Raw genomic sequence first — 900862 nt, forward strand, 5'->3', positions numbered from 1 at the left:
TTGTAAAAACTGGTAAGTATTTCATTGTATGGTTATACCATAATTTATTTATGCCATCCCCTAGTGTTGGTCAGTTAGGTTATTTCTAATATTGTTGATATTGCACAACAGTGGCACCACTGAATGACCCTACACAGTCAGCTGTGGGCCCTTGTCTGATTATTTCCTGGGACAACTTGCTGTAAGTGGAGTCTCTGGATCAAAGGGTATTAAACTGAAGACATGTGTCTCAGTAAAGTAACTCATATTGCGAGAAAAGAGACTGGCTAGTCAGCTGGCTTGACAGGGTGGCTTTTGCAGCAACTTGTTGTGGGAGGACAATTAGGCTAATAGTCAGTTTGTGGGAGAGCAAATATGTGGAGGCAGTCCCCGCCCTTGGGCTTCAAACATGTTCCTACGCTAGCAGGTAATTTTTCAGGCCTGAGAAGGAACTCTGTGGGAGAATTTACTGACCTCTTTGTTAGAGCACCAGTGCTGTAGAATTTCTCTGAATATCTGGCTTTTCTAGGAAATCAGTTAGGGAAGTTCAACTGGCTGATAATCTCACTTAACTTTTAAGGAACCTTTTAAGGGTATAACGTCCAAGGGTATTTTGTGCCAATCAGGCTTGGGGAAGATTTTTCCTAGCCCCAAACTTTCCTCATCGCTTGGCCAGTGATCCTGAGCATTTTCCTTAGCAAATGAAGCTGAGATGTGAGGCAACAAACAAGAGTGGTGGCCATGAGACTCAGCGCCTTCTACTGACCAGAGAGTAATGAAAGATGAAGAGAGGGTGGAAAGGAGATGGACACAGGCTGGACTGCATCAAGGGTGGGCCAGGTCAGACTCTTACAGGTGGAGGAAAGTGAGGAAAATGTCTGGCCCTCCACCCTAAACCAGGGATCTCCCATTCTACCCATTTTATTCCAGTCTCCCTTCCTGACCACTTCAGACACTGTCCTAGCGTGGACATTCCAACACACAGGCTTGGTGTGGGTGAGGAGTGATCAGGAGGAATTAGTGGAGCGTGCGGTCTGCTATGACTTTTAGTAATTCCTAACTGAAGTGGAACGCAGTAACACAGGCTAACATTCACAGAAGCCTAAGTATTGCCAGGGCAGTTCCAAAAACTTTATGTGTATTAACCCATTTAACTCTCACAGCAACCCCAGGAGGTAGGTACTCTCGTGGATCCCATTTTATAAATAGGGAAACTGAGGGCCAGAGGAGGTAAACAATTTGCTGAAGGTCACACATCAGGTAAATGGGAGAATTGAGGTTTAACTTTCATGTCTAATTCCGGGGTTCCTTTATTTACTATTGCTTCTCTTCATTATTGTACGAATGGGTATCTATGATTCTATCTTCAACCAGACACTCCCAAAATAATCAGAAAAAATATACATATATACACATACATACATATCAGAGGTAACCTTAGAGAAGCTAATGGGAGTTCTTGAGCCTGTTGGTCAAAGTGAAACCTCTTTAGATTAATCAAAGGCTAATAAATAAAAGAAGATTCGACGGAGCCCCTCCAGGCCTGGGATTGGGAAAGAAAACACTATCTTTAGTGGCAGATCCCTGGGGATTCTAGCTGGAGGATGTATGACATTATCTGACAGCAACATGCTTTGCATTAAAAGTAGGAGAAATGTGAGCATCTTTGCTTTTACTCTTTGTCAACTCTAGTTTCTTTACTTTTCCCTCCTTGTTCCTTTTGTCCCTTCCTCATAGGCTGCAGCTGCTTTGAATCCAACACACACACACTATTCATTTCTCACTCGTGCACATGCATATATAGATTATATAGTTATACATCTATATATCCATATCTATGTATATATACATATATATTTCATACATACACAATTTGTCTCCACAAATTGTTAATTTTCTAAAAATGTTATTAAGTCATCAGGTTTAGGAAATGTTTTACTCCATGTACTGTATTTATAAGGTCATGAAATTATGACCTCACTGCTCAAGAAAACAGGACAATAGTTGGGTCAAATGAGGTATCCAAGATAGCCAGATGCCCAGTCAGAGGCCTGAGCCATTATATGATACTGAGAATGAAGAGACAGAGATGCTGGGAGAAGTGATCAAAAAGTGGCCAGAATCAGCAAGCCATCAAGCAGTGGATGGGAAGGAAGGACACTGGGCTGGCTGGGAGGTCTGGCCTCAAGAGGGGGAGCTCTGCATTTCCATTATGGGTACAGCAGCCAGGATTTTTGCTCCCCATCCACACCCACACTGGGCAGTGAACACCTAGTAGGAGATTTTAAGGATAGTCATGCTACCTTAACTTGACACAGGCTCACTTGCATAAGACATTTGTTATGTCTTCTTTTCGATAGATGTGCATGTGTGTCACATGTATGTATATATAACTACTGATTTCCAGTAACTTCCTGAATTTCAAACCAGACCATTCTCATAACTATCCTGACTTTGAGGAAGTAGTCTCCTGTCTTACTTCACTCTTTCTATGTTCACCCCTGTTTCCCCAGTTGTAACTACTCTCTTCATAGCTACCAAACTTGACGTTTCCCTGACTGTCCATAGACTTTCCAAGTGTTGTCCTTTCACATAATCCTAGAAAAATATCAGAAAAACTTTATTCCAAGCATCATGACCAACATTCATAAATTGTTCTTAGTAGCAATTTGGGTTTTTCTGGATCCACTTTCTCTAAAAGTCCCAACTATCTTCACAACTGGAACTTAATTAATCCACCCAGAAACACCAATCTTCTTGAGAAACAATAAGAAGCAGTATTTGTTCTTCCTGAGCACTATAATGAAATTGTTTTTGGAACAAAGAGAGATCTATATCCTAGGATTCTAGGATGATGTGGGATATCCAGAAAGGATTTAAGGCTCTTCACAAGGGTCTATAACATACAAAAAAAGGAGCAAAAATAAAAAGTGGGCTAAGAAAGGGAGGGAAATAAGAATAGACCCCAAACCACAGAGTCTCCTTTTCTCCCTAAGCACACGCCAGGAACACACACTCCCTGCCATATTGCGCAGGCTTTCCATGGCTGAGATACCATCAGCTTATGACACCTGTCACCTAACGGTTCCCCTTGCTTCCATGCCCCTTTAATGCTTCCTCCAACTGCAGCAAAACTGATTTCATAACACAAGCTGGATCAATGATCCCCCTGCTTAAAACTTTCAACAACTTCCCACTACACTTAGAATGGAATCCAACTCTTCACCACGGCCCTTAGGTTTCCATCTCATCTTATGCCCTACTCTCCAGCCATTTATTTCACAACAGGAACTTTTTACCTCTTAATCTCCCTCACCTATTTCTCTCCTCCCCTGCCCCTTTGGCAACCACTTGTTTGTTCTCTGTATCTATGACTCTTTTGTCAGTAAAGCTTTATTGGAACGTAGCCACACTCACTCATTTACCTATTATGTATGGCTGCTTTTGACTAAAATGGGAGAGTTGAGTAGTTGCAACCACATGGCCCACAAAGCCTGAAATATTTATTTTATGGCCCTTTATAGAAAAAAATTTGTCCAGCCTTTTATAAGGGACTAGAGAGAAGGAAGGATAAAGACATAGGGTGTTAGAACACACCCTCACACCATACACAAAAAGAAACCTAAAATGGCTTGAAGACTTAAATATAAGACATGACACCATAAAGAGAACACCTAGAAGAGAACATAGGCAAAACATTCTCTGACATAAATCTTACCAATGTTTTCTTAGGTCAGTCTCCCAAGGCAATGGAAATAAAGGCAAAAATAAACAAATGGGACCTAATCAAGCTTATAAGCTTTTGCACAGCAAAGGAAACCATAAACAAAACAAAAAGACAACCTACAGACTGGGAGAAAACATTTGCCAATGATGCGACCTACAAGGGCTTAAGTTCCAAAATATACAGACAGCACATACAATTCAATAATAATAATAAAAAAAAACAATTGATAAATGGGCAGACCTAAATAGACATTTCTCCAAAGAAGACATACAGATGGTCAAGAGACACATGAAAAGATGCTCCACATTGCTAATTATCAGAGAAATGCAAATCAAAACTACAGTGAGGTACCAACTCACACAGGTCAGAATGGCCATCATTTAAAAAGTCTATGAATAATAAATGTTGGAGAGAGTGTGGAGAAAAGGGAACCCTCTTACACTGTAGGTGGGAATATAAATTGGTACAGCCACTATGGAAAACAGTATGCAGATTCCTCAAAAAACTAAAAATAGAGTTGCCATATGATCCAGCAATCCCACTCCTGGGCATATACCCAGACAAAACTGTAATTTGAAAAGATACAAGCACACCTATGTTCATAGCAGCACTATTAACAATAGCCAAGACATGGAAACAACCTAAATGTCCATTGACAGATGAATGGATCAAGAAGATGTGGTATATATAATATATACAATGGACTATTACTCAGCTATAAAAAAGAACGAAATAATGCCATTTGCAGCAACATGGATGGACCTAGAGATTATCATACTAAGTGAAGTAAGTCAGAAAGAGAAAGACAAATACCATATGATATTATTTATATGTGGAATCTAAAATATGACAAAAATGAACATATCTACAAAACAGAAACAGACTCACAGACATAGAGAACAGGCTTGTGGTTGCCAAGGGGGAGGCGGGTTGTGGGGGGATGGATTGGGAGTTTGGGATTAGCAGATGCAAACTAGTATATATAGGCTGGATAAATGACAAGGTCCTACTGTATAGCAGAGGGAACTACATTCAGTATCCTGTGATAAACCATAATGGAAAAGAATATATATATGTATATGTATACATATATGTATATGTATATATGTATGTATAACTGAATCACTTTGCTGTATAGCAGAAATTAATACAACATTGTAAATCAACTATACTTCAATAAAATTTGAAAAAAAAAAAGAAAAAAACTGGCATAGGGTAGAGGCTGATTGTGGGGATCTTGAATGAGGAGGCCAAGGTGTTTGGACTTTATCCTTCAGTTAGAGGGGAGACACCTGGGCCCCCTGACCAAGAACGTCTGTCTATGGTGACAGAAGTGTGTTTAAAAAGGATTGTACTGGCTTCATTATAAATGTTGAGAACATGGGGGCTAAAAACAAAAGGCAGGGAGCACAGGAGGTGGCTGCAATTATTCAAAGTAAGGCAGACACTGTTGGTTATCTACCATCATTCAAACCTCATCTTCCATGGTAAAAAGACCCTGATTTTGTTCAGGTATCTTTCCTCATGTGATGCAGAAAAAGGTGATCTCATCCCTGGCTACTGGGTAACTCCTTGCCAGCAACTGGTTTGGGGGGGGTAGGCATGTGACCTGGTCTGGCTGATGAGACATGAGGTGTGATAGGAACCTAGAACTGCCACAGCTGCCTTGATACAAGCTTGGGTATAAAGCCAACCCACCAGCATGGTGGGGCCAAGGAAATTGCAGAGAAACAGAGACAGAGCCTTTCCATCTGCATATTTCTTGTTACATGAGATAATGATCTTTTTTATTTCAGCCAATATGAACATCCTGATATAAAGGCCAAGAGAGGATAGTAACAGCGAATTCACAAGAGAAGTAATTGGAACAAGAGATTCTGTGAAAGGGAATTAGGTCAATACTGAAGCTGAGCCATGAGGAAGAGGGAGGAGTGAACTGATGGTCCTGAGGTTTAGCTCTGGTGAGTGGGAACTTGATAAACCATTAACAGAAATGGGAAACCACTGGACATGGCCCACAGTCTCTGTTTTAGTCAAGTCATCGCCCTGCAAGTGAGCCAGTGAGTCCCACAGACATCTCAACAGGAGATCTGCTTTGCATGTTGCTATGTGACTCTACTCCAAACCTGTGAATATGAGATAAAGTTTATTTGATCCTACAATATTGCAGCTGTGGGCAAACGTTCTCAGAAGCCACAGTAATACACAATATTCATTTTTATTATAGATTTTAAAATTATAGTAGAAAGAACATATTTTGTAGTGGTTATTAGGTTGGAATAAAATCATTTCTTTGTAGAATTCAAATAACCATGTTGTTTTAGGGTGAGTGGAAAATATTTTTCTAAAATCAAAAACCACTGAATTTATAGTAGAAAACATTTTCATTGAAGCCCATAGATAAGTGTAATTTAATTTCTTTTTTATTTAAAAAATATATTTAAATTCCTTATTAGTCTACTTTTGAAATAATGCACAAAGAAGAGAAGATATCCAATAAGTAAAATAAATGATAAGAGTATACCTTTAAACTTCTGGAGAAACAAACACATTCAGAGAGAAAGATAGAGACTGAATACAGACTTAGGGTGAAAGTGGGAAGGGTAAACGGGGGAGAAAGAGATGGGGGTGTCTTTTGCACAGCATGGATACACATAGGATGGAAGTCTCAGTGGGTGCAAATGCATGGCTAGGGCTGCAGATGAAAAAATCACAAGCTCAAGTATTGTCCTAGCCCCAAGAGGCAAAATTCAAACTCATTAATACAGCTTTAACATTAATACAGCTTTAACAAAATTAATACAGCTTTAACAAAATTAATACAGCTTTAACAAAATTTTCTAGATGTAGAAACAAAGGAGCTGATCAACATAATAGAACAGAATCCAGAGGCAGAAAGAGAGAGAGAGAGAGAGAGAGATAACTAGAGAGACATAGATATAGATACAGTCACTTGGTTTATGATAAAGGTGAGACTGCAGTACAGGGAGAGAAAGTATGGTCTTTTCAATAAATGGTGTAGGGACAATTGGATATTCATATGAAAATAATGTACTTTGACCCCTACCTCACATGATATGCAAAAAAATTAATTCCAAAAGAATTGCAGATCTAAATATGAAAGACAAAACAACGAAATTTTGGAAGAAAACATGAAGGGAGTCTTCATGACCTGAGCGTAGGCAAAGTTTGCTTAAATGGGACACAAAAGTAGAAAAATAGAGGAAAGAATGTAGAATTTAGTTTACCATTGTAACTACTAAATTACGTATTAGATACCAAAGATTATAAAGAATGCTAACAAATGGCTAATAAATATAAAAAGATTCTCTGATTCAATAACGTTGCCAGGAGCGTGGCGAGATGAGAAAAGAGACATAGCTAAAGACTGCTTAAAACAAAAAGAAAGTCAAAACTACAGTAGAAGTGACTCTTCTAGGGAAGGATACAAAAAATATAATCAACTCTGAGGCTTTAAAACTGAGATGTTGAAATATCAGTCCATTTCTTGTCATGGAATCAAAACTCAAGAGGAATTTGAATCAAAGGATAGTGTTGATATGTTACATCAGAAGAACAGAGCGAAGACAGTAGCCATGCCAGAATAGGCAGAGTCTGTAGCAAAATCCCCTGGGAATTATGTCTGGTAGGAGAATAGAGATTAAAAACCCGTAGTCTGCTCCCAGAGGACAACGCAGGAGTCTTTAGCAGCTGAGGACAAAAAAAGCCCTAGTACCATGCAGTAAAGAGAGTATTTGGTGGTACATGAAGGCATGTGATCTTACGAGGAGTTGCAATGACAATTTTCAAAAGTGGCTGTTTTCCATGCTGTTATAGTTCCCTGAAAAGTCAAATGGACCCCTACTCAAAATTTGGTTCACATTGAGACTGATGCCACACCCATTAAAAGGATATGAAAAAGTTTATTACTTACATAATTGAGGCCCCTGGCGAGAACAAGGCAGACTCTCAAGCAGGTCTGAAATGGCTTTAAAAGGCAAAGAAAGGCGATTAGCCTGGGTTTTTATCATCTTTATGGGGTAGGGCTGGAGTGGTGGTTCATGTGCAAGAAGAGGCTTGCATGGTTTGAATCTCTCACCTGTGCCAAAGGAGGGCAACCCAGGTCTCCTTATCAGCTTGATCAGATGTGGGGCACCAGAGGAAGAGGGAGAGGTGAGGCTCAAAGCTGTCAACAGTCAGACATCAAAAAAATGGAGTCAGACTCCTCATTACACATACCAATGCCCCCAGTACGATTATCATCATTAAAATTTCTCATATATAGGGAGGGTGGGAGGGAGGGAGACGCAAGAGGGAAGACATATGCGTACATATGTATATGTATAACTGATTCACTTTGTTATAAAGCAGAAACTAACACACCATTGTAAAGCAATTATACCCCAATAAAGATGTTAAAAAAATTTCTCATATATTAAAATTGAAAACACATATAAAGAATAGACAAACTATATCATAATTCTATCCCATAAGGACATCATAGCTAACAACTTAGCAGGTGGCTCTGTATCCACAATTCTCAAAATTGGCTGCATATTGGAATCATCTTAGAAGCATTAAAATATTATTGATACTTTTATCTCACCTCCAGAAAGTCTGACTGAATTGGTCTGAATTAAGTATTGGTAATTGGATTTTTATAATCTAAAAAAGAAGTACTAGCCATAAAGGAAAACAATTGATAAACTGCACTATGTAAAATTAATAACTCTTGTTCATCCAAAGGACCCACTAAGAGAGGGTATAGACAGACCAGAGTGGAAGGAGGTATATTCAATTCGTATATCTGACAAAGGACTTATATCTAGAATGTGTTAAGAATTCCTACAAAATCAGTAAGATAGACAACCTAATAGAAAAGTGGACAAAACGCTTGAAAAGACATTTCATAGGAGTTTATTGCCAAATGACCAATAGACATACAAAAAGGAGCTCAATTCCATTAGTCATCAGGGAAAGGCAAATTAAAACCATAATGTAATACCTCTATGGATCTACCAGCATGCTTAAAATAAAAGAAGCAGAAAGTACCAAATGTTGCTGAGAATGTGGAACAACTGAAATTCACATACACTGATGTTAGGAATGCAAATTGGTACATTTTCCAGCAATTTCTACACTATGCCCCAGAAATTCCACTCTTATGTATATACCAGTGATTCAGCAATTGTACCATTAGGTATATACTGAACAGAAATGAATTTAAAGATTCATTGGAAGACCCATACTAGAATATCTATAGTTGTGCTAGTCAGATTAGCCCCCATTGCCTAGAAAAACAAAAATACACAGGCTAACAAACCTCTGACTGCTTCGGAGTTGTTCAACCCAGGCAGGTATCACTGTACTATACTCCTCCAACAGTATTAAACTTTGAAACCTCAGTTAACATGACTCAGTCAATTATTCAGGTGTAGCCTAGTGTAGAGTTTAGGAGCATGAGCTCTGAAGCCAAACTCTTCGCATCCTGGGGCCTTAACTTTCTAGCAGCGTGACTCTGGCTAAGTTACTTAAACTTTCTCTTCCTCAATTTCTTCATCTGTTACCAGGAGAAGATAATAGTAGTATTTTCCTCATAGGGTTTTTAGGAAGACTAAATAAATACACATGAAGCCCTCACAACATTGCCCAGCATGCAGTAAATACTAAAAAAAAAAAAACCCTTAATACTATATATTAACTCTCTTCCATGTGTTTTCTAGCACTGTGATTACACACTAGAACACATGGAACTACAAAAATACTGTATTTGGATTAGAGTCATTGGGGCACCAAAATATATGAATTAACTTGCAAAGGTTTGATAAAATATAACTCGAATGGTAGAGAGTGTAAAGGTTGAGTTCAAAGTGCTTTAATTATTTTCTGGTGATTCAGTGGTTTGTGTTATTATTTATAACAATGTTATTTGTGTCTTTCAGTTTGTTTTGTTTTTGGAAGAGGAGGGCCTATGCCCATAACTAATGACAGTATGTTTCACTCTTCATGTTTTTAAGGCAGCTTGGATATCTGGATCATCTCTGTATTCTCCATAATGCCTAGTGGATACAGTAGGCACTCAACCAATGTTCAATAAAGAGGATACATTATCATTTACCGTGTGTTCATTTCTGTGTAGTTAGAAACCAAGCTGGGTCATTATTTTGTTATGTTTTCAGTTTGACTGAAGAATAGACAAATATTTAACTTGAGGTGTAAAAAGAGGAATTGCTTTCCACTACAAAGCTGTTTGTTCTGAAACTAGCAAAGAACAAAGCATCTTTCTTTAAAAACAAACAAAACATGGTTTATCCAAATAAACATTTCCTAAATTTCCCCTAAATAAGTTTTAAGTTATCTTATGTAAGTAACTTCTGCTTTATAATAGCTCAAAATTTACCAACACGAGGGGCCCAGATGAATCAAAAAGGAATGCCAGAATTTTAAATGTGCAAATTGAAAAGAAAAAGGAATTCTAGTTAATTTTGACATTATGAAAGATAAAAAATTATAAAGTCTATCAATTTAGACTTTAACTTGGCACAATTTTAATTCAGTTATTTTAACTTTTAAGATAGAAAAATTAAACACTTTAGCTTTCAATTTTTTATTTTTAAAAATAAATAAAATTTTAATAGTAAATACTTTTAATTTAAAAAAAAAATTTTAAGTCATCCATAACAATAACAGTCTGGCTGGATTCATAGCTCTTGGAAAATAGTTTAATAAACCATTTCTTGGCATCAGTAATATCAATACACAAATTGATTGCAGGCTTTTAGAGCACCAGGCATTGTGCTAAGCATTCTAGATACGCTGCCTCATTTAATCTTCACTCCATTTTAGTCGCAAGGAAACAGGCTCGGTGAAGTTAAATAACATAGCCATGGTCATAGTGTTAAGAAGACTGGAACTTGGGTCTGAAGGATTCCAGGTGTTTAAAAGCACTCTCACTCTTCCCAAATGTACATACATTTCTCAAAACAGCTAATTGTTTTTTCTCCTTTCTTTCATAGTCACTTGAAATGAAGCAACTTGAGAAGAGCTGGTGGTAAGTATAAACAGGTGTTTGTTGTTTTTGTCTTTTGTGGGGTTTTGCATTTTTTCTCCTAGATACCTGAATCATTTAAATCAAGTTTTTAAGTCTCCAAACACCTTCAGTGTCCTAGAAAGAGACCATTTTATTCTTGCTAAGTCATCTGTATCCAGAAAGGAAGAGAGATGGTTGACAGATGAAGGCTGCTCTCAGTCATTTGCTGTTACTAATATTAGTTTTTTCATTACTCAGTCCTGACGCAGCATTTTCTTTAATTCTCACAGCAAAAACAGTTCTTCTAATCAGTTTCAGTTATGTAAGTTTTGTTGTCTATTGAGTAACTCCTCTATGATCTCTCTTTTTCATTTTTCACCACTGCAGAGCACTGAGGCGAAAACAGCTTTCTGTGTCTTGTCAAAGGCTGGATGTTTGATCTTAGGGCAGACAGCCAAACTTCCTCATGGTGAAGCCAAGATAATGAAAGGGAAAGCCTATGGTTTGGGGATTTTGATAGTCACCAATAGCCCCCAAAATGCTGACCAAACTTTTCTTTGTGGTTATGCAGAAACTTCACGTGTGCTAAACTCAGTTCTCTGACTGGATAAATTATAAGTTGGGATCATTCTTGCAAGCTTTCCCAAGGTTCAAATATTTTAGTTAGTTCATATCTGTGGAAGCATATTTCATGTCTATGGCACTATAAACAATGGGTTGATTTGGCCTATTCATTCTTTTTTTTGTTAATATTTATTTGGTTGCACTGGGTGGGATCCTTAGTTGTGACTTGTGGGCTCCTTAGTTGAGGCATGTGGGCTCCTTAGTTGCGGCTTGCTGGCTCCTTAGTTGCGGCTTGTAGCCTTCTTAGCTGTGGCATGCAGGCTCCTCAGTTGTGGCATGCGAACTCTTAGTTGCAGCATGCATGTGGGATCTAGTTCCCAGACCAGGGATCAAACCCGGGCCTCCTGCACTGGGAGCATGGAGTCTCAACCACTGTGCCACCAGGGAAGCCCCTGGCCTATTCGTTCTTTCATAACAGTTTCCTTTATTATCATGAGGATCCAAACCCATAGCTGCTTAATCAGAGCTCATAAATAAATTGATCATGCTTTCACATACTAGAGGCTGTTCTGGGAGAATAATAAGAAAGAAAATAATTCAATACAGCTGGGCTCAAGTCCAGATTGAAATCCAGCGGTGGCTGAATTCAGTTGTTCAAACTCCCTCACCTCTGATGTTTGTATTTGGCCTTATACATTAATGAGAGTTATCATTTCCTTAAAAGTACATGGAAGTTCCTGGAAGGCAAATAATTGAGCTCAGATTTTTTAAAATTATAATTTGTTTATTTGGAATAGGTAATAATATGATTCAAAAGTCAAAACCAATAAAATTCTCCCACTATAAACCCAATATGCCACCCCAAAGGCAACCAGTTTTAACAGTTTCAGATGCATCTTTTCAGATATATATTTTTTGCATATACAAGGAAATATGTATCTAATTTTTTCCTTTCAAAAGTGCAAAATTTGTATCTGAAAGGATGCATAGTGTACATAATATACAAAATAAGTGTACACAGTATACATACTACTTATTGTGAAAGTAAATGCTCATAGTATATGTGTTGTTGTATACCTAATTAATATAATTACAAAGTGTAGCGTATTGTACTCTATCTTGGAGATCTGTTTCATGTCAGTACAGAAAAGAACTTCCTTATTTTTTTTTTTCTTCCTTATTTTTTGATGTGGCTGTCTAATACAGTATTCTGTTGTTTGGATGTGCCACCACATTTATTTAACCAGTTCCCTATTGACGGACATTTGGGTTGTTTCCAGTGTTTTGCTATTATAAATAAAGTTGCAATAAATATCCTTATGCATATGCCATTTTGCACATATGAGAATACAGCTGTAGGGTAAATTTCTGCAAGTAGAATTTCTGGGTCATTTATAACTTGATAGATATTGCCAAATTATCCTTTTCAGGGTTGTATCAAGTAAATGTAAGGGATCACAGATTTTCTTCGATTGTTAAATTTAACCTGTATGAAAAGAAAAGAAACTGCTTTCCACACTGCTAGTATCTGAATGTTTGTGCCCCACCTCCCAATTCACATGTTGAAATTCTAACCCCCAAAGATGAGGTTATTAGGATGATGGAGCCATTGGGAGGTGCTTAGGTTATGAGGGTGGAGCTCTCATGAATGGGATTAGTGTTTTTATGAAAGAGACCCCACAGAGATCCCTTGCCCCTTCCACTATGTGAAGACACAGCGAGAAAGTTCCAGCTGTGAACCAGGAAGAGGGTCTTGGCTGGAACACAACCACGCTGGCACCTTGATCTTGGACTTCCCAGTCTCCAGAAAGATGAGAAATAAATTCTGTTTATAAGCTACCAATCTGTGGTATTTTGTTATAGCAGCCCAAATGGACAAAGACACAAAACATCAGAGGTAGGCATCTTCTCCACTCTCCAGGATCCAAATTGAATCTGGCTTCCTTGGTGAAGGCTTTCTAACCCTTACTATTTCCTCCCTCCTCTATTTCACAGCATTTGCTGTCCTCTCTTCTCACTGTCTTGAGACATTTTTAAAATGTCTCATCTTTTCTAACACTTGATTTATTACTTAATTCTTCCTAAATTTATATATCATTTCCTCAGTTAGACTGTAAGCTCCATGATAGCATGAGCCACACTAAATATCTTTGACTCCCCTACAATGCCCTGTAAATGCCTGGCATGTAGAAGATGTCCAATGAGTTACCTGACCCACTGAGATGTTTGTAATGGAACTGTGGGAAATGGGAGTAGAATTTCAGGGAATAAAGTGGTACTTTCTAGGTTTCAGCTTTGGCATGGGCTTGGGGAGGAAAATCGACCCTCAGGCAACAAAGAGGGAGAGAAGAGGTGGAGGGACATACACAGAGAAAAATCAGATTAATATGTTGAGGTATGACACAATCCTGCCATAAAAATCTTAATCTGGTAAACCACTTATTTCTTGAGAATTTTCCTGCCCCAAAATGTAGGCTCTGGAACACTGTCCTAACACAGTTCTGCCACCATTGCAGACATCCCCAGGGGTCTCAAAGTGTGAATGTGAGAGTGTGTGATTCTTTGGCTGGTCTCCAGCCTAGAGATTATTGCAAGTTTGGAGACAGGGTGGATCTTCACCTCCCTTTACCTCCCCTTCAACCAGGATGCTGCTGCCTATTTCCTCAGGCCTATCCTTGAAGTGGGTAGCTCTTCTTAACATTTTTGACCTCCCATCCCCCTCTGGATCATCCCCTGGTTTGCCACATGGACTGAAAAGCTCTGATGAGGAATTAAATCCTGGGGTCATGGATGAGATTTCACTCCACACTCGAGGCTGCTGCCCATCTCCCCAGCTTGACTCTCTCCTTGGTGAGATTGTATTAGCCACTTTCATTTTCTACAAAAAGAGATCTCCTAGAGAGGTCACATTGACTGGAAGGGGGAGGTTGGGGATCTGTTTACTGATAATATTTCCTTGAATGGAAATGCATATTCAGAACTCCTGCCCCCCAAGTTGCATCTTTATACTATAATATCTGCAGGCAGATCATAAATTGGTAGAAAATGGAGTCAAAATACGATAGCTTCACAACAATAAGAAACTGAGAAGTGTATATCTTAGCCAATGTTCCACAACTTACTCTCCATTCAAAATTAATGTCATAGTCTTATATATATAACATTTAAATGGCCATTTTATATTTTTCTGTTGAGGGAAAATATTTAAGTAAATAATCAGCAAGAATTATAATAAAAACTCTATTTAAAAAAAAAAAACCTTCCTGGGACTTCCCTGGTGGCACAGTGGATAAGACTTCACGCTCCCAGTGCAGGGGGCCCGGGTTCAATCCCTGGTCAGGGAACTAGATCCCACATTCATGCCACAACTGAGGAGCTCTGGAGCCGCAACTAAGGAGATCCATGTGCCACAACTAAGGAGCCCACAAGCTGCAACTAAAGAGCCTGCCTGCCGCAACTAAGACCTGGTGCAAACAAATAAATAAATAAATAAAAGCTTCCCATAATATCACTGTAATTATGCAATTACTTATTTTCGCTTTTTTAATGCTCCGGTTTTCGTTAACTTTCTGGATTTGGTAGCTCTCCAGGTAAATATGATGCACTTTTTTGGTACACTTTATCACCAGCCCATGACATTAAATGAGATAATATGTGTAATCCCAGTGCCTGACATAGAGTACATGCTCAATAAATGGTAATTATTATAATTATTAATGATAAAACCCCACCACTAACAATTGCTTCAGTTTAGTCAAACTTTAACCTCTTTTAAAATATAAATAATTCTGGAAATATTTAAATTATATAGGGGTAATTTGATTTGTAGTATTAATTCCCTTGAAACTTTGTGGGCCTGGAGTAGGAAAAAAGTACAAAATGGCATGTATCTACCTTCACAAATTTGGTCAGGGATATCTACAGTGAAAAAGCTAATTTTGAATTCTAAGTTTTAAAATAGTAATAATCTATAATTTTCTAAAATATTTAGATAAAAATATATTTGGTCCACTTATGGCAGATAGTCACATGCTTGTAAAAGGGATTGGAGTAAAAGCTTAATGACAGCTTATGGTACATTTTCAAGCTAACTTTCCTACAGTATGGACCCTTCCAGTGTCACAAAAGTCCATCCAGAACCATGACCACCAAAGCCAGCCAGGAAGATTGATCAGAAAGGTGAAATATACTGATGCCAACCATGCATTTTTATTGCTTTCATTGCCCAGCAGTGGCATAAACATTATATCATCATCATTTCTACAAAGATACTGATACTCTTTCTTTAGAACCATCTAGAATCTGACATATTCTTAGAAATAGTCATCATTATCTTTTGAGAGTGTCTGGTTTAGAGAAATGATCAAAAGTCTCTTTAAAGTAAGCCTGATGACTAAGTAATTAAATTAGTTGACATTAAATCTTCTTACTGTCCCACCCTGAACCAGGCCTTAATCCTCAACTTGACTTCAATCTAGGTTTCTCACTTCCTTTTCAGAACCGCATGATTGAAATACATCCAGCTTCATATGCATGGGCTTGCATATCCATATCTACTGATCTGAGAAGAGTACTCTCGTAAAGGAAAGCCCCTTCATTTCCCTATAGTTCTCTTGAAGACCACTCCTCTCCCATCTCCCTTCCCTCAGATCTTCAACTTGGACAACACGATTTTGACTCTTTTCTTGGTATTGTCCTAAAGGAAGCTATCAAGTGAGAAAGGATGAAAATTTTCAATGCATTCTTTAAAAAATTCTTTTGATATTTTTTCATCACACAGGATGCAAGAGTATGCTGTGTAAACATAGAAGCTATGAAAAAAAGAACTAGGAAGGTAGCTGAAGATGTTACAAGTAACTGTCTCCATCGGGATGTTGAGCTGGGAATGGTCTTATAAAACATATAGAAAACAAGAAAATAGATATGTGGGTGCACTGAAGAACAAAATAAATAAGAATATTTTATTAAATTAATGCAGGTGTAAACAGTGACAATCCACTGCAGAACTAGATATCATCTCTGCCTGTATCATTTACAATGAAACACAAGACAAAGGGATAAAGTGCCTTACAAATCCCATACCACAAGAAGGCATTAAGATTTAGGAATGGAGTAAATAGACTTTACGTCTTGCTGAACCAGAATCCTCACTTGTACTTCACACAAACAAAGGATACTGTCACTCAAACAAAGGATACTGTCACTCAAACAAGGGATATTGTGCAAATGAACATGTACAAAAAGATAACAGGAAAAGTTCTATTGGAGATTCTGTTTCTTCAGCCTTGACATGTGGCAAAGCAAAGACGGTCTTCCTTGTCAGTGATCCAGGTAAATGGCCAAGAGGGAAGAAATACTCTGGGACCTCCTGAGAGGGCATCTGAACTTTTGGAAAGCAATGTATTAGGAGGTCTGTGTAGTGGTGAGAACTGGTGGGACTCAAGGGTTCAGGCACAGCTCACAGGCATCACAGGCCTTTTCTGGCACAGATGAAGGTCTAGGGTCAAGGTACTTGACTGGAATTTCCAAAAAGAACATGTAATTTTGCAAGTGCAACATTGAATTCAAGTTTCTTTTTTTTTTTTTTTGCAGTACGCAGGCCTCTCACTGTTGTGGCCTCTCCCGTTGTGGAGCATAGGCTCTGGACGCACAGGCTCAGCGGCCATGGCTCACGGGCCCAGCCGCTCCGCAGCATGTGGGATCTTCCCGGACCGGGGCATGAACCCGCGTCCCCTGCATCGGCAGGCGGACTCTCAACCACTGCGCCACCAGGGAAGCCCCGAATTCAAGTTTATACTCAAGAGAAAACAGAAAAAAAACAAGTTCCAGACATGATTCTGTCATACAGACTTAGCAATAAAGTCATCCTTTAGAGCCAGGTTGACCCCATGTACCCTGGAAAATCCATTTTGAGAAACACATTCTCTCTTTGAGAAACACAAAATAAACCAAATCCAAACACAGTCATAGAGCAAGTACTCGACAAATGCTGGTTGTCTAAATGTAGATGTAGTAACTCTTTAGTATGTACTACATCATATGAAAGATACTAAGAGACTATGGAAAAGATGACCTAGAACAAACAAGACATAGTACCCAGCCACTGGGAACTTCAAATTTGTTCTGTCTACTACATAAGAAATAGTATATTAAATAAAAATAGCAAAGGGCACAGAAGACGCATAATGCATTACTACTTATGTGAAAAAGAGCAAAAACTAAAAATATATACACATTTTACAAACATTTCCACATATGTTCATAGAATATCTTTAGAAGACAAATAAACAAAAGACAAGTGTTGTTGCTTCTGGAAAGGGAAACTAGATGAGTAGGAGGATGGAATAGAGACTTTTTAATGTCTCCTACTGCACTTTTTGAATTTTGAATCATAAAAAAGTATGAATTCAAAATTCAATTGCATTTAAATAAAAAAGAAAACTGCTAGACAATACTAGGCACTATATAAATAAACATCAAATTGCATGGCAAAGGCAAACAAATCAGGGGTAAATATAGTCATAGAAAAGGAATTCAAGAACTGTTTTCCACAGTTTTAAAAAATCTGACATCTCATAAACTAAAATTGCTTTGATTATTAAAATGTTTAAGTATTTTCAACTGTCCAGGAACACACTGGCTGGCTACCCAGAGCGTCCCCTCCTTCGGCAGCATTTCTAGACTTTCCTCCTCATACAAGCATTCTCCTCGAACACCGTATACTATGATAATGCACCATGTTGTAGCAATACATTTTCTTACTGCTGTCCCCATGATACTATGAGCTCCTCGAGGGGAAGTGCTTTATCTTGCTCACATCTGTATACTCTGCCTGGCACAGTGATTAACATGGTAGGGCGCTTCCTAAATGTTCACTGAATGAATGAATTTCTTAAAGTAAAACAGAGCTGTAAATTGTATTCTAAAAGGACAGTGGGTAAAAAAATTTTTTAATTAAAAAAATATTAAAAAGAATGTGTATATGTGTATAACTGAGTTACTTTGCTGTACAGCAAAGATCGGCACAACATTGTAAATCAACTACACCTTAATTAAAAGAAAGAAATAAAAGGACAGTGGGTGACAGTCTCGGATATCTGAGGTCTGCTGTTTATTGTCTTGGGCACGTTATTTTATCTTTGCTCCCTCAGCTGTGAAATGGGTAGAATAGTGCTTGCTACAACACAGCTGCTACAGGAATGAAATGAGATTATGTGTACACATAGTTGTAAAGCTGATACTTAAACGTAACATATTTTGGTAATGTATCTTACTTTGAGGTCTGAGAATAAGATTATCCAAGTCAGTCAAAGTATCAATGGGTTAAATAAGGTAATATCCTATACAAACCAATGGTTTGTTCTCTATGGTTCCTATGTACTGATAGTTATAGAGGATATCAAGCAACTTACAAATACTATATTTTGCTGGACACACACAAGTCATCAAGCAGTAAGTTTGGTCTGGTGACATAATTTTAACTTCCAATACAGCATATCTTCAAAAGAAATCACTCACAACCACACTCACATGACAAGACCCCACAGACTTAAAATAAATAAAAATAACTCATACTTAAGTACTGTTGCAACACTGGGACTCTCAATTACCCAGAAGACAAATCAACACTGAGTGAAGGCAAAGGGCACTTCTGCAGGAACTGATCATTAAATCAGGGAATCTCAACCTGTTTTCCTAGGATGAGTGATGGATAATTTGCATGGAGATTTATCATTCAGAAGTGTCCTTTCTCCTTTTCATATGCATTGATGAGTCTCCCAGTCATTTTGAAGTACCAAGGTTTCCTTCCAGGCTAAGGCTACCTTTTTTACTCCTTCTTCCTTTGTTCTCTTCTTCTTTCCCAGCTTCCATTTTCAGAGCTTGGGCCTTTTAAGTTCTACATCATCTGCAGCCCACTGGCCCATTGCATGCCTCTGGTCATGCCTAGCCCTGACGAACTCAAACCACAGGCTGAGAATCCCTGCTTTAAGATCAGAAGTTTCAACGTCGGATTACGTCTCCTCAAATTGTGTATCTGGAGAGTGAAAATGAGAAACATAAGTTATATTTGCTAGATGATATAATAAACTTGCAATAAGAGAAAGAAGCATATTATATTTATGTCCAATTCCCCTTACATGATAAAGTGTAACCAACCATCCTGGTTTGCCAGGAACTGTCCTGGTTGTGAAACTGAAAGACCCATGTTCTGAGAAAACCCTTAGTCCTGGGCAAACTGGGATGGTTTGTCACCCTAGGATGCTCCAAACAACACTCATTAATTAGCTTTACAACACAAATGAGTGCTATGGACTATATAACGAAACATGCCTGAGCTTGTCCAAGGTAATTAGACTACTTTAAACTTGGGCTCATTGTGAAGTGTGGTTTCTAATTACATTAATAAGAATTAGAAACCTAAATATAACTTTCCTCTTAGTTCAATCATCTGGGTGAGGTCTTTGTGGACTTCTACAAATGTAGACATTTGTTGTGGAATGGATTTAAGTGAACAGGTTAAGAGTAAGGTTCTATAGTCAGGCTAGTGGGCCCCAACGCCTTATTTTTGCCAGATTTGTGTTCTTGGGTAATTTATATTATCTTCTTGATGCTCTGTTTTCTCTACTATAAAATGGGAATAATCCTAGTATTATCCTAGGATAATAAATAAATAAATTCTCTTTGATTTTGTGGAGGGAGGAGATTGAAGTACTGCACATGAAGCAGTACACACAGTGCCTGATACACGTTTTATCTATCTATCTATCTATCTATCTATCTATCTATCCATCCATCCATCCATCTATCTATCACCCATCCACATAAATCACTTCGGTCCCCTGTTGCAGGGAGATGTTAGGATGCAGAGCAATAGAAACCTAACAGAGAGAAGCTGCCTCCTTCCCCCACCTCCGTAAAGAGCCATCCCTCTACTCTCCTTTGCCATCCCTAAATCTCAGACTGTGGGAATAGTTCTTATATCAGAGTTGTGAGGCAAAGAGGAGCTGGCAGTTCCAACAGTCAGCATTCTGTAAAATGAGGGGAGATTATGGCTGATAGCCTTCTCCTTGTTCTTTAACTTTTTGTTTACTTTTCCTTCAACTTCCGATCCCTGCTAATATTCTTACCATTTTGCTGCTTTGAGTTCATATCTCGGGTGCCACATTTTTCCATATCCATCACTTCCACTTGAAAAAAAAATTATTTTTATTTCCATATAACACAACTCTACATCCCACACAGTGACTCAAGTTTAAATCCCAGGTTCCTATGAAACATTTTTAATCCCTTAGGAAATCTGGTAGACTTCCATATTCCAGGAGTCCCAACCCCTGAGGTTAATTCAACAGTTTAATTAATTCAAAATTTTCTAGATTTTATTCAGGAGTATATACTTATATTTTCCATTCTTCCCCCAGAGATGTACCATATTCTGAGATACTTTATTATACGCTGGTTATCTAGTCTATTTCACATGGAAATGCAAGTTGGCCACAGCCACTTCCTTGGACAAATCAAAGCCATCTCAGGTCTTCCTATCACTGAAACTTGATCCTTATACTCTGGCTGTCTCAGTTCTGTTAAGTACTTGTTCATTAGAAGAAGCTGACCTCCACTCCCTCAATTACACCACTTTCCCAGATCCACCCACCTCTTAAGGGGTTGTAGGGAATTTCTCAACGACTATTGGAATTCCCTTCCATTTTCCACTTCCCTATTTGTCATCAGATAACTCTATACACAGATCATCATCAGATCCTTTGGTGTACTTCTCAAAGTACTGGGGAAATGTTCGCTCTGAATCATCTTAAAATGAAAGGAAATTATTTGAATAGCCACGTTTCCCTGAATTTTAATTGCCCCCTTGGGTAAATAGAGAAATACACACATTAAAATTATTTTAAAATCTATATAACACCCTCAGCCAGAAATCTTGCAAACTACTCTATGGTAAAAGTATCACTGCTCTCCATAAAGAACTATTTTTATTATTTAAAGGTCCCAGAAACCAGCTCAATATAACAGTGCAACTAATGCTTGACAAATTGAACTGAAACCAACAGGCATTTAGCTTTTTCTCTTCTGTAAGTCTGTGGTTATTTGCATGACGGAAAGAAATTGTTTAACACTTGGTCTTCTTCAACCTCCATACACAACCTTTCTCTCACGATCTTCACCCAGCAATCCTGTACAGCTTCACTATAATTGCTATCAAACAGTGGAGTGTCTTTGTGCTACCTTGCAGAGGCAAGTCAGGTTTGCTTGCAGCCATGATCCAATTCTCACCCCCTTGGAAAGGTTACTACAAGTGTTCACTGCCGCCCTTCAATGAAAGTGATACTGCAGAACAGTAACTAAAAACCTACTTTGCATAACTGAAAGTTGGCCCTGGAAGGGAAAGCTAATAGGAAACCATTTGATAAATCACTGTTTCCTGCTGGGGGCACCTCTAGCATTTTGGGTAGAAAAGCTCCCTGTTACATGGGACTGTTCTGCAGATTACAGGAGATTTAGCATCCCTGGCTCTGCCCACTAAGTGCCATTGTGACAACAGTAGCACTCTCATACACTTCTCCTCAACCCCAATGGAGACTATTACAATAAAGGAAATACCATCTCTTTTTAGATAGAAGATGATTGTCAGGGTTACACTAAGGAACAACAGGAGAGCTCCCAGAATCACCAAGTGAGTCCTCTTTTTTGCTGGATCTGGATATGGTTCTGAAAAACAAAACAAAATAAAAAGAAACTAAAGATAAAATCTTCTTTGGAAGGGCAAGAGAATAATCATCTTTGAAGCTTAATTTAGGATAGTATGAGGTTAATTTTCTTAAATACCATAAGTTCCTTTCCAGTGAGTGGCTGGAATGGTGAGATACCTCAGATATGAAAATGGGAGCAGCATGGAAAAGTGGAAGCAGCCCAAGTTTTGGAAAGATGAACCTGGGGTTAAGTTCTGCTGTCACTCACTAGTTTTGAGATCTCCAGTAAGTCCTTTAACCAGCCTAAAAAATGGAAATGCTAATGAAATTTTTGTGAGGCTAATGTTTATAAAGTGCTTTTCACAGGGAGTGGCAACTCAATATTATATGGTAGCCTTGATTATTTCACTTCCTGCATTCCTTAATATAAAAGGTAGCAGCCTACTGCACATGGCAAAGATGGAACATGAAGGCCAACTGGCATTGTCAAAGAGCTCCTGCTTCCCCATATCTGTGGCCATGATTGGGACCATTGTTTGCTATCTTTTCTTTCTCCACAGTTTGAACATCTTGGGACATCTAATCATTGGCACCTCTCACCAACCTGTCTCCAGTCCCATGCAGGAAGAAAAGGGGTCTTATGGCACATGCTCAGAGACTGCTAACTCCCACCTCCCACCATTAGCCATGATCCATGACTACCTAGTTCAAGCTTTAAAGCTGTAGTCAGCTTTTCTCTAGTAGCTTGCAGTTTACAGAGCCTGTTAATAACTTTATGAATTAGGTGTGCCATTTTTTATTTTTTAAATCCCCAGGTTACAGATGAGGAAACAGATTCTGAGCAGTTAGGTGAGTTAACCCTAGGTCTTCCCACAAGTAAGTTATCATAAAATAGCTTTTAAATGACAGGAACCTATTATACTAATGCAGCTCCTACCAAAGTGATTCACACCCCAGTAAGAGCATCTCTTTAATTTTCTAAACTTCTTTTGTTCTTTTTGTTCATAGGACCACCCTGGATTATTTTTTCCTATTGTTTACCTTTTCTATTCAATTTTTTATTTGTTTTCTCTGAAGTATCTAAGCTTTACTTTCAACATCTAGTGGGGGAGAGAGTGGTGAGAAGTGCCTCTGAGAAGCAGACAATATAAACCTCTGGGTTTATATTGGGTTGGCCAAAAAGTTCACTCGCTTTTAAGTAAAAATAAAAGACACATTTTTCATTTTCACGAAGAACTTCATTGAACAACGGATTCACTAACCGAACGAACTTTTTGGCCAAACCAATATTAACATCATGCTCTCAAGCTCGCCTTCTCTAAAGGTCTGAGCCTCTCACTAGACTGTATCCTGCCTTACCCACTTCTATAGGAGAGTGAGATAAAAATAAAATAGTTGATTCTGCGCAAACAAGAGTCTCAAATTATTTTCATACACCGTAGCTCATGTATTCCTATGATGGTATTGCCCAATAGGTTATAAATATATAAGAAAAGTGAAACACACAGAAGTCAAGTTGCTTGCCCAGGGACACACAGCCTTATATCTTACGCACTAAGCAGACTACCTTGGAGGAGGCAGATGGGGAGGAAGGATCTCTCCCATTTGGAATAAGATAGGAAAGTACATTCCATTTGCTTCCTGCCACAGAAACCCTGGAAAGAAGGAAACAGCTCTGATGTGCTCAGATTTGGATTCCTGAAACTTGGTCTGAGTTGAGTCTTCCTCTCAGGTGCTGCCCTAGATCCCCCAGCCACAAGAGCATGTCCTACATAAAATGAGATTGCCTGTTTTATTATCTACTTCCTGGAGAGTGTTAACTGAGTCCCCAATGCCTGGCACGTACCACATATTCAATAAATATTTGCTGAATGTTTATTAAGTTGCAATATGACTTGGACGAATGGAGGTGAGGAAGTAGGATGCATTTTGTAAATACAGTGTTATTCATTCATTCAACAAACAATGAAAGCTTACAATGAGCAGGCATCAGGCTAGGTACCAAGGGACAGTACTAGGCACATTTTAATTGAGACATTCATAATATTACCTGGGATGACCAATTCAGCTGTACTGTTTTCCTCATGACCTAATCTCCGAAAAATGCAGTAGAAAATCTCGTTAGCTGTTGTGTTGATTCTTAGTGTGCTGGTCACATTGAAAAGCTTCTCCTCCTTCTTGGAACTGGTAATGGTGGTTTTGCCACTCAGGACTCGGTGGTCACTGCTTGTCCAGATGACTTCAGCCTCAGGGTAACCCTCAGCCTGACACATTAGTTCATGTTCAGAGGTGACTGGATCCACAGAAATTGTTTGGTTGATTTTGCGGTATGAAGCTAGGTCATGAGCAAAAAGAAGGCATGGCTTTCACTTAGCACAGAACTAGACATGTGGCTTGGTCTTGTCTACCTTAGAAAGAATACCAGTCCAGGCTGTTCTCAGAGAAATAAGCTTAATTTTCAGATGTTTCAGCAGTGGGGAATGCCTGGTAGTTCTGCCTCAACTCTTCCACTCATACTTGGGCCAAGTTTGGGCTTAAAGGAACAACTACCTTGCTATAAAAAACATATTGCTATTTTTATTGAGCTCAAAGTATTAATAAATGTATAGATTAATTAAAAGAGAATTGTCATCTTTAAACCAGTAGTCTTTCTATCTAAATATAAAATATGTTTGTCCATTTACTCAAGTCTTTATATGTTTCGCAGTAAAGTTTTACAGTTTTTACAAAGGGCCAAATTCTTAAATTTATTATCTCTTTGTTGATGTAAAGCTGTCTTTATAAACATGAACATCTCCAGCTGGTCAGTACTGTTTTCTTAGACTTTATTTAATAAACAGAAAATCTCATTTTGATGGGCCATTCACTTTTCCAATTTTAGGTAAATGATAAGAAATTAGGTATGAAAATAGTATAACGTCATTGTAAAAGTGGATACGTGTTCCCTGCATGATAATTTTTAAAGTTTAAATGCATTTAAAAAAATTTTACAATAGTTTTAGATATACAGAAAAGTTGCAAAGATAGTACAGAGTGCCCACATACCTCTCCCGTTTCCTCTATTGTTACCATCTTACATTACCATGGTACTTTCATCCTAACTAAGGAACCAACATTAGTACAGTACTATTAACTAAACTTTATACTTTGTTCCATTTCACTAGTTTTCCCTAATGTCCTTTTTCTGTTCTAGGATCTCATCTAGAATACCATATTATGATACTTATTTTTTAAACTTTTTATGCTGGTTATTTTAATAAATCATTTAATTATACTCAAGGAAGAAACTTTGATTAAATTTTAGATCGTAAGTTTGGGACCCTTTTAGGATTAAATGTACTAAATATTCTAGTAGATGTACTAAATATTCTAGTAGATTATTTAGTGCATTTACAATGCCTAAGAACTTTTTCATGTTTATTCATGATAAGTATGTTAACATGTTATTATTCTGTTGGCACAATTTTTATTTTACTCCTAATATTTTAGTGTAACCACTAATGGTCCACCTAGAGCCTTAATTCTCCATTCCTTTACTAAAGACACAACAATGGCTTTGTGATATGATATATTCACAGAGATTTAATACAATACAGCCAGGATCAAACAAAACTGAAATAATGATATTATGTTCAATGAAAACATTGGAAATCAACATAATTACAATTTCAAAACATATAAATAATGGTTCTCATGAGTACTTGAATCCTCAACCTTTATCTATTATATTTAAGCATTCTTTTAAAAAGGAATCCAGTGATTATACCTCATGAAATAATATTACCATAACAGGTTCTAATTCATATAGCACATAGCTTGATTTTTGGACAATTAAAATTCCAAGCCTAAAATCAGAGTGAATAGTAAACTTTAAGGGTAAAATGTTTGCTTTTTTACCCTTTGATTATTATTTTTAATGGAATAAGAATAAAGAAGAATGTTGTTTCATGCCTGGGCATATGTATAAATGTACTGTACCGTTAACGGCCCAACAAATTAGCGGATTCATTCTACTCACCGATTAAATACCCATTTTATTAGTCTCTCAAGTGGAGCACATGTATTTGGGCTTAATAAGAAAATATTAGAACCTCCACTTATATGTATTTTTATCAAAACAATTAAGAAATAATCTAAGCTTAATGAGATTTACTGATTGACACTGGGCCTCACTTTGTCTTAAAGGAATAGGGGAGTTTTATAACACCTAAGGGAGGACAGTGACTTGTTTGGGATTATTACAGATATTCAGGTTCTCTCATATAATTTCTTTTTAAATATTTATTTATTTAGCTGTGTCGGGTCCTAGTTGTGGCATGCGGGATCTAGTTCCCTGACCAGGGATCAAACCTGGGCCCCCTGCGTTGAGAGTGCAGAGTCTTAGCCAGTGGACCACTAGGGAAGTCTCTCTCATCTAATTTTAACTAAACTAACCTGCTTACAAAATGAACAACTAATTAAAAGGTTTCCCACAAAGAAACTGAGGACTGGATATATTACCAATAAATCAAGCAAAAACCAAAAGGAAATGGCAAGAGTGATACTTCTTACCATGACTTTATGAAGTAAAACAACAAGTACCTAATTGGATCTGACAAGGCATTGGTTAAAAAAACCTTAAGATTGTCAAGACCATCCATTTTTGTTAATGCGAAATTTCACCTAAGATATATTATGCCTTGAAATATTAGCTAACTATAGTGAAGCATCATAATTAGTAAGACTGAAAATATTGTTTATTAAATTTTCATTTCATATTTTTAAAATTTCTATTTTTGTACATTTATAGAATGTGCAATGTATTATGTTGAACCATATGAAATTGGTGATATTCAATTACTTTTGCCTTTAAAAAATGTCAATTTCTGATGATGTAACATATATTAGCACAAGTACATTCTTTATAAACACACACATACATATATTAGTTTAACATGCTTTACTAATGGGGTAGGTAATCGAAAACATTTGCAGACTCCTGGTTTACTAGATCTAGCGTACACATGTTCTAATGCAACTATTACATCCGGACAACGAAAAGCTAACAGTAGTTTTGAAGTCAATATACAACTCAGGGCTTCCCTGGTGGCACAGTGGTTGAGAGTCCGCCTGCCAATGCAGGGGACACGGGTTCGTGCCCCAGTCCGGGAAGATCCCACACGCCATGGAGCGGCTGGGCCCGTGAGCCATGGCCGCTGAGCCTATGCGTCCGGAGCCTGTGCTCCGCAACGGGAGAGGCCACAACAGTGAGAGGCCCGCGTACCGCAAAAAAAAAAAAAATACAACTCAATACACACTTTGGAGGTACAAATACAGGAAATAAACCTGGTTGTTAAGGGCACAGACTTCAGAGACAGATTGCTTGAGTTTAGAACCTGGCTTCATCACTTAATAGTTTAATGAACTTGGCAAATTACTTAATTTCTTTGGACCTCAGTTTGCTCAGCCATGAAATGAGAAGAATACCACCACATATCACTGACTCTTAAGATGTCACCTACTGAAAGACACACTCAGATTTCAGAGATAGTAAAATGTGAAAAACATGCATCTTAGACATGATAAAGCTCCTACTCCATAGAGTCGCTTGAGGATTAAATGAGATAATATAGGCAAAGTGCTTAGGATAGGCCCTGGCACATAAGTACTATATAAGTGTTAATTACTACTGCTTTTACTGCTAGAGCTGCTCTTCCTCTTCTTACTACTAGCAAAGTGCACTCATGTGGTATTCTTTAGAAAGTACTGACAGTTCCTGATGAACAGTCTTGGAAATAAATTTTCATGTATCCAAACCTGTTCGTGTTTCAAATTTTTTAGGCTTATCCTATTTGAGGAAATATGCCATTCATTCATTCATTCAACATATATATTTTTGTGGGTTCTTATCATCCTACTACTCTTATATGCCAAGTCCTAGGGATACAGTAATAAATAAAATAGATGAAATCTCTGCCTTTGTGGACTATATATTCTAGAAGAAGGAGAGAGATAATAAACAAAATATGTAGGTACATTTATATGATATGTTACATGATATATTAGATGGGGATTTAATGCTACAGGGAAAACTTAAACAGGGCTGGTTGGTGAATTTGGAGGAGAGATGGGGTTGGTGAAGAATGATAGCAGTTAATCCTTGGTCCATATGAACAAATTGGCTTTATCAGGGTAACTATACATACTCTGTTCTTTCAATGCCTCATCCCATTTAAGTTCTTGAAAGTAGAAATGGGCACTTCATTTTCCCTGCTATTAGATTCAGTGTTTAAGGAAAAATAACATTTTCAACTGAAAGTCAGATGCCTGAGGGTCTGGTATTTAAACAAACATGAAAGGTGCAATAACACCAAAGGGATAATAATTGAGTTAATCTAAAGCTAAACTCTTTCAAATTTCAGTTTTGAAATGCTTCACCTTTAAAATCCCATGGTGAGTAAACTCCCTATGGGGAAGCTGTGTTACCACATGTTTGCAGTGATGGGAAGCGAAGCCCGACAGCGTTACTGTGAAATCGTTTGCATATGGAGGTGACTCAGGAGTTCTACTTCCCTGAGTTGTAAAGCTCATGCAAGCTGGCCACACTTCTTTGGTGACACTGCCTCAGTGCAATTGAAGCTTGGTAGCTGACTTGCTTTCAGTGCAGCTCAACTTGACCTCCAAGACCACTATGTGCAAATGACAACTAGATGGAGTGGGACTAGGATGCCAAATTAGTAATTTATAGTACAAAATGGAATGGTCAGACAAATCACATCCTCAAATCTGGTTGGTCATCTGCTTTGCTCCATCAAGGACCCCTCCTTGGAAAAACCATCAGTGCCAAGAGATTTCCCATTGTGTCAAACCACAGCAAAGGAAATCACAAATCCACAAGGGACATTACAGAGCCCAGATAACCTGGAAGAACACCCTTCTTCACTACAGGGACAGCTTTTCCACTCTCTGCATACTCTCTAAGACTGATGAGAGACTCTTCTTCTGGAAGCAGAGACATATACTCTATACTTCCTTCTAACCGACTGCCAGGCTTATGCTCTTCCTCCCTACCCTAGATCCAGCAATGCTGGCTGTTCATGGAGCTAAGTCTTGATAATTTCTTTAATGCCTTGAAACATAGTATGCCTGATATTTGCTGATGGACTGAAGAAAAGTTAAAAATCCCAACTTGGGATCCCATCAGCTTGCTTTCATGAATATCTGTTATGGAGAAGCATATGGTAAGATACAATTAAATTAAATCTACCTCACAAGACAAGTGACATTTTGACAACAGTAGCATTAATTGAGCCAGAATTAGAGACCCAGCAATGTACCATAAAACAGATGCATTTCTCCTAATTCCTATATAATTTTGATTTTGACTTTATAATGATTAGTTACCCCTTTATGATAAGTGTAAACTTTTTCTATTTATATTCCTGACATTCAGATTGATGGTAATTAGGTCAGGAATAGAAACACCAAGGGATGATGATTTAATTCTAGTCACATATTAAAAGGTCACCATGTAAACAAAAGAAGCAAGCAGATAATCTCAAAACTATGACTAGAGATGGCAGATTTCAGCTCAATATCAGAAAGTAATTACAATAGGCTATAGAAGGAAGGTCCAAATGACAGGGGTATCATTGTAGGAAGTATGTGAGTAGAAGATCCTTTCAGGGGATTGCTGTTCTTTGGGTGTTTGGATTAGCTGCTCTTGCCTGGGATCCTTTCAGCTCTCAATTTTATGAATCTTAACAGTGAAAGCAGAGGTGGTCAGCTAAGGTGTTTTCCTTTACTGAGCTAGAAGCAATCCAAAACTTTGAATCCAGGTGACCTGATGTCATATCTATAGGTCAGTACCCAGGAATATGACACAGTTCCTCTTCAATACTCCAAGATAAAAATGGTACAGATTTTTAAGATGAATGTATGCCTAGTGAGCATAGTTTATACTGTCTCTGAGGAAGAATAGTTTATTCAATACTTGACATGATTATTTTTTGCCTTCATAGATTGACTTCAAGTCTTTTTGAATGTGAACCTTACAATGGGGTTTGTCATTAATATATTTATTTGGATTTGACATAGAGAGGTTCAAAGAAAAAATGCTGGCAGACCTCATAAAATTAAGAAATAAGTATTGAATTTAAAAATTCTTGGAGGGACACACAAATAGTGACTATTATCCTTGCATGCCATGGAAGATAGTGGTGAAGGGAGGAGAGACACTTTTGTGGTTCATTTATTCTCTTCCACAGTTTCCGAATTATTTGCAAGAAAAAAAATATATATATTTATATATATTACTTTTATAATAATAAAAAAGTGAAGATTAGGAATTTATTTACTTTTTTATTTATTTTTTCTAATTTTTTTTTTTGCGGTACGTGGGCCTTTCATGCCGTGGCCTCTCCTGTTGTGGAGCACAGGCTCCGGATGCGCAGGCTCAGCGGCCATGGCTCATGGGCCCAGCCGCTCCGCGGCATGCGGGATCCTCCCAGACCGGGGCACGAACCCGTGCCCCCTGAATCGGCAGGCGGACTCCCAACCACTGCACCACCAGGGAAGCCCTAGGAATTTATTTTTAGGAAAACTGAACATGTTGTGAAACATGACTGCCACATTTGGCTCTGGATCTCCAGGGACTATCAAACAGGATGTGCTCAAGCAACGCTCATTGGATGAGTATGTGAATGAATGAATGAACAGACTGCTGCTGTGGAAAGTGAGGCTGGACTTCCAAGATTGAAAAGTTCTCAACACTGAGATATGGTTTTAATAAAGGCTGTGTCTATCTGTAATAGGTCTTACCATTGACTTTCAAAGTAATCCGCTTGTAGTCGGCACCGCCATAGCTGATCAAGCAGCAGTAAATTCCTGCATCCTGCAATTTCACATCTGTTATCTGAAGTGCGGCCTTCCCCAAGGGGAGCTGGTTCTTCAACAGCAGGGCCCTCTGGTTGTAGCTACTGTGTTGAACATTCAGGTCTTCCTCCCCATTCACAAACTGAATAATTTTCTTATCCTCCATTTCCCAGTAAACAACTAATGCCAACAGGTTTAATTGTTTGTCTACTGGAAATCTGCATTCCAATGTCACATTGCTGCCATATTCTACCACATACAGGTCCTTGGGAACTGTGATAGTAAATGCTGAAAAGAAAGATGACCAATCTTTAGAAGATGGAAAATTCCTCAAAAAATTTATAGAATGAATGCAGGGTTTATAAAAGCTTTATCTGATCACTTATGTGATAATTACATTTAAGGACTTACTTCCCTGAAATACATATTTTATCCAGTGAGCTTGAGACACGTTTTACGATGTATATCTCACTCCTGAGTTAAAATAATAAAATTAGCTAAACAAGTTGTAGTCCCAAAATTCATAAACACACACTACTGTAGAAATATTACATGGTAATGGGGTGCTTATAACAAGGGATACTTTGTTTCATGTGGACATCCCCAGAATGTCCTTTGACTGGACACTCATTGCTTTTTACATAGTCTAAATCATAGATTCCAATAGTCCTCTCTACATACTGCCTGAAACTCTTAATCAGTTGTCTGGCCAGAGGTAGATGAGTACAGAGATTTAGGGAGGGTCTCAGGCTGATGCCAGTACTGTGTTACCCTGACACTGCATGTACACTATAATTCTTCCTTAGAATATACTCACTGGGAAAAGCAGGTCATAGAGCAAGGTGGATAGAATGATCCTGCTTGTTTAAAACAAGCATATAAAAGTATACACATAGGCCATTTCCTCAGATATTTTAAGTAATTACCCTTGGGAAATGGATAATGGATAATGAGTAATGGATAAATGGATATGGGTTAATTTTGTTTCTTTAGATGTGTCCATACTCCCTATATCTTTGTCCATTGAAATAGGTCTATGAAATATGTTTATGAATTATAATGAAGGAAAAATAGAATGTCTTCTCTACAAAAATTATATCTATTTTATTATTTCAGTTTTTATCTTATAGTTAAAATATTTAAATTATAGAACCTAATGAAAGGATTTGGTGTCTTACCTTTCAGCAAACAACAGTAAGCCATGAATGTAAAGATACTGTATATCCTCATCTTTCTGGAATGACCTAATTATGGAAAACACAAAAAGAAAACTGCTTTACTCAATAATTGAATATCCAGACATTATGGGACTTGGCAGTTTTAATTGAAATTGTCTTTTGATAACCAGACAATGACTGATTTGTAAGTGCTGAAATACAGCAGGGAATTTAGAAGTTCAATACCTTCACTTAATATCCCACAGCCACATAAAGCTAAATGAAAAAAAAAAAGGTACTATGATGAGAATTCTAATTACAAGGCCTGTAAAAAAACTTGTACACTCAAAAGAAACCAAGAAGAAAATATTGCACCAAAATCCTCTCAATTACTTTTTGTTTTTTTCCTGCAGTGTAACATATCTAGAAATCCAAGCCTGCCCTATACAAAATTTCAAAGCAAGGAGAATCTAACTTCCATTATCTCCCACCTTTCAATGCCTCTTCCCCCCACTAGCAGCTTTCATCCTACCCTTTAACTATTCAAGCCTTCCACATTATTATCCCAACCATGCCAGTTCTCCCTCAGGTTCCATCCTTCTAAAATCTCCTCTTTCGTCCTTTGCTTATCCCAAATTATAAATTCCATTCCCTCAATAAACTGATTCCACTAGTAGCAGGGGGAGTGAGAAGGAGAAACAGTTGGATTCAACCACTTCACATTAAGATGTGACTCACTCACAGCCCTCTTTCAGGGGTATCTGCCTAGATTCTACACTTCATTGTGTCATCCTGCTTGAAATTCTACCAATTCTTTGATTCAGCAAACATTGATTGAGTAGTTTTTCTGTGCCAGGCACTAATTTAGGCATTAGGGATACAGCAGTGAACAGGAAAGAAAAGTCACTCTCCTCTAGGAGCATATATTCCAGTAGAGGAGTAAACAGAGATTTGTTCTATAGTTCAGCAAATCTGTTTATTTATTAATGTATTTTCTCTCTCATGTAATACATACATTTACATTTTGAGAAGAAAGCCAGCTTTCTGCCTTAGGGTCTCTTCGACCTTTGTATACATACAAAAACTCACAATTGATCAATTAATCAATGTTACACATATGTAAGGCAGAAGATTTATGTCATGCATATACAAATAGCTCCTAAAAATCAATAAGAAAAGTACACACAACCCAAGAGGAAAATGAGCCAAAGGTTCTAATATACAGTTCAGAGAATAAGAAATACAAATGACATCTAAACATAGGAAACGATGCTCAATTTTACCAATAAAGAAAAAAATAATAGTTTAAGATATGAGACACCATTTTTCACTTATTAGCTTGATCAAAATTATAAAGTTTCCTAATATTTAGCATTTCTGAGGATATGAACAAATGGGTTTCCTTACCCACTAATGGTAGGAATGTGAAGTTGTATAACCTTTTTTGGAAGGGCAATTTGGTAATCTCCATTAAAATCTTAAATGTATATGTCATATTAGCTTTCACTTCCTCTCTGAGAAATATATCTTACAAAAACAAAAACACATGCATGTAACAATAGACGCCAAAGGATTAGCATTGCTAATACCAGCCCCAAACTGGGAAAACCCTAGATAGCCTAAATGGTTAAATAAATTTTGGTATGTCCATATAATGTAATACCATTAAGGAAAGAATACATGTAGATGTATTGACTTTGTAAAGATGTAGAAAGTAAGTTGCAGAACAGTATATGTAGCAGAAATCCACTTTTGTTTAAAAAAGAAATAATCTGTGTGTGTATATTTAGACATGGAAATTTACAGAAAAATCCATACCAAGATGCTGACAGTAATTATATCTAGGAACGAAATTAAAGGAAGAATAGTCAGGTATTTATCTCTTTATAGTTTTCGAAAGGAAGAAAGGATGGGAGAAAAAGAAGAAAAGGGAGATGAGATTGTGAATGACTTCTTTGGTGTTTTCCTGTGTCCAGATTTTCAAACCAATGAATATGTTTTATTTTTATTAGAAAAAAATAAAAACAAAATTTAATAAACCATTTCATCTTGCCAAGCGGCAGAGAGTTTGGCAGATGGAGTAGTAAAATGGAAAGAACCCCAGAACCCCAAACATCAGAGTTGAGGTAGAATAATGGCATGTGTTTATTTTTCTGTTTTTTCTTCATTATTAAAATAATATTACCACATTATGGCAAATAAGAAAACAAGGGGAAAGTCACCCACTATTCCATCACTTAACCCAGGGAGCATCTGGTAATGCCTGGAAACATCTTTAGTTGTCAAAATAGGGTGGAGAGAGGGTTGCTACTATCTAGTGAGTAGAGGCCAGGGATGCTGCTAAACCTCCTACAATGCACAGGACAGCCCCCACAGCAAAGAACTATCTGTCCCAAAATGTCAACAGTGCCAAGGCTGAGAAACCTTGCAACCACTGTGAGCATTTCGGTATATATTTTTGTTCCAGTCTTTTCCCCATGAAGCTTTTAAGAACAATTATACACATAACACCCATTTTTTCATTGAATATTTTGACAAATAATTTCCATTTTACTGCATGATATTTATAAGTATCTTGTTTAGTGGTCCCGTAATGTTTAGTTTCCCTGTTGTTAGGTAAGGATTGTTTCCAGTTTTAAAAATATAAGTATTTGTGTATTCAGCAAATATTTGTTAAGTGTCTACTGTGTACCAGGTCCCAGGCTAGGCCCTGAGGACAGATTTTCCTCAAGCGGAACTGTTGATCAAGGACAAAGAACATTTTCCTGGTTCTTGATACATGTGGATAATTGGTGCCAGTTACATTGGGTCTTCACTTAGCCTTGGTTTTGTTTAAAATATATATTTTTTCTAATTTAATTACAAAGTACAACTTGAAGTTTGTTGATTGTTTTAGTTCTTTTATGAATTATATGATCATTTTTTGGCCTGTTTATCTTACTGGTTTCTTATCAACCTGTATGAATCCTTCATGTTCATATAGATATACACATACAAAAACGGTAAAATAAAAAATATCATCATCATCCTCTTGCTAGTGTTAGGTACATAATTCTTATTTCACTCCTTTCTGTCTGCCCTGTACATTGGAAACAGGGATGGCAGCCAGGACTGTGAGAACACAAAGGTTGCTGAAATGAGGCTGCAGCAGCTATCTGCCTATCCTTTACTTGGGCCAGAGTTGATTATACCACAATTATAAAATACTAATGTGATATAATAAACACAAATACATTTATTGGGCAGAAGAAAACTTAAGATGCCCCTAACTCCAAGTAAAGAACTGAATAAAACAGAGGGGCATTAAATCCACTCATGGATTTCAACTAACTTTTCCAATGTTTATGGCATACCCTGGTGGAGTTCCTACCCCTTAACGAATTTAGTTGAAAATTTTAGAGGTAATAAAAGTTTACTGGAAGGTGATGGATTAGATCTGATATTTACCTAATTCCTCATTACAGCTCCTCTTCCAAGGCTCCATTCCCTTGGAGTGCAGTTGTTGTTAGTGGAGGGAAGATAGGTAGATAGATAGATAGATAGATAGATAGGGACCATGTAAACAGACATGGTCTTTGACCTCTAAACTCCACATTAGGGCAGTTGGTCTGAGAACACTGACATCTTCTTCAGGGAAGAAACTCTGACAGTATATCTGAATTCCCAGACAAGAACTGAGATATTTAAAGAGCAAGGAAAACGTGAACTAGGGAAGAAGCGATGGTTTATTCAGGATGGGGAAGCAGGTTTGTCCCTAGGGGAACCCAGTGTAACACTATGGAGCTGATACTACTTCTCTAGCTTGCTAAGGTAGGATGGGTAGGACGAAAAGACAGGGAAAAGAACTCAAGCTTTCTTTCTCAAAAGTATAAGCAAGGAGTGTCTTGATATCTGTTAGTTCAGGGTTTCCTTTGATTGTTACCTGATGTATATGTACTATGATTTGATTTTTAAAAATTCCTAGAGTTTGAAAATGTGTCTCCAAGTAAGCTGAAAACCTACCCAATTAACAGATCGAGTTGATCTATTTAAACCTCTATGAAATACAAAACTCTATTAAACTCGACTAAACCCTGTGTCCTTTCTCCTTCCCCTCAGTCACACTGAGATATTCTTGTACATTTCCCAGGTGTCGCTTCAATTCCCGATAGTATTTCTGTGGCTTCCTTTAAGACCACACTCTAACTATTGTCCTGTAACCTCTGCCTACTGTACTTAACTGAAAAAAAGGCTATTTTTTTCTTTAGAGTATCACAGTTCTTAAAAACTGCTGGGCAACTGTCAATGTGAACTGACACAACCTTTCTGGAAGGAAATTTTCAATTTGTATCAAAAGGCTGTTAAAACATTCAGACTTTGATTAAGTAGTTATACTTGTAATAGTTAATCCGAAAGAAATAATCAACAATGTCCCAGATATTTATATGCAATGATGTTCAGTGAATGGCTAAAATAGTGAACCACTGTAAATAATCTTTATGTCCAGCATGGGGGATTAATTTTGTTTGGTTATCCAGCACCATGGAATGTAGCCATTAAAAAAAATCACATTTTTAGACAGCAATTTAATCCATAGAAAATCAGCCACATTAGGTGCACAAAACAAGGTGGAACAATGATACGTGAAGACTCCCTGTGTTTTAAGACAAATCCAAACTGAACTTTGACATAGGCTAAGCTCAATGTGGCTAAGAAATGTTTAACATTTTTTTCCTTAGGCTCCTCTCTTCCACCTTCAGGACTCCTTTAGTCCTCAAAGCAGATAGAGCAAAGAACTCGGGCTCGGGTATCCTGGCTCTTACAGCAGGAAGGGACCTTAAGAGATGCTGCAGGTGTGATGACTTACACAGATCAGACTGCTAGTGAGCAGCTAAAGGTGGACTGGGACCCGGGTGTCCCGACCTCTAACCCAGGAATTTCCCTCTAGACCCGGTTACCCACCTCAGGACCACATTCGTGAACGCGCAGGAACATATATGTACTTACAGGATAAGCAAAACTGAATCCCCCTAGCTAAAGGCTAAACTTGTTACTTGTTCCAATTAACCTTAATCGGCTCTACTGCACCCAAACCATCACGCTTTCCCTTTCCCTTCTCCTCTCTCCATCCCAAAGAAAGGGTCTGTTGACGTTCCGTTTTAAAGTGCCCAGCGAGATGGCCAAAGATGCTGGCCAGTGAGCGAGAACGCTCCCTACCTGCGGGCGGGAGACTCTCGGCTGGCGGGGAGGCTTCGGCACTGCGCCCGGGACTGCGAGGACCACCCGCGGCGGCCCGCAGCTAAAGAGCTAGCGTGGATGAGTTCTCCGCCCACCCCTGCCAGACAGTCCCGCCCCCGGGTCAGCACCCCACGCCCCCGATTGGATTTTCTTACGCTGCCGCTAAACTTGTAATCTGGAAAACAAGCGGATTTTTCATTTTTGGAATAAAAGGTTAGATAAGTGAAACCAAAAGTGAAACTTAAGTCCGGCTTCCCGTAAATCAGCTTTTCAAAAGGAAAGCTTCAAAGATTAAAACAAATCAATATCTGATGTTTTAAACAATGTTTAAAAACAAACCAACGTCCGAAATCATCGCAAAGATTTCTGACGTTGGTTTTACCTTCAGAATTCACACTCTAAATTCTGCCATGCGGTTTCCCCTCTTTCTGATAAAAGCTTTTACAAGATAACGGATCATCCTGATAACTTGCTATAAATCTACAACATAAAGAAAGTAAAACGACAGGCCCATATGGCTTTGGTTTTTATTCTAGAAAGTAGGTGTGTGTGATAGGAAACATATTTTTAAAACGTGGACTTTGTCACTTCCTCAAAGTTCCTCGACCTAGTGAAACTATCATTGCTTTGTCATTAAAATAACTTCCCATCAGGACTTAAACCTTTTAAGAATGCTCTGGATCCCTGCTATCCTGCCGTCCTTGAGATCCACGTTGGGGTAGCACAGGTGAGGGTTAAGAAAATCCTCTGGTAACTCCGGATCAATGGTTGAGCCCAAGCTGAAACCACGTCACTCATACTGAGGCGGCGGCAGAATTGTGTCAAGCATTCCCCACTACTGAACTTCTAGATGCGGCTCTCTTGCTCTTTCGTTCTCTCGCTCTCTAGCGCAGTCTCGCTCTCCCTCTCTTCTTTTTAATTTTAAATTGATATATTGGACTCTTCATTGTTTGCTTTTCCTGTTTATTCATCTCAACTGCAATTCAAATTACTGCATAAGGAATGAATATTGAGCTGTCTGTTGTCTTGGATACGGCATTTGCTTCCCAAGTAAGAATTTTCACATTCTTAGAATATCACATATTTTTATTTATTTTTATTTTTTATTTTTGATGTTGGGGGTAGGAGTTTATTAATTTATTTATTTTTGCTGTGTTGGGTCTTCGTTTCTGTGCGAGGGCTTTCTCTAGTTGTGGCAAGCGGGGGCCACTCTTCATAGAGGTGCGCGGGCCTCGCACTATCACGGCCTCTCTTGTTGCGGAGCATAGGCTCCAGACGCGCAGGCTCAGAGTTGTGGCTCACGGGCCTAGTTGCTCCGCGGCATGCGGGATCCTCCCAGACCAGGGCTCGAACCCGTGTCCCCTGCATTAGCAGGCAGACTCCCAACCACTGCGCCACCAGGGAAGCCCACATATTTTTATTTTTTAACTTGGAAAAATACAGAAGATACTGCCTTTACAATCTGGTGGGGAGTGTGAAATTCTCTTTAGCCTCAATAAAATTGTAATAGACTTGGAGATTAGCTCAAATCTCTTTTTGAGGCCACATGGTGAAATAGAGCTGCGTTTTCTCAACTTTATTCCCTGTGATATTTTCTATTTAACCAGTTTCATGTTTCTAAAAATGACACTCAAGACCCAGGACATAGATTTCAAGAACTGCTAGTGGGGTCATGACCATCACGTGGGGAAAAGCTGGCTCTAGAGCCACCTACCACTAACTAGCTGAGTTTTCCTGAGCAAGTAATTTACTGAGTAGGCAGGAATAAGTGATATCCTCTTAGATGGTCTCTATGATGCATGAATAATTTTTAAAACTGGGGGCGGTGGGGGGGGATGTTTAATTGCTTGTTTATTTGTTTTACCAAAGCAATGTTCAAGGTCTACACAATGATCAGCAGGCAAGGCAGGAGGTGAACGGAATTTGCCTTTCTCTGAAGTTGTTGATGGGAATGGAAGGTATTTACTCAGCTTTCTCCTCAGTGATTTACATATTACTAATCTGAGGATTTGTGATTTTGTTCATCTCACCCACCTGTTTCCATTCATTTTCCTATACTGTTTATCAAGTTTCTTAATGAAGCCATTCATTTTCCTATACTGTTTATCAAGTTTCTTAATGTTTTTATATCGTCTGGAGACAGAAAAACAGGATGTGTTTAGAAAAAAAGAGATTTTATCACTTCAAAAAAGTATATGAAAATCTAACAGCCAGGGGGGCATCAGTCCCAAAACCTTGTTCGTGTTTTGTGATTTGGGTGAAGTGGATGGAGGAGTGCTGAGATATGGGACGAGCAGTGGGAAGCCAGAGCTATAGAACTAGACACCTGATCATCTCCAGTATCGCCATGTCCCATTCACACCCCTCTTAATCTGTTCATTTTTAGAGGTTAAAAACTCATCATTGCTGATGTGCTATTTCTCAGAGTGTTTCTGAGGGTCACTTGCATCACAGTTGACTTGGGATAGGTGTTTAAATACAGATTCCCCGTCTCTGCCACAGACCTGTTAAATCCAATTCTCCTGGGGGTGGTCCTGGGAGTCTACATTTCGAAACCATCCCCACATGAGTCATGTGCACACTGAAGTTTTTTAAATTGATGATATAATGTTTAAGGGAAAAAACTGAACGAAGAGTTCTTTGCAAGTACAGTTATAACTCTCCTTCCTCCAACTAATTTGGTTTAATTGGTATCAACACCATTCTTCACTCTACCTCTGCCTGTTCTACTTTCACTTTTGCCCCTAAAACAAGAGAGATGATCCTTGTTTGTCCTGACCTTAGAGAGAGAGATTCCAGGCTCTTACAAGTGGGTCTGAAGTGATACTAGCAATTTCCTGGTGAAGGAGCAATTTCCAGTATACTTTCTTGATCATCAAGAACAAGACATAATAAAGATACTTAAACAAACAAAAAGATATTAACAAACTGCTTTGTTTTCATTGAATATGTAGAAATGCATTTTATTATTATATATAAAGACAACATCCAGATTTTCCCCCATGTTCTAGTTTTGATTGTGTAGGGTTGTAAACCACTGCCGTATGTTATGCCCATTTCTCTCTCTCTGTCCCCATCCACCAACTCTCACCTTCTGTTGCCTCCACCTTTGCCATCCACCCCCATAGACTGGTGCCAAACAGATTTCATGGAGCAGAACACTTTGCTCTGGTTATACAATACAACTGTTTAAAATACAGGAGCAATTAACATGTGTGGATGGCCAAGTGGTAGCAGCTTTCATCACTTGACACCCATGCTCAGATGCTTCTCTTAACAAGGGCTGTATTTGTCTCTTATTTCCTGTCCTGAGCTGGAGGAGAGCTGGTCAGGTGAAGAGCTCTTGGCTACAAAGGGCAGCTCCCACACTGTGGGTTCTTTAAAACAAAGATGAGGCCTCCAGCAATGTCCCTTGTCCTCAAGGAATTCATAAACCCAGACATAGATAATTATGACCCAGGTAAATGCTGTGGGAAGTTGGGAACACTCTACGGTAAATAATTTAATTCCAAGGAATCTCAATAAATGAACTGAAGACTGCTAAAAATAGAATTTACAATTGGGAGATACCCTTTCAGAGAATACTGGGAAATATTTTATAGATTTAATATCTTAGAACTAAGTAACCTAAGTGAATGTTGTACAAATGAAACAGTTCCCTTGTGAGTCATTTTACTTGGTTCGAGAACATGATTTAGTTCAAACGTGTCTGTAGAATTGCCTCCAGGAGTATTATTTTATACTCATTCTTGGTTTTAAACTAAGAACAATATGACTTCTAAGAGTCTAAAAGTCTTCAGAATCTCTACTTGAAAGGGAAAAACTGATTTTTGTTTTCTGGTATAAGTAGTTATTCAAAGGCCAATTATAGTCACATCCAGGTTACTGGATCTAGAACCTAATTAATCTGCCATTCATGATAATAGATTCATCATAAAAGAATGAGATATAGTTTTTTCTTTTCCCCACCCTATCCTGAAAGGACAGCAAGGCCTTTCTGTTTCTGGAGAGAGAGAGAGAGAGAGAGAGAGAGAGATTCCAAACATAAACTAATAAATTTCAGATACTGGAGAGTCCTATTAGAAACAAAAAAAGAAAGAAAAAGAGGTGGGACAATATGATAGAATACGTAGATGTGAGGCTCCTTTAGTGTGGTGGCGAGGGAAGTCTTCTCTAAGAGGCGATATTTGAGAAACAAATTATGAAGACAAACATGAAATGATTTGCAGGAAGAACATTCCTGGTAGAGGGGTCAACAGATGCAAAAACCAAGGCTTTTGCAACAGATGCAAAAACTTGGCAAGTTTTAGGGATTGAACAAATGTCATTGTGGCTGGAGTACAGAGTGAAAGAAGGGGTGGTGATCAGATCAGATCATGGTTTTGAGGACCAAGGGAAGAGGGCTGGATTCTAATTGCAATGGAAAGCTGCTGGATAATTTAAAGCAGTAGGGTTACCTGATTGGTGCTCCAAAAACATCACTCTAGCTGTGGTCTGAAGCATGGAGTATAGAGGGGCTAGCATGGAAGCTGGGAGTCCTTTAGGAGCTATTGCTGTAGAGTACATTCAAAACATAATTTGGAAGCAGAACTAACAGAACTTGTTGAAGGATATTAGTACTAATAGAGAAAAGGGAATCAAGGATGATAGATATGATGTAATACGCTATTTCAGGGTAGGATACTACAGCCAGAATTACAGGCTTTCACAATATTTTAGACTTAGAGCTCACAATGTGAGCTCTTTAAGGATATCTAAAAATGAAACACAAACTCTCCCATTAAATTATCACTGGAAACTGGTTGTAACCCATCAAGAGACTCATAACTTATTAAGAAGAAATTATTGATACAATCCTTTGTAGAAATGGAAAGTTGGTGGCAGTATGCTGGAAGTGGTCCAAGGCCTTGGTCCTGCTTATGGGATTTAATCAGGGTACAACATGACTGGTCTAGGTCATTTGCTATCATAAGCTGAAGAAATTCACTGGGAACACTGTGCCAGAGATGAGAGGAAAAGGCTCTGAGTTATGGTTAGAGCATTCCTTTGACAAGTATGCAGAGGGAAAGCCTCAGAGGCTGAGAAATGCCATCAGCTAAGGCAATAGCATTAAGGTGTGTGTTTGTGTGTACTCTAGGCATGAATTGGTTTACTTCTTACAGAATATGGCAAAGTGGAGAGTAAGGGGAAAGCATAGGTTTCATCCGCGCTTGTGCATGAACAAGCCAAGTAGAAACAGGAATTATAGACTAGAGTAATAGACATTTTACAACCCCAAGCAAAGGCCCCCGACCCAGAATCTCTTGCTAATTTTGTGTTAATCAGAGCTGACATAGCAAAAGAGAAGACCATAGCAGCATTTTAAGAGTAAGATAGGATAGTGACACACTGACCTCAAACACTGAGGTAGACTTGGAAAGTCAGAAGCAACATAGGCATACTTCTACCTCTTGAAGTCCAACTCTCTCAAGGCAAGGCCTCAGGGGGTGAAGATAAGCAGTTTCCCCAAACCCAGTGAGGCCTGGCCTAGGTGTGAATTGGACAAGGTGGTTCTAGTTTGCAGCTGATATATTGTAGGGTTGATATCAAGCAAAATCATGGGGTATCCATTATTCTGTATGTCACAGACTCCAACAGTTATGAAGATAACCCTCATTTGCTTGGTTTTGATAAAGGGGATAATTAATGCCTGCTGTAACCACAAAAAAATTAACCCAGTGAACTCATCATTTTTCGTGTGTTCTTGGAGATCCTAAGAGGAAGATGGGGAGTTGGCATGGGGAAGAATAAAGTCTAACATTGACATGCTTGTTCCCACGTTTGCTTAGAAGAAGTTTAATGGACACTGTCAGGCCAAGCTTTGCAGCACTTCCAGGGATTCTTGCCACAGAAGGAAGAGAAAAAGAATGAAGAATGAACTCTGGGTATGGTTTTTTGATGTCCCTGGATGGCCCAAACAGATGTTGTGTCCCACTTGTGAAGAGCTGCAAAAGAGAGAATATATAATAAGGTAGATAATTTTATTCATCAGAGTTCAGGGACTGTTTTCAACTTAAATTGAAATGCTACCTGGGATTCCAGGTAGGAGACCAGGCTGAATTTCTCAGAGGTGCAGGAGGCTGAGAGTCACTGGCTAGGAACAGGGTTATGTGAATGGCATGGGCTGTAGGTGAAGGAACTTATCAGGGGTTTAGTCTAGTGATATGGAAACCTCATGGTTGAGAAGAAGGAAAAATATAAGCAGCTACTGTAAGTGGAAAAAATATTTGGAAAGAGAGAAATATCTAGGGAAGATTTTAGGCGTTTCCTGTTAAATATGCTGTGCAGATCATTTGCAGGGACTGCTTAAGAAAGCTTATGTATTATTCTTAAGTGCTTCAGCTGTCAGTTGATGTTTTCTTAGATTGCTGTTACATGCTTGTACTGAACCATGTGAAGCTTCAGTTTTATTTAGGTTACACTCTGAAATACAATCGCCCACTGCTCAAAAAAGCTTTCCTTGACTTGGCTGCCTCCTTAAATTACTATCATTTCTGATTACTCCATTTCAATGGCAAACCTCAACAAACTATATCATCACTTTTTCAACTATCAAGTTAACAAAACAAAATGCAATAATTATAATAAAGATTATAAATATAGCATTTTTATAAAATATATAGCATTTTTTGTCAGACACCATGTCTTGATGATTTACCTACATTAGCTAGTTTACATTTTACAACAATTCTATGAAGAAGATACTATTATCGCCCCTATTTTATTTTTTAATTAATTAATTTATTTATTTACGGCTGCGTTGGGTCTTCATTGCTGCATGTGGGTTTTCTCTAGTTGCGGCGAGCGGGGGCTACTCTTTGTTGTGGTGTGTGGGCTTCTCATTGCGGTGGCTTCTCTTGTTGAGGAGCACGGGCTCTAGGCACATGGGCTTCAGTAATTCTGGCGTGTGAGTCCAGTAGTTGTGGCTCGCGGGCTCTAGAGTGCAGGCTCAGTAGTTGTGGTGCTTAGGCTTCGTTGCCCCAAGGCATGTGGGATCTTCCCAGACCACGGATCAAACCCGTGTCCCCGCATTGGCAGGAGGATTCTTAACCACTGCACCACCAGGGAAGTCCCTATCACCCCTATTTTAGACATGGGGATACCAAGGCACAAAACTGAAGTAACGTGTCTGAGCTTATATAACTAGGAAGTGGTACAGCTGAGATTCAAACCCAGGTACTGTGGCTTTAGTGTCTATGCCCTTAACCACCATATAAGTGTATCCTTGTTCACTGCTGGTGGCATCATGTATTTGTTCAACCTCAAAAAATTAAACATAGAGTTACCATTTAACCCAGCTAATTCTACTCCTATGTATATAACCAAGATAATTGAAAACATAGGTACAAAAAGTTGTACATGAATGTACATAGCAGCACTATTCATAATAGCAAAAAAGTAGGAACAATCCAAATGTTCATCAGTTTTGAATGGATAAACAAAATGTGGTATATCTATACAATGAAATATTACTCAGTCATTAAAAGGAATGAAGTACTGACACATGTTACAACTTGGATGAACCCTGAAAACCTTATGCTACGTGAAAGAAGCCATATACAAAAGGCCATATGTTGTATGATTCTATTTATATAAAATGTCTAGAATACGCAAATCTATCGAGACAGAGAGCAGACTAACAGTTGCCAGGGGCTGGTGGGGGAAGGGGGACAATGGGGAGTGGCTGCTAAAGGGTATGGGGTTTCTTTTTGGGGTGATGAAAATGTTATGGAATTAGGTAGGGGTGATAGTTGAACAACATTTTGAATATACTAAAAGCCACTAAACTGTACTCTTTTAAACAGAAAATTTTATGATATGTGAATTATATCTCAATATAAAATTTTCTAGGTAGGGAGAAAACAAGATTTGAGTCCACTGCTGCCATTATATTACAGTGCCATATGGTGTCACTTGAGGAATGGACAAAGTCCAGAGAAGGCTGTCCAAAGCTCAGTGATGCTCTGCTGGTTCAGATTGCGCCCAGGCTACAGTATGCCCCATGAATGAAGTCTAAAGTTAAAATTCAGACTGTGTTCCAGAGTATGCGCAACACAATTCCAGAATAGCTTAATACTGAAGACTTCTATCATTATCCCCACACATGCTCTTCTTCATAGACTGAAGTTCTTGGCTAAACCTGTTTCCCATTTTAATGAAGAAATTCACACTCCTTTCAAAAGCATCCCTTTAAAAGGGAATACCTCTAAGCACATCTTGAACTTTCAAAAACTTTTAAAAAATTTATTACTCTATAAACTTTTATTTATTATTCTAAATATTCTTTTTTAAATTCTGGGGCTTCCCTGGTGGTCCAGTGGCTAAGAATCCATGCTCGCAATGCAGGGGGCCCAAGTTCCATCCCTGATCAGGGAACTAGATCCCACATGCCACAACGAAGATCATGCATGCCGTCACTAAGACCTGATGCAGCCAAATAAATAAACAAATAAATATTTTTAAAAAATAAAAAATAAATTAAAAAAATAAATTCTCATTGGAGTATAGTTGATCTACAGTTTTGTGCCAGCTTCAGGTACACAGCAAAGTGAGTCAGCTACACACATACACATATCCACTCTTCCTTAGATTCCCCTCCCATATAGGCCACCAAAGAGCACTGAATAGGGTCCTTGTGCCACCCAGTAGGTCCTCATCAGTTATCCATTCCACAGTAATGTGTACACGTCAATCCCAATTCCCCAATTAAAAACTTTGTTTTCTTAAAAAACTACTTTATGGATATACAGGGAAATATTGAGTAATTTTACTGTCGTGAGGTAGGAGACTTTAAATGAGTTGAGAACTTTATGGATTTTACATCAATTCTTTCTATAATATGTATACTATTTAATCCAGTATTTCCAATCAAAATATTAAAAAGCTATACATATATGAGGCAATCATCATGATGTTATTTTTTTTAGGGTCTGGGAAGCCATCTAATTCTTTTTTAAAAATTTTTTATTTTATATTGGAGCATAGTTGATTAACAATGATGCTACTGACAGTAGCAAAAAAAAAATCAGAAATATCCAATGATGGAAATTGTATACATACTTGCTGAAAATCTTACATATGTTAAATGGTATATATGAATTCCATTTAACAACATGAAAATCCTTATGCTATAATGCAAAATGATTTTTAAAAGTACCTATTTGTATGTGTGTATAAAGCATATATACATACATTCACAAATTCATACAATTAGAAATAATGCACACACCAGTTAGTTATATGTCATTTGATATTGAAATAATTTTCCTTTAATCTTCTCACCCCACAGTCTATAAAATGTGTTCAATATCTATACCAAGATTTCTCTCAATTCCCAGAGTAGATATTCTCATAGTCACTTTTTTCACTTATATTTTAAAATACATACAAGAGTATTTATAATGTATATGTATAAAGTGTATCCATTGGGTTTCCATCAGGAATCAGAATTCTACTCAGTTGGTCTGACTAAAGAGATCTTAGATGCTAATTAAAGGAGTGGGGGTAGGGTTAAGAGAACCATCTAGCTCCCAACCACCAAGTTGGGGTGAAGAACCATCAGGTTGAGAGTATAACAGCAGCGGGAAACCCATAGCATCTCTAGGCTGAAGAGCAAGGGAGGAGAGCATTTCCAGAGCTCTGTGAGCTGGAGCCACAGAGGAGGGGCCACGGGTCAAGAGCTGAAGTTGTGGAGAGACACAACCACTGCCAGATCCTCAAACAGAGAAAGAATGGATAAAATATACCCTACCTCTCTTTTCTCCTGCCTCCTGTCTCCTGTGGATGCCTCCAAAGTCCCAACCCAAATGGAAGCCAGCTGAGAAGAGCCCAGGTGCTGTTTTCCAAAGAGGTCAGCTGCTGGGGTATAGAATAGGGCAAGGAAGGGGGGAGAATGGATATGAGGGGAGGCAAATAGAAGACCGGGATAGTCTACCTGTTTTGCCACCCAGTATTTATTCTTTCCCTTTGCTCAGATGGAGAGAAACGCATCCCCTAAACATGAGAATCACAGAGTCCTACCAAGTACTATATTGCTTTGAGGTGACGGCAGTACTCTGACCTAGAAACTAAATTATAATGTTTGTCTCCATCAGTATTCTTCATCCAAGGAAACAGGGAAAGGAAGGGCAGGGAAGAAATAATCAATTAACGTTTTATATACAGAGCTACAGTAGTCCCTGCCTCTATAGCTTGTTGCTAGGCTAAAATTGATAATCATAATTTCCTACTTCATTCACTTTTGTTTCCCTTGCTCTATACAGTATCTTAGTAGATTAGGATTTTTTACCTGGTATGGTGATACAACACTTTAATTCCTGTATGGTCTGAAATTTAAGTGCTCCTGACTTTATCAGGTTACTGTAGTTATCTAATGATCATTATTATTGCACATGGGAGTATTAACATATGCTCAGTGAATCTTTGGGAGTCATGCACATTTCCCCTTGCCCTCATTGTATAGCTGCAACCCAATTTCCTCTTGGTAATTAGGATCAGTTATTCCAATTCCATCATGATGAGGAACCAAACTGATCGGGGGCAGTTTCACCTTCCAATTCAATGGAGCTATGGCTGGGTCCTCTAGTGGAAACATTTCTTCCTTTTGAACTAGTACTTCAAAGTATGATAAACCCAAGGTTGTAGAAATGGTGTGCTGGATATTTTCATTTGTCCGGAACCTCTACAGACTGTATGGACCTGGCTCCCCTATCTTCTGGCTTTCTTGTGGATCCAGCCAATGGAAGATTTCAGCAGGATTTCCGAGCATGGAAGGACAGAAGGATGTATCTTTCTTTTCCACCCTATCCCCACTTGGAGCTGAGGTGCTAGCAGTGGCTACAACTATAGGATCTTACCCTCCTGGGCCAAAGGTCAGCATCGACTGCTTTCCTCTCCTGAACAACATAGCTCCTGTTGGTAGCCCTCTTATACAGCCACAGCTATGGCTCTCGCCTGGTTTTAGTAACTGCTCCCTTACCTTTGTCCCTTCAGACCTAGAGTTAGTAACAGGATCCCACTGTTGCTGGTTACTACTGTTTATTTAATGCTAACTGTGTGCCAGACATGGTGCTAAGTGCCTGAATATATTATCTCATTTAGTCTTCACAATCCAGTAAATTAGATGGCTTTAGTCCTATTGTAGAGATGATAAAAGTAAGTTTTGGAGAGGATGAAGAGTGACAGTGATGGAGCTGGAAATCAAATCAAATATAGGTGTGCTTATGCTAGAGTCCAAGCACTCAAATGCTATCATACCAATTGTTATCCCCTCTTAAAGAGTCAAAGTTCCATGTGGCTTTGCTTCTATGGTGCCCCAGTCACTCTGGCAACAGGTCGGTGTGGTGTTCGCTCACATACAGAGCCTGGGGAAGGTTAGATCCCTTCTCCACAGGTGTGATGGTCAGCCAGGGCTAAGGGCAGTGACCTTCCTCATTGACCTTCCTCAAGGTCAGAGCCTGGTGAAGTCCATGGTATTCTTCCAAGCCATTTAATAACAAAGAACAGAATGCCAACAGTTCCTCAAGTATTCTCTCAATGAAGCTGGGTGAGAGGCTTGACTTACTCAAGATAGAAATTACTAGTGGGGTGAGAAGAAATGAATCTCTCAGAACAGAAGGGGAGAAAGATAGCTCTGTCAAAAAAAAAAAAGAAATTTGATTTGGTAACTCTGGTCAAGTCTGCTCTTTTTCGTTTCCTGTCTTAATCTTTTTGCCACTTTAATGGTGGCAGCTCAACAGATGGAGTAGGCTGAGGCTCTAACAAATTAAATAAACTATGTCTGTGCTGAGATTCAAATGGGGAAAAAAGTCCACGCTCAACATAAACCTATTCTATAAGAAGAAAAGCCCTTACATATGTTTATAACTGTGGATTATGCTTAAGTGACAACCGCTCACGAGACACATTCTCTTCTAGAAACAGAGCCTACAAGTGGTGGTTGACATCGTATGTGAACAACTGTGAGACGGCTCATTAAGCTCTATGGAGGTTTTAGCTCTGCGAGGGAGCATGGATTGCTCAGGCTCCTCGTGGGTAACTGACAAACCTCACTGAGGACTTTAAGTGAGATTTCCATTATGCTTCTTCTGCCTCCCCTCAAAATTTGAGTCGCTGGATTTTGAATTTGCCTTTTTAACCTGCCCCTTCCAGGCGCCAGGCGGGAAAGAAAACACCAGGCCTCCTCGGTCAGGCAAGCGGGCCCTTTAAGGAAGACGAGACCTGCGCTGATAGGCTGAGGCTCGGAATCCCTGCCATGGCTAGCCAATCCCAAAGCTCTGCGGGGCGAGACCCGGTCCGTGCGGTGGTCTCGGACTCCGGCCTGGAGGCCTCTGCTTTGATCAGTGTCCCCGCACTTCCACTGCGCACTGCCCAGTGAGTGAGCGCCGGCCGTGCGTGCCAGGCCGGCCGCAGGCTGCTGGGGAGGGCGGGTCCGCGGGGCTGCGTCTGCGTCTGCCGGCGCCGAGCTCAGGGCCTTGGGCTTGCCGGGCCGCGCTGGGTGCCCTCTCCTTGTGAGTGCCCTTGGCTTTCCCGCTCCTAGTATCGCCAACCTCGTTTCGGAGGAACCGCTTCTAGTGCTAAAGACTCCAGACCTCTCCCATACCATTGTAATTAAGTTGGGGGAAGTAGGCAGAGCGTTATCAACGGAAATCAGCATACCACTGCAGGAATTCCCAAGTTACTGTGATTGGGTCCAGGATGAGCGGGTGGAGTTATAAATTACAGAAAACCTACCTGAAGCTGTGAGTTCTCGGCTGGAATTTGCAGGGGAAATGGGCTAGTTGGAATGGAACCCAAAGACTTATTGAAAATGACTGTAATTATGCAACCAGTCAGAAATGTAGGTAGTTAATGTGTCATTCGATCAGGAAATGAGTCAGCGCAGAAACTTGGATGACAGAGGTTATGGGTCATGGAATTATCCTTTTCTTTTCTTTTTAAAGTAAAATCAAATCCTGGCTCCTAGATGCAACCTGAGAAGGGCTGCCTGGAACTTGCGGTCCCAACACTTCTTCCTCAGAAATACCCATGCCTGTTGTAATCTGTAGCACAGTTGAGGCAGGGTTGGAGCATTAAAGAGTCCTTTCTAAGGTCTCAGGAGTAACTGAAGGAAAAACGAAGGCAGAAAGGACCCAAATCAGCATTCTTAGCCCTCTGACACACGCTGGTATCAAAGTTTTAAGTAGCAAGGCGTTTGTCACCAATGACAAAGTGTTAGCATTTTTGAAAGACTCACCTTATACAATTTGGTGAATTCAAAGTTACTCCTATTGCAAGGTCACTCCTGTTTATTTTCTGATATATATTTTGTGAGTGGGAGAGTGAAAGCTGAGAGTATTGTGGATACCCTAAGGAACCTCCCAGACTTTGGAAAATGGCTTTCTTAGGGTGGGAAAAGAAGGAGAAGAAGGTTGAAAATACCGAATTCCAGGGCACAGTTCACAAGGTGTGGTGCACTCACTTTCAGGTGTGGTCTCCTTTGGGAACCAAGGGAAAGCTCTTCTTCCTGCTTGGCTTCTACCTTTAACCCGTGGGAATATCCCCTGATACATCGAAACTACAATCCAGACCCAAGAGAGCAAGGACAAGAAAAAGGTAAGCCTAAGTCCTAACTTTCCACATGGTTTCTCTTCCCTGGATCACTGACACGAGGATTGTCACTCCGCTTCAGGGGAGAGTCCACCCCCTTATAAATAGGAGCACTCTAAGGGACATAACTCTGACATACAGGGGGTGTGTGTGTGTGTGTGTGTGTGTGTGTGTCTGTGTGTAAATGGGATTAGAGGACAGCTGTTTTCTTTATAAATGTTTGCTGCATATGTAAAAATTCAATGATCTACTCCTACACGCAAAAGAAAAATAAGGAATGGCAACTGCCTGAGCTACACTTTCTCTGGTGTCACTCATGCTTTCTGCACATTTGTGGGAAAGAGACACCTTGGTGACTGCCAAAATGGATAATATATTGCTTCTGCCTTCAGGCAAGTTCTGCTCTGCTGTTGGAGACAATGGACTTGGGGCTGTCAAATCTGGAGACAGCAGAGAACTTCTGCTAGATCTGCCCACCCTTACTGGGTGACTCTGCCTCTGGTCACTCACAGGATGGAGGAGGGCAGCGGCTGAGGGGTGGGGTGGGTAGGGAAATCTCATGACCTCCCAGGCCTGTTCAGGACTCTGCCTCTCCTCCTCTGGCTCAGCCTCCTGTGCCTAGCATTGAAGCTGACTCTGGCTCAGAGACCCCTATAAATCCAGGGTGCATCTCTGGCCAAAATACAGGGAAGCCAGTGAAGTCTGGCTTGTAGTATACACTCACTTGGAGCCCCATTAGCAGGGATAACCCATTGCGTCTGGCATGAAATATCCTCCCTCTCCCATCATCTTCTCACCAGTTAGCTAGATCCCAAGATTTTCTGCTGAGGCTATGGAAAATAGGAACTCTGTCTGAGCTTCCCACAGAATATTGTGAATTCTGGGCAGAAAGCATTAGGAATGGCCACTCTGACCTGATGTTCACAAAGTGCTCAACAGCCTACCAAAGAGAATCAGCAACATCGCTGAAGCGGGTATAGTAGTCATAACTTCCCTGAGTTCTGCAGTCTTCTGAAGGTAGAATCAACAACTAACTGAGGTCTTCTGTACCTACCCAATTGACTTAAGAACAAAAATTGGAGTTCTGGACCATCTAGAATTGCCAGCCCACTTAAGAACTTCTTAAGTAAGATAAATAAGATAGATGATAACCATGTATTCATTTAAAATTTGTGTTTCCCAGAACATTTAAGTATCCTTAGGTTTTCCCCCTTTTGAGAACTTCAGTAGTAGCTTAAGAAGAAAAAAGTGAGGCTAGAGGAGGATGGCCAAGGGATGTTAGCAGTGGGTGGATGGAAAGAGCAAGTGGGTAGGAGAGGGGTAGGGATTATAGGAAGAGTATTGATATAGTAACCTTGAGATACCTAAAACGTCCTAAAATACAAATGCAAGGAGCACAGAGAAATCGGTGTTCAAGTTGTACAGTGCATCTTCTAAATCACTCCTCCTCAAAAGCAAAGGTTCTGTCATCCAGCTGTACAGAAGGTAAGAGGGTGGATGGTATTCACCCTGCCCCTCCTAAAAATGAGAGCGTTTTTTTTGTTTGTTTGTTTGTTTTTAAGTGCTCAGTTCTTCAAGATATACAGTGGGAAGAAAAATCAGGAAACATGAAGCTATAGAGCAGGAAAAGATTTTGGAAATCATCCAGTTCAATCAGCTGTTCTTATGTAAGTAAATGATGGCCAGACTGGTTAAGTTTGTCCAAGATCAGACAGCTAGTTAGGAGCAAAGACTAGTGTCCATACTGTGTTCCCAGGTCAGAAAATTTTCTTTTTTTACTTTGTCTTAAGCTCATGGTAGCCTGAAAACAGAGCATATGAGGATGCATGTAGAATATATTGTTTTAAACTTTGCTTTTTTACATTTTAGGTCAAGATGGGGTTTATATTTTCAAAATCTATGAATGAGAACATGAAAAGCCAGCAGGAGTTCATGCTTATGAATGCCCGACTTCAGGTACATTTTTATTTTTTTAATTTAAAAAAAAAATTTATTTATTTTTGGCAGCATTGGGCCTTCGTTGCTGCACGTGGGCTTTCTCTAGTTGCAGAGAGCGGAGGCTAGTCTTCACTGCAGAGCATGGGCTCTAGGAACATGGGCTTCAGTAGCTGTGGCATGTGGGCTCAGTAGTTGTGGTTCACGGGCTCTAGAGTGCAGGCTCAGTAGCTGTGGCACGTGGGTGTAGTTGCTCCGTGGCATGTGGGATATTCCCAGACCAGGGCTTGTACCTGAGTCCCCTCATTGGCAGGGGGTTTCTTAACCACTGAGGGAAGTCCTTCAGATACATTTTTAGATAATTAAGCTTTTATGTTGTTACAGTGGTTAAAGTTTCTGTCACATGTGCTCCAGCACTATGTTCTCCTTAACCTCCCAAAAGGTAAAATGCCCTCGGTGCTCTACCCTCAAAGCCAAGATGAAGTAGATTACTAATTATCTGGTGAATGGGCTTGTTTAAATCTCTAATCTAGATATCTAATGTAAAAATTTCCATACTGCAGGAAGAGATAACTGCTTAGAGTGTATGGTAGAATAATGCCCCTCCCTACCCTGCCAAAAAGACATCTGCATCCTAATCCCTGTGAATATGTTACCTTACATGGCAAAAGGGATTTTACAATGTGATTAAGCTGAGGAGTTTGAATTGGGGGAGACCCTGGATTATCCTGGTTTATCTGGATGGGCCCAGTGTAATCATAAGGGTCCTTATAAGGGAAAGAGGGAGGCAAGAGGGTCAGAGTCAGAGAGAGAGAGAGATTTGAAGATGCTATGCTGATTGATGACTTTGAAGATGGAATAAAAGGGCCATGAGCCAAAAGATTCAGGCAACCTCTAGAAACTGGAAAAGGGAAGGATACAGATTCTCCCCTAGAGCCTCCAGAGGGAATGCAGTCCCTCCAGTCCATTCTGGACTTCTGTCCTTCAGAACTGTAAGGTAATCAATTTGTGTTGTTTTAAGCCACTAAGTTTGATAACTTGCTATAGCAGCAATAGGAAATTTTAATACAGTGTGAACATTCGACATTGGATTTATACAATGGCTGGATAAAAAGATCAAAGCAAAGTAGAAGATTGTCTAAATGCCTAATATAGGTTATCAAAAGGTATTTTAAAATGTTGTACATCAATCAAGTATTAAAAGTTTGACTGAAATTATTTTCCTAAGACGTCTAACGAAGATCTCTAGGCCTCTGTGGTTCATTATGGCCCTGGGAATAGACGGTCCTATTGTGAGACATATAGTGAGTGGTTAAAAGTGAGGACAGGCAGCCTGGGTTTGAATCCTAGTTCCACCTCCTGACTAACTGTGTGGCTTCTGCTTCAGTCTCCTAACCTATAAACTGGAGGTTATAGTATCCCCCTCAGAGGGTTGCTATGAGGAGTAAAGATGACGGTATATAGAGAATGTGTAGAACAACGCGTCAGGTCTTTCGAACAATGTCTCTCACTCTATAAGCATTAGTTGTTGCTGTTATTATTGCTTCTAAAGAGTGATAAGACTGTCTTGTGCAGGATAAAGATCTCTTTGGGGGGAATGGAACTGTTGAAAGAATAGGCAATTGAATTGTTTAACAGAAGAAAGTGACCTAGAGGAGACCCAACATTAGGTTTATGAACCAGCAAAGTATGTCACATACTCAGAGAGTCCTTGTCCAAGACCCCTGGAAACTACAGGGCTTTTACTTTTATGCCAGAAGTCAGGGTCTGTGAAGGGTTTGGAATTTTACCCTACTTGCAAGCTAAGAGATTAGCTTATTACTATCCCATGGATGCTGGCAGAACACAGGAGACACCTACAGCAGACGGAGGAGTTTATTACTCACAGCACAGCAAGAGCATAAGCATGAGGTTCGTGTCAATTCCCCATGCCTCTCAAGTCTCACAGAGGTGACAAAGATGGGTTCACATGGGTGCTGTACACTCAGTGGGTTGTGGCACCCTTGAACTTTGGGAATCTGCTGCTTTTCTAGTTAATGAGGAGCTGGTGGAGTTGAGGTGGGGAGAACTTTAACCCCTTCCTGAAGGTTGTTCCCTGCAAACATAACCTCAAGAAATGGCCTGAATAAGCAGCAGTGTGGGCCTTGCATTCTTGGCTTACCCAGAATGTGGGGGTACCTTCAGGGACCGTGGCAGACTGCCCCCTCAGTGCAGTTGACCAGAGCTTTGAGAACAGCCTTGACTTCTGCCCACTGATCCAAGCGACCATTATAGCTGGTGCTGAGGGTCAAACTGGCCAGAACACTATCAGCACCATTAGTTTTCAGCTTAGCTGAACCAAAGGTGAACCAGGCCCAGGCATTTAGGACAGTCTCTGTGAACCCAAGGGCCTTTTGAGCCAGTAGCTTTGCTTCAGGTGGCAGAGTCAGGGATAAAGTTTTCACCAAAGGGTAGCTACTACTCCTTTATGCAAAACTGAGATGACATCAGGGCCAGGCTAGGCACATCCTCAAATACATTATTTTCATTTGACCAGCAAATGGGTGCTTTCCTTGTAGTTGTCATCTCCTAGTTGACCCACCCTTCAAAAATGGGGATGTCAGGCCTGAGTCATAAATTCTCCAGGGGTAAGGTGTTCATTTTTAACAGGAGCTCAGTAATAGGCCAATAACTGCCTCCCCATTTTGAAAGGGGTCTGTTATGGGTTTGTGTCCCATCCCCCCGCTCCAAATTCATATTGTTAAAGTCCAAACCCCCACTACCTCAGAATGTGACCTTATTTGGAGATAGAGTCTCTACAGAGGTAATCAAGTTAAAATGAGGTCATTAGGATGGGCTCTAATCCAATACGACTTGTGTCCTTATAAAATTTGGACACAGAGACGTGCATACAGGGAGAAGGCCGTGTGAATATGAAGACACCATCTACAAACCAGGAAGAGAATCCTGAAACAGAGCCTTCCTTCACAGCCCTCACAAACAACCAACCCTGCTGACACCCTAACTTTGGACTTCCAGCCTCCAAAACTGAGACAATGTATTTCTGTTGCTTAAGCCACCCAGTTTGTGGTACTTTGTTATGGCAGCCCCAGAAAACTAATACAGGATGTATCTGGTGCCTGTGTCCAGCGTGTGGCGCTGCTGTACTGGGCAATGGCCTCTGGAGATGGCTGTGATTTTCTCTTTTTCGCCTGGGATTCTATATTGTTTCTATTGGACCACTTGGAAGGGGTCAGAGAACCCCTGAATGGGAGAATGTCCTCTCATCACTATGAATGTTTACAATAAAAGCAAGCAACACAGAATACATTATATATTTATATTCAGGGGACACAACTGCAGTACGTTGAATCAGCTGAATGTTCTTTAACTTCCCTTTCTCACTGCAAACTGCTCAAACCCTATCAGTTGAATTTTGCTCTGTGGGAACACAGATCAAAGATATTAACATAGGTACTTCAGGGGTTATCATGATAGTTTCAGGAGATTAGGCTGTTTCCCAGCTGGGGGAGATAGAGAATACAAATGTGTGTTTGCCCTTTGGTTTCTCATCCCAGAATTGGTATTACTTCCTCCACTGGGCTCCCCTGGCTTCTGGAGAGCACTGGGGCTCAGGGGCATCATTGTTTTAGCCAACACTGGTGCCACTGCTCTGCCCTGTATCCTCAGCACTTTGGGCCACCCTGGCACTTAGCACATCCTCCCTGCACTGGACCAAGTAGACATGGGTGCCCACATCCAACAAAGCTATAAACATTGAGTTCCTCCTCTCCCCTCCCTGAAATTCCCTGGCACACTCAGCCTTCTTCCCTAAAGCAGCTCAAGTTGGAGGAGTGGAGGAGGGAAAGAGCAGCTCGGTGCCAGTCAGCAAGGGTTTGAATTTACTCTGTTTCAAAGGGCCTCCCGTCGCTGGACTCAACAAACAAATTTCTAACGTATTTAGCCTATGCAAAGTTCTATATCTTCATTGCTAACACCATTATTTCAGCTTTGGGTAACCCTTGACCCATCAGCCATAGCCACATTGCATGACTTTTGGCTGGGGTGTGGGGCTTGCTGTCCCATTGATATCATGAAAACATCCTTTCCTTCTCCCACTCCAGAGGAGAATGTGCCACAACCAAAGCACCATCTGGGAGTCTTGTTTGGACCCTATTGTTTCTCAGCCTCATTTAACACATAAGATAGTGAGAGATCTTCACTCTACCCTCTTACTTTCACCACCACCTATGCAAGAGCATTTACTTCCAGATCTCAGGGAGCCTTCTGATATCCTCTAACCTGACCAACAAGGGCCCTCTTCCAGAACGCCATCTCTATCAGCATCTTATCCTTGTCACCCAAACTGGCAGGCCGCATGAAGGGTCTGGGATTTTACCCTACTTGCAAATTAACAAGTTAGCCTGTTACTGTTTCACAGATGCTGGCAGAAGATTTTGTTACTCACAGCACAACAGGGAGCATAAGCATGGTGTTGCTGCCAGTTTTCTATGCACTCCAAGTCCCGTGGAGGTGATGGAGGTGGGCCTAGTTGTATGCTTAGGTGGATGCCTGGGTTTGTGACATGGGTGAGGAACAGTGAGCTTATAGAATCTATCACCTTTGTCATGAATGGTGAGCAAGGCTGCTCTTTGACTGGGAAGAGATGTTACTTCATCCCTCAAAGTTGCTTACTGCAAACACAACCCTGACAAATGGCCTGGGCAAAGAGTAGTCAGGGCCTGCATCCTTGGCCTACTCAGCAAGAATGCTTAGGCCCCATGGCAGATTGATTCTTCCAACACATGTGTTGGTTAAGATGATTAGTTTTTCCTTGTTGAGCAGGATATATTTTATTAATTATCTTTTAATTTCAAGGAAGGATGACAAAAAGAATATAGATCAATACAGTTGAAGCAGCCTTCCAACCCTAAAGCTGCTTGAGTTCTCATCCTAACTGGGGCAGCCAAGGGAGAAACATACTCATCTGTAGCAGTTTTGGAAGATTGGGTTGGTCCTTGAATGTTCCTCATTTAAAGAAACTAAACATCTAGCATCATTTTAAGGCTTAGGGCTATTCTCCTTTATATATATAAGAAATATCATGAAATATCTTATATATACAAGAGAATATATTTATAAATTATGAAGCATAATAAAATGAACACCAATGAACCCATCACTAAATTGAAGAATTATATTATCACAATACCCCTGAAGCTACATATGGGTTCCTCCCTATCTGCTGAATGAACCCAAACAGCTAAAGTTGGGCTGGAATGTCCCAGAGTTCCTAGAACTAAGCAGGACTCTGAAAATGGAAGGAATGGGCCACTGGGGTGGGAGATGGCATGTCAGTTCTTCAAAGGGGAGGTTTAAAAAACCCCCGTTGAAACACCAGGCCTACTAATATCTCTAGCCTGTGATGTCTTTTGGCTTTTTTCCTATTTGATGGCACTTCAATTAAAAAGGATAAATAGAAGAAATAAAGCAAAACATTTATTAAAAAGAAGCCTAATAACTATAATCCTTTTCCCAGTGTTTTTTTTTAAGCTCTACTTCTTTTTTTTTGGTAAAAAAAGATAAATCATAACTTGATAATTCCATATTATTGGTGCTTATCTTGCAGAATAAAGGACCAGAATTAGAGATTCAGCTACATCTTATACCAGGTTCCCGCCTCTGGCTGTATATTCGATTCAGAGGGGCTTTTGAATGTACAGGTCCCACCCCAGACCAATCAGATCTCTTCATGGCCAGACACGTAGTTGCTTTAAGCTCTCCAGGGGACTATAATGCACAGCCTGGGTTGAGAACCTTTGCCCTTTCCTTTTGCTACATAATTGTAATTGGTGATTGGCAGTGATTTAATATAGCACACATTGGAGATAAACCCAAATAAGTTTTCAATTTAGGTAAGTTAATCATGAAATTAAATCAATCACTGGAGTCTGGTTAATAAAAATTTATAAAAGGCTTCAAATCAAAATGGTTTCTTTTTTATTAACAAGTTGGTTCCAGATGAGCTAGAGGGGATTCATACTACTCAGTATAATAATGTTTTCAGATCATCAGCAAAAGTCAGTTTCTCACTGCTCTGTCTAGCCTCTGTTACTGAGGATGGTGGATGGATGGCTCTATTCATTAAGCCAAGTATCAATCAGGTAAAAATGAATACTTCCTTAAAAATGCCACTAGATGGCACACCTAAACCAATTTTATATGACCTAAGTGGCCAGAAAAGCATTTTGATGTTATAAAATAGGATAGAAACTGGAAGTATAAAGCAGAAAAAAATGAGGGAAGATTCCATGGGTTTTTGCTGTGCTGTAGTGCTTTGTAGGAAAAGCAGTCATGGTCCATGTATAAGATTAGTAGGGCAGTTTATTCATTGTTCACTATGAGCAGGCAACAAACTAAAGACTTAAAAAAATACATGAGGGACTTCCCTAGTGGTGCAGTGGTTGAGAATCAGCCTGTCAATGCAGGGGACACGGGTTCAAGCCCTGGTCTGGGAAGATCCCACATGCCACGGAGCAACTAAGCCCGTGCGCCACAACTACTGAGCCTGTGTTCTGGAGCCCACAAGCCACAACTACTGAGCCTACATGCCACAACTGCTGAAGCCCGCACGCCTGGAGCCGGTGCTGTGCAACAAGAGAAGCCACCACAATGAGAGGCCCACACACCACAACGAAGAGCGCCCCCCGCTCGCCGCAATTAGAGAAACAGCGAGCCTTTGACCTGTAAGTCTATGTAGTGTTTGGTGTTAAGAAAATAGGGTATAGTTATAAACCAAAAATACAGTTATTTAATATATATGAAATAATGTGCTACATGCTAAGCAGGATTCAGACGTGTATAAGGTGCGGGCTCTATATTCAAGGAACTTCTCATCTTATTTGGTGGGAAGAAGGTGAGGTATGCTGCAAATAACCAGATGTTTGTGGTATGAATGTGACAGGTAGAATAATGACCCCCTAAAGATGTCCACACCCTAATCCCTGAAACCTGTGAATATATTACCTTATATGGCAAACAGACTTTGCAGATGTGACTGAGGGAACAGGCCTTGAGATGAGAAAATTATCCTTGATTATCAATGTGGACCCAATCTAAACGCACGAATTCTTAAAGTAGAGAGTTAAAGACAAAAGAGTCAGAGAGATGTGATGTTGCTGGCTTTGAAGATGGAGGAAGGCACCCCCAACCAAGGAATGCAGGTGGCCTCTAGAAGCTGGAAAATGCTAGGAAACAGATTTTCCCCTAGACTCTCCAGAAAGGAACACAGCCCTGCAGACATCTTGATTTTAGCCCATTCAGACCTATGTTGGACATCCAATGTCCAGAAGTACAAGATAATAATCTGTGTTGTTTTAAGCCACTAAGATGGTAGTAATTTTTCTGTACAGCTATATATGTTAGGGTTATTTTTACAACATAAAATATAGTGTAGACTCAATAAATGCTTTTTCAAATATTTAAAAAGTAAAACAGCAAATAATAGCAAATAACTTATGAGAACTTGAAATTGCTTAAACCCCTATAACTCCCAACATCTATAATTCTTGTGCCCTCCCATCTGTTTTTTTGAGGTGAAAGCTGTACCAACATCTTAGAATAAAAAGGGCTTGATGTTCTGAGGAAAGCAAGAAAGTACAGTGTTTGCTTTGTATAGAGTCTTGTGGCGACAAGGAACCCAAAATGTAGAGTAGGTAGTGAAGAGGAGAGGAAAGCAGCCAACTCCATCTATAGCAAAAAGATGACCAAGTGGGAGTTGGCTCAAGAACTAGAAGTGTCAGCAGACTTAACTAGGAAGTGCCTTGGAAAAAAAGGCAGCATGATCAACACAAGTTCACCTACAGTGGGAGCTACAAGGAAGGCTACAACAGCTTAATTCTTGTGCCTGGATTCATAACTGTCTTCAACTTACCCCTCTGAAACTCATTTCTGCCCATGTCCCCATCCTGGTTACCTGCTCTTAGCCTCCCTCTTCTGAGATTCTTTTTTTTTTAATTGTGGTAAAATACACATAATATAAAATTCACGTTTTTAAAGTGTGCAATTCAGTGATATTTAGTACATTTACAGTGTTGTGCAACCATCACCACTATTTAATTCCATAGCACTTCCGTCACCCCAAAAGGAAACCCCATACCCATACCCATTAAGCAATCACTCCTCATCCCCCCTCCTCTCAGACCCTGGCAACCACTAATCTGCTTTCTGTCTGTATGGATTTGCCTGTTCTGGACATTTCATACAAATGGAATTATACAATATGTGGTCTTCTGTGTCTGGCTTATTTCAATTAGCATAATCTTTCCAAAGTCCATCTGTGTTGTAGAATGAATCAGTATTTCATTCCCATTCATAGGTAAATAACATTCCATTGTATTAATATACAACATTTTCTTTATCCATTCATCGGTTTAAGGACATTAAGATTGTTTCCACTTTGGGCTATCTCCCACTTTGGGAATAGTGCTGCTATGGGAATTCTTGTACAGGTTTTTGTTTGAACTCTTGCTTTTCAATTCTTTTTGAGTATATATACCTAGGAGTAGAATTGCTGGATCATATGATACTTTTATGTTTAGTCTATTCAGGAACCACTAAATGTTTCCCACAGTGGCTTTACCATTTTACATTCCTACAACAATGTATGAGGGTTACCATTTCTCTAACATTCTCACCAATACATGTTATTTTCAGTTTTTGTTTGTTTGTTTTTAAATTCTAGCCATTCTAAGTGGGTTTACAGTGGTATCTTATTGTGGTTTTGATTTGAATTTCCATAATGACTAATAATAACATTAAACATTTTTCATGTGCTTTTTGGCCATTTGCATATCTTCTTTGGAGAAACATCTCTTCTAGTCCTTTGCTCATTTATAAATTGGGTTGTTTGTCTTTTCCTTGTTGAGTTGTAAGAGTTCCTTATATATTTTGGATACTAGATCCTTATCAGATATAAGATTTGCAAATATTTTCTCCCATTCTGTGAGTTGTCTTTTTACTCTCTTGACAGTGTCCTTTGATGCATGCGACTTTTTAATTTCTATGAAGTCAAATTTATTTTTTCTTTTGTTGCTTGTACTTTTGGTATCATATCTGAGAAGGTGTTGCCAAATCCAAGATCATTAAGATTGTACCTACGTTTTATTCTAAGAGTTTTATGGTTTCAGCTTTTATATTTAAGTTTTTGATCCACTTTGAGTTCATTTTTGTATATGAAGTGAAGTAAGGGTCCATTTTCATTTTTTTGAATGTGAATACCCAGTTATCTCAGTACGATGTTCATTCTTTATGAACATGAAGTTAGACATTGCACAGTAAAGATTAGGAATCACATAGTAAGTCTGTTACTGACGCAGATGAAGAAGCTGTTCACCTGGGTCCAGGCCCTCTGAAATGAGCATCTTGACTTGTTAGTGGCCTTCAAGTGCCTGAACTTCAAGATGGTAGTAACCTGCTAGTGTCTTTCTTTACCAAAGTTGGAACGAATGGAAATAAGTTAATTTAACGATATTATGAAGGATTGGGTCTAAATGTAAAGAATATACTTAATGAATTTCCTGACTTTTAAAGAGACTTCTAAAAATGTTAAGTCTGTTTAAGTGTGGGACAAGATATTAATATGTCTGGAATCACTTAGAAGAGTTAATAAAAACACTAAGATTTCCTGTATATTGTCTATGTTGAGAAATGGTAGGAAATGAAAGTAAAATAATTAATAAAAGTCATTGGTAATAGGTCAAACCCCCAAGTTGATCCTTTGCTGCCTAGTCCTTCCATGCTGACAAGTTGGTCCAGGACCCTTCCCACACTTAATTCTCCAAGGGGGACATTGGTTTTAAGTTTGTTCACAAACTTAAATGAGATCAATAAATCCAGTTATAGATGATCAGAAAGCTTTTCCTTTTAGTTTCCTCCCTCAGCTACAATTCTATTTTCATAAATATAATCAGAGTCAATTTTAATTTATTTCTAGTTCTTCATTGCTTGAGCAAGCAGGGGATGGAGGGTTACTTTACTTATTCATTAACTTGAGCGTTTACTGAATGCCTAGTATATAAGATTTTGGGCCCAAAACTATTAATTAAAAAATGATCCTATGGTTTTAATAATTGTCTTCACTTTCCTCTATAAATCTTCATAATATGTACATAATGTGTACACATATACACACTCACTTCATCTTATTTTGAAAAGAATGTAAAGTAGGCTTGCTGTTAAAATCTTTAGACTTCTCATATGTGTCTTGTTTCTACTTCATTTTCTTCCTTAAGATAACTGACGATATAGGGCAGCAGGGGGAAAAGGATTTTAGAGAGAAAAAGAGCCCCATAAACATCCTTAATATACAATTAATAAAAGGGAACAAGCTTAAGTGTCATTATTCTTGAATAAATTTACTAAAATGCAGAATAATAGTGAATCCAGATTTTAAGAAATGTTTTAGTTTGAAATAATTTTATATTTGCAGAAAAGTTGCTAAACTAGTAGAGAGTTCACATATACCCTTTGTTTAGCTCTCTTTAACAATTTACAAAATTATAGTAATGATCAAAACCAGGAAATTAACATCAGTACAATACTGTTAACTAAATTACTGATCTTTCTGAAGTTTCACCAGTTTTTCTCCTAATATTCCTTTTTTGTTCCAGGGATCCAAGATCTCACATTGCATTAAACTGTTGTTTCTTCTTAGTCTCCCTTGGTCTGTGACAGTTCCTCATTCTTTCCTTGGCTTTCATAAGTACTTTTAATAAGTACTGGTTATTTAGTATAATTTCTCTCACTTTGGGTTTTTCCAGTATTTTCTCATGACTAGATTGAGGTTGTGCATTTTTTACATATTATTCTTAAACCACAGGATGCTGTTATGTCTCTCTCATTACATCATACCAGAGGATACTGTTGGTATAACTTATTACTAGTGATGTTAACCTTGGTCACTTGGTTAAGGTGGTGTACACCAGGTTTCCCTACTGTAAAGTTACTATTTCTTATTGATAAATATCTTTGAGGAGTTACATTGAGACTCTGTTAATATCTTGCTTCTCGTTAAACTTTTAACCACTGATTTTAGCATCCATTGGTGGGATCTTATATGGAACAATTATTACTGTGGTAATTTTTGCCTAATGGTAATTTTTGTATTTCCTTCATTCCATTTATATTTGTTCATTGGAATAGCTGTCCCTTCTCCATGTATTTATTTATTCATTTATTTATATCAATATGGACACATGGACCTACTATTCTGTGGGTTATAATTTAGTACCATCATTATTTATTTTATGGCCTAAGTTGTTTTGGCTATTGGGAATTCCTTCCAGTTGGTTCCCTATGTCCCTTTGACGTATCCCATCCTTTTTTGCTCATTTTCTGTATCATAAGTTAGTTCATATATATTGCCCAGGCCTGGAATTAATCACTCATTCAAGGAGTCCTAGTTTTTTAATTAGAGAATGATATTTAGAAATCAAGATCTGGGCTCTAAGGGTGCTTATTGCTGTGGCCACTGTTCCTAGATCCTTTCAGCAAAGACATGTACTTATATACTAACCCATGTATATACACAGACTTATACATAGAAGTATATCATACTATAAACCATGAGTTCATACTGATACCTCTAATTCCAATGCATTATAATGTTTCATTCTGGCCTTTCCTTTTTCTTTATTTTTAAGTTCTTTCTCAGACAATGAAAAGCCTGGCTCTCATTTTCTACAATATATTCACTTCAATCCTAGTAGAAACAAGAAACAGTTACAGGATTGCCAATATATACTAACCAGCATACATTATTTGTATGTTCTTTTCCCTTTTACACTATCAATTCAAAATACTGTTTTCCTATAAATTAGGGTAGTTCTTCCTGGGCTACTTCAGGGTGGTAATTTCATTTAAAATACAGTTATACTTTGTATTCTCTCCACATCCTGTTTGAGTTTAGTTACAGGGTAGGGGAGTATATGAAACAAAACTATGTTCTAATCATTAAAGCTATACAAAAAGATACACTCCAAGAAGCATCCCTCCCTCCTCATCCTTGCTAACCTATTCCTATTCTTCTCTTTATATACCCTTTCCCATGCTGTCTCTGTGTCTGATCTCTCTAGTCTTCGGTTTATCATTCCTGCATATCTTTTGTACCATAAACAGATACACGTTTATTTTCTTATGTCCCCTTCTTTCTTACATGAAGGGTAGTGTACCATTGTACCCTTTTGTACCTTGCTTTTTTCATTTAACTGTATATCTTGGAAATCATTCCAATCAGTTCATAGAGCTCTTCCTCATTTTTTAACAGTTACATAATGCTCCATTGTGTGAATATATCATTTATTCAAATGGTGTATGGGCACTGTATTAGTTTCCTATTGCTATGACAAATTATCACAACACAAAATAATTATCTTACAGTTCTGGAAGCCAGAAGTTTGAAATGGGTCTCACTGGAAGAAAGTCAAGCTGTCAGCAGGGCTGCATTCCTTCTGGAGGATCTAGGGGAGAATCCCTCTCCTTGCCTTTTCCAGTTACTCGAGGCTGTCTGAATTTCTTGGCTCTTGTCTCCTTCCTCACTCTTTAAGCCAGAAGTGTAGCATCTTCATCTCTCTCTGACTCTCTTGCCTCTATCTTTCACTTATGAGGACCCTTGCGATTACATTGGGCCCACCTGGATAATCCAGGCTAATCTCTGCATCTCAAATTCCTGAACTAATCATATCTGCATAGTCCCTTTTGCCATGTAATGTAATATATTCATGGGTTCTGGGGATTAGGACATGGACTTCTCTTGGGGGGAGGCATTATTCTGCCTACCACAGGAACTTAGGTTATTTCCAATATTTTGCTGTTACAAATAGTCCTTCAGTGAATAACCTTGTGCTTTTACATTTTTGTGCTGTTTGAGGTATACCTTCAGGGTAGAATTCTAGAAGTGGGATTGTTAGGTCAACGGCACGTGCCTTGTAGTTTTGTTAGGTATTGCCACATTTCCCTTCAGAAAGGTTGTACCAATTTGAGAGTGCCTGTTTTCCCAAAGTCTCCCCAGCAGAATATGTACTTGCTTTTTAATTTTTGCCAATCTGATAGGCAAGAAATGGAATCTCAGTCTTGCTTTAATTTGCATTTCTTTAATTATGAGTAAACTTGAACATTTTCTCACATGTTTGAGGGCCATTTATATACCTTGTTTTTGTGAATTGTCTGTTTATTGGGTTTTTGTCCCTTGTCTCAACTTTTAAGAGTTCTTTATACATTGGAGGTATTGATCTCTTGCCTGTGGAATATATTGCAAATATTTTCTTGCAGGTTATCATTTGTCTTTGACTTCGTTTATGATGGTTTTCTTTTTTTGCCATGAAAAAATTTAAAAATTTTTATGTATTCAAATGAACAATCCTTTATTGCCTCTGCATTTTAAGTCTTTATTTTGAAAGCCTTTTCCTGTACTAAAGTTAAAGAGGCAGTCACCCATGTTTCCCTACAGTACTTGTATAGCTTCATTCTTTTTCCTTTGCATTTAGATCCCTCATCCATGTGGAGTTTGTTCCATACATGGTGGGAGATACGATTTTAATTTCATCTTTTCCCAAATGGCTACCTAGTGGTACCTGAGACATTTATTAAAATCTCCATCTTTACTCTCAGTGATTTGAGATGTCACCTTTAATAACCTTCTATATGTACTTAGATCTGTCTCTGGACATGCTGTTCCACTGGCCTACTTGTCTATTCGTGTACCAGTACCACAGTATTGTAATTAAAGGTGCTTTATAATATGTTTTGATGCCTGGTTAAGCTAGTATGCCCTTGTAGTTTATCTTTTCAATGTTATTACATGCTTGCTTTTTCATAGAAACTTTAGTGTCAACTTGTCCAACTCTTTAAAACAGTTTGTCAATGTTTAAAATTGGGATTGCATGCTTTTATAAATTTATTTAGGAAGAACTGTTAAGTAATCCTATCCAAGAACAAGGAATGTTTTTCCATTTGTTTGAGTCTATTTTTATGTCTTCCAGGAGTTTATAAATGAATTACAGACTAAACAAAGTGTTTTTGGTTAAAAAAGGAAAAAATTTAAGTTAAAATTTCCTGTAAATGATCATACAGATATTCTTACAGTTGGATTCCTTACCTGTTTGGTAAGGGACTATGTTACCAGTGCACGTGAGGGAGGGACATTCTTATTCTGAAATGTGTGAGACTGAAGACTAGAAAGAGAGAGAATGGCAGAACCTCCAGGCAGGTTGGGATGGCACAATGGGAAATCTAGAAAGAAAAACTGGGCCCCGGACTGTTGCCTGCTGGATGTAAGGCCAGGCTATGGCTGCTAAGGACTGTGGAATTAATCTTCTTGCAATGAGATGTTCACAGGCATTGGAGACAGAAATATCTAGGGCCAACCCTGGCTCCATCACTTACTAGTTGTCTAACCTTGGATAAATGACATAGGCTCTCTGAGCCTCAGCTTCATCACTAAAATGGGGAGAAGGATACCCAAGTACTACTAACTTGTATGTCAAAGGAGATGCTCAATAAATGTTCCCATATGTCCAATTTTTCTACTTTCCTTTCTCTTATTTACTCAGTCTCTACTTCATTCTTTCTGGCATCTCTAATTTCATTCTCCATTTTTCATTCTTTATCATTTTTTAATCTTTCCCCATCTCTTCAATTCTGTGGTCAGGCATATGCTTTTCTAGTTCTCTTTCTCCTCTGTCTTGCAGGATGTTTAGCACTTTAAAAAATCAATTCTGGTAATGAGAAAAGGGAACTAATTAGCCTTTTAGCCCCACATACTCTCATAGGCATTCCTGATCCCACTAAGTATGCTCAGCCTTGAGACACTAAGAGACCTTAGCAAGTGTCCCCTCCAGCGCCATGGCAGAACCTAAGTCATTCCAAAAGATCCCTGTGACCTGGTCCAGAGGACATGGATGTACTCCTGTGTGCCCACCTTGGTACAAAAAGGAATCACTTCTTGTTCATTTCTTTTGCACATATGATATTTCAGGGTTTTTATGCTTTTTTCCCCCAGGAAATTTCTGAACAAAAAAGAATCCCAGTTTAAAGTGAGTTCACTAAATACCAATTTAGTTGTGATGTATGTGAAATATTGCAAAGGAAACAGCACAGATTTAGATAGGTACTGAGTAGACATTGTCCTGAAGAACCAGAGTAATTGGGGAGAAACTAGCTTCTCTCTCTTAAGAGCCATTTATTTAAATTTGACTGACTATAATAGCAATTTAAAGTATAATTGCTTCTATTATAATCATTGAATAAAAGTATTTCTTGGGCTTCCCTGGTGGCGCAGTGGTTGAGAGTCCGCCTGCCGATGCAGGGGACACGGGTTCATGCCCCGGTCTGGGAAGATCCTACATACCGCGGAGCGGCTAGGCCCGTGAGCCATGGCCGCTGAGCCTGCGCATCCGGAGCCTGTGCTTCGCAACGGGAGAGGCCACAACAGTGAGAGGCCCGCGTACCGCAAAAAAAAAAAAAAAAAAAAAAAAAAGTATTTCTTATATCTAATTTTTCTTGTCAAGAGATCTGATACCTATTCTAATACTTAGCATTTACTTTACAACTAATATTGATTTGTATATGACCATATTATCTATAAAAAAATTAAAAAGTGATTTACAATTTGTTGCCCATCTTTATTAATACTTTCTAAGACTTTTGGATCTGATCTAAACCAGAACTCTGAAAACATTCTTTCACACAGAATCACATCATTATTTCATATAAATCAGGTCACCACTTTGTTGGTTATTCTCTGTTCGACACCCCTTACCCTGCCCCCACCTAGATCCATTCTCTGCCCTTGTCTACCCTGCACTGGGGGTCTGACCCTTGGCCTTGCATCTCCCAGACTCCCTTCCCCTCTGGCTTCTGGTTGGACCATTCATTGGGAGGCACCAGCAGGAGCCTGGAGGGTGGGAAGGCAGTGAGTTCTGGAGGTGGTTCTGAAACAATTTTTACAGCCCTTCCTACACTTAAACTTCTTATTGCATAAGTTATTCTTCATGTCTTTGATGGACATCTGTTAATTTTCATGTTTGAACTTATAGTAATGTCTATTGTACAGACTGGAAAATAGAACACTAAACTTCTGTACTTGAAAATGACAGCCTTTAAAGCTCATATCAATCACACACACACACACACACACACACACACGGAGGTACAGTCAACTCCAGCAGCAGCAAATTTTCCTTCCTTTCGAAAATAAAGTTTTTAAATCAAAACATTACTTTAAAACTCTAATCCAATTTTATGATCTCTCTAACTTGGTTTCTGGGGTTTTTAAAGATAAACTCTCCCAATACCCAACTTCTACATTTGTCCAGAAACTTAGGCATTTGCAAAGCAATGCCTCAGAATGTTTCTAGAAAAATTTGCTAGAATTACATTAACTTTGCTGCCTAGCATTGTAATTGACATGTTGTCATTTCTGTTTGGTTCTCATTAATGTTTATGTAAAGAATAGAACTCCAAAGAGACTATTCTGATACTGCTTTATTAATTCAATGCTTATTGAACACTGACCACATGCCAGGCCGTGTGCTAGTCAATGAGGATATAAAGATGCAAAGACAAAGTTGAGTAATTGTATTATGTTCTGAAATGGTTCATATTATTTCAGAGTGCTTTTCTTGGAAGAAGAAATGGTTGGGTCATTTTCAGGAAAGAAAAATTTTGTGTTCTCTTTGAATCTATTCGGTAAATTAACGATAGTTTTAGGTTTGGGGTTAGGTTCAGCTTGGGTATATTTACTGATGAAAAATTAGAAATGTGTAGGCTATTATATTTTAGATTTATTACATTAATGGTAATATATAATTTAGACTTTGAAATTTTGTTATGTATGAGCACATTCACTTGATTTTTAAACCATTGTACATGGCTCAGACACTGAATTATATAGCATGAAATATTTATTTTCAGTTATGCACCCAAAAAGAAAAATATTATTTTGAAGCCATGTTTGTTTTGAGGAAAAATTGAACATGAAGACTTCAAACCTTAAAAAAAATTATATTAGAATAGGTGATTATCAGTGTTTTTCCTCTCTTGAAAAATCTTTCTGTGATTATATGTATCTTTATAATATACACAAACAAGTAAACAGGGAGAGCTGCAGTTGTTGACCTTGTACCTTAGCATTAGCAACTGGCAGTCTACCCACAAGGCTTCTGGTAAAAGGTTTTTTGCACATATCATAATAAAAATCAATTCCACCATAAAAGCTGATTGGGAATGTATATTTTAATAGAATATTTTGCTCATGTTTTTAGTATTTAAATATTTGCATATTTAAAACCTTTAGGAACTTGAAAGCAAAGGAAACTCAATTAGGTTAGATTTTTTTTTAAATGTGTTAAAATTGATATAAGTAACACTCTGTTGGTGTGCCTCTTTAATAAGTATGTCAATTAGAACTTTCATTTGCAATATAACTCATTTTCAAGAACCGGAAACCCAAAATGCACACCTCTGAAAAAAAGGGAAAAAAAAATCTGCCCATGTGACAGATAAAAGGGAAGAGACAGGCTTCCAAATTATAATGCAATCACACAGGAGGACAAAAATTTCTTGAAGTTGTGAATAGAGATTATTATACAAAGGAATGTGCCCTGTTCTAAAGATGTTCTTAAATTTGAACTTTTCTTTTCACCTTCTCTTATGTTATTTTCTGCTGTATGAGTTCATACTTTTTTTTCCCCTAATGATCACTGCCCTTATTTTCTAAAATTGCTCCATGTTTCTGTGAAGTTATCTACAGAGAGATGGTTAGAACCACTTACCAGGCTTTCAGTGACTTCTGGTTTAGGTAATTGACTGGGTAGCTTTCTTGCCAATTATTACAGAAACTAATATCATGCCGCAGAGTAATGATCACACAGTCAGGGAAAATTCTTTTTTCAGTTACATGCTTCTGTAGCTTACATAAGTACGGAAAAAACCTGAAAGAACTTTTTGGCCAACCCACTAATTTAACCTGAATCTTAATACAAGTCTGTCCACTTAATGTGTGTGTGCAGGCACTTAAGTACTGTTATTTCTTGAGTACTTCTCATGCAAATTGATAAGAAAGAAGCCCCCCTCCTAACTTTTGTATACAGCAACTATTTGAAGATAATCTTTCACAAAGTTTTCTTTTAGCAAAATCTTTTCACAGCTAGGAAAATCTAAGTGTGATGTTTTGAGTATAATGTTTTGTTGTAATAATAGTTTGCTAATAAAATAATTAGTGAATTAAAACATGTCTGAATCTGTCATTGCTGCAGCCTTGCAGAATGGGCAGAATGGGAGGGCCTCTGCCCCGATCTCTCTACCCACTAAGCAATCACCACCTTCACATAGGTGTCTGTTGCAGCCAGCAACACCTCAGGTTGCTGTTTGGAAATAGTTCAACTTTAGGCTCTATCTCAGGCAAAAAGAGAGTTGATGAAAAACAGATGTGTTTAAATTGGTGCTAGAGGGAACTGATGGTGTATTTTGTCTACAGCATCCAATATTTGGCTTTTTCTAAATGAAAAGTTACTTTTAAAAAACCTTTCATGAAAGAGAAGTTACATTGAGAAGTTTCATACAGTTATATTACTTCCAATTCTTTCCCCCTTGTTCTTTATTTCCTTACATCTTGACCATTTGTTTTGCTTTTTTTCTCAGTGACTATGTTGCCTCCTCTACTTTCTGTCTCCTCATCCCACATTGATCAGTAAGTGATAAAGGCTGCATGTTCTTACTTCCCAAGAATTTCAAAAACCTCAGTCATTATATCAAAAAGTCTAGACCATTAAGCCTTTGAAAAGTTCACTTAACCAAGTAAATTATAACTAATGTGTTCACAGTTCCTTAGGAATGTGTTCATATATATGAAACTTGGTGTTAATAATAAAACTAGCAACACTAGTTGGAATACTGAGCTAGGGAGATGGTCATTCTACAGATTTACTAATTGAAGGAGAATGAATTTCTATAAAATATAAGATTCTTTCCTTCCCAAATCATCAGATGTCTAAGTACAGTTATCACAATTCAGTTTTTTTTAATGGTCATTTCCATGAAGGCACAGGTTTGTATTTGATTAGCCTTTTTGTTATTACCAATCACATAAATCTTTAAAACAGAAATATATTATCTTTGGAAACTACCCAGGAAGAACTAGTTTTACTTTAAATCAACAAATGGTTAAATATTATTAGAAGGAAATTACTTGATTCCTTGAGTTTGCTGGTCTTTATTATCAGCTTATTAAAGCAATAAAAACCTGAATATAAACTACAAACTAGTAACAGAATATCTGGAACCAAAAGAAAATAATAGATAAGAAAAAAAAGAAAATTGTTAGTTCTGTTAATCGACAGTTCCCTTTGAGAAAGCACATATTATCTGTTGCTAAGTAGAAAAGATTAATGTTGAAAGACCATATTAAATTATAGAAGAAACTGCTTTGAGGGGTATGGTTATGAAAAAACAGTTATACCTATTTACACATGCCTTAGTGAGATTTTTACAGCAACATTATTTAACTGCTAGAGCCAATTTTTAAAAAATCTATACCTTTCACAGTAACTATGCTAACAATCAACAGGAGGTATAAGGTATACACAGAAGCCTTAAAATTTGTTTCATATTATTATGAGATGTTCCTTGTTCAAACCAGCTATTTCTTATTACTGAGTAGATGATAGGAGAAAAATAAAGAATACTATTCATCACCCCCTGCCCCAACTTCCACCAATCAAGAGAGAAGTGAAAATGGCAGGATGAAGTCTCTTTACTATAACATTGCAAATTATTTTACTTTTTAAAATTAATTATTTTATTTTATTTATTTTTGGCTGCATTGGGTCTTCGTTGCTGCACGCGGGCTTTTCTCTAGTTACGGTGAGCGGGGGCTACTCTTCATTGTGGTGCACAGGCTTATCGCTGTGGCTTCTCTTGTTGTGGAGCATGGGCTCTAGGCACATGAGCTTCAGTAGTTGTGGCACGTGGGCTCAGTAGTTGTGGCTCGTGGGCCCTAGAGCACAGGCTCAGTAGTTGTGGTGCTTGGGCTTAGTTGCTCTGCGGCATGTGGGATCTTCCCAGACCAGGGCTTGAACCCGTGTCTCCTGCATTGGCAGGCAGATTCTTAACCACTGAACCACGGGGGAAGCCCGCAAATTATTTTTTAAATCCATGAATTATTTTAATAAAGAAACATGTCGATAAAACTACTAGCTAATTTTTACTGAGTGCTTACTAAATGCCAGCCACTATTCTGAGCATTTTATGTATTCTCTTATTTTATTTCATGATAACCTAATAAGGAGATCAATTATTATTCCCATTTTATAGATGAGGAAACTGAAGCCCAGAGAGGTTAAGTAGCTTGCCTGAAGTCACACAGTCAGTATATAGTGTATATAGTAAGATTCAAACCAGGGAGTCTGACTACAGCATTTGCACTTTTACATAACAATACTTGTCTCTTTCTGCTTCAAGTAGTTTTTCACAAAACATATACAAAAGCCCAGGGTAATTACCTAATATGAGAAGGTGAGTTAACCTTAAACAGTTTGGCTTATGAATATCTATGTAGTAATTGCACAGTAATGATACAGGAAGTGTGAGCAGGAATTTTAAGATAAAATTTAGCATAAGCCGTGGAAATAAGAAATACACTCTCCTGGGGCTTACTGTCAATGAAAATTAATTTATTTGAGCATATCAACCCTAAGCAATTAATCTGAATTATGATATCATCTTTATTGTAAGCATCTATAACAACTTGGCAAGTGTCACTTAATTTATTCTAAGAGTTCCTCTCTGGAGCAGTCCTGAGGAAAGCAGATTATATAACAGTTATTGCCATGTCTAAAACAGAAATGGGAAAAAACCAAAGGCAAGGAAAAATCAGGAGATTTATTCCACAGTGTTCAGCCTGCTTAAGTCTCATTTTGATTAAACCCCAGTTCCCCAGCATTGTTGTTCTAAGACATTTGCTGCCTTTCCCCCTCTGGATATCATAGTACCAATGTCATAAATCTAAGAAATGCGTTCAGTGAGGTCCAGGCCAGGCCAACTTCTCACCTCTGAGCATCCTTGCAGCTAAGGAGGTTGGCCTAGGACTGCCCACTTGAGGAGAACATGCCCACACCCTTCAGCATGTTAGCAGTGGGTAAGGGGGAAGTGTATCCAAATTACCTGTGAGGCTTTCCAACCAACCCTTCTTTCCCCAAATTTTATACTGAACCTAGTAAGTCACCAGCTTCAGGGTGTCTTGGCTAGCTAAAAGATTGAGGACAGCTGAGAAGGACAAAGCACAAAAATCAATGCACATACCAGAACACCTATGCGGCTGCCTGCTTTGTTGCATGGTTCGACAGCTTAGGGCCAACCTTACCCTTGCTTCAAGGCCACAGACCCTGCCTTTGACTCTGGAGGACAATCTCAGAAATGTGTGCCACTGATCACAGGATGATGCACAGAAGGCAGAGCTCAATCAACACCAGTTTCTCACTGCTTCTGACCAAAGCTCTAAGAACTGGTCAATGCGAATCACCTTTGTGCCCAACAGCACATCCTTTGTTTCCTACATGTGACAAACTACTTCTGTGGAATTTTCTAATAGAAAACTAAAGTATACTACCCTCATGAGAAATACTATGATAATCTAGATAAAATTAGTATTGCAGTAGGTTATGACTTCCTTCTTTTATCTTAACCTTTCCCCCCAGACAATGTTTTAAGACATCTTGGCTATTTTCTTTTCTACGATGAGTAAACAAATGTCATCAATTGCGATTGCTTCAAAGAAAGTAATCTTATTTTGATTTAGCACAAATCAAAATCATATTGCTTCATCCAGAGTTTACGCAAATCAATGATTTTAGATAAAGTTAATGATGCTTTACGCACACACAAACATTTAACCATCTGAGACAAATTTAAGGTCTTTTGTGGCCAACATCAGCTCAGCAAATTATTTTTCTGGCTATTAGGATATGCTATATATCCTTCAATTGCTGTTCCTAGAAAATCTTGCTACTTTGGTATTTAGGGTAGAGAGACTTAGTAGTGTAAAAGAACAAATGTCCCTTTGTTACAATTTTTCTGACAGTTGAGCATTACGTTAGTCAATAGATTTTTTAAGTCATTTTATATTTGGAAGACATTTAAAAATTCCTCCCTGAAAATATTCCCACTTAACATGAGATGTGGAAGGCAGCAGAGATGTAGATCTGACTGGCTATCATCATCCTTTGTTTCCTACACGCTGGGCTGCCTTTTTACAAATATTATCTCTAAGTCTCACAATAACCTTGCAAGGGAGGTATTACTGGTTGCATTTTACAGGTTGAGGAAACTGCGGTGTAGAGTTCCATGCTTGAGATCAGATAACTAGTAACCGAAGGAGGCTGATAATCTGGTCTCTCTGGCTCCAGAGCCACAGACCCCAACTTGATTTGGTGAATCATGTAATGCCACAGAGAATAAACATTGTAGAGTAAAGGTGAGAATGATGTAATAGTATTCACATTGTGCCCTTGGACCCTGTGGGGATACAGCCCAGGCAAGAAGGGTCTCCAGGCTCCACAGCCTGCTTCTTTGACCCTCTCTGCCTGACACCACTCTGTTTGGCCTCTCCTGTGATTTTTCAGATTCTGAAATTGGTCCAACATCAGGCTGCCTTAATTCTGTCAACATGTTCAGGTCTACCCCTGGCAATCCACGGTTTTACAGGATAATTTTACTTGGAGAAAGGCAAGCAAAATATAAACAAGGACTTAACTAGGTACGAGTGGGCAACTGCTGGGATTCTAAACAAAAACACCCCCCTAGCCTGAGTCAGATGAAGGATTTCGAAACCTTTTAGACAGCTTGCATTGGGTCCCCTGATTCCACTGGGTTTTGACAATGAATATCTGACCCAAAAGATTCCTTCTTAGTGCTACTGGCCACACTACAACAGCTTTCCTGGTTGTTTACATTTCAGACCCCTGAAAACTTCACCCTTGCTCCTTTCTCCTCCTTGATATTTCTCCTTGGCATTTCAGTTTTCCAGATGTACATTCTGGCTGGGAGTTCCCATGGGCTCTGTCCCTCAGGGAAGGTCAGTCCTACTTACTGTGAAGCTAGTTTCTCCACTTCATCTTCATAATGGCTTTGGATCACCTAGGAGAACACCATCTTATCCTGGAGTATGTGCCAGGATATCTTCGCTCCAAGAGCCAGAAGCAAACTCCCATCACCTTCTATTTTCTCCCTGGGCTCACCTCGAGTCACCCACTAATTTTCTATCTTTTTCAGAGAGCTTCCAGAGAGCAGCTCAAAGCAGAGATGATGGGCACATCTAGGACTAAGCAATCAGAGTTCTCCTTGATCAGTTTACCCTCTCTGCCCACCTCTCCGGGTTCTCTTTGATGACTCATGACTCAGGTGTTGTCAGAGGAAATTGAAAGTCTTCCTGAAGTCTTTTTTTTTTTTTTTTTTTTTGCGGTACGCGGGCCTCTCACTGCTGTGGCCTCTCCCGTTGTGAAGCACAGGCTCCAGACGCGCAGGCTCAGCGGCCATGGCTCACGGGCCCAGCCACTCCGCGGCATGTGGGATCTTCCCGGACTGGGGCACGAACCCATGTCCCTTGCATCGGCAGGCAGACTCTCAACCACTGCGCCACCAGGGAAGCCCTTCCTGAAGTCTTTTGATCACCCCTTCAAAGCACATGTCATTTTACACAGAATGAGAAAGAAAACTATCCCACTGACAGCTAGGAGCTGACCTGGCACTATCAGCTAGTCCATGGTGTTCTCCTGTGGAACATAAGTAGTTTCACAGATCACCACCATCAGGCAAGACCACTCTGTAATTATGTCAGGAAACAGACAAAGATATGAACATTGTCCAAACTGCAGAATGGCCAAGTATGCCCCCACCCTGACTAATATGAGTGCTACTGCATCTTTACTATTTACCACTTAGATCTGCTTGGTTCCTCTCACCTTCTCGATAAGAAGACTTAAGATCTCCAATCATGGAATTACTCCCAGTTCCTGGCAGCACCCCGTCCAAATGATCTTTGAACCTCTGCCAAATCACTTGACATAAGTCCAGATGGTATAAATCTTTTTCTAATACCTTCTCACTGAGACTCCCCACAGTTCCCCATAGTATGTGTCTTCTTTACTGCAACAAGTCCATGAATCCTACTTTTTTTGACTATAGGTATGTTCCTGGTATTCTTTAGCTGGAGGACATTGATATCACTATGATAATGTGATAAATGTCTACTGTTTATTTAGCACTTACTTTGTGCCAAGGTCTGTTCTAAGCTTTTTGTATATATTAATACCTGTAATCCTTGTTACACATCATGGAATGGGCATGATAATTAGTCCCATCTTGTTGATGAGGAAACTGAAGCACGGGGAGTTTGAATACGTGGTAGTCCTGTTTCCCTGAAGCAGGATATTCCCTCATGAGTTTGGGCAGTCTTTAAACTACAGAACAGGCCAAGAAAACACTTCATTTCTCTATGATCTGTAGGACCGAGGTGACTGATGGCTAGGCTAGTTCCCTAGGGCTGTTCCAAATGGGGAGAAGATCCTTTCCACTTGCCCATCTTAAGCCAAAACCTCAAGGGCCAAGGGGAAAGAGTAGAAGCGTGAGCTCATTTCTGAAGAACTTTTATTTTCTTCACTGCAAAACATGATCTCCTGCCAAGAACAATGATTTGATATATATAGGTTTTAATGTATATTCTCCATGATATTCTCCATATAGCCTATGATATTTGAACACTTAACTATGTGACAGGCATAGTTTCAGATGTTTACTAGTCAACATAATTAATATCTCAGTCCTCATCACACTCAATTTCTCAGCAACTCTTGACACAATTGACCATTGATGACTCCCTCCTTGAAACACATTCTTCAGTTCCTTTCTGGGAAAACACACCTCTTAGTTCTCTTCCTACTTCCCTGACCACACCACCTCAGTCCCCTTTGCCTCCTCTTCTCCCTGACTCCTGCATATTTCTGGAGTGGCCCTGGCTCAGATCACACTTGTCTTCTCTTCTCCATCTATACTCACTTCCTAGGGGAGCTCATCTAGTCTCATAATTTCAAATACCACGTATATAACTGATGACTTCAAATTTCTATTGCTAGCCGAGACTTTGGCTGTAACTACAGACTGCTGACTTGACATATCCATCTGGATATCCACAAACATCTCAAACTAACATATGCAAACCACAATTCCTCATTCTCACCCATTCTGACCCCATTCTTATCCATCAAATCTGCTCATCATCCTGCAGGCTTCTCCATCTCCATAAGTGGCACCAACATGCTGTGGTCAGGCTACAAACCTGGGATCGCCTCTTACTCTTCCCTTTTTCTCACATCCCTTTATCAAGTCCATCAGAAAATGATTTTCAGCTCTAAATTCTAAACATATCCAGAATCCAACCACTTACCACCTTCACTGCTGTCACTCTACTCCATACCCCGCTTTTGCTTGGATTAGTGCTACAGCCTCCCAGCTGCTTTTGCAGTTTTTACACTTGCTCCCCTACAACTTCTTATTTTCTTGAAGTATATCATAGACACAGGGAAGTGCACAAATCTTGTGTGCAGAGCTCAGTGAATTTCTACATATGTTTATACCCATATAATTACCATCCAGATCAATATATAGAATATTTCCAGCCCAGGAAGCTTCCTCCTGCCTCTCCCACTGCTAAAAGCAACCACTATCCAGACCTCTGCCGCCATTAATTAGTTTTGCCTTTTTAATGCTTCATATATATGGGATCATACAGTATGTACTCTTTTTCATTTTTTTTTAAATTCATGTCTGTAAGATTTATCCACATTGTTAGTTGTAGCAGTAATTCATTCTTTTTCCATGCTTTGTAGTATTCCATTATATGAATATACCATAATTTATGTATTCATCCTACTGTTGATGGATATTTAGATTGATTCCAGTTTGGGTCTATTATGAATATTGCTGCTTTGAGTGGTAAACATATGTGCTCATGTCTCTTGGGTACATCATATTCTTCAAAGTCAGACTGATCCGTTAAAATGTCATATCACACAGCTTCTTGCTCAAAGCCCTCCAGCAGCTTCCCATCTTCCTCACAGTTTTTACTGAAGTTCCAGCAAAGGCCTACAAGACTTGTTGTCAAATATGGTCCACTTTTGACTTGTTGTCAAATATGGTCCACAGAACCATGTGTCCCTCCTTGTCCTACTGAATCAGAATCTGCTTTTAATATATCCCCCAGGTGATTCACATGCATGTCTGAGAAGCACTGCCCTTGGTGATCTAGCCCTTTGCCATCACCTCTCTGACCTCATCATCTACCACTTTCCCCCTTGCTCATTCCTCTGTGGCTACACCGGTTACTTTGCTGTTCCTTAGATACCCCAGGCATGCTTATCATTGAGGGGTTGTGTGAGCAGGACCTGGTCAGCAGTTTCTTCTCCTGACCCAGTTGTCGGCTTACTATGTGACCTTAATTTCACAGTATGGTAGCTAACTTCTTTTTACCCATAAAGAATGAACCCAGAGTATAATTATAGGTGAAGGACATGGGAAGACTAAGATTAAGCAGTGGTGATGGGGGAAATGGAAGAAACAGATGTCAGGAAAAATAAACATATATATGGGGATATATGTATAGCTGATTCACTTTGTTATAAAGCAGAAAGTAACACACTATTGTAAAGCAATTATACTCCAATAAAGATGTTTAAAAAAAGGCAAAAAAAATACATATATAGCCATTCATGTATATATACATACATACACACACACACACACACACACACATATATATATATATATGTATATTAGGCTGAAAGATTTTTCCACATCAGAATATATAGCTGCATAGGAATAATGATGATGATGATAAGAAGAACAGAAAAAACAACTAGTTTTTATTAAGTATTGACTCAGCCTGAAAGTGGAATTGCTAGATCAAGGGGTAGGTGCATTTAAAATAGATGTTTCCAAATTCAACCATAGGGTTGTATTATTTCTACATGCTATTCTCCTTAATAATGTAGTCCTCAAGACAACCCCATGAGGTAGTTACTATTATTTTCTATATTTTACAGATGAAGAAACTGAGGTACAGAGAGATTAAGTGACATGCCCAAGGACACAGTGTTAATAAGTGGTGGCATCAGACTCAAATGCAGGCAGTCTGATTGCAAGGCCCACACTCTTAACCCCTTCACTGTGCCTCTCTCGTGTAACCATCACTACCATCCAACTCTAAGAACATTTTCATCTTTCCCAACTGAAACTCTGTATGCATCAAACACTAACCCTCCACTCCCCTCTCTCCCCAACCCCTGGCATGCATCATTCTACTTTCTGTCTGTATGAATTTGACTCCTATAGGTACCTCATATTAGTAGAATTATATAATATTTGTTATTTCACGATCTGCTTATTTCAACTGGCACAATGTCCTTGAGTTTCTTCCATGTTGGAGCATGTGTTAGAATTTTCTTCCTTTTTAAAGCTGAATAATATTCCATGTATATGTCACATTTTGTTTATTCATTCACCTGTTGGTGGCCATTTGAGTTGCTTCTACTTTTTGGGTATTGGGAATAATACTGCAATGAATATGGGTGTATAAGTGTCTACTCGAGTCCCTGCTTCCATTGCTTTTGGGTATACACCCAGAAGTGGAATTACTGGATCATATGGTAATTCTGTAATTTTTTTTAAGGAATTGCCATGTCATTTTCCATAGCAGCTGCACCACTGTACATTCCCACCAGCAACGTACAAGGGTTCCAGTTTTTCCATATCTTTGCCCCGGGCCAATACTTGTTATTTTCTGTTGTTGTTGTTCATAATAGCCATCCTAATAGGTGTGAATTTTTTTATTTTTCGTGTATAAAATCTGTTAATCTTTTCCTTCATGTTTCCTGTTTTTCTTGGAAAGGTCTTTGACTTCCTAAGGTTATACAAGCAGTCTCCAAATTTTCCTTATAATATATTTATCACTTCATTTGGTACATTCAGGGCTTTGATTCACCTGGAACTAATTTTCTATTTGATTTAAGATAGGGAGTACTAACTGTCTTCTTCCAGACTGAAGAGTCAATGATGCAAGTGTCATTCCTGATAGTTCGTGCCTTTCCCTTTCTACCACTCTGACTTTCCTGTGGCTCCCCTGCCCCCCAACCCAGGGCCAATACTGAGCCACTATTGTTTTTAATACTTTCTATCTTCGCTTGCTTATCAATGCTATCAAATTAGGCTTACTTTTATTGCAAGAAAGTGAGTGTGAATAAACAGCCCATAATAAAAAATGTACCTCTTTCTTATGAAAATAAAACATTCAGGAGGATTATAAAAGAAAATCTTATGGCTGTTATCATTTGCCTTATATACTGAGGTGCCCCTATGTTGGGTACATATATATTTACAACTGTTATATCTTCTTGGATTGATCCCTTGATCATTATGTAGTGTCTTTCTTTGTCTCTTGTAACAGCCTTTATTTTAAAGTCTGTTTTGTCTGATATGAGTATTGCGTCTCCAGCTTTCTTTTGATTTCCATATGCATGGAATACCTTTATCCATCCTCTCACTTTCAGTCTGTATGTGTCCCTAGATCTGAAGTGGGTCTCTTGTAGATAGCATATGTACCAGTCTTGTTTTTGTATCCATCCAGCCAGTCTGTGTCTTTTGATTGGAGCATTTAATCCATTTACATTTAAAGTAATTATTGATATGTATGTTCTTATTGTCATCTTTTTAATTGTTTTGGATTTGTTTTTGTAGGTCTTTTTTCTTCCCTTCCTCTTTGTTCCCTTCTCTTGTGATTTGATGACTATCTTTAGTGTTGTGTTTCAGTTGCTTTTTCTTTTTTGTTGTGTATCTATTGTAGATTTTTGATTTGTGGTTACCATGAGGTTTTGATATAGCAGTCTATATATATACAAGATTGTTTTAAGTTGCTGTTCTTTTAATATCAAATGCATTTCCAATATCCTGCATTTGTGCTCTCCTCTTCTCACGATTGCTCCTATTGATATCATATTTGTGTGTGGATGATTTCCTACCTTTACTGTATGTTTGTCTTTACTGGTGAGCTTTCCCATTCATAAGTTTCTTGTTTTCTATTTGTGGCCTTTTCTTTTTTGCCTTGAGAAATTCCTTTAGCATTTGTTGTAAATCTGGTTTGGTGGTGCTGAATTCTCTTAGCTTTTGCTTGTCTATAAAGGTTTTGATTTCTCATTCGAATCTGAATGAGACCCTTGCTGGGTAGAGTATACTTGGTTGTACATTTTTCCCTTTCATCACCTTAAATATATTGTTCCACTCCCTTCTGGCCTATAGAGTTTCTGCTGAAAAATCAGCTGATAACCTTATGGGGATTTCCTTGTATGTTATTTGTTGCTTTTCCCTTGTGGCTTTTAATATTTTCGCTTTGTCTTTAATTTTTTTCAATTTGATTAATATGTGTCTCAGAAATGTAGATCATGGAACAGTATAGAAAGCTCAGAAATAAACCCATGCACCTATGGTCAATTAATCTACAACAAAGGAGTCAAGAATATACAATGGAGAAAAAACAGTCTCTTCAATAAGTAGTGCTGAGAAAACTAGACAGCTACATGTAAAAAGAATGAAATTAGAACATTCTCTAACACCATACACAAAAATAAACTCAAAATGGATTGAAGACCTAAACGTAAGACTGGATACTATAAAACTCTTACAGGAAAATATAGGCAGAACATTCTTTGACATAAATTACAGAAATATCTTTTTTGATCCACTTCCTAGAGTAATGAAAATAAAAACAAAAATAAACAAATGGGACCTAATTAAACTTAAAAGCTTTTGCACAGCAATGGAAACTGTAAATAAAATGAAAAGACAACCCACAGAATGGGAGAAAATACTTGCAAACGATGTGACTGACAAGGGATTAATCTCCAAAATACACAAACAGCTCATGCAGCTCAATATCAAAATAACAACTCAGTCAAAAAATGGGCAGGTCTAAAGAGGCATTTCTCCAAAGAAGACATACAGATGGCCAAAAAGCACATGAAAAGATTCACTACATCGCTAATTATTAGAGAAATGCAAATCAAAACTACAGAATGGCCATCATTAAAAAGTCTACAAACAATAAATGCTAGAAAGGGTGTGGAGAAAAGGGAACCCTCTTGCACTGTTGGTGGGAATGTAAATTGGTACAGCCACTATGGAGAACAGTATGGAGGTTCCTTAAAAAACTACAAATAGAACTATCATATGACCCAGCAATCCCACTACTGGGCATATACCCTGAGAAAACCAAAATTCAAAAAGAGTCATGTACCAAAATGTTCATTGCAGCTCTATTTACAATAGCCTGGAGATGGAAACAACCTAAGTGCCCATCATCGGATGAATGGATAAAGAAGATGTGGCACATATATATAATGGAATATTACTCAGCCATAAAAAGAAACGAAATTGAGCTATTTGTAATGAGGTGGACAGACCTAGAGTCTGTCGTACGGAGTGAAGTAAGTCAGAAAGAAAAAGACAAATACCATATGCTAACACATATATATGGAATTTAAGAAAAAAAAAATGTCATCAAGAACCTAGGGGTAAGACAGGAATAAAGACACAGACCTACTGGAGAACGGACTTGAGGATATGGGGAGGGGGAAGGGTAAGCTGTGACAGGGCAAGAGAGAGTCATGGGCATATACACACTAACAAACGTAAGGTAGATAGCTAGTGGGAAGCAGCCGCATGGCACAGGGATATCGGCTCGGTGCTTTGTCACCGCCTGGAGGGGTGGGATAGGGAGGGTGGGAGGGAGGGAGACGCAAGAGGGAAGAGATATGGGAACATATGTATATGTATAACTGATTCACTTTGTTATAAAGCAGAAACTAACACACCATTGTAAAGCAATTATACCCCAGTAAAGATGTTAAAAAAAAAAAAAGTCTACAAACAATAAATGCTAGAGAGGGTGTGGAGAAAAGGGAACCCTCTTGCACTGTTGGTCAGAATGTAAATTGGTACAGCCACTATGGAGAACAGTATGGAGGTTCCCTAGAAAACTAAAAATAGAGGTACCATATTATCCAGCAATCCCACTCCTGGGCATATATTCAAAAAAGATACATGCACTCCAATATTCATTGTAGCACTATTTACAATAGTCAAGACATTGAAGCGACCTAAATGTCCCTCAAGAGAGGAATGGATAAAGAAGATGTGGTACATATATACAATGGAATATTATTCAGCCACAAAGAAGAATGAAATAATGCCATTAACAGCAACATGGATGGACCTAGAGAAGTAAGTCAGACAGAAAAAGACAAATATCATATGATATTTGTCCATTTGTATGTGAAATCTAAAAAAATGATACAAACGAACTCATTTACAAAACAGAAACAGACCCACAAACTTAGAAAACAAACTTATAGTTACCAAAGGGGAAAGGTGGTGAGGAGGGATAAATTAGAAGTTTGGGATTAACATATATACACTACTATATATAAAATAGATAATCAACAAGGACCTGTTGTATAGCACAGGGAAGTCAACTCAATATTCTGTAATAACCTAAATGGGAAAAGAATCTGAAAAAATATATATATATGACACTGAATCATTTTGCTGTACATCTGAAACTAACACAACATTGTAAATCAATTATACTCCAAAATAAAATAAAAATTTTAAAAAGCCACTAAAAAAAATTTATGTTTACAAAAAGCCTGTGTGAAAACGTTTATAGCACAAAAAAACTTACGACATAAAACTCTAATTACATTTATGTTTATTTCTCAGTTTGACTTCTCTCTCCCTATCTGTGGCTATTTAGTTTAGGTTTTTATTTAGCATTGTATTCAAAAAGAAATGAGTGTCACTACAGGGATTAAACAGCAGCAAATCTAAGACTTATTGGTCTTGACTGGGTCAGGCTCACCTTTCTGCAGAACTCTGAGATCCATACAAATCAGAACAGGACAACATGTAAAAATAACATGTTTTTCCATTTCAGGAATTAATGATTATTTTCTTATAATAGTGAGATGATATTTTATTTTTAAATTCATGTGAACATGAATTATCAGAAGTATCTTTTCCTAGAAATGGATAACTAAATAATGAATTCTTTCCACAATCTACTTTTGTTTTCATATTGAAATCAGGTTTAAATAAATTTCTAATTTAAAGGCTTGCCTAAAATTAATTAGAATTGGAAATGACTTGCCCCACAAATTCTTCCCATTAACAATTATTATATCACTAGGTTAATCTTCTGGTGTTAACTGGATTCTGATTTTAGCTGCTGTATAAATGTATTTTCCTCTAAATAAAAGAATCTCTAGATTAACAGCCATCTAAGCTGAGCTCCCAAAACAGCTTGAAAACTGGTGGTGAGCTGACATTTGAGCAATTTTTTAAAGTAAGATGGATCAGCTCAACCCACCCTTTTAACCAAAAATTTGCTGTGGTATATATTGCACCTCTTTAGGGCAAATAAGGTCTAATACCCAGGAAGGGTGATATGAGTATTAGGGATAGGAATGCTTGAAGAGAAAATAGAAACATTTACAGAGAAAAAAACAATATCCTCCCCGCCTCCTGACATTGCAAGGAAAATTTTGGTGGTGTGTTTTAGTATGAAAATAGAAAATGTATGGAATATAAAGCTTAAAACTAATTTTTTATGAAAAGGACTATATATATAATGCTAAAACGTTTTTTCTTCTCTCTTTGATAAATATAAAGATGGAATATATTATTATAAAATGATTTATAAAGTCTGCATCTGAATAGAGTTATTCCTTACCAAGTGGCTCAGATGTTTCTGAACAGTTCTTGAGAGCGGAACATGAAAAACCTCACTAAGACACAGGAATAATTGTGTGGTCAGGCAGCTATATCACCACAAAGCATCATCATTTTTGTTAATGATTTAAAATAAATGCATGCTGTTACTTACTGATGCTGAAAGGCTACTCTGTCCCACTTCTATTTTTTAAACATCTTTATTGAGTAATTCACATACTCTAAAACTGTAGGGGTACACGTTGTGTGGGTACAATTCAATGATTTTTAGTATTTTTATAGAGTTGTACAACCATCACCATAATCCAGTTTTAGAACATTTCCATCATCCCCAAAAGTTCACTTGTGCTCAAGTATAGTAAATCTTTGATCCCAACTCCAGATCCAGGAAATCATTAATCTACTTTTTGTCTCCATAGATTTGCCTTTTCTGGACATTTCACAGAAGTGGAATCATACAATTTGTGGTCTTTTGTGTCTGGCTTCTTTCCTTAGCATAATATTTTTGGGGTTCATCCATGTTGTGGGATGTTTCTCCTCCAAGGGACTTTTCAAATCAGTTTGTCAAGCAAATTTTTAAAAAATTCCTGTCAACCAGGTGGAAAGTCCTTTGTTCAACAATGCTTTTAATCCCTCTTATTTCTTGCTTTGGCTTCCTCATCTTCTGAAGCATTTTAGAAGAATTATTTTATATTACTTATGAATGTAAGAAAAGCACATCAAAGTACAGAAGTACTTTTTTATTGGATTAAAAAGAACCTCTAGGGGCTTCCCTGGTGGCGCAGTGGTTGAGAGTCCGCCTGCCGATGCAGGGGACACAGGTTTGTGCTCCGGTCCGGGAAGATCCCACATGCTGCGGAGCGGCTGGGCCCGTGAGCCATGGCCGCTGAGCCTGCGCATCCGGAGCCTGTGCTCCGCAACGGGAGAGGCCACAACAGTGAGAGGCCCGCGTACCGAAAAAAAAAAAGAACCTCTAGTTTTGGGGATTCCATGGATACTGAAATGTAGGGTCAGAAGCACACACAACTCATTGAGAAGATAGAAGTGAAACTAATTAAAGAATGTTCTACATGGTCACAGTTGTATTCATTGGGGTTTAGTTTTGTCTTTTTGTTTTACTTCTCTTTTGCCTTGGCTTGTATTCTGAAAATAAGTACTTTATTAATTTCCTGGCTATTATTATAAAAGGTGTTAAGTAGTATTACTAAGAAGTAAAAGAAACACCCAGGATGTACGAGAGCTACAGGCACTGGCAAGTTACTTAATCATTCTTACCACCCACCAGTTTTCTCATCTGGAAAAATGGGATATTAGTGACACCTGCCAAACATACTGTTATAAAGAGTAAATGACTCAATAACCATTAGCCTTTAAGGATACTATGTTCATTTCTGTGGAAACTTTGTCTTTTTCTCCTGAAACGTATTTTTACCTCCCTAGGCTTCAAGATTTACAGAAGTGTATTTCTGATTGACACTATGTAGACTGCTGCTGCTTTTCCCATACAAGCCTGCTCTCCCTCAACAACTACAGGCATGTTAAAAAAAGATGCTCTAATTCCTTTTTAGTCTGATAAAAAAACAAAAAATCCCACCAGGAAGGTACTGTTATTATCCCCACTTTACAGATGAGAAAACAGGCTGTTTAGACATGCCGTGACTCACCTAAGGTCACAAGGCCAGGAAGAGTCAGATAGAGCCACATTTGGAAAACTGCAGGAAGTCCACCTGACCAAAGCTGAGAAGGGCTACAGTAGAAAATGAGGTGAGGCACAGATCTGGTCCAGAGGGCTCAGAAAGCTGAGTAGAGCATTTATACATGATGTAGCAGAAAACAGAAGTTTCAGAAGTTTTTGAGCAGGGGAATGACAGGAGCAGAACCTTTTATTTAATTTAAAATATTTTAAAATAATCTTGCAACCTTACGTCTATTTTCGAGGCAAATAATAGCAGCTAACTTTTATTGAATCTTTATTAAAGCTCTGCTCTAAGACCTTAACATGTATTTGCTCATTTAATCCTTACAACAACCTTTTAAGGTAGGCATTGTCATTTGCCCCGTTTTACAGATAAGAAAACTGAGGCACAGAGAGATGCAAGAACTTGCCAGAAGCTACACAGCTTGCAAGTGGTGGAGCCAGGCTTCAGTTTCAGGCAGTCTGGCTCCAGTGTCCATAGTATTAACTTCTGGGCCACAGTGCTTTTTTGTTAATAGATCTATACCACAGGCTAGACATATAAGGATAACATGGGGCCATTGCAGTACCCAAAGTCTAAGGTGATAGGGATTTGGATTTCAGGGGAGGCAGCAAGAATGGAGAAAAGGGGAGATTTCAGAGAAAAAGCTGGTGGTAGAATTTCTGGACTAACTAGATACATGGGGAGTTAAGAAGAGTGAGTTGAAGATGGAAACCAAAGTTTTTATTCCTCTGGGAGAATCATGGAGCTTCTGAGGAGTACAAGGAGCTGGCAGGGGGGCTGGTCTGGAGGAACTAACAGTCACAGTGCAGGGAGTGCTGAATTCAGTGTAGTACCAGGAACACAAGTCAGCCAGCTGCAGCTGGCAGCATTGCTCAGTGAGTTGATGGGGCTCTGGATAGAGATGTGGGCATCTTCAGCAAAGAGAAACTTTGAAGTCAGAAAACAGGTGAACTGTCCTAGAAAGAGAGAGGGAAGATAGTGAAGGAAAAAGGCTAGGTAACCATTGGGACAGGAGACAAGAGGAGAAAGCAAGACAGAGGGGCTAACACATTCCAATGCCTGCGGTGCAAAACTCCCTTTCAAATATGCCATCTTCTTTAGGAGAGCATCCCTGTAAGGTAACTATGTTGCTCCTAGATATAGAGAAATTGGAGTCAAGACATTTAGGGGGCTTGTGCACAATCACATAGCAAGTTTGTGACAGAACTAGAATTTGAACCCAGTCCAAGTGACTCCAATGTCTGTCTCTTTCTATGAGCAAAAAGCTGTGGAAAGATGAACGTGCCTAGTCTGGGTAAGGATTGTTGGCTGTGGTCTAGGGGAAGACTGTCAGGACATGAAGCCCAAGAGGTAAATTGGAATAGGATTTTTAAAGGCCGTGTTATGTCTAGGAATTAAAGAACCAGTAAAATTTTTTAAGCAGGAAAGTAACATGAGATTGCTTTTGAGATAGGAATAGAAATGTAAATAAATATAGAGAGAGCCATATAAAAGATGGATTGGAGGGAGAAGAAACTAGGATAGAGACAGATTGGTGGTAATATAGTGCTTTTGTTGATGGGTAATGATGCTCTGAGCTGGAGCAGGTACAGCAGGAAGAAGGCTGGATTTAGAGGTGTGCAGAGACATCTAGGTAAGACTTGGCTGTCTATCTCCCCGTGGAGATGCTCAGAAGACAGTTGGAAACACAATATACCACTGAAAAGAGCTCCAGGGTAGAGATTTAGAATTCAGATGTCATCAGCAAGAAGTGGTAGCTGGATCCTGGAAAGTGATAATATCACCAGGAGCTGAGAAGACCAAGAGGAGATGGATGAGAAAAAAATTCTAGGGGAAAGTAAACAAATAAAGGATTTGAAGGACCTTCTCTGGAAAAGGTTCTAGTACCTCTGTGTCTTTAGGAGTTGCCTTTCCCCTTTGTATTTCATTTATGGAAGGGGAGCAGGTCTTGACTTTTCAGAACCTCCTTAGCTTCCTGTTCTGCCCTCACCTTGAGCACAGACACTAGTTTCCTTATAGAGCCACGGGCTGGCCTTGTTCTCTCCCAGGGCCCTTGGCCTGAGCCCCAAACACACGCTTGCACAACAGCGTAGGAGAGGCCACATCTCAAGAAATGTTTAGAAATCAAGTCTCCAGGCCATGGTCATTATTTGGATGTGGTGGTTGCCCCCAGTTCTCTGAGAAATTAGATATGACGAGGAGGAGGTCACAGGGGCCTTAGGAGGCTCACATTCAGAGAGTGCTGGTCACTGAAATCACTACAGGGATGGGGGCATAAAATCAGAGACAGTGTGTAGAGAGGCTCTTTTAAGGGGAATTAAACAGAGTAATTCAGGTCAGCCTGTACCCCCATAAATTTAGAGCTCATTACGCAGTGTCTTTTTAAAATTCTTGTATTAATTATAATAGAAGGCCAAAGGCTTTTCAGATGGTAACGACATACCCTGCCTGCTTTACTCCCATTTTCCACATTGACTTGATTACTGCCAGTGTACTGAGAGTAGACTGCAAGGTTGGGCCTTGGAACAGGCAGGCCTGGGTTTGAATCCTAGATCTGCCATTTGATAACTGAGGCCACAGGGAAAATCAGTCGAACTCTGATCCTCAGTTTCCTCAACTGTAAACTGAGTCAATACATCCTCTGCTCAGCTTCCATTCCATCCAACTCCCTTATGGCAACAGAGGCTGGAAAGCCAGAGGCAGATTTCTCAGACTCTTGCAGCTGGGTTTCACATCTGACATGGTTCTGCCATCTAGGCACACCTGAAGGAAACCTGGGAGGTGGACATGGGCAGTATAAAGCTTCTAGAAGATGTTGGATCTTCTTGTAATCACTGTAGTGGAGCTGACATTTGGGAATGTGGAGGTGGAATTTCAGTATTTGGTTCTGAGCATCTATGACAGAAGGCAGTAGCTGTGGGGTTCCCATAGGAGAGTCCCCTGTTCTGGCTGAGCATTTCTCCCTGCTATGTTATTCCTGATAGTATAGGACACAAACTAACTTCCATGGCTCCCCTAGAAATTCTTAACCTGCCAAATACCTTGCAATAAGTCCCATTCTGTTTAAATTACTAATTGGAGTGGATTCCATTATCTTTAACTCATAGACCAGCCTCATAGGGTTTTGCAGGAAAGTCAATATATGTAAATTAAGTACAGTGCTTAGCACCTGGTGAACCACATTATTATTTCTATCAGTGTATCAGCTGCCACAATAAAGTAGAAGTAAGCATCTTACACTACCTTAATGATTTTCTAATTTTATTTTTGAAGCATATTTTGTTTCTAAGATTTTTTGTTCTAAGTATTATAGAATAGAGGTCTTAGCTTTGTGCACAGCTAGGATTGACATAGAGGAACGTTAATTATCAAAGTAAGAAATATGTACTCTTTAAAATGAAATCCAGGATAAAAGAAAATATGCTTATTATCATTTTTTACTTAAGTTCTGGAATTGTCTTCAACTTGTTAATAGCATTTATAATGTACCAGACACTGTTAGCAGCTATGTCTTTACAGAATTTTAGATAACGGACGAGAACGTCATTGATCTTTCGTTCTTTCCCAGGCTCTACTCATCTTGTCAGCATCTTCTGATCTTGCTGGAGAAAGTCCATATATTTTAGAATCCATAAGTAATATAAAGGGCTTTTGCTAAACTGGAATTCTTAGTTTTTACATAGGGTGACCTTATTGTTTACAAACATCTGAGAATAAGAGTGGATTTAATTGTGTTGTAATCTTTATTGGAAGGTATGTAACAAGATGCTGTAACCAAAGCTTTTAAGCTTCTGAATAATACTTCAATTTTTTTATTTTCATAAGTCATTGATTAAACAATGGACTTATTTTTAAATCTATTTATTTATTTATTTATTTTTGGCTGTGTTGGGTCCTCGTCTCTGTGCGAGGGCTTTCTCTAGTTGCGGCGACCTGGGGCCACTCTTCATCGCAGTGCGCAGGCCTCTCTTGTTGCAGAGCACAGGCTCCAGACACGCAGGCTCAGTAGTTGTGGCTCACGGGCCTACTTGCTCCGCAGCATGTGGGACCTTCCCAGACCAGGGTTCGAATCCGTGTCCCCTGCATTGGCAGGCAGACTCTCAACCACTGCGCCACCAGGGAAGCCCTGGATTTATTTTTAAAAAGCTTCAATTTGTTATTCATTTCCCGTTCCAGATTCTTCCCAAACTACTTACTGGATGTTGAACATTTAAAACATCTGTAGAGCAAGTTAAACTTAAATGCCACTTGTCACAGCTTTCATTATGGTTGCTTTATTTTAATGATCTTTATGGTTTGTTTACCTGAAATTCTGATTTTGCTTTTAGTTTAGAAGGTATCAATAATGTCTCTGTTAATTTAAAAAAGGCATAGACAAATATAAAATATTCATTTCCGATAAAACAAAATCTCTTTTGTGACAAAACATGCAGAATAGCTTTTTGGTATTGTCCAGTTAAGCAAATAGAAAGACATCTTTTCTATTACATGTGAATATATTATGCATAAGTTAAAAGACTGTTGGAAACTAAAAACACAGAAGTATACGGATTTTTTTCAAGGTTGGCCTAATTATTTCTCAAAAATAGGAAAGGCTCTAATTAATAAAAAATTAAAACTACAATGAAGATAATTTATAGGACAATGTCATTGCCTTTTTTGTGCTGTGAAAATGTTTTATGTGTCCACATGAAATTTAATCATTTTAAGATTGTATTAAAGGGAAACGTATTAAATGGTCTGTGGATTTTTACATAGTTGCCCCTTCTGAGACTCAAAAGATTGACAAATTACTGAGGTCAGTAATTTTGTGGCTGCCCTTAATATTTTTTAAACAAAAAAATCTGAAGAGTTAAAATACACAAGAAAGAGTGGATGTAACAGTTTTATGAAGGTGGTCAGAATGTGGTTTCTCCTACTATGAACAATGATTTTTTTTTTAAAGAAACGCTATGATGATTTTTTAAATTAATTCATTTATTATTTACTTTTGGCTGCGTTGGGTTTTTGCTGCTGCGCGCAGGCTTTCTCTAGTTGCAGCGAGTGGGGGCTACTCTTGGTTGCAGTGCGCGGGCTTCGCATTGCGGTGGCTTCTCTTGTTGCGGAGCACGGGCTCTGGGTGTGTGAGCTTCAGGCTCTAGGCACGCAGGCTTCAGCAGTTGTGGCACGCGGGCTCAGTAGTTGTGGCTTGCGGGCTCTAGAGCACAGGCTCAGTAATTGTGGTGCACGGGCTTAGTTGCTCTTGTGGCATGTGGGATCTTCCTGGACCTGGGATTGAACCCATGTCCCCTGCATTGGAAGGCGGATTCTTAACCACTGCGCCCTGAACAATAATTTTTAATAAGCTAGCTCCCTTTTATTATATTCTCTTTAAAATTAATTGTGGCTCTGTAATTGTTAAACTAGTACCAGCTAAGCCTGTAAAATCATCTTAGTCTGAAGTCATAATGAGGAACATTTTAATTTCAAATTGTCCTATAAAGCAGTATCAAAAGTAACAGAGATAGGAAAATAATTATTATAAAAAGGTGTAAAATTCTTTTAAAATAGGATAAAGAATTTTATATTTATGATTTGGGTTAAAGACTGTTACAGAAACTTACTGTACATGTTCTCTTTTGCTCTTGTTATTAGCGTCAATATTTGGGGAAGAAGGGTGAAAATGAATGTACATTTAGTTAAATAATGCCTATTACTGGTAAATTAATAATTACATTAATGTAATTATCCCTTTATGGCTATTGAAAAAGTTTGGTGATAAAATTTATTAATTAATTTGAATTTTAAAATGTATTTGGACTTAGACCTGTGACTTTAAATACAATTTTATAAAGTATGTGGTAATTAATAAAGTTTTAATTGATAATTAGCATTATAACTCAATGATGTCCTTCATCAGGATTTTTTGCCCATGAAAGAGAGGGTCTGCATGGATTTTTTTCAACTCTAGACTTAGTTTATTGCAGTCTAGCTGATTTTCACAGTTTCTCTGATATATGGAGATGATTGCTTCTATTCTTATTGGTAGAGAGTAGAGACCTAGAATATAAGATTTGTTTATAACCATTTAAAAAAATAAACTTAAATTTTAGAATAGTTTCAGATTTATAGATAAGTAAAGTTAGGGTATTCAGAGTTTCTGAATAGCCTTAGTTTTTACCCAAGTGTCTATTATTGGGTTCCTGGGCCCTAGGCTTTGGTGACTCTCTGGTAAGCCACATGCTTTCAATTATCAGCTACCTTCTATGACCCTATCCAGGTTGACCTGGGAACCTTGCAGACTTTATCCACAACCCTTGGCAACTGAGGGAGACTGGGGTGGCCTCTCTCAGGCCTTCTTCTATAAGCCTAGATCTGCTCTGCAACCATTTCTGCTTTACTTTACTTTTATTCTTTTTTTTTTTTTTTTCTTTTTTTTTCTTTTGCGGTACGTGAGCCTCTCACTGTTGTGGCCTCTCCCGTTGCGGAGCACAGGCTCCGGGCGCGCAGGCTCAGCGGCCATGGCTCACGGGCCCAGCCGCTCCGCGGCGTGTGGGATCTTCCCGGACCGGGGCACAAACCCGTGTCCCCTGCATCGGCAGGCGGACAGATGCCCCTTCCCAGAATTCTTGACAGGAGGCAGAACTACAAATGCTCTCTGTCTGAGGATTCTCAAATTCAAAATCCATCACATCCCCTGGGGCTTTAACCCCCACGAGGAGTCACGGAACCAAGCCCCATCTTTTTTCATAAAATCTCATTCTCCTCTTCCAGTTCCTTCCCACAGGAGAAAGAAGGCATGGAAGGAAAATTGAGTCACATTATTACTCATTCCTCTCACACTATGGTTTATATGCTTGCTATCCTCTAGGCTTTGCTAATGATACACAGTGCCAAGATTTGAGAATTTAAAAAGAGCTCTTTTCTCTCTCAAGAATCTAACTCTTTCAAAATAATGGGCTTGGGCTTTCAGACTGTTGCTTCTCCTATGTATTTTCTAAAAAATCCATTCAGAAATACAGTCTCCTGTGTTCTGCGCTGTATCTGCTTTCTGTTCTAAGGCAGTGAAAGGCACTGACTAAAGTGGTGAAGGACTTGAGGCAACAAGAAAAATGTGGCAAAGAAAAATCTCTATTGATATCTCAAAATAATACCCCTCTACCATCATATTATGATGCAATATGGACCCAATACTTCAAGTGAATTTCAGTGTGGAGCTGGATGGTTTTGGAAGACAAAATGATTTCAGTGCAAACGGTAATTAAGGCCAATAAAGTGTTTCTGTATTTAAAGGCACATAGATATTTTTCTCACATTTCATATAGTAAGCTGAACATATATTTTGGGCTTGGATAAACGTTCCAGACTACATGCATACAAGAGCTGAAGAAGAATATCATACTTATTCCATATATATTCCAGATTTCACTGCCAAGATTACAGTTGGGGATAGCAGTCCAGAAGGACTTTAGTCAAAGTCTCTTGAGATTAAAAAAAGAAAAAACATGAATTAAAGCTACTGAAGAAAGAAAATCCACTAGAAAAGCAGATTATTAACTCTGTGCTCGGATTCAAAAGATGAATAACCACACTTTGTCTTTTGTTTTGTCCTCAGCTGGAAAGGCAGCTAATGATGCAGAATGAAACGAGAGAAAGACAAATGGCTATGCAGATTGCTTGGTCTCGGGAATTCCTCAAATATTTTGGAACTTTTTTTGGCATTGCAACCATCTCTTTAACAGCTGGGTATATTTGCTACTTACTTTAAAATTTTCTTCTACTTCTTTTTGTCTCTGCCATGATCATATTATTAAGTTGGCCAAGATAGGACTTTGATCCAAATAGTACATGTACAGGCGAACAAAGTAACCCTGATAGCTTAGTCCTTGGCGGTAACTCTGTAGAACCAGGATAGTAATAGTTAATTCTTCCTTTAGTTTCTTAGATTTCTTCTGTACTTTTCTCCATTTTATAAGTAAGAGAGAGGACTGACTTTGCACCAAGACAGAAGGAAGTCTCTACAAATTCATCTCCACAGTCCCTAAGGGATAGATATCAATACTTAAATATTTTTAAAATGAGTAATCTGAGCCTCAACATCAAATAAAGATGAACAAATCATAGACCCTACCCAAGAACTGCAGAATCTGCTGAGGGATTATGGGTAAGCAAATCCTATTTCCATAGAAGAATTAAGTAACTTCTGAAATGGAGGATATTCTTCCCAAAAGCAGATAAATTATTTCCTTTCATCAAGTACAAAGATATTTATTTACAGGTTATTCCTTGATATTCATTCTTTTTTGTTCTTGAATCAGAGCAATTAAAAAGAAGAAGCCTGCCTTCCTCTTCCCTATCGTTCCATTAGGCTTTGTCCTTGCCTACCAGTATGACATGGGCTACGGGACCCTTATACAAAGAATGAAAGGTAAGTCTTTGATAAGTCTTAGACCAGAGTCTCAATTTCTGATTCATTTTCTGGTTCCAGGATCCACTCCTCACACCCCCTTGACTTATGAAAATTCTGACAAGACTCTCCCTGAGCTACCAATGACCGATATTTCTGCCCCCTCTCACATAGTGGTATGCTGGAGTCACCTCATACCAGCTCACAAGAACCAACCGTCAAATGTTCAGGAATTTTGTAAGCTGGTTGTTAAACACAGTCATTATTAAAAATTAAATTATATAAACTAACACAACATTGTAAATCAGCTATATGCCAATAAAATTTTTTTAAAAATTATATAAACTTACAATTAAATAAATTACAGAAAATACATAATATTAAATTATATTAAAAACAATAATAATCAGAACTTAGTTTCTAATTATTTTACAAATATCTGTACTCTTAAGTTATGTATATCTATTCTTTTAAGTTATGTATATCTACTGTATCTGTATGGTGGCAATGCAGATACAATATATAGACACAATAAAATACAGATACAACTCTGACTTCAGTGACATCCCATTGGTATGTCAGCTTGAAGGTGGTCATGGTGGGAGTATTTACACCATGGAAATCTACAAATACCAAATCAAGGCTTGACTTACTATTTTGTTGATTGTCTAGATCAGGGGCTGACAAACTATGGTCTGCAGGATGGCCACCTATTTTTGAAAATAAAGTTTTATTGGAACACAGACATACCCATTCATTTCTGCTTTTCCATTTCCATGACAGAGCCGAGTCACTGCAACAGATATGCAAGTCCCCACAAGCCTAAAATATTTACTATCTGGCCCTTTAAGAAAGTCTGCCAACCCGTGGTCTAGACTTAAGAAAATGATGAAGAAAATGTTAATGATGTATATTAGTCTTAAAAGTGTGTTGTGTCCATATCCATTATGTTGTGAATAGCATAAAAAATTCAGGGAATGTCCTAATATTTAAAAACTGTTATCTGATTCAACAAAGTCCACAATATCACTGTTTCACTTTTGTCCTACTCATTAACGTAAATGAAAACACCGACCATCATTCATGTTGAAATTATACTTTCTCATCAACTGCTTAGGTGAGCTATGGATAAAAGAGTTCAGCAAAAATCAATAAAAACATTCTTTGAGGATCAATTTGCTATATAGAATTTATGATAAAGGGTACTGTACATGTTATTATCATTTATAAATTGTATGCTACATATATTTCATAGAAGTAAAATTTATAATAAACTTATGTACATAATAAACTTACATACATTTGTTTTTGTTCTGGAAAGCTGGTTGTTAAATTTTCACCAGTACCGTACTGCTCCCACTGAACTCTGGCTTTTATTGCCCTAGAAAATAGCACTGCTGCCACAGATGCCATTCCTGTCCCAAGAAGACAGAGTTTCCCATTAGTCTAGGATATCCATGTCTTCCAAATTCCCACCACTACACACCTCTCATGAGGATCCCTATTTCCCTAATCCTCAAGCCTTCAACCCAGAGCATGCTGGAAACAGTGCTTTCCCAAGCCTTCATTTTTGCCATCCTGTTCTCTCCTGGGCTATAGGCGCATCACTATCCCTGAGGCTCTGTGGGGACTGGTTTAGTATGGGAAAGGAGAAGGTGCAGGTATTGGGAGTAGGCAGTAGAACATTTCATGCACAGACTTAGGGAAATGGAGGAATTATATGTTCTTAAAAATTCCCATTTGAAAATAGAAGTACATTTTCCACATAGAAACTATGTTAAAATGTCCTTTGGGGTCAGACATTATTGGTATCATAGTTCAGCTATATTGTGGGCTAAACAGTGTTTTGCTGATGGCCTAGAAATTTATTTATAGCATATATTACTGTGGGAAAATGTATTCTGAGTTCTAAAACACTGATCTACAAATTAACTTTTGGAGTACAATTCCATTTTAAGCTGGAAACTAACTGTACAAAACTGATTTACTTATGTTAAAACTCATTTCAATAACCTGCTCAGGTTCATGTTACTCATTTGCTTAAGAATTCATTAGTCTGAGCTCAACTATGTCTCACTGTTTATAAGAACATTAGAGTTCTCAGTCCCTCATAAAAGTTAGTATGTAGTATTAAGAAATCTCAACTCTATTATACAGCATTCACTTGAATGTATTACTAATGGAGGGCAAATTTATTTTCTAGGAATATTTTGATTGTATAATTGGGAAGTAATTTTATTACAGGTCCATCAGAGTCTATAGAATATAAAAATTTAACTTCCAAGGAATGTTGTGGAAATTTCCTGTTTAAAAAAAATAAAATAAAACTTTAGAATCCACCAGGAAATTTACCATATTAAAAAGTTTAGTTTATAATATATATAGCCCTGTTAACTAGAGATGACCCCAAGATATATACTTCCTGTTTAATTGACTTTATTATCAGCCATTCTGTAAACATATACTAAGAATCTGCCATATGGACGGCACTCTCTCATGGAAACATCTAGTCTGTCCATCAATAGCCTGCCCAATTACATACAATTTTATAATGATTTTTACTTACTATTTAAGATTGAGGAAAAAAAATGTTTGCAGATTGTTGGAATGCTGTGATAATTTGCAAATTGTAGCCTGCCCTGTTGGGTTTGGAGTATAAATTAATTGTGCATTAAAAGAGGAATACTTCAAGAAAACAACTGCCTTTATTCCCAAGGAAAGTTTATGGAATGTCAACAACATATATTATAGTTTTTCAGAATTTCGCTAGTCTTCAACAATAAAAGTTGGCAAATGTCACTGTGCCCAAGAAATTACTAGCTATTATTTAAGAGGAATTGTTTATAAAAATGTGTATATGTGTGTGTATGTATGTATATATGGACTAAAGAACATTTAATATTATTTGGGGTATTTATAAGTAGTTTCAAGTCAAAGATTAGCTTTCCTGAAAAATTAGAGTTTTTTAGTAAACTTTATTTTCTTCTCACATCACTTATGATATAATAAGGGGCAACAAGAAGAACGATATGGGGTTTCACCACCTTAAACCCCTCCTAACACAACTAATAGTTATCCTAACACAACTAATAGTATTCTTTATAACTAAAGAATACCAAGTACTATTTTTTTTTCCTTGAAGGAAAGTCAGGATGTTTTCATCCTGACTTTCCTTCAAGGAAAAAAAAATAGTACTTGGTATTCTTTCTCTTCTACATTTTAAAATGCTGTCTTCTGTCAAAGTCTCTGGCATTTGATTTATCTCTTTATGAATCTTCAGAATTCATTACTGTGTTTCCTTTGGGAGGTCACTTCACTGGGGACAGTGGGTGAAATATGTAACTGTGAGATCTGGGGGCATGCCTCCACACAGTGTTACAGCATGTCAGTGGAACACAACAAGTAGGTCTTCTCACAAAATGCTGATGACCCCTTTGTCACCTTGCACATTTCTGTACTTTATTTAAGGTGAAGCCGAGAACATACTGGAAACAGAAAAGAGTAAGTTGCAGCTGCCAAAAGGAATGATCACTTTTGAAAACCTTGAAAAGGCAAGAAGGGAACAGAGTAAATTCTTCATAGACAAATGAAATCATGTTTACCCACCAAATCTCAAAATACAGAATTGTTGACTTGAATCATGGCCTTTACAATTTTTTAAATGCTTGAGATTTTGATATAATGGTTTTTATTTTAAAATAATAAAATTTAAGATGAACTTTGTTAAATTATTTTAAAATAAAATGTATAACATTCAACACAAAATCATGGAGGTACTCTACTTTCAGATTTCCTCTATATGTGTGTGTATCACAAACATCTAAATGTAAAATTAATAAACTATATTTTTTTGAGTTTCTGGAAGCAAAAGTTCTGTTGTTCTCATTTCTCTGTTGCACACACTTGCCCCATCACAGTAATCTCCCACAGATACTGCTTTTATTTGGATTTCTCAATTGTGTCCTGTCTCCACATGATAGAAAACAACTAATATTAATGATTAACATGTATATTGCACTTGCCATGGCCATTGTCTGATTGTTTTGCACATATTCTTGTAATTATCCCAACAATCCAATGAGGCAGGCATCATTTTTTTTTTAATAAATTTATTTATTTTTGGCTGCGTTGGGTCTTCATTGCTGTGCACAGACTTTCTCTAGTTGTGGTGAGCAGGGGCTACTCTTCGTTGTGGTGCATGGGCTTCTCATCGCAGTGGCTTCTCTTGTTGCGGGGCACAGGCTCTAGGCGCGCGGGCTTCAGTAGTTGTGGCATGAGGGCTCAGTAGTTTTGGCTTGTGGGCTCTAGAATGCAGGCTCAGTAGTTGTGGTGCATGGGCTTAGTTGCTCTGCAGCAATGTGGGATCTTCCCGGACCCGTGACCCCTGCATTGGCAGATTCTTAACCACTGTACCACCAGGGAAGCCCCCATCATTTTTTTTTTTCTTTTTTTCTTTTTTTTTTTTTTTTTTTGTGGTACGCGGGCCTCTCACTGTTGTGGCCTCTCCCGTTGCGGAGCACAGGCTCCGGATGCGCAGGCTCAGCGGCCATGGCTCACGGGCCCAGCCGCTCCGCGGCACGCGGGATCCTCCCGGACCGGGGCACAAACCCCTGTCCCCTGCATCGGCAGGCGGACTCTCAACCACTGCGCCACCAGGGAAGCCCCCCATCATTTTTATAGATGTGGAAACTGTGGCATAAAGAGATTGAATTGCTTGCCTAAGGTCATACACAGACAGAACTGGGACATAACCCTAAATGGTTTGGCTCCAGAGTCTATACTCTAAAAGGTCTTGAAAAAGTTATGCCTTAATGCATTCTTGACATGCAAAGACAATTGTGAAAGACAAAAGGTAAAAACATTCAAATAATGACTCAGGGCACAGTTTCTAGAGAGGTGGGAAGGAGGGGAAGGTTGATTAGGATGTCCACCTTTTTATTTCCACTCACCAGGAAACCTATACTCATAAAATAATCCTATTTATATCCATTCCTACAGTTGCAAACCCTACATACACTAATTCCAAAGATATTTATTAATACCTGCTATGTGTCAGCCACTGTTGTAGGCACTGGGGCTACATGAGTGAATGCATAGACAAGGTTGCTATATCTTAGGCAGATAAATATGTTCTAGTGAGGAGTGGGAGAGCTGGGGAGAGAACAAATAAACATGAAGATAAACAAGTTCATTTCTGATGGAGACAAATGCAAACAGGATAATAAAAGAATGATTAGAAGAATATTGGGGGAGGCTACTTTAGATGTGGGACAGTAGGGACTGCCTCTCTGCAGAGGTGACATTTGAGCTAAGACTTGAATGAGGCAGTCCTGTGAAGAGCACATATGGGGACAGGGAAGAGATCTCTAGGCAAAGGAAAGAGCCAGAGGAAAAGCTCTGAGACTTGGCATGGCCAGAGAATAGAAAGAAGGCCAGAGAGAATAGTGGAAGATGAAATCTGAAGGGGGGAAACAATTATGAATATAATGACCACTACCCTCAAGCATAGCAAGATGCGGTTTTGAAACAATTAAAGGTGGATGGACCTAGAGTCTGTCATACAGAGTGAAGTAAGTCAGAAAGACAAATACCGTATGCTAACACATATATATGAAATTTAAGAAAAAAAAAGTCATAAAGAACCTAGGGGTAAGACAGGGATAAAGACACAGACCTACTAGAGAATGGACTTGAGGATATGGGGAGGGGGAAGGGTAAGCTGTGACAAAGTGAGAGAGTGGCATGGACATATATACACTACCAAATGTAAAATAGATAGCTAGTGGGAAGCAGCCGCATAGCACAGGGAGATCAGCTCGGTGCTTTGTGACCACCTAGAGGGGTGGGAGGGAGGGAGACGCAAGAGGGAAGAGATATGGGAACATATGTATATGTATAACTGATTCACTTTGTTATAAAGTAGAAACTAACCATTGGAAAGCAATTATACTCCAATAAAGATGTAAAAAAAAAAAAAAAAGCTGTAGAGAACTTAGGCCAGATCTTGAAGGATCCACTGAATTTCTCCAGGAAGATAAGAAAGTGAAGAGGAAGGTCAGAAGACTGATTAAAGGCACGTCCATGTGTGTCAAGTCCGGGGATCGGCTGCTGGTTGTTCAGTTTGCCGCGAGCAAGAGGTTCCTTACATGGGGTACTTTTTAAGAAGTGAGCCTGGAGGCACAGCTCAACTCCTGAAGGACCTTGGGTGTAACACTCTATAGTTTGCACTCTATCTTCAGGGTGATGGGTGTGAAAGAATCTGAATTGGGATCGGGATTAGTCCATTGCAGGGGGAAGATCCCAGCGCCCAATCAGTTGCTGCAATGGTCCACCTGAGCATTCACCAGGGCCCAAATATGGCTAAGGCGTGGCTTTGGGGATGGATTCAGGAAAATGAAAAGGAATAATAACAGGACTAGGAAACCAGTTTGAGGTTGTAGAGGGAGAAGGTGATTTCCTTTCATTTAATCCACATGGATTATCTGGGGCCTCTGGAGAACATGGGAAAGAAGTGATTGGGAGGCATACTGGTAGTCTACTGGATATCTAATATCTAGCATTGGTTTGTAGACCATGTCAGAATCTGGAATTGTAAGTCTTTCTTTCCCCTTAAGTTCAATCATGCTGTCCAAATATTCCTGACATAGTCTAGCCAGGGCTTACCAAGAGTGGGTTTGCGTCCCCTGCAAGGGTTGACTGGCTAAATAACTTACATGGGATTTGTGTTGCTGTGAAACATATCCAGGCCCTGAGACCCCTCTGAACCACCAGGCCATTCATTTGTCTTGGCTTCTTGGCATTGACCGTGAGTTAATAATTGTTACTGAATAGAGCCTCTGCTAAACACATGCACATACTCACACTTCTGTTTGCTCCCAATTGTGTGGTGAGGCAAAAATCAAAGCAGAGCTATTAACTAATGGCTTTGCAACTCGACTATATTAAAATATATCCCAATTGTCTTTGGTATTACTGATTATCCAAAGCTTTCCCCCTAACTTATTATTTACAGTATCATTTAATTGAAAAGACAAACATTTATGCCCTGATTCTTAAGCTGTTCCTTAGTCATTTATGTTAATTAAAACTTGCATTAATAATAAGCCCTGATTAACAACTAGACATCTGACATTTCCAAATACTGAGCCTGATAGGGTCTTTGTTCAGCTAGCTTATAACCACAAAGTTTTGTGATATTACAAGAAGAATAAGGAAATTATTCTCAGAAAGTGTATAAGGAGAAGGATGAGAAACTATTGTCTGATTATGAGCAAAGATTTAGAGATTAAAATAATGGTAGCCTCATCCAGTGTCTTTGTCAGTGATTAGGAACAAAGTTGGGGGGAAAAATCTCATCTTCAGTCCATGTGGCTACCCATTTCTCCCCAAACATTGTTGGTTCAACTAAAGCAACACAGAGACTCTCTTAGTGTATGTGGAGGTTGTCATAGTTTAAAGGAAATAAATACGGGTCCAGAAATTCTCTACAGTAGAATGACCCTTTTTGGAAATCACTTTACAATAGTAAATAATATTGTAATATTAAAAATGCAATTTATGACATCACAGTACCTAAATGTTTTGAATGTTTTAAATTCATATTTAAATGAGACAACTGGGGACTAAAATTACAAATAAATAAAGTTTATATGGTGTTCCACCCAATTCAGTTTGTGTTTGGGTGTAATGTTGAATGGTCCTTAGTGGTGCAGTACTTAACTGCACTTTGTAAAGATTATAGCAGTGTCCCAAATCTACTCAAAACAGTTTTAATGACAAATACTGAAATTATTGTCAAGATGTTAAAGAGGGAGGGAAGACCCTTAGAAGTGGTCTAGTCTAAGTCCCCATTTTTACTGTTGAGAAAATGGAGGCCCTTAGTGATTTACCTAAAGTTTCACATCTGGTAATGGTAGTTTGTACTAGAACTTTGGTGTTTGGTATCACTGGCAGGAGTTTTTCCAATGCAACATGCTGCCTGACTCTAAGAGGACAATGACAAAGTCAAAATCAGAAATAATTTTTAAAAACTGTCACATATGCTCAGTCTCAGAGCCTTAGAAAGTGTCCTAAAGTGAGGTTAAAAGGGCATGAGTTAGAAGAGGATGGGGAAGAATCAGACTCAGATTGCAAAAATAATCTACAACAATGTAATAGGAATATGAGCAATAAGAAATTGAAAACATTTTTATAGACTTCAACAATTTTAATATTCACATGTTCAAATGGGATATTCTAGAGACCCTTGCCAGAACCTATTGTGCTCCATTATTCTGGGAAAGGAACAAACTCTTACTGAGAAAATATTTTTTTTAATATTAATTTTTTTTGAGAAAATATTTTTAAATAAAGCCTGTAACTCAGACGGTGTGGTTTCTCTTGGCCTTCGAGTATGTCTGTTTTGCATGAGGGTTGGAAATGTTTCCTTAGGTTTGGCCTTGTGGATGCCTACAGGAGATTTCAGGAATACCCTGCATACTACACACTGTCAATTTGTAGAGAGTTGTTTCTAACATTCAGGGCTAACTATTTAGCATCTCTGATGATTTTTCTACAGTAACTTTGTGTCAGTCTTGGAGTTTATGAAGGTTGGAGCAGTACTTGGGCTACAGGTGCATCAGGAAGCCCAGAATGGCCAGGGGCAGAGAAGGGGAAGTGAGAAAGGCCTAGAAAATAAGAATAGGACCAAGGAGGTGTAGTATCATGAAGGAATAGAGCTGACTCAAATGCCTTTCACAGTAAACAGCTCAAGAATGGCTGCCAGGGTTCAGTTACTAGCTTGTTTGGGGGAGCTGAGCCACCCAGGGACCAAAGTCACCCATGGGATCCCCTCACAGGCCAGTTTATTTTGCTGTGCTAACTTGTTCCTCTGGCTACTTGGAAGACAGTAAGAAGTGTGCCTGGGGCAGCACAAATTCATCATGACCACAGATAAAAGCAAATGGAAATCTGTACCCCACTGATAACGACTCAGTAGTATTGCTGAGTCTGAGGTTTGGATGACATTTTTGGTATACAATTTCTTAATCCACAAGTGTCACAGGGTTGAATGATGCAATGCTAACCTCAGTTTACCAGGTTTTTTTTTGGAGGACTTCATCTATGGTCAGCGGCACTTTGTGGGTGTTTTCTGCCCTGCCTGGACATGAGGGACAGACAGACCCTGAACCCAAGTTGGTTTTGGCATTTCATTTGGTGTTAGGAGAACAGAGTTAAGAATGTGCCCAAATGAAGTTAAGTCCCATGGAAGACTGACAATCAGAGATCTATCATAGCTTGAAGGTTTCAAAAAACTGTAAGGACTCAGCTATTGAATGTATGTGAAAGTCAACAGACTAGAGATATTAGTAGACACTGAAATGTGATAAGGGAAGTCTGTGAAAAGCTGTCAGGATGTCAGGATAATATGGTTGGGCTTTGAGGAATATAGGTGACTATTTTTCCTTCTCTTCCCACCATCCCCACACCATTAAAGTACTGCTGATGAAGATCTGACTTGAGTAGAAGGTAGCACCAACTCTATCCACCAAGGTGATTTTGTAAAAGAAAGAGAGACAGAGGCAGAGAGCGCGCTAGGAACCCAATATGGATTCTGAGATACTTGACAATTTTACATCTTCCTAAAATAACAGAGAGAAAAACTGGCCTCTGGAATGCTTTTCTTTTCATCTTCAAAAAACTAAAATTTTTGAAAAGAGTCCAACTAATGCTACCTATTTCAAACTAGCAATAATAAAAAGATACCTGGGGTTTGAATACAGTTTGTGCCTATGGATAGTTACTTCTCTGAATTCAATAGCCATGGAAAACACAGGGTGCTGGACTGACCTTCCAGCCAGTTTCCTTTTCTGAACTGCAGACTTAGGACAAGCCCACTACCTCTGAAACAGCCTGAAAGTCTAACTAGGCAGGCAAAGGAGGTTCTGTTCAGGTTCTGACTTTCGTAAGTTCTTTTCAGCAATTCAAGCAGAGACATCAATTTCCTACTAGAACAGGAGTATTTTAGGAAAAGGAAAAATTCAAACAGGCTCATGGGTCATAGTTAAAAGGCATTCTGTTCTCCTTCCCATTTTCTTTTCCTCAGATATGTTCACTTTTATCTCTTTTAGCTGTCTCAGTGTAGGTTCTCCTTGAAGCGAATTTTGCAATAATGACTTGATCAAGGCATTTATTTGGGAGATGCTCATAAAAACACTTGTGGGGAATTGGGGAAGAAAAGGAAGCCAGTAAATGAAGTCTGACCCAGGAAATTACCTCTGTGGGCAACTGGAGCTTAATCCTGCTGGGGAACTCTGAGAAATGATTTAGAACACACCCTCCCCTCAGGCCAGAGTTATCCCACCCAAGGAGTGAAAGAGCTGGGGTATTTATAAACCACTCTTGAGTTAATTGGTGGAGGGCAGTTCCTGGTATGTTATTTCTCCAGCACAAATGGTGTTCAGGCAAAGTGGGATCTAGAGGTCAAAGAAAATCATCAGACAAGAGTGCAGATGGGGGCACTTTCAAGATGGCAGAGGAGTAAGACGTGGAAATCACCTTCCTCCACACAAATACATCAAAAATACACCTACATGTGGAACAACTCCTACAGAACACCTACTGTACACTGGCAGAAGACCTCAGGCTTCCCAAAAGGCAAGAAAATCCCCACGTACCTGGGTAGGGCAAAAGAAAAAAGGAAAAACAGAGACAAAAGAATAGGGACGGGACCTGCTTTGGTTGTGCTGTGCGAAAAGAAGAAGCTGTGCAAAAAGAAGAAGAGAAAGGGAAATCTCTCCCAGCAGCCTCAGGAGCAGCGGATTAAATCTCTACAATCAACTTGATGTACCCTGCATCTGTGGAATACCTGAATAGACAATGAATCATCCCAAAATTGAGTCAAGGGACTTTGGGAGCAACTGTGGACTTGGGGCTTGCTGTATGTGACTAATTCTTTTTTGATTTTTATGTTTATCTTGGTATAGTTTTTAGCACTTGTTATCATTGGTGGACTTGTTTATTGGTTTTGTTGCTCCCTTCTTTTTTAAAAAAAATTACTATTACTTTTTTATTTTAATAATTAAAATTTTTTTACTTATTTATTATTTATTTTTCTTTCTTTTTTTCTCCCTTGTCTTCTGAGCCATGTGGCTGACAGGGTCTTGGTGCTCAGGTGTCAGGCCTGAGCTACTGAGGTGGGAGAGCCGAGTTCAGGACATTGGACCACAAGAGACCTCCCGGCGCCACATAATATCATTCGATGAGAGATCTCCCAGAGATCCCCATCTCAACGCTAAGACCCAGATCCACTCAACAGCCAGCAAGCTCCAGTGCTGAACGCCCCATGCCAAACAACTAGGAAGAGAGGAACACACCCCACCCATGAGCAGAGAGACTGCCTAAAACCATACTAAGTTCACAGACACCCCAAAACACACCACCAGACTTGGCCCTGCCCAGCAGAAAGACAAGATTCAGACCCACCCACCAGAACACAGGCCAGTCCCCTCCACCAGGAAGCCTACACAACCCAATGAACCAACCTTACCTACTGGGGGCAGAAAGCAAAAACAATGGGAACTATGAACCAGCAGCCTGCGATAAGGAGCCCCCAAACACAGTAAGTTAAAAACGAAGAGGAAATAGGCAGTCTACCTGAAAAAGAATTCAGAGTAATGATAGTAAAGATGATCCAAAATCTTGGAAATAGAACAGAGAAAACACAAGAAATGTTTAACAAGGACCTAGAAGAACTAAAGAGCAAACAATGATCAACAACACAATAAATGAAATTAAAATTCTCTAAAAGGACTCAATAGCAGAATAATGAAGGCAGAAGAATGGATAAGAGACCTGGAAGATAAAATAGTGGAAATAATTACCACAGAGCAGAATAAAGAAAAAAGAATGAAAGGAATTGAGGACAGTCTCAGAGACCTCTGGGACAACATTAAACGCACCAACATTTGACTTATAGGGGTCCCAGAAGAAGAAGAGAAAAAGAAAGGGTCTGAGAAAATATTTGAAGAGATTATAGTTGAAAACTTCCCTAACATGGGAAAGGAAATAGTCAAGTCCAGGAAGCACAGGGAGTCCCATACAGGATAAATCCAAGGAGAAACATGCCAAGACACATATTAATCAAACTATCAAAAATTAAATACAAAGAAAAAACATTAAAAGCAGCAAGGGAAAAGTAATAAATATCATACAAGGGAATCCCCATAAGGTTAACAACTGATCTTTCAGCAGAAACTCTGCAAGCCTGAAGGGAGGGCAGGACATATTTAAAGTGATGAAAGGGAAAACTCTACAACCAAGATTACTCTACCCAGCAAGGATCTCATTCAGATTCGACAGAGAAATTAAAACCTTTACAGAAAAGCAAAAGTTAAGACAATTCAGCACCACCAAACCAGCTTTACAACAAATGCTAAAGGAACCTCTCTAGGCAGAAAACAAAAGAGAAGGAAAAAACCTACAAAAACAAACCCAAAACAATTAAGAAAATGGTAATAGGGACATACATATCCATAATTACCTTAAATGTAAATGGATTAAATGCTCCAACCAAAAGACATAGACTGGCTGAATGGATACAAAAACAAGACCCATATATATGCTGTCTACAAGAGACCCACTTCAGACCTAGGGACACATACAGACGGAAAGTGAGAGGATGGAAAAAGATATTCCATGCAAATGGAAATCAAAAGAAAGCTGGAGTAGCAATTCTCATATCAGACAAAACAGACTTTAAAATAACGACTATTACAAGAGACAAAGAAGGACACTACAGAATGATCAGGGGATCAATCAAAGAAGAAGATATAACAATTGTAAATATTTATGCATCCAATATAGGAGTACTTCAATACATAAGGCAAATGCTAACAGCCATAAAAGGGGAAATGGACAGTAACACAATCATACTGGGGACTTTAACACCCTACTGTCACCAATGGACAGATCATCCAAAATTAAAATAAAAAAGGAAACACAAGCTTTAAATGACACATTAAACAAGATGGACTTAATTGATATTTACAGGACATTCCATCCAAAAACAACAGAATACACTTTCTTCTCAAGTGCTCCCGGAACATTCTCCAGGACAGATCATATCTTGGGTCACAAATCAAGCCTTGCTAAACTTAAGAAAATTGAAATTGTATCAAGTATCTTTTCTGACCACAACTCTATGAGACTAGATATCAATTACAGGAAAAAAACCTGTAAAAAATGCAAACACATGGAGGCTAAACAATACGCTACTAAATAACCAAGAGATCACTGAAGAAATCAAAGAGGAAATCAAAAAATACCTAGAAACAAATGACAATGAAAACACAATGACACAAAACCTATGGGATGCAGCAAAAGCAGTTTTAAGAGGGAAGTTTATAGCAATACAATCCTACCTTAAGAAACAAGAAACATCTCAAATAAACAACCTAACCTTACACCTAAAGCAACTAGAGAAAGAAGAACAAAAAAAAACCCCCAGTTAGCAAAAGGAAACAAATTATAAAGATCAGATGAGAAATAAATGAAAAGGAAATGAAGGAAACAATAGGAAAGATCAATAAAACTAAAAGCTGCTTCTCTGAGAAGATAAACAAAATTGATAAACCATTAGCCAGGCTCATCAAGAAAAAAAGGGAGGGCTTCCCTGGTGGCACCGTGCTTGAGAATCTGCCTGCTAATGCAGGGGACACGGGTTTGAGCCCTGGTCTGGGAGGATCCCACGTGCTGCGGAGCAACTAGGCCTGTGAGCCACAACTACTGAGCCTGTGTGTCTGGAGCCTGTGCTCCACAACAAGAGAGGCCGCGATAGTGCGAGGCCCGCGCACCGTGATGAAGAGTGGCCCCCGCTTGCCACAACTAGAGAAAGCCCTCTCACAGAAACGAAGACCCAACACAGCAAAAATAATTAATTAATAAAAAGAAAAAAGAAAAAAGGGAGAAGACTCAAAGCAACAGAATTAGAAATGAAAAAGGAGAAGTAACAAGTGACACTGCAGAAATACAAAAGATCATGAGAGATTACTACAAGCAACTATATGCCAATAAAATGGACAACCTGGAAGAAATGGACAAATGCTTAGAAAAGCACAACCTTCCAAGACTGAACCAGGAAGAAACAGAAAATATAAACTGACCAATCACAACCAGTGAAATTGAAACTATTTGGTTTGGTTTTTGATTTTTTGGCCACGCCGCACAGCACATGGGGTTTTGGTTCTCTGACCAGGGATCGAGCCCGTGCCCTCTGCATTGGAAGTATGGATTCTTGGCCACTGTACTGCCAGGGAAGTCCCAAGACTTCTTCATGAATGTTTATAGCAGATTTATTTGTGACAGACAAAATCTGAAAACAAACCAAATGTCCCTCAGCAGGTGAGTGGATAAACAAATTATGGGATACATACACAATGAAATACCACTCAACAATAAAAATTAGTGAACTATTGGTGCACACAACTTCAAAGTAATTAGGCCAGACAGTGAAATAAGCCAGACAAAATAGTACCTACCATATGAATCCATATTTTTAAATTCTAGAAAATTCATAAAATCTATAATGACAGAAAGTAGATTAGTGGTTACATAGGAACAGGGAAGGGGCAAGGCAGGGAAGGGCAGGTGTAAGAATTACCAAGGGGACAAGGAAACTTTGGGAGATGATGAATATTATCCTGATTGTGGCTGTCATTTCATGGGTATATACATATGTCAAAACTTATCAAATTATACACTTTAAATATTTACATTGATTGTATGATAATTATACCTCAATAAAGCTGCCAGAACCATAAAAAAAAAAATCTTCCAATAAACAAAGCCCAGGACCAGATGGCTTCACAGGCAAATTCTATCAAACATTTAGAGAAAAGCTAACACCTATCCTTCTCAAACTCTTCCAAAATATAGCAGAGGGAGGAACACTCCCAAACTCATTCTACAAGGCCACCATCACCCTGATATGAAAACCAGACAAAGATGTCACAAAGAAAGAAAATTACAGGCCAATATCACTGATGAACATATGCAAAAATCCTCAACAAAATACTAGCAAACAGAATCCAACAGCACATTAAAAGGATCATACACCATGATCAAGTGGGGTTTTCCCAGGAATGCAAGGATTCTTCAATATACGGAAATCAATGTGATAAACCATATTAACAAATTGAAGGAGAAAAACCATATGACCATTTCAACAGATGCAGAAAAAGCTTTTGACAAAATTCAACATCCATTTATGATAAAAACTCTCCAGAAAGTAGGCCTAAAGAGAACTTATCTCAATATAATAAAGGCCATATATGACAAACCCACAGCCAACATCGTCTTCAATGGTGAAAAACTGAAACCATTTCTTCAAAGATCAGGAACAAGACAAAGTTGTCCACTCTCACCCCTATTATTCAACACAGTTGTGGAAGTTTTAACCACAGCAATCAGAGAAGAAAAAGAAATAAAAGGAATCCAAATCGGAAAAGGAGAAGTAATGCTGTCACTGTTTGCAGATGACATGACAGTATACATACAGAATTCTAAAGATACTACCAGAAAACTACTAGAGCTAATCAATGAATTAGGTAAAGTAGCAGGATACAAAATTAATGCACAGAAATCTCTTGCATTCCTATACACTAATGATGAAAAATCTGAAAGAGAAATTAAGGAAACACTCCCATTTACCATTGCAACATAAAGAATAAAATACCTAGATATAAACCTATCTAAGGACACAAAAGACCTGTATGCAGAAAACTACAGGACACTGATGAAAGTAATTAAAGATGATACAAACAGATGGAGAGATATACCATGTTCTTGGATTGGAAGAATCAACATTGTGAAAATGACTATACTACCCAAAGCAATCAACAGATTCAATGCAATCTCTATCAAACTACCAATGGCATTTTTTACAGAACTAGAACAAAAAATTGCACAATTTGTATGGAAACACAAAGGACCCCAAATAGCCAAAGCAATCCTGAGAAAGAAAAAGGGAGCTGGAGGAATCAGGCTCCCTGACTTCAGACTCTACTACAAAGTTACAGTAATCAAGACAGTATGGTACTGGTACAAAAACAGAAATATAGATCAATGGAACAAGATAGAAAGCCCAGAGATAAACCCATGCACATATGGTCAACTTATCTTTGATAAAGGAGGCAACAATGTACAATGGAGAAAAGACAGCCTCTTCAATAAGTGGTGCTGGGAAAACTGGACAGCTACCTGTAACAGAATGAAATTAGAACATTCCCTAACACCATACACAAAAATAAACTCAAAATGGATCAAAGACCTAAATGTAAGGCCAGACACTATAAAATTCTTAGAGGAGAACATAGGCAGAACACACTGACATAAATCACAGCAAGATCCTTTTAGACCCACCTCCTAGAGAAATGAAAATAAAAACAAAAATAAATAAATGGGACCTAATGAAACTTAAAAGCTTTTGCACAGCAAAGGAAACCATAAACAAGAAGAAAAGACAACTCTCAGAATGGGAGAAAATATTTGCAAACAAAAGAACTGAGGATAAACTATCTTTAAAACCTCTTTAAAGAGAAAAACTTTACTTCTTAAAGCTCCCCAGGTGATTCTAATGTGCTACAATGTTGGTGAAACTTTGGGGTGAGGTAAGGGCCCAGGTTGGGAGTGGGAGCCACGGACCATTGGCTAATCTGAAGGATCAGTCATCCTATTCAAGAAAAAATTCTAGATTATGGGGAATGGGGATAAGTAGGGGGATGGGGATAAGTAGTGTCCTGGGGCAACTCTTACACAATTGCTGAATAGTCTGTAAAAATGTGCAGATGGAGCCATTTATTGGCCAAGGCATCCAGTGCTAAGATGACTACCTGAAGTTTGGCCAACTGTGCTGATTGTTGGATTCCCTTTATGAGGGAAATCCAAGTTAAGGGATTCCACTGAATGTTGCTTCAGCACATATACGGAGATCATATCATCCATAAAGTATACTAACTCCATTGTTGTTCACTCAGTTGATCCCAAAGGACTCCCCAGGTACCCAAGGGGTCTGGGAGAGGGGTGCCCTCCTCCAGCATCATGCCATCTTGCAAGGGTTTGAGGACACGGAAGGCCATCTCTTTCTTTAGGTCCAGATATGGCGACATTCTACAGCTTGTGGGGGTGCTGCTTCCATGACCCAAGACATAATGGGCAGTTGGGTATGGAGGGTCACAGGACCAGGGGCTCTAAGAACCTCTGTTTCCAGGAGAGGAAAGTATGTGGCCAGCAACTGTTGTTCTAATGGTGTATAGTATTGCATCAGAAGCCCATGGGCAATTTACCAACATAGGTGGTCCAGAGACTCCAGAGACTCCAGAAGGCATAAAAGGAGGTTATTAAAGCCTGTACAGTGAAGGCATCTTGTAAGGCACTAACTGGAGTACCCTTTGATTTCAAATTGGACCGATTCTGGAGACATTTTATGGAGGGTGGCCCATTCCTGGTGGGATGATTTGTAAGTTACAGTATCAGTGTGATTAAGTAAAAGTTGTAAATAAGGAATATGTTTACTCCATAACCCAACAAGGACTAAAACATGATGGATTTGTATCAACACTGTGGGTGCTAAGAATGTCAACAGCTGTTTCTTGACAGTGTCAGGGGTGGAGAAGCCCTCCGTTTACTAAATAACTTTCAGGGATTTAAAAGAGGTGGAAGGGCCTTGCATTATGTGTGCAGCAACAGCCCATCCCTTTCATGAGCTCCTTTGTATTTGTTATGTTCTTAATGAGTATGTCAAATAAGTCTCCTCAGAGGAGAATGTCATCAAGGTGATGTCATACCTGTGCTCTTGGAGGAAGGAGATGTTAAGATTTTGCCTGCAAAGATTGTGTATGATAGCAAGGCTGCTGAGGTACCTCATAGGTAAATATGCATTGTATCCCTTCAGAGGTGAAGGCAAACTACAGCTGAAAGGCTGTTGAAATAAACACTGAATAAGACATATTAGCTAAATCTATAATAGTGAAATACTTACCAGTTGCTGATTAGATGGAATTAGTAATTTCAAAAATATTGGGTACTGGCTATTGGGGCCTTAATGGATGGTACTACATTAAGGTTGCAATAATTTACCATGAGGTGCGTTCATTCATTCATTCTGGGTTTAAGAACAGGCCAAATTGGGCTATTAAATGGAGAAGCAGGGGGGATAATCACCCCTTCCCTCATTAGATCTTATAAGCTTCAATTCTTGAAGGCCCTGTTTTAATTTACATTGGGCCATATTAGCTATTTTAATTGGGGAGGGAGGTGGTCAGTGGGGTCCCATTTTGTGAAGGCAATTTGTAAGTGCCAAAGACTTAATTTTAATTTATCACTCATTAGGTCAGAGCATCTATGCTTACTATGGTCTATTTTAGGCCAATGGGTGCAATGGGGAATTTAGGCAAAACAATAGTTCCAATGGTCAAGTCATACCTATTGGTTCTCTATTTCATATGTAGTAACTCCCTTATGATCATAGGCGGTGCCATGTTAATATTTAGTGGGATCCCCAGGTATAACTGTAATTTGAGATCCAGTATTGATTAAGTCCATGAAAGTTTGCCAACAGTTGCATTTCAGCAGATGTTGTAAGAGGTTCAAGAGCCAACCAGCACACCTGTATATCTTTGCTATACACATTATTTGAGTAAATTTGGATTTCTAATTAGGTCAAATTATGGATCTTTGCTTCTGTTTTATTTTTCTTTTCTTTTTTTCCTTCCCCTATACCTAGGTTCCTGCCCTCCCTCCTTCCTTCCTCCCTTCCTTCCTTTCTTCCTTCCTTCCTTCCTCCCCTGTCCCCGTCTCCATTTTTTTCTTTCTCCCTCTCCCTTTTTTTGGTTGGTCACTAGATACAGTTTTTTTTCGGGGAGGGGGTGCTCTCTACCCTGCACTTATTTATAAATTTCTTCCTCCAGAGTCTCAAATCATCAGGCTTAGGGGCCACTTCCATGGCAGCGGTTGCTTTTTAGGGTTTAAGGACCCCAGGCTTAAGTCAGGTTTGAATTAACTCCTTTGCTGTGCCACAGGGATGCTATGGATATTTTTCCCTATAACCCTGAGGCGCAGGATGTTTGTTGTGACAGAAGCATAGGCGGCAGCAGCAACAGAAGAGGTATTTAAAGGTCCTGCTGCGCTGTCTGCTATTAGGTATGTGAACTACAGCACCAAACCTGTTGGCTTCTCTCTCTCTCTCTCTGTTCAATTTCCCTAAGAACATTTTGTATTTCTAGCTACAAAAAGTCATGGCTTTCAGTTTCTGTCTCCATCCAATCACCTAGATTGCAGATCTTCTGGGTGATTGTGGGAAAAGTTCAGGAGCTGAGCAGTAAGCCTTGTGGGTGGCCACCTCTTCCTCCAGGGAATACCAGTCAATCTCCCAGGAGTCAGGGTCCACATCCAAGAAGGTAATTTTGTCTATGGCCTGTTTGAGGGCCATCAAGCTCTGGGATTGTCAGATTAGCCCTTTGGCATCCTGGTAATCAGCAACACTGAGCAAAGCTGAGGTACACTGGACAGGGATTTTGCAATAGGAGAGCAGTTGAGTTACATCCTCTGGTGTTTTGGGAGGGGCTGGTACCAAATGCTCCCCAGCTTTTCTTTTCTCCTCAGCCCCTGGTCACAGGCCTCTATGGCTTTACACCTTGATACACTTGGGGGTCAAAAGAGTACATATGACAGAAGCAAGGGAAGCAGCAGCACAGGAGACAGGCACTACCTTTGCCTGAGCAACAATTCTTCTTAAGCAACTGGGGTGCCATGCTTAATTCTCCCGGGGATGGTGGTGTCCTTCCTTTTCACAAACCTCACAGAGGTCCATCCCTGAGCCTGTCTCAGAAGAGCAAAATCACAAATAATATCCATATGGCTGCCCCCAAGCTGCCAGTTACGATCACCAGGCTAGATGCAGTGACCAGATCATTCTAGCTGGATCCTTGAAAATTGGAACTCAAGAGCCAATCAGTTAAGGTTAGCTGTCCCCACCTTAACAGGTAGGAGCCTCGGAGACCACCTGCTAAAAACGGGCCAAACCCAACAACATATCAAGCTGTGGTACAGTAAATTAATGACAATTCTTGTCTTGGGAATGAGAGTATTTTAGGGTAGAAAGAGTTGGCAATACCGACAAAGACAAAAAGTATACCCAAAGCATAGGACTACAGCAACTGGTAGTTCTGTCTCAGGTGGCCTTTGCCATAACATGGAACCAATTATTTAGCCAAGAGAAGTTCATTAAAGCTGAACAAGTGTCCTTGGTGATGACTGGCCATCTTGTTCACGATGCCATTGTTTTAATTGCCTCCTTTTTATCCAGTTGGTAAGGAGGGAATTCCACCCCAGAGTTATAGGATGGCCACATACAACATTCAACACCTGACACTGGAGAGATGAGATGGGCAGCAGTTTATTAGTCATATACTCACAGCCCAGGGTAGGAAGACACTGCATGCCACACAAGGTGACATGGGAGCTGTATTCAGAACAGAATGAACAACCAGGGGCTGTGGGAGGCAGGCCTTGTAGTATCGAGAGAGAGGTAACCCTGGTTACTGTGAGAAAATGTAATTGGCTTTGAATAATTCCATTGGCTAGCAGGGAAATGAAACCCATTACTCAGAGATAAGCAGGAATTGTGCCTGGTCCTCTTGCTGAGGAGGGACTAGTGGACTCCATCTGTGGGAGCAGAATAGGGAGGGGAACTTGTGGTTAAGCCATTTAAGTCCCTCCTAGTTTCACCAGGTATTAAGGCAACATATAATATTAGGCCTTAATTTTAGACTCAGTATATTAACATTTATGTTGATTTAAAAAACTAGCATATTTGCAGACCTATTATTGAGTGCCTACCACATGACAAGCATGTATCATCAGTGAACAGAACTAAGATCCCTATTCACATGGAGTTTCCATCAGGTGGCATGATTCTTTCTGAACATTCCCTTAGCACATGTATTATTATTTGTGTAGAAATAAGAAGAAAGAAAAAAATGAAGTTATTTATCTTTTCTAATCTCTTAACCAAGAGATTTCCAAAGGTTTGATGACCAGAGGACTTTTTGAAGACCTCAATTTCCCTTTACTTTTTGTTTCAGTCTTCTTGATAAAGCAGCATGATAACCTGAAGTGAAAGCACAAAACATCTTATCTCTATGAGATATAGAGTCAGCAATGACTTCTGACCAGGATGCTCGAAAAATTACAAAGGTTTACCTCTCCTCCTTCCGCAAATCCCAGTTAAATGACAGAAGAAATATACAAGCAAAAATAGATCCAATGCAGTCCTGATTATCATGGGGATTGAGTGGGGTTATCTGCTATTTACAGATCAGAGAAAACAATGAAAATTTATTATAAGACATAAAGCTTGTAGAAAGATATTAGTGGTGAAATATAAAAGAGCAGAGTCTCATATCTTTTAAAAAGTGAGTTTCTCTGAGAACCACTGGCCAACACCAACTGGATATAGTGGAGGCTGGAAGGTAATGCAGATAGAAGGCCACGAGCAAGGGAATTCAATAAAGGACTATAGAACCTCAGAGAGTGTCTGCCACCCAGGACAAAGTTTATTGGAAATGGAGATTCTAACCCAGAAGAACAGTGGCAGTGCCCAGGAAACTTATACCCTGGGCAGGAAAAAGATGCAGCCCCAGAGACAAAAACCAGCTCCCCAAACCCTGCCCCGACCTATGTCTCTCATCCCCTCCTCCACAAAATCCCTGGAGGCAGTGTTCCTGGTTCCAGAATCTGCATTCACTGCTTCTTATTATATGACGGGTTTTTAAGTGGTACAAAAATAATCTGTGGTAAAGCATCTAGCATAAGCACTTAAATAATTACTGCAATCTTTAAAATATCTAATTCAATCACTACTAAAGCATACCTAAAACTCTCATGAGAAACTGATGAATGTAAACTTAATTTATTTCTTGTATAAAATATTTCCTCCACTTATATATATGTATCAATTAGAAACGTAAATAACAGAAAATGCTAAAAGAGTAGCTTCAAAGAAGTCTGTGGGGTAAACATCCAACCCTGTTTAGCATCTGAATGATGCCAGTAGGCTCCTCACACTTTTCCTGTTGCTACCTCCTATTTTCCCCACCTCTTGGTTCCAAGACAGCTGCTCAGTGTACGTGTTTCAGATAGGAAAAGAAGGGGACAGAAGAAGACTTAGTGCCTGGATCAGAAAAGCAAAGGCTTTGCCAGAAACGTCCACCCGTGTGCTTACGTCCTACTGGCCAGAACTGTGTCACATGGACACTGTTACCTGCAGGAGACATTAGAAAATCATTTCTACCACTTACAGCTTGAGCTTGGTAGAAAGACTTGAGGTAGTTAAGGGTGAAGGGTCTAAAAAGGAGATTGAGGCAATTTCACTTACTGTTACTATAGGTTTGCTTACTGCTTTGTACCTCCAACAGCTGTTTTAAAGACATTACTGTTTATCCATTAACTTTCACCATGCAGATTAATGCTAACTGGAGCTAGATCCAAGGGATACAGTGGAATCAAAGAAAGGGGGCTTTGGAATCCAGTAGACATGGGTAGGAATCCCAGCTCCAGCACTTTCCAGGTGTGTGCATGGCACACATTTGGTTTTTCTCTTTAAAGAGGTTTCTTTGGGTTTTGTTGTTGCGTTTGTTTTAAGAATATGAAATACCATTTAGTTGTGTCTATAAAAGCTATGAATCCTGAATTTGCCTGTTACCCTTAACAGTAGGGCAAGCCCACATCTGGCACATGTGCTAGACAAGGTTGCACAAGTTAACTTGACTACTCTCAGCTTGCTTCCTCTCTCTGTAAAATGAGAAAATGGTCACTTCACTGGACAGTTGTGAGGACTCTATAAGATTACCTAAGTAAGGTAAAACATTACACTCCCCTGGAAATTTATATTTTAAATGAGCAGTTACTTTGGAGGACAGCCCTGTAAATGGATTATTTTTTGCAGTAACTGTGAACCCACAAAAATACCGTCAAACCTCAGTTTTGAGAAGCCTGTCCCAAATTGCTTGTCTTAGCAGAAACCCATCTAAAAGCACTATCGTGATCATTCCACAGCTTTGGTCAGATTTTTTTGAGCAATTATGCAATGCATAGCATATGACCAGTGCTGAGTGCACCCTGTTAAAATTAGCAGCAATCTACAAATTAGAACTATTCTATTCCATAGCTATATTTGTAACTAAGTGATTGTTGACTTTTTACTCAAATTCTGAGCTACCCTAACTTCTTCCAGGTCTCTGATTTACCTGGTGGAGCTGAGGTAATCTGAGTACATTATGAAAACAAGCAAATAAATTATTGAAAAATGAACCTATTTGAACTTACAAGTTTACTGTCCATCTAGAAAACCTTAATGAACATATCAGCTCAAATTATATTGAATTCTTTAAAAGTTAAATTAGAAGGTGTTAAAAATTACCTCACCAAATACAGCAAACATAGAGTACAGCAAAAATAAAATAATCATATAATTTTTGTGCTGTAATCTGCATTATATTCCAAAATATTCTTTCTGGAACTGTGGGATTCCATTGCTTTTTTTCTTTTCTGTTTTGGTCTCTCTCGAGACACAGAATACAATCTCAAATTAAAATACTCAAGTAACTGGTTATAATCAAGCTATGTTCCAGAGGAGTCCAAGGAAAGTCAGTGGAGAAAGTACATTGTAAACTTAGGACACTGTACAAGCCTGAAGCGATGCATTGAGGATTTTAATGTTTTCACCAGGATTTAGATAAAAAGTCATCAGTTCTCCCTCTCTTGTCAATGATATATCCATTCATTCATCATATTTTTATTTACTGATATACCAGGCACAATATTAATTAATCTAACTATAATCTTATTTAGATTTGAAGGCTCACGCTGGGTTGTGAGAATATGGGTGATTTCAATTTTATTCTTGATATAATTTAGCACAGTGGCCATGCCTAGCTTTATAATAAAGACTTCAAATATTGACTAACCCTACCCAAGTATACAAAATGGTTTGAGGGAAAGAAAAAAGAGAGGGAAAAAACCCCAAACAACTGTAAAAGGGCCACGAACAAAAGGATGGACAAATGCAGAAAAGTTGGTAAGGGTAAACCAGAGCTGGTGGGGGAAGGGGGTATTTCAAACAGGTGGGTGGGGAAAGGGGTGGAGCTTGGACCCTTGACTCAAGGTCTAAGCGGTAGCCAGAGGGCTATAAAAGCTTGGTGGAGTCAGGCAGGGAAAGCAACCTAAAGGCCAGGATTGGCACGCTGACGGAGGCCGGTAGGCTACAGCAGGTGCAGTATCTCGAGAAAGGCTAAAACGCTCAGAGCAGACGAGATCAGGTCCAGGATGCCGCGCCAGTTCTTGTCCCACCTGCTAGGGGTCTGGCTGCTACTGAGTCAACTTCCCAGAGAGATTTCAGGCCAGAGGACGAACGACCTTATTAAGGCATGCGGCCGAGAATTAGTCCGCCTCTGGGTCGAGATCTGTGGCTCGGTCTCCTGGGGGAGAACGGCTCTGAGCCTGGAGGAGCCTTGGCTGGGATCCGGACCGCCCGCAGGTGAGAGCACCCAACCCCCGCCCCCGACCAGCCGCTCTGCACTTCCCATTGGTTGCTGTCCGGCTGCCGAGCAATGGGAAGGGCTGCCCACATGACTCTGAAGCTGCCGGTGCCTAAAAGTTTGGGATTTTGCCTCGTAACTTGCTTTCTAGTCAGGATTTCACCCGGGATTTCACCACAGGGAGAGAAAGCAGCGGGAACAGCAAGTGGCCTTACCTGAGAGGCACTTGGTGCCTTCACCTCCTGTCAGTCCGGGTGGCGGGGCAGGGAGGGAGAAGGAGGAAGCTACAGAGGGAGGTAAGTGCTCAAAAACCCACAGTAGGCGGGGCGTACTCAGCCCGGAGGATCCGTACTCAGGCCAGAGGATCAGTCCGAGGGCAGGACTGAAGGCTTGCTGATGGATGGGGCAACTGGACAGGGCATCTTGAGATGACAGGGGGCAAACAGTGAGGTGTGAGCTGGTTATCACGCGTATTTGCGCACCAAAGGGCATAGGGCAGAGACCTATGATAGGGTCCTGAAATGTAAACATAAAAGGGCCTTAAATTTAACGACCCTCCTTTGTTTTTTTTTTAAAAAAAAAGCAATCTCGGCTGTGGCCCATGCCATCGAAAACTTACTCTTTTATTTTTATTTGTTAACTTCACCAAAGGGGAGGACCTAGCCTCCCACTTCTTTGAACTGAGTCTTGAAGTTCATGTGTGAGAGAAGGGATTAAAGAGAAAGAAAAGGGCCTGATGGTCTACAAGAGAAACTGAAGGGGAACAAGAGTCAAGGGAAGTTTGCCCTTCAGCCAAACAAAGCAGAAAACGTGATTGATGCTTCAAGCATTTAGAAGCTGCAATGGATTTTCTTTAAAAAAGCAAGATCTCAGAATCAAATCTGGAATTCTTTTTTAAAAATCACTGTTAAGTTATAAAGCATTTATAAAGATAAATTGGAAGCTAAGTTTAAGTAACAATGGAAACTTTCACTGAGGTATAGCCTAGTCTAATCACTGTAATGGGTCATGTTAAAATCAGAGAGGGCAAGCTCAATTATGAATAATTGTTTTATATTTCACAACACATGCAATTTATGATAAATCACAACTATATTTATAGGCTATATGCATATCCTCTATATAAGTGACCCTCATGTAAAATCATTGTGCACACTAAGTACATTTACTGTCCTTTTATGGGACTTAAAATATGATTATAAAGTTTTTTACCTAACTTTTCTACATTGTTGGTCAGAGACTGATTTATTTAATGCAAGTTTTTACATACTTCTTGTATAATATTAATAGAAGAGTACCACAGAGTTTAGGAATTCACTGATTCAAAGTAGGCAAGACCAGATTGCATTTGCTTGTTTCACTTTTTCTGAATAAATAATATGCTCATATTAAAGACTGAAAAATATATGTAAATACAATAATGAAAAGCACCATTAGATATTAAAGACTGAAAAAAATCTGTGAATTTAATGATAAAATGAAAATATCTATATTAAATGAGGAAATGGAAAGCAATATTAATATTTGGCAATAGGTATGTGTATCTCCTGCATTTTCATTTAACATTATATTGTGAGCATCTTCTCACATTGTTAGACTCCAAAAAGATAATTTAAAATTTCTTTCTGGTATTCCACGTCATAAATCTACCATATATATTTAACCATTCTTAGCAGACATTTAGGTTGTCTCCAGATTGTTGCTTAAAAATGGTTTTCTGACTACATTTATACCTATCTAGATATTTGGCCAAATTTCTATTTCTGTAGAAAAGGATAGTGATTTTAAAATATTTTTAAAGAACTGTCTTTGTCACTGCTCAGTACATAATTTAACTGGAAATAATCTAACAAACTATTGCCTGCAAGTGAGGATCAAGGGAAGTGTTTAAATTACTAATTAAGAATCACTTTGGAAGTACATGTCAATAATCTGTGATTCATGAGGTTTAAAACCTCTATTGTTCGATAGTTTCTATCTGTTTGTACATTATTAAATTATTTTCCCACAATGCGTGCAGAAATAATACTCACTGTACCGTTTTAAAAACAAGATAGATATTTTTAATTAGAAGAAGTCTATGTTAGTAAGAGTTTAGTCCAAAATATACTGATTAGGAGGCATTTGTATGAATTCAGGTTGATTAGGATATTATCTTTTAGACTCCAGAACCTAAAGTTGTTGTGAATTGCAAAATGTTTCAAAATAAATTTAAAAAATAATTTTAATAAAGAGTACAATGCAGGCAACAAAAGCAAAATTAGACAAGTGAGGCTACATCAATAGACAAAACTTCTGCACAGCAAAGGACATGCTCAATAACGAAGGGGCAACTTATGAAATAGGAGAAAATATTTGCAAGCCATGTACCTGATAAGGAGTTAATTTCCAAAATATATAAAGAACTCCTACAACTCAATAGCAAAAAAACTAATAACCTGGTTTTAAAATGGGCTAAAGACTTGAATAGACATTTCTCCAAAGAAGACATACAAATGGCCAACAGGTATAAGAAGCAATGCTGTATATCACTAATCATCAGGGAAATTGAAATCAAAACCAAAATGAGCTATCACTTCACACCTGTCAGGATGGCTATTATCAAAAAACAAAGGAAAAGTGTGGTTAAGAATGTGGAGAAATTGAAACCCATGTATATAGTATACTGTTGGTGGGAAAGCAAATTTGTGCATTCACTATGGAAAAGAGTGTGGAGGTTCCTCAAAAAAAAAAAAAAAGAACTACCATATGATCAGCAATTCCACTTCTGGTATTTATTCAAAAGAACTGAAATCAGTATCTTGAAGAGACATTACCACTCCCATAATCACTGCAGCAATATTCACAATAGCCAAGATGTGGAAACAACTTAAATGTCCATCCACAGACGAATGAATAAAGAAAAGGTGGTATATACATACAATGGAGTATTATTTGGCCTTAAAAAAGGAAATCCTAAAATATGCAACAACATGGATGAACCTGGAGGACATTATGCTAAGTGAAAAATGCCTGTCTCAGAAGGACAAATACTACTTGATTCCACTATTATAAGTATCTAAAATAGTCAGACTCATAGAAGCAAAGAATAAATGGTGGTTACCAGGATTGGGAGGAGGGAAAAATGGGGAGCTGCTAATTATCATGTATAAAATTTCAATTATGCAAGATGAATTGGTTCTAGAAATCTGATTTATAACACTGTACCTATAGATAATCATGGTGTATTGGGCACTTAAAATTCTGTTAAAAGGGTAGATCTCACGTTAAATGTTCTTACCAAAAAAAAAAAAAAAAAGAACTCTGGGAACTCTGTCACATTTTTGTGAATTTTCTGTAACTTTAAAAGTATTTCAAAATAACAAGTTTTTAAATTGAAAATAAAAAGTGCCAAAACCAACAACCTATGAATAAATGTAATAGAAACTACAAATGTTTTGCCTGATTCATTAACTGGCTTCAAGTATATGGAAAGTTAAAATCAGCTTTTCTTTGTATTCAATAATTAGAAAAGGTTTAAGTTAGAGCAAGGAGAGTTTTTATGAAGAGATTGAATTGAACTTAGGATGTCTTACTGAGGGAAAATGTGAACATTTCTGACTACCAAAAAATGGTATAAATTCTCATCTGTCATTGCCAGTTTGGAACTTGAATGAGAGAAAACATTGGGAGGAAAAATAAAATGTTAGAATATTGTTTTCTTTCCACTGAAAACTCCAATCGTTGAAGTTTGTTGTTGGCTGAGATCCTTGCTACAGAACTCATAGGAAGTGAACAAGCTGAGACCATTCCTGCCTGGGTGAGGGGGCATGGTTTTCTCTGATCTGTAAGCATCAGTGGTTGCCCAGGAATCTACTTTCCATGTTTAGATTTATATCTCTTGACCTCATTGTTTCCACTATTTCAGGAGGAATGTCTTATTATAAGCTGAAATGGACAGTTTTGCTGTCCATGAAAAACAACAAGTAGTGATCCAGGTTTACACTATAATTTAAACTTCATCTGTGTTTCAACTTTTTTTTGGTGCTGTAACTCTCAAAATTGTGTAATGGGGATAGGTAAGGTTAGGATAGAATTTACCTGGAAGTTTTTTGAGGGCAGCAAAGATGTTTTCTTTTTATTTATATCTCTAATCTGGCAGAGCCAAAGACATGGAAACTATCAAAGGATGTTCAACTGAACTGAATGGGTGTAAAGAAGGAAGATGTCAGCTGGTCCCTGAAAGTTGCCAGCCCAAGTCTCAACCTTCATGTATACCCAATCCTGGGATGCTACTTAAGACCAGGCTCCCTTCCTAGGGAACACACAGAACTTGCATAGTTTATGATCTACAACATTGGCACAAAAACCATACACAGTAGTCAGTAGACACACACCACAACAGATTAAAAATCTCTTATAGTCAGTGATTTGTTGGTTAGTGTTCTTTTAACCCATTTCTCCATAAAGTAAAACATTACTGATTTGCAGTAAATACTCTAGGGAAGAGAAATTATTAATACATGTATGAGGAGCATCAGAGACTGGTATCTCCTGCCTGCTAGATCAGAGCAGTTGGAAATTCTGCTTTTTAACTTTATCCTGAAGCAGTAACTTGCCACCATGGAACAGTTGATAGTTTAAAATAATTAATATACTTTTCAAGGATTACTATCATAACTCAGAAGTTGCTTAGTCATGGAAATAAATTACTCAGGTAATAAAAATTCATCTGTGGTCAAACTGAGTGTTTCTGAGGATCAAGATGACTTCAGAAGTGTCAGAGATAAAAAAGTGCTATGGTAAAAGCATTAAAGGGACATGAGGAGAGATGACAAGGGTGCGAGTGGAGTAAAGCAGAACTTTGGTAATGTTGTTTAACCTGCCCAACTAAAATAAACTAAGCTTTTTAGATATCAGGACACTTGCTGATTCTGTTTTATTGTTGAATTCTATTGAGGCAATGCTTTCCTTTGTGTCTATGCAAAATTTTATAGTTTTCCTGATGTACTTTAACATGAATATTTTTTCTCTTCCTCCTCTTTTTTAAATTAGAAATCATGCCACCCTCCATCACCAAAGATGCAGAAACCTTAAAGATGCTGTTGGAATTCGTTCCTAATTTGCCACAGGAGCTGAAGGCAACACTGTCTGAGAGGCAGCCATCACTGAGAGAGCTACAACAATCTGCATTAAAGGATTCAAATTTTAACTTTGAAGAATTTAAGAAAATTATTCTTAATAGACAAAATGAAGCAGAAGACAAAAGTCTTTCAGAATTAAAAAACTTAGGCTTAGATAAACATTCCCGAAAAAAGAGACTCTTCCGTATGACACTGAGTGAGAAATGTTGTCAAGTAGGTTGTATCAGAAAAGATATTGCTAGATTATGCTGAGAGGAAGCTGTGTATTTCATCTAATGTTCACATGTATTCTCACTGACACATTCACCGATGCCTCTGTCGCCCCACTGATTACTAGAATATGAGAAATTAGTTTTAGTGTTTAGGTTTTTCAGTTGATGTGTAAGAAAATGTCCCTTGCATTATTGTAGTTTCTGATAATAATACTTTTTATGTGAGAAGATATTTTTGGTTTTTATTAATGATATAATTATGTTATTGCTTTTTTAATGCTATTAACTTAAAATGACAATAAAATCTTTATCACTTTAGCCACACACAATAACTCAAAGAAAATTTTAGAACTAGATAGCTTAGTAAAATGCTATGTCTTGCATAAGTGAGAATGGACAAGTCTATTTTTGAAATCTGTATCTGATAAATTATAATCTGTCACCATTTTCCCTCCAAACAGAATGCCCAAATGTTCTTTCACAACTTAACATCAAATGAATTATTTTAATAGCAAAAAAATAAATAAAAATTTAAAAATAACTTACACAATACCTAACACCAGGTACATAAAATGGACCAAAACTTTTTTATTGAAATTAACTTAGTTCGAATACGCAGTCACAAGATTTGAACTTTTCTAGTAGATTTTAAAATATTTTTTGTGTCTTACTGAACTATTAATTGCAAAAAAATCAGATTGGACCCTAAATCAATTTAATTTAGTCGAGGCCATATAAACTCAAGTATTTTTCAAACTAGGGTTCTTACCTTAATTCTACTGTCTAAAACACTAAAAAGTAAATTATAACTTTTTAAGGAGAAAAATGAATATATAATACATATAAAAGAGAATAAACAATTTAGTGTCATATATTATAGAAAAACTGTATTAGCAAGGAAACATACTTTGTTTGCTATTTTAGAATTTACAAACCATTTCTATAACAAAATAACTGTGAAATGATATGAAAACTTATTAGTATAGTAAATTAACAGTTATCATCTTAGTGTTTAGCCAGTTCCTTTGATTTACATACACTTAAATTTTTAGGCAGCATTTATAGAAAAAAGTACACTTAAATAGCAATTTAGTCTCCATCATATGTCTGTAAATAGAATTTAAAAGGATTAAAACAGCAACTCCCATATTTCAAATTCCCATACATGATTAATCATAATCAGGCCTCCAACTAAGGCCACCTTGTAAAACTTCATAAAAGGCCGTGGAACCTCAGAGGCCATAAGCCACCTCGGACAAAGCCTGGAAGAGTGCTGTCTGAAATGGAAAACCCAACACAGGAGAACAAGGGCAGTGACCAGGAAGCTTACAGCCCAGAAAGGACAAAGAGGCATCCCCAGACACAAGAGGCATCTCCCCAGACCCTGCCCTGGCCCATGTCCCTCATCTGCTTCTCCACAAAAGCCCTGAAAACAGGGCTCCTAGCCCAAGAATCTGTATTCACTAACTCTGATGATATCACTTTTTAAGTGCTACAAAGACCGTCTGTGGTTAACCATCTACTATAAATACTACGATAATCAGTTAACATCTTTAAGATATCTAATTCTTGGGCTGCTAAAGTCCTCCTAAAACTCTCATGAGAAGCTGATGACTGTATGCTTAATTTATTTCTCATATAAAAAATTTACTCAGGGGGCTTCCCCAGTGGCACAGTGGTTAAGAATCCACCTGCCAACGCAGGGGGCACGGGTTCGAGCCCTGGTCTGGGAAGATCCCACATGCTGCGGAGCAACTAAGCCCATGCGCCACAATTACTGAGCCTGCGTCCAGAACCCTCAAGCCACAACTACTGAGCCCACGTACTGCAATTACTGAAGCCTACGTGCCTAGAGCCCGTGCTCCGCAACAAGAGAAGCCACCACAATGAGAAGCCCGTGCGTAGCAGCGAAGACCCAATGCAGCCAAAAAAACCCACTGTTTATATATATGTATCAGTGAGGACTGTGTTCCCTGTAAATAACAGAAAGCCCTACAACAGTGGCTTCAAAGAAGACTGTGGAGTGAACATCCAACACTGAATGATGCCAGCAGGCTCCTACCACCTTTCCAGTCAGTTCTGCTTAACACATAGGCCTTCCTCCTTATACACTTCTTTCTCCTCATGAGCCCAAGATGGCTGCTGCACATCTAGATCTGTGTACATTTTAGGACATAAGAAGGCTTAGTGCCTGGATCAGAAAAGCAAACGCTTTGCCAGAAACCTCCACATGTGTGCTTATTTCACATTAGCCAGAACTGTGTCACATGGATACTACTACCAGCAAGAGACATTGGGAAATCATTTGGGAAATCATTTCTACCACTTAGAGACTAGAGAGTTGAGGTAGGCAAGGGAGAAGGGTTTAGCAAGGAGATTGGATCAGTCAACCTACAGCTTTGCTCATACTTGCTGTTCTTGTACCTACAATGTCTGTTTCAAATACATTAATCTTTATTTATTAACTTTCACCATTAAGATGAACTCCAACTGGAGTTGGATCCAAATGGTATGAGAAAAAGAAAGAAGTCTTTGGAATCCAGTAGACATGGGTAGGAATGCTCTAGCACTTATCAGCTACATGCATGGGCACATTTAATATATCTCTTTAAAAAGCTGTCTTTCTTTTGTTTGGACTGAAAACATTTTAATTTCTGAGTTAACAGACATTATTTTTTATTTGAACTATAGTTGCTGTACATTATGTTACAGGTGTACAATACAGTGATTCATAATTTTTAAAGGTTATGCTCCACTTATAGTTATTATAAAATATTGATTATATTCCCTGTGTTGTACAATATTTCTATATAGCTTATCTTATGCATAATAGTTTGTACCTCTTACTCCCCTACCCCTACAGTGCACCTCCCCACTTCCCTCTCCCCTCTGGTAACTACTGGTTTCTTCTCTATATCTGTGAGTCTGCTTCTTTTTTGTTACATTCACTGGTTTGCTGTATTTTTTAGATTCTACATAGGAGTGATATCATACAGTATTTGTCTTTCTCTGACTTATCACAGCATAATACCCTCCAAGTCCATCCATGTTGCTGCAAATGGCAAAATTTCATTCTTTTTTATGGCTGAGCAGTATTCCTGTAGTATGTGTGTTAGTGTCTGTGTGTGTGTGTGTATGTATTATACAACATCTTCTTTATCTATTCATCTGTTAATGGACACTTAGGTTGCTTCCAATTTTAAATAACGCTGCTATGAACATTGGAGTGCATGTATCTTTTTGAATTAGTGTTTTTGTTTTCTTCAGATATATACCCAGGAGTGGAATTGCTGGGTAATATGGTAGTTCTATTTCTAATTTTTTGAGAAACTTCCACACTGTTTTCCACAGTGGCTGTACCAATTTACATTCCCACCAACAGTGTTTGAGGGTTCTCTTTAATAGACGTTATTTTTTAAAGCAGTTTTAGTTTACAGAAAAATATAGTGAAAAGTATAGAGTTCCAATTTGCCCTCTCATCCACAAATACAGTTTCCCCAATATTAACATCTTGTATTAGTGTGGTAAAATTGCATCAACTGATGAACCAATATTGATATATTATTACTAACTAAGATCTGTGGTTTATATTAGGGTTCATTCTTTGTTGTACATTCTGTGTTTTTTAAAATAATTATTTGTTTTTAGATCAGTTTTTAAGTTCACAGAAAATTTGAGTGATAAGTACAGAAGGTTCATCTTCCCAGCTTCCCCCCAACATTTGTATATTTGTTTCATGTGGTATATCTGTTAGGATTGATGAACCACACTGACATATCATTATCAGCCAAAGCCCATAGTTTACATTGTGGTTCAAACTTGGTGTTGTACATTCTACAGATTTTGACAAGTGTTTAATGACATGTATCCATCCTTATAGTATACAGAACAGTTTCATTGCCCTAAAAATCCCCTGTACTCCCTCCTTCCCCCCAGACCCTGGCAACCACCAATCCTTTTAGTCTCCACAGTTTTGCCTTTCCAGAAACTCATATAGTTCATTTCTTGATAGCACTGAATAACACTCCATTATATGGATATACCACAGCTTGTTTATCCATTCACCTATTAAAGAACGTCTTGGTTGCATCCAAGTTTTGGCAGTTATAAATAAATCTGCTATAAACTTCGTGTGCAGGTTTTTTTGTGCAGGACGTAAGTTTTCAACTCATTTGTGTAAATACCAAGGAACATAATTGCTAGGTCATATGGTAAGAATATGTTTAGTTTTTTTTTTTTTTTTTGGTACGCGGGCCTCTCACTGTTGTGGCCTCTCCCGTTGCGGAGCACAGGCTCCAGACGCGCAGGCTCAGTGGCCATGGCTCAAGGGCCCAGCCGCTCCGCGCCATGTGGGATCCTCCCGGACCGGACCGGGGCACGAACCCGCGTCCCCTGCATCAGCAGGCAGACTCACAACCACTGAGCCACCAGGGAAGTCCGAATATGTTTAATTTTGAAAAAACTGCTAAACTGTTTTCCAAAGTGGCTGAACCATTTCGCATTTCCACCAGCAATGAATGAGAGTCCCTTTTACTCCACAACTCACCAGCATTTGGTGCTGTCAGTGTTCTGGATTTAGGCCAAACAAATAGGTAGTGGTATCTCATTGTTGTTTAATTTGCAATTGCCTAATGATGTATGATGTTAAGCATCTTTTCAAATCCATCTTATTAGCTATCTGTATATCTTATTTGGTGAGGTGTCTGTTTAGATCTTTTGTCCATTTTTATATTGGGATGTTTGTTCTCTTATTGTTGAGTTTTAAGAGTTCTCTGTATATTTTGGATACCAGTCATTTATTAGATATGTGTTTTACAAATATTTTGTCCAGTCTATGGATTATTGTTTCATTCTCTCAAGAGTGTGTTTCATAGAGAAGGTTCTAATTTTAATTAAGTCCAACTTACCAATTTATATTTTCATAAATCATGCTTCTGGTATTATATCTAAAAAGTCATTGACAAACCCAACATCATTCAGATTTTCTCCAATGGTATCTTCTAGGAGGTTTATAGCTTTGCATTTCTTTTTATTGTGATAAAATACACATACCATAAAATTTACCACTTTAACGATTTTTTAAAAATAGCATCCACCTCTGTGGAAGGTGTTTTTTTTTTGGCTGTGCTGGGTCTTAGTTGTGGCATGTGGGATCTTTTAGTTGCGGCATGCGGGATCTAGTTCCCTGACCAGAGATTGAACCTGGGCCCCCTGCATTGGGAGCGTGGAATCTTAATCACTGGACCACCAGGGAAGTCCCCCATTTCAAAACCATTTTTAAGTGTACAGTTCACTGGTATTAAGTACATTCACACTGTTGTGCAATTATCACTATTCATGTCTGGAGCTTTTTTATTATCTCACACAGAACCTCAGTACCCACAAAATAGAAACTCCACATTCCACCCCTGCAAGCCTCTGGTAACCACTATTCTACTTTCTGTCTCTATGAAACTGCTTCTCTAGATCCTCATATAAGTAGGATCATACAATATTTGTCCTTTTGCGTGTGGCTTATTTCACTTAGCATAATGTTTTAAGGTTCATCCATCTTATAGCACATATCAGAAATTCATTCCTTTTTATGGTGGAATAATGTTTCACTGTATGTATGTACCACATTTTCTTTATCCATTCATCCATTGATGGACATTTGGGTTGTTTCCACCTTTTGGCTTTCGAGAATAATGCTATGAACACGGGTGTATAAATATTTAAGTTCCTGCTTTGAGTTCTTTTCAGTACATACCTCGGAATAAAATTGCTGGAGCCTATGAGCATTCTATTCTTAACTTTTTGAGGAACCATCATACTGTCTTCCACAGCTGTACCATCTTACATTCCCACTAGCAGTGCCCACGAGTTCCAATTTCTCCACATGCTTGCCAACACTTATTTTTGTTTTGTTAATAGCCATCCTAATGGATGTGAAGTGAAATCTCATTGTGCTGATTTGCATTTCCCTAACAACTAGTGATATTGAGCATCGTTTCATGTGCTTATTGGCCATCTTCTTTGGAGAAATGTCTATTCAAGTCCTTCACCTATTTTAATTGGTTTATTTGTTTTTATGTTGTTGAGTTGTAGGAGTTCTTTATATATTCTAGATGTTAATACCTTTTCAATATGTAATTTGAAAATATTTTCTTCCATTCCATGAGTTGCCTTTCACTCTATTGACAGTCTTTTTTTTTTTGGCTTAAACAACAAAATTTATTTTCTTATAATTCTGGAGGCTAGAAGTCCAAGATCAAGTTGCTATCAGGGTTGGCTTCTGGTGAGCCCTCTCTTCCTGGCTTGTAGATGCCACCTTCACACATGTTTTCACATGACCTCTTCTCTGCAAGTGCATGGAGAGAGGGAGATCTTTGGTGTCTCTTCGTCTTCTTACAAGGATCACATCTCCACCCTTACAATTTCCTTGAACCTTAACTATCTCCATTAAGTGCCTTATCTCCAAATACAGTCACATTACAGGTTAGAACTTCAACATATGAAAGGGGGGTGTGGGGACACACAGTTCAACCCATAATAATGACCATTTTTATTTGCAGACCTTTTGTTAATATTTATTTATTTTTTATTGGAGTAAAATTGCTTTACAATGTTGTGTTAGTTTCTGCTGTATCATATGTTTGCAGACTTTTTAATGATGGCCATTCTGACTGGTGTGAGGTGGTACCTCATTGTAGTTTTGATTTATATTTCTCTAATAATTAGGGATGTTGAGCATCTTTTCATGTACTTGTTGGCCATCTATATGTCCTCTTTGGAGAAATGTCTATTTAGATCCTCTGCCCATTTTTCTATTGGGCTGTTTGTTTTTTTCTTGTTGAGTTGTATGAGTTGTTTGTATATTTTGGAAATTAAGCCCTTGTAGGTCTTATCACTTGCAAAGATTTTCTCCCAGTCTGTAGGTTGCTTTTCATTTTGTTTATGGTTTCCTTTACTGCACAGAAGCTTGTAAGTTTGACAAGGTCCGATTTAAACTTTTTGCTTTTATTTCTATTGCCTTGGGAGACTGACCTAAGAAAACATTGGTACGATTTATGTCAGAGAATATTTTGCCTATGTTCTCTTTATGACAACCACCATTTTTTTTTTTTTTTTTTTTTTTTTTGTGGTACGCAGGCCTCTCACTGGTGTGGCCTCTCCCGTTGCGGAGCACAGGCTCCGGACACGCAGGCCCAGCGGCGGCATGTGGGATCTTCCCGGACCGGGGCACAAACCTGTGTCCCCTGCATCGGCAGGCTGACTCTCAACCACTGCGCCACCAGGGAAGCCCGACAACCACCATTTTTAATGAAGTCAAACCTCCTCCCCAGGAAAGCAGCTCTAACTTACCAGTTGCCTAACTTTCAATGTTGTGCATTATTTGTATGAAAAGTGTTCTTTCCAATTTGGATTTGGCAGAAACTTCAAAACACACAGATAATCTAGTAGCATCTGCACCAGGTTTCAGAGGGTTGACAGTTCTCCCTGTTGATAGTCTTTTGATGCATAAAAGATTTTAAGTTTTAGTTAAATTTATCTATTTTTTCTTTGTTTCCTATGCTTTTGGTGTCACATCCAAGAAAGCATTCCCAAATCATTTGTCATGAAGTTTTTCCCCTGTGTTGTCTTCTGAGAGATTTATAGTTTTAGCTATTACATTTAGGTCTTTGATCCATTTGAGTTAATTTTTTATATGATATAAGGTAAGGGTTAAACTTCATCCATGTTCATGTGGATATCCAGATTTCCTGCATTATTTATTGAAAAAAAGTCATTTCCCCATTGAATGGTCTTGGCACCTTGTCAGAAATAATTTGAACATATGTGTAAGGGTTTATTTCTAGGCTCTGTATTCTATTCCTTTGATCTATATGTCCCTTCTAATGCCACTACAATAATGCTTTGATTACTGTATCTTTGTAGTAAGTTTTGAAATCAGGAAGTATCAGACCTCCAACTCTATTCTTTTTTTCAAGATTGTTTTGGCTATTCAGGGTCCCTTGTGATCTCATATGAATTTCAGGATGTGTTTTTCTATTTCTGCAAAAAAATCATTGGGATTTTGATAGGGATTGCACTGAATCTGCATATTGCTTTGGGCAGTACTGACATCTTAACAATATTAAGTCTTTCAACCTATGAACATCAGATGTCTTTCCACATAGTTATGCCTTCTTTAGTTTCTTTCAGCAATATTTTGTAGTTTTTAGTGTACAAATCGTTGACATCCTTTATTAAGTTTATTCCTAAATATTATTCTTTTTGATGCTATTTTAAATTGACTAGTTTTTAAAATATCCCTTTCAGATTGTTCACTGTTGGTGTATAGAAATTTATCTGATTTTTTCGCGTTGATTTTTTATACTGCAATTTCACTGAATTCATTTATTAGTCCAGCAGTTTGTGTGTGTGTGTGTGTGTGTGTGTGTGTGTGTGTGTGTGTGAGATCTTTAGGGTTTTCTACATCATATCATCTAGAAATAGAGAAAAATTTACTTCTCCTTTCCAATTTGGATGCCTTTTATTTCTTTTTCTTGCTGAATTGTTCTGGGTAAAACTACCAATACTATGTTGAAAAGAAGTTGCAAAAATGGGCATTGTTGTCTTGCTCCTCATCTTAGAGGAAAAGCTTTCAGTATTTCACCATTGAGCATGATATTAGCTGTGGGTTTTTCATTTATTATGTTGAAGTATTCCTTTTATTTCTTGTTTGTTGAGTATTTTCTCATGAAAAGGTGTTGAATATTGCCAAAGCTTTTTTGCATCAATTGAGATGATCATGTAGATTTTCTTCTGTCATTTCTGTTTATGTGGTATACTACACTGATTTTCAGATGTTGAACCATTCTAGCATTCCATGAATAAATCCCACTTGGTCCTGGTATATGGTCCTTAGAATATGCTGCTCAATTTTGTTTGTTAATATTTTGTTGAGCATATTTTTTTTTTTTTTTTTGCGGTACGCGGGCCTCTCACTATTGTGGCCTCTCGTGTTGCGGAGCACAGGCTCTGGACGCGCAGGCTCAGCGGCTCCACGGCATGTGGGATCCTCCCGGACCGGGGCACGATCCCGCGTCCCCTGCATCGGCAGGCAGACTCTCAACCACTGCGCCACCAGGGAAGCCCTTGTTGAGCATTTTTGACTCCATATTCATAAGTGGCTTTGGTCTGTAGTTTTTCTTGTAGTGTCTTTGTGTGGTTTTGGTATCAGGGTAATGTTGACCTCATAGAATGAGTTAGGAAGAGTGCCTTCTTCCTCAATTTTTTGGAAGAGTTTGAGAAAGGTTATTGATAATTCTTCCCTAAATGTCAGGTAGAATTCACCAATGAAATTAACTGGTCTAGGGCTTCTCTTTGTTAGGAGGTTTTTGATTACTGATGCAATCTCTTTACTAGTTTATAAGTCTATTCAGATCTTCTATGTCTTCATGATACATTAAGGGAGGTTTTGTTTTTCTAGAAATTTGTCCATTTCCTGTAAGTTATGCAATTTGATAACATACAATTGTTCATGGTACACTATTATAATTCATTTCTGTAAAATCAGTAGTAATGTCTCCAATGTCATTTTTGATTTTAGTAATCTGTCTTCTCTTTATCATTGTCAATATAGCTAGTAGCATTTTGTCAGTTTTGTTGATCTTTACAAAGATCTACCTTAAAATATTTTCTTATTGTTTTTCTATTCCTTATTTTATTTATCTCTGCTAATATCATTTTCCTCCTTTTGCTAGCTTTGAGTTGTTCGTTCTTTTTCTAGTTTATTAAGGTATAAAGTTAGATTGTTGGTACCATGGTACATATTATGGAATAATAGTCAGCATGTAAAAGCAAGCAAGTATTGATGAATATAATAACCTAGGTGAAAATCCACAGAACTAGGGTGAGTGAAAAACGCCAGTCCTAAAGTTTACATACTGTATGACTTCTTTATAAACATTCTTGAAATGACAAAGTTATGCAAAGGGAGAACCATTTCACCATAGGTTAAGGCCAGGAGGAGTTGTTTGGGAGGGAAGTTGGTATGACTATAAGGAACTTTGTGGTATTAGAATGGTTCTATATCTTGACTATAACAATGTCAGCATCCTAGTTGTGATATTGTACTATAATTTTACAAGATGTTACCACTGGAGAAAAGGGATCTCTCTGCATGATTTCTTACATTCATTCACATGTGTGAATTTGTATTATCTCAAAATTTAAAAATTAATTTAAAAAATTCCTCAAAGCCCTAAGACCCTTAGGGATTCATTGTGAATTGTTTGCTGTGGACACTCAGGCAAAAGGGTAGGAATCCATGGAAGATATAAAGTAGTTGGAAAGATATTGGTTGTGAAATATAAAAGAACAAGAGATTCACTCTTTAGATATCTATTTCAAGTTCTACTAAAGTTTGCCTAAAACTCTCATGAGAAACTGATGAATGTATGCTTAATTTATTTCACATAAAAAATTGACACCACTTATATATTTGTATTGGTTAGGATTGTGTTCTCTGTAAATAATAGAATACCATACCACAGTGACTTAAATAAGCCTAAGTAGTAAACATCCAACCCTGGTCCAGCAATTCAGTGATGCCAGCAGGTTCCTCTCACTTTTCCTATCAGCTATGCTTACCATATAGGCATTCCTCCATATGCTCCCACCTCATGGTTCCAAGATGACCGCTGCATTTTCAAGTATCAGTGTGCATTATAAGCAGGGAAAGACGAAGACACAAGAAGGCTTAGTGCCTGGATCAGGAAAGCAAAGGCTTTGCCAGAAACTTCCATATATATACTTATGTTGTATTGGGCAGAACTGTGTCACACAAACACTGCTACCTGCATATATCAGTTTGCTACGGCTGCCATAACACAATACCATAGACTGGATCGTTTAAAGAATAGAACTGTATTTTCCCATAGTTTTAGATGCTGGAAGCACAAGATTAAGGTGCTTGCAGAATTAGTTTCTCCTGAGGCCTTTCTCCTTGGCTTGCAGACAGCTGCTTTCTTCCCGCGTCCTCACATGTTGTTTGCTCTGTGTGCTAACATTCTATGTGTCTCTTCTTCTTCTTATAAGGCAACCAGTCTTTTAAATTAGGGTCTCACTATATGACATTTAACCCTAATTACTTCTTGAAAAGCTCTATCTCCAAATACAGTCATATTCTAAAGTTCTAGGGTTTAGGTCTTAGGTCTTCCACATATGAATTTTGAGGGAACACAATTCAGTCTGTAAAATTCCACTCCCTAGACCCCCAAAATTCATGTCATCCTCACATGCAAAATACATTCACTCCCATCACAACAGCCCCCAATTCTTAACGCATTCTAGCCTCAATTCTATCTAGTTCCAAAATTTCATCTAAATATCTTCTAAATCATGTATGGGTGAGACTTGAGGTATGATTCAGCCTGAGGCAAAATTCCTCTCCAGCTGACAACCTGTGAAACCGCATAATTCGTATGCCTCCAAAATATAATGGTGGAAAACAATGGGACAGGCATAGAATAGACATGCTCATTCCAAAAGGAACGGAGGAAGGAGGGAGGGAGGGAGGGAAGGAAGGAAGGAAGGAAGGGAGGGAGGGAGGGAGGGAGGGAGATTGGTTGGGAGGTTGGGAGGTTGGGAGGTTGGGAGGGAGGGAGGGAGGGAGGGAGGGAGGGGAGAAAAGAAAAAAGAAAGAAAAAGAAAGGTGATAGGTCCCAAGCAAGTCTATAACATGTCAAGGTAAATTCCATTAGATTTTAATGCTAGAGTGTAATCCTCTTTGGCTCAATGCTGTTTCAGGCCCACTGGGGCTCTACTTTGGGCAGTGGACTGCCCCACAACTGTGAACATCAGCCTTGCCCTCAAGGCAATGGGAAGTAGCAGCCTGGTCTTTTGAAACCAGAGAAGAGACAGTCTTGTCCCTGGACCTGTGGTGCAGGGGGTCGGCCCTGCCAATCCCTGAATCACCCATGGGATCATTCTTCCATTTTCCTGAAGAATAATGTATATTCACAGCTGAGTAGCTCTATTGTTCCATTTTGTAGACTCCTAGAAGTCTGAGAGTCTTCCTTCATTTTGTTTTGTGTTTGTCGTTTTTGTCCAAGCTGCATGTATTTCTGCTACTATAGACCCATCTTTATTCCTGGTTTCTGCTGAGATGGGTGCCTAGATCCACAGGTAATCTCTTTATGGAGACATTCTTAGTGTCCTCTCCAGAATACACTTTCCATTTTTTTCAATATGGATAGGCTGAGAATTTTCCAAATCTTCAAATTCTGGGTCCCTTTTACTTAACAATTCCTTCACTTTATCTCTCTCCCCTAGCATTTTACTTTAAGCAGTAAGGAGAAAACAGGTTGTACCTTGAATAATTTACTTAGAAATCTCCTCAGCTAATTATCTACATTAATCACTTTTAACTTCTACTTTCTACACAACACTAAAACACAATCAGACAAGTTCTTTGCCACTTTATAACAAGGGATCACCTTCCCTATAGTTTCAATAACACATTCCTCATTTCTGTCTGAGATCTCACACAGAAACACCATTACCATTCATATTCCTACCAACAATCTCTTCAAGGCAATCTAGGCTTGTTTTAGCGTACTTTCAAAACTCATCCAGCCTCTAACCATGACCCAGTTTTAAAGCCACTTGCACATTTTTAGGTTTTTGTTACAGCAGCAACTCACTTCTCAGTACCAAAATCTGTTAGTTTGCTAGGGCTGCCATATTAAAGCAGCACAGTCTGAGTGGCTTGAACAACAGTAATTTATTTTCTCACAGTTCTGAAGCTGGAGGTGCTGGCAGGCTTAATTTCTCCTGGGACCTCTCTCTTTGACTTCCTGAAAGCTGCCTCCTTGCTATATCCATGGCTTTTTCTCTGTTTGCACACATCTCTGTGACCCTTTCTCTTCTTGTAAGGACATCAGTCATACTGGATTAAGAACCCACCTTTATGACCTCATTTAAACTTAATTACCTCCTGATAAGCCCCATCTCCCAAAACAATCACATCGTAAGGTATTGGGGGTTGGGGCTACAACAAATGAATCTGGGGACGGGGTGAACACAATTAAGTCCATTAACACTGCGAGAGACATTGGGAAATCACTTCTATCACCAACAGCCTCAAGAGTTGAAATAATCAGGGGAGAAGAGGCTAAAAAGGAGATTGGGTCAGCCAACCTAACTAAAATTTTGCTCATGCTTGCTGCTCTAATACCACCAATTACCCATTCAAAGACATTAATCTGCATCTACTTACCTTCACTGTTATGGTTAACTCCAACTGGAGCTGGATTCAAGGGATACAATGGCAACAAAAAAGGGGTTTTGGAATCCAATAGACATGCAGTAATCCCAGGTCCAGAACTCACCAGCTATATTCATTGGCACATTTATACTTTCTCTTTAAATAGTTTTTTGGTTTCTTTTTTTTACTACAAATCTTTTATTTATTTATTTATTTATTTTAATTGGGGTATAGTTGTTTTACAATGTTGTGTTAGTTTCTACTGTACAACGAAGTGGAGTTCCCTGTGCTATACAGCAGGTTCTCATTATCTGTTTTATACATATTAGTATTTAAGTACATGCAAAGCACTTTAGCTGTACCCCAAAGGGCCATGAATCCTGAATTTCTCAGTGACCCTTAACTAGAAGGTAAGCACATATATTGCACATGTACAAGTCAAAGTTACACTGGAAAGTTCCTTCATCCCTCTTAACTTGATTCCTGTCTTTGTAAAGTAGGAAAAATGAACATATCAGTGGTCAGTGGTGAGGACTCCATAATACCACCCTTGTAGGGTAACCGCAAACCACTTAAGCACTCATTATATGTGTTCTTTTCCTCTTCTCAATTCCAATCTATGGTCTGCTTAGGATGCTTTAATGATCCATTTAACTCTCATTCATCAAGGCAGTCAGGCCTCAGGAAATATGTCTAAACAGTTTATGAGCCCCTTGAGTTGAAAATCTTATATTCATATTCTTTGAATCTCCTATGACAGTGCCTATCATGTACTAGGTACACCACAAATGATAGTCTGAACAAATAATTCTTTGCTGCTTTGCTCAATTATTTCTTACACAGATGAGTTGATACTAGTTTCTCTTGCCAGAGTTGAAAGAATTTCAAAGAAAAAGTAAAAGTACCTGAAAAAATTTATGCTACATTGAAAAGAAAATAATGAGCATTATCTTTCCGCATTGCCGAAGAAACAAGATGTGTCTTCAGATAAAGATGTGAAAAAATACATGAAATATACATGAAAAGACATAAAATGTGTAAAAACATGAAATAAGTTATAGCTATCATGTTGTTTTCAATTTAAGGACTTCAGTATATTTGTAAAGTGTTTTTCTATTTTTGCACTGCATTATTTCAGCTAAGGAAGATTAAGGATATTTTACAAAATGTCCTTGAATAATAGAAAACAGAGCAAAATGGCAGAGTTGGAAGCTACAAGATCTTGTTCCCCTGTGTGGAAATTGGTAGAGCTTCAGAATAATTCTGGAAAACCGTGAAAAAAATTGGATTAGAGTAACTTAACAAAAGCCCCAAAAGATAAAGCCACCTTCAGAACAGTAGGGAAGATTTGTGATGTTTTAATTGCCCTTACCCCACCCTTACATGGAGTGCTAGTGTTGGTCTGGAAAAGGAGGCAGTCCAGTAACCCTTTCCCTCTCTTGAACCAGAGTGAAGAGCAGACATTATTTATAAATTATCATGTATGTCTGACAGCTATCTGAAGGACTGACATTTGTTTAACCAAACTCAGATCTCAGGTGGGAAAATAGAAGGCACTGCTCAAGAAAGGTGCAATGACACTACAGACCCACAGACAAGTGGGGCAAAAGATTATGAGCACAGACACACAACAGACAAACTCAGGCCCTGACAAGAGTGGGACAAGACTGTTTAGGAAATTAGTAAATTTCAAAGCAGCTGTGTATACAAAGAAATTAAGAAAAGTACAGGAAGACCAAAGCAAGACATAGGCTTAGAAGAGACCTGAAAAGAACAACCTTTCATCTTTGGCTGATCTCTAGGCTCAGAGCAAGTCTAACTCATTGGTGAAGGACTGCACCAGTATGGAGACAACCTGCAAAAAGTGGTAGAGGTGACTGTAATTCCAACTGTCTCATTTCCAACCAGAAATCACAATGCATATAAAGAAAGAGGAAAACAGACCATTCAAGGGAACAATATAGACAAAAAACAACCCCAAGGAAGCACAAACATTGGATGTACTAGGCAAACACTTTAATAAAACTCTTAAGTATGCTGAAAGAACTAAAGGAATATATGTGCAAAGATCTAAAGGAAATTAATAAATTGATATGTGAACAAAATGAGAATATCAACAAAGAAATAGAAATTATTAAAAGGAGCCAAACAAATATATTAATGAAGATGAATTTATTATTCTGGAGCTGAAAAATAAATTACTAAATTGAAAAGTTACTAGAGGGGATCAACAGCAGATTTGAACAGTCAGAAGAGATAATTAGGAAACTTGAAGAAAGGACAATTGAAATAACTAAGTCTGAGAAACAGAACTATTAAAAATGAAGAAAAATAAATAGACCCCAAGGGACTTTTGGGGCACCATTAACTGGCCATTATACACATTATGGGAATCTCACAAGGAGGAGAAAGAGGGAGATGGGGAAGATAAATTACTTGAAAAAATAATGGCCAAAACTTCCTAAATTTGATGAAAGACAAAAATGTATAACCCAAGAAGCTCAACACACTCCAAGTTGGATAAATACAAAGTAAACCAAACAGACACATTATAAGCAAAGCAAATAACAAAAGACAAAGGTGAGGAAAGAACCTTTAAATAAGCAAGAGAGAAGCTATTTATCATATACAAGGGCTCCTCAATTACTTTATCATCTGATTTCTCAGTGACAACCATGGAGTCCAGAAGGCAGTGGGATGACATATTTAAAGTGCTGAAAGATAAAAGTCACCAACTAAGAATTCTATATCTAGCAAACTGTCCTTCAAAAATAAAAGACATCTCAGATAAGCAAAAGTTGAGAGAGTTTACCACCACCATGTCTGCCCTAAAAGAAATAGTAAAGGGAGTCCTTAAGGTTGAAATAAAAGCGTTATGCTATGGTCTGAATGTTTGCGTGCCCTCAAAATTGATATGTTGAAAGCTTGATGCCCTATGTAATGGTATTAGGAGGTAAGGCCTTTAGTAGGTGCTTAGGTCATGATGGGGGAGCCTTCATGAATGGGAATTAACGTTTTTATAAAAGAGACCCCAGAGAGCTCTCCACTACCTTCCACTATATGAGGACACAGCGAGGAGTTGACAGTCTGAAACCCAGAAGACAGCCTTCACCAGAATTCAGCGATGCTAGCACCCTGATCTCAGACTTCTAGCCTCTGAAACTGCGAGAAAGAAATGTTTGTTGTTTATAAGCCACCCAGCCTATAGTATTTTGTTATGGCAGACTGAACAGACTGAGACTCTATACTAATATCAGATTAAATAGACCCCATAGTCAAAAGCTGTTACAAGTGACAATGAGAATGTTATATATTAATAAACAGGCATATTCGTTCAGAATATATGACAGTTACAAACATATATATAACATTCTCCAGAGCTCCAAAATATATGAAGCAAACATGGATAGAATTCAATGGAGAAGTATACAGCTCTACCACACAAGTTGGAGATTTCCATTTTTTTTGAAAAGATCAACAAAATTGACAAACATTTAGCTGGTTAATTAATGAAGACAGAGAAGACTCTATTGACTAAAATCAGAAATGAAACCAGGGACAATACTGCTGACTGTAAAGAAGTAAAAGGTATTATAACAGAATACTATTAACTATTGTATGTATACAAAAGGAGTAAGGAGATGAAATGGATATATTCTTAGAAAGAAACTATACCAAGAATGAATCGTGAATAAATAGAAAATCTAAATAACTGTACTTAGTAAGGAGATTGAATCAATAATCAAACACCTGCCAACAAAGAAAAGCCCAGGACAAGATGGTTTCACTGGTGAATTCTACCAAATATTTAAAGAAGAATTAAAAACAATCCTTCTCAAACTTATAGAAAAAACTGAAGAGGCAGAACACTTCCTAACTTATTCTCAGGGCCAAAATTACCGTAATACCAAAGCCAGACAAAGACACTACATAGAAAAGAAAACTACAGGCCAATATCCTTTATGAATACTGATGCCAAAATCCTTGACAAAAAACAGCAAACTGAATTCAACAGAATATTAAAAGGATGATATACCGTGACTAAGTGAGATTTATTCTTGGAATGCAAGGATAGGTTAACATACAAATATCAATTAATGTATTACACCACATTAATAGAATGATGGAAGAAAAAACATGTAATAAAAGAACGACAAAATTCAACACCATTTCATGATTAAAAAACAACCAACAAACTAGGAATAGAAATACTCTTCTTCAACATGATAGTCTGTGTATGGAAAACCCACACTTAACATCATCCTCAGTGATGAAGGACTGAAAGCTTATTCCTTAAGATCAGTAACAAGACAAAGATGCTCGCTTTCACACCTTCAATTCAATGTAGTAGCCAGAGAAATTAGACAAGAAAAATTTTAAAAGGCATGCAAACTGTAAAAGAAGTAAAATATTCTCTGCCTGAAGATGATATACTCTTACATGTAGAAACACCTAGAGATTCCACAAAACAACTTTTAGAACTAATAAACAATTTCAGTAAAGTAGGATACCAAATTAACATGTAAAAATTGGGTGTATTTATATATACTAACAATGAACATCCATAAATGAAATGGAGCATCTACAAGAGCATCAAAAACAATAAAATACTTAGGAGTAGAGTTAAATTAGGAGAAACCTACAACACATTGGTAAAAAGCAATTAAAGAAGGCATAAATAAATGGAAACACATACTACATGCATGATTGGAAGATTTAATATTGTTACAAGGTAAATACTACTCAAAGCAATCTACATTTTCAATGTCATTCCTATTTAAATGCCAATGACTTTTTTTTTTGTTTTGCAGAAATAGAACAAGGATCAATCAGAAAAAAATTTTTTTTTCCTTAAAAAAGAAGAAAGTGGGCAGACTCGACTTCCTGATTTTGAACCTTCTACAAAGCTCTAGCTACAGTAATAAAAACAGTGAGGTATTGGCATAAGGACAGTCATGTAAATCAGTGGAACAGAACAAAGTGCCCAGAAAAAAACTTGCATTTTTGGTCAAATGGTTTTTGACAACAGTGTCAAGACATGTAATGGGGAAAGGACAATCTTTTCAACAAGTGGTGCTGAGAAAACTGATTATCCACCTGCAAAAGAAGGACTTGGATGCTGACATCACAGGATATGCAAAAGTTAACTAAATGTATCAAAATTTAACTCTAAATGTAAGAGCTAAAAATAATCTTCTAATTAGTTCTTCTAATCTTTCTTCTAATTCTTAGAAGAAAACATAGGGAAAATCTTCTTGACATCAGATGAGGCAATGATTTAATAAATATGACACCAAAAGCACAGGCAACAAAAGAAAGATATAATGGGCTTCGTCAAAATTTAAAACATTTGTATATCAAAAGACATTATCATAAGGGACTTCCCTGGTGGTGCAGTGGTTAAGAATTCACCTGCCAATGCAGGGTACACAGGTTCAAGCCCTGGTCCAGAAAGATCGCACATGCCGTAGAGCAACTAAGCCCATGTGCCACAACTACTGAGCCTGTGCTCTAGAGCCTGCGAGCCACAACTACGGAGCCCACGTGCCACAACTGCTGAAGCCTGCGCACCTAGAGCCCATGCTCCGCAACAAGAGAAGCCACCACAATGAGAAGCCCATGCACTGCAATGAAGAGTAGCCCCCACTCTCTGCAACTAGAGAAAGCCCATGTGCAGCAACAAAGACCCAATGCAGCCAAAAATAAGTAAATAAATAAAATAAAATATTAAGGAAAAAAGACACTATCATAAGAGTGAGAGGAAACTCACAACATGGGAGAAAACAATTTCAAATCAAATACAAGATAAAAGTTTAATATCCAGAACATATAAAATAGAAAACAATGTTTAGAAAGAATTTTTAGCATGACATGAACAGACACCTGGAAATTCATTTTTAAAATAATCAATTACTTTGTAGAACAGTATTGCACGTGGAATGTTCTCCAAAATCAGTTAACCCATAAAATACCTTCAAAACCTCAGTTTTGAAAAGACCCTCCCAAACTGCTTGTCTTAATGAAAAATGCACCTAGAATGACTACTCCGACCACCCCATTCTGTAGCTCTAGACAGGTATTATGTGGACTTACACAATGCCCAGTATTTGATGAATGATGACTACGTCTTCCTCCAATTATGAGGGACCTAGATCATATCTTTTTTATTGGAATCTAAGAGTATTTACTAGTTTATTTCAAAAGTACCATAACTTCTGGACTTCCCTCATGGCAGAGTGGTTAAAAATGCACCTGCCAATGCAGGGGACACGGGTTTGAGCTCCGGTCTGGGAAGATCTCACATGCTGCGGAGCAACTAAGCCCATGCGCCACAATTACTGAGCCTGCGTCTAGAGCCTGCAAGCCACAACTACTGAGCCCACGTGCTGCAACTACTGAAGCCCACATGCCTAGAGCCCGTGCTCCACAACAAGAGAAGCCACCACAGTGAGAAGCCTATACACTGCAATGAAGAGCAGCTCCCACTCGCCGCAACTAGAGAAAGCCCGCACACAGCAACAAAGACCCAGTGCAGCCAAAAATAAATAAGTTTATTTTTTAAAAAGTTATAAAACATTAAAAAAAAACCCAAAATATCATAACTTCCATCAAGCCCTCAGGCTTACCTCAGTGGATTTTGACTAGATTTTGAACACAAATTAATCAGGTTTATAGATATGTGGGCCTATTTGCATTTAAAAGTTTATGTATACTTTGAGAGTCATTTAGTGAGCTCATTGCACCCCAAACCCTATTGACTTGCTTAAAAATTTAAACAGTGATACAAACTTCGGATCACAAAATACAACAAACATAGAATACCATAAATCCATCATAAAGATATAAGTTTTTGCACACGAACATGTGTTACCAACCTATTCTTCCTGGGATTGTGAAATTCTATTGCTTTTCCTTGCCTTTTGGTTTTGAGTGTTTGTGTGTGTCTGTGTGTGTGTGTGTGTGTGTGTGTGTATATGTCCTCCAGTCTGTAGAGATAACAATTTCAAATTAAAAAGTTCAGATAGCTGGTAACAATTTACCAATCACCTAGGGAAGTTAGAAGAAAATAAAAAATTGGTATAAAGTGAGAGTCTGATTACCTACTATACACTATGTAAATGGCTAACAAGTCAATTGCAAACCAACTGAACATACAAATCTTAGTGCTGGTGCTGAAATCTCTTCAGGATAGTCATTATGATCTCAAAGTTTGTTTCAAAATTTGCAAGCGTCAAGTGTCAATCAAAACTGAAGATGAAACACTATTGAATGTTAAATTCTCATGCTTTAGGTGTACTTCCTTTTTAGAGTTTTTGGTTCTCTGCTTTTTTTACTGTACTGTTTCATTTAAATTTCCTACACACGAACTTTGTGCAATTGAAATAAAACTGCAGTATATACATGTTAAAAAAAAAAAGGCAACCCTAGAGGTCCATGTGTTTTCTTAATCCTTGTCAGAATCGCTAGAGAGCTGAAGTTCCCTCCAGCCTTAAGATTCTGGTCCTCTGCAATAATGAATAAGAAACTCTGGGTAACCTTTAAACACTGTACAAACTAAAAGTGATATTTAGGAAATTTTAATACTTTTCACATAACTTGGTTCAAACATAATCAGTTTTCTTTCTTTTGTGAACAATTTTCCATCCACCCATCATAATACTATAGATGGATACACAAGGCACTACAGAAATCAATCTAATTATAGTCTTTTAATGCTTTGCAGAAGAAATACAAATAAATTCAGGGATACTTTGGAAAAATAATAAGTTATACAGCAAGTGCCAACTGAGATAATCTCAAGCTGATGAGTTTACAGGTCAGCTTTATTTTTATTTTAACTATATTTTCTATAATGACCATGCCATACCTTTACATGAGAAAATGACATTAAAAATTACAAATATTTAAGTAAGTACAAAAATAGTTGTGGAGGAGGAAAGGAAGAAGAAGAGGTAAATTAAAATTTTAAAACAAGCCGGAAGTAGAAAAACACTGAGAGCATGGAAGGAAATGGGATGTGGGGAGGAGAGGGGTAGAGGGTGAACAAGATCTGAGAGAGAAAATTCTTTGGAAGCTGTTTCGGAAAGGGTTGGGACCACTGACTCAAGAGCTGAGTGATAGCCCAAGGGTTTTAAAAGCTACCTGGAGTCAGGGAGGAAAAATATTCGGAAGCTCAGGACAGGCATACAGGGTGAAGGCCATAGCAATGGCAGCTGCAGTCACCAGAAAAAACTGAACTGGCAGAGCAGAAGAGACCAGATCCAGGATGTGGAGCCTATTTTTTTTCACCTGCTAGGAATCTGGCTGATGCTGAGCCAACTCTCTAGAGAAAGCACGACCCAGTGGGTGAGTGATGAAAGGTAAAGTTATGTGACATCAAATTCCTAGAATCTGTGATGGTTATGTGTGAGAAATGCCACAAGGGAATTTCCAACATCCAGGACGAGCTGCTACTGGGAACTGAAACCCCTGCAGGTGAACGCTGTTGCCCCTGCTGGTCCATAACTCCCATTGGTTGCCATCTGGCTGCCAACCAACTGGAATGGCAATATGCACCACCAGCTCAAAAGCTCATTAGCTGCCTGCGCTCAGCTCCACCCTGCTGACGCAGATGGGAGTAATCTATCAAATAATCTGAGGGAGAGTCAAAAGTACCACGAGACCAGCATTAATGCAGTCTTGGGATGAGTCCAGAGAGGGACTGGGTGGAGGAGGCAGAAGTTGGTAATGTAATGCTTCAACTCTAAGTAAGCTAAGTTTAGCTATTGGGACACTTGCTGATTCTGTTTCATATTTAATTACACTGAGGCAATGGTTACCTTTTGGTCTATGCAAAATTTTATAGTTTTCCTGATTCTGCTTGACATGAATATTTTTCCACACCTCCCACCTCTCTTTTTTAATTTAACAGAAATTTTGTTATCCTCCATCAATAAACATGCAGAAACCTTAAATACAATGTCAGAAAGTATTCCTAATTTGCCACAGGAGCTGAAGACAACACTGTCTGAAAGGCAGCCGTCTTTGATGGAGGTACTACTTTCTGAACAAAAGGAAAAGGAAGCAATCAATATAATTAACTTATGTTGTGAAAAATGTTGTAACAACAACGACAACAAAAACCTTTTCTTAAAATATGCACAATATAGAGTAATTATTGATTTTTCATTTACCTTCATGTATATTCTCAATGATGCGTTTACCAATGTCCAAATCAGTCACCACTGATTATTAGAATATGAGAAATCATTACTAGTGTTTACATTTTTCAAGTGTCCTGGAACAGTATTGTCTTCCCACATCATAATTTCTCTCAAAAATTAATCCTTTTCCTGCTAAAGAAGTCTTTGTCTTTTTTATTAATGGTATCATTGCATCAATTACTTTTGTATCCTATTAACTTTATAATGATTTTAAAAGCTTTATTATTTAACTGACATAATAACTCATTTTATACACACCTAACACCAGGTACAAACAAAAGTAATAAAAAAATTTGATTGATCTTGTCAATATACACTATGTGAACATTAAACCACAAACCTAGCAATTTTCTACTTGAGCCATGGCAGGTGTTTTCTTTTGTGTTTTGTCTTGTTGAAATAATGTTTGAAAACAGTCAGATTAAACACCAGATACATTTGGATTTTTGTGCCCAAATGAACTCAATTGTTTTTCAAGTTACAGTACTTTCATGCTTCTAAGAGATTCAAGTAAATATTTTTAAGTGACATAAATGAACAGTCATATAGAGAACTGAAAAAATAAGTCAATGGTTTTTTTTTAGAAAAGAACTAGATTGGTAAAAAAAAAAATGCATTCAGGTTCACCATTTTAGAATTTACGGAACATTTACGTAAGCAAAATAAACTGTGAAATGATATGAACATTTGTTAGAATGGTAAACCAGCGCAGTATCATCTTAGTATTTAGTCAGTTTCTTTAACCTACATATCAATACATTGTTAGCTAGCATTTGTAGAGAAAATGTACTTATAACAAGTTAATCTCCTCCATCAAATGTCTGGCGATGAAGAATTACAGAAGATGAAGACAGCATTTCCTATACTACAAATCCCCACACATGGCTAATCATAACCAAACCTCTGAAGTTCATCATGTCCTCCCCAAGGCCACCTCCCAAAGAGCTCCTTCTCATTAGGGAAGCAGAGACCAACAGAATGTAACTCTTCAGAGAGAAAGTCAACATTTTCCAAGAGTTACACTTTCATCATGAAATCTTTGTTGCTGATTTTAACACTCCCATTCATATCTTACTTACTCCCCAGCACATTGCTCATTGTCAATTCCAGAACTCCATTTGCTCTGAGGTCTGCTCCCCATCCGACTAGTTCTCACATCATACTTGAATAACACTGAAGTCTTTCACAATTATCTGGTGACCCAGTTAAGTTTCATCTTCCAGTATATACCACTACTCCTAGCCTATCTCTTCCTCCATTTTAGATGGAAAAGTACCCCCCAAATGTAACCTCTTCACCTGCCTGTATAAGTTATGACCCATGCCTTTCTTATTCCTAAAAGACTGTGTCTATGTGTAACAGGTATGAATTTGCAAGCACAGTCTCTAGTGTGAAACAAATACCCAACTACTTTATTCTTAACAAATTGATATGTTTAAATTCTGTCACTGAATTTGGAATTTAGCATCAGACATTATTCTAATGGAACTTTCCCCTTAAGCTGTACTTGAAACTCACGGTCTTAGCACCAAAGCATTAAGTCTCCAGGACCCATAGTTTCAATGGCTACCATCATGACACCTACTATCCTAGCCTGCATTGTCCCCTCAATTCAGGTCTTGCCTCCCTCGCTGGGGGTCAGCAGAACTTTGCCAAGTGTAGTTGTTCTTCTACTCAGTGTCCTGTTTCCCTAGGTATACCATACGGCCATCCCTTCTGATGCTTCTCCTCTCCTGGTCACTGCCACTGAGCACTGAACAGAAATAATCCTTTATTTCAGGACTCCAGACCTTCAACCTCTTTCCAGTATAAGGAAAATCTCCCCTCCCACCCCCCACCATCTCTCCCTCTCCCTCCCCATTTCCACTTCTCTCTTACTTGTCCACTGGGGACACCTGCATAATTTTGGCCTCTTCCAGTATTTAGGGGTCATGGTAAGAGCAACTTTAAGCAACTTCTGCTTTCTGCCCTGAAAAAGTCCATCAGGTAGGGAAACACTTAGGCTCTGGATACTGGTTTAAATTTGTGGCGTGACGGTGTGAGAGGCCAAACGGAAAAATATACTGAGAAAATGTAATGTCTCAATTAATTATTTTGCCACACTCTTTGATCTTGCATATTATCAACCTTTCCTTCTGCATGGGAATCTTCCTCTGTTTCTAATATTTTTCAGTAAACAAATAAAACTGTCTTTGCATCAACTCTTCCTCTGCCAAATCAATAGAACTGCTCCTAGTTCTTCACCCCTCATTCCCTCTGGGACCCGCTATGAACTGTTCCCTAATTGACTCTTATCCTGTTAGATTCCACACTGGCCTCCAATCACAAAATTTAATCTTAATTCTTTTCTCTTTTACTTCTCTTTCATATTTTGCTCCATTGATGACCCCATCTTCTAAAAATTCTCTTCCCTTTTTGCTTTTCTGAAATGACATTATTCTGATTACATCCTCTTTAATGCTTATCTTTTCTCCTTCTTTATCTCTTTTCTTGCTTCTTACCACATGAAATTCCCTCTTCTTTGCTGCCTTGAAACTGTATGCCTGTCCATCAGTCAGAGAGTTGATTTAATTTTATTTCTTTAACTCACAACTCTTTTGCTGTTGACTTCCAAATCTGGACCTCCAGGTTAGACATCTTAGCATATTTCCAGCCCCACATTTCCATTTGCTTTATTAAGGGAATTCCTTGAATATTTAACTGTTATCTAAAATTCATCATGTCTAAAACTTTACTGTGGGATTAAATTCCCCTCATGATTTTTCTCAGTGTCATCAGCTTTTCATTCTCTACAACTCAAAGCCCTGGTCTCCCTGACATACAGATGGCCAATAGGCACATGAAAAGATTTTCAACATTGCTAATTATTAGAGAAATGCCAATCAAAACTACAAGGAGGTACCACCTCACACCAATCACAATGGCCATCATTAAAAAGTCTACAAATAACAAATGCCGGAGAGGGTGTGGAGAAAAGGGAACCCTCCAACACTGTTGGTGGGAAAGTAAGTTGGTGCAGCCACTATGGAAAATAGTATGGAGGTTCCTCAGAAAACTAAATATAGAATTACCATACGATCCAGAAATCCCACTCCTGGGCAGATATCTAGACAAATCTATAATTCAAAAAGATACATGTACCCCTATGTTCATAGCAGCAGTATTTACAATAGCCAAGACCTGGAAACAACCTAAATGTCCATCCATGAATGGATAAAGAAGATGTCGTACATATATACAATGGAATACTACTCAGCCATAAAAAAGAACGAAATAATGCCATTTGCAGCAACATGGATGCAACTAGAGATTATTGTACTAAGTGAAGTAAGTCAGAAAGAGAAAGACAAATGCCATATAATATCACTCATATGTGGAATCTAAAATACGACACAAATGAACCTATCTATGAAACAGAGACAGACTCACAGACATAGAGAACAGACTCGTGGTTGCCAAAGGGGAAGAGAGGTGGGAAGGGGATGGACTGGGAGTTTGGGGTTAGGAGATGCAAACTATTATGTATAGAATGGATAAACAACAAGGTCCTACTGTATATCACAGGGAATTATATTTGATATCCTGAGATAAACCATAATGGAAAAGAATATAAGAAAGAATGTATATATATTTTTATATATATGTATAACTGAGTCACTTTGCTGTACAGCAGAAATTAACACAACATTGTAAGTCAACTGTATTTCAATTTTAAAAAAGCCGTGGTCTTCTTAAATTTTTTTCTCTCTCCCACATACAGCTTACACATAATGAGTCACCAAATCCAATGACGGTTCATTTAAAAATCACTTCTTTGGGTCCTTTTTGTTTATTCCCACTCTTTCCATACTACTGCTGGCTCCTGACAATTCATGGATCAAAAATGTGGACTTCTAGTTGGTTTCTCCATTTTCAATTCTTCTCCTTCCACTTCTGTATACACTAGAGTCAAGTTACTAACTTGACTTAAGCTTCAATTTCCATCTTGTCCATACATTATCCACAAACTATTTTATAACCTTCTACTCTCCATAGGATAAAAACAATAAAATCCATACTCCTTAGTCTGAATTTTAAAGTCCCCTTTGTCTGCTAGCAATATTCCATCTTCTACTAATTCCTAACATCACTATTATAGGTTCTTTTCCCTAGAATATGCCTTGCTCACTTGTTTCCATGCGTTTGCACCTGCCATCCTCTCTTCTTCCTGAAATTTCAGCCCCACTTTTGTACTACGTACCTTGCCATCAAAGCCTGGTTAAGTTCTGTCTCCTAGATGAAGTCTTCCAAGACCACTGCAGCTCATACCAGTCTCCCCCTTCTATAAATTATTTTACTTAAATTTTCCACAATTCATTTCAACATTTAACCAATGATGTTTTTACTCCAATATGTTTTCAACATAGTTAGAATAAGAAGTCTAAGCTTCTGGTGCTAAAGATATTTCACTTATTTCATTTATAACTCCTAAACACAAAAGACTTTTTTCCCCAACTGACTTAATGGAAAACCTCTTCTTGTAGGACTGGACCATGCCTATATTGACTGCATACTATCCTTTATGTACTAGAAATAAAAAGATGAAAAATGATTTTAAATGCATTTCTCAAGCTCTTGCCAAATTAACAGTCTGGTACCTGATATACAAAAGAATACAACATTTATTTTAAAGAACATTGAACCTATTATCTCACTTGATTCTCACATTCCAACAAAATAGAGATGGCAATAATTATAACAGCTAATACTTATTATTATGTGTCAGGCATTGTATTTTCTCATTTATTATCTCATGTGTTATTTAATATATTATCTCATATAATCCTTTAACAGCACTGTCAGAAGGTACTATTATGATCTACCTTCAACATATACCACATGTTCTTATATTCATGACACACATAAGTAAACTGGGGTATAAGATTTCTGTAAAAGTTTGTACAGCTACCTACTCTTGTGCCTGGGACCAGCCTCTAAGTGTCTTTATTACCAATGGAGTGAACTTTTAAACTCATTCTGAGGCAATTACTTTAGTGTGTGTGTGTATGCTTTTTTTTTTTTTTTGTCCAAATTATTATTTCCTCTAATTTAAGGTTTTGGTCTAAAAAGATTTGCTCTGATATTATGATGCCATGTACTGCCATCACCAAACCAGATTCTTTGTTTTTGTAATTTTTTTGACAAATTATGGTTATATAAAGTAGGTTAAGAGTTTGGTCTCCAGAGACAGACTGACTATCTGTGCTCCGCACGTGCAGGCTCAGCGGCCATGGCTCACGGGCCCAGCCGCGGATGGGATCTTCCCGGACCAGGGCACGAACCCGTGTCCCCTGCATCGGCAGGCAGACTCTCAACCACTGCGCCACCAGGGAAGCCCCAGACTGACTATTTTTAATCAGCCTTCTGCCCCTTACTTGCCCTCTAATTTCAGGCAAGCTTCTTAATCTATCTAAGATGAGCTCCCTCATCTATAAACTAGAAATAATTTCAATACTATTTGATATGATTACTACAGGATTAAATAGGGTAAACTGTGTACAAGCACTTAGAGTAATGCTTGACATACAGTAATCACACAACAAATGATGTGTTATTATTATCGCTCTTTCAAAAGCAATAGTACTATTATTACTATTTCTGTACTATCTGTATGTACAGACTTGGTGTAAACACCAAGAATAAAGTGTTAACAAGACCAACATTATAGTGGGGAAGACAGACAACAAATTGAACAGAAAGCAGAAAAGTAAATAAAAAAGATATTACCTATTAGCTGTTTTATAATCAAGCATTAATTATAGTTACTATAATTAATTGTACCCACAATTAATATCGTTAAGCTAAAAATTTTAAGGACTCAATCACGGGAATCCTAGTTCCCCTATCAATATAAAATGCTAAAATAACTTGAAAAACAAATATTCCAGTATAATTACTAACAATTCCATATTTTTCTTGCATAAATGGAATTTTCATTTATAAATACTCAAATATGGTTTATTGGGCAGCTCCAATTTTATGACAATGTTCTGGAATAAGGTAGCTAGGATAGGATACTAACAAATAAGTCAGGAATTCATTCAGTAATAATAGTAACTTATTCATTCAAAATAAGCCATTTTACTAATAATTTGTTCATTTCAATAAATTAATTGACTCGATAACAAGTAGTAGCAGTAGTTAAGAATGTGTTCATTCATTCAATAAATGTTTATTAAGGGTCTACTTAGCAGGTATTGTCCCAGGCACTGGATATTATCAATAAATATGAAACAAAAATAGTTCCAGCCCTTAATGAGCTTACAACTAGTAGAGAAGAGATAATTACGTGATTTTTTAAAAAATTCACCATAGTGCAATAAAGAATAATTATGACATAAGTATGAAATAGGGTATAAAGGAACAAGTAGTCAATTCTCAGGGAGTTTATTCATTTACCAAATATTATATGATTATTGATATTAACATTTTACTTATTATTTGTTCATATTAATCACTATAATTATTTACATTAAATTATTACTGAGAACTTACTATGACACTGTTAACAATGTCTTTGTCTTTAAAGGCAAAGATGATACCAAAGTAAACAAAATAAACAAAAATCCCTGTCTGCATGGAGCTTACAATCGGTAGGAGGAGACAGAAAATATGGAGAAGTAAAATATATAGTATGTCAGTCTTTAATGAATGGTATGAAGAAGTACAAAGGAGGGTGAGAATATAGAGAGTACAAAGAGAATGGGAGTATAAATTTGCTTGGTTCTGACATACATTGCTTGAGAGGTGTTTTTTTGTTTGGTTTGGGGTTTTTTTTTGCTTTAAAAAAAAATCTTCCTCTCAGTATAATGATAATTTTCCTTTCTCACAGGGTTTCCCAGATAAAGTTCTGCCTAGGACTCATGGCCACTATAGTTTGGACATGAACTGTTTCTCAAAGTAGGTGATGAAATTGTGCTAATCAAATTACATCAATCTTTAAAAAAATCCGACTGCCAGTTAATGTAACAGCACTCACGGATGCCCCTGGGAAGCAGGGCAAAGCTGGGCGAACAGAAAATGGAGAAAAAGGCATAGAGGCAGAAGGCAGAAAGGAGAAGGGGAAAAAAATAACATTTTAGAGCAAAGAGGTGAGGATAGCGTTGACAATTGCTGGAGCCTCTGAAGCTTTGGCATCCTGAAGTTGACTACTCCTGAGACGGCCCCTGACTGCCCCCTTGTGGCTACTAGCACACCCTTCAGCGCCGACACACTCTAATAAAATAAAATTTCATTGAAAATGACAAGGCAACCTATACCGATTATGCTGCACTTCCCTGCCCCTTCCCTCTTAGTTTAGCGAAATGCTGATATTCTTACAAGACAAATCCTCTACAAGGCCCTGTCACACCATCAACTAATATTGTAGCCAAGATAGACCTGAAGGGGGCACTCTCAGGCCCTGCCATGCATCATCAGTTGCTCCACACAGGAAGAGACAGTTGCCTACATAACCAAGAGGACGGCACCTCTACTTATAATACAGCAGGAAGAAAAAAAGCTTCTCTCCGGCCCACATATCCCTGCCAATCGGAAACTAAGCAGTCCAGCCAAGGAGAAAACCCCATACTTTAGACTCCCAGCTTCCTCAGTGGACTCTTTGGTTATCACACTCCCTCCCACCTTCCACCCCTTTTCTCTATAAAAGCAAGTTCTCTTCCTCGTTCTCTGGATTTGCTTACGGCCAGTCAAGGTTCATATGTCCTGAATTGCATTCCTCTGGCTATTCCTGAATAAACTCACTTTTGCTGATAAAATAACCGGCTAGTACTAAACTTGGCACTAATAATTTGGCAATGGGCAATCCTCTATAATCTATAAACAAAAATACTAGATTATCCCAAATCCTCTCTTTGTTCTGGAGATTGAGGCTAAGGCCCATTTCTCCCTGCAGAACTGGTAGGAATTTCCTCAGAAAGCTTTGCATCTGACTTTAAAACGTGCACACATGTTTCCACATATTTGATTGCCAACTATGCGTCAGGCCCTGAGGTACAATGGGAAGCAAGAACAGACGCCGGCATTGCCTTCGTGAAACCCGGGAATTAGGGGAAGAAATTATCAAACAGGCGCAAAAATAAATGTGAGGAAACCTACCGAGATAAACGCCATGAAGAAAATGAGAGGTTTCTCGAAGGAAGCGACGTCCCAACAGGCAAAAGAGGCGGGAAACGCATTCCACTAGAGGGATGCGTTAACTACGGCCCCATATTTCATTTGATGAGTCTCCCTAGTGAGGATGGCAAGAAAAACTAATCAATCGTTTTAAAAATTAACAGGCAGCCACCTGGGACGGCCTGAGAGCCCCGCGTAACACGGGAAGTTTAGGCGCCGGCGCCGCTCACCTAGTCTTGAAGTTCTCGCGAGGTCTGCACGCGAAAATCAGAAGGTCGCCAGGTGCGCACGCGCAGTCGTGGGACAGACGGCAGTTAGGGCCCTCGGCGGATCTGTCTGTGTTGGGGGTCCAGGGATGCCGTGGCTCTTCTGCTTGTGTGTCGGGCTCCTGCTAGTTCGGGTCTCCCGTGAGCTGAACAACATTAGTCGAGCCAGGAGATTGTGCGGCAGGCATCTGCTGCAAGAAATAGTAAAACTCTGTGGCACTGTTAACTGGAGCCACAGTGAGGAGGAAAAGCCTTTCACACAGCTGCTTTCCCAGGCCTCGGAGAAGGTCGAAACCTTTATCCCTGACCGGTTAGAAAGCTCGCAAACCACTTTCCCGGTCTGGAGGAGAGCGACAAACCCAGGTAAAAATCTAAACCAGAGGCATGTTTTTTCATCTTTGTACATTTCTTATTCCCGAATTTGCCCTGCCAGGCATGGAACTTCTGCAGGAAATGGAATTTGTGCCTAATACATATACAAAAGCCATGAAGTCTTTGTTTTTGTTTGTTGTAACTTGGAGGAAAGAAGCGTACACATGTTAAGTCTACACATTTGTATAAGAATAATGCTGTTTCCCTCGCTTTCCCTTTCTGCAGTGCCCTTGTCACCTGGCAAACTATTTTGCCCTTCAAAGCCTGATTTAGGTATCATTTTCCCTGTGAACTCATCACTGACCATTTCATAGCTACTCACTCCATTCTCCATTCTACCGCAATATCTAACACATAATTCTATTTAACTATTTATATTTAACTGTAATATTTAACTGTAATGAGGACCTGCTACATAATTGGCCCGGCCTAGTGCAAATAAAAATGCAGGGCCCCTTGTTCAAAAAGCAGGAAAAACTGTTAAAGGTACTAAAATATAAAGCTTTTTACCTTTCTTGTGCGTATCTCCTCTGCTCAAACACATGGTCCTCTGTCCCATCAGACTTCACATACAAGTCAAAAGATAAAATTATTGAGAATTTCAAGACTGGGACAACAGAGCATTAAACAAAATGCAGGGTCTTTCTAAGCACTAGGCTTGTGCTACTGGCAAGTCTCAATCTCTTAATGCCAGCCCTGTATGCCATACCATGTTATAGGGGTTGCTCATGTATGTTTTTATCTGAAATGTCTAGCAGAGGGCTGAGCACAGGGTATGTGCTTAATATGTATTGAATTTATACTTAATGCTTTTAAGCAGTCTTTAGGAAGAATATTTTTGTTTCAGATCCATTCTTCTGTTTTTACATTTTGTGACTAACACATTTTAGTCCCAATATGTTTGCCATTTTAAAAGAAAATGTACTTTATTTGTAGACTGTGGTCTATAGAGTGTAGTGTCATTGAAGTTATTGCCTTTTATAGTAATCCAGTTGATTCTATTTGGACAAATTTTGCAAAAGTCAAGATTTCTGAAATTAAGGAAAGGAGTTAGACTATCGTGCCAAAAGAGAGACCCTAATGTAGATGACTGAAACAAGCTAAAACATTGCCTAGCACATTATAAACACTTATTCTTTTTTTTTGCTTTGAGGTATAGTTGGTTTACAATATTAGTCTCAGGTGTATAACATGGTGATTCAAAATTTCTATAGATTATATTCCATTTAAAGTTATAAAGTATTGGCTATATTCTGATAAGCACTTATTCTTCTTTAATGAATGAATGAATAAATCTTATAAGATTATTGTTGCTAAGAGAATAAAATTGTTTTTATTGATGTGTATTTGATTTACAATGTTGTGTTAGTTTCGGGTGTACAGCAAATTGACTCAGTTGTATTTATATATAATATTAGTTTAGTTATTAGATTAGTTATATATGTATATTTGTATATATTCTTTTTCAGATTTTTTCCATTATAGGTTATTACAAGATATTGAATATAGTTCCCTGTGCTACACAGAAAGTCCTTTTTTAATTTATTGTATATATAGTAGTGTGTATCTGTTAGTCCCATACTTCTAATTTGTCCCTCCCCCCTTTCCCCTTTAGTAACCATAAGTTTGTTTCCTATGTCTATTTCTGTTTTGTAAATAAGTTCATTTGTATCATTTTTTTAGATTCCACATATAAGTGATAATCATGATATTTGTCTTTCTCTGTCTGACTTACTTCATTTAATATGATAATCTCTAGGTTGCACCATGTTGCTACAAATGGCATTATTTCATTCTTTTTTATGGATGAGTAATATTCCATTGTGTGTGTTCCTTTGGTTTTTAAGTAAAAATAAAAGACACATTTTTCATTTTCACCCATAACTGTTGAACAATGTATTCACCATTTTGTTCCACTACCCTCTGCCATTTTCCAGGCAACTTCATAATTCCATCTTCCCAAAACTTTATATCTTTTTGAGCAAAGAACTGTTCCAGGTGCCTTTTACAATCTTCCAGGGAATTGAAATTTTTTCCATTAAGAGAATTTTGTATAGATCAAAATAAGTGGAAATCTGAAGGTGCAGTGTCTGGTTAATACGGCAGATGAATCAGAACGTCCCAGCCAAGCTGTAACAGTTTTTGCCTGGCCATCAAAGGAACATGTGGTCTTGTGTTATCCTGATGGAAGATTATGCGTATTCTGTTGACTAATTCCAGACGCTTTTCACTGAGTGCTGCTTTCATTTGGTCTAACTGGGAGCAGTGCTTGTTGGAATTAATCGTTTGGTTTTCAGGAAGGAGCTCATAGTAGAGGATTCCCTTCCAGTCCCACCATATACACAACATCCCCTTCTTTGGCTGAAGACCGGCCTTTGGTGTGGTTGGTGGTGGTTCATTTCGCTTGCCCCATGATCTCTTCCATTCCACTTTATTGTACAGTGTCCACTTTTCATCGCCTGTCACAATTTGTTTTAAAAACGGAATGTTTTCATTACATTTCAGTAGAGAATCACATGTGGAAATATGGTCAAGAAGGTTTTTTGCTTAACTTATGTGGAACCCAAACATCAAAGTGATTAATATAACCAAGCAAATGATTTTCATTGCTTGATTTGGATATTTTGAGTATGTTGGCTGTCTCCTGCATGGTATAACGTTGATTGTTCTCAATTAATGTCCGATTTGATCGCTATCAACTTCAACTGGTCTGCCCGACTATGGAGCATCGTCCAGTGAGCAACCTCCAGCACAAAACTTTGCAAATCACTTTTGACACATTCGATCAGTCACAGCACCTTCTCCATACACTGCACAATTTTTTTGCGTTTCAGTTGCATTTTTACCTTTCTTGGAATATTAACGAAGCATAATATACCGAAAATGTTGCTATTTTTCTTCCATCTTCAGTATTAAAATGGCTACACAAAAATTCACCAATTTTGATAAGGTTTTTTTCTTTTTAGATTTTTTTTGGTGGGGACCATTTTTAAAGTCTTTATTGAATTTGTTACAATATTGCTTCTGTTTTACATTTTCGTTTTTTGGCCGAGAGGCATGTGGGATCTTAACTCCCTGACCAGGGATTGAACCCAAACCCCTGCATTGGAAGGTGAAGTCTTAACCACCGGACCGCCAGGGAAGTCCCTAATAAGTGTTTTTTTTTTTTAATATGCTGATATGACAGCTGTCACAATACAAACTAACAAAATTGTTTCGAATGAAGTTAAAGACACCTAAACGCTACCAAAGTCATCTTACGGAAAACAAAAACAAAAACAAATGAACATTTTGGCCAACCCAATAATTTTTAAAGGAACCTCCATACTGTTCTTCATAGTGGCTGTACCAGTTTACATTCCCACCAACAGTGTAGGAGGGTTCCCTTTTCTCCACACCCTCTCCAGCACTTATTATTTGTAGACTTTTTGATGATGGCCATTCTGACCAGTGTGAAGTAATACCTCATTGTAGTTTTGATTTGCATTTCTCTAATAACTAGCGATGTTGAGCACCTTCATGTGCCCATTGACCATCTGTAGTCTTCTTTGGAGAAGTGTCTATTTAGTTCTTCTGCCCAGTTTTGACTGGGTTGTTTGTTTTGTTTTGTTTTGTTTTATATTAAGCTATATGAGCTGTTTGTATATTTTGGAAATTAAGCCCTTGTTGGTCACATCATTTGCAAATATTTTCTCCCATTCTGTAGGTTGTCTTTTCATTCCGTTTATGGTTTCCTTTGCTGTGCAAAAGCTTATAAGTTTGATTAGGTCCCCTTTGCTCATTTTTGCTTTTATTTCTATTGCCTTGGGAGACTGACCTAAGAAAACATTGGTATGATTTATGTCAGAGAATGTTTTGCCTATGTTCTCTACTAGGAATTATATGGTGTCATGTCTTATATTTAAGACTTTAAGCCATTTTGAGTTTATTTTTGTGTATGGTGTGAGGGAGTGTTCTACCCTCATTGATTTACGTGGGGCTGTCCAGCTTTCCCAGCACCACTTGCTGAAGAGACTGTCTTTTCTCCATTGTATATTCTTGTCTCCTTTGTTGAAGACTAATTGACCATAGGTGTGTGGGTTTATTTCTGGGCTCTCTATTCTGTTCAGTTGATCCTTATGTCTATTTTTGTGCCAATATCACACTGTTTTGATGACTGTAGCTTTGTAGTATTGTCTAAAGTCTGAGAGGGTTGTGTCTCCAGCTTTGTTCTTTTTCCTTAGGATTGCTTTGGCAATTCTGGGTCTTTTGTGGGTCCATATTAATTTTAGGATTATTTGTTCTAGTTCTGTGAAAAATGTTGTGGGTCATTTGACAGGGATCGCATTAAATCTGTAGATTTCTTCCAATCCAAGAGCATGGGATATCTTTCCGTTTCTTTGAATCATCTTCAGTTTCATTTATCAATGTTTTATAGTTCTCAGGGTATAAGTCTTTCACTCCTTGGTCAGGTTTATTCCTAGGTTTTTTTTGTTTTGTTTTTTTTTTGATGTGATTTTAAAAGGCATTTTTTTTTTTTTTTTTTTACTATCTGTTTCTCATATCTCATTGTTAGTGGAGAGAAATGCAACAGATTTCTGTATGTTAACCTTGTATCCTACTACCTTGCTAAATTTGTTTAGCAGTTCTAGTAGTTTTTGTGTGGAGTCTTTAGGGTTTTCTATATAGAGTATCATGCCATCTGCATATAAGGGGAATGAAAACTTTTAAAGACAGAAACAACAGAAAGCATCAGACTGAATCTTAATCATTTTCCACCATCAAAACCGCCTACATATAAACTCACTTTATCCTGCTCTTATAAAGAAGGAATTGTTTCTCACCAGTCTCTAAATTGTACCTTAGTTCAGTTGATATTCACACTTTAATGTGTATATGAATCACCTGGGGAATACCGTTAATATACAGATTCTGATTCAGTAGGTCTGGGGTGGGGCCTGAGAGTCTACAGTTTTATAAGCTCCCAGGTGATGCTTATTCTGTTAGTTGGACACTGCTCTTTGAGTAACAAGGGAATAGTTCACTTCTCTATTTCTTCATTACTCTTTTCTCCCAGAAATGCAAGGTGGACCTACCCTTTCTACTTCATGTTCAGTGGGCATTTCTCTCACATCAAATACTGTGCTCTCATTACCTATAACCTAGTCAAAATTTTACCTTCAGTCATCCAAGCTTGAGTTTATTATTGAAAAAGAGTTTAGAATCCTTTTTCTCGACAAAGCCTACTCTGGAGGAAACACTTTTCTCATTAATAAAAAGTCAACTTTAAAACTCAGAGCTGATTAATCACTCCTTTGTGTCAGGTATTATTCACAATCCCCTGAAGGAGGACATGTCACTATTCAATGAGGAGGGATCTGCAATGAAACAGGATTCGTAGGAAATGAAAATACATCTGATAATATTTCAGAGTTCTCATACCCATTAAACATGTTACTATGGGAGCTATATAAAGGGCCGTTTGCTGAAGTGGAAATATCATGTGGCAATAAAACCATGGTTGTTTTAAAATATATGAAAGAACGAAAAATGGATTTAGGTTATCAATATGAATGTGTATTAAAATTTAAAGAATTCTTAATCTATAAGGAAAGACGACATGTAGTCCTATTAATTTCTAGTGACTAATTTAGAAGTTGTAGAGAGGTATGTGTTTCCAATATAGAATTCCAACGTAGAATATATAAGTATGCAATTTCTTTTACATGTGAATGTTGCTGTAAAGTTGATTGATTTTTATTTAGCTTATATCAGCAGAATATATTTCTATATTAGATCAAGTCAGTTATCAACAATTTTAATCTTCTGATGATCTATTTGAGTCTGACACAGGAAAAGATAGTTTGATACACTCATATTCAAAAATGCTTTTTTTCAGGACTACTCATGCATAACTTGAATTTGAGATGTGTACTTCTTGTTAGTGGATCCTGAATGTATGGGCCATGTCTCATGCCTACCTCATAGTGTGGCACCATGAAGCTAACGTCATATTTCTAAATTCTGGCTGAGTATGGTGCTGCCTAACTCTTAGTACCAGGTGAAATCATCAAAGTTTCATCACCAGTTTTTCATAATCCATAACCACTATTCCAGTTAGATAGGCTGTATTCCCCCATTCTTGGTCTTCATTCACTTCTTCTTGTTTTTTTGTTTATTTTCTTGTTTCTTTAGATATCATTATCACAACTGGCTATGCAGAACCTCTCTATTTATATATTAATTCAACAAAATTTGTGTGCCTGTTGTATATTAGTTAGTATTCATGCTGCTTGGGATATAAGAGTGAACAGTTTCACTCAGGAGGCAGTGAAGGTTCTTGCCTTCATGAAGCTTACAGAATAGTGAAGATAGACAATAAACATAAATAAATTATATGGTATGTTAGAAGATAATTAGTCTCCACATATCTCCTTTCTTCATGCCCATTCTCCTCCTCCCATAGGCATCCATTCCAATGTTTTATTATGTATTTTTGTTTTTATACGTTTTATTGCAAATTGTACATTATTTCCTGTGCATGTATTTTAAAAATATATCTAAATGGTATTTGAGCTCTATATCTTATTATTGCTATGTGAACTTTTAGTCATTGCTTCAAACTGCTGCATAATATTCATACGCATTCCTCACATTTTACTTATTCTTTCTCCTAGTGATGAACATCTAACCTATATAGCCTTCAACTCCCTGCCACTATAAATAACACTGCAGTGAGCATCATTGTATATGCCCCCTTATGGATCTGTGTGGACATTTCTCTGGGATATATACCTAGGGGTAGAATTGATGTATCATAAAATATATTATGCTTAATTTACTTGAGGTGCATTCAGATTGCTTTGCAGAATGGCTACACCAATTTATAGTTGCACCACTAGTACATGAGGATTCCTGTGTTCTTGTATCCCTGTCAAGAATTAACATTATACAATTTTTAACTTTTGCCAGTGCCACAGGCATGAAATAGTGTCTCATTTTTGTCTTAATTTGCTCTGAATTTGAGCACCTCTTCATATACATATTAGCCTCTTGGGTTCCTTTTTTCTGAAAATTTCCTGTTTATACATTTTGCTCACTTTTTGTTGGAATTGTCATCTTCCAGTTGATTTGTAAGAGTTATTCAAAATCTAGATACAATAGTAATCAGCTGTAGGTTTTAGATATTACAAATATGTTCTCCTATTCTGTCATCTGTCTACTGGTGTTTGACAGAAAGTCTTAATTTTTATACAATTAGACGATAAGTGTTTTGCCTTATTGTTCATACTTTCAAAAGTATGAACAAAACTTTCAAAAGTTTTAGAGGTTCCTTTTCTGTTCTTCTGTTAATTTTATAGTTTTACTGTTCTCATTAGGTCCTTAATTCTGGGGCCCATTTTTGGTTCTGTTCTGCTAGGGATACTATCTTAGTTTTCTCAGTGTCTTACTTTTCTCTACATGAAGAAATAATTTTCTGAATACCATCTACTGAACAATCGGTTTTTTCCCATTGATTGTAGAGCCACTTTTATTGTTTATTAAGTTTGTCTGAGATTCTTATTTAATTGGTCTTTTTGTTTGACTTTGTATTATTACTACACTGTTTTAGTACTATGACTCTGTAGGGTGTCATTTATCTTGGAGAGCAAGTCTCCAATTATTTTTTTCCCTTAAGGTTGACTGAACTAATCCTCTGCCTTTATCCTTATATATACATTTAAGAGTAAGCTTATTGAATTTATTTTATAAAAACCCATCTGGAATTTAAATGGGATGCATGGAATTACAGAGAATAATTTGAAGAGAATTGACATCTTTTTAACAAAAAGTCATCTCAGCCAAAAACATGGAATATCTTTGTATTCTGTCATTAGAATTTTAAAGTTTTCTCTATAGAGACTTTCTGTATTGTTGGTTAAGTTAATGCTTAATACTTTAATTTTGTTGCTATTGTAAATACTTGTTAATTATATTTCTAGTTAGTGATGATTGGTTAGAGAAATGCAGTTGAGTTTTACAGGTTGATTTTAATCCAGTAATTATGTGGAACTATCTTAATAGTTTTTTGTCACTTACTTTCTAAACTTTATACCACTCTTCTTTTTTTATTCTTATAGCATTTGCAAGGAGTCATTACAGGTTTTTGAGCAGAGGAGTGACATAATTGACATTTTAAAGGGATCACTTTGACCACTGTGTTGAGGATAGACTGTAGGGAAGCAAGAGTAGAAACAGAGAGACCTGTTAGGAAGGTATTAGAGAGGATAGCATCTGGATAAGGATGGTAGCAGTGAGTGGAAGCAGTGATAACTGTTATAATCTAGATATATTTGGGCAGATATGATGTGAGATATGAGAAAAAAGAAAAATCAGGAATTACTCCAATATGTTAAAAAAATATGTGATTTCAGAGTTTTTGCTTTGAACACCTGGAAGGATAGGGTTACTATCAACTGAAATAGGAAAGGCCTCAAGTGGAACAGGTTTGGAAAACAGTATTAGTAGTTCATCTTTGGACATTTTGAGTTTGAAAAGTTCAGGTGGAGTTTTAAACATGTTGAGTTTGAGACATCAGAGTGGAGATGTTGAGTAGCAAGTAGGATATATGAATCTGGAGTTTGGAAGAAAAAATTTGCTTGAAGAAAGAAATTAAGGAGCCACAGGTATATAGATAATTTTTTAAGCCATAAGACTGGATGAGATCATGAAGAGAGTAAGTATAGATTGAAAAGAGTACCAAGGACTGAGCTCTGGGAGACATCAACATTAAAAAAAACTGAAGAGGAAGTACTTGTAAAGGAGGTAGAAAGGGGCAAATAGTTAGGTGGGAAGGAGAGAGAATGTGGTATCCTGGAAACCAAGTGAAGAAAGCATATCAAGAAGGAGTGGTTTTTATTAGTTAAATAAGATGAGAGTTGGCTGTTGAATTTAGCAATATAGAGGTTGTTTGTGAGCTTGATAAGAGAAGTTTTGGTGGAGTGATGGAGTAAAAGCCTGTATAGAATGCGTTTCAGACCGAGTAAGAGAAGAGAAGTGAATTAATAAATACAGAAGGAGTTTTGCTACAGAGGAGAGAAAAGAAATTGGATGGTAAGCAGGGCCAAGAGAAGTGTTTCTTGTTTTTTTTTGTTTTTTTAAGTGGGAGAAATAGCACATTTGCTGATAGGAGTGGTTCGCTAGAAGTGAAAAAATAATGATGAAAGAAAGATAAAGAGAAGCACTGCTGGAGTGATATCCCAGAGTGGGCAGGAGGAAATAGATCTAGTCCATAAGTGGAGGAATTGGTTTTAGAGTGGATAATTCATCTATGGAAATACTTAGGAAGGCAGAATTATGGGTACAGATGTTAAGAGATGAGTAAAAAGACAGTGAAGGGAGCAAATACAAGTTCTCTTCTGATTCCTTCAATTTTCTTATAAAGTAGAAAGCAAAACCAGCTGAGAGTGAGCATGGGAGTCTATTAATATAGTAAATTGCATTGATAGATTTTGTGATCTTGCATTTCTGGGATAAACACTTTCTTAATATATTTGTAAAATACGTTCATGGATTCAGTTAACTAGTACCTTATTTGGGACTTTCAAACAAACATTTGTAAGTGAAATGGGCTTATGGTTTAAAAAAATGTTTTTAATTGAAGTATAGTTGGTGTACAATATTATATGTTACAGGTGTACAATTTTTATACTCCATTTATAGTTATTATAAAATATTGGCTATTATAAAATATTGGCTATATTACTGGTATTGTACAATATATCCTTGTAGCTTATTTTATACATAATTGTTTTACCTCATTATCCCCCACCCCCGTCTTACCTCTCCTCCCTTCCCTCTCCTCCCTTCCCTCTCCTCCCTGGTAACCACTCATTTCTTCTCTGTATCTGTGAGACTGCTTCTTTTTTGTTATATTCACTATTTGTTGTATTTTTTAGATTCCACATATAGTGATATCATACAGTATTTGTCTTTCTCTGTCTGACTTACTTCACTTAGCATAATACCCTCCAAGTCTATCCATGTTGCTGCAGAAGGCAAAATCTCATTCTTTTTTATGGCTGAGTAATATTCCATTATATATACATACATACATATATATATATATCTCACAACTTTTTCTATCCATTCATATGTTGATGGACACTTAGGTTGCTTCCATATCTTGGCAATTGTAAATATGCTGCTATGAACATTGGGGTGCCTGTATCTTTTCGAATTAGTGTATTGTTTCTTTTGGATATATACGTAGAAGTGAAATTGCTGGGTCATATGGTAGTTCTAGTTTTAGTTTTTTGAGAAACCTCCAGACTGTTTTCTAGAGTGGCTGCACCAGTTTACATTCTCACCAACAGTACGAGGGTTCCCTTTTCCCCTCATCCTTGCCAACATTGGTTGTGTTAGTTTTGATGATAGCCATTCTGGTAGGTATGAGGTGATATTTCACTGTGGTTTTGATTTGACTCATTTCCTTGATGATTAGCGATGTTGAGCATCTTTTCATGTGCCTGTTGGCCATCTGCATTTCCTCTCTGGAAAAATGTCTGTTCAGTTCTTCTGTACATTTTTTGATTGGGTTGTTTTGTTTTTTTGATGTTGATTTGTATGAACCACTGTTGTATCTGTATTGTAGTCCTTTTTTTCCTAGTGTATTTTGTTCATATTCATCTTTTTTTCTTGATTAGTCTGGCTAAAGTTATATTTTATTAATCCTTTAAAAGAGCCAACTTTTGGTTTTCTAAATCTTTATATTGTTTTGTTTCTATAATTCATTGATTTCTTTCCTTATTACTTATTTGGGTTATCTCTGTTGCTCTTTTTCAAATTCATTGATTTGAATACTCATTTTTAACCTTTCTTGTTTCCTTATGAGTACAGCTTGTTTCCCTTTTAAGTTCCCTCTCCAATTTGACATGTACTTTTCATTAACTAGTCCCTAATTGCCTTCATTCATGAACAAGTTTCCTTCTTATTGTCTGCCTTTTTTTTCCCTTTAAGTGGCAGAACATGGCACATCTCATCCAGGAAGGTCTTTCTTCAACCTGCGTAGACAACCTAATTCACTTTTCCCTTCAGTGTACTCTGTTCATTGTGACACACTTTAATTGATCACATATTTATCTGTCTTAGATGACATTATTTGCTACTTTAGAATAGATTAATATCTGTCCTAAAGTTTTACTATTCCACATTTTGTCTTAGGCATTTATTAAATACAAAGTTATTACAGAGTATTCTAATAGGACCGTCACTGCAAGAGACAGAGTTTCTCCTAAATACCCTCAAGAAAAAAGCGGAGGATAGTTATTATAAAAACAAGATCTGTAAATGGATCTGGAAAGGCCCTGGAAAGCCTAAGGAATCAAGTCAGTGCTAAAAATCACCTTCTCTCTTTCTCTCTCTGAATCTTTTCTCCTCTAATATCTATGTTCCTTTATAACTTTAGCTTGTCATGATAAGCTTCATAGTATCCTCTCAGTTTTGGTTCTAACTCATCTTGTTCTCATTACTTCTTAGTTCTAATTTTAAAGAGAGGAAATCTGATTGAGCCAACTTATTTTTCACATGGCATGGATTGCTGGCCACTGTAGTAGATTGGTTTGTTTGGGGTCAGGTGCCAACCTCCTGACTATTCATCTGTGGATATAAGGTGGAATCACCCTATGACTGCCTAAGGGTGACTCTACAGCAATGGCTAGAGGCAAATATATCTCCCAAAAGGGACTGTAGATGGGCAAGGGCAATGATGGAAATCCAACAAGCCGCCAATTAATTACCTTCTGGTGTTATTTTAATTTATTATCAGTAATATTGAGTAAGAGCAGTATAATAGAAATAATCAGTTCATTGAGCGTATCACTACTTTTCCATTTCTTTATATTTCAACAAAAACCAAAATGGCTTCTACTAACCACTTAGTTAAAAATGTGCGTAAAAGACAAATAATTAGAAATTGGCAAAGGATTTGAATAGACATTTCTACAAGGAAGATATATAGTAAGCACATGAAAAATGCTCAACATCATTAGTTGCAAGGTCATTGCAAATTAAAACCACAATGGGATACCACTTCACATCCATTAGGATGGCTCTCATCAAAATATGAAAAATATCAAATGTTGGTGAAGATGTGTAGCAGTTGGAAGCCTAGTGGTGGGATTGTAAAATGGTACAACCACTGTGGAAAATAGTTTGGCGGTTCCTAAAAAAGTTAAACAAATTTACCATATGATCCAGCAGTTCTACTCCTAGGTATATATCCAAGAAAACTGAAAATGTGTCCACACAAAAACTTGTATGTGGGTGTTCAGAGCAGTGCTATTCATAATAGTCAAAAAGTAGAAACAACCCAAATGTTCATCAACTGATAAACAGATAAACAAAATGTGATATATCCATACAGTGGAAAATTATTCAGCCATAAAAAGAATAAAGTATTGCTAGAGATGCTACAACATGGTTGAACCTTGAAAATATGCTCAGTGAAAGAAACCAGACACAGGTGGCCACATATGGTATGATTTAGGCAGATCCATAGAATAGAAAGTAGATTAGTAGGTGCCAGGGGCTGGAGGAAGAGGAAAATGGGAGTGACTGCTAATGGGTGGGGGTTTCTTTTGTGGGTGATAGAAATGTTCTGGAATTAGGTAGTGGTGATGTTTGCACAACCTTGTGAATATATTAATTGTATACTTTAAAATGCTCAATTTTATGGCATATGAGTTATATCTCAATATTTTTTGCATAAAAATGTGCAAATGTTTCTAGGCCTTTTTTATAGGAAAGCAATACCTACAACTATTTTAGTTAAAAATATACATTGCTTTCAAATAACCATTTTACTAGTTAAAATGTGATTACTTGTGTTTTCAAAATTAGCTGACTCTAGTATTACAGCATTATGATTAAATTTTCAGCTAAACGAAGATTTTAATAAAGTAGGATTTTTTTCTTGTCTCTCAACAGTCTCTACTTTTGCCTCTCAGGAAGAAGCATTAAACAATTTGAAGATGCAGTCACTGTCTGAGCATCAGTACAAAAAGGCCAACTTGCCTTTTAAGACAAGACAAGAGATATTTTCCTCATCACAAGATATCAGTCCATATATTCATGAGATTGTAGAATTTCAGAAGAAAAATACAAACAAAATTAAAACCTTAAGCAATTTGTTTTGGGGGAATCATCCCCAAAGAAAGTGCAGAGGATACTCAGAAAAATGTTGTCTGAAGGGATGTACAAAAAGAACTTATTATTGCATGCCTTCCATATATTGATTATAAAAACTTAAAGAAGCATCAGCAATTGTGACTGAGATGTACTAACCATCATAGGAATTATACTAACTTAATAAATAGCTTAATATATTTTACTTTTATTTTTTTGGTGATTGTCCTTGTAAGTTCTCTACTGTGAACAACATCTGAATGTACTTGCAAGCACTTGACAATATTTTATGGTGGTAATAGGAATCTTAGTATTTTCTTTGGTGCCCTATTTTTCATATATTTTTATATTTGAAGAAGATGTTACCGGACATGGCATGATCATTGTAGACATCTAAGAATTAACCTGTTTATTTTTGTCAGTATGATTGAAACTCTCTTAAGGTACATTTAAATGGATTATGGAATGTTCTGCATTCCATGTGTATGATATACAGACTGGTGCCCATGACTATTACGCTCACTCCAGTATGCTAATACATCTGTCCTACCAATTTAAAACTAACTAATCAACTACTACTCCTAGTAGGAGCTCTTATACTGCAATAGTAGGTACATTTAAAATTCTTTGTGTTTTATAATAGTAACTGGTCAGTCAGAAGTTTTTTCAGTTTCTATTGAGGACTTAGAGTTCAGTGACTTTCTTTAGGTTGTAATCTCTCTCCAGGATCCTCTGTCTTTGCTTTGAAGGTACTGATATAATGTGAAATTTTATTCTGCCTTGGTCAGAATAGAGGGCTGACCAGGTTAGCAGTGTCAGCATCACCTGGGAACTTGTTAGAAATATAGTTCTAATGTCCTCCCCCAGACCTACTGAATCAGAAACTCTGGGTATAGGGCTCAGTGGTCTGCGTTTTTATAGGCCTTCTGGGTCATTCTGAAGTAGGTTAAAGGTTGAGAACCACTGGTAATAGAGTCACTATATGAATATTGTAGAAATTCTGCTATTTATGTGCTTTCGTATCTCAACTCAATATAGATGTTATAACACTTAAGTTTTTGATGTGTTTTTCCACTTTATGTCCACATGTGAAAATTTTTTAATGCTACATATTAATGCTACATATAAAGTTTATACATAGAATCAAAAGTGGAATTCCTACTTTTCTGCCATTAATTAGGGGGTAAGTATCATTTGAAATCTTTTTCTAGTTTCTTTCCCAAATATGTACTGTAATGTTCTTTTTAGTTAAATTTTTAAATTCCTATTTGGCTCTGTTATTTCTTAGGACAAAGGTTCTTTTCCACATATCTATATAATATACACTTACAATGCATTAATATGTTTGAATTTTTTTGCGTATATTGAATCCTTGCATTCCTGGGATAAACCCCACTTGATCATGGTGTATGATCCTTTTTATGCGCTGTTGGATTCTGTTTGCCAGATTTTGTTGAGGATTTTTGCATCTATGTTCATCAGTGATATTGGCCTGTAGTTTTCTTCCTTTGTGACATCTTTGTCTGGTCTTGGTATACGGGTGATGGTGGCCTCATCGAATGAGTTTGGGAGTGTTCCTGCCTCTGCTATATTTTGGAAGAGTTTGAGAAGGATAGGTGTTAGCTCTTCTCTAAATGTTTGATAGAATTTGCCTGTGAAGCCATCTGGTCCTGGGCTTTTGTTTGTTGGAAGATTTTAAATCACAGTCTCAATTTCAGTGCTTGTGATTGCTCTGTTTATATTTTCTATTTCTTCCCGGTTCAGTCTTGGAAGGTTGTGCTTTTCTAGGAATTTGTCCATTTCTTCCAGGTTGTCCATTTTATTGGCATATAGTTGCTTGTAGTAGTCTCTTATGATCCCTTGTGTTTCTGTGATGTCTACTCTAACTTCTCCTTTTTCATTTCTAGTTTTATTGTTTTGAGCCCTCTCCCTCTTTTAGTTTATGAGTCTGGCTAAAGGTTTATCAATTTTGTTTATCTTTTCAAAGAATCAGCTTTTAGTTTCATTGATCTTTTCTATTGTTTTCTTAGTCTCTATTTCATTCATTGCTGCTCTGATCCTTATGATTTCCTTCATTATACGAAACTTGGGTTTTTTTGTTCTTCCTTCTGTAGTTGCTTTAGGTATAAGTTTAGGTCATTTATTTCAGATTTTTCTTGTTTCCTAAGGTGAGACTGTATTGCTATAAACTTCATCTTAGAACTGCTTTTGCTGCATCCCATAGGTTTTGGATCATCGTGCTTTTGTTTTAATTTGTCTCTAGGTACTTCTCAATTTCCTCTTTCTTTAGTGATTCATTGACTGTTTAGTAGCATATTTTTTAGCCTTCATGTGTTTGTGTTTTCTTACAATTTTTTTCTTGTAGTTGACTTCTAATCTCATGGTGTTGTGGCCGGAAAAGATGCTTGATGTGATTCAACTTTCTTAAATTTATCAAGGCTCACTTTGTTGGCCAGCATGTGATCAATCCTGCAGACTGTTCCATGTACATTTGAGATGTGTATTCTGCTGCTTTTGGATGGGATGCTCTATAAATATCAGTTAAGTCCATCTGGTCTAATGTGTCATCTAAGGCCTGTTTTTCCTTATTGATTTGTCTGTATGATCTGTCCATTGATATAAGCGGAGTGTTAAAAGTCCCCCACTATTATTGTGTTACTATTGATTTCTCCCCTTATGGCTGTTAGTATTTACCTCGTATGTTGAGATGTTCCTATGTTGGGTGCATATATATTTACAATTGTTATATCTTCTTTTTGGATTGATCTGTTGATCATTATGTAGTGTCCTTCTTTGTCTCTTGTAACAGTCTTATTTCTTTAACAGTCTTATAGTCTTTATTTTAAAGTCTATTTTGTCTGATATGAGTATTGCTACTCCAGCTTTCTTTTGATTTCCATTTGCATGGAATACATTTTTCCATCCCTTCACTTTCAGTCTGTATGTGTCCCTGGATCTGAAGTGGGTCTTCAGATCCAGATCTTGTAGACAGCAGACATATGGGTGTTGTTTTTGTATCCATTCAGCCAGTGTCTTTTGGTTGGAGCATTTAATCCATTTACATTTAAGGTAATTATCAATATGTATGTTCTTATTGCCATTTTGTTGTTTTGGATTTGTTTTTGTAGGCTTTTTTTTCCCTTCCTCTTTTGTTCTCTTGTGATTTTTTTTTCCCCTTGTGATTTGATGACTATCTTTAGTGTGGGTTTGGATTCCATTTTCTTTTTTGTGTATATCTTGTAGATTTTCAGTTTTCAGTTAACCTGAGGTTTTGATATAGCAGTCTATACATAAGCAAGATTAAGTTGCTGGTCTTTTAATTTCAAATGCATTTCCAATATCTTGCATTTGTGCTCTCCTCTTCTCACGATTGCTCATTTTGTTATATTTGTGTGCAGATGATTTCCTACCTTTACTGTATGTTTGCCTTTACTGGTGAGGTTTCCCATTCGTAAGTTTCTTGTTTCTAGTTGTGGCCTTTTCTTTTCCCCCTAGAGAAGTTCCTTTAGCATTTGTTGCAAAGCTGGTCTGGTGGTGATAAATTCTCTTAGCTTTTGTCTGTAAACCTTTTGATTTCCTTAGAATCTGAATGAAACCCTTGCTGGGTAGAGTATGCTTGGTTATAGGTTCTTCCCTTTCATCACTTTAAATATATTGTGCCACTCCCTTCTGGCCTGCAGAGTTTCTGCTGAGAAATCAGCTGATAAACTATGGGAGTTCCCTTGTCTGTTATTTGTTGCTTTTCCCTTGTTGCTTTTATTTATTTATTTATTGTCTATAATTTTTGTCAATTTGATTACTCTCGGTGTGTTCCTCCTTGCATTAATCCTGTATGGGACTCTCTGTGCTTCCTGAATTTGGGTGACTGTTTCCTTTCCCATGTTAGGGAAGTTTTCAGCTATTATCTCTTCAAATATTTTCTCAGGTCGTCTCTCTCTTTTCTCCTTCTGGGACCCCTATAATACGAATGTTGGTGCATTTAATGTTATCCCAGAGGTCTCTTAGACCATCCTCATTTCTTTTCATTCTTTTTACTGTATTCTGTTCCATGCAGTGATTTCCACCATTATGTCTTCCATCTCACTTATGCATTCTTCTGCCTCAGTTAGTCTGCTGATTCCTTCTAGTATATTTTTCATTTTATTGTTCATCTCTTTTTGTCCTTTATATTTTCTCTTTGTTAAAAACTTCTTGTAACTTCTTGCTCTGTGCATCCATTCTTTTTCGTGTTCTTGGATCATCTTTACGATCATTATTCTAAGTTCTTTTGAGTGTACTGCCTATCTCCATGTTACTTAGTTGTTGCTTTGGGGTTTTATCTTGTTCCTTCATCTGGAACATATTCCTCTGCTGTCTCATTGTCTAAATTTATATTTGTATTCTTATGTATATGGAAGGTTAGTTATGTTTCCCAACCTTGAATAAGTGGCCCTCTGTAGGGGATGTCCCATGTGTCCTAGCAGTTGACTCTACTCTTGTTGCCCAAGGGCCAGGGACCACCTGGTCCCAGGGTAGGTTCTGACCTGTGTTTGCAGACTCAGTTCCACAGGCTGCAGGATTTCAGTTTTCTTGCTTCTGCTGTCTGCCACGTGGCAGGTGTCTGGTTTAGAAGCTTGTGCAGGCTTCCTTGTGGGACGGGCCGATGCCTGCCCACTGGTGGATAGAGCTGGGTCTTGGCCCTCTGCTGGGCTGGGCCGTATCAGGGGCCATGTCTTGAGGTGGCCATGTCTGAGGTGGGCTCAGAAAGTTTTTAGGCAGACTGTCTGCTAATGGGTGGGGCTGTGCTCCTGCCCTGTTGGTTGGTTGGCCTGATGCATCCCAGCACTAGAGCCTACAGGCTGTTGAGTGATGCCAGGTCTTGGTGCTATAGACCCAAGCAAAATATCTGCCTCCAGCAAGAGTTCCAGTAGATGAACTCTCCCCAAATATTTCCACCACCAGCTTTTATGACCCCAGAGAGAGCCACAGACACCCCCTGCCTCCCCAGGAGACCATCCAATACCAGCAAGTATGTCTGGCCCAGGCTCCTATGAAGTCACTGCTTTTGCCCTGGGTGCAGGTACCCTGGGTCCTGGTACCCTGGGTCCCAGAGACCTTCTGTGCGCTGTCCTGGCATCTGCTACACCTACTTCTTCCTGTTTAGCTCAGTCATGTTGTACCTCCCAAACCTTTTTTTTTTTTAAGTTTATTTACTTTCAACTTTCTCTTGTCATCTAGCAAAAGGTATTATTATCCCTTACATTGCTCCTTCTACAAAGATTTACTTTTCTACATTTTATCAAATTGTTGTGCACTTAAATCTTTTTTGGAGGATAGGATGTGAGAGTACATGTAAAAATATATTCAAATAATTTTCACTGGGAACTGAAATGACTGATTCTGTCATCTTGCCACCTGGGAAATACAATCACGGATCACTGCAGAAAGCTTATCTAGTTTATTGCTGCTTTATATGCATGCTGCCAAAGCTGTGAAAGGCAGCATAGTGAAGTGGTTATGAACTCTGGCATTGGACTCAGACTGCCTAAATTCAAATTCCAACATCCCTTCTTTCTAAACGTGGGACTTGGAAATTTGTATCTTGCTAAATTTCAATGTCTACATGCTTAAAATGAGAAAAATAATAGTACCTACCTCAGAGTTGTGAGGATAAAATGAGGTAATCTATGTAGGAGGATACTACCCCAACCCTAAGTACAATCTACAGATTTAATGCAATCCCTATCAAAATCTCAATGATTTTTTTTGCAGAAATAGAAAAGCCCATCCTAAAATTCATATGCAATCTCAAGGGACACCAAATAGCCAAAACAATTTTTAAAAAGAACAACAAAATTGGAGGTCTCACACTTCCTGATTTCAAAACTTAATACAAAAGCTACAGTAATCAAAACAGTGTGGTACTGGCATAAAGACAAACATAAAGACTAATGGCATAAAACAGGAAGCTCAGAAATAATCACTAATATATATAGTCAAACAGTTTTCAACAAGGGTACCCCCAAGATCATTCAATGGGAGAAAGACACTCTTTTCAAGAAGCGGCGTTGGGAAAACTATAAATCTACATGCAAAAAAATGGACCCTTACCTTTCAACATACAGAAAAATTAACCCAAAATGGGTCAAAGACCTAAACGTCAAGAGTTAAAGACATAAAACACTTTTGAAGCTTTTTCCCAATGTTTTCTTCTAACAATGGATTTGGCAATGATTTCTTGAATATGACAGCAAAAGTAAAAGTAGATAAGTTGGAATTATCAAAATTAAAAACTTTGGTGCATAAGAGGATACAATCAACAGAATAAAATGGCAACCCACAGAATGGGAAAAATATTTGCAAATTATATATATGATAAGGGGTTAATATCCAGAATATAGAAAGAACTTCTATAGCTTAACAAAAAAAGAACCCAATTTTAAAATGGGCAAATGATTTAAACATTTCTCCAAAGATTAAAAAAATGGCCAATAAAATTGCATATTAAAAGATGCTTGGGCTTCCCAAGCGCAGAAGTTGAGGGTCCGCCTGCCGATGCAGGGGACACAGGTTCATGCCCCGGTCCGGGAAGATCCCACGTGCCGCAGAGCAGCTGGGCCCGTGAGCCATGGCCGCTGAGCCTGCGCATCTGGAGCCTGTGCTCCGCAACGGGAGAGGCCACGACAGTGAGAGGCCTGTGTACCGCAAAAAAAAAAAGAAAAAAAAAAAGATGCTTAACACCATTAATCATTAGTGAAATGTAAATGAAAACCACAATGCTAAACAACGTCACATCCATTAAGATGGATACAATAAAAGAGAAGAAATAAAAGCTGCAGCATTTTTCAAAGATGAATGCCTTGACTGGGTAATTTCATAGCACAGATATGATCTTCATTTGGTATTGTTAGTTTCTTTACTATTTCTGCGGAAATTTTCCTTTGACTTTAATATACAGTAATATGCCATGGTTTTAGTATCTTTCTTATCACCTCTTATGATCAAGAAGAAAAACTGCTAATACACTGCATATCAGTAAAATACCCTAAGTTTTTTGAGAAGATTATTGTATCTTATTTATTGTGAAATGTAAAAACAAGACAACAGAATGGTACTCAGGGGTGTATCTCCACTGAAGAAGACTTAATTTTTGTATCTGTTAAGGAAAGTCCTTAAATTCTAGAGATATTAAAATTGGATGACTTTAAAAAGATTACATATTAACTGATTTTTTTCTTTTTTAGTTTAGATACACTATTTAGAATATTTGCTTAAAGATCTAATACTCTCAGGGCTTCCCTAGTGGCACAGTGTTTAAGAATCCACCTGTCGGGCTTCCCTGGTGGCGCAGTGGTTGGGAGTCCACCTGCCGATGCAGGGGATATGGGTTCGTGCCCCGGTCTGGGAGGATCCCGCATGCCGCAGAGCGGCTGGGCCCGTGAGCTGTGGCCGCTGGGCCTGCGCGTCCAGGGCCTGTGCTCCGCGGCGGGAGAGGCTGCAGCAGTGAGAGGCCCACGTACAGCAAAAAAAAAAAAAAAAAAAAAAAGAATCCACCTGTCAAAGCAGGGGACACAGTTTCGAGCCCTGGTCCAGGAAGATCCCACATGTCCTGGAGCAACTAAGCCTGTATGCCACAACTACTGAGCCTGTGCTCTAGAGCCCATGAGCCACAACTACTGAGCCTGCGTGCTACAACTACTGAAGCCCGCACACCTAGAGCCCGTGCTCCAAAACGCAATGAGAAGCCTGCGCACTGCAAAGAGTAGCCCCTACTCGCTGCAACTAGAGAAAGCCCGTGTGCAGCAATGAAAACCCAACACAGCCAAAAAATAAAATAAAATAAATAAAAAACAAAAAGATATAATACTCTCAGTGTCCTCACACTGACATATCTTCCCTCTCTTACTGAAGTCACTTCTGAGGTAGTGCTGGTTTGGCCCATGTCCACATGAGTACACTTCAGAGCAGTGTTTCTCTACTTTTTTGGCATTATCCCCCATCCTTGGAAGGAGGTTTTTAGACATTTTCTCCTCATCTCTTTCACCATGAAATTTTCATATCATTGCATACCTGTTTATGTACTGTATGTATGTCTGTGCTTTATACATAAAAAGAACAAGGTTTTTCATCAGTACTCACCCCGAGAGTTGATATCACCTCTGCTGAAAAAGCATGCTCTAAAGAGAAGTAACACATGAAACTCCAACTCTCATATTAGGCCCAGGCCCAAGATATCCTTTCTATGGATCCTTTATATTTGAGATCATTTGGGGCCACACCAAACTAGATTCCCTGAAAACACCAGGATTAGGGCTCATATCCTCAAAGCTGCAGCAGAACTGAAAGTTTAAATCTCTTGGTTTTCTCTGAATATTTACTTAACAGGAAATTCTAAGGTGAAATACCTTCAGGATTAACCCTCCCATAAGATTACCCAGGATTCCTTTGTCTATATCCACAACTGCACTATCTACTCTTCTTTATTCTGAATATGTGAATGGGATTTAGGATTTTATCAAGAGGTGATGGCTTCATTACTACAACCATTAACATGAATTATCTGATGCAACTTGAAAGTCGTAGGGAGCTTGCATTTGTCAGCATTGGTAAGTGAGTGCATATATAGGAAGGTCTGAAGTGGTATACAATGTGGATATGGTCATTTTTTTTTTTTTTTTAAGTTTAGAAAAGAAAAATGACTCTACTAAGAATCTGACCCTTAAGTGGCCAAGTTGGAGCAACTATAAGAAAATGACCTAGAGAATTACTAGACCCATAGTAGTTGGCATTTGACTGAGCTATCCATACTCTAACCTTCTACATTTATCATAGTAATCCTAAAATAAGAGAAATTCAAGATGTTAGAACAAAATTCCCATTAAGTGTGAGTTTAATCTGAGATCTGACAGAAATTTAGAAATTCCCTTTTCCCATCACCACACTCATTATTCCTTAGGTCTCAGATTTCCAAATCATTTTTAGGAAAAAGATTATCCTCTATTTCTCTAAAATTTCTCTAAATTTTTGGAAATTTCTTCCTCTGTAATAGTAGCTTTGGAAGTAAACTGGGCCACCTTAAAGAATTATAATGGTATACTCGAGTTTTAGAATTCAACTTCAACATTTCTCAAAGTCCTTCAATAAAAAGGTAAGACTTTGTTTCAATTTTTTTTTCTTTGTCACCAATACCTTTACTCTATTATCAAGAATTCCTATTCAGTAAGCTGCATGATAATGTTACAAAACTAGTAACAGGAAGGAAAAGAAGTGGTACCATGGGATTCACGCTATCCTCAAATTACTGATAGAAACAAGGATTTAAAACACTTTTTAAAAGAAAGAAAGAAGAAAAACAATATTCTGGCAGAATTTGTGGGAAACAGTGACTTGTTTTTAAAATGCTTTGTAAACAGTAGACAATAAGTGCTATCATTTGACACAAACTACTTCAAATTTGTCATTTAGATCTGCGCTACCTGCAGCTTGCACTCAAGGGCTTAGGCTACCTTGGTTATGCAGATTAAAAGTATTTTAATCAGTACTGTTGGAGAATTCAGTTATTTGCTCTTAAGAATCAAGGTGAAATCTTTGATTCTACAAACAACTTTCTTTTCATTCCTCTCCAACCAAAATTAATCCAACATCCTAAATGTTACTAAGGACATAAAATAAATTTTGTTCTTATATACTTAAAATTTGGGATAGTTATAAAGGTTCATTACAGCAACCTTCAACAAAACTATTATTGCAGAAGAAGAAAGTATCATATGTGTATTTCAAGTTGTTGAAGTTGAAAGAAATTTCAAGTAGATATTTTCATAATTGAGTGTAGGTTTATCTTTCTCATTTTATTTCCATTTTCTTTAGTATCTATGACTTTCTTAATCTCTAACGTTTTTAGTTTCAGTAAATAAATTGCAACTCACAAGCTTATACTCCATGCTACTAGAAAATTCACGCTCTGAGATTCACATATATTCCAAGCATTTGAAACACCCTAAACTTTTTCATTAAAAATACTTAATTATCTTTTTTGCGTGTGAAAAGCACCTAAACATTTTTAACTATGATCTTGAAAGGATAATTGATGAACAAACCTTTCTATTGCATACTTTCATTTGTGTTTTTAGTGTACTTGTTCTGCTTATCATCTGCAACTGGTAAGTTGCCTTTCCAGCTGCCTGCTGTCTCTATAAAATCCTGCTATATGCCTTTTCCTTACCACCTTGTTTTGTTTATTAATGCTATTTACCTGTTGTCAGACTTAAAAGCTATGCTACTGTCTGTTCACACTGCTCAAAGTTGACTTGCTTGACCCCAATAAATAGCATCTATAGGAGTGCTTCCTAGTACAGGTATTAAAAACATAACACATATTCACAAAAACTAAGAATATGGATAACTGGAACAGAGACTCCTAGAAGCTCTTTTAATGATCTCATGTTGTAAATCTGTTCCAGTTCAAAATAAGATGTTAAGCAATTTGCTATGCAAAGAAAGGCCTTATAATAGAAAATGATAATTAAAAACTTTTAAAGATATATTAATAACAATTGGTGTTTCAGTTGGAGATAAGGATTTTCCTTATAAATTTTATAAGACTGGAAAAGAACAATATTTAGGGCCTGCACTAAGCAATGCCATCTAGCATAAGCACAGTAGAAGTTAATTTCTTAACCTATGAAGAACATACTGTAATAAAGTAAAACAAAATTGGTAATTTTAATATTTAGGTATATAATGTGATGTGCATATCATATGCATGTGACTAATGTGAAAGTTTAAAAATTCTCTCACTGTCATTCTGAAATCTCTCTAATGTTACTGTCAGTATCATAAAACAGTTAGCAGCTAGTTATCTTGAAATTAAGTACAACCAACCCAAATCAGGGTGTCAATATAAAGTATTTTCTGATATTTATACTTTTTTTTTTCTTAAATAAAATGAAGATTATCTCATATAACCTAGTCTTTTGTTTGGATAGTTCTGCTGACTTACTGTTATTATTTATTCTAATATAGGAGATTAAAGATCTTTAGTAAGTTGTACTAGAAAATTAGAGAAACTTTCATTAGAAATAATTTACATACCAGACCTAGGGTGGATATAGCAGTGTTCATAAGCAGCACAAAGTAGTTGATAGCACTCTTAGGAAGCATTTCTTTTAAACTGAAAGGTAAGTTTACTTTCTAAAAGTCTTTCTCTGCATATCCCTAAATCAATGTGTGTACCTGCAGTTCCTTGGTTAGGTGACAATACAAAAGAAAATAACTTCTGAATATTTATTACATGAGTATTTCAGTTTTGTGGGAACATGCTAAAGGCACAATGAAGAAAATAATACAGTCTCAATCTGACCACATCATGCCACCCCAAAAAGAATGGCTCCCCAGGTATAGAACTATAGGTATTTTCTAAAGTCTACTCTATAGCAAAACTCTTTAAATAAAATTTAAATATCAGGAGTTATGGTTTTGATAAAAATTTCACTTGACTTTAAAGCAGAAGTCTTGGGTTGTAAGAAAGCACTCTTCCATAGCAAATTATAGTGCTACTGGCAGCATACATAAATAACATGAAAAAGTGACTATTTCCCAAAGCAGGTAGTCATGGATATAGGGAATTATTTATATAAAGACTGTGTAACTTAAAATACTGGAATATTTACAGAATTGCAGAATTTTAAGAAAATCTTTACGCTCATTTCTGAAGAGTATTACTTTGAAGAAACATTTTGGCATTAACTGGTACAATACTGACTTACCTGTGTCTTGTGCAGAACCCACTAAACAGCTGCATGGTTAATTTCCTTTTATGTATGGTCAGAATCAAAATTTAAAACATCACAAACCCTCAATAAATAATAATTCTCTTGAAAACTTAGAATTTTACAATAAGGCTGTCATCCCATTCTAAAAACTTAAGATGTTTATGTGGGATTTTTCTCCTAAAACTAAAAATGGAAACATTAAAAGAAAAACTTTTAAAAAAGAAACCTAGTTACCATCCTTGTTTTTATAAACAAAATGTTATCAACCTTTAAGAATCTACTTTTAGGTACTTAAGTTTTAGTACAAAAATCTGCAATCAAACATATTATATGATATGCTACTTTGGACATGAAAAGTAGCAGAACAGAAGATCTCTTAAATGCATTACATACAGAGATCCTGGAGGAGTCTTTACAAATTAAACAAAAATTATATTCAACTTTCATCAAAATATAATGTTTACTAGAAATCTTTTAAAATCTAATATATTATTTTAGATGATTTGTGCATTTGGTGTAACTACTATTTGGTAAAATGCTTTAAAGATAGCATAAAAAGCATTTCTTCCCTTTCCTTCCAACAAAAAACTCAAACTTTATATGTGAGGCATTTTTTTCTTATATAATATTCGTTTTAAAACCAGCTCCAAAAAATAGAAAGATAATCAAAAGTCTTAAGTTCAAGTTAAAAGAAAAAAAGCATATAGCATTGAAAATAAAGAAACTATTTTCTTTTTAACCAAAATGCCAAGTATTTTAAACTTTGTATAAATAACACACAGACAAAAAACCCCACCAAATTTTAGGTATGGTGTCTAAAATGGAGTAGCACTAAAACAAACGACAACAGTAACAAACGACCCTGTATACTCAGTTGAAAAATGCTGATTTTTCTTCAAGACATTATGAATTTTCTACTGGCATTCTTGAATAAAATTAACAAGCATACTTTCTTTCTTTTTTACCAATTTACTCTCATTTCCCCCTTGTAAGAATCTAACAAAAGAAAATCTCTTTTATAGCGGCAATAGATTTCTGAAATCCCTAAAATATAAATTCTTTAGAAAAAATTCCTAACCCACTGTGCATCTTAATAGGCATATATATATGAAAAACAATCTATTTTATGGCTTACACTTAAATTTAATCCATGACTATAGGTCCCAGGGATTGAAGAGTCTTATTGGCAGCCAGTAGCTCAAGGGATGACAATATTCCTGGCATTCGTCATCTCAAAATTTTAAAAGAAAACTGTTCACTGTAGTCTTAGAAAAGCCTGGACACAGTTCTATTTAAAAAACATACTCGCCACAAACAGATACAAGGGAGAGAAATAAGAAAATAGATTGTGTTATATCTTTGTAAACTTGTTCCATCTCAAAATGTATTCTTTAGAGTCAGGGAAATTCCCTATACAAATAAAACTAAACATTTGTTCCCTTTGCTTTGAAAAATATTTACAGTACATAGAACAACAAGCTAAAAGTATACACCTGCTTATATTGCTGGCCAGTGATACAGATGAACAAGGACACAAAGGTGCTTATTCAATTATCTGAGCATCTTAATTTGTACAGTGAAGTTATTACAGATCAACTATGGAAAAATTAGAAAACATTATTTATGAATACCAGCTCTTGTGTAAAACATCACACAAGATGCCAAGGTATTATACATTCACTGTGGTAAAAACTGTACATACGTATTCTGTGCATATTAAACATTTACAATTTTTTCATCTCTCATAATTCTGAGTTGAAAAAAGTCTGTTTCTTCTTTTGCCAAAGGTGATATTAACTGACTGATTAGGTTCACGAAACTTTTTACAAAACTCTTTGCTAAGGACTTTTCATCAGTGTCTTTGGCTGGTGTCCTCATGAAGAAAAACTCACTAAACTTTTGAAAGCTCTGAGCAGATACTTCCACACCTTTGCTGGCTAAAGTCATGATATACATAATAATGATACATGTAGTAACAGTCCACAGTAATGTGAAATACAACACTTTGTTCTGTAAGTCTATTTTGGTCTCAGAGTGAAGTTCATTTCTTTCATCCAGCCATGCTGTCTCTTATTTGATCAACTTGAAGAGCTAGGTCTCTGAAAGAAGGGCGTTGGTTTACATTATTGTTCCAGCATTCTGTCATGATTACATAAATCTGTAAAAGGGAAAATAAACCAAACTTACAATGAGCACAAAGTGCCATCTTTTAATTGGTGAAGACATAAATTCAGAACTCCCACTTAATTTACCTGTACAGGCATGTGTCATGGATATACCTATATCCACAGTCATGATTATGCTATTTTTCTACACCCTCAGCAAATTAAATTACATAAACTGACCTGAAATCCTTGGGTAAAGAGAGAAAGAAAATGCATGATTACTGTGGATAAAAAAAATTTTTTTGTTACCTCATCTGGGCATCCATCTGGTCTTGGTAATCTTCCATTATTCTTCAGGAGTTCTATCAAATGAAACACAATCATCTGTCCTTGTTTGTCATTGCCAATCATACGCATAAATTCCTGAAACACAAACCCACTTTTCAATGACACATTTTTGGTACATTTAATTTGAATCAGAATTCTTTCTCAACTTCTTCCAGTAAATGGGAAAAATCCTGTATGTTTCCTTACCTTGAAACATTTTAAAAACAGACTATTTTAACTTCAAAAACTTTGTTTTCAGTCACAGTTCAGAAAAGATTGTTAAATGTGGAACGTCTATAATGCCATTTCCATAACTGTAACATACTCAGCACAAATTCCCTGAAAAGGTTCAAAACCAGTGAACTAAAAACACTTACTTTGTTTTAACACAGCATATTACATTTCAGGTGAAATAAAAAGTTGAATGTAAAAGAAGACATAATAAAAAGAAAATACAGAATGAATATTTAAGCATAAATGGAACGGAGAGAAAAAGTTCTATGTTTAAAATTCATAAAATTGAAGTCTGAACCATAAGCTAGAGAAGTATTTACAATGAACACATCGTTTATTTAAACACAGAGAGCTCTTATATACTTGTAAGAAAAATTACCAATATAAAAATGGGCAAAGTACATGAAGATACAATGCACACACGCACAGACTCACCCCAAATACCCAATAAATATGTATTCAATCACACTAATAGCAGAAATGCAAATTAAAATCCAACAGGTACAACTTCTCTCCCATCAATTTGGCAAAACTGTGTAGAAATATAATAGTCAACACTGGCAAATGATAAAACGTATACCCCTATGCACAGCTACTGAGAGTCTAATCTGGTACAGCTTTCAAAGCATTTTGAAATAATGAAAATCCTATGAAAGAGTTCATAACGTTTTACCTATAATTATACTTTTACTCTCTAAGATGACAACCAGAGATGAACATAAATATATATAAGGATGTGCACTATGTTCAATGAAGTGTTACTTAAAAGACTGAAAAATAATTGTCCAGAAATTATATCCTTATGATGAAATGCTACCAAGGAATTAGAAGTCATATTTGCAGTAAATATTTACTAATATAGGAAAATATCCATGCTATAATATGTAATGAAAAAGCAGGATAGCAAACTGTACAGTATGACCTGTTATAAAAGAAATCTTTTTAATAAAATTTCGCTTTTATATATAAAATTAAAAGAAGCCTGTAAGAAAACATTAAAGTGGTTATTAAAGTGGTATTAAAGTGGTTATTTCTGAGTAGTTGAATTAGAGATTATTTTTATTTTCTTTTTTATACTTTCCTATATTAAAATTATACAATGAACAGAAAAAATATTACTTTAAAAGGTTTAACTTTTGCAATAATTCCTGGAATGAATGAGTTTATCGGATTTACTGAAGATAATATTAAGAGAATATACTAAATAGTACTCCAATCCCCACTTTTTAAAACATCAAGTTAATTTAATGAGTAAGTTTGGGATTATTTTGTTGGATGCTGTCTTACAAATAAGCAATAGGAGCTCTAAAATAACCCTAAGCTTACTATATTATTCTTTGGAAAAAGCTTTTCTCATGTTAAAAAAAAACCTTGAGAGTAAATAAAAAGCAAACTGACCGCTGGTGGGCTTTTACTCTTCTCAATATATGTGAAAAGTTCATACAGAACCACTCCAAAGCTCCAAACATCTGAGGCCACAGAAAACTTGCTCTCTGTCAGTGATTCTGGCGCATACCTGTAGTATATTTAAAAGACAGTTACTTGATGTGTCAATTCTTGATTTTATCTGCAAATCACTGGATTAAAAAAAAAAAAAGCTGTAGAGAAAAGGGTTAACACAGCAGGCCTGAGGCTGCCATCTTCAAAAAGGTCTGTTTGCAATGTTGACACTTGACTGGTACCTGGGATCTTAGATTTCCGGAGGGTTTCCACAATTCCCTAAATGATAATAAAAGTGGCTCACTGTACCTAAACCATTTCTGCAAACAAATGAGTCTAGAATCTTGTTAATGTGCCAGGCAGAGAATGTCTACATGGCCAGTCCCAATAAAAACTGTGGGCACTGAGTCTCTAATGAGCTTCCTTAGTAGATGACATTTCACACATGTTGTCACAGTTTATTGCTGGGGGAATTAAGTGTGTCCCATATGACTTTACTCGGAGAGGACACTTAGAAACTTGTGCTTGGTTTCTTCCAGGTGTTCCCCCAGACGCCTTTTCTCTTTGCTGATTTTGTTTTGCATCCTTTTCCTATAATGAGTCATAGCCATGCTTATGGCTGTATGCTGAGTCCTATGAGTCCTCCTAGTGAATCATCAAACCTGAGGGTGGGCTTGGGAACCTCCAAAACACAAAGATAACTAAAATCCAAAACAAAATAATGTTTGGCTCAGTAACATCAGGGTTAACTGCAAAGTACCTTCCAAGAACTGAAAAATAGCTGATCTTTGCAAGTTAAGCTTAAAATGAATCCAGATAAGAATCCTAGAGAAAAAGTGCCTTTTAAGCTGGAGAAGACTTGAAGCTACTAACATATAAAAGAAATAACCTGTTAATCTGAAAGGGGGTGATTTTGAGAGAGAGCACAGAAAATAGAAAGTCATAGGGGAAAATGGTGTCATCCTCTACTCAAGTATCAACACTACCCAACTGAGAATTTTGGCCAATGGATTATGAATATCATGGTACCATTGCTAAATTTATCCTATTATAGAGAATTGCAATGGAGATCTGTTTTAGACTGAGGTTTAAAATATGAATTACATAAAATGAACCTCTCCTTCAAAATCCAACTTCCAGAAATCCTCCTCTGACTACTTAAGGTCATAATGACCTCATGCTACTGAAATTCTAAAGTACTTATAGTCTATACTTATACAATTAACCATGTAATGTTATATTCTTTTTATATTTAGTTTTTTTAAAAAGTTACATATTTATGTTATTTTAAAATAACATAACCTCCTTGAAGGCAGTACTACTCCCTCAACCCTTGAAAAATATTCTCTTGCTGTGGCTTTCATGAAAGCACTCTTTGTAATTTCCCCCTTCATCTCCAAGGCTGTTTTTCTCTTTCCCATTACTTACGTAAGGATAAATACAAAGTTAAAAAAAAAAAGTCCATGTGGAAAAGGAGAGAAAAGACTCTCCTCTTTTCTTAGAGCATTTACTTTAGAAAATTTAAAATTGTGAATTCTCTGTCTCTTTGAAATTTATGTAAAAATCTTTTTAAAAGCTTTTGCTTAAAAGCCTCTTGCCAGGTTTACATACAGGAATGTCTTTCTCAAGAACTTGGGAACTACCTCTTTGGAATGTAATCATTAAGGATTATCATGCCCTTCCCTCACAGTTTCAATGGCAGGGCAGGAGCCTAACTTGGGCAGGTGTATCCTTCAAGTTGCAAAACTATCTCCTATCATAAAGATATGAGAAGTTTATTTTTCTTTTGGATAAAGCCAATTAGCTAACACAGATGGGCACTCCTATTACTAAGTGAATTTAGGATGAACAATGTGTGACAGATGGTGCTGTCAAGTCCTCTTACTTGAGGACTAGTTACTGTTTATCCTGAGAACATGTATGTAAACGGGTTGAATCTGTTTGGCCATTTTATAAAAGGGTGAGATTTCTTTCTGTTTTTGTAATCTCTTAGCAGATTGCTTATGATGCACATTACTTTCTGGATTACTGCTTATTCAGTAATGAAACTGTTTTCTTTCTATTCTGCTTTTGTGGAGAGGTTCATTTCCTGTGTTAACCTTTCCCCGAAGGTTCCATCACCAGATCTCTTCCTCTCTGTAAAAAAATTTCCCTTAGGTAGTATCATTCACTTATATACTACAGTCTCCCAAATTTACAACCACCCTGTCTTTGACCTTTCTTTTGTGTTTCAGACTTATTGAACATTTCCATATTAAAGTTCTGCACAGGCAAAAAGAACTCCATCCCCACCTCTCTGACACTTGCTGATTATTTTATTTTCTCTATGCAATGAATGGTATCACAATCTATCTAACTCCCCAAAATGGAAATCTTAAGAATTATTTTTGACTCATCTTTCACTCCCAAGTCTACTGAGCCACTAAAGTATGTCTTAAAAATGTCTCAAATCAGTCTCCTAACCAATACTGCTATTACAGTCTTAGGTTAGAGCCTTATCTCATGACTAGTACAGAGATCTTCAAACCAGGTGAAGAGTAATAAGCCCAAGGATATACAAAGATTTTCCAAGGGGCTCTACAGCAAGAACCGTATAAGGATTCTCCATGAGTCCAAAACCCTGACTGAACAATTAAAAAAAATACGTTAGCAGAAGCATTTTCCCTGCAGTTCTTCTTAATACCACCCCACAGGACATGCTGTTAGCTAAACAAAGAATACTTTTGAACAATAAACGCAATGTAGATGACAGTGATTCTTTTAAGTGAAACTGTATTTTTTTAAAGATATGATGGCTAAATCCTATGGATAAAAATTATGTGATTTCTTTCAGACTACAGATTTAGTGTTTGTTACTCAACAAGTTAGGTAAAATCTATCAACTCATTCTGAAATATTTATATAAAAATTAGTTAACCTCATTTCATTATATAAAACATATTTTTTTACTTGCTAATATAAAAATAAAACTGTATGTCAACTCTCCATCTGATAAGTTTTTAGCAGTATATAGCTTTCTTTTTTCATTAAATACATAAGAAAATTTTGACCAAGATGAAAATGTTCTTTCTGATTTTTATACAAGCTTATTAGTGATTCCCCAAAGTCAAACATCAGAGTTCAATCTCCCCAAAACATTTACTGAAGGAATAACAGGCCTTTTACCATATTCCTTACTTCATAAATTATAATCTTAACTATATTTTATTCTGTATTATTTAGTAGAAATTAAGTAATGAGAAGTGGTTTATCTTATTTTCATAACTTAATTATGAAATTATTTATATTAGATATATATCATCTTAAGCTTATCCTGACTGCCCTTGTGGTTAATCTTTACAGATATGCAGGGAGAAATACTGGGCCCAAAGTTTTAGGGGCTTTCTTTATGACAAAAAATATAAAATGAGGTGTGAAAGCGAATATTTAAAATTAGAAAAGAAGGAATCTTGAAAGGAAGGCACTCTAGTGGATATGCTTTGTTAGCTTCATTGTAAACATGCCTCTGGCACATGTGTTCTGCAGTTTAAATCTGTTTTTTAAAATAATATTTCATAACATTAATATACTTACTTGAATTGAAAATGAAGTAAGACCTTTTCTGTTGGAAATTAAGTATATTTGTTTATGAGGCCTGGCATTGCCAAATAGATTGTAATGAAGGACACTCTTCATTAAGTGACTCTATCTTTGAGGCAGTGCAAGGGTTTGCCATATTTAAATCACATATTTAAAATGTGATAAAAGATGTTATTAAAAACTACCGTATTTAAACTAACAATATTCTATTTTATGAATGTATCAGTTTAAACAAGATGCCTCTAAATGAGAGTAATATCATAATTTGAACTAATTTTAAAAGATATTTGGTATACTTCCCAGAAACAGAAAATGAATGACTCTAATGATTTGGTAGTAAATCCACTTTTGAAAATCAAGTGGGTTTAATTCTTCGTTTTCAATGAAACTGAAAAAAGAATGGATCTAATGAAATTGCCAGCTAACAAATTTTACTGGTAGATCACTATATACTGTTTTGCTATGTACGTATCAGGAGTCACAGAAATGAGTGACATTGTTATGACAAAACTCCTTTCTTTCTTTCCCATCTCCTTATTTATACAAAAAAGTTTTCTCCATGTTTACAAATACAGAAATAAAATTAGAATTTATGTGGAATCTGGTCCCATTATAGAAGTAAATAATATTTATCTAAGGATATATGGACTAGTTGGAGGGGAAAGAAAAGCTCCATTTATTAAGAAATGTCTCCAATGCAAGAGGGAGAGGATATGGGGATATATGTATACGTATAGCTGATTCACTTTGTTATAAAGCAGAAACTAACACACCATTGTAAAGCAATTATACTCCAATAAAGATGTTAAAAAAATTTTTTTAAAAAGAAATGTCTCCAATAAAAAATTTTAAAGAATTATTCAAATTAGTAATTCATTTATATTGCTTTGGAAATTTCATCCTGGCAGTAACTTCGATGATAACTTAATCTGGAATAAAAAGGTGAATACTTTTTTTGTGGTCATAGGAAATTTTAAAATTAATTTAAATTTATATATTTATTTTGGTTACAACGGAGATAGGTAATCAAAAGATTTTCCAAGTACAAAATATAATACATTATACAAAATTTTGAGATGGGAAGTGGAAATATAATTTTAAGAAGAAAAAGGAATAATGCAAAGTTTCTATCAAGAAGAACATCTGTTCCTATACATTTTTAAGTGGGTGACAATGGGTATCAAATTGCTGTGGTGTCTGGATTTCCTTGTATACATTTAAAAGATTGATGTACCATACTTCAATGTCATTATTTATAATACTTTATAAAATATATTATTTACAACCATCTAAATTTACAAAGGAAAAAATTAGCTATCAATTTAAAAATGTGCCAGAAACAATATAGCTTTTGATAATTCTTTCAATGGGTATATATGCACAAAGGGTTTGAAAATCAATGACCTAGATTCCTGCAAAAGTTGCCTAACTAGTCTTCTCTCTGCTGTTAGCCTCTTCTCAATACAATGTACCCTCTATACCTCTAGTTCTCAAAACTTCTGGTCTGAAGTCCCCTATACTCTTAAAAGTTATTGAAGTGCCCCAAAAGCTTTCATTTATGTGGGTTGTATTTACCAATATTTACCATATTAGATTTCAAAATTAAGGAAATGTAAAAGTATAAACCCAGTAATGTAGCATAAATAACATTTTTATAAAAAAATAACTATTTTCCAAAACAAAAAATTTTGTATTTAGAGTAGTATGTTTTACGTTTTTGTAAGTTTAATGTTGGTTTAATAGAAGACATTTTCTGTGAGTGGTTTTTTTTAAAAAGTTTTTATACAATTTTTAAAGGTTATACTTCATTTACAGTTATTACAAAATACTGGCTATATTCCCCATGTTGAACAATACATCCTTGTAGCCTATCTCAAAGGGCCCTAACTCTCGGGCTGTGGACCACTACCGGTCTGCAGGCTGTTAGGAACCGGGCCACACAGCAGGAGGTGAGCGGCAGGTGAGTGAGTGAAGCTTCATCTGCCGCTCCCCACCATCCCCCATCACTAGCGTTACTGCCTGAACCATCCCCACCATTGCTCCCATTACTGCCTGAACCATCCACTGCCCTTCCCCCACCGTGGAAGAACTGTCTTCCACGAAATCGGTCCCTGGTGCCAAAAAGGTTGGGGACTGCTGGCCTATCTTATACCCAATGGTTTGTACCTCCCATTCCTCCATCCCTATATTGCCCCTCCCTACTGGTAACCACTAGTTTGTTCTCTATATCTGTAAGTATGCTTCTTTTTTTGTTATGTTCACTAGTTTGTTGTATTTTTTAGATTCTACATATAAGTGGTGTCATACAGTATTTGTCTTTCTCTGACTTAGTTCACTCAGCACAATACCCTCTAAGTCCACCCATGTTGCTGCAAATGGCAAAATTTCATTATTTTTTAAGGCTGAGTAGTATTCCATTGTATGTGTAAAATGAGAGTGAAAAAGGGGAATAACATCTTAGTATTATTATAAAAATACTTCTGACCTCACAGACTCCCTAAAGGGTGTACCAGAGGTCCCCAAACTTTGAGAACTGCTGTTCCCCACCAAAAGTAGAGCTATCTTCCTAAAATATGAATCTCACCATTATCCCTGGATAAAGCCTCTAATATCCCACCTGCACACTGTCTAATGAATAATGTCTGAACGCACTAACATGGCACACAGAACGCAGTATTATTCCGTTTGTTCTGTGGTAACACCATTCACTTACAACCCTGCTTATCCTGTTGTTCTTGTCATCCTCCTCATGGAATACCCTTCCTCTTGTCCATCTGGTAAACTATTAATCAATAATTGAAATGTCATCTTTTAGTTGTGGTTTTCTCTGATTAATTTAAACCCTCAGCAGAATTACTGCACTCTAATGTTTTTGCATCATCTTCTTCATTATTGCACTTACATACTGCATTGCAATGACTGGATTACACATTTGATTTTTCCTAAACTAAGAGACCTTAAAAGGCAAAGGATTATGGATAGTGGACCTGTCAGTTGAATTTCCACGCCATATCAAACTTTTCCACTTAGTTCAGCCTTCCTTGTAAGGGACAGTTCTTTTTTTTCTGATGCTGATCCTATCTTCTTATTCCAATTTCCTTGTATGATGTTTGGAACACAGTAGGTGCTTTATAAGTAGGTGCTTAATAAGTATTTATTAAATTGTATTCATTAAGTATGCCAAAATCACTGGAAATCCATATAACTAATCATTATGGATTGCTAGTTAATTCCATTTAACTTCTCTAATTTCTCATTCTGGAAAAACAGAATGAAATTCATGTATCACTGGGGACATGACCAAAATAAGACAATCAAGTTTAGATAAGTCTTATTTTCTAGTTTCACTTAAACCCTAAAAATAATTAGATAATGCTAATGCTCATAATTATCATCAGGATATTCCTTTAAAATGTTTTTAGTATTATAAAAAACTTCAAACATATACAAATTAGAGAACAATGAACAACCATGTACCTGTCACTTAGCTAAATTCATTGCCCACCTTGTTTTATCTACTACTCCCCACCTGCACACAACAGTATTTATATGAAATGAGTTCTGGATATGACAGTATTTCAACCATATTTCATACCATAACTATCCCAGTATGCATCTCTAAAACATAAGAAGTCTTCTTTAAAACACATTCACAATGACATTATAAATCATTCTCCTGTGTAAGGGGTTCAAGATGGCAGCCTAAGAAGACTCTGAGCTCACCTCCTCCCATAGACACATCAAATTTACAGCTACACATGAAGTAATTTTCCTCTGAAAAGTGTATGATAACTAGATGAACAGCACCTCCACAACAAAAGATAAAAGAGACTCATTGAAACAGGCAGGAGAGGCAGAGAGACAGTCCCACCCAGGACCCCATCCCAGGAGCAAATCAGAAGGATAACAAAAATATGTAACTTTTTGGAGTAAAAAAAAGAAGGAGTAAAGGGATTGAGCTCCAAATAATGTACCTCAACCCTTGAGTGCAGCACTGGGAACACGAGCCCCTAAAACATCTGTTTTTGAAAATCAATGGGGATTAAGTCCAGGAGAACCACATAACTGTAGGGAACAAAGAACCCACTCTTAAAGAGCTCACACAGACCCATCTACCATGAGAAACAGCACAAAAGCAACAGTGTGAAAACACCTACACCATAAGAGAGGCAGACCTACTTACTGATCTTAGAGCAGCTGCTAGAGAGGCAGGAACCTAACGGGACTTTCTCTGGAGACAAAAGCACTGGTAGATGACATCTTTGAAATCTCATTCTAACTTGCTGGTGATACAGCTAGTGGGCACTATTTTTGGTGCCCTTCTTCTAGCCTCCTAGCACCAGTAGGTGTGCTCCTCCCACCCTGAACCACAACTGAGCCAAAGCGAGTACCTTGAGTGCCCTGCCTACCCAGTGCAGATGTCACACCACAACTGGGCTGGACAAACACACGATACCCCACCCTCCCCACACACTAGCTGCACCATAACTGGGATGAGCAAGTGCCTCAAACCCAGTCCACACTATGCAACAGCTCACTACAACCAGCAGGTGAGCACCCCAAATCCCATACATCCCACATCATAGCAGCAGCCCCACCACAGCTTGTAGGTGTGCACAGTCCACGTGAAGAACACCCGTGAATGCCTGGGTCTGGTGGCCAGGGAGATTGTGCTTCTGGGCCCTATGGATTATCTCCTACACAAGAACAAGACTGGAAGAGGTAGCTGTTTCACCTAATGAATTTAGACAAATAGAGAAAGTTATGCACCATGAGAAGGCAGAGGAATATGTTCCAAACCAAAGAAAAAGACAAAAGACATTAATGAAATGGAGCTAAGCAACTCACTCAACAAAGAGTTCAAAGCAATGGTCATAAAAATGCTCATTGAACTCAGAAGAAGATTGGATAAACACAGCAAGAACTTAAACAAAGAGGTAGAAAATATAAGAAAGTACTAAACAGAAGTTATAACTGAACTGAAAAATACACTTGAGGGTTTCAACAGAAGACTTGATGAAGCAGAAGAACGAATCAGCAAGCTGGAAAATGAAACAAATAGAAATCACCCAGACACAGTTGCAAAATGAAAAAAGAATTTAAAAAAGTGAATATACCTTAAGGGACTTCTGGAACAACATCAAGCAGAACAGCATTCACATTATAGAGGTCCCAGAGGAAAAGAGAAAGAGAGAAAAGGTCAGAAAATTTTGAAGAAATAATGAATGAAAACTTCCCTAATCTGGAGAAGAAAGCAGACATTCTGGGTCTAAGAATTTCAGAAAGTTCCAAGTAAGATGAACCCAGAGAGAACCATACCAAGACACATTACAATTAAGATGGTAAAAGTTAAGGATAAAGAATCTTAAAAGCAGCAAAAACAAACAAACAAAAAGCCCCCCAAACCCCCAAAACACTACCTATTAAGTACAAGGGAAATCCCTAAATCAGCAGATTTTTCAGCAGAAACTTTATCAGCCAGAAAGAAGTGGATGACCTATTCAAAATGCTGAAAGGAAAAACTTTCCAACCAAGAATTCTCTACCAATTCTACCAGTCAAGATCATCGATCAGAACTGAAGAAGAGATGAAGAATTTTACAAATAAGCAAAGGCTAAAGGATTTCATCACCACTAAACTGGCCTTATAAGAAATGTTAAAGGGACTTCTCTAGGCTAAAAAAGAAATGGCACTAATTAATAATAAGAAAATATATGAAAATAAAAATCTCAGTGGAAAACATATAGTAAAGGTAGTGGCTCAGTCACTTATAAAGCAAGTATGAAGACAAAAGTAGTAAAGTTAACTCAAATTACAGTAATACTTAAGGGAAGCATAAAATAAGAATATGCAAAAGGCATCATCAGGGCTTCCCTGGTGGCGCAGTGGTTGAGAGTCCGCCTGCCAATGCAGGGAACACGGGTTCGCACCCGGTCTGGGAAGATCCCACATGCCGTGGAGCGGCTGGGCCCATGCGCCATGGCCGCTGAGCCTGCACGTCTGTAGCCTGTGCTCCTCAACGGGAGAGGCCACAACAGTGAGGGGCCCGCGTACTGCAAAATAAATAAATAAATAAATAAAATAAAATAAAAAGGCATCATCAAAAATATAAAATGTGGCAGGGGGGAGAGTAAAAATGTAAAGCTTTGCTTTACATTTTAAGTTGTTATCAACTTAGAAGACACTGCTATATACATATAATGTTATATGTGAACACCACAGTAACCACAAAGAAAAACCTTACAGTACACACAGAAAAGAAAATGAGAATGGAATCTAAACATAATATTAAAAAAATCCAGCAAACCACATGGGATTTTTGCATATATGTTCATCCAGGTACTGGCCTGTAAAAAATCCAGCAAACCAAAGGGAAGACAGAAAGAAGAAAGGAACAGAGAGGAACTATAAAAACAGCCAGAAAACAATAAACAAAATGGCGATAAGTACATGCCTATCAATTACTTTAAATGTAAATGGACTAAATTAGCCAATATAAAGACATATAGTGGCTGAATAGATTAAAAAAAAAAAGACCCATCTATATGCTGCCTAGAGATTTATTTCAGAAGTAAAGACATACACAGACTGGATGTGAGGAAAAAGTAATGAAAAGAAAGCTGGTGTAGCTATACTCACAGCAGATAAAACAGACTTTAAAACAAAGCCTGTAATAAAAGATAAAGAAAGGCACTATACAATGATAAAGGGGTCAATCCAGCAAGAAGATAAAACATTTATAAATATATATGCACACTACGTAGGAACACCAAAATATATAAAGCAAATATTACTGGCCCTAAAGGGAGAAATTAAAAGCAGTATAATAATAGTAGGGGATTTTAACACCCCGCTTACAGCAATGGATAGATAATTCACAAAAAAATCAATCAAAAAGGAAACATTTGGCCTTAAATGACACATTAGATAAGATGGAGTTCACAGATATGTTCAGAATACTCTATCCAGAAGCAGCAGAATACACATTCTTCTAAGGTACACATGGAACATTCTCCAGGATAGATCATGTGTTAGCTCACAACATGTCCCAGTAATTCAAGAAGACTGAAATCATATCAAGCATGTTTTCCAACTATAATGGTATGAAACTAGGAATCACAATAAGAAAACTGGAAAACCACAAAAACATGAAGATTAAACAACATGCGACTAAACAACTAATGGGTCAATGAAGAAATCAAAGGAGAAAAAAAGCCTAGGGACAAATAAAAACAAAAATAAAGCACACCAAAATCTATGGAATGCAGCAAAAGTGGTTCTAGGAAGGAAGTTCATAGCAATACAGGCCTACCTCAAGAAACAAGTAAAGTCTCAAATAAACAACCTGAATTTGCACCTAAAGGAACTAGAAAAAGACCAAAGCCCAAAGGTAGTAGAAGGAAGGAAATAATAAGATGAGGGCAGAAATAGAGACTAAAAAGACAATAGAATAGAACAGATCAATAAAACCAAGAGCTGGTTCTCTGAGAAGATAAACAAATCAAGAAGTCTTTAGCTAGACTAACCAAGAAAAAAAAGGAGAGGGCTCAAATAAATAAAATTAGAAACGAAAGAGGACAAGTCACAACTGATACCACAGAAATACGAAGGATAATAAGAGAATACCACAAACAATTATATGCCAACAAAGTGAACAACCCAGAAAGAACAAATTCCTTGAAACACATAATCTACCAGGACTGAATCGTGAAGAAACAGAAATAGAAAGCCTGAATAGTCCTGAATAGTAAGGAGACTGAGTCAGTAATCAAAAAACTTCCAACAAACGTCAAGTCCAGGAAACAGACAGCTTCACTGATGAATTCTTCCAAACATTCAAATAAGATTCAATACTTTTCCTTCTCAATTCTTCCAAAAAAACTGAAGAGGAGGGAACACATCTAAACATGTTATGAGGCCAACATTACCCTAATACCAAAACCAGACAAGGACACTGCAAAAAAATAAATTACAGGCCAATACCTGGATGAATATAGATGCAAAAATCCTCAACAAAATATTAGCAAACTGAATTCAACAATACATCAAAAGGATCATATCCCATGATCAAGTGGGATTTATTCCAAGGCTGTAAGGATGGTTCAATATCTGCATGAACAAAATGAAGGATAAATACCATATGATTGTCTCAACAGATGCAGAAAAAGCAACTGATAAGATTCTAACATCCACTTATGATAAAAACTCTCAACAAAGTGGGTATAGAGGGAACCTACCTCAACATAATAAAGGCCATATATGACAAACCCACAGTTAACATCATACTCAACAATGAAAACCTGAAAGCCTTTCCTCTAAGATCAGAAACAAGACAAGGATGCCCACTCTCACCACTTTTATTCAACACAGTATTGGAAATTCTAGTCACAGCAATTAAGCAAGAAAAAGAAAGAAAAGGCATCCAAATTGGAAAGGAGGAAGTAAAACTGTCACTCTTTGCAGATGGCATTATACTATATAGAGAAAACCCTAAAGACTCCACGAAATTAAAAAAAACAAAACTTTTAGAACTAATAAATTCAGTAAAGTCACAGGATACCAAAAACAAAAAAATCAATATACACAAGCCAGTGACATTTCTATACACTAATAGCAAACTAACAGAAAGAGAAATTAAAGCAATCCCATTTACCACTGTATCAAAAAGAATAAAATATCTAGGAATAAATTCAACCAAGGAGGTGAATGACCTGTACAGTGAAAACTGTTTAAGACACTGATAAAAGAAATCAAAGAAGGCACAATTAAATGGGAAGACAGTCCATGCTCATGGATTGGAAGACTTAATATTGTTAAAATGTCCATACTACCCAAAGCAATCTACAGATTTAATGCAATTCTTATCAAAATTCCAACGACATATTTCACAGAACTAGAACAAATTCTAAAATTTGTACGAAACCACAAAAGATCCCTTGAGAAAGGGAACAACCTTGAGAAAGAAGAACAAAGCTGGAGGTAGCATGCTCCCTGATTTCAAGATATGCTACAAAGCCACAGTGATCAAAACAGGTTGGTACTGGCATAAAAACAGACACCCAGATCAACCAAACAGAATTGAGAGCCCAGAAATAAACCCATATATATATGGACAATTAAATTACAATAAAGGAGCAAAGAACATACAATGGAGAAAGGACAGTCTCTTCAATAAAGGGTGTTGGGAAAACTGGACAGACATGTGCAAAAGAATGAAATTAGACCACTATTTTATACCACATACAAAAATTAACTCAAAATAGATTAAAGACTTGAATGTATGACCTAAAACCATAAAATTCCCAGAGGAAAACATAGGAAATAACTTCATTGATTATTACTATAAATATATAAATGACAAACTATTAATAGTAAAAATAAAGTTTGAAGTTTGTGCTCCAAAACTTTATTTTACTGTACTAAAATATACTCACCAGAATATGGGACTTTCACCAGGTTCTTTCACTTTGTAGTATTCTTTGCCTTGTGGCAACACTTTGGTTAAGCCGAAATCTCCTATTTTAACTCTGTTTTCATTCTCCACCAATATATTCCTCGTTGCCAGATCCCTGTGGATATACCTTTTTGTACCAAGATACTCCATACCCTATGAATAAAATAACATTTTTCTTTCAGCTAGCTTTATAAACATAAACAATTTAAATAGTCTTGTATCTTTCTACTCCCTTAATTATCTAAGAAAAACCTTAGAGGATTTCTTAATAATTACTTCAACATATTCTCTTCATCTACAACAAACAGCCAGGATATTAGGTACCTTGCATATCTGAGATGTGTACTGAAGAAGTTTTTTATGATCTATCCGTTCTTTATGTTTTTGGAGATAGTCTCGTAAACTTCCATATGGTAAATATTCCATAATTAATCTTAGATTACGCCGGCCTATTAACACACAAATGAGAACATAACGTTTTACTCTGCTATACTTTACTGATGAACTATTAGAAAACAACCGTATAAAAATGACATAAAGGGCTTCCCTGGTAGCGCAGTGGTTGAGAGTCCGCCTGCCAATGCAGGGGACACGGGTTCGTGCCCCGGTCCGGGAAGATCCCACATGCCGCGGAGTGGCTGTGCCCGTGAGCCATGGCCGCTGAGCCTGTGCGTCCGGAGCCTGTGCTCCGCAACAGGAGAGGCCACAACAGTGAGAGGCCCGCGTACCGCAAAAAAAAAAAAAAAGACTTAAAAGATATATAAAATCTGAGTCTAAGAGACTTCCCTTGTGGTGCACTGGATAAGATTCCACACTCCCAATGCAGGGGGCCCGGGTTTGATCCCTGGTCAGGGAACTAGATCCCATATGCATGCTGCAACTAAGAGTTAGCATGCCACAACTAAGGAGCCTGTGTGCCACAACTAAGGAGCCCTGGAGCCGCAACTAACACCCAGTGCAACCTAAAAAAAAAATAATAATAAAGCATGACTGGAGGTTTTTTTTTTTTGGCTGCATTGGGTCTTCATTGCTGCGTAGGGGCTTTCTCTAGTTGCAGTGAGCGGGGGCTACTCTTCGTTGCAGTGCATGGGCTTCTCACTGTGGTGGCTTCTCTTGTTGTGGAGCACGGGCTTTAGGTGTGCAGGCTTCAGTAGTTGTGGTGTGTGGGCTCAGTAGTTGTGGCTCACGGACTCTAAAGCACAGGCTCAGTAGTTGTGGTAAACGGGTTTAGGTGCTCCGCAGCATGTGGGATCATCCTGGACCAGGTATCGAACCCACGTCCCCTGCACTGGCAGGTGGATTCTCAACCACTGTGCCATCAGGGAAGTCCTGGAGTCATTAATAAAAAAAAAAATCTGAGTCTAAGATGACAAAACCTGATTATAAAATTAAAGGTGATGTAGTAGTTAAGAACAATGACTTTTTTTTTTTTTTTTTTTTGCAGTACGTGGGCCTCTCGCTGTTGTGGCCTCTCCCATTGCGGAGCACATGCTCCGGACGTGCAGGCTCAGCGGCCATGGCTCACAGGCCCAGCCGCTCCGCGGCATGTGGGATCTTCCCGGACCGGGGCACGAACCCGTGTCCCTTGCATCGGCAGACGGACTCTCAACCACTGCGCCACCAGGGAAGCCCAAGAACAATGACTTTTTGAATCAAAAAGATTTGAATAGAAGTTTTAAAAATAGTTATGTTTTAATCTTCTGTAACCCATTATGCAAACCAAAATAAGCTGATGAGAAAACTTCCTTTCCTTTCTCTTCATCTATACTGAATAAAAAGCATCTAATTTAAAAAAATAATATTTTCACAGAAAATTTCTTTCTTTAAAAATGACATTCCCTTGGTAAGTTTAAGCAAGAATGGTAACCACCATCCTCAGTGAAGAGAATGATCAAGTAGTCAAGGACTTCCTAACACCAAGTACAATCTCCAGTCATACAGAATGCTTCTTTCTCTGGGTACTGGAATATTTTAAGTCCAGATCTGGAGGCATTATAAGTTTCTACAATATTACCCAGGATGTCAAAGACATACCCTGAGTTCAAAAAAGGTATCAATGGGCAACATACCAGCACTGTAGCACACTCCCTTGTACTTTACAATGTTGTCATGTTGCAAGGATTTAAGGATTTCAATTTCCCTTTCAAAGTCTCTGAGGTGCTCTTCAGTACTGTGCTGGAGCTTCTTCACAGCCACCACCTCTCCAGTGTTGTCTTGTAGAGGGTCATACCGGCACATCTCCACACTGCCAAAATTACCCTAAATAATACATCACATTAAGATAGAAATCGCAAGTTTTCTAGAAAAAGTACTAATAAATTCTGATTATACAGGCAATTTTCAGCAGCTAGAAGATGTATCTCGAAACTCACATTAAACAACTTTCAGAACAAGAAAAGGAGATAATATTTCAATAGGTGAGTAGTAAACTTAAATATTTAATTTCTTCAAAAGGAATTACAGGCTGAAATATAAAAACTTCAAGTAAGCATTTAAACAAATCATTAACATTAATTTTTAAGATAAGCCAAGGGACATGCCAGGGAATTCCTAAATTTCTATCACTAACTTCCAAGAAGAACTTTTCTTCTTCACAATATAGCCTTTGATGTCACTGTCAGTGAGCTATATGGAATAAGGGTATGTTACAGACTGAATGTCCATGCCCATCCCCCCAAATTCATATGATAAAGTCCTAATCCTGAATGTGAGTGTATTTGGAGATAAGGCCTGTGAAGAGGTGATAAAGATTAAATAAGGTCATAAGGGTGAGTCCTTCATCCAGTAGGGCTGGTGCCTTTATAAGAAGAGGAAGAGACACCAGTTCTCTCTGCCATATAAGGACACAGTGAGAAGGTGGTCATGTGCAAGCCAAGAAAAGAGCCCTCATCAGAAACTGAACCCTACCGGAACCTTGATCTTAGACTTTTCAGCCTCTAGAATTACGAGAAATAAATGTCTGCTGTTTAAGCCAAGGTCAGCCTGTGTGGTTGGCAGCTTCTGTGATTATCTCCCAATGTTCTCTACATTCTGACATTCAAGCTCTTTTAAAATCCCCTCCCCTTGAGTGTAGGCTGGATTTATTAACTCATTTTTAATGAACAGAATATGACAGGAGTGATAAGATGCCACTCCTGAGATTAGGATATGAAAACACAATGGCTTCGATCTTGGGTATTTGCTCTCAGCTCCCGTGTTGTGAGGCAGTCTGTGGAGAGGCCCGTGTAAGTGAGCTTGGAAGCAGATATTCTGAGGCCTTGTCAATAGCCATGTGGTAAGCTTGGAAGTAAGCCTTCCCCTAGTCAAGCCTTCAGAGAAGACTGCAAGACCTGGCTGACACCTTGATTACAGTCTAGTGAGAGACCTTGAGCTATAACCACCCAGCTAAGTTACTCCCAGATTCCTGACTCGCCTAACCTGTGTGATAATAAATGCTTTTTTGTTTTCAGCTGTTACGTTTTAGGGTGATCTGTCGCACAGCAATAGATAACTAATACACCCAAATACATACTTTTTTTTTTGTCATTGCTACATACTTTGAAACATTCCTGAGACTATTTTACAAACCAGGAATGACAGCAAGGTATTAATATAACTAAGCCAATACATAATATAACACCCAATGTTTAGCTCTGGTAAAGCTGGATCAGAACATTTAGTTTAGATTCAATACCTAAGTGAGGCCTTCATAATACATCCAAGCCAAAATCCAGTTCATAAAGCTACATGGTACAGAGCCCTATACTAGCAAGCTTAGAGGAAGAAAGAGGGCTTTACCACTATGATTGGACCTGCTAAGAACTAAGGTTTTCTTGGTCTTACTTAAAATATGTCAGGCTATGCATGACTGTGTGACCTTTCAGCAGGGAGAGACTGTCTGCTAGTAAACACGGTCCAGTCAACATCTAGACTCTGAACAAGCAGATTAATTATCTCTCTCTGAGATGACTGAAAAAGGACATCGGTGGAGAGGCTTAATTAACTGTTCCTTTCTGTATCTCATAACCAAAGCGCCCTCTACCAAGAGTCTCATGGTCAAATTAATTGGGCAAAATACTGCCTAATTTATCCATCTCTTGAAAATGTTCAACGCACAGTACATGTTAAAGGTTCTGAGAAGTTCTTCAGTAAAGACAGCTGTTTATTTAACACAGCATTTCTTCAACATCTGACAACTAAACCTTTTTTCTACAAACACTTTGTTTTAACTTTTTATTTTACATTGGAGTATAGTTGATTAACAATGTTTGTTAGTTTCAGGTGTAGAGTAAAGTGATTCAGTTATACATATACATGTATCTGTTCTTTTTCAAATTATTTTCCCATTTAGCTTGTTACATAATATTGAGCAGAGTTCCCTGTGGTATAGAGTAGATCCTTGTTGGTTATACAAACAGTCTCTAAAATTTTGTGGAAAGTGAACTTTAGAGAATCTCTTAAGCCTTTTTTTCCCTAAATAAAATGTTTTACGATTATATTTCAACTATTTAAAAATCTTCTGACATCTTACCTTGCCAAGTTGCTGTAGAAATTTCAAGTGTCTCTCTTCAAATTGTGTAGGGTCTCGGTCTTCAAAAGCACCAGAAAACCCTAGGGCACCTATTCTCATATTAGGTAACATGTCATTTTCTGTTAATAGTTCGTAATCTGGAGAAATAAAGAATATTTCTACCATAACCTGGCAAATCCATTCTCTAGGTTAAAATAATACATATTCAAGCTGACCAAAATAATCAGAATGAGTTAGAAATACTAAATACAAATCAATACAGGGCAACTCTAATAGTTTTGATTATGTTAATGGAAGCCTTGAATTATAACCATAATCTAACATGTTTTCAGTAAAGATTTTTGCAAAGGATAAATGAATACTTTCCAAAATAGGTAGTTTTAATAGTTATAAAGTAAGATTATATGCCGATTTTTGTGGTGAGAAGAGTAAATAATATTGGAACAGGAAATACTTATAGGTCAGACACATGTATATTTAGCTATGTATTTTAAAGGAGGAGAGGACAAACAAAAACAAATCTACCTCATGTTTACAAAATTAATCAATTACAGAATATATGAGAACTAGTTAAAAAACAAAGAATTGTTTTTAAAAAGTCAAATAAACTTCTATAGTTTACTACTCATTAACTGGCAAACTAAAATGAGGTTATTAAAAGGGAAAAAGCCTTTTTTAAAAATGGAAATACTTCACAATCAGTGAGACCAGAAAATGTATAAAGTAGGAAAAGTCAAATGAACGTAAGAAATTAAGAGGGTCAAAAAGATATCAGGGAACTTTCCAGAGGGGATTACAAAATTAGTAAGGATTTATTAAATATAACAAAGATAGAAATATAGCTGGAGACTCATTAAGATTGCTCCATCAATACGTACCTGGAGTAAACAAACTATTAAGATCTCGTATGATGGCTCTGAAAGAAGGTCTAAAATCTGGTTCGTAATCCATACAATTATTAATAAGATTTGCTAATTCTGTCCACTTTGGTGCAGGAAGCTGGTGCCTATTTTCATAAAACTGTAGTTTCTATAATTAAAGAACCACATGTTGATAATAAATTATAAGTGCCGTATCAACCTTTTTTATATAAAATGGGCTAAAGAATATCAAATCATGTGCAAAAAATATCAGGGATCACAAGGTAATTCCAACTTCACCGTTTACATGAACTTACTCTTTGAGAATCCAAAGCACTCAGGGGCTTATCTCCTCCACTGCAGATTTCCCACAAAGTGGTACCAAAACTCCATTTGTCTGTTGCCAAATTTAGATTTTTAGGATTTTCAATGCATTCAGGTGGTACCCATGGTATTCTCTCCTGCAGAACTTTCAAATGATAGGAACAAAGTATGGTTAAAGAGTTCCCACAATTAAAAAATTCTTATATATGTTAATAATTTTTGCTGTATAATTAAGAGAGTACAGAGTCCTTTCTCCTTCACCATATGAATATATATTCTCTTTCTTCACATCCCATTCCAAAGGGTAAAGTCCCCCTGAGTATCAGATCTAACTAAGATCCTATAACATTTTCTGCCCTACAGTCTCTGTCTTCACTTCATATAAAGGCACCAAGTTTAAGTACTACTGGCTGAAATAGGAAACCATGCATCAGTGTACAAAAGTTGATAACTTTGGATTCTAAGTTTAGACATTCAATTAGAGAAATTAGCTAATGTAATGAAATACAATTACAACACTATTTGGATCAAAAAAATGCCTCTCAATTATCTGACTGAATTTTTTACTTTAATTAATTGTGTTAAGGAGAAGGTTATCAACACAAAAGTTCTAAGAAGTCATAAATTAGCTGAATAATTAAACTAAATAAAAAATTCAAACTTGATAATATATCTTCTCAAATTTTTATTTAACGACTAAAGAGAAGAAAAATTTAGAAGAATTTACTTGTGGCTCAAAGAATGATACTTAAAAATTTCACAATAAAACTGGATAAAATCCAATATTCCATATATAATTAGGGATTAACACTGTTTTAAAAAAATCATCTTACAGTACATAGAAACATGCTTATAAGAAAGGAGAAACAGAGACTAGGATGTAACTATAACTTAATTTAGATTGCTAAAAATGGTAACTATATTTTATTATTAATCAAGAACATGTCAATAAAATAGAATTTGAGAAAAATTAACAGTCTGATCTTTATGCCTCTTTCTAAGCAAAGCTTAATAAAGTTAAATTCGATCCTTGTAGAACTTACTGTCCTTTGGCAAAACTGTAATACTAATGCCAGGATCACTAAGTTTGATGAAAGGAGGATTTCCTGTCTTCCTGTCTTCTTCTCTGATAAGAAGAATATTTTTGGTGCACACATTCCCATGAATAAGGGTTTTTTCTTCCTATTAAAGTTAAATGCATATACATTCAAATATTAATCCACAAATAATTTGAGCACTTAATATGTCCAAGACCCCAAAATGGATTTAAAAAGTAAAAATAAGAAAACAGTATTAATAAACATTAATTGGAGGCGCACTTTGAGAAAATAAAACGAAATTTTATGGCATCACCGTGCTTTGTGTTTTACATTTTAAGTGAAACAATGCTCTATACCCACGAAGAAACGAATACTTAAAAAAAAATTATTTATTTATTTATTATTCATTTTTGGCTGCATTGGGTCTTCGTTGCTGCGCGCAGGCTTTTCTCTAGTTGCAGCGAGTGGGGGCTACTCTTCATTGCAGTAAGTGGGCTTCTCATTGCGGTGGCTTCTCTTGTTGCAGAGCACAGGCTCTAGGCGCACAGGTTTCAGTAGTTGTGGCACATGGGCTCAGTAGTTGTGGCTCACGGGCTCTAGAGCGCAGGATCAGTAGTTGTGTGGCATGGGCTTAGCTGCTCCGCGGGGCATGTGGGATCTTCCTGGACCAGGGATCGAACCCATGTTCCCTGCATTGGCAGGCGGGTTCTCAACCACTGAGCCACCAGGGAAGTCCCACGAATACTTTTTAAAACTACTTAATGCCAGTTCACTTTATTAAGCTGAGATTTTAAATAGTATATATTTGTAGGTGGTAGTTAACAGCAAGAAATACTGTTTCTGTTCAGTAGGTGCATTCTTAAGGATCTGATCACTAGCTGGCCCTCTGGTATTCTGCTTCTCTGGCAAAACTGCTTTCTCAATGGACATAATGTCCAATTACCCACAAATACCATAACAAGGTATTTTCTGCAGGGATTTTTTGCTATTCATAGTTAGCACAACATTTTTTTTGATAATTTTTCGTTAAATTCTCTGAAGCCAAGATACACAAACTACAGACTGTCTATCAGCAGTTCTAAGAGATTGATGGGATGACAAAACTATTTCTTTCAAAATTGATTTCACATAAATATACGCCTAAAATAATCCCTTTCATCAACTAACACAGATTATTTTAAATGACTCGGCATCCATTTACAGATTTATTTCTTGGTCCCACGTCAAGATCCTTTCACATTGCTTCATAATCTAAAACAGTAAGTTGACAAAAGAATATAATAATTACTTACTAGAAAATGCATGGCCCATGCCAGCTGTTTAGCCACTTCAAGTTTCCATAATATATTTATAGAATTTTTATTCTTTTTCAGATATATATCTAGTGATCCAAATTTTACAAACTCCTGAACCAGAATATCTGCATTAAAATATAATGATAATAATAAGGCTCACGTACAGCACAGTAAAATATATATAATTTTAAACTTTTATAATTATATTTATAGTTATATGTGATGATATAGGTAAAGAGATTAAACTACGTAAAATTCACTAATTTAAAGAAAGGTTAACAGCTATATAAAATGTATATTGGGGTTTCAGTTTATTCACAACAGAAAGAGGTAAAGTCTAAACAATTACATATAAACACAATATTATATATAATTGTACATTATGTATAATAATATGTAGATGTATGTAGATTGAATCCCAAATTGTGATTCCGCTTCATCTAATATTAAAATTAGTTTTCATATGATATACAACAACTTTTGGTGACAAGACTACCTTAGGACCTTGCTGGGTAACTAAAACAAATGTTATGAAAGTTTTTATGCCTATAGTTAATTTGGAGAACAGTCAACATGTCAATAATAAAGAACTGACTGCAGGGAAATTTACATCAGGGCAAGTGTCAAAAAAAAGATCTAAGAGTTACAATGAGCAAGAGCTTAGTAAAACTTTTTTATGTGGCATGTAAGACCTACTATAGTTCACAGATACCACTGACTGTCATATGTCCCATTATTATGTGTCATAAAATTTTAAAAATTGCCAATTAAATTATGAAATGCCATCAATTATATCACACTTCCTAATTTCAGATATTTTTAATGTGAAAAAAAGGTATCACAGAATCAATGAAATAAGTATAAAAGCAAATGTAAGATCTGGGATTATTTGCTCTAAAACATTGTTTTCAAACTTTGTAAAGAAGTATATTCTTTTTTTCCCCTAGATGAAAATTTATGGGAAACATCAATAAATAAAAAAGAGAAATACAGAACCACTTTAGTTGGCGGTGAGAGGCAGAACTCTCCACTCTGCATTTAGATTTACTCCCATTTCATCAGTCCCCTGAGATACCTCTACAGAACAGATTTGAAAACCACTGCCTCTAAAAAGACTATCAACTTTCAAAAACATGAAAAAATGTTATATAAGTATGGATGCATATTTAATCACATTACTAATGGAAAATGGGAAATTAATTACATAAGTAATTTCTGAATGTAAACTTTTGAGGGTTTTTATGAACAGTTTAAATTTAGCCATAAATTATATCTATATCAACATCCAATCATTTCAGTCAGTTCCATTACAATTCAATCTAACATTTATATGCTTTGTCTTAATAATTTCAAAGAGATCTGTACTGAAATGGCCAGTTATTACAATGTTATGTTGAACCAGCCATAATCTGTATTGCTATGGTTAACAGAAAAGGTTGCTTTTGTTTACTATAATACTGTACTGTTCTGGCATTTTAACATAAGCCATATTAAACTGTTTACTGCATTTTAATTTCATTCATTGGTTTCCTTTATAAGAAGATATAACTGAACAGTTCCACAGTGTTTTTGGTTTCAACAATATTTAATTCCTGTTATAGTTTATATTGATATCTATTAACCTGAAATTGAATTTTCTATATAAATAAAAATGGATGTTCTGAGAAAGGCATAACATTAACATAAGGAAGCCAGTCGTTTTACTTACTCTCCTCTCCACAGACACATACTCCATAATTTAAAACCAGATGTTTGTGAGAAAGCTGGCTCATCATGCTTGCTGCTTCAAAGAAAGACTAAGGAAAAGAAAAATATACAAAAGATGCAAAAGAATTATTTTTTGTGTCTAAAAGCATTCATCGTTCAGAAAGATTCTCTCTGCCATAAGAGAAATGCACTTTCTCCTATTAGCAGGACTATAGATAAGGTTACAATGTGCTTCGGTCCCTTCAGATGGAGTTACAACTGCCATCAACCTTGATGTTACAATTCATTCTCAGGAAAACCTTGAGTAAGCTTGGTTCAAGCGGACAGCAATGTGAAAGAACAATAGTGGTTGGTACAGAGCAACATGAATGATGCAAGATTAACAGGCTTAGACCCATAGCACCTAGAATAGAGAACAGAGGTACGAACAGAGACAGACACCAAAGACAGTGATGTGGGACTGCAGTAAATGGATGGGAGCTTCAAGTAACACTTCCTAAAAAATTAAGAATGATCGCTGTGCAGATAAAATAGTGTAACAACTATGTCAGGAAACTGGCATGGTATTAACATCACTCCAACTCAACTAAACTTTGCCTTGAACTTCTGGGTATGGCTGTTGAAGATCACAATCACCAACACTGTGGTGTTCTGGATTAGAACAACTCTTCGGCTTCTATGTTTCACATTATCTTCTACTAACATCCTTTAAGACATTTTAAGTATCATAAATGTTTGTTACATCATGTTTGGTGATATCTTACTATACTAAGGACTTTGGCAACTGGCAGCTGGGTTTCTGTTGGCTAGCATCTTTGGATGATGCCCAGAGGTAACAACATTTCACCTAGAGTGCTCCTCACGTACACTGCCTTTCAAACTTTTTTTTAAGTAGGCGAAATTATAGAGGAAACCTGTGGAACCCATGAAGCTCTGGGGAGCCAAATTTAAAAGCCACTGCTTTAGTATATACAAAGATGTAATAACACATAACACAATGCTTAATATTTAGTTTGGAAATTAGTTATTATGAAAAAATTCCATATTTTTTTAGACCCACCAGCATACATCCTCAGAAAGGTTCTTGACATATATACTTATAAAAATTACAATTTTGAAAAGCTGCATACATGAATGTGTTGTTGTACATATGAGAGCATATCTTTAAATATCATAAACTACATGAACTACAAAAGGAATATACAAACCTCTGAATAGTTTCTATGTGCTTTATCCAGAACTTTTAAAAGAACTTCTGTTTCATGCAGTTGACCATAGTCTCCTACTTCTCTTCTTACACCTTTAAAAATTTTGGTAAAAGTTCCTTGGCCAAGGCTTTCATGCTTTAACAGAAAAAATGGAAAGAAAGAATGAATAAAGATGGAGAAAGAAGTGGGAATAAGGAAATATGTTCAATGACAAACAGTCTTAAAAAATCCACTAGTACTTCTTGCATATCTTTACAGAATAATTGTTGAAAGACTGCACTCTGAAGCAGGGCTGCCTGCAATCTATTATTATTAGTTTTGTAACGTTAGTCAGGTTACCTGGCAACTCTCTGCTTCTTGTTACTCACGTTAAGGATTCATATCTTTATAATTCTGGATAATTCTATCTATTGTCTCCTTAAGGAACTCAGACATTAGTTGGTTTTGCTCATTCTACTCTCCATGTCCCTTAAGTTCTGTTTCATAACTTCCATTTCTTTCTCCCTCTCTGCTGCCTTTGAATAATTTTCAGATCTAACTTTCAATTCACTAGTTTTCTCTTCAACTATGAGTAACTGCTTTTTAATTTGTTCATTTTTTTAATGTCAATGAGTGTATTTTTCATTTCTATACTTCCCCCCCACCAAATCTTTTTGGGCTGTTTTGATGTCTTGGTTTTTCCCATGTTTTCAACTCCTTTTTTATTTTTAAACATATATATATATATACACACACACACACACATATATATATATATATGTATTTTATAATCTCTATCTGAAAAGTCTGTTATATGAAGCTCTTGAAGTATAATTTGATATTTGTCGGTCTTCTGACTCTTGCTTAATCCGGAATTATTTCTCTGTATGTTTTAAAATTTTCAATTAAAAGCTCATGTTTGGAGTCATTTTAACTGGGAATCTTCGGTGGCCTAGATTAAGAGTATATTCTTCCAAAAAGATTTTATATTTGCTCTGCCAACCACCACAGGGTGTTACTCGGGGAATACCACTTGTTAATTTAATTTATTGGCTTAGGGTTTCTCAAACCATGCAGGTGATATAAAGAAACCCAAACTCAAAAGTTTATAATTACAAATTCTCAGGACAGACTTTTTCATAACTAAGAGCTCAACTAAAACATACAACACTCTTCTCTTTTTGCTAGCAGGTGAATTTTTCACAATCCAAATATTTTTCACTGAGGATGTATTTACGTGAGGGTCCTGGTAATCCTGATCCCCCAAAATGTTCTGTGGCCAAACATCAGCTCTTATGTACTACTTTGTTTTCAGCACCTTCTTTGAACTTCCCTTACTTTCTTGAGAACTTGAGAATTAAGATACTTTTTTAGAGGAAGACTTTTAATTTTTAATTTATTAAACATTTTTTTAATTCCTGAAAAGAGAATACAATTACATTCTTAAAATAATTAACTTAAGTTCGGTATCACATTTTCACAAGAAATAAAAATATGTGAACTGCTATAAAATTTTTATAACATAGGTTATAATAAAAGAGTTCCAAATGTCATATGAATGTAATGTGGGTTAGAAAATGAAGAAAACAGTTGTTGTTTTAAAAAGACAAAAAGACAATAATCAGCATCTAATGACTTACAAATATCAGATCTTCATTTCTGATTTTGTGGAACACCATTTGGTTCACATTATTATGCCTCTGTAATGTTGGTGAGGTTGGTACATCAGAAATACCATTGGTTCTGAAGACTAGAAGGTTTGATTTATCTGTTTAAAAAAAAGGACAGAATGAATGAAAAAAAATATATATAAAAAATCAAAACACACTGAGGATATAAATTGCTCCAAAGGGATAAAATAAAATGTGTTCTATATACAAGAAATGCTTAACAGCCTCTTATTGTTCATTTTTTTTCATAGAAAATTATTTTAGGAGTTTATTCATTGAACTTTGATGTACTCTAACCAGTTATTTTATATATTCAAAATTATAATCCCTTCCTTAACTAGTATAATTTTTCAGGAACTTTAATAATAATTTTAATATGCCTGTTACTTTAAAGGATTTCCAACCTTACTATTTTTATTTTAAAAGATAATTTAAAAGAAATTAAAATTCTAAAAGAATTTGAAAGTTTTTACTTAGAATAACATATGAGAATTTGGTACTGAGGTCTTTCAGTTCAATAAATAAGTGACTTATTGATACCATGAAATTATTTTTTTTAAGTACATTTTAGAATTACAAAACTTTAAGTCACTTCTAGAAAACACAAACCAAACTGAACAATTCTATTAGAGGATGCCTGTACAACATATCAGGAAAAAATTAATTTGTTTTTGGAGCTTCCTCTTTCCTATTTCTTTTGAAATCAACATGCTGAAAATAGCTCCCACCATATACACCATCCATGGCCAATATTTTAAAAATAACTAGAAATCTATTTTACCTTTTGGCTTTGGGGGACAGCATTTAGTAAACTGGAAAATTATACTGTCTGAGCGAACAGTTTCCATCTGATAGCAATTCAAAAGATCTTTAAGATTACTGAAGTTCTTCTTAGTACCAGTGAGGTTGTATTCTCCATTCTCATTTTTTGTAATCAAACAGTGCTTATATTCAATGACGTTTTCTCTCTATGTAAGTTTAATTATAAAGAGAGGGAAGGAAAAATCGCAACGGTCATAATAGTGATTACTGTGATTACTGTTATGGTATCACAAAACAACCAAAAGAACATTTAGACATTTGAACCATGAATACCAGCATAAGGTGAGAGAGGTGTTTGGTTCCTCAAAAAGGCATCTAATTACAACTGCCTAGCCTACAGAAATGGCTTAAAAGTTATTTTATTGAAAGGCAAGGAAGAAAGCAATAATAATAAACAATAATAATACCATCCTTAACAGCATTCCACCATTTACAGAATAAAGTCTAAAACTATTTTAGCATATAAGGCCTTCCATAAGCTGGCTTCTGCCTCCATCCCCAACCTCAACTCCTGCCACTCTCAACATACAACCCATGCTCTAGCTACATTAGGTGACCTAAAATTTTTCAAGCAAATGCCATGACGTTTCATGCCTTGATAACTGTACGTGCTGTCTCTCTACAGAATGTACATCCTTTCCTTTTGAGCAATGTACTTTTTATTCAATCCTTAAAACTCAGTTCAATTTCCACTTTTTCTGTGAAGTCCTCCCTAACTCTGACCCCATTCCATAAGCAAAGGTGACTACCTATTGTGCCTCTACTGTATTTGTTAATGATGTCTAATATGGCAATTTTAATATTTTTCAGTTTTTCAATGTTTGTCTTATGTGCTCTATTATGAACTTGCTCAACCATCTATTTTTTGAACTGCTTCTTATAAACATATTCAACTGACTTAGAACCATTTTTATAAAATTGACTCATTATCTCCAGTCAGTCTCAAGTGCTTCCTACTCCAAAGGACCTTTCTTAATAATTGTAATCCCTTCTCTTATTGTCAATATTTGCTTACACTGGATATACTGGGTAATAAACAATACTCGATTTAGTATTTTCTGGTATACTTTATTTTTGTTTTTCCAAAAGATAAATTTCTTGAAGCAGAGTTATAGCATAGACTCCCTGATATTTAGCCCTCATATTATGCTGGGCAAATACAGTAAATATAAAAAATATATGCATTTTGATATGATAATTGAATATAATAGACTGTCATATATGACAGTAAAGATACTGTGAAATTAGGATAGATTATCAGTATTTTACAATGTTAAAGTCATGGAGCAACCTACTTTATGTATTGTATTTATGGACAATTACTCCACTTTACATATGCTAAATATAAGATGACTGCTTTTTATAAAAATTAAAAACACAATCCTTACATTCTCTAATTTTAAAAAGATAAATTTTGTAAGCAGCTACAAAGTTTCTCAAGATTTATACCATGAAACTGCCTTATAAGTGATAGTATCTTTTTAGATAATTTTGGATAGTAAACAATCTTAGCTGAGATCCAAAATGATCTGTATTAACAGTGAGATTTCCTTGCAGTTTTACATTTAAAACATACATTGTAGATCATTATTCTTAATATTGGAAAACCACTAGTTAAAAGTGCAATAATGTCTCTCTCTTTGTTATTACCCTATTTCACTCTAATCCTATAACCATTATCTGTAAAAGGAAAGTTTACTTCTGATTTATTTAGTTCTACATGTTTTGGTAAAGATATGCATTTTTGTGAAAAAAGAAACTTCAAGAGACTTGATGAAAGTTAACACACTGGTAACACCCAAACATCAAAAAAACAAATTCCAGAAGATAGTAAGATATTACAAATAATTTTTAACATAAGTCCTAGAAATTATATCTTGTTTATGAAGAATAGCTGAGGTAAATTAAGTTTACTTAATTGCTAGTTATCATATCCAAAGCCATCATATCCAAAGCCATCATTCTGAGTATTAAAAAGGAAATATGGTAGATATTACAAAAGGGAAATTATATGCACTAAATAAAGATGTTACCATTAATTAGTGTGACATACTAACCTCAACAGCAAAAGTCAGAAAATATTTATTAAAGTCCTTAGGACTGCATCGAAGTACATAGAGTCCAGTCTGATTACCAGTTTTCTTCAGTTTACTGATGGCAAAATCCATTCTAAAGGTAAAGAAGTAATTTGCATGATAATGTAGCAAGAACCATGACATTATGACCAAAATGTCATCTAAAAGTCGAAAGTCAAATCTAAAACTCTCAGAATTTTTAGAAGTCTCCTCTACTTTATATTTTTATCAATAATCTTACAAGGAAAAATATTAAAGTACCAAGCTATTTTGCAATAAATTCAAACCGATTCAAGGGGCAATTATATTGCTTTAAAAACAAAAGGTATTATAAGACATACAAAATCACAAAGAACAATTCATTCATATGAATCTTCTGCCTTCTGATTTCAAATTTAGTATTTTAAAAACCATAATCTCGGGCTTCCCTGGTGTTGCAGTGGTTGAGAGTCCGCCTGCCGATGCAGGGGACACGGGTTCGTGCCCCAGTCCGGGAAGATCCCACGTGCCGCGGAGCGGCTGGGACCGTGAGCCATGGCCGCTGAGCCTGCGCGTCCGGAGCCTGTGCTCCACAGCGGGAGAGGCCACAACAGTGAGAGGCCCGCGTACCACAAAAAAAAAAACATAAACTATACAAACAATATGTCATAAAACACTCATGTCTCTTCTACCACAGCAATTGCTAATATAAAAATTTGTGCATCTTTAATATAATACCAAAGTCTAATAGAAGACCCATGACAAGCAACAAAGACTACAAATTTTTAAAATTTGCTACATGTTTAACTGAAGCTGCACATCTTGAAAGAAATGCAATCTACATGAAAGCAAGAGTTATCTGTTTCACTTATTACTGTATTTCTCATACCTAAACCAGTGCCTGGTGCATATCAGGTACTCAGTAAATGTTCTACAAATAAATGAAAGAATGGATGGATGGATAATGAATGAATGGATAATGAATGAATGGATGTAGGATTTTAAAAAATACTGAATATGTAAATTATAGAATGTTCAAGTAGTGCAACTTTTTCATTATCAACCGTACTTCTTAAACAGACATTAGGTATAGGCCAAATCAGTCTTAAATACCAGTCAGGACATGATTTCTCAAATAGTTAAGGATAGGTTAAGGTAAAAAACGTATGCTCAAAATCCCAGATTGTTTCTTCTGCTCAAGTCCTTCAGACCTGGTGCCAATCATAAAGCACATCCTGGCTGAAAGATAACTAGGACTTGGGGTAAATAGATGTTGTGCATGATAGCAGGCTTTATCAGTGTTAAAGTAAAGGTTTACAACTGTGTGTATCAACACGGTAGCTAGTAGCCACATGAAGCTATTTACAGTTGACCCTTGAACAACGTGGGTTTGAACTGCAAGGGTCCACTTATTCGCAGATATTTTTCAATAGTAAATATTACAGTACTGCACAGTCTGTGGTTGTTTGAATCCAAGGATGCAGAGGAACCACTGATACAGAGGATGGACTATAAATTATATGTGGATTAACACCTTGTGTTGTTTAAGGGTCAACTGTAAATGTAAAGTTATTAAAATTAAATTAAATTAAAAATTCAGTTCCTTAGTTGCACTAGCAAAATTTTAAATACTAAATAGCCACATGTGGCTAGCAGCAATTATTAAACAGCACAGATATAGAACATTTTCATTTTCATCACTGTGGAACATACTGCACAGAACTAGTCTAGAAATATGGACATCATATACATTTTGTGTTCAAAGCTTTCAGTAGAAGGAGATGGATTATCCAAAAATAATGATGATTATCAAATTTTGCACTGTGGCTCCTCTGCAGTATTTCCAAATTAATGAAACATAAATTGGAAGGTTTAAAAAAAAATTAACACCGAAGAATTAATTAAACACACCTAGGGAACTAAATATCAAACTTATACAGCAAGTTAGTATTATATATTGGGATACAGATGGTAAGTTATATTCTAAATAATTCTAATTATTATGTAGTCTGATTGGAAATAGGCTTTCATTAAAAGAAAAACAATTTCTGTCAGATTAAGATAATATTTCTTTCCTAAACTTCCTAAACCTAGGTATATCATTCTGTTGTGTAAACTCTTCTATGTAAATACCTCATTTACTTTAAAAAAATTTTACTTTTAAAGTCTGTATTACTCACGAAATTGGGCCATGACAGTTGCTTTGTATATTTTCAAGCACCATTGGAGGTGCTACTTCTTTACAAAGATAATGATGTGCATCTGCAGTTAACCTGTAATATCCATCAATTAATGACACAAAAGACAAAGCTTCTCTTAATGACATAAGTTCAATTTCCTAAGAGGAGAAAAGAAAAAGAAGAAAATTATTTTCACTCCATGTTGTTAGATAATTCTTCTAAATTGGTTTCTTCTAAATTGCTCAAATGTCTTTTAAGGCTCCCAATTACCCAAAGTGAATTACAGATTCTTGTGTCTGATATTTAAGGCCCTCTCAAATATGAGTTTATCATGCCTTTCTAGTTATAGTTCACTCTACACCCATAATTTTATTGTATTTTCCAATACACCTATTAGACAAATGTGCTAGTCATCTTAATTATAAATCTATCTAATCTGATATAAAAGTTTGTATTAATTAGAAATACTGAAAAAAGTTGAAGGTATGATCAACTCCCAGAAAAACAAAAAGTTGTATGTACAAGAATGGACATGTGATCACGATATAATGCTTGGCTCAGCAATATTTAGTCACAATGAGAACACAGAGTATGGACTTATATCAAAAATTATAATAAGGAGAGAACTGTGTGAGGTATCTGAACTATAAAAGGTATCTAGCTAACACAAATAGGCCATAAAAATAGGTACTATAAAAGATACCATAAACAATGTTAAAAGACTTGGCAAACTGCAAACCTGTACAACAAAGGATTAATACCTAAGAAAAGGAAGGCATGCTGACGAAAGTGAGTTGCAAGTTTTATAATTTTGGTCATAAAACCCTGAAATGGCCTGGTAGGTAAGTCATATAGATACTTAAGTTAAATAAACAAATAACATTAATATGACGTTTAAGCCCCAAGTACAAGAAATATCTGAGTTAGAAAGAAAACAGAGCCAGAAAAATAAGCAATTTAAGAGCAGAGTATAAAGGAATTCATTTCTTCCCTTTCAATTAAAGTAAGTGGGGTGTCTGAAGCTATTCTGTTTTATTTTATTATTATTTTTTGGCTACGCCATGCAGCATGGGGCATCTTAGTTCCCCAACCAGGTATTGAACCCATGCCCCCTGCAGTGGAAGCACAGAGTCCTAACCATGGACTGCCAGGGAATTCCCTCTGAAGCTATTTTAAAAAAGAGAAGGGGTTAATCTTTTAGAGTCAAACATGTCTCACAGTTTGGGTAGTGATCACTTGGGATTGGTTTACATTTTGTTATATAAAGAGGTGGTATGACCAGAATTACGTACATCTCTATTGGTAAAAAAGATTATACAGTTGTTCCTCCATCCCTCTGTATCTATCTCTCCCTCCACAGATACCAAAATCCGTGGATCCTTAAGTCTCTTATATAAAATGACATATTATCTGCATAAAACCTACTTACATCCTCCCATATACTTTAAATCATCTCTAGATTACTTATAATACCTAATATAATGTAAATGCTATATGAATAGTTGTAAGTTCAATGTAAATGCTATGCAAATAGTTGCCTGTACATAGTAAATTCAAGTTTTGCTTTTTGGAACTTTCTGGAATTTTTTTTCCTGAATATTTTCAATCTGCGGTTGGTTGAATCTGTGGATATGGAACCCACAGATACAGAGGGTTGACTGTAGTGAGGAATGAGCATTACAACAGGGAACTAGCACAATTGAGGCTGGGGGTGGGGGAGGAGAGGGCAGGAGGTAACTGGTGCTTTTTCTAATTATGAAAATGACTGAAAAATACATTAATGTACAAGATACTCTACGGGAAGATAGTGTTGGTAGTGATACAAAAAGATAGATGTAATCAAAAAGCTTACTAAATTGTTGTTTATGTTTACAGCTCTATTTAAAACTATAATCAACATCCCTACAAGAAAGTAACTTTGGTATTAAGATTCTGAAATACTTATTTCTGACAACTGTAAGACATAACCATTATTAATGATAAAGCAAACTTACTAGACTTTTACCATCTTGCTTATGAATAGTTACAATTCTGCTTTCATTTGAGCCTTCTTGGTTTGCTTGTTTAATACTGACATCAATAATATCAGGAAAATCACAATATAACTGTAAATCCTGTAATTAAGAGCAGTTGATATTAAAAACAGGTAGAATTTATGGAGCCATTTTAAAACAAGACTCTTATGAAGGAGATTTCATTCCAAATTCTTTTTAAAAAATATTGATACCAATAGATTAAGCATTAAATGGGATTCTCTCCCCCAATAATGTAACCCTAAAACTACACTGTATCTTGCTTTCACTTAAAAATGAGAGCATTAAAGGGTGCCAGGAATCTAAAGAGTGCTATAGTACCCTTCAATCCAATCAACATTAATAGAAACCATTGCCAGAAAATTGAGTTTACCAAAGAATGAAGATAAAAAATATATATATATCAGATAACATCCTAAGAACCACATAGATATGAACAAACTTAAAATTTGTAATGCAAACAAAAACTAAATTATTTAACAAGTATACATCATAAAATCAATGAAAATTAATCTTTTCGAACTAATTAAATTTCATGATTGTGCTTCATACTATCAATAATAGTAAAAGGAAAAAAGGAAGCAAAACTACCTTAAACATCACTCTTAGAATTCAAGAGTGAAACTACAAGAACACCATTACTAATTATTTAGTCATAAAAAATTAAATAAAATGCCATTTAAGAACAATGGGAAAAGAACAATAGGGTATGACCTTGTTGGCATCACGTTATTAAAAACTTCCATTTGTATCAATGGGAGAAGAGAAGTGCAAGACCATGTTTCAAATGACTAAAAGTACTTTGCTTCTACTGCCATTCTACTTAAATTAACAAAGAATGAGAACATATCATTGAGGATTACCTGTTCTGTCAGTGTCTCACTTTCTTTATGTTTCCCTCTTGACCACTGAATTCCACCGTTTCCAGTTATTATAATGGTTGCAAAAATCTCCTCACCTGAAGGACCTCTTCCAGGTTCTTTTACTTCAAATTGCTCTGTGTAGAAGGCAGACTGAAGAGTTTCCAGATTTATAAGATACTTAAGTTTCAAGTTTCTGGCAGTGGCTTTGCAATGGCTGAATTGCTCAATAAATCTGCGAAATCTGTACCTTATTCGCTTCCTTGTCAAAATATGATAGTCTTGGATCTTTGCTCGAACACATTTTGGTAAAAATGTCTTGTAGCTAGGGGTAAAGAGCACACACAAGAGCAGAACAAATTGGAAAACAAAATTAAAAGAGAAGTCACCAACTTTCTCCATAATAAGTAAACAGCACAGTAGTCAAATGGAAAAAAGTGACACAGCCACCATCCATATAGTATAAAACCTTAAGGTTTTGTTTGATGATGTGAATGCCTTTACAAATTCTGAGTCACCATAAATTTTTAGAGCAAGAGATGTTAATTTTCTTCCATAATGAAATGAAGACATAGTCTAGTTAACATTGGAGTCTAAAAATTTATTTTCTCTGATTATCTTATATACCAGTTTTTGGCTGTACTCTAAAATGTATCTGAATTCTGGAAATTGTTACATTTTGTTAGATGCTACCGATATACATTAGGTAAACACACTTCTTTTGTATGCATTATTTTTCTCAGGCAAGCTTCAATAACTCCTAATAATTCCTTTGCAATCAAAACATTCCATTTGGAAATGTTCTGAATCTTTTGTACTTCCATCTCTATGTAAAATATCCTAAGGAAGGTAGATAACTTATTTCTCTCCTGCTCCAATGTCTCACAAATGAAAAACATTTTATTTCTGAAGGTACAACTATATTAAATTTCCATGCCTTCACATATGCTAATCCTCCTTCCCATCACCCATCTCTTATCTGGTTAGCTCTTACTCATTCTACAAGTCTCAGCTCAAGCATCATCAAATCCAGGAAACCTTTCTGGACCTCTATAACCTCGTTAGATGCTACTCCCTTTGTATGACAGCATTCTGTGCACCATTCCATAATATCACTTACCACATTCTACTGTACCTGAGTGATGGAGCTGGCTAATGTTTAGAGATTATTGTTACATTTTAAGGATTATTTGTTAAATAGCACTGATTATTAAACAGTGATCATTAAAATTTAACTTAAATAAACTTACAAATTAAGTATATTTAAAATATAGGTAACGATTACTCAAAAGGCATCACTTCCTAATTATTTTACATTTTTAATTTTATTTTACATTTTACTACTATCTATGCTTTTGAGGTATAAATGTCTATCATATCCGAGTGGTGGAAAAGGTTTGCTATTCCTCATCTCTTTTCAATTCCGCATTCAGTAATGTCAGGTTGATACTCTGAAACTGGCCACAGAGAGGGTTTTTAAACCATGGATATCAGCAAAAATTACAAACAAATCAGACTTTTTTTTTTTTTTAAGAACTGGTTGTTAAACATTTACCAGCATACCACTGCTTACTTACTCCCTTTCCCTCTCTACCCTAATCCACTTAAGGAACTCTCAGTTTTGTACTCAAGTAGCCAAAGCTGCTGGAGAAAGTCATTTGACAAGGTAGATAGGTTGCATCATAAATTCGTAATCACCAATTTCAAATAGGCTTTTATCACTGCCATCACTTTTATGACATTTCTCTGTTTAATTAATTTTCCCAAGTCCCACAACAATGTCAAACCCTCTCCAAAATCCTCAAACCTCCTAGCTTTCTTTTGCCTTAAACCTCAGCTACATTTCTCTTCACTTTCGGCAAATGACTTCACCTCTTTCTTAGGGAGAAAAAGTAAAAAAAGCTTCTCTAAGCAGAGATCCCTCAGTATCTTGCTAGCAAACTTTCATACATCTGCACTCATTCTCTCCTCCTTCCCACTTGTTACAATAAATAAGGTATAAATCTGTTAAAGCCATTCCTTTGACATGTACTTACCTATACCCCCTCTTTTCCTCTAATATATATCCACCCTCTGGGGAATTTTACCCTGTATATTATTTCTCTTCTATCCACAAGTTTTAAAAACACTAATGTTCTTCCTATCTTAAATGTAAAATTTCCTTATCCCTCATCTTCCTCCAGCTACAGCCTATCTGGCTTCTTTTTGAAGTTTATATAGCCATTTCTATTTTCCTTCCTTCCATTTACTCCTTAACTCACCCCAATCTGGCTTCTGTTCCATCATTCCGTAGAAACTTCTCTTGCTAAAATCAAGAAAAACTTCCATGTTGCTAAAACCAAATTCCTTGTTCATTTTACTTGTCATTTTTCAGCAGCATCCAACACTGTTGATCATGCTCTCCTTGAAACTGTCTCCCCTTAGCTTTCCTGATTTTCTTCCCATCTCTTTGGCTACTCGTCAATCTTCTTTACAGGTTCAATCCCCTTTAGCTGGTGATAATTGTTGGAGTTCCTCAAGACTTAATTATGGGCCCTCTTCTCTTCTTATCTACACTTTCTTTTGCACTAGATACTCTATATGCAAATGACTGTGATATCTCTAGCTGTAGCCCAGATCTCTAAGCTCCAGACCCATATCTTCCACAGTCAAGTCAATTTACCCTTATAACATGGATGTCTCAAAAGTGCCTCAAACAATGTGTCAAACCAAACTCATGAGTCCCCCTAACGTCCTCCCCGAAAGATCCTCTTACAGCATTCCCTATCCGAGTACACAGCACTACAGTTCCCCTATTTCCACAAGCCCTAGAAACTCAGGAATCACCCTCATACCACCTCTCTATCAACCCCCACTATTCAATCCATCACCATTTTCCTTTGATTTTACCTTCTAAATATTTCTCTAATTTGCCCATTTTCCTCATTATTAACCCAATCAACTGCATCTCCTGGAGGAACTACTGCAATGGCCTTACTCTCTGGTTGACCCACATTTCCATTTTCTCTTCCAACCCTCTGATTTGTTTTCTACACTGGTGTGGAGTCATGGGGATCTTTTAAAAACACAAATCTAATCTTTTTACCCTTGCTTAATACTCTTAAATAGTTTCTTAGTGTTCTTACCCTTATCAACACGTTGCTAAGGTTCTACATAGTCTAGTCCCTGCCTCATCACCTACTAACTCTTTGAGCTCTAGCCATACTGACTCTCTTCATTCTTCCTATGGTCCCTTCTGCTACAAGGCCTCTTCCATGAGCATCTACCCTCCACCTCCAACACTTACCTCTCTCCACCCACTAAATTCTACTCATTTTTTAGATATCAAAAGTCACACTCCTTTCCTTTTCATGGCAATTATATATTTGTAGATAAACAGATATATAAAATTTAATGAAAGTCTTGATAGGATATAGGAGAGGCTCAGTAAGTATAGGGGAAAAAAACTGAAAAGGTTTAAAAATACAATCAGAATACAAATGATTCCTACTTTATCTACTTCTGTCAAAAACTTTAGTTATACCAAGAGCCTTAATAAATTTGGATTACAATTTACATAAACACCAATGGCTACTTGATTTAACAAGGCTTTGAAAGCTTATCTGGACATAAAAAGAAGAGTTTAAGATAACAAACTACAAGTCTTTCCACTTTGATCCCTGGAATAAAGGACCAGACATACATCCTTTGCTAACACCACAGTAATGTATGATTTCTTAAATATAGTGAATCCACTTTGATGTCATGCTATCCGAACCAGACTTGTTAGAAACACTAAAATTTTTCAAGAGACATAGTTGTTAACTTTTGAAGCATAAAAACATTTTTCCTGATGTTTTTCTTATATTGAATTTTTAAAGTAGCCTAAAATTCAGGCTCTAAAAGTTCTGAAATTAAGCCTTGCCTTATTATACTATTTTTGTACCATAAAATGAAACCTGCATCTTATTATTACAATTGGAGGAGGCCACTGGAAACTCTAATATTTGCTTAGTTGTCTAGAAAGGGAGTCTAGTGATATGAGGTATATAATATACCTCAGTTGCTATGTAAGTGGCCTTGGCCCTGGCCTAGTGTTTGCAAATTCAGCAGGGTCTCCTTTAAACTCTTTCCATTTTCCAGCTCTCTTCTTCCCACCCTTTAGCAAACCTAGGATTTTAAAGAGCAGATGGAGAATGAAAACAGAAAAATCTTATTTGTTTCCTTTATTTTCTGCACTCCAATACCTAAGCCACAATGTCCAATTAGGAACTGGCATACAAAAGAGTAAGTATCTTGTACATACACATGCACAAAGAGATGTACAAAGACATATTGATATATACAGGTACATATGTACACACAGAGGCATGTGCTCACAGACACAGATGCACCTAACACACAGGCACAGACACACAGAGATGTTATCTTACACGTATTTTTTTTTAAGTCTGGGAAAGAATATGTTTTTAGTTATACTAGTCAGAGATCCATACTCTACTGGATATTTCTAGGAACAAAGAAGCTTATTTCATTCTGCCAAGAACTAATCATTCATCTGTTCTTCCATTATTCCTGAAAATTTTAAAAATGAGTAGAGTTCCTTGATTATTTCTCAGAAATAAGCTGGAAGTGAAAATTCGGAAAACATCAGTGAGTTAAATTACGTTAAGAAGTCAAGCAAATCAGGCATGTTTTTCCTTCAGTAGAGGCATAAATTATTTATCTAATATTAAAATATCATGGTACCAAAGACAAAGGAAAATACAGATAAATTAGATTACTTCAAAATTTAAACTCTTGTGCTGCAAATAATACTTTCAAGAAAGTGAAAAGAATCCACAGGATGGGAAAAATACTTGCAAATCATAAATAGGAGAACCTATATCTGGAGACCTGTATTCATAATATATAAAGAACCTTTACAACTCAATAAAAAAATTGAACTGTACAATTAAAATGAGTGAACTTTATGATATGTAAATTATACCTGAATAAAACTGTTTTAAAATATCATGAAATCTTATCAATATAATGAATATCTTCACAGTTTTAAAAGTAAAATAAAGGAAAAATGATGCAGAATTTTGCAGATGCATTTATATCCTGGTAAAGATAATCAGAGAAATACAATTTTTAAACATTCACTTGTTTTAGGACACTAGATTTTGGACAATATTATGGTCTCCAAAGCATAAGTGTTCTATCATAGCTTAAGCCTAGAGATGGCTTCATATTTAAAAACTCATTTTCAGTGGCTCAAAGTTTCTGTTCTTCAACTGTATTCCTTTCAATTCCTTCAGTTTCTATTTATTTATTTATTTTTTTGCGGTACGCGGGCCTCTCACTGTTGTGGCCTCTCCCATTTGCGGAGCACAGGCTCCAGACGCGCAGGCCCGGCGGCCATGGCTCACGGGCCCAGCCGCTCTGCGGCATGTGGGATCTTCCCGGACCGGGGCACGAACCCGTGTCCCCTGCATTGGCAGGCGGACTCTCAACAACTGCACCACCAGCAAAGCCCCTTCAGTTTCTATTAACGACATCTAAGATACTCCTTCCCTCACTCCATTCTACTATGGTCTTGCTGTAGCAGATATTCAATAAAAAGTTGTTAAATGAATGAATGAATGAACGAATGAATAAGTTACTATCCTAAGAGGTGTTTGTCTGTATTTTAATAAAGATCAAGGCATTAGTGGAAAACAGAAATGTTTTCGTTTTTCCTTTAGATGTTGGAATCTTCAAGACACCTCATTGAGTTCCTGAAATCATACCCTACGGCCTGCACCCTTAGGTTAAGGACTACCAGATATCTGAAAATAAAACAAGAATACCTAAAACCAAAGAGGGAAACACAGAAACTGATAACCTGTAAATTGGGTATTTAACTGGTTTGAGGGCACTCAGCAAAGGAGGGACTGAAGCCAGTTATTGAGAAAAGGATTTCTAGGAATAAAAGGAACTTTAACCAGATCATGACGTCCTCAAACTTCTAATCAGGTAAGCATATAATATGTAAAACAAATGTTTAGTCTTCAAACTTCAAAAAAACAATCAAAGCATTCTTATAATAGTCATATATACCTTTAAAAAGAGTGGAAGTTTTATAGCCATTAAAGCTGGGCTGTAGGAGTAGTGTTTCAAAAAATCATATAGGCTTGACTGTCAGAATTCAATTTGCAGAAGAATAATTTGGAGAATGTGTATCACTTGTATAAGAATCTGCTGGATCTGTTATAAGATGAGTAAGGTCTGAGGAGCTAATGTAAAACATGGTGACTATAACTGATAATACTGTAGTCTATTACTGAAATTTGCTAAGAGAGTAGAACTTAAATGTTCTCACCAAAAAGAAAAAAAAAAGAAAAATATGTGAGGTGATGGATGTGTTAATAAACTAGAGAGAGGGAATCATTTTACAATGCATATGTATATATACCATGATGTACACTTTAAATATCTTACAATTTTATATGTCAAATACACCTCAATAAAGCTGAAATTTTAAAAAATCTCCTACAACACTTGTAAAAATTCATATTTGTAGGCATCACCTCAGATTTACTAATTCCAACTTCTTGGGTTAGAGCCCAAGAATCTTCTGTTTTAACAGGCACCTCAGGTGATACTAATTCAAGTAAAATATGGAGAAATACTGACTCAATTATTTATACAATTTGTGCTTACCAGAAATTATGTCTCCAGGTGTTTTTTTCATTCCTTTGAATTTACCTAGTCGTTTCAGAACGAATGAACTAAATAATAAATAGGTGTTGAACACCTATTAAAACCAAGCAGAACCTTGTGGGCTCCCACCCAAGTACAAAGGCTCCTCTTGTATATAAAAAAGCTTAAGTCTCCCAGGACTCCCTCAGTCACAAAGAGCAGGCCCAAGAAATTAATAATTAGGACAATAGAGTCACAGAACCTTTCAGTGTCTGATGTACATTCCTGAGTTGTACAGATACTATAACTGCCACCAGAGGGGAAGAGCTAGCTAACTGCATGATGACCAGACTGTGACCATGACATAAGCTGCTCCATCTTGAGAAGTACTGAATCTATGGCTAGCACAATTCCAAGAACCAGCCTCAAGAGAATGGGAATAACACTATTGCTCTTAATAATCTGTATCTTTGTGGGCTTCAAAATAATTGTAGCTTGTTCTACCCGTATATGTAAGTGGGCAACTAAAATTGCCAGCAAAGAGATGCTACAGACCCATGTTGACATCTTCTACTCTAAGAATACAGCACACCTTATGTCAGCATGAAGAAGTTACAGAAGACAGACCTTCACCCATAATCCCATAGAAATGGAATGATGTCTCACAGTGGGGATTTGTAGGCAGCTCTTTGCAGGAAGCAACCCTTTGCAGGAAGCAGCTCTCTGCAGGGGACCCCTTTTGTCTTGTCACTTTACCAAAGCTATATTTTAACTAGCCTCCAGCCCAAGCACATCTTTCAAATCTTTTGATCACCCAATGCCTCGCCTAACCTGTTGATACTTTTCTTAGATTGAAGAAGAAATGAAGAATAAGTAATTAAGAGATGATAAGCTCTTTTCCCCAGCTTCCCCTTCAGTAATCTCATGAGCAAACTGTGTGAAAAAGAAAGCATCTAAAGAAAGATCACTAGGAGTCGACAAACTCACATGCAGTGGGAGATGGTGAAGAATGTGACTCCTGCCTCAATGACAGACTGAGATTACTTCCCCTTTCTCCCTTTAAAAACTTTCATGGCCGAGCAGAATATTTGGAGGTGGCTGTGGGACACGAATCTGCATTCTTCCCAGGTTGCTGGGCTCCAGAATAAAGCAATCTTTCCATTCCTACAAGCACTCGTCTCTCAAGTATTGGCTTTCAAGCAGTGAGCAGCCAAACCCGAGTTCAGTTAACACTATGATATTTTCTGTAGTACTCCAACTCTTTCAGTAATTTCTTTTAATTATACAATAAATAAGTACTCAGAATGTAATGTACTACAGTTAGCATTGCTGTATGGTATTACTTGAAAGCTGTTAAGAAGGTAGATCCTAAGAGTTCTCATCAGAAGGAAAAGATATTTTTTCTTTCTCTTTTTTTTCCATCTACATGAGATGATGGATGTTAACCAAATCTAATGTGATAATAATTTCATTATTATGTAAGTCAAGTCATTTTGCCGTACACCTTACATTGTTACAGTGCTATATGTCAATTATTTTTCAATAAAACAGGAAAAAGAAAAAGGAAAAAATAATGATTTCTTTTATCTCACAAAGTCCGTGTTACATAAGGAAGAAAAGTTACTCATACAATACTTAATTATTATAAAATCAAAAAATAAAATACCTAGGAGTAAAGTTACCTAAGGAGGTAAAAGACTTGTATTCAGAAAACAATAAAACACTGATGAGACAAAATGAAGATGACAAACAGATGAAAAGATATACCAGGTTCTTGGACTGGAAGAATTAATACTGTTAAAATGACTATACTACCCAAGGCAATCTACAGATTCAATGCAATCCCTATCAAAATACCAATGGCATTTTTCACAGAACTAGAATAAATAATTTTAAAATTTGTATGGAGACACAAAAGACCCCAAATACCCAAAACATTTTATTTATTTATTTTTTTGCGGTAGTGGGCCTCTCACTGTTGTGGCCTCTCCTGTTGAGAAGCACAGGCTCCGGACGCACAGGCTCAGCGGCCATGGCTCACGGGCCCAGCCACTCCACGGCATGTGGGATCTTCCCGACCGAGGCACAAACCCGTGTCCCCTGCATTGGCAGGCGGACTCTCAACCACTGCGCCACCAGGGAAGCCCCCAAAACATTCTTTAGAAAGAAAAACGGAGCTGGAGGAATCACTCTACCTGACTTCAGACTATCCTACAAAGCTACAGTCATCAAAACAGTATAGCACTGGTACAAAAACAGACACACAGAGATCAATGGAACAGAATAGAGAGCCCAGAAATAAACCCACAGACTTATGGTCAATTAATCTATGACAAAGGAGGCAAAACTATACAATGGAGAAAAGACAGTTCTCAGCAGTGCTGGGGAAACTGGACAGCTAGATCTAAAAGAATGAAATTAGAACATTCTCTAACACCACACACAAAAATAAACTTAAAATGGATTAAAGATCTAAATGTAAGACCATATACTATAAAATTCCTAGAGGAAAACGTAGGTAGAACAGTCTCTGACATAAATTGCAGCAATATTTTTTTGGATCCATCTCCTAAAGCAAAGGAAATAAAAGCAAAAATAAACAAATGGGACCTAATTAAGCTTAAAAGCTTTTGCACAGCACAGGAAACCATCAACAAAATGAAAAGACAACCTACTGAATGGGACAAGATATTTGCAAATGATATGACTGATGAAAGATTAACATCCAACATATATAAACAGCTCACACAACTCAACATCAAAAAATAAATAACCCAATTAAAAAATGGGCAAAAGAACTGAATAAACATATTTCCAAAGAGGAAATGCAGATGGCCATCAGGCACATGAAAAGATGCTCAGTATTGCAAATCATCAGGGAAATGCAAATTGAAGCCACAATGAGATATCACTTCACACCCATCAGAATGGCTATCATCCAAAAAAAAAAAAAAAAAACGCATAACAAATGTTGGAGAGGGAGAATGTAAATTGGTGCTGCCACTGTGGAAAACAGTATGGAGGCTTCTCAAAAAATTACAATTAAAACTACCATAGGACCTAGCAATTCTACTCCTGGGTATACAGCCAAAAGAAACAAAAACACTAATTCAAAAAGATACATGCACCCCAATGTTCACAGCAGCATTATTTACAATTGCCAAGGTATGGAAGCAATGTAAGTGTCCACTAACAGGTCAATGAATAAAGAAGATGTGGTATATACATACGTACATACATACATACACACAATGGAAGACTACTCAGCCATGAAAAAGAATGAAATTTTGCCATTTGCAGCAACACGGATGGACTTGGAGGGCATTATGCTAAGTGAAGTAAGTCAGATAGAGAAAGACAAATACTGTATGGTTTCACTTATATGTGGAATCTAAAAAATACAACAAACTAGTGAATGAAACAAAAAAGAAGCAGCCTTACAGATATGGAGAACAAACTAGTGGTTACCAGTTGGGAGAGGGAAAGGAGGAGGGGATACTATAGGGGTAGAGGGAAAAAAATGATTATGGGATTATATGAAATCATGTGTTTGGAACTTCTGAAAATTGTAAAGCACTATAGAATTTAAAGAATCATTCAATAAAAACAAAAACAACCCACACCAAAAAAAAGTATGGGCAAACACAGAAAACACAAATAACTTATACAAAAACTGTAACTGTTCATATTTATGAATATGGATTTACATAAGGAAATTACCTGACAGAGCTATAGATGTCCAGGGGGGTCTGATCCTTTTCTTTGGCTATTCTCATCATATCTAACACCGCCATCCCAAGACATTCTTCCTGTGTTTCATGAGTAACAGGTACTTTTATCCATCCATGCAAAAAATCATGCCTCCACTAAAGTAAAAAGAAAAGAAATTTAGAAGAAAATATCTCATTAGTTTCACTATCACAGTTTAATCTACTGTTGTATTTTAACGTATAACGTAATTTCCAGAATATATGCATTTAAAAAGAACAAAAACTCCTCTCTTGATTTTGAAACATTTTGCCATAAAATTTTAGTATAAGTTCTTTTGCAAATTGAAACTGATTTAAATTGGGTTCCCAATTATAGAATATATTTATGACATCAATCTATTCATTGTTTATATTCTCAATTATAACTTCTACATCAAAATTACCTAAATTAAAATAGATATTAATTAAATATGTACTGAGTTCCAAATATGCTCAAAGCATTCTACTAAGGACTGTTTTGGCCTTAGTAACATGTGGCCACAGCCTCCAAGGAGACTAAAATGTAGGAGGGACGTGAAACAAGTAAACAAAAAATTATAATGACAGACACTGTATAGTAAGTACCACACAACAGATACCTTAGGAACATAAAAGAAATTGAGATTATATCCAGTAGGGGTAATTAGGGAAGGTTTCACAGAAAATTTTAAATTTTATGTATTCTTTGAACATGAAGACATTTTTGATGAGCACAAAAGAGGATGAGGAAATAGAAGAAATGACACAAAAAGAAAGCACAAGGCATGTTCAGAGATGTGAAGTAGTTTGGTTGGGGCACACAACTGTAAGGGAACAGAGTGAATTAAAACCTGGAAAAGTAAGTTGGGGTCAGACTGCAGGTACCCTTCAATGACTTGATCCTAGAAGCAACACAGAACCATTTTCTTAAAAGCATCTGTTTCTTTTTTTTTTTTAATAAATTTATTTATTTATTTTTGGCTGTGTTGGGTCTTCGTTGCTGCATGCGGGCTTTCTCTAGTTGCGGTAAGCGGGGGCTACTCTTTGTTGCAGTGCACAGGCTTCTCATTGCGGTGGCTTCTCTTGTTGTGGAGCATGGGCTCTAGGCGTGCGGGCTTCAGTAGTTGTGGCTCGCGGGCTCAGTAGTTGTGGCTCGCAGGCTCTAGAGCGCAGGCTCAGTAGTTGTGGCGCATGGGCTTAGCTGCTCCACGGCATGTGGGATCTTCCCGGACCAGGGCTCGAACCCGTGTCCCCTGCATTGGCAGGCAGATTCTTAACCACTGTGCCACCAGGGAATTCCCAAAGCAGCAGTTTCTAAAGAATCTTTTCTTAAAGCATCAAGCCTGTTTCATTGGTAGAAATAGCAATGACAGAAGTGCTTTAAGAAACTAAAGTATTCAAGGAGACTCTTTAAGAGGCTGCAGTAACGGTTCAGATATGAGATAGTAAGGATCTGATGTAGAGAACAGAAGACAGTAAAAGAGTCTGAAAAAACTGCTAACTTCCTAATTATATATAAAGAATGAAGAAAAGAGAAGTTCCAAGATTTTGATCTGGATGATTTAGGGACATGGATAAAATCAGACTGGACATGTAATGGGGAGAAAGAAAGGGGTAGAAGGTTAAAAGCACCAATATTCTAAAAATAATAGCAATTTTCTTTATAAGAAAGGTAAAAGCCATAATATTGGCTGAAATACCAACCAAGGTTTAAACTAAATAAGAGAAATAAAGGATCTTCTATATTTTATATGGGTATCTCCCTTCTTTGCTATGAAAACATCTCATGAAATTAAAGTTTTACATGAATTAAAAAAATTTTACTAAAAGAAATAAATACGCATTTAAAAGTATATTTGTTTAATATAATATGATATCACTTATAGGCAGCATCTAAAAAACAGGGTACAAATGAACTTATCTACAAAAACAGAAATAGAGTTACACATGTAGAAAACAAACTTACAGTTACCAGTGGCTAAGTGGGGGAGGGATAATACGGGAGACTGGGAATGACATATACACACTACTACATATAAAATAGATAACTAATAAGGACCTACTGTGTAGCACAGGGAACTCTACTCAATACTCTGTAATGGCCTATATGGGAGAATAATCCAAAAAGAGTGGCTATATGTATATGTATAACTGATTCACTTTGCTGTACCTGAAACTAACACAACATTGTAAATCAACTATACTCCAATAAAACAATTTTTTTAATATATTTAACTTTCTATTAACAAATTAGAAACGTTTTTGTATAAGAAAATATATTACTTAAAAGACACAAACCATGAAATAACCAGTATTAACCAAACAAAGGCCTAAATGTTTGTAATACAAAATTAATTCATAGACGGAGTTAGATTTCTTTTTGCTCAATTTCAAATACTTATTTCACCACATATTTGAAAATATGTAAGTAAGTCATTCTGATTAAGAAAGAGCTACAGATTAGTAATGACTAGGTAGATTATTTTTAATAGCTTGCTTTTGTTTCATATACTATGTAGGACCAGAGGATAATAAATTCTGTTTATGAGGATATTCTGTGGAACTCATGACCCAAAGATAAAATTAGTGAGAGCAGTGCTAACAAGATAATCAACCAAATATCCATTAGAGAAAAGTTACAAATGAAATACAGTCCCAAATGCCAAAGCATATTATCTTAAACCAGCCTTCCTACTTCCTACAGTATGTATCAATAAAAATTTTGTTTAATTAAAACTGTAGAAAAGTAGTTTTTCATATGGGTAGCTGAAAACAACATTTGAACCAAGAAATTTTATCTGCATTCAGCCAGAAAAATAAGAAAACAGTTACAGTCACAGAATCAAAGATGAACCAAGAAAGAACACAAAGTAAATATCCACTTTTTGGCTGAACATACATGAATTAATTAAAGGTCACTCACATGGCAACAGTATATTTATTGGCTGAGTAGACAAAGTTGATGATATAAAGACAATCTTCAGTAGAAAAATGAATTTAAAAGGGCCATCTCGGGACTTCCCTGGTGGCTCAATGGTTAAGAATATGCCTGCCAATGCAGCGGACACGGGTTCGAGCCCTGGTCTGGGAATATCCCACATGCCACGGAGCAACTAAGCCCGTGAGCCACAACTACTGTGCCTGCGCTCTAGAACCTGTGAACCACAACTACTGAAGCCTGCACGCCTAGAGCCTGTGCTCCGCAACAAGAGAAGCCACTGCAATAAGAAGCTCGTGCACTGCAATGAGGAGTAGCCCCCGCTCACAACTAGAGAAAGCCCATGTGCAGCAACGAAGACCCAACACAGCCAAAAAGGACCATCTCACTTTTAGCTTTTATTTGCTTACTGCTTCCACATCTATCTTTCTACAATACTGTCTTTTATACTGTGCTTTAAAAACTTTAGTGGCTGAACTATTTTTTCAGTTATTTTATAATGTCAACGTTTTCTTACAATCTGGTGATATCACTGATCAAATCTGCTATATTTAGTCTATAATATGCATAAAGTCTAACCTGATATCAATACAATCTGAGAATAAGTTAATTATTACCTTATTTATTTTCTAGGCATGGATTTAGAGAAATAGAAACATTAAATAATAGAAAATTGCATGTGGTAGTTAGTAGACACAATTTAGGATTCTACCGTGAAATTATTTTGCCATCCTAAATAAGAAAATCCCTCCTAGGAAGACAAAACTGTAAATAACCCATAATTTTTCTAGATCAGAAGTATGAGGGGGGGACCTCGAAGATGGCGGAAGAGTAAGACGCGGAGATCACCTTCCTCCCCACAGATACACCAGAAATACATCTACACGTGGAACAACTCCTACAGAACACCTACTGAAGGCTGGCAGACCTCAGACCTCCCAAAAGGCAAGAAACTCCCCACGTACCCGGGTAGGGCAAAAGAAAAAAAGAAAAAACAGAGACAAAAGAATAGGGACGGCACCTGCACCAGTGGGAGGGAGCTGTGAAAGAGGAAAAGTTTCCACACACTAGGAAGCCCCTTCGTGGGCGGAGACTGCGGGAGGCGGAGGGAGGAGCTTTAAAGCCGTGGAGGAGTGCACAGCAACGGGTGCGGAGGGCAAAGCGGGGAGATTCCCGCACAGAGGATCGGTGCCGACCGGCACTCACCAGCCCGAGACGCTTGTCTACTCATCCACCGGGGCGGGCGGGGCTGCGAGGTGAGGCTCGGGTTTTGGTTTCGGACTGAGCGCAGGGAGAGGACTGGGGTTGGTGGCTTGAACATAGCCTGAAGGGGTTTGTGCACCACGGCTAGCCGGGAGGGAGTCCGGGGAAAAGTCTGCACCTGCAGAAGAGGCAAGAGACTTTTTCTTCCCTCTTTGTTTCCTGGTGCGCGAGGAGAGGGGTTTAAGAGCGCTGCTTAAAGGAACTCCAGAGACGGGCGTGACCCGCGACTAAAAGCGCGAACCCCCAGAGACGGGCGCGAGCTGCGGGTAAAAGCGTGGACCCCAGAGACGGGCGCGAGCCGCGGCTGAAAGCACGGACCCCAGGGACAGGCGGGAGACGCTAAGGCTGCTGCTGCCGCCACCAAGGGGCCTGTGTGCGAGCACAGGTCACTATCCACACCCCTCTTCCGCGGAGCCTGTGCAGCCCGCCACTGCCAGGTTCCCGGGATCCAGGGACAACTTCCCCGGGAGAACGCACGGCGGGCCTCAGGCTGGTGCAACGTCACGCCGGCCTCTGCCGCCGCAGGCCCACCCTGCACGCAGTGCCCCTCCCTCCCCCCCGGCCTGAGTGCGCCAGAGCCCCCGAATCAGCGGCTCCTTTAACCCCGTCCTGTCTGAGCAAAAAAAAGACGCCCTCCAGCGACCTACATGCAGAGGCAGGGCCAAATCCAAAGCTGAGCCCCCCAGCTGTGTGAACAAAGAAGAGAAAGGGAAATCTCTCCCAGCAGCCTCAGGAACAGAGGATTAAAGGTCCACAATCAACTTGATGTACCCTGCATCTGTGGAATACATGAATAGACAACGAGTCATCCCAAATTGAGGAGGTGGGCTTCCAGAGCAAGATCTATGATTTTTTCCCCTTTTCCTCTTTTTGTGAATGTGTATGTGTATGCTTCTGTGTGAGTTATTGTCTGTATAGTTTTGCTTCCACCATTTGTCCTAGGGTTCTATCCGTCCATGGTTTTTTAAATTTTTTTTCTTAAATAATTTTAATTTTAATAACTTTATTATACTTTACCTTCGTTCTTTCTTTCCTTCCTTCCTTCCCTCCTTTAGACAACGAATCATCCCAAATTGAGGAGGTGGTCTCTGAGAGCAAGATTTATGATTTTTTCCCTTTTACCTCTTTTTGTGAGGGTGTATGTGTATGCTTCTGTGTAAGATTTTGTCTGTATAGCTTTGCTTCCAACATTTGTCCTAAGGTTCTATCCGTCCCTTTTTTTTTCTTTTTCTAAATAAGAATTATTTAATTCAATAACTTTATTATACTTTATTTTATTTTACTGTATCTTCTTTCTGTTTTTCCTTCTTTCCCTCCTTCCTTCCTCCCTCCCTCCCTCCCTCCTTTCTTTCCTTCTTGTCTTTTCTTCTTTACTTATTTCTTTCTTTCTTCCTTCCTTCCTTCCTTCCTTCCTTCCTTCCTTCCCTCCTTTCCTTCTTTCTTTCTTCATACTTCTACTAATTCTCTCTACTTTTTCTCCCTTTTATTCTGAGCCGTGTAGATGAAAGGCTCTTGGTGCTCCAGCCAGGAGTCAGGGCTCTGCCTCTGAGGTAGGAGAGCCAACTTCAGGACACTGGTCAACAAGAGACCTCCCAGCTCCACATAATATCAAATGGCGAAAATCTCCCAGAGACCTCCATCTTAACACCAGCACCCAGCTTCACTCAACGACCAGCAAGCTACAGTGCTGGACAACCTATGCCAAACAACTAGCAAAACAGGAACACAACCCCACCCATTAGCAGAGAGGCTGCCTAAAATCATAATAAGGCCACAGACACCCCAAAACACACCAACACACGTGAACCTGCCCACTAGAGAGACAAGATCCAGCCTCATCCACCACAACACAGGCACTAGTTCCCTCCACCAGGAAGCCTACACAACCCACTGAACCAACCTTAGCCACTGGAGACAGACATCAAAAACAGCAGGAACTACGAACCTGCAGCCTGCAAAAAGGAGACCCCAAACACAGTAAAATAAGCAAAATGAGAAGATAGAAAAACAAACACCACATGAAGGAGCAAGATAAAAATGCACCAGACCTAACAAATGAAGAGGAAATAGGCAGTCTACCTGAAAAAGAATTCAGAATAATGATAGTAAGGATGATCCAAAATCTTGGAAATAGAATGGACAAAATGCAAGAAACAGTTAACAAGGACCTAGAAGAAATAAAGATGAAACAAGCAACGATGAACACCACAATAAATGAAATTAAAAGTACTCTAGATGGGATCAATAGCAGAATAATTGAGGCAGAAGAACGGATAAGTGACCTGGAAGATAAAATAGTGGAAATAACTACTGCAGAGCAGAATAAAGAAAAAAGAATGAAAAGAACTGAGGACAGTCTCAGAGACCACTGGGACAACATTAAACGCACCAACATTCGAATTATAGGGGTTCCAGAAGAAGAAGAGAAAAAGAAAGGGACTTAGAAAATATTTGAAGAGATTATAGTTGAAAAGTTCCCTAATATGGGAAAGGAAATAGTTAATCAAGTCCAGGAAGCACAGAGAGTCCCATACAGGATAAATCCAAGGAGAAATACTCCAAGACACATATTAATCAAACTGTCAAAAATTAAATACAAAGAAAGCACAAAAAAGCAGCAAGGGAAAAACAACAAATAACACACAAGGGAATCCCCATAAGGTTAACAGCTGATCTCTCAGCAGAAACCCTACAAGCCAGAAGGGACTGGCAGGACATACTGAAGAGATGAAGGAGAAAAACGTGCAACCAAGACTACTCTACCCAGCAAGGATCTCATTCAGATTTGATGGAGAAATTAAAACCTTTACAGACAAGCAAAAACTGAGAGTTCAGCACCACCAAACCAGCTTTACAACAAATGCTAAAGGAACTTCTCTAGACAAGAAACACAAGAGAAGAAAAAGACCTATAATAACGAACCCAAAACAATTTAGAAAATGGGAATAGGAACATACATATCGATAACTACCTTAAATGTAAATGGACTAAATGCTCCCACCAAAAGATACAGATTGGCTGAATGGATACAAAAACAAGACCCTTACATATGCTGTTTACAAGAGACCCACTTCAGACCTAGAGACACATACAGACTGAAAGTAAGGGGATGGAAAAAGATATTCCATGCAAATGGAAACCAAAAGAAAGCTGGAATAGCAATTCTCATTATCAGACAAAATAGACTTTAAAATAAGGACTATTAGAAGAGACAAAGAAGGACACTACATAATGATCAAGGGATCAATCCAAGAAGAAGATATAACAATTGTAAGTATTTATGCACCCAACATAGGAGCACCTCAATACATAAGGCAAATACTAACAGCCATAAAAGGGGAAATCGACAGTAACACATTCATAGTAGGAGACTTAACACCCCAGTTTCACCAATGGACAGATCATCCAAAATGAAAAAAAATAAGGAAACACAAGCTTTAAATGATACATTAAACCAGACGGACTTAATTGATATTTATAGGACACTCCATCCAAAAACAACAGAATATACATTTTTCTCAAGTGCTCATGGAACATTCTCCAGGATAGATCATATCTTGGGTCACAAATCAAGCCTTGGTAAATTTAAGAAAATTGAAATTGTATCAAGTATCTTATCTGACCACAACGCCATGAGACTAGATATCAATTACAGGAAAAGATCTGCAAAAAATACAAACACATGGAGGCTAAACAATACACTACTTAATAATGAAGTGATCACTGAAGAAATCAAAGAGGAAATAAAAAAATACCTAGAAACAAATGACAATGGAGACACGATGACCCAAAACCTATGGGATGCAGCAAAAGCAGTTCTAAGGGGGAAGTTTATAGCAATAAAAGCCCACCTTAAGAAGCAGGAAACATCTTGAATAAGCAACCTAACCTTGCACCTCAAGCAATTAGAGAAAGAAGAAGAAAAAAACCCCAAAGCTAGCAGAAGGAAAGAAATCATAAAAATCATATCAGAAATAAATGAAAAAGAAATGAAGGAAACAGTAGCAAAGATCAATAAAACTAAAAGCTGGTTCTTTGAGAAGATAAACAAAATAGATAAACCACTAGCCAGACTCATCAAGAAAAAAAGGGAGAAGACTCAAATCAATAGAATTAGAAATGAAAAAGGAGAAGTAACAACTGACACTGCAGAAATACAAAAGATCATGAGAGATTACTACAAGCAACTCTATGCCAATAAAATGGACAATCTGGAAGAAATGGACAAATTCTTAGAAATGCACAATCTGCCAAGACTGAATCAGGAAGAAATAGAAAATATGAACAGATCAATCACAAGCACTGAAATTAAAACTGTGATTAAAAATCTTCCAACAAACAAAAGCCCAGGACCAGATGGCTTCACAGGCGAATTCTATCAAACATTTAGAGAAGAGCTAACACCTATCCTTCTCAAACTCTTCCAAAATATAGCAAAGGGAGGAACACTCCCAAATTCCTTCTACGAGGCCACCATCACCTTGATACCAAAACCAGACAAGGATGACACAAAGAAAGAAAACTATAGGCCAATATCACTGATGAACATAGATGCAAAAATCCTCAACAAAATACTAGCAAACAGAATCCAACAGCACATTAAAATGATCATATACCATGATCAAGTGGGGTTTATTCCAGGAATGCAAGGATTCTTCAATATACGCAAATCTCTCAATGGGATAAACCACAGTAACAAATTGAAGGAGAAAAACCATATGATCATCTCAATAGATGCAGAGAAAGCTTTTGACAAAATTCAACACCCATTTATGATAAAAACCCTGCAGAAAGTAGGCATAGAGGGAACTTTCCTCAACATAATAAGGGCCATATATGACAAGCCCACAGCCAACATCATCCTCAGTGGTGAAAAACTGAAAGCGTTTCCACTAAGATCAGGAACAAGACAAGGCTGCCCACTCTCACCAGTCTTATTCAACATAGTTTTGGAAGTTTTGGCCACAGCAATCAGAGAAGAAAAGGAAATAAAAGGAATCCAAATCAGAAAAGAAGAAGTAAAGCTGTCACTGTTTGCAGATGCCATGATACTATACATAGAGAATCCTAAAGATGCTACCAGAAAACTACTAGAGCTAATCAATGAATTTGGTAAACTAGCAGGATACAAAATTAATGCACAGAAATCTCTGGCATTCCTATATACTAATGATGAAAAATCTGAAAGAGAAATCAAGAAAACACTCCCATTTACCACTGCAACAAAAAGAATAAAATATCTAGGAATAAACCTACCTAAGGAGACAAAAGACCTGTATGCAGAAAATTAGACACTGATGAAAGAAATTAAAGATGATACAAATAGATGGAGAGATATATCATGTCCTTGGATTGGAAGAATCAACATTGTGACAATGACTCTACTACCCAAAGCAATCTATAGATTCAATGCAATCCCTATCAAACTACCACTGGCATTTTTCACAGAACTAGAACAAAAAATTTTGCAATTTGTATGGAAACACTAAAGACCCCGAATATCCAAAGCAATCTTGAGGACGAAAAAAGAAGCTGGAGGAATCAGGCTCCCTGACTTCAGACTATACTACAAAGCTACAGTAATCAAGACAGTATGCTACTGGCACAAAAACAGAAAGATAGATCAATGGAACAGGATAGAAAGCCCAGAGATAAACCCACGCACATATGGACACCTTATCTTTGATAAAGGTGGCAGGAATATACAGTGGAGAAAGGACAGCCTCTTCAATAAGTGGTGCTGGGAAAACTGGACAGATACATGTAAAAGTATGAGATTAGATCACTCCCTCACACCATACACAAAAATAAGCTCAAAATGGATTAAAGACCTAAATGCAAGGCAAGAAACTATCAAACTCTTAGAGGAAAACATAGGCAGAACACTCTGTGACATAAATCACAGCAAGATCCTTTCTGACCCACCTCCTAGAGTAATGGAAATAAAAACAAAAATAAACAAATGGGACCTAATGAAACTTCAAAGCTTTTACACAGCAAAGGAAACCATAAACAAGACCAAAAGACAACCCTCAGAATGGGAGAAAATATTTGCAAATGAAGCAACTGACAAAGGATTAATCTCCAAAATTTACAAGCAGCTCATGCAGTTCAATAACAAAAAAACAAACAACCCAATCCAAAAATGGGCAGAAGACCTAAACAGACATTTCTCCAAAGAAGATATACAGACTGCCAACAAACACATGAAAGAATGCTCAACATCATTAATCATTACAGAAATGCAAATCAAAACTACAATGAGATATCATCTCACACCAGTCAGAATGGCCATCATCAAAAAATCTAGAAACAATAAATGCTGGAGAGGGTGTGGAGAAAAGGAAACACTCTTGCACTGCTGGTGGGAATGTGAATTGGTTCAGCCACTATGGAGAACAGTATGGAGGTTCCTTAAAAAACTACAAATAGAACTACCATATGACCCAGCAATCCCACTACTTGGCATATACCCTGAGAAAACCAAAATTCAAGAAGAGTCATATACCAAAATGTTCACTGCAGCTCTATTTACAATAGCCCGGAGATGGAAACAACCTAAGTGCCCATCATCGGATGAGTGGATAAAGAAGATGTGGCACATATATACAATGGAATATTACTCAGCCATAAAAAGAAATGAAATTGAGCTATTTGTAATGAGGTGGATAGACCTAGAGTCTGTCATACAGAGTGAAGTAAGTCAGAAAGAAAAAGACAAATACCGTATGCTAACACATATATATGGAATTTAAGAAGACAAAAAAATGTCATGAAGAACCTAGGGGTAAGACAGGAATAAAGACACAGACCTACTGGAGAACGGACTTGAGGATATGGGGAGGGGGAAGGGTGAGCTGTGACAGGGAGAGAGAGAGTCATGGACATATACACACTAACAAACGTAAGGTAGATAGCTAGTGGGAAGCAGCCGCATGGTACAGGGAGATCAGCTAGGTGCTTTGTTACCGCCTGGAGGGGTGGGATAGGGAGGGTGGGAGGGAGGGAGACGCAAGAGGGAAGAGATATGGGAACATGTGTGTATGTATAACTGATTCACTTTGTTATAAAGCAGAAACTAACACACCATTGTAAAGCAATTATACCCCAATAAAGATGTTAAAAAAAAAAGCAAAAAAAAGAAAAGAAGTATGAGATGTCATAGTAGTAATATTAGGGTAAAGTAGATCAATGAATAGTTTAGGAAAACTTGCCTTATTAATGGAACTTAACTAGCATTCCATCAAAATAAACCAGATCTGCAGAATAGATGAAATAATATAATTCTAAAAGCAGTATAAAGTCATAACTTCATAGTACACTCTTCTCAGAGGCCTGTCTCTTTTCTTTCTTTCTTTTTTTTTTTAATGCGGTACACGGGCCTCTCACTGCCGTGGCCTCTCCTGTTGCAGAGCACAGGCTCCGGACACACAGGCTCAGCGGCCATGGCTCACGGGCCCAGCCGCTCTGCGGCATGCGGGATCCTCCCGGACCGGGGCATGAACCCATGTCCCCTGCATCGGCAGGCAGACTCCCAACCACTGAGGCACCAGGGAAGCCCTCTCTCTTTTCTTAATGACTACTGAAACAAAGGAAGCTGTAAAAAGTTGGTTGGTTTTCAAATGGTTTTTGACAAGAGCAACAAGACCATTCAGCAGAGAAAGGATAGTCTTTTCAACAAATGGTGCTGAAAAAACTGGATATCCACATGCAAAACAATGAAGATGGACCCTTACCTTACACCATACAAAAATTACCTCAAACATAAAACTGTCATTATATGCAGGTGACATGACACTAGATGCAGAAAACCCTGAAGACTCCACACAAAAACTACTAGAACTGATAAACGAATTCAGCAAGGTAGCAGAATAAAAGATTAACATACAGAACGGTTGCATTTCTTTACACTAAAAATGAAATATCAGAAAAGGAACGTTAAAAAACCATCCCTTTAAAAACCACATCCAAGAAAATAAAATAATTAGGAATAAAGCTGATCAAGGAGGTGAAAGACTTATATGCTGAAAACTATAAAACATTAATAAAGGAAACTGAAGATGATTCAAAGAAATACAAAGATATCCCATGCTCTTGGATTGGAAGAATTAATATTGTTAAAATGGCCATACTACCCAGAGAAATCTACAGATTTAATGCAATCCCTTCAAATTACCCATGACATTTTTCACAGAACTAATAATCCTAATTTTTATTTTTTAGTTTTGGCTGTGCCGTGCAGCCTGCAGGATTCTTAGTTCCTGACCAGGGACTGAACCTGGGCCCCAGCATTGAAAGTGCCAAGTCCTAACCACTAGACCACCAGGGAATTCCCAAATAATCCTAAAATTTGTATGAAACCATAAAAGACCCAGAATTGCCAGAGCAATCCTGAGGAAAAAGAGCAAAGCAGGAGGCATAACCCTCCCAGACTTCAGACAATATTAAAAGCTACAGTAATCAAAATAGTGTGGTACTGGTACAAAAACAGACATATGGATCAGTGGAACAGAATATAGAGCCCAGAAATAAACCCACACACCTACAGTCAATTAATCTTCAACAAAGGAGACAAGAATATACGATGGAAAAAAGTCTCTTCAGCAAGTGGTGTTGGGAAAGTTGGACTGCTGCATGTAAATCAATGAAATTAGAAGACACCCTCACGCTGTATACACAAATAAACTCAAAATGGCTTAAAGACTTAAATATAAGACATGATACCAGAAAACTCCTAGAAGAGAACATAGGCAAAACATTCTCTGACATAAATCATACCAATGGTCTGTTTACCAAGGCAATAGAAATAAAAGCAAAACCGAACAACTGGGACCTAGTCCAAACTTACAAGCTTTTACATAGCAAAGGAAACCATAACACAATGAAAAGACAATCTACAGAATGGGAGAAAATACCTGCAAATGATGTGACAAACAAGGGCTTAATTTCCAAAATATACAAATAGCTCATACAATTCAATAACAACAAAACAAATAACCTAATTGAAAAATGGGCAGAAGATATAAATAGACATTTCTCCAAAGAAGACATACAGGTAGCCAACAGGCACATGAACAGATGTTCCACATCATTAATTGTGAGTGAAATGCAAATCGAAACTACGAGATACCACCTCACACTTGTCAGAATAGCTATCATTAAAAAGTCTACGAGTAACAAATGCTGGAGAGGATGTGGAGAAAAGGGAACCCTCCTACACTATTGGAGGGAATGTAAGTTGGTGCAGCCACTATGGAGAACAGTATGGAGGTAGCTCAAAACTAAAAATAGAGTTGCCATATGATCCAGCAATCCCACTCCTGGCATATATCTGGAAAAAACTATAATTCAAAAAGATACATGCAGGGCTTCCCTGGTGGCACAGTGGTTGAGAGTCCGCCTGCCGATGCAGGGCACACAGGTTCGTGCCCCGGTCCGGGAAGATCCCACATGCCGTGGAGCGGCTGGGCCCATGAGCCATGGCCACTGAGCCTGCACGTCCGGAGCCTGTGCTCTGCAACAGGAGAGGCCACAACAGTGAGAGGCCCGCGTACCGCAAAAAAAAAAAAAAAAAAAAAAAAACACAACGAGATACCACTTCACACCTATCAGAATGGCCATCATCAGAAAAGCAGAAAGTAAGTGTTGGTGAGGATGTGGAATGCTGGGTGCTGCTGGTAATAATGTAAAACGGTGCTGCTGCTATGGAAAACAATATGGCAGTTCCTCAAAAAAATTAAATATACAACTACCATATCATCTAGTAATCCCACTTCTGGATAGATATCCAAAAGAATTGAAAGTAAGATCTCAGAGAGATATCTGTACACCCATGTTCGTTGCAGTGTTATTCATAAGAACCAAAAGGTAGAAGCAACCCAACTATCCAACAAGAGATGAATGGGTAAACAAAATGTGGTACATACAATACAGTATTATTCAGCCTTAAAAAGGAATGAGATTCTGACACATGCTACAACATGGTTGAATCCTGAAGACATTATGGTAAGAGAAATAAGCCAGTCTCAAAAGAGTAAATACTGTATAATTCCACTTATATGAGCTACCTGGAATAAGCAAATTCATAGAGACAGAAAGTAGAAAGGTGGCTGCCAGGGGTCAGGAGGAGAGGGGAATGAGAAGTTATTTTTTAATGGGTATAAAGTTTCAATTTAGGAAGATGAAAAATGTTCTGGAGATGGATGGTGGTAATGGGTGCAGAACAATATGAAGGTACTGGGCTTCCCTGGTGGCGCAGTGGCTGAGAGTCCACCTGCTGATGCAGGGGACACGGGTTCGTGCCCCAGTCCAGGAAGATCCCACATGCCACGGAGCGGCTGGGCCCATGAGCCATGGCCTCTGAGCCTGCGCGTCCGGAGCCTGTGCTCCACAACGGGAGAGGCCACAACAGTGAGAGGCACGCGTACCGAAAAAAAAAGAAAAAAAAAAAAATGAAGGTACTGAATTAATGCCACTGATTTGACCACTTAAAAATGGTTAAAATAGTAAATTTTATTAAGTACATTTTACCCCCTCACACACAAAAAAGTTGGTTGCTCTCATATTGCAAAAGAGAAATATTTTTCAATTTGTTGCTCACAAACTGAACTAGCCCTACTACACATGTTAGAAATGTGAGCTATGAGGATCTGTGAGGTTATTTCCCATGATATTAGCAGATCTGATTTAGAACTCCTTGATCTGATACCTTGGGGATATCAAGAGTGTATCTTTACACAAAAGCACTAATCAAGGCAATAGATAAAAGCATTTAAAAATGTTCAAAAACACCACAAAAATTTAACAATATTAATAAACAACTGGAACACAGTTCTCAGACTAAGTATCAACAACCAGCCACCCTCCTATGAGGGGCTACACAAACTACTGTAGTTCATTTTTTATGCAATTACTTACATTCTTCACATTTTACAACCCACTAATTAAGTCTGAAATTGTTTAGGAATTTAAAAAAATTTTTCTCTAAAGAAATTTCACTGTCCTATATTCCAGCCACTTAGGTCTACATGAATCATGTTGTAAAACTCAGTCTAAACTTGTGAAATCCTTAAAATGATCTAAAGCACTAAAATAAAAAGAAAATTCAAAAGGGGCAATTCTAGGAATCTTTATAAGATAGATTCTATTATCCATAAACCATGGGATTAAAAATTAGTGATAAAAGACTCAATTTTGTTACCTTTCTGCACCTGCTATGCAGACAGAACATCAATTTTCCCATATGTGAATATTTTTCTGATTAAGAGATACATTTACATGGCCAGATATGTATCATTTAACACATGTACATACCTGAGCAAAAAGGTAAGACATGACAAAGTCATCAAGAAGAGGAGCTTCAGCACCTCGAGATATTCCATGCCTATAGGTTCTGTTGCTGCCATTACAATACCAGTAAGGAAAGTAAAATCTACAAGACAATTAAAACAATCAGTCAGCCTCTAACAGTTCTAATATAAACATACTATATATATATAACCACTTCCGATCTACCAGAAGGTATTATCCCATAATCAGAAAACACAACTAACAGTGTTAAATACAAAGTGAGGACAAAAGGAAATATGGGTAAAGCCATGGTAATAATACAGCCAGAAAATACAAGAAACATAAGTTTAAAATCCATATTCTGCCTTCTTCCATGAACAGAACATAGAAGCAAATAATAGAAAATAGAGAAATGTAGAAATAAAACATTAACAAAAAAAATTTTAGTATGGACACCAGGGGGAAAAGCGGGGTGGGGTGGTAGTGGTGGGATGAATTGGGAGATTGGGAATGACATAAATACACTAATATGTATAAAATAGATAATTAATAAGAAACTGCTCTATTAAAAAAATAAAATAAAATTCAAAAAAAAATTTTTAATGTAATTCTAGGAACATCAGTAGAGGAATGTGAAAATGCTAATTTGGTGTGAAAACAAATAATTGCTTCTTCTTTAAAGAAACAGAGATTACATAAAAAAGAATGAAATAATGCCGTTTGCAGCTACACAGACAGACCTAGAGATTATCATATTAAGCGAAGCCAGTCAGAAAGAGAAAGAGAAATACCATATGATATCACTTATCTGTGGAATCTAAAATATGACACAAATGAACTTATCTATGGAACAGAAACAGACTCACAGACATAGAGAAGACTTGTGGTCGCCAAAGGGGAAGGGGAGTGAGGGAGGGTTGGATTGTGAGTTTGGGGTTAGCAGATGCAAACTATTATACATAGGATGGATAAACAAGGTCCTACTATATAGCACAGGGATAGTCAATATCCTGTAATAAGCTATAATGGAAAAGAATATGAAAAAGAATATATATAAATATGTATAACTGAATCACTTTACTGTACACAAGAAACTAACACAACATTGTGAATCGACTATACTTCAGTTAAAAAAAATGGAGGTTACAAACTTGTCCTTCAGAGAAACAAAAAAATTCTATATTGCTTTTTTTATTTACAGCTCTACTGAGATAAAATTCACATAAAGTTCACTCATTTAAAGTATACAATTCAATGTTTTTAGTATATTCAAAGCACTGTACAGACATCACCACAACCTAACTTTAGAACATCTTTATCTTCCATAAAAGAAATTCCCTACCCAAGCCACCTTTATCTACTCCTCAGCCCTAAGTTACCACTAGTCTACCTCTATAAATTTGTCTATTCTGCATATTTTATATAAATGGAATCATATAATATGTGGCTTTTTCTACCTTCTTTCACTTAGCATAATGTTTTCAAGGATCATCCACATTTATAGCAGTATCAGTACTTCATTTCTTTTTATTGCCCAATTAAATTCCCATTGTATGGATAAACCACATTTTGCTTAACCATTCATGACTTCATGGACATTTGGTTTGTTTCCATCTTTTTGCTATTGTGAATAATGTTGCTATGAATAATCATATACAAGTTTTCTTTCCTGTGGAAGTATGTTTTCATTTCTCTTGCATATATACCTAGGGTGGCACTGCTGAATCATATGATAATTCTATGTTTATCTTTTAAAGGAGTAGCCAAACTGTCTTTCAAAGCAGCGCTATTTTATACTTCTAACAATGTATGAGTGTCCCAATAGGTCACATCCTTGCCAACACTTGGGTGGAGAGTTTAGCTAAGTTACTCTATGGTGCTGCTGACTCAGCATTCATTTTGTTTCGTCAAGAGTCCTGTAGTGACCTTAAACTGACATTAGCTCCCACACAAACGCATGCCCTAGAGAACAACTTGCAGAGTCACAAGCAAATGTAAGTTCCTTATACGACTTCCCCAACAGTCTCTGTGATCAACACTCATCCCTGCCTCCCAGTGCCTAGTCCTATGCACCTCTTCAATAAGATCCCTACGTGGCTTACCAAAACCCAACTCTTTTGAATTGACCAGTCTGGCCTTAGTCCAGGAACCTCAAGGCACTCTACACTTAAACCCTAATAAAGGCACATGCTCCAGGTCCTGACTCTCTCTATCTGCACTGTGCCTTGACCTCTCCATGTGACCCCTTAAGGCATGTGGGTACTTCCTCAAGAACCTGTGAGTAATGAACTTTTTTCTACTTCAATTCCTCTTGTAGTCTGTTGTTGAAATGTGGCTCACCATCTGGCACCCTATGTTCCACTTAATAAGAGGTAATTTGACAATTTCTTTTTTTTAATCTTTTGGCCACATCGCGCAGCACGTGGGATCTTAGTTCCACAACCAGGGATTGATCCCGTGCCCCCTGCATTGGCAACATGGAGTCTTAACCACTGGACCACCAGGGAAATCCCTAATTTGACAAATTTATAACAATGTGTTATCGTCCATCTTTTTAATGCTTGCCATCCTAGTGGGTAAAATGGTATCCCATTGTGGTTTTGATTTACATTTCTCTAATGAATAAAGATTTTGAGTATCTTTTCACATGCTTATTTATCAGTTGTATGTTTTGTTTAGAGAAAGGGCTATTCAAAACTTTGCCCCTATTTTAATTGTGTTAGTTGTCACTGTACTGAACTGTAAGAGTTCTTTATATATTCTGGATATAAGACATCTGTCAGATATATAATTTACAAACATTTTCTTCCATTCTATAGGTTGTCTTTTCACATTCTTGTCAGTATCCTTTGATGCACAAACATATACTTTGATGAATCCCAATTAACCTATTTTTCTTTTGTTGCTTAGGTTTTTGGTGCCATATTGAAATCACTGCCTAATTTAAGTACACAAACACATGATCCTGTTTTCTCCTAAGAATTTACAGTTTTAGCTCTTAGATTTAGGTCTATGATCCATTTTAAGTTACCTTTTTGTAAACAGTGTGAGTTGTCTAAATTCATTACTTTACATGTGGATATTCAGTTGTCCCGGCACCATTTGTTGAAAAGACTATTCTTTCCCCATGAATTGTCTTGGCACCCTTGTCTAAAGTCTATTACCATAGTATGAGAGATTATTTTTGGACTTTCAATTTTACTCCATTAATCTATTATCTAACCTTAAGTCAGCACCACACTGTCTTGATTACTGTGGTTGTGGATGAAGTTTTGAAATGAGTGTGAATCTTCTAACTCTTCTTTTTCAAGACTGTTTGGGCTATTCCAAGTCCCTTTGATTTTTTATGAATTTTATGACAAATTTTTCAATTTCTGCAATAAAGATAGCTAGAATTTCAGTGGAGATTGCATTGAATATACAGATTAATTATGGGAACATTGCCATCTTAACAATATTAAGTCTTCCTATATTATCTTTCCATTTATTTAGGTGTTTCTCTAATTTCTTTCAATAATATTTTATATTTCTCAGTACACAAACTGTGCACTTCTTTTGTCAGGTTTATACCTAAGTATTCTTTTATGCCATGGTAAATGGTATTTTCTTAATTTCACATTTCTTCTCTAATTGTTAGCATATAGAAATACAACTGATTTTGTATTTCTATCCTGTAACTGGGCTGAGCTCATTTATTAGTTCTAACAGTTTCTTAATTCCTTAGGATTTTTCATATACTAGATCATATCATCTGTGAACAGAGAGTTTTACCACTTCTTTTCCAATATAGATGCCCTGTATTTCTTTCTCTTGCCTATTTTCCCTGGCTAGAATCTATGGTACAGTGTTAAACAGAAGTGGTGAGAGCAGATATTTGTGTCTTGTTCCTGATCTTTGGAAGAAAGCATTCAGCCTTTCACTATCAAGCATAAGGTTAGCTTTGGGTTTTTCACAGATGCCCTTTATCAGACTAAGTTCCCTTCCATCCTTATTATGTTTAATATTTTGATCACAATAGAATGTTGGATTTTGTCAAATGTTTATCTCTGTCTCTATTAAGATGATAATAAGATTTGATTCTTTATTCTACTAATATGGTACATTATATAGATGGATTGATTTTCATATGTTAAAGCAACCTTGTATTTCCTGGAGTAAAGTCCACCTGGTCAATATTTAATCCTTTTTATATATTGCTGAATTTTGTTTGCTAGTATTTTCTTGATGATTTTTACAACTATGTTTATAAGGGATATTTGTCTGTAGCTTTCTTTTCTTTTAGATGTCTGTCTGGATTTGGTATCAGGGTAATGGTGAACTCACAGAATGAATTAGGAAGTGTTCCCTCCTTTTCACTTTTTGTGAATAACTAGTATCAACTCTTCCTTAAAAGTTTAATAGAATTACCAGTAAAGCCACTTGGGCCTGGGCTTTCCTTTGTGGAAAAGTTTTTTGTTTTTTTTTTTTTGAGGTACGCAGGCCCCTCTCTGTTGTGGCCTCTCCCGTTGCGGAGCACAGGCTTCGGACGTGCAGGCTCAGCAGGCATGGCTCACGGGCCCAGCCGCTCCGCGGCATGTGGGATCCTCCTGGACCAGGGCACGAACCCATGTCCCCTGCATCGGCAGGCGGACTCTCAACCACTGCGCCACCAGGGAAGCCTGGGAAAGTTTTTTTAAATTACTAATTGAATTCCATTTCTTTACTTGTTAAGGTCTATTCAGACATTCTACTTCTTGCTTTGTCAGTTCTACAGTTTGTGTCTTTCTAAACATTTGTCCATTTCATTTGGTTATGTAGTTTGTTGGCATACAGTTGTTCCTTATAATTCTTTTTATTTCTGTAAGGTCACAGTAATGTTACCTCTTTTATTCCTGATTTTAATAATTTAAGCTTCTCTCTTTTTATCTTGGTCAGTCTAGCTAAAGGTTTACTGATATTGTTGATCTTTTCAAAGAACCAGCTTTTGGTTTCTTGATTTTCTCTGTTGTCCTCCTATTCTCTATTTCATTTATTTCTACTCTGATCTTTATTATTTCCTTCAGCTTGATTTGAATTTAATATATTCTTCTTTTTCTACTTTGTTAAAGTGGAATGTTAATAGCTTTGAGAACTTCTTTCTTTTTTAATATAGGCACTTATAGCTATGAATTTCCTTTAAGCTTTGTTTTAGCTGCATACCATAAGTTTTGATATGATCCGTTTTCATTTTCAGTCATATCAAAGTATTTTCCATTTTCCTTTGTGATTTCTTCTCTGACCCCTCAGTTATTTAGAAATGTGTTGTTAATTACCATGTATTTGTGAATTTTCCAGATCTCCTTCTGTTAATGATCCCTAATTTAATTCCACTGTGGTCAGAGAACATACTTTGTATGACTTCAATCTTTGTAAATTTATTGAGATTCATTTTGTGGACTAATATATGATCTATCCTGGAGAATATTCCATATGCACTTGAAAAGAATGTGTATTGTGCTGTGGTTGGGTGCAGTGTTCTATTTATGTATGTCTAGCTGGTTTACAGTGTTGGTCAAGTCTTCTATTTCCTTGCTGATCTTCTGTCTAGTTGTTCTGTCCATTACTGAAAGTGACGTATTGAAGTCTCCAACTATTATTGTTGAATTGTCTAGTTTTCCCTTTAATTCTTTCATTGCTGCTTCATTTATTTTGGAGCTCTGTAGTTGGATCCAACTTATAACAATTTTAAACAAATGTTATTATGTTTCCTAACAGATTAACTCCTTGATAATTATAAAATGTCCCTCCTCTGTCTCTAGCAACAATATATATCTTAAAGACAATTTTGTCTGATATTAATACAGCTACTCCAGCTCTCTTTCAGTTACTGAATGCCTGTTTTATCTTTTTCAACCCTTTGCTTTCAAGTTATTTGTGTTTTTGAATGCAAAGTGTGCCTCTTATAGACAGCATGTAATTTATGTTTTTTTCTAATTCAGTCCTCCAATCTCTGCCTTTTGACCTGAGTGCTTAATTCGTTTACATTTAAGGTAATTACTGTTAATAAAGTATTTATTATGTCTGTCATTTTGCTTCTATTAGGCTTTTTTTCGATTTTTTGTTCATATATTCCTCCATTATTGCTATAGATATTTTCTAGTGTATTACATACATTAAGTCTCTTGTTTTATCTTTTACTATATATTTTTGAGTTATTTTCATCGGAGTCTCCCAGAGGATTACAACAGACATTTTAACTTAAACAATCTAGTTTTTATTCATATCAACTTAATTTCAATAAAATACAGAAACTCTGTTCCATTCCCTTTATTCTATATTTGTCATAAAAGTTACATCTTTATACATTATAAGCCCTCCAACACAGTTTTATAATTGTTGCTCTTTTATGTTGATTTTGAAATAACCCATAAATATGTAATAAAGGAAATGAAGAATAGCCTCTGAATAAAAGACAGGTGGAATTTTTTTTTTAATTATATAAAATCTCCTTTTGGGTAGTTTCTGGTTAGACTATCCTTGGAACTTTTGATTATAGGTAGCAATGGATATGTGCCCCCTTAGTTTAAAAATACGAGAAAGTCATGAATTTGATACGGGACATATTTTTTAATTCTTAAGAAGAGGTCAGCAAACTATGGCTCACAGGCCCAATCTGGTCCACTACCAATTTTTATAAAGTTTTACTGGAACACAGTCATGGTCATTCATTTACTTACTGTCTATGGTTGCTTTCACACTATAATAATAGACTTGAATAACTACAACAGAGACAGTATGGCCTGCAATGCCTAAAATATTTACTATCTGTCTTCTTACAGAAAAAGACTGCAGACCACTGCTCTACAAACATTTTAAAATAAAAAGACATACTACTTGCTGATTGCAGAAAGTACAGTAATTATAGAAAGTGATAAAGAAAATATTCTTAATCAGATACTGATATCTTGTGAAACATATGCATATTACCTGCTTCTTTAAATAACACAAATTGAAAAGTCTTAAAATCTGCATAACTCTTATATAACTTGAATAGATTTAATCCTAGGTCTCTTATGTTTTTTGTTGTTATTAGTCATTATTTTAAGTGACCTCTTTCTGTTTGTTTGTGGTGTATGGAAATAGTTAATTTTTTAACATACTGATCACATAAATCTAGCCTTCTGCTGAATGATTATTATTGACGCCTGTAGATTTGTTCATATTTTCTATGTTAACAATCATATCATCCCCAAATAATGACTTTTTGCTTCTTTGTTCTCAATTATGAAATATTTTATTTATTTTTCCTGCCTTACTTTACTGGTTAGGAACTCCACCAAAATCCTATATACAAGCAGTGATCACGGCTATCTTTGTTTTCTATACATCTTGTTCCTGATTTTAAAGAGAATGCTTCTAACATTTTACCATTTAAGAATATTATTTGCCACATGTTTTTTGCACATATCCTTTGTCGTGGTAAGGATGCCTCTCTTAAGTCTTAGTTTATTACGGTCTCCTTTTCTTTTCTTTTTAAAAACATGAATGAGTCCATTTTCTTTTTTACTATGCAACACTGACTCTGTATGGAATGGATCTATTTCATAAGTAAGAACCAGAGATCAAACTTATTTCTTTGTTTCATCCTTTTGAATGGAAAAGTACCTCTGGATTTCTCTAAATTGGTACTACATATTACCAAAGATTATCCAATAAAGTAACTTATAATTTGAGGTTGTAAATAATCATTGGCAAAATCTTATCTTTCCTTCACTTCAACTTAAAAAAAAAGTTATTAAAAAGAAAAAATGTGAGATTACATATTATTGAACAAAACATCAAATTTCCTGGGAAACTATCAATATTCCAAACATTTAGGATTTTGCTAGTAAAGGCCATTCTTGCCCTGTTCAAAATTTAACTATAATCTTAAGTGGTAAAGTAGCATCTCACCAGGACAGCTTTATTCTCAGAGCATTCTAGTTAAAGAACATGTATGAACACTTTCTCTAGTGGGGAAAGAGAGTCTTAATTGAAGAAGATTAGATGCTAATTGGTTCTGGTCTCTGATATTAAAGACCTTGCAATTAAAAAATATGGTTGATAATTTCTCCCACTTTGCCCTTTTACTATTAAGTTAATTATTCACTTTACTGGAGAAAGTACCTGACTCTGTAGAGTACATTGTGCCTGGTTGATTCATCTATATGGAAGACGTGGTTGGGTGGATACCAGATCCTTTCTGTTTCATTCATTAAAGCAAACATACTATGATACACAGGTGTGACTCCTAGGAAAGAAGCAGAAAAAAAATTATTAGATAGTGAAGTACATTTACATAACATCTATAATCTGCAATGGGGCTGAAGTAACAACACTTAAAATCAGCACAAAATGCAGTAGCAGTCAAAATCTTCTCGTTCAACACGACTTACAACTGAATTCTTAATTAAATATATTTTTCCCCTATATTTTAAAATTTGATTGCTACGATTCTTTCAAGCACATTATAAAATATATTTTATCTAGTTTTTTAGTTGTCCTGTACAGTAAGGTTGATACAAAGTTACGTGTGTTTTAAATAATCATGAGGGTACCAAATAACTAAAATATTTAGGAGTCATCAGATGCTTTAAAGAGAACAGTGAAACAGTTTTATTTTTAAATGTCAAGTTTTACACAATATACCAGTCATTATATCCTCTGCACTATTTAAACTTACAATGAAATACTTTAAACACCAACTTAAAATGCAAGAATTGTTTTCAAAGATATTTTAGGAGGTACATTAACAAAAGGCTGAAGGACAGTGGACTTTTAAAAAAACATACAGAACACCTAAGTCACACAATTAAATAACGCATATTATTTCCAAGCACATACAGAACATTCACACGTACATTCACCCAAACAAATAAATACCAATCATATGGAAACTAAAAACAAGTCTCCAAAAATGCCAGAGAATGATCATACATACCATGTTTTCTAATCACACTTCAATTAAATCAGAAATGAATACTAAGGAAAAAAATTTTAATCCTATATATTTGTAAACATAAGCCTCACAGAAAGTATGTTTACTCTACTGATGTTTTCATTCTTTTCCACTGTAGGCAAAATGACATCAACCTGACACACTGACAACGAAGATTTAAATTTTTTATTTAAGTTATTAACGTAACTGTCTACTCATAAATATGTAACAATTTCAATTAGTTATATATAAAAACATTATTCAGTAATAACTTTGAAACTGTATCCTTGCATCATTTTTGAATTTACAAATACTTCTAAATATCTCACAGGTCATAGGAGAAATTATAACAGAAATTAAAAAGCACTTATAATGAATGATGACCAATACCATGTATTAAATGATGGAATATAACTAAAGTGATATTCAAGAGGGAAAACTGTAGCTTTAACCTGCTTATATTAGAAAATCACAGATAATGACCTAAATTATCTAACTCAATACATTAGAAAACAACAGACTAATCCCAAAGACAGATGAAAGAAGGACATGATAGAGTAGAAGTTAACAGAGAATAAAGATTCAATAAAGAGAATCAACAAAATAAAATCTGATTATTTGTAATTACTAACAAAATAAATAAGCCTTTGTCCAGCCTGATCAAGAAAAAGAAAAAAAGGAGGCATAGATAAACATTAAGAATTTTTTAAAGTATAATTACAAGTGTATGTTATAAAGACAAAAAGTGTTAGAATAAATTTTGGCAGTAAATTTGAAAATGCAGACAACTGGACAATTTTTGAAAATCTACATTACTTTAAAAAATGGATTCAAGAATTTTAAAACTTCAAAAGAAAAATAACTATTAAAGAAACAATCTAAGCACTTAAAAAGTTGAGGAGAGGGCTTCCCTGGTGGCTCAGTGGTTGGGAGTCCGCCTGCCGATGCAGGGGACACGGGTTCGTGCCCCAGTCCGGGAAGATCCCACATGCCGTGGAGCAGCTGGGCCCATGAGCCATGGCCGCTGAGCCCGTGCGTCCGGAGCCTGTGCTCCATGACGGGAAAGGCCACAACAGTGAGAGGCCCACGTACCGCAAAAAAAAAAAAAAAAAAAAGCAGAAGACAGTGCTTATAGTCATGTTCAGTCACACTACCTTATTCCAAAATGGCAATTATATATTAATACTTATTTCATGTTTTTCTTACTAGTTCATGTTAATTGGACTGTCTTAGGAAGGAAGAAAAGGCAGTGATACTGTGTTTGAGATATACATTATATTGAATAGGTTGGACCTCAAAGAAACCTCAAAGTCATTTTTAACTCCATTTCTTTCCCTACACACCAAGTCCAAATTATTCTTATTTTTATTTATTAATAAAATAATATTAATTAGTTCAAATGTTTCTTCTTTTTCAAGCCATTACCAGAATTGTGATTCAAATCTGTATCATTCTAGACCAAGAATAGTCATCATTACACTAATATTAACAGAGTCCCTATTCTATAATATGCATAAGATAGGTATGGAAAATACAAAAATGAAAATAGTGACTAACTCTAAGGATCTCACAATGTAGTAGATGACACAGAGAAGCCATTAGAGAATTACAATTCAAGGAATTAAGTGCAATGACAGTAAAGACAACAAGAAAACACAAAAGTACAGAGAGGTGACAAAGATTCTTCGCTTGACCAAATTTTAGTCAGGCTCCTCTGAACCCTCTCCTTAACAAGCCCCAACCATGTATTTCCTTGTAGGAATCCTGCTTAAGTCCTTTTAGCAAGAATTCGCCACCTTTGATATCTGATCAAATTCTTCACCCCTACCATCCCCCAGGTGGTAGATGATCACCTTGGCCTGCTCAGCAAGAATCCTCTGTTAGGTTGGTTCAGCCAAAAATATTCCCAGACTTTGATGTCTCCTCTAGTAATGTTCCATTCACCAATGCCCCCACCCTACTTGCTCCTTGGCTATAAATTCCCACTTGTTCAGACTGTGTCTAGAATTAAGCCCACTCCTCTACTGGAGTAGCTTCCCCTACTACAATAGTTGTTTAAATAAAGTCCATCTTTACCACTTTAACTTTTGTTTGGCTCTGGTTTCCTTTAACAGAGGTAAAAAATTTATCAAGAGGTTCAAGAGGAGTAAAGATAAACAAGAGCTGAAGGAATTTGTCACCAGCAGATCTGCAATACAAGAAATATTAAAAGGAGTTCTTTAAACTGAAGGAAAATGATGACAGATGAAAGCATGGAACTGTAGGAAAAATGAAGAACTTGGGAAAGGGTAAAGATAAAAGAACAATGACTATTTAAAGCAATAATAATATAAGTGCCCTGTGTGTTTATGATGTATACAAAAGTAAAATATACTATATCAATAGCACCAAATGTGAAAAGAAGTAAACAGAGTTAAACTGTTATAAAGTTCTTGAACTGTTTGAAAAATAACATACTAGTTTAAGACTGTAATAAGCCAAAAATGTACATTATAATATCTAGGGTAGCCACCAACAGAAAAATACCAAAACTAGTACAAAAAATCCAATAGAAGAGATGAAGTAAAGAAAAGAAATATACTTGATCAACCTAAAAAACGTAGAAAATGAAGACAAACAGAAAACAAACAAGATAATAAATTTAAACACAAATACATCAGTAATTACTGATTATATTACATAAATGTAAATGAGCCAATTAAAATGCATACTCTATCAGTCTGGATTATAAAAAAAAACTTTGTGTTATTTACAAGAGATACTTTAAATGAGAGACACAGATAGGCTGAAACTAAAAAGTAAGAAAATGATATACGACGCAAACACAAACCAAAACAAACGTGATGAGTCAACATTAGCATCAGATGAAATAAACTTTAGGAAGAAGCATTAGTTGTGATAAAAAGGAACACTTCACAGTGATAAGAGGGTCAGTTCAACAGGAAGACATAATAATATTAAATGTGTGTACAACTAATAACATGGCTACAAAATACATGAAGCAAAAAAACATAGAACCAGAAGGAGAAACACATTCAAAATCTCTCAGAAACTGAGAAAAGACAAAAAAATAAAAATAAAAGACATAAAGTTTAAAAACTAACCAATTCAAATTTAGAGAACACTACACCTAGAAAGTGCAGAATACACACCATTTTTAAATGCATGTGAAATATTAAACAAGACAGTTGATAACCTAAGTAACAATGAAAGTCTCAAAAAATTTCAAAGGATTGAAATTATACAGAGTATACACTATGACCATAGAAAATTAAACAAACAAAAAAATCAGTAACAGATGGATAATTTTAAAATCTCCAAAAGGAATCAGAATCCAGATCTCCTATATTACCTAAAATGTCCAGTTTTTAACAAAAAAGATTATGAGATATGCAAAGAAACAGGAAAGTTTAATCCTTGGGCAAGAAAAAAGGAAGGCAACAAACACTGCCTGTGAGAAGACCCAGATGTGAGATTTAACAAAATCTTCAAAGCAGTCATTATAAATATGTTCAAAGAACTAGAATAAACCATGATTACAGAAGTAAAGGAAGAGTGACATCAGTGAAAATGGAATATCCCTATACAGCAACAAGAAAAACTGAGTAAAAACTGTCAGAATCAACTTCATGAGAACTCTGGAAAACAGTCAAAGATATGCAACAACCAAGCAATTGTTGAGTCAGGAAAAAGACAATTTTAAAATGGTAGGAAAAATTGGCAGCATTTCTACTTTCCTCTCTGCTCATGAAGGGCTTAGAGATGGCAGCTGGTATTCCCAATGTGAAACTCTGGTTCATGGCTCTGGAGTGAAGAGAGCCAACCTTAATCTCAAGGAACTGATTTTTGTCTCTTTTGACCTGACTGGAAACTGACAGAAGAACTGTTGCAAGAACATACCTATGTTTCAACAAATTTGGAACTTTCTCAGAGCAGAAAAGCAGCTTCATAGAGGTAATTCCTCCAAAATGTTTTAAGGCAAATGACCAATGTGCTGCCACCTGGGGCAAAAGTTCTAAAGTTGAGGCCCAAAACAGACATGCTGAAAGCTAAAGAGAAAATGATGGGGAGAAAGTTTCTTTGGGGAATTAAAGCATTGAAAAGCACCTTTATATACTGGAGAAGAGGAAAGCCATATTCATGCCCAAGGAAGGACAGTTAAGAGAAGACCCTTAAAGCTTTCACCTCAGGCTGATCTTCAGTCTCAGCACAAGCAGAAAGAAAAGGCTAAGGCAAAGTTGTACACAGACTGAATAAACACTGAAGGAATGATCAAACAGAGAGCCAATCTGCAAAGACTGGGAGAGTTTTTGGTCCTCATTTCTTTTCTTTTGGTTCTTGGAATTCAAAGAAATCTCTGATAATAAAACCTGACCACAAGCTAAAGGAACAGAGACTTCAGAACTACACATGACAAAGAATACAGACTTTATAAATAGAGTTTCGAAAAGTCAGTAAACAAACAACTGCCACCTAAAGCAAGCAACAAAAAACACAGAAGAGAGAAGACTCAAATTTCCAGTTACTACACTATAGATTTGAAAGATCCAACTTGTTGAATATTCAATCAAAAATTATGAAGCAAGCAAAGAAAGAGGAAAGAATTCCCATACACAGAAGAAATTAAGAGAAACTACCTTGAGGAACAGAGACGTAGGTTTTACTAGAAAATGACTTTAATTTGCTGCCTTCAACGTGCTCAAAAATGCTAAAGGAAACCATGGACAAAGAACTGAAGGAAACCAGGAGAAGGATGTAATCAACTAAGACATGAACAGTATAAAAAGAGAAAATCTGGAGCAAAGAACTACAATAACTGAAACTGAAAATTCACTAGAGGGGTTCAAAAGCATGTTTAAACAGAAGAATCAGCTAACTGATTCTGATTCAAGTCAATTGAAACTACCTACTCTGAAGAGCAGGGGGGAAAAAGAAAATAGAAAGGAAAAAAAATGGAGAAAACTAACACACCTGTAGGATACATTATGGGAGTTCCAGAGGGAGAGAAAGTAGAGGAAAGGACAGAAAGAATATCTGAAGAAATAATGGCTCCAAACTCCCCAAGTTTGATGAGAACCACAAATCCCACAAATCTAAGAAGCTCAGTGAGTTCCAAGATGATAAATGCAACGTGATGCACACTGAGACACATTAAAATCAAACTACCGAAAGCCAAAGATAAAGAGAATCTGGAAAACAGCAAGAGACAAATGATTCATTACATATAAGGAATCCTCAATTAGGCAGTCTCAGTAAGACTCACAGCCAATTTCTCATCAAAAACCACTGAGGTCATGAGGAAACTGGATGATATAATTAAAGGGCTCAAAGGGAAAAATGTCAAGCAAGACTTTTACATCTGGCAAAATAATCCTTTAAAGATGAAGTAGAAATGAAGACATTCTCAGATAAACAAAAGCTGAGGGAGTTCACTGCTAATAGACCTGCCCCACAAGAAATGCTAAAAAGTATTCTTCAGGTGGAAATGATAACATATCAGACAGTAACTCAAAGTCATGAGAAAAAATTTTAAAACTGTTATGAAGATATCTATATATAAATACAAAAGCCAATATTACTGTATTTTTAAGTGGTAATTCCTCTTTTAACCCTTAATGCTCTAATATAAAAATGCATAAACCAATAATTACAAATCTATCTTAACGGGCATGTAATATATAAGGATGTAATTTGTAAAACAACAACAAAAAGGAGGTGGGACAGAGGTGTATGTAAGCAGTTTTTGCATACTATTGAAGCTAAGGTGGTATTAATTAAAAATAGATTATCATACTTCAAGAGATTAATTAAAATCCTTAGGGTGACCCCTAAGAAAATAACTAAAAAATACACAGAAAGGAAAATGAGAAAGGAATCAAAATGTTATAATAAAAAAATTAAACACCAAGGAAAGAAATAATGGAGGAACCAAGGAGTAAAAAACATCTGAGACATATAAAAGACAGAGCAAAATAGCAGAAAGTAGCCTTCATTACCAGGAATTACTACAAACATAAATGAATACAACTATCCAATTAAAGGCAGAGATTGGTAGAATGGGTTAAAAAATAGAAAATGACCCAACTATATGCTGTCCACCAGATACTCATTTTAAATCTAAAGACATTTTAAGTTGAAAGGGAAAGCACAGAAAAAGATAACCCATGCAAAGAGCAGGCAAAAGAATGCTGGGATGGCTATACTAATATCAGGCAAAATAGATTTTAAGTCAAGAACTGTTAAAAAAGAAAAAGAAGAGCATTATGTATTGATGAAATTCTCAATCCTTCAAGAAGATACAGCAATTATAAACATATACATATCTAACAAATGAGCCTCAAAATATATGGACTAAAAATTGAAAACTGAAAGGAGAAACAGACAGTTCAACAATAACAGTTGGAGAGTTCAATACCCCATTCCCAATAAAGGACAGAAAAACTATACAGAAATAGAGGATTTATATTACTATAAATCAACTACATGTAACAGACATATTCAGAACACGACCACAAAATAGCAAAACATACATTTTTTTCTCAAGTGTACATGGAATATTTCCCAGGGTAGGCCATATGTTAAGTCACAAAAAAAATCTCAACACATTTAAAAAGAATTAAATCATCCAAAATATCTTCTCTGATAACAATGGAATGAAAGTAGAAATCATAACAGAAGGAAAACTGGACAATTCACAAATATGTGGAAATTAAGTAACACACCCTGAAGAAACCATGGATCAAAGAAATTGAAAAAAGCACTGAGACGACTGAAAACAAAAACACAACATATCAAAACTTCTGGGATGCAGCAAAACCAGAGGATAGAGGGAAAATTATAGCTGTAAACACCTATATTAAAAAAGAATCAGGGGGACCTTCAAGATGGTGGAGGAGTAAGACATGAGATCACCTTCCTCCCCACAAGTACATCAAACATACACCTACATGTGGAACAACTCCTACAGAACACCTAGTGAAGGCTGGCAGAAGACCTCAGAGTTCCCAAAATGGTCTTGGTGCCCCAGCCTGGTGTCAGGCCTGAGCCTCTGAGGTGGAAGAGCTGAGTTCAGGACATAGGCCCACCAGAGACATCCCAGCCTCAAGTAATATCAATTGGCAAGAGCGCTCCCAGAGATCTCTGTCTCAATGCTAAGACCCAGCTCCACCCAACAACCAGCAAGCTCCAGTGCTCGATGCCCCATGCCAAACAACTAGCAAGACAGGAACACAACCCCACCCATTAGCAGAGAGGCTGCCTAAAATCATAATAAGTTCACAGGCACGCCAAAACACACCACCAGACACACCTCTGCCCACCAGAAAGACTAGATCCAGCCACACCCACCAGAACACAGGTACCAGTCCCGTCACCAGGAAGCCTACACAAGCCACTAAACAAACCTTACCCACTGGGGGCAGACACCAAAAACAATGGGAACTATGAACATGCAGCCTGTGAAAAGGAGACCCCAAACACAGTAAGTTAAGCAAAATGAGAAGACAGAAGTACGCAGCAGATGAAGCAGAAAGGTTAAAACCCACCAGACCAAACAAATGAGGTAATAAGCACTCTACCTCAAAAAGAATTCATAGTAATGATAGTAAAGATGATCCAAAATCTTGGAAATACAATGGAGAAAATACAATAAACATTTAACAAGGACCTAGAAAAACTAAAGAGAAAACAGAGAATGATGAACAGCACAATAAATGAAATTAAAAATTCTCTAGAAGGAATCAATAGCAGAATAACTGAGGCAGAAGAATGGATAAGTAACCTGGAAGATAAAATAGTGGAAATAACCAATGCAGAGCAGAATAAAGAAAAAAGAATGAAAATAATTGAGCACAGTCTCAGAGACTTCTGGGATGACATTAAACACACCAACATTTGACTTATAGGGGTCCCAGAAGAAGAAGAGAAAAAGAAAGGGACTGAGAAAATATTTGAAGAGATTATAGCTGAAAACTTCCCTAATATGGGAAAGGAAATAGTTAACCAAGTCCAGGAAGCACAGAGAGACCCATACAGGATAAATCCAAGGAGAAACACGCCAAGACACATATTAATCAAACTATGAAAAATAAAATACAAAGAAAAATATTAAAAGCAGTAAGGGAAAAACAACAAATAACATACAAGGGAATCCCACTAAGGTTAACAGCTGATCTTTCAGCAGAAACCCTGCAAGCCAGAAGGTAATGGCAGAATATATATAAAGTGATGAAAGGGAAAAACCTACAACCAAGATTACTCTAACCAGCAAGAATCTCATTCAGATTTGACGGAGAAATAAAAACCTTTACAGACAGGCAAAAGCTAAGAGAATCCAGCACCACCAAACCAGCTTTACAACAAATGCTAAAGGAACTTCTCTAGGCAGGAAACACAAGAGAAGGAAAAGACCTACAATAACAAAACCAAAACAATTAAGAAAATGGTAATAGGAACATACATATCAATAATTACCTTAAATATAAATGGATTAAATGCTCCATCTAAAAGATAGACTGGCTGAATGGATACAAAACCAAGACCTGTATAGATGCTGTCTACAGGAGACCCACTTCAGACGTAGGGACATATACAGATAGAAAGTGAGGGGATGGAAAAAGACATTCCATGCCAATGGAAATCAAAAGAAAGCTGGAGTAGCAGTTCTCATACCAGACAAAATAGACTTTAAAATAAAAACTATTACAAGAGACAAAGAAGGACACTACAGAATGATCAAGGGGGCAATCTAAGAAGAAGATATAACAATTGTAAATATTTATGCACCCAACATAGGAGCACCTCAATACATAAGGCAAATGCTAACAGCCATAAAAGGGGAAATGCACAGTAACACATTCATAGCAGGGGACTTAACACCCCACATTCACCAATGGACAGATCATCCAAAATGTAAACAAGGAAACACAAGCTTTAAATGATACATTAAACAAGATGGACTTCATATTTAGAGGACAACATTCCATCCAGAAACAACAGAATACACTTTTTTCTCAAGTGCTCATGCAACATTCTCCAGGATAGATCATATCTTGGGTCACAAGTCAAGCCTTGGTAAATTTAAGAAAACTGAAATGGTATCAAGTATCTTTTCTGAGCACAACACTATGAAACTAGATATTAACTACAGGAAAAAAACTGTACAAAATACAAACACATGGAGGCCAAACAATACGCTACTAAAAAACCAAGAGAAAGAAATCAAAGAGGAAATTAAAAAATACCTAGAAACAAATGACAATGAAAACACGACGACCCAAAATCTATGCAATGCAGCAAAAGCAGTTCTAAGAGGGAAGTTTATAGCAATACAATCCTCCCTCAAGAAAAAAGAAAATCTCAAATAAACAACCTAACCTTACACCTAAAGCAATTAGAGAAAAAGAACTAAAAAACCCCAAAGTTATCAGAAGGAATGAAATCATAAAGATCAGATCAGAAATAAATGGAAAATAAATGAACGAAACAATAGCAAAGATCAATAAAACTAAAAACTTGTTCTCTGAGAAGATAAACAAAATTTCTAAACCATTACCCAGACTCATCAAGAAAAAAAGGGAGAAGACTCAAATCACTAGAATTAAAAATGAAAAAGGAGAAGTAACAACTGACACTGCAGAAATAAAAAAGATCATGAGAGATTACTACAAGCAACTCTATGCCAATAAAACGAACAATCTGGAAGGAATGGACAAATTCTTAGAAATGCACAACCTGCCAAGACTGAATCAGGAAGAAATAAAAAATATGAACAGACCAATCACAAGCACTGAAATTGAAACTGTGATTAAAAATCTTCCAACAAACAAAAGCTCAGGACCAGATGGCTTCACATGCGGGTGAATTCTATCAAACATTTAGAGAAGAGCTTACACCTATCCTTCTCAAACTCTTCCAAAATATAGCAGAAGGAACACTCTCAAACTCATTCTATGAGGCCATCATCATCCTGATACCAAAACCAGACAAAGATGTCACAAAAAAGCAAACTACAGGCCAATATCACTGATGAACATAGATGCAAAAATCCTCAACAAAATACTAGCAAACAGAATCCAAGAACACATTAAAAGGATCATACACCATGATCAAGTGGGGTTTATTCCAAATTCTTCAATATACACAAATCAACCAATGTGATACACCATATTAAAAAACTGAAGGATAAAAACCACATGATAATCTCAATAGATGCAGAAAAAGCTTTCAGTAAAATTCAACACCCATTTATGATAAAAACTCTCCAGACAGTAGGCATAGAGGGAATTTCCCTCAACATAATAAAGGCCATATATGCAAATCCACAGCCAACATTGTTCTCAATGGTGAAAAACTGAATCCATTTCCTCTAAAATCAGGAAGAAGATAAGGATGTCCACTCTCACCACTATTATTCAACATAGTTTTGGAAGTCTTAGCCACAGCCATCAGAGAAGAAAAAGATATAAAAGGAATCCAAATCAGAAAAGAAGTAAAGCTGTCACTGTTTGCAGATGACATGATACTATAGAGGATCCTAAAGATGATACCAGAAAACTACTAGAGCTAATGAATGAATTCGGTAAAGTTGCAGGATACAAAATTAACACACAGGGCCTCCCTGGTGGCGCAGTGGTTGAAAGTCCGCCTGCTGATGCAGGGGGCACGGGTTTGTGCCCTGGTCCGGGAAGATCCCACATGCCGCACAGCGGCTGGGCCCGTGAACCATGGCTGCTGACCGTGCACATCCGGAGCCTGTGCTCTGCAATGGGAGAGGCCACAGCAGTGAGAGGCCCGCGTACCACACACACAAAAAAACAAACAACAACACACAGCAATCGGTTGCATTTCTATACACTAAAAACAAAAGGTCAGAAAGAGAAATTCAAGAAACAATTCCATCTACCACTGCATCAAAAACATTAAACACACCTAAAGAGATGAAAGACCTGTACTCTGAAATAAACACACCTAAAGAGATGAAAGACCTGTACTCTGAATAAACACACCTAAAGAGATGAAAGACCTGTACTCTGAAAAGTATTAAGATGGTGATGAAAGAAATTAAAGATGATACAAACAGAGAGATACACCGTGTTCTTGGATTTGAAGAATCAACATTGTGAAAATAGCTAAACTATCCAAAGCAATCTACAGATTCAATGCAATCCTTATCAAATTACCAATGGCATTTGTCACAGAACTAGAACAAAAAATTTCACAATTTGTATGGAAACAAAAAAGACCCCCAATAGCCAAAACAATCTTGAGAAAAAAAACGGAACTCGAGGAATCAGGCCCCTGGACTTCAGACTACACTACAAAGCTACAGTAATCAAGACAGTATGGTACTGGCACAAAAACAGACATATAGATCAATGGAACAGTATAGAAAGCCCAGAGATAAACCCACGCACATACGGTTACCTTATTTTTGATAAAGGAGCTAAGAATATACAATGGAAAAAAGAAAGCCTCTTCAATAAGTGGTGCTGGGAAAACTGGACAGCTACATGTAAAAGAATGAAATTAGAACACTTCCTAACACCATACACAAAAATAAACTCAAAATGAATTAGAGACCTAAATGTAAGGCCAGACACTTTAAAACTCTTAGAGGAAGACACAGGCAGAACACTCTATGACATAAATCACAGCAAGATCCTTTCTGACCCACCTCCTAGAGAAATGGAAATAAAAATAAACAAATGGGACATAATGAAACTTAAAAGCTTTTGCACAGCAAAGGAAACCATAAACAAGACAAAAAGACAGCCCTCAGAATGGGACAAAATATTTGCAAATGAAGCAACTGACAAAGGATTAATTTCCAAAATATACAAGCAGCTCATGCAGCTCAAGATCAAAAAAAACAAACTACCCAATCCAAAAATGGGCAAAAAAAAAAAAACTTACTACAAAGCTATAATGATCCAAACAGTGTGGTACTGGCAGTAGGAGAGAAATACAGCCCAATGGAATAGAACTGAAAATCCAGAGATAAGCCAATTTGTCTATGGACCAACGAGATTTTGCCAAGTGATCTGAGACTACTGAGTGAGGAAATCAAAGTCTCTTCATCAAAGAGTGCTGTGATCTACATGTAAACATTTATTTGTTACTCGCATCTTACACCTCACACAATTTTTGTAAGGTTCATCCATGTTGTACCATGTATTTGATATTATTCAGCCATAGAAGAATGATATACTAATATATGGTACAACATGGATGAACTTTAAAAACACTACACAAAATGGAATAAGTCAGTAATAAATGGATATTCCCATGCAAAAGAATAACACTGAATCCCTACCTCAGACCATCTGCAAAAATCAACTCAAAATGAATCAAAGCAAAAATTGTAAAACTCCTAGAAAAGAAAATGCAAGGGGAATTTGTCATGACCTTAGATTTGGTAAATGGATTCTTAGATATGACATAAAAACACAAGCAACAATAACTAAAGTTGATAAACTGGGCCTCATTAAAATTAAAAATATTTGATTCAAAGGACACCATCCAGATCCAGATAATGAAAAGACAAAGCACAAAAATGGGAGAAAATATATCCAAATAATATACTTGATAGGGGATCTATCAAGCCACGGAGTAGCCATGGACGCTGAGCCTGCACATCCGGAGCCTGTGCTCTGCAATGGGAGAGGCCACGGCAGTGAGAGGCCCATGTACCACAAAAAAAAAAAAAAAAAAAAAAAGATTACCATTTGACCCAGCAATCCTAGATTTATACACAACAGAAATGAAGTCATACGTCCACAGAAAAACTTGTACACAAATGTTCACAGAAACATTATTCATGATAGCCAAAAGTTGGAAACAGCCCAAATATCCATCAACTGATCAGTGGTTAAACAAGAAGTATATCAACACAACACAATGTAGTATATCAACACAATATTATTCAGCCATGAAAGAATTAAGTACTGATAAATGATACAACATGAATGAAACTTATAAACATTATATGAGTTTAAGAAGCCAGTAAAAAAAGGCCAAATATTATATAATCCAAATTTATTGAGACAGAAAGGCAAATTTACTAAGACAGAAAGTAGTTTAGTGGTTGCCTAAGACTGGGGAGGGATGGAGAGTTGGGAAGTGATACCCAATAAGCACAGGGTTTTCTTGGGGGAGAAGAAAAAGTTCTAAAATTGATTATGGTGATGGTTGGACAACTCTGTGAGGATAGTACACACTACTGAATTGTACATATTTAAAACGTGAAATATATGACTTGGAATGTATGATATTGAATTATATATCAATAAAGCTTTTGCAAAAATATATGAAATGTATTACTTGAAATATATGATATTGAGTTACATATCAATACAGCTTTTACAAAAAATAAACATGAGATACTACTTCACACCCACTGGTATGATTCAGGGTTAGATGGCTCCATGGGTGTTGGCTTGGCTGAATGAATGCCTGAACCACCTCTTGACTGGTCACATTTTTCAGTATTTAAGATTAGGGCCAGGGGCTTCCCTGGTGGCGCAGTGGTTGAGAGTCCACCTGCCGATGCAGGGGACACGGGTTCGTGCCCCAGTCCGGGAAGATCCCACATGCCGCAAAGCGGCTAGGCCCGTGAGCCATGGCCGCTGGGCCCGTGCAGCCGGAGCCTCTGCTCCGCAACGGGAGAGGCCACAGCAGTGAGAAGCCCGCGTACCGCAAAAAAAAAAAAGATTAGGGCCCTGAAAACTCTACTTCCAAAAGGAATTCTAAGATCAAATTAAAGAATAAAAGTCATTTGGTCAATTTCCTCACTTTAAAAGAGAGATAAACATAGTGCCTTGTTCTGTGTCAGTCTCAGCCTAGCAATAACGTTGCTACTGGCCAGAAGTACCTAAAGACCCGCCCAGAACTAAGGCAACCCCCACAGACATTTCCCCTTCCAGAATCAATACTGATGCTGGACTAGCCCTTATGGATCTTACTATGATTACAAGACGTACTTCAGCAACAACCACCGGGGAACTGTGAAAAATAAACAACGTTTATTATTCACAAGTCCTGGCCACACAGCAAGGTCACAGGTAGAGAGCTAGTGAATGCAAACCCGGGGTTCTGTCTTTCCTGGGGTTGAGAGTGAGGTGACTAGGGTTTCACAGGTTTCTTTTTATTGATGAATTTAAAACATAAAGCAGGAATGAAAGCACAAGAAGCGAAAAGCAAGAGGTCAAATGGTCAGTATCTAAGTTATCTAAGTCAGACCTCTTTAAAAAAAGGAACTTCATGGGTGGGGTGGCCTGGCTCTTTATCTAGTCCTATAGCTGGCAATTTGTTTATTTGAAATGGATGTCCTTCAAGTGGCTACCTAGACAATCAAAAGCTTAATACCAGACACACTGCAATCAACAAAGCTAGTTGTCGGATAACTCCAGGAGCAAACAATCCTTCAGGACCCTGACTTTCGGCCTCACTGTGATTTCCAAGAAATAGCTACAGCTGGAATTCCTGGCTACAGTACTAACTAGGAGTGTGGTGAGCAGAAAGCTCTTCTCTGCTGGTAGCCATTCATGCAAGAAGTTTCCTAAAGATGAACCCTCTTCCAAATTAATCTTCCTGGGAAAGTCTCAAAATGGTGGAGGAGAAAGACGTGAACTCACCCCTTCTTACGAAAACACTAAAATCACAACTAGCTGCTGAACAATCATTGACAAAAAAACGCTGGATCCTACCAAAAAAGATACCCTCCATCTAAAGACAAAGAAGAAGCCACAACAAGACGACAGGAGAGGCACAATCGCAATAAAAGCAAATCCCATACCCACCAGGTGCACGAACCAGAAACTGGAAAATAATTATACCACAGAAGTTCTCCCACAGGAGTGAAACTCCTGGGCCCCATGTCAGGCTCCCCAATCTGGGGGTCAGGCAATGGGAGGAGGAGCCCCCAGAGAATCTGGCTTTGAAGGCCAGTGGGGTTTGACTAGGGGAAACAGAAATTCCACTCTTAAAGGGTGCACACAAGGTCTCGTGCATACCAGGGGCCAGGGAAAAAAGCAGTAACCTCATTAAGAGACCAGGCCAGACTTACCTGCTAGTACTGGAGGGTCTCCTGCAGAGCAAGGGGTGGCTGTGGCTCACTGCGGGGACAGAGACGCTGGCAGCAGTAGTTCTGGAGAGTACTCATCCATGTGAGCCCTCCTGCAGGCTGCCATTTTCTCCCCAAGACCTAGCCCCACCCAACAGCCTGAAGGCTCCAATGCTGGGATGCCTCAGACCAAACAATCAACAGGTCAGGAACACAGCCCCACCCATCACCAGACAGGGTTTAAAGTCTTTCTGAGCATGGCCCTGACCACCAGAGGGACAAGACCCAGTTCCACCCACCAATGGGCAGGAACCAGTCCCTCCCACAAATGGACAGGAACCAGTCCCTCCCACAAGCCTCTTACACACCCTCATCCACCGGAGGGAAGACAGCAGAAGCAATAACTACAATTCTGCAGTCTGTGAAAAAGAAACTGCAATCACAGAAAGTTAGACAAAATGAGATGGCAGGGGAATATGTCCCAGATGAAGGAATAAGATAAGACCCAAGAAGAACAGCTAAATGAAGTGGACATAGGCAATCCACCAGAAAAAGAATTCAGAGTAATGATAATGAAGACGAACCAAGATCTTGGAAAAAGAATGGAAGCACAGATCAAGAAGATACAAGAAATGTTTAACAAAGACCTAGAACTAAAGAACAAACAGATCAACAACACAATAACTGAAATGAAAAATACACCTGAAGGAATCAATAGCAGAATAACTAAGGCAGAAAAATGCATAAGTGAGCTGGAAGACAGAATGGTGGAAATCACTGCCTCACAACAGGACAAAGTAAAAAGGATGAAAGAAATGAGGACAGCCTCAGAGACCTCCGGAATAACACTGAAAGCACCAACATTCACATTATAGGGGTCCCATAATGAGAAGAGAGAGAGAAAAGACCTGAGAAAATATCTGAAGAGTAATAGCTGAAAACTTCCTAACGTGGGAAAGTAGACAGCCACCCAACTCAAGGAAGCACAGAGAGTCCCATACGGGATTAATTCAAGGAGGAACACACCAAGACACACAGTAATCAAACTGACAAATATTAAAGACAAAGAAAAAATATTAAAAGCAACAAGGGAAAAGTAACCAATAACATACAAAGAAACTCCCATAAGGTTATCAGCTGATTTCTCAGCAGAAACTCTGCAGGTCAGAAGGGAGTGGCACAATATATTTCAAGTGATGAAAGGGAAGAACCTACAACCAAGAATACTCTACCCAGCAAGGATCTCCTTCAGATTCGACAGAGAAATCAAAAGCTTTACAGACAAGCAAAAGCTAAGACAATTCAGCACCACCAGAACAGCTCTGCAACAAATGCTAAAGGAACGTTTCAAAGCTGAAAAGAAAAGTCCACAACTAGAAACAAGAAAATTACAAATGGAAAAGCTCACCAGTAAAGGCAAACATACAGTAAAGGTAGGAAGTCATCAACACAGAAATATGATATCAAAACCAGCAGTTGTGAGAAGAGGAGAGCACAACTGCAGGATACTGGAAATGCATTTGAAATTAAAAGATCAGCAACTTATAACAATTTTGTTTATATACAGACTGCTACATCAAAACCTCATGGCCACTGTAAACTGAAAATCTACAATAGATACACGTAAAAAAAAAAAGAGAAAGGAATCCAAACACAACACTAAAGTTAGTTATCAAATCTCAAGAGAACAAAAGAGTAAGGGAAGAAAAAAGACCTACAAAAATAAATCCAAAACAATTAACAAAATGGCAATAAGAATATACATATTGATAATTATCTTAAATGTAAACAAATTAAATGCTCCAAACAGAAGACACAGACTGGCTGAATGGATACAAAAACTAGACTCGTATATATGCTGACTACAAGAGGTCCACTTCAGATCTAGGAACACATACAGACTGAAACTGAGGGAATGGAAAAAGGTATTCCATGCACATGGAAATCAAAAGAAAGCTGGAGTAGCAATACTCATATCAGACAAAATAGACATTAAAATAAAGACTGTTACAAGAGACAAAGAAGGACACTACATAATGATCAAGGGGTCAATCCAAAAAGAGGATATAACAATTGTAAATATATACGTATCCAACACAGGAGCACCTCTATAAAGGAGGTAAGTACTAACAGCCATAAAGGGAGAAATCAACAGTAACAAAATAATAGTGGGGGACTTGAACACTCCACTTTCATCAATGAACAGATCATCCAGACAGAAAATCAATTAGGAAACACATGACTTAAATAACACATTAGACCAGATGTATTTAATTTTTATAGAGCGTTCCATCCAAAAGCTTCAGAATACACATTCTTCTCAAGTGCACATGGAACATTCTCCAGGAGTGAACACATGCTGTGCCACAAAGCCAGCCTCAGTAAATTTAAGAACCCTGAAATCATATCAAGCATCTTTTCCGACCACAATGCTACGAGATTAGAAATTAACTAGGAGATCAAAAAAACTGTAAAAAACGGAAACACGTGGAAGCTAAACAATATGCTACTAAACAACCAACAGATCACTGAAGAAATCAAAGAGGAAATCAAAAAATACCTACAGACAAATGGAAACAAAAGCACGACAATCCAAAACCTACGGGACACAGCAAAAGCAGTTCTAAGAGGGAAGTTTATAGCAATACAATCTTACCTCAGGAAACAAGAAAAAATCTCAAATGAAAAACCTAACCTTACACCTAAAGCAAAAAGAACAAACAAAACCCAAAATTAGTAGAATGAAAGAAATCATAAAGATCAGAGCAGAAAGAAATGAAATAGAAACTAAGAAAAAAGAAAAGATCAATGAAATTAAAGGTTGGTTCTTTGAAAAGTTAAATAAAATTGATAAACCTTTAGCCAGACTCATTAAGAAAAAGGGGGAGAGGGCTCAAACCAATAAAATTAAAAATGAAAAAGAAGTTACAATGGACATCACAGAAATACAAAGGATCATAAGAGACTGCTACATGCAACTATACGCCAATAAAATGGACAACCTGGAAGAAGTGGACAAATTCTTAAAAAGGTACAATTTCCCAAAACTAAACCAGGAAGAAATAGAAAATATGAACAGATGGATCAGAAGTACTGAAACTGAAAATGTGATTTAAAAACTCCCAACTAATAAAATCCAGGACCAGATGGCTTCACAAGCATATTCTATCAAACATCTACAGAAGAGTTAATACCTAAACTTTTGCAACTATTCCAAAAAACTGCAGAGGAAGGAACACTCTCAAACTCATTCTATGAGGCCACCATTACCATGATACCAAAACCAGACAAAGATACCACAAAAAAAGAAAATTACACGCCAATATCACTGATAAACATAGACGCAAAAAGCCTCAACAAAATACTACCAATTCGAATCCGACAATACATTAAAAAGATCATACACCATGACCAAAGTGGGATTTACCCAAGGAATGCAGAGATTTTTCAATGTCCGCAAATCAATCAGTGTGAATCACCACATCAAAGAATTGAAGAATAAAAACTATATGATAATCCCAATAGATACAGAAAAGCTTTTGACTCAATACCCATTTATGATAAAAAAAACTCTCTGGAAAGCGGGCATGTAAGGAACCTACCTCAACATAATAAAGGCCATATATGAGAAACCTACAGCTAATATCATACTCAATGGTGAAAACCTGAAAGCATTTCCTCTAAGATCAGGAACAAAACAAGGATGTCCACTCTCACCACCTTTATTCAACATAGTTTTGGAAGTCCTAGCCACAGCAATGAGATAAGAAAAAGAAATAAAAGGAATCCAAGTTGGAAAAGAAGTAAAACTGTCACTGTTTGCAGATGACATGATACTATACATGGAAAATCCTAAAGATGCTACCAGAAAACTACTAGAGCTCATCAATGAATTCAGTAAAGTTGCAGGATACAAAATTAACACATAGCAATCTGTTGCATTCTATACACTAACAACGAAAGATCAGGAAGAGAAATTCAAGAAACAATCCCATCTACCATCACACCAAAAAGAATAAAATACCTAAGAATAAACCTACCTAAGGAGACAAAGGACCTGTACTCTAAAAACTATTAAGATGCTGATGAAAGAAATTGATGATGATACAAGCAGATGGAAAGATATAACACGTTCTTGGACTGGAACCATCAATATTATCAAAATGACTATACTACCCAAGGCAAGCTACAGATTCAATGCAATCCCTATCAAATTACCAATGGCGTTTGTCACAGAACTAGAACAAAAAATTTCACAATTTGTATGGAAACACAAAAGACCCCTAATAGCCAAAGCAATCTTGAGAAAGAAAAATGGAGCTCAAGGAATCAGGGTCCTGGACTTCAGACTCGACTACAAAGCTACAGTAATCAAGATAGTATGGTACTGGTACAAAAACAGAAATATAGATCAAGGAAGCAGGACAGAAAGCCCAGAGATAAATCCACGCACATATCACCTTATCTTTGATAAAGGAGGCAAGAATATACAATGGAGAAAAGACAGCCTCTTCAATAAGTGGTGCTGGGAAAACTGGACAGCTACACGTAAAAGAATGAAATTAGAACATTTCCTAACAGCATACACAAAAATAAACTCAAAATGGATTAAAGACCTAAATGTAAGGCCAGACACTATCAAACTCTTAGAGGAAAACATAGGCAGAACACTCTATGACATAAATCACAGCAAGATCCTTTTTGACCCACCTCCTCCAGAAATGGAAATAAAAACAAAAATAAACAAATGGGACCTAATGAAACTTCAAAGCTTTTGCACAGCAAAGCAAACCATAATCAAAACGAAAAGACAACCCACAGAATGGGAGAAAATATTTACAAACCATGTGACTGACAAAGGATTAGTCTCCAATATTTACAAACACCTCATGCATATCAAAAAAGCAAACAACCCAATCAAAATATGGACAGAAAACCTGAATAGACATTTCTCCAAAGAAGACATATAGATGGCCAAGAGGCACATGAAAAGGTGCTCAACATTGCTCATTATTAGAGAAATACAAATCAAATCTACAAGATATCACCTCACACCAGTCAGAATGTCCATCATCAAAAAATCTATAAACCATAAATGCTGGAGAGGGTGTGGAGAAAAGGGAACTCTTTTGCACTGTTGTGCAAACAACAGTGGGACTGTAAATTGGTACAGCCACTATGGAGAACATTTTGGAGGCTCCCTAAAAATCTAAAAATAGAGCTACCATATGAGCCAGCAATCCCACTCTTGGGCGTATATCCAGAGAAAAACATGGTTTGAAAGGATACATGCACTTCAATGTTCACTGCAGCACTATTTACAATAGCTAATACATGGAAGCAACCTAAATATCCATTGACAGAGGAATGTATAAAGAAGGTGTGGTACATATATACAGTGGAATATTACTCAGCCATAAAAAAGAATGAAATAATACCATTTGTGGCAACATAGAGGACCTGGAGATTATCATACTAAGTGAAGTAAGTCAGACAGAGAAAGCCAAGTATCATATGATATCACTTATATGCAGAATCTAAAAAAAAATGATACAAATGAACTTATTTACAAAACAGAAACAGACTCACAGACTTAGAGAACTTATGGCTACCGGTGGGGAAGGATGGGGGAGATGGATAGATTGGGAGTTTGGGATTGACATGTACACACTGCTATATTTAAAATATATAACCGAGCTTCCCTGGTGGTGCAGTGGTTAAGAATCCGCCTGCCAACACAGGGGACATGGGTTTGAGCCCTGGTCTGGGAAGATCCCACATGCCACAGAGCAACTAAGCCTGTGCGCCACAATTACTGAGCCTGTGCTCTAGAGCCCACAAGCCACAACTACGGAAACCCACGTGCCACAATTACGGAAGCCCACACACCTAGAGCCCATGCTCTGCAACGAGAAGCCACTGCAATGAGAAGCCCACACACCTCGATGAAGAGTAGCCCCCGCTCGCCGCAACTAGAGAAAGCCCGCGCACAGCAATGAAGACCCAACACAGCCAAAAATAAAAATAAATAAATTTTTAAAATAAAATAAAATAAAATAGATAACCAACAAGGACCTACTGTATAGCACAGGGAACTCTGCTCAATATTCTGTAATAACCTAAATGGGAAAAGAATTTGTAAAAGAATAGATACATGTATATGTATAACTAAATCACCTTGCTGTACACCTGAAACTAACACAACATTGTTAATCAACTATGTTCCAATATAAAGTAAAAACTTTTTTTAAAAGCTAATTGTCAGGTGCTTACACTACAACATCTACACACCCTAGTGCTGCTGTAAGAATTGAGTAACACACATAAAGCACTTAACACAGTGTCAATAAATTTTAGCTAGCTGAAAGAGGTGAATGAGGTACAGCTATAACATTAACTCAATATTCTACTCTTTGGGGATTGAGAAAAGAATAAAGGTCATTTTAAAGGAATACATTTCCCCTAAACATTTTTTACAATTAGAGGTTACTACAGATCAAGATTCTTCAATAAATACAAATATCTCAATATTAAAACTATTTGTCATTTATAACTTACTGCAAATTATTTTATCATCAAAACCATACTTAACAAAGGGTCATCAACGTAAGTTCTGATTGCAGCTAGATACAATAAAGGGCATTTGGGGATGGGAATGGAAAGGAATATGAGGATACTAGATACGTGAGTACCTCAGTCAAGAAAGAGTAACTGGCATAGGGCTCAGAGAGAGGTGGGAGGATTCCAAAAGATAACTCTACATAGCTATTTTGTCTAAACCTTGCTGTCTCTATGCTAGGGAAAACTATCTCATATCATATCTTTGAAATATAACTTGTCAAGGCTGTAGATATGATATCAGAATAATTGTCTTTTCAGTTCACAGATTCTCTGAATCAAGCAGAATAACATCTGGACATGACTGAGAGAATACAGGGAGAGCCTGGATTTTAAGCCTGATTCAATGACACCTTTGGGTATCCTCACTGGGGAAGGAGAAAATTTATTCTCAACACTGAAGAAAGAAATTATTTGTGGTCAAGAGGGAAAAGTGTAGCAGACTACATCACTGCTCACAAATACTCACTTTTCTCTTCCCAGTCCCTGAGAGGACCACCCCATCTGACTAACACTGGCTTGGCCATATGACCTGGTTTGGCCAATGGAATCTGAGAAGAACTGAGAGTGTGTTAGTTCCAAGCAGAGGCAGTAGGGAGGTATTTCGTTTCCAGCAGTCCTCATGTTCTTTTTGCTCTTTCTGCAGAGCATAGTGCATTTTAGGAACACCTATTTCACACTATACCACAACTGACTGTATCTTGAAAAAAGAGACACGAATATCCATAATCCAAAGAGACAAGTTCTATAACTGAGCCACAAATGGGTAGAAAAGCAACTGAGAGAAGGTGATACTTAACCTTATATCCTGATCACCCCACCGCCAAATACAATCACACTGGGAGATTAGGTTTCAACATATGAATTTGAGGGAGAAGAGATACATTCAATCTACAGCATTCTGTTCCTGGACCCCCCAAAATAATATCCTTCTCACATTCAAAATATGTTCATTCTATTCCCAATGGCCCCAAAAGTGTTAACTCATTCCAACATCAACTCCAAGTCTGAGTTCAAAGTCTCATCTAAATATCATCTAAAGCAGATTTGGATGAGACTCAAGGTACAATTCATCCTGAGGTTCTCCAGCTGTAAACCTGTGAAATTAAACAAGTTATGTGCTTCCAAAATACAATGGCAGAACAGGCACAGAACAGATATTTAGAAGAAAGGTGTGACAAGTCTCAAGCAAGTCTAAAACCCAACAGGGCAAATTCCATTAGACCTTAAGGTCCATGAATAATCCTCTAACTTGATACTCTGCCCTCCAGGCCCACTGAAGCAGAGGTCCTACCTACAGGACCCACTTGGGCAGCATTCCTGCCCCTTCAGCTCTGCTGGGCAGAGGGTGGGCACCTAAGGCTCCTGGCGGCCCTGCCCTAGTGGATTTGGATGGCTCCTGTTCTTTGAAATCTAGGTGGAGTCAGACATGCCCCCTGGGCCTGTGCATTCTCCACTAGTGGAGATGGCTTATTCTACCAGTTTGTTGCCTGCACCCTGCTGAGAGGCAGCTGCTGCACCAGGGGCTGCCAGAATCACACCTGGGGCAGCCAAGGAGCTCAGCACCGGCAGTGCACCAGCAGAGCCCGCAAGGTGAGGTAGCACCAAGCAGCAAGCTCAAGGTCTCCAAACACTGGCATCTCCTCCTTTGAAATCATTCTGCCTCCAGGCCCTGTGCTAAGACAGCAGTCCTGGTGATTTCTGAACTGTCTTCAGGGTCATTCTTCCATTGTTTTAGGTAGCAGCATCTGGTTCCTGTTGAGATGGCTTATCCACACTAATCTTAACAAATGGTTGCTTGGCCACACCCTTAGTGTTCTCTACTGAACAGGCTTTCTCATCTTTTGGATAGGTGGGGAATTTTCCAAATTTTTAAGTCCTGCTTCCTTTTTGCTTAACATTTATAATTATGCCTGTAAGTTATTTCTCTCTTATTATACTATGTTGACCTAAAACAAACAGGCTGCCAGGTATTTTTCCAGAAAAGATGGATTTATTTGGGATCAGCAGAGAACTGCAATCTGGGGTCTGCAATCATGGTAAGCCACATGGAAGCTCCCCCAAGGCAAGGGAAGGAGAACACTGTCCTAGAGGGGAGGGCTACAGTAAACAAGAAGCCCAAGGTTTTTCATTGTTTGAGTCCTTGCCAGCAAAGAAGAGGAGTCTTCTTCCTCTTGGGCTCTGGTATCCTTGCAGAGCATGAGAACTCCCCCTTCTGGTCTCCTGATTCTATTTTATTGAGGTTTCTGTTTATTAACTTTTTACAACTATAAGCAGTTAGGAGGGCTCAAAGCCACACCTTCAAACCTTTGTTTAGAAATTACTTCAAGTAAATATCCAATTTCACTGCTCACAAGCTCTACATTTTACAAAGCACTAAAACATGAACATAACTCAGCCAAGTTCTTTGACACTTTACAACAAGGATCACTTTTCTTTCAGTTTCCAATAACACAGTCCTCATTTCCACCCGAGATCTTATCAGAATGGTCTTTACAGTACACAATTCTACCAATATTCTGCGCAGGATTACACAGGTGTTCTCTAAGAAGATTGAGGTTTTTCTGTACACCTCTCCTCCTTTAGAGTCCACACCAGAATCTCCTGTTCACAACAATGTAGGCTTTTTCTAGCATGCACCTCAAAACTCTTCCATTACCCATTACCCAGGTTCCAAAGCCACTTCAACATTTTTAGGAATTTATTACAGCACCCCTCCACTTCTCAGTACCAATTTTTGTTTTAGTTCATTCAGGATACTGTAACAAAAATACCACAGACAAGGTGGTTTATAAAAAAAATAGAAATGTATTTCTCACATTTCTGGAGGTTTGAAAGTACAAAATCAAGGTGCTGGCAGATGTGGTGTCTAATGAGGAACCATTTCCTGGTTCATAGATAGTTCATCTTCTTATTCATCTTCATGCTATGTCCACACATGGTAGAAGGAGCAAAGGAACTCTCAGTGGTCTCTTTAACAAAGATACCAGTCCCACTGATGAGGAATCCACCCTCATAACTGATTCATCTCTCGAAAGCCCCACTTCCAAACTCATCACATTAGAGGAGTAGGTTTCAACACGAATTTTGGGGAACACAAACATTCAGTCTATACCACTAGCTCAACACAGAATTTACCTTAAATTCTACTTTAGTGATATTCTCATTTTATATGCATATGAAAACACTTGTCAGTCACAGAAGCATAAAAATACATTATACATGTACATTGTGTTAAGAGTAGCATAATTAAAGTACGGATATATTAATAAGAAGAAAAACACTGCTTTTTAACACTTACCACAAGCTTTAGAAGCAGCAACACAAATCTCTTCTGCAACATACTCTCCAGTTGGAAACTTCAGATAATCCCCCTCAGCTTTTCCAAGGGAATGATAAAGATAGACCTGTAGGATTGGATCTATTTGCTTCACAGAATTAGCATTTCCAGGAATATCACCATTCTGATGTACAGGAGATGAGGATGTTCCTTCCATTTCTGTCATTGTAAGGCATGCCATTCCCATGCAGTCTTTTTTCAGAACATTTGCCTGTAAGAGAAACCAAAGTTACAAATGGAAGTGATATTCATAAGTTATCCTTCATATATAAAGAAGTCTTCACTGACAGCAATGACTCTGTCAAATCCATTAACTGAATAAGTATCATGTACAGTCATTTCTCAGACAGATACTGAGGGTTCTGTTCCAGACCAGTGCAATAAAGTCACACAAATTTATTGGTCTCCCAGTACCTATAAAAGTTATATTTACACTATACTGTAGTATACTGAGTATGCAATAGCATTATGTCTAAAAAAAAATTGTACATACCTTAATTTTAAAATACTTTATTGCTAACCATCATCTGAGCCTTCAACGATTTGTAATCTTTTCACAATAGTATTATCAAAGGTCACTGATCATAGATCACCATAACAAATATAATAATAATGAACAAGTTTGAAATATTGCAAGAAGTATCAAATGTGACAAAGAGACGTGAAGTGAGCAAATGTTTCTGGGAAATTGGCATTGATAGACTTGCTTAATACGGGGCTGCCACAAACCTTCAATTGTAAAAAACCAGTATCGGGGAAGCACAATAAAATGAGGTATGCCTATACTACTATATACAAAGCACAGTGAGAGATATCAAAATTATAAACTTCCTGTGGACAATGACAATAAAACTGAAGCTTATACACTGAGGAACCACAATATAAATATATAACACTAACAGAACAAACAAAATCAGTTACAGACAACAAAAGAAGAGATTCCACAAAGCAACATGATTTCTCAACAGATTACTCTGACAATTGCTTATTGGAATCTGGAGGGGAAAAATAACATTTCAAGCTGGGATTAACTGATGAGCTTTATTAGATGAGGTCATATTTAAAACTGTTCTTGAAGCATGGATTGGATTTTGATGGATGGAAGAGGAAGAACGTTCTGGAAGAGTGGAACTGTTCTGAAGAGTAGAAAGATACAAGATATGTTCAATAATTTATTGGTCTGAGTGAAGTATTTGAGAAATTATACCATTTAGGAAAAGATTAAAAATACAGATGGATAGGGACTTCCCTGGTGCTCCAGTGGTAAAGAATCTGCCTTGCAATACAGGGGACGCTGGTTCAATCCCTGGTCAGGGAACTAAGATCCCACATGCCGTGGGGCAACTAAGCCCACGTGCCACAACTACCGAGCTCCCACGCCTCAACACGAGAGCCCGTGTGCTGCAAACTACAGAGCCCACGCACCCTGGAGCCTGTGCGCCACAACTAGAGAGAGAAAACCCACACGCCACAACTAGAGAGGAGCCTGCATGCTGCAACAAAGAGCCTGCACGCCACAACTAAGACCTGGATACTTGTAACAAAACTGCAGCTACATACCCAGTATGCATTTTCCCCTTCTTCCTTGATACAAAAGCCCAAATGGGGGGGTATACCAATGTACCCCCCCAAAAAACCTCTACTTCCCCATGGATAGCCATGTGAACCAGTTTAAGCAAATGAGATTTACATGAAAGTTGCTGGGTGGTACTTTCAGGACCACTCCTTAAAAAAAGGCTGACGTAGCTGGCATGTCTCCTTTTACTTTTTCCCCTTCACCTTCTGTCTGAATCTAAGCATGAATATAGGTAGGGCAGTCACCTTAACACCATGTAACCATGAAGGAAAGGCCAAGAGAATAAATGACCTGGTAACCTTAAGTAGCTGAATCAATGTCAGGAATCCCCTACCAACCACCAGACACCTTATTATGTATAAGTAAGTGCAATCCTAACTGATACAGTACGAAATAAAAGAAGGTCCAAATGTCAGACCAAAGAATTTAAACTTTATCCCACAGTCAATAATGATCAGAAAGGTGAAGTGATATAGTCAGAAAGTTATTACAATAACCTAGGCAGTACTAAGATCCTGAACTGAAACAGCAACAGTTGGATGGTTAGAGGTAATAAAAGAGGAAGACTTGATGCACCATGAGGACTAACTGAATATAGAAGCCAGAAGTAAAAGATAGTATGAGGATTTCAAACTTGGGAGATCTGTAATACCATTATTAGAAGGACTTTGTCCCTTGACTTTGGAAGGTGAGGAGAATAAAGACTACTGTTTTACAGACTTTTATTAGGAACGAAAGCAGGGCAATTAGACCAAAATCTAGCTGGCAGCTAGATTTTGAGACTGATATTTGGAAGACCTGAAAATTTGACAACCTTCCTCACAGACGTAATCATTTAAATCATGAGCTACGTGAAGGAAGAGGACGGGAATAATAGCAAACACACTTGCACAGCATCTACTAAATGTCAGGCACTGTTCTAAATACAGATATTAAATAAATAAAGTGATTATTAAGTGAACTGCAATATGAAACACAGTTCTACATTCAACTACAAGAACCTTATTCTATTAGAGATAATACTAGAGTTAATACTTATTCAAATAATATAAAACTACCAGTGTGTAAAAATAAAACAAAAAACTGGCAATTGTGAGCAAAACTGCCAGATTTTTGAAGTTCCTCTGCATTTGGATACGCAAATTTAAACAATTTTCATTTGTTCAAAAATAGAAATTTTTAAAAATATTTCTCGTACTCTATTACACCATCTCTATTACTCAGCTATAGAAAGCCATCAGATGAATTCTTAGCCATTAAAGAGCAAATATGCTAGAATGCCATCAGTTTGTGCTTACCATTATTTTGGATCCTATGCCTTCCTTTTGGACTCACTTTTTCTTATTGAAATATGTATTTTAGTAGATCTCTCAATGCGGCATTAAGGGTTTTTCTGTTGTAGTCTTTGAAATAAATTTTTTTCAGCTATACTAAGGTATAATTAACAAATAAAATATTTAAAGTATAAAACATGATGATTTAATATATATGTATACATTGTGAAAGGCTCCCCCCATTAAGTCAACATCTCCATCAACCTCATAAATTTACCGTTTTGGTGGGTGAGGGAACATTTAAATTCTACTCTTTAGAAAATTTCAATTCTACAACACAGTGCTATCAACCACAGTCACGTTATACACAGATCCTCAGAACTTATTTATCTTATAAGTGAAAATCTACCCTTTTACCTATTTCTATTTCCACTAACCCTGGCAACCACTTTTCTACTGTCTGTTTCCTAAACTTTTTAAGATTCCACATATAAGTAATAACATGCAGGATTTGTGGTTCTCGCTGGCTTATTTCACTTAGCATGATGTACTCCAGGCTCATCTACGTTGTCACAAATGACAAGTATTCCTTTTTAAAAGCTGAATAATATTCCTCTGTGTATGTGTGCGAGCGTGTGCACACACACATATACATTCCCCACGTTTTCTTCATCTGTTCGTCTGCTGACAGATACTTAGGTTGTTTCCATACCTCGGCTGTTGCAAATGATGCTGCAATGAATGTGGAAGTACAGATATCTCTTCAGAATAATGTTTAACTTTCAATTGGACATATACCCAGAAGTGGGATTGCTGGATCATGTAGTAGCTTTATTTTTAATTTCTTGAGGAATGCCATACTGTCTCCATAGTGGCTGTTCCAGTTTACATTCCCACCAAAAACTTACAAGGGATCCTTTTCTCCACATCCTCTCCAGTATTTTTTATCTTTTGTCCTTTGAATGATAGACATACTCATAGGTGTGAGGTGATATCTCACTATGGTCTTGATATGAATTTCCCTGATGATTAATGACGCTGATTACCGTTTCATGTACCTGTTGGCCATTTTTGTATGTCTTTGGAAAAAATTCAGATCCTTTGACCATTGCTTGTGTTTTTTTACATCTTTATTAGGGTATAATTGCTTTATAATGGTGTGTTAGTTTCTGCTTTAAAACAAAGTGAATCAGTTATACATATACATATGTTCCCATATCTCTTCCCTCTTACGTCTCCCTCCCTCCCACCCTCCCTATCTCACCCTTATAGGTGGTCACAAAGCACCGACTTGACCTCCCTCTGCTATGCAGCTGCTTCCGACTAGCTATCTATTTTACGTTTGGTAGTGTATATATGTCTATGCCACTCCCTCACTTTGGCACAGCTTACCCTTCCACCTCCCCATAACCTCAAGTCCATTCTCCAGTAGATCTGTGTCTTTATTCCTGTCTTACCCCTAGGTTCTTCATGACATTTTTTTCTTAAATTCCGTATATATGTGTTAGCATACGGTATTTGTCTTTCTCTTTCTGACTTACTTCACTCTGTATGACAGACTCTAGGTCCATCCACCTCACCACAACTCAACTTCGTTTCTTTTTATGGCTGAGTAATATTCCATTGTATATATGTGCCACGTCTTCTTTATCCATTCATCCGATGATGGATACTTAGGTTGTTTCCAACTCCTGGCTATTGTAAATAGAGCTGCAATGAACATTTTAGTACATGACTCTTTTTGAATTATGGTTTTCTCAGGGTATATGCCCAGTAGTGGGATTTCTGGGTCATATGGTAGTTCTATTTGTAGTTTTTTAAGGAACCTCCATACTGTTCTCCATAGTGGCTGTACCAATTCACATTCCCACCAGCAGTGCAAAAGTGTCCCCTTTTCTCCACACCCTCTCCAGCATTTATTGTTTCTAGATTTTTTGATGATGGCCATTCTGACTGGTGTGAGATGATATCTCATTGTAGTTTTGATTTGCATTTCTCTAATGATTAATGATGTTGAGCATTCTTTCATGTGTTTGTTGGCAGTCTGTATAAAATGTCTATTTAGGTCTTCTGCCCATTTTTGGATTGGGTTGTTTGTTTTTTTGTTATTGAGCTGCATAAGCTGCTTGTAAATTTTGGAGATTAACCCTTTGTCAGTTGCTTCATTTGCAAATATTTTCCCCCATTCTGAGGGTTGCCTTTTGGTCTTGTTTATGGTTTCCTTTGCTGTGCAAAAGTTTTTAAGTTTCGTTAGGTCCCATTTGTTTATTTTTGTTTTTATTTCCATTTCTGGAGGAGGTGAGTCAAAAAGGATCTTGCTGTGATTTATGTCATACAGTGTTCTGCCTATGTTTTCCTCTAAGAGTTTGATAGTTTCTGGCCTTACATTTAGGTCTTTAATCCATTTTGAGCTTATTTTTGTGTATGGTGTTAGGGAGTGCTCTAATATCATACGTTTATATGTACCTGCCCAGTTTTCCCAGCACCACTTATTGAATAGACTGTCCTTTCTCCACTGTACATTCCTGCCTCCTTTATCAAAAATAAGGTGACCATATGTGCGTGGGTTTATCTCTGGGCTTTCTATCCTGTTCCATTGATCTATCTTTCTGTTTTTGTGCCAGTACCATACTGTCTTGATTACTGTAGCTTTGTAGTATAGTCTGAAGTCAGGGAGCCTGATTACTCCAGCTCCGTTTTTCGTTCTCATGATTGCTTTGGCTATTAGGGGTCTTTTGTATTTCCATACAAATTGTGAAATTTTTTGTTCTAGTTCTGTGAAAAATGCCAGTGGTAGTTTGATACGGATTGCATTGAATCTGTATATTTCTTTGGGTAATAGAGTCATTTTCACAATGTTGATTCTTCCAATCAAAGAACATGGTATATCTCTCCATCTATTTGTATCATATTTAATTTCTTTCATCAGTGTCATAATTTTCTGCATACAGGTCTTTTCTCTCCTTAGGTAGGTTTATTCCTATTTTATTCTTTTTGTTACAATGGTAAATGGGAGTGTTTTCTTGATTTCACTTTCAGATTTTTCATCAATAGTGTATAGGAATGCCAGAGATTTCTGTGCATTAATTTTGTATCCTGCTACTTTACCTAATTCATTGATTAGCTCTAGTAGTTTTCTGGTAGCATCTTTAGGATTCTCTATGTATAGTATCATGTCATCTGCAAACAGTGACAGCTTTACTACTTCTTTTCCAATTTGGATTCCTTTTATTTCTTTTACTTCTCTGACTGCTGTGGCTAAAACTTCCAAAACTATGTTGAATAAGACTGGTGAGAGTGGGCAACCTTGTCTTGTTCCTGATCTTAGAGGAAATGCTTTCAGGTTTTCACCATTGAGGATGACGTTGGCTGTGGGTTTGTCATATATGGCCTTTATTATGCTGAGGAAAGTTCCCTCTATGCCTACTTTCTGGAGGGTTTTGTGTGTGTGTGTGGTCGTACGCGGGCCTCTCACTGTTGTGGCCTCTCCCGTTGCAGAGCACAGGCTCCGGACACGCAGGCTCAGAGGCCATGGCTCATGGGACCAGCTGCCCCGCGGCATGTGGGATCTTCCCTGACCGGCGCACGAAACCGTTTCCCCTGCATCTGCAGGCGGACTCTTAACCACTGCGCCACCAGGGAAGCTCCTGGAGGGTTTTTATCATAAACGGCTGTTGAACTTTGTCGAAAGCCTTCTCTGCATCTATTGAGATGATCATATGGTTTTTCTCCTTCAATTTGTTAATATGGTGTATCACATTGATTGATTTGCGTATATTAAAGAATCCTTGCATTCCTGGAATAAACCCCACTTGATTATGGTGTATGATCCTCTTAATGTGCTGTTGGATTCTGTTTGCTAGTATTTTGTTGAGGATTTTTGCATCTATGTTCATCAGTGATATCGGCCTGTAGTTTACTTTCTTTATGACATCCTTGTCTGGTTTTGGTACAGGGTGATGGTGGCCTCGTAAAATGAGTTTGGGAGTGTTCCTCCCTCTGCTATATTTTGGAAGAGTTTGAGAAGGATAGGTGTTAGCTCTTCTCTAAATGTTTGATAGAATTCGCCTGTGAAGCCATCTGGTCCTGGGCTTTTGTTTGTTGGAAAATTTTTAATCACAGTTTCAATTTCAGCGCTTGTGTTTGGTCTGTTCATATTTTCTATTTCTTCCTGATTCAGCCTTGGCATGATGTGCATTTCTAACAATTTGTCCAATTCTTCCCGGTTGTCCATTTTATCGACGTAGGGTTGCTTGTAGTAATCTCTCATGATCTTTTGTATTTCTGCAGTGTCAATTGTTACTTCTCCTTTTTCATTTCTAATTCTACTGATTTGAGTCTTCTCCCTTTCTTTCCTGATGAGACTGGCTAATGATTTACCAATTTTCTTTATCTTTTCAAAGGACCAGCTTTTAGTTTTATTGATCTTTGCTATCGCTTCCTTCATTTCTTTTTTATTTATTTCTGATCTGAATTTTATGATTTCTTTCCTTCTGCTAACTTTGGGGTTTTTCTGTTCTTCTTTCTCTAATTGCTTAAGGTTCAAGGTTAGGTTGTTTATTTGAATTGTTTCCTGTTTCTTAAGGTAGGATGGTATTGCTATAAACTTCCTTCTTAGAACTGCTTTTGCTGCATCCCATAGGTTTTGGGTCGTCGTGTCTCCATTGACATTTGTTTCTAGGTATTTCTTGATTTCCTCTTTGATTTCTTCAGTGCCCACTTCGTTATTAAGTAGTGTATTGTTTAGCCTCCATGTGTTTGTATTTTTTACAGATCTTTTCCTGTAATTGATATTTAGTCTTATAGCGTTGTGGTCGGAAAAGATACTTGATACAATATTAATTTTCTTAAATTTACCAAGGCTTGATTTGTGACCCAAATCAAGAGAGATGTTCCATGGAGAACAATGGAGAATGCTCCATGAGCACTTGAGAAAAATGTGTATTCTGTTGTTTTTGGATGGAATGTTGTATAAATATTAAGTTCATCTTGTTTAATGTATCATTTAAAGCTTGTGTTCCCTTATTTTTTTTCATTTTCGATGATCTGTCCATTGGTGAAAGTGGGGTGTTAAAGTCCCCTACTATGAATGTGTTACTGTCAATTTCCCCTTTTATGGCTGTTAGTATTTTCCTTATGTATTGAAGTGCTCCTATGTTGGGTGCATAAATTCTTACAATTCTTATACGTTCTTCTTGGATTGATCCCTTGATCATTATGTAGTGTCCTCCTTTGTCTCTTGTAATAGTCTTTATTTTAAACTCTATTTTGTCTGATATGAGAATTGCTACTCCAACTTTCTTTTGGTTCCCATTTGCATGGAATATCTTTTTCCATCCCCTCACTTTCCGTCTGTATGTGTCTCTAGGTCTGAAGTGGGTCTCTTGTAGACAGCATATATATGGATCTTGTTTTTGTATCCATTCAGCGAGTCTGTGTCTTTTTGTGGGAGCATTTAATCCACTTACATTTAAGGTAATTATCGATATGTATGCCCCTATTCCCATTTTCTTAATTGTTTTGGGTTTGTTATTATAGGTCTTTTCCTTCTCTCGTGTTTCTTGCCTAGAGAAGATCCTTTAGCATTTGCTGTAAAGCTGGTTTGGTGGTGCTAAACTCTCTCAGCTTCTGCTTGTCTGTAAGGTTTTTAATTTCTCCATCAACTCTGAATGAGATCCTTGCTGGGTAGAGTAATCTTGGTTGTAGGTTTTTCTCCTTCATCACTTTAAATATATCCTGCCAGTCCCTTCTGGCTTGCAGAGTTTCTGCCGAACGATCAGCTGTTAACCTTATGGGGATTCCCTTGTGTGTTATTTATTGGTTTTCCCTTGCTGCTTTTAATATCTTTTCTTTGTATTTAATTTTTGACAGTGATTAATATATGTCTTGGCATGTTTCTCCTTGAATTTATCCTGTATGGGATTCTCTGCACTTCCTGGACTTGATTAACTATTTCCTTTCCCATATTAGGGAAGTTTTCAACTATAATCTCTTCAAATATTTTCTCAGTCCCTTTCTTTTTCTCTTCTTCTTCCGGAACCCCTGTAATTTGAATGTTCGTGCGTTTAATGTTGTCCCAGAGGTCTCTGAGACTGTCCTCAGTTTTTTTTCATTCTTTTTTCTTTATTCTGCTCTGCAGTAGTTATTTTCACTATTTTATCTTCCAGGTCACTTATCCGTTCTTCTGCCTCAGTTATTCTGCTATTGATCCCTTCTAGAGTATTTTTAATTTCATTTATTGTGCTGTTCATCGTTGCTTGTTTCATCTTTAGTTCTAGGTCCTTGTTAAATGTTTCTTGCATTTTGTCTATTCTATTTCCAAGATTTTAGATCATCTTTACTATCATTATTCTGAATTCTTTTTCAGGTAGACTGCCTATTTCCTCTTCATTTGTTAGGTCTGGTGGGTTTTTATCTTGCTCTTTCATCTGCTGTGTGTTTTCCTGTCTTCTCATTTTGCTTATTTTACTGTGTTTGGGGTCTCCTTTTTGCAGGCTGCAGGTTCGTAGTTCCTGTTGTTTTTGGTGTCTGTCCCCAGTGGCTAAAGTTGGTTCAGTAGGTTGTGTAGGCTTCCTGGTGGAGGGGACTAGTGCCTGTGTTCTGGTGGATGAGGCTGGATCTCGTCTTTCTGGTGGGCAGGTCCACGTCTGGTCATGTGTTTTGGGGTGTCTGTGGACTTATTAAGATTTCAGGCAGCCTCTCTGCTAATGGGTGGGGTTGTGTTCCTGTCTTGCTAGTTGTTTGGCATAGGGTGTGCAGCACTGTAGCTTGCTGGTCGTTGAGTGAAGCTGGGTGCTGGTGTTGAGATGGAGATCTCTGGGTGATTATTGCCGTTTGATGTTATGTGGAGCTGGGAGGTCTCTTGTGGACCAGTGCCCTGAAGTTGGCTCTCCCACCTCAGAGGCACAGCACTGACTCCTGGCTATAGCACCAAGAGCCTTTCATCCACACAGCTCAGAATAAAAGGGAGAAAAAGTAGATGGAAAGAAAGAGGATAAAAGAAAAGAAAATAAAGATAAAATAAAATAAAGTTATTAAAATAAAGGATAATTATTAAGAAAATAATTTTTATAAGTAAAAAAAAAAAAGCGGACGGATAGAACCCTAGGATAAATGGTGAAAGCAAAGCTATACAGACAATATCTCTCACAGAAGCATACACATACACACTCACAAAAAGAGGAAAAGGGGAAAAAAATCATAAATCTTGTTCTCAGAGTCCACCTCCTCAATTTGGGATGATTCGTTGTGTATTCAGGTATTCCACAGATGCAGGGTACATCAAGTTGATTGTGGAGATTTAATCTGCTGCTCCCAAAGCTGCTGGGAGAGATTTCCCTTTCTCTTCTTTGTTCACAAAGCTGCTGGGAGAGATTTCCCTTTCTCTTCTTTGTTCACAAAGCTCCCCGGGCTCAGCTTTGGATTTGGCCCCGCCTCTGCGTGTATGTCGCCTGAGGGCGTCTGTTCTTCGCTCAGACAGGACGGTGTTAAAGGAGCAGCTGATTCGGGGGCTCTGGCTCACTCAGGCCGGGGGGGAGGGAGGGGCATGATGCGGGGTGAGCCTGTGGCGGCAGAGGCTAGCGTGACGTTGCACCAGCCTGATGCGCACCATGCGTTCTCCCAGGGAAGTTGTCTCTGGATCCCGGGACCCTGGCAGTGGCGGGCTGCACACGCTCCTCGGAAGGGAGGTGTGGAGAGTGACCTGTGCTCACACACAGGCTTCTTGGTGGTGGCAGCAGCAGCCTTAGCGTCTCATGCCCATCTCTGGGGTCCGCGCTGTTAGCCGCCACCATTTTTTAATTGGGTTATTTGGGGGTTCATTGTTATTGAGTTGTTTGAATTCCTATGTATTTCAGATATTATCCTCTTAACAGATGGGTAACAAATATTTTCTCCAGGTTGGCTTTTCATTCTGTTGATGGTTTCGTTTGCTAAGCAGAAGCTTTTTAGTTTGATGTAGTCCCACTTGCTTATTTTTACTTTTGTTTGCTTTGCTTTTGTGTCAAATCAAAAAAAAAAAATCATTGCCAAGACGAATGCAATAGAGCATAACCCTTATGTTTTAGGTCTTAAGTACAACTCTTTAATCCATTTTGAGTTGATTTTTCTGCATGGTGTAAGATAAGTGTTCGTTTTACCCTTTCGCATGTGACTACCAAGTTTTTCCAAAACCATATATTGAAGAGACCATCTTTTCCGCATGTATAGACTTTGCTTCTTTGTCAAAAATTAATTGACCATATATGCATGGGTTTAGTTCAGGGCTCTCCTATTCCATTCCACTGATCTATGCATCTGTTTCTAATGTCAATACCATACTGTTTGTTTGCTTGTTTAATACCATGCTGTTTTGATTACTACAGCTTTGTACATAGTTTAATATTAGGAATTATGATGACTCCAACTTTGTTCTTTCTTAAGACAGTTTTGGCTATTTGGAATCTTCTGTGGTTCCATACACAGTTTAGGTTTGTTCTTCGTCTGTGAAAAATGCAATTGGAATTTTGATAGGGACTGCATTGAATCTGCAGATCACTTTGGGTAGCATGGACATTTGAACAGTATTAATTCCTCCAATCTATGAGCACAGCATATCTTTCTGTTTATATGTGTCTTCTTTGACATCTTGCATCAATGTCATATAGTTTTCAGTGTACAGTTTTTTAACTCCTTGCTTAAATTTATTCCCAAATATTTTATTATTTTTGATGCTATTGTAATAGGGATTGTTTTTCTTAATTTCTCTGGTAGTTCATTTTTAGTGTGTACAAACAAAAGTCATTTTTGTATACTGCCTTTATATCCTGCAACTTATAACAAATTTCTTTATTAGTTCTAACAGTTTCTTGGTGGAGTCTTTTGGGTTTTCTACATATAATAACACGTCACCTACAAATAGAGACATTTTTACTTCTTCCTTTCTCATACTGGTGTCTTTTATTTCTCTTATCTTGCATAATTGTTCTGGCTAGAACTTCCAGTTCTATTTTGAATAAAAGTGGTGAAAATAGGTAATCTTGTCTTGTTCCAGATCTTGAGGGAAAGTTTTCAGCTTTTCATCACTGAGTATGATGTTAGATGTGAGCTTGTGATACATGACATTATAATTAAGGAACATTTCTTCTATATCCAATTTGTTGAGAGTTTTTATCGTAAATGGATGTTGAATTCTGTCAAATGATTTTTCTGCCTCTATTGAGATGACCATATGATCTAACTTAACCTAACTGTAATTTAATTCCTGTATTTCCTTATTGATTTTCTGTCTGACCTATCCATTGTTCAAAGTAGGGTATCAAAGTCCCCTACTAGTTTTGTATTTGCTATGTATTTTTCCCTTCAGATCAGTTAATGTTTGCTTCATATGTTTAAGTGTTCCTCTTTTGGGTACATAAGTAGTTACTAGTTCCTCTTGATGAACTGACCCCTTCATCATTACACAATGACTTTCTTTATCTCTTGGTACAGTCTTTGGTTTAGAGTCTACTTTGTCTGATATAAGTATACTTATCCGTGCTTTCTTTTGGCTACCATTTGACGTTAATATTTTCCCCATCCCTTAATTTTCAGTCTAGGTGTGTCTTTAAAGCTGAAATGAGTTTCCTTTTTTAAATAAATAAATAAATTTATTTATTTTAATGAAACAAAACAAAACTGACCAGGAATAAAGGGCAGAGAGGAGAGGAATTCTCGGCCAACCTTCTCTGCACAGTAGAATCACCTGGGCCTCCTTTCTAGTGATTCTAATTGAATTAATCAGATCTGGGGGTGGAACTTGCATGCATTTTTAAGCTTCTTGGAATGTTCTCATAAGCTCCAGGGGCGAGAACAACTGAGTTAAAGGAATGTCAGTGCAAAGGGGGAAACAGAAAACACTGGGCACACCCATGCATACTGTAGGCTCTTGCACCCTAGAGTCAATCAGCTCTTCTACCAGCTCCTACTTCATGACCTTGAGCAGCTTACTTCCTCTCTCTGATCTTTGGCTTCTTCATCTCTCTAAGATGTATGTTTTCCTTGTCTTTCTGGTCTAAAATCACTTCCAAGTGGCTGACTTGAGACTCAGCCTCTGCCATCCTACGTGTCCATTCACTGTCATCCTCGACTTTTGGACAGCAAACCTTTACTTTGCAACATCTCAAGAAGCTTTTTAATAGACTCATCTCAGGCACTGAGGGTCTGTTTCTGTGTTTCGATTCTCAGCTCCATTTCCTCCAAGGTCTTCCTCAATAGGAACAGTTCCTTAGCCTGTCTGTCATGCTCAGCTTGGAACTGCTGGAAGTTCTCTGTCAGTTCAATGGTGAAGTGATCTGCTCCTTGGTTGCCACTCTCTTGCTGCAGTCACTCTATATCTTTTTTTTTTTTTCCGGTACGCGGGCCTCTCACTGTTGTGGCCTCTCTCGTTGTGGAGTACAGGCTCCGGACACGCAAGCTCAGTGCCCATGGCTCACGGGCCTAGCCGCCCCACGGCATGTGGGATCTTCCCGGACTGGGGCATGAACCCGTGTCCCCTGCATCGGCAGGCGGATTCTCAACCACTGCGCCACCAGGGAAGCCCCACTCTGTATCTTTTGACTATAGAATTTAGTCCATTTACATTTAAAGTATTTATTGAAAAGTATGAATATACTATTGCCCTTTTGTTAATTGTTTTCTGGTCATTTTCTAATTCCTTTGTTCCTTTCATGCTCTTTTACTTTGACATTTAACGATTTTCTGTAGTGAAATGCTTTGATCCCTTTCTCTTTCTCTTTTGTTTATATTCTATAGGTTTTTTTGTGTGGTTACCATGAGGCTTAAATTAAATATCTTATTTTTGTAACAATCTCTTTTAAGCTGATAACAGCTTAATTTCTAATGCACACAAAGGCTCTACATTTTTACTTTCCCCCTCTCACATTTTATGTTTTTAATATCACAATTTACATCTTTTTACATTGTGTATCCATTAACATATTAGTTATTTTAATACTTTTCTTTCAATCTTCATACTAGAGTTATAAGTGATTTACCCACCAAGTTTGCAACACTACAGTATTCTGAACTTGACTAGGTATTTATCTTAACCAGTGAGTTTTATACTTTCATATGTTTTACTGTGACTAACTAGCATCCTTACGTTTCAGCTCAAATAACTCCTTTTAATATTTCTTGTAAGGCTGGTCTAGTGGTAATGAATTCCTTTCGTTTTTGTTTGTATGAAAAACTCTTTATCTCTCCTTCAGTTCTGAAGGACAGCTTTCCTGGGTAGAGTATCCTTGGTTGGCTTTATTTTTTCTTTCAGCACTTGGTATGTATCAGACCACTCTCTTCTGGCCTGCAAAGTTTCTGCTAAAAAATCTGCTGATAACCTTATACAGATTCCCTTTTAGGTAACTGCTTTCTCTTGCTGCTTTTAAGATTCTCTGCCTGTGTTTAACTTTTAACAATTTAATTATAATGTGCCTCAGTATGAGCTTCTTTAAATTCATCATATTTGATATTCTCAGGCTTCCTAGATCTGGATGTCTGTTTCTTTCCTCAAGTTAGAAGTTTACAGCCATTTTTTCTTCAAATAAGCTTTCTGCCCCTTTCTCTCTCTCTCTTCTTCTTCTGGGAACCCTATAATGCATATAGCAGTCTTCTTGATAAGGCCCGCAAGCTATATTCACTTTTTTTTTTAATTGATCCTCTGATTGGATGAATTCCACTGCCCTGTCTTCTAGTTCACTAATCTTTTCTTCTGCGTGATCTAGTCTGCTGTTGAATCCCTCTATTGAATTTTTCAGTTCAGTCATTGCATTCTTCAGCTCAGTGAAGCTTTGAGCTGAAGATCTCTTTGTTGAAATTTTCACTTCATTCATGCACTGCTCTCCCAACCTCAGTGAGCATCTTTATAACTTATTTTGAACTCTCTATCAGGTAAATCACTTACCTCTGTTTCATTAAGATCTGTTTCTGGAGATTTATCTTGTTCTTTTGTTTGGAACATATTCCTCTGTTTTTTTCATTTTCCTTGACTCTCTGTGTTGGTTTCTGTGCACCGGATAAAACAGCCACCTCGCCCAGTCTTGACAGATCGATCTAGTGTAGGGGATGAACCTCATCAATCAGCCCAGCCCAAGCTCCTCAATGTCTCTCAAACCTTTGTGGCTGTCCAAGTCACCTTCTTTGTTCCTAGTGGTTCCCAGTACTTGAGGGTGTGCTAAGACTCATCATGTCTCAAAGAGGAATACTGCATTCAGGCCCTAGATGCAGGCTGATTAGAAGCCAGACCCTCAGGCAACATCTGGAAAAGTATGTATTAAGCCCCTTCCAAGGAGAAAAGAGCACAGGCATTTTTGCCTGTGCTGCACTAGACCTGTGTCTAAAGCTACAGGCAGGGGTTGGGAGAGGGTCCTGTAAATGCACTCATGGCTTTCCATTACACTTAGAATAAAACTGTACGAGTCCTACATTACCTGTCTGCTGCCTACGTCTTCAACTCACCATGTATCTCTTCTTACGTGCTCCTTTCACCACTGAATTATAGGCTTCGATACCTTGTAATATTTAAAAAGGTCTCATCTGCCTTGTTCAACAATCGGTTCTCAGCAGCTAGAAAAGTCTTGAAACGTAGATCTTACTAAATATTTAATGAATGAATACCATGCTCATAATCATGAATTAATTTCATACAGTACAATTACAGGAGTTTGGTGTGTGGAAAACTCAAGGATAAGGTCTCAAGACCAAGACTGTATTGATTCCCTTAAAGAGAAATTTGAAACAATCATGAGCGTTCCCCTTCAGCTCCAAACACCAGTGAAATAGTAAATAATAATAATGATAATTTTAAATCATTTAAAAAATACAGACTTCCTGTAATGACAGAGTAATTTATCCTGGGCTAATGCTCCTGCTGAGAAGAATTACAAGCTCTGGAAAACTATCTTTAAAAACACTGTTTGAAGGCATTGGCAAGCAAACAAAAGCAGAGAGAAACTTGATTGGAACTGATCCTTGAAAGAATGAAATCACACTGAATGAGGTCCACATTTATCCATCTTTATCCTGAGGGGACTATACAGTCTGTGTAATGTATATGTAGGCAATGGAGAAGAGGATAGGGCTCTTGTAAAAAGCTGTAGTATTATTGGGTAGAAGTATTAGGGAATGAACTCTGGAGCTGCTAAAAGAGGTAGAAGTTGAAAGCAGACATCCCAGGGGGGAAAAAAGGGAGACATGGGGGGCTGATTCCTGAACTCCCCTCTGTGTATGAGATGAAAATCCAAGAAGCCCAGGGAGAGGCAGTAACTGGAAACCTGAAAGAGTCGTGAAGAGATTTCAACAGCTGCTTAGTCCTTGGAGAGGCAGAATTTGGAGTTGAAAGGTAAATACCTCAGGCTTTCCGTTTAAACTTCCAGAAAAGCCATACTTGAGGAATAAAAACCACATCAGAATTAAAAGCAAAACTGAAAGAGACCTGTCCTAACAGACCCTACAACCAAGTTTCCATAGGATCAAGCAATCTGCCAGTAGATTTAACTGAACTGCCTACTAGAACAAAACTCAATACTTTAGAGAAAAATTAAAATATACACTATCCAGAGCTTATACAATATATTACCCACAGTAGACAACCATCAGTTGAAACTTACTTAACATCAAAAGAAAAATGTGATGTAGAGAAAATATATACAGACAGAAGAAATACTTGAAAAATATTAGCCAGTTTTTTTCTAACTTCTTTAAAAAACAACAGTCCACTAACCCAAAAAGTTACCTAACCCCAATCAGTATAAATCCATACCTAGTTACATCATAATCAAACTTCTAAAAATAAAAGGCAAAGAGTACATCTTAAAGCAGCCACAAACATACAATAACACCAAGATAAGAAATACAACTGACATCTCTTCAGAAAGACTGGAGGTCAGAAGGCAAAGTGCTGGTAGGGAGGAAAGAAAGCTGTTAGCCTAAAATTCTATGACCCACAAAAAATAACCTTCAAAATTTACGGCAAAACATTATTTTTGGATAAATGAATGCTGCATGAACACACCACCAACAAACCCAAACTACAAGAAATGCTCAAGGAAATTCTCTGGATTAAAGGGAGATGATACCAGATACAAATTCATATTTGCAAAAATGAATGAAGAACCCCAAAATAATACATATGTGGATAATCAGACTATTTCCTTTTATTTCTTAAAATTTTTAAAGGACAACTGACAACTGTTTAAAGCATTAATGATAATAAGGTATGATGTAGCTTATAATACATGTCAAAGTAAAACAGATGACATCAATAGCTAAACAGGATGAAAAGGAATTAAACAAAATCTTTATACAAATAAATTCATGATAGCTTGGAAAAAGAAGAAAAGGTGCCAGCAGCAAATCAGAAATGTAGAAGAATTCCTGAAAGATTAAAAATAGATAGGAACAGGTGACAGAGAGCGGAGGAAATACACTCTATTTAAAGTACAAAGAAGAAAGCATCAACAAGCATAAAAAAAGTTTTTTGCACACATACAAAAAGCACAAATATCCAAAGATAATCAAAGATCATCGTCTACTGGGAGCTGGGGTAGAGGAAGGAAGCATAAAAAAGTCAAATCAAAATGAAGAGCAGGGCTTCCCTGGAGGCACAGTGGTTAAGAATCCGCCTGCCTATGCAGGGGACATGGGTTCGATCCTGGTCTAGGAAGATCCCACATGCCGCTGAGCAACTAAGCCCGTGCGCCAGAACTACTGAGCCTGTGCTCTAGAGCCCGCGAGTCACAACTACTGAGTTCATGTACCACAACTACTGAAGCCCGTGTGCCTAGAGCCTGTACCTTGCAACAAGAGAAGCCACCGCAATAAGAAGCCCATGTACCACAACAAAGAGTAGACCCCACTCGCCGCAACTAGAGAAAGCCCGCACACAGCAATGAAGACCCAACACGGCCAAAAATAAAAATAATATAAATAAATTTTTAAATGAAGAGCAGAACTGACCCCAAAAGAAACAGAGATAATACAGGAAGATAACTTTTTAAAAAATAATCTACTTGTTACCCTCAGAGAGATTGCAGAAGATTTTGAAAATACGAAGTATCATTAGATGATCATCAAAAAGGAGCAGAAAATAAAAACAGTTTACATTTTTTTAAACAATTACATTTCAATGAAAGGGTTGAATACAACTAAAGAGAACAAGTAATAATCTGGAAGACAAAGTCAAAATAAACTCCCAGTTTCCTGTATCAGAGATAGAGAGAAAGAGAGGCAAAAAACTAAGAAATGTAGAGGATCAACAGAGAAAGTACAACTCTAAGACCTCTAGATAGAGAAAGAAAAAGAACACAGTGAAGAAAAAAATTTTTTAATAAAAGAAGAAACTTAATTGGTGTTAAAGATACCTCGGCTCATATTAAAAGAATCTTCTGAGATAAAGATTAATTTTAAAAAGACTTACACTTGCACAGATCAAAGCAAAGGGTTAGAACACCAAAGACAATGGGGAAACTCTAAAAGAGTTCAATTTAATTCTGACTATTCAGATTTTCCACCTACACATATAATTATGGCTGATGGAAACATACATGAATTCAGATTGATCGCTCTTTAAATTCATAAATGATAACCTCAAATGGGTCTTTAGTGCTGCTCACCTATCATTTTATATTTCCTTAGTTCATTTACTCTCATTCTAGACAACTCATACCTTTTCCTGTCTCCTCAATCACCAAAACTGCAACCCCCATTCTTAACTTCCACTTCCTACATTTCACTGAGAAATACAAGCAATCAAAAGGAAACACCTAACAACTGATGAACATACATCCTTTTCAAATGTGGCTGAAATATTTATGAAAGTACACCACATGTTAGGCCACAAAGCAATTATCAACAAATACTAAAGGAATCATACTCTATATGATTTCCATTCAAAATATAAACAATAGAGCAAGCAACTATTTTATCTATTTAAGACCCATAATGTTGATTAAATGTTAGAGACCATGATTAACTTATGTAATTCTTTAAAATACTGAAGAAATAAGAACACTGAAGAGGACCACGGAAAAATGTGAAAGTCAGCTTTATCCCTACCTATTCTTTTCATTCTCTGAATCAACACTTTTTTAAAAATTTCTTTTCATTCTCTGAATCAACACTCATTTTTAAAAATTTTATTGAAGTATAGTTGATTCAAAATGTTGTGTTAATTTCTGCTGTGCAGCAAAGTGTGTATCAACACTCCTAACAGTTTGATGAAAATTTTTCCAGTTACAAACTATATTAAATTATTTTTCAAAAGTCAATAATACTCAGTATTCTGTAAATTCGTGCTATTTTAAATACTTCAACAAGAACAAACAACACCGAAAAATATAAAGATCTGCATTTGAACTGATGTAAACTTACTAATGGCACTTAAATTAAAAATTTCTTATGAAAAATATGGCCACTGATAAAAGTATCACAACATGTACTTATTTTCCATAATGTTCTCTGATCACAATGGGATTAAACTAAAAATCAATAACAGAAAAATAATTAGAAAATCCCCATATATTCAGAAATTAAGCAACATAATTTTAAATAATCCATGGGACAAAGAAAAAGTTAGAAAATACTTTAAATTCAATGAAAACCAAAAATTGAGTGAAATGCAATTAAAAAGAAAGGCTGAACAAAATTATTTAATGAGCTTTTGTTTCAACAAGCTAGGAAAAGAACAAATCAGCTAAGGACCACAGAAGGAAAAATATATAAGCAGAAATCAGTGAAAAGGAAAACAGACCAAAGAAAACTTTAAAAGCTGGCTTTTTAGAAGCATTAATAAACTGCTTTTAAATACTAGAAAGACTGATAAAGAAAAAAGAGAGAGAAAACATAAATGACCCAAATCAGGAATTGAAAAGTTGACATCATTACCAAAACTTAAATATTAAAAATGTTTAAGAGTATAAAAACATTCTGCAATAAGTTTGAAAAATTCTAAGAAGTTGGGCAAGTTTCTTTAGAAACACAACTTATTAAAACTGACACAGGAAAAAATATAAATAAATTCTAAATTTTTAATATTTGTTAAAGAGTTGAATGTATAATTTAAAATTTTTCTACAAAGAATATTCAATGAATGCCCAGTGACATTCTCGGTGAATTTTTCCAAACATCTGATGAACAAATAAACAATGAGCTTACACAAACACAGTAAACAAAAATTAAAAAACATTTCTCTACACATTTTAAGAGAGCACAAACATGATACCAAAATGTAATAAGGACATGACAAGAAAAGAAAATTGTGGCTAAATAACTCTCATAAAGCATATAAGAAAAAATACTAAAAAAAACAAAAACAAAAACCAACAACAAAAAAACACTGGCAAACTGAATCCAGTAATTTTTAAAAGAATAATAAATCTTGACTGAGTTTGCGAATTCCCTGGCGGTCCAGGGGTTAGGGCTTGGCACTCACTCTCACTTCCAGGACCCAGGTTCAATCCCTGGTCAGGGAACTAAGATCCTGCAAGCCATGTGGTGCAGGGAAAAAAACAAAAAACAGAAAAAACCTCGACTGAGTTATTTACAACAGAAATGCAAGGTTAACTGAACAATCAAAATTCGATCAATATAATTTACCACATTATTAGAATAAATGAGAAAAGTAACATATGATTATTTCAATAAATGCCAAAATTGCCTCTATTAACATTATAAAACAGTTCATGATAAAAAACTCAGCAAACTAGAAATAAAAGCAAACTTCTTCATTCTGATTAACAGTAACTACAAAAGACCTAAAATTAATTACTTAATGGCAAAATATATATCTTGTTCTTCTTGAGTTCAAAAATTTAATATGCATGTCCAAAATCCAGACTTCTATTCAACATTGTAGTGGAGGTCGTGGCCAGTGCAATATCGCAAGAAAAAGAAATTAAAAGTATAATGATTAGAAAGGAAGAAGTAAAACTATCATTATTCACACACGATATGACTGTGTACATAGAAAACTTAAAAGAATCTAAAAATTACTAAGTGGGCTTCCCTGGTGGCACAGTGGTTAAGAATCCACCTGACAAGGCAGGGGACACAGGTTTGAGCCCTGGTCTGGGAAGATCCCACATGCCGCAGAGCAACTAAGCCTGTGGGCCACAACTACTGAGCCTGCACTCTAGGGCCCGTGAGCCACAACTACTGAGCCCACACACCTACAGCCTGTGCTCTGCAGCAAGAGAAGTCACCACAATGAGAAGCCCGCACACTGCAACTGAAGAGTAGCCCCCACTCGCTGCAACTAAAGAAAGCCCAGGCAGCAACAAAGACCCAATGCACCCAATAAATAAATAAATAAAAATAAAGTTCCCTTAAAAAAAAAATACAAATTACTAAGTGAATTTAGTAAGGTCGCAAGATACAAAATCAATATATAAAAATCTATTGTAATACCATATACCAGAAACAATTAAAAAATGAACATTCTAAACCAATATAATTTATAACAGTAAACAACACTAAACAAAAAGTCAAATATCTAGGAACAAATCTATTGAAATATCTACAAGAACTCTGCAATAAAAACTACTAAATCATTGTTAGAAAAGAAAAAAGGCCAGAAAACCTGAATAAACATTTTCCTAAAGAAGACATAGAGATGGCTAACAGGCACATGAAAAGATACTCAACACGGCTAATTATTAGAGAAATGCAAATCAAAACAATGAGATATCACCTCACACCTGTCATAATGGCTATCATCAAAAAGTCTACCAATAATAAATGTTGGAGAGGATGTGGAGAAAAGAAAACCCTCCTACAATGTTGGTGGGAATGTAAATTGGTGCAGCCTCTATGGAAAACAATGTGGAGTTTCCTCAAAAAACTAAAAATAGAATGACCACATGATCCAGCAATTCCACTCCTGGGTATATACTCAGAAAAAACAAAGACTAATTCGAAAAGCTACATGCACCCCTACATTCACAGCAGCACTATTTACAATAGTCAAGATATGGAAGCAACCCAAATGCCCAGCAACAGATGAATGGATAAAAAAGATGTGGTATATAACACAATGGAATGTTACTCAGCGAGAAAAAAAAAATGAAATTCTGCCATTTAAAGTAATGTGGATGGACCTAGAGAAAGTTGTGCTTCGTGAAATAAGTCAGAGAAAGACAAATACTGTATGGTATCACTTACATGTAGAATCTAAAAAGTAATACAAATGAATATATGTACAAGGAATAAACAAGGAATAGACATTTTTCTGGAATAAAGATTCCAGAGAAAAATGGAGAATATCTACATGACAACAGAAACTCCTCTAATTCAGTAATAAAGAAAGAGGTGGGGGGCTTCCCTGGTGGCGCAGTGGTTGAGAGTCCGCCTGCCTGCCGATGCAGGGGACACGGGTTCGTGCCCCGGTCTGGGAAGATCCCACATGCTGCAGAGTGGCTGGGCCCGTGAGCCATGGCCGCTGAGTCTGCGCGTCCAGAGCCTGTGCTCTGCAACGGAGAGGCCACAACAGTGAGAGGCCCGCGTACCGCCAAAAAAAAAAAAAAAAAAAGAGGTGGGGAACATTTGAACAAACTTAAAAAGGAGATATAAAATTGCCCAAAAGTACTTATGAATAACAGCTGAATATCACTAATCATTAGGGAAATACAAATTAAAACCAAAGATACTTTCACACACCCATTAAAATGGAAAATTTTTTAAAAACGGACAATACCAAATGTTTAAAAAGTTGTAGAACAACTGGAACTCTCATTGCTGTTAGGAATGTTAAACTGAACAGCCACTTTGCAAAAATGTTCAGCACTTTTTTACAAAGTTATACATACATTCACACTATGATCCAACAATTCTACTCCTTGGTGATTTAGCTATAAAGTGCATACTTTTTCCTTGCCCCTTCCTCCTTCAGGCTACCTAGAATGAAGACAGAGTAGCTGAAGCTATACAATGACCATCTTGCAAACATAGGTGACCCTGAGAATGGAAGTCAGTGCAAAGGTTGGAAGAAGAGAAAGAGCACAAGTAAGTAGCTTCCTGACAACCAGGGAGCCACCAAGTCCAGCATAATCTATACAGTTTCAAACTTATTTTACTTCAGAGAAACATAAATCCACTATTATTTGTATATTCGGTAATATGCAGCCAAACCAAATCCTAACTGATATGCTTCTCCAGATATACTCTCAACTCTTCATGCAACCTAAGACATTTCAATAAATAAGTAAATCTTTTCTTTGAATTGCTGCCCTTCCAGGATTCTATCTTGCATTTATGCTGAATATTACTTGTATTCAAACCTAGTCAAGAAGATATGTTATCTTCAAGATAGTACAGGATTAAATGAAAAGGATTTACAATGTACACAAAAGTACATTTATTCTTTAAAAGAAATGTATTCAAAAAGGCATTCTCTCACCAGTTTCCATCCTGAGGTCTGATTTTAGCAGTTTCTGATAACAGAAGCAAAAGAAATTGCTGAAGCACAGCACAGAAATATTTACTGCAAAATCACAGAAACTAGTGAGGAAAAAGTTATGACTGGAAAATCTGTAACACGGAAAATCCTTTCCTTCTGTTCCTTTGTCCCTAACACCATGCTAGAAGACAAATGGTTGTCTTTTCCATAATCCCTTACCCTCAACTACTAAACCTAAAAAGTTCCTTGAGAATGGTTTGACAAAAATATAAACTCTATTATTAAAGGTGTTGGGAATAATATCTGAATACAATTTCTCACTATTCATGCTCATACAGATTCTAGTTTTGCTTCTTCAATTTAAAATTAAAATGTATGGCTGGGGGGAACCATATGGTATGTGAATTATGTCTCAATAAAACTTTTTTTTTTGAGTATGTGTATTTTTAGGAAAAACAGAAATGTTAAACAATTACCCCAGATACCTGTTTAGCATCAAAATAACTAAACATTTGTTGTCTTTATCTCTTCTCATTTCTACTTTAAGTTTGTCCATTTCTACCACATATTTGGCTAGCCAAACATACTTTTCAGTTCACATTTGATCAATCATATCTAATGCAATACCTCCCTAAACTATAACCAAACAACCAAGTATGGGGACAGCCAAGAAAATTACATAACATAAATTGCACAAGGGCAGAGACAGTCCAGTTTGAGCTTCTTGTCAATGGTAATGGGAACATCATATTTTCAACAGAAATCATCAGTGAATAAGAATTTGGATCTACTTTTCAGTAACTATTGTTTTAAAAAGGTCTCAGATATGAAACAATACATAAAGTATTTCAGAAACTATAATAGAATATATATGGTGAAAATGACTGGGCTGTGCACTGCATACCTTGATCCCTGAGGAATCCATCCTGAATCTGAGATTTCTTACTGTGTAGGTATATAGGAAGCACCAAGACACAGAAGAAGAATAAGCTTGAAAGGAAAGATGAATTTTAGATATTTGGAGTCAGAAGCACCTACAAGACAATTAAAAGGAAGATTTGTAGCAATCAGCTTGATATATGAGTAGTTAGGAAGGATTTCTTGATTTGGGATTTGAGAGGCTGGGTATCCAGTATTACAATTCACAGAATAGGACATACAGAACAAGGATAGTTTTGGAGGAATGATGAATTCAATTTGGCACATTCTGAAATGAGTTACCTATAATATATCCAGACTGAGATATCCTATAGGCACTAGATTTATGAAGGCTAACGGGAACATAATGTGCTTTTGCTACAGATTTCATAGTCATTATGCATAAAGAAGGTAGCTATAATCATAGACATATATGATGCCCAGATATAAGGTATAAGGTAGGACGAGAAGAAGGTCATAGATCAAATCCTTGAGGTTACACATTTAAGGACTACTCAGAAATATCAGGCATGGAGGGCATAAAAAAGAATGTAGCAAAGAACTTGAAAAGAAACGGACAGAAGTAAGAGGAAAACTAGAATTAACTGTGTAAAAATTCATTGATTACTGCATTTTCTTTGTATTTTAATAAAAATAAAGTTCCCTTAGAAAAGAAAAGAAGAGCAGAGAGCTTTATGAGAAGAGTTATCAAGTACTATGAAGAGGTTAAATAAGACAGAAACAGAAGGGAAAAAATTCACTGTACTTGGTAATTAAGAAGTTAGTAAAGACTACCTATAGGGAAAGGATCTGAAGGGTAAGAATGGCTTTTTATTTTCATTTGGTTTCATTATTTTGAGTTTTATCATCTCAAGCAAGGCTTTCAACTTAGAATTCTTACCCAGAAGAATACAGGCATTCCCAAACATTTGAAGATTCAAAGTTTACCTCCAAAGCAGCATTTAAGAAGTTACTTTCTTAAGATATAATATCCCAAAAAATCCTCAATATAAGCATTGTTGTTGTTTTTCAAATTTAAAATTACCTACAAAGCACTAAAGTGTTAAGTATGGTTACTGAACAGAACATAGATGTTAGTCTTAACATAAAAGTACAAATTTTAGAGGCTGAGAGGTGAAAGCAAGGAGGGAAGCTAAACAGAAGCTTGGGAGAGAAGCGTTAACCTTAGAAATTGAGAAATCAACAAATATTGCCAATGGTTGCTGGAACAAGAAATAAAGTTACAAATATATTACCCTAAGTTACAATGATAGCTAATATAAGAAATAAAATAGTGAAATGTGTAATCTGAGGAAAAGAGGAGGAACACAGTGGTATAGGTAACAAAGAGATTGAAATACCAGAAGTTAACAGAGTCAAAATGGTCTCCCTCTGGAGAAAAGGATTAAAGTTGGAAGAACAGAGCTTTTCATTGCAACTGGACTGTTGTGGATTATTAGCTCTTCTGTGTGATCTGACTTTTTAAACCAATGTAAATGAAACATCTAGGGGAAAAAAATAAGAGAGTAATTAGGAAATAAGAAAATCAAGGTGGCAAGGCTATTCTTAAGGGTGAAGAGCAGAAAAGAAAAAGGGTATATAACTGCTGATAGTTAAAGATCAAAGGAGAATATAAAAATAAGCTAAAACATATTCTTGAGCTACTAAAGGGGGAAAATAATGATAATACCAAAGAAAGTGGTGAAAAACAAACAAAGGAATGAGGTGTTAGCCCTAGAAAAGATAGAAAGGAACAACAAGATCAAGAGCACAGTGTGCAAAAAGAAAGCTAAAAACAGGAGGATATAACCAGAGTGGTATAATTAACAGTTTACAACTTCAGAGATGGACTACTGTTGTAAAGTATGGACAACACTGCAGAGTCAAAGATAGAAACTGTAAGGTGTCCTTGGGTGAGTTCTTCAGCAGATAATGAAATGAACTATGATAATGTTAGGAGAAGTGGTTTAAAGAAAAACTAAGTTAGATGCCAAAAATTCTCAATTAATGACATGGGAGTAGACAAGTGAAGAGTAGCAGACAACATCAGGGTAGACTGAGGATGATATAAGCTGCATCATAATCATTTCAAAGGACAAGATTTTTTGTTTTTGTATTAGCATAGTAGATGTTATAGAAATAGCAGTGTAAATACTTCCTCTAGACCCTAGGGTAGATGTAATGCAATATCTTCAGGCAAGGCAACATTCAATGAAGGTAAGAAAGCAGAAGAAAAATGATGCTACAGAAAACCCAATTTATAAGGGAATAAGGAATTTGGAAGGACCTTATAGAAAGGACTAAGTATTAAGAAGACATAATACGTAAAATATTTTCTGGCAGTATATGAGAATTTTGAATTCAATCAAGCCTGTAAAATAGCAATTTACAGGAAATGCAGAGAACAGAGGAAAACATTAAATTACACCATGAGGATATGATCAGCAAAACCTGTATTGTGGGAAACCAGAACCAACATAGTTAAAAAAGCAAAGGGCTTCCCTGGTGGCAAAGTGGTTGAGAGTCCGCCTGCCGATGCAGGGGACACGGGTTCGTGCCCCGGTCCGGGAAGATCTCACATTCCGTGGAGCAGCTGGGCCCGTGAGCCATGGCCACTGAGCCTGCGCATCCGGAGCCTGTGCTCTGCAACGGGAGAGGCTACAACAGTGAGAGGCCCGCGTACAGAAAAAAAATTTAAAAAAGCAAAAAAGAGAAGAGATGAAGGAAACATATATCAATAGATTAAAAGAAACTGTAAAGTCACAGCTGTAGACCTATTTGGATCTTAGTATTTTTAAAAAAACTATAAAAAAGAAAAAACATTTATGATATATCAATTAGAAATTTAATTACTTGCTAACTACCTATAGATATTAAGGAATTGTGATTCCTTTATTTTTAAAAAAGTTCATATATTTTAGAGGTACGTAAAGAAATATTAAGGAAAAAAATATGATGTCTACAATGTGCTTCAAAATAACGCAGTAGTGGGGAAAATAGATAGAACCGAATTGACCACAGGTTATAAGGACTACTGAGGCTGAGTGATAAAAGTATGAGAGTTCATTATACATTATCTCTACTTCTTTATGTTTAAAATTCTCCCTAACAAAAAAGATTTTTTTAAAGGATGTCTGTTATATTTTATCTAGCATTTCTTAAGAAGAATGTTTTCAGGTTATTCAATAAGAAAATTTCAGAATATAAAGTCCCAGATTTTATTTTGTATTTTATAATTCACCTCTCACGCAGGTGTTAAAGAACTCTGTAAAATTTGCTAAAGCTATCTTTTAAAGATACTGATCTCTAAATGCAGTAAAAGTTTAATTTATTTCTATTCAGACAAAAAAACAGTGTCTCTAATTATCCTTAAAAATATCCCAAACAGGATTTTTTTTTTTTTTTAGCGGTATGTGGGCCTCTTCACTGTTGTGGCCTCTCCCGTTGCAGAGCACAGGCTCCGGACGTGCAGGCTCAGCAGCCATGGCTCACGAACCCAGTCGCTCCGCGGGATCTGGGATCTTCCCGGACCGGGGCATGAACTCGTGTCCCCTGCATCGGCAAGCGGACTCTCAGCCACTGCGCCACTAGGGAAGCCCCAAATAGGATATTTTTAAGATGTTCACTACTATCACCATTGTATTTCTAAAATATCTGATCAAACTTAACACTCTCCTTTACAAAACCAGTTTGTATTAAATAATCTGCAAGAAAAAAAGCATTGTAAGAACTTATGAAAGATACCTTTTTAAACTTTTCCCTGACTATACTTAAATATTTAATTTATAATCTAGTTTAAGAATTACTAATCCCAATTCTTGTCCCTTGTCTAATCTCATCACGTTGTTCACCACATTTCTTCTTTGACTTCCTTCATCTTTAAAATAATGATACAATCACTGTACATCGTACTGAAATAATTTAAAACAATGGTTCTCACCCTGGCTACAAGTTAGAATAACACTGGGAACTCTATAAATACCAGTGCCTGAGATCAAAGGAACGATATGATGGTCTCATAGAAACTTTACAATAATTATTAGTCATGATCAAAGATACAAGGGAAAGATTAACATTCATGAAAAGAAGAACTATAAAAGAAAATAATTTCAGCAGAATATGTGGGATAATGATAACCTAGAAAAAGATGAGGAGAGGAGTAGTAAATTGGAAGGTAGTACTAAGAAATTCAACCAGAAAGCAACAATGATAAAGACAATAAAAATGAAAATATAGTTAAGAGACATGGAAAACCATCAAGGAAACTATTTTTCAAGAGTGAAAAAAAGGTATTTTCAGACATTTCAAAGCCATATAAAGACAAAATGTTAAACTACACACATATTCTGACTAAAGGAACTATTAAAAGATACATTTTAATAAGAAGAGAATTCAGACAGAAAGCACTTAAGGTTCAGCAGTAAGCACCAAAATTGATAAATTATTGGTAAATGGTATTAGGTAATGACAGGTGTTTTTAAGTGAAGGGGGAAAAACACCTCAAGAAATATGTGAAACTGAAACTTTATATAAGAGTAAGAAGAGAGGGTGTTTGATTGCTTCTTACCTATAATAGGGTTCAGGGCAGGCCACCCCAAAATATGCCATTTTGGCATACTGATTATTTTGAATTAAAGTTACTTAAGAAACAGCTGGTATAAGAAGAACATTCTGACCCACCTTTGTTTCTTGAAAGCGGGAAATAAATCTCCCATGTGAAGGTATCCTCCATACACTAGGAGGATAGAAGGCATCCTTATCACCAGAGACAGGGAATTCAAGGTTGAGAAAGCTATATAAACTCAGTTACTTCATTAATTTGCTACCCCAAGCCCAAATCCCTTTGTTGTCCCAAAACTTCACAAATAATTGTTTCTTTGTCTAAAAGGGTATATCAACAGCCTTCTTTGGTCACTTCTTAGGTCCCGTATCTATGGGACCTCCATATGTATCAAATAAAATTTGTTTTTCTCCTGTTAATCCCTCTTGAGCCAATTTAATTATTAGACCAGCCAAAAGAACCAAGAGAAGTAGAGGGGAAATTTTACTTCCTCAACAGTTTTGGTATAGTCAGTAGGATCTTCATTTGCTGGAAAACTGCCTGTTCCCAGGACTGCAACAGGTGAGAAATCCTGAAACCTTTGATAAGAGCTCGCAGCCGGTAAGAATTCTTACCATGTCCACCTTCTGAATCTCTGTCTGTAGGGTTCCAACGAAAGCAAAAGTGGTGACAGCCCTTTTCTTTCTAAATTTAGATTAACAGAAGAAAATATTTGTGTAACAAGTTTCTTTGGCATAGAAACTCTGGTAAATTTAATATGAGTACTTTTGGTTTTTATTGATCCTTTTCCTCCCAGAGATGGTCACCATTTTTATTTGTCTCTGTTGTGTCATTTGTACTAAGGAGGAAAATCCACAGGCTAGAACATAGGCATAAGCCCTATAAGCCTGTTGTTTGAACAAGATTTCACAGACTAGTGAGTTCAGTTCTCATCAGACCAGTATTTGTTTAGACAAACTCTGCTGTGGGTTCCCTATGTAAAAACCAGATGAGGTTTTTCATTTCACCTTGTTCTACATCCTGAGAGCTTGGCTTTGTGTCCAGTGAAAATATTCTCTCTTATCTCTACCATACAAACTGAAAGGTACACTTCCCAGGGTGTACCAAGGTGACCAATCAAACATACTGGGGTACTGAGACATGAAGTCACAAGCAGCACTCTGTCCAGGGGTGTGAGATCTCAGGGTAATCTGTCATAAGGGGTCACAGTCCATAAGGGGCCTGTGTCATCTAACCTTTGTTGTTTTGTTAGTGCTGGAAAAGTCCCATTCCAGTAACACCCGCCTAGTGTTACAGTTTAGCAGGTCTGTAATCGGAGGTGTCTCACATTCTTGGGGAAACCAGAGATACAGTTTTCACTACACAATTCTTACACCTATGCAATAAAGGACTTTGCTTTCTTAGACTATCTTGGGGGTATGAACTTTCTGGATAATGTGAGAGCTGCATCTCTTGCCCTCTCTTTGGGGACACCTCTTGCATCCATAGTTAAGCCATAAAAATGCTTATTTATGGTTTAAGTTGCTATTAAGAAGATGCTACTTGTCAATGCCCAGACAGTAGATCCTTTGAACTGGAAAAACTTCTAAGTTTTCTCATCTTAACTGTCTTATTGGTACCTATGGGAAGACCAAAGTTAAAAGTGCATACAAAGAAGTATAACGAATAGCCTTAGGTACTCCTTTAACGAGATAAAAGAACAGAAATGAAACTCAGAACAAAATTAAAAATCAAATCTGACATAAATCTCCCTTCTCCTCCCTCTTACACACCTCTTGTCCCCAGCTCTATCCCTGACCCTCCAGAAGACCATTTGGGTCTATGGGACAATAGTCTAAATACCACTCCTCATGGAGGAAAGAGATAGCCAGAACCTCTCCCAGGACTGCCTGCAAATGACCAGGAAATGACTCAGCTAGAGGTTAATATTCAAGGCATGATAGGAATGATATTAGAGGATTTCTCCCCTACAGTGAATTGGACTAAGGTCATATTATGCACTAAGAAGTAAAAATTTAAATAGTAATTACCTTAGAGTTCTGGTAAGAGGCAAATACACTCCAAAACTCCCAAGAGAAAACCTGCATTCTTTCTCTGTCCCTTAAAGATGTAAACCTTACTGTATCTTTGGAATGAAATATCCCAGGTGTATAAAACAATGCCCAAACTCACCTGAGACTACAGAGAGAAAGAGGCCTTTTTAAAATACAAACTGCTAAAAGAGTTCTCTTGCCCAAACTCTAGAACGCAGCCTCCTTAAGATCACTTGTCAAGAACAAATACAAATCTTAAAAGTATTCTTCATAAACATTAACAAAAAGCTTTAAAGCAGGTAACTTGAACTTGTTCCACAAGAGACACAATTATGTATAAATTAGTTTTGTTTTAGTCACTTGATTCATGGCTAAAGTTTTGGAATAAAGCTCTGAGATCTCTGTGTCAGTCTGTATATTTGATCTATGTACGTACATTATGGTATATTTTTCTACCTCCAGATGGTGCTGCCAAAATTAATTGGTAAAGAGCTCTACGTAATTGATTTAGAGAAAAGTAAGCATTTATGTAAACCAAATATACTCTCAGATATACAGAAACTAACCCAAATGTTTTTCATGTTCATATGATCTGGGATAATCTTTGATAATAAAAGCTAGCTTAAATTTATTGGTTTAAGGGCTTCCCTCGTGGCGCAGTGGTTGAGAATCCGCCTGCCAATTTGGAAGACATGGGTTCCAGCCCTGGTCCGGGAATATCCCACATGCTGCAGAGCAACTAAGCCCATGCGCCACAACTACTGGGCCTGCACTCTAGAGCCCACGAGCCACAACTACTGAGCCCGCATGCCACAACTAGTGGAGCCCATGCTCCTCAACAGGAGAAGCCACCACAGTGAGAAGCCCACGCACCGCAATGAGGAGTAGCCCCCTCTCACCACAACTAGAGAAAGCCCACGTGCAGCAACGAAGACCCAACACAGCCAAAAAATAAATAAATAAATAAATAATTTTTAAAAAAAGTTTATTGGTTTAAGAAAAGCAAGCATGTCTTCAAAATTTGTCAAGAAAAATAACTTAAGTTGATGGTTAACTATTTAATGTCTAATCCAAGCATAATTGTTACAAACAAGTGTTTTAAATAAATTTAAATAAGACAAGAGTTTATACCTAGTTAACTAAATAATGGATATTCCAGATAGGATGGTATACTGAGAGATATCGATTGCTAAACATAGTTTGTCTAGTTTTAACTTTCTAATTTTTGCAGAGGCAAAGGATACTTGGGTCCATTAATAAATACGTTTTAGGCCACAATGAAAAAAATTTATTATAAGAATACACTTCTAAAAATTTTTTAATTTATAATTTTGCTAATCTAAACTACTACAGGATGTTAATATAGGATACTTCACAATTGCCTGCTTCCTAGTTTTCAGTGGAAAGCAAAGATTACAAATAGTTTAAAAGGTTGGAAGAAGAGCTAAGACTACAAAGTGAACTAAAGAGAAAATGTCAGAACACAGAATAATAAGCATAAATTAACTCTACACAGACTGTGTGCACTGGTGCTGAAAGAGTGCATGCAACAGAGTAGGTGCCATCTTTGGAAGGTGAGAAGCAGTGGAGCACCCGTGAGTGCCTTCTCCTACTTTGGAAGGATTTACTATAACTTCTAGAATTTTAATGTAACTTTTTCAAACTGTGGTCATGGAATATGGGTGAGTTATGATTAACATTTGAAAAAAATGCACAGGTTATCTATATTTTATATAGATAAATGGATAATATATATCTTCAATTTTATCTATAATTTGTAGATAGGTAAAATAAACCCTTATTATCTATATACAAATAGAATAGTTTCACAAAGTGTAAAATAGAGTGCATGCATGACATACTTAAAATAGGAAATACATGTCAGTTTATTAAACTTTTACTTCAGTTACTTACATGGTTTTGCATGTGTAGGTGTGTGACGAGCCATAATATACAGTGTATTTCTTACTGTGGAATGACCCAACGTGTTTGAAAGCCACTGCTCTTATACCACAGTAAACTGAACAACAAAAGGGTCTATGCAGCCAGCTGAAAGGCCAGGACAAGATCACCCTTCCTGTTAGGTACAGACACAGTGATAACTCCTTAAGGCCAGGCTGTTATCATTCTCTGATAGGCGCATACTTTGTCACCTTGTCTTTTCAGATTTGCAATCAGGCAGCAATCTTTGCTTAAAAGACCTTCCTCCATTTCTTACAACTATTTGCAAGACTGGGAATTCTGATGGTGGCTTCCCAGATATTCATAGCTCTGCCATCAGTTTAGAAGTTGTTGTCCCATCTTTCAAATGTTTATTCTGCCTATTCAACTTAGAGTTTGTCTTCAGCAATAATATGGGGATCCTGTTGCCCCTGCCTGTTCTATAATATCACTGTGTAGTAGAGCAATGTCAGGATGAACCTGTAGACAGGAGTGAATCTCATATTGTAATTTCCAAAAAGCATACGGCTCGTTTTAATTATATTATATAGAAGCAGTTTATACTCATTTAATGTAGCACATAGTCAATTATGCTATCCTCTAAATCTGTAATTATTCGGTATCAACTGCCTTGCATAATTTCTTTTGCACATAAGCTTCGTAAGCTTCTGAAATTGAGAAAATAATATTTGAACTAATAAGGTTTAAATTTTCAGGGAAAAAAATAGGCTTTTAAAAAAAATACAGACTGCTATAGAACTTTCCCTGTCAAAACTGATCTGTAAAAGACCTGGGATTTTTTTTTTTTTTTTTTTTTACAAAACTACTAGAAATACTAAGGGTAAGAGAAAATGACTGTATAAGAAACGCAGAATGTGTGTTTACAATAATATAAAGTATAAAGAATGGAGATGGATTTTTGGTAAGGGAGAAGAAAAAAGAAAGCAATTTTGAACTAAAGTAAAATGACTGTTCCAGAATAAGAAAGAAAAAAGACAGGACCTTTCGATACAGAAAGGTGCAGAAGGTGTGTGGAAAAGGAATATTGAAAAAGGAACTTTATGTGTGCTCAAGCTGGCTAAGATTGGGATGGATTTAACTGAGTTTAAAAAATGAATGAATTTTAATAACAAAAGTATACTGGTAAAAAACTAGGTTTTGGTTTTCTAAAAGAACGAAGTTTTCCTAGACTATTGGTCTGCAGGCAGAAGACATAAATAGACATTTCTCCATGGAAGACACACAGATGGCCAATAAGCACATGAAAAGATGTTCAACATCACTAATTATGAGAGAAATGCAAATCAAAACCACAATAAGGTATCACCTCACACCTGTCAGAATGGCTATCATCAAAAAGGCTATAAATAACAAACACTGGAGAGGATGTAGAGAAAAGGCAACTCTCATATGCTTGTTGGTGGGAATGTAAATTGGTGCAGCCACTATGAAAAAGAGTATGGAGGTTCCTTAAAAAGCCAAAAATAGTACTACCATATGATCCAGCAATTCCACTCCGGGTATATATCCCAGAAAAAAATGAAAACACTAATTCAAAAAAATACATGTACTACAATGTTCATAGCAGCACTATTTACAATAGCCAATACATTAACACAACTCAAGTGCCCATCAGCAACTGGTTTAAGATGTGAGATTACACACACACACACACACACACACACACACAGGAATATTACTCAGCCTTAAAAAAAAATGAAATATTGCCATTTGCACCAATATGGATGGACCTAGAGAACATCATTAGTTAAGTCAGAAAGAAAAAGACAAATATCATAGATGTCATTTATATGTGGAATCTAAATGATAATTACAAAAGAACCTATATACAAAACAGAAACATACAAACATAGAAAACAAATTTATGGCTACAAAAAGGAAAAGGGAGGTGAGGGATAAATTACGAGTTTGCGACTAACACATACAAACTACTATACATAAACTAGATAAGCAACAAGGATTCACTGTATAGCACAGGAAACTATGTTCAATATCTTGTAATAACCTATACTAGATAATAATCTGAAAATATATATATAAAACTGAATCACTTTGCTGTACGCCTGAAACTAACACAATATTGTAAATCAACTATACTTGAATTAAAGAGAAAAAAAGGGTAAAGAAAGGTTTTTCTTTACCTTTAAGTAATCTGCATAGGAAACAAAGATTCTGAGTTTTATCAAAATAATTTCCTGTGCTTCTTGTTGTTTTATCAGGTCTTGGATTACTTTTAAAAAAATAACTGAGTCTTCTCTATTAAAAGAGCTAAGCTTTTCTACAACTATGTAACTTTCTGTATTTGCCTTTGAAATCTTTTAATTGTCACTGCAGTTAGATGGATAACTAAGTATTATTTCACAGTGACCTATGATCCTATTTAATCTAGTGTTTTAAAACCTTTTAGTATTTTTGGAAAAATTCCCCAAATTCAAATTTTAAATAGTCTATTTGACCTTGAACAAACTTGGGATTTTTCAGAGTCCCCTGGAACATCTCAAAAGATCTGTTCTCTCTCCTTATAAAAGGAAATATTAAACTAATTAAGCTTATTTGGTTATTAAATTACATGGGAGACATTATCAAGTAAGTGATGATAAACCTTCTTAGCTTATATTGTATGTGTAAATGTTATTACTACAAGTGTTCAATGACTATATGAAATTCAAAAAAGAATCTGATATGTACTCGTATAGTTATTACTTGTAATTCTATTTACTATCTTAAAACATATGTCACAAAATTGACTAAATTTCCTTGTCAATTGCATAATACACTCTCATCAAATCTTTAACCATGGGCATTTTTAAGTCTTTTTTAAAATGAACAGACAGTTATCATTTTACTCTTTTACGTTTTTAGTGTTCCTGTAAAAGTGTTTCACCTTCACAGAGATTCATATAAAGGACTCTGACAAGTACTCTAGAATACAAGTTTCTGGTAACTTTAAAATCATACCATTGGGACTTCCCTGGTGGTCCAGCAGTTGAGACTCCGCACTCCCAATGCAGGGGGCCCGAGTTCAATCCCTGGTCAGGGAACTAGATCCTACATGCATGCTGAAACTAAGAGTTCGCATGCCACAACTAAAGAGTCCACATGCCGCAACTAAAGATCCTACATGCCACAACTAAAGAATCCCGTGTGCAGCAACAAGGATCCCAAGCGCTGCAACAAAGATCCTGTGTGCCGCAACTAAGACCCGGTACAGCCAAATAAATAAATAAATAAATAAATATTTTTAAAAAATCATACCATTAATAAATAAATAAAATTAAAAATCATACCATTGAACTGGGTAAGAATTTCCATAAGTCTAATAGAGACAATGGTGGCTTCATGAAACTGCTGACAAAAGATCAAGATCAACAAAAATTAAATAGGACTGAATAAACTAAGGAGGATGATTATAACATTTATGACTTTTTGTTTAAAATATTGCTCTTTCTTTAATGTTTTGTTTTCTCAGGTTTAAGAAAACCTTCTTCTTTTCTCTTAAACTATTTTGGCCTACAACAATTTGATAAAATACACCTTTGTAAGCAAAGATGGCACACTTACCTTTTTCTTCCTACCTCATCCCTCCAGAATTTAGAAACTCTCAGTGAGTATACTTATTTTCATGGCAATATAGTTCTCTGCATGAGTTCAATAAGGATCTGGTCTACAAGGATCTTGTAGCAGGATACAATCAGAAACACTGGTCATGTTACCAAGGCTTTAACTGGTAATATTTGGTCATACTTGAGAAAGATACGCATTGACTAAGTTTTGACTAGACAGCTTTAAGGAACTATGGTTGACTTTATGGAGTCAATAAAGCCCTCTGGAAAAAAAAATCAACCTTCTACCTTGCTTACACAATCCCCAGCAGCCTTACAAGGTGAGTAAAAAAGTCACTTCCTGGCAGGTACAAAAACTTCAGAACATTTGGGGGACCTTGAGAAGAGAGAAAGTCACCCAAATCTATAGGTATTGCAAGCCAAGTTTCATGGCAAGTTCTTGGCTCAACTTCTTAGCCTTGAGAGACGTTTAAAAGTTCAATCTCAGATTCTTTATGAAAAGTTCCAGCAAAGCAGACTTAAAAGAGCCTATATAGTCAACTGCTATTCTTGCTGCTCTTATGTAAATAAGCGAAGTTTATTGAAACTAGACTTAATTTGCAAAAAAATTAGTCTTACTACGGTTATCTTTAATAGAATTGGGAGGGGTGACTGTAGAGAAAAAATTATGTTTCAGTAGAAACTATACTACACACTTGTGGATATTAGATTCTAGTTCTGTTAATTGTCTTTTAGGTTTTGTTCTCTACCTGTAAACTGGACTAAATCCTGAATTCTCAGTTCCTCCAGTATTTGGCTACAGCGCTTCAAATTAACATTTCTGATTTTTTTCTCCCACCCTTCTGACTTAGAAGCATCCAAAGCCATACAGAGTAAATTTGAACAACTTGATATAAACTTCAGAGAAATCAACACAACAGCTTAATCTTCATAGACAATCTTCATGCCTGTTGCTATATGACCACTCAGAAAGATCACCGGAGACGTTCAAACGGCACACTAGGAAAATCTATCACATTGCCACTGTCTACCCTTACTCCATCTGAAGATACTTCAGCCAGACATCAAGAAATCTTCTCAAATGACTGCCTTCAGAACCAGGATTTATAGTCTGCTCTAATCATTAACCATTGTTTTTCTTTTGTTTCAATAGAAATGTCTTATTAAATATCTGATTTATTGCACAATATAAGACTAACTTTGGGAGCCCAGCTGCATCACCACCTCCTAAAATGAGACACAACTGTTTGGCTGAACTGACCTATTTTCAAGACTAAGGGATTAATGAAATGAAATAATGAAGCAATCTACCAGCTCACCTTGTAATATGTGAAACTTCCAGGGAAGTTTCAGAGTAACACCATCAGCTACCAGTGCCATAGTGTACAATTAGGCTGTTATTTAAAGAGAACAAAAGCAGGCAATATGGTCTCAGCTCTACTGGCTAATTAGTCTAGAACTTGTTCTTCCTCAATTTTTCACTTAAACACTGAGTTACATTCATTTTAATTACATTAAACTGAATAAAGATACGTTTTCTTTTTATTCCAAGTATTTCGTGTGATCATTAAAGAGATTTTGAGAATTTCTCTTTTGTCAAAAATGGAATGTCCTCCTCACACAACCTAAGAAAAACGGACTCTAGATATACGAGGAAAATTTAGAAGGAAATTTTTTTAAGAGATAGGTTTTTTAATGTTTTTATCTTACACTCACATCATCTAATCCATTATGCTGCACACATTGTTTGAATAAAAACATTAAAAATCTTTTTGCTAGAAATGGCATAGACTATTATATTAAGTGTGCAATTAACTAAAGAAATCTCAGCTATAATTAGAGTAGGGACAACAGGCCTGTAGAGGCCCTGCCATGCATCATCAATTGCTCCGAACAGGAAGCCATATGCCTGTATTTCTGACAGAAAGGTGCCTCTACTTTACTATCCAGCAGGAAGAAGAAAACTTCTCTGTGCTCCACAAAAGCTCAACGAATCAGACTTGTAGCATCCCAACCAATGAGAATCATACTTTGCATTCCCAGCTTCTATCAATGGACTCTTTGGTTAACACAGTCCCTCCCAGCTTCCCCCTTTTCCTTATAAAATTAAGTTCCCCTTCTTTGTTCTCTGGATTTGCCCATGGGCCACCACAGCTTGCATTTCCCAAACTGCAATTCCTCTTCCCAAATAAACCAACTTTTGCTGGTAAAATAAATGGATGTTGTATGACTAAACCTGACATTTTTGCTGTCAGAAGTAGGACCCAAACAAGGTGAACCCCAAGAGACGATGACTCCCAGAATCAAGCGAGGTACCAACACCAAGCCCCTTGTGCTCATCGCTGTCGTGAGCTGCTACAAGTTTTCAGTTTGCTAAGTCTCCTCTCAAATTCCAAGCTCTGCTCTTTTTGCATTTTGAGCTTTCTGACTTTACTCAGGATCTGGAAAGGCTTGGTCCTTTCTGGTTCAAGGCTCTGACTTTGGTGAGTACTCAGTTGCTTTCTGCAGTGTGTAGTAGTGAGGGGTTTTTTGGGGGAGGAGGGCGGGATCAAGGTAACTGGGATCCAAGAATTTATTTTATTCCTTTTGGAGTCTTGGCTAGGACTCTTATCAAACTTCTTGGGTTCTCAGGTCATATTAGGGAAATGGGATTCTGGTTATCTAAATGCTCTGAGCAGAGCCCTCTGAGGACTCTAGCCAGTTTCATGTTTAAAAACTATGGACCCCCAACATGCACATTTTTAACTAAGTAACCTGAACAAACTACAAGTAATTGGAATTACAATGGCCAGTATAGGGAACATTCAATCTCCCCAAACTTGTTTTTCTTCAGATTAAATTGGAACACTGCCTTTCTAAAATTAAACAAAATATATCCAAATGTGCACAAAACTCTAAAATTTCCACTTTGCAAGACAGCATTTCTAAATTGGATGAAACAAAAAAAAATTAAAAAGAACAAAATGGCTTCTGAAGCCTCATGCTCCTTGTGTTCCCTCCCCCAACTTCTTTGTGTCAGGAGCCACCTTGTGTGTCTTCCCTGACCACCCATTTGTCTCAGACTCCACCCCAGCAGCCATCTTGTGCTCAGCCCCACCCCCATGCCATCTTTCTCTTTCTTCCTCTTCAAAAACCTACCCCTTTAAAATTGGACCCTCTGAAGATCCAAATGCTAGACTCCTAATTACTGTTTCTAAGTTAACTTGAGCAAATAAACAACTGGAAGAAAAATTTCAAACAGTAATTGCCCCAGATTTTTGGTAATAGGCAAATATATTCCAAAACTCCTAGAAGAAAACTTGCTTTCTGTTTCTCTTTGTTAAAGTCTTTTGGTAAGTCACCCAACCTGCTCAAAAGGGGAAACACTTGTTTTAAATAAGTCCACCTTTAGAGGCACCCTTAAAAGAGAGGATTCCAAACCTCTTGGGAGACAATGTAATGCATTTTTTGATTGGTAAGCAGAAGCTTGTAAAAGACAAATTGACTCCAAAAACAGCTCTAAAAAGATCCTTACAGCACACAAATACAAATTGTATCAGCACACATAAAATTTTTAATGAAATTACATGGTCCCTGTTTGCATCTGCCTGCATGTTCATGTGGGTGCATACATATTGTAAATATGTATCGTTACAACGTGTATATACATACATGCTGTAAAACGTGTTGTATTTTTTCTTTTCTACCTTCAGAAGGTATTGCTAAAATTTACTTGTAAAAGAGTTCTATTTAATTGGCTTACGCAAAAGGGAGGAAATATGGGGATATATGTATATGTATAGCTGGTTCACTTGGTTATAAAGCAGAAACTAACACACCATTGTAAAGCAATTATACTCCAATAAAGATGCTAAAAAAAAAAGACCCAAAAAACAAGCACTTATATGAATTAAAGAAATATTAGAGAAACCAACCCAAAACCTTTTCAAATTCACGTGATCAGGCTTCCCTGGTGGCGCAGCGGTTAAGAATCCACCTGCCAATGCAGGGGACACGGGTTTAAGCCCTGGTCTGGGAAGATCCCACATGTCACGGAGCAACTAAACCCATGCGCCACAACAACTGAGCCTCCACTCTAGAGCCTGCGAGCCACAACTACTAAACCCATGTACCACAACTACTGAAGCCCATGCACCTAGAACCTGTGCTCTGCAACAAGAGAAGTCACTGCAATGAGAAGCCTGCGCACCTCAACAAAGAGTAGCCCTCGCTCACTGCAACAAGAGAAAGCCTGCATGGAGCAACGAAGAGCTAACACAGCCAAAAATAAATAAATAAAATAATTTTTTTTTAAAAGTTCATATGATCTAGGATTAAATTTTAGTTAATGAAAGCTAGCTTAAGGTTGTTGGTTTCATTAAAATAGGCATGTCTTTGGGCTTCCCTGGTGGCGCAGTGGTTGAGAGTCCGCCTGCCGATACAGAAGACACGGGTTCGTGCCCCAATCCGGGAAGATCCCACATGACGCAGAGCGGCTGGGCCCGTGAGCCATGGCCGCTGAGCCTGCGCGTCCGGAGCCTGTGCTTTGCAACGGGAGAGGCCACAACAGGGAGAGGCCCAAGTACCGCAAAAAAAAAAAAAAAAAAAAAAAAAAATAGGCATGTCTTTGGAGTTATCAATGGTGTAAATAACGGGGCATACAATTTTCCCTTTACCTGGGTAGATGCAAGGCAGGGCCTGAGAGCTCCCCCTAAAGGCCTGTCCCAATTTTAGCTCAAGTTTCTTTAATTCATTCCACATTTTCCCCTTTTGATGAAAATCTTTCCTTGAAAGCATCACTGATCAAGAGTCAGGATCTCCACATGTAGGGGCACATTTAGTCTAAAGCCATAGGCTAAAATTTGTAAACAGAGGGGTTTTTAATGCTTTAAAACAAAAGTAATTTGGTTGTGGGAGGGGACATGCTATATCCCTTCATTATCCAAAACTTGTGTTTGCTAAAGAAAACGTTTCTCTGTGAAGTTGATACCTTAAACCAAAAGATGCTACACAGAAAGCAGTAGGCTATTTGCTGATCTTTCTTTACTTGTGCATTTACAGACTCTTTCTTCATCTGAAATTCACCTACAAAATGCTGTAATAGTGCAAAAGAACTTCTTCTTTGGATTAATCAAGAGGAACAGTGTCTAGGATGAAATAAGAATGCCACTACATAAAAATATGTATGTGCTACAGAGCACCAGTAGGCACATGAAAAGATGCCCAGCATCACTAATTATTAGAGAAATGCAAATCAAAACTACAGTGAAGGGGGGCTTCCCTGGTGGCGCAGTGGTTGAGAGTCCGCCTGACGGTGCAGGGGACACGGGTTCGTGCCCCGGTCCGGGAAGATCCCACATGCTGCGGAGCGGCTGGACCCGTGAGCCATGGCCGCTGAGCCTGCGCGTCCAGAGCCTGTGCTCCGCAACGGGAGAGGCCACAACAGTGAGAGGCCCTTGTACCGCAAAAAAAAAAAAAAAAAAATCATTGCTGTTTACTCTTCCTCATGTTCTTCTTCATACCGTTACAGATTTTAAGTTGGACATTTCCACTAATTTCTTTGGTGTATTTTAAATCCATCCACTTTTTTTTAACATCTTTATTGGAGTATAATTGCTTTACAATGGTGTGTTAGTTTCTGCTTTACAACAAAATGAATCAGTTATATATATACATATGTTCCAATATCTCTTCCCTCTTGCATCTCCCTCCCTCCCACCCTCCCTATCCCACCCCTCCACGTGGTCACAAAGCACCGAGCTGATCTCCCTGTGCTATGCGGCTGCTTCCCACTAGCTATCTACCTTACCACTTTAATTATTTCTTACCCAAAAATCTTTCACATATGTACATCCTTTCCAAACCCAACATCTAAGCAAAAAAAAATGAAATAAAGGAAATAAAGACTGATACAGAATTGGACTACATAAAATTATAAATATCATAATCAAAAGTTTTTGTAAAATTAAGAAAAACGTGTTACAAAGGTTTAATGTATTTATACAACCAACTGTTACAAATCAGTAAGAAAATGGACAAAGAACATGAACAGGCATTTCACAAAAGAAACACAAATATTCCCTAAACTGAAAACATGGTCAACATGATTAATAATCAGAGAAAAGTAAATAATTATGAGATACTGTTTCTTCCCTATCACAATGGCACAGATTAAAAAGATCTGCAATACCCAGTGTTGGCAAGGATATTAAAAAAACAATAATATTTAAATTTTTTCCATTTAAAAAGGACAAGAGCAGTAATATGCATGCTAAGAATTCTATGAAACACTGGTTATAATAATGAAAAGAAGTTTTAATGACCTTAAAGGGATCTGATCAATTAACTATGGTATACTTAGCGAAGAGAATACTGTAAGGACATTAAAAATGATGTCCATTAACTTATCCTTAGCATTATATGCAGTGCATAGCTTAAAATGGACACTAAGTATCTACTGAATGATTGACTGTATTATTTATTTAATGGATGACTGATTAAATGCTGATTGATATGGTTGAGTGCATAGGTGGGTGAGGGACTGATTGACACTGAGTGACCAACTGACCCATTGAGTGACTTGAATGACTGACTGACCAGCTGAATAAGTGACTGATAGGATGAATGTGTGAGTGAGTGCATGATGAGCCAAGAGAGTAATCAACTAACCAAATGAGTGACAGACTGAGTTGAGTGACCCTCTGACTGAATAAGGAAAGGACTAAATGAATAAATGAATTAATGAATGAATCTCTAACCACTGAAATGGAAAAGTCTCTACAATACACACTCTTGAGTTAAAATGGCACAAATCAGAATTAATGGGATGACTCTATTAATTTAAAACTGTACTTGACACATTAAAAATCAAATACCTAGGAATAAACCCACCTAAGGAGGCAAAAGACCTATACTCAGAAAACTGTAAGATACTGATGAAAAAAATAAAAGATGACACAAACAGATGGACAAATATACAATGTTCTTGGATTGGAAGAATCAATATTATCAAAATGACTATACTACCCAAAGCAATCTACAGATTCAATGCAATCCGTATCAAATTACCAATGGTATTTTTCACAGAATTAGAACAAAAAATTGTACAATTTATACGGAAACATGAAAGACCCTGAACAGCCAAAGCAATCTTGAGAAAGAAAAACGAGCTGGAGGAATCAGGCTTCCAGACTTCAGACTATACTACAAAGCTACAGTAATCAAGACAGTATGGTACTGGCACAAAAACAGAAATACAGATCAATGGAACAGGATAGAAAATCCACAAATAAACCCACACACTTACGGTTACTTAATCTAAGACAAACGAGGCAAGAATATACAGTGGAGAAAAGACACTCTCTTCAATAAGTGGTGCTGGGAAAACTGGACAGCTACATGTGAAAGAACAAAATTGGAACACACCCTAACACTACACACAAAAATAAACTCAAAATGGATTAAAGACCTAAATGTAAGACCAGATACTACAAAACTGTTAGAGGAAAACATAGGTAGAATACTCTCTGACATAAACTGCAGCAAGGTCTTTTTCAATCCACCTCCTAGAGTAAAGAAAATGAAAACAAGAATAAACAAATGGAACCTAATTAAAAGTTTTTGCACAGCAAGCAAAAGAAACCATAAACAAAGTGAAAAGACAACCCTCAGAATGGGAGAAAATATTTGCAAATGAAACAACCGACAAAGGATTAATCTCCAAAATATACAAACAGCTCAGGCAGCTCAAAAAAACAAATAACCCAATCAAAAAATGGGCAGAAGATCTAAATAGATGTTTCTCCAAAGAAGACATATGCGTGGTTAAAGAGTACATGATAAGATGCTCAACATCACTAATTATTAGAGAAATGCAAATCAAAACTACAATGAGGTATCACTTCACACCAGTCAAAATGGCCATGATCAAAATATCTACAAACAATAAATGCTGGAACGGGTGTGGAGAAAAGGGAATCCTCTTGCACTGTTGATGGGAATGCAAACTGGTACAGCCACTATGAAGAACAGTATGGAGGTTCCTTAAAAAACTAAAAATAGAGCTACCATATGATACAGCAATCCCACTCCTGGGCATACACCCAGAGAAAACCATAATTCAAAAAGATACACACACTCCAATGTTAATTGCAGCACTATTTACAATAGCCACCAAGACATGGAAGCAACCTAAATGTCCATCAACAGAGGAATGGATAAAGAAGATGTGGTACATATATACAATGGAATATTACTCAGCCATAAAAAAGAACAAAATAATGCCATTTGCAGCAACATGGATGGACCTAGAGATTGTCATACTGAGTGAAGTAAGTCAGAGAAAGACAAATATCATATGATAGTACTTATATGTGGAATCTAAAAAAGGCTACAAATGAACTTATCTACAAAACAGAAATAGAGTTACAGATGTAGAAAATTAACCTATGGTTACCAGGGGATAAGGCAGGGGGGAGGGATAAACTGAAAGATTGGGATTGACACATACACACTACTATATATAAAACAGATAACTAGTAAGGACCGACTGTATAGAACAGGAACTCTACTCAATACTCTGTAATGGCCTATATGGGAAAAGTATCTAAAAAAGAGTGGATATATGTATAACAGATTCACTTGCTGTACACCTGAAACTAACACAACACTGTAAATCAACTATATCCCCAATAAAATTTTTTTTAAAAACCATTAACTGCAAAAAAATTAAATTAAATTAAACATCCAGAAAGATACTAAAATTAAGCAATTTATTAAACCAATCACTAAAGGACCTGTAATCTTTTTTTCCCCTTTGATTGACGAATGTAATTTTTAGATGACCACGTTTATGCCCCTGACTTTTTCTGTTTGAAGAGATATTGTTCAACACATGTACATTACTCTAATATTGACTCTTAAAACCGTACATAAAACATATGCAAATGTATGTATTTTAAAACAACATCATGATTCTTTCACATAAGAAGCAAGGGATTTGAGATGAATACTTACTCAACTTTGAGGTTTTAGAGAAGAAAAGGATGAGAACAGGTACACATTTAAAGGACAATGAAGTCAAACTTCATCATTTTACCCTGGGCCAGTCACAGAAATATATGCATGACAAGCAATAATTTAAAAGATCTCCTAAGAAACTTGATGCCATGGATTATATACGAATAGAAAGCAGAGAAAATGTAAATTCTTCAGCAAATTTATCTCCTTCCCCTATTTTTGGTCCTAGGAACACATTTTGAGCCACTCCTCAGAATCACGCTTCATGATGACTACATAGGAAAAGGTGAAAATAAAGATGGGGGAAAGTCTTTGAATAGATCTCTGAAAGTGCTGTGCATCGTGGGGGAGGGGAGGAGTGACCCTTAAGATTTCATTTCAAAACCATCATACTCCAAGCTTATACTACCAAGAAATTTTTTTATATTAACAAGCGATGAGTTTGCCTATAGAAAATAAAATTGCACAGGATACTTAACTAATTCTACTACTGAAGTACTTAACACTATTTTTTGCTATTGACATTCAAAAAATCTAAAGTTATTTAGATCAGTATGAATTTAAGTTCATACTGATTTTTAAAATACTACCATTTTAGAAGAATACTATTTTAGACATTCTAATGAAATAATTCTGTAAAGATTATAATGTGTCAGATAAAAAATAAACCACTTATGCATAAACAAGAATCAGGAATACATAAACCTGGAAATGAAATTTAATTTTCTAGACACTTACGTATTTTCTATGTTGGATGGATTTCCACTTCCACATTAACCATCATAAATCAAACGAACTTGTACCATAATTTACTATTTTCTTCTCTGGTCATTCCCCAAGTACTGAAATCCTCTCCAAACAAATCTTTCCAAGTTAAACCTTTGTTAAACCAATATATCTAATGGTTGCCTATAAACAAAGGGTGAGAGGTAGAGGAAGGAAAGTAGTATCAAAGGAGAGAAATAACTCCTACCATGAAGACTATTCCTAATACAATGGTATTTTTACTGACCACCATAATCAGCCGCACTGTGAAACTTATTACAATGAAAGGCGTACTTATTTTATTATTAATAATTTAAAATGTTCCAGGTAATAAATATATTCCAATTATCACTGAATATTTGCCTTAAAAAAGTCTGTGGGAAGGAGAGTTGGGGGTAAAAGCAGGAATAATATTTTTTAACAGGACAGGCTACTACTCTGATTCTCTTGTTTATATATATTTTATATACAAAGTAGTATCCATCCGTTACAAAAGCTTAAAAAACATTATTCTAAGTTCAGTTTTTTAAAATATTAAGTTATAAAATCCAGACTCACCTTTAATTCTATCTTTTCTGTTCTGGTCAATTATGACAGATGTAATAATCAGCCCTTAAATTAATTTTTCCTTGGGTATTCCAGTTCTCAAATGATTCACCCTAGGCTATGGACTGCCATTATGAAGTGACAAACTTCTCTTGGTATGCAAATTTGATACAGATAAAACCACAATTTAACCATTGTTAAATTATTAATAATTAAAGGCCAAAAATAGATTAGGAAAAGAAGAAAAGATCTTAAGTTAGCAAAAATCCATTCATCAAATACAAAAAATAAGACCTCACAATAAAGCCAAAAAAAAAAGGTAAAAGAGAAACGGAAAAACCAAACTCAGATCCAAGTTTAAAAATACGAAAAACGGGACTTCCCTGGTGGCCCAGTGGCTAAGACTCCACGCTCAGGTTTGATCTCTGGTCAGGGAACTAGATCCCACATGCTGCAACTAAAGACCCCACATGCCACAACAAACACCTGGTGTGCCACAACTAAGACGTGGCTCAGCCAAATAAATAAATAAATATTTTTTAAAAAAAACAATAAACAGGGAAATTAAATAGAATAATTAAATTGCATAATTGACACAAAGATCTGCTTATGTCTCTAAATTGTTGACTTCTTCATTTTATTTTCAAACATTTGAATACCTCCTGCATGCCAAATACTATATAGGACCTGAAAATGAAGAAACTAATAGAAATATTCCCTGAGCTAGAACTCACAGTACAGTTTCACAGAAGCCTTTGTTGAAACAAACGAAGTCAGGAAATAGACCCAACTATATACACAGTTTAAAACACTACCATTTCACAACAGCAGAGAAAAGATGGATTATTCAACAGATAGTGTTGGAACAATCAGACAATGATCTGAAGGAAAAGGTTGGATTCCACCTTATACCATTCACCAATATAAATACCAGCTGAATCAAGAAAACATGGGAAAGTTTCAAAAACATGATTTCAGGGATGAGAGGAACCTAATGAAGTATGATTAAAAACAAAATAAAAGACTGATAACTGAAAGAAAGGACTGAAAAAAATGAAAAAAAAATATGCATGGCAAAAGAAATCACACTATAAAGAGAGGCAAAAAAGATAAAAATACAACGTGGAGAAAATATTTACAATGCATTTCCCAAACACAGAGCCTTTTTCCCTAGTATAAAAAAAACTCTCACAAATCAAAGTAAAAGGTCAACAACCCAACAGAAAATGAGCCAGGATGAGAGTGAACAGCTCCCAGAAAAAGAAAATTTAAAGTTAAAATTATAATGAGATTCCATTTTTCACATCTCAAATTGGCAAAGATCAAACCATCTGAAAAGTGTAGAAAAGTATAAATTGGCATTTCTATGGAGATAAATTTGGCAATATTTATTGAAATTAATAACACATACCACTTTTAAATAAGCAATTCCTCTCCTATTTATTTAACCTATATTTATGGTCACATACACACAAACTGACTTATGTACAAAAATACTACTTTTTGAATTTTAAAACATTTAAATGTGCTACCTGTTCAAAAAGCACATAACTTTTTTTTTAAGATCAGAAAAATTATTTTTTTCTTATTAGTCATCCATTTTATACACATCAGTGAATACATGTCAATCTCCCAATTCATCACACCACAACCCCCACCCCCCACCACTTCCCCCCTTGCTGTCCATATGTTTTTTCTCTACTTCTGTGTCTCAATTTCTGCTCAGCAAACCGGTTCATCTGTACGATTTTCTAGGTTCCACATCTATGCATTAATATGCGATATTTGTTCTTCTCTTTCTGACTTACTTCACTCTGTATGACAATCCCTAGATCCACCCATGTCTCTACAAATGACCCAATTTAGTTCCTTTTTATGACTTGGTAATATTCCATTGTATATATGTAACACAACTTCTTTATCCATTCGTCTGTTGAAGGGCATTTAACGTTACTTCCATGACATGGCTATTGTAAATAGTGATGCAATGAACATTGGGGTGCATGTGTCTTTTTGAATTGTGGTTTTCTCTGGGTATATGCCCAGTAGTGGGATTGCTGGGTAATATGGTAATTCTATTTTTAGTTCTTTAAGGAACCTCCATATGGTTCTCCATAGTGGCTGTATCAATTTACATTCCCACCAACAGTACAAGAGGGTTCCCTTTTCTCCATACCCTCTCCAGCATTTGTTGTTTGTAGATATTCTGATGATGCCCATTCTAACTGGTGTGAGGTGATACCTCATTGTAGTTTTGATTTGCATTTCTCTAATAATTAGTGATGTTGAGCAGCTTTTCATGTGCTTCTTGACAATCTACATGTCTTCTTTGGAGAAATGTCTATTTAGGTCTTCTGCCCATTTTTGGATTGGGTTGGTTTTTTAATACTGAGCTGCATGAGTTGTTTATATATTTTGGAGATTAATCCTTTGAAGACTCATTTGCAAATATTTTCTCCCATTCTGAGGGTTGTCTTTTCGTCTTGTTCATCGCTTCCTTTGCTGTGCAAAAGCTTTTAAGTTTCATTAGGTCCCATCTGTTTCTTTTTCTTTTTCTTTCCATTACTCTAGGAGGTGGATCAAAAAATATCTTGCTGTGATTTATGTCAAAGAATGTTCTGACTATGTTTTCCTCTAAGAGTTTTATACTGCTCGGGCTTACATTTAGGTCTCTAATCCATTTTGAGCTTATTTTTGTGGATGGTGTTAGGGAGTGTTCTAATTTCATTCTTTTACATGTAGCTGTCCAGTTTTCCCAGCACCACTTACTGAAGAGACTGTCTTTTCTCCATTGTATATCCTTGTCTCCTTTGTCATAGATTAGTTGACCATAGGTGCGTGGGTTTATCTCTGGGCTTTCTGTCCTGTTCCATTGATCTTTATTTCTGTTTTTGTGCCAGTACCATATTGTCTTGATTACTGTAGGTTTGTAGTATAGTCTGATGTCAGGGAGTCTGATTCCTCCAGCTCCGTTTTTTTCCCTCAAGACTGCTTTGGCTATTCGGGGTCTTTTGTGTCTCCATACAAATTTTAAGATTTTTTGTTCTAGTTCTGTAAAAAAATGCCACTGGTAATTTGATAGGGATTGCATTGAATCTGTAGATTGCTTCGGGTAGTATAGTCATTTTCACAATATTGATTCTTCCAATCCAAGAAAATGATGTATCTCTCCATCTGTTTATGTCATCTTTAATTTCTTTCATCAGTGGCTTATAGTTTTCTGCATACAGGTCTTTTGTCTCCCTAGGTAGGTTTATTCCTAGGTATTTTATTCTTTTTGTTGCAATGGTAAATGGGAGAGTTTCCTTAATTTCTCTTCCACATTTTTCATCATTAGTGTATAGAAATGCAAGAGATTTATGTGCATTAATTTTGTATCCTGCAACATTACCAAATTCATTGATTAGCTCTAATAGTTTTCTGGTGGCATCTTTAGGATTCTCTAAGTATATTATCATGTTATCTGCAAACAGTTTTACTTCTTCTTTTCCAATTTGTATTTCTTTTATTTCTTTTTCTTCTATGATTGCCGTGGCTAGGACTTCCAAAACTATGTGGAATAACAGCGATGAGAGTGGACATCCTTGTCTTGTTCCTGATCTTAAAGGAAATGCTTTCAGTTTTTCACCATTGAGAATGATGTTTGCTGTGGGTTTGCGGTATATGGCCTTTATTATGTTGACATCGATTCCCTCTATGCCCACTTTCTGCAGAGTTTTTATCATAAATGGGTGTTGAATTTTGTCAAAAGCTTTTTCTGCATCTATTGAGATGATCATATGGTCTTTATTCTTCCATTTGTTAATATGGTGTATCACATTGATTGATTTGCGTATATTGAAGAATCCTTGCATCTCTGGGATAAATCCCACTTGCTCATGGTGTATGATCCTTTTGATGTGTTGCTGGATTCTGTTTGCTAGTATTTTGTTGAGGATTTTTGCATCTATATTCATCAGTGATATTGGTCTGTAATTTTCTTTTGTTGTAGTATCTTTGTTTGGTTTTGGCATCAGGGTGATGGTGGCCTCATAGAATGAGTTTGGGAGTGTTCCTTCCTCTGTAATTTTCTGGAAGAGCTCAAGAAGAATGGGTGTTAGCTCTTCTCTACATGTTTGATAGAATTCACCTGTGAAGCCATCTGGTCCTGGACTTTTGTTTGTTGGAAGATTTTTAATCACAGTTTCAATTTCATTACTTGTGATTGGTCTGTTCATATTTTCTATTTCTTCCTGGTTCAGTCTTGGAAGGTTATACCTTTCCAAGAATTTGTCCATTTCTTCCACGTTGTCCATTTTGTTGGCACAGAGTTGCTTGTAGTAGTCTCTTAGGATGCTTTGTATTTCTGCGGTGTCTGTTGTAACTTCTCCTTTTTCATTTCTAATTTTATTGATTTGAGTCCTCTCCCTCTTTTTCTTGATGGGTCTGGCTAACAGTTTATCAATTTTGTTTATCTTCTCAAAGAACCAGCTTTTAGTTTTATTGATCTTTGCTATTGTTTTCTTTGTTTCTATTTCATTTATTTCTGCTCTGATCTTTATGATTTCTTTCCTTCTGCTAACTTTGGGTTTTGTTTGTTCTTCTTTCTCTAGTTCCTTTAGGTGTAAGGTTAGATTGTTTATTTGAGATTTTTCTTGTTTCTTGAAGTAGGCTTGTATAGCTATAAACTTCCCTCTTAGAACTGCTCTTGCTGCATCCCATAGGTTTTGGATCATCGTGGTTTCATTGTCATTTGTCTCTAGGTATTTTTTGATTTCCTCTTTGAGTTCTTCAGTGATCTCTTGGTTATTTAGTAACGTACTTTTAGCCTCCATGTGTTTGTGTATTTTACATTTTTTTCCATGTAATTGATTTCTAATCTCATAGCGTTGTGGTCAGAAAAGATGCTTGATATGGTATCAGCTTTCTTAAATTTACTGAGGCTTGGTTTGTGACCCAAGATGTGATCTATCCTGGAGAATGTTCCATGTGCACTTGAGAAGAAAGTGTAATCTGCTGTTTTGGAATGGAATGTCCTATAAATATCAATTAAATCTATCTGGTCTATTGTTTCATTGAAAGCTTGTTTCCTTCTTAATTTTCTGTTTGAATGATCTGTTCATTGGTGTAAGTGAGGTGTTAAAGTCCCCCACTATTATTGTGTTAAACATCGATTTCCTCTTTTAGAGCAGTTAGCAGTTGCCTTATGTACTGAGGTGCTCCTATGTTGGGTGCATGTATATTTATAATTGTTATATCTTCTTCTTGGACTGATCCCTTGATCATTATGTAGTGTCCTTCCTTGTCTCCTGTAACATTCTTTATTTTAAAGTTTATTTTATCTGATATGAGTATTGCTACTCCAGCTTTCTTTTGATTTCCATTTGCATGGAATATATTCTTCCATCCCCTCACTTTCAGTCTGTATGTGTCCCTAGGTCTGAAGTGGGTCTCTTGTAGACAGCATACATATGGGTCTTGTTTTTGTATCCATTCAGCAAGCCTGTGTCTTTTGGCTGGAGCATTTAATCCATTCACGTTTAAGGTAATTATCGATATGTATGTTCCTATTACCATTTTCTTAATTGTTTTCAGTTTGTTTTTGTACGTCCTTTTCTTCTCTTGTGTTTCCCACTTAGAGAAGTTCCTTTAGCATTTGCTGTAGAGCTGGTTTGATGGTGGTGAATTCTCTTAGCTTTTGCTTATCTGTAAAGCTTTTGATTTCTCCATCGAATCTGAATGAGATCATTGCCAGGTAGAGTAATCTTGGTTGTAGGTTCTTCCCTTTCATCACTTTAAATATGTCATGACAGTCCCTTCTGGCTTCTAGAGTTTCTGCTGAGAAATCAGCTGTTAACCTTATGGGAGTCCCCTTGTATGTTATTTGTTGTTTTTCCCTTGCTGTTTTCAATAATTTTTGTCTTTAATTTTTGCCAATTTGATTACTATGTGTCTCAGCGTGTTCCTCCTTATGTTTATCCTGTATGGGACTCTCTGCACTTCCTGGACATGGATGGCTATGTCCTTTCCCATGTTAGGGAAGTTTTCCACTATAATCTCTTCAAATATTTTCTCGGGTCCTTTCTCTCTCTCTTCTTCTGGGACCCCTATAATGCGAATGTTGCTGTTTAATGTTGTCCCAGAGGTCTCTTAGGCTGTCTTCATTTCTTTTCATTCTTGTTTCTTTATTCTGCTCCCATCAGTGAATTCCACCATTCTGTCTTCCAGGTGACTTATCCGTTCTTCTGCCGCAGTTACTCTGCTATTGATTCCTTCTAGTGTAGTTTTCATTTCATTTATTGTATTGTTTGCTCTTTAATTCTTCTAGGTCTTTGTTAAACATTTTTTGCATCTTCTCAATCTTTGCCTCCATTCTTTTTCCAAGGTCCTGGATCTTCACTATCATTATTCTGAATTCTTTTTCTGGAAGGTTGCCTATCTCTACTTCATTAAGTTGTTTTTCTGGGGTTTTATCTTGTTCCTTCAACTGATACATAGCCCTCTGCCTTTTCATCTTGTCTATTTTTCTGTGAATATGGTTTTTGTTCCACAGGCTGCAGGACTGTAGTTCTTCTTGCTTCTGCTGTCTGCCCTCTGGTGGATGAGGGTATCCCAGAAAAATTACTGAAGGAACTCTGGGAACCTAGTACTTAAAAAATTAGCTATAATAAATTTCCAGTCATCATAAATATTCTGATTTTGCCTTCAGTTAAATATTAGACCAAGATGAGTCTTCACTTTGTCATAATGCTATAATAATAGCTTGATTATTCAACATGAAGAATCCTTTTACTGGAACCATTTTTCAGCTCATTTCTATATTTAAGTTGAGATTGAGTGCCATATTAGTTCTGTTTGGAATCCTCCTTGAAGACTTGTCCATCATAGTCAAGACCAGGGCTCAGAGTTTCTAAAAAAGATTTTAGAAGATGAATTAAATTTAGTCAGATGTAGGCTTGGCAGCTACCAGGAGCAAGACTTCTAGGATGGTGGGTGACCTTGCTGAGTCAACTCTCTGGGACTGAATCCTTCTTTGCCAGTTTAACTAACGTGGTGTCCTCATCTGGCAGTCCAGTAGTAAAGATTCCGCACTTCCACTGCAGAGAGCGCAGGTTCAATCCCTGGTGGGGGAACTAAGATCCTGCAAGTCTTGTGGTGCAGCCTGCTAGTGCTGGAGGGTCTCCTGCAGAGGTGGCAGGTGGCTGTGGCTCACCGTGAGGTCAAGGACACTGGCAGCAGAAGTTCTGGGAAGTACTCCTTGGCGTGAGCCCTCCCAGAGTCCGCCATTAGTCCCACCAAAGAGCCAGGTAGCAGGACATAAACATTTTAAGAGAGAATAAAAAGAAGAGACAAATAGAGACAACTTTTCCAAAGAGCTTTGCTCCAAAAGGCAGTAGAAATGGGGCAGTAGCTTGAAGACAATATGGAGTCAAGTAATGGTATAAATTAGGAATTGGCAAACTACAGCTCACAGGTCAAATTCAGACAGTTACCTGTTTTTGTAAAGAAAGCTTTACAAAACTGCCTGTTTTGTATATAAAGCTTTACATGTCTCTTCATTTATGGCTGCTTTTGCACCGCAATGGTAGAGTTGAGTAGTTGCATCAGAGACAATCTTGCCTGAAAAGCCCAAAATATTTACTCTCTGTTCTTTAAGAGAAATACTGCCAAATCCTGGTTTAAATCAGTAACTCTCACAGTTTGGTACCCAAACCAACATCATCAGCATCACTTGGGAACCTATCAGAAATGCAAATTCTCAGGTCCCACTACAGACCTACTGAATCAGAAACTCTGGGCACAGGGCCCAGCAATCTGTGTGTAAACAAGACCTCTAGGTAATTCTGATTAAGAACTACTGGGGGGGCTTCCCTGGTGGCGCAGTGGTTGAGAGTCTGCCTGCCGATGCAGGGGACACGTGTTCGTGCCCCGGTCTGGGAAGATCCCACATGCCGCGGAGTGGCTGAGCCCGTGAGCCATGGCCGCTGAGCCTGCGTGTCCGGAGCCTATGTTCCGCAACGGGAGAGGCCACAACAGTGAGAGGCCCACATACATCAAAAAAAAAAAAAAAAAAAGAACTACTGGGTAAGGGAACGGTTCTAGTAAGGCCAGGAACAGATAGGGACCCATCTGGAGTTTGTGTTCACAAATTTAAAGGGCCTTGAAGAGATTTAATGGAAACTTAACTGGCCTCAAGGAGGCTGTCAGTGAGGGCTTAAAGGAAAAAGAGGAAAATACTATTGAAAGCTAAATAAAAGGAGATCCTTGTTATATAGTAAAGTTTAGCAAAACTATCACCTATGGTAACATGGAAAATAAAACATATACCTAATAAATTAAGAAGATTCTAGGTAGAATGTTGAAGAAACAGCTAGCTTCTTCTATCTGCCTTTATAAGTGAAAGAGCAGCAAGAGGAAATAAAAAATGAGCTATTCGCTTTCTGAGTGGAATTTCAATGAAATGTAAAGGGCTAAAAACAGTCTTTTCAGCCAGCAAAATGTTCTTAAAGAAAGGGCCTCAAGGCAAAAACCAAATCTAGAGTGGGACCACTGTTCAGACCTCAGAAAGATCTGAATCAGTACCTCACAGATCCTTTCAAACAAGAGATTACCTTAGGATCTTAAGGATATTGTTCTACAGCAGCTTCACAGAAGCCTAAGGTAGCAAAAAGTTCCTCTCAAAACAGATTTGTGGGTATGACTTTTGTCTGATGGAGTAGACTATGAACTGACACACAGGAAGTCCACAAAGTTTTTACTGGAGTTACATTAGCTTAGAATGAAAGGGACAGTAATAATATAAAATAAAAGGAGGCATTTGGACCCCAAACTACTACAGGCAGGAAGCAAGCTCAGAAACTTACTCAGTGGCAAACAAGGTCAGTTCTGGGGAAAAAAAAAAATGATTCAGAAGGTGAAGCCAAAGACCAAAAGAAGATGCCACGGCCCACTAAGAACAACTTCCAGGGAACAGGACTGAACTCTAATCAAGGAACTGCCATCATGCACATAGCCAGGTTTTGGAGTTGCTATAGAATGCCATGTGACTCCTTTTTTCCCTCTTTTTTGAACAGGAATGTCTAATGCAGTTAATGCATGCCTTTCCAATCTTGTAGTTTAATTATGTGGGGGCATATTACTTGTCTTTTCACAGGTCTTCAGTTATAGAGGAATCATTCTCAAGAAACCATACCCAAGGAACCTCATCTTCACCTGGACCTGATTTCAATGATGAGATACTGGATTTTGAGCGATGTCATTATGGGATGTGAATTAGAGGTCTCTGAGGAAGGGGTTAGTGTATTTTGGACATAGGAGGGATGTGAAGTGTGGCAAAATGGCAATTATGGCAATAATATTGTCCAGAGATAGCCATAACAAAATCTCCTATCCCATGTTTTCTTCCACAATGTGACCTTGCCACTCCCCAATTTATACCGAGGGCTAACCTGATTAGGTCCACCAAACCTAACCTGACTCACTTGCTTTTAATCGCCTGCCTTTAGTTGATTTTAAAATCCATATAGCTAACAGTCATTAGCCAAGCAATATATCTAAACTCCCAATAGCTTTCTCATAAATAACACCTTAGACTACAAGTCACTATAATAATGCTTGCCTAAGTTGTTTTTCAGGAGCTAGTTCTTGACCAGCTCAACCCAGCTGAGACCACCACCCATTCAACTGCGACTGCCTGATTGTCCATTGGATCACCTTTTCATGTCAGAAGACCCAAAGCTCCACCCTCAGATCATACTAATGCCACCATTTTCTGAACATGCACCCCATGTAGAAGCCTGTAGCTCAGTTGTGCCTGTGCAGAACTTCAATTACTGCACTTTTTTCCTGCTTCCAATCACCTTTCCCCATGCCTCAGACCACCATTCTCCTTTATTCCATAAATATCCCAAGCGCTTCACTTTCGGGAAGGCAGATTTGAGATTTGTTCTCCAGTCTCCTCACTTGGCTGCCCCATGAGTAAACATTTTCTCTGCTGCAAACCTCAGCATCTCAGCATGTGGCTTCCTGCACATCAGGCAAAGGAACCTGGTTGGGTAACACAAGAAGCAGTCTATTCCCCACCCCCACTTCGCCATGTTCACTGAAATACTCACTTTTAAACCCTGACTCACCAGGTAAGAAAGCCAACTACCCTGAGGCCCCGATATTTTAAGGAAGCCCAAGCCACATGTACATGTTCCAGTTAAGAGCCCCAGCTGAGATCTGAGTCAGCAGCCAGTGTCAATTACCAGTCATGTGAGTGAAGACACCTCCAGATGATTCTAGCCCTCTACCTCCAAATTACCCCCAGCCAGCAACTCTTCCCAACTGAGGTCCTAGACACTGTAGAGGGGAAACAAGTCATCTCTGGTGTGCTCTATCTGAAATACTGACTCGTAATATGAGTCTAATAAAGTAGTTATTTTTCATCACTAAGTTGTGGGGTGGTTTTGTCACAAAGTAATAGCAACTAAAATACATACTAATGGAAATGATCCAGTAGAGGGAAAAATTGAGAATGCAAGAAAAGGAGAGAGAAATACAGTGCTAAAGTCCTTGAAGGCAAAAGGGGATGGTTTCCTCTACCCAAATAGATGAAGAAGTCTTACATGGGACACTGAATAGTACATACATTGTAAAGGAGGGAAGGGCAGAGTACAGGTACAGATACAGAATTGGAGGAAAGGGGCCTATTGATGGTGGATTGTGTTATTTACACATATGGAGCTAAGTACCAGAAGACACTGTTTTAAGATTTGAAAGTGGTTTCCTGGAGAACAAGAATCAGAGATGCGGGGAGGGGGGCAGAGGCAAGGGGCTGCTGTTTTTTGTTATAAACATTTAAACCATTTACTTCTTAAACTTTATACACACTTTACCATGTGATTTCACCTTTTTAAAGTACACAGTTTTTTAAAAAATTTAGTCCACTCCTTCATTTTGCAAATGAGGAAAAAACAAGACTCACTGATTATGTGACTTGCTCAAAATCACACACCATATTGACAGCAGTCAGTCCTTGATCCCCTGACTTCCAAAACAGTGTACTTCCTCACATCACACTACCTTTTATATTATAAAAATATTACCTACTGGCATATTTCATAATCATAATTTATTAAAATAACCTAGTAAGCAATAATGAATGCCCTATTCCCAAGGACTGATACCATAAAAGGCAGAAGAGTGTCCTTGTGAAGATCAAAATACTCATTCAAGCAAAATAAATAGCCCATGGACTATCTCTACCTCATTCACCTTTAGAATAGCTATACTGTACAGGCTTCAAAAACAGATAACACTTCCTTTGTCCTTTCCTAATCTGAATACTCTTAATTATACTACCTTCAGTTTTATAAGTTATCAACCAAGAATTTCTCTTTCCTTTTAGCAATTAATACCTTATCATTTTATTCAGATCTTACCAGTACAATTGCACCTAGAGGTTAGTTGTCTAAACTGACAGACCAATGAATGTCTAATGCTAACCACTGAATGTCTACTCATTCAAATAATATAAATGCAGGGCTAATGCCCATAAGGAATATGGGTCCCTGTGTAGTGTGATATGAGAGGACACAGATGAATGACAAACATCCTGTCAAAAAATACCTCCTAGTCTTTATTGTGTCTAAAATTCTCATCATTAGTCCCAGGGATGGAGAGTTTTGAATAGAAGTCTCCACTGATCAACCAAAAGTCAAATTCAACGGTTTTTTGTTATACTAGAGAGAACAAAATATTTGCAATGGTTATTTCTGCATGGGGAAACCATAAGCAATTTTCTTCTTTCTTCTGCTTTTCTAGGTTTTATATTAGGAAAGACAGCAGTACACATTTTTAAGAACTTTTTCTTTCTTTTTTTAAAAATTAATTAATTTATTTATTTTTGGCTGCATTGGGTGTTCGTTGCTGTGCACAGGCTTTTTCTAGTTGTGGCGAAAGGGGGCTACTCTTCGTTGTCGTGTGCAGGCTTCTCACTGTGGTGGCTTCTCTTGTTGCAGAGCACGGGCTCTAGGCACACGGTCTTCAGTAGTTGTGGCACGTGGGCTCAGTAGTTGTGGCTCGAGGGTTCTAGATACATGCTCAGTAGTTGTAGCGCACGGGCTTAGTTGCTCTGTGGCACGTGGGATCTTCCCGGACCAGGGCTCGAACCCGTGTCACCTACATTGGCAGGCGGATTCTTAACCACTGCGCCACCAGAGATGTCCCAAGACCTTTTAAAATTCTGATTCTTCTCACTTCTTGGCAGTGATCAACAATGGTAAACTTGTTAATCAATCCCACCTTCTTAACCTACCCACCCACCTGCTTCACACACTGACTGCTCCATCTTTGTCGCCTTTGCCAATTCCTCTTCTTTCACCCATTCTCTAATTATGTGCAGTTCCCAAGGCTCAATCTCAGGTGCACTGCTCTTCTCTCTAAGCACAATTCCAGCCTTAAATTTCTCTATTACGTTCTAGTCGTATTGTCCCACTGTCTGGCTATCTATTTTCACTTACTTACCCCACTGTCACCTCAAACTCAACATATCCAAAATATAAGCCCAGTTGTCCGTATCCCGTCAACCAGCTACTAATACCTCATACCTATTTCTGTCAGTACTGTCATTAATAAAACCCTAGTTCTCTTTTTGTCACCAATTAGGTGAGTAACTTTGGCCACATTTTTAAACCTCTCTGGGTTTCCTAATGCACATGTTCTCAGATATCTTAAGAGTTTCAACACTCTTTGATTTCCTCTGTCACTGAGGATCAAAACTTCAGTCATTTTTGATTACTCCTCTCCCTCCCCGCACTACATCCTCCTTTCTGATTCAGTCCAGAATTAAGCCTTGTGTGACATCTCTCCAGTCTTATTTTCACTAAAGCCAAATCCTCATTCCTCAGGCCCAGATTATTTTCCTAGCTTTATCACTTCTCTTTCCAACTCATACTCTACCCAGTGCTGGTGCCACTGTGATTTTCTTAAAATACTTTTTTAAGCAAGTTCCTTCTCAATCTGAAACTTTTAAAGCTTGTCTATTACCTATGAAGCAAAGTGCTGATACATTCTTCTCATCCTAGCACTTAAAACCATCCATAATCTAATTCCAATCCACATTTTCAACCTGATTTCTTACTACTCTGGATTCTAAGAGGTTGATATGACTTTCAATATTCTAGGCTGAGGATAAGAGTCCCGGGATTCAGGTGGTAAAAGTGGGGGAAGCAGAAATATGAATGACAAAATAAATATGAATAGGACATGTTGAATGGATTAATATATGAGGTAAATGAAAGAGGTAGTTTAAAGATGACATCTAATTTAAAGCCTATATGGCTAGGAGAGAAGGAAATTACAAAGGGGTATAAAAAGATGATTTTCATTTAAGGTATGTTATGTTTAAGGAGATGGTCAAAAATACTAGTAGAAAAACAGTACTGGAAAAACCAGAAAGTAACTAGAATGACAATCAATAGGATTAGCCTAAAACGAAAGAGCTAGACAGAAGCTATAAAGATATTAAATAGGAGAGTAAATATACTAAGCTATGATCAGCTAGTACTGGCTTTATCAATAAATTAATAACCGGCTGTATCAATAATTGTATGAATAATTTTGGTGGGGAGGGGAATCAATTAGTGACCAACATTAAAAAATGCAGTTTTCCCATTTAAAAAAATTTATCAGAAAAGCCAACCAAAACCTAAGGCAAAGGTTCCCAAACTTTCTCCATTTAGGAAATTCTTAGTCTTAGTAATTTTTTCATAGCACCCTTAGGCCAAAAGAAATACTTAAGTAGGTGGGTTCAAACCCCTTAAGTGTTAATGTCCTTATAACTTAGTGCTTGTTGGACACTGTACAAACTCTCAAACCTGGAATCAAATTGGACAACATGACACTGTAGTATGCTGTTTCATACAGTAGTTGCTTTTTATCAGAGCAACCTCTAAAAATACAGCTTTGCAAAAACATGACATTGTAGAAAGGAATGTGTCAATCTAATGTTGAAACTGTGAACTACCTCAAACTATCAGTTCATGCTTGGGTTCAATGGCACTCTAGGCCACCTCAGCACATAGTTTGGGAAACTGGGAGCAAAGGGAAGGGGCCTAAAAAAGAGAAGAATAAAAAATAATGGGAGAGGAGCAAAAGAAAGTTCTTATTAGCATGGTTAACCACAAGAGGGCAGCACAACAGTTGGTAGGGGCGGCACAAATGTGGGGGGGAGGGGGGTGCGGAGAGATGATAAGGGTCAAACCTTTCCATAAAAACGCTCTAAGACCCCTTAACCACTTCAAGACATAAAAGTCCTTTTTCTCCTTATACTAAAGAGGAAGAAACACTGGTCACTGGCAGATCACCTTATGCAGTCATTGTGCCCTTCTCTGAATATCCTTTGCCTGCCCAGCCATGACTTTCACAGTAGCCAAGCAATGTACTACTTTGCATGCATAATCTTATTCAATCCTCACAACAATCTTATAAGAAAGTGAGACTCAAAGAGATTTTAAATAATACCACTATTAAGTGGCAGGAACACCAGAATTCAAACCCAGATCTGACCCCAAAGCCAATGTCCTTCCCTATTCTGCCTCAAAAGTATCTCACCTTTCAGCAATAACCAGGTGAAGTAGAGAAAAGATCATGTTCCCATCCTATACCTGAGACACCTGTCTCAAATCACTAGGAAAAACCAGTAAATGAAACAAACTATTCCTTAACAGGTCCCTAAAACATGCTAAATAACTCCAAACACAGGACACTCAGAGCCAAAACAAGCATTATATGCTTAACTAGTCAGCAAGTACTGTAGCTTTCCTGTACAGGTAAATACTTGTTAAGGCAAATGTTGGACACATCTGCTTTGCAGATATGTTACACACTAAAAGATATGTGCACATACAAGCAAGCGATTCTCATACCTAAAGTGGTAAAAGGTGAAGGGGGTAGGCAAAGGTAGGCCAAAGGTTGATTATTCATCTTCATATCTATTGGGTGTTATATCAGAATATCTGCAATAGCCCAACAACTCACTTGTACAAACCTATTATGAAACCAAAAGCAATCGTCATCGCTCTTATTCCCACTTGTAGTTTCCTTCTCCACATTCTTCCTCCCCTCTGTGACATACTCAGCTGCCTCTATCCTTTCATTCAGAGAAAAGGAGTTTCTTCTGACAGATTAATAACCACCGGAAAGCAAAATGGGTAAATTCAACCGACACAGCAAACTTAAGCAGATAAAACCATTCACGAAGCATTCAGTGTGGTAGCAGAAACCCCAGCAAGAGCAGCTAACCTGTCCTCTCAATAGGTATCTCTTATTACTTGAAAATGTTCCTCGTTCAAAGATTAACAATATTTGGCTGCTTGAGGAGAAAGGGTAACGGACAACGTTTTCTGTGCAAAGAAAGACAATGTACAATCAGCAGAGAAACAAACAACTAACGTTTCTTAAAGGATCCAAGAGCAACAATAACCCCCAAAATTACCCTCCCAGAGCAATATTCAAAGTTCAGTACTGCCATTTTCAAAGGAGTAAGCGACAATGAGCCCTGCCCGTCGACACACGCTTCCATTGGACTTCCTACGCACAACAGCTCGAGACACCCTCGTCTTTACTGCAGCGAAAAAAGACAGCAGCCAGGATCGCATACCCACCTTCGCGGGAAGGGGAGGAAGGGCCTCTTCTGCAGAAGAGAAACAGGTCACATCTTGTTGCCTTGCCTGCTTCCGAAACCTAAAAAAAAAAAAAAAAAAGCAGCAGTTAGTACCGCAGAAATCCAGGGGAAATTGATGCTCTTTTCTAGGCTGTTCAGATGTCTAAAAAATTTTAAAGAGGAATAAGTGAAGGGGGAGGAGGAATATCAGACACATAAGGATGCAAATATCAACGCAAGACACTCCGTTGTAGGTTCCCTTTTAAAGAGGAGGATTTTCTTGACGAGAAGTTTACTGCCACTAGCGAGGGGAAAGCGGGGATCAGGAGGTGGGAGGGAGGGTGAAGAGAGAACTGCTGCCGGAGCCCAGGCAGCAATAACACCCACCCGCTGCACGGATCAGGCGACGAGGACGCGCCCCGAGGCCGCAGGGACTGCTCCTACCCGGCGCCTCCGCCCGGCCACGATCTTCGAAGCCCCTGGAGCGGGCAAGGGTCCGAGCGTCCGCCAGGCTGGGCCCTCGGGGGCCCTCCCGTGCGGGTTCTGCTCCCACTCACATCCCTCGGTGGCGAGGACCGGGCCTCTCCCTGCGCGGCGATAGCAGCCCTCCGCCCCGACGCGCGCCGCAAGTCCGGGCCCCGGGGCCGAGTGGCCGAGGCGGCGGCACGAACTGACGAGCGAGCCGGGAGCCGGCCCAGCCTCTCAGCGCCCCGGGAGGCCGTCAGCGGAGGCCGCTAGCGGAGGCCGCTGCTTGCCCCCTTCTGCTCCTCTTCCTCTCTCCTTCCGGCAGCCCACACCACTCCCACTTCGGGCAGCCGGGAAGCCCGTCACAGTCGTCGTCTCCACCCTCTCCCAAGCCACACCGTCTTCTCAGCGCCGCAGGCGACACTGTCTGGGACGTCCTATTTACGTCCAACTCAGCCTCCCAGTTGGCCTCGGGTGCCGCGGCCGGTTCACGGCTGGCTGAGGCCTCCTCGGAGCGGGGCGGGGGCGGGCGCGGGCGCCTGGCGAGCGCCCCCGGTCTGCGCGTGCGCGCGTGTGCCTCTCCACCCAGGCCGCGCTTTCCCCGGCGCGCGCGGAGGGGCCGACGGGGACTAGCTACGCAGGACCGTGGCTTCTCGGGAAGCCGGCGAGCGTGCGCGGAGATTCCCGCGGTGGCCCCTGGGCGTGAGCGGGCGGGGAGACTTGAGCTGGGCTGGGCCCCCCGCAGATGGCCGTGTGCGTGGCCGGAGGCGGCTGGGAATGAGTAAGCCACGCCGGGAAGGCGCCCTCGGCGCACAACCTGGCACCGCACAGAGACTTTCCCCTCCCGCGCACTGTTGTCTTTTTTTGCTTTTGCTCCTACTTTCGGGGTGCAGCAAACCTGCCCCTCCACAGTCCAGGCCGCTAGGCCGAGAGAAGTAGCGCCGAGGGTTGGGGCAACCCAACGCACCGTTTCGCGCCAGTGCAATTCCGTGCGCCTGATTCCAACCAGTCACCTCTGCTGGAAAGGGGTGAAGGTGGAATGAGGTGCCCAGATGCCTGTGGAATGGCGGCAAGGCCTGGCAAAGGAGGAGAAACAACTTCTACCATCCCAAAGAGCCTCATTCATTCATTCAACAAATATTTACAGAGCATCTACTGTGTGCCAGGCTGTAGGACCCCAAGGATGATATGTGAACACAACCCACATACTCTTTGCCCCACGGGAGCTTGTATTCTGATAACGCGACAAAAATGCTTTTAATTTATCAGTATAATGTGCCAGAGTATAACTGCCGCTAGGAAAAGTAAAGGAGCAGGAAGTGAGGAGGCAGTGTGCTATTTTAGTTATAGTGGCCAGGAAAGACCTCCCAGAGAAACTAACGTTTGAGCAGAGATCCGAAGGATGAGAATGAGCTATCTGGGAAAAGAGTTTCATGCAGAAACACTAGCAAAGGCAAAGACCCTGAGAAGGGAAGGTGCTTGTTCAAAGGACCGGGAAAGAGGTCACTGGCTGGAGGACAGTGAAGGAAGGGGCAGTGGTAAGAGGTGAGGCCGAAGAAGTAGCCTGTGACCCAACTGTGTAGGGCCTTTTTCACTCATCATCAGCCTTCTTTCTGTTAATCTGAAAAAAAAAAAAAAAAAAAACATGCATTTATAGCCCCTGTTTCCCCATACAAATGATGCTGCGATTCAGGTCAAGCTTGTATTTAATGGTTTCTTTAAATAAACCTCACCAAAGCAACTCCTGCATTTCTTCTTACATAAGACCCATTGCAAAAGGTCTTTGAGCAAATGATAGCAGGATCGGAAATGACTTGAATTCACACTGACTTCTTTAAAGTAAGTAGTGAACTAGAGCCCTGTTTTCTCCTAAGAAGGGATTTACAGGAGAACTGCATTCCTATGGCTACTGTCTGACAAGCAAAATATGCTGGAGAGTTCTTGGTTGTTGTTGTTGTCGTTGTTTAATTTCTAAAAAGAAATTAGAAATAGGAGTTGTGACTCAACAGCAAATCTAAAATCTGTTTAGAATGTTAAGGTTGAAATTACAAGCAGCAACCACCACAAGAGTTCCCTTTTCCTGCAAACAAAAACTGTTAACTGGAGTAGAAACCAGAACACAGACCCACGTAAAGAACATAAAGTGCTGAAGGTGGCTTTAATGTTAGGGTTAAAAATGAAAGTCGTCTGAACTGTGGAAATGGAAGCATTCTCTTTGGGAGGGGTGGGGGGCAAAAGCCTGTTTAAGAACTCTAAACAGTACAGATACATTCATTGTAGTAAATGATGTTTCTATATTTTGTAATGATGTGTTTATTCAACCAGGCATGGTATCTGTTACTCCACTGCCTTTTTGCAGGGAAAGGCCATTTGGAAATAGTAAATATTGAGGGTTTCTTGTGGGGGAAGGGATTCTTTTTTATAATAGTGATTTGGATAGAGAAGACAGGGTGGGCAAGGGAAATATATTAATCACAGGCTTGTAGACGAGAAATCAATCTACCCATACAGAGAGATAAGGTGACTTGCTTAGTGTCATTCTACTAGTGAAAGCCTCTCTCCTTACCAAAAATACTATGATTTTAAGCCAATATTACCCTGGAATGTTTAGCTCTTTTCACTCTTTGGAGAACTTTTTAACTCTTTATGTGATCCCTGGTAGTGACATAGCTAGAAATTTGCTCCCAGGGCGAATATTTCAGAAAGTTTCCTCTATTCTTTGATAATGGTAAAAGAGGATTCCAAGACATTTGACCAAGTCTTTCAAGACATTCTTTCACACAACATGGAGAAACAAGAAATGTGAGTTGGGTTGGATGATGAAACATTCAGATTCAAAACTGATTGTATGGCCATATCTCGAAGTAAAAATTAGCAGCCAGTTGTCAAGTATGGGATGTTGTGCCACAAGTTCTGTCATTCTACTGCAGTAGAATATGGTGGCAGTGGCTCCTGACTGCCATTCCTAATCCACACCTGCAACAAGACTGACAGAATGTGTTAGATAGGGCTTTGGCATTCACTTCTTTTTAAAGTCCTTAAGTGGTTTCAGTGCAAAGGTTGGAAATCCATGGCTCAGCGTTTAGGAACTTAAGGTTGAGAGTCTGGCTGACTCAGGTTTGAATCACTGTTTTCACCAAGGAAGTCATTTATATTTTCTAAGCTTCCATTTCGTCATCAGTATAATGAGGATAAGAATATCTTCTTTGAAGAGCTGTTTTGAAGATTAGATGAAAAAGTATTTTTAAACCCTTAGCACAGTTATTAAATGCCTATTATGGTTGTGGTGGGGACAATTTATAGATATCCCCAAGCTGGGGGGTATAAGAAATACGCTGGATTTTCTCAGTAATCCTGAAGCATTTGTCACAGTTTATTGTGTGACACGAAACTGTGTGGGCAGGAATGATAAGGGCTGGGTTGTAACAGAGATAAACGCAAAGACCTGCAATTGTATTTTTTAAAAAACAAAACTATGCCATTAACTGATGAAATAATGAAAACATTCTCAAGAGGAGCATAAATGTGAGAGCAGAAAAAGATATAGGAAAGTCCTTCCCCTTGGAAGGGGAAACAGGCTCAAGCAAAAGACTGGGGATAGATCCACAAGTTAGATTGTTTCCTTCCAGGGTAGAGAAGATGTACTTTTCTGAAGGCATCAGCTATGGAGAGAGGCTAATTTATCCCAGGTCTAGTAATATAGACCGAAAGACAAAGTCAGGAGTGTGAATCAGGTAGACAGACAAGCAAGCAATGTTTTTTACTTTGAATCATCCAGATATTTTAGGACTATTCATTTCAAAGTTAGGTTGGATATGGCAAAAAATTTTTTCAAAATTTCCTCTGCCCTTTATCATATGTATATCTCTACATCAATTCTTTCATTCTTCATTATAGTCCCAAAGAAAAAGGTGTTCCTGGCAAGCAGGTCCCTCCTTCCCTTGAGATAACTGAATAAGTTTAATGTTAGTGCATAAAAACTAAAATAATTTCCCCATCTGTAAGCCAGGAATTAATAACCTCCTTCAGGTAAGGATGATTATTTGGCAAAATATGCAAAATGTCTATTATAATTATGCTGTACTTTACAAAAAAATTTAACTTAAAACATTTGAGGTATAGTACCAATTCACTAAAAATATTTTTCTTTATAAAAGGATCCATACCAAGATTCACTCTTCAAAATAGAAATTCCCCTCGCATAATTATCAGTGTACAGAGCGTTAATTCCTGAGTCCTTATTTAGATTAAGGATTCTGCCTTCTTTCTTTGAGAACTGTCTTCTTCACCCAGAGTAGTCAGCCTCTAGCCCCTGTGTTACAGTTTGTGACCCTGCTACCCACACCCCTTGATTGTACCATGAGTTGTCACCTGACTCAAGCTGAGCCATTCATGATCTCCCTCCTGAGGAAGTTGGAACTGGGATTCAAAGACAGTTGCTCAGACTTTTTTGTTCTCTTAAAGTGAAGTTACCCATGCTCTAAAATTATGGCTGCCATCTGTATTCATGTACATGGACTTGCACAGAAAGCTGACTTGCTTTGGGAGAAAAGAATTGACACAGACAGAAGAGAGAAAAAAAAGAGTTCACCAGGAATGAGAATCCTCTTAGCTTTTCAGCTTCCTCTTCCTTATAAGGCCCAAAGAAACTTCCTGTATTTGGTATCTTGAAAATACTTCCTTATGACAAATTTCTCCTTTTTACTTGAACCAGATCTAGTAGTGTCAGATCTAGTAGTGTCAGAGTACTTGCAATGAAATAACCTGGAGTGAAACAGATATTATAGTACACTGATGAGAAGAAAAGAAAAAGAAAAGAAAAAAATATTCTTCAAATTACAACAGGGAAAATGTATATATTTTTTTGTAATATGAGCTCCTCTCATTTATTTTTTTGTGATTCAAAATTTTTGTAGATTATACTCCATTTAAAGTTATTATAAAACGTTGGCTATATTCCATGTGCTGTACTGTATGTCTTTTAAAAATCCAATTTACCCACCAATTTTGGAATTCGATCTTCAATCATAAGGTCAAGCATAACTATCCAAGTATTAGTCACAATCTAAGACATTACACAGAACCCATGGGTTAGCAGAAAATAAAGATACCTACTCCTATAAAACATCACTCCTGTCACCACTGTTCAATTTTCTTTTCTAAGTTGCTTCACTCTACCTTCTCTGTAACAATAATTTTATGAGTCTTCTGGGCCATAGTTATAATAATTGCTGTGGTCACTCCACGCTATCTACACTACTGACCAAAGGAAAATCTGATTTGATATTAAGGCATCATAATGATGTGGTTAAATACTCTGAATTTCAGTGTTACCTATGAAATACATAAATGGACCAGAAAATGCTGTATGACATAGTTCTCAATTTTAACTTCCACTCCTATATACTAATATACTACCCTACATTCCTCAAACTGAAACTGAGAAAAACCAGGAGAATAACTTTCTTCTTTCATCCACACCTAATACTGTCTCCCACTGAACACTGATATAACCATTCATTTGGAGAAAAAAAACAAATACTATTTCTTTGGTTTCTCCTTTTGTGTAATAGTGGTTTTGTTTTTTTGACTATTGTTTTGGTTTGGTTTGGTTTTTTTTTCCTCTGTCGCCTTCATCTGTTATAAATCAAGCATGAAATGATGTAATAGTCCTCAGGCAAACTCTCTGGCTAGGTATTCTAATGCTACAAGAATTTTAGCATTGAGTGCGTTCCACTTAGATACCAATTCAGCTCTTTTACTACCCACAGGAAATGCTCTGGGGATCAACAGCACTACAAGTGATAAAGTTTTTAGTAGGAACGATAACTTTGGAAAATTTTTTAAATAACTGCTAATTACTGGAATAGACATGTTTTAAGGCTTTTGAAAGGTTGTCTTGTACATTTTAGCATCTATTATCCTCATTAAAGGGCTTATATTTGTTGAGCAAGCTACTTTTTTCCTTTTTGATTCCAAAGTAAACATTAATAAATACTACTTGTGGTAAATCCAACTAATATGGAAGATAAAGTATACAAAGTGGAAGTTCCTCTTGATCCTCTTTTCCTAGCCCTCTTTACTTCCCAGAGGTAACCACTGATAACTATTTCGTGTGTAACTTTTCAGAATTTTTTCTAAGCATTTTCCTACTTATTTCCTATAGATTTAGTTTTGAACTCTATAAACCAAATGGATAATTCTATACTTTTTGTGTTACCATTTTTTCACCTAACACCTTCTGGAGACCATTCAGTTCAACATTTATTGCTTTCCCTCATTCTTTTAAACGTTTTACACAGTGTTCAACAAAATGGGTCATCATAACTTACCACATAATTCCCCCATTTATGAACACTTAGGTTTGTAATTTTCACAATTAAAAACAGTGCTAGGACTTCCCTGGTGGCGCAGTGGTTAAGAATCCGCCTGCCAATGAAGGGGACACGGGTTCGAGCCCTGGTCCAGGAAGGTCCCACATGCCGCGGAGCAACTAAGCCCACGTGCCACAACTACTGAGCCCACCTGCCACAGTTACTGAAGCCCGCATCCCTAGAGCCCATGCTCCACAACAAGAGAAGCCACCGCAATGAGAAGCCCGCACACCACAACAAAGAGTAGCCCCCGCTCGCCCCAAGTAGAGAAAGCCCACGTGCAAAAACAAAGACCCAATGCAGCTAAAAATAAAAAATAATTAATTTTTTTTAAAAAAAGGCTAAATTTGAACATCATTGTACATACATTCCATGGGCACAAAAGTATTCCCTAGGATAGACAAGTAGACTCTCTGAGCCAAAATAAATATATATTTAAAATTTGGTGGCTATTGGGGCTTCCCTGGTGACGCAGTGGTTGAGAGTCCGCCTGCCGATGCAGGGGACACCGGTTCGTGCCCAGGTCCGGGAAGATCCCACATGCCGCAGAGCGGCTGGGCCCGTGAGCCATGGCCGCTGAGCCTGCGCGTCTGGAGCGTGTGCTCCGCAACGGGAGAGGCCACAACAGTGAGAGGCCCGTGTACCACCAAAAAAAAAAAAAAAAAAAAAAAATTTGGTGGCTATTGCCAAATTGACTTTCAAAAATCTCATACTAGTATATCAATGCCCATTTCTCTATAATCTCACTAACTCTGGATATCATGAATCTTTAATTTTAGGTATTTTAAATTCCAAATAACATTCATTTCAGTCGATCAACATATATTTTTTAAAACACCTATTATATGACAGGTAGTCTGCAAATGTTAGACACACACTAGTTTGTTACAGAGCCACTATTCTACCTATCCTTGCCTCTTTAATACATTTTAAAGTAGACATAACATTAAATTATAAAATTCACCAACTATCTTGATCAAGCAATTATTCAATCATATTCAAATATAGTTTTGAAATTAGCTTCCTTGTACCATTTTTCTTATGGGAGAAAATGATTCCTTTGGGAAAATGCTGGTGAAATAACAAAGGCCAGAGATTTTTACTAGCTGGGGATTCTTTTTTTTTTTTTTTTTTTTTAATATTTATTTACTTATTTATTTGGCTGCGCCGGGTCTTAGTTGTGGCACATAGGATCTTAGTCGCAGCATGCAGGATCTAGTTCCCTGACCAAGGATCGAGCCTGGGCCCCCTGCATTGGGAGCATGAAGTCTTAACCACTGGACCACCAGGAAGTCCCCTAGCTAGGGATTCTTTATTCAACCTTTCTGAACTTTTGTTTCCTAGTCTCCACAATGAGAATAATATGGGTGACTACCTTTTAGAACTAATTTCAGAACCTTTTTTCTTTTTTTAGATTCCATATATATGTGTTAGCATACAGTATTTGTTTTTCTCTTTCTGACTTACTTCACTCTGTATGACAGACTCTAGGTCCATCCACCTCATACAAATAACTCAATTTCGTTTCTTTTTATGGCTAAGAAATATTCCATTGTATATATGTGCCACACCTACTTTTTTTTTTTTTTTACATTCTGGTCAATTTTTTTTTTTTACTTTTATTTATTTATTTTTTTAAACATCTTTATTGGAGTATAATTGCTTTACAATGGTGTGTTAGTTTCTGCTATATTACAAAGTGAATCAGCTATACTTACACATATATCCCCATATATCCTCCCCCTTGCATCTCTCTCCCACCCTCCCTATCCCAACCCTCTAGGTGGTCACAAAGCACTGAGCTGATCTCCCTGTGCTATGCGGCTGCTTCCCACTAGCTATCTATTTTACATTTGGTAGTATATGTAAGTCCATGCCACTTTCTAACTTCGTCCCAGCTTACCCTTACCCTTCCCCATGTCCTCAAGTCCATTCTCTACGTCTGTGTCTTTATTCCTGTCCTGCCCCGAGGTTCTTCAGAACGTTTTTTTTTTTTTTAGAGTCCATATATATGTGTTAGCATACGGTATTTGTTTTTTTCTTTCTGAGTTACTTCACTCTGTATGACAGTTATTAGGTCCATCCACCTCACTACAAATAACTCAATTTCATTTCGTTTTATGGCTGAGTAATATTCCATTGTATATATGTGCCACATCTTCTTTACCCATTCATCTGTCAATGGACACTTAGGTTGCTTCCATCTCCTGGCTATAGTAAATAGAGCTGCAATGAACATTGTGGTACATGACTCTTTTTGAATTATGTTTTTCTCAGGGTATACGCCCAGTAGTGGGATTGCTGGGTCGTATGGTAGCTTAATTTTTAGTGTTTTAAGGAACCTCCATACTGTTCTCCATAGTGGCTGTATCAATTTACATTCCCACCAACAGTGCAAGAGGGTTCCCTTTTCTCCACACCCTCTCCAGCATTTATTGTTTCTGGATTTTTGATGATGGACATTCTGACTGGTGTGAGATGATACCTCACTGTAGTTTTGATTTGCATTTCTCTAATGATTAGTGATATTGAGCATCCTTTCATGCATTTGTTGGCAATCTGTATATCTTCTTTGGAGAAATGTCTATTTAGATCTTCTGCCCATTTTTGGATTGGGTTGTTTGGTTTTTTGACATTGAGCTGCATGAGCAGCTTGTAAATTTTGGAAATTAATCCTTTGTCAGTCTCTTCATTTGCAAATATTTTCTCCCATTCTAAGGGTTGTCTTTTGGCCTTGTTTATGGTTTCCTTTGCTGTGCAAAAGCTTTGAAGTTTCATTAGGTCCCATTTGTTTATTTTTGTTTTTATTTCCATTTCTCTAGGAGGTGGGTCAAAAAGGATCTTGCTGTGATTTATGTCACAGAGTGTTCTGCCTATGTTTTCCTCTAAGAGTTTTACAGCATCTGGCCTGACATTTAGGTCTTTAATCCATTTTGAATTTATTTTTGTGTATGGTGTTAGGGAGTGTTCTAAATTCATTCTTTTACATGTAGCTGTCCAGTTTTCCCAGCACCACTTATTGAAGAGGCTGTCTTTTCTCCATTGTATATCCTTGCCTCCTTTGTCAAAAATAAGGTGACCATATGTACGTAGGTTTATTTCTGGGCTTTCTATCCTGTTCCATGGATCTATATGTCTCTTTTTGTGCCAGTACCATACTGTCTTAATTACTGTAGCTTTGTAGTATAGTCTGAAGTCCATGAGCCTAATTCCTCCAGCTCCATTTTTCTTTCTCAGGATTGCTTTGGCTATTTGGGGTCTTTTGTGTTTCCATACAAATTGTGAAATTTTTTGTTCTAGTTCTGTGAAAAATGCCATTGGTAGTTTAACAGTGATTGCACTGAATCTGTAGATTGCTTTGGTTAGTATAGTCATTTTCACAGTGTTAATTCTTCCAATCCAAGAACATGATATATCTCTCCATCTGTTTGTATCATCTTCAAATTCTTTCATCAGTGTCTTATAGTTTTCTGCATACAGGTTTTTGTCTCCTTAGGTAGGTTTATTCCTAGGTATTTTATTCTTTTTGTTGCAGTGGTAAATGGGAGTGTTTCCTTAATTTCTCTTTCAGATTTTTCATCATTAGTGTATAGGAATTCCAGAGATTTCTGTGCATTAATTTTGTATCCTGCTACTTTACCAAATTCATTGATTAGCTCTAGTAGTTTTCTGGTAGCATCTTTAGGATTCTCTATGTATAATATCATGTCACCTGCAAAGAGTGACAGCTTTACTTCTTCTTTCCCAATTTGGATTCCTTTTATTTCTTTTTCTTCTCTGATTGCTGTGGTTAAAACTTCCAAAACTACGTTGAATAATAGTGGTGAGAGTGGACAACCTTGTCTTGTTCCTGATCTTAGAGGAAATGCTTTCAGTTTTTCACCATTGAGAATGATGTTGGCTGTGGGTTTGTCATATGGCCTTTAATATGGCCTTTATTATGGCCTGCTCCTACTTTCTGGAGGGTTTTTATCATAAATGGGGGTTGAATTTTGTTGAAAGCTTTCTCTGCATCTATTGAGATGATCATATGGTTTTTCTCCTTCAATTTGTTAATATGGTGTATCACATTGACTGATTTGTAAACATTGAAGAATCCTTGCATTCCTGGGATAAACCCCACTTGATCATGGTGTATGATCCTTTTAATGTGCTGCTGGATTCTGTTTGCTAGTATTTTGTTGAGGATTTTTGCATCTATGTTCATCAGTGATATTGGCCTGTAGTTTTCTTTCTTTGTGATGTCTTTGTCTGGTTTTGGTTTCAGGGTGACGGTGGCCTCATAGAATGAGTTTGGGAGTGTTCCTCCCTCTGCTATATTTTGGAAGAGTTTGAGAATCATTAAATTCTTAAGCTTTGTATTAACATATAAGGAATCAGGTAACATTATTTATATATAATGTATAACAAAGTCTTCTTTACCCAGGGATAAATTCTTGTTTGCTGGAACAGCTGCTGGCTCCTATGCTGTAGAGTACTAGTTCTCAGAATGTGATCCCTGGACCAGCAGTAACAGTGCTACCTGGGAACTTGTTAGAAATGTAAATTCTTGAGCCCCAACTCAGACCTCCTGTATCAAACTCTGGAGGTGAAGTCCAGTCACTTGTGTTCTAAACAAGACTTTCAAATGATTCTGAGGCATGCTAAAGTTAAGAACCACTGAGTCCAGGTCTTTTGAGCATGAGCTGTTCTGTTCTCCTTGCTTAGCATTGGAAGCAATGCTTTCTCCACTCAAAACACAAAACAAAACAAAAAAACAAACAAACCACTACTGTAGAGAATCCATGTAATGGGTGAAATGGAAAGAAAAAAAGTAAGCCAGAGAGCTTAGGATGACATTCATAATAAGTCATGCACAGAAGAGAGGGAGCGGGGAAAGATGAAAGATGCATGAGGCCCAGGTACAGTATCTGACTTGAGGGATGAACAAAAAGAAGAGATCTTTATTTCAAGTTTCTATAGTATGTGGAAAGAAATAAGAGATGGATGGCAAAGAGAATTTCAAAACATTTTGCTTTATGTTATAAATTGGGTACACTTTCATACCCTTAAAAAAACCCTCAAATTTTCTCTTCAATTACTCTTGGCTATTAACTTGTACTTATTTGAATATAGTTACTATATAGTGCCTAGACCATATAGGAGCCCCTAGTTTTATTAAGATTACATTGTTATAATGCAATGAATTTAAATCAATAGCATTGAGTAAACAATACAAATCAAATTCTAAAATCAGAAAGGGTTGATGCTGAATAACCTTACAGATCATATAGATCACTGAGAAGATACAATCATCAAGTCTAAATATCATATTCTACAAGTTACAGAGGCTGCAAAGATGATGCAGCCCAAGCAACGTACCTATTTTTTGACAGTAGGGTAGGAAGAGTCTATTGCATAAGCACTCAAAGGTACACCTGTAGACTGTGAAGGCAGGAAATATATCTGTTTCTTTCCCCACCACATATCCAGTATCAATCAAAGTTTGACATGTCATAGGTGCTAAATAAATCTTGTCATATAAGTGAATTAATGAAAAAGAACAATGGCAGGACAAATATGAGCGTTCAGTGACCAAATCCTCTGTACCAATAATACCCTAAGCTATCAGGAAAAAAGTTACCACTTTACTCCCTGGGCAGAGGTCTGGATATGGAAGTAACTCACCTTAAGGAAAGAATTTGAGGTTCAGAAGTTTAGTCTGGAGAAAATGACTGAGTATCAGGAAGTGTGATGAGTGATAACTGAGTTAAGCACAGGATGCTGTTGTTCTAGATTGCCCTCCAGCCCAGCCATCCAGCACCTGTGTCACAGTCAGGAAGGGAATGGAGAGAGAGGACTGTAATCAAGAACATGGCAAATAAAATACTTATATATCCAGGGCCTTTATAAGAAACTGAAAGCTCAAGGTAGAGCTTTTTGTGGCTCAGTTACAGATCACAACCAGGGAGATATCCCACTGGAAGACCTTGGTCTGAAGTTGTGGAAGTCAGAGTTGCTGCTTCAGGGAAGCCAAAATGGGTCATTACAAGAGCTACAACAGTAACCATAGCTGCAGCCAGGAATCGGGGTAGTGACCTTCCCTGAGCCCCTCCCTACCTTCCTATATCCACATGTCTTGCTCCATCATGTCCTTCAGGTGAGATGTAATTGAAACTGCAATATCTCCCAGCCCCCAGCACTCCCTACACCAGTACCCTGATTTGCTTTTCTCCATGACACTCATTACCAGTTCACATATAATATATTTCATTTATTTGTTTGTCTGTCTTCCCTCAAGTAGAAAGTGAGTTCCATGTATGTTATATTCATACTATATGCCTTAGCACCTAGGACAGTGCATGGTACATAGTAGGTGCCAATAAATATCTATTGAATGAGTGGACTTTTCATTCATGTATATTTTTGCTATACATTCTATTAGGTAAGTAATATCTCTATTTTACAGACAAGAAATGAAACTCAGCAAAGTTAAGTGGCCCAAAGTAACATAACCACTAAGTATTGGGTTGGCCAAAAAGTTCATTCGGGTTTTCCCATAACCTCTTACGGAAAAACCCAAACGAACTTTTTGGCCAACCCAATAGTAAAGTTGCTATTTGAAGCTAGCTCTGTCTCCTCACAAAGATGTCCTCTTAAACTGGATGTCATTTGAGCTTAAAAAGTGGGTAGTACTGGACTATTTTCATAACTTATATTGTTTCTTTTAAAAATTTACATTATGTTCTATAGCTATAACCTTCATGTTTACTCTATTCTTAGTTCTACAGTAAAAGAGATTCAACATTCATCAGTCATTCTGCCATAGTTTCTTCATCTCTCAGTTCATCCTTTAGTTTCTTCTAGAAGGGCTCAGGAGGGAATTCCCTGGCAGTCCAGTGGTTAGGACTTGGTGCTTTCACTGCCAGGGCCCAGGTTTGATGCCTGGTTCGATCCCTGGTCAGGGAACTAAGATCCTGCAAGCTGTGCAGTGTAGTCAAAAAAAAAAACACCCTAGAAGGGCTCAGGGGAATGAGGATATATAAGTTAGGGTCCTATGAGAAGCAGATGCCAGGGTAAAATTAGATGTGCAAGAGATTTATTAGGAGGAACATTTGTGAGGGGCAAAGGGAAAAGAGAGCAGGAGTAGATGGGAAGAGCCTTCAGACAATGATGAAAGCCTGAGACCTGGTGAAAAATAGAAGGAATATGGGGCTTCCCTGGTGGCGCAGTGTTTGAGAGTCTGCCTGCCAATGCAGGGGACATGGGTTCGAGCCCTGGTCTGAGAGGACCCCACATGCCGCGGAGCAACTAGGCCCGTGAGCCACAACTACTGAGCCTGCGCGTCTGGAGCCTGTGCTCCACAACAAGAGAGGCCGCCATAGTGAGAGGCCAGCGCACCACGATGAATAGTGGCCTCCGCTTGCCGCAGCTGGAGAAAGCCCTCGCACAGAAACAAAGACCCAACACAGCCATAAATAAATAAATAAATAAATAAATAAATAAAATTAAAAACCATTCTGTAAAAAAAATAATAAAAAAATTAAAAAATAAAATAAAGAAGGGAATTCACTACTGATGACTTTCTTAAAAAAAAAAAAAATAGAAGGAATAAAGGAGGATTGGGTAGTTCCTCAAAGGGTTAAACACAGAGTTATATGGACCAACAATTCCACTCCTAGGTATAGACACAAAAGAAATGAAAACAAATATCCTTTCAAAAACTTGTACACAAATGTTCACAAAAATATTATTCATGATAGGCAAAAAGTGTAAACAACCCAAATGTCTATCAACTGATGGGTGAATAAATAAACTGTGGTGCATCCCTACAATTAAATATTTTCAGCAATAAAAAGGAAGTACGGCTACATGCTACAACATGGATGAGCCTTTAAAACATGCTAAGGGAAAGAAGCCGGTCACAAATGACCACGTAGTATATGACTGCTCTTATATGAATTATCCAGAAGGGGCAAATCTATAGAGACAAAAAGTAAATTAATGGTTGTCTAAGGCTGTGGGGGATGGGGAATTTGGAGAGTGACAGCTAAAGGGTATGGGTTTCTTTGCGGGGGGGTAACGAAAATTTTCTAAAATTGATTGTGGTGATGGTTGTACAACTCTGTGAATAGAATGAAAATGATCGAATTGTACGCTGTAAATAGGTGAAATGTATGGTATGTGAATTATATCTCCAAAAAGATTTTTTTTTTTTTTTTGCGGTACGCGGGCCTCTCACTGTTGTGGCCTCTCCCGTTGCGGAGCACAGGCTCCAGACGCGCAGGCTCAGCGGCCATGGCTCACGGGCCCAGCCGCTCCGCGGCACGTGGGACCTTCCCGGACCGGGGCACGAACCCGTGTCCCCTGCATCAGCAGGCGGACTCTCAACCACTGCGCCACCAGGGAAGCCCCATAAAGATTTTTTAAATGAGAAAGAAAAATAGAGGATTGGGTAGCAAGACTCAAAACTGCAGTACCACTCAGAAAGTCTTGACCGGGTCAATAGCGAGTCTTCAAGCAGAGACTGCCTATTAGAGGAATTGCACGTGGAGCAAAAATGACCCATCTCTGGTACTCCTACCATGCTGAGTCACTGGCTAGGAGAAACCTGAGAGAGCTGCGGGGGAGGGCTCTCAGTGTCAACTCTGCAGTAAAACTAAAAGTGGACCAACTGGAGGCCATAAGCCAACTCCACACCTCCCAGCAGTTTCCCTTCAGCAGAGCACCTCCATGGCTGCCCAAAGTAAAAGAAAGCAGGTTACATGGGTACAATACGGACAGCTGAGGCTTCTGTTCACCAACTGATTCTCTTTTTTTTTCCTATGCATTGGAAGCAAGATCATCAACCGACAGTGAATTTGGGTGGGAGGGGGTAGAGATGTTGAGGTTTGAAAATAAAAGAGAAGGCACGAAGAAGTCATCTACAAGAATAGAAGGATGAAAAGACCAAGGAGATGTATTTTGAAAACCAGGCAGTGTTAAGAGCCCACTAGACGGCAAGAATTCAAAGTTAGACTCATCAGCATGGTTATGGGTTTTTCTCCACCCACATTCAGCTGCATGAGACAAAGCTCAGAATAGAGAAAGCTTAATTAAAACAGTGTTGAAGTTTTCCTGGATGAGTAAGAGGAAGTGAAAAAGAGGCAAGGAAGTTGGGGGTGTATGCAAATAACTAATTATAATAGTTGATCATGGAATTTTAATTCGGTAAGCAAGGAAGTGAAGATATGAGGTAGGTGAGAGCAACAGAAAAGAATTAGTGGTTTGTCCAGTAGGGGATTGTTTGAAGAATTCTTGGAGTTAGGGTACCTGAGAGAGTGACCTAGAAACAGAGGAGGTGGAACTACAGAAGGGAGTAGGGTTTCAGGGAAGCTTCTGCTGTCAGCTTTCCAGCTCTATTCCTATTATAGTCATCCCTCAGTAACCAAGGGGGATTGGTTCCAGGACACCCTCGGATACCAAAAATTTGTGGATGCTCAAGTCCCTTATATAAAATGGCACAGAATTTGGATATAACCTATGTACATCCTTCTGTATACTTTAAATCATCTGTATTACTTATAATACTTAATACAATCTAAATGTTATGTAAATAGTTGTAAATACAATGTAAATGCTATGTAAATAGTTGTAAATACAATGTAAATGCTATGTAAATAGTTGCCTGCATGTGACAAATTCAAGTTTTGCTTTTTGGAACTTTCTGGTATTTTTTTTCTAATATTCTTAATCCGCGGTTGGTTGAATCCACGGATGCAGAACCGATGGATACAGAGGGCCGACTATACTCCAAACAGGTTTTGCCTGTGCCTCATGCTTTGGAGAGCTATCGTCTGCTGACCTAGTCTGAGTTCAGCAGCCACGAGGAGTCTTCTCTCACACAGTCCCTCCTCATATTTTTGCTTCACGATTACAGTCATACCTCTAAGACATTGAGGTTTTGGCTGTGGTGGCACGTCACATAAATTTTTTGGCTTCCCAGCGCATGTAAAAGTTATGCTTATACTATACTGTAGTCTACTAATTATGCAATAGCATTATGTCTAAAAAAACAATGTATATACCTTATTTTAAAAATACTTTATTGCTAAAAAATGCTAACCATCATCTTAACCTTTAGCAAGTCGTAATATTTTTGCTTGTTGAGGATCTTGCCTCGATGTTGACGGCTGCTGACTGATCAGGGTAGTGGTTGCTGAAGGTTGGCACAGCTGTGGCCATTTATTAAAATAAGACAACAATGAAGTTTACCGCATTGATTGACTCTTCCTTTCACGAACTATTTCTCTGTAGCCCTCAATGATGTTTGATAGCATTTTATCCACAGTAAAACTTCCTTCAAAATTGGAGTCAGTCCTCTCAAACCCTGCTGCTGCTTTATCAACTAAGTTTGTATGGTATTCTAAATCCTTTGTTGTCATTTCAACAATCTCCACAGCACCTTCACCAGGAGTAGCTTCCATCTCAAGAAACCACTTTCTTTGCTCATCCATAAGAAGCTAGTGCTCATTCATTAAAGTTTTGTCATGGGACTGCAACAGGTCCCTCACATCCTCAAGCTCCACTTCTGATTCTAATTCCCTTGCTACTTCCACCACATATGCAGTTCCTTCCTCCACTGAAGTCTTGAACCGCTCAAAGTCATCCATCAGGGTTGGAATCAACATCTCCCAAACTCCTGTAAATGTTGATATTTTGACCTCTTCCCATGAATTATGAATGTTCTTAATGGCATCTAGAATGGTCAATCCTTCCCAGAAGGTTTTCAGTTGGCTTGGCCCAGATCCATCAGAGGAGTAGCTATAGCCTTACAAAATGTATTTCTTATAAGGCTTGAGGTCAAAGTGACTGCTTGATCCATGGGCTTCAGAATGTATGTTGTGTTAGCAGGCATGAAAACAACATTAATCTCATTGTACCTCAGAGCTCCTGGGGTGACCAGCTGCATTGTCAATAAGCAGTAATATTTTGAAAGGTATCTTTTTTCTGCGCAGTATGTCTCCACAGAGGGCTTAAAGTACTCAGTAAATGACGTGCTATTGTTCAGGCTTTGTGGTTCCATTTATGGAGCACAGACAGGGTAGATTTAGCATAATTCTTTTTTTTTTTTTAAGTGTATAGGTTTGAGAGATAAATATTTATTTATTTGTTTTTTAGCTGTGTTGGGTCTTCACTGCTGCGTGCGGGCCCTCTTCAGTTGTGGTGAGCGGGGCCTACTCTTCATTGTGGTGCATGGGCTTCTCATTGCGGTGGCTTCTCTCGTTACGGAGCATGGGCTCTAGGCATGTGGGTCTCAGTATTTGTGGCACGCGGGCTCAGCAGTTGTGGCTTCTGTGCTCTACAATGCAGGCTGAGTAGTTGTGGCACACAGGCTCAGTAGCTGTGGCTCGCGGGCTCTAGAGCACAGGCTCACTAGTTGTGGCACACGGGCTTAGTTGCTCTGCAGCATGTGGGATCTTACCAGACCAGGGTTTGAACCCGTGTCCCCTGCATTGGCAGGTGGATTCCCAACCACTGTGCCACCAGGGAAGTCCCCAGCATAATTCTTAATGGTCCTAGGATTTTCAGAATGGTAAACTAAGACTGGCTTCAAATTAGTCACCAGCTGCATTAGCCCCTAACAAGAGAGTCAGCCTGTCCTTGAAGCTTTGAAGCCAGGCATTGACTTCTCCTCTCTAGCTATGAAAGTTCTAGATGCCATCTTCTTCCAAAGTAAGGCTGTTTCATCTACACTGAATATCTGTTTTTTAGTGTAGCCACCTTCATCTTAGCTAGATCTGGATAAGCTGCAGCTTCTACATCAGTGCTTTCTGCTTCACCTTGTACTTTAATGCAAGTTCTTCTGAATTTTTGCATAATCACATATATTTCAATTTGGGAATAAAAATTATTTTCTCTGTTAATTTTGAATAGATCTTCTCACTGGTATTTCCATTTCCTAGAATTATGGCTGACTCATAAAAAGTCAACAATGAAAGTTTTTGTAATAAATCACGAACAACTAAATTTACCTAATGGCTACAAGCTATTATATAAATGAAGATTTCCAAATGTATGCTCCACTTAAGTCTAATTGAATTCCTTAGAATAGATTTCTTGTATTCTCTGTACACTGAATCAAAGGATTCCAGTCTCTGCTCAGAGGGATTACAGGTTGTATGGAAACGGTTCAGGCTTTCCAGAAACAGTGGCATATCTTCCCATCAAAGAAAAAAAATTTAAACAGCACTGTAAAATTTGTATAATTATTATGTCTGCTTTATACAATGGGTTTTGCAGATAAATTTTTAAAGAACTTTGCCACTGCTCTAGTACAGTGAACCACCCAATGCTTGAATCTTTTTTAAAACCTGTCTGACAAGTGGTTCTATCTGAAACATTTCAATGTTATCTGGAACAACATATTTTTCCCTAATTGTTTAATTAAGTTTCCCAAATAAAATATCATTTACCAGAATTTTAAGTGTAGGCTAATTAATTATAATTAAATAACTTAAAGTACGAACCTCTATATAAAATCCTATATTCTATCTTTTTATTTTTTTAATTGAAGTTTCATCCAGATGGCCATACAATGGCAAGACTCATTGCTACTCAAAGTGTGGTCCACATAACCAGCAGCACTGGGATCACCTGGGATCTTGTTGGAAACGCAGAATCACAGGGCCACCCCTGCTGATTCAGAATATGCATTTTAACAAGATCCCAAGGTATACATACATGAACATGTGAACATATATGAACATATGAACAAACATGTAAGAACATATATGTTTGAGAAGCACTGATATAATTAATTCAGAGCAAAGAGCATATTCGTATTAGGCGTGAACTAATTTACATGGAGAAGAGGAGGATGTTTTCAAAAGTTCACCAAACTTGGCCACACATTTTAATTATCTGGGGAGTGTAAAAAACAAAATACTGATGCCTGGGTCTCACTCCCACAGATTCTGACTCAATTGGCCCAGGGTGAAGCCTGAGTATCTGGATATTTTTAAATTCCCCTGGTGATTCTAACGTGCAGCTGAGTTTGAGAATCATTTCTCTAAATTAAAGGTTCCTAATGTGTGGTTGCATGTGAGAGTCACTTAAGGAGCTTTTTAAAAATACCACTGCAGGAGGGGAAGATGGCGGAAGAGTAAGACGCAGAGATCACCTTCCTCCCCACAGATACACCAGAAATACATCTACACGTGGAACAACTCCTACAGAACACCTACTGAACGCTGGCAGAAGACCTCAGACCTCCCAAAAGGCAAGAAAGTCCCCATGTACCTGGGTAGGGCAAAAGAAAAAATAATAAACAGAGACAAAACGATAGGGACGTGACCTGCACCAGTGGGAGGGAGCTGTGAAGGAGGAAAGGTTTCCACACACTAGGAAGCCCCATCGCGGGCGGACACTGCGGGTGGCGGAGGGGGAAGCTTCGGGGCCGGGGAGGAGAGCACAGCAACAGGGGTGCGGAGGGCAAAGTGGAGAGATTCCCACACAGATGATCGGTGCAGACCGGCACTCACCAGCCCAAGAGGCTTGTCTGCTCATCCACCGGGGCGGGCGGGGCTGGGAGCTGAGGCGCGGGCTTCGGTCGGAGCGCAGGGAGAGGACTGGGGTTGGCGGCTGGCGGCGTGAACACAGCCTGAAGGGGGTTAGTGCACCACCGCTAGCCGGGAGGGAGTCCGGGGAAAAGTCTGGACCTGCCGAAGAGGCAAGAGATTTTTCTTCCCTCTTTGTTTCCTGGTGTGCGAGGAGAGGGGATTAAGAGCACTGCTTAAAGGAGCTCCAGAGACGGGTGCGAGCCAAGGCTAAAAGCGCAGACCCCAGAGACGGGCATGAGACGCTAAGGCTGCTGCTGCTGCCACCAAGAAGCCTGTGTGCCAGCACAGGTCACTATCCACACCCCCGTTTCAGGGAGACTGTGCAGCCCACCACTGCCAGGGTCCCGGGATCCAAGGACAACTTTCCCAGGAGAACGCACGGCACGCCCAGGCTGGTGCAACGTCACACCGGCCTCTGCTGCCACAGGTTCGCCCTGCACTCCGTACCCCTCCCTCCCCTGGCCTGAGTGAGCCAGAGTCCCCGAAGCAGCTGCTCCTTTAACCCCGTCCTGTCTGAGCGAAGAACAGATGCCCTCAGGCGACCTACACGCAGAGGCGGGGCCAAATCCAAAGTTGAGCCCGGGGAGCTGTGAGAATAAAGAAGAGAAAGGGAAATCTCTCCCAGCAGCCTCAGAAGCAGCGGATTAAAACTCCACAATCAACTTGATGTACCCTGCATCTCTGGAATACATGAATACACAATGAATCATCCTAAATTGAGGAGGTGGACTCTGAGAGCAAGATTTATGATTTTTTCCCCTTTTCCTCGTTTTTTGAGTGTGTATGTGTATGCTTCTGTGTGAGATTTTGTCTGTATAGCTTTGCTTCTACCATTTGTCCTAGGGTTCTATCAGTCCGTTTTTTTTCTTTCAAAAAAATTTTTTTTTCTTAATAATTATTTTTTATTTTAATAACTTTATTTTATTTCATCTTATTTTATTTTACCTTCTTTCTTTCTTTCCTTTCTTCCCTCCTTCCTTCCTTCCTCCCTCCCTCCCTCTCTCTCTCTCCCTTTCTTTCTTCCTTCCTTCCTTCTTTCCTTTCTTTCTTTGTTTCTTTCTTTCCTTCTACTTTTTCTCCCTTTTATTCTGAGCCATGTGGATGAAAGGCTCTTGGTGCTATACCCAGGAGTCAGTGCTGTGCCTCTGAGGTGGGAGAGCCAACTTCAGGACACTGGTCCACAAGAGACCTCCCAGTTCCACATAATATCAAACGGCAAAAATCTCCCAGAGATCTCCATCTCAACACCAGCACCCAGCTTCACTCAACGATCAGCAAGCTACCGTGCTGGACACCCTATAACAAACAACTAGCAAGACAGGAACACAACCCCACCCATTAGCAGAGAGGCTGCCTAAAATCATAATAAGGCCACAGACACCCCAAAACACACCACCAGACGTGGACCTGCCCACCAGAAAGACGAGATCCAGCCTCATCCACCAGAACACAGGCACTAGTCCCCTCCACCAGGAAGCCTACACAACCTACTGAACCAACTTTAGCCACTGGGGACAGACACCAAAAACGACAGGAACTACGAACCTGCAGCCTGCAAAAAGGAGACCCCAAACACAGTAAGATAAGCAAAATGAGAAGACAGGAAAACACACAGCAGATGAAGGAGCAAGATAAAAACCCACCAGACCTAACAAATGAAGAGGAAATAGGCAGTCTACCTGAAAAAGAATTCAGAATAATGATAGTAAAGATGATCTAAAATCTTGGAAATAGAATAGACAAAATGCAAGAAACGTTTAACAAGGACCTAGAAGAACTAAAGATGAAACAAGCAACGATGAACAGCACAATAAATGAAATTAAAAATACTCTAGAAGGGATCAATAGCAGAATAACTGAAGCAGAAGAACGGATAAGTGACCTGGAAGATAAAATAGTGGAAATAACTACTGGAGAGCAGAATAAAGAAAAAAGAATGAAAAAAACTGAGGACAGTCTCAGAGACCTCTGGGACAACATTAAACGTGCCAGCATTCAAATTATAGGGGATCCAGGAGAAGAAGAGAAAAAGAAAGGGACCGAGAAAATATTTGAAGAGATTATAGTTGAAAACTTCCCTAATATGGGAAAGGAAATAGTTAATCAAGTCCAGGAAGCACAGAGAGTCCCATACAGGATAAATCCAAGGAGAAATATGCCAAGACACATATTAAGCAAACTGTCAAAAATTAAATACAAAGAAAACATATTAAAAGCAGCAAGGGAAAAACAACAAATAACACACAAGGGAATCCCCATAAGGTTAACAGCTGATCTTTCAGCAGAAACTCTGCAAGCCAGAAGGAACTGGCAGGACATATTTAAAGTGATGAAGGAGAAAAACCTGCAACCAAGACTACTCTACCCAGCAAGGATCTCATTCAGATTTGATGGAGAAATTAAAACCTTTTACTCTCAGCAAAAGCTGAGAGTTCAGCACCACCAAACCAGCTTTACAACAAATGCTAAAGGATCTTCTCTAGGCAAGAAACACAAGAGAAGGAAAAGACCTACAATAACAAACCCAAAACAATTAAGAAAATGGGAATAGGGACATACATATTGGTAATTACCTTAAATGTAAATGGATTAAATGCTCCCACCAAAACACACAGATTGGCTGAATGGATACAAAAACAAGACCCATATATATGCTGTCTACAAGAGACCCACTTCAGACCTAGAGACACATACAGACAAAGTAAGGGGATGGAAAAAGATATTCCATGCAAATGGAAACCAAAAGAAAGCTGGAATAGCAATTCTCATATCAGACAAAATAGACTTTAAAATAAAGACTATTACAAGAGACAAAGAAGGACACTACATAATGATCAAGGGATCAATCCAAGAAGAAGATATAACAATTGTAAACATTTAGGCACCCAACATAGGAGCACCTCAATACATAAGGCAAATACTAATAGCCATAAAAGGGGAAATCGACAATAACACATTCATAGCAGGGGACTTTACCACCCCACTTTCACCCATGGGCAGATCATCCAAAATGAAAATAAATAAGGAAACACAAGCTTTAAATGATACATTAAACAAAATGGACTTAACTGATATTTATAGAACATTCCATCTAAAAACAACAGAATACACAGTTTTCTCAAGTGCTCATGGAACATTCTCCAGGATAGATCATATCTTGGGTCACAAATCAAGCCTTGGTAAATTTAATAAAATTGAAATTATATCAAGTATCTTCTCCAACCACAATGCTATGAGACTAGATATCAATTACAGGAAAAGATCTGTAAAAAATGGAGATCAAACACATGGAGGCTAAACAATACACTACTTAATAATAAAGTGATCACTGAAGAAATCAAAGAGGAAATCAAGAAATACCTAGAAACAAATGACAATGGAGACACGATGACCCAAAACCTATGGGATGCAGCAAAAGCAGTTCTAAGAGGGAAGTTTATAGCAATACAATCCTACCTTAAGAAACAGGAAACATCTCGAATAAACAACCTAAACTTGCACCTAAAGCAATTAGAGAAAGAAGAACAAAAAAAAACCCAAAGTTAGCAGAAGGAAAGAAATCATAAAAATCAGATCAGAAATAAATGAAAAAGAAATGAAGTAAACGATAGCAAAGATCAATAAAACTAAAAGCTGATTCTTTGAGAAGATAAACAAAATTGATAATCCATTAGCCAGACTCATCAAGAAAAAAAGGGAGAAGACTCAAATCAATAGAATTAGAAGTGAAAAAGGAGAAGTAACAACTGACACTGCAGAAATACAAAAGATCATGAGAGATTACTACAAGCAACTCTATGCCAATAAAATGGACAACCTAGAAGAAATGGACAAATTCTTAGAAATACACAACCTGCCAAGACTGAATCAGGAAGAAATAGAAAATATGAACAGACCAATCACAAGCACTGAAATTGAAACTGTGATTAAAAATCTTCCAACAAACAAAAGCCCAGGACCAGATGGCTTCACAGGCGAATTCTATCAAACATTTAGAGAAGAGCTAACACCAATCCTTCTCAAACTCTTCCAAAATATAGCAGAGGGAGGAACACTCCCAAACTCATTCTACAAAGCCACCATCACCCTGATACCAAAAACAGACAAAGATGTCAGAAAGAAAACTACAGGCCAATATCACTGATGAACATAGATGCAAAAATCCTCAACAAAATACTAGCAAACAGAATCCAACAGCACATAAAAAGGATCATACACCATGATCAAGTGGGGTTTATCCCAGGAATGCAAGGATTCTTCAATATATGCAAATCAATCAACGTGCTACACCATATTAAGAAATTGAAGGAGAAAAACCATATAATCATCTCAATAGATGCAGAGAAAGCTTTCAACAAAATTCAACACCCATTTATGATAAAAACCCTGCAGAAAGTAGGCATAGAGGGAATTTCCCTCAACATAATAAAGGCCATATATGACAAGCCCACAGCCAACATCGTCCTCAATGGTGAAAAACTAAATGCATTTCCACTAAGATCAGGAACAAGACAAGGTTGCCCACTCTCACCACTCTTATTCAACATAGTTTTGGAAGTTTTAGCCACAGCAATCAGAGAAGAAAAGGAAATAAAAGGAATCCAAATTGGGAAAGAAGAAGTAAAGCTGTCACTCTTTGCAGATGACATGATACTATACATAGAGAATCCTAAAGATGCTACCAGATAACTACTAGAGCTAATCAATGAATTTGGTAAAGTAGCAGGATACAAAATTAATGCACAGAAATCTCTGGCATTCCTATACACTAATGATGAAAAATATGAAAGTGAAATCAAGAAAACACTCCCATTTACCACTGCAACAAAAAGAATAAAATATCTAGGAATAAACCTACCTAAGGAGACAAAAGACCTGTATGCAGAAAATTAGACACTGATGAAAGAAATTAAAGATGATACAAATAGATGGAGAGATATACCATGTTCTTAGATTGGAAGAATAAACATTGTGTAAATGACTCTACTACCCAAAGCAATGTACAGATTCATTGCAATCCCTATCAAAGTACCAGTGGCATTTTTCACAGAACTAGAACAAAAAATTTCACAATATGTATGGAAACACAAAAGACCCCGAATAGCCAAAGCAATCTTGAGAACTAAAAACGGAGCTGGAGGAATCAGGTTCCCTGACTTCAGACTATACTACAAAGCTATAGTAATCAAGACAGTACAGTACTTGCACAAAAACAGAAAGATAGATCAATGGAACAGGATAGAAAGCCCAGAGATAAGCCCACACATATATGGTCACCTTATTTTTGATAAAGGAGGCAGGAATGTACAGTGGAGAAAGGACAGCCTCTTCAATAAGTGGTGCTGGGAAAACTGGACAGGTAATGTAAAAGTATGAGATTAGATCACTCCCTAACACCATACACAAAAATAAGCTCAAAATGGATTAAAGACCTAAATGTAAGGTCAGAAACTATCAAACTCTTAGAGGAAAACATAGACAGGACACTCTATGACATAAGTCACAGCAAGATCCTTTTTGACCCACCTCCTCCAGAAATGGAAATGAAAACAAAAATAAACAAATGGGATCTAATGAAACTTCAAAGCTTTTGCACAGCAAAGGAAACCATAAACAAGACTAAAAGACAACCCTCAGAATGGGAGAAAATATTTGCAAATGAAACAACTGAAAAGGGATTAATCTCCAAAATTTATAAGCAGTCATAACAAAAATCAAACAACCCAATCCAAAAATGGGCAGAAGACCTAAATAGACATTTCTCCAAAGAAGATATACAGACTGCCAACAAACACATGAGAGAATGCTCAACATCATTAATCATTAGAGAAATGCAAATCAAAACTACAATGAGATATCATCTCACACCAGTCAGAATGGCCATCATCAAAAAATCTAGAAACAATAAATGCTGGAGAGCGTATGGAGAAAAGGGAACACTCTTGCACTGCTGGTGGGAATGTGAATTGGTACAGCCACTATGGAGAACAGTATGGAAGTTCCTTAAAAAACTATAAATAGAACTACCACACAACCCAGCAATCCCACTACTGGGCATATACCCTGAGAAAACCATAATTCAAAAAGAGTCATGTACCAAAATGTTCATTGCAGCTCTATTTACAATAGACAGGAGATGGAAACAACCTAAGTGTCCATCATAGGATGAATGGATAAAGAAGATGTGGCACATATATACAATGGAATATTACTCAGCCATAAAAAGAAACAAAATTGAGCTATTTGTAATAAGGTGGATCGACCTAGAGTCTGTCACACAGAGTGAAGTAAGTCATAAAGCGAAAGACAAATACCGTATGCTAACACATATATATGGAATGTAAGAAAAAAATATGTCATGAAGAACCTAGGGGTAAGACAGGAATAAAGACAGACGTACTAGAGAATGTACTTGAGGATATGGAGAGGGGGAAGGGTAATCTATGACAAAGCGAGAGCGTGGCATGGACATATATACACTACCAAACGTAAAATAGATAGCTAGTGGGAAGCAGCCACATTGCACAGGGAGATCAGCTCAGTGCTTTGTGACCACCTAGAGGGGTGGGATATGGAGGGTGGGAGGGAGAGAGACGCAAGAGGGAAGAGATATGGGAACATATGTATATGTATAACTGATTCACTTTGTTATAAAGCAGAAACTGACACACCATTGTAAAGCAAGTATACTCCAATAAAGATGTAAAAATAAATAAATTAAATTAAATTAAAAATAAAAATACCAGTGCTGAGGACCCTACCCCTAGAGGCTCTGATTCAATTTGTCTAGGGAGAAGCCCAAGCACTGGTGTTTTTGAAAGTTTCCCAGTTAGTCCCAATGGACAGCTAGAGTTGAAACACAACTTTACATAGTGCTGATAAACCCATTCTGAAATTAAGGTGAAATTCATAATATTAGACTAGAATTGATAAAACACCCTCACCACCTCCTGCCCCATAAGATATAGGAATTCAGCAGGCATAAAAAAGATACTCGTGAATACTCATACTTAATTTCTGGGGCCTTGCATAGCCAGCGATATCCCTAAATATTTCTGCTCTATTGGAGATCTATAGCTGTGGCATAGAGTGAAGCCCAATTCATTTAGCAGCCCTCAAAAGGCTTGAAGGCTCAGACGGAGAACACACAGTTTGTGTAAAGATAGCCACTCAACTTGGAAAATACTTCCCCAGAACCTACTCTAACAAAGCCCTTCTGCCATTTCCTTCACCTTTCAGCACCTTGCCTGCCTCGGCACGAGAATCCCCAGCATCCCTGCCTATGTAGGTCCAGGTCTATAAGGTAAAAATTAGGAGTACCTGGAAAAGGAACCACGAAATAATTAAAAGCACAAGAAAGAAGCAGAACCTTCCATAGAATCATCGACCAAATTTTAAAACAGAGCAAAAGCATTCTCACCTTCATTTATCATCCAAACATGGGGGATGAATTGTACTACATGGAACTCTAAGGTATCAATGCCAATACCAGCAAATTAACACTACTTTAAGGGTATGACTCAATATTGACATGGCCCTTGAAATTAGGTCTAGATACAGTTACTTAGATTTTTTTACATGTTTGAAATAGTTGATCATAATACGTAATCCTCAAGGAGCCAGGCCTCTTGGCTACTGAAGAAATAACAATTGTTATCATATCATGCTTGGTCCAGCACTTTCTAGACTGACCCTTGTCAATGACGGAAAGGAGGTTAGTATCAGAACCTCACTGGATATATGTATATGTGTGTGTGTGTGAATGTTATGTTTATTAAAAGAGGCATAGATTACAGGCTGAGAAATATTACTCTACAGGGGAATCTGTCCTCACCACTGCAGCACAGTATTAAGCCTACTTATGCTGAGCATCTAAACACAGCTGTTTCTTGAATGAACATTTGACATTTGTTTTTGTGATCAGAAATACGGCTAGTAAAGAGTGGCATTCAATTTTTTTTCACCTTGAAATCTCTAGTGCTTCATATAAATCCCAACCTAAAACAACTTGTAGAATACTGAAAGGTGGACTGTCACAGTGATTTGTTTGCCAAGTTTCTCTCTGAACAAGAATACATGGTAATTATTTCACAAAGTAATTTGGAAGCAACTGAAAAATAGGACTTTATCTTATAGTTGTTGTAGTTCTCACAAAGCTAGAACAATAAACACTCTCGCAATACATACTTAGTGAATTGACTTGAGATACAGAAAAGCCAAATGGCATGTCCAGAACTCTTTTGGACTTTTCCAGCACTCCCATCAGGGAGGACAAAAAAGGAAGTTCCTCTATCATGTTAATGATGATAATGAATAAATAAATTATGAGGCTCAATTATATAACTTAAAATAATTTTCTACATAATTTTATCCTTTATTTTCCAGGACATTAAGTAAATGATTAAATTATCCAATGTCTTGAGTGAGGGTGGGTTTTAGACCTTGAGTAAATATCTAAATACCTATTAAGAAATTTGAGTTTATTTAGACTAGCAGTAATCTTTAAAATTGAACTAATGAAAAATAAAGGTGTTGATGAACACGTTTAATATGGAAAAGATATTCTTAGACACATTTGTATACTATGTGAAATTTCTGCAGAGAAATCCATGATACCAAAGAGGTCTATGCACATGGATGACAAAACTGAAAATATTGCTTATCTGGATAAAAGACTATCTTTAACATTAATTTTAATATCAGACTTTAAGCCTCAACATACTCCTTAAAGAGAGGAGCTCTCAAGCTGGGTTTTTTAGTCATAACCACAGGCAGTATGTCTAATTTTACTTCTTTTTTCTTTTGCCTCTACTAATATCAATAACAAACTTTCATCCTGTTCCTAATCTTCAAACTAATTTAGATAATTTGGGGAGATTACTTTCTTTGGAACATTTTCTTAAGTGAGATTTTTCAAACTTGCTTTATTTTTTAAAACTCAGGAAAGGCTCTCCTACTTCCTTTTCTGTCACAGCTTAAGCCTCAAGCCTTAGTACTCACAGTGGGATCAGACCAGCAGCATCAGAACAACTTGGGAACTTGTTAGAAAAACATGGTCTTAGTCTCCACACAGGTGTACTGCATCAGGTTTCACATTTTAAAAAGATCTGGGGGTAATTTTTAGGCACATTTTTGCAGTTTGAGAAGCACTTCTCTAAATCATTAAGAGAAAGTAAAAGTATATATTACTTCTCGAAAAGTCTTTTGTCAGTTACAGAACCACTGCAGAAAAATTCAAAGTTTAAAATTACTTACGAGGTTGGAGTACAAATTGGTATAATCCTTTTGACAATTTAGTAATAGTATCAGGAATGTTAAAATGGCTATACTTGCAGACCTAGTAACTACACTTCTGAAATGTATCCTAAAGAAAGAATCCAGTGAAATGATAAAAGCTTTATGTACAAAAGATGTTCCTTGTAGATATATCTAAAACAGCAAAAAATTAGAAACAAATTAAAAGTCCAATCCAATAATAGAAAAATGATAAATAAATTATGGCAATCTACCAGATAGAATATTATTCAACAACCAAAATTCTGTTCATTAAAATATATATCATGGAGTGAAAATGGTAGAGTAGAGAACTCCAGGATTCTGTCCTTCTGCAAAAGCAACTTATGAGCTCGCTAAAACAGTCAGAATCACAAGATTCAACACACATTTTTGACAAAAACTCTCAATAACAAAATGAGTACAGGGACTTCCCTGGTGGCCCAGTGGTTAAGAATCTGCCTGCCAGTGCAGGGGACATGGGTTCGAGCCCTGGTCCAGGAAGATCCCACATGCCACGGAGCAACTAAGCCCATGCACCACAACTACTGAGCCTGTGCTCTAGAGCCCATGAGCTACAGCTGCTGAGCCTGCATGCCACAACTACTGAAGCCCGTGTGCCTAGAGCCCATGCTCCGCAACAAGAGAAGCCACTGCAATGAGAAGCCCATGCACCGCAACGAAGAGTAGCCCCCACTTGCCACAACTAGAGAAAGCCTGTGGGCAGCAACGAAGACACAACACAGCCAAAAATAAATTAATTAATTAAAAAAACAAAGTTTGACATATACCTCAACATAATGAAGGCCATATATGACAAGCCCAGAGCTAACATCAAATTCAATGGTGAAAGCTGAAAGTTATCCCTCGAAAACCAGGAACATGACAAGGATGTCCACTCTCGCCACTCTTATTCAACCTAGTATTGAAAGCCCTAGCCAGAGCAGTTAGGCAGGAAAAAGAAATAAAAGGCATTCAAATTGGAAAGGAAGAAGTAAAATTATCACTATTTGTAAATAGCATGATTTTATATAGAGAGAACCATAAAGATACCACCAAAAAACTGTTAGAAATTAATAAATGCATATAATAAAGGCACAAAATCAACATGCAAAAATCTGTTGCATTTCTATACATTAACAATGAGCTAGCAGAAAGAGAAATTAGAAAAACAATCCTACTGACAATCACAACAAAAAGAATAAAGTACTTAGAAATACACTTAACCAAGGAGGTAAAGATGTGTATATTGAAAACTGTAAGGCACTGTTGAAAGAAACTGAAGAAGACACAAATAAAAGGAAAGATATTCTGTTCTCATGGATTGTAAGAATTAACATTGTTAAAATGCCTATATTACCTAAAGCAATCTATAGATATGATGCAATCTCTATCAAAATCCAAGGACATTTTTCACAGAAATAGAACAAAAAATTCTAAAATTTATATGGAACCACAAAAGACCCTGAATAGCTAAAGCAATCCTGAGAAAAAAGAAGAAAGCTGGAGGGATCCCTGAATCAAACTATATTACAAAGCTATAGCAATCAAAATAGCATGGTATTGGCAGAAAAACAGATACACAGATCAATGAAACAGAATTGAGAGGCCAGAAATAAACCCACTCATACATGGACAATTAATTTACAACAAAAGAGCAAAGCAAATGCAATGGAGAAAGGATAGCCTCTTCAGTAAATGGTGTTGAAAATCTTGACAGCCACATACCAAAAAAAAAAAAAAAGAAAGAGAGAGAGAGAGAAAGGAAGGAAGGAAGGGAAGAAAAAAAGCAAGGAAGGAAGGAAAGAAGGAAGGAGGGAAGGAAGGAAGGAAGGAAGGAAGGAAGGATGGAAGGAACTAGACCACTATCTTCTGGGTATTTATCCAAAGAACACAAAGACACTAATTTGAAAAGATATATGCACTCCTATATGTTCATCAGTGTTATTTACAATAGCCAACATATGGAAACAATTTAAGTTCCCATCAATAAATGAATGGATAAAGAAGATATGGTATACATATACAATGGAATACTACTCAGCCATAAAAAAGATAAAATTTTGCCATTAGCAACAACATGAATGGACCTTGATGGTATTAAGCTAACTGAAATGTCAGATGAAGTAAGATAAATATCACATGATTTCACTCATATGTGGAATATAAAAACAAAAAAACAAAATAAATTAATCAAACCAAACAAAAATAAACACATAGATACAGAGAAAAAAAGGGGAAGGGGCAGGGGAGGAGATACGTTGAAAGGGGTACAGGGGACTAACTGTTTGTTAATGCATGGAAACTAAATTTTTGGTGGTTAGCATGCTATAGTGTATATAGAAGTAGAAATATAATGTACACATGAAATTTATATAATGTTATTAACCAATGTTACCTCAGTAAAAAATAAAACTTAAAAAAATAACAGTCATAATCAACTTCTGCAGAACTCTGTAACCTAGTCAAAAACTTACAAGAACCAGAAAACTTAGTGAAGAAAAAAGTTGCTCCTTTATGTTGAGAGTGCTGCAATGTTTTAAATTGCCCATCAACCACACCCCATGCCCCAGATTAACAGTGATAAATGATTGAGGATCAGTAGGAAATTGAGAGAGTCTTCCTTGGTGGGATAGATGTGTACATGGTGATCAGCATCCCCTGTGAACAGATGAAATCGTGCCTACATACCCACACCAGTCTCTCATATAAAGAAAAATCAATAAGCTTTGAACTATTAAAACTAAAAATCAGTAACAGAAAACTATCTGGAAAACCACTGAAGAACTGGAAATCAACCAACACAATTTTAAGTACATCTATGGAACAATGAAAAGTATCACAAGGGAAATCAGAAAATAACCTAATGACTGAAAATTAAAATTACATATCAAAATTTGTGGGGTACAGCGAATGCAGTTATTAGATGGAAATTTATACCATCAGTTGATTATATTAGGGGGAAAAAAGGTCTCAAATAAATAACAGAAGTTTTGGGACTTCCCTGGTGGTGCAGTGGTTAAGAATCCGCCTGCCAATGTAGGGGATACGGGTTCGAGCCCTGGTCAGGGAAGATTCCACATGCCCGGAGCAACTAAGCCCATGTACCACAACTACTGAGCCTGTGCTCTATAGCCCACGAGTCACAACTACTGAGCCCATGTGCTGCAACTACTGAAGCCCATGCACCTAGAGCCCATGCTCCACAACAAGAGAAGCCATTGCAATGAGAAGCCCATGCACCACAACAAAGAGTAGCCCCCACTCGCTGCAACTAGAGAAAGCCTATGTGCAGCAACAAGGACCTAACACAGCCAAAAATAAATAAATTTTTTTAAAAAGATCTGATGTGAATAGAAAAATTATAGTTTAAAAAAAATAATAAAAAATAATAGAAGTTTCCACTTTATTAAAATAGGAAAAAAAGAGCAAATTAAAATCAAAGCAAACAGAAGGTAGAAAGTTATAAAGATAAGACTCTCAAGCAATGAAATTAAAAATAGGAAGACAACAGAGAAAACCAATAAACACAAAAGCTGGTTATTTTTAAAAATAAATAAAATTGATAAGCCTGTAGATAGACTGAATAAAAAAGAAGAAACAGAAGACAAAAACTACCAATATTTTGATAAGAAAGGGGACATCACTGCATACCACATAGTTAAAGGAGTATTAAGAGAATATTATGAACAGCATACTGCCAGTAATTTTGATAACTTAGATGAAACAGAAAAAACTACCAAAAGTCACTCAAGAAGGAGTAAACTGAATAGTCCAATGTCCATACAAAATTTAATCTGGAGTTCAAAAGTCTTTCCACAAAGAAAACAAACAAACAAATGAAAAATGGTGGTGAGGATGGCAGCCTGCAGTCCTGGTGCAGGTTGCTAGTGCCAGAGGGAGCAGTATAAACCTTATTCTCAAACTTCTATGGTTATGGGTCTTGACCTCTCTGATGGCTCCATCAAGGACCTACACAAAGGCTTCCCTTTGTTTCATCCTACTTAGAGCATTCCCTGGGCTGGGGCCACTTCGTGGGCAGTTTTTGCTGAAAGCGTTTAAAGTCAAAGGTATTAGACACGGCAACCTTGAGAAAGGGACAACACTTGGGATAAGAAATAGAATGAAGAGCCATGGAAAGAAAGGGATTGGGAAAGGAGATACATAGGAGAATAGGGATTGTAAAGGCTCCCATGTATACTGGGGAATCAGGAAGACCATGAACATACACAGGGCAAGACACATGCTCAGGAAAGGCCCAAGAAGATCCAAAGCTTTCACATTCAGCTGGCCTGCAAATTCTATGCAAGCAAAAATTAAAGGCTAAGGCAGGGTTATAAATCATGTGGCAAGGCATTGACAGAATGCCCCAACACACAGCCAATCTATAAAGACTAGAAGAGGACTTTTTCCCTCTTTTTTTCTTTCATTGGTTCCAGGCACTTAAGGTAATTCTGTAAAAACACAACCAATGACTAGGTAACAGAACACAGATTTCAGTGGCCATACATGACAAAGAATACACACTTTAGAAAAATAGTTTAGAAGAGTCAGTTAATAAGCAAATAACAACAACCCATAACAAAGAACAACAACAAACCCTGGAGAGGGGGTAGAATCATATTTCTATAGTTGCCATATTATAATATTCAAAAGGTCCAGTTTTCAACAAAAAAAAATTATGCGGCATGCGTGAGTTCTGGAAAAATCAGAAGCTGAGGCCCTGAGACCTGGGAGAAGAGGCTGGAAAAGAGCCTGGTCTTCCTCCACAGCAAACTGGGAGGGATTATTTAGGATCCTCTCCTTTCCCCTCCCATCCTAATTCCAAGGGAAAGAGGACAAAAGTGCCTTCCAAAGACACACCTGCCTCTCTCCCACCTCCACCTCACAGATGCAGTAAGAAGCCTCAGGGGACATGGGTTCGAGCCCTGGTCCAGGAGGATCCCATATCCCTCAGAGCAACTAAGCCTGTGCGCTACAACTACTGAGCCTGCGCTCTAAAGCCCGCAAGCCACAACTATTGAGCCTATGTGCCACAACTACTGAAGCCTGTGCACCTAGAGCCTGTGCTCCGCAACAAGAGAAGCCACCGCAATGAGAAGCCTGTGCACCCTAATGAAGAGTAGCCCCTGCTCGCCACAACTAGAGAAAGCCTGCATGCAGCAAAGAAGACCCAACGCAGACAAAAATAAATTAATTAATTTTTAAAAAATTATGAGGCATGAAAGAAACAAGTCAGTATGGCTCATTCAAGGAAACAAAGAAATTAATAGAAACTGTGTGAAGAAGCCCAGGCATTGGACTTACTAGACAAAGACTTTAAATCAACATCTTAATATGCTCAAATTGCTAAAAAAAAACTAGGAGAATGATTTCTCACCAAACAGAGACTCTCAATAAAGAGGTAGAAACTATAAAAAGAAACTGTGTTAGTCAGTTTGGGCTGCTATACAAAGTATCATAGACTGGACGGCTTATAAACAACAGAAATTTATTTCTCACACAGTTCTGAGGGTTAGAAGTCTGAGATCAGGGTGCCAGCATGATCAGGTTCTGGTGAGAAACCTCTACCAGGTTGCAGACTGCCAACTTCTCATTGTATCCTCAACATGGCAGAAAGAGAGTGAGCAAGCTATCTGGCCTCTTCTAATAAGGGCATTAATCCCATTCACAGGGCCGAACTCCCATGACATAATTACCTAACAGAGGCCCCTCCTGTAAATACCATCACATTGGGGATTCCATTACAACATATGAATTTTGGAAGAATACAAACATTCAATTCATAGCAGAAATATAAGTTAAAATTCTGGAACTAAAAACTAAAATAGCCATAATGAAAAATTCACTAGAAGGGTTCAACAGCAGAGTTGAACTGGAAGAAGAATGAATTAGTGAATTTGAATAGGTCATTTGAAATTATCCAGTCTTAGGAGCAGAAAGAGAAAAGGATGATGAAAAATGTACAGAACCTAAGGGACCTGTGGGGCATCAAGTGTACACATAATAGGAGTCCTGGAGTGAGAGGAGAGAAAAGTGCAGAAAGAATATTTGAAGAAGTAATGGCTAAAACCCTCCTAAACTTGATGAAAGATATGAATCCACACATCCAAGAAGTTCAGTGACTCCAGGTGGGATAAACTTAAAGAGTTCCATACAGAAACATATTAGGGCTTCCCTGGTGGCGCAGTGGTTGAGAGTCCGCCTGTCGATGCAGGGAACGCGGGTTCGTGCTCCAGTCTGGGAAGATCCCACATGCCACGGAGCAGCTGGGCCCGTGAGCCATGGCCGCTGAGCCTGCGCGTCCACAGCCTGTGCCCCGCAACGGGAGAGGCCACAACAGTGAGAGGCCCGTGTACCGCAAAAAAAAAAAAAGAAAAAAAAAGAAACATATTAGAGTCAAATTGTCAAAAGCCAAAGATAAAGGGAGAATCTTGAAAGCAGCAAGAGAGAAGAAACTCATTATGTACAAGGAATCCATAATAATCTGATTAATCTGATTTCCACTGAAAACCATGAAGCCATGAGGCAGTGGGATGACATATTTAAAGTGCTGAAAGGAAAAAAAAGCAAAACTATGCTCCAAAAATGAAAGAGAAACTTCCAGGAGCTTGGAAGTCCTCATTCCATCTTAACAAGTAAAAAGCTGAACAAACAAAAGACCAACAACTCTTCTTTGACCCATCAGAGAAGTGAACTCACAGAGCAAACTGCCACCCAAAACACTGGAGTGACAGAGAGGCAGATACAGACAATCAAAGCTTACTAGAGCAGAAACTCTCAAGTAGAAACCTTCAAGGGAACCAGTGCCAGGTTAGGAAAACCTAAACTGTAATCGACAAATTGCTGGAGGTTCGGTGTGAACAAGCCTGAGGGACAAAACTCAGTCAGGGGGCCACCACATTTTCACAAGTTTTACCTCCAAGAGCTTAACTTTGTTCTCACGCGAATATTGGAGAAAAGTCCCCCCTAGCTTCTGGCAGGTAGAAAGTAACCATTTTCAAATATGGCACAGCATTCTACCGTTCTTAACAAGGCCTACCCTCAAGAGGAACTATTTTACCAGAGCCTAAACTACTGGGGTTTTATCAGAGCCTAACTGACCTGAGGAAGGGAAATACCCAATTCCAATCCATTGTAGCCTTCCACGTGGGAGAAAGGAAATACCCAATTCTAGCTCACTCTAGCCATCCTGTCCCACCTAACATGGCAGGAGTAGGGAGAGAGACTGGGATGTATTTGTGAGGTTCACAGTCCAGGGGCACAGGCTCACTAAAAGACTAAGACCTAATCATAGGACTATAGAATGCTTCCCCTCCTCCCATACCTTACCACCACACCACTAAAGCCCTATTTACCAGAGATTATTTTATCGAATACATTGTGTCTGGCTGTCAACAACAAGAACAAAAATTTATAAGACATATTATAAGACAGAAAACACAGTTTGAAGAGACAGAGCAAGCATCAGAACCAAACTCAGATATGGTGGGGATGCTGGAATTACCAGACTGGGAATTGAAAATAATTATGATTAATACACTAAGGATAAAGTAGACAGCATTTTTCCAATGGATAAAGTAGACAGCATGCATGAACATATGGGCAATGTAACAAAGAATCAAAAAGAAATTTTAGAGATCAAAAACACTGTAACAGGGCTTCCCTGGTGGCGCAGTGGTTGAGAGTCCGCCTGCCGATGCAGGGGACGCGGGTTCGTGCCCCGGTCCGGGAGGATCCCACATGCCGCGGAGCGGCTGGGCCCATGAGCCATGGCCACTGAGGCTGTGCGCCCGGAGTCTGTGCTCCGCAACAGGAGAGGCCACAACAGTGAGAGGCCCACATACCGCAAAAAAAAAAAAACAAAAAAAAAACAAAACACTGTAACAGAATTGAAGAATGCCTTTGCTGGGATCATTAGTCAGGTGCACACAGCTGAAGAAAAATCTCTGAGTTTGAGGATATGTCAGTATAACTCCCCAAATGGAAAAGCAAAGACAAAAAGAAGATTTGGAAAAAATAAAACAGCACAGAATATACCAAAACTGTGGAACAACTATAAAAGGTATAACACGTGAAAGAAACAGAAGAATTATTTGAAGCAATAATTGTTGAGAATTCCCCTCAGTTAATGTCAGATATCAAATCACATATCCAGGAAGCTCAGAGAATACCAAGCAGGGTAAATGCCAAAACAAACAAGTAAATAAACAAGAAAACCCTCCTCCCAGGCATATCATATTCAAACTGAAGAAAATCAAAGATAAAGACAAAATCTTACAAGAAGCCAGAAAAAAAAACTGCCTTATATAGAGAGGAGCAAATATTAAAATTATATACAACTTTGCCAAAGAAACCATTGAAGCAGAAGAGGGTAGAGTGAAATATTTAAAGTGTTAATAGAAAACAACCACCAGCTAAAAATTTGGTACACTGTGAAATTTTCCTTCAAAAGTGAAAGAGGAATAAAAACTTTCTCAGACAAACCAGAATTGAGGGAATTTTTCACCAACAGGTCTGCCTTGCAAGAAATGTCAAAAGAAGTTCCCCAGAGGGAAGGAAAATGATATATGTCAGACACTTATATCTACATATGGAAAGAAAGAGCACTGGCGAAAGACTAAGTGAAAATAAAATAAAAACTTAATTTTTTTATTCTTAATTGATCTAATAGATATTTGTTCAAAATAAAAATAGCAACAGTGTATTTGAATATATAAGTCCATATATGTAATATATAACATATATATGTATATCCTTATGCATGTTTATGTATAAGTGAAATGAATGCTAGCAATGATACAAGAGATGAGAGGGAGGAATTAGGATTATTTTGTTATTACAAAGTACTTGTACTACACATGAAGAGGTATGTTATACGAAAGTGGACTTGGATTAGTTGTAAATGTATACTGCAAACTCTAGGGGGAAACACTAAAAATAGTTTTAAAAAAAAGTACCACCTACATGCTAAGAAAGAGGAGAAAATGGAATCATATAAAATGCTCAGTTAAAACCACAAATGACAGAAAAAGAATGGAAGACAAAAATAGGAACAAAGAACAAGGGCAACAAATAGAAAATAGTAACAAATATTGTAGATATTAATCTAACTATATCAAAAATAACTTTAAACATCAATGGTATAAATATACCAATTAAAAAGATAGACAGTGTCAAAGTGGACCAAAAGACAAGATCCAATGCATGCTGTCCACAAGAAACCCATCTTAAATCCAAAGACACATAGATTTACTAGGGTATTGCAAATTAAAACAACAATCAGATACCACTCCACACCTTTTAGAATGACCAAAATCCAAAACACTAACAACACCCAATACTGGGTGTGAAGCAACAGAAATTCTCATTTATTGCTTGTGGGAATGCAAAATGGAACAGCCACTTTGGAAGACAGTTTGGCATTTTCTTACAAAACTAAACATACCCTTACCAAATAGTTAGCAATCATGACCCTTAGTATTACCCAAATGAGTTGAAAATTTACACCAAAACCTGCACACAAATGTTTACAGAACCCTTATTCATAATGGCCCAAACTTGGAAGCAACCAAAATGTCCTTTAGTAGGTGAATAAATAAATAAACTGGTACATTGGAACAATGGGATATTATTCAGTGATAAAAAGAAATGAGCTATCAAGCCCTGAAAGGACATGGAGGATACTTAAATTCATATTACTAATGAATTTTACTAATGAAATTACTATTACTTTGAATATTACTAATAAAAAAGCCAGTCTGAAAAGGCTACATACTGTATGATTCCAACAATACGACATTTTGGAAAAGACAAAACAATAAAAGGATCAGTGGTTGCCAGGGGATTGTAGGAGGAGGGATGAATAGATATAGAGCACAGAGGATTTTTTTAGAGCAGTGAAACTATGTCTGATACTCAAATGGTGGATACATGTCACTGTATATTTGTCCAAACCCACTGAATGTATAACACCAAGAGTTATCCCTAAGGTAAACTATAGGTTTTCGGTGATGATGTGTCAATGTATTCTCACTGATTATAATAAATGCATCACTCTGGTGTGGGATGTTGATAATGGGGTGGTTTTGTGTGCCTATATGGGGACAGGGGTGTATGGGAAATTTCTGTACTTTCCACTCAATTTTTCTGTCAATCTAAAATAGTTGTATCCCTCTCCTACCAAGGCCATCAGAACCTTGGCTGGTAGCTAGGGATTCCCTGGGATTTGGGAGAGCAGCCACAGAGCGGGTGCCCGACCTAGGGTAGGATTTATAGCTGTAAATGCTTACATCAAAAAAGAAATCAGGGCTTCCCTGGTGGCGCAGTGGTTAAGAATCTGCCTGCCAATGCAGGGGACATGGGTTCCAGCCCTGGTCCAGGAAGATCCCACATGCTGCGGAGCAACTGAACCCGTACGCCACAACTACTGAGCCTGTGCTCTAGAGCCCGCATGTCACAACTACTGAGCCCGTGCGGGACAACTACTGAAGCCCACGCACCTAGAGCCCATGCTCGGCAACAAGAGTAGCCACTGCAAGGAGAAGCCCGTGCACCACAGTGAAGAGGGGCCCCTGCTCGCCATAGCTAGAGAAAACCTGCACGCAGCAACAAAGACCCAACGCAGCCAAAAACATAATAATAAAATAAAATTGTATAGAAAAAAATGAATGACTAATAAACTATGGTTATTTGGAATTGGGTAATGGCAGACATGTTCTTGAATTTTGGAACCCTAGTATCTGCCAACATTATTAGCTTGACAGCTTTTCAATACTTAAAAACTTTTCTGATAAGACTGACAGTGCTATGAATAAATGTCATCTTTTAAATTTTGTATAATCAGATGTGTCAGCATTTGAAAGATCTACATAAATCAGTAAAACAATATTCTGCATCAAAAGGCACTGCTAAGCAAATGAATAGGCAAGATACAGACTGGGAGACAAGATTTGCAAATTATATATCTGACAAAAGATTTATCCAAAATATATAAAATCCTACAATTCAATATTAAAAAAGCAAACAACCCAATTAAAAATGACCAAAGATTTAAACTGAGATTTCACAAAGGAAGATATAGGAATGCCATAAATACACGAATAAGTGCTCAAAATCATTAGTCAGTGATATACTGCTCTAAATGCATAAGAGTGGCTGAAATAAAAAGACTGACAATACCAAATATCAGTGAAGATGTATAACAACTGAAATGCTTATATACTGCTACTAAACTAAGCTGTGTTGAAAAATATCGTAGTAGCGGTTGCCTTTTGAGGGATAGGTATGTGGGGATTGTCTGAGAAGAAGCATGAGTGAACTGTCTGGTAAGGTGGCAATATTTTAATTTTGATAGGGGTTTAGGTTACCCAAGCATATGCATTTGTCAAAATTCATTGAGTGGTACACTTAAGATGGTGAATTCCCAATATGTAAATCTTAGCTAAAAAAAAACCCCATAAATAAATATTGAACTCATTAATAATATGTATGCTGAAGTACTAGCTGAAGTACACTGATGTTTAAACTTATTTTGAAATGCATCAAAAAATAAGATGGATTGATGGATGGAGGGATCAATAAATAGATGGTCGGATAAATATGTGATAAAGCAAATTAACTGCTAATTGTACAATCTAGTTGACGAGTATATATAATTCACCGGGTACATGTTTCAGTTTTTCAGCATATTTGACAATTTTCCTAATAAAATGTTGGAAAAAAACTATGTATAAAAAAGCCTGATAGGAAACACACAATTGAATTCAGATGTTGCAACTTTGGAAGACTCTTCAAGTTATTTATAACGTTGCATATTAATCTTAAACAAAAAAATGTACTTCGTATTTTTAAAACTTCCTACATTTCCTTGAGGAAGAAACAAATAAGTGTTTTTTCATCCTATACTAATCAGTGTAATACAACTTTCTAGTTAAACAATCCATTTTAAATGTTAAAGACATGAGAAAATGAACTTTAGTGTCACAGTTAAATCATTTTAATAAGGATAAATTACTTGAAGCACATTTTCTTTGAGCAGTCATAGGGCATTATATGAATTTCAGGGGTCAGAGTTTAGATGTCCTCAAGAGCTTCACATTCCGACTATGGCGCTAATACTAAGCAGTTGTCACTTTATTTAGAAAATGTAACCTACTAGAGATATCTTTTAAATGGCTATTAAAATGCCTGACTCACTTTCCAAAATACTATGAAATAAAATAGAATGATGGATATAAAGACACTTTAAAAAATTAAAGTCATAAAACTCTGCTGAGACGTTATTAAAACACATTCCTCTCTTAGTCCATGCTGAATACTGGCCTTTGGAAAAGCATAAATATTACTTTTATGCATTAGTCAAAGATTTAATTAAATCCTGCAATCCTTTTGATTGTAAAAAATGATTGCTATTACTCGTTAAATTACCCTAGTTTTGTCTGTTCAAGAAAAAAAAGCCCTTAAGGCTATAGGGATCTTGCCTCACTTGATTGCTTCCAGAGTGCCAAGTAGCGGGAGTGTTGAAAATTGTGCTTTCTTCATTAATGAGGGATAATTGCTGGTTAATTAGAATATGTAATTTCCTTTTTCTTTAGAAAAAAGGCAAAGAGATGTGCTTTAAAGTGCCAGTTCCATTTCAGGAGGAAGTCCACTAAGCTGGGACAAGAAATGTCAGACTCATGCTTTAGTGGCCCCATTTCTCCATCTAGGCAAAGCTAGATGAACTTTCTGAAACTGAAATTACTCCATCTTTCTCTGTCATTGACCAATTCTCTAATCCTTCATATCTATACAACTTCTAATCTGAATCTAAAAAAACAGGAAAACTATGGAGAAAGGCTGCTGTTAATTAAAAAAATCAGACAAAAAAAAATTCCCTAACCAGTTTTCTTTGAATCTATTACTTGCTTTTACTCTGAGCTATCAGCTCTTTTTCCCTAGAGTTTAAAGTTGTGGGACTTCCCTGGTGGTCCAGTGGTAAAGAATTCGCATTCCAATGCAGGGAATACAGGTTTGATCCCTGGTCAGGAACTAAGATCCCACATGCCGCGGGGCAACTAAGCCCGTGTGCCACAACTACTGAGCTTCAACTAGAGAGCCCAAGAGCCGCAAACTACAGAGCCCATGTGCACTGGAGCCCATGCGCCACAACTAGAGAGAAGCCCAAGTGCCTCAAGGAAGAGCTCGCACGCCACAACAAACAGATCCCGCATGCCTCAACGAAGATCCCATGTGCCTGCAACTAAGACCCGACGCAACCTAAATAAATAAATAAAATATCTTAAAAGAATTTAGATTTCAAAAAAAAATAATAAATACAGTTGTTTTTGAAACCTATCTAGCTTGAACTCAGATTTTATTTATCCCTCGCCTTTGCTTTTTACATTAAAACAAATGCAAAAATTTCTTAAGTGTTCTCATTTTGAAAAATTAAAACAGAAACCTCCAGTTTAAAACTTTTGCCTTAAATCAGCTTCTTTTTTAAAAGAAGGCTTATTTTTGTAGAGATCCACAACATAGTAAAGTTTACAACCACAAGGAACTTCTTTTCTTGAGTCACCTTTACTTACCATATAGCAGTTCTTACCAAGTGATTTCCTTTCAGGGCACATTTTACTCACTGATTACAAACTCCTAAAAACAAGTGGGGTGTGTGTGTGTGTGTGTTTGTGGGTGGGTTGGTGTGTGTAAAATCGAAAATCAGAAACTCACCTACAAGTGAACCAACTCCTACTTGGCCAGACACCCAACATAGTCATAAGCAGGAATTGTCATTAAAATGTAGTGAGCCTGTACATTCTTTAAAAGAAATATGAGGTAACTGAGATAATTTATTGTTTTCATTAGTCTAATTAGAAAAATGGAATATTTTTCACACATGGCAATAATGCTATTTATTCTGCAAGTCAGTGGGTTTTCCTTTTGAAGTATTTGAATTAATCTGTTTACACATTGTTCCTTATAGTAAATTAGATAATTGTTCTCAATTCTTCACCCCCTCCCTCTGCCATATGAACATCTAATGAGAGTTATTTCCCCATCCCAGTGACGTTGGGTATAGTCATGTATGTGACTTGCTTTGGCCACTGAATAACAGCAAATGTGAGTACAGGCCCTAAATGAGTGGTATGACTTGGCCTGCCTCTTGTGCTTGGTGACCCATCAGGAAAAGCATGTACCTCCTGTAGCTAATGGGATTTTGAGGACACATGGAGCACAGCTGATCCCAACCTGAAGCTTTGATACAAGCCTAGCTGACCTGCAGAAACAGGGCAGTGCTAGCTCATCTATGAGCCATGAACAAGGAAAATAAATTCTTTTTTTTTATGAGCCACTAAGTTGTGAGGCTGTTACTCAGATTTAGTGTAACAACAGCTGACTAATATATCCCACATTTTGGTGTGCCCAGTGGCACACACGTATCCGAAAACTGACTGACAGTCATATCCTTGTGTTAACTCTTGGTCCCACAATCTGCAATGACCAGGAGCTTTGGAGACTCAAATAATCAAGCACATCCCAATAACTAGTGTTTCTTGCTACTACCAATGGGGACCCCAGACAAACAGGAAACACTAGACAACCTTCCATAATAAAGTTGGAGAAGAAAAACAGAATAAAGAAGTCAGCCAAAATGTGCGAACATCCTAGCTTCTGTAAAAGTCCAATAGAAACAGCAAGAGCAGGAAAGAAAGTTTGTATTTAACCAAGCAATCTGCCTTCCGCTCCACTGGCCAAAGAATCAGCAATGTAGTCCAGCTCTGAATTTTCCTCTGGGTGTCAGAGGACCCGGAGTGTTTTACTCTCCCAGCAACTCCTCCCTTTTCCTCTCCTTCATTTGTAACTAGCCACATTAGTACTTTTTCCTCCCAGAGCTCAGGGCAGTAAGCAGGGTATCCTAGAGAAGAGGAGGAGGGGTTTATCTGTTAGCATCTTATTGATACTTTAAAATTCTGCTTCTGGAAAAGCTCCTTTTCCACTCTGTGGTCTCCTCCAGTTTTGTTAGAGGAGTAGCACGGGAAGAAATAAGGGGTTGGGTATATACCTAAGATGCTTATTTTCAGAGAGAGGCTTTTACATTTATATTCTTGACACATCCTCCAAAAGATTATAGTAATAGTTGTATATTTCTGCTGCTCAAGGTTAGTGACGCAGTTCTTGGCAACAGTCCAGATGAAAATTAATTTATACAGCACTTTTTGGTTTAAAAATGAGGCACTGGGTCATTATCTTGATTAATTATAAAACTCTTCTCTCATCTTTCTATCATAAAAATAATTTCAGTGTATTTCTTTGTATACATGATTTTTTATATACTGCGAGAATTTTTTATGTGGCTACAAACTAGTGAGTCTCAGCATTTTTCTGCTTCCACCCCAATGACTTACTCAAGATTTTTCCTCTAGGACCATCTGGATTACACCAAGTGTTGTTTTTGTAACCATTAGTTGTAATGGCTGCCTAATCTCCCACTGAGCGGATGTGCCATAATCGAATTAACTATTTCCTATTGTTGGATTTTTACGTTGTGAACCATTTTTTGCCATTACAAATAATTGTTCTGTAACAGATTGCAAATTTTCATCACATATTTTTAAATCTTTTGATTATTTCCTTAGTACAAGTTCCCAGAAGATTCTACTGGGCCAAAGGATCTGATATTTTTAAATCACAGATACTACTAAATTGATTTCTAGAAGATTTTTACAATACTAATGGTAATGGATGAGAGTACTAATTTTACTTCTTCCCAACAAGTATTAAATATTACTATGGGTGTTGCTTTGTTTTGTAGCTAAATGAATGGAAGAAAAAAGGTACCTCATTATCATTTTAATTGTTACTTTTTAAAATCAAAAGTGAAGTGGAACATTTTCCCAAGCTGGTTAACTAGATGATCTCTTCTCAATATCTAGTTATTTTACCTTGCCACACAAGAACAGAGGTAGCTTTCAGGCAGTGCCTATCAACAGGAAAAATATACTGATTTTTTCTTTTTTATGTGGATGCTTTATGTGGGTTAGTCTATGGATTTGTATATAAGCCTGTTCTCACAAAATGAATCTGTAAATTGGGAGCATTCTCATTTTAAGAAAGCAGTGGCAGTCTTTCTGAAAAAATAATTGCTAGAACATTTTACCACATTTACCTTGATCCGAAACATTGAGTTTATAGAGGAATCTAATCAGCTTAGCAAATCAGCCAAAAACAACAGTACATGACAGATCAAATTCCATTTGAACAAATACCACATAGACTGGGCAATTCCAGAGGGCAGAAGTAAGACCAATGAGGGGAAGTTGAAGGGAGACAAGATTTTTGCTAATGATAGGAAGGATTTTCTAACAATAAACTCAAACTCAAAGTGGATATGAGCTGTCCTCTGAGGGAGCAAGTTTCTTATCACTCTGGTCCAGCAAGGATGTCAGGGATAGTTTGGGGTACTGTATGGGTGTGGGGGAAGCCTGATGGGGAGTGGCATGCAGAGCCTCTAAAGTCCATTCCGACTCTATTTTCCCTAGAGCAGCCCTTGGACCTGGACCTCTTGTCCCAGGAATAGGGACTGATTTGTATAGGAGAGAGAAGAGGAAGAACCTATCTTGCTCTTCTTGTGGGTGGGGCTGACCCTAGCCAGAATTTTGAAATAGTCAGACTCTATCGTTGGCATCTTCCCACTTCCCTTTCTGTACTTTCGCTTACAGTCTCATCCAGACGTCAGCCTCCAAGCAGGACCACTCCTACTTCATTACTCCTCCCTCTCCAACCATTTCAAATGTCCCATTCTTTTAATACAGCTAAGCTAACCTCAGCTAAGTGTTGAGACGAAAGCAATTTGTTTAAACCACTTCACTCTAAAATGTGAATGACTGGTAGCCCCATGACCTTCCCAGACAGATATGAGTTTTCAAAACAAGGTGTTTCTAAAACTAATGGCATCTTTAACTGACAACACTTGGTAAATTAAACTCCAATTAATAACCTTTCTAGAATTCAAGTTCAAGCACCATTACTTACTGTCTGGTCAAGCTGAAGAAATTACTAAGCCACTCTGAGCTTCAATATCTCATCTGTAAATGAGTAAGATATATTATTAAACCAAAAAATGTATATAACCTGCATACCATAATGTTTGACATATATCTTAGTAAATGTTAGTTATTCTTCTCCCCTCTGCAGTCTCCCAGAAAAAGGTAATCATGGATTTCCTGCTCTCTTTCTTCTGTTTCTGTTTCAATGTCCATAATGCATATTCCTTGGCCCGGGAGGTGAGTATCCAAATCAGAGAACAGGCAGCTGAGATTCTAATGTAAAAGGAGAACTTTCTCAAGTTCAGCTGCCTCTACTATCACTTTCTATTGCATTATTTTCTGCCATTACATTTTTTACATTTTTCCATTCTCTTTTGTGTTCATTTTGGGGTTTTTGTTTGTTTGTTTGACTGCTGACTTGGGAGGTTAACTTTTGATTTGAAAGTTTGCTTAATTTATTTTCTTTTTTAAATAAATTTATTTATTTTATTTATTTATTTTTTACTTTTGTTGCTGTGCACGGGCTTTCTCTAGTTGCGGCAAGTGAGGGCTACTCGTCATTGCAATGCGCGGGCTTCTCATTGAGGTGGCTTCTCTTGTTGCGGAGTACAGGCTCTAGGCGCACGGGCTTCAGTAGCTGTGGTGCACAGGCTCAGTAGTTGTGGCTCGTGGGCTCCAGAGCGCAGGCTCAGTAGTCGTGGTGCATGGGCTTTGTTGCTCTGCGGCATGTGGGATCTTCCTGGACGAGGGATAGAACCCATGTCCCCTGCATTGGCAGGCGGATTCTTAACCACTGCGCCACCAGGGAAGTCCCCTTAATTTATTTTCAATATCCCTTATTTTCTATATACATAACACTATAGGTTTCCTTCTGGGTAGCATGTTGACTATAAACCACAGATTTTGTAAAGATTTTACACAGATTTTGTAATGCTTCTGTGTCCATTCATCTTTACATGATTTTTAATTTCCATTTGATTTTCTCCTTAACCCAAGAGTTATTTAGTAATGTGTTTTGATTTTTTTTTTTTTGCGGTACGCGGGCCTCTCACTGTTGTGGCCTCTCCCGTTGCGGAGCACAGGCTCCAGACGCGCAGGCTCAGGGGCCGTGGCTCACGGGCCCAGCCGCTCTGTGGCATGTGGGATCTTCCTGGACCGGGGCACGAACCCGTGTCCTCTGCATCGGCAGGCAGACTCTCAACCACTGCGCCACCAAGGAAGCCCAATTTGTTTTTAATGCATGGCTTTGGTGGATATTATTGATTTGTGATTCATGAATAGTCTTACTGTCTCTATATTCACATAATAAATAAATGTAGCACTTTAGGTGTTAGAAGGCAGCAGGCATCTGGTGGCTCTCTCTCCCCTCTCTATTTCTTCTCTATATATTTAGAGCTCTGTAAATGACACTAACTCTTAAAAGTTTATATTAAGTACAGGTGATCTATAAATGAAAGGATGCCTCATTAAATATATTTTAAAAATAAATAACACAGTATAGTGCTTTCAGTAAACAAAAGCAATAGGTGTCCATTGAAATTATATCCTGCAACAATAAATCAACTGTGCTCTGTTAATGTGGTGAAAAATGATGGAAGCCGTAATTAAAACAAAAGTATGCTAAGCCAGAAAAATAAAACTCTTCTTGTGCATGTAATGCAACATCTTTGCAGATGAAGATATTTCATCTGCAGATATTTATCTTTGCAGATAAAAATATTTATCTTCACACACTAAGCTAAAATTTGGCAATGTTTTATTAGTGGTTTAAACCAGGTAAGTATAATTATGTAACTGTTGTTATTTTTATAGCCACATTTGGGAGTTCTCTGCTGATTATGAGATTGCCTTATCAAAATGAGATAGGAGAGCTGACATCCTCCCAAACTGTGTGACTTGTTTACTTATTTAAAAACGTTATCTTCTTCCCACAGGTACTGGAGACCAAGTTAGAAGCTGTATTAATGTTAAAATTAAGAGACCATAATGCACCTTCACATTTGAGTCCTTTGGAGTGACCAAATGCTGTGGTTTGACCTGTACTGGGGGCTTCCCAAGATATGGAGAACTTTCAGTGCTAAAATGGAGACAGTCCCAGACAAACCAAGACAATTCTACTTATTTCCCACCAATAAGTCACGGCATTATCCAGGGCCGATCTTACAAGCAGGCAGATTAAGCTAACTGCCATTGACTTTGTACAATTTAAGAGCTATCAGAAAGGCCTTTCTGTCTCCCAAATTACCCCAGACTCTAATAGCACTATCCTCTTTACTGACATGCAATTTCCACCATTAGAGTCATTCCTTACATTATTTTTCTTTTCAACTAGAATTAGACATCAAAGGCCCAGGCATTATCTTTAGAAGGACTTTGCTACAAAGCCCAAACCTGGAAAGGAAGATGCTTTTAGGACTTTCTTCTTATCGCATAACCCAAAGAACCTTTTGAAAAACATAAAAAACCAGTCTGGTGAGGATGACACAAAATTATTTAGAGGTTTCCCGCTGTATCCCCAGACTCCCCTTCTCTGCACCCTCTTCAGGCTGTTGGTATCTTCATTCTATCTCTCCTGTCTCCTAAAACAAACCCTCTTCCAAGAACTGGAGGTCACAAGTGGACTTACACTAAATTGTAAGGTTTAGAATGAGGTTTACATCTTCATAAAGTTTAAAGAGTTACCTCTTCAAAGGACATATGCATTTTAAGTGGGACTAAAGCTTCTATTTGTCTTAAGTCAAAGAAAATAGAAACAAAGGGAGAAATTTCAGGCACAGGTACTGGCAGCAGAAAATCTGCAGTGGCCCAGGTTCACTCAGGCAACTACCTCCCCCACCCCCACCCCACCCCCCCACAATCATGCAGAGGGTACTGTGGAGCTCCTGCGTAGGAAGGCTTCATTAGAGAGTGAAAGAATCCATTCATTCTTTCAACAAGCATTTGTTAAGCATTTACTACATGCAGTTACTAAGATCAATGAGATGCCCTTTCTACACACACGATCCTCTACAAGTACTGTACAAGTACAAGGACCTATACAAGTATCATAAAGACGCATGCCTAAGGAGTCACAGGAGCAGAAAGGGGGAACCCCAGTTGATAGTAGCTGAGGGAAGTCAGGGGTGGCAGGATAGTCACGGCAAACACAGAATTTAGGCCCACGACACCTGTGCTCCTATAATAGACTGAGAGAGAAAGCCATATCCAAACAGCAGAATTCTCCCCACTTAACCTAACCTTCCTCTGAAACCGAGTTTTAAACTCAAACTACCTTTTTTGACTATTAGAAAAACCCTAAACATACAAGTTGGAAGAAAAAATATATATATGAATTATATAAAATTAAAGTAAATTTAATAGTGTAAATAACTTATACAATCCTATGGGAACTACAAACTCAAAAACTATTTCTCTAGGGGTGTAATGATTCAAAAATCCAAATACGGGGCTTCCCTGGTGGTGCAGTGGTTGAGAGTCCGCCTGCCGATGCAGGGGACACGGGTTCATGCCCCGGTCCAGGAGGATCCCACATGCCGCGGAGCGGCTGGGCCTGTGAGCCATGGCCGCTGAGCCTGCACGTCCGGAGCCTGTGCTCCGCAATGGGAGAGGCCACAACAGCAAGAGGCCGGCGTACCGCAAAAAAAAAACAAAAAACAAACAAACAAAAAATCCAAATAAATGGGAAGATTTCAGCTTTTGAGTAATGGGCTTGGCTTTTTATAGAAAAAAAGTCATTTGGCTTTTATCTCTTTCTGTTTCACTTTCCAGAAGTAAACACTTGTCTCTAGCCCATTATTTCCACTTTTTGAATTACATTATACACTAACTGAATCATCTTTCATGTTTTGTCTCATAATTAAAATTCAAACCCACATTTCCTTCTCCTGACTTTTATATATCAGGAATTTAGCTAAATTAACTTAGGTAGTCTAAGTTTGCTCCTACTTATTTCAACAGCACAACTTGGCACTTTCTTCAGGAAGCACTGCAAATTTTCAAGGAGACTAAGGAGATTATTATATTTTATATTACCCACCACTGTCTTATCAGTGGGCAAACCAAGGTTTAAAGTTCAGCAGTGAAATGGAACTCTTAGGTAGTAAAAAAAGAATCACTCAAGGGAATTATGGACCCTTCCCAAAATCTCTTGGTCAGACACTCTCTTGATGTGTTTACTTAGAGGACAACCCTAGGGACGAAGAGATGGACTGAATCTTGAATAGGAGTCACACATTAGGTCGAGGTTGTAGGTGACCTCTAAGGGCCCTTCCAAACCTAAGATTCTGTAAAATTACTCTTTGGGATGTCTGAGAGTCTTGACTTGTCAGGACTTCACTTGTGCCAGAGGAACCATGGATTCTGAGTCAGATGTCTTCTTTTATCAGCTTTCCTGCAAGGAAACAACTGACTGACCCAACTCTTAAACCTGGGCTCCCTGATTCTGCTGCCACCCCAAACCAGAAGTCAAACAGAAAATGAACAAACATTGAGTGACCACGTTTTGTATACAAGCTGCTAAACTAGATCTGGGGGGATTTTTCAATAGTTGGCAACATGACATGTGAACAATGAAAATTTTAAACACCATGAAAGTTAAAAAAAAAAGAATAACAATGAAAAGATGTCACCAGGAAGTCTTGTACAGTGAAATGGAGGTGAATAGATAGTTTTAGAGTCTCACTGTTTACTAGCTATGTGACCTTGAGCAAGTTATTCAATATTACTAATCCTTTAACCACATCAGTAAAACAGGGGCACTAATAGTACTTTCATCATAAAACTGCTGTGAGATCAAGTAAGGTGACTACGTAAAATGATTACCAGGGTCTGTGCAGAGGAAGGATTTGAGCTTGAGTCTTCCATTTGCCCTTCCGTACACTCTGTGCTCCTCTCCACCCACCCTGTGCACTGGGGAGGCTGGCCTGTGTGCCTTCTGCCTGGATTTAGTCACCTGAGAGCCCTGGCAGGGGAACGGAGGGAGGAAGGAAGGAAGGAGAGTGAAGGTGAGATGTATATTCTCCAGGTCCCTACCTGCAGGGTAGCCATGGGGCTGTCGAGGTCCCTTGACAGGTGGCCACAAAGCCTATGAAGTGGGCCTGTTCACACAGCCATGAGGCCTAGATGAGGTTACCGTGCCTGCCTGGGGTTACTGCAGTCTCCCTCGTGGTTTCCTACACACTTCCCACAGGACTGTAAATAGCCCCTTTGTTAAACTCTTATTAGATTACCCAGCTGGCGTGCATCATGTGATAAAATAGCCAGGGAACCACAGTAGCAACCCCAGCAGCAGCAGCAGCCATAGTTAAGATTATTTGGAGCATAAAGTTAAGCACCCAATGAATTTTACAGACACTGCAAACTACACAATGTAATGCAATACATTCCCCTACCTGCAGAACGTAGCTGGAATATCTCAGACACAGACCATTTCCTAATTCTCAGACTTTTTCATAACATACCTGAGGAATAGCTTTTCCTTTGAAAAATCTGTCATTAGGGTTGCCTGATTTAGAAAACAACAACAACAAAAACAATGAATAATCTTTTAGTGTGAGTATGTCACAAACATTGATGTTGCTCAACTGAAATTTATTCATTGTTTACCTGAAGGTCAAATTTAACGAAGCGTCCTGTGTCTTATTTTCACTGTTTCTTAAATATGTTTTCAAGAATACACTTGCCTTTACAACTGGGTAGGAAAGTCAGGCTTCATGATTAACCAGTACTTTCCCATGTAAAAATATGTTCACTAACAACCTGAGCACACAAGTGATAAGTACAGAGAGGCCAACTCCGAGTCACATGCTATTCTAGACACACCAATAGTGTCTGCCTTTCCACTCCAGCAACTTCCAAGTACAACTGCCCTATACAGCCCACCCCACCCCCGCCCAAGGAGACTATGAAACAACCACTGGACCAGAAGGACCACTGCTTGACAGTAATGGACATTATCTGGTACAGAAAGTTGAGCTGGACCAATCAGATTTCTGGTATCTCTAGAGAATTTTGCTGGAGAGAACGAGGTGGTTAGCAATGGCAGCTGTAGGAGCTCAAAGAAGCCTTGGTAAGCCTTATGCAAAATGAATTTGTAAGAAGCAGAAGTTGCGGTAGAGGAAATATAGTCATCAAAAAGTGAAAGAATACAAGTGCATAACAGAAAGAAGCAGGCATACAAAGAGTAGCTAGGATCCACTGATGATGGCATGCCAGAGGAGAGCTCCATTCACTCAAGAGAGAGGTCTCCAGAGCCTCTCGGGATGCAGAACCAACCCAAAGCTCTTGTCTCCCCAAGGATCAAGGTGTCTTGTTTTCCCTTGAATGGTGAAGGATGCAACCTCTCTTGTACCCTTAAAATGCCCTCCTTCTTACTTGTGATAATTCAAGTGAGTCTCCTTGTGAACAACAGCCCAATCACGCTGTATCTGCATCACAGGCTGCTGGGCCCCAGCCAGGTAAGGCAGTCTCCAACCTTAAAGAAATTCCCATGCAACCTCAGCCTTGTGGAGGTTCAGAACACTGCTATCAGAAAGCGGGGAGAGTGGCCTTCAGCCATAAAAAGAAACAAAATTCTGGTATGTGCTACATCATGGATTAACCTTGAAAACACTATGCTAAGTGAAATAAGTCAAACACAAAGGCCGCATATTGTGTGATTCCATTTATATGAAACATTCCAGAATAATAAATACAGAAAGTCAGAAGACTAATAAGGTTGGTGAGAATGAGGAATAACTGCTGAATTGGTAGAGAATTTCTATTTGGGATGATGAAAAAGTTCTGGAAATGGATAGTGGTGATAGTTACACAACACTGTGAAAGTACTTAACGCCACTGAATTTTACACTTAAAATGGTAAACTGTATGTTATGTATTTTTTTACCACAATTAAAAAAAAATTAGTATGTCTTGAGTCCAGGGTTTCAGTGAATTTCCATATGCCACTAAAATAGTTCTAAGGCAGTGGAAACTGCTGCACATTAGAATTATCTGGGGAACACTTAAAATTCCCACTGTCAGGACCACATCTCAGACCTAGTCAATCAGAATCTCTGGAGGTTGGCATAAGTTGTTTTTTTTTAAATAAATTTATTTATTTTTGGTTGCTTTGGGTCTTTGTTGCTGTGCGCGGGCTTTCTCTAGTTGTGGCAAGCATGGGCTACTCTTCGTTGTGGTGCACAGGCTTCTCATTGCAGTGGCTTCTCTTGTTGCGGAGCATGGGCTCTAGGCGCATGGGCTTCAGTAGTTGCGGCACACAGGCTCAGTTGCTCCGTGACATGAGAGATCTTCCCGGACCAGGGATAGAACCCGTGTCCCCTGCATGGGAAGGCAGATCCTTAACCACTGCGCCACCAGGGAAGTCCCGGCATAAGTATTTTTTAAACCTCCCCAGTTTATTCCTATATGCAGCAAAGTTTGGGAAGAGTGCTCCAAGGCAATTTGCTTCTCAGATGTTAATGTGCATACAAATAATCTGGACATCTTGTTAAAATGCAGATTCTGATTGGTAGACCTGTGGTGGATCCACAGTTCTAACAAGTTCACAGGTGGTACTAGCGTTGCTGGTCTGTGGACCACACTTTGAGTAGCAACTCCCTAAGACTCATCCTGCCAGTTATGTATCTATCCTTTTAACAAAGAAAATTACATCAGCACTTAAAAAGTGATTTTAAGACTTAACAACCTTCATTATTAGGAAGGTCTTTATATCCATTCACATTTTCATTACCTATATTTCTTCAGCCTAATAAAACATTCCTCCATGGCCTTCCTCCAAAGGCCCAGATGTTATCATCAGCTACCTTGAATTACTGAATATTTCCTATTATCACTTCCATTTTTGTCTGATTTCACATGTTCCTGTAGATCTGAGTATGGATCCAGAAATATCCATTTAATGAGCTAAAGTTAATTCCACATCTTGGTTGCAGTATATAAAATATAACTATCAACATTTCAGTGAGACTTGTGCCTGATAATACAAGAATAAATTATACAAGATCTTGATAGCTTTGCTACTGATGTCAAAATCATTCCCTTTCCCAATATCGAGCAGTAATAAAGTTGAAAAAGTATATTTAAGACTCACAAGGAAATGAATTGTAAAATGATACCAGTTATTTATAAATAAAGTGATTTCATCACACACTTTTGTTGACAGAGAAGATGCAGAGACTTCTGATTCCAAAGGATCTTAAACAAAATGCATGAGGTCTCCAGTAATGATTACAATTAGGAATTTAAATATTAGCAGCCAGAGGTTTGAAAAACTCATTGGTGAGGCATTTGTAGAAGGGGTGGCAAATAGGAGTTATTACAAAACACAGTTCACTTTTAGCATCAACTTTTCAGATCACATATAAACCAAGGAGAATAGAAGAGGAATTTCAGAGCTTCACTCTAAATTAACTTTTGCCTGAAGCTGGTACATACAATCCTAGTTTAACTGGCAGAGTCCATCTAGAAAATACATAGTTCAAGAGCCACCAAAAGTTCATAGACCTGAAATGTGCAGCAGGAATGAATGATAGCAATGTGCATGTAAAGACGGTATAAAATCTAAAAACATCGATGGGAGGAACAGAAGAGAATCAAACCAACTGAGCAAATATTTGTGATAATAATTACGCAAAATATGGCTAACTTAAGCAAACTCATAATGACAATTTAAGGGTTTAATTATCATATTTGATAATGTCAATTTTATAGCAAAAAGCAGAGAGTCAGCACTTAGAGCAATAAATAAGGACCTAATATTAATAGAAGCCATAATAAATAATGCAAAAAAAAATCCTGAATGTATGTTGCAAATATAGTAATAAATACCTAAAGTAAAAACATAAAAATAAAGTAGAAATGTAACCATGATCAAGATTCAACCAAGATTTTAATCATCTGCTTTCAGAACACTATCAAAAAGATTGAGCATTAATAAGGATACTGCATATATTATATACAAATAATTTATTATATTGTTCAGTGCCTCTTAAAGATTTGCACGGCAAATTCCTCTCAGAGTTCACACCCAAGACGGAATTTCCTCTCCTGATGAACAGATACTCTTTTTTAGCTATACAAAACTTTAGTGCTATTTCAGAACAATTTAAAAATACAAAATCCATGTAGTTCCTGTTTTGTTGCAGCTACTAGAAAGCTCAGGGCCAGGGACTTCCCTGGTGGCGCAGTGGTTAAGAATCCTCCTGCCAATGCAACGGACACGGGTTTGATCCCTGGTCCAGGAAGATCCACATGCCGTGGAGCAACTAAACCCGTGCACCACAACTACTGAGCCTGTGCTCTAGAGCCCGCGAGACACAACTATTGAACAAGAGAAGCCACCACAATGAGAAGTCCACGCACAGCAACGAAGAGTAGCCCCCACTCGTTGCACAACTAGAAAAAGCCCACGTGTGGCAACGAAGACCCAACGCAGCCAAAATAAATAAATAAATAAATGAAAAAAGCAATAGCTTATTTATTTATTTATATTTATTTTTTGGGTGTGTTGGGTCTTTGTTGCTGTGCGCGGGCCTTCTCTAGTTGCAGCGAGCGGGGGCTACTCTTCGTTGTGGTGTACGGGCTTCTCATTACAGTGGCTTCTCTTGTTGCAGAGCTCAGGCTCTAGGCGTGCGGGCTTCAGTAGTTGTGGCTCACGGGCTCTAGAGCACAGGCTCAGTAGTTGTGGCGCATGGGTTTAGTTGCTCTGCAGCACGAGGGATCTTCCCGGACCAGGGATCAAACTCGTGTTCCCTGCACTGGCAGGCGGATTCTTAACCACTGCGCCACCAGCGAAGTCCAAAAATGCAATAGCTTTAAAAAAAAAAAAAGAAGGAAAAAGAAAAAAAAAAAAAAAGAAAGCTCAGGGCCAAACTTTGATCTTAATGATGTCATTGATGTCATTTTTCTTCAGCCACAACTTTTTAATATAGTATTAATTTTCCCCCTTACCTGTATTTCTGCCTTTTAAGTTGTATTATTGGTCATTTGTCTTAGTGTATTTGTGCTTTTATTCTAAGCCACCTCAAAACCTTTTTTGAAAGTATATCATAAAAAATAAATCAGTATAAATGCAGATCTGAACATGGCATCTAATAAAATAGAACAAATTGTACAGACCTGTTGGAAATCCCTGGCCATCCTCAGAATGGGCTCTTTTAAGACTGAACAGGGCCAGGCAGGCTTCCCTGGGCCACGCTTTTAAAAGACTCCTTAGCATTTGCATAAACCAGCATCAAAGTGAACAGCCTAATCCTGGTTCAGATGTGAGATCCTTTCACTGACCCTGTCATATAATCCCTGCTGCTATTGTTTGAATCCGAATCTCTGACAGGCCTTGTATGCATGAGGTGGTCCATCTCCTTCCCAGTTCCTGGCTTGCTGTCTCCACTTTGGCTCCACAGCACTGATCTTTTTCCAAAATTTACTGGCATCCTTACTAAGAACCATTCTCACCTAGTGAATCCAGAAAGCTGGCTAATTCCTCCAAGAGCCAACTCTCCTCCACTGCCCAGATCTGATCAAGCCAGCCTTGGTCCTGGCACTGCAGAAGACAGCATGAAAGTCACATGGGAATCAAGGGAATTCAAAACACATGCTTTCTTTCCAAGTGTCTCTTTCAATAAAATGTGGATTACAGAATGAAAAACAACCAACAAAGCACTTCATAATTATAAAAAAGTATCAGTTTCATATAATGGTGTAAAACTTGGAAAAAAAATAGACAGGTAGAAATGCTAATAATGTCTCAAAATCTGTGCAAAGAAAAACATTACAAACTATCTTAGCCTCAATATCTCTCTGCAGTTGAAAGCACAACTTTCCAAATTTCTTTTATATATCTCATTCATTCACTTATCAAAGAGTTATTGAGCATCTACTGTGTGTCAGATCTGGGCTGGGCACTAGGGATACAAGGGTGAAGGAGAAAAAAAAGGGCTTGCTGTTCAGTGGGGGAAGAAACTCTACTTATAAAATGAATAAGTACAGGATGTTGTAGAAGCACAGACAAGAGTCCCCTAAGTGTCCTGCAGGAATGGGATGAATTTCCTGAGTAATGGAGACCTGAAGGATGAGTAAGGGCAGGGCAGGACAGAAGCTGTTGTGGGCGGGAGAGAAAATGAACTAGAAATGGGAGCTGGTAGAAATGAGAGAGGTATAGTGTGTAAGAGTTAAAGATGAGGTAAAATTGATGAGATTTGATGACTAAAGAGTAAGACGTGGGCAGGGAAGAGGAATGGATAATATGCAGGGCCTGGTTTGGGCAGAAGGGTGGTACCATTCACTGTGACAGGCAATACAGGAGGAGCACGACTGGGAGGGATTATGATACATTGGGTGAGCCATGTTTCTAAGTGATGAAGGAAAGAGAGAGAGGGAGAAGAAAACAGGAGAGGGAGAGAAAAGAAGAGGGAAAAGGGGAAAGATGGTAGAAGGGTTGAAGATTGATGATCCCAGATTACTGACATCTCTACTGACCACAGATGCTGGAGGAAAAAATGAAGATGACTCTAAACATACACTTGCCTTTTCTTACTAGCTGGTTATTGATTCTACACCCTTATACCTAAAGACCTAAAGGAGTCCATTTGTCTAGGCTAGAAGCAAGTTGGGTGGCTTGGAGAGAAATTTGGCAAAATCATCTTCTTGGCCCGATTCCCCTGGACCCACCACTCATGGAAAGGAGGTATGATAACCCAAAAGGAAAAATAGAAAAAGAGAGATTCTCTGGAAGTCTTGGAGTTGCAGCCCACAGACCTCCATTTCTCTAGTTCTGATCTGGTTTTCTAAGGGTGGTATAGGGTACATTTCTTCCTCAAATAGAGGGTTCAGGCCCCTCTCAGTGCAACAGCATGTAGGGGCCCAGATGACCAAGAGACAAGCCAAAGTAGATTAGTGAGCCACAAACAGGCTGGATGAAGCAAATGTTGGCTGGATAATGCCAACAGCTCAAGAAAAACTGTTGGACTCAAAGGATAATGAACATAGATCCTAACTCCAAATATGGGGAAAGGCCTTTATAACCGTTGATTTAAACTGTCCCAACACGTTCGATTCATGGAGTAAAACTAACTGGAATAGAAGTAAAAATGCTCAGTCCCTAGAGGCATTTGACAAGTCCCAGAAGTGGGAAAACCAATCATAATTTTCCTTTGACCCACTGACAGCTGATCTAGGTAGCCAGAAGTACAGAAGGCCTGATACCTAATTCAGAGCAACCAACAAGAGTCCCACTGTGAAAGATCTCAGGACAGACAATGGGGTGCTTTTGAGAGGAAGAAGAAAACAAAGAGGTAGCCTTTCACCCAGACGTGGAGACAGTGTTAATTCAAAGTAGATGAGGACAGAGAAGGATTTTTTTTCAAATCTACACACACACACACACACACACACACCCTACTACCTTCTGAACTCTGGAGATATTAGTCCAAATACTATTTAAAATTATTCCTTAACCACTAAAAGGTTTAGATTAGTGAAATGCTTGAGGAGTCAATGAATACCATTTCCTAGGAAATTTACAGAGTACCTCTGTGTAAACTATCAGATCTTGCACAAGCTTAGTCATGTGTTCATGGGATAGTAACGGTAGGACCTGTATGACCTAGGGCCTCTCAGAGTCTAGGGCAAATAACAGGTGCCCTCTGTCTTAGGTTTGACATAAGGAAAGTAGAGTAATGGCCTGCCGGGTTCTGACAAGTGTTTCTTCTTCTAGCTTTTTCCTAGCACTTCTCTGTGCAGTTAACCCAACATGGAAAGTGAGTCCTTTCAAGGTGAGCTTCAAGAGAGACCTTTACCATCTTCCTCTAAGAAAGTGTCCTTTGCCATCTTTTTCTAAGAGAATATAATAATCTATTTTAGGGAAGCATAAAAGACAGCTGGGTAAGCGGTAGAGGGAAGAAGGCCTTCAAAGTAGGTCCAGACTCAGATTAGAAAGAAGGCCTTCACTTTTCCAGAGATCAGTTTTCTCACCTAAATGTCTGCACTAGCCTCCTAATTTAGGGGTCCTGGATGAATATTGTTGCTGTGATTGAGAATAAAATCTGACTCTAAGATCCCCAGAAGCCAGTGTAAAGAGGAGAGCTTGGTAAGAATTGTGTGTAGTTAGCTGAGAGAAAAAACCGTGAAAATGCCTGAAAGGAAACAGGTTTTCCTAGTAATGAATTCTGAGACAAATTCCTTGCAGGATACCGTATACAGGAAAACTGAGTGATTTGTTGGAGTTGTTTTGCAAGTGCAAAAGCTGAAATAAAACTGTTTTATCTTGTAGTAACAACTGATTAAATTAGAAAGCATAATATTCAAATTTAATTCAGTGAAGGAGATTCTGTTCAGAGTTGAGCTGAATTGGTCCAAGTTAATAGTCTTTCAGGAGTTGAACCTGACTCAAAGACAGAATTTAAAGTTAATAGAAGAATGTATAGATAGTATGTCTTTGAGTTCTGTTTCCTAAATTCATTCCTCTCAAAGGGGATTTTAATAGGAGCTGTGAAGATCCAGATTATTCTCTCTAGCAAAATCCTGGAGTGCTGAAGGTATACCAAGATCAGAAAACTATATCCTGTGGGCCTAATATGGCCCACCACCTGTTTTTGTATGGCCCATGAGGAAAGAATTTTTTTTTGCATATTTTTATTTGTTGGAAAAAAATTAAGAGAAGAATAATACTTTGTGACGTGAGAATAATATGAAATTCAAATTTCGGTTTCTATCAATAAAGTTTTATTGGAACACAGCCACTCATTCACTTATATCTTGTCTTGTTTCATACTACAACATGAAGTGGTTGCTACAGAGACTGTGTGGCCTGCAAAGTCTAAAATATTTACTACATGGCCCTTTACAGAAAAAGTTTGCCAACATCTGGAATATACTGCTGATTTATGACAGACCTCTAAGCTCTTGAGATCAAATAAATAAACGACAGAATTCCTTAGTGGGAGCCACTGTTGGGTGACTAGGCCCAAAATAATTTAGAGAGAGAGCTAGAATTTTCTTAAGTCTCATTCAACGTTTTACCAGTTAGTGATGGCTCTCCTCCTATTTGTATAGATGAGAAAATGGACCTCAGATATTAAGTGGTGGAAAAAACAGATTTCAGGAAAAGATGGTACAACAAAGCAGGACTGTAGAATCTTCACTGGCAACATTATTGACATGAATAAAAAGAGAAGAAAATCTAAAAATGTACCAAACATGAGAGAACACTGTGGATACTTCCAGTCTTACAGAACATTGATCTTATGCCATAGACTTCAAAACTTGGTTGGTAACCAAGAGAAAAACAGAAGCATAGCACTGAGGAAAAGTTAAGTCAATGACATCGTAAGAACTCACTAATTATCCTCAATTTGTAAATAAAGTGAGAGATGAATAAGCAGTCCTGGGAAAAGTCAAAGTCAGGGTTTGCAGAGATAGGAAGTTCTGCTGGGGCTTGTCATTTTTCCAGGGTGCTGTGCTGAGTCAAAGGAATGAGTAAGAGCCCTTGGAAGTAGGATATTCCACTGGCCGAATGGAGTGAGCTCTTTGATCTCACTCTTCTGAGGTTCCGCAAAATCTCAGCAGACGTATAAGAACCCAGCTAAAGACTGTACTTGGTCCAGACTAGCTCTTTCCTCCTTTACACCCATACCCACACTCTTGGTTTTCAGAAAGTGGATAGAAAGCAACATGTTGCTCCTAAAAGGGGTGGAATGGGAAAGATAATCTTTTCCCAGTGAAGGTGGAAACAATGACAATTTGAATTGATGGCATGAAGGAAAAGATAATCAGAGTTAATGCTGAAGAAAAACACAGAGAAGTTAAGGAAGTTAAGACAAAAGATGATAGACCAAGAGAAAAATGATTGTCAACTTTGGGGGACACAATTGAGTTAGTCTCAAAAAACTCTTCAGCAACATTAAGAGAATAATACTTACAAAGTTCTATGGAAAGGGTAACCCAGAAATATCACAGACTGCAAAGTTCTTGTTTAAACAGGCAGATATTATTTCTCAAAATTTTAGAGAACTCAGATCACACAGAATCCATAAAACTCTTCTTGGAAAAACTACTTAACTATGTAGTCCAGCCAACCAAAGTTGACTCAAACTAAATTCAGAAATGTAAAAGTCATGGTAAAAGGGTTAATGGTGATTACAGAAGTCTTGTATATATTAAATTAAGACTGAACAGTGGTGATCATTTTGTAATGTACAAAAATATCAAGTTACTATGTTGTATACCTGTATACCTGTATTGTAAGTTAATTATACTTCAGTAAAAAATTTTAAATTAATTAAATTTTAAAAATTCTTAGGAAAACAAAAAATAAAAAAGGAAGGCTAAACAACTGGGGGAATTACAATCGTAATCCAGAATGCAAATGTTATCATTCTTAACAATGTTGAAATACATGAGCAACAAAAATCAGAAGGTAAATGCAAAGGAACGTGGGAGCAAATACAAGCGTCCATAGGACCTCCTTTCCCCCAACAAAGAGTCCATCTGTACTGTCTAAAGTTAAGCATATTTTATTTTACAAGTTACCAACTTAATGATTTTCATAATTTCTTTTCTTAACCCTACAGGGATATTCTAGAAAATATTCCTTATAGTGAAAAAAATCATTATCTGAAATTTACCAACCCTTTCAGTTTCTATTGCTTTTGTTAAATTCAAATAAAATTAAAGTACTATTTATAGTGTGATTTTATGTATAATTCGAGTAACATTAAACAGCAATACTATTTATAACACAATTATAGAGCTGAACTCCAGAGTATAAGGTGTATTTATTTCTACCGATCCTTTTCTGTTTCTCATCTGTATGCAGAGAGAGAGAGAGATTTGAAAATAAGTTAACCAAATGCCCCCCTCATTTTGGGATGGGGTGAATCGCTGCTTTTGTCTCTTCTTATATTTCTATATTTCCCAACCTTTTATGCATTATTTTAGTCACTTTTAAAATTTACATAGAGTAAAATTCACCCATTTTGGTATACGGTTCTTTTGAGTTCAGACAAATGCATAGTCATGTAACTGCCACCAAAATCAAGACGTGCAAGAGTTTCATCACCCCACAAACTTCCCTCTTGAGCCTCCTTTGCATTCAACCCCTCCTCCCACTCTCTGGTCCTCAAACCATTAACCCATTTTCTCTTCCTATAATTTTGGCTTTTCCATAATTTCTTAGAAATGGTATAATTCAGTATGTGTCTTTGAGTCTGGCTTCTTTCACGTAGCATAATCTATTTGAGATTCAACTACACTGTTGTATTATTAGTGGTTTGTTCACTTTTAGTACTGATTTTCATTGTAAGGACGTTCCATGGTTTGTTAATCCATTCACCCGTTCAAGAACATTTGGGTTGCTCCTATTTTTGTGATCATGAATTAAAACACTGTAAACATTAATGTATTCATGGTTTTTGTGTGAATGTAAGTTTTCGCTTCTCTTGAATAAATACCTAAGAGTAGGAAGGCTAGTTCACATGGTAGGTACGTGTTTAACTTTACAAGAAATTGCCAAACTGTTTTCTAAAGTGGCTGTACCATTTTGCATTCCCATTTGCAATGTGAGAGTTCCATTCGCTCTGCTTTCTCATCATCACTTAGTATTGTTAGTTATCTGGGTGTGTTTGTGTGTGTGTGTGTGTGTGTGTGTGTGTGTTTAATTTCTAACTATAAGTGTGCAGTGGCATCTCATGGTTTTAATTTGCATTTCCCTGAGCATGAATTTTTTAAAAAGAAATATGTCATTTTTAGAAAAATTTTTGGAAACTATTAAAGAAAGAATAGATCATAAAAAAGATTTAGAGTTTTCAAAAAAGTGATAAGATATTTTCACAGTTTTTGCTTTTGAAGTGTGATGTGTAGTCAAGCTAGTGCCACCTTATCTTCTTTTCCTCAAGAGATTGTGTATCAGTCCCAGTTCTGCCACTATGGAACACTGAGACCTGATCCCCCAGGGTCTGATGCCTCATCCAAAAAAATGAGGGTGTGGACAACACTGATTGTTCTCAACTGTGGCTGAATATTAAAATCACCTGGAAAGATTTACAAATTCTGATGCTCAGGCCACACTCAAACCAGAAATTAAATTAAATCAGAATCTCCAGGAATGGGACCCAAGTGTCAGTATTTTAAAGCTTCCTAGGTGATCCTATGGGCTATCAAGGTTGAGAATGGCTCAACTAATCTTTAAATCGCTTCAAATCCCAAAATTCTATTAAGTCTAATTTCAGCTTTCTCAGTCATATCTAACGTAGGTCCACTCTACTGGATAATTATCTGTTGGGGGGTGGGGGGAGGCCTCTCTTCTGCATCCCTTTCTTCTACCCACCCCCACGCCAGTAGAAGACACCCCCCCCACATGTTGTGACAACCAAAAATGTCTCCAGACACTGCCACATGTCCCCTTGGGGGCAAAATTACTCCCATTTGAGAACCACTGCTCTACTGCACGCCGCAGTAAATCAAACACAATTCAGTGGCATTTAGAAACTTTTATAATTCATAACCGCCTTTTCTTCTGTGTTTTATCCTACCTACTAGTGTCTCCAACCCAAATTTTTATTAAATAAATGAAACAACTCTATTTCCAAACATTAATTTTAATGTTGCATTGCCAACAACCAGCAGAGGGCACCTCTAAGGTTGACAGAAACTTCTCATTTCTTCTGAGCTCCTGTGGGGGAGTGATAAGCTAAAGGCACAAGCTGGCAGCTAGGTCCCACAAGCCCTGTGTGTGGGACGAGGGGAGAGTAGGGAGGAAGAAAAGACTGAGGGCTGAAGAAGGATCTGAGGAGAGAAAAGATAACACAGGAGAGCCAGGGAGTTGGCAGGCCAAGCGGTCAGAGATGTGGGCCACTGAACTGGAAATTCATTACAGAAACTAAAAGCATTTCCAGCTACATGGAGAGCCGAGGTCACTTTCAGCTTCCTGGAAAGGACCAGAGGGGGTATGGAAAACACCTAGACTTCTTCCTCTTTTTGCCTAGCCTAACGCAGCTGCCCCTGAAGAGGAGCACGTGGCAAAGGCAAGAAAAACTTCTTCCTACCTGTGACCTTGGGAGAGAGCCCGAGATATCATGTTGCACCTGCCACCACGTATCACAATTTAAAATTGCTATAACGTATTCCACTCAGAGAATATCATCTGGTTTTCTAGAAGGTCTAAAAGTTCCATAGGTCTTCTCTCCAGGCTCCTGTCATGCTGGCTTTGCTATTATTCTCAGTAAAGCACTGCCATTCACTCAGTCTTCTTCAGAGCCATGAACTCTTCTAAAAATAGGTCTTCTAAAGTCAGCTTTGATTACATACCCCATCTCATTTACCAGCAGGCTTGATTTTCCCTCTAGCTTGCTTTTTTCTGACAGCAACTTTACAAACTCCTTTCAGAGGGGGCTTCGCCTGATGGTTCAAATAGCTCTAGCCTGACATCTCTCTGGTCTTTTGGCAAAATCAGAGCGGTACCCATCTTACAGACAGAACAGCCACCTAAGGAAGGGTCCTTTTTTTTTTCAAAAAAAAAAAGAATATCATATATTTTCCCATTTTAAAATAATGCATATGCAGAGGAAACTTAAATGTATATTACTATGTGAAAGAAGCCAATCTGAAAAGCCTACATACTGTGTGATTCCAACTATACAACATTCTAGAAAAGGCAAAACTATGAAGACAGTAAAAAGATCAGTGGTTGCCCGGGGTTAGGTGGGGAGAGACGAATGAACAGGTGGAGCACAGAGGATTTTTAGGGCAGTGAAACTACTCTGTATGACACTATAATAGTGGAAACATGTCATACATTGTCCAAACCTATAGAATGCACAACATCAAGAATGAACTTTGATGTAAACTATGGACTTTGAGTGATGATAATGAGTCAGTGTAGGCTCATCAATTGTAACAAGTGTACCAGTCTGGTGGGGGGTGCTGATGATAGAGAGGGTTAGGCCAAGTGGTTACAGGGGGTGGTATATGAGAAATCTCTGTACCACCTGCACAGTTTAGCTGTGAGCCTAAAATCTCTCTAACAAATGAATTATATTTTTTAATTTTTTTTTTCCTGGCACACATAATGTTTATTGAATACATGGATGAACATGATTGGGCTTCTCAGGCAGACCAGAGGGACATTGGTTTCCTCTTTGGATTAGATGGAGCACTGGGTGTAAGGAGAGAGTTGGGCTGGGGAGCTGTATTGGAATGAGGGAAGAAACTGGGGGCCCAGGTGTGAAGGCAGAAGGTTGGGTAGGGATGAGGAGGGCCAAGCTGGGGAGCTTTGCAGAGATGATCTGTTCCATGGAGTACAGGAACTGAGACTTCACCACATATTCTGGCATATCCTGTTCTCCAAAATGTTTCTCTGATGTCATTTCCTCAGCAAAATTGCAAACTCCTTGAGGGCAGATGTGGTGTCACCTCCTTCTTCCTCAGAGGAGGTGGTGCAGCATTCACTTCCCTCCCAAACATGTAGCTAGTGGCAGGTCTCTGATCCAGCCCCTCCCAGTGGGCTCAGGCAGGGGTGCTTCCTGCTGAGTGGAGGGGAGAAGATGTCTGCAGCAGGCACTGGACTTTGTACAGATTTGGGATTTGGGAGGCCTTGGGCACTGGCTACAAGCTGCTGTGCATTGCACTGGGTCTGGCCGATGCCTACATGCTCTCGGATGGCACCACCCTTGCTTGGGACACCTGAGGCCCCCATGCCCTGCTGCTGGCCCTGGTTGGAGAGCTAGAGGGCAGCCTGGCTCTGCTGTGTGGGGAGGGGGCAAGCCCACCCCAGCTCATCTACCACCAGCCAGTGCCAGGCACCTACGGGACAGAAGCCTGAGCTAATCAGGTGGCTTGGTGGCATGAATTATATTTTTTTAATGTTAATAATATATACACAATACCAAAAATTTGCAAAATAGAGTAAAAAAAAAGATGGAGAAAATAATCAGAGTTGGTATAAATTGAGGAACAAGAAAAATCTCTGCCAGTCTGATATTCCACCATTCTAACAAAATCCTTTGCATCTTCAAGAGTCTGTCTCTATTTGAATACAATTATCTTTGGAGGCAAAAGATTTTAAACTTTAATCTAAATTATTCTTTGGAATAAAGTTACTGTACAGATTAAGAACTTGGGATCTGGAATCTAGCGGGCTTGGGATGGTTACTGGTTCTAGCACCTACTAGCTGTGTGATCTTGGGTAAATTGTTTTATCTCTTCAGGTGTCAGGTTCCATCACTAAAAAATGGGGATCACAATAATATCATTTAACTCCATTATGTTGTGAGGGTTAAATGAGATAATGCATGTAAAGTCCTTAGGAGACACTCTGGGGCACATAGCATGCATCTTTGATTCCTGTATCTAAGAACTTTGCAATGTCTTTTGAACATACATTGGGTTTTAAAAGTCCTAAATTCTTGGGCTTCCCTGGTGGTTAAGAATCCGCCTGCCAATGCAGGGGACACGGGTTCGAGCCCTGGTCCAGGAAGATCCCACATGCCGCGGAGTAAGTAAGCCCGTGTGCCACAACTACTGAGCCTGCACTCTTGAGCCCATGAGCCACAACTACTGAAGCCTGTGTGCCTAGAGCCTGTGCTCCACAACAAGAGAAGCCATTGCAGTGAAAAGCCCTCGCACCACAACGAAGAGTAGCCCCCGCTCGCTGCAACTAGAGAAAGCCAGCGCACACAACGGAAGACCCAACGCAGCCAATAAAATAAATAAATAAATAAATAAAATCTTAAAAAAAAGAAAATACTAAAAAAAAAAGTCCTAAATTCTTAATGAGGATTATGGTCTTTGGAGTATCTTTATTTGCCAGTTTCAACATATATTCAGTTCAGTATAAAGGTCCCTAAAAGGAGTAATAAAATATTAAAGTAGTCCAATACCCTACTTTATAGATAAATAAAGTTAATTCCAGAGAGATTAAGTGCCTGACCCAAGAAGGTACAGTTGATCTCAGAGCTGGGAGAACTTTTATTCTTTAAAGAAAATATTGGAAACATGGTTCTGAATCCATTTTTAAGCCAATTTCTTATTCCAAATGTAGTTCATCCCAATTTAATAACATCACTTGTTTCACAGATGACAAATCTTGGTAAATTATAAACCAGAAGCTTTGGGGTCACTTGGGCCCAGGTTTGAATGTTGATTCCACCTCTTAAAGTAAAAAGATAACTGTGACCTTGGGCCTAGTCCAGTACCTGGCATACAGTCAGTGATTAATATTGGTTGATAAAACACAAATTAATATTGTGAAGAGTGTTGGGCTTTCCTTATTTATATTTTTTAGTGAGAGTAGATCAGAATATAAATATGCCCAATAGTGGATTATTTATGCCTAAAAGCTAATAGACACTGGAGAGAAAATATTAGCACTTAGAGACAAAAGCTGGGGGTAGACATTAAAGGACAGTCCAAATGAATGATTATATAATTTGGAAGGGATGTAGATTATCATTTATTAAGAGGTTGTAAGACACTCTGTCTTATACTCTACAAATGAATAGATAAATCAAAGGGGAAGCTTTGTTGGTGCAAACATTGGAATATTGGAATGATTTGTCTTTGGTCTCAATTTCAGTATATTTGCCGTGCAGATACCTGGGACGGTCAAAGATGATATTTATTCTTCCTTTGGGAAGAATGACAAATACTTCAACACACCATTTTTAGCTGCTTCGTGGTACTTCAACTCAAGACTTTCAGCTGGCCTGGTTGGTCAGAATGTGATAGAGGAGTATAACTTTAACAGCAAAGAAAGAGAAAACATGCTCAATGTCCATACTTGGGTAATTATGGTTAATTTAATTATGGTACATCCAGGGAATGCCATGCAGCCTTTACAAGAATGAAATAGGGCTTCCCTGGTGGCGCAGTGGTTGAGAGTCTGCCTGCCGATGCAGGGGACACGGGTTCGTGCCCCAGTCCAGGAGGATCCCACATGCCACAGAGTGGCTGGGCCTGTGTGCCATGGCCGCTGAGCCTGCGCGTCCGGAGCCTGTGCTCCGCGACGGGAGAGGCCACAACAGTGAGAGGCCCGCGTATGGCAAAAAAAAAAAAAAAAAAAAGAATGACATAGATCTATCTGTGCTACTATGGAAAGACATCAGTTATAGATATCAATGGGCCCTAGATCACTCCCCTCAGTCCTAACCTCAGCTGCAGCTGTGGGGACAGTTTCCGTGCATGCTGAAGGCTTTCCAACTCAAGTACCAACTGCAGTCTCAAGCGCTCTTCCAGAGCTTCCATCAAAGCTGAGAAGCTTTCTCAGCCCTCCTAGAGTGGACTGGAAGTACACGGTGATTAACCTCTTGAGGCAACCCTCAGCAAATGAGGTTGCCTTCTGTTTTCTGGAGAGACAATTCTGAAGTACATTCTACATGGTTTCTTAGAGTCTCCATAACATTGGTGCCTAGGCCCACTGTGCTAGTCAGCCCAAAGATCCTGCTTTTAGTGGTTTGCCCTCCTCTATAATATTCTTCCTAATATTTAATTCCAGCTCATTGGAAAAGAGAGAGAGAGAGAGAAAGAGAGAGAGAAAGAAAGAAAGAAAGAAAGAAAGAAAGAAAGAAAGAAAGAAAGGAAAGAAGGAAGGAAGGAAGGAAGAAAGAAAGGGAGAGAGAGAGAGAGGGAGGGAGGGAGGAAGGAAGGAAGGAAGGAAGGAAGGAGGGGGGAAAAAAGAGAGAGGTTTATTTTATTTATTTATTTATTTATTTATTTTTATTTTTTTGGCCTTGCTGCGCAGCTTGCGGAATCTCAGTTCCCCAACCAGGGATTGAACCCGTGCCCTCGACAGTGAAAGTGTGGAGTCGTAACCACTGGACTGCCAGGGAATTCCGGTTAATGGTATCTTTGGATGATCAGAAATTTTTTATTTTAATAAAATCCAATTTATAAATTGTTTATTTTATGATTTGAAAATGTTCTCCCATGTTCTTTCAGAAGATTTATAGTTCTGTTTTCATGTTCAGGCCTATGAGTTATTCATCTATTTATATCCATATAGGTTATCCATCTTAGTTTATGTACAGGAAGCTTTCTCTGGCTCATGTACCTTGATGACTCCCATAAGAACATTCCCAGGTTGCTGGAGGATAAAAGGCACATGGAGCACACCTAAATTACACCAGTCACCCCAGTCAAGAACCTTCTAGATGAGTTGGTGACCTCCCAAACATGTGAGCAAGCCCAACCAAGATCACCTAAACTCAACCTGAATTAGGTAACTAACTACACAGACACCTGCAACTAAATAAATGTTTATTTTGAATGCTTCTGAGATTTTGTCATTCTTTGTTTTGAAACACATTTGTGTCAATAGATAATTGATATACAGAAGTGTAGTACTGCTGTAGCAAAACCTAAAATTTGTGGCACTTAGCTTGAGAAATGTGACCCGTGTTTTGTGGTGGAAAAATATTTGGTAAAAGCACAGCCTGTGATAACTTAGAAGACAAAGATGTATCCAATGAACACTGGAACTTGAGCATAGAGATTTTCAGGTAGGATGTTGAAAGTAGTATCAACTGGCTCTTACTAGCTGCTGAAGATAAATAAATAAGCCACCTCAAGAAAGAGAAGAACTCAGAAAAGAACTAGCCAGTTTTCAGGCAGAATTTATATAGAATATAGAGGGGCCAGAATTTGCTAAGTTGGGAAGTAGAATCGTTTTTCATGTCCAGTTTTTCAAGGCAGTAAATGGGTTTCAAATTAAGAAATAGCCTCAGGATATAGGCCAAATCAAGGGTGGGGCTATGAGACTTTTGTTGGGACCTCTGAAAGATGCAAGGTAGTACACAGTAGACCCACTCAGTGGGACAAAAAGGCACCTGGGCCTCCCAGCAGTCTGATGTTCCCAAATTAGCACTGATTCAATCCAAAAGAGTGGTATGTCCCCAGAAGAATTTGGGGTATGTTTTTCAAAACATGGAGTTAAGTCAAGTTATATAAAACACACAAATCATTGAGAGAGCTGTAATGGAAAAAGTAGCCACAAGATAAAACTAAATGGGATGGAGACTGTTCAAAATGTAAAAAGGCCTCTCGGCCTCCTTCTCTGGACAGGAAGCAGACAGAAGAAATTGCTCTGAGGGCAAATTCGCTAATATCCTCTTCAGAAGAGGTCAAGGTGAGCAATGGAAAATGTGGAGGCCTATCAGAGAGCAGAGCCAGCAATTGTGGAGAATAGACAGGCAAACCATTCCCAGATAGCAGAACCAGGGTCTAAATAAAAAACATTTCCCACCCCCAGACTAGGGGAATCTGCCAATATTTTCCCAGCAGGATTTCAGAACTACTATGGACCAGTAACCACTATGTGCAACCTATTCTTTTACTTTGGGGATGGGAGTGTTTATTGCATTTATCTTGTCCCTGCCTTACCACTTTAGGTGAGGTAGGTGGAAGCAGATAACTTGGTTTTTTTAGTGCACAAGTCTCTGCATCAAGAAGAATCACATCCAGAGTTGATATAAATCATGAGAACCTGGACTTCAAGCACACTTCCATGATTGGATGAGACTTTTGGAGGTCTTAGTAAGGGTTTGAACATATTCTGTATGTGAGAAATATTTGAATAATTTTGGCCAAAGGGAAAACCATGATGTTATAAAAATGGCCCTAATTCTTTACCCCTCCCTATCCACACCCTTTGCTATGTATTATAAATTTGTAATGCTCTCTCACTCTAACTCCAAATTCAGTAAAGTGACTTGATTTGGCAATAAGATATTAGCAAATGTGACACAAGCAAAGCCTTGAAAAGTTTGCATGTTCAGGTTCGCTCTTTCTCTTGTACCTTGACTCACCTAAGTCACCTTAATAATCTCTGTAATCCCAACTGAGATGAACCAAATAGGCCAATAGCCAGCCAAGCCCTAGAAATGTGAGCATGCACAGCCAAGATCAGCAGAGCCACCTAGCCAACTTGCAGTTGACTACAGATACACAAGCAAGCCCAGGCAAGATCATGTGAATCCAGTCCAGGTCACCTGAACTCACAGACTAAGCTAAGGAAAGATTTATTGTATTAATCCACTAAAGTTTTGTGATCGTTTATTATGCAGCATTATTGTGGCAATAGATAAATGATACAGATTCTTTACAGAAAAATTCAGGAGTAACTAGTAACTTTCTAAAATCAAATATACAGAGTCATTTACTTTGAGGGAACTTTTCACTTTGCTTCTTATCAGTTCTCAGGAAAAGGTTTATTTAGCTCATGTAACAAAGTTATGTGTGTTGAAGGCTATAAAGGTTTGAGTAATTCTAGAACAAGTTAGCATTTTCCATCAGTTTTTCTGGTATTTTGGGCTGGACTTAATTCTATCTTGGGGTATGTATTAGAATAGGATGCAGGGTTTGGCTTTTAACTATACCATTATCATCATCACAACAATTTCTCTAAGTGTTTAGTATGCAACAGGATTCTGCTAAATGCTTTACATATGTATCTTAATTAGTCCTTGCAAAAAAGTCTTGGGAGGCAGGCAGTATAACCCTCGTTTTATAGATAAGAAAACTGAGGCTCAGTTTCCGTCTTCCAATGTCACCAATTCCAATTCTTCCCTTAAGCTTCGCCTCAGTCAGCACTTCCTCTAGGAAACCATCCTTGATCTCCAATTTGAGTTTGGTGGTATCTCTAAATTCCTATGGTAACTTTTATATCTTGATTATTACACTCATCACATTGTAAAACCAGAGTGAGGTCTTTCTATGTCTATATGGCTCTTCCCAGACTCTAACCTCCTAGAGGACATGGACTACATCATATTCATCTTTGTAATCCTAGTACTGTCACAGAACCTGGTATAAAGTAGGTGCGCTATAGATGTTGAACTGGTTTGCAGAAAAGGAAAGAGATGACATGGAGAACTATTAGGTCCAGAGCATACACATACCCCAAACCACAAAATCCATGAAGGAACAACTAAAACCTCTCGAGCTGATTAAACACTTCAGAAACAACTGACTAATATCCTTTGTCTCTAGTAGCACAGCAGTGATCTCCACAGGCAGACCACCACAGATCAGAAGCCAGGGTCCCTGTGCTAGAGCTGGCTGGAAAATACTTACACTCTATCAAAGAGTCACTCTTGGTACCCTGGTCATCATCCGTTTCCCCAGAGAAAAGAGGGACACTATACTATCTGGAGAGACTCCCTTCACTGCACTTCATAAGTTTAATAGCTTTTAATAAGATTAAAGTGGTGGGCTTCCCTGGTGGCACAGTGGTTAAGAATCCACCTGCAGGGGACACAGGTTTGAGCCCTGGTCCGGGAAGATCCTACATGCCGTGGAACAGCTAAGGCCAGGCACCACAACTACTGAGCCTGCGCTCTAGAGCTCACAAGCCACAACTACTGAAGCCCACACACCTAGAGCCCGTGCTCCACAACAAGAGAAACCACCGCAATGAGAAGCCTGTGCATCGCAATGAAAGAGTAGGCCCCACTCGCCACAACTAGAGAAAGCCAGTGCGCAGCAACGAAGACCCAACACAGCCATAAATAAATAAATAAATTAATTAATTAATTAATTAATTAACTAATTTAAAAAAAAAAAAGATTAAAAGTGGCCCGATTGTCCATTTGCCCCTGAAAAGGGGAAGGAATTTGTGTACTGATTCTGTGCCAGGCACTGTCCTACAAATTTTTATTTCACTTAAAGACAAGTATTGCTACAAACTCAGAGAAAGAACTGACTGCATTAATTGTAGAGAATAGGACTGTTTTCAAATTTCCTGTCTTCCCCTGGCCTGGAATTTTGTGGACCAGCATGCTGAGAGCAATTTATAACAATGATGCTTCACTGGACTGTAACTCTTTCTCTGACTTCACCTCTATAGCAACTCAGTTTGGTTTTAAGTATCCAAGAGTTTGACATTTTCCTTTTTACTCTCCTTCTTACACGTCTCTTAAATTGAGATATTCTGTGCCAATTTTCTCTGAATCTAAATTAGAGGTACCTCTCCTTTCTGTTTATCTTTGAGAAGAGAGTTTTAGGTTAAAAAAATTCGAAATAGTTATGATTTTTAGGATGACATATCTGCAGATCATTTTATTTTTCCTAGTTTAATTCCTCAAGTCCAAGTTAATTTGGAACTAATTGCTCTTCCCAGACTGAAGTATTTCCCAATACCTCACTGGTCCTTCAAGGTTTGTTTTTCCTTATAATCTTAGATAATTTTCTCTTTGAGTTACCAAATTGGTGCAAGAAAGGAGTTGAGGGGGCTTCCCTGGTGGTGCAGTGGTTAAGAATCCACCTGCCAATGCAGGGGACATGGGTTCGAGTTCCAGTCCGGGAAGATCCCACATGCCACGGAGCAACTAAGCCCGTGTGCCACAACTACTGAGCCTGCACTCTAGAGCCTGCGAGCCACAACTACTGAGCCCACGTGCCACAAACACTGAAGCCTGAGTGCCTAGAGCCTGTGCTCCACAACAAGAGAAGCCACCGCAATGAGAAGCCTGTGCACCGCAACGAAGAGTAGCCCCCACTCGCCGCAACTAGACAAAGCCCACGCACAGCAACAAAGACCCAATGCAGCCAAAAATAAATAAATAAAATAAATAAATTTTAAAAAAAAGGCATTCGGAAATCTGGGTCATATGTATATTAGGATCTAGCTAATTCCTTTGGCTAACTGGATCAAAATTACCTTGACTCTTCCCCTTGCAACAGGAAAACTACATGGTGTTAGATGAAGCTGAGGAACAAATACAGTCCGATTATAGTAATCTAGTGGAAAACTAACCAAGAAGAGCTTTTGTTCTTTTCCTTGATATTTTTTTCTTCCTTGGATTTCTACCTTTTCACTATTTAATAGATATGTAAAGAATTGTGTGTCATGTTGGAGGAGGGTAGTAATACCCAAAGAGATATCCCAATTCAATATCCTCTTTCCCCAGATGAACAAACTTAAAAAAGTTAAAGCCTCTAGCAATTCACAGATATAAAGATGAAACAGGAACAGATACCTGATGTCATCAATTTTCTTCCAAAACAACACAAGAGAAGTCATCTTAGCAAAAAGAATGCAAATTAAAGAGAACAAATAAACATTTATTTACATTTTTAGAAACTCTTAATAAGATTCTCTATCAAAAGATATTTTTTAAAAACAGCACTTGGGATTCTCAAGCAGTTAGAGCAAGGATAAAAAAACATATTAAACATGAAATTAGTAAGCTAAATGGTTCTTTTATTATAGAAAGTGGGGAAGTTTTAACACTAGTTGTATCCTAGGGATCAGTACCAAGATTGATTACTTAACATTTTATATATATTAATTATGTATAACTCTTCTACATGATGAAATGCTAATTAGATGGGGATAAACTAAAGAAAGTGGTCTCAAGGCTTTGAATCAAAATATATTTATAAGATGGTGTCCTCAAAGGTATTAATTATAAGCTCATTAAAAAAAAATCTGCCTCTTTAATTCTTAAGAAAAAATCAGCTGCAAATTTGCAGTCATTTTGCTTCTGAGGCCAAAGAGAAAAATAAAACAAAAATAATAATAATAAAATACTATTAGATGTTTTCATAAAGGTATTGAAAATCAAACAGAGAGTATAACCTTGTTTTTCCACAAAAACATGATGCATTTGCCAAACCTGAATGGAAAGGACTCCTCAGCTGGACTCTGAGGCTATCTGGGTTTGAGTTCATCTATCTAGGTTCAATCCCTGGCTCTGCCACTTACAAGATGTATGACCCTAGTGCACAGGCTTCTCATTGCGGTGGCTTCTCTTGTTGCGGAGCACAGGCTCTAGGTGTGTGGGCTTCAGTAGTTGTGGCGCGTGGGCTCAGTAGTTGTGGCTTGTGGGGCCTAGAGCACAGGTTCAGTAGTTGTGGCTCACAGGCTTAGTTGCTCCACGGCATGTGGGATCTTCCCAGACCAGGGATCGAACCCATGTCCCCTGCATTGGCAGGAGGACTCTTAACCACTGCGCCACCAGGGAAGTCCCCTCTGAAGAGTTTTAAGCCAAATAATTGGGTCAGGGGCTTCCCTGGTGGCGCAGTGGTTGAGAGTTCGCCTGCCGATGCAGGGGACACGGGTTCGTGCCCCGGTCCGGGAAGATCCCACATGCCACGGAGCGGCTAGGCCCGTGAGCTGTGGCCGCTGAGCCTGCGCGTCCGGAGCCTGTGCTCCACAACGGGAGAGGCCACAACAGTGAGAGGCCTGCGTACCGCAAAAAATAATAATAATAATAATAATTGGGTCAGGAATAAGAGATAGGAAAATCCTGAATTCAGAGGTATGTTGACCTCCAGTTCAATATGGCTGGCCAAATGCTTGTGTTTCCTCTCATTCCCAATATCTCACTAGAATGATAGAGGAAATACAAACATAAAAATGACTTCAAGGCAAACATGGAAAGGAAATGGGGGTGTTGTTAGACCCCTGAAGAGCGAGAAATTATTGGAAGATATAAAGCAGGTCGATAGTGAAACCTACTAAGCCTAACAGACAACAGAAAAGACACTTGCCCCAAAATTAGCCTCCCATAAAGAACCCTGGAATGCCTCAAGATTAGAGATAATAGGATAGGGGAGAAATAGTGAGCTTTGAGCTTGGTAATTTATTAATAGTGGTGTAGTGAATATTACTGATTGCCTACAGCACTCATTTGTTCCTTCTTCCTAATGGAACCCCCATTTTGTTTCACTCCTCCCCCAAACAGGGCATATACCTCTGGGAAGACCAACCCTCTCAGCTTCAAGGGTGGGAGACTTTGGTCTAAGTGCAGTCTCATGTCTCATGTTCGGGAATAAGCATGTGACTCAGAAATGGCCAAGGAGACAAGTGGATATTTGCTGGATAGAAAAGTATGCAGACCTGATTGTCAAAGACAGACAACCTATAACAGAGGGTTAGGATGAAATTAACATTGTATATAGAAAAATCTGAGAAACCAACAGAATCTGGGCTTTTGATGACACTGTTGAACTTCTCAATCAGTTCTGAGGCACATCCTCTGTTTGGGTTTGCTCTTAGAGAGACAATATACTTCCTTATTGTTTAAGCCAGTTTCATTTGGGTGTTCTGTATTTGCAACTGAAAGCGTTCTAATATGATATAAGTGGTAATAGCTATCTAATTCTTTTTTCTCAGAGTAAGTGATTATGCGCTTTGCTCCAGAGTAGAGTTTCTGAAGATGAAGACTCCCAGAAAAGATGCTCCCTGAGAAGTGGGACAGTAACCCAGCAAAGCAGTGGCTTCCACCTCTGTACCCAGAAGACAAGATATTGCAAACTCTAATAGGAAGCTTGCCCCATCAGATGTTCCTACCTCCATACCCCCCCAAAACCAGTAGATCTGGGAAAAATATTTGCAAGTCATATATCTCATAAGGGATTAATATCCAGAGTATATAAAGAACTTCTACAACTCAACAACAACAAAAACACAAACAACCCAATTCAAAACTGGGCAAAGGACTTGAACAGACATTTCTCCAAAGAAGATATACAAGTGGTCAAAAAGCACATGAAAAATGCTCAGTGTTACTAGTCATTAGAGTGATGCAAATCAAAATCACGATAAAATATCACTTCACACACATGAGGATGACTATAATAAAGAAAATAATAAAATGGAAAATAACAAGTGTTAGTGAGGATGTGAAGACATTGGAACCCTGATGCACTGTTAGTAGGAATGTAAAATGGTGCAGCCACTGTAGAAAACTAGAGTGGTTCCTCAAAAATTTAACATAGAGTTACCATATGATCTAGTAATCCCAGTTCTGGGGATATACTCAAAAGAAGTGAAAGCAAATAGATAACTAATAAGAACCTGCTGTATAGCACAGGGAACTCTACTCAATACTTTGTAATGGCCTATATGGGAAAATAATATATTAAGAAAAAAAGAGTCGATATATGTATAACTGATTCACTTTGCTATACATCTGAAACTAACACAACATTATGAATGAACTATACTCTAATAAAAGTTTTTTAAAAAAGAACTGAAAGCAGACATTTGAACAGATACTTGCACATCAATGTTCATAGCAGCATTATTCACAATAGCCAAGATGGAAACAACCTAAACATTCCATCAACAGATGAATGTATAAACAAAATGTATTATATATATACAATGGAATATTATTCAGCCTTAAATTAAAAAGGAAGGAAATTCTGATATATGCTACAACATAGATGAATATTGAAAACTTTATGCTAACTGAAATAAGCCAGACACAAAAGGACAAATATTGTATGATTCAACTTATATAAGATACCTAGAAGAGGCAAATTCATAGAGACAGAAAGTATCATAGAGATTACCAAGGTCTTGGGAAGAAGAGACTAGGGAGTTATTTAATGGGTACAGAGTTTCTGTTTGGGATATTTTAAAAATTCTGGAAATGGATAGTGGTGACGGCTGCACAATATAGTGACTACACTTAATGCCACTGAATTGTACACTTCTAAATGGTTAAAATGGTCAATTTTACCTTATGCTTATTTTACCACAATTACAAACAACAAGCAAATGAACAATGGACCCAGGGTTCTTGTAAAAGAATCTGCAGTCACTGTCAGCTAAAAAGGGAGCTCATTCAGGATAAGGAAAAACACCCTAGTTACCAATATAGATTAAACAGGGAGAATTTTAATTGTAATTCAAATCCCCAAAAATTGGGTGATATAAAAGAACATAATGCTATAAAAAGTAAAACTAGTACATGGAAATCAAATATATCATTGCCAAAATTAAAAACTCTACCCTGGGCTCAACAGCTGAATGGAGACAGCTAAGGAGTGAATAGGTATACTGGCAGAGAAAGCACAGGGACTTTCCCAGAATGCAATGCAAAGAGGCAAAGAGAAAAAAGTACGAGAGAAAAGTGTAAAGACATGGGAGATATATCCACAAGTCCCAGAAAATGAGGAGAGATTGAAGAAAGGAGAGAAATAATCAAGGAAATTACAGAAGAAAATTTCCCTTAGTGGATACTTGAGTCTTCAGGTTGAAAGAAGGGCACATCAAGTACCAGTCAGGAGGAGAAAAACACGTTTAGACCTATCTTGGAAAGACGTATGACTTCTAAGTAAAAGAGAAATCTAAAAGCTTCCTGTAAGAGACAGGAAAGGAAAAGAATACCTATGAAGGACTGAGAACAAAATGTGCATCAGAATTTTCATCTGCCATAGTGAATGCCAGAAGACAATGGCACACTTTCTTATAAATTCTGAGAGAAGAAAATTTTGAGCCGCAAATTGTATACTTAGCCAAACAATCACTCATATATATGGGCAAAATAAAGGTGTTTTTAGATATGAAGGAACTCATAAAGTTTACAGTCCATGAACTTTGACCAAAATAATTACCTGAAGACAAATGAAAAAATGAACACAAGAAAAGGCTATGAAGAAAAAAATGATTATTAATAGAACCATTTTTTTTTAGATTTCATATATATGTGTTAGCATACAGTATTTGTTTTTCTCTTTCTGACTTATTTCACTCTGTATGACAGACTGTAGGTTCATCCACCTCACTACAAATAACTCAATTTCGTTTCTTTTTATGGCTGAGTAATATTCTATTGTATATATGTGCCACATCTTCTTTATCCATTCATCTGTTGATGGACACTTAGGTTGCTTCCATGTCCTGGCTATTGTAAATAGTGCTGCAATGAACATTGTGGTACATGACTCTTTTTGAATTATGGTTTTCTCAGGGTGTATGTCCAGTAGTGGGACTGCTGGGTCATATGGTAGGGAATCCTCTTGCACTGTTGGTGGGAATGTAAATTGATACAGCCACTATGGAGAACAATATTGAGGTTCCTTAAAAAACACTCATTGTGATCTTTTTAATGCACAAATAGTGTTTTTAAATTGTTTTCTTGTAGAAAATAAAATCCTATAAAAGTGAAGAAAGTAGAATAATGAGTCCCTTTGTAAGGGAGTCATTACCCAGTTTAAATAGCCATTATTATTTCACCTAATCCTCATTTTTTTTTGAGTATTTTAAAGCAAAACATCATATTGTTTCACCTATAAATATTTCGGTATGCACATTATCTGGTAACATTTTTCATAACCAACATAACATGACCATACCTAACAAAACTGACAACTATTTCTTAAAATCTGTCTGAGTCCATTCAGGCTGGGTAGATTATAAACAATAGGAATTTATTTCTCACATTTCTGAAGGCTCAGAAGTCCAAGATCATGGGACTGGCGGGTTTGGTGTCTCATAAGAGCCCCATTCTTCCTCGATGGCCTGCCTTCTCACTATAATCTTCACAGGGCAAAGAGCAATGGACCTTTCTAAGATTTCTTTTATAAGGGCACTAATCACATTCATAAGGGCTGCACCATTGTGTCCTAATCACCTCCCAAAGGCCCCACCTCCTAATACCATCACCTTGATGTTTAGAACTTCAACATATAAATTGGAGGGGATACAAACATTAAGACCATAGCAATATTTAATACTCAGCCCATAATTAAACTTCCCAGAGGGTCTCAAAGGTATATTTTTACAGTCAGTTTGTTTGACTCAAGATCTAAATAAGGTTCTCACATTACATTTGATTGTTTTGTCCCTTAAACCTTTTTGGTTATGTAACAGTCCCCCTGCCACTATTTTTTCATGTCTTAGATTTTTCAACAACTTTACTGACGTATAATTACACCATACAATTTACCTGCTTAGAGTGTACAATTCAATGGTTTTTAGTATATTTGCAAAGTTGTGCAACTATCACCATAATCAATTCTAAAATATTTTAATCACCCTTAAAAAAATAAATTTTGTACCCCTTAACCATCATCCCCCAATCCTACCATCTGCCTACCAGTTGTAGGCAACCACAGATTATTTTTAGTCCTTATAGATTTGCCTATTCTGGACATTTCATATAAATGGAATCGTACAATATTTAATCCATTGTGACTGGCTTCTTTCTCTTAGCATAATGTTTTCAAGGCTCACTGATGTTTTAGCAGTACTTTCTTTTTATTGACAAATAATATTCCATTGTATGGATATATTGTAGTTCATGTCATGAATTTTTTTAAAAACTGAGTCATTTATCTTCTAGATTTGTCCTGTAGATTTGCTGACATTTTGGGGGTTTTTTGTTTGTTTGTTTGTTTTGGCTGCCTTAGGTCTTTGTTGCTGCGCATGGGCTTTCTCTAGTTTTCTCTAGCAGTGAGCGGGGGGCTTTGGCTGATTGCTTTCTCTTGGTCTCAGTTAATGTGTGTTGCGGGGAGGGAGGGTGGTAAACTGATAAAGGGGTTTGACTAGATTAAGAATTAACATCATAGATAAGAATACTTCAGGTAATGCTGAATTTTTCCTGTCACATCATATCATGAGATGTAATGTCTGGTTGTTCCTTTTACGAATGTCAAAGCAATCAGAGGGTTAACATGGCGACAGCTTGATTCCTCTACTATAAAATCCCTCATTAAATTTTCACTTTATGGCTTTAATATTCACTGACAAAAATGTTGCTTAGGTCCATAGGGTTGCAAACTGGTGATTTTCTACTTCTATCATTCCTTCTGCATTTATTATTTGGACTTCTTCCATAAAGAACTTTCATCAATGGTTTGGTTATTCTGAAATAAAGTTTGAAAGGCAGAATAAATGCTGATTCTTTCTTTTTATTTATCCGTTTGCAGACGAGCTGGTGCCCTAATAACCTTCTGTGGCAACCAGTGAGGTTTGTTATGTTTTACGTTATTAGGAAATTTTACATATCTGATATAATTGCAATGAATTGCAATTATTGTTCTTTTTCTAAAGTCTAGATTTTTTCCATTAGTTTTTGATAGCTTGCTTATTCTCTGGTACAATAAAATAATCCTGGTTTATCTAGATACATTTCTTACCACAAACCTTCAATCAGCCATTTTTCCAAGAAGCCCGGGTTCCTTTTAGTTGAAAATCCACAATTTGGAAACTAGGGGTGCTCATTGTTACTGCATTGTTATTGCTTTTAGGTCTTTTCAGAATTAGGAAGGTTAGGACAGAGTTAGGAAGTACACACTGGTTTTTGAAAGAAAAAATTCATAAATCATAAATTAAACTGATACATCCATTTCAAAGTTCAGATTACAGAGTGTTTACTTCTCTAGATTTATATGTCTTTTTTCTCCTAAAGTGAAAATCTTGGTTTCTAACATTAACATGATTATTTACTTTCTTTATCCTATGACAGACCTATAATAGTTAAAAAATAGCATTACCAGTATTATTTAAAACAATAAGACTACTGAGTGCAATTTAACATTTTTGTGGGTTTTGTGCTTAGGATATATCCTACTAGGGATGTAAACTCAAGATACTACACTTTAAAGTCATTTCTAGTAATGATTTTCTTTATATGGCTTTAGCATCAACGTGATCTACAGTTATGGCCGTATTCAATTTTTAGGGATTTCCTTTTATTCTTTAGTAATTCAATTTTTATATCTAAAACATTTACATGGTTCCAAAGTTAAAACTATATAACAAAGTAATTTGACAAAAGTCTTGCATTATGCTTGCCTGCCCCCCTAAATGTTGTTTCTCTACATAGGCAACACATTTTATTAGTTTTTTATTTATAACTAACTGCTTTAAAAATATGATATACATGTTTATGCCCCCCTTACACAAAGTATTTAGGCTACTGTAAACAGTGTTCTACATCTTACTTTCTCCATTTAAAATATATCCTAGAGATAACCTATATAATGTACAGAAATCCTCGTCGTTCATTTGTACAATTGCATGGTTAAGAGAGATCTTTTTAAAATATAAATCAGACCATGGGATTTATCTGCTTAAACCTTTTTAAAGGTTCCCCAATGCACTTAGAATTAAATCTAAACTCTTGGCCATAGTTCTCAAAGCCTTGTCTTATCTGGACTGCTAATAACTTCAAACTCATTTCATTCTCTGCCCCCTGTAGCCCACTGTTTCTCTTGGATATATTCTTAAGGTGAAATTGCCAGATCATGTGATATTTCTGTGTTTAATGTCTTGAAGAACTGCTAGACTCTTTTCCACAGTGGCTGCAACATTTTACATTACTACTGGCAGTATATATAGGTTCCAATTTCTGCACATCTTTACCAACACTTATCATCTGTCTTTTTGATTATAGCCATCCCACTGTGTGTGTGAAGTGGTCTTATTTATTTTTGACTGCATGAGTTGTTAATTTGTGAGAGTTGTTAATTTGTGAGAGAGAGAGAGTTGTTAAATTCTCCCACTGTGATTCAATAAATTACAGTTCTTTATCAAAGAGCTATACTCTAGGCATTATACTAGGTGTTGAGTGATAAACATGTTTCCCTTCTACACAGTACTGACATTGAATGTCATCAAAAATTTGTGATTTAATAGTAAAAAGGGCACAATGGTGTTAAAGTGATAGAAGATAATAAATTGAGTATGTTCTCAAAGGATATCCTTGGGACTACTAGGATTAGCATTATTTGGGAAATCTTAGAAATGCAAATCTTCAGGCTCTAGCTCAGATGTGCTGTAAGAAAAACACTCTCAGTGTAAACTTTTATATCTAGTGAAATAGGCTTTGAAACTGAGGGTGAAATTAAACTATTTTCAGATAAAGAAAAGCTTACAAAAACCATTGCCAGAGGACTGACACAACAAGAGATGCTAAAAGAAGTTCTTCAGGCTGGAAGAAAATGGTATCAGATGGAAATATGAATCAATAGGAGCAATGAAGAGTGCCTGAAATGGTAAATATGTAGGAACATATAAAAGGTGATTTTTTATCTCCTTTTAATTTCTGTGAAAGAAAACTGACAGTTTAGAGGAAAAACAATGATATTATTGTGGAAATTATTACATAAGTAGATATAAAATGAATAGCAACAATAGTTTAAAGGATGGAAAAATTACTGCTGTAAGATTCTTACTTTTTATGTGAAGTGGCACCATATTATCTTTAAGTAGACTGTGATAAACTAAGAATACATATTTCAATGACTAGAGCAAACATTTAAAGAATTATATAAAGAGATATAGCTGTAAAGCCAATACTGGAATTAAAATGGAAAAATTAAAAAAAAAATTTCTTATAAAACTAAATATGTATCTATCCAGTTCCACTCCTAGCTATATACTCAAGAGGAATGAAAACATGTCCACAAAGACTTGCAGAAAATGTTAATAGCAGCTTTAATGAAAATAACTGAAGACTAGGAATAATCAAAATGATCATCAACAATTATAGTATATTTATACAATGGGATATTATTCAGTAATAAAAAAGAACAAACTACTGATACATACAACAACATAATTGAATCCAAAAAACACTACGTTGAACAATAAAACCTGGACATCAAACACTGTATTATTCCTATAAAGTTCAAGTGATAGAAATCAGAACAGAAGCTGCTTATGAGGGATGAAGATTAACTGGAACACAAGAGAATGATTCTGGGATGAAGAAACTGTTCTATATCTTGACTGGAGTGCTAGTTACATAACTGTATCTAATTATAAAACTCATATAATTGCAAACTTAACACCTGTGTGTTTCACTGTTGGTAAATTTTACCTGAGTGAAAAAACATTTTTAAAAATTCACAAAATTCAATTAATGTAATCCATTACACCAACAAGCTAAAGAACAAAAAGCACATAATCATATCAATTGATGCAGAAAAAACATTTCCTGAAATCCAACACTCATTTGTAATTAAAAATAAACAACAGGGCTTCCCTGGTGGCGCAGTGGTTAAGAGTCCGCCTGCAGATGCAGGGGATGCGGGTTCGTGCCTCGGTCTGGGAAGATCCCACATGCCGCGGAGCGGCTGGGCCCCTGAGCCATGGCCATTGAGCCTGCGCGTCCGGAGCCTGTGCTCCGCAACGGGAGAGGTCGCAACAGTGAGAGGCCTGCATACCGTAAAAAAATAAATAAATAAATAAAATAAACAACAAAACAAAAACCTCTCAACAGGGGCTTCCCTGGTGGCACAGTGGTTGAGAGTCCGCCTGCCAATGCAGGGGACACAGGTTCGTGCCCCGGTCCTGGAAGATCCCACATGCCGTGGAGCGGCTGGGCCCGTGAGCCATGGCCGCTGAGCCTGCGCGTCCGGAGCCTGTGCTCTGCAACGGGAGAGGCCACAACAGTGACAGGCCCACATACAGCTAAAAAAAAACCTCTCAACAAAGTAGAGCTAAGGAAACTTCCTCAACTTGGTAAACAACACCTTTTAAAAATCTATATCTAACATCATACTTAATGGTGAGAAACTAGATGATTCTCCCCAAAGATTAGGAAAAAGGCAAGGATGTCCTCTACAATCAATCCATTTCAAGGTAGTTCTGGAAGTCCTAGCTATTAGAATAAGACAAGAAAAGGAAATAAAAGGTATACACACTGGCAAGGAAGGAAAAAAAAAGTGTCTTTCTTGGCAGATGACATAATTGTCTACGTAGAAAATCAGAAAGAATCAACAAGAACAACAAAACTTCTGGAACTAATAATTATTATATTGCTATAATCAATTTTTCAGGATACAAAGGTAATATACAAAATTCAATTGATTTCTATATTCAGCAGTGAAAGGTAAATTTGAAATTAAAAACATAACACCATTTACAGTAGCAACCCCCAAAATGAAATGATTAAATATAAATCTAACAAAATAAGTACAAGGTCTATGTAAGGAAATCCACAAAACTCTGATAAATGAAATCAAAGAAGCACTAAATAAATGGAGAGATAGTCCATGTTCATGGAGAGTTACTGTCAAGATGTCAGTTCTTCCCAACTCGATCCACAGATTCAAAGCAATCCCAATCAAAATCCCTGCGGGTTATTTTGTAGATATTGACAAACTGATTCTAAAGTTTATATGGAAAGACAAAAGATCCAGAATAGCCGAACAACACTGAAGGAAAAGAAGAAAGCCAGAAGACTGACACGACCCAATAGTAATACTTACTATAGAAAGACAAATACCATATGATTTCACTTATATATGAAATCTAAAAAACAAAACAAATGAACAAACAAAACAAAACAAAGCCCATAGATACAGAGAAAAGACTGGTGGTTGCCAGAGGGGAAGGGGGTGGGAAATGGGTGAAATGGTGAAATGAGTGAAGGGGATCAGGAGGTACAAACTTCCAGTCATAAAATAAATAAGTCATGGGGATGTAATATACAGCATGGGGGCTATAATTGAAACTGAGCAGGATACTGCAGGGTCTTCCCAGGGGAAGATCCCCTGTATCCATCTGCCTCTTGTATGTAGAAAAGCTTTAGCATCCTAAGCCTTCACCAAGTTCCAAAGAGCAAATTTAACCAGAGAAGTAAGAAAATGCAGAAAGAAAGGAAAACAGTCAAGCAAGACAAAATAAAGTAGTTTAGCCATAAAACAAAGTCAAAGACCTTTAGTTCCTCCTCAAGGGCTATAGGTAATATCTTGAGCCATATCCTTGAGTTGTTTTGCAGATACTAAAATCCCCACCAGGTGAAAGGAGTTAACTGCTGATCACTGCTACATAGACCCCAGACCAGTTGGAGCCAGAAAATTGATAATTGAGATTCCTGAAACACCACGCTGTTACCTCACCACCAGCCAATCAGAAGGATATACCTGAGCTGTTCACACACCCTGTGATCCTCTCCCTCACCTTGCCTTTAAAAGCCCTTCCCTGAAAGCCATCAAGGAGTCTTTTAAGCATGAGCAGCCCATTCACCTTGCTTGGCTTTGAAATAAACGCTATACTTCCTTTCACCACAATCTGGTGTCAGTAGATTGGCTTTACTGAGCATTGGTTCAATAACATAGTCAATAATATTTATTGCAAATTTGAAAGTTGCTAAGAAAGTAAATCTTAAAAGTTGTCATCACAAGAAGGTAAAAAAAATCTTGAATCAGATGCTGTCCAGCCCCTGGATCTGAGGTCTGATTGTCTTTCTAAATCTCCATTTTCTCATGTGTAAAATGTAAATAATAATACTGATCTTTAAGGATCATTGGGAGAATAATATGAAGTGCTATATACGAAGATATTTAGTAAGCAGTCTCTTATTCCACAATTATTTACTGAGCAACTTTCTAGCCTCAAGGAACATAGCAAGATGAATAAGGCCCTGCCCTTCTGGAGAAAGACAGTAATCACATAAACAAGTGAATATCCAATATTATCTCAAGTAGTACTAAGTACAATGAAGAAAACCAAGTCAGGTGTGGTGGAGGTGAGATCCACCTTCAGGAGGGAAGGGTTTGCTACCCAACTGAGGGAGTGTGGTCAGCTGATGGCCTCCAGCTGTGTGCCCCTTCAGGACCTGCCTCAGCTGCAGAGAGATGCCTCCCCCAAATCTCACTGTTCCTGGGGCAGCCTCCACCCGGAACTAAGCAAGATAAGCTGGAAAAGCCTAGTCATTTTGGCCCCTAGGCCATCTCTGATGGGCAAAACCGGTTCCCAAGCTCCCCAAATCACAGTTCCATTTCTTCCTCTGCCCAGTCCTACTTCCACCTTCTCCTCTACACTGGCGTTGATTCCTCTTAAATATCTTGCATCCCAAACTCCATGTCTGTGTCTACTTCCTTTTGGAGAACTCAACCTGACAACAGGGTGGGAGGAAATAGAGCACTTGTGAGTTTGGGTAGGGGGTCAGGGAAAGACTTTTAGTGCAGGTGACATTTGAGCAGAGCCCAGAATGAAGTAAGGGCAGGAACAATGAGAGCATCTGGGGAAGACTGGTGCAAAGCGCAGCCACACGTGCAAAGGCCCTAAGGAAGGAAGGGCCAGGAGCAGTGCGGTCAGAGTGGAGTGGGTAAGGGGAGAGTAGTAGTAGATGAGGTCAGAAAGAGGACAGAAGCCAAGATCACATGGGTTGTTGAATCATAAAAACTACTGGCTTTTATTCTGAGTGAAATGGGAAGCTATGTGGGTTTAGAATTGGCAAGTCACGTGATATGTCCTATGTTTTAAATGGAGCACTCTGGCTGCTGTGTGGACAATGGGTTGGGGGAGGGGGGACCAGAGGAGTAGAGGAAGCAGGGAGACAATTTAGGAGAGTATTACATGACCACAGTTACCTGTTAGGAAGTAGTAGTCATCATTGTAATACAGTAGTAATACAGTAATTATAATAGTAGTTGCGGTCACGGTGGTTGGTAGGGAGTTTCCTTAATCCCACAGCACTGGGTTGCCATGTGGTATTTGCATGCTGCTCATTTGCACATGGGTCATCTGCATAAGGGCTCCCATGATGCAGTGGGTGTGTTAGACTGGACCTTTAGTGATCTTAGCCCCACACGCAGCTACTTCCATCTCTAGCTATGAGAGGACACTCTGTATCCAAATACTCAGTGTACAGATTCTGGTCTCAAGCTTTGTGAGTACTGATTTCATTTTCCAGAAATTTTTATCACCCATTTCAGCTGCCATACCATCTTCTTTAGTAGAGGGCTGAGCAGAGTATGTTTTCTTAAACAGAGCAGCTGTAAACCTCAGCTCTAGGGAGGCTGGGTCTGTCTTTCTCTGCTCTGCCTTCTCAGACTCTGTATCCTTTTTCTCAGATTTCTCTTTGGCCACAGGAGCTACTACAGGTTGGAGAGGGCTGGAGTCCTGCTTGGAGAGGGTTCTTGAGGCCCTAGCTCTGGAGGAAATTCAATAATCGACTAGACTGAGTGATGTGTTTAGGACGCCGAGGCTGAAACAAACTATAATTCACATTCCCTAGGTGCCCTACTCTGTAATAAAGCCTGAGTGTCAGACAGCCCAGCCAAGAGCTAACATATCTGTTTGCACTAGTCTTGTGCTAACTGAAACATGTCAGAAAAGGAAAACATTTAGCCAACTGTCTAATGCAAAGGGGTTCTCTTCAGCCAAATGAAGAATGATCACCTATACGTGGCTATATGAGTGTGTTAAATGTTAATATCTAAAAAAGTGTTGATCCACTTAAAAACAAAAAAGACTCACTATAAAACTACAGTAATCAAGACAGTGTGGTATTAGTGAAAGAACAGACAAATATATCAATGGAATAGAATAGAGAGCCCAGAAATAGCCCCACATAAATAAAGTCAACTAATTTTTTGACAAAGCATCAAGGGAATATAATGGAGAAAAGACAGTCATTTCAACAAATGGTGCTTGGAACAATTTAACATCCACATGAAAAAGATGAATCTAGACACAGACTTTATACCCTTCACAAAAATTCACTCAAAATGTATCACAGGCCTAAAACGATATAACTCCTAGAAGATAACCTAGGAGAAAATCAAGATGAACTTAGTTTAGGTACAACACAAATGCACAATTCATGAAAGAAATAATTGATAAGCTGGACTTCGTTAAATTAAAAACTTCTGCCATGTGAAAGACACTCAAGGGAAAGGGAAGTCAATCCACACTGGGAAAAAATATTTGTGAAAGGCATACTTGATAAAGGCCAGTTATCCAAAATATACAAGGAACTCTTCAGTGCAACAGTATGAACATAGCCTAATTAAAAACGGGCAAAAGATCTGCACAGGTACCTCTCCAAAGAATATATAATGTGCTCAACATTACCTGTCATTAGAGAATTGCAAATTAAAACAATAATGAGGCAGACTACACCTATTAGAATAGCCAAAATCCAAAAACAAAACAAAACAAACAAACAAACAAAACCTGGTAATAGCAAATGCTAATGAGGATGCAAAAAGTAACAGGTACACTTATTCAAAATGGTACTTTGGAAGATAGTTTTGCAGTCTTACAAAGGTAAGCAAAGCCTTATCATAAAATCCAGCAATCATGCTCCTAGTTATTTACACAACTGATTTGAAAACTTATGTCCACACAAAACCTGCATGTAAATATGTATAGCAGCTCTATTCATAACAGCCAAAAGTTGGAAGCAGTCAAGATGCCCTTCAAGAGACAAATCAACAAACAAACTATGGCATACCTAAACAATGGAATATTATTCAGCAATAAAAAGAAATAAGCCATCAAACATGAAAAGACAGAGATGAATCTTAAATGCACATTGCCAAGTGAAAAAAGCCAGTAGCAAATGCTACATTCTGTAATAATGCCTTATATGACATTCTGGAAAAGACAAAACTATAGAGAAGGTAAAAATTATCAGCGGTTCACAGGAGCTTGAGGGGGAGAGGAGGGATATCTGAATAGATGAAGCATAGGGGACTTTTGGGGGCAGTGGGGGTTTTAGTTGTTAAAATTATAGTCCATGACGGTATGGGTTAATAATCCTGATACTGCTATACTTACACATTGTAACTGAGCAATTAAGGAAATGGATGGCAGATGGTAGAAGTCCAGACAGATAAGCAAGGGAAGAAAGCTAGAATGATCCATGTGGTAATAGTTATGAGTCAGAGACATCAATATGAACTCATGTGTAGCTTAATATAGATATAAATAATTACATATAGAAATATTTATTATATGTGTATATACACAGATTATCTACACACATATATTTCCTTGTTCAGTCAGCTGAGAGGGTCTAGAAACAATGATACCCCAGTAGCAACAAGCATATCTAGTGCTCAAATGTTGGTTTTTAACACCATTCTCCAATCAAAGGAAGCAGAGCTCTTTAGAGAAATGACTCATTCTAGGACCAGAACAGGAAATATGCAAATGAGCCTGCAGCATCTTATAGTGTCAGAAAGTAAGGAAGTGCTACAAAAAATCCACAATACCACAATAATGGGTGTTTGGAAAAGGGACACCAGGGCCAAGTAAAATATCTCCGAACAGCCAAAACTGAATCAATTTAAGCAACAAAATAAGTAAGGTACTATTGGATTATAACCCAAAGTATAAAATAAATATCCATGAGCCCATACCGATATAAATAAGTGATTGAATTAATTAATAAGAAGAGACAAATCTCCCTTTCAGAACAATTCAAAATAAATTGTGTAGGTATTCCAACCTCAAAGAGGTGAGCATAACTCCCCATTCTTTATGTGTGAGCAGTATATAGTAACTTTCTTCCAAAGAGCACAACGTGGAAAGGGGGAAAAGAGTAACTTTACAATTGAGAAACCTGATACCCCTCAAAACCGTCAAAGTCATCAAAAATAAGGAAAGTCTGAGAAACTGACACAGCCAGGATGAGCTTATGGAGACAAGACAACTAGATGTAATGTGGTGTCCTAGATGGGATTCTGAAATAGCAAAAGGGCATTAGATAAAAACTAAGGAAATCTAAATAAAGTATGGACTTTAGTTAATAATGATGTATTTAATGATTCATTAATTATAACAAATGTACCATATTAATGTAAGATGTTAATAATAGAGCAAACAAGGTGGTGACTATATGGGATTTCTGTACTATCTTTGCAATTTTTTGTAAATCTGGAAATTTCTAAAAAATAAAAATTTTTGAAAATTTTTGAAGGTTTTATATCTACACAGTTAGAAAATTTTAAATATTCTTCTAAATAACTTTTGGGTAAAAGAGAAAATGGAAAGAAAAATTACAAATACTTTAGAAATATACAACATAAGTACATTATACCTGAGAAGCTCTGCAATATGGATTAAGCAATATGCAGAGGAAAATTAATATTTGTAGCCTTAAATGTATCCTTTAGAAAATAATAAAGTTTGAAATAAACTGAGCACAGAATTGAAGAAAAATAGTAATGTAAAGTAATAAATGAATAAATAACATAAAATTAAAAAGTAATATAAAGAATATAAATGGAAGGAAAAATTAAATTTTTATTAAATTTGTAAGATCATTGGGGTCTTGATCAATAAAACTATGTTCCTGGGCTTCCCTGGTGGCGCAGTGGTTGAGAGTCTGCCTGCCAATGCAGGGGACACAGGTTCGTGCCCTGGTCCGGGAAGATCCCACATGCCGCAGAGCGGCTGCGCCTGTGAGCCATGGCCGCTGAGCCTGTGCGTCCAGAGCCTGTGCTCCACAACGGGAGCAGCCACAACAATGAGAGGCTTGCATACCGCAAAAAAATAAATAAATAAAAAATAATAATAAAATAAAAAATAAAACTATGTTCCTAAAAACCAATAACTATAGGCAACTATAATTTTTTTAAAAGGAACTACAAAAAAATACCATTTTCGGATGAGAAATACCTAACGACAGGTATAGGAGAGATTTTTGAAATTATAAGAGAATTATCTATATTATTTCTATTCATAAGTTTGAAAATTTAGAAAGTTTATTAGTCAAAACTGATTTGGATACAAATGACAGACACTCATTTCAAAATAGCTACAGCAAAAAACATACTATATTGATTCATATACCTGAGAAGTCCATAGGATAGTGCTGGTTCCCAACATGGCTGGATCCAAGGGCTCGGTGTCATAAGACTATCTCTCTACCCACTGTATCCCTCAGCTCAGCTTATCTCTCAGTTCATGTATCTCTCTCCATGTATCAGAGAAAACGGACATCTACAGCCACAAAATTTCATCTTCCTAGTTTAAAAACCAAAGTAGAAAAAGAAAAATTCCCCTCTCTGATGTCTTATATCAATCCAGGAGAAGATTCTGATTGGCCCTGTTTGGATCTTGTGTCCATCCCTGTGATTGAGTGTTCCAAGAATGACATTTCCTTAATTTGGTAAAGAGAATCAGAAAACTCAACACCATATTTAGTGATGAATCATTAGAAGCATTTCTATTAGAGAAACAAGAGAATGAACTCTGTCACCACTATTTTTGAACACTGTACTATAGTTCATAGTCAATGTAATAAGACAAGAAAAGGTAAATATCTTAGAAGAAAAAAACTGTTATTAGTTCCAGATATCTAACTTTGAAAAATCTAAGAAAATTAACTTAAAAAAAAATTTAATGACATAGCAAGATTCAAGACAGACAATACAAAACTCATTAGTTGTCCTACAATAGCAATAACCAATAAGAATATAAAGTAAAGTCAATTCTTGGGACTCAGGATTGGCCACCAGAACAAAATACAGACAAATATATGTTTTATGAAAACTAATATTTCAAATGGAAACATAAGAGCCTCTATTTACCTCACCACCACCACCAGTATCTCTTTCCCCATCTGCCACACTTTTAACTTGTCACCAGAACCTCATTGGGAATTATCTTGTTAAATCTCTATCCTCTTTGACATGGAGGGATCCCTACAATATTCACAGTACATTCTATTTCTATTCAACTGTACCATTATTTTTTGTATCAGAATTATTTGTGTGTGTATCTTATTTCCTCTATAGATGATCAGCAACTTCCTCTCTGTGTGCCATCCCCACAATATTTTGGGTGCAGTAGATACAGCATGATTATCAACTTGAATTGATAATTCAAGATGGTATGAGTAAGAAAAAAGGAAATGGAAAACAAACTAATGAGGAGTGGAATGATAAGGGTCAGAAAAGGTTGGTGGAGACAAGTCATTTGAGCCTCTCTTATGCATTCCTTTCTCTGGGTAAATCATCATTATCTGAATTCCTTAAATTTCAAAATGATAAAAATTCTAGAGCAGAGAATTCAGTATTTAGGGAATTGCTGGTGAAAATATTAGGAAATATTCCCCATACAAAATAGCCAAAGTATGGAGGGCTTCCTGATTTTTTGAAGACTTGAATTTAATTCTTCCTTTCCCATTCTCCACAAATTCTCCCAAATATCCCTTTCTCTCTCCTTGGCCTCACCTCTATTTTGCTTTTATTCTCTTCTGTTTTCCCACCCTCTTTCCTTTCTTCTCTTCTAAATCTAGAAGGTTCTCCCTTCTCTTCCATTAAGCCTGGTGTCAAAGGGGGCTGAGGAAGCCCTGGTTTTGTGTCTAACTCAGTCATGTCCTCTGTGGTATAGGAATGAAGGAGTCAGAAGCGGTCAAATATTTACTGAGTGCATTCCATGTTTGGAAAGAGTGAGCATTGGGGAATTAAATAGAACTGGGTTGCAATCAGGCTCCACACTTATAATCTGTGCACCTCAGTGTTCTCATCAGGAAAACAAAGATGATACTAGCAGCTCCCATAGAGAGTTTTTCTATGGATTAAATAAGATATGGTTTGTACAATGTCTAGTTCAAAGTAGGCACTCAGCAAATAATAACTATTAGGGAACTAAGGTTGAAAACCAAGGAAGGGAACAGAAAGCTCATACTCCAGTTTTTTCTCCCACTTTCCTCCCCTCTAGCCTAAATTCATAGGAGTTTGGAGAGGAAAGAAGGCTGGGATGTGAGGGTGCAGGCAAAACAATACTAAACCTTAAATCTCAATCCCTAATTTAGCTACTGAATCAAAATTAAAGACATCGAGATGACAGTTTATATTTCATATACTGGATTTATCATTTATTCCAGAGAAATTACCTAAGCAATAACATTGTATTTGGAATACAAATCTCAAAGAGGAAAATGCTCTTAGACAAAAATTACAGCAAAACTGACACACCCCAATTACTCACAGCTTCTCAAGAGAAAAAGAAATCTGGTGATGTTATTCCTGCCCTTACCCACTCGAATATCAATACAGTTTCAAATTCTCAGAGGGTAATAAAAGCTCTTGTCTTTCACACAATAACTAACAAAGCAAACTCCCCAAAACCCATGGGGGTACTGTGGTTGAGGGGGAGGGGGCAATTTTATCTAAATAATGAATTTTCCAAACATTTAATATTTGTTCTGCATAAAAAGTATGAATGCCTGCTGTAGATCATTTATTCCTAGTGGTAAGTAATTGCAATTCATTTGGAAAGCATCTTCAAAGCAGGTAGACACATTTTTCAAAACACCATTTGACTATATAATTACTGCTACACTTATAAGCATTCCTCTGAAGAAAAACAAAAGTGGGGGAGGGGAGCAAGTTTCACTACAGTCCCCTAAGAAAATGTTTCACTTCTCTCTGTTATCACTCAGCCTTGGCCATATCTGATTTCAGTGTCAGTGAATCTACTGCACTTTTAAGTAATAAAGAAAAGAACACATTCTGGTTACTGCTAAAAAGAAATTTCATCAGTTTTCCTGTTAGTATGAGTCAGAGTAGAGAAGAATTTGATGATTTGCAAGAAGAAACCACAGTTCACTAATAAGCACTCCAAGCCTTTAGGCCACAAGAGAATGGAATCAGCAACAAATTTTACTCTAAGTTTTTTCTTTGAGCGCCTACTGTGTACTAGCACTCTTCTAAGATTTGTGAATACTCCTTTTAAAAATACAGGATATAGTGTCTGACCTTAAGGAATGCTTAACTTGAAATTTTCTTTACAAGAAATCAGCACTCAAAGAAAGAAAGAAATCAGCATTCTTTGAATCCTCTGATGTTGAGACTTAAAAAAGCAATCCAAAGAGCTCAGCCTTCATTCACCATTAGAACAAGGATAATAATAACATTAATACCCAAATTTCACCAGCTTCAAGCCTCCCATTGGCTTGACCATGGGAAGTCCAATTTCTTAGAATCTCCCCTTTAAAGCCATTTCCTAGAGTCTGCAAAGCTACCTACAAACATACACAAACATCCACAAACACTGAGCTGGGGAACTCAGAAGGGAAAGACACCATAGCAAAGTTGTTTGAGCCTCAAAGTGTTAAGTGGTTAGTCCAGCAAACTCTTTCATTTGTCACCTTATTAGCAGTTTCGGCACTGACAGTTCACCAAGGGTGTCACACCATCCTGCCAATGCTGGACATCTAGTCACCTAAACCTGACCTTGAAAAATGAGAGGGAGTTGGCGATGTTCCACAGTAAAGTTGTTCAGTCCCCAAATTGTTCTGGACAACTCACTCACAAGTTAGAAACAGCCATTTTCCTTGGAGCCCTTACTCACCAGGCTGGTAAGGTCAGGATTTTGGTAGCAATCCCTATGGTGCACCAGGAGCAACCACTCCATAAAACACTATGGCCTTGCTGCTGGGTTTGGCTTTGCTATGGCAGCTTCCTTCTTCCCTTATGGTGACTTAGTGCTCCAGTGCTCCAGTCATTTCTCCCTGTTGTCGGGCTTCTGTGGGAGCTATTCTAGTCCATCAGGCATGCTGCCTGAAGCCAGGGGTGTCCGGATCCAAGTCTTGTGTTCCAGGACGTTCCTTGGCCCCTGTGCAAATCAGTGTCTGGCTTTCCTATCAGAATCACCTGAGCCCCACCTCTGGCCCAGCCCAGAAGCTCTGTAAGGCCAACACTGGGAATATCACTACCAGATGAGTGATCATAAATGACAGACCAATGTTAATGGTAAGCACACTGAAAATGTAAAAAGCCTTCTTGGTACAAAATGATATTTTTACCTATCAGTTACCCAGTTCAAGGAGGGCAGAGGTGGTTGTGTGTGATTAGATGGCTATTTAAAGTAAGTAGCGCAAGAAGTCCATTGCACTACTTATTATGAAGTCCACAGGAATTAATATTTTGCTTACAACTTTTCTTTTCTCAAAAAATTAAAATATTTTGGGCTTCCCTGGTGGTACAGTGGTAGAGAGTCCGCCTGCTTATGCAGGGGACACGGGTTCGTGCCCCGGTCCGGGAAGATCCCACATGCCGCGGAGCGGCTGGGCCCGTGAGCCATGGCCGCTGAGCCTGCGCATCTGGAGCCTGTGCTCCGCAACGGGAGAGGCCACAACAGTGAGAGGCCCGCGTACCGCAAAAAAAAATGTTAAAATATTTTATTTCAGAATATTATGTACTCAGAACCAGAAAGCAAGCAGCAATATACCGGAAATAATCTGCTTAAGGGATTTGAGAGATTGAATATAGCAATTTGGACATATTTTAGTTTCCAAGGCCCAGAAAGATAGAGGAGATGATAGGTAATGTTTATTGAGCAGTTTCTATGTGTCAAACATGGTGCTAAGTAATTTACATGCATTGTCTCACATGATCAAACAATGCCTTGAGGTAGCTACTATTATGATCTTCACTCTACAGATAGGAAAACCGAGATTAAGAAAATGTTCCAACATTCTAAGCTAGTAAGAGGTGGACCTGGGATATGAACACTGGGCCTCTGATTCTGACACCTCTGTGCTCACCACCTCCCCCGTGGCTTCATCATGGGTTTGGCTGCCAAATTTGACTTCTAACCCCATTTCTGCTCCTAAAGGGTCACTTAACCCCACTACCTGTCTGTAAAATGGAAGCGTGAGAATTCTCTGAGCTAACATTTGCAAAGACTCAATGCAACATTATCATTACATGAGAGGGCAGAGCTCATCCCTCACGAGAAGGATGAGGGAGTCAGAAGACCCTCCGGCTGCAGAATCCAGCTCTGGGGCACCATCAACAATGCCCAGGCACATCTGAAGAGGGGCAGCACTGTTACCAGGTGTAGTGATAATGTGATTTAAGGCTTGAAAATAATGTGGGCAGTCTCGTCACACTGCTGACCTCAGACCACCACTGACTTCCGACAAGGAGGTTCAGACACACTGGATTTACTTTCATTCTTACCCAGACTATTTTTACCTTTGTCCAAAACAGCTCAAGTCAGGAACACCAGGATTATCTGCTTCTTTCATTGTCATAAAAGTTGTCTAATTACCAAAGCTGATTATTTTCCACAGATGCTTTCATGCTTCTTATCACAGTGTGTCAGAACACAAAAGCTCAGAGGCCCCTGACTATTTGGTAATCTCTTTTCTAAGGCTTGGATTCCCCTTTAAATGATACAGATACAGCTAGTCTATGAAGTATCTATTCTATCTTCAGTTTGAAATTGTTACCGTCACAGGTTTTGTTATTAGGCTCTCCATCTATACAGGCAGCTGGACACAGACGCACTGCAGGTAGCTACCTGTGGAGCTTTGTGCTTATGATGAAGTGTAATAAGGTAAGAGGAAGAGGGGAATGGGTTGAGCCCTTAGCCAAAGGACTGAGCATTCCAGTCAGCTGATGTCCTGGTATCATTTGCCCTGAAAGGTGACTGCAACAGAAGAGAGCCGTCTGCTACAGTCTGCCTGTTCAAGAAAGCCCAGTCTCTCTCCATATCCAGTCCATTCTGGGTTGAGCACTGATACTGAATATTTATCACTGAGTCCCTATATGCCAGTTCACATTTAAATCCATCATTTGTTAATTGATTGCTATTGTCATTTCTATTGTAAATCAACATAAGTAATTTCCATGTGTGGGTTTGTTAGTATCTTATTCATTGCCCATGGACCTGGAAATCAATGGAAACCAAGTAGAGTTCCCTCTTTTCAGCTTTAATTGTAAGTAGTTTCCATTGGTCTCTCCTGGATTTTCAGGGTTCTGTTCACAGGATTGCCTCATTTTCCCTTAGACTGGACTTCCCTGATGGCATCATCAACATAATGTCAACATATGTTGAGTACTTACTATGCTTGTGACATTGTGTAACTAATACACGTATACTTCACATGAATGACCTCACTCAATTCTATAAGGTTATTATCATTATTATTACCTCTATTTTATAGTTGAGGAAGTTGAGTCATAGAGAAGCCTCCTGCCCACAGATCACAAAACTAGAGAGGGCTGGAGCTGGAATTTATGCCCATGTGTGTGTGACTCCAAATTCTGAGCCCTAAAGAGCTCCACCATTTACACTCCTCCCTGACTAGGACCGAAAAAAAACTTCATTTCTACCAGTTTCACTAAACAGTGGCCCAATGAATGGCTCTCTCTGGGGGCAGGTTACAGGCTATTTACTAAATTATAAAAACATGAATTTAGTGTAAAGTGAAGGACAGCTACCCAAATGTGGTAAGTCTAAGTGACTGTCTGAATTAATCAGTTTCAGAAAAAACTGAGCTGCTTTGTAAGGGAAAACAGTTGGTGGGAGGAAATATGGGTCTCTTCTTTTTATTCTTTTCTGTGTGCCATTGGGTAAGTCACTTAGCTTCTCTGTGTTTCAATTCCTAGAATTGGACTGGATACAGCTTAAAGCAGTGTTTTTCAAACTGCATCTCACAAGCCATTAGTGGGTTATGAAATCAACATAGTGAGCCACAACCATTATATTTTAAGACATTAAACACGATAGAAGAGTAGAGCATAAATATATATTTTTTTATTTTCTAGTATTCTAATACTATAAATAGTATAGCACTAATACTATAAATATATTTATATATATATTGTTCAACATGACTCCATGAATGATAAGAAACCAAGGTAATACAACTAACCTCATGATATCAGCTCTGCATGTCATAACTTCTCAATATATAGGCAAAATCCTCATGAGATACTGGGTATATTCTTCTGATCTCATTTGCTTTGAAGCTACACTTCTCTTGTTTGCTCAGATAGGGCTTAGAAATCTGTATATTATTAATGATGGACAGCATACATACAAAAAATGTAAAATTCATAAGTGTATGGCTTGAAGAGTTTTAACATAGTAAACATATGATAACTAGGTAACTAATCATATCAAGAAATAGAACATACTAACATACCAGAATCCCTCTCATGTTCTTTTCCCAGACTCTACCTCTTTCCAACAAGGTGAGCCAATATCTTGACTTTGAACAGTATAAATTGGTTTTGCTTTTTTTTTTGAACTTTATATAAATGAAACTATACAATATATACTTTCCTGTGTCTGGCTTTCTTTGCTCAACATCATGATTGTGAAATTTATGTTGTCACTATATTTGTGGTTTGTTCATTCTTTCCAATTAAGGAGTGTTACAAATAGTGCTGAAATGATCTTATACGTCTTTTGGTGCACATATATATGTATTTCTGTTGGGTAAATATATAGGAATGAAATTGTTGGGTCTGAGGGAAGAGCTCTCAGATGCTGACCATGCTGGCACCCTGCCTGATCTTGGACTTCCAGCCTCTAGAATCGTGATAAATTCCTGTTGTTTAAGCCACCCATTTGGTGGTATTTTGTTATGGCAGCTGGAGCCTACAGGGTTTGAATGCCATTTTAATAATTTAACTAGGTTCCAAAAGAAAATTGGAAGTTAACTTTCAGAGGGATAACTTTGCCAACTATTTCAAAGCATTAGTTCACTTATTTCCAGGGAAAAAGCATTCTCATTTCTGTCTTCATCCCAGAGACAAACCCTTCAGAGGTATGTGTAGGTTGGTCTAAATCCACAGTTCCAATACCCAACATCAGCAATAATGGTCATTGATGTAGACAAGAGCTTCCCCCCCAAAATTATTCTATACATAAAAACTGAAAATGAGTCCTAAACATGCTTATGACTCAAAATAATACTGACAGTACAATTTTTGTAAGTCTATCTATGTATATCCATACACTCATACCTATAAACAGGAAAAGAAGAGAAAAAGCCTAAATGGGGAAACAGAGAGTCTCATATATGTCAATAGGACTGGAAATTGGTTAGGCCTTTGTAGAAGGCAATTTGACAAACAGCTGTCAAATTTTAAATGCATGTGCTCTGGGCTTCCCTGATGGTGCAGTGGTTAAGAATCCACCTGCCAATGCAGGGGACACGGATTGGAGCCCTGGTCCAGGAATATCCCACATGCCGCGGAGCAACTAAGCCCGTGTGCCACAACTACTGAGCCTGTGCTCTAGAGCCTGTGAGCCACAACTACTGAGCGTGCTGCAACTACTGAAGCCTGCGCTCCTGGAGCCTGTGCTCCGCAAAAGAGAAGCCACCGCAATGAGAAGCCCGCACATCACAACAAAGAGTAGCCCCCGCTCGCCACAACTAGAGAAAGCCTACACGCAGCAACGAAGACCCAACGCAGCCAAAAATAAATAATAAAATAAAATAAATTAATTTATTTTTAAAAAAAGAATGTGGTAGGTAGTTCTCTACGTGTACTGATGTAGAAAGCTGTCTATGATGTACTGTTAAATGAAAAAAGCAAGTCAACAGAGCATTATTTAAAGTACAAGCCCAACAAAGAAACTTCGTATATATGACTCTGTGTGTGAAAAAGCATAGGAAATAGGTCTGGAAGAACAGTGTTGGTCATGGTTACCCCCGAGGAGAACAGTAGGATAGAGGGTAAAGGGTGTGTATCCATGTGCTAGGGCTGCTGTAAAAAATACCACAGCCTGGGTGGCTTAACCAACAGAAACTTATTTTCTCGCAGTTTTGGAGGCTAGAAGTGAAGGTGCTCACAGGTTTCTTCTGAGACCTCTCTCCTTGGCTTGTGTATAGCCACCTTCTTTCTGCATCCTCACATGGCTTTTTCAGACGGGATACCAGTCTGATTGGATTAGGGGCCACCTTAACAGCCTCATTTAACTTAATCACATTTTAAAGGCCCTTTCTCCAAATAGTCACATTCTGAGGTACTGGGGGTTAAGACATCAACATATGAATTTGGCAGGACACAATTCAGCCTATAATAGGGTGACTTCTGCATTTTGTCTATATTGTCTCAAAATTTTATGATAAGCATGGATTTTTTAAAATAAATTTATTCATTTATTTTTTTGGCTACATTGGGTCTTCGTTGCTGCATGCGGGCTTTCTCTAGTTACGGTGAGCGGGGGATACTCCTTGCTGCGGTGAGCGGGCCTCTCGTTGCAGTGGCTTCTCTTGTTGCAGGGCACGGGCTCTAGGCACGCAGGCTTCAGTAGTTGTGGCACGTGGGCTCAGTAGTTGTGGCGCACGGGCTTATTTGCTCCGCAACATGCGGGATCTTCCTGAACCAGGGCTTGAACTTGTGTCCCCTGCATTGGCAGGCGGATTCTTAACCACTGCACCACCAGGGAAGTCCCAGCATATATTTCTTTTGTAAGTTTAAAAACAATTAGAAAGATAGGAAAATATTGACTGGAAGACAAGTGATAATAGCAAAATATCAATAGGAGTTATCTCTAAGGGTTATAGGTGATCCTTATTTTATTTCCTCCATGTTTTTTAATGTTTCTCTCATGCTCTTCAATGAACATGTATTGCTTTTTAATTAGAAAACAGAATATTATTTTTTAATGAAATGAATAAATCCAACAGCTTCCCCTTCAGTAGCCTGGAAATTAGACATACTCCAGGAAAGCATCTACCCTTTGGAACTGGCTAGTGTTCTCTAACAATTTACAATGACACTTCACTTATAATAAGCTATTTAAAATATGTGATCATTCAGAGATGGTATGTGATTCTTAGGTTATGAAAACTTCTCTCAATTTTCTAGGTTACAATAGTAAAGTGAATCTAATCTTAAAGTAGTAGTCTTTTCAAGCAATTATTCAAATTAAAGATTTTTCAGATGAGTATTATATTATGCCTATGGTATGAACTGCACACTTTTTCTTAATCTACTAATAGTTATTAAGTAATGAGACTTAATCCCAACACCAATAATAATAATGTCCTATACATACAGACTATTTTTTCCAAAAGATGTACATCATAGTTATTAATTGATAACCCCATTATATTATGAAATCACCTGTGGAGAAATGTGTTAAGAATAAGAAAACAGGGCTTCCCTGGTGGCGCAGTGGTTGGGAGTCTGCCTGCCGATGCAGGGGACGCGGGTTCGTGCCCCAGTCCGGGAAGATCCCACGTGCCGTGGAGCAGCTGGGCCTATGAGCCATGGCCGCTGACCCTGCGCATCCGGAGCCTGTGCTCCGCAACAGGAGAGGCCACAGCAGTGAGAGGCCCGTGTACCGCAAAAAAAAAAAAAAAAAAAGAAGAAGAAAACAAAGAGCTTGTGAGTCAAACACTTACCTGCTTTGCCTCAGGGTTTGGAGCTCACTCAGAAACACCCATGAGATTTGCTGACTTCTGAGTTAGGCGACTTTTCCTCGTAGCCCACATGAGCGAAGTTCCATCAGGTGATAGGTTTGTCAGTCTAGGTCTCAGGAGAGTTCCAGTCTCCATGTAGAGAAGCACAGGACAGAATTTCCTAACAAGGAAATTGCTGCACATTCCCCCATGTGGCTATTTGAAGGGTGAAGCAATGACATCTTCCAAAGTGGCATCTCCTTTTTTTTTCCTTTTTTCCTTAGAAATTGCCTTTAGTGCTGGTAAGAGTGGATTTTCCAAAGACAGAAAGCAATCTAAAGTGACAAATAACTGGAAATTTTGAAATTTTCCTTTTTGTGGTCAGTAATCCCAACAGCTTTCTTCCCATTGGGGAGCCACTCATAACTCCTGACCATTCATCCACTGGAAAGTAGTAGATTTGGAAATTCCCATCCACCATTCTTGTCAGGGATCCATTTCTTCACCATGCCAAGTCTTGTCAGCCACAGAAATTTGCATTTAGAAGTGGGCAGGTTTTCTATTTCTTTCACGCTTTAGGAGCAATAAGTCAAAACAAATACTTTGAGGACTTCCCTGGCGGCGCAGTGGTTAAGAATCCGCCTGCCAATGCAGGGGACACGGGTTCGAGCCCTGGTCCGAGAAGATCCCACATGCTGCAGAGCAACTAAGCCTGTGCGCCGCAACTACTGAGCCTGAGCTCTAGAGCCTGCGAGCCACAACTACTGAGACCACGTGCCTAGAGCCCGTGCTCTGCAACAAGAGAAGCCACCACTATGAGAAGCCCGCGCACTGCAAGGAAGAGTAGCCCCCCACCCCCAGAGAACAGGAAGGAGGCTTTTTGCTGAATTTTTTGGCAGGACTGGGGAGGCACCTTGTACTGCTGGATTAGCTGAGGGGATTCCACGTGGGCAACTGAGCAGCATACTTTATCTATCTATCTATCTATCTATCTATCTATCTATCTATCTAGTGTTCCCATCACATTTTTTTTCACACTTTAAATGACAGGGACCGAAAGAAGCCAGAGGAAGAAAGGTGAGAGGAGGCTGCTGGGCAATCATGGGCTGGATGTTGGCTGCTCTTCCTTGTTATACCCTGGCAAGCAGTGAGGTGAATCCCTGCTCACCAACACTACATAGTCCTTTACAGTTTACAAAGCACTTGTACATACAATAACTCAGCTGGCTTTCTCGACACCCCTATGTTCAAGAAATAAACAGTATACACAGTAAATACTATTCTGTATCATATTTCATTAAGTTTTCAGGCTTTTGAGTCAGACTACTGGGATTCAAATATTAATTCAGTCACTTTCTGGCTGTGTGAGTTTAACTAAGTTATGGTAAGTGAAATATGCCAGCCACAGAAGGACAAATACTGCATGATTCCATTTGAATCAGGTATCTAAAATAGTCAAATTCATAGAATCATAGAGTGCAATGGTAGTTGCCAGGGGCTGGGGGAGGAGGAAATGGGGAGATGCTAATCAGTGGGTATAAAGTTTCAGTTAAACAAAATGAATAAACCCTAGAGATCTGCTGCACAACACTGTACCTAAGTTAACGATACTGTATCATACAATGAAAAATTTAAGAGGGTGGATCTCATGTTAAATGTCCTTACCATAATAAAATTTGAAAAAGATTTAAATGTAAAACATAAAACCATCAAAGGAAATATGAGTGAATATATCATATTAGGGAGGGAAAGACCTTTCTGGGCATGATACCAAAGACAGAAACCACACAAACACACACTGATTATGAATATAGCTAACATCTATTAAGGTCTTACTATGTGCTGGGCCATGTACTGAGGACTTGCATTTTTAATCCTCACGTCAATCCTCTGAAGCAGGTATGATCGTTATCACTCTTTCATGAACAAGAAAAATAAGGCACAGGGAAGTGGATGTTGTCTTGCCAGAATCCATCGTTGTTCTCCCCTTCATCATTTCTAACTGAACCTCAGTTTTGTTCAGGTATCTACTCCTTCCTCATGCATAATTTGTGACCCCAGAGGTGAACTAATTATTAGTATAAGCCAACAAGTGATTGGTTCAGGAATGAGTATATGATTGACTTTCAGCCAATAAAACACAAGTAGACGGTTGCTGAAGAACTTCTGGGAAAATTCTTTCTTGGCTTTAAGAGAGACCAGTGTCACTTACCTGCTGAATGTGAAAAGAAGCTGTAGTTATTATTGGCGTCCATCTTGTAACCATGAGGGAAACCAGCCTCAGGACAGACAAACATATGAGAAGAAAGAGCCAAGACAGTTGAAGAGAAATGGATTGAAAGTCCTGATCATACTGCACCTGAAGTCTATAATACTGGACTTCTACCCAGATGAGCCTCATTGTTTACCAGTTTTACCCTGGTGTCTGATATTTGCTGTATCTTCAAGTTAACTGACTTCTGCTATCTCTATTCTGCTATTAATATTTCCAGTAAATTTTTATTTAAGATATTGCATTTATTAGTTCTAGAAGTTCCATTTTGTTTTATTTATAATTTCTATTTTTTCTAGTGAGATTTTGAGCATATATATCATTATATATGATATAACGAGCATATTTTCATCTACCTCTATTTGTTGTTATAATAGTTATAATAGCTGCTTTTAAACATTTATTTTCCAGATCCAACATCTGAGTCATTTTAAGTTAGTCTTCATTGATTCTCTTTGTTTCTTGAGTATGGAATAACATTTCCTATGTGTCTAAAAATTTTGGATTTTATGTGGACACTATGAACATTGTAGAGGCTCTTGATTCTGCTATATTCCTCTGAACTGTGCTGATGTGTTTATTTTATCAATTAACTTAGCTGAACTCCATGTCAAATCTGCCTCTCCCTCAGTGAACTGTAGCTAAAAGTCTCTCTTCTAGCTTCAGCTGATCTGTTTGGAATCTATCTTAAGTGAAGATATCAAGTAGGTGGTTAGTTGGATACATTTATTTAGATCTCAGGAGTGAGATATGGACTAGAGATGAAAGGTTGAGAGGAATAAGCATATAGATGATAGATGAAGCCACTGGAGTAGATGAAATCACTCAAGCACTAAGTCAGAAGAAAGGAGGGTGTATTGGTTTGTTTCCATACCAACAACCAATTCTCCAACTCTTCGGACACCAACTGGTTATCCAATGATTCACTTCAATTCTGACACTAAACACCCAGAGTTAGCATCAGACCCCACAGCTTATGGCTCAGTCTGCCCCCACTTCAGACACTAATCAGAGTCCCAGGCCTCTCCTACTTCTGACCGACTTGCTATAAATTGGTCGTTCCCCTTGAAGCCCTCCTTAGGTTTGATAATTTACTACAATAGCTCACAGAACTGAGGAAAGCACTTTACTTACTATTACCAGTTTATTGTAAAGAATGTTATAAAGGATACAAATGGACAGCCAGATGAAGAGGTAAATAGGTAGAGGTCCAGAAGGGACCCTAGTACAGGAATTTCTGTCCCCAGGGAGTTGGGGTGTGCCACCCTCCTGGCACATGGATGTGTTCACCAACCTGGAAGCTCTCCAAACTCCTTAGTTGAGGGGCTTTTATGCCATTAAATAGGCATAATTGATTAAATCATTGGCCATTGGTAATTAACTCAATCTCCAGTTCCTCTCCCCTCCTGGGAGGTCAGACAGAGGTCGGGGGAGGCTGAAAGTTCCAACCCTCTAATCATGTGTTGGTCTTTCTGGCAACAAATCCCCATTTTGAAGCTACCTAGGCCCCCCACCACCACCACCAGTCATCACATTAGCATGCAAAAAGACACTCATCCCTCTGTAGAAGTTCTTGTGCCAGGAACCAGGGACAAAAACCAAGTAAATATTTATTATACCACAATATGACAACCATGTTCATGGATTGGAAAATACAGTATCCTTAAGGCATCAGCCCTCCCCAAATTGACCAACAGATTCAATGTAATCACAATCAAAATCCTACCAGGCTTATATTCTGCAGAAATTGACAATCTAATATCAAAATGTATATGCAAATGAAAAAAATTCTAGAATAGCGAAGATAATTTTGAAGAAAAAAAAGCAAAACAAGTTGGAGGACTTCAACTACTGAATTTCAAAACTTACCATAAAGCAACAGAAACACATCTCACCTGATGATCTGCCTTACCTACACCCGTTCACCACCCACCAAGGAGTCTTTTATGCAGTGAAAGGACAGCATATAGATATCCTAAGTTAAGTCAAAGCCTTCTCAAGGATACAAATTGACTATACACCTCAGTGTTATCATTTGGTCATGCTGTTCACAGTACAGACACAGCCGAAGCAATAAGAAAGTTCTTGATCTCAGAAGAAAATTATTGGCCTGCCGTAGATTGATTTTTGATTCTGTTTACCTCAATCCAATATTTCCCAAAGTGTATTACTTGATAATCCTGTTTTATGGGAAAGAAGGAAGGAAGGGAGGAAGGATGGAAGGAAGGTAATTCTTAACCAAATAAATTTGGGGGTTGCTGATTTCAACAAACTTTGATTTTATTTGTCGCAGGACTTCTCAGAACCTTTAGTATGCTAATGTGTATTATAAGTCTGTAAGATGGCAGACAGTAGAATTTTGTATTTGAAACCCTTTTTAAAATTAACTAGTGTTCAGTGGAACAACATACTTTGAGAAATGCTATCTCAGGCCAATGGGAAAAAGCTGCAAATATAAATTTATTATTTTTCTCTGACTCAAGAGTGAAGAGCTAAACTTCAAGCTTATTAAGTGGACCCTTATATTTTAAGTGATATGAAGCATCTACTTTTGAACAAAATAACATAGGATTAGGAGGTAGAAAAAGTGCTCTCTTCTAAATAGCTGTGTGACCTTGGGTAAATATTACTTTGATCCTTTCTAATCCAATTTCTTCCCTATAGCTGTAAAAGCAGAAATCCCCTGGTCACAGAGTTCTTGGCCGCGGCCAAATATAAATGTATTTGAATAACACAGAATTAAAGAGGATACAAATGTTAGGATGGAAAACCCCGGACTGTCCAGTTAGAAGTTCCCTCCCATTGTCCCTGTTTCTGCTCTTTGAGTACTGACCACAGTTTGATGTTAGGCTTGGTTCTAGTGTCCCCACAGGAAGAGTGATGTCAAAGGTGCACACTGCTGGGCAAAGCCATCCGGGATGCCAATGAATAAGGCTCCACTTTATAGACCGTCCCACTTGTGGCTGCGTTCACTCAAATGTCCCCTCCCCAACCCACCCTGTGGGAACAGGCATGGGGGTTAAGAGGCAGGGAGGGATCTTTAAAGCACACAAAGTTATGACAATCCAGAATAATACAGATAGTTAGCCCTAAGGGGAGAATCTGAAAAAAGGCTTAAGAGTTGGTGAGAATATACATGCTCCAAAATATTTTTCACCATATACTTTTTTTCATTTTATCTTGTTACAGTGAATTCCGCTAGAGATTGATTTAATGTAAGCTGATTTTAGAAAATTGGAAATATTTCTAGGAAGGTTACAGAACTATTAAACATTCATCTGGAACGTGAATTTGCTCAATCAGGCCACTTTCCTCTTAATACCTGAAATGACTTGCACTCAGGGGATAGGACTGTGATTGGCAGTGTGAGGAGTAAGAGGACCCTGGGTGAGGGAGGGTTGCTGTAGCTGGGGGAGTGCCTGGTGGGGAACAGAGGCAGAGAGCATTCATACAGTGACAGACAAGTGCAAAAGTGGAAGTGTGAAAAAGGAAATGTTAATGATAACTTATCCAATTCCAAATGACTCCTAAGGCCTATCCTTCTTTAATTTCTTCTTTCCTCCTTCATTGTATGCTCTCCTGCTCAAAGGAACCAGGAAAGCTGGGACTAGGGTTAAGCTACATCATGGGTGAACTTGTTTTTTATAAGCTAGTCTGACAAGCTAAAAACCACCTGTCTTTGTGAGGCCAAACGTGTTCCAAATTCCAAAGGACCTCCTTACAAGAGAAATTGTTTGGGATATAATCTATTCATGACTTGGAAGTTTCCAATAATATCTAGTCAATAAATATTTACTGGGTACCCACTATGGGCAGGCATTGCTAGGTCCTGAACTTACAGTAGAGAATGACAGACATCATCTCTGTTCTCACAAAGCTTAATGATCATGTTTATATTTCAAAGGTCACTCATGTGCAGAAAGTGGGTTGGAGGAAAACAAGATTGGAGCCAGAAGACTAGCTTGGAAGCAGTTTCAGCAATTCAAGGAAAGAGGTGGTTCTTAATCTTCACTGAACTTTTCTGAGTGGAAGAACATTAGTATTTTGTATTTTCAGCAGAACTTGTATTTTGATTAGTGGAATAATAGGCACTCTTTGCCTCTCTGTAGATTTATAATTAATAATTAGTTTCATTTTAATATTCTACGCCAACATCTGTTAGTCTTTGGCTGAGTAATGGCCACAGAGAGCCCTCAGACAGAACGTTCAGCTGCTGGCAGGAGAAAGTTCTGTCCTGCACTGAAGTGACAAGAGTAAGATGGTATGATTAGGGCACACACATATCTGCTGTCCCCTGTTGGGGTGGACAGTGACTTCCACATCCCCCTACAAGTTCTGGAAAGATCACGGAACAAAGAACATTATCTTAGCCCCATCCACTTCGATACCTCTCTCAGCCATTTCTAATCAACTATATGGGTATATACCACATGCTCTGGTGACCCACATTTTGAGAAACACAGCTCCAGTCCTTTGCATAGCATCTAGGAATAATAAACATTGGTTGAAATGGTGGACATACAGTTTGTTTATGGAACAAGTTTGTGTGCATGTTCTCTATCATGTCTGTCTTCATTTCACAGTTTTAATTTTTTCTCCTGTTAGCACTTGTCCTTCTGTGCTTAAGAAGTCTGGCTTCTCAGACTCACAGATATAGTGAACAAATTAGTGGTTACCAGTGCAAAGAGGGAAGGGGGGAGGCGTAATATAGGGATAGGGGAGTAAGAGGTAAAAACTATTAGGTAAAATAAGCTACAAGGATATACTATACAACACGGGGAACACAGAATATTTTATAATAACTATAAATGGAGTGTAACCTTTAAAATTCTGAATCACTATATTGTACACCGGTAACTTATACAGTATTGTACAGCAACTATACTTCAATTCAGAAAAGAAGTCTGGCTTCTTTTGGTGCATTGTCATTTAGCCATCCTTCCTCTAGGTTCTAACACCCCAGTGTATCAAAGATACTTTGATTCAATTTAGAAAATATTCCTGAGCGCCTACCATGTGTCAATCTCTGCCTTGAGTGCTGTGGGGGCCACAGAGATGCCTAGGAGGAACACTGGCCCTTCCTTCATAGAGTACTTCTTTTGACCTTTTCTGACTCCACTGAAATTTTCTTTAATCCTCTATTAACTCCCTAGTTCTACCCTCTCTAGCTCCCCACTGCCTCTGAAACATAAATTTCCGGGCTATGATAGACTGTTACATTAATGATCCCCAAAGAATCACACCATTCCCCAGGATAGCTCCCTCCCACATTGAAACTGAGCTTGGCCATATGACTTGGTTTTGGCCAGTGGACATTATCAAACACGATGCAAACGCAGGCTTGATAAGCATTGCAGCTTTGTCTCTTGGAATACTGCCACTACCATGTGGGGAAGCCTGGTCCAAACTCCTTGAGGACGAAAGCTCCTGGAGAGAGAAGCCCAGCTGAGCCCAGCATCAAGTGGTCCTCCCAGCTAAATGCAGCCACAGGAGAGCCGAGGTAAGACCAACAGAGGAACCTCCCAGCCTTGCCACAGAATCATAAAAAGCAATTATTGTTTAAGCCAAAGTTTTGGTTGTTTTGTTATGCAGCAGTTGATAACTGAAACATATGCCTTATTTTCAAGGCCTTTCTCTGACTCTGTCATGGAAGAATTCCATTTCAGTCCTGAAGGTCTCCCTGCTATGCTAAGGTCTATTCTGCAAGAAGGAAGAACCTGGGCTCTGGCATCAAGGGCTTCTTGGCTACAGGGCTTTGGATAATTTACTTAACCTTTCTAACCATCAGTTTTCTGCATTAGAGCAGTCTTTCTCAAAATGTGGTCCACCTGCATCAGAAATACCAGGCACATTTATTTTAAAAAAATAGTCTTAAGCACCTATTTTTATAATAGTCCAAACTGGAAACAATGTCAACATACATCAAATGGTGAACGCCTATGATATATTCATACAATGGAATACTTCCAAGCACTAAAATGGACAGAACTACTGTTACATTAACATGGTTGAATCTCTCAGATATTATTTTGAGCAAAAGAAGCCAGACACAGAAGAATACATATTGCATGGTTTTATCTATTTTAAGTCTCAGAACGGGCAATATTGATTTGTGATTATCAGACAAAAAAAATTGATGAAATTAGAGTAGTGATCACCTCTGAGTGGGAGGTGGGAAGGACTGACTGAAAAGAGGCATAAGGGAACAGGCTGGCACGATGGAAATGTTCTGTATCTTGATTTGGGTGTAGGATACATGAATGCGTGCATCTGTCAAAACATCAAACTGTACACCCAAAACCTGTGCATTTTTATTTGAAAATTATACCTCAATTTAAAAAAGAGATGGCAGAAATCATGCAGATTTGGCCTGCCTTCCAGGCTGGATACTTAAATTGGCTTTCTCAAATTCTATCTCCTATATGGAGAAGTTGGAAAGCAGAGAACATATTTCCCTGGTATCCTCAGAGCTAGGCTTCTGGGTGTGAATTGGTTCTGCCACTTAGGTGTATTCATGAGAGATTTGGAAAGTGGAAAGAAGGCAATTCCACTTTGCCATTTTTCCATGGAGCTTCAGGTCAATAAATGGGCCCTGACAAGTGGGAGTGCTGGCAGGGGCCAGACTCCACACTCCACTGTGGGTGGGTGGCAGTGACAACAGTGACAGCCTAACAGACAACAGGGGCAGACTGACAGGTCAGTAGACATCTGCATCTCAGCTGCAGTGGAATGACCTTGAGACCAAAAGCCAAGTGGCTTCCTCTCCTTCAGCCCTCTCAATGATTTTGTAAGCACCTCATTCCTTGTTCTAAATCTCCTTCTGCTGGATATATCACTGGACAAGATGTAAGAATCCATGAAAGCCTAGGTGTGTGGTGCAAATATACACTCTTCTTGAAAATATCAACCAAACTCATTCTTTCCTGCCTAACTTGCCATGGCTTGTGCTATTGCCATCAGATGAAGCCAAACATGCTGCCTTAGCCACAGCTCTCTGGTAAAGGAGCCAAAGGGCACCAGACTTGGCCTGGGCAGAAGGGAGGCCAAATGCCCTAAAGCAGTTTGGTTGGATCTCAGCCAACCCTGCCCAATAGCCTTCGCAAGCGGTCTCTCACATCAGCTCTTAGCCTGCTACAGTCCCTTCTCCATGGGGACTTTGAAATCTTTCAAGTTTGCAAATCAGATCATATCACTTCCCTCCAATGGCTTCTCCTTGTATTTGGGATTAAATTGTAGGCCCTTGAAAAGCTTAGCCAACAAGGCCCCTGTGATCTAGTGTGCACCTGGTTTTCTGGCCTAATCTAACACTACTCTTTCCCTCACACCCATGCCTCAGATTAAGGTGGGTTCCCTACTATATTTCCCCTTGTACATTTTCCTTGGAACCACTTTCACAACTGTAATTGAATAATTTATAATTACTTAATACTCTGCTCCCACACTAGATGTAAGCTCAATGAGAGCAATATTTGTGTATCTCATTCATTATTGTATCTCTGGTACCTAGCTCAGTGCCTGGCACATAGCAGATGCTCAGTGATTTTTTATAAATGAAGAAATGAACTAATACATGCTCATACCCTCATTGGAAAAGCATCAGCCAGGGCAACCTTAGGTCTTTGTGGAGGTGCGTTCAGCTCAGAACCAATTTGCCTATTTAAATCTGCAGGTTAACAATGCTCAAGATAAAAAAATAAGATCCTGGCAGTTGTGATGGGCAGATGGCAGAGTCCAGAGGTTCTGGGGCCACTGGGCTGAGAGATTAGATTCAGGTGCAGTTTTTGTCTTAGCCTCAGAGTAAGACCAGAAACTAGTCCTATTGGTTCTCAGCTTCCTTGTCCACCCTTGCAGGTACCCTGTCTGGTAGTTATCACCCACACCTCAGGAGGCTGCTGCTAAGAGGACTACATGAGACATTAGGCACCAAAGGGTTTGAAAAAAATTAACCAGTTTCTGGTGGCACGCTTTATGGCCATAAGTACCCATTTAAGAAGAACAGATTCAGAAAAATCAAATAAACTGTACTCTTTGTGTGATTGTACCTTTTAAAGGATTTTAATTTACAAGGAAATAGAAGCACCCACTGTTTCCACCCAAAGCAAAGTTAGCGCTTATCACAGCTTAGAGGGTCCCAGAAAATTCCCTTAGCTCTTCTGAAGCTCCTCAGAAGCAAACTTTCCTCCTAGAGAAAAGGTAGAGGTAGAGGCTCCCTTTTTCTTGTTTTTCTCTTCTCATTCTTTATGGTTTTCCTGAAGAATATTCATCACACACCTACCATTGAAGCGTTGTGCTGAACACAGGGTATTACATAGTCTTGGTTCCTGTAGCACCTGTAACTCAAGGGCAGGCACCCACTGAAAAAATTATACAAACCTTCCTAACAATTCAATGACAAAAGAAGGACTGAACAGAAGTACTACGAAAACATAAAATAGGGTAGGAACTGACCGGGTTTGAGAGGTCAAGAGAATATCCGTCTGCAAGTCATGGTTGAGCAGAGTTTTGAAAGATGGGTAGGAATCAAGTAAGCCAAGGGTCGGATGTGAGAGGTGCAGGCAGAGGGAACAGCAAGAGCAAGGACTCTGAAGAAGCAAGGCAAGGTTCCTGTTTGCCAGTGTTTTGTGTGCCTCTTCGGTTTTATTTGTTGTTCTCACTTTTCTCTATGGACTAGAATGATGGGACTTATTAAGCCTAAACATGATGTTGTAGAAAAACTTGGAATGGAAATTCTGGGACCTGCGCACTAGTCACGATCTAGCCAAGTCATTATCTGGCTTCCGTGTGTATGTATGACATCTTGAGTCTTTAACCTTTTGGGGCTTCCATTTCTTCATCTGCAAAATGAGTCTTAGAATAAATGATCTTTAGGATGATTCTAGGGACCTCGTATACTCTTCAAAGATTAACTGACATATGTTGGGAATTTACTGGACCTTTTTCCTCTGTGTATACTATGTTTCTAGGGTATGACCTCCCCCCAACCCCCAACCCCCAGAGCATCATTGATTGGTTTGAGGGTGGAAATTGACTCAAGCTGGGCCAAACAGATTTTATTCCTTGGGAATTTTAAACTAGGCTAGCTCCTGGAATGAAGGAGATAAAAACTGGGAGGTTGTAGGGAAACCACTTTCTTCCCACTGGGTAGACTAAGCAAAGAAAGGAGGACTTCAGAGAGAGAAAAATGAAATATATTGGCAGAATGAAGCTGCCTGGGTCCTGGCCCTAAGGCCAGCTATATGCCTTCCCTTGCATTCCATAAGACACCTTTATATCCTTTTAATAAATTCCCTTTTTCCTTTAAGCTAGCTTGAATTATATAGTGGATTGTAGCAGGTATTGTGTTTGTCTAACAATGTGTTTCCCCACCCCTCTCTTTGGACTTCCCTGGGGAATTCCTCCCCCAATTTTCATGAGGTTCCAGTAGGATAAACCATCATGGATACTCCCCTCAAGGGTGAGCACATGATGTAGGGTGGCCAATCAAGTCACCCTATCTGCCTGACCACAATGATTGGTTGGTGTATGGGCACATGACCCAAGGAAGGCCAATCAATGTCTTCCCCAGGATTGATACAGGGAGTTGGAAAGAGAAATTCTTTCTGCTGAGGTGGCTAAACCGAGATGATGTGCATTTGGGACTCAGCCACCATTTTACCTTCTTTGTGAAGAGGCCCTGCCTGCAGAATGACACCCAGCAGAAACAAGCCAAACCCAAGAGATGAAGGGGCGGGGGGGGAGAGAGACAGAGAGAGAGAGAGAGAGCGAGAGAGAGAGAGAGAGAGAGAGAGAGGGACCTCTGAAACACTGAACCTTAGATTCTATCCTGACTAAAGCCAGATCCATTCCTCGATTTTCTGGTTATGTAAGTCAATACATTTATTTCTTTGTGTAAGCCAACTAGAATCGGGTTTCCATCACTTGCAATCCAAACAGCCCTAACCCATGTAAGTTCATTTCTATTAACTTGCCTCCAAAATCCTAACTAAAGGAGCAATATAAGCAAATACAAGGTTTTATGAAGTCTTGGAGTTTAGAAAACTGTGCCTATAGAATTAAAAAGACCATTATTTTGGCAGGAGCTCCCAACCCCATAACTCCTTCCAGTCCACTTGCTGCAGATCCATCAGTCTTTGGTTTCTGTTATAGGTTGAACTGTGTTCTCCCCAACAACCCCCCCAAAAAAAGATATGTTGAAGTCCTACTCCAGCACCTCAGAATGTGACCTTATCTGGTATTACAGTCACTGAAGATGTAATCGGTTAAGATGTGGTCACACTGCAGTAGGGTGGGCCCTGAATCCATTATGACTGGTGTCCTTATAAGATGGCCATGTGAAGACAGAAACCCAGAGAGCACATCATGTGAAGATGGAGGATTGGAGTGATGCATCTACAAGCTGAGGAATGCCTAGGGCCACCAGAGCTAGGAGAGAGGCATGGAACGGATTCTCCCCTCAGAGCTCTCAGAAGGAACCAAATCTGCCAATAAGATTGGTTATTGGTTGGCAATAAGTTTCTGTTATTTTAAGCCACCTAATTTGTGCTACTTTGTTGCAGCAGCCCTAGGAAACTAAGCCAGTCCCCAAACCATGACGCACTGTTTGGTTGATGGTTGCAGGTACAGAAGGTGCTGCACTCGCTGCCTCCCATCAAGGTTGTAATTTTATTTAGGTCAGAACAACTGTCCTTAGACCACCTTCCTATTCCACTACTCCCCTCTCAGTTTCCTTTTGCTCTAGGGAAACTGAAAGGCTAGATGAAAATTCTGATAGGGTGGCCTAGGTTCATCTCCAGTGGAATTGGGTTCAGAGCCCAGTTTCGAGGGACACAAGCATCTGAGGAAGAGGGCGTTCATTGACTGGCTGCAGGGTGGGAATACAGAGACGATGAGAACCACGTGCCTTGGCAGAGCCAGCAGCGAGCCAGGCACCCACAACAGCTGGTACCCAAGGCCCCATTCCCAGACTTTGCCTGGGCAGTGTGTCTGGTAACCATCCTGGAGAACATGGGGCTTGTCCTTCTCTATTCCCAACAGCCAGCCCCATAATCCAACACTACCTCCCAGGGCACAAGAAAGGGAGAGGAGTGGAAGGCCAGACAAGAATTGAAGCAAGTACGAAACCTGGCATCTCTGTCTCTAGGAGAGACAAACAGAGAGAAGACCCAGCTTGACTGCCTGTTCTCCACAGCAAACTAACGGAAGATGGAGATGAAAGGCACCACGCTGAGAGCCACATGGCTCCACTGGAGGTGGAGTCTCAGAGAGCTGGAGAGAGATTCAGAAGATGAACTGGTATCAAAATACTTCTCCTCTAGAGGTTTGCTTCTGAAAAGACAATAATCTCCTCCCTCATTTGCTAAGTCCTCACTCTACAAGTTGAGAGGACCCCCTGACCTGGACACTATGGGCCCTTCCAGCTAACTGTGGGAGCAGCTGTTGAGTGCATCTTCAAGCCTCATCAAAGGGTGGGAGCATGGAGGGGAGAGGGTGGGGAAGCCACCTTCCTACTGAAAGAGAATAACCTAAAGAACAACAAGGAGCAAGTTGTGGCTTTAGGAAAAAAAAAACTCCTCCTAGGAGATGTCAGATACTTGATTCCCAGCAACAGCTCCATTCAATTGTCATCTATTGATTTAGTATTCAAGTGAGGTCAGCTCTAAGGAGCAGATAAAGCTGTTCTTGCCCTTTAGTTCAAATGGGTTTTGGTGACTTGAGATCCCACAGGCAGTAACTGAGTACAGGTCAGGTTCTCTGCACAATGCAGAGAATGTCTCTCCCAGGCACTGTCAGTGACCAGCAGCCTCTTCTCTCTTTCCCTTACTCCACCCCAGACCTGTCCATGCCTCAGCGGCCCTGTCCAGCTCGCACTCTTCTCTTCACTCACCTGTGAGCCCAACCTGAGCCCCCAGCTTTTAGAAATCTCTGGGCGTAGGGATGAGGGCGCTATGGGAGAGGATCACACCACACCAAGTTCTTCACCAGCTTGAGAAAGGCTGGTGTCTCCAAGGCCACCAGAGATGGTTCTTCAATGGAGATTGTCTTGGGGAGCAGAAGTAAAATCCTGGATCTGGGATTTTTTTTTTTTTTTTTTGCATTGCTTTCAGTTTTGGATATACCACTTAAAAGTGTGCCAAATCTTGAAGGTGGAATTATCCTTAAAGACAATCCACTCCCACATCATGCCATGCACCAACGTAGGCCCAGTGAAAATTTAATCAAAAGACCCCAAGGGGCACAGTAGCGGTTTGACCAGCTGCTCTGTCCCCAGCTTGCTTTCAAACCCCTGTGCCCCACCCCCACCCATCCGGGCATCTCCTTCTAGTGCCCACCCCATGAAAGTTTAGAGTTTCACTTTACTCCAGGTACATCTCTTCTGTGTTTTGCTAAAGGGTTTGCTTACAGTTGATAAGACGAAACAGGAAAGAAAAAAATGACTCAGTTTTATCCCCCTTTGCCACCTCTTTCTTTCCTGTAGACTCTATAAGAAAAAACTCAGTGGTCCAGAATTACCAGCATCCTTAGATGTACAAGTGATTCAAAAGGATACATCCATGGCCACTGCCAGTCTGGCCTCTGCAGGTTTCACTTGGTACAACAGAAGGATGAGGTAAAGATGGGGATAGAACCAGGCCCTTTTTGAGAAGCAATCATCAGAGGGAGAGAAGAGCAAGAAGTCCCAAATATAGCTGGAGCCACCAGACACTCTCAGGCAATGGTGTGAAGGGCTCCCCTGCTTATGTAAATGAACAGGATCTTCCCAAAGTAATCATCTGTGAAGGTGAGATCCTTATTTCAACAGAGAAGCCCTGTGTTATAAATATTTAGGAAACCTTCTGTTGCCTATAGGATTTATACTTTTTATGCTAGATATCTGATGTCCTCAGCAATGGCAAATCTTTATCATTTCAGGACACATATGAGGACAGGAACAAGTCTAAAGTCATTGGGAGTAAAGTCTTACCAAGAAGCTAGGCAATTCCCTTTTAGGTCAAAATCTGGGTGTGGCTGGCTTAGCAATTATCTTTCTCTTATACCTTGTAAATTGCCCAGAAGGAGGGAGGCCAGGCTGGTGGGGCAATGATCATCATGCCCACCGGCCAAGAGGGTCTTGACAGTGTTAGGTCCAGTGGACCAAGTACATTTCCTAGCAGGGTCAGTGCCACGGAAAGTCCTTATCCTTTGAAGACCTTCACTTTTCTGGGTCTTTGACAGACTCATGTTTGGGTCCCGAGTCTTCTCTCCAACCCCCAGGTCCCACCCAGTTCCCATCAGTGGTACTTTGCCAGTTTTCCTCAAACCTTGTGTTCAGGGCCAAAAGGGATTCCCCCAGATGTCCTACTATGGCTTGGTGCCTCCTCCTAAACCACTTTGACAACAGAGAAGAGATAGAGCAAAAAGTGGAAGTCCCCTCCCCAATCTTACAAGCCTAGGCTACTCCTAGTAACACCTAGCATGTTTCCTCCCACGTGGTTTCTGTTGGGGGACTCTTAAACATGCTCTTTTAACTAAATCAATGCACATATTTTGAATGATAGAAAGAGTCCAGTGCAGTGAGCACACTGACCCACCCACTGCAGAGCCTTAAGTAGGCTGTGATTACCTCAGGCCAGGATGGCTTAATTTCTAAGTCTGTATATCTCTTCAAACAGCTACAACCCACACCAACCTCAGGTCCTAGCAGAACCCAGGTGGGTTGTGGGACAAAGGAAGCTATTCTGCTGGGCTGCCCAAGTGGCAGAGCCAGCGGTGCTTGCTAGTTCCAGCAGGCAATGGTCTAGGGCCAGGATCTGATCAAAACTCTGCCCTGTCCTGGCCAAGTCCCTCTGCTCTCCAACTTCCTCACCTGGTAAAGACAGAGGTGGAATAAGAGGAATCCAGTTGGTAAGATGCCCAGGGTACTAATCTAATTATGCCCAGGGTACTAATCAGAAAATTGTATTGATCAGCACTCTGCTTAGGGAGCATCCTGAATGTTGTTTAAAGGACTATACCGAAAAGCTGCCGGGTCTTAAAGGGGCCGGGAGAATGTTTCTATAGTACATATTTGCCTTGGTCTGCCCAGTATCCATCTTCTTGTCTTTTGGCACCAGAAGCAATATTTTCCTTGGGGAATCACCTCCCCCACTCTCAGTGCAAATGGTTTGGGAGCTTGACTCCCACATGGCTTGATGCCATCTGGCTGTAGGAACTGGCATGCGACCCAAGCATGGCCAATAAGAGCAGCAAATCCCCCTGGTTATATATAGTAAGTGATTTCTGGTTGGGCAAGTGACCCAAGTCAATTCCATGATGATCACCTCTTTGGGGACACTGCTGGGAACTGTTAGGGAGATTCTTTCTGTTGGGGCTGCTGAAAGGATAGGATGTAAGCCAAGAAATGACAGCCTCTTGCCACCGTCAGTGAGAAGACCCTAGTGGAGAATGAAATAAGGGGAAAAAGAACAGAGATATGGAGCAAAAGTGATGACATCATTCAAGCCCATGGATCCAGCTATGCCCAAAGTGAGATACTTCCCTGGACTTTATCTTTAAATGATCAATACATTCCCATTTTTTCCTTAAACCTACTTGTTTTCAGTCCCTTATGCTAAAAAAAAAAAAAAAAAAAAAAATCCTGACTAATATAACTTCCAAGGGGAATGCTTGAGCTGCAAAGATGATAAAGCAGGGCTTTAGTTTTGCTGAGATGTAAAAAACTGGGATGCTACCTCTAGCATTCTGCTTTTCTACCCTTTCTTCACAGGAGTTATTTCTGTTATCTCTTCAACTCTAAATCTGGACAAATATTTAAGAATACCCATTTGAAAGGGCATAGAGGTATGACCTGCTAGAGACACATGTATGTCATGGTTTGGAGCTAATGGAACCAAAAGCTTTGTGTTCGTGTTCCAGTTTCTCCACTAACCATGTGAACTTGATTAGTAAGTCTCATAGCGTCTTTAAGCCTAAATATATGTGCCTGTGAGGATGAAATGAGATAACGTTCGTGGAAGTGTTTTGAAATCCATAAAGGAGCGACAATTGTGAGTCAAGGAAATCTGAACACTTGCCACCTTGGAAGGCTGCTACTTTGTGGAAGAAAACATTCTGAGGGAAGAAAGCAGCACTTTCTTTATCTCGAAGCAAGGAGGCTGAGCTTGGAAACATTTTAGTTACCAGCAGATTGTGATGCCAAATGGAACTTCATCTCTTTGAATGATTATTGAGAATAGCTCAACAACTGAACTGGCCTCCAGTCTTCCCTCTGCCTCTCTCTCCTAACCTACCCCTCCCCCAGACACAAGCAGACAGCCAAGGTTTGTGCCAAGAAGTTCAAACATTCCAGAACATTCCAGAACAATCACATGACCAAGTAGGTAACCAACAGGAGACCACTACTGGGCAGAAAATAATTACACACAATATAACAGTCATTCCACACTTTTCAAGAAAGTATGAGGACCTCTTTTAAACATCTAAAATTTTCACAGGCAGACCTGTTTCTACAAGATAGAATTTGTTGATTGAGAAAGCACTTCATGGAGTAAGTATGAATTCAGTGTTGCTTTAACATGAATTTGTAAATTATTCATAATAGCAGTAGTTCTTAACATCTGGTAAAGGAGTCGCACAAGAATATACAAGTGGTATTAGGAATTTGGTGTTCAGTCCCCTCAGTTCAGGAGCAAACAGATGAGACAAGTAGGACAGCCCCTGAGGGACTGACCCCTGCTGTTCTCCCAGCAGCCCTCCCTGTTGTACCAAGGCTGTTTTCTTGCTAGTGTTAACTAAGGTACTCCCCACTCACGCCCTCCATCAGAGGTTTGGTTGTTTTCCAACTCCCGTTTGCACTCTTCTTCTTCTCAGGTGGGTGAACAGGAGTTCAAGTTTTGTTCTTTCCTAACCTGGGTCACGTTCAGGGCTCTGACCGAACCTTTGCTGCTATTTCACCTTCCGAACTCCCAAAAGACAAACCTCAGAACTGCAAATAGTACCCACTCAGGTTGTTAAGAGCTGCAAAAGCTTTTCCTTGACATACAGCATCAACAGCTTTAAAAAGCACCCACTTAAGTTCTAAATTTTATAGACATTCAGAGTATCCACTCAGGCTCTTTCCTGGAAAGCCCATCAGCAGAGGAGCAGGGCCGGTAGGGGTTTGTTTTAAGTGCAATGTATCTTTTAAAATGCCCATTTAAAAAGCCCAATTCCTCTCCCCATTCCCAGGTTCACTGCCTTGAGGGCCCTGTCTTCACATCTTGGTGACAGCTGCTGACAAGAGGTGCCCAGGTCAGAGTTCTGAAAATCCAGGTGTTTGGGGCTCAGGCTTGGCCTAACAGTACGGCCAACCTTTTCTCCATGGTGCTCACTTCCTAAGGGTTTCTCCCTATTACCAAGACTTGGGCTAGGCCTCCACAAGGCTCTGGCCCTCTCCCTGAACCCCCAAGTCAGTAGAACTTCTATACACATTTTCTGACCCCTTCTTGCTGAGAGCTCAAGTGGGTTCTACTAACATGTTAAGGTTCTGAGCCAAGAAGGAAAGAACAGTCAGTGTGACTCTCAAGAAACTGGAGACACTGTAATTTATCACACGACACACAAAAAAATCCCAGCCTAACCACATACCTGACCACTGTAATTCCCAGAAGCCCAGACAAGAAGGGAAGATGGTATGGGACTGGGTGGAGCCAGCGATTTGGAGCTTCTGTGTGTGCGTGTTGGTGCTGTAAGGCGGGGGAAGGGTTAGCCACCAGGTTCCCTACAACTGCTCGGCTTCTTACAAATACTCCCATCAACAACGGAAGAGTTTATACTTTCCTAAAAAATCCTACTAGAGCAAGTACCCCCAAAGTATGATCTGCAGAATAAGGGCACTACATGTAATACTTGTGTGGGGGGCGGGTAGGGTATGGAAAGGTCTATGCTCAACTCAGTTTGAAAAGCAGTAGGCTAAAGAGAAGAATTTCAGCTACAGGACTTCTCAGAGCTTCTGCTATGTTAGTGCACGTTGTGACCTCCAAACCTGGGCTGGAGACTGCAGCACTGTCTACACCTCTACTAAGTGCTTTTCAGGGAAAGCATCCCATGATGATAGTGTACCACAGAACATGCTCTGGGAAGCACTACAGCAGACCTAATGTGATCTAATTTGGAGGTGAAGCATAGTGCTCTGACCCAGAATCCTGAAGCGAGGCAAGGTACAAGTAAGCCACTTAGGTAGCATCACGAGCAGGCCTTGGACTTGAGATTCCTCTCCATCTGCGGCACTTCCTTTCACAGGCCCCAGTCACATCACAGGTAAGTTGTGTGTGTGTGTGTGTGTGCGTGTGTGTGTTTCTTTAAGGGAAGGTGCAGAGGTATGGGACAAAGGGGATGCTTGATCTTTATTTGCCTTGGAGCTGATGGAAGATCACAGGAGTTGTACCTGAGATTCTTAATATAAGTAAACATATACACACATAGAAACAGGTATATAACTATGAAAACAAAATAGTGCAAATTATTTGAAAATAATAGAAATACCTATCATGTCCCCATCCTAATCCCTGTCATCCCTTATATATGTCTTCAGTGCTCTTCCAGGGGTAGCTTTTTACGTCATTGTCGTTGTCATCATTTTAATTCTTGTATTCCTGGCAATGGAAAAAAAGTCCTGATCTTCCTCCCCACTCCTGAATCTGTCTTTCCAGAGGCTGAGAAAGACAGAACCACAATCAATGGACATTGCACGGGGACCCCTCTTTCCTTTAGGCTGGCCCTTACCTTTCCTCCTGGTCCACAACCCACTTGGTGCTCCCACACCCAACTGGTCACTGCCACTTCTCCTCCCTCTGTGTTATCATCCTGGGTATGCTCCCCCTTCTAGCCCACTGGCTAAAATGATAAACTTTTGCCCAGTGTCCATATTAACTTTGGCCTTCTGGGTACAACAGTCTTGCCTTTGTCAGGCAACATGTGTTGAACTGAATTCATCCTTGTCCACCCGAGTCTATACCATAATCCCGGAAGATTTTGTAGGATATCCTTTCAAGAGTATTCAGCGAATTAGGTTATGTAGTCTATAGCGGACAACTTCATCTCTGCCTTCCCAGTGTCCATTCTCTTCTTTGTAAAAGCATTCAGATTTTCCTTTGGGAATCACTTTTCCTGCTCCCCTCAATCCACACAATTTGCGTGAGGCCGACATCCCTACCACTCCAGGGATGGGAACAGGACCCAGATCTGGTCAATCAAAGCATTCTGGAGTCAACAGAGGGAGACACAATTCTGGGGGATTTTTTAAAAAAAAATATTGGGTAGAGAGAATCTGTCCACGAGGGTTGCTGAGAAAATTGAATATTAAAGAGAATGCCTGCTGGAGAAGGGAGACACTGAAAGCAGAACTGGGAGATGGGAGACAGTTGAATTCTGATGACATGCAGTTGCTTACATGGTAGTCATAGGCTACACTGTGGCCTGATGACACTGGAGCTCCTCAGTTTGGTTTGGCGGACACAGAAGCTCTAGGCTCTGACAGCCCTGAGGCCACCTGACTGCTCACTTCACCCTGACTAGATGGGTCCTGTTGGAACACGGAGAACTTCACAGAGATGCCTGTAGGCCTCTTTTTAACTCTGTAACATCTGTCATGGGGCAGTCTGACCCCAACCCATGTACAGGTGCCGTATCTTTCCTCTGGTCTTCTGACTGAGTCCATCCAAGTACCAGATGTAAAGGTAAACCCTATGACTCATGGAGACATTAACCTGTTAGGTAAAAGACTGCTTTGAATCCTCATCAGGGGGTTAACAGCTAGAAGGAATCCATTTAATACATACATGGCCTGATGCCACGTGTCTACCAACTCAGCTAAGATGCAAACATAGGTCTCACTGCTAAGCCTGTGTTACTTCTGCAGTGCTCGCGTGAAACTCAAGAAACCAAAATCTTTCCTCACAAATGACTGAATTCATCTTTTTTTTAAATAAAGGTTTTCAAAAATAACTTTAAAATCATAGTCACACCAAACTTTAAAAGATCAATCCGCTCCACACCGTAACAGGTTAACACAGAGGAGAATTAAGCAACAACTGAGTGTGTGAAGTGTGAAGACAGGGGAGGCACTCAGGGGTGCATGAGAACGTACAGTGGGGGGGGGGGGTGCCCGTCGGGGCGGGTCCCTCAGGAACTGCTGAGGCGCTAAGATTGTAGAGGTGGCTCACGGGGCGGGGAGGGCTTACGTGGTTTTACTTTCTAGGCCTCTTACGACAGCGTCACCAAACCACACGTACTAAAATGTAGCCACGTGCCAAATTTCTGAAAGGCTCTTTATAATTTTGCCTTTTAAATTGCTCGGTTGACCAGCAACCCATTTAATATACGATTAGCAATGATTCCTTGCAATCATTGCATGTGCTTGGGAATACTTGTGAAGAAACTCTCAACTATATTGTTCTCAACGTTTTAAGTTTGGAAATGTTTCATTTTGTGGATATTTAATTATTTTTGCTCTTTTTTTGCATAATTTGGAGCCAGTATTTTTTTTTTTTTTTTTTTTTTTTTTGCAAGCCTTTCCATTGGTTCTTCAAAACTTACAGATCTTAGGCACAATGCCTTTAATTGCCTAACGGGTAAAATAGCAGAGAGGTGGAAACAGAGCACGGAGAGAGAATGCAGGAAGTATGGGAGCCAAGTACACTCAGCATTTAAAACCACCTGAGGTCAGTTGTCATGATCTGAAATTGGATCCCTGCAAGCAGCAAGCCAGGCACCATTTCCAAATACGCAATCCCCACCAATATCTTCCCTTGAAGACTATAAAGAGATGTCTTCAGGAGTGTCCTGCCATCCACAGATGCAGCAGGAACAGGAAGCTGCCTCTGCCATTCCCCTTCCTTTGGGGCAGCATCTACTCCCAAGACAAGACCAGTTACCCAAACAGCCACCAATGAGTCCGGCAGCAGGCCCAGCACCCTCACGGCCGTGGTGACAGGGTATTCACAGAGTAGACACGTGAAGTTGCCACACGTGTCACTGCTGGGCTTGTTCATTTAAGTTGGTCTCTAATTTCTAGAAATTCACCTGCCTTCATCAGTTTGAATATATGATTTCCCAAATCGCAGCAGAAATTATTAACAAATTAATCAATCTGAAATTTTTGAAGTAAAGCTCTTTAAGAGGGTTGGGAACAGGGAAGAAACACACAAATAAAGAGTGTCCTGAGACCTCAGAAACATCTTGATGTTTAAAATAAAAATACTCATGCCAACTAACCTATCTGCCACCCCAAGTAAACACATATAATGATAGGGGAGGAGGAGGCAATGGTGCACATCTTTCTGTTTTGTGGGGCACCATCTCACACATCCACCCTGATTTCCCAGAGGAAACCAAGTGTGGGGAGGTGAATTACTTATCCCATCACAGCTGGTTAGTAGCTGAACTGGGCCAGAAAGCAAGCTGGGCTACTTAGCTCGTGAGGTCACCATCACCTCCCCTGCAGACTCAACAGAAGGGTGTCAGCAGAGCAGGATCCACATCCAGAGCCACCAGTATCAGAAGAACCAGGAAGAGAGGAAGTGGCGCATGTGTGAAAAAAACTCTGCCCTGGTCCATCCAAGATGCCAAACACTGATAAATTGTCCCACTCAAATGGCTTCTTCTTTTTTTTTTAGTGTTTATTTATTTACTTATTTATTTATTTGGCTGCACTGGGTCTTAGTTGCGGCATGCGGGATCTTCACTTGCGGCATGCGGGATCTTCACTTACGGCATGTGGGATCTTGTTCCCTGACCAGGGATCGAACCCGGGCCCCCTGCATGGGGAGTGTGGAGTCTTAGCCACTGGACCACCAGGGAAGTCCCTCACATGGCTTCTTAGACCTAGCCAGCTAGAGTACAGAAAGACCTGGCTTGCCTATTGACATTCCTATTAACTGTTAGTCACTTCTAAAGAACCGGCCAGGTGGTCTAAACATGGAAACTCTGACTAAATGCAAGTTACTTCTCCCCTATTCTGGAGTCAGGTGAGGAATAACAGAGGTCCAGGCTGGGCACACAGGCTGCGGTGCTGCTTTCCCATTCACCACAGACTGGCTAAAATTGCCCACCGGCACATCCACACGTCTCCAGCAAAACACCAACAGGTAAAGTCAGTGGAACGCCACATTCTAATCCTCCCACTGTGACCAATACCCTGGAAAAATCCACTTCAGCACCCTGCCTTGGTCCCCTCACCTCACCCAGGTGAATCCCACCCCGACCTTGGGCATGGTTAAAACTGAAGCAATCCCTTAGTTTCCTGGTGTTTCCTTTTCTCTATCTACCTTCAATTTTGTCCACTTCCACAGGCCTCCTCTACTCCAATCTGCTACTTCCTTCCCTGCCTTTTAACACCCTCAACACTTCCGCTCGGTCACCACGAAGCTAACTGCCAGCACTGGCCTCACCTAGGAGCCTCCAGACACAACAGACCTAGCGGAATGGCCACCTCACGATCTTTCATCCTAGCATGACAGTGAGGACAGGCACCACGGTGTAACCTAAGTTTTGGGGCTTTTTGGTTGGGTCTGTAATCAGTGATGTCCTTCACCACTTTTTATCAGAAAAGATTAAGACAAACAAACAAACCACGAGGTTCAGCTGCCCTCTGAGGGCAACGTGGATATCAGCAGTGCCTCCTACTGCTCTTTCCCCATCAGCACGTCATGTTGCAATACCCCAGCTTCCCCCTACCCTTATCAACTGTCTTGATGAAGATGGTAAATAATCATGATGGAGGGAGGCTGGCTGGTGTTCACACAGAAGGACGGTGAAAGACAGAAGCAGGGCCTGGTACATGACAGGAAGGCAAAGGCTGTGATTCGGCCACGAGCCCCAAAACATCACAGATGTATATGCCTTAAAAAAAAAAAAAATCACTAGTCTCGCTGAACTCAGAGTGGTCTGTCTCTGTCAGCAGAGAGGAGTAGACAGGTCAAGATAGAAAGCCAAGTCCAAAATGCTGGAATCTCCCATCAAACTGCACCAGGGGTAGCTGAACCAATCAGGAGCTAAGCTAAGAATAAGGCAGAGAATGAAGGAGCGGAATGTCACTAAGATGCACCAGCAACTTCTGCCCAAGGAGTGCAATTGCTTCTCTTGGGCACCGGAGAAGGGGCTGGCAGTAGGCTGTTTAAATAAATATTAAATTTGTCCTCCTATTGGCAATAGCGTCACCACTACCACTCCAGAAGTAGCTGTGCCAGATGAGGGCTGGGACACTTCCGTGTTTAGAGCAGAGAGGGGCACACGTCCCTTCTACTGCTTGCAATGATCTGCCTGGAGTCTACATGCCACCCTAAACTGACCAACAGTACCATTTCCAGAGCTTGTCCCGAGGGACAGGAAGCCCCTGCAGGACACAGCCAAAGCCACGTGGTCCCTTAGTTCTGTATCTGAGCATGGGCAGATCTGGATTCAAATGACAGCAGCAGTAAATAAAATTGCAGTATGTGTGGCAGGCAGAATTCTCAGATGTCCAAGAATCTGGGCCCTGGCTATTCAAACACTAATCTAGGTACTGCTGTAATCAGATGACCTTAAGATAAGGAGATTACCCTGGTATCACAAGAAGTCAGATTCAAGCATGAGAAGGATTCAATGCCACAGAAGGATTCAGTGCATTGTTGTTGGCTTAAAGATGGAGGGAACCAAGTTGCAAGGAATGCAGGCAGGCTCTATAAGCTGAGAATTGTCCCCAGCTGACAGCCAGAAGCAGGGACCCCAGTCCCACCACCTGAATTCTGCCAACAACCCGAATGCGGTTGGAAGCATATTCTTGCCCAGAGCCCAGTCTGGCTAACACCCTGACATCAGCCTTCTGAGGCCCTAGCCAGAGAACCCAAGCAAGCCTACCAAGACCTCTGACCTACAGAACTGTGAGATGATAAATGGTATTCTTTTAAGTTGCTAAGTCTGTGGTAATTTGTTACACAGCAACAGAAATCTAACACACTACGTAGAGCTCTCAGTAAGTAGAGAGCCACAGTTCAAAATGGCCTGACCTCCCTCAGTGTTAGCCCTTCACCTCCGCATCCTCCCACACCCCCAGACACGAGAGCACAGACTCCTTCTGGACCCCTTTTACTGAAAAAGAAAAGGGGAGCAAGAGAACTGGGGAGGTAAAGACCTTTCCTTACTTCAAAAGCCCACCCTGGGCTTCCCTGATGACGCAGTGGTTGAGAGTCCGCCTGCCGATGCAGGGGACACGGGTTCTGTGCCCCGGTCCGGGAGGATCCCACATGCCGCGGAGCGGCTAGGCCCGTGAGCCATGGCCACTGAGCCTGCATGTCCGGAGCCTGTGCTCTGCAACGGGAGAGGCCACAGCAGTGAGAGGCCCGCGTACCGCAAAAAAAAAAAAAAAAAAAAAAAAGCCCACTCTAGGTGGAAAACACCATTTGGAATCCTAATAGAAAGAATCAGATATTTCTCCTTCTACCAATTCTGACCCCTTACACACACCACATGTAGCCTCTATTAGTTGCAGACGAAACTACCACAGGTCCTGCACATTCTTGCTGGGGAGGCCTTTACCACAACACTTTCTCGTCATGTGTTCATAGCAAGCAATCTTGAGAGGTGAAGTAATGTCCCCATCTGGAACAAAGAGCAGGCTTGCTGTAAGAGATGGAGTGCCCAAGTGTGCATGTTCCTTGGCTCTGATGCAAACCCCCGGCATGCATGGCATCTACCTGCGGCCCCTACACATCACCAGTGTGGGACTTGGGGAGAAAGAAACCAATACAAACATGAAGCTCATGCTGCTTGCTGTGCTCTGACTAATAAAGTTCTTTGTCTCTGACCTGAGATATCCATTTTTTCTGCTAGCATCCATGAAACAGTAATCATCTAACTTATTAGCTTGCAAGTAGGGCGAAATTCTAGACTCTGACACTATTACACTTAGATCTTTTAAATCAGGAGATCTACTATCTTTACATTATCAATTTCAAAAGAACAAAATACCCTTTTTAAATTTTTCTTGTGGAGATAATAAAATCTACATCACTGGGCTATTGTGGGAATAAAATGAGAAAACACATAGCACACTTGAGATGTAGAAAACATCCAATAACTTCCGTTAGATCCCTGCTCTCCCTAGTCACTCATCCTCCCCAAAATCCACATACAATGAACCAGATGGGCAGCAGTGTGTCTCCAAGATAGCAGTCCACTCAGAAGACAAGGGATAAAATAGTCTACTACACCAATTTCTGACACTTGCATCACACTGCACCACTCATAAAGGGCTTCCACCCATATTATCTCATTTAATCCCTACACAGAAACCAAGGTTCAGAGAGGTCAGTCCTTGCAGAACCAACAGTAACTCCACAGGTCTGGAAAAATAGCCATATGGCAGAAGCCTGAGGATGTGGGCTGAGGAAGCATTGCTGAAATGCAGCTGTGATGCTGTTCTAGCAGCACAACTGTATCCTGAAGGCACACTCTTCATCCAGGTAAGCCAAGGGAGTTCCCATCAAGAATAGGCCTCCTGAGGAATGTCTGCCCTGGAGAAATGGCTGGAAACCACAAGATAGAGAAACATCTTTTATTCGGATATGCTGATGATTTTTAAATGGAAAAATTTTTAAGTCCTTAATATAAGAGGCCATCCTGTCCTGGATGAACTTGGTCCCTTTGGTTCCTTGGCAGCTTCTGCTGTGTCCAGAGGCCTTGGGGCCTTTCATCTTGTGACAGTGTCACTTGAGGGTCTTGCTGAGGTTGGAGAAGCCAATGCCAACACAAGTCATCAGCACTTTATCCCCTCCCTTGAGTTCTTCACCACATGGCTTGGTTTCAATTTTAAACATAATCTGGAAAAAGCTCTTCAAATGCCGCAAAAATTCTATCCTAAAAAATAAAAATAAAAATTTAAAAAAGGGAGGGAGAAATGAAAGAGGAATTCGGCTTTTAAAAAATTCTTCTCCAGCCTAGAGCTGAAGCTTTTAATTTCCCAGATCAGGAGGAATCACTGAAATTAAGAACTTCTATCAATGCTGATTAAACAGCATTTATTTACAGCCTGCCAGATTCCAAAGATGATTTTAAACAGCTTGCAGAGATGCACACAACGTAAGACAAATTAAATTAAAAAAAAGAAAGGAAAAGGTTAGAGGTTAGTCCTACACATGCATTAGAGTGGACATGAATATGGCATTAATCTTCACGAGGCTCATGCAGAGAGAGAAACACGTGCTTTAATGAGTCACAGTATCATGAGATTAAAACCAAGCAGGGTGACTGCTGCTGATGCTGAAAGAGAGAAGTCTCTCTCTCCATTGTTCAATCTCGACAGCCCTTTCATTCATTCAACAAATATTTATTGAGTGCCTACTACGTGCCAGGCACTGTTCTTCATGCTGGAGATATTGCAGTCAACCAAAAATCCCTTCTCTCATGAAGCTTTCAATCTATATCCTTGAAATATATATATACTTCCTCCATAGTCAGAAATTTAAATAAAGTAAACAAGGCAGATGAGAAGGAAACGTAGGTATAAAATATTTGTGTGTATATGGCTGAAGGCAATACTAAATAAGGTGGCCAGGGAAGTGCTCACAGTAAACATGCAGAGGAGGTTCAAGGGGCTCTTTCTTGTCATCCTCCTTAAGACAGAGCGATGGCTTCACCCCAAGAGTACCTTGGGAACAGCAATTCCGTGGAAGGACCATGGTACTGGTCTGGCCTAGCAGATTCGGCATCAACCCAGCGAGACTGACCATACGACCCATCTGGAGAGTTCATTTAACAAGCAGATTCCTGAAGGTTTCAATCAATTGGCAACTGGTGGAGAGGAAGTGTCCATGTGGAAGAGCCCAGAATCACAGGCCACATGTCCCCTCCTCACCCCTTACCAAGCCGTGTCTCCGCAGGGCACAGGGGCCAGAATCCTCCCTGGTGATTCGTACCAGCCCAGTTTGCGAAAGACTGGTTTAGTTAAGAACAGATGATCTGCATATCTTTTTTTTTTTTTAACATCTTTATTGGGGTATAATTGCTTTACATTGGTGTGTTAGTTTCTGCTTTATAACAAAGTGAATCAGTTATACATATACATATGTTCCCATGTCTCTTCCCTCCTGCGTCTCCCTCCCTCCCACCCTCCCTATCCCACCCCTCCAGGTGGTCACAAAGCACCGAGCTGATCTCCCTGTGCTATGCGGCTGCTTCCCACTAGCCATCTATCTTATGTTTGGTAGTGTATATATGTCCATGCCTCTCTCTCGCTTTGTCACAGCAATCAGAGAAGAAAAGGAAATAAAAGGAATCCAAATCGGAAAAGAAGAAGTAAAACTCACTGTTTGCAGATGACATGATACTATACATAGAGAATCCTAAAGATGCTACCAGAAAACTACTAGAGCTAATCAATGAATTTGGTAAAGTAGCAGGATACAAAATTAATGCACAGTAATCTCTGGCATTCCTATACACTAATGATGAAAAATCTGAAAGTGAACTCAAGAAAACACTCCCATTTACCATTGCAACAAAAAGAATAAAATATCTAGGAATAAACCTACCTAAGGAGATCTGCACGTCTTTAATGAAGTAGTTCAGCAACCTGTGTTGTGCTGCCTCCCAATGAAACCATACAAACAGTTCTCACACAGAATGTACATGGAATCACCTGAGGAGCTTTCAAAATACTGATCCTGACATGCAGATCAATGGAACAGAATTGAGAGTCAAGAAATAAGCCCACACACTTGTGGTCAACTCATTTTCAAAAAGGTGCCAAGATAATTCAAAGAGGAAAGAATAATCTCAACAAATGGTGCTTCACACGCAAAAGAATGAAGCTGGACCCTTTACTCACATCACACACAAAAATTAACTCAAAACGGATCAAAGACCTACATGGAAGAGCTAAAGCTATGAAACTCAAAGAAGAAAACACAGGACTAAATCTTCATGATCTTGGGTTAAGCAATGATTTCTTAGATACAGCATCAAAAGCAGAGTGATAAAAGAAAAAATGGATTAACTGAACTTCATCAAAATTAACATCTTTTCTGGACACTATCAAGAAAGTGGAAAGACAACCCCCAGAATGGTAGAAAATATTTGCAAATCATTTATCTGATAAGGGTCTGGTATCTGGAACATATAAAGAACGCATACAACTCGATAATAAAAAACCAAATAACCTAATTTTAAAATGAGCAAAGGATCTGAATAGACATTTCTCTAAAGAAGATATGCACATAGCAATAACCACATGAAAAGATACTCAACATCATTAGTTACTAGGGAAACACAAATCAAAACCAACAGAAAGGCTATGATCAAAAAAAAAGATAATAACAAAAGTGTGGGTGAGGAGAAATTGGAACCCTCAAACACTGCTGGTAGAAATGTAAAATGGTACCACCACTGTGGAAAACAGTCTGGCAATTCCTCAAAATGTTACACAAGGAGTTAGTTACCACATGATCCAGCAATTCCACCCTAAGGTATATACACAAGAAAAATGAAAACATACATCCACACAAAAACTTGTACATAAATGTTCATAAGAGCATTATTCATAACAGTCAAAAAGTACAAACAACTCAAATGGCCATCAATTGATGAATGGATAAACAAAAGATGGTTTATCTGTACAGTGGAATATTATTCAGCCATAAAAAGGAATGAAGTACTAATACATGCTACAATATGGATGGACCCTGAAAACATTCTGCTAAGTGAAACAAGCCAGTCACAAAGAACCACATATTGTTTGAGTCTATATGAATTGGACAGAACAGGCAAATCTATTACAGCGACAGAAAGCAGATTAGGGGTTGCCTAGGGCTGGGGGCAGTGGGAGGAATCAGGAACACCTGTGAATGGGCAAAAGGGTTTCCTTCCGGGGTGGTGGAAATGTTCTAAAATTAGACTGTAGTTACATTTACACAACTTTGTGAATATACTAAAAACCCACTGAATTGTACACTTTAAATAGGTAAACTGTGTGGTATGTGAATTATATCTCAATAAAGTTGTTTAAAATAACTATTTTATTTGTGAAGTTAAAAAAAAAAAAGAACTGATACATGGCTCCCGTCCTCACACAGTATATACCAAACTAAGTATAAAGCCTACTGCAACGCATCTTCCACCTTCTCCTGTCCCTTTATCCTAGTTAATCTAGTCAAAGGAGGAAAAAGCAAAAAGGGGAAAAGAAAGTCTGAACAATTCCGCATCCTGTCTGCCCGAGATGGGCTAAGAGATGGAACAGTAACTAGCCTGGACAGTAGGAGTCCCGGTGATGACTGCATGCTCACAGAAAAATTCCTCACTTCTTTGCTCTCTCTTCCACCTTGGATTGTGCTACTTCATCTCCATCTTTAAAATAACGTCCCATTTGCCACCTATTCTACGAAGCCTTCTCTAGCCAGTAACCCCTCTGGGTTTCCATAGCATTCTTGGCTCTGCTTATGGAGTCTAATGAAATGCTCATGTGTAAGTGTCTCACAATTGCCCTGGCCCCGCTCTTGGTAAATTATATAAGCACCTCCAGGGCAATGACCTTAACCCATTACACCTGCTAGGCACTATATATAAGGCACTCAGGAATGGGGCACCCAACAGAATGTGGAGGTTAGGGTTTAGGGATACTTTTTTTTTTTTTTTTTTTTTTGCGGTACGCGGGCCTCTCACTGTTGTGGACTCTCCCGTTGCGGAGCACAGGCTCCAGACGCGCAGCCTCAGCAGCCATGGCTCACGGGCCTAGCCGCTCCACAGCATGTGGGATCTTCCCAGACCGGGGCACGAACCCGTGTCCCCTGCATCGGCAGGCGGACTCTCAACCACTGCGCCACCAGGGAAGCCCCAGGGATACTTCTGAGAAATGACTTCAACATTCTTAGCAATTAAGGGAAGTCAATTCTTCCCCTGCTGGCTTTCTCATTTTACTAACCAATTGAAATTTTCAGGTTTTTGCTCTGTCCCAGCCTCACAACCTCCCTAACCCTGCCCTAGGAAAGAAAGAAAACAAACACATCAAAAAAAACCATAGATAAACAGTCCACATCTGTGGGCATAGCTTCCGGCTGGCAGCAACGCAGAAAAAGCCAGCCATCTCACCCACTTGTCTGCATTCTAAGGAGGAAACAGCCTGTTCTCTCTCGCTGCTACTTCGGTTCTAATACAGGCCCGAGGCACGCTCTGCTTCCAGAGCCTCCCCAGCCTACTTCATACTTCACCCTGAATCGTTCAACTGTGCTGGAAAAAGCAGACACCTTCCCCAGCTGGCAGAATTCCTAAGAGGCCGCAGGCTGCCTCTGATCTCTTGGAGAAGGAGGGGAGAAACACAGGCTTGAGTGTGCAGGTCTGCATAGTTGCAGCTTTGGGGTATTTGTAGCCTTTGGAATCGTTAGAAAAAGCAAAGTCAGTTCCACTTTTTACATAATGTTCTGCCAACTCTTCAGCCTGTCTGAGGAAGACTGTGTAAGGACTGAGTTAAGGTACATTTCATGATGCCCGCCACCGCCAGCCCCATTCTCCCTAAGTCTCCTGTGGCTGGGATAGCGTAAAGCAGCCATGCTCAGAAGCTGAGAAATAACCTCAGGCGATATGAAATACTAACAGTATCCTTAAGAAAATGAAAACCAAACAGAATAAACTCACCCACATCTATATGCAGTTGAACAAAGTCAGGTCCAGGGCCGGTCCGTGTCCTTTTCCACAGCCCCACGCGGCACCGCTGCCCTTTCTTTCTCTTCCGAACACCATACAGTAGACCCACACTTTCTAGACACAGCTCCCCAGCCACAGAGCCAGGCAGAAGAGGCACCCCCGGGACACCGAGGGCAGCTCTGCTCCTCTACAGATAAGCCCCGCAACAGTGTGACTGGAAGATTCTCAGACTAACCCTTTTAGGCAACTGGGACTCCTGACTTAAGAGAAGTATCCTTAGTGAGCTTTCTTCCCCCAGAACAAAGTGATTTATATCTTTTAAAAAATGAAAAAACAAAAAACCACCAACAACCTACTTTTCCTGAACACCTCCAGTCCATCTGACAAGCAGGTTTCAGAGAATCCTGGAGCACAGAGGTAATTCTTCCTGTGTATTTTCCAAGAGTGGGTTGTTCCCACCACCATTGTTGGTCAACAGGTGAAGGCCACTGGGCTCACAGTCATCTGCCCGTTGGATCTCAACTGCCTGGAACTTGCCAGGTTGCCCGGCCCTGCCCCTTAAAATACAGCCCCTCATACCAGGTCCCCCTCTGAAGCCTGCTAGAGCGTGGTGGTGACGGGGATCACGACGCGCTCTCTCTGGTGGCTCTACAACAACAAACCATGAGAGCGGGCCCCACCTCCTGCTCCACCAAGCCACCTGGACACTGGGGTCACCTACTTCTCAGATCTAAGGAGTTGCTCTGCAAATTGAGGGGATGGAAGATCTGGGGGTGGGAAGAGAATGCGCTCAACAGGGCTCCCTGTAGTCACGACACGGCATCTTTTAAATATATCGGTGGTACTTTTTCTGCCGAAGAGCTGTTTTCCCAAAGACCAGCTGATCTCTGCTCCAGGAATGAAGTTATTAAACTCCGTTATAAAGGCAGCAGGAAACAGAGAGCCAGGCTGGCTGCACTCTCAGGAGACATGGATACCAGGCCAAGTTCAGCCAAGAACTCACTATGAGCAGGTGACTGACCTCTCTGTCATCTGAAAAGTAAGGATATCACTTGTTTTACCATATGCCAAATATGTCCTGCGGCTCAAAGAGCATAATAAAGGAGACTGGGCTTTGCAGCATTTAAACCATTTCCCAGATGTAAGGTGACGTGTGCTGTGCTTGCTCCCAGAGAGGAGTTGGGCAACTGAACCCAAAGAGCAGCATCTCATTGATCTTCACATCACTGTGCTACACACTGGGTGAGCCAACTACCCCGATCAGTCCGCGTTTGACAAGGACCCTGGGCTCTCGCTCCCCAGCACGTCACAAAAGTGAAAAGAGGTCATTTATTAAAACTAGAATAAAACAAAGTGACGTAGTTTATTTTAGACTTCCAATGAAAGACAGAAGGAGATCATTTTATGACAATTTGAAACGAGGATTCTGAAAAGATACAGCAGGGCACCCTGGGCTCAGGCAGGGAGGTGCCTGGAGTCCAATAACATGTGTGAAATCCCAGCTTTTACTAAACAGCACAGTGGGTCAGGGAAGCGTGCACTCTGGATGAGACGTCAGAGTCCGAACCCCAGGTGCTGACTGTGTGACCCTGGGCACACGACTTGACCACTCTGTGTCTCAGTCCGCTGACCAGTAAAATGGAGTGTACCTGCCTTCACAACTTTACCACCCTTGTGGGGTTATCATGAAACCTGAAAGAGTTCGCGTTTGTAAAGTACGTAAAACAACATCTGGCCCACAGCGAACACTGTTAAGTGTTGTTAAATAAACATCCACTTACAGAATTCTCAGGAACAGTAAATAAGATGTGTGTAGTTTGTTTAGTAATGTAACTGCAGGAAGTTAGTCATAAATTTAAAAATTAGTGGATACAGGGACTTCCCCGATGGCGCAGTGATTAAGAATCTGCCTGCCAATGCAGGGGACACGGGTTCAAGCCCTGGTCCGGGAAGATCCCACATGCCGTGGGGCAACTAAGCCCGTGCGCCACAACTACTGAGCCTGCACTCTAGAGCCCGCGAGCCACAACTACTGAAGTCTGTGGGCCTAGAGCCTGTGCTCCACAACAAGAGAAGCCACCGCAATGAGAAGCCCACGCGCTGCGACAAAGACTAGCCCCCGCTCGCTGCAGCTAGAGAAAGCCCACGTGCAGCTACGAAGACCCAACACAGCCAAAAATTTTAAAAAACAATAAATAAATAAATAAAAATTTAAAAAATCTTTAAGAAAAATAAAAATTAGTGGATACAGATTTAGATAGATGAGCAGACGGTTTACAGCCGACTTCAGGCCTGAGGTTACCCAAAGCAAGTTTACCAGGCCTCCTGGTGTTCAAAGTGAACTTCACAGGAGTCTGGATGTCCGTGTGCGCCCAGCACTGATGGAGCTCTGCCAGGCACACCGCGCTGCTGGGAGAGCTAAGTGCCCGACTGCATTTAAGCCTCGCTCCACCTTCACAAGCCCATGACTTCAGGACCATTCACTTTCTCTGTGGATGAAACTGAGGCTCGGAGATGCCAAAGACCTTGTCCATGGTCTCCCAGTGCTGCAAGGTAGAGCCAGAACTGAAATCCAGATAGGCTGGACTCCAATACCTGTGCACTGGCAGAACGCAGAAAGTTCCGGTCACCGCAGTCTCTGATCATAAACAATTTCTGAAAGTGCTAATTAAGACACTCGTTGATATATACTCCTACTTTCAAATAAAGTATACATCATCCTTAAACTGTAAAATTAAGCTTTTTCAGGGGCAAGGAGAACCACCATCACTACCTGTAAACCACCTAAAACTCCGCAAATTGAAAAGAAACAGATTCTCCACATACCAGCATGTTATCCAATACTATTTTATTCTACTGAAAAAAAACCTCTCTGGCCTTCCCAAAGAATTTCACACATATAGACTTACTTTCTCAAGTAACACAGAAAACCATTACCAGCCACGTCCTGCAGTAAAACAGAGAGGAGGAAAGGGGAAAAACAGAAAGACCCTTATTTTCCAGAAAGGGTTTGAAAGCAACACTGCTAGAAAACACTATCCTGCTTAATCCCAGTGCTCTGTAAATAGACATTTAAAAAGCTATTTATACAAATCAAAACATGCAAACTGCCAGAAAAAATACATTTCTTTAAACCAAGGAGGGTCTTGCTTCTGGTTTTCTTTAGAAATCTGAGGTTACAGAAAGCAGATTTTTATGATTTTAATTGCACATAAAAATACGTGTGATATTATGGTCTCCAAAGCTCTTGAATCCAACTAGGATAAGCTGTTCCCTCACCATGATCATCCTGACGGTGGATTCTGTCCTTTTTACCCTTAACTGTATGCAAACGCAGGATGATAATTTTGCCTGTCCTGGAGCACGCCTATTTCTTCCCGCCTTTGCCCTTCATCTCTTTGGGCTTCTAGAGCTTTCCACAATGATTAAAGGCAAGAAGGGTCCCAAATAGATACAGCTTTCAAAAAGAAACTCCCTCCTCCTCCCTTGCGCTAGCTCACTGAAAGAAGGGAGGCTGCCCTTTCCAAGCCCCTGGCCGCCCCTCTTGCAGGAAGTCCTGGGGGGGCAGGTGATCCAGAGGAAGACTGTCCTGCAAGTCCCAGCCCCAGGGCTCAAAACACAAAATTTTGTAATTTGTCCCACTCCTGTAAAGCTCCATTCAGAGCAGACCACTTTGTTTTCCCAGGAGATGTGTAATTTTAGGCAAGGTTTCTGGAAGACAAGACACTGCAATTAATGTTTGGTGAGGGGGTGTGTCAAGGACACAGGAACTTTTAAAAATGTCCAGTCACATCTTGATGGTCTCCACAGAGTTTGCTGACTTAAAAAGATTATACAAGGCCCTGTAGCCAAACTGAAAAAAAATCTCTAAAAGCAAAAAAAAAAAAAAAAAAAAAGTGTCAAGGAAAAATATACATTCCATTTTTCACATAATGTTCTGCCAAACCCCATGCCCCACGACCACACACATTTCTAGACACCGCCTCATGCTGCCCGAGCAGCCAGGCCTTCTGCTGCCCTGAAGCCAAGGCTGGGAAAGCAGCAGCCATGAGACCAGCTAAGAGGGTGAAGGGCACTGTGGCAGCCACACGGCTGTCAGCCACTTGCAGCAAACTCGCTGGGAAGCCAATCTCTACACTTAAGGTGCCGTGCACCCAGCCCTCACCTCCTCTCCAAGTGTCTTAACTACAAAGTCTCTCTGGGCAATGTTGATTCCTGATGTCAGCATGCCACTTAGGATTACTCAATTTCAGGTTTCCTGTCCTGTGAAATACTTTACACAAGTTATAGGGAGATAGTGTGGTCCTCACCAGTTTCCTGCTTTCAGTCTTCCCGCAATGCTAACAACGTATTCTCTTCCATTTCCTTGTTCCAAAAAGCCTTCCACCACCAACTTACAGAAAAAAAAAAAAAAAAAAAGCCTCCAAAAGGATCTCCTGGTCTCTACACTCCCAGCTCCCGGGTCCAATGGTACACTGCCCCCTCTACAGTGCCCGCCCCTTTCTCAATGTGATGGCACCACCATTCTTCAGTTATCACAGTACTGTACCTTTCAGATATACAGCATCGGTACCATGATAACCGAAAAAGGACAGTTCAGTCTCATATCTACCTGAATATGTCCTCGAACCCAAGGCCCATTCCCTCCGCCAGCTTCCCACCCACAGGTGGCCACAGAATGATCTTCAAGTATATAGACACATGTACAGAGATGTCAGTGCTCAAACAGGCTGTTTCACAGCAACCTCACTGACTATCAACAGGAGTGCTTCTTTCACTGTGCTGTTTAGAATTCAAGTCTTCTGAGGACCTGCTCTTTTTTGGAGAATGCCTGCTTTAATACCCCAACAGTCAACCTCTGATAACATCTCATGGCCTCAAACTCACCTCTGCATTTCCCTCCTAGTCCAGTGGTGTTACTATGGACTTTGCCTCTTGGACAAAAAGGCAGTCCTTTTTGCTAAAGCTAGGAAAAAGAGGGATTTTTAAAAACTAACAATAAAACCCAAGCTATAACAGAAGCAGGAGTTTACCTCCAAAATGGAAACAATATCTAAAGCACAGACAGAACTGTCTAGTATAGATCACGCAGTTTTAATGACACAGAAATGACAATTGGGAAGGAAGAAACTGCAGGAAAGAAAGGAAAGCAAAATCCTTGTTAAATGCCAGATGAAAGCGACAACCTCCAGCGCATTTAAGGATCAGCATAATCAGGTGGGAACAGGATAGTGCTCATCATTTTGTTCGACTGGAGGATTAAACTGGAGAGCATAAGGGGGCTGAAAGAAAACAACTCACGTGTAGGGAGAGAGTGGTCCGAGAAGGACTTTGGAAACATCCTGCTGTCCAAGGGTCATGAGTAACAGAGCCAGGCTTTGGTTGGTCGAGTCCACACATCCACCCTGTAAACACAAACACTTTAAGGATTAATCATTGTACCAAACCAGATAATGGGAAACCAACAAAACAGAGGGAAAAAAAAAAACAGACACAGATGCCCAGAGTATCAGAACCACAGAAGAGCAGACGGCAAAATTCAAGCAATAATAAAACGGAATAAGTGTCTTTTAAAGAGTTATCCTCATATCAAGTAACTGTAGGGGGTTAAACTAACAGTTAATCAAAACAATTGTAAGAGCTGAGACTATCAGAATGAATAGACATTTAAGTTTACTGAGGTATATCTAGTGAAAAATGAAACTTTGCCTTTGTAATTAAAGCCATAGCAGGACATAAAAGCAAAAAAGCATAATCATTTACAGTCAATGCATAATTACCAAGGGTTAAGTGAGTGACATTTCTACTTATTTAATCTGTCATAGAACACCACAGCTAATCTGACATGAGAGGACCTTTCCCTTTCAAGGGTCTTACCTACAACACATTCGATGACATTCAGAAACTGCCTGCCATGTCACTTTAGATTCCCCTCTTTAAGCCTTCCTGTGTGCCTTAGAACTGGAGAACTGTTCAGACCAGATCCCTCCATTCTTATTATTTATGCATTATGTTCCCCCATTTTCCCTGTTCTTCCAAAACAATAAGCAGGACAAAATTCTCTTCAAAAACTTTCTCGTGAAGTACAACTGCTTTGGTTGCCTTTCTTCTTTCATTCTCGAATTTTTCAACCACTTCAGCCATTTTGCTTCTGCTTGATGCAGGCATTACTGCTGCTTCCATTTGTGCCTTGAAGAATGTCTTTATTTCAGATCATCCTCTCTGGGATAACTTTATTTACAACAACTTAAATTTACACTGTACGTACTGAAAGCAGGATGACCTTGAATGTCTACATACTTTGCATATTTCACAACAAGAAATCCAGTTTCTAACCATGGCACATCACTGTTCAAGGCTACACTCTCCCAGACTTGGAATGGGATAAGTGGTCACCCGCTGCTGCTTACGTGGGTACACCTCTCTCCTTTTTTAATGCACGTAGGGTAGGGAATAAATTGATTCTCAGGTACAGACGCTCATTCTCTGCTGTTAGACTTCATTGAGGACAATGGAGTAGGAAAATCAGAAGTGGATCCTACTGCCAGCCTTTATGAAACCTACTGCTCTTCCTCATCTACCTGAGTTAATAAAGAACAATATTTATCTCATTTAGCAAATTTTAGGACGAGAGGAGTTCCAGCACATATATTTCCATCTAAACGGAAAACCTGACCCATGGAGAATAAAAGAATATATAACAAAATATATTAATATAAGAAGATTTAACAAAACTATTTGTTTTACAGAACTTGCTCCTTTTCATAAGACTGCCTAAAATTAAACTGTTCTCTTCAGTCTCCGCTTCATAGCATTATGTTGCTATTCTCAAATGATTTTTTTTTTTTTTTTTTGCAGTACGCAGGCCTCTCACTGTTGTGGCCTCTCCCATTGCGGAGCACAGGCTCCGGACGCGCAGGCTCAGCAGCCATGGCTCACGGGCCCAGCCGCTCCGCGGCATGTGGGATCCTCCTGGACTGGGGCACGAACCCGTGTCCCCTGCATCAGCAGGCGGACTCTCAACCACTGTGCCACCAGGGAAGCCCTCAATTGATTTTTATTATGTACTGAACCAAGATTTTACTGCAGTAAATATATTAGGGTCTGTGTACAGGATACAACAGAGGAAGTGGTGGGGCCGCCTGGACAGCAGGACACAAGCCTTGTGCAAAGTAGCTTCAATCTCATTACAAAGACAAAATATGAGCAGGGACCAGTAACAAGTGAAGGTGAAGATGAAGTTACGCGGCAGCTGGGGGCTGTGGGCACCGGGACTGCCAAGGTGGTGCGAGAGGGGTTGTCACTCCCCTGGCACCAGAGGGAGGCTTTGGGGAGGTGGGGACTTGAGCTGGCCCTGGAGCGATAAGCAGGGTTTGGAGAGGGAGGAAGAGCAGGAGGATGGGGGAGATACAACCCAGGGCTGGCAAGGACCAGGAGGCCAGCCTGAGAGTGGCTGTCTACTCTCTGCGGAGAAGTATGCGGAACTGCAGGGATAAGGTGGAGTAGGCAGACTGAGGTGGGGCTTTTCTAACTGGGCCATGGGTTTTGACTCTATCCTGGGGAAGTGAGAAGCTGGTGAAGGTCTCTGAGCACAGGAGTACCAAGATCAGATCGCAGCTTTAGGGGGAGATTTAGGCTGAAGAGGATGCTGGAGAGGGTATGGAAAGGATTTCCCCTCTGCAAGTAGGGAGAGCCAGTACCTATATCGGGGGAGGGGGGAACGGAAGGGAGGAGGGTGGGAGATGGGGGCAGAGAGAAGGATAGGAAAGGGCAGTTCCAGAAAGCCTGGGACAGAATCAAGAGGGCTTGGTAACTGATGAGACAAAAATGGAACAAGAGGAATTAGATCAGAGGATTAAAACTTTGGCATAAATAAACGGTACCAAAGGGGATGGATTTTTATTACTTATTTAAACCATGTCACATCACAGACTTACAAAGAATTATTATAAAAACTGCATGCATTTTCATCCTTTTAGCAATTAAAGATCATAGACACACACAAAAGAAGTTTTCTTAATGACTTAAAACAAAAAACTCAGTCCAGCCACTACTGAACGGTTTAAAGCAGAACTTAACTAGAGTATAGAAAAAGTAAAATAAAATAACCTAATCCAGATTGCATGTTTTCGCTCTTGGGGACTGGTGGGCTGTGCTTTCACCCTGAGGCTTTTACTCTGCCATTTACGGAGATACAAAACCCATATTCCAGCTGTGTCCGGGGGCTCCCACTGGGCTATCCTGTAATGGGATACATCCAAATCCCCCAGGTCCACTGGAAAGAGAGGGATGTGTCCCCACAGTCAGAGAGAAGGCCTGCCGGCCACCCCAGGACCAAGGCAGGGAAACCTGCATGAGTCAATAGCAGCTGAGGGACCCACATGTGTCTCCAGCAGTCTTTCTTCACAAATATCTAGATGACAAACTTCCTGAACTGAGTAACTGGCACGGCAACCTCTTGGTCATTTACTCCATTTACTCCCAAATTTTAGTTACTATCCATCTTTCAAAAATCACTAAATTTAGCATCAAACATTGGAAAGACTTTGCATTGAAAAAGCTGAGGCCAGATCTTGACTGCTCAAGAATTATTAGAACATATTTCCTCGCTCAGAGGGATTTCTTGTGATAGACTATTTCCTTCCTCCACTATTTCCTAGCTGAATGGTGAGTAGAGGGAATGAGGTCCCTCTACTGAGGACACAGTTATAGGTCCTTTTTCTTCCATTTAATTAGATAGACACTAAATAAGCTGGAAATTTTAATGAACTTTGAAACAGTTCATTCCTACTTGCTCCACCTTGTGACCAATGAGATATTTTCAAAAATGCTGACTTTGATCCGGGGAGTAGACTGTGGCACAATAAGCTGTTTTCCTTAGTGAGGCCTGTGCAGGGATCAATACCCATGACCCAGGCATCACCTTGCCACACTGATTAATAAATTACAGTGGCAAAAGGAAGAATTAAAGAACAAAATCACCACTGTACCAGCCTTACTGATTTTATTTCACTGGGCTCACGTGTGATTTTTGCAACTTTAAACAGAGCAAAACTTCCTAGAAGACTTCAGGAAAGAACCACAGAGATGTCTAATAACTGAGAATAAATACACAGATAGTACAGAGATGAAAGGCTCTTCAGCTCTTCAGCTGGAGAAAAAAGACAATTTACAAACACTCTACACCATCCAATAGCGAATCACCCAGAGTACAGTCGGCCCTCCACATCCACAGTTTCAACCAACCACAGATTGATTTTCAATTTCAGATGACTGAATCAGCGGATACAGAACCTGTGGATACTGAGGGGGGCGGAGGGGGCAGGGGGGGAGTAATGAAACACAGACTTGAGCATCCAGGGACTTTGGTATCCACTGGGGGGAGGAGGGGTCCTGGAACCAATCACCTGTGGACACCAATTCTTGCTAGTGCTCAGTTTAAGAATGTGGGCCCCAGTGTGCATCCACAGCAGAGGACTGAACATCCCTGGAGCCTGTCCTGGATTCTGCATGTCAAGGTAAAGGTTTCCCCTTCCTGAGGTGTAGACTAACAGAAATCTTGGAGACAGGTTTGTGACGCTCCTCTAACCAAGTATACGGGATCTTAAAGAATGAATTTTCAGGCAGCTTATCTTACTTCTCCTGCCATCATCTTTCCTTTTCTTCCAATTTCCTCCTTGCTTATTTTGGGTCGCCTCAGCTGTCCCTGGGAAACAGAGTAAAGTGTGTGTGTACATATGTGCATGTTGCTCTTACAGATCAACAGAGAAAAAGGATTGTAGCAACTGAGGGGACAGGCTTGGCCAGACTGGTCTACGCCGTGTCCCACCAGTAGGGCAGCAGAAGCAAAATGGTAATCAGTGCAGTCTTGTCCTCAGCATCATGTCATCTTTTCTTTGTCCCCTCTTCCCAAGCCCCTACTGTGCTCTGACACAGGCTGGCCTTCCCTAGACACTCTTCTATGTGCTCCCAAGCACCCTACAAAATCGAGCCTGTTGACACTGTTTTCTATCTGAATTAAACGTCACACACAAATCCAGGTTTCCAGCTTCTCTTGAAAAATCTGAAAAGAATGAGCCCCCATCCCCCTATGGCAACGACACGGGGCTGAGAGAAGGTCCCTGCTTTGCTCCAGGGGATGTGTGCTCTTCAATTGGCCAATCACTGCCTAACCTGCTTCATTTTTCACCTTCTCTCTCCTGTATGACTCTGTTCCAGTTCTCTGCCCTCCCGATCATTAAAACTTACCTGCCAGGACTTCCCTGGTGGTGCAGTGGTTAAGAATCCGCCTGCCAATGCAGGGGACACGGGTTCGATCCCTGGTCCGGGAAGATCCCACATGCCGCGGAGCAACTAAGCCTGTGCGCCACAACTACTGAGCCTGCGCTCTGGCGTCCACGAGCCACAACTACTGAAGCCCATGCACCTAGAGCCTGTGCTCCGCAACAAGAGAAGCCACGGCAATGAGAAGGCTGGGCACGGCAACGAAGAGCAGCCCCCGCTCGCCGCAACCAGAGAAAGCCCGCGTGCAGCAACGAAGACCCAACGCGGCCAAACATTTAAAATAAATAAATTTATATATTAAAAAAAACTTACCTGCCATATGTAACAAACCAGTGGGGCTGGGCCTCTGCTCACTGACAAGTTTAGCCAATCCATTAAGCTAGTTAATGCTAAACTGTCTAAAGGGTAGGAAGAGGCTAACTCCTTGACTGAAGCCCTTAAAAGAGGAAGAAAGTTGCTAACGAATAAAAGTGACAGACAAAGAACTGCTTCCTGATGGCTCCTGTCCCGGACCTGCAGAAGCAGAGGACATACCCTATGGATTTCTTCGAGGAGCAGCTTGGCACAGTTCCTGCCGAGGTCCTCGGGAAGCACCGCTGCCCCCTGGCCCTGGTGGTTGGAGACAAGTTCAGCGCTGAGGAAGGTGCCGTTGGTGGTCTCAGCGACCAGCCACAGTCCAAAGCCCGGAGACCTGGGGATTCAAAGGCACAGACACTGAGTAGCACACGAAGTGGGGTTCACATTCACCAGTAAAAAGAGAAGACAAACATCTTTTTGATGGCATTCTGTCTGGTCACATCAGGTCTTATTAGAGTCCCTCCCAGCTCACACTGGACATATACATGACGCAGTGAGGGCACACACGTGACAGAACCAAAGGTGATGCAAATTTTGCATTGCTTTTCTTTTCAGCCCTCCCTTCCCCTAGCTCTCCCTTACCTTTCCCCACTCACTACATTGGAAAACATCCTGCTGTGAGAGTTTGTAACAGTCAACATATAGAGCCCCTAGTTTCTGAGGTAGGGGCTCGACACTATTCTGCAGAGTGAGTAATACCATCCCCACCTTACAACTGAGGAAATGGACAAATCAAGCGACCTGCACCAAGTCCATACAGCTAGAAAGAGACTGAGATGCGCTTCAAACACAGATCTTCCAGACTCCAAAGCCCTTGCAAGTTCTCCACCACGGCACTCGCTCAGCCCTCAGTCACAACCAGCCCAGAAGTACAAGCAGCCTGGAGACCATCTGATTATAGCTCTCCTTGAGAGACAGCAGGCTGTTCCCCCGTGATGAGAAATACCACACGAGGAGAAAGGGCCTAGAGAAGGCACACTTTTATGTTTTTGTCCCCAAGGGACATCTCTAACTCAGAATTCACTTAATATGATCAACAAGCCAGCACCATGCTCTCGCCTGTGTGTTTCAACCACCAACAGCCAGACCTTAACACCTCTCCAGGACCACAAATGACTCACGTACGTGTACATCCAACAAACATTTGGGGGAAAGCTTCCACAGACCCGGGAACTGGGGCACCATGGTAAGCACAGGAGTCCCTGCTCTCAGGAGGCTTAGTGACAACCAGTTGGGTGCAAAACAAAATCAGTCCACAAACAATAAAAACAAGCATCTGTCCACAAAATTTCCAGATTTGACACCTCACGTCTACCCTGCGCGGTGCCTCTTAAACACACACAGCTGACCCTTGAACAACACGGGTCTGAACGGCACAGGTCCACTTATAGACTTTTTTCACTAAATACGTTCTACAGCACTGCGTGATCCTAAGTTGGTTGAATCCGAGGATGTGGAGGGTCAACGGCATTAAGTCCCACGCAGGCCTCTGACTGCGGGGAAGGTCAGCATGCCTAACCCTAGCGTTGTTCCAGGGTCGACTGTACCTACTTTCCAGCAGCACACTCCACATGCAAGCACAATACAGCTTTAATAAAGCCTCCTTTAACACAATCCAACATACATATTCATGAAGCACTTTCTATGCATCTAGCACAAAACCAGCCAAAGTATTTGTTTCAGAAAAACGACGCATAAAATTTATGTTTCAAATGTACTATATATGAGTTCACAATAGGGAGGAACTATACTGGTCAGTCCTTAATTTCTTTTAAAAAAAAGTGATTGTCTATGTAGCCAAGGATTAATAACACCTGCCAAGGCAAGAGGGTGCAGTGAGAATGCCGGTTCCAGGGCACTCTGAGTCACACTTACAATCTAACACCGTACCACCAAGCATCATCATGGGACATTTAAAGCACAATCTCAAGTTGCTGATGAGTCACTTGACCAGGAGGAGGGATTGGGCACCCAGCTCATCAGTAGAGGCTGTGGCATGCCAAAATAAAGAGGAGAAAATGCAGGGAGATAAGCCACCATCACTGCTCTAACCCACTTACACGCCATTTCCTAAGAACTTCTAAACTTTTCCATGCATGTGAAATTTTTGAGGCGTGTGTACTTATTGCAATGAACTTCATATTTAATCAAGACCGTTCCATTTGATATTGTATTTGTTTTACAGAAAACAACACAATAACATATTAAGCTCTATGTACTCTACACCAATCCCCACCCCGCCCCCCAATTTGGGGTATGTGTTTTATCAGGCCTATTTCAAGTTATGCTGACAATGTAGTTGATCACCAGTGACCTCACTGAAGATGCACATTGGTACAGTTTGCAAATGACAGCCTCCAAAACTTTCCAACTGGTGAGGGACTAGATTTTTCATGACTGAGAGATGACTGTGAGAATCAAAATGGGACCACACTGGACAAATGTGCACTGGACAAAGAGCTGGCACAGCCCACCGAAAATTGCTGGCCACCAAGGTTCCAAGCCATGGCCACACGTAACTCTCACTCCCAGACTTCAGTAAGCCTAACTTACGTGGATACTTCACTGAATTAGAAGAGAATACCTACCCATGACTTTATAATTTCATAATGGAGAAGGAAGATCACCGTTAGTCAACTGTAGCTTGAGATTTAGAAAACGGAACACAAACTTAACACCATGCATTGGTTTTAGAGGTAAATTTTAAAGTGGAGCTTGGAGTTGATAACACAAGGCTACATTATGCCCACATCTCCATCCACGTGTGAGCTTCCTACTCATTATTAGCAAGTATGCGCCTTGACCAGCACTAGGGTCCGCTGAGTCGATGGCATTATAAAAAGCCACACTCTAGCTGGAGGCAGCATGGCCTTCAGGTCTGCTCTGCTTCTGTGTAGAGTGAGAGGCCGGACGACAAGGCACTATCGAGTCAGGCCATTCAGACAGCTGCTACCGCTACCTATCCTCCCCCATCCCTCGTAATCCCCTCTCCCCAGAAAACAGCTGACACATAGTTCCAGGCCTGTGGCCAAGAAGAGAAGAGAAAGGAAATAACGGCATTAGCAGCTACCATTTCTGCTGCACCTACTATGTGCCAGGCATTGCACCGGTGGCTTACATATGTGACCTTTTCATCTTTACAGTAACCTAGGGATGCAGTTGTTATCACTCCCACATTATGAATGAGGAAAACACTGATGGTATTTGAGCAATACACCAAAGGTTTGGGACCATCACTGACGTTTCCAACTCCCAGAAAAAGGGCCAGCTCTGCACACAAACCCTTTCCCAACTCTAACCTCTGACATCACCACCTCTGTTGCTCTGGACTATGAGCCACCGCTGCATTTCTGAAGAGTCACCTGCATCTTTCCCTTGGGCTTCATGAAGGTCTGAGATCCCATAACACACTCACCCCTCCTTTACCCTCTTTTTCCTTCTTTTCCTGAAGTTAAAGAAAGTTCAGACAGAAGAGCTATGAAAAAGGATGAGCTGTGGTACAACTTAGGAAAAAACTGATTTTTTTATCCCACAACAGTCAGTCTCTGATGTTCTTATTTTTAGAAGACACAACCTGAAAACTTCAGATTCAAAGTGTAAAGATATTGTCATTCACGTCGAAATGGTTAGGCAAAAACAAAGAAAACCCACGCACAAGGAAAGCAAATTTGGCAAAATATTCATTGTTAACTACAAGTAGTAGGAATATACAAGTGTTCGCTGTATTATCCTTTCAACTTTTCTGTATACTTAACATTTTCATAATAAAAAATTAGGTTTTAATTGCTTCCCTAACTCGCTGGTTTCTAAATATACAACCAAAGCCTAAAACAGATATTTTCATTACACAGATCATCATTAACTTTTTATTTTCTAAAGTAAGGTCTTCTGCAAAGGCTCTAACTAAACCAAACTCAAATCTGCAATAACAACTTTCTTTGGCTCTAGGGGTGTTTTTCCCCTTGATGGAGAGAGAAGCCGACTGGCACTTAAACCAACAAAGGATTTTTTCCCCTAAACTGTTATTCACACAGGATGGAAGAACTTGTTTACTTTAATTTTTTGTGGGAACAGAGGACAGATGGGATTTAAAGCTTGCGGCACTGTTTATTAATAGCTGGGCTTTCATTCCCCTAGGCTGGCGTCTCAACCCCTCATCACCCAGCACTGGGCACCGTGACGCTTTCCATGTGATAGGTGCTCAAAAGATGCCTGTTGCTGACAATGGTGGTAAGTTGGAAGGAAAAAAACTGTGAATCATTCTTCCTCTGGCTGCCCAACCTCAGAGCTGGCAACTTTAGCTTCAATCAGACCAGGAGTATGACAAAGGCTAGGGTGGCTAGGGGATTAGGCTCCAAAAACGCACAGACACTTACCTCCCAGAGTTGACTCCTTTCATGTGGTCTGTGTAAATATAGATATCGGGTATAAACTTGTTGAGGATGCTCCTTGCAGAATCCACAATCCTGTTTGCCATCTGAGGTGATACGCGTACCGAATACCTGCAGCCTGGAGTTAAGGGTGTCATTCTGCTTGGACTCCACAACAGAGAAAAGTCAGTCATAAAGCTAGCGAATATTTGTAGAACTGTCATAACAAACTGGGACTTCTAATCCATTCTATTCTCCACCTGTATTTAATTACTTAACTTTGTAGTACCATAACTTAATTTTTACATTATTCTTTTTATTTATTATTATTGTATTGTTATATAATTTTTTGTATTGTTATAAAAAGCCCTCGGTGAAAAACATCTAAACAATATAGACACTTGGAAAGTATAAAATAAAAGCTGTCAACCCTGCTCTAGACTGCCTACCCATCCCTCCTCCCCTAGAAATGGTTCACCTCAATTTTGGAACAAGTAAAGGCAATTGCCCCCCTGTAGGGCATGAGCCAGGCTCCCTCTGAAGTATTCTCTGACCATCCCCACTGTTGTAACCATTGAGTCTTTCTCTTAGGAACCTAAGGCCAGAACAGACACCACACTGGGACTGACCTGGGCCCCTGTGTGTCCCAATCCACCCCCTGGTAGGCTGACAGGAAAGGCAGAAAAACATTAGTGAAAGAGCATAGTGGGGCTGTTTATAAAGGTATAAACAGGTTTTTGTGTTTAACTTAAGAGCCTACTTTCAGTTACTTAAGTGTTGATGATTCTATTTATGGATGATACAGGCTCCTCACAACTGCTACCCTGTGGTCAGAATATTAGTAATTAGCACTTTTACAACAGGGCACCCTCAGAAAGGAAAGGAGAAAGATATTAGCAACTCAAATGAAAAGGTTGGTGCTTGAGAAAGTGGAAACTATTACCTAAAATTAGACTTTGTTACAGAGACTGGCTCTCCCCAATTCCACCTACCAAATAAAAAGTAAGTATGTACTAAGCACTTCCGATGTTCACTGTACGGTCAAGGGGCAGCTGCGTATGTGGGACGAGGGGCTACCAAAAACAGAGAAGTAACAACATGTGATCTTCCCACTACTCTGACCCAAACCCCATGCAGCAAGTCCAACAGGGAAAACAAGGTGTGTAGTCTGCCCAGCCTCGCCCAACTGTTCGAAAATTCCTGTCAATAACACATTTAATTTTCATTTGAGCTGCAGAAGCAATATGCTCAGAGACTGAGCAAAGAATTTGACTGGCATCTGGCTCCCCTTTCTGACCCATCCTGAACATCCACAAAAGATCCAGCTTCCTCATGCTAGGGAGAATCTCCCAGTAACTCCGGGCCCTCCCAGATCTTGAGATTGGACCCCCTAGTCTGCTCGGTGTTCATCCCCAAACCGACACCACCACCCCCAGCTCCACCAACCAAAGTGTTCAAAGCCTTCGGCCTGATCTGCCTGCCTTCATTCTTCAACCCAGAGTTCCCCCCTCTCCTGAAATCCTCCGGGCAGCACCGACTGTGGCCTGCACTTGAACTTACCACACGTCTCCCTTCGTATACACTCATGCTGTCCTTGCTCTTCGATGAGACCGCACACTCCATAAGGAAAGGGGCTCTACTTCTGTATCCCTCACAAGTCTCTAATACACTACTTTTGTACTCAGAAATGCTCGATAAATATTTGACTTGACTCAAAGGACAAACCCGAAATGAGGAAAGAGCAAAGAGGGATTTTTCAATACACACACAGAGCCCAGTTACATCACCACCTCTTCTGTCCAGAATGTACTTTTGACCACAGGCAGCTTAGACAAACAGTCCCAGGTTTCATACCCTTTGGACCAGGAGGGTGCTATCCTTCTGAGGTCTGAAGCTGCCCACCCTGTGTGGGAAAATACAGATGTCGTTATCCTGACACATAAGCCCACAGCATTCATGTCTTCCAAAGTTCTTTCAGGTACATGATCATCTTATTTTATGCTCATGGTAACCCTGAGGCAAGGGCCACATATTCCTGGTTCCAGGGCTCACACTTAGGACAGCTGGGTCACGGAACTAAGATTCAAAATTAAACAGATCCGAATTCCCAGAGACAACCTTCTTCCCCCACCCTTCCAGGGATGTGGAAACCAGGTGGCTAACAACAGTGCTAATGAGGGCCAGTGGAAGCATATACTAGAATTCAGGCAGTGGAGTAAAGAAGGAAAGGGACTTTAAAGCCGGCTGCCTCCCAGAGTCATTATGGAGCTATCTGGCTTGGTGTGGAGGCCCTACCATGATTGGCTAAGGGTTCTAGAATCAGATTATCTGTGTTAAGTGTCAGCTCCAGCAAACTGCATCATTCTGGGACTAATGTGCTATTCTTGGTGCCTCTACCTCTTCATCAGTAAGAAAAGGATAATCATAATACTCTCCTCACAGGGTCTGGAGGCTCAAATGAAGTAATGCGCGTAAAGTGCTCAGCGGTGCCTGGTGTGTGGTCGGAGCCCAGTGGATGTCAACTATTGCTTTTCCTACTGGTAGTCCAAGATTCAAATCCCAAAGCAGAGGTTCTTTCCTCTCAGGAGTAAGAGACCTCTCTGAGAATCTAATGAAAGCTATGAACCCTCTCTCAAGAAACACGTGAACACATAATTTTGAAGACAATTTTGGGGCATGGTGAATGTCCTGAAGGCCATTTATGAGTACCACACTGAGAACTCATATCCAAGAAACACAAGTTCATGGCTACAGCCCACATGGAACTCCTGCCCTTCACCCTCCCTGGTGTTACAAGTCGGAGAAAGCTAAGGGGTGTGTGTGTGTGTGAGTGTGTGTGTGTGTGTGTGTGTGTGTGTGTGTGTGTGTGTGTGTATGTGTACAAAGAAAGAGACTGATTCTCTAAGTATCTTCCCTATAGTTAGAGAAAAGAAACCAGATTGTCCAACAAATTCTACCTCACGCCCCTCTTCTGCCTCTACTCTAGCTTCTTCACTTAACTCTTATGTACCCAGTCATGAGCTACTGGGACAGCATCACAAAACTAAAACACAGTGTTCCTTTCTCTCTCAGGCAGGGGGAGAATGAGAGTGGGTGGCAGTAAATAAAAGGCAACCGCACTGTCCAGTCACAGCTGCTGGCAGGAACACCAGCTCCCTCCCAATCCCTGGCCAATCAGTCAGAGAGATGCACTCTGCTGCGGTGGGTGGGCTGGGGGGTTGGGGTGGGGGTTGGAAGGGGGCAGCGGGGAGCCCAGTTAAAACCACAAACACACACCGGAGAGCGGCGCTAGTTCTCCCAGCTCCCAGGGCTCCCAGCTTGAGCCCTCCTATGGGGAATACAACCTCCAAGCTCAGCCCAACCATTAACCGGCCTTGCAAGTAACAAACCACAAAACCAGCTAAAGCTTTTTCCAAAGGCAGCTTTTTTTCCCAGGCTCCAAAGCTGGCCAAGAAGGTGATCTCAATTCAAACCCACATTCCTTTGAGGTGTTCGAGAAATAGGCAGCTATGCAGACCAGTGGCTGGAACGTTTGGTTTGTAGACAGGGATCTGGGCAAGGGCGCTGTGTCAACTCTCCTGGGGAGTTCAGAGGAAGGCTCTAGAGTCGGGGCTGTATCGGGCAGCGTTCAGGTGTCCTACCCCCAGCCTCAAGGAAGGTGAGGGGCTTGGGACCTCACTGGCATCCTTCTGGCTCAGAGTCTACACAGGGAAGGCTCGAAGAACACGAGAGAGAAGCCGGGGAGGAACAATGTTGCCACCCTAGGTGCCCGGGGCACAACAGCTCTTTCAGCTTTTATGTAAAACACTGTACAACCCCGTTTCCCGCCGTCTTCATCAAAGGCTTCAAAACTCTCACAAGGCTTTTGCACCCAGTATAGCGAGTACAGGTGGGATCCCACTGTAACTGCCTCTGTGAAACCCATGTTGTTACCACAGGACTGTGGTAAACAAACAGAACACATGCTGGAAATCACATTTCCAAACTAGAGAGAATGGATTCCAAGCAGAGTTCACTGCCACAACATAGCATTGAGGAAACAAATCTCAAAAGAGAAAAAACAAACTGAAATAGTCCTGAGAGTGTGTAGGAACTCCGTGTACAAGGCTATTAACCCATTAACCACAGCATTTTTGGCAACAGTGAAAAACAGAAGACACCCCAATGGCCATCAACAGGGTTTAATTTGGAATTCTTTACATAGTGAAATACAATGTTAATGAGAATGAGGTTGAGCTATAAGTAACTGACATGGGTCAAGCAGAATAGGCATATTAAAAAAAAAAAAAAACCCACCTACTCACATCACATTTCCATTTCTCTATAACCTGTTTCTACCTCCTCTGAATCGGAGAACTTGAGAGTTGAACATCACCTTGGGTCATCAATGGAAGTATCCATCAACCTGGGGGCTCCCCAGGACAGGAGCCATTTCTCCCCCATTCTCTCCTCATATACACAGGTCTTCATCCATAATCCATGGAAGAAGCTTTGTTATAAATTCCTCTGTTCTTGATGATGCCTACAAAGAACTTCAGGTAGCACCCCAAGTTTGATCTTTTATCTCATCAATGGCTCTCTCTGCCCTGTGGCTATGCCATGCCCCCATACCGTGCCCTCACCACTCACTGTTCAATCTACTCAAGGCCTCTGAAAAGTTAGTCCACTCCATACTTCTTTTCCTCCAAGAAGGACCACCCCAAAACCTCCTGAGAAATACAAAACTTGACTTTAAGCCCCTATCACCCCAAGAAGCATACATCCTGGTTCACCCCACTGTGTCAAATTCCCACCAGGAAAGCCACACCCAACCCCATCCAGCCCCCACCCCACCCCGCCTCTAACACTTGCCCTCACCCAGATCTTGTTGGCACCTAGAATTCTACCACTCTTAATATCTGAAACCCCAAAACACAGTTCCCTAAACATAATTTCTTGTTCTTCTACACAGCACACATATCTACTTCCATTAAACCTGCTAAGGATTCCAAACCCATGACCAAGTGCTTTCTCCAGGCTGGCGAGCCCCTGCTGCATTACTCAGTAAGGAGCGCACCTGTCACTCCAATGCCACGCTCACCAATACGCCCTCTAACCCGTCCTTCTGCATAACCCACTCACCCTGTCAATCCACACCCAGCCCTGGATGAAAATGGCCCTCTTGCCTCCTCTACTTCTCCTTCTAGGCTGCCAACTGCTGCTGGATCCACGGCCATGCAGCTGGCACCATGATAACATTTCGCTTCAGCTGGGCCCTTATTGAAGTCCCACAGCCTTTTTCTTATCTTTAGTTACTATGTCCCTATGGGCACCCCACCCCCAATAGTGGCCCCTATGCCACTGTGACGGCACATCTTTACCACCCCTGTTACATTCCCTTATCATACCCGTGATGATCCCCTTATCCTAGAACCCACCCTAACTCAGTAAAATTGAAAACTCCTCCCACTGGCTTCCAATCATCGTCAGACTGCTCCATCCTTACCATATATCTGCCGTTTTCAATCCATCCCCTCTCAAAGAATAATAAAAATAACAGCAGCCACAACTTACCAAACACTTACTTATATACCACCCCAGTGTCTTGTATCATACATCTATTACCTCATTTAACCTTCTTTACAGCCCCATACAGTAGTCATAAGCGGGCCCAATGATAAATGTGTCAACCAAGGCTTGGGACCAAACATCTCCACCAGTGAGTGGCAAAGCCAGTTAGAATCCACATCTGTGTGACTCTAGTACCTGTGCTTTCATCACCTTGTTACCTTGCTTTATTAGTCTCCCTCTCTCATATATAAATCTACTTTACCCAAGCTACAAAAATACTCAAATCATCACCAATCTTTTTGTTAAAAAGGAAGGGAATCTTCTCAATTCTCTTCCTCAAGTCACCACCTTATCTTTCCTTCTATTCTCTTTCTTGTCAAGGTTCTTGAAAGAGTGGCCTCTGCTCTTCACCATTTCCCTCCATCACTCTGCAACCGAGAACTGGTTATCTGGCCTCTGCCTCTACCACCCTCTGGGAAGAGCTCCCAGGGGTATCAGTGGCAGCCTGCTGTGAGTCCCTCAGCTTGCCCCCCATCCTAATGCTGACTCCTCTGAGCCCTTCTAAGGCGCTGACCTGGGTGGGCTTCCAAGAAGCTACATTTTCTTTTTTACCTCTTTTTAGAAAAAAACGATTTGCAATTTATTCATAAACAAAGAGTTAACATCCCTGCTAAACACAGACTTTCCCTCACCAACTTCCCTTCATCAGTCTGTACAGGAAAAGCAGAATAAATGCTTGTCTCTACCAATTTTCAAAAGAATGAGTTGATTTCCAAGCGGGATGAATAAAGGTTTATTTTTTTTAAGTATCATAATAAATTTGTGGATGTAAACTTATTTAATGTGTTTCGATCAACTGTAATTGTTCCTACTGGTGGTTGGATTGTCCCACCTTTGGCTAGTAGGAGCCTCTTCAAGTTGGCTTCTGTGTCTAGTTGACATGACTCTAGTAGCCTTTGACAGCTTCCTTGATTTCTGGGAATTTTGCTAGATATTGTCAAATTCTTAACCATAGGGGTTATACTGTCTCACCTTCCCACCAGCCTTTCAACAGAATAGGATGTCAAACTTCAGTTTTTTACCAGTCTGATTAGTGAGAGATGGTACCTCAGTGTAGTTTAAAAAAAATTTTTTTATTTTTATGTATTTTTTTAAAATGAAATATAGTTATTTGATTTCCTTATTCTCCTCTCAACTCTCTGATTTTCCCTAGTCTTCCTTCCTGGGAGCACTTACTTTGCTTTTGCTTTCAAGTCTTAGTGACCTCTCACGGTTCCACCCTCCTCCCTGCCTTCTACATGGTACCTGACTCCAAATCTTTCATTTCTAGCTCTCCTGGCCCCTCAGTTACAGTTCTACATTCCTAACTTCTAATAAGTCCTTTCTAGACTTATCCACTTACTACCTGGGACCACCAAACCCAACATGAATAAAACTAAACTTATCTTCACCGCCACCCACACGGCCACACCCCACTCCAAACATTTGTAGCTTCTATCTGAACAAAATATGTCTATTCAGGTGCATAAGTGAGAAACATCAAAGTCACACTCAAGGATTCCCTGTTCCTCTAGCACAGACCCAGGTGATCGCTGCATCCTATCCATCCTGCCTCTAGGACCTCCATAAACTAGCAGCCCTCACCTGTCCCCCAGCCCCTACCCTCACCGGCTCTCTTTAGGGCATGATAATTCCCCACTATCTTTGCCTCTAAGTGATCGCCATCAGGTGATTAGATGGTTTTTTGTTTTTTTTTTTTTTAACTTGCACCTACCAAAATTTCTACAACGAGCCAAAAATAGCCAAAAGTTCTTTCGGTACCACCAGTTATCTGCTTGATGTGCAAATTCTCTCTCCAAAAGAAAATTACTGACTCTGAATGAAGGTCGACTCCTCGGCACAGCCTCCCACCTTTACAGGCTCCTGCCCCAACTTTTTGTCCCATCTTCTACTACCAAACACCCTTGACCGACCTGCATTCAGGCCACACCACGTTGCCTGCCACTCCCCAGAACCAATGTGCACTGCTCCCTCCACACAGGCCCACATTTCTGCCTGAAGAACTCCGCCTTCTTTGCCCCATTTTACAAGCCTTTATTCTTCAAGGCTCAGTCCAAATGCCCTGTCCTCTCTATAGGAAAAAGCAGAGGTTAAAAGCCTGGGCTTTTAACAGGGACAGGGTTCAAATCCCAGCTCTACCATTACTAGCAATGTGACGTGGGAGCAAATTCCTTTTGAAGCCTCAGTTTCCCCATCTACAAAACAGGATGTAAGAGAATTCAAACTCACTTTGAGGCTTAAGAATAAAGTATATAAAATATAAATGTATTAAACTCCACAATCAAAAGACATAGAGTGGCTGAATGGATAAAACAAGACCCAACTACATGCTGTCCACAAGAGACTCACTTTTGATATAAGGACATAAATAGGCTGAAAGTGAAGGCACAGAAAAAGATATTCCATGCAAATGGTAACCAAAGAAGAGCAAGGGTGACTATAGTTATATCAAACAAAATAGACTTTAAGCCAAAAAAGACTTCAAAGTCACTAGAGACAAAGGTTATTATATAACAGTAAAAGGGTCAATTGAACCAGAAGATATAACAGTTATATAAATACATGCACTCAACATCAGACCACCTAAATATATAAAGCAAACATCCACAAATCTGAATGGAGAAATAGACAGCAATGCAATAATAATAAGAGACTTCAGTACCCCACTTTCAATAATGGATAGAACAACCAGAAAGAAAATCAGTAAGGAAACAGCAGACTTGAACACTATAAACCAAAGAGAACCAACAGACATATACAGAACATCCAGCCACCAGTAGCAGAATACACATTCTTCTCAAGCACACGTGGAACATTCTCCAGGATCACATGGTAGGTCATAGAACAAAGTCTCAATAAACTTAAGAAGGGTGAAATCACCACAAGTATCTTTTCTAACCACAATGGAATGAAACTAGATATCAATAACAGCAAGAAAATGGGAAAATTCAAATACATGAAAATTAGAAACATGCTTCTGAACAAATATTGGGTCAAAGAAATCAAAAAGGGAAATTAGAACATATCTTGAGACAAATGAAAACAGAACAAACCAAAATTTATGAAATGCAACAAAAGGAATACTAAGAAGGAATTTTATAGTGATAAGTGCTTACATTCTTTCTACAAAAGAAGAAAGATCTCAAATAAACAGCCTAACTTTACACTAGAAAAAGAAGAAACCACATTCAAAGTTAGCAGAAGATCAGAGTAGATATAAATAAAACAGAAAAACGATAGGAAAAAAATCAACAAAACAGCTGATTTTTTGAAAAGATAAACAAAACTGACAAATTTTTAGCTAGACTAAGAGAAGACTCAAATAAGTAAAATCAGAAATGAAAGGAAACATTACAACTGATGCCACAGAAATTGAAAAAGATCACAAGGGACTATTATGAATGATTACATGCCAACAAATTGGACAACCTAGAAGAAATGAATAAACCTAATACCTATCAAGTCTGAATCAAGAACACAGAGCCTGAATAGACCAATTACATGTAAGGAGACTAAATCAGTAATCAAAAACTTCCCAACAAAGAAAAGCCCAGAACCAGATGGCTTCAGCAGATGAATCCACTGGTGAATTCTGCCAAACATTTAAAGAAGAATTAACATCAATCCTTCAACTTCTAAAAAATCAAACAGGAAAAACTTCCAAACTCATTTTGCAAAACCAGCATCACCAAAGCCAGACAAAGACAATACAAGAAAAGAAAACTATAGGCCAACATCTCTGATGAACATGGATGCAAAAAACCTCAACAAATATTATCAAACTGAATTCAACAGCACATTAAAAGGATCATACAACATGATAGACTGGCACTTATCCCTGGGATGCAAGAATGGTTCAACAAATGCAAATCAATCAATGTGATACACCACATTAACAGAATGAAGGATAAGAATTACATCATTGTCTCAATAGTTGCAGAAAAAGCGTTTGACAAAATTTAACATTCTTTCATGATAAAAACTCTCAACAGGGGCTTCCCTGGTGGCGCAGTGGTTGAGGGTCCACCTGCCGATGCAGGGGACGCGGGTTCGTGCCCTGGTCCGGGAGGATCCCACATGCCGCGGAGCAGCTGGGCGCGTGAGCCATGGTGCTGGGCCTGCGCGTCTGGAGCCTGTGCTCCGCAACGGGAGAGGCCACAGCAGTGAGAGGCCTGCATACCGCAAAAAAAAAAAAAAAAAAAAAAACTCTCAACAAATTAAGCATGGAAGAAACTTACCTCAACACAATAAAGACCATATATGAAAAGCTCAAAGCTAACATCATCTTTAATGGTGAAAAACTGAAAGTTTTTCCTATAAGATTTAGAACAAAGCAAGGATTCCCACTCTTGCCACTCCTACTCAACATAGTACTAGAAGTCCTAGCCAGAGTAATTTGGCAAGAAAAAGAAAGAAAAGGCATCCGAACTGGAAAGGAAAAAGTAAAATTATCTGTTTGCAGATGACATTATCTTATATGTAGAAACCCTAAAGAATGGATCAAAAAAAAAAAAGAAAAATTATTAGAACTAATAAATGAATTCAATAAAGTTGCAGGATACAAAATCAACATACAAAAATCAGTTGCATTTCTACACACTAACAACAAACTACCTGCAAAGACAATCAAGGAAACAATCCTATTTACAATAGCATTAAAAAGAACCTAGGGCTTCCCTGGTGGCGCAGTGGTTGAGAGTCCACCTGCCAACGCAGGGGACACGGGTTCGTGCCCCGGTCCGGGAAGATCCCATATGCCACGGAGTGGCTGGGCCTGTGAGCCATGGCCGCTGAGCCTGAGCGTCCGGAGCCTGTGCTCCGCAACGGGAGAGGCCACAACAGTGAGAAGCCCGCGTATCGCAACAAAAATAAATAAATAAAAAAATAAATAAATGTGCTGTGTCCCTTAAAAAAAAAAAAAAAAGAACCTAAACACTTAGGAATAAACTTCACCAAGGAAGCTAAAGACTTATACACTGAAAACTATAAAACACTGATGAAAGACATTTTAAGACTTTTTAAATGGAAACACAGTCCATGTTCATGGGTTGGAAGAATTATTGTTAAAATGTCCATATTTTCCAAAGCAATCTGCAGATTCAATGCAATCCCTATCAAAATCCCAATGTTCTTTTTAATAAAAATAGAAAAAACAATCCTAAAATTTACAAGAAACCAAAAAGGACTCCAAATAGCCAAAGCAATTTTGAGCAAGAAGAATAAAGCTGGAGGCATCACAGGTCCTGATTTCAAAATATATTACAAAGCTACAAAAATCAAAACAGCATGTCATTGGCATAAAAACAGACATATAGACAAATAGAACAGAACAGAGAGCCCAGAAATAAACCTACGCATATCTGGTCACCTGATCTTCAACTAGGATGACAAGAATACACAATGGGGAAAGGATATTCTCTTCAATAAACAGTGTAGGGAAAACTGGATACCTACATGCAAAAGAATGAAACTGGACTCATCTTACACCACATACAAAGATGGACTCAAAATGGACTAAAGACAAACATAAGACTTGAAACTGTAAAACTAGAAGAAAACATAGTGGGGAAGATTTTTAGCTTTGGCAATGATTTCTTGAATACCAAAACACAGGCAAAAGAAACAACAAAGTGAAAAGGCAACCTATGTAATGAGAGAAAATGTCTGAAATTCATATATATGATTAATACCCAAATATAAGACACTCATACAACTTAGTAGCAAAATAAACAAACAACCCAATTTAAAAATGGACAAAAGATCTGAATAGACATTTCTCCCAAAAAGACATACAAATGGCCAACAGGAACATGGAAAGGTACTCAACAATCACTAATCACTAGGGAACTACGAATCAAAACCATACTGAGATATCACCTCACCCCATTAGGACGGCTATTATCAAAAAATAAATAAATAAATAACAGGTGTTGGTGAGAAAAGGGAATCCTTGTATACTGTTAGTGGGAATATAGGTTAGTGTAGCCACTATGGAAAACAGTATGGCGATTCCTTGAGAAATTAAAAATAGAACTAACCATTTGATCCAGCAATCCCACTTCTGGATGTATATCTAAAGGAATTGAAATCAGGATCTCAAAGAAATATACACACATTTCTATACCCTTTTCAGCATTATTCACAATAGCCAAGGCATGAAGGCAACCTACATGTCCATTGTTAAGTGCTTAAGAGTAAGCACTTAATAAATGGCAGATGTTATTCATTATTATTCATTCCTCCCACATCTTCCAGACAAATTTGCTACTCTTTACTCTTAGCTTCCCCAACCCACTGCACATCATCTATATCACTTTACACATTATAGCAGAATTATGTGTTTGTATATTTGTTTCCTTCACCCGACGATGAGCTCTTCTGAGGGAGGAACTGCGACGCACTGGTGGCCCCCAAATCGAAGCCCTCAGGATAGTGTCACATACACTGGAGCTGTTTGCTTAAGTGTTAACTGAAAAAATAAATGAATCAATCAGTCAATCTAGTTATGGTGAGGCAGGTAATAAAATATCCTATCTCAGCCAATAATTATAAGTTAATTATTAAGACTTTTCCAAGATTGTTGTCTAAAATGTAAATAACCCTGAGAAGAAGTAAATTGTTATGAGTTACTCTTATCTTAGGGAGGCAAGAAAAAAATAAGAAATCTGAAGCAAATGCAAAGGATACGCCATTCCTCTGATACGTTTGATCTTTCCTGGATCTGTGAGCTGAATGGGCTTCAGGACCTTCCTTACAGGACATGAGAAAAACACTTCACCTCCTCCTCCAGGGAGCATTCCCCGTCGCACAATCTGCACCAAGTGAGAAAGAAGAGGTGAGGGTTCAGTAGAGTGGATGACACCCAACCTGGCTGGTTTACACCAAGAATGAAAACCACCATTAGAAAGCAGCAAGCTCTTTCATACACAACTTGTCAATCCCTTCAAGATGAATAGCACCTGATGTTAGCTCCATGGGGGCATGTGCTAAGCAAGGACACCGTGTGGTATGTCGGAAAGAGCAGTGGACACAGAGCCTGCATGGCCCAGTCAAAGCCAGACAGGTCACTTCACCACCAGAACCTGTTTGTTCAACCTTAAAATGAGGGACTGGCCTAGTTCATCAGCTTATCCCACTTCTTAACCATCAGGAACCCTTTTCTCCTTCTCTGGAATTAACTGATCTATCAAAACTCTACATTATTAAATAAAAATGAAGTCATTTTCCTTGTTTAAAAACATGATTTTAAAAAATAGAGATGCTAAACAGCTTAAGATATCCAGTGTTATCACATTGGATTGATGTAATTCCCTTAAATAGCAAACAAACAGATGCTTAAATTACTTCGACTAAGTTTTGAAAGTAACGTACTAAAAATTCTCAGGGACATTCACGTTGGGAGGCTCCGGACACAAATTAAGATAAATAATCTAGATCAGAGAGGCAGCATGGTCAGAATCCTGGCTCTACTACTTATTAGCTGAGTTGTTATGAGCCAAGGAGTTAATACATGTAGAATGTTTACAACATCGCCTACCACGAAGTAAGTGCAGTATAACTGCTGGCTACTCCTGTCATTACTAAAGGGTCCCTTTCAGCTCAAAGTCTGCAAGGTTTGGTTCACGAATCCTGTGGGACTTCTAATAAATGGCGACTGCAAATGTGCCACACACACGTGAGGCATATAGCTCTTCCAATGAGTTGGTAAGAAAATCTTTCACATTGATATATACCACTAACAATTGTACATTCTTACCTTTAACTCAAACGATTCACCATCAATCCCAAACTGTTTCAATAGAGGGAGCGCTGTTGCCTTAAGAACATCAACCTGTAGAATTATTTCAGAAAAAAAAAAAGCTTAGTTAAACCTTGAGAGATGGAAAGAAGAAAGAGCCCGCGAAGCAGGGGAAGGCTTAGCCTCCAGGTAGATGAAGCAGTCTAGTAAAGAGAAAAGAGGCTGGCTTACAACTGAGGGTGTGGGCCGGCTCTGCTCCTGAGTATAGACTGTGAATTTATGAGCCACTGGCTCCTGTGGGCCCCTTTTCCACATTTACAATATCATACACCTACCTTATGAGTCATCATGAGCATCACGTGCATCAGGCAAAAAGCACCAAGAAACTGCTGGGCTCATACAGAAAACAGAGACCTGTGCTCAGTCTTAATAGGTATAAACACTATGCAAGAAAATCACCTGTTTTAGTATTCTTTTTCCAACATGACTGTTTAATGTTTAGAGCTGGTGGCACTCGAGACTAAAGCAAATCAAATGAACTATTCAACCTAAGAGTCCGACCTAAGAATCCTGCTGACACCCACCACAAAGGCATTTAAAGGTGGTGATTCTACAAGGCAGTGAGGGCCTCAGGGGAAGGACAGCCTCAAACTGCAAGAAGCAACACAAACCCCAAAGTGCAATGACAGCATCCACAGCTGATGACAAGACAGTGCCAAGTGTAACTGTTATCTCCTCCTCAATCAAAACCCCTTCTTGTTCATTTGTGGATTGCTCATAGAGGAGAAGGTGACGTTCAAATCAATGGCAACTTGCGAAAGAACAGCAATCCCTTGCTTGTTCCCAATGGAACAAGAGATGTTTCTCGGCCCTGCGGGGGCTGACTCTATAGCAGGAGGCGCTGAGGGCACAAGCGGCCCAAGCAGAGGCTGCAGGGAAAAGCCCTGATCCTGGCCCAGGCTCTGTCTCCAGTTAGCTGCGTGGCCTCAAACAAGAAAATCTCAACTGTCTAAATTTCCTTGTCTCTAAGGTAAGGAGCTCAGCCTGCTTGTCTCCGAGTTGCTACCAACTCTAACATGCTAAGGGTCAATAGAACGATACTCCAGCAAGGCTTTACAGCAGAGAATGCGCCCCAGCTAAATATTCTCATATCAGAAAATTAACCAGAGGTAGCAATGACCTATGAAGCCTAGGAACATGTTCAGCATGGATGAGGTGGGGCAGAAGCAGTTACTGGGAAAATTCATTAAAGATGAGCTGAGCTCATTTCAATTAAATATTAAAGCTACACACACCCACAAACTTAAAATATGCATTTGGGATTGCCAGAACCAAGATGAATCAGTCTAGGCTAGTGTTAAGGGCAGCTGGGGAGAAGGCCAAGCCAGATTCTGGAAAACGTGAGGGCTGCAAGAATGCAGGGCACTCTTGCCCACATGACTCCTGGAACTAGGCAGCCTCCAGCTCTCTTGGGGAAGAGAAGCGCAAGAGGACAGAATATCCCTTCAGGTCATCCTACTTACACCTGGAGCCATAAAGGATGAGGTCAAATTGACTCTGAGGGTCAGCCAGGAGCCCAAGTGTAACTCCAGATGTGGTCCTGTCTCCTAAGTCACTCTCCATCTGACGTGGAAGGCAGGCAACTCGGTTCAGTGTGACAATGGCTGGAAAAGCAGTTGTGGGCTGAAGCCCCACTCTGCCTCTTACCAGCTCTGAGACCTGGACATTACCTCCCCAAGGCCTTGGCTTCCTGCTGTATAAAGAGGGGCTGGACTGGACAAGTTCCACAGCCTCCCCTGGCTCCACACACTGGTTCTAGCAGGGCGAGGGTGGTCTGTAGGTTTTGCTTAACGGAAACTGGGCTGTGCTCAGAGAGGAAAGGCAGAAGTCTGACCCAAGTAGAAGCTCAGGGCAAAGATGTCACCCTTACAGTCCAGTCAGTCAATCAACAGGTAGAAATATGATCAGGCCGCACCAAACAGAAAAAGGGAAGCAACTTGCTCTTCAGTTCCCTGTCTGAAACAGTGATAAGAACATCCACCTCCCCTCACAAATCAAATAAATATGGATACAGACGTAAGTACACCTAGAACAGTGCCCAGCACACAGTAGACTTCTTGACCCTTTCAGGACAGTACTAAAAAAGAATGGACTCTTCACACACCAATTGGCCAGCTGTTGGCACCAGTAAATATCTACTGAGGGCTCTAATATCAAATCACTGAGATTCAAAGGAGACCTCCTAGAAGTTTTCTTCTCAAAATTTCTCCCCATTTCCTATCTTTTTGCCTCCAAGGAAAAATGTCCCTACCCCTTTATACGGCACATCCCATCGCTGCCGCTTTCAACTCTCATCCTTGTTGGATGTCTGCAGAGCTACCCTTATTAAATCCCCCACCCTTTTTTTTTTTTTTTTTTGCGGTACGCGGGCCTCTCACTGTTGTGGCCTCTCCCGTTGCGGAGCACAGGCTCCGGATGCGCAGGCTCAGCGGCCATGGCTCACGGGCCCAGCCGCTCCGCGGCACGTGGGATCTTCCCAGACCGGGGCACGAACCCGTGTCCCCTGCATCGGCAGGCGGACTCTCAACCACTGCGCCACCAGGGAAGCCCCCCCTACCCTTTTTATTTCAACTCTTTCCTTCTCCATTACACCTTCGCCTCAGCCTACAAACAAGTTCAAGTTTTGTTCGTTTAAAAATTCCCAACCTCAGCTCTTAAGGAATCATCCTATCTAACTTCTGGAAGAATCTCCTAACCTTCCATGGTTCTATTTCCTACTCATTCTGAACCTGTGCCTGCCCTTGCATTCCAATGGCACTGCTCTCTCAAAGGTCAATAAAACTTCTCACTGCTGAATCTCCCTGCCCAATTCCAACTCAAATCCTGCAAAGATTGACTCTTGGATCATCCCTGGCTTCTCAGAATTCAACTCCTGCTTGGCTTCTCCAAATACTTCTATCTCCACAGTCACTGTCTGCAGCTCCTCTTCCCCCAACTGACACCTTACACACTCATTCATCTTCTTTATTATTCTCAGTCCCTGGAACCATGGGGCCAAAATTCTACTGCCCACAGAGGCCAAAAAGGGAAGTTAAATGAATGATGAGGTCAGCTAAGACCTGTATCCAGCTGAAGATCTCATGCCTCATCCAAAGAGGGCAGGTGCTCCTCAGCTCCAACAGATGGCTGTCGTGGAGAAATAGCCATCCAGCGCTGCCACATCAACCTACTACCATGTAAACTCTGGGGTTTCAAACATAAACAACCAATTCAGATACACACACCACCACCACTACCAGCACACTGTACAGCACACTGTACAGGCCAAAGGAAAAACACCTGTCAGATTAACTGAGCCGAAAAGCCGCCAGTGTTCAGCCTCGGCACTGGTCAATCTCGGTCTCCTAGGGAGTGAAATGTCAGGAGGTAAGATTCTGATGACCTATCTCTGAGGCTCCAGACAATAATTTCCAACTTTCAACTGGACATCCCCTACGGATGTCCCACCAATATCTCAGGAAACAGGACTAAAATCAAACACATCATCCATCACCCCACCACAATTTTCCTCTTTCTGATCACTATCCTTCAAGTCAACCAGGACAGAAATCATGGAGTTATTTATGATCCCTTCCTCCTATCCCATCTCCAATTAGTTATATAGTTATGAAGTCCCTCCCTCCACACTGCCCTTCATATCTGTCCCTACCCTTCCACTTTCTTCTGCATAATGTTCAAATTAGTTGACACCTCTGCAATTCATCCTTCTCTCAACCTCCATAGTTATCTTCCTAAAACCATGACTGACTCTGGGGCTTCCCTTCCTCCAGAAAGCCCTCCCTAGCCCTCAGCACTTTGCTTGTGCTTCTACCAGAGCCCAGAGGTATTCAGCCTTGTAGCCTCCCTAGCTGTGTTCACAGCTGTCCACCCCATGAGACCACGTTCCCTACGGGCAGAACTCATCATATTCATACTTGTGTGCAGACAGTAGATGTGGACATAAACTGATGGGGGAACCACACATTAAAGAGAAAGTTCAAAATGAAGAAGCCACAGGTTGAAGAAGTTACTCTTTATCCCGGGATTAGATGTATTTATTTTATCCTGGGCTGGAGCCAGGTACTAACCAAGGTCATTTTAGTCATGCAGCTAGCAAAAGCAGAAAGTCCTGTGGCATGTGAAAACAAACAAACAAAAAAACATTTTTAATACTCTGCAAAAAAAAAGAATTAAGTACCCTTTCTAGGGAATTCATCAATTAATCTTTGTCACTGTTAATATGTAAATTTTAATACTGCCAGTGATAAAAGCTTTTAAGATCACTGGCAATTACAGAAAGAGAACAAAACTGGGACACACAGTGCCAGCGTCTCCTGTCTGCTTCAGGGCCTTTTCCCAACATTCAAGGCACCTTCCCCTTCCCATCCCAATTGGAAATGGTAGAGATCTCCTCTCATACTTTTAACTGAAGGACCCATTTCCTAGAATCTTCTGGAAAAAAGCAATCATTTGAAATTACTTTAAAATTCTAAACAGTTTATGCAACATTCCTATACAGCTAAGAATTTCAGATCTTGCACTGTACTCAGGATCCTGAGAAGAGTTTATGCACCTGAATTCAAGAATTGGGGAATAATTCTCTTAATGCCTAAGAACATATTAACTGTGTTTATACCCTAGTTAGTGCCCTGGTAAATACCAGCAGTCCCCACTTTGGGGCTAACTGCACCACCTAATTGGACTTCCCTGGTTAGGGAAGCCACACACTTTACATTCTGCCTCAGAAGCCACCCCTTCAGTGGTTTTGGTCCAATGTCTGCAGAGGTGAAGATAAGCATCCTCAGTGGGAACTTCACATCACGGCCCTCAGCTTGAAGACACCTTCTCTGAACAGCAGAGCAGCCGAAGGGAGGGATCGTTGCCCCACTACGAGAGGTCTAAGGCAGGCCTGCTCTAATCAGTCAATCTCCCTCACCTTCTGCTTCACCCTCCCACACACATACAAAACAAACCCATCCCAGACTGGCATTAAGACAGCTGTGGTAGCCACAATGACTACTCTATCTGTATATTAAGCTATCCTCCCTACACAGGCAGGAAAATTAGCACGCTTAATAAGAAGTGTGCTGGTGCCCCAAAACTAGCAACGCTCATATATACCTTCCCTGCCCTCGTGCCCTTTTTCTACACCTGCGGACTCTTCTCAGGAGAAGGAAGTCCTAAAGTGTATGGCTGAAGCCTGAGTCCAGATCATGCTGCAGCAATGCCAAGGAGATGTTATTCTCGGCCTAAAATGTTGGTCTGCTGCCTTCCAACCTCAACCATCATACGACCTTTTGAAAATTCCACTCATGCACTTCAGCCAACAGAGTCATATTTCATGTCAACCACGATGAGACGGCAAGCATCTGTTCTGAAGGTTCTTAGACGTGACAACGAAAGGCACCTTGACGAACATTAACCATCGTGACTGAATGTGGTGATTATGAGTCTGGGCTCATCTCCCTCCTGGAGTGATCAACCTCTAAATTTCTAGGTAAATAACAAAACAAACACTCTCTACAATACGCCTGTGTGTTATCAGGAACTGGTTTCTCAAATGTTGGGTTGTGACAAGAGACAAATAAAACTCACATCTTGGTATGGCCTCATTACTCACCGAAGGGTCCACCTGGTCATTGGTCACTCCTCGCAGAACTATTCTCAGCGGGTGCTTCATAAATGGAGCCAGGCAGAGAAGACTTTCCAGATAATACCCAATGCTGCGAAGGATGCTGCAGTCATGTTCCACAGACCCACCATACAAGAGGCCAGGCTGATAATATAAGGTGGTTCCTTACACCGGAGAAAAGAAAGTCAGCAGGAAAAAAAAACTTAGTGTCACAAAGGCAACGAAGGCAGTAAGTCCCAAGGGGAAAGTCTGGCAAGGGCATCCAAGAGAGTTCAAAATGCCATTCCTAAGAGTCCACATACTTCACTCCAAAAGCTGACTCATTACTGTCAAGCCCCTGTAACAATAATAAACTGTGAGTGTAATTTAATAAACAGTAATAAATTAAACCCCTCCCTGAGCCATCTGAACTGCCAAAGCTGTGGCAGGGCACAGAGGAGATATCCTAACAGGCACCCTAGTCTCCCAACAGCACACTCTCAGACTGTGCTGATGTGGGGTTTACACGTGATGTTCTGAAATCATCATGCCGGCAATCAGCTGCTTCTAGGCCCGGGAAATGAAATTCCCCATATACCACACTCACCAAACAAGGTACCTAGAGAAGGCAAGTACTTTATGGCACTTACTTCCATTAATAGTAGCTATTTTAATTTAATAGTAACAAATGGAAATGGCTAAAATTATTGAACAGCTTTAGTGGAAACTCTTTGTTATCTTTATTTATTCTTTCAAATATTCACATCATCTAAAAAGTTTCTTACTAGGTTTACATATTAGAGGAAGAACCAAATAAAATAGATGATTCAGGGAGTATGAATAAGTGAACACAGTATTTTTGATGCTAATAATCTTTGGCCAATGTCTTCTGGCACAATTTACCAATAAAGAAATTTAACATTAGAGGAAGAACTATGTTTAGTCACCAAAAGAAAAGCAGCTCTGGGCTTCCCTGGTGGCGCAGTGGTTAAGAATCTGCCTACCAATGCAGGGGACACGGGTTCAAGCCCTGGTCCTGGTCCTGGTCCCACATGCCGCGAAGCAACTAAGCCCGTGTGCCACATCTACTGAGCCTGCACTCTAGAGCCCACGAGCCACAACTACTGAGCCCGTGTGCCACAACTACTGAAGCCCGTGCATCTAGAGCCCATGCTCCGCAGCAAGAGAAGCCGCTGCAATGAGAAGCCCACACACCACAACGAAGAGCAGCCCCTGCTCACTGCAACTAGAGAAAGCCCACGTGCAGCAGCAAAGACTCAACACAGTCAAAAATAAATAAAATAAATAAATTAAAAATAAATAAAAAGAACTAAAAACACATTTAAAAAAATCCCTACATTCTTTAAAAAAAAAGAAAAGAAAAGCAGCTCTTAGGAGTTTCATAAAATAAATATAGGTTTTACTATATTAAAAACCAAAATCCCAACCATCACGATCAGAATCATATTCTGATCAAAGTGGGAAAAACTCTACATCGGTTATTCTAAATACTATTAAAGTCACAAAACAATCTTTCTTTTAGGTCAAAAATCTCTCCTCCCTCCCCCCAGAAAAGACTCTATAACCACTGAACTCTGCAAATCTGTTACGCCTGCAAATTAACCAAATGATAAACTGACCAGATCATCAGAATGAAGGCTTCCCGGGGTGGGGGGAGCGGGGACTGACACATGAGGTGGAAAGAAGCAGGATCATGTAAATGTCTTACTTCTCAACCTAAGTTGCAGAAATGACCAGAAAAGAATAGAACTACCTTCTCTCTGAATCACCAATAAAAATAGCTGAAAAAAATCCCCAGCAGTTTCAAAGTAAACAAGCCAAGGAAGACTAAGGGAATCATAGCTTGCAAAGGGCATCTGATGTTTTATGCCTGAAACCTGCTACAGATCAACAAGTCCCATGGCCACTTATGAAGCCAAGCTTGTCTTCTTTCTTAAGAGAGCCAACACACAGAAAAGTTCAGTTTCCTTTGTTGAATATATGAGCAAAGGCACATAGTAAATGGAGCCAAAGGATGCTTGCCATGATCGTCTAACAATGTAGATAAAAGAGTTTCTAGGGGGCTTCCCTGGTGGCGCAGTGGTTAAGAATCCGCCTGCCAATGCAGGGGACACGGGATTGAACCCTGGTCCAGGAAGATCCCACACGCTGTGGAACAACTAAGCCCATGAGCCACAACTACTGAGTCCGTGTGCCACAACTACTGAAGCCCACGCACCTAGAGCCCCTGCTCCCCAACAAGAGAAGCCACCACAATGAGAAGCCCGCACACCACAACGAAGAGTAGCCCCTGCTCGCCACAACTAAGGAAAGCCCACGTGCAGCAACGAAGACCCAATGCAGCCATAAATTAATTAATTAATTAATTAATTTTATTTTTTAAAAAAAGAGTTTCCAACAGCACAAAAACAAACAAACAAAAAAACCACTCAGACAAAAAACTAGAAACAACCTAAATGTTTATCAGTAGGGAATAGTTAAATAAGTTATCATGCTTCCATACAGTAGAATACAATATAAGGCCCACTGAAATACTGAGATGGACCTGCATGTGCCTGGCAAGAAAAGTCCCTGAGACACCTGTGCTAATGAAAAAAACTGGCTGCAGAACAACATGAAGAGCATGACCCTGTTGATGGGTTTGACATACAAAAGTGCCCACGTAAGCAAATGCACATAAAGGAGACCAGGACACAGTCCCCACACTGTGACCACCGCTGCCCCTGGGAGAGAGAATGGAAGAGGAAACAGGGTGAAGGGATTTTTCACATTTTTTGCATATACTTGTATAAACTTGCTTTAAAAGACAAAATAAAATTAAAAAAATTCAGCACATACAACTACCTCAGACAGTTTGTTAGAAGATTTTATTGTGACAACATAAGTTAAATGGACATTGAAAAGTTGTATATAAATGTTAGGTATAAAGTGTTTTTATTGTTTAAAAAGAAGAGGTGCTCGTCTGTTGATCTGAAATTTTCACTCTTCTAACTTACTTAAATCAAGTGTATTCTCCTTAAATTGGCAGATTTCACATACCATCTCCAGACAATTGTATCACAGATAGGAAACTGGGTCTTTCCATCCAAATACAATATTTATACCATCAAAAAGAGTGAATAACAGAGGAATATTTAAGTATTACATGTAGGTGCTTTCAGGAATGGGAAGAAAAGGAGCTTACCTGTTTGGTTTATTTCAATTCGAGAACCATTAGTTATTTTGTCCAACAGCCTTATGAAGCTGGCTTCAAAATCTGTGGGGAGAAAAGAAAACAGATTGGCCTCATGCTAGGTCACCATTTCCAGAGCACATCCCATTCAAGTACTGCAGTGCAGGGTAGGTTACTTCCTGCATCATACCTGGGTTCTTCTCAGGACCTGGGTGGCTCACTGGCTAAGGAATCTGAAGCAGTTGAAAAGCACTGACTAGCATATATATGTTTAGTAGAACTATTAGAAACAACTCAGTTTTCGTATTTCACCAAAAAATAGCAATTCTACCAGCAATCTAATGGGATATTAATTTTAGCAGAATAACACCCACCTGTCCTCCTGACCTCAGGAGTGTGTGCCAAATAAGGGAGAAAGAACAGAAAGTAGGAAAGAGTTTTAAACTCAAATTCTTACTTGCTGCAGAACACCTGACAAGGAAAATTAAATCGAGGACCACCCTTCAGTCTCAGAGGCAGTAAGAGGTTACCGTCTCTCCCATTCAACAAAGCATCCCTGGCTCCTTTCCTCTATCGTTTACTGATCTAGAAGCTATCTAATCAGTTCAGTTTTTAATTTTATTACAAAGGTGCCTGAATATACAGTATTACTGCCACCTTTTTTTAATGCATGAAAAAAGACTGGAAGAAAAAATACAAAGTGTTAGTTTCTCTTCATAGTAGGATTTTATAAGAATTTAGTCTTATTATTTAAATTTTAATGTGTAAATTTGCTTCAATTACTTTTATGAATAAATTGTTATCTAGAATATAAAAGCTGGTTATTCTTTACAAGGTGGGGGAGGGTAGATTTTAAATGTGAAATATGGGAAGAGGTAGAGTGAAGACTCAGGATTAAACATCCTCTGTCCTCCTCGGTAGATTTTACACACACACACACACACACACACACACACACACACACACACACACACACACACACACACACACACACACACACGGGCTTTAGCTTCAACCTCCCTCCCATGAACGGGGACAAGGAAGACCAAGTCTTCTGTTTGAGAGCAGAAGTTTGAGAGCACAGACCTTAGAAGTCACCTAAACTGATCCCAAAGGGTGAAGCAGATCGACTAAGCAATTCCCATCTACCTGCTCTGTTACTTAACACTGTCCCATAACTCCTGTCATAGCAGATTCTGCAATCTGTACAAAGAGCACTGGGCCAGAAGTCAGAGAAACTCCCTTAAGTCCTGAAACAAGGCATAATGGCTAATAACAGCAGCTGTGTATTAATGCTTACCTATGTAATCCTTATAACCAGTAAGCAGGAACCGTTTACCATTTTACAGAAGGCTGAGGCCCAAGAATGCCCTCTAGCTTGCCCTGGTTAAACAACTGGCAAGTGGCAGAGCCAGGATTTGAACCCAAGCCTGCCCTTCTCCAAAGTCCATGCTCTGAACCACACCATAACTCAGTTTAATCCCTCAGAGTCAACCTCTTCCTCTAGAAAATTATGGTACCTTTCAACTGTAGGCAATGATTTAACTGAAGGACCCTGCAGATGATTTAATAAGTTCCCAGTCTACATTTATTTTTAATGAAATTAGAACAGAATAAACAATATCAGAGTTACATAGTAAGGGTGCTGTTTATGAAATTTTAGTCTCAGTTTTACATATACTTGTATGTGTATTAGGTTGTGGTATAAGTAGCAACACAAAAGTTCAAAAGTAACTCAACTACAAAATCGAACTAGAAATGCTTTCTATGGTCTTTTTATATAGAATATTCTACGTTTTTAAAAAGTAGGCATCATCTATATAACACAATGCCACTTTCTACTTATGTTTACAGAAAATGCAAGGTATTCTGCACAAAAAAGGAAAACTCTTGTTTGCTCAAGCTTTCACAGTGCCTAAATGGGAGACAGGAGCAAGCATTTATGAATAAAGCCGAAGATTATCAACTCCATAGCTTTTACAGATTAGGAAAGAAAAGAAAACAAAACCACTTTAGAAGTAGTTTTTTTGGGCTGTTTTTTTTTTTCTTTTTGTAATCCACAGGGGCTCTTGAGCATGAACACAATTAAAAATGCCCAGCAGAGGAACATGAGTAGGAAGAGAATGGGCACCTAAACAGACCTCCAGGCAGGACCATCCCCTGGTCACAGTAAACAGGTTCTTCAGAAGCAGTACTTCAAAGAACCAACACAGAGCTAGTTCCAGAATCCTGGTAACAGTGAAGATATAGCTGCATCACCTGGTATGAAAAAGATCTCAAGTTCACCTAATAATAGTCAGACTGAAGTGTCTAACTTCATTAAGACAAGATGTATAGGATTCCTTGCCCCTTCACTTCTTCAAGACTGCTCCTAAGAGTACAGAACGTCAGATATCTAACAACATTAGGGGGAAAAATCCCCAAAATAAGCACAGGCACAATTTTACTGGATGGTTTAGGAATACATAATTAGGTTACACAGCTAGAAAGAGAATCAACATGAAGACCATAATGGTCAGGAGACTGGCTACCATTAGGGGCATGGAAGGGAGTGGTGAATGAAAGAGGCACACAGGTGTGCACAATGTTCTATTTCTTGACCTGGATGGGATCACACAGATGTTCATTTTATAATCCTATAAGACTAGTTTTATGTCTTATGAATTTTTTATGTTATTGTATTTCATATTTTAAACAAATCTGTACTATCAGGACCATCAGTTTCGGGATTTTTTAAAATACTAACTCCCATACCTACTGCCCTCCCCGCTTCCCTAGCCCCCAAAGAAGTGAACGCATCATTTCTTTAAAGGGGCTGGTAACTTCTAGAAGACTTAGTGGTGGTCATCAACCCGACCCATTCCTCACTAAGAAAGGCAAAACCATGTCTCCAAGAAGGGGAACAAGAGAAGGAATACAATCTAAAGATCTATACTTTATAACAAGATCTATACTTTAAAAACAAGGATTTTTTTTTAAAAAAAAATCTCAATAAGCAGTTTCACTTAAAAGTATTGTAACGCAACTCAAATTCTAGAAATATTAGTCTGCTTAAATAAATTATGACACATCTACATACCAGAACACTCTGCTGCTATAAAATTAATAAGGATTTTTTAATATACTGATATGAAACATCTCCATAGTATACTGAGTGGAAAAAAAGTAAGATGCAGATGGTCTTTGCAAAAGGAAAAAGTGTGTACTTGCTTATTTATGGGAAAAACAGCCCTGAAAAGAAACACAACAAACCAACGACACTGTTTGCTTCACAGGGAAAGAAGATTGGGAAAGAGACAGACAGACAAACAGAGACAGACTTTGTAAACCATTTTGTTCCCTTTGAATTTCATGTCATGTGTACGCATTTTAAAAAAATACATAAAAATTAAATTGAAAAATACAAATAAAGGTATTATAACAATTTAAAGAGCCAATAAACAATGCTCTCATTAAATAGCCTATGAAAGATATTTATAATACAATATAGCCATTATTTTTTTAAACTGCTTAATTACATAGGGAAATGTTCACACTATATTAAGGAAAAAAATTTTAAGGGATATATACAGTGTGACTTCAATTTCGTTAGAGATAACTAAAAGGTAAGACAGCAAACTATTACCACGTGAAATTAGGAGTCATTATTTTCATCATTAAATCCAAAAAGGTAGAAATTACATATACCCAAGTCTCAGAATAAATTAAAAGATGTCTGCTCACTTGAAAATAAGGTACATATAAAAAATTTACGTATTTTATGTAATTATGCATAATGTGATAGATAATAAATTATATTTTAACTTAAAGAAATATTTACATAACATCTTTCCTAAATTATGAATAGGTCAAGAAAAATATATTAAAGAGACATATCAATTTTATCAAAATATATGGGGGTCTACAAAAGAAAAACTTACCACTGTAAACACTTTAGTAATTAAGAAAAAGAAAAGCAAGAGAACAATGAACTGAGATTTTAGAAATGGAACAAAATTTCAAGCTAAAAAATAAATGACAATAATAATCTCAAAAGAAGAGATAAACAAAATGGAAAACATAGCAGAAAAAAAGCTAATTCATTGAAAAAAATACAACACAAATCAATATCCTCATTCATTTGTAAAAGGAAAGAAAATGTGAATTAATAAAATAAAAAATATAATTAATACAAAAGATTGAAAGCTTTTATGGTAGACTATTCTCTATTATTTACTGACACATTTGGAATTAAAATGGATGGTTATGTAAAAAGATAACAAATCAAAACGGATAAAACAAATTTTAAAACAGGCACAAAAAGATAAACCCAAAACAAAGGGAATGCGAAAATTTATCAAGTAATAAACAGAAAAGAGCACTGATGAAGTTATTTAAACATAGGTAGAGGAAGCTTCCCTGGTGGTGCAGTGGTTGGGAGTCTGCCTGCCGATGCGGGGGACAAGGGTTCGTGCCCTGGTCCGGGAGGGTCCCACATGCCGCGGAGCCGCTGGGCCCGTCGGCCATGGCTGCTGAGCCTGCGTGTCTGGAGCCTGTGCTCCGCAGCGGGAGAGGCCGCAACAGTGAGAGGCCCACATACCGCAAAAAAACAAAGAAAAAAAAAAAACATAGAGTACATAAATTGTGACGTATTAATAAAATGTAGTATCATGACACAGCAATGTAAATCCACAAACTATCGCTGCGACAACAAAGATGCATCTCACAGAAACAATACAGAATTAAAGCCAGACACACACAAAATACGTACTCTATGACTCCACCTATATAAACCATGGTTAATATTTTAGGAACCTAATCTATGGTGTAAAAAGTCAATTTAATGTTTATGCTGGGGATGGGAGGAAATGGTGTGACTGGAAGCAAGCATGAGAGGGGTTTTGTGGGTTGCTGGTCTTGTTTTATTTCTTGACATGCATAATGGCTACCTGGGTATATCCACTTAGTCATAATTCATCAATTCATTAAGCTTGTGCACTTTTCTTAATGTGTAGTATAATTTGATAAGTTCATTTTAAAAAATCAAGTTCAAAGTAATAACATCTTTTAAAATATGAGAAAAGCAAAGAAACCCAATCATCTCTCAAATTTACCATGATATTAGAAATGTGATTAAATATACCTCAAAAAAACACAGTGTCACTACAAGGAAGAAATAACAATTGAGGGAGAGGCTATCTTACCAATTAAGCAAAAGGATTTCACACACTTTGATTTGACCCCACATTCCCATTTTTTATTTTAAAGCATAATTTTTGACCTGCCAATTCCACATCTAGAACTCTATCCCGCAGAAATAGAAATATGCTAGACTACTGCACAAAAATTTTTTTTACTGCTGCTTTACGTATAATAACCATCACTGAAGGTTACTTTTTTGCCCCATACCTTCAAATTTTCCTAGATATTTTATTTTGCTTATGTAAAAACCTGTAAAAGAAGTGAACTCAACAAAGGGCAACTTATTTCTCTGATTTATGCTGTTTTTACCACCTTCAAGTTTCCTATTTGTATCCAATATCTTCAGTTCTAGTCCTTTCCTTTCTCTAACCTAACCTTTCTCTAACCCTAAAGCACTAGAGTATTTCCTCCACCTCAGGAAATTATTAAAGATGCAGCAGGGCATTACACAATAATAAAAGGGCCAATCCACCAAGAAGACAGCGCAAGCCTAAATGCACCAAACAACGAAGGTGCAAAATATATAAAACTAAAACTGTTCAAACTGAAAGGAGAACTCAACAATGCCATCAACCAACAGAATCCAATCAACATTTATAGAACACCCAACTCACAACAGCAGAATATACATTCTTTCCAAGAGCCCATGGAACATACATGAAGATAGACCAAATCTTGGGCCATTAAAAAATATCAACAAATTTAAAGTAATTGAAATGAATACAGAGCATGTTCTCCAAACATAATGAAATCAAACTGAAATCAATAACAAAATGGTAACTGGAAAATATACCCACACTTGGAAGTTAAACAAGACACTTATAAATAATCCATGGATCAAAGAGGAAGTCTTTTTTTTTTTTTTTTTTTTTTTTTTGTGGTACGCGGGCCTCTCACTGTTGTGGCCTCTCCCATTGTGGAGCACAGGCTCCAGACGCGCAGGCTCAGCGGCCATGGCTCACGGGCCCAGCCGCTCCACGGCATGTGGGATCTTCCCGGACCGGGGCACGAACCCATGTCCCCTGCATCGGCAGGTGGACTCTCAACCACTGCGCCACCAGGGAAGCCCTCAAAGAGGAAGTCTTAAAGGCAAGAAAAAACACACTGAACTGAATGAAAATTAAAACATGACATATTAAAATTTGTGGGAGACAGCTAAACCAGTCTTGAGAGGGAAGTTTATTGCACTAAATGCCTACATTAGAAAAGAGAAAAGGTTTCCAATAATCTGTCTCACTCAACTTAGAAAAAGTACAAAATAAATCCAAAGGAAGTGAAGGAAATAATAAAAATAGCAGAAACAGATGAAATTGAAAACAGAAAAATAGAGAAAAATCAGTGAAACAGATGGCTCTTTAAAAAGATAAATAACATGACAAACCTCTAGCAAGACTGAAAAAAAAAAAGACACAAATCAACATGAGGAAACAGGGAATATCACTACAGATCCTGCAGACATCAAAAGGATAATAAGGGAATACTATGAACTCTACATATATAAAACAATTTAGATGAAATGAACCACTTCTCCAAAAAACACAAACTACCACAACTCATCAAATGAAATGGATAATTTAAACAGCCCTATCACCATTCAGGAAATTGAAAGCATATTTTTTAAAACTCCCCAAAAAGATATCTCTAGGCCTTTATAGTTTCATTGGAGAATTCTACCAAATGTTTAAAGCACTAAAATCAATTCTACACAATCTCTTTTAGAAGACCAAAAGGAAACTGTTTCCAATTCATTTGAAGCTAGTATTATTATAGTTTAAAATACCAAAACCAGACAAAGACAGTACAAAACAGAAAACTACAAATCAGTATAACTTATGAATATATACCCAAAAATCTTTAACAAAATGTTAGCAAATAAAATCCAGCAATATAGAAAAAGAATTACACACCATGAACAAGTGGGGTTTATTCCAGGAATGCAAGGCTGCTTCAATATTTGAAAATCAATCCATGCAATATACCATATTAACAGACTAAAGAAGAACAATCACATGATCACATCAATTGGCGCAGAAAAAGCATTTGACAAAATACAACACTCATTCACATACACACACACACACACACACACACACACACACACACACACACACACACACAAATCTTAGAAAAATAGGAATAGAAGAGAATTTCAACTTGATAAAAAAACATCGAAAAAAATATACAGCTAACATTATACTTTGTGGCAAAACAGTGGACACTTTCTCCTTAGGATAGGGAACAAGGTAAGGAAGCTTGCCCTCATTACATTTATTTAACATAGTCCTAGAAGTCCTACCCACTGCAATAAGGGGGAAATAAAAGGCATAAAGTTCAGAAAAGAAGAAATAAAACTGTTCCTATTTGCAGATGACATGACTGTTTACATAAAAAAATCCCAAAGAATCTAACAACAACAACAGCAAAAACACACACTTAGAACTTTTAAGTAGGGGACTTCCCTGGTGGCACAGTGGTTGAGAATCTGCTTGCCAATGCAGGGGACACAGGTTTGATCCCTGGTCCAGGAAGATCCCACATGCCATGGAGCAACTAAGCCCGTGTGCCACAACTACTGAGCCCATGCGCTACAACTACTGAAGCCTGCACTCCTAGAGCCCACGCTCCACAACAAGAGAAGCCACCACAATGAGAAGCCCGCACACTGCAACAAAGAGTATCCCCTGCTCGCCACAACTACAGAAAGCCTGCACGCAGCAACAAAGACCCAATGCAGCCCCCCAAAAAATGAACTTGTAAGTAAATTCAGCAAGGTTGCAGGACACAAGACAAACATCCAAAAAAAATGAATTGTATTTCTATATACTACCAATAAACACATGGAGACCAAAATTTAAAATTAGATACCCTTTACAATTGCTCAAAAAAGTTGAGCAATTGTAAAGTAAATTACAAAAGTAAATTAACTCAAAAAAGTTAATTTACATTTAGGTGTAAATTAACAAAACATGTACAGGACTTATATGCTAAAAACTACACAATGCTGATGAAAGAAAACAAAGATCTAAATAAATGGAGAGATATACTATGTTTATGAATTGGAAGACTCAAATACAGTAAAGTTGGTAACTCTCCCTAAGTTATCATATAGGTTAACACAGCTCCTGTCAAATCCTAACAAGATTTTTTTGTATAGATGAAGACAAGATTATTCTAAACTTTATATGAAAAGGCAAAGGAACTAGAATAGCTAAAACAATCATGAAAAATAAGAATAAAGTTGGAGGGATCAGCCTACCCAAATTCAAAATTTATTATATACATATAGTAATCAAGACAGTTGTGGTACTGACAAAGGGATAGACATATAGATCAGTGGAACAGAACAGAGAATCCAGAAAGAGACCCACACAGTATGCCCAACTGGTTTTTTACAAAGGTGCAAAAGTGATTAAATGGAAGAAAGATAGCCATTTCCACAAAGGGTGCTAGAGCAGTTGGACATCCATAGGCAAAAAAAAATGAACATCAACCTAAGTTTTAAACCTCATACAAAAAAAATTAACTTAAATATAAAATGTAAAACTATAAAACTTTTAGGAAAAAAAAGAAAACCTTCAGGATCTAGGGCTAGGCAAACAGTTCTTAACACCAAAAGCACAAGCAATAAAAGAAAACTTTGATAAATTCTATTTCATTAAAACTTTCCCTCTGCAAAAGACCATGTTAAGAGAATAAAAAGACAAGCCATAGAGTGGGATAAAATACTAGGAAACCACATATTTGACAAAGGACTAGAATATGTAAAGAACTCTCAAAACCTAACAGAAAAAGAAAACAATCTTACTAGAAAATGGCAAAAGACATGAAAAGTTGTTTAATATCATTAGCCATCAGGAATATGCAAATTAAACGAGAAGACGGCAGTACACACTAATCAGAATGGCTAAAATTAAAAATAGTGACAACACCAAATGCTGGCAAGAATGCAGAGAAACTGAATCATGCCTACATTGCTGGTAGGAATATAAAATCTCCACTTATCATTAGTATAGTCGTCAGGCCTCCCCCAATTCTAGTTATCAACTTTGAGTCCCAAACAATACTGAAATAAAGTATAGGTGCATCCTTGTGGTATAACAAGAAATGTATTTGGTCTTTGTTCCTGGCACAGAGCTCCTAAAACCCCTGAAAGCTCCAGAGCCACAGGAGTCTCTTTTAAGTTATTCATATACAGAGGCCCTTTTGAGCACACCTGACTTTATGCGATGAGTTGACTTAGGGTGGAGCCCCTAGACAGCCTCAGGATGGGGCCAATCACCAGAAAAACCAAATGATTAGAGGATTAGAACTTTCAGTCCTACTCACTGACTTCTGCGGGGGTGGGGGGGTGTCAAGGTGTGCCTAGAGATTAAGCCCTATAAAAACTCTTGAACAAGGAGAGAACTTCCAGGTTGGTTAAAAAAAAAAAAAAAATCCACATTCTGGGAGAGTACAAAACCCCATTCCACAATAACAGAAGCTCCTATTTCAGGACTCTTCTGGACCTGGCCCTATGTACCTCTTCATCTGGCTGTTCATCTGTATCTTTTATAATATCCTTTATTGTAAACTGGTAAATGTAAGTAAATGTTTCCCTGAGCTTCGTGAAACATAATTTTAGCAAAATATCAGATCCCAGGAGGCGGTCTGGGAAACCAGAGGTATGAGTGACCTGGACTTACGACTGCGACTTGTGACTGGCACCTGAGGGGGTGGAGGGCAGTCTTGTGGGATTGAGCCCTTAACCTGTGGGATTTGATGCTATCACCACCGAGACAGTGTCAGAATTGAGTTAAATTTGTAGGACACCAGTGAACATCCACTGAGAATTGGAGAATTACTTGGTGTGGTGAGAAAAACCCACACATCTGGTGTCAGAAGTATTGAAAGCAGAGGATAAAAATAGTTTTCCCTTACAATCCTCCTTTTAGAAGATCCAATTTATGAACAGCCAGATTTATCCCCAAAACAATGTATCAGTTTGCCAAAAGATATTTTACCTTTAAGGATCTCTGTGTGGCACATTTTAAAGGATTCTTTTCATTAAAATTCCACTTACCCCTCCTTTTTCAGAATCTCATCTGCTTAAGACCAAATAACTCCTCTCTCCAGTTTCACAGCGAGGCTTAGTCATGTGACCTACTCAGGGACTTGGGTAGCAGCAGTCCCGCGTCCTAACTGATAAACCAGGGCTCTTGCCCAAGTCCATCATTTCTGTATTCCCACTTTAAAAAATTATCATTCTTGTGGAATTCTTTCTTATCCAGAAAATGTTAACTCAACTGAACCCTGCAAGATACAGCCCTCATGAAACCCAGAAACAGAAGCACTTTGGACAGCTGCTTTATAATCTGAGGAACACTCAAGTCCACCAAGCAGTCAGATGGGAGAACAGGCCTTCCAGGCTGGAGCTGGCTGCCGTCTGTTTCCAGCTCTGTCACTGACTGGATATTCAACTTCACCAGCTACCTTACTTAACTATGTCTTGCCTTTTTTACCTTCAGTAAAACAGCAACAAAAAAAAATTTATTTCGTCCTCACTGATGGAAAGAGTCTAATGAGACAATATAATCCTTCATGTTCCTCAAGAGTGAAGTAAAAATTACACATGTGGCTGCATAATTAATAAAAACCATTCCAGGATCATCTTTCTTTGGGATTCAAATTCTTCTCATTCTTTACAATTCCTCTTTCAAAGGAAGCAGTTTTATTTAAGAGATTAACAAATCTGTCAGAAGTCACAGAGTCTGACCTGTGTCTCATCCCCTTCTGAATCTTCATGCAGTTTTCTTAGTACCTCATGCTGCTATTCCCAACCATTAGGGATACAAGGAAAAGAAAAAGGTTAATAATTAAGTCTAGTAGACCAGGGTTTTTCAACATCAGCACTGATATTTTGGACAGAATACTTCTTTGTGTGGGGAGCTGTCCAGTGCACTGTAGGATGTTTAGTGGCATCCCTGGGCTCCACCCACTAGGTGCCAGGAGCAGCCTCCCAGTTGTGACAACCAAAAATGTCTCCAAACACTGCCAAATATCCCCTGGGGAACAAAACTGCCCCTGGTTAAAAACCACTACATTATACATATAAAACACAAATATTTGGAAGCCATCACCTAAAAGGAAACCTTTAGACTGAAAAGAAAACAGAAAAGACGTAATTCTCTTTAAATATTTGAAAAGTTTCCATATAGAAGCAGGAAAAGATTTCAAATATCAGAGAATAGAACTATACCAGTGGACAGAAGCTACATAATAATAAAATCAGCTCACATCTATTCTTCCTACACGCCAGGCACTGTTGAGTACACTTCCAAATATTATTTAATCGTCACAATAACCCTCTGAAGTCAGTAGTATTGGCCCCACTTTACAGATGAAAAACTGAGGCTCAGGAGGTCCAACAGCTAATAGCAAAAGCAGAACCCCATCTCAAACTGAGATCTAACTGAGCTCAAGCTCTTAACTCCCAAGCTACTATGACCATAACAAATGAAGATTTTACCTCCACATAATAAAGAAAATGAAGAACTTTTTGACTTAAAAGCTGTTTCTTTCACCAACAATGATTCCTGCAGCCACCATCTCAATCCTATCCGTTCAGATCAGAAAATCCATAGAGCTTTCCTTCATAACCTCAGGGGAAGCCTCTGCTCTAACTCTGCTGAGCCCCTTTACAACTTCCTACTTCAAAGTACTCAGGCTACTCTCTCAGCTCTTCCTTAGAAAGCTCCTCAAGAGTGCGGCAACTAGCTTCTCTCATTTACAACTCCACAAAGCCTTGCACATGCTGGGGCTCAATAAACCTTTTCTGAATGACTGTTCCAGAGGTACCACCCCCACCCTCCAAAGCTCACACCAGAGGCGATATTTAAGCAAGCACCTTCAGGAGATATAATTCTTGCACTTGAGCTGAAGATTTTTTTGCAAATGCTGAGTTTTTTCCAACTCTCAGAATCTGAGTCAGGAAGAGTCAGAAAGGAATATGACAGATAAGACAGTCCGTTGGCTACATGTCCAATCAAGCTACCACAGACTCGTTTGACTATGATCATATCATGTGTCAGGGGCTACATGTATTTATGTATATGTGTGCATGTATATACACTTATACTTACACTTGGGTATGTATACAAAGACACATATATATGTCTATGAACGCCTGTATATACGTATACCTCAGTTCCCTCTTTAGAAATTAAGCAAATGTCTATAGTGTTCCTGAGGCCTTGAATCCAGCCAAGGAAGTCTAAATTAGGAGTCTCTTTTTTCCCCCTAGTATATTAATAAGGTAAGGCAAATAAGGCTATACACAGTATTCCTCATAAAATACCAGCACATGTGCCAACCAGTACTACCTTCCCCAGGTACCAGAGTCTGGTATCTTTTCAGGAAAATGCCAAGTGGCCAAGCCCCGTTCATGTGTGTGGCAGTGAAGAGATGCTCATGAACAGTGCACGGGGGAGAAAGGGAAACATCACTAAATTGTATCTTATGGGCACTATATTTCCATTAGAAATTGCAGGTCTCCAGGCTAAAGTACTTCTATTTCTCTTTTTTAAAAAAAGCTATTCCCAGTGTTCCACAGAAGTAGAAGCCTGTCTTCTTACCACAACCAGCTAGTGGTGAGTTCTCTAGGCTAATTTAGGGGTGAAGGGGAGAGTTGGCTGGGAAAGCCAGAGAGTAGAGCAGTCAAGCAATTGCTTTGCCCAAGGGCCAGACTCAAAATAAAGGCAAGGAATGTTGAGAGGAAGAGCACCTGGCATAAACCATGCTAGGGGTCCCTCAACTTCTTCAGTGTTTTTGAGCAGTACAGTGAGGGCAGTAACAATCATGCACCAACACAAGCCTTTGTTACTGTCACCTGGTTCCTCTCCATGGTACAGAGGTTCATCTGATTCTTTCCTTCCTAATCTTCTATCTCCATCAATGACATGGCATTTTCCGCTTATGTGCAACCAATCACCATTCAAGAGAAGCAGAAATGTAACCATCCAGAAGGTGCATTCAGACTGATGATGAAATAGGCTGCCCACCTTGTACAGGAGCCAGTGCAAAATTAAACACATCAACAGGGCCCAGAAAGCTTTGAGGACCAACCACAAACCCTCTCCTCCTTCAATTTGCAGATAGGTTTTTCCTTTTTTTTGTTGAACTGATTTTCCCAATTTGGGATAACCAGACAGAAGCTTTTAAATATATGAGTCATTTCAGGGGGCCAGTTGAAACTCGGAGACAAATCAACTTCATATAGGTTTAAATGGGGCCTTATTTTTCATCTATCCACCTTCGCAGGGCAAAAAGAGAACTTGGAAGCCTATAGTTTAGCACTTGTCACCAATCCTTTACTAAAGTCCAGGCAATTAGGCCCATGATTGTTAAAATTTTATCTCAAAGCTCCTGTCCTGCACAAATCAATCACAGCCACTGCTGAAAAAAAACACATAATTTTAAAAGATTCTTTAATCCACACCCAAGGAGATGTGTGGGGGCTGCCGAGAAATCATGACGACAGGGACAGCCGGTGGTGTCCAAGGGGGCAGCTGCTTCTGAGACCTGTTTTGGGACGGGACAAAACCAACCAGTGGTACTTTTCTCTCCAAATTTCTCTCCATCTTTACATCTGCCGATTCACCACATTTCGGTCCAACAAACTGTTTTTCTCCATTGCGAGGTTTACAGCGAGAGCAAGAGGGACTCAAGACAAGCGAGGGGGCGATGTCTGGGATATGTTGCAACACGTAAGGCTGAAAAACGTGTAGCTGTTTACTACCAGCTCCCGGGAGACGGAGAGCGCCGAGCGCAGAAGAGCTCAGCCCCTGGTGCGCGGCCCCGCCTCCCACACAGCCTCCTGCGCGTTCGTTCGGGTGTGGGGGCGACACGCAATGAGCCCTCCCCAACGCGCCCCGGAGGCTCCTTGTGCGCCGGCCCCCAGGGCATCAGCTAGGTCTCCCTTCGCGCCCCACGCCCACGCTGCGCGCTGCCCGCCCCGGAGTTACCTCGGAGGCCGGGGTTGTCGTCTCTGGCCCGAATCTTTCGGATTTTGACAGGGCGCCCGCTCAGAGTAGACAGGACCAGACGCTGGCGCAAGAAGTTGCAGCCCGCGTAGCTGAGGGAGTGCGCCTGGGTCGCCATGTGCACGCCCTCTGCAACGGCGCGGGCGGCCGGGGCGAGGCGACTTTGGACGGGCGCGGGTATCGCGGCGACGGCGGCGACGGCGACAGCGGCAGTGGCGGCCCGGGCTCCCTCCCGCAGCCCCGCAGCCCCAGGCGCGTCCACGTGGTTTGGAACAGGAAGGGAGAGAGACGATACACCGGGTCAGAGGGGAGTGGGGCGGAGCCGGTGACCGCCTCTCCGCCTCCCGGCCCGGCTGGGGGCGGACCCCGCACCGGGCCACTCCGCTATTGGCTGGTGCAGGATCAGGGCGGTGCCCGGGGCGCACCGCTATAGGCCTGCACTGGGGCTAGGCGGTGCCTGGGCCACGCTACCATTGGCCTGCGCTGGAGCTGGGCGGTGCCCGGGCCCCGGCAACAGCGCTTGGCTGGAGGAGCGCGGGACGGGGGAGCGGCCTGGGAGCGGAGGCGATGGAGCACGCCTTCCCCACCAGTTTCCGCGGGGTCTTTCCCCGCGTGGGGACAAGGGGAGGCGGTGGACTGGGTTTGAGTTTCTCCTACATGCCCGGTACTTAGCCACACTACTTACGGCAACCTCTGGGATGTGTATGCTATTAGCTCCCCCGCCTTTTTCTTAATAGAAGAGAAAACAGGATTGGCGCGCTTTACCCTGTTTCAGACACCGTGCTGAGCGCGCAGCCGGCCCTATGCCCTCGCGCCCGCTGTAATCCTGAGAGGTAGTGCCATTCCCGCCCTACACTTGGGGAAAGACTCGAGGAACATTGCAAGGCTGGCAGTGGCAGCATGCACAGGAACCAAAGTCTTCCGACACCAGGCCATTACTTATGAGACACCAAGCTTTGCCCTTTTCACATCAGTGGCTTCCCTTTACAGCCACTGTGCTTTTTGCCAAGTCAGGTCCTCCCATTTTGCATGCCTCAAAATGGATAGTTGTAATAAATTACACACACACACACACACACACAGGTCTTCCCTCTTTCCCATCCTCTTCTAATCTTGCACACCAAAAGCTTCCCAAAGATTGGATTATGTCACTCCTCTGCTCAACAACCTTCAAAGATAACGCAGTTATCTATAAAATGATTACAAACTTGGGAGTCCAATACCATAATACGGTTGGTTTGTAGCGATTCTTGGACAATGTCACCAGATTATGAGTTCCAGAACACATGGGGGAAGAGGGGGTTCTGGAAGGGGTCAGAGCTTGAGTAAGATTAAAGAAGGTGGCTAGCGTTATGTGGGTAAGACTCAGTTATGAGGAACCACTGGAAGGTCTGAACTCCTATAGGGTGACAGGTTATTAGAGGTGTATGTTGAGTTTAACAGAATCAGCCCTGAAGTTCATTGAGGGAGGTGGGTAATCCATGCACATTATTGCCATTTCTTGAGACTTCTTTTAGGAAGTTGACAGTATTGAAAACTCCAGGACCTCTGAGGGCCTCCCTTGAATCCTGCTGTGGAGGATGCCAAAGCAAGGAAAAGAACCATCACACCAGGAGTGTATGTTTTGTATATCATCTCATCTTAATTACTCAACAACCTTAAAAAACAACTAATATCTTCTGTAGCAACCCCTGTCTGTGCCCTGTTCATATCCCTTCAGCTCTTACTATTTTCAGTGCAAACGTGCTTAATTATCCTCCAACAGCACCTAGATCTCTTTGTCTGAGGGTTTTTCCCACCTGTATGGAACTCAGCAGGGCTAAGGTGCTGGGGAGTTAATGCCCCGCTCCCCCTCCCCCAGAGTCCTCAACCAATGGCTGATGGGAGTTGATGTATAAATATCCCAGCGCCCTTAAACTTTGAGTGAGATAGCTCTGAGACATAGATTCTACAGCGTTTCCCGAGGGACCTTCAGAGATTTTAATCTTCAGTTGCCTACAGCAGGGGTCCCCAACGCCGGTAGCGGTCCGAGACCCATTACTAACAGGGCCGCACAGCAGGAGGTGAGCGGCAGGCGAGCAAGCAAAGCTTCATCTGCCGCTCCGCGCCGCTCGCATTACTGCCTGCACCATCCCGCTCCCACCATCCCCCGTGGAAAAATTGTCTTCCACGAAACCGGTCCCTGGTGCCAAAAATGTTGGTGAGCGCTGGTCTACAGGGGTTACTTGCTTAAGTACCTTTTACTGGCTTCCTTCCCTTCCCCGTATCCTTCCTAGCTCCCTTCTGATATTTCGTGGGATTAATTCTCAAATAAACTACTTTCACTCAAATTATTGCCTCAGGGTCTTCTTCTGGGCACCTCCAATATAAGTTCTGATTTTTAATATTTGAGAACTGAGGTTCAGAGAGAATAAATGACTTGTTTAAAGTGACATCACTAATAAATGGCAGAACCAGAATAAAAACTTTGTCTGCCTGTCTGTCACTGTCTGTCTGTCTCTGTCATCTCATATCTTTGGAACCCTGAACCTCTAATAAGAAGCCTGGCTACCATGAAGCTGCCATGCCAGAGAGACCACAAAGATTTAGTGCCAGCTGTTCCAGCTGACAGCATCAGCTGCCAGACATGGGAGTGAGGAAGCCTTCAGATGATTCCAGTCCCCAGCCAGCCTCTGACAAGTCTTTGGAGTCACCCTAGCTGACACCATATGGAGCACAGATAAGCTATCCTCACTGAGGCCTGCCCAAATTGAGCTAAATAAATGATTGTTACTATTTTAAGCTATGGGTTCAGGGGTAGTTTGTTACACAGTAATAGATAATGAAACTACATATCCCCGAATCCCCTTCCCTGCATAATTCTGGGTTAGCAAACCACAAGAAACATCTTGCATGAGATTTCAAAGGCAAACTTGAAGTCACAGCCACATTTTTTATGTTTGAAAGGTCACTGCAGGGTACCAGGCTGTCTTGCAGCTCACGTAGCTACCTTGTTGGCATGGAGCAGCAGCCAGGCCCAAAGCTCCTCCAGCTTCCACCTGATCCTACTTAGCAACTCCGATTCCTGGGCCAGCTGCGTATCTACCTCCATGACAAAGGACACCATCTTCTGCTGGTCACTCCCATCACTGGAGTCAGAGGCTTGGAGTCAGTGAGAGACTGATGCAAGTTCCAGCTCATCCTGCTGACTTTGGGCTCTATCACCAGGCGCAAAGACGACAGCCTCATACAGACTGTGAAACCAGCCCTCACAATAGCATAAGGTCAGATCCCTACAATAAACCTCTAGTGAGTGGTTCTGCTTTTTTTTTTTTTTTTTTTTTTTTTGCGGTACGCGGGCCTCTCACTGTTGTAGCCTCTCCCGTTGTAAAGGACAGGGTCCGGACACGCAGGCTCAGCGGCCATGGCTCACGGGCCCAGCCGCTCCGCGGCATGTGGGATCTTCCCAGATCGGGGAATGAATCCATGTCTCCTGCATCGGCAGGTGGACTCTCAACCACTGCGCCACCAGGGAAGCCCGGTTCTGCTTTTCTGTTTGAACCCTGACTAGTGCACAAGCCATTACTGAAAACCTACTGAAATTAAGGCTCTATGCTAAAGGCTTTACACACATGATCTCATTTGGTCCTCACACCAACTACTTCAAAAGTTGGGTTGTAAGTACATAGGGGTTTATAATACAGTTCTCTCTACTTTTGTTTATTTTCAAAATCATCCATTACAATTTTTTAAATCTGCTTATAGATTTTTCTTTCACACTAAATGATAAATGACATATACCTTGCTTTGTAATCACTTCCACAAATACTTGCACTTTAATAATGATAAAAGTGTGCTTGGCTCAGTAGTGGATTTGGGGGCCAGAGTAGAAACAGATTCTTCCCAGTCCATAAAGAAAGTTACTCAACATCACACTTCTACCCACTCTGCTATCTCATCATCTCCTTTATTCAAATCATAATGGTTCAATGGGCTTTTTCTCACCTCAGCCTGGAACTAATGCTTACACCACTCCAATTTTAGGATGAATGTTTGTGTCCTGTGCTCCTCCTTTGAGCTCCCACAATAACTATTCACAAGTACATTTCTGCATATATATCGTCCTTTTTAAAATTATTTATTTATTTTTGGCTGCGTTGGGTCTTTGTTGCTGCACATGGACTTTCTCTAGTTGCGGCGAGCCAGGGCTACTCTGTTGCATTGTGCAGGCTTCTCACTGTGCTGGCTTCTGTTGTTGCAGAGCACGGGCTCGATGCACAGGCTTCAGTAGTTGTGGCATGCGGGCTTCAATAGCTGTGCCTTGCAGGCTCTAGAGCGCAGGCTCAGTAGTTGTGGCACACGGGCCTAGCTGCTCCGCGGCATGTGGGATCTTCCCAGACCAGGGCTCGAACCCGTGTCACCTGCATTGGCAGGCAGATTCTTAACCACTGTGCCACCAGGGAAGCCCCCATATATATCCCCTTATAACCTCTTGAAACCTGTTTATGTGGCAGCCTACCTAACAATACTTTGTGATCCAGTGAGTGTGAGGACTGTGTCCTATCACTTAAAGCAGAAATCGTCTTATCATTGTATGCCCAGTGCTTAGCACCTAGTAGGTGTTTAATAAGTGTGACTATAATTAATTCTAGTTTAGTAAGTGTGACTATAATTAAAACACACATGGCTAGCCTAAATCAATAAACTCAAACTGTCTAAAACAATGGTTCTCAAACTTTATCATGCAACGAAACTGCCTGGAGGGCTTCTTAAAACACATATTGCTAGGTCTCATCCCCAGAGTTTCTTCAGTACATCTGGGGTAGGGCCTGAGATTTTACATTTCTAACAACTTCCCAGGTGATGTTGATGCTCCTGGCCTAAGGATCACACTTTGAGAAAATTTAAAAAAAAGGGGGGGGGGGGTGGAATTCCCTGGTGGTCCAGTGGTTAGGACTCCACACTTACACTGCAGGGGGTACAGGTTCGATTCCCTGGTTGGGAACTAAGATTCCACAAGCCATGCAGCACGGCCAAAAAAAAAAAAAAAGACGTACGCTTACATACACAGAATGGGAGTCCCAGAAGGAGAGCAGAGAGAGACAGCGACAGAAAGAATATGTGGGCAAAACTTCCGAAGTTTGATGAAATGCATAAATCTACACATCCAAATAGTTAAAAGTCACTACTTTAGAAGTTGAAGTTTTATTAGAAGTGGAGCCTCCAGACGAGAACCCAGTCCTGGCTGACACCTTGATGAGAACTTTGTGAGGCTGTGAAGCACAGAACCCAACTAAATCATGCCTGAACTCCTGACCCACAGGAACTGTGAGATAATTAGTATGCATTCAAGCCACTGAGTTTGTGGTAATTTGTTACACAGCTATGTAAAATTACTACACTGGGGCTTCCCTGGTGGTGCAGTGGTTGAGAATCTGCCTGCTAATGCAGGGGACACGGGTTCAAGCCCTGGTCTGGGAAGATCCCACATGCCGTGGAGCAACTAGGCCCGTGAGCCACAACTACTGAGCCTGCGCGTCTGGAGCCTGTGCTCCGCAACAAGAGAGGCCGTGATAGTGAGAGGCCCCTGCACCGCGATGAAGAGTGGCCCCAGCTTGCCACAACTAGAGAAAGCCCTTGCACAGAAATGAAGACCCAACACAGCAAAAATAAATAAATTAATAAACTCCTACCCCCAACATCTTAAAAAAATAAATAAATAAAAGGTGAGCAGGTGGACCTAGAGACCCCCAGGCCCCTGTCCATCTCCAGAGTCCTACGACTTTAAAAAAAAAAAAATTACTACACTGGTTTTCAAACCCAGGTCTGTCTGGCTTCCAAAGTCTGTGTTCTCTCTCCTACACCTGATTAAACGTCTTGTGAAAGGTGTTAACCGAGGAGTTGATGGAGGTGATAGACTTTCCAAGTTTCAAGAAACACAAGTCATATGGTCCAGCCTCTCTATGACAAACAGATGCCCCTCTCCCAAGGGAACATCAAAGAACAGTGGTCCCAAACCTTTTCAGCACCAGGGACTGGTTTCGTGGAAGACAATTTTTCCACGGACCGGGGGTGGAGGGTGGTTTTGGAATGATTCGAGTGTATTACATTTATTGTACACTTTATTTCTATTATTATTACATTGTAATATATAATGAAATAATTATACAACTCACCATAATGCAAAATCAGTGGGAGCCCTGAGCTTGTTTTCACTTCCCACTTACTGATAGGGTTTTTATATGAGTCTGCAAGCAACTGATTTATTATACTCTCTGTGCAGTCAAACCTCTCTGCTAATGATAATCTATATTTGCAGCCACTCCCCAGCCCTAGCATCACAGCCTCAGCTCCACCTCAGATCATCAGGCATTAGATTCTCCTAAGGAGCACGCAACCTAGATCCCTCGCATGCGCAGTTCACAGGAGGGTTCGCCCTCCTAGGAGAATCTAATGCGGCCGCTGATCTGACAGGAGGCGGAGCTCAGGTGATAATGCGAGTGATGGGGAGTGGCTGTAAATACAGGTGAAGCTGCGCTCGCTCACCCGCCGCTCACCTCCTGCCGTGCGGCCCGGGCTCCTAACAGGCCACAGACCAGACCAGTCCGTGGCCCAGGGGTCATGGACCCCTGTCTAAGAAGGTTGGGACATAAGACAACAGGTTGGGAACTATAAGACAACACCCTGAGTCCCATTTATATTTAGATGATGACTAGGGACAACCACAACTAACACTTTTAAAGATGCTTATAATTCTCAGAGACACCCTGATTGTGATATTTAACCTCTGTTTTTCTATAATTGTTAAGAGTTAAAACACTGATAAAAGCTGAAAAAGTTTCTGTGCTTGTTTCAGAGCCTTTGGGAGAGGAGCAGGGCGGGGGACCTCAGTCTTGTTTCACAATCATAAACTCTCTTCATTGACTGTGAGAGTGAAAGAGAAGTGGATGATCGGCAGGTGATAAACAATCACAGCAGAATTTTTAAGGCACCAGCTGCCAATCCTTTTTTTGTGTGTTTTTGTTTTTGTTTTCTGGCCACATCACATGGCATGTGGGATCTTAGTTCCCCAACTAGGGATCAAACCCATGCCCCCTGCAGCAGAAGCACGGAGTCTTAACCACTGGACTGCCAGAGAAGTCCCACAAGTTGCCAATCTTGAAGCCATCATATCATAATTATTAAATATTAGGATTTATAACTATGAAACTTCAAATGTTAATTGACGCCTAATACACAAATGTGGCATTGTTACATAAATGATACATTCCTGATTTTCTAGGACTGTCTTAAGTTCCTATATTTTATTCACTATCTCCATCAAATAACACTCATCACTCAACAAATCACATGTTCTAATATTTGATTCAGAACCATCTATAAGACATCTTTCACTGTCTTAAAAATGCTTAACGGGCTTCCCTGGTGGCGCAGTGGTTGAGAGTCCCTCTGCCGATGCAGGGGACATGGGTTCATGCCCCGGTCTGGGAAAATCCCACATGCCGCGGAGCGGCTGGGCCCGTGAGCCATGGCCGCTGAGCCTGCGCGTCTGGAGCCTGTGCTCCGCAACGGGAGAGGCCACAACAGTGAGAGGCCCGTGTACCACAAAAAAAAAAAGTGCTTAACCATAAAAAGGAGTGTATTGATTCATTAAAAGTTAAAGGGTATCCAAATGTCCATTAACTGATGAATGAATAAACAAAATAGAGTATATCCATAGTGGAATATTATTCAGCCATAAAAAGGAATGAAACACTAATACATGCTACATCATGGATGAACCTTGAAAACATTATGCCAAGTGAAAGAAGCTATACACATACACACACACACATTTTGTATAATTCCATTTAAATTAAGTGTCCAAAACAGGCAAATCTATAGAGACAGAAAGTGCATTAGATGGAGACAAACATGGTCATTAGAAAACCCAGACTCATGTTCTACCAGTTTGGCAAACCCACTATGAATAAGCCACCTCTTTCCCAGCAGCATCAGCAAATGTGGAGTAGAGCATTCACTGGCCCTGCTTGGATCACATACTCATTTCTGAACTGACCACGGTTGTCTGGAGGAGTATGGTGCTCTGATCGGCCAAATCTGAGTCACATTCTCATCTCCTTTGTACAAAAAGTAGTATCAGTGTCTCTCAAACTACAAGAATGGAGCAAGAGAGAGGAGTGGCTCCCCTAAGGAAAATTAAAGTTCTGTTATCACAAGAGGTAACAGATGATAGATAGGCAAAAACAATACATGACAACTTCACCAAACCCACGCAAAGCCCAAGAGTCTCATTACCTAGAATCTCTTCATGACTTTGTGGAGTTAAAACTTCACAATATGTGGATATTTTCCCAACTCAATTCAATTCCATAAAAATTTATCTAACACCTACTAGAGTGCCAAGGTTGGCCATGCCAAGAAATGTAAAAGGATACAGGATAAAGGTCTAAGAATGTAGAGATGAGAAAGACTCAGACCCTGTTTCCAGGATATTCACAGCCTAATCTATTGATTCTTGACTTTATTGTACAAAAAATTCACCTGGGGCTCTTATTAAAAATTCATACTCCTGGGCCACAATCTAAGATTTTCTGATTTGTTAGGTGTGGGATTGGCTCTAGAAATACGTCTTTAAAAATTCCCAGGTGCTCATGCTGCACGGGGTCCAGGAACTACTCTTTGAGATTCTCTGATATGATGAAGAAAGACATGCAAAAAGGAAAATACAAGGCATCTGAGAGTAGCTATACGACCAATACGAATGTCTGAGCGGTACAGAGGAAGTAGTGCCCTTGTTTAGCTTATATCACACATTTTGCACAAGACAGGGTTTTCAATAAAGGAAACTATAGGATTATATCCAGCCTACTGTGAACGTTTCTGATAATGACGAGCCTGGGGATATCTGAGAGATGAGAAGCTAAGAGCTGGCTTCATTCATTACTTGTAACAATCCTGTATATTTGCTCTCCTGTAATTCCACTGAGCATTTTTAGTGATATTGCAAATGAGTTCACCCTTCAGAATTTATCCTACCCTTCAGTACTTTCTTAACTGAAAATCTTCATCCTTATATGTTCCTTTCAAATTGTTTCAACATATTTCACCTTTAAAACTAATTTACTATTATCTACTACTAGGGTTCCATTTAGATTGGCTCTTCTGATCATAAGTAAGAAGGCACCTTAACCTCGTGAGTAAAAGGTAGGTACCGTCCTTCAATATATTGAAAACCAACTCTGTAGTCTTTTTTATATTAGGAGAGTTTCTGAGACTATAGTTTTATCACTTTAGGATGTTACAGACCTGTAAAATTAAAAGGAAAAAGGAGACCAATTGTGGTAGTTTTAAAATGTCCACAAATTCTCTGATACTCCCTTCAATAGGTAGATCCTAATTAACCTTCCTTTTAGTGTGGTTGGACTCAGTGACTCACTGACTCACTTCTAATGAGTAAAATATGGTAGAAGTGACAGTTTGACTTCTAAGACTAGGTCATAAAAGGCACTGCAGCCTTCTGCCTGTTCTTTCTCTTGGATTGCCCGCTGTGAGTGAAGCTAGTTGCCATGCCATTAGGTCACTCCAGCAACCCTGTAGACAGACCATGTGACAAGGAACTGAGGCCTCCAGTCAACAACGATGTGAGTGAACCATCCTGAAAGAGGAACATCCAGGCTCAGTCAACCCTTCAGATGACTGCAGCCCCAGCCAATATCTTGACTACTGCCTTGTAACAGATACTGACCCAGAATCACCCAGCTACACGGCTCTCAGATTCCTAACACTCAGAAACCATAAGAGATAATAAAGTTTGAACCTACAAAGTTTTGGAATAATTTGTTATGCAGTAATAGGTAGCTAATACACTGACAAAAAAAGATGCCACCCTTTTATTTTAAAGTAAAGGACATTAAAAAAAAAACTACCATCTATTATAACCATCATTTTATAAAATACATGATTAAAATCTTTTAACGTTTTAATGTGTACAATTTTAACATACCAGAGAAAGAACCCTCATGTACTTATCTACCTAATTCAACAATTATTAATTCACAACCAATCTTATTTCATCTAGACCCACATCTATCCATCCATATCCATCTTAAATTATTTCTAAGGAAATTCCAGACAACATAACGTTTCATCTGTAAATATTTCTAAAAGATCCGTATCTCTGAAAGATAAATACCCCCTTTTAAACATAACCAGAGCTTCCCTGGTGGCACAGTGGTTAAGAATCTGCCTGCCAAAGCAGGGGACATGGGTTTGGGCCCTGGTCCGGGAAGATCCCACATGCCATGGAGCAACTAAGCCCGTGTGCCACAACTACTGAACCTGTGCTCTAGAGCCCGTGAACCACAACTATGGAAGCCCGCGTGCGTAGAGCCCATGCTCCGCAACAAGAGAAGCCATTGCAATGAGAAGCCCACACATTGCAACAAAGAGTAGCCCCCGTTCGCCACAACTAGAGAAAGCCTGCACACAGCAACAAAGACCCAACACAGGCAAAAATAAAATAAATAAATAAATCTACTTAAAAAAACCATAAACAAATACCTTTACAACACCTAACAGGATAATTTCTTAATATTGTCAAATATCCAGTCACTATTCAAAGGTTTTAAAATTTGTTTAGTTTGTTTGAATCAGTATTAATTGCTTGGTTTCATAGGTCTCTTAATTTAATGGCTCCTCATTTCTCTCTCTCTCTCTCTCTCTCTCTCTCTCTCCCCTCTTCCTTGCAATTTCTTTGCTGAAGGAACTATTTTGATTGTCTTTCATGTAGAGTTTCCCACAGTCTGGATTTTGTCGATTGCATCCCTAAGATGTCAGTTGACATGTTCCTCTGTTCACAGTATATATAATTATATATAAATTGATTTTTTGATCTCAAGTGGGTTTCCTCAGGCTCAGTTTTCTCACTATTGACATTTTGGGCCAAATATTTCTTCATTGTGGGTGGCTGTCTTATGTGGTGTAGAATGTTTAGCAGCAATCCTGGCCTCTAACCACTGGACACCAATAGCACTCCCTCTCCCAATTGTGACAACCAAAAACAACCTCCAGATGTTGCTAAATATCTCCTAGGAGTAACTGATATTGGACGACTCAGAAGATTCAAGTTCAAATTTGGAGGGGGCTACGAAACAGGAGGCATACTTTACAGGTAGGATGTGCACTTCTGTCATAAGGCGTGTAACGTCTAGATGTCTCTTCTTTTTGCCTGCTGGCAGCCATCGATGAGCACTGCCTACTTCCATTAATTCATTAGAGGTTGCAAAATGCTAATATTCAAATTCAATTATTTATTTTTCATTTATTATCTCAAATATTTCCATAAAGAGAAACTTGCTCTCATCCACTATTTGGTTACCTGAGGTGCAGTTCATAGAGGAAAGGTAAGATGTGTGTTTGTTCCTTTTCATTTATCTACCAATTTTCAAAATAATGAGCTCTTCAAAGGAGTCCACTGGGGATTTGGGGGTGTGTGAGCTCATTAAGTTAAACATATTTGATGTGTTTCAATCCATTGCAGTTAATATTCTTAATAATGTTCAAATTATCCCCTCTTTCCAAGATGTGACTCTTGAACTTGGTTGCTGAGGATTTTTGCATTATTCAAGTGTATCCTGATAACTTCCTTGCTTTCTTGGATGAGATGATGTTCCAGCCTCAACTTGTATATTTTCTGTCTCTAATCTGGAATCAACCATTTCCCCAAGAAACTCTGACTTCTTTTAGTGGGAATCAGAGGCCATAATCTGGGCACTCTTTGCTACTTTGTCCTTGTTTCTAGGCTTTTTCAGTAGGCAAAGCAGAGAAACACCTTTTCTTTTTTAAGATAAAATATACTGTGAATTCATAGTGGCACTTCCCATTCAAATTCAGGATTCAAGGTATTTAAGTTAACTTCATTGTTCTTACATTTGTATCTCTTTGCTCCCACTGCAAAAAAAACTTGGTTCCCAAGGACCCCAACATAATTACTCATTTGCTTTATCCCACAAAACACTAAGCTAGTCTCAGAACAACAATACTAACACCAACAATACAGTTACAGAAAAGAGTTTACAATATTTTTTTGTCCCCAGAGTATACTCCAGGAGGGATGTATAGTGAATTTACTGTGTTTTAAAAGTCTTGAATAGTTCTGTTCTGTGTAGTTGTGCCATCTACTCAATATAGATTTAGGCTTATTTGTTTCATTTTGCTTCCAATTTTTAGGGATTTAAAAAAATTTTTTAACTTTGTTTCACAATTATATAAAATTTACAAAACATTGCATATATATAAAAATGTAGCTACTATCTCCATCCTTTCTACCCTGTCCCTTTCCTCCCCCCTATAAAAGACTGATTTTTTAAAAGTTTTTAGTTAATCCTTATTTTGTAAAATATAATTTTATTCCCTCTCCCTTCAGCTTTCTTAGATAAGCAGTACCGTATCACACGGAATTTTCTTCATGTCGGTTTTCAACTGACAAATATATGTTAGAAATCACTCCACAGCAATACATAGGGTTATTTCTCATTTCTCTTTACAACTTCCTTTGTGTGGATGGGCCATTTTATTAAACAATCCACAACAGTTTCCAGGGTTTTGTTATTGCAACACTGCAGCAATTAATAGCTCATTTGCACTGTTCCTCAATGTCATTATTTCCAGACCATTCTCTTTCCCAGTCCCTCACCTCTGGACCATTCTTCAGTCTAATAATCAGGAGGACTCTGAATTTGACATGCACTAGTCTCTACTCACTTCCCCTGCCCGCTCCTCCCCACTGCCACCTTCTCAAGCTGGTAGCTGCAGGATTGGAAGCCCTCCCATAGTAAAACCCATAAAAGGCACTTTTGCTGCGACAATCCTCTAGGAGATCAAAACCACACAGAGTAGAAGAGCTAGTAGTTAGGTCTGGGACTAGAATAATAAAAAAAGGACAAATCCCTGAATTTTGCCTTCAGGCAGAAGTACTGGAACAATGGGCTTATTGCATAATTCCAGCCCATTGATTTTGGGGACCAAAGCTGTCTAAAACCAGAGAAGGGAAACCGGAGAAGGGAAACCAGCTGTAGGGAATTCCAAGAAACATCAATATGTGCGTACTTCTTGGAGGGAGATCTCCAGTGAGTTCTGGGTACATTTAGTAACTTCTGTATTTACGTATGTTTGGTGTGTAAAGGCAAGGGCTCACCCCAAAGATATTCATTCAGAAGTAGATATAGTGAGTCTTTATTTTTTAGTTAAAAAAATGTTTCCTACTTTTTTCCTGATTTATAAAATACTATACATTATCAAAAAAACGGGAAAACATGAAAAAATATACATAAGTAGAGATTAAATCGTATGTGACAGGTACTCATACAATAAAATCTTTCCACATTCAAGAGACAACAGCATACCTATTAATGGTCATGTTTTATGTAACAAAATTATGGCACAAAATTATTTGTGTCCTTAAACACAGGATTCATAATTTTCAAGTTTTAACTCTCTCCTTTCTGCTAGAATTAAATAATTTATTGTAATTCCTTAATTAATAAACCCGATGACTACTTCATGGCTGACTAAACTGTCAAAGAAGTTTCCCAGTTTGGCTGTTTTCAATGACCCATAAGAAATACTTATAGTCATTTCAAACTCAACATATCTAAAAACTGAACTCTTCCAGTCAAATCTGAGGTTTTTTTCCAGTCATGGAAAAAAACTTCTTTTTTTTTCCTTTTTTTTTTAAAAAATTAATTAATTTTTGGCTGCGTTGGGTCTTCATTGCTGCACGTGGGCTTTCTCTAGTTGCGGTGAACAGGGGCTACTCTTCGTTGCTGTGCACGGGCTTCTCATTGCGATAGCTTCTCTTGTTGCGGAGCATGGGCTCTAGGTGCACAGGCTTCAGTAGTTGTGGCACGTGGGCTCAGTAGTTGTGGCTCGCGGGCTCTAGAGTGCAGGCTCAGTAGTTGTGGTGCACGGGCTTAGTTGCTCCTCAGCGTGTGGGATCTTCCCAGATTAGAGTTTGAACCCCTGTCCCCTGCATTGGCAGGCAGATTCTTAACCACTGTGCCACCAGGGAAGTCCCATCCTTTTTCTTTTTAAGAGATGAAGTAATGTTATTTTTCTGGTTCACCAGACTTACAGCATCAATGCCTTTCTCTTTTCTTCCCTACATATTCACAAAGATAGAAATTCTCCCTTTATCTCATCGCAAGAAGAAAAAGATTTCCTTTATTCTTTTCTTCTTTTTTAAATTGTATCTTTATTAGAAGATGGGTGTTAGCCAAACCTATTTTAGTTATAATTTCACAACATATGTAAATAAAACTATCATGCTGTACACCTTAAGCTTGTACAGTGATGTGTGTCAATTATTTCTCAATAAAACTGGGGGAAAAAAGAACTCTCCTTTAAATTGTCTAGAACTCTATCTTGACACCACACTAGGCCTCATCAACGGGAAAATGTTAGTAAGAGGATTCAAGTTAATGTCCATCCAGCTGCCTCCATTATTCCCCCAACACGTCCTTATGTTTTATCGGTCCTTTTTCTGAACTGTGTGATAGTTCCTCATTGTTTATTGACTAAAATCTAAACTATTTGACCTAATGTCATTCATTTTAAAACTATTCACTCTGTGCCAGGCATTGTGCTAGGCAGAAAGGATACAAGGATGCATTTAACAGACAAGATTCCCTGCCCCCTGGTGCTGCATCTAGTGGGGGAGACAGACAATAAACTGCATGACAAGATAAGCATGCAACTTGTGACGGATGCTCTGAAGGAAATGACCAGGGTGCCCAAGAATCACAGGGAGGGTCTACTGATTGGGGGCAGGGGGTTGCTGAAAGAGGAAGTGGGGAGACCAACAAAGAGGCTCCTCCCATGGTCTGGGCAGCAGATGACAATGGTTTGGATTATTGTGGTGGCAGTGGAGAGAGAGGGAAGTGGTCATAGTAGAGATTAAGAAGTAGAAATGATAGGATTGCTAACAGATTTGATATGAAAGGGAAGGTCTGAATCAAAGATCATGTCTAGCTCTCTGGTTTAAACAATTTGGCAGATGGGAGTACCAGTTCTGAGATGAGGAATATGAAAGAAGAGTGGATTGGGGGATTAAAATAAGGAGTTCCATGTTGCAGCGACTCAACCATCTAAGAAGATGGAGGAACCAGCCCTAGGATCACAATAGTAACAGCCACCGGGCAACAAGCTCCTGTGACCCCATCCCTTAAACCCAGCTCTCCCAGACAGAACCCAATCCTCTGGGCAGCCAGTGGCTGATCCTTATCCCAGCTGGGGACCCAGCCCAGGGCAGCTTTGACAGAGTGGTGAGCTTCTCTTCTACAGCCTCCAGGGCAGGAAGGTGCTTCCCCTGTAGCACCTGCTCCTAACCCTCCCCTGGCTTAAGGGAAGATTTCTCCAAAAGCTCCCACATGCAGCAGGGCCACCCTCTCTAGACTGCTGCGCAACAGAAGGGGAGCTCCTCCCTCCCAACCTTCCAAGGGTAGGATCCCTTCCAGGAGGAAGCATTGCTCTCCACAATTCCCTGTTGATCAGGAGGAAGGTTAGCTTCCTCTCTCTGATCTGGAGGATGTGCTCTCCCTGCTATGAGCAGAGAGCGCCAACGTCAGCCCCTCACGGGTCCACGGCCGTCCTGAGGCTGAGTCCTGGCATCGCTGGCCAGTGTGGATGGGGCCTCCGGCTGGCTGGCCTCCTGCCCTCCTCCAGGCAGCCCTCCCTGGACAACATGAGCCAGATCTGCCTCCCTTGATGCATCACTTGTTGTGTTGTGTGGCCCCTGGAACCTGCCCCCAGCTGCTTACTCTCAACTCAGCCACCAGGGCAAGGCCCTGGACTTCCTGGAGAGAAAGGTTACTGGTAGTGCTGTTGCGTTTACCACTCAGGCTGCCCAGAATCTGTAAAACATGTTCCCTGACACCCAGGGCTCACTCTGGCCAGAGACCATCGGTGCTGTCCACAGCTGGGGCAGACGTGGCTCTCCTGCTTCCAGGGGACAGCTCCCTTGGGCCCAGACATGCCCTTCCTCCCGGTTTGGAGGAGGGGACACTGGACAAAGACAAGAACATCTGCCACCTGACACTCTCCTTCTTGGTGGTCTCCAACCTCCCGGCCACTGGCCCCATCCAAAGGTGGCTGTGGGCCTACCCCTCATCATGAGGACAACCAAACCCACGTGGGGGACCTGGGAGGATGCTCCCGCCTGCTGCTGTGACCAGGAGCCGGCCAGGAAGTCCCAACTTGCTTAGCTCCCCACCTAATGAGTTTTGAGCTTGACAGTTCAAGGAGTAAAAAGAAAGAGAAAGGGAAACTGTATCTTCTCTCATTCCTTTTAAGCACTTCCATCTAGTTTATGCTGGGTCACTCAGAACTTGAAAGTTCTTCCCACCGTGTCGAAACTACTGTGATGCCTTTAAATTGTGCCTTCCCAATAAGACTGAGACTGCGCTGAGGGCAGGAGTTTTGCTTCTCTGTCTTTGCGTCTATCACTGTGTCTACTGCTCCCCCCAGCTTTGCAGAGCGCTGGGAAGCCCCTCCCCAGCCATCCTCCCCGCGGAGGGCCTCGTGCAGAAGCCCCTACCCCGCCCCCCTCCCTGCCGAGGGCTTCCGGTGGAAAGCTCCGTGCTGGGAGGAAAACAGCTCAGCCTCTAGCTCTGGCCCTGCCTGATAGTCTTCCCAGGGCCCCACACCAGCCCTATCACTTCTGTGCACGTGGATGCCCCTGGGGGTCGAGAGGGGAGGCTGGAAAGGAGAGCAAGAGTGGGCTATGGGGCCCCTGGCTTCTAGACTGTGAGGCTCACTTCCAACACCTCGGGAGAATCAAGTATTCAGCCCAGGAGGAAGACTCAGGCTTTCAGACGTTGCATTGCAAGGGAAACGACTTTGAAAGGTTAGTCACATAGGCATTTGACAGTCTGTAAAGGAAACGTGGATGACTAACAGAATTACAGGATGGCTCCACCCTCTTACTGAAATGGCTTATTCTTTTGAATGCTTTGGGTAATTTCACAACACTTAGCGCTCGCTGGGAGCAGCTTTCCATCAGGAGGATGGAATAGGGGTAATTAGAATATCCTTCCCTTCTCTTTCATTACCTGCTCAGCTTTCTGTGACCAGCCTCTTTCCACTTGTTTTTCTTGTCTAAGTCTTCATGCCTTCAGAAAGCAATTTATTCATGCAAGTGGGACAATGGTAGACAAACTGGGTAGGAAAAAATAAATTAAATTACTCAGCAGTTTAGTCTTGAATTCCTGTAAAACAAAATTTCCCCGGCGTAAAAGCATGTATGTCGTCACAGCGCCATCTGCTGGTATCTGGAATCGCAGTAGCCGAATATTCGCTTTTTATTTGTGTTGCCTTGACCAGTGCTGCCCATTTCACTCATTCATTCGCAGCACATTCATTGTGTGCCTACTTTGTGCCAGGCACTATGCTAGATGCTAGAAGTACAAGAAAGCATGGCCGCTGTTTCGTCTAGTGTGGTCAGGATCCTGGCACAAGTCAGAATCTTCTCAGGAAATTTCTAAATGCAGACTTCTGGGCTCTACCCTGTGAAGATTTTGAGTTGGTGGGACCAAGATAGGTCCCAGGAACCTGAATTTTCAACAAACTTCCCAGGTGATTCTGAAGCAGGGGGTCCACGAATTATATATATAATGATGGAGAAGCAGACAGTGGAATCTAATATTGAACTGTAGCCTGGTAAATGCCACATACTATGGCAGGGTCTACTGGAGGCAGAGAGAAAAGATGTCTAATCAGCACAGGGATGAGACTGGAGAAGCCTTCCCAAAAGGTAAGACTCTAGATACACAGGAGTTGATGAGGTGAAGAAGGGGAGCAGAGGATCCAGGCAGAGGGTGCAGCATATGCAAAGGCAAAAGGGCATGAAACTTCGTGGGACTGCAGGTAGTGTGGGAAGCTGGTTTGAAGTGTGGCAGAGTGTCAGAAAATGAAAGGCCTGGAATACTAGGCTAACTTTATCCTAAAAGCTCCAGGGAATACAGAAACTTTTTTTTTTTTTTTTTTTTTTGCGGTACGCGGGCCTCTCACTGTCATGGCCTCTCCCATTGCGGAGCATAGGCTCCGGACACGCAGGCTCAGCGGCCGTGGCTTACGGGCCCAGCCGCTCCACGGCATGTTGGACCTTCCCGGACCGGGGCACGAACCCATGTCCCCTGCATCGGCAGGCAGACTCTCAACCACTGCGCCACCAGGGAAGCCCTACAGAAACTTTTTAAGCAGGAGAATGACCTAGCCAGATCTGCATTTTGCAAAAATCCCTCTGGCAGCAAACTCAGGGTGCAGGACTAAAAGCAGGGCGTCCCTTGGGAAAGAAGTGGCAGGACTGTGAGTGGAAGCAATGGCAGAGGATGAAGAGGAGGGAGCAGATCGGGAGGAGTTAAGAAGGTACAGACAGTAGAACCTAATGGCTGACACATGGGGCAGGCAGCAGGTGAGAGGGGTCCAAGGGTTCTGGTCTGGGTGACCAGATGTCATTTCCCAAGACAAGACACACAAAAGTAGGGACAGGGTTGGGGAGGGGCAGGGAAGAGTAGGAGAGACACAAAAGGGAGAGAGGAAATGGACAGTGTCCCTTTCTAATATAATTGTCATTGCCCTCCTCCGCCGTTTACTGTGTGATCTTAATTCTTCCTTAACCCCACTATGTCTTGGTTGTTTCGTCTGTAAAATACAGATCGTATTAGTATCTACCTCATAGGGTTGTTGTGAGGATTAAATGAGTTAATACATGCAAGGTACTTAACAAAAGTGCCCAACACTTAATAAGACTCAGTAGATGTTAGCTATCGTTTTATTACTTTTTATATATTATTCATAATAATGTTTATTGCCAGATTACTAATTGTGGTAACATTGGGTCATTGCTCCCAATGCTTCATTCCCTCCATGTTTTAGAATTTTACATCCACGTCCTTTGCTAAAGGACTTTGCACTAGGCTAGAGTACATCCCCCTGTTTGGCATCCATGACTTGCTCTGGCCAGTGCAGTATTAGTGACCCAGTGACACAAGCAGAGGCTTTAAAGGTGCTTGTGAGGTTTGGCTTGCTCTTTTGTGCTTATGTCATTCACCAACCATGACCTTGTTAGCCACTGGGCCTGGAATGATGAAGACCAGGGAGCAGCCTCAACCCAGAGGGGGCCAAGCCAACCTGTAGACTTGTGAGCAAGAAAACAAATGTTTCTGGTTGTGTGTCACTAAGATATGAGTGTTGTTGTTACAGAGCATTATGGTAACAATTGCAAACTAATACACTGATGTGGGAAAACATTCTCTGGCCAAACTTTTACACTGTTTCAGAGACTTTTGTGTCTCTACACTGGGTTCCTCGCAAGCAGAGGCTGCCTAGGCATCCTAGATCTCTGACAATATACCAGGCCTTTTCAGCCTTTGTCAAGAGTAATCATTTTAGAGGCTTCCCAAGTGGTAGCCACCGAGGGGTTACTTTGGGTGTTTTCATGTCCACAGAAGAGAGGCACTGAGCCGGAAAAGTGGCAGGTGCCCAACCCACTTCTGCTTATACCCTTCCTTCCCCTTGACCAAGCTCAACTCATGGCCCTGACCACAGAATAACCCAACAAAGCTAAATTTAACTGTATGTTTGAAACCTGGGGGTGAGCTCAACTTGACCTCCAACTCTCCTAAGAACAGCACTATTCCCAAAGCCATTCTCTGCATAGGTTGGCTACTAGAGTGGGTCTTCTTTCCCTTTGTCAGGAGCTCTTGTATTTGACAATCCATTTGCCCACATGCCATGCAGCAACTAAGCCCATGCGCCACAACTACTGAGCCTGTGCTCTAGAGCCCGCGAGCCACAACTACTGAAGCCTGTGTGCCTAGAGCCTGTGCTCCACAACAAGAGAAGCCACCACAATGAGAAGCCCGCACACCACAACGAAGAGTAGCCCCTGCTCGCCACGACTATAGAAAGCCCGCACAGAGCAATGAAGACCCGACACAGCCAAAAATAAATGAAATAAATTAATTTTTAAAAAAAGAATGAAAAAAATAAAACTCCATTTCTCAGCTATATTTGTCAATCCTCCTTTACTCTAGACAGCAGAGTGGGAAGGGCACTGGGTCAGGAGTTGAAAGACTAGCTCTGCCTGTCTGACATTGAATATTCACTTAAAATGGCTGACTCTCAGTTTTCCATCTGTAAAATGGGGATAATAGAACCAGCCTCTAATTATCACCTAGTTATAAGGACCAAATGAGAAAGTGCTCACAAAACTGTAAAATGAAATATAAGTGATAAGTCCTATCACTAGGAACTTGATTACTGGGGGGTTGGAGCAGGAGGAATAATTCAGGAATGGCGCCTCCTTCTGTGTGTCTCAGGAACTGCAACACATGACTGAGGGGCAGCCTTCATGCAGAGTGGGGATTTGGAGCCTCAGGCATTACAGGTTTCCCCTATCTCAGGTTCCCATCATCAGTTGCTTTACAACTTTCCTCCTGGTTTCTTTGTCACCATTCTCCCATCCCTCAATTTGGCTTAGTCTGGGCACAGGATCTTCAGAGCAGCTTAGAATTCTCCGCCACCACATCCAAACCCCAATCTCACTGTGCCCTGAGGCATCACAGTTCTGCTGCTTAGACTAACTTGAATAACTGACTTTTAAAAAGTTATTTTTTAATAAACCTGTTTTATAATAAATATATTTTAGGTGATAGTATCTTAATGTGCTATCTTAAAAGACGTTTGTTTTTAATAGCAATCTTTAAAACCTTGAGTCGAAAATGGGGGTGGTAGGGAATAAAGAGAAAGAGACTTACAATTTCAAATCACAAGCTTTGCCTAAAGAGATAATTTGGAGACAGAGCCTTTGTTTACATAATGATAAAACGTGCCCACATCACTAAGATCCTAAGTAAGAGCCTCACCACCACTCTGGGACAGGCGTGATCTCCATTTTACTGTTGAGAGTGAGGCGCAGAAAGGTCAAGTACTTGCCGAAGTTTACAGAGCTAATGAGTGACTGAGGCAGGACTAGGACCCAGCTCTTCTACTTTGCACTTCATTCTTTGTCACTTCATTCTGTTGTAGAGAGTATTTGATGAGGCAGATATTGCAAATGCTCACTGAAGAGATAGTGATATTTAAAAGAATTGCCTGCAGATTTAAATTTTCCTTTGCTTTATAATTATTCTTCTTCTTTATTTTTTTCACAGTACTCATTACTATCCTCTTTCCCTTCCATATACGGGAAAGAAAACTTGAGTATAGACGTTTTGCTGCGTTCACTGCTGCTACATTCCTAGAACATCAGTAAATGCTAATTGGATTAAAATTAATTCATGAATAACAAAAGCGTGATGTCATCAATTATACTTCAGTAAAGTTTTAAAAAGCTGAAGAAAATCCACTGTCTTTTTTTTTAAATAAATTTATTTATTTATTTTTGGCTGCGTTGGGTCTTTGTTGCTGTGTGCAGGCTTTCTCTGTTTCTCTAGCTGCGGCAAGTGGGGGCTACTCTTGGTTGCAGTGTGTAGGCTTCTCATTGCAGTGGCTTCTCTTGTTGCTGAGCATGGGCTGTAGCCGCGCGGGCTTCAGTAGTTGTGGTTCACAGGCTGTAGAGCACAGGCTCAGTGGTTGTGGCTCATGGGCTTAGTTGCTTCATGGCATGTGGGATCTTCCTGGATCAGGGCTCGAACCCGTGTCCCCTGCATTGGCAGGAGGATTCTTAACCACTGTGCCACCAGGGAAGCCCTGTCTTTTTTTTTTTTTTTTTTTTTTTTAAGGTGATATATTAGATGGGATTTGTTGGGTTTTTTTTTTAAGGTGATTTTTTGGGGGTAAAAATTATATATGCTCATTAAAATTTTTTTCAAATGAAACAGAAAAGTAAAAAAAAATCAACATGTCACATCTGTTATGATGGCATGCACACACAGAAAAGAGGCCATGTGATGATGCAGTGAGAAAGTGGCCATCTGCAGCCCAGGAAGAGAGCTCTCACCAGACACCAATCCTAATGACACCTAGATCTTGGAATTCCAGCCTTCAGAGCTGTAAGAAAATAAATATTTAAGCCGCTCAGTCTATGGTATTTTGTTACGGCACCCCGGCACATTAATGCTGGAAGTATGTTTACATTTCTCTTGAGTAAATGCCTAGGAGAGAGACTGCTTGGTTTTTTTGGTAGGTGTGCATTTAACTTTACAAGAAACTGCCAAACTTTTCCAGAGTGGTTGTACCATTTTGTATTCACATCAGCAATGTATGAGAGTTGTAGTTATCCCAAATCCTCTTCAATATTTGGTGTGACCTGGTTTTTAAAATTTTAGCTGTTCTGGTGGTATACACTGGTATCTCATTATGGTTTTATTTTACATTTTCCTGATGACTAGTGATATTAAGCATCTTTTCATATGCCTGTTTTTCAATCATATAGCTTCTTTGATGAAGTATTTGTTCAAATTTTTTGCCCATTTTGTTATCAGGTTGTGTGTTTTGTTATTATTGAGTTGTAAGAGGTCTTTACATATCTTAGATACAAGCCTTTTATTAGATATATATTTTGCAAAGATTTTCTCCTAGTGTATGTTTTTCCTTTACATTCTCTAAACATTGTTTTTCAAAGAGCATAAGTTTTTAATTTTGGTTAAACTCCAGTTTATAATGTTTTTCTTTTATGGTTCATTCTTTTTGTGTCCTATCTAAGAAATCTTTGCCTAAACAAAAGGCACAAAGATTTTCTCTTAGGTTTCTTGTAGAAGTTTTATCATTTTAAACTTTTACATGGAGGTCTGTGATCCATTCTGCGTTAATTATGGCATATGGCATGAGGTAAGAATTGAGTTTATGTTTTTCCACGTGGATATCCTATTATTCCAGCAACACTGTTAAAAAGACTATCTTGGGTCTTCCCTGGTGGCGCAGCGGTTGAGAGTCCACCTGCCGATGCAGGGAACACGGGTTCGTGCCCTGGTCTGGGAGGATCCCACGTGCCGCGGAGCGGCTGGGCCCGAGGGCCATGGCCGCTGAGCCTGCGCGTCCGGAGCCTGTGCTCGCAACGGGAGAGGCCACAGCAGTACCGCGTACCGCAAAAAAAAAAAAAAAAAAAAAAAGACTATCTTTTTCTCCTTTGTCAAAAATGAATTGACCCTATGTATGAGTCTATTTCTGGACTCTATTCTGTTCCATTGATCCATATACCTATCTTTACATCAACACCACACTGTCTTAAATACTGCAGCCTTATAGTAAGTCTTTTTTTTTTTTTTTTTATAGTAAGTCTTGAAATCAGGTAAAGTTCTCCAATTTTGTTCTTTCTCAAAATTGTATTGGCGAATCTAGGTTCCTTTTATTTCTACAAATTTTAAAATCAGCTTGTTAATTTTCATTTAAAAAACAAAACTTTTGAGATTGTGATTGAGACTATGTTGTATCTATACATGATTTGGAGAGAACTGAGATTGTAACCAAACTGAGTGTTTTTTTTGTTTTTATTGGGTTTTTTTTTTGCGGTACGCGGGCCTCTCACTGTTGTGGCCTCTCCCGTAGCGGAGCACAGGCTCCGGACGCGCAGGCTCAGCGGCCATGGCTCACGGGCCTAGCCACTCCACGGCATGTGGGATCTTCCCGGACCAGGGAACGAACCCGTGTCCCCTGCATCGGCAGGCAGACTCTCAACCACTGCGCCACCAGGGAAGCCCCAAACTGAGTGTTTTGATGCATATACATAGTATGTCTTTCCATTTATTTAGATCTTCTATAATTTTTCTCCGAAATGAGTAGTTTTCAATATTCAGTTCTTGTATTCAATTTCTTAGATTTACCCCCAAATATTTTTTGATGTTATTACAAATGGCATCTTAAAAACTTTTTATTTGCAATTGTCTGTTTCTAGTGTGTAGAGATACCAATGTTGCTTTGTATTTGACTTTGAATGCAGAACACATTAGTTCTAGTAGCTTTTTTTGTAGATTCCTTATGACTTTTTATATACATGCTCATTTGTGAATAAGACAGTTTTGTTTCTTCTTCTTCAATCTTCCTTGCTTTAGTGCACTGTCTAGGAGCTCCAGAACACTGTTAAAGAGACACGATGACAGCAGATATCTTGGACTTGTTCCCCACATTTGGGAGAATACATTCACCATTAACTGTGATGTTAGCTTATGTTTTTTATAAATGCCCTTTATCAGATTGAGATGGTTCCCATCTATTCCTAGTTTTCTGAGTTTTTAATCATAAATGGGTGTTGAACTTTATAAAATGATTTTTTGCCTCTATTGAGATAATCATATGGTTTTTCTTTTTAATTTGATAATATGGTGAATTATATTGATTGATTTTTTTAATGGCTATTGAGGTATATTTCACACATCATACAATTCACTCATTTAAAGTGTACACTTCAGTGGTTTTTAATATATTCACAAAGGTGTGCAATCATCACTACACTCCATTTTAGAACATTTTCATACCTCAAAAAGAAACTCTGTACCTTTTAGTTATTACCACCCTATCTTCCTTGTTCCCCATATTCCCCAGCCCCAAACACTACTAATCTACTTTCTGTCTCTATAGATTTCCCTACTCTGGACTTACATATAAATGGAACTATATAATATATGGCTTCTTTCACTTAGCATAGTGTTTTCAAGATTCATCCATGTTATAGCATGTATCAGTACTTTATTCCTTTTTATGGCCAAATAAAAAGTTTCATTGTATGAATATGTTACATTTCATTTATCCATTCATCCATTGATGAACATGTGAAATGTTTCCACCTTTTGGCTATTATGAACAATGCTGCTATGAACATTCATGTACAAGTTTTTGTGTGGTGGACATATGTTTTCCATTTTCTTGAATGTGTACCTAGGAGTGAAATTGGGTTATATGATAACTCTATGTTTAATTGTTTGAGAATTATCAGGCTGTTTTCCAAAGTGACTGAATCATTTTACATTTCCAACAGCAGTGCATGAAAACTCAGATTTCTCCATATTTTCACCCACACTTGTTGTTATCTGACTTTTAAATGTTAACCTCCTCCTTTCTTTCCAATTTTTCTCTTTCCTTCTGTCCTTCCCTTATTTCCCTACTTCCTCTCTTCCCTTGGACAAATCTGCACAATTATAATATTATTGGGACTAAAGTATTTCCACCAAGAAACCCATTCCTCTGTGCTTTTAACCCCTAAAAGCCTCTTCACTTAAAATCACCATTGACCTCTACACCCACATTTCTACTACATTTATCTTTGAATTTCTAATTCTAGTGGCCAAGCCTCCATCTGAATGCACTGCACTTCATCCATACTTCTAAGGACCTCAGAGTTTGAGAAGAACCTTAAAAGTTTCCTAGTCTAATTTATTTTGTTTAATGAAGAAAAAGGTGGAGGGAAGATTGAATGAAAAGAAGGTGGGAAAGAAGAGGAGGGAAGCAGAGCAAGGAGAAGAGAAGCAGCACCTAGCATATGCCTGGCATTTTACGTACACGACCCTATTTAAATTTCACAACGACCCCATAGGATTAATATCACCCTCCCCCTATTTCATAAATGAGGCAACTGAAGCTAAGAGAGGTTAATTATTTTGCTCAAGGTCCCTCAGCTTGTGAGAGTCAAATTTAGCTGTGTGCAGCTCCAAATCCTGTGACCCAGAAAACTCTTGAATTTCAAGGAGGAGGACTACCCTCAGGGGCATATGATTACCCTATCCCTGGGTCCTGGGACAGAAATGCCCTGGATGGACCACAACTTCAGAACCGACGAGGCATGATTAGGGGAATAACACAGTGTTTCCTCTCTGGAGGGAAGTCAGTGCTCTGATAGGAGTAGTTTTGTCCTAAAGGACAAGCAATGCCTCAGGCTAGGACAAAACAGTGAGGAAGTATGTTCTATGGCCAAGTTACAGTATTTGTCGTCTGGCAGGAACGACAAAGTGAGCTATGTGAGATGGTATGGAAAATTCCAAGATAAAACTTCAGAACATGCGTTACCTCAGTAACAAAGGAAGCAACTTAGATTTCTGCAAGGTATTCAAAGAGTAGTAGCAATTTATAAAAATAGACAGAACCAAGTCATTACACAGCCATGTTCATTTGTTTCATTTTGCCTTTAACTTTTAAGGCTTGCTTTTGGAAACATTAAAAAAAATTAAGTCTTGCTACATACTTAACAAAGTCACGCGTATAAACCAAAGTACAATCAGAGAAGTCTGATCTCCATCTGCCCCATTCCTTCTGCCCCACTTCTTCCTTCCCCTAGAGGTAATCAGTTTTTGTTTGTTTAAATAAAATAAAAATTTTAATGTTTTATTTTATTTTTAAATTTTTTTTCTATTTTTCTAAAACATAAAGATATATTCATATCTTCCTCCCCCTCTGGTTAAGTGGTAGTATATAACCTTCAGCTTTGCCTCCTTGCCTTTTCTTCACTGGCAATCATGGCATAGCACTCTACAGAGATATTTCTCATTTGCTTTTACAGCTGCGTAGTATTCCAATATATGAGTGGATCCTCATTTATTTGACCATTCTGATGGACTTTGGGATTGTTTCCACTCTTTTGCTATTACAAATAGTGTTCATTGAACAACCCTATGTATATATCTTTTTGTATTTTTGCTAGTGTATCTTTAGGTTAGATTCTTAGAAATGGAATTTCTGGATTGACAAGTGCACGTATATGAAATTTTGCTAGATATTGCCAAATTTCTCTCTCCATGGATTGTACCATTTTTGTATTCCCACTAGCAAAATGTGAATGCCTGTTTCCTCACTACCTTGTCAACACATTACATTGTCAAACTTAGATTTTTGCCAATCTAATAGTTGAGAAATAGTATCTCTCTATAGTTTTAATTTGCATTTCCTTTGTCATAAGTATGATTTAACATCTTTTCATATGGCTCTTTCAAGGGCTGTTAAATAGAGCCCTTTATTTTCATTTCTTTGTGCCTCTTCTTTTCTCTTCCCCTACTTTTGTCTAGATCTTCTCTTTCTTTTTTCTCTAATATCCTTGTTCTGGACAGTTTGAATTCTACTCCCAGAATTCCCTCTCAGAGAAAGCATTTTCTATATTTCACCTAACATTTTTTGAAATTACTAATTCAGTTGTTGAATAGCTATGGGATTCTTGGCAAAACTATTCTCTGATATTTTCATCTACGCATTGTAAATGAAAAATAATCTTTTTTTTTTACGCTTAGAAATAATTTCAGTCAGTTCTCAGTCCTATCAGCAGAATCTGACTCATTTAATCACTCCCTCCTTCTTGAAATACAGTCCATCGACTTCCAAGATACTGCACTCACCTGTTTTCTTCCTAATTAACTTGCCTCTCCTCTCAGACTCCTTCAGTGTTTCCTCCTCATCCCAAAATTTTGGCGAACCCCAGAACTCAGATTTCAGACCTCCTCTCCTCTCGTCTAAACTCACTCCCTAAGTGACTTTGTACTAGCTCATGAATTTAAATATATCAACAACTCCCAGATTTTACATCTCCAGCCTGGACCTCTACTATGTAGTCAAAATTTGTACATCTAACCGTTTCCTTATCAATTCCTGTGGATGTCCCAAAGGCATCTCCAACTTAACTTACCCCAAACAACACTGATATTCTCCCCAAACCTGTTTCTCCTACAGTTTTTCCAATCTCAGGTAATGACAGTTCTATTTTTCTAGTAGCTCAAGGAGAAATTCTTTCTCTACTCTCTAATCCACCTACCCCTGGTGGTGGATTAGAGAGTCCTGTGGCTACAACTGGCAGCTCAGCTGGAATGGCTGGACCGACTCAGATCGCTGGCCCTCTCTCCACATGGTCTTCTCTCAGACTTCTTTGGATCTGGCCTCTTCAGGAGTTCTAGAGGGCAAGCTCCAACATACAAGCATTTTTAAAGCTCTTTTTGACTCACACTTTCTGTTGTATTAATGTATTATTTGAGCTCAGTGTCTTTACCACTGGGGCAAGTTCAAGGGTGAAGAACCAGCCCATACAAATGTGTGTGCATGGCCAAATGACTGTGCCAAGCCCAGCTGCCAGGAGATTTCTCAGTTTGGCAGTTACTTATTCATTCCTCATTCATAATCCACAAACTTTAGCAAAGTTGCAGTTAGTTGGCATTTTGTGGGGCCTGGTGATGTGACCACAACACTCAGCTTTTCCTCCCCAGTGATGGGATGATTCCTCAGCTATTTTGTTGGTTTTCTTTCTAAGCCAAATATCCCCAGGATTTTCTTTCAGGTTTCTTTTGCAGCTAAACCCTCAAATGTTCCCAGCTTTGGAGATTAGAAGGACTCTCTATGTACCTAGTTCTCTAGTGTTTTGTAACTTGTACTTGTCCAGACCTTTTCATTCTTTTGTTAGTTCTGTTTCTTAAGTTCTCTGATCCTTTCATTTATGTTCTTTTTCTTTACTTAATCCCTTCCTCTGCTTTCCTTGGGTTATTCTGATGTCTTTTTTCTAACTATATGAGTTGAATGCTTAATTCATTTATTTTCATTCTTTCTTTCTTAGTAATAAATACGTATGAGCTACTTAATTTCTTTCCAAGTACAGCACTGTCTACCTATTAAATCCCCCCATCCACTCACCCAGCTCAGATTCACTGGGGAGCAAGATTTCCCTTACCACCTCACTCTGAAATAATTTCTATCTTTTAAATTGAAAGCAGTTTTGGGCCACTTATTCGACAACTTCTGAGGAGGATGGAACTGTGTTTATTTTCACAGAGCCTTCTCTCTGCCTTAGCATAGTGTCCTTCCACAAAGAAATGATAATAATAGTGGATGACTTTAATGTAATATTGAACACTTACCCTGTAGCTGGCATTACACACATTATTTTAACGACTCCATACTAATCTTCCATGCCCATTTTACAGAGGAAATAGGTAGGAAATTTTTGTTTTGTGTCTCTATTCCTGGAACATGACAAACATTCCACGTTAGGGCCTTTTCCCCTTGACTTTGTCCCTCTCCCTCCACCTTCCCATTCAGTGCTAAGAGCAAATGCCATTTCTTCAAAGCTTTACTGACCACCCAATCTAAGACACCCTCCCTCTACACATTGTACTTTTTAAAAAAAATATCTTTAGGGTTTCCCTGGTGGCGCAGTGGTTGAGAGTCCGCCTGCCGATGCAGGGGACACGGGTTCGTGCCCCTGTCCGGGAAGATCCCACGTGCCGCGGAGCGGCTGCGCCTGTGAGCCATGGCCGCTGGGCCTGCGCGTCCGGAGCCTGTGCTCCGCAACGGGAGAGGCCACAACAGTGAGAGGCCCGCGTACCGCAAAAAAAAAAAAAAAAAAAAAAAAAAAAAACAACTTTATTGGGGTATAATTGCTTTACAATGGTGTGTTAGTTTCTGCTTTATAACAAAGTGAATCAGTTATACATATACATATGTTCCCATATCTCTTCCCTCTTGCGTCTCCCTCCCTCCCACCCTCCCTATCCCACCCCTCCAGGCGGTCACAAAGCACCGAGCCAATATCCCTGTGCCATGCGGCTGCTTCCCACTAGCTATCTACCTTACGTTTGGTAGTGTATATATGTCCATGCCTCTCTCTCGCCCTGTCACAGCTCACCCTTCCCCCTCCCCATATCCTCAAGTCCGTTCTCCAGTAGGTCTGTGTCTTTATTCCTGTCTTACCCCTAGGTTCTTCATGACATTTTTTTTTCTTAAATTCCATATATATACACATTGTATTTTATTTTGTTCATAGTACTATCTCAAATTACCTTGCTCATTTATCTGTTTCCTTGTTATGACCTGCTTCCACCACTAGACTTTCAAATCCAAGGAGCAGGAATTTTACTGAATAAATATTTATGGCATCAATGCAAACAGTGGAGCCTGAGGAGGAGCCAGTACTTTTAGGCTCGGCTGCGTAAAAGCAACAGTTCCTTTTGAATCCGAAAGTGTGATCCTGGGAAGTAAGAGACACCCCTCAACAGACCTGTGACTTACAGCACCTCACTCATTTTCAACTGGGATTCCTCTTCTGTGAAATGAGGAGGAAGGCCCTTTTGGTTCATTGCCACCCACTGGGACTCTACCTAGACAAACGTACCTTAACGGCCTGCGTGAGAATGCGAGGGAGCAGGAAAAGTCGCTCAGCAGCAGAGGAGGAGAGGGGAAGGGAGGGGAGGGAACTGCGGGCTTGGGAGGAGGAGAGGGGGACCTCTGACGACCCAGGGAGCCGAGGGGCACGGGTGGTGGCGAGGGGGCAGCAAGTGGGAGCCAAGCGGAGTACGGCGCTGGGGTTGGGAGAGGCCCCGGGCGGGCGCTGTCGATCCCCTGGGACTGGGCAGGACGGGGCGGGGCACTGACAGGTGCGAGGTGTGGATCTGAGGGAAGTGGGGGGCATTCAGAGGTCACGGAGGAGGGCCCCCAGAGGCGGAGGAAAGCAAAGGGGATGCGGGGGGAGCTGGCGGGTGGGGAGGAGGCGCGGAGGGCCGCGGGCTGCGTGGGGCGGCCGAGTCGCTCGCAAGGGTCGCTGCTGGAGTGCCGAGGGGGCGCGGCTTGCGCGGGCCGGGCGGGATCAGGCGCGGGGGATGGGGGGTGGGGGTTCCTGGGTCGCCAGGGCCGGGCGCGGCAGCCCGACGGGGCTTGGGTGGGGCTGGCCTGGAGGCTGTCGCCTCACTTCCGGGAGCGCCTGGGCGTGGAGGCCGTAGCTTTCTTGCAGCGCTGCCAGCCGGACCCGGCCTGCGGAGCGGGTGAGCGCACAGCCAGGCCGAAGCCCCACTTCCGCGCGGCCCCGGCCTCTCTCGGCGGCCATGGGGGCGTCTGCGCGGCTAGTGCGCGCAGCTATCATGGGAGCGCCGGGCTCCGGCAAGGGCACCGTGTCCTCGCGCATCACCAAACACTTCGAGCTGAAGCACCTCTCCAGCGGGGACCTGCTCCGAGACAATATGCTTCGGGGCACAGGTGGGAGCCCGGGCGGGAGGGGTGGCTGTGCGCTGTCGTCCCGGTGGGGATTTGTGGGCGGAGGGACCGGGGCTCGGGAAGTGGGTCCCAGGAATGCGGGTCCAGGGGTGCGGGCGCAGCATCTCCCAATTGCCGCCCGGGGGGTGGGGGTGGGGAAGTCCTCGACCTGCTGAGATAGTGTTCCCCGAAACCTCTGGCCTCTGTGGATAGCTTCAGGTGGTTTATTGAGGGAAGGCACTAGGAAGTTAGGACACATTCGAAGCTCAAAGATTAAAGAAAACCACATGGCTTTGAGAGGTATGTCCAGCCCCAGTCGCAGCTGCTCCTAAGGGTCCATGATCTGTGTGTGGCTTATTCTCTGCCAGCCCTTGCGCTTGGAGAACTGTTAGCGCTCTCTTTCTTTTCTTTTTTGTTTTATAAATTTATTTATTTATTTTTGGCTCTGTTGGGTCTTCGTTGCTGCGCACTGGTTTTCTCTAGTTGTGGCGAGCTGGACTACTCTTTGTTGCGGTGCTCGGGCTCCTCATTGCAGTGGCTTCTCTTGTGGAGCACCGGCTCTAGGTGAGCGAGCTTCAGTAGTTGCAGCGTGTGGGCTCAGTAGTTGTGGCGAGTGGGCTCTAGAGCGCAGGCTCAGTAGTTGTGGCGCACAGGCTTAGTTGCTCTGCGGGATGTGGGGTCTTCCCGGACCAGGGCTTGAACCCCTGTCCCCTGTATTGGCAGGTGGATTCTTAAACACAGCGCCACCAGGGAAGCCCAGCGCTTTCTTTTTTAACTTTTTGTTTGTTTGTTAAACGCTATGGAATTTTCTGGTTTTGACCTTTCCCCCATAATCTGAAGGCCAATATTATTTACCCTCCTTGCTGTCGCAAAATTGGCTTAGATCTTTAGACAGGAAAGCTGTTCTTGTGCATGGTTATCTGAAAGATTGTTTTGTTTCTCATGCCAAAAAAATTCTTGCAACTCAGCACGAAATCGAGTCAACAAACTGTACACTTTACAATGGATGGATTTTATGTAAATTATATCTTAAGAAAGCTGTTTTCCAAAAGTAACAGCAAGGTGAGTTTTTTTTTTTCTCTCTCTCAAAAGTGTTAACCTTTACTTTCCAAAACAAAGTCATTTTGAAGCTCCTTTTAAAAATTAGGACTAACCCCTTGCACAAGGTAAAAAAGGATTGGAAACAGTATGGAAGTACATAATATTAAAAGTAAAACTCTCTCTCATTCCCTGCCTCAGTCTCATTCTTCAGAGGGGAGCAGTGTCTCGTGCTTGCTTTTAGAAATCTGTATTTGTGTATAAGCACATACAGGGTATATGTATATCCCATGTTTTATGCAATATGTAATCCTACTAAATATGTGTTCTGCACCAGTGTGTTTTCACTATATCTAGGATATTTTTCCACACGAAAACACAGAAATCCATTTCATTATTTAACATTTGTATAGGTATCTATTTGCTGGATCTGCCATGGTTTATTTAACCGATCCCCTATTTATGGGTTATATAGGTTATTTCTAGGTGGGTTTTTTTTGTTTGTTTCAGAATACTGACATTCAAATGAAAAAACTGTTTTTAGCTTGTCTTGTGGAGTTTTTTGGTTTATCACCTAATCTGGTGAATTACTACTTTTATTTTTCTCCTAACATTGATCTTTAAAAAAAATCATAAAGTATTAAACTTCAGAAGGTTAAACTGTTTGGCTCACTTCGTAGTATTCTTTATGCAACAGATTGCATTAGGTAACAATAAACAACCCCCGGTACTGCACCAGCTTGGGGCAAGGTTATTCAAAGTGGGAAGGAGTAAAGAATACTTAAGCGATTCTCTGAAAAATAACTCAGCAGTGAGGCATAATTATATGTTAGAGAACACCTTCAGTGAAGAGTTAAAGATATGTTAACTTGGGAAAACACAAAACGTTGAAAAAAATTAAATTTAAAGCAAATTAAGTAAACTTTTATTTTAAATTAAGAAACAACCCTCTTTGTTTATCCTTAACATCCCATGACAAGCCCGCCATCCTCTTCCTGACTCCACAACATGAAAAGAGAGGCTAGAGGGAGGGAGGAGAGGATCACTGGGAAAGATGTGCAGCCTGTTTTAGATGCCTGCTCTTTCTGGAGTCTCTACAGGCAATTCTTTAACAAAGAAAACAGAAAATGGAGTTGAGGGAGGTGTCATGAGATTGTTATTACAGATGTTCTGTATCTCAGGACTAAGAATATATTCTCAAAAAATATATGTGAATGGATTGGATATTTCCCCCAGGATCATAGCCAAAGGAGACGTGTAACCTTTTATTTAAAAAATACTGCTTAATGTTTTTTGATACCAAGAGTAAAGTATATTTACTATAAAGGAAAGAAAACAATTCATGGGAGTATAAAAAAGAAAATTGAAGTCCTGTATAGTTCTACCACCCAGAGACAATTATAATTAACCCTTTGGTGCTTTTTGTTTTTTTTCTTTCTCCTTATTGTTTCTTTTTTTTTGTTTTTTTAAATGTATATTTATTTATGTTATTTATTATTTTTGTCTGTGTTGGGTCTTAGTTGCGGCACACCGGATCTTCGTTGAGGCATGCAGGATCTTTCGTTGCAGCACAGGCTCTTCCTTGTGGTGCGCGGACTTCTGTCTAGTTGTGGCGTGCGGGTTTTCTCTTCTCTAGTTGCGGTGCGCAGGCTCTAGGGCACGCGAGCTCAGTAGTTGTGGTGTGCAGGCTTAGTTGCCCAGTGGCATGTGGTATCTTATTTCCCTGACTGGGATTGAACCGGTATCCCCTGCATTGGAAGGCAGATTTACCATTGGACCACCAGGGAAGTCCCTCTCTTTTTTTCTCTGTTGCATTTGTATGTCTTTGCAGACTTGTTGTAGTCTAAATAATTGCTTAGATACCTTTTTTCACACTTACGTGAGCATGTTCACACATCACTAAGCAGTCTTTTAGTTTCATCAAGATTGCACAATTGTTAATTGAAACATTTTCCTATTATTATACATTTATGTGGTTAACCATTCTTTGTTATAATTAATACTGTTATGACTATCCTTGTACACGAACATTTGGCAGCATCTCTACTTATTTGCTTCAAATAAATTCCCTAGTGATGAATCTCTATAAATACAGTACCATCAGATATGCTAAGGAAGGATGGTGCCAATTTACTTTCCAACCACCATTTCATGATGATGCTGTATTATATAACCCATGGCTGTATTTTATAGCTAAAGTTTAAAATCATCCCAGCAGATGCGATAAAGACACTGGAAATATGTGGGAACCTGTTGACTGTAGCAAACCTGGAGTAACTGTAGACCACCACTGAACCCTGCAGTCAGGAAACTTGAGCCTGCCCCTTTGTCATTAGTCCAGCCCTCTCATTTAGAGATGAGGAAACCGAGTTCAGGAGAGGTTAAAGAACTTGCTCAATAATAAAATCCAGTCACTGGGAGACAAAAGTGGACACCCAGGTCTCCTTGTATGCCAATTAAATTACTCTCTCCATTATGCAACATTTCCAAAATTGAGGTTCATGAGATAATTTTAGGTAGACAAAAACATTTCTCAAAAATTTTTCTCAAAAATTAAATGCAAATAAAAAATAAAATTTTTTATTTCAAAGTGTATTTGAAAAATGATAACTAGCACACCAACCCTTTAATTTTGTGAACATTATAGCTTATTAAATTAAAAAGCTGGACTTCCCTGGTGGCCCAGTGGTTAAGAATCTGCCTGCCAATGCAGGGAACACAGGTTCGATATCGCTGGTCTGGGAAGATCCCACATGCTGTGGAGCACCTAAGCCTGTGTGCCACAGTACTGAGCTTGCACTCAAGAGCCCGCGAGCCACAGCTACTGAGCCCATGTGATTCAACTACTGAAGCCCACGTGCCTAGAGCCTGCGCTCCGCAACAAGAGAAGCCACCGCAATGAGAAGCCCATACACCGCAACAAAGAGTGGCCCCCACTTGCAGCAACTAGAGAAAGCCTGCACACAGCAATGAAAACCCAATGCAGTCAATAAATAAATAAATAATTTTTTTAAAAAATTAAAAAGCTGAGTCACTTTAAAGAAAATTATGCAGTAAATAATAGTTCAGCTATGGCAGAAATTGTAAGGTTGCCATGTGATTGCCCAAAGTTTGAGAAACTGCACTGCAGCTTAGTGCTTCTCAAAGACAATCCTGGACTAGATGGCTACCCCTTTTGGATCTCATTTGTTCTCATTTGTAAGTTGGGGAAGTTGAACTCAGTAGGTAATCCTCAAAGCCTCTGTCAGCTCCCAAGTTTCTGTATGTCTAACAAAACTTCTATTATGTACACACAGGCAGCATAGATGTGCCTAATTAGAATGATATTGACAGAGCAAATTTTTTTTGTAATGGCAAAAATTTTGATTTGTATTGAAAATAGGCAATACATTTGCATGGTTTTGAATTCCAAAAAATTTAAAAGGACATTTAGTGAAAAGATCCTTTCAGAGGTATTTCATGCACATACAACCCAGAGTTTACCTATTCTTCCCTCTGTTCTTTTTTTCTTTTTTACACAAGTGATAGTAAACTGTAAGTACAGTTTTCTACTTTTAACAATATTGCTTTCTGTGAGGATTGCTCCATTTCTTTTTTTCTAACAAGGTAAGTTAGGCCTTTCTAAAATTCCATGGCTAGAATCCAGGATAGGGACTTCCCTGGTTAAGTGGTTAAGAATCAGCCTGCCAATGCAGGGGACATGGGTTCAAGCCCTGGTCCAGGAAGATCCCACATGCCGCGGAGCAACTAAGCCTGTGTGCCGCAACTACTGAGCTTGCGCTCTAGAGCCCACGAGCCACAACTACTGAAGCCCACGAGCCTAGAGCCCATGCTCTGCAACAGGAGAAGCCACCGCAATGAGAAGCTCACACACTGCAACAAAGAGTAGCCCCTGCTCGCCACAACTAGAGAAAGTCCACGCACAGCAGCAGAGACCCAATGCAGCCAAAAATAAATAAATATTTATTTATTTATTTATTGGGGGAAAAAAAAAAGAATCCAGGATAATCCAGGCAGCTCATCTCTCTAGCTATCCATTCATTCATCCATCCATGGATTTGTCAAGCACCCAATGTGTGCTGGGTACTGGAGATACAGAGACAAATATATTTCACTGCAGGTGCTCACAGTTGGAACATGGGCAGGCCGATGGCCATAAGTCTACTCAGGCTGCCATAACAGAATAGCACAGACTGGGTGACTTAAAACAACAGAAATTTATTTTCTCATAGTTCTGGAGGCTAGAAGTCCAAGATCAAAGTGACAGCAGGATTGGTTTCTGGTGTAGCCTTTCTTCCTGGCTTGCAAATGGCCACCTTCTCACTGGGTCCTCATGTGGTCTTTCCTCTTCCTCTTCTTGTAAGGACACCAGTCATATTAAATTAAAGTTCCCCTTTATGACCTCATTTAACCTTAATTACCTCCTTAAAGGCCCCATTTCTAAATACAGCCACATTGGGGGGTCAGGGCTTCAACATATGGATTTTAAGGGACACAATGCAGTCCATACCAACATGTAAACAGGTGGTTTCAGCAGTGTGATAAGTGCTGAAACAGAGATAAGCCTGTGACATTATGGAAGTCCAGAGGAGGAACTTTTGGTTGCCTCGGAGGTTGAGGGACACCTCATCACGAAGGACCCTTTAAGATGTATCTTGAAAGGTGAGTGAGAGCTTATCAGGCAACAGAGAGGAGAAAGAGGCGTGTGCAAAGACTAGGAGGACCCAGAGTATGTGGAGCTCCTTGCTGGGGCCATAGTTTGATGGTTGGGTAGAAATGGTGGGGAGGTAGGTGGGGGAGAGATAAGATGAGGCCAGACCCACTTGGACTTTTATACAGTTCTTGAGTTGACATTCTATCCTGAAGCACAGTGGGAAGGGGAGGAACATAGACCTGGAATGGGAATTCTTTCTAGGTGCTTCACTGAGGAGGAGTCAGATTGAGTGATGGTTGGAGGGAGGACCAGGGTCAAGGGATGTTTTGATTTTCAGTATAATTCTTGTGAAATATCCTATGCATGAAAGTATTATAATTTCTTTGATGGTTAGAAGAAGAATAAAATGAACACCCATTTACCCACCATCAGACAGAAAACCAGTACTTTTGGGGTCCCCATATGTGCCTACCCATCACATTTCCTTCCTGCCCCCCCAGAGGTAACCACTATGTTGACTCAGTCTTTATTATTTGAGAAAGTTTTTTTTTTTTTAAGCCCGTGATTGGGTGTAAAGCTATCATTTGACTCATTCCTGTTGTTTTCCTAGTTTTATTTCAACATGTTTTTAAAGTAAAGTTTTATGTACATTATAATATAACAATGCTAAAAAGCACTTGTTTTTTTTTTTTTTTTTTTTTTTTTTTGCGGTACGCGGGCCTCACCGCCGCGGCCCCTCCCGCTGCGGAGCGCAGGCCCAGCGGCCATGGCTCATGGGCCCAGCTGCTCCGCGGCACGTGGGATCCTCCGGGACCAGGGCACGAACCCACACCCCCTGCATTGGCAGGCGGACTCCCAACCACCGCGCCACCAGGGAAGCGCTGAAAGCACTTTTGGCAGGAACTAGATTAATTCTCTGTAGCCCTTCCTCTTGGCATATATAAAAGAGAACTGTATTTACAGGTTGGTCAGGCCCTCTTTTGTACTTCATAGCTGCTCAAACAATAAGTTGTTTCCAGTTAGTTCGGACATGAGGTGTGGTTGGTTTGAGTAGTCTTATAAGAATGACCAGATGTTAAAAGGAGATATAGAATTAAAAATGGTTTTTTTGTATTAATGTATCTGTGTTTTAGAATTTCTGATTATTATCCTTAAAATCAAAAGCTGGTTTTAACCCTTCCTATTCCCTTTTAAGCTTCCTTTTCTGTTTTTATTTGTGAATAACTTTATAGAAAATCAGTTTATTTTGAATGATTTACTTTTAAACTAGCTTTTTGTGTTTTGTAGGTGTGGAAGCTCCCGAATTTGTTAACTTTTTGAATAAAAAAGGAAATGTTTTTTTTTTTAATGTGGAGTCTATTTAGATACAACATTAAATTATAGGCAATCAAGGGAATAAAAATTTACTAAATGTCCAAAGAATATGCTAGACAAAAGTCCTTGCGTAATTTTAAGAGGGAGTAAAAACTTGAAATGTAATAAACAAACTGCTTAGACTATGACGTAGAGAGTTGAATCATTTTTATTTTTCTTTTAAATGGAAGCATGACAGGCTTCAGATTTTGATAACTATTGTGTTTAGTGATATAGAAAGTTGTTAGTGATATGAAAATGATTATTAGACTATGCATGGGACTATCTACTAATAAAACAAAATATTTGGAGGTTTTTATATTATCAGTTTTTTTTTTTTTTTTGTGGTACGCGGGCTTCTCACTGTTGTGGCCTCTCCCGTTGCAGAGCACAGCCTCCGGATGCGCAGGCCCAGCGGCCATGGCTCATGGGCCCAGCCGCTCCGCGGCATGCGGGATCCTTCTGGACCGGGGCATGAACTCGCATCCCCTGCATTGGCAGGCGGACTCTCAACCACTGTGCCACCAGTGAAGCCCTATATTATCAGTTTTGATGATAATTATTCCTGAGTAGTGTTGGTTTTATGAGTGGCTTTTTTTGTTTTGTTTTGTTTTGCTTACCAGGTAATTTTCATCTTTAATTTTTTTTTTTTGGCTGTGTTGGGTCTTCATTGCTGTGTGCGGGCTTTCTCTAGTTGTGGCAAATGGGGGCTACTCTTTGTTGCGGTGCGTGGGCTTCTCATTGCAGTGGCTTGTCCAGTTGCAGAGCATGGGCTCTAGGTGTGCGGGCTTCAGTAGTTGCAGCATGCAAGCTCAGTAGTTGTGGCATGCGGGCCCTAGAGCATGCAGGCTTCAGTAGTTGTGGTGTGTGGGCTTAGTTGCTCCACGGCATGTGGGATCTTTCCGGACCAGGGTTTGAACTTGTGTCCCTTGCATTGGCAGGCGGATTCTTAACCACTGTGCCACCAGGGAAGTCCTACTTTTTCTAAAAAAACATCTTTATTGAGATATAATTCACATTACATAAAATTAACCCTCTTAAACTATGAATCAGTGTTTTTTTTCAATTACATTCAGAGTTGTGCAACCATCACCACAATCAATTTTAAAACATTTTTATCACCCCAGAAAGACACCCTATTCCCATTAGTAGTCACTCTCCATTTTCCCCCAATGCTCCCAGCCCTGGACAACCACTGATCTTCCTTCTGTCTCTCTAGATTTGCCTACTCTGAGCATTTCATATAAATAGTGTGATGTAATACGTGGTTTTTTGTGTCTGGCTTTTTCCACTTATCATGTTTTCAAAGTTCATACACTTTGGGACTTCCCAGGTGGTGCAGAATCCACCTGCCAATGCACACGGGTTCGAGCCCTGGTCCAGGAAGATCCCACATGCTGCGGAGCAACAAAGCCCATGTGCCACAACTACTGAGCCTGTGTGCCACAACTACTGAGCCCGCGTGCCACAACTATTTGAGCCCGCGTGCCTAGAGCCTGTGCTCCACAACAAAGAGAAGCCACAGCAATGAGAAGCCCACGCACCGCAATGAAGATTAGTCCCCGCTCGCCACTACTGGAGAAAGCCCGCGCACAGCAACAAAGACTCAACGCAGCAAAAAAAAAAAAAAAGTTCATACACTTTGCAACATGTATCAGTACTTCACTTCTTTTTATGGCTAAACAATATAATTTTGTATGGATATTCCACATTTTATTTACCCACTTGTCATTTGATGAAGATTTGAGTTGTTTTCGCTTTTTGGCTATTGTGAATAACGTTGCTGTGAACATTAACATACAAGTTTTCGTGTGAACTTACATTTTTATTTCTCTTGGAAAAATATACCTGAGTTGAATTGCTGCGTCATGTAGTAACTCTGTTTAAACCTTTGAAAAACTGCCACACTGTTTTCCAAATTGTCTATACCATTTATAATCCCACAAGCAATATATGAGGGTTTCAATTTCTCAACATTCTTGCCAACATTTGTCTTTTTTGTTGTTGTTGTTATGTCTTTTTGATTATAGCCATCCTGGTGAGTGTGAAGTGATATCTCATTGTGGTTTCCATTTGTTATTTCCCTAATGACTAATGATGTTGAGCATCTTTCCATGTGCTTATTGGCCATTCATATATCTGTTTTTTTGTATTCAGATCCTTTGCCCGTTTAAAAACATGGATTTCCTTTTTAAATGCTGAGTCATAAGAATTCTTTAGATAGTCTAGATAAAAGTTCCTTATTAGGTATATGATTTACAGGAATGTTCTCACATTCAGTGGATTGGATTTTCACTTTGGTGATGGTGTTCTTTGAAGCATGAAAGTTTTAAATTTTAATGAAGTCCATTTAAGAGTTTTGTAGTTTTAGCTCTTACATTTAGGTCTGTGATATACATATTGAGTTAATTTTTTAATATGGTGTTAGGTAGAGGCCCACCTAACCTAACCTGTTCTTTTGTGTATGGATATTCTGTTTTCCCAGCACCACTTGTTGAGAAGACCATTTCTTCCCCCATTGAATTGGCTTGGTATCCTTGTTGAAAATCAATTGACCGTAAATGTGAGGGGTTATTTCTTGGCTCTCATTTCTGTTCCATGTGTTCACACAAAAACTTATATATGAATATTCATAGCAACATTATGTCTATCCTTATGCCAGTACAAACAGTCTTTTGAAATCCGAAGTGTATGTCCTCCAACTTGGTTCTTCTTTTTCAAGATTGTTTTCAGCTATTCTGGATACCTTGCATTTCCATATGAATTTTACAGTCATTTTGTCAGTTTCTACAAAGACACCAGCTGGAATTTTGATAGGATTGCATTGAATCTGTAGATCATTTTCAAAGAGTCTTGCCATCTTAATATTAACTTTTCTAATCCACGAATATAAGCTATCTTTCCATTTAGTTAGGTCTTCTTTAATCTCTTTCAACAATGTTGTGGTTTTCAGATTACCAGTTTTGTGCTTTTTTAAAAGAGTATATTGCTAAGTTTTTTATTCTTTTTGATACAATTGTAAATGGAATTTTCTTAATTTCATTTTCATATTGTTCATTTTTGTATACTTTTGATCTTGTACCTTGAAACTTTGCTGAACTCATTTATTAGTTCTAATAGTTTTTTAGTAGATTCCTTAGGATTTTCTAAATACAAGATCATGTCACCTGGAAATAGAGATAATTTTACTTCTTCCTTTCTGGATGCCTTTTGTTCTTTTTCTGGACTCATTGCCCTGGCTACAGTCTCTGGTACAGCGTTGAAATGGCAAGAACAGATCATCTTTTCTTAAGGCTATTCTTATACTTAATATAAAATTAGGTACTTTATTAGTTAATCCCATCATCTCAATCCATTTGTTGCCATTAGTTGAGGGCTTGTCCTGAAGAGTGAGAGGGGAGGGGAGGGACCAATATTCGTTTTAGGGACTCAGCCCTGGAGAATTACGATTTTCCTCAATACTGAGTTTGAGCTCTATGTTCCCCAGAGCAGTGGTCAAAACCCTGACAACAGAGAGGTGCACACATTAAGTATGTGGACCTTTCCAAGAGGGTATTTTAGAGAGTCCTGGGCGCTCTCAGAACCCAGGGCCTCTTCCAGATGCCGTTTATAAACCCAAGCAGTACACCTGTCAAATGGCAGCCAATTTCCATGTAGTTAATGTGCTTAGTTAGAAATCTAAAGTTTCATGAATTTGACAATTTAGGATATGTTCTGAAGTCAGTATGTCAGTCCATACCAAAAATTATGAAAACAGTCATAAACTTTAAAAAAAAAATTTTATTGGATTATGGTTGCTTCACAACGTTGTGTTAGTTTCTGCTATACAGCAAAGTGAATCAGTTATATGTATACATATATCTCCTCTTTTTTAGATTTCCTTCCCATTTAGGTCACCACAGAGCTCTGAGTAGAGTTCCCTGTGCTATACAGTAGGTTCTCATTAGTTATCTATTTTATACATAGTAGTGTATATATGTCAATCCCAATCTCCCAATTCATCCCACCCCCTCTCCCCCCTTGGTATCCATGAAAACAGTCATAAACTTTGACTGTTTAATCTCTGAATCCTAAGAATTTATCCATCAGAAATAACTCAGAAGCCCCCCCACCAAAAAAAGAAAAAAAAAGTGTTAAGATCTTTAAAAGCAGAAGTGGTAGGGAAAAATCAAGACTAATTTAAAAATTTAAATGCCTAACAGTATATATTGCCATGATAGAGTATATATTTTAAATTTTTTTTTTTAGAGTTTTTTTTTTTTGATGTAGACTTTTTTTTTCGCTGCGTTGGGTCTTCATTGCTGCACGTGGGCTTTCTCTAGTTGTGGCGAACAGGGGCTACTCTTCGTTGCTGTGCTCATGCTTCTCATTGTGGTGGCTTCTGTTGTTGCGGAGCATGGGCTCTAGGTTGTGCAGGTTTCAGTAGTTGCGGCACGCAGGCTTCAGTAGTTGTGGCTCGCGGGCTCTAGTGTGCAGGCTCAGTAGTTGTGGCGCATGAGCTTAGTTGCTCCGCGGCATGTGGGATCTTCCCGGACCAGGGCTCGAACCCGTGTCCCTTGCATTGGCAGGCGGATTCTTAACCACTGTGCCATCAGGGAAGTCCAAAAGAGTATATTTTTATCAAACATAGATATATACTGATGGAGTATTAGTTACCAAAAATAACTAAATGACTATATAAAATCACTGAAAAATATTTACAAAATGATGCTAAGTGAAAAAAGAGCACAAAACTATAAGTACACAGGTTTGTTTGTTTGTTTTTTCTTTGTTGGTAAGCGGGCCTCTCACTGTTGTGGCCTCTCCCGTTGCGGAGCACAGGCTCCAGACGCGCAGGCTCAGCGGCCATGGCTAACGGGCCCAACCGCTCTGTGGCATGTGGGATCTTCCCGGACCGGAGCACGAACCCGTGTCCCCTGCATCGGCAGGCGGACTCTCAACCACTGCGCCACCAGGGAAGCCCAGTACACAGGTTGTTACAGTGGCATGAAAAATTCTGAATGTGTGTAAATAGTTTGGTAAGAGATGATGAGGAAATGAAAATACTGTTGTGTAAGAATGACATACAATTATAGGTAATATATAAAAGTTGTTCATAAATTCTTTTCATGTATTTCATTAATAAAAATATAACATGATCACAGTGCTGATCTGGTCAAAAACTGAATTGTGACAGCAGCATCTCTTAGAGGATTAGAAAAATCTCTATAGTAACATGATTGCCGGCACTTAAACTGAGCCACTTAAAAATAATGACTATTTCAGTTTCTTATTTAAAAAGAAAATAATTTCAGTTAGTATATATATTTTTTACCCATAGAAAATTTAGAAAAACACAGAAAAGTGAAAATATGTTAAAAAAAAGAAAAGATAACAATTCTGTCATAGAGATGACTACTGCTAACATATTGGTTTATAGCTTTCCATTATTTTTATGTAATAGAGATTTTGAAATAGGCGTAGATTATTTTGTAATCTCTGTTTTTATCACAAAAGTTGATGATGCTCATTTTCAAATGAGTGTGTTATCCAGGGGGCGTCTTTAGGTAACCAATTTCCTAGAGGACTAGAATGGGGTAGAATAGATGCACTTGCTGACTTTTCTTTTTTCCCGCCTCTGCTATAGAAATTGGTGTGTTAGCCAAGACTTTCATTGACCAAGGGAAGCTCATCCCAGACGATGTCATGACTCGGTTGGTCCTTCATGAGCTGAAAAATCTCACCCAATGTAGCTGGCTATTGGATGGTAAGTGGAATATTGAGAATATTTCAACTGCCCAAAAGGATGCGTGCAGACAGGAGAGTGAGGATTTCATGCGCTACAGACATGGATGGTGGGCAGGGGGCCTGAGTGCTGCCACTCCCCACCCTGGGGCCTTGGGGGCCAGTCATCTTCTCTGGCCTGCTTTTTTTAAATGCAAAGAGGGAAGTGGACTGCATGATTTCTAAGCTCCTTCAGATATGACTTTTTGTTCCTTCCCCGCTTTTTGAGAATATTTAGGATAAGGGAGGATCACAAAAGGAAGAAGGAAGACTGGAGAGTAACTTACAATCAGCTGTAAACATTCCCCAGCCAGAGGTGTGGCGGGATCCTTGAGGATATGTTGATTTTTAGTTTCTAGAGAGAGGTGTTTATTATAAGGAATTCGCTTACACAGTTATGGAGATGGACAAGTCCTAAGATCTTCAAAGCAAGTCAGGAACCTGGAGACCCAGGAGAGCCGGTGGTGTGATGGTGTAGTTCCAGTCTGAAGGCAGATGAGACCCAGGAAGAGGTGATGTTTGAGTTTGAGTTCAAAGGCAGGAAAAAGCCATGTCCCAATTGCAAGGCAGTCAGGCAGGAGGAATTCCCCTTAATCTTCTGGTGAGGCCAGCAACTTTATTCTATCCAGGCGTATCTACATTAGGGATAACAATCTGCTTTACTCAGTCAACTGATTTAAGTGTTAATCTCACCCCAAAAGACACCCTCACAGACACACCCAAAATACTGTTTGACCAAGTATCTGAGCAACCTGTGGTCTGGACAAGTTGACACATAAAATTAACTATCACGGCTGCCCTACAACTACAACAAGGTTGTCATCAGCCTTTCTGGTGTTATTGCTTTTGTTCAGATTGCTCAATATTAACTAATTTTCTTCCTTCTCCCCTTTCTCCCCATGGCTCTTTCTTCCTTTGTTCTTTTTTTTTTTTTTTTTTTTTGCGGTACGCGGGCCTCTCACTGTTGTGGCCTCTCCCGTTGTGGAGCGCAGGCTCCGGACGCGCAGGCTCAGCGGCCATGGCTCACGGGCCTAGCCACTCCACGGCATGTGGGATCTTCCTAGACCGGGGCACGTACCCGTGTCCCCTGCATCGGCAGGCGGACTCTCAACCACTGCACTACCAGGGAAGCCCCCTTTGTTCATTTTTAATTTACTTTGTAAAGGTTTTCCAAGGACACTTCCACAGGCAGAAGCCCTGGATAGAGCTTATCAGATAGACACAGTGATTAATCTGAACGTGCCCTTTGAGGTCATCAAGCAACGCCTCACTGCTCGCTGGATCCATCCAGGCAGTGGCCGTGTCTACAACATGGAATTCAACCCTCCCAAAACCATGGTAAGTATTTAGGGGGGAACTGACTTGGCCTTACGCGTAGCCAGCTGTCTCCAGTCCTCTTGCACTCACAGGTGACCTTGGATACCTTCGGATGACCAGAACTCCTGAGGGCATGTTCTCAGGTTACTTGGTGTAGTCAACTGGTCTAGTCCAGTCAGCTTGGTAGTAAAGGCATCCCCAGGAGCAACGGGGGTTTGTTATTCCTTCAAAAGCATATATTGATTTCCTACTCTGTGTCAGGGAGTGTGTTAGAAATTGGGGCAGTAGGGATTAATGACACCTTGGGTTATTTAGGGCTTGCAATTGAGATTCCCAGTCTGTAGCTGAATCTTTTTGTATATATATGTTTTTAATGTAATATATATAATAATAATATATAACATTAATATATAATATAAAATTATCTAGAGGCTGCTTAGAAAACCTTTTGCTCTAAAGAGAAGGTGATTGACACTGTGGAAATGATCGTGGGGTCTCATGGCTCTGTGTCGCAATGACCTGGATTTGGATTTGATTCCATTTATTTAAAAACACATATTTGTTTGCTGCTTGAATAGATGTCTGTTTAAAAATCAGTTAACTACCTATAAAAATATCCTTCAAAAATATGATATTTGATGCCAGCATCTTCTAACTCCCATTTAGGGCATTGATGATCTGACTGGGGAGCCTCTCATTCAGCGTGAGGATGATAGACCAGAGACGGTTGTCAAGAGACTGAAGGCTTACGAAGCCCAAACAGAGCCCGTCCTGGAATACTACCGGTGAGTTGGTCACTTTTCACAACTTCTCTTGTATGATGAATCACTAAATCATTTTCTGATTATCCATGCTTTATAGCCAAAATGCTAAAATACCAGAAGATCCAACTCAAATTGGCTTAAATAATAAAGGAAGTGTTAAAATGTTGTATACTTTGATAAATTGTCTATCAAAACAAAAGCTTAAGCTTAAAAGAAAGTTTTTTGCTTTCATTTGCTTTCATTGTAATAGCTGTGGAAATCAATAAAATAGACTCTTAGCAAAAAAATAAAGGAAATGTATTTGCTTGTGTAACAGAGAAGTCCAGAAGGTAGTTTGGGCTTCATTTGCCCCTAGGTTTGATCAGAATTTTGCTCTTCTCTCTGTTTTGTATTGGCTCTGTCTTTAGGCTTCCTGCATAGTTATACATGGTTGCCAGGAACAGCCACAGCATTCTCTTTATGAAAGGCTGAGGGGTCGCCTTCCCCCCAGTGAACAAAAGCCTTAGATTGAACCAACTTGAACAGCCACTGTGGTCAGGGAATGCTTTGTATTCTAGGCCTAGGTTACTGCCCATTCCTGAACCAGTCACTGGGATGGGAGAGATTACACTCATTGGTCCACACCCAGAGCAGGGAGTGGGTCAGTCTCACCCAAACTCTGTTATCTAGTGGAGGGCAGGGCTGGAATGAATGCTGGGGAGGCAAACCTAATGGTGCCCACTCCCTGTGACAATAGAGGACACTACAGCACAGAAGACTCTCAAAGGACATAAACCTCAGATCATTTATTTGCCAAACAGTCTTTAGAAGTTTATATTCAAACATAGTTTTGTTAACTCTTAAGGGAAGTCATATCCCACCACAAATATGGGAACTCTACTGAATTAATAATTGACTCAGGCTAAGAAATAATTCCGTTTCTTTACTCAGCCTTCCCCTCTCCTAACAGAGGGTTGATTACATTCACTTTCCTTTCATTCATTCACTTACTGAAAAATGACTCAGCATTAGGACATGACAGTGCTGTGGTTAGAGCACAGACTCTGGAGCCAGAGTGCCTAAGTTCAAATCCCAGCTCACCATTTATTAACTTGACCTTAACCTCTTGTTTAACCTCTGTTTTCTCCACTGTAAAAGGGGGATGAGACTAAAGGGTTGAAAGATGGAGTTAATATGTGTAACTCTTAGAATTGTGTCTGACACACATTAAGCACTATATGATTATTAGCTATTATTATTGTTGTTGTAATGGGGTAACTATGCAGTGAATTCTAAAGCAGTAGTCTCCAAATTATTTTAATAGTTATTTCTGGAGAGTGAAATTACAAGGGAGTAGCTGTTACTGTAATTTTGTGATTGATTATATAAAGAGCCTGGCTCTGCAGATTACCAGCTGTGTGGCCCTGGGCAAGGTGTTTCAACTTCTGTGCCACAAATTCTTCATTTGTAAAATCAGAGCAGTATTAAATAGTACCCACTTCATAGGGTTGTTAAGGGAGTGAAGTGAGAGAGCCCCTGTGAAGACTTACAGCAGTCCTGGCACTGTTAAATCACTCAGTGGTAATGATTATAATTTACTCGGTTGACACTGTGCTAGCTAGGCCCCTGGTCCACACAGATAATTAGACCCAGTCCCTGCCAGCCCCAAAGAAACTCACCTTCTTTATCAGGCAAAGTGCTGGGTAAACAATATTCATCATACAATGTGATACGTGCTTATGTGAATCAGAGACCTAATTCACCCTAGCTTAAGCAAAAGGGAAATTTATTGGTCATGTAACTAAAGGGTCCAAAGGTAGATAGTTTGGGTCCAGGTGTTCAAACAGTGTCATCAGGCCTTAGTCACTCCACTTCCTTATGTTGGCTTCAATCTCAGGTGGGCTCTCCCTGTGTGAGCCCCTCAACGTTCCAGCTTACCTCCTACCAGTTTACCCCAGCAGAAAAGAGAGCCTCTTTGCCTGCAAAAGTCCTGGAGTTAGCACTAACTAGCTCTGATCATGTCCATACTTGAGTCTGGGAAGTAGGGACAGTACCATCTGAATCTCACAGACTGAGTTTGGTGAAAAGGCTGTTTCCCTAAAAGGCATTTGTTATTCGTTCAAAAGTAACCAGAAGAAGGGAGAACACATTGTTGCTGAGCAGATAACAACACTGTGAGGCTATTAACAGAGGTAATAACAGAATGCAGTGGAAATACAGTGGCTGTAGGGATTAGTTCTGTAAAATGTGGGGAGGGAATTTGGGGAAGACTGTAGAGATGAAGCGTATGGCCCGGGTCCCTATCTCAGGAGGTAACCTAGTCTTTCTCGGCTTCTGGCTTTTGCTACCTCTTGCCATCAATCAAAGCATTTCCGTCTAAGCTCCTGCACATAAAACTAGGACTAGACTTAACCAACAATTAAAAGTGGTATTTGCAGCAGCCTTAGAGTCTGCATTGTTATTTTAAAATACCGACAGTTGTATTGTTGCTCTTAAAACTTCTCAGCTGTGGGACATCTGATAGTGTAATTAAGTCTGCGTTTACAAGCGATATGATGCTTTTACTTTTTAGAGGAACAATAGCTGAAGCTGGCTCCATTTTATTACGTAGAAATTAAGGTGACACATATACGTCCAAGGTACACAGCTTTAGGACTGAATAGGTGCCTATAGTTGTTCCTTCAGTAATTAACCCACTTCTGACATTGGCTTGACTTTAAGGTGGCTCTTCAAGAGGCTTACAACAGTTAAGAAGCTTGTTCTCTTGAAAGTTTTACAAGATGTCTGTGAATTTAGAAGCAGGAGGGCTTTAGCAGATGTTTCTTACCAAGAAAATAGTGGGAATTATTTAACTTAGTCTTAACTGGCAAATCTTATGAGGTATCCAGAAAGGAATGCTTTTGTTCCCAGTGAAACATCTTAAAATCTAGTGAAGGGCTTCCCTGGTGGCACGGTGGTTGGGAGTCCGCCTGCCAATGCGGGGGGCGCGGGTTCGTGCCCTGGTCCGGGAGGATCCCACGTGCCGCGGAGTGGCTGGGCCTGTGAGCCATGGCCGCTGGGCCTGCGCGTCCAGGGCCTGTGCTCCACAGCGGGAGAGGCCGCAGCGGTGAGAGGCCCGCGTACCGCCAAAAAAAAGAAAAAAAAAAAATCTAGTGAAAAGGTTGCAGAAGTATGACAGATCCTGTTTTTAGAAAGTAATAAACCAGAGTTCTTCATTTGCTCTTCTGCAGCCTTTAAGCCAGTGTGTATATGAGTATCTGGAGGAGGACAGTAAATAAGAGGAATGCCAGAATCTCTGGCAGGAATCTGTTTTGAAAAGCAGCCCCTGGATTCTGATACTTCTCACCACTGAACCCTCAGGAAACTGGAGTGAATAGACTTTGGATGCTGGCATGGTAACAAGCCAGAGAAATCTGCCTGGAGAGAAATGGAGAAACCCAGGAAACAATAAAAACAACGTTTTAAAATTCCCTTTTCCCTAAAATGCAGAAGGAGAGCATAGAGAAAAAATAAACCAAGTGAAAGAAGGAAGGATAATCAAGTATTAGAAAGCTGTCATGCAAAGGGGTAAGAAGACAGAGAAAGCCAAGTACGTTCTGGTGTTTGGCAGGACCTGTGTTTGGAAACCTACTACCATTTTGGTGATTTGGGTTATTGCTTTACATCCCTAACACATAGTTTTATCAGTAAAATAAGGAAACTTGAGCTTTAAAGAGGATTAAGTGAATTATTAGCACTTAGCACATGCTCAAAAAATGATAGGTGCATCTTAAAAGTGACCGTTTGTGTTAGCCAGAGCGCACAACTGAAACCAAAATCTAGGTTTTCCAACACCCAGCCAAGTGCCTTTCTCTTTTGATCACACAGACCTATACTTATTGACACCCTTAAATCTACACTATCATCTTTTAAGAATCATTTTGAAAAGCTCATTAGGAAAACTCAGACCTGTGGGGGTTTTTTCTTTCATTTTTTAAAAAGTGAAGTATAATTGACTTACAATATTATATTAGTTTCAGATGTACAACATAGTGCTTCAATATTTTTTTATTAGAAAATGATCACAATAAGTCTAGTTACTGTCACCATACAGTTATTACAATATTATTGACTATATTCCCTATGATGTATATCACATCCCCATGACATTTATTTTATAACCAGAAGTTTCTACCTCTTAATATCCCACACCTATTTCCCTTATTCCCCTGTATCCCTCCCCTCTGGCAACCAGCAATTTATTTTCTGTATGTGGGTCTGTTTTTCTTTTGTTACGTTTGTTCATTTGTTTTGTTTTTTAGATTCTACAAGTGAAATCATACAGTATTTATATTTCTCTGACTTACTTCACTTAGCTTAATACCCTCTAGGTGCATCTATGTTTTTGCAAATGGCAAGATTTCATTCTTTTTTATGGCTGAATAATATTCCATTTTATATACATACTACATCTTCTTTATGCATTCTCCCGACACTTAGGTTGTTTCCGTATCTTAGGTATTATAAATAATGCTACAATGAACATGGAGGTGCATATAGCTTTTTGAGTTAGTGTTTTTGTTTTCTTTGGATAAATGCCCAAAAGTAGAATTGCTGGATCATATTGTAGTTCTATTTTTAATTTTCTGAGGAACCTCCATACTGTTTTTCACAGTGGCTGAGCCAATTTCCATTTCCATCAACAGTGCATGATGGTTCCCTTTTATCCACATCCTCACCAACACTTGTTATTTGTTGTTTTTTTGATAAAAGCCATTTTGATAGGTGCGAGATGATATCTCATTTTGCTTTTGATTTGCATTTCCCTGATGATTAGTGATGATGAACATCTTTTCATGTGTCTGTTGGCCATCTGTATGTCTTCTTTGGAAAAATGTCTGTTCAGGTCCTCTGCCCATTTTTTTAATCAGATTGTTTATTTTTTTTGATGTTGAGTTGTGTAAGTTCTTTGTATATTTTGGAATTAACCCCTTATCAGATAAATTATTTCCAAATATCTTCTCCCATTCAGTAGGCTGCCTTTTCGTTTTGTCGATAGTTTCCTCGGCTGTGCAAACCCTTTTTAGTTTGATGTAGCCCCATTTGTTTATTTTTGCTTTTGCTTCCCTTGCCTGAGGAGACAGATCCAAAAAAATATATTGCTAAAACTGATTTCAAAGAGCATACTCCCTCTGTTTTCTTCTAGGAGTTTTATGGCTTCAGGTCTTACATTTAAGTCTTTAATCCTTCTTGATTTTGTGTAAATGGTGTGAGAGAGTAATCCAGTTTGATTCTTTTCCATGTAGCTGTCCAGCTTTTCCAACACCATTTACTGAAGAGGCTGCCTTCTCCCCATTGTATATTCTTGCCTGCTTTGTCATAGATTAATTGACCATACAAGTGCAGGTTTATTTCTGGGCTGTTTATTTTCAATTGATTTATATATATGGTTTTGTGCTAGTATCATACTGTTTTGATTACTGTAGTTTTGTATTATAGTCTGAAGTCAGGGAGCATGATGCCTCCAGCTCTGTTCTTCCTCAAGATTGTTTCAGCTATTCAGGGTCTTTTGTGTAACCATGCAAATTTTAGAACTATTTGTTCTAGTGCTATGAAAAATGACGTTGGTATTTTGATAGGGATTACACTGAATCTGTATATTGCCTTGTGTAGTATGGTCATTTTAACAATATTGTTCCAATCCATGAACATGGTATATTTTTCTATTTTTTGGGGTCTTCTTCAGTGCCTTATAGTTTTCTGAGTACAGATCTTTTACCTCCTTGGTTAGATTTATTCCCAGGGTTTTTTGTTTTTGTTTTAATGCAATTGTTAGTGGGATTTTCTTAATTTCTCTGATAGTTTATCAGTGTATAAAAATGCAGCAGAATTCTATAAAAAGAGGGAGAGGACTCAAATCAATAAAATTAGAAATGAAAAAGAAGTTACAACAGACACCGCAGAAATACAGAGCATCATAAGAGACTATTACAAGCAACTCGATGCCAATAAAATGGACAACCTGGAAGAAATGGACAAATTCTTAGAAAGGTATAACTTTTCAAGACTGAACCAGGAAGAAATAGAAAATATGAACAGACCAATCACAAGTAATGAAATTGAAACTGTGATTAAAAATCTTCCAACAAAAGTCCAGGACCAGATGGCTTCACAGGTGAATTCTATCAAACATTTAGAGAAGAGCTAACACCCATCCTTCTCAAACTCTTCCAAAAAATTGCAGAGGAAGGAACACTCCCAAACTCATTCTATGAGGCCACCATCACCCTGATACCAATATCAGACAAAGATACTATAAAAATAGCAAGTTACAGACCAATATCACTGATGAATATAGATGCAAAAATCCTCAACAAAATACTAGCAAACAGAATCCAACAACACATGAAAAGGATCATACACCATGATCAAGTGGGATTTATCCCAGGGATGCAAGGATTCTTCAATATACACAAATCAATCAGTGTGATACACCATATTAACAAATTGAAGAATAAAAACCATATGATCATCTCAATAGATGCAGAAAGAGCTTTTGACAAAATTCAACACTCATTTATGATAAAAACTCTCCAGAAAGTGGGGATAGAGGAAACCTACCTCAACATAATAAAGGCCATATATGACAAACCTGCAGCAAACATCATTCTCAATGGTGAAAAACTGGAAGCATTTCCACTAAGATCAGGAACAAGCCAAGGATGTCCACTCTCACCACTATTATTCAACATAGTTTTGGAAGTCCTAGCCATGGCAATCAGAGAAGAAAAAGAAATAAAAGGAATACAAATTGGAAAAGAAGAAGTAGAACTATCACTGTTTGCAGATGACATGATACGATACATAGAGAATCCTAAAGATGCCACCAGAAAACTACCAGAGCTAATCAATGAATCTGGTAAAGTTGCAGGATACAAAATTATTGCACAGAAATATCTTGCATTCCTATACACTAACAACGAAAGATCAGAAAGAGAAATTAAGGAAACAGTCCCATTCACCACTGCAACAAAAAGAATAAAATACCTAGGAATAAACCTACCTAAGGAGGTAAAAGACCTGTACTCAGAAAACTATAAGACACTGATGAAAGAAATCAAAGATGACACAAACAGATGGAGAGATATACCATGTTCTTGGATTGGAAGAATCAATATTGTGAAAATGACCATACTACCCAAAGCAATCTACAGATTCAATGCAATCCCTATCAAATTACCAGTGGCATTTTTTACAGAACTAGAACAAAAAAATCTTAAAATTTGTATGGAGACACAAAAGATCCTGAATAGCCAAAGCAGTCTTGAGGGAAAAAAACAGAGCTGGAGGAATCAGAGTCCCTGACTTCAGACTATCTACAAAGCTACAGTAATCAAGACAATATGGTACTGGCACAAAAACAGAAATATAGATCAATGGAAGAGGATAGAAAGCCCAGAGAAAAACCCACGCACCTATGGTCAACTAATGTATGACAGAGGAGGCAAAGATATACAATGGAGAAAAGACAGTCTCTTCAGTAATTGGTGCTGGGAAAACTGGACAGCTACATATAAAAGAATGAAATTAGAACACTCCCTAACACCATACACAAAAATAAACTCAAAATGGATTAGGGACCTAAATGTAAGACCGGACACTATAAAACTCTTAGAGGAAAACATAGGAAGAACACTCTTTGACATAAATCACAGCAAGATCTTTTTTTAATTCACCTCCGAAAGTAATGGAAATAAAAACAAAAATAAACAAATGGGACCTAATGAAACTTAAAAGCTTTTGCAAAGCAAAGGAAACTACAAACAAGACAAAAAGACAACCCTCAGAATGGGAGAAAATATTTGCAAACAAATCAATGGACAAAGGATTAATCTCCAAAATATATAAACAGCTCATGCAGCTCAATATTAAAAAAAACAAACAACCCAATCAAAAAATGGGCAGAGACCTAAATAGACATTTCTCCAAAGAAGAGATACAGATAGCCAAGAAGCACATGAAAAGCTGCTCAACATCACTAATTATTAGAGACATGCAAATCTAAACTACAGTGAGGTATCACCTCACACCAGTTAGAATGGGCATCATCAGAAAATCTACAAACAACTAATGCTGGAGAGGGTGTGGAGAAAAGGGAACCCTCTTGCACTGTTGGTAGGAATGTAAATTGATACAGCCACTATGGAGAACAGTATGGAGGTTCTTTAAAAAACTAAAAACAGAATTATCATATGACCCAGCAATCCCACTACTGGGCATATACCCAGAGAAAACCATAATTCAAAAGACACATGCACCCCAATATTCATTGCAGCACTGTTTACAATAGCCAGGTCATAGAAGCAACCTCAATGCTCATCGACAGACGAATGGATAAAGAAGATGTGATACATATATACAATGGAATATTACTCAGCCATAAAAAGGAATGAAATTGGGTCATTTGTAGAGACATGGATGGATCTAGAGACTGTCATACAGAGTGAAGTAAGTCAGAAAGAGAAAAACAAATATCGTATATTAATGCATATATATGGAACCTAGAAAAATGGTACAGATGAACCAGTTTGCAGGGCAGAAATAGAGACACAGATGTAGAGAACAAACGTATGGACACCAAGGGGGGAAAGTGGTGGGGGTGGGGGTGGGATGAATTGGGAGATTGGGATTGACATGTATACACTAATACATATAAAATAGATAACTAATAACCTGCTGTATAAAAGAATAAAGTAAAATTTAAATATTAAAAAAATGCAACAATTCTATATATTAATTTTGTATCCTACAACTTTACTGAATTCATTTATTAGCTCTAACAGTTTTTTGGTGGTATCTTTAGGATTTTCTATATATAGAATCACGTCATCTGCAAAATGAGTTTTAGTTCTTTCCAATTTGGATTCCTTCCCCCCCCCCGCCCCCCCGCCCTTGTCTGATTGCTGTGGCTAGGACTTCCAATACTACGTTAAATAAAAACGGTGAGAGTGGGCATCCTTGTTTTGTTTCTGATCTTAGAGGAAATGCTTTCAGCTTTTCACCATTGAGTATGATGTTGGCTGTAGGTTTGCATATATGGCCTTAATTACATTGAGGTATGTTCCCTCCATACCCATTTTGTTGAGAGTTTTTATCATAAATGGGTGTTTAATTTTGTCCAAAGCTATTCTGTATCTATTGAGACAATCGTATGATTTTTATTCTTCAATTTGTTAATGTGGTGTATCACGTTGATTTGTAGGTATTGAACCAGACTTGCATCCCTGGGATAAATCCCACTTCATCATGGCATATGATCCTTACTGTTGCATTTGGTTTGTTAATACTTTGTTGAGGATTTTTGCATCTGTGTTCATCAGTGATATTGGCCCGTGATTTTGTTTTTTTATGCTGTCAGACCTGTCTTTTTTTTGTTTGTTTTTCATCCTTAGGAAAAAAGGGGTGTTGGAAACATTCTCCGGAACAGAAACCAACAAGATCTGGCCATGTGTATATGCTTTCCTACAAACAAAAGTTCCACAAATAAACCAGAATGCATCAGTTACTCCTTGAGGAAAAGTGCATATAACTAGTAAGATGAGCAGAAGCTCCTTGTCTGTGCATTTAGAAGTTCATTGTCCTAAGACTCTGGCATGTATAAATTCTTTGAAAATTGTGTTTTATTTCTTTTGATTTTATTCTGGAAATTAAGGATGTGCCAAATGAGTCAGATGTGAAGATTCATCTTTTGAAATGTCTATTGTGTTTTATCCAGTTATCTTCTATGGATGCACAATTAAAAAACATCAGAGATGTCTCAACTTTTGAAAATTACTGAGCATAATTAAAAGAGCAGTTGGTAATAATCTAAGTTTTGTTCAGAAGAGGAGTGGTTGATAAAGTTTCCTTATTTTTCTTGAAAAGTAAAAAAAAAAAAATTCCATGTCACTTGTGCAAAGTGTCTTATCAGAGGCTTTTGTGTAGACTGATGCTAAAAAAGAGATCTCTAGCACTGTGGTACAGTTTTGTGGGACACTGTGTCTACAGAATTCCAGAAAAAAAGCAATGGGATTTACAGATTAGTTGCAGAATGCAAATTCACTGCTGCCTTTTATTGACCTAAAACAAACAGACTGCCAGATATTTCTCCAGCAACATCGAGGTCAGCAGATAATTGCATTTTGGGGTCTGCAACCATGGTGAGCCATGTGCAAGTCCTCCTCACAGCAAGGGAAGGAGAATGCTTTTATAGAGGGAAAAGGAAGCTGGGAGGGCTATAGTAAACAGAGTCCGTGGCTTTTCATTGGCTGAGTCCTTGCCAGGAAAGGAGAGTCTGTCTTCTTCTGTTGGGCTCTACTATCTTCACAAGTCATGAGAGCTCCCCCTTCTGGTCTCCTGACTCTAATTGAGGTGTCTATTATTTTTTTATACTTTACACTAGCAAACTTATAGTAGCCATATATGCTATATTTTGTTGTTAAACATACTTTCAGTTTACTCCAGATTTTCGATTTGCTATAAAAGTATCAATTAGCATATAGGAAAATATATTTTTCTATGACTTATTTTCTTTTGAAAATAGTTGTGTACTGAGGGATATGATTTGTTAGAAATTGACAGCATAAGTTCTTGCAAAAGCACCAAAGTTGAATTTTCAATAGAATATGTAATTAAACTCTTATGTTTTCAGGTGTTACTCAGGTTAAGAAATGTGTATTTAGGATCTACTTGCCAGTTTCTCTTTTTGATCCAAATGTATGATCTGCCTTGATGAGTAACAAAGAGAAAGAAAGAAAAGAGACAGACAGAAAGAAAGAAGCATAAGAGAAAACCCATGGCACTACGTAAAATAAGCATACTTTTTCATTAGGAAATCAATCATGTTTGCCTGGGGAAAATTCCCTTGACATAAATAACAATCATGATTAGTAAATGTGTAGCAATTAAAAGGATTTACAGGACATGTTAAAAAAAAAACAGGAAACTGATCGATTTTGCTTGGAAGAGTTCTTTATTCCTAATCAAAGAAGTTGACAGCTACTAGTGTTAACTGCTATCCTACCTTAATGGGGAAGAATTCTGCCGGTGAATGTAATCTGAGCAGCCATTTTAAAACAAAAATGATTTGATTCCTTAGTGGGGCAACGGGATGCGTGCTTACACGGTGGCCTCTTAGGAAGAGCAGGGCAATGAGAGGTGAAGGAGAAATCCGACAATATCTTCAATCTCTTACTCGGTGCTAGATGAAATGAAACAAGTCATCGTATAAACAATTATTAACTGCCTTTGAAAATTTGGCCCGTTTTATGCTAGGCACTGAAAATACAAATGCCAGCAAGCGATTCTTACATATCTTGTGGGGGGAAAAAACTTACTTTTCTTAGATTTTTAAAAATTCAATATTGATCTTTCAAAAGTGTACCAAGGCTTTAAAGTATTATGGTAAACATTTCATCCCTCACGAAACTTCCTTTAATGCCTTATTTGAATGTTAATATTATGTGCATTCTAAAAATGTTGGGAACTACTAAACTTATGAATTATCAAACATACATTAATATCAGTGTATTAGAATTAAATGAAAGTTTAGAACTGTGGATATTACATTGTCTTTGGTAATTCACAGGGCCCACTCTATCTCACCTTCCCTTCTGCTGCCCTGATGTCTCATTTGCTTCTGAATTAGTGTCTGCTTTCTAAATAATAATTGTCTTAAAACAGTACTATTTTAGATACATAGGCTGGTTTCATTTTACACTTTATCTCCTGCCATAATACTGCAGCCATACTGGCCTTCTTGACACCTTCAGGAGATTTAGAAATCAAAAAGAGGGATAGAAGAACATAGCTATGAAAATTAAGACCCTTCTTCCTGTGATCATTCCCTCCCCACTCCCAAAACAACCCAAAGTTTTGCACATACATCCATTACTTTGGGAGACGCCCACACTATTAAAAAAAGAATTTGTTTTCTGCTATAATAACTATCATTATGATTTATGTGTCACATGAAAATATGTCTGGAGTTGAATGCCATTGCCAGAAGCTATTATGCCTTAGTTAAAACTAATAAGACTTCAACCCATTACCTTATTTTCTAGAGTACCACAAGTTATTTTGGTACACATTTCATAAGCAGAATGTGCTGTGGGAAATGCAAAGTGGCGGTTAGTACCATCCAGAAATCTTATTTAATTCCATTTGAAATAGTTCAGATTTCTAAACCCTACCCCACAGCTGCTTCCCCTCCAGCTATTTACAATGGTATTTGAGCAAAATATTTTGGACATTTATACTTTGTGACAAAACTTACCTATGTTAACAATAAATCATGGTAATTACAGACCTCAGATTATATTAAATTTCTGTAATACTGTAACCAACAACAATAAATTTGTATTTTAAAACATGTTTATAAGTTGTCTTTTCATTAACAGAAGAAAATATTCCAAGACACCGGTAAACTGCAGAAACAGCCTTCCTATCTTTGCAATTCAAGATTCTGATTTTAGAAGTTATAAAAATTTTAAACACAGAATAGTCTAGCTGTGTTTAAAGCTTCTGGTGAAAGCCCATATGTTTTGCAGAGTCCACACCCAGCTCTAGCTTTTTTTTTTTTCTTTAGCTCACTAATGATCACGTTTTTCCATATAGCATTGAGTAAAAAGTTAAACTGTCGTGCAGGTCAAATTGCACGACAAAGTGTAAATCAGTCTGGTGGTGTCATATTTTACCAAAGGACTCTTAAGTGTTTGAAGAGTAAATAGCATGACAAATCATGCCATTTAAAGAAACAAGTGAAATATGTGAGAATCTTTAAAAATCATTTTCATACTTAGAAAACATCAAACCTTAAATCTAATTCTTCAAGCCTTATGAGAATGGTTTCAACTTCATTATTAGATGGTAAGCAATTCATAATCAACTTTTATTCATCTTTGTATCCTCCCCCCCAGTTAGCTTACATAGTAAGCAAGCAAATAAATACTTACTGGATGAGTCAGCTTCTTAGAAGACCTGTGAAATAGTACGTACATGTCCATTACAGATGGGAAATGAATGCATAGACTTTTAAAATGCATATGATATAGCAGCAATGAAATGAAAAGCCTGGCCCTCAGCTGAGACAAGTACGTTTCTGTCCCAATCAATTTAAGAACTGAAATACATGACTGACTTTGAGAACAGTAAACTGACATCTTTTTATTTTTCTCTGAAACTATGCCAAGATTAACTTCAGGATCACTTTGCCTAAACCCACAATGTCTTCATCCTGTAAGAGAATCTACTTAACTAAACTATATCCATGTTCTTTGGGCATCATCTAATTAGTTCACTTTTAAAAGGGTAATAGGAATGCCAGGCGGACAGAAGTCCCGATTTTCCTAGAGAGAAGTTACAGGAGATTGTGAGCTTTTAGGCAATATTTGAAAGAGCCCACTAATGGTACAATTGGATGAGAATGTTACTCGTCTTTCTCTCCTAGAGAATAATCTTAAATCAGTATTATTTCCACCACCATTAATAAAATGACACTGAGTTAACAGGGAATAGTGAAAACTATTTTTTAAAACTCTTAAAAAAATCTTTTATTGGAAGATTAATTTTATCAAATGAAATAATCTCTGATGGACACTTTGATGTCAAAGGTGTTTCACTTATTTGTTTGGACTTTCCATGGTTTGTATAGTTTGGAGAAAATTGTCTAACGTGAAATATAAATTATTCCTTTGCTTAGTATACTCCTATTATTTAAGAAACAGAAGACATTTCTCCTAATAGGAGTTAGTTCTTAGTAGTAAAGCAAAATAAAGAAAAATAAAAAGGATATCAATTTATTGTTCTGAGTACTATAGTACTGCTAAATTGTAAGTTATTGCAAATTATGGCATCAGTCAGTAGTTCCCAAAATAAATCCAATCACTTTCACACTGATACAACACTTCCCTTTGAAAGTAAAAGAATACACATAGCCAAATTTTAAATAGTTCTTCTGTTTTAGAAAACAAAAGCCAAAAAATCCTTCCGGAATAGTTTACTCAGTTGGTTGATAATTTCTCTCCTTCCAGTCTTCAGTTTTTAATACCTCTAACCTAAGGCAAAATGAAATTCAAAACAATTTTAAAGCTTACAGGCAAATCCTGGGGAAAAGTGAGAAGAATGAAAAGTAATGGTTCAAGTTACATTTCTGTGAAACTAGGGATTTTATTCCTATGTTCATTCTCCATTTGATAGGAAAAAGCAAGAGCTTGCTCCAAAACAGAAAACAACAACAAAAAAACTTCTATAACTAGGTCATTGGTTAAAAAAAAATTCAGGCTGATGAATACTACCATATAAATTAGTCAAACATTTTATTATAGAGTATGTATTTATATCAAAAGCACAAAAACAGCTTTATTCTTAAAACCAGGAAGATTGTGATGTTACATACGTAGATTCAATAATTCCAGTCCATTTCTATGGGTACTAAGTGCCTTATCACCTCAGATTAGTTAAAACAAGGTGCAAATGAGGCCAAGATAACAGGTCTGATCACCATGTGGGTCCCTTGGCGTTACCTGGCTTCTCAAATTGAGACGCGTAGTCCAAATCCCATTTAGTCATCTTCTAAATGTTTGCTACTAGTCTCAATGGGACTGAGCCAAAGACTACATTGGTTTCAAATCAAAGCTCATGTTCCTATAAGTCAGAAGGTTAATCCTCAAATAATAAGGACAGAATAATTAACATTGTCATCTCATTCCAAATAAAATGAATAATCAAATATCCTGGCATATTTAAAGTGAATTATATAGGAAGTAGTAAAGCTCAGAAGCATTCCATGGTAACTGAGCTAAAGAGAGGAATGACAAATGTAGTAAAAGCCATCATTACCAGTAAGGATCACCAAATTCTTAGAAATATGTAGTTAGCTCCAAAAGATTTCTCTTGCCTTTTTAAAAAAGTCTTTGGGCCATATCAGAGTAAAACAAACGATAACCAAAATTTTAAAAATCAGATTATTTTTCCCTATTTGTTCTTACAGGCCATTAGTATTCTTTTAAAACTTGCTCCCTGAGAGATCCCAGACTATGTCAAATAAAGAAATTAAGAGTATTAGCTTTATCACTTTTTATATCACTATATAACCCTAATATTAAAATGTCAACAGGGTAAAATCAACTACTAAGGAATATAGTTCTGAGAATACTTGGGGATAAACTTAGTATCTATATAAAATTGATATTATAGTCAAGGATTTAACTGATGGTGCCGAAAAAACAAATGTAATATTATTTTAGGGAGAAATATTTTGTTTTAATTTGTACCACCCCGCTTACTTAGTAAAGTAGATTATCAACTACTGATTTATTGCTTTTAATATGATGAAACACCAGATTTGACAGCTAAATTAGCAATAGGATACAAGTACATTTTTATCTTTAATCATTTTTGTAGAGTAGGACATGTACATATCCATATAAAAAGACTGTAGCAGATGCCTCCTAGAATCAACCAGTTCTTGTAAACATTGCATTTGTGCAGATTTTCATACTTTGATTCCAAAATTGAGAACAATAAGATTAAAGGCAAATTTAGTAGCTAAAAAAACCAAAATAATGTCCAGTTTGACTTCTTGCAACATGTGGTACCACTCCTCTCTTCAGAAAAAACAAAAAAACAAAAAAACCTAGCAGCACATGAAAAAAATTTTACAAAACGTTTCAGTACTCTTTGTTTTCCCTCCCATCAAAAACCGAACAAAAATAAAGTGCAGCACCCATAAAAGTGTCAAGAAAATAGCCAAGTTCTTCCTTTCTTGTAACAAAATAGCACTTGGCTTCAGCAGTCTTAACCAAATTATACAGTGTCCATCATTTTGGGTTCATCATCATCTTTATGTACCACTGAGTTTAAACTGCAGAGAGCTGTATTGATAGAATACTGAAGATAATCTGGATTCTGAAAAGAAAAAAGAATGAATGAATGATAATCAGTTTTATGCCAGTATATGCAGTTGCATATTCAGTTTTGCATTCTCTATTTCTCTGCAGTATAGCAGAACAGGAAAAAAGAGGGACTTTGAAGTCAGACTTGGGTTGAAACCCAAGAAGATAAAGAAAAAAATTAAATAGATTATTACCACTTAATCCAAAGAGATGTGATAAAGAGAGAATGATGTATGTGAAAAATAGAAATGTAATAAACACTACCTTTTTCCTCTGTTTAACAAAACTCTATAATTTTAATTATTTAATCATATAAGACTATATCTTCCATATGATTATATGTACATAGCTACTGATAATTTAAAAGATAAACATGGCTTTAAGCCAGCAATGTATTATATGTATTACGAAGATTACTAATTATAACAGTAAATACTAAAATTACAAAAACACTTGAATAAGGAAAAAATATATTTACTAAGTAAATATTATAGCTATCTTCAGAGTCTATTTTGGTTTCTCAAAGGTTAAAACAAACCCAAGTGAGAAATTGTTAATCTTTTGAAAGGTACTTAGACTCGTATTTAAAAAGTTGAAAACAAAAGAACAGTTTAATTTAGGTTTTGTTTATTTTTTAAACAGCAGAACTCAAAAACATTCTAATTTGTTCATTTCTAAAACTAGGAACAGAAAACTTTATTCAATAAATGCAAAAATAAACCCATTATTATTACAGCATCATGAATAGAGACCTAAGCCCTTAAGACCTAGGACTTTAGGAAATTCTTCCCCAAGAATTCAGTTTTATCAGTTGTTCTGAATATCTGCTCATACTTAGAGTTTTATTATGTATCACCTACTTTCATCTGTTTATCTTATTTAATAAACATCAATGAGGAAAACAGTCCACACAGGGCATAGATATCTTAAACCTCCCCATACCAAAGGGAGGCAGGGTTTTCAAAAGGTCTCCTTAATAAAGTACAATACTTTGTGATTCTTCTATTGTAAAAATCAAAAAGTAAGCCAGAAGTTAGCTGGATTATTCTCAATCAGGTTTTTATGAAGGAAGTGGCACAAATAACTGACTGAGGTCTGGAACACTAAAATAACTTTGGACCTCAGTTCTAACCCTGCCTCTTCCACTTAGTATAATGCCATCCTCAAAGAGAAAATAATTCATCAAAATTTAATAACATTAAAAGCTAGTATACAGGATAAGCCTAAGGTAACTGTTACTTATATCTCTGTCCAAGAGGCCTTGGTTTAGTTCTCTCAAAGCTAATGATAATGGTATTTGGCTTATTTCACGAGACTGCTGTCAATTAAAAAAAGATTAAAAGCTAAAGTGTTATCCAAATTTAAGTTTTATAAAAAATTATTAATAATCTTGTTACATTATCCCATTCTCCAAAGAAACAGAGTGCTAAGATCTTTTCTGACCATCCAGGCCCAATTCCAAAGGCCTTCAGAACAGAGCTTACAATTACTCTCTATTAAGACTAGGCTCCAGATTTTCATGGAGAATTTTGAGTATTAGAACTGGCTAAAGAGATTCTCTAGAATTCATCTACCCACCTCCTTAAGAACTGAAGACATCATCATGAGGAGACTTAAAAAAACAAAAAGCAATCAATATACCTAACCTAATGTACACTTAAATTCCACTGATTACCCTATATTCTCATCTAATAACATACTCAAAACATTTCTTGTCCCAGAGACCAGTTCCTCCCAAGAGCACACAACTGAGTGTTTTGTCCTATTTCTAGCATATGATTCAACAATATTCTATGATGTAGGTCAGTGGTCCCCAACCTTTTTGGCACCAGGGACCGGTTTTGTGAAAGACAATTTTTCCACTGGCCCAGGGTAGGGGTGGGGGGATGGTTCAGGCGGTAATACAAGCAACGGGGAGCAGCAGATGAAGCTTCGCTTGCCCGCCGCTCACCTCCTGCTGTGCGGCCCGGTTCCTAACAGGCCACGGACCGGTACCAGTCAACGGCCCGGGAGTTGAGGACCCCTGATATAGGAGAATGAATGAGCAATGGCGTAGAACAGAAATCCAGGATTAGCATATTAGCTCCATCACTTACTGTATTGACTTCAGGTAGATTACTTAACCTCCAGGAGGTTCAGTTTATTCATCCATAAAATGAATGAAAATGTGTCACAGCATTTTTGAGAAGATTAAATGAGACACCATGTAAAAGTGTTTTGCAATTTATAAACTGATATAATAAAAATGGGATGTTATTGTTATGGTTAAGCTCTTCTTCCAAATCTCTCAGTTGACAACTTAGTCCCTCAGGTTGTCTCTCATCTTATCCTATCTATCATCTTATCCTTCTCTCAAATAACAGTGTTTCTGTGGATCTAGCTGAAATCTTATCTTTTCCCTCTTACGTTTAGAATCAACAACATCCTTCAAAAGTCTTTTCCTCTGCATTCATTATGTAACACCTTAGTTTTAGGAGGTTTATATGTTGAACTTACAGAGACTTAGTCATAAAATTCCTTTGGAAAGACTGCGTCCCTATGGGCTATTTCTCACAGAACTGAAGAGAAAATTTTCATTTTATTTAAACAGCATTAAGAGGTAATGTGTAGGACAAATTGAGAGAGAATATTGCTTACATGTCTAACTAAGGGTTAACATTACTAATTATTTAAAAATCGGACCTTAATTATTTCTATCCTTGAAAATAATATTTTTGGCTGAGTTGAATGTGATCAATTGCTTTCCTTAAATTGTCCCTTTGGCCTACAATACATATAACCAGAATAGTGAAATTATAGATACATAAGGTCAAGATATTGAAAATCTCAATTTCTACCACTCTGAGCACAGGCTCCGGACACGTAGGCTCAGCGGCCATGGCTCACGGGCCCAGCCGCTCCACGGCATGTGGGATCTTCCCGAACCGGGGCACAAACCGGCGGACTCTCAGCCACTGCACCACCAGGGAAGCCCCACACTGCCTTTTGAGTGAGACTTCCCGTTCACTGTGTAGGCAACAGGCTAAACTGGCTAAAGCTGTTCCTAAAATCTTAGGGCCTGAAAATGAGAAATGAGAGATGACTGGTTCAATTTAAATGCTACTAGAACCAAAATGGGCAGTAACTTTTAATAACTTAAAACAGTAATCCTAAGTAGAATCAGGCAGACCTGTGGTCCAACCTCCTCTTTGACATAAATTCTTCACACTAGTGACATGGTTTTAGCTTATTCTAATAGCAGATTTCCAAGGGGCTCAAAGAGTTGGCCAATATTACCATAAAGAACAGCTTAGCATAAGTTACATTAATTTGTAGTAAAATGTTACATCTGGTAGGCAACACCAACATTCAAAAAGATAATACTACTAAACTCATGCAACAGATCATCTTGGTTGCTACTTGGACATATGCTTTGAAGCTAATTCATCTCAATAAATCTTAACAGTATAGTTCTACTTAGAATGGAGATGTTCCTCAGGAGCCATCTTGAGAAGTTTATGATTGAGATGATCAATAAGTAACACTTGCCCTTAAGAATGCTTAGGTGGTCCTCATCCCTTCTGTATTTAAAGGAGTGGAATTTGGTATCTCTCTAAATACCTAAGAGATGAACAAGATTTAATGCTAAAACATGGCATGAGATGAAACTCAGAGTTATCTTTTGAGGCAAGAATATTTAAAATGACCACACATATATAATGTATAAGAAGAAAGAGAAGTTCAAAAGAACAAAAATTATGTAAACTAATACATTTATAAAATAAATATTTACTTTTCCAACTTACCTGTGGTAAGGATTCTAATAAACCTATAGATCCAACACCAGAATGGGGAACATTATTCTGAACTGTCATAGGTTGGAAACTTGGTGATTGAGAATAAAGTCTTACTCTTGACTTGAAAGCTTCAAGTTCATTTTTGAATGCTTCAAAATAACCTTCTTCCTCTGCCTAGAAAACACAAAAAATAAAGACTGTGTTTTTCAAGACTTCCAGACCAGAGTAAACTCTAGCAAGCATATATTAGGCCTGAAGTGGAAGAAGTAAAGATGAGGTGAATAGTTTCAACGTAGAAACCACCAAGATCTCTGTCAGATTTCTGAAAACTGCCTGTTTCATATGAATATTAAAGATTGGTTTGTTCCATTTCCCTCTGCTTCAGCAAAATAAAACAAACTAATAAGAAACAACCCGTCTTTACACATACACACTAATAAAATGAAAGAAGGTAGGCTTCCTCTGTATTTCTCTTGATTTATCTATATTCTTGACAGGATCCAAAATAGTCCTCATTTAACCTCTCATTTTCTCCTCTCCTCTTCCCACTGCCAAGCAACAGCCAAGGGATATTCTTTAAACCTTCTAATTCTCTACCAATTAATGAGGGAACACTATTATTGTTATTAGTAATTCTCTGACCCTAAAATCCCTATTTGTAAAAGCCATGAAAGCCAATTAAACTCAACATTCAACTTCGTTATGAAAATACCTTAGTGTTTTAGTTAAGGAAGTACCTTCTTTTCAAGATTATGGAAAGAAAAAAGTACGATGAGTTATGTTGAGGGAAGGGAATTCTCTCCCAAGGTGTATATAATATAAAGCAAAATTCTTAACGCAAAACATCCTTTTGGCAGTAGCCTCCAATTATAAACGTTTCCTTTGCAGATTAAAAAATGACACAGAGCACATCCTACACAATAGATCACAGAATTTAAGTTCAAGTGGTGGAAGAGATTTTGTCGAAGTCTCATTCCTGAATATCAATGGGCCCATTCGTCTGCAGTGCGATTTTTTTCTTTAATGTAGTTTACGTTGTGTAACTGGATTAAAACCTATGGATTAGTTACTAGCATCAATATCTATACAAATAATGCAGACAATGTTCTGTGCTGCCATTCTGTCTTTTTAAGAATTTAGGAATCATTTCTTTAATTATATTATAGCATTTCACTTTAGTCAATATATGGTACTCGTGTGGACACATGCAATGTTAGCCTTCATATCCAAAAGTAGTCCTTCTGAAATGGTTATGTAGCAAACCATTAAAGGAATCAAGTGACACAACTGCTGACCTTACTTCATGCCTAAGGCCTAGGGATTTAGATCTAGAGAGACTTGATTGATTTTTGTTTTATTAAGCAACCTATGGGTCACTTGCTCAGTTTCTCTATGTTAATTTTCTCGTTTGTAAAAAAGAAATAAAAATCCTTATAAAATGTTATGAGGATTTAATGAGTTAATCCATGTAAAGTGCCTAGAATAATACCTGGCACAAAGCAAGCACCTCATGAAAGTTATTCCTTAATTTAAAAGAAATTATTAAGAGCACAATGTTAAGATCTAAGATTGCATAGCTGTTCAGTTCTATTTTGTCAAAGTAAATTTCAAGGATACATATAGTTTGACTATGTTCCATTATCTTACTAAGCACTAGTTCAAACATATCCATTAATGTAAGATGAAAAAAGAAAGTATGATTTTTTTTTTTTTAATGCCTATGTGTCAAGTGAAAATTTAGAATAGTCATCAGAAGCCTAACTAAAATACCAACTCAATCGTTTACTCATTAAGGGCTTCCCTGGTAGTGTAGTGGTTAAGAATCTGCCAGCCAATGCAAGGGACACGGGTTCGAGCCCTGGTCTGGGAAGATCCCACATGCCGTGGAGCAACTAAGCCTGGGTGCCACAACTACTGAGCCTGCGTGCTGCAGTTACTGAAGCCTGTGCACCTAGAGCCTGTACTCTGCAACAAGAGAAGCCACCGCAATGAGAAGCCCGCGCACCACAACGAAGAGTAGCCCCTGCTCACTGCGACTAGAGAAAGCCCGCGCACAGCGACAAAGACCCAACACAGCCAAAAATAAATAAATAAATAAGTTTATTTTTTTTAAAAATTGTTTACTCATTAAAACTACTGTCTTGGGAAAATTTTGTATTTTAACAGTAGAAGTAGAAGGTAGGACTGCTGCCACACTACTTTTTTTTATTTTAAAAACACAATGTTTTTCTCTATAAAAGGAAATATGTTGACTGTAGTATATGAAAAAGAAAATGGAAATCACTTATACTTCTACGACGCAGGTATAATCAAAATTAAACTTTCGGTATATTTCCTTCTAACTTCTAATTGTGTATGCTAAAATGTATCATATATGCAAAAAAGAGCATGTAAAATATTTACGTACAATTTATTGGGCAAAAATCCCACTATGTACCCACAAAAATTAGGAAATAAATCATTACTAGTATCTTAGAGATGAGTTTCAAAGAGCATTCCATCTCTCTCTGAGGTTACCATTATTGTAACTTGTCCTAATCACTCCTTTGCCTCTTCAGTTTTACTGCTTAAAATTTATGTATCATCAACAATATATTTAGTTCTGCTTGTTTTTGAACTTTATAAAAAATATAAAATTAAAAAAATGATACCAGATATATCATTCTAAGACTTGGTTTTTTTTTGCTTTCTTGTCTTTTTATCCATGCCAATGCTGATTAGTATATTACCAAATGAATATACCACAATTTATTCATTCTACTGTTAACAGACATTTGGGTTGTTCCCAGACTTTTTGCTATTATGAACAATTCTATTAAGCACATACATGAGTGTCTCTAGGGCAGCAGTTCTCAAACTTTATAGTCAAAGGACTCCCTCATACTCTTGAAAATTATTGAGGAACCTAAAGAGTTCCTGTTTATGCGGGCTATATCTATCAATACTTATGTGTTAGAAATTAAAACTGAGGAATTAAATATATATTAACTGAAATATAATAACAAACTCATTACATGTTAACATTTATAACATACTTTTTTTAAAAAAAACTATTTTCAAAACAAACAATTTAGTGAGAAGTCTGGCTTAACAGAAGATAGCTGTATTCACACATCTGCTTCTGTATCAATCTATGCTGTACACTGATGAAAGAATGAGAGTGAAAATGGCAAATAACATCTTAGTATTATTATGAAAATAGTTTTGACTCAGGACTAATGGAAAGGGTCTTGAAAACCCTCAAGTGTCCCTGGACCACATTTTTCTCTACGGTATATACCTTGGAGAATTTCTCGCTGTAAGCACTTGTCTTGTTCAACTTTACAAGGAAATTTTCCAAAGAGGTTATACCAATTTATACTCCTAGAGTCAGTGCATGTGAATTCTTATTGCTCTACTTCTTGTACAACTTTTAAATTATAGTAATAATTTAAATTAGTAAATTTAGTGAGTGTGAAATGTTATTTAATCTTTCTAGACATACCTATTTTTCTTTAATATAGCTGACTTCATCCTGTATATATAAACATGTATCACTTCTTTTGACTTTATAGCAAAGCATTTTCTCAGGTTCAAAACTTTTCATAAATATAATTTTGATGGCTGCATAATATTCTGTGTACTACAGATTTTTTTTTAACCATTCCTCTAATTTTCCTGAATACATACATTCATGTGAATGGCTCTCAATTTCACATACATGCTGTATAGTATAGCTTCTTATATAGCTCCTTTAAATCTATATTAGCATGAAAACAACAATATAATTTTTCTTTTCCTTATAAAATCTACAGAATTTAGCCTGTGGCATCCTGGTTGGATGGCTTCCATTGATGTGTATGGACAAAAGAGGTCTCAGCTAAAACCTAGCCTTCCCATTTAACAATACCAAATAGCTACTTACTTTGGCTTTCTGGAAAAATAAGCGAAAACATCCTCTTGGATCCACATTACAGTTTTTGGCCATTTCCATAATAAACTGCATTACAACTGCTTGATGTGCTATTTGTTCCATCAGAGCCCCTTTCTGAAAGTAACATTAAAATTATAAGAAATATATTTAATATTGTGATTACTATTTGGATTTTTAAAATATGATTTTTAAATAGGTTAAAAAAGAAAAAGGTTTATAGTATCAATACATGGGAACAAGAGAGGTGAGGGGGCAGGCAGGCAGGGAAAGCACATTGGAAACAAGTTTCCCTATGCTAACTGAAATAACTAAAAAAAATTCCAACAGTAAGCTCAAGTAGATGTGAAAACAAAACAAAATTATAATTTCATTTAATGACCTTCCTACTTTCATTTAAAGTAACGGAAAAAACAAAAGAAAAAAGTAAATCAGAATTCCACTAATGTTCCCAGAAATTCAAGTTTCACATGATACCTGTTCAGCTTCTAGATGAAAACACCATAAAATAAGATATTTAGCCGTTTCTTCACATACAAGGTATGGATGGTCAGACAAAAATCTCTGACTATCATCCCATCGACTTAACATACCTGTAAAAAAAAGAATTAAACCATGAATGTCAAATACTTTCCTCTTGTAAGCAAAGAAATGGTATTTTAAAATGATTCTCTTTAAAGACAACTCACATTACCATAGCAGTATGTTATGGTAAAAGAGCAAATGAAGAGCAATAAGAAAGCAATACCCAGCATATTGGAAATAGCTTTCAAATTCATAGCAAACTTTATTTCAAATAATGTCAGGCTAAAGCAGGGTGATTGGTTTAAAGCCGTAAGTTCTACATCTGGGGAATGCCCGAAGTCCCAGGCAAATAGAGACTCCTGGTCATTCTAGGCTAAAGTAAGTACAGATAATTTCAGGAGATTCAATATTATTTATTCAGAGAATACAAATTTTTCTGTTAGAAAGATGCATAAGAAAGCAAAACCTCAAGAAACTACACTGAGCAAACAAAGACTTAATAGAAGATTCAGAAAAACTACATTTCTTCTAATTTATTAAAATATGTCTAAGATAATATGGTAAAATGTCAACAGCATGGGAAACCAATCCAGTAAGTGTTATAATAGTAAATATACTCTAACCATTTTAGTGATGTTAACCATTTAGTCATGATGACTGTTTATACATAGAAAACAAAATCTTTTTAAAATTAGTTAAGCATATTTGAAAATAGCTGCCATTTTGCTTCAGAATACCAAACCTGTCCAAATACTACTAAACGTGTACTGTCATCTTTACCCAAATTAGTTAAGAAATTTGGTCAAAAAGTTGATACCACCCAAGTAATTAACGGAACCAGCAAAGTGTTGAGCTTTATTTAGACTCGTCCAACCAAGAAAGTTACTGAGTCATCATGGAAATTTTATAAGGCTATCTCAATAGTCTGGCAATAAATCTTTCCTCTAGACACAAAATGAACTTCTGAAGTTCCACATCAGAACACAAGTAAAAACAAAACTGAGGACAAATGTCTTTCTGAGAAATACACAGCAACACATGGAAATTAAATAAAAATAATGATTTTTTTTCCTCATTTAAAAAATTGGAAAAAAGCATTTTAGCATTTTCTCATAAAGAGTTTTACAAGCTTTAGAGAGTTACTTCCCCAACACTTTGGATACAGTGACTAGGTCATTTTAAATTTTGAGAAACAATGATTATTTAAGTTACTTTAAACTACTTCTCAAATTATATAAAGAATCTAATTAATAATTTCTGTGGTCAGAGCTGAAGAAAGCATAATTCTATTTCTTATACCTGAAGCCATAAAATAAATCCTATAAAGCAATTTTGCCTTAGCTTTGTTAAACTTCTGAAGAGGGAATATTTTTAACTCTATCAACCATTCAGAGAGATCACTGCTTCTCCGTTTACTTCTCCATGGGCAGCACTGTGACTTACTCAGGCACCAAATTCCTACCCATTCTGGTTTCTTTTGCAGGAAAGATATATACGAAAGGGTTAGTGACACTTGTAGGGGCCGTGAAGAAGGGTGTCACTAAACGTTAAAGGTTTTAAACTACTTAATAACTGAGACAAAATTAACACTTGAGGATGACCATAGCTTTTCTTTATCTGAAAAATAATTGTCAATACTTGATTTCAAAAATGCATACTAAATTATTATGAAATTGAGAAGTTACATTACAGGTAGTCCATTAAGACCTCTGTGGGAAGAGTGTGGAATTTTATGAACAAAATATATCAAGAGAATCAATGGCTTAGTGGAACAGAACATACCAGAAAGTACACATATTACTTTGGAATTTATAAAGAAACTTAAAATCAAATGGAGAGTAACACAATCTAACATGATGACTCTAGGACTAAACTGCCTAGGTTCAAGTATTGGCCTTACCACACCTTGGGCAAGTTCTATTATACCTCTATGCCTACGTTTCCCCATGTGTAAAAGAGGGCTAAAAACAGCAAATAACTCATAGGATTTTTGTGAGGACTAAAGGAGTTAATACATATAAAGCACTTAAAACAGTACCTGACAGAAAGTAAACACCTGATAAATACTAGGTATTATTAACACAATATGAACAGTTCATTCATTCATTCATCCATCAAATATTAAGCTAATCCTTTTTTTTTTTTTTTTTTTTTGCGGTACGCGGGCCTCTCACTGTTGTGGCCTCTCCTGTTGCGGAGCACAGGCTCCAGACGCGCAGGCTCAGTGGCCATGGCTCACGTGCCTAGCTGCTCCACAGCATGTGGGATCTTCCCGGACCGGGGCACAAACCCGTGTCCCCTGCATCGGCAGGCAGACTCTCAACCACTGCGCCACCAGAGAAGCCCTAAGCTAATCTTTTGGTTAAGGATAATCTAGTCATTTAAACTAGCCAACCAACTTCTCTGAATGCTTGAAAAACCTTACTTTGACAAATTAAAATATTTTAATTATGTATCTTCACCCATATATTTTTTTCTGGTGAATGTCTAAATCCCAATCCACCCTTTAGCTCTCAATATTCCATCTGATTCCTAAAATGGTCCCCAAATACACTTCATTATTTATTTCCCTTTCCTTTTTTCATTATACTGATAGAATGATAAGATTTCAATCCTTTGAATTATACTATCTTAATTTGTCAATATACCAAAAACCTCCCAACTAGGTTGTGAACTTCTTAATGAATGATATATGACCTATTTTTCAATATATCCTGAGCTCCAGATCTCCTGTATTCCCAATCACCTACCACCAGACAGCTACTTCTACCTACATGCCTGCACATAAACTCATCTTATTTGAAAATGAACCCATTCTTCTCTCCCTGCCCATCTACATTGCTTCCTAGGTTCCATGTCACCCAATCAGGTATTTCAGAGATTCTTCTGACATTTCCATTCCTCCCACATCAAACTTATCACTAAGTCCTGTGGTTATGCTATTGCAATCTGTTAATATGGTGAATCACATTAATGAGTCTTCTAATGTTAAGCCATCCTTGAATTCTTAGGATAAACTCTTTAAAAATATTTCTTTTTCAGATTATAAAAATAAAGTATATTCATTGTGAAGAATTCGAAAAATCCAGAAAATAAAAACCACCTGCAATGCTTACAAGAGGTAATCAATGTTAACATTCTGATGTATTTTTCCCTCTGGCTTATTTTTTAATGACTTTTAGAGAAACAAAATTAGAATCATATCATACATATTAATTTCCTACTCATTTCACTTCACATTCTAAGAGTACTTTTATTAAATGTTTTTCAAAAATAGGATACTGATGTGTTTTTGAAAAGCAATATGTAAGTGATTACATTGAAGAGACTGAATATCCACCTACAGCACAACTGATTCTAACATAGTATCTATGCAAATATTTACAGCTTTTAACAAAATCTCCAGTGGCAACATCCCACACAGATTCAAAAAAATGCTGAATCACAGCTAACTTCGGTTGGAAGTGAACAGATGATGTGCCATGAAAAACTGTGTTAGATCACCAAAAATCAGCTCTGATCATCATAAAGACAGTGATGTCAAAGATGCATATGACTTTGAAGAAAACTGTTCTGTGAAGTTTAAAAGAAAACAGACTTTATTTCTAAATTGGTATTTTATATTTATAAAACATGAATTAACTAAATTAATAAGTAAACATAAATATGGGGGAAAAAATCAGTACTTCACAATATTCCATGACATGGTTGTACCATTAATCATTAGATGGTAAATTCCATCTAATTACAAGGGGTAATAAAAGCAATATAAGAAAGACAGTCAAAAAATATCAAAAGATACCATAAGGGAAACTTAGGAGGAAGTCTGAAGAATATACATACGCATGAGACCACAAAGTAGTACAGTGTCAAGCCTTTGCAGCCCTTCACAACCTCCCATGTTCTAGGCCCATGTCTTCCAAGAGTCTGGAATGCAAACCAAGTTTGGAAAGCCTCCAGCTAGAAGCTCTAATCACAGCTGCTATTCCAAATGCGTTTACTTCAAAGGATTATATGAATGTAGTCATTATTCTGACAAATGCCTTTTTTTCCTCTATTACAACAAGCACACAACTCCAGAAACATCTGCTTCCACCCAGGTGGGACAATTATTAAACTTTCACTGTCTTGCCTCAGGTCTCTCCATCAACTCTGTGCCATAATTTAGTCCCCAGAGACTTTGACTATCTCATCATCCCACATGACTGCAAACTGGTCTACTGCACTCTGATGGAACTTGGTGAGCAAGAAGGAGCAGGTATCCCATTTGTCTCGGTATGATACAAACAAACATGCCAGAAAGTGGGAAATAAAAACACAGGAAAATTTTGGGAGCCTACTTACTACCTTAGTAACATTTCTGGGGATCCAATGGGCTGTGGCAAGTAGGATATCTTGCCCAAAGCGAAAAGTCAAGTGTATTTCCACTAAGAAACAGGCACAATGTGAATCTGGGAATGGCTGTCAGGTCTGGTTGGCTTTGAAGACAGTAAGGCTCTGGTTAGTATTAAAGGATGAGACATGGAAGCCCACTCATGCAATGGCAAAACAACTGTTTATTAGTCACATATTTCCACAGCCATCTGATTGTTTGTACAATATTTTATAAACTAAGGAGTCATGGTGGTATATTTGAGATTATGCAGAGATTCAACAGCATGGGATCTCTTCATCAAGGGTATTCCAGGTTAGCCACTGAATACCTAATTTACCAGTAGCAGAAACCAGTGCTGAAACCTCAATATTGAAGAGGCCAGCCAACCATCAAGCTGGAAGGACCAGCCAACCATCAAGTAATAGGTTGATAATCTTGGTCCCGTTTCATTTTGGAGGGACCAGTGGTTCCTCACTTGAACAAGACCATTTGAGATCTGGTATTGCCCTCCCTCTTTGCCATGCTTCTACCAGTAATGCATCTGTGGTCTTACTAAATGAGTTGTTCCCCATACCACATTATTTCTTGACCCCAAAACTCAATTTACAGCAAAAGAAATGAAGACAACAGGCTCACGAAATTCACTGGTCTTATGAACATTACTACACAGAAGCAGTAGGTTTTATAGGATAGTGAAATGTTTTATTGAAGACCCACATAATTATAGTGCCAGGTGGGTTACTACACCTAGTGAGGTAGGGATATTTTCCCAAATAAAATTCTTTCTGACCACAGCACTCAGTTTATAGCAAAAGTGAGGGAACTATTTTACATGCACTAGGTTTCCCATGGCTCCAAAGCAACTGGCCTACAGAATGCGAGCTGTGTGAAAGCACCTTGAGGGATGCTATTCTACCAGATGCATCATGCTCTGAAAGAGTAATCAGTACATGGTACTCCTTTTCCTACAGAACGCGCAGGCCTGGGAAATAAGGGCTGTAGGTGGGAGCTGCAACTCACATTATCACAACTAAGATGCATTTACAAAATTTTTGCTTTTTATTCTTATAATTCAGGGGTCCGCTTATTTAAAGATTTTAACATCTACCCAAGGGATGACTGTATATCCATTTTTTCTATTATAAATAATACTGGAATGATAATATTTGCAAAAATAAACTTCGCTTACTTCTTCAGACACTATTCTTGAATTAAACAGAATACGTAACTTATTTCACTTTTTAAAAATAAAAAGTATGAGGGCTTCCCTGGTGGTGCAGTGGTTAAGAATCTGCCTGCCAATGCAGGGGACACAGGTTCATGCCCTAGTCCGGGAAGATCCCACATGCCATGGAGCAACTAAGCCCATGTACCACAACTACTGAACCTGTGCTCTAGAGCCCGCGAGCCACAACTACTGAAGACCGTGCGCCTAGAGCCCATGCTCCTCAACAAGAGAAGCCACTGCAACGAGAAGCCTGCACACCGCAACGAAGAGTAGCCCCCGCTCGCCACAACTAGAGAAAGCCCGCACGCAGCAACGAAGACCCAACATAGCCAAAAATAAATAAATTTATTTAAAAATAAAAAGTATGAGAAAAATGAATAAATTTTATGAATAAACTTTATGAAATAATTGTATGAATAAACTGCAAAAAAAGGAAAAAAATCTAAAGTAGTATCCGTTATACTGACATAAGGATGAATGAAATTCTAAATACTTTGGGAGAGAAACACCAATAGGAAAAAGGTCTCAAAATGTCATTTAAATAGCTTATTAACATACTCCAAATAAAAACTATGTTTACTAAATTGACACATATATACTTCCCAGTAGCATTTTCACTCCAGCAGTATTGTCACTGCTTATAATTCTTAGAACATAGCATACTGTTTCCCGACTCTGCCTTTGGACATGCTGTTGCCTTGCCTCCCTTATCTACATGGAGAACTCTTACACGTTCCTTATAATCTAACTCAGACGTTTCTCCTCTGGGAAGCTTTCACTAAAATCAACCCCCATCCCACTGCTTTTCCCCAACAGAGAAAACTATTTTTCAGTTCTTTGTATACGTATTTCTATTACTTACTATTTATTATAAATTATATTCTATTACTTATTATTTATCTGAATAACAGTTGAAGGATCTACATAAATTGTATAGCATCATATCCAAAACCTGAAAAAAATGAATGCTAATCTTACAACCATAAAATAATCAGATACAAAGGAAGCAAAGATGAAAAAAGACAAAAGCAAAGACTAGTTGGGAAATGGAAAGAATCTAGGTAGTAAAAAAGACCATGTTTTAGAGGGTAGGATTATATAATAATAGATTGAATTTTGCTTTTCTTCACAATTCAGTTTACTCTGTCACTCTATTTTTTTACGACCAAAAAAAAGTCTAAAACAAGAGCTATACAACTGTGCCAGAAGCAGCTATGCAACTGGAGTTTGTCACTCGTCTTCTTTTTGGTCCCCATTTTATAAATCCACCTTTTGTACACATATTTATGATACCAAACATTACAAAAGAAGGAAACTCAAGTAGTAGACTTACCAAAATGTCTGATTTTCTGCTCATGTTTCTGCATAAATGATTTTGATTTATCTTCATCTTCTGTTTCTTTTCTTTTATCCTGATTAATAAAACTCTAAGGAAAAAATTTTGAAGTTAAAATCAGATTTTATATTTTAATTGGATTTTCTTTCTCACTTATTGAATGCCTAGCAATCCTTCGCATACACACTATAAAAAGGTGATGTAGTAAACTCATATTACATCATTAAATTCATCTGTAAAACTCTGTTAAAAATTAAAATTTTCTTGGGCTTCCCTGGTGGCGCAGTGGTTGAGAGTCTGCCTGCCAATGCAGGGGACACAGGTTCGTGCCCCGGTCTGGGAAGATCCCACATGCCGCGAAGCGGCTGGGCCCGTGAGCCATGGCCGCTGAGCCTGCGCATCTGGAGCCTGTGCTCCGCAGCGGGAGAAGCCACAACAGTGAGAGGCCCACGTACCGCAAAAAAAAAAAAAAAAAAAAATTAAAATTTTCTTGTAATGAAGTTTCATTAGTCTTATTTAAAGTGATATATATGTAGAAAATTATACAATTATTTTAGAAATCAACAGAGAAAAACAAATGAATTAACTCTTCTGTAAAACTGAATTTCCCTATCAAAGGCAGGTATAGAAAGATCCTTTACATGCATAATTTATGTTTTGCATTATTCATTTCCATCAAATATTTGCAGCTCTACTGTCATCTTTGGAGTTCTTGCTGGAAACAAACTCAGAAATTCAAAGCATATAGAGTATAGTTACAACAAAATTTTTGATAAGACATAAACCTAAAACAGACCTTTGCTGTAAACTTTTTTTAGGAGAGGCTAAACAGTTCGATTCTGAAATCAAGTACAAATTTCTATTAAGGAAGTGCTTCTTTTCAGTTAAATAAGTCATAAAACAGACGAAGATGAAGTTTTTATCTGGCCAGAAAAACTGGCAGAACAATTTCTTAGAACATTATGTGATCACGTTTAAACCTTGAGATCATCACTGCCAAAAATGAAAATTGAAAACTAGCTCTCTGACAGTTTACAATCAGGAAACACACAAGTTTACATATTTCAAAATAAAAGCATTTTTTTCTTTATATATTCTCCATCTAGACCAGCACTGTCCAATAGAAATATAATCCAAGCCAGAAATGTAATTTAAAGTTTCCTATCAGCCACATTAAAAAGCAAAAGAAACAGATGAAATTAATAACATATCTATTTAACCCAACATATCCAACATATTATCATTTCAACATGTAAGCAACACAAAAAAATTATTAATGGAATATTTTACTTTTTTTGATACTAAGCCATCGGAATCTGGCGTGTATTTTACACTTACAGCACATCTCAATTCGGACTAGCCACATTTCAAGTGCTCAATGGCACATGTGGCTAGTGGCTATCAAGTTGGACAGCGCAGACCTAGACCAGTCCTCTCAAGTCTCAAGCTCCCAGACAAAATCAATGTACGATTTTGAGGAAATGACTGGAACATAAAGAGAGTCCTAATTAATTTGTGGTATAAATGTAAGCTATGTTAGAATCCAACTTTAAAAAAAAACAATGAAAAGAAGAGACAAAAATATTTTCTTTGTGACCACTGTGTTAACAGAAGAGACATTAATTTTATAAACAAAGAAACATTGTTTTGACAATTCCCTCTGGAATAAAAAAACTATTTTAAATAGTTTTGGGGTATAAATGCAAACCAGAAATAAAGTAATACTTAAGATGACACATCCCTTAGAACAACATATACAGAGACAGCGAGTCATTCAGTGAAAGAATTATTCTGTTGAGGGGAAAGAAAAATATATAAATTAGTACAATCACAGAAAAAGTCTAGAAAGATATGACTCATTGTTAACAGTGGTCATCTCTGGGAAATGGAAATGAAGGAAGCCTTTCAATTCTACTTTACAGGTTTACGTTTTTGTTTTTTACAAGAAGCATGTTGTACTCTTACAATTTATCTCCATTAAAGAAAGAAGTACTGATAGGGCTAGTGGTACTAGACATTTACCTGTGTGTATTACTTATTGCTGTAGCAGGACCAGAGCTAGTCCAGGGGAAGGAAATTAAAGGTGCTTCGGGGGGAGTGCTGAGAGTGGAATGCCAGAGCAGAAACAAGTAGTGTTACACACTACGTGTAGAGAATAATGACAGTTAAAGATAAACTGAATGCGGACTTAGACAAGAATGAGCAGTCCATACCTAAGTCTTGAGAGTTAAGTTTAGTACAAATAGAAAGAGTACTACTTTAGACATTAGATGAAAATGACTTTATTTCATTGCCCACTTCTTTTTCAGATACAAAAGTCAAAGAATAAGGCCTATATACGTAATCCAGTGAGAAACAGAAGACCGCTCTTAATAAACTAACTTGGCAAAAGTATTTTACTACTCCTTTCAGCAATAATGCTTGTAACACTAAGACCAGATTACTGTCTGAGGTTTACTAAATACATACTGGTAAATAACAGTGAGAGACTTTGTTTTATTTGATAAAACCAGTAACTATACATTAGTGTTACAAAATTGAAAGCAAGCTGATAAGCATAGCAACATCAGAAAGCACTGGTAACATCTGAACTTTACCACATACCAGACCCCATGCTATCTACTTTTAAGATGTTACCTTATTTAGTTTTCATACCCACTCTTTATAGTTGATGAAACTGAGCCTTAGAGAAGTGACTTGCCCAAGGTCAAAAGCCAGCCTGTGAAAAGTTGAGATTTGAGGCAGTCTGACTCCAGAACCCATGCTTATATTCAGTGTGCTATGCTGTAGCCATATAATTGGATTAAGGACTACCCACATTAGACACTACTGGGGATAACACATTTCTGTAACAATCACTTTTCCTAAACTGTCAACACTGAATACTGTTTATAAGATTCTGTTGCTTTGTTAACAGATATGCACAACTGGTTTGTACAAACACTTCAGTCTTTCCTTCTTTCATTATGGTCCAATAAAAGAGAGTACCTTATTAAAAACATCCTTGCTAATGGCATCCATGTTCCACAGACACATTCTCTCTCTTTGTACTAGAGCCTCTTCTTTCTGCCGCCATTCTTCTTCCCGTTGCCTCAGTTCTGATACTGCTGTTTGTGCTTTGGCATGTTCCTGATCCAAGGACTCAGAGTTATGCAGTGCTAAGCTACCAAGTTTCTGCTGAGCTTCAGCGAGATTCCATTTGCACGCCACAGAGCTCTTCACAAACTCTTTCTGCTTTTGGCAAGCCATTTCAATTCCATGGCTATATATCTGTATTAAAAAACAAAACAAAACAGTATTTTTAAGAAATGAAGAAGGCAACAGAACAGGTATGTTTATGTAGCACAGTTCAAATTTCTATTAGTCACGGATTTCTGTACAATGTTTTTGGTACACAGGTATCCAGCCTTCTGTGTTTGCAGTTAAGAGTTTTATATTATAGACCTTGTTTCATCAACTAGACTCTAAGCTTCGTTGTTAATTTGTGCCTCTCCCCTGACAACTAACAGCAACAAAAAGCCTGGCAACTAGCACAGTGTCCTGCATACACCGGGACCTCAACAAACATTTGATTTATAGTCTTCATAATCCTGAAACAGAATAATGAGAACAAAAGCTTAAATCTAGTTCATCATCTTATCACTCAACATGGTGAAAAGCAGACCTCTATAGAGCTTTGCTTTGCAAGTTCTTCACTCAAAGAACCTTTTATTTAGAAGTAATCACTTCTTGGTTTCTATTTTCTCTCTGTGTTATCCCAATCCTTGGTAATCTGAGTTGTTATTATTGGAAATTTCTATTTAAAACTGACTACATCAGATAGATAACCTTTAACTTAATCCTAATCAAAACAGACAAAGTTGTTTAAAAAAAAAAGTCACTGGTACACCCTGGTGACTCTGTTTTTTTTTTTAACATCTTTACTGAAGTATAATTGCTTTACAATGGTGTGTTAGTTTCTGCTTTATAACAAAGTGAATCAGTTATACATATACATATGTCCCCACATCTCTTCCCTCTTGCGTCTCCCTCCCTCCCACCCCTCCAGGTGGTCACAAAGCACTGAGCTGATCTCCCTGTGCTATGCAGCTGCTTCCCACTAGCTATCTATTTTACGTTTGGTAGTGTATATATGTCCATGCCACTCTCTCACTTTGTCCCAGCTTACCCTTCCCCCTTCCCGTATCCTCAAGTCCATTCTCTAGTAGGTCTGTGTCTTTATTCCCATCTTGCCCCTAGGTTCTTCATGACCATTTTTTTTTTTTAGGATTCCATATATATGTGTTAGCATATGGTATTTGTTTTTCTCCTTCTGACTTACTTCACTCTGTATGACAGATTCTAGGTCCATCTACCTCACTACAAATAACTCAATTTCATTTCTTTTTATGGCTGAGTAATATTCCATTGTATATATGTGCCACATCTTCTTTATCCATTCATCTGCTGATGGACACTTAGGTTGCTTCCATGTCCTGGCTATTGTAAATAAAGCTGCAATGAACATTTTGGTATATGACTCTTTTTGAATTATGGTTTTCTCAGGGTATACGCCCAGTAGTGGGATTGCTGGGTCGTATGGTAGTTCTATTTTTAGTTTTTTAAGGAACCTCCATACTGTTCTCCATAGTGGCTGTATCAATTTACATTCCCACCAACAGTGCAAGAGGGTTCCCTTTTCTCCACACCCTCTCCAGCATTTACTGTTTGTAGATTTTTTGATGATGGCCATTCTGACCGGTGTGAGATGATATCTCACTGTAGTTTTGATTTGCATTTCTCTAATGATTAATGATGTTGAGCATTCTTTCATGTGTTTGTTGGCAATCTGTATATCTTCTTTGGAGAAATGTCTATTTAGGTCTTCTGTCCATTTTTGGATTGGGTTGTTTTTTTTTTGATATTGAGCTACATGAGCGGCTTGTAAATTTTGGAGATTAATCCTTTGTCAGTTGCTTCATTTGCAAATATTTTCTCCCATTCTGAGGGTTGTCTTTTCGTCTTGTTTATGGTTTCCTTTGCTGTGCAAAAGCTTCTAAGTTTTGTTAGGTGGTGACTCTGTTCTACTAAGAATCAACAGTAATTAGTTTTAACATTTATTTTAAAAAATTTTTTAAATAAACTTATTTTATTTATTTATTTTTGGCTGCACTGGGTCTTCGTTGCTGCGTGCAGTCTTTCTCTAGTTGCGGCAAGCGGGGGCTACTCTTCGTTGTGGTGCGCGGGCTTCTCATCACGGTGGCTCCTCTTATTGTAGAGCACGGGTTCTGGGTACACGGGATTCAGTAGTTGTGGCACACGGGCTTAGGTGCTCCGCGGCATGTGGGATCTTCCCAGACCAGGGATCGAACCTGTGTCCCCTGCACTGGCAGGTGGATTCTTAACCACTGTGCCACCAGGGAAGCCCACTTTTAACGTTTGTTGAACCACCACGTGTAAAGCATCGTGACGGATGTTTAATTCCTTATATTCCTCAGTTCTATCAAACACATTCTTTATGATTTCTTAGCCAAAATGTAGATCAATTTCAAACTAGGTATTCAGAATAATTTTACTCCAATCTATTCCCTTATCTGCATCACTATTCAAGCCCTTGTAATTTCACACTTTAATTATATAAATATACTCTTTCTCATTTCAAGCCATTCTCTACTCTTCTAGACTTGGAGTGATTTCTCCAAGAAACAAATATGATAATTTTACTGATTCTTAGAGTCTTGGGATAAAGCGCAAACTCTGTGGCATGGCATGGTCCCTCATGATCTCACTTCCTATTATCTCTCTAGACTCAGTCCTAGTCACTCTTCTACTTGTTTGCTTATTGTTTGCTTACATCCCCTTCCCACCCCTCCACCCCATTCAATGTGACAACTCCCCCATCCCTAAACCTCCTATCTCCATCCCAGATTCCAGCATTATGTCCCTTCCCTCTTACCCTGTCCCTCTCCACCCAAGTTATGCATATTTCTACAGTGGTGTTTTCACACAATACTGTGCTTATTTGTTTAACTATCAGCTTCTTGAGGGGCTAGAATGCAATAAATCTTAGATGAATAAACGACTCGACTTCTTGGAATAGACTAGTGGTGGTTAGGAATTCTAAGACAAGTAGCATGCAAGGCTTCTTTTTTAGCTAAGTCTTCAGGCAAACTTAGATTTCTATTGGAGGGAATGTGGACACTTGCTATTCAGATGTTTTACTTGTTTAGCAGGTTTGGAGCCCAGATACCACTTGGTCCTAACCAACCAAGTAAGGTATTTATTTTTACTTTTTGCTACCTTAGAATAGGGTTAAGAATAACTGCAGACTAGCTATGCTTAAAAAGGGACTAGGAAGAGGAGAAAAATGAAGCTATATAATTTATTTTGTAAGAAAAGACAAAGAAATACTAAGAAAGGTAAGGACAAATGGAAATATCTTGCATTGTCAAATTATGCGGGAGCAAATTCTCAAATCACCTCTCAAATCAAACACAGAAATCTTATTTCTAAATTCTAAAAATGATTTATGTTTATATCCTTCTGCACAGACTACACAGACTATGTTTGGGCATTTGAGTAAACTATCCAACATGTATTGAGATGATTGATTATATTTTAATAAACAAAGATTTGAAAAAAGAACTGTTAGCATTAAGGTCTACTAATGTAACTTTACATAAAAAAAATTCCCAAACAGGATCTCTAAGTTCCAAACTGCATTTAACTGGATCTCAGAACTATATATCACACATGACATTAATATAGCTAGTTTCCCTATATTTGGTAAAATTACACCAAGGCTGTTTTTATAAAGATTATAAAATGTTTATAAACTGAATTAAATATTTTATTCTTTCCAAATATTCCAAAAGAAAAACTTAAGTTCTAAAACTTAAATCCAGCAAGACAAGTAAGTAGGTTTGTTATAAACACATGAACTAATTTAGGATTAGAAATCATTTTGCAAATCTTAGTACCATTCAAAGTTAGTTTCAGACAAATAAAATTTTACATTACATCACAGGATGGGCAGTACAGTAGGTGGGAAAAAACACTGTACTAGGTGTCAGAAGTGGATTCTAGTTTTAATTCTGCCACTGCTTAGCTACATGGCCTCAGGGAAATCACTTTTAATGTAGGATTTAAGCCTAATCATTTCTAAAATTCCTTTCAGCTAAATAAGCTTATAAATTAATATACAGCTATTTTTAAAATTCAGTTTCTCTTAGGTTACTCTTTAGATTCAACCACAATGCAGTGAAATTCTTGAGACCTTTCTATCCTCTCTATACTCCTTCAAAACTGACAATGGCAGCTGCTGTTCATTCTTTTTCTATCTCTGTAGCACATTCATTATGTGCTTATATAACACATTTTGTATATAAAGATGACACCAGTGATCCATAATTAGTGGGTGACTACCAACCTATCAACTCTCATTCTGTCCTCCTAAAAAAATGTCTTGTACTTTCCCAGTGACTGGCTGGCCGAAGTACAGTCTGTGGTTATGAAACAGCATTTTTCTCTGTGCAGCCAACCAACCCTGTGAGCTGGGCATAGGATCGATGACCCTACACTTATTGGCAAACAATTTAAATCACTCATTTTCATTAACAGCTAGCAAGATGAGTCTAGAGAAAAACAGTTTTAATTCAGTTAAGCCCTGGGGGATCCCATTTTGCAAGAAGCCTAGAAGGCAAATACCTATAATCCATTTCATTGAACCTATTAGTGTTTAGTCCGTGATCCTGAAATATACTTCGAAAACACTCAGGTTAGGAGAAAAACCGGGACAAGGTGATATGAGTACCTAAGCACTCCCTAAGATAGGACCAAGAAAATCCTAAGTGGCAGTATATCACACTTGGATAAGTTTCAGAGGAAAGAAGGCTGGGCTGAAAACCACAAGTAGCGGCAGGAATCTGAGGAAGAAGTCTGAAGGAAAAGGCAAACGTGTGCCTATATATTTTTACTGAAGAAGCGTGTGAAGCAAAACTAAAATCAGAAACGTAAGGGGAAAATGGCCACGCGAATGGGCGAGATTTACGCCAGCATCAATAGCAAGGTTTACAGAATTTGCTCAGATGTCAAAAGTCAGTGAAATAAACTGGATCTCAAATCTTTATGTCAGGAGCTCAGTGAATTATTGAAACACAACCATTCACTGTTCCCATCAACTGTGCACAAATATTAGTGCCTTCAAAAGAATAAAGTGCTCGGATTAGAGCAGGCACAAGAGGACAAAGGGTCAATGTTATAGAGTGAGCTGTCCCAAATCTGGGTACCGTCAGAAGACGGGTGGAGGGGAGAAACTTCTTCCAAGGGTGAGGAATTAGCCAAGGTGAAAAGGTGTGCGTGGAGGTGAAGGTTGGGGCTATATGGCCAGACCCTCTTCGAAGACCTCAGTAGATGCTACAAAGTGATGGGATGGCTTCAGGCTCCCGACGCCCGAGGTTGGGGGTCGGGAGTCGGGGGCGGGAGAAGGGGGAGGTGGGGGCTCAGAACAGGGCACAGAAAAGGGTCGCAGAGACAGAGGGCTCAGGGGGCCTGGTGACGGCTCCTCTCCATCCCCCCGCAGAACACGGGCCCCTTCTCACCTGGGTGCCGCCTCCGGGCAGCTGCGGGTAGCGAGGAGAACCGGGGGACACGTCCAAGTCACTCTCTTCCTCAGCCTCACCTTCTGCCCGAGGGAGGCTCCAAGGTCCTGGCGGCGGCCACGGCTGCTCCATGTCCGGCTACCCCCGGCCCTACAATCCTCACTGCCAACAGACTTCCCGTGAGCGGAACCTACTGCGCGGAGCCAGCCGCCCCAGCCGGGGGGGCCGTTACCCAGAATCCCTCTGCCGGCGGCGACGCCGACGCACGCCCGGCGCCAGCCTGTGCCGCGCCACCGGCGGACGGCAGAAAAAGACGTACTCCACTTGTTACGTCACTTCCGAATAGGAAGGCGTAGGTCGAGGGAGGTGCGTCCCGGAGTTTGGGAGGCGGGTGTGGGTCTGGAATGGTTTCTTGTTTAAAACTACTTTTTCTGAAGCCTTTCAGTGCTGCCAGTTTACCCTCCAGGCGCTGAGGGTCATGTAGTATTAAATACTTGTCTGGAGTTTCCTACGCAGTAAACGGTGGGTCCTAGGGGCCGGGAGGTGTTCGGACCAAGTGTTGTCGTCCACTGCGTATTGTGTAAAAACTGCAATTCATTCCTGTACTCGTTACTGATATGTAAACCAGTTTCTGAAGCGGGGGTGAGGGTGGCGGCAGTTGAAGTGGAGAGAAATTTTAAAAACAGAGACAACTTTTCTCTCGTTCTGAGTTACGAGCAACGAGGATTCTGCGAAACTTGGCTGGGAAGAAGAGTATGCCAAAGAGAGAGTACTGGAAGGAGTAGGACTTTAAAAAACACAGTACCATATAAACAATGGAATATTACCCAACCATAAAAAGAAACGAAATTGGGTCATTTGTTGAGACGTGGATGGATCTAGAGACTGTCATACAGAGTGAAGTAAGTCAGAAAGAGAAAAACAAATATCGTATATTAACGCGTATATGTGGAACCTAGAAAAATGGTACAGATGAACTGGTTTGCAGGGCAGAAATTGAGACACAGATGTAGAGAACAAACATATGGACACCAGGGGGGGGAAGTGGTGGTGGGGGGCTGTGGTGGTGTGATGAATTGGGCGTTTGGGATTGACATGTATACACTGATGTGTATAAAATGGATGACTAATAAGAACCTGCTGTGTAAAATAAATAAAGTTCAAAAATTATTTAAAACATACAGTATCACTAATAGCGGATGTGTAGGAAGGGCTTCAGTGTATTTCTACGTATCTCGTTTAAATCGTAAAGATTTGTGCTCTCATTATCCCGTTTTTTGAGAAGAAGAAATAGACCCCATTATGCCTAAGGTCACACATTTTAAGGGGAAGAGGTAGGATCAGCCCAGGGCGTATGACTTCAAAACGTGCACGTTTAACAATCAGGCATTGCTGCCCTACTCATAATTAGAGACCCAAATAAAAATAACGAGACGCCGTTTTTTCAATCTTTTGAAGTTTGTCGATACCGAGTGTAGGCAAGATGTGAGGAGATGCTGTTAGAATGTCATTTGGGTAATCTTTCGGGTGGGGTAACCTGACAGTATCAGAGGTTTAAGTGCTTTGATTCGGCAATTTAACTACCAGGAAATTATCCAACAGTTATTTTTGCACCAATAACTAGTGATTTATCCGCAAAGGTGTTTATTGCAGCTTTTTTCTTTTTTCTTTTTTTTGTGGCAAGGAACAAAAAGCAGAAAGTATATATAACTGTGCTGATATAGAAATATCTCCAAAATGTGAGTAAAAAAAGGCAACTTACTTTCTTATATGTATATTTATATAGCTATACGTATCTGTCGAGAGACAGTAATCCAGTTTGTGTAAAAACAGTTCTGTGTGTGTGTGTGTACATGTGATAGAAAATTCCTGGAAAGTAAACAAGAATTATTAATGATTACTCCTAGTGGGTAAGGCTGGGGAGGAAAGTTTCTGAGCATCTTTACTTTCTTTTTTTTTTTTTTAATTGCCGTACCCCGCAGCATGTGGGATCTTAGTTCCCAGACCAGGGATCGAACACATGCCCCTTGTATTGGAAGTGGGGAGCCATAACCACCGGACTGCCAAGGAAATCACTGAGCATCTTTACTTTCTACTCTTAGTTTTCCTGTATTATGCTGTTCCAGTATTTTCCAGTGACTATACGTTATACCTTAGTAACTAATTACAAATAAAAGTTGAGGAGCACTGTGCCTGAACCTTTTGAGTTTAAGAGTGAAAGCCATAGGAGAAAACATGACAGCAGCTAAAGCAGGAAGGGAGAGGAGCCAAAAACAGCTTTATTCACTTGTGGCTTTTTACTACTTGAAGAACATTTCTCAGAAACTTCCAGTGACTTCCCCTTATATATTATTGGCCAGAACTGGCTTAAATAAATTGATTCATTCCCTGGACCTAAATGCATTGCCACCCGCACAAAACCGGGATTCCATTGGCAAGGAAGAGGAGCTTATGGCTCTTAGGGAGGCAATCACATTGTCTTCCATAACTGTTTAAGTTCTTCCATAACTGTGCCATCTAGTGCCAGCCTAACTCCTGAGTGTCATTTCTTAACGTCCTCTACCCCCTGCCCAGTTTTCTCTTAGTATGCTCGTTGGCCTCCTTTCAGTTCCTCAAACATATCGATTTCTTTCCTGACTCATGGCCCTTTACATTTGTTGCTCCTTTTGCCTGGGTGTCTTTTCTCTTTGTTCTTTAAAAGTCTTGTTAGTGGTCATGCTTTTCTTTTTAGGTCTTAGATCAACTGTCATACCCTTAAAGAGGCTGACCTGACCACTGGGTCTAAATTAGGTTCTTCTTCCCTCTAACGTGTAACTTTCTATCTCACCCCCCTGGATATTTCCTCCCTAGCATTTATCATACTGTTATTATCTATGTTCACCTATTTATTTTATATCTTACTTCACTAGAATGTAAGGTCCACAAGGGCATAGATTGTTTCTTGTTCACTCTTATGCCTTCATGGTCCAGAACGGTACCTAGCACATAGTAGGTACTCAATAATATGTGTTGAATTGATGAATAGGGAACAAATGAATGGAAACAAGGATAAAAGGAAAGGTGTAGGATTACACAGACAGAAGAGGGTAAAACGGGAATGGGAAGAGTTATATTTTGGTAGAAGAAAGGGTGGATATAATGACATCAGAAGTAGCCTCATCTTAGCCATGGCCGACTTTGGGGCCTGAATCCTGTGCCCAAGTACAGTGGACACTTTTTACAAGTCTTGGAACTAAGTCATACTCTTTTCTGCTTTCTTATATCGGATAATATAATTCCTTGGAAATTGCTTTGGGTCATAGTTATCCGACTACTCCCATGGACATAGAACTAGCCAGCTGAAATGCAAAGGAGCAAATTAATTTTTCCTGAAGAGAAATTACTTTAAAATGGAAGGATATCCACTGTGTACGTAGTCCAGAATGCCCAAGGGCAGTCCTTGTGGAAGGTTTTGTGTGGTATCATTAAGTAAGTATTGAGCCTACAAAAGCCAGTCAGTCAAAGCAGAAGCCAAAGAGTAACATGAGTTTGACTCATGACCTCTAATATAGTTTGTGAAATAGATTTCATGTGTGGGTCCAGATCCCAAATGACTTCAAGATTGTTAAAAGCTGTTCAACTGCAAGTTAATTCCTTCCCTGGAAGCATTCCTGATACTTGGGGAAAATTCTCAAGAAGTATGTATGCTTAAAGAAATAAGCAAATTGCCAGCTCCTGTTTTGGATATTCATGCAGAGACCACAGTTATTATAATACACTGCTGCTTTTTTGAATTACTTGTAAAGTATTACACACCACAATAATTTTCTTCTGTTATCTGAATTTGAGTTGAATAGATCCACCATATTTTTTCTTTAAATGTACGTAAGACTTTCTTTTTTTTTTTTTTGGCTGCATTGGGTCTTTGTTGCTGTGTGCGGGCTTTCTCTAGTTGCAGCGAGCAGGGTCTACTCTTCGTTGCAGTGGGCGGGCTTCTCATTGCGGTGGCTTCTCTTGTTGTGGAGCACGGCGCACTGGCTTCAGTAGTTGTGACTTGCGGGCTCTAGAGCTCAGGCTCAGTAGTTGTGGCACATGGGCTTAGTTGCCCGTAGCATGTGGGATCTTCCCGAACCAGGGATTGAACCCATGTCCCCTGCATTGGCAGGTGGATTCTTAACCACTGCGCCACCAGGGAAGTCCCAAACGTATGTAGGACTTCTATCAAAGAAATTCATAGTGATGCCACCAAGAATCCTCTTGATGGGCTATCTTAAGACAGAATGAGGTTTACATAAGGATATGATTACTTTTCTTATTTAAGTATGTGTTAAAGATTTTAAAATTGTTATTATAAATATTTTTAAATACACAAAAGTATATTATTATAGTAAACTCCATATGTCCATCACCCAGATCAACAATTATCAAGATTTTGCTACATTTCCTTTATCTATTTCTTTTATTAATTTGCTGGAGTATTTGGAAACAAAATCTTAGGCGTTAGATCATTTCTGCTACATACTTCAATATGCATCTCTAAACAATGTTGATATTTGTCTTCCATAAACACAGGGACATTATCATACCTATCAAAATTAATTAATTTTGATTAATTAATTAATTGCTTGGTGTTATCTAATACCCAAACCATAATCAAATTTCCCTAAGAGTGTTAAATATTCTGTTTAAGTTGGTTTGTCTGAATCAGGGTTCAAACAAAGTCCACATATTATATTTGGTTGTCAGGGCTTGTATCTTTTAATCTAGAACATTTCTCCTCCCCCCCTTCCTTTTTTTTTTTTTTTTTAATTTGCAGGGTTTGACTTGTTGCAGGCTAACTGGGTTAGTTGTCCTATAGAATGTTTCACATTCTACATATGTCTGTTTGCTGTCTTGTGGTGTCATCAACATGTTTCTCTATCCTCTAGGAAGTGAAATTAGCTCTAGAACAACACTGTTCAATAGATGTTTCTGTGATGATGGAAATATTCTACTTGCACTATCCAGTACAGTAGCCACTAGCCATTGTGGCTATTGAGCACTTTACAGGTGACTCGTGTGAGTGAGGAAATGAATTTTAAATTTTATTTAGTTTTAGTTAATTTAAATTTAAATAGCCATATGTGGCTACCTTACTAGATCATGCAGCTCTAGTGGCTCAGGTTAAACTTCAACTTTCTTGGCAAAAGTGCTTCATAGGTGCTTCCTATGAATCACATATGAAGAAGACATGTGATGTCACCTATAGTGATGTTAAGATTGATCAGTGGGTTCATATGGTGACACCCTGATCCCTCTAATATGGAGTTCCCCCAAAGGATATGATTTTAACATTAAGATTTAAAAAAAATATAAACTTCATCTTTATGCAGTTTTTGAGAACCAAGGAAAGAGCCCAAAATAGCTCATTGAGCTCTTTTATACATTTATAGTAAAAGTCAGAAAGGTAAACTTTTCTCATCAGACTCTAAGGAAACTATACTGTTAAAGAACATTTCAGAGAAAGACTTTGAAGAAGGCCAAACATAAAACACAATTAGTTCCTGAGTCTTGAGGCTGGGTCTACACTTAAAAAAAAAAAATCAGTAATCTGCCATTGCTTTAGGGCTGAAATAATCCAGATTGTTTCAGGTACTTGAGGTTACCCTGCACCGAGGCATTTCTCCCAAATCCTAATGAACAACTCGCTTTGGAAACTCAGTTTGCTGGTGTTATTCACATTTGCTAATGAATAATTCACTGGCACAAAAGATTGTAGGGCCTAACAAATGAGTCTGAGTCCAGACATAAAATAATGGCCTAGAACAGGACTTTGAAGATCTTTCTCACTTATTATTGAATCCAGCTGCCATTGGAGAGACAGCTGGCTCTAATAAGTGGGCATGAATGTGATGGAGAGAAGAGCCCCTCTTTCCTTATCTGCTCATTGTCAGGTAACATGGGTGGCCCTTCTTTTTGCTATAGCAGGGAACTGAGGGCAGGACAGTGGTTCCAAAACCTGATTTGACTAACTCTACCCCTTCCAGACTCCAATGAAAACTACAGGCTCTCTTCCCAGAAAAATGCACATATGCACATGCATGAAAGGTTTCCTATCATCTCAGGGCCTTTAGGATCCCTGACACATCCAGGGGTCACAGCATAAGACACCCTGCACTGGAAGCAAAAGTATCAGACACACTTGCGTGGATATTCTCACAGTATGCGGTATACAGGATGGAGCCCCAATGCTGAAGAAGCCAGTTCCTGGTCCTTCCTATCCTCCCAGATTTATCCTTTCTGTTATTTTATATTTTCTACTTGTTTTAATTCATTTTCCTTTTTAGACCAAATAATGCAAATACTTTGCAAAACTATTTTAAAAGTATCTAAGGCTATTCAATGAAAAGTAAGTTTTCTCTCTGTGTCTCTACTCCAGGTCCTTTCCCCAGAGGCATCCACCATTAGCAGTTTCTAGTTTCTTCTTTCAGAAATATTCTAAGCATATATGTCTATATCATATTCTCTGTCTCTTCCAAATGGCAGCACAGTTTACACATTTTTGTTCCATGCTTTTTTTTTCTTAGCTCTATATTTTAGAGAGTTTTTACTGCTGGGACTTAGAGCTCTGCTTTATTCTTTTCCCGTGCTGCATACTATTCCATCTTGAGGCTTAACCATAATTGATTTAATCTGACCATACTTAATGAACATTTAGATGGTTTCCAGTATTTTTTTAAACTACAAATATTGCTGCAGCATATGTTTTTTGTACTTGTGAAAGTATACCCATATATACCTATTCCTAGCAGTGGAATTCCTGAGTAAAATGAAAAATTTTGATAGATATTAACAAATTGCTCTCCAGAGAAGTTACATGTGATAAACAGAATAATGACCCCCAAAGATATCCATGCCCTAGTACCTGGAACCTGGGGACATGTTACCTTTCATGGCAAAGAGAAATTAACTTGAAGATGGAATTAAGGTTTCTAATCAGCTGACCTTAAAATAGGGAAATTATCCTGGATTATCTGGTGGACTCTATATGGTTACAAAGGTCCTTAAAAGAACCAGAGAGATGGTACCATGAAAAGGAGTTGGTTCAATGTTGCTGGCTTTGAAGATGAAGGAAGGGAGCTATGAGTCAAGGAATGAAGGCAGACCCCTAGAAACTGGAAAAGCAAGGAAATGGAAAAGATAAGGAATGCAGCCCTCACATTTTGCTTTTAAAGATCTCTGTTGGATTTCTGATCCACAAAATCAAAAATTATACATTTGTCTTGTTTTAAGCCATTAAGTTTGTGGTAATTTGTTATAGTAGCCATAGAAAATTCATACACTTTATGTATTTACACTCCTACCAACAATGTATGAATGTATTTTCCCACATCCCTGCCATTAGTGATGCCTTTTTTTTAATATATTGTCCTCCCCTCATATGAATACTCCTTCCAATGTTATTTGAAAATAAATGTTTACAATTTAGTGTCCTGTATTTTTTTTAGATAAAAGGAAAATCTCAGCTATAATTATCTGTAATATTTTGTTCTTTTCTCATTATAATTAACTCTTTTGGAAAATCCCCATCTGGGACATGTGCCATTTTCTTGGCAGTGGCCAGGATGTGAGCAGTATGCGTGACTGATGTGTCATTTCTGCAATGCTGTTGTCACTGCTGATCAGCCTACACTGCAGAAATACTCTGGGACTAAGAGTTGTTTAATGAGATTTGTTTTCTGCCACCTACACAGGTACCTACACAGGTAATAAAGCCAGTGTCTGTAAGTGGTGATAGTCCAATGGCTTTGCTTGACCTCCAGTGGAGGTGGCAGCCTCAATCTTTGCAAGATGGGCCAGAGGCATTGTATATGTAGCAACTTCCGCATCTCCCTGGCAGCTGAGTGCCTCAGGTGACTGGGGTGGGGGAAATTAACAGAGTGTAAATATTTCCTATCAACTCAGTTAATACACCCATGCCCGACTAGCAGAAGTAGCTTCTGCCTGGTCCTTTCTCATTTTGCATATTTAGTTTGCACTGTAGTGGTGGGACCTCCCCTTACCCATGTACATACATTAAACCCTATAGCCTGGCTTGACCATCTCTGAAATTAACATCTATTCAGGATAATTATTGAGCATCTACTCTGCTAGGTATTTAGGACACAAACTCTTAGCCATGCAGAGCTTACAGTTTATAGAGACAAATAGTAATCAACAATCGCAGGCGCAAATGTAAAACTGCTATTGTCACAGTTGCTAAAAAGAGGATATATATGTGTGTGTGTGTGTGTGTGTGTGTAAATAAATAGTAGTGAGATTCTACCTTGTCTGGGAAAGTATAAGAGAGGCTTGGGTGGGATATGTAAATCTGTATACATTTGCTAATCCATACCTACATTGGATGACACCCTAGGTAAAGGATATAGAGGGAGGAAAAGAAAGAACTAGAAACACTGCTTAGCCAGGGAGAGGAGGAAGAATGGCCAGAGAGTTGAAGGGAAACCAGAAAAGGACTGTGCCCTAGGAGCCAAGCAAGGAGATTCCAGTTATATCAAGGAGAGTTAAGCAAGGAGAGTCCAGTTAAGGCTAGGAAGAGCATAGAATGGGACACTGTGTCTCGGAATCAGTAGGTTGTCTATGTTGCAATGGCAGAGACATGGTAGGGCACACCTGGATTCAAGTGTGGCTCCTTCCCTTTAGATGTGTGGCATTGGACAAAAGACTGTCTGGCTTCAGATTCTGCACCTGTAAATAAGAATAATAATATCTCCCTGAAAGAGTTACTGTGGGGATGAAGTTAATTAGCATATGCAATATCCCTACCATTTTGTAGGTTCTCAATAAAGATTGATTCCTCCCTTCCATTATGTCTGACCACTTATTTATGTTTTGGTTGTCACTATCCTTGATGTCTTAGCATTGGTGTTGATGATGTACTTGTAAGGGTCAAGGCAGGTCCTGTCCCTGTATATAAATGCATTAGTAAGGGTGCCAGCAAGTTGTTGTGAGCTGACAAGTCAGTGCTCTGGTTAGGGAGCCAAGCACCCACTGGTGTGCCTCTTGCTATGCTGACAGACAGATCATCGAGGATTGGATAAGGACATAGTACATCTTCCTTCATCACACTGAGTTTTTCCCTTTCAGGGAAAGGCACTCCAGTTACCAAAATTAATACCTAATTCTTGTCTCAGGACATCTTTCTGCACTCACATTTCTGCAACTGCATAAATCTCCAATGCAAAATATTAGTAATAAATGACTAATTCCAATAAAATTTGTTTTGTTTAGAGACAGCATTGGCCCTCCCAGATTTTTCTGATTGGCTAGAAGCGGCCACTCCCTCCTTTATTCCTTCATTTTTGTCTGTTAAATACAGTGAATGGGAAAAAACGCAATTTCTTCTATTGGTTAAGAACTCTTGCCCTGCCTGCTACCTCTGACGGTTTTTACTGTGTAACCCTGGCTTTGGCAACTATGGTAACTACACATTGGGAGATAATGTAATTCATTGCTTCCCTTAAGTTAACTAAACCCCAGTAAAGAGACTGAAAAATATCTCTATTGGGACTAAAACAGGATACGTAACTTTTAAACCTCTTTAGGAATTGTCCTTGTTTTGTTTTGTTTTGTGGTACGTGGGCCTCTCACTGTTGTGGCCTCTCCCGCTGCCGCGCAGGCTCAGGGGCCATGGCTCATGGGCCCAGCCGCTCCGCAGCATGTGGGATCCTCCTGGACTGGGGCACGAACCCGCATCCCCTGCATCGGCAGGCGGGCTCTCAACCACTGCGCCACCAGGGAAGCCCTGTCCTTGTATTTTTAATTAGCACACGTTTCATTTCTTATTGACAGTGGGCATGTTTTCTGAACCAAACATGAGGACGTAACATTTCATAAGCATGATTTTTATAAGCATGAGAATACCTTTAGGGACATACTACTATTTTAATTGTAATTGTTACAGAATTTCCAGGGCTTGGGGGTCGTATAGATACTAAAAATGGGCAGGGCTTAAATCGTAACGGAGCTATGATCACATTCGACTTTTAGAATTGACACTGTAAAATAAACATTTTAACATAGTGATTGGGGCCCTAAAGAAAGTGGATAGAAAGCCTGGTGGAAAGGAAGCTAGGGCTCTTAGCATCTCGTGATCCGGCCACCAGGGCATATACACTAGGACATTCTCTCCCGTTAGTGCACAGTCTGGAAGCCAGTGTCGTTCCAAGTGGAGCACAGGAGGCTCACACTCTGGCGGCGCCGGGGGCCTCGCAAGCGTTCCTCGGTGGAAGGTTGCGTGTTTTGAGTGTCCATAGCAACGCGACGCTTCAGCCTTCTGGAAGCCTTGGCTCCAGCTCGCGCAGTATGAGACCCGTACCGGTGGGAGGGACCTGGGTTGGTGGGAGAGTTGATGGGAGTTCAGTGGGGTGGGGAGCTGGGGAAACTACTGGGAACATTTACTCCAAGGATTGAGTTAAACTAAGAAAAATCGGTCCAAGGCTCAGCGCAAAAGGATCTTTTCATTCCAGTCCTTTCGCCCACGTAGGGAACTATGCCTTTGGAGGTGGTGGTGGAACTGCATATCCGGGCGGTAAGAGAGATCGACGAACCTCTCCTCTTTGGCCCAAATCAGACTCTTTCCCCAGGGTTCTAAAATGGTTCTGGGTCGTTTTCACCACCCCTCGCCCCACACACATCATTAATCCTACCTGTGTCCCTAAGATTCTCCACATCGGTCTTTTCTTACTTTCTAACCTGTAGTTCAATTCAACCTCTTCCCACCCCTCCCGCCCCGCCCCCCCCCGCCGTCCCGCCCCCAAGCCTGTTTCTTGGCTTTATCTGGAATTTTTCTGTTCTTTTAAAATAACCTTGCATTAAGTCCAAGAAGGATTTTATTTTCTTTTCCGGGATACAGATTTGTGAAGATTAAAAAGCCCCTTTAAATAACCAGGGAAGATTTTAATTTCAGAAAGCCAGGTCACTTCCCTGATAATTTGCCACCTCTATAAACCAATCAAGTATTTTCTAAGATACTTCCCCTACAGATGGCTCTGGCTTGCTAATTCCAAAAGGGATCAATCAACAGCTGTTTAATAATTATCCACTGAATCCTGCTTATGTGAGGTGCTGTGGCAGAGTGACTCCATTGTTCCTGTTTGGGGTCAGTTATTCCTTATTTCAGCTTCCATTTTCCAACCCTTCCATGTGTAGTTGGTGACAGACTGTCAGGCAGCTTTGCCTGAAAGCTATAAGGAGCTTCTCTACTGGCCAGGTTTATAAGCAGAACACCAACAGTTTACGGCTGTGGAAAATCTGGTTAGCCTCCATACAAGTGACAGATGCTGTGATTTCATCCTAAGTGCAGCTCTGAAACAAAGATGGAAATCTCCTGGATTTGACCGATTTTGCTGACAGCAAATAGTACCAGACTATATCATTTGTGCTATATCAACTGTGACCTCTCACAATTGTGCAGTAAGATGAAGGAATTCTTGAGACGTTGAGTGATAAATCTGTCTTCCTACTCATTAAGGCAAAAATTAAACAAGTTTTCATCTCACTTCATTCAACATTACTGGTTAATTTTATTTTGATTTTTAAATGGTATTCTTCAGTGTACAGTTAATTAACAGTGGAATCAGTTTTTTTTACTCTACAGTACTTACGATGCTTCAAAAAAATCAGGTGAATTGATCTGTGCTTTAAAAGCCAGCAAACTCAGGCCCCAGCAACCAAGATAGGGAATTCCAGAAAAATAACCAGAAAGGAGGTGAGCCTAATTTTGATCTCCCAGTATTCAGACTTGTAGATGCTGCAAGAGGAAAAACTGCTTCCAAATATCTGGCCTGAATATTGCTGCAATTAAAATAAAGGATCTCTTTAAGTCTAAACAATAAAGGAAACCACTTAGAGTGTCATAGTTTGGCTGATTCAGGAAGTGAAGATGTAGTCTGTGTTCAGGATGTTGTGGAAATGCAAATAATTTTGCTTCATTTTGAAAAGTAGCTATTCCTTTTTCAGTGTTCCTCTCACGCTCAGAAAGTTCACACTTCCACCCAATCAGAGCCTACCTGTCACAGCCATTCTCTGGATTCCTATGTACATCTCTATATGACAGATCAAATGCCATAATCCTTTCTATTTATAAATGTCAAAATAATTGGTTGTTAAGATTATCTAAAGACACCAGTTCCATAGGTAATTTAAAGGTTCATATTTTCAGGCAGAGCAGCATTTAAAGCACACACCCTCTTCCATCTTTCCTGATCAAAGAATAATGAGCAGAGTCCACCCTGCATTTGGAGGTTTTTGGTCTTGTGATTCGGGGAGGCACCATCAATAAACTGCTTTAATTGTGAGGGTCAATATAAATGGAAATTTAGGAGTTATACTTTGTGCCTGGTATAGCAGTAGGCTCCACTTGATGAATTTCAAGTTAAATACTGTTACCTAAAGTGTGCTGTATACAGGGAAATGGAATTCCATATGAAAAATATAATATACAGGGTCATCCTTGTGGTATATATTTGAAAGCTTATGCTGTTGCATTGCAAAGAATCAAGTTATTTTTCCATTTTATTACCTCATTAAAGAAGCATTATTCTTTATTCAGTAGAGATGGTAGGCAGCAGGGCCCATCTTCTTCCATGTTGGTCCACTGACAAAGTATGTAGTGAGCCTACCCCCAGACTCTCAGTTCCTTTGATCTCCTCAGCAGCTTCGCTTTTCTGTCCTCTGTCATGCCGTGCTATTTGCTGTCAACAGAATTAAGCATGAGGCCATAGTCCCATCTTTCCTTTTCTATGGGCACTGTCCATATGCCCGCCTTTAAGTGTTTCTTCTTCAGGTAAGTTCTTGGTTTGTTCTCTGAATGCAGAAAAACAATTAGTGGGAAATAAATATCTTTTTAAAGATCTTTTGAGGAGGTAGAGGAAAAGGAGAGAAAGATATGTACTATAATCTCTCTTCTCACTACCTGATGCGCAAAGATATAAGAGACAAAACTAAGAAAGCATACCAAGAAAATTAGGATTAAGAATAAATCTTCCCAACTGTGGTAACAGATCTTCAGAGGATAAATTAGAATAACCTATGTCTTAGACTCTTAAAGTACTGTTTAAAATCTACCTCAGGAAAAGAACTAGGATTAGTATGTGGCTCATCTGCCTGTATATTTACAGAATGAAGGTGATTTGTTTTTTCAAAGTTCAGTTTACAGGTGATATGTTGACTTACAGGATTACACAAAACAAAATTTTCTGATGTCAACTTTTAAAAAGCAGCATTATAATCACCTCAACTTGGTTTCTTTGCAGTTGTTCTGGAGATATAAAAAGTTGTTGAATAGGTATATAATGGGGGGGGGTTGCTTTCTATAATATGGCTGTCATCAGTAATGGTCAGCACTGTGCTCTAGCCTAGCAACCCGTCAAGATTGTAGGACACCTGAAATCCCAAAAGGAAGCCTGAAATCCTTAGGGGGGCAAGCAGGATGGCTGCTGGTTTATGTCAGCATCGTCACGTGTAGAAACTTTCAGATCTGGTGCCATAACAAATGAGATGGTGTCATGGTTGGTTCCACAGTACAAAGAGGACTGGAGCATTGTGCGGTGAAAGCCAGCAATAGTCCACGATGCTGTACTGCATGTAGCCCAGAAAAAAGCCAAAAGCCACGTCGGTGACATTGTGCCGCCCCAGCATGACCCTGGAGAGGCCCAAGATGAAGGCCCACAGTACCACGAGCACCCTCAGTGGAATGGCCAGCACTAGGTGGTTCAGGATGAACCGTGAGACCAGGGCGGCCCTGGTGGCATGGCCCGAAGGGAAAGAGTACTTGTCCACCGAAAGGGTGAAAAACATGTCCATCTGGTTGTGGGCCGGGCGGCGCCTGCGGACCAGCCCCTTGATCAGGGCCACCAGCAGCAGGTCCAACAGCAGGGAGAAGAGCAGGTTCATCAGCACCTCTCGCCCGGCCCAGCTGTCGCTCCTGGACAGGCAGTAGAGGGTGCCCAGCACCCAGGGGATGCCGTGTCCCGAGATCTCCAGCAATTTCATAAGGGGCCGCACGCTGCCCCAGGATGAGCTCTCCCCCGCACACACCCCCAGCTTCTTAGACAGCCACAGGTCGATGGCCAGCAGGGAGCGCAGGGCGATGCCCAGGAAGGACGGGTTCAGGTCCATGCGGTCCTCCTCGGGCAGCGGGGACGGGAGCGCCGGCGAGGAGCCCGCCCCGGCCAGGGGGAACGAGCCGCGGCGGTGCACTGGGCTCTCGGACGCGCGGAGTCGGGCGCAGGTGGGGTCGGTGCCCGGCGCGCGGCTGCTGAGCAGGGACTGGAACTCGAACCTGCCGCCGCCGCCGCCATGGGCCGGGCTGCCGCTGCTGCTCGGGGCGCAGGCGGCCAGCGGGCGTCCCTCGGCGTTCCTCCGGGGGCTCGGCATCGCGGCGGGCGGCCCGGACCGCAGGACCCGGCCAGCCTAAGAAGAAGCTTCCCGGCCCTGCAACCTCTTCCGCTTCCGCACTGCCATCCTGGAGGGGCGGGGAGAGGAGCCAGCGAGAGGACGATTGTGACACCTGGCGGAGACTTGGGAGGAAATTGAATTTCCAGTTTGAGCGAGGAGAGGAGAGGGGAGGGTAGTGCTGTGGGAGAGAGGTGAGGGTTACGGTGGTGGGGGAAATTTGATATTGTTTGTGGGAGGTTAGGGGAAATAGACCCTTTACAAAGCAAAACGCAAACCCTGTTCTCTATTTTTTTCTTTAAGATTTCTTGCCCAGGGGTGTGCCTTCCTGGCAAGCAAGATGTGTTCCTTGGGGTTTACCTCCTGAATCAGTACCTGGAGACACACTGCTTTCCTTCCGTGTTCCCTATTATGATTCAGCGGAGCATGAGGTTTGAAAAGGTGATCTTGACTTTCTCATTGCTAAATAGAGAAATTCAAATTCTGTTGTCTGAGGATCATTTAGTGGTTCTTATAAAGAACACAGCTTTTATAAAGTTATTTTGTAAATTTTCTTTAAAAAAGAAATTACATGAAGGCACTTCAGCACAGTGCAGAATCATAGTTGGAGGACTTGCTTTTGCATCCCAGATCTGAGCCAAGTTCTGTCAAATTAGTGCTAAGTACCCTGGTAGATGTTTTCTATTTTTGGAACTCCCATGGCATTTTCTAACTGGAACAGAGAGCATTTTCTGAATGTTCTTGGAAGTGTTAGAGGCAGCTGTGTACATTCTGACAGAGATTATCAATAAACTAGCAGACCTTAGAAACAAACTTTTTTAGACTCAGAAAAATACCCCAGACTAACCAAATTAGTTAAATCCTGTATCTGAAATCCTGTAACAAAACAAGAAGGCTTTTTAGATTTACTGAGTTTCCTTAGGTCATATCTGGTTTATTTAGCTGCAGTGATAAAAGCTAGATTCCATTCCAATGAATGTGATCATAATATAAGTAGCCAAAACATTACCAACCCTCTTCCCACTTTCATATTTAATGGAACATTAATTTCATTACTATCCAATCACTGACAATCTCTTGAAGTTTTTGTTTTGGAATTTAGAGATTGAATCAGTTTTAACCTTGATAAGCCTATGATTTTTGTCCCAAAAAATATCACCGAGGTGATTCTATTGGGGAGAGGATGAGAATTGGAAGGCTTCAGGGTAGGGCCTGTCACTTTTAAAGGTCTGGATGGTGGTGCCCTGAAAATGACCTGTCTATTTCAAACAGAGTAGCAGAGGAGATGAGGATTGATTTCTGAAAGGGCTAGGGCTGTGTGTAATATTTTTATAAATCACAGCCCATTAATTAATTTTTTACATCTTTATTGGAGTATAATTGCTTTATAGCGTTGTGTTAGTTTCTACTGTATAACAAAGTGAATCAGCTATATGTATACATATATCCCCAGACGCCCTCCCTCCTGAGCCTCCCTCCCACCCTCCCTATCCCACCCCTCTAGGTGGTCACAAAGCACTTGATCTCCCTGTGCTTTGCAGGTGCTTCCCACTAGCTATCTATTTTACATTTGGTAGTGTATATATGTCCATGCCACTCTCACTTCGTCCCAGCTTCCCCTTCCCCAGCCCCCACCGTGTCCTTAAGTCCATTCTGTATGTCTGTGTCTTTATTCCTGTCCTGCCACTAGGTTCATCAGTACCTTTTTTTTTTATGTTTCCCTTGTTTTATTTTTACCTCAATTAATGCACTTTATAGATGTGATAACATATAAGTATTATGTAAGGAGTGGGGAGAGAACAAACTATAGCCACACAATTCTTAAAGCATAGAAACACACATACAATAGGGCAACAACACCAAAAAATTCTCATCTGTTAATTCAGTTATAATGTGTCTTATTACTTAATATTGATCATTACTTCCTTTGTGTATCATTAAATACACATTTATGGCATCATTTCCAAAGGCTTTGATCCCTTTCCAACATACATTTTAATCCAACCTCCATTGCTGCCTTTGGTTTCTTTTCTTTTTTTTTTTTTTAACATCTTTATTGGAATATAATTGTTTTACAATGTTGTGTTAGTTTCTGCTGTATAACAAAGTGAATCAGCTATATGTATACATATATCCCCATATCCCCTCCCTCCTGAGCTTCCCACCCACCGTCCCTATCCCACCCCTCTAGGTGGTCACAAAGCACTTGATCTCCCTGTGCTTTGCAGGTGCTTCCCACTAGCTATCTGTTTTACATTTGGTAGTGTATATATGTCCATGCCACTCTCTCACTTCGTCCCAGCTTCCCTTTCCCCAGCCCCCACCATGTCCTTAAGTCCATTCTCTATGTCTGTGTCTTTATTCCTGTCCTGCCACTAGGTTCATCAGTACCCTTTTTTTTTTATGTTTCCCTTGTTTTATTTTTACCTCAATTAATGCACTTTATAGATGTGATAAAATATAAGTATTATGTAAGGAGTGGGGTGAGAACAAACTATAGCCACACAATTCTTAAAACATAGAAACACACATACAATAGGGCAACAACACCAAAAAATTCTCATCTGTTAAGTCAGTTATAATGTGCCTTATTACTTAATATTGATCATTACTTCCTTTGTGTATCATTAAATACACATTTATGGCATCATTTCCAAAGGCTTTGATCCCTTTCCAAATACATTTTAATCCAACCTCCATTGCTATTTGGTTTCTTTTTTTTTTTTTTAACATCTTTATTGGAATATAATTGTTTTACAATGTTGTGTTAGTTTCTGCTATATAACAAAGTGAATCAGCTATATGTATACATATATCCCCATATCCCCTCCCTCTTGCGTCTCCTCCCACCCTCCCTATCCCACCCCTCTAGGTGGTCACAAAGTACCGAGCTGATCTCCCTGTACTGTGTGGCTGCTTCCCACTAACTATCTATTTTACATTTGGTAGTGTACATATGTCCATGCTACTCTCTCATTTCGTCCCAGCTTACCCTTCCCCCTCCCCGTGTCCTCAAGTCCATTCTCTACATCTGCATCTTTATTCCTCTCCTGCCCCTAGATTCATCAGAACCATTTTTATTTTTTTTTTAGATCCCATATATATGCATTAGCATACGGTATTTGTTTTTCTCTTTCTGAGCCAGCCTGTTAATTTAAATAGTCTTCCAAACTGGTTGGATAAGAGAGGAATAAATGGATATTACCTTGGAACATACAGTCCGAATCCAAAGGAACCTAGTTCTAACCATTTCAATGTTGGTCATGGTTAAAAAGTGGGTGGTGAAAATCCAGTCTATTTTTTTCCCCCAAGAATTTCCTTATTAGTTTTATCAATTGTAAATTTGCTTTTCTAGAAGACTTTAAAAATCTTTTTATAAGAAGCCCAAGGATGTAAAATTGTAGAAGCTGTAAATCAATCTGTAAATGACCTTGGAGGTCACCTAGTCCAAGCTCCCTGACTTGCAGAAGAGGAGAATGAGTGTCAGAGTCACACTCTAGATGTCACAAAGCTGTGTATTTGAGATTACTAGATATCACAGACCATTTTTCATTTTATAAAGTGCAATTAAATAAATGCTTTATTTTAAATTTTGAAAAGTTGCCTTCTTGTGTGAGCTGTTTTGAGTTCATATTCAAGCTTTCTACCAGTTGGCTCTAGCTTTCTTGTATCTTTTCCATTCTCTAGCTGCAAATACTTGCAGGGAGTAGCGAAAACACTTTCTCCTCCTTGGACCTTCTGTATAATTCAGAATTCAATGTTCTAAAGCATTCAGATAAACAAGAAATTACTCATAAAGAGTGTATGAGCCATTGTGTTCGAGCAGTTCATGTTGATCATTTATTCCCCACGATCATCCTTGAGAAAATTCTTAGACATGGATGAAGAGAACGGATGAGCTAATATTACTGGAATAATTTTGGGAAAATCCCCAGCTCACTCACATTTGCTCGTTAAATCCAAGTCAGTAAGACAGAAATGGATTACAGGGGACAGCCTCCACTTTTGTGGTTAAAGCAGACCTGGTTTTGGATCAAGAGCAGATTTTAATCATGCTAAGGTTAAACACCGTTTAAATCAGAAATTTAATGCCTGAAAACAAACTCTGCTGAAAACTTGTGTTTCTTACAGGGTTCTAGAGTTCAGGGAGAGAGTCATGTTATGCCTTTACCTCAGTCCCCTAGGCCCTTTTATCTCAAGGACAAAATAAACATATTTGGCTGTGGGTAGACAGGTATCACAGTGTTTTTCTTGTGCTTCATGATACACCTAAAACTTATGAGGCTCTCTCTCTTGTTATTTTTGGATTCTGTGGGAGTCTAGCTATGAGTACTTAGCTTTTCTTTTGTGTTGCACATAGAATTTTTATTTATGTTCCTTTTTAGCACGACCAATGGCTTGGGAAGAGAAGTCATTTATTCAGTTAACATGTAATAAGTATCTGTTGTATTCAGGATGTTTTTCTAAGTACTCAAACAAGACTCTTTCAGGTAGATGCCAGATGTGCTTTTAGCAACAAACTGTGGGGCTAGGTCAAGTAGATGACGTTTTGAACATGTGGTATATTCAGCTAACTTAAATTTTCCTTGTACTTGGTGTTGTGTTACTTCTCATTCATTTATTCTATAGTCATTTGTTGAACTTTTAACCACATACCTGTTAAAGGTACTCCTGTTGAATCCTAAAATATTATATGGCTAGATTTGACATGTGTTAATTATTTGGAAGAATATGATCTAGATTTTTTATAAGTATATATTAATAAAACTTTGAAGATTTATTTTCCCCATTTTTTTTCCTGCAGGTATTTGAAAATGCAATAGATCCTGGAGCTGTAGCAGACATTTTAGAAAGTAGGTACTCCCCCCTTCACCCCCAACAAAAGAGAGAGAGACTATTGTGTATATGTAATTCACAGATATAAAATTCTATTTTCTAAGTTGTGATACTTCCACATTTACCCCATATTTATGTTCAAGATAGCCTGTGTAAAATTTCAATCATGTCATTGATTCAATTACAAACCCTTTTCTAGATATGTATGGCATTTACTGGATGGTATGATTCTGTTTGTTTTATTACAATTAAATGGTTTTTGTATCTTAACAGAGTTGTTTAACCATCACCATAATCAATTTTAGAACATTTTCATCACCATGGAAAGAAACCCTATACCCATTCTTCCTCATCCCTTCCAGCCCTAGGAAACTACTGACTAATCTTTCTGCCTCTATAGATTTGCGTATTCTGGATATTTCATATATATGGAATTATATAATATGTGGTCATTTATAACTGGATTCTTTCATTTAGCATAATGTTTTCAAAATTCTTCCTTGCTATAGAATGTGTCAAGATTTCACTTCTTTTTATGTCCAAATAATGTCCCATTTTATGGATAAACCACATTTTGTTTATCCATTCATCAGATGGTGGACATCTGGATTATTTTTGCTTTGGTGCTATGATGAATAATGCTGCTATAAATATTTGTGTACAAGTTTTTTTTGTAAACATGTTTTTATTTCTGTTGGGTGTATACCTAGGAGTGGACTTGCTGGGTCATATGGTAACTCAGTTTAATTTTTTGAGGAATTTCCAGATTATACCAAAGGAGTTGTATCATTTTACATTCCTCCAGCAATATATGAGATTTGATTTCTCCACATCCTGGCCAACACTTGTTATTATTTATCCTTTTGATTGGTAGCCATCCTTGTGGATATGAAGTGGTACCTCGTGGGTTTGATTTGCATTTCCCTGATAGCTAATGATGTTGAGCATTTTTTCATGTGCTTATTGGCCATTTGTATATCTTATTTGGAGAAGTGTCTGTTCGGATCCTCTCCCTATATTTTAATTGGGTTTTTATTATTGAGTTGTAAGTTCTTTATATATTATAGATATAACTTTCATATCAGATGTATGATTGACAAATACTTTCTCCCATTCTTTGGACTATCTTTTTGCTTTCTTAATGGTGTTCTCTGAAACACAAACGTTTTTAATTTTGATGAATTATATTTTATCTATTTTTCTTTTGTTACTTCTGCCTTTGATGTCATAACTAAGAAACCATTGTGTAATTCAAGTCAAAGATTTATGTCTATATTTTCTTCTAAGAGTTTTATCATTTTAGCTCTTACATTTAAGTCTATAATACATATTGAGTTGATTTTTGTAAATGGCATGAGCTAAGGGTCCAATTTCATTCTTTTGCATCTGGATATCCAGTTGTCTCAGCACCATTGTTACTAAGAGTAGTTTTCCCCCATTGAATGGTCATGGCACTCTTGTTGAAAATCAATTGACTGTAAATGTGAGGTGTTTTTTTGGGGGTGGGTGGGGGGGGTCTCAATTCTATTCCATTGATTCATAAATCTATCATTATTACAGTGCCACACTATTTTGATTATTGTAGCTTTATAGAAAGTTTTAAAATCAGGAAGTGTGAGTCCTCCAACTTAGTTCTTCTTTTTCAAGCCTGTTTTTGTATTTGGGTTCCCTTAGTTTGCCATACGAATTTTAGGATCAGCCTGTCTGTTTCTGCAAAGAAGCCAGCTAGGATGTTGATAGGCAATGATAGATTGCATTGAACCTGTAGATCAGTTTGGAGAATATTGCCATCTAAACAATATTAAGTCTTCCAATTCATGACATGACACGTGGTGAGAATTAATTGAGTGTAAGGAATTTAGAGACTGAGATAGCTTAAGCGCTTTACATTACCATTGGGGTGATGGTTGGAAAAGATATAGTCCTTCTTCCTGTTTGGAAAACCCAAAATTATGGGGTGTCTTGGCTTTTAAGTTTCTTGGCATTTAAAATTCTGTGCTCATGTATTAATGTTTTTCATAAATCTACAAAGGGAGAATTTTTTTATTTTTTTATATATATTTTTTATTGTATATATTTTTTTCAGCTTTATTTGAGGATATAATTGACATACAACATTGTGTAAGTTTAAGGTAACAGCATGTTGATTTGATACTCAGATATTTTGCAAAATGATTATTACAGTAGTGTTAGCTTACACCTCTAGCATGTTACATAATTACCATTTCTTTTTTGTGGTGAGAACATTTAAAATCTACTCTCTTAGTAACTTTCAACTACAGTATTAACTATAATCACCATTATTGTCAATATTAAAATGTTTTTCTAATATGTTGTGGAAATTATCTTTACTGATTTTTTGTTATACCATTTGTATTTTAAATTACTTTTAATATTTAAATTTTATTCTTGGCCTTATAGACATTGAACATGGGCTCGCTATTATTTTTCTTTTTTTTTGCGGTACGCGGGCCTCTCACTGTTGTGACCTCTCCCATTGTGGAGCACAGGCTCCGAACGCGCAAGCTCATTGTCCATGGCTCACGGGCCCAGCCGCTCTGCAGCACGTGGGATCCTCCCGGACCAGGGCACGAAGCCGTGTCCCCTGCATCTACAGGCGGACTCTCAACCACTGCGCCACCAGGGAAGCCCTCACTATTTTTTTTTAACATCTTTATTGGAGTATAATTGCTTTACAATGGTGTGTTAGTTTCTGCTTTATAACAAAATAAATCAGCTATACCTATAAATATATCCCCATATCCCCTCCCTCTTGTGTCTCCCTCCCACCCTCCCTATCCCACCCCTCTAGGTGGTCACAAAGCACCGAGCTGCTCTCCCTGTGCTATGTGGCTGCTTCCCACTAGCTATCTATTTTACATTTGGTAGTATATATAAGTCCATGCCACTCTCTCACTTTGTCTCAGCTTACCCTTCCCCCTCCCCATGTCCTCAAGTCCATTCTCTACGTCTGCATCTTTATTCCTGTCCTACCTCTAGGTTCTTCAGAACATTTTTATTTTTATTTTTTTTAGATTCCATATATATGTGTTAGCATGAGGTATTTGTTTTTCTGACTTACTTCACTCTGTATGGCAGACTCTAGGTCCATTCACCTCACTACAAATACCTCAATTTCATTTCTTTTTATGGCTGAGTAATATTCCATTGTATATATGTGCCACATCTTCTTTATCCATTCATCTGTCGATGGACACTTAGGTTGCTTCCATGTCCTGGCTATTGTAAATAGAGCTGCAGTGAACATTGTGGTACATGACTCTTGTTGAATTATGGTTTTCCCACGGTATATGCCCAGTAGTGGGATTGCTGGGTCATATGGTAGTTCTATTTTTAGTTTTTTAAGGAACCTCCATACTGTTCTCCATAGTGGCTGTATCAATTTACATTCCCACCAACAGTGCAAGAGGGTTCCCTTTTCTCTACACCCTATCCGGCATTTACTGTTTGTAGATTTTTTTTTTTTTTTTTTTTTTTTTTTACCGGTACGCAGGCCTCTCACTGTTGTGGCCTCTCCCGTTGCGGAGCACAGGCTCCGGACGCGCAGGCTCAGCGGCCATAGCTCACGGGCCCAGCCGCTCTGCGGCATGTGGGATCCTCCCAGACCGGGGCACGAACCCGTGTCCCCTGCATCGGCAGGCGGACTCTCAACCACTGCGCCACCAGGGAAGCCCTATAGATTTTTTTGTTTGTTTGTTTGTTTGTAGATTTTTTGATGATGGCCATTCTGACTGGTGTGAGGTGATACCTCATTGTAGTTTTGATTTGCATTTCTCTAATGATTAGTGATGTTGAGCATTCTTTCATGTGTTTGTTGGCAATCTGTATATCTTCTTTGGGCTCACTATTTCTAAATATATTTTGAACTCAGGAAATATAAAAAAATGTTTTATGTCTAATTTATATAGTCATATAGCATACTGTTTTAAGCAAGATAAGCTTTTATAGGTTGATGGATAACAGTTGTATTTTGAATTTTTTAAATGAACAGTAGTATATTGTTATTTCCGTGATTTGTGAATACATCTTTAAGAGAGAAAGTATCATATTTTGTCAATACTTTTCAGGAGACAAAATGCTGTGTTTTTTGTTTGTTTGTTTTAAATGCTATGTTTATAACTCAGTTATTCTCACCCCATGCCCCCAATTTACTGGGTCTAGAAATACCTGAATCATTGTTGGTATGCCACTTACTATCAGTAGTAGTAATGTAAATGGGGTGTTATGTCAGTTTTAAACTTAGTAATTAATGAAAAACTCTGACAGTATTCTAAAGTATTAATATCTCATTTTTCCTTTTTAGCCTTTCTAACCAGGTTTGAGTTAATACAGCTAGTGCCTCCAGGTAATGTGCCAATAAATGAATTTCTAAATTAGTTTAATTTAATTTTAAAAGGATTTTGGCATGACAAAATGGGGACTGGCATTTAAAAGCTGTGCTTTATATAACACATGCTTTTTACCCCCACCAGTCTTGAATTTTGCCCACTTTCAGAAGAGTAACTTTATGGGTTTGAAAAAGCAGTAAGCATAGCTTAAACAGGTTCTTTGACTTTCCATTTTTTCATAATTTTATCTAATAATCATCAAATAATTTTTTCAGTCCTGGGTCAGCTTCTTTCAAGTGTTTGCTTTTGGCTGTGTCGTAATTTGTAGAGTGAGTAAGTGCGAGTGTGTGTTTGTGTGTGTGTGAAACCCAAAGCCATCTTCTCTGTTGATGCTAGAACAGGGTTGGCAAACGACAGCCCCCAGGCCAAATCCAACCTGCAGTCTGTTTTTGTATGGCCTGTGAGTTAAGAATGGCTTCTACATTTTTAAGAATTAAGATTTACTTCATATACTATAAAATTCACCATCTTCAAGTGTACAATTCAGTTGTTTTTAGTATGTTCACAAGATTGTGTGACCATCACCCTATCTGATTTTAGAATTTTTATTACCCTCAAAAGAAACCCTGTACTCATTAGCAGTCACTCCTCATTCCCTCCTCCTTCCAACCCCTGGCCACCACTAATCTACTTACTATCTCTAATTGATTTGCTCATTCTGGACATTTCATGTAAATGGAATCACAATTTGTGCCCTTTTATGTCTGGCTTCTTTCACTTAGCAAAATGTTTTCAAAGTTCATCCTTGTTGAAGCATATATCAGTATTTCCTTCCTTTTTATGACTAAATAATGTTCTTTTATATGAATATGCCGAATTTTGTTTATCCATTCATCAGTTGATAGACATTAGAGTTGTTTCCCCTTCTGGATATTATGAGTAACACTTCTGTGAACATTCATGTACAAGTTGTGTGAATATGTGTTTTCTGTTCTCTTGGGTATGTATTTGGGTATATACCTAGGAGTGGAATCGCTGGGTCACATAGTAACTCCATGTTTAACTTTTTTTTTTTTTTTGCGGTACGCGGGCCTCTCACTGTTGTGGCCTCTCCCGTTGCGGAGCACAGGCTCCGGACGCGCAGGCCCAGCGGCCATGGCTCACGGGCCCAGCCGCTCCACAGCATGTGGGATCTTCCCGGACCGGGGCACGAACCTGTGTCCCCTGCATCAGCAGATGGACTCTCAACCACTGTGCCACCAGGGAAGCCCTCCATGTTTAACTTTTTTTTTTTTTTTCATGTTTAACTTTTTAAGGAACTGCCAAACTGTCTTTGGCTTTTACATTTTTAAATGGTTGGAAAGAAATTTTTTTAAAGGAGAAAATTTATTGATACATGAAAATTATATGAAATTCAAATTTCATCATCTGTGATGTTTTATCCATGCTCATTCATAGAAGTATTGTTTATGGCTGCTTTTGTGCTGGAATGAGAGTTCAGTAGTTGTGACTATATGGCTTGAAAAGCCTAAAATATTTATTCTCTGGCCCTTGCAGGAAAAGTTTTAGACCTCTGTGCTGGAATCATGGGACTTTAGGAGGAAACTGTTCTGTGATGACTTTGTTTTGTGTTATGCAAGAGACCTGAGCTAGTGAGAGCAAGTAGGAACTGCCACCTGGTGACACCACTTCTCAGAGTTTCTCAATGTGGCTGATTATCTGGTGATTTTAGAGTCTGCGTGTATGTGTGTGTGTGCATGTGTGTGTGTGTGTGTGTGTGAGAGAGAGAGAGAGAGAGAGAGAGGATACCTAAAACTCAGAAACATTTCTAATACTCTTCTCATCTTTGCTAACATAAGCTTTGCCCTTTCCCTTCCCAGCTTCACAGTTTTAACTTGTAAAAACCATCCCCAAATGCTGAGGAAACCTTTATTTATATTTTGGTGAACATGTTTCTTGCTATTTCTCTGTGGTTAGAAGAACACATGGATATGGAATTTTTACATAAATAATGTCACATACATTTTCTTCTCTTACTAACTTACCCAATTATATGTTACTGTTATACTGTAATTTTTAAAAACATATCAAAAAGCATTATTTTTGGTATCATGAAGAATTTCATGAATTTACTTATGTGTTTTTATAGCTCTGTAAAAAGTCTGTAAATAATATTTGGGGTTTTACTTTTTCACTCTACATTGTTACCTGTAGGTAACTTATTTGCCATTTTCAATAGGTATGTATTTTCCATAGTGTTATTACCAATCTTAAATTGATATTGTTGCTTATTAGGATTTCTTTGTCTTTCATATATTTATAACAATTATTTTTTTCTCTTGATATATTTGTAAAGAATAGAATTGCTAGATTGAACCATATCTTATAACCTGAGAGTAAACTGATCCCCAGCAAGTTTCCATTATTTCTACTGCATTCAGCACTGTATAGAGTGCCTGTTCCCCATATCCTAGCTAATGCTGGATGCTATCATTTGGATTTTTTGTGTTTATAAAGTGTGTAATAATTCTTTAAAATATATTTCACCATATTTTCCATTCCCTTCTTTTTAGATATGATTTGTGACAACCTTAACATTTTAAATTTACTTCAGAAATTTTCCATTTTCCCATATTATAATTTGTTTTCTTTCTTTCCTTCTGTATAGTATGACTGTCAGTGTCCTTTGATTACTTGTAGAGTGATGTCTGCATATTAACATTGCATTTTGGTATAAATTCCTGGTATTTTCACCAAAGTTTTAAATCAATTATGCTTAACACATATGTATTTCCCCTGTTTTGTTGCATTATTTTGATATTTTATTGTGTGAAACTTTCTTTTTCTTAAGAAAGCATAAGAGAAGGAAGGTGAGTCTGGCAGATGCCTCAGCTAAAGCAGAGGTGGCTGTGGAGGCTTTTATGAGGATCATGGCCCTGCATACTGTGGCTGCTCTGCAGCAGGTCAAGAACCCCAATGGAGTGGAGTGGACCCAGGAGTCTGTAGTTTTTTCTTCTGCTGCTTGGTTTGTTGGCAGAGGCATGTCCTGAAAACAGATAAGAACCCCACTCTCGGTGGGTCTAGGGATGGACACACTTGTTGTCAGTGCTTTCTTAGGTAGGCAGAACAGAGGGAAGATCAGAGATGCCTCCTACCTGCTTTTCAGAAATTCTCTCTCACTGAATGTTTTTTAGCCTAAAAGTAACAGGCTAAAATCAGGGCATTGAGTTTTCTTCCATAAGTTTTTTTTTTTTTTTTTTTTTTTTGCGGTACGTGGGCCTCTCACTGTTGTGGCCTCTCCCGTTGCGGAGCAAGGCTCCGGACACGCAGGCTCAGTGGCCATGGCTCACGGGCCCAGCCGCTACACTGCATGTGGGATCCTCCCGGACTGGGGCACGAACCCGTGTCCCCTGCATCGGCAGGCGGACTCTTAACCACTGCGCCACCAGGGAAGCCCCATTCCATAAGTTTTTTATTTGACCCAATTTTACGTTCAAATGTATGTCACTGTTAACTGGCAAGTTATATTTTAGTATGCTAACAAAATAGAAGCAGGACCATTTTGATCTTATTTAATTTTTCGTGAGTTAAAAAGATTATCCAATATCTATAATAAATATTCTCATTGTAAAAATTGTAAATAACAAAATAATACAAAACAAAAAGTAAAAATTCACATTCATCAACAACCTCTGACAATAATTACAATTAACAATTTGTTGTATATCTTTCTTAGGCCTTTTATAATGCATTTATTATGTATAATGCATTTAGTATATTCAACCAATTCTAAAATATATAGACATATACACAAACACACACTCACATATATATACATAAATATTAAATATGTCTAATATTTAGTATATGTATATTTAATGTATATATGTATATATATAGGTTGAATGTATATTTCCTGCAACTTTTTAAAATTTGGTATATTTTTGACTGCCAGTTTTTTTTTTTACTTGACTGGAAATCCATCTGTGAGAAGGTTGCAAGAATGGTTCAAAATTGTGATGACTGGAGAATATTGAAGCTGGGTGCATGCTTACAGGTTATAACTCAGAAGTTAATCAGATACAAAGTGGGGGCTTTATTGTACTTGTCTTCCTTTTGTCTACAATCCTTCAGTTTCAGATTGTAATTTTAGTGGAATTAAACTTGAATTGCTTGATATAGTTAATTTTGTTTAGCTTCAGATGCATTACAGATTGATCCATTAATTTGTCCAACATATGTTTATTGAAGGTGTACTTAGAAAATGCCCTACACTATGCCATTTCCTGGTGGTATGCCAGTGGCACCAGGTACAGAGTGGTGATGGTGAGCCGCCTTGATCTGCTGGTTCTTGATACTAGCTAATTAAGTAAAAATGATTTGCTTAAAGTCTCAAGTGGACTGTGCTGTGGGGTCCCATGGGCCACATTTAGGTTCTCAGGGAACAATTCTTCTTTGGCCGAATTGTTACCTTTTCATTTTGTTGTAGATATTACTGTATTTGATATTGTTTCATAGCACTTTCAAACACACTTACTATAATCAAAAGACATATTATGACCATTAAGTTTGTGATACAGGTACCTCAGATTTGCATACAACTTTACTTCTAAAGAATGAAGAGATCCAATGATTTGGCTTAGAAGTAATAAAGACTCCTCTGGGTCTTCAGTTTACAAAGATGGGAAAAAGCAAATAGACACAGGAGGGCAGCATAATTCTGTTTGACAGTGAGCTTCGTGCTTTTTTTTTTATTGACCTTTTACACAGAAACTTCTACTTTGGGATAAGTCATGTATATTCAGTCCAGCTGTAAAATGCTCAGTCCAGCTGTAAAATGCTCTGTTTTAGTGGGCACCCATTCCGTGAATCAGAGCTTGATTTTTTTTTTTAATTTATTTTTGGCTGCGTTGGGTCTTCGTTGCTGCTTGCAGGCGTTCTTTAGTTGCGGTGAGTGGGGGCTACTCTTTGTTGTGGTGCGCGGGCTTCTCATTGCGGTAGCTTCTCTTCTTGCAGAGCACGGGCTCTAGGCACGCGGGCTCAGTAATTGTGGCTCACGGGCTTAGTTGCTCCGCAGCATATGGAATCTTCCTGGACCAGGGCTCGAACCTGTGTCCCCTGCATTGGCAGGTGGATTCTTAATGACTGCACTACCAGGGAAGCCCCAGAGCTTGATTTTATACTTCATAGTGATGTTTACTAGGCATCAAGCAAGGAAAGAACTCCTGCCTCAGATGATCTGGTTTTGAATTCCTGCTTTGCCATTTGGCATCATGACAAGTGTCTTCAACTCTCAGAGCCTCATTTATCTGTAAAGAAGGAATCAAGTGAGACTACATATGGGGAAGCAAGCTGTCAATTCTGATATGCTCTCTAAATATTAGATATTTCTAGAAGCAATATCGTTATTAAAATTATTATTTCTCTTAAAGTCTCATTTGTTTCCTTTTTCAGGGAGAAGTTTTTCACTAATGGCATTGACGATGTCCCTGTCTGTGCCGTTAGCCTATTAAGAACACCAAGCTCTTTCAGGCATTTTACTTGGCTTATGAGACTTGCTCAGCCTGTGCACATGTTTATTTATTATTTATAACCTAGGCTTTTGCTGTAACATCCCCTTGGTGTGCTGACATTTTCACACTGGGTGGTAGTTTGGATCTTTAGAAAATGACCAAACCAGAGAGATAGAATTGAGAAGCTTCACAACCTTCTGTTTCTCTAAGCCTATTTCAGTTTCTTTTTTATTCCAGTGATTCCAGATCTTTTTTATTCCAGTGATACAGCAGATAACTCACTTCCAATTCTCGGACCTCTCATTTTTATCGTAATTCTTGCTAAATGTAGGAATAGTAAGTAATAGCTATCATTTTGGATGCAGTGACAAGAACTAGCCAAAAAACATATGAAAGGAAAAAGGAAAAGCCCACTGTGTAGAGCATCATACCAGGTGTTTGTTCCCAATAGGAACATACGATCGAAAACACACGATGTTTGTGCAGACCAGCGTAGTGTGGGGAGCACTGCTGAGCTGGTATCACAGATCATTGAATGTATGATGCTAATTAAGTTAAGAATCTCAAGGTGAGATTATCCTGGATTTAGAGTGAGCCCTAAATCCAGTACCTTTTTTTAAATATATGTATACATTTATTTATTTAATTTTTTGCTGTGTTGGTTCTTTGTTGCTGCATGCGGGCTTTCTTTAGTTGCGGCAAGCTAGGGCTACTGTTCGTTACGGTGCGCGGGTTTCTCATTGAGGTGTTTTCTCTTGTTGTGGAGCACAGGCTCTAGGCGGGCTTCAGTAGTTGCAGCATGTGGGCTCAGTAGTTGTGGCTTGCAGGCTGTAGAGCGCAGGCTCAGTAGTTGTGGCACACAGGCTTAGTTGCTCTGTGGCATGTGGGATCTTCCCGGACCAGGGATTGAACCTACGTCCCCTGCATTGACAGGCAGATTCTTAACCACTGCGCCACCAGGGAGGTCCAAAGATGGACAAATCTTTAAGGTAGAGATGACCTCGGTGTGTTTGAGGGACAGCAAGAAGGGCAGGAGGGATGCTATGGAATGACCAAGGAGGAGAGTGATAATAAAGGAAGTAGGAGAGGTGATTAGAGGCCTGACTATACAGAGTCTTAAAGGCTAGGATAAGATGCTTAGATTTTATTCTAATATGATGGCAAGCCTATTGGAAGGTTTAACCACGTGAAAGTCACAATCTGATGTAACCTCACAGTGTGTAGGGAATAGATTTGAGTTCAGGAAGAATGGAAGCAGGGAGACCAGCTAGGAGGTCATGGCAGCAGTCCAGGAGAGAGGAGGGTGGGGGCTTGGACCATGGTGGTAACTGTAATAATAGAGAGAAGGGAACAAAATTTATATTTATTTTGGAGATATAGTCAACAGAACTTGCTAATGGATTGATGTAAGGAGTGAGAGTGGAATCAAGGATAAATCCTAGATTTTTGGCTTGAGTAACTAGTACTGGTTCCTCTGATGGGAAGGTAGAGGAGAGCTGATTTGTGGAAAAAAGTCAAGAGTTCTATTTTGGACCTGTTATTTTGGAGATACTATAAGACACTTAAGGTGAAACTTGAATAGAATTTCAGCAGGATGGGGAGGAAGAAAGGATGTTTTGTAAGAAATAGCATAAGCTGAGGAAGTGCAGAGCAGACGAGGGAAAGACACATCATCAGTCCTTTGTGGCTGGAGCATGTCTGAGAAGGGAAGAAGAGAAAGAAATATGATGAAAAATGTAGAACACATTCTTTTTGCACTTTGATCCTTGTTAGAATCCAAACATTCATATTAAATGGAATAAGTAGGAAGAAATTAATCCATCATATTATTTGATGTAAGGTCAGTTATTTTCTACAGTTGATGCACCAAAATATACCCTCATCAGAATTCTTCAGACAAATAAAATAGGAGTCACAAAACAGTAAAGTTGAGATAGGCTGGGACCTGGGACCCTTTGCTACAATGCCTGCACCTGGACACATCTATCCTCCAGCAACGAAATACAAAGAAACTATATGGGACTAAAAATAACTGCGTGCATGGGCAGTTGGGGCAAATTCTGGACAAAAGATACAAAGAGACCAAAAAACCCACCTGCCACTTCTGAAGAGACTGGAGCAAAAACAGGGTGTCGGGGAGCAAATGCAGGGTCCTGAGCATGCCGCCTGCACTCAATACACCCCACTGGAGGGGTGGGCAAAACACCTAAGCCACCCTCTGGCCTGATCCCTGGACACACCCCTACCCTCACCCCCTTATAAGGAACCAGCTCGTCTGGCGTCTGGGACCGAGCAAGCAAGGGAAACATTTGTTTTTGCTCCCACCTGAGGTCGCAGGGACCCCAATAAAGCCTTGCCTGAGTTTCTTATCTGGCCTCTAGTCAATTGCTATTGATTAGGGAAGGCCAGGAACCCTGGTCAGTATCAAAGCTACCTCACTGACTACAGTTAATTTTTTGGTGGTGCTCTGTACAGGGGCCACTCTTGGTCCAAACCACTTGTATAGCACCTGTTTTGTAGAAGGCACCTTCTCCATCATTTAGCTCAGTGATTCTCTTTTTTTTTTTTTTTTTTTTTTTTTTTTTACGGTACACGGGCCTCTCACTGTTGTGGCCTCTCCCGCTGCGGAGCACAGGCTCCGGACGCGCAGGCTCAGCGGCCATGGCTCACGGGCCCAGCCGCTCCGTGGCATGTGGGATCTTCCCGGACCGGGGCACGAACCCGTGTCCCCTGCATCGGCAGGTGGACTCTCAACCACTGCGCCACCAGGGAAGCCCTAGCTCAGTGATTCTTAATCATATTACACCCAAGATGATCTTTTGGTAATGAGTATTTCATACTATCTCTTTTACCATACTGAAATAATATTCACAGTTAATATAACCAATTATATAGGTCACTGCAAAAAATATATAGTATTCCAGACATAATATAAAGGAGAAATACAAAGGAAAATGATTTAAAATAAAATGACATGTATACTAATATGTAGATGTTGAGCAAAATGTAATATTTGGATGTGATATGATTTTCAAAATGCCAAAAGGGTCTTGGTAAATATCCAAACAAAGCAAAGTACAGTTGTTCCTTAATTTACCTGGTACCTGTATTCCTGAAAATTCAGTGCATTTTTAAGTTGTACAAAAAAATGCTTTGTGTTTATATGTAACAGTTAGATTCCAGGCTCAGATAACTATAAAAAGTTTTCTTGCCTGAAAGAATGTCTGGTAGGGTGTTAAAAAGTCGTGCAGGAGTGTCTTGAGCATTGCAGGATACCTTGAACTTTGGTTCCTGCCTGTGAAATTTCTCCACAAATTTCCAAAATGTCCCTGGGTTTGTTACCAGTACTGCTGAGAACCACAGCTCTGGCTGTTCTCTGAGCCATTGGGATGCTGACATTCCTACATCACAGAACACATGGAACCCTAGTCTACACTGTAACCTTTGAGTGAACAGGGCATTGTCTGCCTGTTCTATCCCTAGGACCTGGCCCACGGTATGTCCTTACAAAACATTTGTCTCCTTAGAAAACATTTGTCGATGTTGGATGGAAAGAGATGGAAGGAAAGATTTTCCCTTTTGTTCTGTTTTGTGGAGCAACCCTTTAGGTAGTCTTTTTCTCTGCAGTGACTTGGGAAGGCTTTAAAAAATTATGCATGAGACAAAAAGTAGTAGAAGTCGTTGCCTCTTGAATAACAGGTGCTGTGATCAAAATGTCTATTTTTATCTGAGTGCCATCTCTGCCATCACTTGTCTAAGCTGTTATTTTGTTGAACTCAGGGTTGTAGATACATCATTTTCAGAACATAAATCTGCTTATGCCTTTTTTCCTTTGTTTCTAGCGTGGAAAGAGTTGGCCTATTATGAAGAAAACACGAGGGACTTTCTCTTCCCTGTACCCAGGCTGACACCTTCGTACCCTGGGCTGTGTAGGGAGGTGCTCATGAAGACAGTTGAAGGTTTTCCGGTAAGTGATCTGTGCCCAGCTGGGCTTCTGTTGGGAGAGGAATTCTCGGGACCTGAACATTTTATTCCTGACAGAACCAGTTTGTGGGCAGATCACTTCATCTTGGTTAGTGCCCCTGATGTTCTCTTCAGCAGCCCTGATTAGATGCCCCACTCAAAATAATAAATGATACTGATTCCCACTATTGATTTGAGATGTGGGAGTTTTTTGTTTTTTCATTAAATACATTCATTTTGGCTTTCTTCCCACATCGAAATACTCAAAGTAACTGACATTACTGTGGATTGCCCTGGTTCCTGTAGGAGTACCATATTTTAGCACCATTTATAAGAATACAGATCAAGGCATTTTTCATTATATAAAAGGTCTTAAGTACAAAAAACTTATTTTAAAGTTCAAAATTAAGCTCAACCACCCCTGGTTACTGGGGAAAAGATTGCCGAGACTGTGGTTATCTCCAACCCCGTATCCTTTCCTTGGATTACCCATGTTTTGGCGAGTTCACCCCTGTGCCACAACTACACCCAAGAAATCAACAAGAATGAGATAAAGCTGTGGTCAGTGTTCTCCCTCACTATTAATGAGCATTCAAAATATGGAAATATACAGATGGCCATAAAGGCCTGGGAACAGAGATATACGTAATAAATGGCTTGTTGATATGACTTTTCACTACAATTGTCTATTATCTCCAGGCTTAACGACCACTCTGTATAGTTCAATTATACTTACTAACCCATTCCACCATTCCCAGTAATAAATTTCAATTTACCATGAAAAAAAAAGCAAATGGCACAGCTCACCTTCACCCTCCCAAATGTGGCCAGGTCTCAGGCTGTGGGACCTCACACACTTAAAGACGTCACTTTGTGACTGCAGGCCAGTGAGCAGGCACATTCATACACACGCATACATCCCTTCTGGTCATGGCCGAGCCTACCTTGCTCCTACTGCTACTGCTACCAAGGGTGGGAGCAGCCAAACCAGTTTAGTTTTGTGCTTCTCATGGCTCCAAGTTATTAACTGGATCACACAGGTATTAATCATCAGCTGCCCATGTCTTTTTGTTTTTGGCCTCTCACTGTTGTGGCCTCTCCCATTGCGGAGCACAGGCTCCGGACGCGCAGGCTCAGTGGCCATGGCTCACGGGCCCAGCCGCTCTGCGGCATGTGGGATCTTTCCGGACCGGGGCACAAACCCGTGTCCCCTGCATCGGCAGGCGGACTCTCAACCACTGTGCCACCAGGGAAGCCCCTGCCCATGTCTTAATTCACTGCCTAACTCAGCACTGGCTCCCTGATCTCTCCAGCCACTCAGAAGAGATCACCAAGGTTTTCCGAAAGAGTTAAGCATTACCTAGTCTTCTTCTGTTAAATAGGGAACTTAAACTTTAGAAAAAGGAATTTGCAGAATCCACGCACCGAAGTCTTCCACTGGTTCAGATTTTTATCCTTGTATAACGTAAGCCATGGAGGTCTGTCAGGCATGAGATGTGGGAGTCTTATCTAACCATTCTAAGTCACTGCCATATTCACACCATCACATAGTTATAAAAACATTGCTTCTTTCACCTCTTTTTTTTAATTTAAAATTTTTTTATTGAAATATAGTTGATTTACAATGTTGTGTTAGTTTCTGGTGTATAGCAAAGTGATTCAGTTATATATATAATATATATATAATTATTCAGTTTTATATATATTATATATAATATGTTATTATTTATACATATTATATATAATAATGTGTTATTATTTATATATATATTTTTTCAGATTCTTTTCCATTATGGTTTATTACAGGATTTTTTTTGAATTAATTAATTTTATTTATTATCTGCTCGGTTGGGTCTTTGCTGCCACGCATAGGCTTTCTCTACTTGTGGTGAGTGGGGCCACTGTTCATGGCGGTGTGTGTGCTTCTCATTGCGGTGGCTTCTCTTGTTGCAGAGCATGGGCTCTAGGCACACAGGCTTCGGTAGTTGTGGCACGTGGGCTCAGTAGTTGTGGCTCGCGGGCTCTAGAACACAGGCTCAGTAGTTGTGGCACATGGGCTTAGTTGCTCTGTGGCATGTGGGATCTTCCCGGACCAGGGCTCGAACCCGTGTCCCCTGCATTGGCAGGTGGTCTTAACCACTGTGCCACCAGGGAAGTCCCTATTACAGGATATTGAATATAGTTCCCTGTTCTATATATAGTAGGACCTTGTTGTTTATCTATTCTATATGTAGCAGTTTGTATCTGCTAATCTCAAACTCCTAATTTATCCCTCCCCCACCCCCTTTCCCCTCTGGTAACCATAAATTTGTTTTCTGTGTCTGTTTTTTCATCTCCTCTTAATGCAGACTAACTGAAAGATTTAATATCAGTTTATTTAATCATAGCTATTGTTTTAGTAATAATAATAGTAAAATAGAGTAGTGATATTAATAATGCTACCTCTCATTTATTTTGTGCTTGGGTTTTTTCATGTGATATCTTATTTTCCTCATCACAGTTTTTAAGTCAGCCAAGGCAGATATTATGGTCTCTACTTAATGGAGGGGAAACTGTCAGAGGTTCACAGACTGATATTATTGAAGGATCTTAAAAGATACAGCAGTTATTTAGTTGATTATCTAACTGTTTGGGGGGCATTATCTGAACCCAAATTCAAAATATTCATTTTTTTTGTTGTTGGGTTTTTTTTTTTGTTTTTTTGTTTTTTGCGGTACACGGGCCTCTCACTGTTGTGGCCTCTCCCATTGCGGAGCACAGGCTCCGGACGCGCAGGCTCAGCGGCCATAGCTCATGGGCCCAGCCGCTCCGCAGCATGTGGGATCTTCCCGGACCAGGGCATGAACCCGTGTCCCATGCATCGGCAGGCGGACTCTCAACCATTGCGCCACCAGGGAAGCCCCAAAATATTCATTTTGATGTTATCTGGGATGATTTTTAACACTGCAGAAACTCTGACAATTTTCTTTACTTTTATGTCACTTGGATGACCTCTGTTTTAAGGGCCACATCCTTGTGAATTATAAAAAGCATACTTAATACTCAACTTTTCTGTTACTGCCCCATGAATCACCATTATTAAAATTTAATAAAGTGTTATTGTCTCCATTTTGTTGAGAGTACTGTGTAGAATACATAACATGCAGGACCCCTGTTTCTAGGATGTTTATGATGACAGGACTTCTAGTTCTAATACTTCAAACAGCAAGCATTCATCAAAAGTTCTCCTAATCTGAATTCCTAATGAGCATAACTTTAAGTCCTCCAATAATCTTTGAAGGTTTGGTGAATATAACTGACATCATTTTTTTTTCTCAGAGATGTTCTTTGTGTATCACTTATACCCATGGTACTTGTGAGATGCTCGTCTTTATTATGTTGAGTTATTGGGATTTTGCTCTTCAGAAGCAAAAAGGGATAAAAACTAGTGAGAATTAGGTGGGAGATACTCTTTATATTAACTTTGGTTTGCCCAAGTTTTCTATTAAATAAAATCTATCTACAAACACTGGGCTGGTATCCAGCTAAGTATCAAGACAAGAAGAAACACCCTTTCTCATATTTTCCCAAATGTTATCTTTGTTTAACTTTATGGGCATAAGTAGGGAGAAGAACCTACGGAAGTTGTGTTTGTAGTTATTCATAAATGCAGGTAATCATAAGTGAAAGAGCTTTAAAACTGCAGGGAAACATCTTCATGCATTAGAGGTAAAGTATCAATTCTTACAATGAAGTTAATGAAAGTATATTTTAAACAATTTGTAAAAAGATAGAGGAGCTCAATTTCTCTATGTTCTATAAAGCAAAATAAAACCAATTGCTGAAGCTTTACTAATAGCTGACATTCATTGCATGCTCGCTAGATGCCAGGCACTGTGCTGAGCTCCTTACATGGATGATCTTGTTCAATCCTCCTTAACCCTGCAAGGTGGCTACTGTTATTTTCCTCATCTTAGGCATGGGGAAGCTGGCATGGAGAATTTATCAAAGGTACTCAGAGTCACAGACCTGGTGAGCAATGGAGCAAGGATTCTCATGCTGGCCTGTCGGGCTTCGAAGTTTGCACTCGGTCACTGCATGATGCTAATTCTCTCATGTTTATTTCAGCCCAGGGTCCAATTTCTTTTCATTAATGTTGTAGGATATGAGAATAAATGACATATGCGTGTCAGGCAAATCATTCACTTCATTTATTTTCTCTTCTTAGTTCATTAAGAATTAGATTTATTTCCTCCAATAAAATGTGACTTTTTCTTTGTACTTCCATATTTTATTTCATTTCACTTGTTATGCTAACAGCCTTTTTTGCCTCTTTTTCCTGCTGAGGTCAAGAATTCTGAGGAGGGGAATATAATCTGTTTTTTTGTTAGGTAAAGGCTGAATTTGTAAATTAAGTGGAAACAATATTTTTTTAATTATTAATTTTTAGTTAATAATTTCCATTTTTCTTTAGTGCAGTGATTCTAGGAAAATCCTACTGTTAAATACATTTATTGACCTAACCATCATCACCACCATCCCGTTGCTGAGGGGATTGCACAAGATAGAGCCTGTAAATTTCAGCTCTAAACTGTTATGCTGAAATCAGTACTTCTATGAAAAATACCTTCCTCCGTATTGTCTGGAAGTCACTGCCAGGAGTGGAGGTCAAATAGGTGAACAAGATGGTGTTACAGGCTGTGGATTCCTTACTGGTAGGGGACCCTCCTCCTCTTCTCTAGGCAAAGTGGAGCTGCATGTATAGCGGTTACATGTGGACTCAGGTGGTCTGGGTTCAAGCCCAGTTTTGTCACTGAATGACTGTGTGATTTTGGGTAAATTACTTAATCTCCATGTAGCTTAGTTTCTTCATCTGTAAAATGGGACTGGTAATAGTTCTTCCCTTATAGGGTTATTAGGAGAGTTAAATGAGGTAATGTATGTATAGTCTTTAGCATAATATCTGGTATATAGTTAAGTGCACAATAATGTGAGCTGTTATATTTTATTAAACTGTCATTCAAGGGTTAATACTACTTCTCCATGAGGCATTAAGAAGACTACACCAGTCTGTGGCTTAAGAGATAACTTGTTCAGGCTCAGGCAGCTGGGCCGCTGGGGACCTGGGGCTTCGCGCACCCATGAGGTTTTGGATTTCCACCAGTGGTGCTGTGGACCCCGAAATTCCCCTTCCCCCACCCTCTTCTTCATGTGGGCAGTCTTGATAACTGGAGGTGAGGCTGTGCCGGCCATGTTATTGTGCATTCTTTATGGAACACGACCTCCCTGCCGCCCCCCACCCCGCCCCAATTATTCAACTCTGTGCAGCAACTGGGCTCTTGTGTTTATAAGCCCAGAAATCTTGAGTCACCAGTCCGGGCCTAACACTGTTATGGGCGTACTGTGCATTCTAGAGGCAAAAAAAAAAAAAAAAAAAAAAAAAAGAGGAGGGGGAGCTGAGGAGGTAGGTTGTGCCTGTGAGGACCTGTTCTGTAGACAAGATGAACGTACAGGACTGAATGTGCATCGGAATGAATGAATGCACAGGAATCGCGCTGACTAGTTCACCCATGAAGCCCCCTGAGAGGTAGCATGAGGTAATGGAAAGAGGATGGTTTTTGCTGTCCAACAGTTTCAACTCTTGGCTCTACTAATCCCCAGCTGTGTGACATTGGACAGACTAACCTCTTCAAGCCTGTTCCCTCACATTTAAAGTGGGATATAATTGTCTACTACACAGGTTGTATGAGGATTAAATGAGATCGCACATGTGAAAGCCTCTAGGAGCACGGTACCTGTCTAAACATGCAGTGCATGTTGGTTCCTTTTCCCTCTGGGGCTTCGGCCGATGCAAATTCTTCTTGCAGGTACTTGGAGTATGTTATATAAGTGAAATGAGCTGTTAGCAACTGGAGGGAGAAGTCACTATGGGTGTGCCTGGAGGGGAGAGGGTTAGGCCAGGCTTCAAGAGACAGGTAGGATTTGGATGGGCAACAAGAAGGAAGGTAAAGTGCCCCCAGAACAAAGGGGTACCTGGCCAGGCGGTGTTCTCTGGGGGAGAGGAGAGCAAAGGGTCATGTTCAGAGGGGCTGCAGGTGACTGGATGGGGTCAATTGGAGACAGTGTAATTCAGCTCCAAGTCCTATCCCTGTTTTGACATTTACAAGACATGTGACCTTGGGAAAATTGCTTAATATCTCTTTCTGCCTCAGTTTTTTTTAAAGAAAAATAATTGTATTTTTTAAATATACAGTAAAATTGACTTTTTTTGATACACAGTTCTATGAATTTAACACATGTATAGATTTGTGAAACCACCATCATAATCAGGATACAGAACAGTTCCATCACTCCCCAAATCTGCCTCATGCTGTCTCTTTATAGACACATCCTCCGCCATAATCCACTAATCTGTTCTCCGTCATTAAAACTTTGTTTCCTCTTGAGAATGTCACATAAATGGAATCACATAGTCTGTAACGACTCAAGACTGGCTTCTTTCACGTAGAACAATGTTTTTAAGATTCATCCATGTAGTTGTGTGTATCAGTAACTTGTTCCTTGTTATTACTGAGTAGATTCCATTATATAGATATACCATAGTTTATTCACCTATGAAGAACATTAGAGTTGTTTCAGGTTTTTGTCCAGTTCTCAGTTTTATCATTTATAAAGTGGGTTGACGTTAATAACTGTGCTTTCCTTATAGCACTATGAGAATTAAGTAGGATAGGGTATATGTATCTGTATGTATATATATATGTGTATGTATGTATATATATATATATGTATGTATCACCATGTTTTAGATAGGATGGTACCGAGCAGAAAAAGAAGTATTGATCAATGAAACAAAACGAAGAGTTTGGAAATGAGTATAAATATTTTGTATGAGATATAAAGCATGTTTTCAAAGCAGGTAGGTAGGGAAGGAGAACTTCTATCCATCCCTCCCCCTAGGTAATCTCATTCAGTTCCATGGTCCAGTGTTTTAAATAGAGTAGCTAACTGCGGGGACACAAGTTGCAATGCCTGGATTCAATTACCAGCTCTGCCAGTACTAGCTGGACAAGTTGCTTAAATTCTTTGTACCTTAGCTCACACATCTACAAAGTGGAGATACTACTGGGACCAACCTCACAGGGTTGTTGTGAGGGTTAGATGAGTTAATATATGCAAAGCCCTTTGGTTGGGCTCTGGCACATAATATGTAGTATTATATGTGTTTAGCTATTCTTATTATGTATGTATTTTATTTTCAGCTTTGTTGGTGTATAATTGACAAAACCTGTATATATTTAAGGTATACACCTTTATTTTTGTATATACATTGTAAAATAATTGCCACAATCAAGCTAATTTTTTTTTTTTTTTTTTTTTCGGCTGTGCTGTGTGGCTTGTGGGATCTTAGTTCCCTGACCAGGGATGGAACCTGGGCCCCGACAGTGAAAGTGCCAAGTCCTAACCACTGGACTGCCAGGGAATTCCCACAATCAAGCTAATTAACATATCCATCATTTAACATTGTAAACTGTTGTTTCTTTTCTTTTTTGTGGTGAAAATACTTAACATCCACCCATTTAGAAGATTTCAAATATAAAATATAGTATTGTTAACTGTTGTCACATTGCTGTACATTCCACTTCTAGAATATGTTCATCTTGCCTAACTGAAACTTTGTATCCTCTAACATCTCCCCATTTCCCCCATCCTCCAGCTCCTGGCAACCAGCTTTCTATTAGCTGTTTCTATGAGTTTGTTTCAGATTGCACATATAAGTGAGACATGCAGTATTTGCCTTTCTGTGTCTGGTTTATTTCACTTAATATAGGGTCCTCTGTTTTCTTCTATGTTGTCACAAATGGCAGGATCTTCTTCTTTTGAAAGGCTGAATAATATTTCACTGTATATATATTCATTATGTATGTATTTTAGATAATGTGTGTAGATTATGCCAACTACAGAAAAGAGCATTCAGGTTCTCGGATGATTTCAAGTTAGTATAGGATGAGCAAAGACCCTCTTTCCATTTTATTTGTTTATTTTATGCTGTTTTATTTTCAGGGCATTGCTCCCAAAATAGAGTTTTCTACGAGGACAGCCATCAGAGAACGTGTGTTTCTGCATAGACACAGATTTCTTGTAAGTATAATCGAGAATCCAGTGATAGAAATGATAGAAATTTTCTCCACAAATTTAAAGAATTTCAGCCTAAACTCGGTTTACCAAGTTTAGATGCAACTGGACAAACAGAAACCTGGAAACTTATTACTAGGTTTGAATTTCCATAGTTAAACCGTTTGTTCAGCCTGTCACATTAGAGTGAGTATGTTTGGCATGTATTCATCATGGCATAATTGGTGGAACAGAATGATCCAGAAGCTACAATCACAAGCTTGATGTGTCGTTTAGTTAGGTTTTGTTGTTGTTGTTCCATGACTTTTACTCTTGATTTTATCAACAGTAGTGTTTCCTTCTTTCCTGTGCTGAGGCTGAAGCTCAGAGTTGTATTTGTGGGCCACCTTTGGTAACAGTGAGGGTCTTGGGGCATCCATGAGCACTACCTTCATTTTACTCTCTTGTTCAGCCCTAATTTCCCCTTCACCCTGATTTCTTTCTGTTTTTGTTTTACATTATTGTCCATAATTTTGCAACCGTGTAAAATCGTTTCTAAAATGATATAGAGAGTTAATGAATATAGTTTGTAGACCTCACCTGGAGTCCTAGAAAATGCCTTGAAAATGTGGGCTTTGGGTTAAGAGGTACTGAATGAGAAGGGTCACTAATCTGTGCAAGTCCATCGGTCCCCTGGGCACCATAACTCATAAATGGGAAGCCAGTGGTTAATTTTCAGGAAGGCAATAGCTGCTTTTTAGTCTCTCCTTATTTACCCACTGTTTTCTCCAATCTGTTTAAGTGTGCACAGTGATCTTTCAGTTTATTATTCTTTTTCTTCTACTCCACCATTTTAATCTTGTTTTAATCTCCTAATATAGGTCTTCCTATATTAACTTTTTTAAGTGTTAACTTTTAAAAATAATAGCTTTCATTGTTTTCCTATAACAAAAGTATCCCATTTATTTTATACAATTAGAAAATACAGATAAGAAAAAGGACAAAATAAAAATAACCTGTTATTCTTACTATCTAGAGATGAGCATGACTACTTTTTTGAATATATTCTTCTGTACACACACACACATACACATATTGTTTTAATTTTAGAAGATTAGGACCATACTACAATAATATGATATTATTTCATATCATATTTTCACTTTGAATGTCATGAACGTGTTCTCATGTCCTTAAGTATGCTTAAGCCAGGCAATTTTTCATGGCTTCATACCATGCCATTGTACAGAAGTACCATAATTTTTGGCAATTCATTTTTCTGTTGTTGGGTACTAAGCTGATATATTAGTCAGGGTCCAGTCTGGAAAACAAACCATACCTGTTACTTTAACAGAAAGATTTAATGTAAAAAAAAAAAAGAGGGCTAAACAAGGGTTGGAGGACTGAAAGGAAAAGGGGAACAGTGAAGTGATGGAGATAGTAACTACAGGAAGCAGCTTCCACCTCTAGCGTTGGGGGACCAAAGGGAAGAGGTTGGATCATCAAGAGCATAGAAATTGGAGGAAGAAACCCCATAGAAAGGGCACCCAGACATGCGGGGAGGGGCTGCTCTCCCGGGTGTTTCCTCATGATTTCAGAGGGGAGACTCTGATGAGCTGGGACTCAGATCTCTAAGGAGGGACACTGCTCATTGCTGCTGTCCCAGGAGCTTGGAGGAAGGATCCTGTGGGGCTAGACTCAAATCTCTGAGCAAGGGGCTCTCTGGCCACCTGGTGCTGTGAGGCTAGTTTTGGATTATGATAGGAAAAAACTATAAACTGGAGCCATTTGCTGCTGTCAAGGTGAAGAATGGTTGCTGGGGTGATGCTGACAAGAACAGAATGCAAAACTGGAAGTCCCCAGTCCTTTCCTCCTCCTCTAGTCTTACGGTCTCCCTCTAGCGCCCTCTAGTGGTGGAGCCTAACAAAACAGCTGGAAAAACCGAAGGGGGTTTGCAGAGTGCCAGGTCCAGTATCATAAAGCTGAGTGTAGAAAGGTGGGTTTGGAGCTGAAAGGAAAGTGCTTACTCACCAATATAGTTGGTTTCTAATTTTTGAAGTGTTCTAAGAATTTCTGTAGCTATACATATAGCCATAATTATTTCCTTATAATAAATTCCTTGAAGTGAAATTGCTGGACCCAAGTTTATGCCAAATTCTCTCTCTCTCTCTCTCTCTCTCTCTCTCTCTCTCACTCACTATATTTCTACATCTGTCAATCATCTGTCTATGATGGGGTGGGGGTGGGGGTATCTGATACTTTCCAACTTTCTCATAATGCAAATAAATCTCACTGCTAATAGTTGAAATATACTAGTGATACTAACCTGACCTGAAGAAAAATTTTAAAATGCCCTTCCTTAAGTTCATGTTTTATAAATCTGAGATGTTCAGTCTTCTACCTTAGTTAAAGTTCAATTAAACACAGTTATATTCTGATTGAGTTTTCTTCTTTAAAAATATTGTTTCTTTTTTGGGTTTTCAGGAAGAAAGATGTGAGTCACGAAGGCCTTTATCCACATCAAATGGACCAAAATTCCCCTTAAGTAGTATAAAGATGAAACCAAGGGAGAGTAATCTCGACAGACTGCCCCAAGGCATGCAGTCCCGGCCGCCCTCTCCATATTTCACCAGGCGTTTCTTTCAGGACCAGCCAGCTCAACTGAATCTTGGAGATAGTTTCAAAATACCTGGAGAAAGCAAACCTCCATTTGTAGTAAGACATGTGAGCCTCAAATTATTTTTCACAGTCCTTTGGAATGGTGAGGGTGTGAATGAGGGTGGAATAAAGGAAGGTTGGACCATGAAAACAAATGGGTAAGTAAGTAAATAGAGGAAACTCCAATTGAATGACAGCTATGATTAAATTATGTTCACTTCCTAGAGTCATTGTCAGGAAAGATGTCTTATGCAGAAGACTTGCTTAGTAAATGTCTGCCATCCCTATTTTTAATTTCTGAAAATTATTAATAGAGAGTGTTATCTACATATGATAACCTGCCACTGTCCAGAAAAATCAATGAACTGTCAGTGGTAGAAGATGCATATCAAAGGCTGGCATATACTCTGTACCAATCTGAAACCAAAGCCTCATCTGTTTTAAGAAAACTGGTTTGAGTTTTCTTAGTGAGGTCGTTGCTTAGTGGCCACACTTTTAAGAGCAGGAAACATATGTCTGCAGGAAGATGCAATGATGTGCCACAGTCAAAGCCCTTCATTAAAGTTATTTTAGATTTAGCCCTCAGGAAATAGTAGGCAAATTCAATCACACTTGTTCTCATAGTCTCAAGATTTTTTGACTACTATAAAAGTAAAGGAAAATGTAGAAGAGTTCAAGACAAAAATTGCCCACAGGTTCACCAGAATAATAAAATCATTGTTTAATTTGATACATTTTCTTTTGCCTTTTTTTGGTATTCATAATGCCTTATTTTTTCCCACAAAGTTGTAATTATACTGTATATACCGATTTGTTTCTTGATATTTACAGTTAATATTACATTAAAAACACTTCCAGTATTAGTTCATATTTTTCATGAATACCATTCCACATTCTAGTTCATGACTTATTCTTCAGAATGTTAACTATTGATATTATTGTCAAGTTGATAATTTGACTTAACGATGATGTTTGTGCATTAGACACAAGAAATGAAGCATGGTAAATCTCAAAGGCAAGGTGCTTTTGAGATGACTGGATATAGAGTTGGTTTGTAGGTAGAACAGAGACGTTGTTTGGCTAGAAAGTACAGGATAGCTGTTTTCTTCATGGTGACCTGGGTAAAAATGTCTGGCAAAATCCAGCAATCACTCTTTAAACGTGGCTTCATACAAATATTGCTGAATTGAGTTTACTGAGTCTGATTTATAACATTTGACATAAATTTTTATAAAATACAACTTTAGTGTATGCCATTATGGGCTAAATAAGCTTAAAATCTTGGAAGGTTTCTTAGGGAATTAAAAGTTGCTTGATACTTTTATTTAACAAATTCTTATACAGTCTTTACTAATGTGCCAAGCTCTTTCCTAAGTGCTCTTTTATTTAGCCAGATTTCCTGATATCTGAAGTTTAAGTAGCAGCATTAAAATGTAGAGGACCTGATGTTGTCAAGATTGTAAATTCTAATCAAAGTATTTCTTGAAGTAGATTGAAGAGTAATATTATAACATGCTTTCTTGAAATTTAAAAAAAAAAAAACAGAAATAAACAATGTTACGAAGAAACTCCAGCAACTCTATGTCGTACATATTCTGGAAGAGTCTCTATTTCAAGTATTTTGGCATGTTGTCCAGTGTAGGAAAATACGGTTACCTTAAGTAAAATAATACAGTCACCACTATTCTTTTTTTTCAAGAATATAGACACTCAGACTGGAAGGGGATGTGGAAGGCTGAAATGTCGCCTTGTGAAAATCCCTTGTCTTCAGGGAGGACCACACCTAGGCCAGTACTGCTCAGACTGTTTAGGAACATGAAACTCTGTCTGGTTCTAAAAGAATGTGAAGTAAATGTCACTTGCTGTTTTCTGGGCTGGAGCCTTACCAGTGGTTAGAATATGAGTTGTGCCTAGTGCTAGGCCATGTCTTCGTGTTCTAACCTCAGTGAAGGTAGGGACAGACAGGTTTCCCTATTGGGTATAACATTTTATATACTTGGAGACTGTGATTTAATCTGTTCCCAACCTCTTTTCTCACCTGCATGACTGTGACTGAGGGGGAGAAAGGCATTACAGGTAATGAGGAGAGGGTAATACAAACTACAGTGGGTTCAAGTCTCATTCCTTTCCTTTCCTTTCAGGTGGACAGTGCAAAGCCCTTTGGTGAGAACAGTTCAGAGCATCATTCCCAGAAGTCTAGAAGAAAATCTGACTTTTCAAACTTTCCATTTCCAGTGAGAAGAGGTACTTGAGTTTCTTGTTATTCCTATACAGTTTCCCCATGGGAACGAATGCATTCTACCTACCTCTAAGTCTTCTTCATTCTGAGGAATCACATGTTTCTTTGGAAATTCAGGGCCTAATTCTCAGGTGCCCTCCCGCTGTGGAGTTTCCAGGGAGGGAGTTCCCATGAGCAGAGTCAGCTGAGAAGCTGTTTCAGAGTTCCCCTAGCTGTTGAAGGAGACTGCTCTGAGTAGTGTGACCACTGAGCGTGCTCTAGCTGTGGTTGTTCCCTGGCTGGGCTGGAAAAGCAGGGAGCACCTTGTCCTGGTGGAATCTTCTTGCTAAGGCACCACTGATAGCTAACATACAGGACTCTCCATTTCTCTGGATAGGAAGCAGCAGGGGATTGTCGGAGATCAGGAGATGCAACACTTACTTTACAAGATTCCATGTCAGCAGAGGAGGAGAGGCAATTTGTCTGAAGCAGTGAGGTTAAGGCAGGGGATCTCAAATGTTTAGATTTCAGTACCCTTTTGCATTAAGTATTATTGAAGACCCCAATGAACTTTGTGTATGCAGATGATATCTATCAATATTTAGTGTTAGAAATTAAAACTGAGAAATTTGTAAAATACAAGAATATACAAGCACACATTCCATTAACCATCAGAGTGGTGACATCATGACATATCATGTAGCTTTTGGAAAACTCCATTATACAGTTGTGAGAGAAAGAGAGTGAAAAAGAGATTAATATTAATAGGAGAACAGTTCTGATCTTGCAGAGCTCCTGAAAGGTCTTAGAGACCCATGGGGAGGCCCCTGGATCACACACTGAGAGGCACTGGGTTAAGGCCTCCCTGGGAGGCCTTTACTTTATGATTGAAATACATGAACCATGTCAATACTGAAGGTCAGGGCAGTGAATTTCAACTATTCCTGAATTAATAAAAATTCTTAGGCTAGAAAGGGATGGTGGTGGCCCATTCTCTTGACTCTTGGTGAGACTGGACCTGTACCATCCCTGACAACAGGGTTTCCTATGTTAGGCTGAAAGGTTTATACTTTTAAGGGGCTGCACATTCTCTTGTGGTAACTCAAGCCGGTGTCCTTGAATCACTGTGACTGTTCTACAGCAGCAAACCAAGGACAGAAGACAGGGTTTGAAGCAGAAAGTGCTTCATCACCTCTGACATTTAAGTCCTTTGGATTGAAAATCACCCATGTAGCCCATAAAAGCAGCACTGTCTTCCCCATTACTGTGAAATCAAGCAACAGGAAATGTCCTTTCCCAGGGAGGACATTTGGGCTTAATGCTAGCTCAATTACAACGGGACTCATATATCACATTGGTCTCAGCCTTTGTCTTTCTTAATCCTGGCAGGTGGACAGCTAAGGTTCCAGAGAGGTTACAGAGTGTGTACAGGTCACACACCAAGTTTTTGGTGTACTTACATTTAGAGAAGAAGTTCAGACCTCGGGGCTCAGATCCTTGGAATCCCTGTAGCTTCCAAGCCAGACTTTTCCTTAGGTCACCTGTCAGCTCATTCATTCAGGCCTAAGGTAGAATAAAGCAGTGCTTCTCAAACTTCAGTGTGCATTCGAATCACCTGGGGATCTTGTTAAAGTGCAGATTCTGATTCCCTAAGGCTGGGGTGGGGCCTGGAATCGCTCTTTTCTAACAAGCTTCCGGGTGATACCGATGCAGCTGGTCCATAGACTACACTTTGAGAAGCTAGGAAACAAGGGCAAACTCCCCGTGAAAGGGAGTGTTCAAAAATCAGTAGCAAGGGGGTTCCTAGGCAACAAGGCAGATTTATGGTTATAGCTGAAAAGGGGCTAAGCATTACCAATTCCCTGCTCAGCTGGGAGTTGGGTGGAAGAGAGCTTCTAGGACAAGATGCCCACACACCTATGTGCATGCCCAGAGGATATGACAATTAGCATGCTTTTAAAAATCCCTTTTTATATCTTCCTTCTTATTGCCAGTGGCATTGGGGAATCAGCAGACCCCTGTCACTGCCTAAGCCCCAGTCATGCTGGGGGAAGCCACAGTGGCCTTAGCATAGTCTTGCAAATACTCATTTCAAAAGCATTTTGAACCTGGAAAAATCCCATTTATTCTTGGTTTTATCTGTATGTATTACTTCTAGTAATTCTTACCATTCTCTGGCATTAGGTCTATTTACTTATTATGATTACTTGGGTAATCATAATGATTTACACTTTTGCTGTGTTGTTTTTCCAAGCTCTTATGTATTCATTTTTGTATCTACCTTGGACAAGTACACTCAAGAGTTTCTGCATAAGTAGGATTTTATGTAAACCAAATATAAAGGGAATGCCAGAAGAGGCAGAGGGTATGAATTTTACATTGAGCCAAATGGCTTTCTTTTAGGCCCTGGGCACCTGGGCAAATAAGAGTTTTCCAGGCTGCCCAAGGGCTACTGAAGTTATTGCTTCACTTTAGACTCCCGTTTACTCTTCCTGTATCCATACATGCTGTCATTAATATAACCTCATTGTTGACCTCAAGAGGACAGTAAAACTAATAGATAAATTGCTGTGACTTCAGGAAGACTTAAAGGTGATGGTATAATTTACAAGGGAGCATTTAAGTTCTCTGATAATTCATTCATTGTGTAATATTTTTGTACTGCTGTGGAATAAGTGTAACAGCAGCTTTAGGGGTAACTGGTAATAATGAGTCATTGAAACACCTGTTCCTCTTTCTTCTAGCTTCTTCTCTTGACAGCCTTGCAGCTAACGTAAAGGTAATTTTAGAAGTAGCATTTGTAAACTGATTTATTTCCAGCTGTCTAATGTCAATTATTGTGCTTTCTCCCATGAGTGGTGGAAAGTATATTTCTAGCTAATGCTGCTTATGGAATTCCTGTAGTTTAACTTGAGTTGCTTTGCTTTAGTTGGTTTATTCCCCTCCCATAAACTCTTTTCATTTGTAGGATGAATCACCAGTGAGGGTGTATGTAGGCCCAATATCTACTCTATCAGTAGGGATTTTCATTACTTTTTCTCTAGTCGAGTACCTTTTTATATGCGATGGTAAATCACTTGTTCTTAAAGTTTGATTGGTTTATTCACGTGAAGGTGCAGACTTCCATGTTACAACATGAGAATGGATATATGCAAAGAAAATGGAGTACACTGAGCTTCCTTTGCCATAGCAGTTAAATATTTCGTCTAAAAAATTATGTCTTTCCCAAGCCCAATAATCTCCAATCCTCACAAACCAAAGCTCAGAGCATGAGTTGATTTTGGCTTGTGAATATATGCCAAATGTACAGAATTTTGGTTATCTTTCCTTGCCCTTGACTGCTGAGCATTTTGTCTCTAGTCTTCTCTATTCCCACCCCTCTTTTATTTGCAGGAGATCCCTGCGGCAGGTATTCTATCATCTTGCCCCCAGTTCTCTTCCCTGTCCCACCCAGCCCCCAGCTCTAAATTAAGCAAACCAAAGCAAAAACTACAACTAACGATTAATGCACATTGTCACTCAGGTTATCAAAGAGCCAGATGAACGGATTGTTTTAAGGAATGAATCACCATTATCGTTAGATTCAAGTAAGTTTGGAAAGCCCTCGGCCAGTTACAGTCATCAAGGGGATGCCGATTTCCACTGGGAAACTTCATTTGCCACCTCCCAACACTCCAGAACTCCCAGCCCTCTTCTGGATCAGCCCCTTCTCCGAGAAAGGTCAGCAGCAAGCACCCATCTCTTTGCTAGAAGAGTGCCTTGTGGTCTGGCAGGAGTAAAGTCAGGTCACTTCATCAGTTTGCTTCCTTAGGAATATTCAGCTGGGGACACCTTGATATGAAAAATTATTATTCCTTGAAAAATAATCCCAAAAGTAAGAATTGAGACTTTTCTCTTACCCTGGAAAGCATATCTCAGAATGCTTGTTGAAAATGGGACAGACAGCTAACTTGGCATAGGTACTATTTATCTATCCATTATTATCGGTCATAAATTTTAGAACTCAAGCTTTTGGTTTCACCAGTATAAAAGAACTCACTATCGAAAGTTTAGAAATTATAGACAAATGAAAAGGAGTGAAAAAAAAATCACCTATAGTCCTGCCACCCAAAGACAAGCATGATTAATATGTGGGTGTATTTTCTTTCTCTTTTTCTAGACATGGTTTGTTGGCTTGTTTATATTATTGTCACACACACACACACACAAACCCACAATTGCCTATGTCTGGAGGGCAGGCCAGAGATTGAGAGCAGGAAACTTTATTTTCCAAACTGCGCTCCCAGCTGATGTGACTAACCATCCGGTTTGCTCCAGACTGTCCTAATTTTAACCCTGACAATCCTGCATTCTGGGAAACTTCTTGGTCCCAGGCAAACCAGGACAGTTGGTCACAACTCCAGTGAAGTAGCACAAAAGATAATAGTTTTAAGATAGTTGTTTTGAATGAAAGATAGGCCAGTCTTGGGCTTCCCTGGTGGTGCAGTGGTTGAGAGTCCGCCTGCCGATGCAGGGGACACAGGTTCGTGCCCCGGTCCGGGAAGATCCCACATGCCGCGGAGTGGCTGGGCCCGTGAGCCATGGCCGCTGAGCCTGCGCGACTGGAGCCTGTGCTCCGCAACGGGAGAGGCCACAACAGTGAGAGGCCCGCGTACCACAAAAAAAAAAAAAAAAAAAGATAGGCCGGCCTGCTTTTCCCTGCATTGTTAGTGATGAGAATAAGAAATCTCCACATAAAAATAATACAGTTGCTAACAAAGAGACTTGTAGTAAATATCCCAGAACAAAAGTGGCACTGAAATTTTAGTAGGAATTATAAGAAAGTGACAATGCATTCTTAGACATTTTTCAGAAATGATAGAATACCTTTATATTAAAATGGACTTGAGGAAACCAAGTAAAATGTTTTGATAAAATCTACTAAGTAATGGTGAGTCCTTGATTAGTTACTGTATTGGAAGAAAATAACACAACATAGATTTTTAAAAATTGGCCGTGGCTCCCAGAGACAGGTGGTGAGAGACACATTTACACCCGTCTCTGGGCCTGGTCTCCCTTCTCTTCTGGCTTCTTCTCTTTCTACCAGCCTGCAGCTTAACAGGTGGACAGAGCAGGTAGGGGGTTACCCCAGATGTAAAGACTTAGAATTTATTTTAAACAGAGAAGGGGAGGAACCTTCAACTGGTGGTAGTCAGGACACTTGAGCTCTGCTCAACCTGTCTCCAAGTGCTATGTGATCTCACACAAGTACTCAGCCTTTTAGACCTTAGTTTCCTCATCTGTAAAAGGGGTTTAGTGATCAAAGATCCATCCTCTTGCAGCCCAAAGTGCTTCTTTGCTGCCAGAACTGGAAGAAGCTCATGGATTTTGCCCATGTGCCTTGTTTTCGTACATCACCCAAACTCCTTATAATCAGCATAGCAAGCTTTTCTGAGGGACTGAATTGAGCATCCATTTATTGAGAACCTATTATGTGCAGTGTATGTGATCGTGACACGTCCTGGCTTCCCAGTGGCTCACACACTAGACGGGGTGGCAGGCATACCCCCATGTCACTAAATTTGAGATGGATTATGATGTGCACTTAACAGAAGTATAATTGAAATGTAGGGGAAAGGCAGAGCAAGAGGAGGTTAATTCCATTAGGAAGGAGATCTAGGAAGGCCTCGTTTCTTTTTAAATAAATTTGTTAGATGGTTTATGCATTCATTCAACCAGTCTTTCCTGAGTATCTTTATGCAGCAGGACAGTAATTCTCAACTCTGGCTCACTGAAGAATTGCCTCATATTGAGTCAGAATCCTTGAGATTAGTACTGGGTGTGTGGAGGGGAATGTAGTATCTCTGTGATTAAAAGTGTGCCTCACCAATTATACCTCAATTAAAAAAAAAGACACATGAAGAATCAGTTACCAATTCATGGCACTTAGTAGACATTCAATAAATACTTGCTGACACAAGGGAAAAAAACAGTGCCTCAGAAGGAAAACAGGATTGATAGTCACCCTGCTAGTCCTGGAATAGAAATGCTAACATTTAAGACATTTCTTCTGATCTCTGAGAACTTGCAGAGGATGTTAAAAAAAAAATGTACACAGAGAGTTTTCTACAAGGCAGAACTTTGAGAACAGTACAGACCAAATGTTATCAGAGTATAAAGGAGAAGAAAGTACTCTGGAATGTTTTATGGAGGAGGTGGCATTTTCATGGGGGCCCAGAGGGGAGGGGATTGGATTGTGATAGTTAATGGAAGGGAGGGATGGGAGGTGAGAAGGCAGGGGGTGCTGTCAGGTTCTAAAAGTTAGAGCAGCCTTGGGGAAAAGTGGGTGCCAAGGCTGAGGGTCTGAGGGGGACTGTGGAAACCAAGCTAAGGAATTTGGGCTCAGTTGGAAGGCAGTGGGGAGCTTTTGCAAGTCATTCACAGGAATTAGCACAGTTGACTGTAGAATGATGACTTTGGCTGCAGACCAGAGTTTTAATCATTTATCTCTGGTGAGTCAGCAAATTCTCTGTCCAAAGTCACTCTAAACTGATAAGTTTGGAACTAATCAAACTATGAATTTGTAAATAAGGTGACAAAGTATAACATGGTCACACAAAGGCTATCTGGTTTGCCCAAGACTGTCCTGGTTATAGTGCTGAAAGTCCTGCACTGTGGGAAACCTCTTAGTTCCAGGCATCCAGGAGAGCTTGTCACCTTAACCTCCAGGGAAGTGGCACTGAAGATAATAATTTTAAGGCAGCTGTTTTGAGTAAAGGATATCCCTTTGTATCCTTGGGGAAGAATCCATTCCCCATTGACCTCAGTGTAGACCCTGTGGAAGAATCCATTCCCCGTTGACCTCACAGAGGTAGCCCTTGGAACATTAGGTGTTACTGTTATCGAACCAGGTTCGTTTGCCCTATGCACAGCAAGCCAAATGCTGAGGTGAAGAGAAAGTTTATTCACAACGCAGCCAAGTAAGGAGATGGGAGAACAAGCCTCAGCTCCACCTCCCCAAAGGCAAGGGGCTTGAGATATTTATGGAATAAAGAAGCAGGGTGGTCTTAGGCATGAGGAAATGTGATTGGGGGTAGAGAAAAGGTGAAGTAATCGGTACTTCGCCCAGGCATATCTGGGTTACATGCTTCTTCATGGGATGCATGTTCAAAAATGGAGGTACTTAGCATGATCTGAGGGTGGAGTTTTTGGCCCTCTGAAGTCAAAAAATTGTTCATCAGATAACTGTGCAGACACAGTTTTAGGGTTAGTTATCCCAACCAGTCTTAGCCAGCTTGAACTAGACAGGATCCAACTCCACGTTCTTGTAAAACAACTTAAGCCCACCATTACTATAGTGACCTGTGATGTCAGAGGCTTTATCTATAGGGACGGTTAAGAAGTCTTGTGATATATTACCCTAGGCTATGTGAAGCTTGGAGGGTATGCAAATAAAGAAAGGAAAAAAGAATAAAAACAACTAAAGCAAGCTTAATCAGTAAAGGCAGTTTGTAAGAAGAGGGGTTTTTAACAAGCTGCTTCCTTATCTTCTGTAAGTCAAGCTCAAGAATTTCTGGTAGTCAACCATAAGGGGCGTAGTTTCACTACTAGTGCTTAGGCTCTGCCTCACTCACCGTTCTTTTCACATGAGCCACTGGGACCAGTCTCCCTCTGCTCAGATCACAGAAGTGCATGAGAAATACCTTTTGAGTTTCTGCTGACTTAATACTGAAATCAGCAAGGGCCAAGTTTGCAAGGATGAGATGCGAGGCAAGTTTTGGAGTGAGAATCAGCCCAAGGTTTTAATGGAGGAAGTGGAAAACCCTTTTAACTAGCAGCATGGGAAATGGTAGTCCCAAACGTGGGAGAAACACTCTCAAGCCGGTTCCCTAGCTCCAGTGTCCAGATAGAGTCACATCCCTTCAGCATCCATCCTCAGTTCAGCATCCATCCGCAGTCGTCCCACTGCACAAGGAGAAGGCCATAATCAAGGCAGAGCACTGCTCTTGCCTGTTGACTCATCATTCTCAGAGGTCTTCAAATATAGTGTTGATTGTATATAGTAATAAGGGTAACAAGTGTACGGATAATTCTGGCACTGGTTACTCAAGACCAATGAAAAAGCATTTGCAGTGTCCATTTGGTGGCTATTTTTAAATGCCAATTTTATTTATAGCTTCAAAATATTTCTATTCCTTCATCTTAAAAATTCTTAGAGGAGTGTAGAAATGATGTACCTGGCCTTTTCTTAAACATGGGCAGTGCTTTAGGTGGTTCGTTCATTTGCTGTGAGTCATTTTCCTGGGTTGGTAATGGATTTGTGTAGATCCAGTCATTCTCTTGGTCTTGTCTCCCTGGAAACCAGAGGGTACACGCTTGTTACAGGGAGCCAGGATGGGTGGCCTGGATGTGGGTCCCAAACCAAGCAGAGGGGCAACTGCACAGGGACTCATTAGTGTGGTGGCCATAACAACAACTGGATTGATTCTCACATGTTTCTGTCATTTCCAGTGTTTACTGTATATTAGTTAAAGAGAACGATTTTATCCAAATTGCTAAAAGTTTTAGGCATTTTAAGAAAACAATATCTGTGCTTTTCATAATCAAACTGCAAATTCTGCCTCAACTTAAGAATTGGTACTCACTTCCCTCCCCAAAATGAATGAATGAATGGATGAATTCAGTCACTCAAGAAATATGTATTAAATTCCTACTGTGGTATTCAAAGCCCTGAGATGAGCTATTAGCCCAAGAGGCTCAGTCCCAATTTCAGTCTAGGAGGAGAGACAGACATTAACCAAATAATGACAAAATGTCCACTGGGGGAAGTGCTATGAATGAGAGGTAAATGGATTCCAAGTGCATGAAATAGGGAAGCCGGCTCCCTCTACAGCAGGGGTCCCCAACCCCCCCGGGCCACGGACCGGTACCAGTCCATGGCCTGTTAGGAACCGGGCCGCACAGCAGGAGGTGAGTGGCGGGCTAGCAAGCGAAGCTTCATCTGCCGCTCCCCGTCGCTCGCATTACCGCTTGAACTCCCCCCCACCCAACCCCAGTGCCAAAAAGTGTCTTCCACAAATCTGGTCCCTGGTGCCAAAAAGGTTGGGGACCACTGCTCTACAGGAAGGGGCTCAGGAAGGATCTTCCTGAGAAATCAGTAACTGAATTGAGCTCTGAAGGTGGGTAGGACTCAACATGAGCGGGGATGGGGCTTGGGGGTGGCAGCATTCTACCCGAGGGAGCAGTGCTGGCAAGTGCCTATGGAAGGGAGAAAATGCAGCCTGTTTGAGGAACTGAAAGACACTGAAAGATCTGTGGTTAAGTTTGGGTCTGGGTGGCCTAAAGTAAATGACACATAAAAAACCCCTGGTAGAAAAGTTGGGATTAAATTTTGTATTAAAAATTTTGGGGTTACATGTTTTAAAAGTAAAAGCAGGATTTGTTCTTTAGAGAAATATCTAAAATACACAGTAAATTACAAAGAAGAAAAGAGTCACACACCCTGACACACACCACTTTTAACATCTTGGTTGTTTTTATTCCCAGTGCTTTTACTATACCTAGGCTTAATAAAGACATTGAAACCATGCTATGCACACTGTTTTGCATGTTGCTGCTTTTTTTCTCACCTTTAAGTTATAAATATCGACCCTTATTGTTATGCACTCTAAGTGTCCTTTTATCAGCTGCATAATACTCCACCCTGTTTACTCTGTTGAGCAGGTTCCACCCTGGGTCCCAGTCCATGTGGAAGAAGATCCATGAAAGGGTCTGCAGTCGTCTGACGTCCCACAGATCTCAGCAACACCTAAACAAGGTCAGGGCTTCTGATGGAATTAGATCTTTGCTGACAAAATAATATGGGGACTGGGTCTCACAGTCTAGCAGGGGAGACAGACATTAATCAAGTAACCACAGAAATAAATGTAAAATTGTGATGCTCATCAAGGAGGTTACATGGTATCCTGAGAGTGTATGAAAAGGAGTATTGGACTTGGTTGGCAGTCAGGGCAGGCTTCCCTGAGGAAGAGACAGTGGAGCTTCAATCTGAGTGATGAGTAGTAGCTACGAGTGATGAATAGCAGCTACTTTGGAGAACAGCACACATCAAGCAGAGGTCCTACAGCAAGAGGGAGCGTTGTCCTGTCAAAGAACTTAGAGAAGACAGTGTAACTGGCCCGAAGCACATTTCCTTCTGCTCTGGACAGGAATCCCTGTCCAGGGAAGAATCTAGGGACGTGTGTGGTCTGCATGAGCTCACAACATGGAAAAAAGTTTTCCTCAAAGTGAATAAGGTGTTTTTCACTGTTTGACTTTTATGGGGGTGAGGGGAGTGTTTCTGATCCATAGATAGATAAACCCAGCACTTTGTCTACTGCAGATGTACAGCCATTAGCTGTGACCTGTCACCAGTTCAAAAAAATTCAAATGGAAGGTTGACAGTGCCCCCTCTGGTTGGATTTAACTATACCATGTAGTTGAATTGGTCATCTTGACTTATTTAAATGCTGGCATTTAAATGAATTATTTAAATGAATATTGATTCCCCTAATCACCAGGGTCGTGGATTACTTTACGGCCTGTCTGCAAAGTCATTTGCTTTGCTTTGTTAATTCGTAGTTTTTTCAAGTAAGGGAGTCCCTTTAAAATGTAAAAAGAAGAAAAGGAAGAAAGGGAAGAGGGAGGGGGCTTGGGAGAGAAGAAGGAAGAGGAAAGAAAGAAAGAGCAATAAAGGGAAGGAGGGAGGGGGAAAAAAGAAATAGTATCTATATACACACATGTATCATGAACACAATATATACGGCATATATGGGATTCATAGACCTCTTAAATGCAAAACTACACATCCAGATATCCTTGATCTGTATTACATTATGAGTAATGCAATTGCTGGATTTGTTTTTGTTATATAGGAAGACTCCATCTCTGAAGTAAAGAATATCCTTCAAAGACCAAACTACCCTCTGAAGAAATATCCGGTGCATAAACAGAGATATTTTTAAACTGCTGTCCTGTGTAAGTAAGCAGCTTAAGTGCTTCTTGTTGATTTGCTCAAATAATTTCAGCTTCCTGCTACCATACAAAGTACCTAGAAAATGTGGCGGACAGGAGTCAAGGAGGAGATAAGAGCCACATTCTTCCTTCAGACAGCACATATGCGGGTCTGCCAGCAGTCTTGCCTCTTGTATGCTCCCCCTACCCCCTTACCTAATGGTCCCTCTTTCAGCTCCTCAAACACAGGCTCCTTCCGGCTGTGGGGCCTTTGCATGTGCTCTCTGACTGGAATACTTCTTCCTGACCCTGTATGGGTCACTTCTCTTTACCTTTCGGGTCTCATGACTTTCCATGACACCCCCTCCTGCTCTGAGGTACACCTTTTTAGCCCTCTGCAGTTTTCTTTCATACAGTATGACACAGTTTGTTGTTATATTTTTATGTGGGTTGATTGCTTAAAAGTCTGCTCCTTCTACTTGAATGACACCGTCCCGAGGTCAGGGACTCTGCCGTCCTGCTCACTATTTTACAGCCGGAATTACAGTGGGATCCCATTTAACTTAGGTGAACTGAACCACACATGCCAGATGTGTGCCCTGAACAAGAGCCTTCCTTCCCTCCACCACCCTGTCGCCACCCTTGCATCAGATGACCTTCCACTGCGGTTGGTGCTCAGTAAATATTTTTTTGTGGGAGGCTGTTGAACGAGGTGATGAGGCAACTCTTGAATTCAGGTGTGTGGTAAGAAGTTCGACATTTTGAGGGCTGTCGTCATTTCTCAGGTTTTCTCTTCTTTCCCTTCCTACCCAGGCCCAGCATAAGAATAGCTCTTCCTTTTTAAGTGCTTCCTGAGTGCCAGGAACTGGCCCGAATACTTCACTTGTATTAAATGAACTAATATTTAATTATCACAACAACTCTGTGAAGTAGGTACTATCACCAGTTCCATTTCACAGACAGGGAAACTGAGGCAAGGGGAGGTTAAGTGCCTTGCTCAAGGTAACATGGCTAGTGAATGGCTCAGCTGCTGTCTGAAGCCAGGTGATCTGGCTTTTAACCATTACATTCCATTGTTCTCCAAAACTGGAGTGTGTGATAGGAGAACCCTGGGGAGAAAGAGCAGAGCCCTTTGGAACCTAAGCAGAATCGGTGGACATTGCCCTTGAACATCCCCCAGAGAGTCCTATGGTGTTGTATCATGTAGTCCCTCATTCTAGCAACATCAAGATAATTAACAAATCTTTTTAAACAATAAAGGAGTGTGGGATGATGTGCTAGGTTTTCACTGTCCTCAGGCTCCTGAAATTCTGGTTTGAGGGTCATTCATGCTTTAGGGCACACATCGCCTTGCCCAGGGCTGGCCAGGATTTCCCGCCTTCAGCACAGAGGAATGTGGAGGACAGCTCAGTAATTTCCCACTTTGCAGGCTTCTACCTTAGAACGTTCTGCTTGGTAGATGAAGGGATGGCTTCTGGGCCACATAATCTCCGGTTGCCAAAATAGTCATCTAGGCATTTATTAGGTGTTTATACGGAACACAGCCCACTTAATTACCACTTAGGGAATGTGGCCCACGTAATTACCAAATGCCAAATTGTGTTGAATTTCAACATGGCTAACATCAAGTTACATAAAGCCCTGAACCGGCAGATATGTGGACCCTGATGTGAGGAGATAGAAGGTAAGAAAAAAAAATCCATCTTAGTAAATAGGTTTCCTTTGTAACATGAGTTCCTACTCAGTGGTTTGGAATATGCTCATAGGCCTTCTATGAAAGCTCTCCATACCATTCTCTTCCTGTCCCAATTTGGGTCATGGATTCCTGGTCAGGCAGGGGTCCTGGAGGACTGTCAGTGAAAGTTTTCATGGTTGTAAAGAACCCAGGTGACTTTGACTCATCTTAAGCAAACAGGGCATTTAGTAGAATGAAGCTGTCTCAGTGAATCCAGGGAAGATCCAAACAAGCAAGGTCAAGCAGCTAAAATGGGACCGTCATGCCTATGGGCTGGGTAGACAGCAACAGAGAGGAGCATTCGGCAGAAGACCCAGTGAGTTTCCACTCCATGTCCCCTGCCCTGCTTTTCTCAAGGACTCTCCTGCTTACAGCACCAGTGCTTGTCCTTCCCTTCTGCACTTCTGCTCTTTCACTGTTCATCATCTTTCCCTTTCCTGGTTTTCTGGTGACCTCAAGATCCAGGGGAAATGAAAAAGTAGATTCTTAGCACTTAGGGATTAAGTTAGGGATGCTTGGACCAGAAACAATGAGTCCAATTGTCTGACCAGGGAATGTGTGGAAGAGATGGGTCGAAGGGGTTGGAATACACCTGTTTCTCCTTACTCAGGATGGTTTGGCCTTGATACTTTTGGTGTGAAACAGATGATCCTTTGTATACTTTAAGATGGTGAATTTTAGGTTATATGAATTTTACCATTAAAAAAGTCCCATAAGCGTGCACACACACACACACACACACACACACACACACACGCACACACCCGTTATCCCTAGCTCTCCTGTGAGGTGTGATTGCCTCGATGTCACCGTCCTTATCAAGAGCTGATTGCCCACGTCTGGTGTGTGCTCACTGAGATTCCACTTTCAAGGTTGGGCTTACAAGGCCTCCTCTGTGAAACCTGCTGGTCCCTCAGGCAGACTCAGGCCCTCTGCCTTCTGCCCCTCCACATGCCTCCACTAAGGACTTCATTCCTTCAGCCTTGTATTGTAGTTGGTTTTCCTTATGAAAACTCTCCCAAAAAGAGGGCAGAGGACGGGAGGGAGGTCTCTGCAAAGGGATGTGAGACTGAGCAGATGGCACCAGCTCTGGCCCACCGACCCTCCCATCCCTGTGAGCAGCTCCCGTGATCCCAGCTGCCGCCGCCATGGCCAGCCTGCAGCGGGAGCTGGTCCACTTGTAATGCTCCCAACTTGAGGAAGGGCAAAGAACCCAGGCCCAGACGTCCTCAGACACAGACAAGAACTGTAGCACAAAACCTTTTCTAAAATTAAAGAATAGCAAAAAGGAAATAAACCAAGAAAAGGAAAGAAAAAGGACAACAGTGAATTAAAATGCTGGTTTCTGATTCTGTCACAGCTCCCTAGGCCTCCAGCTCCAAAGGGAGGGGCTGCTGTGGCTTCCAACCTTACCGTCTCTGCTGGGCAGGCAGGAGCCATTTTACTTCCTCCCACGGGGCCCCTTCACCTCCCTTACAACCAAAGCAAAAAGCAAACCAGCCTACAGATGCCAAGCTCCAACCTCGAGGCCCTCCCTCTCTGATTTGCTCACCAGCTTCGGAGGGATTTGTCATTTGATGGTTTGTGGTGATTGACACATGGATAATGACACACCTCCCTTCATCCCAGGGGCTCCTGGTCCTGTCAGAGTCTAACAGACAGACCACACAGGCAGTGGCCATACACCCAAATCACATGGCAGATTCCTGGGTCAGCAATCCTCAATGAGCATTAGAATCACCTGGGGGTGCTGAAAAATACTGATGCCCAGGTCACACTCTGGACCAACTTAATTGGAATCTCTGTGGGTGGTGCCTGGCATCGGTATTTCTATAAAGGTTCTTCAGGAGATTCTAATGCACATTTAGCACCGAGAATCTCTGCAGTAGGCTGCAAATGTCTTGAGAATGGGGGACTCAGAACACCCCCAAATCCTATACTGACACCCTCCACTCTGAAAAATAATTGTTCCATGGAATAGAATTGATTTGGTCATGTTTAACAGTTCAGCTCAATAACACCTAGCAGTTTCTGCACATTTACTATGTGCCAAGTACTGTACTAGCTCCTCAGAGTAACACTAAGAGGTAGATACTCTGCTTGTCATCATCCTGATAGTATACAAAGAGGCCAGGTAACTTGCCCAAGGTCACACAAGTGTTTGTCTTGCTAACCTAACATTGCCTCATTCCTACACGTAGAGCTACATGCCAAGATTTGGATAGAGGGAAACCATCTTCTTCTCCTTGGTTGTGTTTATTGATGGCCTTTTTCTCGGTACCACATGTAGTGTATGAAGTGTCTTCACATTTCACAGGGGAGACTGAATGAAAGCTGGAGGAGCATCATGAAGAGCTCACTCATCAAGCCAACTGAACAACAATTTTTGTCCCGTGTATCAAAGCACCAGTGTCTAACCCCCGTTAACTCAAACCTGTACCCACCCAGTCTTTTGTACCCAGGTAAGAGCCATTGATTAAAGTGTCTGCTCTTTGGGGCTCAAGTTTTCTTGTTAAGCTGGAAAATTTGTGTTTTAGTTTGTTTGTATGCTTGTTTTGAGCTTGAAAACGAAAATAATAGTTGGGTGGCAGGTGCTTTTTCATTTGGAAAGCGCTTCTTAAAATTCTGATGAAGATGTCAAGATGCCTTTTCAGGTGTTCCTCATTTTGGGCAGTGGATGTGTTCTTGAAAAGTTCTTTTCTTTCCCTCCTTCCTCATTTTTTCCTCCTTCCCGCTTGTCCTCACCCCTCCCCCACCTCTACCTATTTCCCTTCCCTTCCCTTCCTTTTCCTTCCCGTTCCTTCCTGTCCCTTCCTGTTCCTTCCCTTTCCTCTTACATTTTCCATAAGCTCGAGGAAGCTGCTATCTAGAGGAATAAACTGATATATCCTCTAGAAAAAGACTGTCACCTGATTTTCCATTTTTGGTAAATCTGTTTTTTTGTGGTTGTTTGCTTTTTAGTGTTAGGCTTGATTTACATGATATCAACTGAAAACCTAGGAAGAGGGAGCATTACTTCTGGAGAATTCAGGTCTTGCTTTAAGGGTTTAATTTCCATGCTACATTTGTAAGAGGAGGCTAATTTCTTTTGTTTGTTGTTTAAACCACTCCTTCTGTCACCTACCCCTCCTTTTTTCCAACAATTCTTAAATAAATTTATATGAGGAACAAAACCTTCAAATATTTTTCTGAAATAACTACACTAAGTTTGGCAGAAATGACTGTCAAAACCAGATTTAAAATTAGTAGAAGGGTGCCTTTATGAAATGGTTACCCAGTTTGAGGATCAAGAAGAGGATGGGGGTGGATTGAAGTGGACATTTGTCTTCATGGGTCTACAGACCCAGAGAAGAGAGGGCTTGAAAATGGAAACCTTTGTCTTTCCTTCATGCTATATCCTGAGCATTTTCCTCTACCATGCCCTAAAACCCTTTCAGTTTTTACAAGATTCAGTGAGAATCAAGTTTCCTTTTCTCATTATTACCACAGGAATTGGTTCATTAGGTAAATTAAGAAAACGAAATTTAAAATTAAAGGAGAAAAAAAGTCCAAAAGCCAAAATAAAACAAAATTCATTTATCCCTTCTCAGTATTTCAGCCTAATAAAGGTATATATCACAACAAGTATTCCACCTTTGAAAGACAGACAATATGCTTAAATTACACCTGCTTGTATGTTCTCAGTGTGTCTGAAACTATAGTTGTCAGTTTGTTATTTTGAGGTCTAAGTAGTCATCAATAATAAAAAATACTGTATTACATTAAGACTATGGTAGAGTTCTCAGAAAAGGGCCACTTAGGAAGGATATAAGCAGCTGAAGGAAATCAGTTCTAATGAATTGGTATCCGGTGGCAGTTATTGTTCAGATACCCACTGTGACACTCATTGTCCTTTTTTTCTTTTTTTATGGTTTGAGCATAACTCCTTAATTCAACTTAGGGATAAGATCTTAAATGCCCATTCTTATTTAAAGTCTTTTTTTTTTCTTTCGCAAATCAATCTGCCTTTTGCTCACTTTCTGATCTGCTAACTCTATTGTTTAAGTTATTCCTATTTTATCTTTTTATTTCTCAAGGAGTTATTTCAGTTTTGAGGACTTACATTGGGGCCAGGATTGCAGCAGGATTTTGCTTTTGGAATATATAAAAATGTGAATAATTTTGTGACTTATTGGGGATTACTTTGGGAAGATCTGTGTCATTAAACATAATAAATATCCCCACCTGTCTTGCTTCAGTTTATTACTGTTTTCTTGACTTTCACAGCGGCAGATCTATCAAAGCCTGGACCGTATTTTACAAATGTATTTTACAGGGTCTGGGTTTACAGAGGCTCCTGGGAAAATCTCCTTGGTGGAGCCTGGGCCCTCCAAGCAAAAGCCACCATACAGTAAGACCATTTCCCTATTGTCACCGGACTGACCCAAAGTTAGCTGAAGCCTATAGACCCTGAATTATAAATAAGATTTTAAAAATGAGAGTGTACATGATATGTTTAACATAAGAGAAGTTGGTCGGTTTTAAATGCATAATTGGGGAGGACTGATGGATTATGTATGCAAGTTCACCTAGCCCCTGAATGCCTGGCCGCTCTTACTAATAGTCATGGCTGTTCTTGATTAGTTCCATTAAAGGAGCCCTCTGACCTCTCTGAGGGCAGCCCGAGGAAAGGACGTGCTCTCTAGTCCATGTGTGACCAGTGAACCTGCTAGTACTGCTTGACGGGACTGCTGTCCTTCCCTGAATGGGGGGCCCATCCCAGCACTCCTGGGGGATGTGCAGGTCTTGGAGAGAACTCTGTCGCCTCTTCCCATGGAGTGGGAACCCTGCTGACAGTGAGCGGAGCTGCAATCTTACTGCTCCTTGGTCTGCTCCCCCGGCCCCTCCACATGGGGCCTAGGGGAAGCAGTAGTTACTTCGATCATCAGAGGAAAGAGCCTGTGCTTGGTTTCACCTTCAGAACTAGGAAATTTGGCAAAAGCAGGGTCATACCTAGGACAGGCGCTTTACCCTGGTGCAAATGGATGGCTGGCTTGTCGGAGCTTCTTCAGCAGTCCGAAATTTCCCCCTTGGGCTTCTGTGTTTTTAGAGTGATCCTGCAGCACCCCCGTAAGTATATTTTTATATTCATAAATGTATATTTATGTACTTTTCTTTCTCTTATCTTTATTTTAAAAGTACCCTGTAGCCCATAGTATAATATCAACCCTCCTCATCATTCACCATGAGAATCACCTGCCAGGGCTCATTTATTTGCTCTCTGTGGTGACCACAGCTTTGCCTCTCCAAGACGCTGTGGGCAGAAGGAATACAGTATATTCTGTGGCAGGGTTTGTTTTGTGTGTCTCAATTCCAGGAGCTCTGAGATGGCAGCACTGAGGGCCACCATGCCTGCCCAGAGACGGTGTGGGGAACTGGGGGCTGCTAGGCGGCTCAGGTACCAGGATTAGGATTTTCAAATGAAGAGGAAGAAGGGAGACCTCTGGCAGGGCAGAGTTCGCTCTAAGGTAGGAGAGCTGAAACATGCGTGATGGGTCTTTGGTTTTTGACTGGCTGGAGCTGCTTTTGGCTCAGCCAAGGTATGTCACTGCATGTCTTGCTCAGCCTGGGTGGGGGTGTGGAGTGGTTTATTCTAGGTCCTTCCACAGAGGAGGCCAGGACAAGGGCAACGTCCAGGGACTTGGGAGAGCTACAGTCTGTTTTGTTTTGGTTTTTTTTTGTGGTATGCGGTCCTCTCACCGTCGTGGCCTCTCCCGCTGTGGAGCCCAGGCTCCAGACGCAAAGGCTCAGCGGCCATGGCTCACGGGCCCAGCCGCTCTGCGGCATGTGGGATCTTCCCGGACCGGGGCACAAACCCGCATCCCCTGAATCGGCAGGCGGACTCTCAACCACTGTGCCACCAGGGAAGCCCCGAGCTACAGTCTTTTAAAGACCTTACCAACTAACTCTGGGAGACCTGGAATCCCAGGAGAGAAATGGAGTAAAGGTCTTTTTCCTTCTTCCTGCCCCCTCTTTTTCTCTCTTTTATTCCTGTATTTACTGCCTCAGTTTGCCAGGTGCTGTATCAGGTGCTTCCCAAGGGCATTAGTAGGCGGTGTTAAGGTTGAGGGCCCTGGAGTGAGAGCACCTGGATTTGAATCCTGGTTTTACCATTTACTGGCTGAGTGACTTGAGCAAATAACGTAACCTTTTTTTGTGCCTCAGTGTCCGTCTATGTGAGATGGAGTCAATGGTACCACCTATTTCATAATGTTGTTGTCATAAGCAAATGAGTTAATGCATTTAAAGCCCTTCAAATCAGTGCCTGGCACAGAACAGGCACTCAGTAAGTGTTAGCTGTTATTATGCTCATCTCATTTAATTATTGAGGAAAGCATTCCCCTCCCCCCATCCCCCCCTTTTTTTTTTTGCTGAGGACACTTAGGCTCAGAAAAGCTGAGTGTCCGAGCCAGTTTCCAAACCCTGGTCTGTCCTGTCTCCAAACCTCATGACCTTTCTGCTACTTTCTGCCACCCCTTGGTTGTCACTTGATTGTCCCTGAGGCTGGTGCATGCTGGATAATTCAACCTCAAGGGTTTGAAAAAGATGAATTCAGAGTCCTTCAGTAAAGTGACAGGGCAACTAAGGTCTCTTGACAGGAGTTGGGACGAGGTTAACCACTTCTTGCTTAGGCCAACAAGAGATGCTTTCTGCTCTCATTTCCTGTCATTGGAGTATTATGTTTGTAAACAGCATTTTTAGGAAACCACCCCCCCTTCCCCCACCCCAAAATCAACATCCCTGTTCCTTTTCCTCCAGGAACTGGCACTTATTTAGACTGATATCTTGAACTGAGGTAAATATCACACCTATTTTAGTGGGACGACTTTTAGGAAAGACTGTAATAGGTGTCATTGCTGGAAGTGCTGGATTCATGGTGAGAACTCCTTGTTGTGAAAGCTCGTTTGTCCTTGCATGAGGGGACTTCAACATGGCGAATGATGACATCCTTTGTTCATTGAGTCATATGGTCCCAGCCCTGACGATTAACTGAACTGGTTCTGTAGCCTTGCTTGCAATCACTGTTTTTTTTTTAAACATCTTTATTGGAGTATAACTGCTTTACAATGGTGTGTTAGTTTCTGCTTTATAACAAAGTGAGTCAGTTATACATATGTCTCCATATCTCTTCCCTCTTGCAGCTTCCTCCCTCCCACCCTCCCTATCCCACCCCTCTAGATGGTCACAAAGCACCGAGCTGATCTCCCGGTGCTATGTGGCTGCTTCCCATTAGCTAGCTATTTTACATTTGGTAGTATATATATGTCCATGCCACTCTCTCACTTTGTCCCAGCTTACCCTTCCCCCTCCCCGTATCCTCCTCAAGTCCATTCTCCAGTAGGTCTGCATCTTTATTCCTGTCTTGCCCCTAGGTTCTTCATGACTTTTTTTTTTTTTTTTTAGATTCCGTATATATGTGTTAGCATATGGTATTTGTTTTTCTCTTTCTGACTTACATCACTCTGTATGACAGATTCCAGGTCCATCCACCTCACTACAAATAACTCAATTTCGTTTCTTTTTATGGCTGGGTAATATTCCATTGTATATATGTGCCACATCTTCTTTATCCATTCATCTGTCGATGGACACTTAGGTTGCTTCCATGTCCTGGCTATTGTAAACAGAGCTGCACTGAACATTTTGGTACATGACTCTTGTTGAATTATGGTTTTCTCAGGGTATATGCCCAGTAGTGGGATTGCTGGGTCATATGGTAGTTCTATTTTTAGTTTTTTAAGGAACCTCCATGTTCTCCATAGTGGCTGTATCAATTTACATTCCCACCAACAGTGCAAGAGGGTTCCCTTTTCTCCACACCCTCTCCAGCCTTTATTGTTTGTATACTTTTTGATGATGGTCATTCTGACTGGTGTGAGAAAAAAAAAAACAGAGCTGGAGTAATCAGGCTCCTGGACTTCAGACTATACTACAAAGCTATAATAATCAAGACAGTATGGTACTGGCACAAAAACAGAAATATAGATCATGGAACAGGACAGAAAGCCCAGAGATAAACCCACACACATATGGTCACCTTATCTTTGATAAAGAAGGCAGAAATATACAGTGGAGAAAAGGCAGCCTCTTTAATAAGTGATACTGGGAAAACTGGACAGCTACATGTAAAAGAATGAAATTAGAACACTCCCTAACACCATACACAAAAATAAACTCAAAATGGATTAAAGACCTAAATGTAAGGCCAGACACCATCAAACTTTTAGAGGAAAACATAGGCAGAACACTCTGACATAAATCACAACAAGATCCTTTTTGACCCACCTCCTAGAGAAATGGAAATAAAAACAAAAATAAACAAATGGGACCTAATGAAACAAAAGCTTTTGCACAGCAAAGGAAAACATAAACAAGACAAAAAGACAACCCTCAGAATGGGAGAAAATATTTGCAAACGAAGCAACTGACAAAGGATTAATCTCTAAAATTTACAAGCAGCTCATGCAGCTCAATATGAAAAAAACAAACGACCCAATCCAAAAATGGGCAGAAGACCTAAAAAGACATTTCTCCAAAGAAGATATACAGATTGCCAACAAACACATGAGAGAATGCTCAACATCATTAATCATTAGAGAAATGCAAATCAAAACTACAATGAGATATCAGTTTGTTTTTAGTAATACTACGTGCTCAGTATTGTAATGTGCCCTGGGGGGTATGGGACGAGATATGCTAAGGAGTATAAGATACAACCCCTGCCTCCTGCAGTCTCTGGAATTACTAGGGCAATGAGATGTTTCACGTGTGACTATCAGCTGACCAGGTCTCTCCCTTCCCACACCCATCGGAGTGCATGAGATAAAAGAACAGATTAGGGAAGGAAAAGGCAGAGAAGAAAGAATGATGGAAATGTTTATTGAGACTGAAATGGAACATTGTTCTCTTTTATGAGTTAACAGCACAGTGTGTTAAGAGGCTGGTTACAAACTCACTCCAAAATAAGGATGACCTGCAGTTCACGAATGGCTCTGTCAACTCCAGTGCCTCAAATCAGAGCAGGCTGCCAAGGGGGTAGAACCATTCAGCCCAAGATAAATTACTGATTCAACTGTATTTATATTTACTTCCTAAACAACAACACAATATTTGCATGTTAAAATTCACATTGAATCATGGGTCCATAATTTATGTGTACATGACCATTTGGTATCATCCTCTTGTAGATTTCAGGTGCAGGTGGTCAATACTGAGCATTTTGTTTTACTATTCCATGATCTTTGGCACAGTTTCTGGTTTCTTAAATATAAAAGCACAGGCTTAAATTGGCTACGCAATACTGCAGAAACAGGACTATTTTGGATCTCGGTGTAAACACAAGTATATGGTAAGCATTATATACAGGATGAGAGCCGAGCACAGACTTCAATACGCTGTCTTCACAAATGAGCAGAAGAATGACAGGCAACGGATTTCAATGAGCAGGGGCCAAGATTACTAGACTACTAGTTAGTTAGAACAAACTTCCCTGGAGGAGGACACAAGTTTCATACAACGGGAGAATTTCCCTGAACCACTGATACCAATGTCTCATGTTGTGGGATTTACTCTGCAAGAATCTAGGGTAGGGACAGTGCTTTTCTGGCCAATGTGGCTTGTTCAGTCCATCAAACCCATATTAAAATACAACTTAGCTGGTAGCTTGCCATTGTTGTTTGGGCCTGGTGGGTAGGAAAGGGCAAAGTACTGTCTTTTTAAGCAGGTATAATTGACTTTGGAAGAATTATAGTTGGATAATATAATTATTATATTAAACACATCCAGTTGGATAAAAACACATCCAACCTTATATGAGTGACAACTTTGTATATAGTCTTATATAGAGCTGATATGGATTCCCTCCCAGAAGTAGAATCTGGAAGTTGTAAATGAGTGGGCCATGCCACCTCAGAGTATCACCAGAATAACATCTCTGCTTTGGGGCTGATACACAAACGTGAAACGATCAAACAACATGATTTCTCATTCTTATGCTTATGAGAGAGGGGTTCTGATTAAGCCCCAAAGCAGATCTGGATTGAAATTGTAGTTATTATTCAAGTACAAGGAGAGCTCTGTATTTCACGTTGACAGGTCAATTGTGATCTCTGTCTGGCAAACTATATGAAAATAATAAATATACACATATTTATATATATATATATATATATATATATATATATATATATATATATATATATCTAGCTCTATACTGAACACTGGGTTAATAGTTACCAGCGTCCCAATACAGTACATTGAAAAAAAGAACCCTTCTCTCTTCTCCCCAGACCTCACATACATCTTAAAACTGTTACTGCAGAACCGTGCTGGTCTGTTTTCTTTCAGAGTAGTTTCTTTGAAATTGGCCTGAGATGAGTTCAAAGTGGACAATTTGGCACATTAACTTGCGGGGGGGCGGGGTGTTTAGATGCATTATAATCTATAAAAATGTGAGAGGTCAAAGGAAATCCATGGCAATAAAGCCTGAGTAATGACAGAATATTTTTTTAAAAAAACCGAAACACTGGTCTGTGCATGAGAAAGCAGTTTCTCTTTCACATCTATTGATATTACCTAATTAAAACAGTTACTACTTTAAATACTTCCTAACTCTGTCTCCCACAAGATTTAAAAATTCCAGATAATACAGCTTTCCTTTCAATCAATTTTCTCTCATCTTACCCCACCCCCAAATCCCAGAACTTGGAGAGCAAAAGCTGTGAATCCAAATATAGAAAATAATCCAGAGGTCTGTATATCAAATCAAATGTACAGTTGGCTGTTAGTGTTTTTCTTTTCCTCACTTAATGTTTGAATTTGCTAAGAGATGACTCTCCTGGAGAGGTCCTTCACCACTCCCAGTTTTCCAAAGCCACGGCCCTAGAACTGTGAGGTCTGGGTGAATGAGATGGTGTCGGACTTGTCGACGGCAAAGCCTCCGTTGACATAGGACTTCTTGGTGTCCAAGTCTTCACTGTCGAGTGTCGTGGATTCCAAGGCAAAGGGGTTCACGATGTTGACCTCAGATGAAACATCCATCTGCTCCAGCTCCTTCTTAGAGAGCTTCTCCACGATGCCAGTCCCGAATGCATCGCCGAGGACATTCACCATGGTCCTGAACCGATCCCTGGGGAGGACAGAGGAAGTCAGACAGAAGGCCCGGATTTCATTTTCCTTCAAGTTGGAGATGGGAAAGGACCCAAGGAATTCAATTACAAATTAAGCAAAGCACAAAGTGCTGTCCCCAGGGCTGGCTGACCAGAGGCTCTCCACTTCACAGGCCTGGGCCAGAGGTGGTTTGTAAAGGCACAGAATGAGCACACAGGCTGCCCTGGGTCCCCGTCAGTCACACTGAATCTCCTGAATTCAGCACTGAGCTCCCTAAATTCCCTCCTCTCCTCCCAAAGAAATGTGAACACCGTCTTCACAGATATTTGGGGGGAGCTGAGGGAGGGTCAGGATTCATTAGTCTTTCACCCAACCTCTTTCTTATGGGCATTTCTGAGCCTTCTTTTGGCTAAGATGAGAGAACTTGGATGTTTTGTGGGTGGTGTGTGTGTCCCCGGTGTGCTCCTTTCTTTCCCACACAAGGTCACTCCATGAGCAAGCCAACAGGGACACCACTGAGCACAGGGTCAAAACCCCAGCCAGCCTGGGAAAAGCTTACTCCTTGTGGCACTCTCAGCCAGTGGTACCCCCCAGACAGCCCAGAGGAGAGGCTGGTGGCAGGAAGCCGAGTAGGTGAAGGAGGCATCCTGGATGCTGGAGCACTGTTGCTAGGAAATGTGTACATGAATACTGTGAAAGCTACACCTGCAGGACAGAAAACGCTTACGCATGTGCTTACACACGTCCATTCTGGGTGCCCTCCTGCTATTTAGAACATGGATTGAACTAGACCCTGGTGTGGACCAGCTAGTGTCTTCTTGTCCGTGGATCAGGTCAGGCCTTTGACTTCTCTGGATGTCTTGGAAGTGAAGGTCACTTGTGTTTCAGGAAGAACCAGGGAAAGGAGAGAAGTGCAAATCCACCATCACCACTAGAAAGAAAAATTGAAGCACCTGCCTCAATGGTAGGGTATCTTGGCAAGAAAGGTGCCACCTCAGTTGGGCCTTGAAGAACCAGCTAGCTGCTGAGGGGGCCCCATAGCAGCTTCCCAAGTGCAGAAGCTTCTGCCTTCTGGGATGTGATGGTATCTTCAAAGCCACATGGAATGTTTCTGCTTCCCTTTCTACTATTTCAGCTGCTACTTGCAAACTACATAGCACTGTACTCCCCAGTAAAGCTGGCTGGTTCTGAGTGAAGGCTCAATATGGAGCAAACTATCCCCTGATGGCCAGGGGACAGAGCCACACCCAGATGCCGGAAGACCACTGCACAGAGTGGGTATCAAGGTTAAAGCCAGGAACCAGGCTCATTCTAACTTTAACCTTGGGGGTCACAAAAGGCATGTTCTTACCCAGATGTTCTGCTGTGTTCCTTAGGTAGGTGTGTGCATGTGTGTGTCTGTTGTTAGAGAGAGAGAATGAATTGTTGGTTCAGGCCTGAATGGTCCAACTCATTCTAATCATAACAATTAAACTTGCTGTTAATTGAACACATACTGCCAGCCAGACACTGTTCTGGACACTCCTCTCATTTTAGCTCACTCAGTCCTTATACCAACCCCATGAACTAGACAGAATCTTTCCCATCTCATAGGTAATGCAGCTGGCCCCCAGAGAGGTTAAGGAACTTGCTCAAGGTCAAAGAGCCAGTAAGACACTGAACCAGGATTCAAATCCAAATTAGTCTTACCCCAAAGCCTTTGCTTGTGCTACTGCCCTCATGGTGCTGACGATCTTGGGAAGGTAGGCTGACGTTGAACCAGGTGGTTCTGAACCTATGATGCTGGGATAGGCTAGGGTGGCCTATTGGGTTTGGAATGTCTGGGGCCTTGCCCAGCTTCTTCACCTTATTATTTTATGTTTATCTCATCCCACACCCAGCTCCTAACCTTGAGCATTACCAGGTATAATGAGTTAACGGAGATCACAAGCTTTATAAAATCACTGCTTGCAGTTATGAGGAGTTAGTTTTTAAGCATGTTATCAGATGGCCTGGTCAGAGGGAAATTAAAGCAGCAACAGATGGCTCATTAAGCAATCTAAGGGAAGAATGATGACAGACTGCAGATTATGCATGGCTAGGAAGCCTGCCTTCCCGTTCGCCAGAGGCAGTGCGTTTATCCCAACTCACAGGAGCCAGTCGACAGCGATGATGAGGGTGACATCCTCAGCGGGCAGGCCCACGGCACTCAGCACGATCACCATGGTCACCAGGCCGGCCTGGGGCACACCGGCAGCTCCGATGCTGGCAGCTGTGGCCGTGACACTGTAGACAAAACACACCAACACAAAAGGAGTCAGACACCCATTTCTCCCTTCAAGGGCCCTGGTCCAAAACGGTTAGTCCTGTTGGCTGTTACTGCTCTATCCCTAGACTGGCCAGTCAGAATCTGTTCTCTGCTGGGCACAAGCTCTGCCTCATTAGACAGCTGTGGAAGGCTGAGAAGAGCATGATCTTTTTCCAGGGGGGAGATATGGCAAGTCATTCTAACATGAGGAAGTGGAGAGGAACTGCGTGAGTGGCACACAAAAAATGAGCTAGAGAGACACTTAACAGAAAGGCAAGAGTTTACCAACCGAGGTGTTAATGGAGGGCTTTATCCACCCATCCATGTAGCCATCCATCCTAAACAAGTGCCAAGTACCTCTCTACCTGCTTTCTTCCTCCCTTCCTCCATCTATTCACCCAGGCAATCATTTATTGAGCATCTAATGTGTGCCAGGAATTTACACTGCCTTGAAGGATGGTGAAGGGGTAGGGATGGGGGTGGATGGGCAAGGGTATTCCAGGTGAAGGCAAAGGAATGAGGCACTGGCCAAACAGGTTTCAATGTACTTTCTTTTACATCACAAGTCTCTTGACCTCTCTGGGAGCTGCCCTTTAGGGCACTGAGTTGAGAAATAGCTGTGACTCCTGTCCAAGGTACAAGTGTTTATTCCCGACTGCTCCTTTTTGCCAGTGGATGCACTTTGTGCAAAAGGAAGAAAGATCTGGAATCCAGGAGAGGCAGCCAAATGAACCTCGTTACCTTGTATTTAAAAAGATCCCTCTTGCGCAGATCAAATGTGGCACTAGGGATTTTTCTCTTTGGAATGTGCAGTTTTTCATCTGCAACATCTTCCTGATTTAAATCTGGTCATTTTGGAGAAAACAAGGGTTTGCCCTGCCCTGAAATGTCCCTGGATTTGAATGAGCTTGAGGGGACCCCTATATTTTCTGGATACACCTTCTCATCCTTGGGCCAAGGATGCCATTGGATTTAAAGCTGAAGATGGAGACACTGTCAATTTAAACTAGAAGAATCCCTGATTCTATCTACAAATCCATACTCTGTGGGCTAAAAAAGCCTCAGAGTTGTCACCAAGATGATTCTAATGTTCATTCATCTGCCTAGTGATGTGTCACAGGTGGTCTCTGAGGGCACGGTCAAACACAGGCCAGAGTTCTTTGACAAGTGTGGTTTCCTTCAGTGGCTGTGACCACCAACTTAGAGTAAATTAGAGATTTCTGGGGCTGTCCCAATTCCTCTAAAAGTTTCAGGCTTGCATAATCCTTTAGATCTGTTCTGACTTAAGTAGTCTTTGGAAAACCTAAGTTTATGTCAGTGGTGGTCGAAAACATTTAAAGTGAATGCATCAGTGGGTTTTCTTTGTCAGAAGTGATTTGTGTCCATACCCACTGATCCCTCTTGGAAGACCCAACACATCACGGTTAACCATGTCCCTATGGATTGAGGCTGGGCTTGAAACTCAAAATCCATTTAGTCAAAGAAAACTCTGCCCTTGAGCCTTGACCTTGCTGATTAAACTTCAGCCATTTGCCTGGCTTAGGTCTGAAACTTGGAACTATAAATCTTCAGATGGGGGTAAAAACATAAAAAACCTACTTCTTCTTCTTGAACATACCCCACTTTGACTTAAGAGGGTTTCACAGAAGAAAACACAATAATCATTGGTAGAAAGTTCTTTCCTAGCACTGAGATCTAGTTTTAGGTCAGGCCATTTAAAACTCAGCTCTCCATACAGGTTGGGGACTGAGTCGTGAGCTAGAGTGAGCACAGGTTTTAGAGGCAGACAGATCCAGCTCTGCCGTTTTACTAACAGTGTGTCCTTAGGCAAGTTACTTCTCTGAGTCTCAATTTCTTGCCTGTAAGATGAGGAGAATATGTCTGCTTTGCAGGGCTGCTGTTAAGATTAGATGAGGTATTATATGTAAGGCATCAAGTATAGCACCTGGATGTAGTAGATGCTTAAAACTGATGCCATTTTGCTACGTCAGCAGCTGTTACAACTACTACTGCTGCTAGTATTACTATTAAAATTATCATAAAAACATCTACTACTACTACTGCTGCTACTTTTTCCCTCTAAGCTCTTTATAGGCCCCAAATCCCATAATTATCTTTTGTTATAAGAAACTTTATCCCATTTTCAATCAGTTGTAACCTTTGATAAGTGAATATTTCGATAAAACCACGAAAGGGAATGTTTTAGGTGGATGGTTTCTTTGATGTCCAGTCCAAAAGGACCATAGAAAGAGATAAACTATGGATCCAAAAATCTCTGTAACCATCAACCACATGAGCCACAACTGTAACTTGTAAAATTGAAGAAAAAAAAAAAAAAAAAACACTTATTATTTGATTCTCTCCCAGGTAGAGCCAGAGGATTTTTTAAGTCAGTGATTACTCTGGGCCTCACAGTTGTTGTTACTTGCTCTGGGCCAGTAGTTATCAGCAAGTATGATTTAAGAATACACCAGAGGGGCTTCCTTGGTGGCACAGTGGTTAAGAATCCACCTGCCAATGCAGGGGACACGGGTTTGAGCCCTGGTCCAGGAAGATCCCACATGCCACGGAGCAACTAAGCCTCTGTGCCACAACTACTGAGCCTGCATTCTGGAGCCCATGCTCTGAAACAAGAGAAGCCACCGCAATGAGAAGCCTGTGCAGCACAACGAAGAGTAGCCCCCGCTCGCCGCAACTAGAGAAAGCCCGCGTGTGGCAACGAAGACCCAATGCAGCCAAAATAAATAAATAAATAAAATAAATAAATTAAAAAAAAAAAAAAAGAATACACCAGAGCAGGGAGAGAGGTTTTTCATGTGAATTGATTATTTAGTCTCTAGGCCCAAAGTTTATTTCTCTAGCAGTGAGGTTAAAAAAAAAAAAAGAAAAAGGGTTAGAAACATCTAGGAAACTTATGACTGAGGCAGAGGAAGGGAATTCATCCCCCAAATGGCAAATACCCCAAAGAACTGGTACCTCATACAACCACTCCTTGGAAATAAGTTAAGCACAGACTGGGTTCCACAGGCTGTGGTGAGGGAGGTGGGAAAAGGCACTTGTTACTTGTAAAAGTAACAACTGCTGGAACCACAGTGGTTGTGGAACTTTCTCAGGCATGATTCAGGGTTTCAATTTTAACATACTCGCTGCTACTCAAATTACAGAATTTTACCCATGCTCCTTGGGGTCTAGCTTCCATAGCCACTAATACATTTTACAGATCAGGAGGCACTGGTATAGCTTCCTGGCTGGTGTGCCAAATGGTCTAGTTTGTACTTGTCTTCAGTTAATTTCAAGCAAACTGCAGTACATACTTTATGACTTAGGGTTGGGAAGATTTAAAAATTTACTGCATTAGAATGCTGCAAGAACTTACTTTATGCCTGGGATTTATGCCTATGTCAAGTGCTGAGGATGCAAGAGTGAATTAGCTCTGAAAGGTTCGGATTCAACTGTGTGTAGGCCTGGGGACCCGGTTTAGTCTTAAACTTCTACTCTAAACTGAAGTCTCAGGATTAACTCTAATCCCAACCCACTACTTCAAAGCAGCACTGTCCAGTAGAGTTTTCCACTATGATGGCATCTATTTCTACAATGACAGAACCTTCGCTGTCTGCTTTGTCCAATTTGTGTGTGTGGCTAATGGCTACGATATTGAACAGTGCTGTTCCAGAGAAACATCTCTGGCAAAACTCACTAATGAGGACTTCCCTGGTGGTGCAATGGTTAAGAATCCGCCTGCCAATGCAGGGGACATGGGTTCGAGCCCTGGTCCAGGAAGATCCCACATGCCGTGGAGCAACTAAGCCTGTGCACCACAACTACTGAGACCGCGCGCCACAACTACTGAAGCCCACACACCTAGAGCCTATGCTCCGCAACAAGAGAAGCCACTGCAATGAGAAGCCCGTGCACCACAACGAGTAGCCTCCACTCGCCGCAACTAGAGAAAGCCTGCGAGCAGCAACGAAGACCCAACGCAGCCAAAAATAAATAAATAAATTTTTTAAAAATTCGCTAATGACGTTTTCACCATCTACTTGGGCAGACAATTTCAGTCTTCATTTGACTACAATCCTCTGCAAGATTTTACTCTGTTGACCATTTCATCCTTGAAAATCTCTCTTCTCTGGGTTTCCATGACACCATGGTTTCATGGCTCTCTTACTACCTTTCTATTCCTCCTCATTCTCCTGTTGGGTTTTCCCCTTTCTGCCTGCCTCTAATATCAGGCTTTTCTAGGGCTCAGTCCTTCATCTTTTTCTCTTCTCTACAAACTCTCCCTACGTAATGTCATCCATTCCCAACATTTACTGAGTGCTCAGGATGTAGGCACTGTTCTAAGCATTTTATATGCATCATCTGACTTAATTATCACTAGCATAAAATGTAGGTACTATTATTATCCTCATTTATACAGGTGAGAAACAGAAGCTTAGAGAATTCGAGTAACTTGGTCAAGGTCACAGCCAATCATGGTCAAATACATAACTGACTCACGACCCACATGCTTGATGAGCACCATCAAGCTGATGACTCTGACTTCTGTATCTGCAGTTGTGACCACATTTCTCACCGCATATTTCCACCTGCATGTCTTAAAGGCATTTCAAATTCAATGTGTCAAAAAGTGTAATCTCTTTACCTTCCCACCTCTACTTGCTTCTCTTATACTAGTCCCTGTTCTGGTAAGCACCATCCATCAATCCAGAACCATCCACCAATCCTGGGGGTCATCTTAGCCTTCCTCTGTCCCTCACTCTGAATCCAGTAAATGCCTCTTGAATTCATTAGCTCTTCTCCATCCCCCGTGTCAGTACCTTAATGTAGGCCTTTTCATACCTTACTTGCAATAGTCTTCTAAATGGTCTTCTAGCTTATGGTTCCTGCCCCCACTGGGGCCATCCACCATATTACCAGTTACCTCTCTAAAATGCAAATCTGTCCATAATATGAAAGACTGTCTAAGACCCTTCCATGAGCTCCTCACACAAAGCCCTTCAGGATATGATCCCTGCCTTCACATTGTACTCTTTATGTCAACCATACCAAATAATCTGTACTCTGTAACTAGGCCATAGTTACATCAAGACCCCTGTTAATGCTATTCCTTTTTCCAAAATGCTTTTAGCTTCCTTCCTTCTACTACTAAATTCTTATTCCTCTTCTAAGACTTAGCTAAACGTTCCCTTCTTCCAGGAAGCCTTTCCTCGCCTTCCCAGGTAGAGCCAACCCTTTCTTCTTCAGTTCCCTTTGTGCCCCCTCAACTCAGACCTCTATTATAGCCTTTACCATACCACTCAGCACTTATTTAGATATCTTCATACCTTACCTTTCTACCAGGAACCCCTTGAAAGCAGGGACTGGTCCTTATTCCACCTTGAGTCCTTGGTACCTACTCTGTGCCTAGCACCTAGTGGGTGCACTGGACTGAGAACACAGGGATGCCTTTGGCTATCCAGACCTGAAGCAGTTTTATGTACCACGATCCCACTACTTGTAATACAGTTGTGCTTAATCTTGGGAAGGGACTTTGTAGACCAAGAAAATCATCCTATCACTGGACCATCCTTGATCTCCCTTCACAGATGATTTTCACTTGAGGCAATTCCAGTAACAGAAATGAAAAGGAGTGTGATTTCATGCCCCACCTGATAGTGACAATCTGCCCAATGCTCAAGTCCAAGTCATTCAACTGTGCAATAAACACAGCTGCCACTGCTTCATAGAGTGCAGTCCCATCCATGTTGATTGTAGCACCAACGGGTAACACAAATCTAGTGATCCTCTTGTCCACCCGGTTCTTCTCTTCAGCACAGCGGAAAGTGACTGGCAGTGTTGCTGAACTGTGTGATAAAAGAGAAAGGAACTGATGGTCTAGGAATGCTGGTCCTCGATCCCTGCCTGAAGAGATACCTCTGTTCCAAAAACTAAACCGAGATCTCAAAGCATGATGGCACTTTTGGCAGGTCCAGGAATCAGAAGGCGCTGTGCTTGCCACTGCCCCCAGCTACACTATAACCCCTTCCGGGCTGCAGGCTCTGCCAAGAGGGCAGGAAATATCCAGTAGGTGAGGGAATATGTGTAAGGACATGGGCAGAGACTATGGACGTCGTTTCTCAAATTAAAGGCAGCTACAAAACCCACCAGCTGCAGCCAGTGCTTCATCAGGTGAGGTGAGAGTTGCTAAGGCTTGGTTCACAGACTTCTTCCAGACACCCCTCTTCTATTTACCTGGAGGAGATCATGACAGCTGTCAGAAGAGCCTGGGCCATTCCCATGGCGAATCGGAAAGGGTTCTTTCGTACAATTAGAAAATACAGCAGTGGGAGAATTACAATGGAGTGGATTGCAAGCCTGTAAACAGGAGAGAAACAGGTTCATAGATGATATCATTCTTTCATACTACTTCTTTTTTTCAAACAGCAGTTTTACTCGTGATATATCATTCAACTTTCATAATGACCCAATGAGAATATGAAAAAGAGGACAGGAATATATGTCTCCAGTGCACATATGAGGAAGAAGAGACTCAGCAAATCAAATATCTTGTCAAAGTTAATGGCTAAGCCAGTAGCTGAGCCCATGTTTAGGAGCTCACAGAACAAGTTGTGTCATGCTGCTGAGCCCTGTACCTGCGCTTCCTGCTATACGTGTTAACGTGCTTTCACTTCCTTCTGCTGTTGAATTCTTATTCCTCCTCTAAGACTCAGCAAAACTTGCCCCTCCTCTGGGAAGCCTTCCTTCACCTTCCCAGGTCAAGCTGACCTTTCCCTCCTTGGTGACTCTGTGGCCAATAGTATTATAGCCCTTATCACAGCACTCAGCCTGGGCCACGCCACTGTCTGGATGGATGGCACCCACCACCTAAGAGGAGAATCAGGGTGCAATAAGGAGGAAGTAATCCCTGCTTTTCCACAGTCATACTTCAGGACTGACCCTCTTTTCTTTGTCATTCCTACCTTCCAAACTATTCCTTGCCAGGGGGCTTAAGAAATGAGACTGATTTAGCAGATGCCATGTAAGTGGGAGCTTAGAGTTTACAGATCAGTTATGTGAAGCTGAAATAATAAGAAATGGTCATGGAAAATACAGATCCTGGAGGTCAGGAAAGAGGATCTTATAGACAGAAAGCCTGTGGCTTAGAACTATGAGAAACTGACTTCGTTTTCTGTTAGAAACCTAGATAGGTCAATAGAGCAGAAACCAGCAGAACCCCATTCTGAAGTAGCTCAGCATCATAAACCTCAGCCACACCGTGACCTGGACACAGCCCCTGGCCTCCAGTAAGGTGCATGGTCCCACCTCCATTACTACTGGGGCCCTGGGATTTGATTCTGGCTTTCTTCTCCATTGACCAGCAGGGCTATGCTTTTGGTACACACAGATTAAGAACCAAATGCTGTGCCGTGGAAAGTCCCCAGTGCATCTGAGTTCCAATAGGTGAGCTGATTGCTCCAGTTGGGTGTTTGGGGGCAAGGACCTATGGGAGTCAAGTTGATGATGTTTAGTCATTCCCTTGGTCCACATTTCTTAGCACATGTGATGTATCCTGCCCCCGGCTAGATATCTGGGCACACCACTCATAACCTATCCCACCACATCTCCCCTCAAGAACCAATAAGTGGGCTACAATAAATATGCACACAACCTGTCTCCTACTGCCCTCCTGCTTCGCACAGTTCCTACCAATCTAAAGATTCTCCTAGCACCCTCTCCAATGATGCAGGCTGTGACTGTGCCTACCAGCCCCACCAACAGGAGTGGAACCAACCAGCCATCCCACTCCTCCTTGCTCCAGTCTGACTTAATTTAGGCCCTGCTTAATTTCTTTCAGACTCGGGGTATGTGGGGCCTGTTCTTATTGGTTTGGTTGGTTTACATCCTTGAAGAAGTTAAGGCCAGGAGCAGACCAAGAGAGGCCACCAGTGGGGTTTTCTCTTGTTTTAAGACAACTAATAAAGGCAGTGACAAAGCATGGTCCAGGCTGTTCTGCCAAGATCTGGAAATTAGCACAGTGTGATCCACCTCCAGTTCAGCCGTTAAAGGGCAGCCCTCCTCCCTGCTGCTCTCTTATCTCTGAACCCCATCTTTCCCTGCACGTGGGAGAGAAGCCAATTTTAACCAACTGAAACCCAGGCTCTCAGCAGAAATCCACTGGCTCAAATGATGTTTCTGTTTCTTCCCTCGAGTCTGACATACCCACTCAGGACGGTGGCCATGTAAAGGCCCAGCTTGCGGAATATTTCCCAGTCTTCGACTTCTATGATCTTCCCAGCAATCAGGAACAAAATACCAACTGGCATGTAGCTAGAAAGTAAACATAAGAAAGACTCACTTCTGTCATCAAGTATTTTCTCAGGGTGGGAATGCTGGGGAAGAAACAAGCCAGGGCATGTACCTGGGCTTGGCATGTGCCCTCAGCTGGGAGTCCACAGTGAAGCTAAGGTCTCACTTTCAGCCCTGCTGGACCACATTGGCACCAGGTTTCAGCACCCCTGTGCACCTTAACTTCTACCCACCTAAGCTACTGTAAGGGGTACACTTGGTTAGAAGGTGTGGTTAAATTGGTACATACCCCATGCCTTGCTTCTGGTACACAAACACCCTGCCTACTGTCACATCTGCAGATCTCTCCTTAGCTTGACCGTCCAAATATGGCCACTAGGCTCTTTCTGGACATGGTTGTCTTGTTTCCCAGGTAGTGGTATCAGCAACAGAGCAGTAGAACTAGTCGTGCAAGTCGTCATAATAGCTCTGTTTGTGGAGCTGTCATTACGTGCTTTGTGTTGGGTTAAGAATTTTACATGCACCATTTCACTTAATGTACTTCTCCCAGCTCTAGCGGCAGACGTTATTATCCTTTTTTACATACGATGAAGCTGAGGTTCAGCAGGATTAAGTGACTGAAATGTCACTGTCAATGTCTATACTTTGAACCAACTTGCTATGAGATAAGCGGGGCAGAGGTCTCCTAGGAAAGGTGGACTTTTTGGCATCTCTAGGGACAGGGCAGATACTCAGGTGGTGCCACTGCTATGCTCACCAATGGCAGCTTTTATTTGGATGTGTTAGGGCCCATGTCGTACCAACTGTAAATATTCTGAATATCCCTTCTGCCTGGGGCCTGGGAAGGAAAGCACCTGTGTTCTGATGTGCAGGAAACTCTTTCAAATCACTCCTTTAAGAGTTATTGCTTACATAAATGTTGCTTGGTTGCAAGATGATCAAGGACTTTGGTAGAAAAGACAATGGCTGATATCTAGACTTCTGTTAGTGACCTAAGTCCTAAGTAATACATGGAATTATTTAATACTCCAGTGTCTGGATACCCTCTTCTAAGGTGAGATCAACTGAGAAACATAAATCTCTTCATGCTAATTTTGAAGGGTCAGGGGAAGCAAGATGGCATTAACCGGCGTGTGCTCACCACATAATGATTTGAACGATTTTCATGGTTGCATCACTCAGAGCATTGAAGAAATCCACCAGAATCTGTCCCCTTTCTCCCATTTTTCCAATGACAATTCCAAAGACGAGGCAAAAGACAATCAAGCCCAGGACATTTATGCCGTCTGAATACATGCCTATGACTTTGTATTCCTTTGTTCTGTTCTGTGGATCAAAACCAAGAAAATACATTGATGCATGAGTACAATCTTGTTAGAATGCATAGACCCTGAAACAGAAAGATATGATAGCCAAACAAACCAGTGGCTCTAGCAAGAACTCTGGATCAACAACTTTGGGAAACATAATTAAAAACACAAACACCTACGCGTGGGTCAAATTTTACTGCCCCCCACCCTCTGCCACTGAAGTTTAAAGTGTGTCTTTTTTCCTTTCTTTCAACAAATCGTATTTGAATATTTCTTTTGAAGATTTCTTATTCTGGGGTGTTTTAAATTTTTAATAAGAACTTTAGAATCAAGGCACTTTTCAGGGTTATTTTAACTACTAGTTACATTTGGAGTCCGCATAAAAAAGATACAGATTAATAATGCAGGAAGCTCAAAATATTTACCAGTGTGGACATTTTTAGGACACTTTACTATCTGTTTTATCCTGATAATGAACACAGGAATATTCTTTTCTGCCTCTAATCCTGGATGACCAATAGGATTTTAGAGACATAAAAATTAACCAGACATATACTACTGTGAACCATGCCTTTGTTTTATGCTGGGTAAGAAGAGCATGAGATATACCGAGAGATAACTCAATCTGCGTTGTGCAGCTGAGATTTACTGAGAGATTTCACAGAGAGATAACGTATTCTGAGTGGTGCAAACCAGGTTTACAAAGAATTACGTGGACGAGCCACTGGGGTACCGATTATTTCTTACTTACGATCTGACATGATCAAACATTTATTGAGCAGTTAGTGTGCTAACTGCATTGGCTACAGCATAAAGTCTTAAAATGCAGCTGGATAGACAAGACTAACTGTGAGAAACAGGAGCCAATGATAGCAAGGTGGTGTGTAATTAGCTGCACAGCCAAGCTATGAGTTACAGACATCATATGGAGACTGGGGACATGAATGAGGGCTGTGAGGTTAGGGAAAGCTAGGCCTGAGCAGTAGGCAGCCAGGAGATGAAAGCACAGTCCAGAAAAATGTAAGGAAGGCAAAAGTCATCACGCACCAGGTCCCTGTACCCTGCTTGAATAATTCCTACTCATCCTTGATGGACCCCACACTAATTTAAACCTCCCTGCTGAATGCCCCAGAGTACCCTATTCTTCCCTGTTTTAATATTCATCACTCTTCACATGAGGGCATATGTCACATCTGTCTTTTCTCTACTGTAATCCCAATGCCCAGCAGGGCTTGGCTCATGGAGGGTGCTCAGAAAATCTTTATGGAACCATATCAAAAAGCAGGAATAGAAACTAATTGAGGAGGTGGATCTGGATAGAATAGATTGGGCTCACCAAGAAATAAGCTGGGAAACCAGGGAGGAGCTAGGTCATGGAGGGCTTTCTGTAGGAAGAAAGAGGGAGCTAACTGTGGCCTACTTAACCTGAACTCTTAAGTCTACTGAGTATTTCTTTTTTCCTTAAATCTTTCCTTTCTGTGTGAAGGCACAGTACCTTCAGGAGCGATCTACAGGGCTACAGATATACTACTTTAGGCCCACACGATCTAATCTCCAATGCTGAAATCCCCGAAGTTCTCAAAGCCTGTTGATTTCATTGATAAATTTATGGCAAACTCTTGGTGGCAAAACCTATCCCGAACTGAGATGAGGCTACATATAGCCTATTTTTCTTACTTGGTAGAACATTCACAAGTTAGTTGCAGAAATACTGATGTGCTTGATTCTAGAATGTTATTGTCAATTCCACTTAAGGATGTTGTATAACATATAGTACATACACCACCTGGACCTTCTAAAGTGAAAAGCTCTGAACTCAGTATCAAATATGGGCAAAGAGTTTCAGATAAGGAACTGTAGGCCTACAGTTTAAGTAGTCTTGCAAATCTAACATAGTTCCCAGAGGTGCCCAACTCAACTCTGGGTGGCAGAGATACAGAAGTGAGAGGGCTCATTCTTTTCTCTGCGTGGTTCAGTTGCTTCTCATTATTCTCAGAAGTGACACTCTATAAAGTGGCTGTGAACACTGAATTAGTGAATATTGAATCAATGTTCCTAGGGGAAATATAGGATTAGGTTTCTGGGAATCCACAGTCACAACATTTTTGCCAAATAATCAACATAAAAGCTTGTTTTCTCTGTGTTTCAGTTCAAAGACACCTTATTTAATGTATATTATTTAGTTGTTAACATTGAACTCACAGCCAACACACTTTAACTCATGTCTGAATGAAACTTATCTAACACATGTATTTTCCCATATGGCACATCAGCCTGCCTGCCTTTGGGAAAACTAACTAGACAGCACTGCAGCATGATGCTTGGGGGACATTTCAAACAGCGAAATCACCAAGACAGAGTACAAAAATGTGAAAAATGTGGCATAAACACACCGCACAAAGGACACTCATTTACCGTGTAAGAGCTGAACCAAGAAGGCTGAGCGTAGCCTTGTTCAGCCTCAGCGGGGAACATGTGCATTGGGCAACTTAAAACTTTCACCACTCTTTGTGTGTCTGTGAATGTGAGTAGGTGAATTCACAAACGTGGCATCTGCGAACAATGAGGATCTACTTATTTCCATCTCCTGCTCACTCATGGCTCGGCACCGCCTACCAGGGAAGGGAGCAAACAACAGGATGGAAATGGTACCTTGGAAATAGCAGTTGTCATGATGGCTGTGACAGACACCTCCGTCCTGTTAGTCCCTGGCTCATCGGGACGTCTCACTTCTTCACGTGTGGTTTTGTACTGCACGTTGGAGGGGAAAAAAGGTCAAAGAAACAAACAAAAAGAGATTTTTTTTTTAAGCTTCTGAGGCTAAAGGAGTATTACTTTGGCCAGACAAGTGTCACTGAAAGGTTCCACCTCCGAGGCCTCTGTTGGCTTCAGGTTTGGATGGTACCTCCCATGAGGCTTTGGAAGCAAAAATGGAATTGAGAAATCCAACCTCCTGACCTCCACAGCCACCATTCAATGGTGTCAAAATGCTCTCTAACTTCTGTAATAAGCGACCAATTAATGGAGCAATAATGTGAAAGAAAGCATGGGTTTTATTTGTAGTTGCTTTACCAGACAGACTCTATAGGAATCCTATGAATCATTTTTGTTTCTGTTTATTTATTCATTCATTTATTATTTTTAATCTGGAAAAACAAAACCTCATCATTTGGATAAATGTAGTCACCATGACTTTAACAAACATCCACAACTATACGGTTGTTCCAAAGTCAATAGTCCCTTTAGGGCTATTACGTGAGTGAGATTTCTGTTGAATTTCTTCAGCCCTGTTTGATTCTGCTGGACTTCAGCAGAGATGTTTAAGAAAGAGCTAGTATATCATCACGCCAGGCATAAATGTCACTCTTACGAGGCTCTGCCAACACCAGGAACCTTACAAATGACCACTGTGGCTGAATTGCAAAGGCACTCCCTAAATAGAGGTGGTTCTGTACCTCTTGGAGGTCGGCAGGGAGCAATTTAATTGCCATTTTTATTGGTCTACACAGAGGTCTGTGTTCCTGTAATTATGTAAATGAATTCAGCAGCTTGTGATAGACTCAGCTGTCTTAAAGTGCATAGATAAACAAGGGAAAAAGCCTTAAAGGAAATGGAGTGAAGAGATTGTTAAACTTCCTAAAGGAAAAAAATCTTGGCTTTGTTATATTGCTCTGTAGAGTGCCAGCAATGGGCATGTAAAGATGAAAGAAAAGACCAAATGCCAGGAACACTAACCACCCATGTGGGTCAGATACTGATTTCCCACCATGGGAGGGAAAGGAAAGAAGAGGTGGAGGGCTACTTTTCTAACTGCATTATATCTGTAGATAGTCTAAGTTTCTTCACAAATATAATGTGGTTCTCCAAAAATAGGTACTAGAAGCCACATTTTAAAACACTCATTATTTGACAGGTTCCTGACTTGCTCCAGTTGAGCCCTTTTGGAGGAAAGAAAAAAAAGCCTAAGGGAAAACGGAGGAGCTACAACAGGCATGTCACTGTGCCTGGAAATACTAGGGTTACGAAATAGGTCACCTGATATTCCTCCATTCACAGGTGCATTTCCTGTCATTTTTGACGGGCTAATTCCATTTCTTGGGTCATAGCAGGAAAAAAATCTTAATTGGCAAGGGGGAAGAGGGGAGCAACTTGAGGGCAAAAGTCATTATTCTTACCTGCTGAAAACAGGCTTGGACGAGGTTCTCAGGGAACATATTCCTGTTGGAGACAGGACAAGCAGTATTACATTAAGGCAAAAGTGTTTTGTTTCGTTTTTGCGGTACGCTGGCCTCTCACTGTTGTGGCCTCTCCCGTTGCGGAGCACAGGCTCCGGACGCTCAGGCTCAGCGGCCATGGCTCACGGGCCCAGCCGCTCCGCGGCATGTGGGATCTTCCCGGACCGGGGCACGAACCCGTGTCCCCTGCATCAGCAGGCGGACTCTCAACCACTGCGCCACCAGGGAAGCCCAAGGCAAAAGTGTTTTGTTTTGTTTTTTGGGGTTTTTTTGGTCATACCCAATACTTTGATGGAAATGATTATGCGATAAAATTAGTACTCTGGTTTCTCTTCTGGCCTCTCCTTTACATAATACTTCCTTGTATTAAGACTTATTTTTCCCTGCTGAGCTTCAACCAGGGATAGATAGAAAGCTCTCCTAACCACCTGTCATGCTTAACTGATTCACCGAGTAGCTGACATGCCTGCTGTCCTTGGTGAAATTCACACTGGCAGGTAGACATGCACAGTTAAGAGACTTCTTTAATATTTTCCACATTTCTGTTTTCATTGATAATGAGAGTCCACTACACTTGTTCCCAAATTCTTTATGCCAGTTGCAAATAATCATTATTGAATTAAAAATTATGTAAATCAATGCATTATAAGTGTGAAAAGGAAGGAGCAGTTTCCGTAAAAACTAAGCTGGGGGCTTCCCTGGTGGCGCAGTGGTTGAGAGTCTGCCTGCTGATGAAGGGGACACAGGTTCGTGCCCCGGTCCGGGAAGATCCCACATGCCGCGGAGCGGCTAGGCCCGTGAGCCATAGCTGCTGGGCCTGTGCATCCGGAGTCTGTGCTCCGCCAATGGGAGAGGCCACAGCAGTGAGAGGCCCGCGTACTGCAAAAAAAAAAAAAAAAAAAAAACTAAGCTGGAATGCCTGGAAACTCAATCGAGGCAAGTGAGTAAAACTTCTGTGGTTGCATTAGGTAAGGAAAGACAATTGAAATAAAAAACAACCGGAAGAACTCGGCACTCAGCTTTCTTTGCTATTTCTAAGGGTTTTGTTTCTCCACTTCATGGAAACTGAATCTGGAAATTGCAGATGATGCGTTTATAAAGGCAGCCTAGGCAACAGGAATATGAAAAATCAACTGACACACTCTAAGAGAAGACCTTGGCCCGACATAAAAAAATTGGCAAATAAATGCATTTAAGTTTTAAGTGTAAACAAAATATGTAATGCATATTTACGATTCTCTGCTTTAAATGCTGTTTTTTTTTAATTAACTGACCAATCTCCAGCCCTGATTGCTTCAGATAAGAGGGTTTCTCCTGTACAATTAATAAATGTATTTCTTCAAGTATGCTTCAGAACTGACCACCTAACACAGCCTGGCATCTTAACGCAACAAGTATACTTTAGGCATCTCTGTCCATCCTAAACCCTGACAGAGAACGCTGTTCCTTCCATTCCCTCTCGGAACCATGACGTGGTAAGCATGACTGGCTGTGTAATTTGCAGGGTCCAGGGCAAAATGAACATGTATAATAATTCAAAAATTATTAAAAATTTCAAGACAGCAACAGCAGAGCATTAAACCAAGTATGGGGCCCTGTGCGACCACATAGGTCGCATGCCTATGAAGCCACCTGCTGGCCAGACACTCACCTGATCAGGTCTAACATGGCATCCACTGAACTGACTTCAGGGCTGCTGCCTGTCCTGTCAATTTCATTCACTTTCTGGGTGACACCAGGCTTGATGCTCACCACCAGCACGATACCTATGACCAAAGATAGCACCCACAGAGCATTAAGAACCTCCCAGGGCACCTGACACCCCTCGTGGATCCATTTTAGAAGCAATAGGCCTGGTGGTACCGGGCAATACTGGGATGGGGACCCTGAGGTCCAGCCAAAACAACAAGCCTCAGTGGGGACCTCAGCAGTTGCCTTTATTACTTTTCCAACTAAATGAAGCAGAAAGAACTCTTCATGTGTGTTTTTAAAAAATGAAGGGGCTGCATTCCAGAACTGCTTCTGGAAACACCTGCTGATGAGAATCCGCTTTTTTTCTTTTCTTTAGCTTATGAGATCAGCCTAGGCAGGGGTTAGGGTGAGAATAATTCATTTTCCAACTCAGGGCACTCACTCAACATCTTTCTGTAACTTTTACCCACAGTTGCTGCTTATTTTTCTGAGGCTCATACAGAATAAGCCTTATCTTCCTTTCATATCACAAGCCTTCAAATATCTGGAAAGCTGTTGTGTAACCCACAAAAGGATTTGGGTTAGGAAGTGTTGTTCCGTGTGACTCTTAGGGGGTGGAATGAGGACAGGAGTTCCAAGGAGAGATAGTTCTTCTCATTGTAAAGAAGAAATGTCTAAACAGAGAGCATCTGAAAGCCCCATTTTGGCCTCTGGAGGTAATGGGTTCCTCTTGAGGTGTTCAAGCAGAGGTGGGAGGTTTTAGGAAAGACCAGGTTGTTTGACTGGAGGGGAGTGAAGAAGAAAAGGCCCCATGCCCTTTATCACTCTTCCCAAGGAGAAATGCTAGTCCAAGGGGGTGGGACTTAAGGATGCTGAATGGGTCAGTTTTGCTAATGGGAGGAGTCACTGGGCAATAGAGGGGCAATGAATGGGTGTGGTCCACTCTTCCGTCTCAGGGTTGCAGAAAATAGATAAGCCCAGCTTTGTTCTTTGCGTTGGCCTCCCTCAGGAATCTCATGAGGAGATGTAGCTTTGAGTTAAGGCGGGGTTCAGGCCCTCCTAAGTCCCCTGGCCTAATACCCCTAAAATGTCACCACATCTTCATCACCTTTTATCAGTTCATTAAAGCAGAGCTGCAAGGGTCAAACTGGCTGCAACATCTGAGTACACTCCTCTCCCCACTCCGGTCATCCTTCTTAAGATGTTACACTAGGTCCCAAAGGATGGACCATACTTTTTTCACAAAAGAGTGCCAAAGGTATAAGAGCAACCATATTCCCTCATTAGAACATTCTCCCTCTTTCAAGTGGAATTTATACTTGGCAAGACTCTGTTAGCTCTGGCTACTACATGAAATTTAATGAAATGCTGTCTTTCTGGAAATACTTTATAATTATACTCAAAGCCACTATTATAGACTAATTATCAAGTTTAAAGATTATATTAGCTCTTGGCTTCATTTCTTTCTACCTGATAAGGTAGATATGACACAGAACTGTCACCCTCTTTCTGTTTCTTACTAGAGACACTAATAAGCAGTACCACGGCTGAAATTCAGTCAGTATTATATTGTTCATATAAAATGTGCTGTGCTGACTTCAAGCCAAAAAGCTTCATAGTAGTTTGACAATTGTACTTTCTGATTTTAAAAAAGTGTGCATTTTTAAAAGCCAGCTACTTTTAACTGGAAAGTCACAATTATACAGAAAAATAAGGATCCAGAAATAAATTTTACCTAAAATTACAGCAATGACAGTGGTACAGAAATAATACACGACAGCACGTAGACCGATTTTTCCAGATATGTTGGAATCCAGTGCAGCAACACCTGAAAAGGGGGGAGAAATCAAATTATATTACTCAAAAAAATTTCCAGGACTGGTGGTGATTCAATCCTCAAGGTGTGAAAAAAAGAGCTGAGAGCTGTGTCTGCATCTGCTAGGCCTATCTCACACATTTTGTTTGAATAACTGCAATGGGCAAAAGAACCACTTCAACATTCCAAATGCAGAATTAAGAGACAGAAGCCTAGTGGGAGGCAAGTTCCCCTCTGGCTAATCCCCACTACTTTAGCCCATAGTGAGTGCTGTGTCTTTGGCTGCTCTTGGGGGTGGTCTTGAGACAGTAAAAGGAGTCCCCCCTTCTGCATCCGCTCTAAGAACTTTATCAAGATTTGTACATTCTATCACTCAACATTCTTTTGGGATTCAGTATCAAGGAAAAGTTTACCTTGAAGAACTGAGAAAGTTCTTTCATCACATAATAAAAACCATGTAACTCCTGATTGTTTCCCTTTCTGCCTTTTTTGGTCAGGAATCTGAGAGTCAACTAAAAAAATAACTTTTACATGTGATTATAATATATATGTTCATTGTAATTATCTGAAGAAAAGAAAAAACAAAGATGAAAACAAAAATCATTTCATGTCATCAGCTGTAGTCAATATTCTGGTGAATTTTATCCCCATATTTTTTTCTCAATTTTTTGTAAACATGGCTGAGATAATTTGATAGTTTTTAATCCTCTCTCTTCTAAATACTGTATTATAAGCACCTTTTCTTATTGTTACAAATTCACCCCGCAGATAATTTTAAAGGCTACATAATCTTCTGTCATGTGGCTGTACCACAGGTATTTAATCATCTACTTAATGATGGATCTTTAGACAATCTCAGGGCCAAATTCAATAATAAATCACAGTAATTTCATTATCCATCCTGGCTAGCAAATTTCCTTCTTTTCATGATTTTTAAATTGCTTTTATGTTTACAACCTTATTCTGTATGGCTTTGATTGTGAGACTCCTTACAATCCCAGTTGGAGTTGGGATATAAATAAAAATTTCCCAGGGCACAGGTAATCAAAGAGACTTAGGACCACATTGTTAGATCTAGTTTCAGATGGTCTTTGGCTGCCAGTAAAATGACTGAATGTTACCTGACTTGAAATGGTTGTGTAGAGTGCCAAGGATAGCTGTAGAGGTGGAAGGCACACATCCCTCCTTGCTAGAAACCTCTGCGTTCCATCAAAGATGCTCATATAAATGGAATCAAATGATGCATCTCTCTAACTGGACTGCTTCTACGTGGGACACGAGGCAGGTTCAGAAGCGACCAAGTCATCTTTCAGCAAACCGTCATTTGAAGGTTTCAGACTACCCTGTCCGACTTCCAAAATGAGAATCACATTTTGAATCAAACCATCACCATAGAAAGTGATTTTTGAGTCTTCAACACACGAGTTGTTCCATAACTGTTTGCAAAACCTGAAGTACAGGGTAGCAGGAAAAACGAAGAGGTTGTCATGAGACAACCCGGAGGAAAAGGTCGTAAACCTGCAGGCTATCAGCAAGCACAAGCAGCTTTTATATTCACTCCTCATGCTATAAAAGGCCTATCCATTTTTTTTAAGTGACTAGGGGATTATGCTCCTCAAATATAATCGTACATAGTTGACGTACAGGAAAAATCTGTAAGGAAGCTATCATGATGATGATGACAGAAAAAGTCATCTCTCACTCTAAACACGCCATTCCTCTGGCTGTTGATTGCTCCTTATGAAGTTAATATTTTGAGACAAGGGGCTCTGGCCTCTAGCAGTCACCCCAGGATGTTGTTAAGGGCTCATTAACCAACCTCCGGAGCAAGATTGTGCAGTTACCATATGATGGGTATACTGCAGCAGTCGCATACTAGAATAACCTGGATGATAGATCCTGTTCTCTTTCTTTGGGAAAAAGAATGTGGTAGGCTGAGCAGACTTTCTTTTCCTAATGTTAAGACAATTAAAAACAATAATTCTACAAGAAACAATAACAAAAAAAAATTAAGAGACACTGAAGGCTACAACTCAGAAACCAATGAACTATCTCATATTTAGCTTCGGTCTCTTAAAAAAGAGCAAACAATAATGCAAATATATAAGCTTGCTAAGTGTATTATTTGATTATAAAATGTTCCTATTCCATTTTTGAGCTCCATACATTATTTTGATAAACAATTATAATAATTATTCATAACAATAATGGTGGGTTAAAAAAAAGAAAATCACCAACTTAACAGCACTCCAAGTAACCGGTACAAACACCTGTATCCCTGATCTAACAGAAGATGTATTTTCAGATATATTGTCCTTTGTCAGACATCCAATTTAAGCATCTCCCAGTCCCTAAGGCGCTGACAAGTGACAGGCTCACAGGGTGGCTGCAGAACTGCTCTCAGGTATGTGTTTCATGCCCCCCCCCCCCCGCCCCGCTCAGGATTTTCTTCCAGCAGTGAAACGAATTAAAGCTATGTGGGTAATTGTTTCCAGCATATATGGATATGTCTTAATTTGTCTTAATGATTTGGTCATGGGCTGGTGCCTCTGCTTTTATTCCAGATCCCAGCTGGCAATAAAAGGCTTCATAATAATGAGATTCTTGGTGGAAATATTTTAAACAAATACAGCCTCCAAAGCAGTCAGCCAGCTCCTCTCTGCTGGAGTACAGCAACTCTCTTGTAGTTACTTTCAGGAAGAGCTTTGTTCCCCATTTCTCAAATCTACCTAGGTCCTACAGTTCTCTTGGATATATCAGAAGTGTATTCAAATCAACAGTCATACTTCCCCACCTCTCTAGAGTTACCACTCTTTCTAGCCACCACTGATTGGGGGCAGCATTTGCACTCAAATCCAGGTTCTCAACAATTTTTAACAGTGTTGAGGATGAGGGGTGGGTGACTGCCATAAAGGGAGGGAACGTATGCAGGGAAACAGCCTAATATTTGAAAACCTTTATAACAGGAACATTACTGAACTTAACATGAATATAAAATGTCTGGATGGGTGGTCTAAACACCCCACCTGCCAGTAATAATGATAATAAAAATGAAAATGTTAATAGACACTGTGTATTGAGCAATGACAGCATGTTAAGTGCATCATCTCCTTTTATGCTTACTGTATAACCCCGTGAGCTAGGCCTTATTACTCCCATTTTACAGAGAAGGCTGTGGCTCAGAAAGGCTAAGTGACATGCCAAGGTCCTACAGCTGGTGAGGGGTGGAGCTGGATCCCAACCCAGGTTTGACCCCAAGGGCCAGATCTTAACCACTATGTCATACTGGGTCTATCCACGTGCTACAAAATTCTAGACCAGCACTGCCCGTAGAACTTCCTGTGATGATAGAAATGTTCTTGGTTTGTGCTGTCCATTGCAGTAGCCCCAGCTACACATGGCTAGTGAGCACTTGCAATGTGGCTAGTGTGACCGAGGAACTGATTTTAAATTCTGCTTAATTTTAATCGCAATATAAATAGCCAGATGTGGCTAATGGCTACCATACTGGACATCAGCATAATCTCTAGACCTTACCAGAATGTCCAGCATTTAGTGGGTGCTCAGCAATGTTGAATGAATAAACTCAAGCTTAAATATGTTACAAAATTCAGTGCAGGGCTTCCCTGGTGGCACAGTGGTTAAGAATCCGCCTGCCAATGCAGGGGACACAGGCTCAAGCCCTGGTCCGGAAAGACCCCCATATGCTGCGGAGCAACTAAGCCTGTGCGCCACAACTACTGAGCCTGCAAGCCACAACTACTGAGCCCGTGTGCCACAACTACTGAAGCCCATGCGCCTAGAGCCCGTGCTCCACAACAAGAGAAGCCATTGCAATGAGAAACCCGCGCACTGCAACAAAGAGTAGCCCCCGCTCGCCGCAACTAGAGAAAGCCTGCGTGCAGAAACGAAGACCCAATGCAGCCAAAAATAAATAAATAAAAAATGTATTAAAAAAAGAAATTCAGTGCAACCTGTACCTTGATAGCACAGGGGCGGTGGAGAGGATAATGGTAAACCTGATCAGCCATCATCTCTTGGTGTGCTTTTCCATCACCATGCTGACCATAGTGCTCTAAGGCCAGAGGCTTATTCTTTTCTGGATCCTCTGTGTATTAAATAAGATGCTTTACGAATTTTGTACTCGATGCTTTCCATGTGACAGAAAAAACTGCACTTCTTATTGGTATTCCTCTCCTTACAAAGGGAGCCCATTTCAAAGATCCACTCCTGTGTAAGAGATTAGGAACTTGGCAGGTAATCTTGAAAACCACTCATACAGGGCAGTTTGGTATGGTTCCCAGAGCGGCCAACAAAAATACTTTTCACCCATAACAGACCTCCATGTGAGAACATATTTAGCATCTTAGTGTTTTTCTTTTTTTTTCATTATTGTGTGCTCCACCCCACTCGCCCCTCCTCCAGTCTTAGATATTTTTTCCTCATAGCCATCCCATGAAATTTTAATAGCACAAACTGTTCATCTGTTCACGTACTAAATGTATATAAGTGCTCTTTACATGAGAAGAGTAAGTCCCCCCTCCACCCTAGGAACCAGCTTTTGCTGCCTTGAGGCCATATTGCTCCTGTTGAGAACGTGTGGTCTAGCTCAATGGATGTTGTCCTGCAAATGGTAACTTAATCCAGACCTTGGACTCCGAAGACAGGGCTTTTCAAGTGCTCTCTTACATGTAGCTGGTGGCTACCGCAATGGACAGCAAAAATAGAGAACAATTCCATCATCACAGGAAGGTCTACTGGGCAGCGCTGGACTAGATTTTGTAGCACATGCATGGGGCTAGTATGAGACAGTGGTTGAGAATATGGCCCCCTTGATAAAGGAGAATGGGGAGCTATTTATGAGTACAGAGTTTCAGTTTGCAAGATGAAGAGTTCTGGAGATGAGTGGTGGTGATGGTTATGCAACAATGTGAATGTACTTAATGCCACTGAATTATACACTAAAAAATGGTTAAGATGGTAAATTTTAGGACTTCGCTAGCGGTCCAGTGGTTAAGACTCTGCGCTTCCAAAGCAGGGGGTGCAGGTTCGATCCCTGGTCGAGGAACTAAGATGCCATATGCCACAGGACATGGCCAAAAAAAAAGGTAAATTTTATGTTACGTGTACTTTAACCACAATTAAAAATAATTTTAAAAATTTAAAACTCTTACAGGTGAAACATCACCATAGCATGGTGGGTTTTACTCTAAAGAGCCTCCTGGATTCCTGGCTTTCAGGCCACGCCTCATGCCTGGTGAAGTCTAGAGGACCGCCTCTCCTTACGGTCCACTCCCAAAACTCAATTCTTCTGGAAGCTAACACCTGCCCTTTAGCAACTGACAAATGAGAGGGAACTGTGCGCTAATACACTGCAAAGCAGGTGCGACAGGATCTGCACAGAAATCAAAGGTAAGTGTTTGAAAGTTTATAGCAATTGAACAGAATTTTATGTCTGTTGAATGTAATAATAAAAAGTCGGGCAAGTGTTCTGTGTGTCTTTGTTTTTTATATCTTCTTCCTAGTAATTCATTTCTATTATAGTTTACAAAGATTACTGATCCATGCAGATTGGAAATTTAAAAAACTGGATCTTTCCCACCCACTTTAAAAACTGGATGCTCTGTAAAGCACTGGTGCAGAGACCTGGTACCATGGGCTTTCAGAGGAGCCAGAGGTGTCACCAGGCTGAGGTGACCAGAAGCAACTCGCAGCAGGCAGCATCAAGATGTGCCGGATTCTGACAGAGATTCTTTGCTTGGCCACACTTTAGTCAGGCTTCTGAACCTTCTCTTAGGCCCATCTGTGTACTTCCTTGCAAAATACAGTTTTAGCAAGAACCCTGCTAAGTCAGTTTAGCCAGAACCCCCTACCCTTGATATCTGATCATCCTAGACATCTGATCAGGTCTCTTAATCCTCTACCATCTCCCAGATGATGTCTGATTACTCTGGCCTGTCTTCAACATCAATCTTATTGGGTCAGTTTAGCCAGAATCCCCCTTACCCCTGATGTCTTCTCTTAATAATTATCCATCCCGTGCCCCCCACCCCCGTTGCTCCTTGGCTATAAATTCCCATTTCCATGCTCTATTCAGAGTTGAGCCCAGTCTCTCTTCTCCACTGCAAAATCTCATTGTAGTGGTCCCTACACTTGTCTTTATGGTTCTAGGTCAAGTCTGCCTTACCATCTTTAACAAGTATCACCGAATTTCTTTTCTTTAACAAGTCCAGTTACCAGTGAGTCCAGGATTGTCCTTTAAAAACAGGGATAGTTTTAAGGCTGAGCTGTGGCCTAGAAACAGAGGTAGTCCTTGGAATTTAGGGGCACCTGCTAGCTCTTTAAGAAACCACACTTGTTTTTTCACCTCCGGAGGAGGCTTGGATGAGCTGGGGTGCTGGCTCCTGACCAAAGCAGTAACAATCTACTAGAATTTTTTTATGAAAACACTGCAAAGGAAGCGTGGGCTAAACAATAGTACGTTTTAAAGATAAACAACTGAGGGCAAAAGACTCCTCTGAGAGCTCTCTGATTAAGCTACCACCCACCTGAGAACAAAATTTCATGATGATCTCTCCCCACCTTGCCATTAAGGTATCAGAATTAACTGTTACTGGAAGATTTTTGGGTCTGGCATCTGATGGTGCTTCACAATTGTGAATGGACACATCATTCAAGAAACTCATTGCACTGGGGCATCCTCTTATCCAGAGGACTCCTGTCTCTCCATCACCAGCAGAGAGGCCACCGGCACATGGAGAAACAAGTATGGGCTTCGGTGGGACCCCCTGGGATCACATCTATAAAATGGAGGGTGTTTTTTTTTTAATAAATTTATTTATTTTTGGTTGCGTTGGGTCTTTGTTGCTGTGTGCGGGCTTTCTCTAGTTGCGGCGAGTGGGGGTTACTCTTCGTTGCGTTGCGCAGGCCCCTTGTGGTGGCTTCTCTTGTTGTGGAGCATGGGCTCTAGGCACGTGGGCTTCAGTAGTTGCGGCACGCAGGCTCAGTAGTTGTGGCTCGTGGGCTCTAGAGTGCAGGCTCAGTAGTTGTGGCACCCGGGCTTAGTTCCTCCGCAGCATGTGGGGTCTTCCCGGACCAGGGCTCGAACCCGTGTCCCCTGCATTGGCAGGCGGATTTTTAACCACTGCACCACGAGGGAAGTCCCTAAAATGGAGGTTTTAAATGCCTCTACCTCGTAAAGTGTAATTGTGAGGAGCAAAGTGAACAACCCCATCTTGTACAGCTGTTGTAAGGGTCAGAAACAGTACCTATAGCACGCCTAGAACTTAAATTTTACTCAGTCAATAGCCTCCGTTATTATTGAATGAAATGATCAATATGAAATGTGTCACTGGGCACATGGAAGGCACTACACAAGTGTTAACTCGTTCGTTCCCTCACTCCTACCATAATCCTTCTGTATTCCTTCATCACATGGCCACTAAAGAGATCTTTTTAAAACATAAATCAGGCCACTTCACATGCAGGTATAAGCCTCTCGTTGCACTTAAGGTAAAATAGAAAACCTACGTATGGCTGCCTGCCCCCAGGCACCTCTTCCCAGGCTCTGGTGCCCAGGCAGCAGAAGGTTCCAGAATGGAGCCCGAGACTCTGCGTCAGTCCTAGGTGCTGCCCTTATGATCTGTGTAATCTTGGAAAATTGGCTGAATCTCTCTTCAATCTCCTGTTTCCTCATCTCTGAAGATAGAGAGGTAAGGTCCTACTTACTTTCATTGGGTTGCCATGAGGATAAAGAAGTAAGTTCATTCCCCAGAGAAAACAAGGCTGGCTATGCTCTCACTCTGTTGATTCAGGGGGGCCTGAATTAATACTCCTGGGATGTTAAAAGGGGGAAAGAGAAAAGGCAGAGGGGAGCATGCAAAATATATTTCTGTGCACGCTTCACTTATGACATCTATTTTCCTTAGAGACATTAATACAAAGAACTGCCTTGAAATAGGTTCTATCACCTCCCAGACTATTCTTTGAAGTTAAAAAAAAAAAATGGTCCCCAGCAAATGAACTAAAGGCTCTCACTTGCAGCCTTTCTCAGCAGGTCCACATTTGATGTTCAAAACATCTGTCAAGAAGCAATGGGCTGGTCTCCTGGTTCTTCAGCAATCCAGGTGCTGTTTTAACTTTTTTTTTTTTTTAATATCATAGAGGACAGTGGTATTTGTAGTTGGGCCAATTTTTCAGAAGATTCAATGAGCTTTTATAGGAGGCTTCTTGTTCAATAAGCATTAAACACACCTCAGAGGATCTAAGGAGCTCAGCCGCTCTCTTCAAAGTCCGTGCTTTGACATCAGGATAACTAACAGCTCAGTGAGACTTTTTTGGCTTTCTACCGCAAGCTAATTATTACCGAGCTCTCTCTTTGCTTCTCCTTACCTTACAAAGCTGGTAGCTCAGGCATCTGGGTAGAGGCTGTTTGTATGCTGAGGAACTTAACACTGCTGGCAGAGCAAGCCTTTTCCTATTATTTTCATTTCCAGAATGAACGCACTGTGTGAACTCACCTGTGTGGGCTTGATTCTAATATTGACCCTGTAGCTACTGATGCCAACGTTGGGACTGTCTAGAAACCTCTGATAGTATCAGACAAAAAAGAGTAAGTTAAGAAATTATATAGCTCTTCCAGGGCACTATGACATAGTATTATCATTATCCCTATTTTACAGTTGAGGACGCGTTAAGTAAATTGTTCAAGGTTTCACAGCTAGTAATGGCAGAGCCAGGATGCAAACCCAGGCAGTCTGGCTCTTAACCAGTAGACTCTCCTGTTCCTCTGTGATTGATACTGACAAAGATTCTTTGCTTGACCACACTTTAGTCAGGCTCCTGAACCTTCTCCTAGGCCTAACTGTGGACTTCACTGTAAAATCTAGTTTTAGCAAGAACCCTGCTAAATCAGTTTAACCAGAGCCCCCATACCTCAATATCTGATCACTCTCTATATCTAATCATGTTCCTCATTCTCCACCACCCCTCAGGGGATATCTGATTAACCTGGCCTGTCTCCAGCAAGAATCCTGTTAGAGGTCAGTTTAGGCAGAATACCGCTTACCTCCGACGTTTCCTCACAGTAACCTTCCATCCACTGTTCTCACTACTCAGTTTCTTGGCTATCAACTCCCAGTGGCTCATGTTGTATTCATTTGGAGTTGAACCCACTCTCTTTCCTCCACTGCAAAATCCCATTGCAGTGGTACCTCTACCTACCATGATGGAATAAAGTCTGCCTTACCATTTTGGACTGTCACTGAATTTTCTTTTAAACAATACTTCCTCGCTTGTTCAGGGTGTTCCTTTGGAGATAATGACACAGGTGGGAGTCACTGCTCTAAATTGCTTCGCATGCCTATAGGCTCACGTCGACCTCCCAGGAAGGCGCACAAATCACATGAAGCCATGCCCTCAGCCTGCCATTCTCATGCCTCCTCCCCAGGTTTGCAGCATTCCAGTCCAAGTCTCACTGTCCTCCCAAGATGCCATGCCTTCTGCTATTTTCTTCTGCCTGGAATGCCTGCCTCACTTCATCTGATTCCTATCTCTTCTTCAAAACTCCACCCAATGTCCCTTCCCCGTCCTCAGTCCCACAAAGCACTATCACACAGCATTGCAATGTAGTTTCCCTTTCTTGAGGGACAGGACTTCTCTTTATATCTTGTATGCCCAGCACAGAGCCTGGGACATTGAAGATGAAATGAATGAATGAATGAATGTCGTTTCCCAGATCCATGCACTCCACAAAGGAGGTTCCTTAGAATCCTCGCATGATTTCTCACTCATTTTTTCTATTTTTTTAACAGGAGAAAAGTATACACATTTATTTAACACAAGTTTTACAGGACATGGAAGCCCTCATAAAGAATGAAGTCCCAAAGAAATGGCAAAACCTACTTGCTTTCACATTAGGTTGACAAAGAGAGGCAATTGAGGCAGTTGTGGAAAAATGACTCAAGTATATGAGGCTCACTCCTTTTTTTTTTTTTTTTTTTTTTTTTAAGAAACAAAACCAGGTTAACTCAGTTGAACAGAGCTGTGAACCAGTCTAGCAGCACTGGTTTAGGCAAAAGGAAAGCTCATTCAGGGTGGACTCTCTGGGTTTCACTATGTCAGAGACTGAAGCAGGGAATACTCTTCCTGCTTTTCTCTTTATTACTGTGGCCAGTGGCACATTCATTATGGGAACTCCATTCCTTATGTATACAAGGTACCCCTTCCTTCTTTGGAGAAAACACATTGTAGAAACTCAGTTAATATAATAAGTCCTCTGGCTTCAATAACTGTGTTCTAATACGACAAAAGTTTCTTGTTGGTCTTAGGGGAGTGTTTAATTCACATGTGCAAAGCTCTTTAGGCCATCTTATTTTCTTGGTTCCCAAACAAATCTGGGAAAAGAGAAAGGAGGCACTTCTTGAAATGCAGGCAGAGTCCAGTGGTTCCAGATGGTGCAAATGAGGTAAGATGTTCATTCTCAGTCTGTGTGATTTTAAGCTCCAGCAGTAAGTTTTAAATTTATAATCCATCTTGAAGTGGCAATTTTCGTAGAGACTAAACTCTATAAAAAAGCCACCAATGTTTCAAGAAAAGCATGCATACTTTCCCCCATAGATGAAGCTGATATTGGATGCTCTTAGTTACCTAATAGCAAGCTGTACAGCCAAGTGATATGTGAGTCTTCAACTCTTATACTTTCTGGCCAACACGGGGACTCATGGACTTGCGTGGCTAGCAGAAGACCTGGGATCCATGACCAGGTGGATGGTAGGAACTTCAGCCTCTCACAGGGTTAGTTTGTTTTCACACAGTTAACCAGTGTTTTCTGAATTAAACTGAACCTGTTTCAGGGAGGCACATGCCATGATTCTTTCCACTGGAGGGTGTGGGACAGCTTCCCGGTACACAGCCGATTATGAGTAAATGAATTCGTATCCTTAAAAAAAATGCCCTCCCCAGCCTAGATGATCCCAGTATGTCACCACCTGCAAAGTCTGAATTTAAAAATAGGGATCTTGGGCTTCCCTGGTGGCACAGTGGTTAAGAATCCGCCTGCCAGTGCAGGAGACACTGGTTCAAGCCCTAGTCTGGGAAGATCCCACATGCTGCAGAGCAGCTAAGCCTGTGCGCCACAATTACTGAGCCTGCGCTCTAGAGCCTGCGAGCCACAACTACTGAGCCCACGCGCCTAGAGCCCGTGCTCCGCAACAAGAGAAGCCACCGCAGTAAGCCTGTGCACTGCAATGAAGAGTAGCCCCCACTCACCGCAACTAGAGAAAGCCCTTGCGTGGCAACAAGGACCCAACGCAGACAAAAATAAAATAAATTTTAAAAAATATTAAACAAAAATAAAAATAGGAGTCTCCAAATACCTTGATACTTCACTTTATCTGCTCCATCCTTCATTCTTGTGTGTCTTCACTTCTTATGAGTAGTATTTGCTTGGTGTGTTGGTTTGTCACTCAGATTCCATCCCAATTAGACTGTATCTTGAGAGTTAGAATCTAGTCTTAAATTTATCTCGCCAGAGGTCAGCTGCCAGCTGGTCTCCTATGATTTTTGTAAATAAACATTTTATTGGCAACGCAGCCAGGCCCAATCACTTACATATTACTGACTGCTGCCCTTCTGTGATAACCAGTTGGATAGTTGGGTAGGGACAGTATGGCTCAAAAGCCTAAAATATTCACTATCTGGCCCTTTACAATAAAAGCTTCCAGATCCCTGCTTGAAAGAAAACCTACTCACACATATATTCTAATAAATACTGTTTATATCTAAGCCTTAATAAATACTGGCTGTTGCTTCATAAATACTGTTTAAATCAAAGCCTTCGTTAAACCAGTAATGGAAAACCTTTGCCCCTGGAGGTGAGATCAGATGGTTGTCATTGCAGCTTCTGCATCAGGGGAGTAAGACAGCATTCTGGAAAGATGCTCAGGGAATTTCTTGGAGCAGGCGCCAAGGAGCTGCTCCATTCCTGTGCTGGAGGCTCCAGGCATTATAATTTGTATATCAAAGAAAATGTGACCTGAATTTAAACTCATTGGCTGATAAGAATGGGCCAGGATTTTCCAGAGCCACAATTCTCAGGCATGGCCAAAAGCCATTTCCCCTGCTATTTCCCTGGTGGTGTGATATAAATACAGCTTACAGACCCTAATGTTAACAGAGCCTAAGCACTGATATTCTGCACATGGCACGAGTGTGTCCCTCAGGATGTAAATTAAGGGTAGGATTCTGTTGGTGCCCACACTATCCGCCTCTGAAAATGCCTTGAGATTATGTCTATTGTGCCTCCTCTCTCTCTTTTCTTTTTAATTAATTTATTTTATTTTATTTTTTAGTTTTGGCTGCATTGCATCTTCGTTGCTGTGTGCCGGCTTTCTCTAGTTGCAGCAAGCGGGGGGCTACTCTTCTTTGCTGTGTGCAGGCTTCTCATTGCGGTGGTTTCTCTTGTTGGGGAGCACAGGCTCTAGGTGCATGGGCTTCGGTAGTTGTGGCACATGGGCTCAGTAGTTGTGGTTTGCGGGCTCTAGAGCACAGGCTCAGTAGTTGTGGCGCACTGGCTTAGTTGCTCCGTGGCATGTGGGATCTTCCTGGACCAGGGCTCGAACCCATGTCCCCTGCATTGGCAGGTGGATTCTTAATCACTGTGCCACCAGAGAAGTCCTTCTTTTTTCTGTTTTAAAGCAAATTCCAGACATTATGTCATTTCATCCCTACATAATTCCACACACTTTTGATAAAAGAGCATTTTCTTACGTAACTAAATGCCATTATCACCGCTAACAAAATTATCAACAATTTCTTGATACCATCTCATAACCATTGTATATTCAAATTTCCCTGATTAATGTGACATCTGATCCTCATCATCACATAAAGAGATATTCTTCCTGTTAAAACAGCTATAAAGTAAGTAGTTTTACATCAGCAGAGGCTTTGATGGCAGAGGATTTTTTCCTACGTGTTATGCAAGATTATGCATAAGCACAGATCATTAGTCTTAGGTCTCAGTTTTGCTTGTCTCTACCACTAATTTATGTATCCTTAGGGCACTCACTCAACTCTCTCCCACTTCCAACATGTATTCTCCTTTGTCCTAATAAATGTATAAAATAAGCTCTTGACCTGCTGGATTTATAAAGGCTTTCAAAACTTGAAAACTGTTCTTCCTGTGTATTTTCCATAGCCACCTTCTGCTTTACTCTCCTGGTTCTGTGCTGGGTGGGGAGGCTGAGGACCACTGCAGGGTTTGGGGGAAGGACCACACACCAGGTGAAGGTGGTGCTGAGCTGCAGGAACAGGGAGCAGAGCTGGGGAGGAGAGTGGGAGGGAAACTACCAGAGGGAAGGCTGGAGGAGCACAGAGCAGAATCCATCCTACTTTCTTCCTCTGGAAGGAAGGAAGGAAGGGAGGGAGGGAGGGAGAGAGGGAGGGAAGGAGGGAGGGAGGGAGGGAAGGGAGAGAGAGAGAGGAAGGAAGGGAAGGAAGAAAGAAAATACAAAACAAAACTAACGTGTGTTTGCCTTGAAAATGCAAAGAAAGCTCAGTGAATCACTTTTTCTTAGTATCAGGATCTAATCATTGTTAGCCATTTGGTTTTGATCCCAACTCTTAAAATGTATATACATTTTAATAAAATTTGGATTGTACACAATATCTTGTTGTTTAATTTGTTTTATCCTTCTACTTTATATTGTATCAGGAACATTTCCACCTTCATTAACTATGTTTCCAAAACAAAGTGTTTAATAGTTGCATAGAATCCTAACTTACAGGTATAACATACATTTAGACAGCTTATAATTTATCACCATTATTAAAAAAATGTTACCATGAACATCCTTGTACCTAAATCTTTGAACATATCTCTGGTTATTTCTTTGCGGTAAATTCATCAAAGTAGAAATACTACGTGGAAAGGTCAGAACGTGCTCCAAACTGCCCCCAGAAAGTTTGTTCCAATTATACAGTAACTGAAAGTGAATGAATGAGCCCATTTCCCCATAACCTTGCCTTCATATTGTTATTATTTTTTCCTTTTAATCTGACAATTTAAAACACAAATATAGCATCATCGTTTCCATTCTGCTTTGTTCATGTCCCTTGAATCTTTGATCATTTTATCACTTTATGTCAAAAGAATGGGTAGTTGTTCTGCTTTCTAACTCCTGTTTAACTGCTGGGGATTTGGTGAAGGAAAATTGTAGAAATTTCCAGACCTGTGCTACACCTTCAAAAAGCAGCTAGGCTATGTGAATGGAATGCTGAGGGTTGCAAGGCTGAGCTAGCACCCAAAACAGCCAGACTGCAAAAATCTCACTAGTTATTGAATACCAAGAGCAGTATATATTTTCAAACATCCTACAACTAGTCTATAGACGTAAGTATCAATCACTAAGTAGTTTATGAACTTCGTGCAATCGCATGTAAAATACAGTATATATGTACAATTGTGAACACTTTTCTTGGGAGAGAGTCCAAAGCTTTCATCATGTTCTCAAAGGAGCCTAAGAAGAGATTAAGACTCTTCAATATGGAGAAAATTCTAAGGGGTTGTAATGGCAGTGTCTACAGGGAAAGGCAGGTAATGTAAATGAGTGAAGTAGATGAGGTATTAGGCAATAGGGAGTGGTGGGGACTGTGGCATCCTCAAATGCATTTGCTCCAAGTAAACAGAGTAGCTGTTTCTCAGCTCCAAACCACTGTTGGTGTGTGGGAACATGGCTCCAATGTTTCCTGATCTTATTTTTTTTTCAGAGGAAGCCAGAAATCTGGATGCTTACATGAAGTCTTCCAAATTTTAAATGCTTACAATCACTTCTACAAATAAACAAACATTATATGGTACAAATGACTGGTCTGCTGATTTGGCCCTCTGGCTGCAGGGCCTAAAAGAAGCCAGTCATTTCAAAACATAATTATACTCTCTTTAGGTTTGTAATAGGCCAAGAACACCCAAGGGACTCTAGTCTGATTGGAGTTTGGCACTTCAAAAGGTCAATGGCCAAATCCACAGCTCAAGCAATGCATTGCTGAATGCAGAAGATCCTGACACCCACCCTCCCTTAACCCAGCCAATGTCCAGTACTCTACATAGATCAGTCCTAGGTCTCTTTAGTGGCAGCAGAGAAAAATGTTCTAGAAGAGGCCGTGTCGAGAACTCTAATTGCCTGGTTGTATAAAACCATGATTTTCAAGCTGGCAACACTAGTGATTGCCACATTTTACCTACTGCCAGAATGAAGATAAGGACAAGAAACTATGAATGCACAGAGAAGCTTACCATACCCAGACAAATGACATTTTTGTAAGCCAAATTAATCTCTATCTACATCAAGGCGCTTGTTCTTTAAAGAGACCCTGCAATATAATGATCTATAAGGAAAAAATCATTTCCAAATTCAACTGCATCACAAGTTCAGATTTAAGAAAACCAGGTTTTTAAAATATGGTGCCAAGCCATCATTAAACCTTTTCCACAGCATGTGACTGCTGGTCCCCTGGGCAAATTTCCAAGGCAAGTATGTAGCAAGTTCTGAGTTCTGTGGAGAAGTGGATGTGAGTGAGAAGAGGGGACAGAGGACTCTGCAGGCTGCCGCTGACAGGGTAGGGGGCAGGATACAGCTGAGAAACAAACGAGTAAACTACTGAAAACATGATCAAGACTGACAACCACATTTTCCCTGAGGACACTGGCTGACATCTCATTGACCAAATATGCCTTTTTTTTTCCTTCCTCATAAGACATTATACGGCTGGTCAAATGAAGATCTGAGCTGCGGTGGACAGTGCTACAGGCAGAGCAATGCCACAAAGCAATGCCACTTTGTGAATAATGAAATATTTCACTCAAGCAAATATACACTTTCCAAGTGAGGGGTGTTTTGTGTGTCTGTGTTTGTGTGTGATGCATCAAGTGCATTTTGACTTTTTCCATAATAAGAAAAGAACAACTCAGGTGATGGGATGGCTCCTTAAATAATCATGGAGAATGTCAGTTTTCTCAAGGTACCTGTAATCATGCTGGATAGAATTAATGGTAAAACGATGAGTTTCAGCATTCTCATTAGAATTTCTCCAGGAAAGGAAAAGTAGAATTTCTCCAGGTTGGAGAGCTTGCTGTATTCTCGAACCAAAACGCCTATGGCAATCCCTAAGAAAAACAAGAATTGGAAAGAAGAAAGGAACAACATTGAGTTCTTCTGTATAAATTTCTACGGAAAAATACCACCCCCAGTGCAAATTTTAGTGGCAAGAAAAACAATTTTGATGATCTCCCATGAGTCTGTAAATGTTAAGACTTAAAAAACAAATCACATTTTAAAAGGTAAAGAGTACAAGTACACGTTATTCAGCAAATCTGGAAAAAGTATAGTTCGTGTGAAAGCTTTTGTTTTCATTTCTTTTCTTCCCCTTCAATTATATTTATTATCATGACAAAACATCTAAGAATACTGTGAGAAGGAAAAAAAAGTTCATCTTCGTCAACCCAATATAACTATTGTTTTTACACACCACTTTTATTCTGTCTACCTATAGATATTTTACATATTTTATAGTTTACATATCAGTTTGTATTTTTCTCATATTCTTTTAATAATAATTTTAGAAATACTCTTCTCTTTTTTAATTGAAGTATAGTTGATTTACAATGTTGTGTTAGTTTCAGGTGTACAGCACAGTGATTCAGTTATATATATATATATATATATATATATATTTTTTTTTTTTTTCAGATTCTTTTTTTCCCTTATAGATTATTAGAAGACATTGAGTATAGTTCCCTGTGCTATACCGTAGGTCATTGTTGGTTATCTATTTTATATATAGCAAGGAAATGTTCCATATCAAGAAACATACATTCTCTGAAAGCTTGCCTTAATGTTAATATGAACTTCTTCACTTGTGATGACTCTGACAACTAAAAATCACAAATTCTATCAATAAATATTTCTTCTTTATCCTCTTCCAAATGGTTCTAATAACATCTAATTGGCTTACTCCCCCCCATCCCCAGGAATCCTCGCTCCCTACTACCTTTTATTAACCGAGAAAGAAATTGGGTTGGGATGACTCACACATCTTTTTTTTCTTCATCAACCTCTGATGGATGACATGCTAATTGGGAGTAAAATGACTAGAGGACAGGAAGATTCAAGGAGGATATCACTGGATATGTTAATTCACAAATTCAAATAGCTAGTATGTGAAAACTTAGAGTTATTTGGGTACAGTTAAGAATGCTAGGGCAAATGAAAAGAGATGTGAATTATAATCAATACTAGAGTTTTCATTTCAATTCTGGTATACTTCTCATGCCCACTAGTAGACCAAATAGATGAACCACATAAGATACATTTGTGTAGTAACCTTATCTTTAGCTTCCTTTTATTTTCCTGCATTAGCAGGTGGATTCTTAACCACTGCGCCACCAGGGAAGCCTTGGATATGGGTTTTTATGGGAGACATAAAAGTCACCAAGAGGAATCATTTAAAAGCAATCAAAGGTGACAAGCACAATGAATAGGTTACTATATTTAGTAATGAAAGCTTGACAGAAAGCTTTTTTGTGGCTCAAGGGCTTAGTTGCTCCGTGGCATGTGGGATCTTCCCCGACCAGGGCTTGAACCCATGTCGCCTGCATTGGCAGGCGGATTCTTAACCACTGCACACCACCAGGGAAGTCCACCATCCTTAATTATAGAGTTGAAATATATTTTAATGATTTTTCACAGTTTACAGCAAAGGTTGTAAATGTCCAAGGCCAGAAGTCCGGGCAGAAGTGTGAGAAACAGGCCTGAGGGGCCTGTGGTGGTCCTGACAGCTCCAGCCAAGCAGTGTCACATGGAAGTGAGGGTCCAGGGTGGCCTCATCTTCTGAATTTTTTACAGAGAAACTAAGAATCTGGGTCACTGTGTGAAACCACTCAATTTTTAAATGTTAATGAAAGCTTAAAAACAATTGTTAAGCTCTGTGAGGTCACACTAAATACTTCTGCAAGCCAACTTCCTGTTGAGCTGTCATCTTTTATTCTGGTTTTCCCACTGAAGACAGTATAGGAACATGATAAAACACAAGAGGGAAAGCTGCTGTGTTCAAAAGAAAGCAAACACCACAGGGACCAGGAAATGATCATGATGACCTCATACAGCCTCCCATGTTCTTGAGTGAATCCTGCAAGTGTTATCTAACTTCTTGCACGTAACACAGGAAGAGAGGCCAAAGAGAGGATGCTGCCCCTGCCATCAAGAGCCTACATTCTAGAAGGCAGGACAGGACATGCACAATAATGATAGTCAGAAGCGCTTGCGAGTCTACAGAGGACGCCACCCCAGAGTTTGTAGGAATTCAAGACTTTCTTGAAATTCCCATTAGGCTAGATTAAGAAAGGGAGAGGTTCCGATGCACCTTCCATAATAGAATAGGAATTCAAAAGGCAGGTATTATTGAAGAAGAAGGAAAGTGGGAGAAACAGCCAAAGACAGAGGAGTCAGGGGAAGAAGAAACACTCATCAAGTGCCTCTGTCCTAAGCACCTTTACAGTCATCTAACCTAACAAGCCTTTATTCTACAATGTACAGTTGTCCCTGCATTACTTAACCACAGGGGAGTGATTCCAGGAGCCCCTGCATATACCAAAATCCAAGGATGCTCAAGTACCTTATATAAAATCATGTAGCACAATGAATACGTACAAGAAAGGTTAGAAAACTTGCCCATGGTCACATGGCCAGCCTTGAGACCAGGTCTGTCAGACCCCAAAGTGCAGCTCCTTCCATGAAGAGGTTACAAGGATGTGTTTGGCCAGTGGTTTGGCTGGTGCTCGAGGCGTGGTTTAGAGAACTGAGACAGAAACCCAAGTTGGGGCACACAATGAAAGGCCTAGAATGCCAGCGAGGAGAATTTATACTTCCCTAAGCGTAGGTCCCTTCCGATAACTGGGTCATTGTGCAGATTAAACAAGAGAAACCATGTGTTACACTATAACGTAATATACCAAGATTAGCTATTAGTAGAGATAACGAGAAGCCATTGAACATGTTTGCATAGGGGTGGGCCTGGATTGGAGATAAAGCTGGCTGAGGTATGTAGGGGCTGAGATACGTAGAAAACTGTCCAAATGTTCAGGCCATTCAGGGTAGGTGTACAGTGGTGTCTTTAGAAGGCTGCCTGGGGTGAAGGGCTCAGCTCTGAAGTCAGACACATCTGATTTGGAACCTGGCTCTTTTGTGGAATCGCAAGTCACTTCCTTTTTCCTTGTGGCAACTCCAAAGAGGAACCAGGCTAGCCCTAGTACCAGAGCGGTTCTCTAAAAGGATCTGGAACTGAAGGCCAGTCACAGGGACGTGGCTTGAATTCAGAAAAAACATTTTTAGGTGGCTGAAGAGAAGTGACTTTCCTAACAACTTGCTCAAGTAATCTTTCAGTTCAGGGAAAACACCTGACTGGAAGGAGGGAGGAGGATCTAATTCCTTGCCCCATACTGAAAATGTACAGGAAAGAAGCAATCAGAATGCTGTGCTTCCTGCACGCACCGCCTGGCCTTCCAGGAAGCGCAGGAGATTCTGACAGTAGCAGCCTGGTGGGAGAGGGGGAGAGGATGCTCAACGTGGGTCCAAGAGTCCATTCTGGCTGAAAAGATAACTCTTTGCCAAGAGGATGCTAGGACCCAGAGAAAGAATTCTCAGACTGCAACATCCTACGAGTGAAACCGGATGGATGTCTGGAGGAACCTAGCCAGGCTGAGTAAGCTCTCCATCTCCCCACCTCTGGACATTCCCCTCCACACTGATACTGGTGTTTGCCAAGGAGTTTGTATTCTGACCTCTTCATGGGCTGTCCACTCTCCTAGGGTAATCTTATCTGCTCTTATAGATTCAGTTTCCACTTCTATCTCCTGCCTCATTCTGTCTCCCAAGTTCCAGGTCTTCAGGCAATCTCTACCTAGATATATATAACTCAACATGGGACCCAACATACTAAAAATAAACCTATCTTTCCTTCTCCCAGAAGACTTCTGACTTTTCCTCCTGGGTTAGCTGGTGGTTTTAAAATAGGTCCACACATTATTTGACACTCTTCCCATCAGGAGATGGAGTCTCTGTCCCCTTCCCTTAAACCTGGGTAGGTCTTTGTAATGACCTTAATAAAGAAAATATAGCAGAAATGAGCCTGCATGGAGTCTGAGGCTAGCTTAGAAAAGGGGTGGCTTTTGATGGTTTCTCTTCTTGGGACACTCACTTTGAAGCCCTGAGGTACCATGTAAAAAGTCCAGCTACCCTGAAGCTGCCCTGCTGGAGAGACCACATGGGAGAGCGAGTGAGTGAGTGAGTGAGTGAGTGACAGAGAGAGAGAACAGCTGTCTGAGTCTTCCAGGCAGTAAACATGTGAGTGATGGCCCTTCAGTTGACTCCAGCCCAGCCACCATATCCCTGCAATCACAAAAGTGACCTCAAGTAAGAATTGTTTAGCTGAGCCCAAATAATTCTCAGAACGACGAGGGATAATAATATGATTGCTATTTTAATCCACTAACTTTGGAAGTAATTAGTTACACAGAAATAGATACCTGGGAGTTCCCTGGTGGTGCAGTGGCTAAGACTCCGAGCTCCCAATGCAGGGGACCCGGGTTCGATCCCTGGTCAGGGAACTAGGTCCCACATGCATGCTGCAACTAAGAGTTCGCATTCCACAACCAAGGAGGTTCCCTGCCGCAACTAAGATCCAGCGCAACCAAATTAATTAATTGGCTTATTAATTTAAAAAAAGAAATAGATACCTGGAAGAGTTCCCTATCTTCCTAAATTGTGTTGTAACTGCAGACATTTTTTGAGGGCTGTGTAGACTATGGTCAGGTACTGTTCTAAGCAAAATTAACTCTGACTGATCTTCACAACTCTGTGAGGTGACTTCATTTTCAGGTGAGAGACTGAGGCACAAGGAAGTAAAGTAGCTTGCCCAAGGTCCGCAGGAAATAAGTGACACAGCTGAGATACCGAAGCAGTCTGGGTCTAAAGTGGTACACTTTGGGGACATTCTAGACGACTCTGCATCCCATCCCAGGCCCACATTGAACAGCCACCAAGTTCTGCTGATTCTACTGTCTAAACAACTCTCCAATCTGTCTCTCTCCCTTCCATCCTCACTGCCACCACCTTGGTTCAGGTCGGCCTCATTTGTCACCAAGACTATTTCATCAACTTCCTAATACTCTCTCTGCTTCTGGTCTTGCCTCTTCCAATGCATCCTCCAAATCAAAGCCAGAACGATCTTTCCGAGATGCAAATCTGGCTGAGTTACTTTCCTGCTTAAAGCCCTTTCAATGGTTTCCCATCACGGGGTGGCATGCAAGCTCCTTGGTCCGCCCTACCCCCAGCCCCACCCCAGTGCCCAGGTCTCTGAGCCTGTGCACATAGGCCCTCTGCTTTCTGACTTTACTTGTTTACCATTTCAGCTACTTCAAAACTCAGCTCAAGGGACTTCCCTGGTGGCGCAGTGGTTAAAAATCCACCTGCCAATGCAGGGGACACAGGTTCGAGCCCTGGTCTGTGAAGATCCCACATGCTGCAGAGCAACTAAGCCCGTGCACCACAACTACTGAGCCTGCGCTCTAGAGCCTGCGAGCCACAACTACTGAGCCCATGTGCCACAACTACTGAGCCAGTGTGCCAAAACTACTGAAGCTAGCGTGGCTAGAGTCCGTGCTCCGCAACAAGAGAAGCCACCACAGAGAAGCCGGCGCACTGCAACGAAGAGTGGCCCCCATTCGCAGTAACTAGAGAAAGCCCTCACGCAACAAAGACCTAACGCAGCCAAAAATAAATAAATAAATAAATTTATTTTAAAAGACGAAAACAAAAACACCTCAGCTCAAGGGTGTTTGGAAAGCCTTCCCAACCTCCTCTATGTGACGTGTGTCCAGGTAACAAGGCAGGCCCTGGCTGGCCCTGCAGGTGTGGAGTTAAGAAGATCCCTTATCTTCCACGCCCCCAAATACCAAAAACAATCAGATCAGATATCCTCCGTAGGAGGGCAGCATCAGTCCACTGGAGGCTTTGCTCTTCACAGGAATGAAAAGACACCAGAAAGAAGGAATTCCTCACACCATTTAAACACAGAACACCTCCTGAAACACTGGGCCTGTCTGTACCAGCCAGACTCTTAAGGTGTGTGTGTATGTTTAAGTGTATTTATCATACAACAAGACTGAACTTTAATGCACAGTCTTATGATTTTTAACATGTGTTAAAATTCTTACAACCACCGTCAAAATTAGGATATGAACAGAGAATAGTTCTATCGCCCCTAAGAACTCCCTTATGCTATACCTTTACAGTGATACACACACACACACACCCTGTCCCTAACCTCTGGCAACCTCTGATTTGTTCTCCTCCACTATGTTTTTTTCTTTTTGAGAATGTCTTGTACATAGAATCATACTCTACGTAGCCTTTTAATACTGGTTACTTTCACTAAGTATGATGCACTTGAGATTCATCCATGTTTTCTGCATATCAATAATATGTTCCTTCTTCTTGATGAATGGATCACCTCTTATAGGTGGACAGTATTTATCTTTTCATTCACTGAAGGACATCTGGGTTGCTTCCTGTTTTGGGTGATTATGACTAGAGCTGCTATAAACATCTGTGTATAAGTTTTTGTGTGAACATAAGTTTTTCTCTTTCTAGGGTCTACACCCAGGAGTAGGATTGCTGGGTCATATGGTAAGTGTATATTTAACTTCTAAGAAACGGCCAAACTGTTTTTTAGAGTGGTTGTACCATTTTACATCCCCACCAGCAAGGTTTAAGAGAACCAGTTGCTCCACATCTTCACCAGCACTCAGTACTGGATTTTTTTATTTTAGTCATTCTAATAAGCATGTAGTGGCATCTTGTGTTTTTTCGTAATTTATCCTTGTTTTATTGAGATTTAATTGACATACAGCACTATATAAGTTTCAGGTGCACAGCACAGCGATTTGACTTACATACATTGAGATGATGACCACAAGACGTTTACTGAACATCCAGCATCTCACACAGATACAAAATTAAATAAACAGAAAAAAAATTTTTCCTTGTCTCCTTGTGGTTTTAATTTACATTTCCCTAATGGCTAATAATGCTGAACATCTTTTTGTGTGTTTACTTGACAACCTCTTTGATGAAGTGACTTATTAAAGTTGGATTATTTGTTTTCTCACTACTGAGTTTTTAAAGTTCTTATTATGTTCTGGATACAAGTGCAGACATGTTGGCTATGTGATCTGCAATTATTTTTTCCTAGTATGTAAGATTCTTCAGTCTCTTTCCCCCCACCCAGCTTTATTGAAATATAACTGACAATTAAAAATTGCATACATTTAAGGTGTACAACTTTATGATTTGTTGTGTTCATTCTCTTAAGTGTCTTTCATAGAACAAAGGTTCTTTTTTTTATAAAGTCTAATTTATCAATTTTTTCTTTTATGAATTCTATTTGGTCATAATATGTAAGAACTCTTTGCCTAACTCTAGGTCACAAAGACTGAAAATTTTTTTTACTTTTCTTCTAGATCTATGATCCGTTTTGAGTTAATTTTGTATAAAATATGATGTTTAGGTAGAGATTCTTCTTTTTTTTTTTTTTGCATGTGAATGTCTAGCTGTTCCAATACCATTTGCTGAAAAGACTTACTTTCTTCTTTGAACGGCTTTTGCATCTTTGTCAAAAATCTGGAATCTCTATTCCATTTTATTGACTTATGTGCCTATCCCTTCACCAGTATTACAAAGTCTTGATTACTGTCATCTGTGATTCTTCCAACTTTCTTCTTCTTTTTCCAAATTGCTTGTTATTCCTTTGCCTTTCCATATAAAGTTTAGAATCAGTTTGTCTGATACATCTACAAAAAATACTTCCAGGATTTTGACTAGAATTGCATTAAAACTATAAGCCAATTTGAGAAGAACTGACATCATCATTATGATGTATCTTCCAATCTACGAACAGGTATGACTGTTTATTTAGGTCTGGAATTTCTTTCATCAGTGTTCTGTAATTTTCAACTATAGATCCTATTCATACATCTTGTTAGATATATACCTGATCTTTTACTTTTTGGAGCTATTTTAAATAATATTTTAAAATTTCCAATCTTACATTGTTAGTATATAGAAATAACAAATGCTTTTTTGGGAATTAATCTTGTATCTTACAACCTTGCTAAATCACTTACCAGTTTTAGGAGTTATTCTGTAGATTCCTTGGGATTTTCTATGTAGAAAACCGTGCCATCTGTGAACAGGGTAAGTTTTATTTCTCTCCAACCTATGTTCATTATTTCTTTTTCTTGCTGTATTGCACTGGATCAGGCTTCCAGTGAGATACTGAATAGAAGTGGTAAGAGTGGACATCCTTGCATTATTCCTGATTTTAAGGGGAGAGCATTCAGACTTTCATCACTAAATATGACACTAGCAATAGGCTGGGTTTTTGGGGTTCGGGGGGTTGTTTTTTTAAAATTCTTAAGAGTTTAAAGCAAAAATTCAATTGTGGGCCTTGCTTAATTTTCCTTCTCCTCCCTCAGGCTTTAAAGTAGTTTCTGTCTTAATTATTTTCAAAGTATGTGTTTATTATCTAAACAACTTCAAATGTTTCTGTAATGCTATGAATTCAATAAAGCTTAGCAATGAGTATACACCAAGTGCATTCAGGAAACAGTTCAGGAGCACAACAGATAAAAGGCAAAACATTTGCTGTAACTGCCACCCAATGTCCATTGTCTCTGCTGTTAATAGCATATCTCTCAACTCTCAATCTGTTTCAGGTCCAGCTCAAGTTATAACTAATTCAGAAGTTAGGGGAAGAGGGTGGGATGAAGGAGTGACTTTGGCCTGGTCCATCAGATAATCTCGTTTCCTTAGTACCAAGACTGATTATGGAATGGTCATTGACCCAATTAGGACTGAGTGAAACTCAGGCCAAGGCCCCAGAGTCTTGTTTGAACAGAGAGACATTTTCTCTTTTCTGCTGGGTATGAAGCAGGGATATGGAAACCTTGAACTGTGCTGGCAGCTATCTCACCACCAGTGGGAGTGTCTTACCTGAGAGTGAAAATAACACAAAGAGTGCAGAGATTACACGTAAAGAGAGAATAGGACAGAATGATATTTTTGAACCCCTGAATTCAGCTGTACTTGAAACCACTCACCATTTCTGAGCTCTTAAATTCTCTGAGCCATAAATTCTATGCCGACCCCCCACATTTCTGACTTAAGCCTGTTCAACTGGGATTTTCTGTCACTTCCAATTAGAAGAGTGGGGAGAGCGAAAGTGTCACTGATATTCTGGGTGCCCTCTCGATCAACCACGCTGGCCCTCTTTGCATGAAAGAAAAGCTGGTTGATGTGACGGCAAGGCCTTCTAGCTGTGGAAGCCATGGGGATGGGCCTGTGGGATAGGGCAAGGTAGGAGAATGGTCATGCTGGTACATGGTTACAGACGATACAGGAGTCATTATACACTTACTTCTCAAAATGCCCATAGCAGAGGCCTCCAGTATTACCAGACACCATCAGACTAACTTCTCTACCATCATTCGTAGAACTTGATAATGGTGTCCCAAGAAAACCTCTTAGCATGGCATTCAATGCCATGTGGCTCTGTGCCCGTTATTCTCCCTTTGCCCTTTAGATTTTCCTTCTGTCCTTTTCTGCCCCACTTTGTGTCCCGGGAGAGTGATCTCTACCAATTATGTAACCTGGGGTTCCTTGCCCTCTGGCTTTAGCCAAGGAGAAGCACTAACTGTGGATCTTAGGACAGAGAGAGAAAAGTTGGGATATATGTTGTCTTCATTCCTTCCCTGTCCTGCCATGGTTCTGGTAGTGGCTATGTTCCTCTGTGGCCATACAGGTCCTATCAAGCAGCTACTCTGTTGCAGCCCAGCCCCCAATGGACTGTGATAACACTGTCCCCGCTTCCCTTGACCATTCTGGCATAGGAGAGTTAACAGCTTCCCACAGTTACTAGCCCTGGGTGCCTCACCATCCCTTAACCCCACCTAACTCTGTAAGTAGTCCCTTGATTACAGTCTGTTCAGTTATATACTTTTGAGAGAGTGGATCATCTGTTTTCTGCCAGGTCTGCCCTAGCTGATATAGGTCCTCACATCTTCATCATCATTGATCTTACCATGTCCGGTCACAATAAACTCCTTGCTGTTTCTTAAAGATGCTCCTTGCTTTTGTGCGCTTGTTCGCAGATCCCCCTCCAAGGGAAACCCTTTGTCACTATCTTTGCCTAGTGAAGTGCTAATCACCCCTCAAAACAGAGTCACCTCCTCCAGAAAGCCTTTCCCAGGGTCTCTCCCCAGGTGGGATGAGTCTCTTCTCTGGGTCCTTCAGAGCTTCATCTTCATCTATTGTCCCCTCTAAAAGACCTCTATCTCAGCCCCTCCCTTCATCGCAAGTTCCCAAGGCATAAGCATTGTATGCTCACTTTTGTACCCCCGTAATGTCCCAGGCACCAGTGCCTGACACTCCGTGGATGTTTGGCCAATACCTGCTGCATTGAAGTGAACCATTTTGCTATTTAATGCATATGCCCAGGAAACCACTGCATTTTCTATTCGTTACTCATCAAATCTGATTACAAAAGGCAGGAGAAAATAGCTGAGATAGGGTACCATTAGCAGAGCGTGAAAACTGGGCTATAGGAATGTGGGTACAAATCTGCCATGTTGTCCCAGGGCCATCAAACCCAGAGAGGCATCATAAATATGGCCTCTCCAGTGATGGACAATGGGTATAGTAATGTACCCATGAGAAGTTAGGTGCCTGGTTCCTACACCTTGGGACTTCTCCCAGGCTTCTGGAGCCCCTGGAGTCCAAAGAGTCCCTTGGGTTCAAGTGAGGATAAGGTTGGTTATAGGACCAACCCACAGGAATCCAGTCTCTACAGCAAGCATTCAACTGGCTTAGAGGCCCAGCTTGTTCTAAGCTAGGAACAACCAGACTGTCCCTCCCCCCTAAAGATGGGTCAGTCCCACATATGTGTGTTTGGGTTATTTCCTGAGATACCTATCTATGACTTGACTTCTGGATTCTAAAATCTCCCGTTTCCTACCTGTGGTTGACTTTCTTTATTCTACTTTTTTTTTTCCCTCTTAAAATGGTTCACATCTGCTAAACTCATGGGTCATTCTACCAATCAGGTTATTTTATACATTCCTGTGAAAGATCTTCATCTACCTTGTGGCCATACTCCACTCTTTCCCCTCCTTGGTACCCAGGTCTCCAAGTCCCTGAAGGAATGACAAGTCTCCTCACTCAGACGTACACAGTTTGGAGAGGCCCTGGAATCCTCTGCTTGAAGGACACACCTTTTCTTCGGGTTTAACACCAGATTATCCGGGAACCCTACCGCTTTACAGTAACCAGTTTTACAACTCCCATAAACACCTTCTTGGTTCATTACACAATCTTAGGAAGGCTTCTTTCCATGTGTAAAAGAAATCTGACCATCTACCCCACAGTGGGGTTTAGTCAGGGGCAATTTGAGAGTAGGAAAGAGATGGACCTCTGCGAGAGAGAAGGGAGCCAGTCATCCTGGATTTTCTAGACCTGTCACAAGCCTGGAATTCCCATCTTGATGAACCCTGCATCCAGAGTGCTAAGTCTAAGTAACTGGGACTCCCCAACTTTCTCAGCCCATTCCTCACCTCTGCCTCAAAATTGCGTCACCTGCTTATTCTTACCATGTTCCTGCCTGCCAACTGTTTATCCCTCTCTTCTCCTAACTTCTATGGAGCCTTAACTCTGACCTCTCCTTCCCCACTCCCAGAAGGACTGCAGAAATATTTACTTTCATCTTCAAATGAGTTAAGGTGTATTTGAAGAACTGTATAATATTTCCTAAATTAAAATGAAAGTGGTACCCAGTGTTGAAAGTTCGGGTCAGGGATTTCTGTCTCTAAATACCTCAGATGCTTCTCTTAACCCTAACTGAAAGAAAAAAGGCAAAGACAGACCAGCTTGTTTATTACTTCTGAAAGGAAAGAACACTCATGTATAGAATATTAAACATGTCATATAGCTACATGTCATATAGCTACATATAGCTACATGTCATATAGCTACATATAGCTACACGTCATATAGGCCAGATGTCTTTTCACAGGGATGAGAGTTGGGCCCTAGAAAACACACGAAGATAACATTGTATATTAGTGTCTTCAAGGAATAACATTGTAACCAAGACTCAAGTTTTACAATTTGCATGGCTCCCTTTTTTCTTTGTTTATGGGAAACAATAACAAACATTTATAAGACACTTTATAGTTTTATAAAGTACCTCCACATGTTTAGCTCATTTGATAAAAACAATGGATTAGATTTAAGGTCTAGAGATAAGTATAAATGCATTTAAGATGACTGGCAGAGACCAAAAAAAGAAAAAAAAAAGAAAAACATGGTGAGTATAATCTTTTCACAGTAACACTAGAGGATTTTGTTTATTCTTGGAATCTTGGAATGTTTTACGTTTGTGAGGATTTTCAGCCTCCTTTCTCAGTATTGCCCTCATGAACAGATGTTCCAGGGCATGGGGAGAGGCTGTAAAAGGGGAGAAAGAGAGAGAATCTAAGCAAAAAGTCACAGCTGCAAACCTCACTGCAAAATTCACTGTGATCTACCAACACTTTCCCCTAGAACACAGAGCCCTGAACAGGATTCAAAAAGCCTTTAAAAACTCAGCGATGAGCACTGCAGGATCTTGATCTTGGATTCAATAAATCCAGTCTTCTATGGTTACTTACTTGCAATTTAAATAGCAGCCAAGGGGGCTTCCCTGGTGGCACAGTGGTTGAGAATCCACCTGCCAATGCAAGGGACATGGGTTCAAGCCCTGGTCCAGGAAGATCCCGCATGCCGCAGAGCAATTAAGCCCGTGCACCACAACTACTGAGCCTGCGCACCTAGAGCCCGTGCTCCGCAACAAGAGAAGCCACCGCAAAGAGAAGCTCATGCACCACAACAAAGAGTAGCCCCGCTTGCCGCAACTAGAAAAATCCCACGCACAGCAACGAAGACCCAACGCAGCCAAACCTTACCCAATCATTTCCACTTAAACAACAGTAGATGTAAACTTCTAATTTTTTTTTCAAAATAAACAAGCTAGTTAGAGATTACTGGCAAATACTTATATTCAATGCAAATGGCAAACCAGTTACAGAGAAGACCTGGGCATGTTTCTCGGGGACTGAGTGTTCTGCACTGGCAACAAACAAGAGCTCAACCTCTGTTACTCTGTGGAACTCAGAATTTCTCCCATGTGATGAAACCTCAGGAAATTCTCTAGGTGTGAGAAAGCAATCAATGAAGCGGAAGCAGAAATGGAGCAAACCTGTTATGTCTCCTGGTTGACAATTAACTTTTGCTAATAAAAAAAGTAAAAACTCATCTTCAGAATCTTTAACAACCAAGTCTAGTGTTTGTCCAAGCTGTTTAAGCTCAAGGTCTACTGGAACAAGCAGCACAGACAGGCTAATTAATCTCTTATCATAGAAATAATCTCCAGACAGGGACAGAAATGGGCAGAATTTGGACAGGGATGTGAAACGATGTGTGGAGGGGGAAAACCTAGAAAAAAATTCACTGAAAGACATAGGAGTTGCCAAATACCACATTCAAAAAGACTCTACCATCCAAGGGTGATTCAGCTCCACGCCATGGCCCAACTTTGGGAAGCCAGATGGATCTTCCAATCTCTCTAATTCTGTCCAGTTTCAGTATTGTATGGAACTATTAGTTAGTCCAATTAGTCCAAAGAACTCTCTGGAGATCAGGCTCATTCCTGTGCTGGTTCCCTGAGAAGGTCAGATCTTCCTCAGGGTAGAAAGATGCTCTCCATTCTGAAAGCTCCAGGGTCATGCTGAGCTCACACTAAAATGGTTTCAGAACTGTTAGTGATTAGGCTTGCCCTTCTTCTGGGGCCCCCAAACTAGGAGTAAAGTATATTTCAGATGACTCCAGCTTGGATAAGAGTTCCTCAGGGTCTTCACTCAAAAACCCATGCAACTTACTGGGTAACTAGGGGGTCGATGGGATAGGCTCATCAAGGATTGACCTCTTCTTCAATGAAGAAGGTTCTATAATCAGTCAAAAATATTTGGGAGCATCTCTTATGAAGCAGGTACCAGGTTAGATGCTATGAGTGTGACAGACCCATATAAGACAGCATTTTTTTTTTTAACCCTCAGGACACTGAGATAAGAAAGAGAAGCTGTAAAAACATAACAATACATATATTAAATAGTTTCATACAATAGTGAAATCAGACACAAGATAAAGACCCCTGTACTCATATCATTATCTCTACCTGGGTTTGTCATCTTTCCAATCTTCAAGCCCAGAAATCCTACCACACCTGCTCAAGGCCATTCCTGGCCTCCTCCAATTCCCAGTTCCACCTGTTTCTCAATTCCCCCTCTTCTTTGAAGGTCCAAGGCGTGTTGTAGCTTTCCTGCAGCATTTACAACACTTACACTCATATTTAGTGATTTCTGTGCACATATTGCCTGACAGACTAAGACAAAACACAGACTTCAACTCTGCATCTCTTGCCCGTTAACATCAACACTTGTTCAATTTAAATTAATTGCAAAATGAATAGATTTTCCCAGCAATGGACAATATTTTTCGTCTTACATGCCAGTTCCCTTTGATTAACAGTAGTTGCCTAGAGAAGAGTTTTGAGGATTCTGAGGTCATAGCAAAGCTCCAAGGTAAAGAGTGCCTATAATCAATTAGTGATGTCTGCCACAGGGCAGGATTAGGAGTAGTGGTTCAAATGCAGTACAATTTGGGAAAATAAATTAAGGGTTATATGAGCACAGAGAAGGGAAATCATCCCTGACTGGCAGTCAGAGAAGTCTATATGATAAAAGTGAAAATTAGATCCACCATCAAGGATGGGTAGGATAACAGTAGGTGAAACACATGAGCAAAAGCAGTAGGGCAGGAGAGTATGACACATCGTGGGAAAGCAACTCTTAGACAAGCTCAACTAGAATAAGTTCAAATAGAAGGTTTATATGGGAGATGAATAGGAGAAGGACTAAATACTGCAGAATGTCTCAGGTTGAAGGACATGATAAAGAAAAGCCAAGAGACAGACAAGGGATGGAGTAAGAAGGAGGCTACTAGGCTTTATTTAGCTACTGTACAAGAGTGAAGTCTGCAAGAATGCTCTGAACTATCAATTAGGTGTATCAAGGTTCATTAGGAAGTAGCCTTGCTTAATAGTTAAGAACTGCAGTTTTGGAGTCACTCCTGGGTGCAAATCCCAGCTCTGACTGTGACCTCACGTGACTTAAGCCTTGTAAGTTTCAGTCTCCTTTTCTGTAAAAAAAGTACACTTCTTACCTCATTGTGCTAAGGCTCAAATGGGAAATAATGTGCATAAAAGTCATAATAAGCCCTCAATAAATATTACCTATTAGGCTTGGTTACCCACAGAAAAAGAAATTTTCAAAGGAGAAAATGTGTCTCCCTCATTGTCTCATAATTTGGGAAATCTTATATGAAACTTGTAAAGTGGTTACGTGGCTCAGAAAACAATTAAGTATATGAAATAGCCACAGAAATAGAACAGAATCAGTTTATTTTCCAGTAATGCTCGGAGATTAGGCTTTTTGTGGTTTGGCATTTCTGGTGATGGTGCATTTTTTTGTTGACTTAATTCTTTACTGAATTATAAGTAACCAGATAACTCTCAAGTGGTAGAAAAATAATTTAATTTTATAATCTCATTTAAGCATTGTCCTCTAAGGATTTCCTCGTTAGCCAAGTAAGTAAGTACAGTTTTAACCCCCTGAGAGCACAGTTGTCTCAATGCAGCTGTAAAAATTAACACACGGTGCAGACCCCCGCTGAGGTCACTTCTGAATAGAAGTTCCAGTCCCAAAGGCCACCACTTTGCTTCAATATGCAGACCTAGCAGAGTCACATGATGCTGGTATCAGGACCCTTCCTGGACACAGGAAAATCTGCTGTGACAACTGTCCTGCTTGTGGACCCTGTTATGGACTCTTACCAACAAGGGCTCTGGGAACAAAGACCTTAGCCTGAGTGTGGAGGGACTGGTGGGAGGGTCTTGTTTCCTCAGTGCTGGTTCTGGGTCTCGTGGTAGAGAACAAGGCACAGAGTCCCCACTCTCCTGGCAGAGCGGGGACCACTGCCCAGAGCTCACACAACTGGGGCTGGGCCTGGGAGAGGAACCACCCAGGATACACAGCATGAAGTGTCTGTGAGCTGGGACAAGGTCTGCCCATCCCAGAAAGTGCAGGAGTATTTGCTGGAAAGGAAATATTCTACCTCTGGTAATGGAACAGGCAGTGGGCAGATATTTTTCAAAGGTAGGGTAGTAACATTTCTGGCAATGAGTGAGTCACTGAAACACTTCCTTTCCATTAACAGAGGTGTTACTGTGGAGCGTTCTAATTACAACAGAGCACTCTTTGTCGCAGTTTGGGGCTGTTTTCCTCAGCAACTATAATGAATCAGCTCCTTCTAAATCTATCTGCTGTGCTAAACTACAGCTCCGAAGTGAATTATTGGCTTAATAGTAACTGTCTTCAATGTTGTCTTCTATTAGATGTATGTTTAACATTCAAAATAGGAAAGGCCATTGAAAAGACTTGCTACTTTAACAGACATTGCTGCGGGGGAGTTTAAGTGGGCCACTCACTTCCGTCTAAGATGAGCTCATTTTCTTCGAGAGTGCTGGAGTCCCCACGGTACTCGTGACCCCAGATCTCCAGCGACATCAACATGGGGGAGATCTGCAGTTCCTCAGGTGAACAGAGCTGCCTGGCACCAGGCCAGCGTGTCACTGACTCTCTATATAGGACAGCTATTTTCAGTCTCAGCTCTGCTAAAGGTAATCACAATTTCTCCCAAGTAATTAACATGGAAAGCTTTCTCTCTTAATAAGCAAGTGTTCATATGAGCACGCATATGCTCTCCAACAGCTAATTCCTAATCCCATTTATTTACACCGTGTCTGAGCAACCCAAGGTTTTTACTCATCTGAGCTACTATATGAGCTCCACCAAATCCAAATTTGGCATGTGATAATTTTCTACATCTTATGTCGTCGTTTGAAGCTTCCTTTATTTCTTATGCCCACTGCTCAAATTTTTGACAGATGGGTTAAGTTTGATCAGCCAAAAATCAGAATCTTTTCAGTGATTCCCCAACTCTGGTGGGTTCTGATTTGGTTTAAAAACTGAAAGCACCAGGCATAGGCATTCAAAGCCCAAAATTGTTTCCCTAATCCTTCAATATGTGGAACTAGGGACAAGTCAGCTAAAGGATGGCTTCTCAAAGGTACTTAATTAAGCAGATACATGCAAGATATATATACATGTATAGAAACAACGTAAGTTTATTAGACCTCACATTACTGTTGTGATGAATAATTTAAGGCTGACATAGAACATTACCCTGGTAACAGTCCCACACACAATTTACATTTTTACACCCCAAGTCACAGATGTAGAACAAATGACTCAACATCAAGGTCATTTTACCCTCCAGTAATGACTTTTAACCCTTCCTTAGTTCCCTAAGGAAGACTTCCTCTAACTCCCAGCAATGAACTGAGGAATGACTCTACAAGCATAGAGCTAAGGGATTTTAAAGCTAGAAGGAACTTCAGGGACTTTCTGACCCAGGGTCAACAAGTATGCAGCGCACAGGCCACTATTTCCTGACCTTAAGCCCTTGGCAGACATCAGTAATCAATTTCAGAACTTTTCTTTCTCAACAAACATATCACGCCAGACAGTCCACTACCTATAAATTGGAGTTGGCACATGAATGAAATCTCTTTGATCTTCCAGCTAATCTGAACCTCTCTTCCTTCTGACAAGAAACAAAGATTCACTTTTTTATATAGTGTTTTAGAGTCAGTCTCATTACTTTAAGGTCTCCTTTCATTTTCTAGTGCCTGCTAAGGGTAATCAGAATGCTTTTGCCCTCTAGGGGTCTATAATCTAGTTTTGAAGAAGCAAAGTTTAACATGCTTGATAAGTATATGTAAACTAAGTGTTAATCTGTCTTACTGATGCAGATCAGAGGAGGCTGAAGTAGGCAGAGAAGAATGTACGGTGGAATTCAAGCTTAGCTTTGGGCTCATTTACTCATTCAATAAACAAGGATAACGTCTAACTATCTCTCTGAGTCATAAATGACACAACAATTTAACAAATGTATTGAGCCCACCAGGTATTGTGACAGGTGCTGTGGGTATAGAGAGGGGCAACACAGAATTCCTTCTCTCAAGGGCTCATGGGTCAGTGGGGAAGGCAGGAAATTAGAATACACTCTAACTATACAGTAACAAAAAGCAAGTAGACATTGGTTCTGTACAGTGGGAGAGCGTGATGGTTCTTTTCCAAGCTGCTGCCCCCTCCGGGACTTCCTCTCCTGCCAGACATCACCACCTCCTTCTCCCGAGGACTAAACCTAGCCAAGCCGCATCAGATTAACCTGCTGAACACCTCACAGAGCTGTCCTTTCCTTTCCACTCTCAATGCTGCTGCTCTGCTAAGGCCCCCATCTCTCTCTCTCTCTGCCTGGACCTTAACAGTAATCCCCTAGGGTGATCTGCCCACTTGCAAGATCACCCTTCTCGGATCCATTTTCCACATCCATCTGCCTCAAGGATCTTTTCTAAGCACAGTCCTGCCTATGTCATTGTCCAGTTTTGTCCTCAGGAGCATGTCTGGACTTATCAGCATGGCATTCCAGTCTCTCTAGGATCTGGCCGCCAACCTCCGTGGCAGCCTTGCTTTTTCTCCCCCCATGTCCCTCAATCACACCCTTTGTGCCAGTCACACCAAGCCACTTAGTTACAAGGTAGAAAGGGCAGGCTTTGAAGGTGGAAAGAATAGCAGGGCAGCCTCATGGACAGAGGTGTAAGGGTGGCTCTGAGCCTAGAGTGGAGACCAGTCTGGCTGATCAGTCTGGCAAATCCCACAGGAGCAGTGTTCCTCCAGGGCACACTGCAATTCTGAGAGTCCTGTGGAGGCATGTTGCAGCCCCTTCTCAGTCTCAGGGGAGAAAGGCGCCAACTACAGCCCAAAGTGCACACTACAGAATCCTCATACCCTATCCTGATGTGGCATACAGCCAGACCACCTTGGTCTCCAGGAGGGTCTGCAAGGACCAAATATGACAGGGAGATGGGGAACAAGACAGAGGACAGCAGTCCAAAGGGGGAGGAAGGAAAAGTATAGGAAGACTGGGCATTGCCAGTTGTTATCTTGAGTGATCCTGAGCGAGTTCTGCACTGCTCCAAGTCTGTTTCCTCGTCCATATAACGGTGAACAATAAGGCCTACTTTATAGCTGCAATATTTTTTTCATTGCTTTTTCTTAAGTATTTCCTAAGATTTCACTAGCCATGATGGAAATGAGATTAGAAAAGTGTAAAATACATAGCAGAACAAGATCCTAACTTTCTTATACAGAACAATTATAAAATAAATCATTTTTTTAATTAAAAAAAATACATAGCAGGTTAATTGTACTAGCTTCCTAAACTGGTCTCTCTGCTTCCACACTTGTCTCCGCTGTCTGTGGTCAAAAGAGCAGCCAGCCAGGGAAAGCTGATTAAAAGATAATCAGACTATGTCACTGCTCTGTTCAACACCTTTTAATCGTTTCCCAACTCCCAGTAAAAGTCAAAGTCCTTATAAGAACTCACACCATCCTACTGCCTCTTCCCCCCACCTCCTCACTCCACCCCCATGCTCTTCCTTAAACACATCAGGATCTCCCCAGATATCTGTGCTCCTTCACCTCTTTCCAGTCTCACTTCAATTCTCGCCTTCCCAGCAGGGCCTTCCCATTCTCCCTATTTCAACCTGCAATCCCCCAGCGCCCTCTCTGCTTTGTTACTCTGGAGCACTCTCACCATCTAACATACTCTACATTGTAGTTTACCTATTTTTCCGGTTTACTGTCTGCTTGTCTCCACTTGAACATAAGTCCCATGAGGACAGGGGTTTTTATTTTGTTCACTGTTATGTGCCCTGGTTCTAGAACAGTCCCTGGCACACAGTAGGTGCCCAATATATATTTGTTGAATGAGCGAATGATTTAAGCATCGGTTACTCTACAGGTATATTCCAAGGCTGAGCTGATTAGACGCCCAGCAGCACCAGGCCTGAGACCTGCCAGAGCACGAGTTTCATGATAACAAAATACATTCTGAACGCTGAGCTGCAGTCGTCTCCCCGCCCGATCCCCGATCTTCAGGAGCTTCACAGACACGTAGAAACTGAGCAAGAGAGCTTACACCATGACTCAAATTAGCATTGCCAGATACAAGAGCTCCGGCGTAGGAGACGTAAGGCTGGGTAGGGCAAGGGTTATTACTAAGAACATGAAGGAATTGTTCTCGATTTTGGACAATGGAATCTGAATCTGTAAATGACCCCTTTCTTTAGTGCTCCAAAGAAAATTATTCCGGATGAATAAGCTTGCCAGCTCTGTCCTGTAAATAACAACAGCTATTTCCTTTCCTGAAAATCCACAACCTGGAAATCAGATTTTTCAAACGACTGAAATAAAGCACTGAGATAAAGCACAACCTGGACAGAAAGATCAGGCTTTATGTTGTGAACGGGGTGAGGGTTCCATGAGTGCTTTACCAACATTATACACGCTATGATCAGTACTGGCTGACTTGAATCACAACGCTTGGACACAGAATTATCACACACAGATTCTGCTTGCACAGAATTCCCACTGAAAGCACTAAAATTCTTCCCTCATAATTTCTGCACTGTTAAGTGAAATGAGAATCAGGCTATGGGGCACAAAACAAAATGATTAATCCTTTCCATATCCTTTTAAAACAATAAATAATTCTCTGGAGGCTGGTGTTCACCTAGACAGAACACGTCATCAAAACACTTGAATCACCTTGGACTCAGAATTCTAGGCTGGACACCAAGCAGAACAGAGAAAGACCACGAGAGACCTTATTTTATAAGAAAATATTAATTTCCTCACAATGAAATTATTCAAATCATCTTAAAATGACATTTATTGAGTACTTGTTATATGCCAGTCACACAACTAGATATTTTCACATTATCTTAAACAACTCTAATAGCAAATGAGGTAATGACCTATATCCCTATTTTCCAGATGAGGAAATTGAGGATTCCAGAGAATCAGAGATTTTGTCTAAATGGTAGAACATGACAGTATCAGAATTCAAATCTAGAACTCTTGACTCCAGGCTCTGTGCTCATACTACTACACTACGGAAGCAGGGAAAAAGCTTGAAAGAATTGTAATAGATGCAATGAAAATTGTTCCTAATCAGATTTTAGTAAAGGCCTCTCACCTGAAAATCCAAGATATTATTTCCAGGACCTTGTAGGGTTTCACAGAAATTAACAAAGATGGTCACTTAACTATTCAATCCCTTTATCTCATGAATAAGAATATGAGGAAGTATTTAGCTTTTAGCATCTCCTTGTCCATGAAAGAAATTAACTTTTAGACCTAATAAAGATGACTTTTAATTTCATTTCCCCTCAAATGCTGTCTTCAAAAATCAGAGGCTTTAAGATGGCTGGGAAAAACCTTTGCCCCTCACTTCAAAAATCAAAATATTTTAAAGTGTCAGTGCTGCTGAATTATAGCAGGGACAAAACATTTCAATTTTAATCAGAAGATGATATTCTGTCAGGGTAATAAATAAGTTTAACTGTTTTTTCTTCTTTAAGATCCACATACTGAAAGGTTCAGAAAGGAGGCTACATGAGAGTGCTTGTGATTTCTGTATCAATCAAGACTGTTATAAAACTAAACTTACTATCATGGCCTAAAGGGCTTATGGATGGACTTAGCATCCCTGTTATAAGTTAGCTGCAATTTCACTTCTGGGTTTAAACCAGAATGAGTTAGCACAGACTACACAGACAGAGGTATGATTTTTGCACTCAAGCCCAGTGTTCCAAAGAATGAGGAAAAGAGGAGGACTCTGGGAAGTGCCTTGTGATGGACACATTGAGGGTGGTGTAGGCTTGACTTCTCAGACCAGGAGCTGAAATGCTCAGGGACTGCCCGATGTTGCTCCTTTTGTAAATGTGCTGAAAGACTTCAGTTGAGCGCTTACAATTTTTATATGGTGTTTTTCCTTTCTGGAGCAAAGTATCTGAATCAAGCTCCTGGGGCTTACCCACATTAAAACTGGAGGAAATTGCCCATCTGACACCAAAGGCCACGTCTGCAAAACAGACATGTTATCTCCCGTGACTCTGAAGACGTATTTATGCAACAAGTTCCAAAGGCCAGGGGACAATTTTCAAAATCTTTGCCAAACCAGCCTCCAGTGAATCGGTAAACTCAACACTAGTGTGCCACACTTGGTTAATAGGTGAGTATCTCTGGAAAACCCCACAGCTGAAAAGGCAGGATCATTTCACGCCCATGGGGGATTGGGAGGGAAATGCCAGGCTACCCAAAACCATCCTTAAAATGGGATTTAACAATTAATTCTGGAATCTTGTCACTAGGAAAACAAACAAGGCCATCTCAGCTATTTGGCTGTGGGGAAAAGAAATCACTCTCTCTGAGGCATCTGTTATTTAAAACGTGATGGGGTGGGATAACTATTCTCTTAAAAACACCCTAACCAGGGACTTCCCTGGTGGCACAGTGGTTAAGACTCCGCCTGCCAATGCAGGTGACACGGGTTCGAGCCCTGGTCCGGGAAGAACCCACATGCCACGGAGCAACTAAGCCTGTGCGCCACAACTACTGAGCCCGCGCACCACAACTACTGAAGCTCACATGCCTAGAGCTCGTGCTCTGCAACAAGAGAAGCCACCGCAATGAGAAGCCCACGCACCACAATGAAGAGTAGCCCCCGCACACCGTAACTAGAGAAAGCCCGCGTGCAGCAATGAAGACCCAACGCAACCAACCAGCCAACCAACCAACCAAAACAAAACAAAACAAATGCCCTAAACCATGTGGTTCTTCTTGGGGAAAAGAGTTAAGCAGTCAAGACTTGCTCCTCTACTTCTCTCTTTTCCTCCCACACGTGGCCTCTACTAAGGTAATTCCAGAATGTTATTTATTTACTAGAAACCTGACTTGACTTTGCATAAGGATCTGGAGGAACAAATCCGACCCTGAGGAATCCATTAACCTCCACAGACTTTTTTTGGGGGGGTGGGGGGTTGGGCACCAAGAGGGGGAGCAGGCAACACCAAATATTCTGAGATTCAGAAGCAGCAGCTGGAGAGAAAAGTGCATGAGGCTGGGAGAGGTACAGGCTAACCCTCTCCCCAGCTCCAGTTTCCAAATGGAAGGTGGGGTTTTCAAAGGAGCCTCACCTGCTGGGTGTCCCCACCTGTGCCAACTCTTAGAGGAAAGGAGGCAGTCAGGCGCCAACGCCAAAGAGGAGCATCCCAGGGCCCAAGGTGTAAAACAGACAACCTGGCAGAAATTCAGAGTCTAAATAGGAACAACTCATACCTCTGAGCAATGGATCTGACATTCACCTAGTCCAGTGATTTCTCAGGAATGAATCACTTAAATACACCTTGTTTAAAAACAAGCGCATATGACTTAAAAATTACTTTCAATAGAAAACCAATGTGGAGAGCAAGGAAGCTCAGGGAGGCTACCTCGGTAGATTTGCACGGGGGAAAGGGAGAAATCTGATAGCTCTCTTCCCCTTGACATCCTGCGGGCCACAACTACATACTCCTGAATTCAAGCACGAATCTGGCACGTTTTCCGTGCCTCAGTGCGGGCATTGGCTAGCCGCGTGGGAAGGCACTTTCCAGGCACTGCCCAGGGTGACCGACCGAAGGTAACATCCACCTCCTCCCTCCCCGCGGGAACCGGACCATCCCTGAGGTTCAGGTGCCTCTTCCAGTCCAATCGGGAACCATCATCCACACTCAATCCCTGTCCGGACAACGCATGGTTCAGGAAAAAAAGGGGGGAGCAGATAGGATTTAAAAAATTAAACCACATTTGCTTCCACACGGGAAGAACCGAGAGCTCTTGCTTCCCTTTCTCCCTTGCAAGCCCCTTTGACCATTTTGGGTAAAGCAGGAACCCGCAGCTCGCGGAACACCCAAACGGGAGTCCCGGAGGAGCTTTGTTCTTTGCACGCAGAAATCAACACCCTCGAGGGTAAGCCCCCGCGTGGTGTCCGAGGCCGAGGGGGAGCCGAGGGACCCGAGCATCGGGTGCGCCAGCGCCATGCCCACCCTCGCGCCCACCCTCGCACCCGCCCGCCCCGCACGCGGCCTGGGCGCTGAGAGGGCGTGAGGGTGCGCGCGTCGTCCACCCGCCACGCAGCTCACCTAGAACCACCGCAGCCACGGTGGAGAGTAGCAGCCAATTATTCCTCAGGAAGCGCTTCCAGTCGCATCCCTTCTTCGCCGGCTTCCCCATAGCTGGCGCCCGGGCTCCGAACCACAGGAGAGGCGGCCGCTCTTGTGCGTGGGGCTCGGCCGTGCGCGCGGAGGCCGGTGGAGCCCGGGAACCGCCGGCGGCTCCGCGGCTAAGTGCAGGAGGGATGCGGGCGCGCTGGGGAGAGGGTGTGCGTTGGCCGCTGCCGCAGCCGCTGTCGCCGCCTCCGCCGCCACCTGAGCTCGCGCGCCGCGCCTGCAGCCCCTGCTAGCTCGGTGGCCGTGCGTGGCGGGCGCGCCCGGCTCCTCCTGCCGCCGCCGCGCTCTGCGGCGCCGCGGCCAACCAGCGAGGAAAGAGGGAGGAGCGGCCGGCCCAGGGAGGAGGGCGGGTGGGTGCGTGCGTGGTGCGCCCGGGGGTCCCGGTGGAGCAGGCGTGGGAGGGCTCCCACGCTGTGGCTGCAGCGGGGACGGCTACTCAGGGACCGCTGTGCTCCTCCCCAGCCTTAGGCTGGAGCCTCTCGCTTTTTTTTTTTTTTTTAATTGGTCAGGCTAGGTTTTCGGATTTATGGTTTCCTCCTCTCCCTAATCCAGAGGGGCGGAGTCGCTGGCCCCTTTGGTTTGGACTTCATTCGGCACACCAGCACGCCTCCTCTTTCTCCATACCAGCCACTGCTAGTGCAGCATCGCAGTGGGGAGAGTCGTGGGGAACTGAGTTCTGTCTTGGGTCCCATTTGCTTCTCCACTGCAGCCTCGGATTGGCCAGCAGCCTGGAAAGCCTCCTAGAAACCTCTAGGAGGAGGGGGAAAAAAAGAGTGCTGGGGGGGCGGTGAGCAGGACAGGACTTTGTGAACTTTCACACGAGGCCTCAAACTCCCCTGCCCCCACAGGTATTGTTAACTCTCCTCCTTAAGCCGAGGGAGGTGACGCTCCCACAGGATGGTCTGTGGACCCAGGGCTTGGAATGGGCCCTCTTAGAACTTCACTGCCGCTCCTTGCGACCGGCTCCGTGGCCGCGCAAGGCCCCAAAGCTGTGAGACTTGGCAGAATGATTGGGACTGAGAAACCGACCGAGCAGTTCTGAGGAGAAGGTGGGCGGGCCCATCCCTAAGGCCAGATGCTTTGGAAAGGCAGACACAGGAGAGGTGGAGAAACTAGGTAAGTGCAGCTAAGTGAATTTTCTAATTCTCTTCCATTCTTCTACCCAGTTTTTTCACCCTCGCTTATACAAAACTTTTTCCTTCCCTTTTACCACGCCACCACCTCTGCAGCTCCAGTCTGCCTTCTCATTAGCTTTCCTAACGTTAAGTCAGCCCTGCACCTTTTTGCTATTGTAGAGTCTCCTCTGATTGGGGAGGGTGGGGGAATCTCCCATCTAGATTTTCTGGTGACTAACCCCTCACAATTAGAGCTCCATTCCTTTGGCTTAAATTGACAGAAGTGTCCTTGAAGAGAAAATAAGTTTTGTGAACCATGTACACTTTAGTATGAATGAGTTTATCAGCTCCTTTCCAAAAAATAAATTTTGAGAGAAGGAAAGCCAGAGGGACACCAATGTCACTGTGTGCCTGGGAAAGATCTGAAGAAATGTCAGAAGAAGGGAAACTATTGAGAAAGAGGGGACAAAGACATCCATCCCACAGTAAAAAAGCTGGAAATACTCAGATGTTCAAGGTGAAGAGTGGTAAATATATTATGGAACTGCCACGTAACTGTACATTATGCAGCGTCTATAAAAGAAGTTTATGAAATTTCTAATAGCATAGGATAGCACATGTCATAATATGAGGGAAGACCGGAAGATGAAAATTGTATATATCACGTGATCACAACTATGTAAAACAAACCTAGAGCAAAACCATGTACTTAGAAAAAAGTCTAGAAGGAAACACAAAATTTTAACAGTGGTCATTTTGGGGTGATATTATTACTTGAATCTTTTTGCTTTCTATTTTTCTGTATTTTCTAAAGTGTTTACCATAAGCATACCTGTGCCCATTACAGTGTGGATAGGGCTGTATTTAAGAAATAAAGAGGTCCTAAAGAGAAAAGCGTGGAAGAATCTAAGCAGACTTTGTACATCACAATTTTTTGAGGTGTATGTAGTGAGATAATTACACCTGGGTTTTGGGAGTAGGATATTTAGGTTTAAATCCCAGCACTACCACTTACCAGCTGGGTTACCTTGGGCAAGTTGCTTAAATTTTTTTGTGTCTCAGTTTCTACATCTGTAAATGGGGGCATCAGTAGTATTTATCTCATGAGGGTATTGTAAGAACTGAATACTAGAATGTATGTAAAAGACTTAGAACAGTGTCTGGCATACAAGCGTCATCATGAGTTTTACTTGGGGGTCAACCTGGACAGGCATCTTTTTACTTCCTCTCGTTGCCTGCCTGTCATGAACACACCCTGAGCCACTTCACACCCACAAGAACCCTGGTATACATATATTTTATTATTAATATTTATTGGAGTATAGTTGCTTTACAATGTTGTGTTCGTTTCCGCTGTACAGCAAAGTGAATCAGCTATACGTATATATATATGCCCTCTTTTTTGTATTTCCTTCCCATTTAGGTCACCACAGAGCACTGAGTAGAGTTCCCTCTGCTATACAGTAGGTTCTCCTTAGTAATCTATTTTATACATAGTAGTGTATATATGTAAATGCCAACCTCCCAATTCATCCCACCCCCCTTTTCCCCCCCGGTATCCATATGTTTGTTCCCTATGTCTGTGTCTATTTCTGCTTTACAAATAAGTTCATCAGTTCATTTTTCTAGATTCCACATATAAGCAATATTATACGATACTTGTTTTTCTGACTTAACTCTGTATGACAGTCTCTAGGTCCATCCACGTCTCTGCAAATTGCCCAATTACTAGAACCCTTGTATATTGGTCAATAGTAATTGCCTTTAGAATTACAATCAGTGGACCCTGAATCTATTGTACTTTCACACCTAAAGCCCATATAGTACATATTCATTTTATGCTTATTTAAATTATGCAATTTTAGGATAGTGCAATATAAAAAGAAAAATAGAATCTAAACATATACACTCATTTTGAAATAATTAAAATCTCCTAAATTAAAAATAAAAGTCAAGAATCGAAGAAGTTCAAAGCATGTGGGCCAAGTGAATTATAAACTATGTTTATGCTATTGCTACATGGCAGGTCCACTTTAGCTGGTAATAAAAGGTAATTAATAAGCAAACACTTATAATACACTTAACATTTGCCAGACACCCTTCTAACCACTTTATACGTAGTAACCACTTTGGTCCTCACAACAACTTAATGAAGTAGGGACTATTGTTACCTCATGGGGCTGCTGGAAGAATCAAGTGAGATATTGTGTATTATTATTATCTTCATTTTACAGCTGAGGAATCTAAGGCAAAAAGAGGTTAAGTAACTTGCTTAAGTTCCCTCCATTAGTAAGAGAAGGATCAAGGATTGAACTAGGTGGTCTTGCTCAAGCTAAATGCACAAACTGCATTAAACCAAAGGTCCTCAACCCTCGGGCCACGGACTGGTACCAGTTTATGATACCGGTTCATGGCCTGTTAGGAACTGGGCCGCACAGCAGGAGGTGAGCAGCAGGCAAGTGAGGGAAGCTTCATTTGCATTTACAGCCTCTCCCCATCGCTAGCATTACCGCCTGAGCTCCGCCTCCTGTCAGATCAGCGGTGGCAAACCCTACTGTGAACTGTACATTCGAGGGATCTAGGGATCTAGGTTGCCCGCTCCTTATGAGAATCTAATGCCAGATCACCTGAGGGGGGGCTGAGGCGGTGCTGGGGAGCGGCTGCAAATGCAAATTATCATTAGCAGAGAGGTTTGACTGCACAGCGACCATAATAAATCAATTGCTTGCAGACTCATATCAAAACCCTATCAGTGAGGGGCAAGTGACAAGCTGCATCTGGTGGCAGGCTTTATAGTGGCAAGTTAATTGATGTACTTCAGTGTACAGCTGCATCTGGTGGCAGGCTTTAAGTCAGAATCCGACACTTATTTTAGTCTACACTTGGCCCACCCATTATTTTATGTACCACTTCTGTCCGTGCCTCTTTCCCACACTGCACACTTGTCTCAGTCACAGTTTTGGTAAGCCCACAAGCTAACCCTAGCCAAAATGAGTAAAAAACAAACATCACTGGAGAGCCTCTTTGAAGAGGGGTAAAGACCCAATGATGAGACAGCAGAAGACTCTAAGACTGCCAACAAAAAGAAAGCTGCATTTTAAAGAAAACACCAAGAGTCCTACTTAAATTACAGGTTCATTGCAACAGGTGATTCACATTCTCCAAGCCCGCTTTGTATAATATGTGGTGACCGGCTCTCCAACAAAGCCAAGAAATCTTCAAAACTGCTTCGTCACATGGAGACCAAGCACCCTGCATTAAAAGACAAGCCTTTGGAGTTTTTCAAAAGAAAGAAACGTGAAGACGAAGAACAGAAGCAATTATTGAAGGCCACCACTTCATCAAATGTGTCTGCACCGACAGCATGGTCCTTAGTGGCTAACTGCATTGCTAAAGCTACGAAGCCCTTTACTATTGGTGAAGAGTTGATCCTGCCTGCTGCTAAGGATATTTGTCATGAACTTTTAGGAGAGGCTGCAGTTCAAAAGGTGACACGTGTTCCTCTTTCGGCTAGCACCATAACTAGATGAACTGATGAAATAGCAGAGGATACTGTGGCACAATTGTTAGGATTAATGAGTCACCGTGGTACACAGTCCAGGTTCACGAGTCTACCGATGTTGACAACAAGACAACAATGCTTGTTTTTGTGCGATATATTTTTCAGGAGGATGTGCAGGAGGACATCTTATGTGCACTTTTGTTGCCAACCAACACCACAGCTGCAGAACTATTCAGTTCTTTGAATGATTACATATCAGGAAAACTGAATTGGTCATTTTGTGTTGGTATATGCACAGACGGAGTGGCTGCTATGACTGGATGGCTTTTTGATTTCACTACTTGGGTCAAAGAGGTCACTTCTGAATGTGAGTCTACGCACTGTGTCATCCATAGAGAAATGCTGGCTAGCCAAAAAATGTCACCTGAACTTAACAGTGTTTTGCAGGATGTGATTAAAATTATCAACGACATTAAAGTACATGCCCTTAACTCACGTCTGTTCGCGCAGCTCTGTGAGGAGATGGACGCAGAGCACACACGTCTTCTCTTATACACAGAAGTGAAATGGCTTTCTAAAGGTAGATCACTGGCCAGAGTTTTTGAGTTACGAGAGCTGCTCCAGAAATTTCTTTTAGATAAACAGTCACCCCTGGCAGCACATTCACATTTCAGTGACACAGAATGTGTCGCAAAACTTGCTTACTTGTGTGACATATTCAACCTGCTCAATGAACTCAATCTGTCACTTCAGGGGAGAATGACAGCTGTGTTCAAGACGGCAGATAAAGTGGCTGCATTCAAAGCCAAACTGGAATTACGGGGCCGACGAGTGAACATTAGGATTTTTGACATGTTTCAAACATTAGCAGAGATTTTGAAAGAGACTGAGCCAGGGCCTTCTTTCTCCCAGCTGGTGCATGATCACCTATCTCAGCTTTCAGAAGAGTTTGAGCATTACTTCCCAACCACAAAAGACCCCCGAACTGGGAAGGAATGGATCCGCGACCGGTTTGTGAATAAGCCAGGTGAATCGACTTTGTGCTAGAAGAGGATCAACTGCTTGAGATCTCAGATGATGGTGGCCTTAAAAGTATGTTTGAGACAACTTCAAATCTCCATACATTCTGGATTAAAGTCAAGGCGGAGTATCCTGAGATTGCCACAAAAGTCCTGAAACGCCTGCTTCCATTTCCAACATCCTGTCTTTGTGAAGCAGGGTTTTCTGCAGTGACAGCAACCAAAACGAGATTACGGAGTAGACTGGACTTAAGCAACACAGTTCATGTGTCACTGTCTCCCATCACCTCCAGATGGGACCGTCTAGTTGCAGGAAAACAAGCTCAGGGCTCCCACTGATTCTGCATTATGGTGAGTTGTATAATTATTTCATTACATATTACAATGTAATAATAATAGAAATAAAGTGCACAATAAATGTAATGAGCTTGAATCATCCCGAAACCATCCCCCCCCCACTCCACCCCCACCCCAGTCTGTGAAAAAATTGTCTTCCACGAAACTGGTCCCTGGTGCCAAAAAGGTTGGGGACTGCTGCATTAAACCACCACCTCTTATATGAGGATCAAATACAGAATTGTTATGGGAAAACTACTCTTGAGTTACATGAATTTTACTTTATGCAAGATCTTCAAGAATCCCTCCGTTCACATCCAAGAGACACTATGGTGTCCTACAGTGCTGTACTGAAGTGGAAACCGCATACATTTTATGGGGCAGTGGTTGAACTCTAGAATCCTCTCCCCATTGCTGCTACTGGAACTTAATAATTCTATGTTATTTCTCTGCCTAAGACAAGAAATGGTGTAGGAAGCATCACTTTGGGAAGGGGGGAAATTGGAGACCCCTAGTGCTCAAGTTCCATTCTTTCTTACTTTCTTAGCCTGAGATAGTCATGGACACAAATGATCACAAATTCGACGAGAGTGAAGAGGCATCTCCCTTGTAAACTCTACCTGAGGGGATCTTGACCACTCAGCTCCTGGAACAAAAACTTCACTCCCCTGGGATAAGATCTTAAAGCCAAGTAGAAAGAAGTGTTAGAATTTTACCCCCTCCAGTAGATGTTAACACCTCCCTTTTTCCAGGTCCCTCACCTTCCTTATCCTGCTGAAATACACCTTTGGCCAGTTCTTACTAGATTACATTTTGCCAGTGCGCTTGCTTGCTCTTATCCTCCCTCCCTCCCTTCCTTCCTCCTTCCCTCCCTCCCTCCCTTCCTTCCTTTCTTTCTGCCATTTAAGTAACTATGCCATTTCCTTTATTGTTATTGTTCCCCACCCCCCCTTTTAAATTGTTAACTCATGGACTCTCTTGTTAGTAATTAAAGAAAGGAGACTTCGACTTTGCCACACAAGGTTAAATGAGCAGGTGACAACCTGGCCTTATATATTAATTGGGATAGAAATGGAAAGGGGCATTCAGAAACAAAAAGTAAGGCATCAGCTTCTGAGCATCTCTCAAAATAATATGCTGGTTGCATTCTACCACCATAAAACATATGCAGTTGGATGCTTTGTCCTCAGGCTGTGGTAATGGGGAGAAGGAGGTCATGGGTACCAGAGTCTCCTTCAGCATCTACAGCTGTGCAGCCATTCATGACTGATAGATGGTAAGAAGGATGCTGTCAGCATATTCAGATGCCCTTTTTAGCAATCTCTTTTTTATCTTCCAATCTTGATTTGGATTTCTCTTGGAATTAAAAATTACGGAGTAAAAGAACTGTAATTCATTAAATCTTCAAAATAGTTCTCCAAGCAATATTTTATAAAGATGATTTGGCCTGAAGAGACTTACATGTTAGTTAGATATCCTTGAACGCTTGGATTCAACAGAACTTTGCCCCATAGGCTTTATTGCTTACTCTGACAAACTGAAGAGCAATTCCGTTTCATTTTAAAACATGAAAAAAATAAGTTATCTGCTTCGTAGAAGCTGTGTGTCCTTGAACAAGTCATTTAATCTCTCTGAACCTCAGTTTTCTCATCTGAAGATATCATTTAAAGTAATACAAATGGTCAATATGTATTTGAAACATATGAAAAATTTTTCAATCTCACTAGTACTCAAAGAAATGAACATTTAAACCAATATTTGTTTACCAGCTGAACAAAGATATTTTAACATAAAATATTTTATTTTATTTTATTTTTTCACATCTTTATTGGAGTATAAATGCTTTACAATGTTGTGTTAGTTTCTGCTGTACAACAGAGTGAATCAGCTACATGTATACATATATCCCCATATCCCCTCCCTCTTGAGCCTCCCTCCCACCCTCCCTATCCCACCCCTCTAGGTCATCACAAAGCACCAAGCTGATCTCCCTGTGCTATGCAGCTGCTTCCCACTAGCCATCCATTTTACATTTGGTAGTGTATATACGTCAGTGCTACTCTCTCACTTCATCTCAGCTTCCCCTTCCTCCCCATGCCCTCAAGTCTGTTCTCTACGTCTGTGTCTTTATTCCTGCCCTGCCGCTAAGTTCATCAGTACCACTTTTTAAAATTCCATATATATGCATTAGCATACGGTATTTGTTTTTCACTTTCTGCCTTACTTCACTCTGTATGACAGATTCTAGATCCATCCACCTCACTACAAATAACTCAATTTCGTTCCTTTTTACGGCTGAGTAATATTCCATTGTATATAATAGCATAAAATATTTTAAAATTCACAATTATAAAATTTACAGTTTTAACATTTTAATTATAAACTTAGAGAAGGTAAGGAAAAATGGGCAGTGTCACACACTGCTGGTAGACCTGGAAAATGCTATGATTTTTCTAAGGATAATTAGGCATTTTGTAATCTTTCCATCAAAAGTGTTTGTATTCTTTAATTCAACCAGACTACTTCTAGAAATTTATACCAAAAAAATACTACAGGGCTGTTCATCCCAACTCAGTTGGAAACAACTTAACTGTCTAGTATAGTAGATTGGCTAAAGATTGATTAAGTGTGTAAAAATACACTGGACAATGGAACACCACTCAGGGATTAAAAAGCATATTTTAGCAGAATATTAAATTACATGGGAAAATGGTAAACACACACATACAACTATGTTTTGAGATAGCAAAATTAATAAACAGTGGGTGGGTTGCTTTTTACAATGAAGATGTAGTCATTTATTATTTTTAAACCTAAAAAGATAAAACTTAAACTATGCATATTATAATTCCAAGTAAGTCTCTGTGTGTGTGTGCGCATGTGTATAAGAGTTGTGATATGAAAGTTATTAATGTGCTTTTTTCGTTTTCCTTTCTGAGCATATGTTCTTTGCCCTGCTAGGCGAAGGTGTTCATATGCTTAGGAGATTAGGATTTGTTATAGAAGGAATTTAAAGGAAATTAAAATGTACTAACATTACACTTCTGCATTATATATTATAATAATAATAAATAATAATAATATTAATAATAATAATTGTGAGAAAGAATGTTCCATATTCCTTCATCTCCCCACTAGAATATCAAAAGATCCAGTTCACAGAATTTTCCTGTAGTGTAGGAACGATACCCTTCTATCTATAGCAGCTGTCACTCTACTGGAGCAGGAGGTTAAGACATAGGGGAATTAGAAGAAAAACTTAACCACTTTCTAGTCAAGGGAATGGTGGGAGGAAGAAACGGAGAGAAGGAGAGATGTTGGTCCTGTTTTCTCTCTCCAGGCAGACTTCATCCAGGAAGGGGGTGTATGTTAGAGAAAAGGGGGTAGCAGCTGTCCCCTACTCCCTATTATGAGGCTGCTTCCCAGGCTGTCCTTTACCAACCTGGGGTGCAACTACATCAATGCAAATGTGGCAGGACAGTGTGATCAGGCAGCAAGAGACTCTGAGATTTCACTTCTCAACCACTCTCTGTTCCTGGTGGCAGGGATGCTGAGCTGAGAGTCACAGAATGGTCATGGCAGGATGAGGGGACTCTTCTTAGAGTCTGGGGGGAAACCATGTGAACTGGCCTCATGCAGAGAGACTCACTTATTTGTTACTTAGCGATAGCTGAGGTGAGACGGAGGCTGTGGGTAGATGCCCATTGGCTCTGGCTCTAACAAAGGAAAGGAAAGGACAGAAATACATCTTCACAGCAGCAGATTTCAACCAAGAAGGCCCACAGGGCAAGTTCCAACCAGAAACACAGAGGACAGTGCTCTGGAAACCAAGATCCAAATGAGTCCACACATTACACTGGGTTGTTGATTTTGCATAGTCTCTTTTATTCTACAACAGATGCTCCTCATCTCATTTGCTCAGGGGTCATTTGTCCTACAAAATTCCCCATATTCTGGATTTGGTTGGTTGTTTCTTTCTTTTTTTCCTTTCTTTTTTAAAATATGGAACGCTTCACGAATTTGTGTGTTATCCTTGCAAAGCGGCCATGCTAATCTTCTCTGTATCATTCCAATTTTAGTATATGTGTGTCTTCATGTTGGCAATTAATTTGTTTCTCTACCTCCACTCTTTCCTCTAAGCTGGTGATTAGATCTGGAGGTTTGATGTTTAGCAATGCTAAGATTGAACAGTGGCTTCTGATGTTGCCAGCCTGATTCATCCGTGATAAATTCACCCATCAAACCTTTTGAATATTGTTTTGGCATCTGTTGGTGATGGTTGCTTAATACCATTTTGTTTAATTCATTCTAATTCTATTATTCCTTCTGAACACATTTGCTGAGTTTCTTCCGTAAAAAGAATTTCTACCTCATCAACTGTTTGGTTACCCTGAAATAGAGTTTGTATGGAAAAGGCAGGATTCATGCTTAATTTCCTCCCTTTATTGGTTTTCTCAGTAATGAATTGGTACACTAGAAACATCCAATGGTGATTGATGAGGTTTTGTGTTTTTATTTTTTGTTAGTATTATTATGAACACATGAATTTATGCGTTGTGGATGGTTTTATGTGTTTCAGTCAGTTATAATCATGATTCTTTTCCTTGCTCAAATTGTCCCATCTTTGGTCAATGGGAGCCCCTTCATTTTGACTCCTGTGTCCTTTTGACAGAACTATTTGTCTTCAGTAGTGTCCTTATTTTCTGGGTCAGCAAGATGTCCCAAGGCCATCTCTTACATTTCTTGCCCTGGAGCTAGAATCAGCCATTTCTCAAAAGAGTCCGGGTTCCTCTTGGTAGAGAATAGTATTGAGAAGCTATGATCTTGGTGATGGGGGGGCTCATTGCTACTAGGTTGTCAATGCTTCTAGACCTTTTTAGTGGACAGCCCTCAGAAATACATATTTCATGGTAAGAGACAAATATATAATGAGTTCATACTGATGTTTCCCGTACAGTTGTTTTATTATTGTAAAATATTCATAATTAATTTTACCATGTAAACAATTTTTAAATGTATGAGTTTGTGACATTAAGTACATTCACATTGTTCGGCAAGCATCACCACCATCTGTCTCCAGGGCTTTCTCATCTTCCTAAACTGAAACTTTGTACCCATTAGACACTAACTCCCCATTCCCTTTTCCTCCAGCTCCTGGAAACCACCATTCTACTTACTATATTTATGAATATTTTCCCTTATGCGGCTGGTTTATTTCACTTAGCATAATGTCCTCAAGGGTCATCCATGTCGTGGCATGTAATTTCTTACTTTTTAAGGGTGAATTATGTATACATTGATGTATATACCACATATTGTTTATCCATTCATTCGTTGATGAACACTTGGGTTGTTTCCAAATTTTGGTCATTGTGAATAATGCTGCTGCGATAATGGGTGTATAAATACCTGTTCGAGTCCCTGTTTTCAATTCTGTGTATATATCTGGAAGTGGAATTGCTGGATCATATGGTGATTCTATGTTTAATATTTTGAGGAACTGCCATACCATTTTTTACATTGGCTGCACCATTCCAGCCAGCAAAGCACAAGGGTTCCAGTTTCTCCGCATCCTCATACTTGTTATCTTAATAGTAGGTATCCTAATGGGTATGAATCAATTCAAGTTTAACATTACAGAGTTTTGATTAAACTTCTTTGATTTTACTCATATCAATTTTCTCTTTACTTCGAAAATCGTGGTTCCCAAAGACATTAATTGAAGTATTTATTTCCTAATCCTATAATGTATATACAATAGTTTTTAAAAAGTATCAATATTACTTCTAATAATAAGACCACTGAATGCAGCTTAAGAATTCTTTGTGGTTCTTTTGTCACCCAGATATATACCACAAGGGATATATAGTCAAATTTCTGTGTTTGAAAGTCACTCAACAAACATAACTAAAGAGAAACAGAGTCATAGATACAGAGAATAAACAGGTGTTTCCTCGGGTTGGGGGGATGGGATGAGAGAAATAGATGAGGGAGATTAAGAGGTACAAACTTTAAGTAACAAAGTAAATGTCACGGGTATGAAATGTATAGTGTGAGGAATATAGTCAATAATTATGTAATATCTTTAGTGACAGATGATAACTATTCTTATCAGGGTGATCATTTTGAAATGTATAGAAATATCGATTTATTATGTTGGGTACCAGGAACTAATGTAGTGTCATAGGTCAACATACTTCAAAAACAAACAGACAGACTCCTACAAAAAGAGATCAGATTTGTGATCATTGGGGGTGGGGGAAAAGGAGTTGGATGAAGGTGGTCAAAAGGTACAAACTTCCAGTTATAAGATAAATAAGTACAATATGATAAATATAATGAACACATCTATGCGTTATATGTGAAACTTAAGAGAGTAAACCCTAAGAGTTCTCATGATAAGGAAAGAATCTTTTTCTATTTCTTTAATGTTGCATCTCTATGAGATGATGGATGTTCACTAAACTTATTGTGGTCATCATTTCATGATGTATGTAAGTCAAATCATGATGCTCTACACCTTAAACTTACACAGTGCTGTATGTCAATTATACCTCAACAAAACTAGAAGGAAAAAAAACCCCACGGGTAGAATTCCAAGGAAAACGACCTAAGAGTCAAAAATAATAAAACAGCACAACACTGTGAATGCACTAAATGCCACTGAACTGTGCACTTTAAAATGGTTAATTGTATGTTATGTGAATTTTACCTGAATAAAACAATTGAATTAAAAAAAGTCACTTGAAATAATTATTTGCCCTGTGTATTTATGCCATCAATTTGATATACAGTTAGAATCATAGGTTTCCATTTGGTGTCAATTTTTTTTATATTTTTTTTTTTTGGCCACACTGCGTGGCATGCGGGATCTTAGTTCTCCCACCAGGGATTGAACCCGTGCCCCCTGCAGTGGAAGCTCAGGGTCTTAACCACTGGACTGCCAGGGAAGTGGTTTTCAAATTTTAGAAATTGGTTTTTAAAAATTCAGTAATTTTTAAAATATGTAAAACTTTTACATAGTTCAATCAAAACTGTAAAACAGCACAGAGAATTCTCCATCTCCTTTCTTCCTTTACTCCCCTACCTCCCACCATATGTAACAATTAGCACATATCTCTTACTGTTTGGTTTATCCTTTAGTTGCTTCTTTTTAGGAAATAGAAAGAAATATTTATATTTACAGTCTCCTTCCCTTTATTACACAAAGGTGACATTTTACAAGCCCTGTTCTAGGCCTCACTTTTTTTCATTTATCCTGGTGCTCACTCAGTGTTACGTACAGAGATCTTCCTCATTCCTTTTTCTGTTCAATACTCCTTTGTGCAGGTCTTACTGTAAAGAAATCTTCCTCATTCCTTTGAACTGCTACGGAATATTATACTGCGTGAATAAACCCACAGTTAATTTAACAAGCTCCCTACAGCTTCTATGGAGGACGGTATGGAGGTTCCTCAAAAAACTAAAAATAGAGCTATGATACGATCCTGCAGTCCCACTCCTGGGCATATATCTGGAGAAAACCATAATTTGAAAAGATAATGCACCCCAATGTTCATTGCAGCACTATTTACAATAGCCAAGACATGGAAGCAACCTAAATGTCCATTGACAGATGAGTGGATAAAGAAGAGGTGGTATACACACACAATGGAATATTACTCAGCCATAAAAAAGGAATGAAATAATGCCATTTGCAGCAACTAGATGGACCTAGAGATTATCATACTAAGTGAAGTAAGCCAGACAGAGAAAGACAAATATGATATCGCTTATATGTGGAATTTTAAAAAATGATACAAATGACAGGAATTCCCTGGTGGTCCGGTGGTTAGGACTCCATGCTTTCACTGCTGAGGACCTGGGTTCCAACCCTGGTCAGGGAACTGAGATTCCACAGGTACGCGGCACAGCCAAAAAAAAAGATACAAATGAACGTGTATACAAAACAGAAATAGACCCACAGACATAGAAAACAAACTTATGGTTACCAAAGGGGAAAGGGCAGGGAGAGGGACAAATTAGGAGTTTGGAATTAACATATACACACCACTATATATAAAATAGATAACCAACAAGGATTTACTGTATAGCACAGTGAACTATATTCAGCATCTTCTAATAAACTATAATGGAAAAGAATCTGAAAAAGAATAGATATATATATATGTATAATCAAGTATTTTTTATCATTCCAATCAACTTGTTGGTATACAGTCTTTATTCCTTTAGTGGTTATACTGGAGATTACTACATCCATTCTTGAGTTATTAGTGTGTAATATAAATGAGCATTTCCCACATAATAAGACCTTAGAACATATTAACTCTGTTTACATTTGATGTTTATGTTGTCATGCATTTTTAATTTTACATAAAAACCCCACAAGACAATTAATAGTAGTAATACTAGTATTTTTTTCATATAGTCAGTATTCATCTAGGTTTAGTCACGTATTTGCCTTTTCTGGTGCTCTTAATGCCTTTCTGCATTCTGTATTTTGGCTTGGGATCATTTTTCATTTTCCTGAAGAATTCCCTTTAATAGTTCTTGTGGTGTTGGTCTCATGGCAATGAACTGTCTTTGTCTGGAAGTATCTTTATTTTATGTTCTCTTTCAAAGAACGTGTTTGTTTTTGTCTTAGCTCCTACTCTGGCCCAGGGCAGACACTTCATGGTCCAGGCCTCGTGCTGCCCTTTTAGTGACTGGGCTCCTAACGCCGAACTCCCTCCTCATGTCCGCATACCAGCTTTGGCCCATCTGAACCTTGGGAGGGTGTTTCTTGCTTGCCTGGTAACTGTGGACCGGTTCTTGCCTGGGCAACCCAGAGAACTTTTTCACTGTCGAGTAGGCTATAACTATATCTTCTCCAGCTTGGGTCTGCGTCCCAGCCTTGGGGAAAGGACCTTCTAAATTTGTCCATCCTTGGGTACTTTTGTCAGGGCTGGTTTATTCTTTAGCATTCTCTTTATATATTTATAGTTGCTCCCCTGTTGAATTAGTGATTTTTTTTAAAATCAAACTTTCCCCATTTAAATTACTGTGTGATTTCTCTCTACTGGTTAGACCCTGAATGATACACCAACACATATCCTCAGGATAACCCCTTCTGTCATGACGTATTATCCCTATTGGATATATATTATCCAATATAATAAATATATATTGTTAGATTAAATTTGATAATATTTTGTTAAGAAGTTATACATCTATGTTATGAGGGATAATCTGTAATTCTATTTTCTTTTAATGTCTTTGTCAGTTTTTGGAATCAGGGTAATACTGGCCTCAAAATGATTTAGTGTTTCTATCTTTTCTATTTTCTCAAAAATATGTGTTTGGATTGGTATTACTTTTTCCTTAAATGTTGGATGGAATTCACCAGTGAAGTCTTCTAGGCCTGGAGTTTCTTCGTGGAAGCTGTTAACTATGAATTCAATTTCTTTAATTGAAATTGGGCTGTTCAAGTTTTCTATTTCTTCTTGGGTCAATTTTTTTTTTTTTTTTCTGGTACATGGGCCTCTCACTGTTGTGGCCTCTCCCGTTGCGGAGCACAGGCTCCGGACGCGCAGGCTCAGCAGCCATGGCTCACGGGCCCAGCCGCTCCACGGCATGTGGGATCTTCCCGGACCAGGGCACGAACCTGTGTCCCCTGCATCGGCAGGCAGACCCTCAACCACTGCGCCACCAGGGAAGCCCCTTGGGTCAATTTTTGATAATATGTGTCTTTCAATGAATGTGTCCATTTCATCTATGTTATCACAATAATAGTTGTTCATAATATATCCTTATATCCTTAATATCTTTTAGGTCTGTCGTGACGTCCTCTCTTTCACTCCTCATGTTGGTAATTTGTGTCTTCTCTTCATATTTTTCTTGATCAGTCTGGGTAGGAACTTGTGAATTTATCAGTCCCCCCCAAGTAGAACTAGATTTTGGGTTCATTGTTTTTCTACACTGTTTTTCTGGCTGGTAGACCACATTTTTGGGGCCCCCTCATCTCTCTGATCTTGTACTCTAAAATTGTGGCTGCTAAGGCAATTTTCTAATCATGTCAAATAGACTTACTGCCTTTAAATAGATTTCATTTTTGTATTTTTTTCTGGCTTTTCAAGTTGTTCTCAACAGGAGCACATGTTGCTTCATTACAGCCAGAAGCAGAAACCTGAGAGAAATAATTTCAGGTGGCTGGTATTGCTGGAAAAGCACTGATTTGGAAGCAGGATTCTTGGGTTCAGACTTTTCTCTGTTGCTTACTGATAGTGCTGTTAACAACCTTGGGCAAGTCCACTTGACTAAGTTTTAGTTTCCTTGTTTGTAAAGTGGGGATAACAGTAATATCTTTTACATCCCAGTGCTTCTGTAAGTATTAAGTAATCCAAAGTGAAACTGTTTTATGAACTATGAAAAATGTCATGAGTATAGCATGGCTCATATTTAATTTGTACAGCTGTGGATGCCTTGGAGGCAGGGACTGAGTCTTTTTGATCATGATTCCTCAACACCTAGCACAATTCCTGGAACATATTTTGGCTTTTAATAAACCTTTGTTGAGCTCAACCAAAGCTATTTTACATGAATGGTTAAAACTCTTACACACTGACTCAGTATGAATTCATACTGTATGCCCATAGTTATTGGCAACACCTGAATTAAGCCAGATCCTGCTGAATTGTTGTTTATTATTGTTATTTAGACTAAAAATATCTACAATATCATGTGTAAACTTCCTGTATTATTCTTATAGGATTATCCTTTTTCTGGCCACAAATAGAAACGTGTGCTGAAAATCTGTAAATAGTGGGAAATCCCTAAGGGTTGTCTCATAGGAGGAAGAGGTAAAAAGATGCCTTGATTCTGGTAATGCTGTAGGATGAGTGTGCAAATATAACAGAGGTTCCTAAGTGATGTGTCACTGCAGCTTATAAGCTCTAACATTCCTTTATAGTTTCTGCACATGGGGCTGTTTGGAGGAATTTAACTACACCACCTACAGAAGACAGGTTTGTGTGTTATCTTAATACCATTTCTGGGTCACCCCTGCCCCTTTCCCCCCCATATGCATGCATATCTCTCTCCTCAGTTTTAAATTCAAGTGTGAAGTTCATTCAGGCTAGATCACTGTTTCCCCAGCTTCAAGATTCTGCATACCACCTTCATAATTCTTTTCCACATCTATGTACCACTTATACTATTTACCTAAGATTTTCCTTGAACTAATTTTATTTTTCCTAAATTAATGTATTTTAAAAGAAAATTATCACTATCACAAATTGAAAAGCAACACCACCTTCCAAGATCGTGGTAAAAATAACAAAGAGTGAAAACAAAACAATTTGTTTTAATTTAAATGCTACAAAGAGATCATTGCCTATTGAAGACTCTGAGCCCAGGGCCTGCTGTCTTTCAGGGATATACTGGGTCAGATAATCTCTGAGGTCTCTGATTTCAGCTTTCAACATCTACGGTGTTCCAGATATTTTCTCTTCCAACTATTTGTGTATTTCCTCCCTCAGTTCTCACTCATGCAAACTGTCCTTGCCTTATACCTCATGTACAAATGATTCCTTTTTACCAATGACTGCCTCCATTTTTAGTGTTGAGAGTCAGTATGAAAAGAACTTGGGGATTCTATGTAAGAAATAGAAAAAGGGGGGAAATTGTGAAAAGCAGGAAGTGATTGGCAGGAGGTAACTCGGACAAGAGTCATCCTGCCTCCTTGACCTAGAATAGTTTCCTCTGTTTTCCCAAACATATTCTTTTCATTTCCTTTTACTTCTCCTTTGAGGTTTGAGTTAAAATAAGCATATTCTCTAAAAAAGATAGATACCTCTAGAAGGATTAAGAGGCCATTAGTCATCTACACCTAAGTGTAAAATAATCCAATCTACTTATTTCCTTAATACTTGAAATTGCCTACACTGAAGGAAAGGGAATGAAATAATTTTGATGAGTGGTATGTTTTGGAAGACTAGGGGAACATAAGAGGAGAGAGGGTTGGCTGAGAAGGCATGGAGAGATAGAAGATAATAAAAGAAGGTGAGAGAATCTAAAAGAAAAGTTTACCAGAGTTTAACAATTTCTCTTTCCCCTCCTTCTTACCCTATCACCTTAATTTCTGTTCTAGAGACCCACAAGTTAAATTAGTATAAAAAATTATAGAGTTCAGCTACTTCTTAGATCAAGTCAACTTTTTTTTTTTTAACATCTTTATTGGAGGGTAATTGCTTTACAACGTGTGTTAGTTTCTGCTTTATAGCAAAGTGAATCAGCTGGCTAGGATTTTCCCCACCATTAGTAAAACTGCTTCTGAGAGAAAATGTATTCTGCATTCTGTGACACAGTATTTCATAACCTGAGAATTGTACAGTGTTCCACACACAGTGGGTAATTAAGAAATGTTATTACTACTGTCTGCCTTTATAAATATCCAGTGGGACAGATAATGTCAGGAAGATTGTTAGTATAGCCATGGATTTTCCCAAGAGGACAGTTCAACTTTATAGTGTTTCTGCGTGGTTTAGGTCCTGTATTAGGTTTCTTATCACGCTAAGTGCAATGATTGTTCTGATGACTTCCAGGCAGCTTCTGGGTCAATGCTTTTCAAATTGTCTGTGGTGAAGAGCCGGGATTTGTGTGTGTGTGTGTGTGTGTGTGTGTGTGTGTGTGTGTGTGTGTGTCTGATCTGTGGAAGACCAATCTTAGTATGCACCTTGTGCCACATGTGACTCACCACATCATTCTGACAATGCACACACTGTTCTATTACCTCACTCAAGAAGACAATTTGAATAACCTTTAGTTTGGATGTTCTGGTAATGTCAAATTGCTATAACAGCTTCTAAACACACACTCCTAATTTCTGGGCTTATCTCATTGAAGAATGATGAAGAAAAGATCACAGACTACACTTGAGTAGTCTGGTCTAGTAGGTGTGTTCTGAGAGTTCCTCTTATAAAATGACAAGACCCCTATAGCCCTGGGGAGTCCTTTTATTGACCTAAAATAAATGTAATATTAACAGTGTGGTTCATGGAGAAAAATCTAAGAATTATTGGTTTGTAACACAAATTTTCCAACTCACTTGGCATACTCTTATTGCTATTCTCATTTTTAAAAACTCTACCAGAAAATTAGGAGCCCAGAAAGTTTGGAGATCTTATAATTTTTGCCTATTATTGTAATACTTATATTACATAAACATAATGTGTAAAATAATTTATAAAGCACTTTCTGTCAGGTTAAGTTATGCTGCAGTAACAAATGGTCCCTGAAATCTCAGGGCTTTATAGCAATAAACATTTATTTCTTGTTCATGCTGTGTATCCAAAAGGGGTCCATTTAAGCTCAGCTCCAATTTGTCTTCATTTTAGGACTCACAGTAAGAGAGCAGTCTAGGTGGAACATTGCTGGTCTTGTGGTCAGGGAAAAGAGAAGATGGCAGCCATGTGATCACTCTTAAAGCTCTACCCAAATTGTACACATTACTTTCTCTCATATTTCAATGGCCAAAGCAAGTCACATGACCAACCCTGAAGTCAAGGGGTCAGGGATGGGTCAAGGGATCCCATGGGTCAAGGGATAACCTTCCAGAGGGAGGGGCCTGGAAGGAGGGGCAGGAAAGAATTCAAACTAATAACACCTATGACACATACTGTTAAAATCTGAGTGAGAGTTGGGAAAAAGGGTAGAGAGGCATTTCAAAGTGTAGGGAATCTAGTCTGTAACTAAGAGAGATAAAATTACTTTTACTAATTTTAATACCAGTTTGAGAACATTTAAGTCTTTTTTTCCAGCTTTATTGAGGTATAATTGACATACAACATTGTGTATGTTTAAGGTGTCCAGTGTTATGATTTGATACATGTATATATTGTGAAATGATTACCACAATAAGGTTAGATTACATATCCATTACCTCACATAGTTACAATTCTTTCTGTGTGGGCTGAGAACTTTTAAGATCTACTCTCTGAGCAACTTTTAAATATACAATAGAGTATTGTTAGCTGTAGTTGCCATGCTGTACATTACATCCGCAGAATTTATTAATCCTAAAACTGGAAGTTTGTACCTACCTTCACCCATTTCCCTCACCCCACCACCCCGGCAACCACCAATCTGCTGTTTCTATTTCAGTTTGTTTTTTGTTTTTTTAGATTCCATATGTAAGTGAGATCATACATTATTTGTATTTCTCTGACTTATTTTGCTTAACATAATGCCCTCAAGGTTCATTCGTGTTTTTGCAAGTGGCAGGATTTTCTTCTTTCTCATTGCTGAATAATATTCCATTGTATATGTACGTATAGGCACCACATTTTCTTTATCTATTCATCCATTGGTGGACACTTAGTTTGTTTTCATGTTTTGGCTATTGTAAATAATGCTGCAGTAAATCTGGGGTACACATATCCCTTTTAGAGAGAGATTTCATTTCTGTTGGATCCATACCCAAAAGTGGTATTGCTGGATCACATGGTAGTTATATTTTTAATTTCTTGAGGAACCTCCATATTGTCTTCCATAGTGGCTGCACCAGTTTACATCCCCTTTTCTTTGTATCTTCCTCAGCATTTGTTATCTCTTGTCTTTTTGATAATAGTTATCCTAACAGGTAGGAGGTGATATTTCATTGTGGTTTTTATTTGTATTTCCCTGATGATTAGTGATGTTGATTGAGCACCTTTTCATGTACCTGTTGGTCATTTGAATATCTTCTTTGGAAAAATGTCTATTCAGGGTCTCTGCCCATTTAAAATCGGATTATTTGTTTTTTTTTGCCATTAAGTTCCTTATATATTTTGGATATTAACCCCTTATCAGATATATTGTCTGCAGATATTTTCTCCCATACTGTAGGTTGCTTTTTCATTTGTTGATTGTTTCTTTTGCTGTGCAGAAGCTTTTTTAGTTTGATGTAGTCCCACTTGTTTATTTTTGTTTTCATTACTTGTGCTTTGGTGTCATATCCATAAAATCATTGCCAAGACCGATGTCAAGGAGCTTTTTCCCTATGTTTTCTTCTAGGAGTTTTATGGTTTCATGTCTTACAAGTCTTTAATCCATTTAGAGTTAATTTTTGTGAGTGGTGTAAGATAGGAGTCCACGGGCTTCCCCGGTGGCGCAGTGGTTGGGAGTCCGCCTGCCGATGTGGGGGACGCAGGTTCGTGCCCCGGTCCAGGAGGATCCCGCATGCCGCGGAGCGGCTGGGCCCGTGGGCCATGGCCGCTGGGCCTATGCGTCCGGAGCCTGTGCTCCGCAGTGGGAGGGGCCACAGCAGTGAGAGGCCCACGTACCGCAAAAAACAAACAAACAAAAAAAGAAACAAACAAAAAAAGATAGAGGTCCACTTTCATTCTTTTACATGTGAATATTCAGCTTTCCCAACACTGTCTATTAAAGAGACTATCTTTTCTCCATTGAGTATTCTTGGCTCCCATGTCAAATATGAGATGCCTGTACATGCATGGGTTTAATTTTGGGCTTTAAATTCTGTTTCATGTGTCTCTTTTATGCCAATACCATAATGTTTTGAGTACTATAGTTTTGTAATATAGTTTGAAATCAGGATGTGTGATGCCTGCAGCTTTGTTCTTTTTTCTGAGAATTGTTTTGACTGTTCAGGGTTTTTTGTGGTTCCATATGAATTTTAAGATTTTTTTTCTATTTTTATAAAAATTGCCATTAGAATGTCTTCTTTTTTTAATTTAATTTAATTTTTTATTTTTGGCTTCTCTGGGTCTTCATTGCTGCACATGGGCTTTCTCTAGTTGCTGCGAGCAGGGGCTACTCTTCGTTGCGGTGCGCAGGCTTCTCATTGCAGTGGCTTCTCTTGTTGGGAGCACAGGCTCTAGGTGCGCGGGCTTCAGTAGTTGTGGCATGCAGGCTCAGTAGTTGTGGCTCGCGGGCTCTAGAGCGCAGGCTCAATAGTTGTGGTGCACGGGCTTAGTTGCTCCGTGGCATGTGGGATCTTCCTGGACCAGGGATCAAATTGGTGTCCCCTGCTTTAGCAGGTGGATTCTTAACAACTGCACCACCAGGGAAGTCCTGCCATTGGGATCTTGATAGGGGTTGCATCAAATCTATAAATGTTTTTGGCTAGTACGGACATTTTAACAGTTTAATTCTTTATTTTACTCTGTCTTAAAGGCTCTTATGAGATTAGTTCTTTAGGTGTCATAAGTGGAAAATGTATCCCCTATGGAAGAAGTATAGATAATTTACATTAAAAAAGAGAAACATCATGGGAATTTATCTCTCTTGGGTATATAGGGATGACATAGTAATAAGCATGATTATAAAGGAAACACAGAAGATAATAAAGTCTAATATGATACTAACTCACTTTATGTCTGAGGTTTCAAAACTTCAATGTCTTTTATCTTGATTTGTGTGGTTCTTTTTTTTTTTTTTTTTTGGCTGTGTTTGGTCTTCGTTGCTGCACGCGAGCTTTCTCTAGTTACGGTGAGTGGGGGCTGCTCTTTGTTGCGGTGCGCAGGCTTCTCATTGCGGTGGCTTCTCTTTGTTGTGGAACACGTTGTCTAGGCGCGCAGGCTTCAGTAGTTGGGGCACGTGGGCTCAGTAGTTGTGGCTCGCAGGCTCTAGAATGCAGACTCAGTAGTTGTGGCGCACAGGCTTAGTTGCCCTGTGGCATGTGGGATCTTCCTGGACCAGGGCTTGAACCTGTGTCCCCTGCATTGGCAGGCAGATTCTTAACCCCTGCGCCACCAGGGAAGTCCCTGTGTGGTTCATTTTAGAAGACGAGAATATCACAGAAAAAGAGTAACATAATCACGTTCTGAACTTGTCAGAGAATTCCTGATTTGGTAAAATACAATTCCCAGAGAAGAAGTCAGACAGGTCTTAGCAGTTCTTAAAAATTATTAATTCTCTGAGGATAGGAAAGAAGTTTCCTCAAACCTTTCTTAAAACAGGGCTCATTCATATCAAAGAATTAATAAGCCCCCTTAAGCTCATAACATACAGTCATGGAGTAATTGGGCTCATTTGGAGCTAGTGCTCCTCAAGATCTCTTTTATCTTTAAACGACTTCAGATTTGAAATGCCTTGTCAGAAATAGAAAGAAAGAATAAGGACAAATCCCCAGTGCATATAGGGGATTCTTCTTCTTCTTCTTTTTTAGTTTTAATTTTTTTTACTTTTCATTGTCTTTCATTCTTATTGATTTATATTATTAGTAAACACAATATTTTGCAGTATAACAAGCAGTTTACTGTTCAGTTATATGATTTAGGAGGAGGACATAAAATTTAATCTTTTTTCTTCATAGTCCAGTGTGGGACAGATTACATACCCCTCTACCTATGCACACATTTATGAATATATACATATATCTATTCATATACACATGTACATATATAAATGTATATATACACAAGTATTTATATATAAGAATAATTATAAATAAAATAATATATTATATATGAATGAAATCAACTTTTTTTCCCTCTTTTATCTGCCTCTTCCCTTTCCCTCCTTGCCAATGATTTCTCTTTTTTTTTTTCTTTTCCCATTTCTTTTCTTTTTCTTCAGTCTTCTTTCCTCTCTTCCTTCCTTTCTTTCTGTCTTTCTGTCTTTTTTGACTTATGCTACTCTTGGGATGGCTTTTTCAATTTTCTGCTTTGAGAGCTAGTAGGAGTACATTTTCCTAAGAGCTCCAGTGTTTAAACTTGGGGAAAAGAATTGTGTTCTTCTAGCCAGAACATCCAGCTATAGTTGTTTAAAATATATATGCTTCTTTATGGGGCACAATGTGGCCAGGGAGTGATGCCTGCAGATGTGCCACATGGGTCTGCACTTCCATTTTGTCATCATGATGGTAACCAATTATGCTTGTTGTGGTAACCTATCATGCTTGTATAGAAGTTACAGTATGTGCAGAGCTCATTCATCACATTCTCTTTTTTGATCTGATTTTGACACCAGTTCTGTAAAACTGGGACTTTTAACCCCATTTTATAATTAAAGTTTAAGTTACAGACCCAGTATTGGGGAGAGCCTTGGTGACCTCCCCTTCCTCCTTCCTTTCTCCTTTCTCCATCTGCACATATATCTTAGGTGCCCATGTTCCTACATTACAGCCTGAGAACCCCCACTGTTGATCAGTCTACCACTAACCCATCAAATTACCTTTCCCCTTGGCCATAGTTTATTGGTCTAAAGGTGAGTGCTTGATCTGAGCCACATTAATCAGGGTCCATCTTTAGGATTTTAAAAACTAGAACTGAGAATTCAGCACCTCTTCAGTGGTACAGCTTTTAGAGCATTTGTCTCCATTATTTCACTGGAAACAGCTCTTATCAAGGTCACCTATGACCCCCTGTGGTCCTATCCAGTAGTCAGTTCTCAGGCCTCATTTCTCCCCACCATTCAGCAGCATTTAGCATGGTTCATCAATTCCTCCTCCTGCATTTTCTCCAGATGACTTGTGGGATATCACTGTCTCTTGCGTCTCCTCCTACCTTGCTGACTATTCCTTCTGAGCCTTCTTTGCAGATTTGTTCCCAGATCCCAATCTCCAACAGTTGAAGACATCTGGGGCTCAGTCCAGGCTTCTTCTACTGTCTATCTTGGGCTACCTTTGGTTCTCTCCTCTTTTACCTCCACATCCAATGCTTCAGCCTATCATGTTGACTACCTTCAGAATATATTCAGCCTCTGACCATGTCTCACCCACTCTACCACGTTATCTCTTATCTAGATTATTGAAATAGCCTCCTAAATAGGCCCCAGGCCTCCACTTGGCCCCCCTACAGTTTCATCTCCATGCAGCAGCCAGAGTGGTTCTACTAAAACATGAATCCGATCCTTTCACTTCTCAGCTCAGTATTTTCCAGTGACTTTCCATCCCAGAGTAAACACCCAGATCCGTACAACGATCTTGGATTTATATAGTCTGGGCATTGTTACCTTTCTGATCGTGTCTCTTAGCACTCTTCTTTTCTCCCACTTCTACTCTAGCACACTGGCCCCTTGCTTGTCCTTGAACATGTCAAGAGTATGTTCCCACTTAGGAGTCTTTGTGTTTGCTGTTCCACCAAATATTCTTACTACTTTCTCCCTAACTTCATGGTTTGTTCATTTATAACCAAATATTAGAACACTTTCCCTGACCACTTTTATAAAATAACACACACCACCACTACCACCACAACCATTCAGCACTCCCTAACGCCTTATACTGGTTATTTTTCTCCATAGCAGTTAACACTACCTTATATATTATTTGTACATTCGTTTGTTCTGTGACTTTCTCCACTCCACGAGAACACGAGCTCCCTGAGGGCAGACATTTTCCTTGTCACTACTATTTCCTTAGTGCCTAGAGCAGTGCCTGCCATGCAGTCAGGCTGAAAGGCAACAACTATTGAGTGAATAAGTAAATGTAACAATATAGAGCTGAGAAAGGCAGAGAAAACCAGTCTGAAAAAGGGAGAACAAAGCCAGCATTCTGGGAGGAGCAGAGACCAGGTGAAAGGTGCGTCCTCACTGAGCCTGAGTCCCTGATTGTTCCAGGTGCTCAGGTGCATTTCTGATCTCCTGCAGCTTGGTGGTTCAGTTCTCCCATAGAATCTATGGACCTTGGTGTTTAAGTGGCCTTGAGTTGGGTTTCTGTATCCACCAGAGTCCTAACAAGTACTGTACACCATAGTCATATATACAGAAGGAGCTACAGGTCCAGAATCCAGGTCTTGGATTTTTAATCCAGCATCATACCAGGCATTTCTGCAGTTCAAGTTCCTTATATGATTACAGGGCCAAAGATGTAAGTGCCAAAATCCACTTGAAACAAGGACACAGAGGGTGTCAAATGTGAATGATTTCCTACCAAACTTGGTAAACATCTGCAGAGGGTGCAATTGCTTTCCTTATAAATACACATTTTCAAGATCTGAAAAGGTACAAGCAACACATAGTCTTTGCGCACCCCATTATTGATCAATTTATGATGATAAAGAGTAGACTTTAGGGCTTCCCTGGTGGCGCAGTGGTTAAGAATCTGCCTGCCAATGCAAGGGACACAGGTTTGAGCCCTGGTCCGGGAAGATCCCACATGCCATGGAGCAACTAAGCCCACGTGCCACAACAAGAGAAGCCCCTGCAATGAGAAGGCCGCGCACCGCAATGAAGAGTAGCCCCTGCTTGCCGCAACTAGAGGAAGCCCGCGCGCAGCAATGAAGACCCAACACAGCCAAAAATAAATAAGTAAAATAAATAAATTTTTAAAAAAAGAATTTATGGTGCAAACTTGGGTGCTGTCCATGGTCCTGCCAATTTAAAGTGAATTATTTCCAACTGTACATCAAAGGCTTTATTATGATAAACAACCCAAATCAGAGTTTATTCTGACGAAACATCAAGAATCTGAAGGTAGACAATCAAGTAGCCGCTCAGATTGGGATAATAGGGAGCTGTGGAAGAAATCTTGGACTGGGCATTAAGAGGATCTAGTGCAGTGATTATCTGTGTATTTGTCTGTCTGGCATTCATTTACCTATCTTCAGTTAACAGCACCACGATTTTCCTTTGATCAATCTATCATCCCCCATAGCTCCATACAATTCAGGTAGAGTTGACCTCACCCTCCACTTCCCCCCTCAATTGACCTGTCATTGTTGCAGTGAAGGATCATAGTTCTGTGTGAGATCCCAAACTGCAGTGAATCAGATGAGAGCTCCAAGAGTTAGCTTTAGTGACCAGTACCAGTTAGGGAAAGCTTCACTACTTTGGAGGACAAATAGGACAGGAACAAAAGTGAAAACAACATAAAAGGGCAGGACTTGAACATGGAATACGCTGGCCTCAGGTGCTGAACGGAGGACTGTGCTCAGGAGGTGGACTGCTTTACACAACCTCCCATCAAAAGAAGAGATAAAGTTACCTGGGTCCTTGGGGAGGGTGTCCCTCATGAAGTCATCCACGGAGAGAAGATTTCAGCATCTCTTTCAGCAGATCAGCAGTACTTTGAGTCAAAGGCCAGTCAAGAAGCAGAGTGAGGTTCAGGAAGGGTGATCAATGGTCACATTGGAATAAGAATGAAGAGTTTAATTTCTCAACATTAGTTGAGATTTTGATTGGAACAACAGACATAAAATAAGTACTTGCCATGCTATGAGGTAAATGCAAGAATACATGCAGGACATTGTAAGAATATAATGGATGAACATATTGTGTGGTGTTGTGGTGGGGAGACTGTTCAGAGATTAGTTCCCGGTGGAAAGATAAGATATAATATGTGAGAAAGGTTCATTGCAGGCATAAAGTACAACATGAGCAAGTGACAGTCAGTGGGCATGTTTGTTAGAATCAGTAGGTGTGTTTGTAGAATTATAAGCTGTTCAGTGCTGCTGGTGCCTAAGCACAGGCAAGGACAGTTGGAAAGTGAGCTGAGAAGGAAGCAGGGGCTGGATCATGAAAGGCCTTTGATACCATGAGAAAGAATTAGGACATTTCCACAGGTTGCAAATTGGTAAATCATGGGCTAATTTTGACCCTTGGATATTGTTTGACCTACACAACATTATTTAGAAAATTGAAATATCATTTAAAGGGCTTCCCTGGTGGCGCAGTGGTTGAGAGTCCGCCTGGCAATGCAGGGGACGCGGGTTCGAGCCCTGGTCTGGGAGGATCCCACATGCCATGGAGCGGCTGGGCCCGTGAGCCATGGCTGCTGAGCCTGCGCATCCGGAGCCTGTGCTCCGCAACGGGAGAGGCCACAGCAGTGAGAGGCCCGCGTACCGCAAAAAAAAAAGAAAAAAAGAAAAAAAGAGAAATATCATTTAAAAATTAGGAGGTTTTACATATCAAAAAAATCTAGATTTCTGATCTTTCTAGAAATAATTAAAAGATCTGGCAATCTTGGACCTACATGGTGATATGGTAAAAATTACCCAGAAACAAATGTTATCTGTCTTCTCTGAATGGGGCATATGCATTTCCAGTTCCCAACAGTCCAGTTCCAGGGTTGATGCATACTGATTAAAATAATGAAATGCAACCCACTAGCATGAGCTAAAACGTATGAGATGTAACTCCAAGGCAATGGGATAGATTCCATATGACAAACAATATACTTAACTCTCATGTTTCTTGTAAGATGTTTTGGCATCTTGGGGAAGAAGGAGCTAAAACTGTGCCCATTAAGAAGGTTTTCAGTCATTTCTTTTCAGACAATTTATTCAAGCATAACATCTTTGAAACAATTTTGTAATCAAGTCTGAAAACAAGTTTTCAATCCTCAGATGCAATAAAACCAGGGCTAGTGAGGTAAGAGGGTGTGCCTGCAGGGAATGCAAATGTCACTGGTTTCATATACACTAGAGGCTTTGGCTCTTCTTATGTGTTCATCTAAAAGGAGAGGTAGGGGAGGGGAAGAAAAATAAATAAATGAGAGGAAGCCAGACTTCTAATGATGGGATGGCTTGCTGATATGATAACTGACAATGTAACCAGAATACCAGACTTGTGAAGTCATGTCCAGCAACCAGATGTTTTGCTTCATACAGGTGAATTTGAAGTTGCTGGAAAGAAGAGACATCAGATACACAATAGAATTACAGGAGTCTGGCTTAATGATTCACATATGAAAGAGAGACCAGAGCCAGAAGCTTATCACTCCAGTTCATTCAAGAAAAGTATGTGAACTGGAAGATACTTGAGAAAATGTTGCTAACTCAGACAGAAAGGTGAGAGGACAGCTTAGCATGTGACTATGTATCACTTCTGTTGGGAAAACAGAAAGGCATTATGTAGCTGTCTTTAAATTGTGTATGTGAGGCAGAGTAGTTATTATGATGCTCTTGTGAATTAACATAAGTGGTATACATTATTTTGCAGGAGAGGTTTTGCATGTTTGAGATGCTGATTGTTGGACGGGCATCCCAAGCTGAATGGTTTGACCAGCAACCGAACCAAACCGCCTGCTGACTCAGTGACTTTATTGGAAATATCCCAATTATCACCCAAGGGCATTTCTTTTTCTTTCTTCTTTTTTTTTTTTTTTTTTTGCGGTACGCGGGCCTCACACTGTTGTGGCCTCTCCCGTTGCGGAGCACAGGCTCCAGACGCGCAGGCTCAGCGGCCATGGCTCACGGGCCCAGCCGCTCCGCGGCATGTGGGATCTTCCCGGACTGGGGCACGAGCCTGTGTCCCCTGCATCGGCAGGCGGACTCTCAACCACTGTGCCACCAGGGGAGCTCTCTCTTTTTTTTTTTTTTATAAATTTATTTACTTTGGTTTTGGCTGCATTAGGTCTTCATTGCTGCACGCGGGCTTTCTCTAGTTGCGGTGAGTGGGGGCTACTCTTCGTTGCGGTGCATAGGCTTCTTATTGCGGTGGCTTCTCTTGTTGTGGAGCACGGGCTCTAGGCGCACGGGCTTCAGTAGTTGTGGCTCGCGGGCTCAGTAGTTGTGGCTCGTGGGCTCTAGAGCACAGGCTCAGTAGTTGTGGCACACGGGCTTAGTTGCTCCATGGCATGTGGGATCTTCCCGGACCAGGACACGAACCCTTGTCCCCTGCATTGGCAGGCAGATTCTTAACCACTGTGCTACCAGGGAAGCCCCCCAGGGCATTTCTAAACTATTCTTATGAGGTTGCGTTCTGGATTGGGGTCTGGAGCACTATGTGGACACAGCTTCAAAACTTAGAATGAGGGACAGCAAAGTGGGAGAAAGAGAAAATGAAAACAAAATCCATTTGATTTAAACTAAACCTGCAAATTAATAACTGTAAACATATAAAGGAATCTAATGGTAAGAAAGACATGAATTCATTATAGATGAGATTTATTAAATTTATTAATTTTATTTTATTAATTTATCTGACAAAGTCTTTGAACTAACTTGGTTAGTTGAGTACCTTGAATACCTTAATACTAATGTTTAAGGTATTCAAGGAGAAAAATGAAGAAATAAAATTCACTGACAATAAGACATTGTAGAACAAATGTAACAGAAATGAAATCTGAAATGAAAAAGGATGAATTAGAAATCCTGGAAAATAGAAAAAAACTGTAGTCTTTGAAATACAAAATTTCTTTATATAAATACTTATAGGGAGAATTAATGAATTGGAAAGTAGTACTGAAGAATTCACTCAGAATGCAGCACGGAGAGAAAAAGGGACAAAAAAATTAAAGCATGTTGAAGAGGCAATAGACTGAGATTGAGAGGGAGGGACCAACACTGACCATTGTGTGCATTTTGATGGCACATTATGACCCTCTGTATATAATTCCTAAAGGCAGGCCAGACAATGCTATATTTAATGAAAATCTACATGTGTGGTAGGATTATACAAAATATGCAAGGAAATGATAAACACCAGATTCAAGATAAGCTGTTGCTTCGTTTGAAGTGGGGCCGAAGTTAGGGTAAAAAATACTTCCCATTGCCACCATCTCACATTCTCTTTGGCTCATTCCACCTCCCTTAGGAAAATGAGAGTCAGTCACCATATCCTCAGAGCTTCCTGTTGTTGATTACAGGGTGGGCAGATTTCAGTGGGATATGGATAAATACAGTCTACTAGTTATCTGGCCTTTCATTGCTTTTAATTAATATGGTCTTCACTACTAAAACAAACATTTTAGTTGTATCTGTAATTTTTTTTCTTTAAACATGTGTATCTAAAGAAAATATGGCAAAACATTAGGATTTATTAGGGTGCCACGATGGGTATCTGAATGTTGGTTATTTCAGTCTCATTATTATACTTTGTTGTAGAATGGAAATATTTCATTTGAAAATAAATTTATAAAATAAAAAAGAATAAGAAGCTATGTAGTTGGTGTCAGTGTTTGGGGCACTGGTTCTGGAGTCAGATTGGTTGGGGTCATTTCCTAACTCTTCAACTACGGGACTGTGTGACTTTGGGCAAGTTGCCAAACCTCTCTCTCCATGCCTTAGTTTCCTAATCTGTGAAATAGTTGTCATAATGGTGTCTACTTCAAAGAGGTACTTGAAGAGTAAATGAAAAAAATTCTGTATATATGCACACAAAGCTAGAGAATTTAGAAAATATAGATATGTAAAAAGAATAAAACCATGTCATTTGCATCATATTAATATCTTAGTGGATAAACCGGCATCTCTTTTTCCTTGTGGATGTGCATATAAATATAATCCTAATAAATGTAAGCCCCTCATGCAGTTTTGGGTCCAGCAAGCAAAATTAATATTTAAGAAATCTAATTCTTTATTGCCACTTCTACAAAACCATGAAGGGGTTCAAATACATTTCCATACTAAGTTTTCACAACTTTCATCTTCTGTCCCATTTCCTCACACCCTGATGCTGTTCTACATCCCCTAGGAAACTCTTCCTCTTCCCCAGCTCAAGATACCTTTTCTCTACATTAGCACTTTATTATGTAGATTCAGTTGCCTTTTAGATGTAAGTCCTCCTTTTTCTTCTTCTTTAGTTCTGTCTCTGTCTCCATTACCCAGATTACACCAAAGAATTTGAGAAAAACAGAACTCTTTTCTTAAGGTAAGATGTCATTGATGGGGATGGTATAGGTAGCCTGGGGGTCATGGAGGCAGCAGTACTGGTAACCTGGGCCGGCAAAGACTGGATTCATTTTGGAGATAGAGGGAGGAAGAAGGTGAATATTACAATGTTACAATTTTTATCGTATTTCCTATTAACATGAGATCATAGTTTATATTAATTTGAAACAAACTTTTTAATGTAATGTATTACAAATATTTCTTTGATATTTTTCTATAACACCGTTTTCTTTGCATAGTATCCCATAGTATAGATTAAACATTTCTCTATAGTTGTTTCCAAGTTTTTATTACTATAAACAAAGCTTTGTTGAGCCCCCTCATAGCTATATCTATGTTTATATCTAATTTTTTTTTTTTTTTTTTGCGGCACGTGGGCCTCTCACTGTTGTGGCCTCTCCCGTTGTGGAGTACAGGCTCCGGACGCACAGGCTCATTGGCCATGGCTCACGGGCCCAGCCGCTCCGCGGCATGTGGGATCCTCCCGGACTGGGGCACGAACCCGTGTCCCCTGCATCGGCAGGCGGACTCTCAACCACTGCGCCACCAGAGAAGCCCCTATATCTAAATTTTTAGAAGAGGCATTATCGGGTTCAAGGATATACCAAATATCTAAGGCTTTTTTTTTATAGTAAAAAAAAAAATCAGCACCAGTGTTGTGTGTCACAAATGAGTTTTCTTCAAGTATTCATGTTTATACCGAATATCCTTAGGATAGCTATAATCCACAGAAAATTTGGGGGGAGATTTTTGTTATAGGCTATTGTCTTAACCTTTTTGGCAGAGATTTAAACTAAAGAGCCTTTTCAGTGATACAGCAAATCTGTCATTAAATACTAGGCAGACCCAGGATCAGATAAAATTAATATGAAAGGACCTTTGTAAGAGGATGCCTTTTGAGGGTCCTGTGACAATGGTCAGGAGACCCAGAGAAGGAAAGAAAACACTTGTCTGAGGCATACTCCCCACTCTCCAATGAAGAAATGAGAGAATCTGCTCAGCTCCTGGAAACTCTACCTTTTGATTTGTCTTTCTGGGATTTTATCCAGCCTTCCTTGCGCCTGCCTCCTGCCATTGAGTTTCATAATCTCATTCAGTCTGCACTATCAGTAGTAATTCTGAGTATGAAACAGATAGTGGGGAGAGGGGAAAATGAAGGGGGTGGAGAAAGGAGAAGAAGGAAAGAAGCAAGAAAAGAAAGTGTTTGCCAGGCTAGGCATACTGTCATGGAAGGGAGAAAACTCGAGAAATTCTTTAGGTTGGCCATATTCAAACCCTCTCAACAGGCTCAAAGATGTTTATCTCCACAAATTGTTTCAGATAATTGTGAGAGACATAAATCTCAACTTCAGCTGTATTAATGATTGTGAACTTCCCAAATTCTTGTATAACTTTGAGTACAAATCATACAATTTGGTACTTGCTGGCTTTGTTCTGATTTATTTCTTGAATGCAAATCTTGATTCTCTAGTGACATTATAATTTATTGGTGGCCTGGATCGAATCTCCTTTGGCATCTCTCCCCAGCACACTGGGCTCACAGTGAGTATGGGGTTGTATTCAGTATCCCATTTGCTTACATGTGCATTAGGATGAAAATCTCTCATTCTCAAGATTTAAAATTTTTAATTTAACAGAAAGAGAAAAACTAGAATGTCTTCTCTAGAGCTGGAGGTGGAATTGGAATTAAACCTCAATGCACACTGGAGGTCTGTATGGAAGAAAGACTAACTTACTCTGTGTAGAGGACAGTACAGGGTTTCCAAAGGTTTCTTCACATCCATCCTTCCATCCATCCATCCATCCATCCATCCATCCATTCCCTTAGCAAATATTCATTGAATATACACAATGCTCTGTAATCAAATACTTTCTCTACTTGAGATGCTGTCTTCCCATTCTCTCTAAAGCTTATATTTAACATCTCAGCTCAGATATTATCTTTTCAGAAAAGCTTTTTCTGATCCTATAGACAATTTTAGATGCCTCTTTTCCTATGTACCACTTTGACCTGGACATACCCCCACAAAATAAAGTATAATACTGTAGTATAAACACTTGTTTGCAGTGTGACTCTCACGGGCTATCTCTACTACCTCTGGCACCAGTGCAGTATCTGGCACACACCAGATACTCATAAATATTTGTGGAATAAATGAGTGAATAAATGACTATTAACATTAAATGTCAGAATGAGGCACTGGCACTGGGTGCTCCCAATTCTGAGGCTTCCATTCAGTTGCAGTCTAGGTAGACCTTACATGAATGTCAGAACAGATTTCTCCAGCAGCAGGTGGAAGCAGGGAGTCCTGCACAGAAGGCAGTTGAAATCAATGCTTTCAACACAGATGGGTTCTGAAAAACAAGCCCAACAGGTTTGTGTCAATTAGGGGTAAGTAGTTCTTTTTAGGGATCTAGAAATGAAGGCCCAGCTAAGTAAGCTTCTGACTTCGTGGTTCCACCTCTATGCAAATTACTTCTCAGTATCCAAATGAGTTGGCAAAAAACTTGAGTCTATATTTTATCATGGCATACCCTTCCAGGAATTTCAATAGTTGGCTATAAATCTCTGTACATGTTAACTGAGGAACTTTTCCTAGGAAAGCTTATTTTAGATTAAGACAATGAGAATCAGAGCAACACTTATATACCTCTATAGCTGAATAACTTTCTGTATATGTTGGTTGAGTAAAACAATTCTTCGTTGCAGACACTTAAAAATTATAAACACCTGAGAAACAAACTTCTGTAGACCAATCTGGGCCTCTAACTCCCATCGCTTATAGTGTGTCAGAAAACAGTCTGTGTTTCAAACAACAAATTTACAAACAGATTTTTGGCACCCAAGATTTGTGTGTATACTTCTCAACAACTTACAGTGGCTCTCTATTGCCACTATATGTCTAAACTTTAAACCTGGTGTTCAAAACCTTTTTATCTTTCCAGACTTATGTCCCTTGATTCCTCCAAATAACCCTGTGTTACAACCAAACTCAACTACATGTGCTTACTAAACCTACAATGCTTCCAGCTGCTACACATTTGCTCAAGCTGTTCCCCACTTCTCTTTGTTAAAATCCTATCCTACCTTTGAGAATCAACTGTGACCTTTCCTAATCTCCCTCAATTAAGTATGACCACTTCCTCCTATAAATACCAAAGGTACTTTATTCCTGTATTAAAAACAAAAGATGATGGTGCCATTTATTGAGCAAATCCTACATACTGACCTTTGCACTAAGCACTTTACAAACATTGTTTAATATAATCCTCAGGACAGTTATATGGGGATAGGCATTAATTTTACATGTGCCTCTTCCATGGTGCTCACTCTTTATCTACTGTCTGAATGCAGAGAGGGACAAGGTCCTAGAGCAGGGGTCAACAAACTGCAGCCCACTGCCTGTTTTTGTAAATAAAGTTTTATTGGAACACAGCCATACTTATCTATTTACATTTATTTTATATAAATTTATTTATTTATTTTTGGCTGCATTGGGTCTTCGTTGCTGCACGTGGGCTTTCTCTAGTTGCAGAGAGTGGGGGCTACTCTTCATTGCGGTACACGGGCTTCTCATTGCAGTGGCTTCTCGTTGCAGAGCACGGGCTCTAGGCATGTGGGCTTCAGTAGTTGTGGGACACGGGCTTCAGTAGTTGTGGTTCACGGGCTCAGTAGTTGTGGCTCATGGGCCCTAGAGCACAGGCTCAGTAGTTGTGGCGCATAGGCTTAGTTGCTCCGCGGCATGTGGGATCTTCCCGGACCAGGGCTCGAACCCATGTTCCCTGCATTGGCAGGCGGATTCTTAACTACTGCGCCACCAGGGAAGTCCTCAATTTACATATTGTCTCTGGCTCCTTTTGTGCTGCAGTGGCAGAGCTGAATAGTTGTGACAGAGACCATATGACACACAAAGCCTAAAATGTTTTCTAAATGGCTCTTTACAGAAAAAGTTTGCCAACCCCTGGACTAAGAGATGGTGAAAGCACATGATGGAAGGGTCCTGAGTCCCCGATTAACCATGTGGAGCGGAACTCTTCATTCCCCTGCCTCGCCAACCCGCATTGAACTGCGATGGAAGTAAGAAACAAATTTTTATTCTGTTAGTATGTTAAAAGTTCTGGGTTACTTGATCTAGTAGTTAGCCTAGCCTCACTAAAGTGATGTAAATATGCTGTCTCTCCAGGACAGCAATCAAATGATTCCTCTTTCCAGGATCCAGGAATATGTGAAGTGTGTTGCTGATTTCTTCTATTGACTTCTGATGCCTTTTAAAAATTACAAATGAATATAAAAATTCTAGGACTTCAAATTAGGATATGCTTCACAAAATAACTTCCACAAACGCCATGACAACTGAGTTGCTAGTGATTTAACTAAGTAAATAAACACCATAGGAAAAAAGATCCCAACAATTTCTGAGGCATGTACTTAGCTGGTGTTTGAGTGGGGAAGGTCAAATTGAGAAAATCTGTGAAGCTCTTCTACATGCCAGGTCCCTCCAGAGTTAGAGGAACTGAAACTAAAAAGCAGATATTTATTTGATCATAGCTTCTCTCTTGGAAGAGCGGTTTGTTACATCTTTTTATTCCTTCAATGAAAAATGCTAGGAAAGGAACCCGGAATGAGATAAAGATGAACTTTCCCATGATCTCTGGCATACTGAAAGTGACTGCAATTCCTATTGGGAATTTGAATTAAGTTAAGGGCCATTATCAGCTTATCTTTGGACTATATTTTTTTTGGAAGGAGAGTAGCCTAGTCAGTAATCTATACATTCTCCAGCAGTGGCCATTTGAGTTCCTTGCCCATTGCCTTCCTTAGGATCATGGGAGGAAGATGTTTATCCTCCTGTGGTGGTTGTTTCTTTGCTTTAACAGAACATAGTGATCTTGGAACAATAAAGCTAGTTATAGATTAACTGATCCTAACTTTTCAGTTTTGCAGAACCATCAAAGTTCAAGTTGGATAACTATTGCTAAGATTATTTATGAGGGCCCTACCCAAATATTTTCCATGCACGGTACAAGCATAAGTGTGTACTGACAATAGTGCGTCTTTCCTGCTACTCTCCCATGCATCTAGACTGGGTATTGCAAATTGATATCCACAGTACACATTCCTCCTGCAGACATGCTCTCTTTGGTCTGCATAGTGTTTTAAAATCAGAATGACTGCACACAAAAGTCAAGGTTTGAACTTCTCTTAAAAATTAGGACAGCCTAAAAATACTGGGCCTGCATTTCTGTGTACCAATAATAGTTTAGAGCTAGAATTATATGCACGTTCCAGCTGGATGTGGTTCCCAACACTCTGTCTTATCTTGGTTCTGACCTGCCTCAGCCTTTACATTACCTGCCCAGCTCCTGTCGGCACTGGAGTTCCTGGTTCTCACTCCAGGGTTCCTTGCTGTCTCCTCTGCTTATCTCAATTGTTTTAAATAGAAAGACGGCTGGATTTGGAGTCAGATAACCTTGATAGGCATCTTAGATCTACCATTTTGTGACTCTGGGCAAGTCATTTGATATCTCTAGTCTCCTTGTTTATAAAATGCCTGAAGCAAAAGATAGAATGTTTTTCAGATTAGCCAAGGCAATGCGTGAAAAAAATGGCCTTGGTTTCAGTCGCTCACCTTCTCCTACAAGACCATTGCCTCAGTCTCCACCTTGGTAACCCTGCATCCAGTCTCTTCACTCCTCTGTTCCATGGTTTTTAATGTTTCATTTACTCAAAAGCATGTTGAGCACCTACATGTTGAGCACCTACTCTGGCACTGGGCTGGGGATTCAACGGTCAGTGAGAACAGACTCAGTCACTCTCTTTATGAAACTTACAGCTTTAATGGGGGAGGCAGACATAAATCAAATAATCATACAGATAAACGTAAAATTGTAATTGGGGCAACTCTATGAAGGAGATGAACTTGTCATTAAGAGAACATATGATGGGGCCCTTGATGAGGCCAGGGAAGTCAGAAAAGGCTCCGAGATCTAAAGGATAAGGAGTTGTACAATTGAAGAGGGTTTAGAAGAATATTCTAGGCAGTGGGAACAGCATGTATAAAAGCTCTGTCGGGGAGGAACATGGAAGGGATGAGGCACTAGAAGAGATCCAGTGGGTCAGGTTTAGAGGGAAAGAGGAAGAGTGGGAAACAGACAGCTTGGGGGAGGTAGGGATCAAATGGCATTGTAGGCCATGCTTAGGAGCTTAATCTTTATCTTAAGAGCAGTAGGAAAGCCGTGGACAGTTTAAGCAGGGGGCAGGTACAACATGATCAAATTTGCTTTATGAAAAGGTAACTCTATTTGTAGGGTGGAAATCAGATGGAAGGAATATCAGGTTGAATCCTATGAAGTTGCCACATGTAGACTATTTGTCCTATAAGATGGCAATTTCATAGGATTCCACCTGATAAAGGGGATGCGGGGTAAACCAGATGGGAGGCTAGCAAGAGATGATTAGTGGCTTGGACTAGGATGGGGCATTGGAAATGGAGAAAAATGGACAGATCGGATAGATATTTAGAAGGTAAAAATCAGTGAGCCTTAGTGATGGTTGGTGCAGGGTATCAAGGACAACTCCCAGGCTTGTGTGCCTTAATGGGAAGTGGTGTCATTCATGGGTAGGGTGCTTTGGCAGATGACCAGGTTTGGTAAGCAGGGACAATTCCACATTCAGTTCAAAGTGCCTTTGCAACAACAACCCCAAGGAGATGAACTTTGAAAGTGTCTCTACAGAAATATCTTGCCTTGGCTTTAGCTGGATTCCTGGGGGGATGAATGACCCTAGGCTATGTTAAATCATCAGCTAGAGGTTCCACATTATGAATGTTTTATAAATTAAGGCCCCAAACCTGTGTGATGTGGGCTCAGAGTTTTGATTTTCACAGGTAATTATTTTTACCCCTCTCAAAACCCCAGGCAGATAATGTGTTTATGCAGGGAGTTCAGTTCTATTCTTTCCCTCCTTTGGGCCTGAACTCACTTTTTTTTTTTTTTTTTCTGTAGGTGTTAGAAGTCTAGCTCCCTTGCCCCAGGGTGTCCGTAACTCCACCTGAAACTCCTGTGGCCTCCTCCTGATATCCGCTCATATTTGTTCCTCTGACTTGATTTCATGCTATTCTTGGCACTTGAAAATTCCTTTTTTTAAAAATCAAACTTGGTTACATGGAAGGTATTTTTTGTCACATTGTATCTAGTATTTCTATGTGGTTATGTGGCAAGGGGCCTATTTGGGTCAGCTCAGTGGGCTGGGTGGTCACAAGTGGTCCAGGTAATTTTATATTTTTAGAATTATTTTATAAGAAGTATGACACGGTATTCTGCCTTTGTTTTTTTTTTTTTTTTTGCGGTATGCGGGCCTCTCAGTGCTGTGGCCTCTCCCGTTGCGGAGCACAGGCTCTGGATGCGCAGGCTCAGCGGCCATGGCTCACGGGCCGAGCCGCTCCGTGGCATGTAGGATCTTCCCGGACCGGGGCACGAACCCGTGTCCCCTGCATCGGCAGGCAGACTCTCAACCACTGCGCCACCAGGGAAGCCCGGTATTCTGCCATTTGACATAAGTATACATCTCTTGTCACAAAAGAGGAAAATCTTGCAGAGTGGTTGCCATCTGGCATTGGGCTTCAAGCTTCTAGAATATGAAAATTTGTATATGACCTGGGTCCTAAGCTTGAATTCCAATGCTAAAGAGCAGCTAGTTTGCAGGAGCCCAAGAAGGACATTTCTGATCCCTTACCACAGTGTATGGCACCCAGGAGTTGCTGAAGAGATGTCTGTATAATTGAAAAGGAATTGAAAAAATTTTAATTGGAGAAGATGGGAATTCTTGGCATATCCTTCATGGTGTAATAAAAATCCTGGGATTAGGAGAGAGAGATGTAATCAGGATGTTTTTTCAAGACCCAGAATGATTTGTAGTCTCAATATAGCATCCATCTTACTGTTCCCTGGCATCTAATCTATTCATAAAATGTAGATGACAACCGTGCTATCTCTGGTTCTTAGATTACATGTTTATGGATGATTCATTTAAATTCAAATATCATATAGTAGTTATTTGCTATGTGCAAAGGTTTGTTTGTTTGTTTTTCTTTCTAGGTTCTATGAGGTATAAAGTGGTGACTAAGACCCAGGGTCTACCCTCAACTACTTTATAGCCTAATGGTAGGGGGTGAGGACAAAAGCATACAATTAAAATAAAAATAACTAGCCCTTATCAAATGCTTTCAGTGTGCCAGGCACTGCGCTAAGAATTTTACATGGATTAGCTCACTTAACACTACGAAGTAGGCTGTTATTGTCTTTGTCAGTGAGGGAACTGAAGCACAGATAGGTTAAGAAATGTATACAAGGTTACATAGCAAGAAAGACACTGAGTCGGGATTGAAACCCAATCATTCTGATTTCAGATGTCAAGAGTTCAAATATTCTGCTGTATGGCAGCCCAAATAATCCATGTTAGAAGATGTTCATACCTTAACAGATGTTCAAGCTCAGGCTGAGAGCACAAAGGAAGTGTTTGGGAAAAGCTTTATAAAGAAGTTTATTCTTCCATGGTCTTGAAGAATGAGTGGCATTTTGACAGATAGTGATGAACAAAGAGGGTCTAGGGGTAGGAAGTTGTTGAGCAAAGGCAGAGGGCACAAGAAGGCACCTTGGCATGTTTGGGAAACAGCAAATAAACAGTCCAACATGGCCAAGTATGGGCTGTTTGTGTGAGATAATGCAGGAAAGGAGAGGTAGATGGGACTTGAACTTCAGATAAAGGACTTCAGAGCAGGAAGTGGGGAGGGGTGTGCAGCATTCTTTTCATTGTTGGTCATAAATAACGTAAAGCCCATGAACAATTGAAGCGTCCAGAATTGACTTGGTCTACTTTCATTTGAGAGCAGAAGTGGAGAAAAAAAAAATTGGATGGCTTCAGAGGTTTTAAAATCTGCTCTGAGGTTCAAAGGCATGACATATACACACTACTATATATAAAATAGATAACTAATAAGGACCTACTGTAGAGCACAGGGAACTCTACTCAATACTCTGTAATGGCCTATATGGGAAAAGAATCTTAAAAAGAGTGGATATATGTATAACTGATTTACTTTGCTGTACAGCAGAAACTAACACAACATTGTAAATCAACTATACCCCAATTAAAAAAAAAAAAAAGACTTCTTAGCCTGGGGGCTCTGGACTCATGAATAGGCTTCAGAGGGCCTGGCACCTCAGGAAATCGTGGGCAAAGTTTTGTGTTGCATGAACATATATGCTTTATGTCTAGGGAGGTGGTCCATAAGATGCATCACTTTCTCTAAGCATTCATAAGGTCCTTAGACCTTATGATGGTCTAAGGAGAGAAAGTCAGCAACGATCTCATTGGGGCCTTCCTCGGAGTCAGGAACTGGAACCAATGTCCTATTGTGTATCCTGAAACTTTGAGATTCTGCAGAAGTCAAAACTGAGAGTTTGAATTCCCCACTGATAAGCAGAACTTTCCACAGAAATATCATCACCATTAATCAGTAGAGGCCTGCCTTGTGTCAGCCTCTGCCTCAGGATTGCAGGTTATCTTGGTTAGCAGTCCTAACCAGGAAGGTATTAGGTAAAGCAAACCGCATTGTGAAAGTGTCAATAGGAACTGGGTCACTTTTGAGCTTCTGCCCCTGGATGTTTACAAGTGTAATAGGAAGCTATAATTTCCAGGCAGATGACAGCTGTCTGGAAGGATTTCTACCATTGCACTTTTAATCCAACCCACCGGAGTCACTCAACAGTAAAACAGCCTTGACAATTGTCAACTTGTGGGCCAGGCCTATGAGAAAACCCTTCATTTCCTCCTGTTTGCAAAGCTTGCCCAGCAGGCCCTGCCATCAGTGACACCAGCTGAGGCGACTGAGGGTGGGAAGCCAGAAATGCCAGTGATGAAAACAAGGTTTCCAGGTAAATCCTTTGGTTTGCAGAAATAGCTGTGGTGGAGGCCGCTTTGGTCATTAGTGTTGTGTTTTTATATAATGATACTCTTTGATAAAGAGAAACAGAGTCCGGTGTGTATTAGTCACGATTAGGACTGTCTGCAGGTGACAGAAAACTGAAGACAACAGTGGCTTAAACATGATAGATATTGATATCTCTCTCATGTAAACCAAATCTAGAGTTGGGCAATCTGGGACTGGTTTGGCAACTCCATGGTCAGCAGGAAACCAGGCTCCCTCTAGTTTATTCCTTCCTCAAACCTAGGGAGCTACTGGCTCCTCAACCTCCAGCCTGGAGGAAGGAGAAAGAGGGGAAGAAAGGAGCCCCCTCTTTTAAGGACACTTCCTCAGAAGTTTCAATTCCATATACATCCCATTGTCCAGAACACAATGGCTGAAACTAGTGGTGAAGATGGTTGGAATGTAGTCTTCAATATGGGCGTCCAAGTGTCCAGTGAAATATTGGGGGCCCTATTCCATACATACATATATGGACAATTAGATGTCTCTTACAGTGTCCTCAGAAAAGATGAAATGTTTTGATGCTGTTTTGATAACTCTAGAGACCTTAGCAAGCCTGGATACTCCTCTATGTATTTAGGTTATTTAGTTAGTTCTCCTCCTGCCATGAAAGGCACCTTTAAATAGATAGCATCCTTTATTTTTGTTAGCAGGAGTGTGAGAAGCAAGATTTCTCCATTCACTCACTCATTCATTCACTCACTCATTCATTCAGGTATCAGTACTGTCATGGCAGAGATGGTCAGCTATTCACCACATTTATGCCTCCTATTCAAAGCATAGAGTTGCTCCTGGGAAGTGGTTGTCCAGCTAGGGGCTAGACTTAGCCTGTACCATAGAGGTGGGCCCATATGACCAGATTTTGCCAATGGAATGTGAGCAGAGGAGATGCATCCCTTCTGGGAAGAGGTGGTTAAAAAACAAGCATGCTTTCTTCATCTCCTATTTTCCTACCTGCCTCTGGAAGCAAGGGATCCTGAGGCCTATCAGATGGCAGAGCCACAGGTGGAAGGAGCCTGGGCTCCAGAATCACCCCAGGAAAGCTGCCCACCAAATATGCACACTGGACTGTTACATGAACAAGAAATAAACTTCTGTCATCTTAAGCTTCTAGTATGAGGGTGTTCAGTAAGTAGCCTGCTCTGATACAACACTAGGTTGAGGGCTCAGCTCTCACATCAGATAGAACTAGATTCCAATGCCACATGCAGTACTTACTAGCTGTGAGATTTCAGGTAATTTCTACTAATCTCTCTGACATTTATAAAATGTGGCTTAATAATAGCACATACCACATACAATATTTTTTTTGTGAGAGGCTAGTACCTATTAAATGCATCATCCATGTTGGTTTTTATTCTTATAATCACATCTTGTTGAGTTCTTCCTTTTCTATTCTATTAGGGTAGCTTTTGCTAATTTAGGGAGCAATCAAAAAGTTTGGGGGCTTCCCTAGTGGCGCAGTGGTTGAGAGTCCGCCTGCCGATGCAGGGGACACGGGTTCGTGACCCAGTCCAGGAGGATCCCACATGCCGCGGAGCGGCTGGGCCCATGAGCCATGGCCGCTGAGCCTGTGCGTCTGGAGCCTGTGCTCCGCAACGGGAGAGGCCACAACAGTGAGAGGCCCGCGTACCACAAAAAAAAAAAAAAAAAAAGTTTGGGCTCTCTCACTTAGTTCTTCTCTTGTGCCCTCCAGGTTGTGGGTCTCTCTGCTGGTGGTCATCAGGGATTCTGCATAGCAGATGTCTCATTCCCCAGCTACTCTGTAGTTGGCAGAATAATGGCCCAAAGATGTCCATGTCCTAATCCCTGGAACCTGTGTATGTGTTGTTTTACGTGGCAAAAGGAATTTTGCTGATGTGATTAAGTTAAGGACTGATAGATGGGGAGATAATCATGGATTACCAAAGTGGGCCCAATGTAATCACAAAGGTCCTTAAAATATGGGAGAGGGAGACAGAGAGTCAGAGAAGGAGATATGATGATGGAACAGATGTTGGAGTGATGAGGTTGCTATAGCTTGCAAGATGGAAGAAGACCATGAGCCAAGGAATGCAGGCAGCCTCTAGAAGTTGGAAAAGGCAGGGAATGGACTCTCCCCTAGAGCCTTAGAAGGAACACAGCCCTGCCAAACCCTTCATTTTAGCCCAGCAAGACCCATATCAGACCTCTATCCTACAGAACTGTAAATAATAAACGTATATTGTTTGTCCTTAAGTTTGTAGTAGTTTGTTACAGCAGCAATAGGAAGCTAATGCATACCCTACTCCTAACATGCTTTGTTGCAACGTTCATGTGAATTTCTTTTTTGTCATCTTGGAATATAATTGCTTTACAATATTGTGTTAGTTTCTGCTGTACAACAAAGTGAATTAGCTATATGTATACATATATCCCCATATCCCCTCCCTCTTGAGCCTCCCTCCCACCCTCCCTATCCCCTCTAGGTCATCATAAAGCACAGAGCTGATCTCCTTGTGCTATGCGGCTGCTTCCCACTGGCTATCTATTTTACATTTGGTAGTATATATATGTCAATGCTACTCTCTCACTTCATCCCAGCTTCGCCTTCCCCAGCTGTGTCCTCAAGTCCATTCTCTACATCTGCATCTTTATTCCTGCCCTGCCACTAGGTTCCTCAGTACCATTTTTTTAGATTCCATATATGTGCGTTAGCATACGGTATTTGTTTTTCTCTTTCTGACTTACTTTACTCTGTATGACAGACTCTAGGTCCATCCACCTCATTACAAATAACTCGATTTCGTTCCTTTTTATGCTTTATTGAAACAGGAGGGAAAATCTCAGAAAGGACTCACAGTGCAAAAAGGACAAAGGCCAGGGTGGGGTGGCTAACATGAACTTTCCTTTGTATCATACAAGGAAAGGTACTTCAAGACTTGGGCTTGCCCAAGGGGGCTGTCCCCAACCCTCCAAGGATGCTCCTCAATTTCTGGCCAGGCTCTCCATTTTTGTTTTGTGTCATGGACACTTCATGGCACCCCTGCCCCAGCCCTCCCACTGCAAGCTGTGAGCCTGCCAAATCCCATACTAAGTGCCCTTTAAGTAAGAACATGTCTCCTATTTCCCTATTGGCAGGGCTCTGGCTTTGAACTTGAGCAATAGTGGATCCCATACTTGTAGTGACAGCTTTGGGATGTTTCTGCCCCTCCCATCCCTAGACCAGGGAGCAACATAAAAGGAACACACTGACTGTGTGTGTGTGTGTGTGTGTGTGTGTGTGTTGAAATTCACAGAAGCCATTTTAAATTGTACAATTTAATGGCATATAGTACATTCATAATGTTGTGCAACCATCACCTCTATCCAGTTCCAAAACATTTTCTTTGCCCCAATTAAGTAGTTCTGATTAAGTCGTCACTCCCCAAGTGCCCCTTCCTCCCAGGCCCTGGCAGCCACCATCTGCTTTATGTCTCTATGGATTTATTTTGGAAATTTCAAATAAATTGAATAAAACAATAATACAATATATGGCCTTTTGTGTTTGGCTTTTTCCACTTAGCTTAATGTTTTTGAGGTTCATCCACATTGTAAAATGTTATCGGTACTTCAATTCCTTTTCATGACCAAATAATATTCCATTGTGTGGCTATACCACTTTTTGTTTATCCATTCATCCATTGATGGATACTTGGGTTGTTTTCCCCTTTTGGCTATTGTGAATAATGCTGCTATGAGAATCTGTGCATGAGTTTTTTCTTTGAATACCTCTTTTCAATCCTGCATGGACCTGTGTTTTCATATCTCTTGGGTATATTCGAAGGAATGGAATTACTGGGTCACCCTGGCCTTTGATACCTGCTTATTTTGTTGTCAAAGATAAATGTCTCCAGCACCACTAAATTACGTATTTTCAGGATCTTCTCTAGGTGGAAAGTGTGTACAGGGGCAGAGGGGGATGCTAATTTCTCTACCACATTGCTATTATCAAGCATGTTATCCCATGCATCTTTGTAGCCAAAGTGCTACCATGTGCTAAATTAACGGTGACCTGGAAGTGAGGGCTACAGGCTGCATCAGAACCCAAGACACCTTCCGTCACACTCTGACACATTAAGCGGGTTACTTATACATTCACTGTCTAACTCCTTTACTGACTATATGAGTTCCACAAGGGCAGGGATTTGGTATGTTTTGTTCATTTCTGTATCCCGAGTGCCTATGACAGTGCCTGGAACAATGAACACATGAACATTTGGGAGGTCTGACCAGCAATGTTCTCTGATTCAATGTCCTGTCTCTCCTTGAGGTCCCAATCCTAGTAGCTGGGTCTGATACCCAGATGGAGGGTAAGACTCATATCCAGGAACTCTTTAAATGGCACCTTTGTGTCCATTTTTCCTTTCAAGACTCAAAAATACCCTGGAGGTGTACAGAGTAGGTGTTCTTTCGTCACTTTGAAGATGAAGAAAACGATGATCAAAGGCATTAATTTGTGTCAAATAACTCAACTAGTGGGTGGTGTCAAAGAAAGGTAAGGGTGGTGTAGTAGTTTTCTAGGACTGCGGTAACAAATTACCACAAACTGGGTAAGTTGAAACAACAGAAATTTATTCTCTAACCATCCTGGAGGCCAGAATTCTCAAATTAAGCTGTCAACAGGACCATGCCCACGCTCAAGACTCTAGAGGAGGACCTTGCATCCAGCTTCTGGTGGCTCCAGGCTTCCTTGGCTCTGGCAGCCCAGCTCCAATCTCTGCCTCTGTCTTCACATGGCCTTCTCCCCTGTGTCTCTGTGTGTCCTTTCTGTCTCTTATAAGGACATTCATCGTTGGATTTAGGGCTCACACTAAGCCAGGATGATTAATCTCAGGATCCTAAACTTAATTCACCTGCAAAAGCCCTTATGCCAAAGAAGGTCACATTTTGAGGTTCAGGTAGACACGTCCTTTGGAGGCCACCACTGAACTCACTGCAGGTGGGTATCCCAATGAGAATGTCTCCTGATTGAGCTCTTTCTCAGTGGGAGCCTGATCTGCACTCCAGCCTTCCCAAACTGTGTCCATGTAACACTGGTTCCTTGAGACAGTAGGTGTTGTGAAAAAGAGGGCTGCAGGCAAATGAGTTTGGGAAACTCTGAGTTAAAGCTAGGCAGGAATTTTTACTGCAGGATATCTCAGACTCTTTAACGTGCTAGTATTCACTGTAAATCTTCACTGAGAGGAAAACATATGGAGCACTCCTCAAATTCCTTTGATCTGGAAATCCTTTGAAAAAAGTGTAATGGAGAACAATGGAGCTCTCACGGGCTGAGGCTGCCTGGAATATATGTGGGAAGCGATGCTCCTCTCTTTGTCTTCCTTTTCTCTTGGGGGGACTCCATTCCTAGGAGAGGTCCCATCAGAAATGATATAAATCACCCCAGAGAGGCTAAAGTCAAGTGGCATGGAAACGATCAAAAATATAATGCCAGATGTATTCTTTCAATCAGTAAATGTCTAATTAAAAAAAGAAAAATCCACCAGCTGCCTAAAAATCCCATATGATTGTCATAGTGATCATGCATCCCTTAGTGGACCATGTTGGAAGTTTGAAGATATTTGCTAGGATTATGTTCCTGTTAGGAATCTATTGCCTAGTGCCACGTGTGCCTATTCTAATTAGAAAGGCAGAGTTTCAGAGCTGCAAGAGGTCTTAGAAATAATCTCTTCTAACCCAGTAATTTTACACATTAGGAAACAGAGGCCCAGAGAGACAAAACAGTACAGTGGGGCTTCCCTGGTGGCGCAGTGGTTGAGAGTCCACCTGCCGATGCAGGGGACACGGGTTCGTGTCCCGGTCCGGGAAGATCCCACATGCCGCGGAGCGGCTGGGCCCATGAGCTATGGCCGCTGAGCCTGTGCGTCCGGAGCCTGTGCTCCGCAACAGGAAAGGCCACAACGGTGAGAGGCCCGCGTACCGCAAAACAAAACAAAACAAAACAAAACAGTACAGTGTAGAACCTGCTCAAGTTCACCCAGAGAACCAGGTGCAGAGCTAGTTCTGGAACTTACGTCAACTGATTTCAAGTCCAAGGCTCTTTCTGCTACCCTGGGCTTCTTTTCTTTTAAAATATTGCTGTAGAAGGAAAAAAATTTACACTGATGTTTCACTGGAAATGTAAGGATTTGGGGATATTCTTATAACTGAACTTGCTGCCAAAAGTCCTTTTACCTCAACTCTTGATTTGAGGAAATACTTATAACATTTATTGTCTTTATTCAAGATGCAATTTATTTTTTCTTTAAGTATGCATGATTTTACAGTGGGTTAGGTCTACTGTCTGACCACAGACTTAAGTGGAGATATAGACTGTGTAGGAAAGAGATTAGCAACACTTTAAAAGAGATGTCAAACTTTCACTGATTTTCTTGTGACATTTTAAGTATGTGTGTGGGGGACGCTATGAAAAGGAATAAAGCAACTGAAGGTTTAGAAGTATCTGGAAAGGTAGTCTGATAGGAGCAATTGGTCCACTTTTCAATAAAAATGGTTCCATGTGCCCTTTATAGCATTTGTTCAGTAATTTAGCCCACATTTATTATAGGGCATAGGGCTGAATGTTCAATGACCTTGTGATATCCCCTGAAATTACTGGTTTTTTAAAAATAAATCCTTTATATGAGCTTGTTTCATAGCAACTGGGTAGGATTTTTGTAGATTTTAATAAGCTATAAGTGATGTCGTAGAGGCTGCTCACAGACAGGAGCTTTGATGTCATTTTTTCATTAGGAAAGAGTGATTCTCCTAAAGGTCAACGCAATAGGGGCAAACGAGTAGCTTTCCCTGGATCCAGCTGGGAAAAGATGTGAAGATGTGTGGAACAGAACTCTTGTACCCACTGGCAGGCCTTGGAAGGTAAAAGTGAGATGCATTTTAGAGGCAAATAGTTGCTGTTCCCCAATCCCTGTAATAGAGAGGTTATTTCACTGCTGCAGGCCTCTCAAAATCAGGGGTGTGGGCTCCATGATATCAGGGGTGTGGGCTCCATGATATCAGGTGAAACATAGTTGTGGATCCTCTCCAGGAATGAGGCGGGACCTCTGATTATAGCAACTTTTTGTCTGAAAGGCAGACTTATGAATTGGTCTAGGAAGGTTCAGGGTTGTTCAGAGGTAAAAAGGTGATGCCCCCTGCCTTCGGTACTCCACATGTGGAGAATCTGGACATGGCATATATGAGGGCCCTCGATATACATCCCCACTGCTGTTTCTGACCACTTGTGTCCATCTCATACCCTTGGCCACCCCAAATTTCCTCTTCTGATTCCTGTGATTTGTTTCTTTCTCCAAAAAACAGGGCATGGCAGGGAAACAATTACTCCTAACTCAAGGGAACTGAGAGTTTACTTGTTTCTGTCTCAGGTCCTTTGTCCTATCTTTCAGTAAAATTCCTTCCCCAGATATCCTCCTCCAGATCTCAGCATGACTTGTGTCCTCCGAGAGACCTTCCCTGTCCCCTTAGATGTCCCATAGCACCTCTTGGAATTTGCTCTTTATCTCATTACCCTGGTTCATTTTCTTCAGGGCTCTGCTCTCTAACAGAAATCATCTCGGTTATGTATTTCCTTATGTGTGGTTGGCTCTGACTTCCTCCACTAGACTGGCAGGCACAGATGCTGTATCCCCAGGGCCCACACAGGGCCTGGCACAGGAGAGATGGAAGCAGAATCTAGGTGGGTCCCACTGGACTAGAAAACTGGGGGGTTGGGGGGCATGTCTGCTACTATAAGGATCTCTCACACCTAGACTTTTTAAAAGAGCTCTTAGCACTGTTTTCAATTATATATTGGTGTGATTATTTCTCTAAGGCCTATATCTCTTACTAGGGCAAGGATTCATAACCATTTTGTGCCAAGATACATTTTGGTATCTGGTGAAGCTTATGGACCCCTTCTCAGAATACTGTTTTAAAATGCATAAAGTAAATATATAGGATTATAAAGGAAACCAAATATTGAAGTAAAATCATCAAAATATTAAAATATAAATTTGCAATATAGTTACATATGCTTCTTCATTAAGTGACACATTAAATAACAAAACTGACCATAATTTTTAAGTGGTGATGAGCATAATCAATTTTTTGAGATGTCTGCAAAAACTGTAATGTGAGATAAAAATGTCTGTGATTTCTACTGGTGACAAAAGCATAGGTACTTTTATTACTGCTGTGTTTTGTTGCCTACATGCATGATTAAATCAAATGCTAAATTTCAGTTAGAGATTAGTGAAAATAAAGATGTAATTCTTGGGCTTCTCTGGTGGCGCAGTGGTTAGAGTCCGCCTGCCAATGCAGGGGACACGGGTTCGTGCCCCGGTCTGGAAAGATCCCACATGCCGCGGAGCGGCTGGGCCCGTAAGCCATGGCCGCTAAGCCTGTGCGTCCGGAGCCTGTGCTCCACAACGGGAGAGGCCACAACAGTGAGAGGCCCGTGTACCGCAAAAAAAAAAAAAAAAAAAGATGTAATTCTTCCCATTCAAGCTCACCGATTCCCTGAAGTCTTTCCACAGATTTGGGGGGGTAAGCGTGGGTGGGGAAGGGTCCATGGAGTCCAAGTTAAGAATTTCTGCACTAAAAAATATCAGATAAATTTGTTTCGCCATTTTAACCCTAGTCCCTAAGGCACAGTGGTAGATACTCCTTACATATTTGTGGAAGGAAAGAAAGAAGGAGAAAAGGAAAGGAGGGAAGGGCATTCTTCTTTGCGTCCGACACTTTTTGGTGCTTGCTTGCTGAATTAATGGATCCTGCAGGCAGGGCACTACCCTTAATAAGCTAGTCCTTAATAAATGAGAGTACCCCTTTCCCCACCTGTTCCAAATAGCAATTGTATTTTGGGTAAGGTCCTTTGTATACTACTGAAACCCACTGAGTGCCTCACCCATAGCTGACACAAAATACATACTTGAATGATAAAATGCCTCTTTGACTGAGGTAACCCCTACACTGTGAATTATCAGGTATGATGCATCAGTGCTTTCAGACTTCTATCAGAACAATCAGCTTTCCCCTTGGGCTGCCTTGGGCTTCATTTCCTGTCAGCAAGTTCAGAGCTTCTGAGGCCATGGCCCTTTTATCATGACAGCACCCGTGAGTTGACACTAGCCACCACCACCCGCCCCCCACCCTTGGTGAGTCATTTGGAGGGACATTTTTCCTGCTTCATGAGAAGAGAAGGCCCATGGAGACAGCAGGCTCACTAGGAATCAGGCTCTATCATCTGACAGAGATTACTTCAGGCTCTCATGAATATCAGCTGGAAAGATCAGCGCTGTGGATTACTGCTCTCACTGACAGGACTTAATGAAAACTCAGGGCTAGTGGAGATGAAATCTAATTCTTTATTCAATGCTTCAAAAACAAATCCTAATATATCAGCATCACAGATGCCAACATGCATCTCTTGGTAGCAGACACTTTTGGAAAAGTTTGGAATGCTTTCTAAGACAGTTAAGGACAAATTAATATTTATGAAAGTGCTACAAAAATGAAGGGTCTATTTTTTTAACATCTTTATTGGAGTATAATTGCTTTACAATGGTGTGTTTGTTAGTTTCTGCTGTATAACAAAGTGAATCAGCTATACATATACATATATCCCCATATCTTCTCCCTCTTGTGTCTCCCTCTCACCCTCCCTATCCCACCCCTCTAGGTGGTCACAAAGCACCAAGCTGATCTCCCTGTGCTATGTGGCTGCTTCCCCCTAGCTATCTATTTTACATTTGGTAGTGTATATATGTCCATGCCACGTGAAGGGTCTATTTCTTAATAGGGGAAAGATAAACAGCTTGGGAAATAGACAGCAATAAAAGTGGCTATAAAAACTAGACCTTATGCATGGACCTGTTTTATTGTAACTGCCCAGTGGAATCTTTCTATGTTATCACACAGATCAAATAGTAAATGTGCTCCGTGTTCCCTCACCCATCCTACCTTCAAATCGATTGACTTGCTCAACATAATACTAGGCAGTGACTAACTATAACTTCCTTGAATCACAAAGCCCTATGAGGGACTTCCCTGGTGGTCCAGTGGTAAAGAATCTGCCTTCCAATGCAGGGAATGCAGGTTCAATCCCTGGTCCGGGAACTAAGATCCCACATGCCACGGGGCAACTAAGCCCGCATGCCACAACTACTGAGCTTGTGCGCCTCTACTAGACCCTGCGTGCTGCAAAACTACAGAGCCCCCGAGCTCTGGAGCCCATGCACCACAGGAGAGAGAAAACCTGCATGCCACAGCTAGAGGGAAGCCCACGCTCCACAATTAAAGATCCCGTGTATTGCAACTAAGACCCGATGCGGCCAAAAAAATAAAAAGATTAATAAAAAACCCCAACACCCTACGAGTAATGGTTTGGGGCTAGAGATGCTTGTCCAGCTATATAATCATCAAATTATCTTTCTTTAAGTTTGTGGGGTATGTGCTTTCTCAGATAACATGGTCAAGATAATGGAATATGGATTAAGCAATGGAAGAAAGTGAACTTCTTGAACTCCACAAAGTACCTGGTCTATCTGCAAATGTGGCAGTGGACTTGTGGATTCATGATCCCAAAACTGCTTCTTCCTCTCCATGTGGGGTCAGTGGTCTCCTGTTTGATGATTCCTCAAATCTGTGGTTTTCCATCCTGGAAAACCACTGCCCATTAGAATCACCTGGGAGTGATTTTTCAAACTAACCACACGTGCCTGGGCCCTACTCCAGGTGTTTTAAAAGCTCCCCGGGTGACTGCACTGAGAACAGTGCACTTTAGAACCACTGCTCTAAAATCTCCACCAACTACTCTTGATGACTTCTGTTCAGATCTCTGTACATGGCCCTCAGCCCACTCTCCTGTTTGAAAGAGATTAGCATCTGTTCAAACCAGATGAGCATCAAAATAGAGTCTTTTTCTCTGATATAATCAGGAAATTGAACTTTTGGGGGAGAAAGTGACAAAGAGACTCCCATATTTGAGGTCAGAAAGCAATACTCCTGGACTTCATCAGTTGGGTCTCCATCTCCCTTTCTAGCTTTGCCTTGAGTTGACTGTGCACCATACTCTACCTTTCATTCCACCACACAGGGCGGCAACCTGTTCCCTGAAGAAGTCTGCAATGTTTCCACCTCTTGCCCTGGCTCATACTTCTCCTCCTACATACAATGCCTTCCTCCTAATCTCCACCATTTGAAATCCTACTCATTCATCCTTAAAGATCCAACTCAAATACTACCCATGAAGGCCATTCTCTCTTCAAGGCCTGAATTAGCATCTTTTGCCAATATGTTGTTTTTTTTTTTTTTCAGTATGCGGGCCTCTCACTGTTGTGGTCTCTCCCGTTGCGGAGCACAGGCTCCGGATGCGCAGGCTCAGCGGCCATGGCTCACGGGCCTAGCCGCTCCGCGGCCTGTGGGATCTTCCCGGACCGGGGCATGAACTCGTGTCCCCTGCATCGGCAGGCGGACTCTCAACCACTGCGCCACCAGGGAAGCCCCAGCCAATATGTTTTTATAATACCATTTGTATTTGTATTTTAGCCTTTTCAAAATTCTTATATAGTCCTTTCTAATTATTAGTTCAGAAAGTTTTACTAGAGCAAATCCTGTAACATCCTCTTTTTAACCTTCTCATTTGGGCAGCATTGTGATTTGCGTAAGGTTATAGTCTACATGTTTGTCTCTCCCACCTGAGTACAGTGACCTCAATAGTTAAAGCTAAGTTTCTTTCCTACAGTAAACATTTGTGGGACTTAAAAAACTGCTTCAGTATTCTCTAGCATAGTTTAAGGTTCAGGGTGGCTTATTCAAAGGACATCTGACTATACCCAGTCCATTTGTTCAGGATGGCTCATGAGTGACTGTTAAGTCTTGGTAAGAAGACTGAAACGTCCACCCAGTGGTTCTCAGCCAGGTGGTCCAATCCTAAGAGGGCTTTGGAAATATGTGGCTTTCATAAAGCCTGGAGGTGTTATAGGCATTTAGTGGGCATAAGCCAAGAATGCTAAATGCTTTGCAATGTGTACAAAATGAGTTGTTTCATTAAAAATACCAATGGTTTCCCAAACCTACACCCATCCTAGCAGATTCTAACCAATCCACATTATAAAATACTTAAAAAACAGAAACAAAACCCAATCGTGGTTTGGAGAAATGAAAGAGGCTCATAAAACTCACTCTGAAATCACATGAAAAGTGTCCTGGGCATATTATCAGACAGGCAAAGAAAGCTTGATGATATCTGGTTGGTGAAATAGGAATTCTCACATTCTGTAGGTGAGAGTGTAACATGATGTAACCTTTCTGAAGACAATACTTATCAATATTTAAAACACATATTCTTTTAGATCTAGCAATTTCACTGCTAGGAATTTATCCTGTAGCTCTATAAAGGCTCAAAGGTGCATGAACAGGGATGTTCATTACAATGCTGGTTGCCATCACAAAAAAGTGAGAACAATCTATATGTCCATCAATAGGAGGATGGTTAAATAAGCATTGGCACATCCATATGATGGTATGTGAGCACATGGAATGAGTGCCAAGTTATATTAAGTAGAAAAAAGTGAAGCCAAGGGATGCATGATATGATCTCTATTTTTCTTCAAAGTATATACATGTACTTACATACATATATACACACAGAGAATATATATATATATATTCACTTGGCATGGTTCCGATATAAACAAATTTTGTTACCATGGGTGAGTTAAATAACACCAGTCCCACAACAACATGATTTCAGTTTTAGTTACCAAGGTATATTAACTGTGAGTCATTGGATAAAGTACAAACTTTGTTACTACCTCTTCAATCCACAAATCATTACATAAATAATACATGCACACCATGATCTGGAACTACTCACTAAGACTTCCTTCAATGTCTGCTGGCAATAAGTCACTGAACATTTGTTATCAGTTCACAAACAGATGGCAAAACAAGTAGTTTGTCCCTTTGTCTCCCAGTAATAAACCCACGTGACATTTTAGAAAAATTAGGTGCAGCAAAGAAAAGAATAGTGATAACACTAGAAGGTAAATTTTGAATTGCACGAAATGGAGGTGTAGAAGCAATAGATGACCGTGGAAACATTGACGCTGCTGCCACTTGAGAGACTCAAGATACGCATCAGGAGAAACTCAGTGAAGACCCACTTACCAGGAGCAATTAAAATTGTTGTGAGAAAAGAGATGAAGGTGCCTCAGAGGAAGTGACACCAGCAAAAAATTTCACATGAAAGGAACTCTTGGAATTATTTCCTGACATTGAAAGCATAATGGATAAAATGTTGGAAATTGATCCAGATTCAAAAAGGAGTATGACAATTTGCCAAGGCATAGAAAAGACACTCTCTCTATATCACCAAGTTATATGACAAAAAGACGGCAAGGATTCCTGCTACATTTTTTACAAAGAAATACAGCACTCTAATTCTCAGTGTTTCTAATGTTTCTAAATAAATAGTAGGTTTACTATTTTTTTCCTCTACATTTGTAACCAACAGTAAGAGAGTTTTAATGTTTTGATGAAAAATTGTAAAGATAATGAAACAGTTATAATTTTCCCCATTGATCATTAAGATCACTTTGCATGGTTTCAGTTTGCACTTATTTTCATGGTCCAGCACTACTGTGCAAAGCCAGGCCTGCTTGTATATATAAAATGCACATATATCTACATGTACATATATGTGTAATTTAAAATGGAAGTATATACAAGGAATCATTAATAGCAGTTACTTCTGAGGAGTGGGGCTGAGGCAGAGATGGTAGCAAAGGGAAATTTTATTTTCATTTTATACCCTTCTGAAATGTTTGACTTTTTTCCCTTTAGTATCTATTAATTTTTGATATAAAACCGAACCTATAAAAATAAATATAACAAGAGAGATAAGTTAATAAAACATTAAAAAATGTTCTGTGAATGTGATTTGTGCTGTTGTCAGTCCCTCCACCCCCACCCCAGGGAGATAATCCAAAGTTTTCATTAATTAAGAATTTCAATAGAATTCATGACACCAAAATGGTTTAAAATCCATTGCTGTAAGGTCATATTTACCCTGTTCCCAGGCAGAAAGATTACAAAATGTGCAGGTTCTTCAGATGAATACAATCTTAGTTATTGATTTAATTTGTCTGTAGGGAGAACTAGCCTGAAAACAAGTCCAACTGATGGTGACGTTCAGGTGCAATTTGCAAACAGATGCCCTAAACAAAATGCTTCCACTGTGTCTGTGGATTAAACATGCATCTGTTTAGAAGGCAGCAGGATTGAGGCCAAGTATGACCTTGTGCACAACCTTGAAAGTTTACTTGCTGGCAAACAAAAAGGCAAATACATAGCAAGGACCATTTAGAGAGATAATGTTGAGATTACCGGTGTATTTACCCTGCCAAGACTTGGTATACTCAGAAAATGAAGGTCCCATCAGGATTAGGCTGAAAACTTAACCACTGATGCAGAATGAGCAACCAGGATTAAGTCTGAGAGAGTTCATAGGGTGGGAAGATCCTGAGATGCCTAAATTGACCTAAACAATATGTTTTGACCTTCTATCACATTCCCTGAGGCCTTCTGGATAGATGAGGAAAATGCAAACTTATTATAACCAGGAAAGACTCTTGAAGGTCTAGGGAGTGAGCAGGAATGACTAGGTAATCCTGAAGCATGCAGGATACAAGGCATCAATCAGTGTTTTATATGCATTATCTTATGTGACTATTAAAACCATCCTATGATTATTTTTACCACCCTAATATCACTGATGAGACAACCAAGTTTCAACCAAGTTCAAGGAGATTAAATAATTTTCCCATTACCACATAGAGGGTAACTGGTAGAGCTACAACTCCAAAGTGCTTGGAAACGCCTCTGGGCTATACAGGTTTTGCTGCATCTTCCATTTACCAGAAATCTTGCTACTGCTAGGTTATCTAAACTAAAATCTGCCCAGCCCTGCTATACTGTGGTGCTTGCCATTATGGGCACTCAAGCCTTTTGATCTTGGATTCTGCCCTTTTGTGTTTCTCTTAGATGGTGTCTGTGGCTGGGAATCTCCTTGCTTTTGCCAACTTCACATTCCAATCAGTTCAGAGGAAATGTACATAAGCCTTAGTGTTTCCCCTTAAAGGACAGTATGGTTCTGACTTTCACTGACTTGGCAAAGGCTTCTATGTCTACAAATAAGAAACATCTGACTAGGGGTCTATAAATGAAAATGATGACAAACTGGGCAGGGTAGAATTCTACAATCTGGCAAAGTTGAGCCATATTTGGATAGTCAAAACTTCATTTAGCAAAATCCAAGTTTTCATTTGGATTAAATCTTATTGGGTCTCAGTTAATAATTTGAAAAATGAAACTGTGTTCTTTTGGGGGCATTATAAGTAATGGTTAAAATGGGCAGTGGAAAATATTCCCTACTTGGTATAAGACTCAGGGACATGGAGTCCCCTCCCCCATTTAAAGTCATGCTAGGTCTGGGTGGCACTGTTTAGGATGCTATTGGGGTTCCTTCCTAAATAACAGAGTCAAATCTGAGCTCTTTACAGAACTTTGTTAGCACACTGAAGAGTCTGACAATGTAACAGTTGTCCACAAGCAGGACATATTGAAAAGTATGTTTCTTGAGAGGTGGAAACTGGAACTTGCATACTCTTTGAGATAATACATAGCTGAAAAATTATCAGAGTTCAAAATGTGCAGTGTCAGAAGGCAAGCCCAGGTCTGATGGAAACTCCTTTTTTTTTTATTAGAAAAGGGATTAAGCGTGAGACCATGAAACTGGAAGAGACCAAGAAGTCAATCAGAGAGGACTGCACTTCCCACAGTCATGTAGTCACACTAATGGTGTAATTCAATGTACTAGGCATTATGCTAGGGTGGCTGTGGCTGATGTGTTTTAAGCCAATTGCCTAGAGGTTATTTCTTTGGGAGCATTATTCTGCTTCAGAAGAGGAGTTTAGGTAGTTGAGCGTAGAGCATCCAGCATGAGGGATCTCAATCTTCTCAACACCCCTGATTTGGGATCAGGGTGCTAAACGTATACCCAACGTCTCTGAGTTGGTGGGTGTCAAATGCAGAACTCAAGCCCAGGACTGACTCTAAATAGCACCCTTAGCATTATGATACCTTTCCTTCAGTAATGTCAGTAAAGCATCATCGGGCTTCCCTGGTGGCGCAGTGGTTGAGAGTCCGCCTGCCGATGCAGGGGACGTGGGTTCGTACCCCGGTCCGGGAAGATCCCACATGCCGCGGAGAGGCTAGGCCCGTGAGCCGTGGCCGCTAAGCCTGCGCATCCGGAGGCTGTGCTCCGCAATGCGAGAGGCCACAACAGTGACAGGCCCGCGTACCGCAAAAAAAAAAAAAAAAAAAAGCATCATCTATTTAATGGACTGTATTAGTTAGGATAGTACCAGGGACTGAAACAAACAGACCCTAAATATCAGTGGCTTAACAAAAGAGAACTTTATTTCTTACTCATGTTAAGTCTAATTGGCAGCAAGGGGGTGGCAAAAGAGGCTCATTCAGGGATCCAAGCTGACACAGGCTCTGCCATCTTTGACACTGGCTCAAGGTCACTCGGGGTACTAACATCCAGAGGCAAATGGGAGAAGAAAGATAGCGGGGGATCATATGTTAAGTTTTTATGGGCTGCGCCTGCAAGTGACATATCCATTTTTGCCCTATTTACTGGTCAAATTCAGTCGTATGGCTAGACTTACCTCCCAGGGAGCCTTGGAAATGTAAACTAGTTGTGGGCCCAGGAGGAAAGGGAAAAGGGTTTGGTGAATAGCCAGCCAGTTCCTACCACATTTGTGTTTTTCTGTAGTTACCAGAATGTAAGTATTATAAATAAATGTTGCCACCTACTAAATACCAAATTCCGTGCCAGGTTCTGAGGATTTAAAAGTGAATAAAACCTGAATTCAAGTCCCCAAGTCTAGTGGGGGACTAGACAGATACAAACATACAGACTGATATGGATTGCATCCTTTACATAGATAACTAGGCCATTTGGCTCTTAGGTTGCATTTATGGATGCGAGGATCCTCTCTTGTTCAGAATTACTGATTTGGCTCCTTTTGAGGCTCTAGAATTGTCTGCTGCAGGGTCTGAACTTAGGTGCCAGTCTAGGGTAGGTTTTTTCCCCCTTAAAAAAACTTTGATTATAAAAGAACCCATCTGTAGGCTCCCAACACAACCCAAAAGCCACACTGTCTACAGCTCACAACTCATTTTTACATTATCAAGCTGTCATAGCAGTATAAGCATTCCATCTTGCTAGGCCTAAATAGGCCTAAATAGGCTTCTTAGAAAAGCACCACCTAACCTTTAGGCTAGCTAGCTACTGGGCTGTATAGATGGCAGGAAAAGCAAGATATTCTCAGAAAGTCACTGAGGACAGGGGTGCTATTAGAGACTTAGACAATTTTGTCAGAGTGACAAATCCATTATATTTTGGCCTACAACTGTAACTAAAAAAATAAGATTACCTTTCCTTCCTGTCTCTATGCTAAGGAGAAAAAGGAACTGTTTCTCTCTTGTTCTAGCTTCCTCTTAATAAATATTTAACTTATATGCAACCTAGTCCTTCAGATTTAAAGTACATGGGGTTTTCAAGAAATTACTCCTGTTTTTGCATGTACGTAAAAAAGATACTGAGAATCATTTATAGGCACTTGGGGATTGAGGAAATTCCAGTAGTCATGCCTGAAATCAGAACTAGCCAATAACAATGCTCTTATGTAGGCTTCCAGATTTGCTTTCCCTGTGGCCAATATTATTTTTCTTTGACCATCTTTATATTATATAACCAGTTCCCTTTTTCACATCTATAGTTTGTGGCTTATTATTTCTTCCTCTCTTGTTTTAACTCATGTTTAATAACTCATCAAGAAAATGACTGTTTGCAGTCAGAAGCATAATTTTATTGAAATTACTAGAATCTTCAGTGTTTCTCCTAATGGCTTTCATTTATGACATCATGCTGTGACAATAATTCTATGTATACTCTATAATGATCCATTTATACAAGTAAGCATGTTCACCTGTAGTAAATGACTGAGGAGACTTCCTGTAACCATAACAAGGGCAAATTCGGCCATAAGTACCAGCAAATAAAGTGGTATTCACAATTAGGAGATAATTTGCAGGAATATTTTTGATAACATACTCAAATATGTGGTACTAATATCTACACCACTGCTCAAGTCAAAAATGGAGGACAAGGGCTTCCCTGGTGGCACAGTGGTTGAGAGTCCGCCTGCCGATGCAGGGGACACGGGTTTGTGCCCCGGTCTGGGAAGATCCCACATGCCGCGGAGCGGCTGGGCCCATGAGCCGTGGCCGCTGAGCCTGTGCGTCCGGAGCCTGTGCTCCGTGACAGGAGAGGCCACAACAGTGAGAGGCCCGCCTACCGTAAAAAAAAAAAAAAAAAAAAAAAATGGAGGACAACACCCTGATGTCCTCACCTCTGTCACACTCACATTTCATCAATCAAGCCCTACTGAGGTTTACCTCCTAAATAGCTCTACCCTTTGCGTCTCTATCCTTCCTGCTATTGTCCTAATTCAGGCCACCATCATCTCTCGTCCATATTATTTTAACTGCCTTCTAACTCAACTCCATCATTTTCCTCATGCCCTCTCTTGGATCTATAGCCACACAGAAGAGCCATCTTTTCTATAACGCAAACGTGATCATGTCCCTCCCATGCTTAAAATCTACTCCTTTTCTTCAAACCCCTTATGTGGCTTCTAAGGTTCTTCATAACTGGAATCCTGCTTCCATCTGGGTCTTTTCTCATCCCATTGCCCATTCTCCCTCCTCCCCACCCCACTCCAGCCTCCCCTATCCTGCTCCAGCCATACTATATTTCTTTCTTATTGTTCCTTGAACCGACCACATGATCTCTCATTTCTGAACTTCACACTGTTTCTCTGCTCAAATATTCTTCTCCCCATGTTTTCCTTCAGTTTTCAGCTAGAATACCATGCTTCAAAGTAAACTTAACCTCATAGCCAATGCTGAATTAGAAGTCCCTCCTGTGGGTGCTCACAGCATCCTACACTTAGCACCATGGTATCACGTATCACAGTGTACTGGTGCTTGAGCAAAGGGACAAGGTCTTGGGAAAAGAATTGCATTCATACATACGCGCGCACACACACACACACACACACACACACACTGACACACACACACTGAATGTCTAGTAACTAACTAATTACACCTGGCATTGTGGTTATAAAAGAATGTCACCATGATACAGAGGAAAGGACATACCAGGGCTTGATCTTGCCTTTGCCTGCTGACCATCTATGAGAACTTGGACAAGTTATTTGATCTTCATGAGCCTTTGTTTCCTCATCCATAAATTGGGGTTATTGTAAAATGTTCTGATTCTGTACCCTCCCCCCTCCTCAAAGCACGAGGGAAGGAACAGAAGATAATCAAGGGAATCTAAGAACTTGACCATCTCAGAGTCCAGAGGATGGTACTGGGTGTAGGGTGAGGTGGGAGATGGGTAGCTGAGAAGCCACTTTTAGCTAAATGGAATCTACTGACCTGTCCCTTAGATGGAACCACTCTTCAGTCTGGGCTCAGGGTGGAGGATGAAGGAGGCAATTCACTCCAGCACCCCAGGGGAACTCCAGCTTAGGTGGTAAAGCTGTGAAGATGGTGGTGGTGTGAAGATGGTGGTGGAGGGCATTTCAATGTGCACACAGCTCACTTGTCACTATTGTTAAAATGCAGATAATGGTTCAGTAAAACAGGGTGGAGGCTGAGATTTTGAATTTCTAACAAATTCCCAGGTAATACTAATGCTGCTGATCCAGGGAGCATACTGTAAGTAGCAAGGATGTAGAAAATAACCATTTATGCCATCTCTTACTGGTGTAATGATATGGAAAAAGTATTAGCCTCTTAGTAGGTAACATAAGAATTCCTTTGGGGAAGAATACCCTATGTGTTAAAAAAACATACTCTGATAAATTAACTGGGTTTGGGCTGAGGGAAACTGACTCACCAAAGCACATATCAAAATAATTATTGACGATCTTAAACTGCCTTCTCAGGAGGCGGGGCGTCCCATTAACTTCAAGGCCTTTTTGTCTGTGCACCAGGATGAGTGGGGGCATCTGGGTTTGAAGGCAAAGAGTAATTACTCTGCAGAGGAGGAGAAGGGAGCCAGAAGGGATACAGATTGAGTGGGGGAACTAGAGAAGGAGAAACCCACATTAGAGAAGTGTCTATATCATTATTTAGAAGTTCTTTGGTTGACAATATACTCATTTTTGTTCTTCCCTTCCAAGGAATCCTTTGGACTTCTCACCAATGCTTTTGTGCGTGTGGTTTCTTTCTTTCTTTGCAGGGGGTGTGGGCTTGAAGAGGTGGATGAGGGGGACAGCTCACAGCAGGGTTACACTAGCCGCAAAGGGCCCTGATACGTTCTCTTCAGCAGCTGGAGTGGGGTAGGCAGGAGCGAGGGTGGGACACATCCATCTTCTATTGTCGAGTAATATGGCTCTACTGCTATCAAAATCAGTAATTAAAGCCAAGAGCATTAATGGGTTAGCAAAAACACAGAGGCCACAATGACAAAGGAGATGAAAATAGGATGCTTGGGAAAAGGTTAACAGTGCCTGGAGTATTTACCTAGAAAAGAGCAAAGCCATCGTGATGATCAAATTTTATCAGCCATATTCAGGCCTTCTTTATTTCATAACCTCACAAAACCATAACTCAAGGAACTGGCACTAGTTTTAAAACATAGAACCTTAACCTGGAATCCAGGAAAGGGCTTGGAGAAGTGGTGGCTTTGAATTTCCTAAAATTATGTGCAAAAATTATATGCATATGCATATCTTTCTAGGGAGAGGCTGTGTAGCTTTCAGCAAATTGCATACTGAATGGACATATGAAAATAGTTAAGAATCGCTGATTTCAAAATGAAAACCAGCTAGTACTCTTGCCTAGGAAAATAATGAAAAAATGGGGAAAAAAGGAAACTAGGAATCTTGTCAATAAGAATTAAAAGAATCAGGCCAATGTTACACTGTCATTCTCTTAAAAATAGTGAGATCCAATAAGAGGAAGATGAAACTTTTGCATCTGCTTAGAAAAGTAAAACTGGCTTCCCTTGATATTATTCAACAGAAAATAATGGCAAATTAATCTCTTTCTCTAGAGTAAATAAAAACAACAGCAGAAACATGACATCAGATTGTAAAAGTACAAATTCAAGTTGGATCAGTAGTTCTCTCCCCCAGGGAATATTTCGCAATGTCTGGAGACACTTTGGGTTGTCTCAACTAGGGGTGTGCTACTGGCATCCAGTGAGGAGAGGCCAGGGATGCTGCTAAACCTCCTACAATGCACAGGACAGCCCCACAGCAAAGAACTCTCCAGTCCAAAATGTCAACAGTGTAGAGGCTGAGAAACCCTGAGTTAGAATACATGAAAACTTCCTGGCTATGAGGAGTATGAATAATTGAAATAGGTATCTTAGGAACTGTAAAATCTCCTTCTATGAGGTTTTTAATGATCACGAACCTCAGCCCTAACTCACAAAGCACCTTCATTTTCTGCAGAGGTGAAAGTACAATCTATGGAGATGAAGCTCACATGAGAAAGACTTGATATTTTTCAATTTCATGTCCTCACAGTTCCTGTGTTTGCAGAAGGAATAAATATCTCTGTTTACTACAAGTGACCTGCCACTAATTCGACTGCCTCTAGGGTCAAATGCCTTTCTCAATAGGAAGGATAATCATATTTCACCAACTTGAAATTGTAAAGAAATTTAAATAGGAAGGCCATCACCTGATCTGGAATATAGACAGACTGGTGGCAAGAGCCTGCTGGGAAGTAGTAGCAATCCCTGGTAAAGTATCCATATAAGCTTCTCAAAGGACCAGTTTGGCATGGGCTCAGCCCCTTTCAGAGGAGAGGTGTCACCAGTACCAAAGTGACCCATGAGTTGTGTGGGGATCCTTTCACTTTGGATAGAGCATCAAAGCTGGCTGAGTAGCAGACACCACCACATACCTCAGGCTACCTTTTGAGCCTGAGGCATAAGATGAAAAGCAGATTGAAATCTCTGTAACAGGTATATGTTCATACCAAAATATTATAGTGAGTGAGTTGGGGGAAACAGAAAATCATGTCAGCACCTCAACAAAATTATCAGACTACATGTGCAAATCACCTTATTTTGCAAGTCATGTACGTAATCACTGGTCAATGAATACATTTATATTCTGCTTGTAAAATACTGCCTTTTAAGGGAGAAGATGTGATTGGAGTTTAATAAGCTGAATTATTAGGATTTAAATTCATGGGCAAAATTTGTAAATTTATGAACATGGTCTGCATAAAACCCTCAACATTAACATTTCGTAGGTTGGAGACATGCAATAGAAGCCCATTTTATTCTTAATGAATAATTGGAAAGCATTTTACACTGTTATAGACTTTCTACAGAGTCATGGTTCTGAATTTTTAAGTTAGCAATTAGTCATCTACTGGATATTCAATGCAATAATAGTACTCAGTGTGTTTTCCCAAGCCAGTCTGATTAAACAGCTAATTATAGTGCTAGCTATTGCAGCTTTGGCCTCCAAGCTTAAAGATATTCATAATAGCTAGACATGGCTATATTTGGCAGTGTTTTGCTATTGCTGTAATACAGAGAGAGCTATATGAGTTATAATCTTTTCTCATTGTTAGTGAACGGAATGAAGAGTGCGCTTGGATTAGTCTGTACTCTGTAAAAACGAATGTAGAGTCAGATGTGAAAAATCAGGAAAATCAAATGAATGTAGTGGGCTACCTTTTCTGAAAAACTTTGGCATGAGATACAAAGCTGACCTTTTGAATGGATATGAATTATTTCTCACATATATTTCATCTGAATTAAAGGTGAGTCTTCTTTCTTCCACCCACTCGATGGTACACAGCACCACTAAATTAAAGCTTGAAGGTTATGGTTTTTCTTTGCTTGTTGTTCAAGAATTATGACCTTAAAGAATTCTTCAATATTTGAAGCACAGATCCCAGAGCCTAACTCCATGTCCCTTGAGAGACTGAAGGTTCAAAACAGCCCCAGATCACTCCTTTAGTCCTTGAGTTGGGGCTCTGGAATAACAACAACGACTGAATTGAGCGCTCCTAAGAGAAAGATATGAAAGTCCCAAACCTCATCTCAAACCATTCTGTGCTTTACGCATTCCCTGAGAAGAATCCTGAATTGTCAGGGGGAGCAGACCAAGGCAATCACAGTAAATTCAGAAATAAATTCAGTCAAAAATAAACGTAGAATATGAAAGGGATTTTTAAAAAAATGTAGACCAGTTATCCTGGAATTGGGCCTTTAATGGAACCAGGTTCAGCAAGTCCCAGTTCTATGTCCTGCTGGTTCACCCAGAAGTACCACTTTCTGTTCCAGTTTTGGTTACTCTGTGAGTAGGGTAAAAAGTCCAAATTCAGGTGTACTGATCCATGAAGGTCACAGGAAAGATAATGCTTTAATTGGCAGTAAAAAGAGAACCTATTAAAACATAGCCCCTCTTATATTTTTAACAACAACAATGATAAGATAAAAATACTGTCTCCCATTAATTAAGTGATCAAAATTAATCACTAAAACAGACAAACTAACATCACGTGCCTCCTGATATAATGTACCAAGAAGGACACAACATTACTTCTTTGGTTTTCCTGACAAAAATGAATAAGCTGAATCTGATCATGAGGGAACATCAGGCAAATTCAACCTATGGGACATTCTACACAATAACTGGCTTGTGCTTTTCATAAAAATCAAGGCCAAATAGCACAAAGAAAGGCTAAGAAACTGTTCCAGATTAAAGAGGAATAAAGAAACATGAAAACTAATGCAATGTGTGATACAGGATTAGACCTTGGTCTGGGAAAAAACAAATAGTTATAAAAGATATTATTAGACAATTGATGAAAACTTAATATGGACGGTACTCCCCATTATATATCATCAGGGAAATGCAAATTAAGATGACAGTGAGATGTTAGTACATACCTATTGGAATGGCCAAAATCCAGAACACTGACAACACCAATGCTGGCGACGGATGTGGAACAACAGGAACTGTCCTACATTGTTGGGAATACAAAATGGTACAGCCACTGTGGAAGGCAGATTAGTGGTTTCTTATAAACCATACAATCCAGGAGTCATGCTCCTTTGTCCTTACCCAAAAAAGCTGAAAGCTTATGTCTACACAAAAACCTGCAAAATGATGTTTATAGCAGCTTTATTCATAATTGCCAAAACTTGGAAGCAACCAAGATGTCCTTCAGTAGCTGGATGGATAAAATGTGGTACCTCCAGAAGATGGAATATTATTCAATGCTAAAAATTAATGAGCTATCAAGTCATGAAAGACATGGAAGAACCTTAAATGGATATTACCAAAGTGAAAGAAGATAATCCAGAAAGGCTACATACTGTATGATTCCAACTACATTCTGGAAAAGGTAAAACCATGGAGCCAATAAAAAAATCAGTGGTTTCCAGGAGTGGAGGTGAGGAAAGATGGATAGGCAGAACACAGAGGATTTTTAAGGCAGTAAAAATATTCTGTATGATATTATAATGATAGATATATATCATTGTACATTTGCCAAACCCACAGAATGTACAATATTACCCCTAAGGTAAGCTATGGACTTTGGGTGATTATGATGTGTCAATGTGGATTAATTCTTAGTAAAAATAATGTACCATTCTGGCAAGTGATGTTGATAATGGGGGAGGTTATGCATGTGTGGGAACTAGGGGTATATAAGAAATCTCTGTACCTTCCTCTCAATTTTGCTGTAAACCTAAAACTGCTCTAAAGAAATAAAGTCTTAAAAAAAGAATATAGATTGTTGATAATTAGAATTGTATCAGGTTAAATTTCCTTTTTTTAAAAATTTTTGGCTGCATTGGGTCTTCGTTGCTGCGTGCAGGCTTTCTCTAGTTGCCGTGACTGGGGGCTACTCTTTCTTGCAGTGTTGGCTTCTCATTGCGGTGGCTTCTCTTGCTGCGGAGCATTGGCTCTAGGTGTGCGGGCTTCAGTAGTTGTGGCACGCAGGCTCAGCAGTTGTGGCTCGTGGGCTCTAGAGCACAGGCTCAGTAGTTGTGGCACATGGGCTTAGTTGCTCCATGGCATATGGGATCTTCCTGGACCAGGGATCGAACCCATGTCCCCCGCACTGGCAGGCGGATTCTTAACCACTGTGCCACCATGGAAGTCCCCAATTTCCTGGTTTTGATAATCACAGTGTGGTTATAAGAGGACACCCTTGTGTTTGTGAAATACACAATGAATTATTGACTACAGGGGCACGGTGTCTCCAAAATTCTCTCAAAAGATTTAGGAAAGGAAAATTACAGATAGAGATATAAGTAGAAATAGAAATAGAGATATAAATAGAAATGTGTGTATAAGGAGAGACATGCATGTATAACAAATGGAGGAAAAAAAGGAAAATGTAAGTAGTTGGTGAATTTATATAAAAGGTATATACAAGAATTCCTTGTACAATTATTGCAAAAATAAAAAGTTATCTTATAATATAAAAAATGGCTGCTATTTATTTGAGCATTTACTATGTGTGAAGCCATGCTCTAGATGTTATATACACATTAGCTCAGGTAATTCCCACAACTGATTTAGGAGATAGGATGGCCCCATCTTACAGAGGTGGAAACTGAGGCCCAGAGAAGTTAAGTGATTGTTAAGTGACAGAGAGGCCTGGTCTCATCCTGGGTTGTCCAATGCCAAACCTGGGGTTTTGGCCACTATGCTCTCCTCTTCATGAGAGGCGTATTTTTATACTTATGCATGCCAGTTACCACCCAGACCTTTCTAAATCAAGATCCTCTGGCAACTCTAAGCTGGCTCTAATACACTCTTCCTCCTTCAATGCAAAAGCCTCCACATAGCCATGTGCACATATGAGGACTGGAGTTACTTCTGGGGCCAGAGGACAGCCAATCCCTAAGCAGATCTCTGGCCTCCTAAGCCATTACCCCATCAGTAGAGCCCCCTGACCAGGCATCTCCTTTGATGTTCTTATTGTCTTCCTTCTTGGTGCTCTCCTGGGCCCCACATTTCTCCCTGATGCTCACTGAAACCCCCGCTGATTTCCCTCTGTCATATATATATTTTTAATTTTATTATTTGGCTGTATCAGGTCTTATTTGTGGCACGCAGGATCTTCATTGTGGCACACAGGCTTATCTAGTTGTGGTGCATGGGCTCAGTAATTGTGGCATGTGGGCTTAGTTGCCCCTCGGCATGTGGGATCTTAGTTCCCTGACCAGAGATCGAACCCACATCCCCTCCGTTGCAAGGTGGATTCTTAACCACTGGACCACCAGGGAAGTCCCCACTCTTGCTCATTTTTTTAAGTGAAAGTTGGCTCCAACCTCAGGATGCTGCTGCCTGCTACGTCCCCCTCCAACAAAGATGTGTATTGTTCTGTTTCTCCTGTGATTCATGTTCTTGTGATAGGAATGGCTTTTCCAATTGTCCAAGTGTTGAATTGTGTCCCCCTAAAAGATATGTTGAAGTCCCAACCCCCAGTACCTCAGAATGCCACCTCATTTGGAAATCAGGTTATTGCATTAGTTAAGATTAGATAAGGTCATACTGGAGTAGGATGGGCCCTGAATCCAATCGGTCTGATGTCCTTATAGAATGTGAAGACACAAGAGTAGAGAACACCATGGATGATGGAGGCATCTATCAGCCAAGAAATGCCAAGGATTACCAGTGGCAACCAGAAGCTAGAAGAGCAGTATGAAAGACATTCATTTCAGAGCCTCCAGAAGGAACCAACCCCACTGACACCCGGATTTTGGACTTCTGGCCTCTAGAACTGTGTGAGAAATTTCTGTTGTTTTAAACTACCCAGTTCGTGGAACTTTGTTATGGCAGCTCTAGAAAAACGAATACACCAAGGCTGCTTCAAACTCCTTCTCCTACATCAACTGGTAAAAATCTCAGCTCTTTTAAGGGTCCTGCCACTAGGTTGTACCTCTTCTACTCCTGATCACTAAAAACTACCAGCCTCCTGGCCACTCTTTTTTCTTTTTTTTAATAAATTTATTTTAGGCTGCATTGGGTCTTCATTGCAGCACGTGGGCTTTCTCTAGTTGCGGCGAGCGGGGGCTACTCTTTGTTGTGGTACGCAGGCTTCTCATTGCGGTGGCTTCTCTTGTTGTGGAGCACAGGCTCTAGGTGCGTGGGCTTCAGCAGTTGTGGCACATGGGCTCAGTAGTTGTGGCTCATAGGCCCTAGAGTGCAGGCTCAGTAGTTGTGGTGCACGGGCTTAGTTGCTCTGCAGCATGTGGGATCTTCCCGGACCAGGGCTCAAACCCGTGTCCCCTGCATTGGCAGGCAGATTCTTAACCACTGCACCACCAGGGAAGTCCCTCTTGGACACTCTTAACAGGTTCATTGACCCTTTGGCTCCTTTCTTCTCCACCCCCTCCCATTACCTGCTGATATTCCTTGTGTTCAAATGACCCTGTAGATGAGCCATCCAACACCTGAGCCTCAGTTTCTTAGCCCCAACTCCAGTAAACCCCACTTTACTGGAGCTACCTCCATCTTTGGCTTGGAACCATTCCATATTAGAAATCCTAGGTAACCACTCTCTGACAAAACCGCAAGTCCTCCACAATATCACGTACCTCCTTTCTTTTTTTTTTTTTTTGCAGTACGCGGGCCTCTTACTGTTGTGGCCTCTCCCGTTGCGGAGCACAGGCTCCTGATGCACAGGCTCAGCGGCCATGGCTCACGGGCCCAGCCACTCCGCGGCATGTGGGATCTTCCCAGAACGGGGCACGAACCCACACCCCCTGCATCGGCAGGCAGACTCTCAACCACTGTGCCACCAGGGAAGCCCTACCTCCTTTCTTAAAACTCTTGTTCTCTAGCTTCCTAGTGTCCTCTGTACCCTAAATCTCAGCCTATTATTCCAGTCATCCCCCTTCTAGCCTCACTTGTTTCCTTCCTTGACTTGGCCCACATGGTTGATGACCTAAGCTACAATTCCACTCAATCTCTTAATTCTTCTGCAGCCTGGCTTTTATGCCACAGCCACCAGGCAAAACTCAATCTTGAAATTTGCAATGTGGCTTTCCTTCTGTATCCAGATTGTTAAGTGATAGGTTGGAGAAAATCCCATCTCCAGGTGGGTTGGCTCCACTACAAAGCCAGGGTTAGCATAGCGGCTCAACTCTTTTTCTTGTCCCCTGTCATCTTCTTTCCCTTTCCCCTCAGCAACTACTGTGACCCTCACTCTCCTCAGGTCCCTCATTCTCAGCAGAGAAGCTGTCTCCTTCATACACTACAATAGTGAGGTCTTTGGTGATGAACTATTCAAAATTCTAGGTCCCCCTCTATAAACACAGCCACATCCATATGCACCTTTACCTCCTCCTGCCAATCTAAAAGGATAGAGTGCGTTCCTCCAAACCAAAGCCATTCCTTCTGCTTGTTCTTGTGATCCCAGCCTTCTCATTTCCCTCTGGGACCCTAATTCTTCTTTCTTATCATTTCAACCCACTGTTAAAGTTTCTCTGATCCTAAAATCAATCAGTTCTTTGATTCATTCCACTCTAACCACTGTGCTATCTTCCCCTTAACAGTTTCTTACCTCTCATTCACTCCTCAACTCACAAAAATCTGGCTTCTAATTCTATTGTACAATGAACTGCTTGTCAAGATCACCAATGACCTCCATCCTTGTAATCAATGGGTCTTTTTAGCCCTATGTTACTTGTCTTCTGTGCTAAATTTAACACTGTTGGAATATTCTCTCTTGAAATTTTCTCCTTCCTTGTCTTCCATGACAATAATTCTATTTTTCCACCTATATTTCTGCCTTTTTCCTCCTTTTCAGTTCTCCTTTCCCAGTCTGTACATTTGGTGTTACCTGGGGTTCCATCCTTGGTCTACTACTCTTCCATGGGTCATGATTTTACCTCCATACGTTATTTCCTTAGAGAGAACTTCCACGACCCCAACTGCAAATCAGGTCCTTCTCTTAACTATCTTGTAGTAGCTTCACCTTTCCATTATTGCACTAAGCAAAAGCACAATTTTCAATGATATGTTTATGTGACTTTTTTTTTTTTTTTTTTTTTTTTTTGTGGTACGCGGGCCTCTCACTGCTGTGGCCTCTCCCGTTGCGGAGAACAGGCTCCGGATGCTCAGGCTCAGCGGCCACGGCTCATGGGTCCAGCCGCTCTGCGGCATGTGGGATCTTCCCGGATCAGGGCACAAACCCGTGTCCCCTGCATCGGCAGGCAGACTCTCAACCACTGCGCCACCAGGGAAGCCCTATGTGACTTTTTTGATTAATGTCTGTCTCCCCCACTAAATGGTTAACTCTTTGAGGACAAGAACCAATAATTATTTTCTGCATCTGTTGTATACCCAGAGTTAAGTGCAGTGCCTGTCCCATAAGGTATGTGACTCCTAGATCCAACCAGGCAAGTATATTCTATGATTTCCAAGTTCACAGCTCCAGCCCTGACTTCTCTCCTGAGTCTCAGATTTACATGGCCAACTGCTTACAAGACACCTCTATTTGTATACTTCATAGTCATTCCAGACTTTTCTAAAACTAAACTTATCTTCCTCCTCCTGATGCACTTGTCTTCTATTATCTTCAACCACCCAGACATCCAAACCAAAACCCTAGGAGTTATCTTACATTCTCATTCACACGACATCTAATCAATTACTTAATCTTACCTAGTTTAGTCTAAATCTCTCTCAAAGTCATCCTTCCTCTCCATCTCTGTATCACTGCCCACATGCCGGCCCCACCATCTCTCATTGAGACTATTCCTCTGTCACCTGCCTGGACTCTCTGCCTTTGCACATATGCGTGTGTGAGACTGGAGTGATCCAACTGAAATGCAAATCTCACCATATCACTCTCCTTTGGAAAGCCTTTTCTTGTCTCCTCATTGCCTGCAGGAAAAAAAAACAAAAACCCTCCAGATACCTCCAAATTCCACAAAACCATGTAAGGTCTTCTGCTATCTGGGCACAACTAGTTTTCCCAGTTGCATCGACTGTCTCTCATTATCTGGCACTTCCTACACTGATAATACCAAATGTTCACAGGCTCATCCATACATCCCCACGCCTTTATTTCCGCAGGTCCAGTGACCAATGATGCTCTTCTCTCCATAAAAGTACATTGCACCGAAAGTCATCATCACCAGCATTATCCTCCTCATTTATGTGTCTGCCACCCTCCCTATCTCCACCGAATTAGACTGAGTACCTTGACAGTTTAGCCGTGTGTAGTTCATTTTCATTGCCCCATATCTTACTAGCACCTTCCTGACACATAATAGTTGCTCAATAAATCTTTGACAGCCTGACCTGAATATACTTGGAACATAAACGTGCTGGGAGCTGGTAGTATGACAGTTTGGTTTTGAAACTGTTTTCCTGAGGTTCTGAATTATTGACCAAAGAAACTTCTTCCTTGTCCAAAGGAAAACAAAGACTTGCATGGTATCAGATATTTCCTAATGCTGCCTGTTCTGGTACATACTAGCCTGTTATAAATGGCCAAGTTAGACAATAAACAATAACTAGTCCACTGGGTCATAATGTCATCTTGAAGTGCTTTTTTACCCCCCTGATCACCCCTGCTCTCCTCACAATTAAAACAAATCAAGTTCTCTTCTACATTCTTTCCTTTCCAAATCTAAAAGGATAAATATACGCCCATACTAACCAGCAAAATAATGGGAAAGAAAGAAAAATTTACTTTTAAAATTTGACCCTATAAATACTGTAACATTAAACAATTTTTACACACACCATTATTTTATTTTTGTCAAATCCCCCAAAGTGGGATTGCTGGATTAAAGGAAACTCCTTCACTTCAAAAAACAAATTAAGCTCCACTGTTTAGGGAATAAAACAAGCAGTGATTCAGGAAGAACAGTGACCTAAAGAAGCAGTTCTGGATTTTTTCCAGTTATTTCACTCTGGCAAGTGACATCTCTGTGTAGTCTTGTGTTTCCACTTGTTACTATAAGCACCAGTAGTCCTGACTCAGAGAATGGGGCTGCTTTGAGGTGCTCCCACCAATGACAGCAGAAATAAATGATTAATTCATCTAGAAACAAAAGGATATAAACTGTGTGTCCTTCCTGCCTTAGCTTCAATACTTTGAAAAGAATGTTGCATCTGGTGGGGACCGGTGATCTAGGTCATAAAAGTAAACATTAAAATCCTGGATTGGATAAAAAAAGAAAAAGCTGCAACTGTGTCCCCCGTTAGAATCTAACAATAATAAGGTTCAGGGCTGCACTGAGAGGTAATTGGCTTCAATCCCCTTTCCCAGGAGGAACCACAAACCCCAGCTAAGCCAGGCAGAGGCAGGTTCTACCTAGAGATCCTAAGGTGATGCACCTTTTGTAAGAATAATGATAGCCTCCAGGTATTGCATGTGTGTGTTTCCTGGTGCTAAGTGCTTTACTGAATCTCTTTTGACAATGCAGGCCTCTTTCTGGTTTTTCTGTCCTCAATGGAGATAGAGAAATGTGATTATTTTTCAAATTTCAAATAAACATTTACATATCAGCTGGAAAAAAAGTGAACACCCCATCCTACCCTACTCAGCAAACAGACACACACACACACACACACACACACACACACACACACACACACACACACACACACACACACACACACACACACACCCTTCCTAGACTTTTATCAGTAAGAAACCTGACAATGAGGAAGAAACTATTTGAGTACAGTTCCATTGTCTCAGGTGACCCTAGAGTGATTTTTCAGTTAATGTAGACAGCCTTAATGAAAACCAGGCCTGGAGAGAGGTCTAGTGTTACTAATTCAAAAGGAGCAGGGTTAAAGCTATAATAACAAGAGAACATGCTCCCTATATAGACTGACAAGGTAATCTTTGGAAGTAACTACTTCTTTCACAGAAGGAGTTTGTTTGCCTTTAAGAAATGTCAGAAGGCAATCTGGAGGCAGGCCCTTTGGAGGTGAAGCACCCTCAGCGTAAGTCCTTTCACAGGAGAATGTACCCTATAGAACAATTTTACAGAAGGGGGATCAGAGAAAGCCTCCACTAGCATCCAGCTGAAACCAGAGCTTGCAGAATAGTCCAGACTCAACAACTGGCAGGCACCAGGACTCTACGTCCTGGCAGGAATCACAGGGAGTGACAGAAAGGGTAGGGGAGATAGGGAAGAGTGGGGTCCAAATAGAAGAGGGGAAGACTCAAAGATAAGCAAACAGAGGAAGGTTAGGAAGGTAAGACGCCTTCGTGGAGATTCTTTCTAGAAGCCCCCAAACATGGATGACTTATTCCCCTTCTGAGAAATAAACAGAATGTTAGCTTTTTTTTTTTTTAAAGCTACAATTTCTGTTTCTGCCCTTAACCCTCTGCTTCTTTGGGTCATACATGACTCTTTCAGCAAAAAAAGTGATTTAAATTTTCTCCCAGTGGAATCTAGGGAAGGTGAGAAAGTATCAGGAGAGGTAGGCATGCTACATCTGATGACACCTGTTCTGTCCCATGATGGACTGCTGGGTGGGGAAGAACCACAACCAGCTGAGGGTTCTACAGCCTGAGGGAGAGTAAGGTGATTCCCTGTGTCCTCTGGCTGCCGCCCCACCTTCTCAAGAGGGTCACAGGCTACTAGCAGTTTCAGACTTTACCTAATATACACAAACACTGTCTGGGGTTTGTACCTCCACAAAATTTACTTATGCTGTTTACTTACGCATATTATGAAGTGTTGCACTCAATGCATAGTATGAGTTATTGCACACTTCATCCTCATCTGCTGCTTTTTTCCTGCAATTTTATTCTCCCCAATTTGGAATGCTGCACAGCTCTTCAAACCCACCATGATCTCTTAGGCATCTATACATGCATATGATCTCCTCTTCCTGAAATGTCTCTTTTTCTCTTTGCTGGAAAATGTACTTATCCAGGTTTTTGCTCAATGAAGCACACAGTATGTATTCAGGAAATGTTTATGGAATGAAGGAATGAATGACTCCTTTATCCCCAAAGAGTTAATCACTCCCTTCTCTGTGCTGTCTTAGAACCTTCTGTACATGTTAGTAGTTTCACTTATCACTTATCATGCCATTTACTTATTTCTCAACCATAGACAGATTTTTTTTTTGGCAACACCATATCGAATTTTATTCCAACGACACTAATACAGCTGAAGATGCTCATGGTGACATGGCATAAGATTTCCTGCCTTCTAGTTTCTTTCCAAAGAGAATGTATACCCACTTGTTCCTTCCTCCCTTTCTGGGAGAAAATCCACAATAGGCCACTTACCCAAATAAACCTCTTCATGTGTCTATTTTAAATTTTTGGGGGGGACATTTGAGTTCCCCTCCGAAGAAATGAACAAAAAATAAGTGTTGGGCGTCCCCCTCCCCTCCCCCACCTCCACCGGGCAAATAAGTACCTGTTGCGAAGGCATTCCTGTTGCTCCGAAACCTTTAAATAGATACGAAAAGAAACGTCATCAAACGTCCATGATGAGCAACGGCACCAAGTGGGCCCCGGAAGGCTGGTAGGCGGAGCATCTCGGGTCTGGACAGTCTCGCGAGGCGTCGTGAGAAGAACGAGAGGCTAGAGATTGTGTGGGTCGCCGGCTGGACGCCGGTGCTGCGCAAGGAGACGTTCCCCGGCAGAGGCGCAGTGCAATATGCCGCTTCCAATCTGTCGTGGAAGTTGTCTGGCGCTGGGATTCCTTCCTTCAGGCCTTTGTGCTTCCACGTGTCCCCCACAGCCTGGCTGGGGCGGCTGGTGTGGTCGAAGGGGTCTGCGAGCAGGGTCTGGAGGTGCCAGGAACGGGAAGGCCTGGCCGCTCGTGTGAGCCCTCAAGTCGGACGTGAAGCCAAAGGGCCTTCACGACAAGCATGGGGGTGCCAGCCACCTGGGACTGCTCTAAGACGTGGCCCCGCTTCCTGTTCAGGATCCCCTTGATGCCACCAAGCCCTGTTGCGGACATCGGATCTCCACAGGTGGAGGCGCTCCACGGGCCGGGGCAGGAGGTCAGCACGGCATAGAGGCAGCGCCGGGCGTGGGGAAGCTCTGAATGGATCCACGTGCAGCGTCAAGTAGCGAATGTCGAAGCGTCCCCTGTAGGCCAGCCGCCACGCTGTCCCCATCTCGTTGAGGTACTGCGCGCCCTTGGTGATGTTGGGGAGGTGACGGGGCGGGTGCTTGAGGGCCCAAAGCACCGCAGGCTTTGGACCTCGGCCACGTCTCACTCATACTTCTTGGCCAGTTTGAGCCCTGTTACTTGAGCTCCTGGCGGGCGGACACCTCTGGTCGGTGTCCTTGGCCAAGGAGTCTAGGAAGGGCCGTGCTTTCGTGTACAGCCTATTGTGCTCATTGGGGGCCTCGGACAGGCACCGCAAGTTAGAGTCCTCGCTGACGGTCTCGCTATATTGCACGACTGGCTAGGATTTCTTGGTGGGAATGCAGGTGTGGTTCTTCCGGTTCTTCAGGCAGACCCACAGGTGCCGCTCACCACCCTGCTGATAATGTGCTCCCCCTATTCCTCAGTGGTGCGTTGTACCACGTGGACCGACTTGGCCGGTCTCTTCAGCCCCTCCACCGGCTTGGGCAGGTCAGCCAGTTGTTGGCCTCCGTGGTGACCCTAACAGTCAGGCTCATGCTGAACGTCATCACCCGCATGTTGTGAGCATGCTCAAAGTTGGTGATGGTGCCTGTCTTCACCAGGAACTGGCCCATGCCCAACAGGCCAGCAGTGTTCCCCCAAGGCACGTCCTCGATGGACTTTACATAATGCTAGACAGATTCTTGGTGGCCGACACTTGATGGCACTTCTGGCGTCTCAGCTGGTACCCAGCCTTGTTCAAAAAATACACAGCCTGGATCATAGTCAGCAGAAGTTTTCCCAGTGGTGAGGACACGCTCAATGGTCTAAGGAAGAAAAGTTAAGAGAAATCCTGGGCTTGAAAAAGACCTGAGTAGGACATGGGGATTGAATGACACTTGCAAAGGGCTGTCACATCACAGGGAGGAGGGATAATGTCTTTGTGGCCTTGTGGTCTAGACCTAGACTGGTGGTTGGTGGCTAAAAGGAAATAATTTTCAGTTCAGAATAAAAATGAATTTTCTAATTGTTAGAGTAGTCCAAAGGTGAAATATTTAGAAAGAGTTTACTGTCTTTAAACGTAGATAAATAAAGTGATCCTTGTAGACAGTGTTGAGGGGGTCACTCACATATCAGATGAGGATTGAATTTAAGGACTTTCTGGCTTTTCCCAATATGGCATCCTTTGGTTCACTGAACTTGAGTTGTTTTAGTAAAAACACTAGTCATTTACTCATTGTAGCACAGCGAGGGAATCCTCCTTTATTTTGTGTAATGGAAAGAGCACGGTTTGTAGAAATAGACCTGGGTTTGAATCCCTCATCTGTCATTTTTCTGGTACACCTTTTGAGAGAACTCAAGTAAGTTTCCAAGCCTCAATTTCATCGTTTTAAAAGTGAGGGTGAAAAAAATAAATAAAAATAAAATAAAATAAAAGTGAGGGTGCTACAATATTTACCATCTAAGATTGTTGTGAATGTGAAGCATGTGACAGAGTACCTGCCAGACAGTATGCTCTAGGAATATTTGTCATTAATATTAATGATATCGTTGTGATTACTCTTATTAGACATCTTGAAATTTTGATTGATTAATTCTATTTCTAAGACTATCTCAAAAAATATTCATGGCCACACACAAAGATTTAGTCAGAAAAATGCTATTACAGCCCAATAATACGTATTTATATAAGTAATTTATTATTATAATGGAATAACACTCTAATACTGTTTGGTGACCAAATTTTTTTCTGAGTGTGGTGATTATGGGGAGAGTTTATTTTTAGTATCTCTCTCTTTTTCCCCCCTTAATTTTCTACTGTGTATATATGTTTTTATAATAAAGAGATTAATCATAATAAAGCATTAAGGAAGGAGTCAATTCCTCATGCCTAGGGGTCATTGGTCCCTGAGTGGGGAACCAGGAAAGATACCAGCATCAGATGGGAATAGAGGTGGATAATCTTAAGGTTTCTCTGTATCCTGAAGTATTTTATGCAGTCAATGAGTGGTACAGATGCTAAGTGCTATAGGAGATTAAAAGCTTGTGGGGCTCTCTGGACAGGCTTGGACTTTTGGAAATCCCTGAAGTTTGTATTTGCAGAGGGAAGCTGAGGAGAAACAGTGGGGGAAATGCAAGAGGTTGCAGAAACAGTCCTGCTATCAAACTGCAACAGATGGTACTCTAGCTGCTATTAGTTCACCGGGACAATAAACTGTCCCTGATGTGTGTCAGGAGATTTTTCCTTTATTTAGAAATTTGAAACACACTTTAAAATCTCTCATTCTCTGGTCATTTTACAAGCATTTTCTAAGAGGCTGAGCCATCTGCCCTTGGTTACTGGCCCTCTGCAGGGCAACATCATGAAATTGGAGCAGCTGAATTTTGACAGGTGACTTGAAATTGTGACAGTGACGGTTATAACCCAGCACTGTGCAACAACATCTCAACTGAGGCTCATGTTCCCAATTTGGATATCAAGGAATAGAAAGTCTTTTATCTGATATGCTTTAGATACCAAGGTTGTGTCGGGGGGTGGGGGCAGGACACAGAAGTCTGTAGATATTAACCAGCTGATGTTAGAAATTTCTCAAAAAGAAAGGCAGTTCATTACCTAGCTTTTGTACATACAAAAGGAAGCTGGTAGATGGAGAGTTAGGTCCTGAAGTAAAGCAATGAGTGGCATCTTGCTGTCCAGGGAAGAAAGAAGAGAGTGGCTGTTTTTTTGTTTTGTTTTGTTCTGTGTTTTTTTTTTTAAGACCAGGAAAACAAGAAAGAACAAAAGAGACAGAGAGAGGGGAATGAATTTCAGTGCCATTGGCCATGGGTAATAGTCCTTATTAAAGAACAAAAAGCTTAGATTGACAACTTAGAAAATTAACTTTTACCTTCATGTGGAGTCTCTAGAAAGTTCCTTTCCAGTGAGGGTAAGTCCTGACTAAATGAAGAGTATTGCCTAAAAAGCTGCTCCTGTCTTTTTTTTTTTTGGCAGCGTTGCTGTTATTTCAAAAGAGGCCCCCATAACTGAAACCCAAAGGTCATCTAGGTCCAGCAACCTGGGTTCATTGCAAGTGTGGGTCCCACAAAGTACGTGGGAGGAAAACTTGTAAACACCATTGACACAGTCTCTGAACAGAGTGCTGGGAAGTTAACCCCCAAAGGCCACAGCTTCTTCAGTACTAAGTGGGGAACAGATGGGACTAGCTTGATGCCCTATAAGTGAAGTGACTGATGGACAGCCAAGGACGCTGAAATTCCTCCAGAAGATCATTGTAAAATGTAAGTAGAGTCTGGCTGTTCACTGGGAAAATGGGGGTAGTTCAGTGGGTATTTAGGGGAGTAAGTCTTGAAGGAAAGGACTCTAGGGGTATTTAGGGATTCAGGGTCTCTCTAGGACCATCCAGCTAACACAGAATAAGGAGGGGGCCCGTTTCTACAACTGGAGAGCCATTTACCATTCAGTACCTCCCTCTTCATTGAAATTTAAGCCTCTGAATACAACAATTTTGTGGTCAGTCAGTATGAAGAAAGGACAGATTATCCAGGATATTTACTTTTGGAGAGGTAGATGCTCAAATGGAGAAGATCAAGGCATGATGTTACCTAAGAAGGGTTATCAGGGACCTTGGAAGGCCCCTTTTGGATCTATAAATCTAGAATTCAGTTCCTTTCAACCATCTTAATGGATTTTTAATGCAGTCGGAGAGCTAGAATTCAGAAATGTTAAAATATAGCCAGGTCTCAGCTTGTGTGGAAACTGCTTTTGGAAAACATGCAGTACTCAACCTGTTAGTAATTAAAATTAATTACTGAATAGCTTCTGTCATAGGTGAGGGTTCTATATCACCTTAAAAATAACATAATAAATAGCTCATGGTAAACCTAGATTCGTTTGCTTATGCTTATCCAGGAGTCAGGAATAATTTAAGTCAATAATGTAGGAATAGTAGACCTAAAAGGAAAATTAAATTTTCAAATAACAACTCCAAATGTTATTAAACAAAAGGTGAATAAAAATGCAGTCTGGGGCTTCCCTGGTGGCGCAGTGGTTGAGAGTCCGCCTGCAGATGCAGGGGACACGGGTTCGTGCCCCAGTCCAGGAAGATCCCACATGCCACAGAGCGGCTGGGCCCGTGAGCCATGGCCGCTGAGCCTGCGTGTCCGGAGCCTGTGCTCCGCAATGGGAGAGGCCACAGCAGTGAGAGGCCCGTGTACCGCAAAAAAAAAAAAAAAAAAATGCAGTTTGTTTGGAGTTTAGTTTTTCTTGCAAGCTCATTAAGCTTATTTCTTAAACTTGTTCTTCAGAATGCTAATGCCAAGAACCTAATGCAGTGAAATCTCAGGCCTCAGGCCAAGGAGAGGCTTACTTCCGCTCTTTTTAGTTCTTGCTTCCTCACTTGAAGCCTGGCAGCCTCAGGACATGCCATCATTTACTTTCAGAGAACTCAGGTTATTTGCACTGTTTAGGTTTTGCAGTCTATTTTCTTGGCTAGGTTTCTGCATTTCTCTCTTAGGAAAGAAAACTGATAGAAAGATGGATGAAAAGTATGGAATCAGTGAGTCCAGGGAAAGTCAAAGTTTACTACTTGAGATGGTTTTCATTGGGCCAGAAATATTAATTGGGCAGTTAGTGACACCACCTGGTCTCCTTGGGAATCTTCACTTAGTTCATTGAAAAATGGACAAATTTTATTGCCTCTGCGTAAACTGTATTAGGCACAGTAAAAGCTACATAAGAAATGGGAGGGCCCTGACCTTGAGGGCTTTATTATCTGAGGAATATATATATATATATTTTTTTGCGGTACGCGGGCCTCTCACTGTTGTGGCCTCTCCCTTTGCGGAGCACAGGCTCTGGATGCGCAGGCTCAGCGGCTATGGCTCATGGGCCTAGCCGCTTCGCGGCATGTGGGATCTTCCTGGACCGGGGCATGAACCCGTGTCCCCTGCATCGGCAGGCGGACTCTCAACCACTGCGCCACCAGGGAAGCCCTATCTGAGGAATATTTTATATGCCTTTTCTACCCCATCTCTCCCACCCCTTACTCCAGAAATTCTGATTCAGGAGGTTAGGAGTGGGAGTGGGGTCCTGGCATCTGGATATATTTTTCTGAGGATTCTGATGATCACCCTGGCTTAGGAAGTGATTTAGGGGAAGACTCTGACTGATTATTTACCTGGAGAAATACTCTAGAAATGAGAGAACCGAAGAACTAAAAGAATTCAGAGTAAGTAGATCAAGGCTAGCTGGGGTAATCAGAGAGGCTTCAATGAAGAGGAAATTCTTGTAGATCTGTGTGAAAAAGCAGAACGGATAAAAAAACCCAAAGCAATATAATAAGGTAGTATGTGCTAGGAGATATTCTGGGATGAGAGGAAGGTATTGTATCCCCTACATATGCTATTAAATAATAACCTAATTCTCCAATTTAATTTCAGTTTCTATTCTGGATTCTTATGGAACACATGAAATTTTCTCTAATCTCTGCTTTTAATATCTAATGTAATCACGTTTCCCCTGATTTTACCAAGTGTGTCAGTCAGAGTATTGTCAAAAAAAAACAGAAACCATTTCTGTTTCAAATAGAAGTTTCAAACAGAGGGAATTTAATACAAATCTTGGTCTTATGGGTGTTGGAAGGGATTTAAGAAAAAAAGAAAAAGCAAGGGAGCTTGAGAAGCAAAAAAGATAAAGAGTGATACCCAGAGATTAGTATTTGTAGGAAGCAGCTATAAACTCTAGGACTGGATCCCAAAATCAGGCTTCTAGGGGTTCCACGTAGCCAATGCTAGGGCTGTGGAGGATGGTCTTCCTGGCCACAGCTGGGACCACCAAAGAATAGCAGTTACAGCAGAAGCTTGGATCACTGACGGGATGCAACTACTTCCAGAAACACCAGCAGAAGCAAAAGAATATGAGAAAGAAATAATGGTTCTTTCTTTTGCCAGCTAATGAATGAGTCTGGGAAATGTAGTTTGTAGATACCAAACCCCCGCAATACAGAATAGTTGGAAAAAGGTGGATGTGAACCTGAGGGGAAACAGGTGCATCAGGTAAAATGAATCAAGATGTACTTCCTTCAGGAAGACAAATAAACATGTCCCAGTCAGAGGTTCATGCATGACTGCCAGCAGGTATTAGTACTAAAATATGCCAAATCTCGTAACAACCACTTAGCAGCTCAGTCCAAGAAAAGTAGAAAATGAAGCTTATGAAGTTTGGTGAATACTATGTGAATGTGCAACTCTTCCCTTGGCTTTTCTCATTTTAACCTGATTCACCGACCCATCCATCTACCTACCCATTCATCCATCCAGTTAGTGCCTACCATATGCCAGACATTGTGGTGCACACTGGGGATACAAAGATAATGTCATACAGGCCTCCTTAACTAGCTTCCAAGCCAGGCAGGCAGTGGACAGATTTGATAGTCACAGAAAATGCTTCAAGAAATAACCATATTATTTACTCCTTATGCTTTTCAAAGTAGTTTCTCATCTCCTATTCTAAAATTTTTGTAGGATATTTTTAAAAGATAATTTCACATTGAACATAATTTATTTCTTGACCAAAACTTTCCATGAACATTGTATATCATTTTCTTATAAATATAAGGACACTCACATTTTTACTATTTTTCACTCACCTGCCTCTTACTCTCCTTTTTGATGAATAGGCTTTTTCCTCTGACCCGTGACCTTCCTGAATCTCTTCCTTCTTTGTAGGCCTGAACAGTGGTACCATGCAAAAGATTGCCACTGTTTATCCTGTGGCCATTTCTGTCCCTCTTCCCATGTTTTTCTTCCAATTTTATATGGCCTCTTAGACTCTTGGATTTGGCCTTTTCCTCCATTATCTTCGCCAGCTGGCTCTTGTAGATCAACTTTAAAGACTTTGAGAGATCAGACATTGCTATGAATCCTTCTCTCCTTGCCCTGCTCTCAGGAGGGTCTTGTCGCTCCTGTCCCAGAATTTATATTGAAACAAGAGTACTTTCTGCTTTCTACCATTTTCTTTTTAACTCATTGCCTTTAAAAATCTTAACTATATATTTGTAGTGACCAATGTTTCCCAAAGTGTTCAAAATGGACCAGCTGCCTCTGAATCACCCAGGGAGCTTATTAAATATCCAAATTCCCTGGCCAACTCCAGTCCTACTGACTTATAATCAGTGGTGTGTGGTCCAGAAATTTACATATTTAACAAGTTCCCCAGATGATTCTAATCACATGAAAGTGTGAGATGCACTGACAGAGATCTTTGTTTTCAAGCTCTGAAGCTCTGAAATTCTCACCTCCTTTGGTGCTTTTGAAAACACTGGTGTCTTTAACAGAATACTTTCTTATCATCAGACTTCCCCGATGGGCAATAATAATTCGAAGTTGGCCCCCTTATTTCTGAAATCATTTCACTTTGAATCAGTTATAATTTCTTCTCATAGTAGCGTACAGCCAAGATGACTTCTGGGTTTGAAACCTTGTACTAAAATACTTCTGTGGAGTAGAGCAATATTGAGGTCAGACTACAGTTGGTGAATATGAGGCTCAGAAGGAGTACAGGGCTAGCGGAAGGTCACATAGCCAGATCATTGCAGAGCTGAGATTGAAGCCTAGGCTGCCTGGGACACTTTCCCTGTCTTCCCCCAGTTAAGACCTCCTCTTTTTGGATTGGTATCTGTATTAAAAGATAAAACCCACACACACACACACATTTCCATCCTTTGCAGCGTACCACGAAATGTATTGGATACTGGCATTTTTTGGTACCTACCTTTCACAAAAGTAAAGTGGCATCTTTTCCCCAACAGCAAAAAGATGCTTGAAAATGCCTTTGTCATCACTAGTGTCACTGTGAATTAACACAGTGATGTTGATTGTAAACGGGGAGGGATGGTGTACACTGAAGTGAAGCAAACAGTCGTGATCATTTCAAGCTCCACTGAAATAGCAGAAGACAAGTCAGCTGCCACTATCCAATGGAGATGAAGCAACTCGAGGTTTAGCTCCCAGATCTTGACATCTCATCAACTCAAAACAACTTATAAGCATTTACATGTATTTACATGTTTACTCTCCCATCTCTAGATAATTTGCACTAAAAGAAGGGACTGATATTGTCAGTCTTCCAAAATGGCTGATAATTCCAAAGTCATTTAGATTTGACTTTGCAACTTTTTTTAATGTTTAGTATTTGAATTTGGGCTTAATGTATTCTGAAAAATTATAACATTTTAAATAACAATAACACAGTAGTGAGAGCCAGGTAGTAATATCTGCCTTTCTTATTCTGCCTCTTGATTTAACACTTCTCCTCTTTATGGTCCATAGTAGGAATGCTGGTGATCTCATACTGCACCAACCAAAACTGAATCTCTGTTTCCAACTCTCTCTGTCTCTGCCTCTGTTTTTTTTCTCTCTGTCTCTCTCTTTCTCACATATATAATTATTATATTTATTTCAAAGGACTGATTTAGGGTTTCTAGATGAAATACAAGGTGCCAAGTTAAATTTTAACTTCAGGTAAACAACATAAATTTTTCGTATAAGTACATTCCAATATCTCAGATAAACAATGAATAATTTTTAGTATGAGTATGTGCAAATATTTCAGATAAGCAATGGAATAATTGCATTTTGGACATACTAAAAATTGTTTATCTGAAATTAAAATTTAACTGGCATCGTGTATTTTTTATTTCCTAAACTTTGCAGCTTGAAGTGAAAATCAGATGAGATAATGTGTGTACGGTATCTGGCTCATAGTAAATATTCATTAAAATTATTTTCATAATTGATCTTCTGTAGACCCTAACAAATAATAATAATTAGCATTTGTATATTACTTTACTATTTACAAAGCCACCTTTGTGGCTTAATATTCATGACTCTTCTGATCCTCTTAGTGACTCTGTGGTATCCCCATCTACCTCATGAAGAAATTAAGCCTCATAAACATGTTTTACTGACTGTACAGCAATCCACAGTATGCTGTACAATCTTTTATTTCATAGACATGTATTTTTGAATATTGGCCTCATTTCTAATCATTGCTACTATAAATATTATTGAAATGAACATCTAAGAGCATAATTTTTTTATAAGTACTTTATGAGCTCCTTAGGTCAGAGACCATGACTATTTTGTTTTCCATTGCCCAACCAAAGATACTGCTCAATACATATTTCCTAAATGAATGCAATTTCCAGATTTACTGCTAGACTCTTCTAATGAAAATAACAACAATAATATTAATACTATTTTATGATGTACCAGGCATATTCTAGATTGCTTTCATTTACTGATAATAATCTTCACAGTACTTTGCGAAATAGGTAGCATTATTACCAGACTTTATGGATGTGGAATCTGAGGCACGAAGAGATTAGGCGATTTCCTGCCCAATTGTTTGGCTAGTAAGCAGTGGAGCTGGGAGACAATTTCAGGTGACCTGGCTCAGAGCCTGCATTCTTATCCATTTCACTCTTCAGCCTCCAGCAATGGAATTAATGGCTCAAAGAACATGCATATTTGTAAGCATCTTAACGCACATTGCCAAATTGCTTTTCAGAAACATTGCACCTATATATTCTTCTACCAGGAATTCATGAGTGTCTCAGCACAGCTTTTCTAGCATTGAGTATTCTCATGAAAACTTCTTTTCACATCAGTTAGGTGAAAAATAGTATCTAATAGTTACTACATTGTATTTATTTGATTACAAACGGTTGAACTTTCTTTTTCATATAGTTAAAAAATATATTTCTTCTCTTATAAGGTATATATTTATATCCATACCCGTTGGCATATTAGGACTAAGCAAGCCAATCACATGAGTCTTATTGTCATATGTTGCAAAGGACTTATGAAAATCAAGTTTGCTTGTCTTTCAGTTTTGCCTTTGGACCTTTGGCTTATGAAGTTTAATTATAAAGAGAGAGAAATATGTCAGTCTTTTGTGATTTCTTCTGTTGCTCTTGTGCTTCGAGAGCATATAGGTCCAACATTTTAAACTGGATGTTGTAATCCATTGCTTTTTCAAAGTCTTTACCTAGAAAAACTTCAGCCTTTGAATGCTCTCCTTGTTATCCTCCTAATTTTTTAGATACTTGATACCTAAAAAGGTGGATTAATTTGTCTTTCTTAACCTTTCCCTACTCACCTCTTTTCCTCCTAACAACTTCTTCTGAGATAAAAGCTTTGCCCCTCCTTCAGGGAATTCTTTCCTCCACTAGGATCATGTCTGAAAATATTTAAGGAGCAAGGCTAAACTATTTTTTTTTTAAAAATCCACATTGCTAATCCAGCTGTTTTGAACAATAATAAGGCTTTATATTCTGTCTGGTGTTTTAGCATATTTCAGCACCTTTCTGTATGTTAGGTGACCTCAGCATCCCTGTGAAGCCCATAGCACGGGTACTTTTTCCCTTTTACAGGTGAAGAATCAGAGACAGAAGTTAAGTGACCCAAGGTCACTGAAACTCATGTAGCTAGGACTGGAGTCTGGTTATTTTAACTCCTGCTCTTGTGATCTTTTCACTGCTCCAAATTTTCTTATAAATGACTTACTGTCACAACAAGAAACCTAAATACTCACATAGTCATTTTTCCTCTCTCAAGTGTTTTAAGGTTCTGATACTTTCCCACTCATGCCAGAATGTTATCAGTTGGGGACAGTGAATTCTCTGAGCATTTGCTTTATGTGCACACATTTTTAAAAAGTCAACAGACACTGATGTGTATATTCTATTACTGTAGAAGCAAATATTCCCTTAAAGAGGGGCTTGCAGTCGTACTTAGCTGGTATTTCTCATAACTTCACACACTAGAAAGCCATGTGTCTTCTGATAATCTTCTGTGTCAGCCACAAGATGGTACCCTTGCACATGGGAAAATGTTCAAGATGTATTATAAAGTGAAAAAAATGGATTTCAAAACAGTATATTCAATTGTGTGCACATGTGTGCATGTGTGTATGTGTGTGTGGAATTGGATGCACAATAAATGGCTAACAGTGGTTCTCTCTGAAAAATGTAGCTATTTATTTTTTGACCTTTGAGTATAATCTACATTTTCTATAGTAAGCCTGCTTTGTGTATGTGATCACTCATCCAGGAGATGGGAAGGCTCTGCTGTCAACAGAGATTGCATTCCTATCCTTATGGTGGGGGAGATGTGATGCTTGAGTTGACAGCCTGATCAGAATCACACAGAGTTGGGAGTGGGCATAGTTTCCCAAGAAAGGGATGCCAGGGAGACAGATGCCACGTGTGAGCCTAGCTGTCTTGAGGGCCTCGGGCTGGGCCTGTACGAAATGTTCTTTTAGGGATTGGTCAATAATTGGCTGAAAGTCCTGTCTGGGTTAACCCCAATATTGGTTCTTCTAAAATATGCTACGAGGTGGAAATTTCAGGATAGCTAAAGTTGACCAACAGCACCTTCTATCTTTTTGTTTTAGAGGGGTGAGTAGAGTAGGAAGTAGGGCATAGAGGTTTTTGCCTACAACAGCCATTGATTCAGAGGAGGCAGTTGTTCTGACTCATTTTGTAACTGTTCTTGGAGCAGAAATACTTGGCAGTGATGGCAAATAATCAGAAAGCAATATCACTGAGGCAGTTTCAATAGGGAATTCTTTCTCTGTACTTCAGTAGGAAAATTAAATAGCAGAGGTATGCGTTTGGACAAAGATTTCTTGTATTACCTGAGAGCCTCATACTACCTGTTCCATTCATTGTAAGATATGAAATGTAACTGTCAAAAAGGTGCACACATATGGTATAAATTGTTCAATAGTCACAGTCTGAAAATTTCATGTTTTTCCCCCAGATAAGGAAAAATAATTAATTTCACCCTGAGTGTTGAGAAGTCTTTTTAGACCCGGGAAGGAGTTTGGCCAGGGGTTTTGCATGACATTTATGTAATTCAAATTGATTCTTGGTATAAATTGAGTTGGGTCTCAGAAACATATGCAGCTTCAACAGTTTGTCATCCTAGGGCAATGGTTCCCAAATGCTGGTTTGTGTATCAGTTATATGAGAATCACGTGGAAGAGGTTTAAAAATACCCCACACCACTCGCAAATTCTGATTCACTAGGTCTTCAGTGGATCCTGAGAACCCCCAACCTTCCCCAGGTAACTCTGATGCAGTTGGGGTGGGAAACCATTGATCCAGACCACAGGACATGGAAGCTAACAGCTCATCTTCCGCATTTAATGCAGTGGGTGATCGGTGATGTCTGAGAAGGGTGTTCTGCATTCCCCAGGTCCCATCATGGCGCCAGAAAAAGTCCAGTTTTATGTAAGAAAGCAACGTTTCAGAACTCATAAATCACAGAACCCAATGTTTCCATGTGCTTGGGACCTAGAGAACACAGAAATCACTTTCCTGGAGGCAATGCCTGGTTTTGAAATGTGGCATTTAATAATCCAACTTGTGTTTTTCTTTCTAGTGTATTTTTGCCTTCTGCAAACAGTTATGCAGTGCTACTAGTACTAGTTAGTGCATGAGGCATTGAGGTGGATAGAAATATCAGCCATCATCCCTGGCTCAGAGAACTCATTGTCCATCAGAGGCTGGGGAAGGACTGTGGAGTCCTGACATCACTACATGGAGTGACATCTGCCACGGTGGTGGCAGGTGGGAAGAATATGGGTGAAATAAGGACAATATAGCACAAGATTCCTTCAAGGGTTAGATGCACTATTATAACTTTAGCATCTTTCCCAATTCTTTTTTTTTAAGATTTACTTATTATTTATTTAATTTATTTTTGGCTGTGTCAGGTCTTAGTTGCGGCACACAGGATCTTCGTTGAGGCATGCGGGATCTTTTATTGTGGCACGCGGGCTTCTCTCTAGTTGTGGCATGCAGGTTTTCTCTTCTCTAGTTAGGGCGCATGGGCTCTGTAGTTAGCTTCACGCAGGCTCTCTAGTTGAGGTGCGTGAGCTCAATAGTTGTTGTGCGCAGGCTTAGTTGCCCCGAGGCACGTGGGATCTCAATTCCCTGACCAGGGATAGAACCATATCCCCTGCATTGTAAGGCGGAGTCTTTACCACTGGACCACCAGGGAAGTCCCCTTTCCCAATTCTTGACTCTATTTTTAGGGTTCTTAGGAAAATCACCTATTTTAGCAGGTCTGGGCCCCTTCAAGCAAATACCGCTTACAATAGGATTTTCATCTTTCAATCATCAGACAGTCTCCTAAATTAGATGAAACTAGGAGGCTTTCTTGAAGCAACTTCCTAAAGTCTAGTAGTATGTGCAGTTGCTGTGTAATTTTTTATTGGAGGGAAACTGTCCTTGGGTGGCCCAGCCCATGAATGCCTGGCTACTTACCATTAACATCCTGACTACACCCTCTGGAGCTCTCTCGGGCAGCCTGCAACAACAGGATATGTCCAGTGGTTCTTGCAGTTGGTGATACACCTGCTAGAAGCCACTGTGGATTTCCGACTTCTTTCCTAACTAGAGATGGCGGACTCATCCCCAAAAAAGTGCTCATCCTCCGCCCCTCCATCAGCATGCACTGCCAGTAGTGATGAGGTCTGTAGTCCTTATTTCTCCTGGGCTGGGACATATCCCTTTTTCCCCACAAGGTCTGGGTGCTGTTGGTTCATTTCTGTCAATGCTGTGTTCCTTGTTTTAGAGACTTTGGATTAGAGGGAAAATATTCTGTTCTTAATTTCCATTGGAACAGACAATTTAGTCTTAGACCAAAGCACAACACATAGTAGGCACTCAATAAGCCTTTCCCTCCATCTTTATAAGTGTAATTTGGGGTTTGCTGGTAGTCAGGATAGAAAGTGGTTCCTTTTTGCCTGTGAAGGGCCAGCTACCTAATTTGCAGGGTCCAGTGCAAAATGAAAGTGCAGGGTCCCTTGTTTAAAAAGCATGAAAAAAGTGCCATGAAAGGTACTAAAAAATACTTTCTCCTTTCTTCTGTAGACTCTCTCATGATTTGTCATGGTGTTTAAATTTTGCTATTTAATGTCATTCTAAGTAATTAAAATTTTAAATTATTACCATGAATTTTACCATTCATAATTACATTGTGCAAATGTCAGTCTAAAAGCAAATATAAGAGCATTTAACTTGTATGCAGAATCAATGTAGTTGCACATTTGTATTTCATAGATCATACATGCATATGTATTTCATTCTTATCAGAACAGTAGAAATGCTACACAAAACTAACTCAGCTTTTAAATTTCACTTCTTGATATATGTACATTCTATCAACATTCTCTACCTGATAAGTAATGAATAACTTAAAGGAAAAGGAACCAAGTGTTACCCTACCTTCCCTTTCTTTCTATGTCATCTTTTCCACCATAAGTGATTGGGCAATTCAGGGAAGTAATGTGAATAAGGAAGGATATGATAGGGTCCTTGGGCGTTCATATTTCTGTCTTCTTTCTGCACTCAAAGCAAATTCTGGTTCAAATGGAAAGAGTGGTCTCCCTAAGGTGTCAGTTTACTCCATTGCAAATGTAACATGCTCACCTTGTACTGACTTTTGAGTCTTTCTGAACTCCCATGTATGTAGATTTACCAGAATTTTGTACTCATGGGGTATCACAAATGCTATATGTGATCGTGGTGGCAAGAAACAGAAGCAGACACTCATGTTGCATGTATCTCTTACACTCAAACTTTTGCTCCACTGTTCCATCGTATTTCACTTACATAGCAGAAGTTCAAAGATAAAATTATTAAAAATTTCAAGAGGGCAACAGTCGAGTATTAAACCCAAGCACAGAGCTCTTCTGAGCAAAGGCCCTGTGCAGCTGCACCAGTGGTATGCCCAAGAAGTTCGTGCTACATGAATTCTTTCTAGACTAATTCCTCTTGCCTCAGGACACTTCAGCCACCCTTCATGGCATAAACAGAGCAGGCTGAGTAGAAGTTATGCTGCCACATCTTCAAAATATCAGGGATCCTGGAGGAGGGGAGGGGGCAGCATGCAGTACCTGAAACTACCCATGGAGGCTGGACTAGAAGGGGACTGAAACAGACCCAGGTGCAGTTATGGCTAGAAAAGGTGCAAACAGACAGGCAGAGCTGAGGATCCAAGGAAACACTGTTCTGTCCACATTTATTGTGAAACAGAAGGACTAAGAGGTGGCCTATACCCTTGAAGGAAAGAGTCAGGTCCTTGGGGGAGACTTGAGCCAGGCAACAGATTTGAATTTCACTTTGTAGGAAATGCGGAACCACTGAAAAGATGAGGAGAGTTATGGGATGATTTCTATGTTTTATAAAGATGACTTTGGCCACAGTGCAGTAGTGGGTGGTGGGAGAGACAAGGCAAGGGGCAGGGGCCAGTTGGAAAGCTGTAGCAATAGTCCAATATCTTGTAGATCACAACGAGAGGTCAGCAAGGAGGGCCACACACTGGGGGTGTTGGGTGTCCCAATGGCAAGTCCAGGCAGGGAAAAGCACTGGAACTGCCTTCACTGGGCTGGGATTTGTGGGCAGGGTTCCAGCCATCAGGTGGGTGAGTGGTCAGAACAACACAGACCACATACAGAAGCTTGAAGGAGAGAATTAACTCATCTACGGAGGAGTCTGGGGCTTAGGACTGAGGTGGTATCTAGTAGAAGTGGAGTGAAGCTGAGGGGACAGCTTATGAGAGGCAATGTACTAGGGCTACTTACATGCCTTCTGTCCCCGTCAGTCAGGATTTGTCATGGGCATGCACTGAATCAGCAGGGAGAAATACTGTTCTTCTTTTTGTGAGGAACAGAGGAGATGTCAAGCCTGGGAGCCAGACCTGACCACACAGTTTATATATGAATCTTTTTAAGAACCAAAAAATTATATCTTTTTCTATCACAAAAATCAGGACATTAGACAATACAGATGAGTAAAATGAAAAAATCAAAGCAAAGTATAATTCCAACCATCCTGGGTCACTATTAACTTTTGGGGGCATACACATTCAATATTTTATCTTTGCAAGTTCCCCCCTTCATTTACAAAAACGTTAGTCTTTTAAGCTGAATCTAGGTTGGAGGAGGGATATCTTTTGCCTTTTGAAGTTTCACTCATTTGTGGTTCCTATATAATTCATACATGTTTATCTCAAGTCCCTCTCTCTAGAAGTGGGACCAGTTCTGCTGTTTTGTTTTGAATTCCCCAGAGGATTCTAATTCTTTCTCCAGAGTCTTCATGAAATAATGTCTTGTTGACTAGAGGACTAGTTACCTCATGAAATGTACATTGAGTATGGTGTGGATCTCTTATTCCTTAGTTGAAAGAAAGAGAAAATATATAATTAATTAAATATAAAATATTTTATTTATATATAGTTATATAAAATACTTAAATATATTTGTTATATATAAAATACATACATGTTAAATATAGTATATTTAGTATCTAGAAAACCTGACATTGTGCAGCTCCCATTCCTTCAGTCCTTCCACATGACCCATAGTTTGAGATCCCATTGCCATCCAGAGGAAAAAAGACTGTGAGCAGATCAAAATCCCTGAAGATTTTGAAGATCTGGAATAATGAACCAAATGAACCAAGTTTAAAGAGCTTTATTTAAAAGAGATAAAGACCTATATTTGCAACCAAAAATCTAACAAGACCCGTAGAAGAAACACACAACTCTGAGATGGTGATGAGGCAGCAAACTATGGCTCAGGGGGAAGGATTGGAAGAACAGGACTGTTCATCATGGAGAAATCTGAGAAAGTGATGCTGCTTACTTGTCTGAAGACGGTCATGCAGAAGAGGAAGCTCCTTACTGATACAGAAGCCCATGCAAATATTACTTTGGATAGCCACAAAGTGCTATTGATTTGCATTTCGCTTCCAGTCTCCAATTCTTTTCACTGTCTCTTCATTTATGTACTCCTGCAATTTCATGTTTCCTTTTTAGTTGCTTGCTTTTTGGCCATGAACATAGAACTTTATTAGATAAACTCTCTTTAGATCTGGTACATGGTTCCAACTTGTCAAAATCCTTTGGGGGCTTCCCTGGTGGCGCAGTGGTTGGGAGTCCGCCTGCCGATGCAGTGGACGCGTGTTCGTGCCCCAGTTCGGGATGCTCCCGCGTGCGCGGAGCAGCTGGGCCCATGAGCCATGGCCGCTGGGCCTGCGCGTCCGGAACCTGTGCTCCGCGGCGGGATAACTACTTGCCCAAGGCCTTACAGCTAGGGTATGTCAGAGCCCAGACTACACCTGGGTCTTCTATTCTCAGGCCAGTGTTCCTTCCATGGAACAGTACTCTCTCAACACAATTTTGAATTTTTGGTAGAACTTGAAGATAGATGCCCCAGGCACAATGTAACAGAGACGTGCCCTTTGAGTAGTGCTTTCACAAACATTTCACAATAAATTGTTTTAATAACTTTAGAGTTGGTATTGTTGCTCTCATTTTATGAATAAGAGGCCCAGGAAGGTTAAGTATTTTTATTCAAGGTCAGAAAGCAAACTACATATCAGTTGCTGCAGAGAACAGTTAGGTTGGGAAGATGTCTTACCTTCCTGGGATTCTTAAAACATCTTAGGGAATACTTCTTTAGAAGACCTAGAATAGTAGCTGAACAGTTCATCAGGAATTATTGGAGGACCTCAAGGTCTGATCAGTCAAGATACTAGAGAATCTTTTTATGGTGTACAGAAATTCTAAGATGAAGCAAATTTCTAAAAAGATGCATAACAAGAAAGCATGTAAGGACCATTTGGGGTCTGATTAGAATTCTGAGGCTAGTTCTTTACTTTTAAAAGTATAGTAGTTGGAGAGAATTTTCAGGGAAAAAGAAAACATTCTTTTGGGCATTATTTGCTCTGTTTAATTAAGACTTAGTTAACATAAACAAGATTTTTGTTTTTCTGACTGAAGAGTTTGAAGAGGTCTTTTAACACCAAGCAAAATCACCACCTTATTTCAAGTATAAATCAGTAAGTTTGTAGAGACAAGCTCCACTTTGAATTAGAACAATGGATTCCATCCTCTTCTTTTCAAAAATGAGGAACCAAGTTTCAGAGACATGAAACAGCTTAGTCAAAGTCATCCTTTAGGCTTGGGCTAATGCTTACCTCCTAATTTTGTCCTCTTCCTGTTTTCTGCTTCATGATGCTTTGTTGCCTTCTGGTTGGGAAAGCTCACCAGGGTGACTTAGTTATTTTCTTTGTAGATATTCAGAAATTGAATATCTCATTTTAAAATATCTCTTTTTAAATGGAAGAACAAAAACACCACCTAAAGTAAACAACACCTAGTAGAGATGATTTTAGCATTATTCACTATTTGAGAATAGTCAAGCCATGTGATGCTTTCATTGACAGGAATAAGCAAGAATTGACTGTGGTCAACTTGGGCTACGTAAGAGGAGGCATCATGCAGTAGAAAGTCCATGGGCTTTGGAATTATACTTGGGTATGAATTCTGGATTTGACATATTCTCCCTTAGAGCTTTGGCCAAGCTACATAAAACCTCTCTGAGCTCCACTCAGTTTCCTCACTATAAATTGAAGATGATAATACTTTCCTTAATTGTATTAAATGAAGATTAAATGAAATAATAGATGTCCAAATATCTAACCTAATGCATTGTCCATATTTGACACACAATAATATGTCGGTCCTCCTTTTCCATCCTAGAATTTGCTTCTTCAAACACATTATTTCAATAAATATCTGAAGTCCCTGTGTTTGGTGTAAAGGATAAAGTGATGACAAGCACAAGCACAGTATCTGTCCTCATAGAGGACAGACTGGGGAAGGTACACATTAAATAAGCAATTACAATTGAGTGTTATGAGTGATTAGGTAAGGAAATGCAGGGTGCTAAATTTGGACTGAACAGGGAGATCTAGTTTAGGGAATCAAGAAGGGCTTCTCTGAGGAGGTGATATTTTAAGTTAAATTCTAGCACATGCATAAGATTTAGCCAGATGAGATGGGGTGAGGTTGGGGAAGGGAAGTCACAACTATTCCTAACAGAGGCAGCAATCAAGTGTGAAAATATTGAAGAGAGAAAGTTCAAGAAATGTAAAGTGATGGGGAGAGTGATGATTGATGTAGCTGGGGAGGTGAATAGGGGATATATCCTCAGGGTTTTACAAACCATGGTAATGATTTTAGAGATTAATGTTAAGGGCAATGGGGAATCATTGGACAGTTTATGAATTCAAGTGAAAAGATTTTTGTCATTGAAATTAAAAGACTGTAGATATTATCTCTCTGGAAGTGTGTAGATAAAGGCCATTACTCAAATGGGCTGATAGGATTGCTTCAGGAATTGCCTTCATCCTTCGTTCGTAGAATTCAGGGATGTCTTTCTAATGGGAATGTGCTAGGATTTAGCCATTGTGCTCTGCCACAAGAGGGAGCTAGCGGTCTTCCGTGGTCAAGTAATTTTCTGTTGGTCCACTGTCTAATGACAGCATGGTAGCACTGGCAGTTGGCTCAACAGCCGGCAGTTTTCCAGGGACAAGGCCGTTATGGCAGTTGGTGGTTGGTAAATTCAGTCCCTACTCTCTGTGCCCAACCATATGTCCAGACCTTCCTAGTCCTGAAGCCTCCAGCCAGCTCAGAACAAAAAGTTAGTCTGAAAAGGCTTCTCCCTGTCACCATCGCAATAACTTGATCATTTATACTCAAAACAGCTCTCTGACAGGAAAACGTTTGTGTTCCTCCGGAATGTGAAGGAAGGTTCATGGTTTTTAAAATTCATGAATTGCGTGGAATGGAACGTTCCTTTTCTGAGTACAGGAAAGAAACAGAGAGGCTGTGTCTTCATGACATCCAAGCTATGGGTCATCTCAGGCAGGAAAAATCTAGTCAAGCCAATTATTTGGCATGGTAAAGATCCCTTTCCCTTCCATTCCAAGAAAAGGTTGTAAAATTTTTTCACTTTCCAGCTCGTTGCATTAGGTTCACTTGAGAATATTCAGGCTTAGGCAACCAGCCGAAGAAATTCAGTATTTCTTTCTTCTATTTAAAATTATACAAAGGCAGTGATTCAGGCTGGGTATATGATCAAGTAAAATCCAATTAAAAGATTCAAGTGGACTGATTTTCTTTGGTTGGTTAAATACAGCTATGAGGATACGATAGAGCCTTGGGAAATTGTGGAGTTTATCTTTAACCATTCTTATCACTCTTTCTACGTTCTCTCCTGCCTTCTTGGGTCTATTTCTTCCTTCTGGATGCCAGATCCCCTCATACCCAAATCAGACTTCAGTTCCCCACCAAAGCATATCCAAGGACCTCTCCTACCCTGTTTGTTCTCTCATCTACACTTTTGAATGAAATCTTAGAACCTGTGAGTTTGAAACAAAGACATTTGATTAAATTGATTTACTGTAAGTTTTTAATAAACTCTAATGTGTGAATGTAGGAACACCCAGCACACTCTCTAGCTTCTTGACCCTTGGGAAAAGATTTTGATAGCCCAAATGAATACTTGGTGGTGGCATTTTAGGAACACAGTATTTTGGCAGCTGATGGAATGGGGTGAGTTGGAGCAGGCCTTCTCAGCACTGTGAGTGGGTAGTAATCTACGTTGCTGCTTTTGGAGTCTTAACTTTTGTCCTTCCATGTGAGCAAGTCAGGGTGATAAGATGCAGCTCAGGTTTTCATTATGTTTGATTTGCTCTTTCTCATTTTCATGTAATCTTTTTCATATAGTTAAGCCATCTCTTTTTCAACTGCCTTCCTTTCCCCATACGTAATACTTAATAGCATGTTTGTGGAAACTAGAATTACTGTTTGATGATAGTGTCTGAGAAAGACCTACGACAGACAGAATTTTCTGTAGAGGGAAATACCTCTTTTATAAAGAAATCATATTGAAAGGACGTGGAATTTTTTTATCAGTTAAGAATATCCCATGTCTTCACTTTATAGTTTTATTTTAAAAGCAATACATGGGCTTCCCTAGTGGCACAGTGGTTAAGAAGCCGCCTGCCAATTCAGGGGACACGGGTTCGAGCCCTGGTCCGGGAAGATCCCACATGCCATGGAGCAGCTAAGCCCGTGTGCCACAACTACTGAGCCTGTGCTCTAGCCACAACTACTGAGCCCGTGTGCCACAACTACTGAAGCCCACGTGCCTAGAGCCCGTGCTCCACAGCAAGAGACGCCACCTTAATGAGAGGCCTGCACACCACAGCGAAGAGTAGCCCTCTTGCTGCAACTCAAAAGAAAGCCTGCGCACAGCAATGAAGACCCAACGCAGCCAAAAATAAATAAATTAATTTAAAAAATAAATAAATAAAAGCAATACATGATGACAGCATAAAGATATAGAATATATATAAAGTATAATAGAAAATATAAAGAAGAAAGTAAAAAAGTAAGTGTGATCACAGTTTTAGAGAATAATCACTGTTAAACTATTAACATTTTGAAACATTTGGAACTTTTCAGATATTTTTCTATGCATACATAGTCATTTTTCAAACATAAATAAGCAATATTATATTATGGTTATTATTTTGTAAACTGATTTTATTCACTTCATTACACATTGTGAGCATTGTTCATATCATTTTAAATGGGATCACACAATTCCTTTGCTTGAAGGTAGTATCATTTACTTAAGCAGTGTAACTGATCTCCTGTTAATGGAACTGTTTACAATTAAAAATGGCCAAATATCGCATCCTGAGATTTACCCTTGCCGGGGATATAGCACACACTATTTCTTTTTTTTTTTTTTTTTGGCTGCGCCGGGTATTAGTTGTGCCACGCAGAATCTTCGTTGTGGCATGTTTTTAGTTGCAGTATGCAGGATCTGTAGTCACAGCATGCAGGCTCTTAGTTGCGGCATGTGGGATCTTTAGTTGAGGCATACAGACTCTTAGTTGTGGCATGAGAACTCTTAGTTGCGGCATGTTAATTCTTAGTTGTGGCATGCATGCAGGGTCTAGTTCCCTGACCAGGGATCGAACCTGGGCCCGCTGCATTGGGAGCACAGAGTCTTACCCACTGGACCACCAGGGAAGTCCCACCACACACTATTTTTGAAGAGGGAGTTTTCTAATGTTCACTAAAAATACTGTGGTCCTAGGTTCTATCTAGTATTTCAGAATGAGCTTCAGAGAGAGACCAAAGGCCTACAGAGATTTAGAGAGGGATTAGCTGTCCTTTTTGGTAATAGTTCTTCAGTAGACTCAAGGATATCTTAAGATCAAATGAGAATAATCAAGTGTTTCCACTCTTACAAAGAGACCCTTGAGTATACCATTCAGTTTTCAGCTGAGGTTTAACCCAGAAGGGCAGATTTTTAACTTGACTGTGCATTTTGTGTCAACTGTATGTGTTTCAGCATTTAGTATACAAGTCTCTATAGGAATTCTATCCAGACTACTGTTGAACCAGAGTTACTAAAGGGGAATTTAAGCAAAGGATCGAGGACTATAGAAACCTCTTTTGTAATATTGGACTGGGGGTCCTGCTCTGTGTCCTCATTCCTGGGAACGCTGTTGGAGCCTGGCATGAAGAATTGCCACAAGAGGTTGTAACCAGTTTATTAACCTCAACAGCCATCTAGCCCTTATGAGATTATCTTAGCTGGTACAAAGTGTTGATCAATGACAGTTGTATGTGTATATGTGTGTATTTTCAGAGCAGAAGAATTAAATGAATTTACTATGGGTAGAGCAAAGATACAAATGAAAAACCAGTATACTTAGAAATGTTGCTGAGTACCTATTTGTTGAGGATGTGATAGAGGTGGAAAGAATCCAGTCTGGATTAAATAGTGCTGGAGAAGCTGACCATTAAGGGGCCTTTTAATATTAATAGCTCAGACACTAGGAAACATCTCTTGGACAGGACCGTTGCTACTGCAGTATATAGGATTTCTGCTCCAAAATTTGTGTTTGACTTCTAAATGCCTTAAATATTCTTTTTTAATTAATTGATTGATTTATTTACTTTTGGCTGCGTTGGGTCTTCATTGCTGCATGTGGGCTTTTCTCTTTAGTTGCAGGGAGCCGGGTCTACTCTTCATTATGGTGCGTGGGCTTCTCATTGCGGTGGCTTCTCTTGTAGCAGAGCACGGGCTCTAGTCGCACGGGCTTCAGTAGCTGTGGCATGCAGGCTCAGTAGTTGTGGCACACGGGCTTAGTTGCTCTGCGGCATGTGGCATCTTCCTGGACCAGGGATCAAACCTGTGTCCCCTGCATTGGCAGGCAGATTCTTTCTTTTCTTTTTTTTTTTTTTTTTCTTTGCGGTATGCGGGCCTCTCACTGTTGCTGCCTCTCCTGTTGCGGAGCACAGACTCCGGACACGCAGGCTCAGCGGCCGTGGCTCACGGGCCCAGCCGCTCTGCAGCATGTGGGACCTTCCCGGACTGGGGCATGAACCTGTGTCCCCTGCATCGGCAGGCGGACTGTCAACCACTGCGCCACCAGGGAAGCCCCCAACAAATGTTTTTGATCATAAGAATAATGTTCAGACTTTTCCCCTATGAGGTAAGATCCTTTCCCATTGGAGTCACTGAAGGTGGCAAACATATGACCATGAGCAACTTTAAGGGAAATTCATCATAAGGTGCCTTTTTTAGTGTTGTTTGAAAAATAAGCTGTTGCTATAGGATTTTAGTAAAACTGGCCCCATGCCGAGATGGAAAGCATGTGGTCATCAACTACAAAGGGAGCTTCAGCTGAGAGGGCTCATTTGGGGATGAAAATTGTCTTCCTGTTTTCTTACTGCATCAGTGATACAGCAGTTTCTTTTATAATTTCCAGTTGTGCACAAGCCAGTCAGAAGAAAAATGAATTTCCTTTCCTCCCTAGCTGAGAGAATATTCTTTTAAACCAGGGAAAGAAAGATAAACAGAAGAAGGAAAGAAAGAAGTAAGGAAAAAATCCATGGTACAAAGTATATTTAAAAAATCCTCCCCCTCCACTGGTTTCAGGGAAGAGAGATTAGTTTGATATACAGCTTGTTTTAGATCTTATCTTAACCAGATAAGTTGCTTCACCAGGCACATGAGGTTACTGGGGGGAACTGATGAGCACTTTTTAGTGATTCAGTATCGTGTAAGTAAATATATCCTCGTTCACTGACCATTTATCTCGTTTATTTCTGCTTACAAGCTAGAAAAAGAATATCAGCTGATCATTGGAATTTCTCTTGGATTTTCTCATAAAACTGTTCACACATTTTATTTCTTTTGGATGGGGAGAAGAGAGATAACATTCTAAACTTGCAAAAACAAAATAAAAACTTCTTAGATTACAAGGTCCTTCTCTTCATCGTCAGGGAAGGAGCTTCAAATTAGGCCGTAGATTTTCTACTGATGTGCAACCGAATTCAGGGTTTTAAGGTGTAATAGAGTCATCGTGTTACAAGGTCAGGAAATGTGGTTAGGAGCTTTCACTGACTTTTGATGCCAAGCCTTCCCAGATATATTTGCAAGGTTGGAGCAAGGTGAAGTGAGGACTGCTTATAGAGTGACTAGGGTAGGAATGTGGGGATCTGGAAGCTTGAGCTTCCACTCAGGGTTTATCTGAGGATTGATCTTGGCCCTTTGGGTGAATTACCCAGGAAGGAACAGTTCATACACCACAGCTTTGTAAATCTAAATCTCTGTGCATGTAGAACCTTGTTGACACTCGGTATAGAAGGGAAAAAGACCAACCATCAAATAATTTTTTTACAAGAACTTTTGTCTCAGATTGAGTTCCCTAGGAAAATGGGACATTACCTTCAAGGGAGTGAGGGAAACAGGATTGGGCAGAAATAGAAATTGAACTGCCCTGCAACTGCAAGAGAGATTTCAGCCAATCCTTGGGATCATCAGAGGGATCCTTTCTTGACGCTAGAGGGCCAGACTCTTGGTACTCCCCTCCATCCACCAGCCATTACATACAGACTGCCCACAGGGAGGGGTATAACCTTGAGTGAAGCCGCTCCCTTCTGCAGAGAGCAATTCCCCAAGAGGGGCAACTGGGAGCTGTCAACGGCCACCATTGCCAGCAGCAACACTCTCAGGAATGAGGGTTTTTGTTTGTTTGTTTTTTCCATTTATAAAATACGGCCAGTACTATCAACTTTATGGGGTTAATATAAAGAGTAAATGAGGTAATCCTTGTAAAGGGCCAAAGCTGGCATGGTAAATGCCAAGAGCTTAATGCATATTAGCAGTTATTATTTAAATGATAGCAATTTAATATTAATAATATTTGTAAAAGTGTTATTAGCCATCAGCCACATCCGTCTGAGAGTGTGTATTTTCCGGGTGCAAGATGCAGGCGGACTTCGGGAGAGTGACAGTGTCTCTGAGATGGATCATGTTTTTCTTATAACAACCAAATGTAGTCAGTCATGTGTTCTTCTGTTGTTGTATCCCTTCACTCTTGGAAGACATGTTGAGACACAGAGCCCTTTGCTGTCAAACAATCTAAAAGCCAGGGGTGGGTCAGACGCTTAGATGATGCCTCCAGTGTTTCTAAGCCTGCTGCCTCCTTGGGAACAAACAGTGCTGTCTGTACAAGGCAAGTGCCCTTGTTGAATAAGGATGGCAGAGGGAAATGATGACTTCATTAGGAGATGGAGAATAGCATAGGTAGGCTTTAATTTCTGTAATTTAAATTTTTGCAAATTCTGGTATTCTATTAAAATTCTCTCTATCTGACATTTGTGTCAGCATGAAAAAAAGTAAGAATACATATATTGGTACTTGCTTTTTTTAACATGAAGCTTAATTATTTTTCAATGTAATTATTGACTGAGGTGGAGACCAGGGTAGCCTACAGTTCTCAGTTCAATAACTCTTTTTTTAAATTATAAATACTTTTATTTATTTGAAATTGATTGTTTTTAATTTTTTTCTCTAGTTGTGGTGAGCGGGGGCTACTCTACGTTGCAGTGCGTGAGCTTCTCATTGTGGTGGCTTTTCTTGTTGTGGAGCATGGGCTCTAGGCACGTGGGCTTCAGTAGTTGTGGCTCACGGGCTTCAGTAGTTGTGGCTCACGGGCTCAGTAGTTGTGGCTCACGGGCTCAGTAGTTGTGACACACGGGCTTAGTTGCTCTGTGGCATGTAGGATCTTCCCGGACCAGGGCTCAAACCTCTGTCCCCTGCATTGGCAGGCAGATTCTTAACCACTGCGCCACCAGGGAATTCCCTCAGTTCAATAGTTCTTGATGTTAACTTCAGCAGAAATCTATGTCTGCTTATTGTACTCCCAGGAGCCATTGCAGGCAACTCTACCTTTTAAAATAAATGTTAGTTCTAAAATTAAATTAAAAGCAGGGTCTTGGCATCTCATGAGTACTGTGTACTCCCAAGTTATTTCTACAAAATGTTAAATAAAACATTTATTGGCTATGTTGCCCCTGTCACCAGGCAGAAGCTGTTATTCCTCTGCATATGGGAGGGAATCATTGTAAGGTGATGAAAGGTGAGCAGTAGCTCCTCAGAGGAGTCAGCCAGAAAGACTGTAGGCCTTAGTCTCATTATAGTAGAAATAACAATCAGAAATCTGTCCTGATCTTTGCCCTGAAGGAATGTAAGCAGCTGTTCCTGACTTCCTGAGGCTACTGGTTCCAAAAGCAGTTCAGGTGAATCTACAAGGTCAAAGTGGAAGAGGAAACAGAAAAGGTCTGATGAGCCATATGCCAGTTCCAGGCACTCCAGCGGTGGAACCAGTAAGAGGTTGGGAAAAAGTAGGTACAGGGCTTCCCTGGTGATGCAGTGGTTAAGAATCCACCTGGCAATGCAGGGGACACGGGTTCAATCCCTAGCCCAGGAAGATCCCACATGCCATGGAGCAACTAAGCCCGTGCGCCACAACTGCTGAGCCCATGTGCTACAGCTACTGAAGCCCGTGCACTTAGAGCCCGTGCTCCACAACAAGAGAAGCCACCACAATGAGAAGCCCGTGCACCACAACGAAGAGTAGCTCCCGCTCGCCACAACCAGAGAAAAGCCCATGTGCAGTGAAGACCCGACGCAACCAAAAATAAAATAAATTTTAAAAAAAGAAGTAAGTGCATGAGGAGATTCACATGTATGTATCTATGGGTGTGCACAGCTGTGGGCATTCCTGACATTTGGGGTTTAGTACATGCTGGAACAACTGTTAAACTTGACTTGGTTGGAGGGAGCTCCTTTCAATCCCCAGAGATTGGTAGCTAGGATGACAACCCAGATGAGGTATTAGAAGTCTCCGTTTGGTGAATGCAAACCTCTGTCTCTATAAGCTGGCATAGTCTTACCAGATGGAAATGCCAAGGATGGGACTAGTGACAAGTTTTAAGGATTTAGGGACCCAGCCATCTCCTAAACTACAGCCAGCCTGGGATTTAGGGACTTGGCTGTCTCCTGAACTGCAGCCAGAGTGGAAGGTTTTGGAGTGGAAGAGTTCAGGCAGCAGCAGCAGAGGGAGCTGCCTGTGAATTCTGTAAGATAACTCTGGTTGTTAGTAAGATTTTACATGTTATGGGGACATTTTTCACACCCATGTAATCCGCTCTGAATAGAGACTTCACTGTATAGGGTTGTCTATGTGAATGCCAGACAGACTGTAACCCAGACACATATGTTAAAACACACATATGCACACACATGTAATGTGCACAGATACCTGTGTGCTCATCCTTCTGGGAGCATTTGTAGAGATTCTCACTGTATGAGGTATATCAGGACCACATGAATGTGATGCACAGACTGCAAAATTTCTGATGTAAATAGGTAGACTTTAAGAATGATGAAGGCAAAGGTTTTTGTCTCTTTTGGTCAATGATATATCCCCAGTACATAGAAGAGTGCCAGCACATATTAGGTGCACAATAAATATTTGTTGAATGAGATAGGTAATATTTCACCACCAATAATAGCAGCACCGGGCTTCCCTGGTGGCACAGTGGTTGAGAGTCCACCTGCCAATGCAGGGAACACGGGTTTGTACCCCGGTCCAGGAAGATCCCACATGCCGCGGGGTGGCTGGGCCCGTGAGCCATGGCCGCATACCGCAAAAACAAAACAAAACAAAACAAAACAAAAAAAACAATAATAGCAGCACCACCTATACTACCAAGAACAATTACACCAGCGAACTAGAGAATTTCACAGGACGAGGAGCACTTCAACTTGGGAAGGTACTTAGCATGTTGCTTGGTATATGATCCTTAATTACTGAATGAATGGGGGAACTTTTGTATTACTCTAGGTTTTTTTAAATACAAAAGTAATACCTGGCCATGGTTAAAAAAAAAAAAAAAAAAACCAAACATTAAAGAAGAGTGTATAACAAAAAGTAGAATTCCTCATCACTCTGGCCACTAGTCTCACTTTCCAGAAGCAACTAGTATTTACAGTTCATGTGTGTGTAGGGGAACATACTCTACACTGTTCTGTCCTTGCCTTTCTTGTGTTTGATGTCTTTCCTTATCAGATTATATAGATCTACCTCATTTTTTTTCAACAAAGGCATAAAATACCCATAGAATTGTATCATGTAGATGTAACATAACTTATTTAATTGGCCTCCAGTAGTTGAAAGTTGCACCCTTCTGAAATGTCACTTGACATTTCAAACAATGTAACAGTGAACATCTTTGTCATGCTTCAAGGGCACCATTGCCAAAGCCTCAGTGGGAATGGTGCCACCTGGCCCAACACTGTGTAATGCAGTGGTCCTGAGCCTTATACTTAGTCTTTGCACACAGGTCCAAGTGTTTCTGTAGGATAAATTTCTAGAAGGACAACTGCTTGCTCAAAGCCTATGCTCAGTGTGAAGTTTGATAGCTAATCTCCATAATGTTGAATGATGTTAACATGACATAAACTGATTAGTCATTTGTGGGAGTCTGTATTAGCCAGAGAAATAGAATGTCTACCTATCTATATATCGATATCTATTTATCTGTCTCCTATTGGTTCTCTCTCTATATATGTGTGTGTGTGTATGTATATAAAGAGATTTATTATAAGGATTTGGCTCATATGATTATGGATGGTGAAAAGTCCTAAGATTTGCAGTTGGCAAAGAGGAGACCCAGGTGAACTGATGCTATAAGTTCCAGTCCAAGTCTGACTCTGAAGGCAGGAGCTGGATGTCCTAGCTAGAAGAGAGTCAGGCAGAGGGAGCAAATTCTTCTCTTACTTACCTTTTGTTCTGTTGAGGCCTTCAGATTGGATAAGGCCCACCCACATTGGGGAGAGCAATCTGCTTTACTCAATCTACCAATTCAAATGTTAATTTCATCCAGAAACACCCTCACAGACACACCCAGAATAATGTTTAATCAAACATCTGAGCACCCTGGGACCCAGTCAAGTTGACAGATAAAATTAACCATTGCAGTGTACTCACTTTTATTATTTTTTAAATAAATTTATTTACTTATTTATTTTTATTTTTGGCTGTGTTGGGTCTTCGTTGCCACGCGTGGGCTTTCTCTAGTTGTGGCGAGTGGGGGCTACTCTTTGTTGCAGTGCACAGGCCTCCCATTGCAGTGGCTTCTCTTGTTATGGAGCATGGGCTCTAGGCATGCAGGCTTCAGTAGTTGTGGCACTCGGGTTCAGTAGTTGTGGAGCACAGGCTTTGTTGCTCTGTGGCATGTGGGCTCTTCGCGGACCAGGGCTTGAACCCGTGTCCTCTGAATTGGCAGGCGGATTCTTAACCACTGCGCCACCAGGGCAGACTGCTACTCACTTTTTTTTTTTTTTTTTTTTTGCGGTACACAGGCCTTTCACTGTTGTGGCCTCTCCCGTTGCGGAGCACAGGCTGTGGACGCGCAGGCTTAGCGGCCACGGCTCATGGGCCCAGCCGCTCCGCAGCATGTGGGATCTTCCCGGACTGAGGCACGAACCCGCGTCCCCTGCATTGGCAGGCGGACTCTCAACCACTGCGCCACCAGGGAAGCCCTGCTACTCACTTTTAAAATGCAACTTGAGACTAAAGTATGACTTTTATTTTTATCCTATTTGCATAAGTAAATGCACTAATACTCAATGATTTGTATGTGTTAAATTTTGTTTTCAGATTCTTGGTCTTTGAACACTATAAGATTTAGTGCTAGTGAGTATATTCTACCTTTTAAAACACTTGATAATGTATTACGATAAAGCTAACCCTAGCTCCTGGCATAATGCTCTCCCATGAAAGTCTAATTTAACCTTCCTTTTACATACGTAATATTGCAAACATCAGTGGGCATTTTACATCCAAAGGGCTTTGGGTTCAAACCTTTAGAGATTTCCTTACTGATGTTTCTCAGCTGTTACTTCAGCAAATTCCAAATTCACTCTTGGTGATTTTTATAGCTATAATAGCCATTCAATTTCATTTATAAATGAAATAAGTGGCCTTTGATCATATACTCTTTGCAAAGCCTGATGCACTCTGTTGAATGTGTTTTGTTCCCTCTGTATTTTTAAAAGCAGTAGCTGCACTAGAGACAGCTTGACCTTACCGTGAGAAATAGCATTTTATCATGAAACTTGGCAGAGCCTTCAATTTCCTCCCGTTTAATATCTGTCATTCATTCCCATTGTCCAGGAAATATTCTCTCTGCTCTCCATGTGAAAGTTGTTATCTCTGGTGGCAGATACAACTTCTCTGAGGCCAGATCATCCTCATCCCACAGCTCAATCATGTAGCATTGCCGGATCCCTGTGGAAAACCAATCATGTTCTTTAAAGTGCGGCTGGAAAGTTAATGATGCAAAAGAAAGACACTGGATCCCCTCAACATAGCATTAAGTTCCTGCCCACTTCCCCTAAATTGTGTGCCAATCTCTTTGACCCTGCTTATGAATCCAGCAGGCATAAAATAGAGGCTGAAATGAAAGGAAGCGGTCTTATTTACCATATCAAAGTATTGAGCTAGAAGGGACCTTAGACTTTGTCTAATCATAAAGCTTCATTATAAAGACAAGAAAGCTGAGGCCCAGAGAGGGGAACTGACTTGACCAAGACCACTCAGCTAATTGGTGTTGGAGCTGGGGCTGGAAAACATATATTTTTATTGACTAATTTAACTGATATGTAATTTGCATACCATAAAATGCAGAGAACTGAGATGTCCAGTTGATGCATTTTGACAAATGGATATATCTATGTAATCATAGCTAACACACCCACGTCCAATCAAGTTATAGAATATTTCTGAGGAATTTTCCATATATTCCTTTCTAGTTAAAAGTAGGTTTTTCACTCCTGATCTAGTGTTTTTGCTACCACTGACCTTTTCACCATCATATAGGTATGCTTACCATTTGACGAAAAGAGCCCAGGGCCAGAAACAGGGTATATGGGTTCTCCTTCCAGTTCTTGTTCAATTAACTGTATGATATTAGGCAAGCAGTTTCACTGAGTCAGTGTCTCTAGCTATTATAGGATGGCGTCCGGTGGGGAGCCAGATTGTAAAGGTGATAAAGCTTGCCTTTGGTTCTTCCTACCCTTCTTTTCTGAAATCTTTCTTATCTGGGCTGTGAAGTGTTGCTAGTTCTATCTAATTCCAACTACATTCTGTACGTTGTTTTGATCTAGCTAAGTACCATTACAAAGTAAGCTGAGTAGTCTGTTTTATGTCAAGGTATTAATAACTTTGTTCCTGGAAATGCTTGTGTTTAATAATCATAGGGACATCTACAGTTTATTGGAACCTACACTGTATATCAGGCATGTGTTTAGTACTCTATATATGTTGCCTAAATGGATGTTGCCTTATAGGAGCTCTATAAAGTTGTTGGGTCTATAAAGTTGTTGTTTAGGAGCTCTATAAAGTTGTTGGTTGTAAGACCAGTCTGAGGCTCAAGTAGGTTAAGTCATTGGCCCATAATTGCACAGCTAGTAAGTAGCAGAGTTTGCACTGGGACCCAGATCTGCCCAACTCCACAGTCAGGACACTTTCCATTCCCCTTCCTGCCTCAGGGAACTCTTGAAGATGACAGTGACTTCACCCAAAGGAATAACTCTTTGAAGTTAGAATTTGAGGTAGTATATCTTTCTGGAGGGAGAATGACATCTGACCGGGGAGCTCATGGACAACATATGCATCACCCCAGGGCTGTCAGTGTGGTTGTTCTCCTGGTCCCAGGACCACAGTGAGAAAGGCCTGAGAAAGCCCTGTGAACAGTGCACATGTGCACATGAGTTCTATGTTTAACTGTGTCTGGACAATTCTGTGCACTGGGGTTTTGGACTCAGTAAGGTGGAGCAAATGGATTTTGGAGGGCAAGTAGTTATTACAGCCAATATCACCTATAAAAATTGAGATTGCAGGCCAGAGTATATAACTATGTTAATTACAGGAAAAGAGAAAGGAATCATCATGCACTCAAGGAAGTAACTCTGGCTAAGGACCTCATGCCTACTAAAGGGGTGCTCTGTCCTCTTCCTCACAACATAAAGAGAGGTTTCCTGGTGTAAGGGTATGAACTGAATCTTATTCACAAAGAAAATGATTAGGAAGTTTTGCCTGAGGGAATACTCAAGAGTTTCTATTGGGGTATCTAATTTCATTCATATACCTTTGCTTCTAGTTGTCTGACTTGCAAGTTTAGCATAGTATTCTCTTTTAAAAGCCCTATTTTAAAAGCCCTATTGGGGGCTTCCCCAGTGGCCAGTAGTTAAGAATCCGCCTGCCAATGCATGTGATGCAGGTTTGAGCCCTGGTCCGGGAAGATCCCACATGCCGCGGAGCAACTAAGCCCGTGAACCACAACTACTGAGCCTGCTCTCTAGAGCCCACGTGCCGCAACAGCTAAAGCCCACACGCCTGGAGCCCGTGCTCCACAACAAGAGAGGCCGCTGCAGTGAGAAGACCACGTGCCGCAGTGAAGAGTAGCCCCCGCTTGCCGCAACTAGAGAAAAGCCCACGTGTAGCAACAAAGACCCAAGGCAGCCAAAAATAAAATAAATAAATTTATTTTAAAAAGTATACTAAAAAAAAAAAAAGCCCTCTTGGGTATTAAGAGTTTTCCTGAAGTGGTACAGAGGAGACATGAGAAATAAAGCAACTCAACAGATAGAGGTGCCAAATTAAGTACAGCATATATAATTCAGAGCATACTATCCCCTTGCAGGGGATATGCAGGCCCCAGGAGAAACAGCTGAGAACAATTCTGTTGTGTGGTTTATGGGAGGAATCTAGATCTAGCTCAAGAGCATCGCAGACTCTAGCCTACTACTGATTAAGACCCCCTTTTGGGTAACTTCTTGACCTTGGACCTGTTGAGAGACACTCAGGCAAGGAATCAGAGTGCAATCCTTAGTTTTGTTAGTAATGCACAGATACACATCCCACCCTTTGGCCAATACCCAGAAGCAGTTCTGGAAATGCCTTAGTCATTTTTGAGCTGGGCTGAATCCAGAGACAAACCCTGGCCCCTGAACTTTGGAAATGCTGAGGCTCACTAGACTTGATTAGTTTTGGTGCTGGTGAACTTCAACACCTCCTTCTCATCTTTTAAAAAAAGCTGCCTGAGGTCAGAGGCCTGAGACTTCAGAAAAGCAGATCATATAGCATGCAGCTGCATTCACAACAAGACAGTGGAGGCTTTGAGGGTTGCTTGCCGATAGAAGTTTGCCCCCAACTGTGCTTTTGCCTGGTCAGTGGGGCACAGAAGTCTGATCGCCTTTGCATCAACAGTTTTAGCCTGTAGTGGCACAGAGGTATCAAGACAGGACAGTTCTCAGAGTCTGAGAGAAAAAGAGGTTGGGTCAAGTTGTGTTTGTTTGCTCAGGGATAAAAGATGAAACTGAGTCTTGGGAGGTGGCTGCCATACTCCAGGCTGGCATAACTTTCCAGAGAGCTAACTGACCTCCTGACCAAACCAATAAACCAACAAACCACTAAGGACTAGAGCTCTGAAGGAGGACCCCATATCTTAGCCTGAAGAGTCTCCACTTACACCTGCTAAATGTATAGACAGTAGGACTTGTTTTGCGCAAAGGGATGTTTTTCTTTCACAGTTCACAAAATCTTTCAGTGGTTCACCAAGCAAAAAATATTTATTTTTGGCAATGTCTGAGAATATTCATTTATGACCAATTCATTCTTTTGACCACTCCATCAAAGTGTTGTTTCCTGGAGTCTGTGGCACAAAGGTACAAGGGCAAGCTGAACTGCCCAATAACACACCTAGCCCTTCAGGCCTGCCTTGGTCCTGATTATCTCTGTGCCCATGAAAGCCTATGGGTGGCCAATGGAAGAAATCTCTCTACATAGAGACAGCCTAATCCAAGACAGAGTTCATTTAATGACCATCTGTAAGAGGCATGGCTATTTGGTTACCATTCTGTGCTCTCTGATACTGGAGATCAGGAAAGTCTCTTGGTTTTACCCCCAAGATGCCCCACTGTGCCTCAGCCAACTGTGTTCTCGTGCCCTCACAGGCCAAACGATCCAAGCTGAACTGTGAGCTACTTTAAAATTGGAGATCAATGATGGAGACCTTACATAAAAAGCCTAATGTAATTTTAGTAGCCACGGGCCAGCCTCAGGTTTTCCCCTTGTTCCTGAGCCATATGCCTTCATGACCTTGAGAAAATCAGTTAGCCACCCAAAAGAGGGTGTTACTGGGTGTTGCCTGAGCTTTACTGATGTTAGCAAGGCTCAAGACAATGGCTGCATTTTTTATTTAAAGGAGGAATACTGTGAACCAAGACAAGCTTCTTCTATAATGACAAAAATACACCTTTCCACATCAGTTGTGAATCTAACTTCATAAACATGATAGTTCAAGTTTACACTGAACACCTCATGAATCGGAGAATATTTTAAAAAATGATCTAGCTTACTTATTTCTTAACCAAGAACAGCTATTAACCCTCTAGAGATTAAATTAAATCTCTTAGATCCAAACACAACTCAAATAGAAGCACTATTAGTTTAATTTTTTCTCCAGATTCAGAATCCAGAAATTTTTTAAAAAAGAAAACTGTGCATTCATTTTCTCTGAACATGACTTCTTTGTGGTCCAGATTTCTAGCTCAGATAAAAAATTGGATTCTTTGAAGAGGTTCAGAAACTAATTTTAAAAACCTAAGGCTTATCAATAAGTGACAGGCAGTACTTTGGGTACCATTTTATGCTCCCTAGTTCTAGGCACCACAATACTTTGTTCAAAACAAAATCTTTCATTGTCATTTAATGTCCATCATTAGGCAATACAGATTATAAACTTTTTGCTCTTTTTGCCCATGAAAACTACTAATTCTTGTCAGTTAAATGGAAAGTTTATTTTCAGTGTAAAATCTGAATAATAAAGAATTCTTAGAGAAAGGTATTTTTGTGTTTTAAAATATATATTTGATTACTTTGTAATAAGCTCAAGCACTAAACAGTATTTTCTGAACTGTGTAAAAGATTTTTCCTCGCCCCTCCCTTCTTGATTTATATTTTGTTTGTTTTTAATTTTGGAAATTTAAAAAATACAGAACAGTGTGAAAAATAATAGACCATTACCCAATACCCACTAACATTTTATTATATTTACTTTTAGTATTTTTTTAATTAAAAAATAAGACATTTTAGATCAAATTGAAGTCCCCTTTGTTCTACATTCTCTATCTTATCCCATTCCCAGGGACAGTTGCTGTTATGAATTTAAGATATATTCTTAAAATATTTTTAATACTTTTTATGTGCATACTTATATATCAAAGGAAAATATGTACTAGTGTGTGTGTTTTTTAAAATTAATTTTTATTAGCGTCTAGTTGCTTTACAGTGTTGTGTTAGTTTCTGCTGTGTGTGTTTTAAATGTGCAAGAGGGACAGTTTACCCTACATATATTTTTTTGTATATATCATCTTACAAGTTGCTTTTGTCATTCAATATTGATTTAACCATGAATATCTTGATTAGTGGATGAGTCTTCTTTGCTTATATTATTTATAGTATATGACATATTTGGAATTACACCATTTTAGTTTTTTTTGTTTGCTTTTGTTTTTCCATTTTGCTTGCTTTTCCCCTCTTCTCATCTTCTATTAGATGGTCACATTTCTTTATTTTCCCTTTTTTACTAGTTTGAAAGTTACACATTCTATTTCTAGTCCTTTAGTAGGTACCTTTAAAATTTTGTTATACATAACTCACATTATTTTAAAATAAATACTGAAGTTAATTTATACTATCCTTCTAAACAAGGAATTTAGCACATTTTTATTATAGACAATCCTCTTCAGTCTCCCATATTAACTGTTGTTTAGAGTTCTACCTTGTTTTTAAATACAAAAGAGTGTTTGTTATTGTTAGCTAACATTTTTACAGCTGTTTTGTTTGTTTTCTTTTCTCACCATTGCTGTTGAATTCCATCCTTCATTCTGCCTTCTTGTTCTTTCTTGCTAAAGTCTCTCTTTCAGTAGTTCTTTTGGTGAGGATCAGTTAACTCTCTTGGGCTTTGGATGTATAAAATGTGTATTTATATTACTTTCATTCTTGAGTGATCATTTATCTGTGGATAGAATTCTATTGTGTCAGTTTTTCCCCTTGAATACTTTGAAGATGTAATTCATTCTCTTCTGGTATCTGTTGCTTCCAAAGAGAAGTTTGCTGTTAGCCTGCAGCCAGTCTAAATGTGTGATTTTTAATTTTTAGATAATCTGCCTTCTCTTTCTGTTCGATTTTCTCTTAATATTCTATAGTTAGTTTCACTACAATGTGTCAATGTTTTGGAATTGTTTTTATTTATCCTGCTCATGACTCAGTGTGGTTCTTTTTTATTTTTTAAACTTAAGTATTTCTTTGGTTCTAAAATTCTCATCCATTATCTCTTTAAATGTTGCCTCTTTCCTATTTCTCTATTCCATTCTTTTGGAATTTCTACTAGAATTATACTTTTCCCCTTTCTTTCCTCCATGTCTCTTAGTGTCTTGTTCAAATTCTTAATTTTTAAAGTTTATCTGTGCTATGTTTGCTGTTTTTTCAGCTCTCAGTTCACTAATTCTCAGTTGTTTCTTTTTTTATTTAAATGAACATATTTTTATTTCTTGTATTTCTACTCAGTTCTTTTTTTTATATATAAATTTATTTATTTATTGGCTGCGTTGGGTCTTCGTTGCTGTGCACGAGCTTTCTCTAGTTGCAACAAGTGGGGGCTACTCTTTGTTGTGGTGTGCGGGCTTCTCATTGCGGTGGCTTCTCTTTGTTCTGGAGCACAGGCTCCAGGCATGTGGGCTGCACGCAGGCTCAATAGCTGTGGCTCGTGGGCTCTAGAGCGCAGGCTCAGTAGTTGTGTGGCACACAGGCTTAGTTGCTCCGCGGCATATGGGATCTTCCCGGACCAGGGCTTGAACCCGTGTCCCCTGCATTGGCAGGCGGATTCTTAACCACTGTGCCACCAGGGAAGTCCCTCTACTCAGGTCTTTTCCAAATCTAATAGTTCTGGTTTCATAATCTATTTTTAGATTAGAGGTTTCTATTTTTCCCCTTTGTGATAAGGATACTGCTTTAAAAATATTTTCAGGTGTTTTATTTTCCTGTCCTGAAAATCTTATCACCCACATTGCAGTGTGACTGGCAGAAAAAAGGTTGGGAAATGCTCACTATATTTTAAAAAGACATTAATCGGTTTTTATCACCAAGTTAGGTTTTCTCTGAATCCACAACAAGAAAATAAGCTTGAAGTCCAGACTCCTTTAAATGTAAAGAAGTTATTCTAACCAGCCTTGAGGTCTAAGCAAGAAGCCAGAATCAGTAGGGAAAGTGAAAGTCCAAAACCCACCACTTTAATACCTGTGTACAGGCAGGACCAGCTACATGGATGTGCAACCTGGCCAGTCACACAGGGACTCATGCTTAGAAGGGACCCGTACTTGGTTTAATGCTCTGCTGTTACCATCTTGAAATTCCTAATAATTTTTATGCAAGGGGTCCTTATTCATTTTGCACTGGGCTCTGAAAATTATGTAGCTGGTTCTGATACTAGGGGAAGTCCTGAGAGACAGGAAGAGGAAGTAAAAGAAAAATTAACTTTTGTTGGCCCCAGGGCATCATGGGTAGAAGAGGCAAGAGAAACAGTGAGTGAGACATATATAGATTCACTTCCTCCTTGGCACAGGAAAGAGGATATTATAAGATGGAGAGGAATGCCAGGAGGGGTCCTTTTGTCCCATTTCACACTTTGGACTCTGGAAGGGAAATTCAATCCCCCACCTCTAAAATGGAGATAATAAAGCATTCTGAAAAAGGCTTTAAAATAAAAATGTTTTTCAAAATTTCAAAGAGATACAAAGCAGTAGGATTGTAAATTTACTCATGCGGTACTCAGGTGAACAGAGAAAATGTAGTTTAAAGAAATTTTCTATTAATTATCCAAATTTCATTAGTAGGTCTCATCATTATAGAAGTGGGAAGAAAAATCTGAATTTTAAGTCAAATCCAGTAAGCCTGGTCCAGTGCAGTAATTGAAACAATCCTTCTAAGCTTTTGTTCATGATTTAAACATGCCCAATTGCTCAGAAATCCACCTAGTCTCCCTTTGCTCTCCCAGGTGCTGAGTGATGTCTAGAGGATGTAGCAAACATGGTCGTGCCATGGACCTTGAAGGATGGAAACCATTTCCTGAAGATGGTGAACTGGCAAGATAGGAACCTTGGTTTCTGATGACACTGAAGATTCCATATCAGCCCTGGATTGCCTACCTGCTCTGAACTTCTTTTAGGTGAGAGAGAAATATATTTCTATTTTGTTTAAATGATAATTATTTCAAATGTTCTCCTATATGCAGGCAAACTTAATTCCGATACAGATACGTAGGCTGATTCTAATTTTTTGCTGCTATAAACTATGCTGCAGTTAGCATACTCGTCCAAACATTTCTGCACATTTGTCTGAGAAATTTTAAAATATATTCCTAGAAGTTGAATTATCAATTAAAAGATTTATGAACATTTTTTATTGTTTTGTGAAATATCTTGCCTAACTTGGGAAGGCATTCTGAATGGGGATCCTCTTGGGCAATGAACAAATGAGGTGGGAATATGTGGGACACTGATACTGGGAAGTGGTTGACGTAACATGGGAAACGTAGATGAGAGCCAGATGTCCCCATGTCAAGCTAAAACTCCATTCTACTATTCCCTTTACTAGAATGGCTTAATCAAAGTCAAAATTATAAAAAATAACCCAATAAAATAGTTGCATTTCAAGCCTGTCAGGTGTTCTTAAGATATTCATTTGATATAATTGTAAAGTAATAGACACACACACACACACACACAAGCTACTATGCTGGGTCCACTTCCATCTGTGATTTTGAGGTCACTCTGGATTATTGGGAGATTATTAGATTATTATTGGATTATGTAAATAATTAGTTCTCAAACTTCAGCACAGTTAAAAATCTATCTAAAAGCCTATTGGAAAAGTACATTTCTGAGCTTCACATATTCTGATTCAGTTGGTCAGGGGTGGGGCCCAGGAATATGCGTTTTAACTGGTATACCACTTTGAGAAGCACTTATCTAGATACTTTGAAGATTAAACTATTGGTTCAAATCCCATCCATCAGTAAATCTTACTGCCTCACTGTTAATTAATTCTTTGGTCAGAGAAGCTGACCAAAGATGGGCATAGAGGTGCAACTGAAATTGGCAGTTCTGGTCCTTTCTCTCAGTTGATTGACACTTTATGATTGTGGATTTAAAGTAATAGCCACACTTATGAATAATGAATATGATATTTTAGGAATTATTTAACGTATTTTTTATTCCTCTTAAATCAAGATGCCATATGGCTTCCCATCCTTTTAATCAATGAGTTTCAATGCTTCAGAGGCAGGGTAGTTACTGGCTAGAACACCAAAGTCATCCCTCAGCTTTGATTGTCAAATGAAGCTTTTTAAAGTATTGTGTCCCCAGGGAGAAAGTGCTGTTGAAAGCTGGGCTGTATCAAGAGAGGAAAGGAATTTCTAATTTTCTAAGCTCCCTTTATATATCATTTATTTCTAATGGTATTGGATTCTTATTAGAAAATGAAGTCTGTAAAATTTCTACTTTCATACTTTCTTGAGGTTTTTTGCAGCCATGTTCATGATCAATTTTTATAATATGTCTTTCCTTTAAAGGATGTCAGGTTCTTTAGCAATTAAAACAAGTGAGTTGATTGTAATATTCAGTTCCTCTGTATCTGTATTTATTTTTTGTCTCATAGATCTCACTGATTTGAAAGAAGTATATTAAAATCTCCTATATAACTGTATTTTATCTGTTTCTTTTTAACTTTTGCAGTCAAATTATACTCTCACGCTTAAAGAACAAAAATTAACAACAAACAAACTGAGCAACATAATCCCTGCCTTACTCCTTCCTATTCCCATATCCTCACTCCTCAGAGGCAACCACTTTCAACTCTGCTTATCTTCTGGTGGTTACTACCATATTTCAAAATTACATGTAACTTTGATTTTAAATTTAAAAAATTATCTATTGACTTTATACTTTGGACAGTGAGTTTGGGGATAAATGGAGATAAACACCTGCATTCAATCTGCCACGCTTAAAGTCTTTAAGGAGGGGGAAAATGAGGAACAAAGGCAAGTGGTGAGATATGTGGGTCCTGATTGCTCTTTTGCAGGTCAAAACGTCAGCTTGGGGGTAATGAATATTAGAAATAATAAGACATATTAAAAATATTTATTGAGCACTTACTGTTCTAGTAAAATGCCCTCATGAGCTTGTATTCTATTGAGAGAGCCAGACAATAAATAAATATGTAAAACACATATGTCAATCGGTAAAAAGAAAAAAAAAGCTATGGAGAAAACAAAGCAAGGAGGTAGATAGCATAAAGAGGTGGGGTTGGGGGTAGGCTTGTGATTTTTAACTAGGATCATTATAGAAGGCCTGACTGAGATGGCAGCATCTGTGCAAATGCCTGAAGTAGGTGAGGGTACTGGCTAAGGGTATTTCAGGAAGAGCAGAATGAAAGAAAGGCAGAAGTAGGAAATGAGATCAGTGAGGTAATGGTGGGGCCCAGTGGCAGGAAAGGGTGAGAATAGATTGTGTCTGACCTTGTAAACACTTTGACGTTTACTCTGAGATGGAAACTTCTGGAGACTTTTGAAAAGAGGAGTGACCTAATTTGATTGTTTTGAGGACAGACTGAAGGGAGACAAGGTGGAAGCAGGAGATCAGTCAGGTGAGTAATGCCATAGTCCAAGTGAGAGATAAGTACAAGTTGGACCACAGTTACAGTAGTGAAGACACTGAGAAGTGTGAATTCTGGATATATTTTGAAGGTAGAGCCAACAGGATAGCTAATGGATGAGCTTTGGCAATCTGAGAGGAAGGAAATTTTGCCTGAGAAACTGGCAGGAGAAAATTGCTACTTCCTGCATTGAGGAAGATTGTAGACAGAGCTAGTTTTAGGGAGAAAGATCAGAATCTGGTTGTGGACAGGTCAGGTCTGAGATGCCTGTTGGTCATCCAAGTGAAACTGTGGACTAGACAGTTGGATATTGGAATCTAGAATTCATGGAAGACGTTTAGACTGAAAATGAAATTTGGGAATCATTAGCGTAGATGATTTTTAAAGCCAGGAGACTAGATGAGAACACCAAAGAGTGAGTGAGTATAAAAGAGGAGATAGGAGAGAAGAGGCGTAAGGACTGAGCCCTGGGTCACTCTACATTTGGAGGTCAGAATAGGAGTAGAAGATGAGTTGATAATGAAGTCAGAAGAAAACCAGAATTTCTAGGAAGCCAAGTAAAGACAGTATTTCAAGGAGAAATCTCAATCAACCTTGTCAAATGCTGCTGGCACGTTAAGTAGGATGAGGACTGGGAGTTGACCACTAGACTGAGCAATAGGAAGTCACTAGTGGCCTTACAAAGAGTAGCTTCAGTGGAATGGTGGCAGGGGGGAAAAAGGGGAACCATGGAGGAAATCAAAATAAATATAGCCAACTCCTAAGAGGAGCTTTGCTGTAAAGGGGAGCAGAGAAGTGGGGTGATAGAAGGGGATGGATGAGGATGTAGGTTCAAGGTAGAAAAGAAATTTCAGTATGTTTAAGTGGGATTAAATTAACAGAGAGAAAAAAGGTGATGATGCAGGAGACAGGGGAGAATTGCTGGCAATGGGATCTAATGTTCAAGTGGAGTTGTCTTTAATTAGGAGAATGGATTGCTTGTCCTCAGTAACAGGGAAGGCAGAATATATGGGCACAGCTGCAAGAGCTGGGTAGAAGTGATGGTGTAAGCCTGTGGATGCTTTTCTATCAGTTTACATATTCTCAGTGAATTGAATGCCCCTTCATCGGCTGAAAATGAGTATTGATGAGGAAGTGCTAGGAGTTTGGGGAGATGAGAGAAAGCATGAAATAAGTCATGGAGGAGAATGGGAGAGAAAATGATCTAGGGCAGCATTAAGGCCTACGTGAGATGAGTGACTTCAGATTTAAAATGAGACCAGTCTTCATAATCATGAGTTTTTCTCCAGCCACACTGGAGCTGTGCACATGTTAGCCTGGGACAGAAAGAGAGTTAGACTGAACCAGGGTGAAATGTCGCCAGACAATTATGAGTTTGGAATCCAGAGTAATGGAGCTTATCCCTTACTTCCTTGGGTGCATGCTGGGAGAACTCTAAGCTCCAGTGTTGCCAGAGTGCTAGTTTAGAAATGGCTGAAGAAGGGTGGACGTGGTTGGGTAGAGAGCACTCTTGATTCACAGAATGTAGCACATGCCTGTGGGGTCAGAGAACGTAACTAGGAAAATCTGTCCCCCAAAAGAGAACACAGGAATGCTAACAGCAGCTATGGACCAGAAGAGATAAGAGATCATTTGGATTAGAGGTAGGCAAGATTTGCAGCCAAGAGGGTACCTCAAGGATAATGGACTCTAGGCATGGGTGTTTGCAGAGTTTCCAAAAGAATCAGGTGGGATCAGGCCCCCACAATGGTCAGCAGGTTCAGGTATCCAGGGAAAAGATGCCCAGTCTCCATGTCCCCATGGTGGGCAACAGCAAGGACATGTGAGCCATCCCTCCTACTCCCACCCTCCTGCCACCATAAATACCCCCAGGTCCAGGAGCCACCTTGGTAAGGAAAATGAGGAAGAAGCATACACCCTGAAAGATGGAGCATTTCTTCCAAAGACACTGGGGTGAGATAGAATTTTAAAATGTTTCATACTGGAATTAAATGAGTTATATTTGGTTAGTTCGTTGAGTCTTCCCCCACCCTTCTCACTTCTACCCCTTGGCACACCAGGAGCTCTAAAGTCAGATGATAGCAGTTGTGGGAAATAGAGGAAAGTGACATAATTTTTTCTCATTTGATTTGTAGTTCATAAACTTCTACTTGGGTGTAGACATTTTGGATTATTTAGGGATTTAAATCATACATATTATTCCATGTAACAAAATATTAAAAGTATGAAGAAGTCTGGAGAAAAAAGGAGTAGATCCAGACATTCTAGGGGAATACTAACCTCACACTAGACCATGAAGCCATGAAGATCTTGTGAATTTTCCAATGAGCAAGAAGCAAAGCCACTTGTAACCAGGTGGTATTAGATCTTGACTTCTCACCAATCTATGTATATTGGTTAATATCAACATGAGAATGTCTGCTCTGAGAAGTCCACTCTACCACCAAAAACATCCTGTTTTTTTCTTTTTTCTTTTTTTTTTTTGAACAAAAATTGCTATGGAGCTTTCACACCCATTAGGGAGATTTCCAGTTTTGCACTTTGACCCTGAGGTACGTTAATGATCCCTCCGCCCCATTAGCTCTTGGACTGTATCTTAGATGTCATCAGCACCCTAATGGGCAGTGTCCTGTGATTTGACAGTGCTACAGCTGTTTGAGGATTTTGTCTTTTTAAAATCCAAGCCAAAGGCCACTGCAGCTCAGGAGAATCATGTGTGCTCTAAGAGTAGAGGTAAAATGAGGGCAAAGTAGGTTTTCCAATGGCCTTGTGCAGTGCTCAAAGTTGTTATGTTCATCAGTGACCCAGTGGGCAGACAAGGGCAATGAGGAAGCTTCCCTGTGGAATCAAAGGCACTAGCACCTGAGAGAATGGGCCATTCAGAACCATCTTGGGCCACATCTCTATCTTTACCAAGAGCTCAGCATGACAGAATGTCCTGCCTTAGAATGGAAGCTGTTAGATGGCATCTGGATTTGGACAAAGCTACTATTATCCCTACTTTCCTTTCAGAATTCAGTCCTGCCAAGTTGCTATAAGGATTAGTGATAACGTATTTAAAGCAGAAGACATATACTAGGTGCTCAAGAAATGCTTGCTGTTATTGCAGAAACAATGTGAATAGTATTAGTATGAAGCAGTAGTTTTCAAAGATCTTCTCAAAAGTCCATGGTTAAAAAAGGGAAATTTAATTTAGACCAATGTTTTTCAAATCTGGCTGTGGTCAGAATATTTTCTGAGGCTTGTTAAAAACACATACCCTGGTGTCAGTCCTAGACATTCTGATTCACTTTGGGGTAGGGAGTGGGCATCTACATACTGATAGTTTAACAAGTTCTACAGGTGATACTGATGCACAAACCAGTGGTTCTCAGCCCTGGCTGTACATTAAAATATTAAAATAACTGGGGAGCTATGAAAATTACAGATGCCAGGGCTGTACCCTGGGCCAACTGAATCAGAATCTCTGGGCAAGCAGACACTGGTGTTTAAAAAGCTCCTCATGAGATTCTGATGTGCCACTAAAGGGTCTCTGGTTTACATCATCATCACCTGAGGTGCTTGTCAAAAATCCCAATGCACAGGCCCCACCAATGCTATTCTGTACTAGATTTATTTGAGTGGATGCCCAGGGATCTGCATTCTAGCAAACTCCACAGGTTTTTATGCATAACCAGTATTAAGAACCACAGTTATAGACAATAATTCTCAAACTTAGCACATTGGAATCTCCTGGAATAATTTTAAAAGTACTGATAGTTTGGTCTCACCCCCACATATTCTGAATGAATTGGAATGGGCTGTGGCCTGGTCATAAAGATTTTTTAAAGCTCTTTGGGTGATTCTAATATCCAGCAAAGCTTGAGAAGCAGTAGTCCCTAGGTCAGTAGCATCAGCATTATCTTCTGGGAACCTGTTAGAAATGCAAATTCCCAGGCTTCACCCCAGACCTACTGAATCAGAAATTCTGGGGGTGGAGCCCAGTTATCTGTTTGGTTTTTTTTTCTTAATTTTTATTGGAGTGTAGTTGATTTACAATGTTGTGTTAGTTTCAGGTGTACAGCAAAGTGAATTAGTTATACATATACATATATCCACACCTGTTTAAGATTCGTTTCCCATATAGGCCATTACAAGAGTATTGGGTAGCGTTCCCTGTGCTATACAGTAGGTTCTCATTAGTTATCTATTTTATATATAGTGTGCATATGTCAATCCCAGTCTCCCAGTTTATCCCTTCCACCCTTATCCCCTCGTAACCATAAGTTTGTTTTCTACATCTGTGACTCTACTTCTGTTTTGTAAATAAGTTCATTTGTACCCTTTTTTTTAGATTCCACATGTAAGTGTTATCACATAATATTTGCCTTTCTGTGTCTGACTTACTTCACTCATATGACAATCTCTAGGTCCATCCATGTTGCTGCAAATGGCATTATTTTGTTCTTTTTTATGGCTGAGTAATACTCCACTGTATATATGTACCACATCATCTTTACCCATTCCTCTGTTGATGAACATTTAGGTTGCTTCCATGTCCTAGCTATTGTAAATAGTGCTGCAATGAACATTGGGGTGCATGTATTTTTTTGAATTATGGTTTTCTCTGCGTATATGCCTAGGAGTGGGATTGCTGGGTCATCTGGTAGCTCTATTTTTAGTTTTTTAGGAACTTCCATACTGCTCTTCATAATGGCTGTACCAGTTGTGCTTCTGGTGATTCTATTGCACACTAAGGTTTGAGAACCAGGGACTAGATCTTGCTAATTAGCAAGAATCAATTAGCAAGAATTCATGGATCAGATTAGCTGGTTGACACTTTGATTCAAGGGGCTTGACCCAGTCCGTTTCTACTGAAACAATGGGAAAGGCTGGCGGTGTGCAGCCCAGTTGAGGGGTGCCTAACTCAAGGCTGCCCAGAAAGGTTAGCCTCTGGGTGTGTGTGTGAAATGAAGAGCTCTGATCAGCCCTGAACACATGGGTTCTTTCTCATTTGAAAAGCCATGTTTGGGGCTTCCCTGGTGGTGCAGTGGTTAAGAATCTGCCTGCCAATGCAAGGGACACACGTTCCAGCCCTGGTCCAGGAAGATCCCACATGCCGTGGAGCAACTAAGCCCGTGCGCCACGGCTACTGAGCCTGCTCCCAAGAGCCCGCAAGCCACAGATACTGAGCCCATGTGCCGCAACTAGTGAAGCCTGCGTGCCAAGAGCCCATGCTTCACAACAAAGAGAAGCCACTGCAATGAGAAGCCCACACACGGCAACGAAGAGTAGCCCCCGCTCACTGCAACTAGAGAAAGCCCATGCACAGCAACGAAGACCCAACACAGCCAAAAAATAAAAACAAACAAATAAATACATTTATAAAAAAGGAAAGAAAAGCCATGTTCTACCAAAGGAGAGCCCAACCCTCTCAAGGGCTTTCAACAGCTGTTCCAAGCTTTGGTGAGAACTAAACCCTAGACACCATGTTAAAATTCAGCTTCCTGAGCCCCATGCCAACAGATTTTGGTTCTCTGGGTTTGGGGTAGGCACCAGGAAATAGCATTTTAAACAGGCACCCACGGTGATGCTGATGTAAGTGGTGTGTAAACCAAGCTCTGAAAAACATTGGTTTTATGGGCTGCTATCTCAACACTTTGTGAGACCAACTTCTGAGACTTTCAGATTTTAGCCCTGGTTCAGCTTCAGAAGGTGTGGGCTCCTCCATCGGCGTATGGGTAGCAAACCCAGGTCACTATGTGCAAAGTCACTGGCCGAGCTCTTCTTCCAGCACCTGGTTCCAAAGTGAGGCTTTTGATGTCAGCGAGAAGCTTCTTTTGTTCCAGGCCTTCCCAGCCCCATTGTTGCACTGCAGTCTGGCTTTGAAATGTCACTCTAGTGTCCCCACCCTTGCTTAGAAAACTTTGCTATATGCAGAATCCAATGTGCTTCACCTGACCCTAATTCCTTGTGACTGAGGCCAGAAGCAACAGGTCGAAGAGGCTCCTTCTGAATAGAAATCCAAAATGCTACACATATTTGGCCTCCAGGCGGCGCCAGCCTTTTGGAAAAGGAGGTTGTTTATGTAACAGATTGGCAGTTTCAGCTGCTGTGTAAATGTCATTCTTTAAAAATAAAGATGAAACTCTCAGTTAACTCAAACAGGAGCAAATTAAAAAGTAGAGTGAAACATCTATTTCATGAACACAGTTCATCTGCTGTCTCTGGTACTTCAAAATGATACCTTTTCTCCAAATGATAACTGGCACCCTCCCACTGGCTTTAGCTAGGCAGTGACAAAACAACAGATCAATTCACTCACTTCAGTGAAGAAGAAAAAATCCAGTCAGTTAGGATGGGCTTCATGTAACTCACACACATGGAGACTGAATCCTTTCTATGCAACCAAACATATGAGCAGAGCCACTGAAACATGACTGAGGTGTTAAGTTTGTCCCCCAAAATGCAATAAGGAAGTTTGTAATGAATCTCAATTGTTTTTAAACCCAAAGGATGATTATTCTTTGTGAACTCACCAGGAGGGTCCTTGAAATATCAGTTTTCAGCCATTATAAGGGTATGTCTTTAACATGTAAAGCCATCTCATTTAGAGGGCTTTCTGTTCCGTGTGCGAATGCAAAATCTCAACCTTAGCTTCAAAATGGAATCGCTTGGGAAGCTTTTAAAAATTCCAAGGTTCAGGTACATATCCCAAGCCAATTAAGTAAGGATCTGGAGGTGGGACCCAGGCAACAGTCCTTTTTTAAGCTCCTTAGGCGACATAATGTGAAACCACCCCTTTCTGTTTGCAGCTATTTTCTCTGGAGTTCAGACCCTAGTCCTTGGGGCTGGGTGCAGGGACCAATCTCTAATACTCACACTGCTTTCTCCCAGTTTCTCTTCTCCTAGGGTCTGCTCCAAACCTCGTGCAGACCAGTCCCTAGAGGGCCCATCTCCAGTATCTTATGCCTATTATCCCAGGTGTGTCTGAAATCCAGTTGTGGCTACACCTTGACCTCAAGCTTGGGGCCCCACCACATAGTAATTGACTGGTCGATATGAAAGATAGCTCATTGTCTAGTATGATGGTTCCCAAATACCAGTCCAGAGTTAATTCTTATCCTGAATAAGAATAGCTCAAGGAGTTTGTTAAAATATGTATTTCTGGGCTCAACCTCAGAAAACCCCGTTCAGTTGGTCTGGAGAAAGACCTGGAAAGTTGTGTTTTAACAAGCTAAGCTTCTGGGGGAAACTGATTTAGTCCAGTGCCTCCAATACATAGAGGTAACAGAATCTCAGAGGAGATGTGACTTGTTCAGGGTCATTTGTCTAGTTAGGAGAAGAGGCAAGATTAGAAGCAGGTGTCCTGACGACCATGAAAAGAAGACATGCTATGGAGAAATACAATTTTTGCATTTCAAAAATATTTCAAAAATCAATGAATTTTCTTTCCAACCTTACCAATTAGATATTCCAGAAAGAGCAGAGCCTTCTGAAGTCAGATCTGTGTTCTAGTCCCTGCTTAGCAATACATTAGCCGTGTGGTTTGAGGCAAGTGTTTTCATCTCTCTGAGTCCCAATTTCTCTATCTTCAAATGGGATGCTACTTGCCTCATAGGGTTTTGTGAGGATTAAATGACATAATGTTGGGCTTCCCTGGTGGCGCAGTTGTTGAGAGTCCGCCTGCCGATGCAGGGGACACGGGTTCGTGCCCTGGTCTGGGAAGATCCCACATGCTGTGGAGCGGCTGGGCCCGTGAGCCATGGCCGCTGAGCCTGCGCGTCCAGAGCCTGTGCTCCCCAACGGGAGAGGCCACAACAGTGAGAGGCTCGCGTACAGCAAAAAAAAAAAAAAAAGACATAATGTTGCAATGGAGAGGACTTACTTTGAACCCACATGAGATACTGTTTGGAGACTCCCAAAATTAGGGCAGGGAGAGGATTTTGCAATGGGTGGGAGCCAGAGAAATATGGTTTCTGCTGCTTTTGTGATCCCACTTTAACATCGTGCTATGTGATGATAAACAGATTGGGAAACGGAGGCCTACCAAGGTGCAGTGACTTGCTCAGGATCACATAGCACATTGCTTTCAGACACAGGTCTTCTGACTTATCAATCATTGCCCTTCCTTCTACATCTCCTACATGTCACCGAGGAAATTGCTTCAAGTCAGTAAGTTTTTACATTAGATGATCATAGTACTATATTATCTACTTGAATTTCTTGGAACTAGATACAGACACCAAGGATAGGTTGAGGGAAGGATCACTCAGCCCCCTAACCTTACATTCCTAAATCTGATTCAGTGGGGGAAGGGAACTTAGGACACTTCAGCAAAGAACAAGGACCCAGGGGAGGGCCTCTTGGATCCTTCTAGGATACGTATAAACGGATCCTGATGTTTCAGGTTTAAATCTTACCCTAAGCAATGTTGAAAATGCTCCCTGTTTAGCCCTGGGCTATCTGGGACCCTGCAGAAGAGATGCTAGACAGAAGCTGGGTCAGTGCCTTCCTCAGGCTAGTGGGGTGGGGATGGACCCTGGAATCATCACAGTCTCCCCGTTTTCCACACCTGAAAGCTTTGTCAACACAGGAAGAACATGGAGTTGAGATGACACTTCAGTTTGAGCAAAAACCCTTTGCTGAGTAGTGTTGCTGGATATTTCCATCTGGTAAATCTGGAAACCTTATGAGCGATAGAGGATTTTTTTTTTTTTTGAATTTTCAATTTTACTTTATTTTTTTATACAGCAGGTTCTTATTAGTTACCATTTTATACATATTAGTGTCTATATGTCAACCCCAGTCTCCTAATTTATCACCCCTCCCCCCCCCGCCACTTTCCTCCCTTGGTGTCCATACATTTGTTCTCTACATCTGTGTCTCAATTTCTGCCCTGCAAACGGGTTCATCTGTACCATTTTTCTAGGTTCCACATATATGCGTTAATATACGATATTTGTTTTTCTCTTTCTGACTTACTTCACTCTGTATGACAGTCTGTAGATTCATCCAGGTCTCTACAAATGACCCAATTTCGTTCCTTTTTATGGCTGAGTAGTATTCCATTGTATATATGTACCACAACTTCTTTATCCATTCATCTGTTAATGGACACTTAGGTTGCTTCCATGTCCTGGCTATTATAAATAGTGCTACTGTGAACATTGGGGTGCATGTGTCTTTTTGAATTATGGTTTTCTCTGGGTATATACCCAGTAATGGGATTGCTGGGTCATATGGTAGTTCTATTTTTAGTTTTTTAAGGAACCTCCATACTGTTCTCCACAGTGGCTGTATCAATTTACATTTCCACCAACAGTGGAAGAGGGTTCCCTTTTCTCCACATCCTCTCCAGCATTTGTCATTTGTAGATTTTCTGATGATGCCCATTCTAACTGGTGTGAGGTGATACCTCATTGTAGTTTTGATTTACATTTCTCTAATAATTAGTAATGTTGAGCAGCTTTTCATGTGCTTCTTGGCCAATTATATCACTTCTTTGCAGAAATGTCTATTTAGGTCTTCTGGCCATTTTTGGATTGGGTTGTTTGTTTCCTTAATATTGAGCTGCCTGAGCTGTTTATATATTTTGGAGATTAATCCTTTGTCCATTGATTCGATTGCAAATATTTTCTCCCATTCTGAGGGTTGTCTTTTCGTCTTGTTTGTAATTTGCTTTGCAAAAGCTTTGAAGTTTCATTAGGTCCCATTTGTTTATTTTTGTTTTTATTTCCATTACTCTAGGAGGTGGATCAAAAAAGATCTTGCTGTGATTTATCTCAAAGAGTGCTCTTCCTATGTTTTCCTCTAAGAGTTTTAGAGTGTCCGGTCTTACATTTAGGTCTCTAATCCATGTTGAGTTTATTTTTGTGTATGGTGTTAGAGAGTGTTCTAATTTCATTCTTTTACATGTAGCTGTCCAGTTTTCCCAGCACCACTTATTGAAGAGACTGCCTTTTCTCCATTGTATATCCTTGCCTCCTCTGTCATAGATTAGTTGACCACAGGTGTGTGGGTTTATCTCTGGGCTTTCTATGCTGTTCCATTGATCTATATTTCTGTTTTTGTGCCAGTACCGTATTGGCTTGATTACTATAGCTTTGTAGTATAGTCTGAAGTCAGGGAACCTGATTCCTCCAGCTCCGTTTTTTTCCCTCAAGACTGCTTTGGCTATTCGTGGTCTTTTGTGTCTCCATACAAATTTTAAGATTTTTTTTGTTCTAGTTCTGTAAAAAATGCCACTGGTAATTTGATAGGGATTGCATTGAATCTGTAGATTGCTTTGAGTAGTAGAGTCATTTTCACAATATTGATTCTTCCAATCCAAGAACATGGTATATCTCTCCATCTGTTGGTATCATCTTTAATTTCTTTCATCAGTGTCTTATAGTTTTCTGCATACAGGTCTTTTGTCTCCCTAGGTAGGTTTGTTCCTAGATATTTTATTCTTTTTATCGCAGTGGTAAATGGGGGGGGGGGGTTTCTTGATTTCTCTTTCAGATTTTTCATCATTAGTGTATAGGAATGCAAGAGATTTCTGTGCATTAATTTTGTATCCTGCAACTTTACCAAATTCATTGATTAGCTCTAGTAGATTTCTGGTGGCATCTTTAGGATTCTCTATGTAGAGTATCATGTCATCTGCAAACAGTGACAGTTTTACTTCTTCTTTTCTGATTTGTATTCCTTTTATTTCTTTTTCTTCTCTGATTGCCATGGCTAGGACTTCCCAAACTATATTGAATAATAGTGGTGAGAGTGCACAGTCTTGTCTTGTTCCTGATCTTAGAAGAAATGCTTTCAGTTTTTCACCATTGAGAATGATGTTTGCTGTGGGTTTGCGGTATATGACCTTTATTATGTTGAGGTAAGTTCCCTCTATACCCACTGTCTGGAGAGTTTTTATCATAAATGGGTGTTGAATTTTGTCAAAAGCTTCTTCTGCATCTATTGAGATGATCATATGGTTTTTCTTCTTCAATTTGTTAATATGGTGTATCACATTGATTGCTTTGTGTATATTGAAGAATCGTTGCATCCCTGGGATAAATCCCACTTGATCATGGTGTATGATCCTCTTCATGTGTTGTTGGATTCTGCTTGCTAGTATTTTGTTGAGGATTTTTGCATCTATATTCATCAGTGATTTTGGTCTGTAATTTTCTTTTTTTGTAGTATCTTTGTCTGGTTTTGGTATCAGGGTGATGGTGGCCTCATAGAATAAGTTTGGGAGTGTTCCTTCCTCTGCAATTTTTTGGAAGAGTTTGAGAAGGATGGGTGTTAGCTCTTCTCTAAGTGTTTGATAGAATTCACCTGTGAAGCCATCTGGTCCTGGACTTTTGTTTGTTGGAAGATATTGAATCACAGTTTCAATTTCATTGCTTGTGATTGGTCTGTTCATATTTTCTATTTCTTCCTGGTTCAGTCTTGGAAGGTTATACCTTTCTAAGAATTTGTCCATTTCTTCCAGGTTGTCCATTTTGTTGGCATAGATTTGATTGTAGTAGTCTCTTTGGATGCTTTGTATTTCTGTGGTGTCTGTTGTAACTTCTCCTTTTTCATTTCTGGTTTTATTGATTTGAGTCCTCTCCCTCTATTTCTTGATCATTCTGGAAAATGGTTTATCAATTTTGTTTATCTTCTCGAAGAACCAACTTTTAGTTATATTGGTCTTTGCTATTGTTTTCTTCGTTTCTATTTCATTCATTTCTGCTCTGATCTTTATGATTTCTTTCCTTCTGCTAACTTTGGGTTTTGTTTGTTCTTCTTTCTCTAGTTCCTTTAGGTGTAAGGTTAGATTGTTTATTTGAGATTTTTCTTGTTTTTGAGGTAGGCTTGTATTGCTATAAACTTCCCTGTTAGAACTGCTTTTGCTGCATCCCATAGGTTTTGGATCATCGTGTTTTCATTGTCATTTGTCTGTAGGTGTTTTTTGATTTCCTCTTTGATTTCTTCAGTGATCTCTTGGTTATTTAGTAACATATTGTTTAGCCTCCATGTGTTTGTGTTTTTTACGTTTATTTCCTTGTAATTGATTTCTAATCTCACAGTGTTGTGGTCAGAAAAGATGCTTGATATGATTTCAGTTTTCTTAAATTTACTGAGGCTTGATTTGTGACCCAGGATGTGATCTATCCTGGAGAATGTTCCATGCGCACTTGAGAAGCAAGTTTAATCTGCTGGTTTTGGATTGAATGTCCTATAAATATCAATTAAATCTGTCTGGTCTATTGTGTCATTTAAAGCTTGTGTTTCCTTCTTAATTTTCTGTTTGGATGATCTGTCCGTTGGTGTGAGGTGTTAAAGTCCCCCACTATGATTGTGTTACTGTCGATTTCCTCTTTTATAGCTGTTAGCAGTTGCCTTATGTATTGAGGTGCTCCTATGTTGTGTGCATATATATTTATAATTGTTATATCTTCTTGGATTGATCCCTTGATCATTATGTAGTGTCCTTCCTTGTCTCTTGTAACGTTCTTTATTTTAAAGTCTATTTTATCTGATATGAGTATTGCTACTCCAGCTTTCTTTTGCTTTCCATTTGCATGGAATATCTTTTTCCATCCCCTCACTTTCAGTCTGTATGCATCCATAGGTCTGAAGTGGGTCTCTTGTAGACAGCATATATATGGGTCTTGTTTTTGTATCCATTCAGCAAGCCTGTGTCTTTTGGTTGGAGCATTTAATCCATTCACATTTAAGATCATTATCGATATGTATGTTCCTATTACCATTTTCTTAATTGTTTTGGGTTTGCTTTTGTAGGTCCTTTTCTTCCCTTGTGTTTCCCACGTAGAGAAGTTCCTTTAGCATTTGTTGTAGAGCTGGTTTGGTGGTGCTGAATTCTCTTAGCTTTTGCTTGTCTGTAAAGCTTTTGATTTCTCCATCAAATCTGAATGAGATACTTGCTAGGTAGAGTAATCTTGGTTGTAGGTTCTTCCCTTTCATCACTTTAAATATGTCATGCCACTCCCTTCTGGCTTGTAGAGATTCTGCTGAGAAATCAGCTGTTAACCTTGTGGGAGTTCCCTTGTATGTTATTTGTCATTTTTCCCTTGCTGCTTTCAATAATTTTTCTTTGTCTTTAATTTTTGCCAGCTTGATTAGTATGTGTCTCGGCATGTTTCTCCTTGGGTTTATCCTGCCTGGGACTCTCTGTGCTTCCTAGACTTGGGTGGCTATTTCCTTTCACACGTTAGGGAAGTTTTCGACTCTAATCTCTTCAAATATTTTCTCAGGTCCTTTCTCTCTCTCTTCTCCTTCTGGGACCCCTATAATGTGAATGTTGGTGCATTTAATGCTGTCCCAGAGGTCTCTTAGGCTGTCTTTGTTTCTTTTCATTCTTTTCTCTTTATTCTGTTCTGTGGCAGTGAATTCTACGATTCTGTCTTCCAGGTCATTTATCTGTTCTTCTGCCTCAGTTATTCTGCTATTGATTCCTTTTGGTGTAGTTTTTGTTTCAGTTATTGTATTGTTCATCTCTGTTTGTTTGTTCTTTAATTCTTCTAGGTGTTTGTTAAAGATTTCTTGCATCTTCTTGATCTTTGCCTCCATTCTTTTTCCGAGGTCCTGGATCATCTTTACTATCATTATTCTGAATTCTGTTTCTGGAAGGTTGCCTATCTCCACTTCATTTAGTTGTTTTTCTGGGGTTTTATCTTGTTCCTTCATCTGGTACATAGTCCTCTGCCTTTTCATCTTGTGTATCTTTCTGTGAATGTGGTTCTTGTTCCACAGGCTGCAGAATTGTAGTTCTTCTTCCTTCTGCTGTCTGCCCTCTGGTGGATGAAGCTAAGAGGCTTGTGCAAGTTTCCTGATGGGAGGGACTGGTGGTGGGTAGAGCTGGCTGTTGCTCTGGTGGGCAGAGCTCAGTAAAAGTTTAATCCACTTGTCTGCTGATGCGTGGGGCTGAGTTCCCTCCCTGTTGGTTGTTTGGCCTGAGGCGACCCAACACTGGAGCCTACCTGGGCTCTTTGGTGGGGCTAGTGGCGGACTCTTGGAAGGCTCATGCCAAGGAATACTTCCGTGAACCTCTGCTGCCAGTGTCATTGTCCTTACGGTGAAACACAGCCACCCCCTGCCTCTGCAGGAGAGCCTCCAACACTAGCAGGTAGGTCTGGTTCAGTCTCCTATGGGATCACTGCTCCTTCCCCTGGGTCCCGATGCGCACACTACTTTGTATGTGCCCTCCAAGAGTGAAGTCTCTTTTTTCCGCAGTCCTGTCGAAGTCCTACAATCAAATCCTGCTAGCCTTCAAAGTCTGATTCTCTAGGAATTCCTCCTCCCATTGCCGGACCCTCAGGTTGAGAAGCCTGACATGGGGCTCAGAATTTTCACTCTAGTGGTGAACTTCTCTGGTATAAGTGTTCTCCAGTTTGTGAGTCACCCACCCAGCAGTTATGGGATTTGATTTTATTGTGAATGCCCCCCTCTTACCATCTCATTGTGGCTTCTCCTTTGTCTTTGGATGTGGGGTATCTTTTTTGCTGAGTTCCAGTGTCTTCCTGTCGATGATTGTTCAGCAGTTAGTTGCGATACCGGTGCTCTTGCAAGGGGAGTGAGAGCACGTCCTTCTGCTCCGCCATCTTGAACCAGTCTTGCAGTTGAGGATTGGCTTTAACTGAATCGTTTCACTTAGCTATCTACAATTAATTGATCAAATTCACAAGTTAATTGGCTTAGGGCTTCATTTCACTGTGTGGTATAGACGTTGATGATCTCTGGAGGTATTTTTTATGCTTGTAATTTGTGTGTTTTTTTTTTTAAGGTCAGCAGATTTTTTAAAATAAATTTATTTTATTTATTTATTTATTTTTGGCTGCGTTGGGTCTTCGTTTGTGCACGCGGGCTTTCTCTAGTTGTGGTGAGCGGGGGCTACTCTGCATTGCGGTGCGCTGGCTTCTCATTGTGGTGGCTTCTCTTGTTGCAGAGCAGGGTCTCTATGCAGGCTCAGTAGTTGTGGCACACGGGCTCAGTAGTTGTGGCACACGGGCTCTAGAGCGCAGGCTCAGTAGTTGTAGCGCATGGGCTTAGTTGCTCCGCGGCATGTGGGATCTTCCTGGACCAGGGCTTGAACCTGTGTCCCCTGCATTGGCAGGCAGATTCTTAACCACTGTGCCACCAGGGAAGCCCCTGTAATTTGTGTTAATTATGGCACTGGGGCCTTCAGTAAAAATTGGTGGAAAGGCGTGTTTCTTCTGAGAGCTGTTCTGATTTTAGTTGTAGGTTTATGGGAGTTGGCATGACTGTCCATGGCTGGCCACACTTTGAAACTTTGAAGGTCAGAAGTAGAAAAGAACCATGGGACACCTCCCAACCCGCCCACCCCCCCCAACTACAGAAAGCCTTCTATAGTGTCTTTGTGTGCAAGAATGAAAGCTGCTTCTCTTAAAGGCAGTGGTATGGCTGAGGGAGTGAGGAAGTGAAAGGAGAGGGCAGGCTAGGCAGCCTGGGGACAGCGTATAGCACTAGGCTGACTGCTTACTGGGCCTGGTCAGGCTGTTTGGTCTTCACCTAGGTAACCTGTTGCCAGGAAGATGACAATAACTTCCCCATGACAACACTGGAGCAAGGTCCCTGGCATTGCAAACAAGGCCAGAAAAGTCTGCCCTTCATTAGGCCTGCTGGTTAATGAGCATGCATTTGTGCTGCAGTCATTTCCAGAGGGGTGGAGGGGGCAGAGGGCACTCACCAGCTTCCCAGTCTCTCCAGCCATAAGCTCCTTGACAACCCCACTTTTTCTGCCCATCTGCATATCCTGGAGCTGCCTGTTTTTACAGTTGCTTGTTTTGATCTGGTTCTGTGCTTTCTTTTTAAAATTTGTATAAGGACTGAATACTATATCCAGAAAACACCTTTAGAAACAGACGATTTACAGCCTGCTTGGGAGTTTCCCTAATACAGATGACCTTTCATTGTCCCCTTGACTCAATTTCTTCGCTTGTAAAATAGTCAATTCCTATTTCCGATATTTGACTGAACTTATGTGATATCACACTGCTGAGTGACACTTGCTGTAACTGTTGGTCTTGAGATTCAAATTCAAACCCCCTGTATTACAAGACTAGCATATTGCCTGCCTCATGAAGAAGTCACTTTTGTTTCTAAGTGCTTAAGCCCCTAGCACTAAATCTTGTCCTTCCCTCTCCTTAAAAGGTCAGCAGAGCAGATGTTGTGGCAGCGTTCCAGGTAGGATTTGAGGAATCAAAGAATTTCTCAAAGAAAAATGGTTTTCTCTGGTGTGGCCCGAATTCCACCTTTTTGTAAAGCATTTTTTGAAGCTTTATATGAATATAATTTCTTGTAGGAGGATATTGCCAATCAGGTGTAACACCTGGAATTGATGGGGACTCAATTGATGGGGACTCCTATCTCATTGCATTGTCTAGAGCAGCCCTTCCCCAAAGTTCTGAGGAAAAGTTAATAGCATGACTTGAAAAAAAAGTGTCTCATAGCCAAGTGCACTTGGGAAACATTGTGTTAAATCAAGTTGAACAGGTCTCTTTTCTACAGGTGTTTGTCAGTGACTTTAATATTTAAATGCACAGTATGAATCTCTTTCTTATGCAGTATTTCTCAAACTTATTTGACTAAGAAACCATATTTCTTTCCCACAGAGCAGGAGACCTGTTGTTCAATGGATTGAATTTGAGAAGCTAGCTCAGAGCAATGTCGAAAGGCCTTTGATAAAGATCTTGTTCTGTCACTCTTTACTGCTTAGAAAATGCTAGAAATCTCTCCCTGTCTCTTAAGATTATATTATTTGCTGATTCTTTAGGAAATTAAAGTCCATTTTTAAGAAAAGGCTTGGTTTTTTAATTTGTAAAATGAGAATAACAGTAACCTTTCTCACAATTTGTTATGAGAATTGAGGGGGATACCCCAGATAAGGCAGCTGTCACAGAGTAGGCAATGTTATAAAGACTAACAAGGAGATGAAAAGACTAACATTGAACCAAGAGTCCCTTGGTGTCACAACAATAAAGATTGTAAACAGGGACTTCCCTGGTGGCACAGTGGTTTAGAATCTGCCTGCCAATGCAGGGGACACAGGTTTGATCCCTGGTCCAGGAAGATCCCACATGCCATGGAGCAACCAAGCCCGTGTGCCACAACTACTGAGCCTGTGCTCTAGAGCCTGCAAGCCACAATTACTGAGCCCGCGTGCCACAACTACTGAAGTCCGCGTGCTTAGAACCCCGTGCTCCACAACAAGAGAAGCCACCGCAATGAGAACCCCATGCACCGCGATGAAGAGTAGCCCCCACTTGCTGCAACTAGAGAAAGCCCATGCACAGCAACAAAGACCCAACACAGCCAAAAATAATAAATAAACAAATTTTTAAAAATTGTAAACAAAGAGCAATATACTGCCCATCCCAGAAATATTGATACCACCACGTATAACATTCAGAATACATAGCATCTAGCACCTGGTAGACGGTCAATGTATTTACTGAACAGATGGATGGGTGGATGAATTCCTAAATATACATGTATACTGAATGCAATCTATATCAATAGGGACCACATGAGGATGGCTCTTGCATTAGTTACAGTGGCTCAAAAGATTATAGAAGTTTCTTTCCACCTCATCTAACACCCAAGAGGTGGGTGGGCCATCTAGCCGGGTAAACTGCTGTCTGCCTCAGGAAGTCATCCAGAGACCCAGGTGATCTGGTCTGCTCTGCTATCTTCAACATGGGGCTTCCATCTCTGGGCACAAGGCTGCTATATTTGTCCCTGTTTTCAGCCAGCAGGGCAGGGGAAGAAGGAAGACAAGAGTAAGTGGCTTGTTGAAAAGGTTGTGGACTAGAACATAGTCATATGACTGTACTCAGATACAACGAAGGCAGAGATGTTAGTCTCTAGCTGGGCAGCCATGTGCTCAGCTAAAACTGGAGTGGGGGGTGTTATATCACTAAGGAGAAGAGAGTAATAGTGGATATTGAGGCCCAGTTAACAGTCTCTGCCTCAAAATTCGGCTCCAGTTTTATGCCTAGATCTAGGAAAGAAAGGTGCTGTCAGTAAATGTTGATCATTAAGGTCAAAGTGTTGATCCTGTGGTATTGGGTTGGAATATTTTCTTCCATTTCAAGGTTTTACTTCAAGAGATTTAGGCAAGCTCTAGTGGGTTTGGAGGACTTCAACCAGGATAGTTAGTGGTGAGATGAGACTCCAAAGGATATGAGAAATCCTTGGAGGAATTAAGTATATTTAACCTGGAAAAGAGAAAATTTAGGGATAACAATATACCTGTCTCTAAATGCATAAGGACTCCCAAGCTGGAGAATGGTTAGGATTATTCTGTGTGGCTTTAAGAGATAAAAGACAGGGGCTCAGACTTCAGTCCCAGATGCTCTCCCCCCTAGTCCCTTGTACCACTCTACAACTCAGCCATTTTGAATATCTTCGTACTCCTGTAATGAATCATATTCCTCTCACTTCTGAGCCATTGTCCATGTGTTCCCTCTGTCTGGAACACTCTTCCCCAGTGTCTCTCTTCCCACCAGATCTTCATCTGACTGTTTCCTTCCTGTCCTTCAGGTCTCACCTTAGACGTTCCAAACTTCAGGAAACCTTGCTTAATACCCAAGTCTGTGTTTGGTGCCTTTTATGTTCCTGTGGCACCCCACATTTCCTCACCATAACCTATTATGTTCTATCATAATTGTGTAATAGGTGGGATTTACCACCAACCACTCCCACCCAAGTGCAGGCTCAGGATTTTCCTGCCACTCAGTCACTTCTCTGGATGTCAAGAATTCCACCTTCTATTTCAAGGGACCAATGAGTGTCCTGAGCTGTTTGAAAAGGGAGGGTGAGGGAAGTTCAATAAAGGTAGTTTGCATGGTATAGTGGATTGAATAGTGTCCCCCCAAAATGTGCACCTAGAACCTTAGAATGAGACGTTATTTGGAAATAGAGTCTTTACTGGTGTAATTAGTTAAGATGAGGTCATACTGGATTAGATGGGCCCTAAATCCAATGACTGGTGATGTCCTTATAAGAAGAGGAGAGGACACAGAGAGACACACACAGAGAAGAAGGCCATGTGAATATGGAGGCAGAGGTTAAGGTTATGTTCCCACAAGCCAAGGAATGCCTGGGGCCTCCAGAGGCTGGAAGAGGTAAGGAAGGATCTTTCCCAAGAGTCTTCAGAGGGAGCAAGGCCTGCTGATACCTTGAGTACAGAAATGTTAAGAATAAATTTTTGTTGTTTTAAGCCACCTCATTTGTGGTAATTTGTTATGGTAGCCCTAAGAAACTAATACAAGTGGCCCAAGGCATGGCCCTTTCTACTAGACCATCTTAGGGTGGTCTAGTAGATGTGCAAGTAGCAGTCAGTAGTGGGTACTAACCATGCAGCAGGGGGCAGAACAGCTAACATTATCCTTTGCATGAGTGACATGCAGTGCTTGCTTAAATGGCAATTGGTGACTTGTATGCACTGGCTTAGCTCCCTTCTGGCTCCCCTGGTGCTTGTGGTGGGTGATTATGAAAAGTTTCTCAGTGTTTACTCCACTTTTTCCAAGTTACCCTGAGTCCGATCCCTCTTCTTAGAGAGCTCCACCCTTTCCCAGGTATGGCCTTCTACTTCATCTCTAGCTTGCTTCCCAGGCCAGGTGGAGGTCATTTAGTTTCCCTTACACCTTAGACTGGATCTTTCTCTTTTCAATCCACTGTCAAAGGTCTAAATCCTACACTAATGGTTTTCTAAGTGTGGTCCCTGGATCAGTAGTAACAGCATTACCTGGGAAGGTTTTAATAGTGTAGGTGCTCTGGTTCATACCAGACCTACTGAATTAAAAATTATGGGTAGGTACCAGCAACTTGTGTTTTCCTAGGCCCTCCAGGTAGTTCTGATGTGCACCAAAGTTTGAGAACCATTGGTCTCCACCTTGCTGTCTTAGGGACTGCCTCTTGATTTTTAAGAGCCTTTTCTTCTCTTGGCAGTGTCCAGACTATATGAATCAGAATGATTTGGCTTTCAAAACTGTTGTTTCTTCTATGAGCCTACATTGGATATCCCAAAAGTAAGTTTTGACCAGTTTTGTCTGTTAGCATTTCTGCTGGAATACTCCTCATTTTCATGAGGATATGTAAAAACCTTTGACTGACTTGGGGAATGGTGTTATTCTAGGAAACATGGAAAAGAAAAGCACAAAGATTAATTAAGCTCAATATGATATATCACTGCATTCATTTATTCATCTGTGTTTCCATCTAAACTATAAGCTCTTTGAGGACAGGGATTGTTTCAGTTTGGTTCACCATTGTATTACCAGCACCTAGCTGTGGACCTGGTCACTTGTTGAACAGATGAAAAAACTAATAAATTGTAAAGATTATGAGTTTCCTATCATTGGAGGTGTTTAAACACAGAGTAGATGCTACTGGTAGAGATATTGTATCAGATAGGTGGTCGGACTAGATGGATTTTAAAGTTCTCTTCCACCATGGAATGTTGTAATTCTTTGTTATAGGACCCCACAGGGATCCCGCAGTCCTTGGTACAGTGTCTAGATTTTTTTTTTTTTTTGCGGTACGCGGGCCTCTCACTGTTGTGGCCTCTCCCGTTGCGGAGCACAGGCTCCGGACGTGCAGGCTCAGCGGCCATGGCTCACGGGCCTAGCCGCTCTGCGGCATGTGGGCTCTTCCCGGACCAGGGCACGAACCCGTGTCCCCTGCATCAGCAGGCGGACTCTCAACCACTGCGCCACCAGGGAAGACCTAGCATATTTTTATTGATAAATGCTTTATAGCCTTTTGACTTCTCAGTGAGGTTGGTGGGGTTACAGTGACGCTGTTACCAGCTGCTGGACACCACCTAATTCTAGGATAAATTCTGAGATGTTAGAAATACCCATTGGGAAGTATTTTACTATTCAGAGGTATCTTTTTTTCTGCTGTCACATTTGTAAATTGGAGGATTATTCTGACTTCAGTATCAAAACGTTGATTATCAGAAATGAGCTGCAAAAGAAAATAGTAAGAGCCTCAGTGGGAAAGAAAAGAAACTTCACACACAAGCACAAAGGTGCTCCCCTGGTTTTATGCAGGCCTGGGGTCACAGACTCAGAATGTTATTGCTGGAAGGGACCTCAGAGAATTGTTTACATTCAAGTAAGCTGAGGCCCACAGAGGTGGAGAACTTCTTGAGCCCACACAGCTGTCCAAGTAGACAATATATTGGGAGGATGAAAAAGGTTCAGTGTTAAAACTATAGCCTGGCAATAAGGCAGGATTTGAGAGTCTTATTCCTCACCATAAATAAGCCTTTTGTGACAAATGCTGTTGGTATCTTGCCCGTGTTCCTTTGGAACTCACCTGACAAACTGTGGTCACTGGAGCTTAAAGGAAGCAGTCAGGGAACTGCAACCTATCAGCTTGTCGTTGATGGCCTGAGAGCAGTAAGTGTCAGACTCCTGTTCTAACAGAGTAATAATACTGAACATTTATTAGATGCTTACCATGCCAGGCACTGACCTAAGTTCAGTGCTCCATGTGTCTAATGCTTTACATCCTCACATTGCTCTCTATGATAAAAACAAGTAATATCATCCTCATCTTACAGATGAGAACACTGAGGCACAGAAAGCTTAAGAATCTCATCCAAGGTCACATAGCTAAAGACAGGCATAGCAGGATTCCAACCCAGGCTGTTCCAGCCAGACTTCAGGATGACTCCCCTATAAACTGCTCCTTAACATACATGATCATGCTGGGTTCAGGAGTCAGAAGACTTCATCTTTATCAACACAGGTTTTGGCTCCTCTAGGTTCCCCTGCTTCTCGGAGGCTGATCTGCCAGTGGATCATGCTTTGGGCTGGAGCTACAGTTTATCTGTCCACAGAATGGCAAGTGAGGGTCCCTAGATTCCACCCAGTGCAGCCTGTTTTACTGTGACTTTCTGAGGTGTGAACACCTCTACCTGCTTCCATTTAGTGGGTGGAATGGGTCCCTGTCTGGCTTTAGTCAACTGGAACCTCAGGAGGAGCTGTGTCCAGATCATTCTTTAGGGGCCACAGCATCATGTGGGCTACCTAGGAGTCCCCAGAGGAGGCCTGGAGGGGTCTTTGTTCTCTTGCTCCAGCCTTCTTAAGCTGCAAAGGGTGCGTCAGTCTCGGGCCTCTGGTCAGACTCTGTGGAACATGACTTAGTGGCACTGAAGCCCTGGAGTAGCAGCGTGCAAGGCTCTTCCCATCAGCAGACCATGTGACCAGAAGACGTATGTGCTGGGCTACACGAGCATTGCATTGATAACAGTGATAAGTGGGGAGAGAGTGAACAACCCTCCAACATGCCTCCAGTCATGTGTACATGGAGGCTTTCTTCGTCCTACTTTCTATTTGCCCAGAATTTTTCTAAAGGCCGAGGTTCATGATGTGATTTCAGTGGAATTTGACTTGAACAGCTAAACACAAAACATTTGATTGCATTGGGCTTCAGGCACGTTGGTCACTGATCACAACCTACAGGTATACCAAGGGAAAATGGTAGATAGGAAGAAGTTAGACCCAGGTTAGGTAGCCGAATTGTCTCCCTAAAGGTCACATGTCATACGGGGCTGTTGCTTGTGCACAAGGTCAGGAGCATCATTGCCACTGACTGAAAAGTGGATGGTAGCCACTGGAGTTGTCCAGTGTGATGACAGTGATCGAGCCTTTATTCAGTGAGTTTGAAGGCAGTATCCATCCAGCTTCACAAAGCAGAAAGTTCAGATTTATTTGTGACTTCTCCTTGTCTTTCATCCTTCATACTGCCTGATTCTGCATCCAGTTCCAATGTGGGTTTTTTCCCCCACCAACACGCAATTCTCAGGTACCAGCTGTGTGTCCTACAATTCAACTTAATTCTGACACTATCTACCTGGAGATAGAGCCAGATTCCACAGGTTGTCCTCCCACACACATTTCAGATGCCAGTTACAAGTCCAGGTTGTTGACTTGTGTGTTTGACCGACCAGCTATAGATCAGAGGTTCCGATGACCCATTCCTTGGGTTCTGTTAATTTGCTAAAGCAGCTCACAGAACTCAGAGAAACTTTTTGCTTTCTAGATTCTTATTTTACTATAAAAGGATATAACTCAGGAACAGCCACGTGGAAGAGATGCATAGGGCAAGGTATGGAGAAGGAGCAAGAAGCTTCTATGGGCTCTTTGAGCGTGCCACTTTCCCCAAATCTCCACATGTTCACCAACCCACAAGCTCTCTGAATCCTGTCCTTTTGGGTTTTTGTGGAAGCTTCATTACATAGGCATGATTGCTTATATCATTGGCCATTGGCGATTGATTCAACCTTCAGCCCTTCTTTCCTCCTCAGAGGCCTGGGGTGGGGCTGAAAGTTCCAACCCTCCAATCATATGGTTGGTTCTCTAGGCAACTAGCCCCCATCCTTAGGTGTAGTCCAAAAGTCACTTCATTAACATAACAAAAATCACTGTTATTACTCTCATCACTTAGGAAGTTCCAAGGGTTTTAGGAACTATGTACCAGGAAAGGGGTTGAAGGCCAAGTATATATTTTATTAAAAGATAAACTGAGCATATTTAAATTTTTAAGAGTTTATTTGAGCAAAAATTGATTTGGGTAGTGCCAAACCAAAAGTGTTTAGGAATGCTCCACTAGCAGGAGCTTGGGGAGAGGCTCTTATAGTCAACATGGCATTAGGGCCACATCAGTTTAATGGACTCTCTGTGTAATTAATTTCCCCCTTTTTGTCATCCTCTCATACATGAGAGATTGATCAAAAATTGGTATTAGCACCACTCTCAGTCACTGTCAGAGTTAAGTTGCTCTTGTCTCTTTCTGAAACTCAGGTTGTGATGTCACATCTGTGGAAGAATGGTTTTTGCTGTTCATCTCATTACCCATCCTGTTTCTCTTCTCCCAAGTGCAATGAAACCATCTGATAGTAGTAGTGCTGATGGCTACAAACATGCATTTAAGACCTTTGAGAAAACATAGTGTACCAGGGAGACTACAGTGATAACTATTGGGAGAATACTAAGAGACTGAAGTATACTCCTTAGCCAGGGCCCCATGAACCAAATCAGTTGTTATCAAATAAATCGAAGAATGTACCTGAAGGGTCATCAACCTGTTTTAACTAAGTGGCTTGTGTGTTAATTTCTTGTACTTTCTACAGTACCAGAGGTGTTGACCCAGGTACAGCAGGAGACATTTGCTATGGCATAGACTTCTCCTTGTTCAGCCAAAAAGTAATCTAAAGCATTTCTATTATCTAAAACCATCTTAGCAAGAAAGGCTAGGTACCTTAGCGGTAGATTCAGCAGTAGTTGCCAGAGTTAAGGAGCACTGTCTTCCTGTGCATTAACAGAGAGAAAAAGCAAGTAGGGAAAAGGCAAAAGGAAAAAGACTTCATATTGGAGATGAAGCTCTTGATCTGTGATCCTGGGAGAGGTTGTCTGCCTCAAGATGCTGTCTGCTTCAGTGGAGGAACCTCCCTAGTCAATTTTAATTTAATGTCTCCAGCTAGTGTGCAGTTCCAAGAGTCAGGAGGAGCCCTTTTTAATTGGGGGATGTGGACCCAAGATTCAAGTCCCTGAAGTTTGACTGCCTTCTGGGTAGTGAGGAGAACCTTCTCACTATGGTTCCTTCTAAGGAGGTTCAGGGGCTGTCTTTGTTTTTAGTGATTCCAAACCGGAAGAGTGGAATAAAGTTGGAAACATTAGTTTGGAGAGTTGTAGCCAGATATTTGAGAAAACTAGAAGAATTCAGGATCCAGTTCGGTTTATAGATATATAACAAAACCTCAAAGGCAATAAACAGGACTAGAATATGATATCCACAAGGTTGTTTTAATTTTTTACTGAAATACAGTTTTTTCCTCTGTAATCACCTTCATTTCTATCAAAGATAATCATAGTAAGATTAATTTGTTTTCAGAATAAGTCTAGTCTCATTAAACTTGGCCTGATTATTTTCATAAGAGCAGTAGGAATAGTCACTGACCATATACACTCTGCTGGAACTTTTCACAGGGACTCTTAGATTAGACTTTTAAAAGCCTCTCCAGGCTAAGAAGCCAAGCCAAGAATTTACCATCAGACTTTGCTTGCACTACCTATAGATTTCAGTGAATTCCTTTCTTCTTGAGGTACCCAAAATATCTTGAGGTTCCTGGGTGTGCCAGGAAGAGACCTTCTGTACTCATCTGGTAAGGCTGCTGGGAATCCTGTAAGCAAAGTACCAGGCCAGTTTTCCCAAGAGGCTTTTATTGGCTCCATAAAGCCAACTTTAGGTCCTTAAAACTGTCTGGGCATATCTGATTTTATGCGTATTCTTTTTTTTTTAAAGACTGGTTTTGTTTGTTTATTTATTTATTTTTGGCTGCGTTGGGTCTTTGTTGCTACACGCAGGCTTCTCATTGTGGTGGCTTCTATTGTTGCAGAGCACAGGCTCTAGGAACATGGGCTTCAGTAGTTGTAGCACACAGGCTCAATAGTTGTGGCTCACGGGCTCTAGAGCGCAGGCTCAGTAGTTGTGGTGCACAGGCTTAGTTGTTCCGTGGCATGTGGGATTTTCCCGGCCAGGGATCGAACCCGTGTCCCCTGCATTGGCAGGCGGATTTTTAACCAATACGCCACCAGGGAAGTCCCTATGCATATTCTTAAATATGACATTCTAGTCAAAGGCTTTGTAATATAACCAGTGTTTCCAATTGTGTCCAGTTACAAGGAGAACAGATTCTTTTTGAATGTATGCATATAACTGTATTGCCATGAAAATAAGAATAGAGTTTCTGAATTATAGAGGGATCAGATAGGGAGAAGAAAATAAATGTTTCATCTTTGTTCACAGAAAATGTATTTTACCAAATTGCTGAATAGCTTAAGAGGACAGAGAAAAAGTTTCCTAAAATTTGGGAAAACAAAACACTGAAGGACCACAGTGTTTCAAACAAAGGTCTTAAAGAGTATAATCATCCTCATCAGTTCATCCAGTCCCATGTAATTAATTCTTATTGATCTTGATCTTTTGTTAGCAGTTGTATGAAGCCATCAGTTTCTCCATTAGCATTCTGCAAATTCTTACTCAGTTCAGTGGTATGATCTGAAAGTTAACAGAAACCTGTATCTGTGAGTCCCTTTCATGAGTCTCCTTAAAGATGAAGTACTTTTGCAGGAACATTTTTGCAAAAGCATCAGAGTAAAACAATAACTGTCTGTAAGTGATAAGAGACATAAAAGTGGCCGTGGTTGAATATCTAATGAGAGCTCCTTATAATGCTGTTGACAAGAAAACTTGGTTATTTCTGTGACATACAACATTTTAAGATAATAACTAGAACTACAAGTGATAACATTATACTAGGACATACCAAATTTCTAGGACACTTATTATTGATATCATATATCCATATAAATCTAATGTAAACATTACTTCTTATTTGACAATGCTTCCCATGTAATATAACATACAAAATAAGCCTAATTAGTTCAGTATCTCCTTTTATAAGGAGAGAGAACAACTCTTGAGATTTTCCAGGGACCCTCTGTAAAATCCCAAAGTTACTTCCAGGTCAAAAAGACTTCATTTAGAATTTGAAGTTTGCAAAAATATCAGAAGGATTTAGACACATGGCCAAATAGGATCACAGATCATTATGAAACAATATACTTAATTATCTATTTAACCAAAGTGACAAAAGATTTTAAAGGCAAATACAGAAGGTTACATAGTTGTGAACAAAAATTAGCTCTTTTAATATTGAGAAGACTCAGTTTTCTTAAGTATTTTAAAGACCTGATAAAGACAATACAATACACAGGAAATTATTTTAGTAAAACACAAAATCTTTGCTTTCTAGGAGGATTACTTAAAAGGTAAAGAAAAAATCATTCAGAATCTCATATTATCAAGAGCAGAACAACATTGTCCAGGAAAACGTCTTTTTAACAGATGAAAAAAGAATTAAGTTTTAGTTTTACTTAAGCATACCACTGTATTAGAGCTTAGTTTAAAAATCCTTATAATAACAATTCAATTTTAGCCAGCTTCACTACACAAGGTAAACTTTTCTCTCTTTCTCTCTCTTCCCAGCTTTCTATATCCATTTAGTTTGTCTTCATTCTCTTCTTTCCCATTCTGAAGAAACCAGCTTTACTTTAGAACAAAATTACTTTCACTTCTCATAAACAAAAGTGCATCTCCATACCTCATAAACTTTTCTTAGCCAAAAACACATCTTACTTTCCTTGCATAGAGTTGTTTTCCTTATTATTTTTAGTAGTTTTAATTACACATTAATTAGAATTCTTAATCCTTAGGAATCTTAATTTATAGTGAAAAGTAAGAAGTAAGCAATTGTGAACTGTTACCCCAGCATTCTTTAGATTGGCAAATTTATGAATACATTTCATAATTTCTAGAAGCATATGCTTCCTCATAGCATCATTTTTCAGTGAAACACAGGCATGTTTACTAATAGACCCAAGTATGTTTAGTTCCTCTGTAATAACCCAAAAGTAGATAAACCTGTGTTCAGTAATTAATGTTTCAGTATTTTACCTTATTTGGAAGTGGTCTAGATATTCAGTGAATATCCATCATTTAACTTATTTCAGTATAATTTTAAGGTTTCAAGTTACCAAAAAGATTTTGGGAACTTTTTTTTTTTTTTTTTTTTTTTTTTGCTGTACACGGGCCTCTCACTGTTGTGGCCTCGCCCGTTGTGGAGCACAGGCTCCGGATGCGCAGGCTCAGTGGCCATGGCTCACAGGCCCAGCCGCTCTGCGGCATGTGGGATCTTTCTGGACCGGGGCACGAACCCGCGTCCCCTGCATCGGCAGGCGGACTCTCAACCAATGCGCCACCAGGGAAGCCCTTGGGAACTATTTTTAAGTAAATATACCATAAAGCATAATTATTCTTTAAAAGTTCATTTATAAACTTTTATCTTACCTACATCTATTTAATTTACTTGTTCTTAACAATTATGTTTAGATTATTCATGAAAATTTTATAAAATATTAAACGGCTCACCATTATCTTAAGATATATTTCTTTTTGACAAATTCTGTGAGAGAACATGAGTTTTTTTATTTTAGTAACATAAAATAGAAGTATTATATTTAATGCTGATAACTCTAAAGATATGCCTATTTTAATTAAACTAACAAACTTAAATGAGCTTTTATTTACCGAAGATTATCCTAGATCATGTGAAGTTGAAAAACATTTGGGTTAGTGTTTACATTTCTGAGAGTATACTTAATTTCTTAATTTACATAGTGCTTGTTTGTCTTTCTTTTTTTTTTAGGCTGTGCTGCACAGCTTGTGGGATCTTAGTTCCCTGACCAGGGCCCTCAGCAGTGAAAGCGCCAAATTCTAACCATTGGACTGCCAGGGAATTCCCCATGCTTGTTTTTCTTTAAGCCAGTTAAATAGAGCTCTTTATAAACTAATTTTGGCAGTACTATCCAGAGGTAGAAAAATGTTATACATCTATAACATACATGCACAGATGTACATAAACATACAGACAGATACAAATCTTACAACTTTCACTTAAAAATTTTAGCCAGGGACAGGTATGATAATGCAGAAGTCATAGGTTTATAAAGGAATAGTTGGCTCCAAATTGTGTTTCTGGCAGGTGATATAAGTTTACTTTCTCAATTGGCTTAAAGTTTTTACTAATGTTGTGGAGAAGATTTTTAAGATTTTTCGTTTGCCTAGTTTCTAAATAGCCTTTCCCCCACTTTTCTTTTTTAATTTTTATCTTCTGATTTAGAATTACCTCTCTGAAGTTTGCTATTCAGAGATAGCCCTCAGTTTCCAGAGAAGACTGGGTAGAACATTTACATCTCAAAGGCACAGGCAAAGAATGCAGGTTCCTTCAAGAAGGACTTTTGATCCTAAATGTAGAATTTTACAACACCTACAAACCTTTTGAGATGAATAGGGGAGGCTTGGGGTTGGTAAAAAGGATAGATGGTCTTTGAATTGTTTCTAGAGCAGCATTTAAGTTCTTATAAAGATTTGTAAGACAAGTACAGTTTTTAATTCCTTAAAGAATTGGGTTGCTGCTTGAATGATAGCAAGGCTGACCCATCCAACTACTTTATCTTCAGTTTGCTTCTTATGTCAGGGAGAAGATCATTTCAACTAATATGGAAGTCAAAGATTCTATGTTCTAGATTTAGAGCTGTTTGCCTTTGAATGTTTTTCTTCCCCTCTGGGTACAGAGCTTCTTTTAGCTTAGGGGAGCCTAAAACAAAAGAACAAAAGCAAAACAAAAAAACCCCTTCTTATCAGGCTCCGAAAATCAGCTTCCAATTTACCCAACTTTTGACCTTAGAACTACTTTTAAAAAATCCTTTCAAATATCTTATAGATTTTCCTGGCAGTATTGAACAACTCCATGGACTTAAGAGGCATCCCCAAAGAGGTACAAAAGATACTGTCCTCCTAAAATCCAAAGCCACTCCTCAAGATTGCTAAAGGAAAGAAAGACAGACAATTTGCCTGAGAGCTGGCAGCAGTAAGACCCTAGCCACAAATAGAGTGCAGCCCACATTTCTGCCCCCAACCTGGTGATTGCCAAAATAAGTTCTCATGACACAAAATGAGGCAAACAAGAAGGCAACAGCTGTCCCTGGGAGAGAAAGAGTTGACAACCAGTGACTACCAGAAAGCAAATTTACGAGTCACAATTCAAAGACCTTATTCTCACAAATGTGTTTTTTTTTTTTTTTTTTTTTTTTTTGCCTGCCAATCTGAATTTGGAAAGGAGGGGACAGTGTGAAATTTTACCTTACTGTCTTGTCCAGGCACCATAGATAGAGATCTAGGAGGGCTGACTTTGGTAAGAATTCTCACCCTTTGCCAGCTTCTGCCAGGTTTTCCAGGATCCCGTCTGCAGGCTCTGAAGCAAGTAAGGTGTTCCAGTGGGTCTCATCATGGTCACCAGAAACAGTAGAGGAGGAAAACAAATTTCCCTCTACATTCTATGGTGAATGCTTGGCTGAGACCCCGTTTTCTCTAGGTACCTCCTAAATGGAAAAGCTTATCTAGGTTAAAAGTTCCCTACTGTGGTCACTGTAATTCAAGATTATCTCTGGTAAAGTTAACCTGCTTCTTCAGCCTTAAAACAAAATTTTATTCACCTGAGGCTTCACACTGGTCTGCGTCCAGTTTAAGTAGACCCAGCCCAACCTCAGACCCAGTCTGTTTTCCACCTCGGACCCAGTCTGTCTCTGGCTAGTTTCTGGACCCAGTCTGGAAAAATAAATGCTAAAATGAAGACTAAAAGTTCATAATGCAAAAACTGGTGAACTAGGATCTGAGAGGTACTTACCCACCACCTCCAAAGGTGCAGCAAATTCAAGGGGCTCAGGTCGCTTCCCCTTGTTGTTCATTGCTCCTGGGGGCCGTGGTGGTGGGGGGGAATCTCCTTCAGTTCCCTCTTCTGACATCAAAACTGTCAAAAGATAGACTGAGACACAGTAACATTTTAAAGAGTTTATTTGAGCAAAAACAGATTTGAATCAGGCAGCACCAAACCAGAAGTGGTTTGTGGAGCACTAAACTACTGGAAGCTTGGGGAGAGCATTTTATAGAGAAAAGGCAGAAGAAAAGTTGATTGGCTATAGCTTAAAGCCTAGTTGGTTGTTCATGGTTGAATGTCCTTAGTGGTTTTGATTTTTGTAACCTTGGGACATTTATAGGCTTAGATTTTGATTTGCATATGTAGGCCACCATGGCCTTAGTAGAGCCACATCAGTCTAATGGCCTCCTTGTTTAAGTAATTTAACAATTTCTTATTATAAATCACAATATCATAATAACTGATTCATCTCAAAATCTAAATGCCACTTGAATATGCCTTGTCTCCTCATCTCCAGCACTTCCCTGTCCTCTCACATCTACTGTCCCTCATATGGATTACTGAAGTAGCCTCCTAACTGGTCTCCCCATATCTCTCTTGACCCTTCTTTCCAAAATGCAAACCTGATTATGACATCTCAACCTCCTTTTCTCCCCTACTCCCACCCCCAAAACAACTCCAGTGATTCCTCTTTGCTCTTAGGACAAAGAACACAGGTTTGAACATGGTCCCAGGCTCTGATATCTGTCCTCTGCCACCTCCCCAGAAACATCCTGGTCCCTTTGCTCTCTTAACTTCACTGCTGTGTTCGGGTCCTAGAAACCTGTGGTTCTTTCTGCCTAGGACACACTCCTTTCTCACCTCCACCCCCCTGCATCATTAAATCTCTTGGCTCACATGCCTCACTTCCTCATCAGACCTTCTTGACATGGATTAGATGTGTAACCTCCATATGTGATTATTTGTTTTATGTCTTTCTCCCCCATGTGACTCTAAGCTATATATCTTGTTTAGTGCCGTACCCCCAGTGACAGCACAGTGTATTCAATACATATTTGTTGTTGTTGAAGGAATCACTTTGCCCTTAAGTGGGAGGAGAGAAAACTGTGTCACTGTGAGAGGACAGACAAGCCCACAGCCATGGATCCGTCACACCAGTGCCAGGCCCTCTGTCCTCCCAACGAAGCCCTACACCTCCCCCTTCTGCGGGTGCTTCCAGCCTGAGTACATTTACAAATTGCTCTTGTTCTTTGTTCCCACTGTAGTTACAGACTCCATTATAAAAAAAGTGTGGTAAAATACATATAACATAAAATTTACCATTTTTACCATTTTAAGTGTACAGTTCAGTGGTATTAAGTACATTCACATTGTTATGGAACCATCACCACCGCCTACCTCTAGAACTTTTTCATCATTCCAAATTGAAATTCTGTACCCGTTAAACAATAACTCCCCCTCCCCCTTCTCCCTGTTAACCGCTATTCTACTTTCTGTCTCTATGATTTTGACTACTCCAGGTAGCTCATATAAGTAGAATCATCAGTGTTTGTCTTTTTATGACTGGCTTATTTCACTTAGCATAATGTATTCAAGGTTAATCCATGTTGTAGCCTATATCAAAATTACCTTCCTTTTTAAGGCTGAATAATATTCCATTGTAAAAAAATCTCTCTGTATCTATATCTGTATCACATTCTGTTTATTCATTCATCCATTGATGGACATTTGGGTTGTTTCCACCTTTTGACTATTGTGAATGATGCTGCTACGAATGTAGGTGTACAAAAAATCTGTTCAACAGACTCTTTTTTTTAAAAATATTTTTTTATTGAAGTATAGTTGATTTATAGTGTTTCTGGCATGCAGCAAAGTGATTGTTATACATAAATATATCCATTATTTTTCAGATTCTTTTCCCTTATAGGTTATTACAAGATATTGAATATAGTTCCCTGTGCTATACAATAGGTCCTTGTTGTTTATCTATTTTATATACAGTAGTTTATATCTGTTAATCCCAAATTCCAAATTTATCCCTCCCCTCTTTCCCCTTTGGTAACCATAAGTTTGTTTTCTATGTCTATTTGTCTAATTCTATTTTGTGAATAAGTTCATTTTTACCATTTTTTAATATTCCACATATAAGTGATATTATGGGATCTTTGTCTGACTTACTTCACTTACTATGATAATCTCTAGGTCCATCCATGTTGCTGTAAATGGCATTATTTCATTACTTTTTATGACTAATATTCTATTGTATATATATTAAACACACCTTCTTTATCCATTCATTTGAACACACTCCATTTTTAATGACATGTTATAATTGTAAGATCAAAGGATGATATCTCCCTCACATTGATATAATGGAGTCTTTTTTTTTTTTTTTTTTTTGCCCGGAGGGGTTTTATTGAAGAATGAGCTATTATTTTGACTTCGTTTTTTTTTTTTTACATCTTTATTGGAGTATAATTGCTTTACAATGGTGCGCTGGTTTCTGCTTTATAACAAAGTGAATCAGTTATACATATACATATGTTCCCATATCTCTTCCCTATTGCATCTCCCTCTCTCCCACCCTCCCTATCCCACCCCTCCAGGCGGTCACAAAGCACCCAGCTGATCTCCCTGTGCTATGCGGCTGCTTCCCACTAGCTATCTGTTTTACATTTGGTAGTGTATATATGTCCATGCCACTCTCTCACTTTGTCGCAACTTACTCTTCCCCCTCCCCATATCCTCAAGTCCATTCTCTAGTAGGTCTTTATTCCTGTCTTACCCCTAGGTTCTTCATGACATTTTTTTTTCTTAGATTCCATATATATGTGTTAGCATATGGTATTTGTCTTTCTCTTTCTGACTTACTTCACTCTGTATGACAGACTCTAGGTCCATCCACCTCACTACAAATAACTCAATTTTGTTTCTTTTTATGGCTGAGTAATATTCCATTGTATATATGTGCCACATCTTCTTTTTTTGTTGTTTTTTTGTTTTTTTGTTTTTGCGGTACGCGGGCCTCTCACTGTTGTGGCCTCTCCCGTTGCGGAGCACAGGCTCTGGACACACAGGCTCAGCGGCCATGGCTCCTGGGCCCAGCTGCTTCGCGGCATGTGGGATCTTCCCGGACCGGGGCACGAACCCGTGTCCCCTGCATCGGCAGGCAGACTCTCAACCACTGTGCCACCAGGGAAGCCCGTGCCACATCTTCTTTATCCATTCATCTGATGATGGACAGTTAGGTTGCTTCCATCTCCTGGCTACTGTAAATAGAGCTGCAATGAACATTTTGGTACATGACTCCTTTTGAATTATGGTTTTCTCAGGGTATATGCCCAGTAGTGGGATTGCTGGGTTGTATGGTAGTTTTATTTGTAGTTTTTTAAGGAACCTCCATACTGTTCTCCATAGTGGCTGTACCAATTCACATTCCCACCAGCAGTGCAAGAGTGTTCCCTTTTCTCCACACCCTCTCCAGCATTAATTGTTTCTAAATTTTTGATGATGGCCGTTCTGATCGGTGTGAGATGATATCTCATTGTAGTTTTGATTTGCATTTCTCTAATGATTAATGATGTTGAGCATTCTCTCATGTGTTTGTTGGCAATCTGTATATCTTCTTTGGAGAAATGTCTATTTAGGTCTTCTGCCCATTTTTGGACTAGGTTGTTTGTTTTTTTTGTTATTGAGGTGCATGAGCTGCTTGTATATTTTGGAGATTAATCCTTTGTCAGTTGCTTCATTTGCAAATATTTTCTCCCATTCTGCGGGTTGTCTTTTGGTCTTGTTTATGGTTTCCTTTGCTATGCAAAAGCTTTTAAGTTTCATTAGGTCCCATTTGTTTCTTTTCGTTTTTATTACCATTTCTCTAGGAGGTGGGTCAAAAAGGATCTTGCTGTGATTTATGTCATAGAGTGTTCTACCTATGTTTTCCTCTAAGGGTTTGATAGTTTTTGACCTTACATTTAGGTCTTTAATCCATTTTGAGTTTATTTTTGTGTATGGTGTTAGGGAGTGTTCTAATCTCATACTTTTACATGTACCTGTCCAGTTTTTCCAGCACCACTTATTGAAGAGGGTGTCCTTTCTCCACTGTACATTCCTCCCTCCTTTATCAAAGATAAGGTGACCATATGTGCGTGGGTTTATCTCTGGGCTTTCTATCCTGTTCCATTGCTCTATATTTCTGTTTTTTGTGCCAGTACCATACTGTCTTGATTACTGTAGCTTTGTAGTATAGTCTGAAGTCAGGGAACCTGATTCCTCCAGCTCCGTTTTTCGTTCTCAAGATTGCTTTGGCTATTCAGGGTCTTTTGTGTTTCCATACAAATTGTGAATTTTTTTGTTCTAGTTCTGTGAAAAATGCCAGTGGTAGTTTGATAGGGATTGCATTGAATCTGTACATTGCTTTGGGTAGTAGAGTCATTTTCACAATATTGATTCTTCCATTCCAAGAACATGGTATATCTCTCCATCTATTTGTATCACCTTTAATTTCTTTCATCAGTGTCTTATAATTTTCTGCATACAGGTCTTTTGTCTCCTTAGGTAGCTTTATTCCTAGATATTTTATTCTTTTTGTTGCAGTGGTAAATGGGAGTGTTTTCTTGATTTCACTTTCAGATTTTTCATCATTAGTGTCTAGGGACGCCAGAGATTTCTGTGCATTAATTTTGTATCCTGCTACTTTACCAAATTCATTGATTAGCTCTAGTAGTTTTCTGGTGGCATCTTTAGGATTCTCTATGTATACTATCATGTCATCTGCAAACAGTGACAGCTTTACTTCTTCTTTTCCGTTTTGGATTCATTTTATTTCCTTTTCTTCTCTGATCGCTGTGCTAAAACTTCCAAAACTATGTTGAATAAGAGTGGTGAGAGTGGGCAACCTTCTCTTGTTCCGGATCTTAGTGGAAATGGTTTCAGTTTTTCACAATTGAGGACGATGTTAGCTGTGGGTTTGTCATATATGGCCTTTATTATGTTGAGGAAAGTTCCCTCTATGCCTACTTTCTGCAGGGTTTTTATCATAAATGGGTGTTGAATTTTGTCAAAAGCTTTCTGTGCATCTATTGAGATGATCATATGGTTTTTCTCCTTCAATTTGTTAATATGGTGTATCACGTTGATTGATTTGCGTATATTGACGAATCCTTGCATTCCTGGAATAAACGCCACTTGATTATGGTGTATGATCCTTTTAATGTGCTGTTGGATTCTGTTTGCTAGTATTTTGTTGAGGATTTTTGCATGTATGTTCATCAGTGATATTGGCCTGTAGTTTTCTTTCTTTGTGACATCCTTGTCTGGTTTTGGTATCAGGGTGATGGTGGCCTCGTAGAATGAGTTTGGGAGTGTTCCTCCCTCTGATATATTTTGGAAGGGTTTGAGAAGGATAGGTGTTAGCTCTTCTCTAAATGTTTGATAGAATTCACCTGTGAAGCTGTCTGGTCCTGGGCTTTTGTTTGTTGGAAGATTTTTAATCACAGTTTCAATTTCAGTGCTTATGATTGGTCTGTTCATATTTTCTATTTCTTCCTGATTCAGTCTTGGCAGGTTGTGCATTTCTAAGAATTTGTCCATTTCTTCCAGGTTGTCCATTTTATTGGCATAGAGTTGTTTGTACTAATCTCTCATGATCTTTTGTATTTCTGCAGTGTCAGTTGTTACTTCTCCTTTTTATTTCTAATTCTATTGATTTGAGTCTTCTCCCTTTTTTCCTTGATGAGTCAGGTTAATGGTTTATCAATTTTGTTTATCTTCTCAAAGAACCAGCTTTTAGTTTTATTGATCTTTGCTATCGTTTCCTTCATTTCTTTCTCATTTATTTGTGATCTGATTTTTATGATTTCTTTCCTTCTGCTAACTTTGGGGTTTTTTTGTTCTTTCTCTAATTGCTTTAGGTGCAAGGTTAAGTTGTTTATTCAAGATGTTTCCTATTTCTTAAGGTAGGGTTGTATTGCTCTAAACTTCCCTCTTAGAACTGCTTTTGCTGCATCCCATAGGTTTTGGGTCATCGTGTCTCCATTGTCATTTGTTTCTCGGTATTTTTTAATTTCCTCTTTGATTTCTTCAGTGATCACTTCGTTATTAAGTAGTGTATTGTTTAGCCTCCATGTGTTTGTATTTTTTACAGATCTTTTCCTGTAATTGATATCTAGTCTCATGGTGTTGTGGCCAGAAAAGATACTTGATACAATTTCAATTTTCTTAAATTTACCAAGGCTTGATTTGTGACCCAAGATATGATCTATCCTGGAGAATGTTCCATGAGCACTTGAGAAAAATATGTATTCTGTTGTTTTTGGATGGAATGTCCTATAAATATCAATTAAGTCCATCTTGTTTAATGTATCATTTAAAGCTTGTGTTTCCTTATTTATTTTCATTTTGGATGATCTGTCCATTGGTGAAAGTGGGGTGTTAAAGTTCCCTACTATGAATGTGTTACTGTCGATTTCCCCTTTTATGGCTGTTAGTGTTTGCCTTATGTATTGAGGTGCTCCTATGTTGGGTACATAAATATTTACAATTGTTATATCTTCTTCTTGGATCGATCCCTTGATCATTATGTAGTGTCCTTCTTTGTCTCTTCTAATAGTCTTTATTTTAAAGTCTATTTTGTCTGATATGAGAATTGCTACTCCAGCTTTCTTTTGGTTTCCATTTGCATGGAATATCTTTTTCCATCCCCTTACTTTCAGTCTGTATGTGTCCCTAGGTCTGAAGTGGGTCTCTTGTAGACAGCATATATATGGGTCTTGGTTTTGTATCCATTCAGCCCGTCTGTGTCTTTTGGTGGGAGCATTTAGTCCATTTACATTTAAGGTAATTATCAATATGTGTGTTCCTATTCCCATTTTCTTAATTGTTTTGGGTTTGTTATTGTAGGTCTTTTCCTTCTCTTGTGTTTCTTGCCTAGAGAAGTTCCTTTAGCATTTGTTGTAAAGCTGGTTTGGTGGTGCTGAACTCTCTCAGCTTTTGCTTGTCTGTAAAGGTTTTAATTTCTCCATCAAATCTGAATGAGATCCTTGCTGGGTGGAGTAATCTTGGTTGTAGGTTTTTCTCCTTCATCACTTTATATATGTCCTGCCAGTCCCTTCTGGCTTGCAGAGTTTCTGCTGAAAGATCAGCTATTAACCTTATGGGGATTCCCTTGTGTGTTATTTGTTGTTTTTCCCTTGCTGCTTTAAATACGTTTTCTTTGTAGTTAATTTTTGACAGTTTGATTAATATGTGTCTTGGTGTGTTTCTCCTTGGAGTTATTCTGTATGGGATTCTCTGTGCTTCCTGGACTTGATTAACTATTTCCTTTCCCATATTAGTGAAGTTTTCAACTATAATCTCTTCAAATATTTTCTCAGTCCCTTTCTTTTTCTCCTCTTCTTCTGGGACCCCTATAAGTCGAATGTTGGTGCATTTAATGTTGTCCCAGAGGTCTCTAGACGGTCCTCAGTTCTTTTCATTCTTTTTTCTTTATTCTGCTCTGCAGTAGCTATTTCCACGATTTTATCTTCCAGGTCACTTATCCGTTCTTCTGCCTCAGTTATTCTGCTATTGATCCCTTCTAGAGTATTTTTAATTTCATTTATTGTGTTGTCCATCGTTGTGTCTTTCCTCTTTAGTTCTTCTAAGCCCTTGTTAAATGTGTCTTGCGTTTTCTCTATTCTATTTCCAAGATTTTGGATCATCTTTACTCTCATTATTCTGAATTGTTTTTCAGGTAGACTGCCTATTTTCTCTTCCTTTGTTAGGTCTGGTCGGTTTTTATCTTGCTCCTTCATCTGCTGTGTGTTTTTCTGTCTTCTCATTTTGCTTATCTTACTGTGTTTGGGGTCTCCTTTTTGCAGGCTGCAGGTTCGTAGTTCCCATTGTTTTTGGTGTCTGTCCCCAGTGGCTAAATTTGGTTCAGTGGGTTGTGTAGGCTTCCTGGTGGAGGGGACTAGTGCCTGTGTTCTGGTGGATGAGACTGGATCTTGTCTTTCTGGTGGGCAGGTCCACGTCTGGTGGTGTGTTTTGGGGTGTCTGTGGCCTTATTATGATTTTAGGCAGCCTCTCTGCTAATGGGTGGGGTTGTGTTTCTGTCTTGCTCGTTGTTGGGCGTAGGGTGTCCAGCACTGTAGCGTGCTGGTCGTTGAGTGAAGCTGGGTGTTGGTGTTGAGATGGAGATCTCTGGGAGATTTTCGCCGTTTGATATTACGTGGAGCTGGGAGGTCTCTTGTGGCCCAGTGTCCTGAAGTTGGCTCTCCCACGTCAGAGGCACAGCACTGACTCCTGGCTGCAGAACCAAGAGCCTTTCATCCACACGGCTCAGAATAAAAGGGAGAAAAAGTAGAAAGAAAGAAGGAAAGAAAGAAAGAGAGAGAGGGAGGGAGGGAGGGAGGAAGGAATGAAGGAAAGAAGTAAGAAAGAAAGGATAAAATAAAATAAAGTTATTCAAATGAAAAATAATTATTAAGAAAAAAATTTTTTTTTAAGTAAAAAAAGACGGACAGAACCCTGGGACAAATGGTGAAAGCAAAGCTATACAGACAAAACCTCACACAGAAGCATACACATACACACTCACAAAAAGAGGAAAAGGGGAAAAAATAATAAATCTTGCTCTCAAAGTCCACCTCCTCAATTTGGGATGATTCGTTGTCTCTTCAGGTATTCCACAGATGCAGGGTCCATGAAGTTGATTGTGAAGATTTAGTCTGCTGCTCCTGAGGCTGCTGGGAAAGATTTCCCTTTCTCTTCTTTTCGCACAGCTTCCGGGGCTGAACTTTGGATTTGGCCCCGCCTTTGCGTGTAGGTCGACTGAGGGTGTCTGTTCTTCGCTTAAAGGAGCAGCTGATTCGGGGGCTCTGGCTCACTCAGGCCGGGGGGAGGGCGGGGTACGGATGCGGGCCGAGCCTGCGGCGGCAGAGGCCAGCATGATGTTGCACCAGCCTGAGGCATGCTGTGCGTGCGTTCCCCCGGGGAAGTTGTCCCTGGATCGTGGGACCCTGGCAGTGGCGGGCCGCACAGGATCCCCGGAAGGGGGTCGTGGATAGTGACCTGTGCTCGCACACAGGCTTCTTGGTGGCGGCAGCAGCAGCCTTAGCGTCTCATGCCCCTCTCTGGGGTCCGGGTTCTTAGCTGCGGCTCGCGCCCGTCTCTGGAGCTCCTTTAAGCAGCGCTCTTAATCCCTCTTCTCCCGCACCAGGAAAACAAAGAGGGAAGAAAAAGTCTCTTGCCTCTTCGGCAGGTCCAGACTTTTCTGCGGACTCCCTCCCGTCTAGCCGTGACGCACTAACCCCCTGCAGGCTGTGTTCACGCCGCGAACCCCAGTCCTCTCCCTGTGCTCAGACCGAAGCCCGAGCCTCAGCTCCCAGCCCCCGCCCACCCCGGCGGGTGAGCAGACGAGCCTGTCGGGCTTGTGAGTGCTGGTCGGCTCCGATCCTCTGCGCGGGAATCTCTCCACTTTGCCCTCGGCACCCCTGTTGCTGCGCTCTCCTCCGTGGCACTGAAGCTTACCCCACCCCCCCACCCCTGCCCACCCCCCGTCTCCACTCGCGAAGGGGCTTCCTAGTGTGTGGAAACCTTTCCTCCTTCACAGCTCCCTCCCACTGGTGTGGGTCCCGTCCCTATTCTTTTGTCTCTGTTTATTCTTTTTTCTTTTGCCCTACCCAGGTACTTGGGGAGTTTCTTGCCTTTTGGGATGTCTGCGGTCTTCTGCCAGTGTTCAGTGGGTGTTCTGTAGGAGTTGTTCCACGTGTAGATGTATTTCTGATGTATCTGTGTGTGGGAGGGGGGAAGGTGATCTCCGTGTCTTACTCTTCCGCCATCTTCCCCCTCTCCCCTATTATTTTGACTTTGGTTTGAGGAAAACTACAGCTGTTGTACAGCTACAATGTATAACAACACAAATCTAATATCAGAAATAGAGAAGACCGAATGTGGATTATACAATTAAAATAATGTGACAAAATTATTTGACATGATTCCATGGCTTCTTTTGTTCAATAAACATTTATTATTACAGGAATGAAATTAACTATCACTTTTTTAAAATTGGGGTATAGTTGTTTTACGATGTTGTGTTAGTTTCTGCTGTACAGCAAAGTGGAGTTCCCTGTGCTATACAGCAGGTTCTCATTAGTTATCTATTTTATACGTTTTACTGTATATATGTCAATCCCAATCTCCCAATTCATGCCACCCCCCCTTTCCCCTCTTGGTGTTCATACGTTTATTTTCTACGTCTGTGTCTCTATTTCTGCCTTGCAAACAGGTTCATCTGTACCATATAATGGAGTCTTGAACTGAGTATTTACTTCTTCCCAAAAAAGTACCTGCTAAGTCTTTCACCAAGCCGGCACCAAGTTAGACATTGCCCCCTCTGAGAAATTAACAAGTATAGGGCAATTCTGTGCCCCAAATGGCAGTTATACCTGGATGAGGAAACAAGTTCTGTGGAGTTTTGAATGCTATGTTATGTATTCAGACAATCGGAATTCAGAGAAGGGAGAGATCAAAGTGGACCTGAGTGTTAGAGAGGTATATTAGTTTCCTATTGCTGCTGGAACATACTACCAAAAACTTAGTGACTTAACACAAATTTGTTCTCTTATTGTTTTGGAGGCCAGAGGTCTAAAATTATTTTCACAGGGCTAAAGTCAAGGTGTGAGTAGGGCTGGTTCCTTCTATAAGCTCTGAGGGGGAATCATTTCCTTGCCTTTTTCAGCTTCTAGTGACCTTCTGTATTCCTTGGCTTGTGGCCCTTTCCTCCATCTTCAGAGCACATCACTCCAGTCTTTGCTTCCACCACTGCATTGCCTTCTCCTCTGAATCTGACTCCTCTTGCCTTCCTCTTATAAGAACTGTTTTGATTACATCAGGCACACATGGATAGTCTCCCCACCTCAAGAACCTTACCTTAATCATATCTGCAAATTCCCTTTTGCCATATAAGGTAACACATTCACGGGTTCCGGGTATTAGGATGTGGGCATATTGTGTGTGGGTGGGTATTATTCAGCCCACCACAGAAGACTTCCTATAGAAGCATGTGGGCTGGCCTTAACAATTGGCAGGCCCTGTAGGAGAAGCAGGTGGAGACAACATTCCAGTGAGGAGGTAGATGTGTGCTGTGCAGTCTGTCCCCCACTAGGCAGTAGGCCTTCCTTTTCCTGTGTATGATTCAACATACATGTACCCAGCGCCAACTGTGAGCCTGGACCCTCCTCATTGTACCTGT

At 39.6% G+C, this 900862-nt stretch overlaps 9 protein-coding genes across 28 annotated transcripts; 5 read left to right on the forward strand and 4 right to left on the reverse strand.

The window, feature by feature from the left end:
• The first annotated feature begins 49551 nt into the window (after positions 1 to 49551).
• PLGRKT (plasminogen receptor with a C-terminal lysine) lies at positions 49552 to 99599 on the forward strand. Of its 5 annotated transcripts, XM_079927489.1 has the most exons (7): positions 49558 to 49641; positions 50735 to 50862; positions 52419 to 52523; positions 52726 to 52812; positions 94948 to 95078; positions 95651 to 95760; positions 99208 to 99599. In XM_079927489.1, the coding sequence occupies exons 4-7, from the start codon at positions 52732 to 52734 to the stop codon at positions 99327 to 99329; spliced, it is 444 nt and encodes a 147-aa protein (XP_079783615.1). In that variant the 5' UTR covers positions 49558 to 49641; positions 50735 to 50862; positions 52419 to 52523; positions 52726 to 52731; the 3' UTR covers positions 99330 to 99599. The 5 variants fall into 5 exon arrangements, with proteins under 5 accessions (XP_079783612.1, XP_079783613.1, XP_079783616.1 ...); XM_079927486.1 differs by lacking the exon at positions 52419 to 52523 and having other exon boundaries at positions 49552 to 50009; XM_079927487.1 differs by lacking the exon at positions 52419 to 52523 and having other exon boundaries at positions 49552 to 49778.
• A 20500-nt stretch (positions 99600 to 120099) lies between these two features.
• LOC307188897 (prorelaxin-like) lies at positions 120100 to 125686 on the forward strand (the record flags this gene model as incomplete). The annotated part of the gene is made up of 3 exons (XM_079926562.1): positions 120100 to 120310; positions 120467 to 120607; positions 125346 to 125686. 3 exons carry the CDS (start codon positions 120100 to 120102, stop codon positions 125684 to 125686), a joined length of 693 nt encoding a protein of 230 aa, XP_079782688.1.
• A 30903-nt stretch (positions 125687 to 156589) lies between these two features.
• On the forward strand, positions 156590 to 170840 carry INSL6 (insulin like 6). The gene is given in 3 exon segments (XM_079925674.1): positions 156590 to 156866; positions 169821 to 170091; positions 170093 to 170840. Coding segments are annotated over 3 exon segments (615 nt in total). The 5' UTR covers positions 156590 to 156592; the 3' UTR covers positions 170163 to 170840.
• A 4683-nt stretch (positions 170841 to 175523) lies between these two features.
• On the reverse strand, positions 175524 to 557164 carry LOC307188493 (tyrosine-protein kinase JAK2). 8 transcript variants are annotated; one of them, XR_013828956.1, is made up of 33 exons: positions 527066 to 527748; positions 512898 to 512969; positions 509702 to 509877; positions 504061 to 504135; positions 502992 to 503116; positions 490701 to 490826; positions 486502 to 486658; positions 480985 to 481088; positions 341492 to 341570; positions 279228 to 279477; positions 253437 to 253560; positions 245337 to 245454; positions 229815 to 229960; positions 219453 to 219774; positions 218551 to 218670; positions 216557 to 216714; positions 214380 to 214491; positions 212282 to 212468; positions 211471 to 211598; positions 209852 to 209986; positions 208645 to 208732; positions 206934 to 207061; positions 205645 to 205783; positions 204595 to 204746; positions 204296 to 204446; positions 203418 to 203554; positions 200977 to 201166; positions 199232 to 199356; positions 198888 to 199060; positions 185833 to 185950; positions 184183 to 184296; positions 182904 to 183926; positions 175524 to 176692 (listed from the first exon to the last, which is right to left on the reverse strand). XR_013828956.1 is itself a non-coding variant. In XM_079925664.1 (33 exons), exons 4-33 carry the CDS (start codon positions 509759 to 509761, stop codon positions 183819 to 183821), a joined length of 4149 nt encoding a protein of 1382 aa, XP_079781790.1. In that variant the 5' UTR covers positions 509762 to 509877; positions 512898 to 512969; positions 544171 to 544276; positions 557133 to 557164; the 3' UTR covers positions 179939 to 183818. The 8 variants fall into 8 exon arrangements, 7 of the variants coding, with proteins under 7 accessions (XP_079781790.1, XP_079781788.1, XP_079781791.1 ...); XM_079925664.1 differs by lacking the exons at positions 175524 to 176692; positions 527066 to 527748 and adding exons at positions 544171 to 544276; positions 557133 to 557164 and having other exon boundaries at positions 179939 to 183926; XM_079925662.1 differs by lacking the exon at positions 175524 to 176692 and having other exon boundaries at positions 179939 to 183926.
• Positions 543714 to 585570, forward strand: AK3 (adenylate kinase 3). 5 transcript variants are annotated; one of them, XM_079925669.1, is made up of 6 exons: positions 558346 to 559048; positions 569811 to 570003; positions 570658 to 570777; positions 571960 to 572132; positions 572778 to 572896; positions 582286 to 585570. In XM_079925669.1, the coding sequence occupies exons 1-6, from the start codon at positions 558929 to 558931 to the stop codon at positions 582404 to 582406; spliced, it is 846 nt and encodes a 281-aa protein (XP_079781795.1). In that variant the 5' UTR covers positions 558346 to 558928; the 3' UTR covers positions 582407 to 585570. The 5 variants fall into 5 exon arrangements, with proteins under 5 accessions (XP_079781798.1, XP_079781797.1, XP_079781795.1 ...); XM_079925672.1 differs by lacking the exons at positions 558346 to 559048; positions 569811 to 570003 and adding an exon at positions 543714 to 543965; XM_079925671.1 differs by lacking the exons at positions 558346 to 559048; positions 569811 to 570003 and adding an exon at positions 557648 to 557989.
• A 704-nt stretch (positions 585571 to 586274) lies between these two features.
• CDC37L1 (cell division cycle 37 like 1, HSP90 cochaperone) lies at positions 586275 to 612724 on the reverse strand. 2 transcript variants are annotated; one of them, XM_079927818.1, is made up of 7 exons: positions 612495 to 612724; positions 606904 to 607185; positions 603913 to 604006; positions 596929 to 597044; positions 596446 to 596568; positions 592551 to 592715; positions 586275 to 588778 (listed from the first exon to the last, which is right to left on the reverse strand). In XM_079927818.1, the coding sequence occupies exons 1-7, from the start codon at positions 612624 to 612626 to the stop codon at positions 588677 to 588679; spliced, it is 1014 nt and encodes a 337-aa protein (XP_079783944.1). In that variant the 5' UTR covers positions 612627 to 612724; the 3' UTR covers positions 586275 to 588676. The 2 variants fall into 2 exon arrangements, with proteins under 2 accessions (XP_079783944.1, XP_079783943.1); XM_079927817.1 differs by lacking the exon at positions 586275 to 588778 and having other exon boundaries at positions 589226 to 592715.
• Positions 612725 to 612904: 180 nt separating this feature from the next.
• SPATA6L (spermatogenesis associated 6 like) lies at positions 612905 to 673736 on the forward strand. 3 transcript variants are annotated; one of them, XM_079927654.1, is made up of 14 exons: positions 612905 to 613396; positions 614179 to 614233; positions 622999 to 623043; positions 627213 to 627350; positions 631714 to 631762; positions 645450 to 645574; positions 653614 to 653691; positions 656149 to 656388; positions 658464 to 658566; positions 661285 to 661319; positions 662064 to 662260; positions 668243 to 668336; positions 669433 to 669535; positions 673564 to 673736. In XM_079927654.1, the coding sequence occupies exons 3-13, from the start codon at positions 623005 to 623007 to the stop codon at positions 669520 to 669522; spliced, it is 1188 nt and encodes a 395-aa protein (XP_079783780.1). In that variant the 5' UTR covers positions 612905 to 613396; positions 614179 to 614233; positions 622999 to 623004; the 3' UTR covers positions 669523 to 669535; positions 673564 to 673736. The 3 variants fall into 3 exon arrangements, with proteins under 3 accessions (XP_079783780.1, XP_079783781.1, XP_079783782.1); XM_079927655.1 differs by lacking the exon at positions 622999 to 623043; XM_079927656.1 differs by lacking the exons at positions 622999 to 623043; positions 627213 to 627350.
• PLPP6 (phospholipid phosphatase 6) lies at positions 623392 to 627090 on the reverse strand. Its single transcript, XM_079927657.1, has one exon. It carries the CDS (start codon positions 626889 to 626891, stop codon positions 626019 to 626021), a length of 873 nt encoding a protein of 290 aa, XP_079783783.1. The 5' UTR covers positions 626892 to 627090; the 3' UTR covers positions 623392 to 626018.
• Positions 673737 to 679507: 5771 nt separating the features above from the next.
• SLC1A1 (solute carrier family 1 member 1) lies at positions 679508 to 743162 on the reverse strand. 2 transcript variants are annotated; one of them, XM_079926508.1, is made up of 12 exons: positions 742434 to 743162; positions 718048 to 718188; positions 701943 to 702035; positions 700167 to 700281; positions 698456 to 698498; positions 696933 to 697031; positions 694112 to 694296; positions 692884 to 692991; positions 690916 to 691038; positions 690333 to 690527; positions 684525 to 684659; positions 679508 to 682413 (listed from the first exon to the last, which is right to left on the reverse strand). In XM_079926508.1, the coding sequence occupies exons 1-12, from the start codon at positions 742522 to 742524 to the stop codon at positions 682167 to 682169; spliced, it is 1575 nt and encodes a 524-aa protein (XP_079782634.1). In that variant the 5' UTR covers positions 742525 to 743162; the 3' UTR covers positions 679508 to 682166. The 2 variants fall into 2 exon arrangements, with proteins under 2 accessions (XP_079782634.1, XP_079782635.1); XM_079926509.1 differs by lacking the exons at positions 718048 to 718188; positions 742434 to 743162 and adding an exon at positions 713399 to 713762.
• Between the last annotated feature and the right edge of the window lie 157700 nt (positions 743163 to 900862).

This window comes from Stenella coeruleoalba (genome assembly GCF_951394435.1).
Source record: "Stenella coeruleoalba genome assembly, chromosome: 7".
In the NCBI taxonomy this organism is placed as follows: Eukaryota; Metazoa; Chordata; class Mammalia; order Artiodactyla; family Delphinidae; genus Stenella; species Stenella coeruleoalba.

Coding starts and splice junctions, on each gene's coding strand:
- PLGRKT (XM_079927486.1), top strand. CDS start 52,732: ATGGGGTTTATATTTTCAAAATCTATGAATGAGAACATGAAAAGCCAG. Junction 95,079..95,650: donor ACCATCTCTTTAACAGCTGG/GTATATTTGCTA, acceptor TTCTTGAATCAG/AGCAATTAAAAAGAAGAAGC. Junction 95,761..99,207: donor CCTTATACAAAGAATGAAAG/GTAAGTCTTTGA, acceptor ACTTTATTTAAG/GTGAAGCCGAGAACATACTG.
- LOC307188493 (XM_079925662.1), bottom strand. CDS start 527,201: ATGGCGACCCAGGCGCACTCCCTCAGCTACGCGGGCTGCAACTTCTTG. Junction 216,715..218,550: donor AGCAAGATGGTAAAAGTCTA/GTAAGTTTGCTT, acceptor TTCTCCTCTTAG/GAAATTGAACTTATGTCATT. Junction 185,951..198,887: donor GGTGAAAGTCCCATATTCTG/GTGAGTATATTT, acceptor AATATACTACAG/GTATGCGCCAGAATCACTGA.
- AK3 (XM_079925669.1), top strand. CDS start 558,929: ATGCCAAAAAAATTCTTGCAACTCAGCACGAAATCGAGTCAACAAACT. Junction 570,778..571,959: donor ATGTAGCTGGCTATTGGATG/GTAAGTGGAATA, acceptor TACTTTGTAAAG/GTTTTCCAAGGACACTTCCA. Junction 572,133..572,777: donor TCAACCCTCCCAAAACCATG/GTAAGTATTTAG, acceptor ACTCCCATTTAG/GGCATTGATGATCTGACTGG.
- CDC37L1 (XM_079927817.1), bottom strand. CDS start 612,626: ATGGAGCAGCCGTGGCCGCCGCCAGGACCTTGGAGCCTCCCTCGGGCA. Junction 604,007..606,903: donor GCAAGGATGTTTTTAATAAG/GTACTCTCTTTT, acceptor TTTTTTCCTTAG/AGTTTTATTAATCAGGATAA. Junction 597,045..603,912: donor GCAGAAAATCAGACATTTTG/GTAAGTCTACTA, acceptor TTTTTTTTACAG/GTATGTTAAGTCGATGGGAT.
- SPATA6L (XM_079927654.1), top strand. CDS start 623,005: ATGCCTTTGGAGGTGGTGGTGGAACTGCATATCCGGGCG. Junction 623,044..627,212: donor TGGAACTGCATATCCGGGCG/GTAAGAGAGATC, acceptor TTTTTCTTTAAG/ATTTCTTGCCCAGGGGTGTG. Junction 662,261..668,242: donor CAGCCCCTTCTCCGAGAAAG/GTCAGCAGCAAG, acceptor TCTGTTGAGCAG/GTTCCACCCTGGGTCCCAGT.
- PLPP6 (XM_079927657.1), bottom strand. CDS start 626,891: ATGCCGAGCCCCCGGAGGAACGCCGAGGGACGCCCGCTGGCCGCCTGC.
- SLC1A1 (XM_079926508.1), bottom strand. CDS start 742,524: ATGGGGAAGCCGGCGAAGAAGGGATGCGACTGGAAGCGCTTCCTGAGG. Junction 718,189..742,433: donor CGTGGCTGCGGTGGTTCTAG/GTGAGCTGCGTG, acceptor TGTTTTTCTTAG/GGATTGCCATAGGCGTTTTG. Junction 690,528..690,915: donor GCTGTCATGATCTCCTCCAG/GTAAATAGAAGA, acceptor TTTATCACACAG/TTCAGCAACACTGCCAGTCA.